Source organism: Larus michahellis, chromosome 2, assembly GCF_964199755.1.
Source record: "Larus michahellis chromosome 2, bLarMic1.1, whole genome shotgun sequence".
Classification (NCBI taxonomy): Eukaryota; Metazoa; Chordata; class Aves; order Charadriiformes; family Laridae; genus Larus; species Larus michahellis.
In genome coordinates, this window is record NC_133897.1 from 84,884,984 (window position 1) to 85,901,900 (window position 1,016,917).

Here is a 1,016,917-nt window from a genome sequence, read left to right on the forward strand (position 1 = left end):
AAACGTTTTTTATTGTCCTTTATGGCAGTAGCCAGATTAAGTTCTAGTTGGGCTCTGGCCTTTCTAATTTTCTCCCTGCATAACCTCACAACATCCTTGTAGTCATCCTGAGTTGCCTACCCTTTCTTCCTAAGGTCATAAACTCTCTTTTTATTCCTGAGTTCCAGCCAAAGCTCTCTGTTTATCCAGGCTAGTCTTCTTCCCTGACAGCTCGTCTTTCAGCCCACAGGGATGGCCTGCTCCTGCACATTTAGGATTTCCTTCTTGAGGAATAGCCAGCCTTCTTGAACTCCTTTGCCCTTCAGGACTGCCTCCCAAGGGACTCTGTCATCCAGCCTCCTAAACAGGCCAAAGTCTGCCTCCAGAACTCAAAGGTAGCATTTCTGCAGACCCCTTACTTCTCTGAGAATCAAAAACTATCATTATGCCCAAGGCAGCCTCCAACCATCACATCACCCACAAGTCCTTCTCTTTTTGCAAACAACAGGTCCAGCAGGATGCCTTCCCTAGTTGTCTCACTCACTGCCTGGGTCAGGAATTTATCTTCCACACACTCCAGGAACCTCCTAGAGTGTTTCCTCTCTGCTGTATTGTATTTCCAGCAGACGTCTGGTAAGCTGAAGTCCCTCACGAGAACAAGGGCTAGTGATTGTGAGAATTCTCTCAGATGCTTATAGAATATTTCATCTGCCTCTTCATCCTGGTTGGGCAGTCTATAACAGATTTCCACCGTGTTATCTGCCTTGTTGGCCTTTCCCCGGATTCTTATCCATAAACACTTGACCCTATCATCACTATCATCCAGCTCTAGACAGTCAAAATACTTCCTAACATACAGGGCTATCCCACTGCCTCTCTTTCCTTGCCTATCCCTTCTGAAGAGTTTATAGCCATCCATTGAAGCACCCCAGTCATGTGAGTCATCCCACCATGTTTCCGTGATGGCAACTATATTATAGTTTTTCTGCTTCACAATGGCTTCCAGCTCCTCCTGATGTTTGTTGGCCATGCCGCATGCATTGGTGTAGGTATATTTCAATTGGGCTATTGATTCTGCCACCTTTTTCAGGGCAGAAGTCCTAATTCCTCTGTGACCATTCTCAGGCACTTCCGTGGTTTCTGGCACTTCAGTAACCCTTGTGACTTTGCTGCCATATGCATCTCCATCCCCTACCTCCATTGAGATGGCAGACCGAAGGACCTCAGTAGTACACTGTCCCTCAGCATTTGGTGTGCTGTCACCAGGCTTCTCTCTAGTGAGCCTTGTTTTATGCCTTTCCCCCTTCAGATCTAGTTTAGAGCTCTTTCAATGAGTCCTGCTAACTCCTGTGCAAAGATCCTTTTCCTCCTTTGAAACAGGTGTACCTCATCTGTTGCCAGCAGGCCTGGTATCATGTAGACCATGATCAAAAAGACGAGAATTCTGCTGGTGACACCAGGCTTGGAGCCAGAGACTGATCTGCTATTTCTTCCTGTTTCTTCCCTCATTTCCTCCTGTTTCTTCCCTCATTTCCTCCAACTGGAAGGACAGAGGACAACACTACCTGTGCTTCTGATCCCTTAGCTAGTCTTCCCAATGCTCTGAAGTCTCTCTTGATTGCCCTTGGACTTGTTGCAACTTCATCACTGCCTACCTGAAAAAGCAATAACGGATAATAATACAAGAGCTGTATTTGGGTATGAAGTTTTGTTGTCACATCTTTAACCCGGGCACCAGGAAGGCGGCAGACTTCCCTAAGAAGTGGGTCTGGTTGGCATATTGGGCCTTCTGTTCCCCTCAGGAGAGAGTCTCCTATGACAAAGACACATCTTTTTTTCGTTATGGAAGCGGTTTTGATGCAAGGTGTGGGCTCACTTAGTCTTGACAACTCCTCCAACCTAGATGAACCATCATCCTCATCATTGTTCGTCTCCACTTGCAGAGCCTCGTACCTGTTGTGCTAGGGCATCTGGGAAGGTGGGTTAGGGAATCCTCTAGGATTCCTACTGGAACTAGGTTCCAGTAATCTATCTCTCTCTCAGACTCCCCGATACTCCTCAACCTACTCACATCCTGTTGGAGCTCTGTCACTAAGCAGAGGGGTTCCTCCACCTGGGCACACCTCCCACAGGTGTGCTCACTGCTGCCATCTGCTACTGGCCTAGGAGTAGGGCACAACCTTCAGCCTGGCACATGGGTGGCAGCATGTTCCCAGTGGAGCTCTGTCTGGGAAGCTGCATCAGCTGTTCTGTTCTGTGAGTGCAAAGTTTAGAGAGACCATGGCCTTCTGCCTGGTAGATACCATTGCTTGCTGGTTGAGGCGGCAGAGCTTCAGTGCCCTTCCTGCACACCCTTGTGCACAAACTGCTGTGCCACATCCTGTTTGCCCACTCTGTTTGGGGCACTCCCAGCTGCTAGTGCTCCCTGGGGGTTTATTTTATAGGTGTGGGGCCTTGGCCATGGTTGCTCCTGGCCCTGCCCAGGTCTCATTAGCTGCTTTCCTGTCACCTGCAGGCTCCTGGCAGCTCTCTTGGCTCCCCCTGAGGTTTTCCTGGTTCAGGAAACCCTCTGTGCACCATGCTAGAGTGCTTCACCTCATATTGTGACTCCACCAGAGCTGCTCAACTCGGCGAGATACTTCTGTGTTCTGATGACTTTTCTTTCTAACGATATCCAGGCCACCTCTGTGTTTGCAGAGAGAGTAAAATGGAGGCTTAACAATATACAAAATAATAGATGTGATGGTTTCCATATACATTGGTGTGTTCCACTGATTATTTTTTTTTAAATCTCAGCTTTTAGACTGTTGTGTATCCATTTGCTCCTAAAGGATGTGTTCCTCAGAGCTATTAACAATAGTAAATGACAGAAAAGGAGTACTGATTCACATACTTCCCCCCCATCCAATGGATTATCTGCCAGCCTGTGGTAGAGTGAGATGTAACTCAGGCCTCTGAATGATTTTACTGCATTATTCTGCTTTTACTCTGTCAGTAGTTGTTCTCTAGTTGAGTGGATGTAGGGTAACTTCTCCTTTTGTGAAATCATTTTCCCCTTTTCTCAGCCCAAAATGTCTATAGCTTAAAGAAAAGTCTGCCTAGGACTGGAAATCCTGCTCTTAGGCAAGAGTAAGTTTTTGTGTCAGCTGGGAAACTGGAAGAGGCCTGGGTGGAAAAACTTTCCTTAGAAAAATCATGTGAATGGCGAGCAGTGAGGGAGTCCATGTGTTGTGACAGTCCTGAGCATTGCTTGGAAAGGAATCAGTAACCTCTTCCCATTTTGTGAAAGACTAAATTCTTTGAATATGAGAACTTAGTTTCTGGTGTAATATTTCTGTGGAGAAATAGTCCATGGCTCCACCTGGGATGTGATTTTTCAATCTATGTTCAATCTGAATTAAAATACTTTTATGTTGAATAATATAAAAAAGGTCAGTGTTTACTTCCACAGATGTAAATAGGCTTTGAATGTTACCTTTTGAAGAAGACATCAAACCTATTGATTTTTTCTTACTATCTTTAGAACTAGGAGAAGATTGATTCCTTCAAAGTTGGGCATTATACTTAGGTTGACAGTTCTGATGAGTTGCAATATTAACTAGCATTTCTTTAGAAATAATGCACACACTTTCACAATGTTTTTAAAATTAGATTTTCGCTTATTCAGAAAGGTTAAGTGAGACCCTTTATTCACTCTTCTCAGTATCACTGCCAGTAAAGCTGACTTTTGACTGGGAGGAGACCTTAGTTTTAGAAGGTCAACTCCATCAAATTCATGTTTTGTAACTCAGCTTGCCCTAGAATTCAATAATAATTCAAATTAATAGTAACAATAATAATTGCTTTTAGCAGGAATATTTATGATTTTCTTTCAGGAAGAAAAGCAAAATATAGGATTTCTGAAAGAAATAATTCATTCCAGCTCCATAGGAAACTATTTTCATGCTTTTTATCTCAAGGCTGAAGGCACCTTTTGTCAGAATGTGTGCTTCATTACCAATTATAAATAGTCTTTATTACATCTTATTTGAATGAAACATGTAGCACTAAGAGTGAGATACTGGACCTATTTGAGAATTATATAAACATTTCTGTTGAATTCTTCTAGATCTAAAATTTTATACAAACTCTAGCCTAACCTTTTTTCCTCAGTTGAGTAAGTTCTATTGAAACCTGCAACAGAAACTTTCCTACAGATAGCCTATGGGAAGATGTTCGCATTTTGTGGAACATTCATGAAATTCCGCAAGGGTTCGCAGGTTCATGTGCTTATATATTTTAGAATAGCTCTGTGATCCAAGATAATAACATTGCCCCTTTTTTGCCATGAAATAATTTTGAGGCAAAAAAGAGCATGTGATTCTAAATAATTTCTAAAAAATTAAAATAGGTTATCAAAATGGCCTCAAATGTTTGCTCACGTGATAAAACTACTCAAAAAAGAGAAAGTAAATGGAGTTACATCAGCATATGTCAAGTGTTGTAATGTTATATTGTTAATTGTTAATGTATGTATTGTTAATTGTTATATTGTTAATTGTTAATGTATGTATTGTTAATGTTATCGTCATGTACTTTTGAGACTATGAAAGTCTACACAAACACAAGATTAATCGTAAGGTCTGAACAATTGACATCAAAAAAGAAGTCATAAATTTTTTAGAAGTTATATTGACTTTCTAGAATAAAAATAATGCAATGCATTGTATAAAACTTGAAAAGGATAACCTGCCATGTGAATGCTGTAATGATTCCTTTGTCTTCTATAACTATCTTCATCAGCAAGTGTGATGAATGTAGGAGTCAGCACGTTAAAGCATCCAGAGTCTTGTCAGCATTTCAGTATTCTCCTTTAAGGTCTCACTAGGCGTAATGCAATGGTTTCTTTCCCTACCTTGTTGTGGGTTATTGCTTTAAGGTGAAGGAAAGGAGGCCCACGAAAGAAAAAATGCAGGCCAAAAGAAGCTATTAATTGCAGCAGCTGGAATAAATTATTACCAATAAAGATGGCTTGGAGGCTGGGGACACACAAAGCTCTAAGTTATTTCACAGCTATGACAGATTTTGAGGACAGAGCAGTTAGAGCCTTTCCCATTGTGTATGCCATTTTAATATATTTGAATTAGGTTTTGAATTTTCTGTATTCAGTGCAGTGAACAGATTAAACTTTCTTATCTGTGAAATGAAAAATGATAAAACCAGAGGAAAACAGAGGCACTATCTGTATGTTACGCAGGTAAATATTTTTTCCTTGATTAGACAGGTGGTCTGACCCACCCTGACCTACCCAGGACATAGAATTACTGCAGTAGAAGAGACTGTTTTTAATATGCCAGTTGTACCGTTCAACCAAAACTAGTGGGCTTAGTTATCATGGCAGTATTCCGATTTCCAAAATTTACTGGGGGTGTATGCCAGTTCTGTGCTACTTTACTACAACAAACATCCCTAAATAATACTTTGGTCATTGGAAATAAATAGAATGATTCCACCATCACTGAAGTCAACTGCAAATGTTGTTTCTTAATGTAAAATACAAGTTTACTAATGCCTAGCTAGCAGACCATCCCTAAATTTACAAAATACTGCATACACTTTATTAGATAGTGTTACTTAATATCAAAGGTAACTGTGTCTGGAAACCTCTGTAACTCATAAAAGCATGCTACCTTCATCCACATGAAAGTATGCGTCAGGAATGGCACTGAAAATTTTGCATTTTTTGCAAAATATTTGAAAACAGGGAAAATACACTAATGCTCCCCAGTACACTAAGAAACAGAAAAAGTATTTTTAGAGGGAGAAGTTATATTGGCATTTGCAGTTCAGGTAAATAATATTTTATCAGTTCAAAGGCAAAGACTGCATTTCTCTTTTTTATTGCCCAATAAAGTAAATACTGAATTTAATATGAAGCTACCATAGTGACAAGGTAAAGTAAAGATGCTTACAGCAAAATTAGATTGTTACACAGGCTGTGATTCAAACCCAGATCTGTGCTCACGTTGGTGAAATTCAGTGATGCTGGAAGTCTGCATGGGGTCTGAAGTTGAAACCCCAGATACTGGCCTTGAGTATTTTATAATTCAAACCATGCCTGTAGCACCATGTTAGAGTGCAAATAACTTCTACAGATATCCTACATTTCTTTATATCTGCTTGCTTAGAATATAATCTTAGTGGACTAGTATTTTATTTATTACTTTAGGGCTTTTTGTTTTTTCTTTTTTTTTCTTTTCTTTTTTTTTTTTCTGCTTGAATGTAACTTAAAATATACAGGAAATTAAAGTGACTAAGAAATTATTTCTAAACCTTAACTTCAACTTTGTGTCATGCTTTAGATTTAAACTGCATGAATTTTATCTGTGGAGAAGACTTAATATACTCTTCCTTGATAATTTTATTTCTAATGCAATAAAGTCTTGCTTTAGGAATAAACCTGTGCATGCTGGTAAATAATGGGAAAATATGGCTATTTCATTTAAAAGTAAACAAGAGTAAGTTTTCTGCTAAACTGTGCCTAGAACTAATATAGCAGTTCTAATTTTAATATGATGTTGTATTTCACTATGAAGTCTTACTATGAACAGAGGAAGAGAATACCAATTCTGTGAAATAAAGTACATTCTTAGTACATTATGAGAATTTTTATTTATTTTCTTTGATCATATTTTTGCAGTTGATGATGTAGTTGATGAAATAATGATGAATATAGTAATTTAATATTGCACGTCAATGCCAGCACTTAGCATCTTGGTCCTTGGAGCAGCTAAACCTTAATTACATAACTGGACGTGTTACTCAAGGAATTTAAAACACACCTTTTTTCCCCTCAGTCCACGCTAAGCAAGGGAAATGTGTCATTATAGATAAACCTAGGTTAGTTAAACTGTTTACATATTTGTTAAAAGCTGTTTATGTAAACTACTGCAATTTTAGTAAGGGCACCTACTACCTCTTCGCTACTGCGTATGTTTGTGGTGACAAAATAACAGGCGCTAAAAGGACTCTGAAGAGTGCAACCCCACCAAACCATGAACAACATACAGCCTTTCTTTTGTGCCCGTACATTTGTTTTGTCTGTGGAAATGGAGGTATATTTTTCTTGAATGGGTTTATGTGAAAGCATACACATACAGCAAACCTTAGCAAAGAACAAGGTAAACATTACTTGTTTTGCTTTTTCACATGACAGCATCTCACTTATTTATTACCTTGTCTTTTGCTCTTTCTCACTAATTATAAAAGTGCCTGTAAAAAGATCTGGAAATCCTTCACGTCAGGAAACAGGCTCCAAACAAAATTTAATTTCAAAGCAGCAACATAATTGATCTCCCCAGCTGACAGTTTCTTGAAGATGTTGAAAACAGTTGCAAATTATCTTGAAGGCAAGTGATTCTTTACTCAATAATCATTGTATGTTCATATTTTTAAGTGAGGTTTTGTTTCAAACTGAGCTGGCCAGCTTCATAATCTCTTCATACTCATATGCAGAGAGTGAGCTGAGTTTTCCTCCAGCTGTCAAATAACACAAAAATTGATTTGACAGGGTGTTGAACATGGATTTTCGTAGAATATTCAATATTGCATTTGTACTTTCTTAAGGCAGTCCTAACTGCGTAGCGCTGGCTAGAAATGAAAACACAATGGCTTAAGTTCTCTAGATAGATTTTCTTTAGTAACTTGGTCATCCTGGCGAAGCTTCTTGGCCATCTTAATTTTAGTCTTCTTCCAATAGTTGACATTCAAGAGACCCCAGGCATCATGATTGCCTGCCTTCAAGCCTCTACACAAAATTTGCTTTTCTCAGGTTCCTTGCTCATCTCCTTACCCAGGGGAATTCAATAAAGGGAGATATGGGAAGTCATGATGCTCTTTTCCCTGTCTCCCAGACATTAAAGGTGAATCAAACCCTGGGAACTAACCCTGCTTCTTCCTCCAATAACAATTGGAACATTTCAATATAAAAGATGATTCAAAATACAGGTGCATTGGACGTACTGTTCCTGCATTAATGGGCATACTATTAAAAAAATATTAACAACATAAATCGGTATAATTAGCTCTTTACAAATATTGAAATGAAAATACCCTTCTCTAAATATGTCTGCTTTTTCTTCTGTACGCTAACAGGTGTCAGGTCTAAGTTGAGGCCATACAATTTTATTTGCCAGCTTTTGAGGTGTTTTCTAAGTAAAAACAATAGTCAGAGGTCCTGCATAGAAAAACATATCCCAACTTGCTTTGCTCTAGGAAAATAAAGTAAGAAACAAATTTACCTGGCCAACAATTGCATCTCAAGTAGTGATGGATGCCAACTGAAACTAACAAAATTGAAGAGTATGCACTTGGATTAAACTAAGTATAAAATATTCTGCCCGCCTCCCCCCTCCCCAAGAAATTAGTCCATGAAAAAGGACTGATAGTGAAGAGGTAGTCTGGAGTATTTGCTTGTGTTGGTTATATAAAACGCGTATTTAAAATTATTTTATTTTTCTAGTTAAGTCATTGTGAATGCATCAGGGCTGCATGTACCTTTAACTTGTTCTGGTTTTAAGTTTTAAGAAATTCTCCAGCCCATATCATGCAGTAGGAACCGGGAACAAACAATGTGGTCTTCCTAGGTAACTAGTAGCTATGACTACTCTGTTTTTAATGTTTCAGACTGAACTGGAATATATCATTTTATATTAAATCTACTGCTAGGTGCAACAATTGCTGTGTAGATATCTATGACATACTACTGTAGGGTATCAAAAGTCAGACAAAAGTTCTATAAATTCTTTTGTGAAAATTTCCAGCAACACAGCAAAGCCTACAGTGAGTCAGGAAGAGAAACCTTCAAGCCTTAAGTGGCTGAAGACATTAGAATATTTGTTTGCTATCTGATTTGTGATAAAACACCTAGTATTAAGGAGGAGATGAGTGACTTACTATTATTAGCTAACTAAATCTTGTGTAACAGAGTGTTCTTTCTGTTGATATATTCACTATTATAACATTTCTTTTGTTAATATTTTCACTGCTTTTTTTTTTTTTTTGTGAGATCTATTAAATAGGCCTATTTTAATTACAGTTTTTCTGCTTCTTTGAACCAGCCAGAGTTTCTCTTTTTTGGTTTCTGCTGCATGATTTAGTTACCAATCTAGACTTTAATGAAATTCTATTCTTTATTAGGCTGTAATCTGAAATCTTAGAATTTACAAGCTAGCAGAATAAAAATCCTAGAAGTGACACAGTATCTTGTCCACTATAACTAGTTTGCCATTGTGGATTTATTGGACATGGCATTATGGCACCAAGAGAGTTTTCAGGACCATGGCAGATTGAGTACAAGAGCCAGACGTGCTTGAAATTGAAATACACCAACTGAGAAATACTCTTTATAAAACAGTGTAAAATTTAGTTAGGACACTTTTATTGCACAGGAACTATGAACACTAATAAGTCAGGATTTATGTGTTTGATATAATTGCCCATTAAAATAAGCACAAGACATAGTTTAGTATAGGTAACAAAAAATGATTCTCTATCCTAAAAGAATTTCTGCCACAGTTTTCTATGGACTGAATAGATAGAGGCTATCTTATCAAACAGAAACTTCATGTGGAGCTACTGTATTTTTGACTACAAAATTTCATATAATATTACTCTTTAGATTCCTGTGGAAAAATGTGTACATATTTAGAAGTGTGAAAAAAACACGTGATATATTAGGGGTGGGTATGAACAGAGAAGAGCAGAAAGAGGAATTTTTAGAATATCAGCTCATTTTACTAAAAGAGAAGAAACAAGGAACAGGAAGTCTTGCTATTCATTGTCTCAGTAGCAGTTCCCTTTATTTTAGCCAAGCGTTCTTTACAACAGTTTGGATATATGATAGTTAAAAACAAAAAAACCCATTCAATTAGTAATTATATACTATTGACTTTTCCCTTTGCTTCCGTAATAATACAAATAATAGCAAACAAAGCCCAAGCCAAACACCATCCAGTGGTAAGTAATCATTACTTTCAGTTTCCATTCAGTTTTATTTGAAAAACCTAGTGCCTGGTTTCACAATTCTGACAATTGCTGACATGACAGTAATTTCTGAAATATGAAGCTGCACACTGATCTGAGCCCCCATTTCAGAAGATAGGAGTAAAATAACTCTTTAGCTTTCTGTCTGTCAAGGTCAGCTATTAGCTACTATACTATTCTTTGCACCATACTTGAATATTTTATATGACTAATTTTGAATACTGTGAAATTTGAAAAGCAGTCTACAAATGGTGGTTAGCTTCTATCAAGCCACAGAGATTGCATAGGGTTCAACCCATAAAGAGATGATGACATAATTATGTAGATTATAGAAGATTAATACAAATGAGGAGAAAAACAACATTCCAAGTTTGTTAAATTCTTAATTTTGAGGTTGATTGCACGACATGATAAATGCTAGAAAAGCAGGAGTATGTGCCTATAGTAAAACTAATGAATTCTGGTCTATGAGTATTCCCAAGGCATACTTGTTGGACTTTCTTAAGAAATGTACTGGGTCTGGCTGGGACGGAGTTAACTAGAGTCATGGAGTTTGGATTTGTGGCTAAAACTTACCATAGTGTTGATAACATACCAGTGTTTCAGCTATTGCTGAACAGTACTTGCACATCATCAAGGCTTTCTCTTTCTCCAACTCTGTGCCCTCAGCAAGTAGGTTTAGGGTCGGCAAGAGATTCAGATGGGACACAGCCAGGACAGGTGACCTGAATTGGCCAGAGGGATATTCCATACCATTATAACACCATCCTCAGTATTAAAAAATGCAGTAGGAGAAGAAAAAAAGGGGGGGTTTTGGCTTCCAAGGTGGCCATTGCTTGGAGAATGGCTGGGTGTTGCTGTGCTTGTGGGAGGTGGTGAGTGATTTCCTTTGCTTTGCTTATCCTTCCCCCCACACACACCCTTCTCTTTCCTTCACCTATGAAACTGTCTTTATCTTTACACAAAGGGTTTCCCACTTTTGGTCTTCCTATTCTTTCTCCCATCCCTCGGGGCAGGGGCACAGGAAGAAACTGTGTGAGTATGTGCTTGGCTGTTGGCTGTGGTCAACCCACCACAATAACAAAGCGAACTTGAAAAACATTTCCAGTGTGGCCATTTATAGTTTTTCAGTCTCTGAAGGTATTTTTGGACACACTGAACAGAATTTTAGGTCAGGGAGTACAGGACACATATATGCTAAAAAAATTCCTATCTTTTCCTACAAAAAATAATGGAGACAAATCCAGAATACTGAAATTGGAGTCCTGATTTCCGTATGAAAATTTATTTGTGTCATCCACTGTCTACTTTGAATTGGGAGGACTAGACATGCAAAAAAATCCAGCTTAGAAAGCCTGTGTACTGAGTGGGATGCTACAAGAAAATCTACACACTAGACTGTCTTGTTTCCTCCATGCCTGTTTCCCAACCTTCAACATGCTCTGCCTTCCCCTGGATAGATGACGAGCATTGTAAAGAATGGAGCGTGCAGCAGCAATGATGGTGGTGGTATTCTTTTGCATATCTATTAGCAGCTAGAGCACTCAGGAAATGGAAGATCTGAGATGAGGAGATTTAGGTGAATGGAGAATTTCTGTCAGATCATGAAGGCAATTATTTGTTTTAGACACTTTAAAGAGTTAGGAAATTATGAAGAATATGTCGTCTGGATTTCTGTCTAGGACTTTGATCTGTGACTTGATAGGGTCTGGATCTGTCCAACGCGTTTTCCTTTTCCCGTAGGCTATAAGGTGTATAGACTAAAGCTTTTCAGACTTTGATCAGTCTAGCAGATATTCAGAGTATGCCCTAACAAAAGGAATTACCAATTTGTAGATTTAGATGCTCTGAAGAACTGTCAGAGTAATTAAGTTCATCCTGTGAATGCAGCTGTCATTCACAGTTACGATATGCGTACCATAGTTACCAACGCATTGGGCTGTTCCTTTGCTGTCATGTGAAGTCTCAATGAACAAAGACAGAACTTTCTTCTCTCTGGGCCTGATGTGAGACAGCTCCAATTCACAGGCTGTCAATATTGCCGTTAGTGTGGTCTTGAGATTAATTTAATACACTTTCAGTAGGCCTTCGCATATGGGACTTGGAATAATGTTCATTAGCTCAGATGTTGACTTACATCCACCTATCTTAGCTTGCATTGGTCTGTACGTACAAGTGGTTAAAATGTTAAGTTTAAAAATTCTGTGAAACAACACAACTTTTCAATGGGTTGTTAAGAAGAATTTCACAGTAGTTTGACAAATCACAGTTAAGCAGAAATAATAAAAATAGCAAACTCATGGCTGCTGGTGGAATAAATTAAACCTTGTACCAATGACTTTTACAGTGATGCCCAAAAAGTATGCAAGTAATAAGGCTCTGGCAGAAAGTGTGATTGAGATCAGTGAGAGTGAACTACGTGAGATGTTGGTACTAAGGTTTCAAGAAGCTGATACCTGATTTTAGATCCACGTTTAACTTTCATGCTTGGAAGTTTTGCAGATCCATCTAAATGAGACTGGAGTGTGAAAGGCTAAGCTTATATTTACCAGGTTAAACTTTTCCTTTTAATAATATGCTAGAAAACTGAGATCAACACATACAACAACGTCTTTATAAAATGATTTGAGGATCTTGTTGAAAACTCTAGCTTCTGAAAGCACCAGTCAAATGAGACAAATTACTTCAAATAGTCTGGATTTTTTTCCTACCATTTTTGATTAAAAATCTTAGTTTTCAGTTTGAATCCAATCAATATTTCTGTATTTTTGAGTTACAAGAACAGCTGTTCCTCTTTGGGTAGATGCCCAACATCAGTGTCCACAGAAAAGCCGTTGGGATTATTAGCTGCGAATTACCAGCAGCTGGGCTCTACTCTACAAAGACTGGAGTAAATTCAAAACAAGTGTCTTCAGTGTGCAGTGTAAACCCTCACAGCACCAAGGTCAGGGAAGATAAAACTGAAACAATAAAAGTAAATCGGAGGATTAGTGGCAGATGCTAAGGCTGCCCGAGAGTAGGATCTGTTACAGATATCCATAAAGAAATCACTGCAGCAGACCCCAAATTTAAGCTACCGAACTTAAATATTCATTTTTATTTGTATGCAATGGCAAAAAAACTATTAAGGAGGCTGTTTTTATTGTGAAAAGGACTTTTTCCATGATTCTGTCAATTAATTGGTTATAATGAAAACTAGGTAGCACTCCCATGGTGTGATCTGATGATCAATACCCATTTTACTAAAAACAAGGGAGGAGAAAGACAAACCCTAATGCCAGAGTTTGTAACTTCCATGCTAGGCATAGAGTAAGAGAGACATCCAAAGTTCCTGTGGGTTGGATGGAATAAATAAATAAGTAATAATAATAATCACCAGTAACAATTGAGAACAAAGCTACTTTACTGTACAGCCAAAGAGAATAGACTTGCAAGTGTCAGAAAAGAGGCGGTCTTTAGAAAAGAAAATGGTGAAAAAAAAGGCAGTAACTTCTTAAGATTCTCCTTCATTTATGTGAGCATTATAATTAAAGCTAGATGTGTAAATTCAGCTCCTCATTGATGAGACAGCTTATGTCAAGGGCAATCATATTAGGCTGTATCTGTCTGAAATGTACTGCTCCCTTAACTAAAATAGCACATTCAAGGTGAGAAGAAGAAACAAAGTCAAGTCTATTTTTAATTCTGATGTAAAAAATAGTCTATGGTTTCAGGATGCACGAAAATAGGAGGTTATAACCTAAAACTTATTTTCTCTTTAGTGACAAAAAAGTAGTTTATATGTGTGCATGTATACATATATATGTATGTACGTATTTTCAGACTTCACACATCATTAAAAGAGCTATCTTACCTGTCCATACTGTCAGGGGGCCCAAAAGCAGCTTTATTGTGTTAGAAATAAAATTACCAGTATATTTTGCTGTAGCATGAAGATGTAGCATTGTTGTAAACAACTATTCTTCCCTCTAAATGAATATACATTTGAAATATCAATTAAAGTCTTCAGAAATTACTGGGTACCCTCCCTCATTGCATGCACCCAAGAACCTTTATATTCTAATCATCCCTACTGATAATTTTAGGACAAGGTTATGTAAATTATATCTAACCTCCTTAATTGCCATTGGGAAAAAGGTGCAGAAATAAATTTGCTGGTGTAACAGCAAGATATATTGCTGGTTACAAAAATATACTAAAGTTAATAGGAAAAAATTAGCCAGGAAAGGAAATTCCTATTTCAGCTAGGTTTATGTAAATTACTCCCTAAGACAAAGTTATTTGAATGGAGTTTCTTTAAGAATGTTTTATTACTAATTATTACACTCAAAATCCTGTTAAGAGCAAAAAAGCAGTCCACCTTATGCATGAAACTAAGATTTTATTGTTAGACTAATCAAAATGTAACATGAAGTTACTACTTGTCCAGTTAACTGATAAAACATTAATTAATAATACAATTAAGATCAATATGTATAAACTTCTTAATATCTACACCTTTTCTTTAGCACTATACTCCCCCTTCCAATATCCTTTGGGGTCTTGAAGTCAAAAGTACTAGTCTTCCTCAAGCAGAAAAGGGAAGAGGTTATGATAAGCCATTACCATCACCACTCCCAAATTCATCATCAGCTGGCATTTAATGCTAGCAATGGAAGAGATAGAGATGTTTATCTTCCTGGTTCTTGAGAGCCACTTAGAGCTTTTTTTTTTTTTATGTTTTGTTACCAATCTGCTTTCTTTTCATTGGTTTCTAGCTGTAGCTTGAAAGTTACGCAGTAGCCCCCCCAAACCCCAATTAACACAAAAGGTGATAGGGTCCTGACTGCCTTAATTGATCCTAATTACCCTGACTAGCCTCATCTGGGACAGACCCTCACACACATCCTCTCCCTGTAGTTCTAGGAGCTCTATTTAAGATCAGGCCTGGACACCCACTTCTTTTTTAGGGTACATTGCAGGCGATCTACTTTTAGTCCTATCTTTAGCTTCAGCTTAGACCTTGACCTGTGCTGTAGCTGTGTCTCCAAGCCCTGTCTGTGGCCATTTCCTGTTGCACTGAACTGGACTCTTTGGACGGACCCTGGACCTGAGTCATCACAATGCCACGTCTGGGACTGTTGGTGGCACCTGTTATCGGCACCCTGCTCTGCCTGCCCTGCCCAGGTCCTATAGCACCACACTCTGCTGCAAGTGCGGTACCAGCAATGGGAGCCCCCCTCCTGCTCCTGCTCCTTCACAAAGAGCAGCTGTTTGGTACGTAGTGATTTCATAGACTGGTGGGACCTTTTTGCTATGTATGGTGCTCCCTGAGCTCAAGTGACAGGGATTAGGCGATAATCACTTAGCTAATTATTGCCTAACAACTGAAACAAGACAAAACCTGCTGAGGACACCGCAAAACTGTGCAAGGTCTGGGGAAGTCTTGTGCTGTTGAGTTGGTATGAAGCTTATGGACTTTTAGCAGAAATAACAAGATTGTGTTTGTTGGGCTGTGGCCTGATAAAGCACTGAAGTTTGTTAGCAGGTGCAGAGCCCATGTGGGGTGCTGTAGGACAGCCCGAACTCACACCTGATCTCTTCTGTGCTGATATGGCCTTCCCGGTGGACAGGTAGGAAAACAGTATGTTTTATCTGTACCTGGTGAGAAAAGTGGTTTATGTTAGATACTATTTCTTGTGTTTCTAGCCAAAATGTTTGCTTTACTGATGAAAAGTTATAGACTGTGGGAGTGAGGGTTTGTAACAGCATCAATCCCCTGTCTCTTGCCTTAAAATGCATTTGGAATCTCTTCAGACAAACACTGGTTTTCAGATACTGTTTCTATAGGGCTCTGTAAAACTAGGTTCTGTCTTAAGATTAGGGGTTTTTAATAGCACAAATAACTACTACTGTTGATGACTTCTCCTCTTTAGGATATGTACTGCAGCTAAATCTACTAGGTATGTCTTGGTGATAACATGTGGTATTTCAACATTAAAAAAAAACCAGCAAAGTAACAATGAAACTCTCCACAGGCTGTATAAACTCTTGGCTTGTGAAGTAGAGAAATATGATTCAATGAAAGGTTTTATAGATGTTTTTTTGCTTGCCACTTGCCTGTTATTGCAGAGATATTACTTTAAAAAAAAAAATGTCAGGGCTGTCCCAGAAATAGCATGTTGGTGGTGAGACAGCAGAATAATTTATCAAAGATGCATGAAAATCTGTTATATAGATACCATATGTACAAAACAGTCTCGTATGTACTTGGAAAAACAAGAAGAAACAGGAGGAAAGTGCCATAACTGATGAAAATATAAAACTAATATGAAGACTGTATCAGTAACTTTAAGATAGTAAGTGGCACAAGTAACTTAAATGGGAGCTTTGAGAAGTCTGAAGTCGCATTCTGCTTCAACTTAACAGCTGGCCCTAAAGCTGCCTTAAACTGCAAAGCTTTTAGCTTTATCATCTGTACTAATTAGATCCATAGAAATTCTATTCATTCTTCATGGCACCATGGCATGTCTGAGGTGTTGTTTTGTTTCTTATCTTTGGATGCTTACAGGTTGGTTGTTTTGTTGGTTTTGTGTTTTGTTTTTTCCCAGGGGGAGGGGGAGAAGGAAGGGGGACACACACACCATGGTAATTTTACAGTGTTTTCCAGCAGCTTTGTGAAGATACACAAGGAAACTAACAGACTTGAATTATTTAAATGGTTGTACTAGTTCTGCATGCATATTTATTTCAACTAGTATCATGTAGAATTAGACAGTGTTAAGCTTTACCAAGACATAGCGAGTAACTATCAGTGAGAGGAAATGCATTTAACTAGGGAATGATGACAGACTAAAAGAACATGCAAAAACAGATGTGAAATAACTGAGCATCTCTAACAAAATATTTTTCTGAAATCGGAACTTGTGAAAAAAGTTAAGGATGCTGATAATGATCCGTTTCTTAAAGCAGAGCAGTCATTAGTTTGTGTGTTCTCAGATCCAAAATCAAAAGCAAACTTTCCATCAGCAAAGTTTCAACTGAGCATGAAACTGTCTTGTAGATTTGATAGTGCTGTTAAAAATTTTGAAAGCATCTCCCATTTGTAAAACTAAAATTGAAAGTGGCTCGTCTCTCATCATATGCTTTCAAATTCTTTAGTGATCCAGTAACATGGAGATATTGGCTCTGAAGAGAACTATAAATAATTTGAGCATCTCACCTTGCAGGAGGAACAACTTTACATATGGCTTCTTAAAACTCTGTCTTCTATCATACTTCATAAGCACAGGTTAAAAAAAAAAAATCTGAAGAGCAAGCAGATGCTGGAGCTATACTCATGATAAAGATGCTGACTGTCAAGTGTAGAAACCCAAGGGAAGCGTAGTGCTCTGTACTGATGCAGAGTCTTTGATCAACTGCTTAGCTACTCAGTTTCAAAAAGTACAGTGAATACCTTGTATGCATTGTTTTTGGAATGTGCTTAGAATTGTATTTAATCAGAAAATGCAACTAGACTTTTCATCTAACTGCTAGTATGCTCATTATAAATTGGTATTAATCTTGAACTAGAATTTTGATGTCATTCAAAAGGAGGTGTTAAGGATTTCCTAATATTTTCTTCTTGCTGTACTTGCCATTATTCAGGGCCAAGTTCTTAATTCCCCCTGCTTTTGTATTGCCACTGTCATGACAGTATCCTTTACTAAAGTACCTTTGATGGTTTTTAAAACACATCGGATTTTCAGCTCTTCTAATTTATCTGGACTTCAAAGTATTTAGGTCCAGTGGTGATTAATCATTGGTGTCCAAATCATTGAAACTGAATTGGTTAACAATACACCTTAAATTTTCCCTTAGCAACTCTTTATAATAGTATTTTACAAGCTTCTTAAACAGTAGTCTTCATGCAATACTATAGCAATTTCATGCTGGGGGGATGTGGGGTGCAGCGTGTTTCATAGTGGAACTAAGCAACGGGCTGATCAGACAAAGGAGACTTATTGGTAAGTATACTACTCACTCTAGAAGACCGATACAATTACTTGCATTAGCTTATTACAGCCTTACTGCTAAGCAAGTCCACAGTTTTCTAAATATATTGCTTCTCTTGGAGTACACAGAGTTGTCATGACCTTCATTATTTGCCCTGTTCTTCCAAAAGCATCTACAGGTCTCTTTAAAAACATCAAGATGTAGCACAGTTAGGCTCCGTTGCTGTGTCATGCATGCCAGACCTCCCAGCCCCAAATAGGTGTCTGTGGGTGCTACTTCAACTGCAGGATCATTGGCAAACACTACAGATGGTCTTACTCCCTGTTGTTACAACACTCTCAGCCTTTGGGTTCAAGTTTTCAAGCTTTCTTATTTCTATTTTTACCTAATTATACTACAGTATGTTTTTCAGTATTCTGTCCAGACAGGCTTTTTTAATAAAAACTTCCTCTCAATGCTTTTAAAAGGAGTTACGGGAACAGCAAAGAGCTGATATAGTAATTCTTATCTCACATATATCCTGAGTCCCACAAGTACTGAAAGTGAGGTCTAGTATCAACATAAACCTGTATTTAATAAATGACAACTACTACAGTCAGAGGATCTGCTTTCCACTCAGGTAGTACAGATTATGTCAGTAACATAACATATGTCGTGACATATGTCAGTAACAGGTATATGTCAGTAGAAATAATAGGACAATTAATAGCCGAAGACTTCCAAAAGGCAGAACTTGGAAAGAATTGTGTAAGTTTTGTTATAGCTCAAAACAGTGCTAAACAAAGTTTGGGCATCTGTTAAAGACAACAGAAAACAGCTAGTTTAACTAAACTCATGGCTGAAAACCTTTATATCCAGTTATCAGCAACAACCTGTTAGTATAGAATTAATCCTGCAATAAGCAGTTATGAAACAGCTTTCCCTAGAGAAGCTTCTCTCCTGTACCCTAATATTTTGTTCATCTACCGTTTTAAAATTGTTCCCTGTTGAACTATTATCAGTAGACATACTTGTTTTAAATAAAGCAGTGTATCTAAGTCATAGCATACCACAACAGAAGCAGAAGTTCCAGAAGCGTACCGCGACATGCATAACCTATCTGCATGTAGGAGCAGTTGTCAGTCATCTCCCCTTTAAAGTACTAAAATGAAGAACGTGTTATTCTCTATTGCTAATACTTATTGATTTAAGACACCCCTCCCCTAATTCTTGAACAAATGAATACTGTTTTAATGATAAGTGTAGAACACCATGCCCTGACGGCCCCTGGAGAGTTGCTGTGTCCGTGATTTGCTTGAAAATGGATGAGTAACGCCATGGCCAGAAGCATAGAAAGGAAGAAATTGTTCACAGCATCTGACCAGAGATAGTTATGTTATGGGTGAGGCAAGTGCTGGGGAGGCATTAGAGCACTTGATTGTACCGAATTAATACAGTTAGCTGTTTGATAACATGAGAAAATAAGTAGAAAGAGAATAATATCTGAGAATTGCCTGGGGTGAAAACTTTAAATCTAGACTGACTTTAAGGCAAGAAAAGGCCTGTATAGAAATAAAAGCATCTATTTCATTGGTATCTGGTGGCTTTCCTACACATGCTGGAATATAGATTGCTTGTCTCACTGTGTGTACTTTGCTGAAGATTTATGTCAACAAATAGGTAGGATCCCATCTTTTTTTTAGAAAATAAGCATGTTGGCTTGTTTAAAAATATCTTTTTATAGGTTATAAACAGTTTCCTCCTCCAGTTTACAGGCCAGGGGAACTAGATAATACGTTGCTCAGAACAATGCAGTATTTCGCATTACTTGAGAGGCTTAGCTGCTTTTCTCTGCCAGAATCCAGGCAGAAGATCCTGCCCTGGTTTAGAATTGGGCAAACAATGGACTTACCGTTATACCTAGCTGGCTAAACAGTAACATGGCTTTACGAATGCCTTGGTGAAGACTCAAGGTTTTGGTAATTTCTTTCAGGAAAACACAAAGATAAGCTTGGGCTGTGTTTGTACTTTCCCAAAACAAGCACTGAGAATTTAATATGAGATCATTAGGGTTTTCCGCCTATAAAATACACAAATTATGAAGACTGAAGGCCAATTTAAATGTAAATCACATACTGTGGTGATCAGTGCAGAAGCTCTGTGGGAATATAGATCCTTTATAGGTGTCAACTAAAAATACAGTGGAAATGTAGTTTCTTGAATGATAAATAATTCAAATGTTCATGGGACCTTACTATCAATGTCTCTGAAATTGAGTGTCAGAGCTGTGGACTGTTATTAACCACTTGAAAATACTGCCAAAGAAAAGTTTACCTCTTCATTTTGGTGTAATCTGTTAGCAAAATCTAGTGAGCTCTGATTGCTGCCTGTACTCATGATAGCTTATGTACTTATGACAGCTGATAAAACGCATTATTTTCAGGCACCTTGTCAAGAGAGTTCTCTAGTACCCACAAAGCCCAATGACCATTATGTAGCTATCTGGAAAGGACTATCCCCTATAACCATTTCTTGAACCCCTGCAAACAGCCTTTCTCCAGACGACACTGTTGCTGGTACTTGACATCCGAGCTGCTGGGTGAGACACGGATCCCTATGGGCAACCTCAGCTTTGGGATGGGAGGAAGCTGATTAACCACTGAGGAGTTGCTGCTTTATTTATCTAAATAAGGAGGAAGACCCTCTTCCCATGACTTTCTGATCTGTGCTATTTGCCTAGTACACCAAGTGATGAGTCTGAAATTGCCTTCTACGCTTTTTGTGAAGGGTCCTTTAGAAACAAGTAACAACTGTAATAGCTCCCTTCATTTTTGTGCATTTTGTTGCATGCACTTCTAATGGGAACTCCTCCCCAAGCATTCTTCCTCTAAACATTAATGCTTTTTCTCTTACATCTTTGAGTTCCCAGAATGTTATATGTATTCTAATTCTTATTACAAGATATGTGATCACAACAGGTCACACCTGAAAAAAACAATGTGGCAGTTCTACTTATATTGCTGGAAATATTATTTGGTATAGACTGTTCATTTAAAACATATTTACCTCAGTTAGGTATATACGATTATGTAATTACTATATGCCTCGTTGAAAACACTTAAACCATAAAGAACTAGCTTGACATTTTACCAGATAAATACCAGGGAAGTTTAAACTCAAACACCTTAACTGTACGGATTTTTCAAATAGCATGTTAACAGTGATAAAAGACACTCTGAGGTGGTACCAAATTAGTGAGGTCCTGGTTAGAACCGTAGAACCTAATGATTTGATAAAGCTATCTTGTGAAGAATTGGTCTCTCTAACTCTTTCTTGAAACTCTACAAATAGTTCTCCTTAAGTGCTGGTGACGTGCCTGAAGTTAAACATCAGCATCCCTGGACTGCATTCAGACCACTCACTACAAAAAAGAATTTTTGCTGAAAACTGAAGTTGTTGGGTAGCTTAAAACAAGGGAGGGAAATGATGCTTAGTTACATCCCCACATATCAGGAGTGTATGCAGTAATTTTCAGGAAAATCAAACTGTGTAGAACACTAGTTAGATGATAATTATGGATGATTCACCACTCTTACACTGCTATTGATTTATCATTGAACCTCTTTTGTAATTTGTACTGAGATTCCTATTTTTTTGTTTGTTCTTCTTACTTGTTTCCAAGGTGAACAGTTGAATGTGTAGGACAGGATTCTTTGCTGCTTTCTACTGTGCGTTTCTTTTTCTCTACTTCCAGGAGCAAAATGCAATGATACAGTTCTTGCCAAAAAAGTAAACTCTGAATTATTCTGGAATGGAGTAAACATATATACAAAAGGAATACAACTTTCTAAAAAGGCTCATTAAATTCTTTTTATGGTATGTTTCAGTTTTCTGTCTATATTTTTCTAAAAAATTAAATACTACCAAGTGAAGGCATGCTGTTAATACCTCTCTTATACAGTAGAGTCAAATGGATGGAAAGAATAGGAGAAATACTGGTTCAAAATGCCTTTTTTAATTTCTAAGGCATGAAATTAAACGTACTTCTCTCTTCAGGAAGTTCCCTACCCTTCCTTTAAACCAATGAGACTTCACTTGATTCTCCATGCCCTGAAGAATGTCCTAACTAATAAGCTGAAAGAATTCTATTGCTGGCTCATAAAAACAATGAAATAAATATACAAAATAGAAAAGCCTTAAAGTTCCTACTCTGCCATCCCCCCCAGCTAAGTGACCGAGAACTGTGGATACCTCTGCTGGATGATAAACCCCAGGACAAATACTTGAGGTGAGCAGAAAAGAGGATACAACCCTTCCTCTTTCAGAGGTGGAGTGTCTTGACAAAGAGTTGCATGTCCAGACGTGTTGATGGCTCTAATGTGGATTGTCTATGACAGTTTAATCTTTTTTTTTTTAAATCCCCTCTGCTTTTACTGAAAAAAGTTTATTATCATTCTATTAGGCAGATTAAAATACTCTGATCACAAACATGATCTTTTTATTTAAAAAAGAGATAAGAAATAAGCTTGATTTGTTGGTGTTTTTTTGGCCACTAAACTTAAAAAAATTATCAAAAACTTTATTTTGAATATGATGGTGTTCTATGGACAGCTCTATTTTAACTCATCCTGTGACAAATGCAGATTCTTACCTTAAGGCATTTTAGATAAAAATGAAAGACAAATCCATAGTGTACAATCTCAAGTATTTTTTTGTGTTAAATAACGTATACTGTGCAATCCTGGAACATTAAGATATATGTGCATTGTTCTGTACCTTCCCCAAATTCCAGCCCTCCCACCAGTGCTTAGCTTCCAGGAAGCTGCGTTACCCTGAAGATGTTTCCCTTCTGCTTTTTTATGTTTTGCTTTTCTTGGTATGTTAGTGTTTATCAACTGATAGGGATGGCTTAATTGGGAAGAAGGTAGATAAGAGGCAATAACCTTCCTGCTGGTATTGCCTGATGTGACATAGAGCTCTGCTGTTATGCGATATGCTCATGTTAAGCAGCTGCATAACTTCCTCTCTACCAAACTCAGATTGGGGCTGACTGTACAGCTTACGCACAACAGCGCTGGCAAATGCAACAACCTCTCTGAGAGCAGAAGGAAAATAAAGGGGACTTCTAGCAGTCTGATCTGCCAGCTCTTGCCGTGATACCTGTGGCGAGAGGTATCGTCTATCTTCAGAATTGACTGAATGCGTTTTCAATTGGGACCTTATTGTTTTATACTGGGGGGCATGGTATGTGAACGTACAACTGGTCTGTGATGTTGTTACCACACCGTACAAATAAAGAAGGCATTGGCAATGTGTGCAGGAGCGTCTGTTGCAGACCTTCAATCTGCATTGCCTGTAGAAATACTTCAGCCAACTGCAACTAAGCCAATGTATCTTTGTGGCACTATGCTGTGTAACGCGGGAAAACTGAGACGTAGGAAGACATATAGCTACATAGAATTGCTCTGTGCCTGGGATATTTTCATCTGAGATCTAGCTCCACAAAAATATCGTATGGATGAAGCTATATTCTGGAATTCAAGCTAATTGGAGAACACTTTGAAAAATCTTTATAAACTGCATAATATAGACTGCTTAGGTAATCTGCATATATCATAAGATTGTTATGAGGCTTTGGTATCTACCTTATTTGTCCTTTAAGGCAAGAAAGATCATTCATCCATGAAAGAATTTAACCAAGCTTGTTTAAAAGCACAACCTCCCACATCAAAGTAGTCATATCTTGTTTGCCAGTTTTGATCACAGTTAATTATCTATTCATTTATATTAAATATGTTCTTATAACAAAATGCCCACGATTGTTGACTTAGTTCACTGAACAGCATACACTAAAGGAAAATAAATATAATTCTATTTCAAATGCTTCGATTTTTCAAGGGAAAACTAAATGAAGTCTTTGGGAATAGTATTAAGAAAATGTGAACATGCAATAGGAAATACTAATGAGTTTGAGATTTTTACTTGAAGTGCTAGGTCTGGATGTGTAATCTGTCTTTAAATTTGTTGTACTTTGATGCAAAGCAAAGAGAGAATAGAAAGGATCAGAAACTCTATGAAGCTATGTGAAAAAAATATATATTGAGGTAAATCCCAAATTGCTTAAGGAAGAATCTTAAAAAAGCATAAAGTGTAGTCACAAATCTTTTCCAAAGACTTCAGACTTTGGAGAGCTGACAAAGAGTGTGTAAACGTAATTGATGATGAAGGCATAAAAAGAGAACTTAGAGGGTGAGACCACAGCAAAGGAATTATGTGGGGGTGGTTTTTTTGCATTGCTTTTGATCGTTGAGGAACTTGGGGACTTTCCACCTTTGAAATCCTGGTTTCAGTCTGCCAGGGAATCTGTTAAATTGTTTGATGCAGAAGGTTATGGAACATGTAGAAAAAATGAACAGGAAGAAATTGTGATGACCAGATGATATTCACCATGGAATTCTAAAATAACTCAAATGAAATGGAATACCACAATTTACAGTTCAGCTGTCTCCAACTTAAAGTTACAATGCCATTAGAGGCCAGAAAGTGGTCAGTTTGGTTTCTTAAAGATTTCAAAGGTGATCTAGATGACTATCATTATGCTTATCTGTGCATGGCTAATTAATGGAAAACTTTCCAAAAAGTAAAATTAGCAAACACAGATGAATAAAATATAGGAGAGTGAATATGATTTTTATAAAGAGAAATGTCCTGCCTCAGGGCTTCAAAAAATGATTAGGAAAATAAAGGAAACTCACGGATATCCCTTTGTTCCTTGAAGTTTGAACCACAAATTACTGGAAAGTAAAGAGTATTATTGGGAACTATCGTTAGACCTGTGTGCTGTCCTCATCGTTTCCTAGCCATCCCCAGTTGGACATGGTAAGAGGGAAAAGCATTTAATCAGATTTGTTACACTTATGTTCTTTGTGGTGAAAGCTGATGATGGGAAAGGGTCTTGTGTTGAGCTGGACTTCTTAATTTGGTCAGAACAGCTGTCTACTGCTGGTTAGTATTCTGGCTTCTTATGTCTGTGCTGTAGCCCATGCAAAAGATTAATACTTTCTAGAATGAGAAACAAGTTATAGATGTACAGACGGCATACAGAACAAATGTATAAAACTTTCACTGCTATTACATTAATGTGATTTAATATGCCAAAGTCTGATTTCTGAGATAGTACTAAGCGTGATAGGTCAGAAATCACTGCTGCTCTGTGGACCTGGAGGCCCATTTGTCTGTGAGTGAGATTCCCTGTACTTCAAAGTAAACTACCTGATTGCATATTAATCTCAATAACAACTAATGGTCTGTCATCCACAAAACTAAAGAGTTATACAAACATTGCTATGGAAGTGGATTACAGAAATTGGCAAATTGTTTGATACTGACTGTTAGAAATAAGCTACTGCACAAGGTATGTTGGATGGGGGATCTAAGCAGTAATTTCAGCCACACAACTGCTGGTTTTACACAAATTGGTCTGCAAAGATATAGAGTGTATAGTTAACATTTACCATGACTTGTAAAACGTAAAGTGTAGTTCCTGAACTGTGTTTTAATAGTGTATTGTGAGTTACTTGGAAAGTTTTATCTGATACAAGCGTATGCCTGTATCTTTCAAACCTAATCACCTGAATTCTAAGCAGATTTCCTAAAAGATTGCCTTTTTTTTTTGTCCTGTTCTCAGTGGAGCGGACTATCCTGACAGCAATTTTTCTATGCATTACAGCTCTAGTCAGACTTGTTTTTAGCTGTCCTTTACACTGCATGTGCATAAAATGGGCATATGAGACTGTTAGTATGAGAAATTGTTACTACCAAACTGTGTGACTTTAGAGTGGCAGTATGGAAAAGAAATGCAATGATGCAGCTCAGGCAATGGGACTCCATCTGTGGAATTCAGTCTAGACCTATAACCTGATCTTTGTTCCTAAGAACTCCTACCATGAGTAGTGGTAAGATATTTTGGACTTGTATCTAAAGTATTTGCTCAGTTTCTTATACTTCAAACTGGTTTAATTGGGTAGTTCACCCAAATGACAGTAAGCAGCCACTGTGACTTTGTTATTCTTCGTGTTTGAGAGCCTTGCATCAAGGCAGGTCTTGTAGTTATGGCCATTCAACTGTTCTGTACAGCATCAGTCAATAAGATACAAGGCAGCCAATGCATTAGAAGAAAAAGCTATTTCACATATGTGAATTCAAAGAAAGGCCAACTTCTTCTCTGGATTACTGGTAAATATCAACGAAATGCCCTTCAAGTGCCATGCAGCATAACACTTCTCGAGTGCCCCACAGAACACTAAGCATACAGAGTACTCATCAGTTCACAAAAACCTTTTCAGAAAGTCTCTGCTGTAGAGAGTCCTGAGCTCTGTAATTCGTACAATCCTACTCTCAGCTATTGTGGCATTTGTTTTGCTAGCTTATTCCCAATTTATTATGCAACACAGATCACTTTGGATTACTGATCTGTCCTCCTCATTAGATGAGCTTCCCTAGTTCTTGTGTCATTCATAAATGTTAGTAGGGATTAATTTGTATTTCTTTCCAGGTCTTTTGAAAAAGGTTAAGTTATAGTGGATTTAGAACTCTTCTCTGAAATCCTGATAGAAACCCACCATCTTTGATTATTATTCCTTGATAGAGGAAGCTCAAGGAAATATTTATCACCTTTTCAATCTAGTTACTAGTGTCACTTTCATTTTTTGCATGAGTCCATTTAATTGAAACATTATGCACTAATAAATTTGTAAGCAAGGCACTAAATAAATAAAATCAGGAAATAGGTCCTATTGAACTATCCAGGTATATCTTTTTTAAAAGTAACATTGCGGTTTTCTCCTCCTGACTGGCATTAATTATATTTCAATCCTCTAATTATTTAGCACTCTTATTAATTCTTTATTAATAGTTTTGTGTCAGCCATTCAATATTTCACCTGGATCAATACCAGGCTAACAAGCTGTTACTATACAGATTTCCTCATCTGCCTTTTAATGTATGGGCAAAATTTTAGCTCTTTTCTATTGGGTTTGGAACTTGGCCACTGTGCCAAGTGCTGTTGAACCTCAGCACTTCTGCTCCAGCCTCCCTCTGGAAGCAGGCTGTTGGGCTGCAAGCAACCTGAGAACAATTTCCCAACACCTGAGTTGCAGTTGCATATCCACCCTATGATATGACAACATCACCTCTCTTTCCAAGTTGCAAAAAAAAAAAAAAAAAAAAAAAGAAAATGCATCTATCTTTTCCTTGAAATGCATCTATCATTTCTATCTAGTAAGACACTTAAAATTATACTGGTAACTTTTACTTCTAACTCATGAAATAAACATGAGACACTGTGAGCCCCTATCCTATTTATTAACTTTGATAATAATTTATTTCTTCAGTGTCCTTTGCTTCCTTTAATTTTTTCCACTAACTTATAACTTCTTTCATATGTAATGGCTGAGTGCAGTGAATACATGTTCTGGGATTGTATTGGAGTACCTTTTTTCTTTTTTTCCCCCATGAGTAACATACCAATTTCTTCTTAAATTCGTGAAACCTTATTCAGTCATAGAATTGTGATTTCTAGAGCATCTAGTCAAGTAATGTAAAGCAACTTCCAATTATTATTCAGTTTCATTAATATTCTACCAATTGATTTGACCCATTTGTCTCCAGATTCACAAACATAGCCTGAAAGTCTTTCAACGTGTGAATGAAAATAGAATGATGTATTTCTAACACAAAATCCATAGCTTTTCCAAAAGTGAAAGAACCTGGCTACAAAACCTGTTAAATTTATCTTTTGTTATTTCTTCCCCTTAAGTAGAAATAGTAATCAGGGTGGATTCTGCAGAATTTAGGCCTTCTGTGTTTAAGTTCATGCAAAATCTCCAATGTGTATATGTAAAATTGCAGAGTCATCCAGAGAAGAAAATCTTTTTGGTTGAAAGAGAGTCCTATTCAGCTTCTAAATCTTCCAAGAAGAAAATATATAAAATTCTGCCACAAAGTTGCAAATGCTGAAGGATACAAAGCTGCCCAGTAAGTGAGACGTTACACCTACACTGCATCCCCCTTCCCCTCCTCTTTACTGTGGCTGCAGGGAAACAGACCCTGGGAGGCTTTGTGTGGTGGAATTCAGGATAAACTGGGAGCTGCCTACCTGGTATTTTGTTAGCATCTGCTCCTCTATTGCACGTGTGTGTTAGCTCTTGAGTGAAAGATGTTAGGACATAGTATGTGAAAATACTGTTGTTCAGAAGTTTCCATAGAGTAAGCTGTTCCTGGGAAGTAACTGTATCTCCAGCATCATCGCTGTAAGAGGCTGAGGCAAAGTAAAAGTTCCAAGTACTTGTCACAGCTGGTACCCACAGCAACTGCAGCACAAAACTGCATGGTACAGCATTTTCTTCAGAATAAAAAATGTGCCTTTATTCCAAGGGAACCTGCACGGCAATGTGTAACAGCATCATACGCAGTGTAATGAATTAGTCATGTGAAACTATTAATCATACTCCTTTCACCAGTTGCTCCTCAATTAATCCATACCTGCCAGGAATTTAACATTACAAATTCCTCAGATGTTTCATATACCTACCACTGTTTAAATTAACCTTAGGCTTCCTGAAGTCTCCTTTCCCTTCAAATTAACTACCTCTTTTTCCCAAGGAGTGAAAGACAGCAAGATTCCCATAGGAACTTAGTTGTTCTAAATGTTGTGGGAGTCAGTTCTGGCGTTATAAACCCAGATTTATGTCATGTTTAGCAATGCACAACTATAATAGTTGAGCTTTGTAAGTTTGTTACTAACTTGAAAAAAAAAAAAAAAGGGGGTGGGGGGGAGCACAAAGCTGCAGCACAAACTGTGACGTCCTTAGTACTTTGCAAGAGTCTGAGTATGAGTCAGGAGCTGGAAATCAGTATCTGGGTAAGAATAATAACAGGTGATACCTACAATAGTTTGGTGACCTTTGGAGAAATTGAGTCTATACCTGGATGAGGTTGCTGGTGAGATACTCTATCTGTTTTAAAAACTCAGGGGAACTTAGTTTAGAAAAAACTTACATCTCAAGAGGATGGTGTTGAAACACCAACACAGCAGAAATGAGACTTTAGCGTCTAATGCCTCTGGAAGGTGATTTGGGTTTTAACAGTGCTACAGTGGTGTCTTGCTTTTGGGGGCTCTTTTTTGGCAGTGCTTGGTAGAGAAAAATAGAAGCACTTCTTATAAATTGAACATGGTAATAGAATTACAGGATCAGATGGATAGGGTCATATAAGATCATTCAGGTTGGAAAGGACCTCAGGAGGTCTCTAATCCAACCTCCTGCTCTAAGCAGGGTTACCTGTGCCATCAGACCAGGCTGGTCTCGAACACCTCTTAGGACAGACACTGCACAGCCTCTCTGGACAGCCTGCTCCGCTGCTTCACCGTCCTCAGGGTGAATTTTTTTTCCTTATACCCAGTCTGAACCTCCCAGTTTCTATTTGTCGCCGTGAACCTCTGTATAGATCCTGCCTCTGTCTTTCCAGTAACCCCCTTGTAGGTAAGAGCAGAGTGCTGGTTTGGTCCACCAAAGGCAGTCTCCGTTCCAAATTGAACAATCCCTGTTCCCTTACTCTCTGCTCATAAGGCAAGTCCTTCATCCCTAGGCCAGCTTGGGGGCCCTCCGTTGAACTCGAGGTCATTGATGTCCTTCCTGTACTGGGGGGGCCCAAGACTGGATGCAGTATCCAGAACGAAATGCGAGTGCTGAGTAGAGGGCGTTAGTGCCCCCCACTGATGTCCTGGCTGTTGCCCTGTGAATAGTGCCTGGCGCTCTGAATGACAGGTGTGTATTGACTCCCTCACACCAACTTGTCATCTGCAAACTTGACCAGCGCATCCTCTGTAACAGCTCATTGATAAAGTTATTAAACAGGACCAGTCCCAGGGCTGACCCTGTGGTGTATTGGCTACTTGTTTCTGGTTTATGACCCATTCACAGCTCCCCTCTGAAACCAGTAATTCAGACAGGTTTTTACCCATCTGTTGTTTCATTGATCTAGACTATAATGTCCTAATTTGTTTCCAAGAATATTGTGAGGGACTGCTCAGTGGTGTTCAGGTTGAGGTAACTGACATCCACTGTTCTCTCCCTCTCCACAAATACATTCATTTTATCCCTCCTTATATCTAACAAATTAAAGGATATAAGCAGAAACCGAGGCTTTTCCTATTTGGCAGAAATTTCTGGAAATACAAAAATAATTACCAGAGTAATCACTTTCCTGTACATAAATCTTGCTGAAGAGAGCAAATGTAAGTGAGGCATGGAAAACAAAGGAGGAATGTAGTTATGGGGGGGAGGAGGGGAACACCAAACAAAAGACCCCAACACTGGTGTTGTGCTTCTATGCTGCTTTAGAGAAATCAGAAAGGGGAAAACAGGGTCTATGAATTGGAAAAAGTAGTTTACAGTCTTTTCATTACAATCAATATTTTAACTGAAGTTATTGGGATTAAATCTGATACAAAAACAAGCAAGCAAATAAGTCTTTGATGTTTATTAAGATATAAGTTACCGTTAGTGTATTTGACACAGCTGGAAGCATCTACAGCTGCTAATTTTTCTGGGCTCTCTTTTTAGCTACTAGGCCGATGTGGACATTTTTAGGACACTTTCTGTCCTGTTGTAGACATCGGATCTATGATGAAATTATGACTTGGATACAATAGGCCACACTGATCTCCACTGTCTGTAAAAGGAGTTTAGAGCAACTAGATTTAAAGTAGTCATCTACATCATGGTGAGATGGGGGAATTTGTTTTGCTATGAAACACCACTCAACAGGGTGGTCCAGTAAGTTCTGCAGCTGGTGTTAAGGTTGTCCATTAGAGGAAGATTTAGGTATATGTGACTGCTACCATTTCACCACAGTTGTTCAGATTTTGGTTTGACTCCTAAAGTAAATGTAAAACATTCCAGTATGCCACCAATCTTAGTGCTACGTGCTCTGAGTGGAGAGCATGAGAGGCAGCTACCACAAACTGACAGAGCACATAACAGCAATAAGAGTAGATTGTTACGCTCAGGCAAACCTAGCAGTGATAAAATACTGTCAACACTGGAAGATACAAGTTTTTAATGTCCTCTCGCTCCACATTTGTCGAACTCATGCCTTCAAAATGTGGCTGTTTGGTATAGAAACATCCCAGGATGCGCGTTATACTTCAGGAAAAATCAGTCCCCACTGCAAGTGTTTTTTGAGCTGTAGTACCGTATAAACACTAATCATCAATAGCGGGACATCATACTAATGAGACCTAATTTTGCCCTTCCCTGATTTCTACAAAGAACCACAACTTGATATATCACTATCTTACTGCTTCATTGGGTGGATTCTAATTGTTTGAAGAGACTGAAAAGAAACAGTGTAGCTTATCATTGTTCACTTAATTCATTAAATAAATTAGAAGCTGAATTAACTTCAGGATGCAAGATCGATTTAGCTAACTGAAAACTGGAAGTAGTGAAATGAATGGAATGTTCTGCAGTAATTGTGGCAGACTTGTTCATCTCCAAATTTCTCTCTTCTTTTTTTACTGCTTATTCCCTACATACTCTTTATTTCTCTGCTAAAGAAACATCCCTATACTTAGAGCATATACCGCAACTTCAGTTAACTAAAGTAACTGAACTTAACTAAAGTAACTTTAGTTAACTAAACTTTAGTTTAGTTACTGCAAAAATAAGAGGTGCAGCTGACATGTAGTGATGACTATTCTTGATTCCTTGTGCTTTATGGTTTCTCTTCCTTTCTCTATTGTTTCTCTTTTTTTTTTTTCAAGAATACAAATAATTCTAAAGTTGCTTAATACTGAATAGTGACTTTCTACATCTATGTAAGAGATTACTTTTAAAAGTCAGAGGTTCCTATTTCAGTCCTGAGAATTATGCTTCCCCTTTTTACAAAATCTTTTATTTCATATTCACATGGGTTCTCACAGTAGCTAGAATAATATGTTGTCTTGTAGACCTCAGACTGTACTGGAAAAAAAAAAAAATAGATTTTTATGGGCCATCCTCAGATACTGAAATAACTCTGCCTGTTAAGGGGCAGGATGTTTTATGTGCAAAGCATCTGGGAGTGTTACAAAATACATACCAGAAGCAACGTGAGTTTTAGTACAGAAGAGGTTTTTTTTCTTTTGGAATGACAGGTTCACAGTAACAGCATTTCAATAGCTTCATGGTGGCTGAGAAATAGAAACTTAAGAATAGGGCTGAGACCTTATTGTAGGGCCCTCTGGTTCCTCTTCTGAGATTAGCATACACTTATATTGCTTTCCTAACCTTAAAGCTAAAGTCCATATCTATAAAATAGGACACTTTAAAGAAAATATTATTGGGTAATTATACCTGTAAAGTTGTCCTTAGTGCCTGTTATAAGCAGTGTGTGTTATATATATCTTGATGTTCTCTATGCAGAATATATGACCTCATCTGCTGTATCATTAGAAGCGATTGTCAAACTAAATTGCAAAATGTTGAGCTGTTTAATGGGAGTACAGGAAACATCCAGGTGTTTCCTGGATGCAACAGCTGCAATATTAGCACCATAAATGTGTCAACAACTTGAAACAGTTGAGAAAGTGGTGTGCCTGCGTTCTTTTTTGTCCCTCTGCGTAATGTCTTCCTTTTTTTCTTTTTTTTTTTTCAAAATATCTTTTTTCTGACTAAACTTTCAAAGATTTCTTCTTTGTATGTATCGTCTCACACCAGAAAACACAGAGGAGATGGGACTTCTGCCTCAACCTACTTGGCTCTGAGTTGGCTATTTTCAAGTTCATTTTCTAGATTCTTCACTGCAACGTTTGGGGCTTTTCTACATTTAAAATAGGAGTTCCACTCTCTTAAAACATCTTGATGTAAGATTTTTTTTTTTTAATGTGAAATCATGTTGCATTTCAAGATACAATTTTCTTCAACTTTCAATCTTCAATTATAGCTTTCTGGTTTGTTTTGTAGTTGCTTTTGCTAAAAGTTTTAATTGTATACGTGAATTTGTATATCATGTTACATATTCTGTTTAGCAAGAAGGTGAAATAAAGGGAGGAATAAAAATAAGATAGTAAAGAAAAATGGACATCTGGATGACAGAGGTGAAAGGGGAAAGGTAGGGCTAAGGGAAGATATGGAAAACTAATAATAACATGGAAAAGTTATTAAAGTAGGAAAAAGTAGTTGGGTTCAAAGTTCACTTAGTGGATAAACTTGTAAGGGGGGGGGAGGAAATCAAGAACACATGTAAAAAAATGTATTTGTCCAAAGGAAAAAAATATGATGTGAAAGTACACACATGATGCTACATGATTGAAAAGAATCAAAGTGATCTGATGAATGAGAATCTGCTGATCCCAAACCAAATGCCTTCTGCAGTGATAATAGCTGTTGCTTTGTATGTAAACCGAGAGACCCGTGATGAGTTTGCTGTTCTATGCAAGCTCATGCATGGACTGGGAAATCCAGCTGTGTTTTTTCTCATTCATCCACCATCAGCAGTTGGCATTTTTCTTCTTTCTTGCTCAAAAAGATAGTTCACCTTATACCTCTAGTGTTATGTTTTTTGAATGTATAACAAGCTAAAAAAAACCCCAAACTAAATCTACAATTCAAATGGTGCTCATCTCTGGAGTTTTAATGTCAAACTTGATACAGACCTAACAATACCAATAAACATTCATTTACACAGAGTACAGTCAGACTGAACAGGTCTGTGACCTCCTGTTTGCTTTGCTATAAAAGCATTCCTGTGTGCTAGCTTGTATTGGTACAGACTTTTAGGGAAAGAATGTGCCTTAGTAAGACTGTAAATACAGGAACTAACAATGGTAACTCATCATAGCCATGTTGAAATATCTTGATTTTCTTATAAAGCTTGAGTAATTGAACAGGGAAGAAGAAACTAAGTGCAACACTGAATTTAAAAAAACACATTCGAGTAAGAAAAGGTCAAAAGGAAGTGATGCAAATGACACCTGGCTCTAAATTCTTAGGCAAGTTAGATTTATCCGAAGGAGTGCAATGCATACAAACTTGTAAAACATACAGCAATATCATATAACCCAAGCTGCTCTTAGGATGTAAGCCACAATCACTGTTTGCATCTTCTGTTTTTTCTCTGTGAAATTAGTTTCTTGAAGCCTGTGTGTCAGAAGACTTAAAAACGTGTTATTTCACATGTGATCTTAAACAGTTTGAGTTAAGTCTGTGGTCTTCATATTATAGAAACTATTTTCTTAAAATAAAAAAAAATACATTTTCATCTAAAGGTTTCCGTTTCATAGGTCCAAGGTTACAAACAGGTTATTACAATACAAATGCATACCAATGTCTGCCAATTAAAACTCCAAAGCCTAGTTTAAAGCTCTCTGATCTTGTTTAATCAGCAGCATAAAAGCAGTCAATTCCCTTGTGTGCTCCAGTTAGCAGAATGTTATTGCTTAGATAAACAGTATACCTATTCTGATTAGGTTCATGTTTATTCATTAAGTCAAAGAAATTAGGGATGGAAAGACCTCTGAGGTCATCTTGTCCAATACCTTGTAGGCATTGGACAGGATATTGTAAGCTAGATGTTTTGTAGACTCCAGTTTTAACCAATTCAAGTAATGGGGTTTCTGTCACTTCCTGTGAGAATTACTAAGCAATTAAACAGGCTTCAGTATTAAAAAAAACTTTTGATGATACTCGGTTTGCATTTTATTTTGAGTTTCTGGCTGTTACCTACACTGTGGTCCAAGCAACGATCAATCTTTCACATACAGTGTTTTTGAAGTAATGCTAAACCTTTCTGAAACTTTTTTTTAATTATCTAATTAAAAAAGGACTTTATACAGATATCTCTAAAGGCTTTTTGTGTCAGTTTGCGTTGCTCTGTCATATATCTTTGTTCTTCTGAAATTTTTGTTTTAATGAAGTTCCTTCTTAAAATTGACTACACTATCTTACTGAAAACTTTAATGGTAGCCTAGGATTTTTTTGGGGGTGTGGAGGCCTATCTTTTTTTATTTTGTGTTTAAAATATCCATAGGGTTCTCCTTTTTCATGCTTATCAATCTTGTGATAAGAAGCCTTTCTGAAACTGCTCAAAACCTGTCTCTGGTTGACTGTGCTTCCATTGCTACAGAATATATATTTTTTTTAAAGGGAAAAAACCACCCATACCTTTCTGTAAACTTATTTGTCAAATTTGTGTACGTTCTGAATAGGCCCAATTTGAAATATGGGTTTAAAAAATAAACTTTGACTTCATAGCTGAAAGTTTACATATCAGTAGTTACAGATGGCTACAGGACTTCTCAGGTGAGGAATGGTGCTTGAGGGACTACCGAAAAATCCATCGCATCAGCAGTTTTCTGAGGCCTTATTCTACAACAGCCTAGGTTTTGAATGCATAATATTCTTGTCCAAGGAACTGTATGTCTTCCTCTAGGCACAGAACTCTTTGTGCTACCAGTCTTCCACATCAATTATGTATTAACCCTTCTATGACCTTTACTTGTTAAGCAATTAGGAATGCTACAGAAACCTAATGCCTCACATGAACTCACAAGTAGGAGCCGGAGGAGGAAACGAAGTCATCAAACATGCCATGGTTTTCAGCTTTTCCATATCCACAGATCTTACATTGTGGCTGTAAGTCTGGATTTTCCTTTTACTATGTCATGATCCAAACTCCTGTCCATTTGCAGTTAATACCGGGAAGGCATTGTTTAGTGAAATAGCAAACTGAGAGACTAGTTTTTGCTTCTGTCTTGCTAATGTGTAGGGCTTTGGAACTAGAACAGTAGAGTGCTTTAATACGTTAACACCTGTGCCACTGTATAGCAGCCAAATGCACAATCACACTAGTATTTGAGTCTCTACTCAGCAATCACCTTGATAAATATCTATCAAAACAAATGATACTCCACCTTTTGTTACTTCTACATGTACTATGAAATTTAAAACAACCCTCTCTTCTTACTGGGGTGGATCTGTATGTTAGAAATAAATGTCAGCCTGGGCTGAGGTCTCTACAGCACTTTTAGCCGTGTTTTTAAATTTTGCAGTAGTGTGTAAGTGATGTAAAGACAATGTGCTAGCTTTCAGTAACGGACAAGTTTAATTTTGATAACCAGAGGGCTAACTAAAATATATACTTACACTACTTTAACGGCAGGGAGGAGGAAGGGAACATTCAAACCCACCACCTTTTGAGGAGTGTCACATCACAACTAATTATATTTTATGTAATTCATTACATCACTATAAGTAGAATTTCATTCTTGAGCATCCGTCTGAAAGGACAGCGATAATGATTCAATAAATACATCTATTGTGGTGGAATTCTGATACAAAATCTTATCAGCTCAATAAGTCTTTTATTGAGCTGACTTAGATGGTGTGTATATTTAGCACTATAAATAAATAAACTGCATAGACATAAATGAGAAATGAAAAAGAAATTGAACTTTTGCCTTTAGAAGAATAACATAATCCCTTGCTCCTAAAATTCAACTTTTATGGGGTTTTCACTTTGATACAATAATGCCAGTTAGACACAATAACAATCTTTAGCTTCCACTCCCCTAGTATCTGCAGCAGTGAAATAAAACCCGTGAACTCTCATTTTATGCAGGAGGTGATACTAAATTACCATAATGGTGCCTTGAGGTCTGAATCCTTTGAATTGTGGACCAGGTGACAGGATATCTTGGGAGTCCCTGTCCTTTATGGTGGAAACCTTTATAGGTTTGCATGGTGGTGGGGAAGCTGACTGCTCTGTAGGGGCAGAGTGCAGCATGAGTGCAATTCAAGAACATGTTTGCTAGAGCACAGAGGGAAGAGAGGTGGGAACAGGAGGGTCCTGCCTGAACAGTCATCTGTGTTACTGTCTGAACATATGCCTGACCAAGTGGTGGTTATTACCTAGAAGCTATTAACTGCTCTTAAATAGATCCCCACTGTCAGCTAGTGGGGGCGGGTAAAAAGGTAAGGGTGATGTACCCAACCGCTGCTGTTAGCATAGGTTGCGTACTGTGTGAGAGTGAATCTAGGTGACGGACTGCAGTAAAAGCTAGATTTGTTGGAAGAAAATATGGGCTATTATCGGTGTCAGCCATCCTTTCCTTTACCTCTTCCTCCTCATTTTAGGATAATCCAAGCGTGACCCCACATTAGATAATTAGATAAAGTTATTTTTTTATATATATATATATAAAATCTATAAATTAGATAACACAGTTAAGTAATGCACCCATTTCTCTGTCTAATCAGACTACCTGTGCTCTTGGTAGCCAGAAAGATGTCCTCACAGAGATTTTTCCATCAAAGCTTTGGCCCTGGCCTTTAGTGCTGCAACATGGTGATGCATCATGGCCCAGCAGCTCTTGGCTCTGACTACTCAATACTGAGTCCCACCTGGAAACAGGTCTTGAGTGGTAAAATATAGTTGGGTGCTTCTAAAAAGCAAACTGCATGTAGGTTTACTATCACCTGAGCTCTGATACAACAGAGGGAAGAAAAAAAAAAAAAGAACAAAACCCTGAAGTCCATGCTTAAAATATAGTTAAAAATAACTAGGGACAAAGACTAAAGACTGAATCAATTACTCCCTAGCTGGGGTTGCATTACTCCCTTTAAGTTCCCTAGTGGCAGACATTTTGAAAGAATCTTGAATATAGAATCCATTTACTTTGCTTTCAAGACTGCTTCTGTTCTTAGTTTTTCTTACATTGGTTACATCAGTTGTACTCTATGTACTTCAGTCATGTATAATCAAACAGAATAGGGTCATAAGCATCCATATTGAATTCTAGAGAAGAATATTTTTTGTCTAATGCAGCCTACAAAAAATTTGAATGGAAAAAAATACAATAAATTGTCAGAAGACAAGCTGGAGAAACAATGACTACTCTTGCTTAGACTCTGTAGCTTTTATTCAGCTGAGTAAATAGGTCCATAGGTTGTCATGTATGCACAGATTTTTCAATATCTGTGGCTGAAAAACTGACATAAGCATGAAGACAGAAAAATTAAATAATCCTATGAAATCCAGAGATTCCCTTTGAGAAAGGGAAACTAATATAAAAGCGTAGTAACAGAATGCATTAACAAAAGGAAATGCAGTTGTGAACAGGGAAAAGATGATATGCAGTTATAAATAAGTGATAGAAAAGAAGAAATGGGGCACTCAGCAATACATTTTTCTAGAAGATAAGGCAAATTAACTTGCAATAAATTCCCCTCAAATGCACAGCTTTGTAAAGCTTTTGATTAAAAAAAAAAAGGTCCTTTTAATAGAGTGGAAAAGTCAAGAAAAAGCTAAAGAGAAAGGAAGAAAAATAATCATGCTGGAATGATACCACATTAAGAAAAATGGAGAGGCAACAAATTCATTTGGTCTTATCTGCCATGAGGCAAGAACAGGACATCTATGGATTAAATAGGACAGTGTGAATGCAGAAAATAAGGAACCTAACTAACTGGAGTGGAATGAGCTGCCTCCAGTTTCCAAGAGAAAAAACAAGTTTCATGCTGTTTCTGTCAGCATTTGAGCATTTCATTACTTGAATACAGTGCAAAACCACCTCCAATAACAGTAAATTGGCAATGCAAATTAGAGGAAAAAAATGAATATGCTGCTGTGCTATAAAAATTTCCTTTTTATTTTTTCGAATGTGAGGCATCACAAGCTTATGTACATAGGCTGACAACGAACTGAAAGGTAATAGATGACTTAAGGGGGAAGGATAAAGAGAGAAGGAAAAAGCCTAGCCTCGGACTGACAGTGAAATAAGTGGTTGTTTTAAGGCAGCTGTATGAGAGGCTATCAACACTTCACCTCTGCTAAGTTTTGCTGTATTCATACATAAAGTAGAGCATGAACAGCAGACTATAACATTATAGCAGACTAATCAAATTATTGCTGGTGAAAGCAGATCCTGGCATATTAAGTAATCTCCTTTTTTTTCTTATGATACTTGTCACTTCAGGCGTTTTCTGATTAGTATAAGGAAACAACTAAGAAAATCCATTCCTATTCATGGTACTTCTAGATGCAGTGCGTCAAGAATTGGACAAATGGAGCACTAATCTTCTGTAGATTGCATTTTCACTGCAGAAATTAAAAATGCCATTAACATAATGTAATTGACCTTGTTAAGGTTGCTGATCCTTTGTAGGGGTCAGCACTAATGCTACATCTGATTACTCAGTCCAAAATGTTCTTATATTCTTTATTTTGGCAGTACCTAGATTTACCAAGATACCTACAATTTTTCTTTTCTTCATATCCTAGTAATCCCTCATGCTAAAATTAGACTACCATTGAACTGAGTTCCTAGATCCCCAGTCCTCTTAGCAGATAGGAATAGTCATCCAGCCCATCACACAATACGGTTGTGATATGCTTTGTGTCATATTGGGAGTTGCAATATTGTTATTGTCCATGTATTGATTAAGTACTGAAGTTCTGGTGATACCCTGTAACTGCCTACACCTAACCAGAAGTGGTAATAGTCCCTACAGCCAAAATCCAACTGTGCTGAAATCCTACAAAATTTTTATCATCTTTCCAGATTACAGGGTTCTCTTGAACTGTGCAGAAACTCTAAACAGCAAATCTGTCCCAGTGGTAACAGGGGTATGACTCGTTACTGCATTTAAATCCCAATGCTGATCAACTTCTAAATTTGGTCTCTTATACCAATTTCAAAACTAGTATTTTATTTCAGTTACATTAACTTTTAAGCAGAGTAACACTAAAAATATCAAATAAACTGCTCTTACTTTACACTGGTAGGAGGGAAGAGAGTACTGACATCTACTCTTGCTTTTTAGAGTATGCCATTTGCTTTTTTAAAACCGTGTACTTAGTCCATATTCCTAACTATTAAGTTTTATTCTTTACTAAGCAATTTGAAGTGTTAACAGTGGAAATACTCTTTGAACATAAAGGTACATTTAACAGAGCTCAGAAGGATATTCCCCTGGCATGGAGCTAATTCTTCATCACTTGGGAGTATATCTTCTTACATAATAAAACCAGAGAACGTATTAACGTTTAACGGTATTCTTGAAGAGCTAGAATAGGGTATTTTGAAGTAGCTTTACTGCTCTGAAATGCCTCTGGTTTAAATGATTTCCAAGGCATTTCAAAGCAAACTAGTAAGCAGTGTCTGTTCCTGAATCATTCAGTCTGACTCAGAGTTTTCTTTGAAAAATAAACATAAAGTGATATTCTTCTTAACAGTTTATGGCAGTTGACTGAAATGGGCACTGTTTAGCACAGAACAGAGGTGGCAACTTGCTCAGCCTGTGAGGTGGGATAACGCAAGAGTCCCACTCTGCATTTGAGTTCTTCCATTTCTGTCAGCGCTCTAACACCATGGAGTCCCACCTGTGCCTAGCGACCTCCTCTCTCTGACCTCTTTGTTGCACTATTGATTATTAAAGAGGTGCAGACCCTACTTAAAAAGTTACTCTGTCCTCCTACATGATTCGGAGATATGCTTGCAAACTTAGAGCCATTACAAAAGATACAGTCAGTAGCACAGTAGCCTGTGCCCCGTGTTCCCTCAGCCCAGCTAATCCCAGCTGGGCACCATGCTGGGACCTGGGCTGTGGCTGTCAGGCAGGTGGCAAGTGAGAGGGTGCCGGGGGAGGCCCTGTCAGGAGCCACCCCTCGTGCTCCAGAAGCCACCAGTGAGTCCTGGGCCTCCCTGTCCTGACCTCTCATCCCACTCCAGCATCCATCCCAGGCCATGTCCCCATTCCCTTACCAGGGAAGGGAAGACAGAGCCCCACCAGCCTGCAGGCACCCATTGGTCCATGCTGGCCTCATCAGGTGTTTTGGAACAGGTAGAACAGTCCTACAACAACTTTAAGAGCTGCCTCATGATATTGTCGTATATAATACTGGCTTATGGAACTTACAGCTTTGTGCCATGCATAGTAAAAAGTAGTAAATAACCAAACATCTTTTGTAATGGAAAATTGTTTTCCTACAAGTGCTTTGACTAAAGTTATTGTTATTTTCTTTATAGTTTTTCATTTGCTTGTTGTTTGGTCTGCAGAGCCGACATATAATTTAGCTATTATGTAGCCTGTAATTTCTTCAGTTTAAATGATGGTATACATCTCAATATAAGCCATAATAGAGTGATTCAGACTATCTGTTTTCTTTGTTTATTAATAAGCTCAGAGTGGCCTTTCTAAAGGTATCCTGAAATCTCAGAAATTCAACAATTCCCTGAAAGGAAAAATAGCTCACATATCCTGATGATATGATCTCCTCCTAACAGACATGTAGGCCACTAGGATTACTCACTTTCTTATAATTAAGCTTATGCTTAAATGCTTTGTCAGTACACTGACAAATGCTTTGTCTGTTATACGCAGAACATATTTTTCACATTCATTTATCTTGCTTCCTTTTCTGTCATAACTAATGATTCCTACTTTTACTAATAAACACTTCCTTTGACAGTTTTTCAGAAAAACAAATATTTTCTTTGGGAAACTCTTACCTTAGGACTTAGAGATCTTTTTGGTGATGTAAACAGTTTTTCTAACACCTTTCTGCCAGGAAGGAACATAACTACTTGTTTAAAAATATTCAAGGATGAAAAATGTCAGGGGAGAAAACACAGGTCTGTGGTTCAGAGTACGGAGTACTTCTGCTTTATGAAATACAAAGCAAATCTGATAAGCTGATGAAATCTTCAAGCATCGTATTATCCCTAGTGCTCCTCAAACAGCAATCAAGGACTAGAAAACTGCCCTGCCATTACTCAAGAATGCTTTCTATTTAAATGTACAATAGCTTGCTGAGTAAGTTTGTCACAATTAGAGGACTGCAGACAGACAAAGGTTGAATGAAATAAAACCACTTAGCTAATATCCTTTTTAATAAGGATGTATTTGTGTACTTTTCTCTAAATTCAGACTTAACTGTGAGGCATAACAATCTGTCTTACTTTGCCTCTCGGTTCCACAGTACGTTCGGATTTCTATTAGGCTTTGGCAACCTGTTCTTAAAAGTAGCACATACTTTGCTCAATGATTATGATGATAAATCCTCTGTAGTGGGAATCCGCACAATGAGCCATAGTGCGAGAGCTTGCTTATGAATCTCCTGGTAAACAGGCAGGACCCTTGCCTGTTCCTCACAAAGGTGTCAATGAAACGATTCATGTGTTAGTGTGATCTTACCCTGGAACAAGTCTGATGCTGCTGGCAATAATGACGTGCCCCAGCTCAGTAATTTTTTCTAAAGAGAATGAGATATCAGATAGATTGTAGCTAGTGAAACAGTAGCTTCTTATGCAAGATCTGAAAGGCTATTTTCTTAAGTTTTCCCTCTTCTACGGAGAATGGCCATCAGAGTAGCTGAAATATGTCTGCGATAAATGCCTTCATTTCTGTAGTTTTGATATGGGCAAGCCCCTTAGGCTTTGCTAGGAAAACAGCAGGTCTGGTTTTTCCATTCCTGTTCTACCTTTCTCTTACCTTGCATTAGGAAGTACACCCTCTCAGCAAACATGACTGATATATAGAAGCACGTGAAACTTCAGAACCATTATAATTGATGTTCAAGGACAGACTAACTATGCTGATGCTAACTGTTCGTGACACTACTCCTGCACTCTGCATTCTAACAAGACAGCACTACAAAACATTTGAAGTAAACCCACACCGTTGTTTCAAAGCCTAGATGGAGAAAGGAAGGATGATTTTGTTGTGAAATTTACTGATCAGACCATATAATAAGTTTTTCTGTGCTCTCCAAATTGCATAAGTAGTTAAAAATATTTCTAAATTTGAGAATTAAAAAATAAAAATCAAATGCATATGATATGGGAATTGCTAGTTGACCTAATGTAATGAGTAGTTCCAAAGATGTGATTCTGATGAGCAGCTCTGGAGTCATTATCCCTAGTGAGCTCTGTCAGGTGGCTGAGGACATGTTAGAGTAACTTAAGATATTGTAGCACTTCTGCTTGTCAAAATTCTCTACTTTCAAATATGACAATGTTAGTAATGGAGTCAGAAAGCCTGAGAAACTGTGATGATTTGAAGTATCTTTGGAGGTGGCTTGGGGTCTATTCTGTAGTTATTTAGTACTGCTAGAACTAGAATTTTACTGATGTATTTGCTGATAACTAGAATTAATAGTCTGTCTTTTTTATATTATTCTGTTATGTCAGAATACTGTGACCTTTATAGAATAAACCAAATCTCTAAATGGACTGATGTTACATGACATAAGAGACACCAGAGGTCTTTGGGTTAATCCCCTGATGTCACAAATTAATCATGCTCTTTGTCTAAATCCTGGCTAAAACAGTTTTTGTATCTCTGTCCTACTACTACTGTTCAGAGTTTCTCAGTTCTGAATAGCAAGAGGTTGCAAACTCCTAAATACAATTCTATTCCCAGAAAACTGATTTTCTAATACTACTGTTCAGTTCTATCCCTCCTCTACTTCTGGAATGGAATGAGACCTATGCAGTTTTACTAACTACCTTTGTCAGCCACATTTACCCCCAGTAACTTTTGAATGCACTGGTTAATTTTGGACATGCTTTTAAAAGAGCATAGTTTTCAAAGTTCTGTTTTCAAAGATTCCTTTACATTTTGTGAGAAGGATAGCTGAGGACAGCAGAGATACAAATTAGTGACATCTGCTGACAGGAAAAACAAACACATATTAGTTCCCGATATACCCAGGGAGACTAATCAGTGTGTGGAATAGCTTTGGTCTTACAGTGTTCATCTCTCTTTGCCTGCTGGAGTTGTCTTGGAGAATGGACTTGGTTCAGTTATGAGGCACAAAGGGAAGTTGAAGCATTGAATAGGACAACTAAGGACAGAAATACTTATTCTTACTGTTCACAGAACAAAAGTATATAAATAAATAGTTTCTATAAAAGCCTTAATTCAAGCACTGGTTTTCTCTTTCCCATGAAACCATACTTAAATGGTCAGATAAAAAGATAGCAAGCACATCACTGGTAATGCTCACTTTTGTTGTTTTCTTTTTCATAATAAAGATGAGTTACAATGAGCAGTCTGCAGTGTTTGCTGTTTGTCTTCTGAGGTTTGTGACTACCTGCTTAAACATGACAACAATCACAAGTGTTTATTTCCATTTTACAGGTTTATAAGGGAACTAAATCTGTTCTATGTAAACAAAGCAAGACGAAATCCATGTTTATGATCTATGTACAAAAATGAAAGGAGAAAAAAAAAAGGAAAGAAAGCTAATAAAATTGTCAGGGCCATAGCACTTTCACTTTGAAAAGAGGCATACAGTCTGAAACTTAAAGCTTGCCTCGGGGCGTAGCACAGAATGTCATGAGGCAAATTCAGAAGTTGGAAGTCTTACTCATTGGTCGTTTTCTTATGTGGAGGCAGTCTAGTATGGCAGCTATGTCTCCTTTTACAACCAAGAAAGTCGTATTGAACACAGGTTAACCCAGAATGGTGTCTTTTTTTCGTGCATCTTGACGTTTCCCAAGATAGCAATGAAAGCTTAAATAAGGAAGGAAATTCAGAGTTAACATCACTAGCAGAATGTCAGCAGAATACAAACCAAGGAAAACCAGTCACCACTCATCACTTTTTCAGCTGCATTTGTCATTAAGTCTAAAAAAGAATTAAATGAAAAAGAATAGATACTTCTGGAACAATAACTGGGACACAGATATTCCCAAATAATTTTGGAATAAGGATGAATATGTAATTTTATACTGTAAGAAAGTCGTCTCAGCTTTAAAGTTCACATAAGTAATGACCTTTACAGCTTAGGCTTACTTAATACAAAGTAATTGCACAGTATAAAACATGTTATATCAACATCTTTTCAGTTTTCCACAACTCTTTGAAGCTTTTAGTTGGTGCCCTTTGATCTTCCTAAACTGTAATACAAATTAATAAAATTACCTTTTCCTTGAATTTAAATTAATTTTGGTTATTTCTTAATTAAACAAGAGAATAGCAAAAATGCCTTATCTCTTCAAACTATAAGCCAGATAGCTCTTTTCTATAAAATTAGGGCTTCCCATTCCCTGCTACGAATACAAATTTTGGACTGTATCCTATGAACGTGTTGACAGTACAATTTGAAATTAATATGTACTGTGGAAAGTAGGAGAATTTTTGTTCTGAGTAATAGCAGCAAGAAGTGCTCTGTCCTTGAATTATGAAGTGCTCGTCATTGGAGCATGTGAAATCATAGATGGAAACAGTGTAGGGTTTGTTTGGTTTTGCTTCTGAACAGTCATTGTATTGAAATTGACTTTAATTGATCATGTTGATTATAAGTAGATATTTGATCAGTCCAAACTGATTGATCTGCTGAAGTATGGAAGGTAGTTCAAAGCAGATACAGCTGAAGTTTAATTTCACAAAGCTAACAGACTGAGTAGCTCCTTTCTTAATACCTCCTGGGGAGTTAACAAAATATTTGATCCATTTTCATTATATTGCATTGCAAACCTTATTCTAACAGATCTTTAGCAGAATAATAGTAGCAGTGATTTAACCTTTATGTAAGTTGGGAAACTGAATGAGAAGGTAATATATCTTCTGTCCTCCGCACATTAATTCTAGTTGTGATTTCTGTCCTAAAGAGTATGTAATTACTTCACAATTGTTTTCTTCATTCTATTAATAAGAGTACAGATCACTGGTGTGTTTGTGTTCTTGTTTTTAAAGACCAAAAGTGCATCTACTACTCTTATGGGAAAAATGTGGTGTTATAACAAATGGATTCAGAATGAGAGCTGTAACAGCACCAAAAAGTGGTGGATTTTTTTTTTTTCTGTTAATGTAGTGGGAGGAAATAATGACTTTTGTTATTGTTCTTGACCAAAGGCCTGGTGGTTCAAAGCACTTTGAGTTTGTTTACTACAGAACTCATATATCAGAGCTTCACAATCTTTAATTAATCTTCATAACCTTGCTGATAATTATTGTGGCAGTTTTGTGGGTGTAGAGAGAACAAGGCAGAGTGCTTGATCCAGCTTCACGATGGTCAGGGCAAGAATCTCATTGTCTCTAGAACCTGATTCTGAGCATGTGAAAGTAAAACTGTGCGTAATTGTGTTTTAATGACAATACAAACCACCAGTTCAGCTGAGGATAGTGGGTGGAAGTGTTGCCGCTGTCTGTGCTCCACTTTGCCTAGCACCTCCCAATGGAGGGCAGGCAGCTCCAGTGATGTGCTGCAGTAATTGCTGCGCAGCCTCTACATTTGTTTTGTGGCTGTATCTACTAATGTTAAAAAAAAGCCCCTGTACATGTTCCCTTATGAACGCTGCTTGGAAAAGAGTTTGAAAGATTTCAATGGATACACCAGCTTAACTGCAGAAGTAGTATTTATGTGTAGTTACTGGCTTTGAGTGAATAAATATCAATTTGCATGCCCATTATGAGGTTTTGCAAGCATAATGTGTGCAAAAGCATTTATGTCAGGCACAGTGAGTATGCCTATAAATCTTGAAAGTAAATGTTAAGAGCAAAGACATGTTTGAAGTTCTGAGTATATAGGGAAGTGGATTGCTTAATAAGCAGCACAGGGCTTGAATGCTTGCAACGTTATTTTCTTTAGGTTTTTGTACTGCTGCTGTCACAGTGTTTGAACTCTTCAGACACCATCCTAAGCGAAATAGCTGACACTTTTAACATAAAGTCTGTTTTCCCTTTCTTTCATCTCCCTCTTGGAAGGAAGAATGGGAATTAGCTGTGCATTTTAACATCTTAAAAACTAAGACAATTTTACCTGTTACTGCCCACGAGCAAGCCAGTACTTCCATGATACAAAATGTTTGGGGATATTCAGGTAACCTCCCTTCCGAGCAGATCCTTCCATTCCCTGTGCTGCCTCTCCATTCCCAAGGCAGAGCCGTTTGTGGAGTTGTAGTGTGATCTGGATGAGGGAACAAGTCTAGGTTAAAATAAAAATACTGTTTAAATGTAGATTAGTTCCCATATTAGTTCACATAATAGTGACTTCTTCTCCCACTATACAGACACATGAATATAACCGAAGGGCAAGAACCTATGTGCAGAAGTACTTGTTGCTGTCAGAGAGGGTGTCACTCCTAAATGTTTTTTCATTATGAAACTATCATCTTGGAGAAGGACTTACATAATGGCTCTGTATTTCCCAGCTCTGTGGCTACTATGACTGCACACAAAGGAACCTTATTACCGCTTTTTCAATAAGTAACAGAATTCCGATAACAAGTATGAATGCAGAAAAAAGTAATCTTATATTTACCTTAATGTTTGATAAGGCTTGGCAGTCATTGAACCTATATGAAAAAATGTATGAATGTAGCAATGTATTAATACTATACAGCTTGTGTGTACAGCATGTAATTCTAGCAGCTGAATTCATTGCTGTCATTTTTATAAATCTGAATTTGGCAGACCATCCAAGAGGAAATTACAATGACCAATAAGCATTATAATAAAAGCACAGGACACAATTATTGTAATATTCCAATTAAAAATATATGACAGAATTTTATCCTTTCTAGAATAAAAGGCTACTGTAAAAGGGAAAACATGGCAAAAATCTTTGGGCTAAACATAGCAGAGTCTTTTAACAGATTTGCCCAGAGCGTAATAGGTGAGTTTTAATTAAATTAAATTCCATAGCATATGTAACCATAGTCATTCCCAACTGAGAAACAGAGTTTATGTATCATAAATCATTCAGAAAACTAGGTGTGTTTAAAATATGAAACTACAGCATACTCCTAAAAAAGAAAGAAATCACATCATAATAGTTTTAGGGGAATAAATATTCTGCTAATTGGTAAGGAACTCTTGTGACTTAAATCAGAACTTTTACCACTCTGAAAGAAATGAAAGTGCCAAGGTACTTAGTACTAAGTTTAAGATCAGGTAAGTATGCAAGGATCATAAATGCACTGTGATGTATTTCACAAATGAACAATGTAGCATTCAGACTTTGGAATATTAAATCTCCTGCAAATGTAAAAAGTAAATATACGTTCATCATGAAATTTTCTTACAAGCAGCATTTTTTGGCTCAGAACTTCCAGGTTACAGCAATTAACAATGTGCAATCAGGTGTTGGTGCATTATGGCGGGTCCTGAAGCAATTTTATAGGGCAACAGTGGAAGCTTCTGAGAAATCTTACAGCCGCAGGCCCGTGTTTCTTTGTCTAGAGGGATACTATGGAGAAAAGAGATAGCTGATATATAAACTATTTCAGCTTATGTTCTTTCTAGATGAAACACTTGGTTAAATATTCTCCATTGATTTATTATTACTTTTTGTATGCATTTTCAGTCATCACAGAAAATGACAGACTGAATTCAGCATATTATCTCTCTTAAGTAAGTGGTCAAAGAAGTTAGCATTTCCTATTAAATACCATAGACTGTTCCACAAGCCCTTAATTTTTGTCAGGCCCTAGAGATCAGCTTTAGATTGATATCAGATATTTTTACATTTTTATCGTAACATTTCCTATCCCTCAGCTCTCTTACTCTTGTTTTGTATCTGATAAACCGTGTAAAATACTGCAGAAAGCTATATGAAAGAACAAGTGAGTATATTACATTTGACCTGAAGACCTGCAACTATTGTTAAAAAGTCAGTGCTGTGATGTAACTGTTCCATTGTGTTTTCCATAGTTTGTCTGGCCTCATGACATACTCAAAGAAAGTAAACCCTTCCTAAAGTGTCGATCTTAACCCCTTGAAATCTCTGGTGGCATAATTCATATGAGTTAGAATTGTCCTTCCCATCTGAGAAATAAGTAGCAGGGGGTAGTTCTAGAGACATGTGGGTTCTGGGAATAATATGAAAGAAGGGTCATCCCAACATCAGGCTACAGCTGACCGGACAAGTCGGGGTATGTCATAAAGGGGACCAGATGTGTTTTTTTCCTGATGATGGGAAGCAGAATGAAGGCAGGTGGCTGGTTCAGTCTCCCACACCTTTCAAGGTTCTATACAGGTGACCTGATGCTTTTGATGCCCTCCTGTCTCTCTTGATACAATTAACCACCTTTCCAAGGTTCTGTGAATCTCACGGACTTCCTATTTTGTGGATCAGAAAGCTATTTTTTTTTCCCTGTTGGAGCTGAATTGATACTTTCAGGAATGTTAATACTTAATAGTAAAGGAATACTCATATTGTTGGTTTCTGTGCTCTATTCACTTCAAGTAAATGATAAATAGCCCAGGCCCAGAGGTATCTGAGATGGAGCTGGGGAACTCTTTAGCTGCCAAAGAGTGGGGGAGGGCTGGGTGGGAAGGAAGGTTTGGTGGGTTTGTTGTTTTTTGTTTTTAAGGTTCTCTTGTTACTTTGCAAAAGCATACAGAACTAATCCGACCCTTGTGGAATAAGCCAGAGAAAACCTGCCTCACAGCACTGATTATATTTTGAGAGCTCTATAGTTCGCCTCTAGATTCAGTAAATTGACTGGTATCTGAGAAGACAAAAAGTGTGTGGCCAGTACCCATTCTTGAGTTAAGAAAACTGGCGTGCTGCACAGTTCATTTTTTCCTCTTGGGTATTTTATCAATGGAAGCAGGACTGTAACATGAGAAAATCCATTTCTAATATCCAGACCTTCATGTGAGCTATTACTGATTTCATAATAGCTGTCTGTCATGCTGCCTACACAGTCCCAGTCATTATCAAGTCAACAGTCTTCAAAGCATCCCATGACTATCACAGTAAGAAGAGAATCTGGTTCTGTAATCTTCATTAAAAAATTTTGTAAATCTCACATAAAAGACAGTGTTGCTTTTAAGTGAAACTGAGACCCTTAGTACTTGGAATTATTAAAGATCTCCTGTTACTTAATGCTAGATTAGGGATATGGGTTATAGATCTGGAGCTTTGCTAGATCCTATATAGACTACCAAAAGTCAGAATGGATCTGTAATATCACAGCACTCAGCTAAATAGCACATATTTATACAAAATTTCAAATTCAGTGGACAATAAAATACTTGGGAAATTATCATGTTAAAGGGCCTCAAGGAGTTTCAAGGGACCATACGTGCTTCAAATGTGATCTCAAGTAATGCCGGTAGGTACAGATTAAAACAAAACAAAAAAACCCAAACCCAAACCAAACAAAACCCCACATAATTTTACACATAATTAAGCTTATGAATGTAACTGAAATCATGTTTCTTGTTTTTGATACACTGTGTTAATGCATCTTGTTAAATTGCTCTTAACGTTTCTATGTTTTATGTTTTGAGCCCGAGTATAAATTGCAAAACCACTGTGCATCTTTAAATGATTATTTGTAAATTTCCTCTTAATTTCTCTCTCAATTTAAACATCAATATTTGTATTTGTAAGAATATGCATTGTTATAAAGAAAACTATACTGCTTAGGGTAATGATGGGTTCCTGTTTTCCAAATTGCTTTTCCCATGACAAAAGCATTACTGTAGAATTTGTAATGCTGCTTTCTGTATAGCAACAAATTGTACTCATGTGTCAGGAATATGCATAAGCAGCTTTTTCCTCTTTGTATAAAAAATGAGTAGTTTTCTCATTTTCTATTTATCATCCCTAAAAGCAAAACCACTTTCATGTTAGTGCCTTGATGCAGCAAGATAAGCAGTAGCGAACCTTACATATTAGGATTATCCAAGTACTCTCCTGACTCAGGACCCTGATGTCTGCGAAACCTTCTCCAAGCAGAGATGAAAGTTATCCGGTGGTTTCTACTGGTCTTACTGCTAAAGTTTAATGTTTTTGTTCAACCTGTATCCTAAGAAAATGAAATGGAAATTTTGTATTAAAATCATATTGTAATTCAACAAGAGATACACATCTGACCTCTATTTGTGCCTTTCAAAAATTGCACCCTGGTCTTGCAAAGTACAAAGCTCTTCCTGAGTGAGACTTTGCGCTCACTGCATTCCATAGGAACTTAACCTAACCTGATTTGACATAATAGATACATAATTCACATTTTCAGTTACTTTGATGTCTAATTAAATGGAACCTCAAAACTTGAAACAGTTCAGAGTTTAGAAATTAGGATTGTGGTTGCACATGCTAGTGAACCACACCATGAGGATGAGCTGGAGAAAGGGAGAATGAGGAGAAGGTTGGGTTAAGCAGGGAGAGGAGGGGAAGCTGAGACATGACATAATAAGAATTGGCTGGGTGGTTGCATCCAGAGGGTAGTGGCCAATGGGTCAATGTCTGGATGGAGATCGGTAAAAAGCAGTGTCCCTCAAGGTCTGTATTTGGATCAGTACTGTTTAAGATCTTCATAAGTTATACAGACAGTGGGATTGAGCATACCCTCAGCGAGTTTGCAGATGACACCAAGCTGAGTGGTGCAGTTGATGCGCCTAAGGGAAGGGATGCCATCCAGAGGAACCTGGACAAGCTCAAGAAGTGGGCCCATGTGAACCTCAAGGTTTAACATGACCAAGTGCAAGGTCCTGAACCTGGGTTGGGGCAACCCCGCAGTACAGGCTAGGGGATGAAGGAATTGAGAGCAGTCCTGAGGAGAAGGACTTGGGGGTGTTGGTGCGTGAAAAGCTGGACAGAAACCCGCAATGTGTGATCACAGCCGAGAAGGCCAACCATATCCTGAGCCGCATCAAAAGAAGCATGGCCAGCAGGTTGAGGGAGGTGATTCTGCCCCTCTACTCTGCTCTGGTGAGACCCCACCTGGAGTACTGTGTCCAGCTCTGGAGTTCTCAGCACAGGAAAGACATGGACCTGTTGGAGGAGGTCCAGAGGAGGGCCACAAAAATGATCAGAGGAATGGAGCACCTCTCCTTTGAGGACAGGCTGAGAGTTGGAGTTGTTCAGCTTGGAGAAGGCTCTGGGGGTACCTTATTGTGGCCTTCCAAATACTTAAAGAGGGATTAAAAGAAAGATGAGGACAGACTTTTTAGCAGGGCCTGTTGCAATAGCACAAGGGGTAATTCTTTTAAAGTAAAAGAGGGTAGATTTAGACTAGATATAAGGAAGAAATTATTTACAATGATGGCGGTGTAACACTGGAACAGGTTGCCCAGAGAGGTGGAAGATGCCCCATCCCTGGAAACATTCAAGGTCAGGTTGGATGGGGCTCTGAGCAACCTGTTCTCATTGAAGATGTCCCTGCTTATTGCAGGGGGGTTGGACTAGATGACCTTTAAAGGTCCCTTCAAACCATTCTATGACTGTGGGCTTTGTGAGGACCTGACAGAGTACGAAATGAAAAGAGCAGCTCTCTTCCTGCCTCTTTCTTGACTATGCTGAATATCCAGCTCTGAACATGCCTTTATAATAAGGTACTACTGAAATTCTTGTCTGAAGTGAGAAAAAAATTTCATATTTGAAATTCAACTATTGTCACGCTGACTGAAAAGTTGGGCCAGTACATTAACATTTTAAAAAATGTAGGTAAGGAAAATCAGTATATCCAGGCAAGTGGGGAATATTTCCATCCATGCTTTCTTTGAAATCATGATGTAATAAAAGGCAAATACATTTTCTTGCTGCTATGCATACCTTACGCTTTTTTTTGTATGGGAGTACTGATAGAAGATGGGATTTATTGCTACTCTGAAAGGCTGATTATATAGTTGTGAAGTGACTTCTGACACTGGGAATTAAAGGTTAAATGGAAACTCATTGGACCAAGCATTGTTGGAAAGTTGGGAGGGAAATATATGACTACTGGGCTTAATTGAAAGAAAATTACTTTTTTTTTTTAAAGAAAACTCTTATTTTAAATAACAAACACGGAAGAAATAATACTTCTGAAATATTAACTGTGTTCTATGAATGAAGAGTGAGAAGCAATGAGAATAAACCCATGCAGCGTTAGCAGCTGAATGAAAAAAAAAAACCCAAACATTAGCAGCAGTATTTTTTCTCATTGTGATGTAAAGGCCTAATTTCATGCAAAAATTATGATCTTGTTGTGACCTCAAGGTCAGGTTCTGTAAGCTTTAACTTCAAATGACTGGCTAAGCAGTCAGTATCATCACCTGAGACTACTGTACAACATTGCTCTTTACTCTTAAGATATTTCTGCTGTCTAACACAATTATGCGTCTAGCTTATTCAGTGCTATTATGTAGAGAGAGGTATTTCACATTATATTATGAGTTTTTTAAAGTTTACAGGTTTTTTTGTTACTTTTTCACAAATAATTTTTGCTTTCTGTAAAAAAAAAAAAAGTTACTACTGAAAAAAACCCAAGCCTGAAAACAGATTTTTTTTTTTTTTTTTCCACTTTGACATCCGCAAATCAATAAATACCTGTGGCAGAAAGGCTTTGCAGCTCAATAATGCCAACATGGGATGTTATTTCATTCCTCCTTCTCCATAGGCCAACTTTCCCAGTCAGTGTGAAACATGCATCTCCTTACTTTGCACCACGAAATATCTGTCAGCTCACTGTTGAAATGTCTGTCTGCAGGCACATACATATATAAACCTATTATTGCCTTGTAAATATTACTATAGAGGGAAAAAAAAAAAAGGATGTCCCCCAATCCCTGTTTTTGTTTTTTTTAAAGAAAAAAATCTAAAATGTTATTTATTTTAGCCTTATCCATGTGTAGAAAGTGAGAGAAAATGGAAGAAGAAACTTAGTCTTTATACAAACCGTGCAGTGAATATGAAATATCCTGAAATTTAAAGCAATGGTTGTATTTATTTTCCTGGTGAATGATACATTTTTGCTTCAGGAATTACATCTCATTGGTAAACCTGAGAGCAGATAAGTTTGACTTGGTCTACTGTCAGTTCAATGACTTTAGTAATTCTTTAAAGGCTTTAATGTGACTGCACTGAGCTGCACAGACTTTAATAGCAGCTTTCAAAAGCAGTGATAGGTTTGGTCTCAAGCTTGAGTTGTCACTTAAGACTGGAGTTCTTGTAAACAAGTTTAGCAGATGTCTGTGTAATCACCTCATTCGTGTAATCCACTCTGCAGAAGTACTTGTTTCTTCTCAGGAAGGCTGAAAACAGATTATTTGTTTCTATGTAGGCATGAAGTCATGTACTACTTGCTAATGGAAGACCACTACATTTGACACCGCATTGGAAACAGAAACAGTATAAACTTGGCAATAAGAAGATAATAGGAAGTGTAAGATACAAATTCTGTTTCCAAAATTAATTATCTATTTCCTCTCTTCCACACGCTTCAATAAAGACACTTGGCAATTCATGGTATTAGTACTCATTTAATTACTTTTATATCATAAATTCACTAGCCTTGTTTTCATCAGCTGAGATTAAGAGTGAAATTAAGATTTATAAGAAGTGTCTTCTGATTAGTTTTATATTTATACCAAAAACACTTTTAACTGTGGCAAAGTCAGTGATCTGGAGAAAAGAGAAGAGAAATAAACAATTAAAAGAAATAAGAAGAACCTCATACTGCAGTGATTTTAAGATTTTAATGTGACACACATTCATCTTCCTTGGTACTACAAGACCCTCCCAAGAAGGAAGTATTAAAGTAATAAAATGAATCAGGATATTAGAGAGCTTAGCTTTTTTGCATGGCACTGATATCACAGCCTAGCCTTTTTTTTTCTTTTTTTTTTTTTTTTTTCCCCTTCTCTGTGCCTGCTTTTGAGTTGCATGCACAATGGAGTGGTACATTCCTATGTCCACGTGCACATTGGAAGTGTCACTGGCTATGAAATGGTTATTGCTTAAGGAAGAAGCTCTTTGAACTTTCATTTTCCATCCAAAATCTAGGTAGTAGATGACACAGTTGTTATAATTCATTTAATATCCTGCCTCTTTATTTCATTGTTTTAACCCAGCATGCTGTCAGGGTGCTGGGAGCCATGGGGGACGCCTGGGCTGGCAGGGCAGCAGCCTCTCCAGCCAGGGTCCATCCTACTACCCCGCCAGGGATGGAGCAGGATCAGGCCCAGCAAGGGTAACCAGGGTCAGATAAAGTCTATGCATCACTGAGGAAGTCTGAAATGGTGCAGCAGGGCTGAGGCCAGGCTGAGATGATCAACAGTGCCCATGGCCAGGCCCAGGCTGGGCTGTGATATGGCCAAAGATGTGATAGGGCTCACTTGGGGGCCAAATGGCAGAGGCTCAGCCTAAGAGCTGCTCCTGCGGGCAGGGGATCAGCCCTTGCACCGCTGACTGGGAGGGCCCTGTCCCAGGTCACTGCAAGAAGGTGACAGCCTGTGGCTGTGCTGGCCCTGAGCCCTGGCAGCCACATCTCCAGGAGTGGGGATGTGCTCGGGGCCCTGACACCTGCAGGGGGTTTGCAGGCGTGCTGCGCTCCAAGTGCAGTTGAAAATTCATACACTTGTCCTCGTTCTGTTCTTTTGAATGATTGAAGTCCTTCATCTGAATTTATTTATGATTTTCAATTAATTATGGATGCTTAGCACAAAGGTACAGACTGAGAGAACTGTTATAAAATACATAAGTATAAAAATTATTCTTCAGTATTGAGAGTATCCTTCTCGGCAACAGTCAAAGTATTCGGCAAAGTAAACTCGGCAAAGTATTCAGGTACAGTTCAGTCTCTGGAGGTATTAACCCAAGTGGATTTATACGCAGTAGTCTGTAATCTTATCCTTAGTCTAGTCTAGCTTACTTATAGTCAGTCTGTATATACTAAGCTTAGCTCTGTCTTCAGCGAAACTGTAATGAAGCAGAGTGAAGTTATTTGCAGTCACAGCGGAACTTGAATCCGATTTTCCCCTTCAGGGGCTTTGCAGTATCCTGTCCGGCTATGGCTGTCCAAGTATCAGCACGTCTGACAGCACAAGGCTCTCGCTCACAGAGGACAACCTCCTCTCTCGGTACTCGGGCAGACTGCTGTGTCTCTTTGTAGGACGGAAGGAGAAAAAAAGGACTTACTGGGACTTAGGAGAAATGTTATGGAGAAGCAGGGGATTGGGCATGCAAGCATCCGGAGTTCAGACCATGTGTTTGAAGAGAAAGAGCAGATGCAGGCTTAAAATGAGGTAAGACAGCAGCAGAGGCTGATCGCTACCGACTGGGAACAGCAGAACCAGTGGATCATGTTCTCTAAAAAGGTTGCATCTTTTGCTAATTAAATGTATTAAAAGTGAATGGAAGGAATAAATACTAGAGAAAATCAGCATAAGTCCCGGAAAAGTGTCACATCGTGATATAGTCCTTAGGTCTATAGGCCTTTACTGACTGTATCTTTCACTCAATAGTCATCAGAGCCTCCTGGTTTTTTCCACTGGAAATAAAAGGTTAAAGGCTCTAATTCTGCTGCTGCTATGCTAATTAAAGTAGAGAAATATCAAAGAAATCGACATAGCTGCAGTAGTGTGACCAGTCGAACCTAGAATCTGCCAAATAATTTATACAAACTGCTCGCTTTATTGGTAGTACTAATCTTAATTGACCATTGCTCACAAATATATTGCGTGGATTTTTAATGTGCCTTATTTTGCAAATAATTTTTGTGCTGGCCTGGATTGTCAGCTCGCTTTGCATAAAAATAGCTTGGGTCTTTGTAAACCTGTCTTGGAATATTTGTCTTCACGCCACTTTCCGGTGCTGTGAATGCCAGTTTGTGCTATTTTCCCCAGTTATTTTATAACTGCCACCTTTGTCTTCGGCTCCTACGTGCACTGGCCTGTTCATCAGCACTAGGGCAGAAGTTTACACAGCAGGAGACAGTTACTGCAAGATGCACAGGAAAACGGAAAGAATTGTCCCAACAGCTACCTTGATTGTACAGTACTCTGGGAATAATGTGCCACTGAGAGGAGGAAGTAGGCAGTTAATAAAGGCCTCCAAAAACAGTTGGTTCTTCTGCTGCATTGACTACAGGAGGCAGCTATTTCCCCTTCAGGAGCACCACCATCCCACTTAAGAGCCTACATCAACAGGATGCTGCTTACACAGCTGGACTTCCAGGAATCAAAGTGTACCTTTGGCAAGAGAAGAGCCAGGTGCAGGAATAATGTGTTGGCTGGGTGTTTGCAGCATTCTGTGACCCAGGCAGGTCACCTCCAAATGCAAATCAAATTTTACTGTTTCACTAGAGGAGAGAGAACGTTGTTAATGTGCCTCTGCTCCAGGTTGTAGATACAGTCTTAACCGCCCAATTACAGCTGCTGCGCTTGGAGCAATAGTAGCATAATTGTCTGGAGGTGAGTCGGAAAGGCAGCAATTTAGTATGATGAGAGGTGAGATGAAATTCCTATGTTAAAAAGTCTTTTGCATCTGACAGAGTACTTCCAAAAAACAGGTTTTGCCAATGAAGCCCTGGATGTACCGCTGGAAGAGGCTTGTACTGGTTGATCCTATCTTACCCCAAGGGACTGACATTATTTACAGTTCTTTCTGAAGCTCTCCTTCCTCATTTCACAGAAGCTATGCATTTAATAGTGGGTAAAGAGGAATTCAACAACAGATTACGGCTTGGAAATTATAAGGCGGAGGGGTGTTTTTTGGGAGTGGGGAGAGCAAGGTGGGAAGAATTCTATGAAAACAAAATCTGCTTCACTAAAATGCCTGCAAGTTTTTAGGGACTTCGTAGAGTGTTTTGTCAGCCCGATGGCTGTGTAACACAGGATGTTGAAGTAAATTCACATACACAAAGATGTACTGTCAGGGTCCACACCTGCCACAACAGCACTACTGGGCTTTGCCGATGGAAGGCACGAGACCCGCAGCACCACAGCAGCTGCAGTAAGGGAAAATGATGTCGTGGAGGCTCCGGGAGGCACTGCCAGCGCAGCTCGGGTGGAAAGGTGCAGCACTGCAAACAGCAGGCCCCTACCAGTGCTAAGGCTGAGGTACTGAGGCATTGCCCAACACAGCCATCTTATGTCTTTTCTGACATATAGACGTTACTAGGTAATAGAGCATTTGGGGCAGGACAGGATGTGGCCATGGCACTATTTGACCTCTCCTGCCAATTTGTGCCAGTGGTCTTAAGCAAATGGAATACAAGTGGAGAGGACTCCTCAGAAAAGCTTTCAGACAGGGAAGCCTTCACGCTGTTTCCTTCAGGACTTTCTGAGGGTCATGTCCTATCTGATTCTGAGTGAGCATTGTTGTCTTGCCAACATCTCGTTAATCAATGGAAAACTATTATTTGTGAAAAGTTTACTTAAGAAGAAAATGATAATTGGTTGGGTAAATCAATCTCCCTCCCTCTTTGACTTTGGCTTGTATCCTATAGCTTCCAGAAGTTATAAGATTCAGATGCCTCTGCAATACTTTCTTGTTTATCCTATTCCCATTTGCACCGCATTTGAATCTGTCTAATCTGTGCTCCACATAAGTACTGCATGACAGTGCTCTGGGAAAGAGGGGCTCCTTTGAAGCATAGAACAAGAAAAAGAAACTTGTCTGAGAATTTCAGTGATCAGGCTACGTTGTTACCTCAACCTCTGCTATAATGTGGAAAAGTGAACTTTTCACTGAAGGTGGCTGCGTGCTGCAGGTAGTCAGGGCAACATAAATGTGGACGGCAAATTTGTATCTGTAAAAGTTGGAATATACATCCCTGTTTGTTTTCCATGATTAGAGATACGGTTTTCACTCTCCTAGATTCTTGACAGATATAATGAAGTGAATCAAGAGCACACACAAAAAAGTACTGCTGCTTTTGTAACTTTGGGTGGGTTTTGTTTTGGGGGATTTTTATTTTTATTTTTTGGTCTTACAGTCTCACTCCCGGAAGAGTCAACTAACTAAAAATGAGAGAAAGATTTCTACAAGGGAAGCAAGCATTTGAAAATAGGGGGGTTTGGTAGGGTTTTTTTGTTGTTGTTCTCAGAATATGCTCTCACAATCTACTTTTTTTAAGATCTTCATTCTGATGCCTAAAAGAAGAAAAAGTGTCTTCACAGTGCTCTTTTGGGGCTTAACTTCTCTTTTTCTCTCGCTTCCTGTCAGTTGCTCTCATACACAAGTCTTGGATCACTCCTTAAAGCAATGGAGAAAATCTCATTACAGAAAGTATAAAAGGAATACAGTGATCTGGTTATGAAGGTTTCAGCAGTTTTCATGTTTGCTGCAATGTTTTTATTATTATTTTTAATTCAGTCAAGACTAGTGCTTTGAGCCAGAATTTGCAAAGTGTGTTGTGACTGATGTGAGACTATAAAATTTTTGACTGGTGCCGAGGTTATTTTGCTCCTAAGAAGGCAAGGACTCTCATTCATTCCCTGTGAAGAGCACAGCCCCTTCAGCTCTTGGAAACTGTCATCTTTTTCAGCTCACAATGAGGACAGTATGACAGTGTCAGAGAAGTCACTGCATCCGTGCTTCACTCTCTAACTAGCAGGGACTACTGCAGTATTCAGAAGTCCATGCGTCTCCTCATCTTCTCAGTCCTGCTGTCTGAAACAGCCATTTGCCATCACTTCTGTTACAGCCCTTGGGGCCACACCCTGCAAAAGGCTGAATACTTTTAATTGCCTCTGAATTCAGTCAGCAGCCCTTGGGAGATATCCCTGGCTTGCTAATTCCTTTTCATCATCACCTGTTCTTTCTCCACAAACCATAAAGTTTACTAGGTGATACCAGCTTTTACTCATTGAATCCAGTCCCCGTACATACTGGCAATACACAGGTGAAAACTCTGTGTCCTACAATCAATGGTCTTGAGCCTTTGAGTCCCCTGAGCTTTTCTGTGTTTAGACTGTTATAGGAAGAGTATCATAATTAAAATTGTGTGAATACGCTGTGATGAATAATTTATCACACAAATTCCTCTATTTTGTCTCTTAGGAATATCTCAAAGTAAATTGACTTCTGTTTGTTTTTTGAGAGTAGTTCATTGTCCAAGAAAGCATTTATCTTTCATGATTAATAGTCAATGCTACCTTTCATTTGCTTCTCTTCTGACTGTTGCTTGGTCTTGATTGGCCAAACAAGCCACTTTGGGGTTTACCTTTCTGTTAGAATAAAGAAGCAAAATTTTTGCCATAAATGTTTTACAATGCTGTTGCAAAATTTGTGAGAAAAATAATTAATGCTTTTCACTTGTTCTGAGTGAGCGACTGAGGCGTTCCTTTCCAGTAAAAAAAAAAAAAGCAAAACACCAACAAAAACTAAACCACTAAAGGCGCACGATGTAGCTGGTGGTATGGCTGGGTTTCGCAGAATACAGATCTCTGTACCTAGACTGTGATCTCAGCTATCCTGGTTGTTTAAAGTGTCACTCATGCAAACACATACATACAAAAATATAAATTAAAATTTTTAATCTGTCATTAATGCAATAAGAAATGGGTAAAAATACTATAACACTAATTTGGAGACTTCTGGTCAAGGTTTGAGTAACATTTCAGTTTGAATTTTTAAAGAAATTATTGAAATGATAATTTCCAATATGTCAATCTTAAAAAAAAAAGTTTCTAGTCCAGATCATATTAACTTGTTGCTGTCACTTTGCCGTGATACAAACTGTCACTTGGTATTTAGTCTACTTCTGTATTAGTTACCTGGTAAGGCTGTTGCACTGCCGGTGATCTTGCCCTGCTTCTTTCTTTGAAATCAGGTTCTTAGATGATAAAATCATCTGACAGGGGTTGACAATTTATATGATCAGCCTTCTCAAATTAGAAAATGATTACCCTTGAGAGGATATGTCCTTAATAAGTGTAGCACTATGGGGGAGGGGAAGGTCGGGGAATGTCTTAAAAGATATAACCAAATCTGTTACATGAAGGAATATCACAGAGCACAGCACTATGCGTACTGCGCCTCTCTCTTACCATGCTGGGAATAATGTCTTAAATTCCTGATTCACCATTGTATATTAGGGTATAATTAGATGCACAGCTTTAACAACAGATGTATAAAGTAGTTTGAATTTGAGTTGAAGTTTAGTTGAATTCAAAGTATTTTCTGAGTTAGTTATAGCTCTGTCTCCAATTGTTGGGATGCCTTTTTCATTTTGTCACATTTTCTGCTTTGGATTATGCAGTGTTCATGTGTAAAGAAGACCCGGTATCTCCACAGTTGGAGAATCCAATCATTTACCTTACAGAGAAAACCAGTGCATGTTAGAACCATAGAATTGTCTAGGTTGGAAGGGACCTTTCAGATCATATATATTAATGTCCTATAAAGAAAAAATCACAAAATGAGCCTGGAAATGTCTTCCAAATACCTTTGAAAAACGATCATCTTCTTTCCCCTCACCATATCCAGAGTCTAATATGTTATTATGGTAATTTAATACATTTTATCAGAGAAATGTGCTTCAAAACACAATGGCAACATATGAGCATCTGAAGGTGTGCTTCTCATTTCATTTTTTGTTCCTGTTGTTGTTATTTAAGTCTAACTTTTATGTGAGTTCTCAGCAGGATCCCGAGAAATGTCTTTAGAGGGAGTGGAAGATCTGAAATGGTTTTGAGTTGAGAGCAGAGACACTATAAAGAAACTGCCTAAGTGGTAAACATTGCTATCTGTAGCATGTTTTTATTTCTACGGATGAGCGCATACATTTGTGTATGTCTCTTCCTCTTTCCCTTTGCCTTGAAAACTTAGAAAACCTCTGTTTTTATATTGTTTTGAGTAATATATGATAAGATGGAAGGAAATGATGAAAACACGGGAGAATTATAAGTGCAGACTGGAGCAGATGTTTCAAATACGGCAAATGTTACTTTAGGATCATTATATCTTCCTTTTGTGCTTTTTGAGATGACGAGAACCGAAGCGCCAAAAAAACCTGTTTTTTTCTGGTCTTTATGTAGGATTTTTATTTCTACAATTAAATTGATGAATGTGATACTGTCTTCCATTTGCAAGTATGCAAAGATGTTTAAAATCATACCACAGAATAATGTTTTATGGCATATGTTTTATATTCTTTTAAAGGCATAAAGCTTGTGACCACATGCTGTTCTTCATACATGAGTTCATTCTCTACATACAAATAACTTGACAAGATTTTCATGGGAGCATTGAACTACCATGTGGACCAGTCCTTCATTCAAAGCTGATACTGCTAGATCCAAAGCAGTGGTTAAGGATATTTGCCTGGAGTACCTTGAAGCATGAAGGCCATATCTAAATTGGTCCTGGAGGTTGTTCCAAAGGGCACCCAGGGGAATTTCTTATGGATAGGATTAGTGAAATGGCCTGTCCCCATGCTAGTGTAGAGGTAATATAGATTTGTAGTTTATAAGTAAGTTCTCAGAAAAGTTTCTATGTGTTGTAGAGGCTGTACCTTGTATGAGTGTAAACTTATTTTAGTATTTATGGCAGTCAGCAGTTAGACTTTACAGTAAGTTTATTTTACTATAATGTGCAGCAATCTATATGGTTTGGTTGGATAATACCAGTTGAGTTTACTGCTAGAAAAAAAACCACCACACTATTAGCTATAAATTACAAAAAGCTGTGCCTAATCTTTATCACTGGTCTCTCACCAAGCACACATTCAAACTTCCAAGTCAAAATGGGAAAGAAAATAGGCTGGTTTTATCTTCCAGGTGTAGGTGTGCTCAGTACTCGAACGCCTACTCCTCTATAGGGACTTGAAGCCATTCTAAAGAAGGTTTGGGGGCTCTCCTCTGTTAGATATCTTTGAACTTCACCCCATCAGTTATCCCCAAGCTATCTGAATTCTGCCATCCCAGAATGACCCAGTCTACTCTGAACTGTGCTGATGTGTGTTAACCAGCTGGAACGAAAATCCAGAAACATCCTTGGTCAGATCAGTCTTTCTAAGCCCAGTATCTTCTCACCAAGAGTGGTGACAAACAGATACTAATGGACAAATAAAAAGGCAAATACATTAACATTTCCCCTGCACACACAGCCAATTTCCCAACTTCTTTCCGGATCTGAGTGTGTTCTGAGCTTGTTGGGGGTTTCCTTAATTTTCAAAGGCCTCCTCTTTCAAGTACTTCTCTGATTTACCTTTGAACTTGTATGAACTTCTAGCATCATCAACAGTATTTGTTGAGGAGTTCACAAGTCCACTATCGGGGTGAAAAACCCTGGCTTCTTTTGATATTGGCTCTGAGCAGCTTCATTTGCTGGCACATCATTCTCATGTTGGAATAACTGATGAACGACTGAGCTACGTCTCCATGAGACGTTTCCCACACACTTACAGTTTTGTAGACCTCCCAGCTTAGTTTCTTTTCAAGTCCTAACCCATCCTATACTGTCTCTCAAACACAGATTTTTTCACATAATTATCTTTGTCGCCTTTCTGTGAACATTTTCCAGCTTTGGTACAGGTTGTGGTTTTGTTTTTTTTTTTGTTTTGGTTTGTGAGTGGGGTTTGGGGTTTGGTTTTTCTGGGGTTGTTTGGGTGTTTTTAGGGTTTTTTTGGGTGGCTTTTTTTTTTTCTTCTTTTAAATGACGGTACCAAAGTTCGTTTAGTATTGAGATGCGGGCAAACCATACATTTATACTGTAGCACGACTCCCAGTAACATTTCACATTGGAGTAACTTTTTGACCTATGCTGAGGCCCGAGATGCTGTTTTCACAGAGCAGGCTATCCTAACCAAAGGTTTTTCTCCCAAGTGGCTGCAGTCACCTCAAACCCCATAGTTTGTATTGGGTAATGGCACCGTGTTCATCAGCATGGGTGAGGCCTGTGTGAGCTGCCTGGGACCGGGGGCTGCCTTTTCCCTTGGGGGAAGGGAGGTGAAGAAAAGACTGCCTGCACGGGGCTGATCGTTAACTGCTCATATTCACTCAGCTTTTCTCTTGGAGTGCCCAGGAGTTTCGGCCTGGAGTTGCCTGTTCCGAAGTGCAGGCTGCTGCTCCCACAGGCCGCCCGCGGACGCTAAGAGATACCCGCCCTTGCGAAATGGCCGCCGCCGCCGGCACGCTGCATGGAGACGGCTGTGATTGGCTGTTCTCCGCGCAGGCTCTGCTGCTACTGGTTGCTAGGCGGCCTTGTTTGCCCTAGCAACCTCCGTGGGCGCACGGCGGGGCCGGAGTCCTCTCCCCGCGGCCGGTAGTGTTGGGGTTAGGGAGAGGCCTCTGGAGGGGGCCTGAGGTGCGCTGCCGCCGCCGCCCGGTGGGACCTGTGCCAGTGGCTTTCGAGGGGGCCGCCACCAGGCTGCCCTGCGGGTGTCGCTCCCGGGGCCGGTCCCGTAGCCGGGTAACCCGGAGGTTGTCCCCGACCTCCCCCGGCCCCGGCTGCTGTGTCGGGGTATTGTGAGCGGCCTGGCGTGCGAGGAGCGGCTGCCCCGCCGTACCAGCAGCAACGGGGCACGGGGGGGACGGCCAGACATGGCGGCAAGGTGCGGGCAGTTCTTGGGGCACAGCGGGAGCAGAGGAAGGGAATAAAACACGAAGGTCGCGCTGTCGGGTTGTGGTCCTGCCTCCTGCGTGCCCACGCAGAAGAGCCTGTGCCCCGGAGCTGGGGGGCTGTGAGAGTCCCCGGATGGAAAATAACCCAGGGAGAACAGGCCGGAGGGATATACAAACTATGGGAGAGGTTGTGTGGGGACAAGTGGGGTGCCCCGGTGCTGCAGGCAGAACTGCGAGCTGCCGGCCCGGGCTGTGAGCTCGTAGTTTCTGAAACGCAGACTGTGAGTGAGATGGAAGGAGGCAGTTTCTCAGCCACTACTGGGAAATGTAAACTGCGCTTAGAAGGAGTTTTATTTCTTTGTATCAGCTAAAATATGGCCCAGTATATACAGGCAAGAAATGGGTGAAGAACTGATAAATACCTAAGGCCCTGAATCTGTCTGTGTTTTTATAGGCATGGCTGGCTGCGTTTTCTCTGTTTTTCTAAAGCAAGTTTATTGCTGTTCTTCTGCAGAGAGAAACAAGGCTCCGTCCACAGAAGGTAGCACTGCACCTGCAGTAATGCAGGAGAAATGAAGGCCAACGCATTTTGAACACACCTCGCGTGCTTTCTAATCAGAAGGGGCCTCTGCGCAGTAAAATGATGCCACAATTTCTTATCTAATATTAAGCCGATTGTCTCTGGAACCAATGGTATAAATAAAACCAATTCACTGTAGTAAAACCATGGCAGCATGGGTGTTGCCCCTTGAAGCATTAGCCCTTCCCATACGCTAGAAGAAAACCCGTGATTTAGCTGTGGAGTGCTTCAGCTAAACTGGTCGACTCTCTCTCAGCAGTGTGCTAGCGTACTCCATTGCAGCTTGGCAGCTCGAAGCACAGGCAAGGCACATTCACTTTCATATGGAATACACCATTTAAACAAGTGCTATACCAGTGTCTTACTTAGTATTTATGCTAGTCTGATTTACATCACCTTAACTATGTATCCTCTGGACTGCTGATTATATGTACTCATGTTGGATTGGATAATTCTTTATGAGCATTATCTTGTTGATTCATTGTATTATTATGCTCTTTATCTAGAAGTTCAGCTTTTAGTAACGGCAGACTTTCATCAGTTTGACGGAGTTTAGATTTCCTGCTTTTAACAGAACAAGTAGTTAATGTTTATAGCTTTTTTATTGTGTATTTTTTTCCCTTGAGGTTGTTATTGATATGACTGTTATTTTGGTGAAGGAAGGCAGACTTCTTCGACATACATAGCATCTAGCTGTAGAAAGTGATAGACCAGACTAGAGCTGGTTTATCTTGATGCCTCAGCTGTGCAGTCAGCTTACCTGTGTGACACAAGGTTGGTGTAAAGGGGTGTTAACAACTCAAACTACGCTGCAGAGTTCCTTCATCCTTGCAAGTATTGTGCTGTTTCACAAGGTGGTATAATCAAATGTGAAATAACATTCATACCCAGCAAGATGAAGTGGATTTGGGAGACTGGCAGAATTATAAGAAATACAGACTCACCCACAAGAATATAAGGCAACATTGGCAACATTTCCTCCACGTCTAGCTTAGAAATGGAGCCTGCACTGCTGTACTGGGTTCTCTATCACATTTATTTCTTTAAAACCTTCATGCATATTTTGTTCTCAGAAATAAATAACTTGCCAGAAGCAGACTGGTAGAAATGGTTGGTAAAACACAATATTCTGAAATTGAGACATGAGAGATGTCTGAATACAGAAAAAGGAAACAATAAACTTTAATTTTGCTTTGGAAATACCAATTGCAGAAAAATGTAACTGAATCTCGTAACCAGCTCTTTGATGTTGAAGAAGACTGGGAAAGCAAAAATGGAGTTTTACTTTGCTTGACACAGGCCAGCAACTAGTTTGGCTTCAATATTCTAGAAAGTAACCTCAGGAATTCTGAATTGTATCTGACTTTCCCTTAAAGACATAGAGCTAGGGATTTTTGAAGAATTATGGCAGCATGTCTCTTTTTTTTTCCTCCCAGCTCTCTGTTCTAAAAGGAATACAATATAGAGGCAAAGGCTTTATATTTGCTAGTATCCCCTGATGCTTGAGAAAGAGCTAGGTAGTTTGAAGAAGTTACTGCCTTGCCTTATTTTTTTAATCACAAGAAAACATCTGCATTTACTGGAATAGTTTTTGAGGTAGAAAAAGAACAGTAGTTAATATGATATACACACCTACTTTGAAAGTTTTCTTACAGCATTCAGCTCTTTAATAGTTTCTTCTGTGCATGTAGTAGATTGAAGAAAAAAAAAGAGGTAGCTTGAATTTGCTGAACTCAAATTTTTAACCCTCCCCCTTCAGAAAATCTTTTAGAGATTTTGTTGTTGGTTTTGCTCTCTTTTTCCTTTGACATTACTGCAGAAATTATGTATACAAATGTTTTCAGAATGTACGAGTCTTATATTGCTTCAGCAATTATGCTATATTGCAGCGTAGTTATGCTAATGTTGTATTGCTTTTGCATGCAAATAGTTGAAACGAGAGCACTGAAATGCAACTACTTAAAACATAGATCTCTGTTACTCATTTTCCACTATACAGTGGGTCTCCATCTTTCTGTGTAAATGTTTCTGCTTCTCTTGCATTTGTCTACCTCTGTTTCACTTGTCTGTGGGCCTGCACTTATGGTGTGAGTGCATACGTGTCTGTGCTTATGGGCTTCTATCTAAGTATGGATTTTTTTATGAGATTGTAAGAATTTACAAAAGCAGAAGCAGGCATTGCGTTCTATAAATGTAGTTTCTTTGGAGTTTTGTGCAGATTCCATGCACTATCTGAAAAATCCAGCATTTATGTAAAATGTATAAAGCAAAGGGAATCACCTGATACATGCTGGATACAAAAAGGTAACCAAATATGCAGTACCTTGAAGAACTATTTTGGCTATAGTAAAAAAGCCAAAACCACAGCTTCCAAAAAGAATTCATCTTAGCCTCTACAAAGTCCTAATATGCAAAGCACTTGATAAGAGTGTTCTGTTGTATAATGTTACATAGTATACTGATTATATATGTTATCATCTTATAACAATACTGTGCATTATATTAGCAACTCTAATATTATAGTATTACATACATTATATAATTATGTAATATTATATGCATGGCCCTGGTGTTAAAATAAAAGCTCTGCCACAGTCCCCATATTTTCATTGGATTTCAGGCATTTACCACTACTTTTTTTGATTAATTTCCTCCAGAGGAGTTAAAAGCACTCCAGTTTTTACTTATAACATTATACAAGGTTAAAAACAGGTTTAGAGACAAAAAATATAACAGCAAAAAAATGCAGAATGGCCAAATACCTGGTATCACTGTCTTTAGTTATCAGTTAGGTTTTATGTAGGTAATTCTTAGTTGTGGGAGCCAAACAACTACCTTAACATTGTTCTACTCTTATAACTGCTTTTCAGAGGATTGTCTGTGACTGGGTCCAAAGGATTCTAATTTAGGGAAATGCATTGTATATTAACTTTGATTAGTTCAGGGTGCTTTAGGAAAAGGAAATGAATCAACATCTAGGCTTGTTCCAAAACTTCAGTTTTTGTTTGATTGGGTTTTTTTCAGTTCCAGGTAGTGGTCTTGCTAAACCTTGGAATTTAAAAAAAAAACCAAAAAAACTGTAAAACTTGAATAGTCTCACATATACTAATATTGAACACCTAATAATCCACAATGTGTTAATAAGAGGGAAGAAATCCAGGATTAGAGGTTGGTTTTTTTTCTTGATCAGATTTTCTGATACGCTTTGCATTACCTTCTCTCGTTAATCAAACATAGTTATCTAATACTATATCCAAATACATACCTGCATTGGAGTAGTCCTTTATTTAAGAAAATTAGCTTTGAGAAGAGGCTGGTAGTGTCCCACCACCCCATTTGTACCCCAGTCTGGTTGCAGCACTTAAGATGAATATGGTGGTTACAGAGTGATCTATTCTTTATGTAACCAATATTTTGCCATTTTTTATTAAGAACTTGTCATGTCATAGTCTGAAATGGAGGACTTTCCAACCCAGGCAAGTGATTTAGCCACCACTTTTGCATGGCCCAAATGGTAGTTAATTATCGTAAAAAATAAATCAGCAGCAAGAAGGTCATATGCCATCTCACATAGCAGGTGTTAGGCTGGTTGGCTACGGTGTTACTGTAGGGCAGGTAAAAGTATTTTGAATCTTCTCTAGCGAACGAGAGAAATGAATTGCATTCAGGGTGACTGTGCATGTCCTGTTAGATGAAACCGTGCCAGCATCACCTCCTCCTTTGTCTGTCCTTTGATAGGAAAGACTAATCCTTTTATGTTTTTTAAAAGGGTGCCGAACTCTGGGTTATTATTCAGAGCTGTGACTCCCAAGTGAAGGGCAACCGGCATAAAGTATCTAATTGTTCCTGAAAGGCAGAAGGCTTAAAAACCCTGTCATGGATGCTTTATGTTGCTTTGGGTAGTTCTCTCACCGTGCATCAGCTTTTGAAGATTGCATTCCTGTTTCTCTGCATTTTGTATAAGGAACTAGGGAAGAAGCTGTTAGTTGTGTTTGAAATCATATCGATTTGTGATATAAACTGAGATTATTTGAGAAATTGACTTATTCATATACATTTTGTGATTTATAGAGGTGTGTAATTCTATTACTGTTTGCAGGAATACATTAAAAGCCGTAGTTTGCCTTCACTTCAAGATTTGAAATGTATTGTGGATTAAATCCATGGAATATTTGTAAATTTTAAAGTTTACTTTTTCTCTGGCTATGGTTGTCCTTTTTGCACAGGCAGTGGAAGCAGGGACACATATCCTGGGAGAATATAGGGACACTGCCTGGATGTGTAGGGATGGGATTAGGAAAGGTAAGGCACAGCTGGAGTTGAATTTGGCAAGGGATGTGAAGAATAACAAGAGCTTCTACAGCTACACAGTCCAAGGAAGGCATGGACCTGTTGGAATGGGTCCAGAAGAGGGCCAAAAAAGCGGTCAGAGGGCTGGAACCCCTCTTCTATGAAGACAGGGTGAGAGAGTTGGGGTTGTTCAGCCTGGAAAAGAGAAGGCTCTGGGACAGCCTTTCAATACTTAATGGGGGCTTATAAGAAAGACAGAGAAAGACTTTTACCAAAGCCTGTAGTGACAGGAAAAGGGGCAGTGTTTTTTAACTGAAAAAGGGTAATTTAGATTGGACGTAAGGAAGATGTTTTTTACAGCGAGTGTGGTGAGGCATTGGGACAGGTTGCCTAGAGAAGCTGTGGATGCCCCATCGCTGGAAGTATTTAAAGTCAGGCTGGATGGGGCTTTGAGCAACCTGATCTAGTGAATTATGTCCCTGCCTGTGATGGGGGTTTGGAGTAGATGATCTTTAAAAGTCATTGCCAACCCAAACCATCCTATGATTCTATGATTCTGACTATAATCTAAACCACAATCAACATAAGTTTTCTACAGTAATATAGTTCCTACAAACATCTGAAGGATTACTGTACTCTCATTTACATTCATGCTTATCAACAGCTACCGATCATGCATTGCCACTGCATTTCTGAAGTTTTACGTGATACCATTTTGTTCGTACCTGTAGAGTCATGTGGGCATAAAAGGGAGGAAATAATGGTGAGAATTCTCTATTTCCACAGGTCAGGCAGAGGATTAGTCTTACGCTTTTCCAGTTATGGGTCATCTTTATAATAATTCGATATTTGGTTTGTAGGCTATCATACTGCAGTCTGTTCCATCCTGCGCTGATGTGGATGTGCTCACGAACAGTTACAGCAACATCCACTGAAGGAGAGGGAAACCACATTTCCTTCCGTGGCCTTTGTCCTCAAATGCAGAGGGAAAAAAAAAAAGGCGGCTTCTATTGTTTGATACCTAAAATGAGTTCCTGCTGCAGAAGATTCCCAACTGTTTGCCTGCAAGAGTAGCAGTTGAGCTAGGCATGCCACCTTCATGTCATTCAGGGACTAAAGCAATGCAAAAAGGATTTTCAGCTGCCTTCCCCATGCCTTTTGTGCTGTTGGATTTTTGAAAAGGTTACTTGCGCATACAGGAAACAGAATGGCAGATTTACGCAACAGGGAAATGATAGCAGTGTAGAAAATCTTGCCTATAAAAGAAATGGAAATTGTAATAATTTTTCATACATTAAATTTGACTAGTTCACAGTGTTCTCAGGTCTCTTGCTTTTGTTTGTATTTTTATGCATGCGCCATAAGTAATGAAAACACAGTACATTTCACAGTATAGCCACAGTACGAAGATATTCAGCATGTGAATTTTCCTTATTTTTTTTTTTTTACTTTTCATGATTTAAGACTAAAATACATTATAATGGGGCAATAGCAGCAATAAATACTGTTTAAAATGCTGTCTATAGGTGTGATCAAAGCACAGAACAAGGAATTAGAAACTCTCAAAATTTATTCCTCACCTCTCTTTTTAGGTAATCAACTTCTCTCTGTTTCTCCCATGTATCACCTGGGGAGGATGACTCTTACAAGCCTCACCAGGTTGTTGTCAGAATTAATTATAATGTTTGCAAAGTGCTTTGAAGATAAAAAGTGCTAGGTAAGTGCTAAATAGTATTTTTATTCCACTGGAGTCAGAGTAATGTCAAAGAGAATGTCAGCTTCAAAGACTTTGTTATCAAATCTAGAGTGCTCACAGGATGCATGAAGGTTATTTAATTTTTTCTGCACATACTGAAATTATAATGGTCAATATAATGGTTTCTTTAATCCAAGTAATATTGAGATGCTTGTGTTTTATACAGCTATTTAATATAATATATAACAAATGTATGATTCTTACAAAATGGATGGATTTCCAAAATCTGCTAATTAAAACCAGTATTAAATAGTACCCAAGACACATGCTGGAGGAAAAGCAATTGCTGCTTAGGTTTTAAAGAAATCTACATTTTTTATTTTTTTTTTGGGGGGGGGGAGATCTCAAAGGAGAGGCTGTTGTAACTATATTTTGAAGAAAAGTTAAGTACAGGTGAAAAGCAACAGAGGAAATGTGAAATGGAGCTTAAACTAGGTCAAGATCTATGCTTTGTACAACCCCTTAAACAAGAAGTCAGAGACTATTAGTGTTTATGCTTTATATTAAACCCCCTATAGTGGCATGATCTAGTGAGGGATCTGATATGCTGCCCTTACAAATTTTAAAAATATGTATTTTAATTTGACTTGATTCGGTTTTGTTTTTTGTTTTAGTTTCATTACAGGTTTTTGGTTTAGTTTGTTTTGGTTTAAAATTCATATAAGTTTGCTACAAGTAAACCTCTGTATCTCCTTGAAACTCACTCAGAGCTGAGAAGATGTGGTTGAGGCTCATGGGCTTTATGTGTTTTGACATTTCTACAAGCTTGAGCTTTCACATCTTGCTTCATGATCACTGGGAGGCTGAGGAGCAATTCTGAAACCTTAACCCCCAAAATCATGATCCCCCAGATTTTCAAAACACCTCAACCTTTACGGGCAGTTGAGTTTGGATTTGAGACAAGTAACTATGTATTTTAAGAAAGAAAGGAAAAGGCACTTATTCCTTCCAATAAATTACTTCATTCAGAAGTGCAGCTTCATTGCTATTATATAGCCCCTTCTTTATGTTTCTTTTTCTTTATTTGTTTTCTCGTATAATTGTTTAATTGTTTTTCAGACAATATTGCAGTAAAAGTGTTGGATTTAGTATTTAAGCCTGAGCGGTACAGGACCCCTATTTTATTCACTGACTTGCCCTGGGGATGGGAAATCTCATCATTTCATGGGGTTTAAGTATAAATATAAAAGGAAAATATGTAATTAGTAAATGGGGCAAGGCATTTAGTGATTAGTAAATGGGGCAAGTTCATGAATAAAAACATCCTAGGGGGCACATGCCAGCTATTGCTGGAGCAAGACCACTGATTTAGCTATATTTTTACGGCCAGATTCAGGGACATGAGCTGTCTTTCATACCTGTTTCAGACACTGAATATTTACACGTAGAGAGTCTAATAGTATAGTAGTGTAAAAGATAAAAGTCGCAGAAGTATTGTCATGAATGGTAATCAGAGGTGATAAAAAGAAATGCTCGGCTTTGTGAGAAACTTGAATTCAGAAGCATGAATGTAAGCAAATTATCCAGTCCATTGGCTGCTGACAGCTTGCAAGCAGTGCAAGTCCAGTTCCAATGCCACAGCTACTCATTTGATCCACGGAGTGGCTGTGCATCCACAAAGGCTTTTGAATACTCTTAGTCCCTCATAGGAGGAAGACTGTAGATGCTGCTAAGGCTGACCTTGCCTGGAGGCCTGGCTGCACAACCAACCTCATCCTCTAGCAGAGAACCAAGACCTGTTACTCACAGGGAGAAAATCCTCACTTTCAGAGTTCTACCTGTACCTGGCATTCAGTGCTAGGTCTTGCTGCATGGCTCTTACAGCTGGGAATGACTGACTGTAGGTATCTTTGTATTCAACTGTGATTTTAACTGTCCACATTCCTGATTACACAGTGAAAAGTATTTACTTTTGAACGCATAGAAATTCTTCCTAAGTACTCCTCAGGATGTAAACTTTGTCTTAAATTTCAAGGCAGTAGAAAGGCAGTTTTAGTGTGTATGTTGAGTGGGAATAGGTACCTTGATCATAAACACCTTTGATCAATAGTTCTCCGAAACAGTTTGATGGACTCTTAGTGGAGAAGTGGGAAGAAAATGAGGAGAAATAACTGGACTCCAGATGATCCAATGTGAATCAACAGAAGCCGTTTCTTAAGCACAGATCATCATCTTTTATACCCTGTGTTGTAGCCGTACACGCGACTCGCTTATTTCTGATTAGCTAGTTACACTGTCCACGCGCTGTGCATGCAGTTCATTCACAAATCAGATTGGTTACAAGAATTCGCATAGTAAATTGCTTAGTCATTAGCACAACATGTTTTCTGCTTTCTCAGTTCCCGTTTTTCCCATGTACTAATTCCATCTTCTACCACCTGTTTTGCTCTTAATCTAATCTCTCATAGTAGGGAGGCTGGCTCACGTGACCATTTTCTCTCAGATGCATTCCTACAAGAAAATGCCCACTATTACAATTAAATCTTACTACTTCATACACAGAATGAAGAATGAAGTGCAACTGGGACAATGGTATGAAAATAGTATCGAAAAAGTCCTCAGTATAATCCTTAGTTTTGGTAATCTAAGTTTTGCTCAAGAAAAAAAAAAAAGCATTTCTTATGACTGTAAGTTTGGTATCAGATGCTCAGTAAATTTCTGTCATGTGAAAACCACGACCTTTTATGTAGTGAAGCTGAATTACTCAGTGGTTCTTTGGAGTATGTTGTATCTAGCTACTGTATTTTACAGTAAGGGAGTCACTGGGCTTAGTTTCCCTCATCTCACATTTGTAGCCTTCATTTCCTTGGTTGGGAAAGAATTCTCAAGGATTATCTTTCAGAGTAGTACCAGCTCCTTGATTGATCTGTTTTCATCCTGTCAGGAAGAAACTCTTTCTTTACCTTATGACAGCAGCAACTAGTTCTGAGGCAGATCTGTTCTATACCTTCCACATATTCTCTTGCCTTTATTGCATGCTGTCTCCTTTGGTCAGAGCCAGTCTTAAACTGCAGCAGTTCAGCTTTGAGGATTACAGGCTACTTCCATTCGGTAAATAGATGTATCCCCTGGACAAGTAGTTGTCTTTTCTGTACTTTGCCTTAAGCACACTGCGCTCAATCTGCTGTTGATATTTGATCTCATAAAGAGCTGATGATTTTACACTTTGAATCCTTATATGTAATAACATTATTTTTTTTAAAAAAGAAGCTTCTTTTAAAAATTGTTTTCACTCACCCCTTCTTCAATAGCTTTATTTTCCATTTGATTCACAACTTCTCTATCAGATTTCTTTTTTTCATTGTTACTCTGTATACTCTCTACAAGTTTATCTTCTCCCTCCCGCCAGGTTTAAGAATGACTAATTTTTGGATTCTGCTGTACACTCTTAACTCAGAATATAGTTGGTTGTGATGGGTGATTGTATCTGAAAAACACTTTCACTCTGGTTCACCAAAGCTTGCTTGAATAGTCTATTGAATCACAGAATCATAAAATATCCTGAGTTGGAAGGGATCTATAAGGATGAGGATCGTTGGGTCCACCTCCCGATTCCACGCAAGACAACCTAAACGTTAAACCATATATCTAAGAGTGTTGTCCAAACGCTTCTTGAACACCGACAGGCTTGGGGCCATGACTGCTTCCCTGGGGAGCTTGTTCCAGTGCTTGAGCATCCTCTCAGTGAAGAACTTCTTCCGAATTGCCTCCTAACCTGTTGGAGGAATTACATACTGTTTCTGAGTTAACTACCTGATATGTATACTGTTAGGATTATGAACTGAGCCTTGCATTAGACTTTCTTTCATTTGTCTATCTCAAATGGAGTTCCTAAGTTGGAAGCCTGAGTTCATGTACTTCACTGTCTGAATGAATTTTCATGCTTCCCACAGTCCCATAGACTGGGATTTGAGTTACAATCCAAATGTTCTGTGAACTCAGAACATGATAGTGCAAGCAAATTTGTGGATTTTTGGTTATATCTGAATGTTGTCGCTTGGAGATTTGACATCAGGCAGAAGAATACTCATACCATTCTCTTCTATGAACATGTGGCAGTTATGTTTGCAGAGTCACAGGAGGACAGCATAATTAATTTAGTCAATGAAAACTGACGGAAGAAATACATTTAGGAATTGGGTCTTGGATGCAAATCTCCCCTTGCTTATACCTTCAACTTGCCTTGTGAGTACCTTCAGCATATCTCCTGGATTTCCAGCTAACAGACGCAGAAGGTCCTGCACACAGCACAGTCTGCTGTGTGCGTTTTCTGCAGGCAGCGGCACCCACCATTAAATCTTGCCCATGCTCAGAGCAAATGCCAGCTGTACTTTCTTGCTCTCTGAACCAGCTGGATGCAAGCCAGCTCTAAACTGGAAGCCATGTAGCTGTGTTAGCACGGCGCTGAGCCTGAGTGCCACACGAGCCTGAAAGCCCTGTCTCCCAGCAAGGCTTATTAGCTCAAACTCAGTGCCATGTTAATTGTACCTCAGCATCTTCTGGTCTGCTGCTGGCTTACATCCAGCCAGCCTGGAGTGCAGGCAAAGCTAGTCGCAACTGCCTGTAAAATACCATGCAGTTGCAACCCATGCTTGTTTCCACAGCAGTCAGCTTTCCTTTGCCTAAACTGTCTTTAAAATTGGGCTGCAAATATGTAGTAGAAGCTTTGTGCTCAGGGGCTTATCCCTCTAAGAAAGTGGCTCTTAAAATGTCTGGTGCCAGGTAGGGAATATTCTTTGATAAATATATTGTTGATAAATAACTCCAGCTGTTTCTTCAAGAACTCTTATCTGTCATTGCCTTTCTTGCTTGATGCTGTAACTGTTTTTCTCCAGTCATTGGATTCAGGTGAAAAAAATGTATCCTTAGTATATATAACTTGAAAAATTTATATTAAAAGTCAAACAAACTCCAAACTATGTTTAGGTTCTGTGCATTACAGAGATATATTTTAAACGATTTAAGTGCTGCAGAACATACTATGTCATACTACATTTTACTGGTATAACATTTCTTAATTAACTGCTGAGTTGCAGAAGATCTCATAACAGCAGTTTTCAGGTATTGCATAGTTTATTGTAGCTATAATATTTATTATTGGCATATTAAAAGAAGGCAGGAAGCCTAACTAATAGCTGCTTTAAGGGGATCTTTTAACTATGATATTACAAAGATTGTTCAAATAAAAAGTCTGTTCAGAACTTGAACTATAATTTGCTTTGAAAACTCTACTGCATGCTGAGTGAACTCATAATTCTAAATGTTTGTTTGTGCATTTCAAACAGCATATCTTACGATGCTGATGAAGTAGCCACAAGGTAATTTTTACATTTCAGCAATGGAGATCTTATCATAATATCCAAAAGGCACATACTGTGCTACCATCTGCTTATTTTTTTCTTATTAAACAAAATGAGAGACCAATGTTTTTTAAAAATATTTTGCTTAAAATATTTATCAACACTGAGTGTCTGTGCATGGTAAATACTGATTTATTTTTAGCTTACAAAAATGTTTTTCAGAAAAAATATTTTTGATAATTATGTTTTATACCCATATTCTCAACTCTTAAACACAATGTGTTTTGCTCTTTTTCTGTTTTACAACATTGCTTTTGTTTATTTGAGTATTTTGGTTTATTTGCCAGAAACAAACACATATTGAAAAGTGGAAAAAGCCCCACCAAAAAACCCCACTAAGTCTCAAGAATAAATGAAGGCTCATAAGAGAGGGGGAGAGAAAGATAAAACTTGTACTATCTAGGATAGAGTAACACCTTCATCCATCATGAGACTTCTGCTAGTAGGAAAGGAAGGGATGAATATTTATAAATATGGTGATAGACAAAAAGACCAAAAAAACTGACTGGTTTCAAATCATGTCTGTGGAAATCAGTCTGTCAGAACTTCTCCAATGAACTGGCACTTTACTGTCCAGAGTATCCAGCAACATTTGAGGAAATGCTATTTTTATTTGGTGTTTAATGAACACCTCAAAAAAATACATCTTTTCGCTCACTCTCCAAATGGATAGTTTCTACTTCACCTCCTATTCCTCTTACTACACAAGGTTATTTTAATCTTTATGAAAAGGCAAACTTATGATTTACTGTCTTGTCAAGTCCTTGAACAAAAAATAGCTTTTTTTTGTCAGTTACTTGGTGACTCGGTGTAAGGTACAAAAAGTGTCTGTTGCCAAGAGTTGATTTTCTGAGTTTCTACTGGAAAATATACTTTGGATTCATTACACAGCTTGGCAATTTGTTCTGCCTTTTGTATCGGTGTCCCACAGTAAAAAGAAAAATAACTCCCACATTGATAAGTGAGTCATCTGGCTGCGCTTCAAAGTGAGACCAGGACTATCCATTTCTGAAAGAGGTTTGGTTTTGGTGCAGGTCCAAAAAAAATCCATAATGGCATGGTGCAGTATGAACATTTCATTGATAAGACACATAATGTATTCATAGGGTTTACTTCAGATTGTCTTTTGTGTTCATGTAAACCAATAGAATACCATTCCTAAACCTCTACCATAGAGAATTATATTAATAACTTTAAAATGACTTCCAGAACAATAGCTCTTCTTCTAGATAGCATGTTGTTTCAAATTCAGTTGCAGCTCATATATTTTCCCACATTCTACTATTTGGATCTGCATCTACTGCTCTATAGGGTGTTCTAAAACTTCTGCTTAGGTCAAGCAGGTGAGACTTAAGACTTACAAGAGACTGTATGGAAGAGGAGGTGGAGTCAGGAGTCCTACTCTGGGGCATCTTAAATGGCACTAAATGCCAATGTGTAGGCATCTGAATTACATCCTGGATGTCCAAATGCATGATAAATTCTTAGCTGCTAATAGGAATGGTCAAAAGCAATTGTGAGCATTGATTTTCAGAAAGTAACAAAATAACCCTTCCCAGTTCCTCTGCCCTTTTGGTCTCTGTTTAAAAAAACAAAACAAAACAACAAAATAAAACACTTCAAGCTTTTGAAAGCTGCTGATTCTGCCCTGATTTTTCCCAAAAGTTTAAAATGTTTTTTTATAGGGTAACTATATTTATTTTTCATGTCATAGTTGTAGTGAAACTTTCCTGTAGTTTCATTTCTGATTACTTGCATCTTTCAGCTAAAAAGGTCTGTACAAGGAAACAAGTTTATTTTAACACTTTGAAAATTCACTTTCTTTCTAAATACCAGCAAATATGGTAGTCCATTTTTGCATAGTGGAAACCAGGAGTGTAGTAAGTGCATGCTTCTCTGTTCCACCAGTGGTGGCTATTTGGACAGATAAAACTGTCTCAGTTCTGCTCTTCCCAAGTCTCCACTTCCCAAATCTGAGCTTGGAATCACAAACTGTCATTACAAATTACTATCGCTCAAATGGATACCTGGATTAAAATCATGCACCTGTTTAAAAATTACTCTCCAGTAATTTACAATGCCGAAAAAAAGTTGTGATGTACTTCTTCACTGTCTTGATAAAGCAATTGCATTTTCTGTGTGGAAATATTTGTATTCTCCCATTGCACAAAACCCAGAAATTGGTCTACAACTACTAGTTTTAGTGGAGATCAGACATTTTTAAAGACAGGAAATAGAGATCATTCCTCCCTGTTTCTTCCCTCGCTCGATTAAGGAGCTCTGCCTCATGTTTCTTCCCTCCCTCAGTTAATCAGCTTTACTGCTTCTACTCTTACCCAGTCAAGGCTTTCTTACATAAATCTTTTCAAACTACAACGGAGCAATTTGCCTACAATTAACAGTGACTGTGATACTTGCTTTTCAGCTTTCACTTTCAAAAATTTTAATGCTACTTTCCCCATTTTGTTAGTTCATTTTTTAGTGATGAGCAATTATGGCAGACACTTGGAAGAATTACTAATGTTCTTCTCTCATTATGGTCTCCCATCATGGACCTGGATGATTTCTTGGCTGTGAACAATGTCTTTGATAGTGTGCTCTAGAGATCTTCAGTCATAGAGGATTTCATGAGTTTTCCAACCCTCTGTCCATTCCCTTAGATACTGTTTTTCAGAGGAAATAATATCCTAACTCTGTAGCAGATACACTGATGGTCAAATCATTTAGGGACTTAATACTTTCGAAACTATCTGAAAAGACAAGAAATCTATTTTTCTTAGGCAGCCTTGGAGGTGTCAACATTAATATCTTATTCACCAGTTAACAGTCACGTCATCCTGATTGTTTCTAATCAGTTCTTCCTCTAAATTCGCAAATTGATTCAACTGCTCGGTATCTACACCAGTAATGAGGCACTCAGTAGGTAACGAAGCACTCAGTAATGAAAGCTCACAAATCATTTAATTTGTTTCCTGTTTTGGTTTTCACTTTTTTTTTTTTTTTTAAGTGAGATGACAATTTATGGCAACAAAAATTACTCCTAAGACTCTTTCCTTAGCATAATCTCCCATCTTGGGAAATTACCAAGTATTTCTTGCATTCTTATTTCTTAAGTATTATATAATTATGTTTCGGTAGAAACAATATCCTCCATTTTTAGGAAGTATGTCAGCATTGGGGAGAGGAGGCATTGTATCTGAGTAAACTGTTAAAGATAAAACATTTTTTACATTTATCTTCATGTTAAATGCAAGTCTTGTGTATTCAGCTTCCCTCCTTCGTGTTCCCTGCATAATTGTGCATGAATGCAATCTTTGAAAATATGACATTTCAACTCTTGCATTATTTTTTTCGGATTCTGCATTTATACACATTTGAAAGAGACATGAAATGTAAGACTGAGAAAGTCTTTGTGATAATTTAGAATAATCTTCTGTATGGAAGGAGCTTCTATATACCAAAGCATCACTTAATTTTTTATGTTTTACTGCTTATTTAAAAAAAAAAAAATCTCCAATGAGAAATATTTTATGACGCCTATAAGAATTTCACTATTTTTATACATCTTACAGTTAAAAAAGTATAGTTAGTTTGTAAGTTTAGCTAACTTTCTTGTGTTTCCTTAAGGGGGGAAGGTACCATTTGTTAATATTAATTGAAAGTATAACATTGTTAGTGACTTTGAATATGGCTTTGTTTCTAATGATGGAACAGAGCAGAAAGGGTTGACGGAGTTTACTGTGGTGTGTAGTTCTTGATACATTGCATGATGCTCTATAATACAATTTTATAAAGTTTGGAGAAAATCTAAAGCTTTATCAAAAGCTCAAAATAAGAAATAAAATGGAAGAAAATGGTGCCATAAGAGGAAGATATTAAATGTAGCATTAGAAAGGGTGAGAGAAAAACTGGAATGCCACTGTGATGATCTTTGCAGCATGATGACCGCTGTTTTTACTAATTATCACCAGCTATCTGGGACCTCTAGAGACTGCTCTAAGCCTGAAGTTATCTGAGACTTCAGAATTAAAAATTGTCATCTCAAAAGTCTGTATCATTTAGGACATGCAAAGTTACTCTTCAGCATCTAAGGAGGTTGTTAACTTGTTCTATGCTACTTTTTTTATTCTTTGAATGTTATGAATTTAGTGTCACCGGATATCTTGTGCCCTTCCAGATGATCAGCTTCATCAAAACACAAGCCTCTGAAAACAAATGTGGAATTAAGGGGGTGATATTACCTCTAATCTGTCCCTTCCAGAGGCAGAAACTGGTCTCTGGAATTACCTGCATGCATTCGTTATGTTAGACATATCTATATTGATTGCAGGAGGATTAGCCAGAAGAACTTAACAGAGGGGACTGCAAATAGGTGATTCAGGCAGTTTGGCTGATCCTTTGTGACATGAAGAATTCTAATGGCCTTTTGCCCCTTTCAGATTATCAAAGCATGCCCATTTTTCTTCTGATAAAATAGAAGAAAAGCGTATGTTGTTAAGCCATACCTCATTTCATTTGCTGTGTATGGGAGGAAGGGAAAGGTGAAGTTCTTACTGCAAAGATGATGAAGTGGGATACTAGGTAAGTGAATGTACCATGCTTAACAGTGTTCTGGAAATAGGAGGGAATGAGCTGTCAAAGTGGTGCATGGAATTCTCTAGCCTCTCTGGCGAACTCTCCCTACCATATTTTATTTGGCCATTAATCCTAATGGGGGGGGGCGAGGGCTGGAGCAGGCTGTATGTACATATACTGTTTAATTGTGTTCGTGCTCTTCCTTGGTTATGTCACCTAAGCTATGTATTTAGGTAGATACACCGACTCGTCTGGTCAAGCTGTGTTCTTGCTTGCCACTTCATCTCAACTTCAGCAACCTCCTTCCCTCACACAGAGTGCAGTGGACTGATACATACATAGCTTAAGTCTTTGTTTTCCTGAGTTTTCAGGGTTTTTTTTAATGGCATTTTTCAAACCCTGATTCAACTGACATTGGAGTTCGTATCTCAGGAGAGTCAACTGTGTGGGAGAAAAGCAGTTCAAGTCTGCTCTTAACACTCTCCCTCCAAGGCGGCTAACATTTTGCATCCCTCCAGGTCCCATTAGTTTGGATCAACAGTCTCACACACTCTCTTTTCTGCTACTACAATCTGTTCCTGGTTCCTTGCATAATCTGCCCACTCTTCTTCTTGAAATTAACCTTCAATATAAAACTATTTAAAAAAACACTCCATGTTTTCTGAATCAAATCATGATACGTCTTTTTCCCTTGTTGTCCTGAAACAAAATAAAACCAAGCACTTCAGTCATTTGCAGTATTAGTAGTATGCCTATAGTTCATTCTTAGAATACTGTGAAAGATTTTTAATGAGCGGGCAGGTTGAATAACAAAGGCATATCCATACAAGCAATTCAGATCATATGAAAACTGGACATTTTGAGGTAGCTTGTGTTTGCATTTTGGAAACTGATGAATGAGAGTTTTAGCACCAGTTAGTTTACCAAAACTAATAATTCTGGAAAGTATGATGAGACACATGGGTACATCCATATATGAGGGACACATATTTAGATTTTATAACATGATTTTAAGTAGAAGTCATATTATGCGAACCCCTTGTTCAGAAGATTCATATTTATATCTCCAACCTACACAGCAAATTTCTAACTACTTGAAGTTGTCAGTGGAATCCAGATAATCAGAAGTTTGTCCCATGAGTGCTGGTCATCAGCTGTTTTAATTTTATTTCATTAGAAGTGGGTTTTCCTGGTGGAAAGTTAATGGAAGGATAATCTGTGAAGGTGTATAGAGTTCCAAAATGACCATCTACGATTCAGGATTTTCCTGAATTGGATCTTTAGAACTGGGGGGGCTATAATAGGAAGGTATTGCTACATGATATTTTTTTATATACCTTTCCCTAGCCATTCAATTTTGCCTACTTTTATAAACACTGGGCTAAATGGGCCTTTGTTCTGATACAGTACAATAGGTCTTACTAAGCATGTGGATTTTTAAGAGTAGGTGATCTTTAAACAGTAAGGACTTCTCAACCTTAATTCTAACAAAACAGGCATTTTGTCATAACATTGTTTGCATTCTGCTGAAATCCACAGGAAAGAAATTGCTTCACTGCTGTCCCCCACTTGGAATCCTAATAAATAAATGATACATTTGGCAGTGAGTGCTTTCTTAATCTCAGTGACTGGTGCTAAAATAAGAGGTGGCCTGCAATCAGGAAGATATTTTTAGTTAAAAGAACTGCTGCATGAAGTGCGGTATTCAGTGCTGTAGTGTCAGAAGCAAATCCTTATTGATTCTGACCTCTCTACATTATACATCTTGCTGATCAACTCTCTGATAGTGCTGCTCTGTCAGACACTGGAGCATGGTATTCAGAGTAAATAGACCTGCCAGAGCAGGTTTCTGCCACGATTGGATCAAAGGCCTGGGAGTCATTTTACAATTTCTTCAACGTAAAAGTCCTCTCCGTGTTTGTTTGACTTTGCAAAAGGAAATTAAACATATCCTGCTGTGCAGCAGTATTTCAGTTTTACTTGTTGCTTAATGGTTTCACTGATGCTTTCTTCATTGTCCTCTGGACACAACCATTTTAGTCCTTTAAACCATCTGTTAAATTAACATAATTTTTTAGAAAAACATTCTTTCTTAGCTCCTATTCAACTTATTTTACAAAGTGCACATTTGTAAGTTGTATACTAACTGTAGTGGCTGCTCTGAAAGCGCCACCAATTAAGGCTTGTGAATAACGAACAGTTTGGTTCATATGATTCTGTAGATATGAATTTAAGATTACATTCTTAACACAGAGGTGGTGTCACTTTGTCTTTCAGCTTCAGAGAGATTTGGTATTCAAGCTTGTGGACCATTTTTCATTTAAAAGACATGTATGTGGAGGTTATTCATAATGCCATCCTTCTCAAAAAACAGTGTGGATTTATTCATTTGGTCTCTGAGACAACAGCCATGGCTTTCTTAAGCCAATCATTTCTTCTGATTAATTTCACCTAGGTATCTGCAGGCATTGTTGCTGGTCTATAGTCTTTTTTGTCTGACCTTGCTGAAAAATGTCTGTGTTCTCTGAAAATGGAAAGATACGTCCATGGTGTAAAAGTAAGTGAACAGATGAAAGTGAGAATAATTATAAAGTCAAAACAAAAAAGTGATACTGGTGTATTTTTTCTTGTCTTCTCCATACTGCTGTTGATAAAGTGAAAATGGGTCCTTTCCATGCCTGCCTATCAGTTGCTGTTCTTCTGTATACTGCTGAATGTTCAATTTTCTATGAGTTTTCCTTAAGGTTTTGAGGGAACCTCTGTTCCCTTGCTTAGCTTCTTCTGAAAGAGATTCAATGTCAATATCTGGAGAGCGTACACAGAATATTTCCATTGTTTACTTCATTGTGTGCAGCAGTCAAGTTGGTGGGGTGTTTTTCTTCAATTGCTTTGTGGAACTTTGTAGAGAGCGCCTAGAGGGTTTGGTGGGGAGGTTGTTTGTTTGTTTTGTAGCACACTTTGATTACCTGACAATAACATTTGAATGTACTGCTTTTCCATCTTGCTTGGATCAGTGAAGGAGCGTGATGGTTGTTTTTACCTTTTTCTTTTTTTTTGCTCTCAGTAGTTATTCTGTTATTCTATAGTTAAATTCACTGTCGAAAAAGATACTTTTTTTGTTATGACATTATGATCTTATGTTTGGATGGTGTAGGGTCTCAAGAAGCAGATAATTCAGTGGAGTATGCTAGGGTGACCATCCAGCACTGCTGTAGTTTACAACCTCAAGTACTATTTCTCTTTCTGGGTCATAGCAGTCCTGAATTGAGAGTATCATTTTTATCGTCCCTGAGTAGTGTTTTCTGTGCTGTAACTCCCAGCTTAGACCAGTGTCATAAAGACACATTTTGAGCTCTCTGGGAGGCGGATATTTAGCAGCTCCAAAATGTTCAGCTTATTTCTGACCTTTGAAAACTGACCTTTGAAGAGAAAAGATGGGGGAGAAACTGCAACCCAGCTCTTGGAGTATAAGAAGGAAGATGAGCAATTTCCAGATAAATTGATTAATCCCTTCCTCCTCACAAATACAAAACTTGAAGACCACTTCAAAGCATAGCGATCATGATGATTCTGGATGCTGTAAAATCATTTGAGAATGGGGAGATGAAGGATGCAGCATAGCTCAGAATGTGACGGTAATTTGGCACAGCTGATAGATTCCTAAGGCATAGGGAGGGTTGTGAGCTTTCACTTTTATTCACATATCCAGCAGAATGCAATGAATAAGCAGTTCAAAATAATATGCTGTATAGGCCATACAAAAGACCTCATTGTTTACACCTGTGAATGTCTACGAGCACGAAATTCTGTTAAAAATCGGTAAGAAAATACTAGAGTTAATGTCTATTTCTGATGAGTCCCTCTTCTATTTGTGCTTGCTTACTTGTTTCTTTGGGCAAAATAACGGATTTTATTAGTTGAAGCTTTTAACTGCTCTCCACTCACCCCACTCCAGTGAAGCCATGCATTTCCATACAGGAGGGCTTTGCCTCTTTATTACTTGCTCTGATGTGAGCAGCAGCCCATGGAAAGGACTAGAGTGAACCATATAACATCATTACTATTAATGGGCTCAGAAAGCACAGTCCATGAAAATACACTAGTTCAGCTTGAAAAGAAGAAAAAAAAAAAAAGTAGAAGTTTTACCACACCTCATTCAAATGATGAATGAAAATGCTGAACCATTTCTACAAGACAGATGAACACTCTGAGCTGAAGAAGGTTGTTCAGGCAGACTGCATCCGTGAAACCTATGGTTATGAAAGATGACTGCAGCATCTCTGTATCAGTATTAATGATGCTTAAAATGCATTCCTGAATATACACATCTGCTTACAGATATAGATAGATTTGAAGGCATGTCATGCTTTGTGGCTTTTTTCTTTAACTAATAGATTAGTGGAAGTGGCTGCCATAGTTCAGCTTCATAACTTCACTAATGTAAATTGAAAAAGTTTGGTTATAGTTTGACAAATGTTCCTGTCTACATCAAATCCTCTGAACCATAATAATTTTTATCTAGAGATGTGCCAAAGTACTTGAGAATAATATGGGCAGCTGGCGAACTGTTACCCACTAGTTAACAGAGAGAACTTTCACCTCTTCCTTTCTTTCCACTTCAGTGAATTTGGCTAGAAAAACTGTTAGCACAATGGGGGAGACTTTACTTTCTGAAATATTTTATTTACCTTTTAACATACTGTTGTACTGTATTTACATGTGTGCTGACATACTTATATGGTATGTTACTGAACTGCTGAGATGGTAATATAATACCACAAAATATACAGTATTACTTTTTACTGATTAAACTGGTGATGAACTGATCTATGTGAGCTGTGATTTAGTATTCTCTTAGTAGATCAATTCTGTATGATTTTTTGAATGGTAGAGGTTATTGACCAGCAGAAATACTATGAAAAACTGGCAGCTTTGGAAGCAAACACAGAAAAGCAATGAAAAATTTCCCATTCATGTCCTATTGGCATTCCCAAACCTTGAACCAAAAGAATTATTGCTGTTACCAATACACGGTAATTCAGTCTCAATTTAAAGTATTTTTCTAATTTCTAATATTGTGTCTTAGTGATTTGCTGCTCATTGCTATTTGTGGAAAACCACTAGCATCACCTGTTTCATTTTATAATAGTAATAGGGCATTAATCTGTGCAGAAAATACTTTAGCTTGTCAAAATAGTTTGAAGACTTGTGGATGGGTACCTACATTAAAGAATTAAGAGCATGTGTAATTTTTTCATGCATGAAAGAATACTTTTACCTCTGCTTTGCTTTAAAAGCAGATAATTTTAAAAGGCTATTATTAATGCAATTAAGAAATGTACCATTTTGTAGAAATTACTCTAATGCAAGAATGTTCTGCTACACTGCACCCTCTCCAATGTGTGGGCTAAAGAACGCTTTGTATTTATTGGGAGTCTAATCAATGTCTTTCCAGTCTAATCAAAGTACTACAAGCATTTATTGTTGTTCTGAATAAAGTGATAGTAACATACAATATTACAGCTCATTCCCAATAAAGATAGTGCTATAAATGCCATTTCTTGTTTCTACACACTGGGCGTTATGCTCACCCTTCCAGACTGTTCTTATGGCAAGTTGTGAGCGTTCAAGTTTCTTTTCTGGAAGGAGGAGAATATTGGTGGTGGGGAGTTTTCTTTTTTCTCAGATTTGCTCCACTTGGGGTTGCTTTTATATGATTTCAATTCACTGCTAACACTTCTTTTCTTACCGATCCACAAATTTAATGATACAACGGTTGCTTAGTTTCATTATACCTTTACCACATGCAGTTTAATTTCTTTTAGATGTAAATCCATGCAATTTCAGAAAGCTAACCTGAAGCAAGTTAAGTTATGCTCACCGCACCACCAGGCAATATGCTGTTATGGCTAAAAGAAGCGCAGGTGAAGACATGGCCTGACAAGTCCTGAGGCCTTGCGCTGTAATTGGTACAGAGCCTGTGGCATATTACTAGCAGCAGCAATATCCCATCACCTGCACTTGCAAAGCTACTGTTCTAAATACATAGGAATGTAATATAAAGTCATTCATTCTGCAGCTGTTTTATCCAAAAATAACTTCTGGTCTGCACTGTAGTAGTGGGCTGACTACAGCTGTGCAACAGCTACTTCATGAAGCTTCCTGTTCCTCACCTGCTCTTTCTTCCAGGTTGGAGTAAAAGAATTTGGGAGATTGTGGCTATTTCTTCCTACCCTCCTGCTGTAAGAAGTTGTGGGTTTCAAACTGAAAATTTTAAGTAACAGCAAAAGTTCAAAGGTGTGGTTTTCTGGGGCTTTAGAAGGTGTTATTTGGGGATATAAAGGACAACGAGGTCTGTTTCTTCCTTGCTTTATCACAAGTAAAGGGCAAGATGTGTGTACTTCCTGATTGGGGAGGGGGGGCTTTAAGTAGCAAGATTTGCATAATAAACATTAAATTCACAATGGTCTTAACTCTGAGCCTGAAGCTCTCTGCCTGAGAGTGCTGGAGCTTCCTGCGTGGCAGGTTCTGAGGTACTATGTTTCTTAGGCACAGGTGTGCATGCAAGTGCATATGTGCACCTTCCATGCGGATGTTTCCCCACCACATATAACGTCCTGACCTGATAATACTATTACCAGTTTAATACACCTTTTTAATGCAGACAGATAAAATACACATTTACATGTTACTTAAAAGAAACATGCAAAATATTTTAAGAGTTCAAGGAACAAAAATCCAATACACCTTTTAACTTTGTAATGGTGAAAATGCTGAGTAAAGAATATATCCCTTCAGATGGTATCAGAAATGGTGGCTCCTGCTGCTTTGCAACTATCTTTCCATAGTTGAAAGGCCAAAGTTGAAAAAAACCCGATATATTGATCTGAAAACGTACATGGAATAACTTTTATATAGGTATACCAGAAGAAGCATCTTAACTGAAAATTACTCTTTCAGCTGAAATGTGGTAATTGACAGTATACATACTTCTATGTATGAAATAGGAAATAAATTAGGTTGTCTTCAGTCACCTTCAGTTTTATTATTAACAGAGATTAGACTAGCATAGTTACATTGTGATTAAGATTTCCAGTTGAGTCACAATATATTTATATTGAGAAAAAATCAAGAAGGTATGTTCTAATTGCTAGTGATTTCATCAACTCTTTGGTCTTGAAATCATTTGCAGTAAATTCTGACAGACAAATCTTGTGGAAACAAAATTTGAAATGTCATATCAGCTTCAAGCAATTAGCGTTAAATTGAAGAATATTTATTAAATGAAGTTTATGCTTTCAAAGTAACATATAAATTAGGAAGGGAGTTGCATGAAGAAATATCTAGAGTAAATGATGCTGGTACTGTCCACCTCTTCAGCAAAGTATGTCAGGCTCAAACGAACAGATAAAATGATGCAACCTCACAACAGATTGAAAGTAATTCTTTGCAGAAAGCAAAAAGAAGCAGCACAGATTCTTCTAAGCATAAAATTATATGGTAACTGCATAGATGAAATTGCTGCATGTGATGAGATTCTTTACAAGGACACAGCTTCAAAGCATCATATAACACAAAATACTGCTTTGCTGAAAAATGCTACATGCAGGCTGTAGTGACTGTATATGTATCGAGAGCAGATGGAAATGTTTTACAATGTCCAGGCATGAATACTGCCAACAAATGTTAGGTCTCTAAGCAGAATCTGATGTACCAGAAAGTACCCAGAAAGTAAAATATAGAGTGAGAGAAGCCCATGAAATTCCCTATTAAACTGGCACCAAATCTCTCACAGAGTTTATTGAGCAGAAAGTGTTACCCAGTAAGACAAAAGAAGTAGCTCCAAACTTTAAAAACTGATGCTGCTGGGGCCGATGTGATTTGTGGAGCAGTTTGAGTCTGTGCTGTCTGTGCATTGGTCCATGGGGTTTGAGTAGCAGCATCACATGTCACATAATACTCCTGCACTGATATTTAACAAAAAAACACCCCTGCAACACATTCAGGAAAACTACTAACAAATCACGATCTTATGAAAGTAACATTCTTTTTCTAAAATAGCCCAAAATTTTTCCATCCCCTGGTTCTGATGGTGTCACTTTGGCATAATCATTAAAGGGCAAAGTAAATTTTCCCCAGGTAAAACCAAAAGTGTAATTAGTAAAGGAATCTATCACATGATGCTCGAGATATGCGGGTAGGACTGCTATCCAAGTAATCATTTTATACATCTGAAGGCCAATCCACACTTAAACCATCACATCCAAATACAAAGAACAAATAAACCATGCAATATATTCAGCCAGTTAAACACCACTGCATCAATTAACTTCAAACAAGGCTCTCTAAAGGCACGGTATAACATTTTGCGTAGGAATGGCATGCTGTGAGCTGTCTGTTCTCCCTGAGCAAGCTGGAATGCAAACTATTTAGGCAATCTATCAGAGCTCTGGTCGAGCTCCGTTCGTGCCCCACGTTGGGTACCAATAAATCTGTCATGGTTCAGGCCGGATTGACCAATGACAGACGACAGATGCTCTCCCCCACCTCTTGATCCAAGGAGAGGAGGAGAAGAGATAAAGAGATTTACAAGTTTAGAAGGAACTAAACTACTTTAATGAAATATTAATAATAAAATAAAACAGAAATAATTAAACAGATACAGTACATACAAAACTGTATTAAGCTCCCAGGATGATGTCTCCAGCGGGCACTGGGGAAGCCCCAGACTGGATTCAGAGATGTGTAGAAACTGGATTCCAGAGACAGAGTCAGGAACCCACAGATTAGGATCAAAGGCAGGTGAACAGACAGGGTCCTCCTCAGACATTGGCCATTGAAGAAAAAGGTCTGACCCTTTGATCCCTCAGCTTTTGTACTGAGCGTGGGGCAGATGGGGTGGAATACGCTGTCGGTCAGTTTTGGGTCATCTGTCCTGTCCGCTTCTCCCCGCAGGTGGGACCCCTCTACGCTTTTCTGCTTCCGACCCTCCAGCAGGGCAAATGACAAAATCAGCTGACCTTGGTTGTTATGGCAATAAGTATAAGCAAGAGCCTCTGTGCATACCATTCCTTGGCATTAACTATAAATGTAGGTCTTATCACTCTGAGAACAAACAGTTTTCTGCACAATATGCTGTTAATTTCAGAGAGTTAGAAGACGCTGCCGGGAAACCCCCGCCCCAGCGGGGTCTCTGCCGGGGCGGCGGGGGCATCTCCGCGGGGGCGCCCGGAGCCCCTCCTCCCCTCCTCCCGCTCTCCCCTCGGGGCTCGCAGGGCTGTTTCTCACCCGGTTTCCCTCAGCCCTGGCTGCCGGGCAGCGTTTTGCCCTTTCTGAGCCAGGCTTTCCCCGCGGCGCCCGGCCGTGGCTGAGGGGCTCAGCTGTGCCCTGCGCTGGGGCCGTTGGAGCCGGCTGGAACCGGCTGTGTCCGGCACGGGGCAGCCCCGGCCCGGCAACACAGGGGCCCACTACATCCCCACCACCGAAACCATTTCAGGTAAAACCAGTAGAGCCATGAAATCAAGACTGAATTCACCAGCTATTCTGTTCTTTTCCTCAGCTTTGTGGTGTGTTACCTCTCTGTTGTGTGGCACGCACAGATAGGAATTGGAAAGCAGAATGAAGTGTGTTTTAGAGAATTTTAAATTTTTGTCTGTTAAGGAGTTGACAACTGAAGAAATAGAATTGTACAGTTTGATGTTATTGTTGTTTACACTGATTAAATATTTAAATTGCCTAAAGGCAAAATAAAAAAAGAACTTGAAGCAGGAAGCAAAGGCAAAGAATATTAGCTCATGGACATGGAAACCTCGAGTTTAAGTTTGCTTCACAAAGACTCAACTTACTGCTCTCAGAGGGTGTAATGGGACAGTACTACCCCCTATCATGGCACCCGAGAGTGAGAGAGAGCGCTGGCAACTCCAAGATTAAAGTATGCTTGGTTGCTTTTGCTAGTGAATGGTCCAAAGAAAATTTTGTGAAGTATGCAAAAAAAGGTTGGTAATTTTGCACATTGAGAAGGCTGAGACCGAAGGTTGAACCAAGGGATAAGAATGTATGATTTCTCAGGAATGTTATTTGCATAGGAGAATGTAACAAATAAAAAGTGCCAAATGGAGCCACAGGAATAAACACCTGTGAGGTGAATTCTGCTCTCTTAAACAAAGTCATCTTGGAAACACTTTTGTCACAAGTGAGACTGATCAGGTTAACTAGATCCACAGTCTTATCTCTACATATCATACTTTTGCAAGTATGTGATGATAGCTGTTAAAAACTCTTAACATGGGCTATCATATTTGGCTGAAAATGGATTTGTCTCCATTTATTTTAAAAAGTACACTTGCTGCTTTTTGTAATACTTGCTATTTTGGTAGTTAGGTGATTTTTAAATGAAGGCAAAAATATGTAGCAATCGGCTTTCTTTACAGAGAACAAATGCGCTGCATGTTGCAACACATATAATATGATGAAAATACACAGTACATGAATTAAAAGCTTACTTAAATTTCACAAGTGAAGTTTACACTGTGCCATCTCACTCATGTTATAATTCTGTGCAGAAGAATTCTTCTGCGTAGAAGAAACAGGCTATATGACAAACCATGCTACTTTTAACAAATGGCATATCATTGTTATCACTGGATAACTTGTGAATGCTATAGGCTACAATGCTCACATTTACAGAATATAAGGTTTCCATAATCTTATTGCCATTATTAATATTGCATTCCATATTGATTGTCGTGCATGTAGCATTCTTAGGCAACGCATAATGAGAAACATTTGCCAAATTTTGTGAATGAATCCTTAATAGAATAACAGGTTATCTTAAAACATTAGATAAAAAGCATAGAGGAATAAATAGAGAAAATTGCATATTTCTCAATAATTTATTTGCATATAACTGATTTCTTAATTTACATCACTCACCCTTGACTCACTGACATTTCTTGAGTCTCTCTGGTAAACTGGAACATTCTAAGGATGCCATGTTTCAGCCCAAAATTTGAAAATAGTTATTTTTGCATCTTTCACTTCCAAGTAGAAAAATACGAGGTTAACCGTAATATTATTATAAATCATCAGCGCATGGCTGTCTATGTCCTGATAAGTAGAAAGGACAAGAAGTGGTCCCTGGTTCTAGAGTTAAGTAGCCCAGACTGGCTCACATCCATGCTGCCTGGGGCCTGCTGTCCTTAGAATAGACTGGCCGTGTCCACACTGCAGCACACGGGCATCATGCAGTTCTCCTGTGACCCTAAGATGTAACTGTTATTTTCGTATGTTTTTTTCCCGCTAATTGTGTCTGAACAAATGTGAGACTTGTGTTACTGCCCTCGATAGTGCTTTCTGCAAAACACATTGTTGGTGTGCTATAAACCTGAAATGTGGTATGAAGAAATGCAGACAGTTTGAAGGCACAAACTCAGTAGCGCTGGAGGACTGTACGGATTGAGAGGAATTGAAACTTATGTAGTTTCATTCGTTCTGCTTATTGAATCACGTCCAGACAATATCTGTTGGCGAGATTCAGAACAGAGCCAGGGAGCAAGCTGTTAAGGAACAGGCAGTCAGGAGTCCTGAGCTTGATCTCATTCTTTGGACTTCTTTTATTTAGAAGTGTAGATGTGTGCAATCAATCTCTGAACTGGCTTTCCTTTACCTCGTATATGTCTGAAGCCTTTTGTGGATTAGATTCAATATTGTTTTGCACGCTCTTTTCCACTGATCAGCTCAGCCTTTTCAGTTTCTGGAACTTAAAGTCTGAGTCTATTTATCTACTTCTTTTTCTCTAGAATAAGTGGAAGGCTGGAGGCTTACTCCTTAGCTATCACTTATAAAACAAACCTCACGAGAAATAGCTATCTGGGGTGCCTGTTTTCTGATTATACCTGTGACCAGTTTTATGATTACACATACTTTAGAGCTTTTGGTGATCATAGCGTTTTTTGGGGTTGTTGGGTTTTATGGTTTTTTTTATTGGGTTTGTTTTGTTTGTTGTTTTGGTTTTAGATTTTTGGTGGTTGTTGTTTTTGGTTTTGATTTGTTTTGTTTTGTTTTTTTTTTAATAACAGAGCCTTACAGTAGCCCTGTTTGAAATCTTACAGTTGTTTAATAAAGTACTGGTCTGACATCGGTGTGTTTAAAATCATACATTTCACAAAACATTTGAGCTTTTAACAATCTAAATGTGATCCACTGTCTCTCAGTACTGCAGCTCCTATGTTCTAGCAGTGCTATTTATGGATAGCAGGTGTAACAATTAAGAATTAATATATATATTTTCCTATATTTCTCAATAGCTATTTGATCCAAGGATCAAAAACTCCTGTGACTACCACTGCAGGCTGTTTGTATCTGAATTTTCTTATTTCGTGTTCCCTGACCTTCTCACTATTATAAGCTTTCAGATGAAGTGAATAGAATGTAGTTCTTGGTGTAGTAAGTGCTCTAATGTATCTGCTTCACCAGACTACCTTGAACCCACCTTGACTGAAGTGGTGGGTATGTGAAAGTGTTTTCTTCTCATATTTTTTTCAGTGTATCTGGAGCTGTATGAGTAATTCCACTTTGAAATTAGTGGAGATATTAATCAGTTCTGTAGTTTCTTCCATCTTTTTTGCATCCTGTTTAATCAATCTGATTTTTCATTAAGAGTTTTATTGCCAGCCTTTTCTAGATGCCTCTATGACAGGACAATTGAATTCTGTCAACTTAATTTTATTTTCTGTTGACAGCTTCCCTGTGCTAATAAAGACATCTTGGAATCAATCTTTAACATTTCACTGCCTTTCTGCATGAATGGTCCCAGAATCAGATTTAATATTTGACATGTTTTTGACCTGCTGTAAGCAATCGATTTTTTGCAAAAATTACAGATGTCAACATTTTAAGTTTTAGCTTCACCTTTGCATCTCTCACATACTCTGCAGTAGGAAAGACACCCATCAGGTGATCTAAAGCTTTTCTGTGTATTTTGAGGCAAATACTGTAAGGGAAGTTCAGCTATCATATTGACTTATAGTGTCTGGCTTACAATTACTCAGAGCTCAGTTCCGTTGCATATATTAAGAATGTACCTCTCTCTTGCAGATTTCTCATGGACGTTTTTATGATTGTACAGTGTGCTGTTTGTATGCCGTGTTTCTTTTTCAGCTTTATCAGTGCTTTTCCATGTGCTTCCACAAAATCGTTTTAACCTTTGCAAAGTATGACCCTATTTCCAAGGCAGAAAACTGCTCAAGTCTGTTAAATTACACATTCTGTGCATTTTTTTCCTGCAAATATAGTTTGTCTCCATTATGAAGACTCTATGGAAATGTTCATGAATTTCCTTTGGTCTTGGGTATTACTATGTATCGTTGCATTTCTATCTCATTGCAATTGACGTTTTCTTGTCTTCCTACCCATACTCGTAATATGATGCAACAGTGCTCTGCAGCTTGTAAAATTCTAATTTCTTTATTTAAAATCTTCTGGTAGTTGTCTTCTCAGTCTCTGATCCCAGTTATGATCTGAACATAAATTAGGATTTCAGAAACCTTCTACATACATCTGTCATTAGTTGATCTAAATGGTGATATAAATAGCTATGAAGTTTTTTTCCCATTCAAAATGACATACAAAATAGTATATATCAAGTTTAATTTGTTCTTCACGTCCCATAGGACAGCCTGAAAACTGCGTCAAAAATTTTAACTTGATTTTACTGCCTTATTCAGGAAGGAATAAGGAGGAGAGAATAAAGTACTGTTTACAAACAAGGCAGCCTGACAAAGTTTTCTTAAAAAATGTGGAGGAAAAAAAAGTTTAGAAAAAAAAGTTTAAAAAGCTGAAATTAAAAAATAAAAATAAAAAAAGAGTTCTTTGCTTGAGACATTTAATTATAGACTGTTGAAGCTATGCCAGAAAAACAATTATGCACTTTTTCCCTAGTTATGGCTTCGTGCTCAGTTTGCTTTTTAGTTGCTCCAGGTATCTATATGAACAGATTAAATTATTGCTTACATCTTTTTAGTCATCTGTTGAGTTCCTTGAGAATTCTGCTTGTAACTGAATGTCGCTCTTCTATTTTGCTACCCACAATTTTCATCCTTTTTTTTCATGAAGCACTGTTCTTTTTCTGCATAAAGTTCTAGTGTCATGCAGGTGTAAGTATATATATGTTCCAGGGGGATGGGATGTCATCCAGAGGGACCTGGACAAGCTAGAGAGGTGGGACCATGCAAACCTCATGAAGTTCAACAAGGCCAAGTGCAAGGTCCTACCCTTGGGTCGGGACAACCCTCATTATCAATACAGGCTAGGGGATGATGTGATAGAGAGCAGCCCTGTGGAAAACGACTTGGGGGTACTGTTGGATGAAAAACTGTACATGAGCCAACAATGTGTGCTTGCAGCCCAGAAGACCAATTGCGTCCTGGGCTGCATCAAAAGAAGAATGGCCAGCAGATCCAGAGAGGTGATTCTGCCCCTCCACTCTGCTCTGGTGAGACCCCACCTGGAGTACTGTGTCCAGCTCTGGAACCCTCAGCACAAGAAGGACATGGACCTGTTGGAGTGGGTTCAGAGGAGGGCCACGAAGATGATCAGAGGAATGGAGCACCTCTCCTGTGAGGACAGGCTGAGAGAGTTGGGGTTGTTCAGCCTGGAGAAGAGAAGCCTGTGGGGAGACCTTATAGCGGCCTCCGAGTACCTGAAGGGGGCCTACAAGGAAACTGGGGAGGGACTGTTTGCAAGGGCATGTAGCGATAGGACGAGGGGCAATGGTTTTAAACTAGAGCAGGGTAGGTTTAGATTAGACATTAGGAAGAAGATCTTTACAATGCAGGTGGGTGAGACACTGGAACAGGTTGCCCAGAGAGGTGGTGGAAGCCCCATCCCTGGAGACACTCAAGGCCAGGCTTGATGAGTCTCTGAGCAATCTGATCTAGTTAAAGACGTCCCTGTTTACTGCAGGAGGGTTGGACTAGATGACCTTTAAAGGTCCCTTCCAACCCAACACATCCTATGATTCTAAGTAGTACACTCCTAGATGGTCTTTAATAGGGAGTTTGTGTGGGAGCTCATAACTACTATGAGCTTTTTATCACATAAAACCAGAAAGCTTTAGTTTGAGAAACAGAAAGGAGGAAGAACTATTTGTCTCTCATTAGGTGCTGATGGAACTGGCTTAATAACCAAAATTACTATACCAAAAGTTTTCCGTGACTTGCGTTATATCCTAATGCATACAGGACTCATTCATATGACAGCTTTAGCTGACTCACAGGTAACTACTATTATGATTCAGTGTAGACAAAATGAAGTCTAATAATATACAATTGCAGCCTTTTATTGTAGGTATTTCAGTGAAAAGTAATGTTTAGCTCTTTCTAAGAGCTAACATGGTCCCACAAAAACCAGCAACAACAAAAAGTATTTTCGGGAATCGGCCATTTGTGTTAAAAAGGTGGTATAGCAGAGTGGTGTTGGCAAGATCCACTTCAGCTGGGTGAAGACATCAGGTTTCATTTACTGATTGAACAATGACATACTATGATATAATAAGTCTCTGAGCAACAGGATGGCAATGACTGACCCTACAGTACATATATGAAAACACATAATATATTTTCTACATTATTGATTTTATTTGGTAAGAGTATAAGGTGTGACACCAGGTGGATCAGGAATCCTTTCTCAGCATTTATCTGGAAATATTACTGGGTGGAATTTCTTGTGATAGGATAGAGCCGGGAAAAGTGATGTATGAATTTCAAAAACAGGATCATAAGCTGTCAGGCAATGATAGCTGTGTGCAATATTAATACATGCATCTCACATGGGGAGGTGATAAATGAGGCAGCCCTGTGACAAACTGCATAGGCATGTAATAAATAAGTTTACCACATAACTCTGCAATTTATCAGATGCCTTTTGCTATTACCTACCCACTAATCCATCTCTCAGGGATTTATTTTCACGATCCAGATTCCTCAGCAGTTTGAAACTTCCTACTTCTTTTAAAATTCAACCTGCCAAAAAAAACTTTTCTCCTGTTCTCCCGACAGTAACTCTGCTGGAAGCACATAATGAGCTAACCTGGGCTGTTGAACATTAACAGCTTTGCTATACATGAAGATGTCCTCACCATACATTAATTCTCAGCACAGGAAATGGGCTACCGAAAATCATAGTTTCCCCCATTTCACAATGGGCCATATATCTCTTTCTTCTATTAAAATCTGTTATATATATTTTTTGAAACTATTTTACGTTTCTAGCTGGTTTCCTTTCATAGTGCAGTTAGCCACTTACTGCCTCAGTTGTATTTTTGTAGATATAACAATAAGCACAATAATCAACGTCTTAAGAAATGAGACCAATTTGCTTTGCCTGTTAAACTGATCTCCCTGAGTTTATTAACACCCCTCCCCACCCCAGTAAGTCTGACACACTAACTGACACACTAATAAAATATACTTCCATCTTTCAGTCCTGCTTTCTTTTTTTTTCAGTGAGGAATTACTTCTGGAAATGCTTAAAGCCTATATGGATTACTGTTTCTAGGTGTTACCTCACAACTATTACAAGTGAATGTCATTTAATGGGGAATGACATATTTGAAAAGGAGCTGATTAAAAAATGCTTAGGAAAATTGTAATTTTTTTCTTTTATAGGTGGCTTGATTTTCTGGGTATGGCCTTTTTGTCACAAAATTGTAGGTCTTTTTCAGTGTGAGGTTTTTGGGGGTACTTTTTTAGCATTTATAAAATTTCTCAAAGTATGGATAAATTTTATTTTTTCCATTTTGTATTTCTCCACTTTATCCAGATGTTTGTCTTCCCCCATTTTCTTTGAGGATTCCTAGGAAGTCTGTCATGGTGCCCTGCCTGGATGCACAGTTCTGTGCTGGCTTTTTTTTTTCCTAAATGGTATTGTGAAAGTTGACTTCATTTTTTAAATTTGTGGTAAATGTTTCAGTGTCACATTTTAAGAACTGATAGCTCCAGTTTATTGTCTGATTTATGTTCATAAAGACCAAAAATTGCAATAATGTACCTAAAGTAAACACTTCTAAATTACTTATCCTGAAAGAATTTCGCCTAGGCAGTCTTTAAATCTTGCAGTTCAGTGTATGTTTTGTTTCTCTAACAAGTACTGTGTGTTACTGCTTACTTAAAGACGTACTGTGTCCAAATGATGGTCCGTCGCTGGGATAGGGATGTCACTCAAACTCCTCTTTGGCGGTGTTTACAATATATAGGCATTCGGCCAGCACAGTGTTAAAAGGTCGTGAAATGCAGGAAGCTTTAGTACGGGACAGGGAGGGAATTAATGAGGTTAATCCAAAGGTAGGTTATTCCTGATCTCTTTGCGAGCCATAGACAGGCTAAAGCTTGGCATGATTCTTGGCATACTGTTCCTCTTGTCTCCCATTTGGCTAGGCTGCTGTACTGCGGGCATTTTTTACTCATAGCGATACCAAAATAGCTCCTTCTGGCCAGATATAAAACTTAAGAGAACAAGGTGTTGTCTGAACTAACTCTTTCAGAGGTGGTGTGGGTTTTTTTGGTGCTTACATAGTTCCTTTTAATTTGTAATGTCTAGAATCAATATCCTAAATACAGTTAACTTCAGTGAGAGGTGGACTCCAGATAGCTTTTGAAACTGTCTATAAGGATTCAAAGTCCGTAGAGTTCATAATTCATGAGATTTAGCTGTTGTAGTAACATTCTCTTTTTAAAGGCCAGTGAAAAATCATAGAGGTGCAGACCTTTGTGAACGCTGGGACTGCTGGCTCCTCTCCTACCTCACACATGGATTTCCTACTTTGAAACCAATGTGTGGGAGAGAAGAGATGGATTTCATTGCAATATAGTGTAGAAAGCAGATGAGTTGTGTTCTCAGTCAGGGAACAGAGTTGCACAGTTGTGCCCCTGTTTTAGCTTAGCCGAAAGACCAAGTGAGCTGCCTAACTTTTAGAGGGAGTATTAGTATGGGGAGGATCAGAAACTCAAATCTAATCCTCATGTGTCCTAGGCTGTAGTAACTGTCATACTATCCACCTTCTGTGTATTGTCAGTTGTAGATTATGAAAACTTTCTATGTCCCAGGATACAGCTTGGGTTTCTGTCTGTTTCTTAGGATTTGTACATATCAGAGTTGGTTTATATGGTGGTGGAGAATTTAAATAATAAGAAACATGATCTTGAAAATAACTTATAGATTTCCATTAGTGCTACTTGGGAGGGAGGAAAGGAACGTCTTTTTCTCAGTGTGCCACTTATCAGTGAGCGCAGTGGCTCAGAGCAATTTTGTGCTCTTCTCGCATCCCAGGCGTCCTCATATAGATTTTTGCTTCTGCTAGCAGGTTGGAACCCTGAAATGCAACATGATGCTTTGTCTTGATGAGCTGCTATTTATTGACTGCAAAGGTATTTGTTCTTACAGCACACGGGTAAAGAGAAAGTTATGATGTCCTACAAAGCAATCCTTACAATTTTTTCGTTTCTTTCAATATCCCATAAGCAGAAGTTAAAACTTTTTGATTAAGAACATTTCATTACTGATCGAGACTCTATCTCAACAGGCTAAGCCTTAACCATAGATTTTGCTGAGCACTTGTGATTCCTGAGGACACTCAACAGTACTGGAGAGAATTTTCTTGCACACCCTGAAATTATTAGCAAAGTTAGAAGAAGAATGAGCTTCATCACCTGATTTTATATTAAATAAAATACTTCGTGTGGAGAAGAAAATAAGAAGGGTATTTATATTCAGACCCATCAAATTTTAATATCTGTAGCAATCAGTAAAATCTTATTAGTGGCATTTCAAAAGATGTCAGAGGCATCAGAACCTGTTGCTTTGTATTTGTGTCATGAAAGATGGCACCAGGATGTTCTAGGGTTTTCATGAGATTTCAGAAATCAATAATTTGTCATGTACTTTTATTATTTTTTCTGTTATTTGCAGATACTGGAAGGGACGTGACCTTGATGGGAATGAAGCATGTTTAGTCCGTTTAGCTGCTGTAAACATGAGGTACATTGAGAGAAAAACAAAGCAATGCCTTCTTGTATTTTACTCTTCTCTTTACATTACCATTATTTTAAGTGGCACAGAAAGAGTGCTAAATATAGATGTTTCCTTCTTGTTGTTTCTATTGAGTTGGCCAAATTTCACCAATAACAGCAGACTTCTATGGGGGAAAAAAGAACCAAAATTATTTTAACTGAGAAAATTTCCACTTTTACATTTCATAGCCATGCAATCCCCAAAAAAAGATCTGACTTTGACCATTTTCATTCAAATTTTCTGCAGCTATGTTTGTAACAAAAAAAAATCTTATTTTTGCTGTTTCATCTAAAAAGTAGTGCACCTGATCTACTGCATAATATGTGGACATCTGTAGTCTACAACTCATGTAATTTTTCTGATTTGGATTTTGAAGCATGAATTTGCATGTATTATTTATTTCCAAGCTTCTGAACTAATTTATATCCATGGAGGATTTGTTTCTTTACGCATAACTATTTGAACGCTAATGATTTTTTTCTGTGTTGCCATCTTTTGCATTTGTTCTGTCATATGCTTTTAAAATTAATTGAAAAAGTGATGAATACTATTAATTTTTTAAAGATTAAGATAAACTTGTTCAGATAGTGAAATGTACCAAAGTATGAAGGGAGGTTTTTGTGATGTTACTCCATTGCATTTTTAGTATCCCGTTTGCTTTATATTTCATTTGGTATGTATTTTTTGTATCAAATAGATAAAGATGTTAATACCGTATTTCATGTTTTCTTACTTGTTTTCTTGATAGTACTGTAAGACAGATGAAGGGAATAATTCTGATGCATTCTGAAAGTAACTAAAGGTAATGAAGAGTTCTGGAAAATACAAATCGACGTCTGAGTCCTTACCCATTTAAGTGCTATTTGTATGCAGTACATTTTGTTAATACTGTATTCATAATAATGTAAAGAAGTCTTATTTTGCTGCTAGGGACTACGGAATCAGATTTAGCATTTATTTAAGCTGCACTTCACTTTTATGACTTGGGGGTAAATAATGCATATGTGCATGAATAATCTATTTTTTGAGGGGAGGGGCGTAGGGGAGCAGACCGTTCAGTTCAGTTTTAAAGATGAATCATCTGTTTAGGTCTATAAAATGATAATTTTTGCTCTCAAGTAGCATGTGTAGAAGTACCATTTGTAGGGGAGACAGAAAAAGATGATAGCTTGTGAAGGAACACATTGACATCTCCCTTCTTCTCCTACTGATAAAATGGCTTTTTGTAGATTAGATTAATGTGGTATTGAAAGGTTTCTTTGGGTGATATAAGGAGATATAGTCACTGTAGTATCCTGTTACTTTCCATACCCATTTTGAATTCTTTATAGGTGGTCATCTGATCTCTCAGGGTCATCTGTGTCAACCTCTACTGAAAGCAAGACTAACTTAAAAGCTAAATCGGATAGCTTAGGGTGTTGCCCTCAAATTTTAGTGTGCTTAAGGGTGGAGATACCACAACCTCACTGAACAACCTTTCCCAGTGTTTAACCAACCTCAGTATGAAAAGTTCTGTCTTCTAATCAGAATTTTCTTCACTACTACTTTTGAACATCGCTTCTTTTTTGTGATACAATTCTAAGAAAAATTTGGCTTCATCCTCTGTAATCACCTGTTATGCATCTGAAGACAGTGATAAGATCTCTCCCTTAACCTTCTTTTCTTGGCTGAAGAAACCCAGCTCTCGCCACCTTACCTCATGTCCTCCAGTCCCCTTACCACTTTGCTAGGCCTCTGTTGTAACCACCCTGGTTTTTCAATGTGTTTTGTTTTTTTTTTTTGTACTGTGGAGCCCAAAACTGGACTCCAAATGTGGTCCTGCAGTGTCAAACAGAGGAGAGAAAGAGTCACTTCCCTTGACCTGCTGGCTACACTTGCGCTGATACAGGCCCGCATGCAGTTGTTTCATCATTACAAGGTACTATTTGGTACCTGCAAGATTTCTAAAAGCATCTATATTTAACTCCAAAGTTCTTAATTCAAAGTAGTAGATTGTGCTCATCTTTCTGCACATGAGCCATACTTCAGGATGGTCCAACTTTTATTCCTTCAGTCACATCTGGCCCTAGAGGCGGTGACCTCAGACTCATTGCAGTTGTAGCAGCGTGAGAAGCACAACAATGTTTCCTGTTGTGTCTGCAAACAACCACATATTTAAAGCTGGAAAATATCACATCCGCATGAGAAGAGGAAATTAAAAACTGACACCTGCTATGCCTGAGGATGGCAGAGCACTAGGAAGCACTGAGTTTATGTTTGCATGGCCTAATATGAGAGAAGTAGAAGATAACATTCACTGTAGTAATTGCTGAACTACCTTGCATGAATGTAAGCATGTATATAAAGTAGGACCTACTTATGAACAACTGCTATCACTTCTAAAGAAAAACAAATACATTTTTAAGTGAGAATATTTGTGGATGTAGCTGATAAAAGCCTTCAGGTACTAATGGACTCACATAGTATTGTCATTTAGCAACATTTTCATCCTGCCGGGAAATACTTTTTACAAATTACATAGCATCTTAGATTTAGAAAAGTTGATTGTTGACATTTTGGCAAGCTAAACACATTAATCCTTGACTGTAGAGGAGACCATAGTGTGAAAAAATAGAGCATGATACTTCTAATAGTGGGTGGATTATAGTGTTAATTCTGAGAGCAAGCTTCAGTACATGCTGTAAGAGAACACCCAAGGATCCTCCTAATTAGTACAGAGAGACATCATTCCAAACCTGTCAGAAAAAAGATGCTACTTAGTCCTTTTGGTTAGTCTGTTCTTTATAGATGTTATGTTGATAGGGCGGGGGCAGGGAGAAAACACAGAAATATTATATATACTAGCTTTCCATAGCAGGAGAAATACTGATTAATATCTTTGTCGATCTCATATATTGACCCATTATTCTAGCTACATTATAATGTGGAATTCATGGCATAATTAGTGACTTTAGCAAACAATTAGTAAATTTAGTTTACTAAATTTAATTCAGTAAATAATTAGTGAATTTAAAAAACGGACAATCTGATGATCAACAGAGACAACAAACAGCTGAGCTTGTGAGACCTTTGTGAAGTATTTTCTATGTGGTTGTCAGTATGTAAAAAAATTTAAATGTTGCATCTGCTCAGTTGTGCAGTTTTGATGAATTTTGTATGCAACTATAGGCAGAGCCCTACTTACTTTTATGATTACTGAAAAGTCAAAGGGGAGAAAATCAGCTAGTCCTTGAAATCAAGAGAGTGAAAAGGTGGCATATAAATTGTTTGTAGGGAAGAATCAAAGATTTTTGGGTGTTCCTTGTGTGTGCTGCAGTCAGTTTACTCAAATAGAAATGTGTGCAATATCCTAATGTAACTTTTTCCATATGATAAGTCATATTCCTTTGTTATGATACAAAAAATATTATGCTTGGAACTATGCTGAGTCCTGGAGCCAGAGCTGTAGAGAAACATCAGCACAGTATGAAGTCCTGGCTAATTAGGAAGGGGTTATAGTACTGCAGCTTACTTTGGAAGGAAGAGAGTGGAAATAGCTTGGAGTATATTTTATTAGGTGATAACAGAAAGTCATTGAATTTTTATGATTATCTTTATACTTTCTTAGACAAGATTTGGTTAAAATAGCAAAGTCTGGAACTTCTGTTGTTTTGGGGGGTTTCCCCTTCTCTCAGCTATTGCAAAAAGATGAGTTTATGTTCCCTAACAGTGTTGTGGTTTTTTCCTGCTTTTTTATTGACATGAATGTTATTTGTTTCTTTGTGTCATTTGCTTAGAAAAATCTGCTTATCGGGTTGTTTGTTTTGATTTTAAATATCACAGAATTAAAATGAAGAACTTCATCTATAAAGATGTCAGCAGACAATAGGACTTTCTGTGATGTAGACAACCTCTGAAGAATAAACTGCTTTTAAAAACATAATCACTGCAGATATGTGTTTTAGTTTGGGCATGGGTGTTTGGATGATGCTTTTTGACCTGAGGGGTTTGGATTATTATGAGCAGGAGCTCTAGCCAATCTTAAGGAACAGTGCTGTGAGGACACAGGCTTCTGCATTGGTAATGTGAGTGATGTTTTATTGCCGTTCTATTAGGCAAGTCGTAATAGTGCTGCAAACCTAGTAAGGCATGGAAAGAAAACCTTTAATTGTACTAAGTCACGTTGCTGCTCTGCTTTGGGCAGAGTGGCCCTTCACTGGACTATTATTTTCCATTGCTTTAGAATGTTGTCTTGTTCCACAGGTTATAAATTTGGCACTGAATATACACATGTCTAGGATTGGACTTCAACCTCCCTACCTTGAAGTCCTTCATTGTGCCCTTATTGCCTGCCTTGATGAAGGAAATGCATGCCTCCCTAGACTGTGTCCTGTGCAAATCACAGCCCTGCAGCTTCCTACAGAATTTGGCTATTAGGATTACTCAATGTACAGACTATTTTGTCTATTTTCTGCTAGCTTTTCTTTGGCCCTAAATGGAAAAAATTCCATGCCTCAGAAGTTTGAAACACAGATTAGAATCCCACAGCATTTTTTAATGCATGTGCTCTTTTAGCATAATGAAAGCAACTTACTCAAACCTTTTTATGCATGTAAAAAATCTGCATTTCTGTCTGTTATAACCCCAAAAGAACCAAATTGTAACTGTTAGAGAAGTAAGCTAGTCCATTTCACTGCTCCAAAGTTTGAACAGCTGTACATAAACTATTTGACAGGTGTTTGCTTAACCTATTTCAAAAATTCTTTATCATTTAATTACTTTACATTATATGTGGGTCTCTTTGGAGTTGTTTTTATTTCTGCCAGCACATCTGGAAGGGCTTTCTTCCTTTTTAATTTAGTTGCTTCTTTCTGTATCATTAAAGGCAAATTTGTATGTCCCTTAATGAAGAACCATCAGTGGAGGAAGTGTTAATTGTTTGATTTCTTTAGAAAAGATCCACTGAGCAAAATCTCATAGTTCAAATTTTCTTAAAAAGAAAAAAATGATATATGAATATGAAGAAAACTCTCTTCAAAACACTTAGCAATTACCTCTATTTCAAAATGGTTTATATAATTCTTAGCTTTAAACTTGGACAATTCGGTCACTCATGTTCTTCTTTCAAATGTTTCAGACATATTCTAGGTCTTTTTTTGTGTTTAAACCAAGGAAACTCATACCTTGTTTTCTTTTTATGTTTCATCTGCTTCGCAAAACCTGTTTTAGTATTTCCTCCATTTAAGCACATCTTTCTGCCTTAGTCTCTTTATTTTCAATGTGGGGAAAAGGGGGAAAAGTCCTTTATGCTCTGCCATCTCTCAGCTTTGAAGCACTGCCAAACTTCTACTTCAAAGCTGTTTCAAGGCTTCAGCTTTGTCACAAAACCATCATGTACAAAGCTTTTAGCAACCCACACAACAGGGTGTTTTTTTTTAAGTATGACTTTATTACTGAGGAAAGGTTAACTCTGGTGATTCCATAAATTATCTGAAAGTATAAACTTCTCTGCAATATATAGGAATATCTTCACACAATACTGTTGACTGGAAAATGTTTCATCATCAGATTAAATTACACAAAAGTGATTATGTTATATGCTGAAAATTATTTTTACTGTGTAGTTTTCCATTTGACTAGTATTCTGTTTCTAAGCATCAGAAAGTGATTTTGAAGAAAGGTACTCAATAAATACTCCAAAAGTTTTTGTGATGTTGATCAAAAATCCTAAGAAATTTCACTGTGATTTTTAAAGTCATAACTATTCTTTTATATTTAGATGCATGTGTATGTAAAGAGGTCACATATATCAGGTTTTAAACATTCAAATTAAATTTTATAAGCGTATTAATAAAGTTAATGCAAAGAACAAAAAATATGTTGCTTATACTCCAGGTACATATATGTAGATATGTGGATTGTGATCAGCTCATTCTTACTGGAGAAGAAATCATGAGGGAAAATTTTATGTTCAGGTAACTGACTCTACACATAGCAATAAACTGCACAGGGTCTGACTTAGAGGTCTGAATGACTTACAGTATATACCCAGGTGGCATAACCTACAGTTTGACACCAGTTTGGCTTTGTGGAGCTTTTCCTATAAAAAAAGGCCAACTTGGTTTTGACCACAGACATACTCTTAACACTTAAAACAAAACTAAATATGATAGTATGTAGTTTGACTTGGTCAGAAAAAGAGCTGAGAATGAAGAAAAAATACGATTCTTCACCATGAACTTTATGAGTTTTAATGGGTTGTTTGGTTATGTCTTTTTAGAAGTGAAATCTAAATTGTTTAGGTTTTGGTTTTTGTTTTTGGTTTTTTTTTTTTTCTATTTAGAATCATAGAATGGTTTAGGTTGGAAGGGACCTCAAAGATCATCTAGTTCCAACCCCCACTGCCATGGGCAGGGACACCTCCCACAGGTTACTCAAAACCCCATCCAACCTGGCCTTGAACACTTCTAGGGATGGGACATCCACAACTTCCCTGGGCAACCTGTTCCAGTAACTCTCCACCCTCATAGTGAAAAATTTCTTCCTAATATCTAATCTAAATCTACCCTCTTCCAGTTTGAAGCCATTACCCCTTGTCTTATCACTACATGCCCTTGTAAAGGTCCCTCTCCAGCTTTCTTATAGGCATCCCTCAGGTACTCGAAAGCTGCTGTAAGGTGACCCTGGCCTCTTCTCCAGGCTGTACAACCCCAACTCTCTCACCCTGTCTTCATAGGAGAGGTGCTCCAGCCCTCTGATCGTCTTTTGGTCCTCCTCTGGACCTTTCCTAAAATTAACGTGATCTGTCTTGTAACTTTTTAAGTGAAAAACAGAAAATAAAGAAATAGTGAAAGCTGCATCTTGTAGGATAACATGATATCAACTGCAAAAATCTTATCCCTGCTTAAGGTACTTGAAATAAACTGTACTCGACAGGTCCATAAAGCTGTTTTCTCTACCACTGACTTAACACATTCTGGGTTACTACAGTGGGTCAGCTAACACCAACTGAATGAATATTACAAAAGATTTTCACAAAGTCTAGCACTGTCTGTTTAATACTGAATGGCCTTCTGTGCCTGATTAATTAGATAGATTATTGGTAAAGTAAATGGATAATTTACACTTTGCAATTGCACTTAAGTGTGTATTGAAGAGAGTTATGCACAGGTTAAAACACACACTAAATAGTCATCATCCTTAGCTGCTTTGATCCACTAACTGAAACTAAATTTAAGAATCATATAAAGTGTCTCATAAAATGGAAAAATATGCAACCCAAGTGCTGTTTAGTTTCTTTTATCTCTTTTTTTTTTTTCATGTGCATTAAGGTATAAAATATTACTGGTTTTATCTTAATAAACTTGTAAAGCACATTACAAACTTTTAACTAATTGCTGAAATTTTATTAGTAAACACAGGTGCCAAAGCAATATCTGTAGGAAGCTTTGTGACCAAATAAGTTTAGTACAAGCTCTGCCAAAGTGACATTAAATATCATTGCAAATTCAGTGAAGCTAAGTAACTGTCTAAATTGGGTGGTAAAGAAAATAATGAGGAATGCTTTTAGATCTATTAGCAGCTAATGGAAAAATCAAAAAACAACCTCAGTTTATGTGCCTGATGTGGCAGGAATCAGTAAAACATGCTGACTACTGGATCAGCACAAAATAGAAAGGACGGCTTAGTAGAAAGCAGTAAAACCTGAGAAGTATTCCAAATAAATCAGTTGACAGCTACGCCCATGCAGCAGGGTTAGCCGAACACTCAGGACAGAGATGAGCCAAACTGTTATCTAGAAGTATACCTGCCTTCCACAAGTCAGTCAGTATTTCCAAAAGTAAAGCACTCCTACTTGATTTAGAGCTTTGGGAATACTATCTAGATCTGATATCCATTTATCCAGACTACTGTAAGTGTACAAATTACATAAAAATGTCACTTTTGAATGAAGGATGATTGCAGTGAAGCACTAGCTGTTCTGATCTTCTGAGTTAATGGAAATAATGGTCAATGGTAATAGCAAATCATTAAAAGTAGGTAAAAAATAATTTCTACATTTTTTTTTCATTTTTAACTTTTTGTTTGCTGCAGTTACCTTTAGTAAAACATTTGTATTTAAAAACAAAAAGTTGCTTTGAGCCAAAAAACCAGAACTTCAAATTTAGTTCTCAACAGAATTTTTTTCAAAAATAGGTCTTGTGTATGAAAAGATCCATTTTTAACTGAAAAGATCAAAAGCAATTGTCACCATTGGTACTGTATTCCCAGGAAACTATTAATTCAAAGTGTAGTTCAGAATGTAAATCCAACCATAGACCTGTGAGACTACTTTGACTTTTCATCCTTATTAGAGAACAACAAATTTTGAAATACCATAGTTTCCTTCAGGGTACAAATATTTGTTCAACTGTAATAAAACACAGGACAGAATATATGTTTCCCTCACTTGTCTAATGGGGGAGGCTGTTTGGAAGGGCTGTTGATATTTCAGCCCTACGCCGAGTAGGATGGGTCTCAGAATAATTGCATTCAGCTAATGAACAAGACATATATCTGTTTACCTCATCTCTGGTGCGTCTGTGGACCCAGTTATCTTCCTTTCTCTTCATATTTTTTACTTAATGTGAAACTGTGTGAGAAGTGTAACGCTTCATATAGAATGCATGACGACTTTAAACTTAATGCTGACACTTTAAGTCCTTGTTGCCCAAGAGCTACTAATTTGATTAAAGACTGCTATGCTGGAATTAGTAGAGAAATAAAATACCCCTTCAGAGAAATTACATTGAAGAAGATTAAGAGGACAAGTGGAAAAAAGAAAATTACATCCACAAGCCTGTTTCTCTCCACTGACTACAAAAGAAGTGTAGGATGACTAGCAGAGTTGGACATGTCTAACTGTAGACATCTAATGCTAGCTGAGACGATCTCCCCTTTGTAATTCTAGATTAACCTTTGGTCTCCCTAGTGGAGAGCCACTGAATTTCAATTTAGATGCTTCCAAATTTTTGTGTTTTTTTGTTTAATAAAACATTAAAATTGCAAAGAATATGGGAAACACTTGAGTTCATAGGGGCACCTATTTTATTTTTAAGCCAAGTTTCTTTTCAAACAATTAAGTTTTATGGTTAGTGACTCCTGTATTTACTTAACTTTTCATGGGGTCTCATTATCATGATTTCTACCTCAATTTTCATAACCTCTAAAGATCCCAACTATTAAAAAGCATCATTGGACTTTCTTAAAAAATGAAATCAAATATTTTCAGTCATCTTTGCCCTTTTGTTTCAGGTCAGTGAATAGGTTTCATGTTCCAGGAGAACTGTTTCAGATGGGGTGAGACTTAGGCCACTTCTCTTGAAAGACTATTTGAAGCCTTAAATATTACCATCTTTCCTGCTTATAAAGAAGAAACCTCCTAAGTCTATGATTTAGATCATCATATTTTTTCATAAGAAGTAAATATCTACAATAACTCTGTCAACGATAAAAGCAAAACCAGTTTAAGTAGCTGAAGCAGACAAATCCATGCTTCCATGGCCTTCACCAGATAATTTTTATAATTGTCTTGATGAAATTAGGTTACCCTAATTAAACCCATAATATGTATCATATGCATATGCAGTAGCCAGATAAATTTTAATATATTTAACATTTTAATAACTAACCTTTTATTTCTCTAAATATGCAAATAAGATATGGATAGCTGAACTATCACAACCTGAGTTCTCCAGCTACAGATGTCTTAAAGTTGTCAGATCAGTAGGTCGGGAACTTCTCCCCACCCCAACAATCACCTACAACTGACCTGCACTAAATTGCTAAATCAACGGGTATTTTATTGCAGGTTCACTGGAGATCTCTATCCTTAGGCAAAACCTTTACACAGTATAAATGAATTCCGCGTACCTCTTCTTGTGTCTGAAGTGACTACAGCTGTAGGAGATAATGTATAGGCTAAAGAGAAGCTGTATTTAAATCCCTTTCAAACTGCTGACATCTCGGGCACGGTAGCATGGAGCTCCTGACGGTGTTGCTAGTGAATTGTTGCAGTCTGTGCCGAATCCTCTGTCACTGCAGCTACGCTGGCAACAGCATCTTACCTAGTTTAAATTTAGCTGAGATACACGTACATGAGGTGCATGCATAGCACTGGCTGCACTACATGTATTCAGAAGTCGAAACAGTCAAACTGCAGGATAATTTTATATATCCTTTGCCAATGCTTTAGAAGAACTGCTGCTGTCAACATTTAAGTGATGTTTAACACTGAAAGTGTAGGCACAGTGCCCACTGTGTCCTTGCAGGGCTCAATGCCAAAAGGCAGGAGGTGTCTTTTTGCCTTACCATGGCTGGTGGGGAGGTGGTGAGAGACCCGGCATTTGGCCCCTGACAGTAAGAAAAATGTAAATCTTTTCTTCGATCCCTGAAACAACCTATGTGGCACAACAGTAAAAGTGTTTACTTGTTCTCTGTTCTTCTTATTTTATTTTTCCTTCCCTCCCCCCTCTCCACCCCGCAGCTTAATACAAGGTCTGTTCACTGTCTCTTGGCTAAAAGAGCTTTCCATTAACAAATACAGTTTCATCAGCATCATAGAGTTTTGTGAAAATATACTGATACTGAAAGTTTGAATTTTCTGATTATTCCTATGGGACACCTTTGCAGATTGAAAGGAATGGCACTGGTTTCTTTAAGTGCATTCTAGTGAGTTGGTTCTGTGTTTGAATGTGAGCACACTGATCCTGTGTATGTGTGCCCCACTGATTAAGGAACTGTGTTGGCATATATAGCATAGCATTCCTGGGTGGGAGAGGGCAGTTAGTGAACAGAAAGGGATGAGGCAGAGTTATTAAACTTTGCAGCTAAATATAGATGAACATTTGTTGTAGGATGTAGGTGGATGGTTGCACATAGCCCGGCCCATTTTCTAGCCCAGGTGACTGTGTGGTGCAACTCGCAAAATGGAGGCACCTTACAGTGAAGCCAGGAATTTGTTGTTGGCATAATCAAATCTTTTAACTGTAGCTAAAATACTACCAACCCTTATTATTACTTTTCAGTTACATTTTAACATTCAGTCGATACTAACACTCACAGTCCAAGCCATCTACTTAATACAAAATCAATCTGCTTAGCAATATTAAAGCTAGAGATGGCCACACAAAAACACCCCTTCTGGTGAAGTCTCCCTTTTCTCTGGCATTATGCTCACCACTTCACAGGTCCTCTGGGTCCCAAGGTCGATGGTTTTAGTGTGTGGGGTGGGGCGCAATGTTAAAATGAGCTGTGAGCATCCTGAGATATTCATTTTGAAGCTGTTCAGGTTAGAACAGTTCATCTTCCTTTGCTGGAATTGCGTGCTCCAAATTCCTAAGTTTGCAGTGCTGACAGTTACCAGTCTTTGGTGAGTTTTTGATACCCCTGGGACCTCTAATACCACTCTCTACTCTTGCCTTCAAGGCCTTTGCATATCTAGTTGTTATTCCTATCCGTGTCAAAATTGTTAACAGTAGACATTACACCACACAATTATACAAAGCCAAACAAAACTAAAACAAATGAAGCAATAGCTACCTGGTCATTAGGTGGTTGCTGCTACAGCTAAACAAGCTAAACAAAGTTCTAGGCGAGCCAAAACAAGACAAAGCATAACAAATCCTGAAGCCCTTGTTAGCCTAGTAACAAGGTGGTGTACCAAAATGTTACCAGAGATATGTACAGTGCCTCTGGTTTTGCCAGCTTCCCTAAGCTCAAGGGTTCTGACTTCCCTACCAGGTTTTGCAGAAATCAGGATTTAGCTGCACACAACCATTTGCTGGATTGGAGCTTGTATTTGATTAGCACTTTTAAAATCAATTTAAAGACTGTATTTTGTCAGCATCAAGAAGTGACAATAGTATTGTTATTAGTGGTTTCGTAAAGCACCCACACAGTGATGAGTGTTTATATCGTGCTGGCGTGGAGGTATTATACTGATTTACTGATCTTTTCAAGAGATATTAAGCATCATACATAGGGAAGTCGACACAAAAAGTGATCATGACTGATCAGCCGACAGTCCCAACGCAAAGTACAGCTAAGATACAGGTTTAGTGCTTTTTATTTTATGTTAGGAGAGTCTGCTTTCCAGAGGACTGAAGAAGGATCAGTCCTTGCACTCTCTAAAGCTTTTAGATAGGTATATAGACTGGTAGAAAGTGTAAGCTACCTTTGAACTTCTTACAGTGCTTTGCTTTCATGTATGGACTGGTTCCAACAAGGAACAAAGTATAAAAATATCTTTGAACGGTTGATAATGTTGTCTAGATGGGCTGCATAAAGAAACACCGTGTGCCCTTCCTGAGAAAATTCAGGGGCCCTCTGCTAAATAATTGCAAAGTGGAACACTTGGCACCTGAAGGACACAGCTATTTATTTTTTAAGTGTAATGCAAACATTAACTAATTAATCATAAGAAATTAACAATTCGTCCTTCTGTCATCAAAGAATTTGAATGATGGGTACAGAGATGAGAATTTCACTCCTGTGTGAAACCGTGCAATGTGTACTGTAAGACTGAAATGGAATAAAGCACAGCAAGGTGCAGTGGAGGAAAGGTGTTATGTCTCTTCTGTGCAGAGAAATGAGAGGACAAGGAGAAGCAATTTACTTGAAGGATAAGATGACAGGGAATTTGCAGTGGTGAAACAGAGTTTACAAGGGTTTAGGACTCATCTGCTTCTCACGTCCCCGTGCTGAATTTTCATAATTCTGAGGCTGAATTGTTGCAAAGAACATGAACGAAAACTTTTTTTTTCCCCAATATGTTTCCAAGAAGATCAGCTAGGTTCATACTTGACTGTCTTTCCCTCCTCTGTATATTTGACATGGACTGTGCTGGCAACTACGAAATCTCTAGGGAACTTGCACAGAAAATCTCCTTGGAGAACTTCAATTCAATTTATGTGGAATAGATTGGTTGGCATCAGCTACTGAAAGCTGAGTTTAAGCACATTGTGAGAGACAGATTGTCTTCCAAAATTTTGTCTTTTGAAGCAGGGCCAGCACTTATTATTGGAACTGCTATAATTCATGAGATGATCTCAAGCCGTTCCTTCTACATCGGAGAGATTCCAGAAAGACATCTGAGAATTCATGTCCTCTCCTCTCCAAGTCACTGGTGAGAACAACAGAATTTCATCCAAAGACCATTGCATCAATGGGACTATTATCTTCACTGGACACTATAAAGAGCGCTCAGTCTCATATAATCTCTTGCAAATAAATTAAAAATAAGTTGCTGAATCAGTGATGCTGTGTAGACATGGTAGTCTTCTTAGGTATATAAGAAATACAGAATTTATATCTTTAATAAAATAGTGTTATTTGTATTATGCATAAGAAAATAGCTGAACTATGTCTTGTATAAACCACCACTAACACTTAGAGTTAACTAATTCAAAATGAAAAAAAAAAATAAATGCAGGAATGGAATTATATAAAATGTTCAAATGTTTTGAAAAGAAATTGGGACGTTTCCATCTTTTAAAAATTTGATTTATTTTAAATCACAAATTTTCAATATTTTGACATTTTTTTCAATTTAAGATGAAAACAAAGACGTGAATATTTCACATTCCAAAGAAATATAAATCTCAAAATTCTTGTACTTTTCTGCTTCTACTTTTCTTAATGATTGTGAACGTAACAAGTAGGCCAATTTAAATAAAAAAAATACATGCAGGCAAAAAAACCCACAAACAAACCACAGCTTCATGTATAAACTGTTAAATTGCTGAAGATTAATACAATCTAACTAAAATAACAACAATTAACATATTATGTAGTTTGCATTCTGATCAAGAGCAATTTGTCCCATGTAGAGAAGAATTTTATAGAGATTATATGGAGTTTCTTGTAAATCTGCTGAATTAGGGCTTTTTGTTGTTGGTGGTGGTTGTTTGTTGTTTTTGGTTTTTTTTTCTTAAGGGCCTGAAACTTGTTTTAAAAGGCTATTGGACTGAGCACTCCCTCCCCTAAATTGCTTACTCTATATAAAATGAATTGTGAAAAATAGGCAGTAAGGTGTTTAAGTTGCAGAATGTCTTAAAGTACATGTTTCTTACTGAAATCTATGCTGATCATTGAACATCATACTTGCGCCCTTATATTCTATCCTGAAGCACGTAAATGTCTTTATCTGCCAGACCTTTCTTCACTGCAAAGCTTAACTGGGCTTTTAATTGAGACCTATTCACTTATGAAAAATCTCATCTAAATTTATTATTGCCTTCATACTGGTCCAGCTGGCTTATCTTGGACTAAGGGAAACATACCAGTTTAACTTTTTCTCTGTCTGATAATGGCATGCTTTGCAGGGAAATTGCAGTTTAAACTACTGTGATGCAGGTGACAGCCCTTTAGTCCGTGCCTGCAAAGTTGCTCAAATGGATTCTTCAAATATCCAGTAGAAGGGAATTGAGGAGTAAGTTTTTACAGTCCTATAAATCATAGCGTGCACTCCTGTGGGACTTGAGAAAAAGTACAAGTGAATGCAACACAAAAAAAGACATAAAATGGGATTTGCCCTTTTTAGCGTTTCACCTAGGAATGTGTCTTGCTGACATAGATTATAGGATCATTTTATTTACACCATTCAGTGCCATGTAGGCTATTGTTGCTCTAAGTGTTGTCTGACAGTCACAGTGCGGTCTGTGATCCTTTAAACTGTAAATATCTGAACAGGTACATTACAATGAAAATGGAAAGAGCATGAAAAGATCGTGAAAAATGTGGTTTTTATTCACACACACCCCCCCCGATGCTGTTTATCAATAGTGTAAAAGCATCATTGAGCAGATGATATTCGTCCCATAGAAGGAGGGAGTGAAAACTATGAAGTACTGCTTTCATGTCTAGTGACAGTGCACAGAAGCAGCAGTAACCTGCCTCGAACCTTTCCTCATATATCCACTCGGTTTTGACTGTCTAATCTGTATGTAAGTCCAGGGTGAAAAGGTATAAAACAAGGTTGGTCCTCATTCTTAGTAAAGAATACAACTTTCTGATCAGATTTGGCTGTGATCTGATAAAATGCAGTCCTAAAGGATGCTGGGTTAATGTAAAATTCATAGTTATTCTGCCTGACTTTACAGTCTGATGGGAAATCTCGTGAAGGATATGACAGTAAGGAACTGATGTGGAAATACTCTTCAGTAAGAACAAAAGTTTATATATTTATGCTATATTTTCTGTGTTTGTTCTTGGTTCATTTTTGTTTCCCTTTAAAAAAAGAGAGATGAAAAAAGATATTTATGTATCCAAAACAGTTCTTGAACCTTGCTTGTACACTCCTGCTTTCTTCTCAAAACATGCACCTTACATGCTCTCTGTGTGGAACTGAGTAGTGCTATTGAAGATGGTTGTTTTGATATTTCTGAAGATGGGGTTTGATACACCATAACAATCAGATTACTAAGCAGGGGCAAAGTTGGATATCCTTGTATTACAGTGCTGTTTGAAGAGACATGTGCAGGGTGAAAATAACAGTTTTAATACAGTCAAACGCAGGCGTTGGTTTAAACACTCTAATACCCAGTCTGATGGATGTGTTGTGCCTACTGATTACCCTAATCCATAATCAGTTTTGGCTGTGCATCGTTTTGAATGCTGCTTATTTAGGCTATTGGTTTTTGGAGAAGCTTTTTAGCCTACATAGCTAATTATTCAGAAATCTATTGTGAACTCTCAGTCTGTGAAGGAGATGGTAGGCATTTGCAAATTCTGTATTCAAGAAAGGTTTAAATGATTATCAAAGCAGAAAGCACACAATACGCAGATTTTCAGAAGAGGACAGACTATTAGAAATAATATCAGTCTCATCTTGAAGCAGCAAGTTTTCCAAAACTGAAGAAAGAATGTGGTACACCCACCAGAAATCAGACTGCTTAGAAATTGGATTTGCAGATGCTACCTTTTGAGCCAGATGATGCCTTTTCTTTTATAAATCCATATATAAACATTGAAATAATATAAACACAGGTCAGGAGTCTTTAAATGTAGTACATAAAGAGGTGGGAAAAATTCCGTCAGAAAACATTTAGGTGGGTGGGAATTAAAACAGCATTAAACTGATGTCTATTCAAGAAATCCACCATCCAACCCAGGAAGATAAGTGTTTATTAGGCCTCTTCTCAGACAATAAGCAAAGCAGAAAACATGGGAATAAAACCCTTTAAAACATTCCCAGGGTACCGTCATGACTTCTTTAATACACGAATTGCAGAATTAGTATTAGATCTGGGGAGAGGGAGAATACTCAGCAGCGAGAAACAAGGAGCACACAAAGAGTCCCAGAGGCTTTTGTTCTAGATGCTTTGTCTGATTCGTTTCTGCCTTGCCCTCACAACCAGGACAGGTGTCTTCTAAGTAATTTTTTTATTTAGTTCATGCAGCATTGCATTAATAAATATCAGGAACCACTGCCACTTTAAACTGACACTGTTACTTTGACTTTGGAGCTGTCTTTGTTGCGTATTGATGGAAGGAAACATTTTTAGAAAAAAATCTGAGAGAGACGTTTAGATTGAAAGTGTCTCTCATGTGGAGTACTCAAACAGATGTATAAGGATAACAAGTTGGGGGAAATATGCCCAAACCTATCTGGCTTTTGCTGTAGCTGCTCAGACAGAACAGAAACAGAAGCTGGAAAGAGGTATGGGAGGAAGGGAAGAGCCAAGGTATGTACACAGGTAGGCAGCTAGGAGGCCAAGGCAGTGTGTGTTGGTTTTTGGTTTGCCTTTTAGTGCCACCTAGAAGTTGACAATGATTGCAGCCTTCTATTTGTATAGCTCGTTCTGTGTTTGATTCTTCAGGACTCATTGTCCTTTGTCTCCCTCTTTGGGTGTTTTATGTCCCCTGTTCTCTTCTTTAGCTTCCTTTTGTTGTCTCTTACAGCTTAGTTTTTTGTTTAAGCTGAGTGTTGGCTTTTCCTTGTTTTAATTTGTTTTATGTTTCCCAACCTGGCTGTCCCAAGGTGTGCTGGGATGTTAATCATGTGTCCAACTAGGTGCCATCAATATGTGCCATCCTTAGAGATATTCCTCTCCAGTTTGTTCCTTCTGGGTTTTTTGCACATGCAGACATTCTCATTCATTCTCCATTCATACCAATTTTATCATTTCTATTGCAGTTCTCTACAGTAATCCTTCAGAAGATTTTTCTGTTATTGTTGTTAGGATATCACACTTTAAAGTCAAATATACAGTATGACCCCCAGGGAGTGGAAGTTAAGATCAAGAGGATCAGTTTAGGGATTGTGATAATCCTACATGTGACTACATCTGCTCTAGCACAAACCAGTTACTATGCTGGCAGAAATGTGGAAGGCTAGAAATTTAGAAAATTTGAAACTTTATATCCTGATAAGACTACATAGCATCTAAGTCTCAAAAATATATTCTACCACAAATTCTTTCTCTTCCTTTAGCCTCCCATTTTAAATCAGAGGTAGTATTTGGGGAATAAAGTTACATTCCACATGAATAAAAACATCAGAATCTAGAAAAAAATGAGGTAATATCTTTGATTCTCAAATGGAGTAGGACTGTTACATGTGAACTAAGTATAAGATATGATTGTGGCACTGTAAAAGGCAGCAGTGATCAAGACCACATTTGAAATATGGTGTGCAGTCCTAATCAGCTCATTATAATAGAGGTATTAAGGAAATGAGGCAGCAAAGGAAAGGGTAGGAAAGGGCATTTAGAGTTGAGACTCAAGGATTTTAGTTACTCAAAAGGTTAGAAAATCAAGGTTCAAATTCTTTAGAAAGTGAAGATTAAGAAAAGACCTTAACCAGCTATGCAGTGAAGGGACTAGGGAGGACGATTGCTACAAGATTATTCAAGCTGGTGTCAAGTTGAAGAACCAGGTGGCAAAAGCTTAAGTCAAGGAATGCAAATTGCTTGAGGAATTCAAGATGAGCTCCTTTTCAGCTGGAATAATTCATAAATAATACAGCAGTAGGAGACACTTTTAAACAATGTGTGGTACTTTCATAGCTACTCTGCTTAATGGATTCTTGATAGCACTTTCTTAAAATAAATAAAATTCAAACATACAAAACACTTTCTAGAAAAAGGATAGCAATTCTTAGGAAGAAGAGAAAGAAAGATAATATAAAAGATAATGTTGCTTCTTAAGGTTACACACATGCATTGCACACACAGAAAAGTTTCATTGCTCTCTGTGGTTTCTCACTCTGGCCCTCGTGCTGCTCACATATTATTAACCAGGACAAATACAATGTTTTTATCTTTCAGTTTTATCATAAGTCTTGTTATATTTAATTTAACAAGATTTTATGCTGTAGTAGTTAGTATCTTTTTTAAAACACAGTAACCTCCTGCATGTTAAGAGAGTCAAAATATGACCTGTGATGTAGACTTCTTTAATTACTTTTTTTTAAGCTACTGTTATGACTCTGGGGAGATTTTGCTCAGAATTTCTGAGGACTTGCAAGAATAGAAAAACTTTGTTAATATTTGATTAGGAAATACAACTAAAATTCTTAAGTTATAATGATCTGTGCACGTGAAACTGGCCATAATGTTTGAACCATAGCCAAACACTGTTAGATCCTTACCCATTTCCTTACTCCCTGTTCAAGCTCAATGAGGGTTTTGGTTCCTTGTTGCTTGAATCAGAAGAGTTTCTGTTATTTCTGTCTCCCTGAGTTGCTCAGAGGTCATTCAGCACCAAGGAAACTGATGGAGGGTTGCTTCCTTCAGTTCTGCGTTCTTACTAATGCACTGAGTGAGATAAGCCTCTGAACTGGAAGATCTTGCACAGAGCTATCAGTCAGAAGTGTTTACATTTGCAGGTGATTAATTTTGACTAGCTGTATGTGGAGATGATAGAACTAATAAGGAGAAAACAACTTCCTTCTCTGTTACCTATATGAGTTTTCCTTGTCTAGCGTGTATGCAAAAGTGCCCTAAAATGGCTTTAGGTATGTGCACCGATTTCTGCTTACGTGGTGTTCAATATTTCTGTCAGGAATTTCATATGAGCTACAGGTCCATTCAGTCTGAAGCATCTGGAACACTTTGGAAATCTTCTTCATAGATGTACTTCACTTGCAGTGGACATGCGTGGGAGTTCCATATGTCCTTCAGCCTAATCACAGAAACTGTTTTCTGCCAAGCTGTGTGTCATCCACACATTTCAGTAAATATATCTAAAATCCTCTCCCCCCACCCTCCCCACCCCCCTCCCCAACCCGGCAAGAATTATAGGAAAGAGAAGAGTTGTTTGTGGAAAACTAGGATGTTTTGTAGCCCTGTCTTACATAAAGAGATGATCAGTTAAGAATTCTTTGAAAACAGATTAAAATATTTTTTCCCACAGAAGTTGATGAGTACACAATGAACTTCATGTAAAGCTTTTATAAGGAGTATTTCTATTAGGTATGCTGCTTTACCCTTTTTTTTAGGTTTGTATTTAAAGCAATGGTCATTTGAAAAACCAACTATTTCAGAGAGATTCCTTTCCATTTACAGTACTCAAAATTTGTACACTGTCCTTTGAGACCGTGTTCAATATTGATTGCACATCATACACCATTAACTGATTTTGAAGTAGAATAAAGGGGAAGTGTCTAGAGATGGGTTTGTTTTTCAGTTTTCTCTGTTTAGTGGTCTTTATTTTCCTGAAAACCATAAAGGGGGAAGTTTAATTGGAACCATTTATATAAAACCAAATCTTTCCCCATTATGCTCTCAGTTTTTTTTATGTCTCATACTTGTTAAGATAAAATTATCTTAGCTTCAAAATACAGAAAGAAATAGTCATGGTTCATAGCCAATAGACATTCATTTAGCACTAATAAAATTGTAAATTATATGTGTAAGACAACAGATAAGCTACTATCAATTTTATATGTGGATAATATAATATGTAGAATCACTCCTCCAGAACTATGTATATCTCTTTATTATTTAAAGTTTCTTTTCTGTCTCACTATATTGCACAGAATGTATTGTTATTTGGTTTTCCTTGTTGGATCTTGTGGAACTAAGCAACTACAAAAAAAAGCTGTGGACCTCAACAATTTATCAGATTTAGCCTTTGTTCTTCATAGATAACTCAGCCAAGAGGTGCTTTCTCAGTGTTAGGAACTATTCCAACCCAATTCATTCCTCTGTTTCACAACTTTTCCTGTACTCACAGTAATGATGTTCACTGAGAATTTTTTTTACAGATGACTAACATAGTCAACATTAAGTCATATGTTAAAAAAGTTAAGAAGTTTTAATTCACTGCCCTATTTTACAAAACAGTCTGTCAAAAATACTTGGAGAAATGAAGTTGACACTAAACCAATTGCTCTTGAATAATTGGATGTAATGAGAATTAATGCTGTGTTGTGCAAACCCTCTTGCAAGTGACTTCTGTCTTCAGTAAGGTTTAAAAGGATCTCCTAGAAGTACCTCAGCACAGTGCTGGCTTAGTCCTTCAAAGAACTAATAGGATTTTGGGGAGGGGGAGTTCCATCCTGATCTTTTAACTAAACTCTCAGATTGAAATGAGCTACCACACTGTTCTATGTTTTTTATTTATATTTGTATATATAAACTGTATGATGCTAATTATTCACATGAATTTATATTGTAAGTCATACAGTAGTTCAGGTTGCAAAGGTCTTCTGGACGTCATCTATTGCAACCTTCTGCTCTAGATCTGGTTGCTCAGGGACTTCCTATATATGATGTTTTCCCTTTATATGTGTAAATAGAACTAGTTGTCAAATAATTCAAATTCACTATGTCTCTTCTATTTATTAGTTTGCTGGGTAAACTGTAGACTTCTTAATATTCTTCCAGCTAAGCAGCTGAGTGTATTTATGTCATAGTTTGGGCTGGGCTGGCCACTAAACAAACAGCAGATGCTCTCTTTAGCTCTCTCTTTCCCTTCCCAGAAGACAAGGGAGAGAAAATAAGGGAGAGGCTTGTGGGTTAAAAAGAAAGCTAAAACTACTTCAATGAAATAATAAGAATAAAAAGAAAAGATAATATTAATAAGAAAATAATGAAATATATACAATATACACAAAACCAGTATCGAGCTGCCAGGATGATGATCACATCTGGGAAAGTCCCAGACTGTACTCAGCGACGGACAGGAGCTGAACTCAGGAACTGGATTCAGGAACACGTGGATTGGGATCAGAGGCGGAACAGACAGAGTCTTCCTCAGACGCTGGCTATTGAAGAAAGACCCTTTGTTCCCTCAGCTTTTATACTGAACATGATGCAGATGGGATGGGATACCCTGTTGGTCAGTTTTCGTTGCCTGTCCTGTCTGCCCCTCCCCACGGGTGTGACCCCTCTATGCTGTTCAGCTTCTGACCCTCCAACGTGGCACATAACAAAGTTATCTGACCTTAGTTGTTCTAGCAATAAGTATAAGCAGGAGCGTCTCTGCGTACCATTCGTTGGTATTAAATATAAACGTCAGGCGTTACCACTCTGGAAGCAGACACTTTGTGAAGAATATGCCATTAATTTCAGAGAGTGCAGTCAGTCAGAAGAGACTTTATTGAAAAGCAAAATTACTGAAAAGAAAAATAATTCTGTTTTGCCTCAAACCAGGACAATTTATTTCAAAGTTCTGATATATTGGATGATAATTTTTTAAGTAGTTACAGAATTATTTATCTGCCATCAGATAAAGAATTGAATGACTTCAGTAATTGCAAACAAATAAAAAAACCTAACAGGAAATAAGCCAGCGAGATGCATTAAGATGATTCCTTGATTCAAGCTCTTATACTTATTCCTGAAAACTGTTTTAATATTTTTAGTATCATACTTCTGACTGTTAGTTACTCATTAAGATTAGATTTTATTGCTGACAATTTTAGTGTCATATAATACTGTTTTGTATTTACAGTATCATTAATCTATTTGAAATACGTAGTACTTAATACTTAGAATCAATGAAAGTAATCAGCCAGACTTAAAAGTCATAATATGAACTCTGTACAATGAGCACAAAAGCAGCTATTGTAAGAACAAAGCTAGTCTTATTATAATTGTGTATGTGAGAGAAAGCCTATTTGACCTTGCAGAGCAAATCTTTTTTACAGTATCTCCAGTGCCAATAGGGGTCTTCAAAAGTATTGGATCACAACATTTACCAACAAATAATCGTTAAAGAAAACCAGTCAAATTAATCCACCTATGAGTACGATTACCTGGCTGGTGACATCCATTGGCAAGAACAGTCATTTTGGGTTTGGCTTTGTCATGTGTCTAGTACATTCTGAGCTGTTAAGAACAACTGGGCGTTTTTTGCTTGAGCTTTACATCCTGCGTTGTTGTCTCTTCTTCACCAAGGAGCTCAAAAACATACTTGACAAAATGAAGAATGACCAGGTAAACCCATGTCCTTTTATAATTATTGAAACTACTCCAGCCAGATAGAATAGCTTTATAATCTCTTTTCCCATGGTGAAGATTTGTAGAACAGGTGTTCTCCTGCTGTTTCTTTTGATTCTAGGAGACATTAAAACAACCTATTCAGTTTCTTCGTGAGATCTCATAGTAAAAATAGTAACTACCCGCTCATTGCAATTCTTTTCACCCAGTTGTACTTTGAGATGCTAAGAGAATGAACAGCCTGGTAATACCTGGCTACATTTCTCATTTCTTGGAAGGCAGCTAGATGAAAAGAAATTCAGTGACATGGTAGAAGAGGTTTGACAGAAAAAATGACCCAATAACCACCAAAGAAAATTATTTTGGCACAAAAAATGATGGCAAATTTATCTTTAAAACAAAATAATTTGTATTAATTATGTAATCAAATGTGATGATCAGAACTGGCATAGTTGTTATAGCAGCTGGGATATTGGAGTGCCTAGATAAAAATATTAATTCCCAGACTGAAAATCAGGTGAGAGTGACAATGGTAGGAGGTTGCATTCAAATCAAACTCTACATTAAATTTTTATTTGGGATTCAGGAGCTTGCAAAGGATGATAAAATTCTCACAACAAATTTCACATAGAGTAGGAGTATAGGGGTGGTGCTCCGAGTGACATTTCTTGGTTTTTTTTCTCCTCTCTCAGAAGTAGAATTACAGATTAATTTACACTAACACAAATGCTTGCTGCAGAACACAAAATAATGCTGAGTTCACAAAGACATTTACAGTTGCCTTTCAGAAACATAATGCATTCCTGTAGAAAATGCTGTTTTAATGTAGCATAAAAATACAATTTAATCTCTAAGCAGGTGTGACTGTAAATGGGGAGAAAGTGTAGTTACTGCTCTTTCTTATCATCAGTTCCACGAATTATTTTGCTTCATTGTAAGAATTGTGGTCTTTATAGCAGCAGAGATAATTCATGTACCTAAAATGGATGATGATATTTATCTGTTTATGTGGAAGTAATAATTACACATTTTACATTAATGAGAAACATTACTGGTTAGAATTTTCATTTCGGAAGTTAAATAGCTAAAATGTTAGATGTAGGATAGGACAGATGGTTAAGTGGGTTGAGCATTAAGTTGCTGGCCCATGACGGTGATGCAATACTTAAACAGGAAATGTTCCCCAATCTGGACACCTATGAGCATACACGTTCTTTCTTTTGCCTTTTTTTTGGAAAGCAAAGACTAATAATTGCAATGATGTGCTTATAAACCATTTCACTTTTCTATATCTGCAATACCTTTAAACAAATTAAGGTTGGAAATTCAAAACCTGAAACCTGGACAAACTGAGAATTAAAATTTACTCATTAACCTTTATTTACCTTGGTGTAAATTTATTAATTGCATGAATGCATACTGGTTTTATTCTTATAGAGAATTTATTCACTTTATCTCCTAAATTTTTCTTTATACATTGTATTATTATCATTATATATAGGCCTTATTTAGTTGATCTCATCCAGCCTTACAGTGATAACGAAATTGACATAAAAAATACCCAGTGGTTCCTGAAGAAAATTACCAAACTATCACAAACTATCAACAAAGACTTTTCTCTCTTTCTCTTTCTGAATTTTCTTGGATATTTGAAAGATCAATTGTTATTATTAGTATTCCAGCTAACTGTTGGAGAACCAAGAAACAAATATTATGATAAAAAATTGTCATAAGTAATTGTGAGCTTGAGATAACAAATTCAATACATCAGTATCTAGTTTTCCAAAATTCTCTCTACACTTTATAACAATTAAATGTTACATTGGTTTGAGGAATGTTTATATTGGCCACAGTTGCAATTACAAGTATGTAGTGTTCTCTATGATGGTCAAATTAACAAGGAACATACAACTATTAAATTCCTGAAAGTGGCTGGTTTATGGCTTCGATTCTTAGAGCTATTTAGATGTTTAAATCACATCAATGAGAAATCAATGAGAATTAGGCTTCTGACTAGAACTCAGGTTTTTACTTTTGAGGATCTAGCATAAGTACTAAATCTTGTATTACTCTAGACACCGTGAAAGGGAGATAGGGAAAATCTGCTTATTCGGGATCATATTCAACTTCCTTAATGTGCTTTTTCTGAAGTCTTCTGCCTTATTCCGTATAAACTTTTTGCTTACTTGAAACAGCCACTTTTCCTGCGTGGTTTTTTTTTTTTTTTTTTGAAGGAAACTAGTTCAGTGAAGCAGCAGATACCATGGTGAAAAAGACAGAATGAAATCTGGAAATATATTACAACATGACATAGTCACAAAGGGATGGAAATAAATTTGCTTTAATTTTGGTGAACATTACTTCATTCTCTTAAGGCTTTTGTAACATCATCTTTTAATGTACAGTATATGTTAATACTCTTTTATTCCTATAGTTATTTGGGCTACCATGGTACACTGAAACCTCACATAAAGCATGAGGTTTGCAATAGTTAAGATTTATGACAAGAGAACCTTTACAAGGCTTAATATATGAAAACTAATTTTGTCTGTCTGCCCTTTGCAGAGAATGAGTTATGATTGATTCTTCTGGCCTAGTTGTTGGGGAGTGCTATGCTCCTTTCTTTGTCTTCAATGTCCACTTACACTGTCATTTCTCTGGAGAGTTGAAATTCTAAAGAGATAGAAAGGTTAAAGGGATGGAAATACTGTACTGGTTTAGAAAAAGTGGAATCTGTGACATACAGAGATAAAGTGAATGGTTTAGTTTTTTAGAAGAAATCTGTGATAAAACCAGAAACAGGAAATCGGATCCATTGAGTTCCAAAATACAAGAATCCCTTCTATATAGTACAACTATCATTATCATGCTTTCCATGGCATGAATTCTTATTTTTCTGCAGAAATATTAGAATAATTTTCCCATTTATACCTAAGAGATGTTCTGTAACAGTGAGGCTGTTCATCTTCCCAGTGAGAGTCAGAGTTAGATGTGGAATCCTCTGTAATATTGTGTCAGGCCCTATTACAACTCCAGTGAATTCACAGCAACTATAGTAGAAAATTAGTTTGATGAGTATATTTAGATTCCTTAACAAGAAAAGTGCTTTTTCAAAGAGTTATTTAAAAAAAGCCAACAACCAACCAACCAAACAAAAAAACCCAAACACCTTAAAATCTACCTGCATATATTCCAAGTCCATGTGCAGATTTGGAGATCAAAATCTTCAAAATCTTCAAGCATCGTTCTCCAGCTTGAGCAAAACTAGTGGCAGTAGCAGATCATTGTCCTTAGAGTGAGCAAAAGGCATGAAGAGGCTGTGATGCCCCTCTGAGCAAACAATCTCGAAGTCGTGAGACAAGCAAGACATTCTGGGAAGCATGACTCCAACTTTGTTATTCCTTATGCTGGGGAGGGAGAAACTGTGCTTATACCCAGTACAACAACATCTGTTAGCTCATTCAGCTTTGCTTGATTGTTCATAAGTAGCACAGACGAGTGCATAACTTGGTGCATTCAGCCTCAAAGTCAGTGGAGATTTCTTCATATCTGTGTTACCCATTCTAAAAGGGAAGGTACAATATTTGCTATCTCCCAAACACATCTCTGTGAAACTTTGTTGTGTAATATAAATGGTAAAGAGAATCACAGTGGAAGCCTCCTCCGCTTCTCAGACCTAGGTGTTACTATTTCTGTCTACCAATCTATTCTTGAGAATAGAAAAAAAATATTATATATCATTTTATAATCAAATTCCCATTGGCATCCTCTGAATCTAGTGATTATTTTTTTTCCAGAGATTTGTACCTATATTTAATAAGCTTAGGTATGTGTTTCTTCTCCTTTAGGAAATCTGATGCCTACAGAATCGTTACAGCTCTTTTCTGTTCATCCTATGTTTGGAAATTTCATGTCCTATTTCTGTTTCTGTTCTATTCAATTTCTGAACATTGTTTTTAAAGTGAATGGCAGAACACAGCAGTCTTATCCAGTGTGTAAGATTTGCAAAATTTTACTGGGAGAAGAACAGGTAGAGAGAATACTTAGGGATCAGGAAGGAAGAATAGGAACATTATTTTTTTAAAAATAATGTTTAGGTTAGATGGATTTGTATGTCATTCTTTCATGCTCTTTTATTCCATACTACAAAAATGAGGATTTGGGACACACTTTTAAAATACCTGAGTTTTGCTTTCTGATGTGACATGCATTAAGTCTCACTGACAATTGATGGTTCCAAATAAAAATGCTTAAGTGCTTAACCTAAATTATGACTATGGGAACAGGTATGTAAACTTTTTAAGCATTTTTGAAAATGTTATCCCTTTAGTAGAATTAGATTTATATAAAACCAGTGATATTTAGATTTGTAAGGTTACTGTCCAGGTTGCTACTAGCATGGTAGCATATTCACAGAATTTTGTGTTCATCATGGGAGGAACCCCAGAACAGAAATAAGAGCAGCTGGTTCACTGTGTATGTGATTTGGTATATACGTGAGTATTTGTTCCCTTGATCATGTGAACAACCCAGTTAATTTCAATTATACTACTAATCAGAAAAAAATGCCTGTTAGTTTATGTAGTTGTATGATTTTGTTCTATAATAACAGACAATCTCATATAAAAAGATGGAGAAAATGTTGAAGTTATTTATGGAAGTTTATGAAAAATGTAAAAAGTAATGGGATCAGGAGAACTTTTTGATTTATAGCTCTTTATATGTACTAATGAGATAAATCTTCCTTAACATCTACCTGCAGAGTTGTCCCACTGAAGTGAATGAATTTGCACTGCTGTGAAATTACTACAGGCATAGAGAGAATAAAGCCCTATTCCTGTCATCGATATATCTGATAAGTATGCTATTCAGCATACTTGTTATTTGATTTGCCCAACCCTAATAAAAAGTTCCATCTGTTTCGTAAGGCCTATGAGTCATAATGCCTCCTGCATAAGTCATCTTTCTGAATGTCTCTCAAGATTTTTATTTTTAACTATAAAAGAAACCACAGCAATAAAATGTAATAAATGTGTTTTGTGCTTCTCGTTTATTATAATTGCCTGAAAATACTTTTTATATCGTAACAGTGTAATAATTTTTCATACTATTTTATTATATTGCAAGAGTAATCAGTTAAAGTGCACAAATTGCCATTAGAGCTTCAGAGTCCATCACTTTCTTTTCTCTATAAAATAGACCAGATTAATGTCTCCTTAGCCTTTTCCCTTATTCAGTTGTGAATATAGTTAAGAAAAGAAAATCTATGTTGCAGAAATGCTGCTTCTCTGGGGTGACTGGAATGTTTATTTTAGTAGTATCCTTATTTCTAGGCAGGTTATAATTTGTCAGATATTTGTCATTCTGTGATCACAAAACACAGTGACTCATCCAATACAGAAACTTTCGAGTTGTTCCCAAACTCTTGTGCTGAAAGTGAAAAGCCATTTAATTTACTGCATTTAAAATCCCAGCAAGGGACCCAGGTACTTACTCGCATATGCCATTGCCCTTGAAATGATAGCAGTATGCCTAAATAAAGGCCACCTACATAGCCGTATAACAAGGAGAGACAGAAAAAGGCAGATTATGTACATTAAAGCCACTTCAAGTAGATACACTTTCTACCTGTAATGTTAATGGAGCAGAAAGAGCAAAGATTTCATTCAGAGACAGCAAAACAATTTGCCAAAGCCCCCAGAGAAGCTATAGGATGGGGTAGAGGACCCAGTACTGGCAATGCAAAAGCAGAAAGGGAAAGGCTCCTTCATTTTCTCGTCTTTTTTTCCCTGAAGCAAAAATTTTCTGTTTTCTCATGTGCTAGTGGGAAGAAGAATAAACAATATCACAATATATCATAATGTTTTTAGTGTGATAATTTAGAAACTGCACGAGCATAGTCTTGTGTTTTCAAAGTTCATCTTTTAACTGATTTTTTTAATTTCGGAGGGGGGTGTTGTTAGGTTTTGGTTTTGTTTTCTAATGTAAACATGTATGTAACTCTGGGCAATGTTAATGTGTGGTTTTATATATGTTTTGTGCAGTTTCCTGCCTTGCCCACCACAGACACCTATAATATAAAGAATAAATATAAAAAAAATCCTATTTATCTAATTAATAGGATGACTTTATATTTTTCATCAAGAATTTCTGTCAGGGGCGAAATTTGCTTGTATCTCCAATATGTCTGCTCTAGGAGGAAACAGATGGTGAGATCCAGTAGGTAGGGTTTTCTGAGTGCTTTCTTGCAGCCTCTAAAGCTTTCATCTCTTGAGGTAAAAATCCTCCGGTTTGAATTCTGCCAAAACTCAGGGCTCTCTTTGCTTTTTGTCTTTTGAAGAAAAAAAAAAAAAATCAGTATTTTTGCTATCTTTTGCGGGCTGTTATGGAACTTCAGTGAGCTTAGCTTACACGTGCACAGTCAGACAGAATATCATGATAAGCTGCAGATACTTTTTCTTGGAAGAAGGAGGGAATGGCTGTTGAAGCTGCTCTGCCTTTACGTTCCTGGCTGAAAGCCCAAAGCTGCTGTTTCTCTCAGAGAATTCAATTTCAAGAAAGAAGGGAGGAAAGAAATATACTTCTTGCCTGTGTGTGAGGACCATTGTAGGAACTGTTGTATCTGATTGAGACGGAAAAGAGGAAAGAGTGCTCTGACTAAAGGATGCTTGCTTCCTTGAGCATATTTATGTGCATACACGTGTGGAGAACTGGAAAATGAGGGAAACAAATGCTGCTGCTTCTGAGATTTACCAGCATAAATCATTAATACCATTTCCTGTATTAACAGCATGTGGTTATTATATTTTCCTGTATTGCGTGGTTGTAATACTGGATTTGGAATCAGAGGCTTAAATACAGACACCCCAATGACATTGTTTTACTTTTTACCAAGGCCTGTGGTGACAGGACAGGGGGCAACAGTCTTAAAATGAAAGAGGGTAGATTTAGATTGGACGTAAGGAAGAAATGTTTTTTTTTATGATGGGGGTAGTGAGCCACTGGAACAGGTTATCCAGAGTTTGGATGCCCCATCATTGGAAGTGTTCAGGATCAGTTTGGATGTGGCTTTGAGCAGCCTGATAGTGATAGATGGCCCTGCCATCTTTAGATAACCTTTAGAGGTGCCTTGCAACCCAAACCATTCTGTAATCTTAATTTTTATGGTTTCTCTTCTCCATAGAGATATTTTGATGAGAAGGGAAGGAGTATGGAGAGCTTTAAAAATCTGGAAACCAAACTTCTTCCGGAGTCCACAAATGCCTAAAGCGTGGACCCTATTTCCATAGCTCTCTTGGATAACCTGCATGGGGGGTTTGTGAACTAGAAAGAAAACCAAGCATCAATAAGATAACCAACGTGTATTTCATTGAATAAGCTCCCCACAGAAAGTGCATCAAAAGAAATTAGGGTTTATATGTGTTTACTTATCTTTTCATCACTCTATAAAGATTTTAATGTGGAAAAATACAATTAAGCCAATTCTGCATTTGAGTGCTGAAAAGCACAAATCTTTGGTTCTGAGCAAAAAGAAAATCTTTCGTACCCTTCAGATGGATGTTTATTTACGTTATGTCTCTGGCCAAAAAAAAAAAAAGAAAAAAAAAGTGAAATACAAAATTACTTTCTGGATCCTTTCACTCTACATTTACTGTTCTCCAAAAGCTGGCTGATAGCAATCCCATTATATAGCTGTTGCATATCTTATGACTTTAAATAATTGGAGGAATAAATTATTCTGATTTTGCATATACTCATGTCTATTGATGAAGCATATTTTCTTGTCTCTTTAATTTCCAAATTGCTCATAATTTTTTTTAGATGGAGATAATCCAATGAAATTTTTGAGTGAAACATACAAGCCCATTTTTCATTAACTGATGATTTACAATGTTTGTTCAGATTCCTACAATAATTACTGTGATGAAACTCAAACAGAGGCAAATCATATGCATTGTATCCAATAAAAAATCTTTTGAAAATATATTTGTACACTGTAACATTGATACTACAAATAACAAAGATCATTAGAGACAAAACTAATATCTATTTAAGCTTAATTACATTTTTACTTACATTCAGTTTGCCAGTGCCCTCTCAACTTGAGTTTTGTTTTATACTAACTTTTCACATATTTTAAGTAAAGCAAATATAGCTTGAGACAGTTTTTATCATTGCGTATTGCAGAACATAGAAATGATTTAAGCCAAAAGATTTGCATTGTAGATTTGCCTTTCAAACATTCCTAATAGTCTGAATGCAATCAGATGTGGAACCATCACTTTGGATTCATTTCTGCTTATATTCAGTGCCAAAATACAGGCTATGTGCTCTGTAGCAATAAGAATAGCTACAATTTTTGAGGTATATATGACTCCCATTTTTGCATTCCCTTCCTGACCAGTCAGTCAAGTTTCTGAAAAAATGGACCCTCTTTTCCTCTCAACACTGGTATCTTCTGCTATCAGCCTTCAAGGCTGGACCTGGAAGGTAGGTGCTTATACAGTTCTTGGCTTTGATGGCAAAGCCAGCTTAAGAAGCTCCTGCTCCTCCTCTGGCCACTTGTCACTGCCATGACAGTTGTGTTAATGTTACTGTTTATAGGCTGTGTTACACACCATACTACCAAAAGGGTCCATCTTAAATATAATCCAGAAGGTGGGTTATTTTAATTGTTACAAGTTCCATTTTTTGTTCTACACGTGTGGCCTCAGTAACAGCTGTACTGGCACAAAGGAGGGTGCAGATGAGGTGTGGAAATAATGGGCTGGGCACAGGAAATTTTTAGCTGGCTTTGAAGCAACCTACACCGTGAGTCACAAGACTAACCTGTTCAGTCCATTATCAGGTTACATAAAGCTTTGCAGAGACTGTACCAATGCAACGTGCAATCTTTTCAATACTCCTTAAAAATGACTTTTTAACATTCATTCAGATTTTTGGTATTCAGATTTTTGGATAAGAGCAAAGAATTGTACTAGAAAACATAGTACTAGAAGTGGCAGGATTTGGGATTTTCTTTATAGATTTTCTTTTCGGTTTTTACCTTTCTTTTTCTCCATTGATTATTTATATAGTTATTAGCCAGAAGTCACATTTAAGTCTTCAGCTGTAAAAGTCCAAGTCCAAATAGAACTTTCTGAGAGCATTTGTTAGAGCATCATGCTCGGCTAGGTTAGGTTATATTTTTCAGGTAGGGGAAAGAATCCAGGCGGTGCTGGATGACTAGAGTTAGCAGCGGACTGTTTTTTTCAGTTCTGAGTCACTAATGCAAACCCTAAATAAGCTGTCAAATAAACACAGCTTTAGCCAATTACAAGCACTGAAAAGAATTGCAAAGATTTACACTAAAAATTATTTTGACAGCAACGTAGTATGCATAGATCTGTCAATTGGGAAATGTACAATTTAAACAGCAATCCTTGAGAGCAGAATTCTGTGACATTTCAGGGCATCTAAGTATTTTCTTGGGAATTACCATTTAAAAACAGATTGGTTTGCTATGAGTAATTCCCTCTTTGTTGGCAACTACTCATTCAGTGGGTAGCACTTTTGATCTGCCTGTTGGCTGACCAGCAGTGTGTTACAACAAAGGCTTTTCAAGCAGGGTAAAAATCACTAACCACTGAATTGTAACAGAGAAGCTGACTACTGAGAAAAAGAGAGTGCTAAAAGATGCCACTAATGTGATTCCAGAGATGTTAAATTCTAAAGGACAGGAAAATTGCCTTATAAAACCTAGAAAGATGAACAGTCATTTTTATGGATAAAAAGAATGATAGTGAGTACATTTATTATTTTTTTTATTTAATTACGTAAATATTTAATTACTCTTATGAACATATTATCATTCTCTTCATAAATTAACTCCAGCCATGTATTTATAGCTTTAGGTTTGTAGCTGCAAAAATATGGATTTTGACACTTTTCAGATAATAACCATGCTTGAGAATATGATAAGACTTTGTATACTAAAACTAATTAATTTGCAAAGAAACTGTAAAATAAATACATGGAAACAGAATAAAGTAATTGGAAGAATTGAAGAGTTTTATAAGAAACCCAACAAATAGAAACTATAACTGTTCGAAAAAATGAACAAAGTGACCCTCTGAAAAAAAATGATGAAAGTTAAAACACAAACCAATTCAGAGTTTTAAATTACATGTACAAAATTAGTCCTAGGTATCCTTTAAATGCATACATGGAAAATATTTATGTTTAGTATAAGCACTTTTATTTTTCCTTTAAAGAATGATCTCTAAAGTAAGGAGTTTAAACAGAGGGAATCATCCTAGCAAGAACAATTTTACCTTAAAGAGAATATTTATTTGAAAGAAGAGAAAAAAATATTGCAAATTGTCTTTATGCCTTTTGAGATGTTGCAAACGACATTCTTATGTCACTCATTCACTGTTGTATAACATAGCTTCTGTAGTATTACCTATATTATTTTGATATTGCACACAAGAATATTAGCTTTATGTTATAATTTTCTTACTTGTGTAACTGTGTTTAGTAGGCAGCAACAACGGATGACTGAACTATTTTACTGGGCCCCTTTCCCAAACAGTACAAGTTTTTGTTTCCTTTTAAATTGTTGATGTATGTTCTCTTTCCATAAAACCTGGGAACATGAAAATCTATAACCTGAATATCCTTTTTACAACTATAGGATTTTTTTCCAACTTCCTCCATTCATCTGTGAACAATATTTCTGAATACCTCCTCATACTCAGAAGTGTACATTGTATTTAGATATGAGAGAGGATGGGATTAGGCCCTCAATGCATTCTCCATTTCTTTTCTTTCTTTGAAAAACAAACAGTAAAAAGCTGTAATTTGGTCTCAAATCATCCTCAAATATGTAGTCCTGTCTAATAGTGGATGAGTGTAAAGAAGGTGGCCCAACAAAGTCCTTGATGTCTAGAGGTTTTGTTTGCTTATATTATGTATTTATTCATTGTTAGAAGAGCTTTTTGAAATGTGCTGCCCATTGATTTTCTGTCAACATGTTCATGAGTAGCACGCAGTAGTATTTTTGTATCTCAGTAGCTCAGAAATCAGTAGTGGAAATATTCCAATGAGTTTTTTGATCCTGTCACTCTGAATGAAAAGATCCACTCTCTACTGTGTAGCGTAACTACTGTGACAGAATAGTATCAGTTGATAAGGGCTGTCACTTTAAGCAGTCAGGACAGATATTTTTTTATTTTTATTCTAAGCCTGGCAAGTTGCAGAACATTGAGTTAAAAACAAACGGGGATAAAAGTACCCTGTGGTTCCTGGGAATACTCTCATTGTTATATTCATCTATTCTAGTGCTTGATCTTCATAGAAACAGTTTACTTTAATCAAAGAAAAACATTCAGTATTAGTTTGGTGTAAGTGTAATGTGGTTATTAAGGTTATTAAGGTATAATATGGTTATTAAGGAATATATTGATTAAATAAACAATGCGAGTTAAATAACATCACAGTTTTGACCTATCTGCTTCCTGTCTCCAAAGTATAATGTTGCAATAACATGATCTTTATTACAAACCACCTCATCCCATGATCCACTTCACCATCTATTTTGTTATACAGGTCATTATTAAGTAAAAGTCACACACCTAAAGTTGCTAAATGTTATGCATATTGATCATTTTTAGATTCAGTGAAGTTTCTGGATGTGTACTTATTAGTTAATAGAGAACCAATATTTCTGTCATTTTTAGCTTGCCAGGACCTATCAGACTATCTGCAACAGCCACAGTGGTAGTGCATTTTTTGTCACTCTAAACCCTGAAGATATTTTGTCTCGGTTACAATACAATATAGTTTTGTTGCCATTCAGTTCAAAGGTGAAGATGTAATTAAAAATGCCTTGGTCTTCCTTTCAGACCATCACTTGTAAATCTTACTTTAAAGTCTGTGGAATTATCTCCATAATATCTCTACCATAGACGAGATTTAAACATCTGCCATCTGTGCTCGGCAAGAGGCACAGAGCAGATCCTTCTGTAAGATATGCTAATGTAAACTATGCACATGGAAAATAAGGAGGTGATCGGTAATAGCCAACATGGCTTCACTAAAGGCAAACTGTGTCTAACAAATTTGGTGGCCTTCTATGGTAGCATTACAGTGTTGGTAGATAAGGGAGGAGCAACTGACATCATCTACCTGGACTTGTGCAAAGCTTTGGACACTATCCCGCACAACATCCCTGTCTCTAAAATGGAGAGACATGGATGTGGTGGATGGATGACTTCGTGGATACGGAATTGGCTGGATGGTCACACTCAAAGAGTTGCAGTCAAAGGGTTGATGTCCAAGTGGAGACCAGTGATGAGTGGCATTCCTCAGGGGTCAGTACTGGGATGGGTGCTGTTTAACATCTTTGTCAACGACATGGACAGTGAGATTGAGGGCACCCTCAGCAGGTTTGCTGATGGCACCAAACTGTGTGGTGGAGTCGACACGCTGGAGGGAAGGGGTGCCATCCAGAGGGACCTGGACAGGCTTGTGAGGTGGGCCTGTGCTGACCTTATGAAGTTCAACAAGGCCAATTGAAATGTCCTGCACCTGGGTCATGGCAATCCCAAGCACAAATACAGGCTGGGTGGAGAATGGCTTGAGAGCAGCCCTGAGGAGAAGGACTTGACGGTTTTGGTGGATGAGAAGCTCAACATGACCCAGCAATGTGCACTTGCAGACCAGAAAGCCAACTGTACCCTGGGCTGCATCCAAAGAAGCGTGGCCAGCAGGTCAAGGGAGGTGATTCTGACTCTCTACTCTGCTCTTGTGAGACCCCTCCTGGAGTACTGTGTCCAGCTCTGTGGGCCCCAACATGAAGGACATGGACCTGTTGGAGCGAGTCCAGAGGAGGGCCATGAAGATGATCAGAGGGCTGGAGCACCTCTCCTGTGAGGACAGGCTGAGAGAGTTGGTGTTGTTCAGCCTGGAGAAGAGAAGGTGCTGGGGAGACCTTATAGCAGCCTTCCAGTACTTAAAGGGAGCCTACAGGAAAGATGGGGAGGGACTCTTTATCAGGGAGTTCAGGGATAAGATGAGGAGCAATGGTTTTTAACTGAAAGAGAGTAGATTTAGATTGGATATTAGGAAGAAATTCTTTACTGTGAGGGTGGTGAGACCCTGGAACATGTTGCCCAGAGAAATTGTGGATGCACCTTCCCTGGGAGTGTTCAAGGCCAGGTTGAATGGGACTTTGAGTAATGTGGTCTAGTGGAATGTGTCCCTTGGCCATGGCAGGGGCTGTTGGAACTAGATGATCTTTAAGGTCCATTCCAACCCAAACCATTCTATGATTCTATGATTATTTAAGGAAAAGGCCATATTAAGATTGAGCAAATTTGCATTATGGATATTAGATTCTCTGAAAATTTTGTGATAATGGTTTTACCTCAATTATACTTCTTATAATTGAGCCTGTTCAGAGTAGAACCTGATGGTTAAAAAACTAACTAGCATCTAAGAAGTGCTAATTTAGTTCCACACTGCTACACAGACTTGCTGCATGACTTTGAGCAAGTTATTAAAACATCTTTGTTGAAAGTATTCAAGGCAGGTAGGGGAAGTTTCACAAATGCAATGTTGCCCACATTTTAATACTTTAACACAGTACATTTTAACTCTGGCTGTTTTATTAGCACGCAGTACCAGTAAGAGTGCATCTTCAGCAGTTTTTTTTCTACTGTATTTAAGTATTCTGACATTGCATTTTGGGTATTAGTTGTTTGAAGGGTTCAAAGGATTCTACTGTGTACACACACAATCTGGAAATATAGTTGGGTATTCCCCTCAGTGATTGGACTCTCTTCAGACTTTTTCTACTTAGTTTTCTTTAGTGGTTCTCAGTTTCTCTGGCTGGAATCTCTCTAAAGTCAACAGGTGTCCCTTTTAGGGTCTTCACATAAAGTATGTTAAGGCTGTAAAAATCATAAAAGTTCACTTCAGTACGAAGGGTGATGAAATAACCCACTGACATCCATTGAGGGCTATGAAATACAGAGATACCATATTTGTAGTAATGTTCCTCACCTATAAATTGTTGCAAACCAAAAAATCTCTTTGGGAATAGTAGTAATTAATTTATATACCAATAACTACACATCTAAGTCTTTCATTAGTTGCTTCTCAAGGCATCCAGCCTGAATGTTAGGCAGAGCTACAGCCTACGTGCTAATGACATGCGTGAGGAACATGTTCAACTCCTCATTATTTCAGGCAGCCAACTGTAAGTGCTGCAAGTTATGGACTGACTGAAACTTTCCCTCTGCCTGGATTGTTGCTCACTTCGTTCTACAGTGAGGCATCACACAGCTTTCCCAAACATTATCTATAGGTTTAAAAAAGGATGCGGGGAGGGAGAGGAAGAAAAAAAAAAAAAGAAAAAGTCCTAGATGTCTCTTGGTTTTACTCAGTGTTCTTGCTTTTGTGTTCTTATATCAGTTTCAGCCTGTTGTCTTCTAGGATGTTATTCAAATGTTGGCAGCCATTTAAGAGTGCTTGTAGTGTGGAGATCTTATGGTTGTTCATAGTCCTGGATTGCCTTTTCTTTGATATTTCTTTCTACTAGAGGATAACAGCATCAGCTATAATCTTGACTGTCTGACATTCTTGTATTTTCTTAAAATAATTTTACAAGTGGATTCATGTCGTGCAATATCTACTAAGAAGACATAAGGAAAATTGGCACATCACGTGTGAAATGTCAGAACACATTTAGTGTCGCAAGCATTGTGAATGATGTTGCCATGGATAAATCTGGAAGTATGTCTCAATGTAGATTCTCAGTTTACTTAAAGGCTGTCTTGTTATTACAAGTCCACTGGTGAGTTCTGTGCTAATCTTAAGGGATGAAACATGCTTCTTCCTTGCAGGCTTACTGACTTTTCTCTATCTGCTTTGTCTTTGCATTTTTACTGATTTACAATGCAGCTTACTCTCCATGTGAATTCACTGAGAAGATATATTCTCTCTATGTTCTATTAAAAAGCTGAACAGAAACTACAGTGATGTCCTCCCTCTTCCAGCACCTCTGTGTGTCAGCTGTTATAAACTCAGTGCTGTAACATGTCTTGTTCTGTGAGCTTTTTACTGACAGCCTGAATTTATCCACCTACCACAGAAAGGTTTTATTGTACATCCCCTAACCTTTGGTCACAATCTTCCAGGCTGTTAAAGCTTCGTATCATTGGGATTACTTTGCTGCTGGCTTTACAATGCAGCTGAAGAGAAATGGGTCATTGATCCAATAGCATGACTGTAAATATGGCAGCTGGATGGTTGACAGCTTTTTTATTGCATAGTGTGCATATTGGAAATGTCTGTGTCTGCTAGAGTCCCACTGCAGATACCCTCCTCTGCTGCAGGTGTGTAGTCTCTATTTACTCTGTATGTTACTCTTTTTTTGCTGTCTTGCTCAGTTGCTGGGCGTTCTTCCTTTTATGTTTTCTGTTTCTTTCTATGTTCTTGACTGGGCTATCTATCCTGCCTCCCATATTCTTTTAAGTTTGACCTTAACTTTATACTAGTAGCTACAAATACTTATGCTTAGGCAGTAGTGTAGTGCAGATATATTTGAACTATTGTTAAACTTGCCAGCAATGAAGCTGAATAGGATAGAGGTTATACAGGCCTTAGCAGTAATCCAGATTCTCATGACATTTTTCAAGAGTGCATTGAGCTTTATGTTGTGGTGTCTTTATTGCTATGTCTCTCACTTAAAAGTAACTTTACTGCATCTGTTTTTTGATCTTGGATGATTCAGTTGCACTTGTTTTTTGGGAGAAAGTTTGCTTGTTGTATCTAACTGTTCTGTTAGATCTCTTTCTCAGAGCCATCACTCGTGTTAGCTGACATTATGAGGCTGTCTCTAATTAAGAAAGCTGTACCATTCCAGAAGTTCTATATGAAGGTTAGCTTTAACCAGTCTATTTCACCTTTTGCTTCTTGTTTTCAAGTGAAAAACTGCATCTCATTCTCTTGAGAGTTATATCACTCACTAAACACCTTTACCAGCTGTAAGTATGTTTTTCTGGTTTATTTCTAGCATCAGTGTTACTCACTTCTCATTGCTTCTTCAGAAATAGAAAAGGCTCTATCTTCATTGACTTATCTTTATCTTCCGTGCTTAACTCTGCATTCAGACTAATTTCTTGCTACCATTTACAATGTTTTCCTTTCTTTCTTCCTTTTGAAATCTGGTTTATGCTCTAGTCTGAGTTCTGTTCTCTAGTCTGAGTTTCTAAATGCTGTGTAGTTTGACTTTTAATTATTTTTTTCTTTTAGTGTATCTCATTATTCATGGCTGTCAATACCATGTTCCATGCATCATGTGCTGGTTAGTAACTACACCAAGCTAGTGTTTTTCTTTTTGAAGCATTTCTTTCCAAAATGTGGCTATTACAAACAGTACTGTATATTCACTCTGTTTCACACTCTTATCAACCTCTGCTCTTCCATGCAACTTCCATGCCATTAGTCAATGCTGATAAGGAAGAGGGGAAATGACTCCATGGAGTGAAGATGTATGGATTTTTACTTACTCCTTTGGACTGCTGGAACAAAAGTTTCAGAAGATGGGAATAGTAATCAGCCTTTCTCATTGAGAAAATGAGTGAAGTACTTGGATACACGAAGTAAAGCTTCATATAAGCCCCCAGATCTGGAAAAGACTAAAAATTTGGAAAAGACTAATTCTACTTTCATTAGAATCTCTTTGTTTTACAAATTAAAACTAAGTGCAGAAACATGGTATTTTGTTCACAAGTTTCTAGCTCAGAATGTCTCTGTTTCAGGCAGCCACTGTCTATACTGTTTTTCCTAAGATAAAAGTCAGAAATAGAAATGTTAAGTGGAAATTTGACCGAGAGGGACAAATGAATTCAGTGTGTCTCACTGCCATACTGGTTTGGGCTTAATTCAGTACTCAGCCTCAGCTCCATTCCACTTTATTCCATTTTATCTTTCCATTGACGGGGGAATTGCTCTACTTTCCTGCAGACACAAGGTGTATCTAGCACCTCACGTACAAAATATTTAATTATAGAGAGAATCAAAATAATTTAAAATGAAAGCAGATACTGAAACTGGAAGACAGCCAACATGTCTGGTCCTGCCATTTCCCGAATGAAAAGTGTTTGATGTGTATCTGTCTATCATTCTTTTTATTTTATCCTTTTTGTGTTATTTCTTTTGATTCTTTCAGGATCAGTACGGACATGGATTCTGTAAATCCTTCCAAAGACTTGTTTTTAGCCAGTGTCAAAAGAAATAGGCATGGGGGTTGTTTTGGGGTTTTTTTCGTTCTCTAAACAGGAACTCAATGCAATATAACTAGCAATCATATTGAGTCTTCTTCCTATTGAATTCTCATCACATTGAATTTATGTAGAACTGGTTCTTTTTGTGCTCAAAGGTACCCACATAACATTAACTTAAAGAGAAAATGGTTATCTCCACCTGCAGTGGCCCTGTTGTGCAAGGTATTGCAGCACATGCTTCTTTTCACCAGGTTTTTCTGATGGTACCTGCAGTATTTGGCACAACAGACAACAAAGGGAAAAGAGGTAGAACGTGCATTTTGATTTTCTTTTTGTGTGTATAAGCACTGTCTTTAAACAGCATTTATAAGGAGCTTTTTTGCTTTCATTTAATTTCATAAGATTTTTTGATGAGCCTGTTCACAAAGAATGCAAGGACAGACCTTTAAAATTGTTCTCATGTTTATAATCCAACTTTATGTGAAGCTCTTTTTAGGCTCTGACAGGGTTTATTTCATTCCTGCTTTACAGCTTGAATTGGAAATGCTGAAATGCCATAAACAGGCTTGGACAAATTTGATAGATTCATATCCAGACCTAGAGATTCAGTACACTCTTGGCTGTAAACATGCCTCTCACTCTCCCAAATTACTGCCCTTCTCTTTAAGTACTGAAAAGGAGGACATTCCTGTTCTACATTGCATTAAAGACTTCATGCTCCAGCTTTCCACTTTCCCTTGTTCCCTTTATTTTGCATTGTCATATTGTTTGATATTTTGTTACACTCTGCTGTCCCATCACTGATTGTTTCAACACCATCTTACTATGTCTCCTGTGTACAAAGGGCTTTGCACACAGCATGTTCTGGTCAGTATCTCTTAAAAGAAAAGCTCCCTCGACACATTATTGCAGAATTTTATTTTATATATTGTATACACTACAAAATATTACAATGATGGAATGCTGTTAGGAATGCCAGAGTTAGAAGACTTTTAGTTGAAATAAAATTGGCAATGTTAAATGTAAAGTAAAAAGTTTAATGCAAATATATTTGTAATTCATGTTTTACAGCATATTGTAAGAAAGAAAAACAAGTATTTTTCCCTGTTCTGAAATCTTTAGATTATCTGTTCAGAGATATGTTGGAATTAAAGTATTTCCATGCAACATGTCATTTCAATGAAGCAGCATTTTCTGATGGAATATGTTTCACTAAAAAAAAAATAAAATTAGCTTCCTCTAATTGTGACTGAATATAAAACCCTACTAAATCTAGTTTATGGGCCAGCATTATAGCAGTCAAGTGGGTCAAGACATAGGTCATGCAATCTTAAATGCATGTTGAATCAAGCTGGATTTTTATAACAATTTTCTTAGCTATAATTTTAATCGAAGTAGTAGACAAAACAGATTGAAAATCATTTTGCCTGATACCCTTGGGGCTGGAAAATATTCTGTTAATGCTTCTGCTGAAAGTGTTATGGGAAATACTAACAAACTGAGGATTACCTCCGCTGGTTTATGAAATGACATTTTTTATACAAAATTAATGTTACATTTCCTACATAGGCATGTACATGTGCTTCTCTACCATGAAATATTCTGGTGGCCTGCCATCTTCCTTCTTGGACTGCTTTTCATTTTTCCCAAATGGAGTACTTCCAATACATTCTTTACTACTCTGCAGATCACATAAATTCTGGATGCCATCCCAAATAAGTATTGACAACTAACCAAATATTGCATTATTTGAATTGAAGGTTCTAGAGAAACTGTGGGTTTTGAGGGTTTTTATTTTGGTTTTTTGTTGGGTTTTTTTTCAGTCTGACCTGGACTACTTCTAAAGATTCATGAAAAATTATTGATAATCATAATAACCATAATTTAAGGTGAAATGGTTACACCCCTTAGACACCCACGAATCTATGGGGCCGGATCAGCAGTTCTTGCTAACTGGGGAGGTCCCAGTGGACTGGAATTTAGCAATTGTGGTGTCCATATACAAGAAGGGCACAAAGGACAATCCGGGGAGCTACAGGCCTGTCAGCCTGACCTCGATGCTGGGGAAGGTTGTGGAGCAGACCATCTTGAGTGCCATCACAAAACACATACAGGACAACCAGGTGATTAGGTCCAGTCAGCATGGCTTTATGAAAGGCAGGTCCTGATTGACTAACCTGATCTCCTTCTATGACAAGGTGAACCGCTCAGTGGATGAAGGAAAGGCTGTGCATGTTGGACTTTAGTAAAGTCTTTGACACTGTTTCCCACAGCATTCTCCTGGAGAAACTGGCTGCTCACAGCTCGGGCAGGTGTACTGTTGGCTGGGTAAAAAACTGACTGGATGGCCAGTTGTGGTGAATGCAGTTAAATCCAGTTGGTGGCCAGACACTAGTGATGTTCTCCAGGGCTCGGTATTGGCGTCTGTTCTCTTTAATATCTTTATCAATGATCTGGATGAGGGGATCGAGTGCACCCTCAGTAAGTTTGCAGATGACACCAAGTTAGGTGGGAGTGTTGGACTGCTCGAAGGTAGAAAGGCTCTGCAGAGGGATCGGAATAGGCTGGATAAATGTACTGAGGCCAATTGTATAAGAGTCAACAAGGCCAAGTGCCGGATCCTGCACTTGGGTGACAAGAACCCCTGCAATGCCACAGGCTTGGGAAAGTGACATTGTAAAGCTGGCTGGTGGAAAACTGCCTGAGGGCGTTGGTTGACAGCTGGCTGATATGAGCCAGCAGTGTGCCCAGGTGGCCAAAAAGGCCAATAGCATCCTGACTTGTATCAGCAATAGTGTGGCCAGCAGGACTAGGGAAGTGATTGTCCCCCTGTACTCGGCACTGGTGAGGCCCCACCTCGAGTACTGTGCTCAGTTTTGGGCCCCTCACTACAAAAAAGACATTGAGGTGCTGGAGTGTGTCCAAAGAAGGACAACAAAGCTGGTGAAGGGTCTAGACATCAAGCCTTATGAGGAGCGGCGGAGGGACCTGGGGTTGTTTAGCCTGGAGAAAAGGAGGCTCAGAGGAGACCTTATGGCTCCCTACAACTACCTGAAAGGAGGTTGTAGCAAGGTGGGTGTTGGTCTCTTCTCCTAAGTAACAAGTCATAGGATGAGAGGAAATAGCCTCAAGTTGAGCCAGGTGAGGTTTAAAGTGGATATTAGGAAAAATTTCTTCACTGAAAACGTTGGAAATCATTGGAAGAGGCTGCCCAGGGAATAGTTGAGTCACCATCCCTGGAGGTATTTAAAAGATGTGTAGAGATGGTGCTTAGGGATATGGTTTAGTGGTAGACTTGGCAGTGTTAGGTTAATGGTTGGACTCAATGATCTCAAGGGTCTTTTCCAACCCAAATGATTCTGTGATTCTACTTATATTTAGCCATACATAACTTTATTCATGTAAAGTTTTTTAAAGAACTCTTTTGAGAAATGCTAAGGAAGCCATAAACAGAACAAGGTATTCTAGAATTGCTATATTAGTACCATGCCTGCTAGTGTTATGCGTTGCACAGAGCTCACACAGAGTACTAGATACTTCTACATGAAATGTGAGAACCTGAAGACCGCTTGTGAAAATATTAGATATCGCTACAGCACATCTTTAAATGCTCTACCCATGTGTATATATAGTATGGAGAGTTAGACTAGATTATGGTACAAGAAGCCAGCAAAAACCTTTCATTTCATGACAGATAGTATGATGCAGGGGACTGTAAAGATAGTTGGATTGATGATTCCTTCAAGTGGAGGTAAGCAACAGCCAGAAGATGTTTACTTCATGCAAATACTACTGTGATTTCACATAGCACAACCCAGACATCTAGCTGTTGCACTTGGCATTTAGGTTGCCAATAGAACAGCTGAGGGAACAACAAACATCAGTGCTAACCCTTGTTATAAGGGATAATTTTTTATAGAAAAGTAGCATTTGGGGTATTTTAATTTTTTTTCTTCATTCTCTATTTGACAGCCTAATGTCACATGCATAAAATGGTGACCACTGCCATTAGCTGCCAATATCTGTCCTTTCTATACTCTGTCCTGTCCTTTTGGTTAAGGTAAAATGCTATTAAATTGCTGTATGTTCGACACTGTGCTTAGTGATTAAGTATTTACCCTGCCTTTTCCCCTTCTTACCATCCTTTCTTGCCGTACGCTCAGCCCTTAGGCACTTGGAAGAGGAGAAGTAGAAAAGGGGAAAAGGTAGAGAAAGGTATCTTAGAACAAAAATCTATTTATTGTTAACTGGAAATTCCAAAGAGCACACTGTGGATTAGTAATGTGGTGAATTAATATATGAAGTCAGTAGAAGTTTGATTTTTTTTACAACCTCATCAATAAAACATTATCATGGCCTTTCTTTGCAGTGAAATATTTGTAAAGCTTTTTATGTAAACACATTCTGTAAAGACTTTTGTGTCAATATTAATCATAGAAAGGTTTTAAATAAGCATAACTTTTAAAGGCAGTTAAGAACTGTAAAACCTTATCAATGGGGTTTCTAAATTTACTATGAGCTATACAGTAGTGCTATCCAAGTAGAAACAGCAGGCACATCTGAAAGGGCAAATCACAAAACGCAAAATGAGTCACCGCTCAAAATACTTTAAAATTGACCGGATCAGTAATAAATGGCATTTTAAAAACATACTGTTCCAGTGCAACCCATCCAAAGCAAGTTGGCCTGCTTCCCCTTTGGTTCCCAAATCGGTAGTTTTGCTTTTCCATTGTGGCTCATAGTAAGGAAAAACCACTGGCTCAGCAGCATTGTGTATCTTTCAGGATTCCCCTCTATTTTTGGAAAAATATAATTTCTTGGGGTTTGGGGGTTTTGTTTTGGTTTTGGTTTGGTTTGGTTTTTATTTTATTGTAGAATGTTTATTTCGTACATTCTTCAGCTAAAGGGTGTTTGCAAAAGAACAGACGCACCACAAGCTTGGACTAAGTAATATTCCTGTTCCTTCCTTTCTACATCCTCAACTCCTGTTACACCTGTTCGTGCTGTGAAACAATATTCGGTGTACTGATCTTCTTCACTTCCCTCCAGTCTTTCCAATAACAAAATTAATACAGTAACAAACGAAAACAGCATGCCATCTGCAATGACAAAGTCCTCTTGGTTGTTTCTCTTGCCTTACCAAATCTGGGAATATGAAATGCCTAGTTTTTTTCCAAGACTTCTACTCTAAAGACTACTCAAAATCTGGTGTAGGATAGGACAGATAGGGTGCTGGATGAGAAGGAGGTGAGATAGCTTTAAGTATAGGAAAAAGGATAAGACCTTAATACTAGAAGAGCAGAAGGAGAGAAAACAAGAAAGGAGGGAGAGGCCATGGTGGTACCACAGAAAAGGAATGGAAAAAAGCAGGTTGTGACGACTGAGCAGAATGCATTCACAGATATAAGAACACACAAGTTTTATTGTTGAATCATAGGTTTCAAAGACGACTCTCACTTTCTACCTCTCATACATCCTAAAACCCTTCTGCAAATGTATTCATCCTTAGTTCTGATTTTAATTTCCCTTAATTTTTTCTTTCGCCTTTGGCTACTATACTCCAGATGCTTACGCTGCCCAGCATGTCTTTCTCTGTGAAGGCAGTTAGACACTGTAACCTAATTCCTTCTCAATTTTTATCTTTTTTTATGTTGTCGTAAGCCACACGTACTGAGTTTTCCTACACTACTCTTTCCAATACAAAATATTTCTTGCCAACCCACAAAATGTGTTTTAAACTTTTATCTGCTGCCTTCTTAGTTTTCTGACATTTCAGTTGGAAAAGTAAGCACCAAAATCATAGCCAGAATTATCTTTACTGATATTGTATAGGTGTAAGAATACCTCCTTACATAACCTGTTTACCTGGGCTTCAGCAAAGCCTTCAGCACTGTTTTCCACAGCCTTCCCAGAACAAACTGGAAAGATACAGATTGGGTGGGTGGTCTATGAGGTGGGTAGGAAATTGTCTTGTTAGGGGCAATCAATGGCCACTCTGGTTGGCAACCTGTCGCAAGTGGGGTCCCTCGGGGATTAATACTGAGTCCCACACTGTTCATAATCTTCATAAATTATCTGGATGATGGGATTGAAAGCAACCTCGCCAGGTTTGCTGATGATACCAAACTGGGTGGTGAGATGAATGCATCAGAAGGGCAAGCATCTTACAGAGAGACAGGCAGCCTGGAAGAGCGAGTTAGCAAGAACAGTATGAAGTGTAACAAAGGAAAGTGCAAGGTCCTGCACCTGGGATGAAATAACCAAAAGGGCCGCTACAGGCTAGATGTGAGTGGCTGGGAGCAGCCTTGCTGAAACGGACCTGGGGGTCCTGGTGGACAACAAGCTAAACATGAGTCAGCAGTGCACCGCTGCAGTAATGAAAGCAAGTGGGATCCTGGGCTGCATCTGGCCAGGAATGACATTCCTTTAAAGATGACTCCTTATGGTCTAGTTTACTGCAGTTTGATTTGCCTTTTTTTTTTTTCGGGGACGTACATTTTTGTTGCGTATATATAAAAGAAATATTGTTGGGAAAATTTAGAATGAATATACTCCATCTATACTACAATAATGCTATTTACAGAAGGAATACAGAGGAGAGATGACTATCGTGGTAAACAAGGTTTAGTTGATCAGAATTTAAGACAAAAATATTATTTTAAAATAACATACTTTATTTGATACTCTGCTCAGGGCTTATGTAGGCACACTAGAGAAAGATCTTTATAATAATCTGCAACTGCCAAACCCAAAAGGAATTTAAAAAAAAAACTAAAATTGAGCAATATTTGTCTGTCTCTTTAGTATTATCTAATTACTTAAATTCCTACCGATAAACTTGTGGATGAAAAGGATGAAAAGCTTTTTTGTAGCTCTTTGCAGCATAGGAAATGTACCAAAAGTTTGCCCAGATACAGAAAACATACAGTTACACTCCAATATACTATATGGAAGTGGCCCCCTGGGAGTCCTACCGATGTTGTAGAGACAGCAAGGATCTGTCAGAATTACTTCCAGATCTGGAGTTTAGCTTGTAGGTTTTACGGATAATGACTTGGTAAAATGTATCTTAGTTATTTTATTGCTGTTTCTTTTAAGCAAATGATAAAATGGTGAGTTATAAAAAGATGATGAAACATTTCTATTTAAATCAATGTTAAAGATCACAAGCAATAAGTGCTTGAAAACCCTATCAGTTATCACTGTCCATTACTTTTGTGCCTTAGTGCAGAACAATATTTATTATACATACCTGCTGGTCAGGGTGACTTTTTCTTCATATGGTTTTGGGTGTTGTAAACAGTATGACCAAGTTATAATATTATCAGAATTTCTCATAAGGCAAAAAAAATAAAATTGCAATGATTTACTTTTTTGTCAAGGCTCACAGGCATTTCCAAAATGCAACATGATTTCAAGGTTAACTGTCATTCTTGCCCCCCACCCCCAGTTAAATTACATTTTTAAATGTTTAAATTACATTTAAAATTAGTAAGTATGGATTATCCATCAGCATGAGACTATATGAGGTAAGGAAATATAATGACATGATGTAATTTTTTCCATTAATCTCAGCATAAATACTGACTCGAATGGATGTTTTCTTTGAGTTTAGTACTGTTGCTGTGATGCAGCTGAGGGGCAGCAGCTGTTAGGAATTCTGGGAACTGTGGAGATTTGACAGTGGAACTAAAGAAATGCTTTCTCCTGGTGTGATTGCAAGGGAGCTGTGCGAACCTTCTCACAGGGAAGCTGTACTATTTTTGCTCAGCACAGCACTCTGAAAATTTATAAGATGTGAGGCATCTCATACCATATATAAGCTGTGAATTGCATTTGAAAATACTTCTTTTTCTGCGAAATTCAGCATTTTGAACATTTTCTTAGTAGCTACCACTTTATTCTTTTGTTGAACTGAGATTTTGACAGCCTTCCTGCAAATGAGTGTCTAAATAGTGGCACAGGCAAATGAGGGAAGAGAACACGCAGACTGGGAAATGACAGAGTATTGCAGGTTGAAATCTATTGCCTGAAAGTGAGTAAGAGCCATCTTATATGTACAGTGACCAATAGTCACGCTAGTGGAGACTTGGATAGCCACTACTGTATTAATTTTCCATTAGTAATGCACACTGCGTGTTTAGCAGCTCTCTCCAGCCTCTTGCTGACCAATCCAAATGGAATGATCTAGCTTACCTCTACCTCTCCCCCTCACCCTGAGTCTTGAGTAGGGTCTAGGAAGTCTTTCCTCTTCAAATGATGTTTTGTACAGGTAAGGACTGTGGATAAGTTAGAAAAAAAGAATAGAGACAAGGAGTTGTGGAACTGAGAGTTTCGTGGGAGCCAGCAGTTTATTTTAGAGAATGCATAATTAGGTCTGAAGAACTGGGAGGGAAGATCTTAAAGGAGAAATAAGTTGTACGATAGTGACAGCGTTGAAGACACTCAAGGTAAATATTCAGGGCTTTGCTCAAGGGAAGATCTAGGGAGAAATGCAGGTTGGTGTTCTGGGGAGGGACAGGAGTCCAGACCAGCGAGCATGAATTTCACCACAGATTAGTTTTTTGAAAGATTCCTGCCTTTTCAGTTGGAAATTATTGCAGGAGGGGTCTCAATATTGTCTGGCAAACAACATTGACTCAGTGGATAGCAGAATTATTTGTCCTAAAGAAAAGAACTGACAGAAAAGTTCAGGTAAATACTATTCCCCAGGGGAAAATAGAATGGCCAGCAGGCAGAGGGGCTGCAATAAGGACTGCTTGTTATGCAAAAAAGTCCTATGCCGTTTTACCCTTGTTATTTATTTATTTATTGATTGATTGATTTTAAGATTCACAGTATATTTATTGATAGTATAGAATAGGGGAGAACACATTTAAAAAGAGAGATCTTGGGAAAGAAGAGAGAGGGGAGTTGAACAAGTGGAAGAAGTAGTAATGGTCTTTGGAATGCACTAGTCCTTAAATGGCATAGAGAGAGCAATCAGACTGTAGGAGCTCTTGAGACAGTTTGGGATGTTAGTAAGATACTTTGCCTTCCCAGACCTCATTTACCAGCAGCACATCCTCTGTGATGCATCATCCGAATATTGAAACAATGGATGGATGGGATATATGCAAAGCTCCGGAGTGAATCTCCGTATGGTCTTCCTGTAGGTTTGACTGTGCTCAACAGCATGATAATCATAGATAATCCTCTGGGATGATCTGGGATTACGATACGTGAACGTGTGTCAATACCTGCTTTAATGATTTTCTAGAAAGCAAGGCTAAGTCATGACTAAGATAATAGTCTCAGGAAGGTACTTACTAAAACTCTGCATAATTCTTTGCCAAAAGTATAATAAAGAATCCCATATACTTTAATATCTCATGTAGATGAGATAGCCTGGAACACCCAAATAATGACGCCGAGTGGGAAGGGCAGTATACACAAACCACATCCGTATTCTTACCATTGTAACCTTAAATCATGCTACTTTAGTGTTGCTGGAATTCATAGAATCATAGAATCATAGAATTGTTGAGGTTGGAAGGGATATGCCTTTTTAAGGAAGCAATCACCTCTTTATTTTACTCCACCACTTCTTTTTCATGTTACAGAGATTAGCATTATGTGTTTATTATGAAGTAATCTCCCTCTCCTCCACACACTCCCCTCCCACATCCATTGGTCCTCTCATGCTCTCACTTCTCCTTTCTAGAATTGTTGGATTTTGCCTACTGCCTTTGTGTGGCAGACTCCTTGGTACCAGAAGAGGTATCTCAGTTATACCACAGGAAAAAATATTAAATCTGTAAAATGCCATACATACCAATGATTTATAGATTTGCGAACCTCACAGAAGAGTTCACCATATAGCATCTGTTAACATCAGTGGAAATAAGGAAACCAAGTACTTCACTGGCTTTGAACAACCTTTCTTATATTTTAATTCAAGTTTGTTTGCATGGGTTTTTTACTAGCAGAAAAGGCCTTGACTGCTTTGCAACAACTAAAAACATCGGTGTTTTACCAACACTATTTCCCCTCCCAAATCCAAAACATAGCCCTATACCAGCTGCTAGTAAGTCAGCGCTACCCCAGCTGAAACCATGACAAACCCCTAGAAAGTACCCCCTAACACGACCTTCTCAGAGGTGCTGACTACTTAAACCTTCCCTTTTCTGTCTGTTGTCTATAATGTAACTACTACTCATCTGTGATAATACCAAAGATTTGAACATCTATGGCATTGACACTGGTATAGATATGGGCATAGTCATATTTACTATTTAATGTAGCTTGTGCCCTAGAGTGATGCTAGTGAGAACAATGTTCTGATTTGTAACTGGTACTTTTCGTAAGCATAAAATGCTACAAATGCTGAAAGACAATGATTTAGACAAAAAATGATAACCTAAAAAGGCACACGAATAAATTTGTCTAAATGTTTTGCACTAATAAGCAAAGAGAGTTGAGGAAAAAACCCAGTCACATAATATTCAGATGTAGATTATCTAAAATTATTATTTTTGATGTGTACAAATATATATCTAATCACCTCAATTTTATTTGCTCCACCACTTCCTTTGCATGTTACAAAGCTGAGGATTATATCACAAATACTTTAAAAATTTGGGTCATTATATTAGAGGTCAGAAAGGATGCACCTAATACTTATGTCCAAGTTTTGCAGTAGAACGCTTCCAAGTGGCGTCTGTTTCTCCAAAGATATGATGTTTTAAATGATTTTGAAAAAACACACCACCAAAAAAAACCTAACAAACCCACCTTTCTAAAAGATTTAATTGACCAGTAACCAAGAGACGAGTAGCTACTTATTTAAAAAGAAGGAAAACTTCAGGGCTCTCTCACCCGAGTACGAAACAGCAACTGCTTTTTTGTGTTATCACTGAGGTCAATGTATTAATTCTGTAGTGTTCTCAATGTGCAAGGCAATTTACAAGAAATCATAAGAAAAGGGCACAGTTGGTCTCCATTGTTCTTCAAAGGCAATGAGGAAGAGAGCACAATTTTGCCCTTTTTGTGGAAGTTGTTGAGAGGTTATCACAAGTAGAAATTCCTCAAAAAAACCACAACCAACCGACCAAAAAAAACCAACACCAAAACCCTGAGCAGTGACTGCACACCATCACTGTGATTGTCTGATTACAGTTTCAAATTGGCATATATGAATGTTTCAGACTTCTCTTAGACTTACCTTCACACCTGAGAACCAGCACGAAGCCTATGCACAATTAATACCATACTTGGAAAGCAAAATAGAATTTTGGTGGATTATACACGAGTAATGGAGTCATTGTACAGCCTCCAACTTTACTTACAGTTTGTTCTAAGAGATTACACTAAAAATGGATGCTGATAGCTAGAGTGTCTACGGATTTGCTGTAAATTAGCTGGTAAGCCTATGTGCAAAAGAAAAGAAAAGGAAAGAGGGGATTAGCTGCCAACATTTTACACCAGAAAAAGTAATTTTCCTTTTTAAAAAATTACTAAAATTCCCACTAGCTTTTGTGTTGCAGAAATAAACCCATTGTATTCCTTTTGTGCACTATCTAGCCTTAGTATTTTTTAAAAGGTTGTGAATTAGTCTTTTGTGGTTAATAATATTTCCTGTTTCATTGTACATTTGGATTTGTTAGTGTCTGTTGTTTTATGCTTTAATTGTAACAGATTTAGTGTCAAGATTCTTTTGAACTGTGTAAGAGTTTGCCTTATATATAGGGCTTCTATATGCAACTTTTAAAATGCTATCAGTTCTAATCATTTTAAGGAAAGGAAGGCTCCTGAAGGAGCCCTTGCCATCCTAGTCAAATATTCTGATCTGGGATATACTATGTTGCCAAACATGCTTTGTCTTTTGGAAGCTCCTCTTTCTATTTTACTGAAACAATTAGAGTAAAGAAATGAAACTAAGTTAAATTAAACTCAGAAGTCCACACTATGATATCCTTTTTTTTTTAATTATTATTTCTCAAATATATCCATTAATATTTTTTTCAAAAAAATCACAATACCAAGTTTAGAAAATATATATTATTTTCTAATATTATGGCATATATGTTAAAGAAAAATATTCAAGTAGAAATTCAATACATTTTTCCCACACTTCAATTACAGAACATAAAGATCATTAGACGATGAATTACAAACTCCTGATTAATCTGTTCACATGTATATGCACACACATGCACACACAAAAGGAAAGCTGAAGTGCCAGACATGGATAAGTTGATTTTTCCTTTGTTACACTGGAACTATGAAATCATTGCAGAACTAAAAGACTGTGTTAATCTGAAGAGGTGAGGAGTCAGATAAGAAAGTTGATTTAATACTTGTCAGTACAAATGTTCTTCTTTTACAGCACAGTTTTTATTCATTTAATATTTTATTGTATTAAAGCCTTACCTGGTTGGCATATCTACAAAAGATTTTTCAGGAACCATAATTTAGGCTTTGTTTCTGCTATTTCTATTGAATATTTTGCCTCCTAAGTCTTTTTTTGCCACATATGTATTAGTGTGATTTTTCCTAATTCTCAAATCCCTCTTCTCACCATGTATGTGATATACAACAAACCTTTGAATTCTTTTAAAATTTCAAACTCTGAATTTTTTTTCCCCACACACATAAATACTGGGGAAGTTTTATTAAGTAAACACATCTATGAAAAATGACTTATAAGGATTACTTTTTACTCCGTTATGGTAGATAAAAAATGATAAAAATGTGATGAAAACATAGACTCCAAGTCTAGAAAATCCTGGGCTTTGTGTAGGGGTGGATTCACTGATAACAATGACTTATTTTCTCCTCAATTTATTTCTTCATTTCAAGTGATAGGAAAAAAACACTAGTGGTGACTGCAGTAAATATAAAATTCAGATTAGAAAAGCAAAGTGATTCAGACCTAGCTCACAGCAGTAATGCCTTGAAAAGATGTCCTCCTTAGTAAGTTGCTTACATGTTCATAATAGTATAATTACAAATATTTCCTGAAGTGCTTTTATTTTTGATTTCCTTTAGATTAATTCCTTTTAGTAGCAGCTGAGGATGCTTGCAGGTCCTCAGCTGTAGTTCCTTCCTGGAAGCTACATATTTGTGGCTTTAATATGAAAAGCATTGCTGCAAATAAAGTCTGTTTCCTCTCCCTTTGTACTCATAGTTAATACACATTTCAGTATTTGTTACTAAGTATCTGAGTATATGAACCAGTGAAATGAATGGGGCAGCTAATATAAGCTTTATTCAAGATTTACTGCACATTTGCAGAGGCATTTCTCCATCAGTTTTCTTCAGAACCATAACTAATGTGAAGTAATTTAACAAAAGAAAACTCCAACCCTTAGATTCTTAAAAACAGGATACTGGTCCCTGGAAGATGCAGAAAGATTGTATTGTTAAGTGCTAGTTAAGTCTGAGATCATATCATTAATGTCAAGAAGTCCCTAACACTGGAGAAGGGGTCCCATATCGATCAGTAGCTATATATTATATTGGTCCTTCTCTATTTTTCCCTTTAAAACAGACCTGCATCCCCTTGCAGGAAGTCAGTGGTAGGGTTGTGCATCCACAGCCAGGGAAGGGTGAGGATGACTGGAAAGATGGGTCGTACAGGACAGGGAAGGGCAAATAATCTCAGAGTGTCTGGGTGCCATAGTTACCCTAAGGGGAACGGTCTCACAGGTGATGGGCCCTCCGTGGCTCTCCTATCTATGGCAATGACTGTGGCTAGGGTGTGGGCTGAGGCTGGGTGGAAATCCTGGTTCTCTGGGCAAATCAAAATGCCACAAAACTATGGGACACCCCCACAACCAGCAGAGCAAGGGTTTACATGGTGCGCTCACTTGGGAGGATAAAGGAAGATGTCCTGTGAAGCAGGGCTTTAGTTCTCACACCTCCAACTGCGCCCCTTTCTAGTGGTCACGGCAGGGTTTGTTCGGGCAGGTGGCCATGTGATGGCCATTTATACCAGAATAAAAACACACTCACTCCCTATGCCTGTGCTCTTGATCTCCAGGTGGGGAGGGACAGCAGCCCCTACCTAAGTGGGCCCCCCATTTTCAGTGGTGGGGAAGGTGGTATAGAGCTCATTCATGGGTTTAGGTACGCGCTCTTGATGCTCTGGCAGGCATCCCTCCAGGGTAACAGCCACGTCTGATAGACTCCCTATGATCCTGTGCAGGCCAGCTCTGGCCATCCCATCTCTGTGGGCCAGATTCAACCCAGGAAGGCAGCCATACAGGCTGTGTGTCCCAAAGAGTGGCTCCAGAGCAGTGAAGAGAGCACAGAGGTCTGGAGCACAGGGGCACTGAGGGGCAGGCTCCATGAGGGCTCCACCTGAGAGTCAGGATATGATGACCACTGAGTAAGCAACTTCTACTGGGAAGGCCCATGGCGGGGCAGGCGAGGACATGGCGGGTGCCAGAGCAGGCCAATGCGGAGGAAGCTGGTTGGGTCAAGTGAGCCCATGGCCAAAGCAGAGCTGAGGCCAGGGGCCAGGTCTCTGAGGCAGCTGAGTGTGGAGGCAAGCCCCTGCCAAGGCCTCTCCTGGCTCCCCCTCACTTGGTGCCCACATGGCCACTACAGGCCACGTCCCACCATGGCACCCAGCCGGGCTGAGGGGAGCACAGGGTGCAGGCCCCGACACACGCTGAGCTTGCGGGGGCCTCTGGTGCACTCGGGGCTCTGGCAGTTAGGTAGGAGAGAAAAATGTAAATTCACATGACAAAATTGTTTGCAGAGATCCTGATTTTGATGTAAGATGTTTATCTTGGTGGCAGGCAATTTTGAACATTAAGCTATGTAAACTTTTTATCCCCCAACAATAATTAACTTTTTTCATTTTTTTTCATAGCACTTAATCATACATTACTCCCTTTTCCACATTCATTTCAAACTGAAAAATGTGTTTACTTCTGTAACAACTCTGTTGAGTATGTTGTATGAAACCTTATGATATATTAAATGATACAGTACTATAGTGACTGCATTTCCTTTCATTTAATTGGTAAAAAGAAAGACATGTCCCAGTGTTAGTCTTATTTTTCTAAAGAAAACACAGAAGCAACTTTCGCCATTAACCAGGACTTTTGAATAGATAGATAGGTGGTTGGGATGATTGCTGCAATGAAGCACAGGAGTTCAAAAAATTAATGTCTTGAGTCTTCAACTGGACACTTCCAAATAGTAAGCAAAATATAATCAATATTTAGCTTTCTTTTTAATGTGAAAGAGATTGTGTGTCAATTCTTTTCCATCTTGCTCTTTGTTCTATTTTTATTTCCCTCTTTTCACATTTTATTTCATATTAAGTTACATCCGAATCCAAGACAACCTACCATGAGTTGGGAAAGATGAGTTCAAGTCATAGGCCAAATTTATTCAAACTTTTTCATTATTATTATTTTTTTTAAATAGACATCCTTTCACATTAGATATTTTGGAGTCTTCACTTTGTAAGGCCTTGATCTAATATTTAAGAATGTGCTTAACGTGTAGATCCCATTAAAGTCTACCTATTTCCTTAAGAATAATAGCTAAACACAGGCTGAACTATTGTAATGAAGCAAGATTTAGCATTTTTCTAGGATCAATTTCTATCCGAAAACAAAAGCTGCGAAATAGATTATTTTTAATCATTTTCTGAAGTTTTTGTGAAAAGGATGGAATGTTTATTATTTAAATTCAGTGTATTTTTTGAGTGCTATTAGTAGGAAAAAAAAGTTGCACCTAAATATTACTTGAAAAAAAGAGAACACTATCTCAGTTTTTATTGCTATTAATATTTATTTCTCCCAGTGATTGTAATACTGCAATCACCATATATATTTAATATTTCCCTTAGCTAGTTTGCTAAACATTGACAAAATCCATTTCCAAGTTTCAAGGCATTTTTTATTACTGGAATCATGCAGTAGCATACAACAGGATTTGTATCTTATGTGAAACAATGCCAGATCCAGTCTTCTGCATTGATGAATGGTCTCATAAGCATTTTATAGTTTCAAGGAAACATATATGTCCTATGAAATCATACCCATCACCTTTCAATCTTTCTATTGCTGATAAAACTAGTTCAGATTACTCAATTATCTCAGTACATTCACAAGTAAAATTCCTGATGTGGGGTGATAGGAGAGATCTAAAGGTTTAAAGGGCTTTCAGTATCAACTGTGGCTTCACAGTTGATGCTTTTTATTTCATCATGTCTGTTACATAAAACGCAAGCTAATATGACAAATTTGCATTCATCTCCTTGACCCTGCCTTGTATAGAAGAAATCAGGAAAAAATATCACCAATATAGGTAATTTTTACAATAGTTTTTCCGGCTGTTACTTGGCCTCCATAATAGAGGTGGGTTTTTTTCCTTCTTTGCATATTCATTCATGTTCTCAATGAAATGGCATTGCTTTTAATTTACATTGGCTAATCAGGAGATTTTTGCAGTTTTGACTACCATGCATAATACAGCAGGCAAGATACTTACCATATCTCTACTAAAAAGCCTGTATCATGAGTTTAATCATGCTATTTAATTGCTAGGCTTAATTTGAAAATAATTGTTCACAGCAATTAAGTAAATGCCCCAATTTCATTAACAGACTTCCTAATTAGAAAGTACAACATAAAAGTGCTAATGTTGCTTCATTAGGCTTGAATTACTGTTTCTAATACTACTTTTTTACAATCTATACAATTTCTTTCTGCAGTAGAACATCAGCCTAATAACTGGTGCTAGATTAGTAACAAATTTCCTGGTGTAACACATGCATGTCCCAGCCAAGTGTTATTAAAAACAACATTTAAATCAATATTTTAAATTTTAAGTATAGTCTGAAACTTAAAGAAGTCTGAGATATAGCGATATCTAATCAAGTATGTAGGAGTTAATTGCTTTGAAGAATAATAAAATAGTTTTTTCCAAAATTTAATGTCTCAACATATGTTGTCCACTTGCTATGTAAGAAACTGGAATGAGAAGCGAAAAGATAGTAAATGTGACTGCTAATAAGATACAGTGATGACAGAAGTAATTATGGCAGTCTCACAAGATCGTCAGATGTCATTAATAGTCTTTAACTGTCAGAGCTATTGTTTCTTTATAACATTGAGGAATCATTTAACTTTTTTACCGTATTAATATAATTGTGTGCTAGAAGGAAGACGGATATTGCTATTTCAATCAAGATGTTCCAGTCTTTGGTATTAACACAAGTGCTGGAAATCTTAAGAGCAGTGAGAAAAAGTGAGCACAGTAAGAGAGCTAAGAATAATGATGACAATTAAGCCTTTTTCTTTTTTATTTAAATGTGTAAGATTCAAGTGATATATGAATCCTCGTATGGTTTTTTGTAGAAAGTATTAAATAGTGCCTACCTGCCCAGACTTTCATCCCGTACTTGAGGTCATTGCATTCTTTTCTGCATATAAAAACTTCAGTATTCAGCAGCTTCATCATGCTATGGAGTGGATAAAGGAAAATGTAGTAGAAAAAGTTGCATATAAAAGCAATAAAGAGAAAATTTAAAGGATGTAGCAGTACACAAAAGCAAGAAATAAAATATCCTCTGCTTGTTTCTGAGTTATCTTCAAGCTTTCTCTCCATTTCCTTTATTTTTTTCTCATACTGTCTCTTGCTTAAAATATAAGGATGGTAAAAATAGGTTAGCAAGAAAAACACATTGATGTATTTCTTGTGAAAAACCAGCCAGCTGTCTCATGTGCTGATCCTTAGTAGATATATGTAGCATTGACAACTTTTAAGTAATTATAGATTTTAATATTGGTAAATATATATATAGTTAGGATTTGAGTTTTTTAAGTTCTGGACTGCAACATCTTGTCTCATGCATGCACCCGTATGTATATAAAAATAGTAAAGCTCATAAATAGGCAAAGAATAATTTTGATGTACTACTCTCCATCCAAAATTACAAAATCATGATTATATATATGGAATGTGGCCATGGAGAAAAAGTTACAAATACATATACATGTTGCAAATAGACCATGGATGCTCATCTCATGGGTCAAGAGGAGATGGAGACAATTTTCTGTATTGAATGACAGAACCAAACTCCTCTTGGTACTGAAAAATGATACAGCAAAGAATTAATGTCTCCAATTGCACCTTGCATCTGGACATTAGGAAAATTATTTTGAGTAGCAAAGTAGGCAAGTTACCCAGGGAGGATAAAGCTCATCCTGGCTAAGTACAGTATACAATACACATTTTGTATCAAAAGACCTATTTTCCATAAAGCCATCAATTTTGCTAATATTCTTTAATTCCTTTTTGATAATATCTGCCATGGTCAGACCCTCTGCCGCTATATACCCCTTGAAAGAATGAAGTTGTCTGTCTGAGGCGCAAAGTTAGGTTTATTAGGATAAGGCACTTATTACGTAGATAACAATTACATCACCCTATGAGTGGGGACTCCTCTGCTTCTATTCCAAATTGCTTAGAATCTATCCAGTAGGTATTACCCCATTCCCAGGGAAGTATCCTCACCTGGCGTCCCAAGTAATGGGAGATCACCAAGGTGCAGGTCAGCCCTTCCTCAGGAGCACTCAAGTTGGGCTCTCAGGGAGCGGTTTGTACACCCTTCCCTGGGGGTTTCTGCGGTCACTGCCCCAGCCGTCGTCATGTCGCTGTCACTGGGCAAGCTCGGGGCTTGCAGTTGCTGGGCAAGCTCAGGCCCAGCACAAGGAAAGGTCAGACCCCCAACCACAGCACTGCCACTCACTCTGGGTCATCTCCCCACAATATCCTTTATCAACCTGTGTTTTCCCTAGGACCAATGTAAGCCTTCACACAGCAATAGTTATGAGAGCAATGAAATCTGTATTCACTTTTAAAAAATACTTTCATATTGTGTATACGCATTTATGCACCTACATACAGAAATATTTTCACCCTGGTTCAATAAAGAAATAAAGTCTATCTTTATTTCCTTCCTAATTTTCCCAACTCAGCGAAGTACTTCAGAATTTCAGCAAAGTACTTCAGCCTTCAAAAGCTGAGGGATTTGGGTCTCTTCAGTCTGGAAAAAAGACGGCTGAGGGGGGACCTTGTCAACACTTATAAATACTTAAAGGGTGGGTGTCAGGAGGACGGGGCCAGGCTCTTTTCAGTGGTGCCCGGGGACAGGACAAGAGGTAACGGACACAAACTTGAGCATAGGAAGTTCCACCTAAACATGCGGAGGAACTTCTTTCCTTTGAGGGTGGCAGAGCACTGGCACAGGCTGCCCAGAGAGGTGGTGGAGTCTCCAGCTCTGGAGACATTCCAAACCCACCTGGACACGTTCCTGTGCAACCTGCTCTAGGTGACCCTGCTCTGGCAGGGGGTTGGACTAGATGGTCTCCAGAGGTCCCTTCCAACTCCTACCATTCTGTGATTCTGTGATTCTGTAATTTACTGTTATATACTGTCTATTGGTCCACTGCATTTAGCCAGAATTAAAAAAAAAAAAGAATAATACAAAAAAAAAAGTAAATAGGTACAATTTTGAACTGGAACTAAATTTATACAAGAACTGTTTCTAACCATAGCTTATCCAGACGTGATTCCAGCTCCCAAAGATGCCAAACTAACCCAGATTTGAATAAATTATCACAATGTACAATGATTCCATTCTTTATCATTTTTTGTGCAGTTGATCTTTCCTCCATCATATATATAAGTTCATCTGCTACATCATCTGCATCTGTCACCATCTTCCTTCAGATGCTTGGCATTTCCTATTCTTCATTAGCTGGAACTTTTGCTATTTTATTTTATTTTATTTTATTTTATTTTATTTTATTTTATTTTATTTATTTTATTTTTTATTTTATTTTATCTTCAGTCTTTATTTACAAGTGATTTAAGGCTTGTAAGATTAAGAAAGATAAAATGCTGTTGCTGCACAGAACTTACGTTAGGTCTGTGGTGGTACCTGTAACAACTTCGCTCTGGTTTGAATTTCTAAGAATCATATAATACCTCAGGGATGTGTCAAAAAAAAATAAAATCCCAAAACAAACCTTATCAAGAAAGGAGAAAAAAAATAAATCTCCATTTTTATAATTGCTTTTCTAGTTACGCCACTTCCACTCAAGATATAATCACTGCAAAACAGTTTTAGAATAGAATAGAGTATTTCAGTTGGAAGGAACCTACAACAATCACCTAGTCCAGCTGCCTGACCAATTGAGGGCCATCCAAAAGCTAAGGCATGTTGTTAGAGGCATTGTCCAAATGCCTCTTAAACGCTGACAGGTTTGGGGCATCGACCACCTCTCTAGGAAGCTTGTTCCAGTGTTTGATCACCGTCTCAATAAATAAATGTTTCCTAATATCAAGTCTGAACCTCCCCTGACGCAGCTTTGAGCCATTCGGATGTGTCCTGTCTCACTGGATACCAGGGAGAAGAGATTAGTACCTCCCTCTGCACTTCCCCTCCTCAGGAAGCTGTAGAGAGCAATGAGGTCGCCCCTCAGCCTCCTTTTCTCCAAACTAGACAAGAATAATTGTCATCTTGAGTAATGTGAAAACAGGAAATATTGTGAGGTTTCTACTAACTAATATGAAGCATGCTGAGAATTCTCTCAATAGAAACATATCCTGAATTTCATTAGGATACTGCCTCTTCTTAATAATACTTCAAGACTGAATTTGGACTGACCAAAATTATCTCAGTCTTCCTAATGAGACTGTCAGTTTCTTCCTTAGTTATTATTTCAGGGAACTGTCTTGACTGAATAGTTTCCTGATCATACAATATTTTATTCTGAAGTAGCCATAAATGGCTTGATCACTTATAAAGCCGTAGAGTTTCTGCAGCATATCTTCTGTGTAGCAAAATAAAGTCAGGGTTAGCACTACTGTTGCTATATTAGAACTCATCCTTTCATTGTCAGAGGATGCTAGCTGTTAGGTTGGGCTGCTGCTCTAGATATAAATCCTACAAGCATTTTCAGAGGCATGCTCTGCCAGAATTTTACTTCAGGTGGAATTGCATTAAAAAAGTTGCACCTAAAATTAGGGGTCTTCATTCCTCAAAGGTGAAGAGCTGTATTTACTTTAGTAAACATTTAACCTCCTCTCATCATTCCTCAGCAGAAAAAGGATTTTTTGGAAACTTTTAAACTCTTTAACTGTACACAAGGGTAGTCTATTTGTGTGTACATAGGTCCCATTGTATATGAACATCTACTTCTTTCAGTTACTTAAGAATATTCACATGATTTTTTTCCCTTATATAAATATGCCTTTTTGCACAGACACACATAGTAAGAGTGTTGTGTTTTGTTTTGCTTTGTTTTGCTGTAATAATTTATTGGGTTCTTGGCATAAGGTAAATACAGGAAATCATATGTCTTGAATATGTCAGTTGTCTGGATGGTGACCTTGCACAAAAGTCATCATCTGGATCAGATGAGTTTTTCCAAAGTGCTGTTCTGTTCAGTTCTTTTAATCCATAGTCCTCTGTGAACACTCCAACATATGCATAATCCATTGTCATTGATTATCTTAACTACATACAAAACATATCTTAAATAGACCATTTACAAGTGTCTTGTCTATGTAAAATTCGATCACTTCACCAGCACGAACTGCCTGGGAATCTCTGGGTCACACTGCACACAACGTTAGTCGACACTTATGCATACAAATTGGACTAGGCACAGCGGGAGTTTCCTGAAGAAATCCCCAGAACCATCCAAACTTCCTTATGGAGTGCTTCGGTAACTATCAGACAAATAACTGATACTTTTACTTTGTGATGCTGGCTTGGTCGATTACCTACTTTCATGTCAGTTCATTGTCTCAAAGGAGTCCATTATCTTCTCTATGCTGGAGACTAGCAGCATCAACCAGGGAATCAATGACTTAAATTCACTGGGCATACACACGAGCACAACCCTGATACCCTGTTATGCATATTAAGATCATAGAACAAATTTGGTTTTCATGCTTGTGACTCATTTATAACTTAAATTCCATAGCTCCATTTATAGTTGCTATAAACTATAAATACTAGTGAAATTGAATACAACAGTTAATTTCATAAGTTAAATTCATAAGATGCTAGAAATTGTATTCAAAATAGGTACATAATGTATTCTTAGATCATATGCCCATAAAGAGGACCAGACAGAGTAAAAGACTTTTTTGTAACACTATTGCTTGGAAAGCTGAGAGCAAAGTGTACTGCACATCCTTTGCATGTCCTCATCAAAGCTAAGCAGAAAAACAGTGATGATGGATGGATCTAGCATCATGTCTGGTCCACCTTTTGTCCACCTAAACTAAGAAATGTCTAAGAGGATCTGTAACATCTGTTGCTGCGGACCTGCGAAGATGAAAGCAAAAAAGGACTTAGGAGTTGTATAAAAGCTGGAGATATTTACCACTGGGCTGCTAACGGGCAGTTGTAACTGGTTTGAGAGGTGTGGTGGATGGTATCTATTTTGTATGTTTGTTACCATCTCGTATGTTATATTCCTTACAAAACCTAATTGACCAGGTCACAGAAAGAGGAGAGATTATCTCTTTCCTTGCATGTATTTGAACGTGCTCAGGAGAGAAAAGCTTTCAGATTGCTAGTTAATTGAAACGGTAGAAAAGAACATACAGAATAATAGGAAACCAGGAAATTCCAGAGAGGAGCAGGGAAAAGCCACATTTTCAGGACTCTATAGTGATGGAAGGAGAAAATTTCTGTGGACCAATAAGAACTGAAGAGTTCATCACAAACCAGAAAACCATTAACTTGACTCAAACCAACCCTGGAAGCAAAAATTTAAGGTGGGAAAATTTGTTCATAAGACCCCTCTTCATTTCCATTTCCATTCCTCCTACTTATGGCTATTTTGTCTTCCCCAAACATTTTTAATAAATCATTTGAGTTTACATTTTAATTAAACAAGCTTTTTCATTTAGAAATTCTTTTGGTCTTGAAAGGGTCTTGACAGAGACACTCAGACTGCTGGCTAGTTTGGGTCCAAGAACAATAAGCCTGTGTCAAAGCATATGCAATTCCTGTTGGCTTCCTTGAATGATAGGTACCCTACACCATGAAAAAATTATGCCCTGAGAATCTTCACTTTACAAATATGTTCCCTGATAGTCTACCACAGAAACAAATAGAATATCACTCTGGGTCAGATTTTGTTCAGTTCATGTGACATCCCACTTTAGCAGTATCTTCTTGAATGTTTTTACTGACATTAAAATTAGTAGATGCCTTTCATTGCCTGCAAGGTTTTCTTGCTAACTAAATGTATTGTTTATATATTAATTTATTCCAGTGTCTTCTGGGTTTGAGAGGAATGAGTAATACAGATTATTTTTGTTAATTCCCTTTAACTGCTATTAATAGTATTCTGTGCAAGACCAAATATCAGTTGGGGTACAGACACTATTGCTTATATATGAGAAAGGAAGTTTATTTTTATCCTTTGCTTCTGGTGAAATGCTGCCTGCTCATCAGCACCTTGGTTTGAAAGTTGTTTGTAGTCAGTAACCTGCACTAATAAAAGTACAAAACATGGAGAGTTATTACACTTACTTTTTTTCTCTTCCAGGCTAGCGTAAGAAAATGTTTATATGCTAAAAAGTGTTTTTGATGTTACAGTCCATCTTTTGTAACATATAAGAGTGAAAACAGAAAGCTGCGCTATTTATTCTTCTCATGTTACTGAGTTTTAACAGCCTTCAAGGTTTGACCTTCCTGGCGGTCCTGGAGTGTTGTTATTCTTTTGTTTCTGTTGGCTGTAATTCACAATAGGCAAGACATTTCTTTTAGAAGTCCATCAGGAGAGCTTAGTTTTATATTTGTTGATACCTTTATGTCATGACAGAAAACTCATGATAATTATCGTAGCTTTAAGTGTTTGTTTTTCTGCTCTCCTGTTTGTGCATTTTCATTTACTTATTATTTTCTTGTCTTGAAACTTTTAAAATTTGAGTCTTACTGTGTCTCTGTAGTCAATCTGTGATTGCAGCTAAGTTTCCATGTGAACAGACATCACTATTGTAACCCTTTCAGTGACCCCTACAGAACTAAAATTACAGATTTTATCTTTCCTTTAGGCAGTTTACAAGATTGTTTACTCCCTTATTCTCTTAGGCCTGAGCCCATAGATTCCTTTTTACATGATTAACATTAGTTGAGTAAGGGGGGAGTTGCAGAATCAGGCCTTGTATATGTGTACATGCACTCACACATTGAGTTTAAATTGCTTTGTTCTCTGTATTTATTGACAATTCAATCAAGGTGAACAGCATTACAAGACAAAGAAAGGGAAATAATAGAAATAAGCCAGATGTTACTTCAATATTGAGTGGGAAATGTAGAGTTTAATGTTTTCTTATGTTCACGAATAAAAAAGAAAGAAAATGAAAAAAACATTCTTGGAAAAAAAGATGCGAGTAGAGTATTACGTAATATTTAAACATACATTCATAGGAAAGGGATCAGAATGTAATCAGCTTTTACTACTTCTCTTCTTATTTGCATTAAATTTCAATTTGGGTGCCAGGAAGATATCTTATGATTACCATTTCTTATGGTACATGTTATTTGTCATCTGTGTTATAGACATTTTTTTCTTTAGTGTTTTTTTTTTTTCCTCATTGAAATCCGATATTGTTAAATGAGGAATTTTGGAGGGGAGGAGAACATATTAATCTTTTGGCAAGTGACAAAGTTGTTCATTTTAAAGTTTGCTTTGGAACAGGAATGAAAACCAAATTAAAAATAATTCCTGTCTTCCCAGGGAAATCAGTGAAAAGCCATTGAACAAGAAAACTTTCTCCACCTGAGGGGTCTTTCTGAAGTCACATGTGCTTATATATTAAATTGAAAATCAGGCAGCTCTCTTGGACCCCTCTGCTCTCTCATAACCATATCCCAAGAAATTCTTCTGAGTAGATCCCTGAACAAGCCAAAGTCTGTTCTCATAAAATCTGGGATTGTGATCCTGCTTTTTGTTTATTCCCTTCTCTTGCGATCTTAAACTGTACCATCTCACAATTACTGCTGTCAAGGCTGTCCGTGACCTTCACATCCCCAGCTAGTTTTTTCTTGTTTGTAAGTATCTGGTCCAGCAGAGCATCTTCACTTATCAGCTTCTCAGTCACCTATGTCAGAAAGTTATCATCAGTGCACGCAGGAATCTCATGTATGGCTTGCACCCTGCTTTGTTTCCCCTTCAATAGATATTGGAGCAACATAGCTAATCTGATTTCAGAATTATGTGAGATACTGTGGCAGTCCAATAAAATTTGAGATTTTGTCATTTTCTTTCTTGTGGTGCGCCATGGGAAGCTTATTGGGAGCCAGACAGTTATGTGCCTTTTCAGTCACATACTTCATCATCAGCTCAGCAGACAGAAGGAGCCATTTGCAAATTATGACCATCTAACCTAAAGAAAAAGTACTCTATGCCACTAAATGGTCATGATATGAAGCGGTTCAAGAAGACGTATTAATTATGTCCTCTTCAGTTGGCTTCACATTGCAAATTACTATTGTACTGTCAAAAAAATTTTATATCAGTTTCAGTAGACATTCTGAACTGACAACTGACCTGCCAGTATCACTAGTAGCAGGATATGAAGGACTTGCTCTTCTTCGGTCAAATTCGTTTGGATTCAGTGCTGTCGCTGTGAGAAGACTCTTCTGCAGACTTTGGCAATTGCTGTGGAGTGTCAGGATCACAGATAGTTTACTTGAGAATTTCTCTGATGCATCATCAACAAATCAATATGAAAATTTCTATTGCCCCTGGTTGCTACCATACAGAAACATCATGAATTAACTTTTACTATAGAGATTAATGGGCCTTTTATGATTACTTTTTAAAAAATGGCATGGGACAGTTTACATAATTTGCCACCCTCAAGTTGTGCATTACTTTGCTCACATAGGCTTCCCAAATATACTGAAAGGAGACCTAATTCCTGCTTTTCACCCTTTGCTTTGGCATTGTTTATAAACAGTGCTTTCTCTGATTAAGGATATATTGTGGAACTAACATCTTGAAATTCATTTGTTCCTTTGTTTAGTCCTGTAAACATTAATGGCGTTGGTGCTCTTCTTGCTTTGGGAGATCAATATACCCTTTGCAGCTTTGTCTGATGAAGTCTTTCCTTGAGCACTAGGCATTGCTGCAAATAGTTATTTGATTGGCACCTACATATTGCAAGATAAAAGTTGAAAGCATGTTTTTATAAGATGTAAAACATGGTGGCATGGCCATGTACCACGCCAGCATTTTCTGGGCAGTCTCTACCCTGAATTACAGTTGAATATTATGTTTTTCTCACCACCCTCAAGAACAAAGAGTTCAGGAGAAATCTGAGGTCTCTCTGAAGTTCTCAGTATGTAGAACTTCATTCAGGAGAGGCAGCTGGATGTCACCCTCAAGATCTTACTTGCTCAAGTTATGGGTGCTAGTATTCCTACTTTCAAGATAGGGTCTACTGTTGATATTTTTATCTTACAATTATTGAACTTGCAAGGTATGGTATTTTGCATGTAGGAGGTTTGACTTTGTACAACTTTAAAGAGACTTTGATTAATCACAGTTCTTTTATATTTTAATGCATTCAATAAAAAAAATAACTGCATTTTACAGGAAAAATGTCAATGACTTAAAATACTGTATTTTTAAAAAGAACTTGGTGAAAAACAGGTTACAGCATAAACTAAACAATTATTTTTTTTGTTTGAAAACGTGGCTTGCTTCTAAAAGTTTTGTCTCCACTTAAATAAATATGGTGGTGCCTGGCAACGGGACAAGAGGTAATGGGCACAAACTTGAGCGTAAACCACCTAAACATGAGGAGGAACTTCTTTACTTTGAGGGTGGCAGAGCACTGGCACAGGCTGCCCAGAGAGGTGGTGGAGTCTCCATCTCTGAAGACATTCCAAACCCTCCTGGACGCGTTCCTGTGCAACCTGCTCTAGGTGAACCTGCTTTGGCCAGGGGGTTGGACTAGATGATCTCCAGAGGTCCCTTCCAACCCTACCATTCTGTGATTCTATGAAATATGTAAGTGTGGCTTTCTGATTGGTTACTTTTTTAATGTGTAAATTGATATGCCAGTTAAGAAAGACTCTGGGAGTTTAATGATGGACTTCTAGAAATACTTACTCTCACAGATCACTGTCCTGGTATGTGGGGGAAAATGATGTTGTTCATACAGTGCTATGATGCTGTGCTATCTTCAGCATGTGTTGTTATCCAGTGGTAATTGTAAACGAGCTGTCTTCAGCAGCTTTTTTGTGCTGTAAAAGCTTTGCTGAGTTGGGTTTTTAAGTCATTTTTCATACCAAGTCATACCAAGATTTTGTTCAGTCATTAGCTGCAAATCATGTCATTTCTCTGCCCTTCTTTTCAGGCCAAAGAAACCAGTTCTGACCCTTCCTAGACTCACTTTAAGTTCTCCAAACATAACCTCTTTGTCTTCCCTGTTCCCTCTTCATATTTTGCGGGTGTTGGAAGACTAATAATGATTTTATTCTTCATGGTCATCCTGACAGATATGCTGGGCCTGTAAGAAGTACAGAAAAACCCAGGAGTTATTGATGTTTTTCTTTAATTTTCATGGCAGAAAATTAAAAAAAAAAAAAAACAACTTCCATTTTATGTTTTCTTCCTTCTGGCTTCTTCCCACTGCTAGGGAAAATTTATGTATGTTCCTCCTTTTACTTCTTCTGTATTTTGGTACCCTACTTGTTCATCTAATGCCTGGGTTAGTTTTGTGGACTTTGTGGACTGAAGAGCCTGGCTGCAGAGTCTTTGAATGTTGCAGGAGTGCACTGACAGCAGGGAACTTAGATGAGTCAGGATAGGTACTACACTTCTGCAGGAGTGTCTTATGTCAGAGGACTTGGAACTGATTTGTGAGAACAGAAAGGAGAAAATATACCAGAAAAGAGTGAGAATACATTAGCAGGATGTACAGCAATATTGTGTTACAAGTACTACTGGACCAGAAAGACACTTGCGAGAATGCAGCTCTATCAACTAAGAACCAAACCAGAAAAACTCTGTGCCTGAAATACCATGTTACGTCTCCTTGTATGAAAGATATACAGTACAGTTAGTTGAGTTTTACAATTATTTTCTTCAGAATAATAAGAGTTAACATTGTTCTTCACCTCTTCTATCTCTGTTTCTCTGCATTTATATGTTTAGGCAACTGTATGCCATGAAATGTGCCCTGAAAGTTTACTGCTAAAATGCTATTCATGCTATCTGGTAAAGTAGCTACATAAAATGCTGTCAAATACATCTTATAAAAAGCTATGATAAAAAGCAATGGAACATACCTCATACAGCGCTGATACAATGCTATGAAATATAGCTCATAAAGTGCTATGAAACCTGTAACATCTAGGGCACTGAACAAACTGTGAAGCAAATTAATTTGAATGGTACCTAGTTTTACAGTACTCAAATGTATTTACTTAGAAAGTAGTGTAATTCTGATCTCCCAGGTGGAAGTGAAAGCGGACGGACAGCTCAAAGTCATCATTTTGAGCACATTAAGAGAAGAAAATGATGACAGGGTGATTGCCTAGGAGTGAACTGGACCAGGAGTTATAAATAGATAGGCAGAATCAGAGAACATTATAAAACACATTGTTCCTGTGAAAATATAAATCACTTCCTCACGCTGACCTAAATGCCATTTTTCCTCTTCAGGCAGGAGGAGAATGACCTTAAAAATATGTGTGTTTATCAGCACATCATGGATGTTTTGTTTGGCAAAAAAACAGTTTAGCCAGTTATGCTTTATTATTCATGTTGCACATGAACAAGAAAAATTGGTTAATTTACCACAGAAGACACTATTTCAGACTTTCTTCACAAAACACAGTGCCCGTATAGCTTCCTTACAGTCTCTGAACTTGAGAAAAAAATGATGGCTTTTAAGAGAGATCTCATTGTCAGAATTATAATGGTATTAATGGTTTTGGATTTTATTATTCCTGTGTGCACTGCTCACAATAAAATATGGCTTGGTGATTGCATTCCAGGTCAAAATCTATCCTTGCTTCTTTTTATATGAACATGTGATATAAGCATTTCCCTGAGGTCCAGATTTTATTGTTAGCTTCTGAGGAGCTTTCTCTCCCTTGTTCTTGTTCCAGCATTGCCAGGTATGCTAGAAGTCACTTCTCTGTACCCTTCCGTTCTAAGTGTCTTCATTATTCCGGCAGTTACTTAAAAAGGTTTCCTAATATTTTTTTCTCCCCAGAAAGAAAGGCGATCCAGGACCTCTGCTGATCTCCAAGGAGCTGTGTGATGCATAGCATAAAACTCAGTATTACTGCTGTCACAGGGAAAAAACCTGCTCAGTTCACATGATTTAAGCTAAATCAGGGTTGAAGCATTTATTAGTGACAAGTAATTAATCAGTAATGAGTGAACTACACCTTCAAGATCAGTGTCAGCAATACAACAGGTAGACCACAATAGCAGATATTTAGGAGATGTTTAAAAAGACCTACAAATTTGTAAACAATCTTCAATACCTAATTCCCCCAAACTTGTCACGTGCACAGAGCGTTACAGGCATGCCCCTGTGTTGGGTAATTAGCATTAACTGTCCTCAGTGTTAGCTGACCCCCTGAGCCTCTGTACTACCACAGGAGTGCTGAACACCAGTTGGGAGACCACTTAGGTTGGTAGAGCTCCCCATGTTAGTGTTTCATTATATGTTTATTATAATGCCATAAGAATATATAAACTGTAGTGGGCCTTAAGCCTGTTAGCCAACGTAAGCCGATTTTAGTTAACCGTCTACATAAACACAGTAATTAACCTTTACCCAAAACCACCTTTAGCCTAAAAGCCTATCCTGCAAAACATAGTCAGATTCCCTGAGCTTTGAAGGTGCGAGAGGAAGTATGGCTTTTGCAGTATTTTATACTAGGGACAAAAAGACTGTATCATGTAGAGAACTAGAAAGCTTATAGGCAATATCATGAAATACATCAAGTCAAATACCCAGGTGTATTTGCATAATACTTAGATTTAATTTGATGATTGCCTGGGTTATCTTAGGAAGGCTTATATGCTTTGTTTTCTGTTCATTGAATTTACTATTTCAAAAGGAGCAGCTTTGGGAAAGCTGGAGAATTAAATCCCTTTATCTGTCCACTGAATTAGTTCAACTCTGGCAGCAGCTGTACTTATCAGTTGGGCTTTAGCCAAGAGGAAAGAGCTATTCAAGAGAGAAGGTGGTTCTGTCTGCTGAGACCACTGACAAGAATGCCAACTGGGATGCAACTTTCTGAGCCAGTAATTTCAAAGAGAACTGTGCTTTCATTTCAGCACAAGTTAAGGGCATATAGCCAGCAATTTTGCAAAGGTCTGTGCCTTGGCCCTAAACTATCTTCTGCCAAGTATTGTCAGCAGTGTTCAGGTTCAAATGCGTGAGGGGTTCTTTAAGAAATTAAGAGAGGTTTCTGGCACAAATGCCCACCCAGAAGCCTGAAAAAGATAGATGCTTCCCTTGACAATCCTTATTAGGCTAGGCTTCTAGTCTCAAGAGTGCTGAGTCTATGTACAACACCAAAAATCAACTGTCTGTCAGGAAAGATATAGAATAGATGTTTGTAAGCTCGTAAGATACATCAAACTGTCATCTACAGATAAAGAAGCATATGATAACAAAGAAATCTGCACTTGATTTGTGGGAACATAGAGTGAAATTAGTCTTTCTAAAATAAAAGATGACATAGATTTAAAGCTGTCCAGTCTGAATGAAAGATGGGGCGACACCAGGTAATGAAATGTATGTGTACAGTTAATTTCCTTATAGTGGATGAAGTTCTTTAAAATGCTACTGCCCCCAAACTCCACCTGTTACATATGTGTTAATTCTCTGCGGATGGACTGTAGAAAGGCTTTTGTGCTTGAAACCTTGTGCTTTTTTTTCCCCAGCTCTATCAGTGTGTCTATCTAAAAGATACTTGTCTCCCAAACAACCTTATCCTTTGTATCCCAGTAATACTTAAATAATCAATCAGTGATCAAGGCACCATTGTAACAGACAAAAAGTGGAAGACAATCCATGCCCTGGAAAGCAATTCTCTGGGTAGGACAGTGAACTTATTCTGTATCAGGACATAAAAAAGCATTATTCAGTATCATAAGTATTATATGCAGCAGTCACTGATAAATCTGCTTTAACCATTGACGAGTTTTTTAGCTCGTTGTCTTCTCTCCTCAAAGGACATGAAATTTAGATCAGACAATCCATACAGACTCTGTGCCTATGGCCATAAGAGATGATCTACGGACGTGAAAAATCCAAGAGAAGAGATGCATAAGCAGGAGAGACACATTTTTTGCTATATGTATAAATGAGAGATTTTAAAAATGCTGAATGAATATAAAGAGATAAGATAAATGCTTAGGCATTGAAAGGCATTTTTAAGCTCTGAAACTAGTGTTTCAAGTGAAAAATATATTTCAGAATATTATACTTGAAAAAATTCATAGCATATTGAAATGGAGATGCAGTCATGCTGTTAGTTTTTGTGTGTTTCTCCATGACAAAAGCTAGTTACATACCATAAATATTAATGTCTTACAAAATTATATTCTATTGATAAGTAGCAGAATATATTTGACACAATGAAGAATAAGAACAAAAAGGAAAGTATAAAAATTAACATTGCTTAATGCATTACTAATCATCATTTATTCTTTTATTGTTAATAACTACAGCTTCAAAAATTCAGTACCAAACAACTTTACATGAAGTAAATGAAAAGTTCAAAAAAAAGACACATTTCAGATTAATTTGTCAATTGTTTTATGAATAGGGGATGACAAAGTATAATTTTAGGGCCTATTGTTTTAAGAAACTCCCTGAAGTCTGAAGGACCTTCTCCTGAGGTGTCATGTCAAGAGTGTATGTATGATTCTGGATCTCTTACACGAATTAGCGTAATGGGAGCAAATTTAACAGAATATTGCCTGAAAATCTCTACTGTGGTAGACCAAATAAGTATACTGTCAGTGATTTCTATGGCAGAAGTTAAAAATTATTAAAGAAATCATGATATATGAAAGAAATTAAAGCTACATAATGTGATGAAAGCAAAAGTACGTGATAAAAGCCAGTTTATCACTGTCAAAGACATCATTCAGGTTTCTAGATAAATTTACTAGGTATTACTTCGATGGACTCGTTTATATAAAATCTAATACCAAAGTGGAACATAGCTTGTCCTACCTGAAAGGGAACCCTATATCTGGCCAATGTTTTCACCTTATTCCCCAGAAGGTTTGTGTATCAGGTAAACTGTATGCACTTTGCATTGACTCACATCAGTGAGTCAACACTCACTGCAACACTTCAGTATAACAGGGAAAGCTAATGACTTTTCAAGCTGTTGTGGGACTCAGGCAGTAATGAGTAATAAAAAGAATGCACATAAAAATAGTTATGTTGATTTCAGGAAAAATGCTGAAGTGCCATCTAGGAAATGTGGATCTTGTCTAAGGAGCTGTGGCAAATCAATTTTACTTGAATTACATTGCAGAATGCAAACATAAGAAAACCAAGAAATCTACCGTGAATGCTACACTGTTTAAAACTATATAGCATGAAAAAGATGATATTCCTCGGAGTACAAATTCTGTTCCTTTCACTACTACACCTGCTGTGGTAAATGGGATTCCTGTGTTCTTCTTATGGATGTTGGAAACTTAGGAGTGCTGATTCAATAAGAACTCTCCTCCACTTATCCATACTGTGTCATCTCACATCCACCCACCCACACAAGCCGAGAAGTGCCACATGACATTGGGCATTAGGTGTCTGCATGGCTCCTCTGTTACACATCTTGAGCTTCAGCATCATGGAGATTGCAATGTTTTTGTGGCCTTGGGTACTCCTGCTAAGCCTGGAGTGAAGCAAAGGGGTGACGCTTGACTCATCATGCAGGGAAAGCTGTTGGATAGACAAGACCAGAACCAAGGCATTAACACACTATAGCAGATTATGAAACAGTAAATGTTGAAATAATTATGAACAGGGGCTGATATTGCGAGTAGCAATTAAGAAAATCAAAGCTGTCATCAATCCATTCCATTTAGTCACCATTATATTTAATATACAACCAGCTGTATACCATCAAATAAATGGTCTGTGAATCCTAATTTGGAATGGTAGAGACTAACAAAAAGACATACAAACATTGTATTTGGCCAAGTAGCTGTGACCTGATCCAGCCCAGAATACCTAAAAACAATTCATCCTGACATCAATGAAAGGTGGATCACGGCATATCACAGCCAGTATACGCTGTGGGGGATCCATCCTGTTTTTCTGCACCCACACCCCAAGCATTCTAGCCACCTTAAGTTTCATCATTCTTGTGCTTCCAAAAGCCACGGCAAGACTACCAGAATTAGGAGGAAACATTGAGTCTCAGCTCCCAGAAGGAAAAAGATGTATTTGGAGTGGGAAAATGAGTATGCAAGATATTGTTAAATGAGAAGATTTCAGTGAATTGCAAAGCAAAGAATTTGAGACAAAAAAGACCATGTGCTTGAGATATATTGGAAGCTGAATGTTTCTGATGCCAGCTGGTTTTGCTTCAGGCAAATGGAGCCTTCTCATTTCAAGCAAATGAATTCTGGTCATCCAGTATTTGAGTAAGAATTCCTGCTTAAAGAACTATAAACTTCCTTAGAAGACACTATGACTATAAATTTGAAGGCCTGAGTCAAAGAAGCACAGAATATACACATTTGGATACAAGTTACATATATTAAAAGTAATAATAGATACACAAATTTTCATCCAACAGAAGCAAATGGCTAGGTCAAAACATGCCATGGCATCTGGGAAAGCAGAACATGCTCAGAGACCTAATAAAAGTGTTAGCATAGTCTCCAAAGCTGCAAGCAATTGTCCGTGCAGAGTCATTAATAGTATTATAATGATCCTGACTCATTTTTACTTTAATAGTGGTCAGTCAAATAAATAACAAACTAATAGATGTGGTGACTAAATTTTTTGTAAAGTACTGAACTCTAACATTAACTTTTAAAATCAAATAACTGTCTTTTAGGTCTGAATCTTGATCATGGAGTGAATTGATACTTGCACACATCAGAAATTGAGGCTACAGATATGTCTAAGCCTAGATCTTCACTGCCTACTGTTTTTAAGGCATACTTGTTTTTGTAGGCAGCACAAGCGGGAAGCAGCATACCCAAATTTATATCCACTAGCCTTAGGTACTCCAGTCTAATAATTGGGTACCCTGCTAGATACGAATCAAGTGAAGATAACTTTCAACACATGCTCAGAGCAGAGGCAGGTGTGCTTTCTCATTAGACTGCTGTGGGAATTTGCACTATGGCTGTGGCTCTAGTGGTGTACGTATTTTATTGTAATGGGAAAAAGAGTTTTGTTAGAGGACTGAGGCTTCAGGTGCTGCATCTTCTGTAAAACACAGCAAATCACATACATGTGACTTTGCAATGAGATGGAAGGTACATGAAGAACAGGACAAAGAAGGGTTTTCTGCTAGTCCAGAGATACATAGCAGAGAAACAGCTAAGCCAACTCCATTCTGTTGTGTTTATTAGCTAATCCATCCTTACGTACAACCAAAAGACTAACAAATTTCTGGAATGAAGTAACACCAAACTGTTAACTACATTTTGCTATGACACCATACCTCTCTCTCCTATCTTTAAAACAGCATGCAAAGACTAGCAAATATCAGCAGTCAAGGCACCAATTATTGCCTCAGCTTTCACACAGCTGCACAAGGCAAGGTAATGGTACACAGCTGTGCCAAATCAGACATGCTTAGGAAAATAAGGCAACTCCACAACATTTTCTCCCAGGAAATGCATGGGAGAGTGAAATAGTTGTGCTTGAGGAGCGGGGGATTCCTTCTTTCTCTAGTAAGTTGATGAGTTTTTTGGGTTTTTTTCCTTTTTAGTGTTTGTTTGGTGGTATTGTTTAGGTTATTTTGTCAGATGATATTTATTGTCTGCCTGTCTCAATAAGACAACCTGTATTTTTATTTTCAATTTAAAATTTGGTTCTAATGCAGAAAGAAGTGCAGTGTATGTTTGTAGTGTGTTTGTGTTTTTTTTATAGCTTTTGGTTGTTTGATTGGTTTGTTTTTTTTTTTTGTGTTGTTCAGCAAAGCAAGTTTATAATGATTATTTGGCTATAAAGGCCCTAAAACCTTTAGGTGTAGCCTGATAGGTGAATAACTGAGTGTCATTATGTGGCCCAAATAGTTCTCCTGGTGAAGAAAAGGTATCTCTTGATAAGACAATTACTTGCTTTACCAAGCTGTGTAAATTAAGGTTTTTTTGCTAGAAAACAGATGAAAAGAAGGTGCTTCATAGCTAAACGTATCAAAGAACTTAACTATAAGATCTGGTGAATTTGAGAAAGAAACTAGGCTTTTGTACAAGGTTGAACGTGTGCCTGATCTCCTGAAAGACAAGACAATGGATGTCTGAATTTGCTTTTAAGAACTACCAACTTTAACTTGCTGCAAAGCCTAAACTGGTATGAAATGGGTGTATAAAGTAGGACCCTGTTTCTAATATGTTTAGTCCTTGTGTTTAAGAGCTGAAGTTCTTTTGATTGAAACTTAGCTATATGACAGTTATGAAAACTTGTTTGTTGTTGCTTCTGACACTACACAGTATTAGTGTAGGTGATGATACTGAAGTACTGAATGTGCAGGAAGCGTCTGGTGACCTACACAACCAGATTCCTGAAAACTTAAAAGAAGCAAAGGCAGATGGGAGAAATATATGGACAAATGAGATATTTTCTTTCACTACTTCTCCGTGTAATGTTTTCAGTTAGTTAATGCTCTCTGTATTGAATTCCACAACAGAGTGATATGGTTTTCACATGTGGATCATACTGACTGGCTTACAGATGCTTTTTGTATCTAAAAACCAGCTTTTCTTACATATCTGGATATTTACATGGAATTAAGCTTTTAGATGTTTTTCAGTATATCTCTAGGCCTTGCTTGTATGTATAACTGCCAAAATCGTTTTTTTTTTTAATCTGTTTCTGTGTACTGAGGAGATTAACCTCCTTGGTAAAACAAGATAAAGCAGGGGCCCAAACATGGGGAAGACTGCTTATATATAGCTACAGCTATTTTCTTTACTAAATGTGTTTGAAGTTACACCTTAGTTCTATAGCACAATGTAAGAACCGTGTCCATTTTTTGTACTCGCTCTTTTTCTAGACATGCATGAGGTGTGTTCTCTTTTCGTGTTGGTGTGGACTCTATTAAGTGTGGAGTACTAACTAGCCTAAATACAGCTGTTGCCTAGAAACCCCATTATACTCAGGTAACACCAGCAAACCTAAATTATATCCGACACTAGTGAAACCATGTCTGCCCTGTGCATACTCATGAAAACTGAAAGATGCTGGTGCTTTAAGTATGTATTAATGTTGTATTTGTACTCTCAGTGTATGTTTCCTCACTGTGACTAAATGCTAATGACCGTATGCTTAGTTTCTATGCATTTACAGTATCCTTGTAGAAACATCCTATTTCTGCCTTTGATTTGTATTATCTGTAATAGTAGTTATTTTCCATTACATTTTTTTGTAAAGAAAGTGTTATTGTTCACTCTTTTCCCACGCTTCAAGGTGTTTATGCTTTCATGTTTTTTTCCTTGAAGCAGAAAAGGCATGAAGATGCATTTGTAGCTGACTGGAGGCCAAGGCAGGGAACATGGGAAATGCCGAGGCAGGAAGAATCCTTGTGCTGTCAGTCACCAGTGGCGTAACTTTTCTTTTTAAAAAGTCAACACTGTGTATGCTCTTTGCAAATGACAGTTTACAACTGTTATGCTCCTACATGGAGGAGGAGGCTTGTGGTCTTCAAGTTGATTTGTACTTATGTGCTTTCTAATGAGGAAGACTGCTCCTGGAAACGTTGTTATAGAGTGACAGGACACAATAATTACTTAACGCATTGTGTGTCTTAGCCTTCTTTTAACTGGTAGCATTTTATTTTTTCAGAGGGTCATGATAGAAAATATTTTGTATATACTACTTTGTGTGCTCTTTAAACAAACTTCTTAGAATAAGATGTCTAAAATTTTCTTTCTGCTTGTTAATCAACTTTTACATATTTATTCAGTACTCACAGGAGCTTATCAAGTCTGTATTCTTGGTCAGCTTCTTGTTTTCTGGGGTAGGCAACTAGTCACCTTAATGTCATGATGTTTCTTCACTATTAAGTGGCTGATATCCCCAAAAGAGAGGATTTAGCAGTGATTTTACTGGTTGAGTAGTACATACAGCAATAACAGTAAGTGTGGATACCAGACACTTAGAAAACATTTGACTGAAAATTCAATTGAAAGCAAACATGAATATTCTGTCATAAGCATAGCTAGATTGAGCAGATTTCAGAACAGAATTTTTTTGGAATGCAGCTTTTATGGTATTTTTTAGACACTCCAAAATTTTTACTATTAAATCTGAAACACAGCCTAGACTCTCTGGATTGCATTCCCTCTTGCTATGTAAACACATGGTTTATTTTCTAAAAGTGTTAATGTGACTACATAATGTGTTTGGGCTTTTTTTTTTTTTCTATCTGGTAGGCCTGTACAGAGCATAAGCAACTCTTGGGAAGACTGTCTTACACAAGAGAGGCCTACAAACTAAAGGAAAGACATTGAATCTTAAATTTTTTGTTTGCTGCTTTTCAGCTGCTGAAACTTAGACAAAAGTATTTTAGGACGTAGAATCCTATAATTAACCTTGAACTTTTATCTCAGTTAAAAATGCTTGTTGAAGATGACTGAACATGCTCTAGATTCTGGCCAAAGTAAGAACATTGCAGGTGGAATTGAATGAGCTCAATATTTGATTTTCCAGACCAGTGTTTTCATTACTTATGAGTTAGACTTAAATACAGTATTGTGGATACCCTCTAGAGCTGTAAAAAAGCTCAAAAAAACCTTTTATTTTGCAATGTAAGTACTAGAAATACAGAAATAGTTTATTTTTTCCAAAGAAATTTGATCCACTGTTTTCAAAAGTCATCTCCATATGGAGTTGCTCCTTCAAGATTTCAGTTACCATTTATTTCAGTAAATAGTGGTTTGTGAAAAGTGTTGTGATGCTAGTGGCTACGCTACTTTGCAGCCTATTTTGCAAGTTGTAGATTCTAGATTTATTTTTTTTTTTTTAGTGCCAAACTCTTCTTAAAACATGCCTTGATAGTAATACTGAATTTTGAGAAGATGTGGCTTTAGCAATTTCATCTGCAGCTTTGTCTGCCTTCGTCACTGCTCTAATTTGGTTTGGGTCAAAATCTTTTTTCCTTTTAAAATAGTGTTTTAGCGTTTTTCTTGAGAGTTCTTTTTATCTGTTTAAACTGGCTCTTGAAGCTAGGGGGGAACACACATTTTTCAAGGCAGTCCTATCAATACATCAAAAAGAGCAGAAAAGGAAAGCACTCTTAAGTGTTTTTCCTCTATATAGCCCATATGGTTATCAAGATGCATTTAAAGTCAGTCATTTAATTTCTAGAAAGATGTGTATGTGCTCTCCTATGGAAACTTGTACTTTCTCCATATTGAGAAAATTTTCCTGCTATGTTTAAGGCAAAACCTGACTATTCTTACAGCGTGGTAACTACAATGACACACTGTTCACACTGTTTATTTGAGGGGTGGGGAGGAAACCCCTTCTCTTTTTTGTTTTTTTTTTTTTTTTAAATAAATGTTAGACATAGCAAATCCCTTGGTATCACTAAGACTGAGGCTTTTTGCAGCGCTGCAACCTTTCACTGAAGCTGTTGAGGTAGTGTTTTCCAGGGTCTCTGTGGCAGTATCTTTCATTTTTCTCACGTTGTTATTCCAAGATTGTTGGTCTTGTGCTTTGCGCCTGCAAACCCCGATAGTACTGTTGTGTAGGTTCATAAGTCAAGTGACTGCTACTAATATGATATTCATCTCTTTCTCGCTCCTTTTTTTTTTGTTTTGTAGCTTTGGGTTTATACTACTTAGTGCACAAGTTAGATAGTCCTTTAAATAACCTATCATTGTGTAATATTTATTAAGTTCCTGTACGCATAGATTAATGAGCAACACTTACACCTGGTCAGCATACTCCAATCAGAGCTAATAGCATCATTAAGCAGGGGCAGCCAGTAGGGAGTTTGCACAGGTCCTCAAGAAAACCATATAATAACACAGGGGAAAAGCATGGTGAAAAATAATCCCTTTCATTATTAGAATCTAATACTTAGTGTACTCTCCTTTGAGGCAGTGGGTGTGAATGCAGGTACAGTCAGGATAAGCTAAGAATTAACTGTTTTCTTGTTCTTACTACTGCAGCTTCCTCCTTAAGTAGTTATGAGCATTTAAAAGAAAAAGTCATTATCTCTCTGTCAACATCTGGACAGCTTCAGATGACCTGAAATCCAAAAGTCTTGCTCAATTAGTTATTTGCTTTACAAAAAAACCCACTCCATTCTGATTAACACACATCATGCTTGCTTGGTGAAATTTACAAGCACTCTCTGCAGTGAACCTTATAAAGGAAAGATGATTCCTGTTGAGGGGAGGTGGAAGGAAGAGAAGACCTACATAGCTGTTTCTTGTCTGAGCTTGCAGTTTTCCAAACACATTTAAGTCAGAGATGCCTGAATTTGTCACAGAACCTACTTCTTGCTTTTTACTTCAAATAAAAACGTGAACTTCAATGTGCTAGGCTTAATGTATCCTGTCAAAGTACATGCAGAGGTTCAACAAGTAAGGTTCTCCTCTGCTACTGCGTAGAAATGTTTAATGTTCTAAATATTTAATGGATAAGAAAAACCTTCTATTCCAGAGAAGGATGGGGGGGGAAAACACAAATTAAATCTTTTACTGGTACAGTAAGCCAGCCAAGCACTTGAAGGGAGGGGGGGAAGGAGGGCTGCAGGAAGGAAAAATTCACGTGGCTATTGTGTCTGCAGGTTAAAATTCACATGATTTCTCAAGTGACCTTGCATTGAATTGTCATTGCTATAGCACCATGCTGCTTCAACGAGGTTCCACAAGCCATATCCCCACTGGATGTGGGGTGTGCTATTGCACAGACACGGAAGAAACACAGTCTTGGTCATGGTTTCTTACTTCTCCTGCACAGCAGCTGCTTCAAGGTCCGGTTGTGGATCATGTGCTACAGACTGTCTGTGGAGTTAGGCTAACTCGTAGGGTGAAACAGTCATTCTTCAGCTGACTGGATGAAGCATGGATTGTATCCTAATCCTAGTTACAGCTGGAGTGCAAAGTAAATCTACAGTCTTTCTTTTTTCAGCCTTGATTCCTTCTCAACAAATAAATGTCAGTAAATGTTACTACACTTTCTTAAAAAATAAATTTTAAGCTTGTCAAGGCTTTTTTACTCCAGTATTCTTCAAACAGTATTGCAAGCCTGTTAGTAAGAAATTCGAGGAAAAGTTCCATATTTAGAACAACTCTTTCCTTGTTTTAGGCTTTGGTGTGTAACCAAATGACTCTGATTACTTATGTGACCCACGTCATCTTTATGGGAAGCTTCAATACTTTTTAAGGGTAGGCTGCTGACCAAAATCAATGATTACTGGTCTGGATTTGAAAATATTTGTAAGACTTACCAAATGTTAGGTTACCTGATAAAAGGCTTGTCTCCACACACGAAAGAGCACAGGGGCCCAGTACAAGTCAGGGCAACCCCAATAACCTAAAGGGAGCTCCTGACCGACTCCTCCACCGGTGTCACTGCAGGACCATCAGACACACAGTCTGGGGGGTGAAACACATCAAGATGAACCAATGGAATGGTTGTCCTTGTCACCTTTCAGACTGAAGGGCCTGCGTAGAGGGGTATGGGTCTCATGGTGGGATACAACGTTTTGGGAATTCATAGGACTTATTATGAAATATTTAAGGGAAGGACAAAAGGTGGGGGAAAGAGAAAGCTTAAGGTGGTTTGCGGAGGGACAAGCATGGGAAAAGGGGAATGAGAGGCTCAATGACTGCAGGCTGGTCAGTATGCTTGTCTGGACACACACCACACCAGATCAGCACAATGTTTCCTATATTTTTAAACTTCAGTTATTTTCCCAGAGTGAGGGGGCTCTGTGTGTGCATATTTTTTGTCTGCAGGTCTAAGTGTCAGCAACTGGAGTGATACGATGGGTCGCAGGGGCTCACGTGCCTGAGGTGCCAGTGGTTGGAGTATGCATGTCAGTGTTTGCTGTATCAAGCTGGACTGGCTAGTGACCTGGTTAAGTGTCTTGGGAGCCGTGTATCAAAGCAGTTGAAAGTCTGGGCTGGACAGGCGTGTGTCCTACAGCTGTAGGAACTGTCTATCAGAAAGACTGGGAACTCCAGACCAGCTACTATAGAGACCATAAGGCCTGGAGATCGATAAACCTGTGCGTGAGTGTCTCTGCATGAGATATCTGGAGATAAGAGGCTCCACAGACTGGCTACTGGGTAGGCAGTGTCTAAGGCCAGTCACTGGAGGGATCCGCTGTGCATGTGTGTGTTGGTGTTTGTAAGGGGCAGGGTCTGTGTCAGCAGCTGGAAGGGTGCTGGGGGCCTCAGGGGCTCGTATGCCCAAATGCCAGCAAATGGGGCAGCTACTGGATAGACTTGGTGTCTAAGCCCAGCTCTGGATCCACTCTCTCTGTATGTTTATATATGTACCTACTAATGGACTCCTATCCAGCTCAGCCAGAGAAGAGAACAGCTGAGATCATTGGTGCATGAGAGTAGAGTGTTTATCTGTGTGGCCAGCCATATGTATACGTTGTATACATATGTTTGTGTGCGTGTGGGCCCTTGCTATGAGTTGGACTAGGGGTCAGGGAGCTGCAGCAGCCTTGCGTCTATGGGGCTGTGAGATTTGGCAACCCCCAACACCAAAAGCCTAATGTTTATTGTACTTCTTCCAGGTCTAGTTCCTTGCCCCGTGCTAAGAAGTGACGTACAGCTACAGGTGAAACTGTATCTCTGTTTCTCTGGAAGAAAACTTACAAATGTGAATGCTGAAAGCTTGGTTCAATATGTGTTTTAAGTTCTGTAACTCTAGAGTCAGTGTAGTTTTTGGTGAACTTGTGGCACTATTTTTTTGAAAAATACAACATTTGGGACACTTGCAAAATTCATCAATTTTCATCTGCTTTAGACAACAGCTTCTCTTTCTCTGAAGTGATTCCTTAGTGCTGTCTGTGGTCTTCTGGAAGCAATAAGGGTAGCAAGCCAATAGTAATGGAACTTCAAAGAAAGCAATAGAGTATCCAGACTGGGAAAGGCAGCCAAATCTAACCAGGTGCACAGCTGCTCTTGACTTTCATTGAGGGTGTTTTCCATAAAACATACTGAATTTATTTCTTGGGCTTTTTGACCTTGCATTTATATACCTTTTCTCAGGGTTATTTTAGATGTGTGATTTTCTTCTAGTTTATTTCTTTTTCCTTTAACATAGATGTGCTCATACTTTTATTTTTGACTAGTTTACAGCACTTTGTAAGGCACAAAGCTAAATATAATGCTTATTACAATATGAAAAAATAACATTAATATGACGAAAAATGCTGATCAGTTGGACAAACAAAAATGAAGCAGTAAAAAGTACTTAAGTACAGGGATTGCCCAAATTCATTGCCATGTATGTCTTTAGGGAAATAATGGTTTGTTGGGAGAGTATTGGTGGAAAATATTAACAGGGATTTGAAGCACAGAAATTTGAATTACAGGTTCTGCTCTTCAATTGAAACAACAACAGCTGGCAGATCTATTGTTTAGATAGACTTGTGACTTCAAGGTTGAGCTTTAGAAGAAATATGGGCAGTTTAAAAGGGATATCAGAAAGACAGCCTCCATGATCTGTAGTGTTGCATATCTAAAAACTTAGTTTGTACAGCATAGAGGTCTGTGTTCCAAAATATTACGCCTTTCAGGAAAAAATAGCTTCATTAAGCTTTTAAAATTGCTTGAAAACCAGTGCTGATGTGTAGAAGCTTATATTTTCCACAGAGTTTTATGGCATGATGTCCACAGGCCTACAGTAGTGGTAAAAGTCTCATTTGATTGATAGACTCTTGATATCTTCATTAGCACTTATTTTTTTCTGTTTCCCATCAGATAAGGAGAGTCAGAACTAGGGTTTTTTTCTACAATTCCCATGCAAACAACAGAACATATACCTGTAGTTGGGTGCTATTGAAATGTATTAAATGCATAGTATTTTCCTATATATCCCATTCTACTTGGTACTTTCCCTCCCCTTACAGTGATTTTTACTTGAAATTCTTCTTACTAAATATTCACCTGAAAGTGTGGAGCAAAACATATCTGCTGAAAACATGTCATCTTGCAATAAGCTATGATCGTTAGTCAGGGTTAGTGGATGGAGGCAGATACCTGAAAGGACATAGAATTAATTCTTATCATGAAAGTTTTGGCATCAAGAAACTACATTGTTTTTACCTCAGTGGGGAGAGAGGAATGCTACTTTAAAAGACTATTTATAACACCTAGGTTAATACACTACACTGCTTCAGTTGGAAGATGTTAGATAAAGGTGTAAATATTTTTTAAATGGAGCACTGAAAAAGCACTGAAACCAATAAACAGTTGTTTCCTAGCTCTAGTTTTAGGAGGCATGTTTTCAAGAGTTCTCAGCTGTACTGATCCACAAGGGGAGTAATACAGCTCCAAAAAGGGGAGAGACTTCCTATCAGTCTGTAGGTTGGTTGACATATGTTACTTACACACTGTCTTTTTTCTGAGAGCAGTCAACATTTGAAGACACTTTAGGGTCTGGGTTTTTCAATGCTTGGTTAGATTTCTCAACTTCTTCTAAAAGGTCTTTATGCAAGGGTGCCTGTAAGCAGTTTGATTCCTTTAAAATTTATTGTTTGGGAAAGTGGCTTTCTTTTATTCAGTCTACTTCTATCATTTATCTGAAGATGACTGTGCTGTCATTCTTTAGGATTAATCAATATGTATCTTATACAGTTGTAAAAGGGAACCTTTTTGCTAGGTAGGATGAAATATGACTTTCCAATCACTTATAGCTGCTTTTCTTTTTTTCTTTTTTTTTTTTTTCCTCCTGTGCTGCAGATGAAAAATAAGAGCAAATCTAAAATTGAGATTCTTTTCATGCCATAGAACAGGTCTGCAGTTCTGGTCTCTGTCCTTCATTGCTTAATCTTTTTATGAATAACTTTAGAAAACTTATCAAATTTCTGATTCTTGGATTATATACAGAATTTTAGTCACCTGAGTGATGCCAAACTTTTGTTAGCATCTGAGCTTTGTGGTATTTGTGCTTTGAGATGTGTCGTTTTGATCGTGCCTTGGGATGTTGTGCTTATGCACATACTGGTAAATTAAAAATGTTTAAGATTACCTCATGAATACAGCCATACTGTGGCTGCTAGCCTTAATGCCAGAACATTAAACTCCTAGCCTTTAAAAATGAAATTGCTGTGTCCAAATTGGCTTTTGGGAGTAGCTTCTGAGCATTGCCAACTCCTGAATCATGCCCAGGAATAGTTTGGGAGAGCACTTGTTAGTCCAGGCCAAAACCTATGCCAGGCAGGGCTGTTGTAAGAACTAAAAGGACAGATAATTGAATTCCTATGCTATGGAACACTTCCTAACACTTCTTAATTAAGTAACATAGGGCTAGCCAATGTAATAAGCAAGAAAGTTTTTTGTTTTGTTAATAAAACTAAATTTCAACTTGTCAGTTAACATAAAAATTGGGACTTAGGGCTACACACACAAACTTTGCTTAGAAGGGAAAAAATGTAATGAATTTTCCTTAGACTGTAGAAAGCATAATTAATTGACACTGCCTTGAAGAGTTCAGCAAGTTTCTTCTGTTGCAAGTTAACTAACGATTTTATGAAATAGCACATTTCATTTGTTGTCATTTCTTTTGTTTGTTTAAAATTCTGTTTCACTGCCTTAGCTGCTGGATGACTGTTTGAAATGTTGGAGTGCTAGACTAAGAGTTGGAGAAGAATAGCTCTAGACTCAGGATTAACCAATGGAGATGGTATTGCAGATATAATGTTTCTATGAATCAGTCTCCCGTCTTTTGTGGTCTTTTGAGCGTCTTCATTAGGAGCAGGAACTGAAATCAGAACTTCTAGATTTTGGCTACCTACACCTGATTACATACATCCTCCTAAACCAATGATCGATCATGTTTCCTCACTTCTGTACAGATTTCAAATTTTTATATAGTATATGTTCATGTTCAGTCTTTAAATGCTCATCATTGTTTGAGCACCTAGTTTGTGTGATTATAGCAAAAATTTTATAGCAAATAGTATAGAAAATAAACTGTAGTAAAAACTTCACTGTATTACAAGATTTAAGAGAAGGAGAGCTGGTGTAACTGATATAGTGGTTGCATATGTACTTTGTGGAAAACTGGAAAATATCATCCTCACTGTGGGACTTGGCTGTCTTTGGCAGCTAGTAGCACAGAAGCTTGTCAACGCTTCTCTGCATATTATACCGACATTAATTTTTCTCTTTTCAAGGGAATAATGTGATATTATCCTCTTGAATTTTTCTGAATATTTGATATACCTTAGAGTCACGATGTTTCTGTGAAGAGCTTATAAACAAGAATGGTCTCTAAAAACAAATATGGGCTGATTAAATGTGTGGCTTTCAGCTAGCTCTTCAGTGGATCATCAACTAAGAGAAGTAGAATATTTCAAGGGAGGGTAGATTTACAATGCAATGAAAACCTCAGTTTTCTAACAAAGGATTTCTGAAGTGATAAAGAGCCGTTTGGGGAGAGAGCTATTTAACAAAAGCAGGAGAGAAAGGCAAGATTTGGGTATGGTTTTCTGAATGATTTAAATATGCTGTTAGAAGAGGCAGTCAATCACATCTCTAGTGTCAGCACCAGAACTCCTTGATCCAGCTGAAAGCTAGATGTGTAAAATAAACAAAGCTTGAGCTGTTTCTCTTGACCAAAAGCAACTGTACAAGGGATAGTATGATGAACCCCCTTTGCACGAGCAAGGAGGTTGGAAAAATGAGACCAACAGTGAGCTTGAGAGGAAAGGTGGGGGCCTCTGTTTCTAACAGCAATCCTAATTGGTTTGTGAAACTGCACTTTTTTGACATTGCTTTGAAAAACTTGAACTCTGCAAGAAACAGGCTGCTTGCAGAGCTCTCCTTTTTATGAAGGAAAAACAAACAAACAAAATCCGTCAGGTACTTTAAAAAAGGTATTTTGCATGTACAGATCAATCCATGTATCTGCAATAGCTCTCTATTATAGACTTATGTACGTACTTATTGTGTATCAGCACTTCCCTGGTTGCTGTCAAAATCTCTTAAACTTAGCCTGCATGCCTTGACCCCAGGATTCTTGCCGCCTTCATTCCAAATGCATAGGTAATGCATAGAAACCACCTAAACATAGCTGATCCTCCCTAGAGACTGACAGAAAGGTGAGGGAAGGGAGGACATTCTTAGGTAACAAGCAGATCTGCTTGACACCCAGGATTCACCGCTTACTGCTACAGCAGGGACTGGCCAGACAGTTTTCAAGGAGGTATTTGTGGAGGTATTCACGGCAACGGTTTGGAGCAATAACATTTTAATCTGTTCCCTCAAAGGAATTTAAGTGTTGTGTGAACATTCTGTGGAGAGGTGCAGGAACAGGCCAGAGAAATTACTTCAGGATTTCTGCATTTAAAATAGCTTATATGCAACTGCAGGGGATAAACACCTACTTATTTTACAGGCGGTGGGTTTTTATTCAGCAGAACTTGACTGTCGTTAGGATGCTTCAAATTCAAGAAGCAGGAAAGAGATGACAAAGGAAATGGTATTTTACAGCATTGTTGTAATGAAACTTTTTAAAATGCATGCGGTCCTAAAATAGGAAGTTCTTACATATCTGCAAGTAGTATCACTGTTTATTATTGTATGTCTTGTTTAAAATGTGTTGGCAGTTTCCTAGTCAGACTTGTCAGCAAGGTATTCAACACTTCATGTGAGGCCTTCATTTTATCAGGGTGTAACATAATGGTTTAAGAAGCAGTGGCACTCAGCCTCACTGATCTTAGGATCACTTTAATAATTCTCTTTCTGTCATGGTAGGAAACTTGTTAACTTTATTAATATGTTATCTTGCAGGTCATTTCTGAGGATCTGACATTTTGTGCAGAGTAATTCATTAGAATTTCCCACTTTCATTTTTCCCCTTCTGGGTGTATTAGGTATAAACTATAAAATCATATTTTTAATGGTGGAGGTTGGTTAAATGAGAATTGGCTCTAAGACTCTATTCATTAATATCTTATTAGCATACTGTTTTTTCAGGTATCTCTATTACTTATTCCAGCAGCCAGTAGATGGGGATGAGAAGACTGAAATCCCAGCAGGATAAATGATACTCAAATGAAGTAATCAATAATCCTGTGTCAGAGAAATAAGGGATGATGTCTTGAATTATAATGTGAACAACTTCTGTATGAGAATGTGACTTAATAGAAACGTGACGTTTGATATGTCTTTGATTTGTAATGGTGAGCTTTAGGGTGGCTCTGGATTATTCTCTAGTATAGGAAGGTGTGATGGTTTTTTTTTCCCTGGAGATGCATTATCTAACAAACCTATGTGAAATAGGTCAGATAAATTCTGTAGACTGTTTTATCATCAATTAGAAATAACCAAGAAGCCTTTCACACACCATTTTGGAGTAACGAAGCATAGTTAGGGTGCTACTTCAATAACATATAAATCTACATGTGCCCACTTATTTCATTACAGTTTTGGGCTATGTTAAGGAATAAAAGAAAACACCGAGTAGTCTTTATACATTTAGCCTGTTAAATGCATCAACTTTCCTTCAGCCTTTGGTTCTGGACATGTCTTCCATGGGACATGGAGTAGGGTGGGTGGGGAAGGGATGGGGAGTTGGAGACGCTTTCATACAGGATGGCGCTTGACTGAAGTCAAATAATGTAATACTTGATCCCAATTTAAAACCCTTATGTGGTTAGATTATTGTGTATTGTGCTACTATACCTGCAGACGTTTCTGATTCTATTAAGAGCAGAGAACCTGTGCTCTTAGCGGGTAGAAGGTAAACAGTGAATATCTCTTGCCAGTTGCAACCGCTCTTGGAAGAGGAAAAATGTGTCTTATCGTTGAAGACCCTAACAGTAAAATTTTTCTTGCATGCGAGACTTGTCAGTTTTTCCCCTCTGCAGTAAGAAATGATCTTGGAGGAAATGGTCCTTGCTGCAGAGGCCCAAACAACAAGTATGTCTAAGGGGTAAAAAAGTGAAGCAAAAAAGAAACGTGGCAGAAGAACATCTCTCTTAACTTAAAACGTCTTGGCCTTTCCTCATGTTACAAAATTACATGGTAACTGCAAGTGCTACAAGCGTGACAAGGAATGCCACCCAAAACCTGACAATATAGAAACTTAGCCTACAGTTGAAGGAAGATGTGTATTCTTAAAGAACAGGAGTTGTTCACAGTATTCAGAAAATGTACAAAAGTGATTCAAAGTCTTCCTGTCTTTCTGTTTGCTTTTTTTGAAGAGTTGTCCCATGATAGATGCATCTAGTTCATGAATTTATCCTTGCAGCAGCAAAGTTATGTTCTTTTATTTACGTGTAACATCTTTTTGCAACACGAGGAGGGCAAATTGCATTTTTCAAAATAATTAGTTCTGTATTCTGTACAACCACGTGGGAGTAAAATTCCTACTGGTATTACTGAATGCTTGGAACTTGGGGGATGAAGGGGGTGGATGTGGAGAAAAAGCAAACTGTCTGCTACCAGAGGCTGGAGAGGATGCAGGAAGCCTGCCTTTGAGAAGCCTTTGCTAATTCTTATTACAGTTACCAGACCATACATTTAATTGCCAACTCAACAGCAGGAGGAGGGGGGAAAGGAAAAAGCCAGAATTAGCTTTTTCAAGCAGTACACCTTGCTAGAACAGCTGGTTGCTGTCTCTCTTGATGTGGATAAAGGAGAAAGTCTGCAGCCCTAGCAACTTTTTGCTTTACTTTTTGTTTAAAAAAACAAAAAAAAAACACAAAAAACCCCAACAAACACACACACAAAAAAAATCCACACAACCAAAACTAAATGCACTGCAATCTGCAGATTGTAAGGTTTGTCATGTATGTCAATCCAACTTCTATTCAGAATACCGCTGTGGAACATGAAACACCTGTGTACAAGTAGTTTGACATGTTAAGCTGCAAAGCCAAGAGGAATTGAATTGGCTCAGCAATTACTGAAATTACTACCTAGCACAGAATGATGTCCTTAGCCAGATTGGCCTCTCTTGCAATATCTATCATAACCCTTAAGGCAAGAGTGGAAATCTTCCTTAGGGCAGAATTAGCATGAAGTCTGCACATACAGGAATATGTTCTGTTGTGTCCAGTAAACGTGCAATCTGTCTTCCTGAAATTCTGCAGTTTAAGTAATAGAAAGGTATATTCCAAGTATAACAAGATTATGATACTTACGTAGCCATTCCATGTGATTAGTAGCAGTACTGAGCGTTTTACCCATATGAGATTCTAATGCTCGGTTCCAATTATGCAGTATTTCAAAGCAGGAAGAGCAGCACCAACTAGAGTTCTCAAATCCTTGAAATCTGGTGTTTTTTCCTCAGTCTCCTTCTGCTTCCTATATCTTCTAATTTCTATGAATGTTGGTAATTGCATAATTAATATGGTCTTTAATTGAAATAGTTTAGTATAAATTTATACATTTATTTTCAGGTGAAGTGAATCCTATTTCAGTACGTTTTTAGTGGCATATGATGAAAACATAGCTGAACTTCCCGTGCAGTTAGCCCATCTGAATGTTAGTCCTAACTGAAGCACCAAGAGAATAAAAACCCCTGAGGCTGATTTCCCACACATATTGAAATTTCTAGTTTGTGTTCCTTGCGCATTCAGATTCTGCAGAATGCTTAACTAAATTCTTAGTGTTACGTTGGTGTTTTGGCGAGCTTCTGATGTCTTCAGATCTTCTGAAGGCAGCTCAGATTTTTTCCATTATTTGCATTGAAATATGCTTGGAAGTAAGCTAATTTTGTTTCTGGTAAGTCCTGCATGACTTTCTCGTTCCTATCTGGTAAAGCTGTTATAGGACAAAAAGCAAAAGTCAATGTCAAAGCATGTGGAGCAACCAGTCTGGTGCGATGATCCAAATACATTAAGACAAATTGAACAAATTAATAGGAAAACAAAATATACTAGATGGCACTTGAGACAAGCACTGAGAGCTCTGAGAGAAAAGGCAATCATACACTTGATTTTAAATCATCAAGGAAGAGGTGCACTCATCTGTCTCCTGCGTTCAACTTCAAAAAGTCCTGAAATAGTTAACTAGCTGGAGAAACCAATAGTAGCTTTTTAAAATTGTCTACAATACACTGACTTTGTAAATACTGGGAAACTGTATTGGTGATTGATTTTCATGCAGCAGTTTTTACCTCTTTAAACTGAATGTAGATGTGAGTTTACCACAACAAAAGAGGAAGAGAAACTGAAGGGAGTAAAATACCAAATCATGTAAAGAGCTATTTTAGCTCAATGCTGTCTGCTTTCCCTGGTATCATGTGACTGGCTGAGACATGCGAGAAGGTTGGTTGTACTCTAGATTTGTTCCTCACATCTTATTTAAATGTAAGCTTCGCAGGAAGGTAGCTAGCTGAATTTGCTCGATACTAACCAGTCTACTAGGCCTTGCTTTGGTAGGGGATAAAGCTGGGGATTTTCTTTGTTGTTGTGTTGGGGGGTTTTTTAAGTCAAAAATAACAAAGGAAAATTAAGAACTGAGGAAATAACAGCAATAACTTGAGAATATTCTAGTGAGGATCAATATGATACAGATCGGCATTTTCCTAAACTTAGTTCCTTGGGTTGCTGCTTTGAATGTATGTAGCTGGTCCAGCCTGTAGTTGGGATTTCATTGTACCCCACTCCTGTGGGAATCCATGGGTTATACAACTGTCTCCTTGTTTTCTAGCATCTTGACCTCTAGAGGAATCTTCTGCAGGCTTTTTGGGGGGCTGCTTTCTCAAATCCACTTCAGACTTTTCTTTATCAGATAACTCTACCTGTTACAAGGCAGAAACAGTGCTACAGCCACACTCAGATAGCAATTGTGGACACAAGCAGTGCTTGAAAAAAGGTGATAGAATATTTAGTGCATTTGGAATGAGTTTTGGAAATGTCCAGATGCTTTTATCACTAGGAAAGATGATGGCTTTTATGCCTCTTCTCATTGCACTCACTGAGGGAAAGGAACATGCTCTAAACAGCACTTCCACTTCATTTTGATGCTGCAGATTTAAGATGCTAAAGTTTGAGACTTAGTCCCTGAAAATAAGTTGTTATTGGTATCCAATAGGAAAACAATCCTTGAATCATTTAATTGAAAGTTGGTCGTGTGGTGTAGCAATTTTGAATATGCCTTATGCTTGCAGTAAAATTATAGGTCTCTTCACAGAAAACTTCTGAGAAAATATTTACCACAGAATACATTTTTTTTTATACTATGACAAACACATTACCGCAGCAGATTTTTGTGATCTGATTATGTAATGCATGAATAGTGCCCTCATTACCAGATAACATGGTGAAATTAAAGTATTTGACAACCGACTGTTCTTCTAGTATAAGTATTATGTAATGCCATGTGACAGAAGTGATTTTACTTTGAAGTATTTCAATTGTAATAGAGGCTTGTGAAAACGAGTTCTAGCCCTTCATTTCAGGTAGGTAGTGACCAAAACCTCACTTCCTCTGTTCATTTGAATAGCTTTAAGCCCTCTAATTACTCTTATAAGGTACTAGTTATTTTATTTATTAAGTACAAGAATTTAGATTTTATTTTTTTTTGCCTACTTTATATTCATGGTTCAACAAGTCTTCCACGTCCTGAGACGAAGGTAAATTTATGAAGTATTCGGGCGTTACAGTGGCAAAAGCTACTCATGTAGCAAACTGGAAATAGTGGTTATCAAGTGGATAGGAACCAGGTCACTACTTCATATTGTTTAGTCTAGGAAATGCTGTTTAAACTATAGTCTTGGAGAAGGAAAAGGAAGAGAGGAAAACAATGCACATTGAATAGTGAAGGAAACTTTTCTCTTCATGTTTTGTGGGAGGAATTTCTTAACTTCTGAAAGTACTTACTTACCTTTCCATCTGGTAAGTTCAATTAGCTTTCAAAGTTGTCATATTCTATTCAGTGAAGAGAGGGGAAATGGACTTCTGTTTATCTGACTGAGAAAGAAAAATCATGGTAGTATAGAAGGGAAAAGGTTAAAGAAGAAAAAGTTCCTACTCAGTGGTCACTGATTTCATCTCATGCACAGTGATTTCACTTGGTGATGTATTAAGCTTGAAGTTAACTTGTTTGGTGTTCAGGTATAGTAAGGAGTGAGTGAAATAGTTTTTGGTTTGGGTTTTTTTGGGTGGGGGGGGGAAGGCAAGAAAGAGAAAGACTACTGTCAAAGCTAACCTTAATGGACTTTGAAAGGGAGAAAAGAGAAGAAATTATTTGGGTAATGGGGGAAAGTAATTTGTGTTTAAAACAAATAAACAACAAAAACCACACAAAAAAACCAACCCACAAACCCCAAACAACACCACCACTTCACACACACACACAAAAGAAAACCCCACGCAAGCCAACCAAAAAACCAAAACCAACAAAACAAAAACAACACACCTCCCTCCCACAGAAGAGGCTGTTTCAAGTAAGTGGTCAGCCTTGTGTGCTACCTACTGTCTCCTAGGAGCATTATTAAAAATGTTGGTGGTTCTGCCACTGATAGGTATTGAGTGGTGCCTTATTGTGCAAGTATTTCTGCTGACTTTCTAACAATTCCTTTGGCTCTTAAGAGAATCTTGGCTTCTGTGAATTTTATGCCTTCTTGTCTTCCCCTACTTTTATAAGACTTCAGCTTGCAAGCCCAACATCCTTATTTGTGGCAGTAACATTTATATTCCAGGCGATGTGTGGGACCTGTCAGTATTTGGAAGTGGCTCCAATTAACTTATTCTCCAGCTTCAGGATCATATTAAGTAAACAAAAACTAATTATAAGCCTGTCGTAACAGAATTAATCTCAGTCCTTTCACTGAGTTCATCTGTTTGAAGGAAGAGCACTTGTTCTTTGCAGCAACAAAGATATTCCAGTAAAGATCTATTTCCCAATCATTTTTTAAATAAAATATGATGAAATATCTTGGTAAATACATAACTCTATGAAAAAGACAGCCTGAGCATTTCATAGATTTGGGATGGTTTTGGTTCTAACTTCAGCTTCTTTTATTCCAAGGTATGTGTCATGTATTTACATTTAAACAAAATGTATATCATAAATGTTAATTGAGATATAATTTTGAGTTTTAATACTTTATTTTTACTGTGATAATAACTGATATCTGGATGTCTTTTTTGTGGTCTCTTACTGTCTTTTTTTTTGTATAGAAATTAGGTAGACAACATATGACATACAGCAAACTTTAAAGACAGATGTACTGACTTTGCTTTAGAAACAAAGAGTATTTCCTGCTTTTCCATGGAGACTTTGCAGATGGCCAAAAATTAAAATACATTTGTAATTTTTACTGTAAGAAATACATAATCTTCTCCAGAAGGTGAGCAGAGGGTGAATAGACTGAAAATTACAAACTTTATGGTGTTACTAAAATGGAAACATAGTTCTGCCTAAAACCATGTTTGAAATATTCTTAGGTTTACCATTAATTCATGGTCTGCAAATTGAGAGACTAAGACAGTTAAATGAAAAGTGACTTTCCTTTTACAAAGGAGGTATGGGTAGGCTGCTTCCTGAATGGCCTTACTAGTGGCTTGTATTGTGGACAGTGAACTGTAACAGGAAAAGTACTTCTGGGTCTTCTAGCCTTTCTCAGCTCTAGTATTTACCATATTTTTTTCAGTGTAGGGGGATTTGAAGGTCAGTTTCAGATCCATTTTGTTCTTTCATCTCTTGCTCCCTCACATAACTGCCCCATAGCAATGATCCCCAGGCTATGAGCTCTGAAGGATACTCTGAAGAATCAGCGAGGATCTTTCTGTTGATATAGTACTTGGAGAACTTTGTTAGCCCTGCACACTGTTGCAGAGCACTGGACAGTGGTAGTTTTCAGAACATTATTCAATTTACTTAGGAAGAGGAAAAGAAATCACCCTGACATGAAGTGACTCCTTTCTATGGACAAGCTTCTGTAGCTTTGCTCCAAAAGCATTTAATATCTAGAGCTTCTCAAAGGAATGTAACTATCAATTTAACACTGATGTCATGCACTACTTACCAGCGCAGGGTTTTAGAATGGTTGTTCTGCTTTTATTGTTTATGACAATTCAACCACACTGAGGGTCTCAGGTAGGGGTAATTGCGGTCAGAACTAACTTTTTTTTATTTGTAACCCCAAAAGTGTCAGAAAACCTGTGCTATACATAGTGATTTTAGCTTCATTTATAAAACTACATTTATTAAATCTTGTTCACAGATATTCCTGTTAATTTCTTGTGGGGTTCCTGGAACTTCTGATGTTTTGAAACTAATTTTCTCAGTCAAGGAAGAGGAGATTACACTATTTATGTGGAAGAGCAAAGCAAGGACATAATCCTACTTTGATACACATCCTACTATGAAACACGCAAAGTGTTTCAGTGATTCTTTTCTTCCCTCTTTGCTCTTCCCTCTCTCTCCCTGACTCTATTTCTGAAATTTTGCAAGTACTTGAATGCAATACTGTCTCTTCAGCTGGATGTTTCATAATGAGGACTTTATGAAATATAATCATTAGTTCACTTCAACATTTTAATTTTTGTTTTACTTGCTGTTACTTTATTCTTATGTCTGGGATATGCATATCCTATCTGCCTTCTTGTTGTTCGGTATATAACACTCAAGTCGTGTCCCTGTAAACTTAACTGGCAGCTGTTGCTTCTCATTTTCTTGCTTATGGTTCTAGTTATGAGAATATTTTAAATGTGGGAAAGACTCTCTGGGTTGTGGGTTTTTTTGTATTGATTTGAATTTTTTTCTCTTCCCCACTGACTTCACTTCCATTTGTACTGTAAATATGCCAACAGGGATAAAAATCAGTTTGTGAAATTCCAGAAACATGTGGTCTGGCATAGTAGTATCCCTAAAGGGCTTGTAATTAATAAAAAAAGTTTAGGAGGAAAAAAGAGTGATGCTCACCATGAACTAGAGGATTGAAGCACAAGATGCTGGTATGCATATTCATACATAGCAGTGACTGGCAGGGTAGGCATTTAAACTAAGCTCTTTAGAGAATCAGATATCTCTCTCCTTTTACTGTTAGAAGTTATTAAACTGCACATAAAAATTCAAATACAAATTATAATATTTTTCCGAACTGACACATACAAATTCATCATTTTCCATGAGTGACTTAATGGATGTTTGAAGTGGGGAAGTTGGCATTTTTTGTAGGAGTTAACAAGGTCTGTGTTCTGAAAACCTTGCCTTTAATGTTTGTCTACTTAGAAAATAATTTTGTAAAATGAAAATATAAAAATAGCACACTTTGTAAGGATTATATTTTATCTTATAGGCATATATTAAACCAATGTTTCTCTGAGAATGTTAAAAATGCAAAGAAGCAACAATTGCAGGTGAGAAAATACCAGTTGTTAGCATTGCCCTCTGGCTAGATACGAAATGGCAGATATGCATATGTAGAAACCCTAGCTATGTGTCTGAGATGCTTTATTAAGTACCTAATAGGAAGCTCTGGTCCCTGTAAATAAAACCAAAAGTCGCGCTAACCCTTTATAGACAAAAGCTGCTGCCTTGTTCTACACTTACCAATGTATTTGTTGTGTACCAATGACTTGCAAGACAGTGTGAAAAATATGAAAGTCTGAGTCATTGTTAGCCTTTTCATTATCTATTAGCAACATATTTCAGATCAAGAGACTATATCACATCCTTTTTCAACAAATGGCCTTTCAACTGAAACTTATTTTGAGATTAAGTCCTAAGTACCACAGAATTAAATGTAATGCCAACCATGAAATTGTCATCTTAGTAATTCAACTTTCATACAACATGGATGAATTCCTTGAATATTCAGTGTTGTGTGCTGTATATCTTGTGCTGTATTGTAAATACATAGGTCATAAAATGGAGGCAATCCAATAAGTCTCCTTATTTTTTTATATGATAAAAGATAGTTAAAATAATTAAACCTTATGAAATTGAATTCTTCATACTACGCGCTATCAAAGGTAAGATTACTGATATAACTTATTTTTTTTATGATCCTTGCATGAGACCACCTCTTGTTCTGTTGGTCTGAAGCAGGGATGAGCACCTACCAATTAACATCAATTTTGAAATAGATACTATTTCTAGGGATAAGTAGGGCTTTGCATCAGCAGACATCCTTTTCAGTTAGAAGTCCTGATTTTTTTTCTGAAAGGATCGTCAACTCAGATACAATTTCAAATATCCATTGCCTTTGTTAGCCTTTTGGTGGGGCTTTAAGACATGACCTTCCAGTGAAAAAAAAATTTCCAATTAGGTTTGAAAACTTGCCCAGCCTGAAAAGGGAATTTTAAGAATGGAAACATTTGTTTGATGCATGCTGCTCTTATCTTGAAATAAACCCAACGTATAAACACTATTACACTTAACATTTAATGTAGCAAATAAATTTTACTCTTTTCTAGTTCAGCTCTCTACTTGAAATTTACTCTGTGACAAAATTAATTGTCCATGTTGTTTACTAGAAGAAAATAACTTGCTGATATTCTATGCCTAAGAAGCCAAGGATCAGTTACCACAAATTCGTTTGCACACCACCTGGTTTTTATTGATAATGAACTGATAATAATTACCTAAGATGCTTGCATCATTTTTAATGCCCTGAGGTATCTACCCATCTTTTAAATACCTCCAGGGATGGCGCCTCAACCACTTCCCTGGGCAGCCTGTTCCAATGTTTAATAACCCTTTCGGTGAAGAAATTTTTCCTAATATCCAATCTAAACCTCCCCTGGCACAACTTGAGGCCCTTTCCTCTTGTCCTCCCCTCAGTCTCCTTTTCTCCAGGGTAAACAACACCAGCTCCCTCAGCCACTCCTCATCAGACTTGTTCTCCAGACCCCTCACCAACTTCATTGCCCTTCTCTTGACACATTCCAGCGCCTGAATGTCTTTTATGTAGCAAGGGGCTCAAAACTGAACACAGTACTCAAGGTGGGGCCTCACCAGTGCTGAGTACAGGGGGACAATCACTTCCCTAGTCCTACTCACCACACTGTTCCTGATACAAGTCAGGATGCTGTTGGCTGCCTTGGCCACCTGGGCACACTGCTGGCTCACATAGTTGGCAGTCAACCGACACCCCCAGGTCTTTCCCTAGCAGGCAGCTCTCCAGCCCCTCTTCCCCAAGGTTGTATCACTGAATGGGGTTGTTGTGACCCAAGTGCCGGACCCAGCACTTGGCCTTGTTGAACCTCATACCACTGGCCTTGGCCCATCGATCTGGCCTGTCCAGATCCCTCTGCGAAGCCTTTCTACCCTCAAGCAGGTCGACACTACCATCTAACTTGGTGTCATCTGTGAACTTACTGAGGGTGCACTCGATCCCCTCATCCATATCATTAATAAAGATATAAAGAGAACTGGCCCCAATACCAAGCCCTGGGGAACACCACTTGTGACCAGCCACCAAGTGGATTTAACTCCATTTACCACCACTCTCTGGGCCTGCCCCTCCAGCCAGTTTTTAACCCAGTGAAGCGTACTCCCATCCAAGCCATGGACAGCCAGTTTTTCCAGGAGAATGCTGTGGGAAACTGTATTAAATGCCTTACTAAAATCTAGGTAAACAACATCCACAGCCTTTCCCTTATCCACCAAGCGGGTCACTTTTTCACAGGAGGAGATCAAGTTTGTCAAGCAGGACCTGCCTTTCATAAACCCACGCTGACTGGGCCTGATCACCTGGTTGTCCTTCATGTGCTGCGTAATGGCACTTAGGATGATCTGTTCCATGACCTTCCCAGGCACCGAGGTCAGACTGACAAGCCTGTAGTTCCCCAGATCCTCCTTCCAGCCCTTCCTGTGGATGGGCATCAAAGTTGGTAGCTGGCAGTCAACTGAGACCTCCGCGGTTAGCCAGGACTGCTGGTAAATGATGGAAAATGGTTTGGTGAGCACTTCCACCAGCTCCCTTGGGCAGATCCCATCCGGTGCCATAGAATTCTGTCTGTCCAGGTGTTGGAGCAGGTCCCTCACCATCTCCCTTTGGATTTACGGAGGCTTCATTCTGCTCCCCGCCCCTATCTACTAGCTCAAGTGTGTGGGTACTCGGAGAACAACCAACTCTACTACTAAAGACTGAGGCAAAGAAGGCATTAAGTACCTCAGTCTTCTCATCCTTTGACGCTATATTACTGCCTTCATCTGAGTTTTTCCTGAGTCCTCCTTTTGTTACTTACATACTTATAGAAACTCTTTTTATTGTTCTTAGCATCCAAAGGCAGGTTAAGTTCTAGTTGGGCTTTAGTCTTTCTAATTTTCTCCTTACATAGCCTTACAACATCCTTGTAGCCTTTCCAAGTGGCCTGCGCCCCTTCTTCCAAAGGCCATGAACTCTCCTTTTTTCCCTGAGTTGTATCCATATCTCTCTGTTCAGCCAGGCTGGCCTTTCCCCCTAACGGCTTGTTTTACGGCGCATGGGGGTAGTCTGCTCCTGCACCTTTTAAGACTTTTGTTGTCCGTGTATTTATAGAAACATCTTTTTTTTGTCTTTTATGGCAATAGGCAGATTAAGTTCTAGTTGGGATTTGGCCCTTCTAATTTTCTTCCTGCATAACCTCACAACATCCTTGTAGTCCTCCTGAGTTGCCTACTCTCTCTCTTTTTTTTTTTCTTTTTTTTTTTTTTTTTTAATTACGAGTTCCACCCAAAGCTCTTGGTTTAGCCACACCAGTCTTCTTCCCAGCCAGCTCATCTTTCAGCACATGGGGATGGCCTGCTCCTGCACATTTAGGATTTCCTTCTTGAAGAATATCCAGCCTTCCTGGACTCCTTTACCCTTCAGGACTGCCTCCCAAGGGACTCTGTCACCCAGGCTCCTAAACAGGCCAAAGTCTACCCTCTGGAAGTCCAAGGCAGCAGTTCTGCTAACCCCCTTTCTTAATTCTTCAAGAATCAAAAACTCTATCATTTCATGGTCACTATGCCTGAGACAGCCTCCAGCTGCCACATACCCCCACAAGTCCTTCTCTGTTTACAAACAGCAGGTCCAGCAGGGCTCCTTCCCTAGTTGGTTCCCTCACCAGCTGTGTCAGGAAGTTATCCCCAGCACACTCCAGGAACCTTGTAGACTGTTCCCTCTCAGCTGTATTGTGTTCCCAGATGATATCTGGTAGGTTGAAGTCTTCCACTAGGACGAGGGCCAGTGATCTTGAGATTTTTCCCAGCTGCTTGTAGAACGTTTCATCTACCTCTGCATCCTGGTTGGGCACTCTGTAACACACTCCCACCATGTTATCAGCCTTGTTGACCTTGCCCCTGATTCTTACCCATAAACACTCAACCATATTGTTGTCATCACTAAGTTCTTGACATTCATAACACTCCCTAACATACAGAGCCACCCTACCTCCTCTCCTTCTTTACCTGTCCCTTCTGAAGAGTTTGTAGTTGTTTAATGCAGCACCCCAGTCATGCAAATCATCCGACCATGTTTCTGTAATGGCAACTACATCATAGTTTTCCTGCTGCGCAATGGCTTCCAGCTCTTCCTGTTTGTTGCCCATGCTGCGTGCATTATTGTAGGACTTCAGCTGGGCTACTGATCCTGCCACCTCTTTGCTGGAAGAAGGCTTAACTTCTACCTGACCGTTCCCAGGCGGAGCCATAGTTTCTAACCCATCAATGACCCTTGCATCTCTGCTACTGGATTCATCCCCTTCCCCCTTCAAATCTAGTTTAAGCTTTTTTATTATTAATCTCTTATTTGTCTCTTATAAGTATTTATAATTGTTTTCTGTTTCTTGTTAAAGAACTGCTTTTATTTGCATTTTTCTTATTTTACGTTATGTTTTGTAAGTTACTTGAAAAAACAAGACACTTCTGACACAAGGCTGTGCTGAATCTATAAATGACGATCCTCAAACACTTTACAAAGTACCATGTATCACTAGCACACACCCCACACTGTATCCAAATAGAAAAGGGGTCCTCATTTGAGTGGTAGGAGCCTGGTGGAGGGCTGGCTCAAAAGAATATGAGGGGCAAGCTTAATATTGACTTCTAATAACAGTGAAGGCTTTGTGGCATGTGGTGAAATATTGGGCTATGTACTTGAACCTCAAAGTCACGAGGCCAACGTGACACTCGCATAAGATAATTGATTAATAAAAATTAAAAAAAAAATAAAACCAAAACCAAATTCAACTGTTAATTTTCTAGTCACCTGCCTAAATATACTTACTTTTTATAAAGTGCACAAATGTAAGATTTTAAGCGTAGACTATATTTTAAAACACAATCAATACAATTCTATCTTAGTTTTTCATTTTGATAAGTGGACCATTTGCCTTTTTCTTGACAATCATCTTTCTTTTGTCCTAGTGAAGTCTAGTGCAATCATATCCAAAATGCATAAAAACACAAGAATTGCATCTCTGAACTGAACTTGGGGTTCATTTGCTGATGACTGACTTTAGTGGTGCTCAACAAAGGACAAAAGAGCTTGTAATTGCAATTAGATAGGATGTGGTAGATGAAACCTGAATCATCAGATATAACAGCTTCTCTAATATGCTTTGAATTAATAAGAGCACTTTGTCCTTTTTAAATACTTTTTTTTTTTTTTTGGCGGTTCTGTGACAATCATGGCTGTATTCTGCCATCCTGTGACAATGTGCAATAAGGTGGTAGTACACTCTACAGAAGGAAATAGAAAAATGCAGTCACTTGTTCAGCCAGCCCGTGCTCTCAGAGGCTACCAAAACTTCTACCATTGCTATACTACTTGTGCACCCATTCTGTTTGTTTAAAAAAACAAAATAAATTTAAAAAAAAAAAAAAAAACAAACCCAATCTTTTGAAAACCATATTATTGGAGAACTACCTCAGAACAACCTCATTTCTTCTATGTTTCTTCTATATTTGCAAAATTTGTTAGATGATAGCTTTTTTTAACTAGTTAGACAATTGAACCATTATTTCTTTCTTTTCTTCTACACATGCTATAATCTTATAGCATGTCCTTAATGATGGTACTGTTCAGCTTTGTTTAGAAAGTCTACTTAAATAAGGAATTATGACTTGAACTAATAAAGGAACAGTTTGTAGATACAGATAAATTCATGTTGTTGCCAACAAAAAGCCAGGAGTATTCATAATAATCCTACCTTTTCTGAAAAACTATAATATCTCACTGTATAATTTAAATAGTAGGATCAAGTTTGGAAAGGTTTATATCTTCCTTCAGCTGGATGGGGAAGACTTGGGAGTATATCAAAGTTACTTTTTGATGAGCTTTCACTGATCATAGGACCTGGCACTATGAATATGCTGAAATCAATTAAAATGTTGCTGATTACAGATGCTGTGCAGCTTGCCCAGTGCAGTCACTACAATATAGGACTGTGCGTTCCTGTGGAGATTTATTTGCTTCCTGACATTAGAGAGCACTGTTATTATCAAACTGCAGCAAGATGTGACTTTTGTAATGAGGCTGAAAGATGAATCTCCATTGCTTAATTAATTGGAAGATTAATATAGGCTAAGATTCTGATCATTTCTTGGGAGATGTCTTAAGACATGGTAGGTGGTGATGCCTGCTGATTAACCTTAGATGGTTGATAATCCTTAGGCTAGTCCAACTTTGAGATTTCATTTCTGTTGTTAATTACTTAAAAAAATTATTAACCACCTCGTGATTTTTTAAAACATTTTCAGTCATTCCATGCCACGTGTTAGGGTATGCCAGATCGTTTTAAATAAGTCACGAGTTATTTTATTGGGAAAATTAAAAGATAATTTCTTAGTACGTGTTTTAAAGACAACTCATCTCCAAACCCAACTAATGGCAGCTGGATCTACCTAGCTATGTGCTTTTGAACATGTTGTCAAAAAATTTAATATCCTATTTAAGCTTTAAAAAGATCATAATACATTAAACTATTTTATTCCATGTTATCAAAGAACTTGTTGAGGATCTGAAATACAAACAAACACTATACTTGTATGGAATACAACTGCCAGAAACAGGAACTGAACTTGTTTCGTAGTTTTAGTTTTTATCATGAGTTTTATTAGCTGTTTTACATGGGAATTGTAAAGACATTACACTAATAGTTCACTCAAATCAAGTCTTATTAAAATCTTTTAGCTTATTTCCTGGTATATACAGTTACAGCACTGATTGTAATGTATAGCTGACCCTTGCCAGGCCCTGGAGAGCTGAAACGATTTTAGGTTTATGCAAAACTGTGTGTGGTAAGGGTGAATAGATAGTGTTGTTGGTAGGAAAATCTAAAGCTCATTTTGATATGGAGTGCACCATTGGTGCATACCAATTTTCTTTTAGGAAAATTGTTACTGATAACAGCCTACCTCTAATTTTAGACTTACACAGTGAGAATGGAGAAACCAAATATTTTTTTTTTGAGCCATTCTGATTTGAATATGAGTAGAAACTCAAGGAGATCTCAATTTCTAGGACTCTGAAACAATGGAAAAATACTATTTAGATGTGTTACTCTTAGAATCTTAAAATCATTTAGGTTGGACAAGATCTTTAAGATTATCAAGTGCAACTATTAACCTAGCACAGCCAAGTCCACCACTAAACCATGTACCCAAGTGGCAGGTCTATACATCTTTTAAATACGTTCAGGGGTGGCGACTTAACCACTTCCCTGGGCAGCCTCTTCTAATGCTTAATAACCCTCTCAGTGAAGAAATTTTTCCTAATATCCAGTGTAAACCTTCCCTGGCTCAACTTGAGGCTGTTTCCTCTTGTCCTATCACCCACCTCACTACAACCTCCTTTTAGGTAGTTGTAGAGAACAATAAGGTCTCCTCTGAGCCTCCTTTTCTCCAGGCTGAACAACACCAGGTCCCTCAGTCACTCCTCATAAAGCTTGTGCTCTAGACCCCTTACCAGCTTTGTTGCTCTTCTTTGGACATGCTCCAGCTTCTCAGTGTCTGTCTTGGAGTGAGGGACTCAAAACTGGACACAGCAGTCAAGGTGGGGCCTCACCAGTGCCAAGTACAGGGGGACAATCTCTTAGTCCTGCTGGCCACACTATTGCTAATACGAGCCAGGATGCTATTGGCCGCCTTGGCCACTTGGGCATACCGCTGGCTCATACTCAGACAGATGTTGAGCAATACCCTCAAGTCCTTTTCTTCCAGGCAGCATTCTAGCCACACTTCCCCCAAGCCTGTAGCATTGCATGGGTTTGTTGTTGTGACCCAAGTGCAGAACCTGGCACTTGGCCTTGTTGGCTCTCATACATTTGGCCTCAGCCCATTTATCCACCCTCTCCAGATCCCTTTGTAGACCCATCCTACCCTCAAGCAGATCAGCACTCACCTGCAAACTTACTGAGGATGTACTTGATCTCCTTGTCCAGGTCATTGATAAAGATATTAAACAGAACGGATCCCAACACTGAGCCCTGGGGATCACCACTTGTGACCAGCTACCGACGGGATTTAACTCCATTCACCACAACCCTTTGGGGCCTGATCCTGCCACCTTTTCTGGGGGAAAAGCCCGAATTCCTATGTGCCCGTTCTCAGGCACTTCTGTGTTTTCTATCACATCAATAATCCTTGTGACTTTGCTGACATATGTATCTCAATCCCTTACCTCCACTGAGTTGGCAGACCAAAGGACTTCGCTAGCATACCATCCCTCAAAGATAAGCATGCTTCCCCGAGGCTTATCTCTTGTAAGCTTGGGTTTACGCCTTTTCCCCTTCAAAACTAGTTTAGAACTCTTTCAATGAGCCCTGCTAACTCCTGCACAAAGATCCTTTTCACTCTTTGAGACGGGTATACCTGTATGTAGCCAGCAGGCCTGGTGTCATGTAGACTGATCCATGATCAAAAAGCCCAAAATTCTGCTGGTGACACCAGTATCAGAGCCAGCTATTGATCTGCTGGGTCTTCCTGTTTCCTCCCTCGTCATTCCCTGCAACTGCAAGGATAGAGGAGAACACTACTTGTATTTCAGATCCCCTAACCAGTTTTCCCAATGCTGTGAAGTCTCTCTTGATTGCCCTTGGACTTGTTGCAACTTCATCATTGCTTAACTGAAAAAGCAATAATGGATAACATTCTGAGGGCCCTACAAGGGCAGGAAGCTTTCACATCTTTAACCCATGGAGGCAGAGCCTTGTACCTATTATGCAAGGGCAGCTGGGAAGGTGGGGAAGTCATGGAGGAGATGCGCCTGCTGCACTGGGCAGAAACTTGTTGCCACTCACCACTATTCCTTAAGTCACCATATTCTGCTAGGTGAAGGGACGATAGGGAATGCTCCATGTCACGTGTCCTGTCTGCCCAGGGAAGGCAGGTTGCAATTCCAGTAGTCTCTCTCTGTCTCAAACTTCCTAATACTCACCAACATACTCACCTCCTCCCAGAGCTCTGCAACTAAGTGAAGGAGTTACTCTACCTGAAAGGTTTTTTGTCCTTCCCTCTAGAGCTTAGCAGAAAGAAAAATTGGAGGGAGAGAAAGTTTGGATTTTTAACTTATCATTTTTTCAGTTAAAGTAGAAACAGTCAAACAATAGTAAGTAATAAAGTGGTAAATGCAGAGCACTTAATTTTGGCACCAAACTGAGTTGGTTAATACAGTTAATCTCTCCCCGTGTTTCCTTTGTAGTCCTGGTAGACTTTCTTTGAATTATTCTGGGGAAGTATTTCCATTGTTCTTCCCTTTTCATGGGAGGAGTGTAGGAGACTAGTCAGCAAAATATGTTTCTGGTTTGACTGGCTATGCCTTTACTTAATAGTGGGTGGCATAAGTATCCCCAATATTTGCAACTCCTTTGAAGGCAACATGGGAGAGAGAACCCATTGGTTGGGAGACCCATGGGTGTTCTGCACTTGAGGACTTCCTTCTAGTTTCGGCCCAGTGTGTCTAGTGATCTATGTTCTCTTACAGACATGTTAAGGAAGGAACATAGAACACCTAGCGTAGTGGGATTTCAGTTTTGGACAGAGCTTGCAGAATCTTATACTACTGCATATAATAAGAAGTTAGTATTACTCTGTCACCTAGATGCTTTTTTTTTTCCCTGGAAATCCCAAGAGCTGTTGTGGATTATTTAATGCCAGCTATATAGTTCTCAGCCATGTAAACTCATATTCCAGGAGCCTCAAGGAGAAGAACATAAGCATATACCTATGACAGTTTCAGAATATTTTTTTATCATAATATTCCCTGTTATAATTATCTTGAAAAAGGCTGGTGAATGGATATAGATAAGCACAACCCTATCCCATTCTTAAAAGTCAGGGAAACAGCAAATATGTTCTTGTAATAAATCACTTCAATAATGTTGTAGTCCTCAGCATAGTCAATTATGGTTTGAAGTTACGATAGAGGCTTCAAAAAGTTATGCAGTCAGATTTCATTAGTATAGTGTTTGAAAGATTTGATTTCTGAAGAATGTTTAAAAGTCTGAGACTCAAAGATTTTGACTGCACTAGGACTTGGAGGGGACAGGCAGTTCTCTGTCATCAATATCTAGTGTTTACTTGGATGCAGACATTAGAAATTCAGATTTAAATAATCACTTAGCTAACTGTAACAGCCTAAGTAAACTATGAAGGTAGGACATGATTTAATCTCATTTTAATGAAAATTTTCCCCAGTGTCAGCCTTATCTTCATTTTTGAAGTACTGCAGTATTAATTATTTCCTTTTTTTAGTGTTCAAAAATGGCTTGGCTGAATAAATAGCTTTCTTAATTGGCTAATTAAAGAGGTGTGACTGAAAAAAGTTTAAATATTAGAATTTAGATCTTTTGAGGTGTAAGAGGCAAATATTTATGTCTTATTACTATGTTTAGTACTCCATAAAATAAGATTATTACTTAAGTTTAATTTCTGAGGTAAACAAGATCTCATCAAGACACAACAAATGATACCGGAAACCTGATGCAGTGAAAAAAGTTATTCCCTGTTGAATTATAGAGTTAATGAAGTATGAAAATGATGACATTTAATACCTTAAATGAAAGCTGCTTCAGGGAATGCTTCAGAACTTTAAAGTGGTATCTCATAATTTGACCTCACCTGGCTAATCTAATATCAAAATATATCTGCCAACTTTTCAAACTCTCAGGCAGTTAAAACTCAAGGCAGTTAAACACCGCACAGCCAATCACTCACTCCCACCCAGTGGGATGGGGGAGAGAATCAGGGGGAAAAAGAAAAGGTAAGAACTCCTGGGTTCAGATAAAGACAGTTTAATATGACAGAAAAGGAAGGGAAAACAACAATAACAATAATGATAATGATAAAAGAATATAAAAAAACAAGTGATGCACATTGTAATAGCTCACCACCTGCCAACCGATGCCCAGCCAGACCCTCAGCAGTTACCCCCACCCACACCACCCCTGGCCATCTCCCCCGACTTTTACTGTTGCATGACATCATATGGTAAGGAATTTCCCTGTGGCTAGTTTGGGTCAGCTGTCCTTTCTGGGTCTGCCACCAACTTCTTGTGTACCCTCAGCCTCCTCACTGGCAGGGCAGTATGAGAAGCAGAAAAGTCCTTGACTTAGTGTAAACACTGCTTAACGATAACTAAAACTAACGTGTGTTGTCAAAATTATTCTCATTCTAAATCCAAAACACAGAACTACATCAACTACCAGGAAGAAAATTAACTCTGTCCCAGCCAAAACCAGGACAGAATTATAGGGTGGAGATTTTGGGAGTGGGTCACTAAACCCACAAGAACAATTTCAACAGAAATCAAAACAATGTTAAAATTTTTTAAAAAAACATTAATCTTATAATTCTTCTAGATCTCTAAGGGCAGTATATTTTTTCTGTGTGAAATGTCCTATTATTAATTGGTAGAATAAGACTAAGTGCTCTTCAAAGTACCATATGTGTATTATTTTTGTTAACTTTTACTACAATAGCATATTAGTTGGGGGGGTGATCTTTATATCAGGTTTCTTTTGGTTGGTATTTATGCATGCAGATAGTGTTATAAATATCTATGAATAAAAAATAGTTGTTGCTCAGAAGCCCCTTCACACTCACAAACATGGACAAGGTAAGCAGGCAATTCATGAGATCACAGAACCTGGGTAGCTTTGCATCCTGACTAACGTGGATATGTACTTGGATATTTGAGAGTGACGGGGAAACTTTCAGCATACAATTTACTCTAAAATGTGTAGCATAAGCTCTATTTCAAAATTAGAGGAAAACAGTAAGTGCATGCATTAACAATAGATGCTTTTCTCTGTTTCTCAGTGCTAGGATAAGACGCAAATACCTCAAATACGGATGGTAAAAGCTCTAGCATACCAGTATGAGAATATGCAACGGTAATTTTGTGTCCCATTCGGCATTTTCTTTAATTCAAAAATTTAGCTGAAACTCTTCCCAGAGTATATGTGTCCATACTAAACTAATGGAACATGCTTTATATCAAAGAGGAAGATAAGTATAGGTATGGAGATGGAGCATAAAAGTAGGCTGCAGTCATGTTTGATTTGCTTTTAATATTTATACTATTTCCTCCTTCATTATGTCATGAACTGTTGAGAATTTACACTTCTTTAACTTTCTTATTTCTTATATTGAAGGCTTAATGGTTCTTTACAATGAAAAAAGAAATACTTAATCATATTGCTGTGGTTTAACCCCAGCCAGGAGCTAGAGCCACGCAGCCACTCGCTCACCCTCCCCAGTATGGATAGGGGGGAGAGAATAGGAAGAGTGAAAATGAGAAAAAACTCATGTGTTGAGATTAAGACAGTTAAAGACAGTAGAGCAAAAGCTGCACATGCAAACAAAGCAGAACAAGGAATTAATAGAATAATTTTGCTTGGAAAACACTATTAAGATCATTAAGTACAACCGATAACCTAGCACTGCCAAGTTACCACTAAACCATGTTCCTCAGCATTACATCTACACGTCTTCTAAATACCTCCAGGGATGGTGACACAATCACTTCCCCAGGCAGCCTGTTCCAATGCTTGATAACACTTTAATTGAAGAAATTTTGTCATAGAAGAGCAGGTTAGTTAAGCAGGACCTGCCTTTCATAAAGCCATGCCGACTGGACCAGATCACCTGGTTGTCCTATACATGCACCATGATGGCACTCAAGATGTTCTGTTCCATAGCCTTGCCTGGCACTGTGGTCAGGCTGACAGGCCTGTAGTTCCCCAGATTGTCCTTCTGACCCTTCTTGTAGATGGACATCACATTTGGTAACCTCCAGTCAACTGGAACCTCCCCAGTTACCCAGGACTGCTGATAAATGATGGAAAGTGGCTTGGTGAGCACTTCTGCCAGCTCCCTCAGAACCCTTGGGTGGGTTCCATCTGGCCCCATAGACTTGTGTGTGTCTAAGTGGTGTAGCAGGTCGCTAATCATTTCCCCCTGGACTGTGGGGGCTTCATCCTGCTCCCCATGCCTGTCTTCCAGCTCAGAGGACTGGGTACCCTGAGAACTATCTTAGTATTAAAGACTGAGGTAAAGAAGGCGTTAAGTACCTTATCCTTTTCCTCATCCTTTTTCACTATGTTTCCTCCTGCATCCAAAAAAGGACATAGATTCTCCTTAGTCCTCCTTTTGGCGTCCATATATTTATAGAAATATTTTTTTATTGCCTTTTATGGCAGTAGACAGATTAAGTTCTAGTTGGGATTTGTCCCTTCTAATTTTCTCCCTGTATAGCCTCACAACATCCTTGTAGTCCTCCTGGTTTTTCTGCCCCTTCTTCCATAGGCCATAAACTTTCCTTTTCTTCATGAGTTCCACCCAAAGCTCTCGGTTTAGCCAGGCTGGTCTTCTTTCCTGCCAGCTTCACTACTGTGAAGTGTAGTGAATTCATTCACTACTTCCCACTGGCAGGCAGGTCTTCAGACATCGCCAGGAAAGCAGGGCTCCATCACACAGAACGGTTACTGGGGAAGACAAACACCAAAACTCCAAACGTCTTCCCCCCAGCTTTACATACTGAGCATGACGTCATATGGCATGGAGTATCCCTTTGGTCAGTTGGGGTCAGCTGTCCTGGCTGTATCCCCTCCTAACTGCTTGTGCCCTCCCAGCCTGCTTGCTGTCAGGGTGGTATGAGGAGCAGAAAAGGCCTTGACTGCCTAGCAACAACCAAAACCATGAGTTGCACTATCATCATTCCTTCTCATCCCAAATCCAAAACATGGCCACACACCAACACCTAGCAGGAAAGTTAACTCCATCCCAGATGAAACTATGACAGACACAAACCAAAGGTTTAGGAAAACATTAAGTAAGGAATATGGCTTACAAGAGTTTAAATGCCTAAAATCCTAGGTATTGTCCTAAGAATCCTGAGGTTTAGCACAAAGAAAGGTAACTATTAGAGGTGATTCTACCAAGGCAACTTTTTCTCTTCTACAAACATAGTTTCAAATTGTAGTCCAATTCAGAACTTTTCACAACTGGCTTTTTAAACCAATTTTTAGTGGCATGTCATAGTTCACTTTTTCTAATGCAATTAAGCATAACACTTTTACTTATCTTCCACATGAAAATAAAACCATCACCTACTGGAATTGAAGCAGGTATAATGTGACCAAGATACTCAGATTATTTCCTTTCTGAGAGGGATCATGCCTAAAATTTGGGGGTTTTGCATAGTTACTTAACCCAAAGAAACAGGTTAGATTTAGATTATTTATACTGTAATCTGAAATTAGCTAAACCCACGATAGTTTTAGAAGCCTGCTTATATCTAATTTATAGGCATAAAAAACTGTGTAGACTGTTGGGGAGGGGGAGATGAGGGTTAGGGAACACGATGAAGGAAAGCATCTTGTATGCCCAACTAATTACCAATATAAAGCTGAGAGTTTATGTGGATGATGTACCTGTCAAGTTGTCAAACTGGAGTAAAGAGGGAGAAAGCAGTAGGTCTAAAAGAACATTGGTTATGGCGCTGGCAATTAGTATGAACTCATCAATGCACCAAGTGGTATTTTTGACCTGTGCAAAGATAATTTTTTTTTTTTTTAAAGAAGACGTTTTAACTGTAAACTTTAATCTAGCAGACCTTTATGGTGACCCCCTCGTGTTAATGAATCATATGTGCTTAGCTTTGAAAATAGATTCATCTTTCCAACTATTAATATTCATCATGCTGGGTTTATAGTTGTATACCATATTGTTATTAATAAAACATTAAAAAGACTCTTAAGAGAAGGATCAGGATTTTTTTAGAATAACTGTAAACTACTATATGTAAAGAGAAACCATGATAAGGATTTTATTCCTAGATGGTGAAGAAAAGCTAGAAAAACATTTGTTTGTTTTTCATGAAGGCAGAAACTAACTGTCTTTCAGTGCTCCCCCTCCTCAGCTGCTTGTCTGCTGGAAATTCTGTTTACAATTAACAGGAAAAAAAGCTGTGCTGTGACTTCAAATCACAACAAACTGTATTGAAGGGCTTTGTGGATCACTCTGCTTTCTTGATAACAAAGATTTCCAAACTTCTATTCCTACTTATTTTGAAGATTCAGGCAAACAATTCCATGCTGCTTCCTTGAAAAGTTACAATATGGAATGAAGCGAAATACAAATGTATTCTAAAGTTGATTGCAGGTATCTCTTCAACACTTACCACTCCATGAAAAATTCTGCAGTCTGTCTTTATTTGGTAGTTTTCACAATTGACCTAGGCTAATATATGTGCTAAATGTGGAATATGTATCTATCCTGCTACAAATACCTTACTATTAAAATAGATAGACAATTGTGGGAGGGAAAAGGAATATTTTGTAACTCAGACACAGATGGTTTGACCAAGAGTGCTGACCAAGAGCTTAGAACAGGATTCAGATTTTGACTTGCATTCTAGTCGTTCCTTGGAGTGCTCCAATTCATTTTATTGTTATGGTTACAGTTATTAAAACAATACATAACTTGACAATCCACGTGATCAGCGGAGTAGAACTTGACAGTATTTAATAAGGCTTTTTCTTTGCCCTGTCAGCCACATACACATCTCTGAAAACTTATTGATATAGTAAGTATATCAAAGGGGTTTTATTTTAATTCACTTCTAATGGGTGAGGGAAGTGCATGCAAAGTATAATCACAATTCAAGAGACATCTGACATCCCATGACAGCACAGCTAATCAATATAAAAGCAGCTGAGACAACACAGCTCTGGCACTGTAATAAACTCCATCCTTTAAGTGTACAGATTCCCTGTACACAGTTGGAGGCCAAATTTTCAGTTCTAATTAAAAATAAACATCATGGCCCAATCATTTACATCTCAAATATTGACATTTCTTTCTCCAAGAAAATGTCTGTTTTGACACTTTTTTTCTGATTGATTCTTCTTTCACAACTGGAAAGATCACTATGATATAGAAAACCACACAAAAAATCCTTGCTGTCATAAATTCGTATGCAGGTATGTACCTGTTTACTCTTAAGAAACCAGGACTTAATGAGTGGGCTTAATAATTCAAGTCAGCTTTCTGTGTCAGTATTAAGTTGTTTCCTGTCTCAAGAACATGGAATAATTAATAGAAGGTCTAAAAATATTTCAGAATCATTTTGGAGAAGAACTAAAATAAAAGCAAAGAAATCTCATGATATTATTATACTACTAGAAAAGCATACTGTCTGTGCTATGAGTACAACTTATTTTACGCCTGTTATTTTTGTGCATTCAAGAGTTTCTCGTGTTTTCTTCAAACACTTTCAGTGTGAAACTGAGCATACATGTAATGTCATACTTTGATTATTGTAGTCGTAGCGCTTAGCATTTAGTCAGGATCTGGTCAGAGACCAACAGGGACGTCTTAAGGCGGGGGGGGCACACAACACACCCACACAGCAGCAACTTAAAGCTATTTCTACCTTTATAGCATGTTCATGACTTGTTCATGTAGAATGTTCATAGACAGGAATTGGTTCTAAAATTTCCCCCCTAAAAATCCCCTAAGCTTACAGCAATTATTCCATCTGCATATCTTTTCCTTCTCTATACTGTGATTTTGGTTGAAGTGGAGCTTTTGGATATATTTTGATTGCTGTAGCTTTCAATTATACGCACTTCAAAGTGAGTTGTAGGAGATCTAAATGAGACTTTCATATACTTCCTTCTTGTACTGCAGTTTTGCGGTGATATCTCTTTTCAGTAATGAGATAAAGGCTTTTTTTTAAAATAAGTCTGTGAACGTTTTTTGCTTCTGCTATAAATGACCACTCAAATCTATGTGTGCAGCTATGTCCAACAGGCTTTGGATGCACCGAGTAAACCTGGCCTGTGTGTTTAGATAGATCTGATGGACTTCAGTTTCATCTAGATAAATCCAGAGGTCAGCCCATTAGGCAGCTCGGTTTCTTTACATGTTCCTTAGCAGAACAAATGCATTCCTTCAGAAGCAGCATAAACAAGGCTTGATCTATATGCTGGAGTGCTTTCTAATGTTTAGGCAGAATTATGGAGGTTAAACTTAGAGCACCATAACATTAGCTTGCAAATAATTAGGAACAGAGATTACAAATAATACACCTAATTCCTATTTATTTTCAATAGTGCTTGGACTTCAGAGTACCAAAATGACTGGGGCTTTGTGAAATAATCTACATTTAAAAATGAGTTGTGGAGACAGTTTTGTGGAGTCCTCTAATGTACAGAGTTATCTATTTAGACAAAATGCTGCAGATTGCAGGACTGAACAAAAGAATGTCCTTGTAAATAAGAGGAAGATGAAGGAGAGAGAGGAAGATAAGTCATGGGAATGCTTTCTTCCACTTGAATACAGTTAATGGGGGTGAACAAAGTTAATAAAGATTAATATCCTTAAACTTGAAAATTTGATTTTGATGTCAGAGACTGTGGGAGCGTGCACTCATCAACTTTTAGCAATCTAACTTTAGGAACCTTACACAAGACACCTATGCCCTTTCTAAAATTAATAGCTAGTGAAAAGCCCTTCAAATGGATGACTTGGAGAAGGAATCTCACACAAGCGTGGCACCTATATAATGTATGGAAGAGCTTAATTTTTTCTCTCCCTTATTTCAGTCGTTTAAAGCTGACTGTGTGCATATCCTTTTTTCCGATATACGTTGAATTCTGAACTCATGTTCTGTATGTTGATCATATAACTTGAGCTGTGCCTGTAATGAAATGATCCCTCCCCTGGGGAAAACACAAAACCTTCATCTCCTCTGTAGGCACTAATCTTTGCTGTGTCATGCATGACCACACTTTCTTCGAAGTGCACTCTGTTAGTGTACATCATTCAAAGCACTGTAAGGAATTAACGGTCCTCTTAAAGTCCAAAACATATACATTCAACTATAGCACTTTTACCTGTTTATACAGAGGGTACTAGGTACTTTGGGTACCTAAAAGTCACTTTACAATTTTAAAATGTATTTGTTTATGTTTAAGAACACTGGAATATGATTGGATGTAGAATTCTAAGTCAGCTGAGTATTTCAAACATCAAATTATCTTTAAATCATGACATTTAAGATAGCCCTATGACAGAATTGAAAGAAAAGTAATGAGGAAGTAAATGATTTTAGTTTTTATTGTTTTCACTGCCTGTCTAAATATTGCACAGATCTGATCTTTTGAATGGTAATAGTAATAATCAAAAGTACACATGAAGGCTACTCTGAGTAAGTCCAGTTACTATGGGAACATCGTATGAGAACAAATGGTTGGAAAAGTTATCTTCACATGTGAACACGATTTCCTGTGGAAATGGGTGTGCTGGGTATTTTCTTCATTTGGAAATTTGATTTTGCAAAACCACAGTCCTTTAAAACCTCCTCTTACACAAAAGATTTCTTCATAATATATAATAAAATAGGATAAGAATATTTAAAATACAAAGTAAGATCACTTGTATATAAAACGCGTAAGGAGAAAAGTTGTTTGTCTAGACAGTGTAACCCCTCTCTTTCAAGTAGCTGCTTTTAAAGTATAGTATTTTTCACACTTAAAAATCTGGGGGGGTGCTTTGGTTTTTTGACAATTGCTTTTATATTCTCATACTATTACATCTAAATAAGTCCTGAATAGATAAAGTGACCTGCAAGTGCTGAATTATTTAGATGTGTTCAGGTAACTTAGCAATATTTTAAGAAATATTTTTCTACAACCATTTGAGTAAATGTGTATTTGAAAGTAAACAGCAAATGATTTTGTATAACAAACTAATTTCTCAAGCTCCGCTTGTATGCATTGCTGTAAAATTTTTTCCCATGCAAAGATGAAAAGCTCTTATGGATCTGTTTATATTGCAGAATATTTAGAGAAAGAATTTTTTAAAATCGCACTTTAGAACTTGCAAGTACTCTTTTGTAATAGTTTGTGTAGATAAAATCTATGAAATGTTCCCCAGTAGATATATAAATAGAATGTGGCTTCTTTAGTGTTATGGTCTGGTTTTAATTTGGTTTTTTTTTCCCAGACTTAATTGTCTAGCAAGTAAAAACTCTCTGTAGTTCATAAAATGCTAATAACACTAGAAGACTTTTTCTTTTTTATACATATATATATGAAGAAGGAAGACAGTAGGGCTATAGAAGGATTCTGGCCCAAGGGTGACTTTGAATAGAAACAACCCAGCTTTTACTATCTTATCCTACATGTCATCTGAGCTAAGCGAGCTAGTTCGCAGAAAGCTAGGTGGCTTGCTTTGATTACTATATTGTTTTAACCCTGTGTCTCAGCTTTGTGGAACCGTACTGCAGTTCCTGAAAATATAACCTGTAGTCTATATCGCTATAGTATTTCCCTTCACTGATTCCTAATTTTAGACTTTTGTCATCTAAATACCAACAACTAAACAAAATGCCAGTATGGCACTTCCGGATTATCCACCCCCAGGATCATGCTCGTTGCAATACAATTGCCCAAAGCCTTTCAGTGATGTTACCAGGCACCCCACTACTTTGCAATAATCTAGCACAATTGTGTCACTTGGGGACAGTAAAATGGTGAAGCATCCCTATGGACAGAGAGCCCAGCACAAGTGGTAGGAAGGGGTATTTTTTTTAGTTTCCTGTAATTTTGAATTAGTCTTTGGCAAGCGGGAAAAGATCATTGTTAAGTTTTAATTGCTAGTAAAACTAGCTTCTGTTCTAGGCTGTTCATCTGTCCTGCTAAGGAAAGACAGACATCCAATATATTTTTTTTTTTTTTTTAAACGTGATAGAGCTGCCCTGCTGTTGGCTCAGAGATCAAACAAAACAGGTATTACTCCTGCTCCGTGTTCCAAGACCTCATATGTTCAACACACTTTTCCTTTCAGTTTATAGAAGTTTTTGGAACACAGCACTCTGTTTATTTCTAACGCCATTAAATTTTCATGTTATGGGATGGGCTAAGCAGAAACTGAGTCATTCAAATACTACTCAGGTCAGTAGAGGAAGAAAAAATGGTCTCTGGAGTCCATCATCTCTTGGAGTAATCTCTCAAGCAGGTGAGCATTAGTCTTTGGATCTCTCGGGAAGCGTGAGCATGTGTAACATGGGTTTGCCCTTTCGCTTAATAAGTGAGAGCTCACAACGTTGTTTTTAAAGGAAGAAACTCTGGACTGCTTGGTTATGATAATTAGCCTTCTGACATCAAAATTAATTATTGGAAACAATGCTGAGGAAGGTGAAGCAGCCATCAACAGGAAATGCTAAACATACACCAGCGTACAAAACAATAAACATCTTAAAATGCAAGTAAAAGGGAATAATTAATGTGTAATCTATTAACTCTGTAATACAAAAATAAGCAGTCATGAGAAGAAAGCATAAAAGGGACAGAACACCATCTCGTGTGTGGGATGTGTATAACTGACTGCTACGCTACGTGCATGACCATGAACAGCTGCTTCCTTTTTTTCCTCCTTTCTGCAACCCCCCCCGCCCCGCCCCAGCAATAAACTGGAAATAAAGAGTGTTCACCCTTATGTTATGTTTCTCATCATTACATGGGATTATTTTCTTTCTATTACTGGAATCTCTTCCATTGAAGTAAAAAAAAAAAAAAAAAAACAACAAATCCATAGGAGAGAGCTAAAGGTATTTTTCAGGAGCTCTTTGGCTGAAGAGTAAATGGGAATAAAAATTGCTTTTGCCATTGAAACATGATCATGTAAAAATGCTATTGCTGTGAAATCTGGTATATAGATAAACTAACAAGCAATAATCTGTGAGGGTTTTTAATTGGTTCTTGATAATTTATGCTAGTGCATATTTCACAACTATATATGGCGAGATCTCATAATAATGACACTGAACAATATCAGAAAAGTATTATCCATACTTTGCATGTCAGGGAACATAGAAAAGATTACAATTCTAAAAATTACAGTAAACGCAAATTAGCCTCTTCTATTTTAAAAGCAAATTAAAGAGTGTGGTATATTTAAGAAGTCTAGTGCCTTTAAAATGTGAATGAAGCAATCTGATTATCATGCCTGTCATGTTATCATTCTTTTTCATGTTCTGGTAAGTACGTTACTGAAAATGCTGAATAAAACATGCAAACAATATGACCAGTATTGCAAGCTGTTTTTCCATTGCTATAGAAAGCTGCTGCCTCACTTTAATATGGGTTGGTGGTTGTAAGGTACAGAATGGTTGTTGAAATGGATATGTCCTTGTATAAATTGCAATGAAAACCAAATGCCTCTCCTTTACTCAGCTCTGGAAATATCCTACAAAATTGTTAGAAACGTTTGGACGGCTTTGTCAACACTTAATGAATTTTGGCCATCATAAATCTCAGATGCCCTTACTGAGTAAACCCCAAAATTATCACAGTTTCATAGCCTAAGCTGCCCTTGCCATATGGTGAGTGCAAATGTTTCTAAAGCAGCAAATGTTCTGTCAAGGGTTCCCAGTGATGTTTTGATTGGATTGCTCTATTATCTGAACAAGTCTGCCAAAAGAAAGCACCTGCACAATGAAGAGTGTGCAGAAGCTGCCAGTCTTTAGCAAGGGAAGGAAAGTGAAGCGTGTAGTGAAATGTTACCTGCCATCAGAAGATATGCTGAATAGGTTATAATAGATTCTACTGCACACCTGGTATCACAAGACACCTCTAGCAAAAAAAAAAAAAAAAAAGTGTGAAAGAACTAGCCTAGCTCCAGTTACCTTCTGCCCTTGAAGATGCCAAGTCATAGCTTAGTGCGCTGTAACTGCTTACAAAAACAATGAACTCTTTGATGGCTTCTTAGCCCAACCTTTTCAGAGAGGTTATCAAACCATAACTGGCAGAGACGGTATGTATGATTCTTTTCCATATTCAGTTTTGTTTCAGTTCTAGGATGCCAATGCTGTATGCAGATTTTTATTCTCTTGGATGATCTGGCCTGGGGCATATCGTTCACTTATTATAATTGATAGCTGAATATGCAAATGCATTAAAGAACTGACAGAAGTAAAATTATTTTTTCTGAGGAGGAGGAGGAATACTTAAAGAGATCCCCTTGCTACAGTCCACTTTACTGGATTGTATATTATCTCTAAATAGATTAAAATTAAGATTTGCACAGAAAAAAATGTTTCACATGAACAACATGTGGCAAGTATTATCAGTTATGTATATAACTTCACAAATCATTACCGGTTTTGTCACTGAAAAGAATTTATACTGCAGAAAAGAATTTATGTACTTATACTGCACCAATTGTTCTCAAGAAACAATGAAATTCAATCTTACTAGTAGCTAGAAGTGTGTGAAGTGTTGCCAGGACATGAGCTCTGTGCAAATCCCTTGACTTAGCCTTTGTATTGTAAATTTTACTGTGTAGTCTGTCATGGAACTGAGAAGAGAGAAGCGGTCCGGAGAGGTCATTGTATATCAGCTCAAGGGCACAGAAGTGGTCTTCACCAGAAGGAAAAAGAGATAATAGCAACTGGATGGTGGGGTGAGGTGGGTGTTGGGAGACCCCCATTTAAGTAAGGTACATTATACCTGAGTGGGAGTAGATTAAAAATTCAAGGAAAAAAAAAATGGGGGGAGGCTAGTACCAGTATTCATATCAACAGTTTCACAAGAGCCTTTGGGGATAGATTTTGGGTTTTATCCCCTCTGTAGAGAAGGATAAAATCTCTTAATGGATTTTAAAAGCTCTGATTTAAGTTCAGTAAAATTTAACTGTCCTTCCAGACATACCTTTGCATATCTCAGCTCTAAATTTTTCCCATAATAAATTTTCATCAAAGATAAAAGGAAGAGCTTAAGTATAATTCAGTGTCTTACCTAAAACATTATCTCAGTGTACCTGATCTCCTGCCCATGACACAGTAGATGTAGCTGTTGCACAGATGTCATATAAAATGTTAGTTGTGCACTGACCAAATGCCAACTATCTAGATGTTTTAAGACACTGTATTGGGTTTGCATGGCAAGGTTTTGGTAGTGGGGGGCCTACAGGGATGGCTTCCGTGAGAAGCTGATAGAAGCTTCTCCTATGTCCAATAGAGCCAATGCCAGCCAGCTCCAAGACAGACCTACTGCTGGACAAGGCTGATCCCATCAGCAATGGTGTCAGCACCTCTGTAATAACATATTTAAGAAGGGGGAAAAAATCCAACAGCACAATTGGAGCCAGAGAGGAGTGAGAATATGTGAGAGAAAAAGCCCTGCAGACACCAAGGTCAAAGAAGAAGGAGGGGGGAGGAGGTGCTCCAGGCACTGGGAGCAGAGATTGCCCTGCAGTCTGTAGTGAAGACCATGGTGAGGCAGGCTGTCCCCCTGCAGCCCATGGAGGTTAACGGTGGAGCAGATACACATCTGCAACCCGTGGATAACCCCATGCTGGAGCCGGTGGATGCCCCCAAAGGAGGCCGTGACCCTGTGGGAAATCCACGCTGGAGCAGGCTCCTGGCAGGACCTGTGGCCCCATGGAGAGAGGAGCCCAGGCTGGAGCAGGTTTTCTGGCAGGACTCATGACCCCCTGGGGGACCTGTGCTCAAGCAGTCTGTTCCTGAAACACTGCTCCCCATGGATGGGACCCATGCTGGAGCAGTTTGTGAAGAACTGCAGCCTGTGGAAAGGACTCATGTTGGACAAGTTCATGGAGAACTGTCTCCCGTGGGAGGGAGCCCATTCTGGAGCCAGGGAAGAGTGTGAGGAGTCTTCTCCCTGAGGAGGAAGGAGTAGCAGAGAAAATGTGTGATGAACTGGCCACAACCCCCATTCCCTATCCCCTTGGGCTACTTGGAGGCGGTGGGGAAGAGGTAGAGAAATTAAGAGTGAAATTGAGCCTGGGAAGAAGGGAGGGGTGAGGGGAAGGTGGTTTAAGATTTAATTTTTATTTCTCATTATCCTCCTCTGATTTGATTGGTAATTAGTTTTCCTCAAGTTGAGTCTGTTTTGCCCATGATGGTAACTGCTGAGTGATCTCTCCCTGTCTGTGCCTTGATCCACGAGCCTTTCATTATATTTTCTCTCCCCTGTCCAGTTGAGGAGGGGGAGTGATAGAATGGCTTTGGTGGGCACCTGGCATCCAGCCAGGGTCAACCCACCACAAAGACTTATGTTGTAGACCACACTGTAACAAACAGTTCTTCAGTCTCAGAACCAGGGTTTTTCTAGCCCTCAGTAAAGCATTATGTTAAATAAGCTAATTCAAAATTCCTAGAGGATGTGTCTTACTCTTGAAAAGTCCAATTCAGAATAAAAGCAAATGTGAGAAAAAGTTGTGTTTTCTTTTGAGATCTGTCTGATAGAGGCAGGGTGGTCCACCCTACCAATATTTCCATCACTCATAGAGCGTAGAAGTGATGTTCTCACTTTCCCCTGCCCAAAGTACGCTTTATCCATTTTGTCTTTTCTTCATTCAGCTCTGTGCATCCTTTTATAATTTACCTGAATCTGAAGTTGACAAAATAGGAAAAAAAGCATGGTGCTGTTTTGCAAAACCCTCTCTTGGATGCTCTCATCTTAGCTTCAGTCCACACTTGCTGATATTTTCCTTCTCTCCTCTGTTAGCGTACTACTATCCAAACCCAGTCGTAATCTAATCGGGCAATAATGTAAAGATATTCATTATCCCGTCAATCATGTATCCTGTGCATTATCATTATTTTTCGTAAGTTTTTCTGCACTTTTACAGCTGTAACTTTTTCTTCATTCATGCTAAGTATTATTCAGGGTTTGCAGAGTGCTTAAGGCAATGGAACTGGATACTGTTTAGGTCTTAACCCCGTTTAATGTTGTAATCACAACTTTTTCCTTCTTTTCCATTATTTCCTCACTTAAACTAAGAACTTCCATAAAATGGAAGGGCTCAGAAATAGGGGAAAAATGTTTTGGGACCACGATGTCTTGAATGCTAAGGACAATGCAAGCAGATCACTAAAGACTGTCTTGTACACAGAGTACCTCTCAATTATCACTGAAATATTTCACTGAGCATATGAATGAGTGATAGGAACGTGATTGGTAAGAATATTGATGCAAAAGCATATAGATCCTTTTTCCTGAAATATCAGTTTGAAAAGCAACAAAGTTGAAGCCGATTTAAGGAGATGCATTATTTTATTTTTTTAAATCTGCAGTAGTTTAATTTTCACACACTGTCTAGAAGCTTTTCTTTAGCTATATATGATTTGGGGCAGTGGGGACTCTGCATGGACCATGATCTGGTGGGTAACCCACCTACCTGCATGATAAGTTAAGGGAAACACCTCTGACAGGGTGGATTAACTTCTTTAATTGATATTCCTGGCATTTTCCATGAAGCAATAGAAGGTAGCCACTGGATTAATAAAACAGATTATTTTTTAACGTATGTCCAGAGATGTCATGTTTTGTTTACACATGCATATTAATTTTAAGAACATGGAATTAATACTGAAACTAGTCTAGATATGGAAGACTGTAGCTCTTATAGGCCACTGTAGTATAGGCATTTATTAATGTATGTTTTGAAGAATAAACCTGCTAAAGCATATATATCATGAAGCAGAAGAAACGTTTCACTTGTAACTGTTGCTGGATCACACAGCTGGTGCTCCTGCATGACAAGCACTGTACTCTGGTGATGCCTAAATAATGAAGCGGTCTGTGCACCCGGTGACTGGCCATTTTGCTGCTACGCTTAGACATATTCATCAACCAGTGGGTTTATATTAGATCCATTAAATAAAAAATTAAAAAACGCAGGCTGATTTTTCTAAAAGTCTCAACTTGCTATTCTTGTTTTTGTGAGAATGGTATGCAGAACAAGAAGGTTAATTTCATCCTCTGACTCTTTAATTCAATTATATCCTAAAACTCATTGTATACTTCAAAAATAAATTAACTCGAGATGTTATTCTGCTCTCCATCTGCTGCATTTCTTTAAATGTATTCCTTCCATTCCAAGATCACTTTAAGTGATTTTTTTTTTCCATCACAAGCCATAGGCGTTTTTTCTTCTTTGCTTTTTTAATGCCTTTGTTTCAGAAATTGCCTCATAAACCATGTGACTGTTTTGTTTTCTCTTTTTTCTCTTGCATGAAAAAGCAGCCAGAAAAATGTAGTTAATGGCTGGTTTTTGTATCTATGTTGCTGTAGCTTGTGTTTCAGCATGCTTTTGGTTTTCTGTCTGTGTCTCGCTTACAGAAGATGATGTGTGATTGTAAAGCAAATGATCAAAGCACAGTTGCATCGTTGCACCTTGATATTGAGAGGCAGAAAATGGCAGAAGAGGGCACTTGAAATAACCAGATCTTTGGGCTGAATTCATCTGTTTTCCTCAGAGGCAGACGTTTGCTTCCAAAGTGTTTCTTTCTTCAGTTTAATCAGCTGGAACTGCTACCCATGTCAACAGTAATATTAGCCGTGCTAAATAAAAGATTTTAAATGTCTTCGTAGAACAGAATGTTTCCTATCTGCTCTTCCTGATATAAATACAGCTTTAAGGTTAGAGGAAGGAGTAGAATAAAGTTGTGCAGATTTCTCATGAATCTTAAATGAATCACAAATTAGTAGCATAGCTGAATATTTATGGTAAACTAATAAATCACAATTACACCTGGTTGATAGGAGCTCAAGAAAAAATTTTAATAAATGTCACGAGTTACAAAATGGGGACTGGTCAGAAAAGCTGAAGCACTTTTGCTAAAGAATTTAAATACTCTAAGATATAATATCACTATCCAAGTTTGGAATATATAAATATACATTTATATTCAACATATCATATATGGAAGTCAACCATGCTTTTAATGGGTTAAGGGTAGTAGCCTGTCCAACACTTTATACAGGAGATCAAAGAAGTTGGTACAATTTCCTTAAATATGGTAAACACAATTTTATTTTGTCAAGCCTAGAGGATTATTTTTAACCAAATCTGGAATGTGATTTGCAACATGAATCTTTGTCAAGAACAGAGTAATTCAACAGCAGTGGAAAAAAATATTGCTGATGCTAATTCTAGTTATTTTTAAGAGGTACAAGCTTCTTTATGTGACAGGTTTAAATGGTTAAATTCCAACAACTCGGGCAGTCTCCCACTTTCACTCCAAAACGGAACGAAAAAATCTGGATTTCTTAGGCCTGTGTTACAGCTGGTTTACTATCTAACATTAATTTCAATGTATAAATGTGCCATGTGATATCCATTATTTCCCAAAAAATAAACATCTCATTTAAAAATCAGGAAGCCCTAATATTAGTATGTCTATTTTTAATTACAATCATATAGATTAAGCTTATTTAGTCAATTGTTTTTTTCACTTCACTATATGACTGACTTTTATCATGACAAAATTAACAGTTTCTATTCTGAGATTATTTTGGGGGTTATTTTAGTATAAGATTTGTATTCAAATCTGAATCTTTATTAAAAATGTTTGCTACAAGGGAATGACACTGTTCTATAGGTCATGTTTATGTAATTCCAATTTTGAACTGATATTTTCTTGTAATTTCTGTGCTTACCTACCCTTGTTTATAATCTTTGTATTCAACAAACAAAAGATGGAAATGTTTTTTTCTCAAAAGCCCCACTTCCCTCAGCAATATTGATATATTTGTGCAAGTATGTTTGTATAAACTATATGAATTTTATATATTTCTAAAATGCAGGATGTTAAGGAAGATTAGTTAACCTAGTGTCCTCCTGTCCACTTTCTTTCAAAGTGTTCTTATATAGCAGATGTACTTTAATATTGTCTTGTAACTTTTTCTGGAATTGAACAGTGGAGTAGGCAGATAGAAGCAGTGCTTTATCTAGGGGTTGGGGCAAATGACTCTGTTTGAAGTTCACTCCCTGGGAATGCAGTCAGAAGGCAACCATGGACTCCCCTTCTTCTCTTGAACTGTAGGACTAAACTGCTCACCTGGGCTCTGTTTTTAACATATTCTGAGCCTGGGAAAATCACTTATTCTTGTCTCTCTTTTTCTCTACGAAATGCACGTAGTACTTGTATACCTTATAGAGTTTTTTACGTTCAATTTGCATTTTTTAAAGTATTTGGCATCCTTAAATGAAGATTTATTTAGAAACACAAAAATTAGCAAATCTCCAAGATAGATGTACGTACAGTTGAACAGATGTCTGTCTTGATACCTTTATGCAGCTCTAATACTGTCTTCATAGAGACAAAAATTGAACAGCTGTTTAGTTTGTAAATGAATATAGTGAAATCGAGTGTTCATGTCACTGTGATAGTCATCCTAACAACAAAAAAGGCCAGTTTCATGCCATTGCTGTGGTATTTAGTACAATCAGTCTTAAAAAGTCCTATGTAATCTGTTTATTACATCTGTGTTGTCTGAGGTTTTGAGCTTTGACTGTAGTGAGTAAATGAACAAAGTCTTACCTCCTCCTCAGAGAAGATCACTGCTTTTAAAAGCCTGATTCGTACATTGCATTGCTTGTCAGTTTTTTTATCATGGATTGCTTGCGAGATTCAGAGCTGAGTTACAGCTGAGAAATTCTAGTTTTCACAGTAAACAGAATCTACTGGTAACAATATGGAAGCTGTGCTGGGTTTCTTTGTTAAGAGCAACTGACCTTTCATCACAGAGTTTTATTTCATTCTAATCTGTTTTAGAAAATTATATTTTAGTTCTTAGTGATACATTTGTTTGTTGGTAATTTTCATAAAATGCAAAAAAAGTACATAGAAACCATTTATTTCTTGATTTATTATATGGGCCACTAACTCCAGTAATTAAGGTAATTGAGCTAAGGCATTTTAAAAGCCACTGCATTTAGATTAAAGTCTTTCTTCCTCAAAGACTCTATTTCAAATAGACTTTTGTTTCAGATAGTAACCACAGGTATTCCCTCTTTGTTTCTCTTTGAGGAAGAACTCTTCTCCTACCTATCCTTACCTAATAATTGCTTCTCAAACACAACCACTGGAAAAGAGAGTGTTTCCTTTCTAAATCTTCACTACCCAAAATCTGATAATTCCCAGTATGTGTAAGAATAGATCACCATTTTCTCAATTAGATGGATGTGAAAATATTACTAGCAAAAAGTTCTGTGCCTGATCAATAACGCGTTATGAAATTATTGTATTTTTCTAGAAAAATATATCTAGATATTTCTTTTCTAGATGTACTTTAGATACTACAAAAAATTAGGAATACTTGATTGAGTGCAAATAAAAAATAGTCTGGTTAATTGATTCATATTCCATTACAACACACTGGTTGTTTTTAAGACACATGGAAAACATTAGTTTATGCATTTATGCTATTTATAGCTTTTCATGAATTGCAACATTCACTAACAAAAATCAATGAATTAAGAGTAGTTATAGAAAAGTGTAAGTAAAAAAGTATTTTTGCATTGCCAGAAATAAGTGAGGACTGAAATACAATAAGTGCATTAAATATAATTATTGAAGAAACTATGCAAGTCTGTAGGTGGGTCAGTTGATTGTGGTATCAGCAATGTGGATGAGAATTTTGAAACTGTACAATCCCATCATGATTTTACCCAACCCTGTTAGCACTCTTTTTAGCCAGGAGACCTCACAGTGTTATACCAAGGAGTCAATAGAATTTTTACTTTATGTGTTGGAAAACTGAGATACAGAGAAGAATAACTGGATATTCTCGGTACCCGTCAAGCTCATAGTAGAGTGGAAATAGAATCTACATCTCCAGAGTCCTCTCTTTAGGTCCAGTGAAAGGAAATAGTTCTTTTCCTACAATTTAAGAAGTAGATTTGTTCTGTTGAGTAAACTTACTGGTTCTATTAAAATACAGAAATACCCCACATTAGTTGAGGCTCTGGTTCATGCAGTAAGCCACACTTCAGGTACCATGTGATTTACATTAATTTATCTCCAATTATCCTTGATTTTCATTGACCTATTTATACACATATAAAAATATTATGAGAGAATATTGGGTCATTAAGGCAAAAATTTTCCATCTCCAGCTTGACATTTAAAACCCTGATTTAGAAATTTAATGACTCAATATAATTGATTTTGATACCTATGAAGAGCTCTGGTATCTGTGATGAGAAATCATGCAGGACCTTATTAGCAGTTTTTTAAATGCTCTCCTGAACCTAGATATTTGATATGAAAATAATTAGGAAGCAGATGGAAAGCCAGTTTTCATTGCATATGTCTTCAGACCAGGCAGAAAAAAAATTAGTCAGATCCTAATAGAATATAATGGGGAAAGTAAAATTCTAACTGGTGGGGCTAATCCAGACTTTCTGCAGTACTAAAGAATCATTGAGAATGTCTTGTGATTTGCCTATGTTTCTGCCTCTAGTTGAGCGTAACAGCAAATTGTTTGGAAAAAAAGTAGGAATACTGGAGGACTAAGTACTCAGCCGGTTTCAAGCATCCAGTCCTAAATTATCCCAAGAAGAATCATCTGTGAAGGAGAGTGAAAAATGTCCTGTGTTCATACCATCACCTCCAAGAAGCCATGGGATTAAATCCAGATGCAGGAAGTGGATAGCATCCCACTGCAGTGAAGAGACAGCCACAGAAGGGAGCCTCAGTGATAACAAAGGAAGGGAAAGGTGAATCCCTCCTAATTATTGAGATGCCTTCCAGATGTCATCTCTCACAGGCACTTCCACTGGAGTAATGGGGGGAAAAAACCAATGCAGCAGCTGAGGAGCTATGAAACTGGTGGAACCACCACCATTAGCCTTGCCGATGAAACTGGGAAGGAAATGGAATGACATATTCCATCAAATGTAGTAGGCAGCTGGGATGGTCCACTAGCACAATTAACATCATTTTCGTAAGACAAGATCTAGTATATCTCATACACAATTTCCCTACGTGCGTAAAACAATGTGTCATCTTTAAGTACTGTAGGCCCTCTTTCCCAATCCCCCAGACAACAAATTTGCAGCCAGGCACAACCAGCACTGTAAAAAAGGGCTGTTGCCCTAAAATGGCAAGAAACGTGCAGTAATCATGCAAAGGAGAATTTTTCATCAGGTGAATCAAATTCTTAGTAGCAGAGATGATTAGAAAATCCCATGTTTAAAAAATATTAAGCAGCTGAAGCTGATGGGATTAATGCACTGATTTAATACAAGGATGAGAAGATAGAACATAAGCAAAGCACTTTTCAAATCCTGGCAAACAGAATAATAACTAGACAGTAATCTATAGGTTGAGGAACTTTTATTGTGAAGAAATTATTTTAAAAGTCATCAAAATAGATAACCTGTCCGACAATATATCATTTGTCCACAGTCTGTCTGAAAAGTGTTTAAGTGGACTGTTTTCTATGAACAGGACTTACAGTTGTTATAACAATAAAATAAACAGTAATTGTTGTTGCAGGAATTTTAGATCTCTCGTGTAGTTCCCAATAATGCATTGCTTGTCTTAGCAATTGCACCACTTTCTGAACTGTAGTAGTTAATAAGTCACACCATGGACGTTGAATGTTTTTAGCACTTTCTCTACATAGATAGATAGATCTTTGCCCACAAGATATAGATCTTTTCCCAACCAAAGAAAGAGAGAGCGAGGGAAGTTCATACTTCAACAACCATTTTGGGTTTCATTTGTGTGTAACACCTCCATTGATCTGTTATCTTCCATTGGTAAATGAAAATTTTGTTGGCTTTGTGTCAGTGAGGAAAATTTTAGTTTCCTTTCTTGTCATTTTGCATTTTATTGCAGCACTTTAAATGAAATATAAAGGTCACAGAGTAATTCTGCAGAGAAATCCTATATGAAGCAATCATAAGGATCATTATATGTGACAGGAATCCCCATCCCACAAAGAAATAAATTCAAGCAGACAAACTCCTGAGAGAGATTGATGTTAAAGGAAAACCCCTTTGTGGAAGGAGCTGCCAAAATGTCTGACATGCCCACTGTCAGTATGATCCTTGGGAACTAAATCAAACAACAAAGCATTGAAAACCTTATTTAGATTCCCCTGTAAAAGTCTTTGACAAAGTTTCTTCTCAATAAAAGGAAAACCATGATTGAATTAAATAGATATTCCTCTTAACGTATGTAGACACTAATGAGCAGCATTAGTGGTGTTTGTTTTCTTAAGAAAAAGACAACCGAATATGTATTGGCTGTGGAAATTGATGTGTGATAACACAAACAATCACAGAGTTAATGAAAGAGCAATGACTGGAGGAATTCCATTACTGAGCAAAAGGATTTTTTTCTTGGAAGGAAATATATTTTTTTTTCTTCTAAAACCTTTTCCTGGAAGAGAATGACAACATAGCAGAAAGACCTATATAGGAAGAATTTGAGAAATACATAGTGAGTCTGGATGTCTAAATATAGCTCAGTTTCTATCACTAGAAATATGTACTAAAATTACAATTTAATTCATTCCATAGTTATTCTTAATTAAAACATCTGTTCTGATACCAAAAGAATTTAGGAATAAATAACCAGTAATATAAAATTTGCTTATATACATTTTCTTCCAATGTTGTGCATTTCATATGATTATATTTGCATGTGTTAAAATTAATGAAATTTAATCATTATGGAAGTAGGATGTTAAAGGGCATAAGCAGTGAAAAAGTATTTATAGTACATAAAATAATTTATAATTTATGTTTTTATAATTTATGCAATAAGGATATAGCCTTGTGTACTAACTTCTTTACTTAAAGAAAGCAAAAAATTATTTTTGTGGGGAGTAACATTGGGTTTTGGTTAAGGCAGTATACTGGGAAACAAAAGATTTTATCTCTATTCCACTCCTTTGTTTCCTACTGTCACAAACTACTGCGTAACCTGAGTAAACCAGCCTGCTGGTGACTCAGTTCACTTTGCAAAATGGGGATAATACTGTCTTTCTTCAACTTGTGTTGTTTGTTTAAGTTAAAAACTTTTTATTTTACTGGTTGCCTTTTGTTGTACGGTTGTATAATGCTTAAACTGTTACTCTAGTCTAGGTGGGAGCTTTTAGATGCTATTGGAATACAGAAAATAGTTTTTTTCCCTGAAATATTTTCCAACATTCTTGAGAAATGCATATGAACATAATTTTAGATTTTGGAAAAGTCTCTCCATAGAAGAGTAACTATGGAGGTGTCTGTAAAAGAAAAGTGAGTGATATCACGGACGAGACTTGCTAATAGAAATATCTGAGTTTAATTGTTCAGATGTTCAGCAATTCCTGACATTCTGCCCTCCTCAAACCACAAAATCTACTGACCCAAATTTACTTGAAGGCAGTGGAAACCTAATCCACTAAATCCTAATCCTAAATGATTAACTTGTGTGTCAACTTTTTGGCAGTTCCAGCATCAACTTTGTTCTGCTTTACAACACCAAATAGTGAGGCTGAGTAGATTATAGTCATCAGCTAAACTGCATTCCCAGCTATTTTGTTTTGCCAGAATAGCATTAAAGTAGCTGATGTACATTCTCCAATATCTCTCTACTCCTTTCTTGTCAGTCCCTCATTTTTCTTCCAGAACAACATCATCCCTCACAAAGTTACTGCATATTCCTTTTCTTTATTGTTATCATATAAGTACTATCTCTGTCATTTTCCTCTAGCTCATCTGTTCTTATTTAACACTTTAACAGCAGTCTTGAGAAAGAAAGAAGAAAAAGTATTATTGTCACGGTTTAACCCTAGCCAATAACCAGGACCGTGTAGCTGCTCACTCGTTTCCCCCCAGCTGGGATCCAGGAGAGAATCAGAAGAGTAAAAGCGAGAAAAACTCACAGGTTGAGATAAAGACAGTTTAATAGGTGAAGCAAAAGCCACACACGCAAGCAAAGCAAAACAAGGAGCTCATTTACCACTTCCCATCAGCAGGCAGGTGTTCAGCCATTTCCAGGAAAGCAGGGCTCCATGACACATAATGGTTACTTGGGAAGACAAACCTTCCAAACGTCTTCCCCACCTTCCTTCTTCTTCCCCCAGCCTTACGTACTGAGTATGACATCACACAGCATGGAATATCCCTTTGGTCAGTTGGGGTCAGCTGTTTCGGCTGTGTCTCCTCCCAACTTCTTGTGCACTCCCAACCTACTCGCTGGTGGGGCAGTATGAGGAGCAGAAAAGGCCTTGACTGCTTAGAAACAGCTAAAAACATCAGTGCACTGTCATCACTCTTTCTCATCCCAAATCCAAAACACGATCCAACACCAGCTGCTAGCAAGAAAGTTAATTCCATCTCAGCTGAAACCATGACAGTTTAGAAGTCGCTCTCCCAAGGACTGAGAAGGGCTAAAGGTCTTCAATGGCTGCTGGTGTGCAGGGAGGGAGTCAGTGCTGGCCTGGACGTGTGAGGGAGATGGGTGAAGGAAATAATTCTTCTAAAACTGAAGGTGCCAAACTACTATAGAAACTAGGTGACAAAAATTATATAATGTGGGACTGAAGTAGCCAAACCCTACATCTTTCTATATGCACACTGTCACAGGTGCAAGTTGTATTCATGTGTACTTGGCAGTGTTTCTAAGTGTCAGACTATCTGGGGTAAAAAAAAAAAAAAAATGCTCAGTATAGCTGGGTGCAGTGGAAAAAATAAATATTTTTACTTATATGGTCGTATTGGGCTCTTAGACATTTGCAACTTAATTCATCTATCTTTAGAGAAATTACCTGAAGTTTCTATTCCAAGAAACGTGTAAGTTTCCTTCCAAAATGGCTGCTGCATCTCATTGTTCTCAATGGCACTGAAATAAACTGACGCCTTCCAAAAATATCCTCTGCCTTTTGTTATTTCCCCTGAGGAAAAAAAGCTAGGAGATACTCAGGCATCTTACGCTGCCAAGAGTCAGACTGACATTGAGAAGAGTGTGAGGTGGCAGCCATTTTGCAACTGGACGGTCCTTTAAGGAGTTTCCCTTTTTGAAAACTTCATCCCTGAGTCTCTGGTGTTGAACCTTCAAAACACAGAGAACAAGACATTAATTAAAGAAGAATTAAGGAAAACATTCATTAAAATTGCCAAAAAAAAATTGAACAAAGCCTTGAAATATTTCAGTTTAAAGTACAGAGTTTTTTAGAGTGCATGCGATACCTGTTTTTTGCTTTGCTATTAGGGGGAAGAGTTAAGGGAATCGCACACAACACTGTTTTTCATATAGACTCTGTGTCCTATTTAAAGGATTTATTTGTAAATGGATACACGTTTCAGTCAACACCATTTTGAATTAAAATAAGTGTATGTTGAAATCTCCCCAGAGCTCTCAGAAGAGGGATGGAGAGCCAGCAGTGCTTTATCTTATTACCTGATTAGTATATCTACATATTCATTATATGGGATATATTCTGGCTGCTTGCCAACTAGAAAGGTACAGGCTGCAGCAAACTCTGCTGTTTAATGTGGTTTTGCTTTACCTGAACACCTACTTCGGTAGGAAACTGTGTTCACAGGCATTGAATTTGGACAGGGGTGTGCATGTGTATGTGCATGTTTGTTCTAGAGAGGCTATGTGGCCGGGGTGACCAAAGCCTCCATTATAGACTCATGCATCTTCCCAAGAAGCAATTTGCAGATTGGTTTTGTGTGATTCTTGGAAGGTTGCTTTTAGAGGTTTTTATTTTTGCTGTTCTGTATTGCAAAATTATAGAATCATAGAATCATTTAGGTTGGAAAAGACCTTTGACATCATAGACTCCAACCATTAACCTAGCATTGCCAAGTCCACCACAAAACCATGTACCTAAGTACTGCGTCTACGTGTCTTTTAAATACCTCCGGGGATGGTGACTCAACCACTTCCCTGGGCAGACTCTTCCAATCCTTGATAACCCTCTCAGTGAAGAAAATTTTCCTGATATCCTGTCTAAACTTCCCCTGGCACAACTTGAGGACGTTTCCTCTTGTCCTATCAACTGGTACTTGGGAAAAGAGACAAACACCCACCTCTCTGCAACCTCCCTTCAGGTAGCTGTAGAGAGTGATAAGGTCTCCCCTCAGCCTCTTTTTCTCCAGACTAAACAACCCCAGTTCCCTCAGCCACTCCTTATAAGACTTGATCTCTAGACCCTGCACCAGCTTCGTTGCTCTTCTTTGGACATGCTCCAGCTTCTCAGTGTCTGTCTTGGAGTGAGGGACCCAAAACTGGACACAGCAGTCAAGGTGGGGCCTCACCAGTGCTGAGTACAGGGGGACAATCACTTCCCTAGTCCTGCTGGCCACACTATTGCTAATATGAGCCAGGATGCTATTGGCCACCTTGGCCACTTGGGCATACTGCTGGCTCATACTCAGATGTTGAGCAATACCCTCAAGTCCTTTTCTGCCATGCAGCTCTCCAGCCACACTTCCCCCAAGCCTGTAGCATTGCACAGGGTTGTTGTGACCCAAGTGCAGACCTGACACTTGGCCTTGTAGGTTGAACCTCGTACAATTGGCCTTGTTGGCTTTCATACATTTGGCCTCAGCCCATTTATCCACCCTCTCCAGATCCCTTTGCAGAGCCATCCTACCCCCAAGCAGATCAGCACTCACCTGCAAACTTACTGAGGATGTACTTGATCCCCTCATCCAGATCATTGATAAAGATATTAAACAGAACAGATCCCAATACTGAGCCCTGGGGATCACCTCTTGTGACCAGCTACTGACTGGATTTAACTCCATTCACCACAACTCTTTGGGCCTGGTCACCCAGACAGTTTTTCACCCAGCAAAGTGTACACCCGTCTAAGCCATGAGCAGGCAGTTTCTCCAGGAGAACGCTGTGGGAAATGGTGTCAAAGGCTTTACTAAAGTCTGGGTAGACAATATCCACAGCATTTCCCTTGTCCACTAAGTGGATCACGTTGTCATAGAAAGAGATCAGGTTACTCAAGCAGGACCTGCTTTTAATAACCCATTGCTGAATGGACCTGATCTCCTGGTTGTCGCATGATGGCACTCAAGAGGATTTTCTCAATGACCTTAGGAAGAATTTTTTTAAGACTCAACAGCTTTTCATTTCCTGAATTGGAAAATCATTTTTTTTAAATTTATCTAAGTATTGTCATTTATTTCAAATAACATTTTACCCTATGGAGTGACAAATGACTTTTCATAACTCAGGAAACTGTAGTGTATTAGCAGGTGACTCTGTCAATGAAAAAGAATAAAATATCCTTTTAATAGACAATATTGAAAGCTAACATTAAAAATATAGTTAGTGATTATTTGGTGAAACACCAATGATGACATATTGATTTATGTAATTTTGCATTATATATTCACTTTTTAATAGTTTTCTATTTATTTAATGATCAATATGGGTTATTTTCTATATAGGCATTATTTTGCCATTTTTTATTACCTGAAACTCCTTACATTTCTTGCTTTTGCTTAGAAAAAAATTATTTCACATCTGCACAGAGAAGCAAAAAATTTCATGATCTGTAATGCAATCTGAGGTTAAAGCCTGTTTGACTTGATAAACATACACAAATCTTCTGTCTGCACTATTTTCTTGTGTCCTTAGCGTTCTCAGAATAGGTGTCTATAACTTGACTATTTTCAGATTATATGAAGCACCATGACGTGAAAGGTTGATATGCAATTACTAGATCAAAACATGGTAACATGCCATAGTGTGATTTTAGACTCAGATTTTGTCAGAAAAAAACAGTAGTTTCATCAGACCTGATCTGGCACTGAAGACCAAATGAAAAATACCCCAAAGCTAGGAATTCGGTATCTTAGATTGCACTGTTGCTTCTTGTGCCAGAAGATCTGTGTTGACCAGTCAGTACTAATGGGCTTGTGAACTTCTGTCCAGGATAAGAGTGCTGTAATGAACAAAAACAGCTTTTGTAAGATAGAGGCCACCTTAGATGACTGATCTTTCAAAACTGTTTAGATGATAAGCACAGTATTTCCATTCTTTAACAAAGGGAACAACACAAAGTCTTTTGAATTGCAGGTAGTAAGGCAAAGCCAAAGTTTCCCATAGTGGCCCAAGAAAGGTAAAAGGCTTTTCCATAATAGAATTAGAGATGAAAATAGTCTTAAAGTGTGAGGACTCTTATAATTGAACCTTATTTTGTATGTATGACATATGGTACTAAACTAGCTCTATGTGCCAAAGGAAGGTGTTCCTAATTTACTACCTTTAGTAGTCAAATAGTGTGATTTCTTTCTTAAAATTCTCTTTGTAAGGACTTTGTCTTTTCCAAATATTATAAAAGGCAAGTAGGTTATGCTGGTGTTCTGGTGATCCTGTCTAATGAAAGTTTTATATCCACCTGGCTAATTGGCCCTGTGCAGCTGACATCCAGAGCTGGCTGTTTCTAAAGCAGTCTGGTTGAATCCATGTTGAATAGCACTAGTGGGACAACTCTGGATGAGGAATACATCTCAGACACCTTTGTACTTACTCTCCCACAAGCCTTTCTAGCATGTGTGATATATACAGCATTTCTCTATTTGTGCACACACCATACACTGGAACTGAGCCGAGCCCTAGATACCATCTGTAATCTGTTACCATTCATGTAATAGTTGTGACAACTTAATACCATTTCCTGCTCCTTCTTCTGCTTTGGCATCTTCTCCAGCTGCTTTCATTAATCATGCTCCTGATAGAACAGACGTTCTTACTGTTTCAAGTTAAGGAACCTGACTTTTTGGGATGGTGCTAGACAAGCTGCTGTCAGATGGGTATGATCTGTAGGAATTGGTACCCCCACATCTACCACACATAGAGGAGACAAACAATGTATATGTGATGACCCATCACTCACTGTATGTTAGTACTGAAGCAGTCTGGGTCATCTCCATCTGTTAATTGGAAGATGCTCATCAGGGACACAATACCCACAGGTGGGACTGGGCAGTACTCTGCACCTGAGATGACAGTTATCATTTAGAAGATACAAAACATACACCTGTGGAGGTCTCCCCAAAGATGCCTTGTTGCTACAGAGCACAAGCTCACTTTTTTGGAGCTAATGTATCGGTAAAGAGATGGTTGCCATCAGAAGCCTTTCAATATTTGTGCTCTTTGTAAAAAAGCAAAATAGAACTGTCTTATTCCTCCTTTCATCTCACAGATGGGATCCACTTCCAGCTCCCACGCTAGCTGTAGCACTATCTAGGAGACTGACAAAGCAACCTCTGTGCCTGGTGACATGTTCTGAACCGACAGAATGAATTTTAAAACGTTAACTGAAACAAATTAAAAGTGCATATTATGTAATAACATTTCTCATCATTTTGCATACGGAGTGATGAGTGTAGTATGTTCTGCTAAGGAGATGTGCTGCTGCACCAGGATTAGAGTTCATCTATATGTCATGTAATTGCCGCACACCAGAGGAGCACAGCCTTGTAACCCTCAGCCCCTGGTACAGCAGGGTCATTTGGTTGAGCTCCGAAACTCAGGAGAAACTCATTGAGGTGTGAGTCAACACATGGGCTAAATATATGTGAAATAGAAAGTTTAAAGAAAGAAAAGAAAAGTTTAAAATAAAGAGATAAAAGGAAGTCAGCAAAGACAGGACATTGTTAGTGGAGGCCACCATACTAATGCTTAGCCTAAGTCATTAGTCCTAGCTGTCTTCTTATGTGAATTAGCCAGCAAATGATTGCTTTCTACTCCTTAGATGGTGTTTACTGTTCTCTCAGAATCTCTTCACACGTGGGAAAAGTTTGCCCAAGGAAAAGTGGTACCCCTCACTTCCCCCAGGGGGGATTACAGTACTCTGCCCTGTGGTGCTCTCTGGTCTGCTTGGCTTGTCCTCGCAGGATGCACCACACCTTGTGCATGCTGGAATATTGTAGAAATAGCTTAGCAATCCATTTTTATATTCACGCAGAAGCATTTTGTCCAAAAACCTTCTTCAGAAGATCTTTTTAATATTTATTGCGTATTTCATATTTATGATATCATTTAGTTCTGTTCTTTTCAGATCAGAAGAAATATAACTGCTACTGTGATCTGTACACCTGATCTAGAAAAGCTGGACCACCTATTAGTTCTCTATAGGCCAGAAACTGGCCTTCTGCAGCAGTCATATCCTGTTAAAATTGGCTTGTGCTGCCATTCATTTATAACCTTTAGAATCAAAAATTGCTCTGAATACTGTATCTTTCTCTACTTTTTCTTCTGTCTCAGTAGTAAATTCTAAAACATTTCAGCAGGATTCACCTAATTATAAAGTATTTGGGGATTCTTAAAAAAATGCATTTACTAAGTTATCTGGATTGTAAAATACTGTTTGGAATCGACCATAGGGATACAAAAAAAATAATTTCTAAAAGTGTCATTAGGTTATTCTGCAAAAACACCATTTGCAAATAAGCCTATTTGCTGTCTGGAATGCAATCAGGTTTCTGTTCAGTTTCCGAGGTCTTGCTGCCAAACTATACAAGACCAGCTTTTCAGTCCATCCTCTAAATCTACCAACAAACTGTAAACATCCTTCAAAGGCAAACTTCTGTAAACAATTGGTTCCTATTTTATAAGGGAAACGGTGTTGCTTGGAGGATAATGGAGGATACAGGGTGATGAGAGAAGGCAATATTTCACTTTCAGTTGACTGTTTGCTGTGGTAAATAAACTGTCACCTATTTATTTATCTAAGCAGGTTGTAAGATTTGCAAGTTTGCTTTTGACAACTCCTGTGAGAAGAGGTGAAATCAGATACAAGTAGTTCCTTTAAAAATAAGCAAAATAACATTAGCTCTTTTTTCAGCTTTTAATAACAAATGCACACAGCCTCTAGACTCCTTTCTCTCCAGTATAGGAATAGGTAATTCATTTAGCAATAACTGCGTAACAGTTACTATGAAATATGTGTGGAAATTCGTAAAACCTCTAAATAATTTCTACCGGAGATTAATTTATGATGTTGTGCAAAGGTTTGTTGATAAGTAAGAGCTGAATGGAGAAGTGCAAACATATAAATGGTTGACTGGAAAATAAAAACAATGCGTACCAGGTTTTTTTCTTGCGTACCAGACTCGAAGGTTTATGAGAACAGAACATGCAAACCTGAGCTATGCACAGAACCGTCCATATATTATGATGCTTGTATGGCAGTGCAACCCCACTGAAGAGAAAAATCCATCCTGGAAAAGAGTACAAGTGACTTGATCATAAACTGCATATCCAAAGTTAGCTTCCTTATAGCTATAGCTTCAACAGCTTAGCATCTAATAGGAATTACAGGACATTACTTAGTTTTGTCTTCCTCAGAAGAGATGGTCAGCATTTCCAGAAACAGGTGATCAATATCGTAGATCAAGACAAATTTTGTATAGTCAATTTAACGTGGTTAAACGATGGAACAATAATTTCAAGGTTAAATAGATTTTTAGTGATAATTCCAAAGTTATTTATTGTTTCAGACAAGCATATCCTTTCATCTTTCAGGCTCAGGTTTCTGTATGCCTTGGGTTTTAATTACAGGTCTTTAGTAAACTTGATTGACCTTTCAACCCTCCAGTTTACTTCTGTCTTTTATTTTAAGTGTGCTTTCTGTTTTCATACTCCTCATAAAAACCATCTTTGCTGTTCCATCTTTAATGTTAACCTTTTTATTGTTGTTGATTTTAAGCAGGCGGGTGCGCTTTGTTTAAAGATTGAATCAAATCGCAGTCAGAAAAGAGAGAATTTTTAAAGGCTTAGATTCATAAAGCTGGCAGCCAGCCAGCCAGTCAGTCCCATGACACTGTTCCCTCAAAAGCCTCACTCTGTCTATATTTAAACTTTGTTTCAATATTACGTGACATAAATCAAAAGAAATGCTTTCAACAGGTGAAAACTTTTTTTTTCCCCCCACAGATTTCTTTTCTTGGTTTTGTGGGAGAAGTTGTTCATTTTCTCCCCTCTTTGGACCCAAGGGATGCTGAACGGGTGGGACTGCTGCTGGACCATGCGCTCTGCTCTGAGCAGCTCTGTGACCGCATGCGTGGGGGCAAGTGCCCCAGTGCACGGCAACAGCTCCAGGCTGGCCACCCCGCACCTCGTGCCACCGCGCCTGAAGGAGAGCTCCTCCGCAAACCCTCGCCCAGGCTTACGCAGGGCAGTGGGAGATACCCCGCAGCTGGAAATGACTCGTGGAAATGAATCATTTCCTAATTATCCTCTAGTTTAGAGCAGACTTGCTGCCTTTTTGTGTCTTGAGCTATTATTCACACCTGAACCAGTATTACGTGCCACTGCTCTGATATGGTGACGTTTTAAGCTCTTTCTGGACAGCCATACATGATTCTACAAAGGAAGGGGTAAATCAAGCTCTAATTTTGCAAACTTGACATTGCTCTTTCAGCCTGATTTTCTTCTAATCTTGTTGCAGTTGAAGTGAGAGAAGAAAAAATTACACTTCGTTATTTTTTCCCTTCAGAGGTTCTCCCATTTTCACTGGATTAGCAGGTCAATCACTGTATTCGGCTTGCTCATTGTGCCACTAATAATGTTTTTATTAGACAATTCAATGCTGCAATCTTATAGTAGGAGTGATTTAAGCACTGTATTTGAAGTTTAAAATGAGTAATTTTTGGATATTCTCAGTGTTCTGCGAAGGAGGATGGTTAGAACTGTTCCATAGATAAGGGAAAGGGATGACCTTATTAAAGTATTTGGCTTTAAAATTTAAAATGTTATTTCAGGGATGACCTATACTGGTTTTTACTGCAAAAGTGAATATTTGGTGAAAAGCAGATCAAACCAGGGAACTTAAAAATGAAACCCTTTTGAAGGTTTACTGCAGTTGCTGGTAGCATAAACAGTTTTGCTTACACATGCATATTTATTAGTTTCTTCTACTGAAGCCCAGCACAAAACAGACAAGTTATTCTTATCTGATATCAGTGAAAGTGATAACACTTACTAGTTTCATTGTATTTTCTCAGTGCAGTATTTCCTCCCTATCCTTGTCTGAGAAAACTGTAACCAATACATGGATGTGAAAATAATTCTGATTTTTTCATTTATTTGTAAGAGGATATCTATGATTTGTGTATATATGAACATATACCCACTACAAATATATGGTCTCTAAAAATATAGAAAATGCAAAGGAAAGTTATTTTTTAAATCTTTTTTGACATTTGCAAATCATATAGCTATGTTAACTTGGTTCTCAGCAGATTCCTTGAAGAAATTCACACAGTTTATATAGTGTTTTGCATGCAGGGACTCTGTGAAATTACGTAAGCGTCTGTTCCTGCAGATGGTTTTGGAGAATGTGTTGGGCACTCCAACTGAATGCAGTTACCGTATGCACACGCTAAAAATTATGGATATGTTAAATCTTCTCCAGATAAAAGCTAAAGATTGATGGTTTGTTTGTTTTCTAAGACCAATATGTATAGAGAGAACATAGAATTAGTGACTGTTTAGTGACTGCTGGTTTTGAGACAACATCCTTTTCATTGCTCCGTTACTGAATATTGGGGTTCTGACTTATCCTTCTTGCATGAATGAAAATAGAACATACTAAGAAATGCTCCAGAACTGAAATATCTGCCCCTTTTTCCAGCTGCAGGTAGCTAGGAGCCCATCCAACACCAGATATTTTTTAACTATTAAAGAATGTGAATGTCTCCTGCTTTTTCAATTTCCACAACAGGGATTTTTTGCAGGCAGATGGGACAGACAAGTTCTAATTCGACATTTTTTTCAAACTCCTAAATCTTTTCGAAAATGCAAGACGAATTTTAAACTATTGATTAACTACTGTGTTTTTGGAGAATTTTAGGATGTATCGTTGATAACATATCTCGCCTGTAAAATCACAAGCCAGTTCTGTACCAGCTAAAAAAAACATGAAAAGAAAATTGGGAGTTAAAAGTATACGCATTGATTAAACATGTGGAAATATTGTGCAGCTGGTTAAAAAAAAATTAAATCTAAAGGGTGGGGAGAAATGTAGAAAAAAGTAATACTGGAGGGTATAAAGCTGAAATCAGATAGCACATTGACAAGGGATTTTAATATGACCTGTACCGAAAAAGGCAATTGTCATTTTTAGCTGCTTTGAACAATGTTACAAATTAGAGAAGCAATAGAACTTTTTTTAACCTCAAAACTTCTGTTGCAACTGGGTTGTTGCCTTGATTTTTTTACAGTATCCTACCAGAATGCTATTTGTAAAATGGATTCAGGTTCAGAAAAGAGCAATAAAAGTTGTTGGGAAGAGGAATGAATAATATCTGGAAGGAGAAAAACAAAAAACATCCAAAACAGAGAAATATGTGTTTAATTTAATTCTAATAAACTCATGCATACATAAATTATCAAGTATTAGCATACATAATTCAAATATTCAGATGTTTTAGCAGATCAGAAATTGTTTCAGGTAATCTGGCTTTTATCATAGGAATGCAAGTGCAGAAGGATCTATATTACCATTTTTTTTTCCTACTGGAATAGTGATTCAGAAGAAAGAACAATGTTCTAAGAGGTACTTGGAACTCAATTTAGTTTTATGTCATCATTCATTCTCTACTGTGATGCCATATTTTACTTTATACCATCTCTGTGTTGAACTGCCTGTGGAATAACAGGTGGGCTTTTCTTCACAAACCTTTACTCATCTTGAAAATTCCAGGAGAGGTAAGAAATATTATCTCCATTTGACAGAGGGAGAAATGGCAGAAGGCAAGGTAAAAATCATTCAAAATATCCACTGATTTGGAATCTTAATCTGAGATTACAACAGCTTATTTTTTTTCAAGTAATTTACAGTTTTTAATAACTTTGAGCCACTTTAGTGACAGCTGTGGGTACTCATCAAGCTCTGGCAATAAATTCTGTACTTTTTGGTTATTTAAAGAAATGCAACATAAAAAATGATGGCCAGTAATGTAAAGTATTACTGTGGAAAAAAAAAATAGAATTGTTTAGTATTGCACAGGAATTTTGAAAGAAAAGACAGCATCTAGTTCTCCAGGACAAAGTGCAGCTGCCCATAGCTGTAATGCATTTTCTCTGTTTTGTGGTAGGGGTTTTTTTGGCATCTTCCTACTGTAAATAAATATCTCAGTGTGCAGTCATTGTTTTGTTCCTTGAAAGTGGCCCATATTACGTATGGAGACGTGAAAAATCTGCAGAAAATTGACTACTGAATTCTAAGAAATTGGCCATTAGAATTGCACAGGCAATTGTAACTCCAGTCTTCTAAAATTTTGTAATCCTTGGTTTTGTGACCTTTTTCATACATGTTCTAGAAAGGGTCAGAAAATTATGCATTTGAAAACTTGGGCCATTGTAAGAACTATAAGAGATTTCTGGGATTCACAGCTACTGGCTTAGGTGGGGAAGGCTCACAGATCACAATCTCTAGTTTAGAGTCAGGTCTATTTCATAGAATCATAGAATCATAGAATCTTCATGGTTGGAAAGGACCTTTGAGATCATCGAGTTCAACCATACAGACACACAAACAGAAAACCAACAACCTACAATCTCTGCCCTTCAGAGCATGCCCTGAAGTGCCAAATCTAGACGGTTCTTAAACACCTCTAGGGATGGTGGCTCAACCACCTCCCTGGGCAGGCTGTTCCACTGCCTGATCACTTCTTCAATAAAGTAATTCTTCCTAATATCTAATCTAAACCTCCCCTGCCACAACTTCAGACCATTTCCTCTGGTCCTGTCATTATTCCCTTGGGAGAAGAGGCCAACACCCACCTCTCTACAACCTCCTTTCAGGTAGTTGTGGAGGGCAATGAGGTCTCCCCTCAGCCTCCTCTTCTCCCAGCTAAACACGCCCAGCTCCCTCAGCATCTCCTCATATGACTTGTATTTGTGCTTAGGAGTACTGTTAATTGTAGTCTGTTTCCTCTACCTCTTACATTCATTTTTGCTTCCCCCTTTCATGCCGGTCTAGTTGGTTTTGAAGAGGCGGAAGCACAAGAAACATGGGAAGAGAGAGCTCAGTCCCACCACAGCTCTAAGCCAGCGCCCTCCTCGCTCTCTCACTGTGTCCGAACGCGCGTGTTCATAGAGTTTCTACTCGTGCTGGTGCTGGCACAGACATTCGTGGGTTTGCTGAAAACAAACACAGCTAAAAAGCTTTTGGCTGGCTGTGTTACACCGGGCTGGTGTGAGCAGGAAGGCAAGAGCACAGGGCAGAGCCTGGGAGGGAGGGAGGGACTGTGAGGGCCTCAGCTTCGGCTCACGTTGCCATGCGATAACAACACACGCCTTCGCAGTACCTGCCCGCTGGCTGACACAACCAAGGCTCTCAGCTGCCAGAGCAGCAATTTCTGAAACTTATCTCTTTTCTTTTTTTTTTTTCTTTTTTTTTTTTTTGTATATGCAGAGAAGCAAGGTGAACGGAACGAGTTCTACGTAGGCAGCCTGCAGAGGCAGAGCCTTAGGAAGGGTCTACTGCAGAAACGCTCTGCTTGGGCACTATTTTCTAGAGGAGTGGCAAAAGTTGCATCCCTGACAAACTGACAACTGCGTGCTAAATTTCAAACTACTGGAGCTTCAATGAAGCCATTGTGAAAAAGCAAAGCAACAACAACAAAAAAAGTGTAAGTAGAATTTCTTTATTGTAATTATGGCAATAGCTTCTTTTTTGTTGTTACTTAAAAAAAAAACCAAATACCTGAAGTATTACTATTTAAATATCTACCATGGAAAGTTTCAGCCTGCATTTATGGAGCTTAACAAAATTATAATAATCTGAAAATGGATTCAAATATTGGAAAATGACGTGCAGGATTAAGTATAGGTGAGGTAATACTTAAATTGCAAGTCGAACAATGGCACAGAGAAAATATATAAATTCTGCAGATGAAGGTGAACTTTAAATATTAGATAAGGTGATGTATCCACATCTTTTTTAAGAAAAGAAAGAATATTTGGATAATCTACTTAATAGTAGGGCAAATGACACTGTTTTGTCCTTACAAATCCGTCTATGATGCAATTCTTATGACTCTATTTTGAAATAAAACTGTACTATATAAGGCCTTACAAAAAGTACATAGAGAAATTCAGCATTATTTAGTTTTGTCTTTTATACATTTCTAATGCTGCCAGGTATACTGTTATTCTAAGTGACATTATGGTGTGAGTCTATTGCTGCTTCTGGGGCATGGCATGATATATGCACTACCTCCCAGCACTTTATATGCCTGGAGCTGCTTTGGGAATGGTTGTTATAATCATATTCATGGTGCATCAGAAAAGGTATTTAAAAGATTAATCTGGATATTAGTCAGAATTTCTTCCTGGGAGACCTTGAATGATTAAATTAGTAGTTATCTGAAACATTCACAACTCTCTTGGCTTCTGATTTCTAATAGAAAAACTTGTTTATTATGGCCGAAGTGCTCTATTGTTAACCTGCAGTCATGGAAGTCTAGGAGGACCAGAAAGCATTAAGGAAATAATAGGCAGAATTCTCTTCTGAATTGCATCAATGTGAACTTAAGTTTCAGAAGTGCTAGGCTAGTTTGAATTGTTCAACTTTCTTTTTTTTTTTTTAACAATGTCACAGCATGTCACAGAAGCCTTTGACTGTGTATCATGTATGCCCACTACTGCAATTATCTTAGTTCAGTAGCATGACACTTTGCTAATGTAGATTATCTCATGCTGTCATGTTCTGAACACCAGCCAGTGCGGAAGAATTCTTGGAGAAGAACCTGAAGTCTTGAAGTTTGGTTCATCAGTGGCAATTTGGCAATTTTTCTCCTAAAGGTTTGCTTCTGTTTATAGCATGACTGTCAAGAGGAGGTCTATAAAATGAAACATTGCCTTCTTCCAGGTGTCTGTTGAGCCGAAGAAAGATCAGCCCTAGCATATTTATAGCTCTCTATAAGAACATCTTTGTCCATCACTGTCAACATATGTAAAACTTGCCTGGAACAGTATGAAAAGGCTGTAAAAAAGAGGAAATAGTCCTGCTGTAGACACATCAACTGGCTCCAGCTCTTACTAACAGGAGCCCTTAGTACACAGAGCTACTAGTTGGTCTTCATTATGTCTCTCGAAAAATTCTGAGATTATGTTGGACCATGATGGCTGTCCTATTTAGATACTAGTATTCATTGCATGGCTAGTTGGATTATTTATTTTTTTTTTCGCAAACGACAGAAGAAAAGTGGTGAAATTTTGTACCCATCAGTGCTCAGAGGTGATTATTATTTTACAAGGTTTACTCTTTGAATTGGTAGGAATTTCAGAGAACTGATAAAAATACATGATCTTAGCCCCACAGACCACATAAGATACTGCTTATCCACATGTGCCAGAAATAATCTCATACATTTTGCATGAAATGGTCAGTGATCACAAATTCTAAAACATTATTCTTCAGCAGTCCAGCAGCATACACAAGCGTTTGTGCAATAGAAAAATATTCACTGATTTCTCCTTTCTCCCACACTGAGTAGTGTCAATCCTCTGAAACCAGAGTTGTCCTATTTCATCCGCTAATCCTAGCATTTGTCTTCTGAAACTTGGTATGATTTGACAACAGTTGAAATCACTATGTGACATTTTCCTTCCCCAAATTAGATTAATATGATTACTATTAAAAGATATTAATATTAATATGATTAATATCAATATAGAGTGATTGCAATTGATTTTCTCTAAAAATTCATCAGGGTGGGATGGGAAACATAATTCTTGATTGTGTGACTACAAGAGTTTTCCTTGTTTTCAACTGTTACTTTTCCATGCAATTGAATTAAGACATTTCTAACGACTAGCAAAATTGCACACACATTACATTGACTTTATATTGCCTAGAAGCAACGCAATACATCATTATCTGATTAAGTAATAACTAACTTATTGATCACATCAATGTCCTACTGTGAAAGTTGTTCAAAAATTATCATCTCAGAGAAGTAACTGGTTAACTATGGAAATTATTAGCATGCTGGCCACCGTCTGCCAGAATCAGACCTTGCCCAAGTTAGGAAGGTTTTCTTTTATTCGGGTTTGTTCTCCTTTGTACTGTCAAAATGTTCAAGTAAGATAGAGTTTCTGAAGAATCTGGTGAAAAATATCATCTATACATTTGAATTGCCCTCTTGATCAAATTGAAGAGCATCTGACAGGTGTAATAGAGATGCAACTCGCAGTGCAGTGTCAATTGTGATTATTTAAAATTTAAATTGACTTGCTGAAATATACTTTGAATGGTTGTGAATACCTAGTAGATATTTCTGACATCATTTTGTAAGTTTCAATTTAGCATACTCCTTTTTAATATAATTTTTAATTTAAGCTTCATAATATTATTTTAAAAGACCTTTTTTCTAGATGTAGAATTTCTAAATAATCGTGCAGATGCATAGAGAAAATCATTCCTAACTACTGTTACTCTCAGAATCTTGACTGTCAGGTGCCTTACATGACAAGTGAATACTGCAAAATCCCAGAATACAATTTTGAGAGGAATCAGTGGGGAATACTTAAGTAGGTGTTCTGTGATCTTTGCAGATAGTGAACTTGTCACCTCAAAGTAGAAACCATATTTCAGAGCAAGAGTGCATTGATCAGAGGATGCTGAGCTGTCACTTAAGGGCATAAATATTCACAAAAATAGTATTTTATTTTTAAAGCTTAAAGTATAACCACAGTTTTGTCCTTTCTGCTTATTTAAAAATGCATACTTTTGAAATTTCACAATTACTGAGAAAAAAACTATTGATGAAACAAAAGGTTTTATTTTTCATGCTTGAAGTAAAAACTACGTTAACTATAGTAATTAAATTAATTCCACAAACTACGTATCACATAGCCCATATTGCAAGCAAAATACAATACTTCTGGCCAGTGCACTAAAAAATTAATAATCTTTATGTAAGCTTTTCCCCTTTCCAAAATAAACTAAGCCAGAAATTTTAAAAGTATTTAATAGAAGATAATTATTCTTTTGCCAGATGAGGTTCCTTCATTGAAAACAAAAACAAAACAACAACAGCAACAGAAAAAAAAACCACAACAAAAAACCCCAAACCCAAACCAACCAAAAAATACAGGCTTACACTTTAAGTAGGTAAGTCAGATGTAAAGTGAGATAGCAGAGTCACAGCAGATACTGCAATTATTTACTTTTACTTGGAAGATGAAGTAAGGTAGGGAACACAACAGAGGAGTAGGAGGGTAAAGCGGCAGCAGGGAAAGTGCGAGGGAAGAGAGTTTGTAAGCAAACAGCCACGGAATTGTGCTTTTATAGATCCATCTCTTTTTAAAAGTTCTTCCTACATCTTACAAAATTAGTATTTCCTGCTTTGTAGTATTTCCAGAGCCTTCATCTTATAATATGCATCTGGATCCTGTCTTTTGTTTTCCCTCAATGGCGTTTGGTGAAATACGGATACACAACAGCCAGGTACTTCCCTTAGCAATTCTCAGTGTAGCAGTACCATTAAGACTATTTTCTGATTCCTTTTCAATGCAATAAGCTTTTCTTTATCTCATCTTTATCAGTAGACTGTTCTGTGGTACCCTGAGAGAAAATCATAGGTCCTGCTTTCTCATTCCTATGTTTGTCAATATTCATCATCGTCTGATCAATAATTTACCAGCTGCTTTCCTATAGCAACACAAAGTAATGACGCAAAAACAGCCCAAGAATGTCTGTGTCCTTCACGGCTCCCTCAATCGCCCACTGTTATTGTGACATCTCAGCAGTGGCTTTATCTATGCAGTTATCATGCTGCTATCACGGAGCTTTGACCCAAAGATATGCTTCCATTTGGGTAAGTCACCAATGCCTACTTCACACAATCCATTTTACTAAGTGGATACGCTATGGGCTGGGAGAAATGCAGTACGGTGATGAGTAACAGGACGGAATCTTAAAGAGAACAAAAATTTTGCTGTTTTGTTAAGAATACTTACTGGCTGTGAAACTTGTGCATCATTTATTACTGACCTCATTCTGGTGCTTTTATAGCAGGTGTTACCTTGCTGTATGAATGGTCTGAATCTAGAAGGAATAAGATTATTATCAGCGTAGAACAGCCACTCTAACGCTCCTTTGTGTGGGATGAATAGCTGCTCTGGGAGAGGAATGCACTCCCACAGGAATTAAAGACTATAGTAAGCATTATCTGTTTCATCTGAACAGATAACATGATTTAGAGACGAGGGCACCTCTTTGCTTGTGCTTTCTCTAACATAAGCACACAACAACATAGTTTGCATATTAAAGAAAAAAAAGAAAAGTCAGCAGTATGCCCTTGCAGTGAAGAAACGCAACTGCATCTTGGGCTGCATTAGCAAGTACTCAGAAAGTCAAGGGAAGCAATTCTTCCCCTCTGGCATTTATAAGACCAAATCTAGAGTGCCACGTCCACTTTTGGGCTCCACAGTACGAAAAAGCCAGTGACATACCATCAGAGAGGGACACCGCGATAAGAAGGCTGAAGCACAACAGGAGAGACAGAAAGAGCGGGGTTTGTTCTTTCTGAAGAAGGGAAGGCTGAGGGGAGCCCTTACTGCTGTATAGAGGTACCTGATGGGACAGTACAGAGAAAACAGAGCCAGCCTCCTTTAGAACATGTGCAGCGATAGGACAAGAGGCAACAAAACTAAGCTGGAGGTTAGTAAGTAAATTTGGTTAGATATTAAGGAAAAAAAAAAAGATTTGCCCTGAGTGTGGTCTTAACTGGCACAGGTTGCCCACAGAGGCTGTTGGATCTCTATCATGGAGATACTCAAATCAGAACAGGACAAGTCAGACAAGACTCTAAGCAACCTGGTCTAACTGGACGAGCTTAGAGAAGAGGCTGGTCTAGATGACCTTCACAAGTAGTTTTCAACATGTAAGTCTTACACAGCAATGATTCTATGAAAATCATACCCCAGCCTAAATAAAATGCTCCAGTATACGAAAAAAAGGCGTGAAAGAGAACACTACAGAATTTTGCTTTCAAATTCTCTAATCTGTATAGAAGATTCCAGTATTTGGTCACAAGGGGAAAAATAAAAACATAAAAATATATAAAAATATAATAGTGGATATGTTTACCAAATGTCTTGATTATTATCAAAGTAGCTAAGGAAATAATATAACTTTTTTGGTGCATCCTAGATATTTTCATTGTGATTGTGCTTGATATTGCAGTATATTTACAATGCAATTGATGCTCTCAGGTTAAGTTGCTCTGTGGCTGCTGTATTGGCATAGTATTTTATCTTATTTGTCAGCCACAGCATGTGATATGTTATGACATGACATAAAGCTGTGCAACATAAAAAGAAAGAAAAAAAGCAACTCTGACACCATTTCTGTACTGCAAAACAATTTTTTGCTTCTAATTCAAGCCTCAGGACCAAGTACAACATACCAGCTGTCCATCATGACTTGTGTTAATGCAAATATATTACTTCCTAAAAGAAACATAAGGTTCCAGAAGTACTATTTTTATTTTGTTATAAACAGTTGTTTCCTTGTGTTTCATGATATAAGGCTGTTAGGCTTCCTACATTAAACTTATTAAAAGTGCACTTCCAAAATTGCCTTTAACAGTATACTTTTCAAATATTATGTAAGCTTCTTTTCTATCATGAACTATGGCAGTAGAAGATAATCCTATACATTAAATCCTAAAACTAGCAGATCAAGTCAGACTAATTTGAATTAAAATAAAGCCTGAAAAAGTAATGGAATTGGAAGCAGATTCTCTGAAAACAGCAAATAGCCACTATTTTTCTCTTACACAATGTGCCTGATTACAGTATCCAAGCATCTCACATATGTCGATATATTTGTCCTCACAAGTACACTTTCAGAAAGAATTTCAATGGGTGTTGTTTGTTTGTTTACTTCTTGATTGACTATCCCAAATCTACTGCAGTTGTTAAGTTCATAGTTACAGTAGCTACAGTACTTGAAATTTTTCTGGAAAGATTGCATATTTATATCCTTACACACAGATTATGTACCACTTCTAATGATTTCTTGGATATACAGTATTTTAAGGACTTTACTGACAAAAACTTTAATGCTTTTTTAAGTGTTGTGCTGATGGATTTATAGTGGTTTCACAGAAACTAGCTCTTATGTTTAAAAGATAATGCTTCTGGTAATATAAGAAAGATTGGCTCTGTAACCTTTCTGCTGACTGAAGTTTTGTGAGCAGTAGCCTGGCTTTCCACTTTCTGAAAATTTGAGATGTGAGAACTCATGCAATTTTTTTGTGTGTGTGTGAATAAAGTTATTAAGAATTGTCAAGACTATAAATTACTTATGCTTCATTAAATACACATTGTGTACAATCAGTTGATGATTTGCATACCCAGTTTCAGATGTTTAAATTTCTGTCCTTGAATATAATTGCAGCTGTAGGCTAAAGGAGAAACAAATACTTCTATTAGGCACAGACGATCTCCAACCAGAATGACAAAGAGTATCAGAAAGAGGAAGAAATTGTCAAATATCTTCTCTGGATAACTTAATAATGCATGCAATCTAAGGTTACATGTATGAAGATTTAAATAGCTCTTCTATCCCAGAATCAAGTATGGGCATACTAAAAGGCTGACATCGCTGCATATAGGATTTTTAAATTTAAGGATTTTTTTTTCTTAAATCAAGACACAGACTAATTCTATCAAATAACCAGGTGATTTACTAAGCAGAGAAGGATTACTCTGTATTGTTCTAAGATCTGTCTTGGATAGCCTTAAAAAATGATAATTTGCATTATACAGTCTTGTATACCCTCACTCTCTTGTATATTCTCCTCCCCCCCCTATCCCCTCCCGGTTTCTCTTAGCTTTTATTGCTGAATATGACATCGTGTGGTATGGAGTATCCCTTTGATCAGTTTGGGCCAGTTGTCCTGGCTATGTCACCTGTCAGCCTCTTGCTGGTCCCCAGCGTACTGGCCTCTGAGGAGGGGTTGGAGAGACAACCTTGATGCCGCGTGAGCACTGCTCAACAGTACCAAAACATCGGTGAGCTACCAACATGGTTCTAGCTACAAATACAAAACACAGCAAGAAAGGGCTGCTATGGTGAAAATTAAGTCATTCCCAGCCATATCTAATACAGAAAGTTTGGAAATTTTATGGTTAATCATTGTTTATAGTGAAAATGAGGCTGAGCTTAATACACCAGGATATTAGTTTATGCATCAATCACTTTTAGAAGTTCATCTCTCTCCTAGACAAATACAATGTTGCTTCATGTCCATCCATTGACTGCTGATACCATATAATTTTATAAGCATTTAAAATCCATCACATTACTCTTCTCTGTCCATCCATTCCATTCACTGGCTCCCTTTCTTTTTATGATAAAGTAGTACAAGCCTCTCAGCTTCTCTCTGAGGCTGAATAGTCTGTCTTCCAACCTTCCTGTCGTTTGTAATTCAGTGTGAAGAATATTGCTGCAGATGACCAGTCTGTGCTGACGGCTTCAATCATGCTCCTCAGATAAGCACAACCAGGCTTTTTCTACCGCTGTCCATCAGCCCACCTACAAGTATACGAGCAGTTTTTAAATTGTTTCCCTTCAAATGTCTCCCTAAGTTTTTCTTGTCACGTGTTGCCTACATGAAGTTGCTGATGGTTTAAATGGTTGTCATGTGCTTTTGCCTACCGCAGTGGTTCCTGTAGTTTCGTTGCTTCCTTGAATATCACATTCTCCGAGTTACTCAATTTGAAATTCCTTTTAAGACCATTTTCAATCTCTGTTTGTACAGCATCAAGCTCAATGGAGTGGTGGTCTCTGAATGGGACTGTGTGCTATCCCAATAGTTCAACGACGAGTGAAAACCCACATGATTCACAACCGAAGGGTAGTGTTGTTTTGTTGTTTGTTTGTGGTTTTTTTTGCTGTTCAACTGGCTGTGATTAATCTTTAAAAGCTGTAGACAGTTTTAAAATTAATGGATTTATAAATAGAATAAAAGGCAGCCTTTGTTATAAAAATGAATAATGTTTACTACAGGTTTTTATTGGAAGTTAATAAAGAAATAATGAAGACAGATTTAAGTTAAAGCCATCATCCATAATTCATCTGAGAACCTCTTTTTTTTCTTAACATTTTTAATGCAAAAACAGCACACAGTTTTCAATGGAAATAGAATTAGGGAAAACTTTTTAAATACGAAACCATTCAGGGCGCAATTTGTTCCTGCTTAGTTTGGTAGAGCCTGGTTCTTCTGCCATTCTGGGTTGCTTATAAGCACCATATATTGTTCTGCAGTGTGGTGTCTGAGCGAGTAAGAAAGGGAAGTCCGAAGCAATTATTGTTTGGAGTATCTGTATTTCTTAGCCAAGTCCTGCAAATTAGTTTTGCATCAGCATTCAAAAACTGCTATTAACAACTGTATTGTTTTCATTGCTCACGTACTGAGGGAATGTAGTTAGTTTGCATATTTTATAAACTGAAGAAAAATAAATAAAAGAAAAAAGAAAATGGAATGAGGAAGCAGTCCATGTTTCTAGAGGCACTGCCAAAGGGTTTCCACCCTGAAGACTGTTAAAAAAACAAACAAACAAACAACTTTTGAGACAACTTAATCTCAGTATAACATGGCCATTATCAGCCTGAGGAATGTTGAGTGAAAGATTAAGTATGTTTTCTAACTTGAGATCTAATTAAAAAGCTGTGTGATGAAAGAAATGAAGAAGAACATTTCTTATAACAAAATTCTCTGAACTAAATCTTAGATGTTGACAGAACTTGGGCTAAGAATAAAGCTAAGAAGTTATCCTTTCTTTGAATACAATGTCCCAGTAAAAGATATACTTATAACTACGTTCCAGTCTGTGTCAGACTTATAAACACCATAATTTTATATAAAAATATATATAACCATGTCCTCTTATCACCTATCCACATCCAGCAGGGTAGACAGTGATTTGCTTTTTTTGAAAACAAGGAATTTTTGAAGAACTACCTCTATACTCAGATGAGGAACTGTCATGTTTGTTGTTGCAGCAATTGAAAAGACAATTGAGCGGTTTCAGAAGATTATCAGCATTTCAATGAGAATAGCAAGCCTGACTTCTTAAATTTTGCCAAATTCAAAAAAATTCCAGTTAAATATTCAGAAGTGAGTTGAGAGAAAGATGGAAGATCAAAGTTCTTAGAGAAAAAAATAACGGTTCTCAGGGAAGAGGCACAAGCTTCCCCTGTGTTCTTCCCCCCGGCAAGGGTACCATTAGGTTACATCTGCCCCAGTTTCAGTTTGACATTTCTCTAAGTTGCACGTGTCATGTTATCTCGTTACAAACATTATCACAAAGATAGCAATGATCGTGGTATCATATACTGTGTCATGAGTAAGGTTGGGACGTTCTAGGGTGAAAGTTGCCTGAAGCACGTGCTTCCACTGTTTTACTATTCCCAATTGAATGAACATTTTCACTTTTTCTCACTGAAACTCTACCTACTTGCTTATTTTTCAAAGACTGTACATTTGTGAGCATAAAACATCCTTGTAATCTGTTTCATGAATGCTCCAGTTCCATGAATGCTCTAGTCTTTTTGTGTCTTTTTTTTTCTTCAGCATCTTTTTTTTTAAGAATTTTTGTCTTTCCCTGTTTCAAGTAGATGCACCCAGTGGTTGTACATTTTTTTTTCATGTGCGTTAGTTTTACTTTTTGTATTCCCCAAGTTTCATGATTACAGTTCTACTAAGTGAGACGAAGTTTACAATATAACTCCACAATTGCTATATGAAATGACTTAGTTTTCTTTGTTTAAAAGAAACAGATTTGAAATATTTTTTTGCCTCTCTGTGTTTATATGATACTGTTTTGTTAAATCAATATTAATATATATATTGTAAATAACATGTATAACCAGCATGTGTTGGTGAAAACACAGTAAATTGATGGAAAAACTCATTCATATTTGTGTGGTTAGATGAGGTACATATTAGAGTAACAATTTTAGTTAAAATAGATTGAAAATAAGCCTATATTTGAATTAATTTCAGAGCAGAACTTTTGATAACCACTTAAGGAGGTTTTTTGCTTCTCTTAGACATGTTTTAAAAGGATAATAGTTGAGATTTTAGACTCTCTACCTAGATAGAATTCCAATATTGCTGAAAGAGTGGTGAGAATACTATCTTTAACGAATAGGTTTGCCAGCTGTTATATATTGATTTTAATGTGTCGTTTTAAATGTCACAATATTATTAAATGATTTTAAGTTTATTTTTCACTTCCATAAAAGAATTATGGAAGAACCTATCTACCTTAAGTCTAGATGGCAATGCAATTTTAGTCTAATTACATAGATTAATATCTTTATTACGTATGCAGTCACTTTTGCAGCACCTATAATTCTTGGAAAATTTAATAGTGGAAAAAAATTTGGAACATATAAATCCAGTGACACAATGATCTGGAAAGAAACAGAAAGATGATACTAAGAATAAGAACAAGGCAGGTGCCTGTAACATTTTTCAGAACTGCAGCTTGTCTCAAAAGAAAGACAAATAGAATTATTAACAGCACAACCACTTAATGTTAGTCAGAAAGAGTATTCGTTATTTTGGAAACTGAAAAGATGAGCATTGGGTAGATTTTCTCAGTATTCCTCTGAGTCTTACTTTAAGGCACGCAGACATTCAGATTGTATACACAGGCTCCTTTAACAACTTGGAAGAGAGGAGAAAGCCCATCTGGTGTTACGCTATTCCAAACATCTTACAGTTTAGGGAGGATTTTAGTGGCTGCCATGAGTATCAAAGATTTTTTTATCCTAATTTCTTTGTTTGAAAAGTAGATTCAATGAAACTATTTCCTTAAAGCCCATACTTTATCAGTCAGTATCTACTTTCTAAAACACGTCAACTCTAATAATCGTTCACTCCAAAGATTGAATCATTTCACATGCAGAAAACTGTTGCTGACTTCAGAATTTTGCAAACTGACATCTAATCCACATTGCTATTGTTTTCTTCATTAGTGGGCGATAGCTGATATTGAGGCTGAACTGATAGAATTAATAGGTCTTTAATGCATTTGATATTTCAGATATTCAAACTGAATCATAGTTCTTCTTAATTTTCTACTGCCACAATATTCAGGTTTTGAAGAGCAAGCGTAGGTTGAAAACCTATCCAAATGCAAGAAAGATAGAAAGTTTTAATATCCCATGGCAGAAATAAAACTTTTTTTTTCACTACTTAAATATTGCCACTTAACATTTTATGAAATGTAATAGCCTATGTTGCCCAGGTGGCTTTCTCCCCCGGTACCTTGATTAAATATTTACTTTGTTTAAGAGTCAACAGAGGACAGAAAAATCTCTGAAAATACATTTTTAAACATTCTCTAAAGGTTCATATTAAAAAGGAATTTTAAACAGAACTCTGTAAAATGCATTTTATTTGCATGAAAAAATATTTCGTATCATGTTTCTTGAAAATGTAGATGATTGCACAAGTTTAGGTTTTGAATTATTAATTTAGAGATATTTGCTATGTACAAATATGGAGAAAAAACACCACCAACCAAACAAAAAAGAAAAAACCTGGTGCCTGCTTCAGATAGCCTAAATGTCAATTAGAAATTACAAATAAATTACATCAAACACGGTTACATGAGTTCATCTGCAAGCTGTTATTAAACAAAATGACATACAAGTTTTTTGGAAGGAATTTGTGCGGAGAAGTCTACAAAAGAGGAATATTATTGCAACTTTACAGTAGTATCTACATTCCTCTACAATAGTTTAGGTTCCTTTTTGCTGAATTATTCACAAACAGAGATGGTGTTTCAAAATTTCAAGGGATTTCAAAGAATGGAAGAAATGAAGTATCCACATTTATTTAGATGGCAAATACAGGCGTAAGAAAGACCTGTCAAAAGATAGGCAGGTTGTCTGTAGGTAAGCCATAAGAGAAAACCTGTTCTTTCTCTGAAGGATTTGCTCAATAACTACTACCAAAACACTAGATTTCTTAATAGTGTGGCAAAATAAAGCACCAGCTCTAATCTGAAGGCATCATTTATTACAGGTTATCATGTGGTTTGACCTCTTTTCTGAAACGACCAGAAGGCAAAGTTTTTCTTTGCGTCAGCTTTGTTTGTACTGCTGTGGTGAACACAAAAGTCTGGTAGGAATCACACTGAAATAACCAGTTGTGTTTTTTTCCACAAGCCACAGAAGGATGCTTTGATAGTAAGATATATTTCCAACATTGTGCCACTGTCAGTCCTAAACAAAAGTTGTTAGTTTCCGAAGGATGTATGAACTGGCCTAAAATTCATGGGATTAGACATATAACGTAATCTTGTTAGCCTTACTATTTTGTGTTTCTAACATAAATTCTTATTCCATTTTACAACTTTAAGACTTGATAAACTACTGTTTGACTGACAATTGTTTGACTGTAGGAGCTACATCTTTAAGAATCTGATTCATCACAGATAGTAAAAGACCATGATTCAAAACAGAAGAGATTAAAATATCCATGTGGCAAGTATGCAAATATAATTCCCACAATTTACGTACATTCTAGCCTTGTAACAAAATAATAATAAAAAAATCACATATTGGGTACCATATCTAGTATGTTCTTTTCCCCTTTTTTTCTTGTGGTGCATGATATTGTTTTATTATTTTCCACCTTTTCACATAGTGAAATTTTGTAAGACTTGTTATGTATTTCATCTATACCTACTATGTAGGAGTGAATTCTGTATTTATTATATAGGACTATATTATGTAAACAAAATGAAAAGCAAATTGTAAAATAACTTTCTTCTTTTAGGAAATCAGAAATCCGAAATGCTGTAAAAAAAAATAGTAACCCAAGTATGGTGGGAAAAGCCGGGTACAAGATGTTTGCATTCACTGTCATTCTGATTGTTGTTTTACAGTAGCCTTTAGGCGATGCTCTATCAGTGTTTTAGCTTGGACCCAGGGTGGACATCCACAGTGAATCTTCTAATGGTTGTCACTTTACTGGGCTTTTGTTTATACTGTAGGGAAGCCTCTCGTAAACCCATGCCTTTTCATGTGAAAGAGACAGAAGACAGATCTCAGAAACATACCTCAGGTGCTCTGTCCACAAGCAGGGATTCCTTCCTTGAGACCAGATTAGATCCCCTTAAATTAGTACAGTGAGGACCACTAGGCTGTCAGCATAGACTGTTTTGCCCATAGCAAGGCAAAAAACTGCTTACTTCATTCCCTAATTGTATCACACTTCTATCGATTTAAAAAACAAACAAACAAACAAAACCAAAAAAACCCAAAACAACAACAAAAAACAAAAACCAAACAACCACAAAGCAAACAAACAAACATACATAAAACCCCAAACATAAACAGAATAAAAGTTAACTCTTAAAAAAACATTCCTAGTCAATATGTATATCCTTGCTCGTAAGTTAAGGTGAATCAAACCAATAAGCAACCTGCAAGAGTGACAGTTCTTAGAAGTTTGCTTACCCAGCAAAAAATATGATTAATAAAATGCAGTTGCTCTGTGAGCACTTGTTAATATGTGGAGACTGGTAAAATTGCTGAGTTTAAGAAAGACAAAAATAATGTATTTTTGACAAGTAAATGTGCACTCTTGCAGTCCTGTTATATGCATAGAAATACCTTTGCCAACAAGTTACTGTCACTTATTTCTCTTGCTGATATGAAGGTCCTGCTTTTAAAGTGTTATTCCTAGTGCCACTTACAGCCATTTCAGTCTGGTGTGTATATGTACAAAGTGCTGAGGGAAGAATGCGTCTTTTGAAAAAGACCGAGAATCACGCTTTCCAGAACACCACGATAGACTCGATTAGTGATAACAAAGCTAAGAAAAGCATGCAAGATTTTTAACTGTACACCTGACATAATCAGGTTTCTGCTTCTTTTATTTCTTCCTAGGTAATAACTCACAGACAGTCGTTCCATGCTCTTGTTTCTTCTCATGCTTGAGGTAATAAGACTTTTGAAATTTGTACAAAGAGAGTCCTGTCTCTTGTGAATTGCTTGAGAATTTAAAAATACATACTTTAAAATTGTGTTGCAGTTTATAGTATTTAATTTCTTCGTATTTTTTCAGGAGACACGTTGTGTCCCTCACACTTCTGCCTTTCAATAACACATAGGATCAGAAGGATTTATTGAGGAATACTTAGTATGCATTAAAATGCACAACTACATTTCATAGTTCTGGAAGTGTCTATTTTAATACTCTGGCACCATTTCTTTTATGGACTTTGCAAACCAATGTTGTAGATTATTTTCATGAAAGAGTTGCCTTAGTTATGAAGTAGCTGATATTTCAGAGTCTCAGTTGTGTTTCTATAGATGTAAATCTGAAAAAAATCTAGAAAGAAGAAGAAATAATGGCAGAAAATTTTGAAGATGACTTTATAAACCAATAGGAAATCAATTACTGTTGCCCTATTGCAGAAACCTTTTTGTGATTATTTTTTTTTTTTGTAGGGATGTAGAAATTGAAATTGTCATTAGAACAAAGGTGGTTACAGGGTTAATCTTGTGTGCTAAAAGCAACAGTGACCATAAAAAATTTTTATGTGAGAAAGAGCTAGTTCTAAGAATCATTGTGCAGTATGAAGGATGGGATATCCAGATGTTTTTTCTCTTCTATCAGATAGTAAAAGAAAAAGAGAAAACAAGATCAAAAGTGGGGAAACCTCCAGAGTTGCAACAGGCAAACAAGCACAAAGAGAATTTGGTAAATGAAACCATCTATACTAAGAATCCATGCTGAGGAGTTTGTTACTACTGAGATTTAATTAGCAACTCAGTACTGGGAGAAGAACCAATTATACAAGCACAGAGAGTTAACTAGGGAGGCCGAATCCTGACCTGCATCTTTTAAAAAGCTTCTTGTTTGTATACAGAAAGTGGTTTTGCTTTTCTTGTTTGATTTCAAACAGTAGCCAAAATACTGAAAATTATTCCTGGAAAGTTTGGAGGTGAATTTTATTTTGGATTGCCATCCAAATTTTAGAGGGACTTCCAAATTTATTTTAACATACTTTTCTCTGGAAAATAAACCAAAAACCTTAAGAAAACATGTTTTTCTCTCCCCCCGCCCACAGTTTTTCTGTCCACGTCATGGCTCTTTGATATTTGAAAAATAGTAACACATGCTGATATCTCTCTATGGAAAGAGAGAGATAACTCAAGGAAACCAGAAAACATGAAAGTTCATCCAGTGTAAAACCATAAATAAATCTTCCTTATTTTTTAACACATACCTTGACCTTCAGCTACTCCAGAAATAGGTTTCTTTTCATTTTGTAATGCTAGGTGATGCTTATTACTAAACCATTTCCTTTTATTGGACTACAGTATACTACTTTATAAAGGAAAAAGAGATTATTGGTACATTGCTTTGTATTTTATATTTTAATCAGTAAAACTAATAAAAATTCTTAATTTACAAGCCTTTGCTAAATTTCTGAAATGCATGTGATTTTAAATACATACACTTGAGCTCATTTGTAGCTCAAATACCTGCTTAAGTTGCTACATTAATTTCATCTTCAGATCTTTACATTGATTATCTGTAGATGTGATACTGAATTAAAGATTGGTCACTAGTCATCGGATTCTTTAGTCATAAGGATCAAGCTCACCTCTTAGACCTACTGCTACCATGCAGTACAGTTCTCTAAGCTGTTCCCTAGGACAAGCAAGTACTTGAATATCTGATAGGACGTAGTTCTTGAGAATCTGAGATTTCAGCAGATTTCCATCTGTGAAGTCAATGCCCAACTGAGTCCTGAGCGCTACAGGTTACGTTGTGTTTTATACCCAAATGACCTGTTTGGTCTCTTTGTTATCACCTACTGTTCTTACACTGCTATAGCCAGGTACATAGAAAAAGCAAGCTGAATTGAAACACAGCCATACAAAATTAGCAAAAGAAAAAAGGTTCAGAACTCTTCGTGTCCATTAAATATCATTTGGACCCAACTTTTGAATGTGACAGTGATTCAATTTTGTGCGCAGTTTATGGCAGCAGCCATGTTCAGGGCTCAATGGAGCTGCTGTTTAGATAGGGGAGATTCTGGACTCGGGAAAGGTGAAGACTCATGTGTTTGTTCCTTCGTCATATGTTCTAGAAAAAATACGTCTTTTTATGCCTTTTGCTGGCAACCTGATGACTCCAGCCCTACTCGTCTACTCATCTCCCCAGAAAAACCATCCCAGGCTGTAGTTAATAATTTAAACGCTGATATAGGTAAAAATCTTGATTAACCATTAGCATGTCTGCTTAAAACTCAGTTTGGTCTGACTTGATGACCAGAAGCAGAACATTGCTTTTCAATATTAATCTCAAAACACCTTAGATTTCATAGTGCCTCATTGAAGCTGCATTTGTTTCTTGCCCATATTCCCACAGAGTCTGACCTCTTTGCCAGCCCTTATCTTTCAGACTGTCATCAATTATGTGTATTTCCACTGAATTAAACTTACTATCATAATCATACAAGACAGCAATATTAGTAAAACAGATATTTTGAATACCTGTGTCTAGAGAATTCTGGTTCTGTCCAGATCCATATGAATTATGTAATTTGGTTTGGTGTCTGAACTACAAAAATCCAAAATTATTTGGGATTAATACAAGTATTGGTTGTTTTCAATATGAAAGAAGATGCTGTGTTTCATTGTGAACTTATCTAACAAAACCCAACCCAATAATTATTTGAAAACACACACTTTTTGAGTTGAAATCTGAAAGATTTTGTTCTGAACATCTGAAACACTAATATTTGATATTATCAAACATATTTATCCCCATTTTACTCAGCCAAAAATGTTTGCTGAATTTTACGTGGATTGTCTATGATTAATTCTGACTTAGTTGTTGCTTCCATTTTTTGTGCATATCTGATTCACAGCTGTCTTATTTCTAAATTATAAGAGAACGTTCAAACTTAAAACTATTGTAAGGCTGGTATCTTCACAATTGTATTTGGTGGCAGTTCAGGAAGTTCTCCAGTACAACCCTCAGTTTCCACCGGGGACAACATTTGTGTGCTTCGCACAGCAGGCCCCAAAAATTAGCAGTTCCCTAACATGCAGATTTCAAAATGCACATAGTAATAAATATAATTCCACAAAACATACACTAACAAAGCACTAGGTAATAAATTGCTACTTTGAGAGTTATGTGCTTTATTCCCTGGAAACTACTGTCTGTCTGTATTTTGAGCTAAAAATGGCTGTTCACCTTGTAAGGTTTTATAAAAGTCCCTACTGCTTTTCTAAGTAAATTATTTTTCTGTAGCCTGAAGCTACTAACAGTACCTGAAGAATTAATAATGGTGTTGGCACCAGTCAGCTCTTATCCTGCCAATTCTCTCTCACACTGAGCACAGGCACTAAGAATACAATACTTGTAACTCCGGTGGGTTTTATTACATTTGCTGATAGTGACGAGGGTAGTAATCTTAAGTGACTAGCAAAACAGGAGGGCACTAAAGTGGATATAGCTAAAATATGTCGATAATCAACAAAAGAAATGCATCCTTAAGTGGAAATTTTCAGGACTCCATAAAAAAGCCCTTGGAACAGTTCGGGTTATCAAGTACTTCATCAGTGCTTCACTGAGGGAGTTTAATTCCTTCCTGTGAGAACCTGGCAAAATTAACTCATTTTACCTACCTGAAATTTTAGATAGAAGCTTGAAACTCCAAAATAACAAAATCTGATGTTAATCCTGAGATGTTTTCTGGCTAGCTTCTGGTTTATCAGTGTACTGAACTGTCATCTTTCTGAAAGGTTTGAAAAGTGAAGTGATATTCCCGTACACTTAATGGGGGTGGAAGGTTGTGTTTTCTTTAGGTTTACTTGTCAGGGTTTACAAAGTTGATCTGGAGACTGTATTTAGAAGGTTTTGGAAAGGTTGATTGATAGGGCTGAACATTTTGGGTTATTATTGGTTTTACTTTTCTTCCCTGGTGTGAAACTGAGGCCAGGCCAGGGTTCCATTATAGAAGCCTCTAAGCTCACAGCCCAAATAATAGCCTGACATTTCAGCAATGCTAACTTAAAGAAAATCAGTGAAATTTTATTCCCATTACATAATAGGTATTTACGCATTAAGAAATGTGTATGAATATGAATTTAATTTACATCAGAAAGTAATATATTTTAAATGATAATTCTAATAAAGTGGTGTAATTTGAAGTGATGGACATTGTTTTACACTAAGATGTCAGTTATTAATTTACAAAGTAAATATTTAAAAACATTATTTTTAAGAGAACATAAGGCCTTTTATCTTCTTCTAACTTTTCTTGAAACATTCAATTACTTTTCATATGAAAACATATTGAAAATTCTCCTTTTGGTGAGATCTTATCTAAGCGTGGAACTGTTTATTTGCGTTCATCAGGCAAATTACAGTATTGCTAATCATTCTCAAGATCAAATGAATTCTCATACACATACTAATCAGGCTTTGTTCGCTACTTTCATTTCTGCCCTATTCAAATCGAAGTAATGGTTATTTTTTTTTGCAAAACCTATTCTGGCTCAAGGTAGACATGTCATCCTAACCTTAGTGATACTACCAGAATACCTGTAGACAGTACAAGCTTCTGAAGAAGATCAACTGAAATGAACTAGAATGTATGAAAGCAGTGTTAGCATATAGTGATATATGCTAACAGCAGGTGGTGCTGTACCTTTAAATTAAAGGCAATCTGTAGCTACCTCCCCATATGTGCATGTATTACTATAGGTATGAAGGCAGATGAAGCTTGAACCTTATTTTTTTTTTTTCTTAGATCTGTATGAATTCACATAAGTATGCATGTATGTATATATAGTATTTGCTATTTCTGGTTTAAAAGTTCTTGTGAGAGCTGTTCTCTTGTCTTTGTGACTCCTTACAGTGCTAGCAGTCAGGGGGTTAACGTGTATTACTTGCTACAGTCAGAATCACGCCTCTCAAACGTGACATTCTTCTGGAGGAGAAACCTTCCAGTTATTTTCATTATGCTTTGAAGCATGAGGTAGATAAGGCATACAGAGCTACCTACAGTGGAACAACTCACTTCTATGACAGGTTTTTCTTTGGTCATCACTCTGTTGTAATTAAGTGCCTCGAATGTATGTTTGGTTTTTTTGTTTTTGTTTTTTTTTTTTTTTTAATGCCAACTCTACTGAACGGGCAGCAAAGCACAGAGACGTTATGTAATTTTCCTGGGAGGATTTTGAGCTTCCCTCCTCAAATAAGTTTAACCCGTGCTCTAGCTGTACGGTTTAATTATGGGATAGCCCTTCTTGTGCTGCTCCCTGATACACGTATCTCTGTAGATGGTGGTGAAAGCTCTGTATGTAGAGCTAAAGCTGAATTTTAGTGTCTCTGACAGGAGTAGTCTGAGTATGTACTAAATTACAACAACCAACCACATTCCTAGAGAGTCTAGTGAGGATATTCCAGTGAACAGTGAATCATATGAAGTATAAAATAATTAATTTAACTCATCTAAAGGAAGGACTAACATTCATGCTAATCAAAAGCACAGAATGTTATGGAGCTCTTAAGATTCCCCCCTCCATGATAATTTCTATTATGAATTTTCCTTTCTATATAGGTGTAAGTCCACTGGCAAACAAGAGGTTCAAACAGAATATCATATATGGAAAAAAAAAGTCTACATGGTGTATGAAAAATGCTGTCTGTGAAAAGTCTATTTACGAGACTTAATAGGCAAATTCTGTGATCTTCTGAGTTAAAACATACTGAGTAACTAAATATAAGAATTTATTATGAATGATGAGTCAGAGACTGGTATTTTGTTCAAAAATGTATCTGCAAATTCAAATCTGCCTTAAGTGTTTCTGTGTCAAGCTGAGCCCTACAAAAGTATGGCTACCATTGCACTGACTGCATCTGTGGTGACTCCTTCTATATTTCATGAGTAAAGAGAAAGAGGTTATTCTTAGAATCTGATAGTACCTAAAACAACTAACAAAGTAACTCTTTGAGTACCTATTTAAATACCTGCCTGCTAAAGCTAAATGAAAGCTACAGTATTTATCGGATTCAGCTTACAGTCAAATGTACGTAAGGAAGGACTTTATTGACAACCTAATTATCACTGGGAGCTGGATGTGTGATATACTTGTTCTGGAAATTTAGAGAGCTTTCAGTTTTATTGATAGAGAAACAAAGAATGATGAATTATTTCAATAAAAAGAAGCAGTTGTTACATATTGGGCTTAAATTGTGTAATGCATAATTATCATTTTGCAGTTTGAACAAAATAAATGCATATTAATAGGAGACTGATCAAACAAATTACCATAGATGAAGAAAGATTATACATATATACATGTATATTATATATACTATACATATATATATATAAAAATACATGTAGGTTATACAGAGATTAAGAAAATAAATGAGAATTCTTAACATTTCTGTAGTTTTCTAATATATGTGAGTTATAAAAATTATGTTGATTTTATAACTTTTTTTCAGGACTGCTGCTAATGATATTTTTCTTTAGGTAGGGTTAAAAATTAGAAGAAACCAAAATAAAGAAACCATATTTTTTGCCTTGCTGCACATAACTGAGACTTAATTTGGTGCTTTTATATGGGTAGATTAAGACCGTAGTATTTACCGTCCTGTGCCTATATGGTAGGTACTAACAGATGAGCATGGGTTAGAATCTCATAAAGGATTTCATTGCTTTTAAAAGGCTTCTCTTAAGCGTACATAGATTTACATGTATTTAAATTGTCACTTAATCTTTGGATAAAAACTACTTCCTTTTTTTTACGGTGGATATTACCTGAATAAGCATTATGTCAGTTCCAAAGTGAGTGTTACTATAGAAATATGTGTACAACAAGGAAACATCCTGGGTTTGCTGGTGCTAAATTCATAACTCTGCAAAAGAATCATTTAAAAAACAAGAAATTAATGGACAAGCTTTATTTTGCCTCCTTTCAGTAAGGCTCTTTTCATCATATGCTAGACCTTGTTTAAAGTTAAACATTTACTTAACTGCCTCTTTGGTGCTTATGTTTTATTAATCATCTTACAGATGATCAATAAAATATTTTATTAAAATTTCGGAAAATGTTTGGAATGATGTCATGCTTGCAACAAATGTCACTGAAGTTCACTGCAGTTCTTTTGGAACAGAGTTGATACAGTCATTAGCAGGGAAACCCAGAAACAGCTTGTACAGCTTTAAAAGTATGCCTGTCTAGACAGCAGATGAATGGAGAAGAATTTCTTCCTGCATTGGCCTTGAGCAAACCCTATGCAAAATCGCAAGTACTTATATAAGCCAAGACTGCAGTGACCAGACAGGAAAGCTTAAAATCCTCATTCTAGATTACATTTTGTGTAATCATGACTTGTTTACATATTATAAATGAACACACATTTTATGTGTTGAGTACTCTGCAATAAGATAATGTATGGCTAATGGAACCCCCCAAATAAAAAATGTATACATAGAAAGAAATATCCTTACAGCAGGAATAACAATCATATTCTTCCACCTCTTGTGTGCCATTCCTGGCAGAAAACAGAAGCTTCAGGACAGAGCCACAAATCTGAGCTCCAGTACACTCAGCGACATTTGTGATGGTGCTGCAGGCTGACAAAAACTATGATGTGGTTCTTCCGCAATGTATTCCTTGCACGTTCTGCTCCACTATAGACCAAAAGGCTCAGTTCCTTTACAAGGAGGTCTCCCTCTCTCTCCAGGGAATTTCAGTCACCCTAAAGAGACTCTGCAACGTGGTGAGCAAAGAGACAGGCAAACCCCTAGCACTTGTTTCTGTCCAGCAGTCGCCAGGAAACATCGCGGTGTCGGCTGATGGCTTTCTCTTTCTCAGGGCAAGGGAGCTCTTGCTCAAATAGTCCCTCTCTTTCCCCTTCACTAATATGGTGGCAAATATTTACTCTGTTAGACATTCACACTTGCAGTCAAAATACAGCATGAACTGAACTAAGGGCATGTATCTGCACGCTTAATTCGTATATAGTATAGTTTAACCCATAGTAAAAGATATTCAGATAAATCATCTCACTTCACATTTGTTGCAAGCTAAGAACATACAGTGCATGTGAGAGGTAGGTCAGCTGATGCTTGGTAAGCCACAGTAACTTGATTTGTTACCAGTTCCCTGGGAAGCTAGGCCACAAATCGTATGAAGTTGCATAGGTTAAAATCTCAAGAGGTTTTAACAGATTCCTGGTGTAATGTACTCAATATATGACTGCAACATATTGACATTTGCAAGTTTTAGCTGAACTCTGTTCAAAACAGCTTCAAAAGAGAAATTCTGGTAAAGAGTTATTATTATGAATGATAAAAGGATACAGCAGACATTGGAAGCATCAGAGCATGGGGACAAATCTCAGCAATCAAGCAAGGAAGGTGTAAGCAGCCTAGTCTGTAAGTGCTGGCATGGACTTGATAGAAACCTCAGAGGAAAGGAGTGAAAGATGGCAGTTTGAACAGCTGTTGCCACAACGTGCCAACATAACCTCAACGGGAAGTAAAAACTGGACAAAGCGGATCGCGTGCAGCCAGTGCGCAACCTGGAAAGGTTCCCTTAAGTCAGCACACACACAGACTCTGGTGCCATGCCAAGCAGTATTGCATATGAGCTATGAGGATAAGCAAGTAAGAATAATCATAAGGAGCTCAGAGCAGCGGTGATCTCACCAATACATCTCTGGTGCTCAGCTCTGTCTGGCAGATCAATTATTGTACAGCGACATGCATTAACTGGGGGAAGCTTAATAAAAAGCAGGCATGTATTCAAGCCCGCTAAAGCAGCCTCTCAACCTGAAGACAATGACAGGAAAAAGGCATTTAGAGCATAACATACTGCACGTTTTAGTGTTGCCTGTGCTTGCGTTCATTGTCCAGTTGCATAGTTAATATCAGAAATGCAATTTACAGAAACTGTTTGTGACCTTAAAATCAAATAGGGGACAGCACACTGGGCGAGCTGGGTGGAGCTGCTACTTTCCAGACTTTATCTGAGGGCTAAATGACTGGTATCTTCATTCATCCCAGCAGTAACTTAAGCCACTAGCTGCCAACATTTTCTTTAATCCATTCTCAATTGAAAAAATTACTAACCTTTCCGCATTCGCCATGTCAGCTGCTGTATTTCTTTACACTCGATCTGCTCTGCCTCTAGGAACTTTTCCACATCTCACTGACTGTAAAGGGAAGAGTAAGCAAAATTTGGTCAGCGATCAACCATTTCCTAAGGTTTCCATTTGGTTTTTGTACATTTGTTAAATTCATTAAGTTGTTCAGAACAGCCACCCAAAAGTTACTTTAGGGAGTCATATTGGCAAAAGGGAAAGCAAGCCATATGCATGATAGCTGTCTTTATTATTAAAATAAATAAAAGTTCAGACAAATTAATGGTTACAGACCTGACATGATAGGCACAAAATGAGGAAGTATTAAGATATAACTGGGACCTGGTGAGATACATCCACAGGTCCTGAGGGAACTGGTGGATGAAGTTGCCAAGCCACTATCCATAATATTTGAGAAGATGTGGCAGTTCAGTGACGTTCACGGTGACTGGAAAAGGGGAAACATAGCCTCCATTTTTAAAAAGGGAAAAAAGGAAGAACGACGGAACTACAGGCCAGTCAGTCTCACCTCTGTGCCGTGCAAGATCATGGAGCTGAGCCTACTGGAAACTCTGTTAAGGCACATGGAAAATAAGGAGGTGATTGGTGACATCCAACTTCTAAAGGCAAATCATGCTTGACAAATTTGGTGGCCTTCTACAATGGCGTTACAGTGTTGGTAGATAAGGGAAGAGCAACTGACATCACCTACCCAGACTTGGGCAAAGCATTGGACATTGTCCGGCACAACATCCTTGTCTCTAAATTGGAGAGTTATGGATTTGAGGGATGGACAACTCAGTGGATAAGGAATTGACTGCATGGTTGCACTCAAAGAGTTGCAGTCAATGGCTCAATGTCCAAATGGAAAGCACTGATGAGTGGTGTTCATCAGGGGTCGGTATTGGGACCGGTGCCGTTTAACATCTTTGTTGGCAACATGGCAGTGGGATTAAGTGCACCCTCAGCAAGTTTGCCAACGACAGCAAGCTGTGTGGTGCAGTCGACATGCTGGAGGGAAGGGATGCCATCCAGAGAGACCTGGGCAGGCTTGAGAGGTGGGCCCATGCAAACCTCGTGAAGTTCAACAAGGCCAACCGCAACGTCCTGCACATGGGTTGGGGCAATCCCAAGCACAAACACAGGCTGGGCAGAGAATGGATTGAGAGCAGCCCTGAGGAGAAGGGCTTAGGGGTGTTGGTTGATGAGAAGCTAGACAGGAGCCAGCTATGTGCACTTGCAGCCCAGAAAGCCAACCACATCCTGGGCTGCATCAAAAGAAGGGTGGCCAGCAGGTCATGGGAGATGATTCTCCCCCTCTACTCTGTTCTCATGAGACTCCACCTGGAGTGGAGTACTGCATCCAGCTCTGGAGCCCCCAACATAGGAAAGACATGGACCTGCTGGAGTGGGTCCAGAGGAGGGCCACAAAGATGATCAGAGGGCTGGAGCACCTCTCCTATGAAGAGAAGGCTGAGAGAGTTGGGGTTGTTCAGCCTGGAAAAGAGAAGGCTCTAGAGAGACCATATATCAGCCTTTTAGTACTTAAAGGAGGCCTACAGGCAAGATGGGGAGGGACTCTGTCAGGGAGTGTATCAATAGGATGAGGGGTAACAGTTTTAAAATGAAAGAGGGTAGATTTAGATTAGATATTAGGGAGAAATTCTTTACTGTGAGGGTGGTGGGACACTGAAACGGGTTGCCCAGGGAAGCTGTGGCTGCCACATCCTTGGAAGTGTTCAAGGCCAAGTTGGATGGGGCTTTGAGTAATCTGGTCTAGTGGGAGGCATCCCTGTTCATGGCAGGGGTGTTGAACTAGATGATCTTTAATCTCCCTTTCAACCCTAACTATTCTACAGTTCTATGAGTCTATGAACTTCAGGGAACAGTTAAAAAAAAAAAAAGTTTTTTTCCTTTCCAGCTCAGAAAATATTCATATTTATTACTTCTCTGTATATAATATATTGGACCTGGCAGTAAATTCAGAATAATCACAGAATCACAGAATGGTAGGGTTGTAAGGGACCTCTGGAGATCATCTAGTCCAACCCCCTGCCAGAGCAGGGTCACCTAGAGCAGGCTGCACAGGAATGCGTCCAGGCGGGTTTGGAATGTCTCCAGAGTTGGAGACTCCACCACCTCTCTGGGCAGCCTGTTCCAGTGCTCTGCCACCCTCAAAGTAAAGAAGTTCCTCCTCATGTTTAGGTGGATCTTTCTATGCTCAAGTTTGTGCCCATTACCTCTTGTCCTGTCGCTGGGCACCACTGAAAAGAGCCTGGCCCCATCCTCCTGAACTTGGTTAATTTATCCTGTTAATTTGAATCCATATCAAAATAGTATTAAATATCCTTTTCTTTACCTTAACAATATATATAATTTCATTTTTGTAAGGAAGTAAACCTACTTAACATTCTTCTCTATATTCATTAATGAGCCTCAGACACCTTAAAACCACTTGGATTTTCTTCTTCCAGACCCCTTCTCCTCCTGCTAATTTTAATAAAACTATTAATTTTTTAAATTTATTTTTTAACTAACTGGTAGGTAAAAGGTGAATGGGAGCTCTCAGTCTCAATCCTCTCCCCAAGTTTTCTGTATTCCCAGCTTCCTCAGAACAGGCAGAGACAAGCTGGCAGTCAGCCTGGAAGAGGAAGAGGAAGGGCTGACAGTCAGGGCACTCAGGCTCCAACAACTTGCCAGAGGAACATGTGCCAATTTACTTTCCCCCCGCAGTGAGAAAATTAGTTGGATAAAATCCTTTCAGGCAGGCAACAGGCAAACTACTTCTTTTCCATTTGTATACCCAGTATGGGATTTTTCCAGAAATCTTCTCTCTCTCCCTTCTCCTCTCACTAATTTTTAAAAATTGTCTTTATCCAAATTTGCACCATCAAAAATACCTACAAAAAGCATGGAAGGAGAAACAGATGGAGGCGGATAGTGTTGGAGAGAAGATGTAAGGCTGAATAGCTTTGTATGGTTAATTGTGTGGTTAATAGCTCATATCATTTTATAGTATTACACAGTAGCTTCACCAGATAGACTGAGAGAACGGGAAGATTTCTGTCGAGGTGGGGATGGTCGGAGGAAGTGCAGCACAGGGTTTCAGGGGTCCTGTGGACTTTCAGAAAAAAATGCGAAGTAGTAAAAAATTAAAGAACATTCACAAGGACAGCCAAATCATGTAATATGTGGACTTCTTGATCTAATGTGATTTTTTGTAAAATATGTCATATTAATGGATTCAGTTAAACTTTTATTTGTCGTGCATGAATATAGTCCTGTGAATGCAAATAGTGGCTTTGAAGAGTAACAAATAGGGTGTAGGAAGGTAGAAAGCATTTAGCATCTGGGTGCCTAAATAGTAGTATGGAGGAAGTCACTCCATTTTATCTTCTGTAATTGCTAGTTAGAGAGTTTGTTTAATTTACAGACCACAATGCTCTGCTGTTGTTTCTTACAAAGCAAGGCCCTGAAGAGGTTTTAAATAAATGTTTACAGTCCTTCGTAAACATGGAACATGTAGGTTAGTTGCAGATAGTTTGTCGCAGAGAACAACATTTTAAGTTCATATTTCTTGAAGAACAAAGTAAGGACTCTGAGTTACTTCAGTAGAAGTATGCAAAATTTGAGTGTCCTCCCATGCTTCTTCACATGAATGGTTGACCAGGAGATTTCTGTATCTTCCATTATTGACTGTAAAAGGTGATTCTAGACAAGAACATTACAAAAATTGCAAAAAATAGCATTAGTATATTTCCAGGGTAATATTGTTACTCTTTCGATATTTTCTTAAACTGCACCCACCCTCCTGGAATCAAGATTTTGGAAAATTTTCAGGTTTTCGGGTTGATTATTTTCTGGGAAAATATGTTGCTACTTTTAGGCCCTGAAGTGTCAGATGACCAATTGAAAATATAACTAAAATGCATCCTGAGGGGTTTTTTGGGATTTGTTGGTGCTCATTAAAAAGAGGGACTGAAAAGTGTTCTTGAGGAAGGAGCAGACCCCTGAACTTCGTAATTTCTGGCATCTGAAACTAAAAGACAGTTGTCTTTATTAGGAGGTCCGTGAAGCCATTGCAAACTTGTCATTTCTAAAAAGAAGCAAACCTCTTCTAAAGGTATGAGCTGAATCAAATGGAAGGGAACTTCGGAAGAGGTTTATTTTGTTGCCATACTAATGACCTACTAGGAAAATAATAACTGTGCCCGTGAATGAGTGTGGGTGTATGTCTGCGTGCTAGGGCATGAGAAGCAGAGCAGGTAGAGGATGCTTCCCGTGTGCCCCCAAAAGTCTGCCCAAGTCTCCAATGGCCAGGGGCTGCTATGGGGATCACATTGCAGTAACTGGGGACTGATTACAACAGTTTGGTGAAAGAACAATTATCCACGTTTTGTTACATCACAGGCCTAATCAGCAGCCCTGTATCTCTCCCTACATCTACTGTTTTGATTTCACTCTTAAAAGGCACACTCCTCTGGGAGAACCAAAACCAGAGCTGGAATTTGGAAGACTCACTAGTGAAAGGTCCTGGGAATGTACTTGAATTATAGTGGCAAGCTGTTTCAACAAAATGGAGATTTTAGGCTGTTACGCAGGCTATGTGACACGTAATTTAGTTCAGCCTCAGTGTACAGTTGTTTAGAAAACAATGATCTACATGTATCTTTCTTCTCTATCTGGAATTATTCTTCTTCTGTTTGACTGAGAAATTCACCTGATTTGTAACCTGTAGCAATAAATCTATAGTATTGGCAGAAACCTATTCAGAAAACCAGAAAACGTGGAGATTTTGCTATAAGTTCTGGAGGAAAGTCAATGTTGCAAAGTGAAGTGTAAAATTATTCCTGTCTCAATGTTATTTTTAAGTCATATATCTCTGCCTTTTATGAACAGCAGGCATATTTTGAAGAATTATGTCTGAGTCATAAATCCCCATTTGCCTGGGACGTGACTAATAGGTGTCTTTAACACAGTAAGATGATATTACTGCCTTAGCTTGCAATTTTTTTAACATCCGAAGCACATAGAACAGATGAAGTTTAAACAGCCCAATGACATTAATCTATGACCTGTCAGAGTATTGTTACCTCCCTCTTTTTCTGGTCCATTGGTTCCAGCCAGCAGATACTGTAATTTATATGAGTCCCCAAATGTATTATTTCAATATTTAGCAAGAAGAATCAGCGTGGCTGCTTTCAGAACCTGCTGGCTGTCATGATCCATGGGAGGAAGGGAGGGAGCGAGTCGAGGGAGGAGGGACGAGATCGTCATTTGGGCACTCCCTCACGCTGCATTCACTGGGGCTGCGACTAGGGAAAGCAAAAGTCTATTTAAATGAATAATGCTGCAAGATCTTTCTGCTTTAGCTACCAGCGGGGGCTCGTCTGTTGTCTGTAAGCAGTTACCGACCCCTCGTGTTTTGAATAGCTATACATCTCGAGTGCAATAAAAAAAGCCTTCATGAGTGGGTTTCTGTCACCCTCATTGTCTTGTGGAAAAGACAGAGAACAATTCTAACAACGCATCTAAACCGTTAATATTTAATGTCTTTGAATATCTGTGCTAGTCTAAAGGCTGTCAGGCATTGCTTACGAATAGGTTCGGAATTTTACAGATGAGCTTATTATTACAGTGACACCACCATCCTCTCTGCATGCCTTTACTAGCAGCCTACTACGTTATTACTATAATTAGCTATTTATTTAACTGTTGTAGGTCAGACTGTGAACTCCTGCACAGGATTATGTACAGTTGCACTAGTTGCCCCAAAACTTATGCCCTTCAAAAGCCAAAGCCTCTTCACATGTGTATATATGCACAAAATGTTATTGTATGTAACAGGAATGATCAATACTTGGAGTCTCATGAAAATCTTTAATTATTCCTGACAGTGTGTTACCTGCACAATTAATTTGTCTTGGCTGTGAAAGTACCGTCCAGAAGTTTCTTTGTGAAATTTTGATGTGGTTATGTCTTTAATTGTTTGCTCTTCAGTATTCCTGGTATGCAATTTGTCTCTTAAATCACATGACATTGTATTTGCTCAGTCATTGTCATTAGACGGCCTAAATTCTTAGAAGAAAATAACTGTTGAGGAATAATGAATGAGGAATAATATATAATGCATCATTGCTATGGAAATTAATCAAAATTTATGCAGAAATTCACAAGCCCTTCAGCAGTGATCAGCGTTTTTCATAAATAAAATGGTAGCTGTCCAAGTATTTACAAACAAATTACAAGCCCTACCACTATTATGGAGCTAACTGATAAGATATATTTGCTAAAGCATCAACAAATTACAGTTTGTGCCGTTCGATCAGTTCTAATTAATTCTAGATGTTCCTCGGGGGAGATTAAGTTCAAATGAACTGATTATTAGCAGCGATGAGAGCTGGATGGTTAAAACTGTACCCTTTCTTACACCCTTCGGGAATATGAAATCAATTGCTTGGACATGAAATACGGAAGTGATCTGTGTATTCAAATATGACACATAAAAGAGATTTTCTGCTTCTGGTAGCAAAGATAATCAGAGGTTTTGTGTATTTTAAACTTATTTTTTCAATTTTATTTTTCTTTTTTAGCTAGAAACAGATAGTGCCAGAAAACACTGCAGCACCCTAAAACGTAGAAAGTGACTGCATTTTACATTCAACACATTAGCATCTACCTCCAGATGAAGCATGCCGGTGGTTATTTAGTTTAGTACCAGTTAGGAATTTGTATTCTTTACATTGGAGGATGACTTTGTGAGCTTTGGGCTTTGCTTGAAAAACAAATGGCATCTTGAGGTACCAAAAAGTGCACGTTTAAAGACAAACAGCTGAAATGACAGCAGCTGTTGCCCCCGGGCTTATCAAGCTGAGCACTGAAGAGGATGATTTTATCCCTGTGCTATGGAGACTGTCACTTTCTGATGTAAACAACTAACATGTAACATTTCTTCTTAAGCAGTAATAATTGTAGGCAACATTCCACAAATGAAAGAGAAACTGTGCTACTACATCTGCCAACCCTTGAAGGCTACAAGTGGTGACACTGGCTGCAAAAGTTAGGCAAATATTTTAAATTCTTTTAAATTTAATTGTGCTAAACTGTTTTAATGGAAGAATGTGAAAAATAGCAGCTGTGAGAAAACTGCAAGGAAGAGGTTGATTATTTTTGGTTTGTCTCCAAAGTAACAACTTCCGTTTCACTGTGTTTGATTTTAAATACATGTTTAGACATGTTCAGAGTATGGATTTCTAGCTCCAGAGTTCTGGCTTTCTTGGACATCGTTACTCAATGAGTGGTGTTATCAAATGAGCATCACAATTTCTTTGGATATTTGCCTTCACTATTATAATTTCAGACAGCTTTTCTACATCAGTGATGCCTTTTGTAATCTTCTTCTTCTATCTTTTTTGTATCTTTTTGCACAGAATCCCACAGGTTATACATTTTCCAGGTTTCCATATGGCATATCACTATTTTATGTCACGTGTAGCCAGGAGTGGGATTTGGCTAAGACAAGAATATGGAATTATTCAGTGCTTGAAATATACCTTCTGTGGAAAGCTAATTTCCTATTGTAAGAGAAATCAAACTCCTGGAGTGACTGACGATGTTGCTTTATGTTACCAAGTATATTTGTTAAAGGCTAAAAATATCTTTAGGATAGATATTATTTGTCAAATATTTAAATTTTTTATTAAAAAGTTTAATTTTCTTTCAGAAAGCTAACATCTCTAATTTAATCTCTGAAACTACACTGCACTCTATTTACCAAAGAACTCTCAGATTGTGGCCTCTGCTTGTAACCCAACTGAGTCACAAGCAAACTGGGTTACTGAGTGCCTCGATCAGAAAGTTCACTACCAGGCTCCTAGGCTTCCAAAACCCTCCTTCAGGAAGTTTATTATTTTTATTGCATGTGTAACCATAAAGAAAAGCAACAAAAAAGCTTGTGGAAATTTAGCTTGCAGACAATTTCCAGATTCTTAATAGAAATGCGCTTCAAGAGTGGTCAAAAGCAGCATCTCGTGAAAGGTTTCTAAAGAACAACTGAAAAATTCAAAGTGTGCTTTTTGAAAATTTAAGATATGAGATCATATTGCTGAGGTAACAAGGGACAAGTATGTAAATGCATATTTTTTTAGTTCAAGTGGGGAGAGAGTAAACAGCTTTGCAGACAATTTGAAACCATTACCTTTTCATTTTGACATATGCTGTATATACTATTTTCTGAGTGATGAGTAAGAAAGAGAAAAAAGAGGAAAAATCTCCACCTTAGTTAAAAAGTGTTTGTATGTATACTACAGAGTAGGTGAATTACCATAATCTTGCCATCAGCAGCTGTCTCTTGTCACTATATGCTATGTGGTTTTTTGACAAAAGTTTATGTAGAGTCAATACGCTATAGAAAGTACAATGTTTTCTGCCTTAAATGTTATTAAAGATCTTTATAAAGTCAAGGTCATATAGTGATAATGTAGGAAGCAGAAGAGAAATGCAACTTTGTTGTCAGATTTTTGTTTTGCATGGCATATAAAATTGTCATTTTGAGACCCATAAATATCATGTCAGGCCAGTAAAGAAGAAAAGGTCTGAATTCCCATGAGGTTATGCTATAGCCTTTTTACTGATTCAAGTTGATCTTTAAAGTCTGAGCCAAATTAGAGAACTTCTCTTTTTTGTTTTTCAAATTCTTTGAAGCTATGCAAATATACCAAACTGTATCCTTTTTTCATATCTTTCTGTCTGGATCTTCCCTAAAATCTGACTGTACCTTTCACAGTTTAAATTTTGAGCTGGTTTTGTTATATGGTAAAAACTGAATAGATGAATTTGCATATCACGTCTAGTTGCCTAATCAGCTGAAACTAACTCTGGAGCTCAGGAAGAACAGGAAATCCCATCATTATTTATTGTCACAATAGAAGAAATCAAATGTACTACTTTAGCATAGGATTCAATTCTGAGCCAAATTCCTATGAAGGTTAATAATCTGATGTAAGAGTACTCTTCTTCTGCAGTAATTTCAGTAGAACACCAATGGACGTTTATTCTATCAACTTAAGTTACTACTATTTTATTCATTTACGGTCAGGCCTACTAAATTTACTGTTGTTTTCTGTCCATTGGTTTTCTTTATGTTCAGGCAAATATTGTCAGAACGTGTCTGTCTCGCCAGCAATCTCTAGCCAGCAATGGCAGCATAATACATCTAAAATAGTTTTGCCATTTCTAGGATAGAAAAGCTGAGTTCCAGAATACCCCTTTTATTCTGTCTTTCTGAGAAAGAGGTATCTTTTTGCATTCCTAAGAAAGTGGCAGTGAGTACAGAGGAAGAGATTTTGTTAGGAGCCGAGTATTTTTCTTGCAATGGACAGTTTTGATAGTCCGAAGAGGCATTGAAGTATTTACATGTTTACCCAAATAAAAAGCTTTTGAAATCCTCCTCCATTAGATTTATGTTTAATTTTACTGTTTGTATATCCTTTCATGCCTGCTTACAACATGTTTGCAGTGGTGTGGCTGGCTTATTTGTATTCATAATAGCTTCTCTATGCTTCCATTTTCCAAAGTTAAAGACACATTTCTACTGAGAGTAGTAAAACAAGAAGAAAGAGCTGCTCAAGAGATACTGTATTTCCTCTGTCTTAGAAATAAAGGATAGCTGATTGATATATAGTCTGTAGTGAGCTTTTACACGCATCTTGGACGAGACATTTAGCAGAATGTAACCTCTTTCTGTAGAGAGATATAAGTCTTGTTTCTTTAACTGCCTCTGGCAAGAAGGACATCCTCCACTATCGTTAGTGTGGTATTGAAAAATTGTATTTGCCTTTACAGAGATGGTGTTGGTCATCCAAATCTTAGCAGGCTTTTTTCTTAACTGTGCTTCCCTCCATATTTAGGGAAGTGCATAGTGAACCCTCCAAATCAGCATGATTTCACTGATTAAACACTTAATTTGCTTGGAGGATTTAGCTAAGAATTACTGTCAACCATTTTATCCAGATTTTTCTTAGTTTCAAATTTCATTAATACACTAAGAACATCACGACAGTAGAATTGTATCTTAGAAATCCAATTTCATCAAAATTCTTTTCTCACATGGCTATTTAGAAGACGTAGAGAACATGAAAATTACAAGGTAAGGCCTGAAGACAGGAGATTGTGCTTTGGATGCAACAGCAACTTATAATCAGTTTTAAGAAAAGTAGCCCACTAGTTGGTTGGCTCGTATATGTATATATACAAGATATGATTTAAGGTAAATTACTTTTAAAAGATCAAATCAGAGTGTGTTCTATTCAGCTCTATGAACTTGACTTAGTTGAGTTATACTTAATGTTTTACAGTTGCAGTGCAATCAAATTCAAAGATTTCTAAATGAAACAGAACTGATAAATATTCCTGTATTTTAAATCATATTACTTTCCCTTTCTTTTCTTTCTCTTTTCTTTGCCCTGGTGGTTAATTTTTGTCCTGAATACAGTGTCCTTGGTATATATTTGGAAAAAACATATGAGAAATTCCAAATAAAACATTATCTTTTTCACCTAAGCAAATTGCCGCACTCCAACCATGCTTCTTAATTGCCTGCTGGTTTCAGTTTTTCAGGTATTACTTACGCAATGTTATCATTATCTGTCATGCATAAATTAGTACTTTATAGTAGCGTCTGTCTCTATCATCTGCCCTCTTGTTCCTGTTGCTTAAAGGCTATGTTTTGAAGAAAATTAGAATAAAACAAAAGGGGAGTACAAGGGAACAGATGAACGCTGACATAGTCTACCTGTCCAGCTGGGTAAAGAAGGAAAACAAGTGGTTCACATATTCACAAATAGCATATTCTGTGATTTTCTCTGTATATTGACAACCTTCCCACAAATAAGCACATGCAGTACTAGTTCCTTATAAAAAAGAAAATGCAGATTGCCACCCACCAAAATACCATTCAGCCCAATGAAATATCATGAGGTCTCAGTTTTCACTCGAGAAGTCACAAAGCAACGTCTATACATCAGTGGGATAAGAAAATGAGTTACACGTATGTTCGTCCTCATCTTTGTAGCATCCATTATTAGCCATTCCTGGGAGCAGGTACCCGACTTTAAGCAGTCCTTTTTTTTTACTACTACAGTTTTCGTAGGATTACACAATAATATCACCACACCCTTTACTACGTTGTCTGCAAGTTCTTTTCATTTCTGTCACAGTAAGTCTGCCATAATTTTGTTATATGTGTTCAATGTTCTGAAGCAGAATGACAAACCTGCATTTCTTAATAATTTAAAATTATCTTTATTGTTCTTACATCATGCAACAATTTCACATCTCCTTGGAAGTGGGGCTATGTATGGCATTAGACCTCAATAAAAAAAAATAGGGGTTTTTTTCACTGAAAAAAAATACTTGCCTGCTTCACAACTTTCTGTTAATTTCCTTGACTTACTCATTTAAAAAACAAGTTAAGGATTTTTCCTGTGGTCCTCATTGCTTGTGTTCTTGACATGAAAGGAAAGGTTGGTTAGGACCCACCCTGTCCCAAGCAGGGACAACTTCTATCAGCAGCAGCAGTACTACATGGCTCAAAGGTCTTTTGAAACTACTGTGTTGGAAGGAATGACTTCTATTTCAAGTTTTTTTAACCTGAATTTTCAACCACTTTTAAAGTATTATCTCGGAAAAACAATTGTTCAAGAATACTTTCAATTAAAAAATGGAATGAGAAAAATGAACATTTTCCAATGTTTGAGACAGATAACTGTCAACTTGTTTATTCTGCAAGGGAGAGAAGGACAGCATGCAGCATTTTAGAAATAAACAAAAATCCCATGTGTTTCTTTGATTTCTTAGTTATATGTACAATTAACAGGATGTGTAGTAGTCTGCTGTCTGTAGCTACTAATAGTACTTCCCGTGATCTCCTATAGGCAGCTGTCTTTTTCAGGCTGCAACATTCATCTAAACCTTGTCCGTGTAAGCCACCGGCAGAATTTTTGTTCCATCTTATTTTTCAGTGCTCTTTCTTCTAATGCACTTGGAAGCTGGAGTGAGCAGTCAATGCATATATACAAGGTTTGTGTGGACAGTACTGAAAGGTTGTTGAAACAAATGCCATAAAGCATTTATAAAAAAGTAAATATATACGTTTAGAGATAACAATTTGCACATGTTAAGATACTATAAGCACACAGTTTAAGCTGAAAAATAGATAATTGTTTCCTTTCCTGTTTTCTGTAATACTAATTTATGTCTGTTCTAAGCCTTACAAATGTTCATTGTTTATTTTTGGCAGGGACTGTGAAAGATCGTTTATGAATTTTGCTTTTATTTCCAAACTACTACTTTTTTCATCTAGCAGTAGTAGCCTATTTTCAGCAAGATAGATGGATGCGCTAACCTATGTACATCAGCAGTAAACAAGGTACAGAGTCAAAGAAATAATTCCCAACTACTAGATGTTTTGCGGACTGTGAACATATGTTTTGTGAACGTAGGGGTTGGAAGTCCCCTGATGTTTCTCAGGCATCTTTGTGGAGAATACTGAATGAAATACTACTATGCAATATACTGTATTCACTTACCCAGTAGCTGATAAATCTTGTCACCTCCAAAAGCCTTAGTAGGAGAGGGTAATGAATTTCAGGGTGATGTAGAGGTACACCATAGAAGAAAAAGGAAGGCCACTCTCTTGTTCAGGCTGGCTGATGCTAGAGCACAAACTGGATGCGGATAGACTAGAGGAGCAGGAACTCCGTTGAAATTGCTGTCCCTCAGGGACTGTAAGAATACCCACTGGGGCAACACTTCATCCTGGTGAACACGCGCTCAGCCTCAATGGGTTATATTGCCAGGAAAAAAGCCTTCATTGGTTGGGAATTATGTGTCCTGTTCGGTGCCCTGGTACCTAATATTTAAGTATGAAACATACCTAATCTTCTCCCAGAATATAATCTCCTCTTGATGAAAGTGTCTGTATTCACATTTCACACGTTATTGTAGCGAGATATGCAAATGAGGATACTTGTTAAAAGTTGCAAGAAACTCGTAAAACAGCGTGTTGATTTTTGAGGTCATAATAACCGCATCCAGTTTCATCAGTAGGTATTAAAAAACTTCAAATAGGTACATGTGAAATTTATGCTGCTCTTTTTTAGAGGACTTCCAAACAAGTACATGCTATGCCTTTTTTAAGGAGACCTAGACAGTGATAAATCTGAAGGTTATTTCTCTGCCTCAGTGTTCCAGTTCAGTGCTTTAACACTTAGCTACACTTTGTCTATAGAAAATAAGTATTTCCTCAATTTTCTTTTTTTCTCTGTTAGTTCCTTGTGAAAATAGTGCTGCTACTGCCATGAAAAATAATTTGACATCTACGTGTGTAAAATAGTTATGCAAGTGTGAAGTACTACTATTAAACACATGATGGAGATGATGATTTTTAAGTGCATAGTAGCAATCTTAGCTTAGGTAGACTCATACTTTTAAAAAGTGTAAAGAACTGCTGTTTATTTGGAAACAGTTAAGTTCATTCTGTTTCTTGAGAGAAAACTAGTTGTCAGTATCTTTGCCTATATATATCATCTCGGTAAGTACGTAAAATCCATGGCAAAATCTTTTCAATAGTTGCCTCAGAGATTAAAACAACAACAATAAAATGTAACATTGTTTTGAAGAGAATGTCTATTGTTTAGAGAAGGTATTGTATTGGGATTTACAAAGTGTTTCTGAGTTGCAGGAAAATAAATTTATCTCTCAGTGAAATAAATTCACTGTCTTGTTGGAGATGCAGTAAAATAAGAAATGACTAAAAATGGATGACATTAATATGTATGTATTTATAATTGCACTCCTGTGAAAAAGCTTGCAAGATTCTAAGGTTAGTGATAACAATTTACAGAGATGTACTTATCCCCAGAAGAAAACAATGTTAACTTGCTAGAGCACAACATTTTCAACAATACTTTAAAAATACATAATGTGGAAAACTTACCATTTAGGAAATGTAAGTCAATATAATACATTATTTAAACACAAAGTTTGTATAGATATTCAAAAATTATTAACCGTTTTATGAAATGCTGCCAATGGATTTCCATTCTGTGATAACGAGACAGTTCTCATCTGTGCTACTGACATAACTTTGTTGGTATTTCTTAAAAACTACAATAAGCTTTGCAGTCCCCCTCTTGTTGATAATCCATTTGGTGCTGGTGATGCTAATTAAGTTCATACACAGCCAGCTTTGACGGATGGACTTTAGTGGACATCAACTTAACAGACATCATAACTGTATGATTTATCTATATGATTGCGTCTGGCTTATTTCTTCCACGAATGCATCAAAACATGACTGTTTTACTGGAAAGCAAAATAAGTAGTCATTTGTCTGTGTGGACGATGATGGTAGGGAGCAAAATTAACCGAATTAGTAGGCAGATGTTAAATGGAGATAAGCCTCAATAGAAAGATTCAAGAAGAGCGTCCTGATGCTTTGTTTTATGTTGTCAGCAGTAGGCCAGGCAAAGTGGGACTCAGTGCCGGAATCTTCAGCAAAGAAAACTGTTCAGCTGGTGTAATCTACTCTCCCTTTCTTACCAGTATTTATGCCATTGTCTAAAATACAAGCGAAACACATTCCAAGAGAGGGTATGGATTGTAAATTTGAAAAAAAAAAAGGTAAATACATATTTTAAATTAAATAGTTTGCAAATTGATTGCGGTGCAGGTTAGGTTTTGTGTCTTAAAGATTAATATTCCAATAGGTAGACAGATAAAAAAATCACTACAATTTGTGGACGTAGAGACGTTATAGAAAGTAGGCAGTTTGGATGAGAAAAAGGTAGTGACAGTGACATCGACATACTGAAAGTTTTGAGGACGGATGTAATAATAAATATGAGAAGTTCAAAATGCCTTGTGCAAACACTATTGCATCCTGTTTTGCCTGTCAGTTCCTGTGTCACCGATGACTATTAACAGTCAGTCATGCCTGGACTGTTACGTTCGTAGTGTGCTGCTGTGCTGATTGCATCTGAGCATTCTCTCTCATTTTTTATTTAAAATGCAAGTTCTTTGTAGAAGGGACTGATTATTAGTATAACAGCATGACAGAGAGAAGAATAACATTGACCCTGCATAAAGACAGTGCTCAAATTTGAAGGCATTACATTCCTAATAATCCTCTGGATGTGCCTTACCAGCACCGAGCACAGCAGCCGCATTGTATCCAGTACTAGGCATTTAATTTTAGGAAACAGAAAATCTGTGGAATAGAGAAGACAGCAGAATGATCAGAATCTAGGAAGCAAAAAGTCCTGTGAAGGGAGATGGAAAGAATGGGGATTGTTAGAGATGACATATCTGTATTTCATATCTGCATGATATGAATTATCATAGCAAAAAGGAAGCAAATAATCCACATTACACTAAACCATAGTATACACAGAGCAAAAACCAGAAGACTTAAATGCCAACCAGGCAGTTTTAAGTTAAACATCTGGAAAATCTCTCACTTGTAAACCCAGCTAAAATGTGGAGGAGACTAGTTGAGAGACTGTGAGTTCTCCGTCCTCGAAGGTTTCAAGGGCCAGATCAGACATCAGTTGTGAATGACACTTCTGTCACTGACTTTGCCTGTGATCTTAGGGAGGGACTTCAGATACTATCCTCTACCAACGATAATGCTGGATCTCTGGTTGGTTTCTCTAGGTGTCCCCATAACAATGTGTAACAATAACTCCCGTAAAAGCAGAAGCCTGATGGTTACATGGATAACCGATGAACAATGTAAGGCATCACTTAAGAGGCAGGTTACCGCTTTATTAGTGTAATGTACTGGTTTAAGTTTAAGCACGTCTAACTGCAGAAGTTTCAGAAATTACAGAAGTCATGATAGGCTGCTAGTAAGTGTACCAATAAAATTAAGCTTTGTCTTTTAATCTTGTCAAGAAGAAGGTTACTCAAACAACAGAAAACTCTCAGGCGCAGACTGCTTGCCTCATCTTATATATACATACAGGTGAATATTTATTGATTTACAAGGTTCACCAGTGAAATCTCAGATCTCTTTTACCTACGACATGCAGCACTTGGGCTTCTACTCCTAGTTTGACACTGTAGATGAGCGAATTCTCCATCAAAATTGCTAAGCCTTAATTTCTAACACACCTAAGAGTCAGGTGAATAAGTCTCTGCATAAATAAATTCAGTTATTCACATAAATGTACTTCCATGAGGCTGCAAGGCTAAAAGTCTCAGACTTTATTTTGGCTAGATTAGGAAATCTTTCTTTTAGACTCCACAATGGGGATTTTTCCAGCCTGCATCTTCTCAGCACAGGTCTTTGAAGGATCCTAGGGGGACTCTGAGCATCTAGCCAAAAAAGGCAAGAGGCTTGAGTTATCTGGACAAATATTTAAAAAATCAGCAGGGGAGCTAGGGCAAGGATTCATTCATGTTTCCTTCTACTGGCATGAAAGGACCTTTTCAAAAAGGAGTAATTCCAGTTCCTTTAGATACATTCTCCTCCATCTTACATATTGTGGACCACTTTCAACTGTAATAAGTATTCTCTCATAAGTAAGTAGCCCTATCTCCACTTTAGGTTGAGCCTAAAAAATGAGCTGTTGGCACATCAAGATTTTTTTTAAAAAAATAGTTTTAAAAAACAAATCAAATTTGAAAGCATACACATACTTCTTTATGTCAGACACAATAGAGCAAAATTTGACACTAAAATTAGCAATTTATCTTTGTGGCTTTACAAATACTTGTATTTTTTCTATGTAAATGATACTGGACCATTTTTGGTTTTCTTTTGAACTCTCAATTGCCAAACTTTAGTACAACTATAAAGCTAAAAACAATCATTTAAAGCAAGCTTTTAAATGTTGCAGTGGTTTTGCAGATAGTGTGAGTTTTATTGTTGGTATATCCCATTTTAAGGAAATACCTAGGATAAATGAACTTTTTAAAGCCACCTCTATGTAATCAGAAAAAGAAATGCAGTAATGAAGTTTTCCTTGCCACCAATTGATAGGAATGACGACAATGAAAATTAGGCTTGCTGATGATCTCCTAGTTTAAAGCGTGGAATACCATAAACTCTTCTTCAGTCACTACACTTCTGGAGTACAGTGACTTGAAGACGCTTTCATGACCTATTTAAATGTTGGACAGGAAAAGAAATAGTTTTATTTGTTGATTCCCTAAGAGTTATTTGAATCTTTCATGACACCCACAGTTTTCTCCACACCAAATAGGACTCCATTAGTTTTCTTTTTGAAGAGCACTGTAAGAGGAGAACCTAATGGCTCTGGTAGTCTCTATAAACATCTTTTAGGGCATCTGTTTTTTCCTGGTTGACCAACAACATTTTCATGTACAACACAGTAAATGACTTTTTTTAGGAAGCTGGATTTTGATGAGTAGCTCATGTACTAGTTTAGAACACACATTGTCTTCTGTATTTCAGGATAGGTATCTGTAAGGGGCGAGAAAGAGCTACAGGACAGGACTGTGGCTGGCCTGAGAGGGGTAACTAACTGTGGAGAAGGCCATTCCCCTACCTTCGATATTAGAGCCTTTCTTCTTGGTGGGCTTGGTGCTTGCTGGGAGGAGGAGGGTTTGCTTTTATCAGGCTCCTTTAGCTGCATGATAGTTCCCAAGCTACTTACCCTGGGAGAAGGGTTGCCCCCTTCAAGTCATCCTAGAAATTCAGTTTTAGTTAAATGTTGTTATGCTTCAGGTATCCTGCATAATTTTTACTTTTCATGGCACGTATCCTGCATACTTACTCCTTTCTGCAGCAGGCTCTCTGACTTGATCTGAGAAGCACATGAGGGGACTGAAACAGACTTTTCCAGGCTTCTTCAATGCTGAAGTATGGACCAGCAGATTTTTCTGTTGGAGGTACCATGCTCAGCACTGGCGTCACATTGGGGAAGCGATTTCCTGGGAGTCGGAGAACTCGAAACAGTTAAAACTACCAGAACAGCTCAGTATTCCATACCCTCTTCCTCAGGTTACTTTTGGAAAAGAGGGTTGCTGAGACTGAGCCTGCAGGTCATATGGATTAGCCTAAGAGGCTGCAAATGGCCCATGAGCCTGAAGCCAAACCTTTCTGAACTATGACTTTGTAATGCAGAAGGAGGTACTTATTTTCAACTTTGGCCATGGAAAGATGAGTAGAGTGAGAGGAAGGCCTCATCTACTGTGTGATGGCTGCTTTGTGCTTCACAGCGCAGTTAGCCCTGTTTGACTAAAATTAATGAAGTTGCTGCCTGCCACTTAAAAATCCATGCATGTATCCGTTTGCCTGTCTCTGTCAACTGAGTATTATGTTATATATAGCACTGCACTCTTATCAGCTAAATTGAGGAAACCTAAGTGTGTTTTTACTAGGCAGGCTATCTAATTTGCAAGTACAAATTTTAGGACGTTGAAATGTTATGAAGATTGCATTGTCCATGCTGAGGGGGGCAGTGTTAAGGTTGCATGGCTCACTTACCTCGGTGCTTGTATATTTTATCCAGATTGTTTGTTCAAAATTTAATGTAAGTCCTTTTTAAACATTTTATTTTGCAGTAATCCATGTAGCATACCTTTTGCTTTAAAGTTAGAAAAGCCGTCTCTCAAACTTAACCTGTTTTATGACACTTCTTGCCTGCAAATAAACACCAAGAAACAAACAAGAAGGTGGCATATCTACTATGAGGGTCTAAAAGTAAAGTTATTTCTTCAAATGTAAAGCATTCAATATCCTTGATGAAATGAAAAAGGCTTGTCCATTAAATAAATTTCAGCACTGGCCAAAAGAAAAACCTCTTTTCTCTAGACATGTTATTGTGACTGTGTATGCCACAATTTAAGTTCTTTTTTCTTGTTTGATTGTAGTTCAGACGTGTTTTGTGGTCAGAAATATAGGAAGGCTGTGGGAGAGAAAAAAAAAAGATGATATCTGGATGATAGATTGCAATGTAGTTTCTTTGGGGCTTTTTTTTTTTTTTTTGGTTTTGTCATATGCTATATCTACTAGATTGCAAACACATCATCCTTGCAGACAGTTGATTGCAGTTTGAGGTATTTCAGTTTTCTCACTGAATGTTACCCAGCTTTAAAGAGTCCAGGAGGGGATATTTTGGTCAGTCAGATCTTTTCTTAACGCAAAAAGAAAACAAGAGCTTGCCTGGAGATCCGAAAGCATAGGGTGGTTTTCAAGCAAGGGGTTAAAACTACTTTTCACAACTAATAAAATTTCAAATGCACACTGTATTTTTGTGGGAGGGGGTTACAGCGAGGGAATCCTCAATACCAATTGGCTAGTCTCTATCAGCTGCAGTTGAGCTCAGGCTCCTGCTGAAGAGCGGTATTGATCTGAAGGGTAAATGTGTAGGGAACCACAGGGAGGGATTCAGTCGTTTCTGAGAAGGGAGCCGACCTCTTCCAGTAAGAAAGTGGTTTCTACCTGTCTCTCCTGCCTGTGAGATCCTCGGTGAATGAAGGGGACCGGGAGAAAGGGCAGTTTGTTGCTACAGTGATTGAGAGAGAGAGGCATTGCTGCTGTGCCTGCTGCTGCTCCTGCTGGTGCTGCTGCAGCCTCATGTAGCAGGTAAGGCTGCTTTTTCTGGGGAGGGGGAGGAGGCGAATTTGGGATTGCATCGCGGTGGCTGGGGCTGCGGTGCCGGGGGGGGGCGAGGCGGGGGGTGGGTGGGGGGGAGCTGAACCACCGCACCGGGGGACGCTGGCTCCACGGAGGAGCTGGAGGGGCACCACGGGGGAAAGGCGGCCGTGTGGGCTGGCGGGCTGTATCTCCCGCTCATCCCGCTTTGGAATCGCAAAACTTCAATAAGTTCTAAACAAAGTGTGCGAGTCCGCAGTGCCTGAAGGAAGAGGGGGGGCGGTGAAGGGAGAGGAAGGAGCTGCTCCTTGCCTTTCCTTGCCTTTCCTTGCCTTTCCCTTCCCGCTCCGCCGGCGACCAGCCCTCCGCCGGGTCGGGCAGCGGCTCCGAAACACATAGGTAGGGGCGCAACGAATTGGGCTGCGGTGGGTGAGAAGATCAGTGCTGATAAAAAAAGCAAACGCGTCGTGCCAGAGCGGGGACTTGGTTCAGTTGAAAGGGGAAAGAAATAAGTGACGGTGTGAAAGTTGTGGGACTGAAAAGGTATTTGCCATATATATATATATATATAAAAAAAAATTCTTTTTTATGAGTTTTTTTTTTAAGCACTCAGTCTTTTGTCTTTGTGTGAAGGAAGGCAGGGATGTGAGGCGGGGGGGGGTGTTGGGGGGGGGGGGATGGGGGGAGAGAATTTCTGCAACATTGACCTTTGAAGTGGTAAGGTTCAATTAAAAGAAGGAAGGTAAGCAATGCGGATTCTACTTGAAGCAACTTTGAAAACACCTGAGCAGCCTCCTCCCTTAAAAAAAAAAAAAAAAAAAAAAAAAAAAAAAAAGCACTGCAGAAAATAATGTAATGGTGAGAAATAAAATTTATCCCTGACATACAAGATTTTCAAATGCAAGCCATGGTTTATTATTGTACTGTTTCAAACTGATCTCCCACAAATTAGTCATGTGATGAGCAGCAGAACATACATAATCTTTATACAAACATTTTAATGGTAAGTTTAGCCCAGAATTATAAATCACACACAAGTGTGCCTGTAATAGAGATGTGTGAAGGTACTTAACTTGATGAATATTTCACGCATTTTTTTTACTATGAATGGCTGTGTGGTTTTGGCTTTTCGATTCTAAATATGTAGTCTAGATTAAGAAGGATACACGTTTCTTGTATTTTAAATATTCCTTTCAAAGCACATTACAGTGGGGATGGACTTAGTGTTAATTTCTGTGTGTACTGAGTACTGGTTACCAGTGTTTTTTTCTGTATCTGCAAATACCTATACATAGCTGAATAGGAAGGCAGGTTATTTTATTGCTGGATAGCATCAATGAACAGTTGAGGTTATTGCTGTTTTTTTCCCTATTTTCAAGTTCAAATATAAATCACAAAAAGCCTAACAATTCAGGAATACTAAGTGGGTCTTATGATAATGTACCTTTTGCAGTGTATGTGATTGCATTTCAGATACAAAATAAATCAGGACTGAAATGTTTCCATGAAACCATGCTTTTAGGAAATTCACAAATTGGTCAGGAGGTCTTCATTTCAGTCCTTGAACATCTTGTTAGACCTTTCATTGATCACAGCGTGTTTTTAAGCGGTTTCAAGGCTTCTTACAAAATATTTCCCCGGATCTGAAAGCCAGATGGTTACACTGCAGAAGTCATAAGCAGTTAATTGCTGAACTGATTTGAGTGCTCCAGAACATATCAGCATGCAGACCGAAGGCTTCTCCTCTCGGCTGATCAAACTAGTTACCTGATGCTCTTTGCTGAGATTGGCGTCCCTTTTAGAGATGGTAGGAAAAACAGATTCTCTTTTAGGGAAGCAAGAAACAAAATGCTTTAGTTTGAAAAGATTTATTTTAAAAGGAATTTGTTCGACTTTCTCACATCTATCACACATATGACGTTTTCCCTCAAGTTTACTTTATCTGGATTAATTTGCTGCACGCACCCCTCCCCCCCCAGCTGTTCTTACTGTCAGGTCTATGGTGTTTGTTTACCTACTGTGTTGAATAGTATACCAGGCAGAGATAGTATGATCTCCCACAATTTCCTTTCTATTCACAATACGTGAATTCATATAAGAAGAAATACTATTTCAGTTGCAGTGACATACAATATAGAATGACACACAATATAGAAGACATAACAGAATGACAAATACAAACGTTACGGGTGTTTTGCTATATGCAGTTTCTCATTTTGTACCCAGCAGTTGGACTTTTTGTTCTGAAGAAAAAGATGATTAGTAATGGGTATTCAGAAGGAAAGCAAATGCTTATTTCGCTTTCTTTCAACCTTAAATAACCCATTAGTTCAACAGTAGTGCTTGAGATGACTTAAAGATTTTATAGGCTAGCAAATTCCTAAATTGCTTTTCCTTAAGTAATTTTTAGGCTGACAGCTTTATCAGTATGCAAACTATTTTAAATACTTTTATGTATAAGAGTGTTTTAGAAATTGTTGACACCTGTGTAATAGGAAAATCTCACGATGTTTCTGTCTTTATTGCTTTTTTCTGGATACTACTATCACACTATCTTAAAGGTATGGTTATAAATGATTTATAAAAGGTTAAGAAGTTGTGTTTAAATAAGTCTTTAAATGGCTATTACAGAATTAGAGAAGTGGGTAAGTTACGTGTAACTGTGCAAAGCATCATTATAAAATTTTTAAAATACTCTTACAATCATCCAGGGCTCAGGTAAACTGTCTTTAACATGCTCATAGGACCTATTAATCCCATATAAACCTTTCTGAACTATTCAGACATGCGCATGCAATGTAAAATGTTACAGTAAACCAGAGAGGATAAAGTCAGGGTTAAAACTTGCACCATCTTCATGTAATGGAGCACACAGGCGAGGGGGTGGCGTCACAGACTTGTATCTGCTGTAGGTGCAGCCACAGAAGTACCTGCAGCCACCTCATTGGTAGAGCCGGGCTTTGCTTAACATGCGCCCTACTATAAAACTGATCCAACACTCAGTTTCCTGGGCGTTTACTGACTCTTAAGATATGTAAACAAAGATTATTTGCAACACGTTTTTCTCATTAGGCATATCCGATCATAAATACCAACTTTCTTGAGGAGGGTATATAAAAAGAATTTGTGCCTGTATGTCATTCTAAGCATGACAGCGCCTGCCCAGGGGGACATCATACTTCTGGCCCTCGAATATATTTCTTGTGCTTATCTTTATGCTTTTAAAAATCATAAGTGCATGTGATCTTTACATCTGTATTCTTATTTTCTAGATATAATATAATTACCTGCAACTGTTACAGCAAAGAAACAAAAAAATATGTTGTTAGGATGTATTTACTTTAGAAGCTGTATTTTGATCAAGCATTCTACTACTGATTCTAACAATTTATATCAATTTTTATATAACGGTATTCAAAGTTTGATGTAAGTTTTGCCTCTATTGCTTATACTTTAATACCACACAACATAGTAAATAGTACAGAAGCGAGTATAGTGTGAAATAATTTTGTGATGACAACTTGCATTTTGATTAAGTTACCACAGTTGTCCAATCCACAGGCATGAGGTTGTGAAGAATAATCACTTATATGTATTTCTGCTAAGCAATTCTATTTCCTTCTTTTAGGAATATGAAACTCTTTTCTGAATATTTTTCATAATATTAACAAACAGTGATGTACGGAACTATAAACTATAAATAAAAAAGCAAAGAGAAACAAATTGTTGACTAACTCTAGCAGAAGTGTCATCATCTTGTGGAAGTCTAGAAAGGAAACACGGTCAGTTAAATTATAGTGTAAATAGACAATGAAAAATATTTCTACGAGATCCAAATTATGTAATTTTAAACAATATTTTTTCAGTATGCTGCTGAGTAAAAGTCACATTTTATTCTCATTTCCACACTGTCATTCATTTCTGACACCTGTTATGTTTGAACCTGTAAATTAAAGAGTGTTAATAGAGGCAGGTGAGAAACAGAGAGCAAGAAAAAACATTAATTCTGATTCCAGAGTGTCTTTGATTTTTCTTAATTTAACCAGGCATTTCTATTCACATTTTAAGAGAAGAAACTGTAATACCTCTGCATTTATCTGCTTCACTGCAAATCATATGTATTTACCTACCGCATCAGTATATTTGTTGGTTTCCAGGCTATTTATTTGCAGAGTGCTTTGAGGGATCTTGAATGTGAAAATTGTTATACGAAGCCAAAGAGCATTCTGCTTTTACATGACTCATAAAAATGCCTCTACTTAAAAGCATTTGTATGTATACGCAGTTTGAGTGTGTTTATACAGACCCTTTAAACAGAGACATTTTTATGAGACATTTTAAAAGGGGAACAGAATTTGAGTTTGTATAGCACTTACCGAGTTTAAGGTATCACAAAGAAATGAATTATGGTGCATGGTGGCAAAACAGACTTAATAGACAAATGTTACTAAGAAGGGATGTTGTCTGAAGTGTTATAACAGTCTGTTATGAAAAATACCACGTGATTTTTGCATTTTCTTAGGCTACTGACTGCTCACTAAAGGGACTGGAATGGAACGTCTTGTACAAAAGACAGCCCCTCTTCTTTTCCGCTCTAGATTTTACTTTCCTAAAAGTCTTTGATGAGGAGGGAGGGCCAGGCTCTGCCGTGGTACATTAATTTGTCTCAGCGTATTCACTCCTACTGGCCTACAGTTAGGAGCTGTATGTTATTTATAAGTGGTCCTGTCATAGTAGTGGAAGTAATATTGGGGTATATTTTCACGTGTGTTATTTTCTATTGTGATACTACCAGATTCCGCAGAGTAAACCTGAAAGCGTATTTCTTAGGGTAAAAACTAGGGTAAAGGAGTACAGATTCCATCATCCCTCATTAATACAAGTTGCTGTTCACAGACCTCAATTTAAGGAAGACAGTCAAGTCTGACTCTGTTTAGGATGCCACTTAAGAGTCTGCCTAATATTAAGAGATGATTTCCACATATGCCAGCATGGTTTTAAGCAGCTCTCTGCTAAAGAAAGTACTCTTTTTCCCTGAGAGGTACAACAAGATATTAATCATCCCTCGTTACTGAAGAGCCTACATTGTTATCGAATAATACAGAGGTAAAACATACTGTCTTAGGCACTTTGTTTTATTGCATCCTCTTTCCTAATTTCATTGTTTTTTATTGTTTTACCTTGACTATTTGTTTTCTTTTATCCAGTCAAACCCACTGTGAGGGACTCTGAAATAGCTGCTTTGCTAAACACCAGAAAGGGGTTGCGTTTCCCTGACAGATTGAGTGAACTTTATGCCATAGCTTGTTGTAGCTATATTTTTTTAAAAAACTTCTAACAAATATTTTACTTCATTTTTTTGCTTTGTCTTATGTTTCTTATCTGCTTAGTGTCAGTACATAGATTCTACAGCATCTACAGCAAAATGTAGTTATAAACTGAGTTTAGAGGTGTCCTCAACCTCAAAGTAGGCACTCCTGTTGTACTTATTGTATTTTAGTTCCCACCGTTACTTACCAAATGACAGATTTTCTCCCAAAATCTGTCCTCTGGTAGTGGAGTCAGAGGTGGCAAACTATGCAATGGCTTCCCCCACAGAAGTAGTCTCTTTTTCAGTTCTGTTTTGTATGTTATGTCTTATAAACCACTGAAAATTTTGACAACAGCATAAAATATGATAGGACTTGTGTGGAATTAGAGGTGCATCTTGAAAATTACTTCAGCTAAATGAAAACACTTCAAAATAACAAAATGAGTCTCATGGAGAATGTGTTAATGATCTGATGGATTGAACTGCATGTTAAAAAATAGTGATGGTAGATAAGGAAATGATAGTACTGAAATCCATTCTTGATTTAAAACGCTTAGCTAGAAGAAGAGAAATTAAACCTAGCTAAAGTCAAATAAAAGGTCTTTGCTTCAACTTTCCAGGCATTGATGGAAATAGCCCTGGTTCTGGTCTTTGTCAGAGAAATAAAGCTGCATGATTCACTGAAGAGACAGCTCAATGAACAGGCGTGACAGGCTTGATTCATCAGCATCTTTCATGTTGCATTCCAGCAGTAATTATTTATTCCTGTAGAAACTGGCTTCAGTTTTGGTTGATCCTAGCCTCTTTGGGAGCACAGAGCAGGAATTAAAGCTGGCTTACCCTTGGTTGGAGACTCTCTCAAGATAGTACTGTTGTGTTATTGGGAAATAGCGGGCATGTGGCCAGGCAGAGAGTATGGCTACCGTGTTGCTGCCTTGCTCACTACATACCTGCTGTTAAAGCTCCTTTTGGGAGCTGTAGGTAGCACGATTTAGGGAGGCCATGAAACTGCACCGTGCGGTTCCTAGGAAATGGAGCAAGAGCCAGCAGAATGGCGTGGGTCTACTCTTGTCAGAACAGATTCTCCTATGAAATCCTTGCTGTCTGATGTCTGCACTTGGTTGGGCTGATATAGGAATATGAGGAATTAATGAAGCACTAACTAATAGTAACATGTAAACTTAATGAAGATTCACCTAAAGTGTAACGCATGGCGGTGTTTTGTCATTTATTTGGCATGGTGAATTGTTTCGTACCAGTCTGCCACTTTCTTACCACCTGTCTTTCTCATTTTTTTTTTATTTATAAGCTATATTTTAGGTCAAAGATTTGACCTTCCCATCATGTATTTTCTCTCTCTAACCACTCATAAGCATTAGGTAACCTGCTTCAAGCCTAAAGCCGTGCTTTTGACTTACTGTCGGAAGAGGCATTTTCACACACAGGCATATATATGAATGAGAAAGCAACTCTGTGAGTGCGTCTGAAGAAGGCCACTGTGTGACTCGAAAGCATACGATGTTTGAAGCACTTCATTTAATATGTATGTTCATGGAAAGGGATATCTCACTCTGGTGCATAAGACCTACAATAGTCACCTAAACTAGGCAGAAAGAAATAGGCAGGAGAGTGCCTATATTTTTCCGATAGCTGTTTTTGTAAGGTATGTCAAGTATCTTTCTGTGTTAAAAGACAGACACATTCAACGACATACTGCTTAATGAGGATACATTTTACCATGTGAAACTTCAAAAGTCTTTCAGATTGTGTCTTTGTGTCCTGAAACCTAGGTTTTTAACTGTCAAACTAGTTGAACTCTGCTATGAAAACTGGGTACTCTCATCAGTCACAAAGTTGGCCAAAGGCTGTTCTTGACTGCACATACAGATGGATTTCTGATGTATGTAAACAGATGTATATAAACAGGAGTGAGGTGTATAGAAAATGTACCATTTAAAAAAAATTGCTATTCATTCTCTATTTTTTATGATAGCGTGGCATCTGCGCCTCAGTGTTAGAAGCAAAACCAAATTCTATCCGTGTAAAAACTAGTATCAGTAATAGAGACACAAGCAAAATTTTGCTAATGTTGGGTTCTGAGAACCCATCCAGATAGTCCGGGAGACAAGGATGAATTTTTCATGTGAATGTACCTATTGTTTCTACACTGTATAACTCAAAAAAAGAACAAAGTGTCGGTGTCATTTGCTTGGCTGTGACAGAGAGACAAGGTGATCAAGGAATAGGTAGGAGCTTTGTTGCCCTATAGTTCTAAGTTTTGTCATAAGCAGGTGTGCTCGTTTCTGTATGCTCTTCTCTGATTTATCAGTTGCCCCCTTTCACTGAGAAGATGCATTTTTATTCGATTACTAGGTCAAACAGCAATCAGGAAGAAGAACTCAACAGTGGACTGCATACAATCCTAACTGTGTAAGGGTAAAAAACTTTCACCTATAACAGTTAGTATGCTATTTAAATTTTATAGAAAATCATATTAAGTCATCAGGTAGGTTCCAGAAATACAGGTGTAAGACAGACCTCAAAGTTAGAGAATTGTCTGATACAGTAGCTACTCTAGTGTCTAACATTCAGGAAAAGCTGTACGTGGTTCATGGGGACTTCATTATTATGCACAGGAAAAATATTTCACTGGATTTGGTTCCCAAGGCTGTAAAGTGAACTGAGTTGCTTAAACATGAATATGAATGTCCTTCCTGAAGCCATGATGAGAAAAAAAAAAAAATTACTACCCTTATACTCAGGCTCCTGTCAGTAAAAGCAGTATGCCGTACTGAATTTTAGAATAAAAGAAATTAGCAAAACAGCATGTATAGTAATATTTAGTAACTTATTCTGGTACACCGTTAGAAATGTAATCAAAGTTATTCTGTGTGGATGCCCTGGAATTCACAAAAAGTGCAAGACAGACTCCCTTAAAACACCTTAAGTATACTCAGAACAGGTATATAACAGAGTCTTACAGGAAGTAGTCATTGATATTTTTTAATTTTTCAAGGTACAAATGAAGAAAGTGGAAGCAAATCATCTGTCCTTCCTAGAAGCAAATAAAAGTGCTTTCAGGTGTTAGAATTACCGATTTCTCCACTATTTAGCAAGTTCTGCTGCATATGCTACTCCCAAATTATTCAGGCAGTTCCCAGAGAAGATGTCATCTTCTCAACTGCTAAGCCCATTACTACCTCTGTCAGGTGAAACTGGTTTGCTAGCATATAACAATTTGCTTAATAGACTGATTTATTTACTCCTCTTTTTACAAAGATTTGCTATAATCTTTATAGCTGTAAAGAAAAAAAAGAAAACAATTTTTTTTTGACAAAGAAATAAGTAATTATTGATATAAACTTTATTTCTGGAAAATTTAGGAGGAAAATAATTCCTTCTTCGTTTATGGTTTAGCAGTCTCAAAGGATGTTGTCCATAATTCCTTGTTGCATCCGCAATTAAATAAAGCTGCCAGGATGCAGTAAAAAGGGGGGAAATCTTCGAAAGGTTTCTCTTAATTGTTTCTGAAGCTCAGTCCTGTTATCTAAACGGAACAGTGAAGAACTGGTATTAACACCTGGACTTACGTCTATGCAGAATCCAGAGTTCCTAAAGCAGCAATTAAATGGCTTAATGTTGAAAACCTTCTCAGCTGAATTCTGAAGCTCTTTTCTGAAGGGCAATGTTAATTTGTCATGTAGTGCCAATTCGGATTAACTGGAAGTGCATTAATTTTCACACAGGCCCAAAGTCTTAACTCCTCGCACTATAAAAGTTTGTGAGGAATAAAAGATTTTGAAATTAGTGATTATTTTCTTCCTTCTTTAAGACAAAACTTAAATTGAGACACATATAAAAATACCATTCCATATATGTGTAAATAAGTACGTTTCAATGGAACGTTCTAAAGTTATTCTTGTCTAAATCTTAGGTTTTCCCTTCTGTCCTACCTATCCTTTAAGAGCATACTTACGATCTCAGTTACACTCAGGCTGTATGTTCTAATAGAATATAAGTCCTTGGAGCATTAACAAATCTCTCAGCTTTTAAATAGACTGTGACCTATTCATTTACAGGGCTACTTCAATAAAGCAATAGCTCACTTAGGTTAATGATGGATCATGGTGTGATTCGATTTGCAGAGTGCAGACTTGCCCATTATCCCCTAATGTTTGTATGGGTCATGTTATCACATCCAAATAATGATTCAAGCCACCCCGTGTTCCTGGAGATATCGCAGTGATTACAGGAAAGCTTGGCATGCTAGTATACAAAGCCTTAAAGAGTTCTGTTGGCTGCTGTTGAATTATTATTTTTGGCTGGAGTATGACAAAGCAGGAAAGGCTCAGGTTTCTCTGTGACTGTGACACCTTCCTCTTGTGATTCAGTTGGCCATCTGGCTGAGCAGACGGGCTGGACATTAGCAGAAATAAGATATGCCTCTCCCTGTCTTTTGCTACTTGCTTTTTTCTTTTTTTTTTTTTTTTTGGTGAGGAAAGTTAGCTGACCCTGACCTGCTGTGCAAGATTATTTGCAAGTCGAGTGCCTTGTGATCTTTTTTCTTCCCTCTCAGCTTGAGTATCTGACATGAAGATGGAGCAATTTCCAACCGGAAGAAAACGTATCAATACTTTTGTACTCACTGTAGATAACACACAGGAGAGACTTCGGCTGGTAGCCACATTGAGGAAAGAAAAAAAGGATATGTTTTCTAGTTGTGAATACACTGCAAGTACCAACATAACAATTTCTTTTTCCAATGCTGCCACGCTGTCATTTACTCTGAAGGATAGTCCCCACTTAGGCACAGCAATTCAAAACAGTCTAAGTGATAGGATAAGAAGTGAAATTTTGAATGCGCTTGTGAATGCTTTTAAAATGCTCTTAAGGTTTATTTTTACTTCTCATTTTTGGGGATGATCTGGGTTTTCTTGCCTCCCACTGCATTTATACTCGGCAACCATCAGGCTGCTCACTGGTCCAGCTGCTGACAAAACACTGAATCATGTTAAATGCTTCCAATAAAACTGTCATAAACCTCACTAGCGCTAAACCTTTCTAAACATAAACCACTCTAGTTAATATATACTACAGCTAAAACATGAATGGACAGAGGAATATTTTCCTTGTATTGTCTAATACAAAGATATAAGACCTAAGGAAATAGAAAAAATGAATTTCTGTCTTTGCTACCAACTGCACATGCAACCTAGATAAAGAAGAAATTGTTTTAAGAAATAATGCTGTTCTTCAAGTGAATTAGTTTTCTTATAGCTGAATGTTAAGATTCTCCAACAGCTTCTGTCTCTAAGGAGAGAGAATAGCTGTACGTGGTTCAAGAACACTTTTCTAAGGAAAGCCACCAGTACTGAAAAATCCAAATGAAAAGCACCTGCTAACATTGGGTTTTTTCCCACTTTCTCTGCTTCTAGACAATGACATAGTCAACAGCGTCAAGGAGGAATGAAATATTTTAATATGTGCTTTTTTAACCCTTTCAACTTCTTTTCTCACCCACCTACGCATAAAAACTCCATCTCTTAAATAGTTCAAATACTATAGAGGGGATTGGTTGCTTAAATCAGACATTGGAAATAGAATTGTATGTGACTAAAATAATATTACTCTGTCAACCTGCTGGGCGTGGAATAGGGGAAAAAGATGGGCACTTATAATAAACAAGTGAAGCCATTTCGTTACCTTACAGTAGATTTGGCTCTCATTAAATAACATTTTTATTCTGCTCTAAAAGCATTATAGAAGGACCTCCCCAGAAATAGTGCCAAGGATCTCAAAACTGTAAGCAGATTTCAAACCTAAATTAGATTTCCCAGCTGCTTAGTGGTATATGCTCACAGTGAAATAGTGAAAAATGGCTTTTGAAATGTTTGCTACATTAAAAATCTGAAAAGTTTCACATATTTTAATTTGCTGAGCGTTGCAGCAAATTTAGGACTCGGAAGTCCCTTGTGATAGTTGCTTGAAGCATTAATAGAAAGAGGTTTTCTTCCTTTTCCCTCCCCTTGCATCAACAGTATAATGATTTTTGAGGATCAATATTGTATTCCTGTGTTTGGAAGCTTAAAGTCATTCAATCTTATTTCTCTCAAGTGATTTTCCTCATTAAGCATGTGGGACTTATTGAAATTTGAAAGGGTATTCAAACTCACTGTTTGCAAAGACCAAAATCCAAGGTCTCGCTCCTTCCTTCGCAACTCCCATTTCCCATAAATGTATCAAAAAATTCTGGTGTTTTGATGGTATGTAAGAAACATTCATAATCAGCTCATATTCTGCATACTATGACCCATCTTTCAAACTCCGCAGACTAATACCAGGGAATATGTGAACTATGGGCATTTTTTGCAAGCAAAGCAAAGATTGTAATTCAAACCATAACCGTGGTTGTAACTATCACCTAGCAATTTTACAGCAGAGTAATTTTTGTAATGAAACATAAAGGCTTAACGTTTCAAGATTTCAAAGTTTGTGTTAATGCTGATAATTGTAGATTAACTTGTCTGCCAGGTATAATATAAAAGCATGGGATTTTTCCATTTTAAAAAAAAAAATTACCTTCGATATGTAAATACAATGTGGCACATCTATATCACTTTGTCCTTATTTTCTTTACATTGAAAACAGTGCAGTGAAAAAGATGGCCTGAAAAAGATTGTTGGTTCTATTGTTATTTTTCATATAGACTAGTGGAATCCATCCCTAGAAAGAAGAAATTGTAAATGTCACTATGACAAAATATCTACATAGGAATTTGTGAACTATTTTATTTATTTGTTATGTGAAAATATGTAATGAGAACACAGAGCTAAGTCATTATTCTTTTTGTCATCTTTGAGAGGACAGAGTTAGGGTTCTTGTTCATGTCTTGATATTTTAAATGGAAAAAGAAGATCCTCAGAGGAATTTAGGGCCATAACTTTCTTCTGTTGCATTCTAATTCTCAAGTTAGGAGCTAAGTGCTCGGATTTCCTTTAGTATTTAAGTTAAACCCTTATATAGAGACTGAACCTAGATGAAAAGCAACACAAAGCAAGAAACGATGCTTTTTATGTCAAGTGCAAAGTTTTTTCTTCAGAAGCTATCAAATATCTCTTGCCTATGTCTTACCTAAATACCCATAGACATGTAAACTTATCCCTGGCAGGAGTGTTAAGAAGCTCATTAGATCTACTGTAAGACAGAACACCTGACAGACAAAAAAAATTTAAAAAAATCATCCTCTTACAGCTTCTCTTGGAGTTTGCTTTATATTATGTACTCTTTCCTCTATGAAGAAAAGACTTTTCAAACTTTTCTGAACTTAGTATAGAATTATAACATGGGGCTTTTTTGTCCAATTCATTTCAAATTACAAGGACAATGTTTATTTCTGCCTCAGATATAATTTAACAAGTCTAAGAAAAAGTTGGTACTGTGGTATCTTGGTAAAGGGAATGGATAAGAGAGAAAAAAATTGTCTTATTTCAATAACAGTAGTGGTTTTCTGGTTACTGCTGTCACTGTATCATTTTACTTCCGTTTACTTATTTATTTATGTAATATGAGAGGCTAGTCAGCAGCTGTAGGTAATATAAATTAATTAATGTGGATCAGTTTATTTTTGACACTAGCCAGTTAGTCCTGATGCCCTGTACATCCATGTTGTACGTGAAAATTTCTACATTTGAAATTCTTATCATTATTTTTCATCTCCCTGTTAAAGTTGCCATCCAGCTAAAGCAATAACTGTTGGCATGATGACACACTTAAAAAAAAAAAAAAAGGAAATTTTAAAAAAATGGAATCGTAAAAACAGGAAGGTTTCGATGTTACCTAATAATACTAAGTAAACGTACAGATGTGATTGTCCACTTTTCATAAATGGGTAACTGAAAAGAGAGATGCTATGAATTGCTGAGAACGAGTCAGTTTTGTCAGCCTCAGGATGAGCTGTAGAAGCCCTGGTCAAAACCTTCCCGATGGAAATACTTTCTAGTGAGAATTTGATTTTCAGTTATAGAAAACATATTGCAAACAGAACCTGCTTTCACAAAGGAAAATTTAAAATAAACAAATAGTTTAAACTAAATATTCCTCAGACAAATGCATGAAAATGGAAAGCATTTAAGTCAGAAAGATTGCCTGGTGTTGAACTTGTAGTTGTTGCCTCGTGCTTCTTCTCACTGAAAGACAGAAATATTGTTTGCATTTCCCCCCACATAATGCTTCATGGCCTTGACGGCCTTATTCCCTAAGGAAAGTGTTGGTCTGTATAAGAGCACGGGGAATACAGTAAAAAAGAGCAGATACAAGTCCCGTTAAAACAAGAGGAAGAAATCTTGAATTTCCCCTATCATATGACATCAAGGAAATACTTCAACTGAGCATTTTGGTTAAAATGGTATTTTGGCCCTTTTTTCTCTGAAAAGCTGAAAGTTGTCAAAAGCAAATCCCTATATTTTGCACATTCCTAAACTGTCTTATTTACTACTTCCTAACTCCACTTTTTGTGCGTAAGATTTAATCCCCCAAAGTATGTTTTATCTGTTGCTTGTGAACTTAATAATATGGAAACCTATGTTTATCCATCTTCTTTGTAGAGGTTTGCACCTGTAATTTATTCAGCACTCAGTTTATTCTGTCACTTTTAAACTCCAGATCAAGAGTTACAGGACAAACGACACCACAGACTAAATTAGAGAAGTTTAAAAGCTTGGAAGACCTAATAGGCCATAGTTGTTTTCTGACAACCTAAATAATTATCTTAACATCCAGCTCTGACCCTCTTCTACACTTAGTGGAAACACTGCACGCTGTTCTGGCATTCTTGTAACAGCTACGGTTGATTATTTTCCATCTTTCTTTGGGGATATTTCTCAGATAGATAGCTTAATGCCAGCACCTTATAATTTCTTGACAGCTGGCCATAAAACCTGATAAATGCTCCTGCCAACAAAGCAACACGTGGCTTCCAAAAAAAGTTTGCAAATTTTAATAATGTAGATTATTTGATTGATGCGCAGTATGCAATTTAATTACAAAAATAAATGAGGAAGAGGAAATTTGTCACTTCCCCATTCATTATTCCTTAATTAGACTACAACTAATCAGGGTTTCTGATTGGCTAAAATAACCTCAGATATAATTTACCGCACTGCCATACAGTCGGATGGAAAGGAAAGCATGAATTATCTCTCACTGCCAAAACAGCACAAAAGAACAAGGAAACAAGATGAACCTTAAAATATTGTAAACATTACTCTGTCTGCAGTCTGTCAGATTAGCAATTTATTACAACAAATGAAATGCTTCTCTTGTGAAATGACAGAGTACATTTTTTTCAATATGCAATATTTATGTATATTCTCTTTCTGAGTACCAGAGTAGATCAATAGTGCACCTGAAACCGATGTATTTATTTTGGTTTTGGCTTGTGTAAATGCATTCTGCATACTTTGCTTAACATCAAAATACATCAAATGGGCCAAATGGATGGTGATAATAACACAGCTCTGAGATCGTTATAATTTCATTGCAGAGTCTAAATGTGGAGTACAAAATTTAATTTAGGTGTTGGTTTTTTTCTCAAGTCAATTGTATTTTACCAGTCTGGTTATGCTGTGATTTCTGTTGTGTGCTTCTACTACCTGCATTGCTGGTCTGTGTTTTAATGCATGTATATTAGGGAAGAAGACAGGTCAGAGACAGAAAGTAAACTTTGCTTATCATGGACTCGTACATGCTATTATCTTGCAAGGGTGACATCAAGTTTACTTATATTCCCATGATACATTCATGCACGTATGAAAAGAGTATGCATATTTGTTTATGGGAATCCGGTAACTCTGCAGGCAAACAGTACATGTGCATGTGGCGTACGGAGCGGAAAATTCTGACCGAAGTTAGTTCTTCTGAGGTACTGTGATTGCTTCAAGATGTTTTGTATGCCCAGGGTAGAAGAAAAGAGAGATAGGAAGAAAGATGTCAAAGCAGAAGCTAGCACGGTGGTTAAGAAACACTTCTGGGAAGTAAGAAAATAAAGTTTAAATCCCTATTTGCCTTGGCTTCAACCCAGCTCTCATTTTAAGTAACTTCACCTCCATACTATTACAGCCTGAGTATCTCCAAGGAAGTTATTTAAATTTTTATAAAAAATTAAAAGATCGTTGGTAGAGACAGGAATTCTAAATGAGTCAGTAGCGTAGTGGGCGGAATACTTACCCACACTTTCAGAGGCAGGTTGGGTTTCTGTTCTGAATTGGGCCAAACAGGGACTTTAAACCTTGGTCTCCCTAAATCCCAGATGAGTTACCTTCTGCAATATTAGCTGGTCTAAAATTTACCTTCACGCTCTTTACAGTTGAGTCAACACTGGCTGTGAGGAGTGGGAACACTTGAAGTCTAAAAAAGTGTAATGGACAAAAGGTACACTTTAACCACCTCTTCATACAGTATTTTTTTTTTCCCAAACAAGTTCTCATCTAGGGGATGTGTTTTGTCTGCATTTATTTCCTCCTCTATTAGCGTAGACCCCAAATGATTCAAGAAAAAAGCAGAGAGTGAGAAAGAGTTATCTATAAAGAAAGGTCTGTGATCTTGAATCTGTCTCACAGTGCAAAAACTCTTGAGGTTATGGCTAAAAAATAAGTAATTCATTGATAAGTGCTTATCTCCTTGTAATACAGCTGCACACGAGAGCAGCTTATATGCCTCACTGAGGGCTCGAGCAATGAGCCACAGAGTCATTTTTATTTCCTTTGATTCTGTGGCTCATAATTAAGCAGGTGCAATGTGCAAGACTGAGTCATGTGCAGCCACCTTTGGTTCTTACTGCTTCAAATAGCACATAAATAATGACCAATTCACTCGTCTGTCATTGGCAAAGAATCACTGGAAATGGCAGAAAACTGCGTACTTGCCTCTGTTTATTTCTGCAGTAAGATTGTTTATTGTGGGGTTTTTTTAGGTAGTGCTTGTTCATGACATGCAGGGCATCTTTTCTATGTGTGTGTGCACATGTGTAGTCCCAGCATCCTCATACTGTCCTTATTATCCCTTCTTTTTTCTTCTAAGCTTTGGATTTTTTTAATTGTGCTTTTTCTTTCTTTGGAATATTTACTTCTTCTAATAATTTCTACCTCTTTTGGTCTTTCTGTATCTTTCCTTCTCTCATTCAAAAAAGGTAATGTAGCTCAGTAATGCAACCGTATTAGATTTAAGGAGCCTTCTGCTTCATTCCAAGAAAGCTGGGTCACATCTGCAGCAAACAATAGTTCTCAAATGCATCAGATACAAAGGAAGAAGCCTGAGGCTTTATGTAGCACAAAAACAGCTGGAATGTTTTTATAGTGCTCTGCATTTGCATCATATTTGTAGCTTACTAGATGTCTCTGCTATTTGATTGCACCTCTATTTTTACTTCTCTGCTTTGTAGAAATACTCATTGCACCACAGAACTGAGGATGTGAAGACCCATCCAATATCTCTGCATCTTTATCTGTAAATAGAAGAAAATCTCCATATAGTATGGTCTGATCTATGAGACAATTATTTAAAGGAGCAAGGTGGAAATTCCTAGATATATGTAATCAATATAACTGGATTTCTGCAAAGGTTCTGATAGGATTTTATTGTGCAAAGCTGAATCTTAATTCAGATGACTATTAAAGCATTACATACTATGATGTCTCCACTACACAAGCAATAGTTTGCTAAGACTTTTTTTTTTTGCTGTAGAGACACTTGAATATTTAGGCAACCAGAATAGGTGAAATAAGGCACCCTGAGACCTAGCCTCCCTCTTAAAAGGTACAGAATTATTTTTATTAAATTTGTTCACTTCAGGCACCTCCTGTCTGACCTTGGCAAGACTTGCAACAAGGGCTTTTACAAAATGTTTTTAAGGAAAACTCATGAGTTTGTAATTTCCACACAGATTCAGACATCTCGGCAATCCTTAAAAAAATGTGCACTATTTTATTTGTTGAAGTATTTAACTTATTTCTGTCAAACGCACAGGCTCTGCATTTATCCTGTTTGATGGTAAGTTTGGAATGCTCTCCAGGTACTGCTCTGTCTCATGACAAACTAAAACAATAGCTTTGCAAGTGATGCCATCTGCCTGCATCCTTTGAAATATGTTAACTGAAAACCAGTAGCTGTGAAAAAGGATTAACTGTTTCAGGACCGATCATATGAGCTGCAATTGTGCTCCTAATACTGTGAAAACCCTGGCTGTAACTGGTGCTACAGAGCCACACAGGATCTCCTATGTCACGTTACCGAAACCATGACTGTCACAGCAGGTGGATTCCAAGGAGGTCTGTGGCCTTCTCAGCCAAGTAAATCTGGACCAAATAGTGCCTAGCTAACAACTGGTTCCAGTAGGTTGACCACTTCATTGTTTCTTAGTTTAAGGAGGCTTTGTATAGGTGAACAAATAAATGCTGTTTCCCGTATTGCTAAATAGGATGAGGCAAGAAGGCTTTAAATAGGGAAGATGGAGGAAGAGAATCTAGTTTTGAACACTTGGCTATGCAAATGGAGGCTGCTCAGAAGTAAGTTGGCAAGTTTAAAGTTGTTAATTGAGCATTCCGGCAGATGTTTCAATGAAAGTTTCTCCCCAGGGAAAACTGTCCTCACTCTATTTTTCCCCAAATCCTAGTTTTCTGAATGTGCTTTGATCATTATATGGAATATGCTTATATATTGACCTGTATAATACTTCATTTGCTTGTATGGTTCCAACCTGTGGACAGTAACTTCAAATGTAAGGCATTATTCAGTCAGAGAAAGAAGGAACATACAATTATTGGTGATATCTTAAAAAAAAAAAAAGCTGGAAAATATTTTCCAAAATATATTTGACTATATATTGAATTAAATTAAATGTGTAAAACTGTGTCTAATAGTTCCATCTGGCATAATTACTCTTAACATAATTACTCTATTTTTCCAAATGCTGAAAATCACATTTTGTCCAGTTTCAGTTTAATCAGAAGACTGCAGCTGATTAACTTCCTTGTGTCTATGCGTTTTTCCATAGTGTAGTCCCCATGACACTAAGCAAAAAATATCTAGTTGAGCCAGCTGCCACTTAACCATGTCTTTGCATACACTGGCATATTCTGAAAATGCCGTTACATAGCCTGAGGCAGGAGCCTGAGACATGTAAGCAAGTAGGGATAATAAAGCTGCTGGGCAGGGTGATGAGGCCAGATAGATGTGCGTAGTGTCACAGAAAGTAGGTCCCCCGTGTTCTTTATGTGGCTTGATTTTATTTAAAATCTTACTTACACAATGCAGGGATTAAGTAAAGAGGAAAGCGATACAGACAAGATGTTGTGAACATGGATGGATACAGATGGTATTACTTACAGAGTATATATAATAGAAAGCTAAAAGGATAGAAAACCATAGGGTTGATAACAATAGCAAAAGGTTTGCGTACTAGGGATTTTATATAATATGTCATACATATACATTTCCCAGATCATGTTCTTTCTGAAAATTGGTGTAGTCAGCAAGATCCTAAATTAGGATTCACGGCATCTGTGTACCGGCAGGTTAGAGCCTACGTGGAACCTGTGAGTTCGAAAAAGGAGGAATGTTGTCTCAGAGGACTGTCTCATTACGTTTCATTAATAGAGAATTATCTTGCCCTAAATAGAGCAAGCAGATATGTCTGTTTTATTATTTATTGTTACATAATCTGTGCCTCTTAAAAAATAGAAAATGTATTGTTTCAAGATGTCTTGTTTCTGACTCTTTCCCCGGTATTTTAGTTGCTATATGGACACCCTAACTTAAAGTATGGTCTATAGTGTGTTTTATACGACTGTTGTTCATCTCCAAATATCCATTGTCCCTTAAATTATGTTTTACTTAATTTGCTGCCTTACGTAAGACTGAAATGACAAAGATCACAGGCCTTGTCTACAGATATGTCAGGTTAGTCCTTTTATCTAATTCCATGTGTATCTGTACACAGGTGTAAACTATTAGTCCCACCTAGATGGGAGGTCCAAGAGAAGAATACAGACTGATGTGAAGGGAAAGAAGAGATGCCACATACGTCTCACAGTGTCCTGACAGCTAAAGAATGCGTTAATAGTAAACTGGACATGAAAAGGATTACCCAAAAACAATTCCGCCTTCCTAACTCCCAAAATAATTTCCCTGCTAGCCTAAGCTTTTAAGGCAACTTCAGTTCAGCCCACTGTCTTTGAACAGTGAAAAAATGCAACACAGTCTTTAAGATACCTCCATGGTGGCCCTGTCTGGTCTTGATAAATTGAAAGGGCGTTGGTTTTGTCCTCTGAGATACAAGCATTGTGTTGCTCGAAGTATTCTTTCAGAAGTTAATGTCTTCCACCACCTCCAGGGAGACCTAGCTTAGTGACTTTTTCAAAGTTTTGAGAATATGCTGTCCTATGAAGCAAAATATTTGGTTTGGAAATAAAAGTTTGGTATATGAAAAGGAAATATAGTGTGCTCTCTGCAGAACAAAACTAACCATCCAGTAATCTTTCTACTGTTGAAATAACTGAGACATTAATAATTTTAAGAATTTAAGCAACAGTAATATGCTGGCTCTCAATTACAAACAATGTAATTTTTATGCCTTTACCTTCTTCCCTACTGAATTCAAATTCCTACCAGGACATCAGTGTTGTTCCTTAAAAAGCTGTGCTTGGATTCCTTAGAAAATGAGATTTATGCATCCATTTTGTCTTTGTATAACCATCTATGTATTTTCCTATTATGTTTGAGCTCATCTATCATCTTCAACATGATTTAACAGAGAGGCAGAAGTTAAAAAAAAATAAAAATTAATTTCTTACAATGGGTAAAAAAAATTGGTTTAGAGGCAGCATGCAGCCTCCAAATCCAGTCACTGAGCCTTCCAAGAGCCAGGTGCTTGTTCTTTTTGGCTTGTCCAAAAGCTGAGAGCAGCCAGCCGACGGCTCAGTTGACACTGAGTGTGAGGCAACCGCAGTTCATGCTGTTTCCTGCCTGTCTGGAGGAGGGGCCAAGCAAAGGTCACAGGGAAGGCTCAAAAAGGTGATGGGAATATGCCCCAGGATTGTTATAAAGGGAACTCATAAATCAGTCACAATGACAAATCCACCTAGCGTCAAACTTTGTAAATTCCAATATTCAAGGAAAAACACAGAAGAGGTACTGTGATATTTCCTTATACCTTTCTGTACCTATAATTATCATAGTTATTCCCACCTTCTCCTTGTTGTTAGAGCATTTAATTCCATGAAAACACATTTTCCATACAAACAGACTTCTGTTTCCATTTTACACTGACTTAATTCATGTTGAATTTAATTACATCTTCCTAACTTATAAAAAAAGCATTATCAATTTCTTCTGTAAGGAATACATTTAAGGTCACCTTCCTTATTCCACGCTACTTGACTTGTTCATTTTATAGGTGTTAGAGTTATCCTTTGTGCAACAGAATACGACATAGATAATTCGGTATGTGTTGCCATGCAAATGTGCAGGTAGTTAAAATAACTTTCTGGGTATGCTTTTTATTAGCAGTAGGCAGACTGAAATTCTGTCTTTGGTACGTGTTATCATATTTGGTATAATATCCTTCTTTCTATGGGGGGGCAAGTGCTGAGAAAAAGAGAGGTAGCAATGAAACAGAGCAGATGGTATGGCAGCTAGAGAATAACTGGGAGGGTGCTTCTGCAGGTATAATATCTCAGTTAGCAAATACTGTACCACAGCTATCCTCACACCAGTATTTGACTGTGTGCCCCTTGAAGCTTTATACCTGAAAGGGCATCATCAGAATAAAGACAGAGAGAGATGACAATGAGCCAACAGCGAAAGTGCTGCTTCTACAAAAGTTCCTGTTCCCTTAGCTCACGTGGAGTGAGTTTAATTATCACGTGGTTAAATTATCTTGCCCCTTTTTTTTTTTTTTTTTTAGTTGCAATGTTGATTATTTGGATTTTAATTATCAGTTATTACGGAGCTTGTTATAGGGAGGACATTTTATTGCTCTGCACACATTTACTCAGTACATTTGTGCAATATTGTCTCTGGTAAAGACGACCAGTTTTAGCAAGAAATAACAGTAAAACAAATAAAATAAAAACATTTTAAGGCAATTTACCACACAGTTATTAAGAATTCCTCCCATTTCTGGAGCAATGCTTTCTAAAAATTATCTGGTCAGAGAGCAAACGACTTCAAAGAAACTGGTAGCTGCTGTTCATTTCCTGGGCGTTAATATATTAGATAAGATCCTTTTCTTGCACTGTTTAATTAGCTACTACACATCCTCACAAGCAGATAAAATTTGTTGTATAGATTTACATGTCTAAGATTGTCTTCTTCACACATTTAGGAGTGCTTAAAATGCAGTTAATTTGCAGGGTAAATATCTAGTTGTTTGTCAGGCCCTGCATTGATGATATGTGCTTACCCTGTTATTTAGCATTTCAGAGCTTAGAATTTGTGGACTGCGAAGCTGAAGTAATAGAACTGGTGTTCAATTTGCCATAGAGCTACCATGTACTTTATACTGTTACTTGGAAAGAGAAGAATTAAAATACATCTGCCACTGAACTGGGTAGATAACTGTGACTACTACTCAGTGGTATTACAAAATCAGAAAAAAATATTTGCCTCTAAAAGCATTTATTTTTTTAGCATTACATGTTATTTGTAAATGCATTAGATCACCTTACCTGAATTTCAGTTACCTTGAAATAACTGATGCTAAATGACCATTTATGCTTAGCATTATTAGAAGTCATGGCTTTGAATGCTTTTGGATGGCTGAAAATAGTTTGATTCTGTGTTTACTTCCATTAGTTTTTCAGTAGTGTCGCCTGATGGTTTTAGGAAAGTAAAGTTTCATTTTTGGGCAGTGCAAGTGACAGGAAAACCAACCCGAGATCATTCTTACTTTGAATATGTATGGTTAAAAAAATTAAAAATAAAAATCTTCATCAGACAAGCAAATGGGGCTCTATTTTACTGAGCTTTTATAGTGCAGTTCCCAGTATAAGGAGTGATCTCTCTTGACATGGTAGGTCATCCACTAGCCCTACAATAAAGTCCATGGTAAATAAGTAAATCCACAAAGCAGGGAAGCTTTCTTGGAAGAGGGCATAGAAAGAGTTTTTTGAGCTCAGTTAAAATCTGTCTTTCCTACAGAGATAACAAAGGTGAGATACAATGTCTATGTACACTTTCATTAAGATCTTAAAACACTCGAAGGTCCCTGCCTCTTAGAGTTACACGTCTTACTTCTCTAGGTTCTCCGTAGAAATATGTGGAAGAAAAAGGATAATCACCTTACAAAGCTGTCTAAACTAGTTGGCATACAATTTTTCATACAGCAATACATGTCACTTTTTTCACTGATACTTGCACAATAATCACTAATATGCATAAGAATTTCAAGAAGGGGGTACTATATGGTATGTCCATTGATCAATGTTAGTCCGTTGGGTTTTGGCTTATTAAATGTGTAACATCGTTGGAATCATCAGCGAAACCGCTACCGGTTTTGTATCCACATCTCTGCATCACACTTTCTTCTGTGTGCATGTTGCTCATTTGTGACACCCAGACTCTGAGAACTCCCTTAATATACATGCTAATTGTTCAGTAGTATTTTAAATTTTTTATGTTTTCTCCTTTTGACCTATTCTGTAGAACTTTCCTGCAACTTTTTCTCTAAAATAAGCAACCTTTTCCCTCCTTTCCCAAAGATCTCTATCAGTTTCTCCACAACATCTAGCAGTGCTTCCTGATTTTTTGATATGCTGTATATTGTTTAAGATGTATTTATATCTAGGACAGGGACCAAGTGACCTCTGAGACCTCAGGAAAAAAAAAACTAAGGAGAGCATAGCCAGTAATGAGTAAGAAAATGAGCAAGGAAAGCAGAACAAATGGTTTCCTCAACTGAAGAAATTATTAAAGACTGTTTTGGGGCAACTGCACCAAGTTTTCGCTGTCACAGATTCTTGGCAGTAGCTGCCCTAGTTTCAAGCAGCATGAAGTGTCTGAATTTATAGCTGGTGTGAAATTATGCTCTGGTATCAGCAAACAAAAATATTGAGTTCAGATCATGCCTAAATGCTTCAAAATCTAGAGCTCTGAAATAGATGTTTAAGTATCTAATTTTAGGCAGTCTGATTTGAAACCAGACCTATTATTTGTATATGTTTTGCAGACCAACTGACAGTTCATCACACCACTTTAAATCTCCAACATTTCAGATGGTTTCACGGTGCTAGAAGGTATGATATTTGAAAGGCACTTTACTGTGTAAGAAAAGCATTCATTCTTATTTCAATGAAAGCTGCAATAAATTTGATAGAAGTAAACAGATTTGAAATGTAATAAACTGACAGTTCACTAGTTATATCTGAAATATCTGACCATGAGCAGTCTAAATTACAAAAGAGGCACAGTATTTCAGTGTCAGAGAACGTATTCTGGTTTTTGCTGAAGGGCAACTAAAGGATTCTCTTTGCTGCTATTTTCTGATATAGTAAGGACCAGCATAAAAGTCAGTACTAACTCAATTTTCAGATAAACAGCAATAACACTATTGAATGTTATTGACTGTTATATTAAAAATTAATAAAAAATTGTCTCTTCAAGTGCACCGACAGTAAAAATGGCTGTTTTCAGCTTTAGTAAGTATGACAATGTTGAGACTACCACATTGTGAACTTGGAGCATTTTGGGAAATAGAGAAGAACTTGCAGCGTACAGTAGCTCACACAGATTAGTCATATTGCAAACGTTTGAAGAATTCATGCAACATACAAGAATTTCAATCGAAGACTTTTTTTTTTCTTTTGCAGATTAATTCAGCTTTACATTTTAAAAATATAGTCAACTATTTATAATTTGTCAAAATTAAAACTTCACAAAAAACCGTATTTTGAAATTGTTTCAAAGACGGGATCAAGTTGACAGGGTTTTTTTTTGGCTTGGTGGTTGTTTTTTTTTTTTCCCAAAAATTTACCTTTTGCATATAAATTTAAGTAAAAGATGAATATATGGCACCTTTGACAGCTGGGATTGTGTGTGTGTTTGCATAAAGACTTATGCTTTATTATAAGGGATAGTGACATCAGATCTTGAAGTGGACTTTCCAGTAGCCTTTGAACAGGTGAGTCATTCACACAGGTGAGCAGGTTGCTCAAATAAATAATCTCACTCACTGGTTTGGTCTACTCTGGCAAAAGCCTAGTTAACTGTGCTAAGTTCTTGCACAAAATGGAATTCTTCAAGACAAAAGTGTACACTTTGACAGTGAATCATCCCAAAGACTTTGCTGTAACTCCACAATGAATTGCTGAGTTGAGGTCGATGTAATATTAAAAGAAAACTCTTGAGCAGGATGGTGTTTGCCTTATATAGTAACTCTAACTGCAAATATAAATATTGGTTTAAAAGGAGTCATCTTATTAGAAAAAAGCAATGACATTTAAAAAGAAACCTATAAATGTCAAGGCAGAGTCAGCCTTGGAAAAAAAAATTAATCTGTTAACTGTTACAATCACAAATAAAATTATTAGAATGGAAAATAATTAAAATGAGCTGATTCAGTTTATGGATGTTTGAAGTGTGGATAGTATCAGAACTTTTGTCAGAGTGGCTGAACTGAGAAGATATTTTTATTAGAACAATATAGTGTCACGGCCAAAATCCTTTTCTTCTGTGCTTAAGAAGCTCTTCTTTTCCATACTTGCACAACAGAATTTCCTTTTGGCAGCAAATGCTTGCAATAAGAGAATATGGCTAGTCAGAAAATGCTGGTTTGATTTGGGTTTTTTTATTTTTTTTTTTTCCCCAAATCTATTATATTTCAACAAGGAGTTTCTCAGGAAGCATTGTCAGCTGTAGGATAGCTTGTGAGTGTTACAGTACAGTCTGTGTGCGGCTGTCTGTGGATACGCAGGAACCAAAATGTTCACCTCTGATACACAAGCCACAGGCTGAAATCTCAGTTCCAGTTGACTGAGCAGGGATTTCCGTTTGCATCAAAGTCTTCTGAAATAGGGCACTTGCAAGGGAGAATCATAAACGTCAGAAAAGGGAGTCTTCCTTTACAAGAGGTATTGTTTAATTATTTTTAAAGGGTGGCATAACATAAAATATTAAACAAGGCATTTACTTTTGAACTCTGTGGATACAGGACTTACAGTATATAAAATAAACAGATTAAATCCTCTAGTTGAATGAGTCATACATTCACCTGTGTCTTCTGTGGCCCAGGTGAGTATTCTAAACACTGTGTGCTTGGCCGTGCAGGGACAAGGCAACGTGTTTGCCAACAGGAACTGTTGAATTGTATTGTTGGGAGAAAGCAAGTGTGACTGTAGAACGTACTGCCTGCTACCTGTGTTGAGCAATCGAAAGGAACAAGTCACAGAGTTATACGTGGACAGACCTGTTTGTAGATCTTTTGTGGTTCTGAAGCAACATCTTTTGAATAAAAGTTCCTTGGATTCAATGTTTTTATCCTTCTTCACTAACATTTTTAAAAGTTTTATTTCATTCCAAAATTATTCTAAAATCTCACAATTCCCATTAAGTATCTTGTCTTTTGGTCAGCTGTACTCAATAGTTTCTGTTTCTCTCCTCTAAATATTGATGTGATACAGTTGTTTCAGATTCAAGTTATTTTTCTGTATTTAAAAAATTCCTTTTTGTTTGTTACAAAAGATATTAAAATTGCTTTTTGTCTGATGTTACTCATCAGTGGGTTGCAGATGTGTGCCAAATCCTTTTTAAGTCAATGAGGTGTCCTGCTTAGAGATGCAGCTATGACATATTAGGACGTAAATTAGTAATGCAGGAGAAAACTTATCCAGATATTGAAGTAGATGTCTTAATACACTATATTGACATAACCAAATAAAAGTCCTTTATAATCGGTAAGACAATTTAACCTGAAATTTTGAGTAATTACTATATGTACAGTCTTACTCATCTGATAGACCTTCTCTAATTCCTGCATTGCCAATAAAGCTACACAAAGCTTTAATTTTTTATTCTGTGCATTATTGATGGGACAGTCCTGAATTCTACAACTGTCTAGCATACTTGTGAGACTACAAGCACCTACCGAGTACGTGGACAAAACCCAGTGTTTGTAATTTGGTTGATCTGTGAAAGATTCAGTCATTTTTTTTCACTTCTGCTATCTACCGCTTGTAATGTTTGATGGCTGCATAAGACAGGTGACACTGTTCCAATTTCCTGATTAGGGAGTTGAAGTTTTTTTAGAAAAACAAACCAACCAACCCACAATAAATTCTTTAGTTTGTATGCGTGTGCACTCCTTACTCAGAGGATTTTGGTATGAATTACTGTCAGTCCTCATGAATTTCATATATGATCCTTTGTAGATAAAAGTATAGAGAAAAGAAAACCAATCCTATCCTGACCTTTGGAGCAAGTTTTTTAAGTAGGAATTTTCCAACTGCTTTCTTTTGTGGCAGAAAAAAATCTTAAGGTTTAGTAATAGCAAAACCTCACATCTGACTCAGGGAAGGCCTGATGTACAAATCGTTGAAGGATGGGAGGATATTCTCGTGAAAAATCACTAGATGCTTGCCATGTTCTTCTGCTTTTCCCCCAGGCATACTTTGTTGATCACTGGAGGAGACAGGATACTGACGTAGGTGGATATTTTATTTGACCTGACTCTGTTCTCCAAAATAACTACTCCCACAATTTCCCAGTCCTCCAATAATAAGGGAACTGCTGACCTATATTATTCCAACCGCCCATCCTCTGTACACACATCAGCCTGCCAGTGACCTTCACAACTTTTAACGCTTGCATGTTTTCATGAGATTGATTTAAAAAATTCCTCACGAATGAGACATGCTATAAAATTACAGGACCCTGGAGAATCAGAACTGGGAGTTCCCAGACCTTTTGGAATAAAGTTAAAATTTACCTATATCTTCATACAAAATCAGAGTCACTTGAAAATTAGAAATATTTAATGGAAAAAAATTATAATTGAAACATCTGTGCTTTCCGGTTGCAGGTAAAATTTTGAGTTGCTATTCAGTTTCTCTAACTGCAATTGGTATCCATCTCACTGACAGTATTTTGACATGAATGAAAGCAGAAAACTCTGCAAACTTCTTAGCAGCTTGTTCCTCAAGAGTTCTAAAGTACTTTCTCCTTCAGTAAATATTTTAGCAATGATCGTACTTTGGCTCTTTATGTCCAACCAGTCCATATCAACATGCCCATCCTATGTGTACTGATAATAGCTTATAGATTGTTGGAGGCTGAAGAACTTCACAGGTTCTCCCAGGAAAACAAGCTGTTGCATGTTTATCAGGATTACTACGAGAAAGAGTTGGAAGTGTTTTACATCGTTAGGTTTTCTGCTTCTCTGTCTTATATTGACTATTACTTCACCGTGCAACATCCTAAATTAACAGGAATAATTTGTTTGAAGTCGGTTTGTTAAGTTCTTTGTTTTGGAATAATACATCAGGAATTTTTACTGTTGCCACTGATGACACCCTGGTTTAACAGAATTGGAGATGGAATGCATTGAAATTTTTCAATGTTAATGAAGTTCAGAGTACGTTTTTTGTGATAAAAGATTAATTATCAATTTTTGTCCAACTTCGCAGATATACACACCGATAATGTCAGTAGGTTAAATTGACTGTACTCCTAATTCATCCTTAAATCTGCATTGTGCAATGTAAGTTTACACCTTTTCAAATGCTGCAAATCTGTCCTATTGAAACAAAATTAGTTCTGGCAAAACTAACATCAGCCACTAAAGGAAACAAAAATGTAGAAGAACTGAAAAGAAAAACTATAAAACTCCTTTTTTTTTCTAATTAGAGTTAGGGCGTTTTGACTTTTAAAACACAAGAAAGACATTTTTAAATTTAGGATTAACTTGTGCATGGTTGTGTCATTGGTAATACAATAAAAAGTTAAACATTCAAATATTTATTACTTTAATTTTGTTTCCTTGCTTACAAACATATGTGCCTCTGCTCTCTCCCTTCCTTCCAATGATATCTGGATCATAGGTATTCCACAGATTACGGTTGAGGTACAGTGCCCTGTAGTAGATTTGTAAGAATATTTTGAGCTAGAAAAAGAAAACACTGGTAAGATAAGCATTTTTAGTTCTAGCCATACATGAAAGATGTCCGTCCTGTTATGGAAAGACATGAAACCTGCACAAAAGAAGCAATTGTTCTGTGGTCTTAATATTCGCTATATTTTCTTAATCTAGTAGCATTTCTTTCGATTTTGACATTCACTTTGAGGGACTACATTTTATGGACTATACTGCAGTTTGTATGGTCTTCAGATAAAGTGCAAGAAATATAGATAATATTGAAAACGTGGTGTCAGACTTCACAACTGAAAGTTTTTCTGCAACTGCGTTGAAATAAAGAGCAACAAATATTTTATAGATACTAGAGAGGGAAAAACTGGGAGGAACAGTAACTTTTTATCTTTTTTTGACATTAAAACGAAAACAAAATCTAACCAGGTCCCTTAATACTAGATTATGCAGCGAACATGAATAATAGTTTCAGAAGAAATGATACATAATGTGAACCTTCCAACCATTAAAGGACCAAAAAAAAATGAAGCGTACACTGAATTATTCACTTAAAACTGTATCATGGAAGCACTGCTAGAAAGTAACATGGTCTGTATATGTCTGCTGATATATTAATAAGCAAAACTATATGAAGAAATATCAAAGGCATCTGCCATAATAAAATATTATACCTTAAACAAGATCTATTAGGAAGGGATTTACAGTACAGGGGATCTAATTTACTTTTGATTAACAAGAAGAGATAAGCCCCATTTTACCCTTGTTTTCAAAGATAATAAATAACATGACTTCCTCCAAGGCAAAGATCTGTCTGAATCATAGTCTGTCTTTTTTTAAAACATGTCACTATGTTATCTGATTTTTTTGAATTTTGGGGTTTGGGTTTGGTGGGTTTTTCCATTGTTTTATCTTTGTCTTCTCTTTTCTGCATCATTTAAGTTTGTGTTACACTATTTAATTTATTTATCTCTTTTATAATTTAAATTCCAGCTCCCCTTGTATCGTCTTTCTTCGAAGATCAAACTTAACAGTGGATGCTGTGATTAATGTGCCAATTGTGCTTGTTGTTTTACAGCATGTACTTGCACCAGGGCATATGGCATGAAAGGTCAGTGATACCTGAACTGAAACATTGATTAAAGTGCTGAAAATCATCTCTGGACAGAGATGTTTCCTCTTAAAATAAGATAACAGGCTGTCATTTAGCTGTCCTCTTTCACTCTTGTAACTGAGCGATTTGTTAACCCTGTAACACTTAAAACTAGGTTATGTTATATTGAAATTTAGATTTAAAGAAAAAGAATACAGTGAGTTAATTTTTTAAGATCTTGTCTGATCCACAATCCATTTCATATATTGCGGTAAGACAGAATTGTGTGAAGGGGGTCTCTTCGGCCAACAGAACTATCTGGACTAATGTTGTTATACTGTGTTGTATTGCATTTTATCACATTTACATGCTACAGAAATTGAATTTGCGTCCTTTACAATAATTGTAAATGCTACCAATTTCTTTTCCCCAAGGATTCTGGGAAAAGCATCATAAGATCCCTGAAAGTAATATTTGTTTAGTGCTTTCAGAAGACAAGTTATTAGATTCAAATGTTCATTAAAGATTAAGATATGACCAAAAACTTGGAGCTATGTGGGTATCAAGAGAATCAAAGTAGTATAGTTTGTTTTCTTTTTTTTTCCTCTGGGATTAAAACTGGTGGGTGGAGGAATTATTTTGCTGTCTTCCTAGTTCTTTCCCAGCTGAACTATGGAAAGCCAATACGTGGACAGTCATTTTCTACCTTAGACCTACATTTAACAGTTTGATTTAGGATACATTACTGGACATAGAGATCATTTTAGCAATGTTATAGAAATTTACCAACTTCTATTAGCTTCCTCGGGTTTCTTAGAACTGCTTGTTTAGAACTGTATATTCTTCCCTGATATTTTTTTCCACTAATGTTTACTGTGGTTGTATGTTCTTGATCATTTTCCTGTCTAGAATATATGCCGTAAGTGACAATGTTGGAAGGTCATAGAGATATTCTTTTCTCATCTAATACTATTCCTGGTTACCATATCTTCTTTTTTTTAAACTCTTACTTTTCAGTAGTTTTCTTTTCCAGTGATATTCTCCATCTTAATGTACAGTTAGTTTGTCTTCACACGTGGAGTATGCCGAGTCTTTTGATGGAAGAGTAAACCATAGATTTTTTTTTTAATTTATTAATTTATGGTAGTTTATTAAAGCTGAAATTTTTTGAGGGAATGAATGTATGAATCAATTCTGTTAGAAAAAATTCCTGGGTCTGTGATAAGTCTGTGGGGAAGGCAGGTTTTCATACCTCTTAAATGACCACGAAGCTATAGAACCAGTCTCATTCTTTGCCTGGCCTACTGACTAGGTATATTTAAAAATCAGAATTGTTTGAAATTCATACTGCTATGAAGAGGAATAGAAAATTACTTTATTTTTTCTCAGAAAATGTTTGCAATTTTGACTTTTCTCTCCTGATGCTTCAGTAAAGAGATCTTTCAAAAACTAGATGGAGAGAGACCTGGTCTTTTGAACACCTTGCAGCACAGTGGTTGCAATAGAAACATGGAGTGTGAGATGCTGGTAGAACAGCTAGTAGAATTTAGTAATCCTTACTGCTCCATTGATTGTGTTAATCACTAAAATATCTGCCTTTTGGCGGTATACAAAATCTCAAGCATTTTTCTGGAATTGGATGACTGTTTCTGAAATTTGTCTAGTCATCTTTCTTGGTTTCTTGCAGTTATTTAAATGTTTTACAAACCCCCACATTCTCTAGAAATGGCACCTAAGTATCTTTCCGGTAATTTTTCTGAGGTATTTATACCAAATATATCATCAGCTTCATTTGTTTGCCTTCACTTATTGACTCTCATCAAATACAAGTCATAACCACTATATCTGGTTTCACTAATAACTTTCACCAATATTAATGAAGTTAACATTTATGTATTTTCATTTGCATATGCTCACCTGTCTCTCTGCTAGTAAGAAGTACATTCATACAATGCATACAAGAGCTTTGTAGTCAAATTAATGCTAAATTCAACTTGATCTCCCATCAGGAAGAAGCATTCCATAGGCAATGATACAGCACGGTGGCTCTTTAGCATAGGAAAGATGACTTTCTCAGCTAAATTTCAGAAAGCCTTAACTGAAAATTTAGACCCAGTGGAAAGCCAAATGAAAAAGGATGAAATGAGAGAAAACAAAAATACACAAATGAAAATCAGTCTCAGGCTGGGAAAAGCCTAGAGACAGTGTGCTAACAAACACCATCTCCTCCTTCCTGATACTTGCTAATACACTGACGCAGAGACAGGCAATCCCAAAAACAAGAGGGAAGGAGTCTGGTCGACAGAGCTGACACAGCCAATTTAATAGTTGGCATCAAAAATAAGAGGAGTCTTCTAATGGCTGTTGATACCAGCACTGCTGTGGCACAACCTTAGGGGTAGTGGGGAGGTGGATAAGAAACCCTAATTGATTGTAGAGATTAGATTTTTACATGTGAAGGAAGGACAGAAGAAACTATTCTGATCAGCTGGTCTGATCTGAGTTCACAAGCAACCTAGAGTGAACGACTTCCTCCAATTAATTACTCTTTCCAATCAAACACCATTCTTGATTTATAAATTCCTGGTTTGGATAGCTTTCTGCAATGCTTACCCAATGGATTCAATGGCTAATTACTGCCATTACGAAACCGAGTGTGTGCTTCATTTGCAGGCTACATTCAGCTAACGTTATCTTCCAGACATTGGTTGTTTCATCATTGTTTTTTTCTCTTTTTTAAAAAACTTTATCTGCTGGAAAAAATACTCTTACGTTGTCAGATGGAGAACAGAAAGTTACAGTGACATCAGAGACCCAAGTCAACATTAAAATAAAACAGTAAATAAAATAATAATATCCAGTCCAGCAGAATATAAAATACCATGTGTGGTAACATTGGTTTAAAATTATTTCCTGTCTGAATCTCCTTAATTCTATGAACATTTTAACACTGCAGCTATAAATATGCCAATATTAAGCTAAATGTTTAAAGTATTTTAATGGGAAGGACAAAATAGGGTTAAATGACTGTGTAAAACTACTGAAAATCAGATGAAAAATGGAAATCCAAAACATTTTTTGTTTGGATTTGGGGCATATAATTTCAGTTGCATCTTATCCTTAACTGCCATAGACTACATCAGTCAAAATTAACATACGTAGATGACATTTTTAAAGAAGCTAAACGAAGAGAGAAACGTTAGACTTGTGGCATTCTTCCCTTTCTCCAGAAACATAGGCCTGACCATCTTAATATTGCCTGATACTTATGAATATAAATAACATTAATTTTACACAAGGAAACCATCAGGTTGTAAAGTTTCATTTTAAACAAAAATTTTCTTATAGCATATGAAATATTAGCAAAGTTTTGTTTTCTTATCTGATAGGAGTTATAGTCTTACATAAATCAAGGATATTACAAAATCAAACCTATGAAATGTTGTGTCAGCCATAGAATCATAGAAGGGTTTGGGTTGGAAGGGACCTTAAAGATCATCTAGTTCCAACAGCCCCTGCCATGGGCAGGGACGCCTCCCACGAGACCAGATTACTCAAAGCCCAATCCAGCCTGGCCTTGAACACTTCCAGGGAAGGAGCAGCCACAACTTCTCTGGGCAACCCGTTTCAGTGTCTCACCACCGTCACAGTAAAGAATTTCTCCCTAATATCTAATCTAAATCTACCCTCTTTCATTTTAAAACTGTTACCCCTCATCCTATTGATACACTCCCTGACAGAGTCCCTCCCCATCTTGCCTGTAGGCCTCCTTTAAGTACTAAAAGGCTGATATATGGTCTCTCTAGAGCCTTCTCTTTTCCAGGCTGAACAACCCCAACTCTCTCAGCCTTCTCTTCATAGGAGAGGTGCTCCAGCCCTCTGATCATCTTTGTGGCCCTCCTCTGGACCCACTCCAGCAGGTCCATGTCTTTCCTATGTTGGGGGCTCCAGAGCTGGATGCAGTACTCCACTCCAGGTGGAGTCTCATGAGAACAGAGTAGAGGGGGAGAATCATCTCCCATGACCTGCTGGCCACCCTTCTTTTGATGCAGCCCAGGATGTGGTTGGCTTTCTGGGCTGCAAGTGCACATAGCTGGCTCCTGTCTAGCTTCTCATCAACCAACATCCCCAAGTTCTTCTCCTCAGGGCTGCTCTCAATCCATTCTCTGCCCAGCCTGTATTTGTGCTTGGGATTGCCCCAACCCATGTGCAGGACGTTGCGGTTGGCCTTGTTGAACTTCACGAGGTTTGCATGGGCCCACCTCTCAAGCCTGCCCAGGTCTCTCTGGATGGCATCCCTTCCCTCCAGCATGTCGACTGCACCACACAGCTTGCTGTCGTTGGCAAACTTGCTAAGGGTGCACTTAATCCCACTGCCATGTTGCCAACAAAGATGTTAAACAGCACCGGTCCCAGTACCAACCCCTGATGAACACCACTCATCAGTGCTTTCCATGTGGACATTGAGCCATTGACTGCAACTCTTTGAGTGCAACCATGCAGTCAATTCCTTATCCACTGAGTGGTCCATCCCTCAAATCCATGTCTCTCCAATTTAGAGACAAGGATGTTGTGCCGGACAGTGTCCAATGCTTTGCACAAGTCTGGGTAGGTGATGTCAGTTGCTCTTCCCTTATCCACGAATGCTGTAACGCAGTCATAGAAGGCCACCGAATTTGTCAGAACACGGAAATTAATTTTTTTCATTCTCTTTTATGAATGAATGAACTGTAAAAGATTTTCTGCAACAGACTACTAAGTAATTTCAAAAAGATGTCTACAATTTTTCATTAATTTCCTTTTACCAAATGTAAAATTCATGCTCTTTTCAGAAGTTGAATTAACTGCACAACAGTAATTTCCCATAGTTATATAGGTCATCAGTACTTTGTATTTTTACATTATTCCTGTATCCTTCCCTCCCCCATTACTTACAGAATAATTTTTCTTAATATGAAGTCACATGTAAACTCTCTGTGGTACTGTTCTCCTGCCTAAGCTTTCTGTAATCTTAGTTTCATAAAGTCCTCAGTCACATTGCTTTGCTTTGCAATTAGAGCATCTGGCATGTCCAAGTGGCCTCATGTATGAGCCAGGAACAGAATGCATTCACTCTAGTCTCTCTTTTTCAGGCTTTGGTTATTACAGTTTTATTTACACTATCTAACGAATTCATACAACATTCCTTGGAGGTACAGAGGAAGTACTGCGGTTCATATTTTATTGGTGGGTGTTGAAGCATCACAAAAGAAATGATGTATTTTGAAAGAGAATTAATTTTTTTTTTCTTTTGTATTATGTGACTTTCTGCATTTAGACCTCTGAAGTCAAGATTCAAATAAAACCCTCCTAATTCTCTGGGCCTATTGTTCCTTAAAAACTGGCTGGGAAGTTGAGTAACATAAAACCTGATGTGGCTGGTGGCCCCAGCTGGTTTGATAAAAGCTTGCAGTCCTGATTAGTTCAGCTCTTTCCTCATCAGTCTGCCACAGTCACTCCCTGCCTGGGAGGAAACATGAGTCATCAGTAGACAGAACTTCCTATCTGTGCAGCAGTATCAGGCTTGAGCTTCCTTGACTTTAAATAGTAGCTTTCCAGGCCATGTATTTCCTTATAGACTCATCTTCTGTATTTAGACCTTTGTCTTTTTGATGGACTACGGTCTTCTGGCTCTTTAATGGTGCAGTGGACCTTAGCCAGATTCTCTTTTCCCTGTTTCCATTTCTTAAAAAATTATATTTAGCTAATAAAAAAAAATGCTAAAATGTGAGTGAAATTCTGCTCATTAGTGCACAGATGACTGTTAAGGAGATGTTTTACTAAAGCTCTTCGACCTCGCAAATTTGGGCATTTAAATACTTCAAACATTCTGGAAGCAAGTGTCTTTCCCAAGATCAAATAGGAGTGTTGTGTCATATTTCAGATTGGTCACCTTTAGGACTCTATCTTTCTCCCTTTTTATACATCCATATCTGGAATGTTGTGTTTGGATTGACAACAACCAGTGTATTTACTTTTTGTTGTAAGAAAACTGTCACAAGATGAGGTACTGAATATAAATTACCTCTCCCACTAAACGCAGGTGTTTCGAGTCCCAGATGAGTTTCTATATTTTCTCCTTAGTTTCACACTCTAGTTTTCCTAACTCTACCTATTAAGAGTGAATTAAAGTGAATTACAAAACTTTTCATAAAAAATTGTGTGCAAATGGAAAAAAATATATATACGTTTCCTCTTTGATGTAAAAAAAAAAAAGAAAATTTGAAATTGCATTAGAATGAACATCAAGTCTTATATAGCTGATATTATTTTGAAGAAAGAAAAACAAAATGTACACCCAGCATTTGTAACATATTGAAGGAGTAGTAATTGTCTTATTTAGTTAAATTATAACTGGTTAGTTTTTAATTAATGTAAATTCATGAATTAGTCTTAACACCAAATAAAGATCTTTCTTGGGGAAAAAGTTTTCAGAAAGGGATTCACACAAGAAATATCTTTTTTTGTGTTCAGTTCATTCTTACACAGTACTAAGAGCCCACTTTTATTTTGATTTGCAACATCTGACTTATATTTGGACTATAGTTAATTAATTTTCTTGGAAGAATAAAAAGGGGTAAAAAATATTTGTCTCGCCGAAATGCAGTCTAAATGCCTTAGGGAAACCTGGATGTCTTTCTAATATAGTCAGAACCCAGAGTGAAACGATTGCTAGAGAGCTACATGGTTCAATGGGGAGAGGTGAGAGTCCTGTGTGTGCCGTAGGGAAATCATGTAAGGTGCCATGGCTGGTTTATGAGCTATAGCCCACTTCCCACTAAGCCTGAGGATCACGTTTTCATTTTCAGTAATAACAAGGGTTCAAAATCATTCAGCTTCTCTTTATGGCTCTCACTGCACTTGTGTGAGAATGTTCTAGGCCAATTCTTGCATTTAAGACAAAACTCTTTTGAAATTATCAAAAAATACAAAGAAATTATGAGATTCCTACACAATTTATAGAGCATATCGGTAGTTTAACAAGGCATATCTGTTTCCTCATAAAGGTTAATCTGTCCTTTATATTAATTAAATTTTATTTTATATGAGGAATGTTTTTTGTTGCTACATAGAGACGTAGTTATGCAATACAAAGGCAGTGATCAAGGTTGTTGAAAGAAGTATCAAGGGCTTGTTTGGTATGTTTAGGAAAAGTGAATGTTATCAATTTCAATGCCTTGCATTTGATAGAGTCAATATAAATGAAGCATAGTGGTGTTATTTTTCATAGTTAAATAGTATCTCCTTCTTGCATTTTCAATGGTGTGCCCTTTTTCAAGCCACTGCATGAGAACTGAGACTTTGTTGGAGGTCAGCTGGTGCATGAGCTACTAGTAGATAAAGCAGGTGGATATATCTTAGATAAGGCATTTATCTTTCATGTTCACGTGTATTTGTCTCCACAGACATTATAGCTACTGGTAACAACACTGAGTCTATTCAGAGAAGTCAGTTATTCCAGAAAAACAAAAAGAAAGGCAAGGGTGGGGAAAACCTGTGGCACCAAGCATAGCAATCTGCCTATATAGTTCATGCCAGCAGAGCACTTTTCTTTGGGCATTTAAGTATCTGCAACTTTAAAGGAAGCACTTATGAGTTTTGCTGAATTTAGACTTCAGAAAGTAGGGTGAGTAAAACTATCTTACCTATTGCCTTTGACTCAGAATCACCTCCCAGTTTTAAAAATACCCATTTTTACCATTAGGAATCATTTTTGTAGGGAGTAATAATGCCAATGAGCTGTTAATGTCTGTAGGACCATTAGTATCATTATAGAATTGGCAGAATTTGGGCTTTCAGATTTGAAAAAATGTATTACTTATACGTATGCAAGAGCACAGGAAAGAGAACCCTGCCAGATGTAATTTTGAGAAATGAGATTTGCATAAGGTCTTGGGTCACAATGTTTGCAGATGTTGTGACAAGGGCAAAATAAATTATTTAGACATACCAAGGTGAGGAGAGGACCCACATTTATATCAGATACTTAACACAGAGGACAGAAAACCCAACCAGGGAAAAGAAGAAGGTGCCCTTTAAGGGCAAGAGAGTCTAAATATGAAAAAAAGTACAATAATGGCTAAGGAGGAAAAAGGCACTGAAAAGAAGGAAATTAAAGTGAGTGGGGAACAGCTATAAAAATATAGAATCTAAAAAGAATAAGGGATCTCTAAATTTATGAGAGCAATTTAAAATAGTGAAATGTGATACTGTGAAGAGGAAACAGAAGCTAAGATCAAGATGCTGGATTCAGTGGCAAAGATTTAAAATAGAAAATACGTATATGAGCAAATTCTGTAAACATGAAAACATTGCACAAGTAATAATAATAATAATAACTAAAAGGTAAATTGATAATATAATTACTCAAAATTACAGATTTCTCTTAAAGATTTTGAAAACAAGACATTTGAAACACAAGCAGATTGTAAATGGAATGGCCTTTAAAATGGGAATTGGTCAGAGGATGGTGAAACCAGTTCAGGATGGTAACATTGCTCTGTTAGACGGCAGTGATTAAGTGTCATCTATGGAGATTTCACCCATTTAATGCTTTGTCCTTTCTCAAGGATAAACAGTATTATAATTTCAGGATCTCAGAGCGCTGATTGCTGGACTGATGAAAATTTGCCAGGTTAGTCATGACCGAGAATTGCACTTGTTTAGCCCTGTATTGAGAATCCATAAGGCCTGATCATCCAGGAGGACCTGAATTCAGTCCCTCTGTGGTGCAGAATTGTGAAAGCATTTACGATGAGCTCAGGCTGCAGCCGGTAACCTGGTGCTAGCTTTCAAACTTAAGGCTCGGGTCATAGCCTTAATAAGCCTCTATCTGAATTACATACAAATGAATTGTATCTCTGTGTTTGATCTCACCAATAAATGCATCAGAAATACGCTAAACATTTGAACCCGGGTTTGCATTTGTATAATCTGAGACATTTAAAAGGGTGTTCTTATGTATCCACACATAATGTTTTTCAATTGAGACACAAGTGATCATTTTACAGGTGAAATATTTGTGCCATTGAAAAGTATGGGCAGAATGAAGGACAAGAAGGTTTAACAAAAGAATGGGAAGTAAAAATAGTATTGAAATTCCCTCTCCAACAACTGCACAATGTTTCAGATTCATCTCAGTGTTCCGTCTCTTTTAACTAAGAAGAAATATAAATTGACAGAAAAAAGGTTCATAGGTGAGCCTGGAGGAAAATGTTCGTATTTTTCTGGATCTTCCACTGCATTGGAGAAGATGGCCAGTAGTATGGTTTATATTTATCTGACAGCTCTGCTTTTTTTCTTCTGCCTAAAGCAGAGTGAAAGTGTAGCAAGAAGGAACTGTAGAATTCTCCACTAAACATTTAAAAAACGCTGGAAGCCTGCTGCCTCTCAAACTGGAATATTTCAAATGACAATGAAGAGTTTCTGACTCCAGACTAAAATCTTAGTTAAATCTGAATCAAGATTTAACCTAAAAGTTTTGATTCTTGTCTTATCAGGGTGGGGGAGCTCTGCTTAGTGGGGTGGAAACAGACTTCCGCTTCTTTACAATATGGGAGCTTCATATAGATAAAAGGAGTTGTATCATTTCCTATATAAACAAGTCAGTTATACAATATTACTGACACGTTGAAGAATTCAGGAGATGTGTGCTGAAAATCCTTACATCATGATTCACAGAAGAATTTCAAATAATTACTTTTACTTTACAGAATATCTGTATTCATTCTTTAAAAAGATGCCAAATACTTCACGTGATCTGTGTGGATAAAGCAGATGGACTGAATGGATACTAAAGAGTACTACAAAGGGGAAACAACAACAAATAAAAATTACATGAAAGCTAAATTATTTTGTTAATTATTTTGTTTAGGAGTTTTCAATTTCTGGCATTTTGGACATGTGTTGAAAAGGGTTTCAAGGTTTATAAGGACGGATGTGAGGAAAATACTGTACATGTAGTTTCTAAATTAGATTAAAATCTCTATGTGTACAAAAAACCCCAAATTTGTTTAATGAGAATATAATCTTATGTTGAAATTTCTTCTTTCCAATCAAAGAATCTTAGTTTCAAAAAATGCACTATGTGCCCATTCAATCAACTAACATGAACTCCACCTGCACGGAAATGATATGATTTTCTGGTACTTAAGATAGCCTGTCAAAAATAATTTGCCTACTTAAAACTATAAAAGGGAATTGAGGTTTAAATTAAGAGAAATATAATTATCCCAAGTGGAATTTTGTCTGGGACATTCTGGTGTATTTAATCAGGAAAAGTACCCTTGCGCTTCTGCTTTTCTGCATAGATTGGTAAAAAATTCAGATAAAGGATGTTTTTTACTTCAGCACGGTGCTTCCCCACACTCAGCTGTGGGAAGTATGGTACAGTTTACAAGATGTTCTTTCAGCTGAATTACCAGCACAATTTACTGGATGTTTCAGGGATACTTCCCTCATTTAAATATTTCCTCGTCAGGACTTTCCTCGTCATTCAACTAGTATGAAAGATATGGCTGCAAGCCAAGACAGAAGATACACTGAAACATACAGATCCAGGAAGTACTGGATTTAGACTCAAGACTGTAGGTATGCATATGGAGTGAAAATACCAATACCTGAGATACAGAAGTAATTTCACTATACACTTAATTAGGACACTAAGTGACAATACTCAGTACCTTCAGCTTTAGAGAACAGCAGTTATAATTTACCAGTTTCTGATAAATTGAATATTTTTACTTTGGTATTGATGCTTATCATTTGTTTATTATGATCTGTTTCAAGAACTGGATCTAGTTCACATATTTTATTTGTTTTCAAAATGAAGATATTTCACAAGACGATTTTCCAACTGCATGAAGGAAATGAAAATGCCCGATAGAACTGGTATTAATCAGACTACATCTTATCTAAGTGGGTACACATATACATGTAGGCATAATTTACAGGTATATATATGTGTATATATAGTATGCATATTTGTGTATAGTGTGTGAATTTGAATATATATATGCATCCATGTATTTACATATATTACATATATATATCTTCAAGTGCAAGAACTGCATATAAGTAATATGAGCAATTATGGCTATGAATTTCTCTACAAAGCATCAGCATTCAGACATTAAAGTAGCTTCCTGGTAGCTAAATAATTCTAATATTCTAAACTTGCCAAAATATCTGTTCCTTTTTTCCCAGTGATGTGCCAGTTTCCTACCTTAGATAAAATTTATAGCCAAAAGTGGTAAATTTTCAGTGCAGTTTATGCATAAATTTACATGACTTAAGCTTGAATGTCAAGTTTCCCAGTTATCTCTTCATTTCTTTAGAACTATAAACAATTCTTCCATCTCCATGATCTTCTGTTGTCTGCTGGGAGGTGAGAGGGAAGTGTTAGGGAGTTTGGGTTACTTCAGCTTTGGCAGTCCCTAATCATTTATTTCTCCTGACCCTATGAGCTGCATATCAAGGTTTTTGTAATACCAAGAGCCACAAGATGTACTTCATTCCATGTAGACAGGCAGAAAAGAAATACGGAAGTACATCAGAGGAAGGAGGTAACGGGTTTTCCAGGGCTTACTCCACTCTGCTGAAGGATGAGACATGGCTGGATTGCTCCAGACATTAAGTGCAAATGTTTAGCCTACAGCCAGGGCAATGGGCATGCAGCCAACAGCCACTGGATGTTCATCTCTGACCTAATGTTACATAGATTAAAGGGGAAGAATTATCTGTAGACAGAGCTTCTTTTCAGAGCAGCCATACCTGGCAATACTAAACATCGATCCAACATGGTATGTCACCTCTAACAACAGTCAAAAGCTGAAGCTTAAAATAGTATAAACTAGGCAAACGCATAGAATCAAACAGGATGAATGAGGTTGGAAGGCACCTCTGGAGATCATATGGTCCAATATCCCTGCTCAGAGCAGGGTCAGCTAAAGCAAGTTGACGAGGACTGTGTCTCATTGGGTTTTGAATGTCTCCAAGGATGGAGACTCCACAACCTCTCTAGGCAACCTATTTCAGTGTTTGACCATCCTCACAGTGAATTTGTGGGGGGGGGTTGTTGGTTTTGTTGTTTTTTTCATTTTAGTGTTTGAATGGAATTTCCTACACTTTGTTTTATGCTTATTGTCTCTTGTTCTATCACCGGATACTACTGAGAAGAGTCTGGCTCCTTCTTGACTCCCCCCATCAGGGATACGCATTGATAAGATCCCCCTGAACTTTCCCTTCTCCAGGCTGAACAGTCCCAGCTCTCTCAGCATCTCCTTCTATGTCAGACGCCCCAGTCCCTTAATCATCTGCATGGCTCTTTGCTGGACTTGCTCCAGAAAATCTATGTCTATCTTGTACTGGGCAGCCCAGATCGGGACACTCAGTCACATCTGCGACTCGCCAGGGCTGAGCAGAGGGAAAAGATCAATTCCCTTGACCTGCCAGCAATGCTCTTTCATATACAGCCCAGATCCTATTCATCTTCTTTGCCTCAAGCACACAATTGCTGGCTCATGGTCAACTGGTTGTCCACTCCCAGGTCTGCAGAAAACATTGCTTTCTAGACGGTTGTATTCCAGCGTGTACTGATGCAGGGGTTATTTCCCCCAGGTGCAGGTCTTGGCAATTTCCATTATTGAACTCCATGAGCTTCCTGTCAGTCAATGTCTCCAGGCTGTTGAGGTTCCTCTGAATGGCAGCGGGATGCTCTGGTGTACCAACCACTCCTCCCAGTTTTGTATCTTCTCCAAACTTGCTTCCATCTCCCAGGTCACCGATGAAGATGATAGGCAGTGTTGGTCCTGGTATCAGCCCCTTGGGCACATGCTGCTGCATCCTCATGGTTCAGCTAACTGACTTCCTCAGGTATATGTGTTTTCTATAAATTTAAGAATTCTGTATGTATGAGTTTCTCTGTCATGACCTTCTCCTTGCCTCTTTTATACAAGGCACTTACTAGCAGAGCTGACTTGCCCAGATGTCAGTGCTCCTCAGGATTTCAGATGTGTCCACATAAAAACACAGGAGGGTCAGTAGGGTGTGGAAGAGCGTAGAGGGGTCACACCAGCGGGGAGGAGCGGACAGGACAGGTGACCCAAAACTGACCAATGGGATATTCCATCCCATCTGCCTCATGCTCAGTATAAAAGCTGAGGCATCAAAGGGGTCAGGCTTTTTCTTCAGTGGCTGGTGTCCAAGGAGGACTCTGTCAGTTTGCCTGCCTTTGATCCTGATCTGTGCATTCCTGAATCCAGATCTGGAATCCAGTTCTGTCCATCACTGAATCCAGTTTGAGATTTTCCCAGTGCCTGCCAGTGACGTGATCATCATTCTGGGAGCTCGGTGTTGGTTTTGTGCATATTGTATATATTTAATTATTTTCTTATTGATATTATTATCTTTCTCTTAATGATATTTTATTATTAATATTTTATTAAAGTAGTTTAGTTTATTTTCAACTCATAAGTTTCTCTCTCATTTTCTCTTCTCTTCTCTGAAGAGAAGAGAGGTAAAAGAGAGCATTTGTTATTTGTTTTAGCGGCCAGCCCAGCCCAAACCATGACAACTAGTTATGAAGAAAATTGCCTCTGGAAATCAGAACAAATTACAATAATTCTCTTCTTATAAAATAACTTGGGTTTTGTTTCACTGATGCTTTTTCCAAGAGACTGACAAAGTAATAGAAATTAAAATCAGTTTGTTGGCTGAATAATTTTGAAACTCAAATTCAACTAAATCGTCTAAGTGGAATTAAGTTTCTCAGATATTTAAAATTGATTGAAGTGCCTGTTTGACAGTTACTTCCCCATTTGGAATCCAGGAATTTACTTCGCTTCCTCTCTTGAGTCTTAGGAGGAAAAATACATTACTATAGTAATATATTAATAAGAAATTACAACTCTAAACATATGATTATAGAATGGTCAGCATTCTTCTAGATATTAAAATAAAAATTATCTGAAAAAAGTACTCTGTGCCCCATTATGTTTCCACATTTTTATCAGTTGTTTTGTTTTGCCTTTTTTTTAATGAGTGAGCATTTTTCAGAAACACAGTAATATTATACCTTTTTATAAAATTCTGGATCTTTCATTGATTACTCTTTAAAAAGTGTTTATACACTTGTCACTCTGTGGACCTGATAATATATTACTGAAATACTTGATTTGACTTCAGGGGTTTGAAATGGTACCATATGAGAGAAAACTCTCCTATTGGGACTTTTGGTGGGTGCAGATAGGGGAAAGTGACAGGGAGAGTCTAACTTATTAAGAGCCCTTTCAAAAATATTGGCAGAAAGCCACTGATTTCCTAAATACTTTCACACATTTGCTCTTATGATAGTGATGATTTGGAATGCATTTCCCGTGACAGTGATACATGGTAAGCAACAATGACACAAATCAGTTTGTTTGTGATATCTCTTAACCTGCTTCTTTTTTTTGAACTGTAGTAAATTTTATGGTTAGATCATAATATTCTGAGTCCTAGAACCTGAGGCTGATCTGAGTTCATCATAAAAATAAACAAACAATCTTTACTTTGGAGCAGATTCAGTGGCCCATAATCTTTACTAATCATGATTAAATAACAACCATTACAGAAATCATTAATGCTCTGCTAATACAGTATTCAGACGAAACCAGCAGGCACACCAAACCTTAAAACCAAAAAATGGTTAAAATTTTAAGAATTCTGGCATATACGTAGTTTGGAAACGAGTCAGTCCCTTTGTACATTTGCATTATGTAATGTCTTCTTTTATTATTTTTCTTTGAATTTCTTTGAATACAGCTGGATATAAGTAAGTTGTAATTGCTTTGTTTTGCTGTAAGTTTAAGAGCAAGATCACACCTTTTATGTGCGACATCTGTTATGTTAGCAGTATTTCTGCATAGGCTGTGGACTAACTAATGCAGGTGATAACTATGGTTTTCACAAGTATTTGAAAATGAATGACAAGACTTACAACTCATTTAATATTTTGGAAAGGATGTACCAAAATCATATATGTACCCTAATATACATGTAGACATTTCTAGCTCTGACCAGACTCCTACTGCAGCTCTCTTGCCTCTCCCTCCAGTTCCCCCACCCCATTCTACACCACACTGGTACTTCCAGGTCCTGTCTCCAGGGCTGATGTGTTGTGGTTGCTCACTAGACTAATCGGTTCAGGGCGGAGGGTACTTGCTCACTCAGCTGCAGCTCCTGATACTCAGCTTCTCACTTGTCTTTGTCTTCTGTCCCACCAGTCAGAAGCAGTCACACTGTTGCTGACATCCAATCTTTAGATCTTGCCATTCCTTATTTTAAGGAAATGCAATTCTTCAGAACCTTTCAGCCCATCATCTGCACAATATACAAAGACCAACAATCTTTTGAGGAGCTACCCTTACCGATGCTTTTGAGACTAAATAAGGTATGAAGTGATTTTACTGTCTTTATGACCTAGCTCCTGAGAAGCTGAGATAGATGAAAAACTCTACATATCCTTGTTTCTGGAAAAGGAAATGTAGTTTTTTAACTAATACATTGTCTGTTGTTGAGCAATGTTGCTGTAGTGTTTGCAGTTGTTTTGTAAACAAAATTGTGCTTGTTGTACACTTAGCTACATGTGCTTGCAACAATAGTAAGGCACTGAAACTCAACACAGCGTGTTTTCTTTGTCAATTAATAAACGATTCAGGTGCACTGAATGGCCGAGTGCCTTTACCATCTGAAGTTTGTATTAATAGATTTATAAAACATGCCCTAGAGTGTCTTAATACTATTACCATATGCCTCTTTAAGCATCAATTAATTTATTTAAACTGTCTTTTTAAAACAATTTTTCTCTTAAGATTATTTTTTACTGCATAAAATGAAAATCAGCTCAGTAGTAAAATGATGAAATAGGAAAACCACTGTTTTACTGCCATAGTATTTTTTTTCATTCATTATGTTGTTTCACAAATCTTTTCATTTGTATTCCCTGTCCTGTATTATATTTGAATCTTATTGGTTTTTTCCTTTCCTTGCAGCTTAGCTGTGCTTTCTCCTTTCATTGTTTTTCCAGTTCTTCAAATATTTCTCTTCATTCACATTAAAGCAAAAGTTCTCTATCTAATGTACAGTTTTCCCTGTTTTGATATTTTAACAAGCAACTGCAATTATCCCTATCTTTTAAGCTAGTGAATTGCATTGATGACTGGGTTTTCAATGTTATTCTTTTTTCTCTGAACTCCGTCCTTGCAAATATTTGTAAGAAATAGATTAAAGTCAGTGTATGTGTGTCATATGGACATGTATCTTGTGCCAAGCTGTTAGTTTATAAGATTACAGTTCTGATAATTTGAGAGATGGAAGTCTTAGTCAGCAAGATGAGATGTCCAAGATGTCATTCATGTAATTTCTGAACTCAGTTCTCCAGAGTTCTTCTCCTAAAGATGTCCTTTAAGAGATATCTTAAGCTTTCCAGAACCTGTAACGCTTCTTTGAGAGATACTTCATAAAAATGCCCTAAATTAAAATGGGAGTTCTGGAAAGATTAAAACTCAGTACTGAATCCTATAGAGATAACTTTTTACTTCTGGGTCACCAGGCCCCTCATATGTTGAAGAGATATGCTGGTTATTTCAAGCCCCCGCAGACCATATGAGCTGTGCCCTTTAAATTTTGTGAAAGTCAATTGTAAAAATGTATAATGTATCTAGGAAAAATATTCCACTTAGGAAATTGTTATGCAGCAGAATTCTAGCATGTCTGACCTTTTCCTTAGTTGTGTAGACGTCACCATACAGATACAACGAAGTGCAAACTGCCAGCTACTTTAAACAAAGTAATGATACTGGGCAAATTTTAATCCTTATATACTTCAAAGAAGCACTGGATTTTTTCATCACGTCTATAGAATTGGTTTTATCATGATTAAAACACTCCACTTCTTACAAATAGTTTCTGTTCACTTCTCTTTGTTAGACTGATATTGATGTTGTCACTTGTGGATGGCAGTCCAGGTATTGCAGAAATGCAAAAATTGAGTGCCTCTACCATGCATGTCAAAAAACCTCATGATGCCATTTAAGAATTTTAAAGCCTTTCAAAGTCCAGCTACAACTTTAAGAGCTAAGTTGGGAATGTCCATTTAGCTTTCTACATGAAATCAAAATGGAGAGTAAATCATTTCAACATGTCTGAAATGCTAATGAGACGAGCAGCCAAACTTCAAAGAAAATTGTCACCTAATTCCAGAGTCCACCAGCTACATCATTTCTTAGGCAGCTCAGCTGCTGAGAGGCCTGCCTTTCACCAGAGAGGTAAATTAGCTCTCTCTGAAGTGCTACAGCCAGGTAGGAAGGGCAATTTCTCTTTGAAGTTTGGCCACTAGCACTTCTTTCTCAAGGAACTGAACTTCAAAGAGAAATATTGTTTCTCTTCCTTTTGGATGTTGTATTCAGTAGCACATGTTACGCTTTGTGTAGTGGGGGGAAAAACATACTTATAAACAATATTTCTGTATACATATTAAATTGAAGTCTCTGATTAGTTTCTCTGTGATAGGATAAGTTGAATAGTGATTAGGAAGAGTTACTAGAGACTTTTAACTGTATAACTTCCGGGATTCTTAAAACAAGTTCAAAGAATGGGTAAGAAAGAGAGAAAAGATCAATATGGTGATTTTCCTTACTAGGGAACCAACACCTTATCAGAGAAACCCCAAAATCCAGCGATTTGGCCTCTGGTTGAACTTTTACATGCTTTACTCCATACCGGTTTGGAGTTTGCAATAGAAATAGAAATGGCTAGAAGCACCTCTGGAGGCCATCCAAACTCCTGCTCTCTCAGCAGGACTATCACCAGTAGATCACATCAGCTGTGGCTTTGTCTACCAAAGTCTTGGAAGTCGCTAATGATGGAGACTGTGCTGCCTCCCTGGGTGACCTGTTCTAGAGCTGCAGTACCCTCCTATTTTTTTTTTTATTTATTTTTTTGTTTCCAAATATCTAATCTCAGCCTCAGGCTGCTAATTTTAGCCACATCACCTTTAACTTGGTTGTCTGCCACTGTTGGGAAGAGTTAGGCTCAGTCACCTTTGTAACTTCCCTTCAGGTACCTGTAGTTTGTTCTTAGATTGCCCCTTTACCTTGACTTCTCCAGAGCCCAGTTCCCTCAACCTCTCTTGGAGGACATGAGCTGACCATCTTGGTAACCCTCCACTTTTTCTAATTGTGGGGCCCAGTACTCGGTGATAATGAAGTCACCACACCTGGAATAGAATGGGATAAATAGTCTACTAGCCACAGCCCTCATAATGTAATTTAAGGTACTGTTTGCTTTATCTGTGATGAGAAAACACTGTTGGATTAGATTCAGTTTTTTGTCAACTACAATATCCACTTTCTCATCAGCTGGTTTCCATGAAGCAGGAAAACTATCGTAACTGCAGCTGATGTGATTCATACCAAGCAACCCCAATACCATATACCACTGCAGCTGGAGAAAGAGGAGTTCATCGTGAATATAGCTAGCTGGAACATGTCCGTTTAGGCAAAGCTTAAGTGTTGCTCATAAGCTTCACATTTTTCCTTGGCATGGGCGTGTTTCTTACCCATTAATAATAACCTGAAATTCAGAAGAATGAACACCAGTTGTGATGATGGAGAGCACTAGTGTCTTCATGACCTCATGAATTATCTTTAGAACATTTTTCTCTCATGATTAAGCAATTATAATCTACAATCACAAGAAACAGACTTACATCCTTGAAATATTTATGGGTTTTGTATAGAGTAGATGAACTGTAAAATTACATAAAATCTTTCACAATAGGCCATTTTCAATTAACTTCAAGGAGGGATGTTAAGAGTAACTTAAAATTTTAGTACTTGCTGTAGCACTTAGGAACGTCAATAGGAAACTCTCATTGAATTCAAGAGATCTGGAAAGAAAGGTAAAATACTGATATATATAGAATTGCAAATGAAGGTGAAGAATTGTGCAGCCCCAAGTCCCACCGCTTCTTTCAAGATTACATGATACAAAACAAAAATAATAGCAACACATTTCAAATACTTAAATAAAATACAACTAATTTAGTTCCAAATAATATCCCAGAGAGTTTATTTTTGCTGTGCTGTTCATTGTTTTGATTGTGTTCTACAGTGATGATGAGAGACTTATAGCTGTGTTCTATTTTTGCAATAAAATATCTCCAACATTAATTAAGATTCCCTTTCATCTCTGCTGTTCTTGTTCCTCTTTTCCTACCTGAGTGGTTAAGGTTGCTTTCGCAGAACTGACTGTCATCAAGAGCCCCTGTGCTCTTTAAAGGCTGGTATGGGTCTTCTGGATTTGAGGACACATAATGAAATTCCAACAGTGAAAAAGACTAAGCACATTCATTGCAAGTGTGAAGATGATAATTGGAATGTGTTCATCCCTGCCAGTAAAATTAAAAATACACAGGACTGTTCTATTGCACTGCATGGAACAGCCCACATCCATATTGGTTTTTTAGCCACCAAAATAGAGTGGCCACAGGCAAGCTGCTGTTGGTGATGGTCCTTAGTATGCGTTAGCTTCTGTTCCATGTTTTCTGTTCCATCTCAAGGAATTGCTTGAGAAAGCGTTGCTTAGCCTATGCCAAAACTTCGATGGGAAGTTATAATGATTAAGAAGGATAGAAAATTAAAAGCATGGGAATGCTTCTTGGCATTGTTTAATTTAGTAGAATAGACATATCTAATGTTTGCCAAAGTAAGTAAATGTTTTATTTTACTGAATTGTATTAATCTTAATTTATGCAAAATTTTTGATCGTAGCCTAGGTGCTTTTGAGTTTTAGTCGCTGTGTGTAGGACAAACAGAAGCTGCATTGTTTGGCCTCAGAATTACTCTCGTTTAGCAAAAGAATACAATTAGATTTTCTGATAGGAATCTTCTCAGCTTTTTTTTTTTTTGTATTTTATTGTTTGCGTGTGTATGTTTTGTTTTGGTTTTGTTTTAATTGTAGATATGCCAGTGTTGTAGGTAAAGAAACCTAGACAAAAGAAGAAAACAAAGTGTTCTGTAAGTCGGATCATTTGACTACAGCATGAGTCAAATATTGCACTTTGTTTTCTTCCAGTGTTTAGGTTTTGCGTGCAGTGTTTCATGACAGAGTGAGTTCTGGCTGACTACTTCTCTTATAGACATACACATCGTACGCTGAGGTAATTGCTGATAAAGAACGGTTTCTTGTGGCAGAGTCTTCAAGTTTTCCTGTACGTCATCCCTGTAAGCAGAACTGTAGAATTTCCCAGGGAACTAAAAAGATTCTGAATTCGTATTTTCACCCACTGGAGTTAACAGTTTAAATGAAAGAGCTGAATGATCTAGCAACACAGTAGTTTGTTTAAAAAAAAAAAAAAAGAAAGAAAAAAGGATTCATCAAATTAAAATGTTATTATCCAACCAGTGTGTAAGAAAAAGGAAATTAAAACAGTCGAGCTGGCCATTCGGTCAGATGCGGCTATAAAGATAAAGGTAGGGATGTATATATGAAGTTCTTCTAAAAGTGCGGTGGGTGGCTAATAGCCAAATGCCCACCCAGTTGCTTGCTCACTTCCCTTCCTTTGCAGGTTAGAGGGAGAAAATAAAATGAAAACGCTCATGGGTTGAGATAAAGATAGTGAGACTGCTTACCAGTTACTGTTACGGCCAAAGCAGACTCTATTTGGGGAAAATTAATTTAATTTATTGCCAATTGAAATAGATTCAAGTGGTGAGAAACAAAAGGCAAGCATTAAAAGAACACCTTTCCTGCCCCCTTTCTCATGCCCAGCTTCACTCCTTCACTCTCAAGCCCTCCCCAGGCAGCACTGGGAGGGATGGGGGAGGGAGGCGTGTTACCATCAGTACAAAGCAGTTTTCTCTCTGCTTCTCCTTTGTTCTCACACTTTTCCCTTGCTCCAGAGTTCGTTCTCTCCACAGGCTGCAGTCTTTCTGGATAAATCTACTCCATCAGACTGCAACCAGCTGTTTCCAGCACAAGGCAGCCACACTCTCTTTCCACAGGAGTCAACCCTGTGGTCTCTCCCACCACCAAAGCCTTGACACGTATAGCCAGTACATAAAGAGAACCTGATTTATCAAAGTAAAACATATTATCAGTTTCAGTCTAAATGTCACTACTTATATGTCAAAGCACTTGTAGTATTGTACAAGAGATGGGAATGAAGCCACTTGAAATTAAATCTAGCATTTCATTGTTATTTATTGTTATTTCCACATTGTTATTGTGGAAATAACAGCGTTGCCATTATTGCAAAGAGTTTGTGTTCTAACACCGTGTTTGTATGATCACTGACTGTGCACACAGTGAACTATCAGTAGCGATTTGACCTCGATTATTCATGAAAATGCAGTCACATTTCTCTTGAATTAACCAGAATACAAATTTCAATTTTTATTAATTGAGCCTTTCATATCAACTGTAAAAGACAGATGATACCCACTTTGAAAATTTTTTTTTTTTTTTTCAAAAATATTTAAATAGCAGACTGGATTTGTACCAAATAAATGCTTTGTATGTTAGGATCCACATTTTTTATTTTAACCCAAATCTAAATAATGCAAAACTACTATCCTGATTCTTCCAGAAGCTATATTCCAGTTTATTCCTCAATGAAAAGCTACTGAAAAAGATAGACTATATATACACACCAGACTAGTAATCTGATTTTTAATGACGCTTTTAGACAATATTTTTAAGTTCTTGTTAATTATTTTGCATTTGATTGCTTTACCATTTCTGAAGGACCAGCACTAGTTTTAGATGCTTGCCTAAAAAATACTCAAAGTTAGATCAGTTCACTGTTAGTAATGTCAACATTTTATTATTGGTGTAGTACATTGTGCCACTCCATCAAGTGCCTTACTAGGAAATAAAGCAATGTAATGTAACAGAGATATTGTTTCTGAAAAGTCAGTACTCTACAGTAGGTTGCTTGAAATGTGTGCCAAGTAGCATGGAAAACAAACTAGAACAAAACAACGCTTCGTAAGCTTATGCTTCCCAGGATGAACTTTACAGCACCGACACACTGGGTTTTCATTGTCAGTAATCTTACACTGAAAAACTCTCTGCCTCATAACACTGAAGTTGTTTTTCAGAAGTTCTTTCTTATTAATTCTTGCTTGAAGCCATATAATTAAAACCTCACAAGGTGTTCCGGGGTAAAAGATGAGTATTTTTTACACGAAGATAGAACACAAATCCCACTCCTAATACAATGGACCTTCTAACCTGGCACTCTCATAAAACCAAGATGTTGCCAAGTAAATTGGCTGCTAGGCTATCAGCGCCCTGCAGTGCTTTTGTTAATTATCTTGCCATAGTGCCTGACGCAGATAGCAATCTTTCCAAAAGAGCAGGCAGATTTAAAGAGGCAGAATTAATTAAAATTGATTTGTGCAGTCTGTCATGTTGAGCTCTGCTGGGAGAATTTTCTTTCCCCTCCTCTCTCTAATTCATGCTGTAGTAGTACATGAAACAGGTAGTCGCCTCACCTTGGAGTACTAATTATGGTGAATGAATGGGATTTGTCTGCCGTGATAGGTAATTCACAGGATGAGAAGACATCAAAATTTAGTTCATTTGAGTACCACCCAGAGGGAATACCTTTCTTCCAGCTTTCCAGGTTCATAAGAAAGGCGTCTAGAAAGCAAACTTCAAGGTCATAATTTTGCAGCTGAGGGCGTAATTTGATTTAACATGTCTAAAGATACAAGGCTTTAAACCTTCAATGCAGATAGGACAGAAAACGATGATGTGAGACTAGTGACAGAACGAAAATACTCCAAGATTATACAGAGGAATCCCAACGTGAACAGTGAATTTATTTCCTACGTATGAGCTTCATTAGCAAGGAATACTACTCAAGAATTATTGAGCTTCTTTATCCAGCTCAAATTTTATGTAGGATTCTTCCCATAGTTACAAAACTCAAAACATTGAGCATCATAAATAACCTCGAAGAAGATGACAACTGTTTCTTTTGTAGAAATTTGCCTATCGTACTGACATACATGGGCAGAATTAATGGTTTTTAAGTATTTAAATCAAGTCAGTCCAAGCTGAATTTTCAAGAAATTGCTTTATGGAAAACCATATCTTTAAGTGTTTTAGATTTGGTATACATTTTGCAGTCAGTTTTTTAAAATGCGATTTATGTGTGTGAAAGTAATTTTTATTATTTGTCAAGGTGAGATAGGGCTATGATGAAGGCATAACCTATAGAAATAAGTTTCTCATTATATTAAATATTTTTTTCCAAAGTTATGTTAAAAAAACCAAGTACGTGTTTAAAATAAGAATTAATGTTTATTTATTAATGAGGGGGTTATTGAGCAGATCTTGGTACTTTTAGCAGATATTTTTTTTAATCCTATCCTGGATGTTTTTAACTTCAGAAAGCTTTGCCTGGGTCTCTGGTACTGAAGTTGCTACTTGGAAAGATATTTTGATCTAAGTTTGAGAAGGATTATAATTTGTATGTAATGTGAGAATTTGATAGAGTATTTTAAGCAAAAAAATTGCTTTCATGTAGCAACTGCTTACTGAATCAGAAGTTGAAAAATGTATTTAAGGTGCCCACAACAGTCAAAAACTCAAGCAGCAACAGCTGAAATACTAGGTAGCGAAAGAAATACATCAGGCAAAATACTTACCTTGAAAATGATGTATTGGATATATTTGCATAGTGAATTTGCTATTCAGCTTCTTCTCACCATTTTATTTGCTATTGTGGCTGCCTTTTTCCTTATTCTAATAACAGATTCCCCCCCACCCCCCACCCATCCCCATGCTTTTTCCACAGCATTTCTATAAATGCAATTCAACATGAGGCAAATTCTACTCTGAATAGCTGTGATTTCAATGGAAACAGCATGCCTGTTAGACTTAAATACAGAAATAGAAATAATAATTGAAGCATATTGGGTCTGATTCTTCTCTGATTTTCATGCACTCAGAGGACTATAAGAATTCATGAAGGTTCAAGACAAATTAGAATGTTATTTTTCTATATCCATTTGTATGTTTCACATATGAATTTTTATACAAGGTGCAAAGCAATAAAAACATCTCACTTGACTTAAGAAATAAATGTTTATTAAAATAATACATTTTCCTAAATAGTAAAGAATATATGTAATAAATTTTATGAACATAGAAAGTGGAATTATGCTACTGCATGATTTCATTTCTGTTTTCCAAGTATACTTAGCAGGATTTTCCTACTTATTCTGTCCAGAAGTTCATATGTTCATTACAGAAGCTCTCAACGGAAAAATCTCTGAATCCATGCAGTCAGTGTTTGACTAATGAAACTAGGCTAGGAGAGAACAAGAATTGGACCTAACTAATAGTGTTGTACTACATATATTTTTAATAACACTGAAATTATGTCGTGCTATAAACCCATTCAGTATTGTTTGGTAATTCACTCAAGCTGTTCTGCTGTCTCTAAAGTAGGAAAATAATTCTGAAAGGAGAAAGAGTTTGATAAATACAGATCGTTATTTGCTATGGGAGATGTATTACAAATCTTATCCTGAGATATTCTGGGTTTTAGCCAACAAACACCTGATATGTTTTTGAACCTAAGAAACTTGGCTTTATCCTGTTCTGGATCTCTGTCTTTAGCATATGTGCAGAAGGCGAATGTAATGAATAGTAATAGTTAAAAGCAAAACTTCCTTATGGTTAATCTGGTCTCTAGTCATTTACATAATGTCTCCATCTTTTCTTTTTCCCTCTCTCAAACTTACTGCTTTTCTTGACAAAATAACGCTTTGATTGCAAAAAAACCCAAAGCGCTCATCAAAATCCTCATGAAAAAAAGTGCTTACAGCTACTCCAAAGATACTTTATGTTCATTTCATTTTTTTGCTCTCTCTCAATATGTCATATAAGTTATCTGACAATTTCACTTTCCTCCCTTTTTTTTTTTGGCTGTAGCTGTGAACAATTTGAAAGTACAAAACCTTTCAGATATCATGTAAAAAAAAAAGTAAGTTTAAACATAATCTCCTGAGAGTACTTATGAAATACCACTCTCATTTCAGACCCAAATTTGCTCCCAACTCATAGGATGCCTGACAATATGCTTTACCACTTGTATCTGTTCCCATAATACTAACAGGAATGATACCCAGCTTTTCTGTGATGGATTTCTTCAGAAGATGTCTAAGCAATTTAGATAGATAGTCAGTAAAGAGCTTCAGGAGTGATTTGCATTCTGGGAAATGTGTCAGATGGGGAAAAAAAACACCTCATTTATTTAGTCTTTTTTCCAAGAAGAGGTCATATACAGCTTTCATACTCTATGACTATCTAAACATAGGAAAGAGGTATTTAAAATACGGTTTTGCTTTGTTTCTATTAAGAAAAGTCAGAATATGTATTAGTAGCTGGAATACAAATTTTTAAAATCAAATTAAAGTTAAATTAAGGTGTAAAGTACTAAAGTGAGGTTAATTTTCTATGGCAACAATTTGCTCAGAGTGATGGTGGTTTCTTTCTCACTTCACTTGAACCTAGATGTTCTTCCTAATAATATTACAGCTCAAACAGAAATTATAGCCTTGATGCAGAAATTGCTGTGTGAGGTTCTGATCAGGAATGCTCTAATCTAATCTCAGAATCACAGAAAAATTAAGGCTGAAAGTGACCTCAGAAGTTCGCCTTATCTAATTTCCTGCTCAAAGCAGAACCAACTGTGAAGATAAACAGGTTGAATATCTCCAGCAATGGAGGCTGAGCAAGCTCTCCATGCATACTGATCCAGTGTTAGCAACCCACGTTCCTACATACTTTTTTACACTTCTTGTTGCATATTTATTAAATGTCTATGTGAATTTTCTTCCCTGAAAAGACACAACTCAGTCGTCAAAGAAGGTACAAATCACTGTTTCAGAAGTATGCCCTGAAAGAACAGAAACCTATTTTCTTATCAAATAAAATGGTTTGGTATATAGAGGTAATTTTTGTCTTGAGAAGACAAAGTTTTCAGCATACATGTTTAGGGAAAAAAAAACAAGTGTGTGTGCTTTGGATTTTTAAAAAAAATACTTAACTCAAAACCAGAATAGATGTGTCGTAAGCTCTTGTTGGTTATTGCACTGTAACTTTACTCTTATTTTTACCAGTCCTTTATAAAAATGAATAACTATATATTTTGAAGTCTTTGCATTTTATAAAAAGCCTTGATGACTGACAAAATGATTTGGAGAAGTTGCTGAGTCCTCTAACAAGATTTTATTTCCTTTCAGAGTAATAGGTACCAGCAATAATTTAGATGCTTAGTATGGCAAAATTTATATAACATGAAAAGTTGATAATATAATAAATTTAATTACATTTATTTATAGACTGTATGAGGTTGGAAAGGACCTCTGGAAATCATCAAGTCTGATCCCAGTACTCAGAGGAAGGTCAGCTAAAGCAAGTTGCCAAGGGCTGTGTCCAGTCAGGCTTTGAATATCTGCAAGGTATTTCAGTTCTTCTGTATTTCAGTTTGTGTCCACTGGCTGTTGGTCTGTCACCAGATACCAGTGAGAATCATAGAATCACAGAATGGTAGGGGTTGGAAGGGACCTCTGGAGATCATCTAGTCCAACCCCCCTGCCAGAGCAGGGTCACCTAGAGCAGGTTGCACAGGAACGCGTCCAGGCGGGTTTTGAATGTCTCCAGAGTTGGAGACTCCACCACCTCTCTGGGCAGCCTGTTCCAGTGCTCTTCCAAGCCTGGCTCCTTCTTGACTCCCTCCCATCGGATGTATATGCACATTGATCTACCAAGCCATCTCATCTCCAGGCTGAACAGTCCCATCACTCTCAGCCTCTCCTCATATGGCAGATGCTCCAGTCCCTTAATCTTCTTTGTGGCCCTTTGCTGGATTTGCTCCAGTAAGCCCACGTCTATCTTGTACTGGGGTGGAGACAGCACTCTAGATGTATCTCACCACGGCTGAGCAGAAGGGAAAGATCACCTCTCTTGACCTGCTAGCAACACTTTGTCCTTATGCAGACCAGTATGTTATTAGCCCTCTTTGCTACAAGGGCACATTGCTGACTCACGGTCAAGTAGTCGTTTACCAGGACACCCAGGTCTTTTTCTACCAAGCTGTTTTACAGCCAGTTGGCCCCTAGCATGTACTGGTGCACGAGGTTATTCCCTGCCAGGTGCAGGACTTGTCAATTTCTGTTACTGAACTTCATGAGGTTCCTGTCAGTACGTTTTTTCCAGCACGAGCCTCTGGCATATCAGCCACTCCCTGCAGTTTTGTACAACCAGCAAACTTGCTGAGGGTACGCTCTGTCCATCATTCGGGACATTAATGAAGACGTTGAACGGTATTAGCCCCAGTGTTGACCCTTGGGGTACTCTACTAGTGACTGGCCTCCCAACTGGAAGACGGCACTTTGTGCCACTGAACAGAGTCCTTTGAGCCTGGCAGTTAAGCCAGCTTTTAGTCCACTCACTCTCCATTTACCCTAGTCTGTATTTCATCAGTTTCTCTACGAGGATGATACCGGAGACAGTGTTGAAAGCATTACTAAGGTGTAGATAAACAACATCCACTGCTTTCCCCTAAATTAGTATCTTGATGTAGTAGTTCTCTATTATTCCTTTTAAGTAAATAGTGCAATGTGCAATGTATCGAGACATTGTTTAATCAAGACAATGTTTAAGACAATTTTTAATCTGAAAAAGTCATGAAATTTATTGGTAATCCAATAAAATATTACTGTGTTTAATAATAATAATTAGGGAGCTTAGAAGTTGTATTGCCAAAGTGACTTTTTAACTGAACTTAGCCAATCTTTGATGATTTTTAAGTATTTTCCAAATCTCCTCAAGGTTTATAAACTTTCGTCAAGAATTAAGTTTAAAAAGTCTTTTTTGAAACTAAAAAGTCTTTCAGTAGAGTAGATAAGTGTTCGAAGGTGTCTGAAAAAAAATTTCAATTCCTGCTCAAACCGAATGAAACCCAAAAGAAGCCTCAAACGTTAACTGAATGGAAGAATGAATTCAACCTCAAAAGAAGATAGAAGCAGAAGGAATTAAGTTAGAAAATGAAAGCTGTACTCTCTACACAATAATAGAGTACTAGAAACAACATCAACCAAATTTTTCAGATTATATAAATAGGTATTGACCCTTTAAAATCAGTGAAGTTACACTGACCTACATCAGCAGAGAATTAGCATTTCCTTATTTTTAGGAAAATACCACTGAAATGCCTTTATTAAATGTATTGTACTTACATACATCCCAGCTTAGCAGCAGTTTTTCAACCAACCTTGACAACAGTAGTTTTGGGAAACCTGCTCCATATATCTTTCCTGGCACTTCGGAAAATTTAAGAATCAAACAGGAAAGGAACCTTAGAGTTTCAAGTATGAGAAACTATACTGGAGTTTTTTTGATTCCCCAGCAGTGCTAGAAACTGAATCCAAATCTAGTGAATGGCTTTGGAGAAATCAATTCTAGCATTTATGCTTTGGTTTCCTTTCTGTCCTTGCTTCTCATGTTTATTTACATTCATCTTTTTTGAACATGGGTTATCTCTGACAAGAAATGACAATGGTTCACATGTAAAGAGGGATCTGCAATTGCTGCAATATGAAATAATTGCTGGAAAAGAGATGTCCTGGTTTGAGACATTTGATTCTTCAAATTGATCCTCATGTGAGCATGTGCAATGATCATGACTGCCCCCTCTGTAGGAACTGGACATCTAAGATGAGGAAAGCATCTTTAAATCCAAATAGTCTTGGGTAAATTTACTCCATTATTATTATTACTATTGTTATTATTATACAAATGCACCTTTTTGATATATACATTTATTATAGACAAATAAGACAAATATATTCCTAGTGGTTGTCATATCTAATGACAATCCAGATATTTTACTCCCTTCAGTTTTAATTGCTTACAGTTTTTCTTGCTCTGCACTAATGTCATCAAAGTGGAAAACAAATAACATTTATTTGAATAATAGTTTTCTCTTAATAGAGAAAAAAAGAAAAAACAAGACACAGCCAAGCAGTGAGCAATTGTCCCACACTGAAATCTCTTCATCACATCTTTATATGAACAGCTTTTAACTGGGGTTAGAATTGTGACTGGGACTTACCTAGGTAACATAAATGTATATTATTTCATATGTCAACAGCTAAATTTACATACATTTACAGACATTTATAAGTTGTCTTCTGAACAAGATGACCTCCAGAGGTCCCTTCCAACCTGCACCATTCTGTGATTGTGGGATTCTCTGAAATAGCCAAGAATATGTAAAAATTATCAGGAGAGTTCCCCTCAAGGATTAAAGGGAATAATGAATCTTACTTAGTCCTCTATGTTACTTCAGAATACAGCTATTTTACCTTAACTACATCCTGTGAAAACTAATTCAAAAATCTATCAATTCACTTTAAAGTGCTATCTTTAACATCAGCGACAAAATTAGAAAATAAATAAATTAGTAAGTATTAGGCTTTCTGCATTCCAGAATAAATCTTCTTATTTCTTTTAGCTAACTGAGTTCGTAACACCTGTTCATGAATGTATAGTCATAACAACCTGATGCTTCACAGAAGAAGCTGTTAAATGGTAAGGAAAATAACTTTCAGATTTCTTAAAGAAAAAATTCAGGCTTAGTCTTTGGCAATATTTTTACTTACATGCTCTACTTAGTCATGGCAGTTTGTGCTCCCTCATGCATAACATGTGCCAAAGTAGAAGGTTAATGATTCTTGAGTTATCTATAATGCTGAAAATCTTTAAATTTTCAGTTATTAATGTTGATGTTGGTATGCTAACAAAGTTTTCAACCAGTGCAAGTATTGAGAGAATCTTTAATGATAAAAAGATCATTGATAGTGAGCAATGTGGGTCCCCTGGAAAAAGGACTGCAAGAAATATGCAAAACAAATATTTTTCTATAAATTTGAAAAATGTATCATTTCCTTTTCCTATATCAGCCTTCCTGGTCTTTGAGAATACACTCTTGTGGCTTTTTTTCTCTTAGATAGAGAGTACCCATAATTGCAAAGGGCAACAGTCTGAAGCACAGTTCACAATTGTAGTTCTGTGCAATAAAAAAAACCCCAAACCCCACAAAAACTATCTTAACTTTTAGATACAATTTTATAACATCAAATAAAAATATATGAACCATTAAAGCATTATATAAATCTAAAAGCTGAACTTCCAAGTCTATGCAATGGACCTCAAGGTGATACATGCAAGTTTACGACCCAGCAAGGGGTATTTATCTAGAAGCTTTTCATGGCCGTATTTATTGAAGGAGAACTGAAATTTACCTTAAAGCAGAGGCTTATCTAATTAGCCTGAACTCTTTATTTAATAAAATGAGCAACCAAATACATGAACAAGTGAATTATTATGTTCTTCCAGGATCATGTCTTGAGGGAGTGTGTCTCCAACAAATCAGTAAATGCAAAGTCAATTTTACAATACCTAATATAATTTTTTTTCTCAGTATTAAAGTTTATTACAGCAAATTACACCAAATTTTCCCGGTGCAGGCTTTGATATCTGATCTGTGCTGGTAAATCCCCCCTTTTGTGAGTTTTTGTGTTTTAGTAATATTGGGCAGTAGGGTAGATGCTTGTACTTGTAGATTCAGGCAGTTTCAATTAATTCCTGTTGCTGAGTATCTAAAAGCATAATGATGTAAATAATCGTCTGATGGAAACTTACACTCAGGACTTCTTTTTACAAACTTTTGTCTGAGCTACATGGCCGGGTCTGTTAGTTCACACCCTGAAGCAGATTCAAAGTCCCGCAGTCAAATTGTCTTATGGGAAATAAGATCCACAAAAATGAAGTGTGGATTCTTCAGTCCTTTTTCACCATTATCCAAGGAGATTTGCCATGAGCTTCTGAGAGGCTCCTGCCTGAAGTCCATCTAAAGTACTTGTTTAGACCACTGGTGATTCACACTAAGGTTTAAACACGGAACTGCTGAAGTCCTCACGTAGCTGATGAGCGCAATGCTCTTCTAAGACATTACGTGAAGTTCCAAAAGCGTTATCACTGCACTGATGTAGTGCTGTCCCAATGTGAATTGGCTACAATTCTCATGTTAGTTGACGTGGTTATTGTACTTATTGCTCTGCATTTAACTTTTCACATTTTCTGCAGACTACTTTGTTGTGTAACATAGACATACATTAAGCTATTTAATCATTTAAAGGGGAAAGAAAACTACCCTAAGCAGTACTGCTTACACTAGTAGTCTGTCTTTCTGTTCTCATTCATTTCATCAGACAGGTAAAATGGTTTGACTGACCATCTAAATGTGAGATACTTCTGCTGTCCCTAGTAGTATTCTACTGAGGAATTATTTACATACCTTGCATGCCTAAGAATTTGCAGGATAGCACTCTTACTATTCACCACGCACTCGCATCAATGAACATAAAGGTTGGTTAGAAGACAGAAATCTTCCATTAAATGTATTCCCTGAATATTCTTCCTAGTAAAAAATAATATTTTTTCCCCACATTAACAAGGAAAATTTGTAAAAGCAGCTTGACTTTTAAGACAAAGATAATTTGAGGTTTAAATTTCTACATATGGATATTAAGTATCCTGATTGTAAATACAACGGGAACTGTACCTGAGATTGTATTATTAACAGTGCTTTGGTTCTGAAGAGACAGAAATTAAAATCTTGTATGTAAACACATTTCATTTTCTAAGAACTCCTATTGACTATATATATTGACTCTAGTCTTTTTCCTTTCTCCTTTACTTTTTTTTTTTTTAAATAAGTATTTATACTATTATGATAGGACAACTTTTGCTACTTTTGAAAACTGTAAAATCATGTCAGAGTGAGTGTGCTATTGAAGTTCTTCTATGATCTCAGGAAAGATTTAGCGTTTAATGAATAGTGGCTGTTAGTTCACAAGTGGTGCTTTAAAAGGCAGAATATATTATTACATATTACAAAGATTTTTGATTCTTGTGCCTTATATCTTGAAGTTATTGCTAAATATTTTCATTTCCCTTTTCCAAGTTTAAATAATTTGTGGCAGAAAATACAGCTGATTGCTTGTACTGAAAAATGTTTCTAATTAGCTCTTAAAGTCATCTTCTCTGAAGGGGGTTATGACTCTCTCACAGATCACTTGTTGCTTTATTTCTCTCATGCATCTTCTTCAGGCATCTTGACATTTTACAGTGCGTTATTTTTTACACACCCTAAATTGAAGCTCTTAACCTGACCCTAGAAAGAATATTTTTCACTGAAGAGGGAAAAAAATGACTTTTGGTTTTGATCAGACAATCTCTAGGCCACCTGCCCTAGTGGTACATGAACAACTGCTGTGCCAGACTTCTGTTCAAGTCTGTGTCCAAAAACACTGCCACATAGACTTACTTTTTTAAAAAAAACTAACACCTTTTTATTGGTGCTTATTAATGAAAAGACAAGGTGACCTTATTATTTTCTCTCTTTTTAAATTTTTTTTGTTGTTTTGGGACTGGGGCTAGAGATAATTGGCATACTTCTTAACGGTCTCTAAAGACCAATTAACAACAGGGAGCCATGTACTCTGCCAGTCTGAGTTTCAATTAAATGTCTGCTCCAGGAGGAGCTAAACTAACACAGCTATTGAACAGCAGTTATGCTATTGATATAGCTGAGTCCACTGCTGAGGACAAAGACTCTTGCTTCACGACAGATGGCCTAATGCTCTGGCAGTTAATACATTTTTATGACTTTTAAATCTTTCTGACCTTTTGCTTTTCTCTGGCTGAATTAGTAGGCACAGTTTTGTTAGTGGAACGGAGGTTTAAGGACCCATTTATGTGACATCTTTTCAGGAACTCCCTTCTACTTTTTTCTCAAAATGTTAAACGTATTCTGTTGACAAGAATTAACAGCCCAATTTTAATCATTCAGGACTGCAATGTACTAATTCTGATTGTAGGGAAGGTGATGATTTCTGGTGAGATTCTGTTGCTACTATAGCTGGGCTGCCAAGGTAGTTAGGGATTAGAGAATAGTAATAAATAATAAGTACTAATTAGAACTCAAAGGCTAGGATACATGTAACAGAATTTAATACTTTTATCCTAACTTGTTGTCTCCTAGAACTGTATTTTTAAAACATAATTTTCCAAAATAGAAACTCAAGAATCAAATCAACATGGCATAGATTACCCTGTAAACATTCCCTTTGAAATTACAGAATTATCTGCAAAATTTGGTTAACTGATAAAATAAGTTGGTTTCTAAGGAAATGCAGTCAGCCTAACATTATCTTAAATCTTTCAAGTATTAAAAAATGTACCAGAGTTTCTTTCATTTAGTTGTTTCTTCCCCCAAAATATCATCAATATAAAGTATAATAATAAGAAGACTCATCATCATCAATAATAATAATAGTAAAGTAAATTAATATCTCTGTCTCAGGCATATTTTATACTCAGTCAGTTTTTCAAACATGGCTAGATAAATTTAGGTATCTCACCTTTTTTTTTTCCCTGGCTCTTAATAGAAGCACAATGAGTTTATGAAATAATAATCACCCATAAGTCTAGTAAAAAAAAATAAATAGATTATATATGCTCGGTATTCATGAAAAACAAACTCACATCTAAAATAATGGAAAAAGGAAGAAAGTTACAAATTATTAGGTGCCTAGCACATATTGACAATGTTTTTAAGCATTGCTTAATTACTCATAGAAAGCATTTGCTTTCTGCACAGGATACAAGACTTCAATGGGTCATTATATTACCTTTTTTTGCCATTTCTATCCAACATACAATACCCAAACAATGAACTCACTTGAAAGAAAACAAAGAACACTCACGGTTATACAATGACTTTGTTTATAGACTACAGAAATGTTATTAGTCTCCTTAAACCTATATTTTTATTCTGAGAACAGCAATTATGAAGGTAAAGCCCTTTCATTTAAAATCCATCTCTTATTTGTGTCTTTTCCCTAATATCTAAATATTAAGGTTATCTGCAATGAATTTCCCCTATTAATACGCAAAAAGATTTTGATATTGTCTTGACTACAGATAACTTCAAAGATAAACATTTATTAATAATAACAGTTAAGTGATACATAGGAAATCTATAATAATTTTTTGTTACATAAAATATTAATTAAAGTTAAAAAAGTCACATACTTTAAATAAAATCCACATTCTTAGAAATTAAGATTTTCTTTCTCCCCAAATTTGTGAAGAATCTTTAAAAAAAAGCAACATCAGAGTGTTAAATTAAACCTCTGTCATCCATATCAGCCTCTTGAGGATGTCTTATATACACATTTCAGACAACAATGGATAATTAGACAACTAAGTCAAGTTCCTAGTTAAAACTGCCATAAACTTTGGGAGTTATTCAGCTGACCAAACTTACATGTGTTCTCTGCAATCCACTGACTTTATTGATTATGTCTTTATTGGGCAATGAAAGTTTCCACCCCTGAATTGCATGAAAAGACTTGAATGCCTAAATTCCCGTGTTCAGAAATGGATCTTCTTTCCATCTGTAATGGTATCTAGAAGTAAGCTTCTGGTCCTGTTCATGCAGAATTTTGAAATATCTCATTTTATTCTGATTTTTAAATACTGAAATACTACATGTAATAAAACCTTTTCTTGGTGGATCAAAGTTGGGGTCTCAATTTTATATTCATATTTTTTCATCTTGTTCTTTTTGTTGTTACTTATTACTATTTTACTGTACAAAAGAATTTTTAAAATACACTAAATTAAAAGCAGTGGAGAATTACATGCCTTAATATGTCTAGGCAAGCACAAATTCTGTTTTACCAAGTTTTAAGATAAAATCAATGTGAAAAAATGTCTATACATAATGACAAACATAAAGCTATTCTAAAAAGTTGAAATATATCTCACAGTAAAATTTAGTAATAAATAGGCTGCGCTTACTGTAAGCTGACTATACAGTCCTGCAGTCAAATTGACCTTGCTTGGGAATTTTCCCAGGTGTTTTAAAAAATGAAATCTCTGGACTCTACTGCTAAGAAATATTCATCATTTTGATACTCCCTAGGTGTCTTCCTTGATGCACTTGTCTTCCAAGGTCTTTCTTGTAAGAACTTTTCAGCGTGCAGGCAAGAATCTAGTGAGGTTTTTCAAAGAAAAATAAAACTTAAAGAGAACAGGACTGAAGACTCCACTCTTCATCTTTGTAAGATGGAAAAAGTGAACTGAGAGTATAGGTTTTTTGGTTGTTTTTGGTTTTGTTTTTGTTTTGTTTTTCTATTGAAGGTAAGATTATTCAGTGCCAAGGAATTGATACTTCCACATTGTCTGTGCTGAACATGGACACTGCTTATTATTTGTTGGTAACCTAAAAAAAATAAAAACTGAAAGATCGGTTAAAGTGACTATATTGTTCTATTTGTATTTTGTTGGGTATACATTAGGTCCCTCAGTTCCCAAGCAGGCCTTTTCTACGCTAATTCACAGTTCACAAGGGAAAGAGGAATAACACGTGAAGGATATCAGGACCCTTTTTTGGTATAGGAACAGATAAACTGTGGGTGAGTATTTGAACATGTAGAGATAAATGGAAGGCTCACCAAGGAAACAGCATCTTACAATTATGCCTGCAGTTAGGAAAATGGGATGTATTTGGAAGTGAATGAGGTTGGTTCATTGTCTTCAAAAGCTTCAGGTTTTATAAAAACCTATAATTATTCCCTCCTTATTAAAAAAATTTTTTTTCAGCACACAGCTTTACAAGTTAGCCTAGCATTTTTAATATCTCATCTGATGTGAACAAACTTTTCACTTATTTGGAAAAGTTTACTTTGCCCCTAGGCAAATGTGTAGGTGGTGTTGTGGTTGAATTTCCTTTTTTTTTTTTTTCTTCAGTATTCTTAGGTTAGGAACTTGTAAATGGGTAGAAAATTTAAAATTTTGTCTTTCAAATAGTGTTTTTCTGTAGTTTCCATTAGTCTGTAGAGATATCTTTGTTCACATCTGCTTCTTACAAAGTTACTTCTAATCTCAGCTTTTATCTTTCATAGACCTATGATTTGGGGGATTTATGGGCATGTAGGAAACTACATTTTACTTTCCATTTAGGTCTTCACTCATAGCAAGTGATTACTGAACTGAAGAAATCAGTTTTTATTAATAGCTTGGTTATAATTTTATTGCTCACAAAGCACACCAAGCTGGCAGCACTCTTGACTGATATCCTTTGTTTATCCAGGTATAAGTATAGGATCATTAAATCCATGCTTTTCATTAGCTCTATTCAGTGAAACTCCAGCTCCATTTAGGTGTATGATACCTTTGGGACAGAGAGTGTATAACCATCCTTAATGCTACTTCAGGGTATGTGAAGTTCTAGCTCTATAGCGCACGGTTCGTATGGTTTTATAGGATTTTATCTTCTTTCTGCCTTTCTCTTTCTCCTTCTGTCTTTCTTGCTTGCTTTCTCCCTTCTCCTGCCCTTCCCCTTTTCCTTCCCCTTCCCCTTGCTTTTCCCCCTAAAACAAACCCCATCCCACATGGTCCCACGCCTGTCAGTGTTTAAGAGGCATTTGGACAATGCCCTTAATAACATGCTTTGGCTTTTGGTCAGCCTTGAATTGCTCAGGCAGTTGGGCTAGAGGATCACTGTAGGTCTCTTCCAACTGAAATATCTATTCTATTCTATTCTGTTCCGTTCTGTTCTGTTCTATCTCAGTCAGGTTTGATGTTTGTAGGGCGTTTCATTTGCAAAAAAAAATATTGGTAGGTAATTAATTATGTATACAAAAACCTTTTCTCTTAAAACACAAAGTAATGGTGTAAGTACATGCTTTAAATAACAGTGAGCAAAATATCAACTTCAGAGGAATCTCAATATCCCAGTCTTGAATGTGTTCCTACTCTACTATTGTTTTTTGAAGCTGCACTTGTTCTGAGCTTTAAAAATGTTAAGACCAAGATAAGCTCAAGTATTCAAAGGCTACATCTGTTCAAAGCTTACAGATGGTCTTTTGTGTTATCTATGGGCTCTGTATAATTATATGTGACACTGTGCTTCTCAGGGAGGTGTTGCAGTGTACAGATACATTACCATTGAAATGTTCCAAAGGGTTTTCCTTAATACTTATTATTATCTATTCCTCAGTGTATGCACCATAACCTCCAGAGCAAAGATTAAGTTCTTGGGCATTGATTTGTACTTGTTGCAGAATCCCTGCAGTTGAAAAAGTCTATCTTGTAAGGTTAAAAAATACTAAAAAGCTTTCCTTCTCTTCCTGCATAATTTAGTAGAGAAGAAAGATGTGCTTTAAGTTTTTCAAACCATGCTACAGGAAATTATCTTTGATATTTGCATAAAATGCATAAGATAAACACTAAAAACGTGCTTTACAGTAACATCAACACAAACCTTTTGGTTCTTGTTAGCTTCTTCAGTATTCTTTGACTTTCAAGTTTGTCTCTTTAGTGAGCTTTCCTTCTTTCTGCCTTCTCAAATAAGCTAGCAGTCTTAGAAATGCTTATTCTGTTTGACTGCAGAATCTCCCTGGTTTGCCTCACAGAATAAAGATGAAAGGGTTAAATACAGCAATGTGAATGTGAAGTTGGTTGAAGAAGTGTGTGGAATTTCTTATGGATGAGACATATACACCTGAGTATTGAAACAAAAAGGAAGAGAACTATCTTGAATTATTTATTCTCCTAGATTCCAACAGCTCTTTTCTCAAAAAAGCACTTTTCTGTTGAATAAATAAGCAATTCTCAAAGGTATCCCTCCTACAGTTGAATCTTATTAATCCCAATATGAAGGACAGGGAGACTTCCTTTTAAGTAACAGCCCACCATGCAGTATACAGGGAAGAGAAAAGTGGCAATATTGTAGACAATTTTTTGGGGGGGGGGGGAAGCTGTAGTATATTGCTTAAAGTGTATTAGGCTAATTTAAACTTTGAAATCTCCAGATGCATAGCTTGAATATTGCTAGATTTTCTATTTTTTAATTGCATCAATACAATTCTGTGGTAACTAGTAAACATTTCCCTGTATTGTTAATTACAAGATTAAGTAACAACAGGACAATTAGATAACTGCGTCCGTTTTCTAAATCAGAGCCTTGCAAATAAGTATATAATCTGCTGGAGGTTTATTTGTTTCATCAAACACATTCTCAGTGCATCTTGACGCTGATAAGAGTTATCTGCATGCATCTGGACGCGAACTGAGCAGTTTTAATGGTCATTATTTATAAAGCGTGCTGTAACTTCATCTGTAACTACTAAACAGGCTGTTGCCCACCAAAAGTATAGGAAAAGCAAATATTGGCCAAATCATGATGTTCTAGCTATTTTCTGCTGAGTTTTTATTTAGTCCTTACTAAGCACTGCTTTTGTGAATTCTGATTTCCTAGTCATATTTTAAAGCAGTTCATCTCCATTGGAGCTATGCATAGTATTCATTCAAGCAGAATTGGAATCATGAGCTCACCAACTAAAACTGCTATTTTTCTGAAAATTTGCCTTTTACTTATATTTTTAAGTGTAAAGATTTTTTTCCAACAGTCTGTATTCAGCAAAATCATCATTAGCATAGCTTTTCTTAATTCTGGTGACTTTGGTGATATCCTGGATATTCAAAAATCCAAAATAATAATTGAGCCTTCCAGTTCATCCTCTTCTGTGGGAGTATTTTGAACTTAATAAATGCTTATTTTAGTTTTATCATTAGAACCATTACAGAACCATTTAATAAAAAACAAAACAAAACAAACCCCCCCAAACCCCCAGAAATTTCAGTTTATCTTTAACTTCATTTACCTTTCAGTATGTGAAACACAATAAATTCCTTTTTACATTAAGCAACTGATGATATTAAAGGAAACCCCTCTGTGTATACCAACTAAGTGCATTTATTTTTCCTATAGCCATGAAACTGTGCAGTTAACAGGGGCAATGCTGACAAGTAAAATGACTTGTACAATGCGAACTTCACTCTGGTAGAGAGCCCAATTTTTCAAAGATTAAGTTTTTTAAAGAATCACGCAGCATTTTGACTCAAAAGTGCATAGTTCTTCTGAGCATACTGCTTTATCCTATTCATTTCTGTTTAACATATGTTTCTTTAGCCCTGCATAAATTTTTGGCAGATTGGGACCTAAAGGTGGTATTGGCTTTTGGAATTGGGCTGCATGAATATTGCTGTTGGTTTTCTTTACTTAAAATAAGCAAAATTCCATAACAAAAAGCAGTATTAGTAACTGATGACTTACTAATAACTGCAGAGAGAAAACAGACTAACTTAAAATGTCATCCAGGCAGTTTTAAAATATATTCCAAGAAGAAAAAACAAACAACAAAGAGAAAAACAAATAAGTAAAGCATAATATTTGCAAACACTGACTTGAAAACTATTTCTGACATTTATTGAATATGGAAACTCAATTGTCAGTAAAAGTCAAAGCAGGAAGCGAAAGCGTTTTACATTTTATCCCACTTGCCTTGAGAAGAGAGTGTTTTCAATGGAAAATGGTAGAATCAGATCAACTTTTTAGGAGCACTGATGGGATGTGGACATAATTGCTTTTCTCTTGCTTGCTTTTTTATCAGTTGAGCTAGAAGCTTGCACTTTTTCTTTGTAGGGAGACCTCATGGCAGCAATTTATTCAATTGTCATCTTTTATCCAAGTATTGTAATATATTTTAAATGGCACTATGGTAAATGTTACTATGCTAAAAGAAAAATAGAAAATCTTAATAAACCCAAACCCAAATATCTGATTTCCTATAGATACACTGCATCAATTCTCTAAGAATGTAGTTTGTTTTCAAAATACCAAATTCCAGATAAATATCCCTAAGTGTGTTGAGTTTCCACTCTTAAGAACCATTTGTCTTTCCATAGAGTAGCTGAGATCAACAGAAGAATGTAATTTCCAGATATCTTCCTTGTTTCCCCTTGAGTATTCTTGTAAACAAGCAAAAAATTAAGGGAAAACTACAGTCTTAAAATTGAGGACCTGACAATCATCATGATTAGTCAGTTAAGGCTGAATCTTTTCAGTAGTTTGATGATTTAAGCAAATATCTGAAGCTCGTATCATATATTAGAATAAACAAAATTAGACTACTCCATATCTTATTTGAAAAATGTTGACTAAATTCACAATCATTTGGAAAAAAAAGGACTGCTTTCTGCAGAAATACCTAAAAAAAGGAAGATATGCAAGAAATGTAAAATACACCAATGCCATGCAGAAATACCTTTATAGAAATATCTCATGCCTTTATAGACCACCTGGAAGAGAGAATAAACAGTTTATCAATGAAATCTGCGTATTAGACTTAGTAGGGTGGAATTGTCAGCATTAGTCAAAAAAGAGGAATATAAAACTAAAGGCCGTTCAAATATGGACATAAACAAGTTGAAAGTCATCCTGGGGAGAGAAGCAGTTACTATAACTGAGGAAAACAAACCAGCATGCTCATTGTCAGCTGGAAGGCAGTAACACTGGAAAGAACAAGGCTCACTGTCATCACAGGGGACAGCTACATTTCCAAGAGCACATCAGGAAAAAGCCCCAGAAAGTCTAATGCAATGTTGGGCTTTTTGCACAGCGGCAACATTAGTAATGACATTAATAGACCCTTAGAAATGTGGTCCAAGAAACAAATAAAGGTAAAAGATAGGCATTTAATTGCAAACATAATTTTTATTCTGTTTAAATACAAGCACTTTTTTCCCCTAGAAGTAGTAAAATATCTGTCTCTCTATAGTTTAAAGACTGCAAAACTTAAAGTATCTCTGGAGATCAATCCTTCTCAGCCTCCCTGAGAAGAGGGACTATTTAGTGGATGTTTTCCATTTTTGTATGTTTCTAGATTTGTATGTTTCTGGAAAGAGGATATAGTTACTTTTGTAGTACATACTTTAAGTCTGACTTCATTTTGTATGCCCATATCTGTGGAACGGGTAGGTCTCCAGCACCAAAAGAAGTAGTTTTCCTATATTACTATGCCACCACATCTACCATAGGAATCACCTGGCCTGCCAAGCAGGATGTCGTTTTAAAGACAAAGATCAGAGTCTGGCATAATGACTTATGACCACAAGTAGGTGTTATCTAGTTATTCTATGATTCGTGCTGCACACAAAGAAGAATTTATAAAACCTGAAATACTAAAAAAATTTTTCCAATTCTGGCAGCACTTGTTCTTGGCTTTGTTCCGGCATATTTGTAAAATCGTTTGTCTAAACTACACTATTATAAGGTCCTTTCAAGGATGAATATTGAATCTTGAAGATTACTACTTTGCTTCAAGCAATTTTCTGTGCCTCATCCAACTCACATTCAGACTACAGATATGTATCATGTAAGCTGAGTTTTAAATCCCCTCTCCAGAACTTGTCATATCCCAAAGGCAGCTCCAGACTTCAATCTCTGCAGCTAGTCAGCTTAAACAAAAGAGAAAATATTGCCACTTGGAGTGCTCTACTGCAACAGCCGCTGAATGCATAGGTATTTCCCTCACCAAGAGAGCAGCTTTAAAATAAACAATAAAAATAGCTTGTGGCAAAGGTAACTTCTCTGACAGATCCCGTTCTTCTAGAGCAAGACATAAAGGTAGTTCCCCAGCATTTGCTTCTTTGCAAAAATCTAGCAGAATAGTTTTTGCTCAGCACCTTCTGAAAGAGGTTTTTCTGGTGGTAGGCATGAGCAACAGCCAGTCATGACCTTCAAGAAAATTAACCCACTAAGATTAAATGCAGATTATTTGTTTATCAGTGGAAAAGAGAATGGAGGAACCAGAGAAACACTTCCAGTTTCTTGGCATAGATAAAGGAAATTGGAGGAGGTGAAAACTCCTCCAATCTCACGGGTCAATGTTGCCTAATGTCTAGTTATTGCAGGTGGAAGGTAAAAAGCCAAATGTTACAAACCTGTAAATATAACTATTCTGAAGTATATTTAACATCTGTCCTGAATTGGTAAGAATATTTTCTAATCTTCTGCAAGTCTTTGGCTTGTGTATGTATCAGCTGCCTCTGATGTACCCCAGTGCTGGAAGGAAAGGTGGTACAGGAATCTTTTTTTATGCTGCTCTGTGCCAACTAAAAACAACCTGAGATCTCCCCACAGAGTGTCTGTGTCACACTTCCTGTCCCTGCTTGGCACAGGAGGGGAAGGCAGGGACAAGGAGGTCCCTGTCTCGGAGCCACTGGCTGCTCCGTGCAGGTTGGGCAGCCCCACCATGAAATCTGCCCTTGGAACAAGCCAGCAGCAAGAGATGAAACTTCTGCAGAATCAGAGAAACCCTATTTGTATGAGTCCTCAGTTACCACTTTTCCCCTTGTTTGGAGCAGTGCCTGAAGACTATACCCCAAAAAAAGTCTTTCTCTATTAATGGCTATGAATACCTTAATACAAAAATATACTGCCATGACATTAAAGTATTAATGATATGACTGATTTTTTAACAAAAATACGCAGTCACTATGATGAATGAGCAAATGACTAAAGCTGACTGTTCTTGTAAAATATAGTAAATTGGTCAAGTTCCCTAAGAGTTCCTCATTTACTGTTTGTTTTTATTAATTTGAATTCAGCAATCAAACCTGCTAAATAATCTTGTGAAACACATAATGCCTCTTCTTTGGCCAGCTCTAGAGTGGTAAAGAAACAATTGTTGTACTGTTGTGATATTATAGATGAAAAATATAAAGATACTTCATTCTACAAAAGTTCCTTATTTTCTGTCCCACTCTTATAGCTGTTAGAACAGTTTAAGAAACAAATCACATAAATTAATACATAATTTGAATCTTTTTTATATACTTCTACATATGTGAATAACAACACTGAGGCAAGGCATCATTTGAATAATATAACACAGAGACATCTGGTCCTACTGTAATACTGTTTTCTTGTTAACTTTTAAACTTCTCCATGAAAAAAGTCTTCTACGTGGAAGGATCTTGTAGTGAAAGCGTAATATAGTTACAAGTAGTGCCCTACGTACGGCTCTCACTTTAAGACCTGATGATTGCCTCAAGCAGTAGAAAATGAATATAGAAGTAAGTTCTTATTTGGATACTTTCAGTGTGTTTTTCTGCCTTTGAGAAATAATTTTTATCAATTTTTTGTGTGAGTTATCGATCATTAACAAATGGTTCTTGATATGAACAATTTAGAAAGAATCATTCCTCAGAAATACAAAAGAATCTTTTACATTTAGCTACAGTATGTGGCACAGTGATTACTACCTGTGACCCTGAATTGCCATACAGGAGTATAGGAAAACAAAATCAGCTTTCCAGCCTCAGAAAAATAAAAAAAATATAATTTCCCAGTCTTTTATCACGTTTACCTTTTGCAGCAGGATGTGGACTCAATCTTTAGGTTCTAGTGTAATGAAAGTGTTTAGTCATATTTACAATAAAGGTGAACAGTTGTACAAACGTTTCATAATATTGTTACCTCTGCCTTCTGACAAACACAGAAGAATTTTAAAAACCAATGGGGATTTTTTAAAGAATAAATTTCAATTATTCATAAAAATAAATCCCAAATTATAAAAATTACTTTAAATCTGTACCACATGGAAACCCTAAAACATTCATTATAATGAGAAAAGAGTAAATTCTTGTCCTTTTTTTCCTTTTTGTATTTTTTTTGCATGTTTGTTTCTTTTTTAGCACATCTCTAAGAACTTAAAGTTTAGGTACTTAGCAGGGCAATACAGATAATTTTTTCCAGCAAAGGCAATTGATTTTCATATATATTTTAAATATTTTTCTGCAGCTGAGAAGTCTTCATTTGTGGTGATACATCTAGAGAAACAAACCCGTATTTCTTCTTTAAATCTAGTGAGCAATAACAATATAATACATTTTCCCGGCTTTCTATTTAATTTGTTCCTTAACTCACACTTTCTTATCATATCAAAATGAGGTAGAGATTAAAGCACTGATGAGCCCATGTAAAAGAAAACTCTACTTGCTGAATTTAATGCTTCTGAGTGGTTTGCAATTTACATTAGACTGATTCTATTTACCTCATGTAAGTTTATTTATAAATATACATTAGCCTGGCTCTATTTGTCATGACTGTAACTGGGAAAACTAAGAAGTGATTTTGTTTCTGAACACTTAGTTACCTAGAACGATTGTATCATTATAACTTTATTACTCAGTTTGGGTAAAATTAATATGTAGAATTGGGCAAAACATTTGTTCATTAACATATGTGGCCTTAATCCAATGGAATTACTTCATCCGTGTTGGAAGTGGAAGTTTACAAAGCCCAGCATAGGTGACCGTACATAGAATTGCATGCACATGCATCCAACAATATTCAGTTTCCATTCTTTGGGCAGTTAAATTAGAAGCAGTTATAATAATGCCTCCCATGAACATAGGGGATACAGTCCACGTGGGCTTATCATAACCAGTTCCTGTTTTACATGGCTATCACATGGCTTTGAGAAACCTGGTCTACTGGGGCCTGATGGGGTCCACTTGTCAGAGAAGGGGAAGAGCCTCTTCTGTCAGAGGTTTGCCAGACTCGTGAAGAGGGCTTTAAACTAGAATTGCCAGGGGAGGGGAACCTCAGTCCATCTCACCCCAACCAGTATGATGCTAATGCCAGTAATAGATGCCCAGAGCCTGGAGAAGGCTTGCAGGTCAACAGGAGAGCACTTGGAGTGCAGCACAAAGGAATTCCTGCCACTCCAGCCAGTAGGTCAGTTTCATTGGGGGCCCAACTTAAACGCCTCTATGCGAACACACATAGCATGGTGAATAAACAAAAGGAGTTAGAAACGTGCGCACACCTCAAGGGCTATGATCTTATTGGCATCACAGAGACGTGGTGGGATGGTTCCTACAAGTGGAGTGTGGGAATGGAACGGTACAGGCTTTTTAAGAAAAACAGGCTGGGGAGAAGAGGAGGGGGTGTTGCCCTCTATGTCAATGACCAGCTGGAGTGCACCGAGCTCTGCCTGGGGATAGATGACAAGCCAACCAAGGGTTTATGGATCAGGATTAAAGGGACGGCAGGGACAGCTGGTGTTACAGTGGGGATCTGCTACAGGCCACCTGACCAGGAAGACTGCGCGGATGAGGCCCTTTATAGACATATAGGAGCAGCCTCACATTCACAAGCCCTGGTCCTTGTGGGGGACTTCAACCACCCCGATATCTGTTGGAGGGACAACACAGCAGGGCATAAGAAATCCAGGAGGTTCCTAGAATGCGTCGATGATAACTTCGTTCTCCAAATGATAGAGAGCCAATGAGGAGAGGTGCTATGCTAAACCTTGCTCTCACCAGCATGGATGAACAAGGAGCTTCTGGACAAACTCAGACTCAAAAAAGAAGCCTACAGAGGGTGTAAGCAAGGACAGATAGCCTGGGAGGAATACAGAGAGATTGTCCAAGCAGCCAGGAATCAGGTTAGGAAAGCTAAAGCCCAGATAGAATGAAATCTGGCCAGGGACATAAAGGGCAACAAGCAAAGCTTCTATAGGTATGTTGATGACAAAAGAAAGACTAGAGAAAATGTGTACCCCCTCTGGAAGGAAATGGGAGACTTGGTCACCTGGGATATGGAAAAGGCTGAGGTACTCAATGACTTTTTTGCCTCTGTCTTCATCTGCAAGTGCTGTAGCCATAATGCCCAAGTTGCAGAAGGCAAAGACAGGGACTGGGAGAATGAAGAACTGCCCACTGTAGGAGAAGATCACGTTCAAGACCATCTGAGGGACCTGAAGGTGCACAAGTCCAAGGGAACTGACGAGATGCATCTGTGGGTCCTGAGGGAACAGGTGGATGAAGTTGCTAAGCCACTATCCATCATATTTGAGAGGTCGTAGCAGTCCAGTGAAGTCCCTGCTGACTGGAATGGGGGAAACATAACGCTCATTTTTAAAAAAGGAAAAACGGCAGACCCGGGGAACTACAGGTCAGTCAGTCTCACCTCTGTGCCCGGCAAGATGATGGAGTAGATCCTCCTAGAAACTCTGCTAAGGCACATGGAAAATAAGGAGGTGATTGGTGATGGCCAACATGGCGTAACTAAGGGCAAAAAGTGCAGGAGTGTTCGAGGGAGGTGATTCTCCCCCTTTACTCTGCCCTCGTGAGACCTCACTTGGAGTACTGAGTCCAGCTCTGGAGCCCTCACCATAAGAAGGACATGGACCTGTTGGAATGAGTCCAGAGGAGGGCCACAAACATGATCAGAGGGCTGGAGCACCTCACCTGTGAATACAGGCTGAGAGAGTTGGGGTTGTTCAGTCTGGTGAAGAAGGCTCTGGGGAGACCTTATAGCAGCCTTCCAGTACCTGAAGGGGGCCAACAGAAAATGTGGAGAGGAACCCTTTATCAGGCAGTGTATAGGATGAGGGGTAACAGTTTTAAACTGAAAGAGAGTAGATTTAGACTGGCTATTAGGAAGAAATATTTTACAGTGAGGGTGGTGAGACACTGGAAGAGGTTGCCCAGAGAAGCTTTTGATGCCCAGTCTCTGGAAGTGTTCAGAGAGAGCGTGGATGGGGCTCTGAGCAACCTATTCTAGTGGGAGGTGTCATCGTCCATGGCAGGGGGGTTGGAACTAGATGACCTTGAAGGCCCCTTCCAACTAACCATTCTATGATTCTATGATCACACAGTTTCAGCTTGTCAAATGGTGGTGAGTTCTGGATAACTTATAGTATTCCTGTACAACAAACTGCCAAACTGAGATGCTTTTCTGAATAATTTTATGAGGTTTCCCCCCCACCCCCCTGGATTATAGCAAAACACTTTACTACCTCAGATTTACTATTTGTTTCTTTATTTTCTGCCTGTAGGGTTTTACATGCAAATAAGCTGCATGCATTAACCTTAAATTAGGATGCATATAATTAAAAATATATTCTTTCCTGTTGAGAGAATCGGTTTTGAACATCCACATGTATTTTAAATTCTAAATTTTCTTTTAAAATTCGGGTAATTAATTTTGGCGTAAAGAATTATGCAAAAAATATGCACAATGAAACCAAGATTTCTTAAACTTAGTATGTGTACTTTTCTGCTCAGAGTAGATAAAAAGTATGGCTACTTATAATTAGTAAACCCTTTTGAGTAATTCCTGGTCAAGTAAATAATTCATTTATTCATATTGCTCATGTTTTCTCATTTGATATGTGGCATATTTTTTCAGACCATAGAGTCAATCACAAAATTCCTAGTCATTAGGAATTACTTATGTCTTAGACATTACTCTTGGAAAAACTTCCTACTGAAATATCTAGGAATTCTGTTTAAAGGTTGAATATAGATATTTGACTTGTTCCTGCAGAAAGCAGAATTACCTACACAAATAAATGTATATTTGTATTCATGTTCTGTAGGTGTCATGGAAAGTAGAAATTCAGACTATGGTGGATGTATTCCTGAAAATGCAGTACAATCCCCAACAGTATTTTGTATTCTTCCTGGCAAGAAACAGTTCAGAGTTTTCTCTAACATGTTAGATATGTTTTAGTCTTCTGTTTGATTCCCAGGCTGTAATCTTTTAACCAAGAATTTTATTTGGCAGCAGGAATTACTCCCTCCCCCTGTGCCATTTTTTATATGTAATTATTTATATCTTTAGCTTCTAAACAAAGAGTTGCCCTAAAGATATTTTGCCAATGTCTAACAACAGGTATGGTGAAACAGCTATGAAAGAATTTGTTGACATTTAAGTACTTTGCATGCTTACCATGTCTCCAGCTGTTACAGCTCTTTCTCAAAGAGAAAACTTAATAGAGAAACATCATTGCATGACATGATTATATTGTTTTAGCTACAGCTTTTACAATAAGATAAAAACCTTTAAAAAGACGAAAACGTGAAAGAGAACTTATAACACGACTTTTCATATACCACGTCCACTTATAAGATCCAGTTGTTGAATGCACTTTAAACATTTAAAGATCAGCCATTTCAGAGTTGTATTAGATATATAAATTATCCCATTTAAAATTCCTCTGTAAAAGAATGATTCTGTCTTTCAAAAATTTTAAGAAAGCCTAAGTAGAAACTTAGGGATAATTGATAAAAAGTACCCAGCTTGGCAGAGATTGTATATTCTGAAACAATTCACAAGTCCTTCAGAAATAAGCTTTCTCTAGAACATTAATAATAAAATACAGTATTTCTTGTATTGCAAGCATTATGTTGCGTACACTTTAGCTGGCGGAAACCGAAATGAGGAAAGTATGGTGAGTAATTACAGGAAACCAATAAAGCTATTTCTGAAAAGTAAGCATATTTACCTACTGAAAGATAAAAAATGACAATAAGACACTGCACAAATGAGTGATGATGATAATCTCGGTCTTGTCTCTGATCCTTGTGTAAGCCCAGGAACAAATTAACAGTGAGTGACAGGTTACGAGTCCAAAATAAGTACCCCAGATTCATTATTAGAAAAAAGCCCTTGTTCTTATCTGCCAAACTGTCTTTCTGACCAATTAACCTTATCAAAATATCCTTTTGAAAGATCTAGATCTTTTTTCTGTATTTTCAGTGCCTTTCCTTCTATGATAAAAAAAAGAAACCCAGCTATTTGGAAGATCTTCTTGAAATATTTCAGTAAAATATTTATATGTTCATAAATACCATAACACAATGGTGTAAAGAAGTGGAGGATGAAACCGCTTTTCAATCTTTTCCACAATGGAAGAATAAGGGAATGTGCAATGACATTTTTGGGCAGGCTTAAAGCTAACAAAACAGGCTGCTTTTTTTTAAAGGTGCAAGATTAAAAGTAGCTCTGATTGCCCCAGAATGTTATCAAGGCTAAAAGTATGTTTAGCAGCCATAGAGCAGTGACCAGTAACAAATGTCACCCAGGCACAATCCCATTTTCAGGCGTATTCTTAAATATTTAATTACTTCTCTCAAAGAATTTGCATTTTCTATGCTGTTTCTTCTGCTCCTTCACGCAGTTTCTGTTACTCACCCTTCTCAGGATTTCAGGCTGCACAGAACTTTCATATGGGCCATCACAGCCATTTTTATGTTCGCATTATTCCAGCTCTGCTCTCCGCCTGGTTTCATTTAGCTCTTTTCCACTACTTAGGAACACCATTAGAGCCTGAACATCTGTAACTACCTTTCCTGCGGTTAGATTCAGCATCTTCCTTCCCAATGAGCCTTGTTTCTTTCTTGCCTCTTACCCTTTTCTCCTAACAAGTGGATAGTGCAGTTGCATCCTTGCCTATTTTCAGCTTTCACATGGTATTAGATATCCTGAAAGTGCTTTCAGTTGAGCTCGTTCTCATCTCCTTCAGTTTGGGGTTAAGCCGTGAAAAGTCTGCCCAGCTGCGTGGCATGTGGGGATTATAATAACAGTTTCCAAAGATGCCGGTTTAGTGGAACTGAATCGGGGTAGCTGCTAAAATACTGCAGTATTTTCAGGTTTGGTTAGGTTCAGTAGTCCTTTTGTATGAGAGGCACTGTCTTAGGACAGAACAAGCTAAGTCGTTTCAGACTTCTGATTTCAGCTCTGCAGTGGGATGGGGCACAGGGACAAAAGGCAGCCACCAGCAGACTCGCAGTCCAGTCGGCTGAGGCCAACTGAAGCAGAAAGTCCAACTCCTGGGCAACGTAAAATATAAGAAAAGGTTCTGAACACCTGAGAGCCTCTGTATGGTCAGCAAAACCTGAGACAAGATACTAAACATTTCATGTGAAGTACAAGACTACTTTTTTTCTGATTTAACGGGCTGTTCTTGTCCTTGATAAGTTATTTTAGCTCTTGTATGATGGGAAATATGTACACATGGAGAAATTAATCTGCAACCTTTACAGATAAGAATGGTATTGTTTTCTGTGTTTCTATTTATGAACGTTGAAAAAGTTCTGGAGGCCAGGAAGTGTCATGTTTTTCTTTTTCAACAGACAGTAATTAAAACGATGGAATATAACAAGTTTTCTTATATGAGTCATTTCAGAGGGGATTAGCAGGCATTCGAGTGCCTAGGGGGTAGGACTTTGTGTTTCTTACTAAATTCCATGTTGCTTTCTCTATTCTACTTCCCAAGACTAACATTTATCTCATTATTTTAAGACGACAGTTTTTCTAACAAATGCTTCGGCAATATTCTAATTTCCATGACCAGAAGTTGTTTTTAATGAATTTTTGTCATGATTGCTTTTATTTCCAAGATCTAGAGTATGTGTAAACAAATTAGGGAAATAAGCCCACACAGACACACACAGAATTGCTCATGCATATATTCTGTATGTAAAGCAGGTAAGCCCTTGTGTAACATCTTTTTATAGAATTTAATAAGGATTACTTCAAATGGTCTATGCAAGTTAACTAGGATTCTGTAGTAATACATTCAAAACCTATGGGATTTAATGAAGGCTTGTAATAATTTCTTTAAAGTTTTAAACCACCTTTAGACTGCAATATGAAGTTATAAAATGTAGTCAGTTGGTTTAAAAACCTTATAGCAAGACAATTCTCCATTAAGTTTGCAGATTTTTTTTCTGTGTGGGAACCGTTTGCCTTTCAAATTGTGAGTGTTATTAGCTGACATGACCCATGGCCTAGAAGTTCAGCACTCTGTGATCCTCAGCCTAGTTTTGGAGTGGCACAGCTGCATGACCTTAGTTCAGTTTTGGGGAGAAAATTGTGTTTGCCCTTTAATTTTCTCTTTTTTGTCATATGAATCTCCTAGAAATGGATTTTTTGGAAAATGCAGATTGTGTCCAGACTTCAGAAATTCCAAACAGCACTAAGAATTTACTCAATTAGACGAATTTTGGCTGGAGGTGGAGATAGAAGAAAGGGTTAGGACAAAAGACAGAATGAAGAGCTCTGGGCTGTGGGTGAGGGGAAATGACAATCTGCAGTGGGAAAAGATGAAACACTTTCATGAATGTCACACACTTCTGGGAAGGATTTTCATGGATGGTATCTCAGGGAAGAGGGTCATGGTCAGTATTCCCTTCTCTCTGAAAGTTAAGATTCTTGCTAGGGCCTATAAGGGAAGCAAATATATCCACAGGACTGCTATCCTCTGTCCTCTCTCTCACTATCTCCTTTCATAAATTAGAAAAATTTAGTACCCCTTATGTCTTGATCATTATGGATATTTTTTATTCCTTTTCTCCCCTTATGTTTTCCTCTCTTATTTTGATTCACCTTGACCACCTCTGGATCCTTTTGTCTTTCTACTAGCATACTCTTAAATGTCCTTTTAAAATATATATATATTTTTATTACAGTGACCTAGAGGGTTTAGTTTAGCCGTGTAATCAGTTTGTAGGCAAAATTTTGTTTTGTTTTGTTGTTTTTTTCCTTTTTCAGAAGGTGAAAATGAATGTGATTATGATGCAGGTCTTCTAAACAACCAAATTTGTTCCAAGCCAAATAAAGTACTTTCCAAAATCAGCCTGCAGATCACTTCTCAGCCTGTCATTACTTTCACATCTGCTGCTGCTGATAGAATCTTCTGCGTTGAAAATGCATGCTTGAGACGAGAGCTGCACACAAATGGCAGGACATAAAATAATATAATGAATGTAAAGGAACAATAAAAAACACTTTCAAATGCCATTTATAGGCTCAGTCCTGCAAGCTGCTTGGAGTTTTCAGGGAACAAAGGCCAATCTGTACCTCTGAGGAAGTGGTCAGTATCTTACCAGACCAAGACCTGTAAAACGATGACCTTCCCTCCAAAAGCACTGGTAAGAAAAATCTTTCTTTCTCCAAGAGAGGTCTGACAGAAGGCAGAAAATAGCATGCAGGTTTATTTTGGTTTGAAAATACAGCTTTATGCTACTAAAATGTCTTTTTAATTTCTAAAAAAGTAAAAAGGGGGGTTTTGATTCTCAAACTGATTTATGAACAAAATAGAAATCAGTGGACAAGGCTGCCACAGAAACCAAGGTTGAAGTATTTCTGCTGATTTGCTTCCCCTGTAATATCTTTTTTTTAATAAATTACATTCTTAACTGTGATGTCAAACCATGAACACAACTTATTTATATGTTTTCTGTCATAGTACTAGCTAGTTTGTAAATCATGGTAATAACAGGAGTGTCAATATTTAATTCTGCATTATCTTTCCTATCATAAGTCTTTGCTTTCATTTGTGTTTAGTATTGCAAAATTTAACTGGTGGGAATAATATACTCCATGTTTGCTATCTGCTTCAGGCTTACTTTTTTTGTGAAACAAACTTCAAGACAAAAGTTTTACTAATACACTAACAAAAAAAACCCCAAACCTGAGTATTATTTATCCCCCAAAATTCCATTCCTTCTGGGCATTGGCAAGTGATTTTTAAAACAGGCTAAATTCCTGTGTCTTCCAACATGAAGGTCCATTGAGAACACAATCTTTTTGTCCAGAAGATAATACTTCTCTCTGAAAAGAATCTTAAGACTGGCATTTTCATATTTCCGTACTTCAGTTGTATCTGTTGCATTCTTTTAATACATCATCAAGTCTGTTTGGATGACTAGACTTTGGATGAAAGACTAGACTTCTATTTTTATTAACAACAGAAGGCCTCATTTAGTTGAGGTGATACCTTCTTATTAAATTGTAAACAAAACAATGTGATTGAGTAGTCTATATTCCCTATTCTATCCTTCTGTGTTACTGAAAATTTAGACGTTAATTTAAAAGCAAAACCAGCAGGAGCCAGACGGAGTCTATGCAGGGTCTAAATTACAGCAAGCAAATGTAAAGAGAGCAAAACAGGAAAAAAAACTTTGAAAAAAGAATAAAGTGTCTCCAGAGGCAGCGATGGTATCTATCATCAGTAATATTGGTGATGGCACTTATTCTCAGGGAGGGCACATGCTACTTGTATCCCCATTCAGCATAATAAACGGTAAGAAACCTGGGATTTTTTTAGATGACTTTTTGTTGTTGTTGAAAATGACATATGGACACTATGCATTTGATGAGTGGAGGCATATCAATAGAAGGAAAAGGTATCAGTGTGTAGCTTCCAGGGAACGTCCTCCTCTTAGACTTCTTTATAAAGAACTATACACATGCATGAAAAATGTGTGCAAGCAGCAGAAGAATGCACTCAAAAGTTCCCAGCAACAAAGTGTTAGGAAACTTTTTAAAATTGCTACTCTGTACTTTCTCCTTCATGCCTCATAATTGCCTGAGATTTCTGATGCAAATTTGGCTTTCAAAAGTAAGCACATTTGTTTCCCACAGATAATATATGTTCATTCCTTAAAAGAGTGTTTCACTATGTTTATGCACAAGATGTCTCAATTCAGGCTGCACGGAGCATCTTACTTCTGGGATTCCCTGCCTTCTCTATGCCAAATTTTAAAACCTTTGAAGTCCCAGTGTATTGTTGTACATTTGTTCACATACAGAAAACAAACAAGCAAAAGAACACTCAAAACCCTAAGTAATCAGTAATTCTTTCAGAGATTTAAGCTGATTCACGTTTAGAGTCGCCAAAGGGATCAGACCATCAGATGTACAAAATAAGCTTTTCTTCCTGCATTCATCAGCCTAGGCTATTACGCAGACTGACCTCCAAATAGGTCAGCTATCAGGTAGACAACAGGGAATTTAGCTAATAGTCTTAGCAGTTTAGGCTTACAGACTCTCAGGCTTTATGGATTTCTGCAAGAAAATATGTGCTGTTGATTATATATGCTGTCTCTTGCCCTTTCCCCTGACTCTTTACTTAATCTTTTGCTACCCAAACCTTTGACTCCCTCCTTTCTTCATCTTTATTCAGTACTATTGCATTTACATTTCTTACTAGAGTTCTGCATCCACATCTGGCTCCCTGGTGCCTACATCACAACATTGGGAGTACTGAGAAAAAACCCACAGTGTAACAGGCAAACATCTAGTTATTGTCAGTACTTATTTGTTAGATGGACTTAAATGTAAACAGTGCCTGGAAAGGTTTTCCTTTGTAGCCTTACAGATAGACAGGAGAAACGGACAGACAAAATTGCCTTTTATTATTAGCTTTTTTGCTAGTCACATTTACATTATGAACTCTGTATTGTTAAATATTGCCCAGTCATATAATAAAAGGTTTGCCCCAGAAAGTTTATTGTCTATGATATGTGCTACTCAGCTTTTCAGACTTTAGAGCTTTGAAGATAATTAAAGAAAACATTCCAAATCCAGGGTATCTAAATAAGGTAATGAACGTTTTGGCTTTGAACCTCACAAACGTGCAAATAGATGACCTGTAATGTTATGCTGTCTTCCCATGTTGAGGTATATATTTTATTCATCTTGTTAAATACCTTTGCTCCTGCCAAAGCCATGCCAACACCATATTCTTGCCTGTGTCACCAGCAGTAAGTGTAGCCTTTAATTTCTAAAATCAAAAATCAGAAGTGTTTCTGAGCTTACGTAAGGCATGACAAAAGGGAGCAAACCACCATATCCCATAAGTTCAAGTCTGCTTACCTGTAGTCCCTGTATCTTTACTGCTTTTCCTGTCACATATTTTCCAAATGAAACTACCTTTCTTCATGCTTTCATTTACAATCTCAATTCACACTTACAGTATTTCCTGTTCCTGCTTCCCCCTATTCAAACAAAAGCATTTTCATATATTTCCAATGAGAACACTGTGACAGTAATTTTTTTTCAGAAAAGGGAATACTTCACTGACGGAAATAAGATGCACGGGTTGATGCGCACTTCAAACTGATTCAGAATTCCAATATACAGAGGTTTTGCGCTGAATAAAATATTTTGTTCTTCCCCAACGAATGCTGTCTTCTAAACTGATGGTGGCCATTTAATCAGAAACAACAAAAGCAAATTGTAATATTACTGTATGACTCTTTGTTTACCTAATTTGCTCACAAATAGAAGTCACGTGTGTTGCATTTCTTAGCATTTGATAGTCTGTTTGAGCTACTGAATAATGAATAACAAAGCCCTTTAAAATATAAACATTGAAAAATAAACAAGTCATCTTCTTTGTCTTTTTGCTTGATATATCTTTCTTGTTCCTGTTAGCAAGCAGATAATAACCCTGTCAGTGTAGCAACATGCTCTGTGTGGATTTTCCAGTTGGAGATACACCAGCGTATCTCAGCTAGGGTCACATCCAGTATCACTGTTGTTGACATACATGCATTTTGAATTTCTCTTCTTTAGTTTACCTTAGTTTGGCATAATTTGGTTCAGTGTTGTTATGTCTACTTGAGTTTCATTTTGGCTTGATCTGGTTTGGTATAATCTGGGGCTTGCTTTCATTACAAGAGGAACAAATATATAGGCAATTTCAGATGAGTAGCTCTCTCAAAAGATATTAGGATTAAGCAGACAGTGGGAAAGGGACTGACTAGAAAGGGAAAAAAGAAATTAAATCGGTGTTTTAGAGTTCAGTAATGAATAAAGTAGGAACTGCCAAAAGTCAAGTTTGCAGAGGAATTAAAATCAAAACGATGGTTTCTCCAGCTATATGCATAAAATATGAAAAAAATTAAAGAAGCAGTGGGACAGCTATGTAATTGGAATTAGGCAGAAATTAGAGAAAACCCTTATTTGCATTGATTTTCAGTAAAGATAATAATGGAGAACATGGAAACAAAACAAAATGGCCTGTTAGTCAGAGAGAAGAAAGGCAAAAATGGAGATATAAGGCAAACCTAAAAATAGATAAATGAGTTCAAGGTGCTGGGGGGTGGATGGATCACAAAAAAAATCAGTTCTGAAGGTGGAGGGGCTTATGGATGAAGGCTTGTTCAGCCTGGAGAATAAAAGGCTGCAGGGGGACCTAAGACCAGCCTGCCTGGACCTGTGGGGAGTTACTGAGGAGACAGAGACAGGCCCTTTATGTAAGTGCACAGCCAGAGGAGATGAGGCAATAGTCACAGGTTGAAACAAGAGATTTTGATTTTTAGTAAGGGAGAAAACATCACTGCGGGGACACTTAAATCATGGAAGAAGCTGCCCAGAAAGGCTCTGCAATCTCTGTCCTTGGAGATTTTTCAAGACCTAACCAGCTAAAGCTTTGAGCAACCTGTTCTGACCTCACATCTGACCCTGCTCCGAGCAGGAGGTTAGACTGGAGACTTCCTGGGGCCCCTTCCAGCCTGAATTACCTGTGAAATGGTAAACAACAGGCAATATATTGCGCCTAAAGAAAATAAGGCCTGGGAGAACATAATCACTGTCTCTACTTATATCATGAGGTGGGAGTGAACAGAAGGAGGAAATGTAAAAAGCATTACTGGCCCAACAGCAAATGAATATATATATAGACTTTGAGTAAACTCAGCCTGGAATTAGAAGTTTTCTAACTGTTAGAGTCACGAAGGTTTTGGAACCACCTTCTAAATGAGAGTAGTGAGGCCCAAGACTAAACTAGTTTTGTCTTGGAACTTGATTCCTACATGGAAAGGATTATAGTATGTGTCTGCCTGCTAGAGCATGTCATTCCAGTTCGGCAGCTAGGCAGATCTTCCCAAGACACCTTTTGTTCCTAAGAAAATTCCTTCGTTGTGACCTAATCTTTGCATCCCAGGGGTTTCTAGAGTTAATCTGTAAAAACTTGACATTAACAGGCTTGTAACATCTTCTCTCTATAGTCAGTCAATTGCAGATGTTATTAGGAGGTACGCAGAAGAAACCCATAAATATATCAAACAGAAAGGTAAATCTGGTTTCTGACAGTCATCCTCAGTTTGTTCTCATCGTGCTTCGTTGAGTAGTACTTGGAGATACAGGCTGCAGGGGCTACTCCTGCATTGTAGTTAGTGTTCATGGTTTCAATCTTATTTGGTTGACATTAAGCAGATTTGTTTTAATTGAAGGTGAATATGGCAATTTGCACCATTTTGAGAGTTCTTTAATAAAATTATGCTGTTTTCTTCCTACGGATAAATCTGCTTTCTAGGTTTTCAATTTCAGTTCAGCAAAAAAAGTTGTATTTAAACACTTCTAAAGAATAAAGTTCTAGATCCTTTACAGCAAGTCCTTTAAAAACTTGAGATAAATGCAATCAAAAGATAGAGAGAGTGTGAGCAAATTTGATTCTTTCTGTAGAATTATTCTTTTCAGATTTCTGTGCTGTACTTATATGTGGAACAATTTTTTAAGGAACAAACCTAAACCATCTGGTAGCATAATACTTGGTTAGCGCTTCATATCTATGTACTGGGTACACAGAAAAGCTTTGATTTACACAATGTCTTTCTGAAGCAAATGAGATACACAATGCATAATTCATGATAGTATGTCTTGGAAATGGATGGCAGTCTCGAGTCTGATGTTAGAACCATTTTGCTTTTTCAAAAGACTGGGACTCTGTAGGAGCATGATTACAGCTAAGTGCACAGATGAGTGTCAGATACAACGAGAAGTTGTGTCTCTGTCTTACATCTCTGTTCTGAGCATGTTGTTTTAGAGAAGCCATAAGCTGCAGGCCCTCATGCCAGGTGATGAAGCATGGATGACTGACGCTACCAATGTGACCCAAGAAAAACAATGACATTTGAGAGGAGTTTGTTCTGATGCTTGGGACATTTAAAAAAATAAATAAAAATAATTGAGTTTAAAAAGTCATAGCTTTAGAAAACTGTAGAAGACCATAGCTTTTAAGCGTAAGCCATGTTACTTCAGAAAAGGGTTCTGCACCTGGTTCAGGCCACTTAGTAACACTTACATTCCTTTTAGTCTGAAGAGCGTATATGGGACTTGGAATGGTTGGAGAGATACATTTTTGGGCAAGTGTGCTTTGCACTTGACCTGCCTCTTGGCTGGCAGATCAGTGCAGGGCATGATTCCTGCTAGTATGCTTTTGGGTTGATCCTAAGACTAACGTCAGTGGCTGTTGACATAAGTATAGCACTGAAGTGGCACATGTGAGGGTTGTCCCAGCTGTCGAAAAAGTGTGGTGCCTTTTACTGTGGAGAGAAGGGAATGCTTTCCACACACACATTTCTAGGACTTTATATTTTCTCAGTGAATCTCACTGTATTTCCTCTCTTGATCCCTCTCCTCTCTAGATTATTTTTCATAATGTCTCTGTTCACTCCAGTGATGGGAACACCTCCTATAATAAATGTGCTGTTTATGCCTTCTCTTGGATTATTAATGGAGTTGTTACATAAAATAAATCCAACCTCTGAAAAATGCAGTAGTCTAGCAGATTAACATCCAGACTCAATATATTGCAACGCCCTTCAGTATCTTTTGTTATCAGACACAATGACATGGTCTTCATTACTTCCTAATTGTCCATAACATTTCCCTGTATTTTTCTTATTAAAGATAGCTTTAAAAAGCAGCCCAATAGCTAAGATAGATAGTTCAGAATCATCAGTAATGTAACCTCCTTCTTCATGAAGGCTTGCACAATGACAACCCTGTAAATACTTTTTTTTAAATTAAACAATCAGCAGTGAACGTTTTTTCCCAGTCCCCCCAGCTATGAACAACCTTGAGGGCCAGTTCCCCAGGACTATTTAGTCTGTGGCTTCTCTTATGAAATTGCTTACAAGACTGCAAATTAGCTTGCTAATAATAGTAAGGCAGACGGCCTGTACATGAATTCATGAATACTTTTCCCACTTGTTAACAAAAACCTTTGAAGTCATCAAAGTTAGCTAATACAGGTAACCTTGTGCTTTTAACAGTAACAGTTTTGTATTAACTATCTCCATCTCAATGCTCTACTCAAATACTATTATGTATCCTGCTTATTTTCCCTTTTTTTTTTGGAGGGGGGTGGAATCTTTGGGACATGGCTGTTTCCTATTTATACAGCATCTACAAAAATGATTCTCAGGATGTTAACTGGGGTTTCTCTTCTAGTAGAATAACAGATTTCACAGCATGCAACATGTAAAGTAATTACCTTCCTAAGATGCATCAAAGAAAAAAATAATCTTACATTATATGGCAAATATAATCCCAAAAGGGACCATCTTTTTCATCCTCTTGCCCCAACTGTTCCTGACAGAGTTATTTCAAATCCTGGTTAATACATCCAATGATGGAATCTCACAGTCTCAATCTAATTTAGTGCTTAACTGTCTTTACAGTCAAAGGTTTTACTAATGTCTAATCAAACTTAAAGCTTCAATTTAAGCCTCTTACTTCATGTTCTATCCCCAGTGGACGTTAAGAACAATTTATTCATTCCTTGTGTGCAACATCTATGTGAATGTACAAAGCAGTGCATCTTGCTCTTATTGTAAGTCATCCAAAGTGCCCTTTGTCTTCATATATAGTTTTGTCTCTCTCCCATCAAATGTTTGTACATTTTGGACTCTGAAGACATGGTCTCCTAAGTTCTCCATATGTGGCATTTCTACATTTGACCACTGAATTAACTTTTTATTCCTAAATTCTTAAATTTTAATATGAATTTCCGTCATGAATTTTTAAATAATGTTTAGTAAAGCTTAAATGTTCTTGCCTCTTGCACTTTTCAAATTATGATTGCTTTCAATGAGATGAAATTGTCCTGAGAGGAGATTCTTCTTGTACAATTCTAGAAGTCAAGTGCCCTGAAATTACTTGAATTAGCACATTGATCTATTAGCTATACTTGTGTACCTCCCATCCCACTGGTAGATTTATCTTTGTTTAACTGAGATCAGAATCTGGAATAGAATTTTACAAAAACATTTTTTTTACTTCTATTAATGTAAGTCAGCCATTATAATGTGAAGTGGGTATTTGTCAATAAATCTAAATTCAGTGCAGATTAAACATTAATCTCTTTGTGAAACAGCTGCTTAATTTTGGTAGTCATACACGCCACATACATTAACAGTCCTTGTCCCTTGTCCAGGGTAAAACCAACTAAAATGAGGATATCAGGTGCTCAACTCACTTAAAAATACATACTTGTTTAATGGAGCATTAATAGATCTGCTTACATCCCACAAAATCTATAAATTTGAATTGTTTTTCTTACTTGGGACATTAATGGGGTATACAGAAGAAGTAGATCAATCTGACTATTTTATTATGGAAAGAAGAGGCCGAATTATTTTACTCACTCAAAGTTTAGAAAAATCTATATTAAACCATTATTTACCAAGTTTAATACCTCAGCAGCCTGATTGGGTTTTTTTTTTGATAAACCGACAGGTTTGTGCATGTTACTTGTTACTCATGAGAGCGCATCTGGATACTGAGTCCAGTTTTAGGCTTCCAACATAGGGACGACATTGATAAACTGGAGTGAGTCCAGGAGAGGGCCCCCCACGCTGGCTGGCATCTGCAGCACTTGTCGTGTGAGGAGAGGCTGAGGGACCAGGGCTTGTTCAGCCGGGAGGGATGACTTCAGGTGGATCTAACAGCAGCTCCCCTCTCCTCTGTCCCTCCCCTCCCCCCAGCCTGTGAGAGGATTACTGAGAAGATGGAGCTGGGCTCTTCACTGCAGTGCCTGGTGGGAGGAAAAGAGTCAACACACATAAGGTAAAACAAGAGAGGATCAGACTGGCTATAAGAGGGGGGGTAAGAAATTACGCTGAGGACATATGCAGAGCACGTTTCCTCCATCCTTGGAGGTTTTCAAGACACAACTGGATAAATCCCTGAGCAGCCTAATCTGACCCCATATCTGACCCTGCTCTGAGATCCCTTCCAGCCTAAATGCTTCTGTGAGTACAAACTATGGAAAATTTAGGCATCGGAGTTTGTTAACTTGGAAAATATTAGGGAAATGCAGTTGCTTAGTTGCTTCTGTGTTTGATTTGTGCATTTACTTCAGGTTAAGTTTAAATATTCCTTATTATTGGAATATTTTTTTATTTTCAATTAGTTTTGCAGCCTTCTTTAGAAAGTAATCTGATTCATGGAACAGACTGTTTGTTGTGGCACTTCAGTATATGTGTCTGAGATTTTGAAAGGTGAATTGATAAGGACCTACAGGCTATCCATAAACATTGCATTTTCTCTCTGTCTCAGCCACTGATTTCTTGTATGATTCTGAAAAACTCATTTGAGTGGGACTTTTAACAACTGTGTATCATTCATTTCTGAATACTTAAAATGACTGATTTGCAGAAGCCCCGACACAGAAAGCCTGAAGTTAACCAGAGTTGTTTTTTAAACTTTTAAGGTTATTATGAAAAGTGTTCCGGAAAATCATACAGTTGATGATACTTACTAGATACTTCTGACAATCTTGTTCTCATTTTCACAGTTGTAAAATGAAACTCTATTTCCATGTCACATTACAGAAATGTTGATATCAGTGTTTCGCTATCTCATGAAACTTTGTAGAAACACTAAGAAAAAAGACATATGGAGTAAGTGCCCCATTCACTGGATGAGACAGGGACTTAGTGGAAAACAGCTGTATGTGATAGTATCATAGTGTGTGCAAAGCGGAAAATAATAAATGGAACAGTTCAGCTCTTAATATTTCTTAAGTTTGTAGTCTTAATATTATTTTGAAGTAAGAGGATTATTTGTTATTTTAAAAAATTAGTTGAGGCTGTATTTCACAGTTTTGATTAAAGAATCCATTCTTTGATCAGATAATGGGAAAACCTAATGCCAGTTTAAGAAATTGGTATCTGGATTGTGCAAGAGAGGCTTGTTCCATTGTCTCAACATTGAAAGAAAGTTTCTTGATAACCACATTGAAACCTTCAGGTTCCTTTGCCTTCTATTTTGGTTTCTCTTACACAAGGGGAGATTCAGGTGCCCACACCTCGTTCATATCCGCATCACTACTTCGCAAGTCAATTCACTCTATTATCTTTCACTTCAATGCACATCTGATATATTTCTCCAGCAGAACACACAACATTCTCTCAAGGAGAAGAGCATATCAAAGAAAAAACAAACACAAACAACAGAGGCCATCACTAGCCACACATCACAGGTCATTATTATTGCTGCTTTGTTATCGTCTTGTTTTTCTCTCTGTCTTATCTCTCCTGGGCAGAGAAAGCACATATGGCTATAAAACCAGGAATTTTTGTTTACTGAGAAAAAGATTTATATATTAGAAGTTTTTGTGACTTTTTCGCCACTGTCATCAACCAACTACCATCTGTACAACAGCGGTGAAAGCCATGCTTGAAACAGTATTCTGGAGGACACATAATTTGCAGAAAGTTTTTTATAGTAATGGCAAGCTAAGTAAGAGATACTAAAGAGTAGACGTATAATCTGATACCCCTCTGTTCTCTCGTATCTAAATCAAAACTTTTTAAATGATTAGAATACTTGAGCTATCCCTTGTTGCTTCATTCTTCTGGTCAGGTCAGTTTTAGTACTGGAAATAAAGGCTTTCAAATTCTGCAGCAAAATAACTAAACATTTTCCTAAGTATGTCGTTTATTTAAGCAAACAGAAATCAAACCCAGTCGCGTAGTCTAGAAATTCATATTAGTAAAGGTACACTGAGACTGTTCTACTAGATAAGCATAGTGATACTTTAATTTCAAAGGAGTGTTGCCACCTAATATAGCAGTCAAAACTTGTTTTCTATCAGGAACTTGCTTTCTCTACATTCACAAAATCTGTCTCTAGCTTTAAATCAACCAGAAACAGTACTCACTTAGTCCGTTTACATTATGTCACCTTGAATCTTTTCTTCCTGACAATTTAATGTAATCTGATATTCAGTTTCCTGTGGAAAGGAGTGCCACACAAAAAATGTATCACACTGTGACAGGTTTCACTGTAATGTTTACTCAGTAGTAATATTCTTTCCAAAATGCTGTGCTGGTCCCTTCATTACTGAATTCACCGATTACCTAGGAAGCAATTCAGGGCTAACATAAGGTATTAGCTCTAATCTTGTTAATTTGAGTTTATGTAGATATGTGTCAGGGACCTGACCTTGCATTGATATTGAGAATAACCAATAGAAGTGTCAGAAAAATTGTAGCTCATTAGTTTTGCTAGGCTGTGAAAGTATCCCTTTTCAGTAATTTTTTGGGAACAACCACTCCTAAGGAGGATGAATAGAGGTGGAATTGCTAGCCTTGTTCCTTCCTGTAGTGAACTGAAGTAAAGGCTGATGCAAGATGTGGAAACGTTCATGTGCCCTGAGGAAGAGATGGTGTTTCTGAGTTTGGGAGTCGGAGAAAAAGGTAGACTGGTGGAGGAGCTGGAGAAAGAGATAGACTGGTGGAACCATGCTCTGCCCTCCCTGAGACAGAAACACGAACAGCCACCAGAAAAAAAAAACGGATCAAAGGGATCCTGTATCCTCCTCCTGCCAGGATGAAGGCAGTCGCTTAAAGGAAAAGAGAGAATGGAGGCAAGTCCATGCTTGGGGTGGCAGGCAAACCCCTTCCTTGCCCAGCCCACCTTCCCAGGTGCCTCTGTACAACAGTTACAAGGTTCTGGATGTGGAAGACCTGTCAATGGATGATCTGGATGATGGTCCATCTTCACCAGAGGTGCTGCCAAGGTCAGAAAGGCCTACCCCCTGTGTCATGACCATCTCCACGAGGAAGAAAAGATGGGTTATAGTTGTAGATGACTCTTTTGTGAAGGGAACAGAGGGTCCAATATGCTAGCCAGACCCTCCTCTTAGGGAAGTCTGCTGCCTTCCTGTGGGTCCCAGGTTAAGGACATCACTAGGAAACTTCCTAGCCTGGTATGGCCCTTGGACTACTACCCATTACAGCTCTTCCATGGGGGTGGAGATGAAGCCACAATGAGCAGTCCAAGGGCAATCAAAAGAGAATTCAGGGCCTTGGGATGGCTGGTAGGGGAATCTGGAGCACAGATTATTTTTTCCTCTCTCCTTCCAGTTGCGCGCTCTGGAAGAAAGAGATGGGCCCAGTCTATCAATACATGGCTCCGTGGCTGGTATCACCAATGCAGTTTTGGATTTTTCAATAATGGGATGGCCTACATAGCACCAGGCTTGCTGGCATCAGATGGGATTCACCTTTCTGAAAGGGGCAAGAGGATCTTTGCTCACAAGCTAGTGGGACTCATTGACAGCGCGCTAAACTTGGCTTGAAGGGGAAGGTGGATGATACCAGGCTTGCCTGTAACAAGCTGTGCAATAACACGCCAAGGTTAGAGGGACAGGGTGCTAGTGAGGGCCCTCAGCCTGTAGCTCTGAGACGTGCTAGCTACACTGCAGTACACTTGTCTTACGGAGATGAGCCACGAGTTTCTGAGGTAATAGGAGCCACCTGAGAAACACCCAATACCCAAAAGGAACAAAGGGGTGTTTCTCTAAGAAGGTGACACAGCCAACAGCCCAGCTGAAGTGTGTCTACACCAATGCATGCAGCATGGGCAAAAAACAGCAGGACCTGGAAGCCACCGTACCTTTAGAAAGCTACGACCTAATTGGCACTACTGAAACATGGTGGGATGAATCCCATGATTGGAGTGCAGCTATGGATGGCTACAGCCTGTTCATAAGGGACAGGGGAGGAAAGGGGGGTAGAGGCGTTGTCCTCTACCTCAAGAAATGGACAGTGTGTGAAGAGCTGTCTCTGAAGAATAGCCATGAGCAAGTTGAAAGCCTATGGGTAAGAATAAGAGACCGAGGCAACAAAGAAAACCTTGTGGTTGGTGTCTACTACAGGCTGTCCAATCAAGGACAGCCTATTGACAAAGCCTTCTTACTCTAGCTACAGGAGGCTTCGCACTCACAGGCTCTTGTCCTGCTGGGAGACTTCAACCACCCCAACATCTGCTGGAAAAGTAGCACGGTGAGATGTAGGTAATCCAGGAAACTCTTGGAATGCATTGAGGATAACTTCTTAAGCCGGGTTATAGACAGCCCTACCAAAGCTAGATGATCTTTAAGGTCCCTTCCAACCCAAACCATCCTATGACTCTATCTTAAACATGAATATGTGTATATATTCATCAACTGGGGAATCAGAGATCACTGTGATGGGAATATCTAGAAGACTGATGTCATGGGTTAATTTGAAACCTTAAAAATAGCTTTACTAAGTTCTTTCATTAACAGCAGACTTGCTAATAGTTAATACTTACTCATTATTTATCAGCACTACATATACAGTACTATTAACCCTATAACATTTATATATTAAATTAGCTGTAAGCATTTAATAGTTTAAGCTGATGCAGTATAATGAGCACTGATGTCTGTGGTCTTTGGTGGCTCTTTGTCACCGAGGTCCCGGTGGTCAAGCTTGAGAGCTCATCAGATGTTTTCATGCAATTGCCCCACTCCCAAAAAGGGGAGTCTCCTCTGCTCTGCTCCTGATTCTGCTTGTTTTCTTTTGTCTTGCCACCTTTCTTGTGTACTCAGGAGGATGTTGTGCCTATTTGTCATCCTTGTGCTTACCCTGTCCTCTTTTTGGAAAATTTTTGTTACTTGGATGCCTCCTATGAGCAACTATACCTGTCTTTACCCCTTTGGTAATCACATTGCACATGAAATTACAGTATATGGTATGATCTTCGTAAGTCGGATGTTTCTACTCTGCTCCCTCTGTTACCACTAAAGCTGATTTTGCCCATTTCCCAAGTTTGCATTCTGATTATGGGCTGTAATGCTCATTGAGTTGTTCACAGCTGCTGGTTTTATCCTGTGCTTACACTTGCAAGGTTTCTGCTATCGTTGTATACCTCTGCTCCACCATAGTTTTATTCTAACGCGACAGTTCATTCTACATAGAGTAATTGCAGACCATCACTACTTACTGCCTACCAAAATATATAAAAATTATTACAACGGGCATAACATGCAGTTGTTCAAAGCTAAGCAAAACTTAAATAAATTAGGCAATAATCATCTGATTGCTCAGACTGCCGATACAGCAAAACAATCTAAAACAAAGATGCTGGAAAACCCAGGGAAGCCCAGACAAACAAGACAGCAGGCGCTGGTCCCAAGGCCTTGCAGAACTATTACAGCGTGAGAACCTTGTTACCAGCGATGGCAATATTTTACTTACCAAGCTATAGGGCTACACGTTTCTTAAAAGATGGATTTCATTTCATGCTTATAGCAGCTGAACTACATAATCAATAAGGAAAAGAGTTTAAACAATATATTTAATGCTAAATATTTGTATATAACAGCAAAGATATTAATGAAAATTATTAATAAACCTGAAACTTGATTTTACTTACAAACAGAGTTGAGTTAAGAGTTTGGATCCGGCTCTACATGCAAACAGAACTCTGGGAAAGGAATTTGTTTATTTCTCTTGTGTGATCCCAGACTTCCAGTGAACACTATTGCTAGGAATTCTTGTAAGAAAGTTACCACAGAAGGTAACTAAGAAGAAAGGGAAGCAACCTAACTGGAAGTGGTGCAAATTTGCAAAAAGCAAACAAAGCTTTTTGTTCATCTGTATACACACAACAGAAAGCCACATACTGACATTCTTCTTAGGAAATTCTTAAATTTTCCAGCAGTTAGCCTCTGACAAGGCACTTTAACTCTATTTCTCAGTTAATTGTATTTATGTATTTTCTTCTTAGTTCATCATAGGTTAAAAACTACTAAATTTAATTTCTTGTACTATATATTCACATAAGAATAGCTAAGAACTCACTGGCTGAGACATATGTCTAGCAAGTCTCTGTGTACGGGAGACACTTCCATATACGTAAAGCGTCATTTGGCTAGCAAAGATGATCAATTATGATAGAGACTAGAAGATTTATATGTTATTGTAACAGTGTTTAGTGGTCTTACAAGCTAATTGATTTGGTACACTATGTTTGGATTTCAAAATAAAATTATTTAGGTTTCTAAGAAATGTGTGCAAGTTAAAAAAATTCTAACAAAATTTCTTAAAAGTCAGAATTTGAGCCAAGAAATGAATCTGTCTTTAGAGAGCCAAGAACTGTATCTATCTTTAGATCTTTAAGAATAAAACTGTAGTTTTCAGTGAATCTAAAATACAGGAACCAAGCTTTAAGGTAAGAAAGGTTGTCTCAGACAGCAAAGAAAATATAGCCCTTTGCTACTGCTGATAGTATCTGTCCCATGGATCTCATAAACTGTTCCTCCCAGCGAAGTATTTATATATTAGAATTTACTGACTGTGTGATAATCAGTGAACCTCAAAGGCTATAAGGTTTGGGGCTGATCATTTTACAGGTGGGTTGTATAACAAATAAGACTTTTCACTAACACCTCTGCAGTGTCTCTGTAGTTTGGTGCAGCTGTCTAATTGAAGGTTTTCTTTTATAACAATATTCAGACTTTATGCAACCTGGAGTTTTCTGCTAATACAATCGCTCAGGTACTGAAATGATCCAAATTAATTTTTCATATGAATGAACTGCACAGAGTTGCCACCAAGAACTGATTTTGTCTAATATTTTAAAACAGGCTGACATGGTAAAGTTGAGAGTCATGCAGAAAAGCTGTATGGCAGCTGTGGGCCAGACTGGAGGCCCAGGTGTGGGACTGGGCATGAAGGGAGAAATCATCAAAAAGGGAACTGTACAGAGGGACAGGTGGCTTCTTGGGTGATCAGCAGGTCTTGGTTTCCCACTGCCTTGGGACTGGGCAGGGGCTCCCCTGCCACCTAGGCAGGAGCAGAAAAAACAAAATAATGTAGAGAGTCGTTCCTCGGAGAAGTCAGTTGGAGGTTTCATCAAATTAAGATTGAGATTTTATCTGTTGCTGTGGTGTCTGCCTTGATGGACTGACACTTTATCCCCTGTTATCCATCTCATTATGGTAATATCAGTCTACAAGGAAATGTGCTTAAATGATGTTCAGAAAATTTTCCTGCAGATTAAAAGTAAGAATGGAAAAAATATATAGATGTCTATTTTAAAAAGAATATGAGAACATTTCTGCTCAGACACATTTTCAATTTTATGTAGCATTGTCTGAAATGAATAATATTGCCTTCCAACAGATAGAAGCTATAAAACTGTGGAAAGGAGCCTCACTTCACCTTTCCTTCTCATTCTTCCTCTTTGTCTGCTCTCTCAAGAAAAATATATGAAAATGAAGAAACCTGGAAAATAAACTAATAATCCAAAATTACAATCTGAAATGTTTGTGTTTCCTAAGAAGAAAGTGATATTAGTTCAAGTAAAATGCAGTTTTCACTTTAATTTAGAGTACAAAATATTAAATTTAATTACAGGCAGTAACTAAACAAAAATAATAAACGTATTTCAAGCTTTGAAATTATTTCTCTTTTTTCCCAAAAAAAAGTTTTTTAAGAAGCTGTATTACAATCAGACATATGGAACTATGAATTAAAAGAATCTCTTCAAAAACTTGTGGTTGGAGGTGACCATAATTTCATTTTCTCTTATATCAATGGGATCTAACTATAGTTAATTCACATGATGGTATTATAAATATTTGCATTCTGAAACATGAATTTACAAGGAAAATGGGTTCAAAACATCAATGTTCTGTTTCTGTTAGATGAACTTATTGAACGTACTCTTCAGCTTCATGCTTATAGAATCATATCATAGAATGGTATGGGTTGGAAGGGACCTTAAAGATCACCTAGTTCCAAGCCCCCTGCCACCTTCCACTAGACCAGGTTGCTAAAAGCCCCCATCCAACCCAGCCATGAGCACTTCCAGGGATGTCGCATCCACAGCTTCCCTGGGCAACATGTTCCAGTGTCTCACCACCCTCACAGTAAAGAATTTCTTCCTGATATCTAAGCTAAATCTACCCTCTTTCAGTTTACTTTCGTCCTATCACTACACTTCCAGAGGAAGAGTGCTATCTTTCCAGTAGGCACCCTTTAAGTACTGAAAGGCTGCTGCTGGATTGCTTATGCCCTGCTGTGTTGTCCCTCCAATAGATATTGGGGTGGTTGGAGTCCCCCATGAAGACCAGGGCTAGTGAACGTGAGGCTGCTCCTATCTGTCTATAGAGGGCATCATCCGCTCTGTCTTCTTGGTCAGCTGGCCTGTAGTAGACCCATTTGTAACGTCACCTGTCACTGCACTCCCTTTGATCCTGACCCATAAGCTCTCTGTCGCCTCCTCATCCATCCCCAGGTGGAGCCCCATGCACTCCAGCTGGTCAGTGACATAGAGGGCGACACCCCCTCCTCGTCTCCCCTGCCTGTACTTCCTAAAGAGCTTGCATCTTTCCATTCCCACGCTCCAGTCATAGGAGCCATCTCACCATGTGGGCATCTCCGTGATGCCAATAGTATCAGAGCCCTGCAGGTGTGCACATGTCTCTAACTCCTCTTTTCTTGTTTTATGTCCATAAAGGAAGAAGACATACCAATTTCTTTTATCCATGCTGCTCAGTTTCCTTTTTACAGTGTTTAGGAAATGTCAATTCAGTAGTACCACAGGTTTTTATTTTTGTTCAGTGAACATTGGAACGTTCGGTGTTTTGGTGGGTTTTTTTTACATTTGTTTGTATTTGCGATTTGTTCCATGTACAAATGAAACGCATGAATGGCACAAGTTCCCTTATTTACTTCAGTTTATTGCCTCTCTCACACCTTACTAGATTACATTTGTGCTAACCAAAGTCACTGTTTACACTTATTTAACAGTATTGACTGAAGTAACACTGAATCTCTTCCAGTGAGAGCTGATTTAGCTACAAATCACTGTTCCAGCACCAAAATCATTAATCAGCCTCAGGCTAGATCCATTATGTGGATATTCAACATAGAAGAAATATTAACAGCTCCACAGAAGAAACGTTACCATAAGATTAGCTCTGACTCCCTGCTGGAGCAGCAAATTACTCTGAAGTAATAATTATAATACATTAGTAGAGGTTTAATTTCCAATAAGTGCTGTCTGTTTAAGGGATGGCAATCTCACCATAGCTCAGAGAACAATAGATCATGTTATCAGCAAGAACAAACCTACATGGAATTAAAAAAAAGATAATAAAAAATTCATTACAGTCTCCAAATTGAAACAAAAAGTCCCTAGAACTTTCCTAGTTAGAGTTTTGTGGAAAAAATCCTGTTTATTCTGTTTGATAAAGCTTTCCCTTAATCGGTAAGCAAGGAAACATGTTTTATCTGTAAATAAGGCCTGATTATGCAAACTCCAGCCTTCTTTTCAACAGTCGTTTCTGGAACACGCTCACCTCTCTTTTAGGGTATATATAAAGCAAGAAGAAAGGAAGGTGTGCTGTGCCTGCATTATTTTTTGAGTAGGCATAGCACATTGGTTTAGATGGAGAGACACCAGTTTATCATAGCTGAGGGTCTGGACTTCTATGTATAGCCTTAAACTTGGATATGAAAGGATTTGTTTAGTCTGCACAGAGCCACTACACACTACAACGTGCAGTTTTCTTTGAGAATCAGATACAGTTAAAAAAAAAATTTGTGATTTTTTTTTTACTTTTCCTTCTTGTACCTCTGTGCTGATATTAATCAATTTAAAACTTCTGATGTCTGAAAGTCTATGCTCAAAAATGTTTCACGTGCACATGATGGCATTCTGAGGAAGCAATACAAACTCTTTGCACCACGTGGTGGCTTTGAAATACTCAGTACAGCTCTGATCAATGCTATTGTTTGAAATGAGTTACTAGAAACTTTTGAAAAACAGTATCTGATAACTGGGGAGGTGTTCCAGCAGTGACTCAGTGTAATGTATTAATTTTCTCCACTCTGCGCTTGTTTGCTTGTGAGGTTTGGGGGAGAAAGTAGGAATGGGAAAAACAAAGATGCTAGACTTCAAGGAAAGAGGGGCAAAAAGGCTTTTTGAAGATCAAAATATTTAGCTACTAGATTTTTACTACTGTAACTTCAGTTGCAAGTGTTATATTATGTCTTGCCATTTTAATCATCAATTCAGTTCCTTCACACTGTCAGAAAAAATTTATGAAGTTCCTGGGGCTGAGGAAAGCTGATAAGGGTATGCATTGTGGAATCAAGTTAAATAACCTCAACCAGCCCTCACATGGCTGCCATCTTTGCCTTGGACGAGAACAGAAATGGCAATAGAGACAATGTGTCTCCTCTTCCTCAAAAGAACAGCTTGGTAACTAGGGCCAGATTTGCTGCCTCAGCAGAGGCAGCCTTCTGCTTTCCTGAACATAAAGAGACTGGCAAAAATTGTGACCCAAAATATACTTCCAAACAGGGATCCAGGGTAGGTCAGCATGGAAAAAGTCGTTGTAGATGAGTTCCCATACTCTTATTCTAGAACAAGGATGACCATTCTGATTTATCTCACTCTACTTTGGAATGAGAAAACTGAAAAAAAACCAAACCAAACCAAAACACAAAAGTTACCAGTTGTTCTGTAGCAAAAATAGACATAAGGATACTTGTTCAATAATACATAATCTATTTTAAATTCAAATCCTGTTTTACTCAGGCATAATTTTTCCTGTAGACAAGCTGGTTTTGAAGGTAAACCTGACGCATGTAAGGTTAGTGAGTTCAAGAGCTGCTTCTTTTCTTTCTCTCTATCGTATTGATGTTTAAACTTTTTTTTTTATTATTATTATTAAACATAACCCATCATGTATTCTGAGGATTGTTCTCCGGGTTCACTCAAACCTTGATTAATGGAATTCTTTGTAAATTCTAGTAAAGAAGTGAATATATTTTAATCCTGTAGATTTCTGATTTAATTTCTCTCTCTCAAGAGTATATACACTTGAAGGTTTTTTCCTGTTTTTTTCATTTAAAAAAAAAAATAAAGCTGTGTTGTCAAATGCAGAATAAATAAAAGCTGTGATGTCTAGATTTAAGCTTTTATAGCCCAGTTATAAATACTGTGTTAAGAGTAACAAAAGTCTGCAGAGTTTGCATTACAGAATTGAATTAATTTTGTTCAGAAAGGAATAAGCTTTGCAGTTCCACTGGAACTGAGCTTTCTGAGATATAAAAAATAGTTGAGCATTCTCTTTTCCTTTGCATACTGTCACACTTTCAAACTAGGCAATGAACTGGAAGAGACTATGACAACACTTCAAGAAATGCTACTTCCTTTTTATATGTGGTCAAATCAAAATTATTCTTTGGACAGCTTATGCTCAGATTAATTCTTATATAGTTTAATAGCCCGATTATGTTAGGAGAAATACTTCAGTTTTAAAATGTTTATGTGAGACTCCAGTCTGGAGATTTTGTCTTAAATCATCAAAACTGCATTCACATTTCCATCTGTCACACTGTCCCATCCAAGAACAAGAATAATTACACTATAAGTCTCACCATATTTTAACACAAAATGATAAACCTGTACAATCATAGAAATGCATATTATCACAAATGTGGTAGCAGATAACCATACTTCAGAAATGCAAAATGTATAGCATACATTATTTTAGCAAAATCATAGTTATTGCCAAGTGTGAAACTTGGAATTCACAAAAACATAAAGACTGCAAATATTTTACTCCTTATCCTACTTCAAGAAAACTGTATTTTATTTCTTTTATTAGAATGCTTTTTCTACCTGAATTGTATTGACCTAACTTAGGTAGGTACTGTTTACAGGAGTAGCTATTCTGTTGAATACATGCACATATTAACCTTCATGAAAAGTGATCATAAATACTCAAGTATAGATGGGTCTTGGTATCTTCTTTACTGAGTCACCCATAACTAGCACAGGATGTATGACTATAGCCTGAGAAGAACACATTATAAAAGTAAGTACTGGAAACATTTGACAAGATATGGTCCTTAAAATATATTAAGCATTATTTTGAAATTTGCTTATTTTTGCGGCTTTCCTCGTTTCTCCTGGCCCTAACTTTATTGAGAAAGGAAGAAAAAGAGAAAGAAGAAGAGGGAGAAAAGAAAGCCTTTCCACCCTGCTCCTTTCAAACACTAGTGAAAACAACCTTTTTGGTATCAAATAATTGTTTTGTAGGTTTCTATTGCATTTGAGATAAAACATTTCTGTATGAGAAAAGGTGATCTTTACTATCCCAGAACTTTAACATATGTTAATGCTGAATCTCATATCTGCATCACAAATAGAATTTATTTTCAGAAATCTATAAAGTTCTAGGCAGGGGAGTGGTAGAAAGTTTAAAAAATCAGTTCAAACTCGTAGGACCTGAAGGCTTAGATTCTAAGGCTACCGATCGCATCTCATGGTATATGCATCAGAATTACTACTTTGGTCAACTGTCTAGCAGAGTACAAACTGAGTTTGATAGTTTATTGCACACTTGCTCCTTCCATAAATCGTATTTAATATTCATTCTGATTTTGCTAGAGAGGGAGTACATTCCTTAAGTTTTAGATGACCATTGCTAAAGGTGAAACTGCAAAAATAATTTCCATACTTTCAAATTCTAACAGTTATTTATACCTGCTTAAAGATCACTGGTAAAGATATGAAATAAGGTACAGCTTACCAAAAATGAGAATAAAGCACAGATATCATCATCCAAATCTTAAACAGTGATTTATTCTTCATCTACTGAAAACTAAAGGATGACAGATTTTTTATGACTATTTTCTTTACTTAAAAATAGATAGGATGATTTTCAAATTTGCAGTATGTTGGTTGGGGTTTTTTTGTGTAGAAGCTTTCATTGTCTCAAAGGCCAGCTTTTTGCTCTACAATAAACTTACAGAAAACCTTCAGATGCCTCTAATACAATCTGCATATGAAACAGGTACAGGCACAGGTCACAAAATAACAAAAGTTCTGATTTCAACTGACTACCTCCAGTTCAATGATCAGGATCTGTAAATTCATGTTTTAGAACAATCCTACATTACTGTCCCAAGTACAATGTTTCAAAAGACCTTGAGAAAACATTTCAGAACAATTAAAATACCTAGAACGATTCAAAATTAACAATTAAAACATTCAAAACAAAAATGTTTCAAGATGTTTGCTATTATAAAAATAACAGAGCTCACATATACATTGGTTTATTCAACTTTTAGACAGAATCACAGAATCATAGGGATTGGAAGGGACCTCTGGAGATCATCTAGTCCAACCCCCTGCCAGAGTAGGGTCACCTAGAGCAGGTTGCACAGGAACGCGTCCAGGCAGGTTTGAAATGTCTCCAGAGTTGGAGACTCCACCACCTCTCTGGGCAGCCTGTTCCAGTGCTCTGCCACCCTCAAAGGAAAGAAGTTCCTCCTCATGTTTAGGTGGAACTTCCTATGCTCAAATTTGTGCCCGTTACCTCTTGTCCTGTCCCCGGGCACCACTGAAAAGAGCCTGGCCCCATCCTCCTGACACCCACCTTTTAAGTATTTATAAGTGTTGATAAGGTCCCCCCTCAGCCATCTTTTTTCCAGACTGAAGAGACCCAAATCCCTCAGCCTTTCTTCATAAGAGAGATGTTATAGTCCCCTAATCATCTTGGTAGCCCTTTGCTGCACCCTCTCCAGCAGTTCCCTGTCCTTGTTGAACCGGGGAGCCCAGAACTGGACACAGTACTCCAGGTGCGGCCTCACAAAGGCAGAGTAGAGGGGGAGGATGACCTCCCTCGACCTGCTGGCCACACTCTTCTTGATGCATCCCAGGATGCCGTTGGCCTTTTTGGCCACAAGGGCACATTGATGCCTCATGGTCATCCTGTTGTCCACCAGGACTCCCAGGTCTTCCAGGACAGAGACGTTGCAATCCATTCTCATGTTTACTAGTCTTTAGGTTAGGACTCATCTCTGTCCTCAGCTGAAAACCATCATCTGAACCATTTCAGCATTTTTTATCCTTTTAATCCTTTAGAAATACGTGAAAGACTGATTCCTCTTCAAGGGGTTGATATCAGAATAGGCTTGCTACCTGAACTGTTTCAGCCACTGGGAATTGTCATTCATTTCATTATTTTCTCCACCAAACAGGAAAAACAAGTACTTACAGGCCCCAAGAGAGACACAGGCATGGATTTAGCATCCTAAGACCTAAATGCTCCTCTAGAAGTATCTTTTCCTGTCCATTGAGTACAGACAGGACCCACAGTGATTACAATCCTGTATTAGGCATCTTAATTAAGAACCCAAAGTTAATCTCATTCTGTGCCTTGTGCAGTGCTGACCACATTGTTCATGTTTCATAAAGAGAAAAGAAAACAAAAAAAGAAAATAGAAAAGGAAATAAAACCAGCAGTAGTTGATGTTCCAGATGTGTATTTATATGTCAAAAACCTCAAGCATGTGGATGATATTCCACATCAACCCAAGCCAATCTAACTGCTGGCTGCAGCACTCCTGCCTTAACCCATAGCTCTACCTTCCAGACCCATTTCTCATTGGACATTGAATTAAACCTTTTCAGAAAATTAACAGAATCCTCCATCTCCCTCCTCTCCCAAGAGCAAAAAAACCTGACCTAAAGAATTTATTATTTTTTATATACTCACCATGCTGCAGCTGCAGCCCTAAATGTCATAAGTGGTTTGTTGGGGTTTTTTAATATGTGCTTTCTCTTTTTTCTTTCATTTATTTTAGGTGATGAATGTGTGTTTTCTTTAACATACCACAAAAACTGAGGAATACAGGATCACTTGATGACTATGCTTTGAAGCTCAGCCACTTTCCACGCATATTTTAGATTTAGTTGGATTTAGCATACTAGCTCAACTATTGCCAGGAGCTAATCCGAATTACACTGTGTGGTCCTGTACTGAAGGTTAAGCTTCAAACCTCTGAATCTGGCACACTTTGGAAATCCTCCCTTGATCTATCATTGTCTTTGAAGATAGGTGAGTTACGCTGGAGACTGGTCTATAAAAATGGAACTGTAAAGGTGAATATTCCTCTCTAAAGGTGCTGGCTGTTTTTCTTATGTGATCTAAGATTTAAATACCTTTCTCTGAAATGTGTTCTCCTTCTCTTGAAAGACAGACTTGAAAGTCTTTTTTCTGTCCCACTATTTAGTTAGTATCCCTTTTTGTTTTGGCAGAGGTAGAGCATTTCTCCTGTTAAGGTGGACTCTAGTGGGAATTTTTTAATCCATTCTGTGCCATGATCCATGTCCCAGCCATCCCAATCTGCTCCAAGCAACGCTTCCATCTCAGAGCTCTGGGGAAGGTGGACTTGGTCCAGGATCCCCAAGGCTGTTTGAGGATGATTTTCCGTCAATAAATAGAAGATTCGAAGTACCATTTTATGATGCCATTTTGAAATTGTATTTTTCAGTGATTTTTAGTACCTCAAATACTTTTTTTTTTAAACATGACCAAAACAAAGCAAGATGTAAAATAGGATAAAAATATATTAATTATACAAACATGTCAAGGGCGGTGAAACAAAACACATTCTATTTACAGTTTTCATACTGCAGTCTAGTTACAAGCCTTTTGGGGGTTTGCTGTCTTTGAATGCTGCAATTACTTTATACATATTGATATGCTTTGAGAATGTGACAAGAAATTAGAAATATAACATCTTTTGAACAACCCCAACTCTCTCAGCCTGTCTTCATACATGAGCTGCTCCAGCCCCTCTGATCATCTTCGTGGCTCTCCTCTGCACTTGCTCCAACAGGTCCATGTTCTTCTTGTGTTGGGGGCCCCAGACCTGAGCACAGTACACCAGATGGGGTCTCATGAGAGCTGAGCAGAGGGGGAGAATCACCCCCCTCGACCTGCTGGCCACTCTTCTTTTGATGCAGCCCAGGATGCGATTGGCTTCCTGGGCTGCAAGCACACATTGCTGGCTCATCATCATTGAGCTTCTCATCAACTAACACCCCCAAGTCCTTCTCCTGAGGGCTGCTCTCAATCCATTCTCTGCCCAGCCTGTATTTGTGCTTGAGATTGCCCCGACCCATGTGCAGGACCTTGCACTTGGCCTTGTGGAATTTCATGAGGCTTGCACAGGCCCACTACTCAAGCCTGTCCAGGCATCCCTTCCCTCCAGCATGGCGACCACTCCACACAGCTTGTTGTTGGCAAAATTACTGAGGGTACACTCAATCCCACTGTCCATGTTGCCAACAAAGATGTTAAATGGCATTTGTCCCAGTACCGACCCCTAAGGAACTCGTCAATGGTCTCCACTTGGAAATCGAGCCATTGACCGCAACTCTTTGAATGTGACCATCCAGCCAATTCCTTGTCCACTGAGTGGTCCATCCCTCAAATCCATAACTCTCCAATTTAGAGACAAGGATGTCATGTGAGACAGTGTCAAATGCTTTGCACAAATCCAGATAGATGATGTCAGTTGCTCTCCCCTTATCCACCAATGCTGTAACCTCATTGTAGAAGGCCACCAAATTTGTCAGGTATGATCTGCCCTTAGTGAAGCCATGTTGGCTGTCACCAAACACCTCCTGCTTTTCCAAGTGTCTTAGCATAGTTTCCAGGAGGATCTGCTCCATGATCTTGCTGGGCACAGAGGTAAGAATGACTGTCCTGTAGTTCCTTGGGTCTTCCTTTTTTACCTCTTTAAAAACGTGTGTTTTATTTCCCCTTTTCCGGGAACTTCACCGGACTGCCATGACTTCTCAAATATGATGGATAGTGGCTTGGCAACTTCATCCGCCAGTTCCCTCAGGACTGGTGCGTTAATTTAATCAGGTCCCGTGGACTTATGCACCTTCAGGTTCCTCAGATGGTCTCAAATGTGATCTTCTCCTACAGCCCATAGAGAGCATTAATATTGTATTTTATTAGGTATTATAACTTCATTCATACACATATCATAGTGACATTAGGTATTGTTTATTTAAGCTTTCTCTAATTATTTTTTTTTTGCGGGGGGGGACTGAGAGGAACTATTTCTAACAGATGTTGACCTATCTAAATTATATTTTCACACCATCTTGTTTAAACTACATATTTATCTTACATCTTACTACAAATAGTGCTTTTCTTTATTTAGCCAAAAGAAATTCTGATTTGGACTTCATCCAGTGTAAATATTCCTTAGTATAGTCTCCAACCTAATGAGGGCAATTAATTTTTCCCTTTGACCAAGTTTTTATTCCTCATGTCCCTTCACCCTCCCTCCCCCCAAAAAAACCAAACCAAACCAAACCAAACCTTACTTTTAACTTTCCAAATACTAATTCACTGTTTTTTCATCTTAACTAAAATTCATATAAACAGAGAACAAGGGCAAACAGTTGTACTCCCAGGGACAATTTAAAGCGTAACTCCTTCTTGGATACCTTCATTTTACTGAAAATCAGGTGGAATAAGCATAGCAGAAAGCTTTCACTATGGAGACTAATGAATTAAAGCAGGACACCTGATGTGCTAGATCAGAGAAAAGCAATTACTTCTTGTCTGTTCTTTTAACCTGCAGAGCAGGAAGCAGCTGGGAGCAATATGAGAGGTAACACTACGTGAGGAAGTGGTAGGCGGGTGTCTTAGGGGAGGTTTGGAGTTGGTGGAGAGACTTGTGGACTCTCCTGGGATTTTCTGTACGTTGCTGAGCACTTCTGTGGTGAGTTGGGGAGCTCTGCGTAGTTGTTTCTAAAGTCCTTTGTTTGTCTTTTGTACTGGGAGCAGTTGGGCTGCTAGAAGAAGTTGGGGTTACTTGGTTTCTGTGTGTCTGAGGTTTTGGTGTGAGGGTAATGGTGAAGTACATCAGAGCAGCCGGAATGTTATTACCAAACAGCTTGAATGTAACTGGTTTTGTTTGGCAGGCTTGCGGGAGAGCTTAGGAAAGATTTCTGTGAGAATTTGATTCTTTAAGCTTCTGGGTGAATGCTGTTGGCAAAGCGGATTCAAAAAACCCTGTGTTTAGTTCATATGAGGTAGTTGATAGTTGTGTTTAGGGCATTAATGTTTTTCTACCAGCAACAGGTTCTTTTATCTGCTTTTATTTAATTCTTATAGGTATAAAAATGAAGAAGTTATAGGTGTGGGCCTATTGTTAAGTGAATAAGCGGTTGTTCAATATTTGACTATTTTGTTTTGGAAAATGCTGTTTAAAAAAAAACAACACCACAATACAGCCTTTTCTTTTAACAGCATATTGATAAACCTCCTGAAGTTCAATGCAAGGTCTCTTGTCTTCTGTTTCTAAGGAGTCTGTATACAATTCTTCTTATGAAAGAATGATAATTCGACCAAATATTTAAGTGTGTGATTAAATCCTGTTCATTTCAAAAGTAAACATATACCTAAGTAGCTTGATTATTAAAGCTTTTGTTAAAAAAAGAAAACCTGTATAACGTTAGTAGTTTGATATCGCTTATAGGACGGTACTTTAAAAATCAAGCCTCTATCTATGTGGCTATCTGTATGCTTAATGCTTCTTGCATGAATGAATGTTCGCTTGCTTTCTTGGGCTTTTTTGGCTTAATTCTGGGAAACGTTTTCATGTCATCCTAGTGGATATTCTGGAAAAAATGTTAGTCCTTTCTGAAAATTCATGCTTCTGTTGTATGCATGGTTTTAGAGTTCCCCGTTCGATACTGAAAAGGCAGCTCACAGAGGAAAACCTGGTGTTCTAAAACTTTGGCATTCTGAGTGAGAAATGCATTAGGGATTCTTTTAAGTCATTTCACATTTGTTTCTTCTGGTGTGCTTCCAGTGCCTGCAAGAACATGTCAAAACCAGCAATATTTTGACTTTTTTTTTCACTTTGTGTTTAAAAAAAAATAATCCAAGCTATAGTATTGGCCATAATATCCATATGCTATGTTCTCAGTTTTTGCATTTAATTTCAATTTGTAAACAAAAATGTAGCCAAGTTACTCTGTTCTCATTTTTTTATTGCTTCTTTCATGTTTGTGTATTGCTGAATTCATAAATATACATCCAACTTATACTAATACTGGCACATCTTGGAGGTTTTTTCATCCACATGCCATTCCTTGTGCTACTGTCATAATTTCATGTCAGGTGAAAAAACTACTATCTTTCAGTCAAAACTTCTTAAAATCTTGGATGGTAATTAAAGAAATAAAATTACTTCACTTTGTGATGGTATCATGTGTCGTTTTTATACATGTAGTTTTTTTAACATGTATTGTTTTTATTGTTAATCCTGTTTCATGTTACACAGTTATGAACAAAACACAGTCCAGTTTTTGTGCTGGTCACGTAACCAAACTATCTCAATCTGGAATGCTACTAGAAGAGAAGAGGCCCTCTTACAAATGTGTTTAATTAATGACAGTTTAGTCCTGCAGGGTATTGAGCTCTGCTCACATGAAAGAGTCTTTGACTTAACTGGATTTTTTTTTTTCCCAGCTGAAGACTTGAACTGTAGATAAGAACTTGTAGGATAAACAAAATCTAAAAGATGCATCCTATCATAAGTATTTTCTAAAATCAAAATTAAGTGACCATATATGAAGTGTCTGAGACCCTAAAGCTGTATAAATATTTTTAGGAAGTCAGATGTTAATTATCATCATCATTGCTCCCTTTCGGGTCTTTGAGAAGTAAACAAGGGAAACTTTGTTGCAAGTACACAAATACCTTGAGGGGAAAAAACCATTTTGACTACTAGAAAGGATCTAAAATGACTGGTTTTGTTTCCAAACAATTTTCAAGGTAGTTATTGTCAAGTATGATAGTGTTTCTTCTGATCATTGTGGGCTTTTTCTCCCTCTTCTGCCCCCTCCTTCTCTTTCTTTGTTTTTCAGAACCAACATCTCTTCTGGGTAATTATGGACAACTAGCAGTACCAGATCTTATTTTTTTTTTTTTTTGCTTGTGCCCAATAAATTCTTTCAGCTCTTCTGCTAGGATTTAGGTTTTGTTACTTAATTTATGTTTCCTTGGAGTGTCTGATCCAATTATACAGTCAGCTGGGCTTTGATACAGACAGATAAATTAGTATGTGATAGGAACCAAGCTTTAAATTGTCCATAAACAGAAAGGGATGTGCTTTGTTCAATCTTTACTATATCCCATCCATGCTGAGTAATACCTGTAAAAGAATAACAATAAAGGAGTAATTAGGACAGATAAGAGGCATAATTTCATTAGATATCCTAAGTTTTCATCTTCGAACAAACATGCACCCTATTTGTACATAAAAGAAACAATTCCAGAGGACAAGTACAGGGTTTTCTGTGTGTTGTGGAACCTAGAAATGTAGTTTTAAGTAGGTGCCAAGTCACACTCTGAAATATTTTGTGAATGGAAAGGGAAGCAGAGATGTGTGTGAGTCATCAAGTGGCCAAAACCTGGCCACCTAGCTGACTAACTTACATTTGAGACGACATCTATATATCTTGATTATCCATAAGCTTTGTGGCAGTTCCTGCTGATTGACTTCTATGTTCAAGACCTGGCTCTTCCAGAAGGAGAGCCATTAAGAGGTTCTCCTGAGCACCTTCTAGTGCAATTCCAAGACATGCTCTAACATTAATCTGCTGTACTTTAACATTAAAGGAAACTATAAGTTTAGTCGATACCTAATTTTTCACAGTCTTGTCTGAACTAAAATACACAGTGTTTGACTTATATTTCTACATAATTCAGTTGTTTAATGTTTTTGTTGTCTGCCTCAAGCTTTCTGTAACGCCACAGCCTGAGAAGGTAGTATGTGGTGTTATACCTGTGCTTCTTAAGGTTTTCAAATGACTTAATCTTTCCTATTGAATATATTCCAGAGACATGTAAGGGACACACACAACTATTTTTTTCTATGTTTCACCTGTAATGAAATTCCTTGGGATGGTTTTGATGCACAGCATGCTGTGATAGAATTCTAACGCTTCCAAAATAAGAGACATAACATCCTGCTGATGCTTATACATTTTCAGTGTCCCAGCACGTAGTTATATCAGCTGCACCCTTAACTACTGTTGTTGTGCTGTGTGATGCTGCATAATCAGAATACGATGCCACTACTGCTATAGGCCTTTCATTACGATTGCTGCTGAATGACTGCATTCAATATTCTGTATTCCACTCCAGGGAGTACTGCAGACGTGCTTTCTACATACTCTGCAGCCCCATTAAAAACACTTGAGTCTTCCTTCCATTCAGTATAGGCTTTGACTGATTGCATATATGAAGTAATAAGCACTGCATCAAACAAAGAAAATTTGTAGAGCTTCTGTTCTATCACCATGAATATGAACAAATTTGAAGAGGATGTAGAATGTATCGAAAGTGACAAAGCAACATTGAATTTTTTTTAATATGCTTATTTACCGTACTTAGGATCAGAGGAGGCTAACTAGGGGAATGAGAGATGTAAGAAAGCAGTTGTCTCTCCATTCTATTCAGTCAACAGTTTGGGTGAAGCTGCCAAGCTTGTAGAAAACTTCAGGCTCAATCTAGCAATGACTGTGTCCCGGTTTCAGCTGGGAAAGAGTTAACTTTTTTTCTAGTGATTTGTTATGAAAGGAATGTCAAAACCTACTGGTATTAGCTGTTGCTAAGTGGTGTTTACACTATTTAAGGACTTTTTTCGGCTTCCCATAGAAGCATGGACAGAACAATGGAATGGCCAATTAAATATTCCATACCACAGACATCATTCTCAGTATGTAAATGGGCGTTAGCTGGCGGGGTGGGAATCTGTGACCACTGCTCCAGACAGTGCCAATTAACTGGGCAATGAGAGTGACCTGTGTCATTATTACTATTATTTTTCCTTTTCTGTTATTGTTTCTATTAAACTGTCTTTATCTCAACTCACAAGGGTTTTTCTCATCCCCCCCCCCGCCCCACCCTTTTTCTTTTTTCCACCTCCCTCCTACCCTTCTGGGCAGGGGAAAGGTGTGTGGAGTGGTGAGTGAGCGGCTGTGGGGTTCTAGTTTTTGGCTGGGGTTAACCCATGACACGGTGTCATGTTAATGACAGGTATCCCTCTCACCTCTATCAAACTGGGATTCCAAGCTTAAGGGAAGGAAGGTTCCCCAGAACTCATCCATTTAGCTTCTCTGTTAGATTTGTGTTGTGATATGGTGGGTTTGTTTTGGGAGGTGAGGATTAGACTTTACTCTCCTTATGCAGACTTTTTTTTTTTCCCCAGAATTATCTAGTGACTTTAAAAAAAGTGAAGCAGCTTCATAATTTGGACGGAGACAAGAAAGAGACAGTTGTATTCAAATCTTCAGGTTGTGGGGGATCTGAAGGCATAAATTAATTATAACTACTGTGATCCTTTAAAACGGAATGGTCTTAAAAGAGTTTTCAGAACAACAGAAGAATTTGCTTCCTGGAATGTATCTGTATTGCAAAATAATGTGCTGTTAACTCGCTTTGGCTAATTTGAGTTAGCTTTTTGGTTGAGAATGGTGACTTGTGTCTAACTGGAGTTTAAAACTACTTTTCTCCCTCCTACAAGCAAAAGAAATAAGAAGTTAATGTTTTCCACTGAAGTTCGTCATTCAATCCCTTAGCTATTGATAGCAATAGCAAGGATCATTGGAGATTTTTTTCAATAACTTCAGTATGAGGAAAGATTAAGTAACTAAATCTTTAACTTGGGGAAGAGACAAATGTGCTATAAAATGATGAATTTTCATTAATCAGTTTATATTCCTTTTTCATGTCTCATGATACAAGAATGAAGGATATTTAAAAAAAAAAAACACAAACAGCAGGTATAGAACAAACAGAAAGACCTATCTGTCACACGAAGTACAACTAAACTGTGGTATCTTCTTGCCAGTCATCGTGGAAGGGCAAAATATAAGAATATCTAATCATCCTGTGATTAGACAAATTAATAAATTCTTCAAGAGCTATCAAACACCAAGATGAAGACACTAACTGTAGTTTAAAAGGTCCAGAAACTGTAGGTTAACACATCTCAGAAAGGGGTGTTCCCAAGTCTCTCCTCTTGAGCACACAGTACTCTTCGGTATACCTGCCAAGGTCCTCAATCAGACCAGATGGATCCTATGAGGTAATGAAAATGGAAATTTCCTCTGAGACTACAGAAACCCAAGAAACAAATATTGCAGAAGACACTGGGGGTAGAAAGGTGGGGTGAGAGGAGACAGGGAGAAGAGTATGTCCAAAGCTTTAAAAATAAAACCAAAATCAACCAACCAACAAAAAAACCCGCCTCTGACTGAGGTAACTGGGTATGGGAACTAAAAAAGTACCTTCAGTGCTTGCTGAAGGCATCCAAGAAGCCAGCACACTCTGCCCAGAAGCGCAAACATGCAGTAAAAGTAGGTATGTGAATATTTGGGAACTCCCTGACAACCTTTAGGCAACTGGTAGTGAAGACTCAATTTCCTAATTATTCTCTCTTTGTTTTTGAATTTTGATGTGTGTTCTCAGTGCTAATTGTTGACACAGATAGCTTGTTTAATCTTAATTCAGTTCCAAGCTTATTTGAATGTACAACATTGCTTCATTTCCAGCATGGGCTATTTTAGATTTGCTGTGAACTTGCTTATCCTGGTTTTGCTTTTTTTTTTTTTCATTTCATTATGATTCTGTTATTTCTTGTAGAGCAAGTCCTTCTTTGGAGCTACGAATGTCAGTTCCTGTCTCGTATTTTTTTAGATTTTCATCATTTACTTGCCCTGTACTTGCTCATTCCTATGTATCTCTGTGGATAGTGCTTTTCTGTCTTTCCAGGTGTCATCGGCCTCTACTCCCCTCAGTCAGAGACCTTTCTTTTAAATAAATTTTCAAAAGGGACAAAGAAGAATAGGCGTGAGTCTTAAAATACCAGAAACTTGGAGTAAGTAAACCGAAGGGGGAGTAAGCAGAGCTTCCCAAGCAGTACCCTGCGATCCCAAAGGTATCCAGAGAGATGCTGCCCCAGGAACCTGAGAACAGGAGCAGATTCTACCCCCCCTTCCTCTTTAAGCCCCTGTGACTGTCTGGGACAGAGCTGGGGAAGGCTTTGAGGCAGAGCCCCTATGACTTGCTAAGATCTTGGGGAGTGGGAGCTTATGAATTGTGAAAAGGGATTTTGCTGAGGTCTGGAAGAAGGGCAGGATCCCAGTGAGTGCTGTGCAAAATGAGCATGTGGATGCAACCATTCAAATAGCTCTGTGGAGGTCCTTGCACTCACTGCTTGAGTGCAGTAGGATACCAGACCGAGCCTGACCCTCTGGGTTGCTGGATGCTCAGTGCTGCCAAATTCTTTGCAAGGTGTCACCTGCATCTGGTGGGAGACACTGGTAATCACTGTCTGTTGAATGTGTTTGTGGTGCCCTCCATGTTCCTCTAACTGTTAAGGATATTCTGCCTAACTTTAGCTGATGTTTCTACTTTTGTTTGGTTATTTCTCCAAATCTGGTTAGGTTTGTGGCCCTTTTGAAGGGTTACCATTCCTGCTCCCTCACTACCCCCAAAAGCTCGTCAGCCAGAGTCTCTCCTGCTTTCCTGCTTTCTTTGGTGGATGTACAGGACAGGAATTACTGTAATACCCAAACTACTTGGTTGACAGTGGCAACATCTCCAGATTATTTGGAGCCTTTACCCAGTAGTTTTCTCTCCTTTGTTTTACCTCCCCAATCTTCACAGAAGTTTTGGAAGAATAATCTTTGTTCCTGCTTCAATGTGTGCAAGCTTTAGGTTTAAAATGTTGCTCTGTGTGCAGTTAAACTATTTATTTCTGAGAAATGTTTTAAGACCAACGGATGGCTTTCTCTTTCCTCCAGACCTCTCCTCTGTCCTCCTATGGTTATAATAATGTAGTTTAGGCACATCTGAGTTAGATTAAAGTATGGCGAACTGCCGGAGCTAGCAATGGTAAACCATTCTACTGTGTCCTCCAATATGCTGCATTTCTGTCTGTGCTCAAAAATTACTTAGATGTCAATATAGGAAGGAGGAGAGTTGAGATAATAAATTCCAGTCATTACGTGGAATAGATGGAATATCAAGGTGGAGACTGCTAAGCTTTCTGTTCTCTGGATGCCTAGTTTCCATATGTTCAATACGAATGGTTTCTTCAATTTATGATTTTGAAAATATCAGGCAGTTGTTCTGATGCTTTCTTTTGCTTATGTTTGCCTATTTCTTCTAGGTTGACTCTGTGTAGAACTAACCTTTTCAGTGTACCCAAGCATTCTGTTTGCATTCCTAATATCCAGCAACTGACCTCATCAAGTTTATGGTGAACTCAAAGTCTCATGTTTTGTGTGTGGTGTGGGTTTTTTTTTTCTTGTTTGGTTTTTTTTAAAATGCTTCTGGGGGTTTCTAATCCTCTGTTCACTGCGAACATCTTCACTCTTGGTAATAGACAAGTTACACTTTATCTGCCATCATCTTGCTTAGTCCCCAGGTATAAGCATGCAATTCTATCTTGGGTTTCTCCCCGATCACTATAATGTTTTATAACAAACAGTGTGGTGTCACTGGAAAATGTCATCCTTTTGCTAGCTATTTCCTTTTCCAAATCATTAACTGCACAGACCCATGAGATTTTTCTAGTTAAAAATATCTGTGGTTGTTTTGAGGAATAACTTTAAACCTTATTTCCGATTGCTTAATTAGTTTCTAAATCAAGATATTTGCCCCTTAGAAAACTACATATACACAGCTGGTGACATAAAGCTAAATAATTAATATTCTTAGGTGTAATTAAAAAAAAAATTAGTAGTCCTTTAGGAAAGACTTAATTTATTTTTTTTTAAATTGAAGTTAATTAAGCCCACCTTCATCTACTTCCCCTCCCCTTTGTGTGTGTTCACAAAGAGTACCTCTATTAGGTTGAAGGCTTGAGATTCCTTTTCCCCGTCCTCCTCCTCCCCTTACTGGAGCCATGCTGGCTTGAGTCTATCAAGTTATATTTATCCAACTGTTCTGCCATCCTATCTTTAATTAGATTCTCCATCGGTTTACTCAGTAATGGGACAAATCTCACCAGGCTGTAAATTCTCGGTTCTTTTTTAGCAGCGTTATTTAAAAATAGGTACTGCATTATTATTTTCCCCACTATTCACCAGCATTTTAAGTGTTTCTTTAAGGACATTCTGCAGGTTTCTTTTCAGGACTTTTTTTTTTTTTTTAATGTTTGATACTGCAATTTGTTCTCAGCCTTTTCCTGAGTATCACCTGATCCTTAACCCTCTTTTCCTCAAGATCAAATGTTTTTGTCTGACATCAAGTCATTGGTTTTAAACTAGTGACTTGAAGACTACCGTGCATGTCCATAAGGGATACTTCAGAAAAGTAGTCTTGGCCAGCGTCTGAAATTCACAATGGAAGGCTTAGTGTTCTATTGTAGAAACATGGTGAGGCCACACTCCAAAAAAAGTTGCTCAAAATGACTGTCTTCAGCAACTTCTCTCTTTTCCTGGTCTTTGCACTTTATAGGTAATGGTGCACTTAAGAGTACACATCCATTTGGAAAACTAAATGCAATGTGAATACAGTCAAATAAAGATGAAATGGAGGGTAATTAAGTGCAAGGCCAGAATTTAACATTTTAATACAAAAGGGGCAATGTAAATGATCTGATTTACTTAACCAATTTGGTCATATATAGCCTCGTTCATGTGTGTAGTTGGAAAAAATATTTCACAGTGACTCGAGCACTTCACAGTAGCTACTTATTAAATTTTTATTTGCAGAGTAACTTCAGCAAATTAATCTTGAAGCAATATTTTTATTTAAAATATATATATAAAATGGGGATGTGTTTTGGTAGAGTTAGTATTTCAGCTTTGTTTCAACTGAAGTGGTTTGTATTGCTCCACTGCAAGTATCTTACTGTAATTACTTGTGTTTAAAAAGCTCACACACGTCATACACAGTCTTCTGCTGGAAATAAATGCCTTTCAACTTAATTGTTTTGCCCAAGATCTTACATTTTGTCTCAATCATATTTAGTCTGATTTGTATGTATACAGATAAACATATCGACACCATTTTAATATTCAGTACAATACAGTGAAAAAGGAAATGAACTGGAACCAAAGGCAAATAATTTGGGGTGTATGTGTGTGTGAGATTTGGTTTACCTCATATGGACCAGAGCTCTTGCATTTTAGGATTCCTGGCTATGCCCAAGGCATGACGCTAAATCAGAATATTTTTATTCTGTCCTTCGGTTCTGGACAGGGAAAAAAAAGGTATGTTTTGTACTGTAACAATGACCTGCAGCTGAATGTCCTGTTGTGGTGGGTAGATATTGGCTGGCTGCCAGACTCCCACCCAGCTGCTCTCTCATCCCCCCTCTGGGAGGAGACAGTCAGATAGAAAAGCTTGTGGGTTGAGATAACGGGGCAGAATCCCTTGCAAGTTACCATTATACAGGCTTGACTTTGAGAAAAGTAATGCTTTGACAATTAAAATAGGTTTGAGTAGTAAGAAAGTAGGACAAACTATAAAACACTTTTCTTCCCCTGCCCTTTTCTGGGCTCAACTTCACACCGGGCTCTTCTGCCCCTCCCAGGTGGCACTGGGGGAGAGTGCAGGGGTCTGCGGTCAGCCCACGGCAGCTCCTCTCCGCCGCTCCTGCCTCCTCACATGTTTCCCTGCTCCAGCCCCGGCCCTTCCCAGGGGCTGCAGGGAAACCCCCGCCCCAGCGGGGTCTCTGCCGGGGCCGCGGGGGCATCTCCGCGGGGGCGCCCGGAGCCCCTCCTCCCCTCCTCCCGCTCTCCCCTCGGGGCTCGCAGGGCTGTTTCTCACCCGGTTTCCCTCAGCCCTGGCTGCCGGGCAGCGTTTTGCCCTTTCTGGGCCAGGCTTTCCCCGCGGCGCCCGCCCGTGGCTGAGGGGCTCAGCTGTGCCCTGCGCTGGGGCCGTTGGAGCCGGCTGGAACCGGCTGTGTCCGGCACGGGGCAGCCCCGGCCCGGCAACACAGGGGCCCGGCCTGCAGGCCTCGCTGTCAGCGCCAGTACGGCAGTTTATAGTGTTCACTGTCCTGTGTACTTTGTGTAAGCTGGGTCATGTGTCTTCATGCATTCTTTTGGTAGAGAAAATAACATTTCCTCCTCCAGAGATTTAGTTATCTTTGTATTGTATTGGAGAGCTTTTACTTCAGCGAGGGAGAAGGCAGTTGGACTCTTTACCTGCATTGCCACTTTCTGACGCCACTTCTGCTGGCTTCAAGCAACTGAAGAAGAGGATTTGGGTTGCTGTACCTAACTTCTGCCCCTTGTGAGCTTTTTAAATCGTGTTTCGTTTGTTTTGATCGGGGCTTCTTATAAACTGTTGGTCTGTTTTAAACACAACTCACATTGCAATTCAAGGTCTCTTCAATGAAAACAATATTTTTACTCGGTAGGTGATAAAGGCCTTTTCCTTTCTTAAAAAAAACCCCAAACATTTTAGGACTAAAGAGCTTGTATCAAATTGCAATTAGAGAAGTAAAAACCTAGATGTAGCTTAATGAGTAAATGAAGAGTTGGATAATGGTGATCCCTTGTAAGGGGTTTTAATGAGGTAAATGCTCTTTAATCATCTGATGATTATGGAAGAAGAGCGGTAATCTGTGCCACTTTGATGTCCTGGCAAGGTAATTTACTGTATTTTACTTTCTTGCTGTGAAACTGAATAGCCTCGCTCTGTGCCCACGCAGCAATCTGAAACATCTGGAGTCTGCTGTATTCAGAAGTCTTTTTTTAAATTTTCGTCCCAAATTGAGTGAATGGAGAGTGTGCTTTCTGCTGCTGATGCACAGAAACGTACGAAGGGCTGCAGACGCGGTTAGAGATAGGATTACTGCAAGGTATGTTTTGTAAGCACTTTTCTTTTCAGAGAATCTTTGTGCTTGTATCTGAAAGCTGTTTTTACCAGGGAGTGATCTGAAAGCTGTGACTGTCTGTCTCAAGAAAAATGAAATGCGAAACGCAAAACCCCACACCAAATGCTTATCTGCTGCCACAGTGCATGAACGTGCCTTTAAAACTACAGGTTCTGAAGTGTTGTGGCCAATTTTTTTCACAAATGGAAATACTTTTCAAGTCTATAATATTTGTGTAGTTATGAATGGAAGGAGTGGCATCCCATTCCCACAAGGAAAGGCTGTATGTATGTGTGAAGCAGAGTGTAGCATCTTATACTATTCCGGGCGTGAGCTCTAGCCTTGTCCCTGATGGACATCCTCTGTTCTGACCACAGTTTTTCTTTTTTATATTCAGCATTGATCTCTGCAGCCATGCTGATATAGTTGTGATCGATTCTAGCAATGTTCATTAGGAGCCCCAAAAGCAGGCAGTAGATAGCTGACTGCTTTCCTACCTGAGGACCTAGCTGTTCATGGCACTTTCTTCACATAGTAAAATGCATAAGATGTGAAGCCTATACACTGTCCCTTCCACATCTAAGTCTCAAAACATAACTTACAAATAAACCACTGTTGTCAGAGCTTAATTGGTAATTAAAATTCAGGTTTTTTCAGCTGAACTACAATTACGCCATGAAGTATTTCATAGGTTCAGATTTTGCAGTTGCTCTTACAGGCTTCAGTTTATATGTTGCCTAAATGCTTGGTTACATCCTTCCAGTGAAAGGATACAAGTGTCATCTGTTGGCAGCACCTGTTTCTGATGGTATTTGTTGATATCTAGTGGCATGGTGATTGCACAAGGACAGGCAAAGCACCAGTCTGTATGTGATCAACACCTTGTTCTTTACAGAGGGAAGGGAGGGGAAAACAGGTTTATCTCCTTTGCTTCAGCATTTTTTTTTTTATGGTTCCTGGTCCACAGGGTTTGAGGTGGAGGCATCTTCCAGGACTATAACTGAGAGCAGACTGCTGCTAAAATTAATAACTTCCAAAACTTGCTTGGGACCAGTTCTGTACCCTGTGGTAGTTACCTCTCAAAGAAAGTGTATACAAATTCACGGAATGTAATGGTTATGATGGCAATGAGTTAAAAACATATAAAAAAACCCAACTGATAAAATCCACATTAATATCTTTGAGTATTTTCCATCAGCCCTGTTATTTTTTTAAATTCTCTTGCTGTAAAGCCCTTTTTTATGACTCTTCAGTGACTGGTATAAGAAAAACCCTGAACTTGAATGAGGGTCTGCAGGTACTACTGCCATATAAATGGTTATTTTGTGTATATAGTATTGTAGTCTCACAGCTGCTGATTGTTATTGTAAAATTCTTAGAATTCTTCTAATTGTAGTAGAAACCTAGTTAAACAGAAAAAAAACCCAAAACCAAAAAACAGAACAAAAAAAATCCCCCAACAAAACAAAAAACACCTCCACCTTTAAGTATCTGATATCAGGCTACCTGGAAACCCGTGAAAGGCACCTTTATTTTGTGATGATGAGAGAAAGTCAAATAAGGCTTAGCCTTTCAAAGATTCATCACATTTTTCAGCAATGAAAACCTAAATAGGTCGTGAGACATGAGCAGTTACGTATGTTGAATCGAAAGAAGTGCTCTGATGCGTTGACTGTGGTTAGAGAGAACACGGAAGTTGCAAAGGGAAAAATACCTAATACTCTAGCTTTATTAATGATTTCACTATTGTGACTGCTCCTAGGGCAGTATTTAGATGGTGGATTTGCTGAAGTGCTCCTTTTCTTAAAAACAGAAAATGAGGAAGGCAACATAAAAAGCAGAGGTTACACAAATCTGTGGATTCAAACACGTGAGATTTTGCCTTTTTCTCTTGCCCTGTGTGCTTTGAGGAAAGGAAAACAATAGCTGTGCAGAGTTTGGGTTGAAAAAGCAAAAGCTATGTAATGAGATTGCTGCAGCTATCACAGTGTGATTCCATTGTACTGCTATGTCCATGTCCCACTTTTCCAATAAATCATAATAACCAGCTGACAATGCAAATATCACAGCATGTTGTCTGGGAATTATTCTGATTAGTTTGTAACTTGCAGAGGCTCCACTAGCTCTCAAACAATGCGTCTTTCTCCCATAGCTGTTATTTTTCCCTGATACTCTGTGTCATAAGAGATACTGAGATTGCAGTGGCCATAATTCTGGTTCAAAGGTGCCTGTAATAGCCTGTGTTTTGTTACCTTTCAGGGCTTTTGGGAGTATGCTATTAATACAAAAGTACGGGTTTGCAATCTTCTCTTAGAGAATGTCAATAACTAGATTTTTAAATCCCTGTATAAGGCTTTAGTTTTAAATCTTGCACAAAGATGAAAATGTATATTAAATCAGTATAGGAGCATACAGTCTGCATATGTTGTCAGTAACATGTCTGGAATACAATAATGTCTGTAGAGGCAAAAAACATTCTTAAATTGTAATCCTTATGCATGTTCTTTTTTTTAACAGCAAAATTCCTGCTCTGGAAATTATAGGGTTTTTATTTTTTTTTTATACCTGTAATGTATTTTTGTCTTTTACTACAATAATGATTTCTGTGTAGCAAATCATGGTGTTCTTTTCAAGCTATTTATTCTACTACTGTGTGCTGAAAGTGTGTATTCTTTGGTGTGAAAAAAAAGTACAAGACATTGACTCCAATGTAAAGCTTGGAAATATGTGCTAGGCTTGTGGAAAAAGTCAACAGAGAAAGACTAAAGCATGAAAATTTTTACACTGGCACTTTTTTAACTTGAGGTCTAGTTTAAAGTTTAACAAGAGTTAGTATGTTTGAAGTCATCGCACCATTGTCCTTTAGGGTGACCAGAGTGAACCACCTACTAATACTTCCAGCATCGCTATTGTGGAAAAACCTTCAACTTCAGATGCAGTAACTAGCTGTTGTTTGTAGTGTGATCATGTTAACTTTCTGGCCCACTTCTGTTAAAATGTTAGTTCATATTATTGGTAAATACCCAAACATCAGATTTCTCGAAATAGTTTATCCATTTAAACTTGTACCATTTGGGGTCTCGTGAACTTCATTAATGTTCATTATATAATATATTTAGATGGGAACCCGGGTTAAGCTCCTCTACTCGATTCCTTGCTCTGCCACAAATCTCGTAAGTGGTCCTGGGTAAGTCATTTAGCTTTCTTGTATCTCAATTTCCAATCTATTTAATAGAGATAATACTATTCTTCCTATTGTGAAAGGATACTCACTGTCACTGTGGAAATAAACTTATAACAGATTCTGAAATGCTTAGGAAGTGTGGGATGGATGTATAGGCCGGAGACGGATGTGGAAAGAAGCTTGTGTCCCCCAGTGTAGCAGCCTTGTCCTGGGGCCTGTTTGAGATCTACGGAGACTTATACTAGCTTCGTATTAATTGCAGGACCTTGCAGCATTAATAGAGTAAGATTTGGGCTTAAATAAAAATCAACTGGACGTTTTTCAGTGGATTATAGTACTGACTTCTGCTCTTCATAAATGGCGATTTTTAGCTATGACATGTACTTTGTAGTGAAGGGCAAACAAAAGTTTCTTAAAACTATGGAAGTGAAATAATGGGAAATTGCTCAAATCAAGTTGTTATATTGCAAGTCATAGAATAGTTTGGGTTGGAAGGGACATTTAAAGGTCATCTAGTCCAACCCCCCTGCAATAAGCAGGGACATCTTCAACTAGATCAGGTTGCTCAGAGCCACGTCCAACTTGCCCTTGAATGTTTCCAGGGACTGGGGCGTTTACAACCTCTCTGGGCAACCCCTTCCAGTGTCTTACTGCCCTCATCGTAAAAAAAATTTCTTCCTAATATCTAGTCTGAATCTATCCTCTTTTAGTTTAAAATAATTACCCCTTTGTCCTATTGTAATATGCCCTGCTAAAAAGTCTGTCCACAATGATGTATTTGGTTTGGTAGCATGGAAAAGGGGACAATTATTGCTTCATTTATTAGAACATACGTAAAAAACTATTTACCAGGGAATGGCTTGTTTTTGTTTTTCTCTCCTGCTTTTCTCAAGATGCGTTCCTGCCAACATACAGATAATATTATTTGAAAAATCTACAAAGAGCAAATGCTTCTCTATCAAAATATACAAAGAAGCTCAGTAGAACAAGCAATATAATTGAGAGAGAACTAGTGGGAAAAGGACTAGTAAGAAGTCACCATATTTCAAGATGTCTCTGAAGAACTGCATATAAAAAAAAAAAGCCCTATTTTTTAGAAAGTGTTATGGGCACATCTGAAACCTTTCAGATAAATGTTTTATTGGATGAATCCTATTCCAGTGGTGATGCTGGCAGCAGGGGTTATGACTGGAGTACAGCAAATGCCAAGATTCAGTTAACTATGTTTCAGAATCACTGGGCTGGACTGTAATTACCTACTGTAAAAATAGGAAATTGTCATGCCTGGTAACACTGGAAGCAGCATCAGCAGGAATTTGTACCTTGAACACAGCAAAAAAAGTCCAAGAGGCTCATGTATAGACAGCCTCTACTGCTGCTCACTGATAACGTAGCGTGCAACTTCTTTTAAGGGCAAGTCTTCATTCTAAAATAGGCTGATAGGAGCGGGGAAATACATTGCTACTTAATGTGTAGATAGTTATCACTGACTATTAGAAGGCCTTCTGTTTGTACAGACATTATCTAAAGCATCTATAAATTTTTGGGGTTTTAAAATTTTTATATTTTTCTGCGTTATTGCTAGACTAGTTGAGACTGATGTTCTATTTGATATCTGTATTGTATTTCATCTCTGGTTAGAGCATTTTCATCCATCTGTCTGTATATGTATCTATTAATAGTTAAGTGCTAGGAACCTTTCTGGAAGGGTGGGGGATGTGGAGAATACTCACCATCTCCCAAAGTGCTGAATTCTCACCATCTGGGGTCTGGGAGTTCCTAGAGCTGGGTAGGAATCCTATTTCTTTTTCCTGTAGCTTCCTTAACCTGAAGACAACTATGTATTTCTTATCCTGAGAGTCATCTGAAAGAAATAACTGCTGTTGTTGCAACCTAGAAAGCAGTTGGTGACACTCTTAAGCTAAATAGTAAACAACAGGGGATGATTAACACTGAGGGGATGTCTACAGTAATAGCTTATAACAATGCCTGAGAAACTTCCTGAGTTCTGGAACAAAATTTACCTATATTGTGAAGGGGGTGCGTGTGGGTGTGTGTGTGAAAACCCAGACTGTCCTCTAGGCTTGAAATCTGTTCTTGCTGGTTTTCCTCCAAACACTTCTCGTTCACAGCTCAGCAACAAGAATGTTTCAGGGACCATTTTAAGATACCAGATAAGCAGTCTTCCATCACTATCCTGTTATGAAGCCTAGAGGGAAAAAAAAAAAAAAAACCCCAAAAAACCCCCAAAAATTAGAAGGGATGCCCATCATCCTGGCAGTGGCTTCTTGAGCTGGTAGGGTGACCATGCCTGGCTGTGCACCCTGCTATGCACGCTACCATGCCACACCTTGGCTGACGCCTCATGCTCTGTTGGCCACATTCCTGGTCACTCATGCTCCTCAGGCTTCTTTTTTAGTGGCATGGGGGCGATTGTGGTTGCTCTGGCAATGCCTAGGCCTCCTCAGGGTCTCCCGTGAGGGCTGCTGGTATGTCTCTCTGCTGCCCTGGTGTTTCCCTACCTCAGGGAAACAGGTTTCCCTACCTGTGCACTGAGATCTGCTACTCTGCTGCAGGTCAGGCTGGCTCTGGAGCAGCTCCCCCCGGTGACTGGCTTGAAAGGTGAAGAATGATCCCGAAAAGATCTAAATATCTTCAGTTAGGGTAAAATAATTTTGGAAATAAGAAGAGTTTGGAAGTAACAATAGGTAGCTGAAACTTCAGATCTTAAAGACTACTAGTGTTGTTAGAACTACAGTAAAGTCTTCAAGCCACAACCAGTGTCTTGTTTTATGCATGCTAGATACCATTGTATATGTACACAGTAAAAGGTTGCTTCTGTTAAGTAGAACTTCTGGTTTTAATTGGCAAACAAAAAACAAATTAAGGTTAGAAGGTCTTTCTTCTAAGCCTTTGTCTACTGAGCTACCCACTGTTACCCTTTCTCAAAAGAAAACATATACATAAAACCTAGGGAGTCAAGCTGATATTACGTAAGGATGTTATGTACTCTTATGAAGCACTGCATATGGATATCTTGAAGTTAATTGGCTCTTCAGAGCAAAAGTGCTTTGCCTTTTCACTCAAGACAAAATCTTAGGATAAATCCCTCACTTTGGAATAGTGTGGTTTTCTTTTGTTGTTACTTGTTAGTCATGTTAGGTTGGATTTCCTCTTATAAATGCTGCTGCTTGTGCTTTTGGATATTTTTAACCTAATGAAAAATTATTTCTCTTTGTATTAAATAATGAAAACTTTATTTCACTAGAAATTACTACCTTTAAACTGAGCTTTAAGTAATCTTCAGACTATCTGAAAACAAGTGTCTATGCTTTAGTACTGAAAGTATTAGGGTGTGTGAGTAGGTTACTTTGTTGTTAAAGAAATGTCCGTGGTCTACAGGAGCTGGAAAGAGTAAAACAAAATTAACTGAGCCAAACTTACACCTTCAGTATGATGAGTACCTAACACTCACCACCTTCCCCCCCACGCCAAGCTGGCCAGGACTTCCCTGGTCCCACAGCTGAACCCCCTCTGCTCTAGCCCCTAGAGACACACAGGTGCTCCAACACCCAGAGCTGCTCTTGCCTCCTTGCTCCCAGATCTCATCACCCACTTGCCAGCTCATCCATATTGATCTTTGTTAATTATCACTTGCTTGCTCGCATACCCTGCTTGCTCCAGTCACTGGCACCACAGACATACAGGCTCTCCAACCCCAGTTACTGCACTTACACCCCGTACACACCTGTGCACACAGTATAGAGTCTTCTCTCCCAGGAAAGAGGTAGAAAGCAGTTTAATAGAGAGGACAGGCTGTGCTAATCAGTCACAGGGCATGGCCAGAGGAGTGTCCTGGCCAGGCAACTATTTATATATGACCAGGCCTTTACATCCCCTTACCCCTCTGTTTTTTTTCCCCTCTTGTTCCTACCTAAATCAGATAAACTTGTCACTTTTCCCACTTTTGCTTTCTCCTGTACATATCCCATAGTAAGTCCTGTGACCCTGAGATGCTTTTTCCCCTTTACGTCCCACAGTGTGTCCCCTGGGCAGCAACCCTTCTAGTCTGAAAGGCGATCTCCAGAGTTGCGCCTGATGACTCCTTGTGATGGGTTTCATGACTGCACAATGAGGCAGAGGCTCTGCTGGGACAGCCCTGAGGGGCGGGCCCCAGACACAGCGTTTGTTCCTTGGGACCCCTTGGTTTGGGTTCCCACCTGCATCCCCGTTCATACTGTGCTCTTCTGGGCTTGTGGAGGTGGCCCTTTGACGGGCTGATGGCTTCTGGGATGGGCCTGGGAGAAGCTTGGGCAGGGTATGATTTAGACTCCCTGTCCTGCCATTGTGTCTCCGAACTCCTTTGTGGATCTGCAGATTAGCTTTATCACGTACCCTTGCAATAATGAATGCTGTATAATGTCGTATGAATAGGCTGTGTTTACTAGTCCTTAGTCATAACGGAGAATTACTGTTATCCAGTCGCAATGTGTGCACACCTCCAGAAAGGAAGATGTTCAGAGTTGAAATAATTGTAAGTTACTGTTAGATTGTTTTGGTGAGAATATTATGTTGTTTGCCTTGCTTTGTCCTTAGAATACTTCTCACAAATGATCCTTTTGACTTCTGTTTTTAAGGGTTGTTCTTCAGAAGACTCATACTGTAGCAGGCTCGTATGAAACAGTTGACATGTTCTTGTCTTTCACAGACGAGTATGGAAAAGAGGAATTAAATTTACTTGGTTCTCTTTATTCTTCTCTAGCTATCTGTCATGTTAGTTATTTACAAGTTCATGCTGTGTTTCCCTAATTGTTGAGTTATTCTGGCATGACAGTATTGTTTTACGGAGAAGTTTTGCCTGGGATAATGTCAGCAGGAAAATGAGTTTAGACAGCTCTGTGATTCAGAGCTTACAAGGGATCAGTCTCCAGTGCACCAAACTGCCTGTCAATGTCTAAGCAAGATGAAGCTGAATGGGCTGTGAGAGAGGGATAGATGTTCTTTATCAGGGAGTTTAGACCTTTCTGAAAGGTGTCAACTGATTGGGGAAATATAGCATGAGGATGTATGCCCTGCAGACAGAACTTGTCTTGCTGTGTTGTATTTGGTCTCTGAGGTCAGTGACAGGGTGATAGTCACTGGAAAAGGTGCTCATTAGTTAAATGCCCTTTTGGCTAATGCGATATTTTTAAAAAGCAGTGCTTCAAGATTCAGAAAAGCTAAACCAGTCACTGGTGTGCTATGACATTATTTTAACTGTAAACATTGAACTGTCTTCTCATTTTCTCTTGTCTGTTTGGGATGACCATAAGAATTAACCTATGGGTTGGTGAATGGTTGGTTCCTTGTTGGTTACCCACAAGGAAGCATGTTATTTTAAAAGAAGGTAGGTGTAAGCCAAAGGAAGTACTGAAAAGTATTTGCTGGAAGCCCTTTATGTGCTGACTTTGAGTAATTGGATTTATCTGGTTGGGGGAAGTAGAGATGTGAAGCTTTTACTGATGGGTGCCAGGTCTCTCGAATACGTTTTTCAGTAACTTTGAGGATGCATGGAACTGCCTCTGTTCAAACTGTATCTAGGTCACACCGTTGGTGTAAGAAGCCATGGTGAAAGTCTGGAGAAAACTAGTCTGTATCCAAATTCAATTGTTTTATAATCGTGTTTCCCAGGTCTCCTCTTCTAGGAGGTACTCTGGAATTTTTACACAGGGAGGAAAAAGAGTTGTTAGAATAGCTACCTATTACCCTATTTAAATCTTCAGAGATCATAAAATTTAGTACCTTTTCAATGTTTTACAGTCTCATGTCAACAAAAAGTTGGAGTCTTGGTGTAATTTTAATATTCATATATTCTGGTAGCTGCTTATTAATGGGTTTCTTCTTAACTGTCTTATAACAATTTGTCAACAAGCAGGGATGAGAGGTAGTGATGGGAGTTGCAAAATGAGAATTGAGCAAAGAGCTCAATGTTCGGATCAAAGGATTTTTATGGCTGTTTCTTTCTCTACAGCTTTATGGAAGTAAAATGTATCTCTTTCAAGCTTAACTGACTGCAAATTAGCCATTATTCCAGCACCTTTATAGGTTGTCTTGTTAGCATTTTAGCTTGTAAATAGGCAATCTGTGGCTACCCATATAGCAGTTGACTGCCCATATAGGCAGTTATTTTTCCTCAACTTGATGGTTATATTGCTGTTGTCTTCTTTCTAAAAAGTTGTCATACTGTATTTTGAAGTTAGGTTTAATTAATTGAGTTTAGCTTCACTAAAGTGTCTTTCATTGTTGGGTTAAAAAGTTATTTCTGTACTACTTAGAGAACTAGTCCAGCTGATAGAAAACATTTATTATATTTGAGTGAGTTACTGTACTAAAAACAGATCTGGCAAAGTTTTGCTGTATATTAGATATAATAGAAGTATCTATGGCTATAGATGCAGCATATTCAGGAACTCAGCTTGTAAGACAGTGCTGCTGTCTTTAAAGTATTAAATGAGTAAGAATAAATTCCGTTGTTGAGAACATAGTTGGAAAGGATGAAATGGTGCCTTCTGAACATATTTCAGATACTAGTGGTTTTATAAAAATTGGAAGTTGTGAAATTCTTACAGCACTTAATTTTACAGAGAATGCTGTTATAATATTTAGATGGTGGGTTTTTAGAATTTTCTGGAAATTGTTGGAATCAAAACACGCTTTCCACAATTTAGTATTATACCCCTTTAAAATACCTTCTCTTTTTTTTTCCCTTCTCATATCTCATTAAATACTTTGAAAACTTTTTGAAAAACTTACTTTAAGATGATATCATACCTATAATGAGAGGGAAGCGTGAGCGCTGTAGAAAGAGATGTCTTGAAGAGATCTCAAAAGGCCATATTGTCAACCTCCCTGCTCAGTCATTCAGATCTGAGGTGCATTGCACTTGGATATTCAAACAGCGACTTGCAGCATACATATGGTTTTTTTTAGTTGAAATCTTGGATTAGTTATGCAATGTAGCATACAAATTCCAATAATTAGTGTTAATATACTTCAAAGATAACGGCATAGGAAGGCGTGTAGTACAAATATAATTACATGCTTTAATGACAGTTTATAAAAACATGTATGTGCTTTATGTTGTTTTCTGCTTTGATTCTTGTATGGAGGTCATAACAAATTAAATTGTCTCCAGAGATTCTTTCTGCTGAGAGAGCACATCTCATACATGGTATGCAGCTTTCTAACTCTTCACCATTTGCCTTCCCTTGGGTATGAGCTTTTATCTTGTAAAAATGGGGGTTTAACATTCTGAGTCGTAAGTGTTTAAACAACTCTCACTTTACCTCTTTTTTTCCCCTGTTTTATGCACTGAGTGGCTTGTAATTCAGCATAGCTCATGTTTCAAGCACTAGCGCTTGCTTTCAGAAATAAGCTATGAGGGACAGCTGCAGTTGTGCCAGTGTTTGCTACTTACAATGAGTGCTGGGGAAACAGAAATATTTCTGCCTTCCCAGAGGTAAACAAAAAGACTGGCAAAGCAATGTTGTGCTTGGATATGCAGTAGTCATACGAGGCAGTCCTTGGCACATAATAAGATTCACATTATCAGTCCATGGAAAACCCCTTGTATTAAGGTTAGCAAAATTGAAGTATGCAGGATACATACTTCTGCTTCAGTCCTAGGGAATGTACAGAATTGGACAGGATCATCTCTTATGACTTGTCCAGCCTTTCATAGCTGCAATTATAGAGATAAACTTCCCCCTGCCATCACTACTGATGCATTTTGTTTAAAAAAATGTTTTTATTCCATAATGTGAATTAGAATAGGTTTTTCTTTTTCCCTATGCAATTATTTATGATTTCTCATATCTGAAAGAAGAATGAATACCACTTGGAGAATTTTTTTATTTTTTTCTATGTGGCATATCTAGTTAGACATAGCTGGTTCAGGCTTCTGTTGTTATTTTTCTCGAAGGAATAATTCTACGTAGATCAGATACAGCTGGTCATGCTATTGGATATGTCAATGGGTGTCAAATGATACTTGGATCAAGGACAAGGTTGTTCTTTTTCTCATAACCGTGTCATCAATCACATATCATAATGGGTTAGCCCATTTAGAACGTGCCTAATGTATTTTTTTCTTTGGTCTGCGTGAAACCAGAAACTTATTTTGCAAGGCTTTTTTGACTAACAAACTTGTATTATGGGTGTACCGGTTTCATTCTCTAGGTGTAGAATAAAAATGCCGTCATTGTTAACTGAAGGAGGTCAGAAAATATTTCAGGGTCACACTGTAGTGTACTCTATACAGAAATATTGACAAGAGCTGAATAAAGAAAAAGGAATTAAACTGGATTCATAGAATGGTTTGGATTAGAAGGTACCTTTTAAAGATCATCTGGTCCAACTCCCCTGCTGTGAACAGGGACATCTTTCACTAGATCAGGTCGTTTAAAGCCCTGCCCCACCAGACCTTGAATGCTTCCGATCATGGGTCATTAAAAGCTTCTCTGGGCAACCTGTTTCAGTGTCTCACCACCTTTCTTGTGTAAAACAACAAAAAGAACCCCCAAAATAATAATAAAAAATACTTGAAAATCCTCACGAAACAAATTTTCTTCTTTATATCCAGTCTGAATCTACCCTACCTCTACCATCTTTCAGTTTAAAACTGTTGCCCCTTGTCCTTTTACTTATAGCCTTGGTAAAACATATCTTTCAGTCTGTCATATAAGTGCCCCACATATATTGAAAGGCCACAGTAAGGTCTTCCTAGAGCCTTCTCTACTTCAGGCTGAACAACTCCAACTCTCTCAGCCTTTCCGTGTAGGGGAGTGGTTCCAACCCTCTGACCACTATTAGGTTTGCAGACATGTTATGTATGAATGAAGAATTGTCAAATTATTGCATTGAATGTACAACAAAGACTAAACCACACTTCATTGTTATCCACATTATCAGCAGGGTCACTTAATGGGCCACAATCACAAAGAATATCTTTATTATTTGCACATGTGTACATGTAATGCGTTGTGAAAGAGAAGGGCCTTTTTTTGCCTGTTTCTTTGACATCTTTCCCAGCAGCGCAATTTTTGTAATACTTTAAAATTTTCTTTAAAAATATATATTTTTTTAGTATTTTAAAATTTACAATAAGGTAGTGAAACACTGGAACAGGTTGCCCAGAGATGGTAGATGCCCCATCCCTGGGAACATTCAAGGTCAGGTTGGACTGGGCTCTGAGCAACCTGATCTATAGAAGATGTCCCTGCTCATTGCAGGGGGTGGTTGGATTAATGACCTTTAAAGGTCCCTTCCAACCAAACTATTCTATGATTCTTAAACCTGAGTTAAATTATATTAATGATTTTTTTTTTTATGATTTGGGAAACAGATCATCTAATCATGCTATAAGGTCAATTGGTAAGCAATAGTCTCTGCTGAGAAGGTTGGTGTTGAAGTAACACAAAATACAAATATATGCAAGTTCTTATTGCCTTGGGTTGGATTTAGAAACCAAGCATGCATATTAAAATAACACACAAGTAGTTAAAACATGGATTTCTTGTGTACAGTTCCTTCAGCAAGATTAATTCATTTCAAGGTTGTGGAGGATGCCAGCAGAAGAATGGAAGCTTACCTTAAGTTACTGGGCTAAAAAATGCAAGATCTTTCTACTGCTGTTCAGGCAACAATTGTTTTCCTAAGAACTCTTCAACAAAAACACAATGTTTTTATCTTTTGTGGTCAAAGCCTTACTGGAGACTTAAGAAGCTGCCTGTTTCTTACATATTTTTCCTCTAACGCTTTATAGAATTCTCAGTAAAAGCCTAGGTTTTGGGAAGTGCATTGATATTGTTGATTGCCCCAGTTCCTAAGTTAGTACTTGTCCAACAGCATCCAGGAGGTACCATGAAGAACCATCAATTCTCATAACGGGCTGCTGGAAGTTTTCCCAAATGAAGCATTAATATAAGTTAATTTTCACATACATTGTGTAAATCTGTTCATAATGGTGGTTTCCAAGTTGCATCATTAACACGGCAGCACATTATAATGGTCTAATCACTTTCTGTCTGTATTGCCCTTTTAAAAAAATAGCTGAATAGTCCAGAAAATAGGTACCGAGGTCCTGGGAACTGTTACTTAGTCAACGAATTCTTCCACAAATCAGTTGATACAGCGTGCAACAGCAAACCATGGTTTTTCAATTGGGTTGTTCTTAGGATTGCTTATGTTTTGCAAGTTCTCGTAATGCTTTAATTAGAAACAAATCATATGAGAATTAGTTTTCTGTTTTGATGATGATGTGTCTGCTTTCTTAAAGCTAGATACTAATCCTGAAATTAACAAACAAATGAAACTAATGAGTGATAGGCTCTGAAACAGCCCTATCTGTCAAGAGGAAATGAACAAACTATTAGGAGTCCAAACTTCTTTTTTTGTGTGGTTTCCATAAACATAGTTGTAACACTGAATTAAGAAAACAACCATAAGTTTCCAAGCTGAAGAGATACCTGGAATAACAGTTGTATGCAACTAAAAAAAAGCTCTTGTTTGTCAAAGAGAAAGAAATAGGCATATGATAATGAAGAACCTATTCGAAGCATATATGATAAACTATGTGAGGTGAGAAGCAGGCCTTCTGTGGAAATAAATGAGGATTATGAGCACACTAAATAGTGGATGCCTACACAGAAAAGTACAGAACTAAACTGAAGACAGGGTACAAAACTGAGTTTTACGCTAAAAAAGAGAAAGCATCTTTAAAGAAAGCAGTTCTCTCATGCTTGCTTTCTGCCTGATATAAGATTAAGATTTTTCTCAGTTTTCTTTTTAAAATATTATTTTGGATTTTTTTGTTTGTTCTAGTCACTGGTGAGGTAGGATAGATGAGTTTGACTTTCTGACAAATTGGTGCTGCTTCTCACAAACCTATTTTGTTGTTTAGTTGCTGAAATCTATGACATCTCTGTCTAGTTAGCATCAGGATGAGGTGGTAGCTACAGCTTTAGGGAGATTTACTGTCAGCTGCTTTCTTGACATATAACTTGCTCCCAATATTTTATTTTGTAAATGAGAATAAGGTAACTCCTTCTCCATTTCAACCCACGCAATAGAAAATGGAAGAAATTAGATTTGGGTTTTCTTATATCAGTAGACTTAGATAAATTTGGCACTGATCCCTCATACTGCAGAAAAATCTTGCACTGTAAAATGAAACAATATAATGTTGATGTCTTTCATCTGATAATAATTGTCTCTTTATTAATGAAGTATGCATGATTAGACAACTTTGCTTATTCAGTGTCATCATTATAGACCTTCCCTGTAATAACGACTTTTTTTCCCCCCACTTACCTTCTGGGATTGGTTTATTTAACTTGAACTTTTGCAGCATGTAACTTCTTCACAACCAGGGTGCCAAACCATCTTGTTTGCCTGCTGAGAGGGTCCCATCCTCATTATTGGTAAGGATGCTTATATGAAATTATAACTCAATATAAATGATTCCATTCTTGTCACTACTCATATCTACATGTGGGGTAATTCTATGCAGAATGAAATAGCTTTTTTTTTTTTACCAGGAGTCTAAAGGGAGTTAGATGAGCTAATTTGATCTTGTAGTTACACTAATATATGCTGCTGTTGAACTCCAATCTAAGTGAATGTCTACTTATTTTAACTACAAAATTGCCTATAACTTCTCATGATTTGAGAGTTGAAAATGAATGCCTAAATTAGTATTTATGCTTTATTATGATGCTCAAATTATGTTTAATTTGTAGAAAAGTGTGTGTGTGTGTGTCTCAGGTTCACAGCATGCTCTGAAATTTGGAAGTGGAATAGATATCAAAAGTGAAGATTGAATCATTGATCCGAACTGAACTTGCCTGTGTTTTTATAATGAATTGACTCAGTATCCTGGGCCTGAACTTCAGGGCTGAGCATCACACCTCTTTGTATGAACTTAATTCACCAACTTGCTTTAATGACAGTACTGTAAGAAGCCTGATCCAACTGACTGGTTCATCAACGTGTTAATCCCCTTCAGTAATGGAGAAATAATGTGACTGTACTGCTATATTATTGAATCCTGTTGTTGGCAAGAATAGACTTGAATACATGTAACAGGGGAAAAACATAAGAGAGAATTAAACCTGGAGTAAAAACATAGTATGTAGTGGTGTGTCTGGATCTCTTTCAAAACAGGACCTGGCTAGTAATACATGTGTGTATAGCTCCTTGTGTCACTTCACTTGAAACGCTAATAGGTATGTGTGTGCATGTGCACATGCATAGGTCAAAGGAAACAGCTAAACTAAGAAACCAACAAAATCCCCTTGTAATTTAGTAGCGCTGCACTGGAAGTCGGTTGAGATTCCAGTCACATGTGCTCTTTGCCCTGAAGTTTTTTTTCTGATTTCTGCGCTTCTGGAGTGCAGGCAGTTTATAACAGGAGACTATATGTATGCCTCTTCGTCTGTTAAAATGAATGTTCAGATTAGTTATGATAACCACCAAAATCAAAAGCTTTATTTCTGCCAGAGTACGCATATATAATTCTATGTTACAAACATAGAATAATTCAGGTTGAAAGGGGCCTCAGAAGGTCACCTAGTCCAAGTTCTTGCTCAAAGCAGGATCAACACAGAATTGAGACTAGGCCTTGAAAACCTACAAGGATGGGAACTGCCCAGTCTCTCTGGGAAACTTGTCCCACTGCTTAAATAACCTCATAGTGAATTTCTTCCCCGCCCCCGTCTACCTCTGCACAGAGCTCCTTCCCAAGGGCAAGAGCTTGGCTTAGTCTTTCCCCACTGAATGTGGTGTTCAACATCTGCCTTGTATGCGGTGTCCAAAACTGGACAGAGTATTCTAAATGTTGTCTCTCTAGCACTAGGTAAGGGGGACTAATCTCTTCCCTTAGCCTCCAGGCTGACACTGTACTCCTGTTAACACAGACTACATTGCTGTTGGCATGCCTTGCTAACAGCTCACGCTGCTGACTCAGGCTGAAGTACAAACATGCTTCCTTGTTAATCTTCTGGGAATATACAGTTTGTGATGCTGGCTCAGACAGTAAGGTTGGAATAACTTATTTGGAATTAACCAGTGTGCAGTATTTCAGATGAAAGTACCCATGATGCTCTAAATTGGAGCCCAGTAAATTCTCTGATCAAGTTGCTGCCTGATGCTTGGGTGTTCTGGCTAATCTATACATTGTTCTCAAAAGAAAAAAAGCTCTCTTTGGCTATATGAATGGTATCATTGACTTTCACAGCTACTTTACTGAGGACGAAATGATACTGGCTTGCATAAACTGAACCTTTGACTTTTTTTTAATCACTACCAAAAAAAAAATGCACTTTGTACCTCAGGTGTTAAATACAGTAAAAATATATCAAGGCAAAAAAAGGCACTTGGGCAAGTATCTAACTGTTTGGGTTGAATGATGTCTTTAGGGATATGATGCGTCTGCTTTTGAAGTTATATTCGTATTGGAAATATTTATTTGAAATTGCTTCAAGCTCATGGCAAAGTCCTCTAACGTTTAATCAGAGGTAAATTGAAGTTCTTTGCTTTAGGACTCTAACAGAAAATGAGGTTGTTACTGACAAATTTTTAATTGCTCTGCTAAAGAGTATAGACCAGTACTTTTCAGTAACATTCTGTAGAATATGCTAAAAACAAAGTGCTGTTTAAAGACCTTGTTCATGATAGATATAATCAACAAGAAAGCTCTTTTTGCTACTTTTGAGGCAGCTTGCCCACTTTCAGGTTGCTTCTTGTAAAATGTTTCATCTGTTTCCGTAAAAGAAACTCAGGAAAAGGCAGAAAAAATTGTTTTGGAAGAAGAAGAACTTGTATATAGTTTTGGGGGTTTTGTCTTATCAGCTCAGCCAACAAATGTCATGTCAATAGAATTTCTCTCTGAAATTTCTTGAGACCAAAATAACAAGGGCAATTATAACTGGAATTTGTAAGAGATTATCTTTGAAATTAAAAGGACAATTTATTACTCTAGCAATTTGCTAAATAATAAAATTTTATATGCAAAACAACTGTTTAATCTGAATTGCAGTTTGCTAGTGGTTGTTGAACAAGATATTCTATGCGTGATTTTCAGTGATAAAATCATCAGTTACTAAATCCACTTGTAAAACTGTTCTCATTTTGCATTTAATTTCTCTTTATAAATCCCTACATTCATAGTGACTTCTTTTGACAGTTGCATTTATGCTAGCGTACCTCCTCTGTCTTATTAAATATATTTAATTTTGAATTTCTGGTGGTTCTTCTTTTCTTCCCACCAGTAATTATAAATCATGAAGTGGTAGAAAAATTGCTCATAAAATGTCTGTCCTGTATCAGGGAGCCAACTGATTTTTACATATTCATGCTTAAATGACAAATCTTGCCTAAGTTGAACTTCTGAAAGAGCCAAAAATCATTCACAACAGATTTTGGTAGTTTACCTTGAATCTTTAACACAAACTTTAAGTTTTCTTCTTTTGGGGCTAAATGAGGTGGTGGTGTTAGTATTGGAGAGAGAAAATAATAGAAGAAATCCTGTGGGATTAAGAGTCCTAATACTTTGTCTTTCATAGGGCCTAATTTTGAAATCCTGATGTAATTTTACTGTAGTTTGTCAAGGCCTTTTCTGCTCCTCACATTGACCGCTCTGCCAGCGAGCAGGCTGGGGGTGCACAAAAAGTTAGGAAGGAGACATAGATGGAACAGCTGACCCCAACTGACCAAAGAAAAATTCCTTACCATATGATGTCATGTGTGGTATATAAAGCTGGGGGAAGAAGAAGAAAGGGTGGAGGCATTTGGAGTTATGGCGTTTTGTCTTCCCAAGTAACCATTATGTGTGATGGAGCCCTGCTTTCCTGGAGATGTTTGAATACCTGCCTGACAATGAAGAGTAGTGAATGGATTCCCTGTTTTGCTTTGCTCGTGTGTGCGGATTTTCCTTTACTTATTAAACTGTCTTTATCTCAGCCCATGAATATTTCTCACTTTTACTCTTTGATTCTCTCCTCTATCCCAACTGGGAGGAGTGAGTGAGTGAGTGGCTGCATGATGCTTAGTTGCCGGCTGGGGTTAAACCGTGACACATGTTCATCGTATCAGAATCTCTTCCCCTACACCTTTCCCTGCTGCTCACATAAAGCAGTATTGAAATATTCTGCAACTTTCATAAAGATGCAACTACTAATTAGCACCACTGATCTGTGATGCACGAAAACACCTAAGCATGTAGAGCATGGAGGTAATGTTCAAGCTGAAGTGGAGCAGCGGGGAAGCTAATACTCAAAATTACAGAGTTAGTTTAGGAATATTGATAATGAAACAAAGTTAGTCCAACAATGTAGGCTACTTTCTAGGTTTTAAGGTTCTAGAAACTATTCAGGGGTTTGGATTTTGAGGCTTAAGTGTTGTGGAGTGGGGTTTTTTTGTGGTTTTGTGTTGTTTTTTTTTCCCCCAGCAAGAGAGCTGGAAACTCTTCTATTTCATTTGTATGTTTATATTTTTGTTTATGAGTCATTTTTGCTACTGGCAGTCGCGCTGGATCATGTTTCCTTGCAAAACGCTAAGTTTTATTCAACTCTTCATGTTAGTTTTTAAGCTAACTGTTCAAGTGCCATTCATATTCCTTACGGTTGCTAATTAAATTAAAAGGAAAAGAAAAATAATTCAACACTTGATGACTGCTTCAGGGAGTGTATTTGTAAAACACATAAGGTGTTTTTATGTGACTCCAAAACACAGCTGACGGTAGTTCAAATACAGCCAAATTCTAATTCAGAAAGTTTCCCCAAGTCCAGGAACAATGTCTAATGATGACATTGCAACTAGAAATATCATGTCAGTGCTATACCAGGTGCTGATGGTCTTATATTTCTATAAGTTAACTCATTTAGTTTTTTTGTATAACTAATGTCTCCTCTGTTGTCTGCAACTGTATGTTTTCTACTTGTAATCCTAGGCTACATATGGGTTTTTTCTTGCATGTTACCTTGTTAAAAGCTGCTTTATATTCAGCCTTGTGGTGGTGGTTGCTATTGCTATGGCCCCGGGCTGGTCAAATATCACCGACAGCTAACTGAAAAGTTTAAAAAAACAACATGCGGTTTTGATGCCCATCCCGATGGGAGCCGGTGATCAATGCTACAACACTCTGACCAGCACTACCTCCCTCTTTGCCAGTGCACTGCTTACTCACAGGTGTAAAGATTAGTCACTTGTAAAGACATTTTCTTTCTGTAGTATTAAACTGCCAGAATAACATATTCTTGCTATGATTACACGGTAAAGTTTTAAAAGAAATTTTATGAGTGAATTGAAAACCATGATGTCTGCATGGTATGATTCAAGGAACTGTGTAATCTTAGATTGCTTCCTTTATTTTGGATTAGAGGAAACTACAGTATTTTCACTTATTCTTACTTTCGATGCAAGGAAAAATTTTGAAAATCCTATGTGAAGTTTAAAAAAAGAAAACAAACACTTGGTAAAACAGGTGAGTAAATATTTTTCTGGTTTTGTAAATCACTTGTTCTCTTTATATACTAATTAATACAGTTGATGTCAGATATGGGAAACTTTATACAATTGATAAAATTAAGGGTGCATTTTTCAGCATACTAAGTTGCTTATGTTGGCAATATTACATGGACTTATTACATGGACTATGCAGGACATAGTTCAAGACGTGGAATTCTATCATGCAAAAGAAGTCAGAGAAAATAAAGGAATTAAACTGACTTCACTTTTCACTGAAGTTATGTAATTATTGTCAAACTGCTAATAATTATGCAGAGCCAAAAGCATTGCCTCGTGAAGTGTAACAGTAAGAATAAGTAATATTTCATCATCACAATAATTGATACAAATGTATTGAGTTTCCTGTTTATGAAGTAATTGAGTAGCAGTAAACATGGGGTAAACTGATAGCTGCTGAAATGAACACCAATAACTGGAAAATAATTAATCTTTTTGTAGACAGAATTTAAATACTCCTGTTCCTGCATAATAATAGGAATTAAAATTAATCTTAATGCAGAAAGAAAATTCTGCTAATTTGCATGGTGATCACCGTGCCTGGCTTATCCACCTACAGGTGCTGGTAATATGCACAAGAACATAAACATTACTAAAAATAGTGTCTTTATATTTGTATTACAATTTGCACATATACCAAAGAATTTATATGCTTGTTTCAAGATGTGCACTAGGTAAAATTAAATGCCATATGTTTTATTTCGGAAGGAAAAAAAAATCACATTCTCTGACATTTTCATTGTGTGCCTACGTGCTTCATGACAACCTTGCAAAATTGTTGTGAAATATACAGCTCAAGAACCAAATTTTATCATCAGCTATTTACCATGGTTATAAATATGAAGAAAACACATTCTGCCCTGTCTTACCATTTTAAAAGATTGCTTTAGAGTGGGTGGAATTTTTCAGATCTGTTAGTGAGGAAAGCTTTTCAGAGTAAGTTATGTAAATGTGTTTGCAGGCTTGGCAGAAATTTAGCTAGAAGTAACTGCTGGTCTTCAAAATCATGTGATCAATGTTCATCCAACACATTTAGTTCTTTTTTTTAATATTGTGCAAGGCACACCATTAAAATATTATTTTATTGGGTTTTTTTACTGAAAATACCAGCTTTTTCCTGTGAATGGCTTCCTAGGAGTGTGAGTTTGTGCTCAGAAGTGCCAATAAAGACTAGTTTAAAAGCATCACCTTAGTTTCCTTTGTTTCCCTTAAACTTATGGTAGGAAGTAGTTTTCATAAGTAATTTTCTACTGTATGAAAACCAGAAGGTAAACTAACTTATTTTTTTTTAATAGTTCTCAAGAAGGATCTAATAGTAGGTGATTACAGAACGCTGAATGATACTGTGGCAGAGTAGCTATATGCACCTCATAAGCTCCTTGGTGCTGGTATTGTAAACCTGGCCTACAATTCACAGTCAGACTTATAATACACAAAAAAAACCCCTGCAGATAACAACACTTCTGCTCACAGATCAAATATTATAAGGTCCATCCAAAGCCTGTCTTGACATACTTAAGGTACATACCTAATATATCTATGGTATATTAATCTAACTGGCATATATTAAAGTACATGGCTATCACATGTGTGAGCATATTGCTATGGATGACAACCTTCATCACTCATTTATGACGCTTGTTTTTCCAATAAGCACTTTTCCATATATTTCCATGTTATGCTACAATAGAAAAGATCCAAAAGATTATCTTTCATCAAAAGATCTCTGACTTGATATAGGACCTAGCCCACCAGTTCCTTGATTTGTGTAAGAAAAAAAAAAAGCCTATCGATGCATTTAGCATATGAATGTTATTCAAAGTATGCATAATATACAGCTAGTAGTTTAGAGTGGCTGGTTATACTGTGGCTATCGTACAGAACTACACCATTTGAACAGGGTTTCATGTAGCTTGGGTGACTGTAAGCAGCTTTGTTGTTCTTGTGCTTCTTGGTGGTAAAAGAATAAGAAGGACATGTTTGCATTGACAGCAACACAGAACTACCGTTGCCGCAATCAATACCCACGCATCTTCATATGTTGTAATAGCGGTATTGGAATTTTTATGCATAGGTAATATAGCTGAATAATTAGAGCCTGAATAACTGGTGCAAAAAGGATTTGTTGCCTGTCATATTTCTTAACTGGATGTGCTTACATGTGCATACACGTTTATTTATACATATAATTTTAAATGTGAGAATATATAAGTACTATGTACATATTAAACCCCCTTCTCATTTGTTGCGTATGTAAAATACCAGACGTACCAATGTGCTCGTTGGCATTGCAGACACCTAACTTTTAGAAGAGAATAACTACTTTTTTGCTGAATTTACAAGCCGAGGAGGCAGGCAATATCATAACTATAGACAGTGCATCTATGCTGGTACCCATAGGATTAAATATCTGGCCAGTTGTGATGGATGATTTGTTGAAGACTAAGGAAAAGCTCTAAGTGAAAGGGAAAAATCCTCTGTAGGAAAGTACATTGCAAAATGAAAGAACTGAGTACATAATAAAGGACTGCTAAATCTAGCTTTGCTTTCCCTCATAAGCACCCTCATCACTTTCTCGAGTAGTTCAGTGTGATTGTGTTCCCTCTTCACACTTGGCCAGAGTGCAGTATGGTTGTATACATTGGTTCAGCAGGCTCTGTCAATGTTTTCATATGTTGTCACGTAAATCTAATCTTTCTGAGGATGGGCTTGTATGGCTGAGCAATGCAGCAGTGCTGATCTCTGAGCATAACAGCACAATGCAGTGGCTGCCTGTTCTATACGCCCACAGAAACGCATGGCAAAAACTTGACTCTTATTTGGCTATGGCATGTCAGATTACTGTCTTGTGCTATGTTAAAGCCATAAAACAAGTGTCCAACATTCCTTTTGAACAAAGTGATAGCTATACTAATACATACATGTGTATACATATAGTCCCCAGCGTGTATCTGTGAAGTCCCTGCTATGGATGTCATCTGTCTGGAGTTCTGCAAGGCCTTTGACCCGGTCCCCCACAACATCCTTCTTTCTAAATTGGAGAGATATGGATTTGATGGATGGACTGTTTGGTAGATGAGGAATTGGTTGGATGGTAACATCCAGAGGGTCAACAGCTTAACGTCCAGATGGAGATTGGTGACAAGTGGTGTCCCTCAGGGGTCTGTACTGGAACCAGGACTGTTCCATATTTTTATCAATGACATAGACAGTGGGATCGAGTGCACCCTCAGCAAGCTTGCAGACAACACCAAGCTGAGTGGTGCAGTTGACATGCTTGAGGGAAGGGATGCCATCCAGAAGGACCTGGACAGGCTTGAGAAGTGGCCCCATGTGAACCTCATGAGGTTTGACAAGGCCAAGTGCAAGGTCCTGCACCTGGGTTGAGGAAATCCCCAGTATGAATACAGGCTGGGAGATGAAGGGATTGAGAGCAGTCCTGCTGAGAAGGACTTGTGGGTGCCGGTGGATGTAAAGCTAGAAATGAGACAGCAATGTGCACTCACAAACCAGAAAGCCAATGGTATATCCTAGGCCACATCAAACGAAGCGTGTCTGGCAGGTCTAGGGAAGTGATTCTGTCCCTCTACTCTGCTCTTGTGAGACCCCCATCTGGAGTAGTGTGCCTAGCTCTGGAACCCTTAGCACAGGAGAGATATGGACCTATTGGAGCAGATCCAGAGGAGGGACACAGAAATGATCAGAGCGATGGAACGCTTCTCCTATGAGGACAGGCTGAGAGAGTTGGGGTTGTTCAGCCTGGAGAAGAGAACGCTCTGTGGAGACCTTATAGCGGCATTCAAGTACTTAAAGGGGAATTATAAGAAAGGTGGGGACGAACTGTTTAGCAGGGCATTTTTCCATAGGACAAGGGGTCCAAAATAGAAGACAGTTGAAGTCTATGTTACGTAGTTTCGAGTATTGTTGAGATTAACAGTTTAAAAAGCATAATTTAGGCTGTCTCCCCATCTGTTTACTAATTTATGCATCTTTGGCCTTGCAGGGCCAAATCTCTGTGTACTAGGCTGTGGTGTTGTCTGTCTGATCTGAGAAGTTTAGGAAATTGTATGGAGTTCTGCAGTTGAGTTACCAGACTTCGTTAAAGTTCCTGGGTGAACAGCAACAGCATATGTCTGTAAAAAGTATCTTGAACTGTGCTTCCTTTTTACCTTGGTCCTATTTATCCAACATAGCTGCTGGTATGTGGGGAGATGATAACAAAACTCTAGGCTTCCTAAGGGAAGACATCTTGTCTTGCTCTTGCCATTTACGTGGGATTCCCCTCTCACCTGATGTTGGTAGCATAAGTGTTGATGTCTAATCTAAGTTATGTATCTAAGCCTTCTCTCAAATCACATGTGTTGCGATAAGGACTGTCCCATCAGCCTTACAGCAGGAAGAATTGTCCTTTTGGCTATGCTTCTCTTTCTCCAGACTCAAGACTGCTGGGGTCAGCTAAGATGGAAAGCTGAGGTGTTACAAGCCAGTGCTTACTGCCCTACTGACTTTAGCTTATCACATAGGTAAGGCCCAGGTGCAGCTATGTCAGTTGGTTGGATTTCATGTCTCAGATGCTCAGAAGAGTTAACTGCTGCATGGAGAAACTTGTGAATTAACCCATTGTGATACTCTTACTAAACCAGAGGAAGCAATCAGCTAGCTTCTTACTTCCTTTTTCTTGTAGTTCCTTATGCCAATGCAACAGAAGTTTCTGCTAGCAGACACTGCGTGGATGCAGAAGTGTGAGTAATGCTTTCAAAGTTGTAGCTTCTTAACCTTTCGCTACTTCTTTTAAAATTGTATTTACCTACTTTACTAGCTTCTGTCAGGCCTAAACCTACAAACTGCTGCTTTGAGATTGCCCCACATTTCATCAGTTACCCATAGGTGCTTTGATCTGTTGTTTTGGAGCAGTTAGCAAGACCAGGGTCTAAGGGGAGAAGGCTGAAAGGAAAAAATGTTCTCAAGTGATGCTGCCTCTCTTGTACTCCCGTGAACAGCTTTCGTTAGTATCAGACGTTTCTTCAGAGGATATTATTTGTGCCTCCCTTGTAGCATTAGACACCAAAGCAGCAAAGAATTAATGATCAGTGTCATGATCTTTCCTGACTTCTGTGTTTCTTTTAGTTTGTACTGTCTGTCTCAGCCCAAGCCGAAGTGGTGACTGTGTCCATTATTTTTTCTTTGCTTTCTCCTGCCGCAGTTGATTATTGACTCTGCCTTGCTATAAACCGGGGGTTTATAATGAGTGATAAGATTTCATGAAATTAATATAGGCTCTGACAAAAGAAACTTATGACAAATTAAAATGACTAAATGGCTTTAATTTTCTGAAGATGTTGTGTATTGCTGCTGAAATCTCCTGTGTATGCAACCTTTCAGTCTAAGAAATCAATAGGAGTTCAGTTAATCGCAAATTGGCTAAATAAGACTAAATAAAAAAAGCTTAATATATATCTATACCCTATCAAAAAACTGAAATGTTGTATATTGTTTAGTATCATGCAAAACATACAACTTCTTTGAGCCAAGAAATGTTCGGTGATATCCTTTTGAAAACTCTTACAATAATGTTAGTATTTGCAATTACACTGGATGCATCTCCAAGATGAAAAAAAGATATTTTTCTATCATTAGATAAAGATGATTTTATCATTAGATCACTGTAATTGGCTTTGGAGGCAGAATTAAAACTATATAGAAAAAATCTTTGTGTTTGAATAAGAGACGTAAAATTGTATTTTGGGAGATGGAGTTTGGAGATGGCTTCTGGTCATGTGGTAAACAACTCTTACAATACAGAGTCATTTATCTTTATAAGTAAAACAGATGCAAGTTGGGAAGATCAATGTTAAAATGTAAAGTCTCCTTAATGTGGTGAGTCATGCTATGTCAATTGTAGTACTGTAAAAAGAAGTTGGAGAAGTACTTGACATACTTCTAAGTAGGAAAAAGGAAAATTGTTAGCATAGTGTGACATCAAATGGAGAGTATTTCATATATAATTATTCTTTCTGCAGGTTTATTTCCCTTTGGTTTTTTGTCTACATTGTAATATTACCTTTAAATTATTTTACAAATTAAAATTATGTTAACGAGATTTATTTTTTAATCTCTTGAGTTTACTGCTTTTGGTGACAGTTTTCCTGCTTTTGCCCAGTTTTCTACTAGTAAATCTGTCCGCTCCTTAAGAAGTTACAATTCAAAAAATAGAATGGAAAAGGACAAAACATACAAACGTTGTATAGTGAACCAGACTAGCACTTCTATATTTTGGTGTTATAATTACATCAGCATATTTAAGTGTGTATTTTGAAGATACATTGCCAGGCAGTGAAATGACCTATAATTCTATAGTGATCTGAACACAAGAGAACAGCAGCTGGAACACAGCAGATGGACTAAACCAGAACAAAACTGATTAATATATTTTTTGTGGTTGCTTAACCAAACCCTGAAGCCAGAGTGGGACCATTATTTCTGACAACACTAAATTTGTTAAAGTAATTTTAAGAAAACTCAAGATGCACTCATTGCACTGAGGTTGGGAGAAAAGCATTCGGGGCAGTTTTGGATGAAGTGTTGCCTATCCAGTATCTGTTAATTCCCTGAACCATTCTCTGACTTAAATGATAACCCTGGAAGTAATATAGTAGTTGATCCACATAACCTTAATTACAGTATGAAGTAATGGAACTCTGATTGTACGTGAGCTAGACTATAATCAGTGACACATGCACTTTGTAAGAAAAAATCCTTCTGGAGGTAAATGAACTTTGTAGGCTGTGGGTATTTAAAAGTACAAGTTGACAAAAAAAACCACAAAGAAATAACCAATCTTGCCATTTCTGTAACTAATGGAAATCCAGTTTAAGAGAATTCTGTTTTGTGCCTATACGTAAGGAGATTCTGTTTCAGCGTAATTTTAAATGATGTACTGGTTTCATGATATGGTCACAGTGTCTATGTCTGTCAGTTATCTGTGGTAGCTTTTTAATCTATTGGCTAGTTCCTCCTAAATTTGTGAGGCAGTAGAAGCCTGAAGGCAACGAAGGAGTTCCCGCAAAGCGTGTGCAATTCGGTAGTAGGAGAAGTAGTACCTCTGTGCCCCGAGGGAAGGCAGGCCGGGCCTAGCCTGCCTTTCAGCACTGGAGGAAGCGCAGCTGGGTGGCCATACCCCTGTGGGTGTGCCAGGCAGACAATTAGTACCTGCTGGGGCTTCGACATGGATATGACACCTGTTTTAAGCTGTTTAGCCAAAAAAGGGAAGGAAGGAAAATGAAAGGCATCAGATGGCACAGAGGAAAAAGAGAAAAATAAGAATACTGTGGGAAAGAGGATGAGGGGAAGTGAGGCGCATGCTTGTTAGTAAATGAAGCTTCCTGGTCAGAGGACCATGCTTACTGAAGTGTCCACTGCAAGTCTGCAATTTTGAAAGAAGATTTAAAGATGCATTTATTGTTTGTCTACTGCTACATATAGAGAAGTCAGGTAGCTCTATCACTAATAGTGTACAGAGATTGTATGCTAAATCTTGAGCTGCGTACATCAGATGTCCACCCTTTCTAATGCAAACTCATACCAAAAAAATTTATTTCTGGGGGTTCATTTATAAAAACTTGTATTGGTTGCTTACGGGAAAGAAGTTTGTAGAAGATTGATAACTGCTGACAGTATGGTATGCACGAACATTGTTTTACCTGTTGTAGCTCTAGGAGATAAATGGGTAAGGCATTTAGACCTGCCCTGCTTGTGACCTCTTCAACTATTCATTTGAATAGCCCACAGGGTAAAAAGCATCTGTCTCTGTCCTTTCTCTCAGCAGCTCTAGGAAATACATGTGAAATGTGAACTACAGGTGCTGGCGGCAATCTGAAACAGTGTCTATATATATATATATATGCTAAAGCACTCAGACCATTTGAGATAATGAAAAGCAGTGTAACAATATGCAATGTAACAATATGTTCATTTCAATCCCATTAAAAAATCATTACTTTTAAACACTGCTTAATAGAGCTCATTAAAGACTTCTTTGAACCTGTTTGCTCCCGATAAAATTAGTGTACAGATAAAAGGAATTGCATAGAAAAAGAAGTCTGTTTGCAGAAAAATTACTTTCTGCTGCCTTATTGCACAGTAAGTATGAAATCTGCATATAATTTGTATATTCAAGTATAATTTATGTGTTCGTGGAATAGTTAATATGCTGTATTTTGAAAGACTGGCAGTAGTAACCTTAACAGGAGAGATTACAATGGTAGTGTTACTGTGTTGCTAGTAGCAACATTTCTGTTAAATGTGCTTTAAGATTGAGTTTTGAAGCTTATTACTCTCACAGTACTTGCCGACATTTTGCAAAAATGGGCTGGGATTATTAACACAGTTAGGCAGCTGGATAGTCTCTACACCTCTGCCCTGGTCCAATGCCCTGTTCTCCAACTTTATACCTCTTGTCCCCTCTGATACGGAGTGAGGTGACAGCGTCCCGAAAGACAGCTGGCAGGGTGGAGCAGGAAACTCTGAGCTCAGTTAATCCCCTCTTCAAACACATAAGGCAGTTCCCTTAAATACCTTCATGAATTTGTTCCAGTGTTTGATTAATGAGCTTCTTTGAAGCTGGAAGCCCAGTGAATTCATATGACTTTATCTTTTCCTACTACATTTACGAAGTTATGCATTGCTTAAATCATCATCTTACTACAGAGTTCAGTCTGGCTTGTTGTTTGAGACTATCCTAGTTTCTAGAAGCTTGACTGGAAAAAGGTTTTGTAAATCCTCAGTGCTAGCAAATAGAGGTCCCATTTTAGCTGAAATCCATACTCCTCATCACTTCTACAAGACAGAAAAAAAAAAAACTTCATTACTGCTATAATTAAGATGCTGGGCTATTTTATGGTGCCTTGTTCCCGCAGAAGAAATGTGTTGATAAGGGGTTTTGGTGGTGGTGTTTTTTGGTTTGTGGGTATTTTGTTTTGTTTTTTTTTTTTTAGTGGGAAATTTAATCTTTAAACTTTTATCTGTTTAGTGTGCAAGTGCCAGCAATGCTGAAGGAATGAATGTGCTTAATGAAATGCAAGATTGAAATTTCATACTCTTCCAGTTCCATTCTCTGGATTGTATATATAAAAGTTGGAATACCTGGGCATTCTGTATGTTTTTGTGCATCTAATAATTGTGTTGAGATTGGGGAGGAACGGGAAATAGCACTCTTGCCATAGGTCAAAAGTAACATCTTTCATTTTAAGGTCTGTCTTGTTCTTCTCAAGCCACCTTGATCTCTCCTTTTCCCTACCTTTTTTTCTTCCCCTAAACATCCCATAATAAGTCTCATGGATTCCCCTGCATCCTATGTGTCCTGCACCTGGGGCGGTGATTCCCTACCCCCATCCAAAAGATGATCTTCAGAGCTTCTCCATTGACTCATGGTGATGGGTTTCACACCTGAACAATGGGGCTGAGGCTCTGCTGGGACAGCCCTGAGAGGGGGGCCCAGACAGCGTGTTTGTTCCTTGGGAGCCCTTGGTTTGGGTTCCCACCTGTGTTTTGCATCCTCATGCTCCTCTGGGCTTGTGGAGATGGGCCTTTGATGTGCTGATGGCTCCTAGGGTGGGCCTGGGAGCAGCTTGGGCAGGGTATTATTTAGGCTCCCTATCCTGCCATTGTTGCTCTGAGCTCTTTCGAGCGTGTGGAGATCATAGAATCATACAAGGGGTTAGGTTGGAAGGGGCCTTCCAGATCATCTAGTTCCAACTCCCCTGCTGTGGGCAGGGACACCTTCCACTAGACCAGGTTGCTCAAAGCCCCATACAACCTGGCCTTGCATACTTACAGGGGTGAGGCGTCCACAGCTTCTCTGGGAAACATCTTCCAGTGTCTCACCACCCTCACAGTAAAGGATTTCTTCCTAATATCTAATCTAAATCTGCCCTCTTTCAGTTTAAAACCGTTACACCTCGTCTTATCCCTACACTCCTTGATAAAGTGTTTGTCCTTATCTTTTCTGTAGGCTCCCTTTTAATACTGAAAGGCTGAAATAAGGCCTCACCTGAGCCTTCTCTTCTCCAGGCTGAACAACCCCAACTCTCAGCCTGTCTTCATAGGAGAGGTGCTCCAGCTCTCTGATCATCTTTGTGGCCTCCTCTGGACTTGCCTCCTACAGGTCCATGTCCTTGTTGTGATGGAAACCCCAGAGCTGGACACAGTACTCCAGGTGAGGCTCTCACAAGAGCAGAGTAGAGGGGTAGAATTATGTCCCTCAACTGTGCTTGTTTTGATGCAGCCCAGGAGGTTCTTGTGAACCAACACCACCAAGTCGGTATCCTCGGGGCTGCTCTCAGTCTGTTCTCTGCCCAGCCTGTATTTGTGCTTGAGATTGCCTCAGCCCAAGTGAAGAACACTTGGCCTTGTTGAACTTCGAGGTTGGCATGGGCCCACTTCTCAAGCCTGCCCAGTTCCCTCTGGATGGCATCCCTTCCCTCCGGCACGTCAACCGCACCTCACAGCTTGGTGTTTTCAGCAAACTTGCTGAGGGTGCACTCAGTCCCACTGTCCACGTTGCCAAGAAAGATGTTAAACAGCATCAGTCCCAGTAGCAACCCCTTAGGAACTCCACTCATCGCTGGTCTCCACTTGGACGTTGAGCTGTTGACCGCAACCCTTTGAGCGCGGCCATCCGGCTGCATCATTGAAATTATCTAGAAGAAATTCTTTTAGGAGTAGAATTATGATATAAAATAGGCATTCACTGTATGAAAATACATTTTTAAATAATAAATTGTCTATGATTTTCTTGTAAGGAAAGGAAAATGTAGCAAAACAGTTGTAAACAGGGGTGTCAGCTGTTGTAATTTCTGCTGTCAAAGACTGATCAATACTTCCTGTATCTTGACTTTTAGGGATAACATCAGCTGAATCATTTCCCTGATAATATTTTTTAATAAAATGTGATAATTTATAAGATCATGTTTATAATGTTTTAGCACTAATTTTGGTCCTGGTGAATTTCCATTTGCAGCAGGTAACAAATAGCTTGTGTGTTTCAGAAATGAATCTGTGTTTTCCCTTCTGTGTGGCAGATAAAACATTGGCTTCTACTAGCTTATTTGGTTTTTAAGGTGCATGAGATAAGAGTAAGATTAATAGGATTTCTTCGTGCAAAACTGCAAAAAATAGTAATAAAAAAATTAGTGGAAATTATAAGTAGGAACTGGATAAGTAAATTTACTTAGGCTTTCAGTTTACCACTTAATCTGTATAATGGGGATGTAGAGTACCTGTCGCTTTTCTACATAGTATAGTGCTCTTCATTAAAGGTAAAACGGGAAGTAGAGGTTACAGAATATTACTCTAATTGTTATTGTTTATGTGATTGTTGGCAGTGACACTTTAGTATAAGGATGAGGTTGATTGAAATGACTGTGGAAAGTTCACAGATGTGTCTGCAGTTTTGTTTGTTCTTTTCTGATATAAATTGGATAAATATGGGTATGTGGGATGTAGGAAATTAAGAATACTATAAGTTCATATGGTTTGCAAATGTCAAAAGCTATTATTAGATATCTCTTTGCTAATTCTTGTGTTCTTTTACCACAGCTCCTTTTCATTTGCAACTTGTATTAATTAAGGTAGATTTAAATCTGGGGTTTTTTTCTACCCAATATATAACTAGTTAAAATTTCCCATGCCACCACTACAAAACCAAATGCATGTACAGACAGAAATGGATCACGCACCAGTATTGTTCAGTAATACAGTTCTTTAATGCCTGTTGCCATTAATCTCTAACAAATGTATTTTCCGCACATGAAATGTAGGACCAATTCTTTTATTTTTCTCATTGTAAAAATAGCAGTTGTTAGAAAGCAGTCCAAATTTTTAGTTAAAAATTACATGTTGTTCTTGGAGGAGCGGGGGGGCGAGGAGCTTAATTTCCCTATTTATGGTTTTAGCTATTTTACTTGAGGAAACGAGTGTAGATATAAAAGCCTATGTATAGTTTTTGAAGACATAACTGTGTGGGGAAACAATTCTAAATGAACTTGAAATTCAAGTTCTCTGGGAAAAAAACAATTCATTACTAGAGTGTTGAAACAGCAGCTTTCTTTTAATAAAAATTGTGGACATGATCCATAATTGAGAGGAGCTATTTGAAACAGAATATGTACACTTTGTTTTGAAGGTGCCAAAATTATAGTAAATGCTAGTGTGAATCATTAGCTTAATCGCTGAAATGCCAGCATCAAGTTCATGAAAGGTGATGTGAGTTCCCTTTGCCATGTGTACCACCAGTTGGAGCTGTGGCAGGATAAAAAGATTTCTTGTAGGTACCTGAAGCTGGAGTGTTTGTACACGCGTTCTTGGGAGTGTTGTGTGTTGGCCAGGTCAGTAGCTCGGTCTTTCAATTTACCACACTTCTGAGCAGCTGTTACTCTTAAGTGAAAAGCTTTTACCAGGCTCCCTGCATCCATTTGTTTACCTGCAGGCTAGAGGTAGCAGGGTTCTGTGTGAAGTGTGTGTGATACGCAGTTATGTTACTGTGATATATGATAATGGGTTATCAATGAAATGAAAATAAACCAGGTCAATAATCTATAAAAGGCACGCTTATTGCAGTCACTTTAAGAGCTCGATAATCAGTTTAAAGAAAAAAAAAGAAGTTTTTTTTTATGAAGAGTCTCAATAGCTGCTCTCTTTGGAGTTTTTATTGTCTGTTTGATAAATAATAAATATCGAACAGGGCAAGTTATGCATCTATGAGACACTCAGATGCAAAATGTATTGAAGTGAGGCTAAATACTGTAGATTACGATGTGAGCATAAATTGACAAGAGAGCATAAATACCACGTATAACTCAGAATTGTGTTTCACTGCTTGTGTTAAGAGAAGACCAGTGGACTTTGGGACTGATGAGAGTTCTCCTTCTGGTTCCCCTAGAGACAGAGTGGGTCCTCCCATCCCTGCTAAATGCCAGACTTCCACTTTTTCCATTACCGTTATTCCTAATATGCTAGTGTATATACCCTTGCATACACACACTGTGAGCATGGCTGGCCATAAGATGATCAATATACACAGGAGAACATCACCTTTAGCTGTTCAGGTGCCACATACCAACAAACATCACTCACATGAGCATGAGCTGTACATGGCCCAATCCTGTTCTTACTTACTGGCTAAACAGGCGCAAACTCAAACACAGAGGTCTCTCTGGTAGGTCTCCTTTGACTTATGTTCACACCCATATCCAGTTGCAGACCCGTGATCTCTCAAGTCTTCATTTCCTTGCTGGCTAGTCAAGCATGAAATTTGCTAGCATCTCACATGTGTGCGCACACACAGAGTAAACGACACTGTCATGAGGAAAGAGAGTTTGGAATAAAGTTTAATAAGAAGATAGGATAAACTTCCATGTTCAAGAACCGGACTTGCACCTGTTTGCATGTAGCCAGCTGCTTTTTTTCCCCCCTTCTCTCCTCTTTACTGTGCATGCTACTTCTGCTATACTGTGATCCCTTCCTTTTTCGTCCTTATCTCCTCGCAGATAAACAGCCTGTTCGCAGTTTCTTTTTCCCCTTTAAGGCCAATGTTGCTTCCTCCATTTCCTGTTCTGGTATTTCTTGTGTTACCTAAAATAATCTCAGACTCATCGTAGTCTTGAGATGTTTACCAAAGTTCTGCTGGCTTAGCTAGATTCTGCTCCCAAAAAGATTGCCATTGCTCCTTGTTCAGCTATCCATGAAGTATGTCTGTTTCTCCCATAACTCCCCTGGAACTGTTTGTGAAACCCAGTTGTTCCTCATCTCACTACATGTAATTTTTATTAATTTCTTACTATGGCCTGTCTTGTGTCCAGCAGACTCTTCACGTGATGTTTGGGAGTTTTTCTTGCTGTCCTCAGTTAGCTTAACCTCACTTCAGGGCCCAGTTACCTGCCCACGTGCTTCAACAATGCAGTTTTCCTCTTTTGTCCCAGGAAAATATGAGTTGTCGCCTCCTTTTCCTGAGTTTCACCTAGTTTTCAGTCCAGCTAGCTCGAGTAGCCTGCGCCTAGGCTCAAGGAGACATTCAGGCTCTCATTGAACCAAGCAATTTTAAATTTCTTTTAATGTTTTTTTTATATTGAGTGGTTGTAACATTAAGCATCTTTGTACGAAAACAACATTTCACTCTTCTGCTTAACTGCTGCATATGGATACATGTAAACTGGAAGTCTGACTTGCTGCAAGGTGGGGTAGGAGGTTCACCTGTCCAGAAAGTAAGTATCAGGAAAACACAGCTGCCGTTGGCAGTTTCTATGAATGCGTAGGAGACGGATCCCTTCTCTTGTTCGCATGAAGTTAAAGTTCATTTGTAAGTTATCGTCCTTGTTGTCAACACTTATGAATTCCTCAGAAATAACAGAAAATGGATTAATGTTAGAGGAGACCAGCAATGCTGCTAAATGTTCCAGATATCTCTTTAATTTTAACTTTGCATGGGGAAAAAAAAAAGTCTGACTTCACTTGCCTACTTCTTGATTTTGTTAAATTAAAATGAAATAATTACAAAATAGCTACCTGTTAGCCCTTCAGAACTTTATAGTGCATTGTCAGTAAACAAAGGAAAAACAGAAAATCTAGAGAATTGTGACAGATCATTCTTACCCTCTCTTCATGCAACATTGGCCAGAATTGAGGAATGTCTGAAGAAAAACTTGAGACTGGCCTCTACGGATTTTACATCAATCAGTAACTGGCAGATAATGTGACGCTATTAAGACAGACTTGAGCTCCTTAACTTTATCACAAAATAGTGCCACTGGTATAATCCAGACAGAATAGCTCTTTCTATCCCATAACCCAAACCATTCTTGTTGAGTACCTGGCCTTTGTGGTATATAATGATTAGCAGTTATACAGGCAGAAAACACTGAAAAATTAAGAGTATCTCATTCTTTCACGTAACCCCCAGCTAATCCTCTCAAGTGATGATTGTTTGTTGCCACTTGCCTAGACTGTACTTGATTTGGTGTTTTTAAATAAATGTGATCTTTTCCCACTGTTCCACAAGCTTTTTGTTCTCAATCAATTCTATAGCCATTTGTCTGCCCTCTCAGAAGACACATCCGTAATTCACTTATAAATTCACTTAACTATTGGATGAATGACACAATTAGCTTTATATTTCCTAGTTGACTCACAGTCTTGGATATATTCTCTATATTTTATTCTCTAAACTTATTTTACTATTTTTTCTTGTTTCCATGTTTTAATCAATCATCTGTGATGTCATTTACCAGTAAATGAAAAGGAAGTATACTGCAGCAGAAGAATATGAATGGCAGAACAATATACTATTCATTTAGTAGAGTGTTTCCTGCACTGCAGTTGGTAGAAAATCAGGAAGTTAGTGAGTTCACAAGGCAGCTAGTCAACCATGACATGCAAAACTTATTATAAAGTTCATTATTAGAGCTATGAACCCAGAAACAGTTAACACAGTATTTAACAGTGGGATTCTCATTAGAACTGAAGCTAATAATTTGTCTAGCTCAAAATTAACTGACCTCAGCAACAATCTACCAGCCAGGAACCCCTCTCAGGAGTGACAGTTGCAGTCTCCCACATTCATAGTGTTTATCACTTTTTTTAAACATAAATATAAATTTTTATTATTATTAATAATTCCCAATAGTAGAAAGAAAATTGTAATATTAAATTCTGCCAATGTGAAGATGAAGATCAAGCTTTAGTTATTGTTAGTCTCAATAGACCAATAAGCCTGGTCTTAGGAGCTATGGATTATATTAACAAAACTTGAAGAAATTTGGTTGCTGACCATCTGTGTAGGTAGAAGTGTAAAAAGGTTAAAGATCAAAATCTCAGAGTTGCAAGATTCTTTCACAGTTCTTCTACTTTGATGCTTAGAAGTGCAATAGAGGAATTGGTGTTTGACCAATATCAGTTTGTTGTGCCTGAAAGCTCACAGCCCTTTTATGCAGGACAGTGAAACTGCTGTGGGTGCTTCACGCTTGCATTCCATGTGTTATGTGTGAAAGGGAATACACCACACTTGTAGCCAGGAATTTTTACTACTAGCTTAATTACAATCATAATCAAATCTACATACAAACCCCAATTATTATTGGCCTATTTGCAATAATACTTGTAGTCCAAATTAATACAGAAAAATTTTCATTAATGCTACCTTTAAAATGGTTACACAAGCACTTAGCCCTGAGTGTTATGCCTGCTCTTCCCTTGTCCCTCTGTGCTCTGACATTGAGTGTTTCACGTTTCCTGGAGCAGAGTGGTGGTGATGTGCTGCAGCACATGAATAGCACCTGCGAAACATTTGATGCTGAGGGAGACCGCCACTTACTCCTTAGTCCGAGGGTCTGTAAGGGCTTATTTTTATAACGGAGGGATGACATTTGAATCTCCTGAAAGGTTTCTGAATGATCCCTTTTGAAAATTTCTGGGTCTAAGCATCCATGTGAAAGGAAAAGCATTTAAAAAGTCTGGAATGACTGTGAGATGATAATGCCTGCAGCATTTACAAGTTGTTGAATATATTCCCTAGTCTTTAAAAGTTTATGTTGTTATTAAGCATGTGTTTCTGTCCTACATGCTGACACAGAGTAAGTTTGTTGAAACTAATCTTTTGGGGTTTGCCTTACAAAACCAAGCTTTCATATTTAGGGCCAATGTTGGCTCTTATTTGTGAGTGTCCTGATTTCAGCTGGGATAGAGTTCATTCTGTTCCTAGTAGCTGCTGTGTCTTGGATTTAGTATGAGAATAATGTAGATAACACATATTGTTTTAGTTGTTGCTAATTAATGCTTACATTAAGTCAAGGACTTTTTCAGCTTCCCATAGCAGCTGAGAAGGAACACAGACAGGACAAGCTGCTCAAAGGAATATTCCATACCATAGATGTCATACTCGGTATATAAATGAGGGTTGGCCTGGGGGCAGGAATCCGCGATCGCTGCTTGTGACGGGCTGGGCCATCGATCGCTAGTTGTTGAACAATTGCGTTGCATCATTCATTTTGTAAATTCTTTTACCATTATTATTATTTTCTCTTTCATTACTGTTTTTTTTTTTTAAATTGTCTTTATGTCAAACCATGAGATTTTTATTTTTTTCTCTCTTCTCTGTCTCCCACTGTTGGGGGGGAAGTGAGTTAACAATTATGTGGTCCTAGTTGCCGTCTGGGCTTAAATCATGACACATGCAAACTTCATATGTTTTACTAGTGGTAGAAGAGTGAAAATAAACTCTCAAATCATTGCATAACATCTTAATTAGGAGCTTGAAAAGAGTTTTTGTAATGATGAGGTTTCTAGGACTTTTCACTTTAAACTTGAACCAGCTCTTTCTGAGTCCATTATGCAGTTTTAGCTAGACAAAACACTTGAGTTACAAGAACTCTGAAAAGGTAATTCAAAGAAAGAAACAGCTTTCTTCCCCCCCAATGTTTATTCTTCAAATTAAAACTCTTCTCTTTAGTCCTGTTGGTGGTAGTCTGCTGAAAATTTGAAAGTAGGACATGAGAGATGTTTTACGCTTCTGTTCTTAGAAGTAGCTTACTTGGGTCTTGGGTATTGCAGAGGTCATCACACTTTATGATTTTAATTGTAAGGTTTGCCATACACTGTAAATTTAGCTGTTTTTCTAAAATCCTGGCTTCAGAAATAAAGGAACAGACGAATCTCAGGTTTCATTTAAAAAAAAAAAAGAAAAGTGTTCTTCTGATGTCTGTAGTTGAGGAGCAAATTTTGAAAATATGTTCTGTGCTGCAGAACTGTAAAAAAAAGTCTGAGAACAAAAAGCCTTCATTCTTCCCCTTTCTTAAAAATGTGGTCTATGAACAAGGAGGCTGTACAACATTCCTGGTTTGGCATTTCCTTACTTGTGGAAGCTTATACTGCCGTTATCCTTTTTATATAATTAGTGGATGAAATGTAATAGTTGGAAATGGTTAGCTTTCATCTCCTTTCATCTTAGGACTGTGATTGTATTAAAATATTGAAAACAAGTACCTTTCAAAATATCCCTAAGTATTTCCTCTTTTTATTCGCAATGAATACTACTGGTTTATATATTCCTTTATTTACATATATTCCTTTTTATAAGTAATTCTATGTCAGCTTTAAATGTCTGTTTTAGTGCTGATGAAGACTGGGTGACTTTACCTTGCACCTCCTGCATTGCTAGCTGTATCTGTGGAGCTGGATTGTGGCGTGCTCTTGTAGGATACAAATGAAGAGTTTGGTTTTCTCTGGCCACGACTTTTATCAAATGTCAATTGCTACTCTACATACATATTTTTGACAAGGTCAAAATCAGTCAGAATCTTGGAGTATATCTGCCTGCACCTTTTCTTTAAAATAAATGCACTGAAAATACCAAAATGCTTCCAACTGAGGTTTAATAAAACACCGACTAGCGCAAGGTATAGCTTTTTAAAGAAATTAAAATTTGACTTGTGATGGCAACTAGAATCAGTGTCTCCCTGCTCGTTCTGCCGTTGTAGGGCAAGGTTTTTTCCCTATGGCCTTGCTCTCCAAGTGATTTCCAGTTCTTCACACATCCACCCCTGGATCCTTAGGAGAATCACTTTCTCTGCCACCTCTGAAAACTTGGTGATACATCTACTCCTTATATCCTCTGAGGAGTCTAACAACGTGCACCCTTCTGCAAGTTCCTTCTGTGTTGTGTTGCTCTTTCTGCCTGTCTTGCACTCCAGAAAGCTTTCCCCAGCTGAGCGTCCTCACTTTGTCTCAAGGCCATCTCTCCACCTACCCAGCAGGTCCCTCCTAACACAACACATGAGCTCAGCCATTCATCTTGTGCACATGCATCCTTTCAAACAAAATTGAATGTGCACTAGATTACAGACAACCAGAAAAAAAGATGTTATCCTTCACAACATGAAAACAGACAACAGACATGCAAGTCCAAAGACTTGTTAATCATCATTCCCAGAAGTTCCTGAAGTGTTTTACATTAGTTAAAGGTAATGTTGTTATAATGTAAAGTGACTTGGCGTAGCTTACCCTTTCTAGCAAGTCTCTCGTGTAGGAGGTGTGGAGTTATATCCCATGCTAACATCCTTTTGGACAAGATGAAATGCTGAGGGAAACATCAGGCAATACTGTTACACGAGAAAGTGTTTAGTTTAACATTTTTATAAATGTTTCAAAGCAAGGTGGTCTGTCTAATAATTTATTTTTTTTTTCTGGAACGAAGATGGTAAATGCTTTGGCCTCATAGGACACTGTACATATTTTGTTCAACAAAACTAATTTTACTGATATAAGTACATCATCCATTTCTTATATGTATATATATTAAGAACACTTGGAAACAGCGTCTAATTGTGCCTGCTGGCAGGCACTGGAAATGTCTGGCAAATGTATGAAAATATTTCTGCATGTTTTTGCGTTGTGCTCAATTTTAACAATAAGTACAGCCTATCTTCTGATGTTTTATGGTTTGCTGTTATCTTTTCACTGCAGGTTGAGTGTCTGTGTCGTAACTCACTGAAACCATACTACACAGAATATAAATACTCCGGGGAGAACATGTCTTAACAATAGCTTTATTGTATAAACCTGCATGTCCTGTGAAAATAAAGTTATGATTTTAGGTCACAATCAAAGTTCAGTCCTTCAGAAGAGAACGTGGTAACTGGCAAGATTTTCTAGGCTGTCCACATTAAAGTTTCTTACTTGTTTCTGAATTTCCATATATCCCACCAGTATGTTGGAAGGGTGGAAAATATATTTACAAGTTGTTAGGCTCTCAGCCTGAGATGAACGTAGATTCTGCGTATCTCTCATGTATTGGAGATAAACAGATGCGGTCCCCAGGACAACTTATGCCATTCCATTAATAAGGTTTTAGGCCTTTGCTATTGAGCTTAGGTGGACGGCAGTGTTGGAAGGGCAGTGAGGGCAGAGTTGTGCAAGGCATTTCCAGCTGCCTTAGTATTTTCTTTGGCAGTTGCAACACCACCATCGAGCATCAGTGCAGCCGGGCCGTAGGAGATTAACCTACTTCTTGTCTAGGGACATTGCAATCATCAAAGATAGTTAGTGTGGTCATATATAACATAAGTGTTACTATTCATATGAATGCTCTGATTTTGCTACTGCCATTGCAACAGTAGCAAAGCAAAAATTAGGTGTTTGTATAAACAGACTTGACCCAGCCAGTGAGACAAAGACCCAGGATACCACATGTAAATTAGTGACTCTCACTAAAGCCAAACTATATTTCTAAGAGTTATCCTATCCCCATATTCACTGCTTAAAATTAATTGGTCTGATGAGGTAGCAACAGATACGTCTTGCTCATAGTTGTTAATAAAAGAGTTATTACAGGAAAGGATCGGGGTGGGGGGGAACACATGCACACACACCCCACCCAAAACCGAGATGTAATTAGTTTTTATTGATATAGATGGTTTGTTTTATGTTCTTTTGAGGTTAACTGCACAAACCTTCAGATGCAGTTTCTTAATGCTTAGCTCAGCTCTAAATCCGGTAGACAATAAAAACTGGTGAAATGTGATTGTATTAAATAAACTTTGAAGTTCTGCTGCCACTGCATTTTTTTTTTTAATGTTTAGAGATGTTTGCAAAAATGTATGCAGAGAAGAGAACTTGGAAATCCAGTCAGGCATATGATTGCATGAGAAAAATGAGTGCATAATTGGAGATTGCATTTGGGCAAAATTCTGTTGTTCACAAATATTTTGTGTTTCTACTTTTAGAGTTATACTGAAGTACTTTCATGCTTGGATGTCCTGACTGTGATTATTGCATGGAAACTGTAATAAATTAACTATATAGGTGTACGTATAATTGGCAGCCTAAATGTCAAGCTTTACAGAGCTGATTAAGACCTTAGGCTGTGACAGAATGTCGGTTTCTTAAGTTTCAAAAACTTTAAACTATATTCTCTTGCTAGGTAAAGTACTTCTCTTGCAAGTAATTATATTTCCCTCATGAATAAATGAATGGTAACTGGAAAGTCAGCTGTGTCTTACTACTATAGAAATACCACTCTTCAGGATGCTTCTAACCAAATTATATAAAGAATTGATGATAAGTACTGTCAAGAGCAGAACCAAACCAGCACAGCAATATGGCTTTAAAGGAGTACCACCAATTGGGTGCATATGTAGACTTTGTTACATTGTGAACAGTAAGATCTTGCAGAATAGAAAATTAAAAGCTTGGTGTTCTTAAATTCTGAGATGTGCTAATGTCTTCTATTCTGTCCAGTTTTTCAATCTCAATTTGCACTGTCAAATCCAGTTTAGGAAGGCAAAAATATTCCAAGACTATGTTAAACCATGATATCGTACACTAATGTAAGAGGAAGGTATATAAAGGCATGAAATTCAAGCCGTATTCTGTGAGCCTCTGTCTGTAAATATGTGGTGTACGTATTACAGCTGTCCACCTTTGGGGAACGCCAGCCATAGATAACTTTTAATTTACGCTTCAGCGATAGAAAATTAGTAAATTTTTATTTTAAACAATTCCTTCTTTATCATCACAACTTTTGAGTTACTCAAAATAATTAATGCAATGTCTACTTTAGATGAATGCTAAAAGTTTGTACGATCATGACTTTATTTAAAGCACTGTACAGCTAGTATACCGACCCATGTTTTGGTAACAAATTTGCATTATGTACTTCAGTTTAACAAGGAGTTAGTTTTATAAAAATATCATTCAAATGTACAACAAGACCCTCAAAAACATTTAATTTGCTTTATGGAAAGTGTACAGTAGCTGTCTGTTTTCCAGACTTTAAAAAAAGTCTGAGATTTTCTTTTAATTGGAGGGGAGGGGTATGAACTCAGTTTTAAGGAGACAGTCTACTTTTTTGGGCAAGAATAGTTGGAACAAATGGGGGCTGACATTCAGATTCAACTGGTCTTCAAAAAACTTCTCAGAATGGTAGCATAAATTTACATTGAGGTACTTTATTATTGAAATCTTTCAAATATTTCTGCTTGTATGGCATTAGAATGGTATCTTAAGACTGGGCTATAGCAGAAGAGCATGAAATTTTACAAGTGTAGTGTGACACTTCTGCCTGTTTCTTGGACATGGAAGTCAGTGTCTTATAGAATAATGAATTATGTTATTCTCTTTGTTACAGGCAACATAGGTGTGGAGTTCTCAGTGTTCTTCCCTGTTGCTGGGTTTGTGGTTTGTTTGGTTTTTTTTGTTTGGGTTTGGTTTTTTTTTTTTGCTTCTGTGTTTTTCTGTAGGTTAGTTTCTGTCTCTTTATGTTTTCAGTCTTGCTTAACTGTAGTGTTCAAGACAGGAGGAGCAGCATATTGTCTTGAGTTGTTGGGTGCCAAAGCCAGCTCAGGCTGGGTCACTGCTGTGCTTGCCCAGTTTTTCCTGTGAGGCTCATCCTCCATTGGTTCAGGTTGTTCCTGCAACATGCAATTCAAATCAAGGGTTATTTTCCCCTAAGGTTAAATCTCCTTGAGGTATACACTAGATTTCCTCATTCTCCTGCATTGTGCACCAAGTGCATCCATGTCCTCTAGCGCAAGCAATCCCATGAGTGTGTTTGCCTTTCCCAGAGGGAGGAGCAACACAGTCAGTTCCATCTGTGGGCTGTGGTGGCCTTATCTCCTTCCAGAGTCCGTAGGGGCTTTGTTTGCACAAGGACAGGTCAGTTAGCAGATCCTCTAATGTTAACAAGCAAGTGGCTTCTGCTAAATTTGCTCAGGGTACAACTTACTTCAAGATTTCCAAGGCACGCAAGCAAACACTGTTAGCTTGGGCATAACTTTACTATGCTCCTTTGAATCTGGAGACAGATCAGATAGTTGTTTACAGTGCTTATCTCTGTTCAGCTACATCTTCTGTGTGCCTCCTCCTCGATATTGCAGTTGTTAGCTTAATTTTGTAGAAAGAACAATTCCATGAAGAACTTAAGGTTTTTTTTTAAGCAGTTAAGGGTTCCTTATTGGTTGCTGATGTAGATTCTGAGACTAAATGAAGTGAATGGGAACATGCACAGCCCAGTGCATGTGACTCAGAGCACGTGTGTTTTACTGTTTGACTGCAGTCTTCTAAATCCCTCTGATAAACCTCAACTTTAATTTACCATTTTTAAAACTAAAATTTTAAAATATTTGGGGTTTGGTTTTTTTCAAATTAACGTTTTTGTCAGCTGTCTTTTATTGTGATAAACTTTTTGTAATAGTTCTGAGGAATCGTCCAGGCACTCCTTTAACTGGAAGGAGTTTCTCCAGACAGGGGACTCAACAATGAACTTTCGTTCATGTGTTTTGACCACAAAAAGAGACACTCAGCATCTTAAATCTTACTATTGCTCTGTGTACGTGGGGGATTCTTTGCATACACCCAGTACAAGTTGGATTCTTTAGTCTACTAATTTCAGCAAAACTCTTCCCAAGAATCTGACCCAGGTAGAATGGAGAAGTTGTTCAAGGCAGCTTAATATGTTTTCTTGCAAGTCTTGAAGCAGAGGAAGAGCTACGCTTGTGGATGTTAGCAGTTTCTGGGGGCTGGAAGACCCAGCTGTATTATTACATATCACTTCTTAATTTATCAGGCGGTATGTAGAGACTGATTTCTGCTAGCAAACTGAATATGCTATTAATTTGCAGTTTCTGTTGTCTTTCAGCAGTATCCAGTAGGTGGCAGAAATACACAAGGAATTTGTACAATCCTTTTCTTATCGGAGTTCTTTTATGTTTGATTCGTTTCAAGGACTGTAATTCAAATTTAGTCCAGATTGTTAAAGTGCTCCTTTATGCATATGTATCTCAAAATTTTATCTTAATTAGGTATGTGTATCTCTGTTTTCTTTTTATGCTTTTCTGCTTCTCCTTCCATACCAGTTGTATTCTGTGATAGAAAGTAGAGGAAAACAAAATATTTTCTGTCTATATTCATAAGGGACTTCTCTGTACATTCCTTGGCAACAGTGGCAGGTAATCCTCTCTCACGTTGCTGTAAATAAATGTTTTTTTGTCTAAAGAGATAATTGTCTTTAACGAGGAGGCAGAAGTTTTTCTTAACTCTCCGTTCTGCATATTTTTTAGATCACTTGGCAATTGATTTTAAAATTATTTAGCTTTTCACTTTCTTTACCATGCTGTGAAACTTACTACTACAATTTTCAGGTTACTGTTCCTATTTTCATGGAATCACAGAATTTTTCAGAGTTGGAAGGGACCTCTAGAGATCATCTAGTCCAACTCCCCTGCCAAAGCAGGATTGCCTAGAGCACATCACTCAGGACTGCATCCAGGTGGGTCTTGAAAGTCTCCAGAGAAGGGGACCCCACAACCTCCCTGGGCAGCCTGTTCCAGTGCTCTGTCACCCTCACCGTAAAGAAGTTTTTTCTCATATTTGGTGGGAATTTCCTGTGTTCCAGCCTGTGCCCGTTGCCCCTCGTCCTGTCACTGGGAACCAATGAAAAGAGTCTGGCACCATCCTCCTTAAACCCACCCTCTAGATACTTGTAAATGTTAATAAGGTCTCCCCTCAGCCTTCTCTTCTCCAGGCTAAAGAGTCCCAGCTCTCTCAGCCTTTCCTCATAAGGGAGGTGCTCCAGTCCCATAATCATCTTGGTTGCCCTACGCTGGACTCTCTCCAGTAGTTCCCTGTCTCTCTTGAACTGGGGAGCCCAGAACTGGACACAGTATTCCAGTTTTGTCCTCACCAGTGCAGAGTAGAGGGGGAGAATGACCTCCCTTGACCTGCTGGCCCCACTCTTCTCTGTGCAGCCCAGAATTCCGTTGGCCGCCTTGGCGACAAGGGCACGTTGCTGGCTCATGGATAATTTACTGTCTACCAAGACCCCCAGATCCTTTTCTTCAGAGCTGCTTCCCAGCAGGTCCACCCCTAACCTATACTGGTGCCTGACATTCTTCCTCCCCAGGTGCAGGACCCTACGCTTGTCCTTGTTGAACCTCATTAGGTTTTTCTCTGCCCAGCTCTCCAGCCTGTCTAGGTCATGCTGGATGGCAGCACGGCCCTCTGGGGTGTCAGCCACCCCACCCAGTTTGGTATCATCAGCGAACCTGCTGAGCATACACTCTGTCCCCTCGTCCAGGTCGTTAAACAATATGGTCCAAGTATTGACCCCTGGAGGACACCACTGGTCACAGGCCTCCAACTCGACCCTGCTGCATTAATCACAACCCCCTGAGTCCTGTCACACAGCCAGCTCTCGATCCACCTCACTGTCCCCTCGCCTAGTCCACGCTTTCTCAGTTTCCTAAGGAGGATATTTTGTATGATAGCAGGAAGTTATTCCTTTTGAACACATAACAAACTGCTGTCCTGAATCAGAGCAAAACCCCTAGAAGTTTCATCCATGTATAAGTCACATGTGAGGCTGATTTGAGCCATTAAGAATGGTGGGGAGACTTTCACTTCCATTTCTACTGTCGTTCGATCTTTTGTAGTGAAATGTCTACATGTTGAATACATAGTTTTTCTCATTGTCTTCCTTACTAGTTTCCCTGACAAAAGTAAAGTATTTAGTTTTCTACTAAAACACAAGAAAGTACACAGGGAAGAATTTGGGTTATAATTTTATTTTACATGGGACTGGGCACAGACACAACACATTAATTATGAGGAACAGAGAAAAAGCTGTAGTGTCTTATTGCAGATATAGAGTCAAGGCATATTTGCTCTCTACTGATTTAATATTTGTCTTTTATTTGTATAATTATCTGCATTTTCTCTGATTACCAAAATAAGAAAAAATAATTATTCTCTTAGTAGTATGTAACTGATAAAGCTTTGAGAGTCTGTAAAAAAAACCAAACCAAAAAAAAAAAACAAAACACCCCCAAAACAACAACAGCACACTTTTACATTAGCATGTATCTGCAATGTAAATGCATAGTATTTACACCGTCCAGGTCTACTTGCTTCAGAATCTTCTTTGTCTCAGAGTTTATTATTAGATCTCATTGTTTGTGCCAAGAGGCATTTATATATGGTAGCCATATTTCATCATTTTAGATAAGGAAAGAGAGCTAATCTAGTTTTAGGGAAGCCAGTCATTATGAGAGGAAACTAAATGGAAGAAAGTCACTGAAGAGTCATCATAGAGGTTGCCTTTACTCCTTTCTGCAAAAACTTGTTATTATATGGGTAAACTTCATGGGCTCCTGTTGTAATTGGAAAGCTTCAGAGGCAAAGCTGTACGTGTGGTTTGTGCTGCCCCCCGCAAGTAGCAAAGGCGCGAGGACTACTCAGTGTAATCGTGGCATCAGGCTTGTAAAAACGTGTTGCCAAAACAGAACCCAATCTCAAGTATCATGTTGCTTGGCTTGTAAAAATGTGAAGACAGCTATCATACTGTTTTTAATTTACTCCCTTGGCCTGTAACTATGATAGTTCCTGCAACACTGTGTCAGTAATGGCTTCCCTTCAGAATACCAATGTGAGATACCACTCTGGCAGCAGTGGCTGCTGCTGCATTTTTCCTTTCTTTTTTTTACTTGCATATGAATGCAAGGTGATGGTTCCTTGGACAAGCATATCTGAAAACATATCTGTGTTTTAATTAACATTACTGTATGAATGCTGCTCCTTTAATAATTAGGAAACATGGTGGGGGGCTGTGTGTCTGAATATGATAAGTTTTAGAAATTAATGCAACAAGGTCTTTTTATAAGCAATATAGCTCTTTGAGTAAAACAAAACTACCTCCAGGTGATCTAAGAACCCCGTTACCAGATCCTAACCTTCAACTTTGTTTCCTTGTAACCTTTGCCTTTAAATAGGGAAACAGTCTCACAATTGGCTATAAGAGATTTTTGGCATAATTTGTACTTGCCTGCAACTCCTAACAAAATCCCCATTAAAATAAGAAAAGACAATGTGCATTAGCAGTTATAAACCTCAGTTTCACAAAAATGAAACAATATAATAGCATCTAATCATTTTCATTTCCTGCATGATGCTTGCTAGAGTGATGAAATTAGTTCATAACTTGTCTACTCAAATAATATCAAAAATGAAGCACCTCTGTTCCCAGAAACTTTTTTTGGGGGGGAGGCGTGTCTAAAATAGACATATTTGAAAAAGAAAAAATTAGGAATCTAAGATGTGGAGCAACATAAATCGGTGTTTTTATTTAATGTTAGGATATCAAATGAGTTCTTTAATATATCTTGGTATGGAAAGGCATGTTAATACAGAAAGATTTCTTACTACTATGAAGAGTTTTAATTCAAAACTACATTTAAAATGGTGATTTTGTACTTTCAATGTTTTCTACAATCAAAGATTAAAAACTCGACAAGAAAAGTTCAGTACACTAAACCTTGTTATATTGATCACTTTCATAACAAATGTGTGTAAAATTGCTAGGTTATTATTTAAATATATTTCAAACTCATTTTTCATGCACTTCTTGCAGTGGCTCCCAAAATTATTTGGTGTTTGCCAAGAGAATGTGAAAGAAAAACACATCCATTATCCATCCTCATCAATCGTTGAGGAACAGGGTAGTTGCTTGGTTTTTTTACAGACTCCAAGAAAGTGTGTTTACCAGTCACTAGCAAGTCTTCCAGCTAAAGCTTTTCCTGACCCAAGGATTAATTACTGTTAAGTTACCTGTTAACCCTCCCAAAATTTCACTTCATGTTGTGAGAATACAATGGTATTAAGTGTTAGATTGACAGTTTTCCCCGTCAAACAACGTAATGTCCCACCTGGCAGTGCAGCTGTAAAAGCTGTGGCAGTTTTTCAACAATTTTTCCAGCAAATCTTATTTGCAGCCCCCCACCTTTTTTTTTTTTTTTTTTTTTTTTTTTTAAATGGTAGGGTTAGAAACATCTTGGATCTTCATTTTTTCATCCCTTCTGTTTGTGTGTGTTCCTTTAACACATTGCTCTCCTGCATAGTCATCGTCAGAAAGAATCAATGTAGATTCTTTCAGTATCTTTGTAGATCAGAATCAATATAGATCAGAAAGACCCCCCTAGTCCAGGGGGGTCTTTTACATGTCATCTTACAGATAGGGGCTGGAAAGATGTATAGATGGATAGAAAGATGTAAATACTAAGAAATACCAAACAAATTTTTACAGACAGTAGTATTTGACCTTAATGTAACGTGTACCTGAACTGTATGTTGTATATAAACAGAGGATTTTGAAGTTGAAATGTTTAGTAATCAGTCTGATTTACCAGCTTCATTTGTATCTGAGGAAATGCCTATCAAATAGTATATTTTGGAATAAATATTTTTGTTTTTTACTGAATTTTCTCAACTACCTTTTCAAAGCAATAATGAATAAAATGAGTGAGTTCTCTGAAGAATCATGTCAGTATGCTGACAAAAGTAACGTTGTTATTTCAGTTTTCATTAATTGATGATGTCCTTGTCACTGTCCAGACAAACTAGCTCAGGTCAGTGTTAGGCCAGGATTGTTGAGTGCAGAAGTCTTTGCCCTTCCCTTTGCCTGGTGCCTAACACTAGGAATTGCCCCAGGAACTGTCTAGTGACTGAGAACCCTTCTGTAGTGCCTGACTGAGAACCCTTCTGTAGTGCCTGAATGCTTCTGGCCAGGCACGATGGGAGTATGGTGGAAGCACCATCGTCTCCAACCAGTTGCAGCCGTCACTGGCCACTCTGATATAATAGGTTCATTCAACAAAATGGCAGAGGCTTCAACCAGTCTCAGGTTTTTACTAGCATCCTGAGTCTGAATTAAAATAGGAGAAGAAATTGGTTAAAAATACCCTGTTAGATGGAAAAGGTTTTTTGTGGCCAAATTAAATCCTTGCTAATGTAAAATAGTCTTCTAGCAGATGAAGCACTGGCTATCACTTTCTTATTGAATGTGACCTTAGTACATACGCCAAGAAAAACTCATTGTATAATGTGGCAATGCCATAATGCACTTCTAAAAATCCTTTCCATAAATAAGACTGAAAGGATTAAAAAAAAAATATCCAGGTCATTTCTAGAAGTTTTGTGGTTTTTGGAGTAGGCTTTCATTCCTTCAAGTGATGATAAAGATAGCTGATCTCATGTAGCATATATCATAGACACCAGTGGTGTCTATATATCATAGACACCATCTCTTCCCATCACTTATAACAGGAAATTATGATACACTAGTAACACACTGACACAAAATTATGATGCTTCGGTTGAAATCCAGCCTGCTAATTTTGTTTTTTCTGATTGTGAAGTGGCTGAAACTTGTATATAGCAGACATCAGGAGTTCAAGGACTTCTAGTTAGTTTACCAACAACATGCTTTATTGAATAAGAAGACTTGATGGGCAATTGCCACAGGATGACATGAGTATGTAAAGTTGGCTACTTAGGACCAAAATTTGGTCATAGTGGTAGATTGAGGGGCAGGATAGACCCCTAATGATGAGAAGCTTATAGCGAAATATGCCTAAATAAAATGAACAGGTGTTGCTTTTTCTGTTAGCGTGTGAAGCAGAAGTGTGTGTGTTCTGCAGTTAGATTACTACAAAAGTTGCGTATTCATACACTAAGAATATTATTAAAAGACTGACAGGTACCTTACTGAAGAAAAACAGAATTTGTTTAATCTGCAATAAAAGTTATTAGTAAAGAAGTACAAGCCAGTATCTTTGAAATCACCTGAATGCATCAATGACCCTGCAGGTCAAGTGCTTGAGGATTCTCAGTCACCAGTGATGGAGCAGATGCCCTACAGGCGAGGCATTTTGGTTACCTGTAGCAAAAGTTCTGTAGGGTTTGCACATGTTCTGTTATGCATCCCTTTGATGTGAAAGCTAGGGGCACGCCTAGCTCCTAACTGTGAATAACAGCTAGAAACTTAAATGGAGTCCCCAGATAACTAACAATTGTCTACACAGTTGGCCAAAATGCATCTGTTCTGGCTCATGATGTGCTCTCCATCATTAGTGAACGATGGAGTTAGTTGTCAGTCTTAGCGTCAAAGGTACATTGCTGTTGCTCTCCGTCCGTGTGAGAGGTTTGATTTGACAGAACAAAATATATCATTTCACAGAGAAGATAAAGGAATCAGAAATAGGGTTACTCTCCAGTTCTTTGTTCTGTCTCAGATCGATACTCCTGAAGATAAAAACATTAAAGGAGCATCGCCTCCTCCCCCTGTCAAGGATTCTGTGAGCATTGCTAATGGGTGCGTCGCTCAGAACCAAGAGGAAACTTGGGTCGGTAGCTACATTTTAATAGAACTGCAAGACATACCTAGTGTCTCATTAAACACTTCAGTTTGACTTCCTTGCCTCAGACAGTGCTATTGCTGGCAGCGATGCTTGCTTCAGTGAACGAGGAAAACACAGAGAAGAGCATGATTTGCTTTGTTTGTTTGTTCTACTGTTCCAGCTGGATTAAGCTGAATTATTCTCATCTCAGTGACTTGCTGCAGACATAAAAGGACTGTGGTTCTTATTCTGGTGAGAAACAAGAACATTACCTCTGCTCCAGAATATCTCTTCTTTTTTTCCCTTTATGCATAGTGTGTTCCTCCAGTGTTTGGTAGTTAAGTGAATCATAAAGTTTTCATGCTCTGCAGTCGGTATATTCATATGTAAAACTACTACTATGCTTGTCATGAAATTGTAATAGGACATGGCACTTACCACAGCTGTGGACTTTTTCCCAACCGTCTGAATCTCCAGGTGTGCCCTTGAATTGACAATAACAAGATGATGTGCTACTGTTATACCTTTACTGTATTTTATAATCTCACCATCTAGCAAAATTGTTTCATAGGAAGGAGTTAATATAGATACCTGTTCCAAACTTTTTCCCAACATTTACATGATTTTACATGTTAGGAATTTCATGTGAAAACATATAAAGCATAGAAATATAGATGTAATATAAAGCTCCATTACCTTTATGGATTAAAATGGTAAATTTCAAGCAAGCAATTTATAGTTCAGATTAATAAAAATATTCTATAAAATTCAAAGCAAAACTTTTATTTTGTTAAATGTTATTTCTGGCTGCTTAGGTTTTCTGTGTCAGTGCAAGTAATAATAGTCTGTAATTACAACACTTGAATTCCACTTGATTTGCAAGAAAGGAAAGAATGAAAAATATAAGTGTTCTGCCTTATGGAAAATTCACATATGTGTGAGTTTTTTTCAGTTTCAGAAAACCCCAACCAAACAACTTGGAATTCCATTATCTTTGTTAATATATTTTGAAGCAAAATAGTCATCAAGAGTGAAATTCACCTTTTACAGAAGATCATCAGCAGGAAGCCCTTCATTGCCACTACATTTTTAATATAGTTGTAGGAGGAAGGCAGACAGAAGGAATGTTGAGTTGCATTTAGGACTGTACCTATTCCCTCGCTGCTACATCTGTGTAGTTGTGGCTGTTGGCATTGGCATTCACAGTTAAATAGGCTTCTGCTGCTACTTTTTCAGATCCTCCAGAGGACATTTGGGCTACTCTCCTTCGTGCCACTGCTCAATGACTTCCAAATCCCATTTTCTTGTAGGATTTTATCTCTGCAGGTGTTTTTTTTTTTTAGCAATGTTATATTTAATAAACTCTAGAACAGAAAAAACTAATTTGAAAGAAATGAGCAGATTTGGGGGTTTGTTTTTTTTTTTTTTGCTTTTTGCTTGATTTCTATTAGCATGCTTTAGGCATTGGATGTTTTGGGAGGGCTTTTTAAGGTTTTTTTGATAACTAATACTGCAGGTAATACAGTAAACCTGCTTTTTCACTATTCAAATTGCATGTTTATTGTCACCGCATTACATTTGTACAAATCATGTCATTTTGTTGTTTGTTTTCTTTTTTTTAGTTTCTGAAGGAAATTAATCACAAGAGATTTCCTAATTTATAATATAGACATCTGGAGGGGGAACACCTTCTAGTGATACGCTGTTTTCTGGTGGGTGACGGGAAGAATCCGTGTCTTCTCTCCTTTTTTCTTTTTTGTCTTACAAGTGTACATATTCATGCACAATCTGCCAAGAATGGAGTATGGAAACGTGTTGTTATTTAGTAACTACTGTACTTCCTGTAGTTACCATTCCTTGCAGTTAAGAAAAGGTTGCATTTTTGAGATCAGATTTAAGTATTGAGTCTGCAGAGGTTTGGTTCCTTCCTTCCTTGTGTCCACTGGCTTTTGGAAGGATTTAGGCTTAACCACAGAATTTTAGAGCACAGTCTCTTCAAACTAAGATCTCCTCCTACTTGCACATGATATTATGTTTAAAAGATGTGAATTACGTATGTATCTTGGGCTTAGCTTTTATTTGCAAACTACAACATTTTTATTTTACCTCAATTTACTACAATACTTATCTGTAAAGTAGCTAGTGTCTAACTCATGTAAGAGCTGAATCTCATAGACCACATTATGAATTGCTGATACTCAATAAAGTGGATTTTGCTTGCGAATGTGGGATTTTAAGCTACAAAATTTAGTGATACATTTTTTCTTTTAACAATGAAATTTCAAGACTATAGAACTGCCATTGTTAGTTGTCAAAATGTAAAATCTTTTGAGATACCCTTTCTTATATTTATGGTTTCATAATTTTTTATTATACAACTTGGTCTTTTAAAACTTACAAATCACAGTCATTTAGATACTTAGGTCTGCAGTTGTTTACCTGCTCTGGTTGGTGAGCACAATAGTTTCTTCATACTTCGCTCTTATGATGTTAGAAAACCTGCTTTTCCCAAACTGCTCCAACCAAGCAGTAGACTGATTCCTTTGAGAATCTATAGCTCTTTAAACAAAAAACTTGAGCTTTAATAAAAGTATAATCCTGAAAAACTATATGTAGACTAGAAATTGTTAAAACCATGTACTTTTGACCAGAGGTAACAGCACAATATAATTAGCAAGGAACACTGCAATAAATATCCAGATAAGAACACCAGAAATTCACCAGCTAGTTTCTGGTGACTTTGCTATAGCCTCTCCAGAAATAGCTTCAGAAATAAACTTACCAAAATATGTTACCCTGTTTGAAATTCTACATGCCAAGAGCAATCACATAACAATTTTAGGTTGGAGTCTCTATTGGGGAAAGCTTTACAAAACAAAAGTGAGGCTTAGCACCCCCAAGAACAAGTTGTAGCCAAAGCAGCTGTGCATGTAATGGCAGTATAAAACACTATTAACACTGTCATTATGTTTAATAGCAGTAAACATAATGTAGAAAATGTGGAAAAAGTAGAAGGAACGGTTCTCACCACAGAGGTAAAAGGAAGAAAAAAAAAAATCAACCTAGTTATAAGATGTAACTGACAACCAAATACTTTGCACAGTGGTTTAATTTTATTTTTTCAATTTTAAAATAAGCTTTCTGGCATTTTTGTGTCCCAGTAATACTGAAGTATTTAGTTATATCTATGTGTCATTAGGAAATGAAATTGGGAAGTTTGAAAAGTTATTACATAATATTATAAACAAATGACAATATCTGGTGTTATTTGCAATTATACAAAGGCATTGCATAGGAACCCTCATGCTATTAGAAGAGTTTCTTGGGAAAAAATGTTATGAAAATGTTATGAAAAAATCATCAATGAATGTTGCTTTTCATGATGAGCACTGTCAACACTGTATTATACTTGGCCTCATTCTGTCCCTTCACATACCAAGTGTTTACAGCCATTATCAACCATTTACATCTGATTAATTTCAAGGATTGTACTTGCATTATTTAACTTAGCTACCTGCCTCGTTCCTCCTCGTTTCTCCTATGTGTTAGTATCATAGCAACAGTGATTTATTGCAGCTATGATTAACATCATCAGTTTATGTAAAAAAAAAAAAAAAAATATGAGCCCAGGTTGTTCTTCTGTACCACTACCCACAACTACAGCTTTGTAGTGTGTTGTGCTACTAACTTGATATTCAGCACTGGAGTCTAAAGTCTAATCCAAGACATGTAAGTGGACAGACTATATGCACATGCTTTGGAACATTAGGAAAGGTTCAAGTGTAGTGCTGGGGAAAGCCCCTGGGGTCTGATAATCATAGAATCATTTAGGTTGGAAAAGACCCTTGGGATCACCAAGTCCAACCATCAATTCCACTCTACAAAGTTCCCCCCTACACCATATCCCCCAACACCACATCTAAACAACTCTGAAACACATTCAGGGATGGTGACTCCACCACCTCCCTGTGCAGCCTATTCCACTGCCTGACCACTCTTTCTGTGAAGAATTTTTTCCTAATTTCCAGCCTAAACCTACCCTGTTGCAGCTTGAAGCCATTCCCTCTTGTTCTATTGCGAATTACCTGTGAGAAGAGACCAGCACCAACCTCTCTACAATGTCCTTTCAAGTAGTTGTAGGGAGTGATGAGGTCTCCCCTCAGTCTCCTCTTCCTCAAACTAAACAGTCCCAGCTCCTTCAGTTGCTCCTTACAAGATTTATTCCGCAGGCCCTTCACCAGCTTCGTTGCCCTCCTCTGCACTTGCTCCAGCACCTCGATATCTCTCTCGTATTGAGGTGCCCAGAACTGGACACAATACTCAAGGTGTGGCCTCACCAGTGCTGAGTACAGGGGGACAATCACCTCCCTACTTCTGCTGGTCACGCTATTTCTAATACAAGCCAGGATGCCACTGGCTTTCTTGGCCACCTGGGCACACTGCTGGCTCATATTCAGCCGTTTGTCAATTAGAACCCCCAGGTCCTTTTCTGCCAGGCAGCTCTCCAGCCACACTTCCCCAAGCCTGTAGCAATGCATGGGGTTGTTGTGGCCCAAGTGCAGGACCCGGCACTTGGCCTTGTTGAAGCTCATACCGTTAAGAGTTGGCCCATCGATCCAATCTATCCAAGTCTCTCTGTAGAGCCTCCGTATCCTCATGTAGATCAACACTCCCACTTAGCTTCGTGTCATCTGCAAACTTGCTGATGATATACTCTATGTCCTTATCAAGGTCCTCAATAAAGATGTTAAACAGAAACGGTCCCAACACTGAGCCCTGAGGAACACCACTCATGTCCAGCCACCAGCTGGATTTAACTCCATTGACCACCACTCTTTGCGACCGCCCATCCAGCCAGTGCTTGATCCAGCAGATCGTATGCTCATCCAGGCCATGAGCCGCCAGTTTTTCCATGAGAATTCTATGGGGGACAGTGTCAAATGCTTTTCGAAAGTCTAGGTAGACAGTGTCCACAGCCTTTCCCTCATCCAATAATCGGGTCATCTTGTCATAGAAGGAGATCAGGTTCGTCAGGCAGGACCTGCCTTTCATAAACCCATGCTGACTAGGCCTGATCCCCTGCTTGTCCATTATATGGCTTCCATGTTACCAAGGTCAGACTGACAGGTCTATAGTTTCCTGGATCCTCCTTTCTGCCTTTCTTGTAGATGGGTGCTACATTTGCTACCCTCCAGTCCATTGGGACCTCCCCAGTTAGCCATGACTTCAGGTAGATAATGGAAAGTGGCTTGGTGAGCATGTCTGCCAACTCTTCCAGCACTCTTGGATGTAACGCATCCAGTCCCATAGACTTGTGTGCATCCAAGCAGTGTAGCAGGTCACTGATCACTTCCTCTTTAATCGTGATGACCTTGTTCAGCTTCCCCTCCCTGTCTCCTAGCTCATGAGGCTGGGTGCCCAGGGAACAGCTAGTTCCACTGCTAAAGACTGAGGCAAAGTAGGCATTGAGCCACCTCAGCCTTTTCCTCATCCTTTGTGACTATGTTTCCCTCTGCATCCAATAAGGGAGGGAGATTTTCCCTAATCCGCCTTTTGTTGTTAATGAATTTATAGAAACATTTTTTATTAACAGCTGTAGCTAGGTTGAGCTCTAGCTGTGCTTTGGCTCTCCTAATTTTTTCCCTGCATAGCTTTGCTATATCCTTATAGTCTTCATGAGAGACCTACCTGCCCCCTCTTCCAAAGGTCATAGACTCTCTTTTTGTTCTTGAGGTCCAGTCAAAGGTCCCTATTTAGCCAGGCCGGCCTCCTTCCCCGCCTACTTGTTTTTTGGCGCACAGAGACAGCCTCCTCCTGTGCCTTTAAGACTTCTCTCTTGAAGTACGTCCAGCCTTCCTGGGCTCCTATATCCTTCAGGGCAGCCTCCCAAGGGATTTTGTCCAGCAGTCTTCTGAACAGGTCAAAATTTGCCCTCCGGAAGTCTAAGGTGTCAGTTTTACTAACCCCTCTCTTTGTTTCTCCAAGAATCAAAAACTCAATCATCTCATGATCCCTGTGCCCTAGATGGCCACCAACCTTTACTTCCCCCACAAGTTCTTCCCTGTTCACAAGAAGCAGGTCCAGGAGGGCACCTTCCCTCGTCTGCTCACTTACCAGCTGTGTGAGGAAGTTATCCTTCACACATTCCAGGAACCTCCTGGATTGTTCCCTCTCTGCTGTGTTGTATTCCCAGCAGATATCCGGGAGGTTAAAGTCCCCCACAAGAACAACGGCAAGTGACTGCGAGATTTCTCCCAGCTGCTTATAGAAAGCTTCATCCACCTCACTGCTGTGGTTGGGAGGTCTATAGCAGACTCCCACAGCGATATCAGCTTTATTGGCCCTTAACCTAATCCAAACACTCATTCAACCCCATTATCACTATACTTGATTTCCAAGCTCTCCTAGCATTCTCTAACGCACAGGGCTACTCCACCGCCCCTCCTTTCCTGTCTGTCCCTCCTGAAGAGCTTGTAGCCATCGATTGTGGCACTCCAGTCATGTGAGGCATCCCACCATGTTTCTGTGATAGCCACTATGTTATAGTTTTCCTGGTGCATCATGGCTTCAAGCTCCCCCTGTTTGTTGCTCATACTGCGTGCATTGGTATAGATGCACTTCAGATGTGCTAACGATTCCAACACCTTTTTGTGAGTGTGGGCCCCATTTCCTACCAGACCCTTCTCAGGGGAGTCCATGATTTCTGAATGTCTGTCCCTTCTCTCAAATGAAATGGCAGAGTGGGAGTCCTCACTAGTCAACCATCCTTCAAGCCCTGGCATGCCTCCCTTGGGTTTACTCCTGACAGGCCCAGTTATCTCCCCTTCCCCCCTCATATCTAGTTTAAAGCCCTGTCAATGAGCCCTGCTGACTCCTGCCCCAAAATTCTTTTCCCCTTCTGGGACAGGTGCATCCCACCTGCCACCAGCAGGTCAAGTGACTCATATAGCAGCCTGTGATCAAAAAACCCAAAGCCCTGACAATAAGACCAGTTCCAGAGCCACGGGTTGACCTGTTGCCTCTTCCAGTTAATTTCCTCATTCATGATTGCCACTGAAGGGATAGAGGGGAACACAACTTGTGTTCCTGATCCCTTAAGCAGCCATCCCAAGGCTCTAAAATCTGTTTTAATTGATTTTGGGCTCCTTCTACCCACTTCATCATTACCCACCTGAAATACTAAGAGGGGGTAATAGTCAGAGGAGTTTACTAGGGCAGGAAGTTTGTCCAACACATCCCTGACCCGTGCCCCAGGGAGGCAGCAGACTTCCCTGTGAAGTGGGTCAGGATGGCATATTGGCCCCTCCGCCCCCCTCAGTAGAGACTCACCCACAACAACGACCCATCTGCTTTTCCTTTTGGAGCCAGTGGTGATGCTGGGTCCATGGAGACTTGGTATTTCTGACATTTCTGGCCTGAGTGTATCATCCTCCTTTCCAACAGCCAGTTCCTCCTGGAGGACTCCATACCTATTCTGCAGGGGTAACTGGGAAGGTGGGAGGGGCCGGGAGGGGATTCTCCTGCTTCCCCGAGCAGGGACCTGTTTCCATTCCCCCCCTTCTCTGAGATCCCCTCCTACTGCCTGGTGACGAGAGGGGAGGGGGGCCTCTGATTTGTGTGGGGCCTCAAGCTGTTCCCTTTCTCTCAGAGAGTGGGTCCCCTAGTCAGTCTCTCTCATATTCCCTGATACTCCTCAACCTTTCCACTTCTGCCTTCAGCTCAGCCACCAGAATGAGCAGATCATTTACCTGTTCACATCTGACACAGGTGTTGTCTCCGCTGCCCTCCATCGCAAGTGCCAGGCTCCGGCACTCTCTGCAGCCAGAGGCCTGGACGCCCACGTGTTTGCATGGGGGCTCTGTCTGGGTGCTCACAGCTTTTCTAACAGCAGCCTTCGATCGGGTAGCAACCATGGCTGGATCTCTACAAGCAAGTGACACCTTGTGATTCGACGGTCAGTTGGGGTGAGCACTGGTTGCTCACTCTATGGCCAGGGACTACTCCCTGCCCTCCCTGAGGCTTCTTATAACCTGGTGGCTTGGTCAACCGGGGGAGGTGCTGGCTCTGCCCAGGCTCCCTCACCAGCCCGCTCACCAGCTGACAGCCCTCAGCACAGGCCAAGGGCATTTGCCGGCTTCCAAAAGCCCCAAAAAGAGCTTTTCATTGGCCCTTTTTGCTGCAGATCCCTTCCCCAGTGCAGTCTTACCTGCCCTGAAGCTGGTCTCCGCAGCAAAGAATTTCACAGAATTACAGAATCACAGAACGGTAGGGGTTGGAAGGGACCTCTGGAGATATCTTGTCCAAACTGCCTGCTAAAGCAGGGTCACCTAGAGCAGGCTGGACAGGAATGCATCCAGGTGGGTTTTGAATATCTCCAGAGAAGGAGACTCCACCACCTCTCTGGGCAGCCTGTTCCAGTGCTCTGCCACCCTCAAAATAAAGAAGTTTTTCCTCATGTTGAGATGGAACGTCCTGTGTTCTAGCTTGTGTCCATTTCCCCCTGTCCTGTCACCACGCATCACTGAGAAGAGCCTGACCCCATCCTCTTGACACCCGCCCTTTAGATATTTATAAGCTTGCATTTATAAGCATCCCCTCTCGGTCTTCTCCAGGCTAAGCAGACCAACTGAAACTGAAACGTTCTCTTTGCTTGTTCATTCAATCTTCTGTTGAATAGTTCTGAGGATAGTGCAGAATTACATTGTCATCCTGTTTTCAAAATTTTGTTTTCCACTGTTAACGTAAAAATAAATTTTGGGGTGGAAAGTATTTGAATGTCCTAGATAATAGCCACCTTATGAATTCAGTTTGAATCTGTTATATTACAATAATAAGACCAGCAAAAGCAGAGTAATGTCCTATATCAAATGAGAATGTGTGGCTTCAGTATATTCAGCGTTTCTTTTAATGCTATTCAATCTTTATGTTGCTCATGTGCTCAATGGAAATACTGTTAGAGTGAAAGCAGAGGCAACGTTCCTTTTTTTACTTTCTTTCAGACTTTTAATATTTTTATCAAGTAAATCAATTAGAATTGCTAAAAGCCAAGGAAAGAAAAAACAGCAATGCTAAATGTGTTAAATTGAAAAGAAAACATGTAATAAAACTCTGTTATCTAGTAGAAAGAAATTAGATATGTGCACGTGTGCTTATGACTGTGTGTGAGTAGGTGTGTGCAGAGGGAATGGTGAGAGACTAAGGAAATACCCATTTGTTTTTCCACTTAGAGAAATTATGTTCCTACAGCCATGAACCAAGTAGACATATGGCGTAATTTCACAGAGGAATTTATGTGTAGTAAATTGTTCATCAGTTCCCTGTTGTTCCTGAAAAATACATTCAGCACAAGTGTTCCGTCAGCTATTCCAAAATCAAAATACTTAAAAATATTTTGAGAGGCCATGATGATTTATTCTGAGAAGTAAACTAGATATCTTTAGAAATAATCTTAAAATTCTTCTTTCTGTTTTTTTTTTTTTAGTAGAAATTTAGACATTTAAAAGGATCTTCTTGTTTGTCACGAGGGATGTATGCAATGTGAAAGGGGATGAGGAACACTGAAAAACATCTAAGGAAATCATGATAATCTGGATCCGGAGATAGCAATAAACTGCTGACTAGTATCACAACCAGTCTAAAATGATCCTAGGGTAATCCTGTCAACCTTATCCTTGCACTAAATGACATCTTTATTGGAGAGGGAGATTAAGGCAGACAGGCTGGACTCCAGAAGATGATATTCAGAAGGCCAGCTGTAGATTCTTCATATGTATTGCAATGATTCTTTGAAAATATTGAGTGTTTAATCAATAAGACTAAACAATTTTGTTTGCCATATTGGGCTCTGGATGTTTGAAACCACATGAATTCCTGTCTGAAAATGCAGACAAAATTCATACATTTAGGAGACCACAGAATAATACTCAGTGTAGTGACAGAGTTATTTGTCTTAATTCCTAAATAAATCTTGAAAGTCAATATTTAATTTTTAAGTGGTATTTATAGTAGTAATTTTATTATGGTTTTCTGGACTCATCTCTGAAGAAGCCGCTGTAGGATGGAAGTAAATGTCAAAGCCAAAGGCTTATTTGATTAAACTATGGCAACAGCATTAATCTTCAAAAGGAAATCAAGATAATAGAGGGGGCTGGATGGACCAGGAGATTGATAATTGGTTAGAAAGCTTTTGACCTTTGAGCTGGTAGTTCAGATTCAAGCCAAGTCAGTAGTGACTGAAAATCATTACTCTCTGATAGCAGTGCAATTGCCATGTGAAATGGGTGATTGGTTTCATTCCAGTTCCTAGTGAACTGGTACTCTTCATTGCAAAAATAGCTACTGCCGTTGTCAGGGGTTTAAGGAAGGAAAGGACAAGGAAACTTCTTTACCTTCTCACCCTCAGAAGTATTTTGGGAGGTGAGGGAGTGGAGAAGCTGCTGTCCACTGGCACACTGAAAGCATCACAGCTACCATGAGGCTCTTGTTAAGGAATTAAAAACTCTGGATTCCTGTTTTGGCCATGTGACACATCTAATTGACATTAATAAAAGGGAAAGTTTTATATGTAACACATCACTAAACACCTTCATAATGATATTTCTCATTTATAAGATATTGGATTGTTTTCACTATTTGCAGTAGGAAAAAATGTGTGGCAATAGAGATTTACTTATTTTTATTGTCAATTTGCAATGCATAGAAAACTGTTTAGCAGGTAGTTTATATGAATCTATTTGACCTTGGATTTGTGCTTGATCTGTTTTGAGGCAATGGATGATTCATACCTGAATTGAGCTACTAAAGATTTACAATTCCTTGTCTATGTCACATTGTATTTTTCCCTCCTTAATTGGATGACCTGATGTTAATAATTAATGCCACCTGAAACCAATATAATTTAATCCTGTAAGAAGTCATTTAGCTTGCTGGCAATCTCAAGAACCACAGAGAGTCATATTAAAATGATGGAAGATTACATTTGCCCTCCTCTTACTCTTTTGAATAAAACTTGGTTACATTTACCATCTCCTTCACCATCCATTTCCTTTTATTCTTTTTACCTGTGAAGAATGTGGCTATGTTGGTAACGTAGGCATGCTTCCTGACTTTTTTCTTAGTTTGCCTGTTTCTTCAATCTGTTTTCTGAGTGCTCTGCAAACTGGGAGAATGTTCTGTTGCTTCAGCATGCTCATATTGCCATGTCTGTTGTATGGTTTATGCTTAAATTAATAATGTTTTATCTATTCTTGCCTATTTCACGATTTTTCTTTCTTTTAAATAATTTTAAATCTAGAGTTTGACTGTCTGATATGTATTGTCACAGTAAGATATTAGGTTCCTTTTCTTAAAAAAACACCCATCCTGCCCCACATGAATACCCACCTTCCCCGCCCCCCCCCCAAAAAAAAAAAAAACCAAAACAAACCAACAAGCCAACCAAACAACAACAACCCAGTATTTAAAGTATAACCTCTGTCTCATTTTACTATATAGCTGGTCCAGCTAGTAGAGTTCACTAGCAGAGTTTTTAATGTACTTTTTAGTTCTATGGTAGACAAAAATTAGATGGGAAAAAAAATAACGTTGGACCATTTAAAACTCAAGTATTAGAAGTTTTCTTATGCTAAAAAGACGCTGCTGATTCAGAGGTTGCTGCATTGTTTTTGCCATAGGGAGAAAGCTGCTTTAGAAACCTATTGGATTTGTATAGGGTCTTTTTGAATCCTTTCAGCTGTGTCTGTGTAAAATACAAAGTGCCGAAACGGTGAACAAATACGATCATTTTATGACGTATACTATTGGTTGTTTGAGTGTAACTGGTGCTTCTTCCTTAGACTGCTAGCAATGACAGGAAACAGCCTCCATCTACTGCAGGCAAAAGAAATAGGAAAATGCGTGGGGGGATGCAAAGGCTTACCCTGCAGTGCTGTAGTCCATGGAAGCTTTATTACTGAATTCTATCACAGGAATCTCAGGCTTCAGCAAAGGAGCTAGTGCTGCTTGTTTCAATATTGATTTGTGAATGAGTAAACATGAAAGCATTATTAGCTGTACATTGTTGCATAATTGTATTTGAAAGCATATTTATCAAATAAGCCCAGATGGAAATGTTCCTCTTTACAAAATTGGCTATTATGGTTTTGAAGAGAGGTTAAAATTACATGGCATTGTTGTTTCTCCAGTGCAGGTTTGACTGCCAAATTTCTGTAAACATATTAGCGCAGTACAATGTAAAAATAAGAATATTGAAAAGTACAGGGAGAAATGAGGGATAGAAAGGCCTTTCGGTCTATAATCAAGTTCTTTCTAAATGACATTGCATGTGTGTGACAGGCCCAAATCTTGCACGAAAGCCTTTTGTTTATGAAGAATAAAGGTTGGTGTAAAGGGAATGTGAGGAGAAAAAAAAAAAAAAAAGCAGGCCTAGATGTCAGCGTCACAGTTTCCAAGATGGGAACCGTCACCTTCATCTGCAGTTGTGATCCACCTCCCCCTGCTAGGGGCAAGGGGGCACAGATAGAAAAACGCTATGAAATGCAGTCCACATACAAACCAAAAGGGAGTAAAGAACCATGATTTCATGCATTACAAGTTAGATGTCCACCAGTTAAATGTTGTACTTTGAAAAATGTCTTTAAGTCAAAGTGAATGATATTTCCCCAAATATGCACTTTCTGTACCACTTGGTACTTCTGCAGTTTAACAGATGATAACAGTCCTGGGCAGCTTTAACTTTGTTTTGCAGCGTGTTCAAAAACTTCTCTGTGAATGCTAGCATACTCCTGTGTACTCAAATGGCACTGTAGTTCCCACTCAGTCTCCTCAGGCTAAATGATTAATCCAAACTGTATATTATAGTTCTCATGCTGTACTTTTCCTCCAGCTAAGTAAACTGGGTATTTGCAGAAAAGATTTTTCAAATTTAATCAATGCAACTGAGAAAAAAATCGATACGGTTTACAGAACCACTCCGGTCCTTATTTGCAATAAGAGTCATTGTGATCACTTTCCCTTGCCAACGTTTTTGGTAAGAGGTACCAAGCAATAAATAACTAGGGCTGTAGGCTGCATGTTAACAATATTTTTAAGGAAACAGGAACTTGCAGTGCTAACACCAAAAAGCTGGACTCTCTATTTTTTGGCTTTCCAAACTTCCTAATTTATTTCTACATCAGCAGAGTCCAGACTCCTGCAATGTGTGTAGTTCTAAATGCATGCTTCAGCTGCTGTTTTTAACTGATATCAAGTGTTATCGATCCATGAAGTTAATATTGTTGCTATCAAATCCAATTCAATAACACGAAGAACTAACACTGAGAAAGAACAGGTTGTTTTGTTTTGGTTTGGATTTTTTTATTTTCTATTAGCAGTTTCCGAGACACAAAAAGCTTGTACAGTGTTGGAATTCTTATCTCCTTGGACTGTTTTTTTGTTTGTTAGTTTGGTTTTTTGATAGGCATACTAATTTTTTAATGTATGGGCCACAAGTTAAATTGTTAAAAAGAAAAGTTAATGTGGTTGGTTTGGTAAACTTGGATTAAAGCGTGTGATTCAAATCCTGCTTGTCTTCCCAAGAAAGTAAAAAGAATTTTCCTGTGAAGTGGGGAGGTTTTGTTCTGGTGCAGCCTCCGTCCCAAATATGATGAATTTAAAGGGCAGAAAAGATTACCATGTCCATCTAGTCTGGGTATTTGAATAGGGACAGCTACAGGAACTGATGTCAATTGCTACTATAAAATGACTTGGGTATAACACATTTGTGGTTGAATAGTAGAAAAAAATTCAAAAGTAAATACAAATAATTATTGAATAAGTACTCTTTCCACTGAAGTTAAAGGAAATGCTGTGATTTTTTAATTTTTTTTCCCCAAATAAGATATTGTAACTTCCTAAGGTACTAAAAGCTGTTATGTATTAACCCAGTGATGGGGGGGAGTGGCAGTACTGCAAAACAAGTTATACATTTATAAATTCACAATTTATGTTGTAGTATACTATTAGCTTTTGTTTTAATGTTTACTTGGAGTATGGAGATTTGGGTTATTAATGTCTGTACAAATGGCTTATTCCCCTTTGCCTGCATAATTCATCTGCAACTTCTGTGTTTGTAAATTTCAAAAAGCCTTAATTTAATATAATCTAATGTTTTGGCACAGAGTGGGTATTACATCTCTCTTTAGTAGCCGCTTATCTTGGATAAGAACGCTGCCTGGGGTGTGAAAGAACGCAAATAGATACTCACCAGCTTAGCTGTTTGTTTCCCTTGAGTTTTCTCTGCTTTTATAGTTTTATATCTGGATGCCATCTCTCTTTTAATATCCCTTCAGCCTTATGTTTGGACTCCCTTGTTTTTTAATTTCCTTTTTCTCTTCCTTCCTATTCATTGCTCTTTCTGTACATCTGCATTCAGAAATTCCAATATACAAACAACTGAATGAAAAACAAAAGCACCAAAGAACCCTTCAAGTTTTAGTCCTATTGAAGTAATAGAAAATACTTTCTAACATTTTTTGGTTGGTTGGTTTTGTTTTCCTAACGATCTAAACTTTAGATCAAGGTTCAAATAAGAATGTGTCCCAGAGCTGTAATAGGAACCAGTTCATGATAGGCTGGTTATGGAAGGTTCTTCTGTGAGTTATAGGCTTTGCAGTTATGAGAAAAATTACCATCTCACCATATATGATACTGATTTATACCATTATGGTAGTGACAAAATTGGCTGCAAAACCATTGTGAAAAGAACAAAACATTATACGCGATCTCCCTACCTCATACTATCGTTCTTCCATCCTTTTTGAAGAAATCTTTGTATGTTTATTTTCACGCTGTGATGAATGATAGCTGACACAAAGGAAATCCAGCCAAGGCAATGCATACAAATCAGAGCCATAATACGATGTTCTGCAGTAATGCCTACTGGCAGTAAAAATCCCACAAGTTTTAGACAGCTAGAAGGAACGTGAGCAGTTTAATTCTGAATGTTTGCTCAGTGGGGTCCAGCAGCTTCAAAGGGTATCTTTGTCCTGCTCCTCACCTTGCCATATTCACACAAGAGGCACAGAGAAAGTGCTGTGTGGTGATCTTTTTTTTTATTATTATTTTAACAACACACACTCCCTGGGGTTTTTGCTGTTAATTTTTTATTCTCATGAGAAACAACTGTTGACAATGACAATTTAACTTCTGTATGTTTTTTACAGACTACAGTGGCCCAATCAGTTGAGGATTGTGCTGAATGAGACTGGCTAAGGTCTGAACTTCACTTATGTAAGGTCTTCGAAGATGTGGCATCATATTCACAGGTAGGCTGTTTTAAAACTCTGTAGATATCTCTGTTACCTCCAAGAAACTCGTAATAATTCCGGTCAACTGATTGTGTTAAACCTAATGGGTTCAGTTCTCACCTTTCAGTTTTGGTTTTTGGGGTTTTTGTTGGTTTTTTGTTTTGTTTTTTGTTTTTTTTTTTAATTTTGTTATTTATGTATTAAACACAAATTCGTTTTAGGCCCATGAAACTGAGCTGGATTTCTCCAGCATCTTTGGTGCGTATCTCAACAGAAGTACCTGGTGCAATATGGAGATTGCACTACTAGTGACCAATTGACTATTTACAAAGACCAGTGCTGTTTGTTACCTTTTTCAGGCTATTTCAATTTACATATAGATTGGAGAAAATAAAAGTACCTTTACAGTCTGTCCTGCACTCTTAAAGGACAGAAACTGTTTTTTTTCTTCCTGAGCTGTATTTTTACAACGCTTTTTTCTTATAATTGCAGGGTCTTATTTTTGTCAGATGTTATTTGTCTCATTTCAAAAGCATACCTTAGCAGAACCTCTTTCACAAGGGTAAAAAACAATGTCATAGGCTTCCTCATGTTTATTAATACACCATCGTCTACATCAGTCATTGCTTATGGAATCTACTAAAAACTGGTTTTACTATATTCTTGTCAAGAATCTAACGCTGGGGATGACAAAAAAAATCAGGTATGAATTCTATAGCTTGGGAGTTAATTATAATGTATTTTGAGGTAAAAGCCTGAATGAATTTGAAGCACAGTCTCCAGAAGATGGCAAAGGTTGGTGATGTTTTTAGCAATTTGATCTATGAAGCATTGTACACTGGAGAAAAAAGTACAGGTGACGTGGAATGATTAAATTCAGTAATACTTCGTGTATCACAGCTTGGTTGCATGCTTGCTATGAACACTCGTTTGTAGGCAGATTGTAGAGTGAGGAAGATCTGGATGATGATTGTCCTCTGATGAAGTTATATAGAAGAGGCAAAAGCTGTGAAGAGTTGTTTAAGGCTGGTTATCATTTAATTTCAGTGGAAAATAAAATCAAAGCCTTTGTATATTGTGCTTATTAAAAACATTATTGATATTTTCTTTATAGTAAGAATTGTTCCACCCAAATTTCATTTTATGCCATTCTTGATTTCAACAGATAATATACTTTTATGCTGTCCAGTGCGCTTGTGCGGCTGATACAAAAGACAGGTTCTTTTACACGTGGATGCATTTTGGTAATTGTATGATCTATCTTCTGTAAATACTTCAAAATTCAAGATGTATTTTTGCCATAAAATTCTGATGAAAACTTCAGAAACGAAGTTGGAAGTGTCTGGATCCTAGTTTGTTTTTTTTTGCTCAAGCCTGTCTTTACTGGTTGTTTTTTGGGACAAATACCTCAACACAATTTTTACTTATGTTTCTTCTCTTACCAAACTCTGGGCTTCTGACATAGTTAAAATGAATTAGGAAACTGAGACTGTATCTCAGTGACTCTGCCAAATATATAAAAAGAGCTTCTGTGATGTCAATGCTATCAGCACTTGTTATCTTGACTCAGCTCACTGGAATTGTGCCAGAGGAACTTGGGATGCGACTATCGCTTCTGCTTTGTAAAATGGTTTTTGGATCATATATGCACTTTGCCTTTCAAATGTTTTTTGCAGGTTTTTTTTGGTGCCTGGATTGTAATGGAAATTGCATGTTGTTTCAGGGCATTCAGGTAGACAGTATGAAAATGTAATGAGAGCGATAATAGAGAGCAAGTAATGTGGAATGATTTTATTAAATTTTATCTGAAACTTGATGAGATCAGCGCTTAGTAGAATACCTTCTGAGAACACCCGTGTGTGGACAAAGATGAACCTTGGAATGCTTGGCATGTGACTTGATATTGATAATGAGTTTATATTCTCACTGCATATATTATGAAATGAAGTTTTTAAACGTAAGATTATAAAATTAGGCACATAGTTTAAAATCTGGCTTAAAATTTTAAATAGGGTAAGTGATCTGATGCTCAGTGTTATGGTATAAACTCCCCAGATTGCACTATTTTAGATGCACAAATGCACATCTATACTGTGTATAAGTTCAGCTTTTCATATGGGTTAGATAAGCCTATATGGGCTTGATATGTTTACGTTGGTACACATGCATATAAGTAGAGATGTAGAAATCAGCATATTAATGAACATGTGATAGAGTGGTGTTAGAACAACAAAAGGCTATATATTCATCTCATTCAGAATGGGTTCAAGTGCTCAAATGTTTGTTTTAGCTGGATAAATTTCTGTTAAAATGAGGAAAATAAGCTCTAAATTTGTGAACTTTGAAGAGCTTAAAGCACAAAGCAAACATCGTGTAGCTGTCTGCCTTGTCCCTCACAGCCCTTTCCCTCACCTCCTTTTCACTGTGGGTTTTTACAGCTGAACATATTGTTTGAAAGTGTACATAGCAGGCAGTAATCCAGGTCATCATAATATCACCTAGTCTGGCAAAACAAGAGTAATAAACAAGGGAAAAATCCTTTTGTTGTTATCAAAGAAATACTACAGGAGAGATGAAGAGGCAGCTTGCTTGTGGGACAACAATCCATAATTTACTTTGCAGATGTCTCTGTAATTTAAGCAGCAGGCAGAACAACCGCACAGTTGTAGATGCTCTGGGGAAAGGATACCCAGAGCCTCGTAAATCATGGTAAGGATTAAAAGCAATGAACATTCATCTTCTTAACCTCGTAAAGCAATATTGCAAAGCCAAGGATTACAACTTACTGTGCATGTAATCTTTCTTCAGGGGTAAAGGGCGTCAACTTTTTTAAAAGCTTCTCTCAATTAACAGTAGCACCTACCTTTTGAGAAAGGACAAAAAACTGTTTTAAAACTGACTTAAGAATTCCTACTATTAAAGGAATACTTAATGTTTCCCACAAAAGAGTAGGGGGGTGAAGAATGATTCTTGGCTGAGCTCATTGTTGGTTTGTAAGCCGAACAATAGTATATCTCTAAGCCCTGTTCTGTTTCTAACATTAATATTCATTAATATGTTTAAAAACATTGCTTAATAGACACAACACAAAAAAAGCCACTTACTTTTCCTGTAGTAAAATGGTGGAGTCCAGAACAACCCTTTGCTTTGCTTGACTTCAGCTACATTTTCAAGTATGATCAATATTTAACTCAAGTACTCATTGTGTTTAAAGAATAACCTCATAATGAAAGACCATACCACGCATTCAGTCTGCTAAATAAGCACTGTAAAACCTGAATTTATCTGTCTTTGGAAATGTTGCCAGTATACCTGTAAGTTCTAATTTATCCACCAATGCATTAAAAATATTTTACTTCCATACTCAGAATGCCAGTCTAGAGGGACCGACAATATTTCAAAGGGAAAAGAATCTGGGCAATACCACAAGGAGGTCCTTTCATAGTCCATCAAACTAAGAAAATCCAGGAAGCAAGACTTAATTACTTTTTTTTTTTTTTTTTTTAAATACGAGACTGCAAATCCTAGACATTTCTGTGGGGGAAGGGAATACAGGAAAATGCTGTTCAGCAGAGTCCTGTACTGCATCAATGGTGATGTTCAGCTTTTGATATGTACTACAAAGAAAGCAAAAGGGTGTAAAGTTCTTGTAGGTTTGATACAAACTAATGGAGAAGAACTGAAGGAGAACATGGAAATAGAGAGTGAGGCTGTTTACGAATCACTATTCAGGAGAAGAAGGAAAACAGTAAAATTAAAAACTATGTACTTCCTGGAAGTATATTTCAGTGAACTAAGATAATTGGTAAGATATTAAGGAACATACATCTAAGGAGTGAGAAGAATTGGTAGTGCTTTGAAAGATACTTTTAGTAGTAAGAAAAAAATGGTGAGAAGAGGAAATCATGTCATCAATGTTTACCGATAAGTGTTTTTATTATTTCATTCAGTCTTTTTCTTTGTCTGTAATTAGGTTTGCATCACTTAACCAATGATCTAGATAATCTGAGATCTCCTAGCATTGTCACTGGTGTTGTTATTTATTTTCATGTTGTTAGAAAGTGATGAAACTTGTCCCAGGTTACTTACAGAGCCAACTGAATCTTTCTAAGATATATTATCTCAAATGTATCTCAGAGATGTTTCACAGAACATGAGCAAGAAGGATGAAATTTGTGTAATAAATATAGTGAGTACAGGATACAAAAAGACGAGATTGAGAGTTATAAATTAATCATTTTAACAGTAATTCCTGGGAAAAATAAACTGGTTTTAGTCTGGGTGGCATAATAATAGAGTAACAAACTGTAACCATTTGCAACAGGATAGTTGAACATGTGGCTATAGTAAAATAGTAGATATCATCTACCATATGGTTTGTAAGATTTCTCATAAGGTCTTACATAATAAGGTCTAGACAAGTCTATACAGAGTATATGCAAAGGCAGTAGGAAAACAACAAATGGAGAGCGGTTATCAATTCTGAGCAGTCTGAAGTGACTTTTTTGAATACCAATTTTCAGTAACTTGCTTTTAAGTAGAATAAGAAGTATGATTATTAAATTCGTATATGATATTTGACTAGTAGGCTTAAGAGACAAAGTGTAACATCATCTGCTGGTACCTTTCCAGTTTCTTTATTTCCTTTAGACCAAGTCATGGTATTGTTATCCTTAGCACAACTGTATTTCTGTAGGCTTTTCTTCTGAGGGTCCTTATGAGCTGTCCTCTCAGCTACAAATACCTGATACATTTTGTGACCATTGCTCCTCTTTGTTCCCTTTTGGGTGGTTTTAGGAAAGTCTTTACTAAATCCATAGTCTTTAGAGTTGTCTCTTTCATTCCCTTGATTCCAAATATTTATTCTAGCAGTTATTTCCAAGCTCTGACATGTAGTTAGGGAGGGTCACGTATGTATGCAATATTAAATTAATTTAGAAAACTAATTATTTATTCACAAGTCTGTTCCATTATTACTACTGCAGAAAACAGCTGCTTAAAGGCCTTTGCATTAATTCTGATCCTTCAGAAGTCTGCACTGGAACTGCAAAATTTGAATAATCTATTGTTTAATGATGGAATCGGAAAGGGGTGTCTAAGCATTATTCCTTTGGGACCCATGAGTAATAACTTTAAAGAAAGCAAGGCTATTTTGAAAGCAAGTGTACTAAGTGTTTGAAAACAGTTACGAAAAATCTTATTTCAGTTTTCTTATTTAAGAAAAGCAAAAAACTCTAAAACCACTAAAACTTGAATCCATTGCATAGATCAGCACTATAAACCAAATTAATCTGTTGTCTAGCTTCAGAGTCTTCAGTGGTATTTTGATATGGTTCAGTGCTTTGAATATCTGTCTTTAACACCTCAGTTGAGCTTTTGAAAATGATGATATTTTGAATCTATTGGCTTTTAAAAAAGCAAAAGTAGGTATGTATAACAAAATTGACAGGCTTGAAGCTCTGAGAGTTGGAATATAAATACTGATGGGTTTTTTTGGTAATTAGCATGATTAATTTAGTGGGAATTTTCTTTCCCCTTTTTTAATTGTTTATTTGTTTTGTGATTTTATTTTCAGATCTTATTATGTTCTTTTGCATTAATGCTCTAATTATTTCATTCTTATTTACTTCGTCGCCTCTCCCTTTGTAATTTGACAGAACATTTCTCATGGTATCGGGTAAGTGGATGAAGAGGCCACAGTCCTGAAAAGGACTGTGCTGCTGAAACAGCTGCTCTGTTATTAGTTAGGAGACACTGCTCATTTACTCCTATATTTACTGCTATAAAATCAATCCACAAGATAGCTTAGTATTTCACAAAATCGTAGGGGTTGGAAGGGACCTTTGGAGATCATCCAGTCCAACCCCCCTGCAAAAGCAGGGTCACCCAGAGCAGGTTGCACAGGAACGCGTCCAGGTGGGTTTGGAATGTCTCCAGAGGAGACTCCACCACCTCTCTGGGCAGCCTGTGCCAGTGCTCTGCCACCCTCAAAGTAAAGAAGTTTTTCCTCATATTGAGATGGAATTTCTTGTGTTCTAGCTTGTGTCCATTTCTCCCTGTCCTGTCACCAGGCACCACTGAAAAGAGTCTGTCCCCATCCTCTTGACATCCGCCCTTTAGATATTTATAAGCATTGTAAGCATTTATTAACCAGCTTTAAAATTAATGCATCTCTGAATAGAAATGCTCTAATGTTGAGGAATGATTTTTCCAGAGAAAGATGTCCTTCAAAATATATTTTCCCCTTTTATGTTGTTTAGGCACATAATCATTGCTGTCGTAGAGAACAGAACAATCATATAACATCATTAAATGAAAGATAGATTTGGACCACATCATGATCGCCATACTTCTGTCTTAGAATTTTGAATCTTTAAAATTTAAAAAAATGGAAGATATGCGTGTGTAGTTTGAGGCTTCTGGGTAATTCAAACCTTTGTATTGTCTACAGATAGACACAGACCACACTATAATCTTTATATTCAGTCATTATTTACAGAGAGTTTTTCTAGAGAGGGCTTCCTGAGTACTGACAGATCACAATCACAATAATATAGGTTTGTCAACTGCTTCAGGCCAGACCATTATAAACAATGCTGTAAAGTTTTACAGGCCTCAGGCAAGACTTTCTGTCATCTCTTCAGGATAGCTGTATCCTATGATTATCTCATGAAGATTATACTAGAAAAGTCTTCCTGGGCAGATTTTCTGTGGTGATTTTTCTTCTAATTTGACTATATTTCTTTCTCGGTTTCTTTTTCTTACTTTGAATATGCGAAAGTTCATGTAATTTCTAATATTCCGTTGGGATGTTTGATTACTCTAGAAATCCAGCCAATAAAACAGAGGATTCAGGATTATATATCTACCACACTAGGTAAGAATGATGCAGTTATTATGAAACTTAAGTACTGGGCATGGATACTATATGTATATAGACATTTTTCTTTCTATGATTTCATGTAAACTTGAAGATGATTTCTTTCGCATTTTTTTTTTCCATACCGTGGATGTGAGCTACATGCAGTTTTTCATCCTCATAAAACACATCATACGGCATTCATGAATCCTGGAATGGATCACTGGTTAAGGGTCTGTGAAGGAAACAGCTGGCTATTTAGTGAACTGGCAAAAGCTGTTCTTTATTTAGGAGTGTTAACTTGGCCTATCTATAAATGTCTCTTATTTTTTTAATAGAGCCTTCCAAAAATTGTACTATGTATGACGGACTTAGAACATGCTATTTTAAGAAAGCAGGATGGTCAGGTGCTGGTTACACTGAGATTTTTTTAGTCACATGCACATTGCAAAACTAGTTATTGATTTGGGATTCTTCAGACTTTAGTGCCTACTTGAGATAATTTAAAAAGACATTAAGGTTCTGAGCATGGGTCAGTTTTTACCCTCTTTAAAAAGCTGATTGAACAAATATTCAAGGTTCAAAGACTATACCTGATTGAATTGTGACTTCCAAAAATGGAGTCTAAAACTAATCCAAGGTAATCAAGTTCTTAAGGAAATTCCAAATTTTTCTCACCAGGTTCAAATAAAAGATTTAAATTAAACTAGACATATGCAGTACTTTTTATTCACCTGAAACAAATAATAGAAAATGGCAAATTGTTTTTGCAGTGAAATTGCATAGAAATAGCTGCTTAAGGAAATCGCTTATAAATGTTTGCAAGGAAAATAGAACGTTCTGGAGCTCTTAAGTTTTTACAGGAGTAAAGCTTAAGTTACAAAAAAGAGGTTGTTGGGCTTTTTGTTTGGGTTTTTTTGGGGTGTTTTTTTTTTTTTCAGCAATGAAGAATTTCATTAAAGTATTCATGCTACTACTGAATCTTGGTATTTTGAAGATGTTTGAAAAGCACTGGTGTCTTTAAAGCCTAGGATGAATGATTAGATCCTAGCAAAAACCAGAATCTATTGAATTAGGTAAAAGTAGGACTAGAAAATTAAAATCTAAGTCTCAGCTATTTCAGAAAGTGGTTTATGGTACTGGAGAGTCATGGCCTGCTGCATTTGGAAGCAAATTATACTGCTATCTTACCAGTACAGCACCGTGTCAAAACTAATTAGTTTTGATGAAAAAGACTTATTAGCAATGGGGTAGCACCGGGCTGTCATAACAATTCGTCTTCAACTTCTTACCGAGTGTCCTGATATGGTACTGTATTATGCGAGCATCTGCTGGCATTCCACTCAGTGCGGCAAGCGTGCCCTCAGAAAAAAACTGAGTGTGAAAAAACAGTGAGATTTACAGGATCAAATTATGAGATTCATGCAGTGATAAGAGCCAAAATATCAAGCTTGCTGTCTTGAGAAGGTGTTCAAAGAGTCAGTGGAATTCACTTACAAAAATTGGAATCTGTTTGCAATATGAAGCACTTGCTTTACTCAGTGCTTGGTGCAGTCAAAATTAGCACAGGTTCTTCCCGGTCTTAATCCCATATTTAGATGAATGCTATCAAGAATAAGGTAGGAGTTCAGCGTACATTTCACACAACTTTTGCCTTTCCAAGGAGACTGTCATTAATCAGAAGCTGTACTGATGCAGTTTTCTTTATCCTTGGTATTGAAATGTTGTCGTTGTTTGCCAGGTGGCAAAGGAATAATATGTCTGATATTTGCTGTGCTGAAGTGTCTTGCTTTGCTATGCTGTTGCATATGCTCTTGTCGCGGATGAAAATATTTGACACGTTTATGATTTAGCAGCTATTCGAGATTTATTAATGATATAAGGTAGATCGAGAGGTTGAATTTTAGCAGCACATAATCATTAACTGGTTTAAGGGTTTACAAAGTGAGTAAACAAAATAATTGAACCGCGACTTAGTTACAGATTCGAAGATGGCAAGATTCACACTAATTTACTAGAATCCCGAATCAAAACATGTACATATGAGTAGAGGTACAAATCACAGATTAATACTTACATATATATAAGCAATGCATACAAGTGTGCACGCACACACACACACATACAGGTCTCCGATCAGGAATTTCTTAGTGACAGGTAATGCTAGTGAGCCGAAAGGTGCCACCTTTAGATCCTACATATTAACAGGTGGACAAAAGAGCATCCACAGCCATAAAGCTAATGAGGATCTCACAACATACAGGTGGAGAGATGGATGAGAGAGAGACAGACTAGCCTATAGTTAAAATTTCTCTATGTCAGATTTAAGGTAAATACGATGCGTTGGCGTTCCTCAATGGGCGATAGTTGAGGCTTGAGAAGGGTCTTCTCCTGCCCTGACCTTGAGGTGTCAGCCTGAGAGGTGTCTCAGCTCAGGGGAGTTACTGGCCACAGCCTGCTGTGATCCAGAAGAGCTCAAAGGGTCTTCACTAGAATCGCTACTTACAGGATCTGAGACAATTGAGTTTTGTCAGGCACTTTTCCACTCCAGCCCAACTTGGACGATAGTCAAGCAACCCCAGAGCTTGATAGATCTTGAGGTCTTAGTATCCCCCCACTCTGTGGCCATAATCCGTATGGTGTTAGGAGTGATTGATTATAGTTATTATCTCCAAGCAGTAGGAACCATGGGGACTAGGCGCACACTATTGTGTTCTTGGTCTGTTGCTCTCTACCTTTTCTTTCTTGTGTGTTAGGCCGTTATGTTACGTCCTGGTCCATTGTGTTGTTCTGTGGCCCAGGCTGGGAGGGACATCACGCCAAGTACCGAGTGGCCTGAAGGAGGAGCTGGGGGGAGGGTTTGCACCACCACAGCTCTGAACATAGAATTGATACTAAAACATGGAATTCAACTAAGATCCTTTTAAGTATGTCCCACTGCTCTTCTGTACTGTCAGCTTGTAGGTTCAGAACTTATGTGTCCATGAAGGGCCGTAGAGTTCTATATTTTGTATACAACCCCTGTAGGGCTTACAAGAGTAATATAGATATTTCAATATCATGTTATTTTGGGTGTATGGGAGTCTGTAAGGGTGTGTTGGAAGGTGTTTCTGGATTTTTTTTACTGCAAACTATTTCTTCCCTAGAGAGTATTTTTGGTACTGGATGCCAAGGCTAAATTTGTTTGTCTGATGTGGACATAGTAGTAAGCATATGGGAGCCTCTACAGAGCTAGGTGCTACAAACCTTTATTTGCATTGGTAAGCCTTGCACTGATCTCACAGTGCTTAGTGGTATTACTTACATAAGTATGAGCTTTGGAAGGAGTGGAGATGATGTTTTCAATTGTAACACATTATATCCTTTTAAGAATTACTTAAATATGTATTTCCAGGATGGAATATAACAGAAATTCAGATTTTACAGTCCACTGGGTACATACAACATGCTATAAAAATTTCAGTCAGACTTTGTGGAGGAAAAACAGATATGTACAAAATGCGGTAAAATAATCAAGTACTTATTGTACAAGATCAGGAATATCTGTCACCTCTGATATGAAGTACAACCTATTAAAAAATCTTTCACAATATGGAGAAATTAAGCACGTAGAGGCTACGCACGACTCATTCTTAAAATCAAGGAATTTTGGTCAATTTTGATTAAAAATCAGTGGCAACAGTGTAGGATTTCTTACTTTCATTACACCTGGGGGAAATGCATTTTTCTGATGTAAATTTGAGGTTTAGAAATAGAAATCGCAGAATGCTAGGAGTTGGAGGGAACGTTCAAAGATCATCTAGTGCAATCCCCCAATTTATATAAAGTAAAACACAAAATAAGGCATTTGAATGTGAAAATCTAGCCAAAGTGTGGTTGAATTGCCTTAAACAACATCAGATATATTTTTTTTTAGATTAAAATATGTAATCATATAATGGAATGACTCAAAATGTTATTCTGTTTTATATCAAGAGTATTTTGCTTAAAAAAAAAAACAAAACACAAAAAACCCCCTATAAAAACCCTAAAAACAAGGCAAAATTGAAGTAATTGTTATGGATAAGTTACTTGTAAGCAATTATTTTGTCTCTACTTATGGCTGCCCATCTTGGGAAATCACGCTGCCACCCATATTGCAACATAGGCCTATTGAATTTGTTTCACACTACCCATGTCAAAATCCAGGCAATCTAAATTCACTAATGATGTAAAAAAAACCCAAAAAACCCTCAGTTGCTTTCTTATATCCGTCATTCACCTAACCACCCCAAAAACCTTTATATGTTAGGACTACTGTTGTAAAAAATATAGATGGAATCAATATGATTTGTTACGTAGTTGTGATATTAACACATAATACTTCTAGTTTGCTGATGAGTCACCTAACTTACATTTTGAGATCTAAAAATTAGAAATGAGAGCTAGAAAATAGATTGCGTAGTAGAAATGCACAGATAATGAATAAATTATGTCAGAGCTCTCTAATCATATAGTCTTATGGGTAGAGGAGAAACAGTGGGTCTCATAAATCCTGATTAAGTAAGGATTTTGGTACTGTTTCACGTGGTGTTTTAATCTGCGTTTGATCTAGATGGATCAACAAAGAGAAAGCACAAAGCTGGTTGCAGAGCTGTTCTTCATAATGACAAAACGGCTTACATTCAGAGTGAAAGTGTGTGTCATAAGGATTTTGCTATGGTCTTAGACCTGGCTTTATTCAATACTATTATCTTGATGGGTGATGAAATAGAAATATGTATTGCTTATAAATCTTGTAGGTAAATTTGCCATCTACAAAACTAATGAGAATTAAGAGTGTTTAGAGGCTAGACTTAGCATTCAAAATAACATTGAAAAATGGAGAAGTAATCACCAAAAGGTGTGGTGAAACATAAACAAATGAAACATCCTTGTGCAGAAATCACCAGAGACAAAATACAGACTGAAGGAACAACTAATTAGGTAACTACTCAAGGGAGTGGGGGAGGGGAAGAGGGATTACAGACTGAAGATGGCTTTCTAAAATCATGTCAGGGTGGAGGGTGCAAAATTTAGGACACAATTTGATGACTGGAGAAAGGCAAATTTTTGCACACATCTTCAAGAAAGGCAAATTTTTGCACACATCTTCAAAAAAGGCAATATAGGGAACTACAGTATGGACACCCCATGTTAGGTTCTGGGGGAATCATGAAATCCTCCTAAAGCCCACGTCTGGGCCTGTGAAGGAGAAATTAGTGATTGGGAAGAGTCAGCTCAGATTTACCAAGAGGAATTCATGCCTGACCAACCTGATTGCTATCCACGATGAAATGAATGGATTTGTGAACGTGGAGAAAGCAATGGATGTTATATACCTTTACTTTAATAAGGCTTTCAGTGCTGTTAGTGTGGAACATTATGCTCTGGATGGGTGGAAAACTAGATGGATAAAAAGCTGGTTGGATGGTTGGGACCAGAGTGTATTAGTTAATGGATCATGTGCTACTTGAATGCCTGTGACAGATGAAGTACCTGAGGAGTCTAACATGCGGCCAAGAGAGGTGGCATCTGGGTTGTAATTCTTAGCAGTACAGATGGGAGATTGAGAGAAAGGGGTTGTCCCCCTTCTGTTCAGAACTTGTGAGACCTCATCTAGATAAACTGCACCCAGTTTTGGGCCCCCAATACAAGAAAGACATCAAGTAACTTAAGTGAAATCAGCAGAGGAACCCCATGCTGGACAGGAGCTGGAGCACTTGTCCTGTGAGGAGAGGCTGAGGGATCAGGGTTTGTTCAGCCTGGAGAAGAGACTGCTTTGGGAGGACGTAGCAGTAGCTTGCCTATGCCAACAAGTGGGTTAGCAAGAAAATGGAGCTAGGCTCCATGGGGAAGAATGAAAGACAACAGGCATAAACTGAAACAAGTGGAATTCAGACGGGATATAAGAAAAAAACCTTTTAACTCTGAGGACAGTCAAATTGTGGAACAGGTTCCCCAGAGAGGCTGTTTACTCTACATTCTTGGAAATACTCAAGACCAGCCTGGATAAAGCCCTGAGCGTGCTGGTCTGACCTCCCAGCGTACCCTGCTCTGAGATGAAGATTGGACAAAAGATTTTCCTGATGTCCTTCCAGACTGAATTATTCTGTGATTCTATATATAGTTTGAGAGACAAATTTTCACCTCTGTTCAGCTTCAGTAATGCTTTTGTAATGTTTTGGTTATTATACTTCAAGAAAAACCTGATTTTCCCAAAATAGAAACATATCTGATTGGTTAAAAAAAACCCCACAAACAAAACCACACATGACGTAAGGGAATCTTTGAATAAGTATGGCTTTAAAGTCAAAAGAAGGCAAGATGGAATAAATGAGAAATCTTCATGTGACATGATAAGCTCATGAAAAAGGGGAGAATAACTTGTTGTCCCAATTCAGGACAAGTAGGGGAAGAATTAAGTGCTTTCTTACTTTATAGCAAGAAGGACTCGGATTACATATAATTTAAAATCTTACAATGGCAAAAATACTACTGAACTAGATTGTATAGAAGAAGCATGAAGTCTTCGTTATTAGAAACGTTTAAGAGCAGAAGTATCTGTCAGAAACACAGTGATTTCTGAAAGTAGAAAAGAGAACATTTGAATATATTTCATATTTTGCATGCATAGACTATGCTAAAATGATTTAAAGCTTTCCTGACTTCAAGCCCCTATTGTTTGCAGTATGACTGGGAGGTAATTTTTTTAAAAAAAACTTCAGACAGTGAGTGTGTCAGGATTTGTTCAAAGACTGACTTAGCTGTCCGTTTCACTACTTTTCTCTTAAAGATTTATGTCAAATCATGTTAAAATATAACAGTACATTTTTATACACAGTTTTTGTACAAGACACGCTACCTTCTTTAAATTGTAGCAGACAAAATTCTAACATTCAGAGTGTATATCTTTAAATGCTTCTAATAAAACGCTCATATGATGCCCATTTTTTGCAGCTCGTTAAAAGAGCAGAAAGCAAGCCATTATCATTTTTCAGAGTCTGGTTATCCGAAATAGAAATAACGGCTGTAGTTGTAAGAGAGTTCATCCTCTGTTTTCTTGCATAAAGAACAAATTTTTTCTGTTACTTACGTGTGAAAGTCACAATAGTCTACTCTGAAATAGATGTATTTACGGCCTGAGGAAGAGTGTCAACATAAGGAATGTGGTCACTCCTCTCCACGTGCTGCATCAGACGACCCTCCTGATGCAGCACACTCCCTTGTCTTCTCTGCTGTGCTGCCTGGTGCACTGAGAGCAAGATTGCTTGAGACAAAACCATACCTTTTTCTTCATGATTTGTCTGTTCTTCAGGAAAAGTAGTAGTGTGACCTGAATTGTTCTTTTTCTAGACAGCCTTGTGTTATACTGAGAATTTAATGCAGAAATTGTGAGTCTACGCCTTTGCGTAGACTAAGTCAATTCTTGACTGACCCAGGAATAGGCGGTCCTGTTCATTTCATATGTTTCAGAATCATAACAGTTCGTTTTCCACCATGCAGGCAGGGCAGCACAACATTGTCTCAAGTAGGGGTTTCTGAAACTTCTTTTTCGGGGCCTTTTGCCTTTTTTTTTTTGCTGGAATGCAGATGCGCTAGAGAGGTGAGATTTAGGGTAGACTGCTGGTCAGCCTATATGGAGATGAGGCTGAAGGCTCTAATTCTTGCTTTAAGTGAAAAGAATTTTAAAGGGAATAATGTCTCTCCTATATTGTCTAGGTTGATAACGCTTCTACAGGTCAAACCTAAATTTTAGTCTGAGTACTCGCTGAGCAGAGATGTCATCTTATGTGTGGAGTGAATCACGTCAACAAAGTAATTTGAGAGCAGGATAAACAAAGTAAAGAAATCAAATTTTATTACAATATGCTTTCTACACTCTGGGTTTTTTAAGTGTGATATTTTGCTCCACAGTCCTGCTGTATCTTTTGCTTTCAGTCATACCTCACAGACCCATTGTGAACTGATCAGAAGCAATAAAAACTCTTTTTAATTGTAGACTATGTGAGTTACAGTGATATTTCACTCATTGGATCAGGTGGCAAACGGACAACAGAAAAAAGCTAAAATACTGTTTTGATTTAGTTTTACTCTTCTGTTGGATGACTGTTATCAAGCATAATGTATATATGCCTAAAAGAAGATATCTCAGACAGTTTTTCTGTGAAAATATAAGTTTTTACTAAGAAAACACCTGAATAGTTCCATGCTAATGGACAGCTGCCACTTTTCTTACTTTTGTGCATTGGGATTCTCCTTGGGGGATGACTCCGTGTGCTTAATGTCTGATGTCACTAGAAGAGAAATGTGTTTTGATTGACTTGCTTATTCTTCAAAGCGTCAACAATTGTATTTAAAGCTGTGACTCATACGAGATCTCACTCTCTGAGGTTTTGGCCTCACTATTGGCAGTATTATATGAATAAAATTAGTAGAGAGCGCTTCACAGGCCCTTTCTATTCTATTTGCTTGATCTAATTCCAGTGAAGGACATCCTTATTAGACCAAACAAGGGAATTTGCAGCTTTTACTGAAATCTCTTTTATTCTCTTGTCCGGTATGTATTGTTGGATGTGGAGTTTGTGCTACAAATCACAGTTAGGTGTTTTTATCACTCATTTGATTTAAGTAGCATTTTACATTGATTTATTTCTATTAATAAACATGGTAGTGGTTCTCTAAATTTAACTGCATTATATATTATTATACAAAACACTATGTTATGATATTAGGCAATTTGTGAACTTTGCACCTAAGGTAATTGATACTGTGGTAACAAGTATGTTACAGGGAGTTGAAAAGATTAATGAGCTAGTAAGGATGCTAGTTTGAATTGATTCTGGTTGTAATCTCACCTTCCAAGAACTTTGAAACCTGCACTTCATTTTGCATCCCATAACTTATCATATCAACATCATATGGGCTTGTTGACTTTATGAGCTAGAAAAGTGGAGTACAATGAAATATTATTAGCTGAAGCTCACTTAGCTTCACCTGACATATGGTGATTTGCATAAGCTCTTCTACACTGAACTGGGCACTTTTATAGTAAATGTTTCCTCATACTGTTTGCTGCTTTTTCAATATTGAGGGTGTGTTGTTTCTTTCTGAAAGCTGAAATATCTCTATCATGCTGAGCAAAGTGTGGGCTTGCAACAGCTACAGATCTTTGAGAGAAGTGAAGAATAATCTTTCAGTGAGGTTTTGGGGTATTTCTAGGGAGAGGAATTCTCTGATACTTCCCCTTGGCTGTACCTCTCATTTCAAATGGAAAGCTCAAACATACTGACTCAAAAGCTTTTGTTCTTTACTTTAAAAAGTAAAAGACGGACAGAAAAAGAATATTTAAATTACCTTAGGTGGGAAATACCATGTACAATATGTCCACTTAGAATTCATGTCTTGAATTTAGGAGAGGAGTAAAATGTTGTTTAGATTCAGAAGTCATATACAATTTCAGGACTGCAGTTCAGACTGGGAGGGGAAATCTTGAATAAATCAAAATAGTCACAGTAGAAAATTCATCTTTTTGGAGTCCGTATTGAGTCATATGTTCTTCCACAGTGTCATGGTCTTTCAGGGGCACTCATACAATAATGTAATGACTGATTATGAAATAAATGAAAGATGATGAAATTGCAAAGTAGAAGGTAGAAGTGTTATGTGCTGTAATAGCTTTCAATTATCCCAACATTTCCTTTTCTGGAAACAAGGAATGGACTAATGAGGCACTAAGAACAAGTAACAAGATATAAAGCACCTTTCTGCCACAGTCATTTTCTATGAGATATGAAAGAGTTCTTCTGTGACTGAAGCAAGGAGTGGGATAGAAAAGAATAAATATTGAATTATGTGAAAGTGCTAATACTCTGAGAGTATTATAAGAGTTGAAAAGTCTTCTTGCACAATTTTCAAGATGACATATATTGGCCATGCATGGGATTTTTTGTTCAACCTTGAAGCATTATTTCGTGACAGAAAGTAATGATCTGTGTAGTTAACTGTGGATACTATTATGTTATTATGTTGCTCTTTCACAGATTTTTGTGTCAGGAAGCTTGTTTCCTATAGTTGCACATTTTAATAATAAGAATTTTCAAGTGTTTCTTAAAGCTATGGTGGAAATTTTTGTATTATCTGTTATGTTCATATGACTTTACGCTTGTCAGTCCACTGTGAGGAGTTGAAAAGCTCCTACTACACCAAGTATGATAAGCTTTGTTACAATTACTGCTAAAAAATGCAACATAATCTCTAGTCAACCTATAAAGTGTGAAGTTATTTTTTCTTTTCAATGGCTTTGTTACCATCATAGTTATTGTCATGACCCATGTAAAGAGAAAAGCTGATGTACTAAAATTGCATAAGTAATACTTAGATCATGATCACTGTATTTTTTCTCAGTGTGTGATAACAATAGGTTCCAGAATATGCAGTCAGTATTCAGCACCTGCTAAAATTATAGGATAGAGTCATCTTGGCTCATAGGTTAAATTAAATACCATGAGGCTGACTATAGAAAGTTTTTCCATAAGGAATCTTGGAAATACAGTTAACATTTCCCTTTTGTATTTAAGTAACAGCTGAAGTATGTAAATTCACGTGGTATCACGTGGTTTTAATTTACATCTGCATAAAATGTAAATTTACTTTTTTTTTTTTGCATCATAAATCTATAAAAAAGGTCAAAGTAGGAAGGGGCCTCTGGAGGTCACTAGTCCAACCTCCTGCTTAAAACAGGGATAACTTCAAAAGATGCTGTGACAGTCTGTGTTGAAAACCTTAAGTCAAGGCAAATGTTGTCACTGCTTTCCTCTTCCTCTGCAAAGCTAGTAATTTTATTGTGAAAGGCAATTACTGTGGTCAAGCGCAACTCACCTTGATACTAGCCATCATAGATTCATGTTTCTGGAAGTAGTTTTCATGAGTATTACTCCTTAATTTTCCAGTGAGACTGAGGGGAGCCCAAAGCTCTTAAGATCATTCCTCATGCCTTTTCTGAAGCTGGGCATGATGTTCACCTTTCTTCTGTCATTGGGGAGCTCCTGCAGTTATGAAAAATTTTTAAGGATGGTAGAGTGTAGCCTTGCTATGACATAGGCTTCCTTCCTCAAAGCTCTTCAAAGTTTCTGATGTATCCAATACCAGGAGTTTATTTATGTCCAATTTAGGTGAGTAGCCTCTAACTTGATCCTTCTCTGCTGAGGGCAATAATTCTCTCCTCCAAGACTCTACCATTGGACACAGGGATCCACAAGACATGAGATTTGCCAGTAAAGTTTGAGGCAAAGAAAGCAGCTCATCCTTTTCTATGTCCTTCCTCATAGGGTCATCTGTCCCATTCGGCAGAAGGTCCAGAGTTTCTTTTTTTTTTTACTAATGCACCTGTAGAAGTCCATCTTGTTGCTTTTTCCATTCCTTGCCGATTTTAACTCCAGTGAGTTTTGACTCTCTTAATACATACTCCATATGCCCAGACATATTCCTCCTCAGATGTCTATCTCTGCTTCTGCTTTGTGTGATTCCTTTTGTATTTAAGTTTGGTTAGGAGTACAGGCAAGCTGACTTCTTGTCATGCCTGCTCATTTTCTTGCATGTTCTTCTGCTTTGAGGAGGATATCCTTGAAAAGTAATCAGCAATTTTGTGTTCCTCCACCATTCAGAGTGGTCTCCATTTGGATCCTGCTTATCAGTTTCCTAACCAAGCTGAAATTTTCTCTTCTGAAGTCCAGGGCTGCATTTCTACACTTAGCTTGCTCACTGCTCTCAGGATCTGAAACTCCTCTGTCTCATGGCTGCTGCTGTCAAGTCTTCAATGACTTTCACATCTGCAACCAATTTTTATTTGTGAGTAATGGGTCCAACAGACTGTCTCTCCTAGCTGTCCCGTCCAGCACCTCCATAAATCCTGGTCCTCAAATACTCTTTGATTGTCTGGGGCCTGTCGTGCTGCACTTCTAGCAGATATCAGTGATTAAAATCCCTTAGGATCTACAATTGTGAGATTTCTTCCAGTTGTCTAGGAAAGGCTTTGCCCACCTGCTCCTGTTAATCATAGAATATCTCAAGCTGGAAGGGATCCATAAGAATCATCAAGTCCAACTCTTTGATCCTCACAGGACTACCTAAAACTAAATCATATGACTAAGAGCATCCAGATGTGCCTTGAACTCTGTCAGGCTTGGTGCCATGACCATTTGCCTGGGAAGTCTGTTTCAGTGACTGACCACCTTTTCTTAATGTCCAATCTGAACTTCCCCTGACGCAGCTTCATTCCATTTCCTCCTGTGCTATCACTGGTCACCAGAGAGAGGACATCAGCAACTCCCCCTCCACTGGCCCCCTTGAGGAGGTTGTAGACTGTGATGAGGTTGCCTCAGCCTTCTCTTTGCCAAGATGAACAAACCAAGTGACCTCAGCTGCTCCTTGTAAGTCTTGCCCTTGAGGCCTTTCACCATCTTGGTTGCCCTCCTCTGGACACACTCTGAATCATGTACCCACCACAATGTCTCCTTTGTTGGCCCTGTCTTCGGATACTGGCACAGTAGGGCTCCCTGGATCTGCCACCTTGCCTGTAGCAGGGTGCTGTACGTTGGTTTTTTTTTTTTCCAGCTGCCTGCCTCCACCCCCACCTCCAAGTGGAGTGCAGCCCTCTCCTCTTCCTTCCTGCCTGTCTTTTCTAAAGAGCCTTTCTCCATCAATCATGTCTTTACATGTTGTGTGGGCTGTCCCACAGTATGAGTTCTAACTTCAGTGAAGGCATAGCTCTGCAACTACTTCCAGTTTCTCCTGTTTATTTCATAGCTTGTGCAAATTAGTTTACAGGCACTTCCAGCAAGCACTCCTGATTAACCTGTGTTTTGTGGGCACTGTGAGAGTCACTTTCATTGCTGCATATGCCCTTATCTCCAGACATCAATTTACCTGCAGGCTTTGCTCTGCATCCCCTGATGAAGCTAGATAAAAAACTTCAACACAATTAGTAAGCTTGCTGGCAAAGATACTCTTGCTTCTTTCCAATATGCGGTTTCCATCTCTCCCTGGCAGTCCTTGCTCCTTGAGGAAGATTCTGTGATTCCGTAAGTTGAAACATTAAAAGCAGCACCAACCATCCAGCCAAGTGTTAGTTGGTATGTGCCATTCTACCCAGGTTGCAAGTACACTTGAGTGTCTAAACTCAGAAAATAAAGATGGCTCAGGAAAATGAAACTGTTTAGCATTCTGTCAGTAATTTCTATGTTTTCTTTTTTTTTTCTTGTTCTGACCACATTCTTTATGTTACAAGTAGTATTTTCTGTTATTTCCAAATGAGAACACCATATCATTTGCTAGATGATCTGCTTTCTCTGAAATCCTCATCCTATACTGCGTTCCAAGGGAAACCCTTTCTTTTTTCTCTTCCATTGCACAAGTCTGAAAATAACCTCTGCAGTTTCCTCAGTAGCTTAAAAACCGCCAAGCAGCACAGCACAGAAGAACCAAGAGCTGAAAACCCTGCTTTACTTAGTGCTCACTGAGCCTGGATGAAAATGTCAAGTAAGGTCTGATAATGCTTCCATACGCAAACTTCTAGACTCTACCAGAAGGAACTGGGTTCCTATGTGTTTCAAAGCCATGATCTGCACATAATACTCACAGAATCTTTTCATTAAAATATACTGTTGCCTTTGTACAACAAGCATTTTCTGTCAGTGTAATTGTTTTTCTTATGCCACTTCCCATATGTGGCTTACAATTATAAAACAGATATCCAGGGTGTACAGGAAGGATAAAATCGTAAATATGATCTCATATTTTGTGTTTATTTTAGTGCAGCCGTGGATAAATCTGTTCTCCTGCTTTGTTTAGTGGGTGTTTTTTAGTTATGACTACATTTCTTTAGGTGTTTTGTGCCAAATGAACATTTAACTAGCAGTTACACTGCTTTATGTTCAGTAGTAGTTTACTTTTTCCATAGTTATGTGACAAAAGAATTATGAGACTTCCTTGAAGAGTTTTGGGGTCCTCCTGACAACACTGTGGGGACCTGTATCTTATAAACAGAAGGAAGAGAGGAATAGATTTAAAAAACTGTGATTCTCAAGCCGTAATTTGATAATTAGTTCATTAAGAAGTCATTGCAGTGAAAGCCTTTTGGGAAGAAGGGAATTTTTTACATTTATTTTAATGTGGGCATAAAGGGGGAGTGCAGAAGGAGGTTTTGGAGGGAAGGGCACTATATAAGCCCTATATGTTGATACTGGAAGAAATGTTTGTCACTGTGCCTTTATTTCATTCTGGTATATTGCTATCTTTTATGAGAATAGCTCTCTGGTTGTCAAAGTCTGGTATCAAAGAAAACAATTCTGCAGCTCACTGAGCCAGTTTAGGCATAAAGAGACTTCACTTAGTTGTGAAAATCTGGAAGTAAAATTATATGCAAGTAATTGGTAATACACTTTTAAATTGAATTTTTATTTGGTGCAATTTTAGTATGAAAGTGTTTCCAGAAAAGATATTTAAAAAATAAACAACTGGTTCTGCTTGCAATCTACAATTGCACAGAAAAATTGAACTCTTTTTTTTTCTTTCTGAGATTTTTTACCAATTCTTATGGAGCTTAGAGAAATACAGAGTAGGTATAAATTCCATTCCATGCTCAAGTCCAGTTATTTTACCAGATATTTTACGTTGCTTACCACATAGTACTTAGAGTAGGGTTTAGAAGACAGATCTCCATTACTGTAAGTGCTTTGCTAGGTCTTGCTTATTCTATATTACTCTGTTAATGGATAAATAAAATTATGTTATTTTTGTAGAATATAAAATTCAATACTTGAAGGCTCTTCCTGTAGTATATCCTATAGCCTGGGTATGAGACATTCTCCTGGACTAAAACCTCTCAGGCAAAACATATTAAATCCATCTTTCCCATGTTTCATGCAAATTCTGTATCCATTAGCATGATATATAAAGGGGCAACACTACTGTTCTTTCTTGTGACAATGAGTCTAAATGAAAGTTGGCATCATTACTATACTTGTGTGGACCTCATTCTCTACATGTGAGTACATCTCTTCTCAAGGAGTCTTCGGATGAAGGTGGACACTAAGTGGTCAAGAGCAGTTGGGAGAATTATATGTGAGTGCAGGGGCACTCAGGAAACGAAACTCTTAAAAATGTACATACTTCCTGACTTTGGGTATTTATGGGCTTATGCTTAGACTTTGAGGATAAGACTGCTTAACTTGAGAATTCTTTCTAAATGCTTGTTTCTTAATTTTTTTTTGTGAATCTTGTTAGTTATGTGTTTCTAAAAGGGAGATGGTAGCATTATTCACATTGCTGCAATGAGTCTATGCAGTTAAGGTTCATAGCACTGATGTTTGTAAAAGGAAACCAAAACTTGAGCATGTGGCTCTAAGAAGCACCTTTATTAATTTTGTCAGTCACTTCAGGTGGGGTTAGTTTAGCATATGCCAGTGACACATCCTGTATTTTACGTATTTTTTTTTTTTCTCATTCAATTCCAAGATGCATTTGCTTACTGCAGCGATTCTCATATGATTCTTTGTTGGCTAGTATGCTGTGCTAAGTCAAATACCATTCAGTTCTTGGAGCTCACTTTCTATCTTGCTATAGGGATGTGGGTATTTGCCTGACACCTGTTTGTTTTGTCTATTGCAGCTGGTTTTTAGTATCACCTAAAAAGAAGAAGTACACATAAGATATGTTAGACAAAGAAGGGAAGAGAAAGAAAGGTAGAACAGAAGCAAGGGAAGTGTCAGGAGCAAAAGGGGAAGTGAAGAAAAAGGTGGAATAAGCAACGAAGCATTAAATTTATGAGGGCGGGGGGGGGGGAAGACGAAAGCTCATGGGGGAAGGAAGGGACACCCAACACTTACCAGAGCATCAGTTTTGACTTTCATATTTGGAAACATTCTACTCAGCTGACCTCCAGCATGGTATCACACCTTAATAAATGCTGTAAATGGAATTTACTGGGTGAACCCATCATCCTGTTGCAATCTGTGAGTCAGGCAGGGACTCTTAATATTGCTAAACAGAATTTATTTCTCCATGACTTGACACCATGAAGTTGTTATCTCAGGTAAAAACCCCAAACAAGTATAGGGGAAGTAAAAAGACATTTTGCGTTTCTTTCTTCTTTATTTCTGGGTGCTTGAATAACAGTCTTGACTCTGTGGGTGGGAATGGGGATAAGTGTTCCTTATATGACTTCAAAAGCAAGTAGGTTTTTTAAGTTTTCTGAACTAGGGCTCTAGCAAACATGGGAGGGTTTTTTTGTTGTTTTGTTTGGTTGGTTGGTTTGTTGGTTTTGGGGCGTTTTTTGGGGTTTTTTTTAGAAAAGACCACAGAGCAAAGGAGTTAAAATAGATTAACTGATCCTCACGTACCGATGATGGCATTTTTCAATTTTTAATTGTAACATTAGAGAAAACACAATTTAAAACAGTGTTGGGTATTGTTCTGCTTTTGTAAATAATTTCTGGAGATAATTTTAAAATTATTGAAGCTGTTTGCTTCCCAAGCTGCTGCCTCTAGAAAACATAAAACAGCATTATTGTGTTTTGCTGCAAAAACAATTGTGAAGTCACAGAGCCCACATTGAGAGATCAGATGAGGAAACAAATCTATCCAAATGACAATTGATAAGCATGTACACTGGAATTGCATGTCAGACTGTGAATCGGACATGATTTTATTTACTTCTAGTCCATATATGAGCATTAAAGAAACCAATTTTCTGTTACATTTCTAATGATTTCACCATATGTGAACATATACTGTATTTTTAGGAAATGTAAAAGTTCCCTTATCTCTGTCATTGTAACTAATCTCTTGGGTTCTTTTTGTTATAAACATTTAGTCTTAATTTTATGATTACTATTATTGCTATTTCTGGTTTATATCTATCACCAAGTAATTCTTTAGGAAAAAAAAAAGTTTTAGTTTTTAATATTTTTGAAAGAATGTATTTTAGCATGAATAAATACATGCTTTTGTTGTTCTCTATTTCTGGACTTTCATAGAAATCAATTGTTTTTCACCTTGTCTTTGAATATTTTTATTGACAGGAAACAGAATTAGTTACAGTTCCATAAACAATCCTCTCAGGTAGCACTGCAAATACAAACAAAAAACTTCCCAAACAAGCAACAAAAAAACCCTGGTGCAAAAGTCTAATTTCCATTCCTCTGGCATGGTGTTAGTATAAGGAGATAAGCTAAGCAAGACTGCAGAGTTTTAAAACTATTATAATAGCAGTCAAAACCCATTTGCTGTCTTTATCAGAGAAATTATAATTGTGATGTCGTTCGTCAAATATTGTTTATACTCAAAATATTCTCTTCAAACCTGTATTCCTCTTTCTTGTGACTTTTCATATGCTTATTTCATTTGAGTTTCCATAGTGTACTACAAAGTATATTCAGCATTGAGTTCTTTGAACTTTGTTCAAGGGAACATCGTACTACTCCAGAGAGTTGTAAGCCTGTAGTTTCCTGAAAAGCCTGGAGGAAATGCTCTAAACACCCAAAACAACCTTCTTCTCTCAAAAATCTAAAATCAAATTTTATGCACAAATAAAGTTTGACAATGGTCAAAAATTGGAATATGAAAGGAAGAAATCTTAGCAGCCTGTGCCATACACCAGCAGAGTTGGGTTAGCATAGAGTTCAGAGAGTTCTAGTACGCAGTTGAAGGTCCTTTCTAGAAACTGGCAATTCTTCAGCCTGAGGTGACTTGTATTGTGTCATTTAATTTCTAGTCTCAACTACAGAAATCAGATACATCAAGAGGTGGTCTTTCAGACTGTGCTCATTCCCAGTACAAAAAATATATGGACTTAACTGGAATGAGTCCGTTGAAGGACCACAAAAATGTACAAGCAACTAGAGCATCTGACATATAAGGAGAGACTGAGAAAGCTGTGATTGTTCAGCATGAAGCAGAGAAGGTGCAGGGGGATCTTATAAATTTGTATAAATACCTGACAGGAATACCTGAAGGAGAGGGGACAGGCTTCTGTCAGTGGTACCCAGTGATAGGACAAGAGGCAATGGGCACAAACTTGAAAGTGTGAAAAACCACCCGAATACAAGAAATTCCATGATTCTGTAAAAACAGCCATACAGCCCCAGAAAAGGAATAGAAAATCCATCCTATGCATCCAGGTGCTTCCTCATTATACCATGATTACTTCAATTTAATCCAAAACAGAGGTCTTCCATACATTCCAGTTGCAGCACACAGTGAGTAAGAACTTGGTGAGCTCTGATACAGTGTAAGAATAAAAGTAATTGACATGAAGAACCACAATCTATGTTTCTTCATTTATTATTATAATAAATGGATATTTTATTACAACAATAAAAGATGGAGCCATTGTTCCATCTGTACATTGAAGAAAGAGGAAAAGCTGAAATATGAATAACCCTATTTATGGTTTATAGTCTTCTTGCCACAGAAATCTGGCCAGAGCTTCAACTGGTCTTGTACAATAAGAACAAATCAACCAAAGGGTGATCCCTCTCTACCCTTGTTAGGGTAAAGATTCTTTTGTCAGGAGCAGTCTAAAATGAAGGAAGAGCAGTTCATGTGTGTCCAGCGGAACTATAAATGGCACACACTGTTGTAGCACATGGATGTCCTTAAAGTCATTGTAAGTCTGTTTTGCCTTGTGCATCTTTATTGCATACAAATCTAGAAATTCCAGTCTTAGTTACATAATATGGGAGTTATATTTTTCCTTGTCTTTTTCATAAAATGTATATACAAGCCATAGCCATGAAAGAGATTAAGATTTTCACATGGCACATAAAGCTCTGGAATTCCTTTAAAACATTGTTTTTACCCCAGCCTTAAATGAAAATTGTAGCTTGTTGCTTCTTTGGAATAAAAATTAAAAACAAAAATTAAAAAAAAAAAAAAAAGAAACCCCCCAAACCACCAAATTTTCACTTCTAATATTCAGTGTGTAGGCTTTAGGCAATTACCAAAGGATCTGAAAATCCAATGTAATCCACAGCAAGTTACAAGCAAAGAATGAAAAAATGAAAGAACTGCAAGATGAGAGCTTGAAAATAAATTACAGTTAATTACATGAACAAATGAATGGATAGACTAAATTTAAAGGCACAATTATATGACAAATTATGCTGAAAATTAAATTGCACACTGAAATAGAAGCAGCTCCCTAGAGGCTGCCTATGTTGTACAATACTACCATGAAAAGCACCAGTGTAAAATGGCTTTGTCTTACTGAATAGATTTATCTATACGGAGACCCAGTCTGATTATTTTGCTGGCTTAACTTTCTGTAATTTTTGTGGATTATCTCTTAGCACTGAAGTGCCAACACACAACTGGGAAAGCAGGATGGATCATGAGCAGGTTTCTTGACTAAATTCAGATTAATGTGATGAAACTCACTGCTAAAGGTAATCAATGTAGATGCCCATGATGCCGTTTTAACTTTTGCTTTCCAGGCCTCAGCTAAGCATACATGCTGCATATTGCATAGTGCTTTTAAGAAACCAAAAACCTGCCAATGAAGCTGGCAAATATTCTGAAATATAAAATATTATTTATCTACTCTGTTAAATTTGGTAATACAGTCCTAATGCTATCAGCTCTGCTTAAAATAGATCTTTTAAGATTAATTGGGTCTTTTGGAGTAGCTTTAGTGCTTACATATGTAAAGAGACCCAGAAACTTTCTGACAAAACATGTTTATAGCCAAATTGAAAACGTTCTGAAATTGAAAACGTGAAGAACAAATTCACCATAAGCTGTGTCCCTAAGTTCCACAACTGTTTCTGTCTATGGCTTTGTTTGTTGGTTTTTTTTCCCCTTAATATATGTTAATATGCATAAATGTGTACTGCTTATATATATGTGGATCTGCATCTGTGTATCTGTTGCATAAAAGTGAAAGAAGGTAGTATCTAAAGACCCCAAGGTAGTGTTGATCTGTTCATGTAACATATAAATCAAAAACCAAATGGAAGCCTGTAAGTAGTGATGTTGAAGCAGTAAGAAGAATGTAAATGAAGAAAATTCTATTGACTGTTTTTATAAGAAACACGAGAAGAAAAATCAATAATGGTGAAATAGTGTGAAGACGAAACCTCTAGGAAAGCAAAACCCGGTTTCGAGCTTCTGAGGGAGTGTATTGCAAAAAGCTGAGAACAACAAAATTTGAAGCTGTTAAGAAGTAGCTGAATTTTCCACTAACCCTTAGTTACTAGGGTTTTTTTAGGTATATTACATCTTATGATACCGTTGTCTCTCTGAGATTGGGGAACAGCAGAATAAAGGGAAAAAGGGTTCACAGTCTCAAAGACAGAGTTCAGGTTTCTACAGAATAGGAGTCATCCCTTCGGCGTGTTCTGAATTGTTTTCCTCTTCCAGCCTAACATTTCTTTTGTTCTGGGTATCAGATTCCAGCTGTCCTTTCATATCAGATAATGGAAAAGAAAGAAATAAAGCCTGAGAAGGGCAGGCAGAAGGAAGACCTTCCGGAGGAAGGTCTACTGCTGTTATAAGGAGTGTCTGACACTATGATGAAGGATCAAAGGTGGGGGTGCCAAACTGTCTTTTGGTGCTTTCAGCAGATGAGATTTGGCAAAGGAGACAAGAAGACAGAGCTCTTCCAGCCCCATGCAAGAGTTCTGTTTTTCTCATGTCAAGGCTCTGGAAGAAGTAAGTTCATGAGAGATTAAATAAAAATGGTCAAAAGATTAAAAACATGCAGAAATTTAGGTACTGTAATAGGCAAGGATTGTAGTGTTTGGGGAACAGTTGTTTCGTTTTTAATCAATAACGTTTGGGCACAGGTCAGTTGTAACGATTTCCTTAGTAACTTGCCCTGTGTTTGAAGACTAATAGAATTACAACTGTAAGAGATAAATGTTTCTCTTTGCTTCGAGCCACATATACAGACACTTATTTAGCAAAGCAGTTTTGTTACAAGTCTTGTGTAATTGGCAAAATGAAGCAACTGTGATTTCTAATGTCCTTTAAACAATCTTGTGAGTGAGCTACCTCTACCAGAGGCATTAAAATAGGCATTATTAGTAGAAGTGTTGTGTATTGCTACTGACTGAAGCATGACTCTTGGCTGGTTTTCTACTCCAGTCTCTGATTCTTCTTAGCCTAGCCTAGCTTGCTCACATCAGATATGAGTTGCTTTGAGGAATGATTCAGAATTCAAACTCAAAATACATGGGCACTGTTGTAGGGGTGGGTAAGAAACTTATGTCTGAAAATTCACAGTAAGGACTCTTTATGGCACCTAGGTAGGAGAATTCTTTGGCCTTACTCAGAAGCTGAAGTTTAGGTGCATCAGATTGTACCTGAGGAAGAATAGGTTGAGATAAGAATGGTGAGGAAAAAAAGCACCAACTCCCAATTGAAATAGTTCATTCTTTAGTAACTCAATAGCTTGAAATATGCAAGATTTGCGGGCTGCAGTTCACCGACATAAGAGTGAGAAAAACCTTTGTTATTCCTGGCTAGTAAGCTCTCATAGCCCCTTAACCTTGCTAACAGCTTCTGTTTCTTTCAGGCTAACACAGATTTATAGTAAAACATGGTAGAGTCAAAAACTTCAATTAAATTACATGAAAAAACTTTTTTTGTTTCGTTGGTGTTTTTGAGCAGTTTCAGATGACCCTGGAAGTGTAAGGTTTTTTTCAGTCATAAGAAACTGTTCTTTATAATCAATACTGCAAACTATATGAAATAAAATACTGTGTAATAGAATAACTATATGCAGTGGCAACAGCCATTGGTTTGCAATGAATCAGCCATTTTATAATGATACTTCTGTGTGGATTAAGTGCTTTGTAATTATGAAAAATGTATGCTAATGCAAGCAAACACATCAGTTTCCTGTGTCATAATCAAAGGAATCGTAAAGAGGAGCACATAATGCAACTTACAACTGAGCAAGGGATTGCTGTCTGAGTTCCTTCCTATTCACATGCAACTTGTAAAAAGGGAGTCATAGCAAAGATTATGGTCTTGTGCAATTTTCTCTTTGATCAACATATAGCTGGGCAGCTGTATTTGTGAAAACAAGCTATGTCATTTAAAATAATACCCTAGTGAACGCAGGGTATTATCTTTGCATGGTGTACCACACGTGAAGAAGGTTTCTGTTGCCTGGCACTTGATTCTGTTGCAGACTTCCCCCTAGAATGTTGTACAGTGCTTTAATGTCATAGTTTGGATTTACATTCAAAATATTCCCTGTGAAGTTTGTGGTCGGGTAAAAAGATCAGTTGTTTCAATGGGTTGAATGCCCATGTTGACATTTCACTGAATACTTAATTGGATATGTTGAATGTTAGAGAGAATGCTAAGTGGTATTTTCTGTAACAGAAATTGTTCTGAAACTGAAAATGAAGACCTGTAATGGAAATGAGCTCATACACATGCAAGGTATTTTTTTGTACTGAATGAATACATAGGGCACAAATTCTCTGAGTGTAGAGTTATACAGATCTCTTTCTAGTCACATACCAAAAACCTCATGAAATTATTCTTGTCTTCCTGCAGCAGTTTGATTCATGGATGTCAAACCAGAAGGAACCTTTAAGGTCATGTATTCTCACACATGAACAGAAACAAGCATGGGTTTCTGGAAAGTTTTAATTATGGGTACTTTTACTGATGTTAGTATTTCTCTGGAAGAATAATGTCCAGAACAGCCATATCATATGGAAGGGACCTCCAAGAATATCTGGTTCTAACACCCCCTGCCATGGGCACAGACACCTCCCACTAGATCAGGTTGCTCAAAGCGCCATCCAACATGGTCTTGAACACTTCCAGGGATGAGGCATCTACAGCTTCTCTGGGAAACCTCTTCCAGTGTCTCACCACCCTCACAGTTATGAATTTCTTCCTAATATGTAATCTAAATCTACCTTCTTTCAGTTTAAAACCATTGCCCCTACACTCCCTGATGGAAGAGTCCTTCCCCATCTTTCCTCTAGGTCCCTTTCAAGTACTGGAAGGCTGCAATAAAGTCTTCCCCAGAGTCTCTTCTTCTCCAGGCTGAACAAGCCCAACTCTCTCAGCCTGTCTTCACAGGAGAGGTGCTCCAGCTCTCTGACCATCTTCATGGCCCTCTGCTGGACCTGCTCCAACAGGTCCATGTTCTTCTTATGTTGGGGGTCCCAGATCTGGCTGCAGTACTAAAGGTGTGGTCTCACCAGAGCAGAGGGGCAGAATCACCCCCCGCGACCTGTTGGCCATACTTCTTTTTATGGAGCCCAGGATGTGGTTGGCTTTCTGGGCTGCAAGCGCACACTGATGGTTCATGTCCAGTTTTTCATTCACCAGCACCCACAAGTCTTTCTTCTTAGGGCTGCTCTCAATCCCTTCATCCCCAGCCTGTATTGATACCAGGGGTTGCCTCGATCCTGGTGCATGACCTTGCACTTGGCCTTGTTGAACCTCATGAGGTTCACATGGGCCCACCTCTCACGCTTGTCCAGGCCCCTCTGGATGGCATCCCGTCCCTCAGGCATGTCAGCCATGCCACTCAGCTTGGTGTCATCTGCGACCTCACTGAGGGTGCGCTCAATCCCACTGTCTATTTGATGAAGATATTGAACAGTCCTGGTTCCAGTACAGACCCCTGAGGGACACCACTTGTCACCAGTCTCCATCCGGACATCGAGCCCTTGACGACTACCCTCTGGATGTGACCACCCAACCAATTCCTTATCCACTGAACAGTCCATCCATCAAATCCATATCTCTCCAATGTAGAGAGCAAGATGTTGTGCGGGACCGTGTCAAAGGCCTTAGAGAAGTCCAGACAGGCAACAGCTGTAGCTCGTCCCTTGGCCACTGATGTAGTCACTCTATCATAGCAGGCCACTAGGTTGGTCAGGCAGGACTTGCCCTTGGTGAAGCAATGCCGTCTGTCTCAACTCCCCTCCCTGTCCTCCATATGCCTTAGCATAGCCTCTAGGAGGATCTGTTCCATGATCTTCCCAGGCACAGAGGTGAGGCTGACTGGTCCTTTCTACCTTTTTTAAAGATGTGTGCAATGTTTCCCTTTTTCCCGTCACTGAGGACTTCACCTGACTGCCACAGTTTTTCAAATATCATGGAGAGTGACTTGGCAACTACATCAGCCCATTCCCTTAGGACTCTGGGATGCATCTCGTCAGTTCCCATATACTCTGTATGTTCAGATTCCTCAGGTCGTCACAAACCTGATCTTCTCTTACAGTTGGAGGGACTTTGCTCTTCCAGTCCCCGTCTTGTGGTCTATCCGCTCAAGACTGCAAACTCCACTAGTGCGTGATCGCTGCAGCCCAGGCTGCCTCCAATCTTGACATCACCAATGAGCTCACTTGTGTTTGTGACCAACAGGTGTAGTATTGCATCTCCTCTGGCAGAGCTAATACAAATAGTTTCTGCCTCACAAACAGTCTAAAAAAGGCTGAGAGCCTAATTGTTTCTCTCTTACTGCGGATTAATTAGTATCTATGCAAACAAGTCACTGGTCATCCAAAAAGTGAAAGTTTTTTCAGGAAAAGTAAAGAAATGATGCCGTCTTTTGACAACGCATCAGAAGATAGAAGCTAGATGTCTTAATAAGCAATGATAAATGTGAATATTTTGAGGAGGAAAGTAGATTTGTCTTTGAAGTGTTCTATTAGAATAGAGTGTAGGCTTTTTAAGACTATAACGTTCTTGAATCTTTCATACCTAATATAAAAACACTGATTTGAGAAATAATGTTATTCTATACTTGATACCTTCAGAACTCGCATTAACTTGTTAGTCTTACAGAATTACTAGATTCCTTTTTTTTCAGTCAATGGGTAAGATATTTAATATAGATAAATCTATCATCTTCTTGTCTCTGAAGAAGATCAAAATGAGGTAATGAAAACCAGACTTCCTTATAAACCATCTTTGAATTACAACACACCTTCTTATGCCAATCAAAGCTATGCATATTTGATGCTTAAAAGAATACAAATGTTCATGACTCTGTTGTACTTTATAATTTTGCCTGTGACTAGTAAACAAAATCTAGAGTAAAGCTGCAGAACTACCTTTCTGTGTCTTGAACATTTATTTCTGGGACAAAATGTAATTTTCCTGACATGATCTATCTTTAGATGATATGACATGACATGAATTATCTTTAGATCCAAGAGCCACCAGTACTAGTTTTTCACTGAATTGTCTGCATGATTTCTGCGTAAGTCATATAGATGTTGTTTATTATAGGTTCACCTATTCAAGCATATATTATAATCATGCTTTCTAAAAATTGGGAATAACAAGAGGAGACCTTTTTGAAACAGTGATTCATTAGCCACTGTTAACTAGCATAGCTTTTGTGATTTCACTCATATACTGCCTGTAGTTTGAATTTTGTGTCCATGTAGCATTTCTTGAAAAAAGAAAAGGGGTGTAAGTTATGTTGAAGTTATATGAGAAACATAGGTGTGATTCACAAAGTTTCTGTGTTCTTATTAGCAGTTATTCTGAATGTAAAACTCCATAGTATATACCAGCATGCTGAGTAGAGCTTTGGTTTTGATGTTTGGTTTTGGTTTTTTTTGTTTTGTTTTTGTTGGTGTTTTTTTTGTTTTTGTTTTTTTTTTTTTTCAAAAAAACTGTATGAAAATAGAAAATGTGGTGGGTTTTTTTAAGGAGGATAGAACTACCAACCCAAACCCAGCCGTATTTCAACATATCAGTCTTGACATATTTTTGCTGAAATAGGGGGCCTAATGTGTTCTGTTCTGACAATGATAGGGACATCAAACAATGAGCAACCCTTATGTAAAACAAATCCTCAAGAAAATCTTAATAGAGCAAGGGTAACATGGTGATTGTTGTTTGAGACCCCCATCTCAAATTTTACTGAATCACTTCTGTTGTATGATATCATGGGAGTTGCATTCTCCTGGAGTTGCCTGGTAAAAGTCTGCCTGGTGCAGGCTGGGAAAGATACCTTGTATGGAGTTTCTCAGTGCCTTTAAAAAGTGGCATACTCTCATTGCTAAAAAGTGATTTTACATTATTGAGAAGATAAGTCAGCAAAAAGACCTAAATTACAGGAAACTCTTCAGCCTTTAGTGACAGAACTATTTTCCATTGGGGACCTTCCACTTTCTCAGATTCGGTACCTGGAACAGATAAGAATTTAATTCTACTGCTAAGGGTGCAGTTAATAATAAAGGTAATAATTACAGCAGTGAAGTTAATGATCTCATTTTGTGCAGGCCTAGATACTGTAAAATGCTGCTGACTGTTACCTGGATACATCAGATACTTGGTAATGGATTTTCCTTAAGCTTCTCTCTGGTAGAGGGAAAGAGGAAACACTGAAGATAAGCTTAGATTTTTAGTACAAGAATTGTATTTTGACCAAAAAAGTAGTCACATGGACAAGAATGCTTTTTCCTTATACATGTAATTTCAGGCTAAGTATTTTCACAAATACCTGTCTCGGTCCTATTTTGGGAAAAATATAGAGTTGAGATGAGTTATGACAGTTTTTCAAAAATAGTGTCTTAATTAGATTATCTTCGATTTAGAATTGCCATCTATTAAAACCGTGATTTATCCAGAACTGGAGCGTAATTCTGGCTGTATTCATACCTCTGCATTTTTTTTAATTTTTTTTTTAATCTGATTCTTATCTTCAGGAGCTCCCAGAGATTTTCAAGCTATGTTCAAGAATTATCGATGCTAATATATAGAAGCATACAAAATAATACATTACTTAGTTGTCTTTAGTATTAAAAGATGGATGCTGAGGTCCATGAGAAATTCCTGTCCTAACACACACCCAAAATTTTGGATGTTATTCTTTGAGGGGAAAAAAAGTAATTTAGAATACGGTGATTTCTGTATGGATAAACAAGACCGGAATCCTTCCTAGCTCGATATGCTACTGCCAAAATCAATCTCTCAGAACTGTGAATTTGGCTTAGAAAGACATGAAATTAAATAAAAAATCATAAGACATAAAGTAGAAGTAATTAAATAGATATTGCACATGCATATATATTTTATTTACATTACTAAACATTACACTTGCTCTAAAATATAGAGATTGTTACAATTAGCCTTTGGTTTTGGAAATAAAATTTAGATTTCCAAACATTTTTTTCAATTAATTCTTCAGAAACTGTTCAAAAAAAGGTAACAGAATTTTGTTGACAAAATCATCAGATACCTTAATACTCTTTTTCAGGTAATACTCTCATGCAACTCTTTCATTGTAGTAAGTAGGAAAAAATGGTTTGCATTTCATGAGATGGAAAATAAAACTGAAGAATTGTCATTGCTACCTCACACATTGACGTTATGTATAGTAAAAAAAATTTTGTCCAAGGGAGTTTATTCTATAGACTCTCAGTTCAGTAAAGCATCTTTGTACAGCTAAGGTATCATCATCCTTGTTCAAGTCCTACTAAAGTCAATATACACTCTGTCTGTTAAACCGCTCCTTCTGAATTGACCCTATATAAACAGAGGCACCAGCCATGAGGAGGCGCAGCAGAAAGTTGAAGTGATCTGGTCAAGGGTAAACAGCTGGGCAGAAGTGGAACAAAACCCCCTATAATCTTAAAATTTTATTCTGTGCTGCGGTTTGAACTATATGCCTATTCCTTCAAAAGCGAAAGGTCGAGGAGAAAATTAGTGTCTATACCTGCAAACAACAACATAAAAAAAGGACAGGAAGGAAGACATTTGGTGTTAATTGAAGAAGAAAAAAAAAATCTATTTTTAGTCGAGCCAGGCCTAGATTTCTACTGAAAGCTTGTATATTTTTTCCTTTTTTTTTTTATTACATTCTCTATGTAATTAAGGATAAGTATTAACACAATAACCATAAATGCCAGATACATGACATACATTCTGTGTGCTCTCAGTACGTGTCCTCAGTGTGTTCATTAAAGACTAATAGGAATTTCAGGAGACGTGCCTATTGGAAATGCCTTTCTGAGACAGGCAGTACCTGCACAGCCAGCCAAGAATCATAGCCTCCTTCACTTATGCTTTTTCAGGCCAAAGCTATTCTCTTCACCAAATACAGCCAGAAGAAAGCACTCAACAGGTTTATTGAACAAAGGTTCAACAAACCATTTTACTTACTTCTATGTATCTGCATGTGATATAACTCTGTGTATATATATAGGATATATATATATAGGTTATGTATACATATAGGATATAATTATCCTGTTGTGCTGGGTGCAGGTGCCCAGGTGCTGACAGCAGCAGTGGGGGGCTGCAGGGACAGCCTCTGTGAGGAGAGGCCAGGGCTGCTTCGTGCTGAACACAGACAGTTCCAAGGGAAGGGCCCGGGCTGGAGCAAGGAAAAGTGTGAGGAGGCAGGAGCGGCAGAGAGGAGCTGGCGTGGACTAACCACAGCCCCACATTCCCCATCCCCTGGCACTGCTTGGGGCGGGGGAAGGAGGTAGAGGAGTCAGGGGTGAAGGTGAGTCTGGGAAATAGGTTGGATGGATGGAAGAAAGGTGGTGTAGGGTTTTTTGTTTTTGTTTCTCACCATGCTCTTCTATTTTTAGTGGGCAATAAATTAAATTCATTTTCCCCAAGTGAGGACTGCTTTGCATTTGATGGTAAGTGGTAAGGGATCTCCCTGTCTTTATCTCCACCCATGAGCTCTTCTATCTTATTTTCTTCCCCTGTCCTGTTGAGGAGGGAGAGTGAGAGATTGGCTGGGTGGGCATCTGGCAGCCAGCCAAAGTCAACCCACAACATCTACGTAATGAGAACTAGTAATGGGAATACAAAAATCAACCTGACAAATGTTTTAAAAGACTAATTTCAATAGTACATTTAATATGCGTGCTTTAAGTAATGGTCTTAGGTCATGTGTTTGCTGGCCAGTAAGTTTTGTTTCAGCCCTGAAACTAGAATGGTAAAGGAGATGATATATGGTACGGTAAAGATAGGTTTGCTGTGTTCTGAAATGTAGAATAGACACAACAGACTCAAACTGTGAAGTAGCATAATTTTCATTTACAACACATTTAAATCTTCTGGTTGTCTCTATGTACAAAGAAATACAACAGCACTTACCATTTTGAAGAAAGCTAGAGGTGTCATGGCAGAATTAGGACCCATCTAGAATGATCGTGTTATAGAGACCTGTAACTTTGGATAGTGGTTTTTATGGTGATACTGGAATTATTTGACAGCTGAGGGCAGTTTTGCTGACAAAAACTGTGTTGCAGTTGAGGCACCTTCAAATTAAATATTCATTTTGTCTTCCATCAGCTTTGTTGTTGAATACATTGTTAAATAAGCAGTAAGTTGTAATACAATTTCAACAAGGCTGTAGGTGATGGGGGAATAGAAGCCACAAAATTGTGGAAAGAACACAGAAATCACATAGGCGTTTTTTCATACTGGGTAGTTTATACATTTGTGCTGTTTCTTATAGTATATCACCAAAACCTGCAAGGAATCTTCCAAGTTATTGCTGATGAGCTCTTAAATATTTGAATTTTGTGTGTCTATTCAAGTCTATATTTTCTTTCTGAAGAAAAAAACCTTCCCAAATACTAGAGGGACAACCACTAAGTAATTCAATAAAATATTCCATGCTTCTTATAATTATTAAGAACATAATTAATGCATTCATTAATTATCTGATGTTTCAATCAAAATTAGTGCTGTATAGCATGACGGCTAAGTGCACATACATTTTAACAAAAAACAAGTCCCCGGCAGTAAAGCCAGAACTACAGTAAGAAATTAAAACAGCCCTTTTGACCTGCTGATGGCTCAAAAAGTACTGTTTATAAAGTATCTCCTTTGTACAAGTCAAGAGTCTAATCTGTAAACTTGCACATTACAGTTAAGACAAATTTTTCCTTCTGTTTTGTATTTTCCTGTTGTTGTTTTATTTGTTTTTTTTTTTAATTCATGAATAGACTGGCCAGTAGACATCCAAGCCCACTTCTGCCCACTGTTGTTGGATAGAGCCTTACAGCTAGAAATAGTTACGCTGAAAATAAGGTATGGGTAATAGCTCAGCTTTGCCTGCAGTGTCTTGCAAGCAGAAGACATACCACATTCAATGCTTCAAAAGGAGAACATGTGAAATGATGGTATAACAGTTTTCTGTGCTTGTTCAGCATCTAATTAACACAATGGTGCTGATCCATAACTAGGACACTTAAACAATACAGTAAGAATAATAGTGATGATGATGGCTAACATAAAAAATGCAGGAACCTCAGAAACAGTAAGTTAATGAATGCAAAACTTCCTAGAAAATTTGTCTGGAGGAAAAAATAATTCAACATTTTTATTAAAAAAAGCATGAATCTTTGTAGACACATCACATTTTTTCCCTTGCAGACTCTTAGCAAAATATGTGAACTTCATACACATCTTTTATATATATATATATGTATATATATATAAAAATAGGCTCACTGGATGGAACTCTTCTCATCTTAGTTTACCAAGTACTGCCCCATTAATCTGTTAACCCCATGAAAACTATTGCTGTTTATAGAAGCAATCAGGACATGTTTTGTTTTCACAGAAAAAGAAATGTGTTGTGATTTTTTTTTTAAATATAGTTTTGTTTGATTTTAATGAAAACCAAGTAACATCTCACAAATGCTGACATTCAAAGAGCTTTGTGGGGCAAAAAATTCTATCTAGAAACTGTTCAGCAAAAACATTGACACCATTTTTAGACACAAGCTAGATGGTTACTTTGCATGATCTCTAAGTCAAAGCCAATTGTGCAAACCAATTGAATGTCTTATTAACATGTAATGATAATGTTTGACATTCATGATTCAACAATATATTAGGGTAAGAAATAAAAAGTTATTCTTCTTGTTTTAAGGAATTGCAATTTCCTACCATAATTCTGGTAGGAATCCTGTCAGTCTACTTTTATGGTAGGTGATACAGGATTTGTAATACAGTGATGCAAAGACATTCATGCTTTGAAATGTAGTTTGTAGCCAAGGTTGAAAGTATAATCAATAAAATACCAGATACAGAGAGAAAAGGAGATTATTCATAATGTATTTTACTGCAGTCATATCAATATTAAATATATGCTTATTGTTGGGTGGTTGTTTGTTTTTTTTTTTCTTTTCCATTGTGTTAAAAATCCCTAGAACTAATGAACCTCAGTACACTAAATGTCAAATGTAAACTTTCTTTTGTCTGAGGAACCTTGACATTTGAGTATAGACCCCAGACAGGAGAAATTATTGTCTGTGCATTATGTTAAAGCTTATGCACCACCTGGTGGTTTTAAGAGGTGGTTATATTGCCACACCAGTTACATCTGAATAGCTGATTGATCAGATCAGAGACAGTCCAACTCTAAACAGCCACAATAGCACTGTGTGATGTCGCTATGTGTCTGGCATTGCTTGGTGGAGAGGAAAGATGATGACAAAAGCATTTACTTTCCCCCTAGCTCCCAATAAGCTCTGAATTGACCCAGGGGTCTTTAGTGCTTTTGCAAATAACTGTCTTTATTTCTGCAGTTGCTGTTATTTACAGAGACACACTCATTCACTAACCTTTCCTCCTCCTCACTCTCCTTTCCACAATTGCACATGTCCAAGATAGATTAAGTTAATAATCTCAAGCAGAGTTACCCCACTAGTTTCTTATCTGTGAACCATTGCATGGAGCTGTGTTTTTTTCACCAAAGCTGCTATTTATTTTCATTGTTCATTATCTCTGCTTTTTTTGATTTTGTATCTGGTTATATATTTTTTAAGAAATGCCCTGATTTCCTTTCTTAATTATCTGGTGAGTAGGAGGACATGGGCATGGATAGGTAAATCTCACCATGTAACAAGATCACCTAGAGCCATGAACTTACTTTTATAAGTGCTAAGTAATCAGCAAAAAGCAATGTGCAATATCATCCTCAGTCACATACACACAGTTAGAGAACTGTTGTTTTGCATTTTCTAAGATTACATCAGTGATGTCTTTGTGTACTGGCAACATCAGTCTGTTTAGTCCTCACAGTAAAGCTCATTTTTGTTCCTCCCGTTATCCTCCGGCCCTACTTACAGTATTCCATGATAGAATCCTCTTACTCAATTTCCCTTCCGCAGCTCCAGATCTTTGAAATTTTCCAAAGCCTATTTATTTTTATTTTTATTTTTTGAAACCGAAGTGAGGCAATTTAAAAACACATTCCACAAAAATAGCTATTTTTCTTCCTTAAGCATACAAAAAATATAAACAAACAAAATGGAAAAACAGTAGGAAGAAATCTTTAAAAATACTTCACCATTGCTAGTCTGAGTGACAATGCCAAACTAGAAGCACAAAGGTAAAGAGATAGAATGTATTTGAAATAAGCCTGTATAAATCAGAAGTTACCAGAATATATTTGCAGGCTAGCTGTGCAAACTCAAAAGATCCTGCACATACTCTTCAGGAAAATTCATTGAAAATTAATTCAGAGAAGTTGTAGAACCAATCAATAATGATTCAATAATTACAAAGCCTTGCTTTCTTTTATTCTCTTGTTTAGGGTTCTAATGTTTTTTAAATGTTCTTCTTCCAGACGCTTATATTTCAGCTTACTTGTGCTTTGCATTCAGAATTGAAACATTATTTCTTTTAGGTAAGATTTTTTTTTAATGGAAAAAATGAACTCAGAACTAGTTTCACTGCAAAGCATTCATAGTTATTACCTTCATATGCCCTATGCAGAGTTTGCTAATTCTTAAAATCTCAGGAAAGCATGAAAGAGTACCTTCTAAGCCAAATCATGATACCGTATAATATTATAACAGTTTCTTTTTGGTGCAACAAACCATTTCAAAATAAGGCTATTAAATTGTTTCATAACTTCCTTGCAATTTATTTTGAGATTGAAGGAAGAGACATTATAAATTGTGTGTCATGTTGGTTGTTTATAGCCCGTATTATAATAATAAAAAAAAAAATATAAGAAATTAAATCATAGAATCATAGAATTGCTGAGGTTGGAAGGGACCTTTAAGATCATCAAGTCCAACCATTAACCTACCCTGAGAAAAACCACTTCTAAACCATGTCCCTAAGTACCACATCTACCCTTTTTTTAAACACCTCCAGGGATGGTGAATCCACCACCTCCCTGGGCAGCCTATTCCAATGTTTAATAACCCTTTCAGTGAAAAAATGTTTCCTAATATCCAATCTAAACCTCCCCTGACGTAACTTGAACCCGTTTCCTCTCGTCCTATCGCTTGTCACCAGGGAGAAGAGGTCAGCCCCCATCTCTCTGCAACCTCCTTTCAGGTAGTTGTGGAGGGTGATAAAGTCTCCCCTCAGCCTCCTCTTCTCCAAGCTAAACAACCCCAGCTCCCTCAGTCGTTCTTCATAAGGTTTGTCCTCCAGACCCCTCACCAGCTTTGTAGCCCTTCTCTGGACACGCTCCAACACCTCAATGTCCTTCTTGTAGCGAGGGGCCCAAAACTGAACGCAGTACTCGAGGTGGGGCCTCACCAGTGCCGAGTACAGGGGGATGATCGCTTCCCTAGTCCAGCTCACCACACTATTCCTGGGCTGATATAAACCAAATCTCATATGGTACACTTTTTAAAAAAGTATAAATCAAATCTATCCTAGCAACAAACTAATTGTGTTTCTTCTCAACATTTGCAATGTTAGTGTCATTTTTACTCTCCTGTGTCTGTGTCCCAGATACCACAAGTCTCAACAAATGGGAAAAAGGCAGAGGGTAAATATAGGAGCAATGCTCAGATGATGCAGTTTACGTAAGCTGTAGTGCCTCAGTTAAGAGTCTGTCTAACAACACTATGTCTTTAACAGTGGATCTAAGCAGGTAGTAAGGGAACAGCGAGAAGAAGGAAAGTGGGTACTTTTCCATTCTACAAATATTTTTGGACACCAGGAGATGTTGTTAAGTGATTTATTTATTTATTTATTGTCCATAAGATGTGAGAGAATATAGAATTATACCATGATGAATTTCTCTCTTACTTTTTTCCTCTATTCTTTTGCTCCCTATTCTAGCAGTGATTTGGTTTTTTGCTACCAAACACCTATATGTCTTCTGATGAAACTCTCCTAATATCAACTTGTTCATCCTGATGGTAAACTAGAGTTCATTGTTTTATTTGTGGAAGTAGTGGTTTTTTTTCCCCATGTGCATCTTTATATTAATCTATAATGACTTTCACATCTAATTTTGTTGTTCCATTACTTGGGCCCCTAAGAGCCTTCAACAGTTCTTTGCAGTTGTTCTCACTCTCTTGAATAACTTCATCAGCAAACCAGCTCACCTCGCTGCTTGCCTCTTGTCCAGGTTGTTTATGAGTGTCAACAACACAGGTGCCAGAACTGGTTCGAGCACGACCTCTGGAGGAATTCCATTGGTGACCGCCCTCCATTGTGCGAAGTGGCTTTGCTCCTATACTCTTAATTTATATCACAGAAACTTCAGAGTTGGAAGGGACCTCTAGAGATCATCTAGTCCAACTCCCCTGCTAAAGCAGGATTGCCTAGAGCACGTTACTCAGGACTGCATCCAGGCGAGTCTTGAAAGTCTCCAGAGAAGGGGACCCCACAACCCCCCTGGGCAGCCTGTTCCAGTGCTCTGTCACCCTCACCGTAAAGAAGTTTTTCCGTGTATTTGAATGGAACTTCCTATGTTCTAACTTGTGCCCGTTGTCCCTCGTCCTGTCACTGGGAACCAATGAAAAGAGCCTGTCTCCATCCTCCTTAAACCCACCCTTCAGATACTTATATGCCATAATAAGGTTTCCCCTCAGCCTTCTCTTCTCCAGGCTAAAGAGTCCCAGCTCTCTCAGCCTTTCCTCATAAGGGAGGTGCTCCAGTCCCTCAATCATCTTAGTTGCCCTACGCTGGACTCTCTCCAGTAGTTCCCTGTCCCTCTTGAACTGGGGAGCCCAGAGCTGGACACAGTATTCCAGTTGTGTCCTCACCAGTGCAGAGTAGAGGGGGAGAATGACCTCCTTCGACCTACTGGCCACAGTCTTCCCTATGCAGCCCAGAATTCCATTGGCCTTCTTGGCAACAAGGGCACATTGTTGGCTCATGGATAATTTACTGTCTACCAGGACCCCCAGATCCTTCTCCTCAGAACTACTTCCCAGCAGGTCCACCCCTAACCTATACTGGTGCTTAGCATTCTTCCTCCCCAGGTGGAGGACCTTGCACTTGCTTTTGTTGAACCTCATTAGGTTCTTCTCTGCCCAGCTCTCCAGCCTGTCCAGGTCACGCTGGATGGCAGCACGGCCCTCTGGAGTGTCAGCCACCCCTCCCAGTTTGGTATCATCAGCGAACTTGCTGAGGATACACTCTGTCCCCTCATCCAGGTCATTAATGAATATACTGAACAAAATTGGACCGAGTATTGACCCCTGAGGGACACCACTCGTTACAGGCCTCCAACTAGACTTTGTGCCGCTGATCACAACCCTCTGAGTTCTGTCACTCAGCCAGCTCTCGATCCACCTCACTGTCACCTCGTCTAGCCCATACTTCCTCAGCTTCCTAATGAGGATGTTATGGGAGACAGTGTCAAAAGCCTTGCTGAAGTCAAGGTAGATGACATCTACGGATCTCCCCTCATCCAGACAACCAGTTATAACATCATAGAAGACTATCAGATTGGTCAAGCATGATTTACCCTTGGTAAATCCATGTTGACCACTTCCAATGACTTCCTGTTCCTCAACGTGTTTGGAGATGACATCCAGAATGAGTCGCTCCATTACCTTCCCAGGGACAGAGGTGAGACTGACCAGCCTGTAGTTCCCTGGCTCCTCCTTCTTGCCTTTCTTAAAGATTGGAGTGATGTCAGCCTTCCTCCAGTCCTCAGGCACCTCTCCTGTTCCCCATGACCTTTCAAAGATGATGGAGAGTGGTCTAGCAATAACATCGGCCAGCTCTCTCAGCACTCGCACGTGCATCCCGTCAGGGCCCATGGACTTGTGAATGTCCAGCTTGGCCAAGTGGTCTCTGACCCGGTCCTCCTCAACTGAAGGAAAATCTTCCTCTCTCCAGACCTTCCCCCTTGCCTCCAGGGTATGGGATTCGTGAGGGACGGCTTTATCAGTGAAGACCGAAGAAAAGAAGGCATTCAGTAGCTCTGCCTTCTCTGTGTCTTCCACCACTAGGGCACCCGTCTCATTCATTAGTGGGCCTACATTTTCCCTAGTCTTCCTTTTTCTGTTGATACACTGATAGAAACTCTTCTTACTGTCTTTAACTGCAGTGGCCAAGCTGAGTTCTGATTGAGCTTTGGCCCTCCTAATTTTCCCCCTACATAGCTTTGTTGTATCTTGATAATCCTCATAAGTTGCCAGTCCCTTTTTCCAGAGAATGTAAGCTTTCCTTTTTTTCCTGAGGTCCAGCCAAAGCTCTCTATTTAGCCAGGCTGGTCTTCTTCCCCATCGGCTCGTTTTTCGAGACATGGGGATGGCCTTCTCCTGTGCTTCTAAGAGCACCTGCTTGAAGTATGACCAGCCTTCCTGGGCACCTTTGCTCTTCAACACTGCCTCCCAAGGGACACTCTCGACCATGCTCCTAAACAGGCTAAAGTCTGCCCTTCGGAAATCCAAGGTGGCAGTTCTGCTGGCTCACCGCCTTGCCTCTCCAAGAATTGAAAACTCTATCATTTCTTGGTCACTGTGCCCAAGACGACCTCCAGCCTTTACATCCCCCACATGACCTTCTCTGTTAACAAACAGTAGGTCCAGTAGGGCACTTCCCCTAGTAGGTTCCTTCACCAGCTGTGTTAGGAAGTTGTCTTCCACACACTCCAGGAACCTCTGGGACTGTTCCCTCTCTGCTGTGTTATATTTCCAGCAGACATCTGGGAAGTTGAAGTCGCCCACAAGAACAAGGGCAAATGATCGTGAGACCTCTGCCAGCTGCTTATAGAATACTTCATCAGATTCTACGTCCTGATTAGGGGGTCTATAACAAACTCCCATCCCCATGTCTGCCTTGTTGGCCTTCCCCTTAATTCTTAATATCTTTAAATGGTCCATGCTTAGTTTTCTTAAAAGCCTGAGGTAAAGAAGTTTATCAAAATCCAAGGAAGACACAAGAACTTGGTCACTCTTACGAGTGCTGAAAAGTCAGGTGACTCCAAAAGTCTTGCAACGTTGGCTTCTATAAAAGGAAGGACTGTTGTGCCTTCCCAAATCACAGTATTCACCCGAATGTCCACAGGTGGTTTTTTTTCTTTTTTCTTCTTTCTTTTTTGTTTATCCTTTCTTATACCTGTTAAGAAGTCTTTAGTTCCTTAAATCCTTTCTGAACCTTTTTGTAAAACTAACATCCACAGAGGGCTGGAGCACCTCTCCTATGAAGACAGGCTGAGGGAGTTGGGGTTGTTCAGCCTGGAGAAGAGAAGGCTCTGGGGAGACCTTATAACAGCCTTCCAGTACCTGAAGGGGGCCTACATGAAGGATGGGGAAGGACTCTTTATCAGGGAATGTAGTGATAGGACAAGGGGTAACAGTTTTAAACTGAAAGAGGGTAGATTTAGACCAGGCTGGATGGGGCTTTGAGCAACCTGGTCTAGCAGGAGGTGTTCCTGCCCATGGCAGTGGGGTTGGAACCATATGATCTTGAAGGACCCTTCCAATCCAAACCATTCTGTGATTTGCCTCCCTTCAGTTCACAGGTATCAGGTGATTTGCAGTGGGAGGTTATATGTCATCATTAGTATTCATTGTTTCTTTCCTTGTGTTCTTGTTAAACTCTTAAGTGAATATCATCTGATTCTGGCATTATGGTTATTGTGTGAGTATTATATGTTAGTAAATCACGTTAGTATTTAATTCCTTTAAAAGGCCAGCATATATGTGTTACATCCGTTTACCTATAGGCCAAGGACCCAGATCCTTTCTACCTTATACAGCATTGTATGGGATTCCAGAGCTAAGTTGTACCCACTCAGGGAAGTAGAGAAAGGTGTGGGGAGAAAGTAAAGACACACCCCATACACACACAGATACGCAAACCTAGAGGGGAAAAAAAGAAAGGCAATGCAGTGCTCTCCTCACTCATGTTATTATTGCAGCTCTTTAATATAAATCTAGGTACTTTCAGTTAATTTTAATGACATAGAAATTGATACAGTAGAAAAAGAGTTTGAGGGTCTAGCTATAGCTAATAGAGCCTATGTTGGCATGTGAGGATAAGTTCACTTCCTATGCATTAGCCCTTTCTTTGATGGAGTAATTTGTTGTATTCTGGTGTAGTTTTCTTTCTTCGGGTGTAATTTAGGCAGTGAATCTTTATACACATGCCCACACAGAAAGAAATATATTTACATTTTTTAATAAGAGATGAGAAATAGAGAATTAAGTGAAGTGGTAGTATTGAATCAAACACATTCTGCATTTAAATGTAAAAGAGAAATTAAATTGCTCTATTTTATTGTAAGTGAATTGTCTCCACAGTCTCATAAAGATGAATTCACTGTTTTATTTGTATTTTGTGCAACAAAGCATGAAAAGCTTCAAGTGAAATCCATATCACAATGAAAAAAATGAGCAAAACTTTTGTTTATGCAATATTTAACTAAAACCATAATTTGCAAAATGCAAACATACAAAATGTCATGGTTTTTGTTCATAGAAATAATTGTGGGAGGGGGAGAAAAAATAACTTTCGATTTACGGTAACTGAAAGGAAGTTTGCACCCAACAATAAACTTCCTACTTTGCCTCACTAGTGAATTAGAGAACGGTTTTTCTCACCAGATTCTCTAAAAGAGTCCTATTTAAAAATACAAAAATTTCACAGGGTGCTGGATGATTTATAATCACATATATTTGTTCTGAATTACAACTTTGTGACTGTGTTCCATGACTTTAAGAACAGGTTTGTTAGGATTCACTTCAGAGGTAGGCTTTCACTCAGTAAGCACAGAATGTTTAAATCTGGTAGCTGATTTCAGGTTCAAAGTACTCCATTTTGAAAAAGTAAGTAGAGACCGAATAGTTAAATCTCTCAGTAATCCTGAAGGCCAAGTTTGACACATTAATTATATAACAATTGATGTAAAACTGTTGCAAGTGGCAGCTCTGAAAGAAACAACGTACTGTGTGTAACTAACATAAAGGCAAAATTAGAGCTGTAAATCCCTTGAAGCAATGCTTGCTTTTTTTATGAGAAAACTTTTCACAGCACAAACCTGCTATGACTCTTACCCTATATATCCATGTTTATGCGTGTAAATATATATGTTTGGATTTTTTAAATTGGATACATGTAGTAATCCCAAAGTTAAAGAATCAGGTTGGAAAGTAGAAAAAAAATATGGACAATACTTAATCATTTAATACTGTATTAAGCATATATGTTTCTGTAGTTATATGAGAAAGAAATAAGCACATTAGTGCTTACTTTATTTCAGTGTTTTATGTAAATACATGGCAGTTGTAAATGAGCTGTAAACAGAGTATACTAACCTTTACTGCATGAACATATCATCGCTTTCAAGACGAGACTAGTTTCTAATAAAAAAATAAGTAAAGCTGAATCTAAAGTTCCATAGCAATCTGAAGATTGATAATGTCTTTTAAAAGCCAGCAAGAATCTTGAATAACTTAAAACCTTAACTTATAATACTGCATTTTTAACTATTAATATTTTTTTGTTGGGAACTGACATTTTCTCCATAGTTGTACAGTGCCAAACAAAATAAAATTTAACTAGAATATCAATATTAAGAAATAGCATTAGTGCCATAGATATACTTCTTGACCAACTGGAAGAGGTGGGCTTGTGCTTCTTGTGTGCATTTACTTGTTGTAACTATACCTAAGATATACAGGTTAATTCTTCATGAAAGACTTTATGCAATATAACATCTTCTATCTCAAATCCATTTATTAGCATTAAAAAGAGAACATTTATACCATTAACTGTTTTCAATATAATAGTTTATCCTTTTATATGTTTGTCAGTGTAAGTGACAGAAAAACAAAAAGAATTTTTTACTTAAAATTTTCTCAAGGAAAATTCTTAAATATGCACAAGCATTTTTGAAGGAAATGGAATAGATAATCAAGACGCAATGCAATGCTTTGGACTTGCCAAAACCCTATGGAAAATTAAGTTTTGAGGATCAGTTCATGGGCAGGGCTAACACAAGAAGTAGTTCTCAAATTCAGAAATGCTGTCCTCTCCATTAAAATTTAGGGCATTTGTGCCTATCTATATCTACTAAAAATCTAGCCTAGGGTTTTGTACGTAAAGAAAAGATGAGAAAGAAAAGTTCTCTTGCGCTTTTTAGCTGCCGAAGAGAGACAAAAATAGCTGACCGTTCGTTCTTTCTGGTCTGAATCTTTCTCCCGTATGTGTAAGATAAAGATCAATACAAAGTATGTTATACGGCTGATTAATATTTGTTGTTTCCCTTTTCTGGGAAAAAAAAAAATGTCCCTAAATGCTCAATTATCTTTAAAGCCATGGGGTTTTTTACATGCACAAGAGGACAGAAAATAAAATGTGGTTTAAAATTGTCCAGGTACCCCTTGTTCCCTGTGAAGTGTTTTCTTTTCTCCTCCACTGTCTACCAGGACACTCATAAAACAAATTGGATTTTAGGATTAAAGGGAAATGAAGGGTCAGAAATAATGCAGTGTACATAATCTGACCGCTTATGTAGCCCAAGCTGTGTAAACAAATCAGCAAATTCCAACTCTTTGAAGAAAAGAATGCAGCAAACACTGCCTGAATATATCCTGTATCTACTTGTCCGACTCAACTATAGGAACTGTGGTTTGTCCAGCAAATGCCTAAGAACAAAAAGGAAAATTAAATTCAGTGCTTTCTGGGTAGGTTGGTTTGTTTACGAATGGGACAAGTAGCTCAGGGTGAGACTACCCTTGAAGATGGACAACTGACTTGGGAGTCAGTCAGGTAGGTCTTTCTAGCGAGACACACCGATGCTCGTGGTAGGATATGAGACAGGAAACTGATAGTAAGCGCCATGCTTGAGCTGGCAGGAAGAGGCAGTTTCCTTCCCCAAACTTAGGAGGCAAGTAGGGAGACACTAGGAGGTAGCAGACCTAGCAGGGGTGCAGGGAGGAGGTGAAGATGGCAAAAGTGAATTAATTAAAAGACAATCTTTTGAAAACAGTCATCAAAGCAACGCTTTATCTCAGACCAAGAGATTTGGCTCTTAAATAGTCCCACAGCACAAAAATTAAAGTTAGTCTGGAGAATTATTTGGGAATGCTGTTTAGTAGCTGCAGTTCAGATTTAGTGCTTCCAACATACAAATACTGATAAGCTACAGCCTCTGCCAAATCAGTGTGTGACAAATATGTCGTTAGCGCTTTAAAACAACCCGATCACTTAGTTCCTAGAAAAAAAAAACACCTCATCTTCAAATGGTTGACATTCTTGTTCAGCTATCATATGAGTGGCAAAAACTTGTGTGCTGCAGCTACTTAAATACAAGAGAAAAATTAATGCTTGTTTCTTTATAAAAAATAAATGTGATTGGACTTCTTGTTCACACCAATGTATCACATCTGTTTCCTTTATCTGTTTTATTAATTCCTGCTACCAGTGTTTTTTTCTTTTGTTTTCACAAAAGATACCAAGTGGTTATTTTTCGTGATTGGTGATATCACCCCATAATTCGTTTCTAGCTGTGTTCTCAGTTAATGAGGAGTTGGTTTATTTTCTGTTTAAAATTCAAAGGAGACTTAGACCTAATGAAAATTTTGGTACTCAATCACTGTTTTATGTCTTCATGCTCTCTCTATTTAAAGATAAATTCTTCAAATGCCATATTATGTATAACATCTACCAAGTCTTCAACTTTTCTTCATGGTGTGTAACATGAGTTTGTTTCATAGGGCAAAACTGTTTTCTTTCTATGCAGTTCCATAGTGGTCCTGTGGCAGCTATTACAATCTCCTACATGGAAAAATAATATTTAAAATGCACCTACAGTTGTAGCAGGTTGATTTTGCTTTTTCTTGAATCCTTTTCTGCATGTATCACAGCAAATCACCTACAAAGTACAGTCTGAGACCTGTTTGGTTCAACCCTTTAATGGCACTACCCTCAACACAGCGTCAGAGCTCAGACTGATGTGAAGGGCCGCTCTTTCTGTACCATATCAAGTTTTATTTCCAAGTCACTTTAAGGTAAACTTGTCTCATTTCCAGTTGTACATTCAACATTGGTTTCATCACCCACCTCTGCCTGTCTTTCTTCAAGCCTTCCTGGCAGCTTTTCCAAGAAATCTGCACAATAGATGTTTTTAACTCTTTGACATAGAATGATAGGAAAACTCAGCATGACAAAGAATAAATTCGTCTGTCAGTAACTTAATTTTTTATAGATGTTACCAATTATTAACTAAAATTAAAAACAAAATCAACAAGGCTCAAGCACCAGTATATTATCACTTGTGAACTGGCCTTTAAATAACTCCTAAAGCAACCTCTGCACTAGGAAATGAATGAGGGCTAAGTTGTCCTCTAGAGAGGATTTTGAAGTGCCGTTGTCTTATGAATTAGACTGGTGAACCTGTTCACTGTGAGAAACAGGATTTGCACAATTCAGTCCTGATCAGGAGATAATTGTGAGCTATGTAGTGGCATTATGAAATCATAAAATGGGAAAGAAGTCATAGCAATCATAAAAAGTAAGAATACCAATGAAAAGAGAGAATGAGCATGAAATATGTAGTTAGGGTGCATTTCTGTGCATTTCTCAAGCTTTAAAATGTGTTACATCAGGAAACATTATACTTGTTTTAAGTAAGGACTTGCCCAATTTTCACTGACTAGAGCAGTGCAAAAGACGGAGATTTTAGGTAAAGCTTAAATAATGAATAAACTAACATTAGCAAAATAATTGAGGAGAACCCTTTCTGTTGTTTGTGGGTTTGTTTGGCACATGTGAACAAAAGGATATGGGAAAAGTCCTCCTAAATACATAATTTCTTATTAGGCAAATTAGGAAATAGCAGTGATTTAGCCACATCTGTAGTTCTTTATCATTACATTTAAGGAAAAAAAAGGAAAAAAAAAAAAGAACATTATTTTAACATCATGATTTCAAGGCACAGCTCATGATCTACAAATTTTTTATTTCTGAGTTCTAGAAGTGTGGAAGTGACAGTACTTACGCTGGGAACAGGCTGAGAAATAGGTAAGGGATTTAAAGTACACCATAAAAATGGGGATATTTTGGTTTTCCTAGAGGCAACAGTAAGAAGAGTGTTAAGATAAGTAAACCCAGCATTGTTCTGTCATTTTTCTCTGCCTTGATATAGTGATGGAGAAGCATAAGTAAATACCACAGTGATACAGGTGGAGATAGGTCAAGGACTTGCTGCCCAAACATTGCTCCATTATTTTTACCTCCAAATCTTTGAAATAGTTATATTAAGCAGATAATCAATCTTGTTCAAAGTGAATATAAAGAAAATTATTATTTATGTGACAGAGCTACATTACAACACTGCATGCCCTACTATCCTGTAGAAAACTGTTTTTACTTTCAAATGAAGGACTCATTTACTTTCCCCATTTCCCCAGCTAGTTTTCTTTCTTTTTGAATGTTTTGCAGGGGAAATTACTTACGAAGGAATATCCATATAGAGTACTTTATTGCTAACTTAAAAAATTGCATTCTTTCTTTGCAGTTTTTATGGATCACAGAAAAAGTCATTCCAAGCCCTTACAAATCTTACTAGGAAAATGACCGATCTTTCAAATCTTGCTGTTGAAATAGTGCACAGTAAACTGTTGTTCATGTCAGTGTTGTTATACTATGAACCTAATAGTAAAGCCCATCTTACTGTTGTTACTCTGTGGTGAGATGTCAGTTCATTCAACAGATCACATCACAAGCCAGTGCTGATCATCAGAGAAGAAAGTCAAACATGGACACCACTTTTTTTTTTTTTTTTTTTTTAACAAAAAGTAGTTACTTTTAAAGACACTGTATAATATTCTGTGTAGTTGTGTGTTGGGATGGGAGTAACTGTCTACCTGTGATTGTTGCCAACGTGGAGTTCCACAAGATGGTAAGACATTTAAAACTTTAAATCCTTTCTGGTTAGAAATCAGTGTTTAATTTAGGTATATATTACATGCTTGACAGACGCCACTGGAGAGTATTTAATATCAATGGTTTCATTAATGATCCATTAGGGTCAGACTTTAGGGATGACTCCTGGGAGAAATATGCGTTTACATCTTTGCCATTTGCTCACTCAGCTTTCTGTCCTGTTGGGAATTAAGAGCTGTAAATTCTTCAGATAGCTGTAGTCAATAAGCACCTGAGAGGACTGTGGTGGGATGCTGGCTGCTGCACTCTCCAACGTGCCCACTGCAGGAGGACTGCAGTCTTTTCAGAATTTTGTCAGTTTTGGGCTGACTGCTTTGGTGAGAAAAGGAAGAACTGTACTAAACCATGTTTATCCTTGTTATGAGACCAGACCCTTTCTAAAGTTTGTACCGTTGCGTGTAAATAGCATATTGCCTCTTCCAGAATACCTTATGTCCTGTATCACAGCCACCTTGTCATCTTTATTGACAATTTGCTAGCTCGAGTGATAGTTTTACTAATGATTAATTGAACCACATCATCTTCCAAACAATTCTGAGTTCCATAAAAGTTCATACTGAGATCCAAATTTCCAGTCTGACATTTGTGGCTATTTCTTGAAGGCCCTGGCATTTTCTGCAGGATGAGCTGCTCTTTACAGTCGAGGTGATAAATGTGGTATCAGCCAATTAAGGAAAAATAAGATAGAGATGTGTAATCACAGAAATCAGAGTCTAATGATGCTTAACTCATCCAAAGTACACTAGATGAGAAAAATATTAACTGTTAAAATTTAAATTACATTCTGTGACAGAAACAATCCAGTATAATATCTGTTTGGATGTGTAAGGGTACAAGAAATTATAATTTTTTCAACTAAGTAACAAATAATGAATGGGAAAAAAGGCGAGAAGAAACCTGTTAATACTTTTCACAGATTTTGGAAGAAATTGATCAAATGGAGATCAAATCTCACTCATGCTGAAGTCAGAAGGGGCTGAAATTATCCATGTCAAAGTAAGAATTACATCATTTTTAGCTCCGGTTTTCCCTTACGAACTTACCACCTGGTTTAAAGGACCTTTTGTTTTTCCGGTAATATTTGTCCCAAACTGTGTACCTGTAGACCAGAATGTCTCTGAAATTCTCATTAGAGTAAGTAGGAGGAGTTTTCTTAGTATTTCACTATGTAACAAGTTTCGCATACCTGAGATCATCTCCATGGGCCTTTCTTGGGCTATTTCTAGTGCTTCAGCAGCTATTTCTAATGCTTCAGCACCTTTATAAGGTGCAGCTGCAGAAATGACTCTGTTGCTGTATAAGTGATCTTGCAAATAGCTTTATACAGGTCATACTTCCCCTGGAATTTTAGTAGAACGTCCCTTTACTCAAGTACACTTGAGATGAAGTTGGTTTTTCAATTGCTTTGTTGTACTGTAAACAACAATCAGCTGGTTATCCATCTTTTAATACTTGCCAGTCGGTTTCAGAGCACTCTCTCTTTCTCCACTGCTATGACATGTGTTCTTGATTTATCTGTATGGGCTATATCAAATGATATATGCACGTATGTGTCTGAAATGTACGTGGTTTACCAACAATCTTAATGTTCTCCTCTTAGAATTAACATGCCACCGACTTTGTCATCTGCAGTTATCAAAAATTCTTGTTTTCTGTATAGATCATACAAATATGCATATGTATCTACAGAATACTGGTGTGTGGTTTTTTTTCTGCAGGACCATATTAAAACAAGTCAATTGTTCATCCTTTACGAATACGTTTTGAGGTCTATCATTGAGAACATATCAATCTTGTCCTAGGTTAAAATAGTGCAGAGACAGTAAACACTGCCAATGCTATTATTTTGATTTTGGTATTTAACACAAATGGCTCTAGATACTTCAGGGAAGCTGAAAAGAGGGAAAATTGGTTTGTATTTTCCTGTCCATTAAAGAATAAAGACATCAGCAATCTACATATCCTGCAACCAGGAAATCTAAGAGACAAAGACACCATAGACAGGCTGCTTTTGCTTTTATCAGAATTGTACTAATATTCACGTGAATTATCCCTTAATAATTAAAATAAAGTAAGTAAAACTGCCTTTTTCCATCAGGGAACTGAGAGAAGAGCCATCAAGTTTCCTTATTTTTAAGATAAAATAATTGTTGATGAAGATCAGCAAAGAAACTTGGATAGAGAGATTATAATTTATTCATATCTATAGGTCAGCCGTTGTGGATGTTATTTTCAGACTAGAGCTATGACAATGTCTCTGTTTCAAAGATGCTATAATCTGCATTAGAATGCAAGTTTCTAGCCTGGCATGGACTCAACGTGAGTAATTTCATTGATTGCTGGTTGCCATTTAGAATGCAGTTCTAAGATTAAAAAAGTAATGATTTCTTTTGTCCTTACAAAGACTTGTAAAGCCAGAAAAAAATCTCTAATCTGTTTATGCCATTTTTAGATGTATGAATTTTTGCTGCTTCCCCTTCAGTACTAGAACTGTAAAAGATTACTTCGCTTTGCTATGCCTTTATCAGTTGATATACACAGGTCAAACATAAACAGGTTAATTACTGATCTCCATGACAACTTTCCATTACATATCTAAGCCTAAAATAGATTATAAAATTGACTAAACTCAGTAGGATTCTTTGCCTACGTGATCCCATAACTGAGCTACATAGCAAGAAAGAATAGAGCTATCCTATTATTAACTTACTGAGAGGAAAATAGTATGAAACTGAATGCATTTACAGTGGATCAGAAAACTATTTTACTTAACAGTGTGTCTAATCAACCGTGGTTGATTACACAAGGCAAGAATTCCCGACTCATCTAAAGAAAGATAAAGGAGAAATGAAGTACACAGTCTATACATTGATCTCTTTCTATGACATGAGGTTTTTTTGGTCAACTGTGTAGATGGTACAACATTGAAATGTCTGTCAAATGCATCTCACTGTTGACAAGACGTTCTTCCAATGGACATAGGAGAAGATTTTTAAGAAAATGTGAACATTTGACCATTTGCTTAAATAAGAAAATTTTCATCTGAAATGTCCTTTTTTTTATATTTCAATGAATATGACATTTAAAATTGCATACTGCTATGTGGTAAACAGCTGACTCCATCCAAAAATAGGGTGTGTCCCCCTAGATGTGCCAAAACTACATTATTTTCCTGAATTGTTTTAACTTTACTAGAACTGCTGATGTACCCAAAATATAATAAGCAGCACTATGTTCAAGTTGACATTTGATAAAAAGGTGCTTTGCTAAAATGGTGATGTTGAAAATAAATGTATTCTGTGGGGATGGTTGCCAAATTGGTAAGAGTTTGCGTTTTGCAATGTGACATTGCATAACACTTTCTACTTACTTTGCTAGATGCTGATATAATTAATTCAGTTTACCTCAGTTGCAGTTTATCCAGTGACTTTGCTTAGTCTGAGAGCGCTACGCAGAACTTTTTAATACTTTCACTTTACCTGTTCTTTCACAGAAGTAGCCAGGAGATTTCATTATCTTTTTCACGGTGCTAGTAGCCTGTAGTGAACTGGACTAGCTAAGGTGCGTTGTAAATGAGAACACCTCAAGTGGCTTCCTTTATTGTTAAAGTTTACAGAGCATGCAAAAAAGATGCACCAGGGCACTGGCAGTTTTCTTCCAAAAACAAATCCAGTGTTCACTAGCACTAGTCTGAAACACTTTTAATTGCAAAAAAGAAGAAAAGAAGAAGAAGGACAGAAAAAAAGAAAAAAATACAGCCACCTACACTTGTACATAATGGAATATGCAAGCCCAGGAGGTGTTATTGATCATAATATTGCTTGCATCAAATTGTTTTGGCTCAGCCTGCCTCTAAAAGCAGTTGTCACACTGAGTTCTCATCTGTCTCTGTCAATTCTCTTCATTTCATTAAGGTACTGCCTGCAAGCTAAGGACAGGGGGAGAATGCTGCACTGCAGTTTGATTCCTTTACAACCAGTATTGCTAGCTCTTTGATAGTGGGCTCTTACTGGACTGTCACCCCTGACATTAGCAGTGAACCTTCCCTGATAGAAGTAAATGGATCACAGAAAGGACCAAAATACACTGTGATTATTACAAGTTCCAATGACAAATGCAAGTGGAAAAAAAAACAAATTGCAATTTGCCATCTTATATTTGCAACAACTATTGCTTGAAAATATATTTAAACTCAGAATTTTTGTGTATTTGGAATAGAGAGTGATTTAGGAACAGTTGGTTTTCAATCAGTCAGATATTTCTTCACAAGTAATAACAACCAGGAAGGACTTTTCAATTAATAACGCAATTGTCAGTCACAGTTTCACAAATTTTGGCTTCTTGCCCACAAACCTATTAACAAATGCAGGTTTTCATTCCTGTATAAGCCTTGTGAGGCACACAATTGCGTAATTAAGCAAAAGTGTTGAATGGAAAATATAGCAGACATTTCCTAGCAAAGTATCTTGAACGTACAGTTTAGCAAATTAAAGACTCTGAATACTTCTGTTACTGGTCATCAACTACTTCCAGACTGCAGGTTTATTATTCAGACCAGACTAACCATTTTGCTCCGCCGCTTTACATAAAGATTTCACTTTTACTGACATTATGCAAATAAGAACTTTCATTTCATTAGAGGTCAGGCATATATAAAAAACTTCAGATAAGTATGATCATGTCAGTACGTATGTTGAATCATTACATCTAAAAAGACAGGAGGGGTTGTCCATGTCCATTACATGTCAAGAGGTAGAAACAGACATCTTTTTTCTTATTTCCACATTGAATAATGCTGTAAAGTCCAGTCTTCATAGTTCCTTATTTCTTGTAGCAAAATTCAAACCTAATTTGCTGCCAATGTTCCTTTTTTTCCTTCTCTTGGTCTGACCTTTCTTGTACTCCATATCTGAATTGTCGCTTGCCTTTGGTTCTGATCTAGCTCGCTTGTTTCCTTTGACTCGTTTCCACTTAGCATAATGCATGACAAAAATATTGAACAATTAAATCATACAAATGGTCATATAAACAATTTACTATTGCTTGCTGAGGCTGCCAGGATTTGATCTACTGGATTTCTGTCTGTGATAAAGAAAGTTGGAAAAACTGAGCCTGGTTATTTATTATCCGACAAATATTAAGAAAAAGTAATCACTTTATCACCTTTTTATTCAAGTTCAGTTGAGCTTTAAGTAAGCAAAGCTCTTCGCAAATCAACAAACATGAGAGAGTGCAAATTTATATCAAGTTTGTAGCTAATAATAAGCATTCATATAAATAGTATTCTTAATGAATATAGTGTTTTTCACTGTAATAACTCAATTGTTTTAAAATCATAAGTGAATATTCCCTCTACCACTGAAACATTGAGTGATACATAACAAGTGTTATAATGAGCCCAGTAACAATGACATGTAAAGGTATTACTGTATCCAAGTTAAAGAGTAGGAAGAAATAGGAAGATTTGGTGGGGAACACTTGGAGTGGAAAAGTAGGATATTTTGTCATTTAACTTGAGCCAGATCATAGTCGTTGTTCAGTCATGTTCATATCTTCGTTCATGTGAGAACAGGAACATTTGGTCTGTTTTCTGTATGTGACATCCTTTGAAAAATCAGATAGATGTGGCATATAGTCCATCCTATTAGGATAAAAAAGCTGTTTATTAAAGCTAATCATAAGTGCTGTTTTCTGATCCTAAATAAGCCAGAATGAGACAAGGACTCTTCTTCAATAAGCTTCTAAGAGTGATATTGCCATTATCTGTATTTTTCTGCCCACTTCAGCCTATTTCCTGAATTTCTTTACTAAAGAAGGACGACTATGATTTCTTCTTATTGTGCAACAGTGTTTGAAAATAGAGAGAACAGATAATCTTTTCATTTTCCCTCCTCCATGTTCCCCATGCACTTTGGTGAGTTTTTTGTTAATACAGAGCTCATGTGAAGAGGCCCATGATAAGAAAATTCATCTACACTCCAAATTTTGGTAGTGTATATTTGATGTCCAGTTAGTGGAAAAGAAAAGTTAAGTTTAATTTTAGTTTTATTTTTTATTTATTTATTAGACTAGAAGGCAGAAACAACTTATTTTACAGTGGACCTGATAATAATGTGCTGTATGTAACTTGTTCAGGAATAAGTCTTGGCACCAGTGATGTCAAAAGCAGATTACTCTAACTTCAGCACAGATGAACAGCCCTTAAACTACAACAGTGATATTTATGACTTCCTATCTGTAACTTTTCTGGAGCTGAATATATGCATCCTGAGCTTTGGGTGGTGGTACTGCTGGCAACATGGTCCACCTCTTGAAAACTGTTACTGTGAGGAAAATTCTAATGGCTCAGCAAAACACTGACATAGAAACTGTGTGTCAGCATCTAACCTCATTTCTAGCTAATCTCTTTGCGCAACTCTGACTGTCAGTATGGACACTTAAGTTTTAATGCTTTGTGCCTTGGTTGTATTCATCGTTTCTCACCAGAAGGAAGGACCCTCAGGTCACTTCCTGCTTGTGTCTCTGAAAGTCCTGTCCTCGGAATGGCCACGACTATATCACATATAACTTAAAGATAGCCAGTCTGAGTGAACTCAAGCACTGAGTAGAAATCATCTCTTTGTGCGGCCTGCAGATATGGCTTTGCAGGCAGATTTAGAGCTAAGCTCAGCATGCAGCGTAGGCATATTCCCAAGAGCCTGGTCCCGTGCTATTTACATTTGGCCTCTCCGTTCCATTTGTCTTGATGAGTGGAGCACCTGGATCAAGATGCCCTTGCAGGGGTTGTAAACTCTGGTTTAGGGAGTAAAGCAGGATTCTTGAAGGGTGGTTCTTGGCTGTGGGACTTTTTCTTTTTCTCTTTTTTTTTTTCCTCAGCTCAAAGGCATTTCAGTCTGTTGATTTTCAAAATAAATTTCAAAACAAACCATCTCTTTTCATCTGTGAGGCAGGGCTGGGCTCAAAGGAGAAAGGTCACTGACAGAAGGACTGAGCATCCCATTGGGTCAATTTGGCAGTAAAGAGTATAGCCTTTGATGCTTTAGACAGACAGATCATTACTACATGAGCCTAAAATGTACTGTTAGATATATATTTTTAGCAAAGATTTTCTTAAAAAAAAAGAAAGATTGATTTTCAAATGAGTTATCTGTTGATTTATCAGTGGAAAAATGTTATAGTCTTCTAAATACTTTGTCTAATACCTAGAGTCTTCTTATTACGTGTCTAATGAGTAAGATCGCTTAACAGCATTTTAGTTAAACATAAGAAAAACCATTGCTAATCCTGGTTTGTTTGGGGGTTTTTTTCTAACGATGAGAGTAAATGAGGTTTTCGAGAGAATGTTGAGCAGATCCTAACCCTACAAACTCTTAGTGGAAAGGAGTTCCACTAGTCACTGTGGTATCTTAAATTTGGTAACATAACTTAATCATACCTTATTTGTATTATAATGTCATTAAAATGCACACATCTCTTAATCAGTATTTATAAATCTGGTGTATTTCTAAGAACTGGACATTTATTCGTTAAATAATTCAAATAGTTGCTATCTGACTGTGCATTTCCACTGTATTTTGACAAAGATGAACTAAAAACAAAGTTATATTTCTACTTGAACAGCACCCTTTTATGAATTACCTTCTTAATCTTGGTTACGTTAGAAACAGAGGAAAAAATATGGGGGAAAAGGCTTAGCATCTGCATTTCTTTTATCCATCTGCTCAGCCCCTAACACTCAAGAGTTCGGAGAATACTTAGGTTCCTTCAAATGACAATATTTTAAACATTTTCTGCCTTACTGATTACCACAAGTATAAAATCCCCGTTCATCATGGAGACTATTCTGAAAGTAATCAAAACCCTGTCATTGTCAAGGTCCATGACTAGAGGACAGAGACTGTGGTATGGAAATATGTAATGCAGCATCTTCCAGTGTAAACAGGAATTAATCTTTGATGTATTGAGCATATTAATCATTATCCAAATAGCAATTCCACAGTAATGCAGCTGGAGGAGGCCTGAAGAAAGGAGTCCATCTACCATTAAAGTGGTTATTGATTGAAGGTTAATGTTGTGTGTCTGGGAGATCACTCTGCATCCTTCTGGTAATCAAATAAGTGGAGAACTGGATGACTGACTAAACTCCTTGGCTAGCTGTCCATTTTACTCAATACGGGATATCAGCATTGATTGTTTAAAGTAATCTAGGGCCTAAAAAGGTTTTATGCCCAAAAAGCCGCAGCTCTGTGTTGTCTGGAAATTGTCATAGATTCACACATACCTACCAGAAAAAAAATTGATATTTTTTTACCTTGTTCACGTTCAAGCTGTGAACCTCTATTGCTTATTGTATTTTAAAGAAGGTTTCACTGCTATTTTTTTCCTGTAAAAAGAATGATTTATATACTGTTACACGGTACTATACATTTGTATGTGATATAGAGAGAATGATAAGGCTGGATAAACACTCATGAGGAATGGGGAGATGGAGGTATCCCAGGGAGCACGTTGGAAAGAGGGAAGGTTCAAGTCTTCTGGGGCCACAGGCAGCAGCTATGGAGAGCACTGCGGTAAGAGCCGAGCCAAGCTGTGAGCACGCAGCACAGGAGGTATAGGAAGGCTGCTAAAAACAGGCAGCAAGCGTGGAGCCAGGTTCCCAGTACGACAAAATGAGAAAATTTTCTTAGGAGCACAGGCAGACTGTGCATAGAGAGCTGCAGCCCAGGAAAGACACTGAGCTGCTGAAATGAAGGTGAGTCTGGGGGCAAGAACTTACGCTGCCACGGCACAGTGGGAAAAGTTTCTCTTTTATTTCTTTTCTGTTCTACTAGTCAGTCAGAGTTTTCTGTGCTTTAAAAGTAGAAAGGGAAGACGAACATTTATAATCTAAGAACATAAATTAAAAGACTATGGTCCCTAAATGTTGAAGGCTAACATGGGAGTTAACACAGCATTTCAGAGCACATAAATGAAAAGCCCAATTAAAGTCTGCATAAAGTAGGTTGTGTAAATATCATACCAGTCTAGGAGCTGACTGTGTCAACTCGTCAGCTGATATTTCCTCTGCTCTGTTACGTTCTCAGTGGATTGACAATTCATTTCTCTGTTTTTCTAGCTTAGGCCTGACCTTTATACCTCAAGGGCCAAAATGAATTGTGGTCCAGTCTTCTAGAAATACCAGTAGTGAATGCCTTGTATGTTACTGTTAAAAGAATGTGAAAAGAACTCTTTCAGAGAAATGCACGCATGCAAACAAGTGATTCCAAATGAATAGTTTTGTGTTGTCTTTTTGTTGTGTGGCCCGAATTTGAGTTTTTAAAATTTATTATACTAAAAACAGTGGCAACTTAGAGATGACAGCAATCATTTTTTCCCCCTTATCTTTGTGGCAGTAATAACTAGTCTGTACAATATGAATTTCATTTGCTGTGTACCTTTTGATGAGTTTAATTGTTGCATGACATAATTCAGAGAACACTAAACATTAGTCTGTCTGAATAAAGAAGCTATTTCTATTTGCATGGTAATGAAACCTTCTCTCAAAAACGCTGAGGATAATCAGCAAGCTAATGAGACTTTCTCAGTGACCTAGGACTATATGTTGGTTCTTCTTGTAATTTAGATCAAATGCTGCTGATAAATATAGGAGAAAATCTTTACTTGAACGTAAACATTCAAACAAGAAAAGAGAGAAGAAATTAGTATAAACCATAAATGAAAGGAAAGGAAGAACAAAGTTCTGAATGGAAGTTACTCCAGCAAGATGATTGTATAGGAGACAGAAATGCACTGCATTAATGTCTATTGATTCAGGCACAATAGAGTTTCTCTCTGGTTGTTTACAGAGCTATATAAAGGCTTTCCAGTGGACAAACTAGCCAGATTTATCCCTAAAAAAGTGTCTGCATTAAACATCATCTCTCCTTTTGTGTGCTTCCTTGGTCAAATATCTGATGTCAGATTTATACGAACAACCTCAGAGATTCCTTTGCTTTCAGATCTCCTGTAAAACAAGCTATTCGGTTTTCTTCATAAGGGAACAAACATCATAAAGATTAGAAGAGACTCCAAGGAACATTTTTGATATCTGAGCATTTTATCTAAGATAGATGTAAAGTTATATGTTTATATTATGCTTTTTTTTATTTATGTACATAATGTAGCATGAGTACATTTTTTTAAAGCAACCTCAATCATCATTTTAAAAATAGCTTGTGATTCTTGGACAGAATATTTAAACAAAACAAAAAAAAAAGAAAGAAAATTAAATTTTGTAAATATTTGCACTAACCCTGAACTTGGCTACTCCCTTCTTGCTGCATCTAGTGATTGGCTGCCAGGGCGTCATGCTTCCCGACATACCCTATATTTTCACATATTTCCTTTGCCTTTTCATCATTTCCAGTTGCCCCCTCTTCTCCCTCCTACTCGGGGCAATGACAGATCATGCTGCCTATTCCACTTTTGTGTGACCATGCTCAAAGTGTAGAAAACAGCTTCCACTGCAAGTGGTTGGTTGGTTCTGCAGCTGAATGTGTATAAGAACAGAAAATGGCAGAAACTGAAGAGAAAGTGGTTGTGATGCTAGCTAGGAACTCCTAACAAAGAATATTTTCATATAGGTAACGCTAACATACAAAAGAAGTTATCCTTATTTAGAGGAATTTTTAATTCCTTTACCAATATGATGACATTTGATAATATAAGAACATTTCATGAACACGGCTTAGCAATTAGTAAAAGAAATAGGAGAAAAGTCTGTTGGTTGATTTTTTAATTTTAAAGGAAGAGATAGCTAGTTATTAACATAAATTTGTCAGTGTTCTGGATTATTTTTTTTTCTGGAGAAAATTTCCCACATATACAGCTTTAAAGCTAAGTTTCTTGTATTTTATGCATGCAAGCTCTGCCTGCTGCATGTATATATTTTGTACAATGATGTGTTACTCATTTTTCAAGATACTGTAGCATATTATATATCAACCTAAGGCTTTGGTCATTACCTTGATACATGAGATTCAGTTTGCTGGTTGTGAATGGTGTGGTTGCTATAGCACTGTGAATCAAGAGCAGATTTTAAACAAGAACATAAAAGTTCATTTTTTTTAATACAGTAATGTCATCCTGTGGCAATTTGTCTGTGTTCTTGAGCAGTCTCTTTAAACGTGCAGTGCATGATAGTTGAACAAAAATATGATTAGTTTTCCTCAGAAAGTGGTAGAAGTCTCTGATAGGGTACACTCAGCACAGGAAAGACATGGACCTGTTGGAGCGGGTCCAGAGGAGGGCCACAGAAATGATCAGAGGGCTGGAGCACCTCTCCTATGAGGACAGGCTGAGAGAGTTGGGGTTGTTCAGCCTGGGGAAGAGAAGGCTCCAGGGAGACCTTATTGGTCTTCCAATGCTTAAAGGGGGCCTACAGGAAAGATGGGGACAAACTTTTTAGTAGGGCCTGTTGCAACAGGACAAGGGGCAATGGTTTTAAACTAAAAGAGGATATAAGTTATACATATATGGAAGAAAGTTTTTACAATGAGGGTGATGAAACACTGGAACAGGTTGCCCCGAGAGGTGGTAGATCTCTGGAAACTTTCAAGGTCAGGTCGGACAGTACTCCGAGCAACCTGATCTAGTTGAAGAAGTCACTGCTCATTGCAGAGGGGTTGGAATAAATGACCTTTAAAGGTCCCTTCTAACCCAAACTATTCTGTGATTCTACAATATAAGAACATCATTTCAGCAGATAAAATTCTTTTGTCTGAGTAGCACTTTTCTTGTGTGTGCATTGTGTGGAGACAAAGCTCTGGGCTGAGCAAAGTGCAATTTCCAGACACAGGATGAATGGAGAACAAACACCCTGAGACCCCTGAGTCATAACAAGAGAGAGTCTTTGGCCTGTAAACTGTCTTGCCAAATTTGAAATTGATAGATTTTAACCTCTGTTACTATGAGAATAAACTTGTCCTGCTTCAAAGACAGTTTTAAAAATGATCAGTTATTACGTGTAATGAGCTTTTTGATCTGTGGCATCCTTTCTGCATCTTATGATACGAAGGCAATGGTCGCAGTCTCAGTAACTGAGAGTTGTTTCCAAGGGGAAAATTATGAGTAGATAATGAGTCAGTGTATCCATAGCTCACATATTGCCTGTACTGTCTTAGGAGAAAGTGTCTGTGAGAAGACTAAACAAGAATTAGACTCAATATGTGATTAATAATTATTGTGTTCTATCTTTTCTCAGACACTGGAAGACACCCTGTTAATAAGACCAAAACATTACAGAAATATCCGTCGATTTTATTTATTTATTTATTTATTGCATAAAAGTCATTAGGCAGGAAAAGTGAAGGGAAACAAAATAAATGGGAAGCCAAAAAAAATTAAAAACAGCTGTTTTTTTAATATATATTTTGTGTTTATTTCCTCCTTTTTCAACTTTAATTGTTAAAATATTCTTTACTTTCATTTGTGATTCTCTTTCACCTATATTATCATGAATTTTATTGTTGCTATGGTGTTATTCAGATTTTGGTCATACAAAAAAAAAAAAAAGAAAAGCTTTTGGTAGTTCATACAATGAATGCATCAAGACCATGTACTGCATTATTAAAGAATTTTGTTTGAGGGGAAAAAGAGATGTTATAATGCATTTTGCACTACAGGGATGTTTATCAAGAAAATTGGTAGAACATACAAGGGCACAAGCGACTTTATTTCTCTTTGTATTTAGCTGTTCTTTAGCAGGAGGTTGGACAGATGGCTTCTCTTCTAACCTATATTTTTCTATGGAAAAACCTCAATGATGTTTATGGGGATCATATTTGTGTGTATATGATGGTTTATACCAGGAAGTAAAACGTTCCTTTTGCTACATCTGCCTTTGCCTTTCAATATATACATTCTGTCCTTAAACAATATTAATAACCTCCCTGCGGTAAGTTCCCTAATGGGTAGAGTGATATTTAGCTCTTAGAATCCTCAAGTGAATATTCTCTTCCAAAACCTAGATCTACAGGACTTCTGAAGACACAAGTGAGTAAACATGTAAGTCTTGATAGGATTCCTGATTTTGAATACAGTTAGAGGATATTTAGAGATCATATTTAAAATCCACTGAAGGTGGTAGTCATTCAGCTACGTCAGACTCTGTAGCCACTAAATGTTTTGCTGGAATCTTAATATGTTGTCTACCTCTGTACGAATTCCGTCGGGAGTCTTGGGGTTCCTACTGCTTCTGCTCTTCTCAAGTGGTTAGAAAGGAAAAGGAAACCTGGAATCCTGCAGAGGGTGTTCAGTTTCTCGAAACAGTACCTGTTCAGTTGACTAATTGTCTCTGTTCCACAAATGAATCCTCTTGTCTCTAGATGATTTTACGGTAGTGACAGGCCTAATGAAAAGTAAGAAATGTACTGGCAAATGAGATTCAAAATTGCCTATAGGAGGGGGAAAAAGAATGTGAACCGTATTTTCTTTTGAAAATACTTAAAGAAGCAGCATTTGGAATGTAACTGTAGTATACAGGCACAAGAGAATAATAGTGCTGAATGAATGTGAAAAGCTGTAAAGCCACCTGTAAATGTTAACTTTAAACTTTATCTTGCCTTAGTTAGATTATTCTTCTTCACTGTTACGCTTGGAACTACCATCACTGCTCAATATTAGTTTGTCTGTTCTATATTGTTTTCTGTTAAGAGTACCATAGAATTAACGGCACAGAGACCCTTGGTGAAACTACCTCTTAGAATCCCAAAATGAGAGTAACAGCTCACAGCCTATCACAATTTCTGTCTTGCCATATTAATGAGTCTCAGACAATGTTAATGCATCTGGAGGACACACATCTCAAAAGCCCAAGTGCAGCATAAAGGAAATGGACATTCGTTTGAGTCTCAGAGCCTCACGGGGCCTTTACAGGTATAAACTTGGCTATAAATTGACAAGAAACCTTGTTTGCCCTCAGGCTGTCTGAAATCTATGAGACGAGAAGTTTGTAGTGTTTGGGGGGAAAAAGCACTTTAATGGTTTCCTATTTGTTTAAAATCCAGCAGTGGCACTGTGTTCAGTGTACGGACTCTCTCTTGCTGTGGTATGCAAGGTGAGTTTAAGCCCACTGGCTATAGATTTCCATATCAAGTCAACCGTGCTTCTGCATTGCTCAATATTGACCAATTTACGTTAAACAGTTACCAGTGTGGGGGTTTTTTGAAGGAAGGCTAGTAACTAATTATGCAGAACTTTTGCCAAAAGTAACAAAACTTGAAATGCGAATGTCCTCTCTAATGAGAATTTCCGCCAGTCTGTCCTGCTTCTCCACACTCTGAGACTGGTTTCTAAAGTTTTTTAGGTATGCAGAATAAGCTTGAATTAAGATGTTCCGTTTTGTTATATTGCAGAATGCAAGGAATCTTAAATATTCTATCATCATTTTCTCTTTTGGAAAACAGGAAAAAAATACTGAGGGATTTGTCTTGTGTGCTCAGACAAATACTCTACAGTAAGCCTCAAGTAGCTCGCAAGTGTTGACAAGCTTCTTCCTTAGGATTTAACCATTGTTTAGGAATCAGGTAGAACTGAATTAACAAGGACCATCCAGACAGAAAAGAGTCTTTTCAATGCTGATGTTTTCATGTATTAGCCTCCTTTTTTTGTTGTTGTTTTGTCTTCTCTGACAACTTTCTGCACTTTTGTCCTCTGACAAAAGCAAATCAGAAGTGATTTCAATTTACAGTAAGTCTGATGACATATCAATAAAGAAGAACAAAAACACTAGAGGTTTCAGGTAAAAGCAGATTATTCCCATTCAGATAATTGTTACTTGTTTATCTGAACAAAACTTTCCCCATTTTTACAGGGAATAGGATAGGGCATTAGAGTGTGATACTCTTCTGTTTACATTCTCCTGGGCTTTAGGCAAGTCTCTTCGTCTTTATTCTGAATTACAGATATAATTACATTTAACTTCCTTTTTGAGACCAGTAAACAAAGTGCTATGTAGTTTTTAGTGTTATTTTTAGATTTTAACCTTAAACCTCCTTGAAAATAGTGTCATGTTGCATATACCCTATTACAAAGTCTGAGTATTGTTTGGAAACTGTCACAGCATTTTATCTAGAATTTTAGTAAAGTGGGTGGATAGAATGAATGCAGATATAAGCAGGTGGTTGTTTTGATTTTTCTGTCTTTCTTTTCCCTGACAAATCCTACTTGAATTTGGAAATCAAGTAAGAAGGCAATGATGATCAGCATTTATCCAGTAGAGATCTTGTGCATTACAGCTGGAACACTAACAATGGGACTTCTGAAAGTTCTCATTCATATTCTATTTAGGCATTGGCTTATAACTTGATTGGCTTGGGTTTAGCTCTACCAGGGACATACTGTATAAGTTTTGACAAGTTGTTGGTTAATCTCTGCCTGTGTTGCCCATTTTGCATCTGTAAAATCATGATGATGATGATGATTTTTTCTATTTGGATTACAACCCTTTTAGTGCAGCATGCAGTGCTTGTAAATATGAGACCAGCGTGTGAAGGACACTCTTCTGAACTGAAATAATGCAAGTAAAAGCGATCATGAGATTTCAGGAACCTGGTTTCCACCAGGTCATGAAGCAGGGGTGATTGTAAAGGACTTTTCCCTCAAAAGAACAGTCATAAATAATTCTTGTTGTGAATATCCCTTAGGCTATTACTAAAGAAGCTTCAAAAACAATTGCCCCTGAGTTTTTGCTGATGGCCCACTAATGTAGTCTTAGAAGATCGTATAAATGAGCACTATGAATATTTTCTAGGCCAGGATGAAGAAAATCAATATGAAATTAGTCCAAACTGTTGTTCTTTCCCTCACAGTGGCTAAAAAAACCCCAGAATTGTTCACTCCTATGTGTTGGATTCCTGGGAAAGACATACTGAAAACTAACAACAAAGAAAAAAATTGTAGATGCAGAATAATCTCCATATCTCCCCATTAACTCTCAGTAATATGGTTGACTAAGTAATGATGAGCCGAGTTTCACTTGCAATAGCTGAGACAGTGTTTATGCAAATGAGCATGTACAATATTTGATATGCACCCCATACTTCATATAAAATGCAGAAGAGGTCTGCATATTGCACCTTTTGTATCCTTCATCACCTTCATAGTTTCTGTGGCCTTAGTACACAAATTTCCTTTTAAATGACTGTCATGTGCATTCTAATATACACTAAGGGTCTGACTTCCTATTGCATATAGACAGTTTTAAGTTGGTGTCATGCTGGTGAAACCAATGGTGGTGTTGCCTCTGAGAAAATGGAAGAACTCAGTAATAACTCAGGCTCCTAGTTTTAGCAGTTTTACTTCAAACTTTTGTCCAGCTTGAACAGTGTGGGGTGGGAACATGAAGGAAGAACAGGCTATCAAAATAAAACAAGGATAGATGTGGGAGGAGCCACCTCCCACATTTTGCATTCTAATAATGAGATTGATGGCTTTTTTCCAATTCAAATGAGCACAGTCACAATTAGTCTTTATTATCCAGGGAAAAAACAAATGGTGAATCATAGCTTCATATCCTAGAGTGTTTGTTATATAATACCTATCGAATGCCATTTGCATGCTTTATGCATATATTTATTATGCTGAAAGCTGATTACCCAATTTCTTCTGAAGTCTTTGAAGGCACTGTGCCAGACCTTCCTAAAGTTTGCAAGCATATTATTTTTGACAGTCAGGAGAGTTTGAGATTTCTGTATTAATTACTCTGTTTACATAAAAATGAGCTTTATATCATTTGTGTATTCCTATTATACGTATTTTAGAAATTACAGAGTAATTACAGCAATTGCTTAAGCTGCATGTGGTGTCTAATTTAATTTAATAAGATGCAGCTACATCATTTTTCACATATCATAAAGCTAGATGTGTGAGACGGTGAAGTCATAACGAACTGTTATAACAATATACATAGAGGTCTATAAACATTGTTCTTTTACTTAATGATAATTATTTATATAGTTAAGAATATTGCTATGTTTGTATGTGATGTGCAAAGTATATGAATGATTGCTACTTCTTACTTTGTTACTTTTTTATACAAAGAAATGCATGGTACATTTTTCTTCTGCACAGGTCATAGCCTTTACCAGTTTTAGTCCGGTAATATTAGCTATACTCTGTGGTAACGCATTTTAGTAAGCCAAAAGGGATGGTAATTTATCAGACTTGACAAGTGGTGGCTGAATAATAACTTTCCTGTAATGCAGGCGCTTTCCTGAATGTTTAAGTGCTGATGGTTTGAACATTACAGCTCACCAAATTTTAATTGATTTGAGGTTCACTGATTCACTGACCTCTAAGTAAGTGACAGAACACATTGTGGTTTTATTTTCTTTTAGTTGTCTTTCCAGATGGATTTACGGTCAAGTGTTTGATCCTCTAATGTCCTATAGGTACCCCAGAAATGTACATCCTGCTCAAATATGTAAAGTCATTCTTTGAGCTAGAGACACACAATCTGTACATCCAACAATACTGGGTTTAGTTATGTGTGAGGTACATGAAGTGTAAGTATTGTTTAGGGAGGGAAGTACTTGATTAACAAGATGTAACATTTCTCAAGACTTGATTGCATGGGTTGGGATCAGCGGTTTTACAGCTAGACAGTTGCAGAGTAAGGATGGGATTTTAGACTGGCACATGGTTAAGCTAAGGCAGCCTGCCTCCGCCTAATTATTGCCAAAAGTTTGACTAGCAATCTGAGCAATGTTTCCGTTTTCCACTCATTCCTCATAGCCCTTAATCGGGAGTTTGTGAAGGGGTCGTGGCAACTTGCAGCTATGTCCTCTGGTTCCTGCACCAGGAAGTTTCATTTCTGGTTCTTTTTTGGTTTTGAAAGTTTTCTAGTTTTAACACACACAAATCCTCCCATTACTTAATTTTTTTTCAGTTTCTTGGGTTTTATCTCACCTTGACTCCAAGACATGTAGGCATTCCTTCCTTTTTTTTAACTTCAAGAAGAAATGAGAAAAAAAGCTGCTCTGTGCTCCACGGCCAAATAGAAAGCATTGCAGCAACAAATACTTCTTGGTGACCAAAAATGTGAGCAAAAAAGACATTTTGTTTTCTGTCTCAGAGCAATCAGTCAAAAATGCTGTGCTTTCTTTAACACCATCAATGAAGGATGAAATATCATACAGAATAAATTAATGACTGTTTGTTTGGTTTTTTTTTCCATAAAATTTCAAGGACTTCCTTGCATACCATCACTTATGATTTGAAAAGGCATTTTATGCAAAATTACCTGTTTACACTGGAGTACTCTGTAAGGGTTTTTCTGAAGGTTTCTAGAACTTCTTCCCCCATGAGACACCTCAGAGTCAATAACAGGAATGTGGGCAATAAGTGAGGGAACTATAGACTGTCATTTTTTTTCATCTAGACTGCCAGGAGACTGACTTTGTCATAAAAGAAACCAGATAATGGAAGTATGAACAAATGGATTCAATTTTGCGTTGTATCCATATAGGAGAGGTGATATAATAGGAGTTTTGGAAATTGGTAGAAGAGACAGATTCAAATAGGAATAGATAAGAAGTATTCATTATGTTATGGCTTTTCATAGCTACTTTCTGGAGAACAGTGCAATCTTGTCTTCTTCTCCAGATATTCAAAGGATGACACATGGATAAAGATCAGACATTTACAAAGAAAACTCTTAAATCAATAACTAAAAAAATGGCTAAAATGGTGAATACCCAACAGAAAACAAAACTGTAATTTAGACATTTAATTATTCCTACAATGTAGGAAACGTTTTAGAGCTGCATAAAAACATTGTTTTAGTTAGGAAAACTGCTTTCTGTCTGCTCTACCAGTTACACTGCTTAGTGAGTTAATGTTTGCATTCATGACATTTATCATTAATGGAGCCAAGCAATACAGAGCATATATATATGTGTGTGTGTATATATATATATAAAATAGGCAAGCTGTAATAAGTTTGCTACTTTTCTGCAAGTTAAAATATGTGCATTTCAGATATGAAAAAAGGCTCTTCATATTCTTCCTTTCCTGTGTATTAACGTTCATGGTCTTGAAGTGTCATGTTGTTTTCAACAGCACCATATTGAGTTCAAATGTGCTGTGTTAAACTTTATGTAGTAAAAGTCACACAGGACTAGAGTGGTTAAATAGTGAACTTCATGATACAATAAATCATAATTAAAGTATATTTGGCATGTATCTACCACTGGAGAAGGAGCCAGGACAGGCAGTTTCAGCAGTCCTGGTTCTTCAGCAAGTGGCTCAGGGTGAGTTGAATCTCTGTAATGTGGAGATGGCTCACAACTGGAAGCTCAGATAGTAGGACTATTAATACAGTGTTAGTTCTAATTAAATTGCTGTACACCGTGGTTTTCACATTTTTATACATGAAACACACAAACCAGAAGAAGAAATAAGTGACAGAAAGAAAAGCATGATTTATTACAGCTAAAGGACTGTTGCAGTTTGGGCTGGGCTGGCCAATGACAAAACGACAGATGTTCTCCCCCACTTCTCATTCCAAGGAGAGGAAAAAGAGAGATAGAGAGATTTATGAGTTTAGAAAAAGCTAAACTACTTTAATGAAATATTATTGATAAAATAAAAAGGAAATAATGAAATAGATACAATAGAGATATACATAAAACCATATCAAGTTCCCAGGAGGATGTCACCAGCAGGCACTGGGAAAGTTCCAGACTGGACTTAGCAACAGATGGGTACCGGGTTCTGGATCTAGCTTCAGGAACACACAGATGAGGATCAAAGGCAGAAGAACATATAGGGTCTTCCTTGGATGTCGGTCATTGAAAAAAGAGAGCCATTGAAGAAAAAGCCCCTTTGGTCCCTCAGCTTTTATACTGAGCATGGCAGCTGGGATGGAATACCCTATTGGTCAGGTTTGGGTCGCCTGTCCTGTCCACTCCTCCCCACAGGTATGACCCCTCCATGGGTAAACACCCAAGTCAGTATAAGCAAGAGCCTCTCTCAATGAACAGAAAGTTGGCTCTGCTCCACCCCAAACCGGGACAAAGATTTTGATGATTTTCCAAACTGTCAGTACAGTGTATGAATAGAGTGGAAAAGGTTGAATATCTAAATAAATATATGTTTAAAGATCTGTTTCTAGTTCTCTCTTTTTAAGCTACTTGGATTGGCCCAATCCTTAAGACCATCTACTTTAGGTAGGTAAACATGTTCAAAAATAGAGTGAGATTCAGTGGTGTGAACATGCGCATTTTACAATTACTCAGTTTCAGGAGGAAAAAACCCTTCTAGTAACCAGAATCATTTCTATATGGAATCTAAATTTGAATTGCAAGGAGTTTCTGATAAATTCTTCTTGACCTTTATGCTCACTTCTTGCTCTAGACTCTAAAATGGCATGGAGGATAAATTGTGTTAAAAAATCATTTGATATCTATGGTTGTGCTATTACACACTGTGTTTTAAGCTTATGTGAGATGGTTGCCACAATAACACAGGTCTGGGATTGTAATGGGCTAAAGTGTGTCTTTTGCCAACTGTAGCTGTGATTTTCTATTAGATATATTGGTCATATATTAACTTGTAGGTATTCTATTCTGCTTTGAACTTATATATATGTACATATATGTACTATATATGTTACATGTACATGTGTATGTAATATACAGATAGGTATGGTTTATATGTTTTTGTGTATATATATATATGTACCTATATGCATATATATATAGCATAGTTTTCATTCTTAGCATGGAGAGGCATTGTTATTCATAGTGGACAAATAATCAGTTCCTCACTCAGGCAAACACTTACTGAGTGAAGCCTGACTTACTGAGACTTTACTCTGAAGATTGTCATATATATTTACACAAATATTATTGTACTTCCTTAAGATTCTTTAAAAAATGTAAAAGTCAGTGACCAAACGATGGAATGAGAAAAATGTTAAAGTTGCTGTCTAAGTTTTATTCCTTTTTATATATTTGAAATTATTTTCTTCAGTTCTTGAGAAAACAGATTGCCTAAGTTCGTTTCATATGCTATAAGTTCATAAGAGGAATCATTAGCACTTTATTTTGAGAAAGATGATGACACCAAATTCAGATTTTCCAACAGGGATGCTATCCTGCTATATTATTGAAGCGGATTTAATGAGCTCCAACACTATTTTTCATGCCAAGACTTGAGTTCAGATTCTGTTCATCTGTGAGAGCTGGTAATGTATGGAACAAATAAAATACTGTAAATAAATTTCATACCCTGCCTTTCCTTTTTGGTGATAACAATATCAAATATTGCAGTAAAAGGAATGACAGGTCAAGTCTTAGCAGCCTGGATGAAAGCTGCCCAACAAGCTCCCCTTTGCATGACCTTTCAGAAGCTGGTAGATTTCTTATAGCTTTTTATATACCTATATTCTATAAGTCAAACTGTTAAGATATATGGAAAAAAGCAAGAGAGAAATTAGTCTATGCTCTTAACATGAAGTTGGAAGACTAAGATTTCTTTTTTTTCCAAACTACAACTAGTCCAGAAGTATTGTTCCTTGCCCTTAGGGAATTTGGAGAGAAAAAAAAAAATCACTAAAACCAAAAGGAACTACAGTCGCATGCAAATAAAATTTGCCAAAGTTTTATGTGTGATGATAAGTCTTAGCATTTCTTCCTCTGTAACTAAATCTTATTCCCTGGATGAATCATGCATCATATGGGATTTAAAAAGAAGCAGCAAGGTCTGTTCTCTCAACAGACTGTGAAACGCCTCAGGAAGTCGATGCACATTCTTATATGCTCTTCCTGCTCTTCCCCTGACATGCCCTCCCAGCAGGATGAGGAGATCCTTACTGTGCAACCTTTTGATTAACTATTTAATTCTGAACCCCTTTTGAGGATGTCTTTATTCATTTGCAGATCTCATACACACAGCCTGAGCCCTTCTGTGCTATTCCTCCCTCAGTGTGTTTTTTAGAGGTCAGGCCGTTCCATTCCATGACACTGCTAAGAGATTTTTCACAGGAAAACTGGCTGCGTTAGCTCTGCAGTATTATCAAAGATTAGGACATCATACAAAAAAAGGTGTGATTTGTGCTTGATGGTTTTAGCTTTGTCTTGAGATCTCACTGAATTGTTTAGATGCTGTTCAGTTAGCTGCGAAACCTTTTTTGAGTCCGTCTTTGGACACTAGATGTTTCTACAGAACCACGCATGATCTGGTAGCAGTTGTGCTACTTATTTAGTAAACACCACGTGCTTGATAATACAGGAAGAAAAGCTGTGTGTTTGACTTACTTGAACACAGAGTTAAACTGATGTTAAGCCTCTTTGATTAGATAAGTATGTTCCCTCTTGGAGCCATATTTATCCTGTGTTGTTTCGTAGTGAAAAGAGGAAGACCTCAGGGAGGCTGGCAAAGTTCATCTCAGAGCTTTTATTTGTATCTGCAGCCTAATTCCCTGGTACAAATCAGAAATTTCTTGTGTATCTAGCAATAGAAAGCTGGTGAAGAGGATCCAGTCACACCACCAACTGACAAGAGACCCTTCTCCAGGCTGTCCATCCAAGAGGCCACTTGGACTGCACAAGAGGAAAATTCTAGGGATGCTACAGAAGCATCACCAGGAGACAACTGACTGACATTTTTCTCATACACTTCATACACTTTTTCGTTCAAATGTAAAGATATCTCTGTGAAATATGTTACAGGTCTGACACATCTGTGCAGGAAGTAGGAGAGGAGCTGCATTTGATAGTTCTGTAGTAATTCCAGAACGTTTAGGTTCCCAGATTCAATTGCTACTCCCTCCGCACAAATGAGTAGTGTAAAAAAGGCAATTTATGAGCAAGCCAACCCTTTGATTCTTCATAAATACTGGAATGAGGTCCTCCATGGCACAGATATAATTTCCATTGATTCCACTCTGACCTTGGTGTTAGCATTGATCTTGCATTTTATCTTTGAAGTACAATGAGCCCCTACAGCGTGCTACCAAGAAAAGGAATAATTTTTAGGTTTTAATTAGCTACTGAGATTTGATAGACTTGCCATTAGAAATTAGTGACAAAGAGTCCAATCCAATCTCCGCCTGAATTCAATAATTCCTTCTCTGAAGCAGTTGTCAAAGCAGAGGAAGGTTTGCACAGTCTAGGGAGTTTTCTGAAGTTAGCTTGTGCGAAGTCTAACTCTCTGTTAAGAAAATAACATGTGAGTTTAGCTAACTTCACTCAGGTAGGCTTCTTTGCCATCCTCCTTTTTGAAGTGGAGCAACCAAGTACTTTAAACGTCAAGCAGAACCATCTCTAGTCCCTGGTTTTATAAATAATACTTACAGTGTTAGGATTTAAAATCCCAATTAGTTAGGTGGTAATTAATGCAGACAAAATGAGAAGAAGATGCAAATAACTAAAGTATAATAGATAAATATAATAGATCAAGAAATCAAGAAGTGACTAAGAAAGGTTTGTTTAGGTAAAAGTCTGGAAAGAATGAAAATCATATTTTCATAAGAAGAAGTAGTCCCCAGGTCTGGGATGAAGCAGTTCCACTGACGATAGTCCTATTAGGCGGCAGCAGCAGTCTCACTCATTCTGTCTTTAGCTGAATATGTCATTGAATGTCAGCATCCCCAGCTGAGATGACAGCTTGACTTTGGGTGGGTAGACACTTTATGTTTCTACCACATTTTTTTTTCTCACTGTTCAGCTACACCCCCAGAGAGAAATTTTTGAAAAGCAAATAACAAAACATAAAGCTTTTTGACTATAGAGGTTAGGTTTGTTTTTATACTCGCAAGAAAATGCTAGGAAGATGCATATGCTTGCAAAAATAATTACCAGTTGGTAGAAAACACGCATTTCTCATCTCTTTGTGTGAGCAACTATTTTTGGTTTGAGGTGCTCTATATTTCAGAGAAATATGAGACTAATGGAGAGTAGGGCAAGGTCAGGCATGGACATTAAAGGCCACTGTTGTCACAAGTTAGCAGATGAGAAGAGCTATAATTAAGACCACACAGGAAGAATTGTAAAAACTTTGCTGCCTTCTTTCCCCTTTACCTGAATTAATCACAGAATCAGTCTCCCTTATTCTAATCTGTTTATAAGGATCAGTACAGGAGTAAAAGCTTGGGGCTGACCTTGTCAATTTGACAATTTTCAGCTGTAGATGTATATGAAAGATTAAACTGAAACTACCATGAAAAATCTGTATTAATTGGCAGTAGTTTCAAGACAATGTATACAAGGTTGATTGTCTGGTGAGTACCAGATATGTACATTTATTAATCCTTGGTGGGTTTGGGGGTTTTTTTGTTGGTTTTTTTTTTTTTCCTTCATACATTTTTATTATTATTTCTATTTATATAACTATTAATATTTTTTTACTATTTTCCTTTTCATATCATCCTTATTTTGATGGGGTAAGAGCTAATAGCATTTTAAAAGTGTGCCAAAGGAAATAATTACAACAAATGTAATTTCTTGAAGATAATTTCCTTTCTGTTGTGTTGTCATTGTTTATCTAGAGACACTAGAAGAAATAACATTATTCTGCATAAATATAATGGAGCTGATAAGTATACACCATTTAATACAGCACTTGGTGGTTCAGGACAAGCGGTTATAAAGTAGCAGGCATGTGTACAGCATTGTTTCATAATTAGATCAGGAGATTGGAAATCAGAGTTTCTACGCTGTGATTTTTGTCTTTCTGGGAGGTATTGGACAAATCACTTAAAGTTGCTTAATTCTGTAAGTTATCAAACTCCGTTAATACATGTTATCAAAACAATACTTTGCTAGTTTACTAACTATTGAGAGCTCTGTGCAATTATTTGAGATCTTAAGATGAGTGTCTCCCTCTACCCCCTCCAAGTTTAAGAGGAGAATCATTCTCTCTCTCAAAAATGGTTAGTGATTATTCTTGTGCTCCTTTTTTACATGCCTTAAAGAAGTCTGGTTTTCCTGAAGACTTGCCCTTTCTATGAATCTTACTTTGTATGAATTTAGCACATGTTTCTGACTCAACAAGGGTGTGCTGGTCTAATGCTTGGTTACAGGAGACGACACTGTTTGTCCCCTATGCCTCTGCCTTTCACACATTGTAAAACTAAGGTTGCACTGTTTACACCTTTGCATGCTGATGGACGGGTCAGCCAACCTTGTGTGGGTTAGACCTGTCAGATGGCACGCATAATTCTGGAGGCCAAACCAGACTCCACTTAACAAAAAAGCTATTAAAAGCAAGAAAGCTGGCCTGCAAGTGGATATTACTAGTGGAAGACAGTGGGGAAAATGCATGTTTCAGTGTGTTTCTTTTGTCTAAATTATAGTGCGTGATGTGCTCTTTAACCTCTTCTGTTAGTTCAGTTGGGTATAATGGCTGCCTTCTCTTTACTTCATTCAACAATAAGGTAATTTGCAAAGGGCAGGAAGATGAATATTATTATCCCATTCCTAGCACTGGACTCAGATGGATGAAAATGGATACAGACTTTACAGCTTCTGACAAGGAAGGAACTTTGCATTATCCTTGCCAGTAATTAGGCTTCTTTTGACTGTCTTTTATTGCTTGATGATGGTAATGGTAACTGGTTAAAAACAACGAAAGTATTTTGCAGGGATAGTTTACATTCTTAGTCCTATTTTTTCATAAGTGAGAATTGTGAAAAGTTGTAGCTCTTGTAGGAATGAGTGGACCTTGAGACATGAGGGCAGCTCTGAAAGCCTGTCTGCAGGATGTAGCCTATTGGAGGTAGGGTGGATGATCAGGTTGCATCACAAAAGTCACGTTCATGCTAGATATACTCAAAAGAGCAAAGGAAACATTTACTGTATCTGGGACTTTGGAGGGGAAAAAGATTCTAAACATTTAGAAATTTGATATTAGCTAAAATCTTGAAGTCTTTATTTAGTGGTTTGGAATTTACCTAAAGGTTACTTGGAATTTTCCCCAAATGAAAACTAGAGGCAAGAATCTCACCTGATAAAAACTGGCATATCTCCACTGAAGTCAAACAGACACGGTGTTTGAAGCCGCTGAGGAGATGGTGGCTGCTTTCAGAATGCAGGCTGGTCCTTATTCTTACCACTTCTCTTTTTTATTATTATTTTTTTTTTTAATCTTCAAAGCATTTCCAAGCATTAAATAAAGTTTCTTCTTTAGGTATTTTGAAGCGTATTGGTGAGAAGTAGGCAGATATATCACCCTGTGTATTGGAACTAGAATGCCTAACTCACTTATTACGTAAAGTATTTTGTGGTCAAAGGGGAGAAAGGGCTGAAATCTTCTGTGCAGATGGCAGAAGTACTGTACAGAGGAGTCTAGTGTATCTATTAATCTCATCCAGATAAGCAGACAGTGAAGAGGTTCAATTCTGTGGCAGCCTAAGCATTAACGGCATCCCAAAGTTGATTTTATTTCTTCACTTTTTCAGGCTGAAAACACTGTGGCTAAGATTTATTATGTCATTGTCGTCTCTGCCTTTCCTCTGTCTCATCTGTATTCTTTACAGAGCCTATAAACACGGGCTGTCAGCAAGCTAAACCTGTCAGATTTCAACTTCCCCCCTCCTCCGTCTGCTACTATGCTGCCCGAGAAACAGCCCTGCATGCTGCACCCTCACTATGATTCTCATCATCACATCTCATTCATCACTGTGACTCCAAACTCAGCTCAACACATTAGAAAAAAGGTCAGGGATATGAAAGGAAAAGAGAAATAAACAACTACCCAGCGGAAGCGGTTGAGCTACAGGAGACGTGGGAGGTAAGATCGGAGCCAATTTCTCTGCCAGCAGCTGTACTGGGCATAAAGTACTTGCTATACAAGTTCTAAGTGTTTTAAGCTGGAGGGTTGTGTAGGGGTTTCCTGCAGCTTCTGGTTTATTTCCCAGCACAGAAGCGTAGTGAAAGGATAGAAAACCTTAGTTAAAGATGGGAAGGTTATAAAACTTTTTATAGCTGGAGTAAAGATGACGGATTGGTTGCTGAGCGACTAGAAATCTGATAGCATGCAAGATTTGGACTCGAGAGTTCCATAAACATCCTTACAGTGATGAAAGAACAGGTCCTATGTTGACTTTATGAGCCAAACTTTAAGAAGCTTTTGATTGGGGATGGGAGGAATTTTGTATGGAGGAAAAAGAAATTATTTTATATGAAACCGTAATATTCCTTTAAATGGGATCTGCTTCTTCCTATGTGCTACACCGTCAGTGCAGTTAGGTAGAATTTATTTAAAAAAAAATCATTCTGGCTTGGTGATATCCCTTTGCCATTCCCCTCACTGCTGCTTTGGCCATTTATCACTGAACAGGTTTGTTTTCTTGATCAGGAATTAGGTTTTTTGCCTTTATACCATTTTTTTCAAGCTCTTGGCACTTCTCATCATAAATAGAAAAGAGCTGTTAACTCTTTCCTTATTTGCAGTTTGAAAACTAGATTTAAAATATTGATGCAATGTCATGCCAGTAATTTCTTTCTCAGCAGATAAGGGAAACAAGAGAAACTGCTGAGCCTAAAATAGAAAACTTGCAAAACTCCATTCAGAAGAGTGTGATACAAAGAAATTGGCTTGTGCACCCATCGTTTTTTATCACAAATGGTATTCAGCTTATAAGGATTTTAGTTTACAGTTTTATTTATGTATGCAATAATTGGTTAAGAATTTGGTATGAGCTCTGATTATAACATATTGCCCAGCAAGCATGATGACTTTGGTCAAATAGTCAAGAATATACGTATCTTTATTGACTATTAATCTTTTAAAAAGTAATTCTGACCGTGCTTTATGTGAGCAGAGATTGGTTATGTTCTAACCTTTTTTAATATGCTTCTGTCCAGCTCATGCTAAAAGCTTGGTTTTATGCTTTATGTTTTTTAAGCTAAATAGAGAAGATAAGTAAATGGATTATTTGATACTTTTCATTAAACAAAAAAAAAAAGTAAAAGACCCCTTGTGAAATTATCAGGCGAATAATAAAACCAAAAGCATACAGTGATTTAGAAGGGTAAAGGCAGTTTCATGGAAAATGGTTCCCATGATGCCCATTAAATGCAATACTTTGAGTGCAGCCTCTGAATCTGATAATCCTTGTGCCACTGGCTGTTGAAAGGGAAGAAGGAATATTACCATACATTTTCTGTCTATTTCTCATTCTTTTCTAAGCATTTTCTATCTTGCTGAAGCTGGAGTCAAAACACGGGAGTTCTTGGTCCAAAACACTATAGCACATCATCCAGAGTCACCTGTGGCAAGAATCTAGCAGAATTTTGGGAGAAACTTCTTATAACTCAGAAAAGAAACTTTTGCATGTAAAAATAAAATAGAGGACTGCTATATCCCTCTACTTCTGTGCACGTGTTTGTGTCTTCTTCAGTAAACGTCACTGCTCTCAGTGCCATTAGGAAGCTCTTTTCTCTATGTTCGTCATATGCCATGGAATCACAGTATGGAAATTCATCACTTTTGAACGTACTGAATATTCTAGCTTTAGAAGGGTAGGGGAAGTTAAGACCCCTGAACCAGGCAACTGCATTAACACATTGTCTGCATAATAACATAACAAATGAAAAAGGCAAAAAGCTGAGCACATGGAGCTAGGATAGTCAGACAACAGAAGTCAAAGTCGATCTGAGAACAGATAAATTCTAGATTATTGTGAACTGTGGGGAGTAAAATAAATTGTGGAGAATAAGAACGAGGAAAGAAAGCATATTAGAAAAGAGAAGCACATTTAAGTTCGTACAACTTATGGTATGCTGTCAAGCGTGAATGCAGTATTGTGATACAGCAGAGCTCAGTATGGACATGACTCGCCTGGCCCCTAATGTGAAATGACTCATACTCCAAAATAAGGAAACAAAGCATACTAGAAATTTCAAACTTGTGAAGAAAGAGGTTAAGACACATTGCAGTATCCCTATAAAAGAGGCTATAACCGTAAAACAATTAGAAAATAAATGTGAGTGGCTCTTCATGAACTACATTGAACTGTAGCAATAGCAACAGCACTGGCAGTATGAAAATCATGATCCTACTACTAAAGGAAAACACAACAGAGGATAAGATCAGAATAAGAGAGTAAATTGTGGTAAGAAAATGGGAATATTTTAGAAAATAAAGAGGTAAGAAGTAGAAATATTTAAAGAGTTTAACTTGTAAAATAATATAAACTGTGAGATATCTATCTCACAGGTAGATAACAATTTTTTTGTTATCTACCACATCTCTGCAAATATAAGATAGATTGGGTGGAGGATGAAAGGAAGAAGAAGAAAAGTCCAGAATCTAGTACTTCTCTCTTTGTTAATATACTAGGAAGAAGCAAACTCATAGCCAGTTTATCTGCTGGCATCAAACGAGATTGCTTCAGTTATCTTGATCAATACCAGATGAAAATGATAGATACAAAGGAAAGATTACTTTGCACTGAGATATCAAATATTCTTTCATGTTTCTCTACCAGAGTACACTAGTATATTGAACTTGGCAGGCTGAATCTGGTAAGTACTTCGAATTTAAAGTCATGTCTTGGAAAAATAAATGGCTTATCACTTTTCCCTCTTGAATATATAGTAGAGTTTGCATTACATAATGCACTGCTGTCCACATAGCTACTGGTTGTTTGCTGGTAAATGCTGTTTAGAGGCTGTATTAAGCTATGAAAAAATGTCTTTAACTGAAATACGAAAGGCAGCCATTTTAAAGTTACATGGCTGAGGACAGAAAGGCAATTCAGAAGGTGATCTCTTTCAAATGACTAATTCATCTCACCAAGCAAAAAATTGCGTTAGCATTCACCATCTAATAAATATCATGAATGTTATATGACAAAATTTGCCTACTCTTAGTTTCTCACAATCACCTAAACTAGACTTGGTTTGCCAGGTTGTAAATCAAATTCCTGTAATGCAGATACGTTGGTTTTTTTTAACTCCTGTACTTAAGGAGGGTTATTTTAGGTACACAGACTTCACTAACCATGCTTCACAGCTCAGCTGACTGAAATCAATAGTGTGTAGACTAAGACAGATTTGCAAAATGAACAAAATCATTCCTTCGTTACAGGTCATTGAAATAAAAATCCACTGTTAAGGTAGCTGAGTACAGAATTTTATGATATACTCAGAGAGCTCTTGCATTTGTGTAACAAGAGTCACGATCACTTCGTTCCACTGGTAGAGTTCAGGTTTGTATATTGGGTATGACAGTTATAATGCTTGGCGTGCGCTCAAGTCAACGTTTGCAACATAAAAGGATGTACCACTCTAATGATTGACATGACCATTGACCTCTCTTCATTTTCTGGCAATGTTTACTTCCCATTTGACACAGCCTTAAAAAAGATTACTTGCTATATGGAATTAGGAAAAACATTGAAACATATTAGTACTCTTGTTTTTCAGATAGGAACCTCTTTCTGGGAGTTCTAAGTAGTGCATAGCAAATCAAGTAGGGTCTTATTTTTACCACAGTTCATTAATTTGATGCTACCTATACTGCTGTTTATTTAATAGGTATGGCGATAGTCCAACCACTGACTATATTTGGATATTGAATTTTATTTTTGTTTTCACTTTTCCCTACAAGATTGCCATGATTCAGCAAGACTTCTGAGTTCTCTTGCATGTCTCTGGAATGAAATCACTGTCTAACATCATCAGTGTGTGCATCCTTTGATTGTGCTGCTTCACTTCCCTCCTCCCCTTTCCCTTCTAGCTGAGGCAAACTAAACATTCAGACAAGATTAGCCCATTTCAAACTTCTTACATGAATATGAGCAAAGTTATAACTTAGGAAAAATGTGTTCTTTTTTATGGTTATATTTGTTTTTAAAATGTCAGTGTTTGAAATGGTTTAAAGTCATTCATGAGTGACCAGAATACAGTATTAAATGTGTATTTTGTTTCCATTTTCTTTCATATGGTGCCATATGAAGATGTATAACAGTGCTTGCCAGTTTATTTTCTTCAGGTAATAGCCTGTAATAATTTAAAGAAGCACAGAGCTAGATGTAGTTAAAGATTTTAATGTCACTCCCCGAAATACTCCTTTTTAAAAAACTATGTCATTATTTCATATAAAACTCAGGGATTAATTAGAATTGCAAAATTATGCAGAAAAGAGAGAGAGAATAAGTAGAAAATTTTTTTAAAAGTACAGCCAGATCATTTTATAGTTAGTCTTACAAGAATTATGCAAAGCAGTCGAAATGCAAGCAACTCACTACATTATGCATTATATTCATTATTGGTACTGTAGTTAATATGTTCTTGGCATTCTATTGTCCATTACAATAATGGGATATAATGAGATCTTTTTTTTTAATGCACCAGGTGTGCAAAGTGTATTATTCAGGATTTCTCAGGCAACCACTGGAATCTAGTCAACTCTGAGATATGCTTGCTAATAACTAGAGATACTCGGCACCCTGGCGTGTAACTTAGATTAGTCCTATACCACATGAGAAGCCTTCTATCACATGCGGTGCAGAAAACATACAGTTATGGTGAAATGTTTAGTCCCCCAAGGAGAACATCCCACCTACTATATGCCTTGGCTTGAAGTTTTTAGCAGAAAATATCCTTAAGACTGGATGGGCATGATCTTTGGAGGGAATCAGTGTCCTTCCCTTTCCCTTCATAAAGGAATGTACAGATCATGACACCTGTATGCCCAGGAATGGACAAAATACTCTTGTTAGCTCTTTCTGTTCAAATATAGCTAAATGTGAATACTAACTTTCCTTCTTCTGCTCTGTTTCATAGGCAAGATAAGGAAGAGATAACTCTAATTCGGTACAGTGGTACACTGTCAATTGTGATTTGGACAACAAAGACTGTCCTTTAATTTAAAAAAATCCATCAGGTCCAATGTAATACAACTTTTGTTTTAATTGGGCAGAACGGGAATCTATTGTTGGTGTACCATGTTGATACGGCAGTTGTTAACATGTCAGATTTCAAGAAATATTACATCAACCTTACAACTACCACCTCCAATACACGTGTAGTGAAAAAACAACTTTATTGGGTATAACACAGTCTTAATGTACCAGCCGTTTTGCTGATTAGTAATTTCTTTGTCAAGCATCTTCTTTGTTTAAGATACCCTTATTCCCTCAAAGTTCAGCAGACATATAGTTACTATATATGAGATAAGGACCTTTTGGTTTAAGAAGTATACCTCTTTTCTAAGCATTACTTTAGTATTACTGAACAGTACATTTTTGTTTTTCTTTTGTGATACTGTTGCAACCCTAGATTAGCACATAAAAAATACAGGAAATAATAGGAAAATAATAATAAAAAAGACCCCCTAGTAATATGTTAAGAGTATTGCTTTTCCAGAGACCACTGTCCAATGTCTCGTGTTTTGGTATGTACCCAGAGTGTTTCATTAGTGATAATTTGTTTCTGAAATTTCTTCTTACTACCTTTTTGTCTAGATATCCAACTGCAACAAAAATGAGCTGGACTCAAATATGGCATTATTAGTGGATTATCTGATTTCAGATTAATTTTATTTTTACTTAGAGTACTTTGTGAATTAGAGGGGGAAATTTCCTACAGGAAATTTCGTCAAATTTACTTTTTTTATTTGTCAGCTGTTAATGAATGGAAAGTCTAAGACAAGAAACATAAAAATGTATAATATTTCAAATTTAAGATTCTGTAACATGTAAGAACTACCTAAAACATAGCGATATGAGAAGCTGAAAGAAAATTAATAAAATTCTCAATTCGATGATTTTTAGTTTGCTTTGAAAAAGTTCTGGGGGGAAAAAATAGAAATTCCTTTGAAATATTTAGATAGTATTAAATCCATTGCATTGTCAATGGCAAAAAACTGACACCACTGTTTTATTTTAAACAGTTTCTCTGGATGGAATAACTTTTAACAGTGGTTTAGGCATGTCTGCTTGAGAGACTGACATGACTTGCAGAATCTTTTAATAATGAATACATTAATGGAAGAATGCCAGTTAGATTCCAGAGTTTAGACTAAGCTTCCATAGTTGCAAAAATCACTATTTTGTAATGTGAAAAAAGAAATCTTAAAAATATAAAGACAGGATGGATTGTTTATAATTTCACTGTCAGAGACCTTAACTGTAACAAAAAAATATAGAAATAAAAATTTTAAAGGATTAAAAGTTTTCTTAAAATCCTTTTGAAATAAAAAAAAATGCTACCTGTTAACATAAAAAAATGACATATTTGTACGCATTTGGATTTTAGAAATATGTATTCCTGTTCACTAAATTGAATTTCATTTTAATTGGCCTACAGAATAGTATTAATTTAAATATCCACTTTTTCCTCCTGCGCTTTTCCAAATCTCTAAGATTAGAAATGTTTCATAAATATTTCTTCACTTGAAGAGCATAATCTTATTTAAAAATTTCCATTTACTTTTTTGTTTTATGTTTAACATCCTTTAATAATCTTTACACTTGGAGTCTGAATCTTCCCCTCTTTACACCAAAACAAATCCAGATGAAAGCATTTGCTATAGCTATTTTTACTCGCTATCAATGTCCAAATTCAAATTCTGTGAGGCTCAGTCATGCTCTTGTTTCTTATTCCTGCTCCCAAACAGATGACTTTTTGGTTTATCTTTATTTCTTTGTATTTCTTCTTTTGTCTTTTGCCATCCTATACCAATCTTATACCAATCTTATTACAAATACCAAGGTATACCTGTCCATTTGCTTATTATTTGCATTGCAATCAGAAGCCTGGTTTTTGTTTTAGATTTTTTTTTTGCAGCAAATTGCCCTACATGGTATGTGTTCATAAAATATTGTTGGATTACCCTGGTGGGTTCAGGTGGAAGCACCTATCCATTTTTCATCTATTTTAATAATTACTTAACCAGAGACAAGACTTAGTCTGAGATAAAAAAATATATGGTTGAACTCACCAGTCTGCCAGAAACACTTAGTTATTCTATATGCTATGTGTGAAAGGGGAGTTTCATGTCTTGCCTCACAAAGATAGTGAGAGCATTAATTCCCTCCAGATAACAAGGCATTTAAATGCTATAAGAAAAGGAAAAATAGAACTACATAATGTGCCCGTGATTCTCAAAAACATCAAGACAGTGAAATACCCTATACTCACTGGAAGTCAAAGAACAGCATACACATTTTTATTCAAGAAGGATATCTTGAACTTTGGTCTCATGCTCTGTGGTAATATAATGGAGAAATAGTACTATTGTCCTAGTTCAAAACCAGTGGCACATATGAAAGGCCATAAATGGTTGATGTGAAGAGGACCACATTAAGAAGGCATTGTGGAAGACCAGACAGCTCTGTCATGTTTCTACTGTCCTTCTGCACTTAAGCCACACATATAGCAACTTATGGATCTGCATTGCTAAGGTTATGTAGACTCCGAAAATCAGTGATTGGTTTATATTTACCCCTAACTGCAATATGAGAAAATAATTTTCTTCAGCAGACTTCAGTGCCTTTATATAAAAGAGCATATGGGACTTTCCCCTTTATGTCATACACTTGGAGGCCTGGGGTCCTCTGCTGCTGCTACAACCCACAGCTTTCTAATTATGTCACAAAGAACAAGAAAAGATTATGGATGAGCAACAGGGTAGTTGCTAAGAGACGTCCCGTCAAGGAGATAGGTAGGAACTGCTGAGTAAAACCATTCAACAGGCACCTCTCAAGTTTTCACAGGCCTAATAAGCAGAATTCTGGGTTAAGGAGTTGCTGATGTAAATATTTTTGAATGGAGAATATGTTTGATTTCTTTTTATCTCTCAGTGAGCTCGAAACAATAAACAAACAGGAAAAAAGTGGTCTTCACGGCTTTTTTAGTCTGTAAGCAGACTGTTAGATTCATGAGTTTATGAACACATTTTGCAAAATATTTGAGTTTGTTAATGCTAATCAAAATTCTTCAAGTTTTACGTTGTGGAAAAGGCATAGTTTTAATTAAGTTAGGTGTTAATATTTAATATCGCTGTCCCTTCTACCAGAAGCAGAATGTAATGAACTGCATCTTGCAGAAGTGCTTTCTATTTAGGAATCTTGTTGGTGAAGAAGTGCTTGATCTAACAGTATAGTCTAAGACTTCTTGATAAAGTTGAGTGTATTTGTCTGGATGAAAATATATGGACAAGATGTTGTGAACTTTGGCTTTGATCCAATAAGTCACTCTGACAAATGGCTAACTCTTCAGCTTATCTCCAAATTTACTAAAAGTTCTGCTTAATCAAACATACCATACTCCATCTATAAATTACTAATTCCCAAAGTAGTATTGACAGAAAAGGAAAGTAATTCTCAGTCGTATGGATAATCTGTTCACAAACATCTGAACTCTAGCAGCATAACCATATCAATTGAGGAATCTATAAATATATCAGCCTAACGTATCGGTATTGTCAACTTTATAATTATAAGCAAAATAATGATTCATATTTCAAAATCACACCATTTTTCTACTTTTTAACTCTGTGGAAAGACTCCTATTGACCTCATGGTGCATTCGCTCAGTCCCGTTCTGACCTAATGGATAAGTAATCATACAGATGCTGTTATAAAATGTTTCTTACCTTTTCCTCTAAATGCCTGTCTGTCTTCCCATTTTTGCTCTGCCTCTCTCCTTGATGATCATACACAGCGTACTAGACCACAGACCTACTTAAAAATTGAGCTCTCTGTCATGTTGAAATGTAGTGCTTCTCCATATATTGGCACTTTTCTAGTGCAGTATACATATCATTCATGTAATAAATCATTATGCCATTGCCCATCTGTTCTAAATGCTCTCTCCATTGCCACAAACTTTGTCTACCGCACAGAACTGATGACTAATACTGCCTGACAAGTTGCACTACAATTTCTGGAGAGACTAGAGTAGCAAATATGTAATGTGGGTTGTGCTAATGTTATTGAAATGATTGATAAGTTTTTAATTATAAATCAAATTTTAATTTAGTTACTCTGTTCACCCAAGTATATCTTATGAAATTTAATTTACGAAATATTAATACATGATATAATTGAGTTTCCAGTGCTGGTAGGTTTGGTTGCTTGAGAACACAGAGTAGATCCTTTCATAATGACTGGTTTTCTAATGAGGAACTTAGTGCCATAAAAAGGTATGCAGGAAGCTTCCCCTCGTAATAGCGTTACTTGTACTGGAATGGTGACATGAAGAAAAGTTACTATGTTTTGGGTCTTGCTGCACAAAATCTTTCCATCTGTGTCCTAACCTTGATAGCACTGAAATACAGCATTTATTTATAAGCTTCGTGATTCTGTTTCTCCTCTTAGGCACTGTAAATCATAAGTAACTAGATGGAAGGGTAAGAGCAAAGGCAATTAATATCAGCTGGTCTAGGCAACCTCCACGTTATTTAATTTTCCTTACTAAATACAGACAGTAGATCATGTTTTCCCTGATACACCTTTTAGGCCAAATTTGCACAATACTTTGCCTGCATTCAGCTTAATTCCTGTGGTCAGTCCTCACTGAGTTTAAGATTTTGCATGTGTTTGCATGGTTGGTAGATGGCTTTGTAGCCGTTTAATGACATTCATTCCTGACTTTCTCTGGAAGAATGGAAAATAGCAAGCCTCTGTCATATATTGTTGCTAATGTTTAACTTTCTCCTCTTTTATAAAATTTCTCTAGTATTTAGCTTCCAAAATCCCTAGAAAGCTCATGGCTTTGCTGGATCTTCCTGTCTTTGTTAGCTTAGCCTATGGTATAAGTAAATTTTTAATTGAGTGTGTGCCCTGTTGTCCAAAGTAACTGTAGGCAAGTCATTTTACTAAATATACTATGTTGAATAGTGTATGCTTCATAAAAAATGAACAGTTTTTTTCAGAACGATTCCTATGTGTCATAAAAATTGCTAAATATACATGATTTTCATAAGTTGAATATGCTGTCTGGAGGTTTCAATGCTTAATTAGAAAATATTATTAAAGAAAAGTGAGTATACAAATAGCACTGTGGCTTTTCTTTGTGGTTTTTTTTTTATTTTGCAATGATTTAATGATCTTATTTTTTAAATCACTTTTCATACTAAACTTGGAAAATTTAGGGCCAAACTTTGTTGACCATAAGTAAACATCTGATATTCCATATTTTACTACAAGTGATAAATTCACCATTCAAGAGAGAATAGCAGTTTATAATGTAAGTAATTAGAAGGATTTAACAGGAAACACTGAAAGGAAAATTGTATTTCTTCACATCAGTTTTTGAATAGTAAGGGAGCTCTCAGTAGAATGGATTATGTTGAACTTCGGGGGGTTTTACTTAGTTTGGCTAAAAATTTATTTCTGATCTTCTGTCTGCTAGAGTTTATTTTTTTCTTGCAGATTTTTCTTATTGCAGTGTAATAGTATAGGGATACCGATGCAGACTTAATATTTGGAATTTTAAAGAGACTAATTCAATGTGTGTTTTTCCTCATATTAAGTAACTTTATGAATGATTACTTGGGTTCTGTATACCTGTGACTTTTAGAATCTGTACATTTTAGATGAATATTAATTAATATCTCTTCATCATTGATGAACTCCTAGTTATCTCTTGTTTGGGAGCTAAAGATGTGATAACTCTCCCTGGGTTTCCTACTTGCATTTGTTTACAGTCATTCAAGGTAATGATTACAGAGCCAGCCTTTCAGTCACCAGCTCCAATACTATCAGAAAAAATCCACGTAATATTTTTCGTAGGAAACTGTATAGTCAAACACGACACACACATGTTTTGGGGCTGGATGAAAATTATGGTTCTTAGTGTTGCTTATAGGAATGCAGGTTCTCTGTGGACAGGAGATTAATGTCTTCCAACATTCACAATAACTTAATTTTATATCAAATTAAACTAGTACCATAGAATACCAATAATCTTAAATATTTCTTTGGACACTACTATTGGACAAAATATACAACTCATAATAGTTAATGTACCAGTGATGATAAAGAGGTAGTAGTAGCTGTATTTGGAAAAATCCTTCAGCTATTCTTCCTCACACTATCTTCTGCCCTTTTATTCCCTGATGTTTATACTGGCATTTGTAAAAATAAATAATGTTCTCAAGATGACTCTGTAAAGTTTCTAAAAAGCCTACTGTTTGAGTAAATGTTCAAAGGGTCAAATCTAAGATTTCTGAAATGTTAAAAACCTTGAGTTCTCTTATTGTGGGAGTCCTAGCAGATGTAAATTTATAGGGAACATTTTAGAATGTAAAAATTCATATCCTACTGATTTTGGAATAGAACTTTAAGGACAAAATATACACCTCTGCTTTTCAAGGAAAACAAACATACAAACCCGTTCCCTGTTCTTAACTGCTCTAATTCTACTTGCTCTTTAGATCCTGTTTCTGTTTACTTCATCAGTCATGCTCCATACTGAACTCTATGATAGGGATGTTATCACAGAATCATAAAATAGTTTGGGTTGGAAGGGAAATTTAAGGATCATCTAGTCCAACCCCTCTGCAATGAGCAGGGACATCGACGAGATCAAGTTGCTCAGAGCCTCTCCTAACTTGACCTTGAATGTTTCCTGGGATGGGGAATCTACCACCTCTCTGGGCAACCTGTTTCAATGTTTCACCACCCTCATTGTAAAACATCTCTTCTTTATATCTAGTTTAAATCTAACCTCTTTTAGTTTAAAACCATTACCCCTTGTCCTATCACAACAGGCCCTGCTAAAAAGTTTGTCCCCATCTTTCCTGTAGGCCCCCTTTAAGTACTGAAAGGCTGCTATAAGGTCTCCTCAGAGCCCTCTCCTCTCCAGGCTGAACAACCCCAACTCTCTCAGTCTGTCATCATAGCAGAGGTGCTCCAGCCCTCTGATCATCTTCGTGGCCCTCCTTTGTACCCACTTCAACCGGTCCATGTCTTTTCTGTGCTGAGGGCTTCACAGCTGGACACAGTACGCCAGGAGGGGTCTCACGAGAGTGGAGCAGAGGGGCAGAATGACCTCCCTTGACCTGCTGGCCACCCTTCCTTTGATGCATTCCAGGATGCAGATGGCTTTCTGCGATGCAGGCACACACTGTCGGCTCATATCTAGCTTTTCATCCACCAGTACCCCCAAGTCCTTTTCCTCCGGGCTGCTCTCAATCCCTTCATCCTTCAGCCTGTGTTGATACCAGGGGTTGCCTCAACCCATGTGCAGGACCTTGCACTTGGCCTTGTTGAACCTCATGAGGTTCACATGGGTCCACTTCTCAAGCCTCTACAGGTCCTTCTGGATGGCATCGCTTCCCTCAGGCACGTCAACTTCACCACTCAGCTTGGTGTCATAAATTGCGGGGACAGTGTACCACAGAAAACATGTAGCATGAAATATTGCGACAAAGTAATTTTTTTAAAGCTGTTTCCAGGCAGGAAGGAATCTCCCTTCTTTCCAGAAGATTCCTCCTGGTCCACATTTTCATTATCCTTTTGTGTCTTTTGTGGTGCTGATAAAATATACAGACAGAAATATTTTCTAGCAGGTGGGAAATTATCACTGGGTAGCCAGCTGGTGGAAGGAGGCTTGTGTGTGCGTGCATTTGTGTGTATGCGTGCGTGTGTTTAATGGGTTGTTCCTCCTTTTAAAAGAAAAACACTTCTAAATTTTTTTATTCACGAAGTATTACCTATAGATTTCAAAAACAAAAAAAATGCAACTTAAACTAGTCAGTACTTTTTCTTTCAACAAAGCAACTCCAACTGTGTCTTAGGAATATCTTTTGCTGAAACTTTCTCTTTATGAGTTTCTCATTGCAGTGCCTGTTTCAGCCCTAACTGAGTCTCACAGGGGTAGCAACGCTCAGAGGATTTCCAGACTTCCATTTTTAGTGCCATTTTGAAAGCAGGAGACCGGGCCATATTTTGAAATATCATTTTGTGCCTGTTTAATGGGACTGGAGTCAGTCTTGGAATTTATCATCCCCTAAACACTGAATATATTTTGAATCTCTAATGCTGGTTTTATTATAACAGAGACTGGAAGCATGAACTTTTTAAAGTAGAGAGCTCAGAACACAGAAAGCTAAAAGTGTTTGCAAACAGAAATTTCTCTTGCCTTCTTTGTCTTCGACAAGATCTCTTGTTTTCTAGGCTTGCTATTAGTTCAAGTTCTGAGACTGGATTAGCGCAAGTGAATCTTTTTGATCCCCCGAAAGAGACTAACTGCCATTTTGGAGTCCTGAGTGTTTGAAAATCCCCTTTTCTTCCCCACTGTGTGCTCTTCCAAGGCAAGATTTTTACTGTCCCATGAGCCCCTTGCTCGCCTGAACACGAGCGAACCTCTCTGGCACTTAGGTACCCTTGCTGCTTGCAGGAAGGAGTACTCTCTCCTCCCTCCCAGGGCTCCTCTGATTCAAGACACAGCAACACCCATCCTCCTCCTACCTAGATCTGGGCTTTTAAAGGAATGGAGCACTGTAGTTCACTGTGACTAAATTCAGCAGATTTCAGTCTCGGCACCTTCTGGAATCAAAGGCCAGAGGTGCTCAGAAACAGTTTTGCAAGAAGGAGGTTTGCTTAGAAGCACGTTTGTATTGTAACATGAATGGATAGGGAGAGGGAGGCAAGCTAAATGTTTTTCAACTACAAGTTGGTCATTTTATAAAGTGACATGATCTATGTTGCTACCTATGTCTTCCTGATAGGAAAATCTGTCTGCTTTTGTGATTTCTAAATGATATTTGATGATGTTTGGCCAGTAAATAATATTTGGTTGATACTGCTCATGCTGTAAATGTCCACGGTGCCTCCACGAATGTCTTAAAAGAAATACCCTTGAAAGATTGAAAGAGGAATACCCTTGAAAGCTTGCTGTAGTTATGGCAGCAGGTATCTGCCATTTGTGCTGCCATTGGAGATGTATTCACTGGTCTCTGGCAGACAGGGAGTCTTCCCAGAGTCTAAACAACTGCATGGATAGAAAGCAGCATTCACATAGCCTGTGCTTTTACACCCTTCAGGCTCCTTGTTTTGTTCTTCTGGACCCCTGCCATCATGTAGCCTTGGGTGTTAATTCCAAATGCAAAGTGCTTGGTCTGACTTTCTTAGCATTTTCCAGAATGACTGCTAATTACATTGGATCTGAGCTGCTATTGCTATGCTGCTGCTATGTTCCAGTTTCTGTCTCTTGTGCTCTCATTTGCTCCCCTTCTTATTTGCCTGAAATGAAAGGACTCATTTAGCGGAATGTATTTACCTGAAGAATTATGGTTTGGTCCCTTGGCCGTAAGGCTGGTTGGAGGCATTTGGCACCAAATCAGTTTCAGTGGATTGCGGCTGCCTGTTCTTGTTGTATAAGGTTGCCAGTTGTAGTTTATAGTCTGTGTGGAGCAACTAATCTCTCTCTGGTGTAAAGGACAGAGCTGGGTTGCTGTATACTATACATTACATCTTATGCCAGCTGGAAAGATTGCTAGGCACTCTGGAAGTGTTTGGTTTTGTTTTTTTTCTTAAAGTAAGGACTTTTACTTAGTTTCTAGATGTAGTCTTTTCTTCTCTTGATTATCTCTTAGCAACAGGCTTGAAAAGTGTTAAGAAGATTAAATGAATACATGAAAAAGGAGACCAGTGGGAATTTTTTTTCATTCACTCCAGAATAGGACAGAACAAATGGAGAGAGGTGCAGGATTGATCTACATCTGAGCATCATTCCATCCCACAACTAACTGGTAAAGGGTGGAACAACTGCAGATGTATATGATTGACATTTATCACAACTCCATGTCTGTAGAATTGTTTAGAAAGACAGGGGGCGGGGGGAAGAAATGCGTCTCTGGGTCTTTTCATTTCACATTTGTTTATGAATTCAAAATGAAAATCAGAGCTGTATTAAATAAAAGTTATAAGAGGAATAAGCACACTCTAGATTTAATCTATTTGTTCTATTTGAAGTCAAGCATGAAAATGAGGCAGTTAGTGCAATGTTTTTTTGGTAGGTTTAAATTACCCCATAACAAAAAAATAAGAACAATTAATGAAATACAGTGAAAGATAGCCCTTTTTCCTGTTTCTTCTTCCCATGTGATATTTGAAATAGATGAAAAGTAGTGAATTGCTAGTTTAGGTTCATGCACGCTTGCAGTAAAGTAGAAGGATGGCTATATTCAGTCAGATCTCACATCCATGTGACCTGTTATTCTGTCTCAGACAGTGATCAAATATGAAGGCCTAGAAAAGAATATAGGAAGTGATTGTCCCTTTTTATTCGGCACTGGTGAGGTCGCATCTTGAATACTGTGTTCAGTTTTGGGCCCCTCACTACAAGAAAGACATTGAGGTGCTGGAGCATGCTCAAAGAAGAGCAGTGAAGCTGGTGAAGGGTCTAGAGCACAAGTCTATGGGGAATGGCTGGGGGAACTGGGGTTGTTTAGTATGGAGAAGAGAATGCTGAGAGGAGACCGTATCACTCTCTACAACTGTCTGGAAGGAGGTTGTAGCGAGGTGGGGGTCGGTCTCTTTTCACAAGTAACAAGCAATAGGACAAGAGGAAATGGCCACAAGTTGTTCCAGAGGAGGTTTAGTTTGAATATTAGGAAAAATGTGTTCACTGAAAGGGTTGTCAAGCATTGGAACAGGCTGCCCAGGGAAGTGGCTGAGTCACATCCCTGGAGGTATTTAAAAAACATGTAGATGTCCTGCTTAAGGACGTGGTTTAGTGGTGGACTTGGCTGTGCTCGGTTTATGGTCGGACTTGATGATCTTAAAGGTCTTTTCCACTCTAAATGGTTCTATGACTCCATAGTATTCTTATATTATACCTTTCCAGCCTTCAGCTATTTTCAGGTCAGGGACACTTGATACGAACATTTTATGGAGGTATCTAGCAACCATCTGCGGATTTTTCTTCGATGAACTTTTCAAGCCTCCCCTGCACCCCTGTGAAACATAAGTAATGAAATATGCTTTGGCAAGAAGTTCCACAATTCAACCATCTCTTTTGAGCCTGGCTTCTTGTAGCTTAGTTTATTATCCTGAGTTCTTAGTTTATTATTATTTGAAAGAGAGTGCTTAATCAAACTCTATCCACCTCTTCTTCCTTGTTACTTAATTTTATAAAATTTTACCACAGCTCTCAGCCTTTTCTTTTCCAGGCTGCAGAGATCGAACTCACTCAGGCATTCAGTGTAGGGAAGAAACTCCATCTCTTTGCTCATCTCCGAGACCTTAAGATGTAGAAGGAGGGGAGAGCCAGAACTGCACACGGTATTGAAAATACAGATGGACCATGGATTTATACAGTGGCATGGTGAAATCGAAGCAGAGTGTATTTTTTTAGACTACCTATATATTTCAGAGAACTCCATATAGGTCTGTGAGTTGATGCAGGCACAATTCCTCCTCTAGAGATATATTTAGAGTAGGCTGCTGTTTTACCTGTCTGAATTACCAACTAGGAAATTCTGCTGCATGCCCTGTATTGTGGAGTGGTCCAAAGAAACTAGCCTTGGTGTAACAAAGATGAGCCCAAAATCAAACAATTGATTTTACATATGTGTGTGTTTGTGGCTTCGTTAGCTTTAAACCAGGTCTGTATACAAATGAAATAATATCAAATCAGTTATGCATAACCCATCCGTGAGCTTAATTATTGTTCTCTCATTTTGAAAATCTCCTTTTCATTAAGCTCGGGGGAAAAAAACCCAAAAACAACAAACCAAAAGGCAGTCTGCGCCCATGACAGAGAAGTGATTCAATATTTAAAATATTATAGGTAAATTACCAAACAAGTTTTTCATTTTGTTTAGAGATTGCCATAACTCGATTAATTTCACTGAGGTTTAAGGTCTTTTACATTGGTTGAAGACCAGGGTCAATAAATTCAAGTTAAATTCAATTTGTATCAGTGAAATTACACTTAAAATAGTAGTTGTTAATGGTTCTGCAAGTACTTTTGCTGACTGCGTAGAACAGGAAGAGTTTGAGCCTAGAATGTATTTAGTAGTTGTATGTGTAATTTCAACCAAGGGTAGAGCAATTTAAAATTGTTGGAACAAATTTGATGAGTTAGGAATTCTTTTGTCAGATTGTGAGCTAATTGCACAGTTGATAGTATTATGGCAAAAGGACATCAACAAGTTGTTCTTTTTAAGGAAGCCTTTCCAATGCAGCCAGTAAAGGACTCAGTCTTTTTAAGTCAGTAGAAGACAGTCTTGCTCCCAAGTTGACAGATAGGTAAAACAAAAGCTGAAAAAAATAATTTTGTTTCAGAAGTAGCTTGAAAGGGTCAGTTAAAGTTGAAAGCATTCTTCAAGCTTTTGAAAAGCCTTTGTCCATTCGACTCTTGTACAACCAGTGCTAACCATGGTTTTGCATTTTCATTACTTTTTTTTCAGCACTAGAAAGAAACACTTGTTTAAAGCAGGTGGGAGATCTTTAGTATATTTAAGGGACATTCTTTATGGCTATTTATTGCCTTTAATCTTAACTGACAACATGTACATGAACATCCTTAATATAGGAAACAGTTCATAAGTTCGCTGTAATGTTGGTAATGTTCCTGTCCCTTCTGACATCATATTTTGTTTTAGTTTTTAAATAATTCCATACTGTGGATGAATGTTGTTGTTCAGAGAATATCTAGTAGACAAAGACCAAACTCAGGTCAACAACTAACCTTTCAAATAAGTAGGAATGTCTTAATGATGGGAAATCAAAAGAGCAGTTGATCACAAGAAGCCAGAGTGATTTCCGTGAATGTATTTTTAACCTGACCTTCATGACTCTGATTTTTTTTAAAGCCAAAGTCCATAATTGAGAAGTATAGTGAAATTTATGGAAATCTTCTCTCTACTTGTTAAAAATGAAACACTTGCTTGAATTTAGGTATGGATGTCAGATACTTCTAAATCCAGTAGTACATTTTGAGCTGATCTCAAGGACTCAGCACAAGCTTAAATGTGTTTCTTATTTGTTTGGAACAAGAGAACAATAAAAGAAAAAAAAAGCATAGAGAAAGAATTATTATTATAATAATTAACCAAAGGACCTGGTTTTACAGGCTAAATGTTATGCTGCTATCTTATGAAGAGGTAACTTAGTAGCAGAGATTACTAAAACAGTACATTCAGCAGATAAATATGCTCCAAGTACATTTTTTTTTTCAATATAGTCTGTTGAAATCCATAAAATCCTTAAAACAAATTCCCTTCCTAGCCAGAGATTAATAAGACCATAATGTTATTTGTATTGTTACACTTCTTAACTTAAGCAGCACACAATGAGTTTACACAGGCACTGAACAATCTCTTCTTAAAAAGATTTTATGAAACCATTTGTAAACATCCACAGCAAAGTAAAGCTCAGTGGATCCATCAGCACAGTATTAGCTGTATTTGCATGTCATAAAAATACAGGTACTCGTTTAGTGGAACCTGATAACTTCTGTAAAAAGAGAACAGGGTTGGTATAATTAAAAAAGAAAGGACAACCAGACCACTGGGGATTTATCAGCACTGTAAAGTTAGTATGACTGGTTACTATAAGAAACTTTAATTAACCATTGATCACACTAAACATTTTAACGATCACATATGTATTGTGATGTACAACATGCAGAACTGCTTGAGGCATCAGAAAAAATGTATAGAAACCAGAGTGTCAAATGTCCCATTAGTAATAATAACTGCTCTTCTACTACATTTATTATTTAATGTAGGGATATGGAATTTATGAAGCCAACTGAGATTAAAATGTGAAGTACTTTGCAGGTTATGGAAATGCTGTAACGACTAAGCCATCAGCTTAAAATGATAACTTTTAATACTGGAAAACATATTAGAAAGAACTGGGAAATAAAACAGTAATACTTTTTTTTTTTTTTTTTTATTCGAAGTAATCTTATGATTACCTCTTCTCATAGCCTCAAAGAAGGTGATGCTAGCCAGAAAGGTACTATTCTGAAAGAAAGCATTGACTTGTTCGCTCCTAATATAAAAGTTAGCTCATTGGCTTGGAGTGTCTCATTTGAAATTAAGGTAATTACATTTCTCTGTTAGCTTAACATTCCAGATGACCTATGATTATAAATAATTTCCATCTCTAATTCCGTATTTTAGCTGTAGAAGGAGTTGAGATCCTAATACAGATCAGTGGTGTAATGTGTATGTATAGTGCCTAGATTTAAAAACGTGTTCTGAAAAGCCAATTGAGTCTAGCTTAGTAGATTCCAAAAACTGATGGATAGAGAAAACGAGGTACTCTGAATTACCCTCTCCAATAAATACTGAAGGCTTTTATACCTCTCTAGCTTCACTAGGAGATTAGCTGGTAAATTTAGCCAGCTAATTCAGGTGTCTGAAATATAGTGAAATGAACAGTCCCTTATGTGGGCTCCTATTTGTGCTGCTGTGTCTGGCCATAACAAAACTGGTTCTTCATACTTCAAGTTTTCTTAGAATGTTTCAAGCCTTTACCTAAGAGATAATAGTGAATATAAACACTCTGATAATTTTGTACTCCTTATCCACAGAGGAGTAAATGAGACCAAGTTCTTAATTACTGTAATGTGAAAGAGCCCATAAAATACCTAAAACATTTATAATATGTCAGATGTCCTACGGATCATTCTTGGTGTTTCAGTAGTAATTCTAGTAATGTATTGTATCATTCTGTGGGTTCTTCATTCTTGCTGTTGCACAGAAGTAATCTAAGACAGTAGACAATTCGGTCACCTTCTGCTACAATAGTGTTTTGATAACAGATTAGGTTGCTACTAATCTGCTATGAACCATACTTGTAGATAATCTGATATTATCTGTATTGTGAGATCGCAATCTTAGATGAATACTACTGCTTAGTGACCTGTCTATAAAATAAGATGATTAAAATATGATATACTGTGGTACACTATTTTTGTTATTGTCTTTAGACCTTCCAAATTCTTGTGTCTGTCTGTTGAAACACAACTATACACAAGAAAGCTCTGAAATTTTCCTGCCATCCAGAATTTTAAAAATCCCAGAGATAAACTTCCTCTCGAGTGATATACAGTGTTTACCTTGTCTGTAACTTGAAGTTATTTTCCAGACTTGTATGTCTTGCCTTAATTTAGAAAAACAGTTGGCAGTGTACAAAACCGCATTTATTTCACATGTTGCTGAAGGTGAAGAAGGATGACAAAATATGAGCTTCAAGTCTATGCTCCAAAGGACTTGGCATGACCACCCTTAAATTGTAACTTAATTTACTAATTCCCTCATAATTCACAACTAATATAATAAAATTTAAGTTGAAAATCTACAGGATCTTGCAGACTGTATCTAAGAACCTTGCTTATTTTGACGCTGAGCTATCACCTTTGATTGTGGGGTTTCACTGTGTACTTTTTCCTCTTAATCTCTTTAAATGTGTTTTTTCTAGTCTTGACACCAAATTAAATGGATGGTCTGCCTAGAAATCACAGAATCGTAGTGGTTGTAAAGGACCTTCAGAGATCATCTAGTCCAACCCCCCTGCCAGAGCAGGGTCACCTAGAGCAGGTTGCACAGGAACGCGTCCAGGCAGGTTTTGAATATCTCCAGCGAAGGAGACTCCACAGCCTCTCCGGGCAGCCTGTTCAAGTGCTCTGTCACCCTCAAAATAAGATGTTTTTCCTCATGTTGAGATGGAATTTCCTGTGTTCTATCTTGTTCCTGTTGCCTCTTGTCCTGTCATTAGGCAGCATTGAAAAGAGCCTGACCCCATCCTCTTGACACCCATCCTTTAGATATTTATAAGCATTGATGAGATCCCCTCTCAGTCTTCTCTTCTGTGGGCTAAACAGACCCACGTCTCTCCGCCTTTCCTCATAAGAGACATGCTCGATTCCATTGGTAATCTTTGTAGCCCTCTGCTGGACTCGCTCCAGTAGTTCCCTGTCCTTCTTGAACTGGGGAGCCCAGAATTGGACACAGTACTCCAGGTGCAGCCTCATCAGGACACAGTAGAGGGGGTGGATGACCTCCCTCAACCTGCTGGCCACGCTCTTTTTAATGCACTCCAGGAGATCATTTGCCTTCTTGGCCACAAGGGCTTATTGCTGCCTCATGGTCAACTTGTCCACCAGGACTCCCAGGTCCCTCTCTGCAGAGCTGTTTTCCAGCATGCTTTTCCAGGAAAATGCATGTTTACTTCTACTTTATTGAATGTCTGATTTATTGGATATAAGAGAAATTTAAAAAAAATTTAACGTGTTTATTATGTGTAATTTGCGTGACAGTACACTGCGAATTTGATATTCAGTAGGAAAAGATTATGATATTTACAGATATGACATCATATATTTTCCAAATTTAAGAAGACTGGATCATTGATCATTGATATTTTGAAAAGTGGTGGAGGTGTATGGGCAGTTTGGGGAGTGGGTTCCAAAGGAAAACAGAAAAGAGAGTCAGTATTTAACATAGTTAAATTGATTAAGTGGTGAACAGTTTAGAAACTGTACGACCAGGTATGGTAAAGCAGTATTTGTCCCACCTATCAGAAAGCAAAGAAAGCATAATTTGGGCTTTTTTCATCTTCTGAATTGATTTGATTCTTGGAAGCCAGATGGTAATTGGCAGAATTTAATATTATCCAAGAAGACAATAGCGTCTCATTTTTGCTGTTTCACCAGGCTAGGGGAACAGAAAAGGTCAGAGGAAGCAGAGATGACTGCTCTATCTTAAGGTTACTTTCCTTCAGGAAATTCTCAGTAGATATCTTACGTCATCCATAAATTTCTTATAAATGTTATGTATTTCTTCCTGAATCGTTTCAAACAGTTGCATTAGGGTCCCATATTAAACAGACTTCAGTAGATCTGACATTCAGACTATATAGCATTAACAGCTAGTCTCATGCATTTAAAAAAAAAAATAAAATTTTGAACTCACACACAGATTACAAAGCTGTCTTCTCTTCACTAGGATTTTACCTAGTTTAGTTGCAAAGCGAGGAACTCATCTTTTCTCCTCACAGGGGAGATAAGGCTACTAAGAATGAATGCTTCATATCCTGTCTCTTCTGTGTTGGTTCTTTGCGATTATTTCAGAATGACCCACACAGCATGTAGATATTACACGTCATATCCTCAGTGTAATTCTATTTCTCCATGGATAATAGGAGCGCATGGGACTTAACTTCTGGTTCTTTCAAAGACTTCAAACAATTAACAGGTTTCCTGTAACTTTTCAACCCATATGATAAAATAGATTATTTCTGGTTGTAAGTGATAAGATTTTTTTTTTATTTAGTCCTGTTTTTATGGATTAGAATATGCCTTTTGTTTTTGCATACACAATTTTCCAGGTGAGGGAACTATGTGAGGCAATAGAACACCACCTAGTAGTGGTGGCCATGCTGCCTACTCTGGCCATCCATCTCCTAAAGGAACATGCTTTTCAACTGATGCGGCAGTTTGGAGTGTTGCTCCTGCTGGAGGATGGGTTTGGAATAGAAAGGATGGAGGACAGTTACTGCTGAGGGAAGGAGGAGGAGTAAGGCTTTCCAGTACCACTAATAAGCAGTAATGAGAGTTACTGCTCTCATCATCTAGAAGCAGCTTACTGCCTCCTGCCTGAATTTTTCATCACAGACTTGCCAGAACAGCTTTCCCGTTCCTCTCCTTCTGAGAAGAGTGGTTTCAGACACCCTTGTCTGCACGCACGTGTAGGCTTGCACAGGAGATTATGTGGGAGGCGAGTTAGCTTCAGAACAAAACATCCAGTACACCACAAGTAAGCAAACAGCTAGAGAGGAAGGAGATTTCCACCTTCAGTTACGTCTCCAGAAAACCTGACTGGAACATTTTCATGGACAGACTGTGTCGTCTTATTCTTGCTAGTTAAAGCTGACGGTTGAGCAATGAAGCTTTCTGTGGATAGAGCGATGAATCTCCAGGAGACATAGACTGACATTTAAACCAAGCCAGATCATAACACAGCTGTATCACCACTGTCTTCCTAATTCTTCTGCATTTGTCATATAACTGTCAGAGTCATACCTTGTGTTAGTTTTCGGATGGGAGGAGGCTGTAGGGCACAGACTGTGAGCATCTTTGTATTTTTCAGCGGATAACTTCACAAACTAATGTATCTTGAAATAAAAATTTTCAATCCAAAGTCTTATTAAGAAGTTGTATTCGTACATGACTTGCAGCTGTTTTTTTATAAGACAAACATTTATGAGATAGTTACTTATATAGCATTTGCTAATTAAATATTCCCATAAATCACAGCAAGAAAATTTTTACAGTACACAGGACAGGATAAATTGAAACGTGCAATTGAATATTGATCTATGGCCAAATAAAAATCTTTTAAATGTAAAGCCTTCACTTAATTTAGGCAGTATCAAAAATAACATCAATGGACCTGTAACTATTCTCTGAAGACCTTGTCCGGAAACATAATACAATTTTCATGCTGTCCGGTGATGGATCCAGTTAATGGAATAACCCTGTAACCTTTAGTGTTCTTATTCATATTCAGGGGTAATATAAATATCATCTGTCCTTCCCTTGGGCTGTAGAACATTAGGCTAACCTCTTTCTTCAAAGCCCAGTGTGCTGTGGTTGCTCTATCTGTCTGATGCATTGATTATTTTAAAATAACTGGTGTTATTTTAGTCATAGAAGACTTCTTTACTAGACGTTCAATGTATTAGGGACTGAAAACTGCATTTAAACTTACGATACTGAATCTGTACCAGAGATGTATCAGACCCAGAGAAAAAATATTAATGATTTATTCAAGGAATTTTCCCTACTAGATTTGTCACTTCTAGTGTTTCCTCATGTGGGGATTTCTGAATTAGAGTTCAAGTAATCATACTCATTTTCATTTAATGAGTGGTCTACCTTTTCCATAAAGCTTCCTTGTACTGAAATTCCATATAAGAGTCTAATTTATAGAATCTATGGAGAATGAATATAAAATAAAAATAGTTTTTGATTTACTGGCTTCAGCTTTCACATGATTCACATTTTACACATTTAATAGCAGGTTAAACTGTAAATTAGAGTATCCTCTGGATGGAGGTCTGAGGGTACTTGGCTTCTTGGGAAGTTTAGGGGCTTCAGCACTTGTGCCCTGTAGTTCCTAACTGCAGTCTATGGGCAGAAGGGCTACTAACACCAGAGCCTGTCTAGTAAAAGGCGTTCAGCTAGGAGTTTTCACTAAAGGCTGTAGTAAATATCTGAGGAAATGAACCCCAGACACCTTTTTTTATTAAATAGTCCTCCATCACTACGTTATCCTTCCAGGAATGCCAAGGCAAGTACAGCCCACGCAGGTTTAATGGAGGTAAGCAGATCTGTCATTCCTTACACACAGCTGCCAGTCTGGCTTTTGTGTACTCCTAGAGCTAAAATGCAGCACAAAGAGACAGGCATGGGAATTGGGCAGAGTGATGAGCTTGAGTTAAACCAAGGGAAAACTCTTAGCTATAATACCTTGTTTTGGAAGAAAAGTAAATGTGTCAGAAGAGACATTAATTTCAAGGAGGAATTTTAAAATAAGAGGGCTGAACTTAAGGAAGAAGTGCAGAGAGCAATGAAATACAGGATATGGGGAATGAAAAGTTGTGGAGGGGGACAAGATGCATAGTGCACTTGTATGGTGATTAAGATGAAGCAAGTATCAGTCTTATAGTGATGGTAAGTCTTCCTTTCAATGTCCTGTTTTATATGTGCTTAAAAGAAAGTGCTGATGGTGAATGGAAAGGAAGGTATCAGTGGTTTTTTTCCTTCACCCAGGCTTCTCACACCACCTGGTGGGTAGCTCAAACCAGAAAATTCTAAACATCCTAAGGAAAGCGTGGCCATTGAAGAGGGAGAAAAGACAAAGCGGATTATGTGATCCTTGACGATGAAGGGAGGGGTTTTTTGGATACAAGGAGGGCTATGTAGTCATTTATTTTCCTAAGTTCTGTGAAACGTATAGGAAACCTACAGCTCCTGGCAGGGAAAATGGTTACTTATGTGTATCTGTATCTGAGGATCATTGTGTATTAGCTTATAATTTTTTCCCATCTTATTTAAAGAAGCTTTCTAAGAAGCATTCTAAGAAAAGATTCACTTACATATTGATTCACTGGGCTGTTTCTTTGTTCCAGTTCACGTATGAAAACAGCAGGTTGGAAGCAGGACTCCTCCGTGTTTCTTCTGGAACCAGTGAATATGTAGCAGCCAAATACTCAGACAGCGCTGCAGTGATGAGTGCATTACTAGACATATAATGGTCACAGCCTTTCTGCACCATCAGGTTTTAATAGTTGCTGGTGCATGTAGTGTGTAAAATAAAGCGTGTGGCTATGGTTCTGTGCACGTCTTAAATATATGCCTGCTGCCTTTATGCACAGTAAAATAGAGATGAGAAAGGGAAGGTAATGAACTGGCAAGCTGTCTTTTGAGTGGCTAATAGAGAGAGCACGATCTAAACGAACAAGTTTAGAATTAGATGCCAGAACAATCTGTGTCTTCATCCTCAGCTCTGTATTCACAGTTGACCTTATCCTTAAAGCCCTTGTTGTTGCATTCCCAGACCTATAAAACATCTGTAGTTGTGCTTAAGCTTTTAAGCTGAAATCCGTAGAATCACTCACAGGCTTGAAAAATTAGACTACTTATGAGATTTACTGGATTGAAAACCAAGGGTTCGTTGCTTTGCAAGACTTAACTATCCCTCTTTTATCAGACGTGTCATATAAAATCAACTTAATGTCAGCAAAAATAGTCTTTCTGACATTGGACAGTAACACATTCACTAGCCTGCCCTAGCTCTAGTGGTAAAGCTGAGACCGTTGGGCTTGTTTACAGTCAGGATTGAATTTGTCTGTCCATAGCCCTACGAACAGAATTAAAGGGCTATGAGAAATAATTAGCTGATGCCTGTCACATCCTTTGAAGATGAAAAATACTTTCTAAGTGATACTGTGGTCACCATGACAGTCCTTACCTTTGCAAATGATTACATGTAATCAAAAAGTTAGAACCATGAAGAGCACCATGATAACTGTATTTTCATGGTAGAGAAAATACAAGGTTGTATCATGACAAGGGTTACTGCGATGTTCTCCATCTCTTCTGAATTCAGTGTCAGTAGCAAAATGTATTAAGCACAGGAGTAGTTATCTTTCCTTCTGCATTCCTAACAAAAATTTTATGTGACTGAAACAGGAAGGGAAGGCTGGTACTCAGTGTGCTCTGGAGTTTTCTTATATGGAGCATTTCAGGAGTGAGCCTTGGGGTTCTGGGAAAATGACCACAGTCTAGTAATACAGATTATCCTGTTACAAATGATCCTCCTTATTTTAAGTTTTCTAGAATCAAACTGCATTTACCATGATGTATTAACAAAGCTAGATTCTCAGGGGGCTGATTTATGAGGTTTTATTCTGATATCCTGGCTCTCTTAGTCTTCTCTTTGTACAACTTCGGCTGCATAAACCGAACAATGCAGAAAAATATTTAAAGAAAACAAACTGAGGAAAAATGTGAGAGTCCTTTACAGCATCAGGACTGTGGAGAAATAGCCTTCACACCTCTTGCTGAAACATTAAAAATGTATTCACGGTATAGTATCAGGCAAAATTCTGTAAAGGGAGAGATGTGCACAGTGTACCTCTGTCTTGGAGTACTCTTGTTGCCAATTTCCTTCCCAAAGGAGTGCTAGGTCACAACTTAAAGTGGCTCTTCAGTCCCTATAGGACTAGAAGATGGGAGCCTGCCTTTGTCATATGCTGAGCAGGGGTGGAATTCACATCACTGTATTTGATTTCCCATCCATTCCTCATTCCACCTATCTGAGAGCAAGTAGTGCGTCCTAAGAGTTTTCACTTCCTTTAAAATGATAATGTAAAAATATTTGGAGTGAAAAAAAGGTAGGGTTTTTCACTTCTTATAATACAGTGCATCCATACAAGATCCAGACAGAAGGAAATCCTACAGACAAGCTCTGCAGGGCTGTTTGTAGGCGTAGGCTAAGCCGGCAGAAAGGCATTATTCCCATCCCTACTGTGAGAGAGAAGAGGAGGACTGGGGCAGTCAGATGGGCATTGCCGCTTGGGCTCTCCCTCACCTCTGCAGCTTCACGGCCCCAAAACTGACCCCATAAGACTTGTGGTGAGTACCTTGCCCTTTACCATGACACTACTGCTTGGTTTGTTAGGTGGGTTTTTTTTGTAGTACAGGCTATAAAAATAAATTTTGCTTAAACTGGTGAAAATTCTTGAACAAGATCTAAAACCACCTATTTTTTTCCTATTGCCTTCATAACAGAAGAATGTAAAGCCAAGAATTGTTAATGTCCTTGGTTTTATTTCCAAATAATATATGCCATTTATGTATTCGACTTTAATCCCAATAGGATTAAGGTTTAGAAAAATCTGCTATTACAGAGTGTCTAGCTAAGGCACATAATTGTTGGTTAAATGTTACCTTCCTGTCTGCATTCACTCTGTTTCTCTTACTCTCTAGACTGGCAAGGGCTTGACTTTCAAAAAAAAAACCAATGAAGCAAATGAAGCATTATTAGAAAATAATGTTCTGAGAAAATGTATTTCCTCAGTCTTCTAACTTTTTTAATAAATTATGGACCTGTTTGTTTTTTTTTAATTTATTAACTGCATAATAAACAAACAACCACACACAAACAATAAGAATAAAGCCTGTTGTTTCAGTAAACCATGTAGTCCCTTTTAAAATTAATTTGTCAGTACATTCATAATTTTTTGTTTGCATATTTAATTGGTGTTTTCAAGGCTCTGAAATATAGAATCTATGAAATAATGTTCTTAAGGAATCCGCTCTTTTAATGTTTTATTAGTTTCTGACATTGTATGTAGTTTCTTTTTGATGGGTTTAGGCAAAGATTAAAAAAAGTTAATCCAAAATGAGCTTAATGGCCTTGTAAAGATTTACCTCACATGAGCTGTATCAATTACAGAAATTCTGTCAAAACCCCACTGATTATAGACCTGAAATTGATTTCACATGCAAAGTTGAAATAAATAATTTGTATTGTTTGCCTTACAGATTTTCAGGCATGACTGAATTTTTTAAGGAATGCTACTCAAGTGTAATTTTAAATTCAGATAAAATCTGCACTCAATTTCAGATGCTTTCCATTCAAATGCTAGACAGGTCTTGCATTTTCTGATTTATTTTATTATTATTATTATTATGTTGAAAGACAATCTGAGTAATTTCTGTTGTTAAGTATACAAAATGTTGCTTTTTTAATAACTTATAGTCTAAAACCATTACAGTATGCTATTCAATTTTCTTATACGTGCAAGTGCTATAGTATGCATTTCTGTCTTGCAGTCACTGTTGTGGCTATGCTATAGTATAAAATTAGATTGAGTAGGTATATTTAAAGAAATTAGCTTGTGTACTGGTGTACAGGCAGACGGTGTGATAAACAAAAGAAAATTTTTTAGTGTTTCAGGCAGGTCCTCATTTTGATTTCCATGTTGCCTACTTTGTTTACAGTATTCTGTCTAGCTAATTTAAAACTAACTTAGATATGTTGCTCTATTATAGGTGGTAACAAAGGGCAGCCTGGTTATTCAATATGATTCTCTTCTAAGCGAAGTGTAGGGCCAGAAGTTTCCTGAAAATTACATTTATATACTGACAAAAAGAATGTAGAACATCTGAAACTCCACAAAGAAACACTTTTAGCCATCTCAAATCTTACATGAAATGAAGGAAGTATATAGTTCTTGTACCAGTCCAGGCAGAGCAGGGCTCATAGCTACATTAAGAACGGTAAGCTGCCTTTGCCACACATCACATCTTCATAGATAGCCTTTTAATGGAAAATGAATTTGCAGTTGTATGACTATGAAGCCATAACTGTAATATCTCAGAGCTCTATCATAGAATCATGGAAGAGCCTAGGTTGGAAGGGACCTTGAAAGATCATCTGGTCCAACCTTTCATGGGAAAGAGAGCCTAGATGAGATTATCTAGCACCCTTTCCAATCGCATCTTGAAAACCTACAGTGATGCATCTACCATGTCCCTGGGGAGGTTGTTCCAGTGAATGATTGTTCTTATTGTATAAAATTTCTTTCTTATGTCAAGATAAAACCTCTTCTGATGCAACTTGTACCCGCTGCCCCATGTCTTCTCTGTGTGGCTCCTTGTGAGGTGAGACCCTCTGTTCTCTTTGCAGCCACCTTTTATGTACTGGAATACTGTAATGAGGTAACCTCAAGCCTTCTCTTCTTCAGGGAGAAAAGAAATTAACTCCTTCAGCCTTTCCTCGTAAGGCAGGTTCTCTAGCCCTTTGATCATCAGGTCTGATAATCAGACCCTTTCCTTCAGGTCTGATACCGTGTCTGTTTAGACACTGGGACAGGTCAGATAAGGGTGTGGTTGTGCCCCTTCAAGTGTAGCAGGGTACCAAATAAGTGTCCAAAAACGTTTATCAAAGTGTTTTCCTCTGTCCCCCTCTGCCATCTTTGTATTATTTGTGTGTCATGTTTTTAATGTGTGTGCATGTGTCTTTCTGGTGTTCTCCATTTCTCAAGCCCCTCTTAGCAGCCTTTTCTCTACTGCAGAGCTACGGTGCCATCATAGGAATTTTTATGTCTGTGTTCCCCCTAAGAGTGTAAATGGTAAACCTGTTGACATCCATGGTTTAAGATGTACACAGTGTACACAGTGGTGCCCAGGTGACAGGACCAGAGGCAGTGGGCACAAACTGAAACACGGGATATTCCCTCTGAACATCAGAAAACACGTTTTTACTGTAGTGGTGACCGAGTACTGGCACTGGTTGCCAAGAGAGGTATTGGAGTCTCCATCCTTGGAGATACTCAAAAGCCATCTGGACATGGTCCTGGGCAACCAGCTCTAAATGTCCCTGCTTGAGCATAGGTGTTGGATCAGATGACCTCCAGAGGTCACGTCCAACCTCAACCCTTCTGTGATTCTGAAACTCTGTGATATGGTGGTGAGAACATTCTGATTAAAATACAAGCACCGCATCCTAATGTGAGTGAAAGCTTAGTCAGCTGCCCAAAACTTTAGGCTGTTGTAAATTCTTTTGTGATTGAATTTTACACCTTTTCAGTCATTGCTCTACACACAATTGGTAAAATTACTTTTGCTCTCTAATATTCACTGTTTACCTAAGGGAAGAAAGGAACGTCTTCATAATAATACGTTCTGTTTGAAAGCTAAGGAGGAAGAAAATGGGGAAAAATATACAGTTCTGTAGTAATACAAATTCAGGGATTTCAGTCACCGTGTCTAGAGTTTGGCTTTGATTGTGTTTAAGCAGAAAAGCAGATACTTGACTTGTACCATATGCATATCAAGAAAACGTTCCTATAGCAGAATCTAGGGGTAATATCAGATGTACTGTGGATAGAGGTACTGCTCAGCTGCATCAGCACAGCTTCTCCAGCCTGGGAAGGACTTGTCACAGTTTCAAATGTTTATGGAAGTATAACGTGGAGAAAGAGTCATTCTCTCTTTAGCCAGATGAGTAAATTTGCCCTGGTAATGATTACTGGAACAATATATAAAAGAATAGTAAGTGGCACGTGAATAAAGTATTCTTTTGGAGCAAGTATTCACAGGCGGTAGTATGATCAGTAGAAATATGCACTAAATGCTATACCAAATCTTCAAACTTAATTGCTTTTCAGTCTCACCTAAGGTTTTAAATCCTTTAGTTACATGGATAATTATTGTCTCAAGTATATAGATAAATGGAAATGGGGATGCAATGAACATTGCAGCATTGAAAATATAGCCCAAAAGCATGATTTCAAATCTCAAACTAAACAGCTCTTTCCAGCCATTTGCCAGTCTGTGCAAGGTTAGCTCACTCATTTTATTATACAGGTTAAGAATCTGAACATGTCATCTTCTTTTACACAAAATGAAAGTACATCATGTATGATTTTTAGACTTTTCCTCTTTATTCTGTGAATCGAGCTCATCATATCGGTAGTGAGAGAGAAAGCTTTGTGTTTTTTTAAATTATTATTATTGTTGTTGTTGTTGTTGTTTACATTATTAAAGGATACCCCCAGCCTAGCAAGCAAGAAGACTCCATAAGTCTTTAGATATTTTGCAATTTTTAAAAGAAATGAAAGCTGAAAGTGCTACATGTTAATTTACATATCACTAATCATAAGCAATAGCTATCTTATGTGTTGTGTTATGTATGCAGGTAAATCTATTTCTAAGCATGAATGAACCTTTCATCCAGAATCCAGATCTGAGGTCAATTTCCACCTTTCTGTCATCTCAGTTTAGTTTAGTTAAGAGGTATGTAGATGAGATAATACAGAGGTAATATCATTAGATGCTTGCTGAATTACAGCTTTTTTTGGTCGTCTTATGAACAGATCAGCAAATTAAAGAAGTAACATCCAACAAAGTCTGCCAAGGTTGGTATTTTGTATGAACAGAAGTGGTATGTCATAGGAAACATTGATACAGAATATGAGCAAAACATATACTTAATATGAGCAAAACATATTCTATCTGGGACACTTATCTAAATATGACCAATGAGAGCTGTACAAATAACTGATTTTCTGATTCTTATTGTTTTCTAACACTGGAAAAATCTGAAGAAACCTAGATAGTATAAAGAAGTCAAGATTCTTCATAAATTGAAATGCCAAACAACTATGTCAAATAAAATGTCTTTTTACTCAAATCCAAATATTTTCTATAGAGTTCATCCATTCCTTTTAAAACATATGAATGTTTACTTTTTTTTTAATAAAGATCTTATTTAGAAAAGGCTTTTTATTACTATCTGAGTTGATTTATTTTTTTCCAGGACAGAACATGCTCAAAATAACTAAAAGTGGTGACAAATTTTGGTATTGCTGAATCTACAAGACTTTTTTTGAAGAATAATACCAGGTTCACCTATTAAAATACAGAATTAAAATGAATTTTGATAGTATATGTACATGTAGTGGTATTTTAGAGGAAAGCGAAGCTAATACAAATGTCACTTCTTATTAGGGAGCTGCTCAAAAGCAAGTACTGCAGTTGTAGGTGTAGGAGTTAGGCCCCATCCACTGTTTTGCTGCAGAATATGGGTTTAACCCAATGCCATAGCACGGTACTGGAAAATACAATTTGTAGCACAGATTTCTGTCACCTCTTGGAAAAACTGCAGTGCTACTCTTGGCTTTGAACTGATCAAATTAGCTGGCAAGTTATCTCCAATTTAATTTCCTTAGTTACTGTTTTATGATGTCCAGATGGTTACAGAACACATCCTGAATACTGTCTGGATTGGGACTTGCCAAGGAACTGCATGGAGATCAGGGTCTGCTTCATTGTACACGTTTGAGACTCTGCAGCCAGGGTGATAGAGAGATACATATGTAGGAGAATGCACTAAACATGCTATTTAACTGCAGTCTTTTTCCAACAGCTCAACACAATGCTTCTACACCAGTATATTTTGACAATCCTGAGCAAGTTTCTGAGCTGCCGGGTCACAGGGCAGAAGTGGTAATCCCTATCAGGTCAAGCAGAGGTGTATTAGTGCAGGGCTTATGATTCCAGAGCTTTGTAACTTCATATTAAATGCCTCAGGCATGAAGGAGAGAGCTTGTGCGTTCTTTGTGCAGGCATGACGTTGGTCCCTTCAGTATCTGTTTTAGGTGATCGGTGTGCTATTGCTTAAACTATACCTGATTTTATTAAATCTCACTGTAACCAAAATAAATTTAGAGAGGCGAATATTTGTGTTTTTCTTTGTTAGCAGCAACAGATCTGCTTTTTGAATTTGTGTTCCCTGCGCTTAAAACCACAGTGCTGTCTGAAAACTATAATAATATATTTTCCTTGCAAATGATTAGCCCCTTGCAGTTCTGTCTGTGGAAATACTTCTGGTCACACGACAACATGACTATGCACTTCTCTTGCATTAAAGAATGGTATCCCATAAGAGTCCTCTCAACATATTTTTTCATCTCGAACCTTTAATTTAACTTCAGAAGTAGTCATTTTTGTTTGGCTAATCAAACTTAGATTCCCATGAAATAATATCATTAGTGCTAACTTTTTACTTTCAAAAGCCACTTCTGTTTCTTCCTGATGTCGGTCCTGAGTCCAGATACAAAGTAATGAGAGATTTTTCTTCTTATTTTTTTTAGGCATTCTTAAGATATACTGGTAGCTTATTGTGGTTAACATTGTCATTAATAGCAAGTGTTCGAGAAATAGTAAAAATTCTTAATAATGTATGCATTTTCATAATGCTGTGGGATATGTACTGACCTCTGTTGGTTGCTGACATATATTTGAACATGGGAGGATTAATAATGCAGCTCCCTCTGCTCCATCGACATGTCTGCTCTGAATCTCAGAGGAGGCTGCTTTTTCTGTAATAATCAGGATTATTCATAACCCAGTTATATTGAACAGCCATATATTCTCAACCTGAACTGCAGCTTATTAACCAACTATACAGCCCAGGAATTTTAACTAAAATATTAATATAGTATGCTATTCGCTCAGGACAATTCATGTCATCACAATTGGACAGGTTCTCTTGCTGCATCATAAATTCTGATTTTTAATAGATTATTACACACCACATCAAGCTAACTGTTGTCATGCAGGATGTTGTCTTCTTGTCAATGATTTTTTTTTTTTCCTGATTAATAGCCTCAAAGTTTCATATCATGATATTTTAGAGATTGGCTTTGTTTTACACCTTCACGTCCTACAGTTGAAATCTGACATTTTAGTGGAACTTGAGTCTCCTGAAGTTGCTACCATCTGTTCCTCACTGAAAACATCCTAAGACGGAACAGAGTATGATACGTAGTTTATATGTAATAAGTACATAATATGCATTCACAGTGGAATGCCATATTATTAATTTAATCATACACATATTCAAATAATACTAATATAGTGGATAGTACTACTGAGCAATAGTCTATGGAGTGTGAAAAGACTGGTTTTTTTAATGACCCTTGTCATATTACAGTGTATTGCAAGAATCTAGAGCGTAAGTACAGAACGCAAAGACTGAAGAGGTCAGATATTAATTAAACAGATAGTTCATGTGGGTCTATAAACAATTCCTCCTACTCCTATGGAAAAGCCCAAGAAAGTATTGAAATAATATTATCTCTTTGGTTGTAGGCTGATGTTTCCCCAATCATAAACAAAGCAGTTACAGTGTGTGACCCAGGTACTGTTGCCTATGTGATATTATAAATAGGAATAATTCTTGCAGGCACTAAAAACCTAAAGGTGAACTAAGGAGTTCAGTATATCAGTATAGATATTCTAGTACATCAGATGATTTTATTTTGACACTCTGATTACTTATTTTGAAGAACGATTATCTGGTATTCTTCAGAATTTATTTCTCCTCTCAATTATTTTACTGTTTATGATCTGCATAACAATATGCTGCAGCCTTACTCAGATTTTTAGCTCTACTCTGAGATGTAAAATTAGGCCTTGAGCACTTGTGGTCATAAAAGACTCCTTGACACTTCTTAAAAGAGAGAAAAGGGTTAACCTCCTGAAGAGTGGCTTGCTCTGCTAGTTAAGGCCTAGTCTGGGTAATTCATTCCATTTTATTTATCTAAAAAGAAAAAAAGAATGGCCAGATTGTCTGTCCTGATAATGCCATAAAATGAGTGTCTGTCTGTGTAAGAAACACCATGTTTTCCCCAAATATAACTAATTTGGTGATTAGTGAGGAAACTGTCCCTATAAGCTATTCATAGAAATCTCATATGCTGTAGTAACAGTGCAATTTAAGTTATAAAATAATACATTTATTTTAACTGATACGGATTGAGGGGAACTGTTTAGGAACATCCTCATAACTCTGATTTGGGAATCTAGACCAAAAAGCGACATTATTATTTGGAAGGTAGCGTTAAGCGTTGCTGTAGAATTTGATGTACTGGAGGTGAAGGTAGAGGGGCGGGTTGATGTTCAATTAGTTGTATTGAAAAGTACTGAAAGTATCTCTGAGTTAGTTTATTCTAAGATTAACGCTAAATTGTAAAAAATGCACGCTTTGTTTTGTTGTTTTTTTTCAGAACATTTAGTTATGAACATAGTCCAAAGTATACTTGAGCCTCTGCCTTATGCACATAGATCCTGCACTGATAAGACGCAGTGTGACAAAATATGGATTTCCCCAGCGTATTTTGGTGTTAATAGGATGAAGGGATTAGGATTTTTAATTATCTGTTGGAAACAGAAGTGTCATCATCAGATCAATATGCTGACTCTTACAAGTATTTTGTTTTCCGTGGTTCCTGAATTGGGCTTCAAGAGCAAGTCTGCGAGGGCGTCAGTATGGTTTGGACTGTGTGAGAAAAAATTCAGAAGTTTGCTCCCAAAGAGAAACTGTGTTCTGAACTCCTACACTTGTGACTACTTTTATTGATTGGATTGATTGGTTTCTTTGTACATCCCTTGGGGTCTGCCAGTTCTCAGGGAGAGGGAGTTCCTCTCTAGCAGGTTTGTCTCTGTCGCTCTTTTCTCTGTTATTTGTGTACTTTAAAATCTTTTTATTGTGTCGGGGAATCTAGATCTAGAAACTTGCCGTGAGTTCCCTTAGGGGAGATGTTGTTTGAAGGTTGTTTTTTTTCCCCTATTTTCCTTGCAAATGGACCTAAAAGGTATTAGAAGACGGAAAGAGCTAGAAAATGGTATAGCTAGATCATCAATTTACCAGATCACACTCTGTAATTCCAGAGGGATATAATGAAACTCCAGTTACTATCCTGGAATCTGAACTATCTTTAGTTTGCAGGCACATAGTCCTTTTTTTGTTTGTTTAAAAAGCAGTCATTTAAAAAGTAGTAGCCTCTTCGTGTCATTAATCCCGCCCTTTGCAGACTGACTAGTCCTGGGGAATATACTGCCAGTAGACAAGTCTACTGCCTGGGCATAATTCTCGGCAGTAAAGCTGGCATTGGGCCTGCAGGAGTAGATTACTATGGATTGTTTCCCAGGAGCAGCTTTAAGAATTATGTCATTTGGCATCTGAACCATATCTTTGGGAATACCCTCTTCATGACTTTCAAAATTCAGCCTGGATATTCACTCTGGACTTAACTTTCAGCAAAGTGCTCGTAATTCACCGCAGATCGTTCCACGTTAGACCCCTTTACTATAGTTGGCGAACTTATGCAAAACTGTCAGTCCATGAAGGAAGAGCTGGGACCTGGTGATTGAGTGTTTTGGCCTTGGAGTTGAGGAAGCAAGCAGGTCAGTTAACACTTTAAGGATTCTTGCTTACTGTCCCCATCATTCATCTGAAATCAGTCTCTGCCTACACTATATTATAATATCAATTACAGATCTGAGCGTGGCATTTGTAATTAAAGCCTTTGTTTTTTTCTTTTTCTTTTTTCCCTCTGTTTTCTCTTTTTCCACTGTTTTCCTCTGTCTTACAAATTTATTGAGTGTAGGGAAATGGATCACTGTGTTTTCAAGTATCTGAGTATTCTTTCAGACTTCTGCTGCGATTTAGAGAAGCGTTTGAACTGTCCCATCATTCAGCCAAACCTTTAAACACATGCCTGAATGTCATTCATTTAAGAATGCATTAAGGTTAAGGATTTTTTCAAGTGCTTTGGTGAATTAATATTTTAATTTTTAAAGTAGAGGCTTGGCTTCTGGTAGGGAACTTCAGTTATTAATAGTAATAATAATAGTATAATGTTTTGAAAATCCAAAGTGATCGTGGTTTGATTGGGCTAACTGCTTCTAAACAGAAGAAAAGAGTTTTATGCCCCACTCTGGGCATCTTTAATAGATAGGACAAATAAAAAGCAGGAGGAAAAATAGCATTATCTCTACTGTATTATTGGGAAACTGCCATTCAAAGAATTTTAGCAACCTGTACAAATGACAAAGGAAGCATACGTAGCAATAGAAATGACCCCTTGCCTTCACAATCTTCAGCCCCCAGCCATCCATTCATTTTCCCTCACTGCTGTGATGTCCCTGAAAACCAGTATGTTCCTTTTTCTTTAATTAACAGTCAGCTAAAAGATACAAGTCCCTTTTAGAAAGAAGAGACTTGTCTTTGACATCCTTTGTCAGATTTCCTGTAATTGGAAAATCTGGAATGGCTCTGCTCATGGGAGCTAAATGTTAAAATCCAAATTCAGTCTTTAGCCTATTAAAAACCATCTCATTTTCTCTTCCCTCAAGCAGCATTGTCAAAATTTGCTCCCCAGGTGTCTGCATAGATGGAAGTTACAGCTGGTGTCTGTCCCGCTCTTTACATTGATGTTTGTATTTGTCCATCTGACTGAATGCCACCTGCTGCAAGGGCAAGAGGGTGGGATCACCCATTTCTGAACAATGTCTTTCTGCCAACAGAAGGTTATTCAATTAGGCAATCATTCCTGCTTAATGCTGGATGGGATGATGTCAGCCACCTGCACTCTCTCCCCCTCACTTTCCACTTCCTGGGGACAACAGCCTTTTCTGTCCCTGGAGAGGAGGGGAAGGTTTTCAATCTGTTCTCTTTTTGCATTAGCTTCTGACTACAATTATTAGAGTCTGACATTTGTTTTCCTTTCAGACTGAGGCTATATTCAGTACGGACACTTTGTAGAAATACGAATAAGCATTTGATAAGATATTAATGTTCTCGCCCCCCTCCCTGTTCTAGCGGGCTGAAATTTTCTCTTGCTTGCCTCGTCATGGGATTAAGAAATTTCACGTGCTTCAAGGCATTACACTAGGACCACTAAGGGAAGAGTCAGAATTCCTAAGTGCAATGGCACTGTGAGACTCTCCCTGCAATTTTGTATGCATTTATATGTTGGAGGTTTTTTAAAGATTTGTGTGTATGGTTGATTTTACTGGAGTTACTCCATTTTATAGAAGTAGAAACAGTATTTATCATTCTAGCATCACAAGCTGGATACTTTTTGTAGAAGAGTGTTCTCTTTGTTTTTTATTTAACTGGATGTGTGGCCTTGTGACTTTTCAGGGTGTTCCCTACACTTTACATGGTGGATCTCATTGTGTGGAAAAAAGAACCAAAAAAAAAAAAAGACAAAAGGGATGGGGAATATCATCTGTGTCTTATAAACAAACAGACATGTTCCTTTGTACCCTTTCTTAAAACTTCACTAATTCATCAAGTATGTCAAGCAACAATCTATTCCAGAGTTTATTTTAATAAGAGTATAATGACAAATCTTATATTTATATCCGATTAGATAATAATTTCCTGAAATACAAAATATTTGTGGCATCTTGAAATCTTCACATGAATCTGGAAAATTGTCCTCTGAGCGTGGTTATCAGAACAAAATTGAGTTTCATTCAGCCCTCATATGTCCCTGAGGCTCTATTGAACCCAAGTGCCATATTGTTGAATTTGAAGTAATTCCATTTGGTTTTAAGTGAACTGAAGACAAGATTGAGTCTGTCAGATCTTATTTTAGGTGAAGGGCATAACTGAAATTATTTTCCTGCTCTGGTAGTGTTTAACTTTTTATTTGTTTCTTTATTTTCCTCTTGATGTAGTCTTCTAGTCTCTCGAACGTTTCATTTACATAGACCCTGTTGTGACTGGAAAAGTGTCGAGTCATTCTGTTAAGTCCTATTTATTAATGTTTCACTAGTTTTAAAAACTAGCTTTTCCAGTAGAAACACACATTTTTCCAACCTGCATTAGAGCAGTGTTCACTGCACGTCAACTACACCACGCAGCTTGTGTCATCTGCAAACTTGATGAGGGTGCACTCAATCCCCCAGTCCATGTCACCAATAAAGATGTTAAACAGCACGGGTCCCAATACTGACCCCCATTGTAATGTCACCTGTCCCTGCTCTCCCTTTCATCTTGACCTGTAAGCTCTTGGTGGTCTCATCATCCATCCCCCACTGGAGCTCCATGCACTCCAGCTGGTCATTGAGATACAGGGCAACACCCCCTCCTCATTTCCCCTTCCTAAGGAGCCTGTATCATTCCGTGTTCCACCACTCCAATCATCAGAGCCATCCCACCACATCTCCGTGATGCCAATAAGATCATGACTCTGCAGGTATGCGCACGTCTCTAACTCCTGTTTTTTTTCCCATGCTACGTGCATTTGCATAGTGGCATTTGTGTCCCCCATTGAAGCTGATTGACTCTCTGGAGTGGCTGGAATTACTTTGTGCTGCACTCCAGGTTCTCTCCTGCTGGCCTGTGATCTTCTTCAGGCCCTGGGCATCTATTGCTGGCACTGGCACCAAACTGATAGAAGTGCGATGGATTGAGGTTCCCCTCCCACAGCAACTTCAGTTTAAAGCCCTCTTCACGAGCTTGGCAAGACTCTGACTGAAGATGCTCTTCCCCTTCTCTGACAGATGGACCCCATCAGCCCCTAACAGACCTGGTTTCTCAAAGCGAGTTCCATGGTCTATGTAGCCGAACCCCTGTCTGTGGCATCAGTCCTATAACCATTTTTTGACTCGACAGATTCAACTGGTCCTTCCCTTTGACTGGGAGGAAATAAATGTCCAACCAAATAAAACTTCTCCAAACCAGAGGACATCACAAGTATTTTGTCTCAAAAATTATGAATGTAAAAAGAGAATGGGGGGAAAGAGAATTGCAGAATCATATAAACAGTGAAGATGAAGGAGAAGCTTAATTCCAGGCAGATAGGTGGAAGGTAGCTTGGAGATGAAAATAACTATATGCAACTATTGAGTTGAAACAGGGATGAAAAAAAATACCGTAGTAAAATAGAGCAATTGATTCACTGCAGAATTAGCCACTATAACACCTTTCTTGCTTTCAAGGCATTGTAGGACTTCCAAAAGGTGTTTCCAGACCACATTACTTAGTAAACGTTACATTTTCAGCTGGACTGTTGCACTTTGTGTCTCATGACTTGACACCATAATTACATCTCTGAGGTAACACAGGGGTGATTTTTACTTCTTAAATGGTATTGTGGAAGAAGAAGGTTGCACTGTCCTAAGGAGCTTAAGATGCCATTTAATTCTCAGACTGATACACAAATTTCTCCAAAGGCATGTAGTTAGCGGCAAGCCATCCAATGCAAATATCCGCTAGAAGGAAAGCTGACTCCTTGAAGAACTCTTGACATATCTTCCTTCAATACTAGAAATTAATAATATGGGTCAACTCCGTTTTCAAGACAAGAATTTTCTCAGTTGAAATAAAGATAAGAAACTGAGTGAGCTGAATTAGGTCAAGGATAATGTTTAAACCCGTTGCAGTAGTACAAGGGCTCATCCTCCCAGCACTTATAAAATATTAATATGTATCAGTTTAGAAAATTAGAAAATTATATTTGGAACAAGCATTTATTTGACATTTACATTTGTACAACTTAATGTTACGTGTTGACAGAAGTAAACTAGACTGATTATAAATGTCTGCTTTTAGTTTTTTAAATGTGTTCAAGATAAGTAGGAGCCCTCACAGAGATCCTCATGTGCACACAGAGTCTGCAACTACAGACCGAAGCCCATTTATAGTTTCCTGAGCATGCAAAGAGATTTTCAGCAATCCCAGAGATTTTCAGCCAAGCAGCACACTGACACTCAAGGGCAGACTGGCCACAGCTGGCCACAGCTGTGTGATTGGAACAAAGGTGGTGGAGCATTCTGTGCTTAAGCTTCCTTTGGAAAATTGCACCTTCACAGCAGGACAGATATAAAATATGGGTCACGTCTGTAATTCATATAAGCCAGTGTGCATCAGTGGAGATGTTCTATAATGGAATTAGCCTTCAAAGGGAGATGTCAGTGGTAGGGATCATAAAGCCCTCTATTACGCATGTGAATATATATATATGCGTGTATATAAAATCAGTAATATGCAATTTAGGTTGAAAGTTAAGTTTGTTCCTAATAAAAAGCCATAGAAATCTTGATGCTACCACAGATAAGTATATGGCTAACAGTGTTTAGCTTTAAACAAGTAAACCTCTGTTTTGATTTACGCTTGCAGCACTCAAAATGGCAGAATCAATTTGTTTGAAAATTGGTAAAACAAATTTGTTGTGGGCTATGACCTTGTATGCCGAGCTTCATCCCAGAAGTATTTTTTCTTTATGTTTGAATTATAAATCTTGGAAAAGCAGTTTTTATTGCAGAAGTATTGACATAGCTTTAACTGTAATGGTGTGGCTATAATTTTGTTAAACAGTAGGTATGTGTATTGCTAGCTGTTAACTAATATTTCTTAACTAGTAGACGTTAAACAGAGAAGCCAACGAGAAAACTGCAGGGGCAAAAACCAGTAAAGTAATTGATGTGAAGAATTAATAAAAGCGCAAAAAACTACTATAGGAATGACCCCGGATGAAAACTATTTGGACAGCTGAAATTGTTAAACATGTATGTGGAGATAAGCATACATGGAGGTTTATTGGGTAGATGTTGCATTTTCTGCGTATTTCAAGACTCAGTTTTGTTGAGAGAACACAACAGCACTCTAATTTTGTAATACATAAGATTATAGAAGGCAATAAAAGCAATTATTGTGGCTAACTGCCACATGACTTAAAACAGAATTTGAGTGCAATTTTACTAGGTACTACACTGTGTCTGTGCTTGAAAAAAAACTGTTCTGCCTTTTTTGGAGGAAACATGGGAAGTGCTGGTTATCCTCTGTAGCATTAAGATAGAAAGATGTCTGATCCTGAATTATTTGCTAAGGGCGAATACTTGTTTTCACCTGTGGTGCACTCTCTTAAGATTCACATATATTATCGGATGTTCAGATTTAAACACACTGAGAGCAGCTGAGGTTTTTGTTGCATTCATGTTTTCATTCATTATTTTTTTAAAGAACTTAATTAAAAAATAATTTAGGCTAAAGTTACTACCAATGGCGCATAATTACTTAATAAAGATGTATCCTTGTGATAATCAAATAAATTCTCCACAAACATTCATAAGAGCTGATGTCAGTAAAATCTTATGTCAACAGAAAAAGAACCCAGTTAAAGTGTATCTTATTTCGGTGGGCCTTCATTTTAATTGAAATATGAAAGGATGAGACTCTTTAAAAACCTGGGAAAGAAATAAGCATCTGTGTTGAGAGTGTTCTCTTTGTTAATGTCAAATCTGTAAGTTGGTAAGCATTCCAAGGTCATCATTTATTGAGTGATACTTGTTACCTGAAAAAAAGAAGGACATTTTAAAGGCAAATTTTCTATCAAAGACCAAAATGGAAATCTAAGACCAAACAAATGAAAATATTTGTGATTTTTCACAGAATCACAGAATGGTAGGGGTTGGAAGGGACCTTCAGAGATCATCTAGTCCAACCCCCTTGCCAAAGCAGGTTGACCTGTATAAAAAGAAAAACTTCTATAAGTATGTCAGGGGTAAAGGCAAGACTAGGGAAGACGTGGGCCCTCTCAAGAAGGAGACAGGAGACCTGATCACCCAGGATATGGAGAAGGCTGAGGTGCTGAATGACTTCTTTGCCTCGGTCTTCACCAGCAACCACCGAAGTTGCAGGTTGCAAAGGCAGGGTCTATGAGAATGAAGAACCGCACACTGCAGGAGAAGATCAGGTTTGGGACTATCTGAGGAACGTGAAGGTGCATAAGTCCATGGGACTGGATGAAATCCATCCACGGGTCCTGAGGGAGCTGGCAGATGAAGTCGCCAAGCTGCTTTCCATTATATTTGAAAAGTTGTGGCAGTCTTGTGAAGTTCACGCTGATTGGAAAAGGGGAAACATAACCCCCATTTTCAAAAAGGGAACAAAGGAAGACCCAGGGAACAACAGGCTGGTCAGTCTCAGCTCTGTGCCTGGCAAGATCATGGAGCAGATCCTCCTGGAAACTCTGCTAAGGCACATGGAAAAGGAGGAGGTGATTGGTGACGGCCAACGTGGCTTCACTAAAGGCAAATCATGCTTGACAAATTTGGTGGCCTTCTATGATGTTGCCACAGCATTGGCAGATAAGGGGAAAGAAACTGACGTCATCTACCTGGACTTATGCAAAGCATTCAACACTGTCCTGCATGACATCCTGGTCTCTAAATTGGAAAAGCATGGATTTGATGGATGGACCACTTGGTGGATAAGGAACTAGCTAGATGGCTGCACTCAAAGGGGTGCAGTCAATGGCTCAATGTCCACATGGAAACCGGTGACGAGTGGCATTCCTCAGGGGTCAGTACTAGGACCAGTGCTGTTTAACATCTTTGTCGGTGACAAAGACAGCGAGATCGAGTGCACCCTCAGCAAGTTTGCTGACGACACCAAGTTGTGTGGCACAATCAACACGCTGGAGGGAAGTGATGCCATCCAGAGGGACCTGGGCAGGCTTGAGAGATGGGCCCGTGCAAACCTCATGAAGTTCAGCCAGGCCAAGTGCAAGGTCCTGCACCTGGGTCATGGCAATCCCAGTTACAAATACAGGTTGAGCGGAGAATGGCTTGAGAGCAGCCCTGAGGAGAAGGACTTGGGGATGTTGTTGGATGAGAAGCTCAACATGAGCTGGCAATGTGCGCTTGCAGCCCAGAAAGCCAACCACATCCTGGGCTGCATTAAAGGAAGCGTGGCCAGCAGGTCGAGGGAGGTGATTCTGACTCTCTGCTCTGCTCTGGTGAGACCCCACCCAAAGTACTGTGTCCAGCTCTGGAGTCCTCAATACAAGAAGGACATGGACCTGTTGGAACGGGTCCAGTGGAGGGCCACAAAGATGATGAAAGGGCTGGAGCACCTCTCCTATGAGGACAGGCTGAGAGAGTTGGGGTTGTTCAGCCTGGAGAAGAGAAGGCTCCTGGGAGACCTTATCGCAGCCTTCCAGTACCTGAAGGGGGCCTACAGGAAGGATGGTGAGGGACTCTATCAGGGAGTGTTATGATAGGACACTGGGTAACAGCCTCAAGTTGAGACAGGGTAGATTTAGATTGAATATCATGAAAAAATTCTCTTTAATCATTTCCTTTATTTTTATTTTTATTTTCTGTGTCTGGCCTTGCTATTGACCTTTTACAGCAGAACACAAGGGCAATTCTTGAGCTTTTCCTGTCCTTAGTGACCACTAAATGTTAAAAAAAGAACTGTTCTTACTTCCTAACACCCTATGTTGATAACACAGCAAGCTAACAAATCTTTTAAATCGCAACTTTAAGGTTCCATTGGTCTGGGAAGTGAGCATCCTACAACATTTAAGTACGATCTTATAGTATCATCAGCTCCACTGAATTCTCTGCTCGAGGCAGTTTGATACGTTCTGTCAGCTCAGCAGCATATTGTTTGACTTGCTCTTCAGTGCAAATCTAATGGGGATTAATGGCAGCAAACTCAAGAGCACTCAGGGGCTTGTTCACCCTACTTTGACTCCAAGCAGCTCCCTAGAACGCTGAGAAAAGTGCTCCAGCTTAGGATAGTCACAATGTCAGTCAATTCACTAAGTGCCTACTTTAGGGAACCCAATATTACAGGACGAAAAAGGCCTTGCTAAGGGTGAAGACACTTTTTATGTCTTTCTAGTACCTAGTGCACATTTAGAAATTCTGTCAAAATTTTGTCCCTGTGATGCCACAGTGCAATCCTTCACCCTCTTTAGCAGACTGTCCCTCTTTTCTGGAGGTCCATAAGTAGCATGTGTATAATTGGTTAGAAAACTTGGAAGTTTTATTTCTTATCATTTTCACACGAATATAAAGTCAAGAAATAGATTTCACTGAAAAAATTGTTTGAGGGAATGTTTCATTGGTGAAAATTGAATTAAAATAATTTTGTTTCCATTTGAGTCAAAAGAGAAGCTCAGTCTTCCAATCCAGAATGCATCAAGGTGCCTTATTTGACTTCTATAGTAACTCCTAGTAGAAATATAATTCCAGACTCCTTATTTTTAGCTCAATGTCCCAAGTAGACAACAAACACTACATGCCAGAACACAGCGTTCTTCTCCTCCTCCCCCCTCCTCCAGTATAGACTATGCATCTTTAATTTAGAAAGCTGGAATTCAGTTTTAACTCTCAAGTTCAGTTGTTACTACTTGTGTAGCTGCTCTGTACTAATTGTGTTGGTGCAGAAGAATGTCCCCAAAGTAACTGAAATCACACATGACACAGTATGACAAAGACCCCCTTGTGTACCCAAGACTGATATCTGAATACAGGAAGGTTCCAACCTTCTCTAAAAATCAATTCTTATCTCATAGAAACATTGCACTGTTAAAATAAGATTGGATTGCCACACTTCTTTCATTGCAAAACAATACTCCTAATTATAAACATTTATTATCGTGCTACTTCTCAGAAGATTGTAGTTAATGCATGTTCTTTGCCACTCTGATGCTTCAGAAATCATCCCCAAAAGTTCACCGCAGATCATAATATGTTAAGTGATATCAGAAGCCTGTAGAAATGGAAATTTTTTGAATGTAGAGGACAAGTCTGTGCTTTTTATCTAGTTTAATTCTTGCTCAAGTGGGTTTCATTTTATGAAGACATTTATAGTATTTATTTTTCCTTTACCTATGATAAACTATTTCAAAAGTGTCTACTCTGGAAGTCATGAAGAAGGAGATGGATAGACACACATTAATTCAGAGTTTTTTAGACATGTTGTATTAAAATACTACTACTATGTGTATCCATCACATTCAATTGTTAAATCTGAAGTATTGCCAATTTTTAAGACAATATCAAACACTGTAACTCTGTTTCTGAAGCATGAGTTCTTAATTATATGCGCTGAAACATCTAACGTATCAGTTTATAAATATTCATTCATCAGTTAAACAGCTGGTCTCTCTCTCCCTCTCTTTTTTTCCCTATTTTTTTTTTTAAATATACATTTGTGGGGTTTGGATGCTGCTGCTTCTCGGAAAACATGGTTTTCATCAAAGCAAAATCCTTTTCATGCCAGCATAGCTAGTTTGAGAACTTTTCTGAAATCCAGGTTGTATTGTTTTGATGAAAAAAAGAGCTTCATTCTCCTACTATGTGGGAGATGCAAGATCAGATTCTCTTTTCAATTGTTATTAAACATAATGATGCAAGATCAGATTCTCTTTTCAACTGTTATTAAGTATAATGATTTTATTTTAAAAGTATCCATTTTTATAATGATTCATCAAATTTTAAACGACTCAAAAATAGCTCGCTACATGAATAGAATGATCTGAACAGCTTCAGTGAGGGCAACTGAGAGATATTAACCTCAAAATATTTCAGACTGGATGTAAGGGAGCTCTCACTTAGGATGTGAAAGACCAATAGATTCAGGGACCTGAACCTGGCATTTGACACATACTAGGTGAGTCTTCTCACCTTCTCTGTGGTTAAAATCCCTCTGACTCTCTGTTTCATTCCGTTCTCTTTCTCTGTCTTTTCCTTTCTTTTTCCAGAAAGTCATATAAAAGGCGTTTGGTTTCATTTCAGCAAATATTTCCTATTCTTGATACCTCAGGAAGAGCTGTCTTACAAAGAAAGATTTCAGCACTTTAAAATGAAGCACCATCTTTAAATGTAATTTAAAACATTAATATTATCAGCTATTGCATACATTTCACAGAATGCATTTGGAAATTATGTACATCTTTCATTTCTCATCTCTTCAATCTCCAAAGTTATATGTAAATATAAGAATTGAATTCTGGTAAAATCTCATCTTGCAAGGGAAGCTGCCTCTGAGTCAAAAAAAGGACAAAGACTAAAATTTACCTTATCATGAGAAAGGAAATGGAACAATTGTCCAAACTACGTTTTAGTTCTTCAGTCAATGGGCGGCAATCCATTGCAGATCATATTTATGTAGGAGACGAGGATCACCTACATTTTGTTTCTCTACTGTATGACACAGCTTGGCTAGGTCATTGTCTGACGAATTAAGGCACCATCTTGGTTCTTCACAGAAAAACTATGTTTAGAGACATTCTGGAGAAAACTTAAAGCATGCGAAGGATACGAATCTACTTTCTAATCTCAGTCCAGGTGATCTGAGAGAAGACTCTGGATGGTGCAAATTGTTCTGAGTGCTTTTACGTCTCGCTATTGTCGCTTTTCTTGGCCAAGTTCCATTTTACTGAATTGCTTGCCATGATTTACTGCTTTTGTTTAAGCTTAAGAAAGCAAGGAGATGGGTCTGCTTACAAACAATGGAAAAGAGATGTAAGAATAACATTGTCCACAGTGTCTGCTTAGACTCTCTGATCAGTGTTCCTGGTTTGGGATAGCTATTCAGTTGCCAAGAGAGGTTGAGTCTTGAAGGGCTTTTCAGAGTAAAGTTTTATGGACGTATGTCAATCTATAGGAAGGGACAGGAGGCAGTTCAGCCCTTTTATTCATTCTTGAAATTTTTTAGGAGCAGCCTAAGAAAGCATCTGATAACTTGGTGCTATGTGTATCTGGACCTAATAACTATCTAACGTAATCTCTCACTGATAAATGAGTTTTGCTTGAACTGATACCGTGGGGATGCCTGTGCTGAATGTCTTGGGAATAATCTCCAGTGAAAATCATGTGGAAGAGACAGTAGGATTCTGTGGAAACCAGGAGGGTCTGAAGTTCTCCTAGGAATACAGTTTGTTTGTCTGTGTGAATGCATGGATTATCCTTCACTTTTTGACTGTGCTGCTTAGAAATGTAGACGTTATTAGGGTATGATTCTCAGAGGATGGAGAAAGGAAAAGTCACACCTACATGCAAAGAGTAGCATGAAACGAGCACCGATAAAGATTTCAGTAGTTAATTTAATAGAAAACAATTAAAATTAAGCATGTTTGAAACAAGGATATGAATCAAATATGATAATGTGTTTGAACAAAAATATAAAAGTATCAGAAAAAGATAAAAGAAGCTCATTCAACTACATCATTCAAAGCCTATTTCTTACCAGATTTTTTCCAAGAAAGCCCATTTTAGCATCAGTTTTATGCTTCAGTTTAATGTGAAGCATTTTCTGTCAGTTGCCAGAGTAGATGATAGGATGTTTACATATTATTACAGAAGAATTCATGGCTCATAAGTACTTTAAATTTGATATTTCTGGTTGAAGGATCCTGACTGGCTATAGAATGAATTACATATTATATCCATCTGGTTGGTGTATGGAGCTGGAATGAAACATGAAGAATTAAAGACTGAACAATTAAACTAGGCTTTTTAAATATAGTAGTAAAGGGATAAATCTTGTTTGAAGTGTACAAATAATGTAATTTATCTTGCAAGACTGACATGTGAATAATTGCAGCTACCCATTACCCTGGTGAAATAAATTCCACTTACATATCATGCTATCGTGCTCTGCAACTCAGTTTTTTTCCACCCTTTCACCATCTAACACTAACCAGCACACATCAATGTGCAGAAAAAATTTCCCTTCAAGAAAGTCATCCACACGAACAGCCTTATTTGAAAGGCTTAGAGGACGATTAGTTCCTCAGGCTATATTCCTATTTAAAAAGGTACAGAGAAGAATATATGATAGTAAGCAGCATGTGTGAAATTTAAAAATAGTGAATTCAATTTAATCTTGACACACAGATTAGGCATTCTGTAAAAAAATATAAGTATATAAATTTATAAACATAAATTTACACTTCGAATTGAAGTCATTAAAAAATAGTATTTTTCCATTTAAGCCAGAAGCCATGTGCAAACCTCTCAAAGATGCATTTTCTTCTTAGTGATATATCTTTATTGATCAACCAAAAGCAAAAAAGAAAAAAAAAAGATGTTTGAAAGTTTCTTTGAACCCTAAGGAGCAGTTATGTTCAGAAAATTGATTGACTGTAAAAGGGTTGTTTTTATGAAAGTTTTGAATAGAGTCTCTTTACCTTGTTAGCTAAAACAGGTTTGTATTATTTGCAGATATTCATATTGCCCTCAGCACAAAGGGCGCTTCTGTTTTTCCTTTGCTTTTTGTCCGTATCTCAGATCGTTTTCATGAAGTGAGATGGAGAGTGGTCAGGTAAATAATAAAACCCGCAGATCTGAAACAGCAGTACCAAGCAGTGGGATGGCAACCACTTAACCAGGATCAGCAGCGTCTGATACAGTCAATCTGATCATGCTTTAATATGCTGTGTTCTCTACGTGCCAGTTACCGAGGCCATGTAAAGCTCTACAGCAGGTTGCAGTAATCAAAAGCTTTTTATTTTATTTACCTTTCTAACTCGTCTTTCAGAGATTACTTCCATTTATAGTTTGTTTCTTATCACACTAAGTCTTACTCGACCCACAGTTCTTAACAGTACTATTTTCTGTAACAACTAAAGTAATGGCATTGCGTGTCCTAGTATTCATTGACTCTGGAACAGGGATAATTGTATTTCTGATTTGAAATGAGTTGTTTTGTTGTTTTTTTTAAGAAAGCTATATATTAACTTCAAACATTTGAACATGCCTTTTGCCCAAGTCCAGAATGAAAAACAGTTAGGTCAGTTAAAAAGTTATTCTAAAATAGAAAAAAGTCAATACCATACAGTAAAATAATTTTCTATACAAATGACAGCCCTTCTGTTTTAAACTGGTCTATTTGCTTACCAAAAAAAAAAAAAAAAAAAAAAAGAGAAAAAGGAGATTTTTTTGTACATACACTTGAATTAAATTAACTTATACCTTTAAAGACCAAAAATACCCATACACATTATCGGTTTGTTTTTTAAATGTGGGGTCAGTTCAGCAAAAACTTGAAATCTTCCATTGACTTTTTTCTTTCCTATTTTCTACTGATATAGTTCTTTTTCTTTAAAGTTCTTTGATAAGCTTTAAGGTCCTTTTGAAAAACAAGGTTTCAGTACAAAAGTAGATTTTCAGCTCAGTTTCTTTCATTAATCTGTTAAAGGGGTTTTGTGTGAAATGATAGTTCTGTGATATGTCTGAGGTAGTTCTGACTTTATTAACTGAGAGAATTTGGACTGCTCTTGCATAACATATTAAAATATCCATAATTCATTAATCAAACCTGAGCTATCTAACAACAACAAAATTCCAGGATGTGAATTCACATAGATTGGCCTGTTGCTGGATTCTGGTGTCCTTGTTCAACTTCTGTAATAGCTTATTTCTTGATCTTCTTGCTAAATAGTGTTCCTTGAAGTGACTAACAGAGTCAGAAATTCAGAGCAAAAATCCACTAATAACTGTAATATTTCATTCAACTTTAAAGTTCCTTCTCAGATAATTGAAGTATTTTATTCTTTTTAATCTATGAAAAGGAAGAACAGAATTATTTATTGTTGTTTGTATATTGTCAAAATAAATTGAGACTGAGGAAATAGATATATTCTTTGAAATTTCATATGTGCTGCTCGTTCTCAGAATAAGAACTTCTAAAAGAGCTTTTAAAAAAATGAGAGCTCTTTTAAAAAGTTTGTTGTTACAGAAATTAGCATGGATCAGAAGAAGCAAGTGATTAAAAACTGAGATGGATTTCGGCAGCAGTCTATAACTTTTCTGAGATTTGAGGGGAAATCATTTAACCTCAGAAAAAAAATGACTGGGGCCAGAGCAAGATTCCATGTCATGCACAGGTATCTATTTATTAAATTATCTTTAGCTTCTTATGTAGGACCCTCTTCCTATTTCAATTCTTTGGTCCTCCTCCTTGAAGAAGATAAAAAGATATAAAATACACTTGAGTGACAGAAGCATAAGGTTCCTCTTTCTCCATGTTGACCTAGGAGTTAATCAGTCTCTTGCTGGGTCTTTGCTCTTTATGTACGCTGACCATCAGGCAGACTTTATGAGAAAGCATCCCTGTGTTTCGTGCAGTAGTAAGTTTCTAGACATAACATGCTATGTTGCCATAATGCTGAGAAGCACATTTAAGCTTTAGACTTTTGTTAGTCCAGCAGAGAAAAAAAATAAAATAAAAACCTCTCCCCGTGTTCTCCAAAAAAACCTGGGTGGGAAAGTTAGAAAAATGACTGCAGGGCATCAGCCACCTTTCACAGGACGGGACTGTCTCTCCACAGGATTAAGTGGGCCACAACTTAAGGGGGCCCAAGAGTGAGGAGGAAGAAACCCCCTTCGTGAACACGACATGCTGGAAGGGCTGCAGCCTGGCAATTTGCTGTATGTCCCTCTGCCGTCCCCACCTGCCCTTCTGCATGCACACACAGTGATCTTCTGCAGGAAGCCAGACACAGCCCGTGGTCAGGCCCCCAGGAGCCCTGGAAAGGTGGAGAGTAGGAGGGAGTAGGAAGTGTGTGGTTTTTACAACAATTTCAACTGCATGGTTGTTGAGGGGTTTTTTTTGTATTTGAGAATGTGGACTGTAAAAACTGTGAGCACATCAGCCACACCAGCAGCACTTTGTTACGACCACAGGCACGACATGACAGGCTCTTGAGGGTAAACAGTGGTGGAAAAGGGGGGCAAACGCTTTAGTGATCCCAGGAACAGTGACATGGTGAGCCACCCTCTGCGAATATGTCTCTGCAGGTGGCCAGGGGTGATAGCAGAAGACTAGGAAGGCAGAGATTGTGTCAAGTCTGCCAGCTGTTTGTGTGATTTTGTTTTATTTTGTTTTATTTTATTTTATTTTATTTTATTTTATTAGCAGTTTCAGTGATGGAGGCTCACTGAAAACATGAGAAAAGGGAAGAGAGGTTTTTGCCTTGGTTTTGCTGTCAGGCTGCAACTCCAGCTGGGGAAACTTTGGTATGGAGAAGAGGTAGCAGAGGTGCTGGTGGCTCACATTGTTACCCCAAAACCTGAGAGGGAGAAAAAAAAAAAGCAGCAGCCCCTGAAGCAGCCTGAGAAGAGGTGGGATCCAGGTTAAAAACTCAGGGTTGCTGCAATCTGTAGTCATAGTCTGAGAAGATCAGAGGTCTTGCTTTCTCTTCTTTTTTGTGACCTGGTTGAGTCCAGGTGTTTGGTCTTTTTGGCAGGCTTTTCTGTGAACTGAGGGCAGAAGGCCAAGCACACCTGTAGGGAAGACAAGAAAGAGGAGAAGAGCAAATTCCTCCACTTTCCCGACCCCACCCTAGATGCCTGCTCTGCTGGTCCCGGAGCTGAGCTGAGTAAAGGGGTTATACTTGGGAACCAAAGCTTTGGGGCTGGGCTTCTGGCACAAGGGGTTCCTGCAGTGTAACCATCCAGAGCTTCCTCTGGGAAAAGTGACATCCAAACGTGACACAGCGCAGTAAAAAGGAAGCAAAAATATGCGAGGAGGAAAAAAGCTTTAAAACCCAGGACCGTTGAGTAAGTGCTCTCTGTACTTAAGTAGCGTTCAGTGAAGCGAGGTAGAGCTAACTGCATAAACCAGAATGTAAACCTGTAAGGGATTATTGTAATTGATGCATTCAAAGAGGCATTTATTTTGAATAGAAAGAAGAAAAAAGAGAGAGGTGAAAGTTTAGGTACAAGTGCTTGATTTTTTTCAGCTAAAATATGAAGTTTTATGTGTTTGTTCTAAAAAAGAGATGAAACCCAGGGGTAAGAAACAAGGCTGTTGGATCACTGAACAGTTCCTTAAGCACACCGAGTAAAATATTCTTACCTAGTAGTAAAGTCATTCATAATAGATACTGCAAAATGAATTGAGAAAGCAACAATGCTGCTAATTAGCTGGAATGTCACCAGAAACTCCTCCAGAAGGAGATGCTTTGATTGGGTTGACAAAGATAGCTATTCATAGCAGTCTTGGCTGCAGGGGTTTTATTTTTTTTTTTTCCATAGGTAGAACAGAAGGAGAAACAATCTATTTCAGTCCTATGGGTATTGTTAGCTGTGTAATGCATAGCTTTGGATTTTGGTTTGGTTTGTTTTTTTATTACTGTATCTCAATACGGGAAAAACAAAAGCTAGGATACTTGTCTCATGAGGTCAGTTGCCACAGCTGAAGTTAAAAACGTAAGAAAAATACGCACCTAGATAAAGAGAGAACATGGGCACTGTTTAAAGTGTTTTTTTTTTCTGTATTAATTTGGATTAGAAGTGTTACTGTAGTGAGACTAATATCTCTTTGTTAGGCTCCCTCTGTATAGTGTGGTTTTTTTCCCATTACACTACTTTGAATATAACAACCCGGAGATGGATGCCCTGAGCTCCATTTCTCCGTCTGTAGAGACAGTTTTACCTAGGTTATGATCAGACTGTTAGTGCTGCACAGCACACAGCAGTCTGAAAGCAAAATAGATCGTACTTTCACTTTTTTTTCTGAATTCAGCTGAAAATCTGATCCATGTCTAAGTTACATGCTGAAACTCGGTGGGTCACTTTGTGGCCTACTCCGATCTCAGAACTCAAGGCGTCCAATCCCTTTACCTCCTTCCTGGGTGGTATTTTCTGCACGTTCCAGGTGGAAGTGCTCCATATGTTTGGACTTGCAGAAAATGCCTCCCCTCTGCCATTGCTCCTTCACAATTAATTGCGCAGAGGAGAATACGATGACATTTTTTCTAAGACACTGGATTGGATTGTGGAACCCAGCAAAAAATAATCCCTTTGTTCTCTCATTTGAACGCGCACCTCTGAGTCCGAGGAGATTTTAATGTTAGGAGGAAAATTCCTTTAACTATAAATACATGCTCAATTCAGAGCATTATCTACAAAACTCAGAGAAGATGTGTAAACTGAAAATTGTGCTATCTTACTTTCCCTTACATTGAGTTTTTCAGAACTGTTTGCCTACCTGAAGTTAACTGTCAAGATGTCAGAGTTGATGCAAATAACAAACTAGGAAGGCAGAATAAAATAAAAAAAAAACACCAAACATTAAATATCATGTTTTATGATAATACTTCTTTGTATCTTTCGTTAATTGTTTTTCATGTGACCTCCTAGAGGAATGCCCAGAGTGATGATGTGCAGACACAGGTTAAATCTAAAGCACGTACAGGCTTGAATGGATTTACTAGAGAGCTAACGTAGCTTTACTTGGCCTGCTTGCACTGCGAGGGTTGGCACGCATCTTGTATTGTATTATGAATGTGGTCGTTGTTTGGCTTCAGAGTACTCCCTTAGCTGAGGTTCTGTTAATATTATTGTTAATTTTACAGTCTGTGAGTTGGGGGAAAGCAAAGAGTGCAGCTTATGTGAACTTTACATCTTTTTTGGATTTCTACAAATCTCTGAATTTTGCTGTTTTCTTATCATTGATGGGTCCGGTCCACCTCTTCAATTACTGTCCTGCATTGAATGCAGTTGTAATCTCCTTTTATTCAGGTACACAATATAACATATTGAATTCCATAAACTTTGTGTATAATGAGCTCACTTTTGTTAGATATCCACACTCCATATTCCACAACTAGACTTTTGGTCATCTTCCACGAGTAAGCTCTCCCGTGGGTAGGTAGAGGTTTTTTTGAAAAGAGAAAATACGAGTCAGTGAGAATGCTGCAAGACCAGGGAGGGAGACCGATACTTGCACAGGATGTATGGACTCATTTCTTCTGTTATCAGATGCGAATCTCCAAAAAAACCCACTGCTGAATACATTATCTGCATGTCAAGAATTTTCCTTGAATATTCCAGTTTGCTATTTAAACTTGGGCTGCTTCAGATATCTACCTGTTTTTTTCCTTTTGGAGTTTTTGAAGTAGTTTTCATTTGATTTTTGTTCACAGCAAATATCCAGGGCCGTATCCTTTTTAGGGCTACGCACCTTTAACTTAGTATTTAAAGCTGATATTGCTCAAGGGCTGGTATCTTTACTACTCAGTCTTCAGACTTGCACATTTTCATTTCATCAGTGCTTGAATGCAGTGACCATATACTTCATGCTCTAGACTTTCCAAATACTTTTAGGATAAAAGCCTGTAAAAGCAGAAGGAGATACTGTATTTATTTAGGGGTTTGCCTTTATCCTCTGCTTTTCCATAGCTCTGTTAGCCTAATATGTCTTTCTGTTGAATCCTTTTAAGATGCTCAAAGATGATCCTACATCTTGTGGTTCGTCAAATCCCAGTTGATCATAGTGCTAATACTTTCATCTCTCCATACCAACATCCTTGTAACGCTTTCCTTATGCTGTGGTAGGTTTGTTTCAAAGGCGTGTTGGGTAAGATTTTGAATGGTTACTTTGAAACTTATATGAATTTACGATAAGAGTAAAAGTAAGACTGTACTTCGTTGAGGAGGTTAACATGATACCATAATTTTAATAATATGAATAGTCAGGCTGACTGGCATCTGGGGTAAAATGAAATAATCCACTTTCTTTTATTGCATAAGTTTTGTTTTCAGTGTGACACTCAGACTTGTAGTTGCATCCCGAAGGGGAATGTTTTATATACATGGACATTTTTAAGGCTTTACTGTTTATGTTTTTGGGTTTTTCTTTTTACTTTTTCTAATTTCTGATGCTTTTAGGAGCACTAAATTCCAGAGCACAATTTTGCCCTTTAAGGGAAATTTTGATCACTGTAAGAACTCCGGTTGTTCGCCTAAAATCGTTACTTACTACTGGTTTATGATGCTTTTAGGTTTACTTTTATTTGAACGATTACTTTCATGGTATTAATTTATCAGGGTTTTTGGAGGCAAATATTTGATTTTGATTGACAAATATTTCATTCAGAAATGCTTTTCGGCTGATTGCATCCAGGACAAGAGAAGACATAAGCATGTAATTCAGTCTTTCCCTAGATCACAGGTCTGTAAGTCTCTAAAATAGAACAGAAACGTCTTTCTTCTATCTGGAGTAGTGAATGTACAAATTCTGAGTAAAATTCAGTGTTCACATTTATTTCAAGACAGTGTTTTGCCAAGAGCACAAGCACAAGAAATATCTATGAAAAGAAATCTACACTGTATGCTCCTTGTTTAGTTTCTAAATTTTATTTTTGCCTTTCCTTTCAGAAAGGGCTTGAGCAATCCATAGCAGGTAGCATGCAGAATTACCAGAGTCTTCATGACTACACATCAGCTCTAGACTCTCCTGGTCTTGCGTCAAGGCACTCACGGTACAAATGAGTTTTAAAACCTTCTGGAATAGACTTTCGTTAGGAATCTTTCTCTGAATAGGATATGCACCTGTATAGATTGGAAACATCTCATTTAACCTTTTTCCATATCTACTCCATTTAAGATACGTTAATTCAAGAAATACTTATCTAAGAGGTTTTATATTTATGTATAGTTTTTTGCAGTTGTATTTTTTTGTGTTGTGTGTAATAGTTAATTCTGCAGAGCTGTGCCATTGAAAACGGTGTTGCAGAAAATTTGTGACATTGGCCATTGAGATTTAGCTAGCATAAAGGAGAATAAAGCTGTAATCATGTAACTGAGGGCAACATATTTTTAAAGGTTACATTTTATATAACCTTCCTATTATTTCTTTTATATGGGAAATGTTGGGGTTTTTTCTGTGTCTTGATAAATATTTTAAACTAGTTTCTCAGTTGGGAGGCGAATATCATCAAAGAAAAGGATTTCAGGAAGCTTAGAGGACCAATTTGCCTGACATTACGGGGATGTTGTGGTTTGGAAATAAAGCTGTTGCTGTGAAACTACTACTCTATACATACATCCCCAGGGGCATACAAGGAGGAATTTTTTTCTATAAACTGTTAGTGTGATGCTCTCATGAATTTCCTGAAAGTAATCAACAGGCTGTTGATAGTGTTTCCCACAGAAGATTGGCTATTTTGGTAGGCAGTGAACCCGAACAGGGAGTCAGCTGTTCAAAGTGCAGCCTGACTCCAAAGCAGCAGTCTGCAGTTAGAGATGTTACTTTTGTACTGATAGGGAGGATGATACTTTGAGTATAGAATCCAAAGGGAGACAGCAGTCACTTATACTAGTATTTCATTTTTTTAAGCAATCTTTCCTGTTAGTTGGAAGATTCTTGTAAAATGCTGAAGAAAACTGCTTGAAGTCAATATTCTCATGAGCAAAAATTTATTATTTTTAAGATGTAAAAATTAATAAAGACTGTAATACAAAACTATTTCTATATATCAGATAGACCTAACTAGATAACACCACCTCAATTTTAACACAATTATTTTACTTTTAAAATTATATGTAATTCTTACACAAAATATTTACTATGGTAAAGAAACTGAGTCAGAAATAGAAAAATAGCTCACACAAATTGTCTAAGAAGCCAATGAGAGGTCCAGGAATAGAATCTGACTTTCTAGCATCTCATTCTAGAAGCCTAGTTCTGAAAAATACATTGTATAATGTAGCATCACAGTTAGGAATTAAAAAAAAAAAAAAAACCAAACACTTTATGCAGAGCAGATTTTCTATTGGAATAAATGTGTCGCTGAAGATTTTCCACATACATGCTGCTTTTCATTTTGACGCAAGCATATATCAGAAAAATCTAAATGAAATATTGCATTCTAAGCAGTTCGTTTAAACAAGATTATTTAATTCTGTTCTCTCTCTTTATGTGTGCTCCTGGTTGTTTGATCTTGGTTACATTTTAAAAAGGTAAGGGCATGAAACTCACAAACTTTATTTCTTTTGAAAAAAATATAGTACCAAGAGAGATTACCTTTACTAATGAACAGATTCAAAATAAAGTATTTTGGGTATGCTTGAATCAGACAGAAGTTTTTCAATTTAAGGAACTTCAGCATATTGTAGTTTGTTACATATTGATTTTTTTAAAATGTTTCACAAAGTGGAACTTTCAGTTTCTTTCTCTGTCTTGGTAGAAAAGAAAGATGTTGAAACGTCATATTTCCTATGCAACAGAAATAATGAGGTTTGCCTAACTCTAATTTGAGTATGTCTATTACTCTAGAAGGTAAAAAGTCTTTTGTGAAAGGAATCAATATTTATCCCACCATGAAGGCCCAAGCAATTTCTCGAGTGAGGTGAAAGTGTGTGTTAAAAAACATTTTCATTATGAAATCTGAGTCCCTCAAATTTTTTGGCATTGGAATGTTTTCAACATAGTTTATGGAAAATATCACTTTTACCAGCAATTTTCTACTTTAACCTAGCACTTAGTTAAGTACTTACTGATGTCAAGGACGTGGCTGTAACCAACAAACTATAAGTAATGTCTTTTTAACAGAAAGTGATGTTCCCACGTAATTAAGATGCACAAATAGCATCAGAACTCTTTTCAGTGCAAACCCAGAAGTTAGTCAAAAGTTCTGTAAAAGCTGTTGTTTCGGTGGTGCATCTGGTCACTCCCCATCTTAGGGTGGTTAGCAAGTAGTGAATGCAGCTTGGTTGTTGACATTCCATTGTATTCTTAACTTGTTTGGGATCAGATCCAAAATCAATTGCTATCAATGGCAGTTTTCTGACCTATGTTAAGGAGAGTTGGATCTGGCTCTTTACTCATTGAAAAATTTTTTATCATTTTCTGTAATACTGTCTGCCACGCTGAAACACTAAACAGCTGCGGGGTTTTGTGCTTTTCTCTGTTTCATTATGAGACATGGCATCTCTCTTGACTAATGGGATGGAAATCAGTAATAATAGCAGTTAGCAAGTAAGTAACATTCTTTGAAGATGTCAAAACAAACAACAACAACAACAAAAACTCAGAGAGAGAATTGATCTTTTTAGTAATTTTCCCAGAAATGACTAACAGACACAGGGCTTGCCATCTATAAAATAGATTTTCGGTGAATCAGGAGAGAAAAACAAAACAAAACAACACACCACACCCCCTCCCCGCACCATCTCATTCCACTGGTGAAACGAGCTATTCTGGGAACTGAATTTAAGACTAAATGGTACCTTTGTACTTGTCTATATGGAAGACAAATGCAGGATTTGGCAGCCCAGAGCTATCATATTTCGAGGATGCCTGCTTCCAGAAAGATGAGTCAGAACTGGAGATCATCAATGCAAAATGTGCCTGAACAACGTAGGGCACTCTTCAGCAGCCTGAGAAAACACGCAGGAGCTATGGTGTGAATGTTACAAACCACTTGTTTCTTCTTTGTATGTTAAACGTCAGTCTTCCACTGTCTGGTGGATTTCTTATATTAAAAAGTATGCAAATTTGCTACGTACTACAAGGATTAGTTTTTCAATCATGATGTCTTGCATCTGTGTCTAGTGGTGATGGCTTATATGTTGAGGATTACTGAGAATTTCTTTTCATTGTGTCTCTCGGTCTTCATGGGTAATACTAGGGCTTTAGATCTGTGCCTGACTGACAGCTCTGAAAGGCAGAGGTTTTCTACTTTTTCTTCTAAGTTTATATAACGTGGATAATGCATTCTCCATTGTAGCTTCCTTTTGCCTAACTTGAAATCCTGATGGGACATCATTAGAAGTCTTCCTTACAGATCTTGGTCACTTTGGCTATGTCCGTATCAATAAATGAAACAGACCAGGCTCATTACGATGAGGGTGGTGAAACACTGGAACAGGTTGCCCAGAGAGGTGGTAGATGTGCCATCCCTGGAAACATTCAAGGTCAGGTTGGATGGGGCTCCCAGCAACCTGATCTAGTTGAAGATGTCCCTGCTTATTGCCAGGGGGGTTGAACTAGATGACCTTTAAAGGTTCCTTCCAACACCAACCATTCTATGATTCTCTGGCACTGTGGTGAAAAAGCAGAGAACAGCAATGTAATTAAACTCTCTTAGCTTTCAAAACAAGACAGTGTCATGCATGCTCCCTGTTGGTCTTCGCTACCTCCTAAGCCATGCACAGGAATAGCTTGCAAAAAAACATGGAGGCTGCAAGTGGGTCAGAATCTATTCTAATAATTTTGTGGTGTGAATGATTGTGCCCGGTGCCCAGGAACATTCACAGACTTTGATTAGTTTAATAGTATAAGCATAACTTTTGAGGCTGCTGAAAGGTTTGAAGTGCTTACTATATTTTTGAATGGTAGGATTCCATTTAACATATAGGTTGGAAAACAGTGTCAGGACATTTCCCTATCTGGATCATCAGTGGACCCCAGCTTCAGATGTAACATGATAGAGTTCTCACCTGTTCCCTCATCTAGAAGTACCTTAAAGATGACAGATTGAAACCAACTGCAATGTTAGTACTAGGATTAGCATCGAGTCAATTGAATCCACCAAAGGTGAAGTGTAAGACAGTTAAAATGATGCCTATTAAAGAAAAGCTGCCGCTTGCTCCTGAGGCCACCTAAGTGGGATGCAGAAAATGATGCATGTCTTTGTATGGAAAGCTAAGCCATAATACCTTTTCCACTCAGAGATGCAAATGCATCTCTTCACAAATATACCAAAGATAGCTCTGTGCTCGCTGGCTGGGATGCTGGTAGTGATGTAACTGCAGAACTACAGAGCTCGGTTTGGCCGGCTCCCTTCTTTGACTGCCCTGCGGATTTGTCTTAAGAAAGTCCAAAAAGCAAAAAAAAAAAGGTTAATGCTGATTATTTGACAGATTATTGAGTATTGTAGCAAATAAGGACTGTATCAAATCAAATACCTTTGTATTATACATTTTTATGTACGTACAAATTATACACAGTTTATAGGACACATATATATTGTTGGGGTTTTGATTTCTGCAAAATAATGATTTTAAACATCAAATAACAAAATGACACAGTAAAAATGCAGGAGACTAGCACAGACATCCTATTTGCAGGTTTGCAGTCATGGCTTGGGAGTACATTGAATATGTGTTCAAACAGCATCTTGCTTTTAGTTATGCTGCTGCCTCAAGACCTAAACCATCCCTGTATGCTTGCCACTTTTGCAGTATTATTAAAAAATGTCATGTCGTCATCTCTTGCTGCTGCAGAAAGTCACAAAACTGAATGCTGTGATTCAGGTATTGTTCCTGGGCCACAGTTGGGAGGATCTTCAAATTTAGATTAATCTTCTTCATCCAGCTCCTAGTATTTTAACCCTGCAGTATTTTTAACCCTGTAAGAAACCCCTACTTTAAGATATTCTTTGTTTATGGATATATAAACAACACATTTTTTGGTTATCTAGTATTATGTATAACAGTATTTATAAACTTATATTTTCTGTGTGCTTCTTGGCAGTTGTCCTTGCAGTATTGTTTTTGGTAATTGCTATATCCCTTCATTCGAACTGATTGTATTGGTATGAAGTGTTCTTTGTTAAATCTCAGTCTTTATAGGACCAAAACCTGAGGTCCTTCATTCTGCCAAAGTCAACATCAAATGCAACAGACGGAATGTAGTTTTTGTGTGTGTGTGTCAGCAAAATGGAAGCATTTTGGCATTCTGATCCTCAGTTTTCTTAGGTCACACGTATAGAGACATTATCATCAATACCTAAAATTCATAGAACTGTAGAATGATTGAGGTTGGAAGGGGACACCTAGAGCTGGTTGTCCGGGGCTATCTCCAGATGGCTTTTGAATATCTCCGCGTATGGATACTCCACTACTTCTCTGCGCAACCTGCGCAGGTGCTGTCACTCTCATAGTGAAAAAGTTTTGTCTTACACTCAGAGGAAACATCCTGTGTTTCTGTTTGTGCCCATTGTCTCTGGTCCTGTCACTCGGCACCACTGAACAGAGCCTGGCTCCATCTGATGTACATCCTCCCTTCACGTATTTATACACATTGAAAAGATCTCCCTGAGCCCCAGTCCCTTAATCATCTTTGTGGCCCTTCACTGAACTCTCTCCAATAGCTCCATATTTCTTCAGTGCTGGGGAGCCCAGAACTGGACACAGCACTCCAGGTATGGCCTTACCAGTGCTGAGGAGAAGGACAAGAAGGTGATCTCCCTTCACCTCACCCTTCACCTCCCTCTGCCTGCTAGCAATACTTTGTCTTAATGCATCCCAGGATACCATTATTTGTCCTGGCTGCAAACGTCATGATACTGGCTCACGTTTCACTGGTGTGCACCAGGACCCCTGGGTCCTTTTTGCAAAGCTGCTTTCCCCAGCTGTCCATTCTGCAAAGCTTGTTGGTCACCAGCATGTACCGGTGCATGGGGTTGTTCCTGCCCAGGTGCAGAACTTGCACTTCCCTTCACTGAACTTTGCAAGGTTCCTGCCTGCCCATTTCTCCAGCCTGTTGAGCTCCCTCTGGATGGCAGCACAACCCTCTGGTGTATCAGCCACTCATCCCAGTCTTGTGTCATCAGCAAACTTGCTGAGAGTACGCTCTGCCCAGTCATCCAGATCATGAAGGAAGGTGTTGATTGGAGATTGGACCCAGTATTGACCCCTGGGGTGCACCACTAGTTACTTGCCTTCACCTGGACTTCATGCCACTGATCACCACCCTATGGGCCTGGATGTTCTGCAAGTTTTTGATCCACTTCCCTGTCTGCTCATCCAGCCCTTAGTTCAACAGCTTCTCTACGCGGGTCTTATGGGATCTTTACTGAAATCAAGGCAGACAATATCCACTGCTCTCCTCTCATCTGTCAAGCCAGTCATTTCCCCACAGACGTTTATCAAGGTGATCAAGCATGAATTCCCCTTGTTGAATTCCTGACTATTCCTGATCACCTTCTTGTCTTCATGTGCCTGGAAATGGAACATCAGGAATTGAAAATGGAGTTATCATTGTTGAGCTGGGGTTATATACAGAGGTGATATTATATATCTTTTGCTTCACACATTGCACAGTGACAGATGGGGAGGCTAGAGATAGTGGTCAGTGTGAGGTGTTTTCTCGTTGTTTTTAATTTACACATAATATGTGAATGTATTTATTACAGTAAGAGGAAAAGTAAACTGCAACTGGAAATGGGCATATGATTAAATTCCTTAAATTGTAATGGGGTGGGTTGTGTTTGCACAATGTCCCATTAACATTACAGTCACTGTTATGAGAATGAGTTCATGTTGTTCCATACTTTGCCCTCGTTATAACCTTTTTATTTCCACATAACCATGCTGTACTGTTGGGGTAAACAACAGCAAACTGTGTTAATGCCAATTCCATCTCTGTTTAATTCTGCTGACTTCATTTGCCCAGTGCCTAGTAAAGGGCATAAAAAGATAGAATAGTATAAGCATCAGAAGGCGAAAGTCTGATCTTATTTAAGTGAATGGGAATTTAGCCATTGGTGTCTTTGTAGTTGAAATTACTTCTGTTATTTCAAGACAATGCAGATACGATGGGAAAAGTCCTAACTGAAATCAAGCTGAAAACGGTTTTGAATTTGCATTATGCCTACTTAGGAATGAATTAATCAGCCAAACTTTGAAATTATTTTTAAAAGAAATTCTAAAAGAAGTCCAAACTCTAAACCCACTTTATTTTGATTTCAGTTTCTTAAATTGTTTATAATTGCAATTAAAATACAATATGGAACAAAACATCAAATATAAAAAATTTAAGAATATTAAGATGGGAATACTGGAGATTCAGGTACACTTTTAACTTGTCAGGACAAATTATAAGAAAATCAAATTTCAAAGCATTTTAATTTAGGCATATGTTTTCTGACAGAAAAGCTCTTATTAATGTATTCATGAAAAATTTGCATGTAACCTGAATTCCCTGGGATGACAATATTTACTTCAGGAAATGGCATAAAAATAAAATGATGTTAGTTTCAGAAAAAGTAACAGCTGATATAATGACAAGTGTGCCACTTATTTTCTGTAGTTGCTTTTTCACATAGCTGGCATGGATAATTTGCTCAGAAAATAAGAAATTAACAAGATATTGTTTAAACAGCGCTTCCCCTGTCTTTGCTACCTTTCCTTGCCCATCTTTCTCAACTCTGGAGTAACGAAGAAATATGCCACATGCCTCAGTTATTTCACACAGAGGCTTCGCATTGCTTCTTTGCTGAGGGTTCATTGAAATATTCAAAAGGAGTTACTTGCCTTTTAAAACCAAAAAAAAAAAAATCAAAACTGTGATATTTTTTTCCCTATTTATATATCCTGTATTGGCAACAAAAAAGAATGAAGTTATAGACCCAGTTTTTTCCTTCTGACTATATAAAGTCCGTAGTCTACACCTAAAAGTGGCTTCAACTCAAATTGCCATTCTATGTTTTAGATCAATTTATAGATGCAAGTCTGTGTATCAAATAATTTTCATTTAAGTAGCTACTCGATATTTATTTGACAGTCAAATTGTGGGGATTTATTTAATAATTTATTTTAACTGGCAGTACATTGGCAACTAAAATCCAGTTTTATTTCAAGGTTTCAAGATTTCGAAGTTAGGTTCTATTTCAACCAGAAAATGTCTCATCTTTGCATCGGTTTGTGATCTATCGAGGGGGGAAGGGGGAAGAAAAAAAAATTAAAATAGTTTGTTTCAGAAATTTCAGGGCATTTTCCCAGTTTTGTCTGAAGAAAAAGATCACTAAATTTCAACTACTTATAATTTTAGTTTTTGACAGAATTAAAACTCTGCATGCAAGGTGTAATATCAAATGTTCATATCACAGAACATGGCTTTCTACACTGTTCTCTAAGGGAAGTGTTCTGTTCACAGATTCTTCCATAATATTGAGAAGAAATCTCCTTGTACATTGATAGGGAAGTATGCATAAAGTCAAAGTTGAGAGTGTATTAGTTATGGAAAGTGTCCGATGTATGAATGTGGACATGTTTGTCTCTATGTATTGTACTGAAGATACCTTTTATTTTTTAATTGGTCAGTCACTGTTATTTGGAAAATTTTTGAGTCCCCAGAGCAAAGGTGGTGTAGTTAATGGAAGTATTTGCTTTGTATGAGGCCTCCGTGCTTCACTGAGTGATGGCTGTTGTCACAGAGAATAGATTTCAATTTTTCAGCAGGAAAAGACTTTGTGTTCAGTGGGAAGGTCTGGTTTCTTTGAATGGGATCTGACAACACTTATCTACTACTTCCTTGAAAGTGGAATATGTTAAATGATCAATTATGGGAGTTGTACTCTATACTGGATTGTGGGTAAGCCCTTTACAATGTGATTTTAAAAATTAACATGAAATACCCATCTTGTTTACAGGAACAGCTATCATACATCTACATCTGAGTGACTTGAACTTCTGGCTGTGCAATCACAATAGCTGTCTGTCACGGCTCTTCTCTCATTTATGAAATGAACAGATTTATCCTATGATGGTATTGCAGCATAAGCCTCATTTTGTTAAGGAACACAGCAGTTCACCCTGGCTGTGTCCATTCTCTTCCCACTGATACCAGCCCTACCTTCCAGTTTACCTCATGTGCGGCAGGACTTCATGGCTATTTGGAGGCAGAAACAGTAGGGACCGAGTGGCTAATTTCTTTCATTGGAAATCACCCTGTAACAAAAGCATATCTATGAGAAAAGAGTTAATGACTAGTAAGACAGAATATCTCAGATATGAAAGTAAATTTATGCAATTTTATTCCCCGTCTTCTACTCCTTCTCCCAGCCTGGGTCATAGAGGAAAAATATTTACAAACAGATCAAAATCTGAGTAAGACTGCTTTGATAAAGATGAAGAAATTATTTAAAGAGTAAATAGTAGGAGGAGACCATTTACTTCAAAGTTTGACCACTTACTTGGATAGATAGCATTAACTAATTTAAGAAACTTAATGCTGAAGTTCTGCTGCGTAAAAGGTTTATATCTGTCTAACTAAATGGCATGCTATGAGGATGGTGATAGTTTACAAAGTGCATTTGGGATCTTAAAGATGCTTTGCGTTTTTCAAAATTTATTTACCAGGTATTGTTTTGGTTGGCCACAGTTAGTTTGCACTGTAGATATATTACTTTGTCATGATTGTAGTAAAGTGACGTAGCATAATATTAGCTCATAAGACTCTCTATTCAGTACCTAGGGAATACCTAGGGAATGTAGCTGTAAAAGCTTGACAGAGAAAGACAAAGCTATTGACCAGAATGTATGTTAAAAAAAAAAACAAAAACTGTATTTTTTTCTGTATAGTTCTGCTAAAGGAAGCTTGTGGCAAGTAATTCTGGGATTCTGGTCACTTAATATTAACTGTCTAAAATTTTGGCATCGGATCTTAGCAAATTGTCTATGATCTTTTAATAATCGAAGAGGGAAGAGCTAGGTGCCAGCCAAGAATGATAAATCTCATTTTGAGAAAGATATCTCTGTTCAAGTGGAAGAAAACGTACTGGCATTCTTCTCTAATAATGGACTATCAGTAGCCTAAATGACTAGCTTAAGTTAGACGATTAATTGTAATGGTGCAAACTCAATGAAATAAATCACTCATGAGAGCCTTGTGCAGTTTTAATGATATTGCAAGGCATACAGGAATGTTGCAACGTTCCTTACAGTGGGACTCTTAGTTGTGAATACACTAATGTGAATACATCTGCACCAAAGCAGACCTTCCAAAAACTTCTGAGTATACTTTGGTTTTGGTTAGGATGTTGTATACTACCTTTTCTTCTTATGAATAATTCCATCTATGTGTACAGACACATATCCCATATTTTAGCAATACGACCACTGCCTTTTTTGCTTGTTCAAGAGTTATGATTCATGAATAATTTGAGTTATCTATGATTATGAACATGATTATGACATTAGAAGTTAGTCTTGGAAACGTTAAGATGGGATTTAATGAGTTGACTGACATTTTTTGGCTCTTTTCTGCTCAAATAAGGATAGTCTTTTGAAGAAACGTATGCATCTCACCCACAGTCTATTGGCCTACAAATTTCATGTAAAGATTCTCACTTAACTCACCGGAACAACTTTCTTTGAGACCATAATGAAGCAAGTGGAAGCATGGGGTGGATTTTTTTGATGGGATGTGAGGGATATGCCCTGCATTGTCCCTTTGGTCTCCAACTTACTGTTTGCTGAGTGTGGTATTTTAAAGAATGCGTTTGAGCAGCTAGCTTGCAGTTAGCGCTCTGTGCCCTGCTACGCTGTTAACCAGTATTTGAGCTAATTAGTACTAACTCAGGTATATCTGTGTGAGTTGCAACCATTCCCAGTCTGCCTGTTGTTGAGGATAAAATCCCTCATAAGTTCTGGAAGATGAAAATTTGTGTCTGGTGTTTTACAAAACGCGATACTCTTGAGCTTTGTGGTGTGGGACCTGCATGAAAAGATTGCTGCTGTGTATAACACCAAGTGGAAGTGAAGTGACTGGGAATATGCCTATTAGTATTGAGAATGAAGCGTGGAAACAGACAGCATTGTGCTACAAATTAAAGGGTACAGATGTCATCACTGTTGCCATAGCTTTCCTGTATACTTCAGAAAACAGTTTGGAAAAAGATGCACACAAAAAGGAAGCTAATTTACCATCTGAGCATGTTTAGATATAAAGGATGAAAAGTTGAGGTGAAAGTAGACATAAACAATGGGAAAGCCCCAAACACTTGAAAAGCAGCACAACCGTTTAGAAAGGCCACTTTAATAACTATTTTACTTACTGGGAGACTGACTGAAACACTGTAAAAACCTGTTGCAAGAACAAGAACATATACTTACAGAGATTGTCAGTTGCGGCCGACATTGCCTATGAATCTCTGTTGCGTTAGATCCGTAGTTATACCTGGGTACAGGATTTTTTTTCTTACCCATCCTAGCCATCATTTCATTATTCTATGTTGCCCTGTTTTAAAGATTCAGGGCTTTGAAGAAGTGATGTGCGTGCATTTATCGTCAATCTCACACATATATTTTCACAAATTAGACAATAAATGACACAAAGTACAGATGCTTTTTTTTTTTTTTTAACTTTGTTTTCTGGTGTTGTGACTTCTAGACTTCGCATGTCTTTCATTAATACAGAAACTTTTGTCTGAAAAAGTAGCCATTTCAGAATCAATGCTCAATGATACAGCACAGTAAATTAAGCCATTGTTACACCACACTTCTTATGCAGGTACTTACTCAGAGGTTGTTCTGAGACATGTATTTCACCACCGTTTACAAAGGCAATGGAGTTCTTTTCTATGAGCGTAAGTCTGTATTTAATTATTTTCTAAGCCAAATTAGAGCAATTTCATCCTGGGATCATGTTCATGGAGATCGGGATTATTTATTATTAATACTGTGTTTTCTTCAACAAATTAATATTTTATTATTAATATCATCATAAATAAATAATTTGTATCTTTTATATCATTAATGACATTGGACAAATATGTTTTCGGTTGATTGCAAATGTGCGCTGTGCAAATGTCAGGGTGATAGAGAGAGTTTATTTTATGCCATTTTCTATAGTTTTAATTAAGCAATAAAAGAAGACATCCAAAATAATTACATACTGTTTCCTGCTTGAAGAATACAAAGCTAAAGCCTATGCAAACATAAAGAGTGCTAGAAAAATAAAACACTTTTTCCTGCCTAGCCTAGAATAACCTTAAGTACTTCAAAATATGAGCATCAGCAACATCCAGATTGTATTAACAAATTTTAATTAAAGATGAGCTGATAAGTAAATGAGTTTACTTGTAGGTCCCAGCATCTAAGAACCAGTATATGCCTTACCTTGATAACTACTCATTTAACTTACAGCATTGAACTACACAGCACTGCCTAGTTTTTTTATACAGATTTAGGTAAAAGAAATAAATAATAATCATTGTTTAAAAGAACCTGTTTCCTAAAACAGTAATTAAGTTTCTTTAACCAGCACTTCTGAGCTCTGTCCTTGCTCAGCAGCCTCCAAATATGATTCTGAAGACACGTAAATAAAATCCGTATTTTTCTTTTAAAGTTGAAATATGATGCAGAAAGGGAACAGAAGATGAAGCTGCAGCAGTTTATGCCTGACCTGGCAGCTATAACACTCACCTGGGAAGACAGTCAGGGCTACTGGTGGGTGTCTTTGCCATTTTTATGTCTGCTGCCTAAACAAGATTTTTCTCCTCCGTGATGAGCCGCATCCCAGCTGAGCCAGGCTCTTTGTTTTCCTTGCCACTTTTCCTGCCTGCTAAAGTGCTTTCTGCACAGTGCTCCGAACTTCAGACCTCCAACAGGCTGGCCTGAGCAAACCAAACCTAACTAAACTTCACAGACAAAATGTAATATTTGTTTGTGGCGTGATACCCTCATGTCATTATCGAGTATCCTTCTCGTGAATGCTGTACCTATGTATGCGATGTGTTACGAAAGTTTTGTGATCATTACTTTTTTGTAATAACATAAACAGCATTGTATCACAGGAGCTAAATAAAAATTTAGTCACGGGATGAAATCACAAATTTAATAGTGTCATCCTGATCCCAGACTCTCACCACTACAGTGTTTGAGATCGCAAGTGGTGAGTCGCTTGCTGTTGTCAGTGACTGGATTGGTAAGCATGTGAAGTGGGTGCAAAGCTTACAAATGCTGAAGCCACAAGAAAGTTGCGTTAGTGACATCAAAATAGTGCCAATAAATGCTTTATTCCTCATTGTCACTTACAGGGAAACTTTTCCTGAATACGTGTCTTAAATAAATTTTATAGGGAGAATTAATTTTAAGAGGGATGTAAGAGAGAAAACTATAAACTTTACTTTCAAAATCTTGAAGAGGCAAAGAAAGATATATCTTGATTATTCTTTTTTGCAGTAATAGTTTTCTCTTGGGCTCTTAGACGCTGGGAAGCAGATAGTTTTCCAAGTTACAGAACAGGTGTGTCTATTCTGTAGGTAAATATATTTCATTTTTAGAGCATCTCCAGACAAGGGGGTAACTTGAGAGAGAAGTGCACAGGGTACAGGAGTGGGAGCTTCCCTTTTAGCGCTGGACCTTGCAGCACATATTTTAACGTAGTGGTTGAAACTAACAGGGGCTTTTTTGCACTCCTCTCCTCTTCGTTCTTATCAGGGCTTTCCGTCCTCTTGTATATCAGTGTAGGGTGAGAGTTTTGAATATGGCAGTGTATAGATTGTTCACCACCTTGCTTCTATCACCATCGATCAACACAATGCAGTATTATCTACAAAATGTCAATGTTTGCATAAAGCGCAACTCGAACAAACATTTACCGTATCAATGGAGCAGAAACGCAAAACTTCTCAAAGAGGGGCAGAAGTGGTCTGAGCTCGACCCAACTGGTTGTCCATCTGGTAGAGTTTGTACAGGTCTCAGTGTTTTTTTAGTAGTGTTCCAGTCTGCATGGAACATAAAGCACTTTGAATATTTTTCAAATCATTTGGAGCGTTTTGATTTGGGCAGGTATGTGTAGTATACCTGTTAGGATTCTACCACAATCCAAACCCAATCCCCAAGTTCCTATCAGCTGCACCCTAGAGAACAGTTTTTCTCTTAGATTGCTCATTCAGTTCATGGATTTAGCTTGGATATCACACATCTCCACTTGCTGCCCTAAATTCCAGGCAATGATATATCTCTTACAGCCTTAATGAAAAAGTCTTCCTGCCAGTACCTGCTAGTAGTACCATACAATAATATGAATTCGTGTTCTTCTGCAGTATTAATGTAGCAGTGTCTGTTTTCCTGCTATCATTTGGGAGATACGGATTAAAAGGAATTATTGTAAAACTTTAAAAAAAAAAAAAAAAGTGAGTGGAATACTTAGAGGATTAAAGATTAAACAGGGGTTATTTGGAAAGCAGAAGGAGGCAAGTATATTTTGTAACATACAGTTTGAACTAAATACGAGAATCTAGATCTAGTCTTATAGACAGCATGCTTTCTATCAACCTCCCTGGATGCAAAATGAACCAGGCCTAAAAATCCTAACTGAATTTATGCCACCAGTATTGGGCAGTAGTGTTTGCTTTCAGTTGATGCAATTTTAGGTACAGATAGCCCGACATCCAACGAGATGCCCTATAAATTAGAATTTTCTAGTTTCCTGACCTTAGTTTTGTGCTCATTATTACTTCTAAAATTTTGCCAGTATCTAAGAGCAGACCATGTTTTGTTTTTTTTTAAAAAATGTGAAAGTGCACAGTATGTTATATTTGTCAGTTCCATTTTTTTTTATTTGTGGATCCTTTGGCACACTGAATGACTGTATAATACATGGTAGGGCTAGCACTGCCTGCCCTCCGGTGGTATGTTAAATTCTTCACTGGAATCTTATGATTATTTGCTGAACCATCACCATAATTGTCCCATCTACCTCCATTTCTTTCTAGTTATAAGCATCTTTCCCCTTAGTCCTCTCCCCTTTCTCTACTCTCCATGGCCTCGGGCAGGTCACTTGCCCTCTCTGCTAATGCTTCTCCATCTGTAAAATGGGAGTAATCTGAGCTGTTGGGAAGATTAATTAGTGAATTAATATTTGTGAAGCACTTGAAAGATGAGAAGCACTAGATAAAGGCTAAGTAGTGTAATTATTATTCTCAGAAGTACCTTCATGAATAGGGGAAAAAAAAAAGATACAGGGTTTCTGCAAACTGTGATTAATAATCAGTATAGATGGTTCTGCAGATAGCTGAACACGGGCTAGTTGGCTATGCTTGTAAAGAGACAAATTAACATGAATGAATGTGAAGCGTTTATTTAGGATAGTACACACATACATGTTTACATTTCTTACCCAGCATTTTTAACAGACAATGTTAATATTACACATTCTCACATCAATCACGAATCACAGTTTGCAACCATGAGAGAAAATGCAACTCTCTGAAGTTCAGAAGCGAGGCCTTGTACCTTCCAGCTTCCAAATTCTTCTACTCTCATTCCATATATGTAAGTGTCTTTTAAACGCGTTACTTATTACAGATGCAAATGCAACTGAGACAGTAACTGAGAATAAATATTTTAAGGTAATATCATATAGTCTCAACTTTGTATTGTGATTATAAGACCATCTTCTCCACCCCCCCTCCAAAAGGGACTTAACTTCCTAGTGCTATAATTAAGCCATCTTTCATTCCTCCATATTCATAAAAAGGGGAAAGAGAGGCTAATGGCCCAAAATGAGTATGATCACATAATGATACTTCCTGTCCAGAAAAGATACAATTATTAATCTGAACATTATTTTTTTTTTAATATATAATTCATCTGTCTTCTGTGGCTAGAGAATTCTATTCAGTTTAGCCACTGGAAGCCAAATTGTGTTACTTAGCCAACTGTCTCAAACCACGTCATCTTAAAAAGAGATGAAAGGTGGCTGTGCTTTGTGGAAGCATGTTTTCTTCCAACGTATTTCAACAGCAAGACCTTATTAAGGAAACTCTATTCCAGCGTGCTCTGTACTGGTTTTCGGCAGCAAGCTGCAGTGAAGCAGAGTTTAAGATGCTACTTCTTTATTCCCTCTGTGGGATGTGATGCCCAAATTTACGTTGCTGGACCATTGCCTCTGCTTCCCTGAGTGAAGAGGCTGAGACGTGGCTTTTCCTTGGGCTGCCTGAGCTAAGGAGGCTGGTTTTTTGCTTGGTTCTCCTCCTGGTCCCTTCAGTTTCCTGCTGGCTAGAACTGAGTGTCACATTTCATATCATGATCTGATTCTGTGTCTTCTGAGCGTTTAAAATGTTGGTATTGATAGAGCCCATTGTAAATAATGGCTACAGGATGGAACAATTAAGAAGGCAGTTTTGTATATTATTGCCTTTTCATTCTTCTATCCCTGCTGATCATCTAAGGGAGATCTTAGGAAATCTGATAATCAAAAAGGCCCATGAGACTGACGTTTTTGAAATGCAGGATAGAATCAAAAACAGGTGGATACGGAATAACATGCGGCTCTGCAGAAGGAAGCAATAATTTTGTTCAGAATTTTGTTATAGACTACAGAAAAGCAAACAAATGGGGTAGTAGTATGTAGCATGCTGTCTGTAATAGGAGGGCATGGGAGGGGTTAACGATGTGAGTCGTACAAACAAGAAGAAAACTCTACAGGGTTAGGCCCTGCTAATTAGTGTCAGTGTCTGTATACTAGATTGAAATCTTCATGTTCTTTGGTATCCAAAAATAAGATCTATATACATTACGCCGTTCAGCTTCTTTACGTCATGAAAGCCACTTAACTTATTAGACACTTGGATGCAGTACAATGCTTTTGGAGTAATGGTCTTGCCATTAGGCACGTGGGAGGAACTAAATTACTTACATTCCTGAAAGGCTCCGAAAGTTCTGCTCTTCTCAGAAGACTGGGAGGAGGGACTGCCTCACCCTCCTGTCCATCGTCAGCTTGGCATGGTGTAGCTTGAGCATTCACACAGCGGAATCGAGCCCAAGAGGTAACCAGTACAGTCACACTTGAAGGGAGAGTGCTGTCCCTGAATGAGACCTTGTCTTACTGGCCACTTACTGGCCATCAGCCTATTATTCCAGGGCTTGGCATCAAAATAATGTTACAGGTACTCTCTGTAGTATGAGAAGGCTGTAGAACAGCCTTCTCCCCTGTTTGCTGTACAGGAGGGAGTCGTCCTTTACAGCCGAGGGGCTGGTGTCTGTTATCTGAGAAAAAAACCTAGGTTCAGAACATGAAGAATGAAAGCAAACTAGGAATTACAAACTTTCCAGTCCTGCTCCTTTGCAGCGTCTCCAGCTCCTCTTGAAGAGTGTTTGAGAGAATGTGATGCTAAAAGCAATTTTGTCAGCGCTTCATTCCTTTTCCTACATAAGAATTTTTTGTGTATATGGAAAAAATTCTTCTTCTATACCATATATCCATTCTAACACTGACAGAAAAGGCAGAATTATACCTTTTCTTCCAAGACTGCCAAAAAAGAGAGCAAGAGAACAAGGAAGGAGAAACATTAGCAGAGATGGGGAAAATAATCCATGGAGAAAAAAGATAGGAAGTGCTTGCACTACTGGAATTGGGTAGGAAGAAACATTAATAAGGAACAATTAAGTGGAAAGAGAGCAGATTAATGTAAGAAACAGAGTGTTTAATATGCCGAGAGAACAAGTACATTAAAATAACTTGAAGAGAAAAAGCAGATTTTTTAAGAATTTAAAAAAACAGATTAAAAGATAACTCCGAAATGGACAAACTGAAAGAGAGAAGAGCGTCATCATGTAAGGAAAAATGGTCAAGGGTAAAATTAAACAACAAAATAGAACAAACAAAAAAATACACAAAACCAAATCCCCCAAAGTCAGAATTCTAAAAACTAGTGAGAAACGTGCAAGTTAGGATTGCTGGAAAGTTGGTTTAATTGATGTTTATATTTGTTACTGTATTCTTCTGAGCTTTCCCAGAAACCAATAATGTCTGAACAATCTCAGGCAGCGATGTTGTCACCTCCTAAGATCTGATTTTCTCTAGGTATTATAAAAGCCCTGTGGTCCCCCTGAAAAATGGACAGATATGATGTTTTATGACGCCGAAAATGTGGCCCTTAAAGTGTGTTAGATTTATAGTATGAGTCTGAGTAAGTAGCAGAGCAGGCTTCAGCTATAAAAATGCCAGGGAGAATCCCAAGACTGAATTGCAGTTCAGTTTTGTCCCCTTCAAGGGGACAAGCAACCCCTCCTTATTCAGGCAGGTGGGAACATGGAGGCTAATGGATAGGTAGAAGATATTTATGGGGTTACAAGCAATACATTGCGTCCCTGCACACTACTTTGTGCGCTGTCCCCTCTCCCCTATCCCTGCATGCTAAAGCAAGTGGATGGCAAAGGGGAGTGAGCAGACAGAGATTTTACTGGGAAGCTGTTGTAAATTGCTGCCGAGACAGGTCATACCACAAATCACACTGTTCCCTTCACCTGAACAAGAAGGATGTGAGGGAGGAATTGTACTCTAGGAAGGATGTCCCTGAGTCATTCTGTCTCCCACGCTGCTCCTGTGGGGCAGGGTTTGCAGGGCACTCCTGGTTTTGCTGTTATGCCTAAAGGAGGTCTATAGCCCCCCGGGAAAAAGGAGACCCAGACCAGAAATTACATGTCACACTTTGCTACAAAACCATGCCCTTGGTCACAGCTGCGTAACTTGTTTTTAGTTGAACTGCATAGGCATATTGCTGACAGAAATTTTCAGCAGAGATAAACTAACTTCAGATATAAAATTTCCTCTGTAGAATACATTTAGTAGCCCTGAGGTTTCCAACTTGTACAGAAGGACATACCAAACAGACTGAACAGAATTTTGATTCCATGTTTTAACAAAACTGCCTTTGTAAGTATGTATCTGTAAATAAATAGTATTGCAGGCACGTATCATATTTAAATAATTGTCCATTTTGTTTCTTTGTTTACGATTACAGATAACCGTAATTCATTTTGTGCTTGAACATAAACCATATTCCTCTGTGATACAAAGTATATTTTTCTGAGATGGTAGTAAAACTGAGGAGGCATAATCAAAACAGTGGTGGCCTGCTTCCACTTCACAACTTCTCCCTACCTTTATTTCCCTTTTCTCTTTACTAGGTCTGAATACGCCCTTAAAAACATTGTCCTTCCATGTTCCCTTTCACTCACAGGGCTCTGTACCTTCTCTATCTCTAAGTTCTCTGCTCTTGGGAAGAACAATGTTCTTTAACACCTTTCAGAACTGAATCATGGAGTACTTAGTCACCACCAGCCTTCCCACTGTCATTATGCTTTTGGAACTGTTTTACTGTGGTTTTAGGATGTTCCAAAACTTTCATTTGTTTCTTTATGCATTTTGCGGACCTTTACTTAAATCCAGGGCTACCCATGCCTCCTAAATATCTCCAACATTGTGGGGATGCTTCCAAGGAAACAGAGAGTACTAACGCTGAAATGTCTCAGTCTACCACCCTAGCTTAATAAAAGCGTACAACGAAGCTCAAACTGTACATTGCATAACATGATCAGAAACGTCTTAAAGCAATATGCTGTACTACTTTCCTTATCTTTGGAAGTTTGGCCTAAGTAAAAAGAAAGGTACTGAACGATAAGCAAATGGCCTAAGTAAAATGGTGTAAGTAAGAAGAATGGTAGTATTGTGAAACTGGGCGTCGGAACAGTAGTCACATAGGAGCAAGAGCACCGTGGATTTGTCTGAGCCCCCCCAGCTATCAGAAGGAGAAGCCTGGTAAGTGAGCGGTTTTCCACTGGGTATGGCTAGGATTCAGCTGTTTCCTTCCAGCCAGATCTTTACCTTAACGTCCAGAACCTGTTGAACAAGGTGTTAAACTGAAGCGCTGAATGTTCAAGATTACGCGTTTTGTTAGATGCAAACGAGTGTCCGGTGTTGTCTGTACTCACTGTGACCAGAAAGTTTGGAAAAAAATGATCCATATAAAAAAGAAAAAAAAATGGGATGATGCTGCGGGAAGATTGATCTTTGAAATATTCATTGATGACGAATTGTATTGCTTTTACACGAGATCTCACTAATTTATAAATCTTCCGTACAGTTCCACTTAAATCAATGCAACAATGCTGATGTAAGCCAGATGAGAATTGAATCTGCTCAGCTTGTGCTTTTGAAATTAATGAGGATGTGAGTAAAATTTCAGTGCTAAAATGCGTGGCAATTGTCAGGTACTACTGCGAGTTACCTAATCTGGTTGTCCCTGGCTGCCACGGGGAAAAATGCTTGCCAAAATGCGGAAAATCTGTTGGTTGTGAAACTTCAAATGGTTCAAATGGCTTTCTTTTTCTTCAGAGCTGTTTTAATGTGTTTAAGTGGTTCATTATTTATATATTTTTCTCTGGAGAGGTGAAGGTTAAAGATGGTTTTACTCAGTCTCTTCTATAAAGGCTTTTATTCTGCTGGTTTTGCTGCTGTCACAGAGTATTCCCACACCTGATTTCTAGTTACTATTTTTCCAGCCAAAATGAATCAGACAGTACCTCTTTTTGTTAATTACTTATTAAAAAGAAGAAATTACTGACCAAATTGACGCTCTCAATATATCTTTTTCATAGCAAAGGATCTTTTTAACTGGAGAAAAAACAATTCTGTAGGTTGAAGCTATGGGTATAGACACGATTCACTTCTCGTTCACTGAGTTCCTGAGCGTCAGCAGAGCTGCGGCAACCAACTGTGCGTGTGAACTGGGCCAGCAGAAAAGTTGTGAATATATTAGCATATAGGTGATTCCGTCCCTTTTCTCACTGCTCTTCTATGGGCTTTTATTCTGTATGGAATTTACACTCATGCATGGTGAAGTATTGTGCTGCAGTAGTTCGTGTCTCTGAACTGAAGATCTTTACATGAATTTTAAAAAACAGTAGTATAGTTTTCATTATTTATTTTGGCATTCAGTCTACTCAAATGACCAGTTTGGGAAATACAGCTCGTTTAAAAATTTCATCTGTTAAAATAAACCCCAAGCCAACTAAATAATTTGCATGAGTACCTAATGACCTTTGACAGTAAAAAAACCCATGGTTTACGCAATAATACCGTAAAGGTCTTCTAAATTTTACTACTAAATGGTATTGGTAGAGGATTTTTTCCCATGATTAGTATCTTGTCTTGCCCATGAGGTAATATTTTTATTTCTCATTGAGGAACAGTCCTGAAACAAGGAAGCTTTTCTTGTGTATATATTTTAAATCCTGTCGTGATTTTAAAATTTTCTCACACGTGTATATTTTAATTCTTTGCTACAGTCATGGCTTGTGGCAGTGAATTCCAAAGGTTTTTTACTAATTTAATGTACTGTTCCCTTGTGTAAGAATGATAAGCCGAGAAGGGTTTTTTTCTTAGAATTTTGGAATTTTTTTATCTGTGTAAGTGATTCTCCTATATCCTATTGAAGACACATTATTTTTCTGATCTCCTTGCTCTGAACAACCTCTGTAGATGACTGAGAGGAACTGAATTCTAAATTTTAAATTATATTTAGGACTGGGAATAGGACCCAGGACAACTGACTTCGCTTCCGTTATTTAGACTGCAGCAAGATTGATGAGTGACTCAAATTATTGTTTCCTTTTGGTAATGCTGAATTTAAAATGTCAGTTTCTTACCCAGTCGTCTAAGTCAACAGTAAGCCATAATTGTTTCTGCACAAACTTAAATCACGTTGTCGCTTCAAATTTTGTCACTTCATGTTTCAGTCCCTTTTCTGGACCCGCTGTTTTCTTTTTCAGACTTTTACTGGCGGTAAGAAACAATTAAAATAATTCAGTTATGTACTATGAACTTCTGATGAATTTTGACTTTTAAACCTTAAAAAGACAATCAGAACACTAAGAGAGAAGGATTACAATTTATATTATAAGAGTGGAATTTTTAGTATAAAACTACTGAAAGAGATTTGAAAAGGGGCTAGTAACAGGAAGAGCATTCCTGACACGGAGATCTCTTAGGTTGTGGAACAGTAATTTATGAGAAATGTTGAAAATTCCAGGGCTGGTGAGAGTTAGGACTCAACTAAACTAATCAGCATGAAACCTGAAACTGGAAGCTTTCAGGAATGGCAAAGAAATTGTCTTAATAAGGTCTTTTTCATATTTAATTTCTTTCATTGTATTTGAAATAATAAATAATACAGTGCGTGTCTGTGGATTACCTGTTTCATGAGGGGTGCCGTGTCAGAACGGATAAGATCATAAGCGTTGGGATGACTTGCTGCCCATTCTGTGGTACAAATTTTTGGGTAAGGAAAGCAACCTCTTTTTCAGGGAGGGTTGTAGCAGCAAATCACCTGAGTCTCGACACCTGAAACCCATTTAGTCAAGCTCAAGAATGTGTTTATGTTTCACATTAAAGTGTGTAAAAGCCTGCTTATTTGATTAATTATTATTTTGTTACCATTAGTCCCAGGCGAAACGGGAATCCCTGGGTGACGGGCATTCTGTAAATCATATTAAAAGATAACCGATGTTCTAAAAAAAATTGCTGTCTGAATATGGAATATTGCCAATCTTATTATCCAGATTTTGCACATGGAGTGTCACGGTTTAACCCCAGCCGGCAGCTAGGACCACGCAGCCACTCACAGAAAAGGGAGGAAAGAAGGGGAAAGGGAAAGGAAAAGGAAAAAAACCCTCGTGGGTTGAGATAAAGGCAGTTTAATAGAAACAATAACAGAAAAGGAAAACAACAACAACAACAACAATAATAATAGTAATCATAATGACACAAGTTACTCTCGCCACCCACTGAATCAGCACCATCCTGAGCAATGATCATGGATTCCCACCTCCCCCAGCCAAACCCCATTTATACACTGAACACGATGTCTGTGTTTGGGAATGTTACATGTTCTGTCTAGGCTCCTTCTCAGCTTCTATGGGAAGCTGAAAAGAGTCCTTGAAAAGTATAAACAACACTTGGCAACAACTAAAACAATAGGTATTGTTGACATTCCTTTCGGCAATCACTAGAAAGAAAATTAACTCTTTCCCAGATGAAACCAGGGCAAGGAGCTTTTGATCAGTGGGAAGAGAGAGGCATTTCCAGAGGAGGACCATGAAAATTATGTATCTACCACTGTTAGGGAGATGTATAGAAAAGCTGGTCTCTTCCTACTGACTATGTAGTTGGAACGTGGGACACTTAGTTTTTTTGCCGGTTTCTCAGGCATTACAGTTAGGATGACTGCAGTTATGGTGAGAAATCATTGTCTTCTGTGTCTTGCTAAATAAATCGGAGATTCAAACTTTTCTGCTTACTTCTGAGTGATCTAAGTCACATGATACTGTATTTTCTGTAATAATAAGATTTCTGATGTGAATGCCTTCAGGAAGTAAATATGTAATCTGTTTCCTCTGCCATTTGCTTAACAACTTAAAAATTACTTTCTTGACTGCTTATCCTGCTAAAATAGAATTATACGAATTTACCTGGAAAATGGATAAAACCAGACTCAAATAAACGTGATTAAGAATTTCAGTGGATGTTTATGATTATATTTGTTTCAGCATTTATAGAGTAGTTTATGGTAACTACCTATGATCTAACATTGCTTTTATACGTTCCAAAACTTCTGTAGCTGCTATCAAAAAAACCCCAACAAACCTATCCATTTCATATTGGTGCATCAGACCACCATTACTAAATATGCTATTTTGTGAACTCCTCTCTTAGTCACAAACTGGTATTTCCACGGATAAATCTGAATGCAAAATTGAGTCAACTGGCTAGTGCCATAATTGTTGTCCAAGAAGCAGGAAAACAGCAGATGAGGATAGTCATTAAAGTTGACATACTGAACTTATTTGACCACATAAGCCTAAATACTTGGTACATAAAAATCTAGTTTCCGTAATACCCTAGAACCAAAAACAGGCAACAAATACACCTCATTCTTCTTTCACTCTGCTTTTTTTTTTTTTTTACCATCTAAATTTAAACTGTCATCTTTAATAGATTTATTTGTGTCAGTATAAATGAAAGGCAAATTAGGTCCTTTAAATGCATTCCGTGATTTTTCCCCTCTACTGCAAGCATAGAAGAGAACTTGTATTGTTGTGCTTTGTACTGATCTTATCTCTATGTTGAAGACTCCTTTCCGTACTAATTTAACATTTTTTCTCTGCGTTTTATTTAAATTGCCACATACACTTGTTAAATAATTCTAGTCTGTTTGGGTTTTGTTGTTCTTTTCTTTTTCTTTCCATGGTGATTGATTGCCATCTGGGGGCTGACATGAGCCCACCAGGCTAATTTCACTTATTCTGCCCATTAACTGCTGTTGTCTCCAGGGTCAGGGACAAATGTATGAATCCACTTTATCTCTCAGTTTACAGAACATCTCATACAGCGAGCCTTGTATTACGAAAAACGGCTACATCAGGCTCTAATTACTGAGCTCTTCCCTGCTTAGAATGCTGGTGCACCTTGAGAAACAGCATGCAAAAGCACATTTGTTTAAGTCCTCAGATGGTTAACATTGTGCACAACCTCCTCACAAATTACAGCCTCAGCTGCAGCACATCCATTAGTCTGGAAGAATGAAGATTCCCAAGCGGCCCTGGTGCCTTTCCCAATTCCCTTGCGACCCACCAATCCTCTCAGTGCTTTCTCTGCATGTAGGGAGTGTTCAGAGCTAATCAGGTCAATGATCATCTCACGGCTCAGGGGACATGACAGGAGCCTATCACGGCAGTTACACGATCTTCCAGACCTGAGCACGCTTGCTGAGAATCTCATGTTAAGAAACATTGCTTTGGTGCCTCTTCTCTCACTCCCTGGGAGCCTCTGAGGATTTCAGCTTATCTTTCTCTCTCTCCCCTTTAGACAGTGAAGAGTTCCCCGTCAAGGAAAAAAAAGGCAGAGCAGCATGCAGCTACCCGGAGGGTGTTGATTGAAACTTAGATTACCCCCAAATCACTGTTGATTTGACTGATGCTCCAGCTTTACCAGAGAAAAGATTTCAATTAAGGTAAGTGCTGCTTTTATCTGGCTGGCTGCACCACGCCGAATTTCCGCACTGGAAGTTCAAGCGGAGCAAAGGCAGAGCCTGCACTGCAGCAAGGGACGGCGCCGGGGGTCAGGAGAGGGCTGGGGGGCAGGGGCAAGCGTCCCAGCCCGCAACTCCTCTCTGCAGGGAGTCACGTTTTAACCAGCTTCTTGTGAATGGCTGCGGTCATTGCCGATTCGGTGGCTCTCTGAAGCTTGGGGGGGGGGGAGGAAACAACCAAAAAAAACCCCAACCACCCCCAAACGAACATGTTAGCAGCGTGCAGGGAGGAGGAGAGGCAAGCGCGCTTTCCCCCGTTGTGCTTGGTGCGCGTGTCTGAGGAAGCGCAGCAGCTGGAGAGCCAAAGTGCGTTACGGTAAAACTTCGTTCCGATCCAGGAGCGTCGTTCCTTCGCAAGCGGCAGCTGGCAGAGGCGAGGCTTCCCGCTCCCGTGGCCCCGCAACGAGGCAGAAAGGGGTTATTTTGGAAACGTGAGTGGAGGACACGCGTGCCGTTGGCCCGGCTGCCGTCAGGCCGAGGGCTGTGCCTGGCGTGCCTGATGTTGTGCTCGGGGCTGCCGGGCTCCGGGGGGTCGCTTTCGCAGGATTAGCGGCGCTGCGGGGGAGCGGGGGGGAGCGGGGGTGCCGGTTCAGTACGAGCGGCCGGCAAATTAAATTGGTAGTTGCTTGGGGGGAGAAGTAGCGTTTGGGCGAAGAGGGAGAGGACGTGTTTTTCACGGGGTGGTAGAAAGCGTGGCGTATCAAAAGAAATAGACCTATGATTGAAGATCTCTATCTGGAAAGAAAAAAAAAAAAAAGTAGATGAGGGAGGCTGCCTTGAAGATTAAATGACTAATAAGAAAAAGTCTGGGATGCTTACGCAGCCTGGAGTGAGTTAGATGACCTGGTGTACCTGTGGTGTATCCGCCCTAAAATGTCTAAAAGTGCACTAAATTTCCTAGCCTCCATCAAGTCCACCCTGAACAGTTGTGGTGTTGGGGGGCATAATTAAGGAGCTAGTAAACAGCCCAAACTTTTTAATACCGTAAGGGCTCAAACTAAGATACGTTATGTTAAACATGTCCATGTTCTTTCTGTTGCCCGCAGAAAGTAACACATTGCGTTTAAAAATCTGTCATAATAGGGAGAAAGTATCAATGGAAAGTTAACTGATTTCATATCTTGCTGCCTTAAAGAGGCATATAACTCCTAGGCAGTTTATAAAAGTGTGAATTAATTGCATTGCTTTTTTCAGCCAATACTGTTTGCTTTTATTAAATCTGTATCGTTGGTTATCATCCAATGTTGATAATACAATTTATAGCACTGTATCTTGCATTAAAAGCTTAGCTACTCCATACGGAAATTTTATTTTTTTTTCATGCTCAAATACCTCCTGAGCACCTGTCCCGCTCCGTTCCTCTCCCCCCACCAAAAAAAAAAAAAAGAAAAAGAACGATTCAGGGGAATGTTGGTTACCTGCAGGTTTGTTACTTATTCCATTAGCTCTTTCAGTGAGAAATAACCAAGTTCGCTTTCTCACAAAAACATAAGCATATGGGAAAATGACCTGAGGTTTTGGGGGAATGTACTAAGAATACTGACAGTTTTAACCATCTACGAGTATATTTTCCTTCTTGAAAATGATTTCTGAAAGTAATGTTTTTTATAATGGCAACTCAATATGTCCACTGTTTTCTTGGAAGGGAAGTTGGTTTTGGAAGTAGTTAGGTGCACTGATTCGCATTTTGGTGTAGCATATGGCTCACTTCTTTTTTCATGTTACATTAATATGACATTTGCAAAGTTTTGTGCTTCTTCCATCCAGAGATGCAAGTCTTGACCAAGGTGGAAATATTTGAATGCACAAATCAGCTGCCATTATACCTGTCTTCACTTTTTTTCTTTCATGAATAATCACAGGTTTCTCAGCATAATTAGTATTCCTTAATACACACCAGAGCATTCATTGAAAAAATTGATAGACAGTAACTTAATGTGTTGCACGGAAAAATTTCTAGTGTAAACAATTCCTATGCAGTTGCAGACATCCTGGTTGCATACAAATAGCAGGAACTTCTGTTCCAGGCTTTCACAAGGACTGACTACAAACATTGTTTGACATGATGGCTCTGTTCCCCTTTTGTCTCACAGCGCTGTTGCTGTAAGTAAAAAATAAATAAATCACGCTTTCATAGCAGTGTGTCTGTGGGTTTCTAAACAAGTCTTACAAATGCACTTACATCTCTATTATTATTTTACAAGGTGGGATGTTCTGTCTGCTTCTAAGTGAAGAGCACTTACTTTCTGGTATGCTAGCCTCAGAGATTGCAAGGCGACAGTTCACCAAACACAAGGAAATGCTGGTTTTTCTCATGTTTTGATAGAAATAGACAATAAAGCTATAATTATTTTCTCATCTGTTCCATTGGTGGATTGTGGGCTTCTTTATACATAGTGACGGTCCAAAAGTGACCTCAGCAATATGGAAAATATCATTCCTCATTAAACAAATAATTTGGGGCATCTGATTCACTGAAGCTTTTCAGACTTGGCAAACATAGAAACACAGGTTACACAGGAAGGCAGTGGAAGGCATGTCAGTATAGCCTAGTTCCTGCTCTTGGACTTTTTTTTTTTTTTTTTTTAGGCCATATCTAAGGCCATATCAAATAGTATTAACTATATAGCTGTATGCAGAGTTCAGCTTTATTTCAGATGTTTCAAGTTCTTTGAATGAGGCCAGTGTTAAATTTTTTTGCCTCAAGCTACATCTCCTTATTACTGACAGAGGAGTACGATTGCTATCTGGCCTAACTCCATTGAAAATTAGTGTTTGATGCTAATTCTTTAATGTCTTAGGAGCTTTTTAGGGAAATTTATTAAAGTGAGTTTTGGAAAAGGGTAAAGCAAAGGGAGCTCTCTGAAAGCTGACATAAAACCAACAATAGAAGAGCAAGGAACAGTCCTGCTAAAGCAGTGACAGTGTTACATGAAAAAGAAAACAACTGTTAACGACTATAGTTAATAATCCCGATAATGCAATGTAAAGAGATATATTGTGTCATTTCAAGAGGATAGGGTGAGAGTGAGACAGAATAAGCTTCAGGGGTTAATGAGTTTCCCCATCTTCTTTTCTCAAGGATATATGGGAATTTGCTTTACCAGAAAGGGAGGGTTTTCAACCCTACGTTATTAACATGCATTGGAGAACTAACATCAGCTTTCCTGGGAAGACCATTGTATCCCACTAGACTCATGTTATCCCTGCTCCTTCCGTTATTTTCATAGTCTGTTTCTTGGATGCTTATTCTTGCACCTCTGTTTAGCACCTTCCTCTTCACATAGCTTCTTTGTCTTCCTAATGCTTTGTGCTTCTTTTCATTCTGTTCCTCTTAGCGTTCTCCCTCTTTCTTTCCTTTCCTTTTCTTCACCTACCACAATTTAATGCTTCATCAGTTTCACATCCATTCTCTTCCTTCCTTTGATGCTGCGAGGACATCGCTTTTCTCACTTGGTCCACCTGTGTAAATTATTCTTTTTAATCGAAACAGAAAACCCCTCTGAAAACACTCCAGTACTCACATGAATGGTGAGGCTGCTCCAACAGTCTACCATCTCTTTATCCCCGTTCCCAGTATTTTTAATTGTTTTAGACGGTACGCTCTTGGCGTCAGGGGCTGTATCTCAGTGTACAGTAAGTAGCTAGCACAATAAGAGACTCTTCATTTTCCAGCACTGGAGTCTATGTTTGTGTCTACGCTGCAGAGAGCGTGTGCGCTTAACTGGTTCATGGAAACAAAGCTCTACCAGGTTTAACTCAGATACCTCATTGTTCTTGCAAAAGCATACTTTTCAGTTAAAAAGAAACTTATATTGCAGTGTATATATTTATATATATGTTGGCAAATATGTAAATTTTCATCATATCTTCAGGGGTTGTTATTTTCAAGACACTATGAAAGTTGCACTTCCTGAGTGACTTCTCAGAGTGATAATCAGTTGATTTAGAGGCCAGTGTAGTGTTTGCTACTACTTTTTCCGGCCTTCTCTTTTTATTGCTTTTTGTCATAAATGCGCCATATTAAACAATGAGTTTTAAACCTTATCTTCCGTTGTATTGATAGAAACTTTCACTGAGGTCTGCTTGTTTTGCCGAGATGTAGCTCATTGAAGGCACTGAGCTTGGCATGTGTCACTGGATGAGTATTTGTTGAGGCAATAATTTTGTAGCAAAGCTTTGAAGCTTCTGTTGTGTTTTGAGAGAGAGGAAGCTTCAGTCTGCTTTCTTGTTGAACCTTCAAGCCTGGTAGTCTGGGGGGGACGGAATCTTTCATGTAGATAATTTCTCTATCAAAGTAAAATTCAAACCTACACCACTGTATTTATTACTGGACTTTGTATTTAGCAGAAGTCAAAGACGTGTTTTACAATGCTAATTTTTGTAACGGATGATCATTTAAAGAGGCTTCTTCTTCTCCCAACCAGATGGGAGCTAAGATACCGCATCATGAGACTTGGTCAAATTACTTTAGGAGCAGCTGTGGTTCAGTTTGTCAAATATATCACTTCAGTTGTGAGGGTGAAGAGTCTTCCTGTAAAGATCAGACAATTGATGTGCACCAAACAGTTCTGGGGATGGAGGGGCATCTTTCTCCTGCAGATGTCTCAGCTGTCAATATTTTTTAAGGCAATGACTGCATTGGTTGACATATGTACAATGTCAGCTATGTTTACAGTCCTGTGTCCCAGCAAGGTGTGATTTGGGGTCTGTGGGTGCTGAAGTCCATCTCTGTGGTGGTGTGCTGAATGGCCCAAACCTGTAATCGCAGCTCAGACTGGAAACCTTTACCAAGACGTTCATAAGAAACATATAGGTCTGAGATTCAAAATAAGGAAGTGTCTAAGCATCTAACTCATGATAAAGTGCTATCTCTCACTGAAGTTTAAAAGTTGTATTTTTAGGTACCAGAGTTATGTTGTCCTTCAACTTCTAGAGTACAATATATTCAGAACAGTCTCCAAAGCAGATGATAAATACTCAGTTAAATGACTTGGATGAGGAGGTTTGGTTCCAAATTTAGATTGGATTTATTATTGTTTTCATGCATGCATTTACTCACTGACCGCATTAATACTATGTCCAGCAGACCAAATACACTTACAAAGTACAATTGTGGCTGACTTAGTTAAAAAAACATTCAATTTTATTTTTTTTTCCAGTGAAGGTAAATAAGATGCAAACCCACTCCTTTTCCAGAAACCAGACAAGACTTTTGACCTTTCTTGATGAACAGTATGCTCCAGCACTGATCCCAAAATCCAGCTTTTTGACCTAGGTCATTTAGAGTCTATAAGCATTAGGTAGGTTCTTAGCTGCTGCTCTCTGAAGGCTGCCAGCAAGTGCTAAACGTAATTGTAAATGCAGAAACACATTTGCTAAACAGTTGTCTGGGACCATTTATTAATTTCACAAAGATTTTGTTTGTTTATGCAATTCAGCCACTACCCACAGGGCTTGGTTCGAACTGGTGACCTAGGTTCTGAGCTCCCTTATGCTCCCATATATTCTTCAGAGCCCTTGGACCCTTCATATATAAATATATATATAATACAGTGTTTCTGTATATGGATTTGAGATGGCAGTTAAAGCAACTCTCTTAAAAGCCTATATGATGATCACAAAGTATATTTACTGAGAGGCGTTCTGTCCTCAGGCATACTGACTCTGTGCGTGTTACACACTTTCATATATCTGTTTTATATTTAGTTCAATATAAAAGGAAAAAAAAGAAAAGGCTCCATCCCATGGTTCATTTTTCCTATTTAAGAAAAGACTGCAAATAAAAACAATACTGTTAAATGGAACAAATATACCAGATAGTACAATGTAATGGCAGTTTTCTAAGAATACTTGTAGCATGAAGAAAAGCTAAAACCTAGTATTTCTGAAATAGATTTCCATTGTCCTGAACAGTCTGAGCAGGCTTTTACCCAACACTTTTGCTACAGATTTGATGATGAAGCCATTCTGCCAAATCTGAATTCACTCAAATTTAGTTGCAACAAGCTTTCTGTAAAACCTCTTCAAGTAATATTTCAGTCATTAAAATGGAGTATTAATTATACAACAAAATGAAAATACATTTCATTTCTACTTAGGAAACTTGTATCTTTGCTTCTTAACAGTATTTTGTTTATGCCTAAAATATTAATAATAATCTTGGTACTTGTTTACCCTAATTTTAAATATTTAACTATATCTCTTGAAAATGGTAAATGAAATACAAATTCATTGCATTCCCTGTCACAAGTAACACTTTTTGTGCTTTTTCTGGGTAAAATAGTAGATTTACCTCATTGTAACTCTAAACAGATGTTATGGAAGTTCTGATTTACACTGGTAGAAGGAAAAAAAAAAAAAGCCCTGTGCCTTTCAATAAAGATTCCCTTTTTTCTATCACTATGTAATGAGCGGTCCTCTCAGGATACTGCTGTGTTTCGTATTCTCATCTTTAAATAGTGTTTTTTTAATCTGACCACCTATACAGTGGGACTCAGGTTTTCTATGAAAGAGATATTTCGGTAATTTGGCCCTTCTACCTCTGAACTGCTACTCGACATACATCAAAATAAGTAAAGAGATAAAATGTGGTATACCTGTCTGCTGCTTGAAAGAGTGCATGTGTCAGAATACATACAGAGATTAAGAGGTGATGTTGAGAAAGTAAGTGCTGATAAGAAAAACACTCAAATGAACTTCATAATTAAAAAGCTTTTTGAAGAGTATCACTTCTGATGGTTTTGTGATTCAATGTAAAGACTTCTATCCCATTTTTTGGTCCTCACTGCATATAATCTGATTGAAATTTCAGGCACCATCACTTTCTTCTGCATTTGTCCTTGCGTTGCCCCATCTTCTTCCCCACCTCCCCTCTTTTATTATTATTTGGAATGGAAACGTCCTTTGTCTGGTGCACAGAACATGTAAGCAACTAAATTCAGGTCCATCAATGGACATCAGTCCCACTCAGAATTACCCGTCAGATGTAGCACATAGCAATTACCCGTCACTCTCTTTCACCCTGAGAGCCAAAATGTATCAGTCAAGGACGTATTTGAATTCCAGCAGCCAAGAATGTGAGTAATCCTAGGCTGAGTGTAGAGGAGATGCTGTGTATGGCAGAATGGAGCAGAGCCATCAGGGCAAGCATCTGGCCGGTTTTGATAGGTAAAGTTAAAAAAAAAAAAAATAATATATTCCTGTAGAAGTACTTTTCTCTTAGCTTGTTATTTAAACTGGGTGGGTTTGTTTCTTTATTTGGTTAGATTTTTTTTTTTGTCTCTTCGTGGAACTCCCTGGGGCGTTATCTTTCAACAAACAATGGGCATTTTTTGCAAATGTTTTTTAAAGGTCACTCTTTTTTAATCAACTCACTTTTTCTGTAATAACTGTATGACATTTTTTTGCCCTATTTGTGATCAATGAGCATGAATATTTTAAATAGAAAACTCACACACTTAACCATCTTTCTAAATGTTGTTACAGTTCTGTGGAGGAGCTGGAAGGGGGATGCTGAACATCCAGAATTACCATTCATTTCTCATTGCCTGGTGACTATATGGCCCTTTCTGTGCTTACAAGCCTAGTTCAGGTATAAATGGCAGGATGCTGTGTTTTAATTTTCTCTTGAATGGAAGTCCTCACAACTATTTCTAAACATATGCATGTCTTCTGGCTAGTCTAGGTAAGAACTGGGTTCGTCTTGTTCAGATAACCTAGTGACAGATGATGATTTTAACTGAGAGCTGAGATTTCATAAATCTAACTTGATATAATTGTACTTATTTGATAGAGAACAGGTGGAGCTGGTTACCACGCAGCCTAACTCCGTTGTTTCTATCCGTGCAGGCTGTACCGGGCAAAACACAAACAGATCTACCTAAAAAATTTTGAATGCAACATTTAGGCGCATCACACATTTCTCTTTCTACCAGCTGTTCTCTAGGATTTCTTTGGACAGATACCACGGTAGAGAAATAGTTTGTTATCCTTTCCAAGCATACTTCAGCATGTATCATTGTTTGACTCTCTGCCTCTGGCTTTGTGTCTGTATGCCTTGTGCAAAAATGATTAATTAAGGAAACAGAACTAGAGGTCTTGTGCCACCTAAAACTATAAAACATGCAAGTGCTGAAGGTTTTATCTGTTGGTGTTTTATGTTTTTTCTGCCCTTCTTGTTTTCAGATTTCACTTTTGAAGAATAATGGTCTGATATTACTGATATCCACAGTGAAACTAGCCATTTTAGGAGTCATTCTTCTAGATTTTCTGATAGGTTATTTTCCCCCGCCCCAGTAAAAGTAAACAATAGTATTTGTATTGGAAAGTGCTTCCTTCATGCCTCTTTAGCAATAATGTCCCACATAGAAATTGCGCTTCTTGCAAAGAAACAAACTTTGGTCAGACGAGTCTAGTTTTCATGGGATACATAGACATATTTTTTAAAGTGCAATTCATAAGGCATAAGGTTTTCAATAGCTTGTCAGGAAAAATAAGTGATTTTTAATGCAGATCTACCAAATATAATGTTCTTTAGTAGCATCAGTACCCCCAAGGCAAACATTTGAAAAGGCAGAGAGTGCCATAACACCAAGATAAATGTTGTGAGTAGGATATAAGGCAAAACACAATACAAGGAAATAGAGGAATATCTTCCATCAAAAAGGAAAATATTAGTAATCAAAATTATTGTTGTAGTTTTCTGTTTCTTTGCAAATATCTAATGAGGCATTTGGCTTTTCCAATATTAAGGTTTTTCCCAGTAATTACGTTTAAAACATTGTTACATCTTTATTCTGAAAATAATTAGGAATACAAATGAAAACATTAATGCTTATTTTCTTTAAAAATGTATAGCTGAGATACTGAAGGAAAACACAGCCACAGGAAGGGAAACTAATTCTAAGTAATCATTTGAAGTATGACTTTATAATTCTATATAGGAACATAATAACGTGTGTATTGGAATTTGCTATTCTGAAAATCGTGAAAATTCTCAAACTCTCTGTGAAACCAAATGTTATTTGATAACTGTTGACAAGAGATTTATAATCAGGTAATTGTATTCATCCTCTTTGAGACAATACGCTATGTTTTATGGAAGGTATAGTGAAAGCAGCCCTACTGCAGTAAAGCTATAACCTGGCTTTAATTTCATTAAAATAGATTTCACGTTTACCAACCGCACAATGGAAAGTTGTGGAGTCTGCTCAGTGTATCGCCTCGCAGTTAAAAAAACCTACAGCAACAGAAGTGACGGGCAAAATTGTTTTACAGAAAGGGCACAAAAGGATTGAGATCAGTCAAACCTAGATGAAGAATCAATTTAACCTTCTCTGACTTCAACAGGAGCTGCATCAGGGTATGGCTGTGAGGGACGCTGGATATGACTGATAGAATTAGAAAATCAACTGAGCAAGTAGGTTGATAAACACTCACGAGATCTTTGAAGTTTTATGGATTGTCTAAACAAAGCCAGTGTTTCAGAGCTATTACATCTTGATTTCTACTGACTGTTATGTCTGGTGTTGAAGTGTCATTCAGCGGCCAGGATGTTGAGTAATGGCCAAGCTCCTCCTTTAAGTGGTCATTAAGCCAAGTAAGTGCCACGTGCTGGACAGTACAGCAGCTCTGACCATTTGAGACTAGGTGAGGATGTGATTACTTGTGTGATGCCATCAGCACTTGTCGAGCTTTTTCTCTCAGACAAATTGGAAGTTTAGCAGTACTGAAATGATTTCTGTTCTCTGCTGATATTGCTTTGCCATATAATATTTAAGTTGGTTTGTCTCCTTCCCCCACCATGTTGCCCACAGAGAGGCTTCTCTTCCCAACATTTGAGAAGTGCTCCATCTGTCCAACATGAAGGTCAAGAGAGTGGTTCCCTCTTTCATTTTTGTCCCCACTTATCATACCAAAGGTAGTGGGCCAATATATCTGCTTTCTGGGAGTCATGTTTCCCTCCACAGCCTCTTATCATCATGTTCTCTTTTCTGTGCCTAAGGAAATAATGAGTTACTGCCTTGACAACACCTAACTCAGACTTTCACAAGAGATTGGCTTGTGATCACAAATTGCCCTAATGTCAGATATTAACCCCAGGGATTATCCTAGCCCTAAGAAGAAGCATTTGTAGTTTGGATTAAGGAATTGGTGATGGAAGAGGGATTGAGGCCGAATTTCTTCTTGAATATGGAAGCGGTATATTTATTTTCACTAACAGCGTCAGCCAGTAATTACAGCCTTTTCTCATTCTCCTGCCTCAGGGGAACTGAACTGCTGCTGTCTCAGGGGAGGCTGAGCTGCTACTGCCTGCTGCCATTTAACACTTACTATTCTCCTTTGAACCTCTTTGTGAACCACTTCTTCCCTGTTCCTGTTTCTTTGCTTTCCCTGATACATATGTTCCTGAAATGCCCTTTAAAGCAAGTTTCGATATCTGTGCAAATAATACGGTTTAAACACCTGGAGGAGACTAACAAACATAAATCTTTAGTTGAAGAGTCTATCTGCAACAAACTCCCCCTCTTCTTCATAATTGGACGCACTTTATTACAATTGCACATAATATGTATTTAATTTTTTCTTTTTTTTTTAACACACAATTGAGATTACAGCTGCCTCTTTGTTAAATATATCATATGAAACAATATTCTTACTTCTAAGAGAGATCTCTTTAACTCAAAAATACCAGGCTTCCTGCCCTGTGCCAAGAACTGGGTAGATTAACTAGAATGTCAAAGAAAAAAAGGTTTAGCTTTTACGTTCTATAAACAGAATGTACATTTTCTAAATTGGGCTTCTTACTAATATTCCTGTACAGCTATAATAGTTCTCTATTGTTCTCGGTCTCTCTAATGCCAAATAATGAAAATTTAACCAGTGATGATTTTTACTGGCAGATAAGTGAGTTCCTATTGTGTGTATATGTTAGTAAATGCATCTGAGGAAAAAAAAAGTAGCGTTTCTGAGAGCATATGCATACATGAACCCCTTAGTTTTGATTGTTACTGGCAGGTAAATCTCGAGCATTGTTTAAAATTAGTTTAATACCCAAAGCATTAGTTGTTTACATATTCATCCAATCCTTACATACTTTGGATGATGAAAGCAATACATTCCTCATGCTTTGAATGGACATTTCCTAATGACATTCAGTTTTTAAGTGGTTATTTCCTACTATTTCTTCTCTTAATTATGTCCTCTCTAAAATCGGACTGTCTGCTATTCTTTGCCAGTACTACAGTTGCCATTTCCCCAGGACAGACTCTCTACTTAAAAGAGACTTTTAATTTCTCCTCAATTATAATCCTTTGTTTAACAGTTATTCCCCAGCACCCATCATTTTAAAACAGATGAGAAGTCAAAGGAGTAAAACAGGATGTGTCCGATCAGCTCATCTTAAAGATCTTTTATATTGCACGAGATCCACGTATATTCACTTACTGTTTTTCACTACTGAACAAAGAAAAAAAATCTTTGTTCATTCTTGTGCACGGTTTTTCTTCCTCTATGGTTGTTGTAAAGGGGTGCACATAATGTGCAAATGGAATGAAAGGAAATACCAATCCAGTCGTACATTATAACTCTTTAAAATCAGAGTGAAACCAGCCCCTTAAAAAGTCATTAATATTATCTGCAAAATATGTTTTTATTCCACTGTTTAGAAGGCTGATGCATTTACAGGACCCAAATAAATGAGAGCTATGCAGGATAGTCCAAAAGAGAACTGAATGGTACAATATAAGGATTAATTGTGAAAGTAATCATGTTAGTTTTCTAATTATTCAAATCTTAATTACAACTGTGTTGGCCCAATTAGTTCAAAACACAAGGCTAATGTTAGGGTTGGGTGGGTACTCAGCATCTGTGCATAAGTAAGAGGCATCTGTTGCCAAGTGGTGGAGTGATGGAAAGTGTCAACGCACCAGCTGTGAAGTCAACAAAGCTCTTAAAAAATGAATTTGAGCCAACACAATGATTTAGCGCACTTGGGGGAGTGTAAAGCTTATTGCACATGTATACTTCAGCTAGCTGTTGTCACCTAGTGGGACTGGAATCTAGAGCAACTATGCACATTCAAATCTTTGCCTGCTTTCTCTAACAATGCCCTGCCTGACAGGGATCTGCAGTGGGGAATCTGGCAGTGACATTTCTGCCTGTCAGTGCCGCAGAGGGCTGATTTAGGTGCGTTTTTCTTGAGCAAACAAGAGAACAAAATATTACTAAGCCATTCAGAATATGCCATGTCTTAAGGTGGTTACAGCATTTTATAAGTATATACAAACAGTGTATATATATATATACACACACGCAGACAAAAGGATAGAAAACAGTGAAATATTAAGAGAAACGTCTTATTTAAAAAGTGTTGGCTTTTCTTTCCTAACACCAGTTTCCCCATTCTCTACAGTTCTGTGGGGAGAGATGGCTGTATTAAATATCAGCGGTACCTTGCCCACTGTTTATTGCTATCATAGAATGAAAGACAGGATTTTTATGATTCTTACTACTGATTCTGATCTTGGTAATTTCTAGTATCGCCAACAGAGATTGAGGATATTAATAGTGTTGCTAACTTTACAATGGTCTGTTTAATATTTATGCATTATTAACATTTAATGGTAATGTGTAAACTTTACTGAAAGATAATCAATTGGCAGAAAGAACAAAAGAAGAAGGTGAACATTAAAACCTAAGATGGAATTATATTGAACACTAATGCATTCACTTTTGACCTAGTTCTGAATTTTATGGATCTTTTGTCAGTGACTTCATTTGCATTACTTTCAAGTTTTTATTTATTCACATTTCACAAAGTACAGATGGAGGAGTGCTTAGATTCATTGTAGTCTGATAATGTTGTTAATTTACATGAAATGCATAGAGTTTTGTACTGTACTGCAGTGTAATAGGAAATGAGCTCAATTTTCAACATTGCCTTCACAAGACTTTTCAATTACATTAAAATAAAATTAAACAGAGTTAGGAGGCACTTCTAGCATTCTGGATCCACGTTTCCTTATTTGTAAATTACAGGAAGAAAGCCTTTGATTTCCTTGCTGTTTGAGCAAATAGCCCTTTTTAGGTATGGTTTGCACTTTAATATAGAGCTTTTGGCTTTTAAAAAAATATGTGTAAGCCTGTATGGCAATACTTGATCTATCCTATTAAAGCAGCACCCGGACCGGACAGAAGAAGCTAAGCGACTCAGCCCACCTCTGTAAAAATATCTATAAATAAACACAACTGCTTCTGGGCAGGTGTAATGAAGTGTAAACTGAGGACTTTGACGACTATGAAAGCACTTCTTTGCAGTTACGATTTATTCAGGTGTGTCAACATCTGCACATTTCATACTCGCAAGGCAAATCCAGTATTTCTCCACATTATACTGCAGTTTGTGTATAAATGCGTGTGCGGTGATGTAATGATACAGACAGTAGTGGTACATTAAGTTTAGCTAAGGTTACCTGACCAATTTTACTGATGTTTGTGAGAACTCAGCAGAAGCTGCTGGAAGATCTAAAGCTGCCGCCTCCACCGGTGTCGTGAGTCTGACTACAGTATGTCTGTAAACGGGGAAGAGAAGGGGCACAGTGAGACATGCAGCAATTAGTTATACGCGCTTTAGTGTTTTGGATTTCAGCATCCTGTCGCAGTTGCAGCTGTATTTCACCTGTAAAATGTTCTTTCCTTTTAAATCGTACTGACAATGTGAATAGCACGTGTATTCTTTAACTAAACAACTTACCATTTCAAGTGGGCTGCCTCAGCTGTAAGGCGTGAACTCAGAAGTGATAAAGCATGGCACTGCTTCAGTAAAATGGAATAAGAAATCATTTTGACAGAGCTTAGATCTTGGTCTGGGCTGTTGAATGGGTTTGGTTGCAGGATTTATTATTCCCCCTCCCCCCTTTCCTTTCAAGGTCGATGTTCCTTATTTTGTATAGAGTACATCTTACATGACAGTACGGGAAGAAGTGCGAGCTGGCTGGGTTAATGCTTTGGGGGTCAAAATGGACTCCTGAACCCAGGGAAACAGCACCTGAGAAACGGTGCTCACTGTCACCCCGTAAAGGCAAACAGTGACTGAACGCCAGAGGATCAGGCTACAGATCTTTACTAGGGGCTCGTTATGAATGATTTTGAAAGGAAATATTTCAGTCTATCAGTAAGTAAAGGAAATACTTCCCCTTTCTTTTGTTTAACTCGCTTGACTGCATGGAATTAAAGGAGAGTGGAAGCTGTGATGTTAGAATGATGATTATGAGTTATGTCTGATAACTGATTCTCATTTATTGGGTCTGCAGGTACCTTTAAAAATAGCAGAAGTATTCAGGCAATTAGTAGTATCAATAATACCATTTTTTGTTCAATTCCCATCCTGTCCTTTGCTAATGCAGGCAACGCAATTAAGGTGAGTAGCAATGATTATTTTGGAAGATAACTTGACATTTGCCTATGATAAGAACAAATTTTTAAAATGCTTAGTCCATAATCATGCAGATGACTGGCTATAGAGTGTCTGAAAGACTAGTTCATCTTTTTTGAAGCTATCTCAGGGCCTCAAAGGAGCAAAACTGTGCTCCTCTGATCACAAAGGGAGATGTTTCCTTTGCTGCTCTTCCATCCTACAAGCCACAACGGTAAAGCCTCAGCTGCGTGTAAAACAAGCTAAACTAACTCTTTATCTCACCCCCTGCCTGTACCACTTCCTGTGACTTTACCTGTGTGGGTTAAAATTATGCGAAGTTACAGCTTGTCTCAAAAATGAAACACCTTATGGTCAATGTGTATCAACTATTTTACACTTTTCTTTGAAATAAAAGCCTGATGTTCACCTAAAACTAATGAGGTAAAACAGAGTAGACGGAACATTTAATCTGACTACCTCATGTAAGTAATATGGTATTTTTTTAAATCATTTGTTCCAAACCCAAAATGATTGCTCTCTCATCATTTTACTCTGTTATGTTTAAGTTGTAATTTCTTCCAAGAATTTCTCTATGAAGACCACCTAGGTCACGTTAGCAGTTGCAGTTTGAAAATGCATGTTGAAGCTGCACGCAGCATGAAACTCTTCTCTCAAGCGAATACAGTATATCATGCCTTAAACTTACCAACTAAATCAAGTGACTTCAGTGAAGTTATTCCAGAATGTTGTTAGTTTCCATAAGAACAGGTACTGGCAGTATCTGTCTGATAGAATCACACTGGCATTTGCTGCTGCTTAAGGTTGAATTGCTATTGTCTTTCAAATGAAAGAAACTAGAAAAGGTTATATGCCTAGCTGTGTGACCTAGGCATATGTTACTGTAGGTATATGTTAGGTACATGTTGCTGTTTATATCTCATCACTAAAAGCTATTCACACTGAGGTCAATGACACGTTTACTTGGACAACTTTAAAGTAACTATTCGATTTTACGTTATACTGAAAGAAAAAGAATATCAGATCTTGATCCAGTGAAACGTCTGTCATATTGATTTCAATGGTACTGGGTCAAGATCCGATACCCTGTTTTTCAAAAGGGAAAGAAAACAGAACCAAGTCCTAAGAACACAGGAGGAGCTGTCTTTGTAGTATATCTTGAGAGCATCTCACTTAATATTACGTTCATCGATGTCACAATCACTCCTTTGAAGCAAAAAACATCATAACAAAACAGCTCTGGATTCTTGAAAATGTAAAGGTATCAGGAGGCCGTATGTGCTCTTTGTTCATGAAAATTGTCTTCATGTATTGCTCTGTAGTTGAATTTTTCCACTAATAACCTTGAGTCGTCAGGACACTGATGCAGAAAGCATAGGCTGTTAAAGACAGCGTGAAGCTTTTAATGTAAAATATCATTTTCCAGGGAAAAACAAAATTATGCTAACCATGGCAGAGCAATATGCTGCTATGTTTATCAGCGTAGACTCTTTTATGTCAATTAACTTCCACGTCTACAATGTGTGATCACAAAGAAGGAACTGATTTTATAGTGTCCTGCTCTAAAGTTCGGTAGCCGTGTAATTTTTATGTAACTTGTATTAAAATATAGAAGGTGAACAGAAGACTTAGAGTAGAGGTCAGGTAGTGATTTACCCAGTAGGCTATGGTGAAGACGACACAGACCAGTCACCCTGGTGTGACATACTCCAGCAAAGATTCTCTTTGGAGTTTTGCTTTGGTAAGATGAATTTTCTCCAGTCTCCTTCAGGACAGGAGCAAATCAGACATGAGATAGCATCAGTTTAGTTTCGCAGGGGAAGAAAATTTTGATGCTTATTCTCTCCGAGACACATTATATTCCAGAAGACATGAGGAAGCAGGTACTATTCTTGCCGGTACAAAAATCAAGGAGATCAGTTTTTCTGAACATAGTACGAAGGATGCTGATGGTTCTTTTTATAATCCTATAGCTTTCTATGTGTGAAGTCAGGATTTTTCCTCCTACCTGCACTACTATATATGCACTACGTTTAATAGCTTGATTTGATTTCATTATTTGAGACCTTGCTTGTGGTAATAGCTGGCCATAACTTTCTCTGTGTTATTATTAATAGAAGTCCTCATTATTCATAGTATCTCTTCAGTTTCTAGATTCTCCTTCTACTTGCTTAGAGTAACTTTAACTTCAGAATAAATAACAGAGAATTCCTATTGCTAGTTCTAACTTGCCCATGCTCATAAGGGTTGTTTGGATTGTAAAGTGAACATAAGAACTACACAACAGCCAGATTTTCTTCTGTGTATTTAGGACGAATTCAAGTCCCAGTGATGGCTTTCTGGGCTGCAAGCGCACATTGTCAGCTCATGTCCAGTTTTTCATCCACCAGTACACTGAAGTCGTCCTTGACAGGGCTGCTCCCAATCCCTTCATCCCCCAGCCTGTACTGATACAGGGGCTTTCCCCAACCCATGTGCAGGACCTTGCACTTGGCGTTGTTGAACCTCATGAGTTTCACGCAGGCCCACTTCTTGAACTTGTCCAGGTACCCCTGGATGGCATCCTGTCCCTCAGGCATGTCGGCTGCACCATGATAAGCTGGATGTCTTAATCAGCTTCCCACATGATCTCAGTGGTGCAGAAGAAGGATCAGACCCACATCGCAAAATTTGTTTGGAGAATTACATGTTTTCATAAGCAAAAAGTTGAGAGACAAAATTAAGACTCTGTTTCTGAAATTGGTTGTACCAATTGCTCATGCAGTTTTGGAACGCTTTATCTGAAACAGAGACTAGAAAGGAAAGAAAAGTTTGTCCTGCATGAGAAATGTCATATCATTTCTTCCAAGTGCCTTTAAGATTGGTAATTCAGGAACTTAGTTATCAGGGAGTTTCTGTTAGAGGTATCTCAAAATGGGAAAGGCAGGATAACTGAGATGTCAAGAGAGTATGTGCTACTGTGAAAAGTATGGACGGCGCTGCTGCCTCTCCCTGAAGACAATGTTAAGCATTTGGAGTCCAAGCAGGGTCTCTGAGACCAACTCTGAATAGAAGCCAAGTTTTTAGGCTGGACAAATGTTTCAGAATTTTCTCTTTGACTTTCTGATTCCTGAATTTGGAAAAAAAAATTTGTATAGAAGTCACGCAGCATAATAGAGCTAGTCAAGAACATATCCATGCCTTTCCAAAGTAAGACAAAATCCATGAGCTTGTAAGAAAAGGAACATTTATGTATGTACCCTAAATGAGACTTCATTTTTCTTCTTTGAAGCACGCAAGAAAATTCACAAAATACAGGGCTTTCTGCAATAAGTCGACACAACTAACCAACAAAAAGATTTTTCCAATTACAAATAGTTTTGTGAGCTTTTGAATATCTATGGATTGTCTGCAGATCATCAACTCTGTAACATAATCTTAAAATTATTATTGTTCAAGGTATTGTGTCCAAACAAAGATTTATATCAAGGAACAAAATATAATCAGGTAGACAAAATGTTGAATGAAAGCATTCATAAAAAAGACCAACAATTAATTAATTTCAGTTTGCCTGAAATATTTACTCTGAGTTTCTTTTTTTTTTATTTTTAATTTACATTTCAGGGTTTAAAAAACATTAAACTATCATGGCAAAAGCTATAGAATTGAGACTCATGAACAGATTTTTTTCAAAACTGGTGAAAATGAGTAGCAGAACTCTGATATTGTCTGTCATCTGTTAGGCAACAAGAACTGAAGCCACAGGAAATCATAGAATCATTTAGGTTGGAAAGGTCATCAAGTCCAACTGTAGACCTGACACTCTGTCGCGGGCGGAGTGAATAACTTCAATTTTAAGAGAGTAGTGAAAGATACCTAGGTTCCTACTCCAGACAGTGTTTTGGTTATGTTGCCAGCCATCTCCCACAGTTCAAGTGCAACTCATAACAACTCCTGCTGATGGCCATGGCTTGAGCCGGAGCCGGGGGGGATGAAAAGGGAAGAGCACACCGCCACACTCTCCCAATTCCACCACTAAACTATGTCCCTAAGCACCACGTCTACATATCTGTTAAATACCTCCAGGGATGGTGATTCCACCACTTCCATGGGCAGCCTATTTGTGTGCTTGATAACCCTTGCAGTGAAGAATTTTTTTCCTAATATCCAATCTAAACTTCCCCTGGTGCAACTTGAGGCCATTTCCTCTCATCCTATCACTTGTACCTTGGGAGAAGAGATTGACACCCATTTCTTTACAACCTCCTTTCAGGGAGTTGTAGAGACTGATGAGGTCTCCCCTCAGCCTCCTTTTCTCCAGGCTAAAGAAAACCTGTTCCCTCAGCTGCTCCTCATTGCCCTTCTTTGGACACACTGCAGCACCTCAGTGTCTTTCTTGTACTGAGGGCCCCAAAACTGCAGAGAGGTGGGGCCTCACCAGTGCCGAGTACAGGGGGACGATCACTTCCCTAGTCCTGCTAGCCAGACTATTTCTGACACAAGTCAGGATGCTATTTGCCTTCTTGGCCCCCTGTGCACATTGCCAGCTCATATTCAGAGAGCTATCACCTGACAGCCCCAGGTCCTTTTCCGCCAGGCAGCTTTCCAGCCACTCTTCCCCAAGCCTGTACCGTTGCATGGGATTGTGACCCAAGTGGAGGACACAGCTCTTGGGCTTGTTAAATCTCCAGTGGGCCTTTTCCCATTTTTCCAGCCTGTCCAGATCCGTCTGTAGACCCTTTCTACCCTCAAGCAGATCAACATTTCCACCCGACTTGCTATCGTCTGCAAACTTACTGAGAGTGTACTCACTCCCCTCATCCAGATCGTTGATAAAGACAATAAAGAGAACTGTCCCCAATACTGACCGCTGGGGAACACCACTTGTGACTGCCACCAACTGAATTCACTAGAACACTTTGGGCCTGCCATCCAGCCAGTTTTTTACACAGCTAACAGTATGCCCGTCCAAGCCATGAGCAGGCGGTTTCTCCAGGAGAATGCTGTAGGAAATGCTGTCAAAAGCTTTATTAAAGTCCACATAAGCAACATGCACAGCCTTTCCCTCATCAACTAAGCGGATCACCTTGTCATAGAAGGAGATCAGGTTAGTCAAGCAGGACCTGCCTTTCAAAAACCCATGATGACTGGGTCTGATCACCGGTTTGTCCTGTTGTGTGATAACACTCAAGATGATCTGCTCGGTGTCCTTCCCTGGCACTGAGGTCTGACTGACAGGCCTGTAGTTCCACAGATCCTCCTTGTGGCCCTTCCTGTAGATGGGCGCCACATTTCCTAACCTCCAGTCAACTGAGACCTCCCTGGTTGGCCAGGACTACTGATAAATGATGGAAATCGACTTGGTGAGCACTTTCGCCAGCTCCCTCAGTACCCTTGGGTGGATCCTATCCAGCCCCATAGAATTGTATGTGCCTAAGTGGTTTAGGAGATTGCTAACCATTTCCCCTTGGATTTTGGGGGTTTCATTCTGCCCTCTATCCCTGTCTTACAGCTCAGGGGGCTGGGTACCCTGAGAACAGCTGGTCTGGGAACTAAATACCTCTTCGCATCAGTGCTTCTTTATTTGCTGATTTTGTCCTTTTTTTTTTTCCACAACAGTTATAAAGAAATAAACCTGTGTAAAATAGATGTAAAATTGAAGACAGAAATGACCAAAGTTGGTATTTTACATTATTTGCTATAGAAAGGAGCTGCTGGAAAAGATGAATATGCAAAATATCAAGGCAAAATTTTGGCTAAGAATTCAAACAGTTATTGTTTGCCAGTCTGACTGAATTTGACTCAGTTTACTTAAGACCATTGCAAATTTATGTACCCAGTTGCATTTCTAAGTTGTGTGAACAATTGTGATTTTTCACTGTACACCGGGCGCATGAATTCATATGTCTGTGATTTTTGAGGGGCCTATTAGTTACTCAGTAATAGGTTTCTGGAGAGAGTAGAAAAGGATCCAGAACTCAGAAGGTTTTAACCTCTCTTTTTCCATTAGCATCATCAGGTGCTGTTGTGTCTCTGTGCCATGTGATAGCGGCTCTATGACGCCGAAGTCTTTCCCAGGCTCTCCTGCCTGCTTTAAACTTCATTAGACATTGATTTTTTAGAGGCGCTTCCAGCTTTCTGAAGTCCAAGTCCTTAATTTTAACTTAGTTTACAAGTACAGATAAAGTTTTTCAAATGGTGATAGACAGGCAGGCAGATAGATAGATGGATAAATGGAAGGATGGATGGATGGATGGATGGATGGATAGATAGATAGATAGATAGATAGATAGATAGATAGTTATTTAGTTGTGTGGGACGTTTCCTTTGTATCAAGTATGAGAGCTGCTCAGTGGATTCTTCCCATGTGTGAGAATATTTCATTGATCTACTTAAGCCATGGTGATTAAGGCATTTATAGAAATTGGTGGGAAAGGAGTAAGTCTCTTCACAGAATTTACAAAAATATAATCGTTAGTTTTGCCCTGATGCGAATTCTCTGTGGAGAGGCTGCAATGTTTATGAACTTTTTTGTTGTTGAATGTTTTCTGCTCAGTAAATAGTTCTTTTCTCATTAAGTTTCCGCTCTTGGATTGCTTGTTAATTTTAAGATATATCTCTACATTTGGATTGTAACCAAACTACCTTTTTTTCACTTTTTTGATTGAATTTTTTAAGTATTATTTTTATTTTCATCAGGTAACTGTTCTACTTTTATTGTCTTAAAAATTTTTATGTATGTATGGCTAAATTAAAGTACAGAGGGGTGGTCACAACCCTAAATCATTTACAGAGTAGTGTAAGTAAAAAAAATGGAAATAAGGCTATAAGTAAAATTCCATGGATTATTACCTAAGTGTATTTTTGTAAAAATATTTTAAAAGTCTTTGCTACGATACATATTCACAAAAAAGTGAATGCACCCTGAAAAGACTCTTAAGGATTTAGAAAAAATAATTTACTGACCAGATGAAGACCTTCTTGACAGTAACTTTCTAAAGGTGTAAAAAGGAAAAATACTTTGATTGTATTCGATGCAATAGAGCACAATCCAAACCAGCTTGTTCAAAAAGGAAAAAAAATATATTTTTTTTTTGGTAGCAATTGATTGAATTCCATTCAAATTGCCCCCTCTACAATAGAGCACCATACTTTAGATTTATTCTGTACCAAATATACAATGCTGGGGAAGGGAGTTTTAGTGACATCTCTCTCTCTCAACCGTTCTGCATAATACAGGAGCGCACTGGCAAGAAAACACACAGTTCTGTGTGTAGAATTTTCTGTGCAATAGGTCTGTGATTACACGTGTGGTCAGTAAACATTGAAAGTTCTTTTGGTTGTTTTTCTCTGCCTCTATTTCTGCAGAACAGGATACAAACTTAGTTTTTACCTTTCAGTAGTGCTAAATCCTCCAATAACTCAACTAAAAGATGATGGAGTCCCTCCCTGTGAATTACTGAAGTACTAGAAAGACTAGGTTATTTAATTTAGGGGTAGTTGCTGGCAGTGAGCTTTTCACTCCAAAGAAGTTTAATCTTGTTATGTTTTATTGGAGCTCTGTTTTAATTGTCCAGAGAACTAAACATGATGAGATTCCTCTCATTGAGTCCAGAGGTACTATGTAAATAGATACAATTTTAAGATACAGCTTGCATACAAAAGTATAAATCTTGGATACTACACTTCTAGCTTGGGAAAGTTGCTGGGATGTTTCGCAGGTATGCTGAATTACATCTGGACCAAAGATTGGCCTTGGGAAGGGACTAAAACCATATTAGAAATTATTCTGAGATCGTGAGATTAATTCATTTGTGCATAGATTTTGTTTGGGGATTATCAGACATAGAGTTTATTTAACTTCCAAAATATGTAACGCGAGGTCCAACTGGGATCAGTTTGTTAAGATTTGACAATTTGAGTTCTTTATCCCCAGTTAAGATAAGCTATGGAGTTGTTTTAGTAACTACACAAAACAGCTTGTTTGTCCCTCAGACTCGTGCAAATAAGTTCTTATCTTATAAATATTACATGAATTTAGGTAGCAGTAAAATATGATTCACTTAGAAAACTCCTTTAACAATCTTTTGTTTTAATACCTTTGTAACTTGTGGAAAACAACTGTAATAATAATAATGTGCTAACAATTCACCAAGTATCATCTAGAATGTAAATCCTTAACTCCACTATTCAATTGTTCTCTTCTCTGTCCACACCCTGCACACTTTTAAACAAGTTAGTCCAAACAGATATCTCAGAGGAATTTCTCTTATTACTTGTGTTTAAGCTTTAATGTGAATCCCAATATTGACTTACATAAATTATCTTCACATGAAGAAATCAGTGATGCAGTACGTTGTTTGCCTTAAAAAACATTCAGTCTTTACCAGTATGAAAAACATACTTCAGTACTCTACGTCTCTTTCTCATCTCGCTTGTTATGATTTTGGTGGAACAGTACATTTGGAATAAATAAATATATAAGAAGAAAATGCACCCTCCTGGGAAATCCGTGTGGTAAATTGCCTTTATAATGTGCCTTTTGTCACATGCTCACAATTCCTTTCATAAATTCTTCTAAGAATGCATCTTAAATTGCAAATCTCCAAGTGTCTGGCATTTAATACGTACACAGCATAGAGTGTATGCCTACGTATGTGTTTACCATTTCTTTCTCTCCCTTTTCCCACTGAGATATTAAGAGTGATGCAACATAGTGGAATGGAAGAATCCAGATTTCTGGGTGGATGGCTCACTTTTCCATCACTCGATAGGCTAAAAATATCGTCCCTTGAAACTGTAGCATTGTGTATCTGTGTCAGTTACTGCTTAGATTCTGCTGGCCTTGTGCAGAATTCAGCAGGAAAAGCTCTTTGTATTTTGTGGGAACAAGGCAGAAAAACTGTAACACGAGGATATTTTTAGAACTCTTTAAACTTTTTATACATTTTTAGTTGCCTGTGTACGTTTCAGACTGGCTAATTGTGGGGTGTAGTACAGGGTTATACAGACCTTTATTTAAGATGATTTGTACAAGTTACTCATGGCTTCACACAGAACCTTAGAAAGCACAAGAGAATAGCTGAAAGCTGTTTTAAAAACTAAGTTACATTTGCCAAATAGATAGTTTGAACATCCAATAATGTGAAATCTTGAAGGAAAGATTAAGAAAAAGGCCTAATCACAGCTATGGATCATCGTCCTCCAAATGGATCTGCATGACTGGTCTCTTTTATAGATACATTTTTACAGGTGCAAATTCTTGTCCTTTACCCACAGATATGTGTCTTCAGTTTTTGCAGATGTCTTGAGTATTTCCAGTGGAAGAAAAAGTTTCTACATTTATCTGATGGTATGTTCTTTTTATTTGGGTGAACAGACAATATATGTCCAGCATTGGTTGACAGCCGGCTGTATATGAGCCGGCGGTGTGCCCAGGTGGCCAAGAAGGCCAACAGCCTCCTGACTTGTGTCAGAAATAGTCTGGCCAGCAGGACTAGGGAAGTGATCATACCCCTGTGCTTGGCACTGGTGAGGCCACACCTCAAATACTGTGTGCAGTTTTGGGCCCCTCAGTACAAGAAAGACATTGAGGTGCTGGAGTGTGTCCAAAGAAGAGCAACGAAGCTGGTGAAGGGTCTAGAGCACAAGTCTGAGGAGCAGCTGAGGGAACTGGGGTTCTTTAGCGTGGAGAAAAGGAGGCTGAGAGGAGACCTTATTGCTCTCTACAACTATCTGAAAGGAGGCTGTAGCGAGGTGGGGGTCAGTCTCTTCTCCCAGGTTACAGGCGATAGGACAAGAGGAAATGGCCTCAGGTTGTGCCAGGGGAGGTTTAGATTAGATATTAGGAAAAATGTATTCACCGAAAGGGTTGTCAAACATTGGAAGAGGCTGCCCAGGGAAGTGGTTGAGCTGCCGTCCCTGGAGGTATTTAAAAGATGTGTAGATGTGGTGCTTAGGGACATGGTTTAGTGGTGGAGTTGGGAGTGTTAGGTTAACGGTTGGACTTGATGATCTTAAAGGTCTTTTCCACCCTAAATGATTCTATAATTCTGTGATTATATGTCTTCACAGTTATGCATCTCAAATGAATTCTGATCTTTCTGGAGTGGGATTGATGGAAGTGAGTTAGGAAAATGATTACCATGAAAAAATGAAGCAGTGGGAAGATAGCATATCTGACATAAAAGTGGGGTTTTGTTTTTGAGGCTGAAACTCATTTTCAAATGGAGGTCAGAGTAGCATAAGTTTTTCCCTCAGCAGGTCTTTGGTCTCACCTTGTATGGTGTGTTTTCGTGTTATTTGTGTAATGCATTTAAATAATTTTTCTTGATGCTTGTTCTGTTTGAGTAAACATGTTTACTGAGCTTAGTGTGAGGTTGCTGTGAGGTTAGGAGGTAATGCAAATTTTGAAGCTTCACTAGGAATATAAGTTTACTGACCTGTGTTTAATAAACAAGAGCAATGATTTATTGCAACAGACCTCAGTGACGGCTGTAGGACTTTTTTTAATGATAGGGATTCAATGCAAAATCATGCTTCTGGCATTCAACAGTCGCTCTCTGTCCTGGTTTGCTTTTGCGAGGTCACTCAATGTCACTACAGCTCGTCTTCTCCTCACCAGCAGACAAGTACCCTGAGAGTAATATTCCTGACTAATATTTTGACATTCTTGTGTTTCAAAATTCTCAGCCTACACGGGCGCTCCTGGAATGTAAAGTGAAAACCTCAAACGTGTTGACTCACCAACCACACAAGCTTGCTACAAAATTATGCATTAGCTCATACTGATTAAAATTGGTCTCATCTAAACAAATTAAGGGGTCTGATCTCTCATCCATATGCATGGGTAATTCTCATTAATGCTAATAGAGGGTATGTGCATACATGGATGGGAGAACAGACCTCTGAGGCTGACTGTTCTGTTTCAGTTTGTTTTATTTTCTACAACAGCAACAAAACATTCAGTGTTAAGTGTTTCAATAATTTAGAGAAAGATCAAAGGGGAGAAAGGTCAATAATGTACCTTTTCTTGTACCTTACAGTGGTAAATAGATAAAACAATATATCCTATCTCTTGTAAGCTGGGAGGCAAGTAGTATTTTTTACCCGCTGCTGGCTTTTTATAGTATCTACTAACAGATTCAGATTTATACACTTGTGTTTTCAGACAGAAATAAGGAAAACACCAAAAGCAATAATGCTACAAAGTTCCATCCTCCCAAAACAGTGAAACATTGATTTCTATTGAATCTCTTAATGCCATCTTCATAATTCTACAAACTATAAGTACCATTTACTGTATTTGAGCATGTGCCTGTGCTACATACAGCATATCAGCTGTAATGTCATCTTAAGAACTCCTGTGATTTAGTCATTTGATATTCAGTTAAGTGTTCACAGAACGCAGTCTGTCAAAACATTTTAAATATTTGTATAATACTGTAAAAATAGTGTCGCGCATGTGTTATCAGACAGTAGGAGCTTAATTAGCATTCTTAACAGCCTGAGCTACACTGGGATAGGGAAAGAGGTGCACAGTGCAAGGGCTGATGCCTCAAGGGAGTTTGTTCTTCAGGTACAAGGTCTTTAAACCGAGCCTCAGTGGGAGAAGATGGTCTGGATTGTTTGAATTGTAGGAATTTCTAAGTAAGAATTGATTCATTCATGAGTACTGAAACACACCAGTCACAGATTTGTGGCAATTCTGGTACCTAAGTGACTGCTCTAGGTACGGTGGAAACCTTGAAAAGCTCAGGGTCTGTTCTGGGCTACACATTCCTTGGTGGAAGGCTGCAAAACATGACCATGTGCATCTCTGTTCTAGGCACAATGTAGAAGGTCTCTGAGTATGCTCCTGGCCACCTAAGCCTAGGATCCTAGTGGAAATCTAAACCACAGCATATGATGGGGGCTTCCAGAGATGAATATTTTAGATTAGTTGTCATGGGTAAGGTAGACACAGGAACAGAACCACACCTATCTGTGGCATATGATGTAAAAAGTATATATAAGTAGAACGAGATCTGTGTGTAAGGTCTTCTCCATGAGAGGTTGTTGTTTTTTCTCTTTATTGCTTTCTAATGTAGCTGTTTGGTATAAGCCACCAATGGCTTCGTTGGTGAATTATAGCCTTACCCCAGGCCAGTCTCTTCTACTTTCTCCATAGCTAAAGCCATCTGGCTATTATTGCCTGGGTTACTAATGCTTGCTGGCTCCCTGCTCCAAATGTGTTACCTGGGCACAAAGTTGTTAAGAGTTCATCTGTGCTTCTCTGTTTCTTTTCTGTGTGTACCTCATCATTAGAGCAGGTCAGGTACAGGCCAGAGCTTTTGGATAAGACCCTACATAACAATTATTTGTGCTTGGTTTGTTTTCGTAGTGCATACCACCGTCATGTAAAAGCTCAGGCTGGGCACTGGGCAAATGCAGTCAAGGTCTCAATTACTTTAGTGGTGCTTTCAGGTAGGCTTTACCCTTTGGAAATTACTGTACTTTGGGAACATACTCTGAACTTCCTAATGAGGGAGTGAGGCCTTTCATGTGTTTCTGATTAGAAAGATGTACGATGCAACGATGCTTCTTCGAATCTTCCTTTAACTTCACCCAACTTGTGACTTAAAAAGATGTAATTTGTTATACAGCATCACCAGAGTCATATAGATACTTCTTGAAAGATTTAGGATCTTGAGTTCTTCTTTAGAGTTAAGGTTAAAGGTTGTTTGTCTTGCATTATTATACAAAAGGCACCAACTCCCACAAATTACCAAAAGTAGTAGTGTTTGCATGGCAATGGAGCCTTTGAAGGAGTTCTGGTCACTCAAGAGGGTCACTGTCAATCTTAATCACTTAAAAAACCTTTGTACAGTAAGAGGTTCATGGTTTGGATTTGAAACATAGTCAATAATTACCTCAGTAGTGCATAACCCAAAAGTGAACCAGTTACTTTTCTACAGCAGTTTAAAGTGTATTCTACCAAAGGAAAGATAAAAAAAAGGAAACATTGTATGAAATAGACTTAAAAGAGAAGACAACTAGGTTTTTTTTTTTACATTTATAAAAATACAAGCGGAAGAGATCTGTAGCATCCTTTTTTTAAAATCAAACCTATGTAGTAAAGTATCAGAAAAGTTAACATTCTATTACAGTATGCAAATTACATTCAACAATAAGTATTGACAAATAAAGTCCCGTACAGGAATTACTTTTCATTTGGATAATTTTTATTTAAACACACACATAACAGAACATATTTTACTGGCTAACTAAAATGAAGAAGCCAGTTTCTTCTAGTAATGTATTAGAAGATAACTCTGTACGTACAAACATAAGAAAAGTGGAGCTCCTTAAACAGCTCAGTGTTTTGGAAAGTGCTCACGTGATAGGATATGAATACCATGTTGGGGGAATTTAATTAGAAAAAAACCACTGATTAAAATTGCAGGGTTTGTAGCGTGTATTTCCTGCAAATGTGTCAGACCTGGTTGTGGGTTAAAACATAGATCTTTAAAGCGATCCAAGTTTACAAAGAACCAGAATGACACAGAAAAAAAGGAATGACAGAGTTTTGTTGTATGAATATGAGGTCAGCCAGCCCCTCTCCAAACCAAAACCACTCTCCATGTGTTTATAGTATAACGTTGTATTTTTCCTTTTGATTATATAGTCTCTTTCTCATGTTCTAATTCTCCTCTCAAACAGTTGTCAACGTACTGTGGAAACCTGCCTTCGTCCATGATTTTAAGTCAGGCAAAACTGTGACTGTGCTGTAAATTCTAGAGAAGTAGAATTACTATCCAACTAGTCCTATAATTTATTAAAACTGCATCCCTTAATCTTATCTCTTAAAACAAATACGCATGCCTCATTAATTGCCCGAAATAAATCAGCGGCAAAAATGTAGCTTTTGCAATTTGCCTTTAATGAGGAAAAAACAAGGACAAACAGAAACAGCATCAGAGAGGTTCATGTGGGAGATTGTAAATTGATTTTTTTTGAGATAGGACACGAGAGTTGCAATTCTGTTCGATGCTGGCTCGTTTGAGTATTTGTGCTGGTACAAGAACATGCTGCTAACAACATGAGTTGCAGAATGTGTTGTAGGCATTCTTATGCATCCATGGTAATGTGAGATGTCATTGAAGAATATGAAAAATTCAAGAATGCAGCATTTATGGTTGGTTGTGTTAAAATGGAGATTTTGATCAATATGAAGACTTGTGACAGCCTTACTTTAAAATGAGAGTAAGCCCTTAGAACAGCAGGATAGAGGGGTTTCAGAATTATTTTATTATTATTATTATTTTTCTGGAGTATATAATATAAACGGGATTAGATTACATGAAAATTTCTCATTTCCTAATCTTACACTAATGCTTTAATTACCATTCTGCAATTAGATCCATGAATCCATTCTGTTCACATAGAGGCAGGTAAGCATTAGTCTTCCTACAGGTAGTACAAAAAAATATGTTCATACAAACTTCTCTTGTGGAATTAGATCATTTGGTTATAATATTTGTGAAGATGTTACTTACATGGTAAGCTGACTTTTTCCTCTCAGCTATACTTAGTCAGGCAAAGCAAATTTTTCATAGATGTAGTTAAGGTTAGAGGTGTTCATTAGCAGCTGAATTTCCTGCTGCTTCAGTGCTGGCAATTGAGAATTAGAACATGAGCAGTGTTAAATGGTACAGTTATTTTTCATTCAGCATTATTCCTTTAGCTCTTTATATATAAAAATAATCCCACAAAAATAGCATTGGACAGGATAATTCAGCTTGTGATTGGCACACAGTCTTGCAGCCAAGATATCTTTCTTTTCCTCAGTCTAAAACTTACTTCACTGTGACGATGCCATTTTAAATACCCAGTTCTCTTTAAGTGATATCATTTGGACTGCCTGCATTTAAGTACTTAAGCATTTATAAATGCGGTCTTTAATAATTTTATTCTCTGGTATGCCATTTGGAAAAGGTGGACAAGACAGCTTATGTATATATAAAGTTTGTTATATAACAACTTTGTTATATAAAGTTTGAAAGGAAATGTGAAGTCTTCGGACAAAGTTCAAAGCTATATTAGGATACAATGAGCATGACTTTATGAAAGCGGTAATACAGAACCGTCACAATAATATTATGGGTGATTTCTTAACTTGAAACCAGGTTTATAATTGACTCTGGTTCAAATGACTGAATTCTTGCACTGATTTCACTTGCTTAGATCAGAAAAATGGAGCAATAGGTGCCAATGTCTGAAAAATTCTACTTACACAGGAATTTTCTCAAGTGTTTTCTCTAGTTTCAGAAAGAGAGAGAAAATAAGAGAAATGTTTTTAGTTTCTACCAACTATTGTGTTGAACTGCTCTGGTTTCTGAGAAAACCCCTCAAGGAACTAGATGATCTTCAAGGTCCCTTCCAACCCAAACCATTTTATGATTCTGTGAAAAAGCAAAGCCTTGCACTTTAGCTTTTTGAATTTGTTGGTATTGTTTCGATGTAATAGATTTTATGACTTACTTGAAGTACTGTGACGCTTGAAAGATGATTTTTTTTTTAAACGATTCTTCATGGGCTAAGCTAAATTGTTTTACTGTAAGAGAAGTCAGGAGTGTCCCAGTGATATAGTGAGTTATAGTCTTACATATATCAAGCAGAGATGAAGACCAGTTAGAAAAGGAAAAGGGAAGGGGAAGCAGAAGGGGGAGAGGAGAGGAGAGGAGAGGAGAGGAGACCTCTCCTCCTTCCTTCCTTCCTTCCTTCCTTCCTTCCTTCCTTCCTTCCTTCCTTCCTTCCTTCCTTCCTTCCTTCCTTCCTTCCTTCCTTCCTTCCTTCCTTCCTTCCTTCCTTCCTTCCTTCCTTCCTTCCTTCCTTCCTTCCTTCCTTCCCTCCTTCCCTCCTTCCCTCCTTCCTTCCTCCCTCCCTCCTCTTTCTCCCACTTTTTTTCCATTTCTGTAATATCATTCCCTACACCTCACTCCCTTATTCATATACTGAGGCTTAATTTTTATTCCTTATTTTGCTGCATCTTTCCTAATTTTTGTGTATCTAAAATACAGCAGCCTTGTTTCGATGCCCCAGAATTGGATATTGCCACATAAACCTTTTGTTTCTTTGTTTTCTATTTTATAACTCCAGCTACCCTAGTGACTTGTTCAGGAGAGGGAGATTTCATAGTTTTTGTAGAATTTAATACATAGAAAACTGTGACCTGAGCAGCAGATCTATTAGCTATGCATGTGATGGACTCATCAATGTACCTGCACTTTTCTGAAGTAGCCTTTTATGGGCACAGCAAAAACAACCAAAAAACACCAAAGAAGCAAAACCCTGTGAGATTTGGATAGGGAAGAGTGGTGAGGGAGGGTGGCCATTGTACACAAGGGCAAGGTCTCTGTGGGTTTGAAAGCATCAGGAGACCTGGTCATCACCCCCTGCAAGCCCCTGCTCTCCACACCACCTGTGTCCTGGTCCTCTGCTGCTGCTACTGCCACCACACAGGTCTGACTTGTCCGTAATGGGAACAAAGATGCGGCAGGCTCATGCTTTTGGAGCAGCGCCCTGCTCCCCCAGTGTACCCCGCTGTGCCAGGTCTGGGGCTGGCTCCGATCAGCAGGACTTCTCGCACGCTTGAAGTTAGAGCTGGGGCAGAAGCACTTTGCTGAATCAGAGGCTTAGCACGCTGATTGATGTCTGTTCATCATATCGGCATTCTTCAAAGCATTCTCTGTCACTTTCAGTTTATTAATTCATTATTGTAGTCCTGTACCAGTGATCCAAATATCCCTTATACCTTATATTTCAGTGATGGAAGCATGTGTCTGAAGCGTGATAACATTAAGAATGGCCAGTTTGTTGGGACATAGATGTCATAGATCAAAGCTGAGCTTTCACTGTAAATCTAGGGGAAATTAAATTTTGAATGACTTATGGCTCTGTTTTCAACTCCAAATACTCCAGCAGGATTTCAAGTTAGACTGTGCCAACATTCATACAGTCAAATGGTTGCATAATATAAGAGCCCAAATCTAATCCCTAGAAAAGGTGGGTTTTTTATTATTTTTTTTAAAGTTCATTTAGGTATCAGAAGTTTAAGACAGGAGTGTATTATTTGGTTTTTGTAATGAAACAATAGAAAAAAGCATGCCAAGAAGGCCAGCATCCTAGCCTGTATCAGGAATAGCGTGGTGAGCCGGACTAGGGAAGTGATCATCCCCCTGTACTCGGCACTGGTGAGGCCCCACCTCGAGTACTGCGTTCAGTTTTGGGCCCCTCGCTACAAGAGGGACATTGAGGTGTTGGAGCGTGTCCAGAGAAGGGCTACAAAGCTGGTGAGGGGTCTGAAGGACAAACCTTATGAAGAACGACTGAGGGAGCTGGGGTTGTTTAGCTTGGAGAAGAGGAGGCTGAGAGGAGACCTTATCACCCTCTACAACTACCTGAAAGGAGGTTGCAGAGAGATGGGGGCTGACCTCTTCTCCCTGGTGACAAGCGATAGGACGAGAGGAAACGGGTTCAAGTTACGTCAGGGGAGGTTTAGATTGGATATTAGGCAACATTTTTTCACTGAAAGGGTTATTGAACATTGGAATAGGCTGCCCAGGGAGGTGGTGGATTCACCATCCCTGGAGGTGTTTAAAAAAAGGGTAGATGGGGCCCTTAGGGACATGGTTTAGAAGTGGCTCTTGTCAGGGTAGGTTAAAGGTTGGACTTGATGATCTTAAAGGTCCCTTCCAACCTCAGCAATTCTATGATTCTATGATTCTATGAAACGTTTGCTTAAAAGCAAGGTATGTTTTGCCAAAAAAAGCTTAGTAACAAGAGGAGGTAGAGTATTTGAAAGTTATATCCTGTTATAGAAAAAAAAAATCGCAGTTTCCTGAAACCTTTTAAAATGAGCATTGGTAACTAATTAGAGTTGGACTACTCCAATTATAATAAAATTAATAAAATTAATAAAATTAATCTTGAAAGTTAAAATATCGTGAAAATATCACATTAATAATAGTTATGAAACATATAATTACACAAGGGACTGAGATTTGTTTGACACAACGACATACAAAGAAAATCAGCTGTTAAGGAAAAAAACCCCAGACAACAGAGCAGGAAAAAAAATCATAAAACTATGCAAATGCTTTTGCACTTAACTTTTTGAGGCAGAGACTATTATAGTATGTAGGATATGAAGGTGAATCGATAGTCTCATGAGTTTAAACCAATTTTTATTGATGCTAAGGTGAGAAATTGGAAATATTAATACTAATGTCCATATTTCTCCTTTGGTTAGTGCTGGATGAATCGTTTTGCATGTTGAGTCTTTTTCTGTCTCTGACAATGAAGTCTTTTCTCCTTCTGAGAAGGTCCTTTTATGATACACTGAAGAGCATGTGTTCCACCAGGGCGGCTTTTCTTATGAAAGAAAAAGTGATCAGGACTTTTCTTATCAATAATGACAGCCTCGATACAGAACTACGTGTCAGGTACAATCCAGAGGTCCATGGCTCTGGGAAGAATGAATGACAGTTGACTTTAGGTTTTAAGACTGGCTAGACAGTTCTCTATAGTTCATCTGAGCGAGCTGTATACAGCCAGAAAGAGCAGCAGTGATGACATGAACTGAAGTGAAGCCTAATTAAAGCCACTGCTGTCAACAATTTCACTCCACCAGGGCATTTTCTCTTTACTTCTCTTGAACTTAACAGGTCTCACTTGAGTGAAGCTAACCATTAGGCTACATAAAGAAAAAAAAAGGGGTCATTGTCATAAGATTCTCTCTCCTGAGGGGAACACAAGGCCCCATATGCCAAGCAGACCCACTTCTTAGGGAAGTCTGCTGCCTCCCTGGGGCCTGGTTTAAAGATGTGAAGAGAAAGCTTCCTACCCTGGTACAGCCCTCAGATTACTATCCATTATTGGTTTTTTAGGTAGACAGCGATGAAGTTGCAACAAGAAGTCCAAGGGCAATCAAGAGAGACTTCAGGGCCTTTGGATGACTGGTTGAGGGGATCAGGAGCACAAGTTCTCCTCTATCCTTGCAGTTGCAGGGAATGACAAGGGAGGAAACAGGAAGAGCGAGCAGATCGATACCTGGCTCTGAGGCTGGAGTCACCAGCAGAATTTTGGGGTTTTTGATCATGCCTCAGTTTACATGACACCAGGCCTGCTGGCAACAGACAGGGTACACCTGTCTCGAAGGGGAAAAAGGATCTTTGCATAGGAGTTAGCAGGGGTCATTGAAATAGCTTTAAACTAGATTTGAAGGGAGAAAGGCATAAAACCAAGCTTGCTAGAGATAAGCCTGGGGGCATTACACCGATGTTTGAGTGGTGGTGTCCTAGTGAGGTCTTTCAGTCTGCTTCACGATGTGTTGAGTACACGGGAGCACATTTGAAATTTCCTTTTTGTTGTATTTGCTTTGGAGGGAAATTTCAGGTGTTAAGGAGGTATGCAGTTCAAAGAGGATAAGAGTTTTATGCACTGAATTAGCTTTTTGATGCATATTTAATTAACTAGAAATTAGCTACATACTGTGGCCTGATGATATCAGAAGTAGACTGCTAGAGTTTTATCTTTAGTGTCTTAATAGGACAACCTTCCTGTACATGCATACAGACATTCATTTGACATAGCTGTTAAAAGAGATTATTTGTTAGAACAAATCCTTTTGTGAGCATGAGAGGAAACAGTGAAAAGCAAATCGTAGTATAGCATATTTTTTTTAACCAATGGATTCTGTGTCATTTATGCTTTATGCTTACCTCTCCTTCTTGCTAGCTTTTCTCTACAGTGTTGTATATAATGGGAAGTCCTATATATTTATTAAGGCTATAAAGCAAAGCAGTAATACCCCGTGTATGGACAGACATGTCCAACAGGTGTTGTCTGTGGTCCTCTTTACCTAAACATGGGCAGTGTTGATTTCATTGTCATTATGGTCTGTTCCTTATGGCCTTTTGCCTGTTGCCTCTCATATGACTAGCAGCATGTCTGTCATGCGACAGGTTCACATTTGGTTGTGTGATGGCATCACATAGTGTAATCACATTACGTCATATTGTGCAATTTCTGTGCATCCAGTCACATAAGTATATGCATCATCTGTATATCCATCATGTGAGGGACGGGGCAACCTGATTTGTGATCTTATGAAGTTGGTATTCTGTTCATGCAAAAGGCCAGGAAATATTTTCTTGAATATTGGCGTAAGACGCTGTGTGCCTTTTTGAGCCATATGAAGGTTTGTGTATGAAGAATTTTGCAGATGAATCTAACATGGATGCTGGGGGAAACATCAGAAGACATGAAAAAAATGGCTGAAAGAATCATCCAGCTCATGACTGTATAGTTCAGTAGTGTATATCAAAGAAATCATAGACCTTGAGTTGAAATTTTAACCCCCTTGCTTCATCCATGTGTAGTTAAATCCAGAGCTGCTTCTTTTTGTTTTAATGCCACCTTCCTATCAATGTGCATTCACGAGCATTTTTAGGCATCGTCTAGCTAGTCATAAATCATCTGATTTATGATCTGTAACTTTATGGACTGATACAAAACTAGGTCACTTTTCAGTATGTATAGTATTGTGTGCAAAACTGAAAGAATAGAGTTTGAGAGAGATGCTGCGTTACGATACTGACTGCTCAAAAACCACAAAGTAGACTCTGACCACAGAGAAATGAGAATGCATCTGACTTCGGGCCGGTAGAAATTTTTTATAACTAGAAAACTGAAACAGAATGAAAAGTAGAAATTACTTAAGATCAATTCTTTGGATTTGTGTCATTGCTGCATCTCTGACGGTAGCTAGAAATATTAATGGCCTGAGCTTCTCTGAGGTAGAAAAGCACTTTTACCTGAAGTTGCTTTTAAGTGTCCTTGTGTCAGTCTGACGTGACCAGATCTACTGCAGAACTTGAAAATTGTCATGTTTAGTTTTGTCCTCAAACGTATGACTTCAAGGCACAAGGGGTTGGGAAGGATTAATGCCAATTTAAATGAATCCATAAATGTATGAAAGAGGTACAAAAGAATAAGCAAGACACTTTGAGGAACTATGTAGGCTTATTAAATACATGTGCCAGAGCGCGCTGCTTGGATTTCAAAAACATTCCTATCACTTGTTCCTTGCTTGCTTCTACAGGCTATTTCGCACGTAATTACATTATATACACCTGGCCATGAGATTTGTTATATTTTTCTCAAAAGGTGAAAATGCTGGCTAGGGGACCAGCAAACAGAATTCAGAACATTACTAATGAAGCCCAGACAAAATACTTGAGGCAGAAGCGCACACTCAGTTCGGAATTGGAAACCATAAAACCTAGCATTTAGTTTACAGACATGGATAAATACAAGCCCACCTGGAAAAAGATGGAAGCACTGTCATAAGCTGCTGCTTTGCAAGGGGAAGTGGTGTTTAGAGGCTGGAAAACAGGGTACTCTCTGACAAGAGAAAGATTCTGTGGAGCTGCAACTGAACGATATTACAGATAAAAAGGAATAGATTATCTGCATAGGGAAAACACTTATTAATTTCAGATTAGGCGTTTCTATATCAGAAAGGATGAAATCGTTACCAAGCAGGTAACAAGGGAGTCGGAAGGTAAAATTCATCATATATACTGGCAATTTCACCCATATTATTGAGGTATCTGAACTACATGTGTACGTTAATAAACTGGAGAAGGAGTGACAGCTTGTAATAATGTCTCGGTAAAAGAGCTGGGATTGGCAGGAAGGTGTTTTTATTATGTTTTAGGAGATGTGGAGTACTTCAGAGTCAAAGCAAGACTCCAGCCCTACCCACTATTCATGTAACTAGGGTATTCCCCTTTCCCTGGAGAAAAGCGAAATTCCATTATTAAGATTTTCTAAGAATGAGCAGGCGACATGTAGTATGTCTATATTTTTAACCTGTTCTAAAAAAAAACCAACCAACGACCACCACCAAATGACCTGTACCTCCAAACAAAAATTATGATGGAATTCTTTCCACCTATATAGAATCAAATAATTAAAGAAATGTGACAAAGGAAATTTTTTTTCTATTAAAAAAAAGAAAATCTAGGAGACATGCTTTTTCAATGCTTTTATTAAAAAAAAAATAATTCTCAGTTTACTTTCTGGGTTGCCTTTGGCATCTAGGATATCTCCTGTGAAAATACACTTTTTTGATATAATAGAGAACGTAATGGACATTTAATCTGAGGGGGAGAAACAAATGAAGGAAGATGACCAGAGATTCTGAACGGCACTGGGAAGAGCTAAAAATTCCACAAAACACAAACAGGGAAAACACAGAAAATAGAAAATAGGGAAATAATAAGTAGGAAAAGTAGAGGAAAAAGTAAAAAGGAAAATAATAAATAGAACAAAATGTATAAATATGTCTCAAGATACTTAAGTCTGTATCTGGAATACCTATTTTAGCAGTATGTGAGTACAACACGTCCATGGATTGGTAAATACAGGGAAAAAAACATTTTTTTAATTCTGGAAGATACATGGGACATAAAATGTATCTTTTAGTAAGGATTTCAATAAACTGAAGGAGTTTAGAGACATCAAGTCTGTTTTTATAGGAAGCAAACATTCAGGTTGGTTGCTGATTCTTCCAAGTAGGCTGTTGGCACAGATATTGTGTCTGGTATTTTGCAGTAATAACATCAAAGAGAAGCCTCTGCTTTGGAAATTAAAACGTCAACAAAAGCTGCAAAGAAACATTTTCAAAATGAGAAACGAATTTCAGCCATGATCCAAGAGAATGTAAAAATACATATTTTTATAAAGGGATATTAGAGATTGCTGAATCTGACTGTTACTGATCTTTTCACTGGTAGCTTAGCGAAAAGATCGTTAAGAATGGGAGATTTTGCACAAATTGTAGAGACCACTCTTTACACCATTTGAGGTGCTCGTGGAGCAAAGGCGAGAGCTTGCTTACAGACGTGTCATTCAGTACTGTGCAGTCCAGCAGCAACAGAGCATGAGACACTGCAGGTGGTAGTTAAGTCATTAGAGCCTGGGACTTTATATATATTGCCTTTCAAAGTTACCCCATATGTCACTGTTACTTCAAAGTAGGGTTTTAAACAAAGACAGCAGACTTGTGACTCTGTGTCACTGCAGAAAAACATATTTTCGTAACAGTGCGTGAAGGTTATTTGAATTAGAGAAAAAAGAAAAAGTTTGACTTATTTATATCAACCTCAGGTGCACAAGGAAATAGAACAAGCTGGGAAAGCCTGTTGCTTAGGCCAACAGTGTGAGCTATAGATTGCAGAGCCTAAGCTGGTTGTTAGTAAACCAAATAATACCTCTTACTCAGCAACTTGTAACGCTCCTTGCTTCCAAAGGAACAGTGACTGTCTTAAATTTTAAAAAATCGGAGTACAGAAGAGTCACTCTGAAATGAGATCTCAGAAAAGACAAGATACAGCTTTTTGCTTTGTCCCATTCACAAGCAGAGAATCACAGAGGTGTAAAAAGGAACCCAGCAACCTGCAAGGAAGGAGAGTCATACGTAGTTTTCAGCTGCTGTCCTGTGCTGTCATATACCGAATTAGCAAAATGACAGATTGCCAATAAAACTGAAATAATCACATTCTAGGACAGCATGAGCAATATGAGGAAAGATGTAATCCATTTGTTGGGCTGTGTCTTCTGTTGGTAATGGAAAGTGTGTAGCTATCTGACTCCTAATTTAAAAAAGAAAAAAAGCTAGCTAGTTACATTTTATGATCATATGACCTTAATTTCGTGTCTGTGCTGGGCATGCCCAGTAAGCTCAGAATACATTATACAAACCTGAGTCCTTTGAAAGGCTGATGGAAAGCAGACAAGAAAAGTCATGCTCAAAAAGTAGGATTTTAATCACCACCTTCTTCATCTGAAAAAAATTACGCTCACACTCATATATTGCCATGGTCTTTTCCATTTACTAATATGGGAATGAAAAAACTATTTTGACACTAAAGTTTGAGTTTTCATGCAGTAAAGTACTGAAGGCCTTGTGTAAAAAAGTAAAAATTGAAAGTAGGCTTCTGTGGGAGTGAGTAGTCCACGTAATTCATGCAAAAAATAAAGTGTCAGTGATCTTCAGCGTTCACTAATGAAGGTGAAAGATCCAGGTCTGCTTATCATTGCACAGGTAAAAGCCAGGTTGAGTCATAGGAAGAAGCGGACAGTGGCTTAGAAAAAGACGTTGAAAATCAGTCACCTGAGAATGACTAATTACTACCACATTTTATCTTAATAATAATAATGAGCTATATACCTGTATAGCATTGAAGTATTCGTCAGGTATGTTTGTTAATATGGAAGAAAAAAGATGTAAAATCCATAGTGTTTATTGATTGTATATCACAATGAAATACATCAATGGTTCACCAAAGGAAGAGAGAGGATGAAATTTCTCTCTGACCAAGTAAAAAGTTGTTAACTGGTCAGTCAAGCACAGGATATAAAACACACATATCTAAAGCAGCAGCAAAGTACTTCTTTTATTCAAAAAGCACAGTCAGCTTATTTCCTGTGCAGGCAGCAATATGGTACTTTTCCAGGAGAAAGACTGAATCTGCCTGGGCGCTTTGGGAGACTTGATGGGGGAGCATGGCTATAGGAATGTAACATTTCACCAAAAGGTAATGATTTTTGATGGAGGCGGTAAAGGAGAGGTTCTCTCCAGAAGTGCTGTCTGGGGTATAAAGTGAGGAAGAGCTTGTGAATGCCTTACTGCCCTCTTTCCTGCGAGAGCATAGCAGCTATATCTGATTTTGAGAGGGGGGGAAAGAACATTCTGGTTTAACCTTAGCTGAATAGACCAAGTCTCTCTTTTGAACACATTTGTAAGTAGTAGAGATGAAGAGAAAAAAAAAAGGGTTATTTTGAAAGCTGGGGGGAAAGATGTATTTTACTTTAACTTAGATTCTGTTAAAGTGATTTTTAAATGTGTTGGCAGGTGCTTACCACTAAGATATTATGAACATAAGGGTAGGATGTACCCAAACCTTGTCTCTCCAGCACGGTGTTTGAGACATCCAGACAATAATAGAGCAATTCCCCATTTCATCTGCATAGATCAGGCATCGTAAAGATCAGAAGACCCTGACAGGTTTTCCAATTACTACTCATGGTAGCCTGCAACACGCTGTACATAACACACTACTGGGATGCACATGTGAATTCTGAGGGTTCTCAGGTAGCATGTCATATTTGCAAAGTAAATAGGATTTGTGTCTATTCTCCTATGAATTAAATCATGGTTTATCCATCACACCAGTCACATGCAATATTATGGATTTGGTTTGGGTTTGTTTGTTCTGGAAAGTTAAATTAGGGATAGTGAAAATACAAGTACTAAAGCAGAAGTCATTTTTAGAGACCTGACATCACCCGGGTAAAAAGAGGCTGAATGGTCTGGTAGTATTAGACAATCTCTCTGGTAAGCAGTGAGGTTTTAGAATAAGCATATGAACTGCAGTGGTCCCCGTGGAGTGCGATGCAAATAGGTATAAGTGAGTGAATGGTAGGGCAGATCGATCTTCATAGTCAGTGTAGGTCCTTATCTGAATTGTGAAAATTGCATATATTAAAAAAAAATCATCCTTATTTTAATAACAGTGTAGATGTTACAAGATAACAACTCCTAAAATTGATACAATGCTTTTTCTGTACGCCAAAACCAATCAGTGAGTTGATTTAATCAATGTGTCAGTAACGTTTACAGAAACGACTGCCCTAAGGGGAAGAGAAATATGCTGTGTAAGATACTGCTTGAAATCACTCTTTTACAACAGTTTCAATTTTGTAGTCCCCTAACATGTGCCATATAGAGAGCTTCATTAACTCATTTTTGTTTCTTCTTGATCTGCTGTCAAAAGGAGACATTTGTATCTCATTGAAGGGCACTTATGATCCCTCTAGGATGAAATGGGCTTTAAATGCACTAGTTGTGAGATGAATTGTGAAGTACAATGTAGTATGTTACATATTTCTATTTTATAAATCAAACCACCACATCATGCCAAAATACTTGGGAGTGGAAACCTTGACAAACAAACATTTATCATCTTACGTGAAATCATTAACACTCAATTTGGGAGGTTGGTTTGGATGAGTAGACATATCTCTCTATGAATATGTGGAAGTTTCCTGATCTTCTGCAAGCCCAGTGCAGGTTTTGAGAATGAGAAATACATAAAGAGCTGGTTTTCTCTTTGAGAGTTACAAGAGGTAGTTTGTGCAACAGCTTCTTCAGCTACAGGTCAGGAGAGCTCAAATCAAATTCTGGCCCTTTGTTCTTGATCCCGTCTGAGCCTTTGAGCTCTGACATGAGCACAACAGTTACTCTCGGTGAAGATTAATACAATCACCTCTTTGGTTAAATGCGTAATTTAAAATGGAAAGGGTAGAGAAAGATGCAGATGGAGTAAATTTTAAAAAAAACGTTTCTGTTTGTAAATACTCTTTGATCGCTTAAAGAGAGAAACTGAATTTGCAATACAGAAAGAAAAGCAGAAATATCATAGGGTTTTGAGTGCCAACAACATAATGCATTCCTGCTCACCAGTGGAATTTGGTTCCTTTGTGGTTTTATCATCAGTTTACTTTACCTGCTTCAGGGAAATTGAGATTCCCTGAATCCATTTGTTTTTCTTCAAGCACGTTTGATGAAGAAAGATGTAAAATAATCGATATTTGCTACTTTTAAAATTTAGTGGAATTTTAGGCTTGCAAAAAACTGAAAAATCCCATTTAAGTTATTCAGAGTCCTACTAAGGTCTTTTGTAATACATGTTGCCACATGAGAAAATGAATCCATATTGTCTATAAATGAACCAGAGTAGTAAATCGCTTACATTTTAGGTAACCAGTTGTTTCCGTTTTTCTGCTGCTGATGTGACACAAGCAGCTTTCATTGTTGGGACTATAAAAACTTTTTTTTTTTTGTCTGTATTTTACTAAAGGAGAATGAAATCTTTTTGCTCCGTGGATTGGGGGAAGGGAGGAAATGATGGAGGACAATAGTTTCCTAAGCAGGAAGCTGGAGTGGGAACAAACAGAAAGTGGAAGGGAAACAGCCACTTTCACTCATCAGGGTAAAATGGTCAAGTAAGGACTTCAAAAAGGAGATGATGTTTCATCTGAGGATTTTTTTAGTCTTTCTGAGATCTTCAGGTGTGAATTTATATGAGAGATTTGCTTTGATGCCAACAAACCATCAGTTTGTTCTTTCACTTCCTAGTGATTACATGTTATCAGTAGTTAAAATATGCAGAGTTTAAGATCAGCTTAAGCACCTTAAATGTGTAGATAATTTGTGAATTTAATAAGAAAACTAATTTTTGATCAATATGTAGAAATAAAATTGGAGATAGTGCTGTACTATCATGAAGTAATACTAAAAAATTATAACCAATTCACCTAAAAAATATAACCAATTCACTGGTCATTTCTTCAAGCTTCTGTAGGATACAAGAGAGTAACATATATTAAATAAAAGCAGTGAATTACACACAGTGCTATTAAGATGCAATTGTTATAAACAGAGGTTTTACAGAGGATAATCATCCACTCTCTGTAGGAGGGAGAGGAGTTCAATAGTATTCATGACATAGTGCACCTGAATAATCAAATTTCTTATTCCATTCTACACAGAATAGCTTCCCTTTGAACACAATACACAATTTAGAATAGCCACAAATTATAACTCAACAAATAAATCACTGTGCATTTTCTATAAATTGCAATCAACCCTGGATGGCTTTCCTTCACCAAAAACTCGTTAGTTTGTGCTCTTGTGGAGCTTCTAAGCTAGTAAAGAAACTGGTGGTGTTTTGTATGCCTTTTTTTAAAAAAAAAAATTAAGTATGGGCAGTTCAAGGTAACATGCAGGATAGATCATAAATCCAAATGCATGTTCCATGCTCTGTGCATGTGACTTCCTGCAACATGAAGACATCAACAAGACAGTCTTACAAGTGAAATCTCGGAAGCTGAGGAAAGCACTTTCTGTGCCACACAGTTTTTAAGTAATGTTGTCAACTATTGATCCAATTTTGTATTCTCAGGACGCAGTTTTTAAAACTGACATAACCTTTTAGATATGAACCTTTTGGTTTTTTAATCTATCACTTAAAGCCAAGAAGGACCAAGTAAATGTTGAAGTTACAGGGCTGGATTTAGTTCAAATCCTAGCTCTGGTATATTCTGTTGCTCGCCCTGATGGATGTTTTCAGATCACTTCTCTCTCCCTTCGATTCTCACTTTGTGAAATATAGTTGCTGTTATTCATATTCTGTGAGCATCTGTCAAGATGTTTTATTCATTAATGCTTAGAAATTCATGTGCTACACTCTGAAGCATTTATTAATATGGTCTGTATGGGCGTATAAATGAACAGTCCTACTATGTACACTGCTTAGTAGTATTTGTAGCACTATTTAGTTTTTTGGTCTTTGGAAGATTATGTAAGCAACTTTTTATGTAGTAAGTATATATTTACTTTACTCTTTAAAAAGTTTGATTACTTCATGTTCACCACCAGCAAACTGTGCTGTAAATAACTGTACAGCTATATTATAAACCTCTTTCATTTGTGTTTTCTTTACATTAGTTATTACTTCCACAAAAATGTGTGTTGTTGTTTGTGGGGTTGTTTTTTGTTGTGATTTTCTTTTTCTCCTTCCTAAACAGGACAGAAGAAATTGAAAATCAGTTTTTCTTTTGTTGTATTTTCTTTATTTGCCTGCATTACAGTTACCATGCTCTGTCAGGGTTGGTTTTTTTCCTAAGAAGTTCAGGAATAGAATTCAGGATTAACAACAGTAAGGTATCTATTAACATCATAGCTGTAAAGCTTACAGTAGAATTTCATTCGTGCCAGTGTGTTAGATGCAGGGGGCACAAACTCTGTTTCCTTTATAATGGAAGCTCTGCCAAAAACTTATATGGTAAATATTACGAACCTGCCGTTAATGAGCATTGTATTGAGGAGGTCCATAGGACATTATACCACGCTGAAAAGAAAGTTTAAGTTCCTCCATGCGTGGAACATGAAAAAATTCTACCTACATCTTCTTCCAAAGCAGAACTGAACAGAGTATTATCCATTTTTGTTTCCTCAACTGAAAAGATAGCAGAAGAATTCTCCTTTAATGTATTATTATTTGTAGCAGGTGCAAAAGACTATATTACGAAGGTCAAAGAATGAAGTTTTAGTTGCCTTGTGATTTACAGGATTTTGAAAAGAAGAATAATTTTACCCTTTTTTCTCTCTTCCCATTTGCTGGTTGACTCTGAAAAAGGCAGTTTCCAGTGTTTCAGCTTCTGAGCTGAGAAATGGGTTTGTGTAATGAGTGGGCACCTGCTTTCGAACAGAGAAATGAGCAGAACCAAAAGCACCATCAGGGAAAATGGTCCATCGTGACCAAAGGAACGTCATGCTGTCTACCAGGGCATTGCGTGCTCACATCCCAGCATGCGTTGCAGCTGTTCTGAACAGAAGTAGTACTGGGTGTCCTAGAATGTGTTATCTGTAGTGACCATGTGCAGAATAAGGAGCTGTAGGAAATTTATAGGCTTTATAAGAAACATTCACAGAATTGCAATTGCACTACAACCATGAAGCAAGTTTGTCCCAAATCCTTGATTAAATTACTGAAATTTGCAGCACTGAGTGTGTATAATGTTTTTCAATCTTTCTCATATAAGAATGAGAAAACTCAAGTATCAGTTTTTCAGGATATTAGGGACTTGAGGAGTTCATTTCAGGTGAAACTGATGTATACTGATTTTTTTTTTTTCCCCTGAAAGCTGCTTTTTCTTCTTCTGAAATGCCTTTTTAAAATGTCTCCAAATCCTGTGATCACAAAGGTTTGTTTTTTCATTCATATCAGTGCTCTAAAATCCATTCAAGAAAAGTGGAAAGAAAAGTGGGAAATTATTTTTTGGGCTTTTTTCAGCATCATTTTCACAAATGTTTCCTCTGTCTTCTCCTTTCCTTTTTGCTGATCAACTTTAGCAAAACAAAAGGGAATCAATGAACTCACAGAGATGAATTATAAATGACTGACATGCTGTTGACTTCATGATTTATGTGGATGCAAAAGAAATTAAGATTTTTCACTAGCACCCAGTCCTCCCTGTGCTACTTTGTCCTGATGTTCGCCCATCCTCTTTCTTTGCTGTTCATAAGAAAAAAATGGGTTACAGTTTAGCCTGTGATTCTGTTTTCTTTCGTTTCCCCATTTTTTTTTTGCTTGTTGTTTCAGACTGTGTGAATGCTGTTCTTTTCAGCTGTATGTTTCTAGTCTCTGTAATAAGCCTAACCACATTTTTGTGTCAGTTACATTGATAAAAATCTGTAAAATAACTTGCTTGTCCTTGGTGCTTGTCTAGATATCTGTCTGGTACCTGAAATCCAGAAAATATTTTATCTTTTATTTTTAAGGTCTGATTACTGATTGCTCAGGAGAAAATTGCTTGCCTACTCCTGCAGGCAAGTTTTTCTAGATCCCAAATTTGGTTTGCTTAGTGTCTGCATAACAATGAAGTGTCAGATCTGTTGCTGTTTATTAAGTTAAATGGTGTTACAAAAGAAAAAAGAAAAAAGAAAAAAGAGAAGAAGAAAAAAGCAGCAAAACAGAAAAAAAGGCATCATTGACTTTTAAGTGGCTACAAATTTAGTAACAAAAAAAATGCACAAATTCAGAGAAAAAATCCATAGCGTCAAAATACTCAGTAGTTTACTGAAATTTATTTCCTGAAGACGGTGGGACTATAAGAAAATGATTTTCTATCAGTCTGTCCCATTCCTCATAATAATTTGATTTTACTCTGAGGTCCAAAGTGCCTGTGCAGGGACAAAAAGCACATTTGCCTCCTTGAGAGGATTCTGCTTCACGCAATGTCGTAACCCACCCAGGCTCTCAAAGTGACATGCAAGACTTTCCCTACCCTTCTCCCTCCTCTATGAAACATTTCATGATGGAAGAGAAGCGTTAGGCTCCTCTGAGTGATTTCTGCTCAGCCACACTAATTCCATTATCCGTTAGTCATGTTTACATCAGGCTAACAGCTAATAACTCATGTGGAACTCTGTAACCATCTTTAATCTTGTTCTTCATCCAAGCCAGTGCTCCATGAGCCCGGCTTTCTCTGATTATTGATGGTGATGGGGAAGTGTCCTGTCAGGCTTCTGCTCACGGAATCGGAAAGAGGCACAAGGTCAGCCCTTTCAGAACAGCTCTCTGGAGTGACATATGATAATCGCAGGTACCCGTCCTCCTAAGGGAAAGAGCTGGCTATCTCATATGGAGTCCCAGAGTAGTAATGTAGAGCTGGTTCTCACACAACCCATTAAATAGCTGAATTTTCACTTCTGAAAAAGTTGGAGATAGAGAGGTAGAGAGAATTGTGACTGATGAGAAGTCTGCTGTCAGCTGGGTGGCAGGCTGTTTATATCCAAGTGAGTCTTTTTTGTAGTCAAATGATCTTACAGAAGATTTCTGAATCCCAGTAGGAATACAGATGCCAAAGGATGCTCTCAGAATGAAGTAAAGCATGGGTGACACATTGTGAAAAAATTATTTTTTAATACTTTTCTGACTGACTTAAATGATTCAGAGTACCAGCAGTATTACAGAGCAATACATATTTTATATTAAATTGGTAAAATGTTTATGTATGAGTACTTGAAGGCATGAATAGGTGCTATAATTCTCATGCATGTTTATGTAGACAGCAAAAAATTATTAGTCTCAATACAGTAATGTCAAATCACAGCTTTAACTTTAAACAATATTGGATAAGAGAGACTGAAGTAGGGGGAGAACTTACTTAAGCAGTTTCTATTCAACCAGGTAAATCTGCTCTGTTGTTACAATCAGAATGAATGGAGTGTAAGCAGCTGCGGGGTAAACGATGGTGCTTTCTATCCTAGGCAGTGATCAAGAAGTCTGTCTTTTTCTACTGAATAAAGAGGATGTGCAGGTTCCTGCCAAGCTTCAGTTTGTGGAGTCTGAATGAGGCCCAGAGCAGACGTTGCTGAGGAATCTGTAGTTTGTGCAGCGCTGAAATGCTGAACCTACTTAAAGGGATGTTACTACTTTTGTGATTTATGCATTTCTTTTTGTTTAAAAAACTAAAGAAAACAAAACAAAAACCTATGAAAAAAAGCCTCCACCACAATTATTTGGTCATGTAAATCTGTCAGGAGGAAAAAATAAAGTTTAGGATCAAAATCATCGCTGTAGTCTGTGCATGTACTGTGTTCTGCAGCAGTCTCTTTTATCCATTCCCATGTAAAATCTTTAAGTCTGAAACAGGCAGGCAGGTCCTTGTCTTAAGATATATCGTATCTGCAAACAGATGATGGTTAATTAAATAAAAAGGAAAATTAAGGGATACAATGGGATTTGTGAACTTGTGGATTGTCTCTTGATGGAAGTGGGAAGCAATCTGCTATCTCAGTTAATGTTTATAACTTGACTGCATCACTATATGGTAAAGAACAATTACGAAATTATATGAATAGGCATAATGGACTTTAAAATCTTTTCAGCCATTTGTGTTGATCGTTTAAATACAAAATCTCTTTTCTTCCCTTTTTCTTTCAAACCTATTAATAGTTTTATTGAGAAGACTCTAGTTCATTATAGAATTGATAACTGGTAAATAAACACTTGGGGACAAATTAAGAATTTATTTAACATTATGAAATGCCAAAGTCTACAAGTACTTGAACTAAATAGTTTTGGTATATGAAGTTTGCAAATTATTCATTATTCTTCGAAGTCGTTGGTTAGTAGCTGTGGGACTGTGGTGGTATTATTTAAACTCCTAAAGTTTTGTGAATGCCTACAGAATATAATTAAAATACAGAATAAGAATGTAGAGCCAGAATCTGATCTCCACTAAGGCTATATTAATTAACATGGGAGATTTACCTCACATCACAAAACTGACATTGGAAACTGACACTTTTCGGCTGTTTAAAATTTTTAATTAATGTAATCACTTCTTACCTTAGTGGATAAAAAATGAAGTATAGAATAATATTACTAATTCAGACAATGGGGAAAAAAAATCATATGGGTAAAATATTTATTTAAAAAAAGCCCCAAGGTCAAATGCAATAAAGATTAAATTCTGTTAAGCATTTTTCACTATTTTTTTGTATGGAATGAAGTGTAATGTGTTTAACTCAATTATCTTTATTGTTTCCTTTTCTTAAATCAGAATAACCAGGTTTTGGGTGGCAGTGATTCTGTAAGACAGAAATCTTAAGTGACACAAGTGGCCTTTGACTCAAAGCGAGGGCTTTCTGTCACTGTATGTAATTGGAAAAGATGAGAGGAGAACACAAGTGACAGAAGCGGATGAAGAAAGCAAAGCCAAGCTTACGGGCCCTGTGGAGGTTGGTTTGCCAGCCTCGATAGCTAGAGCAGGTGCAAGCATACAGGTCTGCCAAGTAACTTTGTGTTGACAGCATGATGGAAATTCATGCAAATAAGTGTTTCATGTCACAACTCAGCATTTGGTACATGAAAATGATGCTGATTTTATAAAATTAAACTGTCATTTTATGGAGAGAAATATTTAGAGCTGCTGTGTTGTAGTATTCAATCATATGAACGTAAGTACAGGCAGACTTCACAATCTTTCCCTCTAAGTCCTTGCTTTTCCTGCCGGGTTCCAGGAACGCTGTAGCCTCCTTTGTGTAACTCGTTCTGCACCTGCGTCTTGTGCACGAAGCTGCTGAATTTCTGGAGTCTCCAACTCATAAGGCCACTGCCCATCATGGGGACACAGATTTTACCTCTCTGTTAATATGACCTGTTAAACCATCTGGGCAGGCTTCCGGCTTGTGTTCTATACTGAAAATCGCTTTTATAGTTTTCTGCCTTTGCTTTGTTGGATGGCGTCTTGTAATCTTCTCTCTTCCTCCTTTGCTTTTACCTCCCACAACTGATAACTCCAATTGAACTGTACTCCATTTAATTAATGATAGCAGTGACTCCAGGATACAGGGCTACTGGTGTACTTGGTTTTATTTCATTTTAATTGCTGGTATTTTTGTTCATAAAGATTTGCAGCGCTTCTGCTATGAAAAAACAATTCTGTTTGGTTTTTTGTGTTTGGTTTCTTGGGGTTTTTTTTGAGGAATAAAACATGATCTACAAAGAAATTAGGAAATTTCAAAATACTTTATGAAACGAAAATGTAAATTTTTTTTTAGTTTTTGAGTGTTGAGGTCAATAGACATTTTTTTCAATGCTGACTAGTTTAATTTCAAAATGTTTTTGATTTAAAAGGTATTTTATGTCTGAAAAAATCTATTTTGAAAAATTCTGAAAGGGAACAGGATTTTTAAAAATACTTCATTTTGTTTCTAAAATAATTTTTCTTTAGTTTTATGTGTATTAATTAAGTTTAACCAACAATACTATTTCTGATAGGAAGCTTTTCATGTAAATTGTCAGTTATATTTACTTTTCAACAAACAGTTGAAGGACATTTCAGATCTGTAAGGCCAAAACGAGAGATCTTTCCACCTTAATAAGTTTCCTACTTCAAATACTCCTAGTAGAGTATATTTAACATTAAATCTAATTTCATTATTTTTGCTATTGTCTGCATGCCTCTTTTCTTTCTTTGCCTTTATTTTCTGCAAACAAAATAGGAAGAACTTTTTTAAGTTACATTTGGGGATTTTCCTGTGAAGATCTGTCAGATTAACTCTTCCACTGAGTCCCAGCGTCCGACGGTAAGGACATAGCCTCTCCACCCTACACTATCAATAAGATGTAGTGTTGTGTGGGAGGTACATTGCCCCACAGCTTGCCGCAAATTCCTGATTCTAGTGACTCAGTTTTACATGTATGAGGACTTTCATTGGGTTGAGAGTCCACCACAGTCATTAGCCTTAAGCTTCTCTTCTGTGAACAGAAATTGGAGCAGTAATTCTACTGCTAAAATTTCCCTGGGAATAACCGTTTTCTGTAATCCAGGCTGACACCACCATGGCTGCTGATGGGCTGTTTTCAGGGCTGAGGGGTTTTTATGGGTAAAACGTTTTTGGCTCCAGGAGGCACATTGGCTTGTTACAGCTCTTGGGCTTTCTGGCCAGCTCCTGTTTGTGGAAACAGCAGACATCCATATGACTAACAAAAGTAATATTCTCTACTGCCTCACTGCTTAGGTGTTAAAAGACAAATTTCATCTTGTTATTGTACAGTGAAGGAGAAATACCAAGCTTGCCTTTAAAAGTGGTAGATATTTTATTTCTCATTGCAGTATTATGATAACCTTACTGAAGCAGTAGCAGAAGAAAAGTGAAAATACCACCAAAGAGTGTATGAAAAGATTGGCCGTTTAAAATTGTTACTCTTCTTTTCTGCTTCTGTCATGTTTTCTTTTGAAATTTCTCATCTTCCTTAAATCTCAGTAAGCATCCAATTCTACTTTCACAGCTTTACATTTTTCTGGCCTTCTTAGTTTTGCTGTACTTTTTGAGTACCGCAGTAAGAATTTGAAAAGCAAGGACTATTTCTTCCATTAATAACTTACTTTGAAAGAATGCAAAATGCGTATTAGCATCACATTATTCCTCCTGCACTGCCCTCTGTAACCTCAAGAAGCTTCTGGGCCACATTAGGATTCATTTTATTTCTTTTCCGTGTCAAAATTAAATCTATAGTTCCAATTTTGACAAGAGAAAATTTAAAAATGAAGCATGGAATGTGAAAGTGCTAGGGTAAGTGCTTTAAATTTCGAAATAAATGTTACTGGCACACAGTCAAAATAATAGAAAGTGCATGTGAGTTTTGTACGGGGACATTATACTCTTTGGGATAATGCATTATTTTCAGGGTTTTATTTCTGCAGAAGAATACACTTTGTTTTCTTATTTCCGCGTCTAGGCACTGGACCAGTGCACTTTGTGGAGAGTATAGAGATATACTAAGTGGCTACTTTGGGGCTTTTTTAGCACTGGAGAACAGCAGCTCTACTGTTGAGAGTCTTTTTGGAGGGAATATGGTATGGGAAGGGAAACTTGCACCTTAAAAAAATCTGAGGAAGTCATACCATTGGTGGTATCCTTCAGAAATGCTTACTTGTTATATACATTTGGAAGTGGAAAGGATTTTTACACTGTATTGAGAAGGTTAATATATGTTAGTCATCAGCCAATATATTTGGTGGTTTTCCTGACAGTTTACCACTCTTAGGCATGCCTGTAAGGAATCCACTTTCATTTTTCTTGTGAGGCATGCACAAGTTTTTGTATATATATGTGTTTCTGTTAGTATTTATGTATACATATACACATAGAAACAACACAAATGAAAGGAAGTTTTTTGTCTGGACGTTTCTGGCCTAAAAACCAAAGCAAACATAGTTGTCATGAAACCTTTGTCCCACTTAATGAGGAGATTGTATCATATGAATGACTGAGAATTATTTGATTTTTGAAATAAATTGAAGAAAATTAGAGACCTGAGGGTTTTGCCTTGATTTCCTGGGAGTATATATTAAAAAAAAAAATTATATATATATATCTATATCTCAATAAGAGCTGGTAGGAGAATTTGTAATACTTGGCTTTGGCTTTACTCTGAAAAAAAAAAATCTTTTTTTTTTCTTAGGTGGAATGCTTAATCTTTGCATAACTAAAGGGACATTTGGGAGACGAAACTCTTCTACCTCCCTTAGGCTGAAAAGGTCATCAACTCTGAAAGTCAATTAAAAAAAAAAGTCTTAGTTTTGCTGCAGATACTTGAAAAGTTTAGTGTTCTTCAGAATCAGATTGGTCACAATTTGGTCTCTGTTTCAAAGACCCTTCAGACAGCAAGCATGCCAACTAAAGCATCACTGAAGATGCTGTAAATTTTTCCAGTACTTTCACAAGTAAACAAACCCTAAATTTTGACATGGCATATGTTCCAGCCTCCTATACAAACTGATCATGAAAATATACGTCGTACCCTGTGCTAATATGTATCTAAAACCTTGTCCTGATTTTCCAAAGTACTCCGCACAAGCAACCTATGACTGAGAGCATCTTTAAGAAGCAGACCTCTTTAATTCAGGTGTCTAACTATAAACGTAGTGTCTTGTGTTAGTTGTTGCATTTTAATAAAGAAGACAGTCCCATTTTCTCTCTCTTCCCTTTGCCCTCCTCTAAATATGAGTTCTAAAATTTGCTACGGCAGATGAGAGAGGGAGATTAATAAGTGAGCAGTAAAGGGGTGAGTTGATGAACGTGTTGACAAGCTGGAATGCTGGTGCTGTATTTTGTTCTTAATTTATGCAGCTTGAGACAGTTAGACAACTGGGATGCTGCACAGTTGCTGGCACTCGTCTGTGTATTTATGGGGCAATTAGCAATTCCCTGCACCTTTTCTGCAGGTTCGCTTACATAATTGTGATGTGGTTGTTTCTCGGTAGTAGTAAAATACGAAAGTCTGGAATCTGGCTGAAAGCTCTTATTTGCATAACTGTTATTCAGGTTGTTTCTGAACAAGGGACAAGTAGGTAAGTCTTTTTCATTGATTAGCTGAGAGCCATTTTAGCTACCTCATTAAGAAAAAAATCACAATAATTATTTCTGCTCTGATTGTCTGCTGCTCACAGGAGCTACTGCCCAGCCAGGCTACCAACTATTGCCCCAGATGCTAACTAGTTAAATATTTAATTATCATTAGTGATGCTTGAATACCATAATTGTGGCTAACACAGGTAACAGTGAAGTGGAGTCATTTTTACTGAGCTGGGAAGGGCCTTCAGAAAGCATCATACTTGCTGTATTTGGAGGGCATGCATCCTAGAGGATGAATTGCTTATTCCATGCTAATGGCAAACCTGAATCTTGGAACCTTGTTTTTTTCTTTTTGTTTCCTTTGGTGACAACAGATTTGTTTCTGAGCTTTCCATCATTACATAAACAAGTATTGCAGAAACATCATGATAAATACTCACACATAAACATATGAGATTTCAGTCATTCTGGGGTGGAAAATGGGACTTTCCAAACATTTGGCAAAACGGAGAGGAAAAATACAGGGATAGCCCCCTTCCCTAGTATTATCAAAATATAGTTAGGGCTTTCAAGTGGGTGACCTTAGTGCCAGTCCAGGTTTTGAACTGCTTACAGGGTTTCTGTTTCACACGTCAGGTGAGAGGTGCGTCTGTTGGGCATCCGGTCTGGTTTCTCTCTTGCTTTGGTCCTCACCAGAAATTCCTTTCTGTCTCTGTGTCTGAATGAAGCTCCCGGGCAAATAGGTGGAAACACATCTGACAGTTTAGCAGACGCTGAGGTATACAGGGTTGCAAGCGATGAATCAATGAAAAGTTCTCATTGATCATATGAGTTTGTTGCATTATGTTTTGCCTGCAAAACCAAAGGAGTAGTAAAGCCAATAATGGTCGGCATCGTCTCAAAAGTAAAACTTCATTCAATTTCTAAGTTGGAAGGTTTGGGTTTTAATGCTCTTTAACACCACAAACCGTATAAAAATGTGTATGTGTATCAAAAGGGGTAAAAACAAAGAATTGTTTTAGTTCTTTTTGAAATGGAAAATAGGACTCTTCCAGGGGATAAAACCCTCCCAGGAATTTCAAAAGCTCTAACATCAGACAGAATTTTAGCTAAAGTGAGGCAAAGCCATAAAAGCAGTTCAGCTGGAATTTCTCTAAGCAATAAGCCTTTACCGTCTTTTATATCATCAATTGCTTTTAACACCTTACTAAGACACAGCAAATCAAATACTTGATTTTATGGGGAATTAATTGTTCACTTTATATCTGTGAATAATCTGTCATAAAGTGATAAGAAATAATTTTACTCTCTCTGTTAGTGAAAGCTAAGAAGCTGAGTATGTTTTTAAAGAATATTAGAGATAGCAATTAATTAATCTACAGATATATTTTATAAAGCTAACTGTGCAAACTGAGCTTTCTTTACTTACATATGAAGATTATCCAGATAACAATTGTGTCACAAAGTTTGATTATTACGTTTATGATAAAGTATGGCCCAAAAGCATTACCATTTAGAGGTTTATATGAAAAAAAAAAAATCATATATAAATTTTAGGTATCATAGGTGAGCTGATCTTTTTGTTCACTAGATTAAAATGCTATCTTCCAAATAGCATTTATTTGGTGCATTTAATATCTATTAAGTATCTGCATGTTTATTTCTATTATTTTGTAAGTCTCTAGAGTACAGAGCATATCTTGTTCCTTGAAAACATTCTCAGCATTTCACCAGGCACTTGAAGTCTATAGTGGCTCTGAAAAATCAAACTACTTTTATTTAGAAGCATAGAACTTACACCTATATTTTGGGCTCCCATGTTAACTAATGCAATTACTAACAATAATAAATACAGGCTAATGCATTAATGCATTTAATTAGGAAATTAATTGAAAAATGAACTATAACCATCTCTAAAATTCCTTGGGACTTTAAAAGACTCCTTTCCTAGGAGGAAGAGAAAAGAGTTTGACAAATGAGAGAGTTAATTTTGGCTCACTTACTGGCTTGGCATGAAAAACAAAAGCTACCTTCATGAAGAGACATACTGCTTGTGGATGAGGCTTTGAAACTCCAGAATACCAGGAAGCTGCTAATGAGTAGAGCAAGATTTACCCACAGTGGAGGAGAATCAGGTTGGGAGCACTTTAACAATCTGCACAGAGGTCCATGGGGCCTGAAGGGTTGCATCTATGAATGCTGTGGGAGCTGGCTGATGTCATTGCAAGGCCACTCTCAGTTATCTTTGAAAAGTCATGACGATCAGGAGAAGTTCCCAAGGGCTGGAAGACAGCAAATGTCACCCATATTTTCAAGAAGGTCAAGAGGAAGATCTGGGGAACTACAGGCCAGTTAGCCCCACCTAAGTCCCTGGGGAAGTAATGGGACCCTGGAAACCTGGAAACCATTTCCAAACACACGAAGGACAAGACTACTCTCAACACAAGGCTGAGAGTAGTCAGTATGGATTTACAAAGGAGAAATCATGCTTAACCAACCTGGTAGCCTTCTATAGTGAGGTGAATAGCTTGGTGGATGAGGGGAGAATAGAGGGTGTTGTTTATCTTGACTTTAAAATGGTTTTTCACACTGTCTGGCCAACATTCTCATAGAGAAGCTGATGAAGTGCTGATTGGATAAACGGACAGTGAAGTACATCAAAAACTTGCAGAATGGCCAGGCCACTGGAGTAGATTGCCCAGAGAGGTTGTGGAGTCTCGCTCTGTGGAGAAATTCAAAACCAGACTGGACATGGTTCTGGGCAGCCTGCTGTAGCTGACCCTGATTGAGCTGAGGGGTTGGACTACATGGACTCAAGAAGTCCCTTCCAACCTCTGTCGTTCTGTGTTTCCGTGATTCTGTGATGAACAGAAGCACACAGTGGGTCACACTTGACCGCACATCAGAAATTACATTGAGGAAAATGTTTATTTCCACCAAAGCAATAGCTCCTTCTGTGATTTTTCGATGTAGAGTATTAGCCTTCCTTTTAGTTTAGTCTTTGTCCCGGTACTCCATTTCTACCTGGACAAAAAGTATGTGACTCTTTGGGCTGTGTCCTCTAGTAAGGTTAGTTGACACATTTTAGGAAAGTATTTGATTTAGGTTGCTCCAGACTAAATGTGTCAATCTTTCTACCTTGAGGCCTGAAGGTATTTTTTTTAGTACAATAGGACTGTGCCCTTAGCGATTACAATATATCTGATTGATTGGCTGCAATCTATAATACTGCAGGTATGACATTATCCTCTCTCTATAATGCTGTTCTTTGTGAGTTCAGGCTGAGGTGCAATTTCAGCAGGGACTATTTCAGCACTTTGTTTCACTGAGCTTAACCTTAAAAAGGCATTATTGATTTCCTATCTAAACCACAGTTTTGCAAACTGCAGTAACTAGACAAATTTATGCTTATTATAAAAAATAAAAGAAATATGTGTCATAAACAAGCGGCTCATTACATGTCTTGAACTAAGTTATATAAATCGTAAACCACCTATCCACTATACAGTTGCATTTTTACTGTAGCATGGAGGGAACTCAGACGAAGTAAGGAAAAAAACTTCACTTAAATTGCAAACACAAAAGAAAAACAAACCACTGCCTGTTGTGAAGACTGAGGATATTGAGTGTATTAGTTTTTGAAAGTCTGTGCATTATTTTAATTAATACTGGTTTATCTGGCTATTAAAATAATTCAAATCAGGATGTTAGAGGAAAAGCGTAATAAGATTATATAGTTTCTGTTCTAATTTAAATCTGTGCTAAATGAAAATGGCTTATGACTCTTTATGGATATTTTTGTTTCCAAAAATTTTTTTGAAGTTGTAAATAAGCTTTCAAAGAATGATGAGATTTTGCATTTCACATTTAAAGTTGTCTATTTCCTGTATTTTTTTGTAATGCTGGGAAGTGGGGTATGTCTGAAGAGCAAAACATAGACAAAAGAATACATGCCTTTAATTTATTAAATTAAAGCACATGCTTGTGTGACTGAAATTATGAAAACATATGCACACCAGTTAATAGAGGCCCACTTGAGTACCATATGGGGAAAAAAGGGGTCAGTGAGAGGAAGCCTCCAGTAATTTATGTTGCTGGGTGTGAGTGTTATACAGATGACAAGACCTGTCACTCTTCTAATATATTATTTTCTTGTTCTTTTAACTTAAAATTTGAAGGGTAGGAAAGAATCTTAAAAGGAAAATTATTTTCACAAATAAGATTGGCATTTATTTCTCTGGACAAGACAGATAAGGCTGCAGTAGTAAGTGGCGCTGAAATAGGCCCTCGATTTCCTCCTGCACCACCTCATCTCTTGTCAGCGTTGGGCCTTAATTGCAAGCATCTGTTTTAAAATTACTCAATTCATTAGATTTGAATTTGGGAAATGAACAGTCGCACACGAGAGACATAAGGATTTATAAAGATGAAAGTGAGGCAAGAATATTTTTTTATCTTTTCTAGTGACTACACAAAATGCCTCGTGGTTGCTTTTAACATCTCTGAGTTTAATTGCTGACTTAGGTTGGGAACAATTCCACATTGACTTGATAGTGGAAGGTTTTACTTGGGTGAAAGGTTTCTTGAGGAGAGACTAGCTGTTCACAGACACCTCTGGTATTTTCATGAAACCCATCTAGTTATAAACAACACGAAACAAAGGGGCTTTTTTAGGTCATCAATGATCAGAAAAGAGTCAGAGTCTCATTACAAATGCCAGTCCTAACAGACCATATGTAGGTAGGGTGAGAACAAGTCAAAACAAGTTGTGAAAAAAGATAAATTACTAAGCGTAAGAGTTATTTATTATTGAGTATTGGAGTAAGGCCAGTGTAAACTAGGTGATTCCAGAATATTGACAGCCCTGAGACGAGTGTTCTCACAGTTAAGAAAATTGATGGGTTATCTCTCAGTCCTGTTGTCTCTGCGACTACCTGTTAATATTCACAAGATTAATGGCTTGAAACTCAGTGGGCAAAACTGCTGTCTCTCATTTTTTCCTGAGAAGGGTACCATCCTCTGGAATTACATAATTCACTATTGTTAGCACAAACCTATTAACCTTTCGAAAGACTGAAAATGTAAGAGTTGTGATGAAAGAACAAGTTGAGCTATGGATTTCCATAATCCATTATGGAGAGGAATATTAAGGATTAAATACTTTTTAATACTGTGGTGAGGGGGATAGAGACATTTAAATCTATTTTATCCAAATCACAATAATTGGCAATAGGAGACCCATATTTTCAATTTTAACTGTCTAAGGTTATACACCAAGTTTGTACTAAGCAGTAATTGTGCCATTAGATACACAATGCATAAACAAATGCCTGCAAGGACTCATTTTAGAATATCTGTCCTTGAGTTAGTTATGTAAATTAGTATATTTACATAGTTCTTCTAACGAAAGAAACTATAATGCATTGTATCAAATTTATTATAATCAGAGTCTGACGAATAGCAGAAAGTCTTTTTATAATGGGATCTTATCTAAAGTATGTTTGTAATCTGAAGTAATTGATAGAATTCTTGACAGGTTGGGAAAAAAATAAATACCTTAAGAAATAACAAAATGGTATGTTACAGAGCACATTAAAATGTGTTCACATTCATTTCAGCTTCCCATGTTACCTTCAAAATTATAAATATTTTTGATTTGTTTGCCTTTTCTCCTTTCTCTCATCTCATGTATTCATTCAAAAAAACATAGGACAGTAGAATGAAGGATGGTTTCCTGATTGCCCGTTCTTTGACATTGACAAATTCCTACCAGGAATGAAAATGTTTGTAATTTATCAAAAATAAAGATTCTAGATCATCGACAAAGTAGGTATAGATTCACATAGTACTTTTCTGAGACAAGACCAACATAACAGGATACAAGACAAAATAAAAATAAAATTAATGATGTTACTTCATCTGACCATCTTCCTAAAGTAAAGGAAGCTTTGTGTTGTTCTGAGGCATTTTGTTTCTTAATTTTAACTGGTTGTTACACTGTAGAGCTGTGTTACATATTTACAGAATGGTATTGGCCTGGATTTGAATCTCACTGAAATAAACGTTCATTTTTAACCTGTTGTGAAAATTTCGTTTTACCTGAGTCAACTTTCAAGAGTTCAACGAACTGTGGAGGCTTGTGCATTGACTGAGGTATTTTCATTTTTATAATGAAAGTCTCAGTCATTTTTTCTTTTTAAAACAATTATCTCACTGATATTCTTATGCACATTTGTGAGTTAGACGTGATAATTTCCCATGTAGAGGATGATGCTTCAGTGGCTTATATTTAAGTCATAAATGATGTCCTGTAAGTATTGATAATGATGACAAAGCTGACACAATATATATAAAAAATTGCATATAGAACCAGTTTATTGTTTTGCGCTCACACAGAGTATTTTTATATTGCTTTTTTTCATTACATTTTCTATAACCCTCAGTATTGTACAGCTACACTTTTTTTTAGAAGTGTGTATCATCTTATTTTGTTATGTTACCAAACTCTCTTAAGTAATAACTTTTTTATATGCTAGAAAGCCAATTATTAAAGCATGTCTGTGGAGATATAATACTTTTATTATTGTAGTGCTTAGAAATGCCAAACATAATTAGACTCCTCTCCAATGTTAGGCACTCCATAAATATGTTTACTGGATACTGGTATAGTATATCACAGGTTTTTTGTGCTGTAATATATCTTTGTGGTAACCTTCGTATGTAAGTGCTGCAAGGACAGTCATACAAGAAGATCAGGGACATCATTCTCATCTCACTTTGGTTTTATGCCAGTAAAAACTCAATAGAGTATTTCAGATTCATATTAGTATCACTCCCGATACCTACAGGCATAACTGACATTAGAATTGAACTCTTAACTCAGTATAGAAACTACAACTCTGCAAATAACCACTAATAGAGAGAAGGGGGTAGCTTTGGCAGTCAAATCCAAAGATCATAGCCTTAATCAAACTAATTTTTCTTGCCAAGTTGAATAATTAGTAACTTTATATCAAGCAAAATACTTGCCATGAAATATTAGGATGTGGGGACTTTTGTAATAGAATTTAACAAACGGAGAGCTGAATTCACCTTATTGCAGGAGAAGAGCCCTGATTTGCTTGCTGTCCAGTAGTTCAGACAGTACAGTTCTCCTCCAGATGATGTCATATATCCTCCAGAAATACCAAGATTCGTCTTCCATTTGTGCATTTTCTATCCATATTTCTCACATTTTATCAGAGTGCTCTCATCACTAAGCTATAGAATATTTGGGGTTGGCATAGGATGTTGGGTTTCTGTTCCTCCTGTTCATCGTCAACTTCATATAAACAACCACTGAAGTAGGAACTGAGATTCAGGTGTTCAGCTTCATGAGGGGGGGGTCAGTCTATATAGCTAGAGAGCCATTCTAGGTTTCTGTGGCTTATTGTGTTCCACACAAAGGGAGATAAAGGAGTAACTGTTTTGGATTACATTAAGACCCCACTAAGTCGGATGTTTTCTTAGCAGGTAGAAACACTGGTATTTTTTTTCTAGCTCATGGGAGTTATGTTGCATGGATTCCAGATGTTACACTCACCAAATGGGTTTTGTGGCTGCAGAGGTGGGACTTGCTCAATTACTCTGTTGAAACTCTTCTGACTTGTAGGATGGATAGATTGAGAATTACTCTCCTTGGTAGTCTTGAGGTTTCTAATCTGTTCACTTGTAATCTCCCTCCTAACACTTATTTTAATGTTACCAAATAGTTCCTACCCTAACTAAAAAAGGCACGATGGAAAAAAGGTGGAAGAAAGGAAGAATTACTGTTGTTTCCAAGGTGCCCAGATAAGTTGTGAAGCTCAAGAAAGTCAAACTCACAAAGATATATGGACACCTAGAGTCTAATCAAGTGGGAATTCTTTAACTAAATACCTTTGACAATATCAGCCTAACTGATTTGCCTAAGGTCAGAGAAAGAAAACTTATCAAGGTGAGAGATGAACTGAGGTTTTCCATATCATATTACCATTCCTTTAACCGCACTATAGATCATCTCAAATGCTCTAGCAGTTAATTTTAATAGCTACTAAGAGCATAGGCTCTTTTTTTCTGTTGTTGTATTTTCTTGTTTCAAGATATTGCAGAGAAGCGAGGTCAGATGGTCAGCTATTACAGCATATCCTCAGTTATAGATCTTAGCTGGCTTTCCATCTGTCACGGATCAACCGTTTTACACTACTGCCAAGTTTTTTCAAATGTCTCTACGGGTAGGAAGATGGTTGCTCTACATTAGCTGTTTCTTCACATAAGTGAAAGCATTCTCTATGCGGATAGATTTATGATTAAGGTGGCTGCAGAAGTGTTCCCACCATCAGTGCATAATGGATGCTTTGCCAGTAAGCAATTTGCCTCCATTCACACAGGTGAAATTGTCAGCTTTCTTGGTCTGAAGACGGTTTTGAGTGCTTTGTGGAGCTTTAGTGTTTCTTGCTTGTCTACATGTGGCACTAGTGCATCTGCAGCCTGAGCCAAGTAGATACTTCATACATATCTGCACTGGTTTTGGCTGGGATAGAGTTAATTTTCTTCTTGTATGGTGCTGTGTGATGGATTTGAGATTGAAACAGCGTTGGTAACACAGGAATATTTTAGCTATTGCTGAGCAGTGCTTACACAGAGTCGAGGCCTTTTCTGCTCCTCACACCAGGTGAGGAGGCTGCCAACAAGCAGGCTGGGGGTGCACAAGAGTCAGGGATGGGACACAGCTGACCCCAACCAGTCAAAGGTTTATTACATACCACGTGACATCATGGTCAGTAATAAAACAGGGCAGGGTGGGGGGAGAGAAGGAGGAAAGGGGTAACACATGGAGTTAAGGCATTTGTCTTCCCAAGTAACCGTTACGCATGATAGAGTCCTGCTTTCCTGGGCATGGCTGAACACCTGTCTGCGGATGGGAAGTAGTGAGTGAACTTCCTATTTTGCTTTGCTTGCACGTGCAGCTTTTGCTTTCCCTATTAAACTGTCATTATCTCAACCCATGAGTTTTCTCACTTTTACCCTTCTGATCCACTTCCCCATTCCACTGCAGGGGGTGTGAGCAAGCAGCTGGGTAGGGCTCAGATGCCTGCTGGGATTAAACCATGACAAGGTCAAAGATCATTTAGAGTTTCCTTTCAATGACTGCTCTAAATTAGGCCTTATGTGCTTACTAGTGAGTGCAAAGGATGTATGGCTGTCCTCTCTAGAAGGGATAACCTTTGCCAAGCTTGGTGAGGTGATTTGTGTCTGCAGTGCCATGGATCTCTTTGATTAAGGGTTATTGCAGCAGTAATGGCGTGCATCAGTTTTGCTATTCTGAAAACATTCCTCTGCTCGGGGTGTTCAGATTAATGGCAGTCTAATCCAGGTCAATATCAAAATTCTTGCAGGAGCACCGTTTATACTGTATTTTGTTATTCTCAACAAATAATCTTAGTAGTGGTATTTAATTAATCATTTGCGTTTCATGAGTTTCTTCGCCTGCAGTTTTGGGGACCCAGTAAATAGGATCAAGATTTCTTAATTATCATGTTTGAACAGATTGTCCATGCTTGCTGCTGGGTCACTTAATTTTTCAAACTGGGGGAATGAATAAATGTAATCTCAGTATATAAAAGCACGTGTGGGGGTAAGTTCCTACAGGCTCTCCCTCTGTAGCTCTCTTTATGGGTTAATTAAGTCATGCATAATGGTACTGAAATCCATATAAGTTAGTCTGAAGAAATGACTAACAACTAATTTGGGGGGAAAAAAAGCAAGATCTAAGAAAAATCGGGCCTTCTGTACTTTCATATGATATGGGGAAGACATGCGTTGAGATTGCATGTCTGTGCACAACTCTCTTACTAGGTATCTCTTTATGAACATCAGATGAAATAATTCCTTTCAAAATGTAGGAAATATAGAACCTTCCTTGTGACCAAATGTTCTGATTGGATTTCTAAACTCTTATCTCCTATTCCTCATAGCAGTTTTCCGGGCAGAGGCATATGAGGGTGCTAGATTTAAATGTCTAATGAGCATATGACAACATAAAAGCACCAAGATAGGTTGAGGCATCCTGGCTGGAAGACTACCACATAGCTTAAAAATAAAATGTGTCACAGAATTGTAGAGTCATACAATCATAGAATACCAGGTTGGAAGGGACTTCAAGGATCATCTGGTCCAACCTTACATGGCAAAAGCACGGTCTAGACAAGATGTCCCAGCACCCTGTCCAGCTGAATCTTAAAAGTGTCCAATGATGGGGAATCCACCACGTCCCCGGGGAGATTGTTCCAATGGCTGATTGTTCTCACAGTGAAAAATTTTCCTCATGTCCTGTCGGAATCTCCGCAGAAGTAACTTCTAGCCTTTATCCATTGTCTTTCCCATGTGTCTCCTTGTAAAAAAGGAGTCTCCATCTTCTTTGTAGCCACCCTTTAAACACTGGACCATGGTGATAAGGTCTCCCCTCAGCCTTCTTTTCTCAAGGTTGAACAAAGCCAGTTCCCTCAGCCTTTCCTCATATGGCAGGCTTCCCAGTCCTTTGATCATCCTTGTGGGCCTTCTCTGGACCCTCCTGTCCATGTCTTTTTTGTACATCAGGGACTAAAACTGAGCAAGTGCTGACTAGAGTGGGATAATGACTTCTTTATCTCTGCTGATGATGCCCTTGTTGATGCAACCCAGCATCCTGTTGGCTTGCTTTGCCACAGCAGCACGCCGGTGACTCATAATGAGCCTGTTGTCCATCAGGACCCCCAGCTCACTTTCCACAGAGCTGCTCCCCAGCCAGGTAGATCCCAGCCTGTGCTGCACTCCTGAATTATGTTTTTCCAGGTGCAAGACCTTACACTTGTCCTTCTTGAACTTCGTAAGGTTCTTGTTAGCCCACTCTTCCAGCCTGTCCAGGTCTTCCTGCAGGGTGGCTCTCCCTTCTGAAATGTCCACTTCCCCACATCTTTTTGAAAATGTAGGGGATGAAGCAAATGCTGGCATTGCTCTTTCCTGACTCTGCAGCATGTGTTCTGGAAGACAGTCTGGGAGACTGACAGAGAAGGGGTTAAAGTGCTCTGCGTCTTGCACTTGGTTGCTAACCTTCCAGCCAAGGGGGAATTGTTCTCCTTTCATTGAAGTCCTTCAATCTCTTTGCATTACTTTTGGTGCTGTATAACATTTTAAAAGCTCCCTGACTGACAGATGTGGCCGGAGGCAGAGCTCTGCTGGGAGAACTGTAATGTACAGAGCCTCCTCAGCAAAGAGCAGTGGTATAGCAGTTCAACTGAATACAGCGTGATTTTGGGGTTTGTGAGGCAGCGCAGACTATCCCACCACTTTTTTCTGTTGTTTATTTACAACAAAATATCTATGGCTGGGCAATTCAAAAGAACACTTTCAGTTCTTTGTTTGGTTTTATTTTTTTGCTATGTTTCATGGTAACTACGGTTTTGCCATAAGAACTAGGTACGCACCCTGCAACTGGATCAAGAGAGGCAAAGGAGGTTGGAAGTCTTGGAACTGAATTATGGATGAATACAGTCTGAACGTGGTGTTATATACCATTGAATGCATTGAAGAGAGAAGCACAAAAAGTCCTGTGAACGGTTAAATAAAAAAGCTGTTAATGGACATACATACCAAATACATAAATATTGAGTGCAGTTCTCTAGTGTGGTAGGGTCCTGTCTTAAAGTTTCTTTGCTGGAATAAAATCCATAGAATACAAATGACAATGCAAGTGGGAAGTTTGCACCCATTGGACCTAAGAATATTTTGCTCTAGATAAAAAAATATTAAAAAGTGTTGAGCACAACTTAGAAAACCTTTTTATTTTTAAAAAGGACCATGAGTAGATAGAATTTCTTCCTTCATTTTTAGTCCTTTCTGAGGGTAGAATTAAAACACTCACTTGCACTAGACACTGTTTCACCACATTTTTTGCTTTCTTTTTTATTAAGACTTAAAGCATAGCCTTTCTAATCAGAACAGAAAATCTTACCCTAAATTTAGAATAGGAAGTGCATTTATTGTTCTAGGGTGGGTCTTTTTCTTCTTCAAAACTTGTTAGGTTTTCCAGGCTCCCAATTATAAATCCCTTCTGTTTTGATACTTCAGCATGTACCTAACAAATAAGAATTTCTATGTTATTTATTGTGATGGATAGTTATAATATTATTCATAAGGAAAATACAACCTTTGTCAGTGTTTGAAAATGAAAAATATATATGGTTAGGTACTTTACAGTTTCTTCTTTTCTGAGGTCCATATTGTGTCATTGATTTTTGAGCAGAACTCTTTATTGATTTGGTAGAAACTTCTGCTTAAAAATCAATGTCACAATATGGCCCTAACAAAGCGGTGAATTCCATAGTGATATCAATTTTATTTTTGTTTTTAAAATGTAAAATGCATCCGTCTTAAATCCTATAAGTAGTATTTCTGGTACCTGACAACCAGCAGACCGTAGAGTAGGCTGGAACTTCATTCATAGGTTGTAAGTCTTAATGAGAGAAGATGATTAATTTATTCTTAAGTCTTCAATCCACAGTGGGATTTAAAATTTGTTAGCATAGAACTGTGGTTTATGGAAATGTTAGTTGTCAGAAAACAACTTCAATCCCCTTCTGTTCAAGTTACTGCAACATGCAGCCTGACAGTCATCCCCCCATAATGAAGAAGAGCCATGGAAGGGAGAGTGTATTCGTTAAACAGAACACCTTACAAAGTGTGAGGGTTCAGTTTTAACAACCTGCATCAGGGCCAGCATAGGCAAGGATAGCTTCAAGAAAGCCATTAAGCCATTTTCTGTATTAAAAGGAAGATCAATAGCTTGGAAGAGTGGGGGAAAAAACCCACTAAAATCTTCATGTTGCCTCATGAAGATACGGCTGCCCACCTGAAAATCAATGTAGACGTTGTATTAATGTTTATTGTCTAGTTCTAAATTCTAGAATAGATCCATTTGTTTCAGCATGGATTCCATAGATTTAGCAGTCTTCACGGTGTCTTTATCAGGGGCTGGGTCACAGTATTTTTAGGTGGTGTGAGTGCTCATTTTCTCCAGTTCTTATTGCTGCTGAATTTGGCATAAAGTTGCAAATGACAGCTAGAGCTGCGTTTTATTGAACATGTTTCATACTCTATAATATTTAAATACTTAACATCCCTAATATTTAAATATTTACATCCTTTAGCACTATCATTTTGTTAATTTCAGGCAATGAATCAAGACATTTCATAAATCCAAAAATAAAGCACCTCTGTTAATTATAGTGTGGCTAGAAAACACAGTATATTTTTCTATCTGTCTTTCTGTTAAAATGGTCTGTGCTGCTAGAAACAGAGCAATGTGAGAGCATAACAGTTCCTTTAGGTTTTGGTTTTGGTTTGTGTTGTTTTTTTCTTCTTTGCTGATAGCATTTGGCTGCTACAAGGATCACCACAGTTTTAATTGTCACCTTGATGTGATAGTTCTGTCTCAGCCCTGTAGTTAGTTAGCACTGATTTATTTTTAATCTGAGTACCTGGCATTTGTCAGTATAAATGAGTATCACTGTCTTATCTTACTGCCTTCTGTATTGTTTCATTTTCTACGCTGACTGCAGTTCTGTCATTTTCTCCGTATATCAGGACTGCATTTTTTAATGTACTTTGCAGTAGTCCTTGAAGAACAACACAGCTATCATTTTGATACAAGGCTCGTTGTGAGAAGAGAATGGAAGTCAGTCATGGACTTCATATTGTGTGTTGGCAGCTTTGTGGTATTTAGCTGTATGGGCACTATTTCCCATTTTTTTATTTCCCATGGATTTCATACAAATCTATCCTCTAGAGTCCAAAGTTCAGCATAAACTTTGTCCAAGTCCACCCACAGGCAGAAGGGGATGCTTCCAAGATGCTTTTCTGTCAGAGACAACAAGCAAAGCATTCCTGCTCTGGACAGTAGGATGGAAGAGTGGGTCCCCTCTTCCCCAATATTTTCTGCGTGAATCTGGAGTAAATATTTTTTACATCACTGATGCATAAGAGTTTTGTCTGATAATTGGGTCATAAAGCAAAGGCTGCGGGCCTGTCCTCAGACTGACGCAACAGTAATGCTAAACAGAGCAAGAATGAGCTATTCCTGTAATAACTGTACAATGTTCTAGAGCAGCTTAGTGCTACAATGAAAATAGCAATCACTTTTAAAACTGTGATTCCTAATCTTTTTCTCTGTCTCTAGAAACTAACTAGGTGTGAGAATTTTGATGAACGCTTCAATGTAATTTTATGTAATTTGATGTTGCCATGTAAATCTCTTTTATAGGTCCCTTTAGATGGAATTTAATGCGGCAAAAGCCTTGTCATCAGAAGGATTAATGCCTGCATTAGCATTTCCGCAATAAAATCAGAAGCTAAGTGGTGGAGGCCACAGACACCTCAAACCTGGATTCCTCTGCTCTGCATTAAGTGCTGGAGTTTTTATTACTTGCTGTGGGGAAGCCATTGCCAATGCTTACAAGGAACTGCTTATCCCTGCTTCTCTGGGTCCTGTTTGATGGAGGTCTCCTAACGCCACTGCATCCACAACCACAACAAACTGTAGAAGCAGAGCCGAGGGAGAATGTTGTCCCAGTGCCAGGGAGGAGGTCATCTGCCCAGCGAGTCAAACGAGGCTGGGTGTGGAATCAGTTTTTTGTGCTGGAGGAGTACATGGGCTCCGAACCTCAGTATGTGGGAAAGGTAATTTTTCACTCTTTCTTTAAAAGTTAAAATGACACAGATGAACAGTAAAATGTGCTATAAATGTGTACCTGTTTCTGGTGTGGCAAATCTTCTTCAACTGCCGGTACATCCCTCTGTTCATCTCCTTCACCATTCAGCCTCTCATACAGCCACTACAGCCGTTGTTATTATTTTTAGTGCACAGGTTTATAACAGTTACTTTCTACCTTTGTATGTTTGTCTTATTTCTTTATCCTCGGTTTCAGAATAAAGCAAAAGAAATAGGAGTTCTGAATTAAGTTTGTGCTGCACAACTGACTTTAGTTGAATCTACTGTAATAACATACTTGATTTTTAGCAACGAATGTCAGACTGATATCAGAGATAAGATTTAAACCAATCTCCAGCCCAGAATGCGCAGTCATTTCTGCGATTAGTATGGCTCCTCCAAGTCAGTTTTCAGCTAATGAAGATACCTGCTTTTTGCTCTGTTATCTCATGCCTCAGTATCATTTGCTTTTATTTCTGATTCTTCAGATTGTTTTCAAGTATTTTTAGTACATTGTATTGCTTCATAATTCAAACTCTTGCATTATAGCTTTTATACTCTGTGTGCAGATGCGCACATTCAGACATGTAGAGAATTTATGCAGTTCTCTCTCATTATATGACCACTGTTTCTGTAATAAGGCATAAGTAATTTGATAGCCAGCCGTTCGAGGGGTGTGGGGAGTGAATTTAGATAATAGAGTTTTCAGAAAGGAGAGCTGAAAATGAGACCTGAAAAAAATAGTAGCACAGTATGTAATTGCGTGCTATGTATAATATTCAGTTTAAGTAAAGGCCCTTACTCAATGAAAATAAGAGGTCAAGGATTCCTTTCCTGGGTCCCCAAAGGCTACTTCCCTTGATAGTGAGGTTCAAATTCACCTACCGTAAAAATGAGACACCATGCTTCAATTTTTACTTTAATACCATGTTTTAACTTTTATTTTTTAATGCAAAAGCTGGGAATGTGTGGTTTTTTTAAATATAAATAAAATTCATAGAAAATTTATTCTCCCTCCTACCCTTCCAGAAAAGTATCCTGAGTGGAGGATGTATAAATAAACCAGAAGATGACTACACGGGGTTCACTAGATGATTTGACAAACCAGCCAAAAACGTACTTGGATGTTACGCATGTAGGCATTAGTGTTAAGCACTAAAACATATTAGTCAAAACAATTTACAAAGCAGTATGTTTATATCACAAAGATAATATAATGAGTTTGTTTTACAGTCTGAAGAGAGGAGGATCACATAATGAAAAATCGCATCTTTGTGACGTCCAGTTGATACAAATTACGCTTTCTCTAACACATATCTTTGTTCTGGACACTCGCTAAAGATGCGAACAAAGACTCTAATCATATTTGATGCTGTAGCACAGGCAACGTGATTGCCGTGCTTTGCTTTTTACCTCAGAAGCCGTGCCACTGTAATTCATTAGTCTTTACTCTTTTATGTAAGATAGTCTGGGTAGTCATTTAGGGTCAGTTCTAAGCTGCCAAAATAACATTAATTTTGCAGAAAATTGACAATTATCAATAGGTTTGAATTTGAGCTTATAAGCAACTTAAGAAGTAATGGGATATTTTCATTAAGAGTAACATTTATCACATCACAGATTTGCCTGGTGTGTTTTTAACTCTTAAGACTTTTTTGAAGTGTTTCGAGTTGCTGAAAAGACACTTTTCAAATATAAGGAAAGATCTAATGGCAGAATAGCACATGCAATAGTGATGTTTCTTGACAGGATAACATATGCCACTGTTACGCAATAAACAAAATAATATACGGAAGGCTCTTGGTGGTGAAAAGCAAAATAAATTAGGATGTTTAATTAGTACATCAATAACATTAATTCAAAAAACCTGCTTCCAGAATAATGCAATTCATTCCAGATTATAATTTTTTTCAACAATATTTATTACCTGTTAAGCATTCTTTCAATGTTTATTATAACTTATTTTCTCTATATCAGCTATTTGCTTCAGTATACCTGAAAAAAGAACCTGCCAGTTTTTGCATGTCTTCTTTGCCTAATCCCTTTAAAAAAAAAAACAAACAACAAAAAACCAAACCCAAACAAAAAACCTCTAACAAAACAACAAACAAAAACCAAGATGGAGATATTAGTGTTTTTTCCTTATTTTCTACAAAGCTGTCAAAGAAGGTAGTGTACTGAATGGGAGAGGTTCTTTAGAGAAATTGTGCTTTTAAATCAAGATAGTGAAACCCATGCTTAATATAAATTCTGATACTGAAATACACTCAACAGTAGCTAATCAATATCTTTAGATTTACGTAATTTTTTTAAGTCACAGGAAACTTTTAAGGTGTGAAATGTAATCAAGTTCTTGATTGATTGCAGAAATAAATTTGGGTTATATTTACCATAATTTAGCTTTATTACAGAATCATATATTTTCAAAGGGATTATTTTTATAATATTACTTTGCTATATTTTAAAGTGATATTAAGTATATGATGAAGTGCAGGATATTTCACATGACCTGAAATCACAGGGTTTTTATCTTCTTCCTCCAGCCATCATAGTCAGACACAATATAGCGACATGTGCATTGGCGTTTATATTACTTATTATGGAACTGCTGCACTAATAATGTCAAGGTAATTTATAAATTGCAGTTTAATGTGTCTATTAAATCAGCTGACAATTTCACTAAACAGTTAGGGGTGACTAGTTAATTTTGGAAGCCACCTGTAAGAGAACACAGATTTACAGCAATAATGTCAGCTGTTATCGGCCAACGCACTTAATTCCTTTTATGTCTGTTTTTAGAAGACTATCTCAAGAAGTGTCAAGTTGCAAATCAAAATACAGTTTAGAAGCTGGTGGGGATTAGTCTAGCTCACAGTTAAAGATCTTGAAATAGTGCTTCATGTTGACACATTAAAAGCTATTCAACCTGAATGTTAAATCAAAGTTTGGAAATCCTCTGCTTGTGTAATATGGAGGAGCCGTAAAAATCCATCAGATTACTGAAGAAAAGATATCCGCCTTTGGTAGAGATCCATGTAAACAGAACCAGGCTAAAAAGCAAAATTGGAATATGGTGTTGCCATGTGACCCGTGAAAATTGAAGGGATGCTGGAGGACTTGCTGCGAAACAGGGCTTGCTCACATAGTTACATTGCCGTGCTTTGGGTGTCTTCCTGGTACTGTGAAGCTCCAGAAGGCCACGCAAAACAGCACATGCATGGATTAAGATGAAAAAGTTCTTGATTCTTTTTTTGTGCCAAAGCTCGGTCCTCACTGAATGGTGATAGAAATCATCAGAGTATCAGATCCTTAAGCAAGGCCACGTCCCAGCACAGTTTATAACCCCTAACAAGGTAGGAGTTTTAATTGCCCTTATGCAGGGATAGCTCAAGGGGGTGCAACTCTGCCAGAACATTATAAAACTTTCTTTGTTTTTCTGTTTCAATAGCGACATGCAGAGGCAGCATAATAAAATGAAAGTTCAAGAGAACAAAAGAGATGAGAACACTATAGGTTCTTCGTTATCAAGATAGTACTAACAAAAGTTTTTAGTTGTTATACGCGTAGCACGCTTCTATTCATGTATGCGTGTCTTTGCATTCCTAGTGTGTAAATGCGTTACATCTTTCCTATGTCATACACCTGCACAGTTGCTCTTAGCAAGGTTTTTTGCTGGCTGTCCTCAAGCTTGCAGACGGGCATGTGGCAACTTGTGCTGAACACCGCCTGGGTGCACAGGAAAAGACTGCAAAATCCTCTTCAAGGAAATGGCCATTTTTCTTCTGTTTTCCAGTGTGCAACTACTAAATATTCTCAGCTTGCCAGATATTATCTTGCTAATGAATAACCCAAGTGTTTTGCAACATTTTGTTCTTTAAACCTCCATTAGATTATACATGCTCACATACAAACTACTACAGTTTATTATTTTTTTTTGTTATGATCCCCACCAGCTGAAAAATGCAATAGTCACAACTGGCCCATGGCAGGACGGGGTGCACGTAACAATATGGTATATTTAATCTGACTCAGTCCTGAGAAAGCCTCATCATCTTCAGAGGTTTCACCATATATCAAGGCAGAAACAGTGCTGATTTGGAGGAAGCAGAACTCTGTATCTGTGACCAGAAGAGAGTGCTTTTCTGAAACCTAATAATTTATCCTCTGCATCTGAAATACAAGCATAGAACTTATTTATGCATTTTATAGTGAATAGATTTTAATATAATGAAATTAATGTTGACCACGTTCCATCAAGCTTGAGTCAACACCTCTTTCTGAATGCACTCTCAGATTTTACAGTTATTTTCCCTCTTGGGTGAGTGTCTGGATGACAGGGCAGTCTGTAAAGGAAGTTTTGCACTGCGTGTGTGGAATCTGTTCTCACACAAACAAATTTACAGTGCTTTGGTTATCATTTTGGTGTTATTCACAAGCACTGAGTTAGCTTGAAAGAAAAAAATAAAAGGAAAAGAAATACATGCAGTGAATTGGAAAGCTACTGTCCTTTGAAGAAAAAAAAAAAAACACAAACAAAAAAACAATTTAAATCTCTGTTCATAACTGTACCCTGATTAATCTTCTTTTTTAAAAAAACCCAAACATATTTCTACTAGATTTCTGCCAAGAGGGTCACAATAATATTTAATTTAAAGCTGTCATAATGGTTTTTCCTAGCTTATCAGATTCTATGCCTGCAACTGAAGTAACAATACTAGAGAGAGACCTGTATATAATTTCCATTAGATATTTGCACAATGCCATCTTCAAGGAGATGAGAGCTGTTTCAGTGACCGCTGCTAGTAATGTGTTAATTGACTCCCATGATGGAGGACATCACAGTTACTCATTTCTAGTTAATTTTAATATGAAAGATCTTCCAAATAGTATTTATAAGAATGAGCTTGTTCAGGACATCTTTAACCCATAGGAATTCATACACCCACCTCTGTCCGCAGACGTCACAGTGAAATTCTTGTTGGGCCTTAGTGGTCCTTAGATGATAATTTAAAGCGTGATCAGCGATGATCGTGTTAGCCTGGCTTACTAAACTGACTGACTGAGTTTACACCATGCACATTTTCAAGTAAAAGCATTGTCACAATTTATTACAGATAAGAAAATTGATGAGGAGAAATGAAACAGTAAAAAAAGTGTAAGAGGAATCAGAACAGGGGGCAGAACTTCAGACTTCCCATCTTGCTGCGCTGAGCCGAGACCTTTGTCTCTCTCACTTATGTCTGGTTGGTGAAAAAAGTGATGACTTTAAAAGCTTTGCATCCTGTGTATTGCATAAAGTATGTAAGACACAAAGCAATTTTGACAGCTGCACGTGAAAGTGCGAGAAGGAAGTAGAACCACGGAAACACAAAATTCCCATGAGCAAGTTGGACTTGCATTTAGTGTTTACTTTTGCAAGCTTATCTTTTTACAAGATGTATAAAGACCTAGTTTTATTGTCAGACGTGGTAGAGATGAACAACTTGAAACAGAAAGTTTCTGATCGACCTCGTGGCTTCACTTATTTGTTGATTTTCTTAGGTAGCGCATAGTGGTTAGCACTAAATTAGAAGCAAAATACTGATAGTAGCAACGTCTTCAGCCTGTGGTCCTTGCATTCATGAAAATTTTGTGGGGCATTTGGAGATGAAACAAAGGTGAGCACTGTGATTTCATTAATTGCATGAGAGAGGAGAAAGAGTGAGTTCAGGACTAAGAGAGATCAAAATAAAAAAGGAAGGATCAACTTATTGAGCTGTAACCCGAATTTTAGGGGATGTAAAAGGTTGTGGTTATTGTTCTGGACTACTAAGGAGGTCACAAATAGAACGAGTTAAAACTCTAAATCTCAGCGGGCTGCATTGGCCAAGAGCTCAGAGATCAGTGTAGGAGACAGAAAGCCTGCCGAGATGGTCCTGTTAGTGTGAAGTCACCAGCTCTCACAAGACCTCTCAACACAGCTGAGTGGATGGTTCTATTCTATGATGCTATGGTTCTATGAAGGAGAAACTAACTGACATCACGAGATCTCCTTTCTGGAAAAGCATTAGAACTCCAGGTAGGAAATTAAATAGAATTAGCCGAAGAGCAAAGTATGGAAAGTTATTAAATACCAATAGACATTCCTGTATGTGGATAATAATGTGTAAACCAAAGTAACAAGGGTGTTCAAAAATGAAATAAAATTTATGATCGCTGCAATGTGTGAGGTGTTAAAAACCAAGGGGATAGCATAATATCTCACTCAAACATACTACAAAAATACAAATTCTCAATAAGTCAAATTATAGAAACGTTAATGAAGGAATTTCTAGATGATAGGAGACTAGTTTAAAGCTCAGGATTTCAAATCTATGAGACAGGTTTTTGTTTTTTTCAAAATGTGGACTTTTTTGTTTCATTTTCTCATTTTAGGGGGATGCTGACTTGGTATAAAAATACCATTTGCAGGAACCATTAGAACGGCAAGCTTCAGAAATTTAAATTTATAAAATTTGTTTCATAATTCCACATAAAAAAAAAAAAGATGTCAAAATGTGAATATTTACATCATCTAAATTCATTGGTTTTTCAGCCACTGCAGTTAATATCCTTTTATGTAAGTTATGAACAGAAATGAAGATAATTAGGACTGGCAGACTTGTCAGGTGCTGCAGTTACATCTAGCACAGTTTGCCAGTCAGGGCTCTGAGAGGCTTTTCACAGCAGATGTCCTAAGGTGCAAAAATCCCTGTACTTCTGAAGTACATATATCAAACCACAACTATATCTGATACAGAAAGCAATGAACTCAGAGCAGGTATTGGCTTTATGGCACGTACTGTTTCCCTCTCCCTCACCCACCTCAGTGTCCCACAGGCTGTAAATGACCTGTCTCTCTTCTCCTTCTAGAGATAACCATCCTCTAATCCTTCTTTCTGTCTCCCTGTACCTGACATCCACTCTGCTGCAAAAGCTACAATTGTTTTACTCCTTACAGAGGGTCTGTTACATATCCAATTAAATTCTGAACAATGAACTCAACTCATAGTTAAGTTTAGACTCTGCAGTTTCTGTTGAAGTACGCCTTGTCTACCCAAAAACTTGCTAACATTTTCCACATGTGTGGGTGGAAGTCTAATGGAAGGATCATAAATGATCCTTGTATTCACTGAAAAATATTTTCTATTTAAAAGAGATTAGTTTACGTTTTATCCACCTGGAAAAAACCCGACATGAACGAAAAGTCAAAAAAGATCTTAACAAAGAAGGAAAGTGGAAGGTGACAAGACTAAAACTGAAGAAAGAATACATAAAAATAAACAAATATTATCCAGATGTCCCACTACTAGAAAATGTTTTTGTTATAGGAACACTCCGGCGTAGTTTTGTCTCTGTTGCTACTTGGTCCTGAACATTTACTCCATCTAAGTATAGATTATAAAATTCCAAATAATCCAACAATGTTGTAGAGCCATTTGCAAACCAGAGATTATGCTGTTTCTAAGAGTAGAAGATGAACTCAACCATAAGAACAATCTGGTTGAATATTGCCCTTTTCTTTTCTTTCCAGGGTTATTTTAAAACTTTGATAAATTCCTTGGTATCATACTTTGTGTTACCAGAAGCATGTGTACTACGACCGTTGCACTGCAGTGATATATATGTTCTAGTGCTGTATAGGCAAGAGAGGATGACTAAGGAGGAAGGTGCTTTAGTTGACGCTGCTGGATGGCATTTCTCTCCCCCTCCCAGCCTGGGGGCTGGTGTCTCTCAGAAGGTGAAGCAGGGAGGGGAAAAGCTGAAAGACATAATGAATGAAGAAAATGTCCACCAGCATTGACACAGGCTGAAAGTAAACCTTGGGTAGTTTTAATTACTAGTTACTAGCTTAGATTTAATTTTCTTCTGGAGAAGGTTTTGTTCCATAAATACATGTGAGAAAAAACACCCACCCTGTTGATTCTTGCTGCATGACAAAATATAAAAAGGGAAGGAGAAAACCGGGTTAAAATAGAATAGATGAAATAAGATTTAAAGAAATGCTCAAGAAGTAAGATGGCAAGAGAGAGCAGTTTTATACAAATTCAGAAATTCTAGCAATAAAGGCGTAGATAGACAGTAATGGAGGCAGTCAAGATCCTGATCATTTTAGAGCTTGGTGGGACACTTGCTGCTGCAACAGGAAAATGGGATTGCAAAGGACATGACATTGCAGTATGCAAGCTGTTCTCTCACTGCACTAACATTTTCTGTCAGGTAGTTAAAAAATGTCATTTTTCTTCCTCTAGGTTCACATACCTGTACTTCATTGTATTCCGAAATTATTGGTTCCAGTGATGGCAGCCAGAACATTATGGATTGAGCCGAGGCATTGTCAGCTTAAATAGTAAAAAATGCTTCAGAAGTACAATGGGTTTTGTCTAAACAGCTGTGTGCAGTAGTTGTTCTTGTATTTGCCAAAGAAAAAAGTGTGTGTAGAGAACAAAGTCAAGCTTGGAAAAAACTCCTGTCTTCTAGCACCAGCTTTAGTTACAGAGATTATTTTCTTGTGTATGTTGTATTTATTTTAATTGTCAGTCCTTGAACAAGTAAGCTAGAGTTATTATCGATACTGTTGAACTAGTGCCATTACGACCTTGCTACTGCTTACTAAAAAATAGATTTTCACTAGAATATGGATTCACTCCTACTGTCAGACACTCTTGTGCTATCTTCAGTATAAGTAAGGATTTAGGCTGGGGCCTATGTTGTTTGACATGATCTGGGAGAGGGTGTGAGTATCCAGGTGGCAGTGTTTGCTGTTCATATTAAGCTATTTGAGTTAGTAAAGGCAAAGGCTGAACGGGAAGGGTGGGAAAAGGACCTTACGGAACAGGATTACAGTAATAGACAAAATTTTATATGAAGTGGTAGATACTGGGGGGAGGAGGGGGTAATTCTAACTTCATTAATAAAATGTTGTGCTCTGAGGCAACTATAACCTCTCTGAAATGAGATCTTGTTTTGTAATAGTTGTATGCACGTTTGCTTAGCATGCAGTGAGTGCCAAAAAAAGCAAATGGGATGTTAAAAATTCTTAGCAGTGGCAGAAGAAAATAAATGCCATTCATACAGCTTTGTATCGAAATTTCTTGTGATCCTGTATCTTCAACACTATGTGAATTATTTATCTCTGGTCCCAAATGAGGACAGGTGTCCCACAGAACTGGGAAAAGTACAGAGAAGGATACAAAGGGAATCAGTACCTTTGGACTGACTCCTCAGTAGGGAATGACTGAGTAAAATGGGATTCCTTAGCCTGGAAAAGAGAAAAAAAGGAGCAGATATGATAGGTCTTCATAACATCTAGAACAGAGTGGTGAGGCTAAAGGGGGAGGAATCCCTCCTTCACCAATGCAAGACAGGGGGCATGAAATGAAGCCAATAGGTGGCACATTCAGAGCAAAGAAAATAAAGTGATTCTTCCCAAAACGTATAAATTTGAAATAAGTGGCTCCCTGCCACACGGTACTGCGGGTATTAGAATTGGTCATGCGTGTGAGAAGAGCGTGAAGACATTCATGAAAAATCAATTTGCTGAAGGCTAATAACTACAGAGTCACCACTAACGTCTCCACAAATTACTGGAGGCTTGGAAATTATGTGGTGAACTGCGCTTTCTCTAACCTTGTGCCTTTCTCATGATATCCATTTTTGGCCTATGCTAGAGACAGAGTTCTGTGTTGGAGGCCACTTGCATGCAGCGCAGCAGACCCTTCTTCTGTGGGGGTCATTGGTAATAACTGACGTTTTCCTTCACCTTGGAAAAAATGTAAATGAAAGATCTTAAATGAGAAGTGTTTCTTTTGGTCTTGTCCCAAAAATGACTCATTTAGTTGAAAGTCATTTGGACAGTTTGATGGGCAGGAATATGATCAAAGAACACTTTAGTTCTAAATAGAAAAATATATTTACTTAAATATTGTTTTTCCTAGTGAAAATATAAACATTACTCCTTATACGTAAAAAGCAGCTATCTATCTGGAATGCCTCTCTTATGAAGAAAGGCTGAGGGATTTGTGTCTCTTCAGTCTGGAAAAAAGGCGGCTGAGGGGGGACCTTATCAACACTTATAAATACTTAAAGGGTGGGTGTCAGGAGGATGGGGCCAGGCTCTTTTCAGTGGTGCCGAGCGACAGGACAAGAGGTAACGGACACAAACTTGAGCATAGGAACTTCCACCTAAACATGAGGAGGAACTTCTTTCCTTTGAGGGTGGCAGAGCACTGGAACAGGCTGCCCAGAGAGGTGGTGGAGTCTCCAGCTCTGGAGACATTCAAAACCCGCCTGGACGCGTTCCTGTGCAACCTGCTCTAGGTGACCCTGCTCTGGCAGGGGGTTGGACTAGATGATCTCCAGAGGTCCCTTCCAACCCTATCATTCTGTGATTCTGTGATCTGCAGTACTTATGCGGCAATGTACTAATTCTTTGGCTAATGTGGCTATATTAGTAATAATATTAGTTTAGAAAGCTTTAAGACAGTACTGCAGATCAGCATTGTAATGTGATGTTGAGAAAAACATCCCGTTACCAAGAGTTTTGTGATATTGTTGCAAATATTTGTGCGCTGTGAGCTCTCTCACTTCCTACCATTTCACACTGTTTCGTTAGTTTTCCAGTCCATGTAGCTGGCAGAGGATCTCCCTTTAAAAGATCCTTAAAAAGAGCTGAGCCAGCTCAGGCCTCCTGCAAGCCCCTCAGAAGATCCCTTAACTCTAAAGTTGTCCTAAGTGCTGAACACCTACGCCATGCGCGACTGTAGATATACTTACTGTCCTGTTGGCTGAGGGACTGAGCTTGTGCTGCAGCCTGCACACCCAGTTTCCCATGCTGCCTGTGGGATTCTCTCTCTGCCTTTGGGTGAGAGGGAACCAGCTCAGTCTGCGCTCAGGCCAACCTGAGCACAGGAGAGGACTCCACCAGGTGCAATGAAGCCTCCCAAGCAAGCTCGTCATCTGCATGTAACACAAATGTGAAACCCCTTGAACTGCAGTGGCATCTGAACTCAAGACCAAACTCAAATATGGCTGCGAAACACAGATATGAAGCACAAATATTCCCATATGTCTTCTTGCTGTGATGGTTTTATCTTTTTATACAAATCTTACGCCATTCTTCGAAAGTGCAGTAGGTCATTCAAATCATACTTTGCTATCTACTTCATGAACCTAAAATGACCTATTAAAGTGGTTAAGAGTTGAAATCATGTCATGCTAGTCTGACTGCCTGATAAGCTGAAAAGCAAAAGGTAAATGAGAGGAAGCCTTTGTTATACTTTCTGCTTTATTTCTGTGGAAGAAGTCCTTGTTTATCTTGGAAATTCAAAAAACCTTCGGAGTTCTTTATATGTTTGCATGCAGTCTTTATATACACAATGAATAGCACATAAATTGAAGGTGAGTAGGTGTTTTATGTGCAGGTTGATTAAGAATTTAGGCCTGTCAGGAGTGTGTACACCAGCCTTTTGATTTTTCTTTACTTCTCGGGGTCTTTGAAAGTGGTTTTCTGATTTTCAGTTCCACTTGCCCTTTAAAGAAGCTTAAGGTGAAGCAAAATGAGAGAGAGTTTTCTGTTCCAATATCTTAGAGGACAGTGTCAATAAATGTGTTTTAATTAGTAAAACCTTCTGTTTCGGTGACTATGGCAGTGAGTAAACTATAGTCCCTGGCGATGACACTGTGTCATTCAGCAGAGGTTGTTCTATTCAGTTTTTTTCTGGTGTTGTTGCTTTTCAGCAGTGATCCCTCAATAAGCTGTTGATCACAGCTAATGATGAGTATTTTTTTTCTTGGATCTTGGTGTTGATGTAGAATTACTCTGTTGAAGAGAGTACACTTCTATAGTATTTTGTAAGAGAGAAACCAAAGCCATTTTCTTTGGTGTGTCAAAATACAGATTTGGTTAACAAGAGTCATTGTGTCAAGAAACATTAGCCTAAAGATATTTATGTATTGTGGCTTATGTGAATTAAGGATTACAATTTAAAAAGTGGTGAAGAGCAGTCTAATTGCTCTAACAATATGTTTTTCTTATTGTGAGAAGTTAAGCATAAACCGTCAAAGAGAAAGCCAAGAAAAGAAATCTCATTGAAGTTATAAGTGCACTGTGTATCTTGTAGAATCTCTGGGCACTTTTTCAGCACTATGATATAAGCCAGTTAATAGCTCCTGCTTGTCAAATCCAGATGTGTCAGCCCGACAGCAGGGAACTGCTTCTAGTTTAACCCTAATTGATGCCACTAGTAGAGTCCAAGAAAAAAATTTATGGGTGTTTGCGGAATCGCAAGATTCCCGCTTAAGCCTAATTCATGCTGGCAGACAACATTTATGCAGTTTAAGAACTGTAATAAAGATGCTCAAAACTTGAAACACTGACCAATTTTACTAAGAAATTCTTTGCAGTAAAGGTATGTGTTACTGTGGCATTTTAAAAAAGTACAGTATTTACTCCTTTTGAGTAATTTCTATGCTGATAGACTAACTTGCTATTATCAAAAAGTTATAACATACTTGTTACCTATGTTAGGAACAATAATTCTGGCTTTTTTGTATAGCAAAACACAGAACCAAAAATAAGTTCTTCTTTCATGTGGCATACAAACAAGATTGGTTTACTTTATTTACCATTTTGACATGTTCATTGCAATGCTTCATTTGCTATGTCTGAAAGCTATTGTAAGGTCTGGTTCTGAATTGCACTTACTATATCATTCCTTCCTCAGCAAGCTGAGTGTAATATTCTGCCAGATGAGCCTGGTAGCAACTATAGCATAATTTTATTATCCAGGGTAGTAAACCTAGATATATTGTAAATTAAAAAATAAATTAATGTGTAACCCATTCTTCTGTTTCGGAGGAACTTTTTGTTGTTCTTGTTAAGAAATCTTAATTGATCCTACACAAAATGAACTGTTCTGTCCTCTACACTTATTACCATCGCTATAAAGTACTGTGATTCAGAAAGGTGCTTTTATGGCCCTCATCACTAAGGCATCTGAACATGGCAATGATTATCCTTGCAGTGTCTCTGTGAGACAAGAAAGTATTAGCTGTCTTCCATAAGTAGGGAGTTGGAGCACGGCAAAGACTGAATTACTTGTCAGAGTAATTATCAAAATTATATTGAAACCCTAGAGACTAAAAAGTCCATCCTTCCGATTTTTTTTTTATTATTTTCACATGTGCTTTTTTATATAAATAGTGGTCTGCAGTTTGATATTGTCTGAATTGATAAGCCGGGAGTTCTGTCTGTGCTGAACAACACAGTAACTGAGAGAGCTAGGCAGATCTACCTACCTGGAAATGAAATAAAGGATTACTGATTACATTTCTCTGCATCCACCCACTGCAATGCTCTTTAGATTAAATAGTTGGCTTCCGAGTCCATTCCTAGTCTTGACATTAATGATGTCAAATTTGTAACTGCAAGGTGAAGTAAACTCAAGGGAAAGAGGGAAGGGGAGAAAAGGGCGGTGCTGCCAATTCCTTGCTAGCCTGCTGTACTCATGGATAATCAGACTAGATGACAAAATTATTAAAATAACAGAGAAAACAGTCAATCAAAAGTATTGTGCTGTTAAACTCATAATAATGTTTCTGCATTATGCTTTATGCTTCTTCACTTCTGTTCCCTTGGAATAGATTGTTAACTTGTTTCTTTGGGGAGCCCAGCCCCAGAGACTGATTCTGAAGTAATGACTTCCTTCGTGTATTAAATAATTCTGACAGGCTGCTAATTTTCTTTAATTATCTCCAAGTATCAGTAGTTAAAAACTTGTAAAAAATAATGGTGTAAGTAATTAGCCTGTTGGCATTACTTTTCCTATAGATTATACAAGATAATAAGAACTGTGTACTGAATTTGATGACATTTTATGCATTGTACAGATAATTCTGCATTATTGAGGAAAATATAAAATATTATTACTTGGGAAAAAAAAATGCCTGCAACCCCTCTGCCCAATGTTCCCAAGACAGGAGCCAAAGATTCTTTCATTCTGTGTTTGTGTGGGCTCTATTGCCATGCTTGATAAGGATGGACAGTTGGTATGCTAAGAGTTAGATAAATGCAGAAGTTATTTGCATAAGTAGTTTATCTCCAGTAATGTAGCTCAAACTGCAGGAAAAAAGTAAGTTACAAAGATAAAACACAGGTAAAATTGACGTTGTATCATGATCATGTATTTAAATAGCTGAAAGTCATTTATAGTCTTAATACTCATGACTTATAAACCAAAGGACAAGAAGAACAAGGGCCTAAAACAATACCTACAAAGAAAGATAATGGTGACATTTGTCTAAATGCTGCCAGTACCCCACACATTTTGATAGACTTTATTATCACAAATCCTTTTCAGAAAATTGATCTTCAGATTCAGGGATTTTAAAGTAAATTTTCTTTTTTTCTTGTTAAATTCCAGTTCACATTATGCCACCAGTAATTTTATAACCAGCTGATGAGAGCTTTACTTCAAGAGAAATCGCCTTTGTTTATCACACGAACATAAACCAAACCTCACTTCCATTTTGAGCTGTGTCTAAAAGATAAATTGGGCCTTTCCTAAAAAATTCTTTTTGATTCTTTCAAAATAAAGAAGTGGATATTATCCTTCTTAAATAATGAAATCTTGACCATGTTTCAGAATCGTGGCATTTGTGCGTTACCTGATAGTTTGCGAATCTCCGTGAGTGTTTTCGTTCTGATCTAAAATGCAGTTTTGAGGCAAATCTCTTGGTCATTCAGACTTACTATACTTCATATCAGGAGAGGTCTTGAAGGGTACAAGCTACATCACTTCTGTATAAAAATAAGCCAAGAGGATGCACTACATGAATTGGCACTTAGTCCATTGAACCAGATGAGATCTTGTCCACAGCAAAAAAACCCTGAGGTGCCTTTGTTGTGGGCATCGTTCCTCAGTTGCTTCAGCCTACAGATCCACACTTGCTGGTTCACGTTACTTGCTAACATAGGTACAGCACGTGTATAATAAAAAATAGATATGGAGAAACTACCCAAGGCAAGGTGAGTGCTGGCATGTTTAGTCAGCCCTCTTTCCCTAAATTTCAGTTAAATTTTCCAGTCCTTTTAAGAAGAGCTACTGAGCAGAAGTGATTTATGCATTCAAGTGTCCAAAGGTGAGGAAGAAATTATGGAGAATAGTAGGATAAAGTAGGAGAGTATGATCTCAGTTTTGGAGTAGCTCTTACTTATATTAAGATTTATATTTATACAATTTATATGCATAAATATGTCATATTTTCATGCTTATAATGTATAGCTCTCATAGTCGACAATCCTTGAAAAGTCTAGGTACTAGAAAATAAGCCTTTATATGGTTTGCACGAAATCAGAGCAGAGACAGGCTATTGAGTTAGAAGAAATGAGCTTCCAAAGTACAGAGGCAAGAGAGGTGCCTGAGCAAAAATTTCCGTTGGTTACTCATGTGTATATCCTGCTGTGCTGTCGAATCACTTTTTAAACAAATAACCCCCAAAATCTATTCATGGAGCCTAGTATATATATACGTGTGTGTATGTATGTATACATGTATATATTCACAAAAATTCACAGAGAATTAACCTGCATGTGAGGTCTACAGGTGGAGTGCAAGTACAAAATAAAGCCTAAAAGTTGCATTTGCCCATACGCCTTCTTTTTTTGATTAATTCTCCATCTTATTTGTGTTAGAACGTGTTCAACTATTACTTTTTACAATGTGAAAAAAAAACCCAGACAAAGAACAATACAAATTATGAGACATCAAATTTATGTTGAAGTCACCGAGAGATTTCCATTTTAATAAATTTTGACTTGATCCTAATTGACTGATAAGACAAAGCATGAAACAGGCAATGCGAAGCTATAACAATCATGATAGAGAAATGGAAGATTATTTGTTGATCTATTTGGTTTAGCAAATGTGTTATATTTAAACAAATTTTTTACTGCAATAACGAAAGCTAACATGAAGTCTAGTTAATTATTTCTTTTAAATGGAAAGAAAATTAGAATAGTCCAACTCAAAATTTTGGTGTGAAAAAAGGGTAAAAGAAGTTATGAACAGATGTCATTTTCTAAATATTGTTTTATACTCTTAACAGTATATGTATTGGTTTGAAGGCCAGTACTTTCTCCTGAATACGTGCTCATGAAAATATTCACTGTAATTTTTTCTAAACTACAAAAATTAATATTTCAATACTTTTTATATATGAAAAAGATGAGAAAGGATGCATACATTATTCACAATCTGTGATAGAGAAATCTTGTATGTAGAACTCAGTCTAAAATGCCATCTGTTTTTTCCTTTAAGATTCTCATAAAATGTGTATTTTAAAAATCCTTGGCTATGTAAAATTCATTTGCCCTTTCTTTTGGAAACATTTGCTAGCTGTTTTGCAACATCCATTAGTAATGCATATGATTTACACATGTTTGATCATATTCTTTTTTTTTTTCTTCTGTTCTCTTTTTTCTTTTTTCTCTTCTATGTCTCACCAGAAAAAAGAACTACCCTGAAATAAGCGTATGGAAAACATGTGGCTATACTTTTGTGTGTGTAAAACTAGCAGCTGGGGAAACTTCATTTGCTTATTTACTTTTGTGATGGTAAATGATCTAAATTTTCTTTTCATAGGCCCTCTGCTTCCCCTGTCTTGACCTTTAGTGTTTTCATGCTTGAACCTCCATTGAACTGTCTCCGTTTCATATGGAAGGAGGACAAGTTTGCTTTAGCTGGTGTTCCCTGTCGAGGTCATCATCTCTGCTCTTCTTCAGAATCATCTGTAGTTATTGGGATTGATCATTTCTTAGGTGTTCCCAGCTGAAGTTGTATAAAGTTAGATTATTCTGCTTCACTTCTCTGATCTTTGTTTGGGGTTCTGTGACTTGAATGAAAAGCAAACTTAATGCTCATCTACAGCTGCTATTGTGCTGGAAGGCAGCTAAAAGATAGAGTAGTGCCATTAGAGTCACTGCATTTTCACTGAATTCTGTTTACAAATTGTACCATTGAGCTACTTTGTACCCTTTTATTTCTTTGTCTGTTTCCCTTCCTCTAAGTAGGGTTTATAATGCTCTCTGTAAATTGATGTACAGTTATCATCTATAGCTCTTACATGAATGTGGGTTTGTAGAACCTGAAGATCATTAACTTCCCTGTGTCAATGTCCATAATACCTCCAGGACTTTGACAGTGTGTTGCTACTCAAATTCTATATACACCCTGCAGTGCTCATATGTGCTGCTAATTTGCTGTTGTCACGACTAGTTTATTACTTTGCCTGTCCACGGGGAAAAGTGCTTTTCCATCCTTTTCACAGCAGGCAGTATTGCTCGGCAAGGAACTGTAGGAGTTCTTGTGGACAAAGTAGAGAAAGAGCTGGTATCTGCTGCCCTGGTGTAGCACGACACAGATACGTCCCCTGTGGGAGAGAGGTATGTGGAGCAGCAGGATCAGCCCACAAAACGTAGTCAGTAGTACTGGGAGAAGAAAGGTTTATTTGCACTTTTGCGAAGTCATCTGGAAGCACCTTACAACCTTCCCTCCGTGGTTCTGGTGCATCTGTGTTGCTGTGCAGAGGAGAGACGTATGTTAGAATGCTGCACTGCAGCCACGGGGAGAAACATCCTCCAGCTGAGATACGTAACCGGTGCTTTATAACCTCTTTATAGATAGGCATGTACCTCCTCTTAGCTATGCTTTCTACAGCCCAGCCTGGCTGAAACACCTGTTCATCTGCTGATCAAAGTTGTGACCTTCATAGATCACGGGCAAGTTGGAGAGCCACTCTCTATCATTTTTTTCTGTCTTCTGAAAATGTTTCTTGCTGCTCTTTCTTAAAAATGAAAGCAGTGCCTTTTGAGGGCAAACTTGCTTCGGTGGAGAGGGCATGTATTAGAACTTTTTTGAGGGGGAGGTTAATCATCATTTCTGAGGTTCTTTCTTTTATGAACAAAACAATTTTTTATGTGTGGGATGAAGAGAGGTCTTCCCTCGCTTCCCCCCTTCTCTTCTCCCATTGTTTTCTAAAATACAGGTTCATTTCAAATTCATCTCACGCTTAAGAATGAATTTGTGTAGGTTTACCTTTACAAGGGTAAACAGTAGAGTTTTTACTAAAAAAAAAATAAAAATCCCAAGGAATCCCATGTTACATGAGCAGTTTCATGGTGCTGATAATGAAGGAGTCACACGGGGCCCAAAGTTGTCACGAGGGGTCCACAATACTAACAAAGCTGACTGAAAAATAGATGCTTCAGGAAGTCAGAAGTCCTACGCTGCTACTAGCTGCAGCTGCTATATCAAATTAGGAAGAAAGTAAATTACTGTTTCTCCAGGTAACAGCTGTTCCAGTAATGAAAACTCCACTACTCAGAAGTACTGTTTAAAACAAACTGATTTTAAGATTATTTTTATCTTATGGGACATCAGTGTTATAATGGCATGTTAATCATGCTGGATAAGGCCAGTCTAACCAGGTGATTAAGGTAATGAACAAATCGGCAAAGAAATCTTAATGTATTTATGAGTGTCAAAATCTTTAGCAGGGGTAGCTCACAAATTTTATCCATTTTAAAAGAATATTTAGAGAAAACTTATTATTCATTTGAATTCTTACAGAAGAACATCATACTGATAAGGCTGTAAGTGTGCTGGGAAATAGTTTATTCATGATTTCATAGCATGAAATTTTATTGTGACAGGTGTTTGGCATCTCACAACACCAATTCTTGCTTCCTGTAAATGTGTCGGTAAAATGAAAAATATGCACTTTTAAGGCACACATATAGTAAATCAAAAGCTTGGTTTTGCTTAAATATTTTCTTTTGCCTGTGCTAGATGATTTTTCAAAGCATATTTTGCAGCACTCAAAACAAGGCCAGCTGGATGGCAGCGAGGGATGAATCTATTCTGAAAGCTTAAAAAGGCCCACTACAAGCGAATGCTGTATTCTTTTTATACCCTTAAGCCAACCTCTCAAAAGACTTAGTTTTAGATTAAAGGATGTAGCTCTAAATTGGATCTCATAGCAGTTCAACAAGAATGGCTGTTTCCCCGTGCAGGTGTGGAAGGTGAGGGTAGGAGCGGGAAGCTCTGTGCATAAAGCCTTTTTCTTTTTGTGTTCTTATTCAGTCAAACTCCCCGTTGTTCCTTTAATAGAACAAGCTCTATGGGGCACATGGCTGGTGCAAATAGACCTGTGCCCTGCTGCGGATATGGGTTTTGGCAGTTGCGTGTTATCCCCTATACGTAAATAAAGTGCAATACTACCGAGCCTTGCATGTCTTTCCATGGGTGGCTTCCACGCTGTGTTTTCAGAAGCTGCACCTGCTATGTTCAGAGGCACGCGCTATGATCATTGTCTGGGAGGTAGATCTTGCCTCCTGAATGAGATGGAAAAATGTCACTTGCCTCAATACTAGAGACCAATACTCTTCGATTGCTCTTAACGATGCTTACAAGAGAATACTCTGGTGCGGCAGTTTTCACTGCACTGAATCTATGCAATACCATTCTGCAGAAGATAAATCACCATCAGATATCCTTGAAAGAAATGAGATTTTTCTAAGAAAAAAAACTTTGCCCTGAAAAGAAATATTTTAATACTCAATTTGTTAATGGAATTAGAAACACTGGCTTTCCACAGATTCAGTAATTTGTATATCTAGAGTATTTTCCCCTCAAAAAAAGATGAGCAACAGAAATAACTACCGTTTTCTGTCTTACCTATTTTTGGCAAATTCATTAGTCAATATGTGTAATTACCTGTTCATTCCTTGATTTGGTTTAAACAAAAAGCACTGTTTATGTATTACCTTCCTGAGTGAATCGGGTTCTTGCAGTAATTGACTTATTGCCCTATGTAAATTAGACTACATTATCCTTTGTTGTTAAATTCAGTTCAATTTATGGTGCAAATATTGCTGGAATAAGAGTTTCATTAACAAAGAGATGCTAATTAGTTTAGGATTAACTGATCTAATTCTAAATAGGTACCAGTGTTCTGTGACCGCATTAACAAATATGTAGTATAGTTAAAATTAATCTCTCTCCAGGTTGTACGTTTCGTTAAAATGCCTTATTCCGAGTAGAGATTCTCTATGATTCAGTGAGTAAAATTATTTGTCAGGACAAAGTAGAAGTTTGTTCTTTATCGTAAGTCACGTTCACATTGTCTGTTTAGAGAGGCACAAATGTGTTTCTGAATCCTGGCTTCTGTATTTAGAGCAAGCGTCATAAGGTGATGAACTTCAGAACTGTGTTGTAAATCTGTGAAAACTCAAAGGCAGACAGCAAAGGAAATAGATGCTTAGAAGGACGAAGCCAATGGATTTATTATTATTTAATAGCTAAATCTGTTCTTACATTGAAAAAGAGCATGTGCAAGTCATCTATCACACCAAAGGAATATTTTTAAGGAAAATTGCTAAAAAATGTGTCGCTTTGTGAATATGATCATAATTAGCAGCTACTGCAAATCCAGGTGAGTTTTCCCTTCAACAGCTGCAATGTTTGTCAGTGAAAGAAGCCTTACTTCTGTGAACGTTAATAAATGCATAAAACTCTTGCCACACAACAAATAAGTGCTGCACCAGTGGAAGGATTTCACTGTAATTTCTATCGTAACTGAAGGTTTATTGTTAAAAGTGGATAAGGCATTATTTGATCAAGTTTATCCCATCTCTTGAATCTTGAAGCAATCGAACAGTATCATTTGAGGTTCTGGAAAATCAGAGAGAAAGAGGTGGTGAATCATTTCTACACAAGAAAAGACTTCTGTTGTTTCTGTTTAGAGATCTTCAGTTTGTTAAAACTTAAAAGTGGAAAGAAAATTTACCTTAGTGTGTGGATTGAAACAAAATAAAATGTTTACTTTCACTCTGAAGGAGAGTACCGTGCTAGTACTACTCTGCAGGAGAGTACTCTGCTAGTACTCGCAAGGCTCTAATTATTACTGAGTAAAATTGGAGACAATGGGAGTTTTGCCATTGACTTTTGTCGAGGCCAAGATTTAAGCTTTATGGACACAATTAGGCTTCCCTGGAGCCTGGAGAGATTTTACTCTTGCAAATTATTTTCCCCAGGACTTCTGGAAGAACCATATGCAGAAGAATTAGAAAGAAATTAGCACCTCTCTTCTTTCTTTGAGCAGCTCTATCAGAAAAGGGGTGGAATACAAACTCACCCAGACGCAGCTCTTGTACCTCACTTCCTGCTTATTCCCTCTTCCAAGGTCTCTGTGGCAGTAACCTGGCCACCCTCTGCCTCTGGGGTAAAATGACTCCGTGCTCTTCACTTCCTTCTCCATTCCCAATAGCAGCAGCAGAGGTGGCTGTTCTTTCATCTCATCAGAAGGGAACATAAGTACAGCCACAGCTACAGAAAACAGAGATCTTACCACAGCCATATAATTATTTCTGTTCCAAATTATAAAGCTCTTTAATTTCTTTATCAATTGTACTGTATTCTCTGCTGATTCTTAAGAATATTTTTTTATCCATTAAAAACATGAGTAAATCTTGCAAGTAAGTGCTATGGTTGGAATATAACTTCATGTAAACTCAAGACATTTTTTAAAAAATTGCATTGGGACAATCCAGTAGAGACAATTGCTGTTCAGATTTATAATTAGACTGCTCCATTTGAGCAGAAATGGTTTAGCCTTGAGCTGTGAAAGATATTTGTCTTTTGCTTGTTAGTACATAGGTGTGACGTTTTTATTAAAAAAATGGCATACCAATATTCTTGCACAGTGCAACTTAATGAGATGTGAAATATGAATGTATCCGTAACTTACAATATATACAGGATTTCTATGATTTGATTGAGTTCTCCATAGTGCCATATAAATGCTTTTTGTTTTAAATAATACAGGCCTGAAGAACAAATTCTATCTGACGCTTTACCTGTGTCCTAAGAACCTACTTTTATCCCATCCAAAGGTCGATTAATTTAAAGACCCCACTGAAAGAGAAGTTTTCTTATTTTTGCAAAACTGCCAAAAACTTTTCTGTAAATCAAGCTAGAATAAAATGCAAACTATGCAGTGTGTCACTTATCTGTTGTACCAATTTACTTGTTTTATTTATTATATTCTCTAACTTATTGTGGTTTTGGCTGGGATGGAGTTGACTTTCTTACTAGCAGCTGGTATAGTGCTGTGTTTTGGGTTTGGGATGGGAATACTGTTGATAGTGCACTAATGGTTTTGGTTGTTGCTGAACAGTCAAGGCCTTTTCTGCTTCTCACACCGCGCTGCCAGCGAGTAGGCTGGGAGCGCACAAAAGTTAGGAGGAGACACATCCAGGACAGCTGATCCCGACTGACCACAGGAATATTCCATGCCATGTGACATAATGCTTGTATATAAAGCTGAGGGAAGAAGAATGCGGGGGGACATATGATTCTATGATTCTGTGATTTGGAGTTGTGGCGTTTGTCTTCCCAAGTAACTGTATGCATGGTGGAGCCCTGCTTTCCTGGAGATGGCTGAACACCTGCCAGCTGATGGGAAGGGGTGAATAAATTCCTTGTTTTGCTTTGCTTGCCTGCACAGCTTTTGCTTTATTTATTAAACTGTCTTTATCTCAACCCATGAATTTTCTCTCCTTTACTCTTCTGATTCTCTCCCCCATCCCACCAAGGGGAGAGTGAGTGAGCAGCCGCATGGTCCTAGTTGCTGGCTGGGGTTAAACCATGACACTTCTAAGTTTTAATATCGTGAATACCAACTCATATACATTCTATTGAAATGACTGGTACTATTGCTGAAGACCCTGATTATATTTGATTGAGTAAAAAAATTGTAGATATGACCTCTTTGTTTTTATTTCTAAAACTCTGAAATTGGAAATAAAGTTCATATCCCTGCCAGCTACATCGATAAAGTTTTTGTGTTTCTAAGAGAGCTTGAAAGTAATACAGCCTTTTTCTCAAGTAGCCCTTTTTTCCTCTGCCAGTGTGCCCTGGTTTCCACCACTGATTTTTAGTTGTCATTCTGAGTATGAAATGGTGTCTTGTTGCAGTACGGAGATCGTGATGCAGGAGGTGATGGGCAAGCAGGCCTGCAAGGCATATGCTCCTGAGGCACTTTCATTCCTCTTCCTCCAGAGTGACCACATGAACTCAGCCACCTCAAAAACATGTTTCTCCTCCTTTTTCTGTAGCAGCTCTTAATTAATCTCGTTCTCTTTTTAATTTGTTGAACCTACTTACATTGAGGCCACAAAATTTCGTTAAGTTGCTACTCTGCTGTTAAGTCATCACTGCCTGTATTTTACCAATTTCTTGTCGGTCGTCGAGACAAAGAATGTAAGTTGATGAGACCAGAAACCAGCATCAGCAAGTACTTTCTAAAAGTGGAGGGACTGCTGTTTATTGCATTATTTTTTGAATTGTACCGAGGCCACAGTCAGTGTTGCAGGAAGTTTGTCTCAATGCTGTAGGAAATGCACAGGAAGTTACAGTTTCATGCCTAAAGAGTATTTAGCCTGAAACCATTTTCAGTGTTTCAGCAAAATGAAACAAATAAATACAACGAAACCGTTTCCTAGGTTCTTCTGAAACCTGAGGAAAATCAACGGTGAAAAGGTAATTTCATTAATACAGCCTTTAAAAATATTGTTCCGAGGAAATCTTGCAACTGCAACATGATTCGTGTGATTGCACTTTCTTGGGAGTAAGACATCTGAGCCCAGAAGTCATCTTTAAGCTTCTCTGCTGTACCATTATTGATTCATGACTGCTGGTTTATTTTGCTTTTTTTTTTTTTTTTTTTTGTGCTTGTTTGCCTGGGTTTTTGGGGTCAACTTAAGTTAAGACAAGGAGATCAAAAATTCATGTTTCGCTCATAAAATGCTGTGCCTCTAAATGCCTTAAAATTGTCACTCTACTGTGTGTGTTAATATTTTCACCTCTGTGATAAAAACTAAGGTTTGGTTTTTTTTCTACTTTCCTATTTAGAAAAGAGAAGTGGTCAAAAAGTTTTTAATAGTATGCCTTGTCACAGCGACAGACAGGTTGAAGCAGAATCTTTCTATTCTGTCATTCCATACATGTTCTAGTGTGTCATTATAAAACAAAAAGTGACAGTGCTTTACAGCAAGTGTGATTTACAGAACAAGTTTTTTGTATTTAACATAACATTAAATTTAAATACATGAGGGAGAGAGTTTTATATTAATTTTTAATACAGTCAGTGAAGAAAAATATTTGAAATAACGAAAAAAAATGTATTAAGAGAAAGATCAAAAAGGAGAAAGTTTAATCAGCCCGAACAGAATTTAATAGGCCTTTTCTCTAAACCCCCCAAGATGAGGCTGAAATTACAGAGCATACTGATATAAATAAAAAATGAAACAGCGGAAGATTTATTTGCTACTTAAAGTTCCAATCAGTGTCAAATTAAGCATAAGCTTTTCTAAGCGGTTTAGAATCTTTGACCTCTCCAAATGCAATGGACTTAAACTGATACTGTTTCAGAATATGTTTCCAACAATGTGTTTACTCAAAAAGGAGGAGACCCTACAGGTCCAGTCTTTCTTTTCATGTTCTAACCTCAGGAACCTGTTCTTTTTAATTTATGACAAAGATCCCATTAAAAGTACTTAAAAGTTGTGTATTTATCAGTGACTTTTAAAAATTGTTATTATTTTTATTTTCATCTTTGGGATACACACAGAAAAGATTTCAGCATAGGTAGACCACTGGGTAACACAATTGGAGTCTGTATGGTGATCTGTGTCCTTTCATGTCTCTGCATGTCAGAGAATTGTGGCTTTCTACAGAAAGGCAAACCTAGTTTGGGGAGTTTTATGGAGGGTATGCTTCTAGGAACTATACTGAGCCTTTAACTTTCCAGGGAAGCTCTCTCTAGATACTTTGCAGAGCTGAGTCAGGGAGACAGTCAGGCTTGGGATTCACTTTGTGTGTGTTCAGGTGCACCACTTCTAAGGCTATAGAGGTCAGCTAACCCCTAACCACAGTTTTGAGTGTTTGTAGGAGATAACTGGCTTCGTGACTGCTATGCCTATGTTTATGACTACATAGTTGGAGAGATATTTCTTCTCCTAGTTGCAGGTGTGGTTTGGAAAGGTATGCTGCTCCATACCTACTGTCCCTCGTACAGGTTGCTGCCTCCTCAGAACAACTCCAGCAGGATGTTTGAGTTTGCCATAATTAATTTCAGAAGAGCCAGGCTTACAAAGGGCAGCTATTCAACTGCTTTAACTAGATGGGATATAAATGATGTAAAGAAGTTCAAGGCAATTCAATTATGTCTAGGCGTTTGGAGTGGAGAAGCGAATGCCACTAAGGGAAGGTGTGGGAAGCTGCTCAGAGCCATGACCTCTTCCAGTAGCAGATGTTGTTCTATAGACCCTATTTGCCATGGCAGCCATCAGAAGGCAACTGTCTTTTTGGCTGTCACTTCAGAAGCAGAATGGCATACAGTACACTGTTTTCCCTATGGCATATTCATAGCTAATCCTACAGCCTGCACAAAGGCACTCCCAGTGGCATCAGTAGGGCAATTCCTGTGAGAGAAAAAAAAAGGTTGTGCAACTGAGCAGCTGTAGCTATAGCTTCCATGGGAAACTAAATCTCAAGAAAAAAAGTCCATAATCTCATGACCCATTAATAGATGAGATGAGGAATCTCGTATATTGATCGTATTGGGTTTGGTATTCAAGCACTTGTCCTCTGACACTAATGGTATTTTATGGGTAAAGCCCGAGTAGTTAAGATATAAGGAATAAGGAAAATAAACCATGATTTTATACCTTGTAGCTTAAGACATCTATAGAGTATAATTCTACAGAAATTGGATCACGTTCACACACCCTTGAAAGAAAATAGACTTTGTCACTTCACAAGCATAAACACCTTGCTTTAGACTGAAAATACCTAACCTTGCCAACAGCTTCATTTCAGTGACATTTTGCAATATAAAGTCCTGCTTGTTCTCAACTTTTTGAAGAGGGGTCATCTGGTGATCTTCAGAGAGACTGTTTTCATAAATATAATTAGGCAGCCATTAGAAATTATGAACTCTCCACTAATAGGTGTCTTACAAATTTTGTTATAGATATAGCGTGTTTCATGTAAAGCCTTCCTATGTGTCTAATGTCTATTTTTATTATATTTATTCATACAGCATAATTAATATAGAATCATAGAATGGTTTGGGTTGGAAGGGACCTTAAAGATCATCTAGTTCCAACCCCCCTGCCGTGGGCAGGGACACCTTCCACTAGACCAGGCTGCTCAAAGTCCCACCCAACCTGGCCTCGAACCGGAGAGATGCAGATCTTTCTGATATTCTTACGGTGATTCCTGTTTCAAAAAGGAAATACTACAATCTTATACGCTACCTAAAAAGAGCACTACCCCTCTACACTTACCGTTTTCATTAATTACAGCAATGCCATTGGGTGTTTTCCAGATCTTGCACAATTAAATAGCAAGAATGTAGAATTTCATTGTAATGTTGTCTTTTCTTCATTTAGTTTTCATAATGAAAAAGTAAGTCTTGCCTTGAAAAGGAATACAAGTATCTGCTGCTGAAAGCTGTGATGGTTTTTCCCCAGACCTCTGTTTGTGGCAAATTCCCGTCCCTCATTTCTCAGTTTCAGTTTCGTTACGCTCCCACTTAGCCACCGGGACTCCAGCCAGGCACTGGTTTCACAGGTGTAAATCAATCCATCTCCACTGGTGCCAACTGAAATGCATTCATTTGTAACAGGTGATGTCTTGCACAGACTCCTTTGAACCAGAAGGTAGTTTATCATAGATTTCAAGTGCACAATAGCGAAGAGAAAGGAAAAGGTCACATCTGTGTATGAGGATACGTGGCACAACCTCACCCCTCCCATCTGATGCATTAAGGTGTTTTGGGCTGCAAGGGTTTTAGGTTCAATCCCCTGCTCTGTTCCTATTAAATACTTTGAAAAATTCTGAAATTATAAAAATTTAATGAGATGGTGAAATCATTTTCCACTGAGCTGTCATCAGCAGCTGCACACTTTATTGTAGCTGATATTCCTTCAGCAGAATGTATAAAATTGCGTAGGAGAAAGAAGAAATTGAAAGTTGATAAGTTTCCTCAAATTTTGTCTTTTGTTGTTGTCCAATGGCCGTTACTGGAATTTGTTGTTGGAACCTGTGTTTGTATTGTTACTTTACCATGGTAACACCTAAAGGCCCCAGCAGATTCATGGTCCCACCAGCTGTTACCGTTCTGCAAAACATTTCTCTCAAATGGAATTCAGCATAACTGTGGACTTAAACCTATCAACATACGTACACGGAGCACATTGTAACATGGACTTATATGTGTTCGGTAAGAATAATTTAGTAAAAAAATTACTTCCGATACTGGTCTTACATTGATGTTTAAGAAGGGACACGGTGTTTCTGTATGCATCAGCTCCAGCTGAAATGTGATGTAAAAGCCAGCGTCAGAAATGCATGCAACTTGTAACTTGTATAAGCAAGTTATAATGAAATATTATCGATAGATTTTTTTTTTTCAATATTTTACTAGTGCATTTTTTTTTCATTTAACAGTATTTTTTTCTGTCTAGGGGCAATTACAATTCATGAAAGAAAAATATTTAATTTGGAATGTGCTTTTGCAAGTGTTATTATTGAATTACGCACAGTGCAACAAGAATATTCTTGTACAGTGGAATTAGAAAAATAACAATCCCTGGCCCCTCAAGTCAGCGATGTTGATAGGGATGGGGATTCATTTTAACTGACCAGTCAGTTACTGTTTTTGTTCCTTGCTCATGACTTATTTGCCATCATATTACTAACTGGCGACTATGCTCGTTATTGGAAAAGACTGGTCTGATTTAGTATGCTTAAGCTAAATCCCTGTGACAGAAGGAGATAATGTGTTATTTAATTGGATAATCGGTGTTTTAATTTAAATAAAGCTCAGATTTATTTGCCAAACAAGAATCATTAGAAAAAGAGTAGAAAACCTTTTTATTTCATTCCTCTTGAATAAGAAAGTATTCTAATCTAATTTGGACAGGGTACAAGAGATAAATGCGGAACCATGTTGTCTATTACCATTTTTTGTAAAAATTAGACAGAAGAATGCCAATTCTTGGAAGTAGGTATTTTACTAAACATAGGAAAAGAAGCCGTAACAATACATCCCTAAGAAAATTGGTCATGGTGACATGACATGCACAGCTTGCTAGTTCAAGTAATTATTTTTTTTATCCTTGGTATGTTTTTTATATATATTTTTATATTTTAATGCATATATGCGTTAATTGCCATTTTTAATTATTGTTTAAAATTCTCATAGCACTAAGAAAGCCTAGTCATGGATGTGAGTCTCTTGTAAAAGCCTCGCACAAAGCTAGAACAAAGCCACCCCTTCCTATTGCAAATAATATTCAGTATTAGGAAACAAAACCATCTTTTCCAAATGACCTTTAGAAAACAGCACACTTCTTTTTTTGTTCATCTTTCTGTTACCTCATCATTTTGTGGTTGCACTCGATGATCTTAAAGGTCGTTTCCAACTTAAATGATTCTATTTTAGTTGCTGCTTCTTTCCATGCGCCTGTTTTGCAGATTGTTGTTCACCTGATCCATTTTGTAGTAGTGTCCTGACTCCTCCCAACACAAGCTTTAGTCTGCAGCCTTGCCTGATTGATATATGTTAACTGAGGTTTCAGAAGATGCCCTAGGTAATCAAATTTTTTCAGATCAAGAAACATTTTCACTGAGTGCGTTGTGAGCAGATTTTGCCTTGTCCTTAAACTTCCTCTGGAGGGCGGCGTGTGTGTCTCTGTCTGTGGTGGAGAGGGGAGGAAAGAAAAAATATTTGACTGGATTTGATTAGCAGCCATTACATTGTTGATTTTACCACTCACTTTCCTGAATTAGTGTCTCTGATACCACCACCCTCTTTTATCTCGGGAAAATGTTCAACTTTTATATATTTTTGGAGGGAAGAAAAAAATGCATTTGTATAAAAGCAGTATATTAGAATTATCAGTTTTTGAAAGGAACTATGCAATCTGTGTAGACCATAGAGCTCTTGCCAATAGAAAATGTGTGTAGAATAAGTATCTTTTTAAAGGGCAATGTTCCAAACAGAAAGTCATCTTAGATGCTTAGTATCAAAGGTTTCTCTAGGCTCATTTACACTCTCCTTTCCTGTAGTGGGCATCCCTGTTCCAACACACAGACTTTTTGCAGTAGACAACTGCCAAAATAGCTCTGTTTGCCATACAACAATGACGTTTTTGCTTTTCCTCAGTTTAGGACGTCATTCTGTGTTTGCAGTCTTAGGTAATACTGGATTTAACCAGCTATTTTGACTTCTCAGACAATTGTCATTGTGAATCTCACCCAAGAAAGAGCATGGGGAGGAGCTGGTGGCTACAGAGCAAACGGAGATACTTGGAAGTAGATACAGACAGAGGAAATAATGGAATAATGGAATAAGGTCCTAAAATATATTACATAATGAAAAATGTTGAAAATATACAGATAGGGGATGGATAACTTGTACTGTTGTGTATGCAAGGAAGAGTTAATAGCTTGGAACATTTATCAATGTTTTTAGTCCAGATATGCACTGCAATATAGCATTTAAATAGATCTACTAGCAATAAATAAATTGAACAGTGAATTTTTCTTCATCCTGTGAAACTGGCAATGGCAGAAGACTTAGAATCCTAAAATATATCACAGGATGAATATATCAATTTAGGGATGTTAAACATTCCTTGACGTTTAGAACTTTTTTTTTACTTCCTCCTCTTTTCTTTCTCTACCTTTTTTTTTTTTTTAATTGTGTATGGATGGGAAATTAAGAAAGGGAACCAGTCAATTCATAAAACAACTTTTCGGTGTCTGTATTGCTGTGATATTAAGATCACAGCAATCCTAGTGAATGTCATAGCCCTTGCTTTTGCACACTCTGTGAGGGTGTAGTGATTGCTTCATTTTAAGGCCAGACTATCTTGCAATTTGCTAAACTTCTTTTGCTTCTGATTTATTAATTCACAGACATTTCATTGTCTGTGAATTTACAAATTTGACTTTCCAAATCGTTGTAAGTTCATTAATGCAAACCATTGAAGTTTTTATAAAAGAGAAGATGTATAGTTGAGGATCAGATGCGTAGGATATTGAGGAGCAAACCAGCACCAAGGAGCAAATACTTCTGATCCACACTGCTACCATGTTGAATTTAGCTAGGGGTATACCGCACTTCTTGAAGTACATTAGCTAATGCATTTCTTGATCTTTCATGTGGTTTCATATGTAATATCAAATCATTTGTGCAGGTGTATGAATTCTTGAAGTGACATGGAGTTAATAACACCGAGTTAAGTCAGTGAGATCTTAATTTATTGCTAAAATACGAATAATCATACTGCTCGTTAGGAATTGGACATAACTATCTGAAGAACTGAATAAATAATTTCTCCCAGATGTGCTTGTAGTGAGTTGTTACCAACTTTTTCATCCTCTCTAAAGCAAACTAGCTTTCAGCTAGTTTTAGGCTGAAGCAGATTGCTAGATCACATGGACTTGTAGACTGATTCAGTCTGGCATCTGGTCTTGGATATGATTCAAGAACACTGTCATAGTTTCTGCATAGATTTACACAATGTATTTCACAATACTCTCCATCTTGTAATTCATACTTGATTTTTTTATCAGTCATTTCCTTTGCCATATGTGTTATTGTTTGCACACATTAGCAAGAATTGTGGGATGATATGTCTTTATCTGCCACCACAGAAAAATATTCATGATTTTCAGCACTAACAGAGTTTGCTGCAAGAAATCACTAATTTTACACTTGGGGCAGATTTACCCAAAGATCTGACACTAAACTCTGTGTTACTTAGGTAGTGAGAATAACAGCGTAGATTTGAGCAAAAGTAGAAATGATTCCCTCACATTTCCAAACCTTTGTGGCATTTTTAGTATTCAGGATTTGCAGAGAAAACATAACAGTAAGAAAAATCCATGTCAATACAATATTTTGTACCACCTTGTTGCAGTAAATTCAAGTAATTCTGAAATGTAAACACATTGAGGGAATTTTGTTAAGACTTGAGCACTTTTTCTCTTTCCCTGTAGTTTTGCTCAAATAGCAGAAGAGCAAAAATTAGAAAATAAGTACAAGCAAGAAGGAGAAATGGGATACAAAACCAAAACGACTGCTGGACACAGTGTCAGAAAAACTAGTCTCTCATAAATCTTCTGTAAGTTTTTCGGCACAAAAAATAAATGTCTTTTCTTCCAGTGCAATACAGCTTGTAACACATAAATCAAAGACACACTAGCAAGCACTTATTCTTTAGCCTAAACTGCTTTCTGAAAAATTTCAGGCATTGAAAGTCAGGATTATTTTCTAGTGTTGTGCAAGTCTCTCTGTCCTTGCATCTGAATCTCACTATTGTGTGCCTTTTATTGTTGGAGAATTTAGTTCATTTTAAATTCAATCAATCAGCTATTCCCCTACAGTTATTAGACACTTTGTAATGTTGAATTGCCCCACAAATTGCATAGCTCAATGTGGGTTACAAATAAGCATGCATTTGCACATTGTCCAGCAGTGACATCTAAGAAGCCTATATCAAAATCATCAGATTAGCATGATTTGATGAACAAATGCAATGTGACAGATCCCAGCTAATGCAAAGCAATACAACTCTGCTTGAATCAATGGAATAGTTCCTAGGTTATACTAGCTGAGGGATATTTGTGAAGCACAGTAAACACATCTATAACTGTATAATTGCTAATGCTGCCAGTTACAAAGCTTTTTTTGCTCCAATCCAGTTGAAAAAAGCTATGTTTATGCTTGTCTTTGTATTTCACTCTTTCTCTTAATAGCCCTTGTTTTGCTTTTTTCTCGTTATATTTTTTAACTTTTTACCCAGCTAGGGGAAGCAACCATAATTATTTCTCTCTAGTATAATCCAGGTGCTCGGATAACACATGCAGTTCAGCCTGATTTGTTACTAGTTGAACATGAACCCCTCGACTGGCAATCAGAAAGACACTCAACCACCTCAGCTTTAGTGCCACATCTGATGACAGGAGATGGGAATAGAGACAATATTCTTGGCATGCTTCCCTGTTTACAAATCCCTGCTTCAAGCCCACGTTCTTTTGCTCTGTGATATTCTTGCTTCCAGGAGTATGGAACAAGATAGACTTCACAATAAAGCCCAGACATACTTTATTTAATACAGGGACACAAGTAAGAAAATTGTGCAATTCCCTCTGTAAAGTTCTAACGTTTTTTTCTTTGAGCTTTCTCATAATCTTTTTGATTTTTTTTTTTTCATTCCATGTGTGTCTGTAAGCCTCTATATGATAATGGAAGGAAAATACTAAGTTTTAACTGAGCAAGGTATAATGGAACAGCAGGAAGCTTGTGAGCCACTTAAATTAAAATGATGAGGAAGAAATAGTCATTAATTATCTCAGGTTGCATTATCTTTTCATTTTGCAAGCAAGGAAATATTTAACACCCCAGGAGGAAAAGAATTAACTTCCTTTGAATCTTTCCACAGTGAACCAATGCTCAAGAAGCCAAATGCTTTACTTCGAACTGGAGAGATAATTTTAAATCATAGGCAGGGGGCAGCTAGATGAAAGATCAGAATCTAGTACATTCACTGAGCAGGAATGATGAGATGAAAAAGTAGACAAAGAAGAGACTATGTTCATGTTCTCTCTATCCCACAAACCATGACCTCTTCCACAGTTACAAGGACCTATTTTCAATTTCAAGGCAATAGCTATAAATGTTAATAATTGCCTTTACCTCTTTCTTTGTAGCTTAGCTTCTTGCCCCATTACCAAAACCATTTAGTTTCTCAGTAATTCATTTTCTACATAATCTCCTTTCATGTCCCATGTTTCCTCTATTGTGTTTCACCTTGGGCAGTACATCATGTAAATAAAGCCTATATCCATAATCGTTTTACTGTACTGCTTAAGGGAATTCACTCTTGAAGACTCCATTCCAATCCGTGTCCATTATAGCAGATCTCTTTAGCCCTCATTAGATGGGACAAGCAGGCAAATTTTTTAAAAGTTATTTCAGCATCAGTGATGTAACCTTGAGTATCTATTCAGAACTTTTAGAGGTATTTAAAGGATGAGTATGAAACAGATAAAGGCATCTGAGAAAGAAGTTCATCATACTGTATTTCGTTTTCAAAAATCCTTGCATTTGAAATGGTATTTAAGGCCACATTATGGTAGTATAGACACAGACCAAACGGACAAAAACTTGTATTCAAGTATTTTTTTCAAATTAGAAATAGAGATTTAACATGCTAACAGCCTGGAAAATGTATGTATTGGTATTTAAGGCAGAATCAATTGAGTTAAGGCAGAAATGATTGAATTCTGTATTCTTCCAACGAGCAAGACAACTCCTAGCTCCACACTGTCTGCAGCGTGACTGTCTCAGAAAGGACAGAAACAAACGATCAAATATTTGTGTAAAAGAGGTAGTACTTTCAGTTCTGTTTAGCATGTACCATAATTAAGAGGTATATATTGTCTTTTTTTAACCAGGTTTGTCTTTGAGTTTGGGTTTAGGATTCTGTCAAGCTTTTGTGTGTAAAATGAAAATTAGATAGTTCTCTTCTACTTCTCTGGAATCCAAACGCCTGTGAAAGCTTTTGGTACTCTCTCATGTCATCTCATGTTTGATGTGGTTATTGGTGGTTTTCCATCCTTAGTCTTAAATTTCAGTTTATAACAAATCCAAAGCCCTGCTTCATTGCAGTTTTAGTAGTGAACAGTATTCATGGGAAAAAGCAGGTAGAATTTTGAAATTATCTCTGTGCTGGGTACTAGCTGGAGGTAAAAATATTACATAACAATGTTACCCACATTTTTTCCGAGCACTTAGAGGCAGTTAAGGAGTTATGAAATTGGTTCCTCTGGTACATTAAGACAAATAAATAAAAATAATAATTGCCTGCAAGCTTAGAAAAAGCCACTAATGTTCTTTTCCTCCTTCTTTTTTTCTTTTTTTTTTTTTTAATTCTCAAGCTCCATTCTGACTTGGACAAGGGAGTGGGCACTGTTAAATATACACTTTCAGGAGATGGTGCCGGCACGGTTTTTACCATTGATGAGACCACAGGAGACATTCATGCCATAAGGAGCCTAGATCGAGAAGAAAAACCTTTCTACACCCTCCGGGCTCAGGCTGTGGATGTTGACACCAAGAAACCACTAGAGCCGGAATCAGAATTCATCATCAAAGTGCAGGACATTAATGATAATGAGCCAAAGTTCCTGGATGGACCTTATGTTGCCAGTGTCCCAGAAATGTCTCCAGTGGGTGAGTAAGAAGCTTTAAACACTTGATAACTAATTGCATATTACTTAATTGTCTCAACGTGCATTTCCTGCTGAGGAAAGAAAGAGAAAGCTGAAATGAAAATATAACTTCTAAAACTCATTATTAGAAATGTCTCGCTCTGTGCTTAGAAATGTACAGATTACAGTTTTGTTTTAGCTTTATTTGCTTATTTAGAAACTCATTCTCCTGCAAAATGAGTGCTTGTGACTTTAAGTCTCTGAGGATGGGAGGAGAAAAAAAAAATTATGTACAAGACAGGTGTGCTAAGGTCCAGGGGTTCTGAGGACCCTCAAGCCTGTTATTTCACAGGATGAAGTGCGTTCCCCTTGCTTTCTAGTTAACGTTGACTGTTTGCTGTACAGAATTAGGTGGTACAACAGCATCTTGCCAATTACTGTTCTTGTCTTTGTGGCTGTTAAATAGCATTTGCATGATCTCCTAATTATGAATAAGGGAACAATTCTTTATCCAAGTCCTTCTGCACTGTGGGTGCTGAAAATAGCACTTGCCCTCACCTGGCTCTCCACAATGCAAGAACGGGAGTCAGAGAGGCCCATCAAGACTGGCTTAAGGTCTCAAAAATCTAATGCCCAAGAAAATATTGAGTGCTTTGGATTTGTAATTCAAAAAAAAGAGAAGACTGACTGGAAACATGGTAAGTTTTCAAAAAGCTAGTATACAAGGGACACAATAATTTTCTCTCCAACGAAGATGGACTCTAGCAAGGATACTGAAGCACTGGAATAGGTTTTTGTTTGAAGAATTTTCACAACACAACGGGCGGTTGCCAGGAAAGACATAAAGAGCATTGATCCTGCTTTGGAGCAGGAGAATAGACTAAATGGGCCCGTCGGGTCTCTGCCTGGTGGCTGATTCTGCAGTGGTTCTGAGGAGTGTGTGCAACACAAGCACACCGCTTGTGCCCTGCTGCCAGATGGTGCTTTGGGCTTCCCTGCGGGCACCAGAAATGAATTCATTCTGGGCTGGGAGGCCCTTAACTTCCCAGTGCTAGTTTCAGCTTATTGCCATTTTCTCTCCTGAGTTGTCTTTTCCCAGTACTTCACAAGCCAGTACTAGTAGTTTAATGCTCCCTGTAGTTGCTAACAGTTGCAGAAGTTTTCTGACTCTGAAACATGCAGGGGGATACTGTTGCTCATTCAGCTATGCAGCTCAGATGGTGATGTTTTGAAAGACAATCTGGGAGGCAACTAGCTATCTACACAAGTTGCTATATGGAATTAATGAGGTAGTATTTTAAATTTTTCGATAAAGAGTGGTAGAATATAGTAAAATGTGATTTGAGTAGACATATGGAGATGATCACATTGGTCTCATACACGTGTAGAGACAAGTTCACTATAGTCATCTATAGAGGTGCATCTATAGATTCACTATATAGGTGCACTATTGTTGTTGAGATGTAACTGAGTATGCTGTGTCATGCATACAGCATTTTAAAATAAATGCTTTTAAATTTATTCTCCTTTGGAAAAACAGACGAAGATGCCATGACAAAAATGCATCCTCCTCATCTTCACTTCATTCAGTCACATTCACTACTTCTAGAAGATTTATTCATAACAGTTTTTATTTTCCTCTATAAAAAAAATAAAAGATGGATGAAAATTGATCAGAAAAGACAAGGCAAGGCAATAGTGCCCTAAGTGGAGGCCTAAACTGCAATTAGCGGTTACTAAAGCAGATAACAGTTTTTGCTATTGGGTTGTCTTGCAGCAAAAATATCCAAAATTGCCTTCTGTCGTCTGCGATGTGCCAGGAGATTGTGCCTTCTCCGATGTAGGTCTCTCCTCTCTCTTGCTCTCTTTTATCCATGCTTTTGCTACCTTATGCAAGCATAGATTTCTCAGAGGATCTAAAACTACTGCTCCCTATCATCAGTACCATTTAGTTGCACCTACAGAGATGCCTAGACCTTCCACTGCCTGAAGCTGACATTGAAAATCACTTTGATTTTTTAGCTGGTGCAGCATATGGTTGTCTTGGCTTCGGCAAAAACCCTGATGAACTCTTCCTCTTATCTGTTTTTTTGCACTTTCATTTTCTAGTTGCCAGTTTTCAATTCCCAAATGTCCTAAACTTCACTTACTATATTTTTGCAACACTATTTATTATGAACTGCACCCAGGCACGCTGTTTGCATTGTGAGAAATGCACTGCAACATGACTTTTTTTCCCGCTTACTGGTCGTTTCTATAAGCCTGACAAGGCTGTTGTGTGACACTCATATCCAGAGGTTTACTCAGTTTGGTAGTTTATCCTAAGGTTATTGGTAATAATGAGCAAAATGTGGATGCCAGAGTTCATGTTGAAAGGGGAATAGAGGGGTAGAGAAGTAGCTAATAAAATCCTGAAAACTTTAAACTCAATATAAACACACAGTATATACTCCATTTGGACAGTGAAATAAAGCAAATTGTATAAAACACCCTTGAGGTACCACAGTCCGCAGCCATAAGAGAGGATTGTGTGGGGCTGGGAAATGTTGGGAAGAAAAGTGTCCTTCAGACCCTTTACACGCATTTTAGAAATTTTCATGGCTGCACTGTTTTCAGTTTTATAACATCTCTGACCTTTGTACTAATTGCCGTCGCGGAAGCTTTGTTGGCTGAAAAAATGCCGTAACATTCATCCCCGGATTCAGAGTTCCGGTCACAGCGTTATAATAAAATTGCATGTCAACTTGATCTTGGACCTTGGTGATTTTTTTCCTGTAAAAGGTACAAAAAGGTGGAAATTTGTACGATTCTCAATACCTGGTTTTATGCACATATATATGATTTAGACATATCTGTCATATCCCAGTTTTCCATGGTAGATTTTCTAAGAACGTTTTTGTGCTATTTTCCGTGCACGTTTTAGGTGGAAATTTATTTTTTTCCATTCAAATTCACTTTGAGGTTACGTTAAAGTTTCTTCTACAGTTTTTGTACACTGGGGTTTGTTTGATTTTCCCTCTAATCAATACCACTCCTTAAAAACGATTATGGTAGTGCATGTCTTTTAGCCTTCTCTGAAGAAGAGATAATTTTAGGTTTGCCATTTTTACTTGGTGGTGTGTTCCTTACTGGGAGCCAAATTCTTGCATACGCTTTTTGCTAAGAAAAAAATGTCAGCAGGATGTTTACTGTGTTCTAAAACTCTAATTTAAGCCTGCTACAAACTAGGACGCCTGCCTGTTTTATGTCAAAGGCTTGAATGGCCAGCTAGCCTCTGGCCAGCTAGCATACGTGCACTGTGCTCTGCTGATGTACGCTGGAGAGGACAGTCGACCACACATTTAAACAAAACAGATCCTCTCTTGAAAAGCCCCTTGGTTATCGAGTGGTGTAACACGCAGGCTACGGTACCCATCTATGACTTCCATTATTCCTGATACTTTTTAAAGTGTGCGTAGTTTCTGTATTGCTGCGGAAGGATGTTGGTACCTCCAAAGCTGACAGGGTGATGTTCACATAATAAACAGGGTGCAGAAAACTTTATGGTGAAGAATTTATTTTGGGAAGGACAATGACGTGAAATTCCCTGCAGAGAAACTCAGCAGATGAAGTCAGATTACAACGCAGAACTAGTATTTTAAGAACAGAGATTGCTATTCTGTTATCCTGTGCCTAATAAGAGACATGTAAGAGCTTAAGGGCTGGACTCGTAACGTATTTTTCTGATATGGCATTGGTTTTATCAATATCTTTATTTGAAAATATTGTCTTCATTTAATAAGAGTTCCAAAATGTAGAACGAACCAGAAATTTATGTATGAAGACTGAAAACAGGGCTGTAATTTCCCCATTTGTAAGTTAGTATTAGCAAAATGTGTTGTTCTTAAGTATCGTTTAATCAACTCTGTTGTTGCTTCTGGCAGCTGTGCCAGCTTTTGTTGCAATATAGCTCACGTAAACATGCAAATATATGGTGAGTTTAAACCAAGGTTCTCCCCTTATTAAAGCTATTAGTCCAGATGACTGAGAGTAGGGACATACTAGCGTTAAACACACATTCAAGGAAAGATCTTATTATACATTTTTATATATTTATACATAAAAATGTGCACAGAAATGCATCTGCATCTCTCATACAATTCTTTTACTGACTGTGCTGATTTTAACTGCTCATATGTATTACATGTGACACATTTGTAACCTCCACTGTCACAGTCTCCTAATTGTTCCTCTGTGCTTATAGACAGACCAGCAAGGGCTGTACTAAACCCATCAATTCCATAACATACAGATTCCATATGTACTTTCCTAGGCAATTTCCTTTCATACCTTTCCGCTAGATTGACTCTTTATTGCTTAGGGGGGCTCTAAAAATTCCAGATCACCGTGGCAATTATTCTGCCTTTTTGGTTATTAATTAATGAGTAATGGAATGTGTTCACATTAAATAGCTGTATTACTGATTAGGTTTGAATATTCTATTTGAAACTGCCTCAGTTGTAACACTACGTTGTAACACTAAAATGGTCAATGATACTAGAAAGTTGATATCAGGTTATTTTTACTGTGTATCCTCCGTGGTGCAAGACAGCTACTTGAAGAGTGTTATGGATTTGCTTCCCATGTTACTGACAGCCTAAAAATCATCTCTATAAATTTTCTGGCAGTTTTCCATATGAAGTGAATATTTAATTGGGTTATATTTAAACACTGGCTTGTACTTATACATTGACTTGTATTTATACATTGACAAAAGCTTATTTTTATATATATATATACACATACACACACATTCACAAATGTAACGTATGTTTAATATGTCCATCTATGTAGTTTTATGTGAAAGGATTAAAACGTGTAGAAAGCTAACCTGATGAACTGGTGGGCAGGAACCTGCGCTCCGATTGGGCATAGCTTAGTACCGTGTGCTGGAGTTTAGCCTGAAGCTTACACTGAGCAGAGGCTGGGGAGGGAAGGATTATAAAGCATTGGAGCAAATACTGAGCGATCCCTCCCTTGATATAGATTCCTAGCTTCTGGCGACATATTTTTAAGGAGTTCCAAAAGTGTATGCGGGCTGTTGCGGAAGATAATACTTTAGGAATCCGTAGAGGCCAGAGATATTTTTGAATCGTATTACACATGCTCCTGGAGAGATAACTGGCAATGTAATCTGTCAGGCCCTGGCTGCAGTTCCTCCATCTCTGCCCTGGTCTCCATGCTTTTTTCTGGTGTTATCAAGTCCTTAGAGACAATGATGGGAATTGGATGTTGTATTCAAGATACAAATATCTTGAATAGTCTTGTTTATTCCCTTTTCCTTATCTAATCATTCCCATCAGGCATTTTCCCTTTTTTGTCCACTGTTGATCATTGAGATTAAAACTTTGGAGGATTTTCCACAGTGATCCCACGGTCAAGAGTTAATAGGTAACCGAGCTACAACCCACCTCTGTGAAAATACTGATAGGGTATTTTTTTCCCATGCCTCTTACTTTGTATTTCTCAGTGTGAAATCCCCTATCCCCAGTTACTTGTTATGTTAAGATTCCCCTGTAACACTTTGCAGCCAAGCTTTCATTTTGTCAAGCTGTCACCTGCTTATATATTCTCTTTTACTGGCAACCTATGAGTTCAGATCCAAGTGAGATGCCAGTGGAAACCCACCTCTTATATAGACTGGCAATTTATTCCTACCATTTGATTTCTATTTTTATTTGGATGTTATCTTAGAAAAGGCTGTTCTCTCTTAATCTATTTTTGGGGGGATTTGGTTTGGTTTGGTTTGGTTTTTTTAAGAACATTTGCTTAGGAACCTTGCTGAAATCTCTTTTGAAATATAGATACTGTTTATCTATGCAAGTAATCTAGAGCTATATACTCACTGATTCACCCAATGGTTTTAACAGGTTTTGTGAAGGGTGGCTTTCCTTCACAAAACTGTATTGACTCTCCCCCCTTACAGGGTCATAGCCACATGTCCTCTAATCTGGTACTTTATTACAGAGTGTACAAATTTGTCCATTGCCTGGGTCAGACCCAGTGCCCTAGGTCATACAGACCACTTTTCAGAAAAATTCATGTCCCGTCACTGCCTTTCAGTTCTTTATCCTGGGGCTATCTCAGGTGGGAGTTTACCCATCACAATTAATGTTTCAGCGGTTTCTCACTTAGAAATGCTTTCTTAAGTATGGATCTTTGGGTTTTGATTCTTTTTTTTTTTTGGTTGTAAAAAGAAATAGGCACTGCACTGATCATCAGACTAGGTTTTAGAGCCACTAGAGGGAAAGGTTAGTTTTAAGTGAGAAGCCAAAGGAAAGGCAGGTTATGTCTGCTTAGCATTTTGTCAAAGAGTGTTTTCCCATGTATAAGGGGCATTGCACAAAAATACAAAACAAAACAAAACAAAAAATTTAAAAAAAACACTGAGATGTTGAGAGAAAATTACAAGGCAGTAAATGCTTTTGAAACAAAAGTGTTTCTTGACACGATGATAGATCACTAGGCAACCTAGGCAGCTTCAACCACTGTGAGAAACCTTACATAGAAAACCCTTTTAGATCAAAAGGGAGAAAGAAAACAATGCAGAGAATCAAGGCTTGCTTGGTTAAAGAATTGTGGCTATTGTCATACTCACTGCGACTTCCATTTCATACACCCTGTCTCTTGAAAAATGTCAGCAAAACAAGAAAATTTGGCAGATACTGTTAGCTGGGAGAATCTATGTGAAATGAAAGCTGTGACAGACAGGACCCTAAAAACATGCACACAGCGAAATGGCTGAGGAGCCTTTGCTGTTAAAAAAGTGAGATGCTGGATAAATGTTTTCTGCTAGCTGGTTTCACAGTCGCAAAATGTCAGTGTCAGTGCCAGTGCCGAATTCATGCAAAGCATTTGAGTCTTACTTCATGTATATCCAGGCCTACTTTATTGTGTTCAACGGGAAGTGGTCAAAGTTAAAAACTCCTGTCACAGCAGATAAAACCATTATGTTCCTATCCACACTCTGACTTTAGTCCAGCTCAGTAGCATAAATCAAGTATCGTTTTATATTTCATCACAACCAAGTCTCTTGATGCAGACCCCTCTGTTAGGTTAATCAACACTTTCGTTATTAAAATTAATCTATTTGGGTTTGCTCCAAATGCAAATGTCGATCATTTAAATGGTGCTGAATAATAATTAAAGTTTTAATTCTTTTGGCATATATTGGCCAATGGTTTGGGTCAGAAGGGACCTTAAAGATCATCTAGTTCCAACCCCCCTGCCATGGGCTGGGACACCTCCCACTAGACCAGGCTGCTCAAAGCCCCATCCAGCCTGGCCTTGAACACTCCCAGGGATGGGGCATCCACAGCTTCTCTGGGCAACCTGTTCCAGTGCCTCACCACCCTCACAGTAAAGAATTTCTTCCTAATATCTAATGTAAATCTCCCCTCTTTCAGTTTAAAACCATTACCCCTTGTCCTATCGCCCCCTTTAGGTATTATTTTTTTGTCAATGATACTATTGCTGAGGGAATGGTATTGGCATGTCTTAGTGTAGTATTGAGAGATGTAGGAATTGTTTTTATACAGGCACATAGCATCTCTAAGCATAAAACATTTTGTATTGATGGTTGTTTTAGTAGCCACTGATCAGCTGTAAATGTTAAAAATTCACAAGAAGTTGCTTTTTCCTTACCACAAAATGACTCTGAACATTAAATATCTTTTCAGTAAGAGTTGTTCTTTTGGCCACCAAGTGGTTTTAAACATTAAACATATTTTAAAAGTATTACTGCTCTCAGCCACTGGGTGACTGTAAACATTAAATATGTTTTATAAAAGCTGCTTTTCAAGCTCCTGCCTGCATGGCTATGAACATCATTTTTCTTTAAACTTGCTTTCCAGCCACTGAGCTATTTTTTTCTTATAAGCTCAGTTCTATTTATAATTTTTCACAGACGAAACAAGTGCAAGGTGTCACTGGCACAAGGCAGCTCTTCGTTTATGACAAGTAATCGTGTCCTAGCCATCTTCTCATAAAGACACTGCAGGTAATGAGGCCAAAATTAAAATGGAATTTTACAGATATTTTGCATGGACAGTGTGTGCATATCTAGGGTCCTTCTCCCCCATTTTTGTGTATAATTCTGCAGTAAACCAAAATAATAAAAGCAGACATGAGTGATATTTTATACTAAGATAACTGGTCTAAGAAGTCAGTTACTGTTGGATTCTGTAAATCAATCAAGTCATCATCAACCCTAGAGGAGGACAAAACAGAAGGCAAAATAGTCACAAGATTGCTGAGCAAGTGGGAGTCACTAAACCAAATATGATTAAGGGCTTTAATTCTGTGTGCAGAAATAACTCCATGTGGCAAATTAGATGTAATCCTAGGAAGGCCTGGAGGGATAAGAAAAGTGTTCATGAGAATCTGGCTTAACAAGAGCTAAGAGAAAAAAATCACCGATCACAAATATTCTGTTAAGGACAAATTATTCTGTTTAGAGAATCCCATAAGGCTTAGAGTCTACAGCAAAGACATGGCAGGTAAAAATAATACCTTAGGGGGAAAAAAATCTACATAAAACAGAGGTCTAAAAATATCTACAGAATAAGGAACAGCACATACTGGAGTATCTTTAAGTGGCACGTCAGCCAATTAGTAAGTGTAATGGTCTGTCGACCTTGGATTTAATGAATCCTAGATGCTAAACATTTCTCCTTATTTGATGTAAGGAACGGCATAGATGGGCAATCCAGCCCAATGTCTATCCCATACATTGTAGGTTCTTCCTAACTAAGGAACCATTAAAGATCTTATGGGAACATGAGCCTGGTGTCCCTCCAGCCTTTAATCAACACGGGTCCCAACAGACCTGATTGAAACCTTTCCACAAAAGCCATTTTTGCTAAGTTTCTGTAGAACTGAAAGGTGCAAACATGTAATACTGTCAAAACTTGTTATGAAAAACCAGATGGCTGTCTGATGAGTCATCCCCCAGGTTAACTGGTGACTGACAAATTAAACAGGCGGTTCCCAAATTAGTAGAGAAGCATTCTTTATATCAACCTGACAAGCCAAGCACTGGCTGGCTGGGAACCCGTAGGCCAGGCAGCCTTCTCTGGAGCTGGGAACCTGGCAGGTTTGTCTGTTCCCTGATTTCTCTGCCATACAGTTGATGACAAGGAAAGTTGCCATGCTTCCCAGACAAGCTAGTCAGCCTGCAAACTGAACTGGTCATAACTACATAGGAAAAAGATCAATGGAAATGAAACAAACTGTCCTCTTTGCTAAAAACTCAGCAGTGCTGATGTTGTTCTCTGGAGTTTTTCTGGAGTGAAGCAGGATGAAGTGAAAGGCCAAAACTATCTGAAATGTCCCAGTAAAGCAATATTCCACTGTCTAGACATCCTTACTTGCCAGTTATGGGGACCTGTTGTGCAGAAACCAGCAGTAAAAGTGAAATCATTGAGGGTTAGAGAGGAGAAGACTGGATATAGAGATGGGTGCTGATTTCAGGCAGATGTGAAAGTAAAGAATGATAGAAGAGGAAGGGAGAAAGCTTTATAAACTCTACAGATACAAGCGTCCTTCAGCAAGGAGTGCCTGACACACCAACGTGCACCAGTTGTCGACAGAGAATGTTACAGAGGCCCACAGAGGTGTAATTTCAACTAACCACTTGCATCTTGGTACGCAATTGTTTACAACTGACGATTTTCACTGGAAATAATTGGTTGACTGCTAGTCATCCCATTGAGGCTAGCATGACGTTTTGGGGATAGAGATTCTAACTGGTAAAGGATAATATACATCCAGTAGTCAATCCAGTAATAACCAGGATAGGACATATACAGCTGGAGAGAATCTCAGTCACATCCTTCATCTTCCATCTGTGTTTATTGCTGTTAGTACAGCAAGCATCAGTTTTATCATTTGTTCTAATCTAAAGGAGTATCCTAACTTATTTGAAGCATAAGATAATTATGTAGCTAGGTTTCCTGTATTGTAGGAATATCACCTTAGAAGCCTGTCTATCCTCCTGTCTCTGTAAATGGCCAGAAGTAGAGGTTAGAAGAAAGTTAAACACACATTTAGGTAGATTATCATGTAACAGTCTATCTGGAGGTAGGTTTTATCCAAGCACACCTTACTTACTTATTTTTTAACTCTGTTGGTAGAGTTCACAATCATGTCAAATACTTCTCTAATCCCCATTTTGTTAGGTCTAGTGACCGTACATTCTTGAAATGGATCATGTCATTCTACAAAGCGTTTCCTTTTCCTAGTTTTAACATTTTTTGAATTTCAGTCTGGAAGATAAAAGGTGAATAGGAACAGATAATTTAGCTTCTGTATAGTCCTAACTACTGTATACATCTCTTATCATGTCCTGTCTATTTGTCTCATTTCTAAATTAAACAGATGAAATCTTTAAAGCCCTATGTGGAAAACTTTTCATGTCTCAAACACTTTCACTGCTTGCCTCTAAGGCCCCTTTATTTCTGCTGTCCTTTTAACGATAGGGCAACAGTAATCAATATTTTAACAGTCTTGAGAGAATTCAGATTAGAAAGATGCCTGAAGGGCAGGTTCAAGTGCTCAAGCCTGCAATTTATGGTCGTGCAATAAATGATACAGACACAGATGCTCAAATTATCAGCCCCACTTGCTACTTATTTGGTTCAGTAGCTCCAAATTCATCCACTTTTTCTTGCTGCCTTCACTCCGTATCACCTCATGCCTGAACACAAACCAAACCCTGCCAGACAGTTTTCAGCAGATGCTTGATAGTCCTGGGATTCTTTCATGGCTCTTGCATGTGATTCTGAATGAATCCTCTGTTCACAGATTTTAAGTCCTAAACCAATATTAATCACTGAGCATAATCCAGTGAGACATAGCACCTCGCTGTTCAAACAGCAGATGATCCTGTGTGCCTTCAAAAGATCATCCAGTTGCTAATACAATGCGGGGCCGGGGGGGGAAGTTTTCCTCTCATTGAGTAGAAAAAATAGCTTTACTATGATATATTAAAGAGCTGCATTTGATAGTTTTATTTGCAATACTGGTGGGGGCATAAGGAGAGGAACCGTCAACATTTGTGGAGGGGACACAGTGCCTGAACATATGTAAATTGCCGCTTTTATTTGCCACAACCCAGATTCAAACACTGGTGTACTAGGAATTGCTCCAACATAAAATAAGGGATAATCAGTTCCTACATCAGCTTTTCTTTGTAACAAATAAACAAAATCAAGTTCTAGCTTTTCCTTCTGAAGAAAACCTTTCATAAATGACCTGAAAGGTGTCAAGATGTCAGACTGCCTGCCTGAATCAAAAGATGACAGCAAGGCATCAGCTCCTTAAATTCCAAAATCCATAAGAAGCTGATAATTGAACTGGCAAGTTGTAAAGACGGAATCCTTTCTTTGAGCCACTGCACAGCAATAAGAGATCTCTGAACTGCTGATTTAAAGGAAAGATACAGGATAAGAACTGCACCAGCACATCCTACTGATTTACTGTAGAGCTGAAGTAGTGGCAGTTCGGTAATACTGATGCTGCAATCTGGGTGATTTATATTTTAGCCACCTTTATCAATTTGCTTTGGGTAGCACAAGAGGACAGTAACAGTGACGACAGGATAGGTTTTATGGCAGCGTAGTACAAGGGACTTCGGGATACTAACTCACCAGCTACCTTGCAGGGATGTCCTAATGGTTCATTTCCAGTGCTACTGTTACCCGGCCTGCCTACGTTAAAGCCCACCTGAGCCTCCCTGCCCACGTTGCAAATGTGGTTTATGATTTGAGTGTTGACTTAACTTGCGGACACAGTGTGTCAGTCATGTCGATACTGCTCTCATCAACAGTAGAGGTTTTAGACTTGTTAGTAGGATCTCATTACTGAATGTCATCAGCACATTCTCAGGACAGATTTGTAAAAGTAACTTGTCACTGAAAGATTTTTATAGGCATCTTGCGGGTTGGTTTTTTTTTTTCCTCGATATCACTAAGTGCAGGGCACGTAAATGGTTTTGAAAACCCTAGTCAGTCTTTAGTCTCCCAAACAGCTTTTAATAGCTTGAGCTGCACCACCAAGTTCCTCAAGCAATGCTGAGCATCCCTAATTTATAGGTACCTAAATTTTGCTGGCATATGTTGTAAATGTGAAACAAAATGTTCTGGAAATTTGTCAAGGTAGTCTGAGCAATATCTCCGGAGCCCAACCAGAACAGACACAGATCAAATTCAGCACGACTACAGTAGGTGATTTGGGGTATACCATGCAGGGTTAGATCTCCACATGGATTTATTTGTCTAATTCTACATGAAGTATCTCAGTACCTGCCTGAATCCGGAAAAAAGTAAATTTCTGTAAAATTGTTTCATGGGTGCCTAAAATGTCACCTAAGCCTGTCCCCAATCTGCTTACACACAGAACCATCTGAACTTTACACTGCTGAGCAGCTAGATGCCAATTAATGCCCAAGCGCTGTCAGAAATCATAAAGTAGATATACTTAATTCTTTGTCGGAAGCCAGTCAGTGCCATTTTCAGAGTTCAGAGTTACATCCCATGCAAAATGTGGCTGGAAGAGAGGTAACATGGGTTTGATTTTGCAGTGAGGGTGGTAGAAAACTCACACAAGATGCTGCAGGCACAGTGTTAATCCTTTCCTTTTTTTAAAAACCCCTCCTCATGTTTTAACCACCAGGCCAGAGAGCCTTTCCTAGGCTCTCTCTCTTCTCCATTTTTTTGATTCGATGAATATTTAATGATCCTGTATAAAACAGATCAGCTTCCTTCTTCTTCAAGAGAGTGGTGGTCTGAGCATTCACTTAAGAGGTGGGAGGTAAGCATTCAACCACCATATAACAGAGGAGTGAGTTAAGTAGTCTGTAGCTCATGCATCCACTGGGCATTCAGGAAGGACCATCATCTGCTTCTGCATTTTGTCAGAAGAAGGTTACTTTAAGCTGTTAACACAGAAAAGGGTTCAAAACAGTTTTTATCACGTAAATACTTTCTGAGAGAGAAGGTATCTAGGATGCAACTTGTCTCATTGGTATTTCTTACAGACTACAGCACCATTTCCCTAACAAGCTCGCTTATTGCTAGGCATCGAAATAACACCAGGTAGAAAAAAACTGCGGCTGGGCATTTTGCAGTAGCTCTTTTTGTGATTCATGGCCTCAGTATCTCTGTGTTGTAGTTGTTGTGTATAAAAGCATTGTGTAATGTTACTTCTCTGTTTTATAGGTGTAGTCTTGAAGATGGTGAAAACTGAGAAGGAATATTCATTGCAGAGCTTGCTTCTTAATGCATATATATATTACCAGAACTGACAAACCACAGATGAGAGTGTACGTGCAAGGAAACTGATGGAAATTCACCTTAAAAAAATAATATGTCTTTTTTAATATGTTTGTGAAGGATTCAGGAAAAAAAAATAATATCTTCCAGTATTTTGTTTTGTTTTAATTTTGAAACAGGGTTGAAAATAGAATAGCTTGAGCAATTATAAGTAGAACTCTAGTTGCTCGATTCAAATGCCAGCTATAAAAATACTCCAGTTTATCTCAGTGATTACAACGAAGGTCCGGCTGTCTGACAATGAATTTATAGCTGTGTCCTGGTTTGAGGTAAAACAGAACCAATTTTGTGTTCAGTAATTTTGCTTTTCAGCTAAGCCTCTCCTAACTAACTGAACTCCCTGAAATTAGCAGCGTATTTTTTAAGAGAGTAGTCTGCTTCCAGAGTGATAAGACCTAACTGTTTATAACTTATACCAAGGAATGGTATGCAGAGAGGCTCTTTCTTATAATTATTACTATAGCAACTAAGGTCAGCTAGTTTTGTTATATGCCCGGTCGGAGAGTTGGAAGCAGAAAAGCGTAGAGGGGTCACACCTGTGGGGAGGAGCGGACAGGACAGGTGACCCAAAACTGACCAACAGGGTACTCCATCCCATCTGCTCCACGCTCAGTACAAAAAGTGAGGGATCAAAGGGTCAGCCCTCTTTCTTCAATGGCCAGCGTCCGAGGAGGACTTTGTCTGTTCACCTGCCTTTGATCCTCATCTGTGCGTTCCTGAATCCAGATCCAGAATCCAGTTCCTGTCCGTCACTGAGTCAAGTTTGGGACTTTCCCAGTGCCTGCCAGTGATGTGATCATCATCCTGGGAGCTTGATACATTTTTTTATATATTGTGTGTATTTTATTATTTTCTTTTTATTATTAATATTTTCCTTAAAGTAGTTTTATTTCTTTTTAAACTCATAAGTCTCTTGTCTCTCTCATCCTTCTCTCCCTGAAAGGAAATGCTCTCCCTTCTCTGAAGGGATGTAAAAGAGAGCATCTGTCATTCATTTTAGTGGCCAGCCCAGCCCAAACCATGACACTAGCCCACATATTTATTTTGTTTATTTATTTATTTTATTTGGAATTAGGATAGAGTTTTGTTTTGCAGATCTTACCACTCTTGATCTTTGGGGAAAATCAATACCTTGGATTGTAAATTAGAAATTTCAGAGGGAAGACAAAGAGTCCCTGAATATTGAGTACATTCCAATTTTAGATAGTTGATACGTAGGCCTGGTTTTGGATTTTAGCAGACGCAGATTCATCTGCAAAACAATAACACAACAGATGTTAAGCAAATATTTTGCTAAGAAATGTAAAACTTTTTTTAGGAGCTAAGCAATAAGTTGCAGGATATCTAGGCCATATTTAGGCATGTTTATTTCCAGCTTTGATATTTCATTAGTTCATCATTTTATGTATATCAAGGCTTGCCTATCTCACAGGTTTTAGAATTTATGAATAAACATAAAGAAGTTGGCGGGAGGGGGTGGCATAGAAAAGCAATTGTCTAGAACAGAATCCTCACTGCAGTCAAAGGAGGGTGAAACTGCACTTCAGCCTGGATAACAATCAAATATGGTCTGTCTTTACCATTTGAATTTTATCTTTCCTTAGTCTGGGGTTGGGTTTTTTTGTTTTGTTTTGTTGGTGGGTTTTTGGTTTTGGTTTGGTTTGTTGGTTTTTTTTGTTGGACAGTGGTACCAACTTAAAAATTGCTTTTTATCTGGTCTCCAGAGACAAGTGATTTTGATCATCAAAATAGAGAGAGAAATGCAAATCAGAGGAAAAAATTCCCAGAGCAGGCTCAGAATAACTCTAACAAGTAAATGATTCAAACTCTTATCTGGTAAGAATTGCAGAGTTTCTACCTTGATCATTTCAACAACATGAAGTACAGAGTTAGGCATTTTGTAGCATCCTTAACTAGAATTTTCTGTATCATGGCTGTGCCATACAAATATTGAAATACTTGTATTTATACATGTCTGTATGGGCACAATTCATTTGCATGTTGTACTGGTCTTTTTTGTCTTCTGCCTTGTTTAAAGAACATAATGCGTTGCTGTAACATTGAGGTATTAAAGAAGCCATTGAATAAGCTGCAAGAGTTTAGGATTAAAATTTAGAAAAAGAATGCTGTGACCTTGCTCAAGAGAGAGAAGGAGCACACTGAGGCAGCAGCAACTTTTTCCTTTCAATTTTGAAAACAGCCAAATTTGACGTCAGTGTCTGATTTTACTCTTTTTTTCTTTTAAAGTTCAGGTATTTTAATTAAGGAAATTATAATTTTTCAATGTGTTTCATTTTAAGATCCAGATTACGAGTGAAATGAGGGGAACGTGTATATATATATATAGAGAGAGAGAGAGGCATGTATGCCTTGACTGACATCAGGAGAAGGCTACGTTGTAGTCGCTGGTGTTTGCAAGGTGTTAACTTACTAAATGGCATGATGCCACAGAATTCTCAAATAAGAGAAATTCTTCTCAAAGAAGAATTTTTTAAAATGTTGTAATAAAGATTTGTCTGTCTGTAATGTAGTGATAGCAGGGAAAGGCAAATAAATGTTTTCTGCTTAGATTTTAGAGGTGGGAAAATGCACAGATAAGGAAAGTTACTGTGTTACAGCTTAGATTTTTCCTCAGAGCTTTCTGGCCACCAGTTATACCCCTAAATTTTTGGCTACAGATAAGGAACAGAAGAACATGATGAAGGAATGACCATGCATTTAAGTATTGAAACTACCTATTCTATTACTATATACCTTTCAGTCACTCCAATAATAAATCCCAATTACCTTTTTTTTGTGTATAATTAATTGGTCACATTGGTTTCATTACTTTTAAAAGGATTCTTTAACCATATGTCTAAGTGATTTGCTGAATAGTTATGTTGTTAAAGGTTTTTTTTCTTGAAGCCAGGCTTTCATTCATATTTTAGATAGCTCCAGGCATTGCTTACCCAAAATATTTGGGCCGTGGAGTGGTGTAATAGGATCCATGAGTGGATATGCTGATCTGGCCTGTTGTTCATCAGTTTACCCAGGGACGATTCTCCATGAAGAGAGAATAATTTCTCCTGACGCTGTTCGATCCATCTAAGCTTTTGACAGCACTTGAGCGTCAGGGAAGGGAGGAGGCAGAGCCACCCTGGGTGACAGGGGGAACTCAGGACAGGGAGGAAGAAGCTGGAAGGAAGTCTAAGAAAAAGACACCCTGCAGCCCTCATGCAGGCCAGGTTCAGTGCAGAGCTCCTGCTGAAACTGCTCAGAAGTCCTCTGAGAAAACGTCTGGGGAAATGAGATGTTTTGGATACATATAATTTCTATACCAGAAGGGCTGGGACGCTGCACTCATGAGAACCATGCAGATGGGAAGTGAGAATATCACGTAGGCTTCCGAGAGGTGTTTTTCAACATTAGATACATTAGCTTTTAAATACGTAGATAATAGGCAGAAAGGCATATATTTGGGCGTTTTCTTTGACATAGCCTAAAGCTGATGTGCCCCTGTGTTTCTGATATTGTCAACACATCTGTCTCAGGACATTTGAGCTCTCTCAAGTGATAACAGGCCGATGTACATCCAAGAGTGGGGCAGCTCTCCTTGGTGACTGGTATAAGTTTCACAGGTCATGCACACTTGTTTTTTCCCTTCACACATCATGGTAGCAAATACTTAATCCTTGCCATAAAGTTTGTCTGATAGAGAATAACAAATACTGTTTTCACTGTTAGAAATACCTTCATTTTTATGATCAGGAAGATAAACCACAGGCATGCCTTTAAAATCCAATCTATACTATATGCTCATCTATACTGTACTCCGTCTCATCCAAACAAGACAGATAAAATGGCGTATTGAATTATTTCTCTTGGTACCAATATTTAATCTTAACTGTTTGATACCTGGATATGTGTTTACTTTCTAACATCTGGGGGAAAAAAATGGGAATCCCGGTTGTTCAATTTTTTCTCACTTGTTCATGGGTACCTGAGCTACACTGTATTTTTACAGCTTAGCAGATGAAGGGTCTGACACTGTATTCCAATTTGCAGAACACCAGAAGTTATCTAGTGAAAGTCTGCTGTCATGAACTAATACATTCCATGGCAATTTCCAAATTTTTCATTCAAAACAGAATCTGACAGGATTTCTGTTTTAAGGTAAAACAATGTCATAGTTACAGAACTGCAACTATATTCCCACATGCAGAAATAGATAAACTCAAGCTCTTAGATAGATTTATGAATCTGGGCAACTCAGAACCTCATTCTTCTTCTTGGCTGTTTTTCTCCCTAATCTCCCATCCGCATTTAGGGACTCCCTTCTGACAATGAAGTAGTGCTGCAATATGAGAAATGGAGTCTAGCCAGAACTCCCAGGCCTATATTAATTTTGTTTATTTATTTTGTTTGCGGTTCTATATTTTGTTTCTCCAATTCCACGAGAAATAGGATCTTATCTGTGCAAAAGCACTTTTTTTGCGGTTTACCTAATGGAAACAAAAAAATCTCATTTTCTGAGAAAGCTCACCATATTTTTAGAAGGAACAGGATTCTTCTGATCTGGAGAATTTTGTGAGACTAGCTGTTGTAAAACCAAGAGGAGTACTGCATGTGCGTATTGTGAGAGTACAATTGGAAAAGTTGCCAAGATCTTCTCTTTCATTAGGCTGATGGATTTACGTGAACTTCTTTACAGATGTTCACATCAGTTCTGAACGTTTTTCCACTGTCTTTGTAAATTAGTTCTGCATTCAGCAAATTCCCAAGTATTCCTACAGATCTTATGCCCCAATTCAGCAAAGAAATGTATCATTTAATCTTAGAATATTGAATTCAAGCATATTGAAATACTTTAAAACAGATTTAAGGCATGCAGCTTTTCATTTTAAACTACTGCTTGTCTAAATATCCATACTATATGTAGAATAGGAGATGACCCATACTGATTACATGCTTATTAAACTCAGAATACTGAGGAAAATTCTGCTAGTAGTATTTAAGATAAGAGTGAAATAATATAAGCATGCGAGACATTTGCTGTCAGAGCTCTTTGTCTTAAGGGATATTTCCTCGCCTGTATTTTAGTACAATGCAACTTTCAATTACGCATTATGGTGACATACAACATTCAGTGTTTTTTATCTTTTTTTGACCACAGGCCATATGAAAGGCTAATGACCTTTAAAGATGGGGTGTTTTTTCATACACTTACTTAGGTTTTTTTGAGAAGATGCTCACTGCACCTTTCTTTTGCATTTATACAATAGGAAATGGCATGTCACACTTTGGTAATGTACAATAGATTCGCTTTTGCCACTACTCCCTTTCCTAAACTAGATCTTTAACTTGTGAGCAGAAATTTCATTTTCCTTTATTTTATTTTCCCCATCTGGGGACCACGCTCTGACGTTGTATTTTCTTGTTTCACAAATCTCATGTTTTGAAAAATGTATGCTGGTGTCCTGAAGAGTCATCAGGACCTAATCTTAATGGTGAGTCAGAGATATGTGTAAAAACCATTCACCTTTATTTTAATATTTCTTTTTGTACTATCAAAATTAAAAAAGCTATGACACAGAAATATGTCTGTACTAGCAACAGTTTTTTCTTAGTTCACTGACCTGCGAGATTAGGATGATGTAAAAAAATGATTCATTTTGGAATCAGAGCATGAAAGTTTCAAAACAAAATGCTTTCACCATTTTAAGTGTTATTTCAGAGAAGTTTGTGGTGAAGCAGTTCAGCACAAATTTTGAAATATCTTTGATTAAGCTGAACCTCGGTTTTTCAGTGATTTGTCTACCCTCCAAAATTCAAATAATGTTTAGGATTGTGTTCCCAAGGTCAAAACCCATTGCAAAGCCTTTTAAAGACTTTTTAAGGTTTGAAGTGTTTATAATAACAATCTTAGCTTAAGATCGATTATCTTTTGCGACGTGGCTTTTGCAAACTTCTGTGCAGACTCACTGTGCGCTAAGAACGCTAAGATCGGCTTGGCGGCTGCATGGGATGTGTTGTGCGTATCAAGATCTTTTTAACAGTAGAATTCCCAGCAGAAGTGTAAATAGCCTTTTATCCCAGATGTCGGTGTGCAAGAGGTATGTAGTTGCAGATCTGTACATATCGCTAAAATGTTCGTAAATATTTTTAGGATTTAGGGGTTTTTTCATAGACGTTTCCCAGTATTTTTCGCCTCCCTCACATGACAAATATCAGCAGATGAAAACGGGATTTCTTTTCCTCCAGAAGAGGGATAGAATTACACCCTTTTTTTCCATGCGCCTTGAGTATTTTAGAAGTACAAGCATAACTGAGTGGTTAGCAAGCCAATCCCTGTTTCATCTATGTGCCTCCAGTCCCAACCGGCTTAATGAGTTCCTGTGCTTGTCATTAGGCTGCTGAGCTCTGATCACCCTCGTGACACTGCGTGGATGCACTGTACAGTCAAAGCCGAGGCTGCTGATCTCCAACCGTCTTCAAATTTACTCACTACAGTGCCTTTCACTAATTCACAGTTTTATTAAGCTACCAGTAAGAACCTGAAAAATCACCTTTCTATGCCTGAAAACCCCACTGAGCCTGTAAAAGGCCAGTGATAATACTGAGAAGCTGCATTGAATTCTAATTGAAATGAGCCTAACCTGAAGGAGGAATGTATTTTTCTTCCGAAGACTATAGTTAATACTGCCATTGCTGTAGGTAAAAACTTCATTCGTATTTACGATTTGGTAATGGATTATGTTAGACTGTATTCAGATCACCTCTTATGCAGGGAAATTATAATGCTTGAATGCAAATGATTCAAGTAAAATGAAGTGAGCGATTCTCTGGCCAAGGGGACTGCAACTGGCCACAGCTCCTCCAGATGTTTACAGAGGACCTGTTCAGCTGTCCACGTCTGGTGTCAACCCAAAAGGTGAGCATCTGGAAGTGTCTATCACAGAATCACAGAACTTTTAAGAGTTGGAAGGGATCTCTAGAGATCATCTAGTCCAACTCCCCTGCCAAAGCAGGATTGCCTAGAGCACACTACACAGGACTGCATCCAGGCGGGTCTTGAAAGTCTCCAGGGAAGGGGACCCCACAACCCCCCTGGGCAGCCTGTTCCAGTGCTCTGTCACCCTCACCGTAAAGAAGTTTTTTCTCATATTTGATTGGAATTTCCTGTGTTCCAGCTTGTGCCCGTTACCCCTCGTCCTGTTACTGGGAACCACTGAAAAGAGTCTGGCTCCATCTTCCTTAAACCCACCCTCTAGATACTTGTAAACATTAAAAAGTCTCCTCACAGCTGGCTCCAGGCAATAGACGGAGGCCAAAGAGAAAGAATGTTGGAAGCCAGGCTGTGAAGCACCTCTCAGTCGGCTCCCCTTGGAGCTGTTCCCTCTGCTGTGCAAAGTGAAGGCCAGCCGGAGCGAGGAACCCCCGAGACATTGCCCGAAAGAGCCAGGCAATGGCAGGTATTTTGGAAGCAAAACATAACCGAAACTGCTCGGGTATAAACTTTGTGACGATATGTTATACCTATTGTGGTTCATGTTTTTAAAGGGCATGGCCTTTTTAACAAAAAGGCGGGGCTGATGGTGGCTTCATCAAGGACAGCAGTGAAAGTGACGAAACAGCTCTGCGGCTGGTGCTGTGCCATGAGCCAACCCGTGCCATGTACGTGGCTGGCCCAGATGGGGCTCCAGCAGACCCCAGCTCTTCCTTCTTGCAACGTGAAGAAGTTTTAGGACAATATCAGTAGGTAAAAAAGGCATCGAGCTCTCTGACATACAGTGGTTTTAGATCACCTCGTCTCCAAAAAAACTGAAGTCGCATCTGATTTTCACCATTATAAGTTATCTAAAGATGCCGGGTGTTGTCTTTCAGTCTGTGGAAAGCACTGTGCTATGCTAGGCAAGCACGATACTTTTGTGGGAAAGAAAAGCTTGAAAAAGAGAAAAATAGCATTTTTTCCCCTGATGCTGTACTATAATTTGTTTAACTTCTGAAAACAATCTTTAAAGGGATTTTTTGGCCAGATTGTGGGAAGCTAAACAGATAAGTTTTGTGTTAAATTTCACCTGAATATGATTTGAAATGGAGGTGATATTAAAACCTGAAAATAATAGCTTTAAAATGAAAAAAAAACTAACAAATGTCCAGAAAAAGAAAAAAGAAAAAAAAAAAAAGAAATCTATACCGCATCAGTCTAGAGTATGATGCATCAGAAGTATCAGTATGGGACCGCATGTGTTTATTACATCTCAGTGTGTTGTTTCACTGTCTTTGTACTTGCTGGTCTGTGTAATCATCGCTCCCGGTTGGATTTCATGTAAATTCCAAGTGCAAGCAATACTTAGCTCTTCTGGAAGCATTTTGCTGTGCAGAACTACCACACGAGGTGATACGATATTCCCATTGCTCAGTGGTCCTCTTGTTCTTTCAGCCTTATCTGTCAGCCCTTAGGGAATGAGGCGGCATCTGCTGTGGAGCTGTTTCTGTAATAGCTCTCTGAGAGCCTATTCCAGGTAGTCTCTAATTAGACACACCCAGATGGTGGGCACTGAGCAGATGTACTGCCAGCTTGGGGTGGATATGGAAGAAAGTTTTCTTTTGGCTCCCCATAGTTTGTCTTTCTAATGTTTCTTCTCAATTTTTCTTCGCAGCCATCAGTTGAAGCGTTGGGTTTTTTTTTTTTTTCACAATTCCTGAAATACGGAGCAAACTCAAGCACTCTAATTTTTATTGCAACTCTAATCTAAGGCACTAAACATTCACAGTGCTTGGTGTAGTTTGAAGCCTAGACATATCGAACTCATGTTACCCAAGTGCTGTCATGAACAAGCCTGCTCATTTGTGCTTTGATACAGAATCTTTATCAGCAATTAAGATTTTGTTCTTGGAAACTAATTAACAATTATGTTCACGCTGCCAGAGACATAAGTAAGCACACTCAATCATGTCTATGTTGCCAGCCTTGCAGATCAAATGAATGTAACTAGCTGGAATAGAGTCTGATGTTTTCAGGCACATGAGTAAACACAAGAAGCAGATCTCCAGAGTGAGAAACACTTATTTTCTGACAGATTCTTTTCACAGTAGAACCATACTTTAAGTGTTTAGCCACATCTGACACTGAAAAGATTTCAAGGCAGAATACTTACTTACTTACCCAGGAATTCGACCATCATGTTCACGGTGCAGTGCTCCATGCTTCATTTGCCATTAATGTTGATGTATTTTTCACAGTATTTGAGAATTCAAGAATATGATAATTTTAATTTAAAAGTTCCCGTATTATTCCTCCACCTTTATAAGCCTGATCATACAGAATTAAAAAAAAATAATTATATATATGTATAATCACAGCTCAGACAAAACCTCTTGGATTTGGAGTACAATGTCCTGAAATCACCTATGTTTCAACAGTTTTAACAAACTCAGTCTTCAGGTATCTTCTTTCTAGTGATCTAATGTATTTGAAAGCAATGTTCACAAAATGCCTTTGCACCAAACTTAGTCACGTATGATGTGAGAATTTATAAAATATATAACTTGGGAACTGAAGATAAACATGAAATCCTGAAGGCAGCCTTCATGAATCAGAATGCTTTTTTTGAGGAGGTTTTGAATACATCTTTACAATCTGTCAAGAAACATAACTAAAACATGATTAAGCCATTATTTGTGTAATACTTGAATAGTAATAGCTTTTCACAATCCATATGAGGCTTACTGTGTTCCTTCTACAGAGTACATTGCTCTCTCTTTCCTTCCTTGGAAGGAAGTCTTTCAGTCTGTGTTATCTTTAAATATCTTGTACGAGAGAGAATGACAGTGATAATTGGTGAATATGTAGGGTGCCCACTAAGGTGCTGCTTAGTCGTGCTGCTGCCAGCTGAAAAGTAAGGAAATATGGCAGGGAGATGCTATTTATATCTCACGTTTTAAAGAAGAAAAAAGCAGTTGATCTGCTTGAGGGTAGGTTGGCTCTGCAGAGGGATCTGGACAGGCTGGACCGATGGGCTGAGACCAATGGTATGAGGTTCAACAAGGCCAAGTGCCGGGTCCTGCACTTGGGACACAACAACCCCATGCAGCGCTACAGGATTGGGGCAGAATGGCTTGAAAGCAGCTCGACAGAAAAGGACTTGGGAGTGTTGGTTGACAGCCGGCTGAATATGAGCCAGCAGTGTGCCCAGGTGGCCAAGAAGGCCAACAGCATCCTAGCCTGTATCAGGAATAGTGTGGTGAGCTGGACTAGGGAAGTGATCATCCCCCTGTACTCGGCACTGGTGAGGCCCCACCTCGAGTACTGCGTTCAGTTTTGGGCCCCTCGCTACAAGAGGGACATTGAGGTGTTGGAGCGTGTCCAGAGAAGGGCTACAAAGCTGGTGAGGGGCCTGGAGGACAAACCTTATGAAGAACGACTGAGGGAGCTGGAGTTGTTTAGCCTGGAAAAGAGGAGGCTGAGGGGAGACCTTATCACCCTCTACAACTACCTGAAAGGAGGTTGTAGAGAGATGGGGGCTGACCTCTTCTCCCTGGTGACAAGTGATAGGACGAGGGGAAACGGGTTCAAGTTACGTCAGGGGAGGTTTAGATTGGATATTAGGAGACATTTTTTCACTGAAAGGGTTATTAAACATTGGAATAGGCTGCCCAGGGAGGTGGTGGATTCACCATCTCTGGAGGTGTTTAAAAAAAGGGTAGATGGGGCACTGAGGGACACGGTTTAGAAGTGGCTCTTGTCAGGGTAGACTAAAGGTTGGACTCGATGATCTTAAAGGTCCCTTCCAACCTCAACAATTCTATGATTCTATGATTCTAATATTTCTAGAATCAGTCCGACTGTGAAAATTCAAAGATGCTCTGTAATTAATCTTTATTTCCCATTATGTAATCATTTTTATTTGTATCTTCACCTCATTTTCTAATGGAAAGTGGCATCAAAACTTCTGAGAAATCATAAGCAAAAGTGTTTTGCAACTTCTGCTGGCCAATTGCATGCGGAGTATTAGAAATCTACTTGAAAGAGTCTTCTCTCATGGGTTTTCAAATTCAATTTTACAGACTTAACAGATCTAGAGAAAAACTTCGATTAGCTTTCCGACTCCCAAGTCTTTATCTGATTGAAATCAGAACTCTGAAGTTCTTGAAATTCACCCATGGCTAGTGAAAGTGTATTAGTGCACACAGTTACAGTATGTATGGCAAAAAACTTTTAAAGTTTTTAATCTTAATATCCACTGAAGCCAGGCACATGATGCCAACCACTGAAAATATGGCTTAGAAAACATTGTGTACATTGTCAGTGTTTTAATACATTATGGCCAATGCAGTTGTGCTTCTGATGGCATTTTTTGAATGTTTGTTTTGAGGCCATAATCAAGCAATTGCTGCAAAAATAAATACGGTGATTTAAAATCTTGCTATGCCTCAAAAGTACCATCCCCATGTTTGAGGAAGCAGAAAGAATCACATGAACACTCCTCATCTGGTTTAGGGGCGAATCATCTGTCTTGGCTTGAGCTGCTGCTGCTGAACGCTGTTCAAGCCAGGCTGGAGAACATTGCGCTGGGTTCAGGTGCAGAGAGCTCCCAGCCAACGTTCTGGAAACTCGGCTGCACAAGATCTGACGTAGAGAAGGTGACAAATGCGGGTATGGAAGTACATGGGTGGGAGCAGCTCAAGGCTCCTGATTAAAGGCTGAGGGATTTGGGTCTCTTCAGTCTGGAAAAAAGACGACTGAGGGGGGACCTTAACACCTATAAATACTTAAAGGGTGGGTGTCAGGAGGACGGGGCCAGGCTCTTTTCAGTGGTGCCCGGTGACAGGGCAAGAGGTAACGGACACAAACTTGAGCATAGGAAGTTCCACCTAAACATGAGGAGGAACTTCTTTCCTTTGAGGGTGGCAGAGCACTGGCACAGGCTGCCCAGAGAGGTGGTGGAGTCTCCAACTCTGGAGACATTCCAAACCCGCCTGGACGCGTTCCTGTGCAACCTGCTCTGGGTGACCCTGCGCTGGCAGGGGGTTGGACTAGATGATCTCCAGAGGTCCCTTCCAACCCTACCATTCTGTGATTCTATGATGACGGTACGAGAGTAGGCACGCTGTTGTGTAGTCTGTGCTGCTCACCTCGTACCTGCTCTTAACCCTGCTAGTGAACGGCTGCAGGGTGGTGCAGTGGTGGTTTGGCTGTGGTGTAAGAGAATGTTAAGAAACTAGTATGGACATTAAAAGTGGTTTATCAAAAGCAGTGTGCTCTGTGCCTGAGGTACTTTGTGTTGGTATTGTGGCTTTTCTGCTTTTACAACCTAACCAAGCTCTTGTTCATCTCAACGCAGCGTGACATTAAGCCGTATAGACCTAACTAGGTAATTTTAGATAGCTTAGTTCAGGGATAGAAGAGGCTGTGGTGGCAGTGCATGTAGTCTGTCTGCATCACTGCTTCCACTGCTACTTCTACAGTTGGTGGGGATTATACTCCTAGGGTTGGGGTTTTGCCTGTGTCATGTTTTAACCGACCTTCTGTCACTCTGCTCTGACAGTATGTAGTACCTTCCACAAATAACAATAGCGAAAGCTTAAAACCCAGCATGGTCCTTATAAATGTAATTATAACTAAACACAATTTTCCCTTTGTCTTTTAAATGAAACGGGCAAAAGAAGTACATGTCAGTGATCTTAAATGAATGTTAACTCACAAAATCAGAGGAAGGAGAAAAGAACATTCACATTCAGCCTCAGTTATGTCTATATTATTAAATTATCTCTGCTGGTCTGCCTATTATTTTGTGCTCTGAGTCCTTTCTTTTCTTGCCCTTGCTGTCATTCTTATCTCCTTTCCGTAAGAATAAGTTATTTATCTGATTAAATGGTAATTAGTGACTTCAGTGGGGCTGCGTGTGTGTAACTGAGAACAGAATTTTGCCTGAAGAGTTTTTAAAAGCAAATATGCAATAATAAAAGGAAACTGAAATGGTGTATGGTTTTTAATATAATTACCAAAAAAAATTCAAGGAATTGAAAGCGAGCTTTCTGGAACAAAATTCTTTCTCAGCACGTGAAGTAAGCAGAGAAAAGGGGCACCGCACATGTCACGTTTGGTAGATTGTTCTTTCGTATTTACTTTTAATTTGATAAAGTTCAGATATACACAGATTAAAGAGAGAATAAAAATAAAGTGCAGGAGTGAAGTATCTTTAAGTTTACCATAAAATTAGACTCCGACTCCTATAATTGCTTTGTTCTTTTTAAATGAAACCTTAAAATACATTCATCATGTTTAATGCAGTGTTTAAGTTGTACAGTACTTATCTTGTTGGTTAATACCTGCAGAGGGCTGGGAAGAAAGGAAAGACCTGCCCATTTAGTTCCTGGATAACATCTGAGGAGGCTTTATTTAGTTATCTGTTTTGCAGGTAGCCTTGTACGTCCTTGCTTTGTACATCCTGCAAGTTGAATTTCTGTATTGCTCAGGAGGCCACTGCAGGTGTCACCCAATAAAGCACACACACAAACGGCAGTGGACACAAACTGCAGACCAAATGGGCAGCTGGTGCAGCAGGTTGCAGGCCATGACTATTTGTCACTCCTTGTGTTCTGTTGTCCTTAGCAGCTGCCTGCTTTTTGGTCCCCTGAGTGGCTCTGTAATAAGATGCTAATAGCTACCTGTCAGCAGTCCCAAAGCTTTATCCCTGGGAAGTGAATGGGAGTAATTGGGAATTAGAGCTAGGTACCTACTGAAACGGAGGGACAAAAGGCTCCCCCAGCCTTTCTGCGGTCTTGGTAAGTCTCATGTGCGTACCCGTAGCTTGATAAAGATAAATCAATAGCTTTCTCTTCTGTGCATCAAGCAGAACAAAGCAAATGTGCCAACAGTCAGTTGTGGAGATAACTGTATGAGCTTTGTCTTTACCAAACCCTGAGCCCAAAGAAACCCCAATAAATTATCTAGAACAGAACATCTGACTTCATATTTGGTGAAGAAGGATTGCTTTTGTAGAAAAAACTTAATTGTATCAAAAGGAAGAAATCTTTGAGCTGCGTGCTTTACTAAGGTTCAGTTCTGATTAGAAGTGTTTTTTCCAGCTACCATATGACTTTCATAGTAATAATGGGAACACACTTGTAATTTTCAGTTCCTTCCTTTCATGAGCTTGCACATAAGGAAGTCTGTCCTACTGTGACGTAGCTTGCTTGCTTGCTATACCAAAAAGGGATAACTTAATCTATTCCATAGCTTCTTATACAGGAGGGTACAAATTTCTTACTACAAGGGGATGAGAGAACAAAAAGGAGAAATTATCCCATACTTGTTTCAGTGTTTCTTTGTAATGATGGGAATAGAAATGCTTCTTTTAATGCATTATAATCAGGAAGTGAAAGGGATGAAAAATGAGACATCATTAGAATGATGTCGTGCTAATGGCCATGCATTGTTGAAGCCAAGTAAGAACATAAAGTGTACAAATACTGGAAAAACAAGAGTTTAAATAAACATGTCATTTCAGATATCTACTTGCAGCGCTGTTGAAAGATGTATCCTTTTAAGTGAGTCCTGCCCCAGATCATCAGTAACGTCTGTATGGAGTCAGTCCTTAGTGTGTGTGGCTTGCTGTCAGAAGAATTCCTTGTTGGTTCGTGCCACAATCCCTATGAACGTCACTCATTAATCATAGCCGATAATGATCATGAAGTCGAAAAAAGGCAAAAATAGGAAACTTTAATGGCTTTATTTTGATCTAAACCACAGATTTTCTTTTGTTTATTTAAGGAACTCTGAAGAAACAGCCAGTTATCTTGATAGAAGGGCATCAGTATACATAAAACAAAGATACATAAACCAAAGGATTTCCGGAACTTACAGGGTCCGGTTCAGAATACCATAATGACCATAGTGTTTTAAGTCAAGCTATCTGACATATTTCATTCCTTCTGTGTTGACAAAGGACTTACTTCAAGGGTGCTCCTCCTTAACCTTTCTCGCACTGCCACTGTTCTTTAATTAAATGCATTCCCCCAGTGAAAAGGAGGAATAATGAATGCGTAAGTCAGACCTTGCATCACAGTCTAGGAACAGCAGCTAATTCCATTGAAGGCAAATTTAAAACAAAAAATAATACTCTTTGAATGTATTCACACTTCCCACAATCTGAGATATGGAAAAGAACCACAGTCAATAAAAACAAACGTGCTCGAGGTAGAAGTCAGATTCTGTCAAATTTTGGATTAGTGCCATAATACCGTAATATCAATTTTTCAACACCGTTGTGGCTCCTGTCATTTTAGTTCAATTTCAGAAGACAAGTCTTGTTCTAGAAGTGTACTAATACAATCCATTGTAGAAACCAGCACTGGGCTGAAAAACAAATAATCGGGTTCAGCAGATTATCAATATTCCTTTTTTCTGACTAGAGAATCATTAGCCTAAATAAGCTGAGAAACTGTTACAGAATGCTTTTCTAGCAATTGTGTAATTCACCATACACAGTCATGACACTGTGTAGTTTGCATAAGAAAGCCTGTTACTACCACCATCAGTTAAAAAACAAACAAACAAACAAAAACCACAAGAAACTTGTATAAAATCCTACAAATTATAAATGTGAAAAAATTTAACTTTCTCAGGTCAGTAACAGAAGACATATATAAACACACACACACACGTATATATATATTATGTATATATATATGTAATATATATAAACACACACATATATTCATGCCAGAAACCCAATTTGTATACATTTATATATGCAAAAGTAGGATGTCTAAATCTGGAAGTTTGACTACATTTGTCTGTAGAAAGGATATTTAGTTTAAGGGAAAATCTGTAGAAAAACAAACAGACTGAGAACCAGTTGTGAGAAAGTAAAAGCTAAGGTGTTCTGAGAATACATCAGGCAGAGAGCACACTTACAAAGATGAGAGTCCTGCCAAAATCCATTAGTGTTGTCCTGAGTAAAGCGTGAGAGACTCAAAGTTTAAATGGGAAAGTCTTTTTGAGAAAGGGGGCACTTCGGTTCAACGGAGAACTCTGCTTACAGGGAGTTCCAGAGTTGGGAAGAAACTGAAATGAGGCATTATGCTTTTTTTTTTTGTCTCAATGTATAAATTTATTGCATTAAGTAGAGAAACATTTATTTTGGATCCACTTAGGCTTTCTGTGCGTATAGTAGTAGTGCAAAGTCACCACCTCTCCCTGCACACACAGCGTGAGAAGCAGCTTTGCTCCCATGGCTGTTTGTGCTCATTAGCACACCTCTGTGCAGAGACTAACATGTCCTGTATCTCAGGTGGGTAGATTAGCACTTTTATGCCTATGCAGCTTTCAGCCCTGTGGTGGCTCATAGCATATAGGAGAGCGTCCAGAATTAGCGTCAAACCATTTAGTCTGTGTTTTCTGTTTAATCTGTTTTGCCTGTGCTTTCTCTCTAAGTGCAGTGTTTATCCCTACATATGTGCCTTGTTCCTCAGGCACCTCAGACTCTCTTGCTGTCAGCTCCAGGTACGTTTAGGCTGGGAAAGATAAGGAGAGGTGGCCTGTGGCAGGTGGGTTGTGGGAGTCTCTTTGGGAATGGAGACAGACCCCTCTCTGACAAATGCCACATTAAAGTTGAGGAAAGAAATCATGCACTTCCATTAAGCCAAGAGCGAGTAAGGGTGTAGGGCCCTGTACAATGGCCTTCTGGTGTATTCACACAGTCACAGAATGATAGGGCTTGGAAGGGACCTCTGGAGATCACCTAGTCCAACCCCCTGCCAGAGCAGGGTCACCTAGAGCAGGTTGCACAGGAACGCGTCCAGGTGGGTTTGGAATGTCTCCAGAGTTGGAGACTCCACCACCTCTCTGGGCAGCCTGTTCCAGTGCTCTGCCACCCTCAAAGGAAAGAAGTTCCTCCTCATGTTTAGGTGGAACTTCCTATGCTCAAGTTTGTGCCCATTACCTCTTGTCCTGTCCCCGGGCACCACTGAAAAGAGCCTGGCCCCATCCTCCCGACACCCACCCTTTAAGTATTTATAAGCGTTGATAAGATCCCCCCTCAGCCGTCTTTTTTCCAGACTGAAGAGACACAAATCCCTCAGCCTTTCTTTATAAGAGAGATGTTATAGTCCCCTAATCATCTTGGTAGCCCTTTGCTGCACCCTCTCCAGCAGTTCCCTGTCCTTCTTGAACTGGGGAGCCCAGAACTGGACACAGTACTCCAGGTGCGGCCTCACCAAGGCAGAGTAGAGGGGGAGGATGACCTCCCTTGACCTGGTGGCCACACTATTCTTTCCTTTTAAAAGAAGGATCAGGCAAAACCATGGATACTACTTCAAGTCCCATTAAGATATCCTATGAAGATAAAAAGAGGGTAAAGTTCTTGCTAAAATGAGACTCTGGACTTGTATTCACTATTTCAGTTATAAGGGACTGATAATGGAACAGTAGATGTAAATGGATTCTTTTCTGATAAGTATAACTAATTTGAAGTGATAATTTGAAGTAAATCAGAAGATGCCTATGATTTTTTTTTTATTTAGTGGATAGATCCAACTCAAGCTTATGTCAAATCTAAGATCAAAGTTTTTTAAAAAAAATTAGAAATATATTGGCCAAGGATAACACATTCTGAGCAATTATGTAAGACAAATTTAAGTAGTGATACCACTGGAAAAAGTAGGGGACTGAGGTATAAAGTTTTGCTTGTCTTTTTACCATTTTTTTCATTGAGTGCCTACAGGTTTTACATCAGAAAATGAGGTTTTTTCCTCAGGAAATAAAAGGTAGGAAGTTATATGCAAATGACGACAGCAGACAACTCTACTACTGAGTAACATGCTGGGTCATCTCTGCCCATCTACCCTTCCTTGAGAAATAAATGCTCTGACAAGTTTAAGTCTTTAAACAAAAGTCAGCATAGCATTCATAAATGCATAGGACATAGCTAAAATGGTGAACAAGTAGATATCAATTATTAAACAATATCTGTGACTAAGAATTTCAGAGCTTTCATGGACCAAATTCAGTATCCTGGTAGGAGAATGGCACCATCTGGTGGATCTTCTCTTTGGAAAATTTCTAATGGAAATTACAATCATAATTTAGAGACTGTTCCTCTATCATAAAACAGAATATTTTTAAGAAGTGCTAAAAATTAAATAAGATAAGAAAAAAGGTAATAGTGACTAAGAATATAATTGTCACAATTGTCCATTGTGGAAGCTTACAGTTATTTCATGCACAATAAATGCCATGCAAATATTTAAGAGAACAAAGAGAATTACTCAGAAACTAAAACATTGTTAAGTGTTTACTTGAACTATCTGTTCAGAGCTATGAACAGCTGTTAAAGAAATGGTTCTGTAATTCTATGAAATAGAACTTCCTGAACACAATAATGGAGTACAGGAAATCAAAGTAATACATAAATTATTATTTTTTTTTAAATTACTCTTTTGGAAATTTGGGGTTTTTTTTTGAATATTACTCTTTTGTAAATCTGGAAATTTACTCTTCCAGTTGAGCACAACTCAGCTGATTTGGGAACTTCTGTAGTAGTAATTTTTTATTTTCAAATATGATGACAGTCATCGCTAAATGCATGACAAGGTTACCAGTGTCACGGGGGCCTCAGGTAATCAGTCAGTAGCTCCCCTGCAGATAACGCTGGTGACCGTATCCACAGGAATCTCTGAAGACAGCATATTCTGGCACCTTCTGCCCATCATACCTGCCCTGCTACATTGCACTGCCTGTCACTTACCAGGTAACTGGATGAACTGGTCATACTCCCAGAGCTGAATTCTGTCTAAACAATGTGCAGTCCATATGATACCTTGCTACTTCATGGTGGTCCATGAGAAGATAGTTTGGGAACCATTACTTTATGAAAATTAACATCCATAGTATCTGCATTATACTGTAGAGGAAAAGATTCCAGAAGACTTTTCCAAAAATTCACGTTTATCCTAAATAAACAAATGGTATTCTAGGCAATGTGAAGGAATAAGTATAGCCAAGCAGGATTTTCCTTTGTGTGACCACAACCAGCAACTGACCTGTGCTTGTGATTTCAGTGAGAAAATACTTAGAATTACTTAAGGACAGTAATTTGCAGCTGCAAATTTCAGTCGCTGGTGGGAACCCCAATAGTCCCAAGCATGTAACAGAAACATATTGAAAGCGACAAAGGAAAATTAATTAGACGTTTTTACATAATGGTCAAAGAGTGCATTCCCTCATTCAGTGCAGCCTTCAGATACCTACTGAATTTTAAGAAAACCAGACTGTATTCTGCATTTTATTTAGCTGCAATAACAAAGAAATGAATGAGCCTGTTTTCTCCACTGTGTTCCTATAAATTTGCCCACGGCTAGCCCCCATTCACATGAATTATTATTAATTTCCTTTTTTCACCTTCTATGATACAGAAAAGCATAGAGGCCCATAAAGTGAAATGAATAAATTAAAACCCAGACAATTGGAAGTGGCCTGACACTGCTTAGATTTCTCATTCAAATTCCATATTGTTTAGCTAGTTGTGAGCTACACTCATTTTTGCCAGCCTCTTGACATGAAGCCTGTTGTTGGCACTAGGTGCAGTGGGGCCAGGAAAAAACTAGTTGTAGACCAGTGTCAATCATTTGATACGCAGTGGATTTCCAGAAAACACAATCTCACTTTTATTCATCCCATAATTGATTAAAAAGACTGAAATGCATCAAAAAGAGTTATTTCAAATACCACTGTAAAAATTAAAAAGAAGGTGAAAACAAGAAAAGTAGGCTAATTGGAGTCAAAGGATAAAAAACGGCTGAGCAGCTGAATGTCAGCTGCATCCAGAAGCATGGCTTTCTGGGAAGGAGACAGACTACAAAAATCTAGGGAAAGCAGGAGCTGCTTCAGGGATGTTTTATCAAGCTGGGATTGGGCAAGGTTTGGGAGTGGAAGTCCCAGAGGAGAAAGAGGCAAGTGGAAAAGGGAGATGGTTGCAGACAAACAGGCACATTAGGCAGGAGAAATGAGGAGGATAAGCAAATGTTGTAAGTAAACATGAGAGAGTGCAAATTAAATTGGCTGAATTTGGAGCAGAAACTCACTTTGCTCTGGGTGGCTCACCAGCTGGACTCTATGGGAATGGACATAGGGCAGTCAAAGATTTATGCCTCTGGAACTTGCAAAAGTTATGAGTCTACTCAGCAGCCAAGGAGAAGACCTACCGTCTAGGTAAGGTATCATTGTTCTCTAAAGAGGAGAGAATACTTTTAGCAGCTGGATGGAAGATGTGGCGTTTTTATTGTTTTGGGTTTGGTTTTGGTATTACACAGTAACTTGTTCTATGACCAGAAGCCTCAATAGGTTTGAGATGAAAATTGAGAACTTACTGCATCCAGATGCTCAAAGTTTTAGCATCTCTTCCCACAGCTGCAAAGTGTATTTGCAAATGCACGTGGGGAAAGAATAACAAAAGAAGAAAAAAAAAAGAACAAAGTTATTCTGCTGTATGAATAAGGCACTGTTCATCTGAACTACAGTATGATCCTGTGTAATATACAAAATGATCTCATTTGCCATAGGTCTCTAGTAGCTAGTAAAACAAAACTGAATGCTAAAAACAACTGCTGTTTTATGCCTGAGGCTTGTTACTAATTTTATCACACTGTTGAATAATTTGGATCTCATTTCAGGGATCAGTTAAGTTGACAAATGTGATTGTGGCTCTTGGGGAAGGAAATGATGTTAAAAATGTTTAGATTTAGGCCATAAATAGTAATTTATTAAAGGGGTTATTTTTTTGTCTCCTCTAGCATTTGTGATACTCTTACAGGTTGGGATACATTTGTAAAAACCTTTAACAGTGCCCTGAGTCAGTTTCAACAGAATTTACTACAAGAACCCTGACTACCATGTTTTTGGAAGTGCCAAGAATTGAAAAGCTGATCTAGTAAGTTAGATAAATGATTCCCATGGAAAGAAAACACACATAAATTCTTCTTTAATGCTTCAGAATCTAAAGATATTTTTAAAAAATGTTACTTCTCAAAGGCATACCACTTTGCAAAAGGGACCAAAATATATTGAAATTGGATTTCTTTTATACATTAATAATGAGATGCATCTGTGGCAGGTAGCAGGAGGTTTTATATTTGAAGAGTTCCCAGGGAGTTCAATCACATATTTTGGATACAGAATGCATTGTCTGCATAGTTAATGATTTGAAGAAAAGGATGGTTGTAGAATCATGCAAGCAATATTTCAAGTCAGTATATCCATGAGAAAGGCTGCTCAAAATCAGGCGATAGCTCACAAGATCAAGTTTGAAAATTTTAATACCATTTCTTTGTATATCAACATGACAGGAAACATCTGGGTTTACCTAGAGGGATCAAGCTAGTTGGATTTAAAATTTCAAAACAACAGGGATATATAAATGTATGGTCCTTCACTATCCAAGGTAATGAGAGCTTTGTTGCTAATTGTGGGATGAACAGGGTCTCACGCTTTCCAAACAGGGCTTTACAACGGGAAGTGCAGAACAGCATGAGCTGAAATATCCTTAATTGGGAAAAAGATGAGGTGTATAATTACACTTTACCAGGAGATACACTCTTCGATTGGCTATGAGAACAGTTTTCCTTGCCAGTCATGGCTAAAAGAAGGAGTTTTGAAAGTGGAGGTCTGGGCTTTTCATTTACCTCTGACACCCAGGGAGGAATGGCATATACATGAATACAGTCTTTAATATCACCTAGGAGCCTAGGACTGCTGGCTAACTCTTCACCAGATCTGGCATAATTCCAGTTTGAAGTTTAGCAGCCGCCACCCGCTCAGTCAATAACACAGACTATCTCATGAGGATTCAGGCATTTATTTTTAGATACAGGATGAACGAAGATTTAGTTCATAAACAGCCAGTGTCTGTGTTTTTGGGGTGGGCAGGTACATTAACTTCTAGAGTGCTGAGATTGAAATCTCAAGTGCCTGAAGTTAAATCGTAAAACTTCAGCACCTACAATTGGGACACACCGATGAAAACAATACTAATTTTAAAAAAGAGCAAGCTTAGAGTTTCTTCATCACGTTTCTTACTTGCCATGGTACTAGTTTATGCTGGAATCACAGCGCTGCCTTGAATCTCTCTTAAGAGATGAAAACTGAGTCACAAAGGACAAGAGTGTTACTAAAGGCTTTTTTGTGTTAGTGAAGAGTTCATTCACTTAAAAACTCAATCCCAGATATCTTGAAACTGTTTGCCAGGAGCGGTCCACATGCTGGAGGGAGGTCTTATTCCACCTATTGTAGGGAAATGGCCGTCTTTCAGGCTCACGTGTTAATATTGTTCCATGTTGCTGAAAACCTTTAGATTTTCAGTCATCAGGAGTGCTCATACAGAAGAAACTGAGAAGGAGAAAATGAAAGAAAGAGTGACCCTGCATGAGAGTCAGGAAGCTGTAACCTTGTGAATAATTAAATAAATGAAATGTAAAAGTTTGTAAGCAGTCACACGTATGAAATTTCCAGAAAGGTGAGCAGTACAGATTTGAACTTCCTCAGACTAAGAAAGGTAGCTGAATTGAGAATTCTGGCAGCGTACATGAGTGTCTCTCCACCTCTCATGCCATCTTGGAAACAAAGGCTTTCTTGTTCTTGCCTGTTTACTGTGCTCGAAACTGAAATGTTTTGCATGTATTGGAATGCCTGAAATTAGCTTAAAATCATGGGTTTGCTTGAGGGTTTTTTTGTTTGTTCCAAAAGCCACACTTTATCTTTCAGTTTCTAACAAGGCAAACAAACAAAAAGAAAATCAGGTGTTTGCACAGCCGTAAGTTACAAGGTGCCTTCTAAAACTTCATAAACTTTGGTCCGAAATAAGCAATATTTTGCAATTCTGTCAGCTCTTGAGATTGTCATTTGACTGCTTCTTGACTGTAGTCCATAGTTCTTTCAAAAGTATGACTTCAAGGAATTCGAAGAACACAATATGCTGCTTTATGTGTCTTAGATTAGGATAGTCTGGTGTTCTTCCCAGTGATACATTTCCACATTATGTATATTATTATGTCATCACCATCGATATAATAGAAGACCTCTCTATTATCACCACACTGGAGAGCATCAAAAATCATCACGCATTGAACTGTCTTAGAACAGCATCTACCACTGTAAGTGTGAAGGCTCATGTTTCCATTTTATCACGAAAAATATAAGAAATAGTGAAATACTTTGTTAAAAAACCAGTCTGTTATAGAAGTAAGAACAGGACAAGATCTCCCTGTTCCAGTCTTCTGCTTCAGTTACTGTCTTTCCTGATGTTGAGAAGAACTCTGCCTGCTATATCTTGAAACAGAGACGTGCTTAGTAAGGTAGAAAAGAGCGAAAAGCACGTTTCTGTGACCTTTTGGCAAAGGGCGTCCTCCTAGTTGTGCCTGGGAAGTGCATTCGTCCACTCAAACACTGAGATTTTCTTTGGCTCACTGGGCATTTCTTAAGAAAACTGGTTGTAAGTCCGTAGTCTGGCAGCACACAGTCCAGAGATTTGCCTGCTGTGAAGGACACTTGAGGTTTTTTTTTTTTAAAATACTGTTTTGTCAAAGCATTATACTGATCCAAATTATGAAGTAAATACAAAATTGGATTTACTGTTCAGATCAATAACAAATCAGAGTGGTACACTAGCGGGTTGTAATATGATTTTATAAAAAAAAAGATAGAATGCAGACATGAAAAGAAGGGAGCTGTCACACTAATATAAGATATTTGGGACAGGAGAGTCACGCTCACAGCTAATGTTAAGTGGGTATATTTAAAACTTCCGTATGTTTAATATGACCTTGTGGTTTGAATTTCCTTTCTCTCCTAATCACTAAAATATTCTATTTTCAGTGCTATGAAATTTGCAAAGTATGTATCGTAGTATTACCATAAAATTTTCTGTCTTCAGCTGAAACTTTATAGATTTTTGCTAATTAAGTTGCAACTCTTCCTTATGTGACCTAATAATGATACCTATGTATTGTTCTGGTATTACGTAAAGGCTCTGAAAAGGATTAGAGAAGCGTTTACACCTGATGCTGTACAAAGAAAGAGTGCTACCTGTGTCATAACAGACAGCAGTATGATGGAATAGGAACTGATCTGTGTGGTGAAATAGAGAGTGCTGAGAACTTTAGCATCCAGAGTACGATCTGCTCTCATGGTTTCAAATAAACTGTCATCTGGCCTCTTGGACTGAGCACCTACCTGTTAACATATGTGTTGCATCAAGTGCATAGCTACAGCATACCTTCCAGCTTAACTTCACCCCAAAATAATCCGGTTTGCACACTTAAAAGACTGCTTCACATGTTAACCAGTAAGTGGGATCAATTGGAAGATTTGCTTCAGAAGTGCACTCCTGACCAAAATTAAAGTGCTAACACAGAGGCACTTCTGTCATAGCCACGTGTGCAAGGACACAGTAGTACTCCGAGGGGAGGGTTATCTGTTTACACAGTGCATGGAATCGCAAAGCTAGGGTTAGAAGGGATCCCAAATTCACTTAATGCATTTACATGAGGATCAGCCACATATACGTCATTCCTAATGAATGTCTAGTCTGTTCTTAAGAACTTCCAAAGACAGTGACACTACAATCCCTCTAGTAAAATAATAAAATAAAATTAATTCTGTGCTTTGTTTGAAGCCTGACCATCTTAACCTGAACGCCTGCACTGATTTCTGTTGCCAGCTACTTCTTCCACCTCTCTCTCAGGAGTTTCTGCTGCAAGAATGATTCAGCTGCTTGTGCAAAGTCCAGTAAACTGCTATGAATTATTAAGGAAATCTGAAGTTTACCTTGTTTGTACCTTTATAAGTGGCTGGGACATTCCTACAACAGGAATGGGATTTCTGAGAGGGAACAGAAAGCCTGGCTGAGAAAAGTCACCACAGTCGGTCCTGTGCAAGCTGTCTCTGTTCATACATCAAAAACCTCTGTCTCCCTTGCTGTATGTTCGGTTCATTACTCCTTACCCTGTTCTTGTACAAAGGGAAATTCGTTCATTAGCTTTATTTTAGGAAGGCCCAACTATTGTGGTAAAAGGTAAGAGATGATTGGAAAGGATACAAGGGCCAGGGTTTAAACCAATGACTGCTAGGAATCGGACCAGGACTTACATAGGGCCATGTTATCTTGAATGTTTTCAAATAATGGATTTCTTCCACCTTTTTTATGAAATACTGTTTGGGATGGAGGCTGAGCCTGTTGTCACGTGGAGTAACAATGCCTCTTACCGTTTTTCTTATTCTTGCAAATGAGTTTGGACGAGGGGAACCTTTTGTCGGGCCTGAGGACATCCATGCTGTTCCACCTTCTGAAGCCCATATAGTCAGACCCCTGTTATGGGTATGTTGGGTTACTGTCCCCTATCACTGCTGAAAGTTAGTGTAGTTGGATGTTGATCTAGGAAGCTGTGTAGAATAGCACAGAAATTATGAATTAAATCACTGAATTGATCAGATGACATTTTAAAATTTAATGCAAATGTATAGAGTAAAATCCTATGGATTTTCAGTGCTTTCATCTTGAAGTATCAGGAAAGTCTTCAAAGCAATATTCTGATTATATAATTAAAGAAAAATCAACACCTTTCACAGAATATCACATTACATACTAGATTGTGTAGAAGTCACTGTTGTGTTCTGAGGTTATTTTTGCATGTTTTTCTGTCTCTGTCTAATCCAACTTTGTACTTAGGAGATATGTAGATTTTAAATAAGAGAAAAGATCCAAAGTTAAATACAAAGAACATGAAGGAAAAAAATGTTCATGAAGACTGCTCTGCATCCTTCTTGAAAGATTTACCCACAACGCTTTAAGTAGGTAGAAGAAGATGTGATGCAGGCAAAACAAACTTTAAAAGAGCTCAGTCATCAACCTGTCCAAATCTCTTTTTCTTGAAAGGTCACCAGATTAGTATGAAATTTGGTTACCAAAATTTGATCCTAAGTGCATGACTATTAAAATATAACTGACCAAGAGGTCCTGATAGACTTAGTTCTGTCGTGCAAAACTAAAAAGATTTTTTTCACCAAATTCTGATGTAGAAATTAACTTTATTCAGGTAAAGATGCCTGGGTGAGCATAGAATTAAGTTATTTCTAACCAGGGCCAACATCTGGTGAAAATAAATGAAACAAACTAGCCTCCATATACCATCCGAACATCTACTGAGAATCAAAACGAAGTCCTTTTAACTGACATTCAGTATGAATGACGTTTATTTCACACTAATTTTTTCTTATGTCCTATGTAAAGCTCAAGTTTTCTTATTACTACATTCTGAATAAATCATTTGACATTTGAAGAAATGATGTGTGAAACTCCAGCTCATGAAAACTTCAAACAGTAAAGTAATGGAAATACACTATGACATGTTTTCTCGTTGGTGCGATGTCCACCACATTTGGCATACTTTTTTGGGGGTGGGAGGGGTGCGGTGTCACAATTCCAAGACCTTTGCCACACCTTAAGAATCTCCAGGAGCTCTTCCACAAGAAAAGTGAATGTCTTAAAAGTGATTGCTTAAAGTTCTTTTCCTGATACTCTTTCATCTGGCCGTGGAAGGATGGAATGTTGTTGAGAGGCGTGCAGCTGATACTGGCAAATGCTGGACAGCTAAACATCGTGACAACCGTCAAGTTACGTTAGCATTCAAAAGCGAGGAATCAATTCCAGTATATCACTTACCTCATTCAAACCGAGCTTAATACTTAGCCTTTTCTTGCCTTTTCTTTGAACACTTGCATCTGAAAAACGTTTTAATCATACCGAACCACTTTACAGATTAATAATTGAATAGCAGCTCTTTGTGCTCTTTTTCTGGGGTTCACTCTTTCTCCTCAAACCCTTAAGATTTCGGTGCATCTATTATTTCACAATTCCATTGAAGAAAATATTTACTTCCTAGAGCACATCTATTTTCATACAATGTTTTTGGCAAAGTCCTCTGGTTCAAACATAGCATTTGATATCAGAAAGGTTCTTTCTTCTAATACAGCTTATACCACCTCTCTGCAAAACATTAAACCAAAAAAAGCATGCTTTTATCAGCAGAGACATCTGCCGTAAGAGTTTTTGCCAGCATAGGTATCGTGATTAGAGGGTGTACTGTTTATTTTTATCTCCCACATCCTAGCCATGATGGGTATACTGGCAAAATTAAGTCCCTATGGAGTCATGGCCTGAAAAGTTATCAAGTTGTCAAGATGATAAAAGCAAAATTCAAGGCTAAGTTTTTCTATTTGCTAAATTTCATATGTGTGAGAGGACCTTCTGTCACATTGGTAAGAGGAAAACAATCCACAGACTTGAAAGCAAAAAAGAAAAATCACTCTCAAGAGATGTATTTTTCAAACTAAGCTTAGTATTTGCTAATTGGTTCTTGTGCTGCTCTCCTTGTGCGTTATTTCCAGCAGTTGCTTTACAAGGCTACTCCTTTATGTGCATATTGGGTATAGACTATTAGCTGCTATTTCAGGCTGTTCATTTTCTTCAGAAGTGCAACCTCTGTAAACATCATTACAGCCTTGGGACTGTGTAAGCAGCTGGATGTCTTTATAAATAAATAAATAGCCTAAATTAATAAAAATAAATACATTAAATAAATATTCAGTGCTAACAGAGTCATTATTAGCTTAGTCAGATTGTGTGCCCTTAGTGGCTTAACTCTGGTCGACCCCAACAGATGAGGGTAGGAAAAAAAGGAAAAAGAAAATAATTGCTTTTCTGATTTCCAAGCTAAATAATTATCTAAAAGCCCACAGCTGTAGGTTTCCCCTGTTTGCCCTCATCATCCATGAGGGAGACAGGGATGGCCAGGAGTAAGGGACCTATAAATTAATTTGCAAGAAAGACTTTGAGACATAAAGACATTGCGGGCAATGAAATGCGCTGACTCTTTCTAAAACTTAAGTTCTGCTTTATGAAGCATTTAGAGCATAAGGAAGAAGAAACAAGGAAATCTTTCTCCTTCACAATGCCATGTCTTCCAATTTGCCGGGAAAAAACCCTCAACACTTAAAGCACTGTTTTCCAAATGAAATCAGAGTGGTTATGTAGTTCAGCTTAAGAAAGCCAGCTTCCATACTACCTGGAGTGTTGCCACTGTAAATCAAGTGTTATCCTGGACATAGTAGAAATACGTTTGATTGTGCACTAAATGCTGAGACTTGCAACAGCTGCTTTTAGCTACCAGCACAGCAAAAGTATTAGCAAAAAGCTGCCATTCTTCATCAATTACAACAGGGAATGGCAGTATTGCTTTGGTGGACATAGCTGCTTCTGACAGCTGAGAGAAAAATATATATGTTCTGTGTGATGTCTGGAATGCAAAACAGGAGAAAAGTGTGCTTCCCCGATTGTGGCTAGTATTCAAGATATTGATGGAGCCAGCAAGCTTGTGTTATTATGAGGGCTGCACAGCCATGAATATATAAACTGGAAACTGGCTTTTCCAAGTAAAATATGCCTTCCTCACATTACTTTAGTGGGAGTCAGCTTCAGGAGTATATCTTCAAAACGTATTATTGGTAATTCCTTCTATAAAAGATAAGCCCCAAAAGGGCAATGTCAGCATCTCTCCTTACAGATGCGCATGTTCTCCCAGTACTGGAGCTTTGCCAAAACTGCCAGTGGCAGGTCAGGGGGATATTTATTGAGACAGGGAATCTCCTGATCTGAATTGCAATGTAGTGCCAAGTTGCCAAGGTGCTATTCTGGGAATTGTTTAGGAAGAAAATTGTGCAAAGTAGTGAGTTTCTATGCCAGCAGGTATGCTCATGCTTCCTCCCACCCATACAAAAAAGGTTTGCACAATCGTCTGATTTCTGTCAAAAGTACCACGCGCCAACAACTCCCAGCACAGTGACAAAACCACAAAACCATACATGTGGTAGGGAAGAGGTTGTACAGCAAGATGATGACAGCTCTTCTGACTCTACAAGAAAACCATGCTGGGTTAAAAAAAAAAAAAAAAACGAAAAGAAAAAGAACGTTTATGGCAGAAGATCTGCTATTTGATCTTTACTCACCATGAATAGATGCAACTACCTTGACAGTCCATTACAAAAAGTAAATTCTGTGAAAATTCAGATATGTTGTCTCTTACTTATTTCCTACTAACAAAAGACAGGAAAAAAAGTGGACAAGATAAATGGTAAAATCACAGCCCTGGACTTCAAAAGAGGAGACTTGAGCTTGTTCAGGAGTTTTCTTGGCAGAATCCCATAGGAGCATCCAAAGAGGCTGTGGGATCTCTGACACTGGAGATAATAAAAATTTGGCTGGACAAGAGCCTGAGTGACGTCCTCTGACTGAACCTCTGATCTGTGCGGAGCGGAGAGAGGCTCCAGCGAGAGCCTGTGGAACACTTACAACATGCTGAAGTCCTGCTCTCACTTGCTGTATCTCTTCCCTTCTCAATTACCCTCAAACCTTACTGCTCCCATCCAGCCCCCTCTTGCCTCTTCAAAACCTCAAAGCAGTTTCCCCACACTTTCTGTGGAAAATAATGCACTGTCACTACTTACCTGGATTTTGGCATTTATTAAAAGACTTAATGGAATTTGCAGGCCAAGTGAAAGCTGACGTTAGTGAGAAAAGACTTGACATATTTCCACCTCCATTTTAATTTGTCTTTGCAATTCTATTGACCATAAATTATTTTTGCAGGAATAACGTCTAAGTAAGTATGTTGTCCTCTTCTCCTGGCCTTGAATCCTCTCATTTTCTTCTACAGTAAAACAACCGATTTATCTAGTCTCAGTTGAATTTTGTGAATTCTTGGTCATGCCCTTTAGTTTAACGAATTAAACATACAAAAGATTCCCTGCTTGGTTATTTTAGAAGCCAACAGCAGCTCCACAGCCAGCAAGATATACCACCTACGCTTTGGTGATGGCAAAACTTATTTCCAAGCTGAAAGAGTACAAAAGGTCAATATTTTAGTCTTTTGCAATAAAAAGCCAGGAGGGGGAAATGAATAAATTAAATGTTTTGTTTTGAAATTGGGGATGGTCTGAACTTCAGCGTCATTATTGTAACAAATTTTGGCTGTTCATTCATAAGGAATTTGAAATATCAGACTGGGTGTATTAGAAAATTTTGACATTTCTTTCTAATACTTTTTGTATGGGAAGAGATTCAAACAATACTGCTCTTCTTTCAGAGATTCTTCTGTTTTTGACAAAGTAGCATTTTTACTAATGAAAGACTGTCAAAAAAAATGCAGATAGTTCTAGAAGTCAAATCCTTATTTCACAAACATTCTCACTATGGTATAAACTCAGGCTTCCTATAGTTCCCTCCAGTCATTCTAATATAAACTATGAGGCTTTTTTAGCGCCATTTCAGTCAGTTTGATCAATGAGTTAGAAATCTTGGGCCCCATTCTATTTGCAGTTATTGCTGGATTGCCTGTGGACTTCAGTCAGAGTAAAATTCAGGCCAGTATGCTTGCTGTGATTAAAACAACTATTTACAATATGTTAGTCCTCAGTATCGTCTGTATTATTTTAAAGAAAATATAATCTTCATTAAAATTCCATACCATTTCCTTGAGCCATGTGAATGGTTTAGCATTATTTTCCTTTTCTTTCTAAAACATAAATAACTACTTAAGCAGTTCCATTCTTCTGCATTTTATAATGCCTTACATCAAATATTTGTTGATTGCACATGAAAAATTAAAAATATAAGTCTCTTTAAATGCTGAATATCTTATAAGGTGTTTCCAAACAATAAAAAATACTGTATTTTTTTGTTCATTTGATTACTCAATGTAGTAATGTAAGTACATATTTTAATTAAAATGTCACAAGCTATAGTGAATGTGATCCTCCATCACCACCTTTGTGCATTAAAGATTTACAGCTGTATTATTGCCTGCAAAAAAATAATTAGATTTTAGAGTCTGCTTTTAAAAGTATATTGGTTTTATGCTTTGCAATAAAATAAAAAGCTTGTTAGATGCAATGGTCAATGCTTGATAATACTGAAAGGATGAGAAACCAATTTCAGAAAACCTGTTTAGAACATTAGGTATGTATTTAAGTTAGTAAATGACTTGAGGCACATTAAAATAACATGCCTGACCTCTCATAGAAATATCTGTTTGTCGTAAAAGATCTGACAGATGAATTAACACGGTTGAAACTGCTATGACTGTGAAATAGATTATTTTTTATATTCAGTGCCGGCTATTTATCAGGCTAAAACATGACTTTGAATGTCTGCCTTAATAAAAGTTCATTTATAAATCAGTATTTCTTCTTTCTTTTTTGTAATAAGGTTGAATTACCTGGAGCATGTACTAAGAATATCTAAGAATTCATCTGTGCAGGGATCGTCAGGCACCTAGCTCCGTGGCAGAACTTTCAGGCAGGCTAATGGACGCTGTCTGCTTCCTTCACCTTGCAACATCACATTTTTGCATAAGAGCTTAGACATAGATATGGATTGAGCTGTGGTGTTTCATGTGGCTAGCTGTGCATCACTGGTACATGCAAACCAGCGCTACCAGGTTCACTGTGCCTAGCCCCTGGCTACCAAGGGATCTACAGAGAGATCTGGACGGGCTGGATCTATGGGACAAGCCTAATTGTATGAAGTTCAACAAGGCCAAGTGTCAGGTCCTGCACTTGGCTCACGATAACCCCATGCAATACTACAGGCTTGAGGAAGAGTGGCTGGAAAGCTGCCTGGCAGAAAAGGATCTGGGGGTATTGGTTGACAGCCAGCTGAATATGAGCCAGCAGTGCGCCCGGGTGGCCAAGGCGGCCAACAGCCTCCTGGCTTGTGTCAGAAATAGTGTGGCCAGCAGGACTAGGGAAGTGATTGTCCCACTGTACTCAGCGCTGGTGAGGCTGCCACTTGAATACTGTGTGCAGTTTTGGGCCCCTCACTACAGAAAAGACATTGAGGTGCTGGAGCATGTCCAAGGAGGAGCAACAAAGCTGGTGAAGGGTCTAGAGCACGTGTCTTATGAAGAGCAGCCGAGGGAACTGGGGTCTTTTGGCCTGGAGATAAGGAGGCTGAGGGGAGACCTTATGGCTCCCTACAACTACCTGAAAGGAGGTTGTAGCAAGGTCAGGGTCAGTCTCTTCTCCCAAGTAGTAGGCGACAGGACAAGAGGAAATGGTCTCAGGTTGTTCCAGGGGAGGTTTAGTTTGGATATTGGCAAAAATTTCTTCACTGAATGTCAAGCATTGGAACAGGCTGCCCATGGAAGTAATTGAGTCGCCATCCATGGAGATATTTAAAAGACGTGGAGATGTAGTGCTGAGGGACATGGTTTAGTAGTAACTTGGCAGTGCTAGGTTAACGTTTGGACTTGATGATTTTAAAGGTCTCTTCCAACCATAATAATTCTATGATTTTATGATTCTAAAGTGAACTCCAGGTGCCTGGTATGAGTGTAGATGCCTACATGGTAGAAGTCTAATAATAGGTGACATGAACACCACTAGAGGTATTGCCGTGAAAGCACTCGTTCTGGCTCAGACTCTTTCAGCAAATCTTTGTTTTGGTTGGAGGAAGATACTGCTGGTGGTGTAGCAGTAGCTGCTTGCTGGTCATAGTAGTTTTGGAAAGAAGGGGAGATGGGCACTGCTCTGTAAAAAGGATATTGATTGGTTTTAAGCTGCTGTTGCTAGGCCTTAGGGAACAAATGATGGAATAGGGAATGAGCTCTAAAATCCATTCTCAGCCACAGTAGATTTGCTTTGAATATGCAAAACCAGATAAACACGGTTACTGGTGTATCTGTTGTTTCAGCCTCCTGAGAGAATGTATGGATTAAATTTATGAAAAATTACCAGCTTTGCTAATTAAAAATCCCCCCACTAACACATTCAATACCTCACATGCCAACATCTTAAATATATGTGAATACTTATATCATAAAAAGAAAAAATAGGTTTCTTGAATATTTAATTGACCATTTCTTACCTAATGCTGTCGGAACTTAAGAGAAACTGATGAATGTACTGAGTGAGTAGTTCTTGATTTGTGTTAGTTTAGTATACTTTGTAAAGTTTCTCCTATACTGAAGTGCTACCAGTCTATGCATTCAGTCATAAATCATAGAATCATAGAATGGTTTGGGTTGGGAGGGACCAGGGTTGGAAGGATCATTTAGTTTCAACTCCATTGCCATGGATAGGGGCAGCTTCCACTCGACCCGTTTGCTCAAAGCTCCATCCAACCTGGCCTTGAACACTTCCAGGGAAGCGTCATCCACAACTTCTCTGGGCAACCTGTTCTGTTGTCTCACCACCCTCACAGTAAAGAATTACTTACATCTTACTTACATCTAATCTAAATCTACCCTTTTTCAGTTTAAAACAGTTACCCCTATCATATCACTACACTCCCTGATAAAAAGTCCCACCCCATCTTTCCTGCAGGCCCCCTATAAGTACTGGGAGGCTGTACTATAAAGGCTCCCTGGAACCTTCTCTTCTTTAGGCTATACAACCTCGACTCTCTCAGCCCGTCCTCATAGAAGTGCTCCAGCCCTCTGATCATCTTCGTGGCCCTCCTCTGGACCTGCTCGAGCAGGTCCATGTCTTTCTGATGCTGGAGGCCCCACAGCTGAACACAATACTCCAGGTGGGGTTCCTCAAGAGTCAAGTACAGGGGGAGAATCACCTCCCTTAATCTGCTCGTCACTCTTCTTTTGATGCAGACCAGGATATGATTGGCTTTTTGGCTGCGAGCACACATTGACTGGTCATATTCATCCAACAATACCCCCAAGTCCTTCTACACAGGTCTACTCTCAGTTGACTTATCTCCCAGTCCGTACTAATATTGGTGACTGGCACTACCCAGGTTCAGGACCTGGCACTTGGCCTTGTTGAACTTCATGAGGTTCGCGTGGGACCTGCCAAGGTTTCTCTGGATGGCATCCCTTCCCTCCAGCATGTCAACTGCACTAAGCAGCTTGGTGTCATTGGCAAACTTCTGGAGGGTGCACTCAATCCCACTGTCCATGTCCCCGACAAAGATGTTAAATAATACTGGTGCCAATGTCGACCCCTTAGAGCACCACTTGTCACTGGTCTCCACCTGGACATTGAGTCATTCACTGGAACTCTTTGAGTGTGACCATCCAGCCAATTCGTTATCCACCAAGTGGTCCACCTGTCAAATCCATATCTCCGCATTTTAGGGACAAGGATGTTTTGTGGGACAGTATCAAAATCAATTATAATTTTGGATTTGGGGTGTTTTTTTCTGTTTTATTTCACCCGGAGGAAATACATTTATGAATTCCACTAATTCAGTGTCATGCTGATCTGTCTTATTCATTCCATATGACTTTTTCTTGTGGGTTATCTTTTATTGCAGATCTGAATAGAACTTAAATACTCTACCATGTGCATAAAAAGGTAGGCATAATGAGATAAAATATAAATAATGCAGATCATCTTCCCTTATTGTTCTCTTTTATAACAACAATAATGAAATGTCATTTAACCATAAGGAGTCAAAATTTATTCTAGGTATTAATTTGATAGAGTAAAATAGTAAACAAATGAGTTGGTATTTTATCAATAATTCTACAAATAAAAGAATAAATCACACTGTTCATATGAAGGTAAAAATTTCTTAAAGTATATGTAAGTTTTCCGTAAGAAAAAGACCGTAGCATTTTTTGCACAAACTTTACCAGAGCTAAATCTGCCTTCTGAATATGACCTAGCATAGCAAACCATCATATCTTAGTCCTCTTCAAAGTAAACTGTAATTATTTTTTCCTGAACTTAGCTTCTAAGGATTAAAAGAAAAGCTATGATAGTGATAAATACAGGTGCAGAATTGTAACTGAAATGGATAGAAAATAAGTATTACTATTTAACAGCTCGAATACTTAAGAGGCACAATGCTTTCTTCTTAAATAATTTCCTTAAAATTTAATAACATGTGTGATTAATTTTGTCTCATTGCAGCTTCATTTTATCAGTTAATATTAATTTCAAATCTCAAGATTAGTACAATATTAGGTTTAAGGAATCTTTTTTTAAAGAGCTGGCATATAGACTTATGTGTTGTTTTCAATTTGCAAGTGAGGTGCAGTGAAGCAAAATTCATGAAGATGACACTTCCTAAAGTACTGCAAAAGTATTGAATAGGTAACATGAGATTTTCCTCACTGCCTGACTTTCGGAGCCTTTTAAATATCCACATTTGTCGTCCAAAGTTAGTCAACGTGAACAGTCAGTAGTAAAATATGTGATTCACCCTCTTGAGGTGATGACCAGTGCTCGGTGTGACAGGTCTGCTGTTTCTATCAGATAGCATCAAGTAGTAGAGAGGTCTTCTCTAAGGTGTTTGCAAGTTCTCTGTTGGTAACCTGTGAGAAAATGGGGGGTGTGGCTAGCCTTCCAGAATGTACAAAGAACCTTAACTTTCTCAAAGAACCTTAACTTTCTGCATTTGTCTTTGTAAATATTGGTCTGCCTGTCCTGTTCTTTTATGGAGAATGTTGCTCCCTTCAAGGTGCAAAGCAAAGGTCTTGGTAATATGATGACAAAATTTTGTCAGTTCTTACTCAGAAGACAAACTAAAATCAGCTCCCTGAAGTAGAAACCACTGTGGCATCAGAAACAAGAGCCCTGGCCCAAGGGGAGACTTGGGAATGTGTAACAGCACTGTCTTTTTGTTGGGAAGAGTGCAGGATATTATCTTAAACCAATCCCAAAGCAGCGCATTTGTCAGACAAAGCTCTCAGTCAACCAGTTCCAGCACAGACCTCAGCATCTGGGAATCTGATGCTTTCTGCCACCACCTCAGAGGGGAGCAAAACCCACCAGCCAAAGGTCAGAACACAGTGAACGACTAAACAATTTGGTAGGAAGGAAAGGAGGAGGGAAATATATTAAAAGGTAGCATTTCTTTTCAGTGGAAAAAGTAGACTGAATTTTTTAGGTTGGAAAGATAGTGAGATACTGTAACAATAAAGGAAGACAGCTGTGTTTATACAAGGAAGGGAGGTTGTACTGTACATGACATGAACATGACATGTTTTGTCAATGTAATTGTTCCAGAAGGAACAGGTCCAAAGGTGGCACATACAGCGAACTTCTGTTTTTCGAGGAAAGAGGGGAAAAATTTCAAAGCCACCGTTTCCTTCTCCATCTTGGTCACAGAAGTAGAACTGTTATTGCTGTGGATCCCTGAATTTCTGGAGCAGAGGACAGGGCTGAAAGTGGGTGATCCTATTACAAAGATACTCCTTATGGACAGGAGCAGAGGAAAGCCATCAAATGCTCTACAGGTATTAGATAGCTTCTGTATGTCGTTCCAGCAGGAAAATGTATCCCTCCAGCTGGGCTTGTCTGAGCTATTTAATGTACAGTCGGTTATGGTTATCTGTTATGTAAAGAAAGGCACAAATGTTTTAGTAGGCACTGCTTCCACAGTTGTTATATGAACCTGGACTTTGGTGTTCTCTAACACGTATCATTCCTCACCTTTCACATCCAGAATATCAAAAGAGTTGCCTTAGGCTTTTAGTTAACTGAATCCATCTCAACAGTTTATTTTCATTAATTTATTCATTTATAATCTTTCATTTCTTTTGGAAGTGGATTTTAATGAAACTTGCCCAAAGCTTAAAAACACGATCAGCCTATTGACTTTAAAAAGTGATTGTTAGTCAAATTACACTTACATTTCTGTGTCTTCTTCAGGAGATAGAAAGAATATCTCTTGGAATACCTTTTCATTCTCTATTGTTCAAGAAATAACCGTAACAGCAGCAGTCTTGTATGACCAGCCACCGTGCAGCAAGTATTTTTACAACGTTAATTCCAAACCCTTCAGCACCACTGTCAGTCCTTACCTGGAGAGATTGTTGGGGGGGGTGGGGACTGGAAAAAAAAATAATTCTCCAAACAGCTACCTTTGCTATGAGTTACTTTCCTGTCTAAGTCATAGGACCTTTCACATGGAGCATCTCTCAGTGAGGCACTCCCAGAAATAAACTTCGACAAGTCCATTAAGGTTAATTTTAAGTTGTGAACATCCTTTGAAACTTGCCAGTTTTCATTACAGAAAAGTAGCGGTCTTGAAGCGCTTGCAGTATTCCACGGATCTAGTTGAAAAAATGTAAGATGACCTCCAAATGCAGAACATTTCTTAAAAAAAAAATGGTGGGGATAACCCTCTTCCCTGTGCTGTTTCTCGTATAGGTTGTCTTAACCCTCACTCACTCCACATCAGCATTGCAGACCCCAACATTCATTTGCACAGAAAATTGTAGGAAACTATTAATTCTTCAAAGCTGATGGGAGAGCCTAAATATGTGGCCATTTATTTTGCTGAAGACTATAGTTTGAACACTACTTGCATCATGGGGCAGTGGGGAAATGCAGATAAATTGCTTAGTAACCAGCAGGAGGGACAAGACATTTCTGCAAGACTACTGCCATTTGCAGTGTGTTTTCTGTCTCCACGTGCATTTCTTTCGCTCCATGGCATGGGTCCCCTTTAAGTTGGAATATAAAGTAAACTGCACTAGGTCTGGTCTATAATCATGAATGAAAATAGAATATCAAGGGGAGTTTCTTCCTCCATGGTACTTTTGTTTCTTAATTAGCTCTATTGGAAAGGGACGAAGACTGAAGTCTGGATGTTGAAGACAACTGGCTCAACCAAACACCTCATTTCATTCTACAATGGGAATGTGAATTCCACCTTTAGGACACTGCAGTATAGTATTTTCAGGTACTTAGAGATTGGTTCACTGGCAGATTCAGGACTTGCTTGACCAGAGACTTGTTTTAAAGGCAACTCACATATTTTACTTCCACAGTTGTCAACCTTTTCACACAAGACTGTGAGGCATACTCCTTTTTCAAAATCCGGTATTGCGCTTCTTCAGGCCTCCATCCTACATGTGTTGGGCAAAAACTTATTGTAATTAGTGCATGCATCATAAACTGTTTATAAATATCTTCTGATTCTGGACTGCTTCCCCTTTCCTTCCCATGATGCCTCAGCTGTTACCTAGATGGATCTGAAGAATTGACAGTTTTATTCTCGCCTTGTTTCCAGTGGAACAAGAATTACAACCGAATCCAGTAACAACAGGACTAACGTGTCTGAAATATCCCTGATCACTGCTCGATACTGAAAATGTGATTACCTGTGTTTCTTTGCAGGTGCATATGTACTTCAAGTAAAGGCAACAGATGCTGATGATCCCACTTACGGAAACAGTGCTAGAGTGGTTTACAGCATTCTTCAGGGGCAACCGTATTTCTCCATTGATCCAAAGACAGGTAAATAGTTTATCAGCAGCAGTGGGAGAATTAAGCTTTGGATTTTGATTCAGGTGGGCAATATCGATGAATAAATATGGACTGGGCTGATATGTCCAAAAGCTAGTAGAGTAACTTTGCACATGATACAGTTTTGAGTATGACTAGTTTTTGGATGAATTACAATCTGTTGTAGAAAAAAAGGGAAACATGCTCCTCCGGTGAGTCCTGGAATATCTAAAATATACATTGAGAAATTATTTTTTTATGCTTTATCTGCTACATGCATTCTATGTTTCGGGGGTTTTTTCCTGGTGATTTGATGATTTGTTTTTGTACCCTGGGTCTACATTCTTTTTTCTCAGCATTTTTAATTGTTGAACTTACAGTCAGAAATTTTCTAGCAATGACTGTTTTGCTATATAGAGCTAATTTGAGACTGTGGAACAGCTAATCATCTCCTGCCCTCCTCTTTTCCTGGGGTTTGTCTGGGGTTACTGGATGTGTGAATGGAAAAGGATAATACGTTTAAAGAGACTGAAGTATTTGGGAGGTTGGTAGACATGTTAACTAGATATCTGGTCCTATATTTCTAAATGTCGTTCTTGTTTTTATATTCAGTAATTCACTTAAGGAGCCAATAACCTGCATGGTGAATGCCATGCATTGTGTCATCCTGAATGTGTTACAGGGATAGTTGTCCATATGTTCCTTTCAGCAAATAGTTTCTCCTTCCAGTGAAGCTGTACATGAATGTCAGACTGTGTGTTAAAGAGCCTTTATCCCTGATGATCAATAGTTTGGTGGTGAGAACCTCATAAGGCTGTTAGTGCACTATCTCCAATGGGCGCATTCCTTTGTCACGTGCTCTATTTAGCAGATAGTCTTGCAATTCGCAGGGAGCAACTTTACTTTTCAAACTAAAATGGGACTTCTTCAAGTGTCTGTGGGAAAAAAAAGTACTTACCTTTATACGTATTTCTTTATTTCAGTCTTGTAAAGAACGAGTAGGAATTCAACGGCAAGAAAAACATTTACTGAAGCCACAATTAGAGTTCTAGTACAAGTTTCACAAGAAAAAAAATAGTTATTAGTACTTGAAGAGGTATTTTTCCCGTGGCACTTTGAGTTGCTGTATCATATGCTCTCACCTATTACTCAGTAATGAGTAGTGAGTGGACCACAGGTGATGGCCTGCACCCTGCTAGCCCTGGAACATCATACAAACCCAGTGTTTCCACATCTGTCTATTAATATCTTTAATGAGTTAGTCAGATGGACCTTGGTGGTAAAAGAATGGACACGTCTGCAAAGGAAGATTCGTGAAACAGCTCTCCCAGCATAACTTAAAATCCTATACCAGAAAAAAAGCATATAGATTCGTGCTTCTACAAGCAATAATAATGTGCTGTAACCTGACTTACATTAGAAAGATCACAATATGAGTGTTACCTGTGGGTCTAACAATGACTGTAGAGATAAACAGTATGTGAATAATAATGCACAGGATGCTGCTTAATGATTTGCTCTAAAATCCAGAAGTCTTGGGCAGCACTACAGATCTGGCATTTCCAATTGTTTATTTTATAACTGAGGAGATGATACAGAATTTTTTCAATGCGGAGTTTTACTGCCAGACACTTGCCTTGAGTGTTTTTGACAGGAAAGAAGAAGAAAGCCATTTGAGTAGAAAATGACAGATAAACTCAGAACTGCTGGTAGATGGATGTGCATTTACTGGGTTGCTGTTGTTGGCTTTTTCGCTGTCTCTTGCATTCTAGTGTCAAATTTGAGACATTCCCTTGTAGTTATTTAAAGAACTTAACATCCATACTAGGTCAGACCAAAGGTCCGTGCTGCCCAGTCTCATGTTTCCAAAAGTGATGGCCTATTCAGCTCTAGCAAAGGACAAAAGAGGAAGTGTTTAGTGATGCAGTCCCTGAATAGTCTGCTAGTTTTCAACAACTTGTTCTTATGGAGTTCCTGGATGATCGGCAGTGTCCATATAACAAAAACTCTAGAAGGATTTCTCCTCCATACCTTGTCCACTTCCCAGTAGAGTTGATGTCCAGGAGCACAGTATCTGCACACCCAGTGACTAGAAATGCCACAGTAAAAGGTTTTTTTGGGTGAAGAACCAGCTCCTCTTGCTTCTTTGAAACACAACAGATCTTAACTTCTTTCATACCTCACAATTACATAGCACAAGATGGTGAACAGCTAATTCCTATTTATTAGTTCCCTATGACCTTATAGACCCATATTCTCTCCCAATTGCCTCTTTTCTAGATTAAAAACTTCTTTAAACAGAAGCTGTTCCGTAACACTGATTATCCTTCTCCTCCGTATTGGGATGAGAAAGTGCACACAGTATTCAAGAAGGCAGCTCATATGGATGTATAAAATGGTTTGATCGTAACACCTTTGTTCTTTATTCTTTTCCAAACAGTTCCAAACATTCTGTTTAATTTTTAGCTTCTGTCACACAAAAGGTGATATGTTTGTGGAAATTTCTGTTACTACCTCAAGATCTCATCGCAAAACGATAATGGCGAAACCACTGACCATAACTTTATATGTGAAATAAGGATTGTGTTTGGCATGCACATGACTTTACACATATTCCTTTCTCAAATCATTCCTGACAGGTGATAAACATTTACTCTGATATGAACCTAGTACACTACATAGTTTTGAACCTCTATGGGTCTGAATGTCACAGCTGCCTCTTTACTCCTCTTCTTTACTGACCTCCTAATTTTTTGCAGTGCTTTGCTGGAGGTAAGCAAACTGTGTGGAAATGGGAGAGTTAGCTTTTATTGCTCTTGCGGAAGGTTAAATGCATTACAGTCCCTGATGGAGAGCAGCTGTTGAACCGGCACATTTTCAGGCCTCAGATCTTATATGTGGGGGTTACTTTTTGATGCTGTGAAATTGGTCTTCTGATTTTAATGTGAGTTTTCTTTAACACAGAGCACTTTGCTCAGACAGATAACCTCCCTTATCTTTCCTCTGTATGTTCTGTTCTGTTACTAAAATGTCCTTTTGACAAACTTATTTCTAACCAATTTTCTGATGTGTTTATGAGGTCGATATTCTTATTCATGGCTAGATGTCTTCAGTTTTTTCTTAGACTCAGTATTCTAGTCCATATTCTGACCTCAGTTATATTCTCGAAATCCAAATTGGTGTCAGTAAGTATTGATTTTAATATTTATTCAAGAGGTTTGTCATGGAACCTGGACTTTCTCTTACACATAAGTGGATCATCTCCTGTTGAATTATGGCTCAATAATGTTATAGAGTATATCTTCTGGTCCAGGTCCCATGTATATTATTTTCAATTTTCAGCAGCCTCATTGAGACCATACTTTTTTGCACATTTGATATTGATGACATTTGCAAAGAAAAAAAAAATCAAAGTTATTCAGTTCTGGAGCTGAACAATCTTGGTTGTAAGATCTTAAGGTAGAAGGATTTAAAAACACTCAGAACACCATTACATGCATGTAAGGCCTCTACATTATAATAAGCCTTTGATTTAAAGTTCAGATATTCCTTCTGAAGCTGAAGCTGCAATACCAAAATTTGTAGTCCATCCTTTCCCATGGATTTTTACTTCCATTTTATTCTTCTGTTTTACTTTAAATTACCTTTGTCCTGTCCATATGAACTGATGATGTTGGTAGAAATAGTACTTTTCAGGTTTTTTTCTATGTTTTTGAAATATTGTAGGTAAAAAAGGGAAAATAATTGCCTATGAACTGCTAGACATGAAAATCATTCCCATTGATTTTTTTCGCTGGAGCCAAAAGTTTTTTACAGAAAAATATATAGAATGTCCTTATACATCCAGATAGGAATAAACAGTGGATGATTGGGAACTTTACTACCAGAGTGATAGCCCATTCTTCATTTTCTGAAGACCATCTGGAATATTTCTAACTGAGAAAGCCACTCAGTTGTACCTAAAACATGTACAAGAATCAGATGAACTGCATCTCCTGCTCACAACCTACTATCTGCCCATTTCCAGTTTTTCCTACTTGATGTTATTTGGTTTTGCTAGTCTAAAAAAGGAAGTCTTTAATTCTCATAGCTCTTTTCTCTTTAGAATGAGCATACCAAGGATGTTGTAAAATACTGTAGAACATTTGGTCTCCACAAAGCAAAAATACGGATTAAGAAATTTAAGAGGAAGCCTAGTCACGTTCATCCTATTTACAAAAAGATTTTTTCATGACTATCACATGAATATGAACAAATTTTTACAGTTTTACAATTCAAGATTTCTGTCTGGAATGAACAAAACATTGAACAACACTGATTGTTTCCAAAAGCTCAAAAGGATAGTGTTGCAGTATCTAAGTGTTCTTAAGTATTTGCTAGTCACATTCCAGATCTATGCAACACAGTATATGCCATGCTGAGGTAGAAAATAGTAGTTATTATTAATGTTGTCATTATCATCACCAGTGTTACAAGCGGAGAGAAAGGAAATTGTTATACAATTCAATTCAACTGGAATTTTTAATAGGTTCCAGAAATAGAAGATTTAGGTCAAAGTTATTTCTAGACTCTGAACGAGTACTATAAGCTAACGGTTCCCATTCTTGTTAACACAGCAGTGGTTAGTTGCTATAAAGATAAGAATGACCCTTAAAGCTTGTTTCTTATCATTGCAGACCCATTATAACACCAGGGGAAAAAGACTGCTTTAAAACCCAAATGATTTAACACTAGAAAATATTTTCTAAACCAATAATAACTTAGAGGAGAAGCATGTTTCCAATTGGTTTATTTTTCAATTGTGCATGCTATCTGCACCAATCTGCACCTAACCATTTTCTGAAAAATACTGCTGAATGTATAGCATTTTGAAATGTAATATTTACTTGTAAAATTTTGACAAAGGAATGCATTTTCTCCTGTAAATTTGGTCTCAAGAGAAAGGATTGGGTGCTCTAAGCCTTATTGCTTTTTACAACCTCATCAGCTAGTAGTACTAGCTGATCAGTAGTACTTCTCTCTCTCTACAAGTCCTCCTTTTATCATATACATTCTTAACATATCAAAAGGGAGATTATGGCATACCTATTTAGATATCAGTTATCCAAAATAACTGAAGATTAAGAGTCATTTGGGCAATGTCTTACCATGATATTTTAATTACATTTCTTTAAGGAAACTCCTAAAGTTTTCACTGCATCTATGTGCTATATCAAGAAAATTTTCTCAAGCAAAGGAGAATCTTCTAATAAAGACCTCCTTTTGTACAGAAGGAATATTGTCTTGGCCTACTATAGCTTAACAGCGATGGCAAGTGGCTGGCTGGAAACAACTGAAGATGCAGTCTCTGAAATGCATTGCCGCCTCTTCCTACAGTGCCCTACTCTGCACAATGGCAGCATTCTTTGGTCCCGATGTTGCAAACATACGCTCACGCCATTCACATCCCTAGTGAAAATGCAACATTCTCTTTCAGCCGTTCATGTCCTCATTGAAAAGACACAGCAGGCATTTTGAATGGTTGAATAGCTGACGAGCACACTTTTGAAAAGCCTGAGTGATTTGCATGTTTCTGTGTGAACTCTTTTATCAACCCTTTAGGAAGAGTTCCATTTCTGGTCCAAGGGATCCAGTATTAAAATGTAGTAGTAGACAATCACAGCCCTTTGTTTACTTGTTCTTTCTCTTTCCCATTTCTTCTCGTAGGTGTAATAAGAACAGCTTTGCCAAATATGGATAGAGAAGTGAAAGAACAATATCAAGTTCTAATCCAAGCCAAGGACATGGGAGGACAGCTGGGAGGACTAGCTGGTACCACCACTGTAAACATTACTCTCACGGATGTCAATGACAACCCACCCAGATTTCCTAAGAGTATGTTGTATTCCAAATGCACTATTTTTCAAATAAGCATGATGGAAAGTATTAACGTAGAAAATCTTTTATATAAGGAATTGAGATCCAAGGAGAAGATCAGTATATGATGAAAAAAAATTAGAATATGCTGTTGTTTTTTAAAATAATATAAAGCTCAATTTGAAAGTATGAGTTTTGAATGTTTAAGAGGACTTTTATCATCATTCCAGAGGACCAGTCTGAGCCTCAGTGTTCATTTCGTTTACACTTTAAAAATCATTTGGGAAATACTATTTTGTCAAGGAAAACTGGATGATCCCCTTCAAATGACAAAAGGTTATAGCCTGAGACTTGCAGGTATCAAAGACAGAACTGTCTCACACTAAGCGTCGTTGTTAGGATAGTCAGGAACAGATTTTTTACACGTCTTGGCTCAGAAGATTATCTCTGTCCTTGAAAACACTTACAACCTCAAAATAGTGATCATCCACTGACAATTTATAACATTTCATATCAATTAGTTTAAATGAGGTTTTTCAGAACTATGCTAATTCAGATTTTCATAATCTGTGCATGATTAGCAGGATTGTCACTTGCTGCTTTCTTTAAATTTACTAAAGTTTTCTATATATTCCATACTTTGGAAATGCAGACGCTAATCAAGCATAAACCTTGATAACTATGCCAAAACAATTAGCTCCTAAAAATTATTAATAAGGCAAATTCATATTAGAACATTTGTGTGAATTTGCAGTAAGATCATGGCAGCTTTTTACTTTGTATCTCTTTTCTTGCACATGAATTGTAATCCCACTTTATGTATTATAAATGTTCCTTAGATACCAAACCATACCGGAAACCTCACAGTTCTCTCCCATGTAAAAATTCTTTTACTTCTTTTCCTCAGTATGTAAAGATACTGCATTTCTGCAGGCATGTAAGAATGACCATGTTAAGACAAAGATCCATCTGTCCCTGCCTTCTGTCTCTTATACTAACATCTAAACTGACATTTCCTCAGTTTCTAACCATTTTTAGCCCAGATGGTGTCTTTGTATTTAACAGCCCTCAATGGCTTTTCCTTACAGCAAGTTGCCCTGTTGCTTTGAAACTTATGTAAAATTTCGGAGTCCACAACATCCTATGTTAGTGAGGTGCACAGTTTAATCATATATTAACAGCTTCCCTCATTTGTTTTGAATTCATCCCTACATATCTACCTCCATGTTGACCTCTGTAAAGAATTCAGAAAGCGTTGCAAAATATGACCTTTATTTAGAAAAGCTGTGTTGACTTTGTGGGGTTTTTTTCCCAGTATGGGATATTCTCCATGAGTCCATTAATCCCGGTGCTGTTGTTTGCCCTGTGCATGTCAGTCATATCCATCCTTAGCTCCCTTGAACTCCCTGGAAATCTTTGGGGAAAAAACCATCAATGTTAGATTAGCACCTCCAAGCCTTCATGTGCCACAGTGGTTTGAAGCAAAATATTACACATCATAATAGTTCACGTATTTCATCCTTCAGGCTCTTGGACGTGTAACAGCTAATCCCAATAATTTGTTACAGTTGTGTCTGTTCGTTCCACAACTGCTTCTATAGCTAATTTAACTCTCTCATGGGTCCCCCATAAAGACAGGCTCCAGGATAGAAAAATTCCCCAGCTATTCTACACTGAACAGGAAGAAAAAAATGCGTTAAGTTTTTCATTTGTGATCTTCTCTGATCATTTCTTCTATATCTCAATTTTGGGTTGGCTTTACACAGTTCCTTTCAGGCTTTTGCCTCCAGGTGTCTTTAAAAGACAACTGTTATTAGCTTGTTTGCCAGAGATTTATTCAAACTCGTTTTTTGTCTTCTTTATTGTGGTTTTATAGATAAAGCAGATTTTATGGTTCTTTCTATTGTCCTCCTTGAGACACAACTTCATTTTTTTTGAAAGATGTGTTCTTGCTTTTATTAGCCATGTTATTTACCCTTACTGACTTGCTTTTTAATGGGCACAGTGCATTTGCTGTGGGTCTTCAAAATGGTGTCCCTAGATAGCATCCACACCACCCAGCGGAATTTAACTGTCTCAGCCATTCCATTCAGATTTTTTATAGTGATATTCTTCAGTTTTATTTATTTCCACTCTTAAGCTCATTACCGTTGCTGTAAAATTTAGAACTAAAGAACTTTTCCTGACTGGCTAGCGTTAATACTGTTCTCTTCTTTAAGTCTTATTTGACTTAGGGCTTCCTTTAACAGCCATCGTTATTCCTCCACTGATAAGGTCTACTTTGCCTTTCCTGTGTGTTTTGCTCCTTGGTACTCTGCTGCCTGACTGATCTTCTTTCCCACAGATTTCGAACATGCCTATTATGCTGATATTCTTGTTTACTGTTAGGCATTTAAAGCTACCCATACTAGTTCTCATTTTAAGCCATGACTTTATATTGTGGCTTTCTTTCTCCTCTTTACTTCACCCTAGTTTGATTCTATGTGATCTACCGTTTCTGCATTTCCTACTGGATTACCATCACCTTTTGTAGCATTCTTCAGTGAAGAATGCTGGATTCTGGTGACTGCAGCCTTTATCGGAAGTGTGTATTTTTGCCTTTTTTAAAATTGTGTACTTTCCAACACCTGCAAATTTTCCTGAACTTTTCTGCTAGAATCACGATGGTCATAGGAAGGTTTTTAAACTTCCTGAAGCCTGTTTTTCTGATGGCCAAAATGAATTTTGCAGCTTCTCTGGGGGCACCCATTCTTTAGCAAGTGCTCCTACTTTCCAATAACGTGAATGCCTTCTCCTTACACATTTTTCTCAGCCAGGCATTCAAAGCTTTGCCTTTCCATCTTTCTCTCCCTGATTGTACATAGTGTGACAATTTCAGACTGCGCTACTATGAGTGTCCTTAACTTCAGCTTTCGCTGGCCAGCCTAAATTTCACCCCCAACACCTCTGTCCAGTCTTACCTTAGTTTGTCAGAGCTCACATGTACTACACCCACTGATGCCTCCTTGTGTTTCCCAACATCCTTTCAAAACGCTTGTCAGACGCTGCAAATCTAGTCAACAAGCAAATCATCCCGGAGAGTTTCTTTGAACCAACATTCTCACTGTCCTTGTGCTCAATGCTTGTTAAACCACCCACCACCCCAGTCTGCTCCTTCCTTTCAGCTGGAACCCCTGCTGCTGGAAGAGTACCACAGGTGCAAGAGGAAATAACATAAACACCCAGAAACTGAAAAACTCAGAGCTTTGGCAAGTTCCTTGGGCCCAAGGCTCTTTCCTATGTCTGATTTTCGGTTGCATATTTTACTGTCTTTGCTGTTAGGGGCCTAAGTAATTTTCTATTTTATTATATACCTTCATCTACTATGGTGTTGCAAGAATACACAAGTTTTATGTAATGTCAGACAGTTTTCATGACACAGATAAATCATGGAATATATCATCCTCTTTTAGGGAGATAGCCTTGAGATCTCATTTAATGCATGCGCTGTAGTTATCACGTCTTTGCCCAATTGTTGCTATGAAGAAGCAAAAAAAAAAATCACAAGAGATCAAGCTTGTCCTCTGCTTTGCGTGCTAATAGGGTTGAAAACCATTTCTTTCTGTGATATCAAATATCACAGAAGCCAAATTATAGCAGTGACTCTCAACAAAACAGAGAGAATAATATTGGAGGTTTGTGTTGATATTGAAAATAATAAACATTTAGCATGGTTTACAAGCTGAAGTGTCAGCATAGGGACTCCAGTGTATTGGAACAAGCTTGATCAAGGCAGACAGTTACCTGAAACATTCTACTTTTTGGGTTGTGTTACAAGCAACATATTTATATTCTTGTAAACTAAGGACTTCTGCTTAATCAAAACAGCAAAAGCAAAAATCCTGATCAATGGGGATTCCCTTAGCCAGTCCCATTTGGTTAAGCAGTATGTGAGATTATGTCTAGTGTGCCTGAAATTCACAGAGACACAAGACTAATGACAGCTAAACAAAAATAATTGATAGAAAAAAAAATGAGTATGAATTTCATTTTTAATATAGTAACTGTATTTTTCGGTTTTAGTCTTTGAAAAACATTGCCATGATTCAGAGTAGCTACCTGCCAGGAACTGGAGTTTGTCATTTGCTTGATTACCATAGCTGAAAGGATGCTTGTGCAGCATTTTAGTTTACGTGAAAAATAAGCCTTTAAAATCAGGTACAGGTGGGTGCCAAGTTCAGGCCTGGTAAGACCTAAAGAGCCCTCACTGTTGCTAGGATTGGAGACCTGCAGCGTCACATTACTCATCATTGGTCAGCAAAGCCAGGAAGTCCAAGTGCAGAATGAAAAAAGGGACTGAAGATCCTTTAACGCTAACTGCAGCGGGGTGAATGTTTTTGCACTACATAATCAGGACCACAGTTTCCCAAAGGGCTCATATCAATGATGCCATGCTATAGATTACCTTATCAATAAGAAGATATTAATTATCACATAATAAAGTTTAAATTTATTTTCTGAACTCAGTTAAGCTGAAAGAAAAAAAACCAACCGAGATTTCACAGTAGAAGTGGGAGGACATACATTATTAATACTTGGAAGAAGCTACATTGATAAATAATACATTACAAGCTTGCCAAAAAAAACGTATCATGGAACACCTTCATCTCATCGAGGGTCCTTTAAGGAGACAGGCAGGTTCGGATGGGATATTGGCATCCAGTGATGAAAAACCACAGACTATCCTGCTGAACATGGAATTTTTTATTTAGAACCTGTGCTTTTGAACATATTCAGTGGGGAACTCCCACCTTGCATGTCTCACAGTAATGAGGAGTGTAACAAAGGGGAAACCTCTAAACATTATATATTTCTGTCAGAGTTGTTTGACCTGCAGGTATCTATTGGCCCACATTTCCGGAAAATGAAACACTTCAGAAAACTGATATTTTCTTTATAACTAGAAGGAAAAATGAATCTGAATGATTTTATTAGTAGAAATTCATTTCTAAAAGTGTTTTATATATGTCTTGCCAGACTCTTCATTAGTACACTGACTTTCTGCATTACTGTGCATGTTTCATTATTAAAGATAGAACTTTTTGTAAATATTAAAATAAATGTTTCCTACCGAAGTTTGATTCTTGCCAAAACCAGAAAAAATACGGCAAAGACTGAAAGGGAAAGTACTTTTCCTATCATAGCAATGATGTTCAAGCAATTAAGTGAAAATCTGGTATAACACAACATTGCCTTTGAACAGAGAAGAATGGTTAAAAGCCGTTTATCTGCATCCTGGTCCAGAAGGGAGCTGATGGCCTTTCTCTCTCAGCTACTCACATACATGATAGCTGGTTAAGTAAAAAGACAGGTCAGTACAAACTTCCTAGAAGCTAATGGGCTAACCCTTAATGCATCAAGTATTAGACCAGTCTGAGCTAGCTGCAAGGACAACTGTGGCTTGTTTCCAACTCTTAAAATAAGCTTCAAGAAAGGATGGATGGGTTATATTTACTTCAATATTTAAATGACAAAACTATACTTTATGGAATCAAACCAATTAAGTGAAGTGGTTGATTCATATTTTGTAAGGTTATTGTGCTTCAGTTTTCCTGTCTCTTTCTTTTGTTCACTGAAGAGTCACTCAGAATGACTGAGCAATAAAAGCACACGTCACTCATTTTACTCAAAGGAATAGTATGTCTTTTTATTTTAATGACATAAATACACTTTAGAGGATAAGGCCCTGAGATAGAAGAAATGCAATTGAATTTTAAAATTTCTACAGTTTTTATTCTGAAATTAACAAATAAAAGACAATTCTCAAGTTCTTTATGAAGTCAGCAATAAGTTCGGTATATTTTTAAGGTGTGCAATTTAAAGGTGACGCCCCCTTAATTTACTTTTTTTTATTCAAAAGAACTGTTTGGCTAAAGCTATGTTTAATCGTCTCATTTCCAGCTCACAGGAGAAGTCAATATTGTAGGGGAATGATTGAAAACTGCTTTTAACAGAAGAAAAATTAATTAAGATTTGGACTGAATACTTGAATTTTATCTACTTGTGCACATCTTGGCTTTTCAAAAAGGCATCTCTCTGATGGTCAGAAACCATTATCTCAGGGCTGTTTTGCAACCACATTTAAAATGTTAGGATCCCTATAGAGCAACCTCTAGACATCACAAGGGACAGTTTTTTGTTGCCATTGGTCTTTCCAGAGGCATACCAGTGAAATCAATTAAGTTAGTTTGCATAAAAGAGCATGGAAAATTTCCAGAAATGCTAACATGTTTGGAAACAGAAATGCCACTATTCATCTCTCTGGTAATGACACCTTAAATAAGACAAGGTTGAAGGATCATTCCTGGGGCCTTGCACATCGTCGGCCTGTCCATACTGTAGGATATTGCAGCTAATTGGATCCGGATTTCAAGAGTGGCCAGTACAATGCATTTAACAGAATGTATTAAATCCTCCATTGGAGACAGCAGAGGAAACACCAATCTTAACTAGAGAAGTCAACAAAACAGACAATTCAGAAACCAGAATAAAATATCTGTCGTTGATGCAATTTCAGGAATTTCAGTGCAAAAAAGACCTTTATAACAGAGGTCTAGGCTTTTTTTTTTCTCCTAGTTGACTAACCTTTGCATACTACTTGAATGATCTATTTATCTGTTTCACAATTATTATATTAGGAATAGAGTTTGCGTATTATTACCCTCTAGATAGCATCTATTTTCAGTGATTATTTATTGGTAATAGCATATTTTAGTAAGTTTACTTTCTAGTACTAAAATCTGCAGGAATATTTTGAATGAAAAGACAAGCAAGTACTAAACTTGGAATGGCCTGCCTGTACGTACTTATGTGTACACACACTATGGACTGAAAACTCTAATCATAGTTATTCATTTATATATTCTGGGAAGCTTAGTGCGTCACAGAAATTGCACACACACTATTTAGCATAGAACGTACTCTATAAAAGCAGGTCAATTTTGTTCACTCGGTAAACTCAATGTGGCTGATTCCATTCGTGTGGCTTTGAACCAGTCTTGCTCCGATTTTATTGCAGAATTGGGTACAGATACAGAGCGCAAGCAAAAGGTCTTCTGATCCACATGAGCTACAAAGAAAAACCTTTTGACGTACTGCTTTGGATAAGTGGCCTATGAGAGAGAAGTTCCTTATGTATTCGTTTTTTCGCTTTTAAAGATTTCAGAATACGACACAGATACCACAAAGTAGTAAATTAGACATTTGCAGAAAAGGCCTGTGTGATTAAGAAATTATTCTGTTCACTAACCTAAAAAATTAAAATAATGAAAGCAGATGTTTTTATTAAAAAGAAAAATAAGGAAGATTTATTCCCTCCCTATTTGGCCAATTTGCTAGAAAACTTACTAAGGATTAAGGTTCAGAGCTCCTATCTGCATAATTAAGTATTTTAACCAGGGTGCCCAACTTTCTGGAGAGTTATTCTACCCACTGCAATTTAGATGGGGAAGTATGACTTTTTGTTGATGCTCCTGTTAAAAGTTGTAATGCTTTGTATACAGCACTTGTATATCCATTGGCTCTCAGAATGAAAATAAGTCTTTCTCTCATTGATTGAAGAATTTGCCTGTCTGGGCAGACAAGATGCCCTAATTCAGTTCCAGCGACTAATTACTCATTTGATACCAAGTGGGAGATAGTTACACAGAACAGGCGGTCAGATTCATTGCAGACTAGCCTGCAGACAACGATTAGGTGGGAGACTGAGTCAGAGCTTGCTTTGAATCAGAAAGGGAAGGAAGGTTGAATCCTGGTCTACTCGGTCTTTGTTAATTCTAACCCCTATGACATAAGACATAAAGGGAAAAAAGCACCAGCTTGGTTTTCTAAACCAAGCTTAAGTCTTTTAATGTCAGAAAATCTTAAGCAAGTCTGATTTCCATTTACTTGTGAGTTTTGGGTAAACTAAAACTGTGTTTTTGAGTTGAATATGTATTTTAACCAACCATTTCAAGGAGTGATGGAAGACAGGAATGCAAAGACTCCGGAAAGGGGCCCATGTAGTTGTAAGCCAATCATGAAACCAGCAGCCATGCTGGTCATTATAATTTTGGATTGCAATACCAGTGAGTCACTTAACTACATCTTTAACACCATCAAAGCAATAGTTAAATTGTGAATAAATACTAGCTGTATTTACGTGAATACATGTTACATAAGCAGATCAGTATTTGCACAGTACTCTTACAGGAACCGGAGGAGGACTTATAGGGTAACTACTCTTTAATCCAGGTTCCTTCCAAGTCTCACACCTCTGTACTCTCTGAATCTTTGTCTTCCACTCCTTTGGCCTCCTCTTTCCTCCTCACCCCATCTATCCTTACATTCAACATGCCCTCCTGTCTCCCTTCTCCTAAAAGAGACACAAATTTATCCTTCATCTCGTTTTCATCTTATAACTACAGTGTGGCCATCTCCTCCTCCCCGAGTATGTTTTTTTTTCTCCCCAATAATAACACTGCTAAAATAAATTGTTCTTTGTTGGTTTACTTCCAGCTCTGAGTCTCTCCACATTTTGCTGTACTGAGATCATGGTTTTCACCATTTCAGATAAGCTCTTTGCAGCTCTGTCTTGCTTGGTTTGGCCGCTCCACTGTCAGCTCAGTGACCCTTGACTACTGTGTCTGTTTGATCCACCAGAGTTAGCTACATGTTTGACAGCTAGTCATAAAAAAGCCTCTGTACTTTTTTTTTTTCTACACCACCACTTGATCAGTGCGATTATAGACATTTTTACATAGACTAAAAGAAGGTATACAATGGCTCATTTTATTTTGCTTTGAAGACTTAAAGAAGGGCATGAGAGTGTCAGGGAAAGTTCCTGGACATTTAAATCATCTGTACTTTAGCCTTAGCCCAGTCACTGGGCACAGCTTTGACCAACACCAAATAAAGCTTTCTCAGACAAATTCAGGGCATTTGGGAAAATTAGTACAGATCAGGAACTATTCTCTGCAGTCACTTGCCATGAAGCTGACCTATTTTGGTGGGGGTGAAAGAATTTAATGACATGGAAATAGGCCATTCTATACTGGCTAGCTTCTGGGCTGCAGAGTACAGGTGGTACATGAAATTTCATTGTACAGTTGTAGCTTTTTTGAGCCTGTGCTTTGTAATCCAGGCCATGCAGCCCACCTCGGGTCACAGCACCTGACAGCTAAGTGGGCTTCTGTTACTATTTGTGTGTGTGCGACATAAAGGAGTTAACATAAAATTCAACATCTATACTGATTTCAATTTACACCTACGCCTTTTACTTTTTTCTTATTCATTTCCACATCAGAATTCTTCAAGCACTTCCAGTAAGAGGTGATTTGCCCCCCAAAGTGGATAAAGTCTTAGTAAAAGCTCCCTAGAAACTTCTTTTTTTTGATAGCTATCACTGTTGCGTGATCTTGATCTTAAAGCATCTTGAAGAGTGAAGCATTTGATTTAGACTGAACAATGACACAAACCCCAATGGAAGCATAATATTAAAATAAAAGTGATAAACAAACTGAAGGGAGAAATATTCAGTTACTGCAGATTCTCAAAACACTATAAATGTTTCGTAAATTTTATGTCTGCTGTACTTATATTGTTTTTTAACTTTCTCAAGAGTGCATAACTAGCAAAGGCTATTCTTCGGGGACTGCTTGGAGTACTGATTGAATGAAACAAAAACCTCTTTAAAGCTCTAAACTGAGAGAGGCCAAACCCTCAGCTGCAAAGCAGAGCTTGAAAACAAATATAGCTAATTCTTGGTACTATTCCATAACCAATGAAAAATATAGGTAATTTGTCACTAGGTAAAATGTAATGCTCTGATTGCACAATAATGAATAGTCCAAGAAATGCAAATGAGCACAATAGTGGTTAAAGTTAAATATTATATATTGGTCATAAAATTCTGTTGTTAGTCTGCATTTATCCAACTAATTTCCCTGCTACCATCAGGTTTACGTGGTAATTGATCATTAACAGCAAGATTTATAAGTCAATTATTTTTAAACACATCATTATCATCACAGTATATTATTATCATTAATAATTGTATTTTACATCTGCTACCTTCTGTATAGAAGGTGTAAGCAAATACAGTTCATAGAAATTCAACAAACTTTGGCAGGAATCATGACATTCATTCCACCCCAATATGTTTTCTGTGGGGACCGGTGAAGAAATTACTCATTCAAAACAAGGAGAGTAATTAGATTGGATGCATGAAATTATCCATGGTAACCTTGGGATGGCTTAGAAGCACCCTGCATCTCCACCTACTCTCTGATACTGAAGAGTAGCTAGGGCTACGGATTTAACAGCATGGGGTTGCCTTGCAATGCCTTGAGAATTGGTTGCAAAGTGACTCACAGACTACAGTGTAAATTGCTGCATCACCATCATTTCTGGCAGCATCTGCCTTTTTCCCCAAGGCCTTCTGTCCACGGAAGAACATTGCTTCTGACCGTGGTGGGCTGGCTTTCTGAAAATTTAGAGGCTCCAGTGCAACATGAAGTGAAACAGACCATACGTAATTATCTAATTATAATCACAGTAGTTTAGGCTCGTGATTTTCAGAAAGACCTAACAACCACAGTTATAGTCAGATTTTCAGGAGTACTCCACTCCTTGGAAAAGCATTAAATGGGATATCCGAAAAGTGCTTGCAACAAGCTTGCAACAATCCAGAGGTTCCTACTGACAGCAACAGGAGCTGCAGATACCAGCAGTTTTGAGACTGTCTTCTCTGAGTCTAAAATACATCTTTAGTTGGATTTCTGCATAAAGAAAGCTATACAAATAAGAAGAAAATAACAGAAATATTCTAGAGGAATTTTTTCATGTTTTCTCTCGAATTCATGACAATTATTTTTTTCTCGGTGGCTTCCACAGCAAATTTGTTGATCTTATAAATGTGATCAACAAGGCTCTCAAGAGAAGGATTTATAATTAAGCACTCACTACCTACAGATTGCATTGCAAAAGGAGCAGTATCTATATAGAGATCTCACCTTTAGACACTTAAGTTGGACAACATAAACATCACTTGATAAGTTGATCATACTTGCTGTAAAGCATAAGAGACTACAAATGTGAGGCCAATGGCTATCCTATTGGATCATTGTTTTTTGGTCTATATCACACACTAAGTCACAAGTATTTTAAGGAAAATTTGTGCAGTAACCCAAAGCTTAAACCAATGAACAGTAAATTATTATGCACTTGTACTTGATGGTTTTGCATTTTTATCTTTAAAAATAATAATTTTCTGCTTTGGGCTGTGCCAGCAAGGTGAAGAAAAGTATTATATACTTTAGGAAAAACCATTTACGTAAAATGTACCCAATGAGCAAGTGAAAATCAAAGCTTCACAGGTGGTCTTTTGAATAATACAGACGTTGAGCGTATTTTGTTTAGGTGATTTTAGGTATGCAACTTAGGTGTGACTCAGAGGGCTAAAGATAGGGGCCTAATTTCCTTAGTCGATGGAGAGAAAAATGATTCTTCCAGTACAGATGATTTAGAGCACTTGGCTTAGATCCTAAAGTAGATGGTTTGACCACATTCTTAAGACTGAATGAATTGTAGTAAAATTGTGTTCTTATATTTTGTGCCAGAGTAATAAAGAAAATATGAAAAAGCTCCCACAAGATATTTAAGAAGGAGAGATGTTAAGCAGAGCATTGCAAACGTGTGTCCCATCCTCGGCAATATACTTTTTATCATGTTAACATTTCACATATATCATGCAATTTAAATTTTATAGAGGGAATAAGTGTATTGATTTATTTCATGGTGATGGTATGATCACCAGAATATTACCAGCAGACCTACCTGATAAATGGCAATTACTTGATGCCTGAGATTCTGAAAAAGGAAAGACATTTTGTCCTGAAAACTATCCTTTTTTCTATCCATAAGGCATACTGCACCTTGTTAATTCTTTATAACACTATATAATTTACATAAAACGTTTGATTCAAGGTTTTAGAGTATATCCCAACAAAATTATTTTTCTCATTGTATTTTGGACTGGTTCTACTGATTTTTTTTTTGTTTGGTAATATTTTCTCAATCGGTAGACTGAATATTAGCAGAACAGTTCTTTATTGGTCATGATACATAATGAAGCTGATCATCTACAACTGGGTTTTCCACATGGATGCAGGAAGCATGTTGTCTAACACATGAATGCATGGACAAAGTCAGACTTTGCACAGATGACCATTTAGCCACCGCTTTTCCGTGGGAAAGTACTAATGGTGGGATCCTTCCTACACAGTAATAATGGCATGATTAAAGCAGTTGTTCAGAAACTTGATTTGGTCTCCTCAGCTTGTCAGAGTTCAACTCCGTATCATCTAGAAGAAACCTTTAATTATAAACAAGAGCACATTCTAGAAATGTGCATTTTCTTCCCCTCCTAGTAAAACCGTGACACCATATAAAAGAAAAAAGATTCTTCAAAGAATCTTATTATTCTTGCCTAGGCATGAGAGCACACACATCTGAGTGTCTGTGGCTCCAAAGAACTGCTTCTAGAATTATTTCTGCATTCTGGTGTTAAACAGAATATTCTCTATTGTCTTTGCTACAGCCAGCACTCTTTAGAGACAGAAGCTGTGCATCTGAATATCTGCAGCTGAGAAAATGAACTGGCGTTTCCCATTTTCTGAACCCTTGCTCCAACAAGGGGGATATTACGCTCTGTGGCATAATAACCTCTGACATGCAATGGGGAGGTTTATTTTTAGAAACCTTTCTGACAACAGGTGATCAGTGGGAAAAATAGCAAATGGTTAAACTGAAATTTTTCAGTATACAAAAATTATATCCGGTATGATGAACATTATTTTTCCCTTTAGGGAAGGAAGAAAGAGGACAGCCTCAAAAACTCAGTCTGCTAGCTCACCTGAGGGACTGATAAGAGTCCTGGCTCAGCAGCTACCAGCCCCGGGGAAGCTCCATTGTGTACGTTACACCAAGTTTGGGCAGGATCAAACTCAAAAGGGGTTTTACTTATACTCATTTTCCCTTGAAGAACTGAGGACCCTTAGACATCCGGGATCTCTGCAGTCTGGGGACGTATAGTTCTTGCTAGGTGTGGACTTTGGGATCCACAGGAGAGAACCAGAAATTTTTAAGAATGGCTCTGCTTTATCTAATGAGGCCATAAGGAGGTCTAGAGCCCAAGACTTAGAAGGAGCAGCTGAGGTTGTTTATCCTGGAGAAAAGGAGGCTGAGGGGAGACCTTATTGCTCTCTACAGCTACCTGAAGGGAGGCTGTAGTGAGGTGGCTGTTGGTCTCTTCTCCCAAGTAGCAAGTAACAGGACAAGAGGCATGGCCTCAAGTTGCACCAGGGGAGGTTTAGATTGGATATTAAGAAAAATTGCTTCACTGAAAGAGTTGTCAAGTATTGGAAGACAGTGCCTAGGGAAGTGGCTGAGTCACCATCCCTGGAGGTATTCAAGAGACGTGGAGAAGTAGTGCTGAGGGACATGGTCATCCTCCCCCTCTACTCTGCCTTGATGAGGCTGCACCTGGAGTACTGTGTCCAGTTCTGGGCTCCCCGGTTCAAGAAGGACAGGGAACTGCTGGAGAGGGTGCAGCAAAGGGCTACCAAGATGATTAGGGGACTGGCACACCTCTCTTATGAAGAAAGGCTGAGGGATTTGGGTCTCTTCAGTCTGGAAAAAAGGCGGCTGAGGGGGGACCTTATCAACACTTATAAATACTTAAAGGGTGGGTGTCGGGAGGATGGGGCCAGGCTCTTTTCAGTGGTGCCCGGGGACAGGACAAGAGGTAATGGGCACAAACTTGAGCATAGGAAGTTCCACCTAAACATGAGGAGGAACTTCTTTCCTTTGAGGGTGGCAGAGCCCTGGAACAGGCTGCCCAGAGAGGTGGTGGAGTCTCCAGCGCTGGAGACATTCCAAACCCGCCTGGATGCATTCCTGTGCAACCTGCCGTAGGTGACCCTGCTCTGGCAGGGGTTGGACTAGATGATCTCCAGAGGTCCCTTCCAACCCTATGATCCTGTGATTCTATGGTTTAGTACTAACTTGGCAGTGCTACGTTAATGATTGAACTCAACGATCTTAAAGGTCTCTTCCAACCATAATGACTCTATGATTCTATAAACCCTAACTCAGAGCAGTGGGTTTGAAGATAGAAGAAGTCTTGCCATAACTGAAGTTTTACCAGCCTATGCCAGGTGATGCATGACCTGCATCAGAGCACATGGTGACAAAGCCCGTTATTTCTCTTCCCCGTGCAAGGCCACAGCCCCCTGCAGGGGACAGAGCCACAGCTAGGAGAGACGCAAATATATCTTGCTGCTGTGCTAAATCACATCTTCCCAGTTTTAGGAGGATGTACATCAGATGCTTCTAATTGTTAAACTGATTAGCTGTAGCTGATGTAACAGGTTTATTATCTGCTTGTATTTGTACTATCCTTTCTTTTGCCTATTACACTACTGTTAAAACACCAGCAGGTAAAAATGAACTCTTGTCATTGGGTTCTTCCAAAAAAGACAGAAATCAGTGCCCTTATAACCTGGCCAGGATAAAAACTGAAATGCCTTGGTAATTTAATCTAACAAGAATATAATAATATACATAATCTGTTGGTTTGTTTTTTTTTTCCTGAGAAAACATTAAAGATTTAGATTAAAGACAAAGACATTATTTTACTTCGGTGTTGCTACCTATAAGATTCATGCTATCATGATTGACTGCAATGTAATACTTTGGCAGCTGCCAAAGATAATTGAAAAAGATACAGACAAAGAAAAAGCAGGAGAGGATAGTCTTGCATACACAGTGTGTGTATGGTGACAGATTGAAAAAAAGCTCGAATAGCATTTACAGCTGCTTGGGTGAAGGCCATTATGCATTTAGCTTAAGCCCTTAGATGCTAACCTGGGTTATTTCTTAATGGCTGTTTTGCTGGTGAGTTATAATGATGGTTTTCATTTCTTATTCTCATCAGAATTGAAAACCTTTTTGGTAAATGATGGTGTACCCATAAACGGCAGGTGTGGAGAAACAAAACAAAAAAAAACCCCTTTGTAAGTAAAAATCAAACCCCAGAACAGCTTTTGAGCCTTAAAAACTAAAACTAATCTAATCATGTCAAAAGAACTGTAAATGTGTGCTGAATTTCAGTCAATATGACTGATTACCTGTCACTTACTCAGCTCTGATTTCTTCACGCTATGCGCTTTGGAACCATCTTTGATTTAGAAACTCAGAGGCAGCGTGTATTAGTTGTTAGCTCACCTCCACCTTGGTTTCCTGAATGCCTCTGGGTCTGAGTAATAAGCTCTATCAGTCATTTCAGCGTAAAAGCTGAAAAAAACCAGCATCATCACTCATTTATTTTTATCATCCTCATTGATGCTGCTCAACCTGAAACTCTGAGGAAGTTTCACACCTTGAGTCACGTAGACGCTACACCGGCTTTAAAAGGGAATGTCTGAACAGTTGGGTTAAGCTACATAATCACCAAACTTTCTCTAGTTTTGGACTCAGGGTTGAATTTTTAGTATAATAATTTAAGTGCAAAGTGTTGCATAAGTTAAGCACGTTAACTGGCACGTGACTTTTGGCCTTAAAAATAACAATCTTTTTTTCTTAAAATTCCGTCTACAACAGAGCAAACAGTCTTGACCAGGCAATATGCATTGCTACTAGCTTTCCTATATGTGAAAATATTCTGACATGCATGCAATATACATGACTGAAACCAGCAGAAGGGTAACTAGTTGCAGAGTCCAGTTTCACAGTGCAGTCTGAGAGAAATAAGGGCTTGCTCCTTTGGTACATGCCATATCACTCATCCTTTACAAAAACCAGCAGCAAACTTAGAAAATACATTTAAAAGAGATTTATGCAAGGAGAAGGAAAGATTTTTGTAGGCAGAGAAGTCACATGAGACAATCTACAAAATTTGACAGAACTGTTTGAGCAGCATAGCCAGCTGCTGCATGAGTTTGTCTGAGCTGGTTGTTCCATCATTCCTAGAAGCTGCAGAGAACAAGGTTTTTGGGACCTTTGGGAGTAAAAGGCTATTATTCAGGCCTGTTTCAATATAGCTCTGTAGCAAATGGAGGTAGTAGTGTACACAGGCAAAATGGATATAAAAACTGAATAATGCTAAGCTGTCACAGCAAGTCCACAGCAAGAAGTAATGTCTTCTAGAAACAGAAAAATAAAAATCTACAAAACTGTCTTTCTGTTACATTTCATGTGCAACATGTATTGATCACTTCAGGTGTCCTCTATACAAAGACTATTTGAGGGGGAGGGGTGGGGAGAGAAGGTTTTCATGCTGTACATTATATTCTCTTGAAGTTTTTCCGTGAGCAGGCAACAATATATATTATTTGTTTTCATTTATTTTATTCGGGAAGTATGTTGTCACAGTAGCACCATTAACAGCTTCCATATGCTGTGAAGATACTATTACAGGAGGACGATGACAGTGTAATTACATACTACATCTTCAGAGATCTGACTCTGGCAGAGTTGAAGATTACTTCAGAGTTTCAAATTAATCTGAATGACCCAATCTTTATTGCTGTTGAATTTCTGGAAGTGATGAAATGCCAAGTCATTGAAAATAACCGATAAAAGCCTAAACAATCTGAAATGAGTAATGTAGTGTTTCTTTGACTTCATCTAAGTCCCATAAGCTTTACAGCCAGGTGCAGTATTTTATAGAGAAATGTTTGCTTAAATGAATCTGAGTGCTCTTCAGTTCACTAAGAATAGATCGACTAGGCAAAGAAGGAAAAATCCATTATCATATGCTCTTACATTTTATGTGCACCAAAATTGTGGATGTAAAGGGCAAACACTGCAGCAATGATTTCTGTCGTACCATGTAGGTGTCTGTAAAAGACCTGGGCATCAGGGGTAGAGCTATGTTGTGGAAATGTAATATACGATTCAAGTGTGGGCAGAGGCCTTTTGGATCCCTTTTCTTCCACCTCTTCTGAATAACTTGCGTAGCAGAGACCCAGTAATACACACATATTTGTAAGTGACATTAGATGATAGGAGGATACCATGATAAAATTTTATTCATTACTCAGAGTCATTGAAGTACAACTAAGAAATAGCTGAGGCTCCTCTGCCTTGATGATATTTTGCGTCATAGTGCTCCTTGCCAGATGTTAAAACAAGAAAAAGAAGTAAAGCTTCCTTTAGTACATTCCCTTGGAAAAAGAGGAAGGAAAGATTCCTTTAGGAAGTTCCCTTGGAAAAAAAAAGTGAAATGATAATTGCACCATTCTCAGTAGCTCAGTCAATGGGTACTACAAAGCCACACATGGTAATGTCCAAATGTGGATGCTGACACAAGCAGACTTTTTACTTAAAAGGATTTTGCCAAACAAATAAAGCAAGTTTTGTCTTCAGATACACTTTGCATACTGATGGACAGAGGGAGGAATCAGGCAATACTCATTTTTTCAGAGGCAATCAAATACACAATTATATAGGTACCATAACCCAAACTACTATCTGAAAAAAGAGTAGGTTTATTCCTAATCCAGCAGTGCTAATGTAATTTTTTTTCCTCACCTGGAAGTGTAAAGTTGAAAAAGCTGAGACAGCATGCGTTGTAAGGAGATAACGACAGGGAGCAGCGTCTGCTGTGCAATTCAGCGGCTGGATGCGAAAGTCATCTATCCTGCTGTTGCATGGTATACAACTTCTCAGAGACTTATTTTGTGAAGTGTGACCGAACCACTAGCAGGAGGAAATCTCCGAGACATCCCCATAATATGCCTCCCACTAGCCACAGATGCGTGTCCTGCTATGCTGTTGAAAAAGAGGTGTAAATTTCCTCCTACGTATTCACATGTAGAGGAACAGAGAAGGCCATTGGCAATGTTTTCCTGTACTGAAGCAACTGCTCTGTGAGAGCTGTTGGAGGATGACCCAGGAAAACGAGATGTGCAGCTGATGGGGCAAGCAAATACCAGCTTTGTTCAGAGCCAGGATGAAGCGAATTGAACATCCCGGACCCGCTGAAATCAGCTCCAAAAGCTGCCGGTGGGTTTGACAGCGAAGGTTGCTGCATGGGGAGAGGTGAGCGCCACCTGCCCAGAGGAAACACCGGCCACGGTGGTGTTCGCTGCCAGCTGTGCAAAACAACAAGTCCAGCAAGAGGTGCAGCTGTAGAGGGAAGGCAGGTGCTTCAGCAGCGGCGTAATAAGCCAGGGCACGGTGGTATATACTAAGGCCTTCTGCTACTGATGTCGTTAAAGTCAAGGGTAACTCAAAGTACTTTGGGACCTTTTAGCTATTTTAACTATTATATCTGGCATTTTTTCAACATAGCCGTTTCCCTGAATGAAACCCTTTTGTCCTCACGTATCAGTAGGACAATGCTTATTTTAAGTGTGTAATTTTCGTGGTTTTTTTTTTTTAACTTGTATTTATTACCATTAATAGTAAATAAACTGAAAATAAAAATGTGCAAAGCTAAAAAGCTTAGCACTGAAATTTTAGAAAGAGCACCCTCTGGTGGCTAATGGAAAAACAATACTCTTTATATCTCCCCCCCCCGCTCTCCCCCCAAGGAGTGGTACATGTAATTATAATACTGAATATTACAGAAATGAGTGAAAATCCTTTTTCCACTGAATTTTTCATTTCAGCTACTGTGAAATGCATGTGTATATGTTCTCAATCAAAATAAAAATTCAGATACCAAAAACTGTTAAACATAGAGGTAGGAAAATGCTTATAAACAGGTACTGTCTACAAGTATAATTTAATTAAAGACAGAAATATAGATAGATATCTCAAGAGACAGAGTTGATAAGGCCCTTACAGTTGCACTGGACCAAATCTAGAAACTAGGGGAAATTAGCATGTTCAGTGGGTAAAACATGCATATCTTTTTCTAATCCTTTGTTGTTTTGATCTCATCATTTTAATTGGATGATTTAAGTCTGTTTATTTTGCACAGACTCCATGGTTTTAATCAGATACACTATGTTAATTATCAAGAAATCCCAATAATGACTGTCTTCCACTTTGTCACAGGTATCTTCCATTTAAAAGTACCTGAGTCCTCTCACGTTGGATCTGCTATTGGACGGATCCGAGCTGTGGACCCTGATTTTGGGAAGAATGCAGAAATTGAGTACAACATAGTTCCAGGAGATGGAGGAAACTTGTTTGACATCACAACAGATGAGAACACCCAGGAAGGAGTCATCAAACTGAAAAAGGTATGTGGCACCAATAGGGAGTATGTACCTATGGCTCAAGTGATAAGAGAATTAAATAATAACTAGATAAGAGAATTAAATGTTGTGCAATGATACCTCATAAGTAGCACACAGTAGTTTTAATCTTTCTTAGAATCTGTGGTTGCAATCTGAGTCTAAAAAGAAACTGGAGTTTAGTGTTTCATTTTGTATACAATCAGGTATGACTTTTCGTAAATAATGTCAGTTTTAATGGCAGAGAAGTAATCGTTATCTCTGTCTAGAAAGTGTGATTTCTCTTTTGTGGAAGTTTTCTACCTAAAACCATACGAAAAATGCTACAGTTCAGAGCATGGAATGAAAGAGCTATATTTTATGTTTGAGATTATATATTTCATTTTTTTTCAAGCATTTAATTTTGAAAATTTTAGTTTTGTGGGTTTCATTTTAATAATGTGAAGCTGCTGTACAGTACTGTGGTGAACAGAGTTTTTACTCAGATTAGAGGAGCCCCAAATGGTTGCAAATCGACATGTCCTACTTCCAGTCTCCTAGTAGTGTCCCAAATAGCTGGTTATCAGATATTCCTGCAAGGGAGCACACTGCGTCTCCGCTGTTGATGTTGCTTTAGTGTACTAAAGTAAGTTCAAGATTACTGAATTTATGAATTTCGAAGATGGAAAGGATAAGAGTTATTTGGAATTTAGTGATTAAAGCCCTCAGTAGGAGAGATCCAAAACAGGGACAGTCACATTTTAATGAATGGTTGTTTGCTGAGCCCAGGCATGTACATGTACGCCAACGATCAGCTGGTTTAGTAGGGAAGAAATCTGAACTACCAGATTGTTTCAAAAGGCCAGGTTATGTTTTATAGACAGCTCATTCTTGTAAGTGTAATTTTTGTAAAATAAACACATCTATGAGCTGAGTGCTTCAGAAGGATTTGGGAAGGAAAGAGTTCTGGACATGTATTAAGACAAGCTTTAGAAAAAGAGAATCTTTAGCTCCAATAAAATTTAGAATTTAGCTACTTAAATTTCCCCCGGGTCTGACCATGGTTCTATGGCATTATACTCATTCTAACAATTAAATTCCTGGCTTTAGCCTCTTGACCTGGGAAATAGTAAATTATCCACAGGTACATTAAAAGACCAGATGATGTCAAGCCACTTACTTTTCTGCTAGTTTTAGTGTCATAAAATGGAAGCTACGATACCCACAGGAAGTAATTTGTCAATGAAGCACAATGTCTTTGCACCCTTCACACACCTCCTTCTTTTCTGACTAAAAGTTTGAATGTACTGCTGCCTCCTTCCGTGACTTTGTAAACTTTGTTTTGTTTTTAAAAATTGTTCTGATCACCTTTTTCCCTCTATGCAGATGACTCAAAAATAGCTCCATCTGGAACTGTCAGGCTGAGCAGCTGCATGTCCCTCCGTAGGCACTGCCAGCCGGAAACAGCAATGAGTGGGAACCATTGAAAAATGAATGTTTGAGCATTAAGAGTAGGTTTTTGACAGGATTCAGTTCTCCCTGGATTAGTCCTAAGCCTCAGCTGTGCTGCTTGGTTTTATACATGGCAATGGAGTTTTTCCATACTTACGGTTAAGTATATATATTAGACCGTAGAGACAAAATATTCAAATTGGCAATGCAGATTTAAACAGCATGCACATAATATTTGTTACTGATGTAGAGCACCCGCATATGAATTTGCCTGATACAGTTATCTTAGGACCAGCATAGGCAAAATGTCTGGCCACTTCTGAGATTGCTATATAGGGAATTATATCATATTTAATCAAAACACTAATTTAGAAAAAAAAAAAAAAAGACACAACTAATTCTATATCCAGATACTTTAGAGTTGGTCATTGTATTTTGCTGTCTTTATTTAGTCTTTTCAGTAACAAGACAAGGCATATCTGAAAGTTTAGGGCACTTTTACAACAGCAGAACAACGGTTGATGTTGCCTAACGTAAATGATAGATCTTTGTGACTGAACAGGAGGGTTAAAAAAAATAATCCTAATCCCTTCTTAATCTTCTTCATCACAGTGAGCCCGGGGACAATGACAGGCTGTGAAGGTCAGGGTATGCCAGCTTTGTTCTATGAAAGAGTGTGGAAAGAAGATAAATCCAATACGCAGGTCCTCCAGCGCAGAATGCCTTTATACAGACCCTACACATCGCCCTTCACGAAACTTTTCTCAGGGCAAAGGTCCCATTCACTAAGCTTTAAATGGTCCACGTGTTTTAAGACATTTTGGAATCATCCAGAATCCATCCACTTAAGTTCCTTGCTGGATCCCAGGTTAAACAAGAGCAATCCGGATTCTTAAATATACTGTTAACTGAGTTGTCTTTTCATATCCTCTGCGCTTGTAATAATATAAATATGTTTCCACGGGTTGTGGTTTTCAGATTGTCAGAAGTGCTGGACATCACAATTAAAATGCACGCTACCCGTACTGTACAAGCCTGCAACAGCACTATTCATTTGCCTACACAGAAGCAATTTCACATTGCATAGTGTTCAAAACACTGATTTGACCTTGTGGGATTATGTAAATATTTAAGTTAGGTATGCATTTAAGTCCTTCTTTAAATCAAAGCTGGTGAATGAGTAGGACCAGCACTTTCAATGATGAATTCTCCACAATAAGCAGTCAAAGCCACTAATAAAAAGTGCCATGTGCTTTAAAACCAGGTTTGCTCTTTCTTCTGTATCGTAGCATATTCTGATGCTGTAAGTGCTGCAGTGATTCAGTGCTGAGCCATTTCAAAACCATTTTTAAAGTTTGCTTTTATTTTTTCTGAAAATTTTCTTGCAGCCAGAAACTGTCAGTCACAAAAAAAAAAAAGTTGAGACATTTCTACATCAAAATTGATAAAAGTGAAGCCTTCCTGGACTCCTTTTATTTTTGGTGGAAGATACATTTGATGATAAAAAATTACACAAACCAAACTGTTCTTTTCAGCACACTAAATGCATTGGTGGAGGCAAAAGGCCATTTTCTGCTTCACGGACACTAAATGGGCACAAACACCTATAGCTGGACAAGGTGCAGATCTTAAATCATCTGGTTTGGTTGCTAATTTATTTTCATGCTATGATTGTGATAGGCTTGATTACTACTACTCTTGTGCAATTTACATATATTAAAAATGGAATAGCTTTTCTTATATTCTGCTAAAGAAATCATCTAAATGCCAGTTAGCACCGCTGTGTGGTTAGTACTGTAATTGCTTCCCCTCTCTCAAAAAAATAACAGTATCAGTAAAAAGAGGGAAAAATGTCTGGCTTTAGAATAGTGCTGCATGGAGTTCTCTGTAAGAGTAAGATATATTAATATATTAGGAATAGACTGACCAATTTCTTTCCTTATCCTGTGCTATTTTGTACAGTGTTTATTGGGTTTTATATTTACATAGTGTCTGTCATCCTACCTGAATGCTTCAGCAAACTACAGTGAGTGTAAGCTACAAGGAGCAGGGTGACAGAAGGGACTGCCTCCTTCATAGTGGAGTGTAGTGGCCTCAGGTGGGGCACGGAGTAGTGCTCCCAGGTATGGAGGGAAAATTCATCAGTCCCAGACAAGCTCCGGATTTTATTGAAACTGATAAGACATCTTTAATGACCACACCCGATAGAGAAGGAAAACAGAAGGATCCAAGCTTCACTGAACAGCTGGCACTAAATTTATTAAACTAAGGATGAGTTTATAGGATAAGCCCATTGTGTGCAGAAGCCTCTTAATTGGCTCAGCATGAGCTAATCCAGAAATTAAGCAGGGTTCAAGCACTGAGTCTGGTTTAGACATTATTTTATTAATTTCTGCAGTGTCATTAAAACTCAGGAAAAAACTGTTTCCAGGTGTCATCTGGTATGATCCTGCACTGCTGCACTATACTGGCTGAGCTTCTCCCTGTGGGTCTGTGGAAGCTCAGGGAACATCTGCATCTTACTTTTTGTAAGCTGTGTACCACTGCTCACTGATCGGGTGACACAGCTCTATCCATGAAATCACAGCATATCAGAGAGGACATGGCACCGCGTGATGAGAAACAGTAACTTCAGTGATGATAAAATAACCGAAACTGGGAGGACAGTGAACAGACCCAGTAGCTGCAGGGGGGTATTTGGAGTGTATGCGTCCTTGTAACCTCAGGGGCCACTTTTTAAAAGCCTTTAATTGGAGTCAGCAAGCAGAATTTTTACTGCTGACTAAGCTGAGTTGTCTTGCTCATGGGATAGCCCGTGTATGTAGTGTTGGGACATTGCTATAATGCAAGTTCAGTCTGATAGCATCCGTACACCATAATAGTGAGCATAAGGCAGACTCCTGATGTCCCTCAGCCAGAATTGCATTACTTCTACTACTTGCTTTACTAGAAAGACTGTACACTGCTCATCCCACTCCACCCCTTCATTCTCCAGAGGTGGGGAATCATAGAATCATAGAATCGTAGAATCATAGAATGGTTTAAGTTGGAAGGGACCTTCAAGATCACCTAGTTCCAACCCCCCTGCCCTGGGCAGGGACACCTTCCACTGGACCAGGTTGCTCAAAGCCCCATCCAGCCTGGCCTTGAACACTTCCAGGGATAGAAGTGTTCTGCAGCTGTGTGCATAGGCACTGTCTGCCTATAATCATAACTCATGAGTTTGTGTGAGCGGGAATTGTGGTTTTACATTTTGAGGAAGACAAGCAGGCGATACGAAGTCCTTCAGTACAGGAAGAAAGTGGTGACCAGGTGCAGATGCAATCGCAAAGACCATGGCAGCCACAGAGAAGGATGATGGGAAGAGTGAGGAAGGGAAGACCTTCAGACTCTGCAGTTTGCAGATACAGCTGTTGGTTTGGTTTTTTTCCCTGAAACGGTGAAAGGCAGCTCCAGAAACAGGTAAGATGCTTGAGAGCAGCAAACAGCTGAACCCCTGACATTGGTCAGCTTCTTTCCTTCTCCAGATACAGAACATATGTATATTTTGCCCACTTCCCATCGAATCCTGAAATGCTCATGTCAGATTTTGTCAAATCTACAGCACTTGCTGTAGAGTTGGCCTACAGATCTCCTTTTTGACTGTGCTTTCTCATCTCTGTAATTAATGAGACTTCTTGGTTAACTGGAGCTTCCTTTAATAAATCAACCTGCTGTATAATACCAATTTCCTTATGCTGTTTAAAATCCAGTGCATAAGTGCAGTTACTGAAACACGCCAATGCACAGCAAGTAGTCTGACGGCAGTATTTCACAATCCATACGGTTGCTCAGCCCATCTTCAAGGGGAAAGTGTTGCCAGGTTTTGAGATGGGCACACATGACACAGAGTTGTTTTACAGTTGCACAGTGCCAGTATGAAGACAAGTCTCCGTTAATACGTGCTTCCTCTCAACCCCGTACTACTGTTTGTAACTGTCCATATGTCTTGGGGCTTAGAGTCTCATCCCAAAATGCGGCTTTTCCATCATTGTAGGTGTGGATCATGAAAGCTTGTATCACACACAATGCTGTTGTATCTCTTATGTGTGGATAAAAAGCAGAAATTTCTGGAGTTTCTGGTCCCACCTCTTTGTGAAGCACAGTAAACTGACAGGATAGTTCTTCTCCCACCTTGCCATTCTTCTCGTGAGAATTCATTATATCTTTCAGCCCATTCTTATTTCTTTCAGTTCTTTAATTCTCTCTCTCTTCCCCCACCTATCCATCTGCCTATCTAATATATAAATTAGGACACAGATACATCTATATAGTAGCATTTCTTAACTTCTGCCTTGAATATGGGAAACAGTAATATTTCAAAATGTATTTATTTCTAACACAGAGCTGTTTATGTGCCTTCCTAGTCATACTAAATAAGCCCATTCATGGCAATTCCAGCCTTGCAAGATAAAGTGATTTGTCAGTATGTGTTATTTGATTTTGGGATTTGTAGAAAGCCTCTGCTGCACACAGCTGTGTATATGCTGATAGTGCTTTACTATGCAACTATATAGAGCAGCTTGTCACCGCGACACAGGAAAAGGCAGATAAGAACCGGTAGGGGGGCCAAATACATCTATTCTGTCACTGGTACTTAGAATATCAATTAGAAATACTCATCTAATTGTTGAGTAGTGCACAGTTAATAAGACATTGCCTTAACATTAGCAAAAGTTATGTTTACTGTGGAAAGCTCATAACTTTTGTAAAATAAAAATCTTATTCAAGCTTAGATTTCTGAATGTAATTATTTTTATAGAAGGAATAAATATTTCTATTGTTTATTTTAAAAAAATAAAAACACCTCTATGAATTAATCCCATTAAAATGTGATTAATTGAAAAATGTTTCTGTAATCTTACAGCTTTTCTCTGTAAGATTGAAATATTCAGCTATGTTTGTACCCTTACCAAAAGACAGCCTGCAAGGACCGCATGGATCATCATGGTCTTTCCATTAGTACATCTATCTGCAAATATAATCATGCATAACAGGAGCCAGACTGAACAGTTTTAATGCAATTCTGGGGATATGAAAGACATATCCAAGGCATCAGTTAGAATTACTATTTAATTGAGAGCTTAGATTTCTTGCTTTCTCTGCCATAATCATTTATCTCTAGCTTAACCCCTAATACTTAGACTTTTTCCACTCCAGAAAGGTTCTTTAAACTCCAGGTTTTCTCCCTTTAATATATTTTTTGAAAACACGTTAACAATTTACATAATAGTATGGAGAAGAGTTTGTGTAGGGTTACACAAACTTAGGGTTTCAGCACCAGGGCACAAGATCTTCCACACTTAATTTTGTCTGTTTCTTCTTAGTCTTAGTTTCTTCTTCTTTCTGTCAGTCCAGTCATGAAGGCGCAACTTGTACTGGGTTTTACGGGGAATTTTGTATGTAGGAGGGTGGTTGCATGTGGTAGTGGGTTGGTTAGTAGTACCTTGGCTTTCAAGCCTGATTATTTCTATGGTTCATAGACTTGGATGGCTAATTTTAAATCCCTGGCTCAGAAAAGACCGACCATGTAGTCTATTAAAATTATAAAATCTTTCATAAGGATTTAAAATCATTATGCTAGCTGTTCAGCTAATGTAAGTCAAGGTAACTCGATTGATTTTAATGAAACTACTTCAATTTACACCAGCCAGTCATCTGGCCAATTATGTCCTGTTGTGATAAGGACAGAAAATGGCAGAATTTAAATCTGTCCTAGCTGTGACAAATGACTGGAAACACTGCGGTAATGATGGCTGGAAGGAAAAAAATGACAGACATTGAAATATTCTTGCTTATACACTTGTGATCCTGCTCTCTTTTCCATATAGCATAACCTTTCCCGTTAAAAAATTTCCAAATTGACAATTATAGGCAGAAACCACTAGGTGCCAGTGTTACCCAGACAGCAGGAAAAGACTTTGTCAGTAACATTAAAAACAACATGAAAGCCAATGCAGCTAAACCTTTTAACTGAAAATAAAGTTTCTGTGTCTTTTCAACTAAATAAGACTGCATTAGGGCTTTTGAGATTACTACTTTTCTAAAAGCAAAGGCACTAAATTGACGTACATTGACAGAAACCAACACCAAAACAATGTGATTGAAGGGTGCATTTCCATCCAGAAACCAGCTAGGTGCACAAAGGCTACTATGCTGCCTTCAAGACCTTACAGATTACACCTAGGATCATAAGTCTGCATTTTTCAACGTACGTGCAGTTCAAATATACGATGTGAATAGCAGTTCACTGCTAAGATACACATTTTACAGGAAAAACTTGGTTCAGATGAAGTTTGAATTCACATTCCAAGCCGCACCTGAAGTTTGGTTTGACCCATTGGTATATATCAGAGTTTTGATTTGGGCTCATTTCCGTCATTGTCCTGGTCCTTTGTAGATGTCATCTACCTTGACTTTAGCAAGGCTTTTGACACTGTCTCCCATAACATCCTCATTAGGAAGCTGAGGAAGTATGGGCTAGACGAGGTGACAGTGAGGTGGATCGAGAGCTGGCTGAGTGACGGAACTCAGAGGGTTGTGATCAGCGGCACAGAGTCCAGTTGGAGGCCTGTAACGAGTGGTGTCCCTCAGGGGTCAATACTTGGACCAATTTTGTTCAATATATTCATTAATGACCTAGATGAGGGGACAGAGTGTATCCTCAGCAAGTTTGCTGATGATACCAAGCTGGGAGGGGTGGCCGACACTCCAGAGGGCCGTGCTGCCATCCAGCGTGACCTGGACAGGCTGGAGAGCTGGGCAGAGAAGAACCTAATGAGGTTCAACAAAAGCAAGTGTAGGGTCCTGCACCTGGGAAGGAAGAATGCCAAACACCAGTATAAGTTAGGGGCGGACATGCTGGGAAGCAGCTCTGAGGAGAAGGACCTGGGGGTCCTGGTAGACAGCAAATTATCCATGAGCCAGCAGTGTGCCCTTGTCACCAAGAAGGCCAACGGAATTCTGGGCTGCATAGGGAAGACTGTGGCCAGTAGGTCGAGGGAGGTCATTCTCCCCCTCTACTCTGCACTGGTGAGGCCACAACAGGAGTACTGTGTCCAGTTTTGGGCTCCCCAGTTCAAGAGGGACAGGGAACTACTGGAGAGAGTCCAGCGTAGGGCAACCAAGATGATTATGGGACTGGAGCACCTCCCTTATGAGGAAAGGCTGAGAGAGGTGGGACTCTTTAGCCTGGAGAAGAGAAGGCTGAGGGGAGACCTGATTAATGTTTACAAGTATCTAAAGGGTGGGTTTAAGGAGGACGGAGCCAGGCTCTTTTCAGTGGTTCCCAGCGACAGGACAAGGGGCAATGGGCACAAGCTAGAACATAGGAAGTTCCGTTCAAATACACAGAAAAACTTCTTTACAGTGAGGGTGACAGAGCACTGGAACAGGCTGCCCAGGGAGGTTGTGGAGTCCCCTTCTCTGGAGATTTTCAAGACCCACCTGGATGCAGCCCTGAGGGATGTGCTTTAGGCAATCCTGCTCTAGCAGGGGAGTTGGACTAGACGATCTCTAGAGGTCCCTTCCAACTCTGAAGATTCCGTGATTCCGTGATTCCGTGAAGCTTTCCCTGCTAAAAGAAATGGAAATCTTCCGTTTAAGGAACTGGATCAGTAAGAGACAGCTGATTGCCTGGGCACTGGAGTTGTGAATGCAAATCTCTGGCTAACCTGCACACAGCTCATTTGCAAGAGATGAATCTCACTCATTTAACCTCAGACATCTACAGTGTAACTGTTTACATCCATGCCAGTCATCCTGATTTTTTTGATGTGGAGAAACAGTCATTTCCTGGGTATGATTCATCTGGCCTATTTCAGAAACCACCTTAGCATGAGATGAACTGCAAAAACAAGATTAGACGATTAGCTCTGAAGGAGCTGAAGTTTACACTGAAGGTGTCTTATGTCAGATTTATCCTACCAAAGTGACTTTGCGATGTTTAATCTTTAGTCAAATCTGATGTTTTGCTTTTGTTCTTTCCGCAGCCATTAGACTTTGAAACAAAAAAGGCATACACCTTTAAAGTCGAGGCCTCCAATCTCCATCTTGACCATCGATTTCACTCGGTGGGTCCATTCAAAGATACTGCCACTGTGAAGATAAATGTGTTGGACACGGATGAACCTCCAGTTTTCAGCAAGCCTATGTACACAATGGAGGTTTATGAGGATACACCTGTGGGGACCATTATAGGTGCAGTGACGGCACAAGATCTCGATGCTGGCAGCAGCTCGGTTAGGTAAGAAAGCTTTTCCTCCTTCAGTGACTCTCAGACAACCCAAAATGCTGCTGACAGTGAGACTCAGTGGCAAAGAGCTTAGTAAGAAGATATAGATTGTTCCAAGTCTGTCACTGTAACTGCTGCTCTGAAAAATACTGAAAAGAAATGCTAGTTTGGGTGGGTTATCTGGAAAAATACATTAAGTGTTGACAGCTTCTTATCATACAGATCCTGTAAGTTACCATGCGCTGACGTGACTTCAGAGATGGTGTGCTCAGGCTAAGGAAGTAAAAACATTGTTTTGCCTGGTGTCTGGGGCTTCCACAAAAGCAGCTCAAGTACAGGAGTGAAAAAGGAGGTACATGCTACGTCTGTGTTATACCTCAACGGGTGACAGCGAGCACTGCCCCTTTCACAGGAACCACTCACTCTCTACACCTGGCAAGGAACAAATGCTTTGATAAATAATTGCTACATCTGTCTTGGCCAAGGCTGTGGGGATGTGATTGCTGAGCGGCACAGGTGGCTGTGTTCAGCAGACTTCGTCACAAGTGAGCAAACCTGTGAGCAAAACCTCTCATTTACTGGTATAGCTTATTTTCCTGAAATAAGAGGGAGAGGGAAGCTGTTATACAAATGTAATATATTGATTTTGCTGATGTATTCCCAGCCACATTAGAAACTATGAAGTGAACCAGACTCGTGTACCAATAAGGAAGCTCCTGGGCAGACATGGTCTAAGATGTAGGGAGACATTGCACACGCTGCCAGTACCAATTCATGCTGGAGCTACCTGACATCAGGAAATATTTTTATTCCCAGACTTTCATGAGCAGTATTGCAGACATAATGGAGGTCACCAATCTTTAAATATTAATGTTTATCAAATAGGACTGTGATGGAATAGGAAAATGCCACTAGTATCTACCAAGTGCATATGCATTCATGCATATTTGACTACAAATGTAATTTGGATTTTTTAATCCATCTTTATTAACTGTGTATTTTGACTTGGTACTTACTTAAGTACTCAGTACTTAAAATGTACAATAAACATGCTAGATGATATGTTGTAGTCATATGCAAAAATTTAACATGCAACAGCAACTGTTTAACTCCTGCTTCGTCAATTCACTGTTAATTATTGCTTAAAACTATTATTAATGTTGGTTGTTTCGCTGCTTTTTTTTTTAATTTAAATACATTCTTCATTCTTTTCTAACACAGAACTGTATTTGTTTGTGACTCTGTGACACATTCCTTACCTGAGAAAGGATCAAAACCTTCACTAACAAAGACTGAAGTGAGAACCTTTTTCCCTGGTGGTAGCCTATGAGAATAACACCACTGAAGTCAATATTCTGTTGAAAACCACACTGTCTTCTGAACAGATAGAAAGCCTTTAATCATATTGTTTAACAGCTTTTCATATGACAACAGAATCATTTGAATGTATAACCATTCCTCAGTGAGATTTTTTTATTTCACAGACCCTCCTAGGAGACTGAAGTGCTTTAGTTACTGATCATACCTTTGCAACTACGCGGGAAAAATCTTTGTTTCATGATGGTTTCTGCATACACTGCGCTCACTGTAATATTGAATTCTAAGACATTTTGAAGTGTCCGTGTCTACCTTTTTAAACCCTGAAATCATGACTTGGGTATCCAAATGCCCATTTACAGTTCAAAGATCAGGAATATTATAAAATACCCTTGCATTTTAGTCTCACTGCTCTACTTGCTGATCCCTTACACCAACAAACAGCAGAAGTGCTCCCAGGGTCACTTTTTATGAACCAATTCAGCTGGTTCATGCCCAGGGAAAAAAATGAACCAGTTTCTCAGAGGGACCACCCATTCCTACCCAGAAGTAAGCCACACATTTAATTCAGTGGACTTTGGAGGGACATACTTTGCTTTAAGGAGAGAGATGTGTTCCATTAAGCGGGATGACATGCTGAGAAGATTAAGCTGGAAACCTCTTCATGCAGCTCTCTTATGGCTTTGTAAGATCACTTATTTCTACCAATTTTCATGTTTCAGTCCTGAAATCTCTTCCTTGGCCCTCATTTACCTGGAGATATATTTGATTCTCTGTATTCAGCTTGATATCCATCTCTTTGAATTTAATGATAAGATTCTTACTAATTTATTGGAGATCTGACCATGCTCATATGCTCTGAAAGAACCCGTCTCTATCCAAATGCTGACTATTCCAAGCAGAAAAAGGAGTTATATGCAATTGTTATTTACTGATGTATTAATGTTCAATATTCCACGTTTTATATCCTCTAACTGAAAACAAAGTACATGACAAGAAGTTAGAAAAGCATAAATTAGTTTGAAAGAGTTGCATATGATTACAATTTCTTACTGTATCTTAAGCAATTATGCTCTTTCAGCTGTTTAAAATCTAGATCATCTCATAGATGTAAAAAATGGCTCCATCAATTTCATCATATTTTTAAGAAGGAGTCCGAGCATCTTCTGAGTAAATATGGCCTCTAAACAAACGTGGAAAAGCAAGTAATGTTCTTTGAGGCAACAGCCCATACAATTTGCTGGGTGGCAGAGTTTCTTTACAAATTCATTCATTTTCTCTGAAATGTTTTCCTAGAGCAGTTTGGCCATTAAGATGCCCATTACAACAACAATATCAACAATCTGGCAAACAATAGAGACTGGGATAAAAGACCAATCTGCACCGTATGCAACAGAAGGCAAAACTCTGGACAACAAAGCAGTCTACACCAGCTCACATGAAAGGAAGCAGCACTAGTCACAGCAAATCCATGTCATCAGACAAAAACTAGCTCTGCTATGCTAGACACATCAGGAAGGGGGAGATAACAGCTAAGAATGGATTCAGCTGGTAGAAAAAGAAAAATATTTTGCTGGAAGCCATTGAAAATGTTGAGATTTATATTATTTTTCTCTTTTCTCCTGCTACTGGAATCAAGTTTTTGGCCAAGTTAGGAAATTTGAAAGGTTTGTTTGGGGGGATGATGTTTTGTTAGAGATGTTGAAACGAAATGGCACAGAGCGCACATTCAGTAAGAAACAGGAAATTAAGCACAAAGAGAAAAGGGGCCGCAGGTATTCAACACCTGCAAGGGTGACTGGCTTGGAAGCTGTTTTGGTACATCACCTCAGTGCACCTGATTTTCAAACTGTGTTAAATCTGGAGTTTATGTGTCTCAGAAGAGCTATTTTGTCTATTCCCATTTTATCCATAGTGCTGCAAGAAATGCTCAGCATAAATGTTAAGATGAACATGTACTTTGTCGTCATTAAAAATCCCCAAGCACTTCTGAAAAGAACAATGATCTCCTGTTCTTCTCAGACTCCTCTAGTTCATGATGGTTACAAGCTGTCTGGGAGAAAAAAAAAAGCACCTGTGTTGAAGTGTATTACAATTTATGTAGCTTGTAAATATGCAAATGTTTTTAGTAAAGAACCTTGTATTTCTGGCACAAGGAATTTTAGGACTTCCTAAAAATCACTTTTATATGTGTCCATACAGCATGAATGTTATAGACAGAGCTGTCTAAATAACAAGTGCAAATGGATGGCAAGACTGAGCTATCTGCGATACTTTCTAGAATAATGAGGTTTATCTAACAGCGTGTGTGAAGTTCAACAACTTTTCACTGACACCTTTGAAGATGTCAGATTTCCTTGGAGATTATCTTGTGGCTTAAAGCATGAAAGGATTTTTGCCCCTGATGTGAACGCCAGATATGACTCCCATTACAATGAGTTTCATAGTCCGTGCCATAACACTGCCCTTCAGATCTCTGCTTGAGTCTGGAGTTTTGCCTTATGAACCACAAGAAACACAAAGAAGAAGGAAAGCTGTGGGGACTGTGCATTTTCCTGTCCAAGTCCAGAGTCATGAAACCGTGATATTAAAGAAAGAAAAAAGTCATGTGTAATAGTCACAGGTCGATCCTGCCCTCAGTATCGTGGGGACATGACTGTGTTCCCTGCATGTGCTTCCAAAGGAAAAGTCTTATTTATTTTCTGAACTAGTTCACAGTTGTCCAGAAACATTTATGGGTAGGTTCTCTTTTCACAGTGCAATACTTTATCATGTAAAGTTCTAGAAAATACAAATAGCAGGTTTTTTTCCTGAATCCTTAAACACTTTATCTTAATGTACAAGCACAAACAAGATGAATTAGTTACGTATGTAACACAAAAGTGCTTGATCTTCCAATCGCATAATTCTTCTGACGTTTTTTTGTGCATACACTTTTTGAATTTTCTTTTTCTTCAAAAGGAAAAATCGCATCCTGTGACATGTGTCTTATACAGACATAGAAAGACTTGGACATCTAGTTCCAGCACCTCAAGCCTCTTCTTTTAATAACAGATTAAGTGATAGCTATTTTTCTGTGTATGGTATCACTCTGGAGGGGAACAAGATGCTTTGCCTGTTGGTTTTGCACAGATAAAAGATGGTGGGACTCAGGAATTTTGGTTCCTTTTTAGCTTTGCCTTTTACTGCAGTCACACCTCAACCACTTTCAAGATGTCTCTTCCAAGTTCTAATTTATCCAAGCTTACCAATTCAAATCCCTGCACCAGTACCCCTCAGTTCCTGCTGCAGATCCCTTGCTATCTTTTGCAGTCCTCATACTAGCCCACTGTTTTCTTATATCTCCTATGCCCGGGTGGTCTAATACCAGTCTCCTATTTCACAGTCCATCTTTCTTTCTCCCACAGCTGGTTTCTGCCTTTTTCCTCCTGAACCACATCCCATTAGCTTCACTAGCATCCCACTCTACTGCCTTCCTTTCTTCTGCTGATGACAGACGTCTTTTTTGATCTTAGTGGCATGATGTATTTTTTTCTTTTTGTTCCAGTTACTTTGATCTTTTTTCTAGAACTCTAGAAACCGGGTTTCTATCCCAACATTTTCTCTGAATCCCAAGGGGTATATTTGGCCAACACAGCTGCTCTTTCCCCATCAGCTTCCCTAATTTTCACTCTCATTTGGCTCAGTGAGCACTCAGCTACCAAATACACAACAACATCCCCATCTATCTACCACCCAGGAACGCTGGAAATTATATAGGGCAGCAAATTCCTACTCCTTCTACTTCTCCCCGACTTTCTGACTCTTCCTTTGTTTTCTTCTCTGGTTCCTAGACTTTGTCTTCATGATCTCAGGCAATCACATCCTCCACTCCATCATCCTTTTCCTGTAAGTTCCTCCCCATATGATCCCATGTACAGCCCTGCTGATCTCAAGGTCTGAATGAGCTGACTTCCTCCTAAGCAACTGGGTGGCTTTAAGGGATTGAACAGAAAGGTGACTTCTTTTCAAACACGAGGCAGAAAAATCTTCCCCTTCTGTGTATAAACTGTTTTTCAAAAGGAACTGTTTTCTTGCAGCTTAATGAATTCCTGCTCTTCAGCAGTCACAGCAGCAGACTGTATCTCTCTGCTTTACCTTTACCGTGAAGCAAGATGTGTAAAACAAATTATTACGGTAATCCCCTTCATGGTAGTTTAAATTAATATGTTTTATTTCACATTTGCAATGGATTAGGTGCACACAGGCAGACAGTTACCACAGCTCAGTTGACAAGCCACTGAGTTGTATTAATTCAAGGACTGTGGTACCTCAGTTCCAGTGATCAACTTAGAGCTACTACAAGTAGCCACTACAAAAAAAAGTGCAGATTTTTTTTAACCTTACTCTTAAATCTATAGCCTTAAGGCTGAAGGGATCACACACCATTCTTTAATGGGGAAGGTAAATGCACTCTCACCCATTAGCCCTCTGTGATGCTGCAGCATGTTCACTGGGAATAGCCAGAGACCTGAGCTGAAAAACCCTTCTTGGTCATTTTGGAGCACATGCAGAATGACTTTTTGATCTGTGTGGGTTTTCACAGGACTGGCAAAAAGATGGATCAAAGGTGGAGTACTTTCTGGCACAAGTCAGAAATCCTGCACTAGAGGAAAGTCAGACCTTCCCAAATAAACATTACTAGGATTCATTTGACATGCATAAGTTTTCCTAGATCAACTCCTGGAAGCACTTGCAGCATGAAGTAGTATTTCCTAAGTCCAGTAAGTCAAAAGCATCTGAAAACAAAATTTAAACTGAGAGAGGCCAGTAACCTTTATTTACAGTCAGTAATTCATCAACTTACTGAAGCTTGTGAAAAACAGCAAGTGATCTTCAGTTGGCATATGCGATCATATTAAGCTATAAAGCGACAGTCAGGAGTTTAGAACTAAAAGTATGTGTAGATCCTAGAAGTTTATGGGCTACTGCTTTCAGTGAATGACCTGTTTGTGAGGGAAGTGGATGCTGAAAATCAAGAAGTGTGCATTCAGCTCCAAGGCAGAAAAGAGCAACTTGGCAGGCAAAGCTTTTAAATTAATTGAGAATAGCTAAGAAGCCAGAGTAAGGGGAAAGGAACAATGAGACCGTAATAGTTCTGGTTTACTTCACAGCACTTGTACCACCTGGTGATGTGATTTTACAAAGCTAGTTCGCATCCCAGAGGCACACACTGTAATTTTACTTTAGCTCAAATAATAGTCTTCCTGATTTTTGATCAAGGGCTCTTATTCCAAATTTCTCCAGCAATGGATTTCTCAAGCATCCCAGAAAGCAATTGTGAGGTTAAAACAGAGGTTTAATGGCTGCAACCGGTTCACCTCAAGCTGTGAACCTCTCAGGGTTTGACACTAAGAGAATTACAAAGGGTCAGGACTTAAACCGACATCTAAGAATAGCTTATGTGCTAAAGGGAAGCATGCTAGTTGGTTATTCTGCACAGTGGTACACACAGTCAAACCTGAAACCATCTTCCTAGTGTAAAATTAAGCTTCCCAACATTTTTTATTAAAGATCTTATGTCCCTTTCCAGAAGAATAACTATTTTAACCATTGCAACCTAATCAGATTCCAAGTCCTTTCAATCTGAATTTCTCCTTTAGGTCTATTTGTAAACATTGGCTTTATTTTCCTGTCCCAGAATGCTCAAGTTTATTATTATTATTATTTATTAATTTAAATAATTATTGCATATAGAGTTTCTTATATATTTGGTAAATTTTTTTTTGCTTGCAGGCTTGTTAATGAAGTTTAAGCAACAGGGGTTTTGAGAGTTATACACTTTTGGGCATCTATGTTTCAGTCACATCCTGACTGTAGATGCAGACAGACCTCAGATACTTCTACATTTATTGTGTCCGGTTCTAGGCTCCTCAGTACAAGAGAGACATGGACATATTGGAGGGAGTCCAGCAAAGGGCCACAAAGGTGATGAAAGGACTGGAGTATCTCTTCTACGAGGAAGGGGACTGTTCAGTCTCAGGAAGGGAAGGTTCAAGGAGGTCTTAACAATGCATATAAATACCTGAAGGGAGGCTACAAAGAGGACAGAGACAGTCTCCTTTTAGTGGTGCCCAGATGACCTCCAGAGGTCCCTTCCAATCTCAACCTTTCTGTGATTCTGCAACACAGGGTCATTTAAGATGGCTGGATATGAAAAAGGAGCAAAGAGAATCTAAATACAATGCTGAGGTTCAGTATGTGTGAACACTAAAAAAAATAATTAAAAAGACTGCTATGAGCATTGATGTAAATAATAAGTCTACATATTTATGTTAACAACTTAATTTAGGCAGTAAATCTGAAAATAGTGTGGAGGAAACACAGTGCAGAAATTCCAGCCCAGGTAGAAGGAGAGGAGAGCTGATTTTAGAGGCAAATGATGGGACCTGGTCAGACCATCAGCATGCAAGGGGGGCAAGGAGTTGCTTATCCAGCAACTTTTGCCTGGGGCCCTCATGAAATTTGTAAAACCTTTGAAAAGGTGACTCCATACTTATATTGATTTCTGCAAATTCTGGATTCCTTTATACGTGCAGAGGTTTGGGGACGAGAAAAAGGAAAATGCAGCAGCTCCTGCAGTGTCAGAGCTGTCCTGAATAACCTCTTACTTTATGGACGCTTCACCAAACCAGCTTCAAAGCAACAATGCAGCCTCCAGTTCTTGACTTTACTGAGTTTTTCCCCTTGCAGATCCATCTGACAATCCAAGTGAGTCCCAGCTGAGGATCTAAGCGAGCTCTACTGTGTCCTGCAGTCTTCTCTAGAGTCAGCATGATTGCTGTTATGTGCTCTTTCTTTGACTGTCTCAGCATCAACATTTTACTTCAGCTTTTTTTTTCTGGGGAAAAATATGAGAGATTTGTTCAGATTTTGTTATCCAAAAGATATAGAACGGAGATAGTATTTACAGCATGCAAAAGCAAAGCAATCAAAGATTATTCCCGTTGAATTTATGCCACTAGGCCTGCTCTACTCTATAGCAGCTATGCTGCTTATTGCCTTAGCACTTTGTCAGAAGACAAAGAATTTCAGGCCAGGCATGGGAACAGAGGCCCAGGAAGCATCTCTGTCTTATCCCGTGGTGTTTATGTCACGTGCACCCAAGTACAAAACAGAGTTTCAACTTCTACTGAGGAGTTACCGCATCTGCTTTCCCCCTCTCAGCTTTCTTAAAGGTTGGGGGGTCCTCTCAGACTGATAGAGTCTTTCTATATTCATTCTGCCCGTTGATAGAGATACTGATACACGTCCAGATGCCCATCCCAGCACGTCCTTTCGCCACCTAAAAGCAGCAAAGCAGGAGCTCCGCTCTCCTCTTCGCCAGGTGTGAGAGGCACCCTCTGCTGCCTGGGTGCCTCGGTGAACATGGGTGGCAGGTCCTTCGTGCCCTGGGCAGGATGAAGGTGGAAGGAACAGGCCATGGGAAGCAGTGCAGAGGGCAAACGTACACCTTTCAAAAGCAGGGTGAGACGGTGTTCAGGGCCTATAATTTGTGGTGCTGGTAGAGAAAGTGCTCTGCTACTTTCCCACCATGGCAATATCGACTGCTAAGCCTGGAGTGAGGGGGTTAAGACCAACAGGCCTCTACTGCTGCGCACAGTCCAAACAACTGAGATTTAATTAAACTACAGGACAAAGCTTCCCCTCTGCCTGGCTGTCTTGCAGTTCTGCCTGCTCAATGAGGCAGGGAAAATGATGTTAAAAATGAATAAAAACAATGCATTTTCGAAATGACAACGGCTTTTGATAAGATACTCATCTGGTAATGAGAAATGCAGAGCAGACAACAGAGCTGACTGAAGGGTTTGATAAGCAAATGAACAAAACCTTTAAAGGCAGAGGGTGAGGAAGCACAGGAATCTGTAGACAGGCAGAACTGGCAGTTTGTAAGGGCTGATAACTGAACTGCAGCACATTTTATTTCCTATATTGACTAGAGTGTTTTACTAAAATTCTTATGTAAGATTTATGAGGCTTATAAAAAGTTTAACAGCTTCCCTCACTTGGCTCTGACCCATCGTTAGAGTCTGGCTGTCTGCAGCCACTGCTTCCCTCTCAGTTAATTCTGCATAATGGTCGATTTTCTCCAAAGAAATAAATATGATTTGTTTGCACTGATGTTGCTCATTCCAGATCAAGTAAGCTCCTGACTGCTAAAATCACTAATCCTTCACCCTCCTGATTAAAAATGCAGAAGTGTGAAGGGCTGTGAACCCAGACGTGTAGTATGCAGAAGACTCAAACTGTATTATTTTCTCATGTGGAAGATCATGTGTTATATGCAAGGCGCGAAGATGATAGGCATATATGCTGACAAGAATTGTTTGCTCCTTCTCCCAAAGTGTAGCAATTCCATCTGTCTTTCTCTAAAGCATCACTACCTGATATGCAGTATAGACAAGATTCATTCTGGGAAGGCTGGAGTACAGCTCACAGGATATCAGTCTGAGAAATTATACTGATGAACGCCTTTGGAAAAGGGGACAGAGGAGTGCAACAACTTATTTGGGCTTCTATCAAAATAATCAAAACATTCTCTGCTTTTTATGCCAAAATACTTTAACAAATACAAAGCTATCCTTCCACTAAGGGACTAGGTATGTTGCTTCAGCGGGATGTTCAGAAAGACTCAGCTTTGACTATTAAAATAGCTTTACATCAGTGCTAAGTACCTTCGAAAATCTCTACAAAATCAAAAACATATATGGCATTTTGAGTGGAATAATCAAAGAAAAATCAAGGTAAAACTCAAAAATATTTTAATATATCAGTAAATTGGGGGGTATATTTAAGGGTGGCAAGTGTGATGTGGTATAATCTGAAAGACAATTCTGACACTTACATAGCATTGCCCACACAGGCATCTCTAGTTTTTGCTACCGGTGGACAAAGCAATGCCACTAAGACCTTTCTACCTATGCTCGCCTTTTTGTTTTTGTGTTGTTATATGGCAGTAAAGGCACTTAGAACGAGTTAGACTAACTACATTGGCTGTTCATTTTTTGGTTGCATCTGAATATGCAACCTTGAGACACTCATTTCAAAGCATCACCCATGAGAGGGTTATCGGCATCGGTTCTGCAAGTGCAATTGCCCATTGACCCAATTTGTGAAACAGGTTAGGTTAGAAACCACCTGAAAGCAAACTGCTTCTTTACAACGTGGCCCATTTAATTTTGAAAGGAAATCACATTTGGGAGAACTGTGTCAGGACTAATACTGACTGGAAACCGGGAGTGAGGTGAGTATAAGAGATAACCACTTAACCTGGAAGAGCTGCAGAAGCCCTCCTGTGATTGTATCTGACTGGGCAGTTAGGAGAGATGTTGAGATTTAATGGCAATAGGTAATACTGAATCGTGGTGCTGGTTCCTTTTCACATTTCAGCTAGGATTTGGGGGTTTTTTGTTGGGTTGGTTCAGTTTGTTTGTTTGCTGGGCTTTTTTTCTTCATGTGTAGTACCCTTCCTGGAAAAAAAAAATAAAACAAAATTAAGCCCTGAGATTATTTTGCATCTGCATGAGATCCAGCTGGGATCCACAGGATTACCCAGAGGATTAGATCTGACAGCAAACCAGTCAAGGTTTCCTTTGGTTTGACCTCTAACACCTCAGCAGTGTTCTGAAGCTATTCAGCAAAGGTACAGAAAGCTTCTGGTCCCATTAAGGGAGATGGCTTAATAAATTATTTAAACATATAAACAAAAAAAGACAAGGCAACATAGCAGAACAGCGTCTGTCACTTTGGAACATTACCACATCCTTTACATTTTTTGGTTAATGACAGGAAGATTTTACAGCAAAACTTCATATGTTATTTTGCTGTTATTAGCACTAGATTTTTCTAATAGCTCTTGCTATTAATATATCAGGTTATGTTTTTATGTGACAGTAGATAAGTTTGATTGGCTTTACTTTCTCTAAGCATTAAATGGTAATACTTAGAGATAAATATTAAATAAAATATTTATTAGATACATAATATCTATATAATAGATAGATAATATCTATTATATATATAATATAAATAGATATAGAGATATAGATATATAGAGAGAGATAGAGATATAAATAATATAAATAAAATATAATATAGATAAAAAATAAATAAAAATTAATACTCTCACAGTATTAAACCCAGGGTATTAAAACTAGAAGTTTTGCTCAAGAGAGGTCCTATTTCTTTTCATTACATTAATAAATTTATTTTTTATGTTAACAGTTTTATCCAAGACAAAGTATTTTTAGTTTATTACATATCTCTAGTCATTTATATATCTAATACTTTGTATCCATACAGCACAACAATTGCTGGGTTGTACAGTGTAAAGGGCACTTACAGAAAGATGAAGGTTGTATTACCACAGGATAACGTGAATGATATGCAAAGACTATTGTCTGCAAGAATAGAAGGTGCAAGAATACACCTTATTTTGTATTATCATAATGCACGGAAGAGAAAAAAGGGTATTTACCTCTGCTGCTCTTTTAAAACCTCAGAGACGGCATTTTTAAGTTAATAGAAAACAACAAGACTCAGAATCATGGGTAATCTTTAAATCAAATGAAGGTATAAAAAAGAAACTAAAGCAACTTAATACCGATTGAAGTGCTGCAGCCCTGAGGAAGAATTTGGAAATGTAACTATCCTATTTAGCCCTAAAAGCAGAAAACTCAGATGACTGTATCATTTAGCACAGGAAAACAAAGTGTTATGTTACATCTAATTATACTTGTTTGAACTTCAGGGCCATGCACGGTCTACAGAGGACTTGCTTTAAAAATTCTTGATTGCACTTTTATCAAAATCACGGCAATCACTCCTCAATCTTAACTGGAAAGGAAGATACTTCCAGTAATCAGAAGAATAGTTCAACACTTACATTTGAGACAAGCAATAAGGAACTGACTTAGCGTTTCAAATATGAATATATGTACATATGGTGATACAAAGTTTTTGAGTTTTACACAATGATAACTTAGTGAATAGATCATCTTAGGAATTGCAGGAAGGCAATTCCAGTGGCAGGATGGGATTTTGGAGGACACAAAGTGTTTTGCACGCTTCAATACATTACATTCCCTAACATTCTAATCTCTTTGAGGCTTGCTTGATGTCTGAATTTCTTCTTTGTCATTGTAGCGGTGATTTTTCTGTTTCTCTACTTTTTAATAACTACAATCTTAAAAAAAAAAAAAACCAAAAAAACCTTTTATGGTTATATTTTAAAATATTTGGAACTGCACCTTAGAGCAGATTTGTAACTGAGTATGATTAGCATGAAGATACTGTTTTCCATTATATTTCACAGTTTAGCATTACAGGGACTAACAGGATTATTCTGTCCATCTTTCTAGAAATTTTAATAGGGCCTGTTGTGATAGGACAAGGGGTAGTGGTTTTAAACTAAAAGAGGGTAGCTTTAGACTAAAGACATTTTTTACAATGAGGGTGGTGAAACCCTGGCACAGGTTGCTCAGAGCAGTGGCAAATTCCCCATCCCTGGAAACATTCAAGGTCAGGTTGGACTGGGCTCTGAGCAACCTGATCTAGTTGGAAGGTGTCCCTGCTCATTGCCGGGGGTTGGTCTAGATGACCTTTAAAGGTCCCTTCCAACCCAAACTATTCTATGATTCTACTCTATGTTTCTATGATAAATTTCCCTTACTGCACAGTCTCCATTACTTTACCTAGCTGAGCTTTGCGGCACCAAGTGACAGAACTCGTATCATTCCTCTTGTGTGCAGCATAATATACATCACTGCCAGAAAGATTTTACTGCCTAACGTAAATTTTCCCTTTCTTAATTTTGCCCCTCTGCTTCTCTCTGCTGAACAAAATATCTTTCCTTTCTTGGTGTCTAGGCCCTTCAGCTATCTATATACCATTACCGTGTCTCCCTTTTGTCATCCCTTGTCCAAGCTAAACATATTTTAGTTCTTTTCATCTTTCCTTATAACTCACGATGCCTAGACCCAAGACAGTTCTTCTTGCTCTTCTGTAAACTCCTTCCAATATGTTGATATCTATCTAGTGACGCGGTGCCCAGGACAAAATCTGTTGTAGAGGTGTCATTTTCTCAACATCTGGTTATATGCAGTAATCTATTAATTTCCAGCTGCAGCACGTGATTATTCTACTCATGAAAATTCCTTCGGACTTTCTGGTAGTCAAATCACAACTAAAGTCTCATTTGTATTCTTCTACTCCCTCACCCCTTTTGCCACTCCTGCCTTACATGTTTCTTTCATCTATTTAATTATATAAGTATTGTAATTAAAAAAAAAAAATCTAACTGATTACAATTACCAAATGGATCTTCTTATTTTTCATTTATGTTTCTAATTTTTTTAGCTTCCCATCTTCATTTCTGATATGATGGGTGCTATTTAACTGTCCCAAGTGGGCATAAACTCTGAATTTCATTTACCTGCAGTTTAATATTTAAATAAAACTTAAAGTGAACACAGTTTAAACAATTTAAGGTCACATACATAATCAGTGATCTGTTACATTACAGAAAATTGTTATTTCATCCCTCACCTTTCTTTGCAACATTTTTCTCCCAAAAATCAGTGTTCTATCTCACTAGGTACTGGAGGAAGGAATGTGCTTTACATCAGCAAAATGTGAGTTGAAGAGAAGTTGAGGTATTTTTATAAATCACTTCTATCAACCAGCTTATTTGTCCCTCTCAAACTAAAAAAAATCAACAGGAACTTTTGAGGAAATGTCTATTCTGCATGAAGGCACAATGATTAGAAGCCATTAACCTTCAAATGCCTAATCTGCGGTTGTGCTGAGCTCATGTTGCCACTGTCTTTAACTCAAGGTTACTCCTTGCAGTGAGGCACCAAGTAATTTAATAAGAAAAAAAGGAATCACTTAAGTCCGTATATTCTGAAATCAGTCACTTAGCTGTCTCTGAGGATCATGGCCTACAGAGCTGATATTTTACATGATACAAAATGTAGCTTTCAGTTACAAGAGAAAAATTACCAGGACAGTTACCCATTCCCCCTCTGAATATTATTATTAACTGTGTCTTATTGTTGCTGTTGCTCCCATTTCTTCCCATGATCTTTCCCCCTCAAGGCAGATAAAGTCTGTGTTTCTGTGAATTCTTTCATTCCCTTAATCGTTCAAGATTCATAGTCCAGTGTAGCTAATTTGCATATATTAACATTTCATACATATTGCTCATTTGCTCCTTATCAGCAGAACTACTTTCAGCAGCAATTCTCTCAAATCGGTCAGACTGAAACCTCTCAAGTGGGTAATACTAAACAAACCAGTTTCAAGCACCGAAATACACCAACGATTCAGCCTGGACTGAGAAAATCACCTTTACCTCAGTTGACTGAGTTGCCTAAATCGAGACCTGCATCACAACCAGCTCCTCGGGTATCTGCAGGGTGACACAAGCACTCTCAGAGGTGCCTTAGCCCAGCTGAGAGCTGCAGGCACCTCCTCCTTCCACCACTGGCCAGCCATAGGAACTTTCTAGAGTTTCTGGGCAAGGATGCAGTGCTTGGGGAAGACTGGTGACCCAACACAAGAACACCTTCAGCGAAATTAAACTTAAAAAGAGCCCAGCCACTCAAGAAACTACTGAAAGTGAAAGGAAGGATCCTTCCTCTTTCCACTATGGTTCAGTTACAGAGGAAGGCATTAAGTATATATTTGAAGTTGGAAAAAATTGTGGGTTGGAAAAAGTATAGTCGAAAGCATAGTTTCTTTTAGAAATTATACTTCTTTTTACCTCATCGCATCAGGAATTTTATTACATCTAAAATGCTTCATTCCAGTGCTTGGGTTTGACAAGCTGTAGTTGGAGTAATAAGATGCTTTCTAAACTCGGGTTGGCAGCCAAATTATTCAGAGTGTACACAGAAAATTTGTGGTTTGGATTCTCTTAGATTCAGGATCTGGGTCTGCTTCAGGTACAATTTCAAAATAGAAATTGAAATACAGACAAGAATATTTATGCTGGTCAGTGGCACAGATGATGAAGGACAACTCTGCATCAAATATAAAAATTAAATGAATGGCCCCTTGTAACTTTTTTTTTCTTTTCCTTTTCTTCTTTTAGAAGACTGGTTGCAAGTACTGTACCCTATTTATGGAAAGTAAAATACAAGGGAAAACCAGTAATTAAATGTGTTATTGCTCACTGAATTGGATGACTCCTTTCCATTTTCATGCCAATTCCAATTGAATAATGTGCGTTACTCTTTCACGTGATTTTCTGTATGCATGCTGTTCCAGCAGGAGTAAGTTCGGTCTGAGTGCCTTCAGTTTAACACCGTCTCTAGGGGAATGGTCTATAATTCCCTTCCCTGCTTACTATAGAAACAGTGAAAAAGAGTGTAGACAGCATCTTTTCTTCACTGTTCCTTTCAGCAGGTTGGACAGGTCAGAGCTCTTCACCATCACTGCACCATACCCATCGTCTGTGTTTTAGCACTCTTTAACTAAAGTTCCTTCAGAGTTTTACTTCTGTGGCATTTGGCCTTAATCCTCCCAGTCTAGCTCTAAAGCAACCTTCTCTTCCTCTAAAATACACACGCTTATATATGTTTTACCTTGCTCTTTTCCTGGCTTGAATTGTGAGTGTGAAATATCATGAACAAGTTTCAATATTCATATTTCATTTCAGATGGTCAGAGTTTAGCCATGAACCAAGTGTTCCCTCTATTAATCTTTCAGGTCCAGTCTCAGAAAGAAAACTTTGTGGAAACAAATATTTTTTCTCCAGATTCATAAGTCCCCTCATGCATCTCATAGGCAGTGGTATCACAGAGCTATGCAAGACTGTTCCTGCTTGTGCTCTTACTTTTTAGGAGGTATGGGTGTATATGGGTACAGTAGTGCAACTCTGCTCCTTTAACTCTGAGACCTTCCAGTCCAAAACGATGTCAAAGCAGCTTGTCTGAGACCTGGATGCTGCTTTTCAAGTATGGATGGATGTAGCCATCAGCTACATGTGGGCACAAGCAAGGATAAATACACTGGGGTGCTTCTGGGCTAGGAATGCACAAGAGAGCACTTAGACCTTGATATGACCCGGCTTTCACCATGCCAACATTGAGTACCTGTTAAATTTTTCTGGTACCCCTTGATTCTCTGCTACTTTTACTTTCTCTACATTTATGACAAAAGAAGACCTAAGAGCCTTTCCATCACTAGAACAATCCCAGCAATCACAACCACCTCGTAAGAGGGTGCCCCTACATTCTTGAAAAGAATAGAACAAAATACTTAGGCCAGTACTTTGCAACTGTCCTTCTCTGGAGGCAATAAAGCCCTGTCAAAAGGGAGCTGAGAAGAGAAAAATGATACTGGGCACTTATGGTGGCTGTGATATTTTTAGCTGGTGGAATATCAACAGCAAATTTTATATGTATGTGTGCATATGGAATGCGAGGGAGATTTGAGTATGAAATTGTAACAGTACAGATTATTCATTACCAAGGTAATACTAGAAAGACTAGAATTCCCATCTGGATTTTGGAAAACAGAAAAAAAATGGCTCTTATGTTGTAAAGGACCTTGTAACTTTCTCATAAGCTGCCCTTTTTGAGCTTAGTCCAAGCCACAATATGCTTTCCTCTGCAAATTTGGGAACAGCTGTGAAATCCCCACTAAGGGACAATTCATGCTCACACAAATGCATACTCTGTATTGTGTGAACAAAAACAGTAATATGTTGTAAGTTATTGCATGCTGTAACCTGTTATATGATTCCTCTGTTTCATTGTGTCACCACTGCCGTCACTATCAAGATAGAACAACAAAGACAGACTTTACAAGAACAAAGTTTACAAACTTTTGGTGAGGATGGACACCACTGTTCCCTAGGCAGGGGAATTCCGCCACATTTTTAAGACCGAAAACCAAAACCCAAGTCCCTTGATTCACAGCCTCCTTAAGGCTCCTGCCACCTCCCATCCCTCCTGAGCATGTTGTCATGCATGTTTCCATAGGAGCAGCAGGACAGCTGTCCAGTTCTTTTATTGATGGTATAACAGTCTGAGGCAACTACAGTTGTCTACTTGACAGCTCAGAGTTCCTGTTATCCTCACAAGGGTGATCTGCTGTCACTCATGCGTTCAACAGCGCTCCATCAAGCACTCTGTGCTATCTTCTGTACTGCAGCTAGAGTTGACACAGTCTTCCCCATTGTCCTCCACTGTTCAAAAGAAGATGACCCCTCTTTCAGGGGAGTGCTCTGTTGAGACCCCATGGGCTGCGCACAGCCTCACCATTTAGCCAAGATGAATGCTAATTATTCTTGGAGCTCCTAAGTGGGCAGTGTGTGGATAGGAGTCCTTCAGACTTGGCTCTTATTATTTTATAAATCAAATATTTCTATTTTGTCTCTTCTACTTGATGCACAAATACAGCTAATCTTGAGAAGACCCAAACAATGTTAGCAAAGGTATATCCTTCCACACTTATCCTCCCCCTCTTCAATAATATAATGTGGAATACAACCCTCTTCTAGGAAGTGTATTTAGGGAAACATCTAGTTCAAAGTTTCTTCCCCATCAGTGAATATGAACAATATACCAATGTCCTGGTACTCGGAGCTGCCAGGTTGGCCTGTTCAGGTGTTTCTGAAACATAATACTTCTGTGTCCTGTGTCAATAAGTAAGGCCATGCCTTTTCTCCCTACCTTTTCAAGGAAAGAGCTGCCTCTTGGGATTAGTGCAGTTATCCACGATCTGTCTCGCCGGGACTCTGAGCAGTCAAACAAACCAAATTCAGTTGCTTCAAACTGCTAGACCATGACTAGAAGATCTAGACAGCTGTCCTAATACCAGGATTTCAACAGTGTTCCTCTTTGTGTCACAATTTAACAACAAATATCAGGCTTTATGTCCCAGATGCCTGGGTTTATCTCTGGAAACTTGTTCAGTTCCCACAGATCCCACTCCCAGAGAAGCCAAGAGGAATTCTGCTGTTGGTTTCAGCAGGAGTAGCGCGAGTCATGCAGTGCTGATTGTGGACTTTGGTCCTGCTGATGCTTATATTTAGGAGCAGGCATACTGGGCTTGTGCATGAAATTAATCACCTATGTGAATGCTTGCAGATTCTGGTCCTACAAATATTCATGCTCGAACTCCAAACACGACAGTGTTCAAACTGAGTATGTTTTCTGTAGTTTCAAAGCCTCCTGGTAAAGGAGGCTATCACCTATATTGTGCTTTGAATTAGGCCCTGTACTTTTTTCATGGACTCGTACTGTGGTGTGTAGGGTTCTTAGGCAAAGTGCATCTTCCTAAGGGGGAAGATAAACAAAGTTACTTTCTCATGCTTTGATCCCATTTATTTGTGTGTGGCTGCATATTTAATTTTGGAAGAAATTATAAATCTATTAAACATGCAAAGCCTGAAATAGTAATTTTACTGTTCCAGAAAGAGTATCTCAGTGTAATGATATTTCTAATACATGGCTTACATATTTTTCATAATATTTATGTCAACCAAATTTTGAACAATGAGATTGAAATTACAAATGTGGGTAGACAATATTATCATATTCATGAAAATGTGCCTACTCAGCTGTGTAAAAGGATACATGCTGCCTTTCACAAACCATTTCTGAGGCTTTTCAAATAAAGTGGTGAACAGGTAATCGTGCCTGTCAATTGATGAATATCTGTATTTCATCTACAGATAGGATTTTCTTGTGATTTTGATTAAAGAAAATGTCTCCAAAGGAGCATGGTACGTTATTTGTGGTTGTTTTTTATTATTCAAGTTTCCTGAGCTATTGGCATTCTTTAGTTACAGTCCAGGAACATGCCAGATACCCCTTTCTACCATTGCTGCCTTCTACAGCAATAAACACAGTGTTTGTCATTACATTCCGTATATATTCTTTCCATAAATCACACTGATCAGAGAAAGAAATACTAGCTTCTATTCTTATTCTCACTGGTTTACATGCAATGAATTGTCATAGGCACAGTCCTCTGGCCTTTATGATCTTCTAAATGTACTTGTTGAGTGACATTTTGTCCTTATTGCCTACTGCTTCCTCAGTTTTATCCTGCTTAGTTTTTGAGAAACATCATCAAGGTATGAAGAGACTAACAATGAAAAGGAAATTAGTAGCCAGCGGCACTTCATCGGAAAAATTATTATTCTGTTATGACTACAAACAGTAGCATCAAATGTGAAAATAGACTTTCAAATTAATTAGCATTTAAGGGAAATGGGTTTGCAATAATTATCAGATTGCTTTTAAGCAGCTATGTTTACAAGCACATTGCTGCTTTCTATTAAGTTCTTACTAGGGAAAAATAACAAATAAGTACAGATTTTGAGTTTTGAATCTGCTCTATGTTCATACTTTTTTACAAACAAAGGTTCACGAGAATAAAAAAAACAATGGTATTGCTCTGTTCCTCACAGCTCCAGGGAAAGTGGAAGTTGCCTATTCTTCCCAAAGGCAAAGAGCCTTTTATTGCTCCTATAGATGTGGGGGAATAAGCATGCTCTTCTCCATCTTCCATACTGCGGCTCTTCCAACATCCTTTAGGTGAGGAATCTTTAAGTAGACTGTGCCAACAGCCTATATATATCCACTAGGACACTTCTTTGCAAGCCCAGTGAGGCTACTTCCAGCCTATTGCAGCTACAAATGGATGTAAAGAGATGAGATCTGATTCACTCTTCATCGTTATTCATACCTTAAGCAGTATTTCACATATCTTTTCTCTTTTTCCCTCTAAGCCTTTCTAGTGCTTTCCAAAGTGACTGGTATAAGTGATCAGGGTCACAGAAGCCGGGCATCAACTTCTTGGGAGTACAAATATTTCAAATACTCTGAATACCAGAAGTACTACAACTTTTATTATATCCCATTTTTCCTTTAACAGTCCAACACTGAAAACAAACAAACAAACAAACAAATCATTCTTTATTGTCTTCTTCCTGCAAGGATGGTAATAGCTGGGAAGAGAAAAATAACAAAACTTGAGCTAGCTAGACTGAGCTAGACTGCTGTTATGATAAATGAGTAATCTTTGCACATTTGCATCTACTTTATTTAATGTTTTTCGCATACAGATATTTCATCGATTGGAAGAATGATCTGGACAGCTACTTTACAATAGATGCTACTGAAGGAACCATTGCTACTAATGAATTACTGGACAGAGAAAGCACAGCACAGTACAATTTCTCTATAATTGCAAGTAAAGTTAGTAAGTATGACACAAACTGAAGTAATATTCTAGTATGATATTTTTTTCAGAATGTAGTGCTCTGGGGTAAATATGCTGTGACAAGTGCATGTATTGCCAAGACATTATTTAAGACGGTCCAATAAATACCATCTTTGCCAGACTCTCTGTGAGGCTCAGTGTGAAGTCCAAACAGCCCTGTATAGTATGTTTTTTCTAGTAGCCCTCATGTAGGCACAGTTCCCTCAGAAGCTGAAAAACATTTTGTCATCACAAAGGGCATGAGGAGCTGTATGGAGACCTTCCAGTTCTTATTTCTGATTTTGTAATTCACTCCGTATGAAATTAGGTTAGTCAAATAACAGCTTTTTAAAGGTAGAAAAATTTAAAGACTCATTTGTTTCTCAGACAAAAAGTACACTAAAATTGAGTCAAGATTTAAGGCCCCGAATTAATCAATCTGTGTGCTGCATCTCTGCTCTTGTTTTCTCTCTGCCCAAGACTTTGTGCCTAACCAGTTGTTTTCTTTTCCTATACGATTTGTGATGTGTTTTTTTAATTTCTTGTCTTTGTGTTTTCTTCCATGTAGCCTTTTTTTTAGAACTCCTTCTTCCTCTGTATTATCTAGCTGCAGCTTGCTTCATTGCCATTCTTCCTTGTAGCATTCCTCCTTCATGATCCTGTCAAACCGAAACTCTCATAGGCATATACCACCCTTTGAATACAAGGCTTTTGGTCACTTAGCGATTGTGTAAATGCCACAGAAGTCTTTCTGTTGACATCAATAGGCTGTAGAAGAGAACCCCTGCTATACTTCCTATTCATTCCTATGTTTATTTGTCCAGAAATGCAAGTTTCTAAAGCGAAGAACATGTTTACCTCAATGTATTCTTGGTATTGAGTCCTCAAAAAATAATACATACTACTAACAGGAAGAGGGAGATTTTGGAAGCAGAGAAGATATACATTATTTAAAATAAAATAATAAATTCTCAGTTGTAGTAAGCTGAAAAGGAACCATACACTCACTAGCTGGAGCCTGAAAATATAACAAGGACACCAGACAAATGAAAACTTGAGTTTTATCCGTAGCTTGGAAAAGGAATACACTAATAGAGGAAACTAATCTATCACAAGTGATGGAGTATGTGGAGAAACATCTGCATGTGTACATCGACATAAAGTCCAGCAGAACTGTAATTTGTTTCCAGACAAACTGAAAGTTGGGTAGATGCAGAGGGAAGGTCTCATAATGGTCTATGTTTCAGTAAAGCTTAACTATTTAAATTTATTGGTGGACAAAGAACATTTGAGATTTGTAAATTTTTTTTCTGCAGGAAGGCAGCAGTTTTAATAAACTTGGTATGAAACTGCTTATTATTACCAAGAGTAATTAAAGCTAGCTAAAAGCTCCAAGTCTACTTTTCTGTGCACTTTCTCAGCACATATATAGTAATATTATGTTTATGTAGAGCTGTAGCAGGTAGGCTACATTACGAAATTCCCAATTTTAACAATTGCCTAGTTAAGAATTTACACCTAAGATGTATTTGTGATTCACTTCAGCATACCTCAAAATATTTATACATTGACCGTTATCTATAGCATTAAAAGCAATTGCCTTATCGGTACTACACCAGCAATATTTTGGAGGATTTGAGGTATATTGACCGTCAAAACTTCCTATGCAGTTGCCTGACTAAGGGCTAGCACAAAAATAAAGGCTGAGTTTTGAGGGATGACAAACTGCACACAACCAAGCAAGGTTAGAGAGAAGAGAAGAAAACATCTGAAGAAACAGAGGGGGGAAAAAATTACTATAATTGAAGAATTTCTGCTACTAAAAAAAATTGCCATTTGTTTAGTGCTGATGTAGAAACACTGAAACTGCCATCTCTTACTAGTGAAAAAGTGCACTGAACAGTGCCTTGACATGTACATGATTACCTAAGGAAAGTCGCTCGGTATTGCAATCAGTTGCATAAAGTTGCCTCAGGAATGGATACTATTGTTACCCGAGTATTTTCAGTTCCCCATGACCGTATCTCTTTAAAATAAACAGACTCCAAACTAGCAATAGGCATATGAAGTTCTGTTACTTAAAAAACTTTATCGATAAAATAGGTATTTTGCCTTCTCACTATGAGGCGACAGCAACCACCCCCCAACACATAGCTTTTAGACACTTCCTAATGGTCATTCTGCAAATTATCTTTTTTTGAACAAGCCAGTTATAAACAAAGACCGACATCTTTTTCCCCATCAAGTCAGAGAGAAAAATAAATTAAACCAGTTTTGCCATCATTCCCCTATATGTGGCAAATGATGCCGAGGTCACGAGGCTTGCATGGACTCCCTGCCTGTGCCTTAGCCTCAGACCTTCTAAGTGATTGCTCCCCTTTGTTCTTTTGTAGCTTCAAAATGAAACCCTGTATGAATCACAGATGATACTTGTGTTACATTTTTTCTCACAGCCAGTAAATTCTTGAAGTAATATTATGACTTTTGAGCAACTAAGTTACCTTCCAAACAATGGCATAAATGGCATGCAGTTTAGATCGCTAAACATAGGAGCAGGCAATTGGTAAATGTAAATGTAGATACAGAGGTACCATTTGGACTTTTCTTACAAGCTGATAAATCTGACTGTTATTAGCACTAAAGCACCAAGAGTTTTAATTTGTAAAGGAATAGATTTCAAAAATAAGGCAGAAGAGAATTACCTTGTGGTGATTAAAGTAACCTTTGCGGACATCACCTATTGCAGAGAAAAAAAAAAAAAAGTCTTGTTCAAAGGCCTGGTTGTTTGGGAATTTGTAAATGGTTTCATGTGTCTGCATTTGTTTTACATACATATTCATATATATATATTTATATATACACTGAGATTATTTTTCCCTAAATGCCAGGCCCTGCCCCTTTATCCCTGCCTACGCCAGACATGGTGCAGGTTGTCAGATTAAAAAAAGGTAGAATTTGGACCCTTAGCAAACAGTTAATTATGAAACGGGTTTGTCCTAGGCTTGCTTGTGTCAACTTGTACACTCACAGCCAGGGAAGTGCTGGTTACCCAGCAATAACACAGTAGTATATCTTGCACGTAGACAGTAGCTGCTGGTTCCACATAAGGAACTGGGATAAGGGAAGTTATTCTACCCAAGTTAAGCAATGACCAACTCTGACCACGTAGCATTATACTGTGCTCTTTATTTCTAACCCTGAAAAAATTCCAAACATCTGATTTGTGAATCTATCTCCAAATAGCAGCACAACCGACTCTTGAGAACATCTCAGAGGCGTACCCAGTGTGGAGCGACAGATAACCTACTGTCATGTTTAACACAAACCACCTTAACTTTATTCTCACCCTTCCCAAAGCAGACATCTTTTTAAGTGGGAGGTGGATGATTATTCTGCTGACACAGAGGTGATGACACAGACCTGAAGGCAGCTGAATGCAGAAGGTCCCTTGCTAATCCATAGAAAGAAAAAATCAGCCTTTATATAGAACGAAGTACATGAACAGGGAGGGGATATTTGAGACTTACATTTTTTCCCCCCATTTCACTTCCCAATTTCTCCATACTTCTTTTTGCCCCCTGTCTATATTTCATCATTTTTGGGTTTGTTTTGTTGTTTCTTTTTTTTTCTTCTTAAGAGTAAATCAACACCCTGGTAGCCTTCATGGTTGCTGTTTCTGAACGTTTTTGATCCCACAGACTCTGTCCAAACTAATAAATTAAACATGGCTTGCATTCGTTTCAAGAGCAAAGGCCAGCTGCCACTGAGTAGCCTATTTCTATGCCATTAAACACGCTTCACTTCCAAATAGGATGCCCACATGTAAATCGATTCTTTGAGAGTGGTCCCTTGCTTATACTAACTCCCAGCACATGCATGTGAATTGTCTGCAAGATCACTAGTTGCCCCAGGCCAAAACTGTGCCTATGGCTGCTGTGAGAACATAACAGTATAAAAAAATCACAGTCCAGTGCTCAAAAAGTTCCCTGGGGTGGTGCTTAATTAACTAGTATGGAAATGGTTTTTGCATCTTACAAAAGAGGAAATAGACAAGAAGCGTAAGATCTTATTTCTGCTTTCCCCTCCTCAAGACATTAGTTAAGGTTGAAAATAAGTATAAAATAAACATAATCCTTCCTGTCCAAACCATCTTCCAAACTCATCTAACTCTAGGCCTAAATTTTGTGAATGCTAAAGAAACCTTAGCTTAAATCTCAAAATGGCATTTATCTTCTCCTACATACCATTAACTGGGATTAAGGAATCACCAGTTCTCCTCAACGGTCAGTATCTATTGTCTCGGATATCTTGGATTTTCGCAAGTTCATTAGTCAAAGTATTTTACATATATTCTGCTACTGTAATATCCTTTGAACCATAAAGATGTTAACGGATGATAGTACTCAAGCAAAAGAAGGAACCGGGGTTACCACAGTCTTACAGACAGCAAAAGTGAAGAAGGAAGAAGTGAATTAATTTGCCTGTATCTTACAGGCAGAATTGCAACATCAAAACAGTGTCTTAATTCCTAGGCTAGTGATTTAACCAATTTATCTTCTCATCTGTGTAATCTGGGTTTAAAAAACATGAGCATAAGTTTTCAGCGACTCGCTCACTGATACCAGCATGCACGTCAGTGCTGTGCTCACAGGGCTCAAAAAGATTTGATTTTGAGACAACCAGCAAACAAAACAAAAACAGAGAAAATGGAAGTCAAGTCTGCAAAGTGGTATTTGAAATACAATTTTTTGTCCTCATTCACATCAAGTATTACAGCTCTTTGTAATTATATATGAATTCAAAGCTGTACGCATTCTTCTTGCAGTCTTCCTTTATATACATGAGCAGTCAAACTGATACCAGTGCAAACCAGAAAAAAAAGATTAATTCCATCCCTGGAAGTGTTCCAGGCCAGGCTGGATGGGGCTTTGAGCAGCCTGGTCTAGTGGGAGGTGTCCCTGCCCATGGCAGGGGGGTTGGAGCTAGATGATCTTTAAGGTCCCTTCCAACCTAAACCGTTCTATGATTCTATGAAATAAAGTGAAATTCAGAATTAGGTCCATTTTATGCTGTAGTAATTCTGTTTAGTTTCATGTTTAATTTTTGCTGACCATTTATGCAAGGTAAAATTCTACCTTGCTAAAATGCTTAGCAAGAAAAGATTTTGGCCTCTAATATATCTTTCAGAGAATCATAGAAAATAAATCATAGACCATCAGTGAGAAATAAATGTAAAAAGTATAGTCATATTTGTGTATATTTCTAGAGCATGCTATCCTATCGTGATTTTGAGGAAAAGCAAAATGTCAAAACCCTTTGTTCATATTAAAAATATACAGTCCCATAATAAGTACGCTGATCCAAAAAGCTGAAAAAATAATTTATGTAAGGTACTTCAAAAAATATAGCCTAAAAAGACTTCTTACAGAAACTGATGTATTTGATAGAAATTATCAAAATCAGCTAATATCTCCCGTGTACATGATGCATAAATTTTGAATACAGTCATTCTTTTACTGGAGAGGCATTGTTAACATATTTCTAAGAGGAAAGGAACTAACATCTATGCCTGTACTTTTATGGCAACGCGTTGATCTCTAATGTATTTGAAGAATGTATCTTGAACTCCTGTTGTTCGTTGTTGTACCTTAAAAGAAACACACAAAAACAAAAGGAGAACCTGAGTTACTCCGTTTGAGTTGCTGTGTTCTTTGCAGCGCGCACTGCTAGGAGGGAAGTTTTAAGTTAGGTTGTTCCTGCCAATAACTGTGTGAACTTGACCTGCTCGGGGCTTTTCTGATCTCTGTATGTATTTGGAGTCAGGGTCCTGCCCTCTACTGACTAAAATAACTTCTTAGTACTTTTTTGTTTCCTGTTATACAAAGGAACCTATTCAACTGTGATCTAGATTTCTTCCGGTTCTTTGGGTATCTAAAGAGCCGCTGCCTAATTCCCAGCTGCTGGACCAAACTCTGTCTTCATTCATACTGCACAATGCCTTTCTCCACAGAGACATTCTGCAAGTAGGGATGATGCTGGATTGGAAATGAATGAGGATCAAAAGAGATATTATTCGATATAGTCATTATTAATTAGATATCTTCATAGAAAGGAACTACAAATATTGTGTGATTTGAGTAGTGGGTTTTTGTGGGTTTTCTGTTGTTTTTTTTCTACAAACTGAGTTTGTAGGGTGGTCAGTTAATCCAGAACATGTGAACAGGTAAAGCACACTTCCACTTGCAGCTGGGCAATACCTTTTGGCTTTGACAGAGGCCTCTTGAAAACCCTTCATTTAGTAGTTCCTAAGAACAGGAAAGAAATCATGTAAAATTTCTAGAGTGCCACCATATAGAGACTTTGCCCCTTGCTATGTTAGTTATAAACAACAGAAATGCAGATGTTTATACAAACTGTGAACTAAGCAGCTAATGCAAATAATTTGAGGGGTCCATTTATGTCTGAAGATTCCAGAAAACTGTTCTTGTACTTAACCATGACCCCGTGCTGTCGCTCCTACCCCACCCTGATTGATAACATAGATTTCTTGAACAGTTAACTGTGTCTGTAGAGTGGCTGCCACTCTTCTTAAATGCAGAAAGATAAAATAATTATCCTTTTGACTCACCAGCTAAACTGGTTTTTATGTATCTGCTATCTTGTGAGGGATCTCAGCATCAAGTGAAAGAGAATATTGTCTGCTTTGTTTTGAATTTGTGTCTCCTTTCTGTCAGACCATTGCCTTTGCAGATAAACTTGCTTACAAAATACATCTAGTGACTGATGAAGATTATCTGCATTGGTAGGACAATGGAAGGAAGCAAAATGTGTACTGGTTTTTAGCATTTCTTTTGCACTGAAAGTATTTGCTGCTTGCAAATGCTTTTGCAGTTAAACAAATAACTGTTACAACATCCCCTAATGATTTAACCACAAGATGAATGCTAACTCTACGTGTTTCACTGTTAAATTTACCACTGGTTCTGTCTGGCTTTCAGCAAGATTTTCCTTTATATCTTTCTCTCTTACTTTTCTCTATCTTCTAAATGGGTATGCTCCACTTACTTCCTTAATATCTTTAAGATGAAAACAGTGGATAAGAAATAAATATTGATTTTCTACATTCCATTGTGGAAAACAGAATTCCATTTTAATCATTGGAAGCGTTTTCCACAGACTCCAGGAAAAGTGATCTGAGAAAAGTTTGCATCCACAATTACAGGTACAACTTCAAATTCTTTAATTTATGGTCTCATAAACATAATCATGTTGATTGATTCCTGACTCCATGAAGAGTAATGGGTCAAAATCTGGTACAAAATGATAAGAAGTTTGCTTCTGATTTCTCCTTAGTACAAATCAGAAATAAATGGAAGTCAAGGGCTTTTAGAAGTTACAGTACCTGGATCAAAACAGTTTATGACAGCTCATGGGCACTGGTGATGACAACAAGCATAAATAGTATTCCTTAATGCTTTTCTCCTAAAAATTATTTATAGGTAACCCACTATTAACCAGCAAAGTCAACGTTATAATAAATGTTCTGGATGTCAACGAGTTTCCTCCTGAAATTTCAGTTCCATATGAGACATCTGTATGTGAAAATGCCAAAGCAGGACAGGTATTTCAAATTTGTAATGCTTGCTCTTTTGCTTTTTCTTTCCTTATTGTTTATAGCAATAGAAATTTCTGTGTTTGAAAATTACATAATGGTTAGACTTCTTTTACAAATAAAATGTCTGTGTTGGAAATACCTTTCGAAATTCTGTTTTTGACTTTCATGGTCTATTTATGGTCTATTTATTTTTATCATCCCTGATTAAATGGGCCTGATCCACCTTCTACTGTGCATTTAATAGCTATGACAGGAGAAAGAATCCCTTCCTTAAAGACACTTAAATATGAGAGTAAAACTGCAGTGAATAAATGGAGTAGGATGGGTTACACACAGTTCCGTGTCCTATTCAGAGAAAAAGAACCCACAACTCCAAAGACAATCCTCCTGAAATCTTGTTTTTATAAGCAGTTTCAAATATAGGCATAGCATGCAAAACCTATTTCAGATTCAGAATATCACCTTATACCATGATTGATGCCTGCATTAATAGAGCTGGCCCAAGAAGCTGTTGGCGTGTACTCCTTGTGCACAAAATGTGTGTAATTAAACGCAGTTCTGCAAAGCGCCAAGGCCACCCATCATACATATTAACCGCTAATACTCTTTCCAAGACAAGACTGGCAACTTCAGCTGTTCAACTTTGAGAATTACTGCCAGCCACAGAAGGAACACATTCAGCCTGATGTGTAATCAGTGACTTCTCTTTATATGTATGTAATATATAATCAAGTTCATGTGATTTCTCTTGCCTTTATTACAGATTTGTCCGTGACTTCATATGATATTCATAACTCTTTTTTTTTTAAAAATATATACATATGTTTTAACTAACTATGATACAACCTAGTTTAACTTTTAGTTTATCAGATACCTTTAGTTACTACCTTATCCAGGCACCAACAATAGAAAGGGGAACCTTTTACAAGGAAGGCTGAGATAAGCACTGAGCTGTCAAAAATTATAAATACTTAGAACTTTGTTACATAAAAAAATGCCTTCCTTTTTAAAAGATCAGTGGCAATCCTACTATGAAACATTTTAACTGCACTGTGCTTACCTGAAATCTAGTAGATAGGACTCTGGGACCCAAAAGTTCCTTCATGCCTAGATGGTGCAGACCTTTCAACCCTCTCTACTTCATTTCAGGCTGCAATTTCAGGGTGCAGCTTTGTGAAGTACTACAACATGTACTAGTCGTAACAGGGACAGCAGTAGTAGCAGATAAAAGTGAGCTGCCTTTAAGTAATCACTCACTTGAAAACAATCACTATTATTTTGATACAAAAAACCAGATATTAAATACTTCTGCTATGAATATAGGGTAAATCTTTCTGCTTTCCTTCAGATACGTCAGAATGAGACCTTTTGAGACATCATGAGTCCTCTGGAGGCTATAGTACTCAAATGTCTTGCTTCCACTGTCCGATACATTAGGGAAATGAGAGTAATTCAGCAAGATTTCACTTCTGTTGTTTCATTTAATGTTCACTTTTTACTTCTACAAAACTGTTTCTTTTAGAAGAGTGAACTGACTTCAGAATTAATCTTAATCTGGTTTCAGGTGATACAGACTGTCACTGCAGCAGACAAAGATTTGTCACCAGCTGGGCAAAGGTTTTCCTTCAGACTGTCAGCTGAGGCTTCCAACAAACCAAATTTCACAGTCCATGACTACAGAAGTAAGTTGCTTACCCATATCTCTCTTTCCGAGCAGCAAATTTGGATCATAATGACAAATACGGTTGCTTTGTATTACAGTCATGTCCACAGACTAACTTTTTTTATTTGACATTTTTAATTGTTAAACTATCTAGGACAAATATTAATATAAATCCAGGTCTTGAACCTTTTCTCATTTTTAGCGTGACAGAATTGTCAGAACACCAAAGGCTGAGATTTCCCTACAGGCCTCCAAAAACACTGCTACATGTTTTATTTTCTTCCTTTATTCATTTAGTATCTCAGGAAGAACTCATATGCCAATGCAGGTATACCTTTAAACAAGGCACTATTGCTGCCTTGTTTAAATACTATTACTTTGCTAACTGTTCTCAAAGTACCCAGCTCTTGTGCTTTCCGGAGGATGCACAGTCCTGCAGAAGAATCAGTTCTGAATATGGACATTCCTGCAGTATAACATCCCACAACGCTCAATAACTTGTAGATGTATATAATTAACATCTCTAATTTTTCCCCCAAGTTTTCTCGTAACTTTTTTTTTCATCTTTTTTTTTTCTTTTTCACTTGAATGCTTTTGATAAATGGCAAAGAATAATCCGAGATGAAAAAAATGGATCTTTTTTTCTATTGTAAACGTCTTCAAGCGTGTAGTCTCGTGGACAGAGACAGCTAAAACATCATAATAATCTGTATAAAATTTTCACCACTAACTACTTCAATCAAATAAAGAAAAAAAATTAACAGTTTATCAGCTATTAGGGGATCTTAAAAGAACTGTGATATGATAAGCTTTTAATAAAAAAGGGGGTTTTATTCTTCTCTGCAAAGAAAGAACACCTAAAGCCATCCAATAAAGTTCAGTAAAATTCATTGCCTATTTAACTATTAAGGTTATAAGTACTACTTTTAAGAGAAAGTATATAATTATTATTTTAAAAATAATTATTAATTATATTCATTATTATTTTCAATTTAAATTTGAGACAATACTGAGTATGATGTAAAGGTTCCTTTCTTGAGAATTAAGTAACCCAAACTCTATACAGGGCTACAAATTGATAACATGCAAAATGAAAAAAATTGCAGAGGCTGCTTATTTAGCCTTTTTTAAAACCATCTAAGTATGTGACTCACATTCTTTTTGAAGCCATACACTTTTGTCAATGTTAAGTGATGTAAAATTAAAGCAAACAATATAAGCACAACTGTTAATCATTAAGACCTTTACCATTAAGAAAGTTCAGGAAGAAATAAATTTGAAACAGCAGAAAAATAAACCGTGCTTATTTTGTCTTTTTATATAGCTTCTCTGTGAAGATGACAAGAAAAAAAAAGGTCTATTCCCAAACTTGTTAGCAAATTTTATCTTAGTATGTCACAGATAACTAAAAACATTTTACAGCTGAGCAAAGAATTTCACTTAATGATTTCTAAATACAGTATATAATGAATCTGTAATAATTCATAGTATTGCAGATGTGAATAATAGTAACTTATGAAACCAAAAAATTTGTAGATCAGCATTTCATCAGAGGCCATTCAAATAGTTTTCTGAGACAGACAGCTCAATGTATATGAAGGACAACCTTGCAATGGATTCGAGTCCCCTTCTGTTCTTGGAAGATTAGGTCATTACTCTTCTCCAGAAGTGCTTAGTCTAAACAGTTTGGTTTTAAGAGCTACTAGAATTTAAAAATGTTGTGGCATTTCAATAGCTAACTAGAATTGTGCCAAGCAAGATTTAAATGCTTTACATCTGTGTCCCACTGGACTTAAAATTTTGGATAATGCTGAAGTTTGCTTCCCCTTAATGCTGTACTGTAGATTGTTATTTTCCATTCTCTACATAGCTGTTGGTAGTCTTTCCTTGGAAAACTCAGCATGATGAACTTTACTAATGGTTATATTTAAAAAGAAAAAAACATGGTCTCTGTATCTTAACAGAAGGAAAATATGCCTCTTTAGAGCTTTCTCGTATTTTACATGAATTACTTTCATCTTTTCACTTTTCAACACATTTGAAAGACCATATGGGTAGTATCTTTGTAATTATGTAGTCTTATAACACAAATACTGTGTGTTGCTAAATACCTTTGCTCTTTTGGTCAAGATTTCTTTAAGAGCTTCAATTTCTTTCATTGTGTCCATTTACTAAAATTTCCCTTAATGTCACCAAGATTTAATTTTTTCAAATAATTACAAACTATTGTTTTAAATATAAGTCTTCCAGTTCTCAGGTCATTTTAACATATTTAATTCCTCAAAAGAATCTTTAATCTTAAAAAGGCTACACAGTAATTAAACTTAATGATCTTTCTCATTTTTTGTGAAGTGTGCTTAGCATATAAGTTTGGTGAGGAAATTGCTCAAATATTATTAGATAATTAAATTTCCCCATTTGAACCAGTAATGCTGACACCAAGCAGACTTTGGATCTCAGTAGTCTGCTAACAAACTTTCTCTATTGTATAAAAATAAATGCAATGTTCCCATAAAAAATGGAATTAGAAACCACCAAGACACACAATTTTTCATGCATAAATGTTTGTGTGGGTACGTACATATATACACACTCTTAAAAGCATTTCTTAACACTTGCTAAAAAAGAAGAAAGAAGTATACTATTTATTGAAACATAAGGAAGACAGAAAAAAAAGCTTTCATGGAATATTTTCCAACCACAAAAAAATTATTAGCTTTTTATGATTTTACAGAGCTATTAGAAAAAAACCTGTCCAAACAGAAACTCTGCACAGTATTTTCAGTATCTTCTGCCTTTTGTTTGCCAAAAAGATGGAAGGTCTGCTCTGTGCACAATGTAGAGGTATAATAACACAACCTTATTTTCACTACAGAAGCCTTTTAAAAACATAAATACCATTATCTTTTGAGTTAGCAATTATGTTAGTACCAAGCAGGTACTTTGTGAAAGAAATTTTGACTTTTTTTGAGGTAACAATCTTCTTCACCGTGTTACAATTAGCGCTCTTACAAATAAATGTCATTTAACATTTTTAAACACATCAAGAAGCCCAAGACCCAACGCTATTATATACAGCTAAAGATTATGGCTGGTGTGATATTACAGCAGGTGTAAGATGTTCATAGTGCACCCAAGAGAATAAACTTTTCCAGGTTGCATACTTCCTCTGAGGGTAACTTAATGAGGACAGAAGTAAGACGGAAACTCAAGGTTGCCATTTGGAGTCTCTATAAATATAAATACCGGGAAATGTTATGTTTCTAAACTATGCCTTCAGCAACGCTGAGACCAATCCACCAGCTGTGAATAGAAGTGAGAGGCTCTGGCAGAGCTGGAGTGCCTCCAGCTGAACCGCCCACCTCCCTCTTTCCACTTTCCTGGCCTCACACTGCTCCCTAGAGGGCTGCATCCCTGCTGAGCACACTTGGTTGCTCATGTAAGAGAGAGTCCAGACTGTCACATACATCCTGAAAATGAATTTATTGCCAACAGACTGAAGAACCAGAAGCTGTCTCAGCTTCTGACTGCAGCTCCAGTCTGCTCCGTCTAGAGTTCAAACACGTGCCTGTGTCCCTGTTTTCAAAAGGACCTTGAACAATCGAAAGGGATTGTAGAAGAGTGACAAAAATTGTTCAAAGTCAAAGACTTAAGAGCTCGATCTGTTTGATTCTTCTCAAGGGAGAGTGGAAAGTCATTTGGTTCCATCATAACATGTATTAAAGTGATCTTCAACATTGCAATTAGAAGAAAAAAAAAAGAATAGAAATAATTCTATTAATAGAAATAGAAATAAGATTAAGCTGGGTGACTTCAAATTAGATCTAAAATTCTTTATACAGTGCAGATTAATCATAGAAAGAACAAGCTGAATATGGTAGTTGGTTTGATTCAAACAATTTTGAGACATTTTTCTTTTTCAAAACTAAATGTCACTGAACTTGATGTGTCTATGTGCCATGTTTGAGTTTGATAAAAAGGGGACTTCTGAAATAAACACTTTGTCAGTCAAGTGCTTTCTCAATGGTGCCTGATCATAACATATCTGATTTTGGATATTTATGGTTCCTTCTTATTGTCCTTCTTCAGAACTGCACACAAGTATCTGAGTGTTTAATTCAGAGCCATTAATCCTTCTACCTAGTGACAAAGCTCCAAGAAGGGATGAAAGTCATAACATAGACAGCAAGGGACCTCTTCCAAAGATACAGTAAAGCACATAGCTGAGATAGCAAAAAGATGACTGCTGCAAGCTTCATTCAGATCTGTCAGCTAATTAATTCCCTGCTAATTTCATTTTGGACTTCCTTTCAATGTAATTCTTTTAATCTGCACATTTCCTTGCTGCTCTGTTTGATTCAAGAAAAGCAGTGATAACTGAACATCTACTGGGAAGAAACGACAAAACGTAGCTTCTAGGAGTTCTGAACACATTAATGACTAATTAATGGAAAACATACTGGTTATGAAGTACTCAGTTCATTTCTGTACTTATTTTTAATGGGGCAGGAAAGTTGAAGGAAGGGGTTTTGCATTTTGTTTAGCCATATTACTTTCAGTGTTAAAGGGAAATGAATTAATAAGAGAATTGATTCTAAATCCAAGTGCAACCAAAGTCCTTTGGACCGCAAGCTTGGAATAGAAGGAGATGAGGAGAAAAGAAAAACTGAGAAGCCTTCCTAATCTAATGCTTTTTTTTTTTAAAATTATTATTTATGTTGTCTTTGAAATTTTAGCTTTCAAGCTAACAAGTTTACAAGAAATGGAATATTATGTAATGCTCTGCAAAAAAATAGCTGTACCAGTCAGAATACAATACCTTCTGTAATGATAAAGCAGGGCAATTACATAAAGTGTGTTGTCCACTGAGCTTCAAAAATGGAATAGCTGCTTGTTACTGAAGGTGATACACACTGCAATGGTGAATTGAAATACCCAATAAAAATCCTGTAATGACTGTGTCATATTTTACAGACAACACAGCTGGGATTGAAACCAGGAGAAATGGTTACAGCAGAAGGCAGCAAGAGTTGTACTTTCTTCCGGTAGTAATAGAAGATAGCAGTTACCCTGTCCAGAGCAGCACAAACACAATGACTATCCGTGTTTGCAGATGTGATTCTGATGGTACCATCCTGTCCTGCAACGTGGAAGCAATCTTCTTACCAGTAGGCCTCAGCACAGGAGCGCTGATTGCAATCTTGTTGTGTATTGTTATACTTCTAGGTTAGTTCTCGTGAGACCATGCAATGTGTATTACTCTGATTTTTCACCTGTGAATTAATTTGTGTTGTCATTAGCTTCATCTGTAGTTTAACAAAAGCCGTTGAAACTGTGTGGCAGTTTATGAGAACTCTTAGGCTTCTACATTTCTAGAAAAGCTTCCCAAAGCACTGAACACGACTGTGAATCTGCTAACATCTACGTATTTCTTATTGCATGTAGAGAACCAGCTTTCAGTGGAATCCAAACCATATTTTTTTCCCTGAAACAGTTTCATTTAAATGTTTTCCTTGAAGAATTAATATTTTTTGATTATTACTAAGGTAGCCTTAATGAACTGGTAACAAAATAAAGACAACTTTGTAGCTTACACAGGCACAACATGAGCTGCAGAAAGCAGGCTGATTCTTACAGATGCTAGCCTATGCCTCTTCTTGCTACAAGTGAAGTTCCTGTATCTCACACTACTCCTTATGTAGGTCTAATGCATGGGCAAAAATAGCTGTAGACACAGAATATAACATATGGATACCTCTTTACATTTGGATAATATAGTAATTTACCAGTTAAGTAAACTATTGTAGACTCAGGTTACATAAAGAGCTTCTGAGTGGCAGCAGGTGAAAGTCAGAATTTCTGTCCCGTGTAAAAAATTTATGTTGTGAGAAAAATGTAGTTTCAAATCTGAACGAGAAAGGCAAATGGTCATACTTCCCATGGAATAGGAATTAATAACAAATACACCCATTCTGAAGAATTTTTTAAAACAAAACAAAACAAAACAAAACAAAACAAAACAACCTTAGGTCAGTTTTTTTGGAAGCAAGAAGAATGCTGTCTCCTTTACCACAATTCCTTGGGATTACTGTTTTACTTTTAGGTGTTTCCTGGGTAAAAGTAGCCAGGGGTGAGGCTCAGCATCAATGAAATTCCATTATGAGAAAAACTTTAACTTATTTTTACATGAAGAGATAAGTCAATTAGAGCTCTGTCTTAAGGCAGGACTCCAGGGTATCTAACTTTTCTGTTACAGAGCAAAGTTCCTAGAAGCCCTTAACATACAGCTCTAGCAAATCCTTTCAAGCTGCCACCTTTGTGTCCAGTAATAGGGACAGTGTGAACTACACAGCAAAGAGCTTGGTGCTCTTGGTACAGAGATCATTTACAATGGAAGAGTCTCTGGGGGAAGCAGGAATATGTGAAGTCTGAATTTCCCCCAGATTTGATAGGTGATCATGGAGGCCTCCAACAGAACTGCGTTTATGTTTCTCTGACGGTTTGTTGAAATAAATGCAATTTTTATTTCAAAAACCTGGCATATTCAATCAAAAATAATTATGTCAAAGAACTCCTTACCAGATCTACTGCTGGTTGATGTGTGAATTTTAATTCCTGCTTTGCATAGAACGCCAGACTAAATTACTGAGATTATGTTTGGAAAAGAGGTTTTGGTCCTTTAATAACTCCCTTCATTCCAATCAGCCTGGCAATATTATGCAGAAAAACTAATGTATAAATAATGAGATCTCCAGTGCAGTGTGTAACCTAAAAGAATGGCACTTATCTTATATCCAGATTTTCTCCTTACTATTCCATCAATCAGTTTAAAAACTGCTTTTGGATTTTCATTTCTTGCTGTGAACCTGGCCTGACACAGAGTCATTAAAATTGTAGTTGAAGTCATTCTCATCTAACTCATCTCTACACAAAAGCCAGAATCAGGAGTTGGTTTAGGCCACACAAGCCTGACCATGAATTTAGAATCATTGCAACTCCTGTATTCATTACTGTGTTACTTCTAGAACACTGTCATTTAGACACTTAGAACATGGTCATTTCTACCAAATGCAGTCAGGGAATTAAAATTAACAAAAAGGCCAGTTTACTACAAGCAAATTCTGCATTCAATGGAATATATCTCAAAGACAATCTATTGAAAAAAACCCCACAAGCTGATTGCCATTGAGTTGCCATTTGGAATAAAACCAGTCTGTAACATTTTATATCATACAGAATCAAGATATCACAGTTGGAAGGCATCTCTGAAGATCATCTAGTTCAACCTCCCTGCTTACAGCAGGGTCAGTTAGAGCAAGTTGCTCAGTATCCAGTTGGCTTTTGAATACCTCCAAGGATGAACACATCAAAACCTCTCTGAGCAACAGGATCCAACGCTTGACCATTCTGACAGCAAAGAAGCTTTTTTCTTACATTTTAATGGAATTTCCTGCATTTCAATTTGTGCCCATTGCCTCTGTTACTGGTCACCGCTAAGAAAAGTCTGGGTCCATCTTTTTTACTTCTGTCTGTCAAGTATTTCTGCACATTGATAAGATCCCCCTGAGACTTCTCTTCTCCAGACTGAACAGTCCCAGCTCACTCAGCCTCTCCTCATATGGCAGATCTTCCAACCCCCTAATCGTCTTTGTGTCTCTGCACTGGACTCGTTCCAGGAAGTCCATGTGTGTCTTGTACTGAGGAGCCAAGAACTAGACCCAGAACTCCCAGTGTGTCTGACCCGGCCTGAACAGAGGGGAATGATCACCTCTCTAGTCCTCCTGACAGTGCTCTTCCTAATGCAGCCCCAAATGCTGTTGGCCTTCTTTGCCACAAGGGCACATTGCTGCTGATGGTGAAGTTGTTGTCCACCAGGACCCTAGGTCGTTGTCTATCAAGCTGCTTTCCAGCCAGTCAGACAACAGCATCTACAGCATGCGGTTATTCCCCTCCATGTGCGGGACTGGGCATTTCCCTTTGTTGAACTTCATGGGGTTCCTGTTGGCCCATTCCCTCAGCCTGGTGAGGTCCCTTTGAACAGTGGCACAATCCCTGTTTTGTATCACCTGCAAACTTGCTGAGGGTGCACTCAGTCCCATGATCCAGGTCATTTATGAAGATGTTAAACAAAACTGGTCCTAGTATCGACGCCTGGGGTGCATCATTAGTGACTGACCTCCATCTGGTCTTCGGGCTGTTAATCACAACCCTTACAGCCTGGCAGTTTGCCCAGCTTTGCAGTTTACCTCACCATCTACTTATCTAGTTCACACTTTTTCAGTTTTTCTGAGAGAGCTATGGGACAGCATCAAAACCTTTGCTAAAGTTAGGATAAAAATGATGCAATTTTCTCCCTTTGATCCACCAGTCACCTCATAGTAAATCATTCACCTTCGTAAATCCATGCTGACTACTCCTCATCTCCTTCCTGGTCTTGCTAGGTTTGAAAATGGTTTCCAGAATTATTTGCGCCATCTCTTTCCTCATGGTAAAGGTGAGGCTGACTGGCCTGTAGTTACCTAACTTGTTCTTCTCACCTTTCTTGAAGATAGGAGAGGCACTTGCTCCAGTCCTCAGAAACTTTTCCCAGTCCCTATGATGTTTCAAAAATTATCACAAGCAGCCTCACAATGACATCAGTCATCTCCCCTACCATTCATGTGTACATCCCATCAGCTACCATGTCCTTGTGTGTGTCCGGTTTGTTCAAGCGTTCCCTAACCTGACCTTCTTATACCAAGGATAAATCTTTCTTTTTCTGGACTTTCCCTCTGGTCTCAGGGAACTGGGATTCCTGAAGGACAACCTTAACAATAAAGACAGAGGCAAAGAAGCCGTTGAGTAGGTTGGCCTTTTCTATGTCCTTTGTCAAGAGGTCCCTTGACCCATTCAGCAGTGGGCCCACATTTTCCCTATTTTTTCTTCTGTTGCTGTCATAGTTGTACAAGCCCTTCTTGTTGCCATTCATGTCCCTTGTGAGATTCAGTGCCAATGCTTTGACTTTCCTAACTGCATCCTTGCGTGTTCAAACAGTCACTGTATATTCCTCCTGTCTCACCTGTCTCTGTTTTCACCTCTTATATGTCTCTTCTTTAATTGCTGAGTTTAATCAGGAGCTCCTTATTCATCCATGCAGGCCTCCTGCTGCCTTTGCTTGGTTTCCTGCTCATCAGAATGGACCACTGTTGACCTTGATACTTGAAAATCAACCAGCTCTCCTGCACCTCTTTTCTCTCCAGAGCCGTATCACATCATAGGATTTTTCAAAGCAGATCCCTGAAGAGGCCAAAGCGTACTGTATAAAAAGCTGAACTAGGACTACTTTTTTTCCATTTCAAAGATTCCAGATTCTTTTTTTCTCTATAATGCTGCATGGGTTGTTTTTTTCCACAGTGGAAATTTGGTAATTTTTCTCCATTTTGCTGTGGAAGATATTTTTTTAAAAAATCCCTTCTCTCTGTCTCTCTGAACTAAAAACTGAAGTCTTGTCCACTTCTATTTGTTCACAAAGCAGGCCAGTAGGAAAATTATTTGTTACTTCCTTCAGCAGCACAGCAAGAACTAAGGAGTTAGACTCACACATCAAACAGCAAATGACTTTTCATTGGCTAAAACACTGCTGTTTTTAAAAGAATAGTAGGAGCATGTCTTCTAAGGAAAAAAGTCCCTTTGATTGCTTGCAGCTTTCAAAGGAAGAAATAATGATATATCATCAGAGTACCAAATTATTTCTGTGCATGTCTTAACTTCAGTTTTCTCTCGTTACAGTCATTGTGGTACTGTATGTAGCACTGCGGAGGCAGAAGAAAAAGGACACCCTGATGACCTCTAAAGAAGACATCAGAGATAATGTTATCCATTATGATGATGAAGGAGGTGGGGAAGAGGACACCCAGGCTTTCGACATAGGTGCCCTGAGAAATCCCAAAGTGATTGAAGATAACAAAATACGCAGGGACATAAAACCAGACAGCTTGCGTTTTCCACGTCAGAGACCACCAGTGGAAGATAATACGGACATCAGAGATTTCATTAATCAAAGGCTGCAGGAAAATGATGTAGATCCAACTGCCCCCCCTTATGACTCCTTGGCAACCTATGCTTACGAAGGAAATGGATCTCTTGCAGAGTCCCTCAGCTCTATAGACTCCCTTACTACAGAGGCAGACCAGGATTATGACTATCTGAGTGACTGGGGACCTCGCTTTAAGATCTTGGCAGATATGTTTGGAGAAGAAGAAAGTTATAACCCTGACAAAGTCACTTAAGTACAACTACAACAGTGAAATAAAAAGAAAAGTAAGCCAACAACAAATTTAAATGATAAACCTAAGCTTTATAATAGGACAGGATTCCTTTGATTATAAAAGACAGCAACTGTTTCCAGCAAGTTACTACATTTACCATACTGTCGGTTTTGGTTTGATCTACGAAGGAGAGATAAATCCTGTAATATACACAGTTTTTTTGTTGTTGTTATTTTGTTACTCTGGAATTACACTGAGACAAGCTCAGGCCTACAAGGTACAGTTTACTGACCTGACTTAGAAAGAAGATAGCTTTCTGGCATCACGGTGGAAGAGTGGTAGCTTTTTCGTAATTCCACTAAAGTGCCTATTGAAACTTTTCTCATTTAAGCGGTAAAGAGTCTGCTGTGATGGTGTTGCAAAACTGAATGGTAAATTGGGCAAGAACTTTAAGACAAGAAGCAATAGCAACATGCTGACTTCTTTTGGAACAAAAATGGAGATCATTTCCTGGAGTATATCTAATGACTAAAACTAAGGGGGGTATGGGGGTGGGCGTGGGTAGGTGTATGTTGTGTTTGGGGGTTATGTTTGTTTTTTTAAAAGAAGAAAATAACATGTCAAGATGTTATATTTCTTCTTCCAAAATTTCAGTGAAAATTTAAATTTATAATTCTGTTGCTCACTCTGAAGCTATAAAGCCCAAATTAGAAAGGGGAAGATCTTAGCATACATCAATGAATATTTAAAATGTTCATGCAAATATTACACTTTTCCAAAATAATAAAAAGATGAAAGCAGCTACTTCTTTATGTGAAGGAAATTTCCCTTGGCTCCCCCTCTTCTTTTTAAATGAGACTATTATTAGAACGTAAAATGGAGAGGGTTTTTTAAGAGTTTTATTGTATTTTTAGTACCAAGACTTTTTTTTTCCTTGTAAGTATCACTGAAGAAGTATATGTAAAGAACTCCACATCACTTTTGTTTGCAATTAGATTGTTACTCTGTAGGTACTATAGGTATACAGATTGTAGAGACAGTTATTTTTCAACTGACCATCTGCAGTTCAGCATATTATTGTATTTCACCGTCAGACCCACACCGAACATTTTAGAAAGTCTTTTGAGGATGGAAACCTTATTAATTTTGTTCTTGCCAAAATATTAACAGAGGCAGAATAAAAATATAAAACAGTACATTCGTCCACACTTTATGTACATACCCATGCATAAATGTAGCTGTGCAGGTAACAGAAGTACAGATTTGTGCAAGGCATTATGCCATGGAAGATCTTTGTAAAACTATTTCATCTGACTTTTTCTGATTATCTAACGCATAGACATTTTGTAAGACAATGGTTTATGGCCCCCGAAGCGCATATATCCTTATATTCACCTTCTAAACTCTCTGCAGTGCTATACAATCTGCTTGAGCTCTACTCATGATTAATGGCACTGGCAAGGTCAGGCTAAGTCTGTCATGAATCAGAAGTCTTTTATTCACCTCAGGTATACAGCTTGCTTTTGTGTCGCTGAAGAATTAAAAACTATCAGATATAGTTAGCTCACAAGTCTGATATTAGCGTACAAAGTTCCCTTTACTCTGTTGGGTCAAATGTAAAGGTATTCCAAAGTTGTATGATCTCCTGATGAGACTTTAAAAGGTGTATGGTTTAGATAAGTTTTGGATCATTTGGTGCAATTGGACAAGGCTGCATTAAAACCATGATTGGCGTCGCTGCTATCAGTGGAGTGCTGAGGAGGAGACACAGCATATGGTAACAAGAAAAGTTTGTGGTTGTTTTCATTACCAGCAAAGGTATCCTGTGTTCCTTGAAAGACAAACTAAGTCAACTAAAGCTCTATTCTCACAGAACCGGGAAGCAGATGGAGTGGCAGGACCCATTTGCAAGTATAGCAGTTCTTGTGTGGAAGGCGATGTTTTTAATTTTCGCGCATCTTGACAGCATAGCAAAGGCAACTTGATACTGCAGGAAGCCTAAAACAGAGCTCTGGAAAAAAAAAAAGTATATATATTTGCTACTAGTTACAACACAGGTTTGATTCGTACAAAATTCCTGCTTGTGGAGGTGCTTAGCAATGCTCCCTCATCTAGCATATGCGTAGCAATTCTTCCTACCCAGCTGCCACAGCTAAAATAAGCCTCTGACACGTCTCATTTGCAGATGTGCAATCCTATAGCCAAACTCTCTTCTTAATAACTGTATTAGTACTTTACATGTATTTTGTAAAGTAAACATAAGCGAGAGCACTGTTTGACTTTTTGACATCACACGGCATGCTTGCTCCTGCCTGGGAAAGCTGTATTTGTGGTGGGTACTGGGTGAACATTAGGTCTCTTGAACAGATTGCTCTAAGCAGGACATTCTGTATGGGAGCCTGACTTCCAAAATGGGTAGCCAGAAAATGTGGTCTTAAACATGCTGCTACACACAGTCTATATTTGAGAGTGAGTTGTATGTTAAATTGATACCAAATTGAATATCAAATGCGTATTTTTGACATTTAAGAGGTTTGTAATTGAGATGTTTCTATCACATAATTAATAAACCTCCAGGAAGATTTAAAAAAAATGGTATGTAATTACTAATGCAGTTGTCTTATAAAATCATAACTAAAATCTTTTCAGATCTTTTTGAAAAAGTGATCAAACAATTTTAACTTAACAGATTTTTTTTTTTTGTAAACAGCTGTATAGAACTAAGGAAAAGAATTGCTTTTCATTTATGCATAATCTGGGATCCAGGAAGTTTTTGTTTATTTCCATGTTCTCTCCCTCGCTTTCTAAATGATGCCTGTCAGGTTTTTTACACCTTATTTTTTAAAAGTTAAATATGAAATTTACAAGATTTAATATATGTGAAGGCATCTCAGATGACATGAATTCAATGGGATTAAGTAACCTCAGTGCATTTGTAAATGGTATGAGATAACTACTTCAGCTTTCAAGCACTATATCTTAAAAAAATCTCTACAAACCCTTGCACAATCAAGATGTTAAAGTGGATGTCTGTCTTCCTCTCGACTGTGGAAAGAGCCATAAACCTCAAATTCTATCAGAGTGACAGGAAGCTAAGATAATGTTTAAAAGGCACAGAAAGGATAGAATTGAGAGAAATAGTTCTGTTTAAATTTGAAATGTAAGATAGTGGTGCACAAACATCTAGCATCATCTTACGTGTCTCAGCAGTGCTCTCCCCTGCAAATCACAAGACATTCTGTAAAATGCCTTCTGTACATGAAGGCATTGAGACACTTCACCGGCACAAACAAATCGAGGTTTTTAAGTTAAATCGTTATGACACGGACTAGTGGTGCTGAAATTGAAGTCTAAATGTGAAGCATTCAGCTAAGGGAAGTTTCTGAGGAAATCCAGCTGATAAGCTTACATTGTGGACATACAGAACTGAAGACAAATTTAAAACAGAATATTTGAAAGAAATTTCAGGGAAGAAGGAAAGAGTCTTCTCTGCTAATACTTAGGAAAGTTCAGACAATTTCTCTGACATATAAGATTTCTAATATTTGAATTTAAGAATGCTACCACACAAATCTGAAAATGCTGTTTTCTCGAAATGCAGATTTGCAATATTGTCAGTGAGTCAAATACCAAGAATTTGGAAAGACTGACAGTACATGATGTCTCTTGCAGAAAGACATGTTTGAATATTTTACGCTTTCATGGTTTTTATTTATTTTATACATTTTCTCTAAATTTTGCTGTTCAAAATAAAATCACAGTTACTGAGGATTTACTCTAGGTTATGGAAGCAGAGTTCATTACGAAGTAAAGAGCAATAAATGACTCAACAGATTACTGACAATATTTTTCTAGACACTACCTTGAAAATATTCTTGCCTTAAGAATAAGTTGTCCATATCCACAGAAACACAACTGTCCTTCACACTAGTAAAATCTGTGGCTCTGCAGATTTATTATTATTTTTTCATTTCAGATTTACCTCAACTATTGTTATGAAAGAGTTCTTGAGACTATGTTGCTGTGAAATAACAAATCTCTATTAAATGAATACAGGAAGAAAAATATAATAATCCACTGTGTTGCAGGCATTTCATATGACATTAGTGACTGGATTTTACTTGCTGAGTTTTTGGATTTGTAAATTCTTTGCAGTTATTTTATTAGTTTTATTATTATTATAACAGAGACATTCAAATCCTGTGTGTACAGAAATATTTTCGAGCTTTACAAACCTTCATGAAAACAAATAATGAAATGACCCTTAATAATAACCCTACTGAGGTAACATTTAAGTGTGAATGAAAATCAAAGTTTATATTACACCCCGTCACAACCTTCTCTTAATGGCAAATCTATAATAACCCGATTCCTTTTCTTTTCTTATTTAAATCAAGCAGCAGATAAGTTTTCAGAATGCAGGCAACAGTCGCTATTTTGAGCAAATCTAAGTTCCTGTTTGCTGGGGTTTTTTTTAGTGTTCTATTTATCTAATTGATAAACTTCCTTTATTCAGCTTTAGTCTGCAACTAAAATCCCCAGATATTTTTTTTTTTTCTAACTTACTGTCATTACTCTGATCCCAGTCAAAATACTTCTCAGGGCTCAGGAGGATCTTATCAATGTGCAGAAATACCTGACGGATGGAAGTAAAGAAGGTGGAGCCAGACTTTTCTTAGCGGTGACCAGTAACAGAGGCAATGGGCACAAATGCAGGAAATTCCATTAAAATGTAAGAAAAAAAGCGTCTTTGCTGTCAGAATGGTCAAGCGTTGGATCCTGTTGCCCAGAGAGGTTTTGGTGTGTCCATCCTTGGAGGTATTCAAAAGCCAACTGGATACTGAGCAACTTGCTCTAACTGACCCTGCTGTAAGCAGGGAGGTTGAACTAGATGATCTTCAGATCATCCGATGATCATCCAGTCTCAGCCTTTCTGCAATTTATGCTAAAACTAGCCTGTCTGTGTACTGTGTAGCCTCCTAACTTCTACTAAACTCAATTATATCAGGGACCTAACTATATATGCATAGTAACTGACTTGTTTTGGAAAGACAGCTCAGGTAGGAGCAGAAGAACAGGATAACAATCTATAAAATTACTAGCAATGTGGATAGACTAGAGAGCGATAAACTATTTATTGTCACTTTCAGTACAAGAAGTAAGGGATATCACATGAAACTAGCAGGAGTCAGGTTGAAAATAAAAAAATGGAGGTGGTTCTTCACACGATGAGTAGCTGAGATAGTCATCGAGGCTCAGGGTTTACATAGTTTGAAAAAGAGGATGGACAAATTAATGAAAAACTAATAATTTGTGGGTTGATTAATACAGAGGAATCACATCTGGCTTGGGGAGTCCTTGAACACTCCTTGATTAGCATCTGGGAGAGTCACATAACCTGGTGTCTTCCTATCCTACATGTTTTACTGGGGTGTCAGCTTATGCCAGTGCTGGAAAAGGTCACTACCCCAGTTTGATCAATCTTGGTTTTTTATTATGATTTTATTGTAAATGTATTTGATCCTCAAATCACCATTCCCTCAGTTCTAATTTTCCAAATTGCCTAGACAAAGCCAGTTATTTCTTTTTTTATTACATACCACATGCATATATGCATGCAGATTTTATGATTTCCCTCAGATTTCAACTATTGCAGTTGCCGTATTTCCTTCAATTCTGCACACCTTTATATAGTACTTACACACTTTTGTCTTTGACAGGGACACTGACACTGATTGCTGTCAGTGATGATGACACAGTTTGGCTTAGTCTGTATTTTTAAAAAATGATTTCATTACTGCATAAAGATGATAACCTCTACAATACATGTAATCTTTTGCATGCATTTCACTTCATGAGCTGTCCTGGTTACTTCCCTGTGTCCTGAGAACACATGAAGAAAGAGAAGGGGGGATGTAGCGACTGTCTGGCAGGGCAAGTGTCCAATGTTAGTCCAGTATTCAGGAATGCAGCCTACTGCTCTCCTGTTATGTGTTGTAACGTTAGAGGTAATTTATTGTTAAATCAGGTGTTGAATATTGTGCATTTACTAGTCAAATGCATGCTTTTCTACTATATGCCTCTGTCAGAAAGGATAATTCAAGAAGCATAAATTAATTCCCTTCTTTCTCTGAAACTATCAAGGTGTATGGGGAGGAAATTGAATCATATTAGAAGAGATCAAAAATAAATATGCCTTAACAGAATGTCTTATATTATTTGGTCGCATGCCTGAAGTAAATAGTTACATTTTAAATTTTGTCCTTGGGGTTCATTTTCTCACTGTAGTCAGTGAAGTCAGGGCAATACATTTAATGTTATTCAGAATGCTCCCATCGCCTTCAACCCCTGCTGCTTTAGCCTCTTAGGGTTACTTTGAAGTTTGATCTTTATCCCCCTGTGTGTTCATTACTCTTCCAGTTATGGGTCTTGCTGCACATCTGATTACAGCTGAACTTTCACGGTAGAAACATCTGACAAAAAAAATACATGACACAGCAGTACAGAAGCACAACTGTAGTTTGGGTTTACATAAGATGTTTCAGAAAGAACAAACGTTAACTTAATGTTCTGCAAACTGACAGCAGCAGAAATCAGACTATGAACTTAATAGGGAAAAAACCAATCACAATATCAAAACTTTTAGTATATTTTCTCCGGTTCTGCTACAGTATGTAACTCACACCCGTGCTTTGTGTGAAGGGAAGGAGATACAAAGAGAAGGAGGTGAAGGACTCTGGAGTTGTCATGTCTTCGTTTTTCTGCTATTTATATCTAGCATTCCTTGGTAAATATAAATAATACAATATTTCTTAGCTTGATTTTATTTTGTAGTCTTAAATTATGAAAAATATATTCTATGAAACTAAGGCAGATTTGGCAATGACAAATGAAATACATCAAATGTTTCAAATGCAGTACAGGACGATACTACTCTTCAGTTCTTAAAAGGATAAATTTGAGGACAGAAATTCAGCTTATCTTTTTTCAGGTTTGCTGAAGTTACCTCACCAATGAGGTAAATGTTCTTAGTAATGCTGTTCCACAATTGGTAAGTGCTTTATTTTGCTTTCTAGGACTAATTTTTATAATTGCAATTGTAGTGACTTAAATTATTTCAGATTGCATACTTTAGTTGTTGATCTTGGTCCAGATGATGTGACTGAAGGTACCTGGTTTCATATGTAGTTAAGAAAGCATGGTAAGTAAACTCAAAAAGTTATTTAATTAAACTATCTGCTGACCAGAGATATTCAATGACAGATATTGAGCACAGGGATTTTTCTGAATTGTTGCCTATCTGGAAGATAGTATTCTGCAGCCCAAGCTGACAGAGGTGCTTAAGTTCTCTCTTGATAGTTATGGAGAGGTGAAAGCCCTGCCAGGGCTCAGATTTTATGAAGCCGCATATTTGACAACTCATCTAGGTAATAGCTCTAGAAAACTGTTGTCATGAGCAGAATGAAACCCCTGTTTCAAACACTAAGCAGCAGAGGAAACTTAAGTGCATGGGAAAAGCTATATGGGAGCATTCTTCCCATTGAAATCATCAGTAAAGGACTGCAGAAGTCCTAGAAGTGGCACACCACTTCTGATCTGTAATTCATAGATCATTTATGCGTTTGCACTAAAGCTCTGCAGGATTAAATGAAACAGCATAACATGAAACAGATAAAATATTGTGAGTCACGACTGATCTCTCTGTTTTGTTAGCAATCTCTGAGCTGAACCAGGCTCCATCATGCTTATCATTTTCTCTGTATTCAGGAATTCAGAAATCTGCCGCCTTTTCTGCATGTGACAGAGCCTCTGTGGTGGGTTGACCCCAGCCAGCAGCTAAGCACTACACAGCCACTTGGTCACTCCCAGCCCCCACGGGGATGGGGACAGAATAGGAAGAGTGAAAGTCAGATAACTCATGGGTCAAGATAAAGACAGTTTAATAATTAAAGGAAAGAGGAAGGGAAAAAAACAAAACAAAACAAAACAAAAACCCAAAACCAAGTGACGGACTCACCACCTCCTACAAGCAGACTGAGGTTCAGCCAGTCTTCAAGCAATAGCTACCTCCCAAGAAAACACCCTTTCCCTACTTTTATTGCTGAGCATGACATCATATGGGGTCATAACAAAGTTAGCTGACCTTGGTTGCTATAGCAATAAGTATAAGCAACAGCCTCTCTGCCTACCAATCTTTAGTAGTAACCATGAACATCAGACGTTATCACTGCTAGAGCAGACACTGTCTGAAGAATATACCGTTAATTTCAGAGAGTGCAGTCAGTTAGAAGAGACTTAACTGAAAAGAAAAATTACTGAAAAGGAAAATTGGTTTTGTTCTATCTCAAACCAGAACACACATCTACACCCTGATGAAATGCAGAAGGAAATCCCCCCTCTTCTAAATCGCCAATGGCAATCCCATGTACAGCACATCACCACACAGGCTGCAAAATTCACTTGCAGAAATCAATCAAAACAAAAGAAAAAGCTAACCTTGCCAAATGACAAGAAACCCGCTCCCTCCTATGCAATAGCTCAGCATGCCCACAAAATTTAAGAGCCCCAGTTTTGATGCTCTCCAAAGGTTACAGCAAATAAGCACCTTGTGTCTCCCAAGAGCGTATTGAGGCCACTGTTGCGTTCGTCACACCACCTGCTGAAGCTGTGTAAAATTATGTGTAAAAGAGTGCATGATTTATTAAGCCAAATCCAGAAAACATAGTCAACATGCTCCGTAGGAAAGGTCAGGCTTGCAGGCAAGGCACTCTGCTGTCTGGGTTCTTCTCCCACTACTAGCCCTGCACCTTTTACTTTGAAAAGGCTTTGAAAAGTCCCTGGCAAACTCCTCTTCCCTGACTCAAGAGAGAATGAACCTTCATTCACGTATTCCTTCCAGGAACTTCTCTTCTTTCATCAGGAAGACCAAAATATCTATTTTACAAGAAGGTTGGTCTTGATCAATCAACAATAAATGCAGGCTGATCTTACATGCTGCTTAGGACTGGGACTGAAGGGGCTGCAACCAGACCGAGACAGGTACATGCTGATTCCCTCTCAGTGTTTGGCTAATAAATCGACTGCTCTGATTCGCCTTTCTGAAGCATACAGGAAACCTAGATGTCTAGTCCAACAGCTAATCTTGAAGTATCGTTTAAACTTTTTTTTCTGGCCTAAAGTTACTTTCTGTAACCATCCAATAAAACAAAGCCAAAAAGCTTTTCTCTAAGTTCTCAAAAGCTGTTAATTTTGTCTGTGCATGCACATGCTGAATCAGCAATATTTAACATAACTGAATAATTTTGTTCTGTTTTCTATTTATAGCATGAGAAGCACTTGTAAGAGAGCCTACTGCAGGTAATAATTTTTAATAATATGCAGAGTAAATGTTTTCTGCATTCCCCCTGCAATGCTCAGACCCCAAGAGCTTGTGGAGTAGCATTTAGAAGAAAAATAATATATTTTTATGAAAAATTCATAAAGCAGTAAGCAGTTATTAATGAGATATCAGAACACTATTTTACCTGTACGTGACAAGGCATTTGGATATGCCAGTTAACTACTTAACAGATACAAATATTTTTGAATAAAACTTAACAATTTTTTTTTACTTATATAATTTTGTCATGTGATGGTTTTTTTGAATGACTGACGTTGGATGTCATACATGTTCTACAGTAATGTAACACCATGAACTCTAGTGGAGATACTCCTGATTTACACGGACAGACGCTTTGTATATGCAAATAGTAGTTATTTTGAGTTGCGAAGTTTGTTCTGGGATACAGAACAAGTTTCCACTGAAAACTTGTGTATTTTACTATGTTTTTGGGTTTTATTTGTTTATGAGATTTCATTCAAAAATTATACAAAAATACAGCAGGCTGGCATCTCTAGGCACTGGAACAGCAAATATATTTACAACAGGAAATGTGTTTAAAACAAATACATGAACTTATGCAAGCATGGCTTTAAAGCACTTCAGAAAATTTAGTATGATTCCCAGGACCAACAGAAGTAAAGAGAAGCCACTGAAATAAATGAGGTACACCATACTCGGAAAAATACACAGTAATTTTTTTTTTTTTAGTAACAGTCAACATCTTTCAAATTAAATCCCATTAAAAACAGAAAAAGCTAATGAAGATTTTAAAGAGTATTGCTCATCTAGACAATAAAATCCCTTTTTCTAACCCCAGGTATCTTACTTTAAAACTAGGGGGTTTTCACTTTCCAGTCAGGCTGGTACATTTAGGAATACACCAGAAATAACTTTAACTGTCGCGGTGGTGTCTCGTTTCCTTTATGATATTCTATTTAAACAGTTTGTTAATTTTTATTTCCCCCAGCCACCAAAAAGTTGTTTTTAAAATTTATTTAATCAAATTTGGTGACATTTTCATTTTAAATTATTAAGTTTTAAAACCAAATGCTGAGCATTTTTAATAAATATTGAAAATTGGTTGAAGTGATTTTTTTTTTTTAATGATCAATACATTTCGATACATTGATTTCTAAGCATCTGAAGGAACTTAAGGAAATTATTTCATCATTAATCTGCCAGTTTTATTAGGATGAGTCATTCCAGTATAAAGACTCAGAGTGCTTAGTTTTCTAAAATGGTGCAAAATCAATGGTTCTGTGGTGGAGACACCCTCGGCCCAAAACATAAATGTGCTGCCCTGTGAAAATGAGGTGAAAGAGAATAAGAAGGAATTTGGAAAGGCTTCAAAGCCTTTGCTAGTTTAAAGCCCCTGTTAGCACCGCAAAGAAATCTATCATCATGTATTTTCACACAAGTCAGGTTTTACCGCCTACAACGCACGACTGGCTGAGTCAGCATGACTGACTGAAAAATGTTCTACTGCTAAGAAATTATGGTAATGGCATGCAAATAGATTGGAAATAAACACAAAACCAGGACGAACTTATCGCTAGAGTTAGTTTCATCTTCCAGACCTAAGGTTCAGTCTATTTCACTAACCTATTTAAAGCGTTGTCTCTAGAATAATTTCCACTTTTACAGCAAATTGGACAATGGATATTTAGACAGCACAATTTTGATCTGTAGGCAGTGACATATCATCATTCCTATGGGAGATGCCCACAAATATTCTGAATTACTATTATATTGGTCTGTTCTGAAGCATAAGCAGGATTATTCATGTGTTGGTACTCTTGATCACTTAAAGGGGGTCATGATGAAATCCTTCTGTCTCAGATACAGCCTCTACACCACAAAGCATGCGATTAATTTCAACATCTGTCCACTGGCTCACATTTTTACAACAGTCTGCTGAAGCGCTCACAATGGACCTGCACTCATTGCAAATCTTGATGCACAATTGATATGCTCCTTATCACATCTCTTTTGTGGCGTACGCTCTAGCTCTTGCCTCCCTCCTTTTGCTTGATACGCTCTATTGAAGGAGGGATGTTTGCAGCTATTTAATCTGTTCCGAGAAACAGTTTCCTGCTCTATGTGATACATGGCCAAGTTTCATTCCTGGAAAAGCTCAGATTCTCCTACTACAAATATTTAATGGCTCAGGTAATGTTCATATTTGTCAGCAATAAAGCTTCAGAAAACAACATCATACTGGTTGACAACTACTGAGTGAAGAAGCTTGAAGCATAAGAATTTCATCAACTTTTTAACAGCTGCATAGCACCAGCAACGTAAAAACCGTACAGCTTGCAGGTTTTAGGATTTTAATTTACAACAAATGCTTTGCATTTCAGAGGAACTTGACTCAATTTTGACATAAATTTTGACTCATTTCACTGTGTTTAGATGTTACATTTTCTGTTTAGTACAAGCTGCAGGTCTTTCATGCTTAGTCATCTAAATTTTATGCATTTCTGTTTCTTTTTAAGTTTATTCTCTGACAAGTACAAACACTGGAAGGTAAATATATAGAAACCTGAAATGTATTCTCTTGCCGTTTAAGATAAGTTTGTACTGAAAAGGCATTAGATAGTTGGGGGCTCTCTGGGCTCAGATTACAAAAAATTTCCATTTGTGGAATTTATAACGAATTGAAACTTAATAATAAAGATCATGGCATTCAGATGCTTTGTAATCAATGTGACAGAAAAAGCAGGTGTGAATGTGAACAGCAAAGGGTACTACTTAAAAGAATACTACTAAAGCAGTGCACCACAGGAAAACTTTTTATATTCTGTACCTTAGGAACAAAGGATAAGAGTTTGGGGCTTTATGCCATGATTCAGTTCTCATTCATAGCATGGAGAAAACAGGCTTTACCAATTTGTTTTGGGATTACAAATTAATGTTGGAAATGCCTATTGGCAGCCATTTAACCTTCCTCATGGCAAGAGAGCGCCATCAAGCATGTACCATCAGAGGCCTGTCCGGTGCTTTATAAAAGACCGCAGTGAGGGACTTTCCACCATCACTGACATGACTTTCCTAAAATTCTCCCCTTAGAAAAAGGGAAGTGGAAGAATCAAAAAGCCCCTCTGGCACGTCTAGTTTTGTCAATGGCTCACGCAATCCTCTCTTAGCGTTCGGGTCTTTGCTGCCCTCCTGTGGCTTGTAGATTTAAGAGTCTTCTCAAGGTAGAAAAGGGTCCTCGATGTGTTCAGACACTGAGCAGGTATTCTTCTGTTACAGTACATTCAAACGTCGCAGCATTCGATGGGGTTTAATTACACTCAGAAACAGTATGTACTCTTTAGAAACAAATCATAGCAGGTAGTATTAGGGATTTCGATTGGACTTCTTATTTCTATTTTTTTAAGACAAATATTTCCTTGATATAACATGCAGGCCTGCTTATTTTTTTCATGTGTATTCATCATAAAAATAATCTCGGATGTTGTCAATTAATCCTGAAGTAGTAAAGTTAATTGCTACTACCAGTACCAAAAATGCCTTATGTATATTAAGAAATGAGATCTAAAAATGGCACTGTAACTAAAACCATATTCATTTATCTATTTATTTATTAAATTTGCTAATAGATCACAGAAACAAAGGCTGAAATCCAGATTGCCTCACTGTCAACGGCGAAATGCCCACGAACTCTAGAAGAGTCAAATTGTCATTTAATGTCAGGCCGAAATTTAAAAAGAACGAATACAAGCAATGCTAAATTCCATATAAGTACAACTTCTTAACCTGTTCATTCTGCAGCCCACTCGTTTTTCATGAAGTACTTGCTCTGCAGGCTGCAACAACCTGCCACTGACTCACACCAGTTGTTCCCTCCCAACAAAGCAAAGGTTTGCCAGCATTAGCTCTTGTTGCAGGCAGTCATTTACTTACCTGCCCTGAGCTTTCCAAATACCGTTATGGAAAAGGACTATTATTCAGAAAAATCTGCAAGTATTTTAAAAAGCATGATATCAGGGTGTATGGGGTTAGGCCTAGTTGTACAATCTACGGTGAAATACTAGCATCAGAGATAATGGTTCTGTCTATAATAAAGTCACTTCAGCCTGCCCAAAACTTGGCAGAAACAAGAATAAAATGGTTTGGCAACCAAATAGCAGCTAATGAGAGGCAATCAAATACTAGCTAATGAGAAATCAACAGGCTCTGAGCTCTTTGCAGCAGTATCACTGGCTGCAAAGAGGGCCTTGAATCCTACCAAAACAACACTGTGCAACACATATTAACACTGTGGAGGACTCTGCACTTCACAAACGTAAATTAATAGCAAGTACCCGAAAATGGCTCTCCACAGTTCCTGTATTTAGTGTAATGCTTCTCCTGCTAAGTGCTCACAACTTTATTAATAGCAACGGACCCAATTCAGCTGTGACAAAAGTGCTGATCGCTTCAAGTCAGCAAGAGTTGACAGCTTACTTATGAGCTGAATGTGACTGCATAATTGTCAGAGAGGCCTCAACAAGGAAGAAATTTCTTAATCATGATAAAAAAGAGGAGTCCTCTATACCACTGCGGGAGGCAAGGGTGTGGATCCTGCAAGCCTCTTGCACATCAGGCAACAGTCGCACACCACCTTACAGAAGTGTTGAGTGTCAAAACTTGCCTCTAGTACTGATTTCTTGGTAGGATAAAACTCAGTGCCTACAGTGGGGCTAGTCTCTTAGAAGAGTCCTATGCAATTGTGTGCATAAATGAAGCAGGCAAGAAGCACGTCAACTTCTAAGAGCAGCTGTTCTCACGTCCCGCTTGACAGCTTCTGCACCAGAACTTGTTGCACCTGGTTGGAATTACGCAGCCCAAAGGATCCAGGAATTTAGAAGTTTCTGGTATCCTTGGGTACATATTCATTTTTGGAAACAGAACACACCATGATGTTTTTAGAATAGTTGCATAAGTTCGTTTCATAAAACAAAATCAGACATTCAAATATAAACATTTCTCACAGAACAGAAACTGTAAGCTTTGACTGGCGCTTTTTTATGCCAAACCTGCTTTTCTAAATGTTGAGACAGCCCTCACTGATGTCAGTTTAGTCCAGTACTAATGCACAGAAATATTTTTAGGTTTGTTTACGAATTTTTAATTAAACATGATTCATTATAATTTAACAATGATAGAAAATAAAACTGTCTATGTGTTTGATTTTTTTTTTTGCTTTTACTACTCATGACACATGATGCAATTTATAGTTCCAACAACAAGAGTATTTTCAGTTAGAATAGATTGTCTATTCAGACATAGAGAACACAGACTTTTAGTTATAAGCTAAAACGCAATTGATGGACAGCCCTCATAATACTTTATTCTGAGTAGACGGAGCTTTCCAGGGATACGCTAGGAGTCCTAAGGGAAACTTTTATTCATTTGGAAAAGGGCAAAACATTTAATTTTATAGGGGGAAAAAAAAAGAGTAAGAGGGTATTTTACAGAGATATCCTCTATACAGTAAATCCAAACACAGCCTCTCTCTCCCCCTCCGCCCCCTCTTCCACTTTTTTTTTTTGTTTTGGGGGTTTTTTTGGGTGGTAGTTTCCTCAAGAATATTTCATAAGATTAATGAATCAATATATGAAGACATTTTAAATGTCCTTAAATCATTATTTGGTTATGGTGAAATGATGACATTTATTGAGTTCTGTGGAATGGACATAGATACTGTTAACACTCTGTGTGCTCTTTAGCGTGTTAACACAGGAAAATTGAATTGCATCATAACTTCTAGAAATAAGAATATCAAGAAGTTCTAAGAGAAATAATTAAAATATTTACATTAGTAATATTGCCAGTATATGATAATAATGTTTTTAATGAGCAACTTTATGTCATTTAGCTTATATCTTAAAGTTTTGTATTTTATAAAAGAATCTAAACCACCAGCGTGCCACTGATTAATAGTTTTTCACTGCTGTTTGAAAAGCAACAAGGAAAACCTGTCCACTAATTTTGAATATAAGTAGAAATTTAAATACAGAGAATGCTGACAACTGCTTTCAAAATTCATTGCAAAGTCACTGAAAGTATTTCATTTATCTTTTTCACAAACACATGGGAGACGTGAGATGGGCTGAGGTTTTCAGCAGTTTTCGTGGATGCAGAGGTTTTGCTGGAAACCTGGTGAACTGAAACCATAGGGTTAAGATCCCATTGTCAGGAGGCTGTTTAGATAGATGATTTTTGTTCCTACTTAGATCTCAGGAGTTACACAAATCTGGATTTTGAACTGATTTACTACAGCTGGCAGGTGAATGTTCAGTGAATTACGGCAAAAACTATAAGCCTTTTTTCATATTGGTGAGCAATTACATGACAAGTACTACTGAAGTACTGCAAATGTGTTTTTTTCCTTATAATTTAAGTCTGATTTTGTAGACTCATCCATTATGAAGACATTTGAGCCAAAATTTCAGCAAACAGTATGTAGAATTTTACATTATGGATGCACTTTAAATTTTACCTGTGACCTTTCAATGATCCTCAGCACCGCACTTTGTCTTCGCTATTATTAATACTTAGAGATAAATGGGGAGTTTGCTGAATAACCCAAAATACATTTATGCCCAGAATTTCCTTAATCTCAATTGCCATTTTCATGTGGTTTTCCTAAACTGCTCCATTATCATTCATATCAAGTAAGCAAAAGGATTAAGTAATTCCATTCCTGTCTTTTTAAGATGTTTTTACTTTTTTTTTTTTTAGTTCTGTGTTATCCATTAAGAATACAGGAAAATAAACAAAAACTGTTAAGTAAAACAGAACTCAAGGAAACACCACACTAAGAGACACAACCTATTTCCATAAAACTGTCTGAGAACTCCCACTAACACGCTTGTTCCACATTTGCTAAATTCAACCACACAGCCCCTAAAGGTTACTTACTATGTAATGTAGCGTATTTTCTATCATCGCAGACATTTTAAAAAAATTAATTCTCTGGAACCCTCACTTCGCAAAAGTAACTGCAGAGCACTCAGATTTTGAAAGTCAGGATGATAATTCCTATATCTTGTGAACAAAAGAAGGTTCTAGCCTCAGCAGTTTGATTGCATTTTAAATCTTCTAAAATAAAACACCAAAATTATTATCCAAAAATCTCTGTAAATGTAACAAATCACAGAATCACAGAATGGTAGGGTTGGAAAGGACCTCTGGAGATCATCTAGTCCAACCCCCCTGCCAGAGCAGGGTCACCTAGAGCAGGTTGCACAGGAACGCGTCCAGGTGGGTCTGGAATGTCTCCAGAGTTGGAGACTCCACCACCTCTCTGGGCAGCCTGTTCCAGTGCTCTGCCACCCTCAAAGAAGTTCCTCCTCATGTTTAGGTGGAACTTCCTATGCTCAAGTTTGTGCCCATTGCCTCTTGTCCTGTCGCTGGGCACCACTGAAAAGAGCCTGGCCCCGTCCTCCTGACACCCACCCTTTAAGTATTTATAGGTGTTAAGGTCCCCCCTCAGTCGTCTTTTTTCCAGACTGAAGAGACCCAAATCCCTCAGCCGTTCTTCGTAAGAGAGGTGTTCCACATCAACATGGCATCAGATGTACATATGGGATTTTGTAGATGTGCACAAGGTTAGAGTGTTCTGTGCACTGGCCAAAAAGCCATGAGAATGTAATGTATTTTTGGCTCATTATGGATTTGAGCTTAAAAACACTGTCTAAGAATTTGTCTGGGAACTTATCTGAATTTGAAGTCAGTGTAGGTGCACAGGTTTTATGTACTTTCTAAAAGGAATTCAAGTTACTAAGCAGGTAAATCCTTCTCCACCTCTGATTTCCAGCTGGTTTGTTGTAGCTGCTAATAATATTTATCAATAGCCTGTAGTGACAAAGGCAGAGATGGCTGTTGCTGGTCCCTGCTACTGTATTAGTATCTGGAAATAATAATTTGTAAAAGCAAAGAAGAAGAAAAGCTTTTGTAAAACTTTCATTTTGGCTTGATTTTAAAGTGCTTTCACATGAACGTTTTGGGCACATCAATAATCTGTTCAGTTGTCCAGGCCAAAATCATGTTGTCAAAGGTAGGAATTTGTCCATACTGAACTGAGGCCATGGATGAATGGCAAACATCAGATGAAAGTGGGCTTTCTCACACTCTCACAAAACTTAACTGTTTTCCATTTACCCTACTGATAAGTTGAGCCGTGAAACTACTCCATTTTAGAAGTCTCACTGACTACTGTGAGACTATGCACAGTGGACTGACAGACACTGGCTATATATGGGGAAGAAAAGCTTTTGACGCATTTTAGTATGTTACAAAATCTTTCCTTCTGCCTCTTTTAACATGAAGGACAGGGAACTCTAAGGATTAACAGGCTAAATTGAAACACAGGGATCTTTTTGAGCACTTTAAGTGGAGAGAATCCAGTTACGTAAAACTGCTAAAGTTATCACCATTGTACATGCAATTATAAATAAGTCTGTATCTTCTGCATCAGAAATGACTGTGTGTGAAGAAACAAGAATATTTTATTTCCTGCACCACTGTAGATAATTTAAAATTATAATAGAACTATTATGGATATGTTATAAAACTATATTCATATAAGTATTTATATCTTTTTCTCCTTCTTTAACAACAACAGTTACATTCTCCACCTCAGAAATTAATGAATCCCTGGGAAAGCTGTTTCTTAGTGGAAAACAAGCACATCAATATGCCACAAAGTGTGTCTGAAAGAATAGTGACCTACAGACTTTAAAAGCATACAAGGAAAGTCATGTTAAAAAAAGAAAAAGCGGATATTTAATTACACATACTGCTTTCCTCTTTGGTTCTAGTTTCTCAGGATGTTTTAGTCTCCTTCTCTGCTCTGAAATAAGACAGGAACCTCCAGTGAGTAATGTAGCCTCCTCTTAGGCCAGCTGTCTTCACTGATTAGAGATGGAATGTGGAGTGAGTAGGCGGCTAGCTTTGGTGTTGCACTTCAGTGTTTAAAGGTAAGCAGAATAATTCTAGATTTCTAGGGATATTTTCAAAGGTTCATTAGCAGCTACTTAACACCACCCAAAAGAAATGCCTGTCTTAATCCCTCTTAACATTCGCTATCTGTCACAACTCCCCCATCAGTATAACAGAAATAATCCCACTATTTTGCCTCTCAATTTTCTCCATTTTTTTTATATCCATAGTGCCCCCTACCATACATATCAGCCTTGGTTCTACAGCAGTAACCATAAAATTCAGACAATCCATTCCTTTGTCGGTTGTTCAATAACACCAATCTCTCCGAGACTGCTTCCCATTTCAAGCTGAGAAAAATAATATCTTCGTACCTCAGAGGAAGGAGGAAAAATATATTAATCTTTAGGAAGCACTTAACTTCTGAAGCGAGTAAGAATATAAAGGAACATAAATGAAGTGAAACTGTGGTACTCATCAGTGGAAGCATACTTTACAAATCTATTTTTCTTTATTTTTTTCTGATCAGCAAACCCTTTTTTTTTTACTGTGAATTACAGATTCAATTCTGCAAACACAGAAAGAAATGGAACTGAAAACAAGTCTTTTCCAGTTTCAGAACACTACAGTTGTTCAAATTATTTGTTAGAAATTGTTCAATTACAAATGTAATTACTCTCTGCTCTTCCTGCGCACTCCCATGATTCCTATAAACAAGCTTTTCTTTTTTAAGAATTTTCAGATAAAACTTTTAGGAAGATGAGCACAAAATTCCATTTTGAAACAACTGAAATATTTTTAAACCTAGGGTTCCTACAACATACACAGACTATTTGTCTCTATGCACGAAAGCTAAATGTACATGTGTACGCATACATGCAAAACCCATAAAATACTTGTTTTGATGAATCCAGGAAAGAATCACACAAGTTTTATGGGCTTTATCTAGGATGGAATAAATTACATTGGTTTAGAACAACTTTCACAATCTCAGATTTCAGCCTCGGCCAAAAAAAATAGGCATTTTTGAAAGCAGTTTACAAAGTGATTTTAAATGTTCTCCTGAAGAAAGACACAATTACAAAATGTTCTTCTTACCCTGGGGTTTCTCTAAGAGCACTTCAACTTTTATTATTTCTACAAGAAGGAGGATATGGCTCTGTTTGCAGTTCACATTTCATTTCTCTAAAGTCTTTAATTAGATAAACTTGTTTTCTCTTCACTAAGTGTTAATTCAATCATATTTGTCGATACCACGACTCACATAAATGCTTACATCTTTAATAGGAAAATGTTAGCAGTGAGAAACAGATAGCAAAATCTTGCATCTGCATTATTGTCAGCTCCTTTACAAATTTCAAGCATAAAGGCCAATAGAGTGCAAGGTGAAAATGTTTCGAATTCCAGAAACTATTGAGCAGCAGGTCCTCACAGTCACAATATGTTTGAGGAGAAATGTTTAAGGTGTATGTGGAAGGTAAACAGTTCCTTTAATTGAGTTTAAGGATTATTTGTTAGTTTAAGTTGTATATGGAAATTCTCTGTATATTTTAGATATAAAACCATTTCTTCCAGGAAGCGATGAAGACTGGGTGATGCACATTCTGTGGTACAGTTTCATGTAAGTATTGCTCTTTCTGCACAGCAAATACTGATGAGTTTTCCTTAGGGGACTTGAAGTCACATATACTGACATCAGAGGTAAGTTTCCATGCAATTGTAATAACTACAGAATCATAGAATACCAGGTTGGAGGGGATCTCAAGGATCATCTGGTCCAACCTTTCTTGACAAAATCATGGTCTAGACAAGATGGCCCAGCACCCTGTCCAGCTGAATCTTACAAGTGTCCAATGATGGGAATTATTCCAATGGCTGCTCGTTGTGAAAAATTTACCTCTTGTCCAGTCAGAATCTCCCCAGATGTAACTTGTACCCATTACCCTTTGCCTTTTCTGTGTGACTTCTTGCAAAAAGGGAGTCTCCATCTTCTCTGTAGCCACCCTGTAAATACTGGAACATGGTGATAAGGTCTTCCATAAGCCTTCTTTTCTCAAGGCTGAGCACTGTTCTCTCAGCCTTTCCTCATATGCCAGGCTTCCCAGTCCCCTGATCATCTTTGTGGCCCTTCTCTGGACCCTCTCCAGCCTGTCCACATCTTTCTTGTATAATGGGGACCAAAACTGAACACGGTATTCCAGGTGTGGCCTGACAATGCTGAGTAGAGTGGGATAATGACTTTATCTCTGCTGGTGATGCCCTTGTTGATGCAACCCAGCATCCTGTTGGCTTTCTTCAGTGCAGCAGCAATATAGGACCATGGTTCTAGTCAAGCAAATCAGTAACACTCATAATAAATTAAAGAGTCTTTATGCATTACTCATATGGACCATTCAGCTGACTAACACAAGGATTCGTGTCCATTTTGACAAAAACAACTCAATAGGTTTAAAAAAAGTAAATTAACCAGCAGCAGGACTGGGGTGGGGTGTTGAGGGGATACACAAAATGAACTACAGTGGTCTCGGCTTGTGAGTTAGAAAAAAAGTGGATGGATGTTTACTTAAAATTTTCCCTTTCTTTCCAGAAAATTTTCTTAGTTAATAAGATATAGTCACTGGAAAATAATCAGCCTCTGAGAAAAAGTAGTTGGTCCCTCATCTTTAGTATCTTAATCACCCAGGCATTCATGATATTCTTCTCACTTGTCTTTCTTTATACCTCTCATCGCTTTCAGTCTCCCTTCTCCATTGTGTCACTACTATACTGTAGTATACTATTGGTATTATATTATCTTACTTACTATTATACTGTTATTTATAAAAGCAATAAGTGTAAAATACCATATCTCATTTCTTCTATACCTCTAAGGTGGCTTGGTTAGTCTTAGTGCCAAGATCCACTAAAATATTCAGCTCCCATACACTGGTTATTTCTTTGTCCCCACTCTCACACCTATATTTTCATGCTTTGACTGTTTTGTTATGCTTATTGTATCAGTTTTAGGCTGTCAAAAGATGTACTACTTTTTTATGAACTAGTTTACGTTCAATACTAATAGAAATTTACCAAGAAGCTACCATACACTTTGAAAGAGGCATTGTGTCTCCATTTTCATTATCTAGTTTTGTACCTGTGAGCTTGCACGCATGACAAATAGGATTTATGGATGCAGTTGAGGTAATCAAGTCCCGTGGTGTAGCACAACTTCAGATGTATCTGATTTAAAGAATGGTTTGACATGATTTACTTTATTTTAAATCCATACCTGCATTAACATTAACATTCAGAACATTAGAATTGCATCAATTTTTGAAGAGTTATTTCTTTTTCAATGGTTGCAGAGGATCATTTCCTTTTCTATTTTGCTAACTGAAAGAAGAATGGATCTGTTTCAGCCGCTGTTAAGTGCAGTAGTTCTTACAAACTGGAGTAATTATGTCAAAGTTGTAATACTGCTTCCAAACCTCGCCAGTCATGCAGGCCTTAGGTACGTATTAAGAACCAACTTTTCAGAAAATGTTAATATTGCTACTTTAGTTCCTTAAACACTTATATGGTGATTCTGAATCCCATCCTGTGTTTTAGTTTCTGATCTCGGTGAGAATAGGTCTTGAATAAAGCATCATGTGTTGTAATTCTTTAACACTGAGTTTTCATAAGGCAGGATTGTAAACACTTACTTAATTCAAGAAATTCCATCAGTGTACCAACTTATTAAATAGGTACATATTTATTAGCTCTTTTCTTCCCCAGTTAGCATTACTGTTACACACATGTTATAGATGCAATAACACAATTTTGAGAGTGTGAAACCTCTAGACCGACAGTATAATTAGATTTCACTGTCTGAATTTGGGTGTTTGGGATGGGTTGAGTTGGGTTTTTTGGTGTTTTTTTGGGGGGGGCATGCGGGTGTGGGGGGTGTTGGTGTTTGTTTTGATATTTTGTGGTGCCTTCCTAAAAGGCAAACGGAAGAAGTTGGCCCAGAAGGAGATTCTGTACACATCCGTGTATTAAAACCTTTGTAAATATTAGATCTCCACGAGGGGACTGATGTGGCTTATAAGCCCAACACAAAAAATTGCCTACATGCAGATGCATGCATGAACTAAATTTCTAGATGGTTTTGTTCTGATTTAAACAGTTCCTCTTCCTCCTGGCATGTTAAGTCCTAAAAGCAACAGAGATAAATATATCTATTTACTTGTGGCCACTAATCATGATGAAATATTTATTTGGAAATCACAATACTTATAGATTCCCAGCTTGTGCTGGGGATGAACTTAATATGTTTCTAACAAATATCAGGCTGATAGTTATGGTTTAATAAGATGCTAGGTGGAAACATTATTGCATTCTTAGCTAACACACAACTATGAAACATTAAAAGGTGTCAAATTAATTGTCTGGCAAGTAGACAGCACTAGCAATATTAACTGTTTGCTGATATGATGAAATAACCATCATAATCAAAATAATAGAAAAAATCAGCAAGCCTGGAATCTTTGGATTTTAGAACAGTCATCTAGTGGTTTGCTTACTTTGTCCCCTCAGCAGCTTGGAAAAATCTTTTAAAGATCTTAAAGTAGTTCTATTGTTAATTTATTTTTTTTTTAAGGTTACTGAAGAAAGTAGTATGGATTTAGAGTGTTCCTACCATGATTAACATATGCTTTATCATTTGCTTATTTGAGAATTACAGACAAACAAATGAAGCCAAAACATTTTAAACTGTATTACTTTCTAGCGCCGTTCTTCATGCCAACTTTTCTTCTGAGCCAGCTGCCAGCTTGGACTCAGGACAGCTCATGTCAAATACAGCCTAGTCGCAGAGCTTGAGCTATTGGGCTCATTCTCTGATTTTCAGCATTTTGGCTGCTATAATTATAAATGTTAGTACACTTCCAATTGTAGCGTTTTGGACTATCTGGGCGGGAGATACTAAAGTTTACGTATTGGATATTGACCTGCATGTGGTCGTCCATTAATCCAATCTCAGCTTTGAAGATCATCTCATTCTTTGGGGAGAAGCTGAGGATTTGAAGATCTCCCATTCTTCATGACATTCTTGGTGAGTTTTACAAAGCAATGGCCCCAGTTTAAGTGTTTGGGGGCTATACTTACAGTAAAGAATATATAGGTTCTTCACATACTAAAGAACACATAGGTCTCTCCCACACTTCACCAATCTGTTGGTAGAGCCTGTGGAGATATCTGGCAGCTGATAATGTTTGCTTTTAGGGATGTTCTAACTTATAACAGGGACTATGCCTCTTGAAGGAAAGCCTGAAAAATGACAGGCATTTTTGCTCCCTTGTCCCCAGATTCCTATTAGCATTTTTCAAACATATCATTGAGGGCAGCATGATATCATAAAAGGGTATAAGGTCCTAAGTGAATATAGTACACTGCTTCTAGAAAAGCACTATGGGAGGTGATAGTTCTATGTAAACTATCCTATTATTTCAAAGAATTGTCCTTTAAGCAAGAACTGTAGTTATTTGACAAAGTAGAAGAGAAAAATGTTGGTATTTGCCTTGTGTAGGTGGAAGCTTGTATCCACAAAGAAAGTTTTCATTCAGTTCGAGTCAGCATTTAAACCAATTATTATCCGTTTTACTATGAACACTTCAGAAGAAGATAATTGGATGTTTGCTTAACTAATATCCCAGGGCCACATACTTATGCTGAAGAATGTAGCGCTCAATTATTCTTGATAGAAGTAGGACTCATTCACCTCTGCTAGAATGAACAGGCTTTTTAAGGGAAAGATGCTGAGAAAACTAACATCTTAGAGGTCTACAGATCTACCTTAGCAGACGTAATCCCCTTTACCAGCTAACCTTCAGACTGGAGTTATTGATTTGATGGCCGGGATGCACTGTGTTGTTTCTTCAGGGATTAATCAGCCTTGTCCCAGTAATAACCTGATCAACTCCACTTGAAAAGGTGCTGAATAATGAAGAAGATCACAGCAAGATATTCAGCAAACCTAGAGAGAAAAATGAAAGCTCAACATGACTTTCACATTTACAGTATGTTAACCTAGCAATTAATTTAAAAGCAATTAATTTAAAAAGAGCAGAATTTTGTTACAAGGTAGTTATCTTAGCATTTACTATTTGGTTTAGTTTTCATCATTTCACATGATTTATTCCAAAGATAGAACTTGGCACTCATTTTTAATGGAGTGTAAAAACAGAGGAAAGAAAATTTCCCTGTTCTGTGACAATTCTGAAAATTATTCTCATCTTAAATTGGTGGGAGATGTTAAAAAATTTTCCAAGTGCTCCTTGATAACAGCATTAATTAATTCAGGAAAGAAACCTGAAAATTTTCCTGTGCTTTGTTTAGATTACTGATATTAGTTTCAACAAGATATTACAGATAAATTACATTTTCTAAACAAGAAATATTTTTAACAAACTTTTTTTTTTTAATGTCAAAATGCAACTTTTGCAACCATATGAAAACACTGGTTTCCAATAAAAAACTGAATTGGTAAATTTGCTCAAAAATTTGGCTTCAGCAAATATATTTCCAAGAAAACCAAAACAAATACAGGCATGTTGATGGTGGACAGCAGAGGGACCTCCTTCCACAATATCTCAAATAGATCCAACTGGGACTTAGTCGACAGATAAATGTGCTAAAATTTCCTAAACTATTATGGAATAGGAATTGTGGAGAACAAACATCCCAACAGGAGTCCCATGGTGAGCAGTGGGTCTTGTATCAGCTACTGTGGAAAATGATGACCTGCATGTTTTTCCTTTTGTAAATCAGGGAAACGAAAAAAACTGTACGATCACTGGATGGAACAGGACATTCTGTTTTCTACTCTCCTTTACAGGAATTCTTCTTAACTAAAATATTCATGAGGCACCTCCTGACAAGTAATCGCAATACCTGTTTTAACTCCATTAAAAACCACGAAATAAAAACTCAGTTTTGACAATACTTCATGCAGCATGTGTTACCTTAGGGCTTCTGTCATCATTTTGTAGTGAAGACAGGTGGTGTCTGGAAAGAGATATTTAGAATCAGAAAAGTGCAAGAAAGAAACCTGGTTCTCCCCTATTCCCCCAGGACACCCAGCAAGTACAGGAGAAAGGGAAGGGCTGGGTCCCTGCCTCATTTCCTTTGGGCATTATTCTAATTTCTTGAGAGAGCACATACTGGGAGGCAGCAGTAGGCAGGTCACCTCTGGATACCTGGACAGGTCCAGAGTCAGCCATTTTGGGAAAACCAGAGCCAGTTATTCCTCACTACTGCTAATTCAGCTTTAGGCTGAACTCCTAGGAATGCTCCAACCAATGAAGTATGCAGTCACATCAACTATCGATAGTATAAGCTGCATTCTAGATTCCCTCTGTGAAAATGATTTTTTTATCCCCATCCAAAAACATCAAAGCAGTAGGAGTTAGCGTGATGAGGTAACTATGAAGAAATTGTCTTAAGGCAACAATCTTCAATAGCTTTTCTCATGTGGGTAAAACTGCCAGCTTGAAATGCCTAGGGTTTGTGTCCATTTGAATTTATGTGGTTTCATATAAAATTACAGTTTCAACAATTAAAGTTATGGGAGCCTGAAGCCAAGCAAGGCTTTCCCTCATGCCTCAGACTTAAAGCTGAATATTTCATAGAATTGTAGAATCATAGAATGCTTTGGGTTGGACGGGACCTTCAAGATCATCTAGTTCCAACCCCCCTGCCATGGGCAGGGACACTTCCTGCAGGTTGCTCAAAGTCCCATCCAACCTGTCCTTGAACACTTCCAGGAATGGGGCTTCAAAAACTCCTCTGGGCAACCTGTTCCAGTGTCTCACTATTTGTTGATCTTTGTGAGTTCTTATGTTTAACCGTTTCTGGAGAAACAAATGAGAAACAGTATATAGATCAGATATATCCAGTCTAAATCTATCCTCTTTCAGTTTAAAGCCTCATCTTGTCTCTACACTCCCTGACAGAGTCCCTCCCCATCTTTCCTGTAGGCCCCCTTTAGGTACTGGAAGGCTGCTATAAGGTCTCCCTGGTGCCTTCTCTTCTCCAGGCTGAACAGCCCCAACTCTCTCAGCCTGTCCTCATAGGAGAGGTGCTCCAGCCCTCTGATCGTTTTCATGGCCCACTTCCAGACTCGTTCCGACAGGTCCATGTCCTTCTTATGTTAGGGGCCCCAGAGCTGGACGCAGTACTCCAGGAGGGGTCTCATCAGAGCGGAGTAGAGGGGGAGAATCACCTCCCTTGACCTGCTGGCCATGCTTGTTTTGATGCAGCCTAGGATGCAGTTGGCCTTCTGGGCTGCAAGTGCACACTGCTGCGTCAAGTGGCAATAAATAAATTTCATAATACACGTGTTCATAATACATATACGAAATACATAAATTTCATTTATGTAGACATAACTTTCTATAAAAACTACTGTTCCAGCACTACAAACAAAATCACCTTTAATATTGTTTTATAGATAATTTATTAGGGAAGAGTTTATGGCACACCCTCATTCTGAATTATTTTTGTTGCCCGAACAATGACAAATATAGCTAGCTGGCTAGCTTTGTGCTGTACTTCATAACCAAGCCAAAAGATACTCCATATCCCTAATTATATAAAGGACTCAATCAAGCTAAATTCCAGATGTTACCTTTTATTTTTAATGTTTCTACCCAGACCAGTTTTGTGTTCTACAGTCTTATTAAGGATAAGGTAATAAAATGCTGCTTCTGACTAAAAACCAGGATCTTTGCACCTCACACTCTCTGTGTCTCATCTGAAGGCCACAGTACTCAAGAGAGTTTCACCAGGTGATACCTTTAATTGCAATGTATTTCTGCAAGACTAAGTAATGTAGCTGCATTAGTTTATGTCTACAGTAAATTATACAGTTTACTAAGAATAACTAAATTGTGCTTTTAGGGAAGAAAGAGATTTTTAGCATTAGGATTACAAAATTAATTTTGCAGGTGGAGCTCTTCAAATAACTGATTGTGTTGATCTGTCTGCTGCATCAAAAAACAGTGAAAAAATATTAGTATTTAGGGCAGATGATACAAAAATAAAAAATTTCTGTTTACTTACAGAAATCACATTCTCCCTGTCCCCTCAAAACATAATTCTCAGTCAAAGTAAACATTCTCTACTGGAGCTAAAAAATTTAAGGATTTTTTTTTGCTTTGTTTTCTTGTTGCTGGCTGTGAGTTTTTTTGGTTTGGTTTTTTTTTTCCTGCTTTTTTTGTGTTTTGTTTTTTTTGTTGTTTTTTTTTTTTTTCAATTCAACTACGTTTAGCATTAAGACTTCATTTTGAAACCGCAAGTTGAAATCTCAAAATTTTGGGCTTTCACCATTCCCCCCCCCCCCCCCATACCCAAACCGTGTTCTCTGTCTCCTTCCCACCTTTCTCCCACTCCTCACCATAGACTGTTCAATGAACCTCGCCGGAACTCATGGGGTGAGTTTTGTCCCAGACCAGATTCTCGTTCTGTAAAGGCAAGTAAAATAAATCAAGTCCACGGTATTCATTCTTTTTTAGGATGAGCACTGGTATGTTACTCCACAGTCATTCCCATTAAAATTGTCACATAAATTTGTATCACAGATAAGCAGTCAGAGCAGCTCATCCTTCATTAGCCATCCCTTTAAAGGAAGCTTTCTGAAAAGTTGTTGTTCTATCAGTGTACGAAATCCACAGCCAGAAAGAGAATGAAGAAGAAGGTCTGTATCCAGTATGTATATGACAAGGCAGTCCAAAAGAAAAAGGATTCAGGAAGAAAACGAAGAGAGAGAGGAGAAAAAAAAAAAAAGGATAATTTGCTCATAAAATAAGAGTAGGGAAAAAAAATTCTAGATGAACATTACGTTGTGAAATTATGCCATATGTATTCTGTCTCAAATTCATCCATTTTACAACTCCCTCTGTTTTCTTCCACCAGCTCTCAACAGTTCCTCTCTTTCCTCAAGCCATGTTTGAGTGTCTAACAATTTAAGGGCTCTGAGTACAAGAGTTTAATATAGCCATTAATGCTTGTTGCACACTAGGAATGCAAGATTAACAACTGTTGCATCATTAAAGATTTTCTATAAAGTACATAGAGCAAAATGAAAACACAGCTTGGAAATACTTAAAGGTATTCTTATTGTTGGACTAAACTGAGCACTGAGAACTGAAGGGGTGAGAAGCATTATCTAGGATCTTTCCCATTAAGTTATCAAAAGTTGTACATTAAAAAGTCCCTAACGTGTTTGTACTCCAGCTACTGGCTAGTGCTGAATCCTGAACCCTCTTCACGTAATTGGCTGTGATGCCAAGGTCAGACGTAGATGGCTACTTTGGCCTGTGTTGCAATGAGACACTCATCTTGCTGTGTATATGTTTAAAGCATGAGATAAAAGGCAGCGTAGAAATCACACCCCAGCAAGAAATGTTCTGGATGTGTTAGCGGTTTGTCTTGTGAAACGTACACCAGTATTTGCAGAGGTTTCATTTGCAGTGCTGACTTCTCAAGTGTAACTTAAGACTTGCTATCTGGTAAGTTAGAAAGCTCAGGCTCTTCTTGTGCTTTGCATATCCCATCCACTTTGCCTTTCCAGGAAGCAACCGAAAGTGGCACCTGTGGGTCCCTGCACATTTTGTCCTTCTTTCAAACTGTAGCAGACAAGTTTGGGGAAACTTCACACCTCTGTCTGCACAAGAGGCAAGACAGAAATTAACCTACAGCTCTAAGTCAGGTCAAACAAGCCAGAGGACAAAGCAAAAGAGGTTTTTTTTCCCCCAACATGCCGATTTGTTTTTACCCTATTGTTTTACAGCCATGGCATTAAAGCCACTGCTGCTTCGAATCATTAAATGTTGTGGGGTTGTTTTTATTTTTATTTTTTTTCTGTAAGTGTTCTCTGTCTGAAGCCTTCTGGGCACACAACACATTTGTTTTCTCAATTTAGGTTAACCAAATAAGTCTTTAGTCATCTTTCCTCGTCCTCGTTACTGCACATTGCAATGAGAGCTTATTGCCTTGTAAATCTTTTCCATAAAGCACCGAGAAAACAATTTCTTGCCAGGACACTTATAAGTTCCTTGCACATTTCATTTCTAAATTTTGAGCGGAAACAAAAGAACTTGTTTTGCTTTACTATGAACTTTTCCAATTCCTTCAGCTTTTCACAAAGTGCACCTGATAAAGATCAAACTACTTCAGGAGGATAAATGCTAAAATAAAGCCACTTATTAGATCATTAGAAGCTCACCCAGAGACAAGTGAAGGAATACTGTGAGTGGCAACATTGGAAAGTCCATTTGGGTGAACTTTAACACTTCCTCTATGTTTAAAACTGTCACCAAGGTATTCAATACTGCATACTGTCATCTAATGTTATTTGTGTTTTCCGTCCTATATCTCTGAATTAAGGTGTTTTAGCATTGTCCTGTAGCACAGTGCTCGATTTGATACATCTGGTGAAAACCGCAGGCAGCATTTTTTCAGAAGAACTAGAGGATATGCACATTTACATTTTTTTTCATATCACAGTATGATATCAATCCAAACACGCCACAAGATCCAGACCATGAAAAACTACCATGCATTTCTAGACATGCTGTTTTGAAAAACAATTATACACTCTATTCTTAAGAATGACTGTAATGAGTTTCATACGGAATCTTGGGTGAATACTTTTGTTATTAATTCAATGCATCTTTGAAAAACAGTCAAACCACAGAGGGACACAAAAAACCCACAGCTCTCCCTTTAACCTAAGGGTATACTCATTCCCCATCCATACACTTTAAAGATATTTGACTTTTTCTCTTTACTTTAGCTTTCACGTCTATACTAATAGTTGAGAAATCAGTTTCAGCCTGTCCCATTGTGTCAGGATTTGAACCTCTGATTTAGATGGATAGGCATCATCCTCAGCTTAGCCCTTCACACGTGATGTGGGTGAAACGCATGGCTAGCTAGGATCTTAGAGCACACTTTAATACTGACCTGATCACCTGGCCAAATTCTCTGCTCAGAATCGTTGTTTCTTTCTTCTGGTCATCAACCCCCCCTGCTTTAGACTAAATTGTGCTTATCCCCCAAATTGGCCTGAAAAGAATCTCTCCCAGCCTTATTTTCAATAAATGACAGCATTGCACAAATAATCCCTTCTCAGGTTGCCCAGTAATTCCAAAATTATGTGCCCACAGGATACTGGGCCCGGGTTCTATCTCCTCGCTGTGAATTGACTAATGGTACTGGTGAGACACGAAACTAATCCCTACGGTGTAGGAGATGCTTGCAGCCATAAAGTCTTTTCTGCTCCATAAGGGATGACATGATTCCACACAGCCCTTAGTATACACTGTCCCGAAGTGACACTGCCGAGCCATTTGTGCACAGCAAGACGTATGAATCTGTCTAAATGACTGTTATTAAAAGTACAATGTTGTTTCACGACAACAGTAGTTTCACTCCACAGGAAAACAGCTCTCAACAACAGAAATAAAAGGAATGGAGACTACTAATGGGGCGAAAAACACTCAAATCCTTTTCCTCTTAGCTAGGTAAAGACAAATTATCCTATCACAATAAAAATATGATGCTGTTTACAATTAGAATGCAACTTCAAAATTACATTACACCTGTAGACTAGTTTAACATCGTAATTACGACCACACAGTTTCTCCCTTCTTTTTTCGTGTAATGTTAGTTTATATTAAAAAAAAAAAGAAAAGCATTCTTGTATTTACTAATGACAGTTATCAACCTTTACCTTTGTTTTCTCATACAGAATGCAATTTTTGATTATATTATCCCACATAATAAATGCTCTAGTTTAGTCCTGCCAAGAGGACAATTGTTTTGCCTGGCACCATACAGCATTCGTGTAGGCAGGAATTCACTTCTACTTATCCTCCTCCTCTTGATCATTAAAAATGCCCTATTAAATGTTTGCAACCTGCATGTGCTTCTTGCCAGGAATTCAATTCCCGTCTTTCTCTTGTCAGTCATCACATAAATATAACCCTGCCAGCAACCAGGCAACCAACATTTTTTGTTCTAGAATGTTGATTCCTTAAATTAACTTTACAGAACTGCACCTGGACTTTACTCTTAGCCAGAAATGCTTTGTCTATATTTGCTCAGAAGTAAATACGAACTATATAAAGGAACTGCTCTTAGCAGTGTTCTGTTCGCGCAACTAGAAACTGTCTTTTGTAAGATTTATCTTAATAAAAATATAGTTATAATATCAAAAAACCTTACCATTTCCAAAGTGTACTACAATAAAACTAAAGTATAAAAGCATGTACATTCTTGTGCTGCAGTGTACACTGTACTTTTGATTCAGCTTATTTTCTGTGGTAGTGGAGTCAGAATGCAGTGAGCAATATCTGTAACTTAGTCTTTCCAAGTATCCATTTCCCTTTATTTTTCCTAGCAGAAAAATCAGTACTGCAAAAGAAAAAGAAAAAATATGTGTGTCATTCCAAGGGTAGAGTTGTCAACATAGTTTCTTACTAAATAATGTGGATAGTGTGTTCAAGCACACCACAGAAAGCAAGACTTCTGGAGGAAAACTACAGAATTTTTTTGTAGTGAAATGACTTCATTTGTCTAGACAGTAGCAAATGCCCAGCTACACAATGAGCATCCAAGTATGCAACTATCAGGAGAAAAAAAGGTCAATGTTATCAAAACTGAGTAACACCAAAGAAGAAGACTCTGCAGGAAAAATATATAAGCAGAACTGATGATGGGAAACATCACAGCCTGACTGATCACGTGTAACCGTGGCCAGAGATTGTGGGGTGACACCATAGAAAGGTCTTGCTCCACAGAACAGACTGAAGTAGACTATACGAATGACAAGGAAAGATTACGAGGTTACAAATTTCCAGTAACAAAAATCTAGTGGCACACTGTTAGAAGGAGATGGGAAAAAAAGCTTTTGAGAAAATGTTTGCTGCAGGTAGTTGTGCCAAATGATTTAATATCTTTCTCTCAACTATTCCTGGCAGGGATTTTTTTTCTGTTTATTTTTCTTAAAGGACTGCTCTCATCTCTTACAGTACATGTCAATGCTCTGCTTTATATAACACATTTATGTAATTAATTAGTACATATTTGTATTCTGTATTTATTTACACAAAATCACAGAACTGTTTAGGGTGCAAGGGACTTTTTGAGGTAATCTAGTCAAACCCTTCTGCTCCAGCAGGGACAGCTACAGCAGGTCATCCAGGCCTGTGTCCAGTCAGGTTTTGAATATCTCCACAGATGGAGACTCTGCAACCATTCTGGACGACATGATCCAGTCATATCTTCCACTTTGACCTATTTCTGATACCCAGCTATGTACATCTTGTTTTCTTGCTGCATTTCCAGATGCAACATACCTAACAATCTTTATTTCACTTTGTTCCACTGACAATATTCACAACACAGTGCTTGTACCATCAATGAATATCACTACATTGTTTTATATATGCTGCAAAAAAAATTCTCACACTGTTTCAAAGAATCTAGCCACACCATGAGCAAATTGTGACTGAACCGTATAAATATATTTTTTACAGTATTTCCTACGCCAGTTTTAATTGCATTCATGCCAATTTTATGTTTTTCTTGTAGGTCAGGACAAACTCTATCCATCACTGAAATTCTCCACATACAAACTTCCTGGAGAGAAGTTGCTCCTGAGGGCATGCATCTTGTGAAAGCTATCCCTGAGTAGCAAATTCCCTCTTTATCTATTTCTCTATAAAAAAATGTATTTTTTCCTCTTCCAAACATTTGTTTTTTCCATTAAACAGAACATTATTTTACTTACAATGACTTATTATTGTTCATTTTTATTATTCCTAGAGATTCTGTGGAAGAATAGAACAATGAAATCAAAAGAGGCTGATGCACAAGTCGTATTCTGTAGTGCAGGCAGCTGGATAATTGTTATCTTTAAACAAGTGTAAGAATTTCAAATGTCTAAGCTAGTCATTCTGAATGCTACGGCTGCTGTTCTGTCAGGTAATTGTTACGGCATGGTATAAAGGCACTCAGTGGTTTCTCATCAAGGTGTTATATGTGATTTTCCATTTACTCTGTGCTTCCTTTTGTTTAAATTTGAATTCTTGCCTACTGAAAACACAAGAGTAAACAGAAACAATACTGCGCAGGGTTGCCAACCTTCCATAAGTAAGAAAGCAAAAAGGGAAAGAGGCAGGAGGAGGATAATAGGCTGACATGCAATCTAAGTCTCATGATTCTCTTCTGCCTTCTGAAGAACACAAAAGCAAGATCAAGAGGCAATGCTTCCAGTACTAAGAAAAGCCATTAGAAACTTACACATTCTTTGTAAGGCACAGGAGGAAGAAATGATGCAAGCAAATTTTTCAGTCATTTACTATTAAAAGGATGTCTTTCAGTGCAATTGTGGCCAGTGACACTCTTTTTCATTAGCTAGTCTTTTTCACGGCAAGAGAATGTGCTTATCTTGTGCAGTGTAGGGGTATCAAATAAAGGTTTAAACTGGTGTAATGGCTATAACCTTTGATGAGCTACTTTGAAAGAAAGCGCTGATGTTGCAGAGCCTGACATTACAACTGAGCTCTCCGGGTGTTCCGTCCAGCCATTTTTCACACTATTTTCTCATAGCTAATACAGCAAGAATCCTTGAATGCTTTTAACTACAGCACTAAACTTACACTTCTCCTCTCATCCACATACCTTCATTTGTTTCTGGGTTTATGATTTCTCTCTGCCCTCCCTCTCTCCTGTCTACAAAGATACTTGGTAAGAAGGATTCTATGTCTGTGATTACTTCCTGGTAATTTTTTTCTGAGGCCTCTGATTCTGGCTGGGAGTTTTCTACAAATATAGTCCTGTGGCATAAAGTTGAAACGAAGACAGCTTTTATAGGTTTTACTAGGTTGTTTATAGTTGGAACGCAGGTTGCTAGCATTGTTAATATAATAAAATAATTTTTAAAAAGAGCTAAATTTTTGAGGTTATCATGGATGAACTGTGGATCACAACCAAGAGATCTGACTCCCTAAGGGGATTTTAGGGTGTGTCAGGAGACATTTCTGCTGGATCCTACTTGGAAACGTTCACAAACCATGAGTGGGAAGGATCTGAAGTAGTTAATGCTCATTCCACCATTGAAGCACAAGGGTTATGAAAATGTTGACCTTTTTAAAAATAATTTAGATTTATGTATACTATAAATGTTAATCCACTACAGCATCCAGTTCTCTTCAGTTATACCTCAACTGTAATTTCTTCTTTTTCATTTTTGCCAGAAAACTGCCAGGTGAAATTCACTGAAGAAAGAAACATCATCGTGTTGAATTGCAAAGACTCCATTTTTAGAAATGTAATTATAGGTTCTTTAAACATGCACAGTACATGCCGAGCCAAAGGCTCTTATCAGAGTGCTTTAGAAAATCTTGTCACCAGGGACACGTAATAGTGAAGGAACCCAGAGTCAGATCCAGCTGACAGCACTGACAGAGTCAATCTGGAATTTATCCGTTTGAATTGCTGGAGTTGTTCTGTATTTACACCTTCTTATTCCACAGCAGAATCTGGCACTGTAATATACCATAAGGTTGGGTTCTGTTTGTTTTAAACTTCTTTGTACTTTTCCACCTGTGAAGAGCTACCTCATATTATTTATCCTTCATTTAAATCTGATCCAGCCTTAACTTCTCAAACTTAAATAGAATATTTCCCTAACTTTGAAGAAGCCGAGAATCTTCTCACTCTTTGAAATCACTGAATAGAAATTATTGTTGGTGTTGATTTCCTTAATGAATCATATTGGAAGGTACCATTTAGAATTTTTCTTAAAAAGTAATTAATCTTTCATGCTCAATAATATGAAATAAAGTGTAAATAGTTGCAATGGAGAAGGAATATAAAATACAGATGCGCTTCTGGGGATAAGGAGGTCCTTGTTTATCTCAGTCATCGTATATGGAAGCACACTGTTCACTGCTAATTAGTAACTGGAAAGTTCAAAAGCAAATGAGAACAAGCTGCCTATAAAACTGAACTTGTTCCACCCTTCAACTGATGTCATAAGGAGTCTCCTGATGAAAGAAGCACAGTATTGTTAATACAGCAGGGTGGTGTTGGTTTTTTTTTCTATATTATACAGAGGAGTATAATTTCAATATATTTCCAAATTCAAGGTTGAATTGACATTCTTTTGCAAAAACACTTTTAAAGTCTGGTCAAAGTTCAGAAAAGGTTCTATTAGGAATCCTTTGTTTGGACTTTCCAAAAACTACTCTTCATTTTTTTTTTCTTTTACATTGTTATTTGTAACAACTAGGAATAACAAATTAAGAAAGACATATGTCCTGGTTCCGGTGGGGATAGGGTTAACTTTTCCTGGTATTCCATGCCATGTGAGCCACGCCCACCCTGAGCTGCCGGGGGAGGGGGCAGGAACTTGCTGCTTAAAAGCGGGCTGGGGCGTCCCGGGTCGGGACGGTCGGCGAGCGGCGGGGAGTGGCGGAGCGGCGGTCCCGTAATCGCGTTTGTATATTCCCCTGTCCGTGTTGTTGTTGTTTGCCTGTTCCCTTTGCTGTTCTGTTAAACTGCTTTTGTCCCAACCCAAGAGTCTTGCCTTTTCTTACGATCCTTCCTGTGTTAGGAAGGCACGTGCGAGCGGCACGTGGTTCTTTGTTGCCATCTGAGGCTAAACCACGACAGTCCTTTTTGGCGCCCAACGTGGGGCTTGAAGGGTTGAGATAACGACAGAATCCAACTAGAACGTGGAAAAAACGGTTTTGGTTTTTTTTCTTGTATGCATTTATCTTATTAGGTAAGTAGTCACTGGTCATCATGTTGCTTGGTTTGTTCTCATGGCTGTGTTACATAAATTCCTATATGGCTTATGTACTCCCTGCGATGCTGTTTACCATGTCTGGAAGAGGGATGAGGATTATCATTCTGCTGTCCTGTGCGATATCTGTTTATGATATGATAACATCACTGTTCAGACGGTTATTTTGGGGTGTTTATGCGGTTTTGTTGTCCTGTCCGTACATTGGACACAGTCTCTCAGAATTTGTTAATAGTTTCCCCAGCCCTTTTGCCTCCCTTTTCTCCTTCGGGTCAGGTATGACAGCTTTTGAGAATCTTGAATATCCTTGGGATACTCAAACTAGTGTGTTCCTAGTGCTATGTCTCCTGAATACGTTCCAGGTCTTGTTTAGGGTTAAGCGACTATTTAAGACTACCACCCGGAGATCTGCTCCGAGGCTGGATAGTCAGGGGTGGCATGGCATGTGGGAGAGCATGGGCAGGTACCTAGAGAACTACTCGCCTCCAATGGTCTGGGACTTCACCCCTGAACAATTACAGGACCCTGATAAAGTGGTAGAATATTTGAAGGGAAAATGTTGTGGCTATTCTAGAGAGGCACAACTCACCGCGCTGTGCTGGGCCCTGGCCAGTATCTACCAGGCACTGCTCAGAATTATGCAGCACCCTCAAGGGGAAGAGATGGAAACCAGACCGGCGGCCCCTGCGGCTGCGGCGGCCCCTGCGGCTGCTGCAACCCCTGCGGCGGCCCCTGCGGCTGCTGCAACCCCTGCGGCGGCCCCTGCGGCTGCTGCAACCCCTGCGGCGGCCCCTGCGGCTGCTGCAACCCCTGCGGCGGCCCCTGCGGCTGCTGCAACCCCTGCGGCGGCCCCTGCGGCTGCTGCAACCCCCGCGGCGGACACTGCGGCTACTGCAACCCCCGTGGTAGCCACTGCCACTGAACCAGAGAACCAACCCGTGCCGGTATCAGTTGCCCCCATACAGAAGAAGAAGTACACAAAGAAATCAGTTCGCTTAGTAAGAGATGATGATGAACCAGGGCCATCACGAGAGCAGGAGGAAGAGGCAGAACCAGAGATAATTACTCGATCCCTATCCTTGAGTGAGCTGCGGGATATGCGAAAAGACTTCAGCCGACTTTCAGGCGAGCACATTGTCACCTGGCTGCTCCGGTGCTGGGATAATGGGGCCAGTAGCCTGGAATTAGAGGGTAGGGAGGCCAGGCAGCTGGGATCCCTGTCTAGGGAAGGCGGCATTGACAAGGCGATTGGGAAAAAGACCCAAGCCCTCAGCCTCTGGAAACGACTCCTGTTAGGCGTGAGGGAGAGGTACCCCTTCAGTGAGGATGTTGTATGTCAGCCAAGCAAGTGGACTACCATGGAAAGAGGTATCCAGTACCTGAGAGAATTAGCCGTGCGGGAGATGATTTACTATGACTTGGACAATGCCGACTTACCCACAGACCCTGATGAGGTGCGATGCACAAGGCCCATGTGGCGGAAGTTTGTACGGAGCGCACCATCGTCATATGCCAACTCCCTGGCAGTAATGGAATGGAAAGGTGAAGAGGGACCAACGGTGGATGAGGTAGCTGGCCGGCTCCGGCGATATGAAGAAAGTCTCTCTTCCCCCCTTGTCTCAGCTGTGGAGAAACTGTCGCGGAAGGTCCAGCAACTTGAAGAGAATATGTTCTACTCCCCACCTGCACGGGCCAGCATCTCAGCTATTAGAAGCAGGCATTTCCCCACTCAAGAGAGAGAGTACAGAGGGTACACACCACGAGGCACCCTGTGGTTCTACCTGCGGGACCACGGAGAGGACATGAGGAAGTGGGATGGACGACCTACTTCGATCCTGCGGACACGGGTACAGGAGTTGCAAGGAAGGACAACCACAAAAGGGGATCCCTCCAGGAAAAGTGCCGCCCCAGTTTCCAGTGGGCCGTTCCCCAGACAAAGCAGAAGGCCTGATCTTGCTTCTGATCCTCTTGAAGGAACTTCCAAGTCATTTATGCAAGAAGTGAGTAATGGATACTATGACGAGTATTAGGGGGGCCCTGCCTCCGGCCAGGTGGAGGAAAGGGACAACCGGGTTTATTGGACGGTGTGGATTCGATGGCCTGGCACATCAGACCCACAGGAGTATAAGGCTCTCGTGGACACGGGTGCGCAGTGTACTTTAATACCATCAAGCTATAGAGGGGCAGAACCCATTTGTATTTCTGGGGTGACAGGGGGATCCCAAGAGTTGACTGTACTGGAGGCAGAAGTGAGCCTAACTGGGAATGAGTGGCAAAAGCATCCCATTGTGACTGGCCCAGAGGCTCCATGCATCCTTGGTATAGATTACCTCAGGAGAGGGTATTTTAAGGACCCAAAAGGGTACCGCTGGGCCTTTGGCATAGCTGCTTTGGAGACAGAGGAAGTTAAACAGTTGTCTGCCTTGCCTGGTCTCTCGGAGGATTCTTCTGTTGTGGGGTTGTTGAGGGTCAAAGAACAACAGGTGCCGATTGCTACCACAACGGTGCATCGGCGGCAGTATCGCACTAACCGAGACTCTCTGATTCCCATCCATGAGCTGATTCGTCAACTAGAGGTTCAAGGAGTGATCAGCAAGACTCGCTCACCCTTTAACAGTCCCATATGGCCGGTGCGAAAATCTAATGGAGAGTGGAGGCTAACTGTAGACTATCGTGGTCTGAATGAAGTCACGCCACCGCTGAGTGCTGCCGTGCCGGACATGCTAGAACTGCAGTACGAACTGGAGTCCAAGGCAGCCAAGTGGTATGCCACGATTGATATAGCGAATGCATTCTTCTCAATCCCTTTGGCAGCAGAGTGCAGGCCACAGTTTGCTTTCACTTGGAGGGGCGTCCAATACACCTGGAATCGACTGCCCCAGGGGTGGAAACACAGCCCCACCATTTGCCATGGACTGATCCAGACTGCACTGGAACAGGGTGAAGCTCCAGAACATCTGCAGTACATTGATGACATCATTGTATGGGGAAACACAGCAGAAGAAGTTTTTGAGAAAGGGAGTAAAATAGTCCAAATCCTTCTGAATGCTGGTTTTGCTATAAAGCGAAGTAAGGTCAAGGGACCTGCGCAGGAGATCCAGTTTTTAGGAATAAAATGGCAAGATGGACGCCGTCAGATTCCAATGGATGTGATCAACAAAATAGCAGCTATGTCTCCACCAACTAGTAAAAAGGAAACACAGGCTTTCTTAGGTATTGTGGGTTTTTGGAGAATGCATATCCCAGATTACAGTCAAATTGTAAGCCCTCTGTATCAAGTAACCCGGAAGAAGAATGATTTTAAATGGGGTCCTGAGCAACGACAAGCTTTTGAACAAATCAAACAGGAAATAGTCCATGCAGTGGCCCTGGGGCCAGTCCGGGCAGGACAAGATGTTAAAAATGTGCTCTATACCGCAGCCGGGGAGAACGGCCCTACCTGGAGTCTCTGGCAGAAAGCACCAGGGGAGACTCGAGGTCGACCCCTAGGGTTTTGGAGTCGTGGATACAGAGGATCCGAAGCCCGCTACACTCCAACAGAAAAAGAGATATTGGCAGCATATGAGGGGGTTCGAGCTGCTTCGGAAGTAGTTGGTACAGAAGCACAGCTCCTCTTAGCACCTCGACTGCCGGTGCTGGGTTGGATGTTCAGAGAAAGGGTCCCCACCACACATCATGCAACCGATGCTACATGGAGTAAGTGGATTGCACTGATCACGCAGCGAACTCGAATGGGAAACCCCAGTCGCCCAGGAATTCTGGAAGTGATCATGGACTGGCCAGAAGGCAAGGATTTCGGAATGTCACCAGAGGAGGAGGTGACGCGTGCAGAAGAGGCCCCACCATATAATAAACTGCCAGAAAATGAGAAGAAATATGCCCTGTTCACTGATGGGTCCTGCCGTATTGTGGGAAAGCATCGAAAGTGGAAGGCTGCTGTGTGGAGTCCTACACGACGGGTTGCAGAAGCCAGTGAGGGACAGGGTGAATCGAGCCAGTTTGCAGAGGTGAAGGCTATTCAGCTGGCTTTGGACATTGCTGAGCGAGAAAAATGGCCAGTACTTTATCTCTACACTGACTCATGGATGGTGGCAAATGCTCTGTGGGGGTGGTTACAGCAGTGGAAGCAGGGCAACTGGCAGCGCAGAGGCAAACCCATCTGGGCTGCTGAACTGTGGAAAGATATTGCTGCCCGGATAGAGAATCTGGTTGTGAAAGTACGCCATGTAGATGCCCATGTACCGAAGAATCGGGCCACGGAGGAACATCAGAACAACCAGCAGGTGGATCGGGCCGCTAGGATTGAAGTGGCTCAAGTGGATCTGGACTGGCAACGTAAGGGTGAACTATTCATAGCTCGGTGGGCCCATGACTCCTCAGGCCATCAAGGGAGAGATGCGACATATAGATGGGCTCGTGACCGAGGGGTGGACTTGACCATGGACACTATTGCACAGGTCATCCATGAATGTGAGACATGCGCTGCAATCAAACAAGCCAAGCGTTTGAAGCCTCTTTGGTATGGAGGGCGATGGCTGAAATACAAATATGGGGAGGCCTGGCAGATTGATTATATCACACTGCCACAAACCCGTCAAGGCAAGCGCTATGTGCTCACAATGGTGGAAGCAACCACTGGATGGCTGGAAACATACCCTGTGCCCCATGCCACTGCCCGGAACACTATCCTGGGCCTTGAGAAGCAAGTCCTGTGGCGACATGGTACCCCAGAGAGAATTGAGTCGGACAACGGGACTCATTTCCGAAACAGCCTCATAGACACCTGGGCCAAAGAGCATGGTATCGAGTGGGTGTATCACATCCCCTATCACGCACCAGCCTCTGGGAAGATAGAACGATACAATGGACTGTTAAAAACTACACTGAGAGCAATGGGTGGTGGGACTTTCAAACACTGGGATACACATTTAGCAAAAGCTACCTGGCTAGTTAACACCAGGGGATCTAACAATCGGGCTGGCCCTGCCCAATCAAAACTTCCACGTACTGTAGAAGGGGATAAAGTCCCCGTAGTGCATATGAAGAATATGCTAGGGAAGACAGTCTGGGTTAGTCCTGCCTCAGGCAAAGGCAAACCCATCCGTGGGATTGCTTTTGCCCAAGGACCTGGGTGCACTTGGTGGGTGATGCGGCAGGATGGGGAAGTCCGATGTGTACCTCATGGGGATCTGATTTTGGGCGAGAATAGCCAATGAATCAGATCGTGTGCTGTTAATTGATAAGTAACACTGTCACTGTATGTCCTCATTGCTATAATTGATATCAGTTGTACTACAAGTAAGGCACAGGGATGATGGGATAAGAACTGATCTCAGCAGCTGGCGCCCAGCAGTTTCCTCAAGATCTACATCTTTAGCCCACGGACTGCGTGCATGAGCCACACCGGGTGCACCAGTCACAAGCTCCGAAAAATACAGCATGCAACAGACCAGCACCACCCAGCATCTCACCTGCCCTGAGAGACTGTTTTAACAAATGGAGCCCAAAGCCGTGGATTAAAAGAACTCAACGGACACTTTGGAGGGATGACCCATAAACTAAGGGCATTATATGTGTGTATATATATATATATATATAACAGGGGAAAGTGGCGGCAATTCATTGGAACCTGCTGGGCATGGCATAGATGGTATGGAATAAGGGGTGGATAATGTCCTGGTTCCGGTGGGGATAGGGTTAACTTTTCCTGGTATTCCATGCCATGTGAGCCACGCCCACCCTGAGCTGCCGGGGGAGGGGGCAGGAACTTGCTGCTTAAAAGCGGGCTGGGGCGTCCCGGGTCGGGACGGTCGGCGAGCGGCGGGGAGCGGCGGAGCGGCGGTCCCGTAATCGCGTTTGTATATTCCCCTGTCCGTGTTGTTGTTGTTTGCCTGTTCCCTTTGCTGTTCTGTTAAACTGCTTTTGTCCCAACCCAAGAGTCTTGCCTTTTCTTACGATCCTTCCTGTGTTAGGAAGGCACGTGCGAGCGGCACGTGGTTCTTTGTTGCCATCTGAGGCTAAACCACGACAACATAACATCTTGTTTCTCAGCATAAGATTTTATTGTACAATTACAAAAATAATTTATTTCCTCTTGTTTCAGAATTTAGGCACCAAGTGTGGAAGCAAGAAGTATCTTGGATGTGGTAGATTAGTGTCCTTCTCTGGTACAACAAAGCTTCGCCCCATGAGAGACACAGACCACATTACAGAATTGGCTCTGCAAATGCAGGTAGTAGAATTTTCCTAGCCAGAAATTCAGCATCAAAAGGAAAACATTCCTCCTATGCATGCACATGCACATACATGTAAACTTGCGCACTCCCCTCCACCAAAAACTGGATAGCAAATTGGGTACATCACTGTTAATTACTTCATGTAGCTATAAAGCTAAAATTGTAAATATTTTACCTTTGGTTTATGCTCTTCATGTATATAGAAAAATCTCAAATAGAGAATTTTAATTCTTTCCTCTGCACTAAACTCTACTGAAAATACTGCTTGCTTAGATCACTATACCGGTTCTATTCATACCAGATACATGATTTTTTTCTTCCATAGTTTCACAGCACCTGATAAAAGACACTCTTGATAATTCTTCAGCATCTTCCACAATTACTTCTTTTTCTTGTCTCAGAAAAGAGTAAAATGAAAAGCTGACAAATGTACAAACCTTCAGTTCTCCACTTTTCTCATTAGAATTTTCTTCTGTCATTTACTGTGAAGAAAAGCACTGAAGGCAATGAGACTAGTGTTATTTGAGGGTGGCATGGGAAAGAGAACTTGATCCCTTAATGGCTTAAATCATCCCTGGCAACAAGAATAGGTGGCTTTGTGGCTGACTGGTGAAACAGAAGTGTATTGTTTATCTGTTAAGAAAAGGGACACGTGGGCCTTGTAGACTCATTATGGGAACGATTGTTTTGGAAAAAAATGTTTAGGAATGGGTTTTGTAAGAGAAAAACATGTGCTTTTCCCTAGATAAATGGCAGTAAGACAGGAAATGAAGGTAGGATGATTTTTTAAAAGCCAAAAATCCCTGATGTGCAAAGGTGTTTCTTAGAAAATACAAGGGCGAGCTCAAGGGCTATAGCTTATAAATATAACCAGAGGTAGGGAAGGCATTGGAAGTCATCTCTCCCCCATTATGCCTTGCTGGAGCTAGCTAGAGAAGGAGTGCCCTACTGCCAGCAGTACAGTTCAAGATTACAGAATACCATCTTCTCTGAAGGTTCAGGCTTCCTACTGACAGAGATTGATAACTCTATCTACATCATCTCAGTGCTAACTCTGATATGACACTGAGTCTCACAAAACAGGGGGAGCTGCCACCATCAGAAAGTGTCTTTTTCCAGTGGCAGACAACCATGATACACATCCCAGAGGTGGTATTTGAGGAAACATCTGACAGAAAGTATCAGAAGCGTTACTTGATTCTCTGACAGAAAGAAAAACAGAGGTAAGGAAGCAAACATGAAGTTCAACTTCATGCTGGAAGAGCAAGGGAACTCCAAACAGGGTATGTGTAAGCCCATCACCTGGTAGACACCAGGAGGAAAAAGCACATTACCCAGTAACAGCAAATCAGCTCCACTGGGCTGCTCCACAAGGCAGGATGAGCAAGGCCATCACCATCATGGTGCAGCCTTACGGCAGCCAAGCAGGGCTGGGTTAGGGACAGTGACTGGACCCGTGACAGTCCCAGGTCGGGTAAGAGGGTAAGTTAGAGCCAGGGTCTATCCAGCAGAAGAGAGGCCTGCAGAGAGACGTGTCTACAGTGTGCATCCAAGGAACATGCAGGAGGCAGGGCTAGAAGTGGAGTGGAAAGAGGTGCTCACACTGCTGATACTGAACTTGCTGATAATGGACTGTACCAAGAAGAAGCTGCTGTGATTCATCTGACACCATCCTTTGTACAGGCTCCACAGCTACCAAGCCAGATCCACAACTTCAACTGACACTGACTGTTTTTGGAGCACAAATACAAAAACTTAAAAATGCACCAAAAGACCTAACTTCTTTCCAGTCTCGATAAGAAAAAATGTAAATTCAGAAATGACTACTGATTTTTTTTTTTATATGTTCACACATTTGATTTACAAGAAGATGCAAAGTTTACTCATTGTTAAGTATATGGCTAAATAATAGGACCTTGTTATTCTTCTTGTATCTTTTTATTCAGGCTTTGGAGTTTTCAGGGCAGAGACTGGCCCACATCATATTATTTATGCAGTGACCACCAAACCCAAAATTCTCATTAGTCCAGCCAAGCATAACAGTTCTCTAAACAATAATACATCATAATAATGGATGGTGGTATAGTTCATTCTGTGTGTATGTGACGCTCTCCATAAACATGAATTTTCAAGCATTGCATGACATAAAATACCCTGCGTTTGAAATTGCATCACTGTATGCATCACAAAATGCATACAGCCATTTGAGAATCGAGAACTTTTACACTTGTGAGAAGAATTGTAAGGATAAAATCTGTAGGAAAATGAATAAAGAACTGAGATAAAGCGTTATTTGATATAGCTGTATTTCTGAAAATGATGATTTCCTTTTGTAAAAAAGAATTTCTGGCTAAATCTCCAGAGAAATGCATACCAAAGCCCATCTTCATTCCCATGGATGTCTGATGTGAACCGGTTTTCAAGTACCCTATAATATTTTTATTATAAATTTATATAGTATATATATAGTATATAGTGTTAAATGAAAAGTAAATTGCTGGAAGGCATACAGCAGTGTTCAACCCAGCAAAAAATATAAGGGTCAACATTTTTTCCTGCTTGCCCCATGTATAATCCTGAGCAACTCATAGAAATAATTGAAATGACTCCTAATTTAGAAGATATAACTACAAAACTGAAATTTCACACAAACAATTTCAAATTGCTTAAGCTTTTTGGGAAGCAAAACAGCTTTATCCTACTGCAACAACTATGGTACCTAATTTGAGTCACCATCCCTGGAGGTATTTAAAAGAGGTGTAGACGTGGCACTTAGGGACATGGTTTAGTGGTGTACATGGCTTAGTGGTGGACAAGGCAGCATTAGGTTAATGGTTGGATTCGATGATCTTAAAGGTCTTTTCCAACCTAAATGATCCTTTGATTCTATAATTCTGTAATTTGGTGCTTTTCTGAGCATCTATTTCTGTATTCTATTTTAACTTCTAGAGATGCAGTTCCTCTGAATAAAGCGATGGTAATTCACCCTGGCTAGAAATGTGGTTCATTATTAACTTTCAGAAGAAACATTTTCTGTAATGATCGACCGCAAGATTGTTCTCTCTTAGTAGTAACAACACTAAGAATATGTCAACAAAACTAACTTCTTACGAATAGCAGGGGATCCAAACCCCTTCTAATCAGTAAAGGTGCATTAACTGTATTATGTCAGTTACAGGAACACTAAGGAAGCTGAAGTATCCTCCACCAAACTGCTTGCTCCTGATCACATGATAGTGCGGTGTCCGCCTCACCATAGTGTACCCCATTTTAGAAAGAAAATGAATCTAGTTTGCAGTGAAGCTTGCTCTGGGACTCAAAGCTGTAGTGCCATACAATTTTCTGCTTTGTGCCAGGTCCAATGAAGTAAGGGGACACTGTTAGACTTTTGGTCTGCTGGGACTCTGGAGATCAAAGTAGTAGATCTGCGCAGAACGGCACTGCACTCTTTGGTACAGACATAACAGCTTGTCTGAAGTGAGGCTGAGCATCAGTGTACTGTGCAAAGTATGTCCTAGGACTCTGCCCATATCACTTTATCAGTGCTCCATCATACACTTACTGAGATATTAAAAGTACATTCAGCTACTAATGGAGAACTGAGCAGTTTTCCCACAACAGTGTATATTTGAGCTGTGTTTAATGAATACCTATTTTTTAATCTCCATAACTTGGACACAATCATGTATAAAGCAATGTGAGCTCCTAATGTAATAAATCTAGACACATGTATTTGCTGACCATAGTTACTAATTTGGAGGTCTCCGAATTTATCTGACAACGTATCAGTTTCTAACTGCTAATAATTCAAGACTGTAATTGACTATTTCAAAGTGCTTCAACTAGATGATAAAGCTCAAGAATGAGAAAGCTGTGCCCATCTAACAACTTCTCAGAGGCTCATAAGGTTTATCTAAAGTTTCCTAGAAAATACAAGTTCAATTTTGGTAGAAATGATTTTTCACTTGCATTCCCCAAGGTCAGTAAAACTCTCCTTTCAAAATGCAATTGCAGAGTATAAATGCAACACTTTGAGCAACTTTACATTATGCTGATTTGTATTTCAAAATTTGCATTCCACCTTCCCAGCAAAAGCAGCGACAGGAAATACCAGAGGTTAAGCATGAAGTTAACTACACAATGGCAGTTATGGTTATGAAAAGGAAGGCATGAATGTGATTTGTAAGGGTTAAGTCACGATTTGTGGGGGCATTTCAAGTGGCAGCTAAGGCTCTACACGGCTCCCATAGGAACACACCCTGCTGCTTCGTTATTAGAGCTTCTGATAAGCCTGCAACCTAAGGTGGATGTCTTTTATATATTTAAAACTACTGCCTCCAATTTAATTTTAAAGAATATTAATATTTACAAACCAATTTAAAAAAATATTCAGAGGAAATGTCAGAATTAATGAACCTTCTTCAAATGCTGAGTGAATCAATTCCCTTAAAAATTGTAAGGAACACAAAGTTTGATGAGAAGGTACCTTAATTTTCCAAGTTATTGCCTTATTAGCAGAGTTTATCATTATACAAATTTGGCTTTCATTCTTCAATTCATGCAAACCGTAATTGAGTCGATGCATGGTACAATACCAGAATACGTTAAACCCCAACTAGCCTCAGCAAATTCCTCCCACTCGAAGCAAGAAAATGCCTCAGCTTCCAGGAGAAGCTGCAAGTGAGTATCAGGTAGTCCAACTAGTTGGCAATCCCTTAATATAATATGAATTAGGTCAGTATTTTGATATATGTAAGTTTCAACAAGTGATGAATAGTCACCAAGGATATTGGGAAGCATTTAAACCTAATCCCCCTGACTCCACTGGTTTTGGTTAGTCTAGCAGAGACTTCTGCTACTTGTCAGCATTGAACTGTTGCTGTGTATGCAATAATATCGAAAAGAAGGATGTAGTTTATCCAGAAAATCTCTAAGATACCAATGCCATGCTAATCTATACCCACCTAGCAAAGGCATAAAACACAAAATGCAAAACAAAACCTACTAGTTTATCAAGTAGATCAGAGTCCTAGACAACGAAGCATGGAATTTTCTTTTAGTAACTTCGCTGCTTTTGGTTTTTCTCTCCACTATTCCATGAACTTTTTCTAACCACATCATTATGGTGAGTTTAAGACATTCTTTTTCCCTGTCAGACTGTAGTCTTCCCACGACTGCATTACCAAACTGTTAACAATAATTGAACTAATGTGCTAGAGCAATCACTACGGCAATGAACTTAATAAGCTTTCCTTTGTAATTAAAATCAGAAGCAAAATGCACTTGGAGCAAAACTGCAGTACAGCTCAGGACCACACTGATTACACCTTGGAAGGCTACTGTCCTCTGAGCAAGGTTAATCTAAATCTTAAAATCCTAACCTTAAAATATTCAAAAAGAAAACGACTAAAAATTGCCACTCTAGTATCATCACACTGGTTTCCCTAAGGAGAGGCAATGAATTGTGAAATAGTTACTTTCAAGCCTAGGACTCATGGAAATCTTAACACTTCAAGTTACAATGATTTGCCCACTGAACAGAAAGTAAATAGAAATCAACAATATGATCCTGCAACAGTGAGACTTAAAGAGACCTTGAAAGTTCAACAGTTGCAAATCAAATTAAAGGATTAAAGGTGTTAGAGGAACTTAAATGTCTTTATTGTTGTGTCCAAGCTTATCACTCTGGGGGTCTCCATAAGAATCACTTTAGCATAAATGCCTATGCTTTAGTAACAGTTGTAAAATATGACTTTTTAAAACCACTGAAACAACTTCTTATTTTTAACTACCCACATCAAAGGAGGCATTAGACCTTTCTCACATTTTATTTCCCTTCTAGCACCTCCTAACAAGATTTTACAAAGAACAAAGTATAATGGAATCTTAGCAGGATATTAGACTCAATGTTTCTTTTTAAGAGCAATGCAATTATTCATATATCTTTATCTTCTGATTTCCTTTCATCAAAGTAAAAATGTTTTAATTTAAAGAAAAAAAATTAAAAACAGTCCTCCTTTGACACTGTTGGTTTTTTTTTTACTTGATTGGGTATAAGTGGGAAATCTATACATAAAAAAAATTACTGAATGGGCAGCAGGGTGTTTTGTTTTATATTTTTTTCTTCGGGGAAACAATACATTGATATTATAAATCATAAAAGACTTTGCTTTGCATGGGTAATTTGCATAGGAAGAACACGCAAATACCAATATGCCATTACCTCTTTGAGTAAAGCTCAGTTTGCATTAACCTCTTTAGATGCTAAGACACAAGACTACCAAGTCTCATACAAAGGTCTTACAAGGACCTCCTGAGAAAAGCTGAATGCTAAAATACTTCATATAGATTTGGTTTTGTCTCTTCAAAATACATCCCCCGCAGTACAAACAACAATGAAAAAGACTGAAGCAACAGATTGCTGGCACGGGCAAGCAGCAAAAAACTAATGTTTTGAAGAAAAATAATTATGCTCATCCCAATCCTGCACAATGTATCAGAGCTCTTAAAGGAAATTTCCCACATAACTACATCATCTTAAATTAATGTGGAAACTTTCTTTTTGGAAGATAGGAAAATGTGAAGATAATGGAAAGCAGAATAAGAGCAGAATGCTCACTATTGCTTTGAAAAGCAGCAGAGTTGGCCATCTGTAACTGGTAGAAAAGGGAGAGAAGAGAAAGACCAAAATGTTTTGTCTCCACAAGTATTGCTGGTGTTATGAATACAATGACTCCTGATAATCTCCATCCTTTAGGCTCCAGGATGAATTGGTTTTCTTGCAACTATTGGATGGGGAGAGAAGATCAACTCTCAGTGCCTGGTACTGGAACAACTTCCCTGTATAACCTTAAGCACATTTACAGATTGATCATGAGGTCATCTCACTTCTATAGAGAATAAATTATGCTCAGGTTTTAGATCAAATTCTTAATTTCTGTGAAGTTGCTTTCCTACTTTTCAGATCTCTGGGATTTCACTTTTCCCATGTTTTATCCAGTCTTATCTCTTTATACTGTATCTAAGATAGGAATTGGTTCTCGCTATAATGCAGAAGGACAAGGACAAAGTACTGCAAAAGGTAAGCAATAATTGTTCAAACTCTCTACTGCAACACAGGTAAGAAAAGATATTACATTCTAATATTCCTGCCCCTAATTTTCAGAAATTTTCCAATGCTAAAAGGAAGAAAATATGGGAGTCTAATCATGACAAAAGGTTAAACAGTACTCCCCTCATACATAAAAAGTAAACCCTCTAATATTTAAAGCTCTCATTTCCTCTCTGATTAAGGAAAAAAATAAGAACAGTTTCCAATGGCTTCCTGATCATTAGATATATTGCGTAATTGAAAGACAATATACGGTGAATAATTTAGTAATTATTCAGGTCAAGAAGAGCTATTCAAATAATAATAATAATAAAAATCTATTTGGACTGCTACAGAATTGTTAGAACACCTTAATTAAGTGATTAGAAGGCATTTGTTTGATGAACATTGACTCTATTTATCTACTATGGAAATGGATCAACATTCCATTTAATTTCTAAGTACCATCTTTAGTTAAATTTTATTCTCTGGCATTTCAGAGTAAATCCAAGATAATTTCCTTTTTTTGTGCAGAACTTTTGGCTCATGAGAATAAATGAAGGAGGAACATAGTCAACTGTGATTCTCTATAAGGCTTTCTCAGTATTCTCGGAGAACAATAAAATGTTAAAGCATTCCTAGATCTGTCGGGTTTCTGTTGGGGAGGTGGGGTTTCCTTCCTGGGAGTGGGTGTGTGGGTATATGCAAAAGGAAATAAGGAAAAAAAAAAAAAAAAAAAGAAATCATACCTGCCAATGAAAGAATTTACCAAGATCTAAAATGCATGTAATTCACGTTCTAATTTACTCCATAGCCAGTCAGAGTAGCTAGAAATAGCCATCTGCTTTTTTCTCCAAATACTGTCCTGCAGAATAAGCGTTGAAGTCAATGGATTTACACCACAGATCTGTCTGATAGATAGTTTTGGAATAAAGAGACAGTTGTATACTGAAAGTAAAAGAGAAACAAACAAACAAACAAAACCCCACTGCCAAAACATTAACTTGAACAGCAACTTTCAATCATCAGATAATGAAAACCAAAATTTACAAAGTAATATATGGTTTTTAATGTGATTTTTGCCATTTCTGATTTGTTCTCTGTCTTTTCTGATCTGGCTTGACTACTTGAGGAAAACACCTTGGTTACAGAAAGAAAAAAAAAAGATATTAACACAAAAACTCTCTGGTCAGCTAAATTCTAGCAACAGAAAGAAGTTTGCAAGCTAAAACAAATATCCACTCTGAATGACAAAGAATGCCTAAATTTCCATTTAGGGATAAACACATGCTTACATAACTAGGTAAGTATGATTAGAAATATGCTACTTTAAGTTGGAATACTGTGCTGTTTAAATTGGAAAATTAAAAAGCAAACAAAACAAAAAAAACCCAAACCTGTCCCGGTGTGCTGCTGCAGAACTCTCCACAGGCCATATTACAATGTTGGGACCAGTCAACACTGTGTTCCTGTCTTGCTTACAGGCACACTGGGCTGAGACAATATGGCATATTCTTATCTCGGTCACAGGTGCAGTGAGTTTGGACAATCAGGTACTTTCTTGTCCTAGTTACAAGAAATTGTGAGTTAGGATGATTAGGCACTTCCTACCTGTGCCTGAAACTCAGGTACGTTTCCCCGGGCAATAAGAAACTCCTGCTGCCTGAATTGTAGCCAGCTCTGGAAGGTACCAGAATTACCTGACAAGAATTGTGGTCAAGATGGAAAAATAATGACCAAAATCAATCATCTTGTGATCCTATAAATAGGGATCCTAAGTGAGACCCTTTGAGGTCTCCAGGACTGCAGCAGGTTGTGATGCCTCTCAGGGTAGATTTCACAAGGATATTAAAATATAGATTTTGTGAGGATTTCACAGTAGATTTCATGAGGATTTCAGAAATCATCTGCTGACAAATACCAACGAAGGAAAAGGAGTGAGTAATTCACTACTATTGGATTTCTTGAGGTTTCAAAGATTGTTTTCTACCAGTAATTTACTACTTTTTGCAAAAAGAGAAACATCTTCATTATAAAGGCTAACCTCTATATCTGTGCGTGCTTTGATTTAGGAAACTTTGTCAGAAGTCTTGGGTGAACCTTGCCATTTTTGAGTCTTTAACTAAGTCACTGGGTTGATTGCAAATTTTGTTAAATCTCTTTGACCACTGGCTGATAATTAAATATTGTTAAAAATCATACAACTTAATCCTATGTTAGTAAATTCTAAATTACTGCTACCCCAAAATTGTGCAGGATCCTAAATTAACATTTGTGACAGCGGGCCAGTATCATACTGACATCTAGGCAGCTGTTTTTAAGAAAACATGTAGAACCTGGGATCAATGAAATGAAACTCATGCTGTAAAACACTGGCAGAAAAGTAGCAGGTTCTACTATAAACTGATATAGACTTCATACTTCTAGAGAGGAAAATAACCTGATAGCTTCTCAAAAGTGTTGGGTTTACCTCTGTGCTGTCTTTGCCTCTCTTGAGTTTAATCTCAGCCTGTTCAGAGCTCTACTGCTTCTAGAAATGCAAGCAATGCTGGTGCCAGGAAGTGACCTCATTTCTCGTATGATACTTAAGATATAATACATATGTTAGGACTGTTCAATAACCAGAATTATTTCCATATTTATTTCCAAATCATGTCTCCTCAAGATCGAATATGGACCCACGTCTCTACGGACCACTCCAGCACACAACAAGAAGTTACATCGCAGGGGGCTAGTATATTCACATGGCATAAAAGACTCCAATACTGCTTTGAACCCTGGGTGAGTAAGTCTGTCTCAAGACTAATTAGTTCTGGCTCGGCAGCACATAGACACGACATCTTGGTATTGCTGTGAAAACGTTGTATTTTCTCTTTTCAGCACAGAGAAAACAACTGCGATACCAGAAAGACCGAAGAGAACCAACCATTCATACACCAGCACCTCTATGACCTGTTAGCATGAAACAATGTCTTACTAACAAAAGCCCAAATATCCTGATACCTGAATAGGATCCCATAAACTTGTGAAGCATCAGTAAGGCAGAAAAGGAGTTAGAACACTGAAAAACACTGTCAGGCTGGTATGTCTCAGAAATGACATATTTAACGGGAGAAATACATTAAGGAATAATGTGAATACTGACCCTTCACTGGGAACTTGCAAAGTCAGAAATATCGAGGGAAAGGACATTAAGTGACAGAAAATTGCCACTGAAATGGACCTGTGAAAAAGGACGACTGAATCCCTAAGATGTATGAATCAATACTTTTACAGTACAAAAAGACAGGTGATAGCGCTATTTTAAAAAGACACTACTGACACCTCATCTAAATCGCTTAGGCACTCGTGGTCAGAATAAAAGAATCCCAACTAGAGGAGTGGAGTGAAGAGCCATTTAGATAATCGAAGCGCAGAGCCTTTACTCGGACAAGAGCACAGAAGAGCAAAATGAAGGCCCAGTGGGGATATGAATTTTGTGATGGAGACAGAAAGAAATATTAAAGGGCCCGCGATCATTACCAGCTATTACGTCCATTATACCTCTGTACTGGGGCTGGTTGGGATGAAGTTAACTTTCTTTATAACAGTCCGTATTGTGCTTGGTTTTGGATTTGTGACTAAAATGGTGTTGATAGCACACCAGTGTTCTGGCTATTGCAGAGCAGTGCTTGCACAGAGTCAAGACTTTCTCTTTTTCCAACTCTGCCCCCCAGGATAGTAGGCTGGGGGTGGGAAGGAGGTTGGGAGTGGACAGCTGACCCCAACTGACCAAAGGTATATCCTATATGTCATTGCCCTTGTATTGCTTGTTTTGTGTGTTTGGGGGGGAATGTTGTCTTTCTTCTTCCTGTTTCCTTTGCTTATTAAACTATGTTTGTCTTGATCCACAAGTTGTCTTGCTTTTGCTCTTCCTCTTCTCTCGCATGTCCTGGTGGGGGGTGGGGGAGAGAGCGAGCAATCAGCTGCGTGGCACTTACCTGCCTTAACAAAAGGCTTAACAAAACAACCACCAGCACCACCGTCACCTCTCGCCTGCACCCTGACTTAATCTGCAAACCATGTGCTGGCACGTACCACTCTCTCTCTCTTCTCTGGTTTTCAGAGGAAGGGAAAAATCACATGGCCAGAAGAATGCCACAATATATTTCATCCATGTCCTGGATACGGAAGACTAAGGATACAGTAGGTATAGAGTAAAGCTAATCCTCTGTAAGCCTGAAGAGTGAATGCATACACAGAATTTTCCTAATTTTTATTCCAATATCTCAAATGGTCTAGACCACTTTCTTCTCTCTGGAAACCTTGTCTGTCTCTAGTGAATACATAAATGACACAACAAAGGGAGATAGAGGTGGCACAGGCACAATGCATACAAATTTTCAGTATGCACATTTTTAACTCAGCAACCCAAAGCGAGAAATACCAAAAGATTCTCCCCCTGGAATTACGGGATGAGGACTGGGAGGGCATTTGTAAGATGCAGGTTGATAAATTTATGAATTGGTATACAACTGCTTTCCGCAAGAGCAGCAGACTGCATTTTATAGCCTAGAGATGTAAGAAATCTCCTGTACAACACACTGCCAAAACAGTTTTCCAGGAATAAACTCATGGCTAAACTTCTATACCTGAGATAGATCACTCAACTCACACACATCTCTGTCTCCAGGAAAATCTAAATTTCCATGAAACTCTTTCAATATAAAAGACGGCAGAAAATCAACCTGTCATCATTTTTTATAGATAGCGACCAGCATACAGATAGAAAACTGCAAAGCAATTTGAACCAACTTTAGAGAAAATAGTTTTACCTCTCCCAAACAAAGGAAATACAAACATTTTATTTTGTAGTCATTATAAGTAGATAACCTTCTTTCATGAATTCATAGGATTGCACTCCTTTTACTGCATTTTAGGCAAGGAGCCTCACACCTCAGTCACATCTGCTTCAAAAAGGCGAATGCAAAGTATATTTTGCTCTAATTTATTGCCTGCAGTAAGCCACATATTACTTACCAGAAGACTCTAGTCCAGTACGGCCTCAGTTCGTCTTCCTCCTGCTAGCCTAAAAGAGATAGAATGAACCCAAGGAGCCACCTTCACTTCCAAATGTAGCATAAATGGTAGTAAGAAATTATTTTTGCCCTTGTATAGTAGTAAAGGACTGGCAACAATTTTAGCCCCAAATACTACAGAAGTAGATGTAGCAATCTTGTTCACTTTGAAAAAAAAAAAAGGTTTTCCAAGGGTCATACTTTATAGCATCCACCAAGACAAAACTCCTGTTACACCAGCACTTCGGATACAGTTCTTCTAAGGGTTGGTAGTTCTTGTGTTGTTATACAGCATGTAATTTATTTTGGAATTAGCTTTGTTTTACATCACTGTGATTACACAGTAAACCTACTGTCCAGATTGCACTAAGTTACTAATGCTCGTCAGTAAATTGTTAATACTGTAATACTGATCTGTTAATACTAACTGTAAGAATCTGGAGTTCTATTATAAAAGCAATAACAACAATGCATTTTATCACAGCAGATATTCCACATAAATTTGGCTGCATTGCACCACCTGACAGAGGGCCAAAGGCTAAGTTTTATATGCTGGAGAAATCAAGGAATCTGTGCAAAAATATTTTTTGAACATTACTACTTTTGGAGGTGCCTAATTAATTTATGTGTTTCCTGCTGCTCATGAAACACACTGAATCTGTCAGATTCTACCTTTTATTAAGAGTAACTGTATTTTAGTTTAGGAAGGCTGCTTTACGTGCACAAAATTCTGAATTAGCATCCTTCTCAACTAAGATGTAAGGCCAGATTCCAGCCCTGTGGTAGTGTTACCCTGGGCAGTCCTCTCAGCTGACACAGGAGAGCGTAAGGCTGTGAAAGCTTTTCACCAGTGAAAGAACACTGGCGAAGAACAGTATGGTACAGCCATGCATCTCTGCACTGATGCTACCTTCATTTGCTGTTGAGACTCATCATCCTGCTCTAGGCCACCATAGAAAGATTCCTGCACACTACTTATTTACTCCACAATTCTTAAAAACATTTCTGGTATAAATAAAATATGTTTGCACCGTATGAAAGGAAAAGTACTGAGTATAGAACATACATTACCATAGGAAGGGGTAAAATATTTTATTACTGAATACAGGCCTGGGATTTTAGAGGTGACATTCCCGACTCGGGAATTATAGAAATCAACAGCAGAAGTTCGACTGGTCTGCAGAACCATGCATGCAGAGCAAGCAGAGATCTAAGCTTAACTTCCAGCTCTGCCATGGGTTTGCTCATACTCTTCTTGGTAAATTATGTATCTTCACTGTCTCCCCGATAAAGTGCATTATGTGGGAAATAATATACTGCTGTTGACGTCTCTCTTATACTTGTATGAAAAGGACAAAATATTATTGATATTAAATAGTGTATTGGTTTCTAGAATTTTGAAGCAGACAATAGGTCTAAGCATGCTCTTTCAAAATATGTATCTATTATAAACATCTCAATGGCAGTTTTAGAAAGATCAAAGGGGAAATATTTTTCTATAATTCTGTGATTTTTTTCTATGAACAAGAGAAATATTTCAATACTCGAGTATCTAAAGTTACAGTTATTGTACTTTTTCACAAAAAAAGGTTGTTAATATATGACAATACGATTTGCAGTATGCCATGCTTTACTGAGTTTGTTATAATTGAGTAAAATAATGCATATTCCTGTGTGTGACTGTTACTTCCTTTCACCTACTGAAGAATGGGCATACATTTAACGTATAGTTTAATTTTGTTCTTACTAGAAATGGTGAAACAGATCATTGCTTTTTTTTTCCCCCTGCCCTTCAGATTATGTGATGGTTCATCAACCCTTATACTACCCCTGAACACTGGCTTTAATTATGAATGTGAATATGATATAAAGATTGACTGGAAGAACAGAAAATAGATATTTCAAGTAAAGCAACCAATGAGTAAATTAAAATTATTATGACCCTGAAAAATATTAGGAATATCTTGACTTCATATCTGTCATTCAAAGTAATTCAGTACTCTTCATAAATCATAGGTATAATGATTATTTCATAGAATCATAGAATGGTTTGTGTTGGAAGCGACCTTAAAGATCATCTAGTTCCAACCCCCCTGCCATGGGCAGGGACACCTTCCACTATACCAGGCTGCTCAGAGCCCCATCCAAACTGTCCTTGAACACTTCCAGGGAGGTGGGGCATCCACAACTTCCCTGGGCAACCTGTTCCAGGGTCTCACCACCCTCACAGTAAAGAATTTCTTCCTAATATCCAATCTAAATCTACTCTCCTTCAGCTTAAAATGGCCACCCCTTGTCCTATCACTACACTCCCTGATAAAGAGTCCTTCCCCATGTTTGTTGTAGGTCCCCTTTAGGTACTGGAAGGCTGCTATAAGGTCTCCCCGGAGACTTCCCTCTCCAGGCTGAACAACCCCAACTCTCTCAGCCTGTCCTCATAGCAGAGGTGCTCCAGCCCTCTGATCATCTTTGTGGCCCTCCTCTGGATCCACTCCAACAGGTCCATGTCCTTCTTATGTTGGGGGCCCCAGCGCTGGACACAATACTCCAGGTGGGGTCTCACAAGAGCGGAGTAGAGGGGGAGAATCACCTCCCTCGACCTGCTGGCCACGCTTATTTCAGAAGAAGATTCACAGAGTTGTCATAGAGGTTATGTAATATTTTCATAAAATAATAAATCTTAATAAAAATTAAAATCTGAAAAAAAATCCTACCATGGAAACATGTAAAAGCAGAAGGCTTATCCTCTGCCTACTTCTTAAATGTATGACTTAAGAAGTTGCTTAATTTCCTCATGCTTCTTCATCACTCAAAGTAGAAAGCAGTGGAAGGCAGCCAAACAGGTATACAAGTCTGACAAATGGTTAACATGAAATCAAACCTGTTGTATGAGCACAGATAGTAATTTCAGTATAAGAGGTCATAAGAGATTACCCATAATGTTATAAGTTAGTAAATGTAATTACTGGTTATGAGTTAGTGGGGTAATATGTCACAAACAACAACAAGCTTTAAGGTAGGAGCTGAGTCTTCATTCACAATAGACATTTCTCATACGTCACCTAACTCGTTACAGGGAATACTGGGATATGTTGAATACTTATCTGCACATAAGCTCACTTTGTTACTGATTACAGTACTTTCAAGCTCATTTTTATTTTTATCTAGTCTTTAATCCTTTAGATAAATTAGATTACCTTTTTTACCAACAGCAAAAGAATTATTCAAATAATTGAGCCCTAAAAGTTGCAATTCATGTGAGTATAATTTCTTACCCTACGGAACATACTTTACTTCTACTGCTTGTTGTTTCTATAGTTGATGATAACACACTTCTCAGGACTTTAAAAAGTTTCCCATGAAAATAGTGAATAAAATGTTCGAAGTAGAAATGTAGAGTATTGATACCCGTACAGAAGAGGTACAAAAGTGATTTGCAATCTAGCTGACACTGCAGTCGGACAGCTAAAAAATTCCATCAGTTTTGTTCATCCAAGTGAAGGTTAAGAAAAGAGCAAATAGTAGTACCTAACCAAGGATGAGTCTTCAGAAAGAGAATATGTAGTTTAAAGACAGACATACTATATATGAGACCCACAACAAAATTTGAAATTAGCTCATTTCCAGACTAGAAATGGAGGCAAAACCATCTCATTGCCGAAATATTTTGATAGTCTCTGCATCACTTTAAATCATTGCCAAAACAAAACAATGCCTTTGGAAGTTACAGATGCGACACAAAATTAGTTTTTTATTGGGGACCATCTCCTATGGATTATCAAAGTAGACATACATATAGTTTCTTCTCATCTTAAAAGTTGTACGACAGAATGTCATAGCAAGCTCAACCTAAACAATCAAATAACCTGACATAAACCAAAGATGACCTTAGATTTCTTCGACATTTGATCCACATTTTTTTTCAATTTGCAGAAGAAAACCTACACTGAAAAAAATACAGGTCGCTCAAACTCAAAATAGCTAAAATATCAAATAATTACATTTATCTTTTATAATGTTCATTGTTTAAACTCAGTGGTCTGACAGTTATAATCAGTTAGCATTCATTCATTTGAAAGCTTGCAGGTCTTGCCAAGATTTTAGAATGATTCATAATAAACTGAACTGAATGAATAATGAAACAGCTATCATTATTTCCTTTATGCAGGAATTGTGGTCGAAGATCATTTAGAACGCAGTTACTAGACTATGTACGTATTAAACAGATGGAACAGAAAAATGTGATTTGGTAGCCTGATATATACGTAATAGCTGCAAAGAGATAATTGTGGGAAACTTTAAATGAGTCCTATGAAACCTTTTTGACATGGATCATGTTATTCATGAGTCACAGGGAGCCAGGATGTTCAACCAGGGCTTCAATCATCCTAGTATTTTCTGGATGGACATTAGCGTTGGGCACATACATACAGGAGATGTATAGAGTATCCTGAAGATGGTTTCTTGAAATGTGATCTACAAACCAAGAACAGGAGATGCTTTTCTGGACTGGATAATCCCAAAAAATCAAGAACTGGTCAAAGATGTGAAAGATGGTAGCAAATGTCAACAGCAGTGATGAAGAACTTAAAGCCCTGAAAAAAGGGAGAAGACAAAGATTAGAATCGCATCCATCAGAATGATCCAACTGCAGAACTGAGGCTTTTGAGAAAATCATACTTTCAACAGTGCTTTGGGCCTTTTGGCATTTCTCCCTTTCCATCTGGCATTGCAGGGTTTCTCCCTCCTCCCCACCCCCGCCCCAGCATTTTCTTCTTTATCTTTTAAGACTAGATAAGAAATATCTCGCACCTCCTCTAAATAATGAGATGTCTTGGAACATATACTTGGAAAAAAGTTTTTCAACTTTGTGAAGAGAAAAAGAAAAAAAAAGAAAGCATTTACACATTTTCTTATACTCCAAAACCTGATGGTCCAGTAGGTATAAAAGGCCTGCATTTACGTAACTGCTCTGTCTCACAGAAAGCCCAGCTTTGAAATGCAAGCTCTCATGCCTACCTGACTGCCCAACTGGAATTTCTAGATTACTAGTTTAGTCTCTCCCAGATATGTTTCTACTTTATATAAAAATTATTCACTGAATCCAACAGAGATGACAGAGATGGCTGAAGAACCTAATGGTAAGGCAATGATAAAATACCAGAACAAGAACTTAAAGTATCTGAAGCATAAAATTCAGTACTTAACTATCCCTTGACTATTCTACAAAAGGGCTTTTTGTCTTTTGTGGTTTTGATTAAACATTCTCCACTGAATCTCAAGAATCTCTCTCAGGTTAAATTCTATTCGAAGTAGAACAGCCATGTGAAAAGCCTTCCTTAGCCCAATTAACTGAATTCAGTATCTAACTCAAGCATAATTGAAAAGATTCTAGGGTTTGGGATGAGGTTTTCTTTTTTGGCTGTTTAATTAAAATGTTGAGAGAGCACCATTTTAATCCCACAAGGTGATCCCTCTGATCTTGACCCAGACTAGCATTTAAAATACTGGCTTTGCTTCAGGCCTAAGGACATTTCATAATAGCATCTACGTACTTTAAGTTAAGAAGATGCTTTTTTTGGTTGATCAAAATCAAAGTAGTTAAATTTCACACTTTCAAAAAGATGTGGAGCAGCAGGTATAAGTACTAACTGCCGTGATGTAAATGTGACATAGGAGCTTTTGACAAAATTAAGTTTTCTCAGAACATAGAGAAAAATTAACATAAAGTGCCAAATGACACAGGGAAGACAAAAGATTAAGGAAAGATTAATGAAACAAAAATTATTAGTATTTTCACTGAAATTCTAGTATAAAGATATAAAGCCTACGTACAGCTTTAGTGTAATAGCCAACTGTTTTCAGAGCTTTTTTATGAATATCAGAGCAGTTTTCAGCTCATCATTTCTATTCACAGCTTAGTTAAGATAAACTTATGCTTGGGTTTAGAAACAGATATCAAGGGGAAATCAAGCACGAAAATAATATCTCATTTCAATACAATAAAAACTTTGTATTATATATGTCATCTTACTTATCCATTATAACAATTTGGGATTTTACAGCACAAAGACTTTAAGGAAGTATGGCGTTTCACATTTAACACATTATTGTGCACAGATATAAATTTTATTTCCAGTTGGCCCAATGTAAAATTTTTCTAATGAAAGCTTTTATTTGTAAGGATATATTAGACTTTAAAATTTCCCATGAGAGAGACATATGGGGTATGCTTTTAATGATCTATAGAAGCTCTAAAAGTTTGCAATGTCTTATAATTGTTTCACCAAAACTATAAATCAGTATTTATGTTACAAATGTTTAAGGCCCAACAACGTTTTGGCAAGACACCTCTAGTTCCGTGTTTTGAATTTCAATTTCTCTGGGTAATAAAAAAAAAAAGAAGAAAAAAAAGAAAAAAAAGAAAAAAAAAGAAAAAAAAAAGACGACGACTACTAACATCCTCTGAAACAAATTCTCCTGTGGAAAATGAGAGAAGAAACAATTCTGTAAAACATTCTTCCCCTTTTTAGTGGTCCCCCCTGGAATCATGCTGCTTATCTAAAAGTATTTGACTTCTCAGAAACATTCAAAGGTTACCCATTATAAAAATTATTTAAGATCATATGCGTCAGCTGCTAGTAAGAGGAAATGGTCTTCATAATGAGAAATTCATATGCTGCTTCATGGTTTGATATGGAAAATGGATCATTCAAATTATTTCCAAAGGATATCAGTGTTATAATGGTTAATGTATCACTATCTATAGTTGTACTGACTAAATAAATGTTAATTATTTGTCTACAGCTTTTATTATCTTCAAGTTGTTGTTACTTATATCAAATGGACAGTTAAAATGACGTGTAATATTTTCCTTTTCTAGAACACAAGATTATTAAGGTTAAGAACGTTCTTTCATAGTGTCTGTTTTACAGCATGTTTGGAAATCACACAGGTCCATAAGGATGCCTTCAGAGGAAAGAAGAAAAGTACATATAGAATTCTAGAATGCTTAAAGAAAAAAAAATAGTAGTGAGTGATGAGATAAATACCAGTCACTTTAAGTAAGTGCTCTTCATAGCTAGAGCTAGTATGAAAGTATTTTTAGTTTGATTTCCAAATAAAAATAACTTTAAAAAAAAAAAGCAGACCAGACCATATTAATAGTGTAAACTGAATGCTTGTGGGCTTATGATTTCTTATAATTTAATAAAATATCAGCTGTATTTAATGAAGGTGCTGTTTTAATACTTAGATACTTTTAAATTCAGACAACAATGAAAAAAATATTAACCTGCTATTAAAAAATAACCCAGATGTTATGTTAATATTTATTTGATACACTGTTTATTATGAAATTAATTCTGCTAATAGCAAATAAATGCAGTTTCTGTATTCCAGAGAAATAAATCTGTTCAGCAGTAAAGTCTAAAATATAGATAATTAAAGTAGAAAGAATAGCCTATGCTTAAATACAGAGAAATATTCAATGTATGCATCCCAATTTATTTTAAAAAGGGGGAAAAATGCTGCCTTTTTATGGCCTCAGCTATGATATAAACGTAACTCAGCACATACTGTATTTGCTTTCAGATACGCCACCAACACTTCATCAAAATGACAATACCAGTTTCTGCATAGACTCAATTTGATCTATTTTGTGTAGTCCTTGAACCTTAATCTAAAATGATTACAAGAAGATTCTGTCTTCCACAGCACTTATTTATGCACAATGCAGAGTCAGCTAGCTAATGAAACAAGTGATGTTAGGAGCTCACAGTATAGCTACAAACAAGTACTCCTGCTTTCTTTTTCGATTCTCTAGAAGACTGCACTCTAGAAGACAGAACAGGATAGTTTGATTACTGAAAGTCAGCAAAATTAAGCCTTTTCATTGTATGAATCACTGGACTGTAACAAACCAGATCCCTTTTTGTAAGTGTTGGAAGCCATTTTATGTGAGCTTTAATTAGAGAGAATACCACCAAAAAAGTTCTTTCTCCTTTCAGATTCATTACATGCTTGCAAAGAATGAATGGGGAGCCATTAAAATCCTAACAATGACAAAATATTTCAAAACAACCTTATTGATATGTATGTCACTGAGAGAAATCAAGATATTTACCTGCATTGTACAGACTGTTTTAGGCTGCACACCATTAGATAAACAACTTTTGCACCTTTTCATCAATTCTGGGTTCTTTATGCCTCTTCTTTAAATAATATTATGTTAAACAAGACAGTAAATGCAGGAGCATGACTTCAGGTGTAAGGACCAACACTAATGTCTCAATGACACCATTGTATTTTTCTTCTCCGTTCCATTTCTAATATTTCAAATGCTGTGGAAAACTCCATTGCTACCACTTCTTTGAATGATAAATGGTTCTTAGCCCTCAAAGGTCATTTGAAGAAAAAAAAAATTGTATGTTTTTTTCCCCCTAGTTTCTCCACGCCTCCCATGTAGGAAATAAAATCGAGTAGATTTTTCTCTTTAAAATTTTAAGTGAGGCAAGGATTTGGTTGCTGGTGTCACTGAACTATGCAGTACAGATACAGCTGCTGAGTATAAGATTAGAAGCATCGTTCCCTAGAATATTACTGCGTTATTTTGATCCACTTCTGGCTATAAGAGACTTATAAAAGATGTCAGAATGTATGTTTTAGTAGTCCATTATGGTTCAGGAAGGAAAATGCAAGTAGATAGTAAATTCTTTTTTTTTTTCTTTGCCTTTTTCTTTTTTTTTTTTTTAACTGACCAAACTTCATGAAAGAATACTGTACTTCAAATAGGAAAGTAGAAATTGTACTAGAAATTGTAAGACCACATCTGTCATGAAGAAATTATGAACAATCATAAGATCATGAAGATTATGAACTCAGATGAGTAGGAGCATAATTTGGGCTTACATTTTTCTGAGAATTGAGGAAAGCAGAGTTGGGAAATAAAGTGGAATAGAGACTGTTAATCAGCAAAACATAAGATCAAAGAAAATATCCCAATTTCAAGAATGGACTTTTTGTTAGCTCAGCATCTACTTTTCCTTCTATATATGAAAAACAGTTAGAAAAAAATCCAGTAAGCATATTAAAATTCTCTTTCAAAGTGACTTTTCCTATAAATATTAGTCTGTTTATAAGCACCTTTCAACTCAATGCATTTTTAAGAACCTCTTCCTCTTTTCCCAGTTGTTCACGAAGCTCAGAGCAGCTATTTTTCATTTTTGCTCAATTTGCATCACAAATTCAGCTTTGCTCACCTCCTAGATATTTCCTTTCAGTATGATTAGTTCAGACAAGCACAGCTGAGTCTATGAATGCAATACAGTTGGGCCAAATGCAGCATTTCAATCTCCTTAAACTCATTTCAATCTCCTTAAGCTTCCTGCAAACTGAGATCATAGTCACTCTGACTTTTGTGTTCTACTTTCCTGCTATAAAACTTCATGGATGTGAAGAACCATGTTCTGTTGCAACCATCACAGCTCTGGAGTTGAATTCAACTCCTCTCAGACAAAGAAGGAAATTCTTGGTAAGTGGTCAAAGTACTGAGTAATTAAAGTAAACAGGAAAAGCCCATGTATAAAGCAGATTAGGTACTGTATTATGGAAGTGCATTATCAGTTCCACAGCTGCAGTTGCAGTGAGGGGTTTTTCCCAGCTACCACAAGTATTTTATCAAATAAAGTAATTTTTCATGAGTGCTTACTAAAAGCCAAGAACGCTTTTGGAGTGTGGCTACAATAAAAGTCCGTAACTGTTAGGGCAACCTAAAGATCAAGAACAAGGATCCAAATATCTACGATCTATGTAGAGTTTTGAATGACTTTTTCACTACTTCACTGCTTTTTGGAAAAAGCAGCAAGTCTATAGTGAGACATAGATAAGCTTTAGGCAAACTAGTTTTAAGTATTTTCATCTTATAAATCTCACTGCCACCTCCCCAAGTGATTTTATATGCGTATCCAAAAGCAATGATAATTAAACTGATGTTGTGTGGTAGAAGACTGTTATTCACTACCTCTCCCTAAAACACAACCATGAAAAATTAGCAGAGCTATACAGGCTATCAGTCCCACTCATCCATATCAGAACATGCAGTTAACTGAACACATACGTTATATCGGAAGAAACTATCAGATCTAATGAAAGCATTCAGCTAAATAGCCACCCCCTCTGTTGCTGTTCCTAACATATGGCACAGATTCAAACTTACTCTGGAAAAGACGAAGTTTCACACCATGCAGATAAAACTCTAGAGCTGCCTAGTTATGTGTTTCTCCACAGAATTTTAGTAGATGGGAATCTCAGTGGAGAATGCCTCAGTTTTAAGAGAAAGCTTCCCAAATGCTGACTGTGCAAACAGCAATTTGATCACTGCCAGAATTTTGCACTGAAGAAAAAAATATTCAAAGCATGGAAAAATAAAAGTAGAAAGAAGGAAAGAACTGGTTTCCAATACAGATGAAAATCCCTAGGAAAATTAATTTTAGTCAAAACGGTATTTTGGTTTAAACGTTGGTAAATAAAATTGACGAACTGTAATTTAATATAGATTATGTGTTTCATATAGATTTTTCATATAATCAGATAGCTATTTCAGCAAAACACCTCTTTTTTGCACTAGGGTTGCACTAGCAAGATGATGAAAACAAATGTCTACAGTAGATCATGATATAAATTTAGAAGAACAGGCATATTTAAAAATTCAGGCTCTCCCGGTTGCAAGACTGTAGTTGTCTTCTTGGTTTACAAAGCTGCTAAGCTTCGCTGCACGCAAAATGCACCTTTTTGTAGCCCCAAGAAGCCAAATTAATCAGAAATTAAGATTTCATCCCACTTAAAATATTAAAAGTTCAAATCAGGCAACAACCTGAAAAACTTTAAGTACAAACACATGTAGTTCCCTGTGGTGCATGAGGGCACAGACTCCAGCTGTGATGAGCACGAAATTGTTTATTGCTTCTCAAGCCTCGGCTTTTATACCCAAGCTCTAAAACTTTCCATGCACCTGCTAGGCAAGTAAACATGTATTTCAGATCACTAACCCAATCGCCTTATTCAGTTCCCACTAAGACAAGCACACGAAGCTGTTTTCTTGTTCCATGTTTATATCGCAAAGCTGTTGTCTGTCCACGTTCATATTGGACCAGTTCCTCTTCGTTCCATCCGTATCGACATCTGCGTTCCTGTTCCTGTGTGCTCTGCTCACTGCGTCTTTGGCCGTAAACAGGCCTCTGCTAGTAGATCTGCCACAGTTCCCGATCTTCATTTGAATATTTACTCTTTGGTGGAGGATAATTACAGCTGTTTACTAAAACGGGGTCGTTATTTAGGGCTAAAATTACAGCTTAAGAGAAGGGTAACTTGAATATAGACAGGTTCAAAAGAATTATACTTCATGTGTGTGTGTCTGTACTTGTATGTAGACGTTGCTTGCTTCCACAGAACTCGTGTCACTGAGATACATCAGAACAAAAAAAGCAGGCCCTGTTCCTTTTGAGCATATGAACGTACTGAACATTAACGAACAATTCTACTGTTTAGAGTTTAAGAGTATATTTAGCTTTAAATCAGAGCCTTAAATGTTATACAATTCAGTTACGCAGCAGCACAGTAACAAATGACAATATAATGAAAGATTTAGCCAGCTTCCCCCACTCCAGCTTTCAAGAATGCTGTGACAGGTAGTCCCAGAAGAGACCCAATAAAACTATGAATGAAGGGGAGAAATGCTAATGCCATTTCTCAAACCAAGTACCCATTCCCAGAGTCACTACCCGTGCTATTATATTCAGTCTTTACATAACAGAAGATGATTTACTAAGATAGAAAGAAGAGACTGCACCAAGTATTTATCTCCGAGTTTATCTTTGGATTGCTCTAATTGTTATGAAATCTTGGAGAGAGGAATGTGTTAATTAATGTATACTATAAAAGCGGTAATGAAAGAACCTTGGGGAGGAAGGGGAATGTGAAGCACTCAATCATGGATAAAAAATTCAGCCTTACAAAGCCTAAATAGAGTTGATTAGGAAATGCACTTTTAGACTATAAAGAAGGCTTAAAAAAAATACTTTCTCTTTAAATCTTCATTAGGGGTACAACTGATTCCTGCTAAGCTCACTCACCTAGACTGTGGGTGAATTCTAAATAAATAAAATAAATTCATTTTTCTCAGGTCAAGTCCGTTTTGCCCATGATGGTACTTGCTGAGGGATCTCCCCTGTCCTTATCTCAACCAATGAGCCTTTCATCTTATTTTTCTCCCCATCCAGTTGAGGAGGGAGCGTGATAGAGTGGCTTTGGTATGCACGTGGCGTCCAGGCAAGGTCAACCTACCACATCTAAATACTGAACACTGAAAAGCTTCACTAAGCACAGATATTCTCCACCATATTATTTAAACATATCTAGATGGTAATTAAGAGGGTATGCTGCCGTAGATGATACATGTGAACTGGATTAAGAGTTGATGTCACAGGGGTCAGAAGAGGAGAAAGATACATTCCAATTGCCACTGATTACTAGGAAAAAAAAAATTGCATGCACTGAGTTGGTGGGGAGTTCCCTCAGGGCCTTGGAAAGTACTGCAGTTCCATACCAGTGAATGATAGTAAAAATTCCTCTAGCAGTACTATATCAGTGATCCTCATTCTAGTAATAAACAACAATTTAGAAAATACAGTCATTAATTGCATTTCTTCCTTCAAGAAGATATTGTTTTTATTAACACAGACACTGTCCTAGTAACCACTTCTGTCATAGCCCACAGCCCTTCTGTCCATATCTAGACATTGCCAATAAATCTGCTAGTTAAGGGTGCTTGCCTTGTTTTCCGCCATCCTCCAATATATCCAAAAAAAGATAAGTGAAAACATCCTGAAATATGAGGGTCATCAGAAGCATTCAAAAGTATGCTATTGTTAAGAGTTCAGGAGCCCTAAAAAAAGTTACATTTTTTATTTCCAAGGATATACTGCAGGAGGTGGGGGTTTCAAAATCACTTAAGGATACTTCTAGGAATTAGTACAAAGACTTGTACAGGCACACTTTAAGCATGTAAAAGTGGAACAAGGAAAGTAATGACTGAGCAAGTAACTCAGATTTAATCCATAGAAACAGAATTAGTAATGCTTCATTATTTATAATGCTTACTAGCACCCCAGAAACCAAAACATTGAATTATATGCTGTAAAAGCACCATCAGTCAGCAATAAAACCTAGGCCTCCTGAATCCTAACATAATACGTTATCAATAGGAACATACTGATTCTCATTATGTGTTGAAATAGCAGTCTAATATTCTGAAAAGCAAAGGAAAAAAAACCCAACTTTTCTAATGTAATGTCAATTGTGACAGTAACATAGTGACATTGTCCACACTTAGCAAAAAAAAAAGAAAATCACTCAAATTCAATGGCAAGCAGATTCTCAAACACTGTGTTATCACCCTTCAGACCAAGTGGCACCTCTAACAACGTAACTGTACTGTACATGTTCCATTTTTATGCACAGCTACAAACAGAACCAGCCCTTCCCCAAAAGCTAAATGCCTAATTCAAATTAAACTGTACAAATGAGGAAAAGGATATTTAAAAAAAATAAAAAATAAAAAAAAGGGTTGATCTGCTATGTCCGAAGTTACACTAGGCAACCCTTATTAAACAATGAATATGTTCTCATATTTGTAGGTACTCATCCCTAAACACTGAAACTTGAAGTATCTTCATATAGTCAGATCTAATGCTGATTTTGCATCATTTTCTTACCACTTGGTCACAGAGTTTGTGAACTCCATAGGCATTAAATAATTTTTATTTAGCATCCGACTAGTCAGTATTTATCCCATTTATCTTTAAGACGGTAAACTAAGAACTGATTAGTTCTGAAACAGAACTAATGATAATATGAATGGTTTTTTTTTTTATTCTCACCCTTTTGATCAACAAGTCAAAGACAGAAGTACTGTGTATGCAGCTTTAAATGGTTTATTTAAATAACTTTTATGTAAAGTATTTGTCATGTCTCTGTTGCCATTTGATGTAACTTTATATTTCACTATATTGTCTAACTATTTGAATTGTTCCTTCACGGGTTTTGCCTTTGGTAATTCAAAGCTAATTCATTACATGTTATATATTAAATTTCCACATAATACTGATTTGAAGCCATTTATTTCCATTTCTAGGAGATCTAAAAGTTGGGGTTTTTTAATCTATGGTCACACAATGGGGGTTATTAAATTCTACACCACTCAGATGTGAAAGATTACTGTGCAAGGGAAAAATGCCTACTGAAACTTTTATTCAGGTGCTGAAAAATATTCCTTCTCTTATGAAATGTGTGATCATGCTCCTTCCTTCTACTCCTTGCAGGTCAGGAATGAGGGACTAAAAAGAAACTCTATGGAGAGCAAAAGGACTGCACTGGTTTAAGGAGAAAGGTGGAGTGTTTCATTCTTCCATTACATATCCATCAAAACACTAGCCATAATTTGTCCTTCTTTCATCCTTGTTCCCATGTAACTTCAAAAAATGTAAGAATAAAAACATTAGCTGATCACAGGAAAAAACCCAAGCTGAGTAAAGGGTTAAGTTGCCAAGGTGAATTTAATGTAAATTTGAGTTAAAAATAAATGAGATGTAAAAAAAAAAATAAATCTAGTTCTCCTCTGTTGTCTTCTCTGTACAGAACAGAACTGTATGTTCAGAAAAGCTCTTGCTTAAGTCATTCTACTGAAAATAAGACTTTATGAGTTTTTGTATGAGAATTTACAGGGTGTATATTCTGATAACAATAATTTTTAAACAAAACTAACTAATAATTTGATATCTGCATAATTTGATTTTTAGCTATAGTAACATGTTCTTATTTTTACATATCCTGAGCTAGCAGATAGATCTCACCCTTGGCTCAATCAGTTTTCTTGTTAAGTCACTTGAGCCACAGACTGATGGCTTGCACTTTACCCAGCTAGTACCCTACACTGCCACCTTCTAAGAAAACTTCCTAATTGGCTCCAGGTAAAAGCTACCAGTTTTAGCTTAGATTTCTTTTAAGTGTTTTCAGCTAACTTTTGCTCGAGGCAAACAGAAAGTGCTCATAGACAGAAGGGAGCAAGGACAGCCCACTAGACAGTGTTCATATAGAAACAGGGCCAAACCCAAAAGCCGTCTTCTCATGACCTTTGGAAACAATAATGAACTGCTTATCTCCATTCATTATATGTATGACTATATTTTCAATTAGTCCTTTGAAAACTTCTCCCTGAAGCCTGACTCCATTCCTCCCTATAATAATTTCATGGTAAGAGCTTCCCTCTTTGTAAGTTTTGTTAAAATACCATCATGTGATAAGCACGGAGTGGTCAGATACAGTGATGATAAGGGTAATGTTAATACATAAGTAAGAGGGATGGATTATACAGCCTGTATTCGGGATAATGCATACTTGTTAATACAAGCCATTCACATTTTCATAAATCCTCACATAAAATAGACCTTTTACCCAACACCGTTATACATACCAACAGTAAAAACCCTTAATATAGACCTGCTGTACTACACAAACCACAGGCTAGTTAAGGAGCATAAGCAGAGATCCCAAACAGCAGAGGAAAAATAGCAATTTGAAATTCTGTACCGGTTTTCCCTTCAACTGACCCCTTCGGAAAAGAAAAAAACCTAGAAAAGCGTTGTACCAAAAGAAAAGATTCTCAAGAAAGGACTGTGCCTCAGGGAGACAAAAGGTTGGGCTATATTATTCATCACTGAATGCTGTTTTGAGTATTAGACCAGCATAAAAATGAAACAGTTTTATTAGCTAAGTCAATTGAGCTCAATTAAATTTTGTTGCATACAAGATTCTCAAGCGCTGATTCCTAGGATGACTCATTTAGAAATATTTTGTCTTCTCAAAACAATGGAGAATATTTTTAGTGCTAGCAGCAAAATTTTAAAAAGACATTTTACTGTACGTACATTAAAACTATGTATTAAGGTGACAGCTGTCAGCAAGTAAAATGTTGAAATCAAATGTAATGTGCTGAACGGGGACTTATAAGTACTTTTCTTGCATTAGTAAGGTGTTACCAATTTATTGTTCAATGCTATGAGAGGTACCGGGCAGCACCTCTGACACGGTGAACGCTCAGAATCGTGCCGAGGGAGGTAAGCACCTGACAGGAGATGGTGACAAAAGAGGGGAACTGAAAATCAAAGAGCTATTTAAAATAATACTGATGGAATGCAACAAGGTTTCTGTCACAATGGAGATGGAGCCTGGCAATGGAATGTCAGATCAGGACTTTACCAAAAAAAAAAAAATAAAATTCTAAATACAGGAAAGGCCTGTAACTAGACACTGATATTAGAAACTCTTTCACACTTTCCCAGCAAAATCTGATAAAGCATCACAGTAGGTAAGATCTCATAATCCAGAATCAAGAGGGGAAGACAAGAAACCTAACACGTGGAGCTTGAGAGGTCTCACCATAAATAAGGCTGGGCCTGGCTGGGATGGAGTTACGGACTTAGCTTTCCTTGTAGCAGCCCCAGTATGGTGCTGGGCTCTGCGGCTGAAGCCGTGCCGGTAACGCACCAGGGTTTCGGCTGTGCTGGCGCAGCGTCAATGCTTTCTCTCTCTCTTCCCCCCGACCCGCTCAAAGAGAGAAGGCCGGGGGCACACAGGAGCTCTGGAGGGGACACCACCCGCGTGGCCGACTCCAACTGACGTGTAGGAGATGGTCCACACAGCGTCAGGTCATCCTCTGCCCCGTGCCGGACACAGCCGGTTCCAGCCGGCTCCAACGGCCCCAGCGCAGGGCACAGCTGAGCCCCTCAGCCACGGGCGGGCGCCGCGGGGAAAGCGTATTTAAGAAAGGGCAAAATGCTGCCCGGCAGCCAGACCAGCGTCATTTCAATTTAAGTGATTTCACTGCACCTTACTTACAACACACGGCATTGCTACAGTAAAATGCCCAAAATTCTGAAAAGTGCAGCCTTCACAGGTTGCTAATTGATCTTATCCAGAATAAATTTACAACTTCAACCATATATGACTCAAATAAATACCTTGACTATTTCTCCCTGTGTAAAATAGTGGTGCAGTTCAAAAAGAGGATTTTACGGTAAACTTTTTTCCTCATTTGTGTTAACTAAAATAGCTCGTTATGGTGGATTTTCTCTTATGTCATGATTCTTACAGTAATTTAACCCTTACGCAAACAAACATATTAGTTTCTTTCTTTCATCAGCTGAAAACGTCATCACCGAAATAAATACGTTTTATCATTAGCTCGTTTACAGCATTTGATCTTGGCTTTACTTTTAAACACAAAATCCAAAGGGATGACTCATCTCTTAATGGCTCTTCAACAGCAGGGGGAGCTTTCAGCATGTTCAGAACTCCAGTGTTTTTAATTTATCATTCTGAAAAGTGTAACTGAGCTGTATTACATTACAGAATAGATTTTACAAAGATTAAACGATTTCTTATTGTATTCCCCGGGCCAACACTACACCTGAACTATAACTAAACAAGAAAATTAAAAAACCAACAACAATACACACACACCAAAATAAAAAAGAGCCAGCCCTGCTTACTAGCATCTTTTCTCAACGGCACTTTGGTTTCAAAGGCAAGACTTTATATCCCTTGACTGGCACTTTATTATGGCACTTGTCTCACAGTTGGATGCATTCTCCACGTCACTTTTCAACGGTCATAAAGCATTCCAATATCAGACTGAAACACGTAAAACTGGTTATATTCAGGTGCATATCAGCCTGACATAGAGCGTCATGACTATATTAATAAGTCTGAAAAACTGGTACAGATTTTCTTTTTCTAAAAAAGCTGTTTCTTATTCTGAGTAAAGTAACGATGATTTTCCAGGCAGTTTCCATGGAAATCCTCAAATGGAAACATACATTTCTTTTCTTTGTAAACAAGGTATTTATATATTTATTAATTATCCTCAACTGGCCTCTTCCAGCATTGGAGCATAACAATGTACTTTTTATTACCATGCATTTTTTACCTTGTCTCATTAGCATGAGGACACAATATTGCACACACAAAAGAATAGCGAAGAAAAATTTGAAAGCTCAACATTCATCAATTATTTGTAATTTGCATTTACAGTTGCGGTACACCATCCATCACACAAGCTAGTTGCCTCAAGCCCACAGAAGTTTCACTTAAATACATTTGTTCATTTGTATCTTGACTTGCAAGTAAAGTTGGGCAGATACAGCCACAATACTAGTTTCTGACCTCAGAAACTTTGGGCAAAATATCAGTTTCTTAAATTCTTTCCCCTTGTATTTAATTGAGTATTTTAATTACTTCTTCCAGGTAATTTCTATTTATTTCATGCAGACTTCTAGGGGAAAAAAAAAACAAAACAAACCAACCCTGGCTTTATCAGCTTTCTATTTACTTGTATTTCATTTTGTCTTTGAACAGCAGTATTTTCATCCAGCTGCAGCATTTTTGTAGTACACTACAATTTTGGATATTTGACTTTATTCATTTTTAGTATGTTGACCAATAATATCTGAGTCCATTCTGAAAAGTTACAGGAATGACACTTAAAATTAGCCAATTCAGAAAACCCAAACCTGTTTCTTTACATTCTCAGTTGATTGAACTACTCATACAAAACAGCTAAATCAAATCTCTAAGGAGTGAACCTCAAAAAACTGTCCCTTCAATCAGAAAAACAAAGACAGAAACTCTGTGTTCCTAAATTTCTCAAATTTTAGCTCATATTGCATTTTTGTATTTTGCTTCTATAACCACATCACAAAAATACCATCCAGCATTTCAGGTCCTCTGCATAGCTAACTCAAGTTCTTTCCTTATACGTATGGATTTACACTTGGCCCTGTGACTGCATCTTCTTACCTCTTAGAGACATTTTCTTCCAGATACATGTCTCAGATATGCTAAACCATATCCCCTCGCTTTGTGTGCTGTACTTCATAACATCTATTAAAATACTTCTGCCTTGTATGTAACTTTGATCTCCACTTTATTTGTCACTAAATTCCATTCCTCCTTCAACTCTGGCTTTCAATTCCCACATTTCATCTTCTTCATCCAGCCTTTCTTCCACCTTTATTTTCAGTTGTAAATTTTAATTAATGTGTATATCAGTATTCCCCACAGAGGAAAGACTGATTTCCACAGCATATACATCTATCTTTATTATTATTGTACTGGAATATATCAGTGTTTATTAATAGCTCACATATTACTACAAAGACGGGCAAAGTGATCCCGACAAAGAGCTCTGATCTAAATATTAAGTATTTTTTACTTACGTCATAGTATTCACTCCCGTGGTCACTAACACATGAAGAATTTTAGACTCCTAGACCCTCACTACAGAGCTGATCTTCTATTAAAACAGCTGGCATAGCGTGAACAGGAAGCTGGAAACACACAGTCAGGATTAACTTTGTTAACAGTTACTCATAGAACTGAAAGCTGGTTTGCTCTGACATCCTTCTAAGTTATGTCAGGATGTATATCACAAAACCCCCTTGCTCTGTTTATTCTTTTACATCATCTATTCTGTCTGTAACCTTTGCTGACGTGATTAATGCCAACGTTAAAAATCCATGTTCTTACGTATTCCAAAAGCCAAGTCCCTTGATTTCCACTCACAGTGATTAGAGAATGACGATAAGTCAGGAAAGAAATACTCAAAATAAGTCTTCATTACACTTTCTAGTTGTGAGCAAATTATTTAAATTCTTTGATCTCCCAGTGACTCATCTCTAGTAAATCTAATTTTTCTTTTTAAGGACTTGCAGTTGTCTAAATTATAAAATCAGTAGGAGAAGGATAAAGTATACAGAGGAATAATATTAAACACGATGTAGGGCAAAGATCTTCAGTACATGTGAATCTGTAATTCCACTGGATAAAATGAAATTTAATTATTTATAAATTTATAATGAACAGTGTCTTAGACTTCTTGACTTTTGGCAGGACTTTTGAAGTGACTCACCAAAATAAAGATTTTAATTAAACTACAATCATAAATCGGTTTGTTAACTTACTGTTCCAAGATCAGTGAAAGCACAGAGTGAGCAAATACTTGCCATTTGGAAAAAATTAAATGACAGGTTTTTGTTTGTTTGTTTGTTTGGCTTTTGTTTGTTTTGTGTTTTATTTTCTTTTCCCCCTAGATGATGCTTATCGCATTCCAATGTTCTGAAAAAAAAGATAATACATCTGTCCTGGTTCCGGTTCTGACAGAGTTAATTTTCACAAGGAGCTGGAACAGGGCACAGCAGGGAGGGGAGTTCGGCTGTCCCAGAGTAGCCAAACTGGTATTCAATACCGTGTGAATCATGCCCAGTATACATGGAGCTGGCCAGGGAGGAGGTGGGAAATCGCCCCATGGGAGCGGGATGGGACTTCCCGGGTCCGGTGACTGAGCCGTGGTACAGTAATCGTGTTTGTACATTCCTCTGTGGGTGTTATTGTTGTTTTCCTCTTTCCTTCGCTGTTCTTTTAAACTGCCTTTATCTCAAAACATGGGTTTTGCCTTTTTCTTCTGATTCTCCCCTCATTCCAGCGGGGTGTGGGGGGTGAGCGCCAACTACGTGGTTCTTTGTTGACGGCTGGGGCTAAAGCACAACAACATACTAGATGAGAATAAGTGGGGCTGAAGGAATATCTGTCAGTTTATATCATATAGCAGGGAAGTCTTTCACCGTGCTGACAAGATTAATGTTGACTATTTAGGAGGCCACATATCTAAATTAGATACCACCAGACTGAGACACATCCAATACCTTTCTCCAAGGACAGTAGAGAAGTATATCAAAATTCACTCACCAATTGGTAATGAAATGGAAATGAAAAACATAAAAAGGGAGGAGGGACTTTAATGTAGCCAGACATGTACAAATGCACTTGTATAGGCTTTAAAAATACCTATTCAAGGCCTCCAAGCACAATAAAGTATAGAAGAACCAATATACAGAAGGCTTGTCTAACCACCAGGCATGTAAAAAGACTAAGCTAAACCTTGATGCAGGTCAAGCAAACCAAGGACATGACAGTGGGCTATCATACCTCATGTGAGTGCTGTATCTCTGAAGAACTTCACACTGAAGATTAGGAAAGTTCTTTGTATTTTATCTAGGATTTTGGAAATCAATTTAAGAGCTGCATGGGAAAAAAAATATGGAACCACTGTTCTGAAAAAATATTCATAAAGCCAACAGTCACTGCTCTGTCTCCTTTCAAGCCTATAAAATGCATACACTGAAGAGAATTCGTCCCTTTAGAAAGAGAAAGCAATAGCTTTTGCACTTACAAAAAAGGGCTTGTTCTAGGACTTGTAATAGAATTGAAGCAGAGCACATTACTGCCTTTACAGAAAAGTCAAGGACTTAACAACAACAAAATAATTGGGGGGAACAATGTGTGGCTGGACTTGAGCTTCCTGAATTAATTCATTTCCCATTCTTTAAATGGGTAAATAGAACATGCAGGGTATGACAAAGCTATCCTCAACATGAAGATACCAGGAGCACAGATGTGTTTTAAACCTAGTGAATGAGACTGGTTCAATGCCCAGCTGCACTTTGGTACACCTTTCCTTGTAACACTGAAGGCAAAGGCACATACGCTGTTTCCCTTTCTTCCTACAGGAAGAAAAAAGAAAAAACAACCACAATTTTTTCTATTCGTAAATCTTTTGGAGACTCTACTGTAGTAAGGAACAGATAACCATAAACTCTGTCTTTTTGTGACCAGAAATTCAATGGTTAAGGCTACAAAATTGCCTTTTTACAGTCAAAATGAACAGATATCACTTAGAATTAATAAAGAAAATGCAATAAAAAAAGCAGCTATTGCAAAGTGAGAAGACGCAAATTGGCTGTTTTAATTTAAAAAACAAAACAAAAAAAAATTATTTCTGTGCAAGTCTTACCTAACTTGTAGACTTTCAGCAGCCCAGGCCATTAATGTAAGTTCAAGCAGCCCAGCAGCAGCAGGCAAATCTCCAAGTTTCTAGTGGGTTTCCAAATACCCTCAGTTTGGAGGTACTCCATATTTTTGAAGCAGTCTGGCTTAGCACTAATCTAGAATAAAAAGAAAATCTCTTAAAACCGCATAATCCATTTGATCCCTCGGGTTCCTTTGAATGTAAAATGTAGTTTAGTGAATGAATTCCGTAGCCCCATGGAAGGTTATACTCCAGCCTGACATACGGTTGATAAAAAACAGAGTTTATCTTCATTGGAGTCACTGCCAGGATTTTACTGAAGGGCACATATATTTTGACAAAATCTTGCTTCAGAGTGCCAGACACTTCTACATTAAAAATGACATTCTTTATTCTACTTGGAGATTAAGACAAGGCACAACATTTTGTAAGAGGTAAGGGTTACAGACTAATTTGGGAGGGGAAAGTAGGGACGTATAGATGTTCTTTATTAAAATGCTCTGGAGAAAAAGGTATTTTCTTAGCATTTAGTACCTTGTCACTTGCATAAATGGTAATCACCTGCAATTTGATAAATACACCAGTAGTTTTTGGAAAAAATCCTTATTTTTTGTCACTTGAAATTCCTGCAGCAGCACTTTTCAGCAGATTTCAAGGCAGTCAGAATTAAAAGGAAGGAAATGTTACCGTGCACAAAACCTGAAATTATTCTTTCTAGGTCCATAACTAAGCAACGTTATCACACACACAAAAAAAAAAATTAAAAAGAGAACACATTTGATTACAGCTACTGAACCCAATACTCAAGCATTTTCCCTAAGGCAATAAACCTAATCACAAGGCAATGTTAGCATGCACAGTGAGTTCCAAAAGTATAGAAAAAAACTTGTTTACTAGAGGTAGATGAGAACAAAATCTAACAGCTTAAGAATTCTCACAAGTTCTACCCTATTCTAACATGTAATTTGAAAATGAAATTTCTCAGGTTTTGAACAGTCACCGTGATTAAATAAAATAAATTCATTCTCAACTTTTGAATGTCATTATTCTCATCAAAAGTCAAATAAACATTTCATTTTAAAGGTATATTTTAGATTAGCAATATATGGGTTGATAACAATATATAATCAAAACTAACATGGTTTCAAAGTGTTTTCACTTTGGTAGAAACATGGCTTTTTGCCAGAACACCACTACAACAGTATAGTTTTCACCAAATCTGTAATGTATGTAGAGTAACTAAATGGTTAACATGTATCAAAGAAAGACTGCTAAATGATTCTAATTTTTCTGTAGTTATTCATTAAGTATATATAATCTAGCTACATGTGTGCGCATTTTATCACACCCATCCACAGAAACAGACATCTTAACACCAACTCACAAGTTTGAATATTAAAGAACTGGAGTGGAGTATACTAAATGCAGGCGATTGTCTTCTCTGAGAATTTCTCTCCAAGGGCTGCCAAAATATCAACCGAAAAACATGCATAACAAGCACTTAGAAGCTATCAACAACTGCTATCAAAATTAGAGTTAAAGGCCAGCACTTCTTTCCTGGTCAAAACTTTTCAGAGACTAGGCAAAATAAGACCTGGTTCATACTAAATGATTTACTCCTACAGGCAGTAAATCAATCTACCATAGTAAATTGATAAAACTAACTCTAATACTTTAAAGACTCAGGACTTACAAAAGATGAATAGAGAAGTCATTTAGAAAATGTGTAAATAAGTAGCCGAATCTGTTTTCTGTATTATTGGTATGAATGTAGTCTTCATCAGACACATACATTTAGTGAAATAATACACTAAATGTACATACATTTAGGTGGCAGTAGAGACACTGAGACATCTTGGAACAAGCAGTCCTGGCACAGGGAAACTAGGTGAAATTTGTCCATCTGAACATGGAAGTACCCAGCAGTTCATTTAACTTACCACACACAAACTGGCTGCATAAACCTGGAATAACATTACAATCATACAACAGACAACAAGAACATTTGTAAGTTGCCAGAAACTAGAGGTGTACCCCTGGGGTCAATACCGTGTCCAATTCTGTTCAACACCTTCATTCTTGATCTAGATGATGGGACAGGGCATACACTCAGCAAGTTTGCAGATCCCACAAAACTAGGAGGAGTGCCTGATACACCAGAGGGTTGTGCTGCCATCCAGGGGAACCTTGAAGCTGGAGAAATGGGTTGATAGGAACCTCATAAAGTTCAGCAAAGGGAAGGGCTGAGCCCTGCACCCGGGTAAGAATAACCCCCCACACCAGTATATGCTCCAGGCTGAGTGGCTGGAAAGCATATGCGCAGAAAAGGATTTGGTGATCCTGGTGGACACCAAGCTGGACATGAGCCAGCAGTGCACCCTCACAGCAATAAAGGCCAACAGTATCCTTTGCTGCATTAGGAAAAGTATTGCCATCAGGTCAAGGGAGGCAATTATTCCTCCCTGTTCAGCACAGGTGAGGTCACATCTAGAGAAGTGGGTCCAGTTCTGGAGCACCTTTCCTATAAGAAGCAGCTTAAAGAGCTGGGACTGCTTAGCTTGCAGAAGAGAATGCTAGGGATGGATTTTATGAACATCTATAAAAATCTGACATGAGGAAATAAAGAAGACAGAGTCAGGCTCTTTTCAGTGGTGCCTGGTGACAGGACCAGATGCAATGGCCACAAACTGCAACACAGGAGGCTCCACCTGAATATCAGAAAAACTTTTTCACTGTGAGGTTGACCAAGCACTGGCAGAGGTTGCCAGAGAGTCCGAAGACTCTCCATCCCTGGAGATACTGAAGAGCCATCCGGATGTTGTCCTGGGTAACTGGCTGGAGGTGACCCTGTTCAAGCAGGAGGTTTGGACCGTACGACTGCCACAGCCCTGCAGCAATTCTATGATTCAGTTTGTTATGCCATTCTTCATAGCCTTTCCATCAGGTAGGAAAAACAAAACAAATAAAAACCTATTTGTCTTCTTATTTCTACTAAGGACTGATAACTAATATGACCTGCTTTTTTCCCTGTGTCCTTTTTTCACTGAGTTTATACGACAGAAGACAGTAATTCCTAATAAATTAAGTAACAAAAGTATGGGAAAGGTTTTGTGTATCCTATGTTATGAGGGACTGCAAAGGCAAATGTACATGGAAAAAAAAGGAAGATTTAAGAAGCAGGTAATGTAATGAGACTTAATAAGGTTGAGTGGCAGGAACAAGAGTTTGTTAACAAGATTTTGGAAAGTATTAAGGATATAGCTGGAATAGCAACATAACATCAACATCTAAAGTAAGACTTTATATCCTATATCACAGGATAAGCACTATAAAAAAATCTCATTTTTACCTCAAATCATTATGTAACTAGTTGGTGCTGATCTGGAACACTGATGATGTTACATTTAAAAGAAAAAAAAAATAATGTCTCTATCATGAAACAATACAAAAACTTCTGTAGTACTTTATGTATTCTCCGTGTATTTTGTGCAACTTACTTCTTGATTCCTAAATTCAAATACTTGAACTTGGGGAACTTAAGTGGATTTTTGAAATGAAAGTGTCCTGTCTCATCTCATTCTCCTGGAGAAACTGCTTATGGCTTGAAAAGGTGTACTGTTTACTGTGTAAAAAAAATGGCTGGATGGCCAATCCCAAAGAACTGTGATGAATAGAGTTAAATACAGTTGACGGCCAGTCACAAATGGTGTTCCCCAGGGCTCAGTATTGGGGCCGATTCTGTTTAATATCTTTATCAACAACCTGAACAAGGGGATCCTGTGCACCCTCAGGAAGTTTGCAGACGCCACCAAGTTGGGCAGGAGTGTTGATCTGCTGGAGGGTAAAGTGGCTCTGCAGAAGGATCTGGATGGGCTGAGGCCAATTGTATGAGATTCAACAAGGCCAAGTGCTGGGTCCTGCACTTGGGTCACAACAACCCCATGCAACGCTACAGGCTTGGGGAAGAGTGGCTGGGAAGCTGCCTGGAGAAAAAGGACTTGGGGCCTTGGTCGACATACAGCTGAATATGAGCTGGCAGTGTGCCCAGCTGGCCAAGGCAGCCAACAGCATCCTGGCTTATGTCAGAAATAGTGTGACCAGCAGGACTAGGGAAGTGATCATTCCCCTGTGCTCAGCACCGGTGGGTCTGCAGTCGAATACTATGTTTGGTTTTGGGCACCTCACCACAAGACAGACACTGAAGTGCCGGAGCATCTCCAAAGAAGAGCAAAGAGGGGTCAACAGCACAAATCTTATGAGGAGCAGCTGAGGGAACTGACGTTGTTTCGCCTGGAGAAAAGGAGGCTGAGGGAAGACCTTATTGCTCTCTACAGCTACCTGAAAGGAGGCTACAGGGACGTGGGCGTTGGTCTCTTCTCCCAAATAACAAGTGATAGGTCGAGAGGAAATGGCCTCAAGTTGCTCCAGAAGATGTTTTGGTTGGGTATTAGTAAAAATTTCTCCACTGAAAGGGTTATCAAGCACTAGAACAAGCTGCCCAGGGAAGCAGTTGAATCACCATCCCTGAAGATATTTAGAAGATACATAGACGTAGTAATCAGGGACGTGGTTTAGTGGTATGCTTGGCAGTGTCAGGTTTACTGTTGGACTTCAGGGTCTTTTCCAACCTAAATGATCCTATGATTCTACCTAGGCTAAAGTTCCATCAGCAACGTAGAACACTTGACATCAGTTTATTTGAAACTTTGCTTCAGCAAAAGAGCACACAGACAGTGCTAAGGACTTAGGTTTGACAAGGATAAGCTATTCAGAGGCACATGAAAGGAATATAGGAAAAAATTACACATGGATGGCAATAAAAGAATACAAGAAAAAAAATACTCAAATGATGCCACGTGGGATTTCCTTGACATAATAGGACATAATCGTAACAAAGGAAAATGTTCTTAATTTATCACAGAATCCAGATGTTGCAAAAACTCAGTCAATCTCAAAGGTAGAGAGAAAATTGGCATAAATGCATCAATTTAAGAGTAATCATCATAAAAGCCAATTAGGCATTACTTAACAAATCAAAGTTCCTTGAGTATTATGATTTAGTCTAAATTAATCTTACAAACTGAACACTAGCAGATCTTGTTCATTAAAATCCTAACAAGGCCAGTTTACCTGAGAACACCAGCATATTGTTCCTCTTCATGTGGTAGTTATTACTTTACAGAGAAGTAATAGTTTCTCCCACCAGCGTGAGCTATTGAAGGAAAATATATCCTCTTTATTTTAGGATATAGGCTCTCTTTTAGCATCCCTACTCACTATGCTTGTGGAGGAAACCTCAATCAGCAGGACTATAAAGGTGAAAATGTCTCTAGCTTTCTCTTAAAGTAGACAAACCAGGAGGATTTCCAGCTGCTAAAGCAGCATAACACTAAAATACTATTAGAACAAGATCAGTTTTCCAGGGGGAAAAAATCCAATCTGCTGGGACAGATTAAAAATAAAAGATCTAGAAAAAACATTCTCCCGGGCTTATTGTGTCCTTCCAAGGCAGGGCAGGAAGCTAACAGAAGCATCCTTGGACTGAATGGGCCTCCCAAGGAGGCTGTATTTCCTCTTTTCTCCAAGGGGTTCTATGTGACCTTGGACACTGCAGGAAATAAGAAAACCCCTTTTGCCCCATGACAGGTTTAAACAAATCACATGATTAGCAGCAGAGGAAGGGGATGGAGCAGGCGGAGACACCATAAACAAAAAACCAAAAAAACACCCTATCTGCCATAATGCTCACCTGACATGTTTATTTCACTTCATACAGCCCATCCACCCATTCACAAGCATTCAATTGAACCTGTGGACATTCCACACTCATCAACAGCCCCATATCTCTTTAAGAGTGGTGACGCTAGTCTGTTTTAAAGTTGCAGAATTACAGAATAGTTGAGGTCAGAAGTCTTGAGATCATCTACTCCAACTGAACTGCTCAAGTGCGGTCAGCTAGAGGAGTTTGCCCAGGACCACATCTAGTCAGGTTTTGAGTATCTCCAATGATGGAGACTCCACGACCCTCTGGGCATTTCAACCACCTTCACAGTCAGAATATGAGATAAGCATGATAGATTTAGCAAAGGAATACTGCTAACACCATTACACTAGGATGCCTGGCTAGAACTCCCTAACCTAAAAAATACCTAAAATCCGTGAAAAAATTAAGATGATCAAGTTCACAGCTGTGGCATTCAAACACACTTCTTTCATTCCCTTTCTGCTTTCTCTCCAGAATTAATTTACTGCTTCTCTGTATCCTCATGTCAAAAAGATTAATCCAAATAGAAATCTTACAATGGTTCCCCCTCAAAAAAAAAATCATTATTTAAAACATTTGTATTATTCTTTATGTTCTTGCACATGATTACTTGTAAAGATAATGACTTGATTTTGTTAGGAACTCTTCTTCACCAAACTTCCTTTCTTTGTCTCCTCTCTATTGCATCTTACATTGCAGCAAAATATTCGCATATCAAAGGGACAGAAAATGGAAATCATAAGAGGCAAAGAGAAATATAGACCAGTAATACGTATGCTAGGCCAAGTTTCTCTTACAACAAGAATACTTCAAAAAAATATCCACCAGTGCCATACACCCCCAGAGGTCAATTTAATGATGCACAAGAGATGTATTACCTGTTTTCATTTTCTTCAGTTGGAGAAAATAAACTCACTTCCAGTTAATGATTGCTGGCACTTCTGTGCTTTGTAATCCCTAGCTTCAAGAAGCCGTCTCATTATCTGTTTGAAAACACAAACGCTCGAAAACCAGCAACTTTCATTCTTGCAGCAGTTCACGTGCAGAATAATTCAAACAATCATCTTAGATTCTTTAACCACTCCACCATCATTTTAAGGAAGAGCTATTAGTAGTAATCCCAGGCAAGAGACGCAGAGTTCATTCCATGATTAACTCAGATTTATTGGACAGAAGGTAAGTGACATTATAGCTTAATAGCTGAAATTTAAGTAATGTCTTTATTGAAAATTTCTGAACGTAAAGTAAGAGCAAGGGGGGAATAATAAGGGGAATAATAAAGCATATATTCACAGCAACACATACGATTGTATTTCCTACTGTTTTGCATTACTGGGTCACTATAGCTGAAACACTGCAACAATTTTTTTTTTTTTTTAAGAGTGCTCATTGATGTATTTTATTCACCTTCTGTGTGATACACAAATACGACAGACAGGATGTTCACATATATCACAGCTGTCAATAGTAAAAAATAGAATACTTTGAGGACAGTTCAGCAGAAAATTACTTCTTCACAGAGATCTGACATACCCTTTAAAGGCTCAAGAAAGTAACCACTGGGCTCAGCCTGATGCCTGTGGAGGCAAGTAAACATTTTTTCATTGACCTCAATAGTCTCTGGGAATGAGGTCCATGATTATAGTCTGACACGCTTTTTTTTGGAGAGCTATTAATAGTGTGCAATACAGATAAAACTTTAGAGGATGAAGGGGAAGAGTCATTTAACATGCTTTACAGCATAAGGGTGACTGGGGTCCCAGCACCCAATGCTATGTAGTGAACAACTGATTTTCTAGCAAAAAAAGCTTTTTTTTTTTTTTTTTTAATCTGCAGTCATGAAGAGGGTTTGGTTTTGGTTTGTTTGTTGGGTTTTTTTTTTTCCACCCAAGAATTCCTGTGATGGAGGCCAAAATCAAATGCTTTATGTGTTGAGGTTTGGTATGGTTATATAAACTTGTGATGATAACCCAGTTAAGGGTTACCAGGTTCAGCAGAAAATACACAGTCAGGAAATGCAGAATGTTGCCTATCGCAATAGTAACTGTGCCACACATCTTTTACCTTCTTGATTTTCCCTTTAAATGCCATACACTAGCAAAGCATTTGGCCTACAGTCAATGACATATCTGAGTGCTGGGATTTGCCACTGAGTGAAGGCCTCTACGGGCCACCAGATCAAAATTGCTCTAAGAGTAGTTTCCACTGGAGAAAAAAAAGAAGGGCCAGGGAGGGAAGCCTGTATTGGCCTACAGAATCAGAGTAGTGTGTGTTGGAAGGGACCTTTAAAGGTCATCTCGTCCAACTCCCACTGCAATGAGCGAGGACGTCTTCAACTAGATCAGGTAGCTCAGAGCCCCATCCAACCTGACCTTGAATGTTTCCAGGGTAGACGCTCCCACCTCTCTTAGCAACCTGCTCCAGTGTTTCACCACCCTTACCGTAAAGAATTTCTTCCTTATATCTCGTCTATATCTACCCTCTTTTAGTTTAAAAGCATTACCGCTTTTCTATCGCAACATGCCTTACTAAAAAGTCTCTCCCCGTCTTTCTTATAAGCCCCCTTTAAGTACTGAAAGGCCGCAATAAAGTCTTCTCGGAGCCTTCTCTTCTCCAGGCTGAACAACCCCAACTCTCTCAGCCTATCTTCATATGAGAGGTGTTCCATCCCTCTGATCATTTTTGTGGCCCTCCTCTGGACCAGCTCCAACAGGTCCGTGTCTTTCCTGTGCTGAGGACTCCAGCGCTGGATGCAGTACTCCAAGTGGGGTCTCACGAGAGCAGAGTAGAGGGAAATCACCTCCCTCGACCTGCTGGCCGTGCTTCTTTTGATGCAGCCCAGGATGCGGCTGGCTTTCTGGACTGCAAGCACACAGTGTTGGCTCATGTCCAGCTTTTTATTCACCAGTTCCCCCAAGTCCATCTTGGCGGGGCCACTCTCAATCCCTTCATCCTCCAGCCTGTAGTCATACTCAGGGTTGCCCTGACCCACGTACACAACCTGGCACTTGGCCTTGTTGAAGTTCATGAAGTTTGCACAGACCCACCTTTCAAGCTTGTCTAGGTCCCTCTGGACAGCATCCCATCCCTCAGGTGCATCAGCCACACCACTCAGCTTGGTGTCATCTGCAAACTTGCTGTTGGTGCACTCGATCCCATTGTCTATGTCATTGATGAAGATATTAAACAGTACTGGTCTCAAGATGGACCCCTGAAGGACACCACTTGTCACTGATCTCCATCTGGACATTAAGCCATTGACCACTACCCTCTGGATACAACCATCCAGCCAGTTCCTAATCCACCTAACAGTCCACCTATCAAACCCATACCTCGCCAATTTAGAAAGAAGGATGTTGTGGGGGTCTGTGTCAAAGGCCTTACAGAAGTCCATATATATGACATCCATAGCTCTTACCTTGTCCACTGAGGTAGACACTCCATGATAGGTCACTAGGTTGGTCAGGCAGGACTTGCCCTTGGTGAAGCTATACCAGCTGTCTCAAATCACCTCCTTGTCCTCCATGTGCCTTTGCACAGCGTCTAGGAAGATTGGTTTCATGATCTTCCCAGGCACAGAGGTGAGGTTGACAGGTCGGTAGTTCCAAGGGTCCTCCTTTCTGCCCTTTTTTAAAATGGGTGCAACGTTTCCCTTTTTCCAGTCACCGAGGACTTCACCTGACTGCCATGACTTTTCAAATATCATGGAGAGTGGCTTGGCAACTACATCAGCCAATTCCCTCAGGACTCTGGGATACATCTTGTCAAGTCCCATAAACTTCTTTATGTTCCAGTTCCTCAGGTCATCACAAACCTGATCTTCTCTTACAGTTGGAGGGACTTTGCTCCCCGAGTCCCTGCCTTGCAGTCCATCCAGTTGAGAGGTGTGGGAAGAGAGATTGCCAGTGAAGACTGCAGCAAAGAAGTTGAGTACCGAATAGAGATCTAGTCTAATCATTAAAACATGAATCAAAAATACTGAAGATACATGCTATAGATGAGCTAATATTAATTATATGGCAAGCTGCTTCTGTCACCCTTAAGGATAACTCTAAGCATGATTAAAAATTCCATTCAAAGGAGGGCCATATTACATATTACACACAGTTTGACAGATACTAACACTCATCGTGCCAGTAAAGTTTATTGAGTGGAACAGAAAAGCAGCAAATTCATCCTATCTATTCCAGCACTTCCATTCAGAAACATTTAAAAATAAAGTTAATAATTCACCCCTGCCGGCTGTACTGCATTTCTAAATTTGAAGTTTTTGCCAGACGTGGCACAAATTTACAGAGAACAGAACTTTTAAAACTTATTATATAGGAAAACAACAAAACGCTCACCTTAAACTACATGATAGGATACAAGAGCCACAGCTACCAGGCTAGTTATAGCACCGTTCTTTCTCAAGTTCTCACCCAATGAACACCTTGACGGTCATATTCAGGCTTTGCTTTTTTGACAAAGGGAAACTCTGCACTTCTACCCTCTCTCAGGCCAGCACCAGGGTAGGGCCTTCAGCAAGTCAGCCCAAACTAACTCAGTAGCTCCAACAATAAATTAAAAGGACAGAGGGTCTCCATAATGAGACCTTAAAGAGGTACTGATACATGTTTGGGTTTGTTTGTTTGTTTTCAAAAAAGACACAGGAAGAATGCAAGACAAGATAGAAGACTAACAGAACTTTCAGGAATAGGTTGAGAGTGTTGTGTCCATATTTCCTAAGTATGCCTTCTTTATCTTTAGTTTAGACATGTCTGATTTATGCCTTACCTCTGAGATGGGGAGAAACAGACTGCACTATTTGAAATATATTCCTTGTAAGTGTAACTACTTAGTCTGTCAGCATTTTTTCTAGTGATGGCATTTCCTTACTCAGCCATAACTTTTCCCTTTTGTTATACTTTGACACATTAAATCTTTTCTGATACCCAGCTGAAGACAGGTAGCTCCTCCAAACAATTCCTGACCTATCTATTTGTATTTGAAGTTGTCCTTAAGCTTTCCAGTCTCCTTTAATTTAATTCTATGCATTGCTTCCTACTTTAACACAGAATTGAAGGCAGAAACAATCATATTCTTAGAATTATTCCCAAATATTTTCTACTCTTGTCCCAAACAGATTTATATACTTTTTAAAGATTAATTGTTTTAGAAGAAGGCATAGGTAGCATTTCATAAAGTAAAAAGTTATAAAAGTTAAGTTAGCTAGTACTGTGGTAGGTAGAGGAGCTACCATTAAAATCCTGAAGTCCCAATGTTGAACTGCAATTTAGTGTGACATCTGAACTTACAATAAAGGGCATGAAAATAAAAGTCTAATCATACTGAAGACAGCTATGACCATGTCATGCACAGAGATTAATAACAGCAGGACTGAAAAGGTTGTAAATGGAAAACAAGGTAATTCCATTATAAAATTAAGCCTATTACCTAATATTCTATAACAAGGATAATCAGTTACATATCTAGATTCACAAAAATTTTTTGAAAAATGTTTTACTGTCAAGTAGGAGTCTATGAAGACAGAATATAAGAGGCAATAAATAAAGATAAACAAGCAACAACGTGTCTTTTCCTTTGTAAGTACGCAAATTTCAGAAATAAAATAAGACATACTGTTGGCAATATTAAAACAACAACAAAAAAAGCAGTAATAGAACAATGACCACAGTTTTGTATTATGACTCTAAGATGCTCAAAGAAGCTCTAAATCAATAGTCTAAAATTCATACAGAACTATGTGTGAAAAAGTTACATACTGGCTCTTAATTTGCTATGTTTTAATGGAAATACTATTATTAGTGAACATAAATGTGGAGGATAGAGGAAAAATGACAGAGGACATGAATCATAGTAATTATGGATAAGGAAAGAACTCAGAACTACTCTGAATTTAAATGTTTTGTAGAAAATTGAACTTATACCTACAGCCAAGTAGATCTGTGGAAAGACATACTAAGAGTGTCAAATGACTATTCTGAAACAGAGAAAGAGGGAACAAAACTGGATTCTTTTGGAGACCTACTAAACTATAAGACAGGATTCTTAAAATGTCATTTCAAACACTAACAGGAAACTCAAATTTTAAAGAAAGGCTATGTAATCACCACTGCTAATGAGTATAGTTATCCTATTTCTATAAACACTGTGTCAAAAATTCTAAACAAGAAACCATAGAACAGAAGTAGCTTTGACACAAGTTAGAACTCAGCTACCAGGCAACGTGACATACAATGACATAATATGGGAACAAGGCAATCCTTTTCCATGAAGATGCTCCTTGTTGCTTCTCATTATTATTAAATAAGGTAGACCCACAGAAAAGACCCATCTTCAAAGGAGAAAAGAAGTGCTTTGCATCTAAATACTGCAAAACAGAGCTGTTGTGCTGTCTGATTTCAGGTTCTTCCCAAGTCAAGACATCTGAGCAGAACCAATAAAATCAATATCTTGGAAAATTACAAACAGTGATGTCAGTACCTTTTTTTTTTTTTTTTAGTGAGAAATGTTGTACGGTTAATAAGATCATGCAGATAAGCATTAAATATAGAAAAGTTCAATCAGAAAAAAGTTGCTTCTCTATTCCTCTGAAACAACTAACATGAATGCTGCTTTGAAGAATTATGGTTGTCTTAATGTTGGAAGAGGGACCACACTTTGAAAGGTCTGGAAAACTTAGCATATACTTATATACAGCATATACAACTTAGCATGAGGAAGTGTCAGAAATTTATGCAGTGGGCCTTTCCTGAGAAGTTTTCCCTTTTCTGGCTTCTAGTCATTGACACCTCAGTGTCCTTAAACTCCTGGCTCTTGGTCCTCCAATAACAAAGATTTGCCTATAAAAATAAAAAAGTATAATTTATATTTTTAAACTTTAGAGTATGGGCAAGGAACTCAGATTTACCAAGTTCCATCAAATCCGAGTGAGCACATGCCTAAGGATCCTCAGATAGAGGAAACTGCCTAACCTAATGTTTTTCTAATCTGTCTCTAACACAGTGAATATAAGGTGGGTTCTGATACCATAAACTTGGTGGGAAGTTATTGTCATTATGATTTCCCAGTGACAAACTCACACAACTAGTCCCTCCAGTTGTCCAACCAGTGTTATGAACTGTGGGACTGATCTACATCAATTAGCTCTACAACTCAATAGGTAATACGTGGTAAGACTTAGCCTATTTCTTTATCAGGATGCTTGAAACTCTAGTTCCTAAATGTTACTAATTAGGGACAATTAAGAATTGATCCAAATTTTTGAGAGATCACTAGATCAGTGAGGCAATGATTCCCTGAACCAAAAATATTTATTTCAGCAAAAGTAGTAATTTTTTTTATTAGGTACTGCAGAGAGAAGAAAGAAGTACAGAGTAGGTATCCAACAGCAAGTTTAAAAAGCAAGTTGAGACTTGTCATAGCCATGACTACCAGAACTAGAACTTGTAAACTGAAGCTGAGAGAGATGCTTTTTAAACGTTGTGTTTGGTATCTTAACTTTCTTTCAGTAATGCAAAGTAATTCTTCCTTCAGTGATCATTTTCACATATGGGAATTTATCCTTACTGTAACTACAAAGCTTTTAGTACTTCATGCATGAGCTCACAGCACTATTGACACAGTTTTTGCAATGAATTATCCAAAAGCAGCCAGCCCAAAGTGCTCTTGGGTAGCTATTAATATTGCATATCCTACATCGCCTATTTTCTGCAGGCATATTCTATTTGTTTCCTCCAAATAGACCACATTTATATCCACACACAAAAACCTCACAAAAACATTTATCAGCTCTTTAAAAGAAGTTCTATTTTATCCTTTCCTGCCAAAGCTTTTTAACTGCTTGGTTTTGTCTCTTCTATGTGCCACTTATAAGTGCTAATTTTATATTTTTTCAGGGAAATTTACTGAATAAAATTTACAGCAATGTCCAATTTAAGGAGCAAGCTTTGCAATCTGCACATTGAGCCGGAAAACAGGAAAGGTGGAGATATTTCCTACTCAACCAGGGAGGAAAAAAAACCAACCAAAACCAGCAAAGCTATTTAATCTGGACAGTACGCAGCACATCTTTAGTATCCCCTTTTGCTTTTAAAGATTATTGAGTTTACCTGCATGGATACAACAAGTATCATCTGCTTTTTCTTCTAAATGCCTTATCACAGGCATATGATCACTGCTGCCAACATTTCTGTTTGGAGACTAGCAATCTAACATCCCAAATCCTTGTGCATCACAGGAATAGACTGAAATCGAACTTGTTGAGTAGGCACTCATTTTTAAAAGTGGTAGAGACTGGCTGCTGATCTTGAGATGGGTTGTAAGAGGTGATGAATTCAGCATAATGTCACAACTCTTCTGGAGTAAACTGGCCAATCAGTTGCGACACAAGGTTGAGATCAAAATCAAAGTCCCAAACACATAAAGACTCTATTAACTATATAATCTGGGTGCGGATTTATTGTTAAGCATTTCCTATGGAATTGTTCACTGATCCTAAAATGCAAGTAGGTAACTCTCTCAGATCTCATCTTGCACCCGAGAAATATTTCCAAGGCACTGAGTCAGTGAATGTTTAATTCTAAAAGCACTTTTGTTCCTAAAAAGTTACAGCTCTATCCAATAGTACTGTGATGTAGAAACCTTTTAAAACCATAAATTTCTATAATCAGCAGTCTAAGCTTTTACTATTTTAATTATTAAAAGTTTCAAGGGATATGTGAAAAGTGAAATCCAAATTCTTTGAATGTATAGTGCAATCAATAATTATCATAGGAATACATTTGAATATGTAGGTCAATTTTTTGAAATGCAATGAACATCTTATAGCAACAAATACATTATGCATAGCCCTCAATAAATGTAAAAGAGTATTCCACAGTTAACACCTATTAATGCTATCACAAAACTTGAAAATGCATAAATATACTAAAGAATAATTTAAAATAAACATTTTCTTCCCAAGCACTCTAATTCCCAAAAACCTACAAGGGGGGAAAAAAAAAAAAAAGGAGAGAGAAGAGTGATACAGCGATTTACTCCTGGGAAAATACTAAGGCCTAGGTCCCTGTCAAAAAAATTAATTTTCAAATTACTTAGTCTTTCAAGTTTGTAAGACACAACAATTTTATGAGATATTTTCAATGTGCCATATTGTACCAATGTGCAATATTGGTTCGGAACATTTCAGCTTGAAAGACCGGAGTTTGTTCATGAATGCTGCTGCAGAGCAGTATAGAATTTGGCTTGGATTTTTAAACATAGTTGTTCATAGTGCACACTGTTGTAACAGTATACGTATCTAACACTGTATTTGAAAAACATTCCTTAAAGCAACACCTGAACTTACGAAGATACAAATATTTAAATCATTAAACAGAATTTACTTCAAGAAAACCCAGTACGTAAATATCACGGTTATCCACATACTATGTCGATATGACTACAGATACTGGTCTGATCTTCTGGGAGTTAAGTGATTTCTCGGTATTTATTCAAGAACTGAATGGACCTGATTATTAGTTACAGCTACAGTAATGCTGCAGATTCACATTAGGACTGAGATTCAATGTTGTTTCATTCATGCATTGAAACTGGGTGAGAATCCATGTGTGTTAACTAAACAGTGAATAGTCATGAAATTTGGTAATTAACTATACAGCCTTATTACAAGGATTATATGTGAAAAAAAATATGCTCAGTGTATCCTGTGAATGAACTCCCTGCAAGTTCACCCACCATGCATCGGCAATACATTGTCAGTATTAACTCTAAAGAAAAATACCCCATTTGTCTAATAGAAGTAAGTGATAAACAGGACCACAGCATGTCACGAATAAATACTCATTAGGATTTTTTTCAGTGGTCCTCTGAATAGCTTTGCAAAAACATTTGGTTCTCTGCACTGACACAGTGAATTTAAGGCTAAGAAATATGCTTAGAATAGACATAGCTTGCTGAAGTACACAACTCGAGTTATTGTTTTTAGGATTTGAATACATAGGACTCTTAGTAATGTGTTTTAGCCACAATATGGAATGTAAGATCTGGTGTTTTATTTACACACACACACAGGAGAATAGCATTTAAGAGGTTAACATGAACTTGTATTGAGACAAAAACGAAGTATGTAAAAAAAATTCTAATCCATTATTTTCATAATAAGACTGTTACAAAGTTTTCAAACCATTATTTTTAGCGAAGTCACATATCAGCACCCAAAACTCACAGATGCTCCATGGCCGCTTAGTATCTCTGAACTTAGTAAGCTATCTCTTTCAATTCATTTCCTCAGTGCATTTGTCTGCTTGACTAATTCCCCCTGGAATCCTCTGTGAAAAATTGGCATCATTTACCTTTCAGTCTTCTGGAAGTGAACTAGTTTCAAAGGAGACGTGACATGTATCATAGACAGCAGTTCAACCATTTTGTTCCAAATTATTTTTTTTGTTGTTTTAAATACTTTGGTCAAAGTGTTTTAAAAGGGTTTTTTTGTCCTGTGATGCATCCAGATTACACTTATAGGGAGAGTTACCATATCAAACACCCCATGCAAGGAAGCGTACCCCATGTAAAGTTTACTCCATGGAAAATGTGCAAAGAAGCACATTTTACAAGCAAAGCCACAAATGTATGAATACTCTAATTAAACTATCAACGATCTGTTCAAAGAGTTATTATTCTCTTTACAATAAATTCTCCAAACTCTCCAAGTATTTTCTTTCAACAATAAGACTAGAAAGCACCTTTACAGCAGGTTTCACTGTATCTGTCTCTTTCTCTGTTGTTACAATCACCAACCTCATGCTCTTCAAGAACAAATGTGGGTATTATTATGGTAAGTTGTCAGCATCCTGAATTCTTCACAGGTGTGGACATGCTCACAGAGCCTACCTCGGCAAATGCACTGAATAACAATATGGGTAGGAGTAGAATGAGCATACACGGTACGTGCATGCAGATCAAATGCACAAAGCTGTCTGGAGGGTGCTTGCCCAAAACTGAGCATATTAAATGCCACAGCTGATAACTGTCAGCCTCTGAGAAAGGAAGGAAGAGGAAGACAAACATCAGCCAAATCAAACGGTTTCTGGGAAGTTTCAAACATACTTTAGAAATAAATAATACAAAAAAAAACACAAAAATTTGTAACAAGGGAAAGGAAGATACTTTAGAGTAGAAATGGCAATACTCATCCTGATGGCCATGAGCAGCTAGCACCCAACCTGTACCCAATGTGTCCTATGGGAGGAGTGTGCATGATTAAAAGTTTGGGGGTTCAGTTGTAGAAAGATTTGTGCTTATTAACAGTTTAAAAGTGTTTAGTATTCTGGATTATCTTTTGTACAACAGATATTAATCCCAAACAGATAAACAGATGACAGCTTGTTAATGCAAGTTGCCCACATCTCAAAAGCTTCTGCTATCAGCCCACATCTGTACCTTTCTAAGCTGCATTTTTATTCTATCATCATACATAACCCTTTCTGCGCAGAACTACTTATCATTACTATTACTTACAGAAATTTTTATTTATTATAACTATAGCATTACAGCACACAATCATACAGAGCTAAAAATCATACAAAATTACATTAAACAAGTTAGGTAATTGACACTCAGTTGTTAAACAATTGCCATTATAGCTAAAGAAGGTAAAATAGAGCTCTAAACCAAGAGATGCTCAGACAAAGCAAGCCTGTGAAGTGCTAGTGCAGAGGTTTTGCAGAGTTAATACAGTGCCTCTGGTCTGACACTATGAAAGGTAGTACTGTATTTATTGGGCTACAAGGTTAAAACTACTGATTTTTTACAGTTCATTTTATCACTTTGTTTCATAACCTCCTCTACCAACACGTCATAGAAGACACATCTCATGAATCACTAACAAAAACAAAAAGATTTGAGATACGTCCGTGTCCTTCAGACTTCTTAGGTGTACATGAATGCAAAAAGTGTATTTACTTTTATGCCATGGCTTTACTTTCACATGCTTTTATATCCTGATCATCTATTGGCCCTACAGATGATTTGTCAAGCCTACCTAATAATGTATTTAAAAAATACTTAATATTTGTTTTATTGCCTTCCAGCTTTGCCCTCAAATTTGCTTTTTGGCTTTTTCACATAAAGTTTGAAAAAGCATATGGTTGTTGTCCTCACTGGGACAAAAATCCAACTCAGTAAATGATGCAGCCTTAGTAATTTAACTAACCTATTGTGAGGGAGCTGTAAGAGCTGGGCTGCCTGTGAGGGAGGATGAGCAGGAATCAAGGGTGACCCCAGCAAAGTCAGGGCAGTGCCCCCACTGACCAGAGCACAACCCACCGTACCCAAGCAGGGTGCTGACAGCAGGCTCCACAGATGGTCCCAGACAATCAAGATGATGAACCAGGTCCAGAACTCATCCAGGGAGCCCAGTCAGGGCTGTAGGAGAAAGGGCTAGAGACAGAACTGGAAGCAAGACTACAGCGCAGGTACAAGGCCCCTTCAGGAGTCAGGGCGACAAATAAGAACCACAATGTAGTTGAAAATGGAACTCCCAGCGTAATGGGCTGAGGAAGCACGGCCTGGAGGTCCCAGGCGAGGCTGCTCAGGTGTGGTGGGTCCAGACCTCAGCTTAGGGCCAAACTACCAGCCTCTCACTCTGCCTCCTCAACAGAAGGTGGGGGGGGAAGAAAATAAGGGGAACAGCTCGTGGGTTGAGGTAAAGACAGGGAAATCACTTACCGGTCACTGTCATATACAAAATAGACCTGTAATGGGGAAGATGAATTAAATTTACTGCCCATTAAAACAGATTCAGGTAGTGAGAAACAAAGACAGAAAAATCAAACAAGCACCCCTGACCCGCCCCAGCCTGTTTCCCAGGCTCACCTTCCCTGCTTACGTCCTCCCCTTGAGGGGCGCAGGGGGATGTGGGTCTGCGGTCAGCCCACGGCAGCTCCTCTCTGCCGCTCCTGCCCCCTCACGCGTTTCCCCGCTCCAGGCCGGGCCCTTCCCAGGGGCTGCAGGGAAACCCCCGCCCCAGCGGGGTCTCTGCCGGGGCGGCGGGGGCATCTCCGCGGGGGCGCCCGGAGCCCCTCCTCCCCTCCTCCCGCTCTCCCCTCGGGGCTCGCAGGGCTGTTTCTCACCCGGTTTCCCTCAGCCCTGGCTGCCGGGCAGCGTTTTGCCCTTTCTGAGCCAGGCTTTCCCCGCGGCGCCCGCCCGTGGCTGAGGGGCTCAGCTGTGCCCTGCGCTGGGGCCGTTGGAGCCGGCTGGAACCGGCTGTGTCCGGCACGGGGCAGCCCCGGCCCGGCAACACAGGGGCCCACCTGTGGGCACCAACACAATTAATTCATCAGGGCAATTAGAGCCACGTGGTGCAGTCAAGGCCTGGACACCAGTGATTGAGCAATACCCAATGCCTCTCTTCAAGTTTTGTCTTGCCCCACCACACATCCTATCCCTCAGTCTCCAACCCACTTGCTAAGATTCAACCCTTTTAGTTGCTGTCTTTTTAACAAGCTTTTTTCTTTTTTTTTTTTTGACTTTTGCTGCTTTTGTAAAGGTGTTTCGTCTTAAGTACATGGTGCTGCTCTCACAACGTGACTCCCTTTTAGAGGAAAGACCCATGTGAGGCTGTTTCTCCTCCTGTGGTTTCCCCAGCCGGCTCTTCCATCAAGCAGAGTCCGTGAAGCTTCCATGAAGCTCGTGCTGGAGCGGCCGGATCCAGCAGCCTGGCATCCGCCTGCCCCTATCCCAGCACGGCACCCATGCAGTAACGGGGCTTACTTTGGAGGCTGATGTACTCGGATCTTTTCCACTGCTTTTGGTGTGCTTTGCAGGCTACTCCTTGATCTCTTCACATATTACCTACTTCAGGAGAAGCCACAAATCTGGGGATTTTTAGCTGCTCTACTAGTATGTATTTAAGGAGAGAGAGAGGCACAAATCATGCAAACACAAGTCGTCAAATTACTAGCGTTTTTTTTTCTACATTATTATTTGACAGAATTTTCTCTCCATTTAATTTTTTTTTTCATCTCCTGGCTTTTCAAATTATTTTTTTCATTTCTACTCATGTTTTTTTAATGATTTTGAGTCCAGCAATATTATGCCTTTAAACTGAGTTTGCTTTAGCTTCTCTGGTATTGAAACATATCAAGATTTCATTACCATTTTTACTTCTGCTTTTCATGCTATTTGAATGATTAATAATTTAACTTTTTCAAAATATGACCTATTTTCCTAATGTAGACAAGCCTGTAACATTGGCTATCTATGAAGAAAAATAAGTCGATTCAGTTATGCAAATAGTTAGCAAATGAAAGAGGATTGAGTTTCTCTGCAATATGACTTACATTTCTAAGAAGTTGTAAAAATATAAAGTATAATGGGAATACGAGGAGCAATAATCAGAGGAACCTTTATAAAGGGAAGGTTTGCCTGAGCTGTCTACCAACATTCTTCGGAGAAGCCAGCATGCACATAGATAAGCAACACTGCAATCCATCCAAAGGGCACCCCTTTTTACAAAATCTCTACAGTAGGTATTTCTGTATCATTGAAACCTAGCATCTCCATAGCATTTTAAACAAACCACAAGTCATACCCCCTCTACAGATTATGTACCTTATAAATTTTAAATCGACCCTTAAGATTAAGGTCACCTTAGCTAGTCTTCTTGCTTTCCTTCCTTCCCACATGTATGTATAAGGACGCTATTTTATTTTGGTCACTCACACCAATCATTCCAGGAAAAGGCTACCTGTATTTTAAGTTCTGGTAACTCTCATTGCTAAAGAGGTGGAGATGTGAATCAGTGCAAGTAACATCAGAAGTTTATCAGACAGCTGGTCACCACAGCTCAAGAGGATGATACAAAAGGCTGAGGAGAGGGAGAGGGGGAAAAGGAGAAGGATTAATGTCAAATTATTTAAGTTGAGTCTTTTCTCTCTCCCACATCTAAGACAAGAAACAACTAATTCAGGTGAGAGGATTTCAATAATACTGTGTAATAGGAATCAAGTTCATCAAATACAATTCAGCTCTACTCAATAAAAGCAACTAGAGTTTTAGGAGTTACTAGGAAGGGAATAAAGAGTAAAACTGGAACAGGCATAAATACATATCTATGATGTGCCTATGTTTTGAATGTTGGAGTTATGATCCTTAGTATCAAAAGAAGGTAATAAAAGGTTTGTTTTGATTATAGATTACCGGTGTATGAAGAAAAGAGATGACTGGCCACCTACCCCAAAATCATCATTAGCCTGGTGATACCACCTGGTGTTGGTAAGTTGCAAGTTTCATGACCTACCCTAAGTCAAGTAAAACCACTGCACTGACTGAAATAACTCATGGGAAATGCTGTCTTGAATATGGCCAACTGCTAGGTGATGTGCAACAATAATTCCTACATAAATTTCTAGGTCTTCTGGCAATAAATATAGGGAGGAAACTCAGGACATCCTTCAATCACTGACTGCTGGAAGCTGGGAAGTTATAAAAAAGAATGGGACACTAACCTCTTGCAGTTACTATACTTTTCACTCCAAACTCCTGTGGTAGAAAAAAGAATTGATTAACCATCTTTCATATATCAGCATGATTTTGTGGAATGACTAAAATCAGGAATAGGGGTAAATAGGGTAATACAAGATTAAATAGGGGTAATACAAGATCCTGAAAGTCATAATTGATAGCAATTTCATTCTATATATCATTTAAAGATAACAGGAACATACCTTAAAGGAATGTAATGGTATGTTGTATAACTGCAAAGAGCCACATTGACACAAGTTCTTCTTTAAATGACAAAAACAGTTGGCAAAAGCTTTATTGACCTGCATGATGTTGATGTTCTAAATAGGGTTTGCTAATTCCTAATACCTGGTGGCCACAAAATAGCTTGGAAATTGGGGGGTGGTGAGGAAAGTAAACATCTGAACACTACTTCTTGAGTAGATCAACAAAAGAAATGGAAAGGCATAGAAGGGTAAGCATAGTTTTCAGCTGTAGTTTAATTGTTTTCTTATATGGCTTCCAGCCCCATATCTTTGAAGTTCAAAATTAAAACACAGAGGTAAAATAATAAAAAAGAACCAAAGGGTATGCAAAAAGTATGGAAATCACATCTGTACAGGAAAACAGTGAATGGTGCAATGGTGAAATGGTGCAAAACGTCTTTCCCTTTCATCCCCCTAACTCTTATCTTCCTCTCTCTCACTCTTAGTAACTCTCAGAGGAAGAAGTGTTGCAGAAGTACCACACCCTTTGCCAAAGGCATTGCTGCATCTATTTCTGTTCATTTTGAAAGCGAGTAGGTAAGGAAAAATCAGCTAAGATCTCTACAATGATAAAACACTATCATTTTGATTCAATTATTATCACAAAAACAGCCACCTCCCTTCAGAGTTTTGGTGTTATTGGGGCTTCCACTTTTCAAAGAATTCCTTAACAACAATTGGGTTAAACTTGGAAAGATATTTACAGTATACCACAAGGTCTTGTGTTGCCTTACATTACTCCTTTGGAAATTGTAATTTATGATCAAACCTATGAGTCACCAGCATAAGATCTCATTTTTATTCCTGTCCAAATTATAGAAAAATTTAACTTGCTGTGTTTCCCCTGACTAGCATCTCTGCTTAACACTGTCAGTAACACCAGTGTCTTGTACATATATTTTAGATTTTACAGCTCCCCTTCTTCTTGAAAGACTGCAATAAAAAGTAACCACAGACACTATGTTAGAGAATTTTACCTCTTGATTTAGATTGAATAAAATACTTCAGATTTTTAAAAAACCTGGATTCTTACAGGGGTTTTTGTTTGTTCATTTTAGTATTCAGAAGTCTGGTTTCCTATACCCATATATCATTAAAAAGTTACTATTAATTTATTCACAAATAAGAAATGCATATATCTGTAATACCTCAAGATCTTGCCAATACAGATTCCTCTAGTATTTTCTTTTCCTTGCTCACTGCCTGGAGAGATAACACAATGTATCTAGATGTTGCATACAGTTTTTGCTTTCCCTGTCCCATCCTAAACTTGTCCTTCTGCTGTTGTCTTAACTCTGCCTGGGAAGAAAAGAGAAAAGCTCCAGGAACTAGTTTATTCATTCACTTCTGGTAAAATACCATTTTTTAATTTTTTGACCTTGCCTGTCTTGTATTTTATCCTGCCCTAACTATGTTATTTAACCATTTATTTTGCTAACAGCACAGAAATGACAGAATCACCCTTACTGCAGATGACGTATTTATATAAAAAAGGGCCTAAACTTACAGAGCTGGTTTAAAGATGCAGCTACTGCAGCAAGGGCTGCCACAGAGCTGTGGTTTGGGAGGTAGAGACAAATGGAAAGAAAATGGCCAAGAAAGGGCCTAGTTCTCTTCACAGATAGGTTATTTTGCTTCCTGTCTCTTACACAAGTGTGAATTCCCTAAATGAGGACACCATTACCATTTTAACTGTATTCATATGTTAAAGAAATTAATTTTTACAGTACTAAACTGCAGTTTAGCCTCATTTCAGGTGTTTCTTGTTATAAAAGAGAATAATCATAAAGATTGTCAAAATACTTAATGTAATAGTATTCAGGTCTAAAATACTAAACGATCAAGACTGAAAAATAACAATGACAATTATGCATGTATATAAATCCATTCCTATTCAGCAAATTATTTAAATCTGTTCTTCAGTCCTCTTCTAAATTGGGGCTTATCATACAGCTAAGTATCAGCAGTGTGTTATGATTATTTTATTGTGCCTCATAATAAAAAATATGTATTTCTATTTTTTTAGTTTTTAATTTACTTTAATTTGATAATTTGAGAAGATTAAGACAGAAAACATTCAAATAAAAGTTTCAGAAAGGCAATCAATGTAGTGATATAAGGAAATAAAATGTAGTTTTAGAGCTCTGCAATTTTTACCACCGGTAGTTTCATGCTTTTGTTTCATATATATTCCAAGACCTAGGCACAGAAATGAAATTACTTCACCTTGTTACCAAAGAAAACCTGTATTCCATTAGGAAACTATCCAACATTTTATGGAATTAAGCTCTGTGTTTATAATAAATGTCTCCAGTTATACACTCCTAATATAACCATACTCCAAAATTCTCTTGAAGCTTGTTCCCAATAATGCATTTTCTCCTGGAAACACTGATGAATTAAATCTGAGGCTACAAACAGAAATTACACTAATCCATCTTGTAGCTTACAGTAATGTAAATCTCCTAACCTCCTCATTTATATTGCTACAAATGTCTCATTAATCTGTTATGCCCTGAACTTTTGTTCTTTATACTGCATAAGAGCAGTAGAGTAGATAAACTACGTGCAGTGTATCAAGAGGAAGGAGCAAATTATAGTTTTGACACTTACTAAGTGATTTTCACATTTTCCTTCTATGTATTGCTGCTGCAAGTTATCACTTAGGCACTAACACTTCCATTAAACTTTCAAATGGGCTTTCTCTCTGTGTAGAACTTGTAGAAATGAAACAAATAATCTGTTATTTCGTTCAGATTGGTTGCGTCAAAGTGCTGTGCCCTATTTTATACTGGTATTTTAAATTCTGGAAGAAGGAACTTTTCCAGCATGCTTGTATTCTCCCTAACACTGTGATCATGGGACTGCTGCAAACTATAAAATAATATGTATTTACAGAGATTTACCTTGGTAATATCAAGAATTGTAAGAGATCTTGGTTACAAAACCACTAGAAAGGTTATTAGATTTTGCAGTGCATTTTTAATCTCTGATTAGCAAATGTCAAAATAACAGGTGATGGGGCTGGGAGGCTGTTATCCCACACCTGCCTGTTTTGAAGCCTTCAGTGTTTATTTTGAAGTGATGCTGGACAGTGTCAGATGCAAACCACGGTCTAGCCGCAAATGGGTCTGGCAGTGACTATGCTCATATGAATACATTGCTAAAGGCATGAAGTTTTGGAGCAGACTGCTAAGGGAATGCTGAGTGTTCCTTCACAAAAAAGTTATGAAAGATAGGTTGTAAAAATATTGTGGTTTTTTTTTAATATATTAAAATGCTGGGATAATATGTCTGACTGTTGTACCACAAAAGTTGAGAACAGATAATCCCATAAGAAATCATTATATTACCTATTACTGTGATACCATTTATTAGTCATCAGTTAAAACCTCACTTAATTTAGATAAATAATTTTTGTAGTGGTTTGTTTGTGGTGCTTTCATCAAAAGCTCTAAATATGGTATAAGCTCCCGCCATTGTATGTAAATTCCACAAGCTTCAAAGGATTCACAGATGCAGTACAGAATCTGACACAATTTAAAGTTTTCATGTTTCCACTGCATACCTTTTATTTTCTGAGGAAAATTTAATACTAATAATAATAATAAACAATAATATGTTCTCCTTGTGTACCTGAAAAAAACTAAATCAAAACACAACCTAACACTAGAAATATTCGCATAAAAGCATAGTACGAACTCAAACCCTTTGGAGAAAGTTGCACATAAAAGCACATAAAACATTGCCATCATGACTGAGAAGCTACATGCAGAGGGAGACAAATCTGTATTTACCAGTGAAAGGTTGCATACAAGAGGAAAAGAGATTTCCTCAGCAATGCAAAATTAGTTTACAATTGTGAAACGTTGATAAGTTCCTTAAGTCTGCTCAAAACATTCCTGTTGAAGACTAATAGTCCACTGGCTTTCCTCAGCTGCATCTAGAATGACAGCAAATGCCATGTCTTCATCTCAAAACGCAAAGCAAAGCGATGCAAATACTATGTAACAAAGGAGAATGGAAACTTCTGAAGAACCTTTGGTCTTCTTTGTTTTCTGGGGAAATGATGCATGATATTGGAAGATGGGTCTTCTGTGAAATGTTTAAGAAAATAGTAAGATACCATTCAAAGTAACGATTTCCAGATTCTTTACAAGTTTATTTCAGTTGTCTTTTTCTTTAGTCTTCTGGGGATGGTATGTCTTCGTGCTCAACTGGGCACTGAAACAGAATATATTTGGCCAATGATACTCTTTGCTGCTATTAGAGTGGAGCAGCTATGCAGATGTCTTAACATTCACAACTAACATCACTCTATTTGACAACATCATGTCCAGTGAAACCGAAGGAATTAGACATCATACAAGTAATTGAAAGAAGTTGTAGAACCATATGCAACATGAAAAATAGAGTGCTGACAAGCACTAGTCACGTGATCAGATATGATAGTGTGACAGTGTGCTCCCATTTTTGCCCCAAACTGACCTTTTCCCATAACCTCAAGCGATAACCACCAGTGGCGATCATGATGGATGCATCTGGTTGCGATGGATGCATCTGGCTCGAAGTGGATTGGGGGGAGACAGAGAACAACGCAATAACCAAGGGTTAATTTATGGCAATGTACCCACGTAACTACAGTGATGGTCAATGTCCAACTGGAGCCAAATTTGGAAGAAACTAACATCTGCAGTTGGTGTGTAAATATGACTGTGAGTCAAACATCTTACCCCTATAAATAGCAAGCAGCCCAAGATCCTGTTGAGCTCTCCTACACCGCAGTGGGCTGCATCCCACAATCTCCCCTTGAGTCGGGACGCATCTCAAGGTTACTTCTCAATATTAAGACATTCCTTGTCACAACAGATTCTTGGTTAAGTGATTAATAGCATGCTAAACTTTGAAATTTCAGCTAAGTGATATAAAGGTTTGAATATGCATATATAATCCTTTAGACATAAACCATTGACCATGCCTGGGACTAGGCTTGGATCCAGCTGCACATAGATGCCTCTCTGAGGAGGAGTTTAGAAAGCACGGTGGTCCTTTCTGAAGCTCATGACTCAATGTGAGGATCTTTCTGACAGTTTTGTCTGACTCTGCCCTCTATGCAGTAAATAAACAAGTGTAGCTTGCCATCAAATCTCGTTAAACCACTGTCGCGTTTACCATTGAACTTCGTTAACTCACTGGTTTATATCAATAAAGTATATTGCTACTTCTCTCTTATGAGTGAAGTGCATGACTCCATCCGTGTCAGATATGACACTGATCCCTAATATAAAGCTGAACGTTCAATGTTCATTAACATTCACAAGTATTAGACTCTAATAGCAACTTCTGTAGGCTCTGATCTTTTTCAATAACTCAAGCAGAAATCAGTATACTTTAAACACAAATAATGTTGTACTTCTATAGGTGACACATATGTAGGTCCTAAACTACTGGTATGACAGAAACTATTCATTTCCACACACTGTATTCAAGGGTTGGAAGCAATCCTCACTAAAAAAGTAGCAGGCTTTGTCTTCTTAAAATGCTAATATCTCCAAATGATACAACTACACTGCAGGTAGAAGAGAGATAGAAACTGAAATCACAACGAAGTGTTTGGAAGGAGCTGAAGGACAGTGTAAAGGAAATAACTTCTAACTATTCACAGCATCTGAAGATTTCTGTTCAGTTTGTTACTGGTTGCTAGTTCACAAGGGTGATTAATGCATTCCAAATAACAACTGGCAAGAAAGATTAAGAAGATGGATAATCAGCTCCTACACAAATATGCAGAAAACTTCAGGAAGCAGATCTGGATATGAAGACCATGCATCTGGAATACCTGTGTTAAAGTATTTCTAATTAGCTATAGGATTTCCAACAAATTTCTGTTTACAAATATAATTACCAATTTATTGTAAAAGAGTAATGTAATGCAGCTGTAAGTGCTTTGAATATCAATGCATTTACTCAGCTATGTAAAATACTGTATCATTCCCATGTATGAGAATACCAACAATGGAAAAAACTTATGTTAATGTGCTATTATTTAGACATTTATTTGTATCTGGCTTACTATAGTTTAAGGTCTCCTTATAGCTCGTGTTCCATTACTTTTTTCCAGATATATTTCCACAGTCACATACTTTTATCTACAAATAAACTGCCATTTTTCCATCTCTTTAACTTCTTCCCTTATATACTTATCTGAATTTCTTACCTGATATACCCACCCCATAGTACCACAGCTATCATTCTTGATCCTTTCTCTCTGCATTCTTTGAATAACATCAGACTCTAATCTTAGCACATCTAACATCCCATCTTGGAATTTCATTTCAATCCTTTCCTCACAAACTGGTCTTCACCCTTTCAATGTTTCCTGGTCTTTTCTGAAATCTCATTGTGAGTTCTCATCAGAAAATTCCAGATGTGCCATGGTATGAAAAGTGAAAAAGTTCCTATACTCTGTCCTAGGAAATACAAGCAACAAAGAACTCAGTTTGCTGGTTCTTGCTCTGGCTAGTACTCAACCATGACTTAGACTACCACACTGGTCTGGCCTAGGATGATCTGACTATGCAAGCAATGGAATCATAGACCAATTTTGGTTGGAAGAGTCTTCTGGAGGTCATCTATTCCAATGCCAATATTTACTTATTTGGAGATCATTGATGTTACACTTTGCTTCTGATTTAGCAGAGTGATATGAAATATAGTGGAAACACAATACAAATATAAGTTTCACGGAATTTTGCGGAATTTTTCAGAGTTGGAAGGGACCTCTAGAGATCATCTAGTCCAACTCCCCAGCTAAAGCAGGATTGCCTAGAGCATATTACTCAGGACTGCATCCAGGCGGGTCTTGAAAGTCTCCAGAGAAGGGGACTCCACAACCTCCCTGGGCAGCCTGTTCCAGTGCTCTGTCACCCTCACTGTAAAGAAGTTTTTTCTCATATTTGATCAGAACTTCCTGTGTTCCAGCTTCTGCCCGTTACCCCTCGTCCTGTTACTGGGAACCACTGAAAAGAATCTGGCTCCATCCTCCTTAAACCCACCCTTTAGATACTTGTAAACATTAATGAGGTCTCCCCTCAGCCTTCCCTTCTCCAGGCTAAAGAGTCCCACCTCTCTCAGCCTTTCCTCATAAGGGAGGTGCTCCAGTCCCTCAGTCATCTTTGTTGCCCTACGCTGGACTCTCTCCAGTAGTTCCCTGTCTCTCTTGAACTGGGGAGCCCAGAACTGGACACAGTATTCCAGTTGTGGCCTCACCAGTGCAGAGTAGAGGGGGAGAATGACCTCCCTTGACCTGCTGGCCTCACTCTTCCCTGTGCAGCCCAGAATTCCGTTGGCCTTCTTGGCGACAAGGGCACATTGCTGGCTCATGGATAATTTACTGTCTACCAAGACCCCCAGATCCTTTTCTTCAGAGCTGCTTCCCAGCAGGTCCACCCCTAACCTATACTGGTGCCTGACATTCTTCCTCCCCAGGTGCAGGACCCTACAGTAGTCCTTGTTGAACCTCATTAGGTTCTTCTCTGCCCAGCTCTCCAGCCTGTCTAGGTCATGCTGTATGGAAGCACAGCCCTCTGGGGTGTCAGCCACCCCTCCCAGTTTGGTATCATCAGCGAACCTGCTGAGCATACACTCTGTCCCCTCGTCCAGGTTGTTGATGAATACGTTAAACAATACTGGTCCAAGTATTGACCCCTGGGGGACACCACTGGTCACAGGCCTCCAACTTGACCCTACTCCATTAATCACAACCCTCTGAGTCCTGTCACACAGCCAGCTCTCAATCCACCTCACTGTCCCCTCGTCTAGTCCACACTTCCTCAGTTTCCTAAGGAGGATGTTATGAGAGACAGGGTCAAAAGCCTTGCTGAAGTCAAGGTAGATGACATCTGCTGCTCTGCCTTCATCTAGCCAACCAGTTATAACGTCATAGAAGGCTATGAGGTTGGTCAAGCATGATTCACCCTTGGTAAATCCATGTTGACCACTTCCAATAACTTCCTGCTCTTGAACGTGCTTGGATATGACATCCAGAACGAGTCTCTCCATTACCTTCCCAGGGACGGAGGAGAGACTAACCGGTCTGTAGTTCCCTGGGTCCTCCTTCCTGCCCTTTTTAAAGACTGGAGTGATATTGGCCTTCCTCCAGTCCTCAGGCACCTCTCCTGTCCTCCATGACCTTTCAAAGATGATGGAGAGTGGCCAAGCAATAACATCTGCCAGCTCTCTCAGCACTCGCGCGTGCATCTCATCAGGGCCCATGGACTTATGGATGTCCAGATTGGCCAAGTGGTCTCTAACCCGATCTTCCTCTACTGGGGAAAACTCTTCCTCTCTCCAGACCTTCCCCCTTGCCTCCAGGGCTTGGGATTCATGAGGGACAGCTTTAGCAGTGAAGACTGAAGCAAAGAAGGTGTTCAGTAGCTCTGCCTTCTCTGTGTCTTCCACCACTAGGGCACCCATCTCATTCATTAGTGGGCCTACATTTTCCCTAGTCTTCCTTTTTCTATTGATACACTGAAAAAAACTCTTTATGTTATCTTTAACCATGGTGTCCAAGACAAGTTCTGCTTGAGCTTTGGCCCTTCTAATTTTCGCCCTGCATAGCTTCACTACATCTTGGTATTTTTCATAAGCAGCCAACCCCCTTTTCCAAAGATCATAAACTCTTTTTTTCCCTGAGGTCCAGCCAAAGCTCTCTATTTAGCCAGGCTGGTCTTCCCGGTCTGCTTGTTTTTTGGGACTTGGGGATGGCCTTCTCCTGAGCTTTTAAGAGTTCCTCCTTGAAGTAAGGCCAACCTTTGCCCTTCAGGACTGTCCCCGAAGGGACACTCTCAACCATGCTCCTAAGCAGGCCGAAGTTTGCCCTTCGGAAAGACTTAGCAAATCTTAGCTTAGACTTAGCAAATCATAGCTTTTGCAATACATATTTCAGTCCCAATGTGATTCCCATTACTTGTCTCTATAATACCACTGTCACAACGCTGTACATCCCCTATTGCTTGGAAAAAGTATATGGGTTGAAGCCAGCTCAAGCGTGCTGCTCTCTTCAAAAATCTTTTACGAGTTGTCTAGCTTTTATACTCTATGTTGGGATGAGCCATGTTTTCACTCCCACCCATGCTGGTCTGGCTAACTCAGGGAGACATTTACACCACCAATTGATCCATTCAGCTGTTTATAGCTGTTTACCTAAACAAAAGGCCACCTTCTGGTCCCCTTTGTGTCGTGATAAAGTCAATTTCTTTTCATTATTGTCTGAGCTTCAGGGACACATCACCCTTTCCCGTCTCTGCTAAGCTGTTCTTCCATTGTAGAGGTTTATGCAGTGACTCACATTCCAGCCCTAGGGGGTTTAGTCAGTCACAGCAATCTGTTCCAGTGCTAAATCAGCCTGGTGGAAAGTATTGAGTATAAGGAAAAAAAAAATGCAGAACGTAAGTTAAAAAAGTTTGACTTAGTCAGAACGCCACAGTCTCAGAAAATAGACTGATATCCACAGAAGATGAAATACTGATAAATGCCCTAATCTCCAAGACTTGTAATGATATATCCCTTCTTTAATGATTCCAGACAATATGTTTTTTCTTTTTAATATTCTCCTAAGGAATAATTCTTAACATTCATTCACAATACTTGAAATTTCTGAAAAATCTACATACACAGAAGAAATAGCAGTGAATAAAAGTAATTTACAGCAAAGGATACACAACCACAAGTTATTACTTCCTTAATAAAAGTGGACATTCTAGAAACAGTAGATACATTAATAATTTTGCAAATACATAAGATTGTTTAAGGTCTTAAAGCATGAATGGTCTCATAGAAATCACTGCGACTACTTGCAGTATGCAAAGCTAAGCATATGCTTACATTCTTTGACTGAGGTAACGTACTTCCACGAACTGAAGCTCGTATCAGGTACAAATGAAAAACTTGAATGAAAGACAGCTCAGAATATGCAGTGATCTAATATTCATAAAACAGTTCAATTTTTTAATTCCATGTGATAAAATTGTCGAGTTCAAAGTTTGAGGAAACAAAGAAACATGTTTTTAATAATCTAAGAGACTAGATTCTAAGGAATACCTTTGATACAATTTTTTTTAAAAGCTCTGTTCTATATTTGAACATGGAAGTATATAAACTGTTTGGAGCTGTTGAAAGAGTAATTTAGGAGACACAAAAATCAAGCAGCTATTTGGGAGTCTGAAATTCTCTCACTTTGTTTCACATTATCTGGCAACAACAGGGGAATTATTGTTTAAATTTTCCTTTTACAGGTTACGATTTTTCAGAAAAAGACAGTAGTTTTTCTCTCATATTGCCATCATTCAAGCTAGGACAGGAAATAAAAGCTCCATTTAAACTCCAGAATAATATTTCAAATGTACTGTCTTCCTAACCATAAAATCCAATCCTGGCTTCATACTCCAGATGTTCCATCATCAGAGGTAACAGATACAGAGAGATATTTTGCAATAATTATGGAGAGATGGTGTCATGGTTTGGGACAGATAGGTACATATTTCCTGCTAAATTTTCTGCAGTTCTGACTTTGAAAATCTCACAATGCTAATTGAAGTTGAAAACTTCATTAAAAAGTATTTTCATTGGGGGTGGGCTGTTTGGGATTTTTTTAACAGACATTTTAAACACTACATTGGATAAGTAATTGACAATACTCTCTATGATGTAAAGTCTGATTCAGAAACAATTATCCCACGGTGATATATCCATTCTTGTCAATTGCTAAATTAATGAGAAGTCTGTGAAGTAGTAGTCTTAATTTATTTTTTTTTTTCGAAAGACCTCGCCTGGTATTTAACAATCAAATCTCTTTAAAAGAAAGAAGAAAAAAACCTTATGTGGGTTTTAGAAATTCATTCATTTCATACAAATCAGGTTTCTCCAAAGCACTGTCAACCAACCCAGCACATACAAGACTGATGTACAGTCAATCTGCATCAGTCTTGAGCTCTAGACATTCTCATCTCCCAGGTGGCAACCGCATGCTGTGTCTTACTTTAGTTCTCACAACCTACTTGCTTGTGTAAAGAGTCTCATACATAAAAACGTATTCACTGAATGGTTTCTCTGCCTCAATTACGCCAGTCTTAACAAAATCACTATGATGTTTTACTCTGCTGTTTATCCAACTAATTCCAGATGAATAAGTTCTTATTTGTCAAGTGTGTTTTGGAACTTAAAACATGGCTCTGATTTTCTACTTTTTCCCTAAAATTTTTGATTCACACATGAAAAGAAAAAAAAATAACAGAAAAGGATTAAAGCAGAACTACTCAACTGAAAGAATCCAATAGAGCATTAATTAAGTATTAGTTTCCTGGTTTTAAATCTGGCCAATTAACGTTTATTTTAAATGCATATCTCCAAAAATTTTAACTTAACTTCCTCATAACTGTAGCCTTGATATCTAAGGGAATCTTTCATTCTCCGTGCTCTGTAAAATGCTTTTCCATCTGAATAAACTGCTTAAGGATCCAAAGTTAAGTCTCATTTTATTTTCAGTTACTCTGCATGTTATCATCGTGAATAAAGAGAGCCATTAACAAAAGTGGTAGCCATTCCACCTTTACAAACTCGAGATTATATGGAATCAGTAACAAATTCTGTCCTTAGATTATTCAGTGCTGATATGAGTGGATTTTATAGCTTTCTTCCCAGGATGAAATCTGACCCAGAAAAGGCCTGTTACGGGCCCCAGAACTTTGGATCTTCAGCTAAAGCAGTAGGAGCTCACAAGTGCCAATGCTCCCAGCCAAACTGGTAGTGTACTGACCAATCTGGCAGCTGTCACACAGATCTAGATCAAATGAAAACATGTATCAAGAGGTGATCCCCCAAATAAGCCTTAATTATTTCTGGTGCTACTGATTAAGACTGCCTGATAGTAGTTGGAATTAGACATTAGGTTTCTAGAATTTAATCCTGAACATTCCACATCAAGTTTCTGCCTTATGCTGAATTTTTGAGATATGTAACCATCTTAGCCATTTTTTGAGAATAGAATCAAGAGAAATGATCTTGCTGCACATATTAAATACTTTTATTGATTTTTTTTCCTGAATCCCGCTATATCCATTAGCCCAGCAGTTCAGCTGTCTGGAATCCAATGCCTACATGTGATGATGTATCAAGCTGCATGACCTTGGATCAGGTTTACCACTAAAACTCTTAGGTTTTTGAAAAAGAATACATAAGAAAGTACATAAGCTAGAGTCATGCAAGATAAGAAAAGTAAAACAAAGACAGAGATGAGATAGCTGAGACAGTAACATCTCAAGGATCCAAGAGGAAAACTACAGCTATGAAAGAGCAGACAACGGTAAGAATAAAAAATACAAACCAGGAAACCGAACCATAGTAAAACAGCAATGCTGAGCCTCGATTGACATTGAACACTGGTCCATTCTAGGGAGCAATACGGGCCAATGCCTCCTAAGCTAAGACTGACTGGCCAGCAAAAACCTCATCATGAGCATATTAATTATGTTAATACATGAGCATGCTAATTACGTTAACTAGGCTAAGCCCTAGTAACTCCTTAGTTTTGACTATCTGTTCTGAGTGTATTAGCCAATAAATAATTGCTTGCAGTCTTCAGTTGTGTATGTCCTCTTTACAGAATTTCTTTTACAAAGTAAAAGTTGCCAAATCTAAAATAACCAAAAGGGGGAAGGTTACACTGCAGTACACTCATGCTTTGGAACAAGCTCACAAAATTGGAAAAGATGACATTTTTCCATCAGAGGTGTCTTCCTGTCTTTTCTCACTTCTAATTAAAAGTAACTGGGCATATTTTAAACACATTTTGGAAATTAATGACTGCATAAAATAAGAGAAACTTTGATAGCACTGGTTAAAGACTCACAGATCTCCTAAAAATTATCCTACAATCTTAATGCTAATCATACTCCATTTGTGCCATTCTCACATAGCAAAAAAAAAACCCTGCATTGTTCCATCCTTTAAGAAGCTACTTATGACCAGACTGAGATCTTGGCAGAGTATCCGAATGTGTTCTCTACAGCCTCTGGCTTCTGGGTGCAAAATGAGGCTTTGATCGTGTATTTAAAGATTGCCATCAATGTACTTGAATGAGAAAGTTGGCTGGAATGTGACAGTTTCCAGCTTGAGAATTTTTACAACATTCTAACACTATATTTTTTTTAAAAAAAAAAACTTACAACGATATTTAGATTTCTCTCTATGAACATCGGAATTTGCTCCTTCTGCATCCAAGTTTTACGAAGGTTTGGGTAAAGCAGGGAATAAGGAAGAAAGAAAAAGTGGAAAAAAATCTTTGTTGTTTTGGCAGTCCTGTGCTATTCTGAATCATCAGAGAGTGCATTGCAATGTTAACTGTTTTAAAAGGAGCTTGATAATCTTGTGCACTTCTTTGCCGCATTATTACAGGCTGCACTCTGTTTAAAGTTTAATTTCAAAAATAATTGTCCTTTATTAAAATCTCCTACATTACATTATTGCTGGTCATGCAGAAAATTACTTTGCTGCAGGAAACAACACCATCCAATATAATCAGTTCTGTCCTTTGGATAAAGAAAATTGGTTTAATCACACTGCAAAATCTTGGAAGGGAAGTACTTTGTTTACTGAACTGAGCTGTGAAGATGAAGAGGAGGACCTAGTGCTTGTGACTCCCATGCACCTTTCACTAGTTTCTTGAAACTAGGAAGTGATCTCCCAGGTTCTTTTGGTATGGTTTCTTTAGCAGGTTCTGAGTCAAATGAAAAATAAACATTCATAAGTTACAGAACTACGAAAACTTAAAAAATGAGTACAATGATCCCATTTACAACATATATTTTTTAATATTTCCATTTATGCTTTTTTTTTCAGGATTTAGTGTGTACAGACAGAGTTGGACAAAATTAGGCTTGGCTTTTTTTTCATTTTCTTACTGCAGGGTAGATCAAAAGAAGAAAGAACATGAAACCCGCCTCAGGGCGGACAATTAAAATCATAAACTAAATTTCTGCATTTTTTAATTTTTAATTTTTGTATTGCCAGCAGTAGGTGCCAGAGGAAGCAGTAATTTCACTTAAAGAAACTGAAAATTATAATACTATTATAAAAATCTTGTTTATTTTATCCAAGAGAAAATAATTTTTTATGATGTCAAGGCTGCATTTTCAACCTATTTTTATCGTATTCCACCATAATGTTGAGGCTAGAATCCTCCGTGTGACTGTCCCTCCTCTACGCTGACCTTTTTCACAGGCTGGAGAAGAATTTGGTTGGAAATAAGGAAGCCTGAGTGAACAAAGATCCTCTATGTTCTACAACAAATGCCTGGTTTGGGCACATATATTAGAGCTGTGAAATGGTTAAATAAACCCCCTACCAAAGAGCAGCAAAAGGGACGCTGCTCCACAAGGGAGGATGGGCTTGGAGCAGCAGATGCTCACAGCAAAAGCAGTGCCCTCCCTGACAGGCTGTAGTGCAGGACCCAAACAGGCCTGGGCTGGGGACAGCAATCCATCCACAGTCCCAGACAAAACGGGGGATGAGTCAGGGCTGGGGTCCATCCAGGGAGTTAGCTCCAAAACAGCAGAAGTGAAGCCTGGGCACAGGGACACCCACAATTCAGGTCAGGGTGCCCCAACATGACAGGCTTGAGCCCAAACAGTGCACTTGAACTAAAAGGCAAAGAATGCCTAGAGGCCCCAGATTAAGCTGGTCGGGGCAATTAAGGTCTATCTGTGCAACCCAGACCATGACACCACCCCAGTGAGCTGACTATGATGGGTATGATGAAATTGAGACCTCACATGGACAGTTCTCAGAGTATATTTTCTCGAGCTAATTGTAGTTGAAGAACCACAAGAGCAATATTGCTGCAGGACCTCTCCCATTTAACGTCTTCGTCAGTGTCCTGGAAGAATAGCAGAGCTCGCTCTCAAAGTTCGCAGATGACACCAAACATGGAGGAGCCAGTCAATCATGCTCAAGTGAAGATATATCGTTCACATGTACCTCATCAAGCTGGAGAAACAGGCCAACAGAAAATTTATGAAATTCAGCAAAGACAAATGCCAACTGCATCTGCACCAATGCAAGTGCAAGGACACAGGCTGCTGCCTGCCTGGGTGGGAGAGTTCACAAAACACTTAAGTTTCTTGGGGGGGGGAACAGTATTTTTGTTTGGATGGTTGGTTGGTTGTTTTTTTTTTTTATCCCAATGGCTTGGTCGGAGGTTACTTAATTGAAAATAAGAAGTACATCAGCTGCTTGCTGACAGGTGAAATGCTCTAATGTATACTAAGTAGATTAATGAATACACAGTACGGTCTTAGCTAGTACAGGATCATTAACTTCAGTGAAAATTCAACAAAAGAATTTCTTACCCACTAAAAATATAATGGATTTCTCAACTCTTTGAATAAACTTCACTGAAGAAAGTACAAATGCTCCTTCATGAAGGATTTGGAAGAAATTCTGGATTTTATAATTTCTCTATCTCTAACTTACACCTTGTCTCAGCACTTTCAGCCTTGCTGTGTGCATTGCTGATAACTAATGGAAAACCACTGATGGACAATGTGTTGATTGCACAGGGGTGATATATGAGAAAAAAAGCTGTCTACATACTTTGATCCACTGGCAAAGTTAATTTGCATCAAACTGCCTTCTAGATGTACTATCACTACACTTCCAAAGATGCATACTGAAAGGGTGAAACCATTAAATAGATTATTATGCAAAGGTAAGTTGTACTAACCCCCTCTAAGACATTTAAGTATCAGACTGGTAATAAAACCTAACACTAAAGTATACTTTTAATGGGTTTTGAAGAATATTGTTTCAATAAAATTTTAGGGTTTCAATAAAATGTGACTGTTCCCCCTCAATAAAATACTGCTAGAATTTCCATATTAGTGCATAACGGTTGAGAAATTTTTGGTAATTTCAAGGGAAATTTAATATTTTATATGAATATTTTAATGTTAAACCTGGCACATTATTGGAGAGATGGAGACCAAATTCTCTCTTATTACTAAATGATTGCTTAGTTGATTTGAGTAGAATTTTACTCATTTGCATTGGATCTAAAAGTCATTGTTAATTTAGCCTATGCTAGAGGACTAAGCTGTCTGTAAACCAATATTTTAAAAAAATATATGTCATCATTTCATACTATGTGTTTTTCATCACTTGTTTAATGTTTATATTTGCTATTTAGGGAGAATGATTACTTACTGAAAGCTCAGTTCTCTCCTGGACATTAAACATTTTTCCTTCTTACAATGATCAGCAGGTGATAGCTCATAATCACACAATGGACAGTGCACTTCTAATATGGGTATTAAGGTACATAATTATCCATGCTAAAAATCATGTCCAGGATTGCACAAGTTAGTAAAAAAAAATATTCTAATGAGAAAATCATATTTCTCACAAATGAGAATCACAAACAGCAAGCATTGTTTTCATTCACAAAACCTAGTATTTTTTAAAAATATTGAGAATTTACAATAAACAAATTAATATACGTTGTGATAAGAAGTCCCTTGGTAGGTAACTACTTCTCACTGACCAACTATGATTACCAAAGTTGCAATTCACATTGTGTAATTTTGTGATGGAAGTTAGAAATCAGTATTATTTTCAATAGCATTAAGATTGATTGTACTTGTATGTGTTTGTTAGTACATTTCTGTAATTAGTCACTTTTCACATGGTACAGCTAGTTGGTCTGTAGGCTACAACTAGCAAGACAAAAAGTGATAGATTTTTGTGAAATATTGTCAAGCCCAGAATGTGTTAAGTTGAAATAACAAGAGCTAGCACTTATCAGCACTGACTGGAAACCTAATTTCCATTTTTTGATAGCTCTATTTTATATTTTTTTTTTTAAATTCTATGCCAATGAGGACAAAATACAAAAACTTACATGTTTTCTACAAATGCAATTCCTTTCCTGGCCCTCCCTTAGAATAACAGAAACATAAGTTTTCCAAAGAAAAATATGTTCCTTCTAAGATCAGACAAGTGCTGTCTAAAATTGACCTTGGTCCTGTCAGTTCGTGACTGGTCAGCAGCAAGGAACCTAGTAAAAAGTCATGTTAGTTTTAGGCAGGGAGGGTCACAGCTTCAGGCAAATCCATCCCTGGAGGCTATGAGGCTCCTGGGACAGAAGGTTTTCCTAAGTAGACCTGAAAGCAAGCTTTCCTAGCAACACGTGAATGGTGGTAGCATGACTTCAGATTTTCAAAACTTGCCTGACAAACTCTGTAGTAGACAGTTCTATCAAGTTTTCATCAAAATTGTTATTTTATTATGGCACTTCGTATTTGAAAACCTGTTGTCTAGCTGAGGAAGAAGACTACCCATTCTCTCCACTGGTTAGCATTATGTACACTTTAAAAAAACACCAACCAGACCAAAAAAAACCCAAAGGCTATTTAGTACTGATTTCTTAATAATGGAATCTGAGCTATGCAGAACCTGTGGACATCTTTTAAATATTTCTTATGTAGGAAAGAAAGGGAGGGGGGAAATACAAAAAGGGATTCTGTGTCACTGATTGATCTAAGAATTGGTGAATCTGATGTGTATTTTTCCTGAGTCACGGCCTTAGAGGAACCTAGGAATGGATGGTGAGGGGTCTGGAGACCAAGCCGTATGAGGAGAGGCTGAGGGAGCTGAGCATGTTTAGCTTGGAGAAGAGGAGGCTGAGGGGAGACCTCATTGCCCTCTACAACTACCTGAAAGGAGGTTGTAGAGAGGTGGGTGTTGGCCTCTTCTCCCAGGTGAATAATGACAGGACCAGAGGAAATGGTCTGAAGTTGTGGCAGGGGAGGTTTAGATTAGATATTAGGAAGAATTACTTTACTGAAGGAGTGGTCAGGCACTGGAACAGCCTACCCAGGGAGGTGGTTGACTCACCATCCCTAGAGGTGTTTAAGAAACATCTAGACGTGGCACTTCAGGGCATGCTCTAAAGGGCAGAGATTGTAGGGTGTTGGTATTTTTGTGTGTGTGTTTGGGATTTGCAAAATATATAGAAAAATTGATCAAGCTGTGGGTCTTCTTAACTATTTTATTCTTAGTGATCAATATGCTTCCTTAACTTTCCACACAGAGCAGAAAGTCACTGCACAGAAGAGCCTGTACTGAGGAACTCGGAAAAAGAAAAAGAACAAATTTTAAGTCATGAAAATTATGTCACACTGGAGCAGTTAATTTTGCATTTAAGTGTACTCAGAAAATTGTTTCAGTATGTGATGCTATCTGTTTTCCCATTTAAAATCAAGTACCTCAAGCTGCAGATCATCAGAACTCATTTTCCTGAAATTTAACAAAATACAGTTTGACAGATTGATTCTTGTTAACAATGAAGAGGTATTCCACATACAGACCTGAATTGATTTTTATTTGTTTTTCTTATAATAAAAACTAGATCACTCTTTATCATCTCTTGACTTACTGATAGCAGGAGATTAATGCAGTTTGACAATGTCAGAGAGTTTGACCATCAGAATGTAGCAATTCTGATTCAATCTGAAATTTGTTGTAATAAATATGCAATAATAATAATAAAACAACCCAAAAGACAATAGCAAGAAATGCAAACTACTTATAGAAGAAAAAAGAATGTCGTTATCATTGACATTGTACATGAATTTTCTTCACTGTACAGCTCAGACCACTTCCCCCCTGCCTGCTTCCCAGGAAGAACAACAGGTTGTGTACTGGTTTAAAAACCAAGTGTGGGTTTTGGTTTTTGGGGTTTTGTTTGTTTGGGTTTTTTTTTTTGTGTGTGTGTCAGTGTGGTTTTACTAAATATTAATGTAATTTTCATAGGTGCAATTGCCTTATTCCTTATTTAAGAATTAGGGTCATTAAGGGGCTGAACAAGAGTTCCACCAATGTCAACTGTAAGTCTGAAATCAATTTTTTTCAGGAATATCAGAGAATGAGCTACAGCGTTTCTCAGTGTGACAGACACTGATGAGACCAAATCTTTATATAGGTCGTACATTGTGTAGGGCAAAAATACACAAATCTTGAAAATCTGTGTTCTTCTGATAAAATACTGGTAATAAAAGCAATTCTTCATCACCATCTCTCCCTGAGGAGGAAAAACCCTCAATATTCAAATGAATCCTTTAATCATGAACATTGATGACAAGAAAAATCAGAAGCCATTACAGAAATTATAATGTCTTTCTTGTTTATCTATAGAATTATAGAATCACTTAGGTTGGAAAAGACCTTTAAGATCATCAAGTCCAACTGTAAACACTGCCAAGTCCACCACTAAACCATGACCCTAAGCATTACGAATACCTGTAGGGGTGATGACTCAACCACTTCCTTGGGCAGCCTGTTCCAATGCTTGATAACCTTTCCGGTGAATAAATTTTCCCTAATATCCAATCTAAATCTCCCCTGGCATAACTTAAGGCCATATCCTCTCATCCTATCACTTGTTACTTGGGAGAAGAGACCGACCCCCACCTTGCTACAACCTCCATTCAGGTAGTTGTAGGGAGCAATAAGGTCTCTCCTGAGTATCCTTTTCTCCAGGCTAAACAGCCCCAGTTCCCTTAGACACTCCTCATAAGACTTGTGCTCCAGATCCTTCACCAGCTTTGTTACCCTTCTTTGGATGTACTCCAGCACCTCAATGTCTGTCTTGTAGTGAGGGCCCCAAAACTGAGCACAGTATCAGACTGTGGACTCACTGGTGCTGAGCACAGTGGGGTGTTCACTTCCCTAGTCCTGCTGGTCACACTATTTCTGATATAAGCCAGGATTCTATTGGCCTTCTTGGCTACCAGGGCACACTGCTGCCTCATATTCAGCTGGATGTCGACCAACACCCCCAAGTCCTTTTCTGCCAGGCAGCTTTCCAGCCACTCTTCCCCAAGCCTGTAGTGTTGCATGGGGTTGTTGCGACCCAAGTGCAGGACCTGACACTTGGCCTTGCTGAATCTCATGCAATTGGCCTCAGCCCATTGATCCAGCCTGGCAGATCCCTCTGCAGAGCCAACCTACCCTGTACCCTATGTTAAGTGATACTAAGCATCACTATTGCCTTATCTGTGGTCTGCCTCAGCTGACTAGTTTTCAGTTTTATTCTCATCTCTGCTAGTCACTAGAAAAACAAATTAAAAAAAACACATTGACCAGTAGGTCACTGGAAGTCATCGGTATTATCAGTGTTGCTGTAGTTGAAACCTCAATAAATTCTGCAAAGAAGGGACTGAAAGGATCATCTGTTTGCCTTAAGAAGGGTGCACTGGAGATGAATGAGGCATTAATTACATCTCCTTATACTTTGTCCACAGGCAAATGACTGGGGAAAAAAAATAAAAAAAATAAAATCAATCTTAGTTCTGTAAAATATCACCACAAAATATCAGATCCCTTTACTATGATATAATAGTAATTATATAAATGGGCTGCTAACATACATGCTAAAGCCTGCATAGTGTACATTAGCGGTCTTGAATCCAAACTACAAGCCTGATTTGTAGTTACTGAAGCATCATACTTGATGGAAGCAATTAAGATTTTTTTTTAATTAAAAAAAATAGCTAATATTAAGTTTGTTACCACTGTGAAAACATTCCCTGAAGACAATAGTTGTAAAGGAACTCAGCATAGGAAGGCTGTTTCTTAAATAAGAGTCATTGATTGTACATCTACAATGGGATGGTCAGCTGCTACCTTATGGACATGGAGACACATTATTTACTTCTTCAAAGACAAATAATTAAATTCAGTTAAATCTTTGTGTAGATGCTCAAGTATAAAAATATCCTGTCTGGATTTATGTTTACTTCTAAAGTGAATTAAGAAAATTTTGAATAGAAATGCCAATGTATATGTTTAATCCAATTTAAGTAATTTGTTTTAATTAAATTCACATTCATTTTCCTGAGTGTTCTAATTTATAAAATTGCTGAAGCAAGGACTGGCAATCTTAAGCAATGATGGGAAGTTATTGTGCAAGGTTCCAGCATTTTGTGGGTAAGCATCCTGCAGAAGGAAGCACTACATCTAGAAACTGAGACTCTTATTTTAAGTTATCTGACATGTAAGAGTCTGCTTCTAAAAGTAGAACCACATTAGAGTAAATAACATTTCCCAAAAATCTAAGTAGCATTAATTCAGCTAAATAGAACACATATACTTACGTGGCAACTTCCAATATTAGAATTTCTCACATAAAAACTCTAATATGTTTACATACACAAAATAACGTGTACATAGTCAATGGATCCCAGCAGGGAAACAAAGCTGGTGAGGGGTCTGGAGAACAAGTCTTACGACCTGAAAGGAGGTTGTAGAGAGGTGGGGGTTGGTCTCTTCTCCCAAGTGATGGGCAATAGGACAAGAGGAAATGGCCTCAAGTTGCACCAGGGGAGGTTTAGACTGGGTATTAGGAAAAATTTTTACACTGAAAGTTTTATTAAGCATTGGAAGAGGCTGCCCAGGGAAGTGGTTGAGTCACCATCCCTGGAGCTATTTAAAAGATGGGTAGACACAGCGCTTAGAGATATGGTTTAGTGATGTTTTTTGTCGGAGTCAGGTTGATGGTTGGACTAGATGATCTGAAAGGTCCCTTCCAACTGAGGCAATTCTACGATCATGTACAGAACTACATACACTGCATTTGGAGATTTAATTGCACATAGATCAGCAGCCTTTTTTCAATTTGAAAAAAGAAAAAGCAAAAAGCAAAACCCAACCCAAAAAACTGAGTCAAATTTTAGATGGTACCTACTCCTATATGCAAAAAAAAAACCCCAAAACCACAACTATGGAAGAAGGCTGGGAACCCTGGGGACCTTAGATACAATTTTATGTTTCACACTTACCATTGGCTAATTGGCTATACCAAGGCAACGTTCGTCTTGGTATAAGGACTATCTCAGATTCTGAATTGAGATAACTCTGCCTTGTGCTATACAGGGAGCAAAGCAGCCCCAATCACATAAACAACTTCTCTTGCAGGCAGCTATACTACAGCTCCTCATTTGCAGTTGTCAGTGATGTTAAGCACACATGGGCCTTATTGCTTTTATTTTGGAGAGCTCTGGAAGCAAATTCCAGCAGCAAAAATCAGCCACTGTTTTGGAGTGGCTGTCTCATCCTTCTCTAAACTATCATCATTCTTTCGTAGCTGTTTTGCATGTGTCCAGGAAGAAAGTATCCCATTCACCTTCCTCTGCTTCTACAACACTCAAAGTTCAAGAGAATTCTTAAGAAACCATATACTAATCGAAAGCAAAAATCTTTCCTGATGAAAAGCATAGGTTGGAGTGGGGAAGAATGCACCATAAAAATGAAAAAAAACCATACCATAAACATAAAGCTATTATACAGGTATAATCTTTACATTCCACAAATAATATACACTTCCCAATGTATTGCTGAACTAAATATTTCTTAATTTCATTAGCAACCTAAACAAATCATACGTGCTCATAACATCACAAGCTCTGAGTAGTGAAGCCTATTTTCACTAGGATGCAAAACACAGTGGAAATAAGGAAGCAGAACAAGGACAGTACAATATTTCCTTTTGATACTGGAAAATTTGCTGAATAACGCTCTTCAACAGCAGAATGCCGTATTTTAACAAACAACCAATGTAATTCAAGGCTTCCCACTGCTTTATATGGAAGAGTATTTTGAAAACATTCAGATTAATTTTCTTTCAGAAAATATTCCATGTTATCTTGGCTCAGCAAAAAGGGAACAAAAGATTTCTGAAAACGGTCTCTGTTGTCAGAGCAACTTTTTTTTAAAAAAATAAGCAGATTAAAAATTCCATATTAGTAAAAAATAAAAAAGGTACCATTTCTGTTTCAAAAATGATAAAAGGGAAAAATCATTCCTCATGCACAGAAAGGAGCGCTGGAATTACACTACATGGTATTTCTCCCACATAATTAAATGACCTAGCCTTGAACAGAGTTATTCAATGTTGCTCTTACTGAAGATCAAGATACCCTTAAAAATTAAACATTGTATAAATATAACCTTACACCAAAGGTTTCTACTAACTAGAAAAATGTACTTAAGGAGCAGTAATTTCTTGTTAATTATAAATTTAAGAGGGGAAGTCTGCCTGTCTTCTGTGTTCAACAGCACCTGTATTTAAACAGAAAAAAAAGGGGTGAAAAAAGAAAGCTGCCCTCAGGAAGTCGTTTGTTTTAAAACTGTTCAGATTTCATTGTAAAGTGCACTGAGAATCTTCGTTTCTCTGCCATTAGCAACACTATTTCTTTTACTGTGATAATGATCAGAGCTAAGAAAGACTTTATTGTGGCTTCAGTATTACAGTCAAGATAGGAGAAAACAATCAACACTCCTATCTTTCAAACAAACTATTTAAAGTTGCTTTCCTTTTACTACAAAATTAGATATGCAACAAAATGAAGCTGAAGGCTCTGTTGTTTTTTTTTTTTAAACAGAAGGTAAGAATTATTTTTAAAATAACTATATAAAACTAAATGCCTGTAGTGCGTGAAGAGCAAGCAACTGAAGAACAAGCTAAAGACAAAACCAAGCTCTTTTTTAATCTAGCTTTAATCAAATTAACTGGAATCTTGCTATTTTTTTTCATTTTGATGTGAAATTTGGTAACTCCATGCAGCATTTAGATACTTTCAGTAGCAACAAGATATAAAAATATAAGCAGAAAATTTAATTTCAAAACATATCTGAGTTTAGGTAGTAAACTCATAGGATTATAACAAGTGTCATCCACTGTCTCAGTTTCATTTAAATAATTTTCAAGAAAGGGCACCACATATTTCCTGATTTTTTATTTTATTTTTTCCGTCTGTCATACCTGTTATTTTAATGCTGCTATACTATTGACGTAAATTGTGAGATTCTGAAGCAAATTACTCTGTGAACAGAAAACTCCTTCCTTTCTTTACCTCTGCTTGATCTCTTGCCTTACACAGAGTGACACCTACTGCCAAGCATCAGAAATGATCATAAGGAAAATTAAGAGAAAAATTTTGCATACCACACCCTGCTTAGAATGGAGTGAACACTGGCAGTGGTAATGAAAATTGGAAAACATAACAGAGTCAGGCCACATTAGGAGCAGAAGGAATTCACACCTGCATTACCTGTTTTAGAGGCTTTATCATTGGGTGGGCTGGGACAGAGAAAGCAGGGAGAAAACCTATGTCCTTGAAACTACTCCTTTAGTTTTATTGCACACTTTTCTACCTTTAGCATTCCAAAAGGAGTGAGGCAATTCTCCCTCTCTACTCCACTTGGAATACTGCACCCAGCTTTGGAGTCCTCAGCACAAGAAGGACGTGAACCTGTTGGAACAGGTCCAGAGGAGGGCCACAAAGATGAACAAAAGGATAGAGCACCTCTCCTATGAAGACAGGTTGAGGGAGTTGGGATTGTTCAGCCTGGAGAAGAGAAGGCTCCGGGGAAACCTTATTGCAGCCTTCCAGTTCCTAGAAGAGGCCTACAGGAAAGCTGCAGAGGGACTTCTTACAAGGACATGTAGTGGTAGGACAACGGGTAACGGCTTCAAACTTGAAGAGGATAGATTTAGGTTAGATATCAGGAAGAAATTTTTCACTGAGGGTTGTGAGTCACTGGAACAGGTTGCCCAGAGAAGTTGTTGAGGCCCCATCCCTGGAAGTGTTCAAGGCCAGGATGGATGGGGCTTTGAGCAACCTGGTCCAGTGGCAGGGAGGTTGCAACTAGATGATCTTGAAGGTCGCTTCCAACCCAAACTATTCTATGATAACACATGGATGCAGGTAATAACAAAAGGCAGCAACCTCACTGATACAGAATTCCCTTCCAGTTCTATGGACTTAATAACTGTAGTTGTGGTTCAGTCCTTTCCCCTTGTCACAGAAATTGGTTTCACTGTCAGGCACAGGGTTAATTCCTTACAAGAATTTCATCAGGTTCAATAGTATGACTGAACTTCAAAAAAAGAATGGATAATTTAATCAGTGTTCATGCTACTAACTGAAAATAATGACATGGATGGTCTCTGGGTTGAGACTGTCAGCCAGGCATGTATGTATACCAAGAAGGCTTTTTCTTTCTGGGAGAATTTACTTTTTTCTGCCGAAGCAGAACTGAGGGGATACCTCAGACTGTCTGGAAAACACAACCCATCTTTCTTCAAACCATCAACCTCCTGGTGGACACTATTCTAACCCAAAAATTTTTTTTCACACAGCGTATAGCTATGTTTTTGCACCTAATATATGAAAGGAATTATTATTAATGAGATTACTATGCTTAGCAGCTCTCACACAATACACTGATCATTTAATTCACTCTAAAAAGAGAATCAGTAAGCTATAGAACTGTCAAAATAAGTGCTACGCTTGCTGAATTGATGAAGTACCAAATAAAGAAGGAACCTGCCTCTGAACCTTTATCAGGGTGTATTTTCTAATAAACTGTGACACTCTACATGAGATGTCAGCTCTTCCCTGTGCTGTTTCTCAGAGTCAGTCCCAGTATTACAAAATGACTGCAAACATAGCAACTGCTTTTCAGGAGTGGTAATGGACTGGAACCAGAGAAGAGAAGAGAGGCCAATGTCCAGGTATGTCATTACTTTGTTTCCTTCTCAGGATCCATGGTTAGATGTGTCAGGTGTCAAAGGATAGCATTTAGGGGTTTTATGATCCTGATTCACCCTGCTTGGACATATTTTTTTTCTTTTCGCACTCAAGAATATATCAAATGAGCACAACAAAAGGGAATATACTAACAGGGAAGTCTACCATGATTTTACAAGGCAGCATATCTACCAGACCAGGGGTTAGGAAGTCTCACTGCATGACAGCACAGCAAGGAAGTTAAATTCTTTCCAGAAGTCTGAAGAGAAAAGCAACATAAGGAAGCTAGCCAGAGGGAGGGCTGCTAGACAGACTCAGATAGGCACGGCAGGTGAATAAAACTACCTCCAAAGACAGCTGCTGCTCAGCTAACCAGTTCAGACTCCCTAGCCTCTGACATTCATCTGAAAGTCACAGCAAGTGTAATCCCCGTATTTTGTTTAATTTTACAGTGACATAAAGATTTATAAAACTAATGTGGCAATGGAAAATGTTATGATACTTAATTTTCTTGAGTGCCTCAGCAAATTGCAAACTAGATATGCCTTCCCTAGAAGTCAAGCCTCAAAGAATACAAGAGTTGTGAACAGATTAGGAATACATAAAGAAAGGTAGCAACAGAAAGTTAAAAGGACTATGAAAGAACAACAAGCATACCAACTGCAACCCAATCTGATTTCTATACGCCGTTATGGGATTATTTACATAAGATTTCATTGAGTTTCAGCAGACCTGGATGACAGCATTAAAGAAATGCGGGTTTTGTAAATACTGACATCAGTGAGACATAATGTGGACCAGTGACTGACCTGTGAATCACTACCTTTCTGTATGGTATATTACATGGTAGATAAGGAGCACTCCATTTAACTTTTGCTTTGCAGACAGGACATTTTGAAATATTTAAACTCTGAGAAAAAAAATACAAGATTATGATGTAAAAATGTTCTCACTCTTCCATGCCAAGTTCCAAGCTCTTTTTGTTCTGTGTAATTTAGACATACAGGCCATTTGTAAACTTTTAAAACAAATTCCTTATCTATGACACTTCAGGTATTAGGAGTTTCATTATAAACAGTCAGTTGAATTTAGAGTAAAACCATTACCCAGAACCAAAACTGGACTATGACTAGCTGCTCTGGTTATCAAATACTACTTGCAGAGAGGGATAGGAAGATTAGGAACTTTAAGTGTTGGAAGAAAATACTTCAGTACTGGAGGCTTCTAAGACAGGACACGTCTTTCTCCTTTCCTTAATGACTCACAGGGATTTTCTCATTTCTATTCACATAGTCAGTCTTTGTGGCAAAAGCTGATTTTTGATCATCTGAAGTTTGCATTTAGGCTGAGACTCTTGAAAGAGGAAAGATAGTGCCTGTTTGTAACCCCATCTTTATAACAATCAAACTACTGTATACCAACAGATTTCTTCTCTAATGGAAATATGGCCTGCAAAACCTTAGTATCTGGTGAATCTTGGCAGAAGGATAATACTCTGAACATGTTGAATATTTTGTTTTATCTACTTACAGGCCCCAAACAACATTACCTGTTATTATCAGTGAATATTATAATGTGAAATGTGAAAAAATGTGAAATGTGAAAAAAATTTGCTACATCAAAGAGCTCTCACTTTAGAGCACTAGACTGAAGAGGAATAAAAGACAGCAGTACAAGCAAACAAACAGGCAGCAAGAACCAGTGGTATATTCTTCTGAAGTTATCTACACTGGTCTGTTACTACTATCAATGAGGTATCTGGATTTACAATATCTTAATCTGACAGTACATTCATCTTAAATGAGTTTCTAAAAATGTACTTTTTAAAAAATAAACAAACCTATCATGAAGTTGAGTTGATACTTGAGGCTACGTGGTCTTTACTATCTTTCCTTAGGATCTGTATTTCCTAAATATAAATAAACTCCACATTTTGCAGTCATGAAAAGATGACTATTTAGCTAAACATATGCAGCAACAGGAAAGCAATAGGTTGCTACTAAAAGTAACAACCTAATAAAAGGAAATTTTTTAAAATCCATTTTCAGGAAAAGAAAAAATATGCTGACAAGCCTTTTCAAGATTTCCTAAGAACTGCTGAAGTGAGGCAAAGAAAAGATATGCTTTGTCAGTACTAACAGCCTATGCTTAAAGACAACATTGGAATATTATTTATGGATCAAATTCTTCCAGCTACAGCATCTCAGGTGCTTCTTGAAGTAGTATCTTTAATATATCTGGTGCCCTAAAGCATGTAGTATGTGTTGCATTTAGACATAATTTCTGGAAAAATCTTTTTAAAAATGCAGTTTAATCGCATACCAGGTTAATTACTTCTGTGTATATTAAATAAAAAAATATTTGGTCTACATAATGTGACAAATCGTGTCATATATTACTTTGTATAAACTCAAGGGACCTACATAAGGTCTGAATGTATAAATTGTTTTTACTGAAATTGCTATTAAAAAAAAAAAAACAGAAAGAAGAATTACAGTTCACAAAGCCAGAAGTGTGTGGAATTAATTTCTCTTTTCTGTGTTTTTTTTTTTTTTATTCAGCAAATAATGTTCTCAGTATCAGGTGGGCTCATTAACTACTTCATCCCACCTGTGGTGGCATTTTTTTTTTTTGTCAGTGCCACAAAAAAAAAAAAAGTTTCTCATACCACTTTTTCTCACCTAAATGTTTCTTTTAATTTAGACTTGTTATAGATCACAAAATTGAATTTAAATTGAAATGCTTTGGATTTAAATGCTCTGAATTTAGAGGCAAAACATCTTGGTGAAGCTACGGAAAACAGCCATCAAACTTGGTACAATTTTATTTCAATGGATTTTCTGCTAACTAGCTATGAAAATAAAAACTATCAAAGCCAGACAGAAAGTTTCAATTTGTCATTTTCTCCACAGGACTAAATCATTTGATACGTTAATTCTATCAACTGTTCTTGCATCTATCCATTGTATTTATGAGCACAAGTTTTTGTATGGCTTTCATTCCATGAATGAACCATTCTTGTTACTATTTTTAATATTAGTCCAGATGCTTCTATTCCCCTTTCATTCTGTAATGATCATTATTAATATGCTCCTAACACTGATTTTTCCTTATCATAAATTCAGCAGATTTTTCATGGCCCTTTTTGTTCTACATACCTTATTCCTATGTTCATAACCCTCATAGTTTGCCAAGCTAGAATTTGTGTCTTCCAAAGTTTAAATTACGTCTTGTGCATTGCATCGTTAAATTTAGACAGAAGGATTTGAGGTTTAAATGATGTGATTGAACAGGGACAGCTAAATACTGTTATGATTGTAAAATAATTTTGAAGGGTTAGTTTGTATATAGGAGTAATATATAGAGTAACAAAGTAATGTATACATATATTCCTACAGATATAGGAATATATATCCTTAAACAAGCAACAGTAATTTTATAATCCCTCCCCAAAATGGAAGACCATCATGAAATGATCACTCCGTTTAGGGACTAAGAGCACTAAGTTCTTAGAACGGTAACTTAAGAATGTTATTTCCTTATGGCAAATACTGGGGCAGTTCAATCCCTTCAGTGCTTAGTATCCCCTTCGCTTTGTGGTGAGGAAAGCTGTCAGAGAAGCGTCATAAAAATAGTGCATGAGTGATCTCACTGCAGCACATACTCCACTGCTGGATTTTCCAATCAAGAAAAGACATGGAAGGTGCATGGTGCGGTCAGACTACCATATGTAAACACATCTAAAAAACCCCTCAAATATTGGTTTAAAAACTATGTTGAACTCCATCCTTGGCTAAATCATATAATCACATCAAGGGAGAAAGAAAGTCTCTTCCTTATTTCTCAACAAAAATATAAACAATTGCTGCCACTCCAAGGTTATACGATTTCAGAATTTCATTATTCTTATAAAAATACACAACGGCACAGTTATTACTTTATCCTGAAGTGATGTCAGGGGAATATTGTGACAATATTTACACAAGCCTTTACTAGACAGAACAGCTCCCTTTGGTTGTTACTTTCTCTTTTGAACATTTGAGCAACAAAATTTTACTTGCAGAAAGGATCATGCCATGTGAAATTCAAGCTTGTACTACTTCTACAAGGCACCCATAGCATGGCAACAAAGTTGCAGTGAGGCAGCTGCAACCACTTAATGCGTGTTTTACACACATTTGGCTTTTGGTGAAAAGAGGTATTTCAAGTTGTTGAATGCTTTAGCTCTTAACATTTATCTGAATTATCCACTTTTAGGAAGAGTAGATGTAATCTTAAGATTTCTTTACAAAGTCCCCGATGGGCACGTTTCCCAAGTTTTAAGGCGTTTTTTGCTATGCCTTAAAAGTGTAATTCCCAACCAAAAAGGCATATTCTCTGACTAAGGTCACATTTACACCCTGTGCATTTAACATCTCTCAGCTGCAGGTTGTTACTGACGGTGTCCGGGAGCTGCGCCTTGGGCCCTTCTGTGATTCTGCTCCTCGCAGAAGCAGGGGCTCCTCCACCCGGGGCCCTCTGACAGGATCTCCCCAGCAAAGCCTCCCCCAGCACCAAATATCGCACCAAATAAACTAAAGGGCTGTCTGAGCTAAAGCTGGATGAGAGCTGGGAGGCAGACCAAGTAGCTTCTGCTTTATTTGCTCATCCTTCTGCATTAATGCTGTTGTGCCACTAACTTGATTTATAAGGAATAATGCTTGTCAAAAGGGAATTACCGTTGTTTCTGGCCATGCATAACTTGCCAAAATTAAACACACACTCTGCACTAGGGATGCTGTCACCTCTGCTGCACCTCATTAGGCAAATGGAATCAATAAAATCTTAAATACTGTTGGGCCTGGGCTTTCCTCAACAACAAAATTCAAGTCACAGAATTACTCTAATTATCCTCTTGCAGTTGGGTTATTTTTTTCTGGGAGTACATTTCAGAGCTCTTCCAGTGTCACTGCATGGGGTCTCCTCGCGAATGCCTTGCCACGGGGGCATGGGGCACAGCGCTGCCTTTGCTCTCACCCCATGAGAGCCACAAGCCTGGCCTGGCTTTGAAGGTGGCACGGAGCTGCTATGCGCGTGCACGGCCTTACGTCCGGAGGTGCCAGTGTTGTTGAATTTGAGCTAGAGCTGCACAACACTTCAAGTACCAGATCAGCTATGAACGAGTCTAGTGAAGGCAGGGTAACAAAGATGCCCATGGTAAATTCTCCATGATTATGGAAGTAATTGTCTTTATACAGTGCAAATATAATATATCTATTTTTAATCCTCACTCTATCTTAAAAAAAAAAAATGTAGAATTTAAATTTAAAAACCTGGCTTTAAAAAAAGGAGTCTTTCACACATGTGGACATTCCAACAAAAAACGGTCAGCAAAAACCCCACTAAACTAAGGATATGGCTATAAAAGCAGAGTAACCTAGAATAAGAAAGCATGGAAGCATACAAGCCTATGACATACAGCTAGTGCAAAGTCTCACACTAAATATATTAAAGACGTAAGTAGTGAAGCTGGTCAGTGCAGGCGTTAATTCGAGATATTTATAATGATCACCTTTTTCTTTCAGAAAGTAGTTACTCTATAAAGGTAGGGAAAATCCACTTTTCCAAAAGCACTAGTGTCTCTATAAAAGCATCAGTCTTATCATACCATAGTAACTTCTGCACACATTAAAATACTGTATAATAGTATTCTGTGTCACTTTACAAGAGCATAAATCAACGCTTCTTTGAAAAATGCTCTGTACATTGCTTACTGATGGCCTCGGAAGTAACCATTTAGAGACAACAATTACCTCAACCTTAATTTGAAGAGAAATACCATTAAAATTCTTAAAACATATTTGAGTGCTCTCTAACAAAAGAAAGTCTGCTTCTGTTAATACCGACCAAACAGTAATTATTCTGTGTATTTCTAAAATGGGGATTTCACTGGTTGGGAGAAAAGTTCTGCCAGGACCTATACTTCTTCCATAGAAATTTCTCTGCATTGCTCTTCTTGCGCCAGGAGAAGCAGGGAGGCTGAACCATAGGGATCCACAAGTTACCTGGTCCACACGGCTCACTTCACTGCCAGTTTAATCTGTGGGGGATACAGACATGTGAGAAGGCAGCAAAAGTGCTTCTGAGCCAACAGATATGGCTACAGCGGAGACTGCAACAGGAGCCAGAGCAGAGAAAGCAGAACTCTGGGAGAGGAAACACTGCCAGTTTTCTTGGGAAGGAACACATTTAAACAGTTATTTAATTTACACTAGAACTTTGTTTTAAAACTACATGATTATTTAGTTAAGTAACTAACAAATTTAAAATAAACATCACACTCCTTTTATGAACCCTATGCAGTAAATATTTGCGTCCTCAAGCTTTCACAGAATGAGTAGTTACTCTGGGTCTTGTCCTGTTCTGGCATGTTAGGTTAAAGTCCGTGCCCAAACATGTCTCTCAAATAAAATGGTAGCAATTCACAGGACACTTGAAAGCTGACACATTTCCAGGATGTGAAAGGTATTTTCTTATAAACAAAGGTCTTTTAGGCAAATTTATTTTAAAAACCTATGCCATGAATGGACTCCAAAATAATTACCCAGAAGTGATATATTTATTTTACTGCAGTGACTGTGGGATTCTGAGAAGTGTTACACCAATGTTTCTGCAGGTGGAAGATCTTTTCCTGAAACACATAACTCACTGTTCCATTCTTAGCAAGTTTTAATAAAATAATATTAATAAATATTATTATATTAAATAAACTCCATGTCAAAGAACAGCTATTGACTAAAAAAGTCAGAATAGATGACGACACTGCTAAAATAGTCTTCTTAATGAGCATCAGCTTCACTATTGGTTTTGTTACGAGACAATGGGCACAAATGTAAATATAGGAAATTACATCTAAAAAAATAAAAAGCTTTTTTACTGTGAGAGTAATCAAACACTGCAACAAGTTGCCCAGACAGGTTGTGGAGTTCACAACCTTGGAGATACTCAACGCTTGACTAGACATGGTCTGGGCCAACCTGTTTTAGTTGACCCTGGTTGAGGAGGGTGAGAAAGAGAAAGAGTTTTCTAATCTACCAGCGTCACAGTTTGAACAATGGTGGTTTGTAGGTTTTTTTTCCCCTCAAATGATAAAACATATCTGTAAGAACTGGCTCAAATCACTTCAACGTTATTTGTCTTAAGAACATTGGATTTCACTTCTCAAGTACAATGCTAAAGGCACTGAGCAGACAAATTACTAGACTAGAATAAATTTACTGGCTTGCCTTTGAGAAATTTTAATAATTAATAATTACCAATAAAAGTCAGCCAGCTCGTCTTTAGTCATTTCCCATGGTCATTTCCACATTCAGCATTTGATTAATGTGAATTCATTGACCCTAAAGTAATTACCCAATCATTATCAGACAACAAAATGAACTTCAGTAATAACTACCAATCGATATAATCACTAATGCATTATGTTTCACATTAATGATCCAACATTCAAACTTCAGCTTGCTTAATATCCAAGTTCAATAGTCCTTGTCTGTGTGCTTCAGGATACCATATTCACAAGAGGATGCTTAAATTAAATATCCATTCCTTTAAATGTCAGTCCTTTGTACATGACACATTAGATTTTCCCCCTTCACATTTACATCTCAAAACGTGTATTGGTAAATGCCCAACAGCGGAAATTAAGCAAGTACAAGCAAGCAGATTTAAAATTCAGTGTACATCTACATTTATCCACAAGCTCCCTTCTGAAATGATTCTGTGGCTAGAGTGTATAATTAATAATATTTCAGACTTCATCAAATCAATAGAACTACTGACTCATGGATAAAGACAACTATTTTGTACAGGATTGCTTGAACACCCTGCTTGTATAAGTTACACTAAAACCTCTCATGCAAAACATTTACTAGCTTAATATTAAGATGCTCTTCATATAGCTGGAGATTCTTGAAAGAAGCAGATTTTTCCTCCACCACAAAACTTCTTCAAACAGAGATACAGCTAACACCACGTCTCTTCTACCTGGTTTCTCTGAGAACTGCAAATATATCCCCTCTTGGGTCTAGAAAACCTAAGCCATTTTGGCTACATGGGCTTGTGGGATTTTATATTTATATGGTCCAAATGCTGTGGCTATCTAATGGAATTTTGCTTAATAAGTTTGAGTGTAGTTTTTAATAAAGTTAAAAAACTTTTTTATCTAAAATATTTCTAATGTTTTGTTTTAACTTATGCTAGAGCTACATACCACCCTTTGTATACATGTAGATCATATAATAAAATTGTTGATTATTGAAATTATTTACTTTTGTGTTTATTTCCTATTTAATGTTCTTTATATTCAATGTTTTCTAGTTTAAAATGTTAAAAGTAATTTTCTATATGGAATACCACGTTGACTTGACTCTGCCCAGAAAATCTTAATATTTTCCTTGGCTTACCCATTTTTACCCTATTTTAACTCTTTCTCGTCTTTTATTTAAAATAATTCTATTCAATTAATAGTTAGTGAAGTCATTACTTCTATAAAATACTCTTATATAGTAATGAGCCTTTACTTGAAACCAAAGGTTTAGTTTGTGTTAGATTTAAATTTAAAATCATAACTCCGAAACCAAGCATATCCGAAAACACTGTTTAACAGAAATCTCATCTATGTAAATAGAAGCTGTATTCTTTAGACTCTATAAGACATGGATTTTAATATTATATTTAAAAATACCGAGCAGGATTTCTCTATTTCCCTTAAATGAACAATCTTAATATTACTATCCCAGGATGTTACAAGGTCTCAGAACAACCATGCCCGTATAAATACTTTTGGAATGATAGAGAATTTTTTTTGAATAATAGGTCTTTGAAATTGAAGTATTTTAAATTTGAAAAACTTGAGAAATAATTAAGTGCTTTAATTATGCTTAGCAGGAAACAAAACAAACAAACAAAAAATTTCCTTTTCCTTCGTCAGCCGGTTGTAGGGTACAAACACAAAGAAAATTAGCGGCCTTTAAAAAAATGCTGAGTCTAAAAAATTTATTTTAAATGGGAAGATATGAGTTTTCTACTTTTTAGAAGCTCTATCAAATTATTTCTCTTTGAATTATCTGTGTTAACTATAAATTAACTTTCATGCTTTGTCTCAAAATGTTCTCTTAAATTATATTATGAATCATAGTTCATTCAGCCTCAGAAAATACATTTCAACATAAATTAATGAAACAGCTTCTTTAAGGCATTTTATATATTCTTTTATAATTTTGCAGGCCTCATTTATACTATGTATTTGTTACATTTTATCTCTCGGACTTATTTCAAGTGATAATTGTCTTCCAGATGTATAAAAACAGCAATTTGAGGAAAATTATATCTAAAAATAATTATTGTTCTTTGAATAGAAGAATCACAATTTAATATCTAAGCAACAATTAATCACTTCACAAGGTCTTTCTAACCTGGTAAATTTACATACCTACTTATTCTGCACATTAATGATGAGCAGTTTTTAATGATATCACCAATCAGGCTGAGAATTTGTCACTGCAGGTTACTTAGATTTCCAAGGAATATGGAAACCTCCTAGATTCTGCCAGCAATGAAAAAAAATAAAAATCAACCTTTACATAGTCTAACAGTTCTACTTTAATGGATATTTATCCTCCAAATCAGAATTCCAGACAGTTCTACTATTTTCTAGACAGACCCCCTTGCATACTAGGGAAAGTTTGCAACTAATCTGCAAGCCTGATAGAGTTAGAATAATCAGATGTACTAGAAATAAAGAGTCTGTTACTCAACTGTGTGGTCCTGAAGATAAATTGCCGTTCCAGAGCCCTGTGTTCCCCTGTCAAATAGCTGCAGAGCTGGAAGTCAGTATGCCAAGGGAAGGAGTAAGTGGCAGCAGGCGCCATAGGAGACACCTGGCAGCCCAGCAGCACCATGCCGGTATCTCTGGTGGACCTTGGAGGATGTTTGGGGAGGGTCCTCCATTCAGGGGCAACATTGTGTTACTCTCAAAGCCAGAAACTCATGCCTCCCAAGAGGAGGCTCCTGCTGAGCTTCAACTGAGCGAGGAAGAGCTCACTACCCTGAAGTGATAGTGTGATGGCTGCAGCTTCTGGATCACCAATGTCAGCTCACCAGGAATTGTTCTGATACCACAGACGGAGTTGTGTTGGGAAACAGCCTCTCTTCTCAACAGGAGGCGTGAGTTAGCAGTTCCCACATCCCAGAAGAGATAAGACCTCAGCACTCAAGAGAGGACAGCAAGAAAGTGGTTCAGAAATAGCTTGCAGCCAGAGGAGACAGGGGCACGGGGGACATGGTGTTTGGCTGAGTTACTGTGGGCATTCTGAAGGAAGTGCTTTGACCCCAGAACTGTCAGAATAAGATAGGCATACAACTGATGAAGATTAGAGACAACAGAGATTTTATCATAAGATTCTGCAATTTCGTTTAAGACCCTTTATTTTTGCTTTGTTTTGTATTTGCGAAGGAAATGCTCTAGTAATAACTGAGGTGTTTTAATGGTGTGATAGAATATGAAATACAAGAGAGATGTCCTTGAACAAAACGTTTTTCTCAATACTGATATTATGTCTTCATTTATCATCAGTACCTTTTCAGACACAAAACAATGAACAGTCTCTTGTCAGTGAAGCATCTTTGAAGCCAAGAAAAGAATGCATAGGATGAGCTTATTTTCAATTGGGAAGGATAGTAAAGAGCTTCCCACCATTTCTAAAAACAGTTTTGTTTTTAATCCTTTGTATTCAGAGGAAAGAATTACTATTTTTTTTTACCACCAAAATCTATTAAGCACTATTCAAGAGCAGGTGAAAGCATCGTACAACAACATGCTATACAAATATTTTGAAGGAACAATTTGAAGTCTGAAACAGAAGTTGTACTCACAAAACTTCGGATTTTATTTTTTTATAGAGTAAACCTCACTGTAAACGACAATGTGGTATGGTAACATTCTCCCCAAAATGAATCAGGTGCAAACTTCAACAAAGTAAGAACGGGTGCAGGATAGCTTGTGGTAACGTTAAACAGTGCCCTTTTGCCTTTGGAAAGATGTGCTGTACAGGTGTGGTCCTCAGATTGCCAGAATAAGTGATATGATTATTCAGGAGGTAGAAATTCATTTCTCCCAGTAGAGTGTTTCTGAAAAGGTTAACTTGGACTAAATGCCCTTCATTTCCTCCCCCCAATAGCATGAGGTAAATACCTTATGGCTCATACAATGTTGCTTTTAATGAGCATGTAATGTTTCTCTGTCATAGCAGATGAGTTTCAATTCCTCTCCCACCTCATTTCTAGGTCACAACCCCCCCCAAAATTCCCAAACACAAACGAAATAAAACAGTTTTGTTTAACAAACCTTCAATGAAAAGGAAATAGTGTCAAGATACCTGTGTACATCCAGATCAACTAAAATACAAGTCAGTGTGAATTGGCTCCCTATTCACTAGCATATCAGACTACTTCTTAATAAAACAACATCATCTTGCAGCTCTTTAGTTTTTCTGTTTTGTCTCAATAGGCTTAAAAGAGCCTATATCCATTACGTTCACTTTAGATCTACTTTAACTGATTAGTGCAATCACTTGCTCTCAGTCAGAAACAGAAAATAAACTGACTCTGGTACAAATGCTGAAGGACAGCACAGACAAAAAGAAAAACAGACCTGTCTGCTGGAATCCGTAATCCTGCCGTCAGTGTAGAACTGAGAAGCCAGAATATATGTACAAACGCCAAGATTTTGCTATCCAAATGTCCATAAAAGAAATTAATTTAAGGTCACGGTATTGGATTCAGAATAAGGGGGTACTAATTCAATTCCTAAGGCTGCAAGAGGTTTCCTGTAAGAATGTGGCAAAGCCATTTATTTCATAGATTTGGGAACATTTTCCTAGTTTTAGGCACCAGATATTTCCTAAAAATAACACTAATAAACAATGAAGCAAATGGCATAAAGATAGCCCTAAAGCACTAAAATACTTCTCTGAATCAGGGCTTTTGGTTTCCAGTTTCCCAAGTGAAGACATATGCCCAGTCTTACTTCTGTGAACAAAACATTAGCAGAGGTAAATCATCTAGCGCAATTAATCCTGAGTTTATTTGGGTTGTCCTGGTCTTTCAGTACAAATAATAACGGTGCATCTTTTCCATTCTTTACGATACAATGAAATTGAGCTCATAAAAAATGGCAGATACCAATAAATTATGTTAGAAGACTCTCTCCCAAAGTCTTATGAATCCTGTGAGACAGGAGGGAACCAGTGAGGAGTAGGTTAGAGGATTAGGAAGTGAAAATATAATTGTCCCTGACAGAGAAGAGTCTGAATTCAATGTGGGAACAGGCACAAGGCAAAAATCTATTTTATAGCATCCCTTGCAGTAATAAAAATTGCTGTTGGAGGCCACCTTCTGAGATATTGCTAAAATAACTTCCTGTGATCTTTGAAGCTTGTTTCTGTACAGATATATATATACATACAAACCAGTCTATTATTGGAGGACAAAGTGATAAAAGAACAAAAAAAGACTTTGAAGTTTAAATCCTATAACTAGAATTCAAAAACGCTGTTCACTGTTCCAGCAAAGAACTGTCATAAAAAAATACATACCAGCCTCCCATCTTCTTACAGAAATATAAAAGCAATAATGAATTGCACAGCTATTTTATACTCAGTAAGTAGTTCAGATGAGTAAGAAATGACATAAACCTTAAAAATAGTTTGATTAAGCCATTAAGATGGAAATCATCACACTGAAATGTCTCATCCGTGAAACTGTGGGCATAAAATTTATTTTGAAGTTATTCTACAAGGAAAATAATATGGGGGGTTTTTTGTTTGTTTTTGTTTGTTTGTTTTCTGGTGACTTGTGGTTAAACTGCCTCATGTTTGGTTCTGTCACTTAAGGTAGCACAAAGGCAAGACTACAAAAGGAATGCAAGGAAGTTTTATGTGTTTGTTAATTATGTTAAAATAGCCATAGGTCTTTTCTGCCTGGGAAGGTCAAGAAGAGCAGCCTGTGCCTTCCTACAACAGCAAAATTTCCTGCTGCTCTGTCAGCAGTCTCCAGACCATCCCATGTGCAGAAGAGATTTCGATACTTAATGTTTGCTGATATTTTGCCAGGCAAACCTGGGCAGGCTGCCTGCAGATAGGTTGTGCAGACAGGTGGTAGTCAGAGACAAAGCAGTGGTTGCCAGCGTTCATGGCTACTTCTAAACTACAGCTGAAGAAAGGGTAGTAGTAAAAATACAGAAAAATCACATCTCCGAACACTGAGATAGTGCTCTAGTAGAACGGATGGTGTCATGACAAAAACATGGTGAGACATAGGCTCTGCACTGCCTAATTACTACTGCTGTAAGCCCATTGGGTGGAGAAACAGATCCCCAACAGGACTTAGGAGAGGTTTTGGCACTTAAGAGCGTGGCAAGTGTGATCTCTAAATAGGCCTTTCTAGTGTGAAATCAACTCAACATCTCCTTGGCATCTTTACCAGCACATGTAACAAAACTGTCACTATATCTGTAAGGCTGAGCTACTCAGCACTTCATTCCTCAGCCTGATGAAACCTTCCTGCTGCCTACTTCCTTCAGCCACGTTTGGTGCATGCACCTTGCCACAGGCACTACTGACGAAAACACACTGGCTATGTCCACCTTTCCCACGTTTTCCAGGGAGCAGAAAGAGTGGCACTACCCCACAACAGAGGGGGAGCCAAGAGATAAAAGCCACCCAGCACAGGCAGTACCCTCACCCAAGGCTGCTGTCCCCCAGTACCTGATGATGGCAGGCAGAACCAGGTGCTAGTATTGGAGGACATCAACAGTACAGCAAGCAGCAAACCAGGGCCAGGATCCATCCAGGAGATGGGATCTGGCCCTTCGAGGAGCACAAGCACAGATGGGGATGGAGGCGGGTGCACCTACAACTCAGCTCAGGAAAAAGCTGGAGTCACATGCCTGCACTGAATTAGGGCTCCTCAGCCCATAGGCAGGGTGTGTGGGTGGAGGTCCCAGGTGAGGTTGGGCTATTAAGGCCTATTAGAGTCCTCAGAGCCCTGGCAACAATACCAGAGTAACCAGAAAAATCATCCAAGATGATGAAAAACTCTTCAACAACTAGGGTACTACATTAAGTGTTGTTACATATTTTTCCAGAGTGGTGGCTCAACTTGGGTTTTTTTATTTCTGTTTAAAGCTGTGCTCTTTGCCAAAGTAGAAAGCAAGACCCACTGACAAAGAGAACTTCTAGGGTTGGAGGGAGATGAATTCTCTTTCCTAAACCCAACTACTGTTTCAATCAATTAGCATAAAACTCAGGTATTTCAATCTGAAGCAAAATATTACCTGGCCCTCACTTTGTATGAACACAATCCATTCAGTCTTAATCTTGCATACTCTGAATTCACGTTGCAGTCAAGGACATTTTGTGTCAAGTGACCCTTCCATCCGCACAAGTTCACATTCACCTGCGTGAGCTCTTTAGTCCACATAGACCAAGCTTCAGAGCTGAAGTACCCCCACACCCCACTCCCAGTTTTGGGACCACTGCCCTAGAGTCGGGGCTCCGTGTAACAATCCATGGGGTATAACCCAGCGGTTTGTCTCGCCTCACTGTATAACTTACATTGAGAGAGGGGGGGTGAAGAAGGGGAGGAACTTCCTTCATATTGTGGTTTACTCCACTGTGAGTACTCAGCATTTTTTTAAAATTAAGGAAAATCTATTGAGGGAAATTTAAGAAAATATAGAATTCTGTAACAGGCTTTGCAAATCTCCCAAGGATTTATTTTATGACCACAATTTTTTTAAAAAAAATACATTCCTATGTTGTGAAATGGGATTAATTTCAATTTACTTAATATTTTCCATACATCTTAATGTGTCACAAAATCACATAGAAACTGTTAATCTGTCTCTAGACTGCATTTAAGCTACGGGTTTTTTCATTTGGACATCAGCCTGTGGTAAATTTGTCTATATCTAGTAACACGGGAGTAGCTAGGGTCTGAGTTAGCACCTTGACATTATGACCTAAATTGCATAAGCAGAAGTGAAATGTTTATAGTTTTCTTGAAAACATCTTTCCATTTGACACTTAATATACCATTGCTATAAAGAGGACACATTGCACCTACCTGAGCCATTGTTTCAGGCTATTTGCAGAATAGGGCATTACATCTGGCATTTGGATGTTTTGGCCATAGAAACGTGCATTTCTTGCTGTTTGCATCTGTATTGCCTAAGAGGAAAGAGCCTATTAATGCAGATGAAGTCTCTAAGTATCTAGGTATCCAAATGTAATAAATATGAACATTTTTTGTTTAAATGAAAGATTATATTCTGGCAAACAGTTCCATGGAAACATGAGGTTTCCATGACACAACTGCAATCATAAAACACACCAAACTTTGAATGTTGAGTAGCATTTTAGCAAATAATAAAAAGGCAGTATAAGATTTTGTCTCTGAAATTCAAACTTCTGTGTCTGTGCATAACATGCAGGATCAACAGTTTGCTTTGATTTCAGAAGTCTGCCTTGGCTTACTAGGGTCCTGTGTGATTGATCACCTACACCATCAAGAATAGTTTCTAGACCCTGACTGGATGACTCGAGCTTTTGAAGCAGGAAAGTAATAAAGTATGACTTCTGAATACCAGCAAAGGTATTACAAAATAAGTGTTCAGATGAAGAATTACTTTTGACAGCATTCAGGCAAATGTGGAGATCCAGTCATTTTGACAGTAAATATGAAGTTGCTTAAAAACCCGTACCAATGAAAACAATGTGATTTAAAAGAACAAGAGGATAGCTACTTTATGATAGATAGACAGACAGGTTAGGGGCTATCACGGGCTGCAGACCATGGGCAAGCAGGTGCCCTCAGGCCAGCAGGTCCATGCCCTCCCCTCTTTGCCCTGATGGGCACAGTCCCACCACACGCCAGTGAGCTGAGTAGGGCCGGGGCTGGGGCTGGGTGGGGCTGTGTCAGGAAATGTCCAGGCAAAGCAGGTACCAGGGCGGTGGGTCAGGCCAGATCAGACCATGGCAGGGCAGGCCTGGGGCCAAGGGCTGGGGCTCTGAGGTGTTCCTGAGCATGGGGGAAGGCCTCTCCTGACTCCCTCTCACCCAGCGCCTGCCGGGTCCCTGGGTGGAGGGATGTTTCCGGGCCCTGATCTCCTGGCTGCCTTATTCCTTTCCTCCAGCCGCACTCAGAGAGGAACTTTAGAGAGTTATTTTTACAGCTTCCGAACCACTATCATTTATGCAAGATACATCTTAGTTCTCTTGTGAGGTACCCAGTCCTCCTTAATTTCTGTCCTCAGGATTTTGTGGTTCCCAGTGTTTCTAGAATATGTTCTTCCATTTATTTACAAAAGAGAGAAATGTCACGTCTGACCAGCATGTCCAACCATTGCCAATACTCACCAGAGCAGAAATAGTGTTATTGTTTGACATGCATTGCTTTCACATCTGGGATTTTGCGTAAGGAAGCTCTCAAATTAGAAACACAAAAACATACCTGCAAAAAAAAAAAAATCAAGATCTCCAGATTCCCTACTATCCTCATCCTTTTGTATGTTTGTGTAGATGTGTGTATGCATGGGTGATAGATGTGGATAAACAATAAAACTTACACTGTTGTGTTTGCAGCTTTTACTGGAAATAATTTTGTATGAAGCTGACACGAAACTTTGAAGCCTTATGAGAAAAATCATGTCTGCATTCCAAATTAGAGTAATGTCTGTGTTTTCTTTGTAGTGCAGCTTTTTTTTAGCCCTTCAGGCCGTTCCATATTATGTTGTAGTGATTATAAACTTTGAAAGTGGTCATCAGTTATGTTCCTCAACCAGTTCACCAAAGGACAAACTCTTCACTACATTTTCCAGAAACCCATTTGAGGGAGAACTCTTAAAAGACAAATCATTCTGTTTTGCAAATGCAATAAAATGGAATTTCTTGCAGTGGACAAAGTTGCAGATATATTATGAAATTATGCTGCATTACACTGGTGTATACTCAGCATTCAGCAAACCGTGAAAAAAGTAAAAAAGCCCTATGATCTTTTAAAAATGGATGTGTAAAGAAAGAGAAATATAGACCTGCCAGGTGTTATTAATACAGTTTTCTTAAATGGAAACAGATTTGCAGCCATTAGGTTTTACGTAAGCTAAATAAGTAACCTCATTTTTCAGAAAGGGCAGCTGTTGTTTAGATATTTACATCCAATTTCTGAATTTTGCAAAGTGTTCAGCTCCTACTGAGACCAGTAAAAACCAGAAGAACTGTGATGCTGTTTTAGATCCCATGTCTGCCAAATGACAGACTGCAAGGGCTCAAACTCCCTCTCAGTAATGTGTCCATGGGGTGTCGTTGTCCTGAATTCACCAGAATCGATGGGTATACAGTCAGTACGAGATGACAATCAGCTCCTTAAAAGATGTAACTTGAACCCTGTTGCAAGTGCCCAGCTTTGCATATGTTTTTCTAAGGTCAGATCTGCATTAAGCCCGAAGACAAAACTGGGAGAAAATTTTCCTCTCGGTACAAATCTGTTGCATACACTAAACATATTTCATGCTTGACATTTCCACTGACATCGATAAGAGACTTGCAGACAGTGCAAGTACAGAATTAGCAACACAGCTCCATGCTGATGGGAGGAGGGATGAACAATAAGAGGCAAAGCAAAGACTGCTGTAGCAGATGTGAAGGGTAAGATTCCAAGTCTGACAGGAACTTTTCATCTTCTTTTTGCAGAACTTAAGTTTTTTTTGGATTCTCTCTAACGTGTGCAGACTTGCTGTTTGTTCATCTTTTTATCTCTTTTCATTCTCTTTTTCATTATCTTTTTACTCTCAACATAGTTTTTATTCTTTATATGTAATCTTCTTGCTGTAACTTTCCCTTTTTTCCCATTTCGTTGCTTACCTACCAGTTAAAGTTAGACTGAGAATATATCAACCCATTTTCTCCAACAACATTAGTCACTTGGTGTCTTCTCCTGTCACATTTGGATAAAAAGCCCGTTCATGCAGAGAGCACTACCTTCTGTGTTTAAACAGTGCCTATTATTATTGTAGTCCTGATTCCTTAGTTCTTTGGTTTATGTTGTGACATTTGATATAATAATAATATATTTAATTTCAGATTAGATGATAGAATATTATTCTATTTTTCCTGAGTGAAACTGGAAGATTCCTAGTAAATCTCAAGTTGGCTTTTCTGAAATAATCCACACACACAGCATGTCCATAGGCATACATACCCTACATGCTTCACAAATGTTAGTACAAAATTTCTTGTTTGGCTAAAGTAGGGATGGAACATAGCATCTAGATGAAAAAAAGATGTATACAACTCTTATTTTATACTGAGAGAGTTCAATTGCGGGCACTGTATAAACACATTTATATGGTAAGTGTATTTGTTCAGTTAATCATAAGCATTCACAGTCTATGAAAGGCAAAAAGCGTGTGGAAACTTGTGCCTTCAATGCGTTTTACGTGATGTTTGTCAGACTTTCATGTTTCCTCAGCCATAAATCTGCTCAAGCTATTAAAAGCCTATTAAAACCATAATCAAATAAATACCATGAATCTGCTCACAGGTGACTCGGAATAAGAGTGGCAAAAAGGTATACAGTAATACAATTCTTCTAGCATAATACCTGTTTACAGTTCAAATCAATGTCATCCACTGGCCAATCAATACCACCTTACTCTGTTTATCACTACTTGTAAGCCTTTTCAATAATTCTAATTTTAAAGAGTCATTACTGAAATTGTATAGCCATTGATTGTTTAAAGGTTACAGATAGCATGAACAAATTGAATTTTAGATTCAGTTAAACCTGTTGAGAAATTGCAAATCACATTTTCTTAAGAAAGTTTCATACCAGCCTTTCAGATAGCACAGATCCACTGCAACCACAGTATATTTGCTAATTTAGATCGGTGGAGGATTTCATTTGTAGGGTAAAGTACCCTCAAGCTACAGAGGGCTTGTACCCTAACCCAGGGTTGAAACAGTTGTCCCTTTTCAGCTTCCCTTGACCTGAGCAGGAACCATAACAGGCAAACCTGGATGCCCTTATATATTCTCTGTCCCTCATATTGGATATCTTATCCAGTAGAACCACACGCTTGCTGTATCCCTCCTCCAGTCTGATCAGATGGAAGACAGCTTGCATCTGTGAGCTCAAAAACCATATTAAAATAATTTTAGGTGAATGTAAAGGTCTTCAAAGACTAGGTTTTCAAGAGAACCGCTTCTGCACTTAGTGTCGGGTGTGATCATCCTGCAGCCATGGTCAGATATTTTTCAAAGACAACTGGCCACTTATGTGGGTATCTCAGAAACAGAGAGACCTTTTAAGGTGTTGAGCTTTTTATTGAAAATCTGCCCTGTGTGTAAGCTGTAATAGATAGTACAGTTCAGGCTCACAATGTCACAGCAACTGAGAATTAGATGGGAAATTGTTGCTGCGTCTTCTCTCAGGCTATCTAACAGTAGTGGCTTAGCTTGTGACTCTTTTTTTCTGGACCAGATAGATGAACATCATGTGTACTGAAGAGAAAACTAAACTCTTAAAATGTCAGTTGCTCAGTATCTGCACTGTTACTATAATTCCCTCTATAGCAACACTAGCTCTGTGAGTGCATTCGTTTCCAAGGCTTTGATGCAGACTGCTTCTGGCCAAATGATAGAAATACTGACAGAATTCTTATAGTTCATTTGCATCTCCTAGATAAGTAAGTTCATCATAATAATTTCAGACATGTCTTCCTTTTTCTCCTTTGTTCCCTTCTCTTTTGGGAACTACAGATACCCCTTGCTGTTGATTTGTTTTTATTCTCACTCACTCTTCTGCATTGCAGATAAATTTAAGTGTAAGTCTCACCTGGTTTGCTCACTGAGGGTTCATGGAGGTAAAGATGGATTGCAACCAAGAGAAAAACTTTTGTTAGCTTTCCCAAACTGAAGGAAACAGCCATGATTTTATGTACATACTTAGAGGTAAATCCCTGGTAAATCCACTTGAGTTTTGTTGATTTTAGATAGTTCCAGAAGTCAGTCACTTTTTCTATAAGGCTATCTTAACTTGTATGTAACAGTTCTGTTCAGAAACTTGACTACCATGGCAGTCATGCCCAAAATACAGACATTTCTTAAACCTCATGAGTTTTATTGGTAAGCACTTTACCTGTTTGCAACTAAAATTAATAAAAATAGAATGACAGATAATGCCTATCTATCTGCTGTGCAGCAACAGTTTTTGATCAGTACTATCAAGTGGTTTCCTAACAGTCAAATTAGAAATGGGCCAGTCTTGTATGCAAGTGAAAGTTGTGTTCTTCTACCCTTTTTTGTGACGATCTAGCTTATACCACCTGTAAACTAATAATGTTTTTTGAACTTTTTGAATCATTCTACAGGCTGTGACAGAGTTAGGAAAATCTATCCAATCGTTCTTCTCAGTATTGCCTTCATGGTAAAAGCTGCTGATAAGGTGTGAAAGAATAGTGTGGGCCCCCTCTGAGAGTCATTTAATGGCTGACGATAGGTAAGAAGGACTTCATTATTTCATGTGTCTGCATCAAAGCAGCTAAATGGCTCTTAATACAGTAACTCATTCTATTTCTAAAAATTGCATTGGAGACACGGCATAATATTCTCTCTTCTATCAACAAATCATGTTATCTTGGACACAGTTATTCCACATCGCTTCACTCTACAGGGTCTTCACTCCATCTATAAGAAGAGAATAACCATGCATGCAAGGAAAGGGGAAAGGAGCTATACAGAAGTTGTGTTGACAAAGACATTAGAAGGCTTGCTTTTTAGAGAAGAATTTGTTTGAATTGAAATCTGCAGACATTGACACCTCCTTCTTTAGAAAGCACCTCAACATTCAAAGATGTAAAGTCTCACACAAGGCTTTTAATAACAAAACTGATGTGTCTTTATAATCACAACCCTGGTAGAAATGGGACCAATATCAAACCAAAACCTCATGATCTGAGCATCCCCAGATTTGTCCTCTCCAGCACCTGAATCGTCTATGCGATGCTTCTGTGTAAAATGTACCAGAGTTCTGGAACAGGAATATCTCAAACTACTGCAGATCTGAAATTCAAATAAAACTAAGCTATTATGTCATTCACATATTCATTAGCCTATGCAAAGCCTCAGTTTTTGTTCAATATGTTTATGAACTTTTATGAATTTATATAAGGATTTATACACAGGAACTCACTTGCACTGAACTGGGATATAATAGGAACAACAGATTTATTTGAGGACAAATATAAAAATTAAAATCACTCAAATTGCTTTAAATGTCTACGTATCAATTCCATTTATGATTAATAAAAAACTATGTAATTTTGCATGTTGAGAGTAAAAGTCTTTTACATTTCCTAGAACAAATACAAGTGCCACCTTTCATTATGTTCAACAAGTTCAAAATGTATGCTATTCCTGTGCCTTGACAACGTTTTCTAGCACGTCAATTCAACAAACCTGACTTAAGCTGAGTAATACTTGGTCACGTGTCATTCTCTGTCCGCTTTGAGGCTTCTGATACAAGCATGTCTCTATCTGCTTGCAGTTGTAGAACTGGGTATGATAACTTCATATATTTAGTCACTGAAAAAGAAAAAAAAAAATGAAAAAGAAAAGCACACATTAATAATAAAAATCCCAAAAAATTTGTTCAGCCCTCTGCCTACTCCTTTCCCAACCACTGAAGGCAAAAATCTATGTTTATATGTAATTCTGAAGGAGCACATCTTTCTTTGCCTCTTCTGTAAGATTTTCTTCATAGACACTAGAATATTACTAGCTTTATGTTTTATCCACCTTCTTATACGCATTTGGGTATTTTATTGGCATATTATTCTTGCATAGCAAAATAATTTAATGTTAAACCGCATTTCAGTCTGTAACCCTGCCATTAAAGAAAGATTTTCTAAGTTCATTCAACTCCGCACTTTGCCTATCAGGCATATTTACAAGTAATAGTATCTAGCCCACAGTATTTTCATACTACTGAATCTCTGTATATAAAGCTTAAAACCTTATATTGTTTACAATTTAAGCTAAATATGAATAGGAAATTACTTAGATAGTATACAGCAGCTAGAGATCAATGAGTAGAATATAAGGTTATAAAGCTCTGCTGTCAAGTTCCACAGTGCAAATTTAGATGCCATCCCCAGTGAGAAATGTTTACGCAAATACACATTTCATCAAGTAAAATGTCTCAAATTGAATTTGAAAATAGGGAGACATTTACTCTCTTCTCTTTTTGTGTGTGTAGTGAAGAAAATGAAATGGAAGGAATTAGAATGATTTAGAAAGCATTGCTTTCCACAAGGGACTGAAATTTCCCATTAACTGCAAGCAGTGCACATAACCAATGCACATGAAAAATGTTTAAAGACTCAGCACAACTAAGATTTTTTCGTTTCTTTTTTTATTCATTTATTTTATCTAATCAGTACATCTTGGCCAGGGGGAGGGGAAGAGCATTTGGGTCATAATCAAGGAGGTGTGAGACCACAGGTACAGGGAGTTTGGTTTTATTAATAATTTTTCCCAAAGAAGCTCTTTACTTTCAAAGTATGTGAGTACATATTTGATTCCAGGTGTCTAAAGTACTTGAATGAATTTTCAATAAAACCACTTCCTAGGGCAAGAATTTACACAAGAGTCTTAGCTTTAATACAGAAGTACCTTCATATATATCAACTGAAATGGAGCCGGGTATTTTTTGAAAAAAATTTTTTTTGCCTGGCGTTAACTACTACTTGACCACCAGGAGACACTGTTGCTCCGTAGAGATGAAGGGTGAGGTTGTGGCAATAAATTATCGGAGGTAATACATTTAACAGCCACTGTTATCTTGCAGGTCATTCTCCACTGTTCGTAAAACTTATGTTGACCCAGATGAAGTTGCGACTTTTTTTCTGGGCGTGCAGCAAATTCATGATCTAACACTTTTCAGTGTCAGAACTTGCAACAAAAGAGGAAAAATTTGGAATCTGGAATTCTCGGCAAAAGTAAAAGGGAATTGTTATTGTTTTGTAATACTTAAGGAGAGTTTTATAACAAAAATTTGAAATTTCAAAATACATTAAGATTTGCAATTTTTATTTCAACTTTAAATCATATACAATCTGGAAAATGGTTTTGAATTTATATTTTAATTGGCACAGGATTAGATTTCTCCCAGAAAACATTGTAACAACAATGTTTCATAAGTGATAACTTCTTTTTTTTTTAATTGGTAAAGCCATATTTTGGTTGCTATTTAAGCATTAAACAAAACTGGAATATATAATAAAGCATTAAATATTTTTTTAAAACTACTACATTAAAATGTAAGATATGTGTAATATATAACATAACATAACAACACAACATAACATTAATAAAATAGAACAGAAGAGAACAGAATATAAATGTATGCTTTAATATACAACTAGAATATAGAATATTTTGTATATTACATGCTATCTATATGTTTCATATATAATATATATTATGTAAACACAATAACATTACGTATATAACATATATAACATATGCATACATCTATGCATATATACACATACACATATATATACACTTATATATAATACATATATGTGCATATATATTACCGTGAAATAACCAATAATAGTCAATCATACCAACAATAACCAATGATGTAGTCAATCCTAATGTATAACTCTCTCTAAAAAAAATAATATCTAAGACCTTAGGGCTGAAATGAAATTTGTTAGCTCTTAACAAAATAGCCCGTTTCAATATAAAGAAAACTGGATTTTTCAGCCATATCAAAAGCAGTCATTTCAATACCTTTATTTTTAAAATTCTGATCAAATTAATGTTACATAAACTCTAACATTCATGTAAGTTTTATGTAATACTTTCTTAAGTATATGCAATATTTACAGAAGTATCCACTTATGTCTGTTATATTTTCATCTAATTTCCTTTTTCAGGTAGTTTTTGTTCACCTTTTGTTAAAAAGTCTAGTTTTTACCTGGCCACTGTACATTATGCTAGGATTGTAAAATATCCATAACATCTACATACATTCTGCTTATATACATATGATGACTCAGTTGTAGTGCTCCAAAGCTGTGAAAGGTCCTAGGCTTGTATGCAGAAGGATTCCTGAGTTTACATGATTTCAGTACAAGCCTCAAAACTCCCACCAAGCTCTGACCTAGCACACACAATCTCAACCAAGAAACTTTCTCAGGCAGCTAGGGTTTCTGCTTCTCTGCATGTCCAAACTGCCTCAGTTTGATTATCCTTGGTCAACTTAATATCATTTTCATGCCATACCTTAGTTCAAGGCACAGACCTCCGGGATGAAACTGCAGAGGAGATTACAGCTCGAAGACGGTGAGGTTTGTCTCCTTTGTGCAATAATCCCCTCATTCAAGAATACACCCCACCTTGAGGAGGTAAGAGTTTAACGCTTTCTTTTTCATTAGGAAGTTTACGTATATGGGTACAGGTACATAAAATACGTGCATGTATGTTATATGTACACATACATACTTTATATGAAACAATAAGATATTTGTTAGAGTTTATATGCAGTGAAAAAGGGGAGTTTTGAGACACGTTTTTCACAGCTGCCTGTGACCTCTGTCTGACAAGCCTTTGTGCAGGCAGGTAGCTACAAACCATCCTGCTGAATTCAAGACCTTTCTGAGAACAAGAAAAAGCCTTCAGCAGGACATAACAAAGAGAGTGACCTCACTTCATCAGCTAACCAAGAAAAATAATTGGTCCTTCATAAGTTTGGAACACAGCTGTATTTTATAATTCAAAGTTTTATAATAATATATGTATATGTACACAAGTAATTTTTTTTTGGAAGTAAATGCCATATTCAAGCCTTTTCCTGATTTAATACTTTATGAGTGTTCAAGGTTACTTTTGGTTAGGTTTTATTCGTTCCTGTTTTAAGATGGATTACATAGCTGTGTAATCAGATGATATACATTTAAATATCTGTGATACAGAGAGTGATTTTAATTTCAAAAGTGAGAACAGTAAAAGTATTAAATAGTTTTGACATCTATAACACAGATCAGTTCTTATTTTAAATTAAAATTCTATTTAAAATGGTAAGATTTCTACTCTTCATTAAATGCAGGAGAATCCAGCAGCTGTAAAAATGTGAGGTTGAACATATCTACTTTATCACTAAAAAGGAAAGCTCTAGGTCATACCATGGGCTGATGTAAATCAGTGTAATTTCCCAGGGTTCCATAGAGTTATGCTTCTTTATAACAGATAAATATCTATTCCTTTTTGATCTTGGTAAGTAGACCCTGTTTATTGAAAAATTATTCTCTTTGATAGTGCTTAAGGCAGATTTAAAATAAATGAACTATTACTGGTATTTTCCACAATACAAACGAAAAGTATAAGATCCCTTTTGTTGCTTTGAAATCTTACTATGGCAGCTGCCAAGAAAAAATAGCTAGTAATATTTATTTGTATTAGAACTGTTTTCAGACATTTATGATAAAATTTTGAAAAAAAATCTTTGGGGACTGATTTACAGCCAGTGACAATACTACTATTCAACATAAGGCTGTTTTCTAGACTACTGTAGCAAAAAATCCCAAGAGGTAGACTTGGTCACCTAGAAAATTGGCCTCACACCTATTTATGTGTGAGCTATCTGTTTTATCCAACAAACGTTTAAGGATAGCTTTCCAATCACCTGTGAGAACCTACAAGTTTAAGATAAGAAAAGATTTGAAACTTTAGCAGGGAAAAGCACAACAAAATACTAGAAATTACTCTAGACATGTTCAAATGAGAAATAAGTGTGAATGACTAGCAGCTGGAGTAATTTACCATGACTGTGAGGGATATTTCATCATTTGAAGTGGTTGAACCAAGATTAAGCATCTGCCGGAATAGCACCTACTCTTAGTCAGGCAGGAATTACAGGCCTGATACAGAAATGTGTTAAGGAAATTCTGTGGCCCACTGGATGAGATGATCACAACAGCATTTTTCAGTTTCAAAATTCCGTGTAAAGAATGTGAATAATACGAGTGTAGAACAAAACAGAGACAAAAAGATTTATCAGCCCTTTGCTGTTTTGTTATTTTCAACCATGCACTTGAATTGATTGTGTCTGAAATGGAGCAGTTTCCTAAGAATCTAGAGCTGCCATTTCTAATTATTTGTTATGTAAGTCATGTAGGGAAGAAAGCCAAATTCTTTGTGAGTCAGCCCACCTGACCTTTTTTAGAAGTGCACTTTCTGAGAAAATGCCTTTCCAAAGCGATAATGTCTCATTCAGAGTCTTGGTCTTAAATAAAATTGATCCAGATAATAAATAAGATAAATAGTGGTAATAAAGGCCCAAATGGCACAACATCTTAAAGTTCAGAAGCTGAAGTGCTGATGCCTATTGATCTTTGCTAGTGATCGCAGACTATTTTCTTAGGTACATTGTCATAGGTAAATTCAGCAATTTCAGAGGACAGAGTAACCTTCTGCAGTCTTTGTCTAGGGCACAGAAATTGAACAAACAATTATGATTAAGGCTGGAGCACATCTTTCAAACATTGTGCTCACTTTCAGGGTGCCTGAATGTAGCTCTTGTGCAGCAAAAATTTTGAAGCCAGGGAAAGCAAAAGTTTTGGTAGGTGTTATGGTAATTTCTCCAACTGCTGTTAAAACAATGCCAGACCACCCGTTTTCTGCTTTGGCTGCTCTTTTTTTCTGGCAGTGGCATTGGCTGTGCTTGGATATGCAGAAGGACCTGTCTGATTCTTCTCCATCTGTAAAATTTTGGATCCAAAAGGTCTGAGCTCCTGAATGACTGCAGAGAGTCCCAGCAGTTTCTCACATTTGACCCAGTCCTTTCAAGCTTATCTCCTACATTTCTTAGTTACCAGAACTAGCTGATGTTCACAACACTGTGTAACATTATTACCCGCCTTGCCTTCTGACAAAATTAAAGCTTTTAAGTATGTGAGTATGCCTTTCATGCTACTGACATATCTCAATCAAAAGCATATCTTGGCTTTTACTCCTCATCCATATGCTGAAGATACTGGCTGTCTTCAGAGACTTTCTTACTTCCTTTTTTAATTTTTTTCCCCTTTTCTACTATTGATATATTGATAAATACAGTATAAAGACAATAAAATTATTTTGCTGATGGAAGAATTTCTATAAAAGAAAAATACAGTTTTCCTAAATGAACCTGCATAACTGTTTACCACTTCTCAAAGGGCAGTTACGAGCAAGAGGGAAGTAAAATAATAGGATATATAAGCAATGCAAAGAACCACACAGAAAAGTGAAGAGCTTGGAAAATGTCTTACCCAAAGATAGCCAAAGGTCTGAGACTACTCATGTTAGAAAAATTAAAAGAGGCTATTAAGTAAAATAGTCTAGAGATGCTAGATTGGGAATATCCAATAACCGATAAATGAACTTCTGTATTTCTAGTTTAAATGCAAAGTTGACTATAAAACTTGACCAGATTTCTAATATCATTTGGTGTTACTAGAGACCTCAAGAATATTCAATGTTCAAAAGAATTTCTGGATTCTGTGCTTTTGGGATAAAATGAAGCTCCAGTTATTTGAGAATAGGTTTAGAAGTATATGGAAATAGATTACCAAACAGCTATTCTTTTTAGTCCTGTTATATCTTCTTTTATCCCCATTGTTTGGTAATGGCCTACTGGCCTCTGTCAGAAATGTGATGTTGGCATGAACTACTCTGACTCTTGTTACCTTGAGATGCCAGCGTCCATGATGTTAATAAAAGCCTTTTTTACATACTGTAAGTTTTTCATTAAGAAAATACCTGGGAAAATAGGAATATTTTGTAAAAAAAAATCAGTTTACTTTAAAAGTTTACTGCTTACTGAGAAATCAGGTTTGACAGAATGCTTTCAACCAAGTGTTATACACGGGCTTTCTTGCATGCGTGCGCACATGCTACACGTGGCACAAAATGCTGAGTCCATACATCAGCTGCCTCAGGTTCCTATGTCCATCAGTCATCTAACTATAAGCAGTAAGAGCCATAGGATAGCTGTACTGTGTTCTTAGTTTCACTGCACGGCTGTTGTCCCAGCAAAGCTTTTCTTCTTTCTTACTTCTTCTTCACTGTCATAGCACACATTTGTAACTGAGTTTGTGGAACATCAGTATTTACCATGCAAGTAAGACTCACTAGCAAGAAGTAAGTACTACTCACATAAAAAAGCGCTAGATTGGACTGGAATATTATTTTGCTTGTGTTAATTTTCCTTGCGTGCTTCACTGGAACAATTCTGAGAAGCATATATTGAAAATACAATTAATTAAAAGTCTTCTATTAAAAAACATAACACTCCGTTTTCTTAAACTTCTCACAATAATGAATAATATTTGTAAATATGAACATTGTGTTGTTTTATTGTGTCTCAGCCATGTGTTTTAAGCGACTTTGATGGTAACTGCAAGGCTAACTAGGGATACTCATTTTCTGTGTTTATCCCAAAGTGTGTATCTAGTTTCTATAATTTGAATACAAAGGTGATAAAATAATTTCAATACAAAATTACCCTTTTTTTTAGGGAAGGCTGATTAGTCAAGTACACAGTTGCAATTTTTCCATTTCTATCTCTATATTCTTCCAGGATCATTGACTATCCGAAAAAAAATAAATATGTCATATTCCCTCTAGCTTAGAAGAAGATGCCAGACTCTAAAAATTGTGCTTTTTTATTTCCTACTTACCAAGATATTTCTTATGGATCCCTGCAGAACTTATAATTTCTTTTCCTTCCAACACCACACTGTTATCTATGCTTTACAGACGTGCTCTTCATGCAAAAGAGAGGCTCGTTTCAAAGTCAGAGAGATATCTGTTCTGCAGCCGGAACCTCTCTCAATTCTGTCCACAGCTTGTACCTTCAGAGGTGGTCTTCATATAGGTTAAGCTTGAATTAAGATCTGTTACTTCAGGAAATCCCATCAATTCCTACATTCTTCTTTGGGTACCAGACATCCAAAGTCTGTCCCTGACCGGGGAAGCTTACGGCACAATAAGGACACCCGGACTCCCGATTTCTAGGTCAGTACTCAGTATGCTGTTTCTCAAATGATGTAGCGCTAAGATCAGGAAACATGTATTTCATCGCTGAGTATTTAATCTATATAACATATATTTACTGAAGTAGCTTCAGCAAACTTGGCTGTCATCAGAGCACGTCAGAAGGATCCTTGGAAGACACACAAGAAGACGTCTGAGTAGGTATCCTTATTCCACCCTTTTCTCAAATGATAAAGCCAGTACTTTTTATCCTTAATGTTGCTGTCACATTGAGATCTTAATACAGGGAGCTAAAATCTTACCTAAAGACTTATAATTTATAAAAATATAATACTGTATTACTATGGCAGACATAAAAATATTCTATTATTTTCACATGAATAACAAAAGCTGAGAGCATTCACCCATGTGGCTACAAGATATGAAGACAAAAAGCTTTCCTGGCATATCTCTATATAATTCCACATGCTTTGAAATATTTGCATGCAAACATGCAAAAGAAAGCCTTAAGGTAAGAGTAAGCGCTTAATGCTGCAGTCTGTTGGCTGTCCTCCCATGCAGTAGGGTGAATTTTTTCATCTATCAATATATGTTATATATGATTTTTGGTGATGACCAAATTTGCCTGCTGTCACCAGTAGGTTTTAGGAAGCTGTCATTTTGTGAAGAATTTGTTCATCGTTCCTCTAAAAGCCAGATTATTCCCATTGTAAATACAAGTAATTTCCAACAGCTTCCTCCCCCCTGCCTCCCCCTTCCCGACTTGTCTCCAGGACAGTATGCTTCACACACAAAAAAGTGCTCATTAAAAACATTCCAATAATCTAATATATCATCTATATGCTTGCGTTCAACTCTTTTGCTATGAGGACAGACCTTCGATATTTGCTGGATAATTTTTATTACTAAACAGCTGATGGCAGAAGCAGTAGATTGTACTCTGAAGAGAGGGCATCGACAAGCTTCTGTGTCTCAATTCCCTCTTTGCCTTTGTTTGGGTTTCCCAAACAAAGCTATTGTCAGAAATTCTGTGCACTTTTCCCTGCTCCCCTAATATCTGCAGCAAAAGCACATCCCAATGCTTTGTAAAATTTGCCATCTGTAGTTTCAGAACCTCAGGTACATCTGAGCCAACTATCTGCAATTCACAATAATTGTTTAATATGTCATAATTTTCAGCATTCAAGCATTCTTTTTCACTTGGAAATGCAGAGGGGGAGATTCATAATGGAACCGAGATTTCCTGCTAAATTTCCCATCTGGTGATCGTCTCTCACTGGCACTACAAAATTCCGTATTTCCATCCATTTGCAGCTGTGGCTCCTGCCCCTGTGAGATCAGAGTTGCACCTGCCTAAGCAGCCTTTTAGAAAATGCTACAAATAGTGCAATATGTCATTTTAAATGGTGACTACTCCTTTTGGATTGGGAGGTAACAGCAGGCAGCCGGTAACTTGCTGGCACACCCTATACAAGGCACTTCCCAATCAGAGTATTTCCATCCTATTTAAGTAGATTTATTGATTTGCTAACGGCCACAAAACGGATCCATTTTGAAGGAGAGAAAGCATCTTTAGCAGCATCCACATGCCAATAACGCAACTTAAAGCAGCTGTTCTTAAGCTGCGTTAGAGCCAGGACAAGCCCTCCTAATTAGGCAGCTCCTTCTCTGACTAATGCCTGTGCCGTGCAGATATGCGCTGCAGGAATGAAAAGAATTGCTGCTCTTCATGCTCGGTGTTTTGCGGGATGCCTGTGAATCAATGCTTCAACAATTGCTGGAAGCATTTGAATACATCTTGCTTATTGGTTTACGATGAAGGTATTTTGCTGGCCCTGTTTTTTGTGACTGTTACTTGTATAAAGCAGCCGTGGAGGCCGCTGGACAGAACAGCAGGCACAGCCCCAGAAGACCAAGATCCTATTTCTTGTCCTGCCAGCGGCTTGCTGGGAAACCCTGGAGAAGTCAATCCCTTCCCCTAGCAGAATTCCCTCTTCTCTAAAGCCTGACTCTTCTAAAAATACACTGTTGAAAATCTTTCCTTCATTCAAACCACATTTTATCTAAATCCATTCACCTCAGAATCAAAACACTGAACAGCACTGAAAATGACAAATCGGAATTAAATCACAGTTGAAGATAAAATTAACAAAAGGAAGCTGTAACTCTATTTACTGTTACTCAGGGTTGTTGCATATCACCCTGAGACCATTTCCACTTTTCGTGCCAGAGAGATATTTATTTTGTTGTGAATATTTGGTTTAACATTTTACTTCTGAAGTCTCAGAAGAAAAACTTGCTGGAGACAATTTCATTTCTGGAAAAGACTTAGGAGTACTCTTTAGCTGTTTCAAGACAATATGCTTGGCAATTAATAACCAAATGCAGCATGCACAGATTTCCCAGGTCACAGTTACAGGAAAAAGCTCTTGAAACCTGCTGCCATACTGCAACACACTAATGATTAAATCAGGAAGGGAATGGACATGCTGAAGAATCTGTACCATTTCACGTGGTAGCACCTGAATGTAACTTAGATGATGACAGGTTGTTGGTTAGACTATCCTACTCTCTGCCAAAAAATCTGCCAAGGGCAAATGTCCAGTTGTAGTCATCTGATTGTTTTTTTTTTTTCTGTTCTTTCGTTTTGTTGCTTTGTTGGGTTTTGTTGTTTTGGATATTTGTTGGTTTTTTTTTTCTTTTTTCTTGAAGGCCTGCTGTTTGATTTTCATCTTCCCTGAAAATCTTTTCTGCTTTGCAAGGTAAAATTGACCAAACGCACGAGACAATCTGTATCTTCTTACAAGACATGGAAGAGGCATTAAAATTTGGCTTAGTTTGGTCTGCACTGCAATTGTTACAGTTATTAAGAAAATTAATTTCTTCATTTTTATAATGATTTCCAGTCCCTTACCTTCAGTGTTTATGTATAAAAATGCATGGGAGTGCTCACATTTCATGTACACACAGTCAGGAGCTGTTAAAACTCCGTAGCCAACTCTGAAGACAAATAGATTGTCAACTCTGGCCTTTAAGTAAACCCATTTTCCTGAAAGAAAAAGAGATAAAGAGTTTGTAATGTCAGGGCCATGGAGCACGGTGGGGCCCCAGCATACTCTGCTGCCCACGGCCGGTGCCCCACGCTCCTCCCAGCCCAGCCCAGCCCAGCCTGGCCATGGTCTGTGGCGGGACCCAGGCTGTGGCTGCAGGAGCTCACCCACAGCACTTCTCAGCACATCTAAGGCTGATGCATTTCTTACAGTGAAGGCAAAATGAATCCCACCGAGTTAAATCTGGTTTAGGGCATGTTGGACATGTGCGTTTCCCATGTCTGCTGGCTGGTCCTGAGGGAGACGCATCAGTAACCCACGTACCCTTGGCTCTGGCCAGCCAGAAAATATGCACCGTGCATTGTGTCCCTGAAGTACAGCAAAGAAGGCAAGAGGATTAGCAAATATGGATCGCACTGTAGCAAATTTGAGTTTGCATAAAAAAAAAAAATCTTTACTAAAGCTATCTATAGCTGAGACAAGGGAAAACAAGCATCCTGTTTGGAGTTCGGAACACCCATTGGAAACCACTGCGTAAAACAAAAGATGCTCAGAAACTAATATTTTGTCACATACTGGTACTATTTTACATAAAATTACATTAAGAAAAGAACAAGGACTATGATATCCCATGTTTTAATGTTAGCCCAGAATTAAGCAGTTACGGAGTATATGTGAGACTCTGAAACAGCCATAACTTCAACTTTTCTGTCACCTTCAATCCACATCTAAATTCATCGTTTCTATTTCAGATGTTTCCATATTTATATAATAATAGAGTTGCATCCCTGATATTTAAATATGAAGTTATGTGATAAACATTTAGATCGTCTAAAACCAGGGTGTGTCCAGTCAGTCTGAGCCATCCCAGAGACGTGAAATTTCAGAGGGACAGAGACCAGTGTTCCTTGAAAAGAGGTTTCACCACGGCAGCTGCGGCCATAATTGGTGTTAACTTGTGAAAGTGCTGTTTAGTGAGATTAATTTATATGGTCATAATATAAACATTCATAGAGTAGGTATTATACACGCTTGTCCTTTTCTTACTCTTTCTTGGATGCTCATGTATATCCACTGATGTAGGAAATTCCTAGGCTAGACTGACCCTTAGGCAGAACAGGTAGTACTGGTTGTGTTATATTACAAGTTTTAACACACACACACACAGAAGCTTTACCAGGGTATTTAATGCAGTCTTTGTAGCAGCTTCCCTTAGAAGAGTTGGTTCACTGCCAAAAACACTTGAACAGATGAAAAAATGAATTTACATGAAATAGGCAAAGGTTACGTATTTTTTTCTACCAGTTTGTACTCTGTCAAGAACTGAAAATTCGATTTCAGGTATGAAAGTTTTTCACAGATTTTGAACAAACTGCTCGTAGTATGAATGACCCAAACACCTGATTTGTAAAAAATCTTCTTTTTTTTTTTTATTTTCCCCTCCTAGAGAAGAAAAAGCCTGCTTTGCAATCAGACTACTTGGAAAGGCTGCAAGAGACTTGTTAACACATGCCGTGATTTGTACACTTGAGCTCTGAAAGGAGAGAAAAATCAATTAGCAAGAGAACGTGTACCTTTTTTGCCACTTCCACATATAAAAGTTTAAAGAGAGCATAAACTCTGACATTGAAGTACACTGCGAAGGCAGAAATTGTACATTCTGTAAGATACATCTGGAAGGACAGAAAACTCTCCTGAGTGATTTACTGTCTGTCTGCCATACTCTGAATAACTGCCTGTCAATGCCACATGTGGCATCTTTCAGATAGCATATTCTTTCAAGCAAGTCCATAAAGGTGGCAGATATCAAGAGAGACTGTAAAAGTGCTTGTGTTAATGCTTGAAAGCATTTATATTAACAGTTAAAAAATAGAATACTCTTAGGTATTGCTTCTGTAGGTAGTAACACAAAATGATCACAGCCACCCATTCCCCTGGAACCAGCTGTGATTTGTATTTTGAATCTAAGAAATCCACATATATATGCCTTTTGGTGTTTGAAAGAATTTTAGTTTCTTACCATGCAAACTGAATTCTGGATTTGCAAAAGTCCCTTCCCATGAAAGGGTTTCTAATTCTAATTCTCTATTTCTATCTGTGGTCATGGTCATGTTTTCCATCCCTCTCATTGTAGACCTACAAGCTATAAAATTAATTTATGGTCTTGGAAGGAAGGGGAGCAGCAATAGTTCAAAAGAATTAGAAGCTGTTTGAGATATAACAATATGCCTACAATTCCCCTCTCCCTGTTACTCCCTCCTCAAGGATCGTCACGGTTGCACTACTGTTAAATAGCAACTTATGATGAATATGGTCAACCTAAAAGATGAATGAGAATTTAAATTTTCTCTTTATAAGCTAAATGTATTTTTACTTAACATAATAGGAGTCTCTATCTCCATTACAGTCCCTATAAGTTACCAAAATTTAAGTGATAAACCTGACCGTGGATTAGTGCAGGAGAAATAATTTTACTGTCACCCATCACTGCATTTTTAATATGTCTATCATATTAGGCAATAGTGGAAATTTATAGATCTTCATATAAAATAAAAAAAAAAAACAGAAGCAAGGATTTTGAGAAAAGCAAAGCATATAAACTAATAAAAAACATTTACAAGAGTAAAGCTGGAGTCTCCACTAAAACATAAAACTAAAAATAATCAGATGAAGAGGCAGCTCTCATCTTAAACCTTTAAAATGAATCTGAAATCAGCAATATACACAGTATTTACCCTGTGTAACTAGCTTCTGTTATCATCGCTGCAGTCATCCTTTCCTGTCTTTTTCAGATCCATCGCAATGCTAAGCATCCCTCCTACACCCAGGCACCTGCAGGGGCCTTTGCAGGACTGAAAGATTCAATTTGTCAATCTTCCAGGGCTGATGCCCTCCTGTGTGTGCTGGGTAATGGGGCTGAATCCTGACTCGGGCCACTGGATCTACCGTCACATATGTTTCTAGCTTGAATTAAAGCAGATAAGAAGCCACAGTAAAGTGCAGACATAAAGCTTTTTTCAGCTAACACTGCTAAATCAGCTGGTAGCTATATATTTAAAGCGGTTATAGCTTCTGAATTGTTTTCTGTGAATGGTAATACCAGAAGTGCAAAACCCACTACAGAAGCAATTGTGAGCAGTCCATATCTAGAAAAGAAATCTGGTAATGTCCAGAGCAGACGAGGCTGAAAGTCCACTGTAGGCATCTGTGGTTCCTGGAGTGCTTGGAGACTTTGAAACACACCCAAACTGCAAATCTCTTACAATATTGTCTCCTCTAAATTACATTTATTTTCATTCCAAAGACTCTCCTTCTCTCACATCTTTAATGAAATACCAAACTTTGCTTTTATGTCCACAAAATTAAGTTCAAACTGTTTTTCTTCTCATCTGTTACTGACTCCGTAGTTTGAGTATTCTTTTGCTTCTACTAAATGTATGTAGTAATTTCTATTTTTCCTTCCTGAATTCTTTCTTATTTCTTTTTATGCTCCCAATGCACTTGCAACTCCCCAGCAATCAAGAAAATTTGATAAACAGGGCTGGCCACCTTCAGGCTTGCTGGTTATTTTGCCAGAGAATACAGTATCAGCTTCTTGGCACCACATATTCCATCCATTTATTTCCATTGTCAGTGCTTGAACTTTGTCTGCAGGATAGTTTAGGGGATCTATGTGAAAACAAACTATAACAACATAAAAGAAGAATAACAAAAAAAAGCTGGTGGATTAAGAAAGACAAGCATCAGTCCCCCACAGTACAGAAGTGCGTGTTAATTTAGCCCATCATTAGAATAAGCTTGTCTAGCTGATGTACTATTAAAGAATAAATAAACAAAATGCTAGAGTCTGCAAAAGAGAGAAGGAGGATTTACGCTTAGGAAGACTCTCTGATTTTCTGGGTTGGCCCAGACTGGAGACAAGCTAAAGAGCGTAACAAAGATGAGTATCAGCCCTGTTAATATATATCCCCTGTGCTGGGATGAGAACATGTGACACTCGTCCAAGAACTGGCTGTGGAAGTCACTGAGCACCAGCACAGCTACCCAGATTTCCTGGCAGCACAAGTTCAGCACTTTGGTCCTACTCTGCCACTAAATAAGCCAAGTCTTAGCTACAATATAATTTTTTTTATCTGCTGTCTAGAAATTTCCTTTAGGGCTAAAAAAGTCAGTGGTATTTTGGCTATACAGTTTGTTATAAAAATATTTGGAGATTTAACCATGTAGTATTCTTTAAAACCATTATAGAAGACAGTTCTGGGAATCCCAGAGATGGGAAGAACGATAATGTAATTGATACATATGGAACGTGTGCAACAGTCTGCACACCTTAAAGATAACTCTGTTATTCACATCACTTCAATATTAGGTTTGTGTGTATTCCTTAGCTCTTGAGATGGACAAAATCGATCAAGTAATATTATTTAATAACAAATTGTGTACTGCTAATACAAAAAACCTTGTTGATAAAACCCTGAGGCAACACTTCTCATTCTTTTCTCAGTAAATATTATAGTCAAAAGTATAGATGTACATGGGAGGTAGTTGAAATAAAAATGAAACGAGTAATGACCTGGGAAATAAGTGAAGGTCATTGAGGAGACGAAATACAGTACTGAAAATAAGCAGATTATTACCCTTGTCGTTTATTTAAACTGTATATTAGTTACTGAGTAATTTTCAAGTTATTTTCCCGTATTATTAGGGGAGAGACATATTCAGGAAGAACTTTGTTTAACAATTTTCTGTTTGAAAATCTTATTAATTTACTACTGGGCTAACTGTATCCTCTGGCTGAGACACCATATGTTCTATCAAGAGGGAGGCCATGCTACTACGTAGTCCAGTTCTGTCCTGATCCCAGACTTTGGTTGTATATAAATAAGCAATGCTCCTGAGCTGTTCTGTAGTAAGTAAGTGTAATGTCTTTCCTGAATCTCTTGTTTCTGTGTAATCCTTTTTAAACATTGTACAGAAAATCTACACAAAAAAGGAGTCAAAAAAGAAAAAAAAATTCACATTGACAGACAAGCATTATGTAAACAGTTATTGTAAATAAATTGGGAAAATAAGTTCATTATCAGCTCTTGGAAAAACTGTTGCTTTATAGATGTAGCAAGGAATTGCAATAATGAAAATAAAAATGAGATAAAGTAATATCCATAAACCAATTTCTTCTTTTCTTTGTAT

The 1,016,917-nt window shown here is 37.9% G+C and overlaps 1 protein-coding gene across 2 annotated transcripts; it reads left to right on the forward strand.

Moving 5' to 3' along the window:
• The first annotated feature begins 284,022 nt into the window (after positions 1–284,022).
• CDH12 (cadherin 12) lies at positions 284,023–858,285 on the forward strand. 2 transcript variants are annotated; one of them, XM_074576152.1, is made up of 14 exons: positions 284,023–284,929; positions 469,090–469,191; positions 627,938–628,082; positions 694,443–694,858; positions 728,987–729,281; positions 780,812–780,931; positions 786,626–786,793; positions 805,859–806,046; positions 815,502–815,755; positions 836,184–836,320; positions 843,820–843,941; positions 845,500–845,617; positions 850,573–850,824; positions 855,367–858,285. In XM_074576152.1, the coding sequence occupies exons 4-14, from the start codon at positions 694,628–694,630 to the stop codon at positions 855,864–855,866; spliced, it is 2,385 nt and encodes a 794-aa protein (XP_074432253.1). In that variant the 5' UTR covers positions 284,023–284,929; positions 469,090–469,191; positions 627,938–628,082; positions 694,443–694,627; the 3' UTR covers positions 855,867–858,285. The 2 variants fall into 2 exon arrangements, with proteins under 2 accessions (XP_074432253.1, XP_074432254.1); XM_074576153.1 differs by lacking the exons at positions 284,023–284,929; positions 469,090–469,191 and adding an exon at positions 546,882–546,955.
• The last annotated feature ends 158,632 nt before the right edge of the window (positions 858,286–1,016,917 follow it).

Coding starts and splice junctions, on each gene's coding strand:
- CDH12 (XM_074576152.1), top strand. CDS start 694,628: ATGCTTACAAGGAACTGCTTATCCCTGCTTCTCTGGGTCCTGTTTGAT. Junction 694,859..728,986: donor AACCTCAGTATGTGGGAAAG/GTAATTTTTCAC, acceptor TTAATTCTCAAG/CTCCATTCTGACTTGGACAA. Junction 786,794..805,858: donor CCCACCCAGATTTCCTAAGA/GTATGTTGTATT, acceptor ACTTTGTCACAG/GTATCTTCCATTTAAAAGTA.